General features: G+C 41.1%; 5 protein-coding genes across 6 annotated transcripts; 3 read left to right on the top strand and 2 right to left on the bottom strand.

Moving 5' to 3' along the window:
- Positions 1-60967: 60967 nt before the first annotated feature.
- On the bottom strand, positions 60968-62059 carry LOC139070251 (uncharacterized). Its single transcript, XM_070551978.1, has one exon. The coding sequence runs from the start codon at positions 61820-61822 to the stop codon at positions 60968-60970; it is 855 nt and encodes a 284-aa protein (XP_070408079.1). The 5' UTR covers positions 61823-62059.
- A 127601-nt stretch (positions 62060-189660) lies between these two features.
- Positions 189661-191027, top strand: LOC107374630 (myosin light chain 4). Its single transcript, XM_015942782.3, has one exon. It carries the CDS (start codon positions 189749-189751, stop codon positions 190355-190357), a length of 609 nt encoding a protein of 202 aa, XP_015798268.3. The 5' UTR covers positions 189661-189748; the 3' UTR covers positions 190358-191027.
- Positions 191028-372178: 181151 nt separating this feature from the next.
- On the top strand, positions 372179-920439 carry LOC107374609 (astrotactin-2). 2 transcript variants are annotated; one of them, XM_070552342.1, is made up of 23 exons: positions 372179-372877; positions 458298-458485; positions 511782-512211; positions 581891-582043; positions 626028-626132; positions 631989-632135; positions 645757-645924; positions 666889-666973; positions 671432-671506; positions 675155-675292; positions 700604-700754; positions 734803-734969; positions 737115-737303; positions 796332-796456; positions 797667-797771; positions 798054-798233; positions 816129-816451; positions 831150-831283; positions 832476-832624; positions 881354-881495; positions 913633-913733; positions 913869-914052; positions 917446-920439. In XM_070552342.1, the coding sequence occupies exons 1-23, from the start codon at positions 372463-372465 to the stop codon at positions 917681-917683; spliced, it is 4092 nt and encodes a 1363-aa protein (XP_070408443.1). In that variant the 5' UTR covers positions 372179-372462; the 3' UTR covers positions 917684-920439. The 2 variants fall into 2 exon arrangements, with proteins under 2 accessions (XP_070408443.1, XP_054600888.2); XM_054744913.2 differs by having other exon boundaries at positions 626025-626132.
- Positions 792876-795740, top strand: LOC129163039 (general transcription factor II-I repeat domain-containing protein 2). Its single transcript, XM_070552343.1, has one exon. It carries the CDS (start codon positions 793177-793179, stop codon positions 794983-794985), a length of 1809 nt encoding a protein of 602 aa, XP_070408444.1. The 5' UTR covers positions 792876-793176; the 3' UTR covers positions 794986-795740.
- Positions 800057-807363, bottom strand: trim32 (tripartite motif containing 32). The gene is made up of 2 exons (XM_015942775.3): positions 806414-807363; positions 800057-804437 (listed from the first exon to the last, which is right to left on the bottom strand). The coding sequence occupies exon 2, from the start codon at positions 804423-804425 to the stop codon at positions 802392-802394; it is 2034 nt and encodes a 677-aa protein (XP_015798261.3). The 5' UTR covers positions 804426-804437; positions 806414-807363; the 3' UTR covers positions 800057-802391.
- Positions 920440-932500: the final 12061 nt, after the last annotated feature.

Here is a 932500-nt window from a genome sequence, read left to right as displayed (position 1 = left end):
ATGTTAGTTTAAACGAGTCGACTCCTTCTAATTATTTAAATCATCATTTTGCTCGAAGTAGAAGAAGAAGAAAGAAGAAAATGTCATTTCTATAGCGCCTCTCAAGATATAAATCACAAGGCGCTTCACAAAAACAAAAAATGAAAAAATTGTAAAAATATAAAAAAGCATTTCGAAAATGTTTAAAATATATTTAAAATGAGCAAGAATAAGCTATTGCGATTTAAAAGAAAAAATGTTAAGAAAGAGAGAGAGTGAATAGGAAAGAGGGAAATCAGTGGATCCTGAGGAAGGTGGAATAAGTGGCGAGAGCAGAATAAAGAGAGAGTGGTGAAGAAGGTCATCCAAAAGCCAGCTTGAACAAGTGAGTCTTCAGCTGCTTTTTGAAGGAGACCACTGAGTCCACTGATCTCAGGCTCAGGGGGGGAGAGTTCCAAAGTCTCGGGGCCACAGCAGCAAATGATCTGTCACCTTTGGTCCTTAGCCTGGTGCGCTGCACAACCAGTAGGCTTTGATCACTGGACCTCAGGGACCTGCTGGGGGTGTAGGGATTAAGAAGATCACCAATGTAAGATGGTGCTTGTCCATGTAGGGCCCTATAGACCAGAACCAGGATCTTGAAATGAACCCTGGAGTTGACAGGCAGCCAGTGAAGCTGGAGGAGAAGCGGGGTGATGTGGGTGTATTTGGAGGACTTGGTCAAAAGCCGAGCACAGGCATTCTGAACCACCTGTAGACGGTTCAGGGAGGTTCTGCTCAGACACGTGAAAAGAGAGTTACAGTAGTCCAAGCGTGAGGAGATGACGGTGTGGAGAACTGTCTCAAGTTCAGAGCGGGAGTACAGGGGGAGGAGGAGGAGTAGCAACCATTTTTCATTCGGACTTAATAATCAATCTCTTGCCAATTAAAAGCTACAGTTCGTTTGAGCATCTTTTTCTTAGTTTTCCTAATCTAGATTGCAAAACTGTAAAACCATTCTTGTTTGTAGTTTTATATCGTCCACCAGGCCCTTACTCTGAGTTTTTGGATCAAATCTCTGATTTTTTTATCTGGCTTGGTGCTAAATACTGATAAGGTCATTGTAGTGGGGGATTTTAACATTCATGTGGACATTGAATATGATAGCCTCAATGTAGCCTTTAGTAATATCTTAGACTGTTGCATCTTTTAAATCAACTCTTCCATCCTTACTGTCCTCAGCATCTCAGAGGAACGTAGCAGAGTGCAATATTTTCATTTCTAGCCCCTTACAAATTGATGCCTTAGTTCATAATGTTACTTCCTCTTTACGTGTGACATTAAATGATGTTGCCCCTTTAAAAAAGAAGGTGATTAGGGACAGGAAGTTGGCTCCCTGGTTTAATTCTCATTCACGAGCTATAAAACAAAACTCTAGAAAATTGGAGAGAACATGGCGCTCTACGCACCATGAGGAGTCCTACTTCTACTGGAAAAATAGTCTTGTGCTTTATAAAAATAAGCTTTGACAAACTAGAACTGCCTATTTCTCAGCGTTAATTGAGGAGAATAAGAATAATCATAAATTTCTTTTCAGTACAGTTGCCAAACTTACACAGAATCATAGCTCTGAACCATCTATTGCCTTAGCCCTCAGCAGCAACGACTTTAAATGATTTTTTACAAGTAAAATTAATTATATTAGAAACAAAATCTCCATCATCCTCCCTAAAGTGATTTCTTCTTCCTCAGTAAGTGAGGCAGCATCAGAGGTGACTGTAGAACCCCATCTGTGTTTGAAACGTTTTGATCCAGTTGAGCTTTCAGAGTTATCAAAAATATTAGCTTCATCTAAACCTTCAACTTGCATTTTAGATCCAATCCCAACCCAATTATTTAAAGATGCATTTCATTTGGTTACTGCCCCCATTCTAGATATAATCAATCTATCCTTAGTAAATGGATATGTACCACAGGATTTTAAGGTTGCTGTAATCAAACCTTTACTTAAGAAGCCTTCTCTGGATCCAGATGACCCAATGAATTATAGACCAATATCTAACCTTCCATTTTTATCCAAAGTCCTGGAGAAAATAGTGGCCATCCAAGTATGTGAGCATTTAAACACTAATGATCTGTTTGAGGAATTTCAGTCTGGTTTTAGAGAGTATCACAGCACTGAAACTTCATTAGTGAGAGTTACAAATGACATTCTCATGGCCTCAGATAAGACTCTTGTGTCTGTTCTAGTTTTGTTAGATATCAGTACTAGTACTGCCTTTGACACAGTAGATCACAAAGTTCTTTTAGAAAGACTTGAACATGTTGTAGGGATCAAAGGAACAGCACTAGGCTGGTTTAAATCCTACCTGTCTAATATATTTCATTTTGTAAATGTACATGACAGATCTTCTTCATACTCCAGGGTTACTTGTGGAGTACCACAGGGTTCAGTGCTTGGACCAATTCTTTTTACTATATATGCTCCCAATTGGTAAAATCATTAGACAGCATTGGATAAACTTCCACTGTTATGCTGACTATACTCAGTTATATCTATTCATTAACCCTGATTAACCTGATCGGTTAGTTAGATTGCAGGCTTGTCTTGAAGACATAAAAAATTGGATGACTCTAAACTTTTTGCTTTTAAATCAAGACAAGACGGAAGTTCTCATCTTTGGACCAGAAATCCAGAAAAGGAAATTGCTTAGTCAATCACCTGACCTGAATGGCATCACATTAATCTCCGAGAACAAAGTAAGGAACCTTGGTGTTATCTTCGACCAGACATGTCATCCAAATCCCAAGTTAAACAGGTTTGTAGGATTTCCTTTTTCCACCTTTGGAATATTGCTAAGATTATAAGCATCCTTTCCAGAAGTGATGCTGAAAAACTAGTTCATGCATTTATTACATCAAGACTGGATTACTGTAATTCATTACTCTCAGTTAGTCCACAGAATGTAGTTAAAAGTCTTCAGCCTGTCCAAAATGCTGCAGCTAGAGTTCTGATGAGAATTATAAAGAGAGATCATATCTCTCCTGTCTTAGCTTTTCTACATTGGCTACCTGTTAAATTCAGAATAGATTTTAAGATCCTCCTTCTCACATATAAAGCTCTTAATAATCAAGCTCCATCACACATCAGTGATCTGATTGTTCCATATGTTCCTTACTGAGCACTTCGCTCTCAGACTGCAGGTTTACTGGTTGTTCCCAGAATATCTAAAATTAGGATGGGAGGCCGATCTTTTAGTTATCAGGCTCCTCTCCTTTTAAACCAACTCCCAACTTTAGTCCATGAGGTAGACACCTTGTCTACTTTTAAGACTAGGCTTAAAACATTTTTATTTGATAGGGCCTATGGTTAAAATCAGATGTTAGCCTAGATCTGGACTAGTGGGGGAGTAGAGGGAGGTGGAGTGTACAGTCGGTAAAGACGACTTTCCCTTGCCCTGCCTCCAACATGCTTCCATCTAAAAGGCTACGTTATCCAGAATTATCTCTGTAGTTATGCTGCTATAGGCTTAGACTGCTGGAGGGAACACTGACCACTTTTCACTCTCTACTTTTTTCTTCTACAATCTACTCTTTAACTGTATTATTTTCTGCAATTTCAGCCATTAACTTTATTTTTTCTCTAAGTGTTTTTCTCCCCAGAAGAAGCTACAATTATGTTCTGCTGAGCTGTGGTGGCCTCATGGAGGGAGCCATCGTCTAGCACACTGCTGCTAATCACTCAAACATTCTCCCTCTCCTGATAATAACTTTTTGCTTTCCTTGACGTTTGATATGCTACTACTAGTTTATCCGTTTAACAATAGATTCACTAGGATAAATACAATAAAGTTTATCTCTCACCAAATAGAAAATTTACTAAGAAATCACAATGTAGCCATTGACACATTGTGTGTGTCTTTCTACACTGTCTTCTCGATCCCCAGTGAGTCGTGGTGGATGGCTGCTGATACTGAGCCAGGATCCTTTTCTAAAGGGAGTTTTCCTCTCCACTGTTGCTAAATGCTTGCTTAGTATGAGGATTGCTGTAAAGTCACTGACACTAGTCAGTGACTTTACAGCAATCCTCATACTTGATGCAATTTGCTGGGTTCCTTATATAGGAATTTTTTTTTCCTTATTGGCTTAATGAACTGATTTGGATTGGAATGTTTATTATGTGAAGTGCCTTGAGATGACTCTTGTCGTGATTTGGCGCTATATAAATAAAATTGAATTGAATGTTTCTTGCCCAAGGACACAACAGCAGAATTCTCTGTTAAGAGCTGGCATTGAACCTGCGACCTTCCGAATCCTGGACAACCTGCTCAAGCTGTTGAGTTACTGCTGCTGACCCTTTAGGTTTAGAGTGCACCAAACACCCATTAAAAGTGGTTTCTCACATGTTTCTGGGAGTAAAAGCAGAAGACCAGATGATGATTAGAAACAAACAAAACTACATCAGTGGGTTTATGACACTTTGAGGAAAAATGATGCACATTTAAAATGTAATATTCTGATGCTAAGCTGCTACATATTATGATTTCACAGAAACTAAAAAGATTGCAATGAAGTGTAGGTATGCAGATTTTCAGCCTCATCTATTATGTTGCTTTGATTTTATCCTCGCACTTTGAGTGTAGCGGGACTTTTGACATATCTCACAAAACCCTTTAGGCAGCCCTTGCTTGTAATATTGCCAAACATGTTATTTATGGAAAACAATCTATTGGGTTGATGCAGCGTGTGTGTGTGTGTGTGTGTGTGTGTGCGCGCGCGCGTGCACGTGCGTGCATATGTGTGTGTGTGTGTGTGTGTGTGTGTGTGTGTGTGTGCGTGCACGTGCGTGCATATATGTGTGTGTGTGTGTGTGTGTGTGTGTGTGTGTGTGTGTATGATTGTGAGAGGGAGCATATATTGATGACCTTCTGTCCCAAAGTGCAGGAAATAAATCAATTAATGCAACTTTAAAACCAATACTGTGGTAAAATGAAAAGTGTACAATAGGACATTGAATTCAGAGAAACCTAATTTTCTTGCAGGACTTAAAACTTTTTGTGTTAAATAAAATAGTTTTTAGAACAAATCACATGCAATTGATGCTGTTTTACCAAAAACCAAGCTAGAATTATCATTACTGGTTTTATAACTTCAGAAAGTTTGCTGTTTCTCATCTGAGTATTTCTTTTGCAGTGTCCATATTAATGGTTTTCTGGATTTCATAGCCAATATGAAGTATGATGTAGATGGGCTCCTTAGCTTTGACATACAGCTGAGCTGGTGGCACAGTTGGGGACATTGTTGTTACCTCACAACAAGGTTGCACATCCTCTCCACGCATGCATGGGTCTTCTCCACTCTGGCTTCAGATCAAAAACATGCATGTTAGTTTGATTGGCAAGCCTAACTTGGCTGTTTTTCTCTGTGAGGTCCTGATGATCTGTCTAGGGTGTCCCTCACTTCTCCACCAAGGACTGCTGGAGTTAGGCACCAGCTCCCCCACAACTAACATGACTGAAGGAATGAATGTACTGATGAGGTGACAGCTAGCATCAATGCAGCCAGAACCAAAGGATATTGTTGCAATCAGAAAAAGGTAACTGCAGTTTCAGCCAACATGACTTGTTGAACATGTACAGGTGCTGGCCAGTAAATTAGAATATCATCAAAAGGTTGAAAATATTTCAGTAATTCCATTCAAAACGTGAAACTTGTACATTATATTCATGCAATGCACACAGACCAATGTATTTCCGATGTTTATTACGTTTAATTTTGATATTTATAGGTGACAACCAATGAAAACATCAAATCTGGTATCTCAGAAAATTAGAATATTCTAAAGGCCAATGAAAAAATGTTTGTTTCTCTAATGTTGGCCAACTGAAAAGAATGAACATGAAAAGAATGTGCATGTATAGCACTCAATACTTAGTCGGGGCTCCTTTTGCCTCAATAACTGCAGTAATGCGGCGTGGCATGGACTCGATCAGTCTGTGGCACTGCTCAGGTGTTATGAGAGCCCAGGTTGCTCTGATAGTCGTCTTCAGCTCCTCTGCATTGTTGGGTCTAGCGTATTGCATCCTCCGCTTCACAATACCCCATAGATTTTCTATGGGGTTAAGGTCAGGCGAGTTTGCTGGCCAATCAAGGACAGGGATACCATGGTCCTTGAACCAGGTGCTGGTGGTTTTGGCACTGTGTGCAGGTGCCAAGTCCTGTTGAAAGGTGAAGTCTGCATCCCCATAAAGTTGGTCAGCAGCAGGAAGCATGAAGTGCTCTAAAACTTCCTGGTAGACGGCTGCATTGACCCTGGACCTCAGGAAACAGAGTGGGCCAACACCGGCAGATGACATGGCACCCCACACCATCACTGACGGTGGAAACTTTACACTGGACCTCATGCAACGTGGATTCTGTGCTTCTCCGCTCTTCCTCCAGACTCTGGGTCCTTGATTTCCAAAGGAAATGCAGAACTTGCTTTCATCAGAAAACATAACTTTGGACCACTCAGCATCAGTCCAGTCCTTTTTGTCCTTGGCCCAGGCGAGACGCTTCCTGCGCTGTTTCTTGTTCAAGAGTGGCTTGACACACGGAATGCGACACCTGAATCCCATGTCTTTCATGAGTCTCCTCGTGGTGGTTCTTGAAGCGCTGACTCCAGCTGCAGTCCACTCTTTTTGGATCTCCCCCACATTTTTGAATGGGTTTGTCGTCACAATTCTCTGCAGGGTGCGGTTATCCCTAGAGCTTGTACACTTTTTTCTACCACATTTTTTCCGTCCCTTCGCCTGTCTGTTAATGTGCTTGGACACAGAGCTCTGCGAACAGCCAGCTTCTTTAGCAATCACCTTTTGTGTCTTGCCCTCCTTGTGCAAGGTGTCAATGATTGTCTTTTGGACAGCTGTTAAGTCAGAAGTCTTCCCCATGATTGTGGTGCCTTCAAAACAAGACTGAGGGACCTTTTAAAGGCCTTTGCAGGTGTTTTGAGTAAATCAGCTGATTAGAGTGGCAGCAGGTGTCTTCTATATTCAGCCTTTTCAGAATATTCTAATTTTTTGAGATACCAAATTTGGAGTTTTCATTAGTTGTCACTTATGAATATCAAATTTAAATGTAATGAACATTGGAAATACATTGGTCTGTGTGCATTGCATGAATATAATGTACAAGTTTCACGTTTTGAATGGAATTACTGAAATATTTTCAACCTTTTGATGATATTCTAATTTACTGGCCAGCACCTGTACATACCTGTCAGTTGCTCATGACCCCTGGATGGACCTACCGTATTTTCCGGAGTAAAAGTCGCTCTGGAGTATAAGTCGCTCCGGAGTATAAGTTGCACCAGCCATAAAATGCATAACGAAGAAGAAAAAAACATATATAAGTCGCATTTTGGGGGGACATTTTATTATTTTTCTTACAAAATCTGAGACCAAGCATTTCACATTGCAAGACAAGAACCGGTAACAATAACAGAATAAACAACCAGGGCACAGCAGCGCATCACGGTCTCCAGCAGAGGATGGCGGGGCAGGGGAGCTCATTCCTGGTCCGGAGCCAGCCCGCAGCACCACACCACAGACTGCAGCAGGTGATGTTGGTGTTTGAAACCCTCCCAGCGGGTCAGGGGAGCTCATTCCTGGGCCGGAGCCGGCCCGCAGCAGCGCATCACGGTCTCCAGCAGGTGATGGCGGGGCAGGGGAGCTCATTCCTGGTCCAGAGCCGGCCCGCAGCAGCGCGGTATACATAATTTGGTATATAAGTCACTTTGGTATATAAGTCGCAAGACCAGCCAGACTATGAAAAAAGTGTGACTTATAGTCCAGAAAACACGGTACATTGTTTCGGTGTTTGTGAAATAGACAGCAGTGTAAATATTTTTACAAAAGATTGAATTAATATTGAATTCATGGAAATGAGAGTTGTTTTAAGATGGTGACAATGTACTTAACCTTTTCTTTCCATTGGACATGAAAGTGGCGTGAAACATACTACAAGGCTATTAGGTGTCATTATGGTGGACAGGGTCCTTTCCACCGGCAGTCAAGTGTAATGCTCTGGACGCCATCACTACATTTCAATTCAAGTTTTTACACACTATGCTTCCAAAGCACATCGAACTCTGCAGTTCAGATCAGGCCTAACAGGAAGACAAACAGGAAATAAGTGTAAAACATCTGGAAACTTTCAAAATAAAAGTCACATGGAGCATGTCATTTCCTGTGAAAGTTCTGTAACCAATGTTGCTTATTTTGTGACCTTCCAGAACAGCCACGTGGAACGCTTTGCTTCTGTTTAATCGCTCCCTTTTGGAAACAAACGTAAAACGTCTATTTGGTTACATACTGCTCTCAAGGTCAGCGGAGGGAAGGGGTCAATATTTGCTGTGGAAAGGGGCTGAACATTTAATATCTTACATGCTTTGAGAAATTATCAGACTGAAACACCAACAGTTATCATGCAGAAACACCATGTTACTGTTTACTCTTTTTGATCAATACTAATCTCCATTTCTCTAAACAGAAGCCTTTTGAGTAGCGTTCTACAACCGATTGGTACAAAAAGAAGAAACACACATAAAGTACGTTGGTTTTAAATAGAGATGACAGAAACAGACTACTCTTCTGTGAGTTGAAAAACATACATGTGTTTAATCTAAGTAGAACTTTGCTTGAGGTTATTCATCTATTTTATTTGAGTGATTTTTTTTATTAGAATCATGGAAAATAACTGAAGATACTTGAATAATAGAACATTCTTTTATGAGCCCCAATGTGCTGTGTTCATAGGTTTTCATTTACACAGATATTCATCCAGAAGACTTAACGGCAAACCCAGGGGACTGAACGTCACTCATCTTGTACTCAATAGAGACTGGTGAAGTGCACGCAAAGCTGTCAGGATGGAGTTAAAGTAGGGCATGGATTCATCTGCATTTATATCAGATTTGTCACCATCCAGAGATGAGGACGACTGACTCACAGCTCAAATTGATGAATTAATTGCAAAGTCCACATTGCCCAACCCTTGAACAAAAGGCCCATCAAACATAGTGACCTTTTCGTCTTTCACTGTCACAACAGTCTGCTGTTAAATAGAACATTTTCAGGTCACCCCCTTCCTGACACATGCTCTATTTCTTCCTTTTTTTCTTATTTTTAAACACACCATATCACTATCCTCTCCATCTATCTCTCATTTTTAATCCCAGACTCCACTCTTCTCTCTGAGCATTCAACCTTTACTCAATCTGTTTTGATCCAATTCTTAACAGCCATGTGCGTGTCTGTAAGTAAGAGTGAATCACCCGAGGGGCTCTCATCAAAGTGCTGCCAGGAAGACAAAGAGGCTGGGCGGCTCTGTTCAAACTGCCAGTGTCCTTAAAAGGGGACTCATTGGCAGTGCCACCTTTGATCAGTGTACATTGATTTTATTTTCCACCACAAGGGGATAGTCGATCTAACATATTTTGAGAAGAATCAGACAACTAAATGTGTTTTTCTCCCATTTTCAATCTTCAAGCCTTACTAATGTAGAAAATCTGGATTAAAAGAAGTGTTTATCGGATTTTTAAAGGAGTAATATGTAAGAATTGTGTGAACTAATCAGAACACAATCTAATGTCTAAATCGAGTTGGAAGGAAGTTTATACTGAAACAAATTTTATTCTCAGCAGGCTGGGGGGTTGTCAGTTTTAGTCCTTTCTAAAAAGACTAAAGCGGGACATAGTTACTGTTTGTAATCTGCAAGTTTATGAGGTTGCTGAATCTGCAGTGTCTGCATTTGTAATTCAACACCGGCCGGCAAAAAGCTCCAAAGTTGTTTAAAGAACTGAAGTAAGTGAACAGGAGCGACCCAGGAGTTATTTGTTGTACCCCAAGAAGCCGCAACATCTTTTTTGTTTTGCTTTATTATCAGGTAAAGAAGGCTAGAGAATAACATTGAGCTAACAATGCTAACGGTGAATTAGAAGCAAATAGTCAGTTCTAAAAACATCTCAATCTGCTTTTTCAATTATCAACAACTCAATACTACAGTGAAATGTGTGTGAACTGAGTAATGAGTCAACTGTGGTGTTTTATTTTTTAATGAGTCGTTCAGAACTATAACAGCAAGCTGACAGCAAGACAGCAAACAACACTTTCTGTAATGCAGGAGACAATCTACCGTAATAAATGCTCCCTAGTGCAACACCAAATATTCAAGAAAGAAAGAAAGAAAGAAAGAAAGAAAGAAAGAAAACAATATTTTCTATTGAGCCTCTCAAGATAAAATCACGAGGTGCTTACAATGTATTTACCTACTTATCAACTTACTGTGTATGACACATCTTTGCTTGTCATCCAAATTCTGTAAGTGCTTACTCGTAACTGGCAACAGCCATGAAACTCATGGAACCGGAGTGAGAGAGTAATATTTTTTTGCTTAAAAAGAGACTGCAGTAACCACATTTGAACACAGGTTGTCAGTCTTGCAAATTGCACCTTTAAATACAAAATGTTCTCTTGCAGTGTCACATTAATCTTTAAAATTCACAATGTGACATTGATATTTAAGTCTCTAGTTGTTCCCAATTGATACAGACACTGGAGTGAGAGACTCCCCCCGTCTCATGCAAAAGAGTAGGATAAGGTTTTTGATGTGGCATGGTTAGGCCAAAGTTTGGGCTGCATGCTGTGGACGCACAAGGACGAGGGCAGCCTCGCAGAGCTGAGCCAGTGCACTGTCAGTCAAGCTGTGAACAAACACAAATGCTTTCCTTGCCTTTTCTTTGCCTCCAAAGCTTACTTCCAGATGCTAACCTAGAAAGGTCCAGCAGAGGCTGTGAATGGTGTTGTGCCCCTCCCCTCCATCTGGTGCTGCATGCCTCTGTCAGGATGTCAGACTGTACATAGTAATGAAGGGTGTCATCAAGGTTACTGCAGGCTGGAATGTTGCCTATGCTTCTCTCTGTATAGCCCCCTATCCTTATTTCCTACAGCGGAAATTTGATGTCATTTTCAGAAACCAGTCATTAAATTTGAGCACATCTTTCCTTTTCAGCGGGTTACAACCAGTGGCTGTGTCTGATTTTTCTTTTTGGTGCAACTGACCACAAAGTGTTTTACTGATGAGATGAACAGGTGGAGTGGCCCTGAAATGCAAACTACAAGGACTAGATCATTCAGGTCTCAGGTAGCAGACCACGGTGTCCAACTGATGGATTCAGATGGTGTCTATTGTACACTCGTTCATGGTTTATTTGCTTTAATGGCACCGACTTTTTGCTGGTCCAAAGGAAAGGAAAGCCTTCATCAGCAGTCACAGGAAGACCTTTCATTAACCAATGAATTTGTTGATTGCGATGGGTGCGTGCCAAATCCTTTCAGCTGATTTCACGTTCATTATGAAAAAGAAGTCAAACTAGGAGGACAAAGATGAGCTCATTGTTTATCATCTTGCAGCTTTGTGTTTGAATTCAGAAGGCATGTAGTTCATGTGGGTCAGGAGACTGAAAAGAGTTTTGTTCAAAGTCAGTTTTGTCAATTTCATATTTGAAACACCATTAGTAAAGACTGTGAGCTGTTTCAGTCAAGTAGTGGTGTTTAACAAATACTGATCAGACATTAATAAAACGCTTTCAAAAGCGCAAAACAGCATTTATAAAATAAAAAACTGATTTTAAATCCCTTGACAGTAGGAACAACACAACAAACCCTATGATCTGTTTGGAATAGATCAACTGACCCCATGCACTATGATTATCGAAAATTACTTGCACTTTTTGTAACTTGACTATGTAGGCAGTAAGAGGAGTTAATGTGGTGCAATAATGCAAGCAGCAGATTGAAATTCTGCAATGGTTGAAATCAAACAATAATTACTACAATTAGTATTTGAGACAAAAAAATTAAATCAAATAAAACTCTCAATCAATCAATCAATGCTTTATTTATAAAGCGCCTTCCGTGACCCTGTCGGGAAGCCCAAGGCGCTGAACATGGTACATGAGAAAAGTTAAGTATGATGAATGAATCAAAAATAAAAGCAATTCAAATATTACAACAAAAAAAGGTAAAACATTCTAGTAGAAAACAAATGGGTAAAACAGGGGATAATGAGACCAATGAAAACAGAGAAATAAAATCAACATAAAAGAGGGCCAAATTCAAACACGTTCAGGGACTGCCAAGCGGAGGAGGTGGGTTTTTAGGTGACTCTTATAGACTGGCAGAGATGGGGACAGCCTAACTGAGGGTGGCAACTGGTTCCAGAGTGACGGTGCTAGGACTGAGAAAGCCCGGTCCCCGCGAGTACGGCACGTAGAACGAGGGACAGCGAGCAGGCCCTGGTCAGAGGAGCGCAGAGCACTTGATTGGTGCACAATCACAATCCACATATACAAATGTTTCACACTACAAAAGAATAAATAAAAGAAAATCAAAACATGACTGTTTTCCAAAACTTTGAAAAGAAGACAACCCAATTGTTGCAAATCATAGAAAAAACTAAAAAATATGGCTACACACCATCCCCAAAGACATATTTCAAAACACCAATTTCACAAAACAACATGTTCAAAAAGTAAAAACAATAGTTTTATAAATGCTTTTAAAGTAAGAGAATTACATTGTTTCATCAATCTCAAAATGAGCAGAAAGGCAGGGTGCATTGCCATGACTAACCTTGAATCCACACTGGAGGCACCAGCGATGCGGAATGGCAGCGGGACAGTTGGACAGATATAAATGCACATAAGCATGTCGATAGGAATATTCTCATCCAATATGGACCAGATCGGAATGAAATGTCATTGTGATTGAGAAAGGTGGTTGTGTTCGATTGACGTCCAAGTACACACACATTTGAATTGTAAACTAATGCCCGCTGCGCATGTGTACAACTGCTTCGTGATGTCTTTCCACCTTTGCAGACACCCAGGACAAGTCAAAAACATGGTAAACAAAAGTTGTCCATAATGGGGAAAAAAAACATAAGTCAACAGACAAAGCTAGAGAATACAAAAATAAAATGAGAGGAAAAATATGTGCAGACAAGATGGCGTTTGTTTGCCTGTTTTTTTCTGGGAAAGACAAATCTGCACATGCTTAACCTATTGAACCTGATTGAATGCTTGATGCATGTATACTTGCAGCATTATTGGATCATTTCAGTTAGTGTCCATGTAAAAAGAGATTTTGGATTTCCGATTAATGGATTTGAATCGGATAGGGGAAATTCGGCACATATAAACTTAGCTACTGTTTGATGTCATATGTAATGTTGAGCCTCTCCACAGCCAGGACAAAGCAATGAAAAACCCACTGTTGCATTTCTGGGAGTAAATACGCCTTTAGGTAACATGTATTGACATAATCTACAAGAAATCTCATCCCTGCACTAGTCTTTTATTTTGAAAATTATGTTTCACAGTAAAACTGTGTGTGATTTCCTGTATAACCCTATTCTAACTGTGGAAATTGACACAAAGTGGCTCATTTCAAAAATAGAACCTAATTTTATCTATAGCAGCGTAGCTGGCCACTTCTGGGATGTGGCTGAAATGATGTGCGCCGCAGCCTGTTCGGATCAACCTTGTAGGAAATTCAGTCAACTCTTTTGGTTCATTGTTTAGTGAAATTTGAGTTTTGAAAAATCAACCCTAGAATGGAATTTATTTGAAGCAACAATGTTCCACTGACGCTCCTTGCTGCTGTTGCCTCCAATGTGGATTTGGGGTAAATTTCGGTTTCTATCTTTGTGACTTAAGTAAAATTCAAGTTCCTGCATTGTGAAAGGTCTGTAACAAATGCAGAGAAGGCTGGTTTAGACTGACATACAGAGCATTATGCGCAAAGTGATAAAAGCGTGAATTGAACTTTGGTATGTCTTTGACAAGCAAGATAAGATGTCACCTTAGGAAGACATCTAAAATGGAAAAACTTTGATTTTACGACGCCAATAACCTGTTTCTTTTTTTAAAAGATATGTCAAATATCAGACTGATCTCCAGCAGCAGTGACTACATTGAGCCCAAGGCCCAAATGAGGATTAGGTATTTTGAAACTACATTTCCTCTGCTTTATTTTTCTCAAGATTGATCAAATTTAGCTTCACCTATTTAGTTAGATTCAGTGTATTTGTTCTGAATTGTGGTTCTTTGTAGTTCTATAAGAAAGGTCACATTCTTGAAAGGTACTTGTTTATTTTCTTGACATGGTTTTGCTTCTCATTCATGGAAATGTTTCAATTCAAACTAGAAAAATGTGAAGGATCAAGCTTTTGAATGGGATCTTTGTTAATGCAAACTTGTTTTTAAATGAATTATCCTCAAGCCTCCCTTTTAAGTCTTTGACACAACAACAGGACCACCATGCATTGGGTTTCTAATAACTTTACAAGCAACAGTGTTAATGTTGTTCATGTACATAAACCTATTAGAAAGTAAGAGCCCAATCATTAAAGCTAGAAGCAGTATTGCAAAAGATTCATTTGGGAGCCAGAAAAGCATTATTATTTTTATTTTATTATTATTATTTTTGTTGAATGTTTAATTTTTGGTAAACTGAGCCAAAATGAGTTAAATGCTAAAAAAGAGAAGTAATCCCACCACTAGTGTAAACCAGTATGTGGGATGACATTCAATGTTACAGAACTGGTGTGGTTGTCTTAAAGCTGATATTTATTTTAGTCTCTAAAGATCAAGCTTCATTGCATTCTCAAAGCCTTGCCATAATGTGACAATGGTTATTTTCAGTACATTCCTAAATTATTTCAAGCAAACAGTATTTTTGAGTTCGAGTAAGACCTTACCAATGGATGGCAATTAGGGTCAAAAATCCCTGGGAACGCAACCTCCAGCAAAACAAGCACATCAGACTCCCTTCCATCACCGGCAAATGTATAGAATAACGTTTATGAATGGTGAAAGTTTTGTAATTGTTTGTTACAAATCAGTAAATGCATTTTGTCCTCACAGGCGTCCATAGGAGGAAACATGATGTCACCCAGAGACCTGCTCCCATGTACTTTACACCTTTTTTTATGGTTATATGTTACAAAGTCGACAATATTTCTGAACAACTGGGCATCATTTTCAAAGTACTCATTATCCCTTTTACCCCTCCCCCACCCCCACAAATAAAATAAATGAAAGTACCTTTATAATAAAAGGGAAAGAACAGAAGAGGCAAATAAGCCTACAATTCAAATTGGACACATTCATTTTACTTTTTCTTTTTAAAGTGGCCAGTCAGGTGCAATAAAATACAAGGATTATACCAATATTATAATCGGGGGAAAAAAAATTGAATTGCAAAAGTAGACAACACACCACTTTCATCATTTTAAAGTTTTCTTGGAGAAAAAAAACAGCCATATTGTTTAGAAATAACAAATCTATAATACAAAATTTGGAAGCATTTGAGTCAAAAAGAGTCTTCTGGGGAAGCAGTTTAGTGAGCTAGAAAGATCCATAACTCCCATTACTAAGCTTAACCACATGGAAATACTGCATGCATGGCTTTATTAGTGATTTGCAGATAAACTGGAAAAGAAAAAGACAGAGAAGAGAAGGAGAATAAAAACTCTAGAAAAGCAAACAAAGATTCTCAGGTCCAGTACCAAGATAAGTACAAACAAACATTCAAACATTTCATGAACATGCATGGATGGAACCACAGAACCCTAAGCGCCAAATCACTGTAAGTCTTTAATTATTTTTATTTCAAACAAGACATAAAACCTTTTACTTCTTGTTCTGAACTTAGTAATTGGCCGGAAAGGATAATGGTGATGAGCATACAAATACTGTTACATTCCAAAATGGCGATGATCATTAACAAAACATTAGCTTTTAATCGCTTCATCGTGTTTGTGACCCATCAAGTAAAATGATAAATTGTGTCTCTCCAAGACATATCCATAATGTTTTATTAATGATACCATAATTAAAATGAAGGGTGGCGGGAGGATTTGCTCCTAGAATTGCTTCCGTAATTCTAATCTCGTACAGAATGTTTCTCATATGTAAAACACACATTCAATCCTAAGATATCATTACCGTTCATCTAAGTTGGTTATTAATAGATGATCCGGGGTTTTTTTGCCGTGACCTTGAAAACATATGCAATGTTTGAAAACATTAGCTGAAATGGACTCGGAGGATGGTGGTGGCGGGATGTGTGTGTGTGTGTGTGTGTGTGTGTGTGTGTGTGTGTGTGTGTGTGTGTGTGTGTGTGTGTGTGTGTGTGTGTGTGTGTGTAGGGGGTCTTTGCTTTACCATTATCACCAGCAGTGTGCCGAGAATGAACTCAGCTGATCTCTCTGGTGTCTGACCACCGAGCAAGATGCCATCAGTGACACCAGTGAGCCATGGATCTCAGTGACATTAATTTTCCAGTGTCAGTGCTGATGTATGAGGGCTACCGGATGAACATGGTGGGGAGGCCACGCTAACCTTGTAGGAAACTCTTAGAGGTCAAACTTTATGTCAAAATCTCCACAGAGGAAGCTGTTCAGCTTATATGTTCATTTGAATTGAGATCTAAAAATTGTTCAAAGCACTTTTCTTTATTCTAAAGCCCTAATTTCCCTCTTAGTACCTTATTTGAGTCCAGGGTTTCCAAGTGAGAGAAACCAATATTTTCTGGTTCTATCCTGTAGAATGAAACAATATGAAAATCCTCTATGTGCTATCTGCCTGTTTCCCCTTCGCCCTGACAACCAGGATATGATTTGAAAGAAGAGATGAGAAGATCATACTCTGACTGCAGATCCTTGGGCTGAGGGTACAGCCTTTCACCCATAAGTGGCTTTGTGCAGCACAAGTCAATAACCCACCTGAGATAGAGCTGGGAGAAAATGAAGGATACAGGTGTAGGAAAATGTTGGTTCTGATCACTGCTGTTCAGCTTTGTCAACTATCAAAAGTGTTGCACTCCTGCAACAGGTTTGTTCAGCCATCATAGTTACAAGGGAATGAGGTAACAGGCCCCAAAATGGAATGAACACGGAATATTTGTACTGTATGCCTACATATGCAAGTGTTACTGCATAATGTGTGTTTTTGTGTATTTAGAGGTTAATATTGACCAGATCAACTGGATGAATCGATTAACAATGTTACTAATTTAATCGACTTGAAAGGTGACCTTGAAAAGCTGATTTGGCAGAAGCAAATATAGCTACTTAGACAATCGAATACACACTTCTTTCCAGTTTAATACAAGGATCCAATCAAATAAAGGGTCTGCTAAATGCGTCATAGCACAGGAACAGTGATGTTAGCTGCCAAGGAGAAAGAGAGAAAAAATAAGTAACTTGTCAGCCCTCACGCATCTTTCATAAAATCCATCATAGGACGTTTCTTATCATCTTTGTTCTTTTTGTTTAGTGATTTAGTTTAGTTTAGTTATCTAGTTTAGTTTAGTCATCTACTACATGGGTGAAAACAGGCACTTCCTTGCACTGTAACTCTGATTATGGGCTTTTTATAGAAGTTTCTCAGTAAAAGGCAGAAATTAAACCCAAAAATTTGGTTACTTTACACTTTTGTTTACCAAAACATAATTTCATATAGTTTTTTTTTCTTTATAAAGGACAATAATGTTTAGGCCAATATACACACTCATTGGACCCAAACACAGGTGAGCAGGAACAGGCGGCTGACGAAACAACTGTTTAATAGGAATTAAGGCAGGTAAGTAGATAAAACAAGGATCTGACAAAGACAAGCTCAAACGGGGGTTTAAATTCATGAGAGTAACCAGGTGGGTAGGATAACAAGGGGCAGGTGAGTCCAATAAACACTTAACAAGGGGAGAGGAACAAGACTTCAGAGGGAAAGGGAGCAGATCCTGGCTATATATATATATATATATATATATATATATATATATATATATATATATATATATATATATATATATATATATATATATTTGTTTTTCTTATTCACATTTCTTTTATATTGTTTGTTTATTAATTTGTGCAATTTTTTTTCTTGTTGCATATTTAATCTTACTCATTCTCTATTATTGATGTTTTACTCTCCTTTTCGCTATAATGAATGTAATTACTGACCCGATTGAGGGGAAATAAAGGCATTTTCTTTTCTATTCTATTCTGCTGTGCCAGTAAGTGTCTATGGTAGCAAAAAATTCAATGTACACACTCATGATGTTATTTGAGTATTATGTAACTAAATGTCTTAGAATTGTATTTGAATGAGCAGGGCAGGAGCTCTGTGTAAGCAGTAGCCAACATTTCGAAAAATGTTATCTGATGTGTGTATTTATTGTTTTAAGTAGAGGAAATGTCCAACTTATTTCCATAAAATGGGCAGAGCTCAAAAGACATGTTGCAGCAGCTCATAGAGGATGGTTTGGTTGTTTTAGGTTCAACATCTACGGTACATAGTTTCCTGTGTCAGTGATGGGAAGTGATGCCAGGAGAACCTTATAATTTAATTCATACCTTTGTAGTGACTAAATATGTCCTTTAATTTCATTTGTTACATCTTGTGAAAATTTTGCAAAATACACATCTTAGGTTTTTTTTATATTAGTCCACATTTATATTAGTAAACACTGTAGCATATCAAAAGTATGGACTTTATATTAAAATGAGTATTTATTTCAAATTATTTAATTTTAAAAAGAATCCAAGGAAAGACGGTCCTACTTTTTCTGATTCCTAAAGTATAATTTTTTTTTTTAACAGTTCATTTGTCCCACTGATCAAAGGTCTTGTCATAGTTATCACTACAGGTAATGAATTCAGCCAAAGCCATCAGGGTCATTGATTACAGGTGTGTTATTTTTTTTTCTAGGAAATGACTTTCTCAAAATAGCTCCACATCCTCTAAGAAACTGACTATATTTGAACGGCAGGAGGAAAAGATATTTTTAAAAGTTAGTTTAACATATGGAGGGTTATTTACTGAGGAAATTGAACAGGAAACGACAAATAGACGGTCTTAAAATTGCTCCCAAAAGACTGAGGCTGTTACAAAGAAACCAGTAATCTATGAGACTCACTATAATCACGGTCAGCTGTGAATGCTTTTATTTTGTTGTAGATTTCACTTTCAAAATGAAACAAAGACAAAATGTGAGCAAACATACATTTGTCAGTAAACATATCAGTGTTGTATGTGGAGAAGAGAGCAGCAGTTTTCTATTCCTAAAAAATAAATAACTATGGGTCAAAGGAAAATATTAATGGAGGTGGAAGAGCTCTGTGGCTTTTTAAATCTATGGCCTAATGGACAGTATTGACCACATTAATAAAACAGGATATGTGTTTCTAATGTCCTCTCTGCAGTGCATTAGGCCCCGCTTGGACTACGGTTCCATTTGTTTGTCCGAAAACCAGCTTAAAGCAAACGTAGATCTGAATCCAAAACCCATTTGATCTTTTGCAGAGCCCAGCCAGAAACATCACTGGCAGTCCCGTTACAAAAACAAGAAGATAGAAGGCAAATGGTGTAAACAGCACTGAGAGCTTCACCCAATAATCTTTCTAATTCGTCATAGCGGACAACAGGACTTAATTACGGTTTTACACCACATAATATTCGTTAATAAACTGTTCAAATTGCATTGTAAATTTTCCATCTCTGGGGGTGGTCTCATCCTTCCAATATCGGGTCCTCTACCAGAGGCCTGGGAGCTTGAGGGTTCTGCAGTATCTTAGCTGTTCCTAGAACTGCAGTTTTCTGGACTGAGATGCCTGATGTTTTTCCTGGGATCTGCTTTAGCAACTCCTCCAGCTTGGGGGTTACTGCCCTGAGTGCCCCAATGACCACGGTCACCACCAATGTCTTCACTCTCCAGGCCCTGGTATGTCACTAGTTTCTCATGTTCCTTTTTCCTGATGTTGCCATCACTCGGTATTGATACGTCAACCACAACAGCTGTCCTCTGTTGTTTGTCCACCACCACAATGTCCGGTTGGTTCGCCATCACCATTTTATGTAATTTGTTCCAGAGCTTCTAAAAAACATAAAAAAAAAAACTAAACCAATCTCTAGTTATTCATCAATGATAACTTGATTTTTCTGATGAATATAGACATTAAACACTTCTGTGCCTTCAAAAAAGGACTTTTAAATTGTTAAACCAATTAACCACAAACTTAATGTTGCATTAAGTTCCTTTTCACCCTTGAGCAAGCATTTTAGAGTGGAAATTCATGGCTTTGCTAATTAAATTTTTGCAAACCTGGTTGAGCCCTTGGCAGCTATTATCTGCCAACAGGATTTTGATTAACTGGACATGAATGCACTATTATATAGCATTACTGTTAAGGGCTTATAAACATCAGCCTCCTAATTAAAAAGAATAATGCCATAGATACCATGTGTGCAGTAGTCCGCTGCTTGCATAAGGAAAGTCAAACACTTTACGTCATAAAGAAAACATGGCAAGCATACACTATTTTTTATTTAGCTAGACAAACCATGCTGTAGATGGACTGTTTGCTGATAAATTAAAGTCTCACAGTCCTTACACCTAAAGCTGACAGACAGTATTTTAACAAGCTGTTTGATGCAGAGTGAAAGGAACATCTGTGTGTGTGTGATCTCTAGATGAAGATTATGCCTCCTGCATTTCACACTGCGTACCATTTTTCACTTATGTTTGTAAGTGTACCACAACCTGCAGTCCTTTTAGATTTCCTTCTTACTTTCTGTACCCTACTTTATCCTGTTTAGTGCTGCTGTGAGCTGGTGCTTATCCCAGCAGTCAGTGGGACAGAGGTGGAACGCCCTTGGAGAGAGAGCCAGCCCATTACTTGATCCACATACAGACTTACAAGACAGACAACCATGACAGGTCACTCTGACGGTCCTTTTAAAAAAACAATGCATTTTTTGAGATTGTAGGAGGAGTGCTTTCAGAAAAGTCTCAAATGCTTGTGGAGAAAATGCAAATATGTTCTCAGAATGACCTGGAAGACCTTCTGAGCTTTTTATATAGCGCCAAATCATGACAAGTGTCATCTCAAGGCACTTCACTAACAGTGGTGACTCATCCATAGGGGAGGCTAGGGTGCCACCCCACCAGTTTCTCAAGAAGAAGAAGAAGAAGAAGAAGAAGAAGAAGAATGGCTTGTATTTGATATAGCACCTTCTAGATTCCTGAAACCTCCCAAGGTGCTTTACAACACAGTCAGTCATTCACCCATTCACACGCTGGTAGGGATGGGCTATAATGTAGCCACAGTTGCCCTGGGGTGCACTGACGGAGGCTAGGCTGCCAAGCACTGGCGCCATCGGTCGCTCCGACCACCACTAGCAGGCAAGAAGATAGGAATCACAAAATACATATAAAAAACAAAACATGAAAATGACACTAAACAATTGCTACATCATACAAACTATAAGTGCTGTGTATATTCTGCATTTAAGTGTAGTTTTAAAATGTTATTTACAGTTTTAACACTACTGAATTGTCTTGTGACTTATTTCCTGTTCCTTTTGGGCGCAGCAATCTTTACCATAGACCTACGCTAACTGGCGCATGTGCGCTGGATATCGCATTTGCAACTTCAGAGTGCCGTTCCAGTCTTTACGTACCACTTTGGTGTTAATAATGTGGAGCTGACATGCCCGACGCTGGAGTGTACTTCCAGCACATTTCAGCATGTTTTAGATTGTGCACACAGCTGGTTTGTTTAATTTGGTAACAAATCATTCCTGTAGATACTAATGAAGGCTGGGGAGACATTTAATCAGTTTAAGGTGTTAAACAAATGAAGACGCTTTTGGTTTTACTAACTAAACACTAGGGGGTGCAAAAAGCAAGCCTAACTGCAAAACTTCCCTTTAAATAAACAAATGTGACATGATTAGTGTAATCTCAGAAAGCTGATCTGGGTCACTCCACTTGTCTCTCAGCTTTCTATCAGACCATGAGAACAATCCATCCATTTTGTGATGTCCATTTGCTTGCCACAAATTTTTTAGCATTAATGCCAGTATTCAAGAGCTAGTGGTCATATTACTTTAGTTAAAACAATGTTTTGCTCCTTCACATTAAAATTTGTCTTGTCATTAAACTTAATGTCGATGCTCATGGTGTTTTTGGTGAGCTGAGACAACAGAACCGGCTCTCTAAAAAGAGCCGGAATTCCCATCACTAATCACTTCCTATTATTGCATGATCATTTTTATGCATTAAAGAGAGAAAAGATCACTGGAACTTGCATGAAACACATAACATAAAAAATATATATATATATATATATATATATATATATATATTACAGTGCTATCCATCACTGAACCTCCAAAAGCAGTATAATTCAACATGGAGTGCCCATTTCAAAAGTTAACCTCAATTCATTAAAAATCCAAAATAACAGTCAAATTGCTTCTGCCAGATAAACACCCAGATAAAACAACCTTGAAAATGGTCTTTATCAGTCCCATCCTGACGAAGATAGGCAATAACGTGTAGGCATTGCCCTTTGAAGGTTGCCCTTTGAGGATGATATCTCTTACTCTGACATCAGTCTTGGGAATCTATGGACCTTCCATGGGATGTTAATGCAGTTGGCCGCAGATCTCACCAACGCTGCACCAAAGAGAGTTATCTTTCGAAGATTTGTGTTTAGCTAAGGAACTCTAAAATTATTTGAAAGCATTTTTAACATTTATTTTCTTTAGAGAACGACAATAGGTAGGATGAAAGACAGAAACAAAACAAGCATAAAGCAATATTCTGCTACTGACTTGAATAAACGTGTAGAGGTGGTGTTGTTTGAGCAGATGTAAGGTGTCTGTTGTTTTCCTGAAAGTACACTACCTTCTGCTTCCATTTATCTTGATTTTAAAGCATAAGCACACAACAGCTGAGGCTTTAGCTGAGTCCAATCTTCCATGTAATTTTGTATTGCCCTGCCACAGGCCACAACATAATTTGACATAACAGAGCCTTGCCTCTTCCCCTGGTCTGAGAATATTGTGACCTTCCATTATAAAGACACCCCCCCCCCCCCCCCCCAATGAATCCAGTTCATTGTCATAGCTTAAGGATTTGGAAGAGGGTGAAGTGGATTGGGTTGAGAGAAGGCTAGAGGAAGCACTCTTCTTAATGCTTGCTCTGCAGCAACACTAAAATACCCACTCCCTCCCTGAGATTGATTCAGAAGCACTGCTTTAATCTCTGTCAGAGCACAATTTGTGTCATTTCCTTCTGATTTTTAGAATGTATAAAATGTTTTTCAAAGTGCCCACAGCATCTTGTCTTTGCGTCTTGTTTTTTACACTTTCATCCGGCCTGTGTGCATGTGACTGGAAAGCACAAGGACTGATTGAGTCTTTGTTTCAGACCTTATCTTTGATTTTTTTCTGTGATTTATCCACTTCCCTTGCATGGCTCTGTATGCACAGAACATTATATATTCTACAGTGCTGAAGTTCATATAACTGCACATAAATACTACTCAAAACCATAACCCAAGAAGCTTGGTGATTTCCAGTGCCTTCAGCTAGACACTTAAACCTTTTTAAGAAGCAGGGCATTTGGTCCAAAGTATAAAGACATGGCCGCTTTTAGTGCTTTAAATAAAGGTCACCAGTTCGATCTACAGATCAGCTGGACACAGTAAGTGGTAGGTGGAAATAGTGAAGAGCAGCACTTGCTCCTACCTTATTAGCACCACAGGGATACTGCCGAGCAAAGCCTCCATCTCTTCACTGCTAGGCAACTTGTTGGTGTCAATACTTTTGAGGGTGTGATACTGAACAAGGCACTTATGGCAAAGAGGGCATTGTTTTACTGAGAACTTCAAAAGTAAACCTCAAACAGGGTATATAGGTCATTTGACCTTGAATATGCACAGTGTTTTAAGTACCTTGTGTTACAGAAAGACACAGATAAAAGTACCATTAATTGGCAACTAAAAATAAACCATTTTTACAGTGCAGCAATTTGCATTTGTGCAGGCTGAACACTGTTATTATAATCAGATCAACCTAACATTTAACATGACATGTCATGTCCCTTCCAATAGGTTGACATTATTTTCCAAGATCTTGATGGACACCAAAATTTTAAATATAACAGGATTATCATCACTGCAGTACTTTTTTGTCTTTTAGATTTCTTTTAAATATGTTTTAATTTAGGAAGAGTATCAAACCCTTTACTCCACTCCTTGCCTCCTCACTGTTTGATCCAAGTTTTTGGAGATCTTGTGTTTACACATAGATTACCCTAGCCTTCAAAATGTTTGAATTTCACAAGACACACAGTTAAAAAAATTGCAGTTTTATTTTTAAGTATAGATTAGCTATGAAGAGTTGGTAAGAATTTATATGTTGCTAACTGAAACAGAGGTTCCACTTTCATTGGGTAAAAAATGGATTAGAAGCCTTTTAGTTGTCCCTTTGTGATGTCTTTTTACAGCTGAAACCCACGTCCTGCATACCCCTGAGTATGGTGGTTCTTGAAGCACTGACTCTAGCTGCAGTCCTCTCTTTGTGAATCTCCACCACATTTTTGATTGGGTTTTATCTCACAATGCTCTCCAGGGTGTGGTTATCCCTATTGCTTGTGCACTTTTTCTTTTTACCACACCTTTTCCTTCCCTTCACCTCTCTATTAATGTGCTTGGACACAGAGCTCTGTGAACAGCCAGCCTCTTTAGCAATGACCTTTTATGTCTTGCCCTCCTTGTGTAAGGTGTCAATGGTTGTCTTTTGTGAAGTCAGCCGTCTTGTGTAGTCTACAGAACTAGACTAGTTTTGTCTTAACTCTGTAATGATTTAAATTACATGTTATTTAATAAGCCATAAGGCGTAGGATTCCATAGGAAATATGGTTATTTAAACCAGAAGATTGGAACTTTTTAATGCAGGGATTAGATAACAGCTTCATATTCACTCAGAGACAACAGAAGAGAGAGAGTCAAGGGCACATCATAGCAAATCTTTTTATATTTAAGACACAGAAACAGCTTGACCCCCAGGGGTCCCAAAAATAAGGGACGCGAGAACAGCGCCCAACATAAAAACTAAGCTAGCACTACGAACTTATGGCAACCACCCCTGTACAAATCAGCCGGGCTCACGACGAGTTGAGGGAGGCGAGAGAAAAAAATGCCTGAGACAGCGGGAAGAAACCGGAGGCAAGGCAAATTTTGTTTAGCCCCGAATCGACGTTCAAGGACCCAAACCTAAAAGACTACCTTCTCGACGATGGATCAAGGTTGCAGTTTCGGAAACATTAAAGAAGAATCGTATGTCGCTCGATTGAAAACCTGAGAGGTGAAGTTAGAGCCTTGATCCGTCTGATTGGCCTTAGGTAACCCCAAAACCTGAAAGGAACTCAGGTAATGCTCTCATCACCGTCTGGGGCGTAATAGAAAACAAAAGAAAAGTTTCAAGGAAACGAGTGGAGTCAGGGTCTCGAGGAGAGAACATGATTCCCATAAAAGGCCTGACCCACGGGAGATGTCGGAGCCACCCTAAACAACACAAAATAGGGCTTCAGAGATTCAATGTCCTTTTGTGTATCAGCCAAAGTCTTACACAAGATGGATAAATCGGATAGAGGACCTCTGGAGGTCAGATCAGGCGTTTTTACAGCCGGACCTGGTTGGGTGACGTAATCAGCTAGCAGTGGGGACAGCACAGAGTCACTAATTGAGATTTCTGGGGTTTTCTTAAGCTGGGTGCAAGGCAGCACACAAGCAGGTAGTTTATCTAGACTTTCCCCGATTCCAGGCGAAGAACTGAACTCAGGAGGAGGTAACACTAATCCACCAACAGCGTCATTTCCCAAAATCAGGTCTACTCCTTGGATCGGCAACTCATCTAAAATGGCGGCCCTTTTGTCACCAGTAACCAAAGGGCAGGAGAGGTGAATATAATGAACCTTCGCTAGAACCGAACCCAGGTCAATACCCCGCAACAGCACAGAAGAACCAGCTCGACTGGTTACAGAAAACGGTAACATACTCCGTTTTAGTAGGGTCTGGGAAGCACCGGTATCTCTTAAAATCACCACTTCCTGGTTAACATGACTGCTTAACAAAGACACCACTCCAGCAGACAAAAATGGGTTAAAACTCGAGAGAGGAATTTCACAGTTATCTGACCTGTTTGAGGTAACAGCACACGCAGCGACGGGCTTTGGTGGAGGTGGTTTAACATTCCTCCGGTTTTTCCGCTGGAGACGAAGACAATCCCTAATGAAATGGCCTTTTTCATGACAATAGAAACATTCTGGAAGGTCACTAGGGTCAGAGGAGGTGTTAGAGGGTCTCCTACGTCGACCGGGGTCAGCTCTTGACTCCCAAGACCGATGCGTTAGCGCAAACTCATCTGCTAACAGGGCCGCAGCAGAGAGAGTTGAGACCTTCTGTTCATTCAGATACATAACGAGCTTTCCCGGCACATGTCTTTTAAACTCCTCCACCATAATTAGCTTTTTCAGGTCAGCTAAGGAGTCTACCCCTGAAGCAGAACACCATTTTTAAAAGAGGACTGATTTTTCATGAGCATATTCGACAAACGTTTGGTGCGGCCGAGGTTTCTCAGACCGAAAACGCTGACGATAAGCCTCAGGAACGAGCTCATTTGCATTTAATACAGCAGCTTTTACACACTCATAATTAGAACTGTCTGTTAGAGACAGAGCCGAAATTACCTGAAGGGCCTTACCTGTGAGTCTGCACTGCAAAGGCAACAACCAAACCTCACGAGGCCACTGGAGAGTCACCGCAATCCACTCGAAAGCTTGGAAATAGCCATCCACTTCAGTCTCTCAGAAGGGCGGAAGAAGCTTAACACACTTGGAGACATCGAATGCGGGCGGTAACGAAGTGGCAGCCGGAAGAGACATGGCGTCTTGAGACAGTTCATGTTGAGACGGAGACAAAGGCGAATGCCGGTCGGCAGCCGTCTGGTTCGAGGCAGTGGCGGCTTCCAGAGTCCTCATCTGTAGAGCGATTTCCTGAAGACGAATCTCAGTGTCCATTCTTTTTAGATCCAGTTCATGGCGTCGTTCCTGAGCTCTCTCCTCCGCCTGGATTTTTAGGTGAGCTAAGTGTAGCTTTAGTCGGGCTTCAGTAAGAGGAGTACGGGGAGAACATGCTCCCGACGAGTCATAATCTGAAGGCGAATCTTCAGCTGAGGAAGAAGGCGGAGCCGAAGCGAGGGTCTCCCTCTTCTGAACGAACCGGCCCTTGTACTCATCCGAGGGCGGCGGAGACACACCAGGAGTGGATGGCGAAGGGAGAAGTCCCCGTGTTTCCAAATAATCCACCACCAGAAGTCATAGAAACGCCTTGGTGAGTTGCTTCGGAAGGGGGAGACTGAAATGGGCGGCAACCTGCTGCAGATTGGCTTTGCGCCAACTCTCCAGAAGCCGGCGCGAAGGAGCCGCCATAAACGCATGCAGGTCAAAGGGTGCCATGCTCCGACTCAAAGGGACACAACACACAATTAATATTGTTACACACACTTAAATTTGTCAGGATAAGATGGAAAATAAAGAAAATATCCCGGACAAGCCCCCACGTTATTACGTCCCCGGCTCTCTAGGAGAGATGAGGATGGGAGTAATAAAATTAGTGTGTGGGTGAAATAATAATCAGGGTGCTGTGTCGCTTAAAAACAAAGGATTTTATTACAAAACATGGGATATTTACAAAGAACCTACAAACAATGCTATACACAAAACCGAAGGAGCAATATTCAAAAAGGAGATAACGTAAAGCGCCAACCCAGAAGGGGATGGGGATAAACAACCGACAATATAAAATTTTATCCAAAAGGGGAGATCCTAAATCCCAAATCAAAATGCCGGTCCGAAGTCAAATTAGCCAAACGATCTATTGCCAAATCCAAATACCAAAACGAGTCAAATATCAAAGTCTACCAAGCGAACAAGTTAACAGCGAACGAGGAGAAGAGAATAGCACAAACTCAGCAGAGTCTATACTACCCTTGGACCTTCTCAATGACTGAGGGCAGGAGAGCAGCTTTTAACAGCTACTTCCTGATTGTGAGCAATTGGAGACACCTGGTACACCGGGAGACAGACGAGGCAAAGGCCACTGAGGCCATCTTGTGGCCGAAAAGGGACACGGAACGTAACAGTGGCCCCAAGGGTCTTCAATGTTGAATATTTTCACATTAATCTCATATTCTGAGATACTGAATTTGGGATTTTCATTAGGTGTGAGTTATAATCATCCAAATAACATTTTTTAAATATATCAATCTGTGTGTAATAAATTAATCTAAAGTACAAGTTTCCGTTTTAAATGGAATTACTTAAATACATCAACTTTCTCATGATTTTCTCATTTTACAACCATCACCTGTACACACAAATAAAAACTGTTGTTACTAAAACAAGCATATTTGCATTTTTCCTCTGTTTTGTTAGCAACTTGGATATCCTGCTGCTGCCTTTTTTGAACTGATTTACTCGTTTTCTTTAGTTGACTGTAAATAAATGCTGAAGTGTGAAAAAGGTCTCTACCCCCAAAATATTAGGTAAACACGAGCACTATAAAGACAGAGGTAAATAAACGTATGAGTGCTTAGCTTTAATCTTGTCCAAAAATATTTTTTCTGAGGAATTGATTTATGTGTGTATCTTTCCGAGTCTTCCGTTTGATATATATTTTTTCTTATAAACATTCCCTCGTAACTGACCTCACTAGAGTTGACTTTGATGACGGTGACTCCTTCTATCATCTCAGCCACTGCATTCCTTAACCAGAGAGTGGTTTAAATGGGATTTTCTCCTCGGATGCAGGAACAATAATCCACTTTGTAACATTACTGATTGAACAATTCCCACTAAGTGGTTTGGAGTGAACACTTTGCTTAGGTTTGCTTTTCACATCTGTACTCATGCATGCTGTAGTTGTGCATTAAACTGAAAAAATGCAAAAACAAACAATAACAAGGTCAGGCTTAGGTTGGCTTTAAAAGTCATGCCACAATCTGTTTGGCCTTTTTTTCTACAAATGTCACACATCCCTTTTTGAGCCAGCGGTAATGTTTTCGAGTGGTCCAGAAACACAGCACTACTGTAAATGGTGGGACATAGCACACAAGAACAGATGAGGAGACTTTATCATCAATCAGAAACTCCAAGCCAGCAAAAACATCATACAATTCATCTCCAGCTCTTTCATTTCATCTGGCTTTCTTCCCTCTACTCTGGATTTTGTTCATCCCTCAGTTATTTTTTCTAATGTCACTTTCTTTTCTTGCCCTTTTCTGCCAAGTTATCTTCCTCACATTGCACTATCTACAGTACTATTCTCTTTGACCATCTTTGGGTAGTTTCTCACCTTATCTTTCTGTCCAACTTGTATTCTTCTCCAGTGTTTTGGTGGCAATGTTCTATATATAACCCTAACTGTGTTTAACATATTGTTCTTATGCATCCTACATAAAAAATACACAGACCGCCTTAGACAGAGTTGGTAATTCAAACACACTTACTAATATTTCAGTTTTAACGTCTAAGGGGGTGTAGACAATTACCAAAGAGCTAATCTGGAAATGGTGCACTATGTTCTCCAAATACATTTGTGTCAACCCGATAATACAGAATCTAATTATGTTAAAGTTTTCAAAAGATAAATTGACAATAAAAACTCCACAGAAACCCAATATAATTCGCCACTTCTGTTTAAAAGTATGCAAAACTGATAAATCCCCCTGTCCATTTTATGCGTCCCTGGTTTTGTGCTCTACATGATTAAACCTCAATTATCTTTATTCTCTTCGTTTCTTTTCTTCCTTTTAATTATTTGCATCTACACATTGCCCTGTATTTCTGTAAGAAATATGTGTGTTCATATATTTATTTGTTTATTTATTTGTTGCAAAAGTTTTAAAACTGTGATGGAAAACAAGGATTAAAATAATAAAAAACTGACAAGGAAAAGTAATGAGTAGGCAGCAAGGCAGTTACATCTGCTACTTCAAAAATAATAGCTCTGGGAAACATTGTGTAGTTTTTCTGCTGCAGAACAGTTTAATCACATTTTTTATATGATAGGGTAAGTATTAGAGGGAGAGCAGCAAGAAGAAAATGTCTCAAGGACAAAAGCATGATGCATGCTTTGCAGAGTGATGACTGCAGATAGGCAGTATCTCCTGGATATCTTTTATTGCTTTTATATTTGCTCCTGTCCTTGGGTTCTTTATGAACTGGAATTTGTTTCCTTGAAGTGCATGTCTCGCAGCACATGAAAAAATAAGCACATTCAAATGCCAAGCAAGATACAGTACTTACCTCTGAAAGGTTTTTGGGTAGACAGAGAATGCCACAGACCTGTTATGAAGAATTTTTCACAATAAGGTATAATAGTGTGAGGCGGCTCTAAGAGTTTCCTGTTACACTGTTTGCTATGTAACACAATTTCATACTTTTACATTTAGGCTACCAAGCTAGAATACATTACAGTAATTCATCATCATGCTTTTGAAATATGTGGACAACCAACACGTTCTCACTCCCAGCGTGTCAAAAACAAACGCTTGGTCAGCCACCCTCCACGTCAGACCCCTGACGCCAAAAGTGCCCTTTTTCGTTATGTGTGAAAAGGGGTTTTTCCCTTATTTGACTGCAGATCCCAATGCAGCGTTACACTGACGTGATGGGATGTCCGCAGCCAGGGCACCAAACAAGCTCATTGTACCTCACCTTAACCTTATCCTCTTATTCAACCTTATCCTCTTATCTAACCTTTCCCTCACCCCTATTCTAACCTTAACCATCTTGCTAGCGAACACGTTAGTGATGTGTCGATCGCTGTAAAAGCTGGCTCTATGAAGTGAATGGCGGGAGCCGCCTCGTCATTGGTCGAGTTTGGACCGAGCCAACGCGAGGGGGAGGTTTCAACTACCACGGTGGAGGTTAAAAGTAGAGGGTATGTGCAACCTCCCCCTTGCCAGATGGTATGTTCTAATGTTCCCCTTGGGCGGCAAATACGAAAATTGACAGTCAGACTCTGACTGTCTGAATCAGAATGCATGGGAAGCAAACGCTTGATCACAGTGAGAGTAACGTTTTAGGTAGCAAGAGGGTTAAGATTAGGATGAGGGAGAGGGGAAGGTTATGAATAGTGAAACGTTAAGGTTTAGGTGAGGTTAAATGAGCTGGTTCGGTGCCGCATTTAGGGTTTAGGTGCGGTTAAACGAGCTGATTCGGTGCCACATCAGCGGATATCTAATCACGTCAGTTTTATGCTGCATTGGTATCTGCAGTTACAAAGGGGAAAAACCCCTTTTCGCACATAAGTAACGAAAAAGGGCACTTTTGGCGTCTGGGGTCTGACGTGGAGGATGGCTGACCAAGCGTTTGTTCCCGACGCTTAGGGTGTGAGAATGTGTTGGGACAAGAGAGAGAAAAAAGCTATCATGTTCAACTGGCATCCATCCAAAGAGGCATCCACTGTGATCCATCCACACGGGCTTGAATGCACAACTTTCCCATATATTTGAGAAAGCACATGAAAAATAGAACTCCAATGTTCATGCAGTTTCGAGCAAGTTCAGAACATGTGGAAAGCATCCAAGTTTGGTTTAACAAGAGATGAGGCAGTTTAGGCTTGCTTTTAGCACCCCCTAGTGTCCATTTAGTAGAACCAAAAGCAAAACTTATCTCCTTGCTGTGCGTTTACCTTTTTACCATCTTAACAAATCAGCTGTGTTCTTGATCTAAAGCATGCAGGAAATGTGCTGGAAGCAAACTGCAGCACCAGGTATGTCAGCTCAATTTATTTCTAAGTCCAACAGACTGGACTGGGACTCTGTAGATGCAAATGCCGTATTCTGGCCACAGGGTGCGGTGGAGTCTGAGTGACATTTCTTGAACCCTGTAAAGGGTCATTCAAATGGTGCACACTGGCTCAAGAAAATGATTGAAAAATATGAAAAAGTTGCAAAGTATCCCTTTAATCCTAAACAGTCTGCCTTTGGACCAATGCAAATGGTGCACCACTTTCAACTGTATAACACTGTCCCTCACACAAATCAAGTATTTATTAATGTTCCTTAGAATCTTTTGCCAGACCAGATCCAACAATCCAAGTCCAACTGGCTCAGGCTAGGGTTGCTTTACAGCCGACATTATAACTGTCAAACATTTATATATAACAAATAATGAGGAGGGTTGGCTCATGCAATTTATTTATTTTATTTGAGGGGCTAAGCTAAGGATGTGTTACGCAAGCCTTTTGGAGAATAAACCATTTCTCCGTGGCCATTACAAAAATGCTAATTTGCATAGAATGGCATGTCAGACATGACACAGGCTTTGTGGAATGGATAACACCTTACAACAAGGAAAAAATAATAATAATATCAGGAACATTTAAAGCAGGATCCCTTTATTAATATTTAATATTAAAATAAGTTACATTAATAAAATGATCAATTTAGTAAAATGTTACCTTGGTATGCTACCCAAGCTGCCTATACTCAACACACCAAAGCAAATGTGGTTTTGAATACTAGGAACCTGTTAACATTAAGACAACCCCCCGCCACCCCCACACCCCCATCCTATTGTGTTAACGGAGTGGCCTACCAACCCTATCTGGTTAGGATTTATATTAATACTACCCCTTACACCACACTTTCACAGCAGGATATGAAGAAACCATGTCCTAGGTATTTCCTCTTGACACATTTGAAGATGACTGGTGTAACAGGCCGTGTGCTATTGCAAACAAGCCACAACAAGTTGAGGCAACAAATCAATAAAGGCAAAGAATTTATCCACTCTTTTAGATATCCATTCATCAAGCTGTCTCAGAAGAAGTAAACAATAGGGCTGAACACCTCCTGAGTGGTGCTCTGTGGTTGCAGCCAAACCATTAGGTTCCCACATGCTCCCATCACAGGTAAAGTGACAGCACACAACTTTTCCCTTGCTGTTGGTTTAGCCCAATAAAACCTAAGTAAAGCAGCTGGTGTTGGTCCCTACCTTGATTTTGACCCTGAATGAGTTATCTCTGTGAGCTCCCTGTATGCAACCTAATAGAAGCATTTACTGAATTACTGTGCAGCATCAAACCAACAGTAGGACACACGGTACACATGTATTTCACCTTGGGTCAGGTAGGTTTTTGCACAAAAACAACTTGGTTTAGATAGCGATGGGGGTAAAAAACAGAAAACCCTTCTACCTGTGGTAACAGGTAGTAGGCTATATATCACCAAAGAGTAAGTCAAAAAAATATGCTCGTGCACAAATTACATGACTCTCAATTTTTAAAGTTCTATACAGACTTGGTGACACACCATTTTATTAACACCAAAGGGCTTGTGGTCACTTTAGCTACAGAGCGCTAAAACTCCATTTATTTTTGATAAATTATTAATGCAAAGCAAACCATTCAAAAGCCAACACTGGCTAAAGAGATGCTTTTGAATTTACCATACACAAACCTTTGCCTCCTACATATTTATAATGTAGAAGGATATCCTGGGATCATGATGGTCTGGGTTAATATAGAAGACACCACTGCACGGTTGAGAAATCTAAGGACCATTATGCTCAGAAGGCTTTCTGAGAGGCTAAGAAAATGATATCTGCAGATGTTTGTTGTGGCTATGGCGTCTTTACGCTACAGTCATGTGACTATTTTGTGACCATTTTTGCAGTAAATTAATTATACAATGATAGAATAGCTCATCCACCTCATAGGGGAATGTAGTGAAGCAGTGGAAAACTGCATAAGCAAATGGAATATGTGGTCAAAATAATTGGCTTAAACTGGGAGAGAACATTACGTCTCATGTTATTCACATTACGAGGCTTTAGCCATGACTGAGTAGAAATATAAGTCGCCAGTTGTTAAGAGATTAAATGTTCTTTTTTTTAAACACAGAAGATAAATTGTGTTTTTTTTAAGTGTAAATTCATGAATAGATGACATTTTGACAAGAAATCTGGCTATACAGTTACGCAAACATTTGGAAATTTACTTCTATTTTGTTTTTTATATTAGATTTATTTAACTCTTTCATTTCATTCACAGTTATTCCCACTTTGTAAAAATTTCAAGCACTTTTTATAGTGTGAAAAATAATAAAGCTACCTTAGGTTAATCAGTACCGTATTTTCTGCACTATGAGTTGCACTTTTTTTCATTGTCTGGCCAGTCCTGCGACTAACCCCTGCTTTCCACAGGAGCCGTCAGCAGCACGTTACTGCAGCAGCACGTCATAGCTGCTGATAGGAACCGCTGTGGTCAACAGAACCTTTTCCACTAGAGCCGTCAGCAGCGCGAGTCGGCCGCGTCTCAGGAGCAGCATGTCGCGGCCTTTACGCGCCGGTTCTATTTTCTACGCGCAGCACCTCTGAAACGGGTCAAGTTCGACATTTTTGGGGAAGGAAAGACAGGAAATCGGACGTGGAAATGGAGAGAAGCTCCCGAGATTTTCAGAATAAAGAAACGTACTGCCTTCCGGTTGCTTTAATGTTAAAAAAAGTTACTAAATGTGCAGCCCCGTGAGAAGTTATCACCTAGTTAGCGGTCTCCTTTGTTTTTCATGTCTGTATTGGCGATTTTAAAATGGACAGAACATAAGACACAAACCTTTTGGAGCCATGTTGTAGTTTTCTCCTGCTTGTTGTTGTGTTTACTGACAAAGTCACTTGTGTGACTTCGTGCTCGGTCGGTGACAGCTGCTCCCCTGCTGCTTCGCGTCTCGTGGGAAGGGCCAAGCAGCAGTTTACGCGAGCAAGACTTGCTGCTGCAGTAACGTGCTGCTGACGGCTCCTGTGGAAAGCAGGGGTTATACTCCGGAGCGACTTATATACCAAATTATGTAGGCTATACCGCGCTGCTGCGGGCCGGCTCCGGACCAGGAATGAGCTCCCCTGCCCTGCTGGGAATAGAAACCACACAGCCATCACCTGCTGGAGCCCATGGCGCACCGTTACGCACCTGATCCGGCCCAGGAGTGAGCTCCCCTGACCCGCAGGGAACTTAAAACACACTGCCATCACCTGCCGGAGCCTGTTGCGCGCCGTTGCGCACTGGATCCGGCCCAGGTTTCAGCTCCTCTGCCCCGCCATCACCTGCTGCAGCCTGTGGCGCTCTGCTGTGGGCCGGCTCCGACCCAGGAATGAGCTCCCCTCTCCCGCTGGGAGGGTTTCAAACACTGCCATCCTCTGCTGGAGACCGTGGCGCTGCTGATCCCGTGTTGTTTATTCTGTTGTTGTTACCAGTACTTGTCTTGCAATGTGAAACGCTTGTTCTCACATTTTGTAAGAAAAATAATAAAATTTCCTCCCAAAATGCGACTTATGGTCCAGTTTGACTTATATATGTTTTTTCTTCTTCATTATGCATTTTATGGCTGGTGCGACTTATACTCCGGAGCGACTTATACTCCGGAAAATACGGTACTTCCATGTAATACATTTGCTGCTTTGTTTTCCTCGTACATTTGTCTGTACTAAAACAGGCCGCCCATACTACTGGTTCACCCCTGGCTTCATTGCACTTGCCTCAGCTTTACAGCTCCAGTGTACATGGCTTAATGTCCTGGGGCCTCATTTATCAAGCTTGCTTACGCACAAAACAGGGTCGGAAAACTGCGTAAGCAACTTTCCATGCAAACTTTGCGATTTATCAAAGAAAACTTAGCAGAAAAATGTGCGCAACTTTAAGTTGACTAAGGACCTTGCTTACGCACATTTTGGACACGGAGAGCACCTGCAGTGCTGCTGCTGAGAAGGATAAAATTATGAAATTATGCAGCATTATCACTTGTACTGCTTCGTTTTCACACAGAAAATGACCCCCCACATGCACACACACGTGCGTACACACATGCACGCACACTCACACACACGTGCGTGCGCGCACACACACACACACACACACACACACAGCCTGAAGAGCAGAATACGGAATGCTGAATATTAGCAGGGGGACAGATTGAGACAGAATTTCATGCGTCTGTGACAGTGACTACGTTTACATGCAGCCAATATCCGGGTTATGATCGGGTTAAGGTCGGTATTCGGGTTTCTGAGTTGATCAGAATAACCCGTTTACAAGCATAAATAGAAAGAGTTACCTCTAACTTGCATAACCCGATTTAAATGCGGACGTTGGGGTAGCGTCAGGACGTATGGACTACGTCCAGACGCAATATGCATCATGTCCAGTTCTTCTTGTTCTGGTATCAGTGAAAACAACAACATGTTTCCCAGTTTGGAAGAGATAGCGACCGCGTTTGTTTGCACTTTAGTTTCCTCGTCACTCCAAAAGTGTGGTGCTCTGCCGTGACTCGCCATATTGCTCCCAACTTGTTGTTTACTTCCAGTGTTCTGGTGCATACCAGACGTCTCGCTACTCAAAAGACCAAGATTCCTTGCGAACAGAGCATGCGCAGAACACACGCTTTGATGGGGGTATCCCGATATGCGTTTACACATCCAAACATTCAGGTTAGAAAAGGGTTACCCCAGGTGTAGTAACCGGGTTTTTAAAAACAGCAGTCCTGTCAGGTGAGGAGGTGAGCATGCGCTGACGGCCAATCGCCGGATACACGGCAGCGTTTGAAGCTGATGGCAGCTCGTTAACAAACATCCACAAACAATTAAGACACATTTTCGCCTAATTTATTTACTGACAACGCAAAAAATAATCTGGTAAGTATAACTCACTCAATCTGGAGGTAAGTGAAGAGAATTCAGAAAGTTTACTAAATTATATTGACAAAGTTTTCAAGTTATTCGTCATGGGTCCGAAGAAATCAGCAGCTGAGGCTGAAACACCTGCTGGGACCAAGAGGAGCCGTCCTCAGGACTCGCCTGAGGCCTCATCTCCCCGGAAAGACGTATTAGAATTATTAGATTCTATTGATAAACGGCTTCTGGGATTTGAGGGGCGACTTCATCTGCTCGAGGTTCTTCACCAGGAGTTTCAGAACCTCCGAACATCTCTGGAGTTCAGCCAGGAACAGGTTGAGCGGCTCGCTGCTGAGAACGCGTCTCTGCGGAAATCCGTCTCTTCCCTGGAAGAGGGAATGACGCGGATCACCCTGGACAACAAAACTCTGAAGGAGACGGTTTTGGACCTTCAGGCCCGCAGCATGAGGGATAATTTGGTGTTCGCAGGTCTGCCGGAGCAGACGGGAGGGGCGGAGAACTGCGAGCAAACAATAAATAACTTTCTTCAGACAGAAATGAAGATACCCGAAGAAAAAGTTAAAAACATCACATTTCACCGGGTACATCGCCTTGGAGCTAAAAGAGGAGACAGCAGAAGACCTCGTCCCATCGTGGCTAAATTTGAACATTTTAAGCAGAAGGATCTTGTTAAAAGTCACGGAAGAGAGCTCAAAGGAAAAGATTTCAGCGTGAATGATCAGTTCCCGAAGGAGATTCTGGATCGGCGCAGGGTCCTCTTTCCGCTGCGTAAAAAGTTTATCCAGGATGGGAAGAGAGCTGTCATCTCGGTGGATAAGCTTTATGTGGACAATAAACTTTACAAGGAGCGAGGAGTGACTGACTGGCTGTTTTAGCCCAACATCAGGTCAGACATTTATTATTCTTATCAGGATTCACTGGGTTTGATCACGTCAGGATTAAACAGCTGCTAAATCCGTTTTGTAGATGATAAGATCACCTGTTAATCACCACCCCACACCCCTATTACCTTTTCTTTTTAGTTCTTACTTCTTTTTTAACCTATATCTGTACCTTCCCTTCCTTTTTACCTGCTTCTGTACCTTTACACCTGTATGGCACAACCACACAACTTTCCAACACTGCGTCAGACTCGACACACACACGCACACGCACACACACATATATATATTAAATTCACAGCACAATATCATAATTTATGCGTCAAATAATACAACCACAAACACTGTTGGATCTTTATTATTATTATTATTATTATTATTATTATTATTATTATTATTATTTACTTTTTTGTTATTTATTAACATACTATTTATACATTTATATACTTATTCCATCTTATTCACATGAAGGCGTCATATTTTAGCTACTCACACACACATCTATGGGTGCACTAAGGTTTGTCTCATGGAACGTACATGGGGCTGGCTCCATAGAGAAGAGATTAAAAAATTTTGATCAGCTAAAGAGAGTGCAAGCAGACGTAATATTGTTACAAGAGACTCATAGATCTGCCACATCCGCAGATGAACTTAAAACACCTGAGTTTCCCAGCATGTTCTCTGCCTGCTATAACTCTAGGCAAAGAGGTGTAGCTATTTTAATACACAAAAACATCAATTTCACAGTATTGGACACAGTTTCTGATCCAGAGGGTAGATTTATAATGTTAAAATTATCTGTACAGAACCAACGCTTATGTATCGTCAGCATATACTGTCCAAATATTGATGACCCTCAATTCTTTCATAATTTTTTCTCTGTACTCTCCGAACACTTGGATTGTCCACTTATACTTGGGGGTGATTTTAATTTTTGGATGAATTCCTTAACAGACTTGCTCAGTACAGCTGGGACTCAGCGCAATTGGCAATCCACTAACATAGTTAAACAGTACATGAGTGATTATGGGCTTTGTGATGCATGGCGATCTCTTCATCCTAACCGTAGAGAGTATACTTTTTTTCGCACGTCCATCACTCTCATTCACGTTTGGATTATTTTCTAGTCAGCAGCTCATTGTTGGCTGACATTTCAGACACTGAGATACACCCCATAGTTTTCAGCGACCATGCTCCAGTTTCTTTAACTCTGATAAATAAAAAGACAATCCCACCAAGCAAAAACTGGAGGTTTAATACATCACTGCTTAAAGACGAATGTTTTGTAGAATTTTTTAAAAAGGAGTGGGGTTTATATTTAGAACATAATGACCTGCCTGGAACATCAGCATCTATTCTTTGGGAGGCAGGAAAGACAGTGATGAGAGGTAAAATAATCTCTTTCTCATCACATAAGAAAAAACGGAAAACAAACGTATTCAGGAGTTAGAAGAAATCATCAAGTCTTTAGAGGCATCCACAGAAGAAGAGTTAATGAGCAAATTACGTAAAGCTAAATTAGAACTTCATGGAATTATTGACAAAAAGACACAATTTTTAGCACAAAGACTACGAATAGAAAACTTTGAACATAGTAATAAATCAGGTAAATTCTTAGCTAGCCAATTAAAAATAAATAAAGAGAAAACTACCATATCTGCTGTTAAAGACTCAACCGGGAATATAGTATATGACCCTGAAAGAATAAACAACACCTTCAGAGACTTTTACCAAACGTTGTACTCACCACAGATAAACCCATCAGATAATGAGATCAATTAGTTCATTGACAGGATAACACTTCCTAAATTATCAGACAGCCAAGTTACAGTCCTGGACTCGCCACTAACATCAGCGGAGCTCCAGGAAGCCCTTAAATCCATGACGAATAGGAAAGCTCCAGGTCCAGACGGGTTCCCAGTAGAATTCTACAAAGAATTCCGGATCATTCTGGCTCCAATATTTTTCAGAATGGTGAGGGAAATCGAAGAGAGCAGCAGATTACAGCCAAACATGAATTCAGCCAATATTAGTCTCTTGTTAAAACCATGCAAAGACCCGGCATTTCCTACCAGCTATCGCCCAATTTATCTTATTAATGTTGATCTCAAAATAATTTGTAAAGCCCTGGCCAAAAGATTAGAGAAGGTAACCCCCTTCATAATACACCCTGACCAAACTGGTTTCATTAAGGGTAGACAATCACCCACAAATTCACGTAGATTACTTAATTTGATAGATTTCTCTTACAGTAGAAACATAGAAACTAGTATATTATCTCTAGATGCAGAAAAAGCTTTTGATAGAGTTAACTGGAAGTTCTTATTTGCAACTTTACATAAATTTGGTTTTGGGAACTTCTTCATAAACTGGCTACAAACATTATACAGTTCACCAACAGCACGTGTCAGGACGAACGACCAAATGTCAGCTAGCTTCTGTCTTCAGAGGGGGACCAGGCAGGGATGCCCACTCTCCCCCTCACTATTTGCTATCTTTATTGAACCACTAGCAGCAGCAATTAGGCAAACAACAGATATTAAAGGGATAAAGTGTAAGAAAATAGAACATAAGATCAGTCTTTATGCAGATGATGTTTTACTCTTTCTCCAGAATTCTCAATCCTCTCTCTCCCAAGCAATAGAACTGATAAACTCTTTTTCCAGAGTTTCAGATTACTCTATAAACTGGTTAAAATCCACAGTTCTACCAATTAATTTCTCATTTGTCAATTTGCACAATTGGAGTCAGGGAATATCACATACCTGGGAATTAATATCTCTCCCAAGTTAGCGGATCTAACCAAACTGAATTACATCCCACTTTTAAGGAAAGTGGAAGATGATCTTGCAAGATGGAAATCCTTACCAATATCACTCATGGGGAGAGTTGCTACAATTAAAATGATGGTCTTACCCAGAATAAATTACTTATTCTCGATGATCCCAAACAAACCTCCAGCCGACTGGTTTAAATCTCTGGACTCCTCAATTACTAAATTCCTTTGGCAGGATAAACCTCCACGAATTAGCTTAAAAACGCTTCAGAAGACCAAAGACAGAGGAGGACTGGATTTACCCAACTTTTATTATTATTTCTTAGCCAACAGGCTGCAATATATACCAAGATGGTTGCAAGATAATCCATTAGACGAGTCCTGGTTAGATATAGAACAGACACTTTGCAATACGATAGAGCTTTCAGACTTACCATTTATTAGCCCAAGCATAAGAAAACATGAAAGCTTCAAAAGTATTAGTATCAGCACCTCTCTGACAGCATGGTGGGAGTATCTTAAAATGACAGAGTCTTCACTAGTACCATGCAGACGCACACCTATCTGGAACAATCCTGACATTTTGCAAAACAACAAAATGATGAACCTTCCGGACTGGAAAAATAAAGGAATCCTATACCTGGAACACATATATGAAGGATTGGACTTCATCCCATTTAATCAAATAGTCTCCCAATTTGGAATGGATAAGAATAGCTTTTTAGAATATCACCAAATTAAATCTGTAGTCAAACAAAAATTTAAGCTCAATAAAATAGAATTACAAACACCACCAAGGGTATTAGACTTTTATAATCTCAAACCCCCCAAACTACTGTCTAAAGTATATAAGACACTGTCCAAAATAGACGATAAAATTGCAATCCCTATTGAAAAATGGGAGGTGGATCTATTAGTTAGCTTTGACCAGGACTTCTGGTCCCAAACTTGTTTAAAAACTTTTAAAATGATCAGACACCCCAATTTACAATTAATTCAGTACAAAATTCTACACAGAGTACACTATACAGGTCATCGGATGTTCAAGATGGGGTTTGTGTCGTCTGACACCTGTACACACTGCACAAACAACATTTCTGACAATTACATTCATGCACTGTGGTCCTGCCCACCTGTCCAGGAATTTTGGGGTAAAGTATGTGAGGATCTGTCAAACTGTCTGAAATGTCATATCCCAACTTCCCCCTCTCTTTGTTTACTGGGACAGCTGCACGATGTCCCGATTGCAACATCTTTGGTTCACGTGGTTCTGACTGCCATATGCATCGCTAAGAAAACTATCCTCTTGAATTGGAAAAATAGAGAAAGTCTCTGCATTAACCAGTATAGAAATCTTTTGTTAGATCATATTGCACTTGATATAGCCTCTGGTTCCACTTCAGATGAATCTCTCTGGGCTCATTTGATCGGTTCCATCACATAGCGAGGGTGGGGGGCCATTGATGTTGTCCTGTGGGATGGTGTGGGTGGGGGGGTGGGGGGTCTGAGTTTGGAGTATCCGGATGTTCCCTGGAGGTGGGTTCACTGGGGGTGTCTGGGACTGGGGGGCTGTTGCCCCCCTCTGGAGGTGCTTGGGTTGCCTCGGGGGGTGGACTGCTGGCGGTTGTGAGTGGGGCCCCTTGGGGATCTTGGCGGCGGCCATGGGTCACTGCCTGGCGGCTGCAATACCCCTGGGCGGGTCTGGGTGGGGGCCTGGGGGCTCGGGGTTTGGGGGTGGCCGGCCCCGTGTGGGGATCTGGGCGGGGCCTTGGGGGTCAGGTCCTGACATGTATGCTGCCGGGAAGAAGGCAGGAACACTCAGCAGTGCCTGGCCCGGGTTCGGGGGCATCAGGTAGACCTTGGCTCCTCTGCCGTTCCATCACAGGGGAGGTTCATTGTTCATTGTTTATTTTTGTGGATCCCCCCCCCCCCCCCCCTCTCTCTCTCTCCACCTTTTCTCTTCCTTTCTCTTTCACCTCTGTCTCCATGTCTGGTCGGAATTACAAAGCATTCAACAACAATAACAATACAGGTGTAAGTATCAGGCGTGACATTAAAAGCAAACGCTTTGATGCTCCACCTGAGAATAAATCTGTAAGGCTTGTCACCAGCATTCAGACATCAATTCTGCTTGCTTCACAGCCAGACAGGACACGGTAAAATAAATAAATAAATAAATAAATAAAAACCCGGTTATGAGCATATCTGGGTTTCTGGCGGTGTTTACATGGACCTGCGGAACCGGGTTATTGTGAATATTCGGGTTTTAAAAGGGTTACTGGCTGCATGTAAACGCACTGAATGTGTGTCCTGTCACTGTGACCCGATTGATCATGCGCCCTGGCTACTAGGACAAGGGAGATCTCCGGTTGGCTGACTGGTTAGCATGCATGACTTTCATCCAGGAGTCTGGGGATTGAATCCTGATTGGACCATTTTTTTAATCCCCCACAGATCTCTCTGAAGAATTCGCAACATTGATGGCTTCAGCAACACTGTGCCACTCCGTGGATTTTCTCTTATTTGTTTTGCAAAAGCACTTCCTTTCATTTCTCCACCTCACCCACAAATACCTCAATTTCTGCTTCTGTGAAATTGCGCTTCCTTGATCTGCCTTGATCTACGGCCGCCATGTCATTGGCGGAGCGCTGCAACAGCCGGCTTATGTATATGCATGAGATCCACAAGGCACTTTGCAGTGATTATTTATGGCAGTAAGTGGGCGTGGTGAGGGCGGGATATTACTAAAATGCAGTTGAGAAACTTTCTCGTTAATCTCCGATTTATGAAGCAGAGATTGCGTGCAGCTGTGCGTACTCCATGTTTGATAGGTCACAAACCTACTTGGCGTAAGTACATTTTTTTTGCTGAGATTAAGTACCGTTTTAGTAAGGATTCTACGCAATGTTTGATAAATGAGACCCATGGAGGGGTGTTTGGTGATGTCTGACTTAACACGGAGTCATATACACTTTTACACATGTTAAAAAATATCCTAATGGGTTGTATTTTTCTTTACAAGAGATTCAACAATACAAAGTAAATCAATGCAAATAACAAGATCAACTTAAGTTCCAAAGTTGGCTTTCTTTGTGCACACATGACAAGCTTTTAAATAAATATCAATATAAGTAAATAATGGTAATGGTAGGTGCTTGAGTAAAAACAGTAACTGTTTTTTAGTAGTTATAAAAAAGTACAACAGCTTCACAAGCTGGGGTTTTGTGCAAAAATTGCCTTTTGAATCCTTTAGAGCTGTCATGTACTTTTTGGGCATCAAAATGTATTTAAAATTCACAAATATTATATGTAAAATCCATAGCAATCATCAAGCGGGATCAGAAAATTACTTTTAGCACTCCAGCAGCTCTCATTCATAATTTTTGACAGTAGGGGACCCATGGACTAAAAGTAGATGGGTGTGACTTAGGCTCCCTATTAAATTTTTAAAAAGCCATATAACAAGCTCCAATTCACCCCACAGTTGTTTTTTGTTATTATTGTAATATAGACACTAACAATATTTTGCATGCCTATATCGAATGCAGACTTTAATTAATGAATCAAAATATTCTTTTTCAGTGTTGTCCATCTCGGACTCTGCTTGATGAGATCTTGGGCTGTCGGACAACTTCTAAGAAAGTTCTGAGCAGACTTTATACACCGCTCAGCTCACACCATCGGACCAGTCAGAGGCGGTTTTACCATTAGGCATAGGTAAGCGGCCGCCTGGGGCCCCCTAGCCCTGACCGCCGGCACCCCTCTGTTAATGCCACAATATTCTTATTACCAACTTGTGGCCGCAGACGGGATTGGACATGTGCACTTCTCATTACCATAATTCCTGAACCATTCAAGATATTAAAATTCCAAAAGTGCTGAGAAGATTAAACATGGGGCTTTTCGTGCATATATATATTGTGCATTACGGTAGCCACCAGAATTCCCTGTCTGCGCAACGAATTACAACACAGATTCAGAGACGTGCTGAGTTTGTCATCCAAAATGCTCCATTTTATAACTTGAATGGCTGATCAGATTCAAATAATTCCAACGGTTCCTAAAAGTACATAAAAGCTGCTTTCCAACGATCTATAGCATGAAGCAATCAGAGTTAGGGAAAATATCGCTACGAGGGGAAATCCTGCTGTACAGAAACGGAGCGCAGCGCCGCGGTGAAAGCGGATAACGGAACGGGGAAGCTAATTAGCATAAAAAGCCAGCATTAAATTATGGAAATGCCTCAAAGAAAATCAGCATGATCCATTAGGTGTCCCAGAAGGCTTATATCTGAAGACAGTGACCACGAAGAAGGACGGATCTCCAGTGAACCAGGATATGAACGTTTGTTCAGTCTTTATATTTTATTTTTTTATTTGAACAACCCTCAACTATTTGCTAATAGTAAGATTCAGCTTCATTCCAGCATTATTTATCCATTTTTAAAAAATTTTATTTTTGCTAAAACAAAAGTTTTTGGTATAGCAGTGCACGGTGTGCAAGAGAAGCACCCCATGTCAGTGTGAGGTGTGCAGGACTCTGCCTGCAGCTGGAGAGAAACTGCTTCAAGGTCTACCACATCAAATAAAAACGTCTGAAAGTTTAGAAAAATAGATGGTCTTAAAAACTGCTAAAAAAGATACCAAGGTTCAAACTTTTTTAAGAATAGATGCATTACAGTTCAAAGTTTAAATTGTTTGCCCAGTAATTTTGAAGTTCCTGTTCAGTAATAAATGTAAAAAATTCAAATCCGTTTTTTTGCTTTTTTCACTTTTAAGCTGATTTTTTATAGGTTTTAATAGAAATAAATTCTAAATACAAACCATACACTAAAAGCCGAGGTTGTTCTGAAAAAAGAAGAGTTACACACACTTAGTGCTTTTTATTACAATTTTACAACCATAAGAGTAAAAAAATACCAGGCGGCCCTGTTATAATTATGGTCATAAGAGGGTTATTAAGACAGCGATGCACAAACTGGAAGTGGTTGGTAGTCATTCCACTCCAATCCAGTTGGTGGCGGTAATGCACCAAATTGTTGTTTGCCAAGTGCCATAAGACCACAAATAAGAAGAAGAGAGGCGGGAGCATTTGTAACAAACTCAAAGTGATAATCATAACATTAAGCATGAAATGGAGTTATCCTAGTGGCTCCAATAAGAGAAAGAAGAAGCATGCTTCATAAAAGCTTTTATTTTCACTTCTGAAAGTGATGTCGTTTTTCGATGTAAATATCAAAAGGAAGCAGAAAGGAAAAACAATGGAAAATGTTTCAAGGGAGGAAAACATAGACCAAAATGGAAAATAGAGCACTGACAGGAAGAAGAAAGCAGAGCAAATATTGAAGGCACTCAAAGGGAGAGAAAAACAGGAAAAAAAAGGAGGACTAGAGGACTAATAAAAAGGGAAAATAACTCATGTCAGAAGAGGGGAGAGTTTTGCAAATCCAGTTAAAGGTAAGATTGTTGAAAATTTAGTGTAAGGGGCCCCATGTCTGTGTTTGCCTTGGGCCCCCAAATTGCTAAATCCACCCCTGGGACCAGTCTGGATATTTTAAAACAGATGAGAGGAAAGCAACAAAGAAGAATGTCAGAACACACAAGTATCATTCCAGGATGTTCTGGGAATATCCAGTGTGTCTAATGAATGCTATATAGAACCATAGATTTATCCAGATTCTCTACATGGCTGTATGGAGTTTCTAGCTTCAGGCAGTGTCACGGAGTCATTGGGGAAAAGTGGCCAATCAGCACACAGCTCATTTACCTCATCAACTACCAGCTGTTTTCTGAACAGAAAGCCCCTGACTGCCAGTGATTTTAAGCACTTTTACTGTTTTTTTGAAGAGTCACAGAACATTGTGCTTCCATGACCACGTACTGTAAACACCAAAACTACCAAAAGGAAGAGTAGACTTCTTACATCAGGAAGAATCAGCAAGTTTCTAGATTTTTCCATTCTGTCACAATCCGCTGTCGAAGGGTGAGCTGCAGAAGCTTTTCCGGTTTGCACCTCGCATTTTTCATACCGGCGTCCCCAAATTGTAATTTATTGTCGAATTTATTGACACTCACGGATGGAAATCGACTTTTGAGGTTTGATGTTTACTCTAAAGGTGTGCAAGCTCGTTCCCCAAGCCGGCCTTGTTAAAAACGACATTTGACAACTTTAGAATGACAACTTTTGTCGTTGATGGCAGTGAATGAGTTAATATTCATGTCCTGGCTGAATGAGCGACATAAACCAGTCTTTCCAGACAGAGTTATTTGGCAGTTTTTCAGGGCTCTTGGGCAGATTTGAGCCCTAACAAAGTTCCATCTGCTATTTAGAGGCTCAAAGAACAGTTTACAATAATATATTGTTATTGTTCTAGGACCCCTTTACAGTAAGTCATGATGAGGGTTCTGGTTTAATATATAATCTGACAAATCGCTTGAGAAAGAAATGTTTTTCATGACGGTTCATGGATAAAAAAAAGTTCATGATGCAATTAGTTGGTGCACCATTTGTAAATATATATTATATGATTGATATATGTGACTATACTTAAAAGGGGTTAAATTTAATATTTCCTAGTGGGCTTTGGGGGATTCGGTGAATGGCATCTTATTTATTTTAATGATCTCACTTGGAAGAAATCAAGTTAAGCTCAGAAACATTTGCACTGCTGTATATTTCCTTTTAATGGTTATTTGAATATGATTTTCTGTGGGGTTATATAATAGTGTTTATAATAAGCCAAAAATATTAAATATTTCAATCAAAATCATTATGCAGTGCAAAACTGAGTTAATTTAAAGTTTTATAAATTAATTATGTGAGTTGTTATACATTATTTATTGTTGCTGCTTATACTTAGCTTGTCAGTGCAGCGACAATTAAAGCTATTCCATCCAGCTGGGACAACACTGGCAGAGGAGTTGAGTGCCTGTCTCGGGATAGGAGGGCTGCAGGATTGATTCTCTCTCAGTCTGTCACAATCGTAGTGTCCTTGGGCAACCCACGCTAAATCCTTCTTTTTAAGTGTATAGCTTTAGGATAGTAGGAAAAAAAACATCAAAAATGCCCAAAAGTTTTTATCCTGACGAAGGCCTGTGTGGCTGAAACTAGTAGACATGTTTTTATTTGATTAGCCATGGAATATTAAAGGCTTTTTAACTATTTTCATCCTCCTAAGTGCCTCAGATGATTTTCTTTTTTTTTTTTTGTAAAACTTTAGAATAGTATCTAAACTTGTGCAAAATTACACATTTTTACCCATCATTAGACATTTTTTACCTCATCTATGGTTTTGATGTTGGGGAACTACTCGTACACTGTGTGATCAAGGTCAGTATGGCGCTAGTTTCATCCCTGCAGTGTTCCATCCCTCTCCTCTGCTGCATACAAGGGATGCCCTCTTGACGTATATGTTTCATTAAAATATTACAGCATTTAATATAAAGCTTAGGTTATTTCCCCTTGACACAGAAAAAAGTATTTCCCTCTCAGGCCTAAATGAGGATTGCAGGGTGTTTCAAATTATGATTTCACACAGCTTACCGCGTCGGCCTATCTGGTATTGATGAGAGGCAAGCAACTGCTTTCATGAAATTACGGTCTTAACGTCACCGCAACAGAGGGCAGGGCAGTTAGCATTTCTTGTGTTGATTTAGGGTGTCGATTCACTGGCAAGTAGATGGTTTATAGCTTAATTCATGCTCGTAATTCAACTGCAACATCATTATATAATTTGAAACACAATCCCTACACAAGGTGAAATGGGAGGAAGTAAAAGGAGTGCAGGAGTATTTATAGGACAGCCAGGGGAAGTGAGAAGCGATACACCACCAGGGAAACCATTATATTTTAAGTTTATTACTGCCTAATAAATGCTTATCTGTTTTTTTCCAATCATGGGCCAAGGTGGAAACTCAATATGATGAATTTAAACACAATACAAATTTCTGAGATATATGTAGACACAGTGGTAAGTGAAACCACACACCATTAACTCTTCATTACATAACATAATCTGCTTCTTAATTACCTTTAAAAATCGTAATGTATCACTTGGTTAGGGTAAAGTTGTTGGTGCAGGTATTTAGGATTTTTAAATTGCTATGCTAGTTTTAGTGGTTTAAGTCATATTTGGGTAACTGAGCAATGTTACGCTATTGATGATCAGAAATAGAGGTGTTTCCAAAGCCTCGGTTCTTTGTCCACTCCTCTGTAGTTTGCATATTTATGCATATATGAGTGACCAAATGTACGCCCCGTTGCAAGATTGCAGATGTATGCTGATGACAAATGTTTATATGTACCTTGTACTGATTTTGCAACAGATGATTCTGTTTATTTGTTATGTTCGTACTGTGTTTGCGGGCAGCAGAGGGAGATTTCGTCCTCTGCTGCCTGCGAATAAAAGGAAGTGACACCACCAACATCCAGCGATTACCCTGACGAAGATGGCAGTGACATCGAAACACGTCGGAAAAGGTAAAAACAAACCCTCATCACACTGTGTACAATGAAGAACTAAAAGAAAACGAAAAGATGATTCTGTTTTTGGAATCTGTTGCAGCATAGTTTCAAAATTCACACCTAATAATAGATTTTGAGAAAACAGTCGTGATCTCCTTTTCTTCAAAGGTGTGGGATAATTGTTTAATGACTACATTTGCAGTGGTCTCTAGTAGGAATGGATGCATTGCAGCCTTCCTTGGGGGGTGGGGTGGGGGGGGGGGGGGGGGGGGGGGGCTCAGATGCACTTGATTTAGGAACTAGAGAAGGCCACATCTGTGTCCCTTTGTTCCCCAGCCCTCCAGTTCCCACTCCAGGTTCTCCTTTTGTGTTTCATGGCGCCCTCATGTGTCCTTTGTCTGCGTCTTTCCCCATGTGTCTCCTAATGTTTCTCCATCCCTCTCTGGATTCCCTTTTGTGTTCTCTTAGCGCCCTCATGTGTCCTTTGTCTGCATCTCTGTTGTGTGTCAAGTTATAGCCACAGCCTGTTGTTCCCCAGTTCATAGTTTGTGTGTCTCAGTATGTGTTTGCTGTCGGTGTGAGTACTCTGTCAGTCTCTAGATCCTTGTCTCTAGTTTTACTTGTACTTCTTGTCTCAGTTTTGGATCACTAGTCTTGGATTATGAACGTTTTTGGATTTTGGCTCCCCACCCCTTTGGATTTACATGGTTTTGGTTCACCTTAAAATAAAAGATTTATTTTTTCATCATCTCCTGCCTTGTGTCATCCTGGGTTTCTGCAATTTGGTTTCCAACATCCCTCCCATAACGTGACAGAATGGACCGACCAGAACAATGAGACAAGGATGGCTTATATAGACAGGGAGGAGCAATTAGGGAAACAGGAAGCAGGTGTGTGGAGTGAGGCTGGAGGGAAGGCAGGTGACAACAATTATCTGGTTGGGGAAGAGAACCAGTGGAGGGCAGATAAATCTAACACTATGTAAAACACAAAACTAAACCTAAAGACTAAGGGAAGAACTCACACAAACACATACACATACTGACACACACAAACTATGAACTGGGGAACAAGAGGCTGTGGCTATAACTTAAGACACACAACAGAGATGCAGACAAAGGACACATGAGGGCGCTAAGAGAACACAAAAGGGAATCCAGAGAGGGATGGAGAAACATTAGGAGACACATGGGGAAAGACGCAGACAAAGGACACATGAGGGCTCCCACATGCTCCCTCTTCAGCTCCTACACTCCTGTCCCGTCCTGAGTCGTCTCAGACTATCCGAACTGGTTTCATCTCCTTCTCCCCTGTTCCTGCCAACGTCATCCTCGCACCTCCGAGGAGACGCACTCACCACAGACGTCCCCGCCATCACCAGCAGTCTCCCGAGGCCGCATCGCCTCCTACTCCAAGGGTGGTCCCGAGGGTCGCATCGCCTCCTGCTCCAGCGGTGGTCCCGAGGGTCGCATCGCGTCCTGCTCCAGCGGTGGTCCCGAGAGTCGCATCGCCTCCTGCTCCAGCGGTGGTCCCGAGCGTCGCATCGCGTCCTGCTCCAGCGGTGGTCCCGAGGGTCGCATTGCATCATGTCCCGGCGGTGGTCCCGGAGGACGCATCGCATCCTGTCTCGGCGGTGGTTCCGGAGGACGCATCGCATTCTGTCTCGGCGGTAGTCCCGGAGGACGCATCGCATCTGGTCCAGCCCTTCCAAGAGGCTCCGGTCCAGCCCTTCCAAGAGGCTCAGGTCCAGCCCTTCCAAGAGGCTCCGGTCCAGCCCTTCCAAGAGGCTCCGGTCCAGCCCTTCCAAGAGGCTCCTGTCCAGCCCTTCCAAGAGGCTCCGGTCCAGCCCGTCCAAGAGGCTCCGGTCCAGCCCGTCCAAGAGGCTCCGCCCAGTCCGCCGCCCCCAGGCCAAGGGTCGACACCCCCAGGCCGAGGGTCGACGCCCCCAGGCCGAGGGTCAACGCCCCCAGGCCGAGGGTCGACGCCCCCGTCTCAAGTCTCCACGTCCCCGTCTCAAGTCTTCACGTCCCCGTCTCAAGTCTCCCAAGTCTCAAGTGTTCTAGTTCCCCAAGTCAAAAGTGTCCCCGCAGGTGTTCCAGTTCCCTCGAGTTTCCCAGTTCCCTCAAGTGTCTCCACAAGTGTTCCAGTTCCCCAAGTCACAAGTGTCCCCACAAGTGTTCCAGTTCCCTCGAGTTTCCCAGTTCCCTCAAGTGTCCCCACAAGTGTTCCAGTTCCCTCAAGTGTTCCAGTTCCCTCAAGTGTCCCACTCTCCCAAGTCTCAAGTGTCCCACTCTCCCAAGTCTCAAGTGTCCCACTCTCCCAAGTCTCAAGTGTCCCAGTCTCAAGTCTCCCTGTCACCCAGGTCACAAGTGTTCCAGTCTCAAGTCTCCCTGTCACAAATCTCCCTGTCACAAGTCTCCCTGTCACCCCAGTCACAAGTGTTCCTGTCATAAGTGTTCCTGTCACAAGTCTCCCAGTCACCCGAGTATCAAGTTTCCCCACAAATCTTCCAGTCACCCAAGCCTCAAGTCTCCCCACACGTCTTCCAGTCTCCCAAGCCTCAAGTCTCCCCACACGTCTTCCAGTCTCCCATGTCTCAATTCTCCCCACACGTCTTCCAGTCTCCCAAGTCTCAGGTCTCCTAGTCACGAGAGTTCCAGTCTCCCAGACGCAAGTGTTCCGGTCTCCCAAGTCTCAAGTGTTCCAGTCACAATTCCCGTCTCCAGAGACCCTTCCTCGGCCCCCTAGACTTCTCTGGTCCCGCCTCCTGATCCCCCGTCGCCGTCCCCCTAGACTTCTCAGGTCCCGCCTCCTGGTTCCCCATCGCCGGCCCCCACGACTCCTCTGGTCCCGCCTCCTGGTTCCCCGTCGCCGGCCCCAAAGATTTGCCCGGTCCCGCCTCCTGGTTCCCCATCGCCGCTCCCCGAGACTTCCCTGGTCCCGCTTCCTGGTTCCCCGTCGCCAGCCCTCAGAGTCCCCTGGTCCCTGGTCCCTCCTCGCCCACCCTTGTGGGTTGTTTTTTGTCCGGGCCCTCCTCTCCCGCCCTGTGGTCTCTCGTGTCCTGTTTTGTCTTTGTCTTTTGTTTATGTTTTTGTCTTGTTCTGGTTTTGTGCATCTGGTATCCGCCCTTTTGGGGGGGGGGGGGGGGGGGGGGGGTTACTGTCATGTTCTGTGTCCCTTTGTTTCCCAGCCCTCCAGTTCCCACTCCAGGTTCTCCTTTTGTGTTTCATGGCGCCCTCATGTGTCCTTTGTCTGCGTCTTTCCCCATGTGTCTCCTAATGTTTCTCCATCCCTCTCTGGATTCCCTTTTGTGTTCTCTTAGCGGCCTCATGTGTCCTTTGTCTGCATCTCTGTTGTGTGTCTTAAGTTATAGCCACAGCCTCTTGTTCCCCAGTTCATAGTTTGTGTGTCTCAGTATGTGTTTGCTGTCGGTGTGAGTACTCTGTCAGTCTCTAGTTCCTTGTCTGTAGTTTTACTTGTACTTCTTGTGTCTCAGTTTTGGATCACTAGTTTTGGATTATGAACGTTTTTGGATTTTGGCTCCCCACCCCTTTGGATTTACATGGTTTTGGTTCACCTTAAAATAAAGGATTTATTGTTTCATCATCTTCTGCCTTGTGTCGTCCTGGGTTTCTGCAATTTGGTTTCCAACATCACCTCCCATAACGTGACAAGGAGAGCTTAACAGATTGGATAAAAGCAACGTGGCTCTTCCACTAACATTGTAAGCTCTGCAACATGGATGTTTAATCTCCTCAAATAACACAAGCTTCCACTAGTTGGGACACTCTCTGCTGTTTTCTGGACACTAAACCAAGAACAGGCTTCCTGTCGTGAGTCAAGATGGGTGAGTCGATGAATGTTCAGTGACAGTGTGATGTAGATCTGTCAGGATTTTCAAATCCTCAAGTTCACCATCTATTTTCTATCAGAAGCTAATGCAGGAGCATTTCAGCCTGCATGAAAAATTCAGAGTGACCAATTATAATAAAACAAATTATTATAAATATGTTTATAATAAAACATATTTGTTAAAAAAATTTTTTTCTGTGTTCACACCTTTAAATAGGCAGGGCCTTTGAATGCCAGCAATGTTTATAATATAAAGATCAATGTGCAAAATATCAAAATATGAACTAAGTGTCAAAAATAAAAGCCTTGATGTCATGCTGGTTTCTTGTTTCAAATGTAATGAGCATGTGAAGAGCGTTAGCAGAGTTGTGAAAGCAAATTTATATACTTTTAGATAGATTAGAGCAGGGGTGTCAAACTCATTTTAGCTCAGGGGCCACATTGAGGGAAATCTAGTTCCAAGTGGGCCGGACCGGTTAATTAAAAACAACTTCAGATTGTTTTCTTTGTTTTAATACAATCAATATAAAACAAGGCTGAAGCCTGAGGACAGTGTATCCAAAATAGTACAAGTACAACACCTGAAGTTACTTGAAAATTTGAAAAAATAAATAAATAAATAAATAAACATTCCTTAGTGATTCAAATAGCTTACAGATCACATGGCTAGATCAGTTTCATGCAGCACTTAATGTAAATTTGACTCATTTTACTTTACATCTTTTAGCTTTCACCAGCACATCAATATCAGAAGTCACATCCTGAGTGGCAGCCAACTTCAGGATGGGATTCAAGTTCTTGTGTGAGCCTTGAGTGCAGCTTTGTTTTATTTATACTCATTACAGAAGAAACTTGCTCACAAGTTTATTTTCACTCTACATTGTAAAGTATGAAAATAAAGTTTACACAACCATCTTGCGGGCCGGATTTAACCCGTTGGCGGGCCGGATGCGGCCCGCGGGCCGCATATTTGACACCCCTGGATTAGAGAATGTCTTCTATTTCATGTGGCAAATGTTTTCTATATTCAACTATTTTTTTTCTTCATCAAATTGAAGTTATTGTTTTGCCACTCAATCACAAGCAGTCCCAGAACTATAGAGACATTCAGAATAATTATAATGGAGTGATTAAGATCGTAAAATTGTATTTGATGAATTATGAAAACATTTTTTACACCATAAATTTAATTTTAATGCTTACATGGAAGAGCTATAGGTACCCAAAGACATTTTGGTTCCACTAAAGAATAAAGGTTCAGTAACTCTAGTGGGGCCTGTAAAGTTCAGACATTCTCTGTAGTCATCATGTGAAATTCTTTTCCTTGTCATGGTCTGAGGTGAGCTCATCCTTTAATCTGCATCAGCATTCATTCCAGGTGAGCGGTGTCTGAACGGGACCAGCTGAAGCAGATTCATCATCAGACGCTGGCTTAAAAGGAGGAGGGAGACCACTGCTCAACGCCGGTTGATTACTCCACACGGGTATCTCCAGTTCGATAGTCTCCAGCCACTCAGTCTCTACTCTACTCTACTCTACTCTACTCTACTCTACTCTACTCTACTCTACTCTACTCTACTCTACTCTACTCTTCTCTACTCTACCCAACTCTACTCTACTCTACTCTACTCTATTCTAGGCTAGTCTAGTCTGGTCTATTCTAGACTTATTATTGATTACTCTACTTGATGTTTGCTCCTTGTTTTTCTCAGATCCTGCTCAACTTCACACCTTCAGCCATACACCTGGACCTCTCTTCAGCCTGCATCTTCCTTCCCACAGTCCCGTTCACCACCGCTCATCCACCCCTCTCTGGAACCCTTATCTCAACCCTACTGCACACTTGGATCATGCCACCTCAGACCTAACAAATCTCCCCACGTACCATCTCCCCAGCAGCACAGTAAGACCTCCACTCTTCTTCCACCTTCATACCACCAGACCTCCTACTAATCCAGAATCTACTTGCAGGTCCAGTTCTGCCCCCAATTCAGTACATTCTCATGTCCATGCACCTAGAAGCTTAGAGCAAGGGTCCCTTACTCAGAGTTGAAAGTACAAGAATACCTTCAAACATAGTTTTTATGAAAACACGTCGGACATTACCGATGTGTTTTAAAATTGTCTGACGTATTGACATATTGGCCGATCTACTTCCTCTCTTTAATTGCCAAAATGAAACAAACATCCTGAAAACAACAAACTGCAGACTGTTTGATAGTTTGCATGGAGTCTGACACTGTCTCTATCTCAGCAACTCTCCTCAGGAGCCGATCTGCATACGGGAAGTTTTAAGCAACATGAGGTAACATATGTATTATTGAAACATTTGTGCAAAACTAAAACAAAACATTTTACCTCTAACAGTGATTTATTAGACTAATAAACAGCTGAAATAAACCTGTATCTCACTGAATCTCCAACTTCACTTATATCAACCAACATGTCTCGAACAGTAACAGAGCAACAGCACTCTCACAAAAAAGCATTCATCGATCATTACAATATTTAGAAATAATTTCAGATGTTTTCCGGTGTTCCATAATAATTCCTAATACTTATATGATGAACTTGTAATTTTCAGATAAATTCTGATGGTTTATGTTTCTGAGCAGTGTCTGTCTAAACCTCATGGTTTACATTTAGCTGAAAATTACATTCATGATTCCTCTTAAAAATGATTGCAACAGATTATCGTCACAATAAAAATGTATGTAACAGAAGTCACAAAAACCCACCCTAAAATAGGTTTAAATCTGAAGCCCGAAGGGACATTGTCCCGGAATGGCTCAAAACTGTCCTGCGTGAGACACTCCCACGTCTGCCATTTTGGGAGGCGAGGCTCAAATGTTTTCACAAACAGACACACAGGGACAAGCCGTTCTACCCCTAGGTACTTTTTTCCTGAAAGTGTACTACTGAGTCGACTGTTGCTACACATGTCAGGGATTCAGTGAGAGCTACCTTTTTCTAGATACTTTTATTTTATTTATTTTTTTACAAGCAAATAAAAGTCAGCTTTGGATTCTATACCAGCAACTTGAGATTACTTTTGTGTGAATTGACTTGGGACTCCACTTTGGTACATCACTAATCCAGTGTGAAGTTCCAGATTTAAAATAAAATTAATATCCCAAGGGAATACTCAGAAGGTACTGAGCAAGAATTGAATGTTTTCTCTGCTGTAAACAAGGTGGTTTTGTGTCCTGAGGATATCCAATGTTGAGAGGACTAGACTGCATAAGATGCTGTTTAGCATAAATTATCCAAATCGGTCGCTGACTATAGACAAGCTGCTAATAGATCTCAATGATCACAGTGAATGTAGAATGATTGATAGTTATTATTATTAATATTAGAAATTGCAGATGACCTAAAAACAGTGGTCTTCATACATGTTCATGACGTGAGTTGCATGTGCTTTAGGAAACACATTGTCTGCTCTCTGTATAATTGTTTAAATCAAACTGAGACTAAATTACCTGCTTTGACAGCAAAGTATGTTCTGTTTTCACTTTGTGATTCTTCGGGTGTTTTCATGTGTTCATTATCATTTCAAAACACACTCCTGGTGATATCAGCGGGAATATAACACACTAAGAAGGTTTTTTTTTTTCGAAGATGTTTGTGTAGCCATTTTCACAGATCCACAGTAGTTTTGAAATGTTTTCTAGAGGTGTTCCAGAACTTTGACATGTGTGAACGCAAATGTCTTCAGCATTCATTCCACAGCATTGTGCCTTCTTATAAGCTATAAAAAGAAACTCACTTTGCATTTCCAGCTGCGAGAACACATCTCCCAGCATACTACCTCCAGCTGTGAACATGTTTGAACAGAAACTTAAAAAAGAGTGGACATAATTGTCCACACATTTTATGTCTGTTTTTAGTTGTCTGCACATTTTCTGCTACAAGTCAAACTTTACAATAATGAAAGACACAAACCTTTGCAGATAGATAAGACTTAAACAAATACTTTTAAAATGTCAAAATACTATTTCCAGAATGTTGAGAATACAGAGAAAAAGTCAAGGAAAAAGTCACAGCAATAAGTTATTTTGAAAGTAGCCCGGGGAAGCTATCTCCAGCAGTCAATGGGCAATTGACACTCTGAGCAGAGAGCCAGTCCATTGCAGGGCAACACAGAGACACACAGGACAAACAAACAAACACTCACACCTAAGGCCAATTTAGACAGACCAATTAACCTAACAGTCATGTTTTTGGACTGTGGGACAACATGACAAGTGATAAGAAATATTAGATGAACCAGTCAATTCCTCCAGTCAACGTGAAATGTAAAACACTGAAATAAATTCGTAGTTGAGTGTGCTACTCCTACTTTACCCGTTTAATTATAGATTCACTAGGATAAATACAATAAAGTTTATCTCTCACCACATGGAATATTTAGTAAGAAATCACAAGGTAACCATAGAAACATTACTTGGTATATATGTTATGTGTGTGTGTGGGGGGGAGGGGGGGGAGGGGGGAGGGGGGGGGGGGGTATTGGTGTTTCTGCTCTGTCTTCTCAATCCCCAGTGAGTTGGGGTGGATGGCTGCTTATACTGAGCCAAGATCCTCTGGAGGTTTCTTCCTGTTAAAAGGGAGCATTCCTCTTCACTATCACCAAATGCTTGCTTAGTATGAGGATTGCTGTAAAGACTCTGACACTAGTCAATGACTTGATGCAATTAGCTGGGTTCCTTATATAGGGAACGTTTTACTGATTGGCTTAATGAATTGACCTGCAATGGAATGTTTACTATGTGAAGTAACCTGAGACGATTTTTGTTGTGATTTGGTGCAATATAAATAAACTTGAACTTGAAACTTGAACTACTATAGTTAGTTATCTTCACTTCCTGCTCGTAGGCAGGATTGGTGCTTCTTCTTTCCCTCCTCCCAGCCATCTCTTGCCTTCTGCTTTCTCTCCTGTCACTCTATTAGGAGTGCTTCTCAGCATTTTTCTCTGAATTTTTCTTTAACAATGGATCTGGTCAGCTGGTCTCTGAATGCAATTGATCCAATTTAAGAGCCGTGAAGGGAACACTTTCTTGCCCCGACAAAACGCACCAGGCTGGGTACGTGATGGATTTCTGTAACTAGTGAAAAATTATGTGCCTGTCAGTGACATTCGTGAAGGACATTGAAGATACTTAGACAGTTGGATAATCACTGGGTGTCTGCTGTTTAGAACATATAACCTAGCCTTTTAGATGGAGGCATGTTGGAGGCAGGGCAAGGGAGAGTCGTCTTTACAGACTGTACTCTCCACCTCCCTCTACTCCTCCTCTTCTCCAGATTTAGGCTAACATCCGATTTTAACCATAGGCCCTATCAAATAAAAATGTTTTAAGCCTAGACTTAAAAGTAGACAAGGTGTCTTTCTCACAGACTAAAGCTAGGAATTGGTTCCACAAGAGAGGAGTCTGATAACTAAAAGATCTGCCTCCCATCCTAATTTTAGATATTTTGGGAACCACCAGTAAACCTGCAGTCTTAAAGCGAAGTGCTCAGTTAGGAACATATGGAACAATCAGGTCACTGATGTATGATGGAGATTGATTATTAAGAGCTTTATATGTGAGAAGAAGGATCTTAAAATCTATTCTGAATTTAACAGGTAGCCAATGTAGGGAAGCTAAGACAGGAGAGATATGATCTCTCTTTTTAATTCTCATCAGAACTCTAGCTGCAGCATTTTGGAAAAGCTGAAGACTTTTAACTACATTCTGTGGACTTCCTGAGAGTAATGAATTACGGTAATCCAGTCTTGATGTAATAAACGCATTAACTAGTTTTTCAGCATCACTCCTGGAAAGGATGCATCTAATCTTAGCAATATTCCGTAGGGGGAAAAAGGAAACCCTACAAACCTGTTTAACCTGAGATTTGAATGACATGTCCTGGTCAAAGATAACACCAAGGTTCCATACTTTGTTCTCGGACACTAATTTAATGCCATTCAGGTCAGGTGATTGACTAAGCAATTTCCTTGTCTGAATGTCAGGTCCAAAGATGAGAACTTCAGTCTTGTCTTGATTTAAAAGCAAAAAGTTTTGAGTCATCCAATTTTTTATGTCTTCAAGATGAGCCTGTAATCTAACTAACCATTTAGGTTCATCAGGGTTAATGGATAGATATAACTGGGTATAGTCAGCATAACAGTGGAAGTTTATCCCATGCTATCTAATGATTTTGCCAATTGGGAGCATAAATATAGTAAAAAGAATTGGTCCAAGGACTGAACCCTGTGGTACTCCACAAGTAACCCTGGAGTATGAAGATTTGTCATGTACGTTTACAAAATAATATCTATCAGACAGGTAGGACTTAAACCAGCCTAGCGATGTTCCTTTGATCCTTACAACATGTCCAAGCCTTTCTAAAAGAACATTTTGATCAACTGTGTCAAAAGCAGCACTGAGCTCTAACAAGACTAGAACAGACACAACATTCTTATCTGAGGCCATGAGAATATCATTTGTAACTTTCACTAATGCAGTTTCAGTGCTGTGATACTCTCTAAAACCAGACTGAAATTCCTAAAACAGATCATTAGTGTTTAAATGCTCACATACTTGGATGGCCACTATTTTCTCCAGGACTTTGTATAAAAATGGAAGGTTAGATATTGGCCTATAATTCATTGGGTCATATGAATCCAGAGAAGGCTTCTTAAGTAAAGGTTTGATTACAGCAACCTTAAAATCCTGTGGTATGTGTCCATTTACTAAGGATAGATTGATTATATCTAGAATGGGGCAGTAACCAAAGGAAATGCATCTTTAAATAATTTGGTTGGGATTGGATCTAAAATGCAAGTTGAAGGTTTAGATGAAGCTAATATTTTTGATAACTTTGAAAGCTCAACTGGATCAAAACGATTCAAACACAGATGAGGTTCTACAGTTACCTCAGATGCTGCCTCACTTACTGAGGAAGAAGAAATCGCATTAGGGAGGATGCTAATAATTTTATTTCTAATATAATTAATTTTACTTGTGAAAAATCCCATACAGTTGTTGCTGCTGAGGGCTAAGGGAATATATGGTTCAGAGCTATGATTCTGTGCAAGTTTGGCAATTGTACCGAAAATAAATTTTGGATCATTCTTATTCTCTTCAATTAGCGATGAAAAATAAGCAGTTCTAGCTTGTTGAATCTTATTTTCATAAAGCACAAGACTATTCCAGAATAAGTAGGACTCCTCCTGGTCTGTAAAGCGCCATGTTCTCTCCAATTTTCTAGAGTTTTGTTTTAAAGTTTGTAAATGAAAATTAAACCAGGAAGCCAACTTCCTGTCCCTAATTACCTTCTTTTTTAAAGGGGCAACATCATCTAATGCCACACGTAAAGAGGAAGTAACATTATGAACTAAGGTATCAATTTGTGAGGGGCTAGAAATGAAAATATTGCCCTCTGCTACGTTCCCCTGAGATGCTGATTTAAAAGATGCAACAGCATTGTCAGATAAAGACATACTATAGTGAAATTTACTTTCATGTCTCGAGAACTGTTATAAAAAACTCAAAGGTTATCAGAAAGTGGTCCGAGAGGACTGAATTATGTGGAAATATCGTTATTTCCTCACACTCTATGCCATAAGTCAGCACAAGGTCTAATGTATGATGTCAGGAGTGGGTGGAGCTATGTATTCTTTGGGTAAAACGAATTGAGTCTAAGATATTACTAAAGGCTACATTGAGGCTATCATTTTCAATGTCCACATGAATGTTAAAATCCCCCACTACAATGACCTTATCAGTATTTAGCACCAAATCAGATAAAAAATCAGAAATCTGATCCAAAAACTCAGAGTAAGGGCCTGTTGGACGATATAAAACTACAAACAAGAGTGGTTTTACAGTTTTGCAATCTGGATTAGGAAAACTAAGAATGAGATGTTCGAACGAACTATAGCTATTAATTGGTAAGGGATTGATTAATAAGTCCAAAGGAAAAATGGTTGCTACTCCTCCTCCTCGCCCTGTACTTCGAGCAATATGATGATTTAAATAATTAAAAGGAGTCGACTCGTTTAAACTAACATAGTCCTCTTGCTGCAGCCAGCATTCTGTGCGAGAGAGCAAAGAAATCTCATTATCACAAATCAAGTCATTAACTAACAAAGTCTTAGAAAAAATAGATCTAATGTTCAATAACCCACATTAAATTTTTCTAGTTTTCTGCTCAGTTGATTTTGTTCTAATATTTATGAGATTTCCATGATTTGCTTTATTAATCGTGATATTTAATCTGTGTGGTTTTGGCTGTGGACAGGACACTGTCTCAATGGGATAGTGGGTGGGTAACAGTACAGAAGCTGCAGAGGGGTGTGTTAAACTACGACTCTGCTTCCCGGTCTGGACCCTGGGCTGTCATGGAGGACTAATAAAATTGGCCATGTTCCTAGAAAGAAGAGTTGCTCCATCCAAAGAGGGATGGATGCCATCTCTTCGCTTCTGACCAGGTTTTTCCCAAAAAGTTTTCCAATTATCAATATAGCCCACGTTGTTTTCAGGACACCACCTAGTCAACCAGCGGTTGAAGGAAAGCATGCGACTAAACATGTCACTGGTCAGATCAGGCAGGGGGCCAGAGAAAATTATGGAGTCCGACATTGTTTTGGCAAACTTACACACCGAAGCAACATTAATTTTAGTGACCTCCGATTGATGTAACCGGGTGTCGTTACCACCAGCGTGAATAACAATCTTACTGTATTTACGCTTATTCTCAGCCAGCAGTTTCAGGTAAGATTTAATGTCACCCGCTCTGGCCCCAGGTAAACATTTAATTATGGTTTCTGGCATCTCTAATGCCACGTTTCTGACTATGGAGCTGCCAATGATCAGAGTCGGCTTGTCAGTGGGTGCGTCACTGAGCGGGGAAAATTTGTTAGAAACATGGACGGGTTGGTCGTATCCCACGGGCTGGGTTCTATGCTTCCTGCGTACCGTCACCCACCCGACCTGAGGTCCCTGCTGCTTGGGTTCGGCTGGAGAACTGCTACAGGGTGGTTCTGAGCTAGTTAGCCCCGCGTTAGCTAAGTAGTTACAGCTATCTATGGGCTTTAAAACAGCCTCCAATTCTGACACCCTCGCCTCCAAAGCTACAAAAATGCTACATTTATTACAGGTACCATTATCACTAAAGGAGGCAGAGGAGTAACTAAACATCTGACACAGAGAGCAAGAGATAGGAGACAGAGAAGCAGAGACAGAAGCAGCCATAACCGTGCTGAGGCTAAGCTAACTGGACGAGCAACTCGTTCAACACCAAATAAACTGCTTGCAAACTCAAATAGTTCCCTAAAAGCTAGGTGGAACAACAGAAAATGTGTGTTTTAGCATACTTATGTGCTACAATAACTCAGAGATATCCTAGTATAGAGAAATTTAATGAATGTTAGTGAGCCACAAACACCAAACAGCTACACGTAGGTGCAACACTGAAAACAGGAAACGCCTTACCACAGATATTGCCACCTACAGCTGGATGTTTGTGATGCTCTGAGCAGCAAACTGGCTGCAGTTTCTGTACTTGTTTGCAGAATAAAAAACTATTTAGGGAGAACACCACCCCACATTATCTTATGTTGTGACTTTCTCAGTATGTGCCTTGAAGTTTGAGGTGTTTTTTCTCCCTTTACTGCAGCTAAGCAAAGACAGTAATAAATATGTTTAATCGCCCAACAACAATATGTTTTATATAATTCCCTGCACCTGTGTTAGATTTGACCATGACGTCCAAAAAAGTCACCCAACCCAAAGTCATATTGACATTCAAGTGGAGTCATAGTTAAGACGTCCAAATCATGGACCTAGTTTCCACGTCCCTTAGAAATCCAGAATTGGTCTTGGACCAAACAACCAAATCTAGACAAGATCTGAATGTCCTTGTGGTGCGGGCCCAGATGTAGGCATGGACAAGGAGGTGCAATGCCCCCCCCCCCCCCAAAAAAATTGTGACTGCCCCCCCCCCCCACCCCCCACCCCCCACCCCCAAATGCGATGACATGTAGGAATCCCAAATTTCAAAAGATTTGATGAAAAAGGGTCAGAGTTCTCTCTCTCTCTCTCTCTCTCTCTCTCTCTCTCTCTCTCTCTCTCTCTCTCTCTCTCTCTCTCTCTCTCTCTCTCTCTCTCTCTCTTCCTCATTCAAAGTAACTGCTGATTGGTACATGCATAGGGAGGGTATTGCCAGCCACTGCACTTCGTTCTCTGTCGTGTCACTCGCTTCACACGCTTCCGGACAGTCAGCAGTAGAACACAGAGAGACGAACCGTTGTTATCTTAGCTGAGCCACTGGTTGAAGTTTTCTTCTGCTATTGGTCACTGGAATAATTTGGTTACTCTTTCTCAAGGTTTTAGTTTGCCTCGTTCTCTTCTTTAATTTGTTTTTGAAGTGAACCAAGTCGACGTGTGTAGGTTTCTGGTTTCTAAGCCAAGCAACAGTGCTAAGGCACTAGTGGCAGAAGCCGGCTTGTCGGCTGCTGCTTCTCAACTCGCCACAACCCCGTGTTCAAGGCAGTACTGGAACAACCAGTTGCACAAGCACCGCAGCCCCTCCTGCTGTCCCCGTCACTACCAACCCAGCCGTCGCTGTGGGTGACACAGGCCTGAACAGTAGTGCACAGTCCCAACCCACCGCTTTTGTTTTCCCCAAGCGACATTTTGGGAAGAACATGCACTCATTTTGCCCTGCCTGGTATTGTGGGAGACCATGGCTGGAATATTCAGTAAAGCTGGATGCGTGCTGTTGTTTCCCATGTCGTAAGTTTGGAGGGAAGAACAATGATAGGGATTTGGCTTTCACAAAACAAGGATTTAATAATTGGAAAACAGCACTGGAAAAGGACAAGGGATTCACAAAGCATGCATCAAGTCAAAGCCACATAAAAAATGAAAAAGCTGGTCTGAAATGTCCCAAAGAGTGAACACAGGGGAAACAATAGGTAATTTAATAAGTCCCACACAAATCGAGAAAAACAGATAAAAACTATTGGAGAAGTAGTTCATTTCCTAGCAGTAAATGAACTAGTGTGGAAAGCTCCAGTGGTGACGATTTCTCTGCAGGACTGTTCTTAAAAATGGTTGACTACACACTGGCCAAAGACTCCAAATTTAATGAAATAAACAAACACATCCCAGAAAATGCAAAATACACATCTCACAACATACAAACAAATTATTGAAACATTGTCAAAAATGGTATTAAAATCGATCAAAGATAATTATGGCAAAGCAGATTGCTGGGTTTTGCATTAAAAGTGATGGAACTGGGGACAGATGTGGAGAATCAGCCAGTCATGGTTAGATTTGTCTGTAATGGTATTCCAGAGGAACACCTGATCGGTCTGCTTGACCTCAGTCAGTTAAATGCTGAATGTATTACCACCGAAATTCTTGAGCATCTCTCTGGCTCAGGCTATAGTGCAGCTGAAATGATCAGTCAGTGCTATGATGGAGCTTCTGTCATGAGTGGGGTCAGGGGTGGGGTTCAGGCCTTACTGCAGAAGAAGGTAGGGAAGGATATTCCCTACATCCACTGCTACAACCATCAGCTGCACTTGGCATTGGTCCATGCAATGCAGGCAGAGCCATGTGTAAAAACCTTTTTTGATCTTTCAGGATCTCAACACTCATTTTTTCCACCGTCTTTATGTTTCACAGAACTACGACATTCCCTCCCTGAAACGACTGTTGGAGATCAGGTGGACAAGCCACCATGATGTGACAAAGTGTCTTGTGGAGAATCAGGATGCTATTGTGAGTATCCTGTCAGAGGTTACAGAGGACAGAGCTGCTGCTGCTGTTAATATCTGTACAGAGGCATCAGAGCTGTTGATGATGTTAAGGAGGCACAATTTCTTTGAAATTGGAAAATTCCTCCTAAAAGTGTTGGGTTCCCTGAAGTCTGCAAATTCTATGCTGCAGTCTCACTCTGTTGACCTGTGCTGTGCTTCAGAAGTAGTCATTGCATCTCTGCAGGCTTTGAAGCAGATGAGAGAGGAGGGAAGTGAGACATTAACCAGCACACCTGCACCAGCTGCTAAAAGACAAAGAAAAACAAGCTCACTGCTAACGGGTAGTGTTGTAATGTCCACTGTGGGCCATGCAGAAGACTCCACATCTCCTAGCCAGGCTCTGAAGAGAGCTCTTCTCAACATTTTGGGCATAGTCATTGAAGAGATGGAGACAAGATTCTTCAAAAGCAATCTCAATCTCATGAAAGCAGTTAACTGCCTTCAACCTCAGTCTCCCACTTTTCTGGATCCTGACATAAGTCCTCTGCAGAAAATGACAGGAAGTGCCAGTGACAAACTTTCCAATGAGATTCTTTTTGCAAAAATAATGTTGGAGAAATAGTCCAAAAAGACTGATGATGATAACAGTGTAGAGTTTGTAGACCTCTCCACCATTTGCAAATATCTACATGGGTTTAAGAATGCCTTTCCTCAGCTACATCGTATGCATGTGACCTCCCTTGTGATTGGAATATCAGCAACATCATGCGAGAGCTCTTTCTCATCTTTGTCTCGTGTCCTTACCCAGTTCCACCATACTACGCTATATGAAAGAAAAATAAATTTAGTTATTCTGGCTCATGAGAAGACCATAACAGGCCTAGATATGGATGGATTTGTGAGGAGTTTAGCACAGAAAAGCAGACAGCTGATGCTGTAATGACTGATGAAAGCCATAAAGAAATAAAAACAACAACAATTCTGAAAACGAAATAAAAAGTATGTAAGTAAAATAAAAAATAAAATAAAAATGGAAGGATAGACATATAAGATAGATCAAATATATGAAAGACATAAAAAAGATAAAACAATATTTAAAAAATTAAAGATAGATAGATAGATAGATAGATAGATAGATAGATAGATAGATAGATAGATAGATAGATAGATAGATAGATAGATAGATAGATAGATAGATAGATGATAGATAGATAGATAGATGATTGAGAGAGAGAGAGAGAGAGAGAGAGAAAGAGAGAGAGAGAGAGAGAGAGAGAGAGAGAGAGAGAGAGAGAGAGAGAGAGAGAGAGAGAGAGATATGAATGCAGCCCCAATAGGGAACAAGCCAGTGTCCCATTTGTGCCCGTCCCAAGCCCGGGTAAATGCAGAGAGTAGTGTAAGGAATGGATCAAAGGAATAGATAGATATAAGGATAGAAGAACCGTAATGATGATAGCATAGTTTTCTATGCATTTTACGGATTTGGGGGTATGTGACACCCGAAAAGTTATTTCCCAGACCTGCCTCCCCTGATATTCTACCTGCACCCCTTTGTAAGGCTGGCTAAATCTGGCCCTGTTGTGGTGTTTATTGTTTAGTTGGGATATAATAATGGTACATATAATTAAACTATATTAACATAGCCTTTAGCATGATCTTTCTTATCCGCTCTCAGAGAGTACAGACGCTTTTGCTTCAGCTCCCTTATCTGCTTTTCCCAAGGCTCTCTGTCCTGTCTGCCTACAGAGCACTTCTCTGCATTTCTCCTGAAAATCACAACTTTTTTTTTTGAAAATGGACTTAATTAACTGGTCATTCAATGTGATTGATAAGATTTTTTCTATGATGAGAACGGATAAGGGGGCTCCCAACTGTCCCGAGGGGACATTCGCAGCGGGATATGCACTCGATTCTTGGGAGGTCTGACGAATCGTGTGCCTCTCTCAGTTGTCCATCGAGGACGTGGAAGATTTGTGGATATTCGACCTGATGATCACTGGATTTCTTCTGATTGGAGTGGGTGGATATCTGGTTTTCTGGAAATTTGGGAAGACGGGAGCGATTGGAGTGCGACCCGTACCCACGGAATGTGCCGCCCGTGTGGTGACATCACAGACTGCGATGTTACTCGAGGTGAACCGTAATCTGGACAATGTCCTCGCGGCGTTGCCTGTGTTAGTGCGCAAGATGGATGTAATCTCGGAGAGGGTGCCGGACGGTGTGGGGATGTTTAGAACATATAATTGGCTTCACTGGTGGACACGAATGATCACTTAATAGACTCCAAGGCAGAGAGGAAAATTATCTCTGTCTGCCCTAAACAAAGTCTTCTTATCTTAATCTGACTCCAAGGCAGCCTCCAAAGCTGCCATCAATATCAACCCCCACGAAAGGAGGAATGTAGACAGATGCTGTGACCCGACCTTCCCCCCCGCCTTCAGATTGTGACTTCTGTTTCGAGGTCATCAACCTGCAGGAAACTCAATGTGCTCTCTGGCCCTCCTCTCTCCCTCCCACCTGTTTGACTGCAGCTGGCTGAGCGCTGTACACTGGCAGCTCCCATTGGAGGATTCAGGATCCCCCCCCCCCATCGGAGTCTGATGTTATCTGTGATGTTTTGTAACTGTGATGTTCGTGCTTATATGTCTGAGGTGTTGTTGTTTTTTTTGCATAGTACAGCTACGCCCTGTCGGGTGTAACTATGGTATGCCTTTTTTTTCTCTCCACCAACCTATCCTCATGTAATTCCTTTTCATCTATTAAGGTAGCGCGACTCATGTTGCGAATGACCACAGTCACCAATTCTTGTCATGTGTCTTGCCCATGTGTCTGATCTTTGAATTGTGTGTACTGAAACTCAATTTTGTTTCTCTGTATGTCTTACACATGTGGTAGAAATGAAAATAAAATGACTTTGACTTTGATTAAATTAAATTACAATATTAGACCACAGTGTCTTTGGTTAATCTCACATTGGTGCGAACTAAATGAAGACAAATCTAAAGAAAGGTCAAGATCAGCAATTAGAAACAGAGTTGAAGGATGTAAAGGAACTAGATTTTAAACTTAAGTTTGATGTGACAGTGACCACGATTTAGGCACTGACCATCTGACAGGCATTTTCATACACACAGGCAGACAGATGAAAGATGCAGACGCACAAGACGCTCACGAAGGCCTGACAGGCATGCATGAGCTGACAGAAGGAAGAAGAAGATAACATATGGACAATCAGATGAAGATAGTGGCATTATGCATTCCTGTATGATACAATAAACCTGAACTCAACTTGATTTGTCTGATCCGGGAGATAAACAAAACACAACACCAAAAAGTCACCAACAACAACAATCGGAAAGATGAAAAGCCAAAAATGCAAAATACATTTTAGCTGAAATGTTACAATTCTCTGGTCAAACTAGCAGCTGGTTCAAGTAAAATGAAAGCATATTGCAGTTTTTGTCATATATGCATCAAAATGCTGCAGAGAAACAGACAGACAGGGATTATTTATTTATTTTACCACCTCCAATTTGCAAAGATAGTTGGTGCAATATGAAACTGCTCTTTACTGAAAAGAGGTAATAAAACTTTATTGAACCATTAAAGCACATGTAATTGCATCAAAATTGTAAAGTCAGCAAGATCATCTACATTCGACTATGTCTTGCTATCAGATATAGTGTGAAAACATTTAGAGTAGCAAATGTTTCACATGGAAATGGGAAGTGTTCCTTCAGGACTGCTTAGCTTGCATCACAATGTATGTTGTCTGTGTTTTATAAATGCAGACTGTTAACATTTTTAGAAATATGCAACTTTAATAGTAAAATACAAATGTACTGCATAAAAAAAGCATAAATAATTTAAATATGGCAATCTATATTTTATATATTAAATGATATATTTTTGTATTTAGGATTATGCGATGCATGTATGTTTTGTCAGAATGTATTCCAAAATGTTTCCCTTAACCTACTGAAACAGCAAGACACAAAGCCGGGTAATGATCAACTGAAGTTCAGAAACGTAAGTGTGGACTTTATTGATGCTAATTTACGATCTAATCTGTTATTGACTGATTGAAATCAGAACATTGACAATTATTACTCATGATGACTTTTAAGGTTGCCATCATCTAGCACAGTGATGAAGTCCTCAATGAATATCACTGACCACAGTAAAGTCTCTAAATCACTAAAGTGTTTATCCTGTGGCATGGTCGTGTGACCTCTCTGCAAACTAATTTTGACCATCATACCTTGGCTGCTGGTGGTGGTCGGAGGGACCGGCGGTGCCACTGCTAGGCAGCCTCGCCTCTGTCAGTGCGTCCCAGGGCAGCTGCAGCTACATCATAGCTCATCACCACCAGGGCCGGTTACGTCACAGCGCCGCGACTAGGCCTGTCCCACTTGGAAGACTCCTTCAAATGCGGTTGACGAATCCGGCCTTCTTTTCGCCTGAATGAAGGATGGGTCCGGTGTATCCTTCAATGGTTTACATTTTCCGAGATGCCTTGCGGGCCGGATGACAGAACTTTTAAAAACAATGGCGGACAGTGAAGCGGGAGCTGTCGGAGAGGATTGCGCATATAAATATCAGTATAAACTTGTAAACTGTTAGGTTAAGGGCTTTTTGTGCTACATGAACGTTATTTTAGTTAGAAATGTTACAGTAAAAGTGCTTGTATTGCGGTCTCGGCTCGTATGTTCGGCCGCTCGGTGTCGTACTTCTCCCTCTATGTTTTCCCCATGATTTTAATAGAAGTTTGTATTTTAGGGACATAAGACAAAACCACGGACTTTATTAAGCTTAGGGCGGAGATGGACCACATGATCACTGGAGCAAAGTATTCGGCGGCTGTGGCATGGAGGTACAATAACATCTCATATTTTAAGTTTAGTTTTTTCTGCGAAAACATGAAAGGAATAACCCGTTCTCCTCTTTTCTCTTCCTGTTTCTTTTCTTACGTTTGTTAAGTCTATTCTGGAGAAAATGGGCATCCAGGGGAAGGTGACAGTGATGACCAGCTTCTGGAGCTGATCTGGGAGGACATGAGGCTGCAGAGGGAGGCAGAGCAGCAGAGGGCACAGGAGAGAAGGGAGAACTTTGACAGGCTTTTTACTTTGCTAGAAAAAATGGTTAAGAAAGATTAAACATGTACATATAAAATAAATATCTAAGTAAAATCAGTTCTGTATTAAACACTTGAATTCTATTTTTGTTTACAAATGTGAATTGTTTACAGGGTATCCACTGGGTCTTGAAAAGTCTTAAAAGGTGATAAATCGGTTTTGGTCAAATTAAGACCCTTAGAAAGTATTAAAAACTATTATCACATCTTTGCTCAGCTTGCCGAAAGTATTTTCTCCGAATTAGCTCTCCAACAGTCAAGGAAATGATTAAAAAGCTAAATAAAACTTCGAGCTCCATCTTTTAAAGTTCCTTCTCCCTTCTGCTCAGTGGTTCCACGGTTGCTAGGCGACGGAACGTTCGCCGAGGGATAGGCAGGAATTCATGAAGGCTAGGCCTGTCCAAATTCACAGCCGTTAACATCCGGTCTACTCAGCCAACGGAGGACCCAGCCCACGTCGGCCGAGTAGGCTGGGTCCTTCGAAGGATGCAGACCCTGAATTGAGACACAGCGACTGTCTATTTAATGCACTGGTAATATTCCAACTGCATCACCTGACATCACCAGAGAAGTCTATTCAGTCTAGTCTAGAATACTGGAGTGTCTACATTTTAACAGATGGAAATAGAGTTGACCAACCAGATGTGTCACGCTTTTGAATGTGGCACCTTTTTTTCACATATCTCACTCACAGAGGCTCAGTCTGTGAAACCGTAGTCCTCCAAACGACCTCCCACAACAGAGGTGGAACATCTCTCGGTTTCTATAACGGATCATCCTGTTAGAAAAGGAGAACCAAAGTGCAACTCAGATGTGAAAAACAAACAGACCAGAACCAGTACGGTTAAAATTTCTTTAAACATAAGTTGACCAATAATAAACAAATACTGGTGTGTTTTACTAAGGTAAAGATTTAAAACAGAGGTTTCATGCCCTCCTATTGTTCTGAAAATAAAACGACAAGCTGTCAGTCATGTGAAAGAATAATGACAGTGAGCATATGACGTGATGATGAAAGATGTTCTTTTGATGCCAGCAGTAAAAAGCAAATAAACGTTGTTAACATGGACTGAAAACTTAAAAAAACACAGTCAATAAACAGTTTTTAACAACTGTGCATTTATAGATTTGCTTGTTATGTTGATTTTTCAGGATATTAGACTCTTAAACTGACAGGTCTGTTATGTTTAGTATATTAGATGTCTTACATGTTCAGATGGTTCTCAGATTTCTCTGCTTTAGCAAGCAACCTCACATTTTTAGTCTCACAGATTGCTGTGATTAAAAATAAATTACTAAAACGGGAACTGGTCTCAAAAAAGACTGCATTAGAATCAGTTTGGAAAGCTGCAGGTGAGTACAATAAATCAATAATGGAAGTACACTGTATCAAAAGCTTCAGCTCTGAAAATCTTTTTAGCCTGCTAGAGTCGTAATCGACGATTCCTTTGTGTGACCTTGAGTTTCACCTCATCACACCCCAAGCGGAAGTCATTAAAGAAACTTCAAGGGCCACATCTGGCCCTGTAGAAAAGATGAAAATGTGTTGCGGCCCCAAACATTACTCTCAGAAGTAATAACTTCCCGTGATTAAATGTACCCCCAAACATACAAGGGATGTTGTAAAAGATGTAAAGGGAAATAAATCATATCTCTTTATTAAGGAATTTTTTTTTCCACTGTTACGGCAATGTAGTTGGTGTCTACTTTGGTTAGGATTACAAGCTTTGTGTTTCTTGTCATTGTAATCTTCAGCTTCCTGTTATGAAGCTGTGAAATGGGACAAGTTTGGCCGAGTCTCAATACTCGCACTTCCACTTTTGCGCCATTCAATTGCACATTCCCAGCCAGGGGTGTGAGTGTGTACGGTGTCTCGATTCTCAATTCCGAAGGGTAACCACGCCCCCTTTGCACCCTTGGTCCGCACTTTTCCCAAGTCCACAAATGAAAGATTTTCATTTAAAAGAGGATTAACAATATTTAATCATCCTCTGAATGTTTTAGGGTAAGATTTAATGTGGACAGCAATGAATTTAAAGTTTGTCAAATACTTGTTTGTTTGAGTGTTGTTAGTAAAGATTTTTCTTAAAAAGTAGTACAAATGACGACCAGCTTCCTTACACTTGTCACGGTCAATGACACAATGCTCCCTGTGCCAATTCAGAACATTTGTGCATGTACTACACTTTCAAAGCCTTACTGAGCACCTCCTGTAAGTGCAAGAGTATTGGAATTGGGCCTGTGTCAGTGCCTAAACAGGAGATGGGCAGGCGTGGTCAACTCCAGCTTATGGTCTTCAAGTTAGAGAGACATTGAATGGCTCATTCTGGAAGGTACTAAACATGTCAAGAAAATGGCTAAAATCACTTTTTGTGAGTGGGATTTTATGCAAAGAATTGTGTAAGTATGTTTTACATTGACCATAGGACTATGTTCTCTTTATGAAAAAGTCATAATAGGTCTTCTTTAAAGGAATAGTAGGCAGTTTAGGCTTGCTTTTAGCACCCACTAGTGTTCCGTTAGTTAAATCAAAAGAGAAACTCTCCTCCTTGCTCTGCGTTCGTCTTTTTACAACAGATTCTCACACCCCAAGCGTCGAAAAATGATTCTGGGTGTTCGAACATTTGTTTCCACTGCGTCGGGAGCAGATACACTGTGCCAGAGCATTGTTTTCCAACTGCTACGGTAAAATGGAGAGTTTACTGAATTGTGACCTTTACCCTCTTGGTATTTAACCTTCCCCTCACCCCCATCCTAAGTTTTACCCTCTTGCACATGCAAAACTTTGTTTCTATTTGTAACGTCCCTCTCCAACACGGTTAATAGGAAGTTTAGAATAAGAAACTGGGTAAAGGTTAGGATGGGGGTGAGGGGAAGGTTAAATAGAAAGAGGTTAGCACTTAAATGTCGGGGAAATGTGCATTTTACAGCTGGAGTCGGAAACCAACGCTCTGGCACAGCGCGTCGGGTCAAACACAGTTACCCAGCGTAATTTTTCGACGCTTTGGTGGTGAGAATGTGTTGCCTTTTTAACACATTCTAAGTGCTGAAGTGTCTCCCCTGCCTTCCTTAGTGTCTTCAAGAGTGATTCATCACTAAATAAAACAAATGAGCTGTGTTCACAAACTAAAACATGCAGGAAATGTGCTGGAAGCAGACTGCAGTGTCAGGTATGTCAGCCCCAAGTCCAACAGGGAGCGACCTGCCAATCTCAAGTTGCTAGTGCGATATTCTGGCCACAGAAGGCGGTGGGTGTCTGAGTGACGTTTTGTTAACCCTGTAAAAGGTCAATTTAGCACATACTGGCTCAAGAAAATGATTTTCAAATATGAAAAAGTTGCAAATTATCCCTTTAAAGTGAAAACGAAGACTTGTGTTTTTTATTCTGATATAAATGTGAACATCTACATTAGTTTGAGACAGAATTATATAAATTATTAAGAAAAGATGCATGTTGGGCCTTCTTTGTACAAAAGCATTTAGATTCTTAATTGAAAAGGAGAAAAAAAATCAAATGCGTCTTTAACTCTGGCTTGATTTTATTCCAGCGACACTTTTTCCCAAAATGTATTCCCCAAAAAATTCTATTACAGTTGCTGTAATCAAAATTCTAGGGCAGTAGAGAGATCATGCTAAAGAGGAAGGAGCAGTGCACCAACAGGGATGGAGCAGGAAGCAAAATGTTATCTTACAGATGTGTCAAACTCAGCTGTTTAGTAAAAAGTACAAAAGAAACTTGGCGTGTCCTTTTTAGGCCAGGGATGGAGCATTTGTGTCTGCTCTTTTCATCTGACACCTTTTCTTTGACGTCTTTCAGACTTTTTTATTATGACCGCAGATTTTTGATAACTCAGAATTTTCCCTTAGAAACCAGATTCCCTCTAACCATGTCAGGTTGTGACATATACCATCTGCTTTTGTAAAGCTCAAATGCTCTTTTGGTGCTGTTTTACCATGGTAACATGGATAAATCAGGCAAAACATTCGACTTATTTATTTATTTTTCATTTTTGCTTTGACATTTACTTTTCTCCATGTGGCTGTGTTCCTTTTTCTGTTCCTGTAAGAAATAACCATCCGTGTCCCTGGTCCTGGGTCATCATGATTAAATTATTTTTGATTTAAGGCAACACATTACACGCTGCTGACTGGTTAATGTTAGTAGTGTTGTCATCTTGTCGGGGTCAACCCATCCTCCCTGGGGAGCATGTGAATGGTGTAGAAGCTAATGATTTCCCAGGGGATCACATCAATCCATGTTAGATTCAAATGTTGGTTTAGTTCAGACACTCAAATAATCTTCTGCACTCACACCATGGCTTTGCCCTCTCAGCGTGGATTTGCTACTTTTTATTTTTGCCCTCATTCTCTGTACAATATAAACTACATCAATATGAGACAAGCATTTTTTTGCCTTCTTTTTTCAATATGTTGGTGATTCTTTTTTATTCTGGCAATCACTGACTTCACATCAATGATCATATCTATCTATCTATCTATCTATCTATCTATCTATCTATCTATATATATATATATATATATATATATATATATATATATATATATATATATACGTATATATATATATATATATATATATATATATATATATATATATATATATATATATATATATATATATATACTTGTATGGGTTTATTATAGTGCTTAAGGCACATACTCTATAATCAAGAGGACAACAAGAACATTTACTCAAAGGCCATGATATTTCTAAGCAGAAATACAAATTCTGTGCTGTTTATTTCAATTCCTGCTGTCACATAAGCATGGCATTTACCATGCTCTTTTCTTTGCTATAGATGTTAAACATTACAATTTAAACTTAAGTTTTTGTTTTGACTACTTGCTAAATACTTCATGTAACACTGACTGTAGACTATACGAGAACACAATAATAATAATTTAAAAAAACTGCTAAATACTGTATATTAGCTAATGATATTAAATATTGTGGGAGTGATGTAAGTCATTAACAGAAAAATTAAATCATACTAGTTCTTATATACGTTTTACAACCTTCCCTATACATTTCTGTATTTCATCATCGGTATAAGCATATTAAACAAGGTTCTTTTTGCTTCGAACATGAGGGAGTTTCTAATTACCTTTTTACATGTTTCGACCATCATCTGCGATCTTCTTCAGAAGTGTCACAGGTGTTTGTGTGACGCGTCTTTATCAGCTGTTCTTCATGTCTGAAGCAAAAAGAACCTCGTTTAATATTTAAAAGAGGACATAATGAACATTGTAAAAGACTGGTATTAGCACTGGTTTTAATCCGAATGTTCACAGCTGAAGCTTAATCCTATTTTTATTTTAACCTTCCACACCTGCCTGCTGGGGAAATTAGCCAGCACATGTTTTTCTGACCTCCAATGAAAAACCCAAAAATATCTCTGGGTTTATTTGTTCCCAGCTTTTAAAGGTCCTGAGTACATTTATACAAGGCTATGGTTTCTTATTCTTTTATCACTACTTAAGGGAAAACTGGGTAGGGATTTTTTGATGGATTTAAAATAGGAAACTAAAAACAAAAAGGGTCATTTGATCATTGTGTTTATTACTCCACTGTAAAGATGACCATCTCGTGGGTCTAGTCAGATTACAATTTGGGTGGAAATGTTTAATGTACACTTTTTTTATTTTTCGAACTGCTTTTACATTAATTAATTAAAGCTTGGGTTAGACGGTAAAGCCAGAATACAAGATTAGAAATTTAGTGGAAGTGTGAAAATGTCTTAACACCCATTTCCCGCATTAGCATCTTAAAAGAAATGTATTAGGAAACACGGGTCAGAAATACTCATCGGGTCTAAAATAAGCATTCATAGACTCACTCATCGAGGCTTGCAAAGGGGGAAGGCTGTGTTGATTTAGCCTCCAGGAAAGAGCAGAGCACTACTTGGCTAGTAGAAGTGAACAGTTGGCATTAGCAACTCCACAACGTGGCAGTACCCATTCAGAAAATAGTTTCATTTATGGAGATAAAACATCTATGATGCATTTTTTTGTGCAAGAAAGAGAAGTGAAGGGAGGTAATGGAATAGTTGTGTTGCTTTTAGCCAATCAGAGGCAAGATGTTTGCATATCATGTATATTAATGTGTAATACTATAAATTCTAACATTTTCTGCCTCTCCCTCCTCCTGAAATGGGAGCGCCAGAGCCACACTTATTCATACTAAAGCCCACAGCAGATTCATTGCATGCCCTCTTTAAAGTAAGAAACATCTTGATTTTAATATTATCTTTTCTACCTTCGTAGCATGCCATCCTTGAAATATTGTACTTTCAAGGGGTCTTTAATTGAAATATGAAAGATGACTTTAAATTTAAACACATTTTTAATTTTCTTTTTGGAAAGCTGACTTTTTATCAGTTTCACTAAACTAACAACTGAGCATCAGAAAAGAACTCACATAAAATATAAATGGCCTGCATTTGATATAGCACCTTCTAGAGTCCTGGAACCCCTCAAGGCGCTTTACAACACAATCAGTCATTCACCCATTCACACACATTCACACACTGGTAGGGATGAGCTATGATGTAGCTACAGCTGCCCTGGGGCGCACTGACAGAGGCGAGGCTGCTGAGCACAGGTGCCACCGGTCCCTCCGACCACCACCAGCGGGCAACGTGGGTTGAGTGTCTTGCCCAAGGACACAACAACAGTGACAGACTGAGCGGGAGTCGGGGCGAGCACTTAACTCCTGTGCCACCGCCGCCCCACAAAATATCTCAGCAGCCCATATATTTATGCTCCTCTCCAAGCACAGACTCAAAACAGATTTGTCAGCTGCAAAAGCTTCAACAACTGTGCTCTTCTGACTTTACTGCCAAATATTCAAATCGGAAGCCTGAACATCGCAAGGGACTTTTCAAACTCCGAAGCTTCAGAGTTCACGTTCACTCTCAAACCTGCACGAGTGCAGCCGACAAAAGTGCCGGCGTGAGAGCGAACAACTGGCAGATCAAACCACAGACATGGAGGAACAACACCTTTTCTTGTTTGCTTATTTTTCTTTGTGTTGTTCAAAATTTGTATCCTTTTGAGTAAATCAGACACTTAAAGGTGTGATGAGTGTATGCATCATATTAAAGTATTTTAGGTTTATATGGCTGTGAGATCTCCGGGGAATGAAACACTGATCATTGACTTGCCTTTGTGTTTAACCTATGGCAAATGTTCAGTATTCCATTTCCCATGTTGCGTTTTTCTATTTATTTATTTATTTATTTTGTTTCGTGGAGACATTTGACCTCTTATCCAACAGCTCTGAATATGGATCAGGAATTTAAAGTGGTCACATCATAGAAAATCCCCTTTTTGGAGTTTTTTTATCATGTGATGTTGTTATTTCCTCGTGAAAAAAAAGAAAAACACAAATTAGTTTGTGGCTGCATTCATGTATTTTCCTGTTTCAGCTGCAAATCTTGAGTTTTGAAAATCCTGTAATGGAAACTCATCTCATCATCAGGCCATGCTCCTCTCCTGGAAGCTATTGCATGGTCTGAAACCTTTCTCTCCTGGCCAGCACAGGATATGTGGCTTAGGCAACTGGTGTCATGTGTAGACGTATTAGTCCAGTTTGGCGCATATTTGGATCCCGGTCTGAGCAGTAACTTTTTTCTTCTTCTTTAGCTACACTTGCCAGTATGATGTTTTCAACCCTTATTGGTAAACTGTTATGAAAGTAAGGACTATTTTTTTAAACTTTCTTTTATATTAATCCAGTGTGAGTCCATGTGAGGCGAGCAGAGTATCAAGTAAACTGCTGCTTTGACACGACCAAATTCAAAGATCTTTAAAGATGCAAAAATATTTTGTAGAAAAAAAAATCTATTAAATTAAAATATAAAAACATGAAATCTGCTTTAGCTGGCTTAATAAATTACTGCCAGTACCACCGGGTTTCAAAGCCCCATCAGCTCATGGCAAAACTGAGATGGCAGACTGATGCCTTAACCACTGGACTACCATAGCTGGTACATCAACTGGCTTGCCTATGATGCTGTTAAACTGTAGACAAATTTTGCAGGAGCGAGCGTGGTCAGAGTTACGCTGAAACAAAGCGTTATATTCCTGGGTATAAACTTAGGCCTATGAAAATAACTCATATCTAAGAATGATGAAATCACAATTCATCCATCCATCTTCTGAACCCGCTTAGCCCACGGAGGGTTGCGGGGGGACTGGTGCCTATCTCCAGCAGTCAACGAGCGAGTAGGCGGGGTACACCCTGGACAGAGAGCCAGTCCATCGCAGCGCAACACAGAGACACACAGGACAAACAATCATGCGCGCACACACTCACACCTAAGGACAATTTAGACAGACCGATCAAACTAACAGTCTTGATTTTTGGACCCAGAGAGAACCCACGCATGCACAGGGAGAACACGCAAACTCCATGCAGAAAGATCCCAGGCTGGGAAGCGAACCCAGGACCTTCTTGCTGCAAGGCAACAGCTCTAACCACTGCGCCACTGCACAGCCCAAATCACAATTCAATTCAATTCAAAAATACATTGTTAATCCCAGAGGGAAATTGATTGCTGTAGTAGCTCAGAATAATAATAATAATAATAATAATAATAATAATAATCAGTTGTGCCAAAGGTAATATTTTATCATATATTGTACCCAAATTTGCTCTCAAATGTTTAAAATTGCATGATATTGTAACACGTTAAAGGACCAGGTGTCCTGACTGCAACTTCACAGACAGTGAACTATCAGAAGTAGTTTCGACTGTGGAGCCTGAGTGTGTGAATAAAACACAGGAACCCAAAATAGAGCTCAAAATATATATATTATGCATGGTATGAAAAATATATAGACAGATGTACAAAAACTATAACCACATACAACACAGACAATGAATTTTGGTGACATACAAAACATCTTATTAAATCCCAAAAGGAGGTGGGATGAGGTTTAGTCCAGTATGAGATCAACTTAGGTGCATGGGCCTGGGATAGGTCATGTGTTAACCATCTTTAGTCCAAAGGTTTGCAAATCCTACCGCAATACAGCGGTGGTCGGGTGGCTCGCCATCCCGCGCTGATCAGGGCTGATCACGGGGGAAAAAAAAACCTGACCTAAACAAGGTCAAAAACATAAATGATCATTCACAGAAGAAAATAAAACAGCGTTCTACTACTATGACAAAGAAATCAAATAATAGATTAAATAACAATTAAATAATTGATGCCATATGTTATACAACAATCAATGAACCAATAACCAAACAAATCATATCATCATCTCTTATAATGATTATCATTCAAAATACCATTACGAAATAACATCATCATGGGTCCCATCAAAGTACATCAGCAATAAAGCTAATAAGTTAATCAAACATATTCTTCTCACATAATCACAGGTGTTGCGCAACAAGTTCAGTTATCTAAACGGAGTTTAACTCAATGCAAAGGTCGCATCGGCCGTTTTGGCATTTAATCAGAAACGTAACCAAAACGGACCAAACTACCAAAACTACCAAAATCAAATCACTCGTTCAACTCTTGATACATCGATTTAACGTTCGGCCAAAGTGTAATAAACATAAACAACAAGGTTTGATGAATACAACTAGTAGGTTTAGTTACTGTTAAGAGCCTAGCGTTAGCTTACCAGCATTCTGAATGTGCGACCGCGGCTCCGCACTTCATTATTTATGACCAAACAAAACAAACAAAAAACTCACCGTTGAGTCGATTGTGAGGTGGTGTATAAATGAATGAATCGGCCGGGTTATTGCACGCTGTCAGCTAGTATGCCGTGTAAAATCTGTCAATATCTGACAAGTACGCCAACCACAGGGAAAACAGCAGCCAGGTAAACAGGGAAGAGGCAGCTGATTTACCCGGAACTTATACAGGGTTCATTCCCGCCACAATAAAAGGATTGGCGGAAATGGGGTCAGAAGTTCATGTTGTTACACTCTCCCCCCCTAATCCCATGGACGTCCTCGTACATGGACTAGGCTGGCAGCGAATGACCAGCTGGCTGAGGTGTGAAGGCACCGTCCCCGCGTCTTCATCGTCTTGAAGAGCGAAGGAGAAGACAGAACTTAACCCATGTAAAAGGGTCTGAACGCTTTTCAACAGAGGCTTACCAGGCTTTACGTACTGCAGCCGATCAGGAGGATTCCTGGCGCGGGTCGAGTGCCTCAAGGGTGGTTCCGCCTCAGGACTCAGAGAGTCTGACTTAGTTGGTGAGTCTTGTGACAAGTCAAGGCTGGATGCGTCTTGTGCAACCGGATCAGAAGATAGACATCTGTCATCGTGAGAGGTGTCTGCAAGAGCAACTGGCGCAAAGCCAGCCCCCATAGTTTCATTTTCAATAACTCGTTCCTCTTCAACAGGTACAGGTAGAGGTCCCTCTGAGAGAATAGAGATCTCTTCCTCTGTAGCCAATGCTACAGGGACATCCGTCTGGCTGGTAACTGGAACAGGTGGCGGAGTATTGGATAAGTCAATGGTTGATGTGAAGGTGACAGGTTCAGCAGAGAAAGGAACAAGTAGGTATGAGATGAGTTCTTCCTCATCAGGGTCATCATCATCAGCATGCACAGGAGACACAGGCAAGACAGGCATGTCTCTCTTCCGCTTATTAAGCATTTCCTTTTCAGAAGGAGAAGGTGGCAAATACCCACAGGGCAGTAGGAGATCTCGATGTAAAGTTCTCAGGGGCTTGTCTTGGCCTTCGGGTCGCACTGTATACACAGGAAGAGTGCCGGCTTTCTTCACTACAATGTACACAGATGACTCCCATTTGTCTGCAAGCTTGTGTTTGCCTCTTACCCGCACGTTCCTCACAAGAACTCTGTCTCCAACATTCAGCTGTGATGCAGTGACGTTTTTATCAAATCTGGTTTTATTCCGTTTCATCACCTTTTCTGAGTTTTCGATGGCCAGCTTGTAACTTTCTTCCAGGTGGGATTTTAGTTTTTCCACATATTGTGTGTGGGATGTTGCTCCTTCTCTGACAAGTGGTAGTCCAAAGGCTAAGTCCACCGGTAAGCGAGGTTGGCGGCCAAACATAAGCTCATACGGTGAGAAACCTGTAACGTGATTTTTGGTGCAATTGTAGGCATGCACCAGAGGTTTTACAAAATCTTTCCAATGAGATTTCTGTTGAGCTGTCAGCGTTCCTAGCATATCCAGTAATGTTCGGTTAAACCGTTCAACAGGATTGCTTCTTGGGTGGTATGGAGTAGTCCTTACTTTGTGGATCCCAGCCATCTCACAAAGCTCTCGGATGATTCTGAATTCAAAGTCAGGGCCTTGGTCACTGTGCAAACGTTCTGGGATACCATAATGCACAAAAAAGTTGTCCCATAAACATTTGGCAACAGTCCTGGCTTTCTGGTTTGATGTTGGCACAGCAACGGCATATTTCGTGAAATGGTCACTTATGACGAGTATGTCTTTGACACCACGATCTGCTTCCACTGAAAGAAAATCCATACACACCAGTTCAATGGGATGAGAGGTTTTGATATTTACCAGAGGTGCAGATCGTTCAGACAGAGATTTGCGCCTCACGCATCTTTCACAGTGTCTTATTTTACTGACCACATCACTAGTCATCTTAGGCCAATAAAACCGGGAACGGACCAGGTCCAGCGTTCTGTCAATTCCCATGTGACCCATTTGATCATGAAGGTGGTGTAATACAACCGGTCGATATTCCTCAGGTAGCACTAGCTGGTATGTGGAGTCACTTCCCACTTGTCTCTTTCTGACGAGAAGGGTGTTATGGAGCTCCAGTTTATCTACTTCTCGCAGTAATAGAGGTAGATCAGGAAGTTCGTCCCTCAGCAATGGCGGTGGTGACTCTCCTCGCTCAACCTGAGCTATGACATGCCGAATGACAGGGTCAAGGCGTTGTTTGGCTGCAAGGTCAGCTGTTGAGAGTTGGGGAAGTACCATGGAGGCGAACTGGGTGTCATCCGTAAAACTGTCAGGCAGACTGTTGACATTGACAGACATGGATAACACCATAGCAAGATCAGGATCAGTGCTTGAACTGTACACCAGGTGACGGTCACAAACTGCTTTGATGGTAGGCTGGTCAATAGAAACATGCTCTGGTTCATTTAGATGTTGCCATGCAAATCTCCAGATTCGCTCACATTCTTTCTGTGACAGAGGATCATCAGACAGTTCACCATGAGGTCGGCGAGACAAACCATCAGCATCAGAGTTGTGCTTTCCTGCTCTGTAGATTAATTTGAAGGTGAAAGTGGACAAAGCTGAAAGCCATCTATAACCGGTAGCATCAAGTTTTGCTGATGATAAGAGGTATGTTAATGGGTTGCTATCTGTCACCACTGTGAACTGAGCACCATAAAGATAGTCGTGAAATTTTTCAGTCACCGCCCATTTCAAAGCAAGAAACTCCAATTTGTGGGCGGGATATTTTGACTCACTCCGGGAAAGACCTCTGCTGGCATATGCTACCACTCGGTTCTTCCCATCCTGCTCTTGATACAGCACCACACCAAGACCTGTGGCACTGGCGTCAGTGTGGAGTGTATATGGTTTTCTGGGATCAGCAAATGCCAGAACTGGGGCGGAAGTAAGTTTGGCAATTATGGACTCAAAAGATTGTTGACACATCTGCGTCCACCGTACTCCAAATGGCTCTTTGGGGTTGAGGTAATTCTCTGACTGTACAGTTCGTCTCAGTTTCCTCTGGGAAGGTGGATAGCCAGCAGTGAGATCATGCAACGGCTTGACAATTGCTGAATATCCCTGGACAAAACGTCTGTAGTACCCAGCAAAACCAAGGAACGATCTTAATTCATTCAAGTTTTTCGGCACTGGCCAAGAAGTGAGTGTAGAAATCTTGTCAGGATCAGTCTCAACACCAGCCTGGGACACTACATGGCCCAGATATTTCACAGATGTCTGGAAGAACATGCATTTCTCAAGTGAAAGCTTCAAGCCAAAATCTTTGAGTCTGGTAAGAACTTTCATCAGACGAGTTTCATGTTCCTCAAGAGTTGGTGCAAAAACAATGAGATCGTCAATGAAAACCAGGACTTCTCTTAGATTTAATTCTCCCATGCATTTCTCCATCAGCCGTTGGAATGTGCTTGGTGCATTGGTGATCCCCTGTGGCATCCGATTAAACTCCCAGAATCCTAAAGGGCAGACAAAGGCAGTCTTTGCTTTGTCTTTCTCCTCCATTTCAATTTGGTAGTATCCTGACTTGAGGTCTAGCACCGTGAACCACCTGGATCCTGCAAGTGCCGAGAAGGTGTCTTCCAGCTTGGGCAGAGCATAGGCATCTTTGATTGTTTGCAGATTAAGTTTGCGGTAATCAATACAAAGACGTACACTGCCATTCTTTTTTCGCGCAACCACAATTGGAGAGGCAAATGGAGAGTCTGATTCTCTGATAACTCCGGAATCGAAAAGTTCTTGCAGGTGCTTCCTTACAGCATCGAGATCTTGAGGGTGAATTGGTCGTGGTCTTTGCTTGAAAGGGGTTTGATCGGACAATTTGATTTGGTGTTTGACTTTGTCGGTCCTGCCGAAATCCAGATCATCTTTGGCAAATACTTCAGGAATACTGTTGAACTTTTGAACAATGCGTTCTTTCCAGTCTGGGGGTACAGGGGAATCACCAAAGTTGTATTGTGGTTGAGATGGAGGTAACGACTCTGTGGACTGGTCTGAATAGTCGATGTGTTTCTCTTTGGGAATGACTTCCTGAAAGGTGCTGATTTCTGCAATGATGGCTCGAGCTGGAATGTGGATATCATGGTTTGACTCATTGCTCACTACAACAGGCAGAGAGCATGGCCGAAGTTGAGGTAAGTCCACAAGGCAGGTTTTTACTAGAATACCACCAGGCAGAGAAGTGGAGGTGGGGTGTTCCAGAATAACTGCTTTGTCACCGTGGAATAGCCTTGTGACCAGGCATCCCGTAAGGACTGTGGTTTGCCCGGCAGTAATGGTATGTGGTTGGTCTAACTTCAAGATTACAGGAGCATACTGGTCATTTGACTTCTGGACATGGCGACAACGGAGGATTTTATAAACTGCAATGTAACCAGAACCAGTTGGCAGGAATGACTGGTCAGAGCGGGTATCACAATGTTTTCTGTAAGCAACATCCAGAGTGTTGGTACCAACAAGTATCGTTGGGTGTGATTGCTGGACGTCAGGCACGACAAGAGCAAGTGTATCAACAATAATGGATGAACCAAGAAAATCGGCTGGGAATGCCATGGTAATCTCGATATATCCCAGGTAAGGTACGGCTTGTCCATTAGCTCCTTCTACTTCCAACAAATCATTTAATGGTTTGATTGGATGGTCTGAAAGATAAGTATTATAGAAGGAATAAGGGATGGTAGTAACCTGAGACCCAGAATCCAGGAGGCAGTTGAAATGGTTGCCATTGATTTGAATGTGTCCTGTGCTTTTGGTCCCCACAAGCCCTTTTGGCAGCACTGAAAATGTGTTGTGGTTTCTGGGACTGTTAGTGCACGCAGCTCCTGTGTGTCCCATCGCAGAAGCTCCTTCTAGTTTAAAGATGAAGTCGTTTTGGCATCCCATTCTTGCTGTTTTTTCCGTAATTGTTTCTTTTTCTGTTCAACAAGACTGGGGTTTGCTCTGTTGTTGCAGGTGGAAGAAATGTGGCCATCTTCTCCACAGTTAAAACAATACCATGGCTTGGGTTTGGTATTTGCCTGAGGTGACGAGTGACTGGGCTTGTTTTGTCGTGGCTTAAGCTTTGACTCTAATGAATTTTTTCGGGACAAAAGTTGGGACATTTGCTGTTGGAGGGTTTGGAGTTGTTTTTTCATTTCTTTTAGCTCTTCATTGGCTGTAGAGTGCCCACAAGAACAAGTGCTTTGGGATTGGATGTTGGCTTTTTGTTTTGATAGACCAATGTGTTTTCTCATAAGTGACTCCTTGGCAGTTTGTCTGTCTTCTTCTGTCCGTAACCACAGCAATAAGTCAGAGAAAGGTGGTGGGTTGTTCTTTTGCTGTTCTAATTGTAATTTGGTTAATATAGTGTTATCCCAACACCCACGACAAAACTGCTTTAGCAGATGTTTATCCATGTCAGCAGCTGCAAGTCCTCCTTGCTTTACAACAGTGCTGAGGGTTAGCTGCAGTCTTTGGAGATAAGCGGATGGTCGTTCACCTGGATTTTGAAGAATATTTAAGTATTGAGCATACAATTCCTCACCATCTTGAACTGTTCCAAAAGCAGAGTCAAGTACACTTAGTACGACGGAAGGCAATGTGTTGGAACTTAGGCCTTTAACCAAATCAGCAGCAGGTGACAACAGGCTCTCTATAATACGTCTGGTGACGTATAGAGCTGACAAACTGGGGTCGGCAATCAGTAGATCAATTTGGGAACGCCATGATTCAAAATCTGCTTCACTACATGGCTTAGGAACCCTTCCTGAAAAAGCACGGAGACGTAGTGAAGTTGTGGCACTTATGTCTTGGTTTCGGACCACATGCTCAACCACAACCCTTTGTATTTCCGGTGGGTTGAGACTATGGGCGGTGAGTGATACTCGTGGAGCTGGTCCAGTCTGGCTTTGCCGAGGTCGTGCCCCCTGCTGGTCAGCAGAAACCCGTCTGGCAGAAGGTGAAAACAATTTCTGCTGCTCCAGTTCCCTTTCTTCTTCTTCCTCTACTTCATTTTCCTCGTTTACTCCATCTTCCTCATCATATTCATGTTGACTTTTTCCATCATCATCTGCTCCTGCTTCATGCAAATGTTGTCCAATCTGCCTCATTACTGTCTTCAAGACATCTTCAAACCGGTGCCCACTGCGATCAGCAATATGCTTGAGCTCCTTGAGGTAGTTGGGAGGGGAACTGCTGCTGTCCTCTGTGGCGGCGTACTCACAGGCCAAAGCGGTGACGCAGAACACACGGTCGGCAACAGTTTTAGAACAGTAGGTGTATGGCAGTAACGGCTCTAAAGTTGTAAACGCGGTGGTATCTACAAACTCAGCGATCAGGTTTTTAAAGAATGTACTCGTGGGATCATTTACGTAAAAAATGACGGTTAAGATTACCATATGTACGTAAGTGGTCAAGAATTTCGTTATCAGCTTTTGTGTTGGACACACCGGTGATCATCACAGACTGTGATACATCTATGCCGGAAAGGGCCACTAAATCCATTTTTGATTTTCAGCAAAAACAAAGTAAATAACAACAGAAAAATTGTATGTATGACCACAAAATATTCACACGCAAAGGCTCCTGGCTGGCTCGCCACTTGTAACACGTTAAAGGACCAGGTGTCCTGACTGCAACTTCACAGACAGTGAACTATCAGAAGTAGTTTCGACTGTGGAGCCTGAGTGTGTGAATAAAACACAGGAACCCAAAATAGAGCTCAAAATATATATATTATGCATGGTATGAAAAATATATAGACAGATGTACAAAAACTATAACCACATACAACACAGACAATGAATTTTGGTGACATACAAAACAGCTTATTAAATCCCAAAAGGAGGTGGGATGAGGTTTAGTCCAGTATGAGATCAACTTAGGTGCATGGGCCTGGGATAGGTCATGTGTTAACCATCTTTAGTCCAAAGGTTTGCAAATCCTACCGCAATACAGCGGTGGTCGGGTGGCTCGCCATCCCGCGCTGATCAGGGCTGATCACGGGGGAAAAAAAACCTGACCTAAACAAGGTCAAAAACATAAATGATCATTCACAGAAGAAAATAAAACAGCGTTCTACTACTATGACAAAGAAATCAAATAATAGATTAAATAACAATTAAATAATTGATGCCATATGTTATACAACAATCAATGAACCAATAACCAAACAAATCATATCATCATCTCTTATAATGATTATCATTCAAAATACCATTACGAAATAACATCATCATGGGTCCCATCAAAGTACATCAGCAATAAAGCTAATAAGTTAATCAAACATATTCTTCTCACATAATCACAGGTGTTGCGCAACAAGTTCAGTTATCTAAACGGAGTTTAACTCAATGCAAAGGTCGCATCGGCCGTTTTGGCATTTAATCAGAAACGTAACCAAAACGGACCAAACTACCAAAACTACCAAAATCAAATCACTCGTTCAACTCTTGATACATCGATTTAACGTTCGGCCAAAGTGTAATAAACATAAACAACAAGGTTTGATGAATACAACTAGTAGGTTTAGTTACTGTTACTAGCCTAGCGTTAGCTTACCAGCATTCTGAATGTGCGACCGCGGCTCCGCACTTCATTATTTATGACCAAACAAAACAAACAAAAAACTCACCGTTGAGTCGATTGTGAGGTGGTGTATAAATGAATGAATCGGCCGGGTTATTGCATGCTGTCAGCTAGTATGCCGTGTAAAATCTGTCAATATCTGACAAGTACGCCAACCACAGGGAAAACAGCAGCCAGGTAAACAGGGAAGAGGCAGCTGATTTACCCGGAACTTATACAGGGTTCATTCCCGCCACAATAAAAGGATTGGCGGAAATGGGGTCAGAAGTTCATGTTGTTACAATATGGAACATTTAATGTTCATTGGTTGATTTTGGGAAAACTGTGATTGGATTCACACAAGTTTCAGATCCAACTATCCATTGTGTGAGATATTGTTTTTATTATATTTGAGTGGTTTACTAAGAAGTTCAACATGTAAAATGTTTCAGGTAAATGTGTTCAGGTGTGAATGATTTTTAAACCACCTGGGGACGTGAGACAACACTGCATTAAAGGTGTTGGGTATGATCAGCCTGAGGATACCCCCTTTTTTTTTCTGGCTAACATACATGACATACTTCATTCCTCTCGTCACCCATGTGTTTTTTCTGTCCTGTGAATGTGTTCTACTGTCTTCCTGAATGTCTCCTATCCTTGAGATGTAGGTGGACAGCTGAATCTCTGGCTATCTTGTGTAGTGCCATGCATCTCTGAAGAGGTTGTTTTGTTACTCCTATGTAGCGATTTTAACACCCTTGACTACACCAGACGGCACTTCTCTCTGAGAATGCTGTTTGCTCTGACATGTTGTGTTTGTTGAGAATCCTCAGATACTTCAACACAAAGACTGCTTTTCTTTTCTTTCCTTTTTTTTTGCACCGGTTCTTTTCTCTTCAGTGTTGTGGAGTGTTTTCCAGGTTTTCTAGCTGACTCGACAAATGCCTTTTGTTATTTTTGGCATTTGTCAAGTCAGCTACAAAATCTAAAAAAGAAAAAAAAACATTGCCCATTTATCTTTTGATAGAACAGTTTATAATGAAGGAATTAATCATGCCACCATCTGATGCAGTCACTGGCTGTGTGTTTAAAACATCTACAACATTTAATAATGCCATTTCAGACACTAGGTCTTGGTGATAATGTGGTATGTTCTTGCAGTTTTAAAGACGTTCTCTGTTTCTGCTTTTCTCTGTGCTCAAGGTTTTTTTCTTTTTTTTCTGGGACAGACAGCTATTTAAATGGTCCAACAACTAGAGTCTGATGTTATATTCCCTGCATGTACAGTGCCGTGCTTCAGCTCTGCATGTTTCAGCACCCTGGGCAGCTCTTGAGCCCAAGGAGAGCATTTCTCCTGCTCTGTGTTTCAGCACCAAGGACAGCGCCCTGACAAGCCTCTGCTTCTACTCACCTCCCTCTGACTGCAGCCTGCACAGCTGATCCCAACTAGTAATCACCAAGCCCCCACAATGCAGCTCTAAAATTGAGGCAAACCCGGAAATGAAATAAATTGCAGTCTCACCCTCATCCGCTGGGGGCTGGTGTCAGAAGCGAGCAAATCTTCATTGACTCCCATGTTAAAAATACCAATTTCACAGCAGAAATAAACATGTTTACAGCCTGGTACCAAAACATGTTTTTTTTTTGTTTAAATTATCTAATTTACACTCATGACAACTCTGAGGGGGGGTGAATTTTTTTCTCACGCTTCTGTTTAAGTGTATTAAAAGCCTAAAATTCTGTATAATTAATGAGCATCCAACACACGTGACCGCCGCCTCAGACCCACGTGACCACAGAGCTAGCTCCGTGGAAAGGCCTCAGTAGAGCCTCGGTCTGGCTTGGAAACTGCTCCGGCATTTTGAGTGTCTGTGTTTGTGTATTCTGTTTAGGATATTTTTTGTGCAATTGTTGGACAAAATGACTTGCTGTGGCATTAATTGCACTAATAGAGCATCCAAGGAGTCTCCACTTAATTTTTTTCGGTAAGTACAATTATATTTATGTATTTTAGGTTGCTGCCGAGCTGAGCTTAGATTTTAACATGTACTGTTTAACCATGAAATTTAAATGTAATAGGGTAAAACCCAGTGCATTTAACATAATGCTGCACTTTAGAAAATGGGTTGAAATATAACATGTTCGTGGTTCTGGGTTCCGACTATCAGCCTGTGGAGCTCTCGGGAGACCGATGTTTTCCACTCGGTACTCCCCTTCCCGCAGCCCGGCACATCTCTGTCTGATCGCGGCTTCTGTCTGCTGCACGGGCTGACGGCTTGTGGAGCTCTCGGATGGAAACCTTTCGACCCGGTTTTCCCCAGCGGCAGCTCTGCACATCTCAGATCGCAGCGGCGTTTGTCTGCTGTGTGGCTGCCGGCTTGTGGAGGTCTCGGAGACCTCTGTGTTCCACCCGATTTTACCCAGCGGTCAGCCCGGCATATCTCTGACTCAGAAGCTCTGGTGTTGTGCACAGTTAACTCCAGTTGTAGCTAAGTTGCTACCTCCGTTAGCTTAGCTCCCACCTCCGCATTAGCTTTGGGTTAGCTTCAGGTTAGCTTGTAGCTAGTTCGACCGGGTGTCGTCAGTTGGTCCCAGCCTTACAGCCCCACCCTCAGCTCCACCTCTCTTCCCTTTTGTGGAATTGTCTGGGCTTGACGGAACCTGTGAACGGTCAAAATGGCGGTGGTGGCCACCTCCCATTTGGCCTCAAAAACGTGATATTGGAGCCTATGGAAAGGAGATGTCCAGTATATTTATGTCGATGGTAATCACCAGTTTTGTCTTCAAAAGGCTCAGGCTGCCAAACCCACAAGGGATTCAGCAGTGCTCTGATGTTCCCAGATCATGTTGTTTTAAGCCCGCCTGGAACCACTAATCTTTATTGACCCTTTGCACTTACATCACTTGATCACGTGACTCCACCACATTGGAGATCAAAAGCATGTAAACAGTGAGCAACACAAGTACTAAACTATAAGAAAAGTAAAGCCTGAGATTGTATTATTTATTTATTTAATTTTATTTTTGTTTTTTGTTTTTTGAATCTCTGGCATGTCTTCAACTAGTTCAAACCCAGTAACACACCTCGGTAAGGTAACAGTAAATTATGGGAGTATTGAACAGAGAGGAAAAGTGGTGACTGAAGGTGTTTCTTGCCAGTTTAGCCTGGTTACTACTAGTTGAAGCCCAGTTCACTTGTGGGAAGATTTGGCACACCTAGGTGGGGGTCATGGAGAGTGGTATTTACAAAGTTAAGTGGTAGTTAGCTTATAAAGTTGGCTTTCCTTCTCCCTGCCACTGTTCACTGATGTATTCAAGTTGCCGACTTTTTCAGAATTCACCCTGCTGGATTTTTAACATTATGTGACAAACAGCATTTCACTTAATAATGAAGCTGATTAAAACAACTTAACTAAAGTCTGCACTACAGAAGAGAACATGTTTGTAGAAATTACTGAGGTTGTGTTTGGTACAATCAAAACAACTGGAGCTTCAAATACACAACACAACGAGAAACCCCGTCACAAGAAAGACCTGGAAAAAGAAGTTCACCTTGCTACAGGAGCTAATGGGTCTGTTTTACTTGACTGTCATTCAGTTTGCTACGTGAGATTCTGCTGTCTGGTTTGGTTAAGCCTCCAAATTGGACATGAGAAGAAAGACAACCCAGACCCCTGACAAGATTACTGGTGCTCCCTTACTCACCCAGGATCTGTCTTCCTACAGAAAGAGGAAAAACAGCAGAAAACATAATTTCAGACTCCTGATACCCAGACTGCAGCATCTTTGATCCATTGCCCTTCAGAAGGCACTTTAGAGCACCAAGCAACAATGCACCCACATGTAAGAGCAGCTTTTTTTTCCCCAATAGATCAACTTTCATTGCAAACATCATGCCCTCTAAGAAGAACTTTAAATAAAATACCCTAATTTTTACTTCATACATAAAATAATTCAGCTTAAACAAGTTTAAACTTTCCATGTGACTTTGCATACCACAGAAATACATGTGCACAATTTATGAAATTATGAATGTATAGTTAGACACAAGTAGAAAAGCAGTTCTTCACTTGCCATAAGTTTAAAACAACATGTTTTGATTTCGTCAGGAAAAATGTTGCCACGGTCTGCCCCTGCCTCCCTGACTGTGTCTCTCTCCTGCCCTTGATTAGTCCTTATTGTTTTCACCTGCCCCTTGTTTACCTGCCCATGTGTTCCTCATTTGCCCTGTGTATTTATACCTCCCTCCTTGTATCAGTCTCTGTCAGATCATTGTGTTTGTTGTCAGCATTGTTTTTGTCCTCTCGTTCCCGCTCTGTTATTAAAACCATTTTTACTTTATCCGAGCCTGCATTTTTGCCTCCGGGTTAGCTCCTCCACACACGGTCTGTCGTCATCCACACCCGCAACATGACAGATGTTAGTGCTCATGTTAAATGAAAAGGGGTAAAGAAGTGGAATCATAACTAAGTGAAGCAATTTATATAAAACACAAATTTATAACATATAATCCATGCATTGAATTACACTGAAACAGTGACAAAATCTGACATAGTGTAGAAAACTGGTAAGAACAACACATTTCTAGTAATAACAAGATATTGCTGATGTTAAAACATATAAACGAATAAAAGCTAAAACTCCACACCAGGCAGGTTAGCTAACCAGAGGCAGAGTGACTCTGCGGCGGCAGCTATGGATCATGCCGGAAAAGCATTATTGGAAATATTTGTTTCAGAGCTGTGATTAAATTAGACATTTGGTCAATATCATACAGAAAATACTGAAGCCACAGCATAACCTCTACCCTGGAGTATCCCAAGGTGCCACCATTTGTCACAATTCAGTGTTGTTTATTAGAAACTGTTAGAGCCAGTAAACATTATTTTTGGAGACACAGTGGTCCCTGGTATGTATTATTTCAGTCTTCTATTTGTATTCCAATATGTTGCGTCGTTTGCTGAATTCACTATTTCCTTAACCCATAATGTAATTTTCTTTTGCCCATGAAGAGAAATAGACATTTCATCCAAATTGTCTTTTTTTTTTTTATTTGAATTTATTTATTTAGTTATATAATTTATGCATTTCTTTTGTATTTACCTCATTTCGTTAGTTCATCATCAAAAACATCAGTCATTCAGGAAGTACATTGATAAGAAATGTTCACGGATATATTTAATAGTTGCGTTATTGTTCATATTTCACATATTTTAAAAGGTATACTGCTGTATTGAGTGATACGTCTCCCACGACAATGCATGCATGTCATGGCCGGAAGGATCACTCTTGTCTGCACAACACCTGCAGATTTGTAAAATAGTGACAAAAGGAAACTCATGCCGCGGCTCTAGGAGACAGCAAAACCCAAGGTCTGCAACCACAGACAGCCATCCAGTGCGATACAGACTGCTGCCTTGGCTGTGAACTGATTGTATGTGGACAATTTCTCATTGTTTTTTTAACATCTTACAGTGTCATCTGGCTTTGTCTGAGTTTCTGCAGTAAACTGGAGAATTGAGCAAGGTTTTAGTTTTTAATGTGGCAGACGAGGACTAAATGCAGACAGGTAAACTTATGTTGCTACACCTGGAAGAAAAAGCCGAAAGAGAAGGAAGTTTGTCTTTAGTGGCTTACCAGATTGGTAGTATTGAATGCAGCTCTGTCTCTTCTGCTGGTGGTGGTCAGGAGGGACCAGAGGCCTCGTCTCTGTAAGTGTGTCCCAGGGCAGCTGTGGCTATATTGTAGCTCATCCTCACCAGTGTGTGTGGGTGGGTGAGTGATTGTGTTGTGAAGGGCCTTGGGGGGATGTAGAACCCCGAGAAGGCGCTATACAAATACAGGCCACTTACCTTTTTTCAACCATGTCAAATGCCCAATATGCACACATTACATGTAGCTGTTTCACTGTTTTCACTGTCTAGTTAAAAATACGTCTAAAATGCAGCCATTTTTACTCTCCTGATGTAACGTGTTACGCAGCTCTGCATTAGCCTGCTAGTTAAGAGCTCAATGTTGTGGCATCTTAATGCCCTCCCTGCTGCAAACTGATGTTACGATGTTGTCTTCAATGCAAAAATCTAAATTGATGTAGTGGAACTTGTTAAAAATTAAACCTAAGCCATAATTATCATGACAAATTTAAAAGGCCATGCTTGTTTTACAAGGTTATATCCAATATTTCCCATCTGATTTCCTACATTAACCTAAAATCACACAATCAGATTGGAACCTCCCTAATTTTAGGTTTTCACCAAGGTCTGTATTTTGGGGTTTTTATCTATTTGTTTCCATGTATGGCTGGAATCCATGCTGATCATTTTTCAGGTTCAGGTTCAAATCCCAGTTTGCATGTTCTCTCTGTGCACACATGGGTTCTCTCCTGGGACTCCGGCTTCCTCCCACAGCCAAAAACATGACTGTCAGATTGATTGGTTTCTCAAAATTATCCTTAGGTGTGAGTGTGTGTGTGCTTGGTTGTTTGTTCTGTGTGGGTATGTGTTACCCTACCTGCTGCCTGGAGAGTCCTGGGGACAGGCACCAGCCCCCCACGACCGCTGTGTGGATAAGCAGGTAAAGAGTGGAATGGTTGGTATTCTAGAACTACTATATTTTTTGTAACACATTCTGGAAACTTGTCTTTTTGGTTATGAATGCATGACAGGAGTGTAAGTCAACATTTGAGACTAGCATTTCACTATCACAAACCCAATTCACCCACATACCTAAGGCAGTTGAAGAATGGAGTTCCAATTTTTTTTAAAAAAGGTCGACACAATTACAAGTTTTGTGGAAAGTGATTTGTTTACTCCCTTTTCTAGACTCCATCTGAATGTTAAATGTTTTAGGAGAAACTTTTAAATTTTAGAAAACAGCAGCGGTGTCCCTTTACTAACACTTTACAGCTGTAGCGTTATTAAGATCCAATCGTCTGCCCTTAACAGCTGCCCCTTTACACAGTGACAACGTGCATGAATCGCCAAGGTCGAGTGTTGTTTCTGAATGTTTACATTCCAGGAGAAGAGACAGAAGAAGAGAAGAAGAACGCTTTCCATTAATTAATCAAAGTACTTTATTTGTGATAAAGCTAATCAAAACATATGTTGATCAATAATAATCAGGTGACTGATCTGTGAAATAAAGATGTCATGATTTATGTGTTTAATGAATAAACAGGACTCTGCACCAGACATACTGATCCACAGAACTTAGAAACGCATGACACATTTGTTCTCATCCAATCAGAACTTTCGTCTGTCGTAGGGCAGAATCTGGGCTGTTTACTTAAGTTGTCCAATCCGGTTTACTAAGATTTATAAACAACTAAGTGATATAAAACAAGGCAACGCCATTTTAAGATCTGTTCGATCTGAGTTCCAAAGGAGTTACATCATAGACTCAACGTAGGTTTCAACCAGCTCTCGATTCATCACCGCTAAGAGAAGTGCAGCCTGGCCAGATGCACTTTCTACTTTAAGCTGAGAACTGTCAAGCTGGAAATTTCTGTCGTTCGAACAACAAGACGACGGTTCCTTCACAATAAAAGCTGAACTCGCTGAGACCTGCTGCTACTGCCGGAGCTATTCGTAGACTGGTGTGTCGTGCTGCAACACTGTTTCATCAGCCCAGCACCAAGGGGGTTCGAGGACCTGACACTCCTGATCTGACCGCGGGAGACTCCGTACGGTACCTAGTCACGGCACAAGATGGCGGTTCATGTCATAAGCTTCTGAAGCCTCGTGGTCCGTAGTCATAACATCAGACAACCAGATCCGCCTGCGGCAGCCTAGAGATTCTGAACAAACACACACACACACACACACTAACACTATAACATTCAAATCCATATGCATCCATCACAGAGTTTGTCCTGGTAGATTGTTTGAATTTATAATTATAGAAATTAAAGATTCTTAAACGATCCCAACTCTCTCTTTTCTTGTCTCTCAGTCCATACAAAGTGTTTAAGTAAAACTCCCTGAAGATTAAAACAACCTCTTCTGATTATAATATCTGGACCTAATTACAGTGTAATAATATACAACTATATTCCACTACATTATGGCGGGCCAGCCATGCGCAACAATCCACCATCTTAGGTGACCCAACACGTAGCTCGACCGGCCATCTTGGGTAGGTCTTCTCTTTGCTCAGGTGGTATAAAGTCCCTGAAGAGGTAAGAGACAGGTGTTGACTAAATACTGAAAATAAATTAAATAAAAGGAAGAGCATAAAAGAGCAACTATTCATGGACAAAAGCCACTCATCAGCTACTTATTATTTAGATTCCAACACTGATACATGTAATAGTAGTTTAAAGTTACAGTGCATATATTCTCTGGCAATGGGGGCAGTACATACCTAAATCCTTGCAAGCAAGCAGGATTTTTGTGTTCGACATTGCCTGTGAATAAACTTAATGCCGGAACATTTTGGGTGAATAGTAATTCAGGAAGACGGCGGGAATCAGGAGTTTTTAAACACTTTCCAGCCCAAACAGGAGACTTGACAGATGTCATCATGATCCTGTGGATGAACAGTCAGTGAAGGCTTTCACATCACAACACTGTCTCTCATGGTTCCTGCTCCAGCGTGACTTCTTGTCTTCTGCACATGCCTGTTACTTTGGGGTCATGAAGCATTGACACTGGAGAGAGTATAATGTTGCATTTCAGTCAGAACAGCCACATAAAAAATTCTGATTTACTCAAATAATCAGAATTGAGCATAAAGACCTGCAGAGTGAACATAGCCTAAAACCTGCTCCCATGTATTTTAGACCCAATTTTTATAGTTTTGTTACAAAGCTACCAACATTTTTCAACACCATAATGCCACCAGTGATGCCAGTGTATGGCAACCTTCCCTTTGTCATTGTGGACCATGACAGCAGTGGCTACTATGTAGCTCATCACCATCAGTGTGTGAATGTGTGTGTGCATGGGTAAATGACTGTTTGTCTTGTGAAGCACTTTTGGGGTTATAGAACCATAGAAGGCAGGCCATTTACCATTCACACAATGCTGTCTTTTTCCTGACGAAATCATGTGAGCTTGAAATTTTCTGGTGATCTCATGAAACCAGCTGCATGGAAAGCATTCACTGCAACTTTCTCTTCCTGGCACTCGCAGAGTACAGACGCTTCTCTTTTTGCTCCCTTGTCTTTTTTTCCCAAGGCTCTTTGTCCTGTCTGCCCACAGAGCGCTTCTCTGCATCTCTTCTGAAAAACCCAATTTTTAACTATGGATTTGAGGAACTTGTCATTCAACGCGATTGATAAGATTTTTTCAGCAAGGAGAACGGAGGAGGGGGCTCCCACATGCCCGCAGTGGGCACACCCGGCGGGGTATATGCTGGATTCCTGGAGGGAGTGGAAGATCGTATGCCTCTCCCAGCTGTCCATTGAGGACGTCGAAGACGTGTGGATATTTTGCCTGATGATCACTGGATTTCTTCTGATTGGAGTGGGAGGATATCTGGTTTTCTGGAAATTTGGGAAGAAGGAAGCGATTGGAGGGCGACCCACACCCAAGGAAAGCACCGTCCGTGTGGAGACTTCACAGACTGGGACGTTACTCGAGGTGAATCGTAAGCTGGACAATGTTCTAGCTGCGATACCGGTATTAGTGCGCAAAAGGGATGTCATCTCGGAGAGGGTCACCGGACGGTATGGACAAGTTTGAAAAACCTAAATTGGCTTCACTGAAGGACTGGAATGATCAGTAAAGACTGAAGACAGAGAGGAAAATTATCTCAGCCTGACCCAAACAAAGTCTTGTTATTCGAACCTGATGCCAGAGCAGCCTCGAGATGCTAACAACAAACCCCCACGAAGGAATGCAGACAAATGCTGTGAAACCTTCCCCCGCGCCTTCGGATTGGTGGACTTCAGCCTGGCGAGGTCATCAACCTGCAGGAATCAATGTGCTCTGCGCTTTTCCCGAGAACTCCCTCCCACCTGTGGCTACAGTGGCTGAGCGCGGTACAGGAGCACCCCCCCCCCCCCCCCCCCCCATCTGATTATCTATGTTGTGTCGTCTGAAGTCTGTTGCTTATCTGTCTGAGGTGTTTTTTTTTTGCAGAGCAAAGCTGCCCTCCTGGTGGGAGAGTAGCTATGACATGCCTTTTTTCCCTCCACCCGAATCAATTCCTCATGTTACCCTCTTATCTCTATTAAGGTAGCGCGACTCAGGGTTGCGAATGACCACAGTCACCAATTCTTGTCATGTGTCTTGCCCATGTATGTCTGATCTCTGAATTGTGTTTACTGAAACTCTAATTTCCCTCTGGGATTAATAAAGTATCTTTGAATTGAATTTGAATTGAACTTTGCATCTAAAACACTCTCAGTAGGAAGGACTTCACCACTGAGGCTGCGGTGAAAACTCATCTATTAATGATGACCAAGAGTCTGATTACTTGACATAAAAACAGTCATTTGCCTGGCCATGTTGTTCTGCCTTGAATTCCAATGTTTTAATTCAAACTTGTATTGAATAGGATTTTATTACATTTAGTTCAAAATTTATCAGTTTATTCACTTTTCATACATGCGGACAAGTGCATGAACACACATAATCAAAATGCTTCCAGTGAACTTTGCAGAGTATTTTCAAGTTTAGAACTTAATCAGATGCTCCCTACCTTTTTCCTCCGTTCGTTCCCAGTTATTAGATGGTAATCTCAGCAGTGTAAGCATTTGTTTCAAAAGCAGGCTTGCAGAATGTGCAATTGAGAAGAGATACAACAGCATACTTGAATGAGGATAGCTTGACACTGACTAAACGCCAATCACAGTTTTTGTCAGTAACAATTTCAAGCACTTTGTCAGAAATCCATCTGAATAAAAAGATTCACTACTTTCATCAGTCCTCGTGTAAATATCGATTTTGTGACAGCTTGGTATTGTTTTCATTACAACATAGCTAAATTTGGGTCCAGGCACTCACAAAACATGCATGACCTACATCTCACTTCTGCTTTTCAAATGCCTCTCGTCTTTAGGACATCCTTAGTTGTTTGACTCATTTGGATGACTGTTCTTCAAGTTAAATGGTAAAAACCTGACTGGGATTAGGCCACAGATTGAAATGTCGAGCAAATGCAAAATGTCTTTTGTCAGATTACCTTGTAATATCAATAAGTAAAGTTAGCTTTGGTTCGTTGCTATCCTCTCCTCTGAGGCACACCTTAAAATATGAGCTGCAAATCTAATCTGCCATATGTGTCATTTGGACGGAAAGTAGATGCAGATCAAATGTGTGGCACGAGGTCTCACCTTTAAGTAACACTGCATATATGTGAGGACAGGTTATAGATTCCCATAACGGAGTGAAAGTACCAGATGGTGATGATATGAAGGGCCATTGAGTTACAGGCAGCAGTTCTGCGTGCCCTCCTGCTCACCTTGCTATCGTTTCCCACAAAAAGCAACTGACAAGATGCATTTATCCAACAATGTGTGCAACACAGAGCAATACCGAAGCCTGCAGAAGAGTATAAAAATGTTGTAAGGGCTTTGCAACTGAGGCTAGTGGTGCAGGGAGCTGCTACATCAAACAGATTTGGTAAGAGTGCATCAGGTAATACGTTAGTGGTCAAACTCCATATGTGTCAAGACAAGGAGGGGGTAGAAGGTAGGAAATGAAACAAAAAGTAGAAGTTTTTTTGACATTTATTCATGCAAATTATCTGAAACCTAAAACATGAGCAACTTTGGTGTCTCAAATTAGTGCTACACCTCATTGGCAGTGGATGTAAACAGGCCTGTATACACACTAAACATACACCACAAGATTAATGTCTTACTTTGCCAAGTAATATTCAAGTCAGTTATGTCTAAGTTTAATTAAATCCATGCTTGATCAGTAGGGATATTTACAGAAAAGTAGGATATGCTTAGAACATAGCATAGCCCTTGACATGAGTTAAAAGCTAATTAATTCAGTTCTTGCTATTTTTTCTTCTTCTTCTTCTTTCGGTCTTTATTTTGGTTTATAGCATTAACATTAAATTTTTCTTTTCAAACAAAACAATATTAACAATTTGAATTTAAACCAAAAAAGGAATAGGCAGAAGCAATGCTTATTTTAGCCTACCCTATTTTCCACCTAAGATACATAACCAATTTACATTTCTTTTATTTTCCCCAATATAAATATCCACAATGAAAATTCATTAATGCCTATACATACTTTTCATACCCTGTAAATATGTGACACTTTACACCTGCTTTAAACTTTAGTAAAGAAGTACATTTCTTCAAATCATCATCTAACTCATTCCACAATTTCACACCAACAACAGAAACACATCTTGATTTCACATTAGTTCTGGCTTTTACACATTCAAACATAAATACACCTCTGAGATTATAATGATCATCTCTTGGTTTGAAATAAACTTTTATGCAATTTGGGATATTATTATTAACTACTTTATGAAGAATCTCTAAGATTTTTACTTTAATAATATCTCCTAATTTTAGCATTTTAGTTTGACTAAATAGATTCTGGGTTGGTTCCAGGTATCCCAATTTATTAACTATTCTAATTGCCTTTTTTGTCATTTAAATGCAGTCTCAACACACGTTTTACCTACATTTCCCCAAACCTCTGCACAGTAAAACAAATAAGGCATAACTAAAGAGCTATAAATTAAAAACAAGGCTTTTTTATTTAGTACATCACTAGTTTTATAAAGTATAGCAATAGATTTAGACACTTGCCGTTTGATATATTCGATATGTGCTTTCCAACTGAGTTTACTATCAATAATCGTGATATAAGATATAAGACAGTTAAACTCAAACGCAAGGTGCTGGAAAATAAATCTAGATTGAAATACATATTCTCACTACCCCTGTCTTTTCATTTGACAACAAAGTGGGTTCAAAGGGGTGGTCAAATGGTTTTCAGACATCTAGTCCTGCATCTGAGATCTAGTTGTTTTTTTCTTGCAAAATGACTCAGTTCAGCCATTGTTGAGTGTCTGTCATCCCAGCTGTGACAAAAACATTGTGAGAAACACCCATGCTGGTGATCATTCTCTAAGTTTCACATTTAAAGATTATTGATGAATTGTGTAAGTTTTATGTTATCTGTTATTTACAAATTAAATATGTGTCGCACTGTTTACTGATCACTTTCTGGTTTGTCAAAACCAATAACATTACATCCCCACAGAAGTCATTCTAGATCTGAATCCTTGGTCCTTTGGATGGGGAGTGATGTGCTTTATACTAAAAGTCCCCGATGGGGTAATAAGATGAGGGTATCTAAGACTGAACATGCCCTTTGAGGCAAAACTTATCACCACACCATCTGTAGTCCCTCTACAGGAACATAACCAGCACTATTTATTGCACAAATGATTACTGGTTGGAAGATTTTTTTTCCCCTTCTTTTTTTTCTCTCACTTTTTACAAGCCATCTGTTCAGGAGAGTTGATAAGGGATTTGTGATTAGAATACTGTAGCATATTGATTCCATGCTGTAACACATGGATATCTACTCATGCCTTGACGTGTGTGTGTGTGTGTGTGTGTGTGTGTGTGTGTGTGTGTGTGTGTGTGTGTGTGTGCGCGTGTGTGTGTGTGCGCGTGTGTGTGTGTGCGCGTGTGTGTGCGTGCGTGTGTGTGTGCGCGCGCGTGTGTGTGCGTGCGTGCATGTGCACATACATTGTACTTTATATGGCTGGCTGAAATGAAGTCAGTGTTTGGGCATGCTCTGTGCCACTTTTAGATTAACACTTTCAAGACCATTACTTGATACACCAATCACTGCTACCACAGAAGTTTGCATTTTTACAACATGTTTACTTTGTTTGGTCACAAAAATAAATCCATCTTCAGGTTCTCACCTGGGGTTGTTTGTAAGTCCCCACCTGAGCCAGTTTTATCCAGCAATGATATTGGTCTAAACAAAAGAAGTCAGGTCAGTGGAACCATAGGAGGCGAGGAGTGTATCTCAGCAGCATTTAAAGAGACAATGTGTAGTTTTTATCATTAATCTCTGGAAATATCCATCGAAATTTTGAAAAAAAAAAATGGATTAAATGATCTCCAGTTGTTGAAAAATATTGGCAGCTTCATAACATATAACTGTAAAAATGTGGTGTAAAAATCTGGTCTAAACACATGGGAGCGAGTCTAAATGCATTTACTGATTTATAACAAATGGTTACAAAACTTTCATTGTTCATGAACATTGTTGTTTTACACATTTACCTCTTCGCTCATTGCCAGTAATGAAAGGAAGTCTGATGTGCCATTTTGCTGAAGTTTGCAGTCCCCATGGCTTTTTGACCTTAATGGGCATCCATTAGTAAGGTCTTACTCCAACACAAAAAAAAATACTGCTTGCTTGCAATGATTTAGGTATCTACTGCCCCCATTGCCAGGAAAAATGCACACTGTCCCTTTAAAGCACAGATAAACATATGGCTATCCATCTGGTTTTGCTGACTGTTCATCTACATGATGCACTATTACACTGTTACATATACTGAATGCTCAAAACCTGGACCTTACCCATCTTTGAAAAATTAATAAAAAATGTCCCCTCTGACATCTGATCTGGCTATCTAGAGTCTGAAATAACGCTAACCCCAAATGCGGTCCTTAGTTCCTTTTCGTCTATATAACGTACTGTATCTGTTTGCTTAGATTTAGTTCTCACATATTTAGGAGATAAAAATACAACTTTTGGACAAGCGGCGTGACTCTGATCCATTGGCACCCATACAAAATACACGTGTCTAGAGCTGCATCCCACAATGCACTGCAACGTTATGTTGCGATCTATTTTTAGCTACAGAATACACTATTATGACGACAACACATGTCTCAGGACTGCACTGGGAAGGATACAGCTACTCAAGACTACCAAGCCAGTGTTGCTGAGTGCAGCATGCAAGATGAAGCAGAAGAGAGGCAAGCAGAGCAGCCTGGTGGCTAAGTTAAAGGCTAACACTGCTAAAACATCAGTCCTTTCTCTCTCCCTGTCCCTTCTTCAGTTGCATTTATTTAATTAATGACAGTCTTATTCTTTATCTGTACATAAAGCTAGTTTTTTTATGTCTTATAATTCAACTGCAATAAAAGTAACCACAACCATTTACATCCTACTTGTGCAACAATAAAGATTCTAATCATCCTATCCATAAACATTGTGCCAATTTATCATGGGTTAATATCCATCCCTCATTATCGGAACCATTTTATTCTCACTAGGGTTACAGGGAGTTAGTGCCTGTCTGCAGCAGTAGTTGGGCGAGAGGCGGGGAACACATTGGACAGCTCTCCAGTCCTTCAAGGGGCCACACGGACAACCCTCACTCAAACCTAGGGACAATCTAGAGTGGCCATTTAACATGACATGCAGGTTTTTGGTCTGTTGGAGGAAGCCAGCGTATCTGGAGAAAGCCCCTGCATGTATGCAGAAAGGCAGGGCAGCTTGCATTAGTACGTAACCTTGTTACAGTGAGGCACCTGTACCATCAACTGTGCAACCATGCAGCCCCACATGTAGATATATTGCTAAAAATACATCACAATGAAGAAAACAAATTATTAACTGAAAAGGTTTTCATCAACAAGGTGAGATGACAAATCTATTGGGGTGACAGTGGCTCAGGGGTGAGGAGTTTGCTCAGTAACCAGTGGGTTGCTGGTTCGAATCCAGGCTCCATCCATGTTCGTTATTGTATCCTGTGGCAAGACACTTCACCTGCCTTTCCGTTTAGTGGTGGTCTGATGGACCAGTGACAACGCTCCTGCCAACGCACCCAAGGGCAGCTGCGGCTATAGTGTGGCTTATCGCCATTAGCGTTTGTATAATTTAATGATTGTAATGTAACACACTTTGGAGTCCCTGACTCAACAACACTATCCAAATGCAACATATATTTTTGTTCTTAATTTCACTGGAGTTCAATAAGCACATTTATGCAATTACTTTGCTATTAAATATGCAAGACAAATGATCAAAATATTAAAAAAAAACACATAACGCAGTTTTTAGCTTGTTTAACATCTTTTTAATATGAGTCAAGTTAACGTAGAATCGTCATATCCAATCAGGTAGTATTGTTCTGTTTGCATTGTAGAGCCCTGAAGCTCAGGGAGTCACTGTAATCCAAGTACAAGATGACTCAAATTTAGAGAACAAAAAGCAAGATTAAGTTGTAGCTGCCATGTGAGCAGCTTGTGAGAACAGAACTGTTTATCCTTCCTTAAACTGCCTGTCATGAAAAAAAAAATGTTCTTTGTGCCTGTGATTAGAGGTGGTCTGAGAAAGCACAGATGCATACAAAACAAGCCAGGAAATTCCACTAAGGATCACATTGTGCTACAGATCTGCATAAACAACAAATCAGCAGTTCCCCCTCACCAAACTCTCAATGTGCTCATTAGGCAGATATGGTCCGCTTTGGGCCAAAGATCAATGACTTACTTTGTAGCTGTCCCATCTGACTTGATTTGATATGTGCTGGATGTAAAGAAGGGTTGAGCTGTTGATTGATTCTCATTTGGTACTAACTTGGATCAGATAGTGAAGGATGTACTCAATTGTACTACTGGATATATAACATTTGCTTTTTTAAAATGATTTCTCAAACAATACAGCAACCATTTGACAGAATTTGGGGGCTTCTGGGTAGTGTTTTACATTATGGACTCTTACAGTGAGGTAGTTTCAATGGTAAAGAAGGAAGCTTTCTAAATTTATTAGAATTACCAATTTCATAAGTACCGTATTTTCTGGACTATAAGCCGCTACTTTTTTCCCAGGCTTTGAACCATGCGGCATATAATGAGGTGCGGCTTTACTGAAGATTTTCCTTCACCTGCCAGGGGGCGCTTTAGCAGAAAGTCTAACAGGTGGAAGTCAAAAGTGGAAATCGAAGAAAGTGTTCATTTTAATTAAGCACATGCAAGCAGCCGGCACGACGAAGATTTTTTTTCTTCAAATCCATACCCCCTCATCATGGTAACTACATGTATGAGTTCATATGTTGCCGCATTTAAGTTGAAGGCCATCGATCTGGCAGTAAAGCTGCACGTGGCTGCCGCATGTAAGCTTGGCATGAATGAATCCATGGTTCGGTGCTGGAGACGGCAGCGGGAAGAACTCATTCAAGCCAGCTTCACCCGGGGAGGATGACAGCAACACGGACAGCGACACTGACATCGCCACAGAGAAGGTATGTGACGAAGCTCTTCTGAGGCTGTTCAACTCCGACACTGAAGAAGATGACTTTAATGGCTTTAGTGTGCAAGAGGAAGATGAGAGCGAATGACTTTTTCTGGTAGGCACGTGTATTTTATTTACTAACCAGGCATGTTTTGTGTGCAGTTTTTATTTTCTAACCATCCAGGGCTTATTAATGATGTGTCAGCGCTGTTCTTTTCTTCTAAACATGCATGCAAATTACCGGTAATAATGTGTCAGTTCTGTTTTTATTTTATAACCATCCAGAAATATGAATGCTATCAGTGCTGTTTTCTTTTCTAAACTTGCAGGCACGCTCACCCGTGTTTAAAATTCGTTTTGTTGAATTATAACAACAACGAAAAACCTCTGTGTAGTGGTTTTCTGTCTAATTATCTTATGTTATGGCCTTACATGCGCTGTGCGCCTGGAGAACTGCGCCGCGGCTTGTTTTTGAGTACGGCTTGTGTGTGTAGAAAACTTTTTTTTGTTGGTGCGGCTTATATTGAGGTGCACTCTATAGTCCGGAAATTACGGTAACAGTAGAGGAGATGCGGAGGAGTCTGTGGCTCATTTCCGTACAGTTCTAAGATAAAACATCAATAAAAAAAATCATTATTTATCACTGAGCTCTGCTCAAGGATGGCTGTGCATTAAAATCTGGAGAAGAGGTCTATAAAGAGATCACAAGCAGACATCCAGAATACCAAAATACAAAAACGGTTCCTGTAAAAGGGTTAAAAATCAAATTTTATGTACATGTACAAAATAAGTTATTGCATTTTAGTCTCATGAACTGCTTGCTAGTAGACAACGGACATTGGGTCAGGCTGCAATCTTTCCAGATTTTTAATTGAGATTTGCTCTAAATAACCAAATATTTACCCATGCGAAAAACTAAGTTGTATATTAGACTAGAACCAGCAGAGATCCAAAGCAAAAGGATCTACTGACCCGCAGCACGTTTTTGGTTCAGACAAGGAAGTGTGTGACAGAAGTCTGGATGCAGGGGGAGTCTGAGAGGACCAACAGTGTTGTCAAATGACAGCTTTTCACTGTCTCACTACTGTTGTGGTTCTGACTTCAAAGTCTGTCGGCCCTCTGGGGGTCCTTTGTAGCCTGGGGACAATTGCTTGCCCTGCCTGTCGGCATGCAGCACCTCTAACACACGATTGACATGTAAGAGTCTTCTTCTGTAAGGAGGAAATCATAAAAATAAAGTTTAAACACATGTTTTTATCTCTGTATGACAGCAAAACAGGGAGGGATAGGGCACTCATGCATATACTATATACTGCTTAGAAAATAATATTTTGTCTAAAATCAAGAGTTTGGCATTTGAAAGAACTCCTTTCAAGACCTTCATCATAAGAATAACCCACTGTTCAAGTCCTTACCTGTAGAAATGTGGGTGTGGAACTTCTGACTAGAACCAAACACGTTGAATTACACTTTGATTACAGACCTACATGTGCATTTTCCAGCTGAGCTAAAGCCACATCAATCAAAGGTAGGAAAGCTCCTAAATGCTGCTTTAAAGGTCAGGTTCAGTGCCTGAGGGGTGGACATGTCATTGTGTCAGAGTGGATGCCTGCCGTGAGGTTTGGACTCTATGTAGAGGGGAAAAGAAAGGGCAAAGTATTACTTTAATCTGAATACTGTTTACCACTATACATGAAATAAAAGGTTTAAAACATTGGTTTATTCATTTGTTTTTGGCAGGCACATTTTAAGCACACTCCTCGTAGTGTTTTATTCATGCTTTTCTTTCTAACTTATTTGATGACAATTTAAAGTGTTCCCTTTTGTTTTTACAGGTTACTGGATCCCACTCAGGAGAGCCAAAATGTTGCCAAGAACAGTTTTGCAAAGTTGGTGTGCAAATAATATTAGGTTAGTTTGGATAACCAATTGCAAGAGGCTTTGAAAAAAAGTCAGAAAATGTAGTTGACTGTTGAAAAAAATAAAATAAAACTAAAAAAAATAAACTGAGCCATGGTGGAGAATAAAACCTTTTATTCTCCATTCGCTTTAATAATCCGTCAAAACTGTAATGTTGTTGTTCCTGGTTCTATTGAACTAGCCTTGACTGTTACACATCAAGTTAATGGGGATGGCCGTAATGCCACAATGTTATCACAGTGGGAATAAAATGGAGGCGTAATTAATTGATTCCATTACAATGTTGACAGCCCACCTGTCAGCACACAGCAATAAATGTCAGGTTTTAGGATATGTAGATTACATATTTGATGACAGGAAATAGATTGGGCACGTGAAGTTGTTTGGTGCACCTCTTTCAAGAGCACAGAACATCCTTTTGCCAGACCCTCGTGTAGCTAAATGTGTGTCAGATGCTCTTTCTACATTTTTATAAGGATACACAATGTCCTCAACCAATACATTTATTTTACTATTACCTCTAAAAACCACCATGCCATCAATCACCAGTATTCTGTACTGGCTTTGTCACCCTGAGACTGAAGGTTATACCAAGCATTTAAAGTTCTTCTGCATGCCTGTTTGCTTTTAGGTGTTAAAGTTGAAATTTAAAGCATGCTACCATAGAACATATAGAATTCCATTGGAACTTTTTGTCTTCCAAACGTGGATCTACACAAAATGGAATGTCCATACTGACACCTGTAGTCACACACGTCAAGTATCAAAAGAGCCACAGTTGGATACCTCATAGCAAAAAAAGAACTTGGCTACAATTACAAGCAATTCTATTTAAATGTACATCCAATGGTATTATCATAACATTAATAAATAATAATAATAATGCATTGAACTTATATAGCGCTTTTCTAGATACCAAAAGACACTTTTCACACACTCTCACATTCACACACTGCTAGTGATGGTAAGCTACTTGTAGCCACAGCCGCCCTGGGGAGGTCTGACAGAGGCGAGGTTGCCATTTGGCGCCGTCGGCCCCTCTGAACACCACTAACACAGGCAAGTTGGGTGAAGTGTCTTGCCCAAGGACACAACAGCAGCATACCCCTGGCGGGAGCTGGAATCGTACCCATGACCCTCCGATCATGAGGCTACCCACTCTACCACCTGAGCTACTGCTGCCCCTAATAAAGGCATGCTATGCAACTTTTTCATGTTTTTTAAATCATTTGTTGAGTCAGTATGTGCTCAAATTAGCCTTTACAGCAGGGGGATTCAATTCTGGGCCTGGAGGGCTGGTATTCAGCACGTTTTAGTGGTTTTTCTGCTCCAACTTGATTTGGTGGCTGAATCACTTGTGCAGCAGCTCAGCAGGCTCTGCAGAATCCTGTTAATTATGTGCTGATTGAAATCAGGTGTTTTGCAGCAGAGTTAAAACTAAAACATGCTGGATACTCGCTCTCCAGGCCCGGAACTGAGTACCCCTATTTTACAGGGTTAATCAAATATCACTCAGACCTCACCATCCCCTGTGGCCAGAATGTCGCACTTGCAACTTCAGAGTTCCCGGTCTGGTCCATTGGACTTAGTAAAGTGGAGCTGACATACCTGGCACAGCAGCCTGGTTCCAACACGTTTGCTGCATGTTTAGAACATGAACCCAGCTGAATTAATGATTGATCACTCCTTTAGACACTAATACAGGCTGAGGAGACATTCAAGCAGTTAAGAATAAGGTGGGAAAAACACGAACGCACGGTTTTACTTTAGTTTTTACTGACGGACACTGGGGGTGCTACAAGCAAACCAAAATTGCTTATACCGTAAATCCTCTAATATTGGCCTGTATTCAATTAACGGCTGGGTATCATATTTTGGCCGGTGTCGGAGTCGGCGGAAGTGAATAGTGGCCGGTATTTTATTGTGGCCGGGTGGAATGTGGTAATAAGCAAGTACCACGGGGGGGCGGTTGTGTCATCCGTCTCACTTTTGATTTTCCAGTGAAAGACCGCGATTTGGCAGGTGCGGAGACGAATAGGAGGCGAAAATTTGATATCAGGTTCAAAGAGAACGGCTGATTATGCTGCAGAGCACTGGGGAGCAATAGGGGTTGTATGAACTACTCGACTTCACTATAGTGACTTTTTATGCCTGTCATCGACTAGTCGCTGTCACGTGATAATGACCGGCAAGATGCAGCCCTCGGAAAAAACAGCAGCCTGCTGTCAGCAGGTGACAAGCTCCTGCACGTCGGGGGGGCAACACGCTGTGCCAGAGCGTCGGTACTGACACGCGCCGTAAAACGGACATTTAACCAAATTGTGACCTTTTCCCTCTTGCAATTTAACATTCCCCTCACCCCATCCTAACCTTAACCAGCTTGCGCATGCAAAGCTCTGATTGTTGACGCGCTCCAGACATCTGCGTCCTGAGCACAGCCACAGTAACATTATCAAATCAGGTGTCGCCACCTCAAAAACTAATTTAACATGCGATTGTTCATGTCGGCTCATTTCCTTTTATGTTTTCTGTCTTTTATTCTTTTATTTGCGCCTGATGCATTTCGCTGCTGTGGATCGGGGCGCATCACCTTGTCCTCCGGTGACGCACCGATCACTGATGCGGCCGCCAAGCAGCGAGCAGTCCGTTGTTTTTGCGGTCGGTGGATCTTTTAGAACAGCAGTTCAAAGGTCACTCATAAGATGAATATATATGAACCCAGGTAGCAGTTTTTCTTTAGGATTGAGAGGAGATGCAGGAAGATAATAAACAGATACAGGACAGAAAAATAATCAAATAAAAACAAGTTAGTTTTTGTATCTGGTGGTTGTAACAAACAGACACCATTGAAGGTAATCAGAAGTGAGGAACAGAAAATGAAATAATTATTTTAATGTTTAGAGCAGCAGGAACTCCCAGAGGCTGCAGGCGCATCAGTGAGTTTGCGGCCGCTGCGCAGGGGGAGGGGGGAGAGGGCTGAAGTAGAAACTACCGTTGTTAAAAGAAATGAGTTTAACTTTGAAAATGTGGGCGCAATTTTAATTGTCAAAAACTCCAGCGAACCATTAGTTCATTTTGCTCAAATAGAAATTGAGGCCTCCCTCTAATTCTGGTCCTCCTTCCAATAAAGGTCTGGAGCTTGATGAGCCAAATACAGGCCCGGGCCTGTATTAGAGAATTTACGGTAATCCCTTTAAGCAGCTGTCCTGCTCTTTTGTTTGTATGTGTGTACGCCTCTGTGTAGCCTTTTCTTTATAAATGACAAGCACGTAGCTTTTGTTTTTTTTTCCCAGATGATGCTCATGGGAAGTTGTAACTCAGTGGGGGAAGAGTGTTTGAACTGCAAATCCCTCACACTGCTGTGTCTCTTCATTAAATGGTGAAAATTTAAGATTCTCCCACTTTGAGAGGAAAAAAGCTTCTGATTCTACCTGAATTGTTTATTGAGCAGACTTTGTGTCACAAGACAAAATGCAGCCTTGATCCTCGCAGTGGGGGACAAAATAGCAGAAATAAAATAAAAAACAAATAAGAATAAACATTTAAAGAAATAACAGTCATCGACATGTCACTTTTCGCAGAAAAATATTAGTTGTGACACAAATTAAAATAGGAAACATATTTTAGTAAATAAAACTATTTACGCATTTCCTCCTGATAACTCTGAGGCAGGCATATTCAAAGTGCAGCCTAGGGGCCATTTTCACCTCAGTGATTTTTAGCTGCCTCTAATTGCATTTATTAAATGATGAATTTTATTTCTACGGTAGGCTGACATAGAGTGACACTTTCAAAATAGTTAAGTCCAAATTTTTACTAATATGCATATTTTAAGCTATTTTGGGGAGAAAAAAATCCCCATAAATACTTTTTGCATTTTTTTAAAGGAGAAAAAAAAATACGGACTACTACTTTAGCTGATTTTGGTCTTCATTTTTAATCTTTAACCTTCATCTTTGGACCTCTGCTCTAAGGGGTAGTGCATTTTGTAGTTCCATTACATAAATCCTCCAACCCAGTGGTGGCAAATACATTTGTAGGTTCAGCAAACATTTCCAAACGCGTTCATAGATATGAGTGGAACCCTGTAAGTTCAGACAATGTCAGGCACACCATTAGCTGTTGAATACAATCTTTATTCACTGCTGCCAATTCACATTACATCAGTAAAAAGGATCCTTATAATTTATCAGACATGCTAGCTCACTCTTCTGATCATATACGTTGCCTGCATTTCCATCATTTTGATTAAATTCATCCCGAGTTGGATTTCTGCCCCCTCTCCCCTCTAACAGACCGCTGTTTTGTTCAATAATTTTTATATTTGGGTTTCTTCAAGGTTTACTTCCATTTTTCTGATTACGCTAATTTTTGTGGCTCAAAAGAAGCAAAGGTAGATATGAAACTGTGTTCAGTTCACCCAGGAAGGTGTGACATTTGAAATGATTTTTGATCTGCATCACACACCGACACAGAGAGTCGACCAAACCCTCGATTCCAATGGTGTAAGTATGTTCAAGATGTTCGACCCTGAGCAGAGAAAGTGAGACTCATCAGCATTCATGGCTATTGCCTCCTCTTGCTCTTGCCTGTGTATGATCTTATATGGTACATTTAAGATGTACTTCAACCACTTTGACACAACATTTAAAGAGGTTTTTCTTTTCAGTAAAAATGAATTCACTCCTGGTTTTGAAAAAACAGAGAAAATTACAGTAAAAAGTAACACCACAGAGCTAATATCTGCCGATGTAACCCCATCTTTCAATCTGCCACATCTGCTGCCTGAACTGATGGGTTAATGAGGGGCACACATGTCCTGTCCTATTTTCTGCAATCAGCTCCCTCAGACGTTTTGACAGGAAGCAATTATGGACAAAAAACTGAGCAGGCTGCAAAATTGCTTAGACAGATACACAGAACTATATCTATTCAGAGGGTCAAAACTGTATTCGAGATGAGTCCTGCTGCAACTGATTGGCATACAATTTGGAATTAAGCTTGTGGGAGGACTGAAGACAATATCACCTTAACCCATCAAGTGGCTACCCTACCTCCTGGACCATTTAGAACATTCATTATTTTTTTCTAAGAAAACTTTATCCTCTGATTCACCACGGCATATGTGATATGGAGAAAAAACAGTAGCAAAGATGAAATAATAAAGCGTTATCAAGCGAACCAATGCCGATATGTGATCGTATGTGGACTCAGAGCCCCCCAAAAAAAATCTCTTCTTCTTTTCTATTGAACCTCTTGCATCTGATTTACTGACATAAATGTGTCAGAACTTAAACTTGCTAGTACTCAGTCAGTAAGTATTAGTAGTATCAACTAAATGCTTTTAGTATCTGCATCAGTCAAACTGATATTGGCTGGAGCCCCACTATTGTAACGTTCAACACGGTAATGCTAGTGTGTCACTGTGCTGCAACATCATGACTATTTGAAGACAGAATTGTAAGAAAATTAAAAACAAAATTCTTGGAGTTGACTTTCAAGGACTTTCAGGATTGGCAAAAGTACTTTCCTTTCTGAGGAGATGACAGTTGTTATTCTATTTTTTAGAAAACACCTTAAAGCAACAATCTGTAGTTTTTACATTTAATCTCGAGAAATATTCATTGAAATGTTGTTGAAAATAAAAATGATGTCAAGCTGTTAAAGTATTGGCGGCTTTGTAACATATAAACATAACAATTGCGTCTAAAGTACACAGGGCTTGGGTCTAAAGTCTTTGGGGATGCCATATTAGTTTTCTTCTGGCTGGCTCAGGGTCCTGCGCCTGTCAATGACATCACACTAGATGATTACAGAAGTTATGTTACCGTGTTCAAAAAAATTTAGGTAGTAAGAAACACCAACACAGGTAACAACATTTGTCATATTGTTTGTTTAAACTAGAGACAGTCACGGCAATATGGTGTAAAACTACCCTGAAATATATGTACTGCCCCCTAGTGCCAGGAAGCTACACACTGTCACTTTAACATTATCTACATCAAAGTGACCCTGCTACTTGGATGAGGAAGTTTCAAACCCTCTTGAGAAACGTTTTGTGACTTCTTAGCATTGTCTTTCATACTTTGCCACCACTAGTCCTAGCAGCCATGTGAGACATTACTGGAGACACATTGTGATTTTTTTTATAACATATCTATGGTCTACAAAAACATGATCATGACATTTTTCGCACAACATCTCTCACATAAAGGCAGTTTTATTCTTGACATTTTCAGTACTACCCCTCTCAGACTCCTATAAGCTGAGAAACTCAGCTATCCGGGGTGGGGCTCAGAATAGAGCCACTTCTTCTCTAGCATCAAGCTAATGTTAATTTCCTCTATTGTGACATCACAATAAGGATTTTTTTTACAAACAGCTAATTTTAGATGTATAATTTCTAAAAAATTGACAGAAAATAGATGATTTTTATGCATGTTTGAAGTGTTTATAGAGGCAATAGGAGGATCGTTGTTGACATCTTTTTGCATCTTTGCGTGCGGGTGGCTAGGTGGAAAAAACACAATATGGCCTGCTATCAATATGCGATTTAAACTTTTAAAAGAGTTTGCAGGCAAAATCCCAGATGGATAAACACTTCACCATCTGAAACCAAAAGGAGCTTTAGAGAGAAGTGCATAATCTGTACTGAAGACACAATTAAAGTTGTTAAAGGCACATATGAGCTCTGGGATGACTGAAAACGTCGATCCCATTCACCAGTGTTTATTCCACAAATCTGGTGGGAAGGCATTTATTCTTATTTAACACAAAGCCCTGGACTCTTCACTCATAAAAAAATGAAAGGCTTCAAAAGTCTGGAGGCCTACGATTATTTTGTTTCAAAGAAAGTTGGGTCGACCTCTTCTTGGGTCGACCTCTGCTGAAAACAGAAAGCCGTGGTTGTGCTAATAGCAGCAGCCAGCTTCTGCCAGCAGAGTCACGGCATCATTCACTTCACCTGTGGGTGATTGCCAAAGAAAACGGATAAATTCCCACTGCAACTGCAAAGCCGGTTAAGTTTTAATTAATCAGTGTCCTTATTTATTTGTTTGTTTGTTATAATGATTGCGGTTTGAGATACCTGAATCAGAACGTGAAAAATGTACTTGTGACTCACAAGGACTTACCATGACCAAAATTAGCCTCACAAACTGTCCGTTGTTGCAGGAATCCGGGCTTTCTTCAGAGAATTCAGGTTGCCCACAATCATCTCTTGTATTCTGTGTGTCATTTGTGGAGCATGAATGATCCATCTGCTTTGCTGAATCCTCCTCCAAACGTGCAAAACAGTAAAATTATGTCAAATATTGTTGTTTCTTGCCACACAATCCCATGATGCAATGCAAGAAACATAAACATTGAAGTCTCAAAAGATCCTCTTATAAATGATAATGATAAATGACCCATACTTGTATAGCGCCTCTCAGAGCAAGGACTCCAAAGCGCTTTACACTACAGTGTATCACTCATCCATTCACACACACTGGTGGTGATGAGCTACCATGTAGCCACAGCTGCCCTGGGGTGCACTGACAGAGGCGAGGCTGCCGATCACAGGCGCCACCGGTTCCTCCGATCACCACCAGCTGGCAAGGCAACCTCGCAACCTTTATAGAGACCTTCATGCCAGCACAAAAGGATGCAAATTGTGAGTTTTGCACAATGTCCCTTTTAAATGTTTAACTAGAAACAGATTCCAAACTTTAAGTTGTTGTTTTGTTATTGTCAAGGTAATGTAGATGTAGTTAAATGAACGTAATATTTTCGTCATAACAAATATAAAACTGTCTATAATCAAAACCTATTGAAAGGTCTGCTAATGAAGAAATAAGGACTAAACAGCCACAGAAGCCCATGCGAAAAGCCACATGTAAAATGCAAGACCTGTTTCCCACCAAGACGCTGAATTAAGCCAAGACACTCTCCTAATCTGCCCTTCCACCTCGGGCAATCTGTCATGATTGACAGTGTGTGTTCAGTGGTAACAACACAAACATTGAATCTAACTGCTGAGGATCCACAAGACATTTAATTTCCTTCCACTGAGACAGCTACAGAAAAAAACCTGTGATTACAGGTAGCGCTGGTTAAAGTTCAGCTTGGCAGGATACTGCTCTCCGGTGATTCGAGCGCATTAACATCCCGGACACTCAAGATGATTTGCATGCATTGTCAGCCCTTTTAAAACATCCTGCTAAGCACTTGAACAGCTTGCTTCTTCTGGGGCCAAGGGGCGTCACACCTCCTTGCTGTCAGATTTGCACACTCACAACCCTAAACATGCTGTTAGTGGTGGGGCTACGTTTTATCTGAGCAGAGGGACTTTAGAGGTAATTTGTTTTGTTTTATCTCACTAAGTAGCTTCATTAGGTGTTAGTTAGAAGCTAACCCTTATAAACTCAACATATTTTTTACCTCCAGAGTGAGGTCCGGGTTGAATTTTGTAATGTAAACTATTCTTCAAAGCAAATGCATTAGAAAAAAACACTTTGGCTGTGCTACTCGTCACATTTTATTCCCTCATTTGCAGGATGCTGTAGCTGTTTTGTAGTCCTTTCTGTGTTTGTCATTTTAAAGATCATTTTATCAGTGACTTGAGGGAAGAGTTGATGAAAATGTTGGATGAACGAGAAGCATCCAATCTTGTGTGAAAAAGTCATTTGAATTTAAATTCTCTGCAACCATGCCTGTCTCCCACCTCCGGCAGAAATGATAATTTAGTTATACTTGGACATAAGTGCCTCCCTTGGTGCCTCCTCCTTGTCCCCAGAGACATCTTTATCAGGAGGTACTGTCATCACAAATGTTTGTTTTTATTTATTTATTTTTTCAGGGTTTCTCTTTGCTCTGATGCCTCATCCTACTTGTTTCTCTTCAAACATCTGGCAAAAAGACCCCTGGATCAGTAAATCTCCCCAACTGAACCAGCAATCACCAAAGTGATAGTTTGGCACCTTTTTATTGTCTGACTACTCTCAAATCTTCAAAAATTAAACATTAGTATTTCAGTTTGGCAGCTTCTGATAGAAAATGTTATTACTGAATTCTCACAGGAAATCACATTAACTTTTTGTAAAGACTGACTTAAATGAAGGATGGAAGTGGAACAAAATAACCATCTTGTGATTCTGATGCACCTAGATACCTTTTTTCTTCCACTTTTCAGTCTCCACTCAACCTTTCCCTGAAACTTGGACCCATCTGGCACTTAACACATGTTTGGGAATAATCTGTCTAGCATCTAATTCTCAGCTGGAATTCAACCTTTTATAAGGAGAACATTTTGTTTGAGAACACTTTTTTACCTTTTTTAATTTGATAATTGTTACTGGCATGATATGTAAGAAATATAGTTAAAACCTTTTATTTTTGTAACCAAATTTATTTCTACTTTTGCGTGTTATGAGACACTCCTGGGAACGTTTCGGATGATATTACAGCTGGTAATTGTCAAAAACAATCTGATTTATTGTGTTTAATGTATGTGGTCTAAACCTGTGGTTCTTCAGTAGAGATGCTCAATTTTTTTGCTGCTAATCACTGATACATATAACTGATACATATAACTGATACAGATCACTGATACATATAACTGATACTGATCACTGATACAGATAACTGTGTAATGGAAAACAGTAGAGTAATGTGGGCTAAATAAATTGCTTTAAAAGCTTTTTATTTCTATTCTCATTACTTGTGATCGATAGCTGTAATACTTTATTAATTATAGAATATCACCTTGCTTGGTCTTAGGATGATTAGTTAAAAGGTTCTAGGATTTTTTTAATTATTAAGAGATTGTTCACACTTTGTTTATGATTCAAGAACCAATCAGTCTTTGCAAACAAATAAGAATTTATTTTACAAACAATTAAGACTTGACAAATGGTTTAAACTATTATCCTGTGAGTGGATGGAACTAAAAGATGGGTGTCTGAAAACTATGTGTGAATATGAGATGATGAATAAGAATCTCCGTATCTTCAGAGAGGTGCATTCTGGATATAAAAGAATTTGGTTTGCATCTAAACTATTAAGTTGCTATTATCAGAACCACATGCAGACGCTATCTCGTTGTGTCTACCTCACCCATTTGGAGACCCCGATTGGACCAGAGATGTCCAGGAGCCGGCGACCCCACTGCACCTGGTTCGATGCGCCAAATCAGTCCTCAGATGCCTCCGGGTCACAACGATAGATAAATGGAACCAAGCGTCTTAAAATCAACTCTGAAGGAGTTTGAGTCAGCTTTGTCCTGCGGGAAAACTATCTTGCGGTTCAGCTTCGCAGGTGCAAAATGCTTTAAGGTTTCTACAGCGAATCAAAATCTTTCTGAGCTAGAGATCTGCTAAGAGATGGCCAGTCTCCAGCTTGCTCTCACAACTGCCGAGAAAGCAGAGCGGCTGGTTTATATACCCGCTGTTATCTATGACCAAACTTACCAAGAATCTCAGAAACGCACGCTCTGAGACGCAGAGTCTCTGAAACTAGGGACAAGGTTAGTTATGTGTCATGCGTTCGTAATTTTAGCCTTATGTCTTGTCTGGTGTAATGATGACCTCATCCTGTAAACATACTAAACCTACAGATTCCTGAACATATCATTGCTTCATTATACATGGCAATATGTGATGATTTTTAATCATAAAATCTTTTTTCTTCAATGATTATTTTGAATTATAAAACGATTACTTAAATTATGAAATCTTCTTTTTTCTGGGGAATAAAGATGTATCTAAAACAGTTCTCTTGTGAGGAACCTTGGGGAAAGGAATGCTACTGTTCATCTTTATTCTGATGAAGCTACGCTCAGCTGATGAAGTCATCTGATTAAAATGCTGAGTTGTACATACTCACAGACTCCTGACAAGGGAAGATACAGCAGAACATGTAGCAGCCAGGGTTATTTGCTCTGGCTGCATATGACCTGTGGGATCTTTAAAATCAGACAATTTTGTGACGTTACAACTGATACTGATCACTGATACAGTTAAATCGCTGATACCGATCACTGATACATATAACTCAGGGATTCCCAAAGTGTGGTGCGCGCACCCCCGGGGGTGCGCGAGCTGCCACTAGGGGGTGCGCGAGATGAAAAGTGTAATGGCTGCGGAGCTCAGAGAAGTCTGTCATATGTCACCATTAGCATTGCCAGAAAACTCATTTGTGGGTGGGCCTAAGAAAAAGTAAGTGGGCCCAATAAATGTAATTGAAAACAAGTATATTTTACTTGTGTGTGTGTGTGTGTGTGTGTGTGTGTGTGTGTGTGTGTGTGTGTGTGTCCCCTCCACATGTGCCCTAACTTCATAATAACGATGCGCCGAGTTTCAGCACTCTGGCCTGCGCACGCCGATATGTTCCGTATTTCATCATTTTTAACGGTGTTGGAGAAATCTGAAGGTGGTCATTCTGGCAGATTGTAATTAACACCTGTCTCATGCAGGTGTTCTGACATTGTAAACCTCACACGCGCTGAAGATCTGAAGTTTAGAGTGCGTCTGTCAGAGGTCAGACGCAGTCCAGCGGTGCACATGTGAGCACATCTGGGCTGGGCAGAAGTAATTTTACAGCATTGGTTTAAATAGCGCCATTAACGAGACACAGTGACTTAAACGCTGCAAGTTGTGAAGCGCGTTCCATCCGCGAGCCGCATCACCAAGCGGAAAGTGAATGCGTCAAGCATAAACCAAGCTTCGTGGAGCTGTGCCGCGCGCGCGCGCACACACACACACATTCAATAAGTGCACGCTGCGCAAACTGCGGCGCGCCAGACTGATACCGTCAGACTGAAGGCAGAAATGAGCTCTGCCTCCTCTGTGATAAAAACTTTTAAGAGGTTTTATAATAACATTTTTCATTCCAGGTCAAATTAAGATATTAGCTTCTAATTTGGGATGGCGTATTAAAGTCGGGTCCGCTCCAGCCAGTGACTCCGAACCTGCAGCATTTGTTATTCTTGTCCGTGTGGCAGCTGATCGCAGATTCAGCCACACCATAAAACAGCAATAAGTCTGTCTGAGGCAAAAGTGAACCTCATGGCTAAAGCTTTTTCCTTTTCCCCTATAGACATTTGATTACGCACAAGTAGGTGATCAGCTCAGGTTTACGCAGAGCAGAAGGAAGGAGAGCGCTCTGGCCGCACAGGTTAAACGTTCCTACTTTAAGAAAACCGTTAAATTGCATTGTTTATGTGCTACCAGGGCACTCTAAATATTTATTTAAAATTAAATCAAAGGAAATTGTAATGGTATCGAATGTTTATTAATTACTATTTAAAAAATGAAAGTGATGGGGAAAAAGGTCGATCATATTTTTTAACCCTGTCTGTTTAGCTTGACGTCTATATATATATATATATATATATATATAGCCATGTCGTGATGTGTGTGTGTGTGTGTGTGTGTGTGTGGGGGGGGGGTGCGTCGACATGGTCGGGACATAGAAGGGGGTGCGCGGCTAAATAAGTTTGGGAACCACTGATATAACTGATACCGATCACTGATACATATAACTGATATTGATCACTGATACAGATAAATCGCTGATACCCATCACTGATACCGATCACTGATACCGATCACCAATACAAAAGGAAAACTGAAACCCTTAAATGTAGCTGCTGTCAGTAACAATCTAACAGATTTAAAACATTAAAAAAAACTCTCAACAGTCTAAATAATGCAGAATAGCAAAAAAAAAATGATAGAGTCAGGACTGCAAAGTGAATCATTCATCCCTTCACACAGACACTCACACACTGATTGTGATGAGCTACATTGTAGCCACAGCTGCAGGCAGAGGCGAGACTACCAAGCACAGGTGCCAACAGCCCCTCCGACCACCACCAGCAAGCAAGAGTGTCTTGCTCAAAGACAAAACAGCAGAATTCTCTGTCCGGAGCCAGTATCGAACCTGCAGCCTTCTGATTACTGGACAACCCACTCAACTTCTTGAGCTTCTGCTGCTCATATGCATCTTAGAACTTTGTGTGTTGTGAAATCTTAGTATTAAAAAATTTAAATAAAGCATAAACTAAAATAAATAAATAATACTATTGTAATGATTTGAAGAGGCACTGATACAAGAGTATTTTTATGTCTTTTATTTTAAAGGAAAGTTCAGCGGGAGGGAAAGGTTGTTGTATTCAGGTCTGGTCAGCGGCTGTTATGTTATGCCAAGGAAAACCGTTCTATGACCTGTTCTGTGGATAAATGTAGTGAAAGCTTTAAGACTACTGCCGACAGTAGTGCGAATAAAAGACTCCTAAATGAGTAACTTGAGAGAGTCCGAGTCATTACGTTATTATTATTAGATTTATTTATTGATTACTCATAGCGGCTCCTGGTGGGCAGAACCCAGTGCCATCCACCACAGGAAGCTGCTCATCTAGCATGATGACTTCAATTTTCAGGTTAGTAGCTCAGTTTTCTGATGGTCACGCTCATACAGACGAGTTTTAGTGAGTGTAGCTGTGTCTGACTGTTGCTCTGTGTCTTTTTTATTTCTGCAGGGAGAAATTAAAACTCAACTTCACCTCCGCCCAGAGTCCGTTCTTTCAAAGTACTACTAAATCCGCTGTGTGGATGCATTTTAACGAGCTTCCCCGACACCTTTACATCACTCTCACAGATGAAATAAAAGTTTGTCTTACACTTTTGGTACTACACACATGTGCAGTGTGAAAGAGCAGGGAGAGGGAGAAGTGATGCAGCACATGGTTTCTGCCCGCTACAAAGTGTGAGTGACAGGTGATCAACTGGTTGGGTCTGAAAGGCGTTGATCATGTTTCAGCTCATGTTCACTGATATTAATGAGAATTTAGTGGAGTTTTTGAAACACTTATTTTAGCTTCAGAAGTTTTAGTTTTTCCTATTTTATTTCTATTTGTGGAGATCATCTCAAGATCTACTGTGTAGTTCTTGATGAGCCACAGAGGGGTCTTGACCCCATCTTTGGGAACTACTGGTCTAATCAGTAATTAAATTTGACTAAACGTGTCATATGAAGACAACCAGTCTCTGATGGGGGTTACATATTTTTAGAGATATAAAAGTGCAAAGTGAAAAAAAAACCATTCACATGACATTGAAGTTTGAAGATTGATGCGAAACAAAAACACAATAGTGAGGACAAATGGGACTGACACTTAAATAACCGTAGTAGAAGCAGCACCTACAGTATATCCTCTGCCAGGATATACTTACTCTGCTGGAACCTAAATTCAATGGAATTATGCTGCATTTCTCAAATGCTGATCCATCCAGATAATTTTCTACAAAAGGTAAAAGTTGTTTGGATTTAAAGAGGGACAGCACACCATCAGAAAACGTAACTCCACCCGTAGTCAAGATTTGAAAAATGTTATGAAAGTGGGCATTGCCAGGAGGCACAGAGTGGCATGGCCAAGTGTGGGGAATTTCCATCCTGGGAGGGAGGGGGAGTGGGAGGAGACTGTACCGATGACTTGAAACTGTACCAGCCCCAGTCAATCACAAGTTTAAAATGCAGTAACTGCTGTTCTGCCACAGTGGGCAGCACTAAGACGTTTTTAGACCTAGATTCTAGATTTACCGTAAGTCATCTAATATTAGTCTGTATTTAATTAACTGACGGGTATCATATTTTGGCCGGTGTCGGAATCGGCGGAGGTGAATAATGGCCGTTTTTTTTTATTGTGGCCGGGTGGAATGTGGTAACAAGCAAGTACGGGGGACGGTTGTGTCATCTGTCTCACTTTTGATTTGCCAGTGATAGACCGCGAGGGTAACTTTAACCGTGCGGAGACGAAGAGGAGGCGAAAATGTGATATCAAGTTCAAAGAGAACGTGCTGATTATGCTGCAGAACACTGGGGAGCAGTAGCAGGGGTTGTATGAACTAGTCAATAGTTGACTTCACCGCTCTATAGTGACTTTTTATGCCTGTCGTCGACTAGTCACTGTCACGTGATAATGACCGGCAAGATGCAATCCACGGAAAAGATGGCAGCCTGCTGTCAGCAGTTGACAAGCTCCCAAGCGTCGGGAGGCAACACGCTGTGCCAGAGCGTCGGTATTGACACCCGCCATGAAACAGACATTTAACCAAATTGTGACATTTACCCTCTTGCAATTTAACATTCCCCTCACCCCCATCCTAACCTTAACCAGCTTGCGCATGCAAAGCTCTGATTGTTGACGCGCTCCAGACATCTGCGTCCTGAGCATGGCCACAGTAACATTATCAAATCAGGTGTCACCACCTCAAAAACTAATTTAACACGCGATCGTTCATGTCGGCTCATTTCCTTTTATGTTTTTTGTTTTTTTATGTTTTTTGTTTCTTTTATTTTTGCCTGATGCCTTTCGCTGCTGTGGATCGGGGCGCATCACCTATTTGTCCTCTGGTGATTTTACCTTATTGGTGCGGCTGGCAAGCAGCGAGCACTCCGCTGTTTTTGCGGTCGGTAGATCTTTTAGAACTGCAGTTCAAAGGTAACTCATAAGGTGAATATATATGAACCCAGGTAGCAGTTTTTCTTTAGGATTGAGAGGAGATGCAGGAAGATAATAAACAGGCAGGACAGAAAAATAGTCAAATAAAAACAAGTTAGTTTTTGTACCTGGTGGTTGCAACAAACAGACACCATTGAAGGTAATCAGAAGTGAGGAACAGAAAATGAAATAATTATTTTAATGTTTAGAGCAGCAGGAACTCCGAGAGGCTGCAGGCGCATCATTGAGTTTGCAGCCGCTGCGCGGGGGAGGGGAGAGAGGGCTGAAGCAGGAACTACCGTTGTTAAAAGAAATGTGTTTAACTTTGAAAATGTGGGCGCAATTTTAATTGTCAAAAACTCCAGCGAACCATTAGTTCATTTTGCTCAAATAGAAATTGAGGCCTGCCTCTAATTCTGGTCCTCCTTCCAATAAAGGCCTGGAGCTTGATGAGCTTGAGTCAAATACAGACCCAGGCCTGTATTAGAGGATTTACGGTAATCAAGTTTACACAAACATGTCAAAAAAATACACAGAAACTGAAAGATTGCATCTGTAAAGACCCAATTATACAATTTATAAACAAAAAAAAGTTATTTTGGGGTTTAGTTACTCTTTACAAGCTGAGCCAGAAATAAAAGACATGAAGGAAAAAGCATTTATCTGTAAAACCAATAGAAACCAAGGCACTCACCAACCAAACTACAAAGATTAACGACATGGTTAAACTTGCTTTTGTGCAAAAGTATTGAACGCAAAAGTGATTGAGATTATTTTTTAATGTTCAATTTTTTTAAACGTTTCTGCTATATTTTTATTTTATTCATCCAATAGGTATTTAAAATAAACGCATAATAAAACTAATTTGGTTCAGCGCCAACATGTAATTGTCTTTGGCTGCCTAGTCTTCAAATGGTTAGCACCATTTCCTCATAGGAAAAAGTACAATAGTAAAAATGTCTGCAGCAGTTAATTTTGTTGCTAATATTTTTGTACGGAGCTTACAGATTAGTACTCCTGTTTTCTCTCTCAGTCCCAAAACATGCTTTTTAGGTTAATTAGAGATTGAAAACTGACCTCATGTTTGAGTGTTGATGTTCAAGGTTGACCTGGCAGCCTGCCCAGGGTCTAACAGCCTCCCACCAGACTCCTGGGTTCAGGAAAAGCTCCTCATGACCTTTAACAGAGCTGAGGAAATATGAAAAATTATTTAATTATTTAAACATGTCTAATCATGAAATCATCAGTAATTTGCAGATGTACATCAGCACTTTCCACAGCACCTCTAATTTGGGATTGTCAGGTTTTTCCCATCGTTTTAATAGCTGAAGCAACTTTGAACATCCGTGTCCCAGACATCACCTCCCCATAGGTAATTATCACAAGAAACACCAAGCTTGTGGATAATTGATATACTCCCATATCCACACCTCCTTAACCAACATTTACACAGGTTGTTTATAGCAGCATTAAAAATGTGCTCTAATTAGACGTTAAAATGAACAAGGCAGAAAGGGTTGTGCATCCCGTGGTTTCTTGTACATGCAGCTACAAAGTGCTCCAGCTTTCTCTATTCAGTTTTATTGGGGGAGGGGGGATTGCTGGGCTGATCAAACTTTATCAGCCATATGACTGCCATCCAAAATAGACTAGGACCCAGAATATATAGCAGGGGGCAGAATCACTTTTAGGAAAATTTCTAAGACGTGGAATGATATGTCTGCTGCAATCTCAGGCAACGTCTACAGTGGTCATAATTAACTGTGACAACCACAGTCCACTTGCATAAGAAGCCAAGTCTGGTGGAATCAGAGACAGTATACCTGCAGAAGTCCCTGCAGCTTGATACAGTAATAAAGAAATAATGCTGTTAGTCCAAGGCTGCTTTGTAATATTCCTGCAGCTTATTTTATACACTGTGTAAGTGCAAATCACTTACATTTTTCAGCTTCATTTTGGCTGCAGCTCCCTCCACCACTGACAGATTTTCAGACGAGTCCCACGCTGTAAAGACCATCTTATATAATCTCCTTACCTCGTGTCACTGATGTCTAAAATTTACTTCTCCTATTTAATATTGACTTAAATGCTCCACTTATAACCAAAGTCTCCATAAGATAACACACAAGACTTTGTATAAAACATTGTGTGTGGCAGAATACCATTTTTATTACTCTTTTTGTAGTCTTCTATATTTTACTATGTTTTGAGGGGGCTTGAACGTCCCTTGTTTGTAATAAACTCACTCTGTTCTGCCGCCCAGAACTGAAACCAATCAAAACAAAGCAGACCAGTGAAACTCACCCCAGCATGCTGTCCCTCTTCGACTGGAGCACTTTTCCTCTGCTCAAAACTACTTTTATGTGTTTTTTATTTTCTTTTAACCACACCGTGATGTCAATATCCCAAAAATCCCCCATAACAAACCTTTGTGGAAAAATTAAAGTGTTTAATCACAGCAGCACCTTTCTATTCTTTTATATCCACTTTTGTATAAAAGTAGAAATTCGATTTGATTACCTCATGCCATCAACAACATGTTCACTTTAAGGGTGGATCTGCTCATGCAACCCTTTAAAATAAAATGTTTATGTGTATAGGAGCATTATTTTTTACACCTAGACGTGTTGTTCTCAGCTCTATTTTTTGTTCAAAAGTAATAGAAGCATAAAAAAGCCAATACCTCCAACAATTTGGCAACGGTTTGGGAGAACAACACTGCATACATTTGAATAATTTGTCAAGCCTGTGCAGGTTCCAATTTGGTATGTTTTGTACCAAATGTGAAGAAAAAGGAAAGGATTTGTAAAACCTGCAGTTTCAGTCCACAAGGGTAATCCAGTCTGCCACTCTATTTTGTTTTTGACATTTATGTTGTACCATTTAGGATCCCTATTAAAAAATACTACCTCTTACTCATTGTCCAACATATCCCACATATATAACCAGCAGCTGAAAAGTGTCCTTGAAACGTATCTCATCCTGAACAACACAAATGACACATAGTGACCCTGAAGGTCACCAGTTTTTTAAATGACTGACCCATGACTTGACCTGTGACACCTCTCTACTCAAAGAAACACACGTCTGAAAACCTCTAAGGTCTTCTAAGAGATGGCTAGTAATTGTCTTGCTTTAGGATTGTCGAAACTCACCTACTTTTTTTTTCATTTGCATATGTTGTTCGGTTGGGTTTCAGGCCACAAAATGATGGGAGTAGCTTTAATAAACCGCTTGGCCAGCTCATCATGGTGCAGAGTTGCAACGACCCATAGCTCCACAGTAATTAGCTGAGAAATTACAAGTCGACTTCATTTCAGAGGAAATCACTTTTCCAGCAGGGTGCTCGGAGAGTTTCAGGTGTGTGAATGAAAGCAGAAACGAAGCAAACAGGCAGTTGTCTGGGCTAGGCCAAAAGGAGACTCACATATAACCATCTTACTGGAGAATCCAGGATGAGTAGCAAAACCAACATTATCTCTAAAGATTTTTAAAACAGACTACAGATGAACACAAAGGTATAAAAAAACATTAAAGGTGTGGTTGACTGAAAAAAAAATACATTTTCTATGCTTTTTTTTTTAGACAGGAGGTAGGATCAGTGATTCGTTAGCTTGTTAGAATCACCTTGTGTATGCAGATCATTTGGTTACCTTTAGCCAGGGGGCTGCCAGAGATTTTGGGCCCCATGAAAAAATATCAAGTTGGGCCCCCTGGGGGCTCGTCCATAGCTGGAGCTGGGGTTCCACCCTCCCAGATTCGAAGGGAGAAAAAAATATAATATATATTCTTTATATTAGTGTTTCAGTTTTGCTTAATTATGTAGGTCTACATGCATTCTTACTTATTTACATATCATTTTCACCAGCTGTCTCTCATTAAACAGTGAATTTCCTTCAACAGTATTAGCAATATCACTGCTGGAAAAAGCAGGAAATGCACATGCTGAAAGGTGTTAATCTCCTTTTCCCTATTACTCCCTTAAAATGTGTGTATTTATTCTAAATTTTATTTGATGATAAAATTCAAATGACATATTTTAATAGCTTTTGTTTCATTTTTGTTCTCTGATGAATTATTTGGAAATGACTGATTTTTGGTTTGTGTTCTAAAAGCTACATCAACAAATTACATCTTGTAAAACCTCCCATAATTCAGTCAGATTCAAAACATCCTCCTTGAACCGTCACCTTATCGTGGTGGAGGAGTTTGAGTGCCCTAATGATCCTAGGAGCTATGTTGTCTGGGGCACTTAGTGCCCCTGGTAGGGTCTCCCATGACAAATTGGTCTTAGGTGAAGGGTGAGACAAAGAACGGTTCGAAGGATCTTTCATGGCGGTGAAAACGAAGAGTCGGAGTACCCGGCCCGGAGGGTTACCGGGGTCCCACCCTGGAGCAAGGCCTGGGGTTGGGGCCCGTGAGCGAGCGCCTGGTGGCCGGGCTTTCGCCCATGGGGCCCGGCCGGGCCCAGCCCGAACCGGATACATGGGCTCGTCCAACTGTGGACCCACCACCCGCAGGAGGAACATGAAGGGTCCGGTGCAGTGTGGATCGGGTGGCAGACCAAGGCGGGAGCCTTGGCGGTCCAATCCCCGGACAAGGAAACTAGTTTTTGGGACATGGAACGTCACCTCGCTGGCGGGGAAGGAGCCGGAGCTTGTGGCAGAGGTTGAGCGGTACCGGCTTGATATAGTCGGACTCACCTCGACACATTGCATTGGCTCTGGAACCCGAGACCTGGAGAGGGGTTGGACACTCTACTTTGCTGGAGTTGCTCCGGGTGAGAGGCGGAGGGCTGGGGTTGGCTTTTTGTTAGCCCCGAGACTCTCTGCCTGTGTGTTGGGGTTTACCCCGGGGGACAAGAGGGTAGCTTCCTTGCGCCTTCGGGTCGGGGAACGGGTCCTGACTGTTGTTTGTGCTTATGGGCCAAATATCAGTTCAGAGTACCCACCCTTTTTGGAGTCCCTGGGACGAGTGCTAGATAGTACTCCATCAGGGGACTCCATTGTCCTGCTGGGGGACTTCAATGCTCACGTGGGCAATGACAGCTTGACCTGGAGGGGTGTGATTGGGAGGAACGGCCCACCTGATCAGAACTCGAGCGGTGTTTTGTTATTGGACTTCTGTGCAAGCCGCAGTTTGGCCATAACGAACACCATGTTCGAACATAAGGATGCCCACCGGTACACTTGGTACCAGGGCAGCCTAGGTCACAGGTCGATGATAGATTTTGTAGTCGTATCATCTGACCTGCGACCGTATGTTTTGGACACCCGAGTGAAGAGAGGGGCGGAGCTGTCAACTGATCACCACCTGGTGGTGAGTTGGATCAGATGGCAAGAGAACATGCCGCGTAGACCTGGCAGACCCAAACGCATAGTGAGGGTCTGCTGGGAACGCCTGGCAGAAGAACCTGTCAAAACGGTCTTCAACTCCCACCTCCGGCAGAGCTTTGACCACGTCCCGAGAGCAGTGGGGGACATTGAGTCCGAGTGGGCCTTGTTCCACTCTGCGATTGTCGAGGCGGCTGTTGCTAGCTGTGGCCGTAAGGTGGCCGGTGCCAGTCGTGGTGGCAACCCCCGTACCCGCTGGTGGACACCAGAGGTTCGGGGAGCCGTCAGGCTGAAGAAGGAGGCCTACAGGGCGTGGCTGGTCTGTGGGTCTCCGGAGGCAGCAGACAGGTACCGGATAGCCAAGCGGGGTGCAGCAGTGGCAGTTGCCGAGGCAAAATCTCGGGCGTGGGAGGAGTTTGGTGAGGCCATGGAGAAAGACTATCGATCGGCTCCAAAGAGGTTCTGGCAAACTGTCCGGCGCCTCAGGAGAGGAAGGCAGCAACTCGCTCACACTGTTTACAGTGGGGATGGGGAGCTGCTGACGTCAACTGAGGCTATAGTCGGACGGTGGAAGGAATACTTTGAGGAGCTCCTCAATCCCACCAATGCGCATTCCGAGGAGGAACCAGAGCTGGGAGGCCTGGGGATGGACTGTCCGATCTCGGGGGCAGAAGTTGCTGAGGTAGTCAAACAACTACACAGCGGCGGAGCCCCGGGGGCGGATGAGGTTCGTCCTGGGTATCTCAAGGCTATGGATGTTGTAGGGCTGTCATGGTTGACACGTCTCTACAACATTGCGTGGTCATCGGGGGCAGTTCCTAGGGAGTGGCAGACCGGGGTGGTGGTCCCCATCTTTAAGAAGGGTGACCTGAGGGTGTGTTCCAACTATAGGGGGATCACACTCCTCAGCCTCCCTGGAAAGGTCTACTCCAAGGTACTGGAGAGGAGGGTCCGATCGATAGTTGAATCTCAGATAGAGGAGGAGCAATGTGGTTTTCGTCCTGGCCGTGGAACTGTGGACCAGCTCTATACCCTTGCAAGGGTGATGGAGGGGGCATGGGAGTTTGCCCAACCAATCCACATGTGCTTTGTGGATTTGGAGAAGGCTTATGACCGTGTCCCCAGGGGCACCCTGTGGGGGACGCTCCAGGAGTATGGGGTGGGTGGCTTTCTGTTAAGGGCCATTCAGTCCCTTTACCAGAGGAGCGTGAGTTTGGTCCGCATAGCCGGTAGTAAGTCGGACCTGTTCCCAGTGAGGGTTGGACTCCGCCAGGGCTGCCCTTTGTCACCTGTTCTGTTCATCACTTTTATGGACAGAATTTCTAGACGCAGCCGTGGTGTGGAGTGTGTCGAGTTTGGTGGCAGGAGAATCTCGTTTCTGCTTTTTGCGGATGATGTGGTCCTCCTAGCTTCATCCAGCTCTGACCTTCAGCTCTTGCTGGGTAGGTTCGCGGCCGAATGTGAAGCGGCTGGGATGAGGATCAGCACCTCCAAATCTGAGACCATGGTTCTCGACCGGAAAAGGGTGGCTTGCCACCTCCGGGTCGGGGGAGAGGTCCTACCTCAAGTGGAGGAGTTTAAGTATCTCGGGGTCTTGTTCACGAGTGAGGGTAGGAGGGATCGGGAGATCGACAGGCGGATTGGTTCGGCATCTGCAGTGATGCGGACGCTGAGCCGATCTGTCGTGGGGAAGAGGGAGCTGAGCCAGAAAGCCAGGCTCTCGATTTACCGGTCGATCTACGTCCCAATCCTCACCTATGGTCATGAGCTTTGGGTAATGACCGAAAGAACGAGATCGCGGATACAAGCGGCCGAAATGAGTTTCCTCCGTAGGGTGGCCGGGCTCAGCCTTAGAGATAGGGTGAGGAGCTCGGACATTCGGGAGGGACTCGGAGTAGAACCGCTGCTCCTCCGGATCGAAAGGAGCCAGTTGAGGTGGTTTGGGCATCTGGTCAGGATGCCTCCTGGACGCCTCCCTGGGGAGGTGTTTCGGGCATGTCCTGCCGGCAGAAGGCCCCCGGGTCGACCCAGGACACGTTGGAGAAGTTACATCTCCAATCTGGTCCGGGAACGCCTTGGGGTCCTGCCGGAGGAGCTGGTGGACAAGGCCGGGGAGAGGACGGCCTGGAGCTCCCTAGTTGGGATGCTGCCCCCGCGACCCGGACCCGGATAAGCGGAGGAAGACGAGACGAGAGACGAGATATTTTAATAGCTTTTGTTTCATTTTTGTTCTCTGATGAATTATTTGGAAATGACTGATTTTTGGTTTGTGTTCTAAAAGCTACATCAACAAATTACATCTTGTAAAACCTCCCATAATTCAGTCAGATTCAAAACATTTCATTTCAAGGTATTTAGTAGATGAAGAGGATTTTTTTTTCTTGTACGGTGCCTTCAAAAAGGTGCTTCACAGTAATAATCTCACAGTAATGTATGTTACATTAACAGACTAAATAACAATGCTTCATCCTGCCCAGCATCCAAAACAATCCATACATTTTTACTGATTGATATTTGAAATTATCATTATGTGGGAAAAACAATGTGTTTATCACCAAAAATAGCCTTTTTATATTCCTTTGTAATCGTACTGATAGAGAAGAGAGCCTTAAGTGATTCCCACAGACCCCCTTAAATGAGGCTGCTATCTAACATGCTACATTGCTCACCTTCTTGAGGTTCACTGGGTTGTGAGGGGACACCTGCTGATATGTCTTCAGCTGCTGGTTCTGGTAGGGACAAGGACAACAACCCATTTACCATAATAAGATGAAACATAGTTCCTCTCACTGTGGATATCGGAGCTAGCAAACAGGTTGAATTTAACCACTCACTAACTAAACCCACCTTTCTCTAAGGAAAAACTGTGTGGCATACTGACACCCTCTCTTCTACCTGTCCTCTTTCTCCTTTCTTTCTTTCCTTTTCTGTGACCCAGACTTTGTTTTTGCAGACATATGTTTACGGCAGCCTTGACGCACTCTGCTGTCTGACTGCTAGCCTCACCTGCTACGTGCCCCTCGGCCAGGTGGACTGTACCATTTTATGCCGTTAGGAGGGGGGTGGGTTTAATTACTTAGTCAAAAATAAAGTAGGGACCTCTGAATAAATATACATTTCATAACGACTAAAAGATTGTTTGTTTAATGTCTTAAATGAGAAAAAATACTGCAAAGTAAAGTACTTGTGATTTTTAAACTTAATTTTTTTTAATTCGACTTTGAAACTTTTTCGGGCCCCTGACAGCTGTGGGCCCTTAGAATCTTCCTAATCTTTCATCGCTTTACGGCGCCCCTGCCTTTAGCCCATGTAGTGCTGGTCTTTTTGAGATTATGCTGTGAGTTTAGTTCAAAGTTTGATGTAAAATATATTGCAAAAAAAGCAAGATTATGATACTAGAGAGTAGAGAGGAAAGGAGGATCTCTGGATCTCTGAGGCTTGGAAACCCTTCTGCATGTGTTTGGGTTGGGAGCAGGTCTGTGACCCCTCACAGTCACTATTGGACACTTTTATGGAGGAAGCTTACATACACACACATGTATGCACATAGGTGATCACATGGGGCTCTTACAGCTATGGACTTGGGCATTTTTAACACATGACCTAAGGCTGTGGTTGGCACTTAATGCACTATGAATTTTTATTGTGCACTTTTCAGGAAAAATTGTTACTGTTATATATTCTCCTGTTGTGGACATGGTGATATTTTGGTTTTGTTGTATTTTTGTGTCTCCCCTTCTATCTCTCTCTCTCTCTCTCTCTCTCTCTCTCTCTCTCTCTCTCTCTCTCTCTCTCTCTCTCTCTCTCTCTCTGCAGGTCTGGAAGCACATTCTTGTTCATCTATTAGTTTTTATTGTGAACCCCCACCTTTTCCTTTCTCAGCCCCTTTCTTTTTCACTTCTGTCTCCATGTCTGTTGGGATTTAAAACCACTGAAAATATTTCTAATAAAGTTTTTGTATCAGGCGTGGCACTATAGCAGAAGCTATAACGCTCCACCTGTGAGAGAAACACTGTAAGGCTTGTCTTCAGCATTCAGACATTGATTCTGATAGCTTCACACCCAGACAGGACACAGTAAAAAAGAAGTAGGGAGATCAGGATGCTGAACATTTCCTGAATTTTACTTGTCTTATGCTGCACTTAGTGTGCGCAGTAAGGTTACCTACTTGGGCCATGTGGATGATGAACTGTCTGATGACAAGGATATTTTTTGGCACCAGAGGAAAGTGTATGCACAGGCAAATACACTGGGAAGGAAGTTCAGCATGTGCTCCATACCTGTGAAGATCTCTCTCTCTTTAAAGTGTGTTCCCACTTGGGGTGTAGGTATAAGCAAAGTAGTGTTAAAGATTTGACAGCATGAGGCTGATGCTGAGAGCCTCAAAGAGCTCCAGTGCAAGCCAGATGTGTGTCAGTGTTGGGGTGCCTACCTGCTCTGCTGTCTTACAGAATATGATGTGTAGGGTTACTGTGTCACAGAAAGGCCCAATTGATGGACTGGTCAACCCTGTACACAGTTCTCAGATATTCATCAAAGTTGTGGATTCACTGGCAGAATTGTTTGTATGTTAGTCGTTGAACATGTAGTAGGTGTATGTGTTTGAGTATGAAAACAGGTATGCTTGTTTGTTTTTGTTGTGTTTTTTATTTTCTGTTGATGTTTTTTTAATATGGATCTCCCTGGGTCTGGATAAAGAATCTATATCTATAATCTGTCACTCTGAGAATGTTTGATGCAGGCTGAACTTGAAAATAGTCTCCTACACCTATCTCCACCTTCTGATAGAAAATAAACGATTAAACTCTAGGATTAGACCAAACTCACAGATCTGTGTCACACTGAATTAGTATTCATGGACTCACCGATCTTGACTCTCAACGGGGAAGGCTGTTGCTGGTTAGGACTCCTGAAATCAGCAGAGGACGTCTTGGCCAGTTTAAGCTAACCGTTAGCATTAACAAAACCACCACACAGCTTGTGTTATTTTTGGAGATAAAACACCACTTTGAAAATCAGTGGTTCATATTTCTGTTATCCAATCTGTGGGGAGATGTCCAAATATCAGGTAATAAAAACCAAAACCTGCCGTATAAAGCTCATTTTTGATGTTGACAAATTTCAGAGAAATGGTGCACAGATATCCCGTTAGCTTTCATAATAACGTAAGTGAATGGTAACAGTTAGCAATTCTTCTAGAAAAAGTAATGAAAATTATTTAGTAATGATACAAACATTTTCTTGGTGACCTCAATAATCATATTGACTGCAAATGAAAATAAAATGTAACACAGAGGAAATGTAGAAGCTCATTTAGCCTTGTGGCTATGTTACAACAAAGCACCGCTGTAAGTCGTCGCTGCGACGTGCAAGGACACAAAGTCAAAGTCCCATCAGTTGTCACACACTGATGTGTGTGCGAAATTTGTTCTCTGCATTTGACTCATCCCCTGGGGGAGCGGTGAGTTGCAGACACAGCTGCGCTCAGGAACCATTTGTTGGTTTAACCGCAATCCAATCCAACCTCTTAATGCTGAGTGTCAAGCAGGGAGGCATTGGGTCCCATTTTTTTCAAAGTTGTAGGACTTAGGAATTGAACCCTGATCTCCCAGTGTCAGGGCGGACACTCTACCACAGCAGTGGTCTCAAAAAATACCTACTTTGTCTGTCATGGACCGTTTTAGATCAATTTACTATGTAGTTCCTTTCTAAAAACTGTAACAGGTAATGGCCTAGCAGCTACACATTTGTGTTTAAGTACATAGGTGTATTTTTAAATGGGACTAGTTGAAATAAATTAAATTAATATACTAACTGTTACCATTCACTTACATTGGAAGTTCTAAAGTTGGTTGGATCCAAAAATGGCACTTTGTATCTTTGTTGGAAGTGTAAGATTTCTGACATTCAAAATCCTTGTTGGGGCAATTTTTGTTTTTTCACAAACCAAGCTTGCTTTACGCTTTTTCTAAGAAAGAAAAACATATAAATGGTCTAAGGAATTTAATGCAAGGTAATATTTAGATGCCATTCCTGTGCTGCTCAGCACATTTGGTTTGCTCCACTGAATATGTCTGCAAGACGACCATTTCTAATCCATCACGACATCTGTTTAATCAGACTTCCTGTCACACTGAATGAAATCCTCCTCAAATAAAATGAACATGTCAGAAATAAAGGGACGACTTCACCTTTGTTTGTCGGGTCAGCGAGTAATGGTCATTACTAAGCTGAGGCCTGTGAACAGTCTAGAGCTTTAGATTTGAGTGGAGTCGATAAACTTGAGAAGCTATATATTATAGTATATCAGGTGTTCAGAGCCTTGGGCTTCCTGACAGGGTTGTGGAATGTGCTTTATAAATAAAGCTATGATTGATTGATTGATTGGTTGATTGGTTTAAGCCAGTGGTTCCCAACCCTTTATCTTGACCCCCTTGCCAGGGGCCAATATAAGCCGTTGTCTAATGTCATTTAAGCCCCACCTGGTATAAAAAATGTTATTACAAAAGTGCAGGGGGGGGGGTAAGAGGGTGGTAAGAAGTTCACAAAATTAAACAACAAAGGACATACAAGAATCCGCTTCTAGGCATGCAGCAAAAGAGAGAGATAAAAAGGGGACACAAAAATACAACAGAACCAAAATATCACTGACAGCCACATGAGGATGTATAACATTAATAATATTTGCTGAAAAGCACACAGTAGTCTTTTGTAGTGCTTTTAGTGCCTACCACCGCCTTATATTATATGTCAAAATACCACATGAATCTGTACTTGTGAGAGCACCAAGTGAGCACTTGTGTGTATGTATGGTTTCTCTATAGCAGTGGTTCCCAATTAGTGGGGCACACCCCCAACACACTCCCTCCCCTGCTCTGGACACCTTGACATCAATTCAATCCCCCCACCCAAGCCACCGATCAGCTCCCACTCTTTGATTTTACTATTGGGTCTGTTATTGGTACTTTATAAATGTAATTTTTACAAATACAATCATGGTAACCTCACAAACTCATCAGAGACAAAACCGGGGCGACCCCCGAACCACTGATTAAATCTGTTGGGAATTTATTTTAAAGGCCAAGCTCACTACTTTGTTTCAGTCCATTTGCAGTGATCTTTAGTATAAATGAAAACCTTAGGAGTCGGGATAAAAAGCTCTGGCGCTTCTGCTTCAGTAGCTAGAAATGAACCAGAGCAGAGGGAAACAGACTGCAGGATTTGGAGTCTTATTTCTGGATATTCTCGCCTCTGACTGGCTAACAGCAACACAACTCTACCACTGACTCAGGTTGCTCTGCAACGTGAATGTTTAATCTCCACAAATAACACAAGCCTGACATTGGTGTCACACTGGAAGCATCTGCGGTGCGAAATGGCAGAGCTAATGCATCATCTTGTTTGAGGTGGGGCCTGGTCAACGCTAGGTCGGTGGCTAGCAAGACGTTCATTTTAAATGATTTTTTTGTTACACATGGTCTGGATATTCTTTGTGTAACAGAGTCATGGATTACTGCTGGTGAGTCCTTTGCCCTTAATGAACTAGTTTCGGCTGACTGTGTTTCTATTGATGTTCCGAGGTATAAAAAGCGTGGAGGGGGCATAGTAGTTGTATATAAAGCTAATGTCAAGATTAAAAGACTTATCCCATGGTCCTCTAACAGCAGTTTTGAACTGCGTTTGTTTGAACTGAAACCATGTGTGATGTCCTCTCTAGCCATATGTTAACCTCGGAAACTGATGCATCCCAGAAAGGGCACGTGGCAAAAATAAAACCCGACATATCTTTAGCGGTGTGGAGTGCCGCTTTTGGGATACGTCTGGAATATGCTGCGTCACTGCTGGTTTGAAGCACTCTATAGACTACAATGGATTCTATTTCAAGCAGTGACGTTCTGCTGCCGTTCCACGCCGCCAATGCTTTCAGTGTGAAACTGTGGTGAAAGAGTTCTGCCGTGTGGTGTTGTTGCTAACGCTAACAGAAAGCCTCTAGCAGCTGAGATGTGCTCTGCTCCCTCCTAGACGCTAAACCAACAATGGCCTACCTCTTCATGAACCAAGATGGGTGAGCCCATTAATGTTATTGCTGGAATGCTAAGTGACAGTGTTTATTTTCTTTCAGAAGCTAATGCAGGAAATGGAAGTAGAAGACTATTTTTACATTCAGCCTGTGTGTGAACCTCAGAGCGACTGATAGTAGTTAAAAAATAAGAAGTACAAAATGGTTTCTCGGTGGGTTCGGAATAAGGTTTACTTGCAATGAACCTTTACAGCAATAAACTCCTAAACCTATTGATTTGTGAAAGAAAAAAATAAACTGCTGAAAACACTGAAAATGTCTTGAACTTGAGGTCTCTTGCATGGATGGACATTTTTCACCCTCCTGTTAAGTGATTTTTGGCCAAATCAATCAACAAAATGTCAAATGTGGGCAATCGTAGAAGAGGTAGTGACACACCACTAATCTGTCAGTTTATATCGAGACAGAAAGTAAGTCGACATCGAAATTTATCTGTATTTATTAAAGGTAACAAGTCACAAAAACATATTGATTGACTCATTTTTAAGCCATGTTTCTGGAAATATAACTTTTTTTGATTTAAACAGCCATGTAGGTATTAGACAATATGTCATAAGCTCAGATGGGACACAAAGGTCCAGCAATCAATAAACACCAATATTTCAACATTTTGAAGTAGTGTAATCACAATCCAGGCATGTCTCCCACTCTGTAGCAGAACAAGAAGCCAGTATGTCTGCCAAGATGCTTTTCAACAACAAAATAAAGGAATTAAAGAGTAAAGGTCTTACGGGAAATGCACAAACAACTCTCTAAGTAGCATTGAACCCCATGTGGAGGGTAATTGAAAATTCAGATTCTGTCTCAATAATACTTGTTGGTAAATTGAGAAAATATCTAATTTTAGCCAATTTTACTATAAAAGTTAGCTCAGTGTAGCAAAATGGAGAACTTGCTTTGTAGGAAAACCCCACAAATACATCTGTTTGAGTCAGTGTTCACACGTGGATTTCTTAATTGAAGTGAAATTAGAACAAAGTGAAACATGACTATTTATTTAGACAATGGTACTGGCAACACTTGCCAGGAATACACACTAGAGTACTAACATGCATTTTGATTTGTGCTACGTGCTCATGTTTCATGTGATGTTGGGTGCTGGAGAGCTGAAATAGATGGCGGTTTATGTTGAGCCAAGCCAAATGGTCCAGATTCCAAAAGCGATAATTCCCATCCTTTTTCTGTTCTGTGTCCTTTTGTTGGTCTATGTTAATCACGCTCTCTGCTTTCCCTGCACACCATCAAGTAATTATTATGCAATAAATAGTCTCTTGGTCTCACTTGGCTTTTGCTAATGCTTTTGGTATTCCATGACACCTCTAATAGTGAATTGTTTTACACACACACACACACACACACACACACACACACACACACACACACACACACACACACACACACACACACACGCCAAAGCACCTATGTCATTTTCATCCCAATTAACACATAGTTAATAGATATATGCTCAAATTCTCATGACACATATTTGTATGTTATTCTAATAAAATGTGTATAAGAGCTTAAAACCCCAAAACATCTGAGAAAATAAAAAAATCCTTTTGAACTTCTTTCAGATTTTTTTGGCGCTTCAGTCGCAGTAAAATAATCCTGATAATTTAAATACTGTAAAATCTATGGCAGTAGTAGCTCAAGAAGTACAGCGGGTTGTTCAATCCTGACTCTCACCAGAGAATGCGGCTGTTGTGTCCTTGGGCAAGACACTTAAGCGGCCTTGCCTGATGGTGGTAGTTGGAGGGACCCATGGGGCCAGTGTACGGCAGGCTTTGCCTCTGTCGGCGTGCCCCAGGGCAGCTGTGGCTACACTGTAGCTCATCACCACCAGCGTGTGAATGGGTGGATGACTGATTGTTTGGTGAAGTGCCTTGGGGGGGGGGGGGGGGGGGGGGTGTAGAACCCTAAGAAGGTGCTATACAAATACAGGACATTTACCATTGAATACATGTTTTATATTTCAAGGTGTGTGATAATCTGTTACTATCCCGTCAAACGCAATGTTTCCACCCACCGGATTTTATTGTCGTTTGCCGGCTCAATTTTTGGTTCCTTCATATGAAGTACTTTTCACACTTTAAAATAATTTCTTCCCTTTTCATAAATTATAGGAGAATGTGGCCAATGAAAATGTCTTATATATATATATTCAAGGTTTCAAGGAACAGAGAATCAATTCAGTTGAACTTGTTGCTTGGTAACTAAGGTCACGACTTTTTCATAGACTACATATCTATTCACGTTGATGTCCCTGAGCAATACACTGGCTAAGAAACTTCAGTTTAATCCGTCTATCCTTGTGCACACATCAACAAAAAAACATTTCAGTATTACTGTGTCCCTACGGAGAACCGGGAGCTGCAAGTGGATAAAGTACGTGAGCTGAATGGCAGGCTTATATTTTACCTGCAAGTGTTGGTTGTCAACATCTCAACCAAAGTATTACAAATCACAGAGCAGCTCCTCAGATCATGGACACAATTTTCTGCACATCCAACAGCAGAAGCAAAGGTATTATGGGATTAATATCCTGCCTTTAATCAAGAGTGGAATTTGTTGATTTGATGGCATTTGCTGTTTTTTTATGCTCAGATCTTGTTCTGCTCTCTCTAAACACTTTGTTCACACTCAAAACATCCCTTTCTGAGATTAATTGTGTTTTATACTAAACTCTCTTCTCTTAATTTCCCACAAATTACTCTATGGAGTTTGAGCTCCTCACTGCGCACTGACTTTTTCCTCTGTGCTCTTGGATAGAAACAAGGCGATCCTTGCAAAACTCTCCCAGCCAATAGGAAAGCAGATATGATGCTGACTAGGGCTGCACGTAATTAGGAAAACCTGCGATGTGCAATAACAGTGATTAACATTGCAATGATGATATTACTTGAATAAAAACTGAACTCAGGATGAAAAATAATCAAAAACAAAGAAATAAAAAAAATACAAAAAAAATCATAACAATGAGAAAAGGTAAATATGTGAAGAAAGGGAAAAAGAAAATAGACAAGAAATCAGCAGAATCAGCAGAAAGAGCAGAACAAAGCTAACTCAGGTGTTTGCTAACCATCAAAATTAAGTGCCGTCCACCTCGGGGGCAGGCATCTAACCTATGAGAACCCACCCAAATGGCCAAATGGGTGAAGAGCTCTATTTGATTTGTTAAAAAAAAAACATGCTTTCGTTTTATTGACAGAATGCATTCCGTGTAGCAAACATTTGAGCCGACTCTTCACTGCGATATTTATCTGTTCTTTGTAATATGCATATTGACCATGCTGACATTGCGATAACAATATATTTGCCATATATTGTGCAGCCCTAATGCTGATCAATGAAACCCTTACAGTCTTCTTCTGGGTGATCAATTTCTAAAAGGTGTGGGAAACTTGCAATGGTCTCTGGTAGGAATGAGTGCCTTGCAAGCTGTACTCAGGACAAAAAAGCCCAGAAGTGCTTGGATCAGCACGGACACGTCTTCTGCAGCAGAGTGGCAGCAAACAGCAGGATGTGGAGACTTATTTCCTGATATTTTGACATTTTGCCTCAGACTGGATAACAGCAATGTGGCTATCACTACCTCTGCTCTGCAACATTGATGATTTCTCCTCACAAATAAAAGCCTGGAGAAGCTTCTGTTGTGTGGTTGAGTTGCTAATGTTAGTGGTCAGCTTCTGCAAGCCGAGATGTTCTCTGCTGTTTCTTCATGCTAACACAACAAAGCCTTCCCTGTTGCAAACCATTATGGGTCAGTCCAAGTGACCCCCTGACGTAGATCTGTCAGACTTTTCAAATCCTAGCGTTTCAGCCTCTATTTTCTATCAGAAGCAAATGCAGGAGATATGTGTAGGAGACTATTTTTATGTTCAGCCTGCATTAAAAACTCAGAGTGAATACTTATAATCAGAAATAGTCATTAAAAAATGTTTTTTTTTTTGATAAATCACACCTTTAAGAACCCCACAGGCAAAGGTTTAGTGCTCCACACATCACAAACCCAAATTATTTGTTCCATTATCAATAGTGCCAATTAAATATTAGAAGAAGACTATATTTTATATAGCACCTCTCAAGATAAAAATCACAAGGCGCTTAACAACTAAAGCATTATAGTATAAAAATACCTTTTAGCTGCTATGAGCTATAGCTGTATACAGCTAGTAAAAATAAACAAAAAGTTTCAGAGCTTGAGAGGGCAGTACGAGTTCTGAGCGTGCAAACAACAATTAAAGTTGTGGTTCATAGTGAGATGTCATCAAGGAGAGGAGGGGCAGATTTTGGTTCCCCCCTTCAGTTCTGGAAGAAGATAAAAGCCACAACTCATATCATGCACAAGCCAGGAAAGCAGAATCAACAGCTAAAACAATAATTAGATGTAGTGCAATGTTAAAGATATACTAAGCAATTAGGTCCAATACACACAATATACATCAGAGTAATCCCTTTCCTGGCTAATGTTAGCGTAGCTTTAGCAGGCTGCAGATGACAGGTTACATGGCTGGTAAAAATGGAAATGGTGTGTGTGTGTGTGTGTGTGTGTGTGGGGGGGGGGGGGGGGGGGGGGGGGGGGGTCTTAGCGCACTTTGGGCACCTTAGCACTGATTGATCATCGTTGAAATCAGTTCAGAGAGAAGACTGCAACAGTTGAACTCATACTATGGTGGTGGTCCTCTTAGGCTATTGAGGACCACTGGTGTAGAGTTTCGTTTTATCAATCAAATTTTATTTGTAAAGCTCCTTCCACAGCCTTTACTGTAATTCTATTTTCACGTGTCTGAGCAAAACCTCCCTGAACCGTCTACAGGTGGTTCAGAATGCCTGTGCTCGGCTTCTGACCAAGTCCTCCAATACACACCCACATCACCCCGCTTCTCCTCCAGCTTCATTGGCTGCCAGTCAACTTCAGGGTTCATTTCAAGATCCTGGTTCTGGTCTATAGGGCCTTACATGGACAAGCACCATCTTACATTGGTGATCTCCTTAGTCCCTACACCCCCGGCAGGTCCCTGAGGTCCAATGATCAAAGCCTACTGGTTGTGCAGCACCAGGCTTAAGACCAAAGGTGACAGATTATTTGCTGATGTGGCCCCCAGACTCTGGAACTCTCTCCCCCTGAGCCTGAGATCAGCGGACTCAGTGGTCTCCTTGAAAAAGCAGCTGAAGACTCACTTGTTCAAAGGGGCTTTTGTGTGACCTTCTTCACCACTCTCTATTCTGCTCTCCCCACCTATTCCACCTTCCTCAGGATCCACTGATTTCCCTCTTTCCTTTTTACTCTCTCTCTTTCTTAACATTTTTTAATCACAATTGTCTATTTTTTGCTCATTTTAAATATATTTTTAACCATTTTCTAATTAAAAAAATAATTTTACATTTTTTTTGTTTTTGTGAAGCGCCTCGTGATTTTTATCTTGAGATGCGCTATAGAAATTATATTTTGTTCTTCTTCTTCTTCTTCTTTACAGAAGCACATGGCATAAAAGTTATAAAAGCACAGAGAAGAATAAAACACATAAAAGCAGCATACAAAAGGGATTAAAATGATGAACTAGAGAAGCAATAAATCTAGAAACTATATTACATAAATTCCAAACGATAAAAATGAGTCTTCAAGCGACACTTGAAGACCTGCTGTGGCCTCCAGACTCTGGAACTCTCTCCCCCTGAGCCTGAGATCAATGGACTCAGTGGTCTCCTTTAAAAGTAGCTGAAAAGTCCCCTGTTCAAGCTGACTTTAGTGTGACATTCATCGCCACCCTCTCCTTATTCTGTTCTTATTCCGCCTTCCCCGGGATCCATTGATGTCCCTCTATCCTGTTCATTTTCTCTCTCTCTTTTCCTTACATTGTTTTATCACAACTTATTTATTTTTCTTATTTTAAACATGTTTTTAATAATTTTTTGAAATTTTTTATACACTTTTTTTTTCTTTTTTGTTTTTGTGAAGCGCCTCGTGATTTCTATCTTGAGAGGCGCTATTTAGATGATTGTTTTCTTACTTTCTTTTTCTTTCTTTCTTTCATTTTCTTTACATTTTTAATTACATTTTTCTTATTTTAACCATATTTTTTATCTTTTTTATCTTTTGAATTTTTTGTTCTTGTGAGGCGCCTTGAGACTTTTTTCTTGATAGGCACTATAAAAGAGTGTTTTCTTTCTTTTTCTTTCTGTAGAGAAGGTGACTGGAATGAGCTACCTCTTGCTGTCAAACAAAGTGTAGGAGCCAAGACAGAAAAAAGCATGATCACCTCTGGACCTGTACCTTGATGGTGGGACAATCAGCAGCTCCTGCTCAGCTGAGCGTAGGGAGTACGAAGAGGTATGCCTTTGTAGTAACTCTGTAGTAACTACCACTACTACCACTGCCATGGAGAGACCAGAAGATATACAAAATGATTTTAAACTTTGCCTACAGGGAGCCAGTGTAGTGACTCCAGCACAGGGGTGATTTCTGCCATTTTCTTCATCCCTGTCAGGAATTCAGCTGCCAAATTCTGAATCAGTTGTAACTTTCTCAGTGTTGCCTGACTCAGCAGCACAGAGCATTTTTTTTGTTAAAGATAATAAAATCCATGCTTTTTGTATTCCGTCTGTCACTTGTGTCTTTAAGTTACTCTGTCCTTCACCCCTTCTGCTATAAAACTACCAACCTCTCCAGTAGTTTGTAAAAATCAAATAAATAAAAAATAAATAAATAAAGAAGCAAATTCTTAAATGAGCCATTGCTTTTTGATGAGAACTTGTGACATGCAGCCACTTTAATGGTATTTTTACTTTTCATGATCACATAAAACTGTCCTAAAGGCGAGAAATGTGGGAGGTGTTCCATTTGGTTCTACAAAGTTTTACAATAAAGTGTTTGCTTAGAATTTTTTAACCCATTCTGCTTCTCTATCATTTGATTTCACACCTCACCATTTCCACATTAATTTTACCTGAGTGGCCCTTTTCCAGTAATCACCTGCATCAGACCATGCAATCATTGTTCTGCCTTGGGCAATGGGTTTGCAAAAGCCATTCAGTTGTTTATTCATTCATTCATTCATTCATTCATTCATTAATACAGTTTGTGTTGTGCTTGTGGATTTAAAAATTGGCTGCTGTGTTTTCAATGTCCATGATATTTTAACTCCATCTAATACAGGTCTTAACCCATTTTAAGGCTTTCAGTCTGTTTGCTTATTTGAAAACCCTGTGGGTCAAGTTTGCAAATTCTTTTCAATCATTTCTTGTATTTTTAGTTGTTCCAGTTTCGCATTTGACATTCAGCAATCATCTACTATGATAATTCTTTGGATCCAGAGTATACCATTGTCCCAGTGCCTTAATTTAATTAAATAAGTTGCACTGACTTACATAATTTAGTTTCACTGTTCAAAATTGAACCTAAATGATTTTTTATACTACCAATACCATACTGTAATTTCTGAGCCTTTGCACTTGAGATACAATGTTCCATCTAAAGCCTTGTTCACAATTATTATCTGTGTGTAAAGTAAAACAAAATGTACTATTTACACATTATGTACACCAAGATGCAGGAGTCAGTAGTGAACATGGTTGATAAAAGTGTTTAACCATGAAAAATCTATTTTGTTAACATAGCTGTCATGGATTTTATCAATATGTTTATCAATAACCCATTTCCTGTAGTGAAGAGAGAAGGGGACAATGGACAACAAGTCAAACAGTTATAACTGTGGCAAAATGCCTGAGGCAAATGCCCTAAACATCTGTTCACAGACTTTGTTTAAACAGAAAGATAAGAATGGGAGTGAGGTCATTGTGTGTGTGTGAGAGAGAGAGTCAGTGTGTGTATGAGTGAGACAGTGTGTGGATGTGCCCGAGTAAGTGAGCATGCAGAGAGGCATAGAGCAATACATTTACATTCAATTGATTTAGTCCATGATCAAGAATTAATAAACATATTTTTTTTCCATAACAATAGCCTTTACAACTAGATAACAACAAAACTACTCCCTAAAAAGTATTATTGTTTTAGTTCAGAGGTCCCTACACAGTGCTAAAACACTAAATTAAAAACCTGCCATTTTTTTAGGAAGAAATGTGAGAAGAAACTACTACAAACTAGAAAACCCACATTCCACACTGACCTTGATGGCAGAGTCAATGAACATTTAGTGGATATTCTAGCTTAGGAACCCTAGAGGAGTCTACTTGATTGAAGAAAGTGAGAATACCAGGTGTGGGGCAGGGGCACTTATAAAGGAAGATAATGCCTCCAATTATTAGTCATGCCAGAAGGTGAAACAGAGAAGTGAAGACTGTAACAGAACAAACCCCTTTTTCAATTAATAAAATGTAATTAGAGCCTTTCTTCTTCAGGTATTGGTAATGTTCTACTTAACTCTCTCATGTTGGAACATAACAGGGGCCATAAAAGTAATGACTTCCAAAGTAAAAGACAAGACACTAGGAATATGTCAAATAAAATGTTAATCTAGTTCAAATGTGATCTTAATATAGTTGTTATATATATATATATATATATATATATATATATATGTGTGTGTGTGTGTGTGTGTGTGTGTGTTAACATGGCCGATGGCTATAGTTATTGTAGTTGAAGGAAGTATCACGATGGCGCCAGTGTTACCGGCTTGCCGTCTGTCAGCTTCTGTATTTTTTGTGTTTTTGCTAATTTTAGCTTGTATTTTGCATGGTGCCCAACCCAGAATTGTGTATGATAGCCAGACCTTATTCAAAATCGTTTTTTCTGCTGGATTTTTACCGTCTACGGCTGGAGAGTACAGGAATAATTCTCCCCCGTACCTGGATGGAGTGACGGCGTGTTGGGAAGCTAAGTGGTTACCGCCATGCTGGAGGAGGAAACGTAGGAAACGGGGTTCTCGTGGGGGACGGCTTGTCAGGTGGAAAGCCCTGAAGAATTTTACTGGTGGTTCTCGTATGATCCTGTGGGCAGCTACAAAATTTGTGGTGCCGTGGCGAGTACTGGATCTGGTTGGCTCATGGCTTGTCCCTGTTGCTGACTGTCCAGGTGAATGTGGTGGTCGTCCCCCTCCTTCCCAGCAGTTTGATCAAAGAGGAATCAACTTGCTGAATCTTCGACCAGTGAATAGAGCTCCAACTATCATTGGAGCTAATGCATCATCTTGTTTGAGGTGGGGCCTGGTCAACGCTAGGTCGGTGGCTAGCAAGACGTTCATTTTAAATGATTTTTTTGTTACACATGGTCTGGATATTCTTTGTGTAACAGAGTCATGGATTACTGCTGGTGAGTCCTTTGCCCTTAATGAACTAGTTTCGGCTGACTGTGTTTCTATCGATGTTCCGAGGGATAAAAGGCGTGGAGGGGGCATAGTAGTTGTATGTAAAGCTAATGTCAAGATTAAAAGACTTATCCCATGGTCCTCCAACAGCAGTTTTGAACTGTGTTTGTTTGAACTTGGTCACCAACAACAGCCACTCCTCTGCGCGGTGGTCTATTGACCCCCAAAATATAGTAAGGATTTTTTATCTGAGTTCAGTGAATTCGTGGCTAATTGTGCATCTCGTTATGATCAAATTCTGCTAATGGGAGATTTTAATATTCATGTTTGTTGCCCTGGAAAACCGCTGGTCACAGATTTTATTAATCTCATGAACTCTTTTAACTTTATTCAAAATGTTAATGGAGCCACTCAGGTATGTGGTCACACATTGGACCTTGTTTTGTCATTTGGATGTACTGTGTATAACCTTTGTGTTCATGATGCAGTCTTTTCTGACCATAAGCCTCTATTATTTGATACTAACATGGGTGAGAGTATGCTGAAATCTGTTACTCCTGTTACACTTTCTCGCTCTGTGAATTCAGCTACTTCAGGACAATTTTTATTTTTATTTAGTGAAGCTGTGCTTCATTTATCTGATGAGAGAAGTCTGGATTGCCTGCTAAGCTGTTTTAACAATATTAGTAAGGACATTCTGGACACTATTGCACCTCTCGAATAAAGAAGGGAAATCGTGCTGCTAAGTCATGGTCAACTGAGCTCACGTGGGCTGCAAGACGGGAATGCAAGAGATGTGAGAGAAAATGGAATAAGGACAAACTGCATGGCTCCCTGATTTCCCTAAGGGAAAGCTGGAAAAATTACCAGGAGTCTGTTAAAAAGGCAAAGACTGACTATTATTCAAACCTAGTCGCTTCTAATTGTAACAACTCTAGAATGCTTTATGCCTCAATTAATGCTGTGATAAATGTGGATAATGGTTTCCCTGCACAGCTATCAGGCGAGATGTGTACTAGTTTTCTTGGATTTTTTATTGAAAAGGTGGCATTGTTGCGTTCTGCACTGTCAAAGAGCAAATATGCAAACTCCCTCATTTACTTTGGATAGAGATTTAGAGTCTTTTCAGTCAGTATCCCTTGATGACTTAGTTAAGTTGGTGGACGTAATTAAACTGAGTGGCTCTCCTGAAGACATCACACCACCACGGCTGTTTAAGGAAGTCTTTCATGGAATAGCACCATTAATATTGAAAGTTATTAATAGCAGTTTGGTCTCTGGCTATGTCCCAATTGATTTTAAAAAGATGATTATTAACCCACTGTCAAAGAGATCGGGGTTAGATGGTATGCAGCCTTGCAACTACCGGCCGATTGCAAAGCTCCCTTTTCTGAGTAAAATTCTGGAAAAATGTGTCTATACTCAGTTAATGGATTTCCTAGAAGAGTCTAACATTAAGGAAACTTTTCAGTCTGGCTTTAAAGCTTGTCATAGTACGGAAACGGCACTGATGAAGGTATTAAATGACATTATGTTGGAAACTGATAGGGGAAATCCTGTGCTACTTGTTTTGTTGGACCTTACAGCTGCGTTCGACACTGTTGACCATGAAGTGTTGCTCCATCATTTGGAGTATAATGTTGGAATCTCGGGTCTGGCCTTAGACTGGTTCAGATCTTATTTGAAGGATAGGACTGTAAGTGGAAGGATGGGTGGGTTTAGTTCTGGATTCACACACCTGCAGTGTGTGTGTGTGGGGTGGGGGGGGGGGGGGGGTCCCACAGGGTTCAATATTAGGACCACTGTTGTTTTTGATTTACATATTGCCACTGGGGGACATCATGAGGAAGTATGGAATTCGATTTCATATGTATGCTGACGATTGCCAACTTTACTTAACCTTGGATTATAGAAGCGACTGTCCCATTGTTACCTTAATGCATTGTCTAACTGAAGTTAAGTCATGGTTGACTGACATTTTTTTATGTCTGAATGCAAGCAAAACTGAGGCAGTGCTGTTTGGGTTACATCGTGATTTAGAGCGATCAAAATTAGATTGTAGGGACATGAATGCCTACCTACGTTCTTCGGCGGTCAACTTAGGAGTGACATTAGATAACGCTTTCACCTTTGAAGCACATTTGGGTGCGGTTGTATCGTTCTCCTTTTACTTACCACTTGCGCCGTCTGGCCAAAGTGAAGTCATTTTTAACTAGAAAGGACCTCAAGACTGTTGTGCATGCGTTTATCACCTCTCGTTTAGACTACTGTAACTCCGTCTTAATTGGGGTGAGACAGAGTACAATAGCTCGTCTGCAGCTTGAGCAAAACGCTGCAGCAAGATTTCTAGAAGGCAAAAGGAAATATGATCATGTGACACCCATCCTGGCAGATCTGCACTGGTTACCGGTCGTTTTTAGAGTGCGTTTTAAAATTATTTTATTGGTTTTTAAGGCATTGAATGGGATGGCACCAGAATATTTATCTGACTTGTTACAGCCATATATACCTAGTCGTTCGCTCCGCTCAGAGAGTCACCATATGCTTCTACTCCCCGCAGCTAGGCTCAAAACAAGAGGAAACAGGGCTTTTTCCGTAGCAGGCCCAAAATTATGGAATGATCTTCCATTATCTGTGTGACTCTCCACATCAGTAGAGGTTTTAAGAAGGCGCTGAAGAACTATTATTATAATCTGGCTTTTAAATCTGTGTGTTAAGTGATGTTTTGTATTTTGCTGTTTTTATTTTTTTTGGGGGGGGGGTGTTCCTATATACTGTTTGTTTTTATCTTTTTAGTTTAGTCTTGTGCAGCACCTTGGTGACATGATGTATGTCTGTAAGGTGCTTCTATATATAAAGGTGATGATGATGATAATAGTTCAATAGTAATGGCTTTCAACTTTTTTAGAGCTAAACTAAAAATTCTCGAGGCCAGCTTCCTGACATATTTAGACTGATTGATATTTTTAAATGGACATTAACTACATTTACTACTACTTTTTATGTTGTTTATACCAGTGCTTTTAATTGTGACATTTTATGTAACCAACTGCCCATCTTGACTAGAAAACCTTGAAAGAGATTTTTTTGTTGTTTAACAACAACAACTCATCTGCTGTTTCTTTGATGTAAACGTAGAAACATTTTCTAAATCAGTCCAGTCTTTAGAAGTGGTCTCATTATTTCTGTTTTACATCTACATGAAAAAACTGATTTTACCTTCTTCTTTGCAGCCATCTTCTACCTCAAGTCCCACTTTTCAAGCTAACTTGGTATCTGGCTACATTACTCCAATAATCGTGTTTATTTTGAAAAATGGGCAATACTCTTGATTAAGTTGCCATGTTTGTGTTCATCCAAAAGCTTATATACACCCACATACCAAAATAAAAATAAAAAATAAAAACCTCAATGTATCACACAGGTTTTTCATCTGTCACTGTTCACCTGCAGCCATCCTTTTTCTCAGCTGGAGCTGCTGGTGCCAGATCATGTGACAGAAATAAGCAACTGAATCTTTGAAAACAAGCCCAAAACATGATGCTGAGCCAAAAGCGGCCCGTTTTTAATTTTTTTTTTAATAAGACAGACCTAGCAACTGGGGAGCCAGGGGCATCTGTTGCAAAACATCAGTGTGTGTTGCAACTCAGGTTGGTGTTAAAATCTTCACAAAAGCGAACATGAATGGCTCAGTCCAGATAACTAAATTCAATCATCACTCACTCTGAATGGAACGTTTAGCTGGTTAAGATGATCAAATAAGAATGTTTTAATTGCATTTTATTAAGAATTAAGTTCTAGTTGTGTTAGTGTTGAAGTACTGCACTGCCTGGAAACATGGACAATATCAAATTTAGACTGCTTTGCATTTTACCCAGCAGTCTTCAGCTGCTTTTCTTCTTGCTTCTCACATTTGGCTTTTGCCGGTATGCAGAAGTCAGTGTGTGTGTGTGTGTGTGTGTGTGTGTGTGTGTGTGTGTGTGTGTGTGTGTGTGTGTGTGTGTGTGTGTGTGTGTGTGTGTGTGTAATATATTCTCAGTGCATGGCAAGGGGGTGGGGGTAGTTTCGATTCAGTTTTGCTTTTTTTTGGAAAGTTTTATGATTTTCTAGACTTCATGTAGAATTGACGACACGTTAGATGTAAAGAATCATACTTTTCTGTTCCTCCTCTGGGTCTAGTACCAAACCACTAAAAATCGGTCTGAAGCAGGCTTAAGTACCAACAACACATCTAAAGGAGAAAACCAATTCGCTCTGGTTGTCGCTCTCCACCGGCACAGGATTATAACTCCTTTTTGATAAAATGTCCACTTTTCAGTGCCTCTGTGACATTTTCCAGACAACCCTGCAGCACAAAATAAGTTAATTGTGGCAAGCAAGATGTGTTGTGCTACAAGGGTAATTAGGAACTGGATGTTGCTTGTGTTTTGGAAAGGATTTTACCACAAGATGGCATCATGAAGACAGCTGAGAAACATCATAATGGCTTCACTTACCTGCAGGACCCAAGTATAATACTGCTTTAGTACAATGTATTAAAAGACAGCATGTTTTCCACTGGAAGTATTGAATTATTTATTAGCATACATTAAAGTTTAAATCTGAAAGTCAGTGACAAAAACACGACACTTTATTTATTATTTTTAAATAAGTTTTATAAAATTAACTTTTACTGCAGTAAATGTGTTTTTAATTAAATTAATACATTTTAAATTTAAAAAAGGCAAGTAATTGTCCTCATTTGCAGCCAAAAATTTTCATATGGATAATTTACCTTGAAATGCCAGATTTCTGCCATTCCATTCAATATCATATTCATTCCACATCTTTGCTCATAACACTAGATTTTTGTTGTATTTTCTGCATGCACGTCTGACTTTTCCTCTTATTACACAATGGATTTTTAATGAACTAATGAATATTCACATCAATCCCTTAATGCACATTGAAAAATTAAATTAATTATTCAGATGTTGTTAAAAATATACTAACTGCTGTATGACTGAAAAAAGTAGGGTTCATTCTTAGTCCAGGGGTGGGGAACCCTGGCCCATCGAGGGCCGCTATCCAGCATATTTTAGTTTCAACCCTGCATCATCCCACCTGATTTCAATCAGCAGGTGACTAACAACCATCTGCAGAGCCTGAAAAACTGCAGAACATGTGAATTAACCACTGAATCAGAAGAGCTGGAGCAAAGACATGCAGGATACCGGCCCTCGAGGACCAGGGTTGCCCACTCCTGCTTTAGTCATTCTTCTACATTTTTTAAAGAGAAAATAATTAAATTCTAGCTTCTTTGTTCTCGTTTGCTGAATGCAGAATAAATATTATATGGTCGATGCATCAGAGGCAGGAAGAGTTGACGAGAAGCGATTCTCTAAACCCAAAATTAGGAGCTAATACCCCCCCGCCCCTCCTCCCAACAATTGAATCAACCCCAGATCATCAGCGTTGCAAGATGTGTCCCACGCTCTTTTATTTTTTTCAACTTCAGATTATTTCCCATAATTGTTGTGTTTTCATCAGACAATTGCAAAGACACAATGAACAGTTCCCATTATGACTGTGAGCTCGCTGAAAGCAGCAGATGGGTAGTGAATACGGATGACTTGCGCAGCTGCAGGAACAACATGTTGCACATAATTGTGCCAAGGCAAAACGCTGAAAGCACTTTTTGTTTTCTTCAAGACAGTCACACTTCATTCTATATACAGCAGGGGATAAAATGAGAGAAACACTTTTATGGTGACCTCAAACATACGAGTTAACTTGTAATGTTCTTGTCTTATTTTCTGTCTCTCTTGAGTTTTTGTGATTTTAAATCTCTTCATGTTCTTTTATTTATGCCATAAACCTCCCTGCAGATGACTGAAGCTGCAAGTTTAAAGCAGAAAAAATATTTACAAATTTACAAAATGGTTCCCAGTCAACGGACGGGTGTGGATATAGCAGATCCTTAGCTGTAGAAGTAATTCTAATAATACAGGTCCTTCTAAAAAAATTTGCATATTGTGATAAAGTTCATTATTCACTATAATGTACTGATAAACATTAGACTTTCATATACGTTAGATTCATTACACACAACCGAAGTAGTTCAAGCCTTTTATTGATTCTAATATTGATGATTTTGCATACAGCTCATGAAAACCCCAAATTCCTATCTCAAAACATTAGCATATCATGAAAAGGTTCTCTAAACGAGCTATTAACCTAAACATCTGAAATCAACTAATTAACTCTAAACACCTGCATAAGATTCCTGAGGCTTTTAAAAACTCCCAGCCTGGTTCATTACTCAAAACCGCAGTCACGGGTAAGACTGCCGACCTGACTGCTGTCCAGAAGGCTATCATTGACACCCTCAGGCAAGAGGGTAAGACACAGAAAGAAAAGTCTGAACCTGGCACTGAAAAGCTATCTCTGTTACGATCCCTGGGCTGTTCCCAGAGTGCTGTATCAAAGCACCTCAGTGGGAAGTCTGTGGGAAGGAAAAAGTGTGGCAGAAAACGCTGCACAACGAGAAGAGGTGACCGGACCCTGAGGAAGATTGTGGAGAAGGACCCATTCCAGACCTTGGGGGACCTGCGGAAGCAGTGGACTGAGTCTGGAATAGAAACATCCAGAGCCACCGTGTACCGGCGTGTGCAGGAAATGGGCTACAGGTGCCGCATTCCACAGGTCAAGCCACTTTTGAACCAGAAACAGCGGCAGAAGCGCCTGACCTGGGCTACAGAGAAGCAGCACAGGATTGTTGCTCAGTGGTCCAAAGTACTTTTTTCGGACGAAAGCAAATTTTGCATGTCATTCAGAAATCAAGGTGCCAGAGTCTGGAGGAAGACTGGGCAGAGGGAAATGCCAAAATGCCTGATGTCCAGTGTCAAGTACCCACAGTCAGTGATAGTCTGGGGTGCCATGTCAGCTGCTGGTGTTGGTCCACTGTGTTTTTTCAAGGGCAGGGTCAATGCAGCTAGCTATCAGGAGATTTTGGAGCCCTTCATGCTTCCATCTGATGAAAAGCTTTATGGAGATGAAGATTTCATTTTTCTGCACACCTGGCACCTGCTCACAGTACCAAAACCACTGGTAAATAGTTTACTGACCATGGTATTACTGTGCTCAATTGGCCTGCCAACTCTCCTGACCTGAACCCCATAGAGAATCCGTGGGATATTGTGAAGAGAAAGTTGAGAGATGCTGTACCCAACACTCTGGATGAGCTTAAGGCCGCTTTCGAAGCATCCTGGGCCTCCATAACACCTCAGCAGTGCCACAGGCTGATGGCCTCCATGCCACGCCGCATTGAAGCAGTCATTTCTGCAAAAGGATTCCATACCAAGTATTGAGTGCATAACTGAACATAATTATTTGAAAGTTGACTTTTTTTGTATTAAAAACACTTTTCTTTTATTGGTCAGATGAAATATGCTAATTTTTTCAGAAAGGAATTTAGGGTTTTCATGAGCTGTATGCCAAAATCATCAATATTAGAAACAATAAAAGGCTTGAACTACTTCAGTTGTTTGTAATGAATCTAACATATATGAAATTATAATGTTTATCAGTATATTACAGAAAATAATAAATTTTATCACAAAATGCAATTTTTTTGAGAAGGACCTGTATATGTGAAATTTTAAGATTTGCTCTATGAAGCCAAGACTTCTTATCCACAAAAATGAAACTGCTGATTTTATGTCTTGGAGCTTGTGTAGTTGACCGTCTTTAATGTGCGCTTCACAGTAAGAGCCCTTCAACACCTTTCACAAAACTGGTCAGGTGAGGAAAATGTCTTCAGGAGATAAAATCAAAAAATCAAAGCTGCTTCTCCTCGATCAATAAGCTTCACTTAAAGGGACTTTTTTTCTACCCTGAAGTGGAGGGTTATGTGAAGTGATAAAATGTTGTTAATGGCAGTGACTGAGAGGTGAGGGACACCTGGACAGTTTGTCAGTCCATCACATGGACACAGAGACATCCAGTCACAAACTCACTCACATCTAGAGACAACTTAGTCTCCAGTTAACCTGACGAGAATGTTTTTGAACAAGAAAATGGGAGAAAACCCACACATGCACTGTGAGAACATGTTGCATCAATGCAGACAGGCCATGGTTGGGATTTGAACCTGCACTTTTCTTGCTGTGAGGCGTCAGTGTTAGGCCTGGAATATACTTGCTGTTTAACCTTGCGTTGGCGCAAGCATCGGGCTGCGTCTTTGTTCACATACTTGATGCTGTACGGCACTGTACTGCATGTAGTACTGGAGTGTTCCACTAGGGACAGACAAGAGGACTCAGACTGGATAGAGAGCCGGATTTGTGGGTACAACCAAAACAAACATGGCGTCAAAAAAGAGCTCACTAATTGGATCATATTCAGATCCAGACAGGAAAAAAATAGCTAAGCTAGTGATCTAATGATCGTGTGTAACAGGAGATCCTCTAGAATGCTCTTTATCGACTCGTATTTTGACGGAGAAACTCTGACAGTGCACGCAGGTGGGCTTGAGGGGTGTGCCATTGATCACTGCCTCAGTGCCACTCTCTCTCCCAAGAAAGAGGCAACGCCTCTTTCAGAAATGTTTTCTAACAGGAAGTGTGGATGAAATAAGTCCACCCATGCCTTGACTTCCACTTTAAACGAATGAATGTTTGATTGTTGATTTGTTTCATAGGCATGTCACTTTTACATCAAATGATTGTTTACCCAGAAAAGTAGTTTGCTACAAATGGTCTCTGGTGGCACCATTTAATTCAACTTTATGATTATTAAATAGTAGTTTTCAAAATAAATGTGAAAATGTATGTGATGAACAAAGTATAGCCTATACATGAAAACAAAGATATTAAAATAAAATTAGAAACAATGTTAACTTAAGATACATTTGACAAAGGTGGCCAGTGGACTAAATATATTAAGCAGTTAAGTCTTTTGTGCATGAATACTAATATAAATCTGGATTTTTAGTTTTTTCCCTTTGTTTGTTTTATTGTTAAGGGATGAAGAATGAAATAACAAAGTTTGACTGTCGTGAACATGTTATTTTCAAAGTTTTCAGATTACAGTTGCAAGAAAAAGTATATGAGGACTGGAAATCAATGGATTTCTGTACAAATTGGTCATAAAATGTTATCTGATATTCATGTAAGTCATAACAATAGACAATCATTCTGCTTAAACTAATACAAGACAAATATAATATGTTCCCATATTTAATTGAACACACCATGTAAACATTCACGGTGCAAGTGGAAAAAGTACGTGAACCCTTGGATTTAATAACTGGCTGAACCTCTTTTGGCAGTAATAACTTCGACCAAATAGTTGTAGTTGCTGATGAGACCTGCAAAGCAGTGAGGAGTAATTGTTGACAATTCCTCTTTACGGAACTGTTTCAGTTCAGTTTTATTTCTGGGATGTCTGGTGTGAATCACTTTCTTGAGGTTATGCCACAGCATCTCAGTCAGGTTGAGGTCAGGACTCTGACTGGGACACCTCTGAAGCCATATTCTCGTCTGTAGTTGATTTACTTCTATGCTTTGGATCATTGTCCTGTTGCAGGTCTGAAGAAGCATCGGACTGCAGATGTACTACTGTTGTTTGATGGGGTCATGAAAAGAATGCTCAGGGTCGTCCATTATCCTTTTGATTTTTTGAAGAATCCATCTTTGCAGCATCTCCAACGGTTCCACGGTAGTCCCCTGAACAAAGCCAGCCTTCTTTATCAGGTTTTTGAGTCTTTTAAGTCCCTGGCTCTGATTCTGCTACCTCAACAGAAGGCCCAGGAAGTTACACTCTCCATAACAGACTCATAGAAGATATGCAGCATCATGTATAAAGACAGACAGACAGAAACCACAACCACATGTGTTAAAAACAGATGGTGAATCCACAAAAAGTGCATTAAAACACATGACATTTATATTAGAAAATGATGACGTTGCTGTTCGATTTTTCTGTTCTTTCACAGAAAAAAATGAAACAATCCTGTAATCTGTAAATTACTTTGTTCAATCTGTGAGATAAAAGAGTTTGTTCTGAAAGGAAGAAACAAAAAGAGATTACAGTCAGGAAAGTGTGTATCCTTCTTGTGCAGTCATGGCCAACAAAAAAACAAATCAATTGCACTGATAACAAATTCTCTGTAAACTGTGAAGTGTTTTAAGCTTTCTTGAGATGCATGTATACGTCAAAAGCAATCTGACTTTCTTTGTCAAAAGTGGCACGTTTCCAAAAATGTGAACATACATTTTGGAGTTTTGGTTTGCTTTTAGCAGATTCAGATTAAGTTATTAATGAACACAAAACAAGCCGGTGAAATTTGTTCTCGGTGCAGCACGACATGCTCACAACTCTGTGTCTACACATGATGTAACTAAAAATAAACAGACAGGCACATACAAAAACATTAGGCAGTGAATTGATTTAGTGACCGTATAGTTGTTGGGAAAACAGTTTTGGGATCTAGAGTTTGATTGTAAGAACCTGTAGCGTCTTCCAGAAGGCAAGAGTGTGAACAGATGATGTGCAGAGTGAGAGGGGTCCGAGGTGACTTTTCCTGCCCGTTGTATGATGCATCTATGGTACAGTGTGTCAATAGACGGTGGGGTATGGCCTATAATTTTAGACAATATGTCTGTTATGCATTGTTTTTTTATGTAAGTTGGAGTCCAAATGGCCATACCAGACTATTATGGATGAGGTCACTCTGGATGATAGCGGTATAGAACTTTACAAGGATGCTTTGCCTTACTCAAATTTTTGTTGTTGTCTGAGAAAGAATAATCTTTTATTGGCTTTTTTGCAAGTCTGTTCTGGATGCTGTTTCCATTTGAGAGTTACTAATGTATGTTCCCAGAAATTTAAAGGACTCTGTTATAGTGACCTCCTAGCCCTAACCCTAACCCTAACCCATTTTAATTCACTGTTGTAAAACCAGAACTGAAATTCTCTTCGCTTTTTGCTCGTTTTTAAAACCTTAGGCCTGCATGATAGTCGCATTTTAACTTAACGTTGACGAAGGCAGCAGGCTGCTTCATTGTTTGCATATTTGCTACTGTCTTGTAAACATCAAACTTCAATAAAAGAGATCAGCAACTGGGTAACTTTTAAATCACCACAGAAAGAAAAAGACAGCAGCGGTATCGTAGATAGCATGAAAGACCTCTAAACCAGAGATGGTGACCATGGTGAGAGTGTCTCTCTCGTTTTGTCAACTCCACCTACCAGTTACTGAACTTCAGGAGTTTTCTGAACCTCACACATACATTGCAGCATGCAAACGCATTGCGTTAATCCCAGGTGATGCACACAAATGAAGCTTCAAATCAATGCACGTTACGTGAGGCAGCCATTTTAAACATGCATACGCATCCTTAAAAAGTCTATTTATTCCAGGCCTTAGTCTAACTGCGGAAATGTCTTCCTAGCCTTTATTAGTTTCTACAGTAGTGGTGCATCAGTAAATAAAAAAAAAATCAGCTGTATTTATGATCTAAAACATGCAGGAATCATGTCTCTGAGCTTTTGAGATTCATAAAACTCCTGTTCGACTCCTATTGTGATCAGATGTTTTTTTATTTTTTTTAACTTCATCAGATAAATGTTTTTTTTTTTTGTTTCTTCTGAGGCTACGCCATGATAATCATGTTGCAATAAATGCTGAATATGAACAAAAGTGGCTTAGTATGTCTTTCATTTAGCAAATAATGTTTCAGACTTCTCTGCTTCCAACCAGAAAGTGGATGTTTGGTCACCAATAGTTACCAGTAGTTTAGCTGCATTTAGGACGTAGGTGCAGCATGTGGGCTCTATCTTTTTATGACAGCCCCTTACCTGCACCTTTGTCTTCTATAATACAGAAAACTGAAAAGTTTCTGGATTATACCAATCAGATCATGTATTTCCCAGAACAGTAAGAAGTCGCGTGATGCTTGAATTTCATTTTAAAAAGGCAAACTTAATTTTGTCGATTTGAAATTCTATGAGAGGAATGTAATAATAAGTAAGGATACCACAGCTGTCCTGGTAAATCCTTTTTTTTCTCAGGGCTTTAAAAATGTCATTAAGTTGATGTCCCAAATGTGCCAGGGCTTGGCACTTTTTTGTTGAAATAAATTACAAATTGCTCTAAATGCTGTCAACACCCACAAGTCACACAGGTATTTCAGGACACGATGTGGGCCAGAAAGCCAATAGTTGACAATCAGGGAATGGTGGGTGTCTGTACTGTTATGTATCCATAAAATGTGTGTGTTCTGCAGCAGGGCACAGCTTGGTCATATTGTGTTAATGGCTATGGTTCTTACTGTGGGAGTCCACAGCAGAATCTTAAAACTGCCAGCTCTCTTGTCAGTGCCCAAGGAGCCAAGTTTCCAGTTTTATGGGCAGTTTTCTCTGGGGAAAATACTATCCCCAGGGATTATAAAGGGGGACTCACAGAGCTGTGCCTTCCGGTGCTGCAGACTGTCTTCAGCCAATATTGAATAAGCTGCATTTCAATTTTTTATTTATTTATGTTTTTTTTTTTTTGTTTTTTGCACGGAGGGTGTAATTTCAGACCTTGCCAAAGATTGGGACATCTCTCCTGTAGAGAAACACCTGTTCACATTAAACAGATTTTCTCTCTTTTTTCTGAGAAATTATTAAATTATGTGCTCCCCCCAGTCAACATGATACCAGGCCTGAGCACAGTCTATACTTTCCTGCTCTCTCATAACAGTTATTGCCGCAAACTTGTCACCCCCAGAGGAGATGGACACATTCTACCACACAGGATTTTCTTTTAGCTCGGCAAGGCTGCCAAACAAACCTGATCACGTTCAATTAGGAGCATATAAAATACAGGTCCTTCTTGAAAAATTTGCATATTGTGATAAAGTTCATTATGTATGACCAATAAGCTGTGATACTCTATCTAAATATAGAATATCACCCTGCCTGGCCTTTATTGTGCTTTAATCAGATGATTCTTGGATTCTTTATTTATTAGGGAATTGTATACACTTTGTTTTGATTCAGAAAACAGTCAGGTATATAAAAGTAAGAATTTATTTTACAAACAATTAAAACATGACAAGTTAACTAAGCTGATCTGAATTTGAGTGGTGTTTTTTAATTGGACTTCTGTGCCAGTCATGGATTGTCCATAATGAACACCGTGTTCAGACATAAAGGTGTCCATATGTGCACTTGGCACCAGGATACCTTAGGCTGCAGCTCGATGATCGACTTTGTTGTTGTTTCATCTGACCTGTGGCCACATGTCTTGGACACTCGGGTGAAGAGAGGGCCGTAGCTGTCAACTGACCACTACCTGGTGGTGAGTTGGCTCAGATGATGGGGGAGGATGCCGGTCAGACCAGGCAGGCCCAAATGTATCACGAGGGTGTGCTGGGAACGTCTGGCAGAGTCTCCTGTCAGAAGGAGCTTCAATTCCCACCTCCGACAGAACTTCCAAAATGTTCCAGGGGAGGCGGGGGGCACTGAGTCTGAATGGACCCTGTTCCGTGCTTCCATTGTTGAGGCAGCCGACCGGAGCTGTAGTCGTAGGATCGTCGGTGCCTGTCGTGGTGGAAACCCCCGAACCTGCTGGTGGACACCGGCGGTTAGGGATGCTGTCAAGCTGAAGAAAGACTCCTATCAGGTCTTTTTGGCCTGTGGGACTCCAGAGGCAGCTAACGGGTACCGGCAGTCCAAGCGGAATGCGGCTCGGGTCATCACCAAGGCAAAAACCTGGGCATGGGAGGAGTTCGGTGAGACCATGGAGTAAGACTTCCATACGGCTTCGAGGAGAGTCTGGTCCACCATCCGGCACCTCGGGGGGAAAGCAGTGCGCTACCAGCTCTATCTATAGTGGGGACGGTGTGCTGCTGACCTCTACACAGGACGTTGTGGATCGGTGGGCAGAATACTTCGAAGACCTCCTCAATCCCACCGACACGTCTTCCAGTGAGGAAGCAGAGTCTGGGGACTTTTGGTTGGCCTCTCAAATCTCTGGTGCTGAGGTCACTGAGGTGGTTAAAAAGCTCCTCTCTGGCAAGGCTCCGGGGTGGATGAGATCCGCCTGGAGATCCTTAAGGCTCTGGATGTTGTGGGGGTGTGTTGGTTGACGCGGCTCTGCAATATCGCTTGGACATCGGGGGCAGTCCCACTGGACTGGCAGACCGGGGTGGTGGTCCCCTTATTTAAAAAGGGGGACCTCAGGGTGTGTTCTAACTACAAGGGGATCACACTCCTGAGCCTTCCTGGTAAAGTCTATTCAGGGGTTCTGGAGAGGAGGGTCCGTCGGATTGTTGAACCTCAGATTCAGGAGGAGCGATGTGGTTTTCGTCCTGGCCATGGAACACTGGACCAGCTCTATACCCTTAGGGGGATCCTGGAGGGTGCATGGGAATTTGCCCAACCAGTCTACATGTGTTTTGTGGATTTGGAGAAGGCGTTTGACCGCGTCCCTCTGGGGGGCCTGTGGGGGGTACTCCGGGAGTATGGGGTACCAGGCCCTCTGGTACAGATTGTTAGGTCCCTGTATGACCGGTGTCAGAGCTTGGTCTGCATTGCCGGCATTAAGTCGGGCTCATTCCCAGTGAGAGTTGGACTCCGCCAAGGCTGCCCTTTGTCATCGATTCTGTTCATAACCTTTATAGACAGGATTTCTAGGTGCAGCCAAGGTGTGGAGGGCATCCGTTTTGGTACTTTGGACCACTGAGCAACAGTCCAGTGCTTCTTCTCTGTAGCCCAGGTCAGGCGCTTCTGCCGCTGTTTCTGGTTCAAATGTGGCTTGACCTGTGGAATGTGGCGCCTGTAGCTCATGTTCTGCACACACCTGTACATGGTGGCTCTGGATGTTTCTATTCCAGACTCAGTCCACTGCTTCCGCAGGTCCCCCAAGGTCTGGAACAAGTCCTTCTGCCACACTTTTTCCTTTCCACAGACTTCCCACTAAGGTGCCTTGATACAGCAATCTGGGAACAGCCTATTTGTTCAGAAATGTCTTTCTGTGTCTTACCCTCTTGCTTGAGGGTGTCAATGATGGCAGGAAATGTTTTGTTGTATCAGCTCTATTAGTGCAATTAATACCACAGATTGATCCCCCCAAAAAGTGTTTTAATCAGTGGCGGCTGGTGAAAAAATATTTTTGGTGGGGCTGTGCTATTTTTTTTTAAAACAAACTTGTGCTTTCTGAGCTTTGTGCACAACTTCACTATTTCCTGAATTAAGGACAGCTCTTTTATTTCCTGTCTTACATCATTGGACAAACTGATTAATCCAGGTGTGTCTGACTATTGGCAAACCGCCTTGCGGACCAAGGTTGAAAAATACTGCATTAAATTGCACATAAAATAACATGACCATAAATGGTAAATAGGCAATGCAAGAGGCAAGTAACAAAAACATTTTGTTTAATTTCAACATTTGAGTGAACACGAAAAATTATGAGCAGTCACTGTTACAGTAATGGTAGTAAACACTACTTAGACAAAATGCCAGAAATTTACACTGTTAGGACTTATGGAAAGTGGAAACACTTTCATAGGAAATAATGTCATCAGTATCCTCTTACAAATGTCATATTTCCCACTTTTGGGGACAATAAAACATTTCTGGTTCTCAATGAGATGTTTTTACTTCAAATGTAAAAACATCTCATTGAGAATCAGAAATGTTTTATTGTCCCAAAAGCTGGGAAATTTGTTTGCTGCAGCAGAAGTGTAACAAGTAAAATGGAATCAGATTGATGTATGTACAAATTTACTTTAAATACACATTTACATGATTAAATATGTATAATAGGTATGTGTGTTGAAATTAGTTTTTACAGTTATTGCACATTAAATAATGTACATGTTATTAAACAAATGTCCCGGTTTGTGGGACAACCAAGGATTTCTGATTCTGATTGTCTTGTTTACAGAAATGTAATGTACAGCTTACCTCTGCACCCAGCTGCTGTTCTCCCTGTCCAAACGTTCTCTGTTTCTTTGTTGGCTGCTGCACTGATGCGCTGCATTCCTCAGTCAGAGAATGAATGGAGTCCCCAATGAGACATAAGTTCCACATCCACCTTCTGTGGATCCCAGCCGTTTTGAATAACAAACACAGAAAGCAAAATAACGCATTAGCGTGATTGCATCCAGCTAGCCACTGCTTCCTGGTGTACCAATTTTGGGAGAAGCGTCGTGTGTACAGTTTACCCTTCTTGTCCTGCTGGCTTATCTTTACGTCGGGCTGATCTGGTCCAAGCTCTTTGACATTAAGTTTTTCCACCATAGTTCTCCTCTCGAACGGATACTGGAGAAGAGACCAAACTGAATTCAGTGGCTGCTGAGATCCGGTCTCCATGCTGCTGGTTGTAGGCGCACTGGCGTCCATGTCTACGTCTGCGTCACGACCGTCACGAGTCACGACCAAAAACGTGCTGGAGTAGTCGAGACTCTCCGAGTTCTACCGAACACCAACGAAAGCCTTGGCGGTAGCTCTATCGCCCATCATGCTTCTGAAACAACGTTGACGCTGATTGGATACATTCCCATTCCTACCCTTTGATTTTCTTGTCAGCAATTGGACAACTGGTCCCGTCTTGTTTGGGCGATTGAAAAACAGCACACAGCCTCCACCGCTCGGCAGAGACCGGCAGAGACCAATATATATATATATATATATATATATATATATATATATATATATATATATATATATATGATTTATTTTTGTTACAAAACACACAATTAACTTAGAATATGTGATTATTGTTAATTTTATTTATTTATTTATTTTTTATAAAAATTTAAAACACTGGGGAAACTGGGAGGGTGGTGCCCTATCGCCCTCTACTGGCCAGCCGCCACTGGTTTTAATATTTAATTTCATAATATTTAGCTTGAGCGCTTGTACATGCAGGTGTTAATCAGGTGACAGTTAGTTGATACGGAGGACATATTTAAGATATCTGCTGTCACTGTTACCTTGGTGCAATTTCTTACAGTAGTGCTTTTTAGTGGTAGTTTAATCTACTGTGTCCTGTGATACCAAGATGGAGCCTTTACATTAGGACAAAAATGATCTGTTCCCAAAAGATACAAAGATTTTTAGAATAAGTCTACAACTGATCTAGCTTTAGCACCAAAGCTGAAATAATTTAAATACATCATGTTTTTGATGCTCATAAAGCTAATCATTATTTTTAAATTAATGGAAAGTGAATTCACTTAAAGAAGTCCAAAAGCTTTGAATTAGCCTGTAAGACTTTGATTTGATCTGATATAAATGTAAGAGCCCAATCTTTTCTTTTTCTTTTCTATTTTGATTTTGGAAAGTAACATAAGAACCATCCATTATTTTGCATAAGATTAAGATGAAATAAATTTATAATATCCCTATCCTTTTATTCTGACATATGAACCAAAGATGGTCTACAAATAGCATGGTCTTCTTTTTTCTTCTTTCGTGAAATTTGAAATTGATTATCATGCAAGTTCATGGATTTCAGTAATTCAATTTAAAAGCAAAACTCTTAAACAAGACAGACTCAGTCCATGCAAAGCCAGATGTCCCAAGCCTGTATTTGTTATACCTGTGATGATTATGGCTTACAGCTTATAAAAATCACAAATTCAGTATGTCAGACAATTAGAATATTGTGAAAAAGTTAAATATTCTAGACCCTTAAGTGTCACATTCTAACCAGCTGAATGTTCTAAAACACATGTAAAGGGTTCCTGAGCCTTTAAATGGTTTCTCAGTCTAAGATGAATTACAGAAAAAATAGACTTTGGCAAAAATGTGTGCTTCCTTGTTGGTTTTGACATCATTAGCTCTGGCTTGCAGCACTTTGCCTCTGTGATGGTTGGCATGCTTGATTCTTCCTCTGCATGACAGTGATTGGCAGCTAACATTGTTGCTACTGTAAACGCCAGAGACTATAGCATCCCCACTGCAGTGAGCATCAGGTTAGACTATGAGGAACTGCTAATATAACTGCTCTGTGTCACAGTGAACTGATTAGACTTGTGCGCCGCAGTCCTCAGACATTTAAGATGTATATCACTGCATGCTCTCTCGTTCTACACTGATCCTTTCCATTTTATCACCTCCTTTGTTTGTGTTTATTATCCTCCACAGAGTCATTTCATTCTGAAAAAATTTTAACACCTCTGAGTACTTAACAATAATTCCATCTTTAATGTATTACTTTACAAGTTTTATGCATGTTTCTAGTGTGATGCATACTGAATTTGATTGAATTATTGGTTATTCTGTCATGCTGAGAAATTTCTGAAGTATAGTGTAATATTTATATAAATTCACCAATATTTTATCTTTTAGCATCTTATCCAGTGATACATTTCTTGACATCTGTGAGCACTCTTAAGATGCAGAATCTGTGAAAAAAAAGTGGTCTCAATGGACATTCTCTACTTCAAATCTCTTGTTAAAGTCTGGTAAGACCAAGGTCGAGTATAGTTCAGTCGAAAGGGAATGTAATTTGAACACCACTCTCAGAGGCCTTGGGTACAGTGAACCATGAGCTGCTTTAATAAAAATAAATCTTATCCACCGCATTTTTTTACAAGGGCTTGAGTTGTTCAAACAGGGAATTATTGTGTTAACACTACTGCTATAAGATCAACCTCTCCAAACTGGGAAATGGGTGTACCACAAGGCTTCATTTTTGTACTCCTGCTCTTTTCCTCATTAATGATCAGCTTAATGGTGCTTAAAGTCATTTAACAGCCACTGTTTGATAATTATGTGCTTGTTTTTAAATGATACCACATTTTTCACAATCAGAGCTGAAGCCTTAGAGACTTTTAAGATAATCAGTAAGTGTGAAAGCCAAATATCATATAAGTCAAATATCTGTGTAGTTTCCTGGAGTTTAAATGTCTAGACTAGTTAGAATTATTTACATATTTAATTAAAATTGTGTTTGATTTAAATCCCTTCCAATTCTGCCACACATTTCCTTTTATTTAATTTCAGCCAAGTTAATTGGTCAGAATTTAATAATGTGACCATACACAAAAAACTGCATTTCATTGTTCAAATGCTAATTAAGTGGCATAATTGAATATTGAATTCATTTAGAGGTATTGATTCTATAAAAATGTTAATACAAATAGTTTTTTTTGCGTTAATTACCTTTTATGAGAAAATATTACAAACTAGCAGTACTAGCTAGTACTAAGGAGAGGAATTACGTATCTGTCTCGTAGCCGGAAGGTTGCAGGATCAAGTCCCGCTCAATTTGTCATAGTCATTATGTTCTTGAGCAAGATACAACCCACATTGCCTGAGTAAAATACTTTCTGGCATGCTGTTTGAACACTGGCTGAAAGTGAAGATAAACAGGCAGATATGATCAAATCTATCTCCAATATGGTGATTACAGGGATCATAGCACATAGTTATCATACAAGTCTGTTTAAAAGATAAATAAAAGTTACTTTTTTGCCTTTTGAATTAAATGGGGCAAGTTTCACTTCTACATGAATCTTTTTTTTAGTTTCTTCATAATGAGAATGTGCACTGAGGACAAAATACAATCTTTAATTTTACTTGTGCCAATGAGCCATTGCAAAATGAGTTTGGATAATATAGCATTAATGCAAATCCACCAGAAGTGGTCTATACAAATATAATATTGTGCATTTGAGCATCTCGCACAGAATGATGTCCACTCTTTTTCTGAATGGTCTCTTGTTCAAGTGACCCTAACCCTAAAGAAAACACTCCATTGGCTTGATGTCCTCATTTACCCTGCTTAACGGTTTTCTACATAGCTTCTTTCACCGTACACCACAGTACTCTTTATCTGTTGAATTAAAATCTTTGCTCACCTGTTCTAACATACAATGGTTCATGTTCATTACCACAAGCTTCCCTCAGTTGATGTTGCTTTATTCTCCATTGCAGTAAACCATTTTTGTCACCCTTCTGTGAGTAACTAATTGTATTGCTGGAAGTTTGAAAGTCAAAGTCAAATCTCTTACATGTGACATCATACAAAAAAATAGGTCACCATTAAAGTGACAGTGTGTATTTTTCCTGGCGATAGAAGTCAGTAGATTCCTAAATCGTTGCAAGCAAGCAGTATTTTTGTATTGGAGTCATCAACATATATACTGGACAATTTGTTTCCATAGGCTCCAATAATATGTTATGAAGCCAAAATTGGAGGTGGCCACCACCGCCATTTTGACCGTGTCACAGGTTCCGTCAAGCCCAGACAATTCCACAAAAGGGAAAAGAGGTGGAGCTGAGGGTGGGGCTGCAAGGCTGGGCTCAAATGACGACACCCGTCGAACTGAAGCGATGTAGCTACAAGCTAACCCAAAGCTAACGCGGAGGTGGGAGCTAAGCTAACGGAGGTAGCTACGTAGCTACAACCGGAGTTAACTGTGCACAACACCAGAGCTTCTGAGTCACAAATACGCTGGGCTGACTGCTGTGCAAAACCAGGTAGAACACAGAGGTCTCCCGAGAGCACCACAAGCCGGCAGTCATGCAGCAGACAGGCGCCGTTGCGATCAGAAATGTGCCAAGTCACTGCTGGGGAGAACCTGGTGGAAAACATCGGTTTCCATCCGAAAGCTCCACAAGCCAGTAGCCCGCATACCAGACAGGCACCGCTGCGGTCAGAGATGCGCCAAGCTGCCGCTGAGGGGAGGGAGACTATACCAATAGTCGGAATCCAGCTCCACCAACATGTTATATGTCAACCAATTTTTAAAAATGCAGCGTTATGTTAAATGCACTGGGTTTTACCCTATTACATTTAAATTTCATGGTTAAATAGTACATGTTAAAATCTAAGCTCAGCTAGTACAGTGACCTAAAATACAATAAACATAATTTTACTTACCAAAAACAATTAAGTGGAGATTCCTTGGATACTCTTAGTGCAATCAATACCACAGTAGGTCATTTTGTCCAACAATTGCACAAATAATATCCAAAAAAGAATGCACAAACGCTACAACTACTGGTCTAAGTTGAAAGACTTAAAATCGCGGAACAGTTTTCAGGCGAGGCCGAGGCTCAGGCTGAGGCCTTTCCCCGGAGCTAGCTCTGCGGTCAAGTGGGTCTGATGTTCATGAATTATACAGAATTTTAGGCATTTAATACACTTAAACAGAAGAGTGACAAAAAATCCACCCCCCTCAGAGTTGTCATGAGTGTAAACTAGATCTATTAAACCTAAAACATGTTTTGGAACCAGGCTGTAACCATGTTTATTTCTGCTGTGAAATTGGTATTTTTAACATGGGAGTCAATGAGGATTTGCTCGCTTCTGACACCAGCCCCCAGCGGATGAGGGTGGAACAGCGATTTTTGTCATTTCCAAGTTGGCATCATTTTCAGATCCGCATTATGGGGGCTTGGTTGGAGAAAGACCATACCAATGGATGCCCATTAGGGTCAAAAAGCCCTGTGGAGGGCAAACTTCAGCAAAATAACAAGCACATCAGACCCTTTCATCACTGGCAACAAGTGAAGAGGTAAATGTGTAAAACAACAACATTTAAGAATGGTGAAAGTTTTGTAACCATTTGTTACAAACTGAAAATACATTTTATCCTCATGGGCTCCCATAGAAGGAAACATGGTATCTAATAAGGCGTCACCCAGACCCGCTCCCATGTATTTTAGACCTGATTTTATGGTTATATGTTACAAAGCCACCAATATTGTCTAACAACTCTGCATCATTTAATTCATTTTCAACATTTTGATGGATATTTCCAGAAATTATTGGTAAAAACTATACATCTTCTCTTTAAAGCATTCTTGATTTAATTGTAATAATTTATAATCCACGGGTTTTCCTATATTTGAATTCTTCTTTCCTGATGATAGATGTATCTGTTTTCATAGACAATGCCTGCTCACAAGGTGAAGCTCACAGTTAAGGCTGCTGAGAGAAGCTAGAGCTGCAACTCTTTATGTATTTCAAGCTAACCAAATAAAAGTGCCTCTCTCTCGCTCCTCACTGCACAAACCCATTGCAGATATTAGCCAGTTAATATCCAGCAATGCTGCCACAGAGAAGTGCAATATCCCAACATGCCGCTGTATTTCTCATCATCATCTCTGTCTCTGTTTATGCACTCATTACATTGTGATGCAGGGCCCCCAGCTGTTAATAGCGTATACCATTTAGCTCAATGAAAATCTCACACTTTTAAGCTATTGATTTAGTATGAGCACCTGCCAAAAAGCAAAATGCACTGTCAGCAGCGAGCACAGTTGTTTAAATGATTTGTTTTGTTTTGCTCTATTCACTTCATCCGATTTTTATATCCTCTCACAGCCAAATGTGTTTTGAACATGACTGAGATGATGCTGATTCAAGATAACTGGACATTATTTTTATATTTTATGGGTGATGAAAACATTCTGAATATTTATACAAGAAATTAGCTCATTATTTGAGAAATTTAAAAATCTGAGAAAAAAAAATCGTAGTTTGTTTCAGAGAAGAGTTTTTAATGCACTAAAATTATCTACAATATCTGCACAACAGGGCATACACACATCCCAAATTTAGCAAAAACATGTTTCTGTTGCATTGATGAGGAAAGAAATGTTGTTAGAACCTATTGGTGTGTTCCAAAGCTGTGCATGTCCAGTGTGTGTGTGGTAGGTTAGTGAACAATTCATTGAAAATATTATCTAATCACTCATTCCCAGTTCAATTAAACAGTTTTTTTGACACAAGTCCTAGTTTTCTGTTTCTGCTGGTGCTATTTCCATTTTAACCTAATGATAGCTTACCTTACTTGATGTGTTTCTAGGAACGAAAAAAATCTATGATTCTCAAATACAAGTGAAGCCTTTAAACCTTCACTGCCCCCGCATATGAGCTGGGATGTAAAGTATGCTCAAAAACCAGACATGCCAGGGCTAATTTTCAGATTTTTTTTTTTTCACATATTGAAACTTTAGGTCAAGAGGAGCCATCCTGTTGAGGATTTCTGGGCATGTCCAACCAGGAGAAGACCTAAGGGAACAACCACAACATGCTGGAGAGACTGTGTTTCTCGGCTGGTCGGGGAACACTTAGGGATTCCCCCAGGAGGAGCTGGCCCAGGTGGCTGGGGAGAGGGAAGCCTGAAACTCCCTGCTCCCACGACCCAACCTCAGATGAGTGGATGAAAATGGATGGACGGATAGAGGGATGAGTGTATGGCTGGAAAGTTTGGTTTGCATTTACCAGTGATGGTGATAAAAGCTATTCAGGTCTTCATTTAGGACCAAGCCCCCACAATGTGGGTCTGAAATTGAAGCCAATGTGGAAGTGAAATAAATTGCAGCTCCACCCTCATCCGCTGGGGGCTGCAGTCAGATGCGAGCAAATCCTCATTGACTTCCATGTTAAAAATACCAATTTCACAGCAGAAATAAACATGTTTACAGCCTGGTACCAACACATGTTTTTGGTTGAATAGATCTAGTTTACACTCATGACAACTCTGAGGGGGGTGAATTTCTTTTGTCACTCTTCTGTTTAAGTGCATTAAATGCCTAAAATTCTGTATAATTCATGAGCATCAGACCCACGTGACCTCAGTAGCCTCAGTCTGAGCCTCGATCTCGCCTGAAAACTGTTCCACGATTTTTAGCCTCTGAACTTAGGCCAGTAGTTGTAGCGTAGTTGTAACTTCACTTAGGTCCTCCAGACTCCTGTTTTCCAGACTCCCTCAGCTGGAAATCTCCACTCTTCTCTACTGCAACTTGATTCTGGCCACTCTCACTCATGACGTTCAACCAGAAGCTCTCAACTGTCCACCTTTGGCTAAATGGCAAATTTTTTTCAATCAGGCTAAAAGTCTGTTTAGTTTGTCTCATAATCATGACAGTTATGTCATATTGAACAACAGTTGTACGTTATTCTAATTTAAATTATTCTGTTTCAGGTGGAAATGCTGTGTGATTCCTGTGTCCTGTGGCCTATGACCTGTGTCAGCCCAGTTCTGGATGTGGCCTTGCTGACTTATCTGTAGCAAGGTGCTCGGCTGTCTGGGAGGATGTCTGAGTTGGTTCTGTGCTCTGTGGTGGCTGCTGCTTTCCGGGTGCTTGGGGCGGTTACAGAGTGCACCTGATCCTTGGAGGTCTCACACTTCACGTCCCTGCATACGCACGAACACTGGCTTGTTGATGTTTGTTGTTCATTGTTTACATGTTCATAGTTGTTCATCCCACGTTTTCTTGATGATTCTTAGAAATGTTTCTTTACAGGTGCAGTAGCTGGTTACTGTTTTTTATGTTGGTTTCCTAGTTGTTTTTGTTTTCCTCTCTTATTTACTTGTTTGTCCTCTATCAACCCTCTTTATTCCAGATTGGTTCAGCATTTACATGCTAATGTGGCAATACATAACCCAAAGCAATATGACAATAACATAAATTTTTATTCAAGGGGAACCTCGTACACAAAAGGCTCCTCTTGATAGAGCAAATCTGTTCAGCACATTCTGACAGACAGACGACCATTCTTCTGTCATGTTGCTGTACAGAACACTTTTAAAGTTTTGTAACCATTTGTCACAAATCAGTAAATGCATTCTGTCCTCACGGCTTCCGTAGAAATAAACATGGCATCCAATATGGCGTAGTCCAGAAACTTATACCCGCTCCCATGTATTTTAGACCTGATTTTTATGGTTATATGTTATGATACTGTGGACATTTTTCAACAATTGGATATCTTTTAATTCATTTACAACATTTAAATAAGTATTTCCAGAGAATATTGGTAAAAACTACACACTGTCACTTTAAGTGTTTCTGGATCACAATCCCACCTCCTACACACCTACTGTCTGCCATAAATGGACAATGCTAAGTTCGTCGTGAATATTCTGTATATATAAACCTGCTTGTTTGTGGGATTTCACAGGTAATCATGGCTATACCAAGATAGAAATCCAGGCTCTTGGAAATGATGTAGGCATGGAAAATCGGTTATCCACTAGAACTCTCTTCTGCAGTGCTTTTGAGTGGCACCACACTGCTGCAGCGGTGGGTTGTGAAGCTGCAGAGTGATCACGGCCAACATAAATAATAATAATAATAATAATAATAATAATAATAATAAAAAAATGAAAACACAAAGATGAAGTGGTCAGATGGAGCCTAAGATGGCAATAATCATTGATACTATCAATCCAAGTGGTACTGTGGAGCTCAGTGATCGCTGAGGCTTACCAGATCTAAGGGGAACAGTTAATGAAAGCATTTAATTTAACCCCAAAGGGCTTCAGGCAGGAAATATTGTTCATCACATCAAACAAATATCATCCCGCCCGTCGACTAATTCCTACTGGAACAAGCCGGTTTCAGGAAACCAGTGCTGCAGGATCACCGCTGCCCTGGTTCGCTGCTTTATGAATCACAAAGTTTGTGTGGAAAGTCACTTCTGCAATTTTCAGACCCCGTTTTGTGCGTGAGCAAGCTTTATAAATGAGGCCCCAGTCTCTGAACCAGCTCAGAGCTGCTTCAGTTTTCTTAAAGCCATGTCTGTTGGGAGTCGTACCGCAACAACAGAGAGCTGACTGTCATGGCTCACTTGTATCAAGCTCAAACACAGAATCCAGCCCTTTAATCGGCCGCTATCATATCGGATCGGACACACTATCATTTAGAACTAGATTTTAGACTTCTGTCTTTATTGAGCAATTAATTATTTTAAAATTTTAAAAAGACGCCTTTGAGAAGAAGTTTAGTAGAGCAGATCTAGAACCTGTTTGCATGTGCACATGTGGTATTCATGAGCTTCAGGTTAGCAGAAGTTTAGAAAATCTTACAAATCGATTCACTTAATCTCACCTTTGTAAGCAGGAACATAGAGCACACAAACACACTTTAGCATGTTTATTGGAAAAGAGCACACAGTTTTAATGATTAGTGCTTCCTAACTCAGAGTGAATTGAAAACACTGGAGTCCACTGAGAGTTTTCTAAAATCACAGTGTGTTAGTCTTACAATATTTCTTCAGCAGCACCACACTCCTGCAAAAACAAAACATCACTTCTCCTTGTTCTCCGTGGAGGGAAGTCATTTGCAAATCTGTGCACTTGCTTACTGATTACAAATCCAACAGTATGGATTTGGCAGGCGACCCCAGGTGAGCTCAGTAGCTCACAGTTCTTCTTGCTTACCTCCAAAAACTGTCCAATACTTCTGTAGTCGGAACCAGGTCAGCGCTTCCACAGTGCGATGGCCACTAAGTGTTGACAGTTTCATGCAACACGGTGATGATGACAAGCTAATCCCATCTGCCTCGAGGGCACTACTGTTTGTAGTGGAAAATGAAGAGGGGAAAGAAATACCTGGTGCCAACAGTGAGAAAGGCTGAGTTAAGCCGAAGTGCGCAGAAAGGAAAGAGGCTTTAGATAGAGCAGCTGTTAGCAGGTCTTAATGAAGTCAGCACTTTTTGTAGCTTGTAGCTAGTTTGACTTGCTCTGTACAAATCTGCAGAGCCAATTCTTTGACCACTGTTGACTTTGGTTCCTGTTGGAAGATGTTTACATAACTGAATGTTTGAATGACATTTTCCATAACTTTCTGTCTGATATCTTTTCTCCTTAATAACCTGCTGATCCAGGTCTGCTGTGTTTGATCAACAAATCCACGGGTTGATACGATACATGTTTTATAAGGCTAGGAGAATTTTAATAATTGGTGTCAGAGCAGCACAGCAGTGATAACAATACAATTCTTCGATTTTATAAATGTCCCAAGGCAACTTTTCCTGGGCTGTCTTCTTTTTAAAATATATTTTACACCAAACCAGTAGTTTAACTTTACTTTAGTTTCATTGATTTTCACATAAATAATTTGGGGATTTTTTTTATGAAGTTGTAGGATTACATTTGTAGTTCCGTGATTGACACTGAAAAACAAGACCTTTTAGGTTTGCGGACAATATACACAAATATTAAATTATTTTTACCTGAAAAAAATATATAAATCCTTAATAAACACCCTCTTTGATGCCACATGGAGTCTCATGTCTTCATAATCTGACACCCATTAAATGTTATTTACTTGCCAAATATGCATATTCATTTGTTTTGGTAGCAAAACTGGAATATTAATTTGAGTTATTTTCTTTGACAAAGCTGCTTATGACAAAGTTCAAAGGGCAGGCTTCAGCCTTTACATCTCTTCTTTATCCTATAAGGAGAGACAGCATAGAGATGGGTTTTATGGGATTTTGAAGGAAGCAGGATCTAGAAGAGCAAATCTTTCCAAAAAACTGTTTAAATGTCTGGCTTAAAAAAACTTTTTATTTATTTTTAGGAAGCCAAATAGGGTAAATTATTTTACCTTGTAAATACCTGCAAGGAATTATAAGGTCACGGGCATGGTCAGTGTGATTTATACTGCACGTTTACAGACATGCAGTCTCAAAACGCTGTACTTATCTCTCAATCAGCATCAGACTCAGATTAAAAGATCTCACCAAAAAATGATTATTTGTGAGAAGCTGCTCTGTTTTTTTTTCTTTTAAAAATAATCCCATCTGTTGTGAAGCTAAACTAAAAACTGATGCATTATTATTGATGCTGTTTAAAATCTATTCACCCAGTCTACAGAAAGCCAGCTTTTAACTTTCAAACTATGTCTTCCTCATCAAAAACTATTTATAATTATCTCCAGTAGTAAAGTTGGGTCTTAAATTTTTTAGCCCAGATGAGATGATTGCTTTAAGTTTTAGATATTTGAAGTATTGTATCTTTGTGACATTTAATGGCCATTAATTTCTTTGCATATGTCAAGGGACTGATCTGGCTCATTTAAATGTATTTGAAGGCATTTCTTTTTATAATCAGCAAACTGAAGATGGTCCTAATAAATAAAATAAATAACCAAAAACAATCATTAGATTATTATTTTTTTACATTCCTCATTAACATTTACCCAACAATGCAGAGAAACAGAAACCCAGTTTCTGGCAGCTTTGTGAGACTGGGACAGTTATTGTGAGCATTGGTCTGTTCATGTTTAAACGTTGGAAGCTGCCTTGTTCTCCAGTCTGGCTTCTAAAATCCTACAGTGAGCCGATGAACAGAACACAAATCCATAATCTAACATTTTAATATTAGCTTTGCAGGTGAGACAACACATCCAATTTTGCAACATGCTATTTTTGACTAGAGCTGCAAAACACAGAAAATGCAAAACAGTCTTTTTTCTTCTCTCCAGTTCATATAATTGAGCAGAAGAGGGAATTTGGATCCAGCTTTCTTAGCCACATCCTCTGCTGGGAGTTGATGTCATCTCCATCAAAAGCTGTTCGATCGCCACTGCACCCACCTTCAGTCAGCCATGGGTGTCAGCTGCAGCCACATGAGTGCTGCCCTGATTTGCCATCTCTTGCTTGTTGACATTTGAACAATGGAGAGAGTGTGACTAAGGTCAAGTGACTACTTTCCAGTTACCACATTTTAGATGAAACCTCAAATGTCAGACTCATAATTCCAGTCATACATGTTTGGATTTTAGATCAAGTCTGTGTGGGTTTTCGACCATTTCTGATCAGCAAAAAAAAAAAAAAAAAAAAACTGCTGAATTATGGTTCAGGTTGTAGATATCAGGCTCCTTGGGAAAGTTAGTGACTGTTTATGTTTATTTTTTACTCCAGAAGATATTTACATCAGTTAAGTAAAAAGCAATTGTGCATATGCTTTTTCATCCTTGATGGGCTCGATCAACCTTTGTGGTTGCAGTGTTCTTAGTTTGCATGAAAGAGGACATTACTCCTGCTACTGGAGAGGCTGAGAGACTGGGTAGGCCTATCAGGAACTGCTCTGGAGTGGTTCTCCTCTTATCTTTCTGAGCGCTCCTTTTCTGTGGCCGTCTCCAAGTTTAGGTCCTCCACTCCCTCCATTACCCATGGTGTCCCACAAGGTTCTGTGCTGGGGCCTCTGCTCTTCCTCCTCTATCTGCTTTCTCTTCAGCACATCCTGAGCTCCTTCAACGGAATCTCCTACCATCTTTATACAGATGACATCCAACTGTACATCTCCTTTAAGCCCCATGAGATGTCTAAGCTGCAGCTGTTTACGGCTGTTTTTTTAACTGGAAGCAGAGGAAGTGGACGGAGACTCACAGCCGGAGTCTGAGGCAAATAGCGAGGATGTTGATGACGATGTGGCAGATCCATCCTTCCTCATAGAAGAGTTGAGTCATGATGAGGTAGAGGATGAAGGCAGAGATCAGCTCCTGGGAGATCCAACAAGAGGAGTGGGCGGCGCCGCGCAGCTGACAGTTCTCGGCGTGAGACAGAGCCCCTCCCCACTCCAAAATGCAGTACATTATTGCCAAACTAATAAAGTAAGTATAAATTCAGATAGTCCAGGTTGTCTTGAAAAAAAATGATACCCCATGATGCAAATTTTATTGTTTTTATTAGAAAATACAAAAGAAAAACCAAAATGAGTCAACAATGGTGATTTACACGCTGGACCCCAGAGGGCTATTTTTTTTATTAGTTATTTGCTATAGTTATTGATATTTTTTTATAAATGTACAGAATAGATTACCATTCTAAATTATAAAAAACACTTGTCATAAATGTTTGTTCGTTTCACAGTAAAGTAAACAAATTTTTTCCAATTCGGATTTTATGTTTTTGAGTGATTTAAGGTCTAATATGCAACCCCTTTATGTCCAAATATACAAAATAAGTATAAATTCATAAAGTCCAGGTTGTGCTGAAAAGATTGATACCAAATAAGGCAGTGGTTTTGGTTTTTATTTTGGAAATACAAATGAAAACTCTAAAACATGTCTAACTGATTTTACAAGCTTGTTTATTTACAATGAATGTATAAAAAAAACAGAACATTTTAACCTCTAAAACGGGTATTCCATTATCCAACATGTTTTACTTTTAACACACCTGATTTCAATTAGCTGGTGATTAACAGGCTTCTGCAGAGCCTGATGAGCTGCTGCACAGGTGAGTCAACCACTGAATCAAGTTTTATGGAGCAGAGAAACCACTAAATCATGCTGGAGCCCTTCAGGCCCAGAATTGAAAACCCCTGCTCTAAAAGTAAAGATTGGATTACATCCAATATAACAAAAAGAGAAGTACTTTCATGAAAACATGATTAAATGAATGTATTAAACAAGTTGTTGCAGTACAATTAGGCTCCTGCATTGTTCTTTTCAAACTCAGCATGTATTAGATAATCCATTTTCAACATCACCGCCTGGTTTCTGCAGAAAAAAGACCATTTTGTTATATTAGCTAAATGACCACCATAATGAAGGCTTCAGCTGACTTATCTGTTCAGCGAGATTTGCCACGGTCTGGCAAATATTCTTCCCACCATGAAAGTGTGAATATCCTCCATCCTGCTCTGTGGTCACATCTACAACTGAAAGGAGTTGCTGACCTTGTTGGATGAAGCCCCAGATTTTTCAAAGACCAGCCTGTACAACTGCCTCTGTTGCCCAGCAACTGCCCTTGTCTAATCATGAAGATTTAGTGATTTTCAAAGATCCATTTCCAACATTTTTTTTTGAGGCAAGGATAAATTTTAACTTTAATATCTATTGCTTGTTATATATGATGACAATTTTCCTAATGGAAAAGTTAATGTACCATATTGTCTTAGTCTGTTTTCCCCCACAATCATTCTAAAGTGGTTTTACTGAACTAAAATTCTCGCTGTAAAGACAAAATTTTCTCAACTATTAAGCGTTATTCATGGGTCGTCATCGATATTTGTCAGTCTGTTTTTAGAAAAAACTTGTTTTTAGAGGAGAGGAAGGATGCAGTACCCCTTCTTGCTAAAGTGACCCACTAACCCCTTCTTTCCACCGGAGCCGTCAGCAGTACGTTACTGCAGCAGCGCGTCTTGCTCGCGTAAGCTGCTGCTTGGCCCTTCCCACGAGACGCGAAGCAGCAGGGGAGCAGCTGTCACCGACTGAGCACGAAGTCACACGAGTGACTTCGTCAGTAAACACAACAACAAGCAGGAGAAAATTACAACATGGCTCCAAAAGGTTTGTTTTTTATGTTCTGTCCGTTTTATACTCGCCAATACGGACCTGAAAAACAAAGGAGACCGCTAGCTAGGTCATAACTTCTCACGGGGTCGCACAGTTAGTAACTTTTTTTTTTAAGTAATGCAACCGGAAGGCAGTACGTTTCTTTATTCTGCAAATCTCAGGAGCTTCGCTCTGTTTCCGCGTCCGATTTCCTGTCTTTCCTTCCCCAAAAATGTCGAACTTGACCCGTTTCAGAGGCGTTGCGCGTAGAAAATAGAACCGGCGTGTAAAGGCTGCGACCTGCTGCTCCTGAGACGCGGCCGACTCGCGCTGCTGACGGCTCCAGTGGAAAAGGTTCTGTTGACCACAGCGGTTCCTATCAGCAGCTATGACGTGCTGCTGCAGTAACGTGCTGCTGACGGTTCCGGTGGAAAAAAGGGGTCAGGTCATGACAAACAATATTTTGTGTGTTTGTGTTGACTGCTGAAGAGAATTAGTGGAGAAACGGTGATTAACATCTGAAAATTTACAAATAATTTATGTACAACATTTAAACAAACTCATGTCAAACACCATGTTGGATAGCAGGCCTCACACCAGTGAAGCCCATTTCTAAATGAACAAAACATCCCACACCTGACAGCCTTATAATAAACTATTGCACCTTATTGCCATATAGATTGTTCTTTTTGTACAACTGAATTGCTCTACACATTTTATACATGGACAGAATACAATTATTAAATTAAATCATTAAGTCTGTATATAAGTGTTTTCTATGGGGTGCCATTTGTAAAGTCAAACAGTCATAATCTAACAGCAATATTTTTGGTTATTTAGCATATCATAAGAGAAAGAATTGGGAGTTCACTTTTATGAAGTCATATTTTCACCATGTTATTCATACATTTATAAATGTTAAAGTTTCCAAATAAATATTTAGTTAGCAAGCAAAATATTTCATTTGTAGTTAAATATTTATTTTGCAAACTAAATATTTAGGTCTGATCTAAATATTTAGTTTGTAAAATAAATATTTAATTCACTAACTAAGTATTTAATTTACTAATTAAATTTTTTATTTTGGAACTAAATATTTAATTTGTAAATTAAATATTTATTTTCCGAAATAAATATTTAGATCCCAGCTAAATATTTATTTTGGAGCTAAACATTTAGTTTGCAAAATCAGTATTTGGGAAATGAATATTTAAGTCTGACCCAAAAATATAAAATATAGTGTGGAGCTAAATAACATCGTGGAAAATAAATATTTTGCTGGTACTTAAACATTTAGCTAATATGCAAATTTGCTTGCCAATAAGCTAAAGTTGGTTACCAAAATAAAAGCTGGATCTCGCCAACCTCTTTATAAACTCTTGCTCTGAACCAGAACTTGTTTTATCTCCGGTTCTATTATTCAGCCAACACATTGGACATGTTCAGAAGAATAGAACCGGGGATAAAACTAGTTCTGGTTCGGAGCAAGAGTTTATAAAGAGGTTGGCGAGATCCAGCTTTTATTTTGGTAACCAATTTTAGCTTATTGGCAAGCGAATTTGCATATTAGCTAAATGTTTAAGTACCAGCAAAATATTTATTTTCCACGATGTTATTTAGCTCCACACTATATTTTATATTTTTGGGTCAGACTTAAATATTTATTTCCCAAATACTGATTTTGCAAACTAAATGTTTAACTCCAAAATAAATATTTAGCTGGGATCTAAATATTTATTTCGGAAAATAAATATTTAATTTACAAATTAAATATTTAGTTCCAAAATAAAAATGTAATTAGTAAATTAAATATTTAGTTAGTGAATTAAATATTTATTTTACAAACTAAATACTTAGATCAGACCTAAATATTTAGTTTTCAAAATAAATATTTAACTACAAATTAAATATTTAGCTTGCTAACTAAATATTTATTTGGAAACTTTAACATTTATAAATGTATGAATAACATGGTGAAAATATGACTTCGAAAAAGTGAACTCCCAATTTTTTCTCTTATGAGATGCTAAATAACCAAAAATATTGCTGTTTGATTATGACTGTTTGACTTTACAAATGGCACCCCATAGTTTTCCTCACTTGAAAGGGATGAACATGTCCCAGAGCTGATTTCAGTCATCAAACAAATAATGTCTTTATTTATTTTTTTCTCGCATTTATTTTTCAGCTAATAAATAGTTGGTAGGTAAAAACTGCAGAAAACAATTATCAGATTTTGATTAAATTTGAGAAATATACAGCATTCTTCATGATAAATGTATTAAGGACTTCTACTTTTTTGCTATATAAATATCCAGCAGTTCAGCAGTATGTTTAAGGAGTTTGTCTTCTGTTTCTGCTTTTGCTTATGTTTAACCTCACAACCAAGTGGTTGGAAATTTAATTTTAAAACTCTGTCTGCCATGTACATTTAGCAGGACTGACACCCAATATAGTTTGACATGACTCAGACATCATATGCTATTAAACCATTTGACAGAATCCAATTTTACAATCACCGACTTAAAATTAAAGGAACGCCCTGCAGTTTGGCTTGCTTTTTGCACCCCCTAGTGTCTGTGTTAAATCACTGTCATTAAAACAAAATTGCTATACTGTTTGGCGCACTGTACACTTGTGTTTTTATCACCTTAATCTAACTGCTGAAATGTCTTCTCAGCATCCGTTAGTTTCTACAGAAGCGTTTCATCATTAAATCATCAGATCAGCTTTGTTCATGATCCAGAACATGCTGGAACCAGACTGCAGTGCTAACATGCTGGTTAGCCACTTTACTATCGACTAATAGAGTTCCTGGTAAATATTGGCCAACATCCTGAGAGGAAGACTCGTGTGACCACAGGAAATGGATGTAGCGTGTTGGCAAGCCCAAACACAGATTCAGAGTGCTGGCAAGTTATCGTACAAGCTATGAGCGGCTAGCCGACAGGACTGCTGGCAATGCTGCTCAACAGCATCCGGATCCATGCAACACACTGAGGCTTTAAAGGTATTTGAGGATACAAGAACCAAGGACATAGATGATAAAATGACAATGACTAAGGGTTTGCCAGGTAAGAAGAACACTTAAATAGGTATTAGGGCGAGTGAATGATCCAAACGGGACGCGACCCGATACACATATTTAGAAATAATTTCAAACCCGGGAAAGCTTAATTATGCACAAACAAAACATATTAAAGTTGTGCTTACAAAAGCAACTGCAAGATGGTGAGCTCTGCATCCAATTAGAATTTTTATTTCTCTCTATGGTAAATGGCTTGTACTTGTATAGCACTAGGGGTGGGAATTGATAAGTTTTTATCCACATCAATGACATTGACGATTGTGTCTATCGAGGCCAATTTCTTATCAATTCCCATATCAATTCCAGAGTAGTTAAACAGGTCGCAAAAAACTAACTGTACGGCTCCTGCAAACCTGTCAGTTTCTTTCTGATAAATAATCAGCTGTACCTGTACTGGTTGGAAAGATCTTTCCAAATGTTCTGCTTTATGCTCCCTGTGAAGGCAGGTTCATCTTCTTTTTCAGTGTAGTGTTGCTGTAGCTTTTTTAGAGTGAGAAAAATCTCACCGCAGGTCAAACCTTTGTCACTGGAGTCTGCTAGTGTGGAGGTGTGTATATTTATGATAAATGACGCTGACATGATAAACAGTGTTAGCTGATAGTTACCTGCAGTGTTAACAGGAGAGAACATGAGAACCGCTTCTGCTGCGTTGATATTCACTAGTCCAGAGTGGGTCAAAACACATCAATAACTTTAAATCTTAGCGTATTTTGTGCCCAAAGGCTTTTGTATATTCTGAATGCTTCCTTCCTTGATGAACTATCTACTTTGCAATTATTGCAAGTTACCCAGTTGTCATGCTTCCTTGTAAAATATAATCAAACTTTTGAGCCACTTAGATGCCATGTTTCCTGCTTCCGTAAGCTACGCAACATGGGCGGTGATGTCATTTGCGCCGATCGGAATTGATAAGGGGAATCATTTGCAAAAGTGGCGAACGATTCCAAGGAATTGAACCAATAAGAACCGGTTCTCAACAAAAACCGGTTTTCCATTCCCAACACTATATAGCACCATCTTATGGTTCTACAAACCCCCAAGGCGCTTCACGACAATCAGCCATTCACCCATTCACACACACACACACTGGTGGGGATGAGCTTCTATGTATCCACAGCTTCCCTGGGGCACACTGACAGAGACCAGGCCTGCCAAAAACTAACACCACCAGTCCCTCCAACTACCACCAGCAGGCAAGGCGGGTTAAGTGTCTTGCCCAAGGACACAACAGCAGCATTCTGTGGTGAGAGCCAGGATCGAACCTGTAACTTACCGATTACTGGACAACTGCTCAATCTCCTGAGCTAATGCTGTTTTTCAAGCTCTCGTAATTCAGAGAACTCCCGATGTTTACTCTCGTTTGACCCCTAATCCGGTCTGATGTTCTTTTTATTTTTTAGCATCATCAGATACATTTTTTCTTTGTTTCTTCGGAGGCGCTACCAAGATTGCTATGGAAATTTTATATTTCATTGCTTTAATCCTGTTAACAAATGTCCTGAAGAATTCTCACACTCAGAAACACCCACACACTGTTCTTCCCCTACACTCATACACACACTGACTCTCTCTCCTCTCACAATGACCTCACTCCCATCTTTATCTCCTTAAAGGAACTCTGTGATCAGATGTTCGGGGCATTTTCCCTCATGCATGTGCCACAGTTATAACTGGTTGACTTGTCTAAATGTGTCTCTCCTTTTCTCTTCAACCAGGAAATGGGTTTATTGGTAAACATATTAATGAAATCCATGATAATGATTAACACATCACAAAAAATGCTAACCAGGTAAAGCTTGTATGTTCTGGATGGCCCACGTATGTCACGGTTTGCCTCCATCTACTGGTGAGGTGTGTCAGCTCTGTGTTTGCAGGAGGGCGCGGCAGTCATCTCAGCTGTTTGGAATTCCACTAATTGGAGGTGCAGTGGATTTAAGGAGTGGCGTGACTCAACCCCAGTGCCGGTTGATACTCTCACATGGTATCTTGTTCTGCACCACCTACCTTGCCTGGAGTTGTCACACGTCTCTTCACTCCAGGATCCTCTGGCCTCCTTTCTCCACACCTGCCCACGGTCAGAACCATCTCACCAGTTCCAACCTCTTACAGTTCGTCTCCGCTCTAATCCTGGTTTTGGACCATTCCGGTACCATCCTGTTCCTGTCCACAGAAGCAGCGCCCTTAGTTCTAGTTCTTTTTTTCTGTTCACCTTAAAATAAAACTTATTTTTTACTTTTCTCTCGTTTCATGTTTTGGGTAATGTACTTCACCCAGGACATGAAGAATCACACAAGACGTAAGTAAAAAAAATACAAATGTTTTATTTTAAGGTGAACAGAAAAAAGAACAAGAACTAAGGGCGCTGCTTCTGTGAACAGGAACAGGATGGTACAGAATCTATGAGGATAAAAACAGAAGGTAAGCGAGGCCAGAACCGGAGAACCAGGAGAATATGAGTCCGTAACTAACAGTTCTTACGGTCCAAAACTAGAATTAGAGCAGAGACGAACTGGAAGAGGTTGGAACTGGTGAGATGGTTCTGAGCGTGGGCAGGCGGGCAGGTGTGGAGAAAGGAGGTCAGAGGATCCTTGAGTGACGAGACGTGTGACAACTCCAAGCAAGGTAGGTGGTGCAGAACAAGGTTCTAGAACAGGAGACACAAAACTTCATTAAATCAGGATCACAGGAACAAAGGCGGATTCAAGGCTAGATGCTACCCATGTGAGAGTATCAACCGGCACTGGGGTTGAGTCTCGCCACTCCTAAATCCACTGCACCTCCAATTAGTGGAATTCCCAACAGCTGAGATGACTGAAGCGCCCTCCTGACACACCTCACCAGTAGATGGAGGCAAACCGTGACAATACTCTAAAGTTGCAAGTTAGGTATTCTGGCCACAAGGGGTGGAGGGAGCTAAGTGACTTGTGAGTTGACCTATTAAAGCACAGGTGTCAAATTCAGGCCCTCAGGCTAAATTTAGCCTGTGCTCAATTTTTTTTTCATTTCATTTTTTTTGGCCCACAAAATCAAATATCTATTAAAACTGGCCCTCTGCATGATTTTGCCACAAAGACCACAAATCCCATTGTGCTTTACGGCATTAGCATTGCGGTTGAAGAGCCCCCTCCTTTCTGTTTACAGTCATTAGCATCCATGCTACCAGTATCGGCTCCAGCAGCAATAGCCTCCTCAGTCTCGGACAAATTGAAACCACTCCTCGAAGCCCAACCACTCTGTAATCTGTTAGCACCTGACAGAGAATGCACGCCAACCAACTTCCATATCAAGATGATTTACTTCCAGTTTAGTGTCATGCTCAAGTCAGTCTGACTCTGGCTGTTGCAGTTTTTATCTCTCCTCCCTGAACGTCTGACCCAACTGTGTGGTCAAGCTGCTCAAATGCTCTCCATGTTTAGCAGCACAAACCTATGTGAGTATTTGTTGTCTGTGATGAAGACAAACAGAACAACACAAGGGTCTCACTGATGAACACCTTCCTCAGCTCAGAGCCCAACCCCAGAGATGCAGGTGTGTCTGGTTGGAACAGGTGAGCATCACAGTAAATCTGAGTGGAGCAAACTGAGCTTGAATTATTGTGGTTTTATGCACGTTTTCTGCTCCAAAGCAATAAACTTAATAGGTGAGATATTGCATTTTCATTTACGAGAATTACAATTTTTTGGTTTTTGTTGTTGGCCTGTGAAAAAAAATGTAACCTACTTTAAAACAGCAACTGGAAAGACTACAGATAGATGAAATAGAATAGAAAATCTCTTTACTGTCCCTCTGTGGGGAAGGTTTGGTGTCACATCAGCAATAACATTCATTACAGGAGCAAAAAAGGAGTGTGAACAACTAAGAATAAAGAGTAAACAACAGGAAAACATAACATAGAAATACTTAAAAGGCTCAAAAGGGTAAAAATAAGTAAAAAATGTTGAATATATACACAATTTAAGAAATTAAAAGATACAACAATTGAGACAATAAGTAATGAATACCACTGATGTGTTTTAAGATTGACTTGCTCATGTGTAATTTGGTTATTCAGTGTTACTGCAAAAATATACAAATATTTTTTTTCCCAAATGAAAACTTTCAACAGTACATATCTGTAGAACAAGGAAAATGTGCACATTAGCTTTCACTTTTTCAAAAAATATTGAGTTTGGTCTGCAAAGCCCTTCCTGTTTTTTTATTCCAGCCCAGTGTGAATTTGACTTTGCTGTAAAGAGTCATTTTAGCACATACTGGCTCAAAACACAGTTTACCTTTAAACACTTTTACAAATGTAAAAGTCCTACTGTGTGCTAACCTGTAGCCTAGCCATTAGACCACAGAACTGGTCTCATCTTGAGTTGTGATTGCAATGGTTCTATCATTTGTGGTCATTTGAGCTACTCTGTCCATTCCTTTCAGTGATCAGACACATTTTAAACAGTGTTCTTTGTCATCAGATTTATCTGTTATTGACAACGCTACAATTATAATCAAACTTAATGTGGATCATCTCATCTCTGTCTCAGAACGGTTCTTTAAGGCATACATTTTATTAAGTAAAGGGCACATAACTAACAAACATGTTGAAAAAACCCTGATGTAAGGTGAAACCAATCTCAAGACAGGTTTGGTTTACTTTGGTCGGGATTAAGACTCTAAATTAAGCATACAGGCATTCCAGCTGAGAAAAGCACCTGGTAAGCTCTGAGGCAAACATCTCATAAGCCCGTGTGCTGCTGGGATAAACAGGTATAAGCCATTCAGAGGCACGCGCTAAACATGACATGAGAGCGCGTCAGAAAGAGACCAGTCCAGCTGAAAAGGAGAGGATTCTGCCACTGAGCCAGGCGCTCTGTGGAGAATGGGACGTGGGTGAGGGTTATGAATAGCTTGGAAACTTCCCTAATCTCCCAGACAGATTTCCAAGTTGAGCTTGTAGGAAGGAAGCACAGAGCTTTAGACTAGTAAAATGTGCACTGTTGTTTGGAGGAAATTGGTATTTTGCAGAAAATATGAACGATTGCTGTTTTAAAAAGACCTTGAATTAATTTAAATAGTGCGTAGTTATGAGCATTTGTGACTAATGTACACTAATAGCAATAAAATTTCCTTACAAGTAATAGCGTTGTGAGGTTTTCTTCCCTTTTCACTTGGTCGATATTATTTAACCTTGTTAATATTTGATAAACCTGTAAAACAATATGAGATGCACAGAGTAACCCAGTGACATGGATGCATGGAATGTGCTCTTCTTTGATTCCAAGTTCACAAGTTTAAGTCCGTGCTATTGTTACAGTGAGTGCTGGCATTCAGAGCTTGGCTACACTGATGTGTACCTTTTTTTTTAATAACAAAGGTCACATCTATAAATAGCTGTCTGAATGAAAGATGAATTCTGTTCCCTTGAAACAGTCTCACTGAGACACAAGAGTCCCGATACCGCAGAGCTTATTTTCATATAAGAATTATCTTTTGCACATTTTTTAAAGCTGAAAAATAAGAATTTTGCTTCGGATGCAAATCGATAAAAATGCAAGTTTGTTGGCACCGTTTGTAAATGTTGCATCCTTTAACACACAACTGTGCATCACAAATCAACTGTCGTCACTTTGTACACAGTACCTCTTTATCTTGTTGTAAACTTATTGTGTTTTGATTAATTTCAAATTGCTTGCCTTGCTTCAGTAGAGTGTGAAATGCACTTTCCCTTTTGTAGTTTTTCAATTTCTGTCATTGTAAGTTTGGGGAGAGCAAGTGGGGGAGAGGTATGGGGTTGGGCAAGGAGAATGAACACATGGATGTCTGGTGTAATTAAGGAACTGAAGTATTAGGACAGGCAGTGCCTTCACCAGCTATAATTCATCAAACATGGTCTTAATTAAATTGTTTACACAGATGTCTGCAGACGGGTTCCTCCAACACAGTCGTTCCATTAAAACAATGCAATGTTATTACTGGACTCAGAAAAGTTTTGTGTTGCTGTGCACTTTATTCCATAAGGACCACTGAAAATATAAACGGCGTTTCAGATCAGCTAATTCCAGTAAGTGTCCTTCGGAAATTGTCCATGATAAGTCTCCATTGTTTTGTAGTGCTGCAGCTGAAGGGAAAAGGGGAAGCTGTTATCTCTAGGTGTTTAATACTTCACTGTCAACACAAAGCTGCATCCCCTCGGTTGCATTCCAGGAATTTACAGTTCTTATTATAGGTGGCTGCATTAATTCCAGCCATGTTTTTGTATTTTTACTTGAGTCTGACTGATGGGACTGGACAGTTGGCTCTTTGTAAAACAAATAAAATTGTCTGGATTTGTGTTGGTGATGCTTCAAGGGGGGTAAAGGACCCTGCTTTTGTCTCTTTTTAGCCAGTTAAGTAAACACATGGCCTTAACGTTTGAGTCACACCCCGCCAAGGCCATAGAAAGAATGCAGCTGCTGTCTCTATCACTCTCTTTTATTAGCCCAGACCAGACCAGTGGTCTGCCTGCCCTCATTCCCAGTGTTATCTCAGGGATTAAGGGCTTGCTGTCTTTGACCACCCGCTCTTCTTCCGGCCATACTGATTCAATGGAACACTCCGAGGGCCTCCACAAAACACACGCATGCAAGCACACACTCGGCCACACAAGTGTTTGGGTGGTAGGAGTGGACGCGGATAGGGATGGCTGATTTATGGTCGGGATTTGATGGATACAGGTGGACTTATGGTTTCGGTCTTTGTGAGAGAATGAGGGTGTTTGTGTGGGGTATCCTTCTCACTAGCTTTACATTCAATTGTCATAAACAAAGTAAACAGGATGCCTAATTTGTTCTTTATGCTTTTTTAATCGTATCACTCCAAATCACTACAAGGTTGTGTTATAGTGTGGAGTAGCTGAAAAGTAAGAGTAGTGCATTTAAAAGGTTGACCCGACTATGAGTCATATCCTCATATTAATCATACACTATCCTCATGTTGGTGATTACTGTGTCACCCAGGTTTAGGATTAATGTCGTTTCCCCTCTCAGTTGGAGCATTAACCAAAGGGGACCAACAGAGTCCTAAATATGAGCCATAGGAACACAGTTTGGACCATGTGATCATTTTAATTCTGAACACAGGGACAGTTTTCAGCAGGTGCGTTAATATTTTATCAAAGCTAGTGATAAAAATGTGGGAAATCAATGCATGTATACACTCACTGGGTATATTATTAGGTACATCATGATGGTACCATGCTAGAAAAGCTTTAAAAGTTAATGTTGTCATGATAGCATCACACCATTGCTGAAGGTTTTCCCACTAGAAATTCCTGATGTAAATTTCCCATTTGACCACATCCCAAAAGCTGGTGATGTTGGACACTCTCTTAGTCCAATTGATTCATTTTAATGTTCAAGAAACTAACCTGAGATGATTTGAGCTCGACGTAGTAAATTATACTGTTGTGGTCATAAAGGGCTGCACCTAGTCAGCTACAATGTTTTTTTACGATGCTCATTTGGTCCTAAGGGCTACAGCAGGGGTTCCCAATCTGGTGTCTGCGACTCCCCGAGGGGTTCCCCAGAATATTTCAGTGTGTAAGAGGTATTATCCTTTATGACTGTAAAACGTTTGGAATTATTCAGTTTTAGTTGTGTACATGCAGGTAGGAGTAGGCATTAAGGGGCCCTGAAATGTCTTGGACACAAGAAAGGGGGTTCTTGTGAAAAATGGTTGGGAACCACTGCCCTACCACCACCAGAAAAAGCCCAAACTGCTGGTCCTCACATCTAGAAGCTGAAGTGCGCTGAGTTGCTGCCCTGTGATTGAATTATATTCTATTTGTATTAACAAGTAATTGAATGGGTGCACCTAAGAAAGTGTCCAGTACATGTTTAGACAGTGACATGACTGTGGTTGACGAAATGAACAGACAGCTCTTTGTGTCATTGCTCACAGAAAAAAATGAAAATTGGTTTAATTTTAACATCAGGTAGTGAAAGCAGTGATCAACTGAGCCTACAGAGAGCTGACTGAACCCTCGTTTAATGGAAATTTGATGGATGGAGGAGCAACGATAAGTCTAACATTCTACGGGCCATTTAATGTGAACGGTATTTGTGTAATGCCACATGACAGCTCGACAAAGACCGTTTCACTTAAAAAACAAAAATAATTAGTTTTGCTCTGTTATCAGTGTTTGATGCAATGGTATTTACATTAGTCATTTCAATTTAAAGTTCATGTTTAGGGTTTTGCCATTGGAGACCTGCTATAAATGGAACCCTCAGACTGTTGACATGCTAGTTCCATTTCTTAGTTTTAATAAAAAGAAAATATTTGTTGAAGTCACACCCAGTCGAGGAAATACTCAACACAACACTTTATTTCATGTGTTGGTTCAGTATTAAATTCATGGAAATGTGTCAGACAACAGCAGCTCTAAACATCCAATAGGAAGGTTTTATTGCACATATGAACATTAAGTCCACATGTTATTGATATTTATGGTAGGGTTGTGTAATGTGTTGAAATATATTGGATGGAAAATTAAAACATTTATAATTTCATATTTTACTCTATTGATCCTATGATAGTGTATTAACAATATTTGGTTATTGGCATTTAGTCACTTGGGAAGCTGGAATGTTTGGAGGAAATGCAGTCTCATCAGAATATGACTTTTTTTTTTTAGACATTGAATTTATGGCATTGAATTCCTTCTGTGAATATATGTCCTTTATTTTCATTTACTTAAAATACACCAACAAAAACTTAATTTGTAATAAAATTCAACAACAGAATTTAAATGTAAAAATTTCACCGGCAACAATTCAACAGCAGAAAGTCAACAGCAAAAGGAAGAGGTGACCATTTGTTGTTGAACTTTTGCTGATGAAATGTTAACGTTGAAATTTTGATGTTGAAATTCTGATGATTAAAATTTTGCAGATCTGATGAAATTTTTGTTGATGTATTTCAAGATAAAAAATATTCAGATACATAATTTCACAGAATAAACATTGAATGTCATAAATCCAATTAGTAAAAAAAAGGTCATATTCTAGTGAAACTGTATTTCCTCTGTAGGAACAGTCCTCTACAGGAACAGGAGTGGTGGGAGTGAATCCCCAAAACTCTTGGATGGGGAAACACATTTCAAGGCAACACCAGGGACAAAAACAAACTGAGCAGCTCTCTTGTTCCCAAATGGGGGGGGGGGGGGGTGTCATTGGATTTGTCAAATGAATGCAGTCTGACATGTTTATGCTTTTCTTAATAAATATGTTCTTTTTTTCCTCTTCCTCCTACTATTGGTAAAACAGCAGAAGCCTGGAACAATACACGTGTGGTATTTAACTCAGCCCCTCTTGCACATTTCACTCTTTGTTTCTGCCAGGGAAAAAATACATGTGCACATAAGCACACGCACTCTCACACGCCAAAGACGACAAATTAGCTGTCAGTTCTTTCTGCCCTTGTGACCTCAAAAGCCAAGAGAAAGGAGATAACGATCTTAGGCTAAGGACAGTTATGTTGACATACCATCCCACACACACACACACACACACACACACACACACACACACACACACACACACACACACACTTCAGCTACTCTGTCCAAGGACTTCAGGCTTGAGATTGACGGATCAAGTGGGACTGACATGAAGACAGAGAGGGGTAAATGTGATTATGGTGTGACAGGCTTTCACTTTTTCAAACAGAGTTGATAAACTGTGAGGCACGCACAAAATTAAAGTTGCCATGATTAAAAAGTTTGTGACAGAATTGCACATCCCGTATAAGCTCCCTTTAATAAATGAGATGAACATTTTGCCGGTTAATTTATCATTGGATAAATGGAATTACGGAGCAGTCATCTACATGCAGCCAAGTGACATATTATGTATTTACAAACGAGGTGCATAATGGAATTGCTTTGCCTGCTCTCTCCTAAAGCCTTCAAGATGTACTCCATGGTATGAAAGTCAAAATCTTAACTGCACAGATGTTCCTTTTAAATATTTGATTTATTGTTTATGGTGAAAACAATGTAACTCTAGTGTTGAAAGAAAACTAATAGATTGAAGGACGTTGTTTCCATAGTTACAAAGATGACTATTTGGTTATGTTTAATAATCAGTCATGAACAAAAATCATAAATGGACAGTGGTACTCAGCTACACTGTTCATTCGGATAAAACATCAAGGTACTTTTATGTCCAACGTTTTGAGAACCAACAACATTTCCTAAACTTCATTTCTACCTTTATTATTTCGAGCATCCCTGAACGACGCTGACATACACATACAAAGAATGAAAACATCATGTCCTTGACATCAATCCCCTTTTGAATACTATTCAATGGTTTGGTATCCCGTTTTAACCAATCTATCAGACCAGCAACAAAAGACAAACTCTGACATCCTTACCTGACTCACCACTTTGATTGTTACCACCATAGTTACCAGGGCTTTTGTTTGTGCCAGCTAAATGCCAAAAAAAAAGAAGCTGTTTTTCTGATTTGATTTTTCTTTTTTTTTGCTTCTGTCTGAGTTAACGCTGGTATTTTTCTTTCTTATGTTGTTTTCACACTAAGATAATGTGATGTTACCTGCTGTTCTGTGCATCGTTATTCTATTTCAAATGTTGTTTGTGTCATTTTGGGGGAGTTTACTGAAATCCCTGCTGCTGTCTCGAATGAAGAGGTCACTGTGTTGGAATAAAGACATTTTGGGTCATTTTTGCATGACGGAAGTCTTCTAATGGGCATAAAAGGTGTCAACATAGGTGTCATACTGGTATATGACATATTTTAAACATGCACTGGTTTACCTGGTTATCCAGTACATTCATTAATAAGCCTGTTGTAGCTTGTAGGAGATTTTTGAAAATCATCAATAATAATACTCTTTACTATGCTACTATTTCATTTTTTAAAATAATTTTCTTGAACTAGTATGGGCTAATATGTCCCTTTATTGAAATGTCACTTAGACCTCCACCGCCTCCTTTGGTCAGAATACTGCATTTGCACTTCAGACTGGCGGCCTCCACCTGTACTGGAGCTGCAGTCAGCTTCCAGCACATTTCCTGCATGTTTCAGATCATGAAAACAACTGATTTGTTTAATTTAGTGATCAATCACTCCTGCAGCAACCAAAGAAGGCTTGGGAGATTAAGGTGTTAAAAAGACAACTGCACAGCAAGGAGACAGGTTTCATTTTTGGTTTGACCACAGAAAATGAATAATGGACACTAGGGGGTGCTAAAAGCAAACAAAACTGCGAAGTGTGCCTTTAAAAAAGGTGGGACATAAATTTTCCAACCATGTTATTTTTATAGCTTGCCCCCTGAGAGTGAGACTGGTTGGACCCTAATCCCTTTGTCCATCACAGAGACAGAGCATTTTGGAGCTAATGCAACTGGACCCTCACTAATGACACTAAATAGCCCTGTCGGCTACATCACAACAGCTGAGAACAATACTGAATGTTGACATCACTTGCTATGATGATCTATTTCAGGTTTTAGCCTTTTATAGTGAGCTGCTTCAAGCTGCTCCAGGACAAAGCACATATAAAAACTTAGAAAGAGGAGGCGCCCTTTGCACTTGAAAATCTTTTCCATCTGTTCAGACTCTTGCTGCTCACTTTTGATTCCCTCAACATGCCACCCAAGAAGATTGAACCCAAAAAACCTGAGCCTAAGAAGCCAGAAGCTAAGAAAGATGTGGCTCCAGCTGCTAAGCCAGCTCCTCCACCGGATCCACAGCCCGAGCTGCCCAAAGAGCCTGCGTTTGACCCTAAAAGCATCACCATCGAGTACTCCACTGACCAGATTGAGGAGTTCCGGGAAGCCTTCACCTTGTTTGACCGAACTCCGACTGGAGAAATGAAGATCACCTACGCACAGTGCGGGGATGTGATGAGAGCTCTGGGACAGAATCCCACCAATGCAGATGTGCTGAAAGTGCTCGGGAAACCACGTCCGGAGGAAATGAACTCTAAAATGTTGGATTTTGAGACTTTCTTGCCAATGCTGCAACACATCTCTCGTGCAAAAGATCAGGGCAACTTTGAGGATTTTGTTGAGGGGCTCAGAGTTTTTGACAAAGAAGGCAACGGCACCATCATGGGAGCAGAGCTGCGTCACGTTCTGGCAACGCTTGGAGAGAGGATGACAGAGGACGAAGTGGACCGATTGATGGCTGGACAGGAGGACGCCAACGGATGTATCAATTACGCCTCCTTTGTGAAGCACATCCTTTCTGGTTAACAAAGGCATTTGTCCAACCACAAAGACTTAAAATTTCTCCACTTATTAGACGCTTACTTATTTTCTTAGAGGTGAGATAAGAACCTAATCAGTGACATTCGTTTTATGATGTCAAATGCTGAAATTACCTTAGGGCTAAAGAAAAAGGTCCAACTGCCAGAAAATTGTGCCTTTGAATAAAGTCTGCAGTGAAATTACTGAGCAATCAATTTAAAAAATGGTCACTGATAGTCTCGCAAATGCCTTTTTAGTGTGTGCAACATTTAAAGGGAAGAGTCACCAGGAACATCACCTTTTTATGTTCTATGTTAAGTAAAGCTGTGGGATTTCCTCCGCCTCTTCCAGAATGATTTGACTTATAAAATAAACTGATACGCTCCGGTACTAAACACACAATAAAAATGTATTTTCAGCTGCTTTGAATCAGCATTTCCATCTGACAAAAATAAAAAGGATTGGGGGGGGGGGGGGGGGGCTTTCATTTAAAAATTCCAAGACTGCTGCATCAAGGCCTGACCCCATCGTTGTGTTTACAGTGCTGGAAGATCTATCTGTGAAGGCTTTGTAAAGGAAATAATAAACCCATAAAAAAAGAACATAAATAACCTAAATTTTTTTAAGTGGATGTGCGTGTTTTTGTGTGTGAGAATCCAATAAACTTTTACATCAAGTGGCAGTTTCATTCAGTGATGTATTCTTATAAACTGATAATAACACCCTTTCAGTCGAGTGTTTTAAATAGATTTTAATAAGTTGGGGAAAAAAGGATTGGCAAAAAAAAAAGACTTTATGCAATTATGTAAATTTTCCATGCAATTTTTTTACATAGTCAATGAAAGATCCATCTTCAAGGTTACCCATTCTTCTATTTATGTTTATTTGATTTGTGTTTATCTATTTTGATAAATAACAGTTGCAATTTTACATATTTTAGTTAAAATCTTAAAATTCTATAGCAATTTCTTTAAAAGTTCTGAAGATGGGATTCGATTAAGTAGGGTTTACTAAACACGCATATTTTGGGGTTAATACATACTAAAAATATTTAAAAAACACTATTAAAAAAGTTAAAATACTATTAAAAGTAACCGAGGAAGTAAAACGATTAAAAGCAGTTAAAACTACCAAAAGGGCCACAAATTGTTGCAAGGTGCAACAATGTGAGCTTAATGATTCATAAAAAGCTAATTAAGAGAAGGAAAGACAGCTGTAAGGACAGAAAAGAGTGATGTGGCTTAAATAGAGCCATGCAATGTAGATGTCTTGTGTCCTTGTTAGAAGGCAATAATAAATAAGTGTGTTTTAAGTGCAGACTTGAACCTACTGACAGAAGGAGCCAAATGCACATGTAAGGACAGAAAGAGTTGGGGCTGCATGAGAGGCATGCTCCACCCATGATTTGTAGTGAACCTTTGGAACAACCAGTAGCAGGTGATCAGCTGATATATAGATTTTTGTTAAACCAAATAGATAAATTATACCATTATTTACACCTGCGTGTCCACGCGGGGGGCTGGTTCTTGTCTCCAACAAGCTCTGGGCATGCAGGCGGGGAACACCATGGACAGGTGGCCAGTCTATTGCAAAGCACCACAAGGACACACAGGACAAACAACCATGCACACATACACACACACCTAAGTACAATTCAGAGAGACCAATCAACCAGACAGTCATATTTTTGGACTGTGAGAGGAAGCCGGAGTAACTGGAGAACCCATGCCTGCACAGGGAGAACATGCTAACTCCATGCAGAAAGACCCCAGGCTGGGATTTGGACCCGACACTTTCTTATACCTTATATTGAAGTTTTAACTGGTGTTTACTTGGACCAAGATCCATTTTCTGAGTGTACTTTGAATCAGAGGGAAGATAACCTATGCTGGCCTATACATTTACATTATTCAATTTCTCTAATCATTTAGAGTTATAACAGGTGTCATCAGGTGCTTATGGGTGTATTATTTTTGTTTTGGGGAAAATGTGGTTGGAAAACCAGCAAATTAAAGTTAAATGTTTTACTCTGAAGATTGCCTGTACTGCCCTGTGGATCTTGTTTTACAATCCCAGACCACATAATGATCCTTTGCTGAATAAGACCATCTTCCAGCACTGTAGAATAGTCGTTACACTGTATATTGATAGGTGTCCACCAAATAATTTGGTAAAACACCATCAGAAGTCATGCCTCACATTGTTACAGTACAATTAGTCCTATTTAAATGGACTTTTAGGTACTGTGTACAGTTGTACATTTTATTTGAAACTCATCTGGACCATTTTAGCCAAATTTTGTAACTCATATTTTGTGTGTTTAATAATTTATATCCCTGTTAATTAAAAGAAGCATAATGCTTTGTGTCTGCTTCTGGTAAATTTTACTACAAGTAAGTTAGCAGCAAAATAACCAAAATAACCAAACAAATAAAATGCACAGTACAAGAATTACTTCTGTTAACAGCTCATTTTATGATTATTACAGGCCATTCCAACCTAACGTAGGGCAGTTTGATAGATATGATGGATTTTTAATGATTGTCTAGGCAAGAGCAGAACCATTTTTTCTTCTTTTGACCATTTTGCGTTCATATTTTTATGGCTGATCATCTCCAATTGTGTATAGGATCATAATAGAAAGATAAAACCCATCAATCATTGTGTTTAATGCATAACACACTTTAGATTTAGTTTCTACTTTTACAACAGGAGTATAAAGACACAGCTAAATAAGCAGAAGTGGCACTTACTCTTTGCAGCTGTCAAGTAGATGCAAAAGAGCTTCTAAGTGTGCTGGGCATCCAGCTCCATAACCGGCTAGAGCCAGCTAGAAAATTTAGGCTCATCGAGATTAATCAGCAGCTGTTACCTTTAAGGTCCCTTTGTCAAATATGTAGAGCTCCTGGCTTGGGAGGACAACAGCTTGTGCATTTACATTTTAATGTCAGCCGTGGAGAGCATTCCCCGCACAAAAGGTGGACACAACATGGTAAAAATCCGTGTCAGAAAGGTGATAATACTAGCATAATTCTCATTGCTGTAATTTAGCCACTGTTGGGAGTTTAGGAAGGCAGTAGATTATTGAAATGTCAAATAGACTGGCTCGAGTGGACCAGTAAGCAGCATAAAACACACTGACTCACTTTTTTATCCACTTTTCCTGAGTAGGGTCACAGGGAGCTCGTGCCTATCTCCAGAAGTCATCATGTGAGAGGCAGGAGACAACCTGGACAAGTCGCCAGTTCATCACAAGGCCAAAAAGGAATGGACAACACCTCACACACACTCACTCACTCATCCTTGAGGACAATTTGAGTTGTTGATCAACCTAAAGTGCAAGTTTTTGGACAGTGGTACTGAAAAAAAAAGACATGCATGCTTGGGGAGAACATCTCTGCAAAACAAGCTACAGCCAGGTTTCAAACCTGCAACCTTCTTGCTACAGGTCAACAGTACTACACACTGCACCACTATGCAGCTCAAAATGCATGCAAAAATGGGTGTCCCTTTGTGCATTTCACTAGTTTGGGATTCTTCATTTTTGCCTAAAAGTACTGTGTGATCTTCAGATCCATCTCACCCGGAGTAGTCAAATTATGTAATGACAGCTTTACATTAAAAACACATGTTTATGCAAACTGTATTTCACAACAGGGTAAATAGGCTTTTATGAGCAGTGAATGTTCAATCAATCAATAAATTAGAAAGATTCTGAGGCAAGCACATTTTTGGAAACACATTGGTTTAATTCAAATTCAAAAATACCTTATTAATCCCAGAGGGAAATTCAACTGTTTCAGTACACACAATTCTGAGATCAGACACACATACATAGACACATGACAAGAATTGGTAACTGTGGTCATTTGCAACACGAGTCGCGCTACCTTAATAGCTCAAGAGGGTTTATATGAGGATAGAGTCAGGGGGAGGGGAAAAAAGGCACTTCAGAGTTACCCCGACAGAGAGGATAGCTTTGCTATGCAAAAAGTTGCTCCAAATCACTACAAAATGAACAGCATTGATTAAGACCAGCCTTAAATATTTACAAACTGTCATTCAAAGAAAGAATATCAACATTGTAGAGGGTAAATGTTGATGCTTTTAAGCTCAACATATTACCTTTACTTATGACCAATAAGCTATGATACTCTATATAAATATAGAATATCAACCTGCTTGGTCTTTGGATGTTTAATCAGAAGATTCTAGGATTCTTTGCTTTTTCAGGGATCAAACACACTTTGTCTCAATTCAGACAGTCAGGTTTATAAAAGATAAGAAATGTATTTTCTAAACAAATTAAAAGCAAGACAAGTTAACCAAGGCTACGGTGATGGATGGGACGTGATGTTTGGTGACTATGTGTGAATGTGAGGTTAACAGAACCTTCGTATCTAAAAGAACTGAGTTCTGGGTGTTGAAAGAATTTGGTTAGCATTAAACTATGAAGTTGGTTCTTATCAAAACGGCATCAGACACAATCTGGCTGTGTTCTACGTACCCCTGAAGAGACTCCCTTTTGGATCCAAGATGTTTGGGGAGTCGGGTGACCCCAAGGTACCGAAGTAGTAGAAAAGACCGCAGTACGACCAGGTCGGTCCAGAGTTGTCTTCCGGATCACAACAGATAGATGAAATTGTTTGTGTCTAGAACAGCTGTTTCTGAATAGCTGAAGGAACCGTTTTGCTGTGTCAGCTGTAGGCAGCTTTTAGCTTGACAAAAGCTTTGGGTTGAAGAGGGTTCGCTCCAGATGGCCTGTCCGTAGCTTTCTCTAGAACTGACTCACCGTCCAGTGAGCTCTGTTTTAATAGTCTCATATTATGATGTCTTGGCCAACCGGGACATGCCATGTTAAGGGGTGTTAAGCAAACCTCAGAACATCACGCCTTGCGTCAGATACAGGAGTTCTGATTCGTGGAACAGAAAGCAATGTGTCAGGATATTAGCTTAACCTTGTCGTTGTCACGTGTCTGAGTGTGTGAGCTGTCAGAAAATAGTGATTCACTTGTTGAACCAACATTACTGATCATAAAATCAAAATGTTTCATTTCAACCACAGTAATTTAAGCACAGATTAATCTAAACATTTCATCAGTATTCATATAACATTTGTTCATTCATTTCATGATTGATTGACTCATATTAGCTGAAAATAGTCACTTTATTCAGAGAGTGAGCAATCCTGCGGTGTTGTCAAAAGGAGGCTTTGTTCTTCTTGTTCCTCTTGAAATGTCAACTAGGCTGCAGTGTCTTTCTGGGCTTGTTGGAAGCTAGGATTTCAAATCCACTTTAGAGAATGGAATTTATGTCTGCAGATGGCCGGTGGCATGTAGGTCAATCTGTAGGTGAAAACTGACCATTGGACATTACAACATCAATCCCTGACAGGTCAGTTTTCATGGTAACATTTTTTTTCCATCGAAAGAAGACCATCTCAGTTCACTTTCAAACTTTAAAAGCAAGACCTGACAGCTTAACAGTCTTTTATTACGTAGCATATGTGATGATACCGCTAAATGTCCTCTGTGAGAAGAAATCTTTTTATTTACTTTAGATCTGAGTTTCATTCCATCTGCAGTGTGATTAAAATAAACTCAACATTTGTCGTTTGGATCTCCTTTAACATATCTCATGTCTTCACACTGGCTTTCACCACTCAGAGTTTTGCAGCTCTCTTTTAACCGACATCTGAGGACACACATATGCGTCTTCACTGAGAAATGAATTCAGTAAGGAATCAGTCTAGTTAATTGTCTTTTGATGTGCACCACCAAGCTATTTCTCTTGGGAGGCTTCCTTCAAAGACTCTTCAAGAACATTATTCCTACATGTGTAAAAGTCACGTTGCCAGATGCTAAAAGTCTGTGCAGCATTACCATAAAAACTAAATTCCCCACTGATTACTTAAGCTGTCTTTATGATGCACAAAACATCTGAACTAGTTGCTTATGGCATGTATAAGTCTTTTTGGCTGATGACCATTGAGTTAAAGTATAGTAATGCACCACATCTTATTTTCTTTTAAAGAAGAAAAGGGGATTTCAAGATAGTTGAGTTAAGGCAATAAAAGCACCATGGTTGGGTTTATGGTGCGATCCATTTGTAATTGGAAGTTCCAAAACATAAAATTCCACCTAAAACACAATATAGTTACCCTGAGGATAAAAGATAGCTGCAGTAATAAACACTTGATTTTCACTTCATTAAATTGGTCACACATTGCTGGACTTCCACTTTTAGTTAACATGATGCTTCAGGGTTTGCAGGAAAATGCATTGTTATTGGCTTGGGTTGTTAATGGTAGTTGGCCTGCTCACTACAGAAAACTTACAGGAAAGTGGTGTTTGTTTTCTGACTTGCATACAGAACATGGTTAAGGCAGATCTTGTGTCATTCCCAGATGTGAGTTCCATCAAGGCTCCTGGGTCATTGTGAACCCCAACAAAGTTTCATATGGTGTATTGTGGTTCAAAGAAAAGTTTACAATTGGAAGGAGACAGCTGAACCTTTGGTGGCTCGGCAGATACTACAATCAGCCACTTTCATTTACAGACATTCCTCGCTCAGATGGGAAATCTTTCCAGGTGAAATGTGACTTCAGAGTAGCGTACTGAATGCTTCTTTCATCTTGCTTTGTAATTGGATCACATTCACCAGCTTTCACGTTCATTTGCCCTCAAAAATAAGACAATGAGAATCCCAACACGCTCGTCTGAAAGCAAACCAGAGTGCTCTTAACACACCACAAAAGGTAGGTATTTTTGATAAGATTATCTTTAGAGCCATTATGTTAAACGTGCACAACATTTACGTTGATTGTTCGAATCCTATCGCATTCCCTGGCCAGTCAAGAGACATTCCTCTAATGTGTCCTGGGTCTCCTTTTTGGTCTCCTACCAGTTGGACATGCCTGGAAAACCTCACCAGGGAGGCGTCCAGGAGGTATCCTAATCAGATGCCCAAGCTGTAAGTAGAGGAAATGAAACAAATCAAAACAAAAAAGAATAGGTACAAATGCAGTTTCTGTGTTCAAATGACAACAGTCAGTAAAATATTCACAACAATTGCAATAAGATGTCAAAATATTCATGTTTATTTCCTGTCTATTTCGGTCCTAAACACATAGGAATGATTACATCATTTAAAAGCTGTAATACCAACGATCCACAATGTCAGAACAGTCTGCAGCCATTAGATAAGCCTTTTATACAATCTGCTTTATGGAATGTTGCTGTAAAGACCTCTATAAACAGGCTCTATCCTCAAAGCTGTTTTCATTGCTGTTCATTACACACGTGCTGTCCAGCAATCAATACGCCCTCACCTTGTGTAGCATAACCGCCAGATTAGAAGCAGCTCTAATGCGGAGTGTCTGAACTAACCCTAACCCTCTTTCTACAGACAATTGAGTTTATCCAGCTCTTTGAGAGGAATTAAGATGTGGAGATTGAAATTACAGCACTGATGGAAACATTTACATGGGGGGGGGGGGGGGTGCAGGAACATAAAAAATGCATCATCACAGTATCTTAATATTTTCTGTTTTCTTTTGAGACAGGATCTGTTGCATGGACGTAGTTTTGCTTTCCTTTGCCAATTTTTGCCACCTGCACTTTTTACCATCCAAAAACAATATTCAGAGGTGTGGACTTGAGTCACATGACTTGGACTCGAGTCAGACTCGAGTCATTATTTTAATGACTCTCTGACTTGACTTGATAAAATCTATAAAGACTTACGACTTGACGCAGACTTGAACGCCAATTTGCGACTTGAATCGACTTGCATCTGTTGACTTGATGATGACTTGAGCATTTTTGATATTTTAGCACAAAAGTGGCACAACTTGGACAAAACTCATAAATCATTCTTCGTTCTGTGTTTGATCTTATGCTGCTAAATGCAGCAGCACTTTGTTTATAATTAATTTCCGTTGCACTTCCTGCTTGTTTGAGCAAATAAATTAGGCTTTAAGAAGCTTTATTTCTGGAATGTATTTATTATCATTGTCATTGAATTGAAGTTGGACAGATGACTTGATTATCACTTGAAAATTCAAAGTTAAAGACTTGGACTTGACTTGGACTTCAACATCATTGACTTTGGACTCGAGTTGGACTTGATTGTCTTTAACTTGGACTTGACTGGAAAGACTTGTGATTTACTTGTGACTTGCAAAGCAGTGACTTGGTCACACCTCTGACAATATTATGCAATTTTAAATAAACACTGGTTGAGCACTAGGACCAAGCGGAAAACAACTGCTGCTGTTGAAGCCTGTTTCGCATTACATACTTTTTGTATACACCCATACCAGTTTCTAGGCAGCAACATGTAAGGAGGTGAATCTGGTTCACTGCCTGAAACCAGACTGAATATACTGAGGTAAAAAAGAGCTCCATATACTAATAGAGAAAATTATACATAAGGAACCTGAACATCAAGTGGAAAAATATTGTGAACTTTAAACACATAGATACCGAAACTAGGTCTTCTGAATGAATCTGGAAATGGACCAAAATCACTGAAAATAAAGCAAATTCCAATAAGCTCAATCCAAGTGAAGAGGTCACAAAATCATGTTGCTCTAGTCTAGATCTTAAAGTCATGGCCAACTTTACAACCATGTAGACTCAACTGCATCACTCCATCAAGTCTATCCTCTGGATGCCTTTCAAGGGAGATGTTTGAGACACGTCCAATTGGGAGGAGACTCCAGAGCAGACCCAGGATTCACTGCATCTGGCCTGGGAATGACTCAAACTATCTCCAGATGAGGAGAATGAGGTATCTGGGGGAAGGAAGGTCTGGGAATCTCTGCTTAAGCTGTTGCCCCCTTGACCTGGTTCCAGATAAGCAGCAGAAAATGGATGTTTAGATGGATGAGTTTGAGAGTATTTAATTTCATGAGCTGTTCTGGTTTGCAGTGAAAATGTGTCCTTTTATGAAGTCAGTGCAGGGTTAGCTATTTTCATGTCCAGCCAACAACTGACCTCGGCCTGCTGAAGAGAATTCTCTATAATTCGTTGTGATGAAACAATGAACTGAGCGACGCAGTGAAAGTGTTCTGTCAGTTTAGCTGAGAAGCGTGAATCTTTACATCACCTGGGGAGTGAGTGGAGTTTATGAGTAATGTTTCAGCAAATGGTGGTAAACTGAACTTGTTGCAATGACGTGTCATCAACACATTTTCACCAGTTTGGACTAGCTCACGACCTGCAAGGAAATTGTGCAGAGAGATCAGCTTCAGCTCTCCACAACAGACATCCAGGTGAGGGCAATGTGCATAATTAATATATTTATCACCTGGTGTGGGGTGTGGTGCCTTGGTCTGCCTGGGTCTTCGTGGCTCCCGGGTCAGGGGGTTTAAGATCTTTGGCGCCTGCCTGGTCAGTCCCGGTGGCTGCCTGGAGGGGTCTGGGTCCCTGGGCTCTGCTGGGTCCTCGGCGGGGGTGGTCGCCCCTGGGTCCCGGGTCGCTGGGTCCCGGGCTCAGCCGGCTAGGGGGTGGGAGGCGGCGGGCGGGCCTGTGGACTTGCCGCTGATATCTCCCGGGACTCTGCCGGCTGCTGGTTGTGGCCCCCCGGGGCGATCCTCTGCACCTCTCGAGGGGGGCAGGGGGCCTTTCTGGTTGCAGTCTCCTTGGGGTTCCTGTGTTCTGGGGCAGCGCCTGGATCTCTGGGACTTGGAGCTCCCCCCGTCTCCTACGCATCTTTGGGGGCAGATCTGTGGTCCCTCACACTCTATATTGGACGCTCCTATAGAGAAACCTTACATAAACAAGCGCGTGTACACACACAGGTGCTCACATGGTGCTCTCAAAAGTATGGGCTTGGGCACGTTCAACACTTGTCTCAAGGCTGTCGTTGCCACTAAATGCACTATGATTTATTATCGTGTGATTGTTCAGTTAAACAATGTTGATTTTATATTTCATCATCAGGTTAACACAGTGATAGCTTGCTCCTGATGTATTGTTATGTGTCCCTTTTTTTCTGCTCTTCTCTTTCTGCAGGTCTAGAAGCAGACTCTTGTTCATTATTGTTTATTTTTGTGGAACCCCCACCCCCACCCCTCTTCCCACCATTTGTCTTTTCCTTTCTCTTTCACCTCTGTCTTCCTGTCTGGTCAGAATTACAAAGCATTCAAAAACAATAACAATAAAATTTGAAGTATCAGGCGTGACATTTAAAGCAGACGCTTTGATGCTCCACATGAGAATAAATCTGTAAGGCTTGTTACCAGCATTCAGACATCAATTCTGCTTGCTTCACAGCCAGACAGGACATGGTAAAAAAAAAGTAAAAAAGAAAAAAAATGATATATTTATTTTGTTGGTGGTGCAAATATGTGCAGGAGCTCATAGATCAAAATGGGTCTTCCAAATTCTCATTTGTTTTAAGCTGCTAGAGGCGATCACAAAGCTGTTAGTCACTTAGGGCTCTCTGGTGAACTCCTGCCTTATCCTGTTGCATTTCACAGTCTCTCTGAGACATTTGTTTCTTTGCAGTTCGGATGCTATTCAAGCTGTCCTTAACTTATGGTCAGTTCCAAGTGTTTTTTCATGTGCCTTCTGCAGACTCAACCAGCAAATATGACAAAAATGCTATAAATCCTGCCGCTTTCTGTAAATTAAATGAGTTTTTTTTTCTTGTTGCAAAACATTCAGTGTTTTGAAAGCATCAAGGACAAAGTCCATCACCTGAAGGTGCAAAACATGCCCAGAGGTAATTTATTAGGCAATTACCTTTCATAAAAGGTCATATTTAAACTTGAAATGCGTTAATAAATAACCTACTTGCCTTCAGAATCATGACAGGACAAACTAACCAATTTCTTCCTTAATAACTTTAGAGTTGTTGACAACTTTTCTCCTCCTACCTTGGGGAACTGTTTTGGATATCTCTTAAATTTCCTTAATGGTTTACACAAATGTGTCTTAATTAAAGTGTCAGTTTGTGTTATAAATCATGGTGCAGCAACATCATCGTCAGCCTCATTTTTCTTGTTAAAAGTTCTGATGTATTTTATCACCGAAGCTGAAAACACGAGCTTGTGTTGAATTGGGTTTGAGCCTTTCCACTTTCCCTCCTGCCATTAGTTCTTAAAAACTGATTATGATACCTAATGAACCCATGCACCGACTTGCTGGTAGTCGTGAACCGCCATTTGTTTTAATGCCACCTTACACGTCCAAAAACCAAAGCACATTTCAGAGTCGCATCAGTCATTTGGCTAATGTCTTTCCATTTTTGGGGGGGAGAGTGAAGCACAAAAGACCAGTTCAAGGCTGTGATGTCTCTTATAATTGTCAAAATATCATGCAGCTGTGGTTTATCGATAATGATTGTATGTAATTTCTAAAAAAAAACTAAACAACTTCTAATGACGTCATTCAGTTTTCCTGCCTCCTTCATGCCTGCTTATAAGGAAGGTGAGCCATGACCCTAAACCTCCAGAGATGCCTCCTTAGCCGTTCACAGTTACATGAAGCCCTTATTTTCCGTATTTTGTGCTGCTTCACAAGGAGACAAGCTACCAAGCTGGAATTGAAGATTTCATTAACGGCAGTGAAAGCAAATAAGTTTGCTGGCAGATGATAAAGTCGTCTATTGAAATGTTATTTCCAGGTACAGAACAGAGTGAAACATGATCCAGCTGCAGGTGTTAAAATCCTGGCTGGATTCAAACTCAATAACAACCGGAGATCTGCAGCAGGGTGAAACTACTCCAGAACTCCAACCGGACTGATTTTTACATGAATCACTCCCATAAAAGATAAAAATGTGAATGTATATTTCTTTAAAAGTGTCTAAGAAAGCAATAGTTAAATTTAAATGGGATAAACAAGTCCAGATAACAAAGAGAACGAGAGCACAAAGACAACAGGTGACCACTTGATCTACAGACTGGGAACAAAGGAACCGTGAACAGATGGGCCATCAAAGGAATTAGAATAATGGACTTTATTTACACACAACAGTTGCCAAAACACATTTAAAGTGATCAAATGAGACACAATGAAAGTCAGCCAAATAAAATGCACAAAAACAATTACTTTCAAAAATTTAAAAGAAATAAAGACAAATGGAAACTGCATTCTTCACAAAATCACCTGAAAAGTAAAAGAAAAACTAAAACTCCACAGAAAAAGCATTACCCCATTAAATATCCATTATTTTGGATTAAAATATTAGGAAATACAGTTTTATTATTTTAGTCCTAACCAAATTTGTTCTATTGAGATATTAGGAAAGAAATCCAGCCTGTAAAATGTATTTCACAGTATTTCTACAGATGCTATCACAAATGCTTTTAAATTCAGGTTACACTTTACAATCAGGGCCCCACTTAGTGCATTATTAAGCTTACTTAGTGCATTTTAAAACTTTGCAGTTTTGCTTGCTTTTAGCACTCCCTAGTGTTCATTTTTAATTCTCTGTGGTCAAACCAAAAATGAAACGTATCTTGTCGCTGTGCATTCGTCTTTTTAACACCAAAATCTAACAGCTGAAATGTCTCCCAGCCTTCCTTAGCGTGATTCATCACTAAATCAAGCAAATCAGCTTTGTTTATGATCTAAAACATGCAGGAAATGTGCTGGAAGCAGACTGCAGTGCCAGGTATCTCAGGGACGTTTCATTAATGTTTATAAATGCTTAATAATGCACTAACGCTAATAAAAGAGCCCTTAAGTGTTACCTAAATAAAATGTATTATCCTATGAATGACCCATTATTATGTGTATAGTTATTTATAACACAATAAATAGATGTATCTTCATTATTCCTTCCAATAAACTCTGAATAAAAATGTGGAAAAACCCTGTTACAATTTTTGTTGCAAAACAAAGTTTATGATTTTGCATGTATACGTGCAATTTAATCTGCTAACATGTTTCCAGAAAAAAAATCTCTAAATCTAAAACTTAACACTGTTTGGAACTAAATTTTCATGGAGAATTACATTTTTTAAAAATCACATGCATAAAAAAGCACGCTGAAGTCATGAGCATTTAGCATCTACGTCAATCACAGAGAATTAGGCAGTTTGGCTAAGTCGTATTGATGTCTTAGGCTTCAAGTGGGAAACACTTAATGAAATCTGTGTCCTTGGGTCTAATCCCAGATGAGTTACCAAGACAGAGTTCCCTATATTTATTTATTTTGTCCCTGTAACTGAGAAACCACATTATGAACTACAGACATGCAGCCTCTGGCCAAAACATCTGAGTGGTAATGAGAGGAAACACTTTCCTACATTTCTCATTAAATATGGCAGATTTACTTACCTTCAAGTCTGCCTTCATTTCTTCCTTGAGCTTCGCCACCAACTCTCATTCATTAAGGTGTTTGCACTTTTTGCCTGTCAGGTGCAGATCATCAGTGGAGCATCAGCAGAGTTCATTTTGCCCAGCAATTTCTCCTTTGACCAAAGTGATTTAAAAATGTAGTTAATAATGATTAAGTCATTAATAATAAAACAAAAAAATGTACTTTTGACCCCCAACGAGTTAATACCTAACATTTGCAAGGCATTTTAAGCTTCTTTTTTTTAGGACAAAGTAAGGCAGAACAAAATGATTGTTTCAGGGGGAAACTAATTAATCAGCTAAAGTAGTAAGGCTTCATCACACTAAATAGGATCTCAAAATTGGTTCCCGGTTTCGTCAATGAAATTAATTCTTTGATCTTTAAGATTTGTGACCATACTTTAAATATCGCCATCTGTTAAAAGACAGGACTTCAAAGCACCACTAAGTGCTGTTTTATTCAAAAGAAATCACATAGCAAGGGTTTGGGGCCATTGATGTTGTCCTGCGGGATGGTGTGGGTGGGGGGGTGTGGGGTCTGAGTTTGGACTATCCGGATGTTCCCTGGAGGTGGGTTCACTGGGGGTGTCTGGGACTGGGGGGCTTTTGCCCCCCTCTGGAGGTGCTTGGGTTGTCTCGGGGGGTGGACTGCTGGCGGTTGTGAGTGGGGCCCCTTGGGGATCTTGGCGGCGGCCATGGGTCACTGCCTGGCGGCTGCAACACCCCTGGGCGGGTCTGGGTGGGGGCCTGGGGGCTCGGGGTTTGGGGGTGGCCGGCCCCGTGTGGGGATCTGGGCGGGGCCTTGGGGGTCGGGTCCTGACATGTATGCTGCCGGGAAGAAGGCAGGAACACTCAGCAGTGCCTGGCCCGGGTTCGGGGGCATCAGGTAGACCTTGGCTCCTCTGCCGTTCCATCACAGGGGAGGGGGAGGTCCAGGATGGGGAGGACCAAACCTTACCTGGATGTCCCATGTCTTATATATTCTGGAAGTTGTGCAAATGCAGGGGTGGGCATAGATATTCTGCTGGGATGGGGCTGGGTTGGTGCCCTCGGACTCCGTGAGGCTCTGTAATGCTGCTGCTTTGGGCCCTGGCAGGATGGGCTGGGGTCTCCATGCCCTGGGTGTCAGTTTGACAACAGATGTGCCTATTGGGGCCAGTAGGGGAGCTGGCTCCCTGGAGGGCTAAGCCCAACCAGCCATTCCTCCCCATCCCCGCATATTTCTCTCCTCCTGCTCCCTCACATCATCACACAAACATACACATAGGACCTTGGGGGGTGGGCAAGTCAGGGAGTGTGGGTATGGACCCCATTTCCGCATTCCTGTGGCAACCTGCCCCCCAATTTTATTTGCACCTTATACACTTCCACTGACGACATTCCACACAAACACACACTTAGGGCCTTGGGAGTGAGCACATTCAACGGCATTTGGCAGGGGGATATTTCAGCCTCCTCCCGAGTGCCGGTGCCCACTTCCAATTTTAAACCGCACTTAGACACTGATGGCTGAGGGTGTAAGTGGGGTGGTGCGGTGGCATCAGCTGGCATATGCCGGATGATGCCCGCACTGCCCACTCACCACAGCCATGGAATACACCTCATGATCACACAACACTATATTGGAGCAGGTGGAGGGAGACTAGGGGTCTTAGCCACCTCTGTTGTTGCTAGACTTCCTGGGGCTGGAGGCTAGGAGGGAGATCTGGCCGTCTGGTTGGGGTCTGGGGTGGTGGGTTGCTGTGCTCAGCGTTGGGCGGGGGAGCCTGCTCATCAGCACCCCAGCAGAAAGGGTCAAACCCTGGTTACCGGTGATGGTTGTACCCAATGTGCAGCAGTACCGGGACCAGAGTTAATAGGGTGTGTATGGGGAGCATGAGTGAGTGTCCGGCGTGCATTTTTGTAAGTCTTGGGTTGTATGTGCATGTGTGAGCATGAGGGAGGGAGTGTGTGACTGTGTTTGTGTATGACTGTATATGTCAGGTGGGGCCTTTGGGTCCTCCCCTCTCCTGGAACTTCTCTTGATGATATAGATCTTTGTCCCCCCTCCCCCTGCCACACCTGGTGTGGGGGCTTGTGCCATGGTCTGCCTGAGTGTTCGTGGCAACCGGGTCTGGGGGTTTAAGATTTTGGCATCTGCCTGATAGATCCCGGTGGCTGCCTGGTGGGGTCTGGGTCCCTGGGCTCTGCTGGGTCCCCGGCGGGGGTGGTCACCCCTGGGTCCCGGGTCGCTGGGTCCCGGGCTCGGCCGGCTAGGGTGTGGGAGGCTGCGGGCGGGCCTGTGGGCTTGCCGCTGATATCTCCAGGGACTCTGCCGGCTGCTGGTTGTGGCCCCCCGGGGCGATCCTCTGTGCCTCTCGAGGGGGGCGGGGGCCTTTCTGGTTGCAGTCTCCTTGGGGTTCCTGCATTCTGGGGCAACGCCTGGATCTCTGGGACTTGGAGCTCCCCCCCGTCTCCTGCTCATCTTTGGGGGGCGGATCTGTGGTCCCTCACACTCTCTGTTGGACGCTCCTATAGAGAAACCTTAAATAAACAAGCGCATGTACACACACAGGTGCTCACATGGTGCTCTCAAAAGTATGGGCTTGGGCACGTTCAACACATGTCTTAAGACTATGGGGGGCACTTAATGCATTGTGATTTATTATCGTGATTCTTCAGTTAAGCAATGTTGATTATATATATATAAATATATATATATATATATATATATATATTGTTTTTTTTTCATCAAGTTGACGCAGTGATAGGTAGATCTTGTTGTATTGTTGTTGTGTCCCTTTTTTGTGTCCTTTTGTTTTTTTTTTTGTCTTTTTCTGCAGGTCTAGAAGCAGACTCTTGTTCATTGTTTATTTTTGTGGACCCCCCCCCCCCCCTCTCTCTCTCTCTCCACCTTTTCTCTTCCTTTCTCTTTCACCTCTGTCTCCGTGTCTTGTCGGAATTACAAAGCATTCAACAACAATAACAATAAAGTTTTAAGTATCAGGCGTGACATTAAAAGCAAACGCTTTGATGCTCCACCTGAGAATAAATCTGTAAGGCTTGTCACCAGCATGCAGATATCAATTCTGCTTGCTTCACAGCCAGACAGGACACGGTAAAAAAAAAAAAAAAAAAAAAAAAAAAAGATGTGTGACCATAATTTAAATATCGCCATCTGTTAAAAGACAGGACTTCAAAGCACCTCTAAATGCTGTTTTATTCAAATGAAATCAAGTTATTTAACTGGAAAATGTTGATGATCAGACATGTGCAGTGTGGAAGTCACTCAGGTGCAAGGCGTGCAGACAGTCCAAATTAGATTTGCTCAACAAATCAGTTTGCCCAGTTTTGTGGTCTGCAAAACCTCTCATAAAGCCAGTGCCAAACTTTTTAGGGGTTGTTGTGATAAATTTGCCTCCACTCCTCCCTTTTTTGTGCTGATCATGCATCTTTCAAGATTATTGTGGACACAAATAACACACACACACACACACACACACACACACACACACACACACACACACACAAAGAAAACCTACTGCGTTAGGCTTGAGAGTTCACCCCTGCACACACAGCGAACTTAGCTCAGACTGTTCTCAGCAAGTTGCACGAAAACTAGTGTAGCATCATAAAGGGACTGTTTTCCCCTCTCTCCTCATGAAGAACTTATCTCCGTGAGATATGACTCAAGGCCTTTGCTACATCTGCATCTAAACTGTTTTAACTAGCTATTTGCCACCCCCTACAGCAAGAGAAGAAAGAAGACCAAGAACTCTTTTCTCTATTAAATAATAATCAAATAACTTTGTTAGTCCAAATAATCATGTAAAGCTCAATGTTAAATCAATCTGTGAAATGAGAATATTAATTACTTGATATTATAATCCTATGATAGTATTTTAATAAGTAATATAACTTTAAACTAGACCAGGGGTCGGCAACCTTTCCCCATCAAAGAGCCATTATTACCCATTTCCCACAGTAAAGAAAACACTGGGAGTCGCAGCAGCCGCAGCGTTGTGGGCGGGGCCTACCCTCTGACAGCAGAGAGCTGCTTTAACCTATCACAACAGGTGACAGCAACCAATACCAGTCGCTCTTGTACCTCAAAGTTATCTTTCAACAGAAGATAATTAATAAAACAGTTTGTATAAAACTGATCCAAAAGTTGAAGCCTGTCTGTGCTACAATATTTAGATTTTTTTTCACCCTGCTAGTGGTTTTATTAGTTGAGCAGGTGACGCTTTTTGAGGCATCACACATAACTGTTCAGAATACAAATCCAGACTCTGTCTTGTTGGACTGTTGCAATTCAACTTTGTACTGAACTAAACTTTGCATTAAACATTGTTGAAGAGGTAAGAAAAGGTAATTAGTTTTTTTCCTCGTTTACACTGACGGAGATAACGGCGCAGTGTGCGTGGCTCTGGTGTTCATCAGGTTTAATGTTTCTGTTTGCAACAATCTTCACTAGAAGGTAAAACAGTTAAATGACAGGGTTCCCACTGACCCGATGTTTCCCGTATTTATTTTGACGGAGAAATCTCAAGCCTGCAGATGCAGGCTTTATCGCACATCGTGGAGGTAGCTACATCAATCAGGAAAAGATTCCCATCAGAACATCTGAGATGGACGCTGAGCTCAGCGCAGCTCGCTATCAGTGCGTGCGTAAGGTGGACAGTGAGCTAAAGATAGATCGGGGGCTTGGAGCGCATCACAGAACCAAAACCATGCAGATTCTGTGTTTTCTAAACCCGGTCTCTCAGAGACTTGTCACTTAAAAAAATGTTCCCTGATTATGAATCTTTGGCTGAATAGCGCTTGTTCCTGTCTCCAACACTGCAACGCATCCATGAGCATGTCTGAGGAACAGTCCAGAATCTCATATCCTCTTCAGCTCAGAAAGCTCTTATAGAGACATTTCATTACACACAAGCAGGTGACCTGTTCACGTTTACGCAGAAAATCTTTAAATTTAGAATTGGCTACAGATGAAAATATGAATAAAATACATTGTAATGAAATATTCCTTAATTAGTTTACAAGCAGAGAGCCGCATCAGATGGATGAAAGACCCGCATGCGGCTCCAGAGCCGCGGGTTGCCGACCCCTGAACTAGACACTAGACTGATCACATGTAATGTTAAAATCACATGACATATTCCTTTGTCTCTCCAATGAGAGCTTTCCTTTCTGACGCGTGGCATGGTCTGTGCGGTGTTTATATTTGTTGTCACATTCGACCATAAATCAAAACATCTGAATTATAAAACTAACTCCCACGTCACCCTTAACTCAGTTCAAACGTTCTAGAGTTGCGAGCCCACCACTCGTAACTTTTTAACCACAAAGAACCTTGACCTGCTGGAAAATAAAACCTGCTGCAAGCTCCACCTGAAGCAACGCTCCTTCAGCGTAAAAGCTGAACTCACTGACCCTTCAGGGTCCCGCTGACGCTGTCAAACAACTGTCGCTTACCTGGAGGAAATCCCAAGACTAGTCTGTCGTACAGTATGCTGTTTCACCGGCACCAAAGGGGGGGGTCCGAGGACGTGGCATTCTGGATCTACAACAGAGGTCTCCGCAAGGGTATGTAGCACGGCAAGATAGCATCTGAATGTGGTTTTTGAAACTCCGACTGTAGTTTAGAGCAAAAACATTCACTTCCACACAGAACTAATGCTTCTCTGGAAACGAGAGTTCTGATATCAACATTCCACATTTACAACACCCATCTTGCCTCATTCACAACCTAGATCCATTCATCACATAGAGTGTTTAGAGTTAGCCTTATTTTAAATTGTTTAGAAATAAATCTTCTTAAACTTTAAAACTTGTCTCTCTCTCTCTCTCTCTTTTGACTCTGGGTTATTACGAAGTGTTACCTAATGCCTGCAATAAAAAGTTCTGATCTTCTGTTTAAAGTGATATTCAAAGATACATCAAATTGATTTCATATTTTCTATGTAATCTCACCTTTGATGGTTTCTCACGTAAGATGTAACTATTGAACCACTACACTAGTTTTTACTCATCATTGTTGATAATGATCCGTCTTCCAGGCACATTCCTCTTGTCATGTGTTGATCTGGCTCACATTATGAAGGCGCCACAAAATAAATAATAAATGCTGGCGGAGGTCAGAGGGGCCGGTGGCCCCAGTGCTCTGCAGCCTCGCCTCTGTCAGTGCGCACCAGGGTAGCTGTGGCTGCAATGTAGCTCATCATTAGCAGCATGTGTGTGTGTGTGTGTGTGTGTGTGTGTGTGTGTGTGTGTGTGTGTGTGTGTGTGTGTGTGTGTGTGTGTGTGTGTGTTGTAAAGTGCCTTGAGGGGTTCAAGAGCTCTAGAAAGTGCTATATCAATGACATGCCATTTACCAAATACAAGCATTAAGCAACTTGAAGGTATGATCATTCACACGACCACCCTTTCTGTCTGGCTCCAGCAACATTATGTTTCATTCTGAAGCAAACACTAAGCTGCAGTTCCATTATTACCTACTCAGCGTCGCTCCGGTGGATTTCCATTATAACGAGAAACGGCTTTGGTGGGGGAGGAGCGACCAACGTGCAACAGGGGATCTGCACCTGATCCAAAACCAGCGTGAGGTTATCTGCATGTGACACAAAAAATAAATTAAAAAAACACAACACTACAATGGCGGACATGGTATTGATGTTGAACATTTTGCTTAGTCTCTGGGTTTTTGTAAGACTTGGAACTCAGAGAAATGACTGCAGGCCATTAGGCAGTACTCGGAAAACTCTGGAGCAACCAGTAACTCCACCCCCTAACTTGTCAGTTACCAACAGTCTTCTGAATTAGCATTTCTTCCCAACTCTGTATGCTTGATATCACATTGAACTATTACTGGAAAAGAGGTGGGAACCTGGTTAAAATGGTGTGAAACCACATTGATCTGATTTGAGCCATGCTCAGTAAGTACTGATGAACCTGCAGCTATAATGTCCAGTGTCATACTTATGAAGCAGTGGCTCATGGGAGTTTTAAACTGTTGAGTCTCACCCTCTGTAGCAGCTAACTGTACTAGCATTAGCTTAAATGCAAACTCAACAAGCAGAGATTGTTTTGTTGTTGTTTCTTGTTCGGTTTATTGTTAACTTAACATTTTTCAGTCACAGCGATTAAAGCTGCAGCCCTGGCAGCAGGACTCGGGAAACTGGAAATGAAACTCATGTTCATAATTGAGATTTTGTTTATTCTAACACACAGAATACAGAACACACAGATTGTAGACTTTAAAGTTGTTTGACAATTCTAACGTTCATGCTGAAAGCTGTTTTGTGGATGTTAGATATTACGACTTCATTTCATCATCAGCAGGAATAAAATTTGGTGCTTATTTCAGGTTCACCTTTTGAATTTAGACAATGCTAGTGTGAGCTGACAAAAGGTATTTAAAGTCATCCTAATTGCTAGAGAACCTTTATGATCAAAATGTCTTATTGTGGAAGTGAACCGATTCAACAGATTTATATTCCAGCCTTGCTCTGTGATGGACTAGCAACCTGGCCAGAGTGTACACGTACCTCACCGCTCATTAGGTGACTGCTGGAGACAGGTGCCAGCTTCTTGTGATCCTGTACAGGAAGAAGTGGTAGCAAAATAAGAAAAAATGAACAAATTTGATCTTCACCCAATAATTAGATGCATTACTATAAATTATTTGCAGATTTGTATCATTACATCACTGATGGTGTAGAATGTACACCTTAAATATGTGGAACACTGAAAAACCATTTTTAATAATTTTATTCTGATTTTATTCAGTCACTCTGGGTTTTCATGCAGACTGAACATGAAGATATTTTCCTACATCTTTCTGCCGCTTTAGCTTCTGATGGAAAATACATGGTGAAAATAGGATTTGAAAAGCCTGACAGATCTATGTCACACTGCCACTTAAGCCTTATTTATACTTCTCCATCTGTTGGTGCGGAGACACGCAACGCCATTATGCGTCGGTGCAAGGGCTCTCTGATGGGCTCACAGAGGCTGACAGATGCTCAAAATTTTAAACATCCGTCAAAAGTGACAAGAGACCACAAGCTTATGATTGGTCAGGACACTGCTTCCTACAAATTTGTCCCCAGCACCACCATTGCCCTGATGAAACGTAAAAATATATTTAGCGACAGACATAGAACAGCTTGAGAAATGCATCGCAGAAAAGGTTTGAAGACTTGAAGCCTGTGTGTGCGTGTGTGTGTGTGTGTGTGTGTGTGTGTGTGTGTGTGTGTGTGTGTGTGTGTGTGTGTGTGTGTGTGTGTGTGTGTGTGTGTGTGTGTGTGTGTGTGTCAGTGTGCTCTGTCTTCTTAATCCCCAGTGAGTCGTGGTGGATGTGGATGGCTGCTTATACTGAGCCAGGATCCTCTGGAGGTTTCCTCCTGTTAAAAGTGAGATTTCCTCTCCACTGTAACTAAATGCTTGCTTAGTATGAGGATTGCTGTAAAGTCACTGACACTTGTCAGTGACTACGTTTACATGCAGCCAATATCCGGGTTATGATCGGGTTAAGGTCGGTATTCAGGTTTCTGAGTTGATCAGAATAACCCGTTTACAAGCATAAATAAAAAGAGTTACCCCTAACTTGCATAACCCGATTTAAATGCGGACGTTGGGATAGCGTCAGGACGTATGAACTACGTCCAGACCCAATATGCATCATTTCCAGTTCTTCTCGTTCCGGTATCCGTGAAAACAACAACATGTTTCCCAGTTCGGAAGAGATAGCGACCGCGTTTGTTTGTGCTTTAGTTTCCTCGTCACACCAAAAGTGTGGTGCTGTGCCGCGACTCGCCATGTTGCTCCCAACTCGTTGTTTACTTACGGTGTTCTGGCACATACAAGATGTCTCGCTACTCAAAAGACCAAGATTCTTTGCGAACAGAGCATGCGCAGAACACACGCTTTGATGGGGATATCCCGGTATGCGTTTACACGACCAAACATTCGGGTTAGAAAATGGTTACCCCAGGTGTAGTAACCGGGTTTTTAAAAACCCGGTTATGAGCAAATCCAGGTTTTTGGCGGTGTTTACATGGACCTGCGGAACCGGATTATTGTAAATATTCGGGTTTTAAAAGGGTTACTGGCTGCATGTAAACGCACTCAGTGACTTGATGCAATTTGCTGGGTTCCTTATAGAGGAAACTTTTTACTGACTGGCTTAATGAACTGACCTGTATTGGAATGTTTATTATGTGAAGTGCCTTGAGATGACTCTTGTCATGATTTCCATATAAATAAACTTGAATTAAGAGGTCCAGAGGTCTCCCCTGAAGCGCGGAGACCCCAGGGAGACCAGAGCAGCCCACACCTTTAAATGCAGGCATGTAAATGAGTGTTACAGTGTATTCAGCTTTCTCAGTTGAGGACAAATACAGAAATTACTGAATAAAAAAATGCTGTGAAACAAATCAATACAATTGTCAAGGTAAGAAAAACTGTGAATCAGAACATTTCTAGGTCTGCAACTGACAAGAAATCCAACCATGAACCTATGTCAAGTTCACAGAAACATTTATAATAGTCAGATTTTTCAAAGTACACATCTCCATTTAAAAAAAAAAAGCTTTCACCTTGCTGTAATGTAATTTTTGTAACACTATTATCAAGCATCTGTATTGCATCAACACTGACCAAAACGCTGCCTTATTACCTTCCCGCTGATCACTCTGTGCATTTTGCTGTGCGTCTTCCATTAAATAGATAAATAAATAAATGTGACACCCACTGATGGACCCATTAGGCTTGAACGCCGTTGAACACTGCAACAACAGTAAAGTGAAAAAGCAGCAGCGGGTGACCCTCACAGCGCTTGTCATCTGTGTAGGATTTCAGCATGCCGACGAACCCCAGGAGTTTCTGACCCCCTGCTGTTCCGTACTCTCCATCCAAGTTAGTGACAAACGCTGTGCGTGCTGTTATGCAATATGCTGATTGGGTACAATTTAGGATTAAAGCAACAAATTCCAAATATACCACTCAGCAGGAAGTCATTAAAAGTAAAATGACGAGAAAATAGTTAAATATGTAAAATAACATCTTCAAGTCAAACAGTATTATTCTAAAGTTTGATGAGAAACAGAACAAAAGGAAATGCATAGTATATGCTGCATGTACAGCAGCTATCAATGTTTCAGATAGAGTTTAGTCATTTATGATAACATGAAAGAGTAATTCTTTCAGCAGCAGCACATTCCTCTTGCCTGGAGGTATTCAAGGTTTAACAACTGTCTGTTAAATGCATTCTGCTGGTTTCTTTACAGGCAAAGTGTGTACACATCCACCCCTGCAAAGTGGAAACGGAATGACAGTCAGTTTCAGCTGACCTTGTGGTAAATTATGGCTTCTCCAATTAGCTGTGGATAACCTTCATTTTGGCATTTCTCGCCAATTCCAGACTCCAGATTTGTCCTAATTAGCCGCACCACAGTTGTCACTGTCCCACAAAAAATGATGGAAGAAGGAGAAGAGTGTGGAAGTTATTTATTTATTTCTTGATTTGACTGCCAGTTCACATAGCTGTGTTGATATTTCTGCAACCTTAACTGACAGGTGAGATTGGCCCAAACGCCACGAGTGGTCGGACGATCAATTTGCAGACCAAGCCAAACCTTTTTGTGTGGTAATGCACACAGAAACGGACACACATATGCACTGATTTGACATGTCTGACAACCAGCCCAGCTCCTATTTCATAAATAAAAATGTTGCAATGCAGGCTTGTGAATAAAGGAGAGGCAGGTTTCCCAACAGTTTCACTTTCCACATTTCAGATCAATATATTGTCTATCAAGTGAATGGTTCTGATAAATGAGGCATCGACGTAGTTTCCCTCTCTGGACTATTTTTTTTGCACACATTGCACATTTTGCTCCATGCTAGCTCAAAAAATGAAGGTAAAATAACAGACATTATCGTGTGCGATCTGAAAGTAATCCAATGACGAATACAGCAGCTTCACAAAAATAAATGAATAAAAATAAGCAACATTCAAGATTCCTGTACTGCCGTTCTAAGACCAGTTGTAATATTCATCTCTTCATTTATTTTAAATAGATTACACTTTTCTGTTTGTTTTGAGAAACTATTTTGTTTTCTATGTGTCAATTGCGAGAGTCAGCTCATCTAAATCCGAGGCAACGATTCTTATATAGAAAAAGGTTGAATTATCCCTCCGTGTTGGGGATGGGTTTCTCGCCTTAAGCAGAGGAGTCTCAGTAACGTGCTTTCTTGCTCATGAGTTATGGCAGGATGGAGCAAGAGATGGACCAATGGATAAGGGCTTTGTCTCCAGTAATGCTGGTATTGCTTTGGCCTGTGGTGGTGAAGCAGGTGCCAAGCTAAAAGTGGATGCACTCAATTTACTGGTCTGTCTTTGTTCCAACTCACACCTATGGCCTCAAAATATGGATTGTGAGCAAGATAACAAGATCTCAGTTACTAGTGACTGATTATATATTCTCTACAGCCTGGGAATACCACAGAGCCTCCCAGGAGGACCAGGACAGTGTTGCTAGTGAGAGGGTGGTCTGGGGTTTCTCCATTACCTGACCTTATATAAATGGTGAGAATGGGTGGATGGACATAATTAGGGATGAGCCGGATACTCGTCTGAAACGAGTATCCGGTACGGATAAAGCATTTTTGACGAATAAGAGCAGAGTTACAGCGTTTACATTTTGCACAAGCCTATAGTGCTACAATTGGAAAATATTTTCTGTCCCTCTCCGTTTTCTTGCATATCTCCTGTCCTTAATTAATTTAATTTTACGTCTGAGTGGAATGAGTAGTTTTAAGATCAGGTTCGCCTTTGTCCAGTCAACCTTTATTAAAAGTAATGACTATTGTACTCAGATGTAACATTGTTTTTGGTGCTGCCCTCATTTTTAATAACCCTAACTTGAATAAAATAAGTAAATGTACAAACACAAGTACATGTAGTGCCAACGAACACGAAGCCTTCAAACTCTTGACTTTTATAAGTTTCGAATCACTGCTTCTAATTTCAATACAACAATATTCACACTAAGCAAACATTTGAACTATTAAACATTGTGTTTAAGACAGGAAGTGAAAATGTCAATATTATGGAAAAAAATTTGTACATTTTGAGCAATATAATGACAAATAATGTATTGCTTTAAAGTGTGAGAAGTGTGAAGTAGTTGAGGATCAGCTTCTTAAAATCTGAGACCATGGTCTTTGAGCTAGAAAAGTGTAGAATCCCTTCTGTAGGCCAGGGACGAGGTCCTGCTCCAACTGGAGGAGGTTAAGTATGTCAAAGTCTTGTTCATGATTGATGGAAAGGTGGATCAGGAGATTGATAGACGGATTGGTGCTGGATCTGCAATGTTGCGGGTGTTGTACTTGATGGTCGGCGTGAAGAGAGAGCTGAGCCGTAAGGCCGGTTGATCTACGTTCATACCCTCATCTATGGTCAATAGCTTTAGGTAGTGATGAGAAAGAATGAGATTGCAGATACAAGCAGGCAAAATAAGTGTTCTTCTTAGGGTGGCTGGGCTTAGAGATAGGTTGAGAAGAGTAGATCCAGAGTAGATCCACTGCTCCTCCACATTAAGAGGAGCCATTTGAGGTGGCTAGGGCATCTGGTCAGGATGCCTCCCGAATGCCTGCCTGGTGAGGTTTTCTGGACACGTCCAACTAGTAAACCTGATGGAAGACCAGTTTCACTTGTGGGCCAGTAAGGATCGGACTGGGTGGTGTTGGTCCAGGTGCCACACCGGTAGGATTTGTTCACACACACTTCTCAGGAACGAGGAAATCTATGAGCACGTGGGCAAGGCAAAAGACGCGCGCAAAATCCGTGGTGTCTCCCTTAAACAACGCCTGTGCAGCTCACAGCAGCACTGTCTGTGTGTGTGTGAGTGAGTGAGTGAGTGAGTGAGTGAGTGAGTGAGTGAGTGAGTGTGCTTCTCACAGCAGTGAGGAGAGACAGAGCTGCAGTTTCAGTCTGTTTGTGTGTGTGTGTGTGTGTGTGTGTGTGTGTGTGTGTTTCTCACAGCAGTGAGGAGAGACAGAGAGCTGCCGCAGCTTCAGTCAGAGGCAACATTTACTTCTCAGTATCCAGAATGAAAATGAATCACGCATACAGGAAGCTGCTGCTGGTTGATTCTATCCGCCAATCAGAAGCTCCCCCTAACAGTAGGCATGTATTTAAGCTGGCCAATCAGTTGGACCTGTTTAGCCCGAGCCAGACCACCTTGATATGTTGGCTGAATAACTGACCCGTTGAGCATGGATAAATGCAAGGCTAGATGTGAACACTTTAAAGGCTAACCAGTCCAGTCCGACATGTTTCCCGGCTGGCCAGGGAAAGCTTTGGGATTCCCCCGGAGGAGCTGGCTTAAGTGGCTGGGAAGAGGGAAGCCTCTGCCTCTCTGCTTAGGCTGCTACCCCAGCGACTCAACCCTGCATAAGCATTGGAAAATGGGTGGATGGTTGGATGGGTATGACAGTACAGATTATGCTGTTAAGAAAACGGTAGAAAGGCAGAAGGGTTTTATAGCTTTATAAACTTACCACCAGTATTTAATTGGGTCACAACTATTCTAACCTATTCTAATCACCTTGTGACAGCTGCCCTGCTGTCACACTTCAATTAAATGACTGTTAATGTTTCTTTTATTTTGAATAAAGGTGTTTGTTTCTATGGATTGACTGTTTGGATGACTGTATGAAGTGCACACATTCAGTTACTCATCGGTTTTAGTCTGTAGGGGGTTTGTATGATTAATATGTTTTGTTTGAGTTGCCAGTGGCCTTGGAGTTGGAGCAGCTGTAGCAGATCACTTGGCCTAATCAGCACCATTGGGTCATACCAACTCTCAAGGGAGAAGATTCCTGTGTTTATATATTTAGTTATTCTCTTTTTTAAATAGTAGTTGAGTTTTGATAGTAATGTTTTCATTTGAAGTAACTCAAACCGAATGGACTGATTAGTATGAATTTGTTAGGGGTAGTTTATGTTCTTTGTTTACTGATGTCTCCCCACCCTATTGTGTTGGCAGTGGTCTGATCAGCCACTATTTAAGTTGATCCTGTTGTGTCTGTAGAAGGTTTTGTTTATTGCATGTCTGTAGTCAGGTCCTAAGCTTGGGTTACTTTGTTACTACGTCCATTGTCTTGTAATGTCTAGTGCTGGTTGGAACCCTCTTTGGAGAAAAGAAAAACAAAAGGAATAAATTAAGATGTCAAGAAAATCATCCGTGCTCTCCTGGCTGGTTTATGCAAGTCCCTGACACACTAAAGGATGGTTGTATAAGGCTTTTGTCCTTAAAACCCTTTGTGGAAACTAGCAGCTGTTGACACATTCTTGGATGAACCAACAATGATCATTCCTTTTTAACAAAGGTTTTGGTCTTTGCTGTTAGAGTACTACTTTTAATTACCCTCTGAAAGCTATCTAATCATATTGGACACAATGCCAAGTCATAATTAAACTAAGTTTCTGCTATTGCTCTCTTTGGCTGTGGCACAAAAAAAAGAGGAAGAAAAATCAATCCTGCACTATTTAATTAAAGGCCAAGCTCACATTACATCAAGTCTTCTCACCCAGACTGGGATCTCCCTGTGTGTGCACAAAGCCTGTTTTGCTTGAGTGTTTATATAAGGGGGAATATTTTGGCATTGTTGGCATTTATTTGGATGTGTGACCTTTTTAACATGCTATCAATTGAGAGCCATCATGTTTTCTCAGCGAGGCAAAGGTTTTGTGAAAATGCCACAGAGTGGCAGTGTATAATGGGAAAGTAATAGTGAGGTAGTTAGATATGTCTAGGGAAGACAGATAAAGGTGTGCATCTAAAGAGATCGTGCTCCCAGAGCAGGACCAAATTTTAAGCAAATTTTATCTTATTTGTGTCCATAGTGGCATGCAGACATTCTTCATCTTTCTCTTTAATCACTTTGACAGGGTTTTTTATTTAATTCCTTTTATTTTTGATTTCCAAAACAAAATGGAAAAGTTGGATATGGTTACTGAGCAAAAGAAAGCAGGGCTATAGCTAACTAAAGAAAAGCTGCCATCGACTGGATGGTTGGATTCAATCAACTTTTAATGACATCAACATGCACGGCTCATAAGCTTAAAATATTCAGCTGGGTTATAAAAAATAATCTAACATTCCTAGCATTCGCTGTGTGTATCTTCTAATTTGTTGTAAACCGAATGAATGATTGTTTCAACTCAGGGCCATCGTCAGCATGAAAACAGACTACCAACATCCACATGTAATATTTTATAAAAGAAATAATTAAAAGCCTGTCTCCGCCCTCTGGTATCGTGTCTGTTGGTGATTAGATACATATAATGCAAATAAATTTGTATTTTTTCTCTTGAAATCAAACTAAATCAGTACTTCCAACACACTTAAAGAATATCTACCTATGTGGCAGGGTCGTGTTGGGTATGTAACATAACTGCACACAAATATAAAAACACATGTAAAGTTCTCATGGCAGTTTAGTCCTAAAATGTCGTTATAATGTCTGAATTTGTTCTCAACTTGTCTTTATTTTCCAAGCAAATTGGTCACTAACCTCTCCCAGTGTTGTCTCACAGAAACTATTTGAGTAGGGTTGTCCAGTGTCCACAGTGACTGACTGGAGAAGAAACGTGTAATGAAAATGTTTGTTTGACTTACACAAAAGCAACAGTTCAGGATATTCTGAAAATTCCCTCATAAATGTAATTTGCAATTTGTCAACATTTGTACAGCTGTATTTGTAAAGCTGCTTCTAAGGGTGCTACAACCCCTCCAACGTGCTTCGCAACACAATCAGTCATCCATCCATTCATAAACACAATCACACGCTGGTGATGATGAGCTATGATGTAGCTACAGCTGTACTGGGGTGCCCCGACGAAAGCGAGACTGCTGAGAAAGGCACCACCAGTCCCTTCGACCACCACCAGCAGGCAAGGCGGGTTAAATTTCTTGCCCAAGGACACAACAGCAGCATTCTCTGGTAGGAGCCAGGAGCGAACCTACAATCTTTCGATTGCTGGACAACCTGCTCTACCTCCTGAGCCATTATTCATTTTTGCAAGAAGTCTCCAACATGCACGCAAGAATGGATGGAGTCAAGCCCACTTTTCTAAATGAACAACACAGAGACCGCAAGTTTGTGACTGGCCAGGATGCCGTTTTCTTTAAATTCATCAACAGCACTGCCATTGCCCCTCAAAGAAAAATAAAAAGAGAGCTGAAGATATCTAGTAGCAGACATGTTTGAAGAATACCTAGCAGAAAAACTCTGAAAATATGAACGTTTATTCACCTGTGACTGGAGGAGTATAAAGCAAGCAACCATTTTATTCGTGGACAGAAATGACGATAAACTTGAGTTTAGAGGTGGCAACTGCATGAAGAGGTGGAGAATGAGGGACAAATTTGTTCCTGGTAAAATGTCTCTGAAATATATAAGCACATTAGTAAATGCACAATTTTGGTCCAGATACATGACTGTAACGGTGGGAAAACATCTCCGTCAATGTGTGTGCGCGACTCCTCACTCAAGCTAATGGAGAAAGACTGTATAAGTCAGGCTTAAGAGTTAAAACTCCAAATTAATGAAAAATATTATTATTACTGTGTAATAATAATGTGTGGTTTATTCAGATATCTGCAGACATTTTACAACTCTTTTGGTGTAGTAGTTTTTTATTTGTTCAGTACAGTTGTGTGGATGTTTCAGTCGGATGGACTAAAATGTGCTCTACCAAGAGGTTCAGTTAAAGGACTTCTATCAAATGCACAGGCGCTCACACATCATTGTGTTTTTAGAATAGAAAATATAAAAATGTAAAAAAAAAATACAACGGCAAAGTATGGACTAGATTAATGTTCCTCAACCTTGAGCCTTCAGTTACCCTTTGCCGCATGTTTTAGTTGTTTCTTTACTAAATTCTGTTGCTCACCCAATGATTAAAGTCAGGGGTGTTGAAGCAGAGCTTGATGACCTGCTGAACAGGTCATTTGATTATTAAATCGTGTTTTGGAGCAGAGAAACATCTTTAAAATGCAAGGCAGAGATCTCATCGACCAAGGTTAGAAAGCAAAGCCTAGGAGGAAAATCATCAAGTGAATTTTTATTTGTAATTTAATCCAATTGTATGTCCCATTCTTTTACAGAGAGAACAGAATTATCGCTAACTAAAAACCTTCACTCTGTTCAGTTGAAGGTGTTGTTGACGAAAACATTTGTTTTTTAAATGTCTTTCTCTGAATTTAATTGGCCACTCTGAGTTTGTCTCCTCCACTTATCTGCTGCATTAGCTTCTGATAGACTGCAGGATAGACAGTTAAAGTCTTGGATTAGAAAATCTTTACAGATCTACTTAACCCTGTGACTTAGCATTCATTAACTCACCGGTCTTAACTCACAATGAGGAAGGCTGTTGTAGTTTTTGGTCCGGCAATGAGCAGCGGACAATAAAACATCCTCATTGTAAGTCCATGGTAGAGTAGTGCTACTGTTATCCAAACGGGGTGCAACACATTCTCACACCCTAAGAGTCGAAAAATCACGCGGTGTGACCAAGCTTTTGTTTCCGACGTGTTGGGCGCCCCTGCACGTTGCCTCCTGGCGCGCTGTGCCAGATCGTCTGTATCTAACACCCTTGCTAAAACGGAGAGTTTACTGACATTTTACTCCTAACCTCTAGCATTTTAACCTTTCCCTCATCCCCATCCTAACCTTAACCCTGTATGTCAGTCTAAGTTTTCCATTAAGCGTGTTTGAGGGGAACGGTGAAATGCAAAACAAAACTTTGCATGTGTTAGCTGGTTAAGGTTAGGATCGGGGTGAGGGGAAGATTAAACAGCAAGAGGGTTAAGGTCACAATTTGGTCAAATGTCCATTTTACCGCGGGCATCGGATAGCGATGCTCTGGCACCGCGCGTCGCCTCCCGACGTGCAGGGGCACCTAACGTGTCGCAAATAAACGCTTGGTCACACCGCATCATTTCTCGACACTTAGGGTGTGAGAATGTGTTGCGGGGTGAGATGTCCAAACACGGGGCCACACAAGGCACGGGAGCCTAGGATTCGTAACAGCCCCCTCCTTAAGGAAAAAAAAAGGAGAGAACATTAAGACTCAAACCAAGACTGATATCTAACTTTTTTTTTTTTTGTATTTAACACCAACAATGGTATCCATAATAGCATGAAGGCTCCCGCTAACTAACTACCCAGAAACTACCTAAATAATGCCTGCTTCTTCATGCGGACTAAAGGTGGGCTGATTAAACAGAAAATATCAGGTGATGCTGATCCCCAGCACTGCCGACTGTTCCCGAGATGTCTGGAGAACCAGACAACACTAACCTCTATCGCCACAACACTACTGAAAATAACAAACAGACCCACCCTAAAGAGGGGGAGTCTCTACCACCTACCAGGAAGACCCTCAAGAGATTCCCAGAGCTAAGCAACCACGTGAGAACCCATCTGCTAGGACGTTATTGGCACCACTTTTGTGGCGGATCTCGACGGAAAACTCTTGTAGGAGCAGGACCCACGGCATCAGCCTCTGATTGTGATTGAACATATGCTGCAGAAAAATCAAGGGGTCCATGTAGACGACGGTGGGAGAGGAAGCGGAGCCAACATAGACATGAAAATGTTGTAGTGACAGAATGAGGGCTAAAGTCTCCTTTTCGATTGTGGAGTAGTTCATCTGGTTTTTATTAAACTTTTTGGAGAAATACCCCACAGGGTGGTCAATCCCATCCTGATCTTCCTGCAGAAGCACCCCACCGGCCCCCACAGCACTGGCATCTACTTCTAGCTTAAAGGGTTTCATCAGATCCGGAGCTGCAAGAACAGGAGCACAACACATAAGATCTTTCACAGCCTCAAAAGCTAACTGACTTTTAGGAGTCCATACATACCGAGTCTTTGTGCTTAACAAGTCAGTCAGAGGTTTAGCTACTGTAGAGAAGTTTCTACAGAACCCACGGTAGTAACCAACCATCCCTAGAAATCGTTGCGGCTCTTGCCGTGTCGAAGGAACAGGGAAAGATGCCATAGCACGAATCTTGTCTTGCAATAATCTAACCTGACCTTGACCTACCTCCTTGCCCAAATGTTTTACAGTTGCCTTAACGAACTCACATTTCGCCAGATTTAAAGTGAGTTGTGCTTGATTTAGTCAACCAAATACCTCACGTAGTGTGTTCAGATGTTCGGGCCAGGTGGATGTGTAAACAACGATGTCGTCTAAGTAGGCACTACAATGAGGAAGATAAGACAACACAGAGTTAAGAAGGCGCTGGAAGGTGGCGGGAGCATTTCTTATTCCAAACGGGAGAACAGTCTACTGAAGAAAGTTATCAGGGGTCACAAACGCAGAAATCTCAGAAGCTCGAGGAGTTAAAGGAACCTGCTAATAACCTTTTAAAAGATCTAATCGAGTAACGAAAGTAGCAGCACCCACGCTGTCTACACAGTCATCTACCCTGGGAAGGGGAAAAGAATCAGACACCGTCACTGCATTTACCTTAGGAAGTCAGTCACGAAATGAAAGGTACCATTGGGTTTGTTCTCCAAAAGACAAGGAGAACTCCATGGACTCTTACTGGCCACTGCCAGACCATTCTTAATTAAATATTCTGTTTCCTCCTTCGTCACTTGTCTCTTAAGGGGACTGGCTCTATAGGGATGTTGTTTAATCGGATGTGGATCCACAAGCTCCACATTGTGTGCGGCCAAAGGGGTTTGGGTAGGTACATCATGAAACCAGTCTGGATAATCAGTAACAAGGTTAATTAATTCCTCTCGTATAGCAAACGATACATGCTGAAGTGTAAGTGGAAACTCTTTAAGAGTCTCAGAATTTGACAGTCGCGGACTAATAGGTTGAACAGAAACCTGGCTGGAGTCCTCGGGGAGCTCAGGGGAAAAAACCTCAGAGTTGACCGGCACACACACCATGCAACTGGTCTCCAGCCTTGGCTTATAGAGTTTCAACATATTAACATGACACAGTTGAGATTTTCATCTCCTAGAAGGGGTTTTTATCACATAATTGTGATCATTAACTTTCATTAGGACCTCAAAGGGCCCCTCAAATCTGGGAGAGAGAGAGGACACACACAAGGGCTTCAGGACCACTACTAGGTCTCCCACAGCAAAGCTTCTAGGTTTTGCCTTTTTGTCAAACCGTGCTTTCATATTGTTTTTAGCTTGGTGCAAAAGTTATTGGGCTATGCGGTTTGCATCTCTCAACCGGGCCTGAAACGTAGCAACATATTTGTTAATTGTTTCACCCCCAATAGGGGTAGACCAAAGAAAGTGCTCCTTTAAGGCTTCAAGGGGTCCTCTGGGAGTGTGACCAAAGACAAACTGGGACGGGCTGAACCCCAATGACTCCTGGACCGCATCACGGGCTGCAAAAAGAACAAAGGGAATTCCCTCATCCCAAGAACGACCAGTAGAAAAACAGTACTTTCTGAGCATGAACTTCAAAGTTTGGTGCCAACATTCTACTACACCTTGGCTTTCGGGATGGTAGGCTGAAGAGGTGACGTGTTTAATACCTAGAGTCTCAGCGATCTATTTAAAGAGCCGAGATTTAAAATTGGTGCCTTGGTCGGTCTGTAAAACTTTCGGGAGGCCGAACACCGAGAAATAGCCAGTTAAGGCCTTGATAATGGACCTAGTGGTTATAGAGGACAAAGGAAGGGCTTCTAGGAACCTAGTGGAAGAACACATGACTGTTAATAAAAACCTTTTTCCTGACTTGGTAACAGGAAGTGGTCCCACACAATCAACCACTATATGCTCAAAAGTTGTTGTAACCACAGGCACAGGACACAAAGGAACCGGGTGTATTTTCTGGTTAGGTTTCCCGGCTAGCTGACACACATGGCAACTCCTACAGAACTCAGCTACTTGCTTTTTCATACCAGGCCAGAAGAAATGCTGCAACAGCAAATTATACATCTTATTTATCCCTAAATGACCTGACCAGTTACTTTCATGTGCTAATGAGATGATTTTCTTTCTGGACGGAGTATGTACAACGATTTGTTTAATCATTCCCCAGTCTGCGCCTTGGGCAGAAGGCTGGGACCAACATCGGAACAATATTCCATTTTCTAATTGATATTTACTCTGACCCGACTGAATATCAGTGGTAGGGTCCACTTGGTCAAATAAATCATGCAAACTTTCATCCTCCTGTTGAGTAGATGAAAGGGTGTCGGCAGTCACGGGAAAATCTCTGGAGTCAGATTTCTCCAGATTCAAATCACTCGGTGCGGAGCTCTCCTCCGTTATCTCCATGTCAGACAGGAGAGGCTGTAACACAGAATTCTCTAGGGTGATGTCAGAGTTATTAAGACCTTTCTTTTTCTGTGACCGAGTCACAACACACACGAGGAAAATATCAACAGGTTCGTGTAAAATAGGAACCTCTACCAGTTCAGGAGTAGGGATGACTTTTCCACCAGCTAAATCATTCCCCAACAACACATCTATACCTTGAATGGGCAGCTTCTCACAAAGAGCCACATGCACATCACCACTTAAAACCGGACTGTTCAACTGAATCTTATGTACTGGGCTGGGTATAGTTCCCATTTTGATGCCTTTTAATAGCACAGAAAACCCGGCCGCACTAGCGGCAGAGAATGGCAACACTCTTTTACAGATGAGGGTCTGGGAGGCTCCAGTATCTCTCAATATTTTTACTGCCACTTTCTGATCTGGGACGTCTAGTAATGAAACATGTCCCATGAAGGTAAATGGTTCGAAACATGGATCGGAAATGTCTTTTTCCTCAAGGTGACCGACTGGAGCAGAGGCAGGGGAACTTTTAACAAAAGCCACATTTTTGTTTCTAGGAGGACTCTTCTTATTTTTCTGTCTTAGTTGGAAACAATCTCAAATTAAATGACCCTTTTCATGGCAATAGAAACGCTCCCTGGTTTCTCATTTATCAGAATATTGGGAGGAGGTTCTTATGGGCTCAACGGGAAATTCCCTTTTTATTTCTCTCTCTATTTTGTGCGTGAGTGAGAACTCATCAGCCAGCAAGGCCGCGGCGCACAAAGACGTCACTTTTTGTTCGTTTAAATACTGTACAATCCTGTCTGGTATTTTCCTTTTAAATTCCTCTAACAGGATTAATTCACGTAATGTCTCATAATAATGCACTTTACTGGCAGAACACCATTTCTCAAACTGGGTGCTTTTTTCACAAGCAAACTCTGTGTAAGTTTGACCAATCAAAGGTTTTCCGCATCTGAACCGCAGACAATAAGCTTCCGGCACAAGTTCATATGCTGTTAACATGTTAGCTTTCGCACAATCGTAATTTAAATTATCAATTACAGACAGAGCCGACATTACTTCCAAGGCTTTCCCAGTCAACTTACATTGCAGAAGCAGAGGCCAAACATCCCGAGGCCACTGGAGAGCAGACGCGATCCGTCCAAACACCACAAAGTAGCCGTCCACTTCCGCTTCTATAAAACTGGGCATCAGGGGAATGCATTTTCCAAGATCAAAATCTGATACGAGGAGGGCTTACTGTATGTCTCTGGTGCTGATTGTAGGGGTGAATGATCAGCCGGACTCGAAGGTGGGTCAACACTGGATTCCTGTTTCACCTGGGCGTCTGCTTGAGCTTGAAGCTCTAATTGTCGTATCCGCACAGCTGTGTCAGCGTTTGTCTGAAGCTCCAATCGTCGTATTTCCAACTCCGTCTTTAATTTTCTCTCTTGTGCCCGTTCCTCGGCTTCAATCTGGAGTTGGGCCAACCTGATCTTTAAGCGAAGACTCTCTGGAGAGCGGGGAGAACGAGGGGGCGAAGGATGAGCAGGCTCTCCTCTCGAAGACAGAGGCGAAGGAGGGGGCGAACCCCGAGGAGCTGTACTCTCTTCCTCATTCATCGCCGCTGGAGCACCGGCATCAGAAAGGGGCGGGATCACACCTTGATCCTCCAGAAACTCAAACACAAAAGTCCGTAGCTCCTCTTTTCGGAGTTGTTTTGGAACTTCTAGCTCGAAGTGGACGGCCTGCTCCCTGTACCTGCTTGTGCCGATCTTGTTTTGACTCACGCCTGCCCTCCGACTCTGTCTCCTGCCTCGCCCTCCTCTGGTAACTCCCCAAAAAATAAAAGGTTTTTTTATATACTTTTACTGTGTTTGGCGTCATTACGGGTCTTCTGAGTTCTCTTTGTGACAATAAATGGTAAGTCTGAAAGCTCTATCGTATTGCAAAGTGTCTGTTCTAAATCTAACCAGGACTCATCTAGTGGGTTATCTTGCAACCATCTTGGTATATATTGCAGCCTGTTGGCTAACCTCGGCTTTCCACAGGAGCCATCAGCAGCACGTCATAACTGCTGATAGGAACCGCTGTGGTCAACAGAACCTTTTCCACTGGAGCCGTCAGCAGCGCGAGTCAGCAGCGTCTCAGGAGCAGCATGTCGTGGCCTTTACGCGCTGGTTCTATTTTCTACGCGCGACGCCTCTGAAACGGGTCAAAATTGACATTTTTGGGGAAGGAAAGACAGGAAATTGGACGCGGAAATGGAGAGAAGCTCCCGAGATTTTCAGAATAAAGAATGTACTGCCTTCGGGTTGCTTTACTTTAAAAAAGGTTACTAACTGTGCGGCCCCGTGAGAAGTTATCACCTAGCTAACGGTCTCCTTTGTTTTTCAAGTCCGTATTGGTGATTATAAAACAGACAGAACATAAAACACAAACCATGTTGTAGTTTTCTCCTGCTTGTTGTTGTGTTTACTGACGAAGTCACTCGTGTGGCTTTGTGCTCGGTCGGTGACAGCTGCTCCCCTGCTGCTTGCGTCTCGTGGGAAGGGCCAAGCAGCAGCTTACGCGAGCAAGACGTGCTGCTGCAGTAACGTGCTGCTGATGGCTCCTGTGGAAACCCGGGGTAAGAAATAATAATAAAAGTTGGGTAAATCCAGTCCTCCGCTGTCTTTGGTCTTCTGAAGCGTTTTTAAGCTAATTTGTGGAGGTTTATCCTGCCAAAGGAATTTAGTAATTGAGGAGTCCAGAGATTTAAACCAGTCAGCTGGTGGTTTGTTTGGGATCATCGAGAATAAGTAATTTATTCTGGGTAAGACCATCATTTTAATTGCAGCAACTTTCCCCATGAGTGATATTGGTAAGGATTTCCATCTTGCAAGATCATCTTCCACTTTCTTTAAAAGTGGGATGTAGTTTAGTTTGGTTAGATCTGCCAACTTGGGAGAGACATTAATTCCCAGGTATGTGATATTCCCTGACTCCAATTGTGTATTAAGCAAATTGACAAATGAGAAATTAATTGGTAGAACTGTGGATTTTAACCAGTTTATAGAGTAATCTGAAACTCTTGAAAAAGAGTTTATCAGTTCTATTGAATGGGAGAGAGAGGATTGAGAATTCTGAAGAAAGAGTAAAACATCATCTGCATAAATACTGATCTTATGTTCTATTTTCTTACACTCTATCCATTTAATATCTGTTGTTTGCCTAATTGCTGCCACTAGTGGTTCAATAAAAATAGCAAACAGTGAGGGGGAGAGTGGGCATCCCTGCCTGTTCCCCCTCTGAAGACAGAAGCTAGCTGATATTTGGTCGTTTGTCCTGACACGTGCTGTTGGTGAACTGTATAATGTTTGTAGCCAGTTTATGAAGAAGTTTCCAAAACCAAATTAATGTAAAGTTGCAAATAAGAAGTTCCAGTTAACTCTATCAAAAGCCCTTTCTGCATCTAGAGATAATATACTAGTTTATATGTTTCTACTGTAAGAGAAATCTATCACATTAAGTAATCTACGCGAGTTTGTGGATGACTGTCTCCCCTTAATGAAACCAGTTTGGTCAGGGTGTATTATGAAGGTGGTTACCTTCTCTAATCTTTTTGCCAGGGCTTTACAAATTATTTTGAGATCAACATTAATAAGAGAAATTGGGCGATAGCTGGTAGGAAATGCAGGGTCTTTGCCTGGTTTTAACAAGAGACTAATATTGGCTGAATTCATGTTTGGCTGTAATCTGCCGCTCTCTTCGATTTCCCTCACCATTCTGAAAAATGTTGGAGCCAGAATGATCCAGAATTCTTTGTAGAACTCTGCTGGAAACCCGTCTGGACCTGGAGCTTTCCTATTAGTCATGGATTTAAGGGCTTCCTGGAGCTCAGCTGATGTTAGTGGCGAGTCCTGTAACTTGGCTGTCTGATAATTTAGGAAGTGTTATCCTATCAAGGAACTCATTGATCTCGTTATCTGATGGGTTTATTTGTGGTGAGTACAAAGTTTGGTAAAAGTCTCTGAAGGTGTTGTTTATTCTTTCAGGGTCATAAATTATATTCCCGGTTGAGTCTTTAACAGCAGATATGGTAGTTTTCTCTTTATTTATTTTTAATTGGCTAGCTAAGAATTTACCTGATTTATTACTATGTTCAAAGTTGTCTATTCGTAGTCTTTGTGCAAAAAATTGTTCTAATTTCTAATTTAGCTTTACGTAATTTGCTCAGTAACTTTTCTTCTGTGGATGCCTCTAAAGACTTAATGATTTCTTCTAACTCCTGAATACGTTTGTTTTCTGTTTTTTTTTTTCTTATGTGATGAGAAAGAGATTATTTTACCTCTCATCACTGCCTTTCCTGCCTCCCAGAGAATAGATGCTGATGTTCCAGGCAGGTCATTATGTTCTAAATATAAAGCCCACTCCTTTTTAAAACAAATCTATAAAACCTTTGTCTTTAAGCAGTGATGTATTAAAGCTCTAGTTTTTGCTTGGTAGGATTGTCTTCCTGTTTACCAGAGTTATAAATCTACCCTCTGGATCTGAAATTGTGTCCAATACTGTGAAATTTATATTTTTGTGTATTAAAATAGCTACACCCCTTTGCCTAGAGATAAAGCATGCAGAGGACATGCTGGGAAACTCAGGTGTTTTAAGTTCATCTGCAGATGTGGCAGATCTATGAGTCTCTTGTAATAATATTACGTCTGCTTGCACTCTTTTTAACTGATCAAACATTTTTAATCTCTTCTCTCTAGAGCCAGCTCCATGTACGTTCCATGAGACAAACCTTAGTGCACCCATAGATGTGTGTGTGAGTAGCTATAATATGACACCTTCATGTGCATGAGATAAAATAAGTAATTAAACGCAAACATTAATCTTATAGTAAATAATAGAGAGTAAATAATAGAGAGTAAATAATAAGGGTATTATTATAATCATTATTATAATTTGCAACATTAAATATAATAACAATAATTGTTAAGTTCCTCTGTTAGGTGACACAATCCCCACTTAACAGGGATCATCTACTGGAGAAATACGCAGGATTCCACTCAGGACTTCATGGCTTCACTTTTCACTTTCCTTTATTTCACTTCCGTTTCATATTATCCAAGACGGAAATAGGGGATGACGAAGCACGAAGCAAGGCAAAGCCTACGAGCAGGTGAAAAACCTTAAACAAAAACATTGTGTGGGCTAAGAAACAGTGTAAATTGTGTAACATTTCATTATAAACAGCCATTCATAAAATGTGTGATTTCAATGTGATATTCATTTATAAATGTTAGCACGAATATATATATATATAAATATATATATATATCATTAATTCATTCGGATATATCATTAATTCATTCGGATATATTAATTCATTCGGACCCAAACTCACTTAAATTCATCACTTCAGCTATTTGTTTCACTCTTACATAACAACATCAAATAATGAGCAGGTTTGAAGTAACTTATTAACAATCAAACATCAAACTGACTTCTAAACACCCGACACAAACATTTATGATGCGCACCGGAGACCACAGCTCCGAGCTGCGCTTAACATCACACATCAGCTGATCGGCATGCGCACACGCGTTACAAATCTGCGTCTTACCGGCTGCCTTTCCAGTCTTTAGATGAGTGTCATTTACCGCTTCGGAGGATCACCACGTTAGTGCTTCCTCTAGGAACTTTCACAAACAGTTCTCTCTCCTGACATGTCCTACATAAAACATTTCAGGCAGGAAATGCGCGGTGACGTTCTGAGACGTGGAGCGACGCGCGCACTGACCTTAATTAGTTCCAGCTGTTTCATCTACCACCTACCCCGTGTGTCTTATTTATTTTCTTTATTTTTACAAATTTTTTCCATTCTTTTTTATATTTTTATTTTAGTTTTTATTTCAATCTAAATATGCTGTATGATCATGATTTTGACCGCACACCTCCCACTCGATATTTGTGTGGAATCACAAGAAATATCGCAAGTCAAGAAAAGGTCAAGAACATCTCATTTCTGTTCCTCAATAGGCAATAAGACAACCAAGCGTCTAACATCTCTGTGTAAGATAACAGTTCTGTCTTTGCCTCCACCCAGACATGATCGGTCTCGCCGTCCGTGTCCATCTTTTGTTTTCACACCAGGTGCACAGTAACTTGGTGTAACTTTAATGTCAACATCTCTCACAATGCCTTCACTGTCCGGGTTGACCCCAACTACCTTACCCAACCTGTACTGCCCCCTTAAAGCATTCTGATCACTTAGCCACACAATGTCACCAAGGGCGACATTCCTCTGGGCAGTGTGCCACTTGCTCCGGATAAATAAATTAGGACCTGCAAGTTGGCTCCATGCTCTCCAGAACTTGTCCACCTCCGTCTGGATGGCTCGGAGTCTTTTGTACGGGTAACTGGTAAAGTCAAAGGTCTCTGAGTCTCCTCGATGAGACGCTCGCCCAAGCAGGAGGGTGTTCGGTGTAATGTAGTGAATGCAGTCTTCACGGCTTTGGGTCCTGGCATCAATTGGCCTTTCATTCACAAGATTGGCTGCTGTATAAAGGGCTGTCTGAAACTCACTGTATGTTAGTGAAGATCCCTTTCCAAGATTTTGCAGTGCTCTTTTCATCACGCGTACAGCAGCTTCAGCAGCGCCATTTCTGTGTGGAGAATCCGCTGGATGAAGCTTCCACACCCATTCAGTTCCGTTCTTGGCAGAAAGATCCTCCAAACCTGCTTTGTCCTGATTGTCGAGGAATTTATACATCTCCTCCAAAACCGGCTTAGCTCCAATGAAATTGGTACCAGGATCTGACCAGATCTTTCGTGGATGTCCTCTTATTGCAGTAAATCGCTGGTAGGCTGTTAGAAAACCCTCTGCTGACGGGTCGTTTGCGATATCAGCATAGATGGCTCTGCTGACCATGCAGCAAAACACGATTCCCCAAACTTTCTTCGTCACTCTCTTCTTAACATCATCCCTCACGTGGTAGGGACCGAATAGATCCACTGATGTGAACTTGAAGGGAGGGGCAGGTTCTGTCCTTTCAGGTGGCAAGCAACCCATGATTTGTTGACATCTCCGTGCCCTGGCCTTTCTGCAGATCAAACAGTCATCAACGATCCGCTTGGCGATCCTCCTCCCTTTTATGACCCAAGCCTTGGATCTCATCCTCAGCAAAGTTCCAGCCACCCCTTCATGATTCTGGTTATGGGCTTCACGAGCTAACAAGCAGGATACCCAGGCATCAGAAGGTAAGATGGGAACGCTGGCTTGATCTTCATCATAACTCTGTATCCGTCCACCACAGACCAATAATCCTGTGTCTTGATCCTTATAGACAACCAGCCTATCTCTTGTGGTGGTGGGTAGACTCATATTCTTTTGTGCTGAAAGAAAGACGTCTCTAAGGGCATCTTCCCTTTCGTTGGTCGTTATAGTGCCAACTAATGGAACTGCCTCCCACTGTGGTTTGTCCATAGCTTTATGATGTCCTCCCAGTCTTCTTGCTGCTCTCCAGAGCCATGCCACCGCTTTGATCAGCCGGGATAGGCAGCTGAAGCGCTTAACATCTGTCAGATTCTGGATGGTTGGCTCTGCGGAAGGTCTCCTGCTCTTGGTTGGGGGATTTTTTGGACCCTTCTCTGCTTCAAGCTGTTTTGCCTTGGCCCTCGTCAGTACAGCCACAAATGCCTTTTTCTGTAATTTATTGACATTTTCTTTGGCAGCGGTAGCTAATTCCTTAGCTGACTTAACCGGCCATTCCTCTACCGGCAAGCTCAGGAACTTTGGCCCGTTTTGCCACTTGGAGTCCTGTCCGAGCTCTTTAGCTCCAGTGCCTCTCGTAAGGACATCAGCAATATTTAAAGGACCAGGAATCCAATGCCAGTCTTTGATATTTGTGTTGCTTTGAATCTCTCCAATTCTATTCGCAAAAAATGTCTGGTAGCCATAACTGTCTCTCTGTATTGCTCCGAGGATGGTTTGACTGTCGAGGAGGTGATACCATTTTCCAACTTCAATAAGGCCATGATCTTCAAAGTACTTTTTCAAACGGGATGCGAACACGGCACCACATAATTCCGACTTTACTGTGTCACCTTTGTGCTCTACCGGAGTCAATTTGGCCTTGGATTCCACCAATCTGATCACCAGCCCCTGTTCATCTCCCCATCTCAGGTACATCACTGCGCCGAAAGCCTGCTCACTTCCATCACAAAATGTAATGGCTAAAGGTTTGCTAGCGAAGCCTAAGGGAGTCAGTGACCTGTGGAACTTAATTTTTGCCAGTTCGGTGTACTCTTCGAAAAGTTTTATTGCCTCATGTCGAAGATCATCTGAAAGCGCTGTGTCCCATGTTTCTTGCACCGAATATCCTTTTCCTTTTGTTTCCTGAAATGCCTTTCGCACAAGAATTGCTCCCATCTGTTTGACTGGCGTTCCTAGACCAACCGGATCGTACAATCCTGACACTTGGCTGAGGAGTTCCCTTCTTGTCAGAGGGTTTGGTGTTGAGGCTTTAATCTGATCTTGTTGGAGATCTTGTCCAAGCCGTATCTTCCTCTTCCTCTTCGAAAAGTTAATCACAGTCATGATTTGAAGCATGTCCTCTTCTACCTTGTACCTCAGACCTAGTGCTTTGTTGTCACCTTGTTCGATCCGGTTTGGTACAATCACGGATGTTGCTTCTCTTTCCCCCAGTCTATTTCCATCCTCCTGCCTCCCACTTTGCCCAGAGAAGACCCAAGGTTTTAGTTCAAATCCACCCCCTTTCAGGATCTGGTCTACATTCTCTGTTATGGTCTTTAGCTGGATAAGGCTATTGTGCAAGGTGAGTATGTCATCAACGTAATTAGCATTTTGTATAACATCTCGTTCCTCTTTGAGGTGAGTAAATGCAGGAAGGTTAGCAGTTTCACGCATTGCAAGTTGTGCAATACACCCAGCAGGTTTATCTCCCATATTAACTCTGGTGATTGCATATTCTTCCAGTTCTTCCTCTTCTGTGTCCCTCCAAAGGAATCTATGCAGGTGCATTTCTTCGCGTTCCAACCAAACTGAGTTGTACATCTTCTTCACATCTCCTAACGCAGCATATACTCCACAACGGAATCTGAGGAGGACTCCGCGAACCTGATTTAGAACATCAGGACCCTTCATTAACAAGTCATTCATACTGACTCCCATGAACCTTTGGCTGCTGGTCCATACAAGCCTCACTGGGGTTGTTGTTGAGTGTGGGTTTGGTGCAACAAGGTGACTAACGTACCACACCGGCCCAGTCCATTCATTGATCATTTCCTCTGACAGTTTCAAGGCTGCTTTTCGTTCCACCATGTCATGTACCTGGGCGGTATATGCGATTTTCAACTCTGGTTCTTTCTTTAATTGGTTTTCAGTTCTAAAAAAGGTGGCTTGAACCGCCCTTCGGTTGTTTGGCAGGGAGGCAGGATTTTCCACCCATGGATAGCGGGCATGCCAGTGCGATTTACTGCTGTGGTCATCTTTTTCTACATAGGTAAGTCCGTTTTTGACCACTTGTAGTTCTCTCTCTTCAGCGAGAGTCATGTCCTTCCCACCTGGCTGACAGTTTCCACATCGGCATCCTCCACATTTAGGAGTGCAGGCTGCACCGATGCTGTCCCATTTCCACCATTTGAGGAACTCGCGAGTTGTAGTTGCAGTGCTTGTGCTTTGCAGATTTACCTTCGGGCACATATTTTGGGGGGACCTTTGGGACATTCCACTGATTACTTCCTCATATTTGAAAGCGGCTGTCCTCATAGACCTCGCGAAGTGAGTAACTGACCCATTTGTGGAAATTGTCAAATCTTCAAAAAGCTCTGGGTGGGTTCCTCCAACTGTTTTACCAAGGGGCCCATCCCACAACACGAGATCTCCTACTGCATGGATTTTCTGTGGTACTAGTTGACCTTCTCTGTGACTTATGAGAAGGTGGATCTCCGTAGGCCTCTCAAGATCGCCAAGTTGCACATCTGGGAAAATCTTTTGTAACTGCTTTGCTGTCACATGGTTTTGGATGTCAGCAATGGCTTCCAGCCCATAGCAAATCAACTGATGAGATCTTAAAGTTCCCTTTGGGGTCTTCACTCTGATTTTTAGAAGATACCTTTTAGTTTCTACCTGGATTCTCATCCCTCCAACTCCATGGACAATGAGTTTTATCTTTTCACTTCTGAGGTTTAGTTTATTTGCCGCCTTGTGGGTAATATAATTTGTATCAGAGGCCAAGTCAATCAATGCACCAATTTGTTGCCCATCATTGGCAGTGACTTTCAATAACATCATGATGACTGGTAACTCATGTAAATTGTACTTTTCCAATAGTCCTTGTTTTTGTGTGGAGTTTAGAGTCCTGGTGGTGGCGTTTGAAAATACATTTTTGCATTGTTTAGCCAGCTCCGGTGATAATTTGTTGAAAAACTCCTCTTGCTCTTCAGTACAACTTCTTTGACCTTTAACCTTTTCTGGATCGAGTTTACTCCTCCTTTGGCTCATTTCACTTTTCTTGAACTGAGCATTTGGACAAAGACAAAAGTGGTGTGAAGGCAGGTTGTCGGTCTTGCAATCCTGATCCTTGCACAAGTAGGCGGGGTTGCAGAAGGAATCGCTGTTATGCACTTCCAGGCATTTATCACATGCTCCCAGCTTTCTAACAGCTGCCTTCTTCTCTTCAGTCCTTAGACCTCGGAACTGTTTGCAGAAATAAAGTTTTTTCTTGTGCTTTTGATCTCCACTGACAACACACATAGCTAGTTCTTGTTTAGTAGATCTGGTTCTGGTGTTTTTGAACTCGGATTTGGTTTCCTTTCTGCCCGACTCATCTTCACAGAGCTGATCGAGTTGTTCATAAATTTTTTCCTGGTCCTTGAGGAAATCTAACAGACTATCGAAACGATTGTCTGGTGTTACACCATTCTTCTCTTTAGCGACGTGCATCAACCATTCCTTTTTGAGTGCTGTAGGAAGTTTGCTTTCAATGGACTTTGTTACTAGTGGGTTTTTAATAGCACCAGTATCTCCAAGGTCACTTAAATCCAAAAGAGCCTTTTCCACCGCTTGAATCAATTCAACGATCCTCCTTGGTTGATAATTCCTTACAGGTGGAATTCTTTGAAGTTCCTCTACTATTTCAATAGCGATAACCGTTTGGTTGCCGAAACGGTTCTCCAAAACACGAAGGATTTCTTCTACAGTGTGATAAGTGTTAAGATGAAGGTTTCTTGTTATTTTCTCATCAAGACTGTCCAGTAACTGAAGCTTCTTCACCTCCTGAGAACCAGTTGGTTCACCCTGCTTTTGAAGGGCTTCCCACTCCTTCCTCCATCTGTGAAAGTCTCGTTTATTTCCTCCAAACTTAGGCAGAGCCACTGGCTTTAGTTTAATAGCAGGTGTTGTAAGATGTGTGTGTAAAGTCATCACCCTTTCTTCTGAATCCCTTCTTTTTATGAAGTCAGCCTTTCTGGAGATTAGCCTTGGGATTGTTAGTTCAAGAGCTTTGAACCGACCCTGAAATTCTTCTTGGTCATGCGATGGAATCCACCGCTTCCACTGGGCATATAATTCTTTTCCAGATCGTGCCACATCTTGTAAGTGAGTGAGAATGAGGTTATATGCCTCCTGGCTGCTATCTGGACTCACAGCGGCGGCACGTTCACACTCGGTTTCTGCTATTTGGAATGCTGTAGTCAATTCAGTGTATCCAAAATTATCCCACAAAGCATTTAGAAGAAGGGCTTTACTTTCTGTAAGCTTTGACTCGCATTCCTCTGCAGTTTTTTCTATGTCGGCCTTTTGTTGTTCTGTTAACGCTACATCCCCTTCAGAGTCCAGCTCAGCCTCCAACTTTGCGATGAGTCCCGCCTCCACTTCATCATTTGCAGTCATTACTTTCTCAGCCTGCAAGCTAAGCTTACTGAAGCTGGCTTTGAGCTCTTCCTCAGACATATCCTTGTATGTTCTGGTTATGGTATTAACCAAACGTGAGAAAGATCTTTTTGCTGATGTTCTCTCGGCCTTCAGTTGTTCAACGGATTTCTTTGACTCATCCATTTCGATTCTTCTTTGTTGATGCGTAGAGACCGGTTTTTCACTGTTAAGTTCCTCTGTTAGGTGACACAATCCCCACTTAACAGGGATCATCTACTGGAGAAATACGCAGGATTCCACTCAGGACTTCATGGCTTCACTTTTCACTTTCCTTTATTTCACTTCCGTTTCATATTATCCAAGACGGAAATAGGGGATGACGAAGCACGAAGCAAGGCAAAGCCTACGAGCAGGTGAAAAACCTTAAACAAAAACATTGTGTGTGCTAAGAAACAGTGTAAATTGTGTAACATTTCATTATAAACAGCCATTCATAAAATGTGTGATTTCAATGTGATATTCATTTATAAATGTTAGCACGAATATATATATATATATATATATATATCATTAATTCATTCGGATATATCATTAATTCATTCGGATATATTAATTCATTCGGACCCAAACTCACTTAAATTCATCACTTCAGCTATTTGTTTCACTCTTACATAACAACATCAAATAATGAGCAGGTTTGAAGTAACTTATTAACAATCAAACATCAAACTGACTTCTAAACACCCGACACAAACATTTATGATGCGCACCGGAGACCACAGCTCCGAGCTGCGCTTAACATCACACATCAGCTGATCGGCATGCGCACACGCGTTACAAATCTGCGTCTTACCGGCTGCCTTTCCAGTCTTTAGATGAGTGTCATTTACCGCTTCGGAGGATCACCACGTTAGTGCTTCCTCTAGGAACTTTCACAAACAGTTCTCTCTCCTGACATGTCCTACATAAAACATTTCAGGCAGGAAATGCGCGGTGACGTTCTGAGACGTGGAGCGACGCACGCACTGACCTTAATTAGTTCCAGCTGTTTCATCTACCACCTACCCCATGTGTCTTATTTATTTTCTTTATTTTTACATATTTTTTCCATTCTTTTTTATATTTTTATTTTAGTTTTTATTTCAATCTAAATATGCTGTATGATCATGATTTTGACCGCACAATAATAGTAACAAAAAACATCAATAAAAATTTTATTTTTTTCCTACAACATTAATATGAACATATTAATGCTGATAATAATAAAGTATAAATAAATAATAATAATAAACAAAAACAATAATAATATTAATGATAATAATAATAATAACAATAACAAGACAAGCCCAACAGTGTTTCGATTGTGCAATGAAACGCCTTAGGCTACTTATCCGTGTGACTGCGTATGGAGTCTGTGTGTGTGTGTGTGTGTGTGTGTGTGTGTGTGTGTGTGTGTGTGTGTGTGTGTGTGTGTGTGTGTGTGTGTGTGTGTGTGTGTGTGTGTGTGTGTGTGTGTGTGCGTGCGCGCAAGTTGTGTGCTGCAGTGTGGAAAGGGAAAAAAAATTGTGCCTTGCAGATGTAAAGACCCAGAAGCAGATAAAAAAGGGAAAGAAAGGAATTATAAAGGTAAAAAGAGAAAAAAAGAAGAAAGAAAAGAAAAAGTGTTGTGAGGTGATGAGGGAACAGGTGAACATTTCTAAACAGATCTAGCAGATATAAATCCTGACATGTTCAAACCCAGTGAGTGCTTTTAATAATAATAAAGTTGTACCTGAAGTTTGTCTAATAAAGCCAGTCTGTTACTCATCGTTCTTTGTAGATCTTACCGTCAACAAACAATTTATCCATGGAGATCACAGCTCGTTTCCCATCCTGGATAAACTTCTTGTGCAGCGGGAAGATAACTCGGCGGTGATCCAGAATTTCTTTAGGAAACTGGTCGTTTACGCTGTAGTCTTGACCTTTAAGCTCTCTCCCCCGGCTTTTAACAAGATCTTTCTGCTTAAAGTGCTCAAATGTAGCCACGATGGGACGAGGTCTTCTGCTGTCTGTTCTTCTGGCTCCAAGGCGATGAACCCGATGAAAGGTGATGTTTTTAACATTTTCCTCAGGTATCTTCATGTGGGTGTAGAGAAAGTTCTTGATGGTTTGTTCGCAATCCTCCGCTTCTCCTCCGGTCTGCTCTGGAAGGCCTGCAAACACCAGGTTATCTCTCATGCTGCGTGATTAGAGATCCAGAGTGTCTCCTTTAGAACTTTGTTGTCCTGGGAGATCCGATCTAATCCTGCAGTCAAGGAGGAAACCGATTCTCTCAGAGACGCATTCTCAGCCGCGAGCCGCTCCACCTGCTCCTAGCTAAACTTCAGAGAAGTTCGGAGGTCCTGGAACTCCTTGTGAAGCACCTCTAGCAGGTGGAGTCGTCCCTCAAATCCCTGAAGCCATTTATCTATGGACTGTAGTAAATCTAAGACATCCTTATGGGGAGAAGAGGCCTCGGGCGAGTCCTGGGGACGGCTCCTCTTGGTCACAGGTGTTTCCACCTCAGCTGCTGCTGCTTTCTTTGGTCCCATGACTAAAATCTCAAAAACCTTGTCAATATATATTTGCAAATTTTCTAAATTTTCTCCACTTACCTCCAGGTTGAGTGCGTTATATTTACCAGATTTATCAATTTTTTGTGTTGTCAATGAGTAAATTAGGCGAAAATCTGTCTTAATTGTTTGTGGAAGTTGATTAACAAGCTGCCATCTGCTTCAAAACGCCGCCGTGTGTCCGGTGATCGGGCCATCAGTTGGGATTTTCAAACCAAGGAGTCATTTGACTACCTCTGGTAGAGCTGAGGGAGTCAGAAAATCCTGTTAGTTCTAGTGTTAACAGTATTTCGGTTGTATGAATGTATGTTTGCATTTGTTTTATTGTATGCCCTCTCTCATATTGCTTGTGTTTTATGAGCATTTGTGAATTAGTCTGTTTTTGATCCAGTGTGGAGGGGTTTGCACATTACACTTACACAGAACAGGCTGTAAAGAACATATTGGCTCTAGCCACTAGGGGGCACATATTTATTTTGGCTTTAATGTTATTTTTCACACCCCTGTCTCCCCTGTCTCTCCTGTCTGGATATAAAGCAAGTCTCCTAACCTAATACACACAACAGCATTCCACTGCATTAGGACTGGACTGTGGTCCTTGTGAGAACTAATAGGTCTGACAATGTAGGTAAAACACACACACACACACACACACACACAAAGCAGCATTTAAAGTAAATTTCATAAGAAGCAGATGAGCTCATATTGTTAAATGCTTAGTAAATGCTGAACATGTGATGTATGAAAACTCTACCAACTCAAAGACAGTTACTAGAGGCTTGGACCACCTTAAGGACTGGAATTATGGCCACACGTTTTTGGACCGTCGTGAGAACTGTTGCTGGATTTACTCCCAGAACACAGTGAATTATTCCAGACATTACTTCATGGTGAATAGAGCAACTGAGGTTATTACTAGGAAATTAAGAAAAGTGCCACTCGTGATTTATTATTGGAAGTAAATTGTCTTTTGCCAAACCCTACCCCTGACTCTGTTTGCTTTACAACATTGGTGTTTTATCTTCACAAATAACTCAAGCCTGGAGGAGTTCTGTCACTAGCCGAGACGTTCTCTGCGGTTTCCTGGATGTTGAGCCAACAACAGCCTTCCCCGTCATGAGTCAAGATGGATGAGTCCATGAATTTTAAGTGACAGTGTGACGTAGATCTGTCAGGCTTTCCTAATCGTAGAGTTTCACGTCTATTTTCTAGGCTGGGCTGCATGGTGGTTAGCACTGTTGCCTCGCAGCAAGAAGGTTGCAGGTTCCAAACCCCGCTGCGGTCTTTCTGCGTAGAGTTGCTTGTTTTCCGCATGCATACGTAGGTTTCCTCCAGGTACTCTGTTCTCCCCACAGATCACAACATGCCCTATAGGTTAACAATTGTCCGTTGCTTTGGATAAAAGCGTCTGCCAAATAAATACACATAAATGTCAGGAGCTATCACCACAAAGGGCCTGCAGTGGGGGTGTCTGCTTAGTAATGCATTACATAATATGATTAAGCAGTTGTTAATATTTTATTAAATAATGTATTAATAATGCACTAAGTAACGCTAAAAAAGGGACCCTTTGGATTGTAAAGCGTTACTATTTTCATGTTCAGCCTGCATAAGAAACTCAGAAATATAATCAGAAATAATAATTTCATGTTGCGGTGTGGGTGGCGGTGGACCATGTGTGGTGGAGCTGACCAGGAGGCAGGAATGCAGGCTCGGATAACATAAAATGGATTTAATGGCAGAGAATACAGCAGGAACAAGGCGGGCTACCCGACAGGGTTGCAGAAGGCGCTATATAAATAAAGCTTTGATTGATTGATTGATTGATTGATTGATTGATTGATTGAACAACAACACACAACAAACAACAACAACAATAATGATCCGACAAGGGACACATGCAAGACGGGAGGTATAAATACAAAGGGAACAATCAGAAACACATGGGCAGGTTAACAAGGGGCAGGTGAGACCAATAAAGAACTAATCAGGGGCAGGAGAGAGTAAGAGTCAGATGGGGTAGGAGCAGATCCTCACAGTACCCCTACCCCCTTAAGGGGCAGATACCAGGCGCCCACAAGACCCACATAACTCGGAAGACAAGGGGACCAGGGATCCAGAACATGGAGGCACAGGGGGTTTTGGAACGAGGACACAGGAACACTGGAGACTCGTGACGTAGACTTGAGACCTCGGGGAAACACTGAAGACTCTGGACCTCAGGGGAACTTTGCAAACACAGGGACTCTGGAGACTCGGGATGCAGACTCGGGACCTCGGGGAAACACTGAAGATACAAGGACTCTGGAGACTCGGGACGCAGACTCGGGAACTAGGGAAAACATTGAAGACTTTGGAACTCAGGAACATTGAAGACTCTGGAACTCGGGAGCTCGGGAACGTAGACTCTGGAACTCGGGAACGTAGACTCTGGAACTCTGAAACTCGGGAACATAGACTCTGGAACTCGGGAGCGTAGACTCTGGAACTCTGGAACATAGACTCTGGAACTCAGGAATGTAGACTCTGCAACTCTGGAACATTGAAGACTCTGGAACTTGGGAACGTAAACTCTGGAACTCGGGAACGTAGACTCTGGAACTCGGGAACTCTGGAACATAGACTCTGGAACTCTGGAATGTAGACTCTGGAACTCGGGAACGTAGACTCTGGAACTCGAGAACGTGGAACTCGGGAACATAGACTCTGGAACTCGGGAATGTAGACTCTGGAACTCGGGAACGTAGACTCGGAAACTCGGGAACGTAGACTCAGGAACTCAGGAACGTAGACTCGGGAACTCTGCGGCAGCAGGCGTAGAACCCCGCAGCAGTGGGACACTGAAGAGGCTGCTGCAGTGTGGGACTCTGAAGAGGCTGCTGCACCGTGGGACTCTGAAAAGGCTGCTGCACCGTGGGACTCTGAAGAGGCTGCTGCAGCATGGGACTCCGAAGAGGCTGCAGCGTGGGACTCCGAAGAGGCTGCAGTATTGAAGGCCTGCAGGCGTAGACCCTGCGGGTCAAGACCCTGCAGGTGTAGACCCTGCAGGCGTAGACCGGGAGGTTGGTGAACTGAGGCAGCGACGTGAGGAAACCAGGATCAGTGGCAGGTACTCGACAACAGTCAGAGCAGGTGCACAATACGATCCGCTGGGTCCACAGGCGGAGGCTCGGGTGAAGGGAAGCAGAAGAGGAGCGGGGAGACCAGCCTTACCACCCAGGAGAATGTTGGTGTGTGTAGGGGGTTTTACTCCACCAAAACTCCAGGACCTGCAGCTTCCATGGAAAAAACAGGACGGGGCGGACAGCAGGAGAGGAGAATGGGTTCGCCCACCCTGGGAACAGGTAGGATGCGTCAAAACCACTTCAATGGGTTTGACCACCCCGGAAACAGGTAGGATGCACCAAAACCCTTTGAGTCAGAATCTCCTTCCGCTGGACGGAGACAAAGCAAACAAACAAATAATCTTCCAGGCAGATATTATAGCTCACCACAGGTCCAGGTTGGTTGGATCATTCTGTCATGTTGCAGTGTGGGCGGCAGCGGACCACGTGTGGTGGAGCTAACCAGGAGGAAGGAATGCAGGCCCGGATAACATAAAAAGGATTTAATGGCAGAGGATACAGCAGGAATAACAACACACAACAAACAACAACAACAACAATGATCCGACAAAGGACACATGCAAGACGGTAGGTATAGATACACAGGGAACAATCAGAAACACATGGGGAGGTTAACAAGGGGCAGGTGAGACCAATAAAGAACTAACCAGGGGCAGGAGAGAGTAAGAGTCAGACGGGGTAGGAGCAGATCCTGAGGAATAATTTTAAAAGGTTTTTTCAGGGTTCCACACCATTAAAGAGACAATGTGTGATTTTTACCAATAATGTCTGGAAATATCCATCAAAATGTTGTTGAAAATGAATTAAACGAAGCCCATTTGTTGAAAAATATTGCTGGCTTGGTAATATATATCCATACAAATCAGGTCTAAAATACATGGGAGCGGGTTCAAGTCTCTGGATGATGCCTTATTAGATGCCAGCTTCCCTTTGCAGGAGCCCATGAGGACAAAATGCATTTACTGATTTGTAGAAATGTTTACAAAACTTTCATCATTCTTAAATGTTGTTGTTTTACACATTTACCTTTTCATTTGTTGCCAGTGATGAAAGGGAGTCTGATGTGCTCGTTGTTTTGCTAAAGTTAGCACTCCCAAGGGCATCTTGACCAAAATGGCATCAATTGGTAAAGTTTACTCCAACACAAAAATATTGCTTGCTTGCAACAATTTAGGTATCTACTGCCACCTATCACCCCTAGAAAAATACACCGTCACTTTAAGCCTTTAATACAAATAAGAACATGTACTTTTATATAAAATATTACTACTTTGCAAATATTGATTTCATTTCACCATGTGTTAAATGTTCACATTCCTGCATGGCCCGCACAATAAAATTGTCAAATAACCACAAAAACAATTTGCAAATGATTTGATGGTGAAAATTATACAATAAAAGTCTCTACTGTAAAGAACAGTGAACATTACATGGTCAAAGCACATTGCATTACCTTTCTACGACTGCTGAAGGACAGCTTTTAGTTTAGTGTACCGTAAAAAAAGGCAACAAACTGACATATATTGGATAGATCAAATTTGGCCCATAGGCCACATTCAACCGCTGAAATCTGTTTTATTGTTATCCTTCAGCTCATTGATTAGCAGGTCTGAGATCCTAAAACAATGTATTGCTGGGATTTCTATAGAAATGGTTAAAATTCATGACTATGAATAAACGTATTTGTGTTACAGTTTTATGTTTTGCTGCCTAGGTTGAGGAACATGAGGAAGCCAAGATGGACTTAGAACAACAACATTGACTGAATTTATATATAAGCATGTCTGATTCAACACAGTGATGTCTGTGTACTAATACTAAATAAAATAACCACTGGTTGCCTTTCTTCATCCCTTTATTCTCTCTCCAGCTACTTTTGTTGCAAACCCTGTCGTCCCTCTGCTCTCTAGCCTCTCTGCTCTCTCTAATTCCTCCCTCATGCTCTTCTCGCTCCACTGGTCTGTTCTTCCTCCACTCATCTCCCCCTCTCCACATCCTAAAGCTGAACCAGCTGATCTAGCTCCCTGTGCTCCTAACTGGTGTGTCCTCCTCTTCACATACTGCCCGTCTTTTGCCCTGTGCTTGCTCTTGAGGAAAAAAACGCTGCTGTGTCCTTGGGGGAGTCGCACTGGGCCTCAGGATTAATGTGATGTTTAGGTCTAAGCATATCATCCATCATCCTGCACCACTTACGCGATGCAGCAGCCGTTCCTCTTCTATCTGTTGCCTGAGATGGTGGGCAAGTATTTTAGCTTCAACACAAAATAAAACTTACATATATATTATAAACATTTAGATGTTTTTTTTCTTTTTCCTTGAACTTCCTCCTCTTTTTTTTTTCTCAGTGCCTTCATTCGCATGTATTGCCTTCTGTTGTTATTCCAAATAAAACAATATTCCCATAATTCTTTTTCACTGGGTCACATAAAGGGCATTGCATTTATATAGACTGGTAAAAGTTTACCTGAGTGTAAAATTTATTGCATTTTGGTGGCAGTTATTGTAATTTCTGTCCTCTGCTCTCTTTGTTCAGCAGAGAGGGGCAGCAGAAACCACCCACATCAGAGCTGTTAACCTACACCAAGACTATTTGTTGAGATACATGAATTATCTAGTAAATTCTAATGGATTTACAGAGTGGACATATGGAGGACAAGGAAAAATATAATTAGCTCTTTAGTGTGTGAAAAATAATATGTTAAGGATGCTAAAATTAGCTCATGGAAAATAGAGGTTGCTTTAAAGCACTCGCAGCATTTAACTTAAAATGCTGATATTTTCCCTCTGGTAAGCTTATTCAGAAAACAACCGACAATAGAATAGAATAGAATAGAATAGACATTATTGATCCCACAGAGAGGGAAATTCACTTGTTAATTTCTACAAATAATCTATGATGGTGGTCACCAAATGCTGTCGTGGAGGGCCTTTTATCCTGCATGTTTTAGATGTTATCCTGCTTTAACGGGTCAGTAGAACTTTAAACCACTGAATATAGGGATCTTGGGGGTCTGATGTAGCATACCAAAAGTCTGTGCCATCTCTGACCTCCTTTCCAGTAAAGTCAGCATGTATCAACTAGGCACCTGGGCCTGGAACTCCTCCATCCTCTGGGTCTTTGGGGGCAGGTCTGTGGCTCCTCACACTCATTATTGGACACTTCTCTAGAGAAACCTTCCATATACAAGCATGTGTACACACACAGGTGTGTGGTGCTCTCCCAATTATGGGCTTTAGACACATAACCTAAGGCTGTGGTTGGCACTATTATTTATTACTGTGTGCTTTTCAGCAAACAATTGGTACTGTTATACATCCTCATGTTGTAGTGCATCCTTGTTATTTATTTTTGTGAACTTTTTATTTTACATATTGCTAAATCCTATTACCAACCCACTTCAACTTCGGCAATGTGGTAGATTGCAGGTTCGATCCCAGCTCTGACCAGAGAATGCTGCTGTTGTGTCCTTGGGCAAGACACTTAACTCGATATGCCTGCTGGTGGTAGTCGGAGGGACCGGTGGCACCAGTGTTCAGCAGCCTCGCCTCTATCAGTGCTCCCCGGGGCAGCTGTAGCTACATTGTAGCTCATCCCCACCAGCGTGTGAAGGTGTGTGTGAATGGGTGAATGACTGACTCTGTTGGGACTCACCTTGGGGAGTTGTAGAACCCTAAAAAAGGGCTATATAAACACAGACCATTTACCTCGCACTACCTTTCAAACTACAGAAGCCGCCCAAAACCCTTCCTATTAGTGAAATTTCTCAAATGTTATGAAAACACACTCAAACCATTTCAACACATTTTCAGTGGCATCTGTACAGAATACTCTAATCAAAAGGTATAAGTCCAGTAGTTTGTAACTGGAGCCATAAATCATTCACAGATGCAGGAACATGACTAGCTCTTGGCGAACAAGAAAAAGTGGCACCCAGTACGTTTTGGCCAGCATGGTCCGGTAGACACACAACCAGAAAGGATTAGAAATGAATCCAAGCAATACCCTGAATGTGCTCGGCATCGAAATATATTTTGAAAAGCCCACAAAAATAACTCATATCAGGTAAAGTATGTTTCACAAATCCATCTTCACACAGATCTTTTCAAAAGGAGGAAAGTGCATGGAATATATTACAGATAGACGAATAGTCACTCCACATGAAGAAAAATGTCCTTTTCTTGGTGATTATGCTGCCTAAATAAAACTTGAAGTGATAAATACATAAACTTTACAGTCCTAATTTGATAAAGTCCACAAAAATAATTCAGTAATAAAAGAAAGCCGAAAACAGTCAAGCTGATGTGCTTACAACTTTCATATTTCTGATTCATAATTCGATTCTTAATTCAAAGCTCTGCACAATGACTTTTGAAGCAAAGGTCAAACAACAAGTTTTTTTAGTGGAAAACAGCCAGAAAGGGAGACCTTCACATACGTGAAACAAACAAACATTTTTTTGTTCTAACCGACACCCACACATTACTGTACTCAAACTAAATAAACAAATATACCTGTAAGCATCTTGCTTTTCAATTAACTAACGCTGAAGATGTGGACTAGCCAGTAAATTGTTTTTCTTTTCCATTAGTTTTCTTCACCTAAAAGTAATGTCATAGAAAAGGAGAGATAAAAAATCTTCTGTGTACTAAAAAGTAAGAATATACATTTTTTTATCCAATAAAAAGTAACAACTTAATTATAATCTAACTTTCATTATTTTCCATACTTTATTTTCAAAACATTAAAGTGACTGATATTAAAGTCAGACTATGGAGCAGTTTTTGTCTTTAGTGTTAATTCATCTACACATAAAAGTCAACATTTGAGTATTGTGCAAAAGTGAATTTATTTTAGTCATTTGACTTAAAAGGTGAAACTAATAAAAGCTACACATGAAGCCTTTATTTGTTATAATTGTGACAATTATGGCTTACAATTGATGAAAACCCCTAATTCAAAATCTCAGACAATTAATATTTTTGAAAAGGTTTAATATTCTAGACTCAGTGTGTCACACTCTAATCAGCTAATGAATCCAGAACAGCTGTAAAGGGTTCCCAAGCTTTTAAATGGTTTCTCAGTCTAAGCTGAGATTTACTGAATTAAATGGACTTTGCACCAAATTCAGTTTTTTTTTATTTCACCTGTTCTTAATAAAATTTAATAAAACACAAAATAAGTAAGCTGTAGAGGTGTTTTGGGGTGATTTTTTAATTTATTTTATTTTATGTCAAACTGTCAACAAAGTCTCAATAAACCTTGTAGGTATTTCAGTCGCATAAGAAACAGAAAATAGTCAGGCCAGAACTGCTGCAATGTTTGAACTGCAGATGACAAAAATTAAGTGTTCAAGTAAAAAGTCATATGTCACAGGAGCTTTTTTACACACATTTATTTTTGCATTATCTCCAGACAATATAAGCACATCCATCTTTGAAGCCGTTTATCCTGCTCAAGTTCACAAGGGGCTGGAATGTTACTTAGCCGACACCAGGCGAGAGACGGGGTTACTGTGTTGACAGGCTGCCATCTGTCACGGAGCTAACACACGTAGAGCAACAAACACTTAAACCAAAATTAGTTACCGAAGTGTGCAGAACACCCAGAGAAAATGCACATTCTACCTAAAACCAATACACAGCCACCATGGTGGTCTGATTAAATTATTTCTAACTGACTGCTAACCAGGCTCAAAGACTTCATGGTTGATTGTTATTTTTTATTTTGACAGATTTGTTTATTTGCACTTAAAAGAAAAAGTAAAATAAGAAATTGTGCAGTTAGTTTTTACACCCCCAGCAGGTCCCCGAGGTCCAGTGATCAAAGCGGTTGTGCAGCGCACCAGGCTCAAGACCAAAGGTGACAGATCATTTGCTGCTGTGGCCCCCAGACTCTGGAACTCTCTTCCCCTGAGCCTGAGATCAGTGGACTCAGTGGTCTCCTTTAAAAAGCAGCTGAAAACTCACTTGATCAGGCTGGCTTTCGTATGACATTCTTCACCACTCTCTCTTTATTCGGCTCTCCCCACCTATTCCACCTTCCTCACGATCCACTGATTTCCCTCTTTCCTAGTCACTCTCTCTGATTTTTCCGGTTCCGGTTGAGTGAACGCTGGCGCGTCTCGCTGCCGCTGCTCACTGGCAAACAAACTTTTTGTGTTTTTTTTCTTCTTTTTACCTGAGTCACATCCCTGTGTCGGTGAAAACTCATTTTCACCTACCTGCTCAGCTTGCGTTCTGATTCCACATCACCACCTCCCTGCTCCACTCCATAATGTGGTCCAGCAGGATTTCTCTGTGCCTCGCACTGGCCTGGATCATCCTGTCGCTCATTCTTCTGTCCGTGGATGGCCTTCTCCAGTACTCGGCGGTGGAGCTCTTCAACCTCCGCTTTCACTACTCCGGATCTCCACCACCATCTCTGTGCCTGTTCCCCGGCATCACCTTCCAGCCTCGCCGTCGGTATATCCATCGGGGGTCCCGGCGGAACTTCCATCTCGACGGCTCCAAAGGAATACCCTCCTTCTGGTCCACGACTAGCCGGCGGCTACCGAGGAATACCTGCCGAGCTGCCGACTCCAGCGTGTTAGCCCGGCTGGCTAGTCGGGCTAATGCTCCTGTCGCCAGGGACTTCCGCAATGCTAATTTTGGTCTTCTCAACATTCACTCCCTCTCTGGTAAAGGACATCTCCTCCAAGATACCATCAGTGACCATAAGCTAGACTTTCTTTGTCTGAACGAAACATGGCAACAACCCAGCGATTTCTCACAACTCAATGACTGTACTCCTCCTGGATTTGTTTACCTCTCCAAACCCCGTGGGTCGGGCCGCGGCGGTGGTCTCGCGATACTCTATCGCGAGACTTGGAAGGTCCTTCCCGTAAACCTTCCTCCTCTCACCACTCTGGAATGCCTCGCCTGTCAACTCTCCGGCCCGACCCCCACAATAATTGTCACTGTTTATCGTCCCCCCAAGTTCAGCTCTGAGTTTTTAAATGAACTCTGTGCTCTTTTATCCCATCTGTCCTCCCTTTCCCCAAATGCAATTTTACTTGGTGATTTTAATATTCATATGGACAATATGGCCCTCCCCCTCAGCAAAGACTTCTCCTCATCTTTGGACAGCCTCAGTTTTCATCAATATGCCAATTTTCCCACTCACATTAAAGGTCACACCCTGGATTTAATCTGCTGCTCCGGCCTGACCCCCTCCAACTGTACAGCTGACCCGCTCCCTTTCACGGACCACTTCCTCATCTCCTTTTCTGTTCCCCTCCGTCTCTCCATCATCAAGTCACCACGTATCATTTCTTTTCGTAATATTAAGGACATTGATCTAGCCTCCCTGTCCTCCATTTTTGCCACCCTGACCCCTAATTTGTCCTCTACTCCCGATGATCTTGTCATTCAGTACAATAACGGTCTGGTTTCTATCCTTAATTCATTTGCTCCCATCAAATCCCGCTCTGTATATTTTACTCGGTCTGCTCCATGGTTCACCCCTGCCCTACGCTCCTTGAAAGCTACCAACCAGAGGCTTGAAAGACTCTACAAGAAAACCGGTCTCACCATCCATAAAGACTTATATTCTGCTCAGATTTCTCTCTACAAGGACTCCATCTCCCATGCCAAATCTCAGTATTACTCCGGTCTCATCTCGTCCAACTCCAGCAACACTAAGGCATTATTTTCCATCATGAACAGCATTTTTCAGCCTCCCGACTCCTTACCCATCCATCTTTACTCTTCAGAAACCTGTATCTATCTCCTTCAGTTTTTTAATGATAAGGTCAATAGAATCCATCTCTCTTTACCTCATTCCTCCCCTCCCTCTCCTGATTTATTTGAACCCACCATTCAGTTCTCCTCCTTTGAACTTCCCCATCCCTCAGAAATATTAGATTACATCACCAAATCCAAACCTTCCACCTGTCAACTGGACCCTATTCCAACAGTTTTAGTTAAATCCTGCCTTTCTTCTCTGCTCCCTTTTAAAACGGCCATTATTCATTCCTCACTATCCTCTGGTACGGTCCCATCCCTATTCAAATCCGCTTCAGTCAGCCCTATTCTAAAAACACCTGGTTTAGATCCCAATGATTTCAATAACCTGCGTCCCATTTCCCATCTTCCCTTCATTTCCAAAGTCCTAGAGAAAACTGTTGCATCTCAGCTCCATTCCCATCTCACCCGCAATAACCTTTATGAACAGTTTCAGTCTGGTTTCCGCCCCCACCACAGCACAGAAACAGCTCTCATCAAGATCACTAAAGACCTACTCATTGCTGCTGATTCTGGTTTAATCTCTATTCTTATTCTCCTCGATCTGAGTGCGGCCTTTGACACCATTTCTCATCCCATCCTCCTCAATAGACTCTCTTCCTTAGGCATCACTCACTCCCCCCTCCGCTGGTTTCAATCTTACCTTACTGGCCGCACTCAGTTCATCCAGTTAAAATCCTTTACCTCAGAACCCTCCCCAGTCAAGTCAGGTGTGCCCCAGGGCTCTGTCCTGGGGCCCCTCCTCTTCATAGTATACCTCCTCCCTATCGGCAAAATCTTCCGCAAATTCAATATCCAGTTTCACTGCTTTGCGGATGACACCCAGCTCTACATTTCCAGTAAGCCCAACTCAACTCTCCCACCATCCTCCCTTACACTCTGCCTCTCTGAAATCAAATCATGGTTCACCTCTAATTTCCTCAAACTCAACGGCAATAAAATTGAACTTCTTCTAGTTGGCACTAACTCCACCCTCTCAACATCTGACAGCTTTTCTTTAACTATTGACAGCGCCATAGTTTCCCCCTCCCCTCACGTCAAGAGTCTGGGTCTCATTCTTGACAGCTCACTTTCTTTTCAAGCTCACATTAATAACTTAATTCGGTCAGCATACTTCCATCTACGTTCCATTAACCGTCTCCATCCCTCACTGACCCCTCACACTGCCGCCATTCTCGTCCACAGCCTCGTCACCTCCCGTATCGACTATTGCAATTCACTTTTTTATGGTCTCCCCAACAAACTCCTTCATAAACTGCAAATGGTCCAGAATTCAGCAGCCCGTATCATCACCAGAACCCCTTCCTTTCACCACATCACCCCGGTTCTCCAGCAGCTTCACTGGCTCCCAGTTAAATTCAGGTCCATCTTCAAAATTCTCCTCCATACCTTCGAAGCTATCCACAACCTCTCTCCTCCATATATCTCAGACCTTATAAGTATTCACACCCCATCCCGTTCACTCAGATCTTCTTCTTCCATCCATCTTGCGGTTCCTTCTGCCCGTCTCGCTACCATGGGGAGCAGAGCTTTCAGCCGCTCTGCTCCCCGTCTCTGGAACTCACTTCCCCCAGACATCAGGAACATCGACAGTTTTACCCTTTTCCAATCAAAACTCAAAACACACATGTTTAAATCTGCTTACAACCTCTGATTTTATTGAACTGTTTCTCTCTTTGTTTTTTCTTGTTTGGGCTTTATTATTGTTTTATTGTATTTTATTACGTGTTTTCTGTGAAGTGACCTTGGGTGTCCTGAAAGGTGCTTTGAAATAAAATGTATTATTATTATTATTATTATTATTATTATTATTATTATTCTCTCTTTCTTTACATTTTTAATCACAATTGTCTATTTTTTGCTCATTTAATTTTTTTTTTTTTACATTTTTTATTTTTGTAAAGAGCCTCGTGATTTTTATCTTGAGAGGCGCTATAGAAAAGATATTTTCTTCTTCGTTTTCTTCTTCTTCTATTTTGGTGCAGCAATATAATTTCTGAACTTTGATCAAGAACATTTATTGAATTTAGTTTTCTCTTTTTACCTCAATCTGATTTCCTAATACTAATCTTAGTTTCGAGTCTCTTAGTTATTGATGCTGCACAGTCGTACAGATAACATCTTTACATTTCAAAAACATTCATATGAAAAATAAAATGGTTTATTTCACACATTCTCTGGTTGTGTGTGGATACTTGCCTTGTTTTTGTGCTATGAGAAAAATCCCATAGAGTTTTGTCTGGATAGAAATAACAGTCAAAAACACTAAAACTGACTTTACAAAAGGCAAAACATCATAAAATCCATCCTCAGTTCCAGAAAGCAATAACATTTAGTTTTCCTCACCACTGATATACATCTACGGCTGAGATGTGTGAAAGGAAGCCAAGGGCTGCGGTCACCTGAAACTGTGATATAATATCATTTTTCTTTTAGTTGGTAAAAAATAAATAGATCATAATAGATGTTTTTGTCTAGTTATTTTTATTCTTTTAAAGGTGTGGTTCAATGAAAATACTTCGTTAATGATTATTTATAATCATAATCAATCACTCTGAGTTTGTCATGCAGGCTTAACATGAAAACAGTCTCCTACACCTATCTGCTGCATTAGTGTCTGATAGAAAATAGACAGTGAAACTCTCGGATTAGAAAAGCCTGACAGATCTACGTCACACCGTCACTTAAAAAGCAAGTAAGCCCCAAATCAACTAAATTTGCTGATAAACTACGTAAATGAGTGTCTAATCGTGCTGTAGACACCAGTAGTAAATAATTTGGCACTGCAGTGCATTTTAGTTACATTTTTAATTTTCTACCTAAAACTGTCAATGTTGCGCCGTCTTCAGATGAAAACTCTGCACTGCATTTGATTTTAAATATGCAATCACCATTGGCTAAGAGGTACTATATGATGTCACAACACCGTTGTGAGTCTGTGTGTATATATTTATTAGCGGCTTCGCCCTCTCGGTCTGCCAGGCAACAGCATTGGTTGCATTTTTCAAACAATAAGTGGGAGTGGAGTATTAGACTCTGGTAGGGGGTGACTTGCTCTTTAATGTTCATGGACTCAGCCAACCTGACTCGTGAAGGGGAAAACTGTTGTTGTTTTAGCATCCAGTTAACAGCAAAGAATGTCTCTGCCAGAAGCTAATCGTTAGCATTAGCAACTTCACCACATGGTTGAACTCCTTTAAGCTTGTGTTATTTGTGGAGATAAAACGTCAGCTTTGAAAAGCAAATGGAGATAGTTGTAGAGTAGTGTTCCTGTTGGCCAATCAGATGTGAGATGTCTGAATTTCAGGGAATAAGACTCCAAATCCTGTCATCTGAAACTCTCCTCTGATGTGGCAATTTTCCCAACACTGGTGCACTGTTTTTTCCAAATAAAGACCACTGCAACTGTATTGATTTAATGAGTGTTTCACATGTTTTAGTAATTAAGTAAATTGTAAATTTGTCAACATACTCAAAAAATATTTAATAATCATGAAGACAAATGTTTTACATTTCAGGAAAATAGACATTTTTTAGTTTAGTCAGTTCAGACTCAGATTGCAGAAATCCGCAAGTGGAGTTTTTTTTACGATATTTATATCCATGTGTTTTAAACTTTTTATTTTTAACTATGTGTGCTTGTTTGTGTATTTAAAATACACATTCTGAAAAAAAAATCACAAAAATGTATGTGAATAAAATATGATACAATTTAATAATGAAATCTCTAGAAAAAATGGCCATGTACTGTAAAACCACACATGAGCTCAGCTGTTAAAAATAATACAGAGCAAAATATTGTCACAGTAAGGACAACAGATATTTTTACTTAATGTGCAGTAGTGTTACTTCTTCATATGTGGGTCCATAAAACACTATCACACACACACTTTTTTTTAATCAAATATCCAGTTTGTGTTTCTTGCCATTAGCTCTACCAACAACAGCCTGGATCCAAATTTTAGTGTTTAATGCAACAACAAAAAGGGATTATGCAAAGAAAAATCACTAGAGGAGAAAAATGTGTCAAATGGCAGGTTACAAAAAGGTTAAATAAGAAGGGACCAAGTTGTCAAAGGGGATTAAAGAAGAAATGAGTGGGATAGAGCTTTAGCACGGCCGCTTGATTGATGGTGTGTGGTGTGTGGAGAAATGAATTGCAGCATACTTCATGTTCACAAGGGCAGAGTTACAAAGCTAATTATAGCCATCAGGAAGTTTTCGTGTTTAAAAAAAGGAAAAAGGAAAGACAAAGGCAAGGTAAGAGAAAAAAGACTCAGCAGGTAGAAACAGCTGTGTAAATTCCCCGGAGGACAGGAGCATATTCCTTAGCATGAATGACTACTCATTAGCTGAATTTTTGCATGAACAGTGTAGCGCTGTGTCACTTGTAAGCCTCGGTAGCTTTCATGACTTACTTTTTTCTCAAACTGTCTTGACTCAAATAAACTTTATTATCTTGAAATGCCACCACCCACCTCTTACCCCACATTGGCCTCCAACTCCATTGGGTTTTATATCATTATAGCGTGTACTATATTCGTTTTTCACCATATTGCAGGCGCTCCCTAACCTCAGTCTATGAGTACATAAAAGCAGCTAAAGAGGGGAATGCATGTGCAAGAATACAAAGTGGCATAAGTTTAAATTATTCCATCTATTTTCTCCTGATTCCTTCCTTTTTCATTTCTGTTTCGTGTACTTGGAAAAAAATAGAACAGTGTGTGAACCTGCTTAGGGCTTGGTGGGAATTATTCAGGGAGGCTAAAATAAAGTTTTATCCTCCTTTTTGAGGAGCAACTTTTATGAAATGTAAAATTCTTCTATCATCCATCTTTTTGTTTTCAAACTGTGCTTTAAGGCTGTCTGAAATGTTGGCATAAAAATAATGCTGACATTTATGTCAAATTTACAAAAAAAAATTTAAATAGCTTCTTTTTGTTGTGTAACATTAAAATCTTGTTTTTATTCAAAATGTGTGCATTGCCTCCTCTAAAAACGTTAGTCACTACAAAAGCCACAACTTGCTTACAAATCAGCTCGGCTTCACCTAAAATCTCCAAAGCTGTTTGCTGTCCTCAGAATAACCGTTGCATGAGCAAAAACATCTTGCTCTCCATTCTGCACCCAATTTGTGGTATTTAGAGTTCATCTGTGTGCTCACAGACCTTTTCTCCTCTCAGATTTGCTCTGGTCCCACTTGGACCGCAGTGAACCAAACTCTAGCAAAGCGAGGCCCAGATAAGACACTGATGTTCCAGCATCCTTGTGGGCAGACTGGTGTTACATTACTGCATCTCCCTGAGAGAAAGATCCAAGGTGTGTCAGTGCATCTCCAGTACCCATCGTCTCCATGTCTGATGTTTGTATTCAGATTTAAAAAAGGATACAATTACTGAAAATGTAACCAGTTCCTCCAAAAGATGTTGAAGGACAGGAACAAATGATTAACCAGGATACGTAATGTTTAAAGGTTCATTCGTTTATATAGAGTAGATTGCACAGACAGCGAGTTGGATAAAACATTGATGAGCTTTCTTTAACTCTTCCTTGGCCCTGAAAACACCTGTTCATGCTTATTCACCACAACATCTATTATGATTTAAACGTTTGAGTGATGCATTTGAAATTTAAAGATATAATATATAGTCATAACAGGTACAGCACGGTACAGGTGCTAGAGGGCCCAGACTGTTCTGTGGAAAAAGTGATTTGCGATGAGGCCAAAAGAGGATGAACCCATAGCTAATTTAATACTAGCAATGCATTCATACAAAAGTAGGAGTTGTGTGTTGTTCTTGTGCAATAGCACATATGTTGTGTTTGTGTGTCATGCTTGTTGTTTTTCTTTTCTTCTCTTTAATTTTATTTTTTTTTTTTTGGGTTGGAGGACAATCGAGAATTTTGCTTATTTATCCAATGGGATTCCAAGGTGTCTCAGAGAGGACATACAATCCTACCAGTGGGTTCTGGACCAGCCAATTTCTGCTTTTTGCAGACAATGTAGTCCAGTTGGCTTCACCAGATCGGTGGTTTGCAGCCAACTGTGAAACAGTCAGGATGAGAGTCTGCTCCTCCATATCTGAGACTGTGGTGTTGAGTCGAAAAATGATAGAAATGCCTTTTCTGGGTCAGGGACCAGGTCCTGCCACAAGTTCAGGATTTGAAAGAACAAGTCACCCCCTATCAGAGTATTACTCTGCCCAAACTTCCTGTTTGAAAAGTGTGCCAAAAGGAGGTGTTGCCTGGTGGATCAAGAGTGCAGTGCTTAGGCAGTAACTGACAGCACCCCAGCCCCACTCGCTGAGCTTTTCCATCAGAGAAACAAGCTGCTAGCAAGCACACATACAAACACACAACAGTCGGAGGAGCAGACAAACAGAAAAACAGCAGCACACTGGAGGATTTCCCTCTGTTACGGCTGGAGCCTTTTTGTGTTGTGATTTCATTTTTCTGTGCATTTTTATGCTGCATCTGAGGAGCCTGCCTGCGGACTATGGCCTGTTTGCTCACCCTTGCCCCTCCCTGCACCAGCTGAGCCGGGTTTTCATCAGCCGCAAATTGCTTAAAGGACCTGCTGGAGCTCCTCACCAATGGGGACAATAGTGCAGAGCTGCCTTTCCTCTGGTCTGTTGTCTCCCACTTAGAACTTTGATAATGAAGAAGAAATAAGCTTTAGGGGTAATCTGTTACCTTAGATTTTGTGCTCTCTTTAGAGTTATGTTATATGTTAGTGTTTGAACCTGTTTTGGTTAAAGGGGTTTTAGATCCATGGTGGTTAATAATAATAATAATAGTCATCTTTTTCTGCAGTAAGAGAAAAGTAAACAAAACTTTTGTTAATTTTCCTTTGTGTCATGCGTCCTCCATGTTACCCCAGGCCCCCTAGACACCTGGTTGTAACACCCTCCCAACTTGTTCACTCGAAGAAAGTTTATTTGATGTTTACATATAAAAGTTTTATTTATTGGTTTACATAGTTAATGTAGCGGTCCCGGGATTGATGGAAGGGAAAAGCGATGAGAGAGCCTCGACTGGTGCAGAGATTTTATTTCTGTTCATCTGAAATTACTTCTGATGAGGTCAACCATCAGACCATGAAAACGGTACAAACGGTTAAATGAACAATGGTTACAGCAACCCCAAAAAAATAAAATGAACCAAAAAAAAAAAATTCTTAATCACAGGAGCAGTAAATCATATACAGTACCTCGCTCCACTTTCCCAGGGGCTGCAAATATCAAATCCTATTGGAATGCTGTGTCACACAATACAGAATCTCCAGGCTGGGCACATAAACCAACCAACATACATCAGTGCACGGTCAAAATAAACTCAATATTAATGTCCAAACATTTGTTAAACATGTACCTCCATTCTGATGGTTTGTTTGAGGCAAAGTTCCATCTCCTAGCTCAGCCAGGGCGTGTTTCCATGCAGAAAGTTTTTCTTTGCCAATACAGCTGTTTCGTATGAACAAATGAGCAACTTCTGGTTTCACACAGACAGCTACAGTTAACAAATTTTTTGAGGTTCTTGAAACTCTTGCAAAAGCAATTTACTGTATCTTGCTAACAGTTTGAACTTAGTGGTAATTTAGCTTAAAAATCCACATCTTCTGCTTTTTTTCTATTTATCAACAAAAAGGGACAAAAAAAATGAAGTGTTTGAGTTGTTTAGACACAAACACTGATAAATGTAGGGATGGGTACCTTTGACATTTGAATCGATTCGGTACTAATTCCCGGTACCTAGGAATCGATACCGATACTTAACGGTACCAATTTGATACTTTTGAGTGTTTATTATTTTAATTCTCTTTTATAATTAAATATATATTTTTCTCAATATATAACAATATTTGATAAATATCACCATAAATAACATTCAACTGTTTGTATTTTAACATTGTCCTTGTAGTTTTATAAGCTGATAATTAAACTGAAGCAAACATGTTTACTGTGAACTAAATTTACTGTGTATCTTCATTCCTTTTGCCGTCTTTTTTCATTTGATTTTTCCTACTGGGCAGATAGAATTTCCGAGGAGAAAGCGAACGCACCATTAGCTGATAACAACGGTGGCATTGGAAGCTAACATATCAAGCTAACATTATATTTAACAGTTTATTTAACTGCTGGAGCAGATTAAAACGATGATGCCTCACACTTAGATCGTTGTCACTGGTTTCATCTTCACCCAATCACCCGTCGCATTTAGTAAAGTGAAGCCAAACTTTAGAGCGCGTTCATGTTCTTCTAGTCGGAATTTCTGAGTTCCGAGGAGAAAGTGAATGCACCATTAGCGAAACAAAAGCTAACATATCAAGCTAACGTTATCTTAAACATTTTATTTACCTACCGGAGCAGATTAAGATGAGGATATCTCACTTAGATCATTGTCGCTGGTTTCATCATCACCCAGTTACTCATCACATTTAGTGAAGTGGACCCAAGCTTTAGCGTGCATTCTTTCCACCATGCTGCTCTGTTTACAACTGGCTCTCAAGGACCGACGACATAACGCTCTTGCGCATGCGCAGCTGTCTTGGCAAGTTCTCGTTATGAAGTAAGGGTACCGAAACAAGGCACAGTTTGAAATGACGTGAATCGGTGCTCGGTCGGTACTATGGAATTCGGTCGGTACCTTAAAAAGTACCGAATTCGGTACCCATCCCTAGGGTATTTTTTGCAACTGATTGCTGCTTAATGGTCATCTAAGTGTGAACTGCGTAATTTGATTTTACAAAATGTGTTTCATGCATAAAAATGTTACTTTAATATTCTTTGTGTAATGTTCATGAATGGAGGGCTTGTATATCAATAGATTTCTCTTTCATTTCACTGGAAAGGGCAGAAATGCTCACTCCATCTGAATGGTGTGAAGCAGCAGAATCTACTTACAGGTTCTTCTTAGTTAATTGCAATGCAAATGAGGTCATCCAAAGAGAAATTACCCACCCTGAAAGAGAGGCCATGTCCTGAGGTTGCTCTGTCTTGTGATGAGACCCATAGAGGAAGGAAGAAAGAAAGAAAAAGGCCCCAGTCTGATTAATAAAACATGACTGGGTAATTTTGATGATCTGTAAGAGGGACAGCTATGATCTCGATCTAAACCCTTGAATGATACCATCATTCTCTTCTAGTCAAGTCACCTCCATTTATATAGCAGACTGAAAAGCAACAGATCCTGTATTGAAGTACTCTTAACAAAAGGATTAGCATTTAAACTCTTGGTGCATAACAATTGCTGACAGCTAGCATTCATATATATATATATATATATATATATATATATATATATATATATATATAGTTATATATGTCTACATAGGAATGTGTATATATGTATCATAAACTATAACAACACAAAAAATAAGACAAAAACATAAAAAATAAAAAAATCTGCAAATGTGATGCAATCCAATATGGCTGCCACCTGATGACGTCATAATATGCAAATTATGTGAGTGAATTTGTTCCTATCACAAAAATTGGCTCATACTGAAGATTTTTCTAATTTACAATATTCCTCTATTTCTAACCAGATTTAAGCTACAAGCTCTTTAAATAGTGATACAAAAAAATTCATATTTTACTGAAAAACTATGGCACCTAAAGGGTTAATAAGATAAACAAAGGTGGCCATGAGTTCTGTTGCTTTTGGCCAAACAAGGTCTGCATCAGGTGCTGGGGAACCAAAGCACCATGATGAAAAGTGGGCTACTGGAACAAGACGAAAATGGGCAAGATGGAAGAACCTGGACCTGTTGGAATGCTACTACTCCAGTAACCACAGTCAGAGGTAGCCTGTCCAGCCAGCTCCGTGCTTCCTTATGAGAAGCACTGGGTATGGGAACTCTTCTATTTAAATACCCCACCCCCTGAGAATTCTAACCGAGTCAGTCAGCACTGAAGAGCTTACGTCACACACCGAAATGCTGAGTTTCTCATAAAAAGTTAACATGGCATCTGAAGCGGAGTTTGCTGCTGCGCTTTCCTCTGTTCTAAATTACTTGGACATGTCTTTAAACCACAACAAGAAGAAGCGCTAAAAGCTTTTCTTATCAAAAAAGATATTTGTGCTGTTTCCAGACGCCATTTTTGACTACAGCTGAAAACTACAGCATTGCGTGGTACAGTCTGTATTTCTGCCTTTTTCTGATAGGTTATTTTGAGCTGGCTAGTCCTGCCTCTCATGTGCCTCTCTGCCTGTAATGGGCCCGTCCCATCTGTACCGGGTCAGCCCGGGCCGGATAGCATAGGTTGTTTACATATCTGGGTGGCCTGGTATTTTTCCGGGCCAACCAAGGCTCATTCTCATCCCTCTTCTCGAGGGGGTCTGCTTCAGGCCGACCAGGGCCAACACACCCACTGCTGACAGCAAATTCACACCTTCTATTAGAGCAAGCCTCTGATTGGTGGGTAGAATCAGCCCACATGGGCTTAAGGCAAGGATGTGTGGAATCAACCGGGCCAGGATGGGGCTGACTGGGGCTACCCGGCCCGGGCCGACCCGGTACAGATGGGAATGGCCCATAAGTAAAGCTGGGCGTACACTGTGCGACTTTTTCACTTTTTTGATGAACATGCGCAATCATGCATCAATGCCGCTCACCCGCTATTTCCCTAATAACACACGTTGTTCGTTTTATTTCTTAATGTTTTTTTTACACACAGTGACAAGGATTGTCAAGAAAGCATGTTTGTCGTGTTCATATCAAATTAAACTGATCACAAAACACAGATTTACTTTCTTTATTTCGTTTTCCTCATCCAACCCCCATAAATCCCTGTGTGTCCACCTGCAGCACTCCCAAAGGATAACAGGAAAAACAAGACAAAAAAGTCTGACGTTTTGTGTAAAAACTGCTATTTTTAGCATATATTTTAGGTCTGACGTGTTGCTACCAGACGTACTGTGTGAGCAGTCAGGTCGCATCCGAGAACTGGGTCGTACAGTGAGCACATGACTCGTGAGATCTGCCCTGCGAGGAAGTCGTACAGTTTGAGCTGAAGCTGAGTGCTACGATTGAAAAAGTCGCACAGTGTCCGCCCAGCTTAACCAGACTAGTTCTCTGTGAAGAATTAACATTGAAAAAGTCTGGCAGTGTCACAAACAGAACTCAGAAGACCCGTGAAGACGCCAACACAGTAAATATATATATATATATATATATATATATATATATAAAAAGTCTTTATTGAAAGCAGAGGTACCTGGAGGGCAAGGCTGAGGCAGGTTCAGAGGCAGGCTAAGGTCAAAGTGGCAGGCAGAGAGCAAGGCAGGGGTCAGGCAAAAAACAAGGTCCAGAGGCAAAGATCAGGCAGGGTGGATGGCTGGAGAACTACTGGCAAGGCTGTAATAATCTGGCATCGGTTGACTGGATGGCTGGTTCTTTTATAGCAGGGGAAGCAGGTGAATGGGATGAGGCTTATTACAGGAGCAGGTGGAATGTATGAAGCTGATTGAAGCTGACAGAGGTTGCTGGGGAAAGCAGGGCTTGGCTGGAGCTTGGTGAGAGGAACCAGGTGAGCTGAATGAAGGTATAATGAGGAAGTGGAGGAGGGTGAAGGATGGGAGTCATGACAGAACCCCCCCCTCAAGGGCGGATACCAGACGCCCACAGGAAACCAGAGCAGGGTGGGAGGAGGGGGACCAGGAAGGAGGGCCAGAGCAGGGCGGGAGGAGGGGGACCAGGAAGGAGGGCCGGAAGGGTCTGGGGGGCCGGCGACAGGGAACCAGGAGCCGGGACCGTGGGAGTCTGGGGGGCCGGCGACAGGGAACCAGGAGCCGGGACCGTGGGAGTCTGGGGGGCCGGTGACGGGGAACCAGGAGCCGGGACTGTAGGAGTGTGTTGACAGAGGACACTGGCGGACGAGGACTAAGAGGGGACTCTGGACCAAGACTAAGACTACGAGGGGAAACTGGACCAAGACTAAGACTACGAGGGGACTCTGGACCAAGACTAAGACTACGAGGGGAAACTGGACCAAGACTAAGACTACGAGGGGAAACTGGACCAAGACTAAGACTACGAGGGGACTCTGGACCAAGACTAAGACTACGAGGGGACTCTGGACCAAGACTAAGACTACGAGGGGAAACTGGACCACAACTACGAGGGGAAACTGGACCACGACTACGAGGGGAAACTGGACCACGACTACGAGGGGAAACTGGACCACGACTACGAGGGGAAACTGGACCACGACTACGAGGGGAAACTGGACCACGACTACGAGGGGAAACTGGACCACGACTACGAGGGGAAACTGGACCACGACTACGAGGGGAAACTGGACCACGACTAAGAGGGGAAACTGGACCACGACTAAGAGGGGAAACTGGACCACGACTAAGAGGGGACTCAGACACTTGAGACTGGGGAACTTCAGACTTTGGAACTTCAGACTGGGGAACTTCAGACTGGGGAACTTCAGACTGGGGAACTTGAGAGCAGGAGAGGTCCTCTTCAGAGCAGGGGCAGGAGAGGTCCTCTTCAGAGCAGGGGCAGGAGAGGTCCTCTTCAGAGCAGGGGCAGGAGAGGTCCTCTTCAGAGCCTGGAGGCGTCGACCCTTGGACTGGAGCCCCTTGGACAGGCTGGGCCGGAGCCCCTTGGACAGGCTGGGCCGGGACCGGGGCCTCTTGGACCTCATCCGTCGAAGCCGGATGCGATGCGTCCTCCAAGACCACCGCCAGAGCAGGGTGCGATGTGTCCTCCCGGACCACCGCCAGAGCAGGGTGCGATGCGTCCTCCCGGACCACCGCCAGAGCAGGGTGCGATGCGTCCTCCCGGACCACCGCCGGAGCAGGGTGCGATGCGTCCACCGGGACCACCGCCGGAGCAGGATGCGATGCGTCCACCGGGACCACCGCCGGAGCAGGATGCGATGCGTCCTCCCGGACCACCGCCGGAGCAGGATGCGATGCGTCCACCGGGACCACCGCCGGCACAGGATGCGATGCGTCCACCGGGACCACCGCCGGAGCAGGATGCGATGCGTCCACCGGGACCACCGCCGGAGCAGGATGCGATGCGTCCACCGGGACCACCGCCGGAGCAGGATGCGATGCGTCCACCGGGACCACCGCCGGAGCAGGATGTGATGCGTCTACCGGGACCACCGCTGGAGCAGGATGCGATACGTTGGAGGGTTCTGGGGAAGGTGACCACCTCTCACAGCAGGTCAGACCCTCCATGGCGACATCCTTCAGTGCAGACCCATATACCCTCCGGACATAAAGGTAGTAATTACCAAGTGCTGGGACCGCTATCAACTCTGGATGGGTGGAGAAGATGACATTTAGCCTATCAGCCGCCCGCAGACGTAAGTGGGGGCAGGTTGGCTTGGCAAAGACCTCCCACACAGCCTCCTCGACCATCTGCATCATCCCCTGAACAATCTCCTCCGTCGGGACCGGTCCAGAAGCAGAACATGAGTTGCCGTCCGTGGAACCCGCCGACACCAGCAAGGGAGAAGGATTAACCCTCTTATCAGCTCCAGAAAACCTCCGGGACCGCCGCCGTCGTGACCTGACAGGAGGGGTTTGAGGCTGGTGCGGCGTGGTCATGAACCCGCTGCACAAGACGTTTGCAGCAGGCCTGGACAGAGGAGTGGAGCCTCCGCGTGGCTCTGGCCTGATGGCCAGCCGCGTTCCCCAGAACGGTGACACCTGCTCCTTCTCTAGCTCCATAAACTCCAGGAGCGTGAGATCCTCCATGACAGGTACGATGAAAAAAAAGAAGAAAAAAAATACTCCAAGTGCTGTGTCAGCGTTGGGTCAGATTTTTGGCCAGATTATTCTGTCACAAACAGAACTCAGAAGACCCGTGAAGACGCCAACACAGTAAAAATATATATAAAAGGTCTTTATTGAAAGCAGAGGTACCTGGAGGGAAAGGCTGAGGCAGGTTCAGAGGCAGGCTAAGGTCAAAGTGGCAGGCAGAGAGCAAGGCAGGGGTCAGGCAATAAACAAGGTCCAGAGGCAAAGATCAGGCAGGGTGGATGGCTGGAGAACTACTGGCAAGGCTGTAATAATCTGGCATCGGTTGACTGGATGGCTGGTTCTTTTATAGCAGGGGAAGCAGGTGAATGGGATGAGGCTGATTACAGGAGCAGGTGGAATGAATGGAGCTGATTGAAGCTGACAGAGGTTGCTGGGGAAAGCAGGGCTTGGCTGGAGCTTGGTGAGAGGAACCAGGTGAGCTGAATGCAGGTATAATGAGGAAGTGGAGGAGGGTGAAGGATGGGAGTCATGACAGGCAGGCCGGGCTATGTCAGAGGGGTTACATGCAGAGAATGCAAGACAAATGGTTATTTGAAACCCGCATTCAACACTAACAGAGACAGCAACTGACCTGAGAGATAAGATAATGGCGTAAATAAACACCAGGCAACCCAATGCCAACTACAACGGCTGAGTGAAATTCCATAAGAAATCCTTGGAAGAGAAGGTTAGAGGCCAAAATCAAGGTAGCACAGAGAGGTGAGCCAACTATCAGAGCTCCAGAAAGCCACAATGAGAAAACCAGGACCCAAGAGTGACAGCCAGAAACCCATACCTCAGTGGCAGGGTAAAAACAGCAGAGTAGACCCACCAAGGCTGGAGACTGAACTGGAACGGCTTTTGGGAGAAGAATGCAGCACACGACAGCAATGCAAACTGACTGGCCTCTCTAAGAGAAGACCACAGCAACCTCCCTGAGCAGAACCCAGTATCTATCACTGTGAAAAACTGGACCACACCGAGACCTGACATGATCCATCCCTCCTGGCTTAAGAAGTATCCAAGCCTGGAAGCTAAAAGAACTGGACGGCACTGGGCCCTGACGTGATCCACGCCTACTGGCTTAAGAAGTATCCAAGCCTGGAAGCTAAAAGAACTGGACGGCACTGGGCCCTGACGTGATCCACGCCTACTGGCTTAAGAAGCTCACTGCACTCCATGAGCGCCTGGCAGCACAAATGAACCAGCTGCTGGGACTCACCCTGAATGGCTAACTGAAAGACTCACAATCCTGATCATGAAGGACCCCTCCAAGGGCACAGTTCCATCCAACTATCGGCCAATAACCTGTCTCTCCAAAACACGGAAGCTCCTGTAAGGCATCATAGTGACTAAGATAAGTGGGCACATGGATCAATACATGAGCACAAGTCTCCATCAAATATGGCATGTACCAAGGAGATGCCCTGTCTCCATAGGTCTGAACCCCCTTCAGCCAAATAATCAACAAGATTGTCTATAGATACCAACTCAACAATGGAACCACAATTAGCCACCTCCTTGTAGCGGAGAATTAAGACTATACACTGAAATCACCTCTGTTGCTATTCAGTTGGCGATTCCGAAAATGACCAATCAGATTAACCTATGAAGCTTATATCAGATATATAAATATCCCGGATACTTATATATCGATCTAAGTTCATACATCAACCTGTTTGATCTAATTTTAATATAAAGATGAATGTTTAATTTAGATAATTAAATTTAATAGCAAAAGTTATTTTTAATCAGAAGCTAGGATCTTTGCTTTCAAATAACCAGAAATATTATACCTTTTCTATGTTTCGTTTCAATAATGAGGCAAGTTTAAAAATGAAGAAATTTATGACTAACAATTTTAAACTTAAAGATTTGAAATGACAATTCAAGGATGACAATTTAATGACAATTTTTAACAGCTTTGATGTTGAACTTGTTTTAAAAGCAAACCTGTGGCTGAATAGAAGCTAAGTGAAAAATACGAGTTTGGATGCGTGAATGAGATTATGAGAAGGTTTCTTTCACAGAGAGTTGGAAGCATTCTGGATGAAATGATGTTTTGCAGCTAACTGAGTTATTTAGAGAGAAAACAGCATCAAACACATTCTCGTGTTCTACCTTACCCAAACAGGACCCTCTTGTGGATCCGGAGATCAGGAGGATGTGTTCATCCAAGATGACACTCAGTCTGGTAGGGGAGACACAATTGTCCGATCGTCTGGTCCAGAGTTGTCCCGGGTACAGGGTTGTCAAGCATTTGGCAGATGGACGTTCTCGTCTTAACTTAACTTCAGAAATCAATGACTCTGGGTAGAGTCTTCGTTAGCTGGTTACAGTTCGTTTATTCTTTAGCTATTCTGGTCGGCGTGATTGGAACAGCAGGTGGAGGTTTCAGGTACGGCCGTTCCCCTTTCCTCCGTGGTGTTGGTTCAAGAACTGGCTCTGAAGCTGGTGATGGTTAGTTTTACCAAGCTCGCAGGACACTCCCACTCTCTCCGGAAGAAAGCTTTGATCATGCGTCAAAATATGTGTTGCAGTTATCGTTTATCTGGACTCTGTGTTAGCTGGATAAGGTGAACTGACCTTCTGATATGCTGAACACATCTTTTATTGTCATCATAATCATTACTATACCCAAAGCATAATAATCCATTTCATGTAATTAAAATACCTTTATACTGAACCAAGTGATCATTTATGAGATTATGTTAAACAGTAATAAAATCAATGAGTTTTATTAATTATTATCTAATTATTATCATCGTGACTTGAAGTGTCCTCTTTCTGCGATGGAACAGCAGCAGATAGGTGATATGATCTTGAGCAGACATCGTGGCTCCTTGGGTTAATCTGTGGATTTAAAAGTACTGTTTGACCCAGCTTGACCCAGCTGGGTAGATGTGACCTTTGCCACAAATTAGAGAACCTTCATCATGTTACATCCTCTACATAAAGGACATAAAGCTGTATGCCAAGAGTGAGCGAAACATTGACTCACTGATCCAAACCACCAGGATCTACAGAACTGATATCAGACTTTCATTCAGACTTGAGAAGTGTGGTCGGACGGGGACAAAGAAAGGGAAGGTATTCCACACAGAAGAGGTCTCACTCCCAGACGGAACAAAAGCAGACATTAAGGACAGCTACAAGTACCTTGGTATCCTACAAGCAAATGTCAACCTCGATGAAGTCGCAAGGAAAGGAGCCACAGCTAAATACTTACAATGAGTAAGGCAAGTCCTAAGAAGTCAGTTCAATGGCAAGAACAAGATCTGGGCATGAACAGCTACATGCTGCCAGTAATCTGATGTCCTACAGCACATATGTCAGACTCAAGGCCCGCGGGCCAGATGCGGCCCGCGGAGCATTCTTATGTGGCCCGCGAGATAACTATCAAAAATATATTAAAACTGGCCCGCTGGTCGATTTTACCGCAAAGACTTCAACTCCCATGATGCTTTGCGGCGTCAGCGCGGAGCCGACGCGCCCCCTCCTTTGTGTTTTTTCCAGCGCCTGCTGCCGGTGTGCAGCTCCGCTGTCTCGGACAAACTACACTCCTCTCACTCGGCGCTGAGTTCACTCAGCTATTTTCTGACGTTGAAGCCCAGAAACGGAGATTCTAGCCGCTCAGTAATGTGCTCATGACTGAAAGAGAAAGTTTTCCAACTAACGTCCAGACAGAGCTGATATAACTCCAGCGAACAGCGACACGCTCAAGCTAGCATGACTCTGTGGTTGCTGTCGTTGTGTTTCCTCCCCGACACACAACAACGTGGTCAAGCTGCTCAGACATGTTCATCAGCACAAACCTATGTGAGCACCTGTTGTCATCTGATGTTGTCATTATTATGATGAAGATGAACAAAACAACAGGAGTCTCCTCCTCAGCTCAGATCAACCCCATGATGCAGGTATCTGGCTGGAAAAGGTGAGCATCACAGTAAACCAGTGGAGCAAACTGAGCTTTAAATATGTTGGTTTAATGCTCTTTTTCTGCTCCAAAACATGAAAGTTAACAGGTGAGATGTTGCATTTTCATTTAAGATAAAATGATATTTTTATTTTGTTGTTGGCACGTGAGAAAAGATTTAACCTACAGAAAACAGGACGTGGAAAGGCTGCAGATAGATGAATAGAATAGAAAATCCCTTTATTGTTCCTCAGTGGGGAAAGCTAGACGTCACAGCAGCGATGATACGTATTAAAGGAGAAAAAAAGAAGAATAAAAATAAGAAAAATGAATAAACAAGTAATGAATACCACTGATGTGTTTTATTTCAAACTGAGTTGCTCGTGTGTAATTTGGTTACTCCACATTCAGTGTTAATGCAGAAATATGTTTGTTTCCAAATTTAAAGGTTCAAAATTGCATATGTTGATAAAGAAAATGAGCAAATTTGCCGTCACTTTTTCAAAAAATATTAAGTTTGGCCCTCGACTCCGTCCCAGAGTTTAATTTCGGCCCCGAGTTTGAGTTTGACACCCCTGTCCTACAGGAATAATAGGCTGTCCAAAGTAAGAAATACAGACCACAGGTGCTAAGAATTGTAAGCTCCTAACCATGTATGGAGGGTTCCATCCACTGTCCAGGATGAAACATCCAGGATCCATAAGTACATCAAGGACAAGGCCCCAACAGATGACGTGCTCAGTGAAGGTCTCAGACAATGGCAAACAGAGGAGGGGATGCTGAAAATACTATCATGGGAGTACAAACCCGTACCACCAAGAGATAACTGAAGTGGCTGATATCCAGAAATCCTACCAGTGGCTAGAAAGAGCTGGTCTGAAGGACAGCACTTCTTTTTTTTTTTTTCCAATTTCAATTCTTTACTCAGGACAATGCACATTAATAAACAATCAAATACATTGTATCAATCATAAATGGGCCAGATTATAGCATAGTTGCTAATTTGCATCTGTAGTCCGTCAACAAGATAATTAAGTAAAACAAGTAACACTACACAATTTAAAAACAGTCAGATAGAAACATTCCAACAAAATAGACAAACAAAAAAAGTAAAAATAACTGAAGATGCAAACATGTCTGGGAACTTTTAAGATGTAGTTTGAAGTGCTTTTTAAAGGTGCTATAAGTGGGATACTCTCTGATATTCACTGGGATATTGTTCCAAAATTGACTCCCTCTAACGGACAGTACCCTTTGTCCAAACATTGTTTTCCTGTAGGGGATCTGAAGATCTCCTCTAGTGGAGGCTCTAGTACCATAGCCTTTGTCTGGTCTTAATTTTATGTATGCGGAAAGTGCAGGTGGAGCTAGTCCATTAAGTGCTCTGTAGATTAAACAGCAATTTTTGAACTTGATACAATTTTTTTAAATTAAGCATGTTGTACTTTGCCGGAATATTACAATGGTGAAATGACAAAGGCTTTGGGTCCAAGATTTTTATAGAATTTTTAAATAATATTTCTATTGGTTTTAAAAGTGTCCATAGTGAATGTCCAGGTTGTGATGCGGTAGTCTATATGAGAGAAAATCATGGAGTGCAAAAACATTGTAGCTGAAATTGTAGTAATTGAATATCTAATTTGTTCAAAGTTATTTATACTGAATTTAATTGGCTGCACAGGAGCAGACACTGAACACCAGAGCAACAGAGGCCAAGATCTACCACACTACACAAGACCCAAGGTGTGGGCTATGGATAGAGGCCCCCGAGACAATTGAACAAATAACTGCAGGTTATAAGATGCTGGCAGGGAAAGCATTCATAGAATGCCACAACAAAGTGGCTGGCATCATGTACAGAAACATCTGTGCAGAGTATGGACTGGAAGCCCCAAGGTCAAAGTGGGTAACACCCCCTAAGGTGATTGAGATTTATCCAGATCTATACTGAAAAAATTGTGATGGCGAACCAACCAGACATTGTGGTGGTGGACAAACAACAGAGGACAGCCATTGTGGTATTGTGGCAATACCAAGTGATGGCAACATCAGGAAAAAGCAACAAAAGAAACTAGAGAAGTACTTGAGAAAGCCTGGAGAGTGAAGACATTGGTGGTGTCCGTGGTCATTGGGGCACTCGGAGCAGTGATCCCCGAACAACAATGCCCTGAAACAATGTGTTTTAGCTCTGTTGGCTGGTGTGCATTAATGAATGGGAGGCATTGCTTTCAACCGTAAATGCAGAAGTGATTAGAATGGCTTAAGGTGTGATTCATTTGGCAGCCTCTAGATGGTGCTATCAAAATTTTAAAAACTGCAGGTTGTAGCTTTAAATTAAGTTAAATATTTAGAACCAATGACGCGTAACCATTAATGATGTGTAGTTAAATAAACTGGCATAGAATTAAAATGTGTGCCTGATGAGAGTAAGGCCAGTAATGCATGTGCAGAGCAGCTCTGAGGGATTCGGCAGCACTTCCTCAACCTGAGCCTGGCCCAGGAGAAGGTTCCAGTCCTGTGGACGACATCCTGCCTTGTTTCAATTCTAAAGAAAACTCACCCATCAGTCAAAGACGACTACAGACCAGTTGCTCTGACATCCCACATCATGAAGGTCCTGGAGAGACTCCTGCTGGTCCACCTGAATAAGCAAACTAGAACATATCAGGACCCGCTGCAGTTTGCTTATCACCATGGAGTTGGAGTTGAAGATGCCATCACCCAACTGCTTCAACCAGCCCACTATCATCTGAACAAAGCAGGCAGCACTGTGAGGGTCATGCTCTTTGATTTCTCCAGTGCATTTAACACAATCCAGCCTGATGTACTTTGCTAGAAACTCCAGAAGACACAGGTGGGGGCCTCAACTATCGCCTGGATTAAAGACTACCTGACAAACAGAGCACAGTTTGTGAGGCTGAAGAACTGAACATCAAACCAGGCAATCAGTAACATTGGAGCACCACAGGGGACTGTACTCTCACCATTCCTTTTCACCCTGTACACCTCAGACTTCCAGTACAAGTCAGAGACCTGTCATCTACAGAAATACTCAGATGACTCTGCAGTTGTCGGGTGTATCAGAGATGGACAGGAAGCTGAGAACAGAGAGCTGGTGGAGCGCTTTGTGGCATGGTGTGGAAATAATCATCTGACCTTGAACGTGAACAAAACAAAGGAGACGATTTTAGACTTCAGAAGAAACAGGGTGGAGTCAAACACTGTTTCCATCATGGGAGAAGAAGTGGAGGTGGTTGAGGAATATAAATACCTTGGAGTTCACCTGGACAACAGGCTGGACTGGAGAAAGAACAGTGAAGCCGTTTACAAGAAAGGACACAGCAGACTGCACTTCTTGAAGACGCTTAGGTCCTTCAATGTCTGCAGCAAGATGCTGCAGATCTTCTACAAATCTGTTCTTGAGAGTGTAATCTCTTCAGCCATCAGGTAGTAGCATCAGAAGCAGAGACCTGAAGAGGCTCAACAGCCTAATAACAAAGGCTGGTTCTGTTCTGGGGACGACTGTGGAACCACTGGAGGAGATAATGCAAAGAAGAATTATCCAGAGAATCAAGAAAATGATGGACAACCCTGAGCATTCTCTTCACAAGACTGTCCGACAACGGAAGAGTGTCTTCAGTCAGAGGCTTCTTCAGTTTTGCTGCAACACTGAATGCTAGTGGAGATCCTTCCTGCCAACAGCCAATGTAATATACAATAACTCTTTGACGACTTGATTATTATTATTATTCTGAGCTACTAGAGCAATAAATTTTCCTCTGGGATTAATGAAGTATTTTTGAATTGAATTGATTTGAATGACCCCCCCCCCCCCCCCCCCCCCCGAAAAAAAAAAAAAAGAACCAGAGGACTAGAAGTCCACCTTGGACTGCAGCAAGCGACTGAACCGACATTGCAAGTATAAACTAATTTGTGCGATACTATCTCTGTCATCACGCTACCCCATAATCCCACCTAAACATATATTTTGAAGCATGCATTGAAAAGCTTTTATTCTAAACTTAAAATAGTTGTCTTAATTTGTATTTAATCAGTTTTGTTAGTCTGTATGCATTCATCCAATTCATGAACTTTTCATATTACTAAGAACAGAACACAATTTGTAAGTTTGATATGTTTTGCAGTTATTTTCCCTTGAAGGCTACCGCACTCTAGCTAAGCACTAACCTTTGGTTAGGTGTTGTTCAGAAAACATTTCCCCCCCTCTTTTTTTTTCTCTCTGAGAGCAGAATTAGCTACACTGCACGTCCACTCAGCCCCAGAAACAAGTACTCACATTTATCCTGTTAACAGTACATTCATGTAGAGTCTCCAACTGGGATAACAGAGAGTGAAATTGCTCATGTTAATTTGTGAATACACAAGGTGCAATGGTGTGAACAGCCATGCATTTCAATGAAAATAATGCTTAAGTCTTTGGTGGCCTTATGTTAGGAGTAAGTTAAATACGTTGGGTGGATCTTTGGCAATACAATATGTGATTTGCTCTATTAAAAAGGCCAAAAGTTGTTAAGAGTCCATAGATCATTGACGTGTGTGTCCTCTCATTGCTACTTAATTTATTCCCGGAGTGATTAATGAAACACTAATTTGCTACAACACACATTTATGTTTAAGACTTGTTTTAGCTTAAAAAAACTGGATAGTCTGGGTGATTTTTTTTTTCCAGACGTAGGATAAAATGCTGTAATCCTGTTAATTTACATGCATCAGAGCAACTGTTAATTTCATTTATGCAACCCCTCTGGGGGAAAATATCCAGAATTATGTGAGGGTCTCAAATCAGGTGTTTAATTTTGCTGGAGGCTGCATGGTGGTGAAGATTGCTAATACAATGGCCTCACAATACGAAGGTTGCAAGTTTAAAACTTTGCAGTGGAATTTTTTGTTGCAGAGTATACAGGTAAAAGTGTTTTAGTGTTTGTTTATTTGTAATTTTTGTTATTATTGTGGCATCACACTGTGCAATAAAAATGTTTCAGAAGTTATTTAATTGTTAATTGTTAATTTATTTTCTCACTCAGCAATTTCATTCATCATTCATGCAAAATACAATCATCAATACAAAATACAATCATCAACAGTCTCCTGAGTGAAAAAAAGGGGGAGGAAGAAGAAGTCTTGTATGACCTACCCCTTTCTACATCATACAATATAATTTACAGAATGGCCTTATACACAAACCAAGTATAGAACTTCCTTATCTTTGTAAACAAAATCACAATAAAACTTATCAATGTACTCATTCAATATTTACTTATCAATCATAGGATTCTATGATTTTTTTTCTTTATACAGTCTCTTAAATTGATCGGTAGTTGAACATTTTTTCAAGTCATGATCCAGATTATTCCACATACTGAAATACACATTTGCTTTAATGTTGTTCGTGCAAAAACTCTTTTAAACTCAGGCTTCTTTCTATTTTTTCCATCATTTGAAATCAAAACAAAAAACTTCTGTAACATCACTGGCAGTAACCTTTTTTGCCCTGAACATAATTAGTAAAGTTTTCAAATTAACCAAATCCCTGAATTTCATAATTTTTGATTCAATAAAAAGTCTATTGGTATGTTTTCTAGCATCTACTTTATATATAATTCTCATAGCTTTCTTCTGTAATAAAAACAAAGGAACAGTGTTTGTTTTATATGTGTTGCCCCAAACCTCTATACAATAAGTCAAGTATGGAACAATTAATGAATAATATAATATATGAAGTGTTGATGACTCCAAAATAATTTTTACTTTATTTAAAAGTCCAAGACTTTTACACAGTTTTTGTTTTATACATTTTATATGGGGTTTCCAATTAAGTTTATGATCCAAGATGACCCCTAAAAATCTTACTTCATTTACTCTTTCAACTGACGTACCATCTGTGGACAATGTAACAGAATCATCTGTCTTCCTGTTACCAAAAATCATGAATTTCATTTTATTCCAATTATAAATAGTTTATAGTCCATAAACCACTTCTTAAGTCATCTCACAATCCATATTTTCCAAAATAATTTGTGAGTCATTCCCAGAACAAAATATATTTGTATCATCAACAAACAAAATGAACTGTAATATTTTGGACACATCACAAATATCATTAATATACAAATTAAAGAGCTTAGGTCCCAACACAGAACCCTGTGGGACTCCATATGTAATAATTTGAGAATCTGAAACTTCATCTTCTAACTGTACCAATTGATTTCTTTTAGTCAGATAACTACTTAACCAATCATGAGCTATCCCTCTTATCCCGTAATTATTTAACTTAGACAGTAATAAACTATGGTCTATGGTATCAAATGCTTTTCTTAAATCAATAAACAGACCTGCTGTGTATTGCATTTCTTCATTTAATTCTAGTAATGCCAAGGATGTAGATTTATTTGATCGAAATCCATACTGATTGTCACTCAACAGTTTATTGTTTTCAATAAAGTTGTCTAGTTTCTGAGTGAACCATTTTTCAAGCACTTTAGAAAACTGGGGAAGCACTGAGATTGGTCTGTAATTATCAAAGCTATGTCTATCACCATTTTTAAACATCCGAATTTAGCGATTTTCATTTTTTCTGGAAATATACCATTCTGAACAGACAAATTACAAACATAAGTGGTTTAACAACATACTCAGTTGTTTTCTTTACTATAGTCATGTCAATCCCATGACAATCAATAGATGTTTTATTTTGACTTTTCTTTACTATTGTCAATATTTCATTTTCACTTACATCTCCCAAAAATATAGACTGTAGAATTCTACTCCCTCCTTGCATTTTTACGTCTTCCTTAATTTTTGTTTCCATAGATTTGGCCAGACTTGGCTCTTTGTTTACAAAAAATGAATTAAATTCATTCACCACCTCACTTTTATCCCTCAGAACGTTACCTCCTAAATCTGGACAATTGGCATGAAAAGACATAGGTCTTACAACGCTATTCAAGATTCTCCATGTTCTTTTCATATCAACCTTACTTTCTTTCAACCTTAAATTATAATAATCTTTTTTGCTTGCCTTATTATTGTTGTCATTTTATTTTTATAAGTCTTATACTTCATTTATGTGCTTTTAGATCGAAGTCTGACAAAATCTCTATACAATTTATTTTTTTTCCAACATGATTTTAGTAGTCCCTTAGTTAACCAAGGTTTTACATCAACATTTTTCTTTTTCTTTTTACATGTCAGTATTGGGCAATTCTTATCATAAAGGATTGTATATGTTTTTAAAAATGTATCATATGCTATGTTCACATCCTTAACATAAACCCCACTCCAGTTTTCCTTTAACAGGTCATTACAAAATGTTGTTATTGCTTCCGCTGACCTTATTCTAATATGCTTTGTCTGTTCAACTTCTTTGGCTATTTTTTAATTTGACTATGATAAATTATGAATATTGGTAGGTGATCGCTTATATCACTTATTAAAAGACCACTATTAACTGCCTTATGTATTTCATTTGTATAAATATTGTCAATAAGTGTAGCACAAGTACTGGTAACTGGTTGGCTTAGTAATCACAGGATATAAAATCCTACTGGACATTGCATCTACTAAATCTATAGTGGTTTTGTGGTTTTCTGGGTTAAATAAATCAATATTGAAATCTCCACATATTAACCAGGATTTTTTTGTCATTTAATCCATCTATAAGATTTTCACACCTTTCTCTAAAACATTCAGTTTTAGAACCTGGTTTTCTATAAACACAAACTACTATAATATTTATTGTTTTTTCCATCTCGATTTCAACAGCTACACATTCCTAGCCTGGCAAACCAGACTAAATAAATGTATTATTTAGTCTGGCAACGCTCCATTGACGGCTCTCGGTTGTGGGGCGGGTTCTACCGTTGTCTTTCAAATGATCTCCGCATGCTACTGGACAATGAATGTGACATACTCTTGTTTCACTCTGTTGCATCATCCCAACCACCAGGCATATAGAGTGCCCTGATTGGCCCACAAAGCGGATACAGCTCTGTGATTTGTTCACTAAGCAGATAGAGCACTATGATTGGCCCACCATTATGGACCAATCACAGCTCTTTATGTGTTTGAAACCCCTCTAGACAGCTGTGATTGGCCAGCCAGAATTCTGTTGGGGCTGCAGAGGTTCCAGTGGAGCATTCCTAGACCAAACTTTGCAAAGCAAGAATTTGGTCTAGTTCACTAGGCTAACACATTCCATCACATCTTCTAAGGCTACTGACATACACTCTACTATTTTACAATTCAAGGAACATTTAACATACAATGCAACCCCTCCACCTTTTTACTTAACTCTATTTTTATAATACAAATCATACCTTTCTATAACAAAATCAATATCCTTTTCTTCATTTAACCATGTTTCAGATAGAGCAATCACTTGGAAGCAGTGCAGCCAACTGTTTTTGACTGAAAGCAATTGAAGTTCCCCCCAAAAGTCGCTAGATGTCGCCAGATGACGTCACGTGTTAATTTACATATTGATTATGTCATCACGCCACATTGGCGTTCATTTTCCCCATAGAAACTGTGTTGTGTTAAAGTTATTAATTAGTATGATTAAAATGGCCCAAATTGCTTTATGTACAATAAATTCCAAAACTATCAATAAAGTGACATTAAGACAGATATAGTGTGATGAGCCAAACAATTCTGTTGTAGGATAACTCAGACCTCCTGCTCTCATTCTCACAGACATTTTCCTAAAAAGCTGTTTTTTACACCTCATAGTTTCTCAACTTCTCTATTGTGTATTCTCTCCATCATGATAATAACGGCGCACCGAGCAAAAGGGAGCGGGTGTCTCATGGTAAAACCATCCCTGTGTCTCTGAAGGAAATTCAGATGAGCCACAGAGCTGCGGGTGTAAACGGGACGGTAGTTGAAACTCCCATTGACTTTATTTGCCAAATGCAGGAAAAGCCAAAGTGTCTGATGCCTGCAGAACCAGAGATCGCAGGTTGACGCCTGCGCCATCTCTAGTAGAAGCATGAGCCAGCGGCAGCAGGAGACCTAAATCGGCGGTCTCCAGCTCTGCAACTGTACCTTTGTCTTCGGCGAATCAGCCCGGCCGAAAACGGTTTATGATTGATCAGTCCTCGTGCACATGTGCAGATTATCGTTCTCTTTCCTTACTCCCAGAAGAACGGTTCAGAGTGCAAATGGTTTCTTTGTTGCTAATCTGTAGGGAATATCTACATGAAAGTTCTACAGAAAGTAGCAATGGGTCCTGAGAAATGTTGCTAGGCGCTTTTTGGAAAAAAAAGTCGTTGAGGGGGGCCAAAAGGTCGTAAGGAACAGCGACAAAGTCGCTGAGTTGGCAGCACTGCTTGAAAGTGGCTTTTAAATGTTTTCAAGTAATCATTCATCTTATCAAAGGTTGCATGAAGACTTCTGCAATTAAAATGGATAAGTGAAAAATTATCTAGATCAATAGAATCATTAAATTGATCATTTGTATAATATGTACTAGGGATGAGCCAGTCCGGTACGGATAAAGCATTTTTGATGAGTATGAGCATGAAACGAGTAAAACTCGTAAATATCTGTAATCGTGCTGAAGGAAAATCCTCATTGGGTAACTGACTGTCTTCACACTCTGTGACTGGCCAGTCAAATAGAGTGCCCGCCCCTCCTTACACACAAAACTCACAAAGCTCAGTCCACGTCCGGTCCATCCACGCACACACACAGACAGTAACGGATCTCTCTGTGCTTGCTTCACTGTTCACGTTTCTTCAGTACTCCCCATGTTTTCTTCAGTTTGCTTCTTGTTAAAGTTACTTTAAAGTTCTTTAAAGTTACTTTTTTCATAACGTACGTGGTGCATTTGATAAGACAGAGCTGAAAACGGCTTGTGCTGCGTCAGTCACTCACTGCCTCCGCTCCGGTCGGGGTTTTTTTTTTCCTCTCTCTCTCTTCTTCCTCAGGATCCACTCCCTCTTTCCTATTCACTCTCTCTTTTTCTTTACATTTTTTAATCACAATTGTCTAGTTTTTGCTCATGTTAAATATATTTTAATCATTTTCTAAATTCTTTTTTCTATTTTACATGTTTTGTTTTTGTGAAGCGCCCCGTGATTTTTATCTTGAGAGGCGCTACAGAAAATATCTTTTCTTCTCTCGCTCTTAATTCATGCACTTAAATAGTAATGTTCTGATTTTATTGAAACACTTGTTCTGCCATTGTTCCTTTACTATTGTGATCAAGAAAACATTTAATCTCAACTCTGAGGCTACTCTGTAAATAGTTTTCAAGTAAACAATACACATAGCAACTTCTGATCAGACTTAAAATAACGTATTGATGTAAACCACACCCACTTCCGGTTAAACTACACCCACTTCCAGGTCAGGCCACGCCCACTCCGAGTACAGATACAGATACAGATAATTTAGATGGTTGAACAGATACAGATACAGATAGTGGTGTACTCGCTCATCCCTAACATGTACAATTGTCATTAATTGAATTTAGTAGATTACTATCTGGATCAATATTGGTTTCGTGGTCAAGTGTTTTATATTCTGCAGCTTCAAATCTTTTCAAGGATTTTTCAGCTGATTTTACCATAGCTATTTTTCCAAAAGTACCTCATCTCTTGTGTATCTCAAGAGACCTTGACTTCTTCATCAGTTCATGGCTGGGAGTTCTTCTCCTTCAACTTCCATCCTGTGCTCCTCATTATTGATTCCAGATCTTCCCTTTCTTCTGGAATATTCATCTTTACTCAGAACTCAGAACTCACTTAATCCAATTGCAGCAGCCTGGGGAACATTATATAGTTGCACTTTCCCATCCTCACAGAAGATCTTTAGTCTAGCTGGAAACAGAATCTGTGACTTAATTCTCCTTTCGTCGAGTTTTTTCCGCACTTCCTTGTATTTTGCATGCTGCTTAAACACAGCTCTTGTAAAGTCCTTGTTGAAGTAGATCTTTTGGTCCTTCACTTGTATATTTATTTTTCTCCAAGCAGCTTCTAGTACTTTCCGTTTCATAGTATATGATTGGAACTGAACCAGAATCGCTCTGGGGCGCGCCTTTCGTCCTGTCTTCAGCCCAACTCTGTGTGCCTTCTCAATATGCAGTTCATCAGCCACTTCCAGCTTTTCCCGAGCCAATTTGATTACAAAATCAATTATGTCATTTCCTTCACAATCTTCTGGTACCGAGTAGATTCTTATATTTTTTCTGCGGGTTTGGCTTTCAAGTTCTTCACATTTTATTCCTAATTGTTTTTGCACTTCAAACATTTGTATTAACACTTTGGAGGTTTTCATTGCATGATCTTCGTTCTCAGCAATTCTCTGTTCAGCTTCCTCCATTCTTTTTTTAAATTCTCATTAAATCTACTCGTAGCTGTTCATTTCGGCTTTCAATGCTCCAAAACTGACTGATGTTTCAGTTCGAAATTCCTTCAGTTCTTTAAGTATGTCAGCCAAACCTGATGATTTGATCGGTGACATGTCCACAGTTGTTTCCTCTCGATTATTCTCCATTTGTTTTGGCGCATCTGCCTCCATTTGTTTGAAACACTGCTTTTGTTTTCCCTTTGACATCTTTCACAACTCCAGTTGTAAATTTATCAACTTGCAGTTGTCTTCCTTGTTTAAAATAGTTTTCCAATGTTGTTGATCAGTTTAGTCCGAATTTAGTCCACGTTTTAGATTTAATTGTTTGCAGACACGCACACCAGCACAGCTTGTCCAGCGGCCATCTAGATGGATTGGGGGATTTATGTATTGTGTTTATGTATTTAGCAGACGCTTTTGTCCAAAGCACCTTACAAGTGATAATCGGCTGAGGCTAACAACAACAATAATAACAACTTGACATCAATCATGGAGAGGAGGGAACAAGGAGTGGACGGTAGAGAGGAGGGACGGGTGCAGGGAAGGTGCTAGTTAAGAAGATGCTCTCTGAAGAGCAGGGACTTCAGGAGTTTCTTGAAAATTGAAAAGGAAGCCACTGTTCTGGTAGTGCTTGGTAGGTCATTCCACATTTGTGGAACGATGCATGAGAAGACTGGATCGTCCTGAGCGTGGTGTAGACACCGAGGATCCTGTGATGACCGGAGCGGCTGGGCCGAGACCTAAGCCTTTGCAAGAGGATTCAGGTAGATGGGAGCCGTACCATCTCAGATGGGAGCTGTACCATCGCATTGTGACTTTATTGCAATGGAAAAGTGATGATGGTAGTTAAGAAGATATTTTTAACATGAAAAAAATACCATTTAGCATATCATCGAAACATTCCCATTTATTTTGGATCTGTTATGTTTTATTTATTTTTGTCTAACTTTAAAATGTCCAATCTTACAACACCAAGTAAAAGCAGGATTTTTAAAACAATTTTATGCAGTAAAAAAGTCTCTCTCTCTCTCTCTCTCTCTCTCTCTCTCTCTCTCTCTCTCTCTCTCTCTCTCTCTCTCTCTCTCTCTCTCTCTCTCTCTCTCTCTCTCTCTATATATATATATATATATATATATATATATATATATATATATATATACATATATATATATATATATATATATATATATATATATATATATATATATATTATAGGGCCGGGACTTTAACGTGTTGATTATGATTAATTGATTAGAAAAAAGTGACGCATAAAAATTCTTTACGCATTTAATCACAGCCTGCATTTCGAGAAAGGCGGAACCTTTGTTATTGCACGATTTCCTTGTAGACCGAATATCACTGAAGCACAAAACAATGCACAGTGCTAATGGCTACTAAAACTGAATAAAAACAGAAAGAAGTTGCCTTGCTTTGACTGATGCAGGATTTACGAAACCCGTTTGCCTCTTTTCTTAACTTGGAAAAAAAAAACTTTCAGACAACAACGTGTCCGTGTCGCAGACTTTTTTCAGAGATCGTCTCTGCTGCAGCTGCCCGGTGGCACCGGAAACTTTACAAAAGTAAGCTATATTTTTAACATTTACGTAACATCTGTGCAGCGCTGAAAGCTCCAGACAATAATTCTTTGCCCTAACAGTAGTTTATGAAAGTAGTCAGACAAACGACAGGCTGTCCAGCTTGTTAGCCTCAGCCGATTATCACTTGTACCTGGCTGTCGCTGGGAGAACGCTCCGTGTTCTCACGACTCTGTAAACAATCACAAGCAACATGTCTTAAAGTTGAAAACAGAAGTTTAAGTTAAAACAGAAACACTAATTACAAAGCCTCTAATTAATTAGATTTAAAAAATTATCAAGTCACGGCCCTAATACACACACACACACACACACACATATATATATATATATATATATATATATATATATATATATATATATATATATCATCTCTCCTCTCACACTATGAATTTGCGAAGGAGGGTAACTAAATTTCTGTGTTTTCTGGCACTGAAGCCACTAAAAGTATTACTCAATCTGTAATGTCGAGGCACCATTAAGTGTTTGCCTTTTAGACCCAAATTGGTGATTTTTTTACTGCAGCACCAGTGGATTATGCAAAACAAACAATTTAAAAAAACTTTCTAGTTCAGCATCCACTTTTGTTGTTTTGAATTGAGTGGATTCAAACAAATTACCACAAAATGCCTAATTATTTCAGCTTCTAATAAAAGCATGGTTTAGTTTTTAGTTGTTGTTCATTCTGAGGTATTACTTTACACAGCAAATCAATCTAAAGCATTTCTATTCCTGTCACTTTAAAACAGCAACATTCTGCAGCTTTTTTTCTCATTTCCTTCATTTATTTTGTAGAATAGCTTGCTGCATGCTACTGTGCCAAGGTGCTTTCAACTAAAAACATTTTCAATTTGCAAGACTTTTCCATTTCAGTAAAAAAAAAAAAATAAAGTTCTATGTCTGCAAACAGAGAATTAGTCATCCAGTTCACAAGGTTCATTGTGGAGTACTTGCAGATGGCCGTAGAAAATAAATGAGATTTTCAAAGTATGTGTAGGTGGAATATTCCTGTGTAGATGTGTTCTGCCACAAACACAATTATATGTCTAACCCCTGACAGCAGGTTGAGAGACAGAAAAAGCAATAGCGTTTGCATAATTTATCTCCAACGCTGACATCCAGTGCAAATACGTGTGTGTGAATATGAGTAGTACTAAATAAGCGTATGGTGTGTAGTTTCCGTAACACTTGAGACAATACATGTGCGTTAAAAGTTCAAGATGACTCAATAACTTGTTTTTGGGAGTCAGTTGTTGGAGATTGCAAAGGAACACACACTGTTTGTGTTGGCATTCATTGTTCCCCATTAAGCCCCAGGACGCACCAGCTCTGTTGAGGAACTAATTATGGTGGATATCATCCAAGGCAGCAAAGTACATCCCTGGACTGAGACAGCACTGTTTGTGCAGTGATGTCTCTAGACAGAGAAAACCCCACAATGAAGGCAGAGATAGTCACTACAAACAAAGAGTTTTACACTGTTGAGTGTCAAGGATTAACTGGTTACTGGTTTTAATGGTAAAATTTACCTTCTTTTTTAATATTCATTTATATAGAAAAAAGGATAAAGTCATATTTGGTGACTATTTAAAACTAAGGGATGCTTTTTTTATTGCTCAACAGATTAACTGTCCCTGACACAAGGAGTTAACACTGGGACACAAGCTGCAGTGTGACTGACTTTTACATTTTATTAAAGTGTTGAGGGAGCGTTTTTGTTCCTCTCTCCATCTGCACATAATTGAGGAATAAAAGTGGACTTGATGAAGGAAACAGATCTAATGAGTCATTTGCATCTGCTCGCTAGGCTACTGCTGATGCAAAGGCAGCAAACTTTTTTGGCCTGCTTCTGAGCTAGAAATGGCATATTTAGTCAATTTTTGCTTGTGGAATTCCTGTTTTGAGCATATGTTGGATAGGACTGTTAAAATATGATGCTAATTGGTGTAATGAGTCAAACTAGTGTCCATATTATTGGACTTGCGTCAAATTGACCAAACTAAAGCCTAACGTTTTTGAATCAGTTCACAGTATTAGTAAATAATTTCAATGTGTGCTTAACTCAAAGGGAGACTTTGCTGTTTTGGCTTGCTTTTAGCACCCCCTAGTGTCCGTTTAGTAGAACCAAAAGGGAAACGTACCTCCTTGCTGTGTGTTTGTCTTTTAATCTAACTGCTGAAATGTCTCCTCAGCCTTCATTTGCCTCTACAGGAGAGGTTCATCACTAAATCAAACAAATCAGTTGTGCTCATGATCCAAAACATGCAGAAAACATGCTGGAGGCAGACTACAGTGCTGGTCGAACAGGACGCGGCCCAAAACTCTGAAGTTGCAAGTGTGATATTCTGGCCACAGAGGACAGTAGGGACAGAGTGGTATTTCCATCACCCTGTAAAGGGTCATTTTAGCACATACAGGCTCAAGAAAATAATTTCAAAAATGAAAAAGTTGCGTAGTGTGGCTCTAAAGAAAAAGAAAAACTCCGGAAATTTGAAATAATGAACACTGCACTCCTTCCACAGCCCACCTCCAATAGAAAGCATAACGGTATTATGAAGTCACCCCGGGTTTCCACGGGAGCCGTCAGCAGCACGTTACTGCAGCAGCACGTCTTGCTCGCGTAAGCTGCTGCTTGGCCCTTCCCACGAGACGCGAATCAGCAGGGGAGCAGCTGTCACCGACAGAGCACGAAGTCACACGAGTGACTTCGTCAGTAAACACAACAACAAGCAGGAGAAAACTACAACATGGCTCCAAAATGTTTGTGTTTTTATGTTCTGTCCGTTTTATAATCGCCAATACGGACCTGAAAAACAAAGGAGACCACTAGCTAGGTGATAACTTCTCACGGGGCCGCACAGTTAGTAACATTTTTTAAAGTAAAGCAACCGGAAGGCAGTACGTTCTTTATTCTGAAAATCTCGGGAGCTTCTCTCCATTTCCGTGTCCGATTTCCTGTCTTTCCTTCCCCAAAAATGTCGAACTTGACCCGTTTCAGAGGCGTCGCGCGTAGGAAATAGAACCGACGCGTAAAGGCCGCGACATGCTGCTCCTGAGACGCGGCCGACTCGCGCTGCTGACAGCTGCTGACGGCTCCAGTGGAAAAGGTTCTGTTGACCACAGCGGTTCCTATCAGCAGCTATGACGTGCTGCTGCAGTAACGTGCTGCTGACGGCTGCTGTGGAAAGCCGGGGTTAGAATGACATTGTAGCAATTACATATTAATTATGACCAATAAGATGTGATGATTCCATATAAATATGAAATATCAACCTGATTGATCTTTGAATGTTTAATCAGAAGATTCTTTAGGGATCACAAACACACTTTGTATAAATTCAGTCAGAGTCAGTATATAGTTTATTAAATGATTTTAATTATTTTTCCTAAACTAACAATTGATACATGACAAGATATGAGTAAGGAGATGTGATGTGGTGGATGTGAGGTGTTGTGATGGAAGCTAGATGGTGTAGCAACCGTTCTTTGTATCTGAGAGAAATTGTGAAATCTGGGGGTAAAATAATTTGTTATAAAGTTGTTTGTTAAAAACAGCATCAGACGGAATCTATCTGTCATGATTTGGAATGAGTGGCTCTTAAGCAGACACAGCACACTCGAACTCAGAAACAACTTTTTCTTAAAACTGTTTATTTTCTTCTGGATCAGAGGAATCGAGACCAAGAGGAAGCGATGATTCGAGGAGGATCGTTACTGGAAAAGGTAGGTATGGTCGGTGAGTATGTGTAGAAACAAACCGAGAGTTCTTTAGCAGGATTAATTGGAACTGATAACTCACTGGAGTTGCGGAGGGACCGGTCCTGATAGAGAGGTGAGTATTCAGGATGGTTGAAGGTTGTGAGAGCTGCGCGGTGGTTTTGTGGTGTGTTCTTTCCACAGGAAGGCTGAGCGGCTTGGCCGAATCCAGTGCTGGAGCTTTTGCAGTGGCGGAGAAAGGAGCGGCCACACCCGGGGAGACGGACATTCAAGCAGTGAAGACCTGGAGAGGAGAACTTGGATGTATGAATCGACGAGGAACTTCCTGGGTCTTTCCAACATGCGGAAGAGATCGCTGCGAGGAACAGAGAGAATCACAGGTGAGTACTTGGCACGAAGGGAAGCACAACTAGAGAGCATGTGGTCAGTTTACCTCTTCATTAACAGAATCAGCTGACGTCCATCTGGTGGCTCCACTCCTAAATACTGCTGCCTTGATGAGGTAGTTGACTCAAGCTGGGATCACTCAGCACCTGGGAAAGGAGAGAAACAGCTCCACCTGCTGGATCCTGACACTGTCGTGCCAAGTCTACGCACCCTTGGTGTGGACGTTGTCGTTTGATCCGGGGGGTTGTGCTGGTCACTGCCGGTGGAGTGAACCTCTGATGTCAGGAACCTGTAGATAGTTCCGATAGGACCCGTCCATTCTGAGATCCCTTGAGGTGAAGGCCGAAAGCTGGAATGCTTATTTGCATCTAAGGTTGATGTTTGCTTGGCTGTTAGAGAGATGGCTGTCTGGTATCAGCCGCAGCGTTGCAGAGAGGCTTTGACAAGAGGTCAAAGGAGAAGATGGTTTCAAAAGGCTTCTTTCCCGAATTGGCCGGTTCGAGGGTCAGCGAGAAATGGAATTAATCGGGAAGTAATTCTTGTTTTATTGAACTACTTCTTTATGATTTCAGGCCAAGTTTGGCAAATCAGAATTTGACAAGTTTCTGAGTAGATTTACCAACTTCCCTCAGAAAGCCACGCCTTCCTTCAGATACAAAAATGTTTTTTACCTTAATATGTATCTTACTTTAATGTGTATGAGAGTAAACAATGATTAACTTGTTAAATCAAACAGATAGGGATTTGTGATATAAATGGATCATTGTAAGAACAATATTAATTTCAAATTTCTTGATTTAAGCACAGGTTATTCAAACATTTGATTGAAACATCTTGTTCATTCACATATGATTATTTAACTTATAACTATAACATCATGGGGATTTCACTTATTCAGAGAATGTTGACGTCTGGCCTTCACAGAGAGTGTAGGACCTTGGGAGAGAATGTTTGTTTGTTTGTATGTTTTGTTTTCTGTATGTAAACACGCACTGAGCAGAACCTTCTGGATTTAGAAGGCCAGCGGGTTTATTTCTGTAGATGAAAGGTTATTATGTTGGTTAATATATAGGTGAAAATTGACCCTTTTGGTACATTACAACATTCTGTGGTCAAATTTGTGTGCTGCAGTCCATCTATCGAACCACACGAGTCTGCTCTGAGCAACAGTTACAAATCAGCACCAGAAGGTTTTACATGACAATCAAGACGAGTGATACACAGTAGGGATGTGAATCTTCACCACTGAGGCCGATTCGATTCATATCTTGATGTACTACCAGCAATACATAAAAGATTCAGTGAAACCCTCTGCAGATACAGTTCATCCTTGCTCACGATTCATTAATGATTTGAAAATTATTTTCAATTCGATACAATTCATGATGCAATTTGATACGATTCAACACATTAAAAATAAATCTACAAGCCCACATCTGGTTTTTAAACATCACCACTAATCCTGTCTGTGAAGGATGTATTTGATCCTCAATATTTTTTCAATTAATCGATAAATTCAACATGAAAACAAATGCACTTCAACAGTGATGTTTAATAATGTTCTGATTCTGTTGGTTTATTGTTCTGAGCAGAGTGACTGCCTGAACCTCATTTCATCCCCCTTATTTCAACAGAGTATTGTAGCAATAAAAATGTATATGTAGAGTCCATCACATGATTATGGGGAGTTATTATGAAACACCATAAACACCTGAACATAATTTTTACATATTGTAATGATCCATAAGGGGCGACTGTGAGAGCTGTTGTAGCCTAATGTTACTGTTCCTTTAATAGAAATGCGAATGCTGGAGATGCAGGGAGATGGGAGTTTATCTCAGCTGTTTTTTTGGACTTCTCTGAATCACTGCTAACCCTCTCAGGCTCAAAATCCTAGATAACCCATTTACACAATAAAAAATAGTTATTTACCTTGAAGCTGACATGTTTCGGTTCACTTTCTAACTCAACAATCACCGAGATCAATGTTAAAGTTCTAGCCTAAAGTTATAAAAATATCTAAAGTTACTTTAAAATGTCACCAGGTAAAATGAGGAGTAAGTACTATTACTCCAAATGAAAAATAAATAATAACACAACAAGCTGGTGTGATCATTAGTAATATCAATATGTGTTTTATTATTATCGTTGTTGCTGTTGTCAAAGTTACTATAGCAGTAGCAATCAAAATAACACATTTAGACACCTAAGAAATTCAACAGCGTTGTAGGCATTTTTTTGTTGTTGTTGTTGTTGTTGTTGTAATTCTAAAGTGTACAACACATTTTTGGTTAACATTCTAAACATCCTATGATAAAATTAAACTACGAGAAACTCCCTATATCTCCCTATCCAGGGCAGGTGTGGCTACATCGTAGCACATTCCCACCAGTGTGTGCATGTGTGTTTGAATGTGTGGATGACTGATTGTGTTGTGAAGCGCCTTAGGGGGTTGTAGAACCCTAAGAAGGTGTTATACAAATACAGGCCATTTACCATCTATTTCTTTGTTCCATTTAACATCCTTGAGACAGGAAACTGCTAAATAAATCGGCAAAAATGTTCTGGGTAAATAATTTCAAAGATTCTTAAGCTTTTCAAAATGTTCCTTGTGAGATTTTTTTTTCTATTTTAAGACGTAGCCAAAGTCAAACCGTTTATTAAAGTATTTTCATCCAAATGTAAGTAATTGTGCATTTTCCCATTAGGCAGCATGCAAAATTAATAAGAGGGTTAAATTAATTCTGCAATTATGCACCTCCCACAGGCAGTGTTTCACATCATCACAGTCAGAAATGCTGGGAGAAAATATGACCAGTGCATGTGACCATAAGAGCTGATTAACCACCTGTCAGTTTGTGGCTTTACAAGAAGGAGGAGAAAGCCAGTCGTGGACAGGTGGCTCTTGCTGTCGGCACTTTATCTAGCCAAAAATAAATGATTTCATTGGGAAGGCACATTTTGTGTTGGATACATCTCACAACTTTTTTGTGTGCAGCTTTCCTGATTGTACAGGAGCACAACATCATCTGTTACAGATCTTTATCCGTTCCCTGAAAGTTAATTGGTATCTTATGTAAATTAAAAGCACCCATAGGAGCATCCATCATATGCAAATGTGGTTAAGTATCAATTTAGCATTTCACATTCTGTGTTGCAAGAACTGGATAAATAAGAGAATGGAGCTGGATGAATATACTCGCTTTAATAATTGGACAGTCAAGTTTATTTAGTTTTGGTTTTCAGGAACTGTCGTGTCACATCCGCCACTGTTAGCAGCTCCCCGCCCCCCAACCCCACCCCCCGCATGCAGCAATTAACATTATACCATTCAAGTACAAATCTTTAAAATGCATGTTTTTATTTGTTTGCTAGCTTTCACGTATGCTTGTGTGTGTGTGCTTCTATGTGTGTCTGTGGTTTAGGTTAATGAGAAAACTAACCTTCAAAGATGGCTGTTCCTGACACTAATTTAAATGTACCTAATTGCCTCTCTGCTTATTTAAAAGTGTGTGTTCGGACTGTATGATTTATAGTCAGATGGCGGGGCAGGAAATGGTAAATTCATTGCCGCGTGTTGCACCAGCTAAGGCACCACCTGCTCAACAGCATGTCCAAGGGGAATCACTGTAATCTATTACAAGCTCTCTCCAGAGCACAGCTTGTTTTGTCACTCCATGCCCAGTGGGTAATTTGGAACCAAGCCCACTGTTTTTAACATCCTGGATACATACAGCAAAATATTCACACTAGAGGTAGGAAGGCATTTTAATCTTTAAGTAAAATACAGGTGCGTATTTGTAACTTGGGGATTACTTTGGAGAAAGCTAGCTAAAGAATACATTCAAATTTGGCTCAAAAACTCAAACACATTAAATGGTAATGTAATATATAATAAAATATAGTTACATGAACAACACATTGGCAGCAAAATGTCCCCAAAACATTTAGCCATTTCCTTTATATGGCGTGTGATAAAGTACTGAAGGTCCACAATCTAAGAGGCTATTAAATACCCCACTTTATGTACACCCCTTCCCCTCTGTGAGGTAAATGCAATGCTAATCACTGAACTGAAGGCCTAATCTCATTTTAATCAGCACTATCAGATGCGTAATTAAATTTGAACTTAAAGTCAAAGGCAAAGACCTCATCCTCAGAAAACTCATGAGCTTGATCAAAAACCTTTATGTGGAAAAAAAGCAAACTGCTCAGTGTGGCTGTTTAAGCAAAAATAAGTAAAGAAACAAGAACAATAAAATAATTTAATTTTAATAAACTGATGGCATTAATTAAATTTGAGGTTTTCTCATGTCAGTTTAATCCTCTATATGGAAATTTGACATTTACATCTTAGGTGTCATCAATGCCCACTCATCTTGCATTATTGTTTTTATTTAATTACTTCAAACTCAGACAATAAAGATGAGCCTAATGCTATTGAATAGATGCTATGTTAATTCTCTAGTGATGTTATACGGGTAAATGTGCAAAAGAGCATTATCCTCGCCTATTTTGCTGTCCTCCGTGGATAATAAATATATGTTTGTGCAGAAATATCAAACTTCTCCAGTTTTCATGTCTCTATACTGGCTTCCTTTGAAATCCATAAATAAAAATGACATTCTAAAGATGGGAATGATGCAACTTAGTTTTATGATTGATCTTATTGTTCCAGAGCTTTGCGTTCAATCTACAGGTCGACTTGAAGGTAGACTGAGTTTCCTTCCTCACATCTCCCTCTTGTTAAACCAATTCCTTGCTTAACCTGAACTTTCCGTTTAGACTCAAAATCATCGTGTAACATTCACAAAGCATTGTTTGCAGTAACTAGCTGCCGTCATGCTTGGTGGGTGCTTGAACTGGTATCCCTGTCTTTAATAATAAAACAAAAGCGGGGAATAAAATGCAATATGGGTTTTATTTTAGAAAAATATGCACCTCGCTGAAACGCGTCTCATTTAGTGTCTGGTTCATGTAATTTTTAAAACTTTATGACTATCTGCAAGCGACATCCAGAAAAAACAGAAACCGTGCGAAAAGCAGCCATAGATCTGCTTCCTGATCTGCACCGCAGCCGGCGTGAATGATCTGATTAGGCCTAAAGATTTTTGAACTATGTGGAAGCAACTGGAACACACCTGGCTTCAGACTGCTAACATACTGACCACATTACCTCACTTTGTTGCCTTTACTACAGACTACATTAACTTTGTATTTTCTGCTCCAGCTCGTCTGTCAGATGTCTCTTTCCTGTTTTCTTGGACCCAAGTCTATCGAGATAGGAAGCCACACGTCCTTTTTTCGAGATTGCTTTTATTGTGAACAAACAGTTGCTCTGCATGCCTGAAAATGCCCTTTTGAGATTTAACAAATCAAACCAACGATCTTGACAACTTACATAGTGTGGCACCTACCGTGTTCATTGAGCTCCTGAGACCCTGTGTCCACATTGGCGTCTTTCACTGAAAGACTTTATTCTCTTCAAATTAGACATTGCTTTTTATTATTTAGAAACATTTAATATCGAATTTAGGTAAAAACATATATTTTCAGCTTTATCTAGAAAACCTGTTAAGATTTTTATTTAATTTTATTTTCCATCACGCCAAATACAAATTTGGGTCTCAGGAGGTTAGAATATGTTTTCAAGCCTTCACTCTCTTAAATTCCTTTTACACTAAACATGTGCTGACCTAACTTTAGTCTAACTCTACAGTGAAGATCTGGTAATAGGAATAGTTAATTCAGATAAAATAAAAAATGATGGGATTAATAATTGCTAAGGCGAAAACCTCTAATATGCATGTGGTAAATGGATGCATCTGTCTCACGCTTGAATACAAGGCCATGCTAGTATAAGAGGAAAAGCAGCAGCAAGAAAAAAGGAGGTTGTGAGTAAACAAAAATTGCAGGTCAAGAGAGCGGTGCAAGAATCTCAGACAGAAGACGCTTTGTTTCCACAGTGACCAGCTTCAGATCTGCTTTCGGCTCAGTGGGGAGCAGCTCAATACACAGTCTTGTGTGTAAACGTCTTGTGAGGAACAAACTACTGAGCTGAATGGTCTGGAGTGGTTTTTATATAAGAACATAATTAAAAGTAAACAGTGTTCTGTGACTTATGACACTGGGCAGATTTCAGATTTATTGGCCAAGTAAAATTACATTTACAAGGAATTTGGCTTTGGTAGATGTTCGCTCTCTAAAACATACAACAACCACAATAAATTAGAATAAAAATACCTAAAAACACATAAGAACATGTATACCCACACACATGTTCATTTACACACACAAATATATACATATATACATACACACACACACACGCATGCACACACAGATAATTACTTGACACAGACGTGGCCGAAATGTGGGAGCATTTCCATATTTAACAAGGAAAACACACTTGTCTCCCTGTTGCCCTTTCTCTAATAATCAAGTTTTGCTCACTATCAGACTTTTTTTTCTCTTCAGCCTTACGCCTGGGACACACCGGCTGCCGAAGCGCCACGAAACAGGGACCGCCTTCATTCGGCGCCCTTGTTATCCTATTCTATAGGCCACATGGGCCGCCAAAGCGCCGCGCGCCAGCTCTCCAGCCCGCACCATGCAGCAATCGTTTTGGCGTCTGCTCTATTTTTTTCACGAGCCGCGGGGGAACCCCGTCAAATCTGGCAGGAAGTCAAACCTAGACATAAGAGGCAGGCCGGTAAATTTAACAAAATAAAACATTTCAAAATAAAATTCTGCGATAGTCAAATGTGTTCGTAAACAGACACTGCATAAAAAACCCCCACACACAGCGAACTTGTGTGTGTGTGTGTGTGTGAGACCACGTGAAGGGGGTGTGGTTTTGGGTGTCTTTCAACTGGAGCAAACAGGACAAAGAGGCAGAAGGTCGTAGGCCAGCTATTAACAAGTGGTTCACACCATAGGTTCACACACACACGGACAAACACACACAAACAGCAAGGGGGATGGGGGTGTAGAGGAAAAGAGCAGAGAAAAGGCAGAGAGGAAATGGAGGACACCAAGTGGTTAAAAGAAAAACCACAGCTGAGCCAAGGCGTGCCTCGACCGGAGCGGAGAAACACGTGTCTGGTCTGAACTGAAGAGCAGCGGCCAAATTTCGTGAGCGCTTTGCGGCGCTTCGTTGTGTCCCAGGTGTTATTGTCACATTTGCTGGCTCCACTAAACCTAACAACTATATGTTAAGTAGAGCTGCAATGAGCAATACCTACTCTGTACATCAACCAAGGTCTAGTATATATATATATATATATATATATATATATATATATATATAAGCTTCAGCTACATTGCCACACCTGTTACCAAAACTTTATTGGACATATTTTGGGTTGTTTTAAATCCCAACGGACACAGAGACAGAGATGAAAGAGAAAAGGAGGGGAGAAGAAAGGAAGAGAAAAAAATGTTCACAACAATTAAAGTTGTAGAATAATCTGCTTCTAGACCTGCAGAAAAAGAAGAAATAAAAAAGGGCACACACAAATTTACAACACATCCAAAATATCACTGCGCCGACCGCATGAGGATAAATGACAGAATTTTTTTTTTTTGCTGAAAAGCACACGGTAAGAATTCGTAGTGCATTTAGAGCCCAGGGACCCAGACCTCACCAGGCATCCACCGGAAGCGAGCCGGCAAATGCCAAAAACTTCCAGCCCCAGACACGTGAGCTGCAAATATGCAGGCAGACTGAAGTACCAGCCATCGGCAGGGGGAGGGTAGGTGAAGATGTAGCACCACACGATGTCCCAGGAGAGGGGAGGAGTCCAGACCCCACCTGACAAATACAGTCACACACAAACAAAATCACACACTCCCACCCTCATGCTCACACATAAAGACAAACAAGAATGTGCGTCATACATCCACTTACGCTCCCCATACACACCCTGGTCCTGGTACTACTGCACACCAGAGCTGGTCCTGTTTTTACTGGAGTAATGGTGAGTAGGCCTCCCCACCCAATGCAGAGCAAAGCAACTCACCACAGACCCCAACCAGACGGCCAGCTCCCACTCCTAGCCTCCAGCCCCAGGCAGCAAACCGAGAACAGATGTGTGAGAAGACCTATAGTCTCTCTCCACCTGCTCCAATGTGATGTTGATGCGTGTTGTTAAAGTGCATTTTGCGGTTGGGAGGGGGGTACAGCAACGGCATCATCTGGCCTACACCAGCTGGTGCCAGCACACAATCTCAATTCCCCCCCAGAACCCTCAGTGCCTAGGCGCAGCTTCAAACTGGAACTGGGGCCAGTCACCCAAGGTGAGGCTGAGTGAATAGATGCTGTTGACTGTGCTCACCCCCAAGGCCCTAAGTTGCCATTTGAGTGGAATGTCACTGGTGGAAGTGTTTAAAGTGCAAATTAAAACTGGAGTGCAGGCCGTCGCAAGACTGCAGAGATGAGAACCACACCTACACCCTCTGTACCTACCCTCACCCCAAGGTCTATGTGCATGTTTGTGTGGTGATGTGAAGGAGCATGGGGAGGAAAATGTCTGAGGATGGGGAGGAAAGGCTGAGGGGTTGTAAGCCTTCTACGGAGCCAGCTTCCCCGCTGGCCCCGATAGGCACCCCCATTCCCAAAACCTGCACTTATTAAGTTTTTTCAACAAGCTGCTCTAAAAGGTGCACCACAGACCCCACACAGTCTCTGGTGATCCTAAGTCCAGCTCTAACGGAGGGAAGCTCCCGAAGCTCCACATCACTCTAGTTTATCGTCTCATCTGATTCCGTTTACAAAAATGAAACTTACTGCCTGTGTTTACTTTCATTTTTAATATAGTTTCTGGCCGGAGTTCAGCAGCAACTCCCCATGTGATCATGACACCTCTTTTTGTTGCGCCCAGGTGTAAAATGCATTCACATGTCCGGCGTTGCATGAATAGAACTATGAATACTACAAACTTTCAAAAGCCATGCCGCCACTGCGCATGTATAAGACACACCATGGCAGAAGTATTATGCTGATTTGCCGACATGGTGTGTCTTCTGAAAAGGACATAACAGGCATTGAGTTGTATTAATTTAAGTCATTCCCATCCTGCTGTTGTACGTTCAGATACTCTTTGACTTTTCAACACATTCTCACTCCCAACGACCCTCACCGATAGTGCTGTTCCTTTAAATTTTGGTGTTTGTTTCCTCAGATTAATTAAATCAAATTAAAAATGTTGAGACTTATTGTTGAATTTTATTTCTGTTTAACAACGACTCTGAAACTGCCTTTAGTTTCTTTCTTTCTTCCTTTGTTTGTTTCCATCAGTGGTTCCCTGTAGGCTGACTGCTATCTTTGCTGTGTAATCTCTAACTCTTGTTAAAAAACTTTTAACACTGCTCAACTTTTTGGGGCCGATCATTAGACAACCTGGTGGGGAAAGTTTAAAGTAGCCTAAAGTTCAAAAAAAGTTTCAAGTTGAGTTGTGAAATCTTCACATTTTCCACCCTCTTGGAATCATATCCTGGTTTTAAGCCTTTGTGTGCTCGGTTGTTCTCGTTGTCACACCTGCTTCCCCCCATCAATAAACAGCCATGCCACTGTTTTCATCATTACCATGCTGCTGTCCAGTGTAGCGTTATGGTTTATGCTCTTTTATGAAAGAGGAACCATTCTACATTGTAATTTGTGATATTAATTTTATTAAATTAATAACCAAATTGTATAGTTTTAAGAAGACTCAAAGGTTGTTTTCATCGATAAACTTGATAATATCCGTGTGTCTGTGTTTCAGTTCAATGAAGAATCAAGTTTGACAATCAAAAGTTTTAATTCTTCAAATTAAACTAATGATTTTGAAATTGACAAACAGGAAATAACAATCAACATTGGCAACTTTGTGGGACAATCTTTAACAGTTGATATGCTGTTCTTGCTCAAATAGACCTTGTGATGAGTGTGTGAAGATTGAACATGAGGTGAGCTGAGTGCGGGTGTGCATCTGATTTTGCTTCAGGAAGAAACAGGTGTCTGAGTGAAAAGTGATGGTTTGAATAAACTTAGGTTTAGTTGGAAAAGATGCATCAAAACGCTATCTGTCGTGTTCTGCCTCCCTGTTGGACCCGGGACGTCACCTTAGGATGATGTTTCATCCAGGGCACCTTGGCTGGCAAAGAAGACAAAGATGCGCCACGAACCGGTCCAGAGTTGCCCTCGGTACACGTTGATGGTAAAGCGTTTTGTCGATGCGTTTGTTAAGTTTAGTTCACTCAGAAATCAAAAGACTCGGTATGAGTCTGCGTTAGAAGTTGCGATTCAGCTATTCTGTCTGGCTGACAGGAACAGCGTGGGGGGGGGGAGAAACGAGCCGACCGGCTCTGTCCCCCCTTCGGTTTCTTCAGGTCCTCTCTTTTTCGTTGTCAAGCACGAACTGAATCATAAGACTGAAACTTACCAAAAGCCTTTCTCTTCTCAAAGCAAAACGTGTACGTCAGCAAATGTGTTTTGGAGTTTACTGTGAGAATCTGTGTGTGGGTGTGTTTGAGTGTGTGTGTGCTTGAGTGTGTGTGAAGGTCGATAACAAACATCCTCAAACATTATCTAATTAAGTATGGATTCATTAATCCATTATAATTACCCAAAGCATAAGAATCATTCATTTGATTAAAACACATTTATAATGAGCAAAATGATAATGATTATTCTTTAACATTAAAATAGAGAAAAGGAATTTTAAGACTTGTTATGACTACATTTCCTGGGAACACATCTTCTGGTAGACTGCAGGTGTTCAGATGTTTTGGTTTCCTCCCAGACTCGCTGGCGTTCAGGTCTTAATCTGTGGGTGAAAGTTCTCAGCGACCCAGCTTTGACCCAGCTGAGTCCAACACCACCTTTGTGAGAGAAACCCCATATTTCCTCACGTTACACCAGCAACTCCACGCATTCATGCATGTCGAAGATATTCTGCTTTAATCAGAGTTTTCTCAAGAACTCATTCTAGGAGTCTGATGGAGAATCGTTTTCATCCATCTGGAGCACAAAACTCCCAGTGGGTAATTTGTTTGTGCCACAGTGGATCTCTTGAGATGTTTGGTCTTGAAACGCTACATAATAATCATCAGTCAGCAAAATGGTACTTAAACAACCCTCAGGCTGAAATTAGTGTTCCGAACTCTCCTTTGGTTCAATTACCTCATGGTGGTTGAAACAAAAATGGTTTTCATTTTTTACTGCAGGAAAAGAAGCAAGCACTTGAAACTACGCATCTAATCCAAAGAAATAGGCTTCAGCATGTTGTAGCAGAATGGCTAAAACAAATAAAGTTTTTAAAGGTCTTTTGTTCAGATGCTGTTTAAATTATGAATCTTCTCTGAGTTTTATGGATGGACTCAACTTCAAAAACTGGTGTCACTTTTGTGATAAACACTGAAAAAATACTTTTTTAGAAAATAGAAGAAGAAAAAGAAAAAAAAATATTTTATATAGTGCCTCTAAAAATAAGATAATGAGAAAAATCACAATTAGTAAACAATGGCTTCTGCAGAATTTACTTATCATACTCAATCAAAACATGACTGCAAAGTTGTTAGTTCCAACAAAGGGTGATCTGCCTTTGACAATAAAGTTTATTCTGGTTTCACTGTGAGAGTTTTATTATTATTTTCTCTCTGTCTCTCGCTCGCTTGTACTTCTGCTTGTTTGTTCATCTTTTGAAAGAGCTACATGTTCATGTGGAAGAGATTAACCCAGTTTCTGTCAGGCAGCGTTTTTAAATCTTCCAGCAGAACAAACACAAAGACAACCATCTGATATGATGCTTCTGTTTGTATTTTCGCTATTGACAGAACAGATTCTGTGGAATCCGTGACACATTGCAGGTAAATTTTCAAAGTAAGCCTCTCAGAATCTTGCATTACAATTTGAAGAGAAAATAATGCTATTACCTGAAATGATTTTGTGCTCAGTTTGAGTTAAATGCAATTTCCGTTCATTTAATCTGTAGTCGCTTCTGTTAAATGGAAAAACGAGGGCGGATGTGATGTCTGCAAAATGAATGCAGATACAATTGTCATACACTGTAAGAAAGATCAGTTTAATGAGTCTAAAAATAATGAATTTAAGCCGTCATGACCTTTTCGTGCAGTCTTCAGCTTCTACTCCACTTGGCGAAGGTTTTAGATAACTTTGTGCAACAGGGTTGTCATCCAAATGAGAACAAGGCTGCTGCTGGAGAATGAGGTTTAGAATCCCTACAGTAGGAGAGTGAAGATGCCTAAACTCACAATGCTTGTTTTATTTTTAAGTCAAAACCAGCTTTGACACAAAGTTGTTAACAGTCTCTGTGAGCAAGTTAGCATGCAGCTGTAATAATCAGCTAAACTTACTAATGAGTCATTAAGCCTCACAGTTTTATTGTGACCCTTCAACACTGTCCTAATTTGTAATTGGCGACAAAGAATTGCTGTAAAAATGTATTTTCCTTTCTTTAAAAATAAACAAAAGATTGGTTCTAATTTTATTTCTGTTGGTTCAAGTCCAAAATTGAACTCCTGTAGCAGGGGCGGATTTAGGACTGAAGAAGATCCGGGGCTTTTAGCACACGCACACACACGCACGTGACACACACTAGTCAACATCATATATATTTGTCTTGTACCACATAATTTTTAATCTGAAGCTACATATTAAGCACTTTCAGGGCAGAGTATTGTTCCTGTTAGTGTTTAGTGTGAGATGATAGTAAATATTCCCTTTCTTTCTCCAACAACTTTACCTGATAGTAAGCTAACTTTAGGCAAACCAGCAGCACAACAAATATTTTCAAATAAGACTCACAAACCTGAGTCAACACCAGTCTCATCAAAGCTGGGGTTCTGTCGTTGTACTTTTTTTGTCTAAAAACGTCCTTATGTCCATCTTCACTCATGCGTTTCAGGCAGAGACTGTAGAAGAAGCCGGCTGCTGAAGGGCTTCTTCTTCAGTGGTGGAGGCTCAGGCAGGCTGTATACAAACTACTGCCAGCTGCTCCCTCTCTGTTGGACTTTGGTACTGCATGTTACTTCCGCGATTTAGATCCGGGGCTTTTCATAAAACATCCGGGGCTTCAGCCCAAGTAGCCGGGCCTAACGCCGCCCCTGTCCTGTACTCCTTATTAGTGATGGTGAAGCTCATGCAGTGTGACCTAGTTTATGCTTCTGCGTCGGTACGGAGACACGCAACGCCATTATCCGTCCTTGTGAAGGCTGTCCAGCAGGCTCGCAAGGACGAATGAAGTTGAGCACACTGTTCTAAACATCCATCGAATGAGACGGAGAATGCAAGCTTATGATTGGTTATGACGTCGATTTCATCAACAGTGCCGCCATTGTGGCCTCAAAAATACAGAGAGCCAAAGATATCTGTCAACAGACATGGAACAGATTGAAGGATACCTTGTGGACAAACTATAAAACCACCTGTGACTGGAGGAGTGAAAGTTAAGAGGGGATCTAAACGTTCTTGCATATATATATATATATATATATATATATATATATATTTTTTTTAATAGTCTTTTTTCCTCATAATTAGATACTCTAATAATATTGTAACTCAGTTACTTTTTTGAAGGAGTAATTAGCAGAGGTGTGGACTCTAGTCACATGACTTGGACTCGAGTCATTATTTTAATGACTTCGTACTTGACTTGATAAAATCTATAAAGACTTACGACTCGACTCCGACTTGAACACCAATGGTTTGAGACTTGAATCGACTTGCATCTGTTGACTTGATGATGACTTGAGCATATTTGATATTTTTGCACAAAAGTGGCACAACATGGACCAAACTCACAAAGCATTCTTTGTTCTGGGTTTGATCTTGTACTGCTAAATGCAGCAGCACTTTGTTTATAATCAGTTTCAGTTGCACTTCCTGCTTGTTTGAGCAAATAAATTAGGCTTTAAGAAGCTTTATTTCTGGAATGTAGTTATTATCATATTCATTGAATTAAAGTTGGACAGACGACTTGATTATGACTTGAAAATTCAAAGTTAAGGACTTGGACTTACTTGGACTTCCACATCATTGACTTTGGACTCGATTTGCACTTGGTTGTCTTTGACTTGGACTTGACTCGAGACTGGATTGGAAAGACTTGTGACTTACTTGTGACTTGCAAAGCAGTGACTTGGTCACACCTCTGATAATTAGTAACTGTAACTAATTAATTTTTCAAAGTAGCCCAACACCGGTCTTTGTGAACATGTGACAACACGATTTTCCATAAAGGTCAGAGGTCAACAGGAAACCTGTTCACCCTTTCTTTCCACAAAAAATGAAAACATATTAAAAATGTAAGTGTTCCTGATTTTTCTCTTGGCAAATATTTGTTACAGTTGTTTTTATCACAACTTGTGTTGAAAATATTCAAGAGTCATAAGAGAACAGCTGTACGGTGGTCTGAACCAGAGTGGTTATCAGATTTCATGGGATTTTTTTCTTTCACCAGTCTTTGCCAAGTTTTACGGTGGCCAAAGATTCCAAGAAAATGTTGTTGTTTTTCTCAAACACAAGAAGAAGTTGTTGTTTTGTTTTCTTCCAGTGATGTTGGACCCCTGTTGTTTCCAGTCCACTGCTGGATGTAGAAGATGTGTTAGATGAGTTCACTGCATTAGTGGCTGCAAATGTTTGTAGAACATTTTTTGTCTTCTTGTGTGTGTGTGTGTGTGTGTGTGTGTGTGTGTGTGTGTATAATTGCAAGTTTAGCAATGTCTTTTTTAATCATACCTGGTAATATACCTTGTCTTGTAGGAAAATGCTAAAGGAACAGGAAGAACATGCTGAGTTATTTATCCATTTTCCTTTTTCATCCGCTTATCCGGAGTCACGTCGCGGGGGCAGTAGCCTAAGGCGAGAGGTCCAGACTTCCCTCTCCCCAGCCACTTTGGCCAGCTCTTCCGGGGGAATCCCAAGGCGTTCCCTGGCCAGGTGAGAGACGCTCAGCGCTTTGGGCTTCCTGATAGGGTTGCGGAAGGCGCTTTATAAATAAAGCTTTGATTGATTGTTTGATTGACTGAGATATAGTCCCTCCACCGTGTCCTGGGTCTACCTTTAGGTCTCCTCTCGGTTGGACATGTCCGGAAAACCTCACCAGGGAGGCATCCAGGAGGCATCCTGACAAGATGGCCGAGCCACCTCTACTGGCTCCTCTCGATGTGGAGGAGCAGCGGGTCTACTCCGAGCCCCTCCCGAATGAACGAGCTTCTTACCCTATCTCTAACGGAGAGCCCAGCCACTCTTAGAAGAAAACTCATTTCGGCTGCTTGCATCCGCGTTCTCGTTCTTTCGGTCACTACCCAAAGCTCATGACCATAGGTGAGGGTAGGAACGTAAATCGACCGGTAAATTGAGAGCTTCGCCTTCTGACTCAGCTCTCTCTTCACCACAACAGTCCGGTACAATGCCCGCATCACTGCAGAAGCAGCACCAATCCGCCTATTGATCTCACGCTCCAGTTTTCCCTCACTCGTGAACAAGACCCAGAGATACTTAAACTCCTCCACTTGGGGCAGGACCTCATCCCTGACCTGGAGAAGGCATTCTACCCTTTTCCGAATCAAGACCATGGTCTCAGATTAATAGAAGCTGATTCTCATCCCAGCTGCTTCACACTCGACTGTGAACCGCTCCAGCGAAAGCTGAAGATTATGTTCTGATGAAGCCAACAGGACCACATCATCTGCAAAAATCAGAGACCTGATCCTCAGGCCACCAAAACGGATGCCCTCCACACCTTGGCTGCACCTAGAAATCCTGTCCATAAAGGTTATGAACAGAATCGGTGACAAAGGGCAGCCTTAGCGGGGTCCAACTCACTGGGAACAAGTCCGACTCACTGCTGGCAATGCAGACCAAGCTCTGACACTGGTCATACAGGGACCTAACAGCCCGTATCAGAGGGCCAGGTACCCCATACTCCCGGAGTACCCCCCACAGGGCCCCCCAAGGGACGCGGTCAAACGCCTTCTCCATATCCACAAAACACATGTAGACTGGTTGGGCAAATTCCCACACACCCTCCAGGATCCCCCTAAGGGTATAGAGCTGGTCCAGTGTTCCACGGCCAGGACGAAATCCACATTGCTCCTCCTGAATCTGAGGTTCAACAATCCGACAGACCCTCCTCTCCAGAGCCCCTGAATAGACCTTACCAGGAAGGCTCAGGAGTTATTTATTTGTTTATTTATTTATTCATTTATCTCAATGGGACCTTTTTGTTTAAATAAATAAAAAAAAAGTATCTTAATATTTATGGTTTGGCTTTGTCTCTTGTTTTGTTCTTTCTTTGGTTAATCTGTTGAATCATTATTTTGTTTTTAAATTCTTTAAAAATGTCTTTTTTGTGATATACGTGTGTCATTATATCCTTTTTATCCTTTCCTAATATATGCCATTATACACAAGTATATCACAGGGCGACACACACACATACACACACTTTGGTATCACGTCAGTTGTCTACAAGCATTAACCATCCTCAAAGTGACGGAGCTGGCAGAGCAAGTAGTTTTTGGCTGTATATGTTGTTATGGCACAAATACTTGTTAATGGTGTTTGGGAACTTATAGAAAATCTATTTTTGTTGATTAGGGTTGGGACGATGGACAAAGCATCTCCTCCTTCTTCCACTTTTTAAAAGTGAAGCCATATTATTCCATTTACAGGCACTTACAAGTTATATTTCTGATGCCAGAGTCTGTGCACATAGGATATGGGAGTGAAAGTCCCACCTACACAACCGTACACAATTACAGTTATTATTAAGCATCAAAAAACTAATTAAAACTGAGCATTCTAGAAAATAACTTTGGAATACAATAGAAACAAAGTACTCCACAAATCAGCAAAGCTAACATCTGTAAAGTATGATCTGAGGTAAGGAAAGGGCTGGCTATCATGATACTTCATGTTATGATACTGAATTAATATTTAAAAGCAGTTTGTTAAATTTTCTTTGAGCAAATGTGCTGGAAAACATTGACTTTACTTCTTTTGTGTGGTGCAATTCAAACTCCAGCAACTAGGTGGCAGCATTTTTATTGCCATCTTTCTGATGGAACAACAAGATCTCGTGATAACCCTGGATGTGTCATGGAAGTGTCTTTTCTGATTGCTCCCAATATATTCACTCTAAAAAATTCTAATATTATCTGGCTTTTAATGGATCTTTCTAATATTCACAAACTCTCACATTTACACACGAGGTGATAGTAAGCTACTATGTAGCCACAACCGCTCTAGAGCGATCTGACAGAGGCAAGGCTGCCATTTTGCACCATCAGCTCCTTTGACCACCACCATCCCAGGCAAGTTAGGTGAAGCGTCTTGTCCACGGACACAGCAGAATACTCCTGGCGGGAGCTAGAATTAAGCCCACAATCCTCTGATCATGAAGCAACTCGCTCTACCTCCTGAGCAACTGCTGCCCTATCTCAGTTTATCGTCTCTCCTGTATTTCATATTGGCAGATTCGAGCTAATACACATCCCTAATATTCAGATGTATATTTTTAATTTAGATTTTCCCTCTGTTTGCGTTTTGGGCCCTAAAAAAAAACAAAACAAAAAAAAAAACATGATAGAACATTGACAAGGACACAGCAAGAGCTTTGGGAATGCTGCATTTTGTGTGTTCCCTGAGGTAGTTGTAGGAACATGTCCCAGACTCAAACATCTCCACCTAGTTTCAGACTGCACCAGCATACAGACACTATAGAGAACCTGTACGTCACTTCTTTAGCTTTTCAACATCTCTGCTGCAGTAAGAATCCCTATAGGATTTCACTGCTGCCCCATCGCATTAGCCCCACATAATGACTCTCTGTAGTCACTATTTTACTTATGTACATTCTCACCTTTTTATAGCCTTTTTTCCCCCAAGAGTATATGTATGCTGCTTAAATATAATTCCCCTTTAGGGATTAAAACAGTTCAGTTCAAAAGTTCAAAGGAAGTCGTCTCTCTTTGGATTTCCATGGAATTCAGCTGAGTTGTGGAAATTTTTTCTGGAAGCATCCGGTTCTGCTCTGCATCGCTAGTTACGTATGCACATGAATGATATAATTATTCTGTTTGAATAGATTTAAATTAGCTACCAGCGTTGTCTCACACCAGTAACTCGATACAATTCCCTCACTACCATGTTGTAAGACCACAACACTAAAATTTCTACACGGGTTTTTCTAATGCCGTTTCCCACTGCTGTATGTGATGCTTAATTAACTTGCTTCCAATTTCTATTACCTCATGACTAGTGTTCCAGCATATCTGCATTCAGAAAGATTAGTTTTAGAACAAAGTTAACAAAAGGATGGAATAAATATAATTCAACGTCCTGCAGCTTATCTTTAAAGAATGTAACTTGTCATCTGACACATGACTTCCTTTTTTTTATCACAGTAACTTACATCCCTCATTCTTTTGAGGTGTGTCATACCTGTTGTAATTGATTCCACTCACTTCTGTCATGCTCTTGCCTGCAATTTGCTCACCCTGAACTTTTTGAACCCGGAGCATTATGGAAAAGCTGTGGCACTCGTGAAGCGTGAATTATCACCTGGTCTTGCACATAATGCGGCTGGCACAAGAACATGTTGCAGGCGTTCGGCATGTCTTCCTCGGCAAGGGGACGATTGTCCTGATGAAGTTGTTGCTTTAAGTGGTGGCTCATCAGTGTAGTTACTTACAGCTGGTTTAGTGCAGCTGTGAGCTGAAATGCATGCATGCATGCTAAAGTTGTCATCATAACTTTTTTAAACAATGTACTTATTAAAATCTCACAAACAAACATGCAAATAAAAATAATCATTGCAGTAAAAAGTGTATTTCAGTTTTATATTATTTTATGGTCTTCTCAGGCTGCCCTTTGTCACCGATTCTGTTCATAACCTGTATGGACATAATTTCTAGGTGCAGCCAAGGTGTGGAGGGCATCCATTTTGGTGGCCTGAGGATCAGGTCTCTGCTATTTGCAGATGATGTGGTCCTGTTGGCTTCATCAGAACGTGATCTTCAGCTTTTGCTGGAGTTGTTCGCAGCTAAGTGTGAAGCAGCTGGGATGAGAATCAGCTCCTCTAAATCTGAGACCATGGTCTTGATTCGGAAAATGGTAGAAAGCCTTCTCCGGGTCAGGGATTAGGTCCCGCCCCAAGTGGAGGAGTTTAAACATCTCGGGGTCTTGTTCACGAGTGAGGGAAAGCTGGAGCGCGAGATCGATAGGCGGATTGCTGCAGCATCTGCAGTGATGCGGGCGTTGTACCAGTCTGTCATGGTGAAGAGAGAGCTGAGTCAGAAGGCAAAGCTCTCGATTTACCAGTCGATTTACGTTCCTACCCTCACCTATGGTCATGAGCTTTGGGTAGTGACCGAAAGAACGGGATTGCGGATACATGTGGCCGAAATGAGTTTTCTCCGAAGAGTGGCTGGGCTCTCCCTTAGAGATAAGGTGAGATGCTCGTTCATTCGGAGTAGACCCGCTGCTCCTCCACATCGAGAGGAGCCAGTAGAGGTGGCTCGGCCATCTTGTCAGGATGCCTCCTGGACGCCTCCCTGGTGAGGTTTTCTGGGCAAGTCCAACCAGGAGGAGACCTAAAGGTAGACCCAGGACACGGTGGAGGGACTATTGGGCCATTCCCATCTGTACCGGGTCGGCCCGGGCCGGGTAGCGTAGGTTGTTTACATATCTGGGTGGCCTGGTATTTTTCCAGGCCAACCAAGGCTCATTCTCAGCCCTCTTTTCGAGGGGGTCTGCTTCAGGCCGACCAGGGCCAACACACCCACTGCTGACAGCAAATTCACACCTTCCATTAGAGCAAGCCTCTGATTGGTGGGTAGAATCAGCCCACATGGGCATAAGACAAGGATGTGTGGAATCAACCGGGCCAGGCTGGGGCCGACTGGGACTACCCGGCCCGGGCCGACCCGGTACAGATGGGAATGGCCCATATGTCTCTCATCTGGCCAGGGAATGCTTTGGGATTCCCTCGGAGCTGGCCCAAGTGGCTGGGGAGAGGGAAGTCTGGACCTCTCGCCTTAGGCTACTGCCCCTGCGACCCGACTCTGGATAAGCAGATGAAAATGGATGGATGGGTCTTCTCAAGACTAACATTTTAGTTTCATCAGCATTCGCTCTGGTTTGAAGGAATACACACACACACACACACACACACACACACACACACATATATATATATATATATATATATATATATGTACCGTAAATCCTCTAATACAGGCCCGGGCCTGTATTTGACTCAAGCTCATCAAGCTCCAGGCCTTTATTGGAAGGAGGGCCAGTATTAGAGGCAGGCCTCTATTTCTATTTGAGCAAAATGAACTAATGGTTCGCTGGAATTTTTGACAATTAATATTGCGCCCACATTTTCAAAGTTAAACACATTTCTTTTAACAACTGTAGTTTCTGCTTCAGCCATCTCCCCCCTCCCCCTGCGCAGCGGCGCAAACTCACTGGTGTGCCTGCAGCCTCTCGAAGTTCCTGCTGCTCTAAACATTAAAATAATTATTTCATTTTCTGTTCCTCACTTCTGATTACCTTCAATGGTGTCTGTTTGTTGCAACCACCAGATACAAAAACTAACTTGTTTTTATTTGACTATTTTTCTGTCCTGTCTGTTTATTATCTTCCTGCATCTCCTCTCAATCCTAAAGATAAACTGCTACCTGGGTTCATATATATTCACCTTATGAGCTACCTTTGAACTGCAGTTCTAAAAGATCTACCGACCGCAAAAACAGCGGAGTGCTCGCTGCTTGCCGGCCGCATCAGTGATCGGCGCGTCACCGGATGACAAGTTGATGCGCCCCGCTCTACAGCGAAAGGCATCAGGCGCAAATAAAAGACAGAAAACATCAAAGGAAATGAACCGACATGAACGACCACGTGTTAAATAATTTGGCAACACCTGATTGTTACTGTGGCCGTGCAGGAGGCAGATTACCGACCGCAAAAACAGCGGAGTGCTCGCTGCTTGCTGGCCGCATCAGTGATCGATGCGTCACCGGATGACAAGGTGATGTGCCCCGCTCCACAGCAGCGAAACACATCAGGCGCAAATAAAAGACAGAAAACATTAAAGGAAATGAACCGACATGAACGATTGCATGTTAAATAATTTGGCAACACCTGATTGTTACTGTGGCCGTGCAGGAGGCAGATTACCGACCGCAAAAACAGCGGAGGGCTCGCTGCTTGCCGGCCGCATCAGTGATCGGTGCGTCACCGGTTGACAGGTTGATGCGCCCCGCTCCACAGCAAAGCGCATCAGGCGCAAATAAAAGACAGAAAACATCAAAGGAAATGAACCGACATGAACGATTGCATGTTAAATAATTTGGCAACACCTGATTGTTACTGTGGCCGTGCTCAGGAGGCAGATCTACCGACACAAAAACAGCGGAGCGCTCCCTGCTTGGCAGCCGCATCAGTGATCAGTGCGTCGGAGGACAAGGTGATGTGCCCCGCTCCACAGCAGCGAAACACATCAGGCGCAATTAAAAGACGGACAACATTAAAGGAAATGAACTGAGATGAACGATCGCGTGTTAAATTAGTTTTTGAGGTGGCGACACCTGATTGTTACTGTGGCCGTGCTCAGGAGGCAGATCTACCGACCGCAAAAACAGCGGAGCGCTCCCTGCTTGGAGGCCGCATCAGTGATCAGTGTGTCGGAGGACAAGGTGATGTGCCCCGCTCCACAGCAGCGAAACACATCAGGTGCAAATAAAAGACAGAAAACATTAAAGGAAATGAACCGACATGAACGATCGCGTGTCAGTACGACGCTCTGGCAGAGACCCGGCCTTTAATTGAATACCGGGCTGCATTAGAGGATTTACGGTGTGTGTATATATATATATATATATATATATATATATATATATATATATATATATATATATATATATTATGATAGGATTCCAAAATCACAATTAAATAGATGTCACTCCTGCTCCTCGGGGGAGTTTCATTCAAAAACCACCTTGTCCACCCTAGTTTCTTGTGCCATGGTCATCACCACCTCGTCCCTTGCTGTTAGTGCTGCACTCCAGTCGGTATGCAATCTCTTTGAATCTCAGTGTTCTCGAGGGTTTTCTGAGCTTTCTTGGCATCTCCTATGCTGCCAAATTCAATGAAGGCGTATTGTTATATCATGTCCTGTATCTTATGTCTCCCCAGTCCCTCTCCTATGGTGATTCCGGATCCTTTAAAATCCAAATGATACATTTATCATCACTTCTCTAAGTCCTCTCCCTGTTATCAGTCCAGCCATGCCCAGTCCCCAGCCTCTTAGTTTAGTTTTAGTTCTAATGAGTTTTTCCTTTCTCTTGTTTGTGTAGCTTTTGAATTGTCAGCTCTGTTTGTTTTGTGTCTACTATCTTTGACCCTGTCTTTTATATGAGCTGTTGTTTTTCCTCTCACATCAGTTATTTCAGTCTTCGTCTGTCCTCAATTTAGCCTAATGTTCAGTTATCAGTTTATCTCCTGTTTCCTCCATGGTTCCCTGCATTAGTTTGATTTGGTTCTCCAGTTCTTTGGCGTCTCACTTTATTTCTCTTGTTGTCTAGGTGTCTGTTTTATCTTCCTAGCATTCATGAACTCCAGCACACTCATTTCAAGAGCTACAACTGAGTCTGTTCCTCAGCTCCTTGGATATCCTCTCGTTTCTCTTCATCATCTCTACCTCTCGTGCGTCTCCTGTCCACCCTCCAACGAATCATCGTAAGCCTTCTCCATTATTCTTTCATCACTCTCCTACTGCCAGCTACTCATCTCCAAGTGGCTGCAGTTCCTGCTCCTCTCCGGATCTCCTCACCTCTCCGGTGCTCTCCTCCCATCATCTCAGTAAGAAATCCCTCTTTTTTCTGATTCATTTGTTCACCTTGTCTCTACCGCCACTTACCTTATTCTTCCGTCCAGTGGCCCAGTCCTCATACCCTGAACTTAAATCTGCATTTAAATCAATTCCTGTCAATAAATCATTGCTTATAATCTTTTGGTGTCTTGAGTTTTGCACTGAGTGTGGTTCATACCCCTCCAAAACCATGACAGAAAAAGGGTTTAATCTCAAATTACTTTTTTAGAGTTTTGCAGTTAAAGTAATTTAAAATCTCATAAAGGGCCACTTTTTGTCACTTTTTTTAATGTATGGTTTGCCTGTTTATTTAATACATTTGCAGTGTTCTATAGTGTAAATAAATGCCATATGGGTTTCTTTTTTAAAAAGCTATGAAGCTCATGTTCCTAGATGCAGAAGTTTGCTGGTGCAGAGGTGGGCTGAAAACACCAGGATTGCTCATTATTATTATTGATATTATGCACACACCTCGCTTCTCATTGGCTAATAGAATGCGTTTAGCCATGTTGCAAAGTCACTATCACCAAGACACTTTCTGCTGTCTCTCCTCGCTGCAACAAAATAAAAAAATTAAAAAAAGCCTTCATGTGGGTGGGCGCGAGCCAAGTCGGGCGAAGCCATGAATGCAAATTTACAGTGTGACATAGATATGTGAGGATTTTCAAATTCTAGCATTTCACCATCTGTTTTCTATCAGAAGGTAATGCAGGAGATAGGTGTAGAAAACCTGTTTTCATGTTTAGCTTGCATGGAAAACATAAGAGTGACCGATCAGAAATGAAATGTAAAAAATGTTTATTTCAGTCAAATACATCTTTAATTATTTTTTTAAATTTCCCCAAATTCTTTTAAAACATGGCCGCTCCGTTTATGGAGGATTTCTAACCATTGGTGAGAAATAATGTAAAATACAGATAATACAGAATGGACAGTTACTGAGCCACAACATGCAGTAAACATGGATATTTGCACCGTTGAAGTAGGAGCAGAACAATTATATCAGGCCAATATTTACCCTTTTTTTACACCCGTCAAGGCAGGCACACCGCTGGGATGTCACGTTGAGAGCAAGGAGGAGGTTGTTAGGACCCAAGATGCAGATATCCCAGATGACACAAGGCAGGAGTGTTTAAAAATAAAAATCCTTTTATTTAGGAGAGCAAAAAATAATCCAAAAAGGCAGGAAGCCAAAAACCAGAGTCCTGGGTATCAGGAGAACAAAAGCTCACACAGTGCACAAACCTAGAAGCGAGAACGAAAGCTCACACAGAGCACAAGCAACGCTGACACAAACAACAATGGATCGACACCAAACAGAGACAAGACAGGGCTTAAATACACAGGGAGAACATTTAAGGAAATAGGTGTGTGGAGTGAGGGCTGGAGGGAAGGCAGGTCACACCAATTATCTAAATGGGGGAAACAGAACCAATGGAGGGCAGATAACCTCAACCCCAAAACTAAACCTAAAACCGAGGGAAGGACTCACACAAACACATACACACAAACACTGAGCAGGGGAATGGCACAGGACCTGGGAGGAATTGACTTTACAACATAAGACACCTAACTGAAATGCAGACAAAGGACACATGAGGGCGCTAAGAGACACAAAAGGGAATCTAGAGAGGGATGGAGGACACCAGGAGGCACATGAAGAAAGGGGCAGACACAGACCATGACATGGGAAGCCCAGTGCTGCTGCAGAATTTAATTTTAAATTATTTTTACATTTCTGAATAACACCTGCAAAATATATGTTCTAAATTGTTTTCAACTAAAAAATGTTATATACCACCTCTGATTTTTTAATTACTTGGTTACATAATTGATTTGTTTAACTTTATTAACTTTAATGTCTGATTTTAACACTGAGCAGTGCACAAAATAAAGACTTAACAGTTGGTTAAATGCAGTGTTAAACTAATTCAGCTTCCGACATTATGTGCATCGGCTGATAGTATTAGTGACATATTGGAATGCAAATGAGGTGTAAAATGTTTCAATATTAGTCCAAAAACTCAGCAGCACATATTGGCCATCAGCTGACCAATATCTGTCGACCTCTAGCATGAAGTTGCTGATCGTACCATGTACTTGGAAGATGTACACCAGTGCTTCTTCAGTCCAGTGGCTACATAGCACACAAACTCTAAGGTGAATACCTTCACCTTTGGAGTATGGTAGGAGCTTGTTGGCTGATTTTACATCATTCAGCTTTCTGGGATTGATTTTTCCTGACTTGCTTGCCAATTCCCCAATAAGATATCAGGGACTGTGGACTATATATATATATATATATATATATATATATATATATATATATATATATATATATATATATATATATATATATATATATATATATATATATATATACATACATACATATATACATACATACATATATATATATATATATATATATATATATATATATATATATATATATATATATATATATATATATATATATGTACATACATATAAGCACTAGACTTTGTGTGCATGCCATTTCTACTCAGAGGTGATGTAAGCCTGTCTGCCATACTCTGATTGTAGAGGTCACCCAACAAATAGTAGTGTAGACAGGGACTTTTCAGAATAAGGTAGTATTGGTGTCAATTTTAAACAAATGTTCATTGCCTTTTTGTCCCAAAATGAAACTAAACAGTACAAATAAATCTACAAAAGACTTTAAATCTACTACATGAGAAAAAAATATATATATACTACTTATCTTTATGTATAAAAACCTGAAAATCTACCAAAAAAAAAAAAGAACGATTATTTTATACTGTTTGTAAATACACTAATCTCAAGTCATTCTGATAACAAATTAATGGAAAAACAATGTTTTGGACAGAAACAAAAGTAAAGCAGCCAAATGAAAACACATCTGAACCAAAATGGGAATCTATTATGAGGCTGCAGGTTGAACCAGGGAAAGGAATCTCCCCAGTCCAGATTTTCCAATACAAGTCTGGGCCCAGCTAGTCCTTTATTGTGGTCTCTGGTCACCAGGTGTTCTACAGCAGAAAAACAAAAATGTAATCCTGGTACAAGGTGAGTGGCAGAGGGTGGATGGGTGGATTTTAGAGGATTGCCTAAACTTTTGACAATAGTTTTTATACATTAAAGCATCAGAACACCATAACTGTAGCATCTTTTTAAGGAGTTTTAATCAAGCTCAGATTTCTGGTGCTTTACATATTAATAACAATCACATTATGGCGGCAATATCCTTGTGCCCTTCACTCAAGTGGTTGTTAATGCTTTTGCAGCAGACAACCCCAACTGACAGGATGAATTATTTTGTGATGCACCAGAGCAAAGCAGTCATTGAATAATTGAATAAACACTAAAATAGTTATATGTTTCTACTGAGACTATGTACATTTTAATAACATATTTTTACATTTACTTGATGTAATTCATATTTAATACATCTCTACTTTAATTAGGTTGAATAAATAATTGATACATGAAGCTCATTTTCATATACATTTATTATTTTATGGAATACATATTTATTTCACTTTTTTTATTATTGTATTTTGGCACTACTAATCCTCCAACATCCAACCATCTCATAGGAAGAACTATAAGAATTTATTTGTGCTTCATCTGAGCTCCAATCAGTGAACATTTAAATAATGTTCCTTAACTATAGTTTACACAGCACCTGAAATTTGAACAAACTACATATCAGACTGATTAAACAGGATTGTTTTGTTTTTTACTTTGTGTGAAAAAAAGATGGAAAACTCATCCCTTTTCCCACCATATGTTAATAACCAATTCCATTTGGTGTCATTTGTCACCCATTAAACCTGCAGGAACATGTTTGTGCTGATGCTGATTTACACTAATACCAAACCTCTTGATGAAAAAGAATTTGCTGCCTTGGAGGAAAATAAAATGAAAATTATGGAAACACGCAGCACTTATTTCAGTAAATTAGGTTTTTTTTCACTGCCAGTTTCATGATTACTTGGATTCAGTGATATTTTCAAGATGAAACAAGTCACAAATTTAGCTTGACAAGCAGAGAGGCATTATGTATGAGAAGAAAATGTCTTCATATTCTGCTTTCTCTTCTGTTTTACATATAGGGCTCCCTCCACACACACACACACACACACACACACACACACACACACACACACACACACACACACACACACACACACACACACACACACACACACACACACACACACACACACATCTAGGTGGGAGTTGTGTTATTTAGCATATTAGACACACTTTTATTGGTGAAAACCTTCTTTCTTTAATGTGTCAAACATTACAATGAACTGTCACTTTTCGGATTTTAATGGAGCGAGTTCTTGATCCTGTAATTTTTTTTTTTGTAAAGAAATGAGAATTCTCCAACATGGATCTTATTTCACCTGCTGATTCAAAAAGGAACAATTAAAAAAGGAAAAACCATGTTGGCATTTAAATATCAGACATTATGATGAAAGGAATGTACACGACTTCTGAAAAAATTTACTGTGAAAAATGGCCAACCAAACACACAAACACACACACACACACACACACACACATGCACACACACACTCCTACAAGCAGCTTAAGCAACCTATGCAAATAATAACCCAGAAACAAGCAGAGCTCAGAGGAGAGAAGCGACAAAAGATGAAGCAAAGTGACTGTGTTCTTTGCACTAATGGTGTATATACTATAACCCAAAATGTTTTTCAAAGTCAGCTTGGGGCTAAAAAGTAATTTGTTAAATGGTTTCCACCCAGCAGGAAGCCAACGCTATTTTTAAAAGGAGATACAGATGAAATGGTCATATCTTCAGAACACCCAGTACATCAAACCACGGAGTATTCCCACGAGGCCTCATGGGAAAAGTGCAGCGTCTCTGTTTCAGAGCAGGCCTCTTCGATAAGGGCGTTACAACGTGGTGACTTTCTAAAAAAAACACTGGATGGTCACAAGGTGGGAACAATGAAGGGGGTACGCTGGAGAATAAAACACAGGAGGTAAAGAGTAGAAGGAAGAAGCTGGATCAGGATCTGCTAGAATCAAACGCTGCTGCACCCTTTTCCTGTTTGCATCCCTTTTGTCTGTTCATCTCTGTGGTTCTGGCGCCTCTTTTCAGGGACAAATCCTCAGTGGAAGAGAAGCTGCTGCATCATAAATGCAACCTGGACAGAGGAAATCTCAGTGGACCTCTGCTACCACCTAGAGGTCTCATTCATAGTGACATCAAATAATATTTCAGCTTTCAGTGTGACTAATCCCAGTCAGGTAAACCATGCAAGCTTTAAACCATCACACTGGTTACGCAAATATCACTATTAATCATTTTAACTTGTCTTATGTTGTACTGTGACTTCATTTGTTTTGAAAAATGCACACAGTATGCACAAGATGCAGCATAATTACTTTTCTTTCAGAGATGGAGCAAGTTTTCCCTTAAACCCACCTAACAGTCCCAGATAGGCACATATCTGATGCAAGTCCTTCATGTCTGAGCCCCACCTGGGGAGACCACAGGAATATGGTGAGAATTGGATTCTTTGATTCTGTCTGCGCTTTAAAACTGAAAGGATTCTCCATCTTGGAGGGGGAACGGCTCTTTAACAGACCAACTTAAAAAGATTTCAGTCTGTCTGATAGTGAAGGGGATGTTTTCTGCAACGAAACACAAAGATAAGCCAACAAAGCCGCTCTGTCAATGAACACAGCTTGAACTCTGGGTTGGTACATTCCCGCGTGTCTTGTAAGGACTCCTTCATCGTACATTAGGGCTAGCAGAGGTGTGGGGGAGAGCGCTGAGGATTAGAAAGTGCTAAAAAACAAGACGCTGTGGATGTTATGAGGCTGAAGGCAGTGTCAGAGGGCAGAGAAGAAACAAACTCAATTCCATCTCGGATGTCGCCTCTCCGGCTCTCACTGTAATGAGCAGATGCTGCTTTGAACAACTCGGGCCTGGCGCCACCTCCTCCAAAGGTGCAAAAGTGATTGCCTCACTGATTCTTGTGGTGACAGCCATCAGAATGTGCAGTGCTTCTTACTCTAAAACACTTCCCACTAAATGTGTCCCGGCCTCAGCAGTTAGGGATGCTGGCAAAGCAGGACACGTCAGTTTTTGTGGGTATTTCTGTCTCTAAAAGCACTACATATAAACATGAGAATATACAATTTCATTGGAACCATGACAAAAACTGGTCCTTAAACCTGACCATTCCCAGGGAACGACCAAGTTATATTTGTATATTGATAATCTTTTTTTTTTTGAAAATCATTTGCACAAACAAAAACAAACATATTACTCTGTCAAATTATTCTCTCTATAGAGCTGGAGAAGCAAGATAATTACTCAGAGACAGTGCTGATATTCGTAAATGAATTTTAGAAAACTCATAAATAACTAATATTTTACCTCTTGTAGATAGCTCTTTGAACAACCTCAGTTTGGAAAAACACAGAATGCTTCTCATCAGATAGACAAGCTAACCACTAGTCCAATGCCAAAACAACTTACACTTCAAAACCACTGTAGCTCATGAAGATGCTTTCTTCATAAATATTCACACAGGACTACATATAAAAAAATAATACACAAATCACGGTTTCACACAGCAACGCTGATTAGTTAATGATTTAAATTCATCCAAAATTATTAGAATTAAGAGAAAACTGTTTTGTTTTTTTGTTTTTGTTTTTTGCTATTTCCCCAGTTTCACACTGAAAGCATCAGCGGCACGGAACGTCGCTGCTTCTATGGAGTCGCAAAGCGGCAATTTTCAAGTGCATCCCAGAAGCGGCATGCTGTGTCACGTCGCGCCGCTAGAGATTGGACTGGGTTTTATTTTTTGCCATAAGCCGCTTCAGGGACACATCAATTTCTGCAGTTAACAGGATATTACACACGGTTTCAGTACAAAATCTCTGGTAATTTTCAAAATAAAAGTTATGCAGCAATGCAATTTCATAAGTGAAGCTTACATGTGACCCAACGGCTTATCTACCCCAGTATCGTTCCAGAAGATCATCTCTGTGTTTTCATGGCTGTAATCCTGGCAGTGGACAGGAAAAAATGTATGTATGACATCAAACTGTGATATCAAACGTGATTTCCTTCTTTTTGTTTTAATGGTGGCTTGCATAAACAAACTGTGACCTTTGAAGTCTCGAGGGATCTTGAGCACAGTGAGGAAGCTGTGCCGCAGCCAAGACTCCAAAAGGACCACTTTGAAGTTTGCGAGTAAACCGTTTTGCTGCCGTTTCACACCGCTAATGCTTCCAGTGTGAAACCAGGGTTATGGTGTATAAGGCTTTCCCTGGTAAAATTTTTTTTTTAATTTGTCGTTGACTGTTTTTTCTGGGTTTATTCAGTCAATCTGAGATTTTCATGCAGGCTGAACATGAAATAAGACTGTTATGGTTGACCATTGTGTCAGGAAGTGACATGAGTAGGCAATAATTCCTTTTCCAATTCATTTTCAAACCTGCGTCACATGTAACAGTATTAGGCATCCATCTTAACTCTTCACACACTACTTCTTCACTCCATCACATGCTTACTGCCTATCTTAGGCTGCCCCCTAGTGGTGGACACAGCATAGTCTACCAAACGTATCTCCTGTATTAGCTTCTGATAGAAAATAGATGACGAGACGCTTGGATTTGAAAATCCTTACAAATGTATGTCCCACTGTAAATTACCATTCATGGACTCACCAATCTGGACTCACGACAGGGAAGGCTGTAGCTGTTTTAACGTCCGGTAATCAGCAGAGAACATTTTGGCTAACAACAGTTAATCGTTAGCATTAGCAACACCACCACACAGCAGAAGCTTGTGTTATTTGTGGAGATAGAACATCCACAGTCAGTGGTGGAGTTGCATTTGGTGTTTTCCAATCTGGGGTGAGATGTCCAAACATCAGGAAATAGGACAACAACCTACTGTCTGAAGTTCAGCTGTTATGTGGGCAACTTTTAAGTCTGCTAAACGGTGCACCATTATATTTTTACCCCTGTTACAATATACAATGCATTAATTCCTACTAGAGACCTCTGCAAATGTAGTAATTAAATGTGTGATTCACTTCTTTAATGTGGACAATCATGATGTTGAATATTGGCCGATTCCAATCACTGTTGCATCTCTAATCAATTATGGATTTATAGATGACAACACTGTAAATGTTTATGACACAACTTTTCAATGAATCATAAATTTTTAAGACCAGTTGTTTTAAGATGCAGCAAATCCTGTTTGCTATTGGCTGCACGTTCGCTAGCTGTTAGCTTGTCAATCAAGTCAGATGAAAAAAGGTAAATACTTGACCTATTGACATTCTTCAAGTAATTTCCAGAAGTTTGTGTTTTTTGTTGTTAGTTTTTGGTGTCTACATCATATCTTTGGCAGCCTTTATTGAGAAAGCCCAAGGCTACACATGCTAGAGGAACTTTCCTGCACAAACATGCTTTGTGTTCCCCCCTTGGAACACAACAGGGTTTAAATTTAATTGAAGATGTCAACACAAATAAGGCTAGATAAACCTTAAAAATAATTACACAGAGCTTTGGTGCGTTTAAGCCTTTTAGATTCAGAGACAGGAAATCCAGAGTGACCACTGGGATGAGGGATTTAGAGACCCTCTATTTGCAAAGCTGCCAACAAACAGCCTAAGAACAGAGCAGCAGATAGAGAACTCTGTTTATTGAGCTAAATTTAATGCAGGATTGTTGCTACTTTATCTAAATGCCTGGTCACCTGTACTTAAACTTGCATGGTAAAGGAGTGTGTCCTGACGTAATCGGCAAACTCACAATGAACACACCTTTTCTCTTTCTTTTTTTTCACTGGCAGCTGGCAGACGTAGCTCCAGTGGCCCAAATAATGTCACAGAGTAGCGTATAATCTTTGGAACAGCTGTGGCTGGAGATAAAACCTTAATCAGGTGAAAGGAGCTCCATAATATAATAAACCTGAAGCGACAGGCTCACTGTAGGTACAAATAAAACCCACTACAAGATAATCTTTGACTTGGAGCTTACTACCTGTGTCTGCATCAGTGCCCACTCAGAGCGACAGAGTCCTAAAAAATAACATTTCTCCTTTAGGTGGTCTTTAATAGTTTGGTATAGAAATAATGCAGTTCAATAAACGTGGAGGTGATGTGAATAGCAGCCTGTGGTATGTAGGATAAACCACAAAACATGTCTGCACATGTTTAGTTCACATGTATAAACACGAAGATGCATGCCTGCTTATATATGAAACATTATCCAACAATTTCACACAGATTAGCAGGTGACAGGCAGGGAGGATTGTTTTAATCCACCACAAATGTAGCAAAGAAAAAGTGTACACGTTCAAATATATACAAATATTCATCTGAGTCTTTTAGAAAAGAGTATTAAAGGTTCTGAAATATTTGTTTGGTTTTTTTCATCTTCACAAAACCAAGGTTTAGTGATGCAATGATTAAATGCAGCTGGTAGCTTCTCTGTGCCAAAGAATTTGTTTGACAGCACTTAGTGGCTTTATCTATATTCATCTGGTACCCTCAGAAGGAAATGGGAAGGAATGCTCGAGAACAACCCAGGAACCACTCAGGCCTACCATGATCCAGTAGCTGTTCAGACAGCAGTATGTTCACAGTCACATTGAACTGTGAGGATAATGACCAGAGAAAGAAGGCTGGACTCCGTTAAGGAAATCTTTAAGGTTGACTGAATGTTGCAGGTGCCTACATGCCTTCTGGAGAATGGTTTAATGGGGAGCCTTAAAATTTAACAAAATTGGTTTCGGACAAAATAGGAAGGTTAACATTACAGTTTTATAATAGCCTTGATCCGTTTTTTGTTTGTTTATTTTTCTTTTGTTTTGTTTTTTTTTGTCAGTGATTGGCTTTAGTAACCCATTTATTCTCCCCTCTCCATGCTCGAGGAGCAGGGGCTCCACTCCAAGTCCCTCCCTGACATTGGAGTTTTTAGGCTTATTATATCTTGCGTTGGGGGGTGGGAGAACGTGGTCAGCGTGACTTCTATTGTTAAATGTGCAATGTGTTTATGTTTATGTATTTAGCAGACGATTTTGCCTAAAGTGACTTACAAGTTATGAAGAAGCCAGCAGGTTGTCTTTGAGGCTTGAGAAAATATGTAAGAACGTAGCAAAAATGACACCCTGTGGTCAAATTTGGGTACTGCAGTTCATTTTTATAAACAAAAAGTTACTATCTCACTGCTGTTCGGTGAGTTTCATGGATGTTGCCAGTTATGGATCAGCACCAGACAATTCTGTATGACAAGTGAAGACAAGTCATACACAGTAGTTTGATAAGTAGCTAGTACTGGTGTTAGAACTGTTGTGTTTTATGGTAGGAATCACTTACTAACCTCATTACGGTAATGTGCCTCAGGCATTAGATAATGTGTGGTTGTTTGCTGTCTTACTGTTAGCTTGCTGTTATAGTTCTGAAAGACTCATTAAAAGAAGTAAAATGCCATGGGTGTCTCATAATTCACTTCACACATGCATTTCACTGTATTTCATGGCTATTTGCTTAATAACGGGTTGTAGGTGATTGGAAAATGTAGCTTGAGATATTTTTTGAGCCGACTATTTGCTTATAATTTAACATTTGCATTGTTAGCTCAATGTTAGCCTCTAGCCTTCTTTATCAGATATTAGAGTAAAACAAAAAGATAACATGGCTTCATAGGGGTACAAGAAGTAACCTCTGGATCACTCCTGTTTATTTGCTTTGGTTCTTTACACATCTCTGGAGTTTTTGTTGGCCGTTGTTGAATTAAAAATGCCGTTGCTGCAGCATTAGCTTGATGCAGACTTGGCCACCCTGCCGGCTCACAGATTATAAACAGTGACTATGTCCCTCTTTAGTTTTTTTCTTTTTAAAGGAGAAAAATTTGACAACTCCTCAGATGGCTTGGAAGGAAATCTGCCTCACCGTAATGGAGACAATAATCTGCGATGTGATTATTTCACTATAGAATTCTTACTGTGGCAAGGTGGAGAAACAAGGGTCCAAGCAGGATTTGATCCCCAGACTACCAGGTGTAAACCACACACACAAACCAGTCAGCCAAAGGGACATCCTTGTGGCCAAGTAGCCAGGACACATGATCAATCGGAATACAGTGACAGGACGCACACCCTGTCACATCTTCCCCCCTCTTTCCACAAGCACGTAACCACGCTCCAGCTCAGAATGCCACAAACTTCAAATCCATGGACCTACTTGACAGTACTACATGGATCCTGCCAACAACACCAAATGTGGCAAGGTGGAGAAACGAGGACCCAGGCGGGATTCGATCCCCAGACTCTCGGGTGAGAGTCATGCACGCTAGGGTAGCCAGGGTGCATGATCAACCAGGATACAGTGACAGGACGCACATGCTGTCACATTACATTTTGCTCCTTTAAAGTGATAAAGGCCCTCATTCTGAAAAGTCCTGAAAATGTTGAGTGAAACTGCTGAGATCACTTTATGTGAAAGGGATTTTATCTGATAACTTAAGCATGTTTTGTATAGACCACAGAACTAATATATCTTTTTAAAATAAAATAAACTAATATATTATTATACTAATATACTATATTATTAGTAATATACTGGGGCAGCAGTAGCTCAGGTGGTGGAGCGGGTTGCCTCATGATCGGAGGGTCATGGGTGCGATTCCAGCTCCCGCCAGGGGTATCCTGCTGTTGTGGCCTTGGGCAAGACACTTCACCCAACTTGCCTGTGTTAGTGGTGGTCAGAGGGGCCGACGGCGCCAAATGGCAGCCTCGCCTCTGTCAGACCTCCCCAGGGCAGCTGTGGCTACAAGAAGCTTACCATCACTAGCAGTGTGTGAATGTGAGAGTGTGTGAAAGCGTCTTTGGGTGTCTTGAAAAGCGCTATATAAGTTCAATGCATTATTATTATTAATATACTATTCTAATATACTACTTGTATATTATTAGTAATATGCTATACTAATATACTATAAACAATATAATACTAATAAGTTATTATAAATACCATATCTCCTTTTAGTTTATTTATTTATTTAGGTTGAATCCTTTGTATTCCCCAAACCATGCTATTCATCATCAAGTCAATTATTAAAAGCCCCAGATTAATATGACTATCATGCCCATTATGTGAGCTTCTGAAGAATTAACAACTGCTGTACTATATTAAAGTTTAAGATCACCCACATATCTTAGTCATAATTAATATAAACAGTGTTGCTTGTTCATAAATGAACACCACACAGTGTAACATTAAACCCTACTTTGTTTCCCCTCTTGGTTTGCTCAAAGTGATTTTCTGCGTAACACCTCCTCAAAATGGTAGAAGAGGTTGTTTGCATTTATGGATTTCCATCACAAAGGCCTTGGGGAATGAGGAGAGGTGAAAAGCAGGAAAATCTTTACATAGAAATTTTTGTTCCATGCCTTTAGCCAAAGGTACAACATAGAAAAGTACATTGTGATACAGAGAACGACTTTGTGTAATTAGCCTGGACCTTTGTTTAATTATAAAGGTACAACAATTATAGCAGCCATAGAGGTGCACCCTTTTGTCTTCATTAAACTGCATGCTACTAAATTGATTGGTTAACCTAGCAATTGCTGGGCAATTTGTATGAGGTGGAGATTCAATCTCAGAGGAAGAACGTTCCTGTCTTAAAATATGTGTCTAAATGTTCTACTCTCCACAGTGTTTGCATATTCTTTCAGTCTTTCAGTTCCTTCACATAAAACCAAAAGGGGTTCGCTGGAATAAAGGCTACATTTAGATAATCTGTAAGCATGACTGTGCATTTCTAATAGGTACAATTTCTGCAGAACACAAAGGTACACATTGTCATCATGGATGCATAATTGTTCTGATGAAGATACAAAAACTGACTAATTTTCCAAAAGCAGTTCTTGTCTTTAACTGGAGCACAGCAAGAGCTACGGAGGACATTGTTTTTGTGTCTGTTCTTATTCCATGATTTTTTTATTCAAGGGGGTCATAATGGTTCCAGGATAATACTCCCAATGTGCAGTTAAGAGTTAAGGGTAAATCACAGAGAAAATATTTAGGGAATAATTGAGAGAATGTTTGCATATATTTATTTTTGAAAAAAATGAGTTGCCTTCATACAGTTGGGCGTACTTCCAAAAATGTGATTATTGATACTTTCACCATCTCAAATATCTAAAGTCTTACCAAAATCTGGAACATCTTTGACATTAAAAACTAATATTTATGCATTTTCTGTTCTAAACTGTCCAAAAACTCTGAGTGAGAAGCCTGGTGGGTAAAGTGTTTTCTCCTGTCATGCTTTGTGCTGAACAAAGCTGGGAAAGCAGTTTTACAATTAACTGGTTATTTAATTCCTCAATTCCTCATTCAGCAATGTGCTTAAAAGTCATATTCTGATGATTAATTGAGCATATTGAATGACCAGCATTTTCCATTATTGATTGTTTCCTTCTGTGAAGGCAAAGGTTTATTCCAAGATGACAACGCAACGATTTATTGGGCTCCGATGTTGAAGAGAGGTTCAGAGAGCATTGGATTGGTCCACAGAGATCAAATCTTCATTCTGCTGACGATCGTCACCCTAGATCGTAGATGTGTGCTGAACGGGACTCACTCTGTGGTCATACTCTCTCATCGTTACAAGATTCTGGCCAAAAATGTGATGGAACTCTTGAAATACATTTTTAATATTAAGTGTTGCATACTATTAATGAATATTTTTCAGCCAGATAGTCGAGTTTCAGATTAAGTCCTGGGGCCTCATTTATCAAGTTTGCTTACGTACAAAACGGGGTCGGAAAACTGAGTAAGCAACTTTCCACGCAAACTGTGGAATTCATGAAAGAAAACTTAGCGGAAAAATGTGCGCAACTTTAAGTTGACCAAAGACCTTTCTTACGCACATTTTGGACATGGAGAGCATCTGCAGTGCTGCTGCTGAGAAGGATAAAATGATGAATTCCAGCAGCATTATCACTTGTACTGCTTTGTGCACAAACAGAACAAGACCCCCCACACGCACACACATGCGGACACGCACACGCACACACACACACACACACACACGCACGCATGCACGCACGCACACACACAAACACAGCCTGAAGCCCAGAATACGGAATGCAGAATATCAGCAGGGGGGCAGATTGAGACAGAATGTCATGCGTCTGTGGCAGTGTGTGTCCTGTCACTGTGACCCGATTGATCATGCGCCCTGGCTACTTGGCCAAGGAAGATTCTCTGGAGGTTTCTTCCTGTTAAAAGGGAGTTTTCCTCTCCACTGTCGCTTTATGCTTGCTTAGTATGAGGATTGCTGTATAGTCACTGACACTAGTCAGTGACTTGATGCAATTTGCTGGGTTCCTTATATAGGAAAAATTATTTCTGATTGGCTTAATGAACTGTCCTGAATTGGAATGTTTATTATGTGAAGTGCCTTGAGACGACTCTTGTCGTGATTTGGCGCTATATAAATAAACTTGAATTGAATTGAATTGAATCTCCCTTTGGCTGACTGGTTAGCGTGCCTGACTCTCACCTGGGAGTCTGGGGATTGAATCCTGATTGGACCTTTTTTTTTTATTTTATCCACCACAGATCTCTCTGAAAAACTCACGTTAGAACATACCATCTGGCGAGGGTGAGGTTACAAATACCCTCTACTTTTAACCTCCACCTTGGTAGTTGAAACCTCCCCCTCGCATTGCCTCGGTCCAAACCCGACCAATGACGAGGCAGCTCCATCCGTTCACTTCATAGAGCTGGCTTTTAGAGTGATCGACACATCACTAACGTATTAGCTAGCAAGATGGTTAAGGTTAGGATAGGGGTGAGGGGTGAGGTTGAATAACAAGAGGATAAGGTTAGGGTGAAGTACAATGAGCTTGTTTGGTGCCCTGGCTGCGGACATCCCATCGCGTCAGTTTCACACTGCATTGGGATCTGCAGTCAGAAAAGGGAAAAAAAAACTTTTTGCACATAAGTGACGAAAAAGGGCACTTTTGGCGTCAGGGGTCTGAAGTGGAGGGTGGCTGACCAAGCGTTTGTTTTTGACACACTGGGAGTGAGAATGTGTTGGGATCTGCCTTGATCTACGGTCGCCATCGTCATTGGCAGAGTGCTGCAACAAGCCAGCTTATGTATATGCATGAGATCCACAAGGGTCTTTGCATTGACCATTTATGGCAGTAAGTGGGCGTTGTGAGGGCGGGATGTGACTAGAAAGCAGCTGAGAACCTTTCTCATTAGTTTCTGATTCATGAAGCGGAGATTGCGTGCAGCTGTGCGTATTCCATGTTTGATAGGTCACAAACCTGCTTGGCGTGAGTACATTTTTTTGCTGAGCTTAAGTACAGTTTTAGTAAGGATGCTACACAATGTTTGATAAATGAGACCCCTGATCTTTTTCCAGCCACAGATTTATTTTGAAATAGTTTTTTTGCAAAAAGCAGCAAAATAAATTTGAATAAGTAAATGCTCATTTTTTTGGAATTCAAACCAGCAAACTTCTAAACTGCATTGTTCATGAGGCAGAATGAGCAACCTCGCTACATTTTGTTCACAAAAGTAAAACCCATTTATTTTGTAATGATTAATATTTTAAAGTGTATTCATTTGTATGAAGGGCTCGTATCTCAGCGGAGCATCTTTAAATCCTTGAGTCGCATTGGGAATTTGTCAGTACTTGCCCATGTTTTGTGAGCTCCTTGGTACAAACTGTTCAGACAAAATAAATAAGTAAAACAAATGTTGCCTTTTTCTGTTGGAGAGGCGCATCAAAATCAGATGTTTTCATGCAAGTGAGCTGCATGGTACTTTTAAACAAACAAAATTCAATCATGCCCCGTGTCGTGTTAAAATGTTGAGCTGGCTCAATTTAATTTGATTAAGCATCAAGCTGAGAAGAGGATCCAAGTGTGTGTGGAATTGACTTTATTGTTGGAACCCAGGCAGCAGAACGTAAAGAATGCCTCACTGCCTCGTGCTTCTGTTGAAAGAGCGACTCAAGTCACATCAGTGATCAGATCAATGAGAAACCAGTACATTTGGTTGGAGACCATTGTTGACTGCAGTGGATGGAGCTCTGCCTGTTAGTTAGTTTGGCGTGTTAAAAAGAAAAATATAATAACTTGCTTTTAAAATAAAAAATTGTGATGTAGGATGAGACCTCACTGCATACAGAGGCCCATTAAAGCAATGTTTTAGTCCTAAATGTTGAAATAAATCCACATTTTAAGGGTCGGGTAGTGCAAAAACCAAAGACAGAGGTCCCCAATGGTTGAAAGAAGTAGTATGCTCAAATGATTCATCCTGCATCATATTCACAACAAGTTGGCGAGCACATGCAGGATGAGCATAAGAAGAACATTATGAATACTTGACCTCTATGGCAAGGAGGATTTGCAGGTTCTGATATTATGTGTGGAGCACTCTGCTGGTGTGCTCAGAGTCCACCTGTTTGCCCAGAGGGTCACTGTAAATCAGTGGAAAAATAGATATGAGTACACAGAATGTTTGGCTGATGGTAAAATGATAAGAATGACATGCTGTTTTTTCTACAGCCTCAAGATGTAGACATAAATGAACACATTGTTAAAGATTTTCATCCTCAAAATTCAAACAGCAAATTAATATGCTCCAGAATAAATAATTTCAGAATTATATACAAGGTCAACTTCCTCAATTGAAAATATTTTTGTTATTTCATTTTTAAGTTTTAAATTTTGCTGCTGGTTTTAGATTTCATTTATCCAATGAACGCATCTTGTAAAATGCTTTGGTAGGCAAATTAAATGCAAATGTAATAAAACATAATTTGGTAGGGATGCACATTTATAAAGATTTTTGATAGGAAAATCAAGCCTTGGGTGAAAATTCAGTCTTTTGTTAGCTAGCTAGCTACGTGTAGCTACGTGCTGTGAGGACAGAATGCGTTCATTACACTGCACATATTTCTACTTCACAAGTTGTGCCAAATACACTAAAATATCTCAAAACATTAACCCAGATCCGTCAGCCTCTATTGGGCATTCTGGTTGACTGATAGAAGATGCACCACCTCTAAGAATCAGTAAATCTTAGAAACAAACACTCTAGGCATTCAAAGTGATATGAGCTGTGAGTTGAGAACATAATCCAACTCTCTGCAGTAGTTGCTATTCCACAGCCTCCTGAAATGAGATATAAGAAAAGATTTCTGAGTTTAAGGGAAAATGAACAACTTTTAAAATCCTCAGAAGTGCATTTAAATTCTTACCATGAAAATGATCTTCTGAGGTAATAAAGAAATCTGATTTTAAAGGGAAAAGTATATTATTTATTATAATAAAGTGATATTAAGGCAGATTGGTGTGGCGATCTAGTAATTTGCAAAAATAATTCAAATTACAGGCATGGTGTCCAACTTTAACTCATGTTGATGGAGATCCTTTCAGATAAAATGAGCTAAAGTCAGTGTAACTGCTGACAGGCAGCCCAGCAAATATCTCGGCAGGTCCACTTCTTTTTGTCAGTGACAAAAAAGAAAAGAAAATCTCTTGCTTAAGCACAATTTGTGTGTACAGGGACACATGCTTTTACCTGTAAGCCCAGGCAGGAAGACCAACCTATGGGAGGCAGTAAGCATGTCCCGGGGTCACTGCTGGACTGACCATAGGGCATAGCGGGCAACTGCCCGCTGGGCCGACCCTTTCACCTTTTATGGGCCGGTGTCTGTTTTTTTTTTTTTTTTTTTTTTCCCTGGCCTCTAGTTGTTGCAGACAACTTGTCCGCGCCGCCCCACGCGACGCCTCGTAAAAGTTGGTGGATTGGCCAATTGGTCATAATACACTCTGGGCTGGACCAATAGCCAGAGGTCTGATGCACCCGCTAGTTGTTTGTGAATCTCAGTAAACAGACAGACGAGCTTAACAAAATGGAGAACAAGAAACGGAAAGCAGGAGCGGAGAAATTTCGACTAAAAAAGAAACTGGCCCTTCAGGCTGATGCTGGCACATGTGTTAAAATCTCACAGTTGTTTGGTAGTGAAGGTTCAAGTAAAATCAATTTAGGAAGTGATGGAGCCTCAGCCCAGCGACAGGTTAGAGAAGAAAAGAGGGAGGAGGAGGAGAAACCTGAGCCGGTGTTGTGCCATTAATCGTTTCGCTGCCAAAAAATGATTAGCCACCGCGGGATCGCGCACGGTTAGGTAATTGCATTTCTAGACAAAATTCCCCAGGATTTCGCCCTAAAACTCAGCATATCTAGCAATATGGACATTCAGAAAGCAAAGATAACCTCTTCCGGTACTTAAACAGATGTTTATCGCAGATATTAGTGTGGCAGTGTTTGTGGCACCCTGCGCGGGAGTATGAGGACGTGCTTGTGGAAAGAGGGAGGAAGATGTGGCAGTGTGAGCATCCTGTCACAATGTCTTGATTGATCTTGCGCCCTGGATAGTTGGTCAAGGGAATGTTCCTTTGGCTGACTGGTTAGAGCGTATGACTCTCACCCCAGAGGTCTGGGGATCGAATACAACCCGGGCTGTCGTTTATCCACCTTGCCACGTTAGTTTTTCCAGTTCGGAAATTGTTTTAAGTGTTGCTAATTGTCTTAAACGTTCACAATGAGGATATATTAATCCTTTTTGCAATATTTGCGATTGAAAGATGGTTTGTGGTAAGAACTGGCTTTCTTTATGTTACAGCCTTGATACTAAAAAAATAAATAATGTAAAATGGCACCCTGTATTGAATGTAAACGTTGTATAAATGTAAATAAACAATTCTCCAGCGATTTAATTTTTTCCCCTTCCTTTCTTTAGTCCACTTGACATGGAGCCACAGTTAACTAGTTTGGGGCACATTTTTACTTGGAAAAATAGTATTTAAACTGATCAAGCTTTGGCTTTAATGACACTGTGTAGGTTGCTATCTATACATTACATTGCTCTATTTAAAAGTAACAAGATAAAAGCTCTTCAGCACATACAATTAAGATTGGTCACTTGCCAAATAGACGACACCCTCCCGTTTACCTATAAGAAACGCCTCAAAATATCTTTAAATTCTTTATTGATGATTTAATTGTAGACAACTAAAATGGCATTTTACTTGCCAAAAAGTGATTGAATCGCTCAGATTTTCATGGAGGCTAAAATTGACCAAATAAGGGTTTTATGTATTATCTGTTGATGTTACTGTACTCATACTGTCTACTGTATCATCAAAAACACCCCAAAAATGGCAAAAAAAAAAAAAAAAAAAAAAAAAAAAAAGATAATTTCCCTTGCCAAAAATTGATTACAGTGTCCTGGTCACCTGTAAAGGGTTACATTTACCTAAATATTACCTTATTTATTATCTCTTGATGTTATTAGTGCCATCACAGGTTGCTGGGTCTCTTCATAAACACCTCAAAAATGTCAACAAATGATCATTTCCCTTGCCAAAAATTCATTACAGTGTCCTGGTCACCTGTAAAGGGTTAAATTCACCTAAATATTACTTTATTATCTCTTGATGTTATTAGTGCCATCACAGGATGCTGGGTGTCTTCCACATTCATAAACACCTCAAAAATGGCAACAAATGATAATTTCCCTTGCCAAAAATTGATCACAGAGTCCTGGTCACCTGTAAAGGGTTAAATTTACCTAAATATTACCTTATTTATTATCTCTTGATGTTATTAGTGCCATCACAGGATGCTGGGTGTCTTCCACATTCATAAACACCTCAAAAATGGCAACAAATGATCATTTCCCTTGCCAAAAATTGATCACAGTGTCCTGGTCACCCATAAAGGCTTAAATTGGCATCAATATTACTTCATTTATTATGATGCTGGGTGTGTTCCACAATCATATTCGAATAAACATGAAAATATTCCGTCCGAATATCTGTTTCTTGTTATAAATATAACAGCTAGAAGGATTTACAGTTAAAATAGGAGAAACATTTCAGGGAACTATTGTCAATTAACCACAGAAATAGGGACTAATAACATCAAGAGATAATAAATAAGGCAATATTTAGGTAAATTTAACCCTTTACACTTGACTCCCCAGGAAGGGTCGTAACACCACTTGCCTCATGCACATAAGTGACCAAAACAAAGCAGCATGGAGACACTCCGTCTCCAACCACCTCTCAGGCAGCAGCCTGCACTCCCAAGTTCTACACGTCACCAGAACATAAACAACCGCAACACAATAAAAGCAGTATTATACAAAATGGAAGGCCTGTAGTGTTTATTCTCTTACAGTAACAACTTATCAATTTTTTGGAGGAATTTATTTAAGATTTTTTGGTTTTTATTAATTGTGCAATAGAAAAATAATCGCTAGATTAATCATCTAAATAGTCATTAGAATAGTTGACTATTCAATAAAATAATCGTCAGAATAATCATTTTAAAAATAATCATTTACCCCCAACCCTACTTTTTTAGAATACCAGGATAGGAAGGATGGTGTAGGTTTACGTTTATTAGATTGATACATAAATATTACCAATAAGAAAGTGTACGTTGGTGTGTGTCAGAAACAGCGTAAGGCTTAATGTCTTTTCCAAAAAAACCAGGTGATGGGCCGGTCTCCAATCAAAATGCCCAGGCTGAATTTTTGTCCCAGTCCAGCCCTGCCCGGGGTGAAAGAGTTGACTTTCTGCAGAAGGTTGCAGCTTCAATATTAGATGCTGGCATTTACTTTTATAAATAGCACGGGTACAAGCAAAACAGCACAAAAGCTATTTTAAAATAGACAAATTAATAAAGGGTGCCATGAGGGGAAAAAGTGAGATAAAAATAATGGGAAATTAATACTTTTTTTTAAGCTAGGCTACATTGTCTAAAAATTTTAAAGTTGCTCAAAGTGACAGAGTGTATTTTTCCTGGCAATAAGGGGCAGTACATGCTTAAATCATGCAAGAGGTAGTTTTGTTTTCAAGTAAGACCTTACCAACAGATGGGCATTAGAGTGAAAAATCCCAAGGAGCGCTACCTCCAGCAAAACAACAAGCTCATCAGGCTCCCTTTCATCACTGGCATCAAGTGAAGTGGCAAATGTGTAAAACAACAATGTTTATGAAAGGTGAAAGTTTTGTAACCATTTGTTGCAAATCAGTAAATGCATTTTGTCCTCACAGGCTCCCATAGAAGGAAACACAGCATTTAAAATGGCATCGCCCAGAGACTAAGGCCCAATCCCAACTCTCGCACTGTGCCCTACTGTCTTCAGCAAGGTGCACGTGAAGGAAGTACACAGTAAGGCTGCAGGTGCGTAGTACACAAGTGTGCAAATAATTGCCAAATTGGGACAGGGAGCATTGAATCAATATCCGCAACCATGCATTAAAAAATCTTTGTTATAAACTTTCAAACAAACAGACAAACAATTTCTTGACAAAATGTACATTCATTGCTGTTCACAATAAATCTAAGTCTAAAACATTCAGAGCATGAATAAAAACCAGTAATCATCTTAACTTGAACTTCTTTCATTTGAAAATACATATTTTCAGAAAAGGCACTTGAGCCATTTGGGGTTTCTCAATGTCAAGGTGCCTGGCCTTGCAAGGTTATGTCTTGCTAGGCCAGGAGCCTTGCCTACAAGAACACTGTCCTTCATTGGCCAAAGAAAACGGTTAAATGGAACAGACTAACATAACGTGCAGTGCTTAATTTGAGCCTGATCTTGCCGGAACAAGATCCGGGAACTGTATTATTTTGAAAGGACCGTTCCGGCAACTGTTTGCTAGAATCCGGCAACTCACGCGACCAACTTATGCTATACGCAGGGTTGGAATTACGGGTGAGCTAAAGGGAGCCCGGCTCACCCCAAAGGATGATGCTCCCCTGTAAGCCCTCAGCTTACACATCCAGCGGGAGCCAGAAACTATCCTGGTTCTACTTATGTTACATTATCTATGTGGACTCTCCGGGGATTATTTAGAGCTGAGAGGCGCAGAGCTCTGATCGTTGTCGCGCTCCAGACAGATGCATCCTGAGCACGGCCACAGTAACATTCTCAAAGTGTCGCCACCTCAAAAACAAATTTAACATGCGATTGTTCATGTCGGCTCATATCCTTGAATGATTTCTGTCTTTTATTTGTGTCTGATGGGTTCTGCTGCTGCAGAGCGCATTACCTGTTTTGTCCTCTGGTGATTTCACCGCACCGGCGTGCGGTGCGCACTCCGCTATTTTTGCGGTCGGTAGATCTTTTAGAACTGCAGTCCAAAGGTAACTCATGAGGTGAAAAATATGAAGCCATGTAACAATTTTAACACGTATTTGGAACTTACACGTTGCGTTGTGTAGCCAATGTTGGACACACAGGCTGCCATGGTGACCTTTTAACAGATCTAAGAAAAAATGTGATAAAATAATGAAACTTAAAAACTCCCAGACCTCATTTCATGATTGCTAATCAGCTATAGCTGATTTATTGTTTCGATCACAGAGAGTTACACTAATTCTAATATTTTTTTTTATTTCTATTATACATACATACTTACATGACTGTTATCAGGCTGTCTTGTTCTGGTTGTCATGATAATAATTCTGTTTCTTCCAGTAAGTTATCTTGTGCTTACTTCATCTGTATTATGTCTCTTTACTTTTGGTGAATTGTACTGAGTCCAGAATAAAGGCTACTTGGGCATGATTGTCACAGCCCCCCCCCCCCCCCTTGTGCAGTAGAACCCCCCACCCACCCCCACACCCCCACCCACACCCCCACCCCCACGATCCCACAGCCTGCCTGATCCTGTTTATGTTCATGAGTATTGTTTGAATGCTTTTGGGGGGTTATGCTGAAATGTAATTTGGTACTGGGACACTGGTCCAATGCCCATAAAGTTGAATGAATAAACCCGTTACTCTACAATTTATCACGCTCAATTTTATGTTGAACAATTTTTTCCTTTATTTTGGACAAGGACCTCTCCTCTGTCCCAACCACATTTACAACTTCTGCAACTGGTTTAGTTCTCTTCTACATCGCTGTCTATAAAGTTTTGTTTTGTTTTCGAGAAGAACGCATGGATTCCCTCATGAGCTGAGGACCTGGTGTGACTAACTGTGGTGAACTGAGGGCGCTTCGGCATATAACGGATACGAGCATCTGAGTACGCACAGGTGGGATTTAGCAACAGTTGATTGGAAGTTGTGTGTGAGTACCCACCACATCTTTCATAAATCCAGATTTTGGCCATTTGTTTGAACATTCAAAATTGTATTAGTAGGATGAAATAAAAGACCATTTCTATGAATTTTTGATAAATGAGCGCCCTGAAATGTTAATGTGTACTTTAAGTCATATTCTTTTGCATTTTTCTGAGCTATATTTCCACATGAATGAGAAGATAGATTACAGCCAAAGGACAGAAACATTAGGCTGAAGTGCTTTGATGCTGACATGATGTTAAAGGTTTGGGCTTTTACATGCCGTTCCTCACAGTGAATCATTAAACCACTGGGGAACTACTAATTGATTCAGGCTAAGGTGCAGGACAAGAGAGCAAGGACAAAATCCAAAGACTTACCCCTAATTCACACCGGAAGAGGCCGCAGATTGGTATGGCAGCAGCACGTCTCCATGGCAAATAGAAGCCATTGTAGTTTATGGTTTGATTCACACCGACTGCGGCACAGAATTTGCATCCCAGAGGCGTCTTGCTGCACCGGACTACATTGCTGAAGATAGGACTGGGTTCTATTTTTGCTGTGACATGCTTCTCAACATGTCAAGATCTATAATTAACATTGGACTAAACAGGGAATCACACATTTACATTTCAAAATAAAATACTATTTGTAGAGTTACGATTCTTTAACAATGTACGTCTTTACCAGAGGCCAAAAGGTCCGCCATGACTCAGCAGGGATTGAGAAGACAGATCAGACACACCCACACCTTCACACATACAGACCCCCCAAACCCACACACATCCCCATACCCATACACAAACAACATACCAAGTAGTGTTTCTAAGGCTACATTGTGATTTCCTAGTAGATATTCTATTTAGTAAGAGATACATTTTATTGTCTTCATCTAATTTGCCTCCTGCATCATTTGAAGAAAGCAACAATGTATTTTTCAGCATAGTTGAGGTTTTAATACTGGCAGTGGAGAATCACAGCTTTATTTATGACGTCACACTTCTTTTTTTACACAAAGACAACACTGAAAAGGAGAAGGCATGGACCCGAATATCAACATTCATCAGAGTGGAGGGTGAGTTCAGAAGAATGGCAACAGATGATTTAGTAGTGAACTTCTTCTGAGGTGTATTGATGGCTTGCACAAAATCAATGAGACATATTATCACCTCCTATTGTACTTGAGCATTGACAGGAAATAGACTGGAGAAAAACACTACATTCCTCATATCAACTTTATGTGCTTTAAAAATGCCACACATTTGTAGTCTTTTTTTCCTGCTACCTGCCTTTAAATGCATGTCTGAGTCACAGATGATATAATGTGGGTATTCAGGCATGATTTAGAGATGACAGACTCAGACCCTGACAGTTCTGCTTGATTGAGGCCAGTTCCTCACAAAACATATAGTTATGATAATAAATGCCAGCAGCATGTTACCATGACAATCATACCCATACCCATACCATGCCCAGAATTGCAATGCCTTAGCATGACTCTCTTTGATGATGTTCAAATGCAGTTAAAATCAAGAATATCACACAGGTGATAGGGTGATGAGGTTCCTGCCTGGCATGGGGCTAAGGCTGCATATCTTGTGGTCCTCGTTATTTTGTTTAACCAATCATGGTCCTGATCAACTATTTATAATCTTTAGATGTTTTGAGGAATATGTGTGAGGTATGTTTGAGACACTTATTGAGGATTTAAGAATGATTTCCACAACGGATATTGCTACAGAATAGCTGAAAGACTGCCCATAGAATTTAAAGCTTCTTTCCAGAGTATTTCTCTTATCCGATGGCACCATCTATCAATCAATCAATCAATCAATCAAATTTTATTTCTAAAGCGCTTTTCAAACAAAGTGTGATTCAAAGTGCTTTACAAAATGACCCCAGATTCCCATAACAGGTTAAAAACATTTACAAACATATGCAAGCACACGCACACGCACACGCACACACAGACTCACACACACACACAAGTAAAAATTATATTAGGCTGAGTCCAGATGAGCCAAGTATGGTAACGCAAGGAAACGCCATCAGAGGAGCCGTCTGCCCCGGCAGCATCAGGTCTTCCACACTAAGTCAGGGCGCTCAGTGGAGGGCGAGCATAGACCCCCATCTAGTGGCTGACAAGCATATCACACAAAAAATCTGTTGCTCTGTTTGTTTAAGATGGCGACTTCACATTTCTGTTTATAAATGCGCTTTTGTAGCTGACAAACAGAGCTAAAACACATTTTTTACGAGTATTATTCTCCTCCTGTTGTGTTCTCATATGTTTATATTTTAGAGACTTACTTGTCCGTGAAAAGTTCATCAACTCTGCATCAGCCGAGGTATTCCTTAAATTTGATGCAAGTGGTAGTCTAACGCTATTGGTTTGTTCTGGTCAGCGCTCTGTTTCCTATTGGATGGAGCTCTGCGGGGCAGAGGGCGTGGTTAGCAAAAAAAAAAAAGACACATTGCTTACATTTTATCACAGTGCGTGATAAGATAATCCTTTTTATGGATTTCTGAAAAATCATACATAATGTCTGAAACAGGAAAACTCCGGAAAGCAGCTTTAAGGCAATGCCTGTTTTTAAAATGAAAACACACCCAGAACCTTTGGTTTAAGTTATAATAAAACAGAACAGGTAACTCCAAAAGCACAATGGGGTTCACTTCCTCAAGCCTTTCATGAAACAACCTGTTTTCTACCTTTTCTCAGAATAAGATTTTTCCATTTTGCTTGACAGTCTGACTTCAAACCCAACACTTCCTCCTTGGTCTTCTCACTACTCCTAACACTCTTTGGTACATGGGATGACAGCCTGCTAAGACATTGCCAGTAAGTTCCCCAATGCTCTTTCTGAGGCCTGAAATGATGATGCTGCTACTAAAGTAAACCAACATTACCTTGCTACAGATATTTTATACATACTCCAACCGATCACCAGCTTATGTTGTTCCATCAGACATGAAGAGCATGTCCACCTCATTTTGAAGACCATGTAAAACCATGCAAAGACCATCTACGTTCTTATGGAGTTTTTCCTTCTCCAAATCTGCTGCAGACAGGAAAGTATCCCCGTCGTTTTCCTCATGACCTCATCATAAAAACATTTTTCCCCATATATCCTTTCTGACAACTGGAATGAAAAATGTGACATCTGAACTGTTCTATAACTATGGTAAAAAAAAATAACCATATGAACATCTGGTTTCTTCATACTTAGGTTTACTTCAATGCATGACAGTGTTCTTTTTAACTGCTGAGTCCTTTTGTGGCTAAAATGTAATTTGTTTCTTTTGCATTATTTGTTTATCAGCTTAAATTCAGTTTAAAGTATTTTATTTCACAAAAGCCCCAAAAAATATTTGTACGGTCGGCCGAGCATGTATTAGCAGTGCATGACGTCTGGCCAAACATTAGCATGACGCCAGGTGTAGAAGAGAACGTCATGTTCTCCACTACATTGCAGGAAAGGTGAAGACATGGGTACTGAAGTCACTGTCACCAATTGTAATGATCAGTCATTGTATCAGGAAGTGGCACAAGTAGGAAATATTCTCTTTACCAATCTTTTATTCAAGCATGTATCACATGTAGCAGAATCAGGCATCCATCTTTACGCTCACTCCTTCTCCTGCTTCTCATATCTAATGATATGCTGCCCCCTAGTGGTAGACACCACAGCCATGTTTCTTTTTCATTCCATCCCCTTCTTTCCACTCTCCTGAAGAGACTGCACGGACTAATTCTGTGAAACTGAAACTCCTTCAAAGCCAGTGACTACCGATTGGCCAGAGCTCAAGCTTTTGTTTGTTTGCCAGTAACAACCAAAATGAGCTCCTACAAGACGAGACAAAGGTGAATCCTTCAGGGCTCTGCCTACATGTTCGGCTGATATTAAACCCAGCCTTTGCCAAGATGCAAACAGTGGCCCACAAGTTCATCAAATACTCTGAGCTGGACATTCATAAAACATGCTTTCTCCAGCTAGCTCTTGGCATAAACTCAGATGTAATAAATCACACACTGTATATTTTATAACTGGTTCAGGGGGTTGCATGTGGGGTTGTATTAAGACAGTTACCAAAGATACTGCAGATGAGATTGGAGAGTGTTAAATTATAGATGTTAGGCAGTATGACTGACCAGCAGCACACCACCATTACAATTCACATTTGACATGTGATGCATCTTTAATTCTTCCTGTAATAAAAGTCAGCCTTTTAAAATTGTAACATCTAAAAATGTATTTTTAGTTGCTGGGCATATCAAGATCAACAGTGTCCAATAACCCAATAACTACCAATAAAGAGAAGAGCTTGACACAAATCATATTTGATTCTTGCATACAATTAAAAATGTTGGACTCATTTAGAGACATTGTTGTGTTATATAAAAATACCACAAAGCACAAGGATTGTAGTCTTCCAGTGATTTATTTAGATAAAACCTTCAACATGGGAAGCAAACTCAGTTTGGTTTGGCTATAACATAACTGCAACATCGGACTCTGTTTAAAATATTTATCTAGTTAACATCTCAAGTACAAAAACATCCCTGCCGTTTCACTGTGAAGCAAAATCAGAGGAAATAGAGAAGGCTAGTGTCATCTGCTGTCAGAAAAGAAAGTTGGCAGGGATAGATGAGCATATTTATAGATCTCCATTCACTGGATAAGGAAATACAGCCATAAACCAAGCTATTTTAGAGACTGAAGTGTTTTTCTTTTCTTCCAAAAAAGGAAGTTTTGTGGAAGAGAAATGAAATAAATGGGTATAAGAAATGTAAATCAAAATAAATACTGCATAACTCTAAGCAAAACTTGATCAAAAGTATGTTGTGTTATATTATTTTCTTGCACATTCTACCAAGTATCTCACACACCTCGGAGATCTTGTTTCAAAGCATACACGTGTTAATAATGATTGCCAGTAAAGTGCCAAAGCATTGTTTCCTTCTATGTATTTCCAATAATTTTATGTGTAAGAGGGCAAAGGGACACACAGAGTGGAGACAAGAGAAAGGAAGAGTATTGCAAGCCAAGACACTTTGTAATGCCAGAGACAGGTTATAAGGAAGATAAATAGTGTGACACCTTAATGGAGCCATATAGTTATCCTTTAAGAATAAAGTGAGATTGCTTCATAAAAGCTACGGAACATGATTAATGACAGAGCTGAACTGCTTCCATCGATCCTGGACATAAAAAGACTCTTGAGTATTTACAGCTGTTAATGTTATAACAAATGGCAATATAAAGCGTAGACATATTCTAACTAAGTCCGATAAAATCCTACTGACTCTAGAATTCGAGTCAGACGCCAAAATTTTCATCTCGTAAAAAGTTACGTCTGAAAATAACAATGGCATACATTGAAATATGAAATAATTTTGAAAAATACTTCATTTTATGAGGTACTCAATGATTCAACAGTTTCCTGTAAGAACACACTTGGTAGCAAGAGACAGTATTTGAAACACGAAGCACCAAAGCTGTGGAAACCAGCTCATAAATCCTATTTCTGCTACAATAAAGTACTAAGACTCAGGTAAGTCTCTTTAAATGTCACTACAGTTATTTTCAAAACATAGTTTTCTGCTGTGTAGTTGATGCCAATTGCTTTTTTTGACTTTATGAAACTCAATCAGTTTAGCATCTTTGAACTCTCGATAAAGAGCATTTAAAGTGACAGTGTGTATTTTCCCTGTTGATAGGGGGCATTACATACCTAAATCACTGCAAGCAAGCAGCATTTTTGTGTTTTTGTGTGTTTGTGTAATCCCTTTCATCAATGGCAATGAGTGAAGAGGTAAATGTGTAAAAAAAAACGTTAAAGTTTTTTTTTTTACTGCTGGTTACAAATCAGTAAATACATTTTGTCCTCACAGTCTCACATGTCTAATAAAGCATCACCCAGAGACTTAGACTTGGTTTTAATGGTTTTATGTTACAAAGGGAATCATTTAATTAATTTTCACCAAAATTCCAATGGATATTTCCAGAGAATAATGGTCAATTCTACACATTGTCACTTTAAGGAGGCATGACAGCATCCTTTTTTGCTTATGCCCACTATTTATTTTGAATTGTATCATAATTACTGGCTTCTTGTTTTATCTTGAGTCAGTCATCAATAAAATAAAATAAATATTGACTAAAAGGAAGAAAACACCCAAAAGCCACAATTGTTCCAAGATCATCTTTAGCAGTGATGGCAAAATCAAAACAGCTTTTTCTTCTATATCAAATTTTATGTGGAACTTTTGATTCAAAACATCGGTCTGCATCCAAGGCAGTGGTGTAGCAAGGTTGCTGGACCCCAGTGCAAGTGTTGCTTTTTATTAGATGAAAGGTGTTCATGAGCGAGGGAAAGATGGAGCGTGAGCTCGATAGGCGGATTGGTGCTGCGTCTGCAGTGATGCAGTCGTTGTACCGATCTGTTGTAGTGAAGAGCGAGCTGAACCAGAAGGCCAAACTCTTGATTAATCGGTTGATCTACGTTCCTACCCTCACCTATGGTCACAAGCTTTGGTTAGTGACCGAAAGAATGAGATCGTGGGTACAAGCGGCCAAAATGAGTTTTCTCCACAGGGTAGCTAAAAAAAAAAAAAATCATGGCCTCACTTTGAAAAGCGTTGTAGGGAAAATGGTCAAAATGGTCCTCAGTATGTAGTATGTGCAAGAACACACACACACACACACACACACACACACACACACAGTCTTGTCAGACACAGTAAAGCAGGATGCAATATCAGAGTTACAGAGTCTCCAAGACTGCTCCGGCCACTTTTGCTCAATAATGGAGACACAGCGGACTTCTCTGCACTCTTTTTCCCCACACATATGATGGAGATGCGCTCATGACATCACTGATATCTGTTTTTTGCACCAATTTTGGAGACCACCCATGTACTCAGTTACATCAGCATTCCCAAGGCTGTGTGGAACGAACACAGACAGGCTGGGAGGGCAATGCAGAATGGAGTGGAGCTGTTGCTAGTGTGTAGAAGCTCAACTGTGATGTGACTCACTTCTAGTTCCTGGAAATGGTGCACCAGTATAATTTCCCCTCTGAGTACAATTTACAAGGCATTTATTCCTACTACAGACCATGGTAGTGATTAAATCCACTTTAAATGAGTGATTAAATGAGTGAACCACCCTTTTAAACATTTGCATTCAGCACATTTATTCGATCATCAGATGGTGACATTTCAAATTTTTTAGAACATCAGTTCCAAAGGATTTTTTTCAAAAGATTTTATCTCATTAAAGTTCCATCTCTGCAGTTACTAATCTCAGGCCCTGTCCACACGTAGCCGGGGATCTGCCAAAACGTAGATATTTTTCTACGTTTTGGCCTGTCATCCACACGAAAAAGAGTTTTTTCACACGAAAACGGATCTTTTTAAAAACTCCGGCCAAAGTGAAGATCTGCGTTTTCTCCTTTTTGGGTGTCTGCGTGTGGACAGACAAAACCAGAGTTTTAAGGTCCGCAACGTCACTTTCCGCGACAAAAAATGCTGACATCACGTGTGCGACCTGTGTTTACACTAGCCGACAGCATGGATGCCCTCAGAGCTGTGCTCGCTTTATCAATTGTCCAAGCACTTTTTGCTTGTTTGTTTTTGCAAGCGGAATTACTGCTCCTTGCGGAAGACCACAGACGAAGGACGAGGTTAAGAACGGGGGAAGTACTGCCGCCTACAGGTCTGGCATGTCCTTAACAACGTATTTATCCAGGTATGTGTGGACAGAGTTTTGTTTTAAAACGCGGTGGTGCGGATGCAAGTTTTTGGAGGGGTGGATATTCGTTTTCAAAAAACCCCGGCTACGTGTGGACTAGGCCTCAAGCCAAACTAACAAAGTTCTTCCTCTGTGTGCTATGTCATCAATGTGTGGCTTCTCACCACCTACTGGCTTGTCATGGGTACTTCAGCATTTATGTTCTTGTAGTTTTTAGAATTTTTGTTTATATACAGACAAAATCAGTTCCGTTTAATAAAATGTCTGTAATGTAGACAGGGCCTAAATGAGGCCAGTTTGCGGCATTAGGGTCAAGGCCCAAACTGGGTTGGTGCCATTAGTAGATTTAATGTAATTTAATAATGAAAAAATATGAAATAGATACTTTTACAAGTACGCAGTGTCCAAGTTCCACTTGTAGAATAATATGGCTATTTTCTATGATTTTATTATTTTCTGCTAAAATACGGCACTTCTCGTACTTGTCCCAGCCATGTTGCCTTCTATGAAACGTTTTTAAACTACCGTAACCTTTTAAATATAAAAACTCCCAACACAATGACTAAGGTTTGACAAATTCAATTAAACTACCAGACATGGACAAAATAGTTTCTAGAAATAATTTACATCTACTAGAAGAAATCTTTCAACCCAAGTTCAAAAGCACACCTGGTAGGAGTACCAGAATAATCGGAATCAACAGAGCCATGACATTTTAGAAGAATGAAAGCAGAGTAAATAAAGACTCTGTAAACACTTTACTTCCCCGTGATTTGTTTTGGATTTAGTGAGGCTGTCATGAGAATCAGCTAATACTGATTAGCTGACACTTTGCACAGCTCCGTCAGAACTAATCCAACTGTTGATGTTGATGAGGCCCGTCTTTAAGGGAACCCTGCGGCAATGAGCCTCAGTGAAAAATAGAGTACTCAACTGCACCAACCTGCATTTAATGTGTTTCTCTGCATGCTCCCTTGCATTAGAGCATATCAGCCACAGCAGAGGCAGATTCAACGTCAGTTTCATTTTTATCTGTCTTTTGATGTTTTTACATAATTTGATCCTTCTGGTGTTGTTAGTATTTTTTGAATTGATCTATTAACTTATTCATCACATACTGCAGGGGAGGAAAAAATCTCAACAGATTTAAATATTCAAACCATTATGTTGATGTCCTTTTAGAGCTGTTTGCTAATCAGAAGGTTGTTGGTTGGATCCCGGCTTCCTTATCACATGTTGAATTGTCCTTCGGCAAGAAATTTAAAACCCTCGTTGCCCTCAATTAGCTAATTGGTGTACATCAGTATGTGACGAGCAGCTGTTGTGTCGAGCTCTTTGAATGTCAAGACTATGGCTATGTGCTTTATGCAGTCTGGTTCACCATTTAATATATAATATTTAAAAGTAAATATAAAAAAGCAAATTTGACAAGTTGTGGTGGCCTTGGTATGAGCAAAGAACTTGAAAAAGCTTCAAAAACCACAATTTGTCTCATAAATAACATATTTTCTTCAGATTGCTGCTTTGCTGGTCACGATATCGCTCATTTCTGAGACCAGCTCTAGAAAACATGATGAGGATGACTATGTAACTTCACCGTTCAATACGTTCCCTTTCACAGACTGAAGATGGCTGTGAACTAAATAAATGTGAAGAAGATGAAAAAGTTTCAATTATTCACACACTCCCACACTTGTAAACCTTCCTCATACAGCTTCACCTGGGACAGTCTGACAGAAGCAAGGCTGTCATTTAACATCATCAGCCCCTCTGAGACTAGAAATCTAGACAACGCCTAACATTAGCCCAAAGATTTAGCTCTGCAGGTCGATCTAGCCATGCTCCATTGTAGCCTCAGCAGATCTTCCATTGGCCCAAACAGTTCTGTGTCTTGCCAGTCACAGCGTTCTATGTTTGTTTGGCGACTACGCACCAGAGCGATAAAAAAAATTACCAAGGTGTGGCTGGCTCAGGAACAACTGTCATGGTCTGTGGTGAGCCTCACTGTGTATCTGCCTGTTTTCCCTGTGCTCCTGACTGCAGGTGGGCCTGTCTGGGAGCTCCCAGCTGCTGCTGGTTTGTCATCAGCCTGGCCAGGATATTTAAGCTGCAGTGAGACACGCATTTGATGCTGGATGATTACTCTCACTAGTACTGCTTTTGTTGGGTGAACTCGTGCCACTAACCCCCAAATTCCACTACCTCCGCTCCGCTCCGGTCCGCCCCCGCCTTCCGCAGCCGCTCACTTCCGAACTCAATTTTTACTGGTACCCGCTCTACAACGGCTCCGCTCCGGTGCGGAGTCCTGAGGTGGGCAAACAAGCATGCGCGGGATTTTCGAGATCTTGCGATACAGTCCGAGCAATAAATGCGGAAGTTAGATCCAAACACCCGTTGTGTGGGAGAAGCATCGAAATGAACTGTTTAATCTGCCCATCATTTGTGTTGAGAGATCAGCAGTGTTTGGATCAACAAAGTGTGTCTACTTTGATAGTGGAAACTGTATTTATGGCTTACTTTTGTGCATTTAAACTTCAGCCGCCATTGATAGTGGTTAAAAGTTGTTAAATCTGTGCATATGAAACAAAAAACGCCTTTTGTTTATCGATTTGTTGTGAAATACGGAAATTGTGCTTGCTCCTTTTCCTGTTGGGCCGTTGTGATTTCTGTCCATTGACTGCGGAGGTGCTCCTCTGTTCCGGCGTCCGGCAAAAATAGAATCGATCCTATTTTCGCCGGACGCCGGAACAGAGGGCGGCGCACGGCACCGCACTGCCGGAGCACGGCCGCAGTAGTGGAATAGCTCTGATTGACTACAGCGGGACCGATTATGCTCCGGCGTTCGTGTCGGAGCGGAGCGCAGCGGAGCGGAGGTAGTGGAATTTGGGGGTAAGTCTTGCATCCTAATGGGCTCGATACAGGGGAGGCAACATCGCCTCTCCTCCATTCATTTTCAATGCGACGTGTGCGACAAAGCGATAATCGCGGGTCTCCCTTCCACTAAGGGAAACGAGAAAAACGTGCGTGTGAATTTTTTTCACGTGTCATGCACAGGCGACCCAGGGACGCGATCCCATAAAGTTGAAATATTTTCAACCTTTTATCGCTGTCGCTCAGACAAGGACTAGTGATGGGAAAAATGAAGCCCCATGAAACAACAGGGCTTTCCTACATATTGTGTTACCAAATGGCTCACTACTCGAGGCCTCACCTAAGTGCTTCAAGACACTGCCATCTGCTGGATGATTTAATGTATTACGATAGCCTCCTCTAGACAGTATCATTTCACAGTACTACAAAGTAAGTAGATACAACAAAAGTGGGGGTATTGTTCTCCTTTTGAGCAAAAGTGAAATATTAAATATAATTATTGTTAATTAAAATTGTAGCTGAATTTGAACCTTACATTTTAAAGCAGAACAATGATAATAAAAGGGATGAAATAAACAATAATAAAACCACACTACTCGCCCAGATATTATACTTTTATGTCAAAAGCTTTTGTGAGTCAAGGCAATAAAGTCAATTCCAATAAAAGTTTCCAAAAAGCTACTGGTTTTAATCATTTTTATTCAAAAATAAAAGTTTTTTCAAGGTTTTTGGGTTGAGCTTGTTCCTTTTTTTGCACAGTATTTCCCCAGCCTTTGAAAAAACTGTTTCACATGGCACAGATGATGCTGGGGAGCACAGGGACGTTGTTGCCAACTCATAAAGGTGTGGATATAAACGCTTTGTCTTGCTCCAGTGGAGCAACGGGTCCTCGTTTCGTGGAATGTTGTGCTCTCCAAGATAGCGGTCAACTTCAATAGTGGCATCTGCCACCACTCTTGAGCTGCTTCAGCTGCTGCTGATGGGTTGGTCCAGCAGATGCCATAGCTCACCTATTAACAGAAGAGCTGGTTAATTTACTGTGATCACTTTGTGTGTGTGTGTGTGTGTGTGTGTGTGTGTGTGAGGGGGGGGGGGGGGGCGCTGTGGCAGTCTGTCTCATCAGGACAACACATTCATTTTTTAAATGCGTCACTATTTCTTGTGCTTTTGTAGGACTCACAAAGACAAGTTTTATTAAACCTGGGATCTAGCAGTGTTGGCAGTGTCAAAACACCAACAGACTCCCAGTGATGTATATGGTCATGCAGTCTTCTCACCATGTTTTTGCCCAGCTGCTTTGCCATGTTGGTACTCAAAGTCAGAGTTTTGGTTCCAATAGCATGATGAACCATTGCCATCAGAGGTATTACTTTTGATGCCGACACCCTGTTCTCAGCTGAGAGCTCCACTGTTGCTTGGTGGAATGGAGCAAGAATGCATAAGGTGTCCCCACTCCGGTGCTGTCAGTGGGGGTGTTTCTGTTGGTAAGCAGGCCAGGGCAGCCCCCACTGGCTCTCTCAAGTCGTTCACGCGTTGAAACATTTGGAATGTACTGTTCCAACGAGTTTCAACTTCCACAATCATTTTTAAGAGGCTGCCTTCCCATTTGTTCCTGCACCTGCAATCGCTCCTTTGCTGTGGTGCTTGTCCTGAAATATGTTATAAGCCATCTACATTTAGCTCTCAAGTCATTTAGCCCATCAACGTCATCACATGATTTTCAGACAATGAGATTAATGGCTTGGGCAATGCAAATTGTGTGCCTTATGTTCAGTTTTCTTGCACAGGCAAGCAGGTTTGATGCCCCATCTGTAATAAGGCATTTTACTTTGTTAACAATGCCCCACTCCTCCATCATCTTAACATGCCCATCAGCCAAGTTTTCAGCTGTGTGAACCACTAGGAAATGGTGAACACCAAGTAAGGTTGTGTGCAGTGTGTCTTCTTCTATGAAGTGGCAGGTCACTGCAAGGTAGGCATCCATATTAATGGAGGTCCACATGTCAGAAGTGAGGCTAACAGCCACCGCCTTCTGCAGCTGGACTTTTGCCTTTTCTCTTGCCTCCTTGTATCTTTCCTCCACCATTTCCTTCAGAGTCTAAGAATGAAATAAAAATACCATTAATATGAGACTATGCATTAGAAATGAACAGCTTCACTCTGTTGACGCAGCTTTCTACTTGTTAGAATGTAGCTTGGATCCACGATGTGCATCAGCTCTCTGAAGCCAACATCCTCCACAATAGAGAATGGATGGGAATCCTTGATTACCATGTTGACCACAGCGTTATCCAGCATTGATTTTCTGGAATCTAATTAAATAATAGGTGAGGGGTCAACCTATGAAACCAATAAGACTAAAACTACTTTCAATACCTTGGCTGGTAGCTGGTTGGTTGGCAGGACCTGCTGCAGGGCCAGGATGGTCATGTAATGCTCTATAATGGCGAAGCATGCTAGATGTGTTGTTGCTGTGTCAGCTCCTTATCACACACCATGCACTTCACCTTTGATATGAAATAACATTAATATAAAAATATGTGACGTATGGGCATCCCATCACTGACACCTCCAATTTATAACATGCCCTGGCTACCTGTCCACAGAGATAATCCTTTGGCTGACTGGTTAGCGCGCCTGACTCTCATGCTAGAGAAAGTGGGTTCAAACCCTGCCCAGGCCCTCAACATTCACCATGTCACAATAGGCTTTTACCAGTGCTATATTATTGAAAGGCAAATTTGCTAGCAGGCTAACGATTATAGTTTGCTTGATTCTTGCTGCCTTTGTGGATATTTTAAATAAGAACACAACAGCTTTCCGAAGCATTGTAAAATTGAGCCACAAGTTACTGTTAATGAACACATTTTATTTCCAGTTGCTACTGTATGGGAAAGTATCATTGCTACAAAGTCAATAGAGAGCTTTTCTGTTTAAAGAAATCTACTTCTGCTAAAGGACAGACTTTCAAACAATCACATATGTAACAACCAATCATCTGCTTAAACTATGACCTCAGATAGGCAATTCATAGTATATATATATATATATATATATATATATAAAGATAATATTTTTGCTGTTTTGCGGAGCTATAAGGCAGTGCAAGAGTATAGCCCTCAGTTAATTCACACATTCTTCACCTTATTATGAGCGACCAACTCAAAATATTGCCACACTGGTGAAGACTTCCTTTTTCTTGCAGGCTCCATCTGTAAAAGTTGGATTGCTGGTGTTTAAACCTAGATTCTGTGACTGCAGAATAAAGTGCCCACACCAAGAGTGCATCATTGACAACTCATTCAAACAAACACCCAAATTTTAACCTACTCCCAAGTGTGTCCTAAAAGTAAATGTAACCTTTGGCTCACCTCAGAAGGTAAGATGTTCTACAGACTGACTTATTGACTGACTGACTGCTTCGCTCGCTCGCTCACTCACTAACTCTGCCCTAACGCCAACAACACCACAAAGCTTCACAGCTTTTCATGCAGCTTATAAGGAAGCGACACGCTGGCCGAGCCAATGACGTCACCGGCACAAACCGAGGCGTTGGTCACGTGGTTTCCCCCTTCCTGATACAAGCCTCGATGCAGGGTTTCATTTGGCACGCCCACTTTTGCTCGACACACGCTCCGGTGCCTCGCTTCATTTTTCCCATCACTAACGAGGACCAATCAACTGAAGTTTCATTCACTGACCAATGAGTGAACAGGATGCTCCGTACACCTCCGAGCAAACATGGAGGAGAAGTTGATACTTGCTGTGACGCATTTCCCAGAGCTGTACAATATTTCTACCAAAAAATATAACATATTGTGTGTATGTTTCTTTCTCTGGTTTGTAATATGGGATGAACCCATTCTTGTTTTTTTTTTATATATATAGTAAAATCAGAAGTAAGATTTCACATACGTAACTCTAGGAGCACCTTGTGAATCATCATATCTACTGCTTTTTTAACTCTAAACCGCTTAAACAACCTTAAGTCCCTCCAACCTGACACAGCTAATCAAAACAACGGAAGATTCGATTTCGCCATGGAACAGAACGCGCTGACGGCTTTGCCGCTGGCCGCTGCCGCGGGTTGCCCCCCGTGTGTCAGGTAATAAAAGCGACAGCGACGAATTTCGCTGATCGTGATTGTTTGTCGCCTCCCATGTATCGAGCCCATAAGTCATAGTCTCAGTCAAGTCCTCATTTAGTTCATGTCATTATCAAGCTCCTAGACCCACATCCCGAAGAGCCCTCCTGCACGTTCTCCTGCAGCGCCTTAGTTCTAAACTTGTCTAAATATTTTCGTATTTTACCTTGGTCTCCTGGTTTGATCCTGCATGTTGTGGGTCAGATACTTTCCTTGCATCATGGCAACAGCGCTGGTTTGTGTTATGTTGAGGGAAGGAGGCTTGGGCCCAAAACGCAGGAACCCAGAACTACACAGGCAGGAGCAGTTGCAAAAATAAGAATCCTTTATTTTTGGAGGAGTGAATAAAAAACAAAAGCACAGGAGGCAACTAGAACAACGCTGCCAGTGGACCAACAAACACTGAGAGACAAGACAGGGTTATGTACACAGGGACTGGGTGATTAAGGGAATTGGGCACAGGTAAGACTAATAAACTGAGAGGAGGAGCAGAAACAGACAGGGGAGGAAACCAGATCTAAATCCTGTAAAATAAAGCTACGAAACTAAAATAAATCTAAACACGGTAGAACAAAGACACAGGAGATCAAAAGATAAGTAAACTAATGACCTACATGGGGAAGGAAACACAACACACTAAAGGATATACGAACTAGATAATCTGAACCTATAGAAAACTAAAAACAAGTGAAGTGACTAGGGGGAACATGAGGGAAACCTGGAGGGAGCTGGGGCCCAAAGGGACACAGAACATGACAGTTTAAAATGGCTTTGGCATCAACGTTGAACGATTTAGACTTGGGTTTGTCTTTTAAACATGAGCAAATACAGGTACTTAAATCATTAATTTAAAAAAGAATGTACTTGCTGCTTAAATGGTGGTTGGAAGACTGCCCCATAATCTGTAGCGGTGAGTTTGTCATGTTTGCTCCAATAAGTCTAAGTCCTTTCCAATTTCTTGCGGAGACAGTTTGAAAGATATTCAAAGATTGCACCCCACGACTGATTGGTTTCAGTGTCTTATTTACATGTAAGGGATGGCTTGCCAGGTTTTCTCTGACCACCACCAACATAGGCATGTTGGATGAAGTGTCCTACCCACGAACGTTACGAGCAGATTCTCCTTGAAGGAGCTGGGATCAATGTGACAACCTTCTGATTGCTAGCCAACTCTCAAGCTCCTGAACCACTGCTGCCCTAAAGCTTGGTTTATGCTTGACGCATTCACTTTCCGCGCGGTGATGCGGCTCGCGGATGGAACGCGCTTCACAACTCGCAGCGTTTATGGTTCGTGCGGCTCGTCTCTGCGGGGAGCCAATATTCTCCCAAACTGAACGGGGCAGCATGGAGCTCTACAGCATGCACCCAACACTACACCATAGTAGAAGTAGAAATTACTGTTTACAACATGGCATTTCAGCATTTTTACTGCGTCCTCGTCTTTTCCGACAATTTCTCTCCAAGAATTATTAACTACATGTTGATCACGGTGATCTCTGAGAGCTGAATCATACAAATGTCTGTATTTACGAACCTCTGCCATACTAGTTCTTGCCAGTCCGCCATGTTTTTCCGCGTCCGTCCGCGTGGTTAGAAAATTTCCGAGGTGCGCGTTGCGGAAATCTTGAGCCGTGAGCAGACGCGGTGGAGAGGTGTGGTTGTTAAAATGATGCAAAATGACGCAACTTTTCCGCGCGAAGCCATGCGGACCTCGCGGACGCGTCAAGCATAAACCAACCTTTATAGGGCATGGTCTAAGGTGCAAATGAATAAAGAGGTGGGATTCCCAACACTCATGATGGTATGGGATGGCTCACCAATGGTTTAGAGTAGGAACCGAACATCCATAGAGATCTTGCCATGTAGTAAAAGCAGCATCTGAGGTTTCACTTGAAAATTCAGTCTAATGAGCCCAGTGAATATAATCATCTTGTTCTTTTACATTTTCACCATCTGTTGGATATTTATTCCCTGAATCAATTAGCGGGCTGTTTATTTTAAAGTGTAACAATAAACTCCTCCTACCACACCTTTGTCTTTAGCATCACACCGGTCATGACATTTTAATAGGTGACTTCACCCCCACTTATCGTTAACCACGGTTTTTACCACCAACAAATGTACTAAATTATTTTCAAAATTCCTAAATTATGTGTTGAGTTTTCACTCTGAAAACATAGCTGGCAATCATTTGGGAAAATTACTGTGACAAGGTCATAATCATGGGGTGGCCTGCTGTCAGATCCAACCTAAAAGCTTTCACCTTTGATTCTTTTGACTAGCTAATTGCCTATAATGTCAATGGGAAGCCTACATGCAAACTTGCACTTTGGATCGCCTTGGTTATCTGCCATGCTGTAACCTGGCAACATGCATCTGCTGCTGAGAACATTCACACCAGTGCACCTTTTATGCTCGACTCCACTTTATTTCATTTAGTCCCATGTAGACGTCTCACCACCAAATTTCTTCTGAAGGAACCTATTCTTGAATGATAACTCCAAAAGGACTGCAGCTATACCTAGATTTTCAGGGTTGCTTTTGTTGTATTACAATATTTTGAAAACTAAAATAAAATTCTTGCACCTCACACACAGGGCTGCCTCTTGTGCTGATGACTAATGAGAGGAGATGCGGTTCAGATCAATGGCTCTTCGGATGGCCTGTTGAACCTGGATCAATAACTGCTGGCAGAGTGAGGACTTGTTCTCTGATTCTGTGTTTTTCACTGTCAGACACTTGCTCATAAGATATAGTCACTCTTGCAGCTATACACCCCCGCACCAAACGTGCACACACACACACACACACACACACACACGCACACACACACACACACACACACACACACACACACACTCACACACACACTTTTCTCTCTGCCTTTTGCTCTCCATCATTGCTAAATAGACTGATGGTTCCTGGTGCAGTGAGGTTAATTCATCAAGCTTTTTTTGACAGAGACCCAAGATGTTATTGTCTGACACTGCTCTGGATCCATGCCATGTGATTCAAATGTGTGTTTAAATGAATAAACATCTGTGTCTTGCATGAAATGCTGTTCTTGCAATGATATTACTCTGACAGAACATCACAGACAATTCCTGTTTGTGCATAAAAAATGAGAATGTAAAAAAGAAATATCTAATACTAAATTTACAACATAATTAACAGTTTCCTGTAGCGAATAGAGAAAATGCAATAATTGTGTTGGAGTTGCAGAGTCTTACAGCTAAATCCTAAGCTTCTAAGGCGCAGGAAGGAACAAACATCAGCGTTTCACCCTCTAAACAGCAAGGACAGCAGGATGGTTGACTGCTGACAATAAACAGCTGACACTACACCGCCATGGGCTGAATTATCCCCACTGTTTTGTCTTGTGAGGTAAATCTTTCAAAGAAATACCTGCTCTGCTGCATAATCATAGTCTCTGCAAAAGCGAGGGAGGTCAGGCCTAATAATAGAAGGCCACGCTGTCTTCGAACTTCTCAAGAGGAGCTTTAGAATTTACCTTTGAGCTATTAGGATGATGCAGAGCCTGTGGACACCTGGTGAGAACAGCGCCATCAGCATTCTGTTGTTTCACTGTCTCTTCACTTTTACACAGAACAGCCTCACTAAAGTCAATGGCAGTCCTCGATTAATGGATCGTGGCTTAGAAATCTAACATGGCTTAGTTTGCAAGTCAAAGAAAAGGATTGTGCCATCAGCTTTTCTTTTGTTTATCTTGTGTAGGTTTAGCATTTACCTAGTGTCACACTTGAATTATATGATAATGGACTACAGTGAAACATTCACACACTGATGGTGATGAGCTACATTGTAGCCACAGCTGCCCTAGGGTAGAGGTGTTGCCAGGCCACAGGTGTAAATTAAAAAATTGTTCTCAATCAGTTTTTTTTTGTTCTGATTAGATAAAGGTTAAAAAAAGGAGATTTAGCATAATACCACACAACGCTGGCAGAGCAGTGCTCAATGCAACTCTTGCTTATACTTAATGGGTGTTTAAACCCTCTCCGGCTCAAAATAAGTTTTGATAAAAGGACGAACAACTAAGTCCTTCAGGGGTACTTCAGAGTTAAAAAATGCTCCTGAAATACGTATGTGGAGTAACCAGGTAGGTAGGTTTTAACTGTTGCAAATCTGCAACGCCTGTCTCCAGAGGGTTAAATAGTGAGATGGCACAAAAATTACCATCATTTTTTCAGGTAATTTTAATCGGTGGTTTCTGGCAATCCATCCACAAAATCCAAAAGTTGTAAATTATAATCGTGTAAAAGCAAAATTTCTTGAAAATAATTTGATTAAGGCAGATATCTGGTTTGTAATATAATAATGATGGACCAAAATGCAATGACACATGCAGTCTTAAGTCATTTAAAGAGGCACAGTTTTTTGAAGTAGCAGTAGCATAAGACCTGCTTGGTCCATGTCTGAAAGTTATTGAAACTTTAAAGTCAACTTTACTATAAAACCAAATTTCAAAATCTTTTTTTTTTCTGATTATAATCACTCTGAGTTTTTCATGCAGGCTGAACATGAAAATAGTCTCCTACTTCTATCTCCAGCATTAGCTTCTGATAGAAAATTGGTGAAACTGTGATATTAAAATCCTGACATCTACATCACACTGTCTAACATTCATGGATTCACCCATCTTGACTTAAGACGGGGAAGGCTGTTGTTTGTTTAGCATCCAGGAAACATCAGAGAATATCTCGACTAGTAGAAGCTAACTGTTAGCATTAGCGACTTCACCACAGAATCTTCTTCAGGCTTGTGTTATTTGAGTAGATAAAATATGAATGTTGCAGAGCAAACAGAGTCAGTGGTATAGTCGCGTTGCTGTTAACCAATCAGAGTTGACCTTCAATTTAACCCTCTTCATACAAGCAGCAACAAAAAGCATCATATTTCTACATAAGTAAAGATGCTAGGAAACTTACTGTTAGAGGAGGACAGAAATAGATGAAAATAACTTATAAGTTGGTGTTAACACTGCCCCACAACAAGCTGCTGCAGGAAGTTAGAAAAATAGCAGTAAACTGTGTGTATATGCATGTACCTTTGTTATTATTTTACTTCAAATGATTCTTGTAAGTGTTGGTGCTGCTGTAACAAGTGAATCACCTCAATAGTCTGACTTGTTCCTGACTGTGCTGCAACTGTTAGTAACAGGTGGAGGACACAAAAGTATGAAACAGTGAACAGATTTTAGGCTGGACTTGCATTGATTTGATCATTTTAACTCAAATCAATCAAATCAAATCAAAGCTTTATTTATAAAGCGCCTTCCGCAACCCTGTCAGGAAGCCCAAGGCGCTGAACATGGTACAGTACAAAGTTAAATATAGTGAATAAATCAGAAAATAAAAGCAAATTATTTTCAGCCCGGGCGGGGACTCAAATTACAGATTACAAATTACAAAAAAGGTGAAACATTCTAGTAGAAGACAAATGTGTAAAACAGGGAAAAAAGTGAACCAGTGAAAACTGTGAGATAAAATCAACATAAAGGAGGGCCAAAATCAAACATGTTCAGGAAACGCCAAGCGGAGGAGGTGGGTTTTTAGGCGACTCTTGAAGACTGGCAGAGATGGGGACAGATGGGGACTGTTGCTTTAATCCAGGGGCATGGCTATTGTTGCTCCTGTGTGGGTCAGAACATACCGAATCAAATGGCTTCCTTAAAAAAATAACCAGCACAACCAGTAGGCTTTGCTCACTGGACCTCAGGGACTTGCTGGGGGTGTAGGGACAGAGAAAATCACCAGTGACGGTGCTTGTCCATGTAAAGACCTAAAGACCAGAACCAGGATCTTGAAATAAACTCTAAATTTGCCGTCCTACAGATATCTCAGTTTTATTTTTTTTTTCATTTTATACATACATACATACACACACACACACATATATATATATATATATATATATATGTGTGTGTGTGTGTGTGTGTGTGTGTGTGTGTGTGTGTGTGTAGGTGTGTGTGTGTGTGTGTGTACATTTTGGGCCAAATTTCTTTCACTTCTCTTCTGTGATGAACAAAATCTTGACCTACACTGATGCAAAAGGTACATTCACTGTCCTTGTCTGAAACTCTGTTGCACTTCACAAATTCCATCCACAAAATCCTCGTTACCATGACCCGTGGCGAATGTCTCTGAGGTGTTAGCCCATGTTGTTTCTTCTACCTGCCCTCTCTGAAAGCACTCTCTGCAACCTGAACCACAGACTCACCCATTTTTGTATTCCTGAAGACTACACTCTGACACAATCTCCAACCAAGAGTGTTATTGATTCAAACCATGCCATATTGATCTTTCACTTCTTTTCGGTCAGAAAAAGTATTTTCTGTCCTGTGATCTTTAGATCCATTCATAGGATTGTATTCCCAATTGAGACCCTGTCTTTCATCTGGTCTCAGCCAAGTGTCAATTCATCAGTTCATGCTCATATGAGATTTCTGCTACCTGTTGAGCTCCCCCTATCAGATGACTTCAAGCTCCCCCGCACTGGTGGTAGATCACATTTAAAAACCAGTAAACTGCCTCCTACAGATCACAGACCTTTATTTGACTTTTAGTACCCCTCCCAAAAGGACGGAACATGATTTGTGACCTTTAATAGCAGAAGTCTCGTCTTGTAGCATTAGCTGTGAAACGGAAAATACACATTTCAGTTAGAGAGAAAAACCCTAATCAGGTCCTAAAACTTGAAATTGTCTTTTATATTTCAGAAGAAGAAAAATGACAAAAATTTCACAAAGCCTATTTTGATGTTCCACAGTCCAAATCTACCCCAGAGGAGACTCAGATATCAATCAGACACGTATGAGTGAAGCTTAATCGCAATCATGCAGGAGCGGGCTTTAAATGAGTACAACCATATTGTTCTGTATGTTCAGTAAGCTTTTATTGATGTGCAAATCACCCCTTACAAAATACAGAACACAAAAGAAAGTGGGGGACAAACATGAAATGGTCTAATATTCTCCCATTCCCTCATAGAGAAGCGCAGAATACAGAGAGACAAAACTTCAAAAGACGGTCGCTCCCTACTGAGCCCATCTCTTGACTCTTTGATTGTTAGCTATTCTCTCCATGTACTGTACAAGGTGTTGTGGAGGCTATAAAAAAAATTATGGCCTCATGTTTAATTCATGGTGTCTCCACTTTCATAAGATAAGGAGGTGTCATTGTTGCACAATCACAAAATTAGCTGTTTTTGTGTGCATCCTTCACCTTCAGCTTCAGTAGGCTTTCTTATGCAGCTGTGCGTCTCTTAGGAGAACATTTGGTTAAAGAGGGAAGAAATGCAGGACAAAATTCATTCAGTCTGAGCATGATTCGTCTAATGCAACTCCTCCCGTTATCTAAATCTGGTTTTGCACGTCCACATCAGCAAAACATACATGCACGATTAAGAGGAGCGCGCTGTTCCCCTCCAGTAAACAGATTTTTGGTGTATGGGATTTCAACACTGAGTTCAAGGTAACTTGCTCCCTGGAATGACGTGCACAGCATTTGGCGGTGCTGTACCAGGGTCTGATAGCTTGTGCTGATATATCTGCTCTGACATTTACGACGGCCTCACTGTATTCCCTAATTATTGAACAATTTCAGCATAAAATCTGATTTAGCGCTTAAAATGGAGCTGCCTGAAGTCATTTGGCTTTGCTGGAGACTTATCACCTCTGGTGGGTTTATTCATTTGTTTTGTCTGTATTTTCTTCTTTTGTCAACCTGCCTCACCATTCTCCAGATATATTTTCTGCACTGGAGTCTCTCAGCGAGAAGGTCAGTTTAATGACAGGCCAACATTGCCCCCTGTTGGTTGCATGAGGGAACAGCTTTTCATTCACACTGATTCAGCCATGACATTACTAATGTTTCAGTGAATTATACCCATTTCACCTTGGATAGACTTCACAGAAGATTGCAATTTGAAGCCCACAGATGTAACGCGTGTGACTGCAGGTAACCGGCTCCTTATCGATTGCTCTCATTGTGATGAAAAGCTGCTGTGTGATGGTCGAGTCTGCAACGTAAAACACCTCAGCTGTACGTTAATTACATGCAGCTGGAACACAGATTTAATTTTTTTACAACTTATTGTGTATTTATTGTATTTTTAATCATTTTCTAAATTCTTTTTTTATATTTTGCATTTTTTGTTTTTGTGAAGCGCCTCATGATTTTTATCTTGAGAGGCACTATAGAAAAGATCTTCTTCTTCTTCTTCTTCTTCTTCTTCTTGGGGGAGGAAATCTTGCCCTCTCTGCTTAAGCTGCTGCCCCCACAACCCGACCCTGGATGAGGCAACAATGATGGATATACAGAACTTTTATTGTTTCATTATAATTGCATCATTTTTCTATTTTCCATCAAAGAGAAGCAGGCAGGACTGTATGAGATAATTAACAGTGTTAATTATCAAACCAGATCACTGACGTTCAAGCCAGAACAGATGAAAGCCTGTCTGCAAAGGGGCTGATTCCAGTACGGGTGTAAGCCCCGCCCCTAAACAATTTAGATATTTTGCTAACCTAAAATTAAAAGTAAACCTCAAATGTTGACTTTGGAACTCATGCGAATCAACCACTTTGCTGTAGCCTGTTCAAACACTCATTTGTGGCAAATGTTGACCTGTCATCAATGACTCCGGGGTCAGGAGTTGGCCCTGTGACCAGCGGGTTGTCAGCTTGAATACAAGCTCCACCTGAGTCAGTCGTTGTGTCCTTGGGCAAGACACTTAACCTCCTTCCCTGCTGGTGTTGGTCGGGGGACCAGTGGAGCCTATGTTCCCAAGGGAGACGCGGGCATAATGATCACCATCAGTATGTGAATGGGTGAATGACTGTAATGTAAAGCACTTTGAGTCCTGTGACTCAGAGAGGTGCTGTCCAAGTGCAGGCTGTTTACCAAAGTAAATAAATCAAACCACTACCATTGTGTGTGGTGGACTTTGTTCCACCGTTCTATTACACAGACTCAAAACAGGATGCACAAATGGGATCCTGGTTCATTTTTCAGTAACAGAAGACAGGAGACACTTTGCCAAAGACTGAAACTCTAAAAAAATTTCCCTTTTTTTGTGCAGTAGTAGAAGAAGAAGATACTTCCGATCCTGTTAAAGGGGTATTTATTTTAAATGGGTGCATGGCATAAAAGAGTTAAAGCATATGTTTTTTTTAATATTATTCCATTTATTTAAAGTTTGCCTTGACTGATTTCCTGTTCTTTACATATTTCAATGGTACCCACCTAATCCCATAGGATTATTTATTCTGATGAAGGACAAATGGTTCCTCATTTCCTTCCATTCAGCCTTGGTTAATTAATTAGTTCCAGATTTCCAGTTAACATTCCATTTTATGATTGATGCTTCTGTCCACGCCACTAACCTTAACCCAAAGCCACATATCTTATGGATCGGCCAGCAATGATGGTGTTGCTGTTATGTTTACATATGTCTACCTTTTTCTTTTTCTTGTTATTGGCACACTCTGTCTGGCACTTTTACAAAAAAAATAAAAATAAAAAATAAAAGCTGCAATAGTCAAGATAATGCTTTTGCAACATTATTTTTTCCCTCTTCACTCACATTGATGACATTTCCAGAGGATGTGAAATGGAAAATAAAATTTAATTTTCAGTGCTGAGAATAAATGCTGACTGACTGCACTAAAGCTCTTTCTCACAGACCCTTTCCATTTATCCATATTAAACTAAACAGCCGAATGCATACGTCAGCAAGGTAGTGTGTCTTTAGAATAACAATATCAAATCTGTTCTTTTTGAATGCAAAAGTCATGTTGACATATTTAGCCAACACAGGTATGTAACATTTTATGTCCAGAACAAAATGGGTCCTGTCTGCAAGCAGCTTTGTGTATCCTTCGGACCACATGACCGTTTCTTCCAGCCATGGTGGTGTGTTTATCCCTACAATTCATTTATAGTCTTTGTAAATCCTCATGATGTATTCATACAGAGGTGATATAAGTGTGTGGCCAAAGTGCAAGCCACAAGCAAGTCAGGTGTTTGATTTGACCCATAATTTAAGTGACTCTACTGGTCTTCAATCCAGGAAGATAAATATGTTCAAAAGCATACAAATCAAAAATGGAAAAACACAGTTTATTTTCTCAGGTTCTAATTGTGTTTTGTGTCCATCCAATTAGTTGGAGGGCATGATTTTACAGCAGCTGCAGAGTGAGAGGGTCATGTCCACTCCTGGAGATTTAGGTCGTGGGTAACTTCGATAAGCCGAGAGCCTTGAACAGGGTATTTGTTAATGAGTCTAATCCAGTTGTTTTCTGATGATATCTGCACCTTTACTAATTTTGTTTTCACCCATCTGAAACCATTTTCAAAGCATGGACTCTAGACCAGATGAAGAGGTCTACTTATGTGAGCCAATCTGGACACAATAGGGTAACTTAAAATCTGTTTTTCATGTGATGTCTAAGAAAAATTATACAATTTTTCTATGAAAAACGAGGGACATAAAACCATCTCACTACTGTGTTAGTCCCCCATTGGTAAAAATACAAGAAATTTTACAATTTGTATGAAAGCGTATGCATGTTGCATTAGATTAGCAGCTGGAATCACTTTAAACTTAAGAAACCAACTTCAGCTTTTAACTGAAAAGGCAGATCATGAAACAAAGACAGCATGAGGTTGTAAATCCAAAATAAGATTTAACTTCTCTTCCCTGAGCAACTTTCTGCAGTGGAGTGTAATAAAGCTTAAATGCTGTAATAAAGCACGCGTGATAGGTGACAAATATAGTGCGCTGCTCCTAATGCTGGTGACAGATTGAGCGAACAGGAGAGAAAGCTGAAAGTAATAGCAGGGAGCGAGGCCAGAGTAATGAGCGCAGGGCCATTCTTCTGACCTTGCTGGGAATCCCACCTACCCGGTCCATCACAGACAAGACTAATGGACGGATCAGCCGGTGGGCCAAGATGTAGATGGTAAACAGGGGTGACAGCTGACCTGCCAGCACACTGTGTGCATAATGGAGGAGGGTTTGACCATGGTGCCGGGTCATCCAGACATAATATTTTAAAACTTTTGGACCCTGTCAAAAAGCCACAGCCATGCCAATTAGGTAGAACATGGTCTTGAATGACAACAGGAAGCAGTTGCAACATACAGCTTATCTATAATAAGCAAGAAGGACCAGAGAATGTAAACCTGGAGTGGTCTTTAGCTATCTTCATTGGAATTGGTAGATGGAATACCAATTACAAGATCATGCCTAGATCCAAAAACACTTTAACCCTCCCTCTGTCCTAATGGCTGTAACCCCATGAGGAAAGCTGACCATTGAGCAGGGTTGATGGTTTATCCCTTGGGTCCATGTGGCAGGGGTGAGGAGTGAGCACCACCTCATCCCTGCCACATGGAACTTAAGGGATAAACCATCAATCCTGCGCAATGGTCAACTTTCCTCGTGGGGTCACCCACAAAGACAGTGGGAGGGTTAACAATAACTGTTGAATGAAATCATTACCAAGAAATAAACGGCTTGAATTTGCATTGTCGAACCGGTGCGACACGATCCATCTCCTTCCCTTTTTGTATTGTTTTATTTCTGTAAACATGCTGTTAACTTGCTTTGCACATCTTCTAATTGAAATCTGTCTTTATCATATATATATTGTTTTTTCATAAGGTTGCGTTTGGTGCCCCCCCCCCCCCCCCCCCCCCCCGGCGTGGTGCCCTACACGCTGTGCATGGTGTGCGGAGCGCCGGCACTGTCGATCCTACAACCCTCCAAGTACTGGACAACCCGCTATACATCCTGAGCTACTGCAGCCCAAATAGTAAAACAAGATAAGACTAAGTTGTTATTATTTAAAAGAATATTAGACATTTATTAAACCAAGATTTGGGACCACAGTGTTGGAACGATGTGTTTCTGTGTATGGAGTCGGGTTATGGAACAATCCGGAGTCAGATATGAAAGAACCTAAATCATTCCCAGTGTTTAAAAATACTGTTAAACACTATAAGAAAATATAAGCAATAATGTTGATTATTCCTGTTAGAATTGTAATAAACTGCAGATGTTAGAAAAACCTTAAAAGAAGTATGTTTTTAAATCATTGACATGTTGGTTAGCAGCTGTCTTTTAGGAAATCTTATTGGTTAAACACATTTGATTTGTTATTATTTAACTAATGGTGTGAGTGGGGCAGATTATAGTTAAAAAAAATTCCATCTGCTCCTTTTCATTCAATGAATGGGTGGTTTCTCTTTTGATTTCTCCCATCTCCCCTGGGGTGTTCCACAGGGTTCAATACTGGGACCCGTGCTGTTTTGTGTGTACATTATGCCTTTAGGTGATACCCAACGGAAGCATGGAATCACTTTTCACCTGTATGCTGATGACTGTATTGGCCTTTGGATAAGTCTGGCGGTCGAGCAATCTCAAAAGGTTTAGATTGCCTGGGTGAAGTCAAAGCATGGATGCGAATAAATTCCTGTGCATTAATGAATGGAAGGCAGAAGCAGTGCTTTTTGGTCTCAGTCGTCATACTGATACCTCCTTGGTGGACTGTGGTACATAAAGGATTCCATTGTTATGCTTGTGAAGATTGACAATGCCTTTTGTCTTGGGGGCCACATAATTGGGGTTGTGGCATCTTCTTTCTATCATCTAAAACACTTGGCTAAGGATATCTGTCCTTTTTGGGGTGAGTCTGAGTGACTTAGCTCATCTGCAGCTTGACCAGAATGCTGCCAGGAGTTTTTTGGAAGGCAGACGAAAGTTTGAACATGCTACACCAATATTGTCAGCTCTACAGTGGGTACCTGTCTCTTTTAGGATTCGTTTTAAAGTTCTGAATGGTCTGACTCCAGCATATCTGGCAGACATGCTGCAGTTGTTTGTTACCTTTTGTGCACTCTGTTTGGAGGATCTGTCCTTGCTCATGGTCACCAGGTCACGGCTGAAGATGCGGGGGGACAAAACTTTTTCAGTGGCAGCTTCAAAATTCTGGAATGAGCTTCCACTTTGTATTCAGCAGTCTTCTTCTGAAGCCGTTTTTAAATCTAAGCTGAAGACCCATTTTTATGAATTGGCTTTCAACTCTATGTGGTGACTGATAGTGCTGCTATTTTTTGTTCTCATTTTTTATGGTTTTCTGTGTAGTGCTTGTATTGTTTTATTGATTTACAGTAGATGTGTTGTGTTATTACCTGTGTCTGTGAAGCACTTTGGAGGCATGTTTGTGTCTATAAAGTGCCAAATAAATAAAGTTTGAGTCGAGTTGAGTCAATTTAAGTATGTCTATGTATGTCTAACCCTAACCCTATTCATGCTGTCTAGGTGGCAAATTTACAATAAAATAAGTTCTAAAAATGAATTTGAACCATCTCTGGGATGAACGTTTCAGCCTTTCTTCCTCCTGGAAAAAGTCAAACCTCACTAAGTGCTGCAGCAAATGAGACATCTTGTGCGTTATTGCAGGGTAAATAGCAAATTTGCATGTCCTCTATGGAGGACAAAAACAATAAAGCTTTTTGGGGGGTGGGGGGGTGAACAAATTGCTGACGCTGCTGCTAGGAAACCCCAGCTAACTGTTCCAGAGTGGTTCAAACAGGAAGAGGGGGAAATCTGCAGATTAAACTGAAACACTGATGATTAAATCCCAGCACATGTACTCATGCTGAATGGAAGCCGTGAGATTGGATGTGCTCTAACCCCCACGTGTGTTACATCACATGACAAATTAGTTTAGCAGATTAGAAGTTTTTGCGCCTTGAACTAAGAGGACTTATCAGTACCTCGCTGTACGCGTTTACTGGAATGTACACCCAGCATCCGCTAAACCAATTTGCTAGATAATATTTGCCGTGTGATTATGTGCGCTTTGCTGGTGTGTGGTTGCGTGTTTGTCCTCCAGGGGTAACCCAGTTACTAATTGAGGGGCTTGCTGTTTACACCTGCATAACTGGGGCAGTCTTCAGTAAACTTAAGCTAATCAATTAGCAAAAGATAGCAAAGAAAGGCAGTGTCAGTAGAGCTCCCAGCATTTAACACTCAAATCACCTGATGCAGAGGATGTCAAGACTGAATGATTTAAACAAATCTTTACATCTCACAATAAAACTTGAAAACGATAGCTGGTTTAGAATGTTTTAACAATTATCAGCTGATTATACATGACATTAAGTAGATTCATTTACTCTAGGAAGATAAAATCATCTTATTTATGATTTTCTGTCTTTTCCTGCACTGCCACCCTGTGGATTTTCCTAAATTTTCAAATTTTTTGGTTTCTTTAGGAGCTCAAAGGGTCTTGCAGATCACCACGGTGCACGAAAGATGATTCCTAATGACTTTGGTGAACCTGCCTTGACATTTCATCTTACCAGCATGAACTTGACATTTGTGCATTTGTGTCAAACATCTACCGGGGTGCTGCGATTAATATGCATTAACAAATGGCAGACTTTTTTAAGGCTGCACCACTAATGAGAAGTTGAAGGTTGAGTTCAGTCATGATTACTTATATTATATTTATGTACATAATCACAGAGTGCATGCTGATTGCCAAGTCCCACCCACATTAGAGGAAATGTTATCCCACACTCACAGCATCCGTACTATTCCTGTGGCAGCTCTGGGATTTGAACCTTATTCAAGCAGCTTGCAACAAATGCCCAGCTCATTAAACCGTTAGCATTATGCACTTTTACAGACCTGATGTTTATATCCAGAGCTGGCTTTTTCACTGATCTGCTAAAATATTTAGATTGTTTCAAATTATGTACTGTTGATATTTTGGTAGGCAGCAGTATCTCAGGAGGTAACGCAGGTTTTCCAGTAATCAGAAGGTTGTAGGTACAATGCTGGCTCTCACCAGATAATGCTGCTGCTGTGTCCTTTGGCAAGACACTTAACATGCCTTGCCTGGTGGTGGTGGTCCAAGGGACTGGTGGTGCCAGTGTTCAACAGTCTTGCTTCCATCAGTGCGCCCCAGGGCAGCTGTGGCTACACTGTAGCTCATCACCACCAGCGTGTGATTGTGTGTGTGTGTGAATGGGAAAATGACTGATTGTGCTGTGAAGTACCTTGGGGGGAGGGGGGGTTTTAGAACCATAAAAGGAGCCATATATTTATAATTTTGCCATATTTCCTAAAAATGGATAAGAAAGCAGAAAGTCACATTTTCCTTTTTGCTAAATCGAATTATCTCATCAATTATGTTACTCTTGGGCCGTCTGGAGCTTGGTTTGGGCTCTGGCTTTTAACACGGGGTGTATTATTAACACTTCACCCCAGGAAACACTGTGGAGCACATTTACTGTCATCAGACAACAGCCTACCAGACGTGCTGATGGGATCGAGGACAGAAAAGGTCAGGTTCTTTGCTCATTATTCCACCAAAATCTGTTTAACCATCTCCGTCTACGTGCAGTGGACAGTAGGTTGTTGTCTGTCAAATTCAATTTTGAGAGAGTAAGACGCTGCCGCGGCATTCAGGTCGAAGCAATTTCCTAAGCAATAAATCTCAAATAACCAACCGCAGACCGTTTAAAAGCTTTCCATCAGCTAATAACAATGCAGTTTGCCTTTCCAGACCCTTGTTTAAGGTGCTACTTGCAGCTATCCGCCACCTCACTTGCACATCAACATCAATCATTTCTGGCTGATGCCCTGTTACTGTTTGCCCATTAAAAACAGACAGCAGTCGATGGAATCTATCAACAGAAGAGGTCATGTCTGCGAAACTATGGCGTATGCCTCTGTGGGCCCACACAAGACCTCTCCACAGTGTCAGCACTTTTACAAGCAGGGCTGCAAAGCTTGTCAGTGCTGCCCTTTAGGCTAATCTTCGTAGTCAAGTTTTCTATCAGGAAATCATTATGACAGACTAACTGAAATGTCACATGAACACAAAAACGAAAGGAGGAAATTGCATGATGCTATTTTTTGTCAGGCTGGCAGGGACTTAGACAGAACTTAGCTCTTTAAAATAAAGATTTATCACCAGCATGCAGAATTTAGACTTTGTATGCCTACACTCACAGAAGTAAGCAGTTTAATCATGGGGTGTACCCAGGTTGCACACTTCCTTGTTTTGGGTCAATTTGCATTAAGGGGTTTTCAACTGGATAATTACTTATTAGTATTTGACGGTTTAGTTTAAATTTACTTAACTTTTTACCTTAAAAAAAGTCATCCTCCCTCTCTTCTGTTGAACTGGGTAGAGAGAAAACCCTCCAGTCTGCTGCAGTTTCTCTGTTCGCATGAGCGGTGAGTCTGCAGTGTTTGTGTTTGTTTGTGTGCACACACTTGTTAACGACAAATTTTTCTGACTGAGAAACTTTGAGAGAGTGTGTGGAGGAGGTGGGTGGTGGGGTGGGGTTGGCGGGGGGGGGGTTGACAATCACTGCCACAGTGCCACTCTCTTGGCTACGCCTCCTTAAGGTGCATTTTTTTAACAGGAGGTGTGGGTTAAGTGAGACTCCACCGATCTCTGTAGATAAATTATGGACACTTCTTATCTGTTATGGTTGGGCCTTTTGAACAGCTTCAGTTTAGAGAAACAGAAACTAGGTCTGACCAGATTGATGTGGCCAAAGTAAGTCACAGAGATGATTACTGGCAATTAAGCAAAAAATAAAATAAATAAAATAAAATAATCTTAAATGTCCCAGTGAGTCACAGCAGAAGGCTGCTCATACTGACTCAGGTTCTGTTGGAGGTTTCTTCCTGTTAAAGGGGAGTTTATCTCCACTCTCATGCTTGCTAAGAATATGAAATTGCTGTAAGAATTGGCATAATAAACTCATAATGAACTTCAACTACACTTTCTATAGTTCCTTGGAATGACTGTTGCTGTGATTAGGCACTATATAATGTAGTGTATAAACAAACAGGACTGAACTGAATTAAATTGCTGTAAAATTTTGACAGGTTTTTTACGTATAATTATTAAGTTGCAACAGCAATTAGTGAATGATCTGCATCACTTTTGATCAGAATTCTATTTTTTTTATTTTGTTTATTTATTTTATTTATCCAGGTAAAAGTTCTATTTGTCATTTGCAAGGGAGACATGGCCAAGAGGGCAGCAACACACATCAAAACAGAAAAACATACATTTAAACGTCAAATGCAAAAGTTGGTTGCAAATGGTTGTAAACAGTATAACTTTTGTGAGAGCACAATGGTAAAATAATACATCTGAAAGCTGTGAAAATTTTGAAATTCAGCATGATTAAGAGCCAAATTGTAATTGGCCCCAATGTGAATAGTTGTCAGTTCATCTCTCTGATTAAAATGAAACTCTTTCTCTAAAACTGCTCATCATAACCAGAGAAAAGGGCCAGGCACTACAGTACAGATGTTAATTGTTCATAAATGTTCACTTTTATTCAAAATGAACATCTCATTAAAACATTTAAGATAGGTCTGTTTGAACATATGTGGTCATTGCAGGGTCTTTTTGTTGTCAGGTGCATCCTAAGAACTGCAGTGGGCTCCATATTACATGGTATAACTTAAAATTGGTTTTGAGCATGCAGAAACCATTCGTAGCCAAGTCATGATGTTTTTTTTAACACCAAATACTAAGTGACATGTGGGGGAGCACACGCATGACATGGAACATGTAGCGACAGCGGCCTGGAGCAGGCCCTACAGCTCAATGGCCATTCTGGGATTTTACAGAACTCACAGAGGGTCAGTCCACCTCTGATGCAGGAGATCATCAGTGAGACAGGAAATAGCCGGGGGAAACTTATTTGGGGTGTAAAAGAAGCATAGCATCATCCAAATTACCTTCACAGTGAAATATGGTTTCTGACTTTTACCATGTTATACAGCCAGGTTGTAATGGGTTGAGGAGAGCATAAAGAGCTTAATACGTTAAAGATGTTTAATGACTGTACACACCTTTAATTATATCTAACCTTTAGATGTCAATGCAAAATGAGTTTTGTTATTTTTAAAGGCGTTATGGTTAGTGTTGGGGCTTAGGCTTACGGTCAAGATGTGAGGAGGGGAAACAAGGTTTGATGATTTTAAAGGTGCTGTAGATCAGTGGTTCTAAAAGACAGGGCCGAGACCCCACTTAAAGCTACAATAGCAAATCCACAAAACAAACTAGCTGAAAACAATTATTTTTCAAGCCTGTTACAACCCTGGTTGGTCTAGGGGTGAAGGAGTGAGTGACATAAAGAGGCGTGTGAGAGCTGGCATTAAAAGACAAATGGATATTATTATCTTCAGAGATCTTTCCTTAAAGAGGCACTGCTGTCAATCTAAAGATGAATTAAAAGAGTGGAGCAACGCACCACCAAATCCAGTTAACCAAACAATCAGGGGAACTTTAAAACTGAAGTGATCTTCTTACACTAAAGGATTTTCCCAAAACAAAGAACCATTAACCAAACAAAACTTCTAAGCTCTAAGACTGTATTACCAAAAAAAAATAAAAGCACTAAGCTATTTTCTTTAACTACCTAAAGGCTGTCAGACAATCTAAACTCTTGAAAGCTCAATGAAAACTTCATAAAAGCAACAGCTTATTCTAACTAGTTCTTTTTTTTATTCTAACTAAATCAATCAAATCAAATCAAAGCTTTATTTATAAAGCTCCTTCCGCAACCCTGTCAGGAAGCCCAAGGTGCTGACAAAACATCTAAGCTCTAAGACTGTATCACCAAAAAAAAATCCACAAAACAAATCCACAAAACTAGTCCCTAAGGACACACAAGGTCATTGTGATCGAGGGATACCAGCACAGATCTGGCAATCTTGGCTTTTAAGGAGTGCCACTGCTTAGCTGCCATCAAGAGAATTCATTTAAGCTGTACTGCTGAGCTATCCTAGTGAACTGGACCAAACTCTTGCCTTGCAAAGCTTGGTCTAGGAATGCTCCTTTGGAACCTCAGCAGCACCTAGCAGCATTTTGGCTGGTCAATCACAACCCTCTATGGAGGTTTCAAACCCATAGAATGCTGTGATTGGTCCACAATGGTGGGCCAATCACAATGCTCTATATGCTTTGTGGTCCAGTCACATTACTTTATCCGCTTTGTGGGCTAATCAGGCCTCTATTCATCTGGTGGGTGGGATGATGCAACAGAGTGGAGCAAGATTTGAACAGCTCATTTGAAAAGACTTTTACATCAGTTTTGGATTATTTGGACTTGGGCTTCATTACAATCAGAAACAGTAGATAGATGTATTTAAGTCCTTAATTTAGAAAAAAAGAGAAAAGGATGTATTTCCGCCTTTTTGAACAGCAGACCGCATCATTTACCGACGTCTGTTGCACTGAGTACTTCACGCTGTTCGTTGTCCAGTAGCATGCGGAGATCATTTGAAATACATCGGTAGAACCTGCCGCAAGACCGAGAGCTGTCAATGGAGCATTGACAGACTAAATAATATATTTAGTTAGTCTGGCTTGCCAGGCTACCACTGAGCCACTTTCTTGGTGTGCCACTGTCCAGGGTCCTGAATCTGAAGGCAGCAGGAGCGGGAGCTGTCCATAGATGCACTGAAGAGGGCAAAGTACAGCAGAAACTAACTAGCTATGTTGTGGAACACCAGCCCCCAGGCAATAGTAACAATGACTTTTAACAATGTCCTAACATAGTTTAGATATAAAATTTTGTGGACATTAAAAAAAAATTTATCCAAAAAAATGGTTGGAGTGATTCTCTCACATTAACACAGGTGTGAGAGGTTCTCCTCTCGATAATACCAGAGAAGGAGAAATAGCTGGCTGCAATCACTTCAACTTTATGACAAACTACCAGAGTCCCAAAAATAAAAACATAGTTGCAGGAAAACAAAAATGGTTGGATGTAGAAAATGGACTAGTGTTTAGTTTTTTTATGTGTTCTGACAGGTGTTTATTCTTCTTTAATATATTCCCAAATAAGGGGGGCGTGGCATAGAGGCAATAGCTGACGGGAGGGGTGAGTTATGTGACTATGTTAATGTTTAAAGCAAGCTTGTTTTGCTGATTTGTTATAGAAACTTAAAGGTAATGAAACACCAAAGGTTTTCTAAAGCATGCAGGTGATGTTAATTCACTGCATTGCTATATCTAGAATTTGTTGCTTTAAATAAAAGTTGTTGCGCTGCGATGGACTGGCTCTCTGTCCAGGGTGTACCCCGCCTGATTGCCCATTGACCGCTGGAGATAGGCACCAGCACACCCCCCCCCCCACCCCCCCACACCCCCACCCGCGACCCTACATGGACAAAGCGGGTTCAGGAAATGGATGGATGGATGGATAAATAAATGTGTCTGTTAAATAAATAAAAAAACTTAAACATTCAATTTTAAAATGATGGCATACAAATGTTGCCATAAATTTAACTATACTACATGATAGTGAATGATAATGATACAGGGTCAAATAAGTAAACTAGCATTCCGGGCTTTTTGTGTTTTTGTAACACAGGATTAATCAGTTTAATAAAAAAAAAAAATTATTCTTTGTCAAGTGGCAATTGGGGTCGCAACTTTCTTTGTATGTATTTTGTGAGTCAGTGGCTAAACAAACAAGACTAAAAAAACATCTGCCACAAATCCTGGGATAAGATTTTTTTTCATTACTGTAACAACAAAAACAAACAAAAAATATGAATAACTGTAATAGTGTTTCAAAATCAAGATCATTTCATTTCAACATGTGTGTGTGTGTGTGTGTTTTGTGGGAACCACAATATAAAAATTTAAATTGAGTGTTTGTGCTGTGCACAAGGGCGCACGAGTGACATTTTATAAGAAGACATTTTTTAAAAGATGGAGGTTATATTTTGCATTGACTTTGATGTGTCTGTTGGCTTCACGCTGACTTAAACAGAAACAAATGGCCTCAGTTTTCAGAATTAAATACACATGATCCTTCTCTCATTTGTCAATGGGTCTTTGCTTATCCCACTGTAGAAACTTTATCTATTCTTGAGCATTTGGAAGAATAAAATAAAATATAAAGGGATTGACAAGATGTCAGGAGAAAAAATAAGATACAGAAAAAATGCATGTTCTTGTCTCTCGGGCAGCGATTTAAGTTGTGACAACTGCAATGCTGATACAGGTTTTCACATGTCAAAAGCAGATTACTGGAGAATGATAACAAATAGAGTACAATGTAGCTGTGGTGGTTATTTTTGCACAGCTAAAACACTTGAGTTAATGAGGTCTCCACATTGCTTAGGGGAGGAAAACAGGCTTAGTTGTGAGAATTTCTTGCCACTCTTTACATTATTCTGCTTTCACCCAAAACAGCACATTTTAGGCATAAATTAATCAAACCAGCAATTCAACAACAAAACACTCAAATAAAATACATTTATTATGTTTAACAATGAAAAACAAAATCAGTGAACCAAAATTAAAATGCTACAGAGAGAATAATTGACAACTTCCAGAAACATTGATGCTTTAATAACACCACAAGCAAACCAAGCTGCATAGTCATGATGAGGATGGTGACAGCAAGACGGTATGGCAAGATGTTTCAAAATGTTACTGAGGCATGTCATAGGAATGCTTTAATACTTCACAACAGCACAGGAGACGTGCCGTTACTGTTAACAGACACGCTGACAGAGAATACTTTACATAAGAGACAGAAGCACAGCTGAGTGACAAGTGAAGGAAATGTACAGGAAAAAGATCACAAGTGATGGAAAACAAACTGCTGAATTATGCGGGACTTCTCAATATTAGCCTGCAGCCTAAATAGAGGATATTGGCTGATTTATGAGCTACATTAACCCTCTGGAGGCAGGTGTTGTAGATTAGCAACGTTAAAACCTACCTACCTGGTTACTCCACGTACGTATTTCATGAGCATGTTTTAACTCAGAAGTACCCCTGAAGAACTTAGTTGTTCGTCCTTTTATCAAAACTTATTTTGAGCCTGAGAGGGTTAAAAGTAGATAACTCACATTTGAAAGCAGGATAGCTGAAGGTTGGAAAAAACAAGATCAGAGTAAAAAGCACTGTAACCATAAGGGGAGGTATACTTATCATGCAAATGAAAAATACTTAGCTTGTGGTTTTGCTGTTATTTGCTTTTCCACTAAAGAAACCAGGCTTAATTAAAATTGTAAATGTTAGACTGGCCAGGGAGATTATACAGAACATCTGGGGTGTCTGGTCCCCTGGCAGTAACAACAGATCCTCTGGGTCTCGTGGGTAGTTGATGGTCTCTGTAGAATGGATTTAGATCCATGTGGTTTTTACCAGTTTAGGGTCTGGGTAAATAAACAGCTCATTAAGCTCTAAGTAGAAGGCAAGTGTCAACGTTGCATTCATGTGAGTGACACGATGCATGTTTCTACAACACAAGATTGGGTTGAAATAAGATGTACTCGATTAATATGTCAGTTATGGCTGATCAGTGTAGGCTTGTTACCAACGAGACTGGGATTTATGGGATGCAAGTCAACAGCCTTGAATATCACTTTGCATAAAGAGAAAGTCGGCACCAAATAGTTATTCCTGTGAATGGGTGGCTGAAGCCTTTATTAATCATCCAATCCATCCATCCACCAATTTGTCCTTCCATCCATTTTTCACAACTTATCAAAGTTCAGGACAAAGTAGAACAGATGCAACCAGAGAAGCCCAGACCTTTCTCTCCCAAATGACACTCTCCACTTGCTTCTGGATGATTACAAGGTGTACCTAGGGAAATCCCTTCCAGAGGACGATGACCAGAAGCTATCCTAGTCAGATGCCTGAATCACCTCAATGTTCTTCTTTCAGTGAAAATGAGAAGATGCCTCATGCTAATGTCTCTCTAGGCCAGTGGTTCCTAACCTTTATTCCCTAAGGACCCCCTTGCCTGTTCCCAAGACAAGTCCAGGACCCCAACCCCACTCCCCACCTGAATACACATATTAAAATTGGTTAAGCAGAAATAATACACACTCATGTGGAGTTATAACCCATACAGATTATACTATTGGGTGTGTTGTTGTGATTTTATAAATGTAATATTTGGGTATAATCCTGGTAACCTCACAACCTTGGCACAGATGGGGATGCATTGTGGGGACCACCTGCAGTCTTGTGGTGACCCTTTGGGGGTCATGGACTCCAGGTTGCCACCGTGAGGCAGACCCCATCTCTAGCTCGTTTGAAGTCCCTTTTTATGACTTTATTCTTGCTTTTGAATGCTGATTTTATCATTGTATCTCACTGTTTAATTTTTTTGTGCAGTTTTTTTTAATGTTTTTATAATTGTTGTATCTTCCAGTTTTGTTCAGCACTTTGGTCAGCTGTCATGCTGCTATTAAATGTGCTATAGAAATAAACTTGCTATGGTATGGACTCCAGGTTAGGAACCACTGATCTAGGTAACAGAGCTCCTCGCCTTATGTCTAAGGCTGAGCCTGGCCACACCATGGAGAAAAGCTCATGTTAGCCTCTAATATTGGGATATTATTTTTTGGGGTCATAATTTAAATCTCATGGCAATCGGGACATAGACAAACCAGTAAATCAAATACTTCTCCATTCCGCAAAACTTCTTTTTTACCATAAAAAACTTGAGTAAGACCATCACTATTGTGGACAAAACTCAGATTTGTTGGTTCATCTCACACACCATCAAACCAGCACGTGTAAACAAAACACCTTGATTCTTGAACTTCTCTTTTGGACAGCCCCCTCCCAACCATGAAGAACAATTCTACCACTTTTCCAGTTGAAACCCATCTCCTCAGATTTGGAAGAGCTGACCATCGTACCCACCTCCAACAGAAGCATTACATCTGCAAAAAGCAGACATGAACTAAGGAGTGTGCAGTTGAATAACTGACATTTTGAAAAGTCTACAGCTTTGCAAAAACTTGCATGATTGAGTTTTAGAGTAATCCAATAAATTTAGCTAGAATTTTTCTCACAGCCTTTTTTGTTTGGGCCTTTTTCTCTTGATTGCCACTTGTCTATTTGTGATGACAGTAGAGCTGTGTTAGCAGAGGAAAAGCAGGATAAAGCACAGATTTACACATTGTTTGCCTGTTTCTATGAAAATTGTGGTCTAGGACGCCTGGATGTACACTGAAAAAAGAGAATAGTTTAATCAACCTAATTGAATTGCTTCAATTGGTAACAAGCTATTTAATTAAGTTTATCCAACCTAAATTATTAAAATTGTACTAATAATTTAAGTTGGATAAACTTAATTAAATAGCTTGTTACCGACTGAAGCAATTTTTAAAGTTGGACCTACTTTTTTTTACAGTGTAATTTGGGGGAGGGGAACCATGCCCCCCCCCCCTTTTTTTTTTCCAAAGTCAAGTTTTAACCCCTGCACTTTTTACCATCCAAAAACAATATTACGCTATATTAAACTGACACTGGTTGAGCTCTAGGACCAAGCAGAAAACAACCGTTTGTGTTGAAGCCTGTTTCCCATTAGAACATACTGTAAAGCTACACCCCCCCCCCCCCCTGTCCTCTCCACTTCTAAAGTGAAAATTACGTCCATGCATGGACAGCACAGATTCCAGGAACTGAGGGCTTGCTCTGCCTTTTGTAGTGATAAAATATATTCCCGCTCACCCAGTAACATGTGAACATTCACCTCATTACTCATGACTGGCATTGTGGATTTCTGATAGACCTTGAGATTGAATGTTTGCATGACAGGGGGGTGGTGTGCTCAAATCACAAAGAAAAGTGCACACAAAGAAAATGTGTTTGAATATGTTAGCCCCAACAGAGACAAAAAAAAGTGAGAATATGCCTCGTCTTCATATCAATTCGAAGCAGGTGTAAGCAGTAACCTAAGAAGAGAAAAGTGATAAATGATACATTTCCATAAATAATCATTTACAGCATGTAAGGAGATTTTGCATGATTTATTTGGTGTGCTGATGAATAAAGCTGCTGTGCAAGTTTGAGAAATAAATAGAGGACATCAAAAGTGGAGAAAAAATGAAAGGAAATCACAGAGCTGGGATTAAATTTGAAAATGGAAGTTTTAGTAAATAAGGACGTTTAATGTATGAACTTGCAAACGTGTGGTTACAGCTTTGTGGTATAGTGGACGTAAAAACCAGCCACAGCTTGAAGCATGTTTATTCTGTTGTGTCGTGGAGTGGCATCCAGGAACGATTTACCTAACGCACCCCGTGAAGCAGAACACCTCTCTCTTACCTGCCGTGTGTGTGTGTGTGTGTGTGTGTGTGTGTGTGTGGGGGGGGGGGGGCATTCTGTAATACCAGGAAAGCATGGTCGTGTGTTCTAAAGACAGGGCAATCCAGAAAATTACACACAGCATTAAGCAAATCAGACCAAAAGGAAACACTAAAAATATCAAGGGTAGGTTGAGGCTGTGTTGTTGCCGAGGCTGAACAATACCAGAAAATAATAATCTGAGGTAATAAGAGTTAACCATTTTAGGTTTGATCAAACCCACATTTGTTTAGATCGTTTTATAGTGTACAAACCACCTTACCTCCCCTGCAGAGAAAATCACTTTTTTTGGCTTTAAAATTAAAAAAGAAAATAAAGATTTAAAACTGCTGCTATATTTTAATTTTCTGTCATCAGAGGGGGAAATGTTTATTGGAACTTAAAGCGTATTCAAATAAAAACAAACAAAAACGTTTTTGTAGGTGTCTTTGATGTTTTATGTACATTTTTATTTCAATTGATGCTTTTTAATTTTATTTTGAAATACTTATAAATAATCTAAAATTTATACTACAAGTTATGGAAGAGCCTCTGAAAAGAAACATTATTACATTAATCTCACAATTCTGATTTCAATCAGAGAGTTATGACTTCTGTACTTAAAGTCAGAATTTTGGGATTAAGGTCAGAATTCGGACTTTAATCCCATAATTATGATTTTACTAAAAATTTTGACTTTAATCTTACAATTCTGATCTTATTGCCGGAATTCTGACTTCTGGGATTAAAATCAGAATGTTGGGATTAAGGTCAGAATTCTGATTTTAATCCCATAATTCTGACTTTAATCTCAGAATCCTGACTGTATCACATGATTCTGAGAATAAAAAGTCAGAAATTTTTTTAGTGTCCCTAATCCTCTCCCTTAACACGTTTAATTGGATTTGTAGACTTAATTTGACATTTGGAAGGGCAGAAGAAATAATGAGTGGAGTTAAAAAGATTTATTTAATCATTTACAAATATTTTAAAATGAAAATTCAATGAAATGCAAATATATTTTAGACCTCGAATAAAAATATTAACCCCGAATGTTCTTTGAAAGCGGATTACTCCGCTGATTTATATCTGAAAGAGAAAAGTTCCAGTTGATATCCTCTGAAGCGGCACGTGCTAACCTGAGATAAGTGGTGCGTGTGCATTTCTGTGTGCACGCAGACATGGATGAAAGATGACATTCTCTCTACACCTGTGCTGCCGCCTCCTGGACGGACGCGACTCCTTTGCAGCGACTGTACTATAAGTGAACGGACAGCTTATGAGCCCCACTCAAAGCGAGAGAACCACACACCAGGAGCGGGATGGCGGGGATAGCAGCGCGGCACGTCCGCGTCCTTCTCGTGGCTCTCTCCCTGACAGGGTCCATGACACTCCGGCCGAGCAAAGGAGCTACGTCGCCTGATGAGGACCGGGACAGAGAGAGCGACGCGGAGACCCCGTGCGAGTTGAAAACCGTCACCGTCTCTACCCTGCCGGTGCTCCGGGAGAACGAGTTCAGCTTCACCGGCGGAGCCTCGGGGAACGTAGCCGGAGGAGGGAGCGCTGCCGCCGCCGCCGCTGCCGCTGGAGGAGGAGGAGGAGAAGGTGGTGCTGGTGGAGGAGGAGCAGCAGGAGGGGGTGAATCCCGACTCTTGTTATTCGTTAGAACAGACCTACCTGGGCGAATTTCTGTAATGGATGATCTTGACAACACAGCTCTTCCCTACTTCACACTCGGTAAGAACTGTTGTGGTTCTATCCTGTGTTTGCCCTCCATGATGATGCTTGCTGCACATAAAAAAAGAAAGAAAAAAAAGCACCACAGTGCCTAAAATCTGGTACTCAAGTAGTTCTTGCTCTAGATTTCATAATTTCTTTATTTAAATCATAATCCAGACTGAAATGCACCCAGCATTCCAGGTGTAAGGATGTCAGCTCTTCTTTCCCCCACTTAAACAGTAAAGTGCTGCTTCTGGAAGCACAACAAATCGTCACTCATGATGAAGTGACTCTCCACTGTCCCTGTTTCTGTCTGACTTTCCTCCTTTGTGGTTCAATGCGATTATGAATTTAAAATCCAAGCGTACCCTCTGCCTCGTGCCCCAATCAAGCAGTGCAATTTAGTCCTGCAAACATGCATGAAATTAGGGATTTGTTCTGACTTGAGCTTGTAATTTCTCGCACACACGCATGCATCACTGATGGTGCGACTGCATAAAGTTTACATAGCTGTCAAGGGAAACCCCCTCATGAGAATTCTATTTTATTTTTGTGTGTGTAACTTTAGTGCACATCCCTAAATAATAACCGAGTGAATCAGCACAGTCCAAACGTCGGTCTTTGACAGGTCATCTGGAGTTCTCTGTGAAAGCCAGTGGCTCTGAAATGGTCCGGGGAGTAGCGTCACTGACTGGATAATCACAAAGGACATGATAGCAGGGAAGTAGGCTATGTCTGCCTTTTTCTCTCTGACAAAACACGTTTGCTTTGCAAGAGGAGCAGATTTCATATAAAAGGAACTTGCTTACCTTGCTTTTGATATTTTTTGTGGATGGCAAACCCCCCCCCCCCTCCCCCCTGCTTTTCCCTTTACCGGTGAAAAGAGGTTGCTTTTTATGGCCGTGCACTGGTACATTTACAGAGTCTGCAGAGCCTGTTAAATGCTTTTAGCTACTCAAGATGAATTGAAACCCAACAGTTGCACAATGTTATACAATTAACAGTCATTCCAGATGGACCCCATTGGCACAGGCTGATAGAAACCTGGACAAAACAAAGGAAATTCAAACAGCACTCTGACGGGGTCAGGGATACGGGTTCTGAGAATTCATGACGTCTCATTACCGCAGTTTTCGGACAGTGGGCTTGCCATGATGCCTTTTTTCCTAGCTCAGTGCTCTCACTTTCATTCCCTGTATGAAGATTGTGGTCTGAACTGGCTTCGCGAAGCAAAAGGCTGCCAGGCAGGCAGGCTGAGGGCTGGAGCATTAAGCTAGTAAATCACTTTCTATTCTCATTAAGGACAGCCGTTGACTGGTGAGAAAGGCCTCTCTGTCCTCCCAGTCAGCCAGCTAGCAAATTTGCTGCTTCACTCTTTCGGTGGATGATTGCCTGCCATGGAAGAAGAAAAAGAGCTTTAATGGTCTTTAATAGTTGGATTTGAGTTATGTCTTTTTAGACGCACTGTAAGATAAAAACTGTGGGAATATTTGGGACAGATTTTTTTTTATATAACAAGAAATTAATCTTACACAAACAGCTCTCAATTTTGTATTTGTTCTTGAAAAGATGATGATATGTATGCATTGTCAGGTAGATCTTTAGCTGTGTGTGTGGATACGACACCACACACAGCTAACAGTTGGGGATGCTTTGAACTATAATCGGAAATCAGGCCAGATCACGTGATTTTAAAATGATCAGAAACGGGGGGGGGGGGGGGGGGGAGATAGCAGATTTAACCTGTTAAAACAACAAACACGACTCTTACATTAGTCTTGAGATATTTTTTCAATTGCAATAACAATGGCATAGTTTCATTTTAACATGTGCCTCTATTTTCTTTGTTTCTTGGACAAAAACAACATCGTTTTAGGCACCGTATCTCTTTTGGCTGACAGATCGGCTTGGGGTTCTACGCCTGCCAATGACGTCACACTTAGGGCTGCAGCTATTTTGCGATTCAGATATTTTATGGAATCCTCCATCGATTAATTGGATATTCTATTTGATGACACGTGAAACGAGATTATGGTGTGCTGCTAAAAATGTAAAAATTAAACAACAAAATTATAAAAGAATCAACAACGTATCAAATTGGTGCCATCTACTTTCTGCCTTCCAAGCTGATATTTAAATATAATAAATACATTTATGGAACATTTGATTAAAATATTTGGTTTATTATCACTTATCCGTGTCTACACATATCTAAATAAATTCACAGATTTCTTTAACATGTTCAGTAGTAAGCTACTGGAAATGCTACTAATATTTAATTTAGTAACTATGAAATGGTGGCATATATATTTTAAATGTATGAGTTGGCAACATAATCCAGTCTAAATTGAATTAAAATGTAGAAGTGTTTGTGAATTACATGCAACAACGGCTTGCTTGAGTTCGAGGACTTTAATAAATCAAACCATTCGAATCATTCGATGATTGATTTCAGCCCTAGTCACAACAGATGATTGGCTGAACGCAGGACTTAACAGATGTTACGGTACCACATTTGTAAAAGTTACGCTGACGATTTTGATTGGTCCGGACAAATTTGTGGTCCTTGCAGTTGTAGTCCTGTAGTCCCAAAAACATTTTGGAGGGAAAATATGTTCATATTGGCAAAGGAAATGTTAAATCAAAGCAAAAATATAAATTGATAATAAGTGGACCGATAAATATATTGTTTTAGATTTTACAGGTATAAAGGGTCATCTCATTTGCACAGTTATTTTTACATGTATGACTGAATTTCTGTCTTCAGTATTCTGCTTTATTTTCTCTCTAAAGTAGCTGGCATGGGCATGGTCATCTTTATTTATAAAAAAAAAGTATACCAGCAATATTTAGAATTCTAGATTGGTTTTTATTTAATTGGATTACTCAACACTTTAAACTCGGATTCCCCCATTTCAATAGGATCTGGTCTGATACTCTGTCTATTTACTTGTGCTTGAACTCATAAAAGGGCTCTTGCACCATGGAACTGATACCACTTTACAGAGCATGATGCTCAGCTTGCAAGTGAATCGCCACAGGAGACAACAACAGCATTTTGCTTGAGTGAAGTACACGCAATATAAATCTGTTGGACACAACCAAAGTGTTAACGCATTTTATTTGACAGCATTTTTGCCAACAGCCATGACAGAACCCAATCAGGAGAGCTGCTGATGTTTTCAACAAGAGACAGCATCAATGGCTGCTTCAGACTAGCATGCAGAAGATTAAAGGTCTAAATGTTTTGTTCTAATCAGCTGAAGAAACGTTTGAGCCACAGAAGCAGGAAACTACATGATGGAGGTATAGGAAGCTGTTATTGTGTGACGTAAATGATCATACATTGAAATGGTCTAAGATATTTTGTGTATAACTTAATCAAAGTTATTTCCCATTCTATGGCTGATCTAGCTGCAAATGTGCTTTTACCATTGTTTTGAAGTTTCCAAAAAGCCAGTAAAGTACTTTTGACAAAATGGAACAACTAAGATTTTAAAAGGGAAAATTCACAGATATGCAGATTCAAGCAGGTGAAGTTAAACACCGGGCGACAGTCGCAGAGGAATTAAGTGCTCGCCCCATAATTGGGAGGTTGCAGGTTTGAGCCCCTCTCAGTCTGCCGCTCTTGTTATGTCCTTGGGTGAGACACTTAACCCACCTATCCTGCTGGTGGTGTTCGGAGGGACTGGTGGCACCTGTGCTCGTCAGCCTCGCCTCCGTCAGCTTGCCCCAGGACAGCTGTGGCTACAATGCAGCTCATCACCACCAGGGCGTGAATATGTGTGATTCACTGATTATGTTGTAAAGCACCTTGGGGGGTTCCAGGTAGGGCTGTCGCGGTAACCGCAAAAATGAAATATCGCGATATGAAGAAGCCCACCGCGCTGCATCATGCGCCACCGCGATTACTGAACTTGGTTCAACTCAATGATGCATGTTGAGAAGCATGGCTGCACTGGTATCAAAACGAAACGTTACTTCGCTCCTGTGGGAGCGCTTTGGTTTTCAGTACGTCAGCTGCTGCGCAGCCAGAGTCCTTGGCCGAGACAGAGCTGCCACCAGCGGCAAATAAATAAATAAATAAACGCTCGGAGACCTGCTGAAGTCCCGGACAAGCACTGCTTCTGCAGCCGTCCCGAAGAGAGTTTGAGCCGAGCTGGAGCTCACTCGCTACCTGCAGGAGGAATGCATCCACCCTAAAGAAAACCCCCGTGACACCGTGGAGCAACAAACGGGAGATTCCCTTTGCTCGCCAGAGTCGCACGCAAGTACGTGTGTGTTAGTGCAACGAGCGCACCATCCGAGAGGCTTTTCAGTGTTGCTGCAAATGTTGCCGCCCCTCTCAGATCCTCTCTCAAACCGTAGTTAACATGCTGGTTTTCCTTGTAGGTAACAAGGACGTGACCGAGCTATAAATCACCGTCATTCGTGTGTGTGAAAGTGAAATGATAGTGCCCCGCCCCCCGGCGCGCGCGCGCGCGCCCGGTACATGTAATTTTTTATGCTTGATTTTAAACAACTAAACAAAATGGGGACTTGTTTCTTATTTGTTAGATGCTGCAGCCAAATTTGCATTTAAAAGTTTAACCTCCTGAATTTTGTTGTTTTTAAGTTCAGTCGGACTCTGACTGTCGGAGAAACAAGCGTTACTGCGATCTGCGTTGTTACTGCCCTTTGATCTGCATTCAGTAAAGTGTTATTGAAGAAGGCACGGCAATTTTTAACCTTTTTTAAATGTGTAAACATTATGTTTAGATAGTACTGCAATAAAAAAGTGCTGCAATAATATCGCACACCGCAATATTAAGCCACCCTGAATCACCGCAGGGGGAATTCCTCAACCGCGACAGCCCTAGTTCCAGGACTCTAGAAAGCGCTAGATCAAATACAGGTCATTTACCATCAACTGGATTAATCCACAGTAAGAAGATGTCAATTTAAAATAGTTGACTCATTGAAAAAAAAAAAAAAGACTGATTAGTAATCTACCTAACAAAAACCAGTTCTTATTGAGAACCGGTTCCCATTTTTTCTATTCCTAGGAATTGTTCACCACTTTTGCAAACGATTCCCCTTATCAATTCCAGTTAGTGCAAATGACATCACTGCGCACTTTGAAAGCTTATGGAAGCAGGTAACATGGTGTCTAAGTGGTCACAAACGCTCGAAAGTTTGGTTATATTTGACAAGAAAGCAGGACAACTGGATAACTTGCAATAATTGTAAAATAGATATTTGATCAGGGGAGGAAGCATTATGAATATACAACACCCTTTGGATACAAAATACGCAGTAACTTGGGTTTTGACTCGCTCCGGACTAGTGGATTTCAATGCAGCAGCAGCAATGACTTTGCACATCCTCTCCTGTTAATACTGCAGGCAAGTAATCAACTAACACTCCCTATCATGTTAGCATCACTTACCTTACATACATACCTCCATACTAGCAGACTCCAGCGACAAAGGTCTGACCTGTGGTGAGACTTTTCCCACTCTACAAAAGCTACAGCAACACTGCACCAAACAAGAAGTTGACTCTGCGTCCACAGGGAGCATAAATGAGAACATTAGGAAAGATGTTTTCAACCCATACAGGTACAACTGATTGTTTATCAGAAAGAAACTGACAGTTATATTTGTTCATTCATTCCTTTGGTTTGAACTTTGAACTAGATTTCCTTTCCAAACAGCTATTACCTTATATGGGTTTATAGTGTCACAAGTGAATATTGTCAGTTCGTTTGTCATTAAAACCTATGACTCTTTGAAGGGAGCAGTTCATAAACTAGCCATTCACATCAAAGAACTGTTCAAAAGAGCCAGTCTTTTAAACAGAGTGGAGACATCCTCGTAGGAGCGGTGGGTTGGGTCATGTGTCCCGCTGATATCCGCAAGTTTGGCGATGCGTTCTTTTTATACATCATACATTGAGTCCACCATGCATTCCGCCGATGTCCGGGGGTGTTGGCGCTACGCCGATGTCGGGGTGGGATGATTACTGGAAGACATGATGAACAGTTTTCTACAAGGACCCGGCTCCCATCATTTACTTTGAACAAGTTTAAAAAAAGGTTTGATTCGTTCGTGAACGTGACGTCACTGATAAAATACAAAACTGTCTAAAATAAAACCAGAATATATCTGTTTAGATGCAAACTGTGTTTTTTTTACATTCAATTAAAAAAAATAGAAAAACCTTTGCCTACTTCATGGAAATTTTGGATAAAATTCCAAGAAACAGAATATTTGTCAGACAGCTCAAGTTCATCCTTACGACTTCCCTGATCACTCCGTTAACTCCCAAAATGTCAATCAAACTAATCTAATCTCCATCCACAGATCTTTAAGGACTGATATCTTCTTGATTATGGAATTATGATGATTAGGACTGAAATTAGCTAATGCCACCAATAATGACCCATTGGAAAAAGAATGATTGAATTTGTATTTCACGAGACAAAGTCGACACATTTTGAATGGATGTCTATTTTAGCGAGGCATATTTCTCATCATATTGTAATGTGTATTGTAATCTACACAGTAATGGCCAAGTGCCCATTAGGAAGTCTGCGCTCATTAGTGTTGGCTTCACTTTAGACATTGGATGACAGCATCCATCTTTATGATTACAGTCTCACTGTCAAAGAGCCCTTTAGTGGATTACTCAACGAAACATTTGACTTTAACCCCAGGGGCTACTCTTTTCTATATTCCAATTAAATCAGCTACTTTAGAAGTAAAACCCATAAAAGATTGACAAAGTCTGAATTATTATAATCATAATAGTGATGGACTACTACATTTTTAATTTATGCTTTCAGGCCATAAATCATTCACCATATTCTAAATCAACTCATTGTTTGAGCATTTCAATCAATAGTGAAAGCCTGTCTTTCAAAAGTGTTACTGTATTCGGGAGGTTCTATATGCAGGATTTCTGTGGATGTGTTATCATTAACCAAATATTCTTCGGTGGGGTCATGAGGATCTGGTGCCAATCTGCAGTAGTAGTGGTGAGAAGGAGGGGACACCTTGGGCAAGTTGTCAGGCCATCACATTGACACAGGGAGACAAACAACCATTCACACACTCACTTGCACCTAGGGACAATTTAGATTCTCCATTCAACCTAACATGTTTGTTTTTGGTGTGTGGGAGGAAACTGGAGTACCTGGAGAAACCTTACACAAACATGGGGAGAATATGCAAACCACACACAGAAAGGCCACTGCGAGGTTTTGAACCTACAACTTTCTCACTGATAAGCAATAGTGCTACTACCAACCGCATGACCAAGAAGCCTTTAAAGGGGATATGTTTAGACTTTTTTCTTTTGTCACTTTAAAGGAAATTGAATTGGAAAAGGCTGAGGGATTTCATCAGTTCACTGCTTTGAGGTATTATATTATTATTGTAACCAAAGTCGGGCTGGGCAATACATAGAAAATAAATCAATATCGAAATTTCTGACTCTTATTGAGATCATTTTTCCCATGTCAATAAATTTGATAGTAAAAAATGAAAAGATGTGTGTAGGTTGGCAAGATTCATGTCCCTTTAAGAAGCTGTACCACCTTGAGTCACATAAAAATGTGACTCAGTGTAATACATATGGCAGCCCCATCAAGTGGACAGCTTTTGTTTCTGCACATACCTGTGATTATCATCCATTTATCGTTATCGACGTGAAATCCTCAATAGATTGTGATATGGATTTTAGGCCATATCGCTAAGCCCTAAACCAAAGTAACAGCCATTTTAAAGTGGCAGTGTGTCGTTTCCTGCTGCTAGGAGGCAGTACAGACATAACATTTCAGGGTAGTTTCACACCAAATTGCCGTAACTGTCGCATGTTTAAAAAACATTATGGTGAATAAGGGCTGCACGATATTAGGAGAACCTGTGATGTGCGATAGCAGTGATTAATATTGTGTAACGGAATCAAAGTGATGTAACTAACCAAAGTTGTATTTTAATACACTGTTAGTAGTTCACTTTTATAAACAGAAGAATAGGCTGTTTTTATCATCAGGGAGTTTAATTAAACACTCTGTATTGACTTTGAGACAAGAAAAGAGAGATATATGGGATCGTTTGAGAATCTTTAATTTCTGAATTATAAATTCTAAACAATCTACCAGGACTACTCTGTGATGGATGAGAATGGATTCGGATGTTGTGTTGGTGCGTGTGTGTGTGTGTGTGTGGGTCTGGTTCAGATTCTCTAGGATGACGTAATCGAATCTGGTCGTCTTTGTTATGACTAGATATCACGAGGCTTATAAAGTGATGACATGAGCCGCTATTTTGCCGTGTACGTACCCAGTGGGGTCTCCCAAGTAGATCAGGAATTGCCAGGTCTGGAAACCTCGGATGTACGATGGAGCTGTCGGTGCAGCGGTCACAACGTTTCAAAACCCGTCTGGAGGGTCGGCCCGGTACGATTCAGCAGCGTCAGCAGTTGCTCTTATTTTGAAAGGACGTCGTCGGGTTGTTAAACGACGAAAATCTCCCGTTTCACAGTTCTTAGTTTAAAGAAAACGCATCCGGCCAGGCTGCGCTTGTCTTTAGGATGATGGTGAATAGAACTGAAGTCAAAATGGAACTGACTTAAAATGGCGTTGCCTTGTTTTATATCTCTGAATTGTTGATAAGTTTCAGTAAAGTAGATTGGACACTTGAAGTCAACACCAGATTCTCCTGCGGCAGCCGAAAGCTCTGATTGGTTGGAACAATGTGTCATGCATTTCTATGGAGATGAGGATCAGTATGTCTGCACCGTAGTCCTGGTTTCATTAAACATAATTCATGACATATTTATTTCACAGATCATTCACTTGATTATTGTTGATCAACATCTGTTTTGCTTAATAATTTTAATCACAAATAAAGTACTTTGATTAGGTAAAGCTTCTTCTTCTCCTTCGGACTCTTCTCCTGGAATGTAAACAGTCTGAGGAACAACCCGACCTTGGTTTTTCTACACGGTGTTATTGTGCCCAGGGGCCAGCTGTATGGAGTTGAAAACCATGAACTTCATAACCTTACATATCCCCCCTTTTCAAGGTCAATGTGGTCCTTCAAGAGACCACTTGGTCGTTGAACAAACCCAAGTTATGAAGAATCTCGACAACAGAACCGGATGCGATCCCAAGGGAACAGCCGTCTGTGGTGAGGCACGAACCCCACGCCGGAGAACAGTCTCGCACACTCCTCAGGAAGAACACAAGTCAGTAGGTTATTAATTATTCCCCATGGAAGTCATAAACGAAGCAACAGCAACGTCATATCCTCACGGGCAATAAAGCAAAGCAGGAGCAAATCTTGAACGTATCCACGAACAGGGTAGTATTCCAATTAAAAATCGATTGTTGTATCCGCAGGCAGGGCAATATTCCAAATAAAAATTGAATTATGTAAGAGTACTTATCGTAATCCACAAAAAGGGAAGAGCGGGTGACAGTAATCCCAACGAATGAGGTGGCCCAGCAGTCACGCCGGAACCACAGTCGTCCAAGGCCAACGAGCCGGAGCACCCTCAGGAGTAGTCGATGCAGATGACGAGTCACGGATCCACCCCCAGGAAGCAGGATCCTCACAAGCTCAGCAGAGGAGAGAGAGCACAGTGTAGGCACTTCAATGTAGACACGACAAAAGTGCATTTCATGTCATCAAAGAAATAAAAATAATAAAAAACCTAACTCTATGAGTGCCTTTTGTACTATGTGTTAGTTTTAAGTGTAATTACCCATTAAGTGAAGAAATGGATGCAGCCCTGACTGTGTAAGATGCAAAAAGGGATGATGCGAGAAGCAGAAAAATGAAAGAAACCCTAACTGGTATCAGTGAATCCTCACTGCAAATACTTGTGTCAGGACAGGGGCAAAATTGGTTATAGCCCCGTAGGATAAATCAAAGAATTGATAATCACAAACATAATATTCACTGTAAAAATCAACTGATCAAAGGTACTATAAAAAAAACAGAAATGTAAATCAGTACTAAAATGTAAATCAGTGGTTAGTAATCATGTTCATGTTAATGTACCCCTAAGGAATGGTGATTAGTTAAGATAAAAAAAAAACAAAATTTTGGACAACAGTACTATGTGACCTAACCCACTCACTGTTACCTGGCCTTTTACCTGACTCCAGGAGCCCACAGCACGTCCGTCTCAACACACCTTAAGTCTGCACGTGACGTATAACAGGAAAGACAACCATGTACACTCACAACAAACAAATTTGTGTAATCAGAGATAGAAATCTGTGGAACCAACGGGACGTATTTATCACCCCCCTTTTGAAGTCGGTGGATTGTTGTTGTTGGTATCGGCCAAATCTGTGGGACCCTTGTGCAGTTTGATATGGTCCCTGTGTACCCATTTGTAGACGGGCGCCTTGTTTTTGTTGGCGATCTTGATCTGATACACGACCGGAGAGATCTTATCTGTAATCAGGTATGGACCCGACCATCTGGGCAAAAGTTTCTTAGCCAGCTTCCCCGAGGTCGCATTATTGTTACCCGATTCGGGAGCGAAAATGTAGTACCAGGCCTGGTCACCTACATCGAGTTCGGAATGTGAGGCTTTCTTATCGTAATAAGTTTTTCTGCCTTCAGCTGACTTTCCCAGAGATGCCTGTGCGAACGAGAATGCTGCAAGCAGGTGAGTTCGCAGGTTCTGGTCGTAGAAGTGGTCTATGACCTTCTCAATCTGTAACAGAAGTTCCGGGGGTCTACCCGGTGGCTTCGAGAGTGGTGGTGAGGTCGAAATCGCGTCCCCCCGCGAAAGACATGCCACCGAAGGGCGTCCGCCTGTGTCAGGCCACGGTTTGTACGGCTTTGGCTCCCGCACACGTGCAAACAGTTGTCCGGACGCACCGCTGATTCTAGCGTCAAGGCGTTGGAGACAGTCCAACCCTAAGAGCATGGGCATCGGCATCTCCTCGGCGATGTACATGAGGTGTTTAAAGGACATGCCTCCTATCGAGATGTTGACCTCAGTCGTCGCAGCCGCGGGTGAGGGAGCGCCATAGAACTCGTCAAAATCTTTTGGGCCCGAAATGAGTGTGGGGGGTGAGCTGTCCTCCCCCCTTTGTTCGCACATGCTGCTGTAAAGAGCTCCGCTGATGAGCGCGATGTCTGCTCCTGTGTCTAATAATGCGACACAGCGATGTCTCTGATTTACAGTGACCTCCACTGCGGGCCTACTAGATCCCTTTCTCACGACCAGAGGTGCAAGCAAAATTTTCTCAGTTACGGCGGTGGTAGTAGTGGTACTGCGGTCGTCATCTGCGGGTTCATCGCCTAACATCGCCACGGATGGAACGACCGGAGAGGTGATGTCGCTTTCCTTTGAGGTGTTGTTGTTTTCCTGTGAATCAGAACCTGTGAAAACATCAACCTGCAGCATTTCAGTCTCATTTTGTGGCTTCTCAGGCAAACCCGGACCTGCAGCCCGTGTCGCCTGAGAATCACGCATGAATTGTTTGACGTCCTCGCCGTCTTTCTGAAGAGCGCAAATCATGTTCATCATGTTAGTCATCATGGGAAGGAAAGTGTTTTGAATCGCCGCCTGAAGTTGGGCTTGTAATTGCATCGCTACCTCTGAGTCCATTTTCCAAAATAGTAAATAGTCTTTTCCTGTTTTAATTTATTAAGTTATTCTTCGAATTTGCCTTCTAATTAGATGTTTATTTAGAAACAACCTTACCTGTAGATTTCTTAAAAGAATTAGTTACAGGGAAGCTTGGCTGGTGAATGAATATTTTGGGCAAAATTGTTCAATAATGCCAAAAATATCACTGTCATTTGACCTGCCCAAGATGGCGGGTCGAGCTACGTGTCGGGCACCTAAGATGGCGGACCGCCGCGCATGCGTCGTCCGACACCCGGCTTCGATCCCCGTAGCCGAAACAACACCGCAACGTGTTTTAGAACCGCCGCTAACGTTACCTTAAAGTACTCCGTACCGGAAGGTTTAGCGGATTAAAGGACGCAGTTCCGCTGCGTCGGAACGGCTAGAAAGCTCCGCGGGACGCGTTCCCGAGCCTTCTCACCGAGAAGAGTGGCTAGTTAGCTCTTCGGCTAATGCTAGCGAACGCCCTGTAGCGATCAGGGTCTCAAAATTGCCTCGATCAACCAACGGGCCTCTCGCTCCGTGATTGAAAGGGTCTCATAAGTGTACGCAATCTGGATTCAGTACCGCTCTGCGGGTGTTCTCGGCTGACAGCGTTCACCGAGCAGTCAAGCAACGGCAGGTGCTAACGAGAATTCCGACTAAGAACAGCGCGAATCCTGCGCTCATCGAACGGAAATAAATTTCCGACGGAGTCTTCTGTCTCCGATTACACAAATGGACGCACACAGTGTCACAAACACCACGACAAACAATAAACAGACGGTTCCAATGCAATAAAACAGGAGAAATGTTTACCCTTAGATGTAGGCCTCAAAATGGCCACCAGCACACGTCAGCACTTAAGGTGTTTTGATGAAACAGCGCCTCCCGTTGGAGGGTGATGAATGTGCACCCCCCTTTCTAAGAGCTGACTGAGGAAGCGCTCGCCTTTTTCTTATTCTCTAACACACAGACACAGATAATCCCAAAATGTCTCAAAGTCGGCACAAAATGTAACAAACTGCAGATATCAAGCTAGGCTCGCCATATGTAACGGAATCAAAGTGATGTAACTAACCAAAGTTGTATTTTAATACACTGTTAGTAGTTCACTTTTATAAACAGAAGAATAGGCTGTTTTTATCATCAGGGAGTTTAATTAAACACTCTGTATTGACTTTGAGACAAGAAAAGAGAGATATATGGGATCGTTTGAGAATCTTTAATTTCTGAATTATAAATTCTAAACAATCTACCAGGACTACTCTGTGATGGATGAGAATGGATTCGGATGTTGTGTTGGTGCGTGTGTGTGTGTGTGTGTGGGTCTGGTTCAGATTCTCTAGGATGACGTAATCGAATCTGGTCGTCTTTGTTATGACTAGATATCACGAGGCTTATAAAGTGATGACATGAGCCGCTATTTTGCCGTGTACGTACCCAGTGGGGTCTCCCAAGTAGATCAGGAATTGCCAGGTCTGGAAACCTCGGATGTACGATGGAGCTGTCGGTGCAGCGGTCACAACGTTTCAAAACCCGTCTGGAGGGTCGGCCCGGTACGATTCAGCAGCGTCAGCAGTTGCTCTTATTTTGAAAGGACGTCGTCGGGTTGTTAAACGACGAAAATCTCCCGTTTCACAGTTCTTAGTTTAAAGAAAACACATCCGGCCAGGCTGCGCTTGTCTTTAGGATGATGGTGAATAGAACTGAAGTCAAAATGGAACTGACTTAAAATGGCGTTGCCTTGTTTTATATCTCTGAATTGTTGATAAGTTTCAGTAAAGTAGATTGGACACTTGAAGTCAACACCAGATTCTCCTGCGGCAGCCGAAAGCTCTGATTGGTTGGAACAATGTGTCATGCATTTCTATGGAGATGAGGATCAGTATGTCTGCACCGTAGTCCTGGTTTCATTAAACATAATTCATGACATATTTATTTCACAGATCATTCACTTGATTATTGTTGATCAACATCTGTTTTGCTTAATAATTTTAATCACAAATAAAGTACTTTGATTAGGTAAAGCTTCTTCTTCTCCTTCGGACTCTTCTCCTGGAATGTAAACAGTCTGAGGAACAACCCGACCTTGGTTTTTCTACACGGTGTTATTGTGCCCAGGGGCCAGCTGTATGGAGTTGAAAACCATGAACTTCATAACCTTACAATTGTGATGACAATATGACTTGCAATAAACAAACAATGACTTAACTCAAGAACAAAAGAAATCAAAACAAAGAAAGAACAGAATAAAGAGCAGAATGAAGCTAACTAACGTGTTTGCTAGCCATCCAAAATAAGTGCCTTCTGCCTAGGTCCGGTGTCATCAGACTACGTCAATAACGCTCGGCCAAAATATATTGCATTTATTTTTCAATTCTGTTCTTTCACATATGTTTTAGAAATTAGCAGTTTTGTTATTAACTTTGTGTTTCTTACTGCCTAAATATTTTTGAATGTGGTCACGTAACTTCTGTATGTCGTACGTCCAGCCAAACTGCTAAGCGTTTTCCCAAACCTATGTGTGAAAGAATATCAAAATAGAGATGCAGTGTATTTCGGCTGAGTGGAAATACATTGTAGTGCTGTAGTGTGGCGTCATCGAAAGGCGGAAACATGGCATTTGACATGGCATCCACCAAAGACGCTAGACCCGTGTTTTACTGTAGACCCAATTTTTATGGTTATGTGGTCCGAAGCTGCTATTTTTCAACAGCTGGACAGGATTTCACACATTTTCGACATCATTTCAATGGATATTTCCAGAGATTACCGGTTCAAAACTACACATTGTCTCTTTAAATGAGAATCCACACCTTTTATTGTATTACACTAGGTTGTATTTGTGTTATTCATGTCTTACTATAGCCAAACAATAGCTACTCTATTATCAGGTCTCTTGAAGCAGCTTCATATTTCTCCTTAGGAAGAAACCTGATTTATTTATTTACCTACCTGTTGCTAGATGCTTTAATGACCATAATTTTGTCTTGTTTCTATTATGCTGTCAGATGTTCGATAGTTTTGTCAAACCAGCATCAGAGGTTATTGGGAAAGGGGGGAGAGGACCACGAGCTCCCTTTCCCTCTCTTGCTTGCTTGCTCTGCTTTGATTTATTACCAAGGTGCCACAGAGAATGGATGACTACAAAGGGCAATGTGAAGGAAGTGCACAGGCCCGATTCCCCTCCCCCTTTCTGCTTTTGTTTTCTTTGTCCTTTTCTTAAACATTTACAAGCATTGGTAGATATGTATTTATCCAATAATCAAATAGCTTGAATGCTGTGAAATGTTGTGCAATAGATTTATTGAAAGGTGTACTTCCCTGATGCTTTTGTTTTTTGCTATCTATTCTCTCCTTTGTTCTGACTTTAAAAAACAGGTTGAATGCATTTTTAATGTAGTTTTATAAAAGATGCATTCAAAAAAGTGTTTGTAATTCATGTTTGCAGCCTAATCCAATTACAAATTCAACTGAGCTTATTCCATCTCGCTATACTTTGTCACTCTGGATAATTTTCTTTTCTCATTTTAAGTGATGTTATGGGACTGGGTGAAAATCAATACCTTTTGGCAACATGTTTGACTCTATGAACACCTCATTAAAAGTTCACCTTTCAGAAAACCTTCTGGCACTTAATGCAAGATCGAAAATATTCAGATATCTTGCTGTTCTTTATCGCCTCTGGCCATTGTATTGACAAAATCTTTACATTCTATTTTCTTGTCTTTTTTTTTAAACCTTTGCCAGGCATCTTATCAAACTCTGGTGTGTTAAGCAGTGCTTTCCTTCTCTCTGCCTCCCTGCTGTATTCTCAGTGAACAAAAGTTACAGCGAAGCCAGCTTGCTTAGGGAGATTAAAAGCTACCGTGGCAAAGCTAAAAGCTAATACAGGGATCTAAGAAATCTGTTTCCTGCGGTGTGGAACATTTACACACTGTGCTAGATCTCAGTCTCTACGGTATGCCAGGTTCACTTTTGCGCTGCATGATGAACACTAGAGATGGGACAAAGGTCAGCTGGTGAAAAGGAACTATTCTTTTATGTGGTTTAGCTGAGATTGGGAATGCAAGAAATTTAAGAGTCATAAAAGATGTTATTGAAGCTTTAAGAGTATTAACATAGTAACACGCAACTTCTGTTGTGCTATAATTTCACCAATGTAAACCAAAAAGGGGCTTCCATTTAAAAAAGCAGTAATTCATTATTTACTCTTGTATTTTGGTTAGAATTTTCAATTTTAATTAAATAAAATCATAACTGACTTAACTCGTGAACGTTTTCTGATTGTTTGTTTTTTATTACTGATAATGGACGGCGGTGGCAGAGGGGTTAAGTGCCCGCCCAGTAATTGACTTGAAGGTTAGCAACCCATCTGTTGCAGTCGTCCTTGGGCAAGACAATTCACCCGCCTTTTCTGCTGGGGGTGATTGGAGAGGCTGTTGGCGCCAGTGTTCTGCAGCCTTGCTTCTGTCCTTGCACCCATCAGCAGCTGTGGCTACAACACAACACTGTTGTTGTTTTATTTGCTTGTATTATTTTTATTTGTATTTTTTATTGCACTATTTATGGTTTTATTTGTGTAAAGCACTCTGGTTGGTCTTGTGCTGATTTTAAAGTGCTGTATAAATAAAGGTTGGTATGGTATGTAGCTTATCACCACCAACATGCCAATGTTTGTGTGCGTGGGTGAATGACTGGTTAGTTGTAAAGCACCTTGGGGGTTTGTAGAACCTTAGATACAATTACCATTTACCATGTGTATGTAAGGTATGAAAAAGATCACATTAATCTTTTTTAACATTTGCAAGTTTGATCTGCTTCCAGTTTGATGTTTTTATTGGTAATGTAAATTACTAATGGTAGTCAACACATCACTTACAATTAGACTTTTATTGACAAAATACTTCAGCAACCTTTTGGACTGAAAGCGACAGCCATCGTGTTTTTTGTGGATTTTATTTTCAGTGAGAAACAGTGTTATGATACATTTTGGAAACAACAAGGTGTCTTGAAGAGGTGCAGAGACTCCTGACACTGTGACTGAAGTCCTTTGCTGGATCTGTACTCTTAATTACTTCACCAGAGTCTCCAGTCTTGTTTTCCGCCACTGGTGGCCAGCTTTGATCTCAAGATAATCATTTGATCATTACCGTCGCTGAGAGGCACACTGCGGTTGTCTTTGACAGAGTAAACAAAGAACGTTATGTAAATGATTTTAATGAATGCATCAGCCTTTTCTTTTTATTTGTCTTATTTATGCTAAAGAACAACAAGCACATTCATCTGTCTTTTCCCAGAAAAATATACTGACAATGGCTGTAAGGTGACCTCAGTCTTCTCTACCTTCTTGGTTCAGTCCAGTCCATCCATTCATCCGTCCATCCACTATCACTTTAACATAAGACTTTAATTCTATCTATGCTATCTGACATCCATCCTAATGTGTATTTCTGTAAGTCTACAACAACTTATCTTCATAAAACTTGTCTAGTTGGAAAAAGTGCAGCTCACAAGAGACCATGCCACAACCTGATCCCCAAAGATTCATAGACTTTCTATTTGTATACGGTAAAGAGGCTTTTTAGTCTGCACAATGAATGCATAATGTGACACTGATTTATAAAAGCAATTCCATTTAGTTGGTCTTTTTGCTCCATGAGCTTCTCTGGTGTGTCTGAGCCACATAATAGAAGGCCCCATGTGACAACAACTGTGTAATGTATTTGCCCTCTTTGTAAAATATAGTTTATAATGTGAGCCAGACATCGGAGACACAGGGACTTTGGGAAAAATCCATCAACGTACTCAGAATATCTGTAAAACCAAGCATGAAAAGCAGACCGGTTTAATATTTGACTGTTTTAAAGTGCAAAGTTTCAATTTGCTGACTCTAGCAAACATTTATATAAAGAGCCTTTGTGTGTTATAAATGGGCCCTAAATGTAGGCAATCCAGTCAGTTTCATATTAGGCAATTGCAGATTTGCCCAAAGAGGACACACACACACACACACACACACACACACACACACACACACACACACACACACACACACACACACACACACACACACACACACACATATATGTTACTTTATTTAGCCCATTGCATTTCCCATAAAAGCCCAGTTCATCACACCTGAATGAGTCTCATTTGTTTTGCCTCTGAGGCAATGTGCAACTTCTATTTTTTTTTACTGGGGATCCAGATAGAGAGGTTTGCTTTACACCTAATGGGCTCCAAATAAAGATCCCAATTCTAGTTTTGGCCCTTGTACTTGATTACAACAGATGTCTATATGTTAGCCACATAAGGCCCAAGTTGGCAGGAAATTTTCACTGACAGTCAATTTCTGTCTCAGCTGTTGAACATAATTTCTTCATTCTGTTCTTGTTTAACATGCAGTGTCTGGAAGAAGACGATTTGCATAGAAGAAAAATGTATGCCCTTAATTTTGGAATGCTAAAGTCACAAAAGTGACAGCAGTGTTAGAGTTGTAAAATAAAATAAAATGCAAATAGCCTAGTAATCTAGACATGCCATAGCAGTAGCAAAAGATTTAGCTCTGCAGGTCGGTTTAGCCACGCTCCATTTAAGAGTCAGCAGGTCAACCATTGGCTTGAACAATTTTTGGGCAGGCCAATCACAATGCTCTATGTTTGAAAAGGGACTTTGGGAGGGCTTAGCACCAGAGTTGCAATGGAGGACAACTACAAAGATAGCGTTAGGAATGGTGCTCGTTTAATACGGCATTGTCATTGTGGAACTCTAAGAAGGCACTATACAAATACAATACAATTCCAAAAAACAGAGCAACAACGTTTTTGTGTGATATGCTTGTCTGCCGCTAGATGGTGCCATCGGATAAGAAAAATACTCCAGAAAGAAGCTTTAACTGTCCAATTGCATGCGTAGATTGTTTTATAGACAGCTGTGGATTCCACCCTAAGACAAGAGTGTTTGGGTCATGCCCAAACTATATTTTTACATTTATTTGATGGCTTACCACCAGTGATGGGAATAACGCCGTTTAAAATGACAGTGGTACTTACGGCGTTCTTTTTGAGGTAACGGAATAATCTAATTAATTTATTTTCCCACTGTTGCAACGCCGTCACCGTTGGGGATGGAAGGTTGTGCATTACTATGTGCTTGTCGAACGTTGAGCAGCAGTGTGAGGCTTTCTGACTGCTACACTTCAGCTGCAGCCAGGGAGAGAGAGATGTCGGTAACACACTTGCAAACACGATGATGATTGGCCGGGTGGGCAGAGACCCTCAGTGTTTTCACTGTCTCAGTCACTGCATGCTGTAGACACAACAGAGCAGTGATGGGAATAACGCTGTTTAAAATAACCGCGTTACTAAAAATATATTTTTTTCTGTAACGAGCAATCTAATTAATTACCGTCTTCTTTTATCAAAACGTCATTTCTGTTACTGATAAGAAAAAGCGTGCATTAAGCAGCACGGGGTGTTGAAGCTGTCGTCAGCTGATCAGGAGCCAAAGAGGCAGATCTTTTCATACAAGCGCATCACGGCCCGTGAAGAACGAGGAAGACGTGAAGAATAGTCTACGGCTGCAGGTGTGGATCTGCAGCCATGCCCATCTTAGTGTGACAGCGGGACATCCCGAAGGTCACCTGTTCACCGCTCAGACGTCACGATCTTCTACCATCCTAAATCATCCAACTGCAACCTGTTTCTGATCATATCTTTAGTCCCGCTGTGACACTGGCTCCATCAGTCTCAGACGTCATGGGCGCTCAGGTGTTATTAGAACTACCTGTGTGTGTTTACCACCCAGCTTCAGCTCTTCTGTGGTTGTGTCTGACCCAAGTTAGTACATTTAAGTCCTCCATCAGGTTTGTGCCTCTTCTATTGTCTTTTTAAAGGATTTTATTTAACCGTTACTAGATCACCAGCACCAGAAATGATACTAAAAACACACAATTATGTGAAGCTGGAAAAATTAAAATGCTGTGCAAAATTACATTTATTTCTGTAATTTAATTAGACTGAGAGACCATTTAAAGGCTCAGGAACCTTTACAGGTGTTTCTATTTGCAATTTAAAATTTTAGCTGATTGGGGTCTTGTTAAGTATGTGTTAAGAATGTTTATTATGTGAAGTGCCTTGAGACGACTCTTGTCGTGATTTTGGTGTCATATAAATAAACTTGAATTGAATTGAATTGAAGTATCACACAGTGACCTTTTAATAGTCTAGATTAGTGTATTGTTCCTGTTAGTATTTCCTCCTGTTAAGTGCTTATTTATTTAAATTATTCAGGTTTATAAAAAACATTTGGACATACATTTTATTATGTTCCAGTCATTAATTTATAAATAAAAATAATGTACTGTTGTCAGTTACTTTATATTTCACTATTGTAGTAATTTATAGTAAATTAAGTTTAATTAAGAGGGGAACCCATTTTTCTTGCATTCTTTAATGAAAAAAGTAACTAAGTAGTCATTTTTCTTGGTAATTAGTTACTTTTATAATCTCATAACTCGGTAAGTAACGGAGTTACTTTTTTGACAAAGTAATCAGTAACTATAACAAATTACTTTTTAAAAGTAACGTTCCCAACACTGCTTACCACCAGGCTATTATTCAGATGAACCTCTGAAATTTTAGGGATTGGAGCAGTTTTAAAATGGCAGAAAGACTTAGACTTAAAGGGGCATTATGGAAGTTTGACAGCCAAAACATGTATAGAAATAATACATTTCTTCTTCATACATTCTCTTGCAATGCCCTGGTCCTGTAGAATGAGCCCTGGCATTTTTACTGTGATTGCCTGTTTTTCTGTAAAATCACAGAAAAAGAGAGATGCTCGGGTCGAGCAGGCTGCTTCATGCGCGTTCACGCTCAGGCATAGCCCGTAGCATTTGCTATCCGTAGCTTTAGCAGCAGAGAGAGAGAGACGGTGCCACTTTGTCGCTGTTCCTAATGCCTAGTGACAAAGCTAGCTACATTTCTGAGGACCCTTAGCTACTTTCTGTAGAACTTTCTTCTAGATATTTCCTGCAAATTAGCAACAAAATAGCCATTTTTGCTCCAAACGGTTCTTTGAACTTTGTTTCAGCTGTCATCAAGGATATAAATGTTACAGATACAAAGGACATCACTGGCGCTTTAGCTCACCTAGTAAGACGCTGGACTCCCGTGCAGAAGTTCTGGGTTTGATTCTGGATGTGAACATAGTTTATTTTAGAGTTTATTTTTTACATTAGTGGTGTATTTTTTTACAGTAAGATGCCCAAATTTTTATTTGAGAGTCGCCGAACGGCATTGAATTCACAGATAATAAAGATGTGGGTTCAACTTTCATTTTGGAACAATTTTTCAAGCAAGGGAAGGGAATGATCTGAGCATGCAGGGGGACTGACCCATCTTAAACCTTTGTTGGCTGTGCTGAAGAGAAAGGTACAGAACCAAATTATTTAATTAATTAGCTGCACGTTCTCCTGTCCTCTGTCCCCCCCCCCCCCCCCCCCCCCACACACACACACACACAAGGGACTGTCTCAGCTGTTGTTTTCGTTAAGGAGTGTGCACGTACAGCATGCGCGCCTCGTGCACGAGCCTACTATTGAAGCTGCCGTTACGCTTTTGGCCTGAGGGGACAATCGCAAGCAGAAAAATTAAAAACTCCGTAAAGTCCCTTTAAGGATTAGTCATTTGCTGACCATACAGGTTTAGCATATAAACTTTCTGTTTATTTTTTCCTGTTAATTCAATTCAATTCAAGTTTATTTATATAGCGCCAAATCACGACAAGAGTCGTCTCAAGGCACTTCACATAATAAACATTCCAATTCAGGTCAGTTCATTAAGCCAATCAGAAATAATGTTTCCTAAATAAGGAACCCAGCAAATTGCATCAACTCACTGACTGGTGTCAGTGACTTTCCAGCAATCCTCATACTAAGCAAGCATTTAGCGACAGTGGAGAGGAAAACTCCCTTTTAACAGGAGGAAACCTCCAGAGGATCCTGGCTCAGTATAAGCAGCCATCCGCCACGACTCACTGGGGATCGAGAATACAGAGCACACACACACACACACACACACACACACACACACACACGCACACACACACACACACACACACACACACACACACACACACACACACACACACACACACACACACACACCATGTAATGTTTCTATGGTTACATTCTATTTGGTGAGAGATAAACTTTATTGTATTTATCGTAGTGAATCTATAATTAAAGGGTATAGACTAGTTGTAGCACATTCAATGTCAAGGAAAGTAAAATGTTATTATCAGGAGAGGGAGAACGTTTAAATGGTTAGCAACAATGTTCAAGGCGATGGCCCCCTCCATGAGGGCACCACAGCTCAGCAGAACATCATTATCATCATTGTTATGGCCATTCAAGAGATTACTCACTCACAATGAGTAAGAATGGAAGTTTTTCTTGGTAGACATTTTGACATTGTATTAATGAGGGTTGAATTCCATTGATGGGAAATTATTCTTGTAGGTGTAACCCAGAAGCTAGAACCTTAATGAGGTATTAACTAATTGGCTTACTAATATGATCCATCCTCAATTTAGATAAAATATAAAATATAAATTAAGGAAATTAACAATACTAATTAATAGATATCTAATTAACTAATAGATAATTTCATAATGAATTATTGGAAGGGTGAATAACTAAAATAACGAGTTTAATATTAAACATCGGTTAAAACAAGAATCTTGAACATCCCTAACAGAAACAGAAGAGGAAAGCTGTATACTATTGGTCCAGGTGGGAATCTGAAATTTCATTGGCTGAGAGAAATAAGTCCCGCCTCCGCGAAATAAAACCGTGCGACGCAGCTGAGCGAGAGGAGAGACAAACGGCTGTGCAGCACGCAGATACAGAAATCAAAGACTGAGCGGTTAGAGAGAGAGAGAGAGAGAAAAAAAACAACGGTCGAGGCCGTGAAGAACCCTGATTTGGGTGCCGCATAGATAGAGGGAGAGGCGGACTTGACTCCTTCTAATAAGAGCTAGGAACTTGGAACCAACGCGGTGAGTAAAGAAAAAAGAAGAGAAAAAGCTAACGATGCAACTTAAAAAAAAAAAGGAAACTTAAATAGCTTATCAAATTAATTCCATTCTTATAGATTTGTGTGGAGACGACAGAGTGAACCAATCCTCTGTAGGAGGGAACCGTTGGAGCGCGTTGGTGAGTGAATGAGATTAAATTCAGTAAATTATTAAATTCAAAAAGCTAATTACAGCAACCGAGGTGACAGCAGTGGGCTGCTAGACGTTAGATCCCAGGAGTTAACATCTCAAACTACCAGTTAACGGTGGTAGGGCATATAGGAGTTAACGGCTCAAACCGCCAGTTAACGGCGGTAGGGCATATGGGATTCCCAGGAGTTAACGGCTCAAACCGCCAGTTAATGGTGGTACGGCCTAGATGTACAAGGTCCTCAGGGGCGTTATAGCTAACGCCATAGAATTAGCAATGCGTCCCTTAACCAAACATTTAATAATAAAAAAATAGATAAATAAAAATAAATAAAAGCTAACTGATTAGGGAGGAATTATTTTACAAAGGTGGACCAAAGGACCAGAATTTATATTTTGTTGAATTTTGTTATAGAACATTTTATTTATTTATTTATTTATTTATTTATTTATTTATTTATTTATTTATTTATTTATTTATTTATTTATTTATTTATTGTGTTACAGATATACAAGGTGTCACAATGCTGTATAGAAACACAACTAAATGTATCCTTGTTGTCATGAATGTATTTCTTGTTGAATAGTGTAGAGTAATAGAATCTAACTGAGCCTATTGAGCTGAACAATTGTTGTCATATGTAATTATATTTCCAGAGCTACTGAGAATTATTTTAATAGACAATCAAATTGATGTTATGTTAGTTGAACTGTGAACCCAAACATGATTGGCTATGCCAATAGAGTGAAGCATTTGTTTAAGTCTGTAAGACTTTATGCTGTGATGTGACGAGAAGGGTCGATGCCAACTCGCTAACAGTCCTGTTGTTTACAGGCTGGGTTTTTTTTTTTCCTTGGGTTTGATCCCGACTCCTATGATCACTCACTTGGAACGAGAACTGGATTTCTTCCTGACGAGGGAGATGGCGAGCCTTAACCACTGAACGAACCAGGACATCTCAAGTAACTGAAGAGCAGACTGCTCTCTTCTGTGAACAATCTCAACGGTGCGGTAGGAAAAAATCGCACCACCGGACTCTGACTTTCACCCCAAGCGTGGGGATTTGACTTGACGCCGGCTGACTTGTGACTCATATGATCAAATCTCATACCGACCATTTTACTATTGTCGATTGTTTTCATCTGTTTTTATGTGTTATCTTTATGTGTTATATCTCCCATTATTATTAAAATTTAGTATATAAACCGTTTCATGCTATACCCGTGACTCCAGTCATTCTTAAACAACCTCCAATTCTCCCCGAACCTAATTATTGGCCCATTTGTTTATTTTTTCTTTTAATTATCTTATTGTATCCTGTAATCCGGTTACATAAAACTTGGCGAGCCAGCCAGGAGAATTGTAGAGTTGTTACCTTAGCTAACCATTGACTGACATCATAAGAGTGCCTGGAGGTCACAGTGGTTTGCCATTTTGGCATTATTGGTACTTTTGAGTGTTTTAAAATGGAAGTTGTGAAAACAGAAAAGGTCAAAGTTTCAAATGCTGTTTTAATCAGTGGGTTAACTGATACAGACCTTGATAACGAAGTCTTTGGGTTTATGGAAGGATTCGGACCAGTTAACAGGCGCATTAAGTTACCAAACTGTGATCAGATTATTGTGGAGTTTCAACATGAAGCCACTGTTAAGGAATTAAAGAAACAATGTTTACCCTATGACAAACCTTGTACTAGGAACCCAGATGTTTTCTTCCATATTCAAGACCTAGCCAGCGCGTACAGTCTAGAAACTAGCACATCTGCCACTGATGCCTATCTGTCAGAGCTCAGGGACATAGCTGCGCGTAGCAATCAATCATTTAAAGACCTTCTAATGGAGGAACTGGCAAAAATTGGGGAATCTTTAGGAAGGGATACCCATGCATCTGAACCAGTCACTGAACCAGAGCCAATGCTCCATAGTGACCAAGTTACATATTCCCTGCCTTTAACACCAGAAGTTAACTATATGAACAACTCAAAGGACAATTGTCCACCTACAGAGACTGGAAAACAAAACCCTTGCATTCCACCAAATCTTTTAAACACACCTGAGGTTCAGCGTGTTATTGTGGAACACATTGTTAAAAGCAGTGAGGTTATCCCTCCGCCTACTTCACAATACAGACTAAAACCATTCTCAGGGCGAGTTCCACACCCTTCTTTTGAAACTGACTATGATACTTGGCGTAGTAGTGTAGTGTTATGCATAAATGATCCTTCACTCACCAAGTCCCAAATTGTACGAAGAATCGTGGAGAGTCTGTCAGCCCCAGCAGCGAGCATCGTTAAAGCTCTTAGTCCAAAATCCGACCCGGAAACGTACCTTGAACATCTCGATTCAGCTTACGCAGCTGTCGAAGACGGCGACGAGCTCTTTGCTCGCTTCTTAAACACAAACCAGGACAGTGGTGAAAAACCTTCCGATTACTTTCAGAGGTTATACACCTTGTTAAACCTAGTTATTCAGAGGAATGGAATTTCCTCCAGTGACGCCGACCAGCAGCTGCTCAAGCAGTTTTGCAGAGGCTGTTGGGACAGCTCGCTGATTTCAAACCTGCAACTCGAACAAAAGAAAGACAACCCGCCTCATTTTACAGCACTTCTCCTCAAACTGCGCACTGAAGAAGACAAACAGGCTACTAAAGCAGCACGCATGAAACAACACTTAGGGGCACAACGAACTAGAGTGTATTCAAATGTGCAAACAACATGCTCTCAGAGTAAAAACACTTGTGAACTGGAAATAGATGATAACTGTGATGACTTACGCAAACAAATCGCTGAGCTCAGGAGCCAAATTGCACAGCTTAAGGTTAACAACACAGATAAAAAGGCAAAGAAAACTCAAAAAGAGTCAAAACCCCGTGTGGGGACTAAAATTCCAGATGAGCCCAAACAGATTCAGCAGATAACAGCAGTGGTGCCCAGACCAAAGCCTGGATACTGTTTTAAGTGCGGAGAAGATGGGCACATAGCTTCTAGCTGTAGCAACGAGCCAAATCCAGCACTAGTTGCAACTAAAAGACTTGCTCTTAGACAGAAGCAGCGCGAGTGGGAGATGTCAAAGCCAATTGCTCAGTCTCCTCCTTTAAACCGGTAGAAGCTCCTATCGTGGGACAGATAGGTGCTAAAGTAGAACCAAGTCCCTCTAAGGAAAGGACAGAGAGACTTTTTTGCAAGCCAGTTCATGCTCATTCAGTGCCAAAACTTCCCAAAAGATTAGTGGGTGGGCGATGCACAGCTACAGTCTCAGTTAACAGTGTTGAATGTAATTGTTTACTGGATTCAGGGTCCCAGGTAACCACCATTGCCAATTCTTTTTACCAAGAACACTTACCTGACCTCTCAATTAAACCCATCAGTAATCTGTTAGAAGTCGAGGGCGCAAACGGTCAAGCAGTTCCTTATTTAGGATACATAGAGATAAGTGTCACATTTCCAAAAGAGCTCGATCAGTCTGGACTTGAGTTACCTACCCTTGCGTTAGTGGTTCCGGATATAAGCTCAAACTCTGATACACCACTACTCATTGGCACAAACACACTCGATCCTTTGTATGAGCAATTGTCTGCCAATAACTTACCTGATTCCAAGGCACTCTCTTATGGGTACCAACACGTGCTAAAAGCCTTAGCAGTCAGAAAAAAACAAAGCAAAGATGGACGAGTTGGTGTGGTGAAGCTTCGAGGGAGAACCCAAGAAGTTCTCCCTGCAAATAAAAAACTGTTACTAGAAGGGTTTATGCAACCCAGCCAAAACAAGCATGAGCCTTATGCACTCATTGAACAACCCACCAATGGTTCTCTACCAGGGGGTATAATTGTAGACTGTTGCCTCATTTCCTTACCTTCACATGGTCCATACAAAGTACCTGTTGTACTAAGAAACGAAACTAACCATGACATCACATTACCCACTAACTGTGTGATCGCTGAGTTAGTTAAAGCCGATCGTGTTATGCCATATCCAGAACCTGACAAAAGTGATCAGAAAGTACTTGCGGCGTGTAGTTCGCAGCAACAGACTTCACCTTCAAACCCTCCTCTCAGTTTTGACTTCGGTACTTCGCCCTTGTCCGAAGAATGGAAAGGGAGGATCACCAACAAACTTAACACTTACTCCGATGTGTTTTCGCACCACGATCTTGATTTTGGTCATACACAACAGATAAGACATCACATCAACTTAAAAGACGAGACCCCATTCAAACAGAAATCTCGGCCGATCCATCCACATGATTATGAAGCCGTGAGAAAACATTTGGAAGCCCTCTTGGAAACCGGTATAATAAGAGAGTCGGAGTCTCCATTTGCCTCACCAATAGTGGTAGTTCGGAAAAAGAATGGTGAGGTACGTCTATGTATAGACTATAGAAAGCTTAATCTGCAAACCATTCGCGACGCATATGCCCTGCCTAACTTGGAGGAGTCCTTTTCTGCTCTCGCTGGATCACAGTGGTTTTCTGTGATGGACCTCAAGTCAGGTTACTATCAAATAGAGATGTGTGAAAAGGATAAACCTAAAACTGCTTTTGTTTGCCCGTTTGGGTTTTATGAATTTAACCGTATGCCACAAGGAATAACAAATGCTCCAAGCACTTTCCAACGGGTTATGGAAAAGTGTATGAAGGACATTAATCTGAAGGAAGTGTTAGTTTTCCTAGACGACTTGATCGTCTTTTCCAACTCCTTGGAAGAACACGAAACCAGACTTTCTCACGTTCTTGAACGGCTTAGAGAATACGGACTCAAGCTATCACCAGATAAGTGTCGTTTTTTCCAGACATCTGTGCGTTATCTTGGACATATAGTATCTCGAGATGGCATAAAAACCGATCCAGATAAGGTGGAAGCACTCAAAACATGGCCGAAGCCTCAGACTTTGAAGGAACTCCAATCTTTCTTAGGATTTACCGGTTATTACCGACGCTTCGTTAAAGATTACTCAAATATTGTCAAGCCACTAACATCTCTCACGGCTGGTTATCCACCCAAACGGAAAAACTTTAAAACACCACCATGTAGATCAAAGTACTTGAACCCCAAAGAACCCTTTGGGAATCGTTGGAGCCAAGACTGTGAGAAGTCCTTTCAAACTATTATTGAAAAACTTACCACTTCGCCAGTTCTTGGCTACGCTGACGCAAAACTCCCATATCTAGTACACACAGATGCTAGTACGACCGGACTCGGTGCAGCGCTATACCAAGTGCAAAACGGTGTCACACAGGTAATCGCTTATGCAAGTCGCGGTTTAAGCTCTAGTGAAACTAGGTACCCTGCGCACAAGTTGGAGTTTCTAGCCTTAAAGTGGGCCATAACAGATAAGTTTCATGACTATTTGTATGGGAACACATTCACTGTCATTACTGATAATAATCCGTTAACTTACCTCTTAACAACGGCAAAACTCGATGCAACGAGCTATCGTTGGCTAGCTGCGTTGTCCACCTATAATTTTGACATCAGATACCGTGCAGGTACACAGAACGTTGACGCGGATGGCCTGTCTAGGAGGCTGCATGATAAACCTGAAGACAACTCAAAATTCACTGAGGAATGCCAACGACTAGATGAGTTCCGATCTCATCTTTTATCCTCTGTCAAAGAAGTCGAGCTTCAACTTCAAGCCGAAGCAGTGAAGGCAACATGCCAAAAGCACATGGTCTTGGATGAGACTGATTCTCCTTGTGGTTTAGTTCAGTCACTTGCCATGTCTGCAGCGGCCATTCCAGACCTATTCCAGTTGGAAGACAATAGTGACAGTTTCTTTGCTGTGCCCAAGTATAACCATGCTGACCTTGTCTCCTTGCAGAGGAAAGATCCAACCATTGGCCGAGTCATTCAGCTGCTTATGACTGACAATAAACCGCCAACTGATACTATTGCAGAACCCCCGGTGGTTCTTAACCTTTTGAGAGAGTGGAAACGGTTTGAGTTTCAAAATGATTTACTGTACCGGAGACGCCAATTAGGACCAGAGACATCATTGCAGTTAGTCTTGCCTGATTCATTACGTTCAACAGTCATGCAAAGCCTACATGATGATATGGGGCATCTTGGGGTTGAACGTACGACAGATCTCATTCGGTCCCGTTTTTACTGGCCAAGAATGGCTAGTGATATCGAAATCAAAGTTAAAACTTGCGAAAGATGTATCCGTCGGAAGGCCCTCCCTGACAAAGCTGCTCCAATGGTGAGTATTACCACCACCAGACCTATGGAGTTAGTTTGCATGGATTTTCTCTCCATAGAACCAGACAGTAAGAACACTAAAGATGTCTTAGTGATTACAGACCATTTTACAAAGTATGCAGTGTCCATCCCAACCAAAGATCAGAAAGCCACCACCGTCGCGAAGAACCTGTGGGAACATTTTTTAGTCCACTACGGGTTTCCTGAGCGTCTTCATAGTGATCAGGGACGGGATTTCGAATCACGTACAATCAAGGAACTTTGTTCTTTACTTGGTATCCGTAAAGTCAGAACGAGCCCTTATCACCCTCGTGGCAACCCCGTTGAACGGTACAATCGTACATTACTCAGCATGTTGGGAACTTTACAAGCCACTGAGAAACATCACTGGCGCGATTTTGTAAAACCACTTACTCACTCGTACAATTGTACAAAAAATGACGTGACGGGATACTCTCCCTACGAGCTAATGTTCGGTAGGCAGCCTCGGTTGCCTTTAGATATTGCCTTTGGGTTACCGCATTTGAACAAGCCCTCTATAACTCATTCTCAGTATGTTAAAGAACTGAAGAGTCATCTGGAACAGAGTTATGACATTGTCATAAAAAACTCTCAAAAAACAGCGAGGAAGAACAAAGAACGGTTCGACAGAAACATTCGTGAGTCCACACTAGGTGTGGGAGATCGTGTTTTAGTCTGAAATCTTCGCTTAAGAGAAAAGCATAAATTAGCAGACAAATGGGAGCAAACAGTGTATATAGTTCTCAAACAGATGGAAAACTTGCCAGTATACACTGTAAAACCAGAGAACGGAGAAGGACCCAACAGAACACTCCACAGAGATCTTTTACTGCCTTGTGGTTTTCTCTCTTCATTAGAAAATGAAACAGAACGCGTTACGAAACCTAGCAGACCTCATACAAGACAGAGTTCAGCCTTAGAACCTGACCCAGATGAGCCACTTGACGAAGAGGTAGATGAGTTTTATTACTCTGATCTTCCACAAGTGCTAATTCGACCATCCTATCAAATAGCGGTCACCTTGCCAAATAGGGAACTCATAGCAGATTCAGGACCGGTAAATAATATTCAACAACAAAACACACTATCCTTACACACAGGGGATCGCAAGGAACCAACCTTAGCTGGTAATGAAAATGCTGAATTGTCCTTACTTGACAAAGGCATCAACACCGAAACATTCTTACCTGACAGAATGAGTGAAACTGCGACATTCTTACCTGAAAGAGTGAAAGAAGCAGCAACATACTTACCTGAAAAAACGAAAAAAAAACGAAGTATACTTACCTGACGTAGAAACGGGGGATGAAACTAACACAAACCTACCTCAATTGGATGGTGTCCTAAAGTCGCAGCAACGTGATGTAAGTTTTGAACCCATCATACACGATCAGACACATACATCTGAAAAGACCAAAGTCTTAGAGAATAGCTCATCAGCTCTGTCGGAAACAGAGAGCTCACTTCGTCCTGTCTCAGTTGAGAATCAAACCGAAACGGATGAGCATGATACTGTGCAACCAGAGATGTATGTCAGGAGATCTGAACGAAGTAGTCAGCCTCCTCAAAGACTAACTTACTCTCAATTGGGCAATCCACTAGTGACCGTAGTTAGGTCCCTTTTCCAAGGACTTAATAAAGCTTTTATTGACTCTCTTACTCAAGAAGTTGTGTACCCCGTAGAAACAATGCACAGGGACGTGCATGATATTTAATGGGGGAGGATGTAACCCAGAAGCTAGAACCTTAATGAGGTATTAACTAATTGGCTTACTAATATGATCCATCCTCAATTTAGATAAAATATAAAATATAAATTAAGGAAATTAACAATACTAATTAATAGATATCTAATTAACTAATAGATAATTTCATAATGAATTATTGGAAGGGTGAATAACTAAAATAACGAGTTTAATATTAAACATCGGTTAAAACAAGAATCTTGAACATCCCTAACAGAAACAGAAGAGGAAAGCTGTATACTATTGGTCCAGGTGGGAATCTGAAATTTCATTGGCTGAGAGAAATAAGTCCCGCCTCCGCGAAATAAAACCGTGCGACGCAGCTGAGCGAGAGGAGAGACAAACGGCTGTGCAGCACGCAGATACAGAAAGCAAAGACTGAGCGGTTAGAGAGAGAGAGAGAGAGAAAAAAAACAACGGTCGAGGCCGTGAAGAACCCTGATTTGGGTGCCGCATAGATAGAGGGAGAGGCGGACTTGACTCCTTCTAATAAGAGCTAGGAACTTGGAACCAACGCGGTGAGTAAAGAAAAAAGAAGAGAAAAAGCTAACGATGCAACTTAAAAAAAAAAAGGAAACTTAAATAGCTTATCAAATTAATTCCATTCTTATAGATTTGTGTGGAGACGACAGAGTGAACCAATCCTCTGTAGGAGGGAACCGTTGGAGCGCGTTGGTGAGTGAATGAGATTAAATTCAGTAAATTATTAAATTCAAAAAGCTAATTACAGCAACCGAGGTGACAGCAGTGGGCTGCTAGACGTTAGATCCCAGGAGTTAACATCTCAAACTACCAGTTAACGGTGGTAGGGCATATAGGAGTTAACGGCTCAAACCGCCAGTTAACGGCGGTAGGGCATATGGGATTCCCAGGAGTTAACGGCTCAAACCGCCAGTTAATGGTGGTACGGCCTAGATGTACAAGGTCCTCAGGGGCGTTATAGCTAACGCCATAGAATTAGCAATGCGTCCCTTAACCAAACATTTAATAATAAAAAAATAGATAAATAAAAATAAATAAAAGCCAACTGATTAGGGAGGAATTATTTTACAAAGGTGGACCAAAGGACCAGAATTTATATTTTGTTGAATTTTGTTATAGAACATTTTATTTATTTATTTATTTATTTATTTATTTATTTATTTATTTATTTATTTATTTATTGTGTTACAGATATACAAGGTGTCACAATGCTGTATAGAAACACAACTAAATGTATCCTTGTTGTCATGAATGTATTTCTTGTTGAATAGTGTAGAGTAATAGAATCTAACTGAGCCTATTGAGCTGAACAATTGTTGTCATATGTAATTATATTTCCAGAGCTACTGAGAATTATTTTAATAGACAATCAAATTGATGTTATGTTAGTTGAACTGTGAACCCAAACATGATTGGCTATGCCAATAGAGTGAAGCATTTGTTTAAGTCTGTAAGACTTTATGCTGTGATGTGACGAGAAGGGTCGATGCCAACTCGCTAACAGTCCTGTTGTTTACAGGCTGGGTTTTTTTTTTTCCTTGGGTTTGATCCCGACTCCTATGATCACTCACTTGGAACGAGAACTGGATTTCTTCCTGACGAGGGAGATGGCGAGCCTTAACCACTGAACGAACCAGGACATCTCAAGTAACTGAAGAGCAGACTGCTCTCTTCTGTGAACAATCTCAACGGTGCGGTAGGAAAAAATCGCACCACCGGACTCTGACTTTCACCCCAAGCGTGGGGATTTGACTTGACGCCGGCTGACTTGTGACTCATATGATCAAATCTCATACCGACCATTTTACTATTGTCGATTGTTTTCATCTGTTTTTATGTGTTATCTTTATGTGTTATATCTCCCATTATTATTAAAATTTAGTATATAAACCGTTTCATGCTATACCCGTGACTCCAGTCATTCTTAAACAACCTCCAATTCTCCCCGAACCTAATTATTGGCCCATTTGTTTATTTTTTCTTTTAATTATCTTATTGTATCCTGTAATCCGGTTACATAGGCAAACAGTACAAAGCAACCGATGTAGTCAGCGGGTATGCAGCTCTTGTTAAAACATCATATTCTGTTTCTTCTGGTCCATCTAATAGGCTTGTTGAATCAGTTTTGGAGCTGGGAAATAACCAAAACCTGCTGGTGAAGGTTCTCAGTCATCCAGGTCATGGTTATCCAGAGAGGTTTGAATTTAGGCAACTAGACTTCTTTGGTTTCTTGAAGACATTTCATTTCTCATCCAAGGAGCTATGTTTCCTTCAAAGACCAGGGTTGGACACCACTGCTTTACCACATTTCACTCTTAGGCACCAAAAAAGAGTTCACATTTATTAGTTATAACAGTAAGTAGCTCAGGAGGTAGACCGGGTTGTCCAGTAATTGGAAGGTTGCAGGTTTGATCCCGGTTGATGGGATTGGTGGTGGCTGTGTTTGGCTGTGGCTACTTCATAGCTCATCCCCACCAGCGCGTGTGTGAATGGGGGGATGACTGATTGTGTTGTGAAGTGCCTTGGGGGGTTGTAGAACCCTAAGAAGGCTCTATACTCTGTTATACCATTTACCATTATAAATTGTTAGGTTTGAAATGTCTGCTTACCATAAATGCATTCAGTCTAAGGCAATAAAAGAAAAGGGCGTGAGGACAAGACTGTGGTTTGGTGCCATTGAGTGAGTCAACATATCAGTCATTTCAGCTTTGTAAACATGGAGCTGATGCTGTCTGCTCCAACTTGGATTTCTGCACCGCAATTGCAGCATTGCTCAGAAGTGTGAAGTTCATCCACATGAGAACGCTATCAGGGTACACAAAAGCAGGTAGAATTTCTCCTGTCTGGGCAGCGCTTCTCCTCGTGTGTCACTTCTGACTTATCTTACAAGAGCCGAAATGGAAATGCAGCGTACCTGCCGGCTGATACTCAGCCAGACGTTTGCAGACTGCTCTGTGACAACACTCTGTGACATACAGCCAAAGCTACTTCTGGCAAGTTCTAGTGCTTTTCACAAATGATATAGTCCTCTGTAAAGTGTCAGTGTATTTCTGCAGACAGGTGATAAATAATTCATTTCAAGCAATCAATAGATTAGTTGGTCATATAGTCTCTCTTAATGCAAATTAGAATTAGGCTCGGAAGCTTTAAATTCTTAATAGTATTCAGGTTTAAGCACAACATCTGCAGAGTTCAACATTTTACTCATTCCTTAAACAATAGACACATGGCAGTGGAACCAAATACATAAATTGGTTGTAGCAAAGCAGGAGATTCAGGGATAAACTCATGGATTACAAGAAATACTGTCCAATAAAACGCATGTTAGGTAACGGGCAATTCTGAATTGACCAAGGTGTGTGTGAGTGGTTGTGTGTTTATGCGTTGGCCGTTTGATGAACTTGTGCTGTGCCCAGAGTGCACCTATAGGCTCCAACCCCAGCGGCAGCCCTGAACAGACTACTGCAGTGAGTAAGTATTAAATTGTCCCAGCTAACCTAGTTAATGGGGTTTGTGAAATCTCATAAAAGCCTTACTTTAAAAACATGGTGAGCAGGGTGTGTGCTTCAGAAACGAGCGTGATTCATTGTTCATATAAGCTGGTCTCAATGATATTTAAGACCCTTAGAATTAAATTCCCACCAGAATTTGCTCTGCACCTTGGGAACATCCAATCAGCTTTACACACCACACAACATCCCCATGGGTCCTACAAAAGATTTTAAACCTTTTATCTAAGCTGGTGTGTTTGTACCTATTTGCATTCCCTCCGAGCTATACAGTCAGTGAGATTTCCTCTCAGATAAAGTGTGCCCATTAATCTCTCCTCAACTGATGCGTTAGCTCCTGCAGGTTTTTTTTTTTTTTTTTTTTGTGCTTCGCCATCCACATCAGTCTGAGTCCCAGTTGGAAGTGACTTTATCTGCTCTGAGATGCTTGATTTAGAATATGTACTCTGTCCGGTTTATTGAATGAACACAAAACTAAAACATTCACCAAGGCGGGACAATCTAAGTATGTCCTCAGCTTTGTTGTGTAATATTAGACATTCTGTTATTTTTGTTAGATTTTATATTAAAATGGGGAACAATGCATTTGTGTGATAAGGTGCATTGTGCTCAGATGCCATACTTTTTTATTTACCCTTGCAGAATATCCCTCCTGTTGTCGTTAATCTTTTCTTCTTTAACAGCAGCAGTCATATTGAACTGAGGTGCTTTCAGTGTACTTGTGATAAGCCTAGAGGGAGAAAACAAGGGATTGCCCTCACACAATGTAGGTTTATGCCAACTCATTGGTATGCTCGGCTTGATATTATTTTGCCTCACTTCTGTTGCAAAGGACACTGTGTGAATTTTTCCTGTCACTTTGTTTGGCTGTGGATTAGCTATGATCTAACAGTATTTGCCCTTAGATATGTGACAGAGCTCATCTGAGGTCACTGTTGGTGAAGCGTCGTGACTGGTGAAAAGTACCAGTATGCACATATTAAATTACAGCACTTATTTTGTGTTGTTTAGTAGTCGGTGGTCGGGGAATTCGCTCAATATTTACCGGAGTGTTTAGTTTAAAAATTTAGAGACATGTTTGAAGATCGAAGCCTTGGATAAAAGCTAACGACTGTTAATTTTTTAGAGTTTTTCTTCGTCCATCTGTTTCACACTTGCATGTCTGGTATGTTGCTAATGTTAACACTTTAAATTATTTAATTACATATCTAGGAAACACACATATCATTCCTCATCATCTAACTTTCATTGAAAACTAACTTTCATTTCATTTTTGCAATTCTGACTTTGTTGGAGATGTGTGAACAGATTTAGAATAATATTCTTTTTTTTTCTTCCACGAAATCAATATTTATAATTCAATCTGATTTGATGTTAAAATTTTCGGAATGCTTGATAATGAAACAAGTTTTAAAAATGCAAACTTACTGTCCCAATTCCTGATAGATTTTATTGTGGAGGTGCTGCATCAGCTCTGATTCATTTTATTTTTAAATCTGGGAGGCAATTAGAGCTAATCAATATTTTAGGACAACTTTAAAGGCCCAGTGTGTGATATTTTTACCTGTTTACTATCAAATCATGTGTTTCCAGTTCACAAACTTGTCATTTTTCACAAATATTTCTCACCAACATTAATTCTAAATATTCCTCTCAACTTGAAATTATACATTTTTATATACATAAACTGTGGTCAAGGCTCCATGGTCATCCGCCATCTTAAAATACAGTAGCTGTTTATGGACATTAGAGGTGGGAAAAATGATCGATTCTAAGATGCATCGCGATTCAGCCGTGCATGATTCCGCATCGATGCAGCAACGTGACATAATGAGATTCTCTCCCTATGTCTATGTCGGGGGTCGGCAACCGCGGCTCTGGAGCCGCATGCGGCTCTTCCATCCATCTGATGCGGCTCTCTGTGCTTGTAAAATAATGAATGGATATTTAAATAAAATGCTTTATATTTTACTGCATTAATTTTACATCTGTATGCCAATTCTAAATGTAAAGATTGTCTGCGTAAACCTGAACAGGTCCAACCCGGTCTTACTGTGAGACCGGGTTGACGGGTCACGCTTGTACGTAATCATATCGGCGCATTCTGAGCTGACGAGGATGTGAGATTCTGGGATTCTCCTCAGACGGCTCCTGGATGTGTCGCCACATTGGAGACAGGAACAAGCGCTATTCAGCCAAAGTTTCATAATCAGGGAACATTTTCTAAGTGACAAGTCTCGCTTCAGTCGGAGGAATCTTCCTGCATGCGCTCTGGTTCTGCGACGCGCTCCAAGCCCGTCTCCACATCTTCAGCTCACTGTGCGCCGTACGTACGCACTGACAGTGAGCTGCGCTGAGCAGTGTCCAGCTCAGATGTTCAGATGGGAATCTTTTCTTGAGTGATTTAGCTACATCTGCGCGAAACGAATAAAGTGTCAGTTTGTCTGCTTGCGTCGGGGTAATTCTTTCTATTCTTTCTCCGTCAAAATAAACGGTCAAATACGGGAACTATCCGGTCAACACAACACAAGCCCTGCTTTTAACTGTTCTGTTTTCTTGTGAAAATTGTTGCAAAGAGATACAATTTAACTTAACACCAGAGCCAGGCGCACTGTGCCGTTGTCTCCGTCACTGTAAATGAGGGAAAAACAAAATGATCGGATCCTTTTCTGACCTTCCCCACCTACAAAGTTTAATTACAACAATCAAACGTGACAGAGCCTGGATTTGTATTCTGAACAGTCTAAACATGTTTTAAAAAGAAACGTATGACAAAAGTGGCACCTGCTCCGTAAAACCACCAACAGGGTGAAAAATATCAAAATATTGTAGGCAGAGACGGGCTACAACTTCTGGATCCACTTTATATAAATCGTTTTATTGATTATTGTCTTATGAAAGATAACTTTGACGTACACGAGCGACCAGTATTGGCTGCTGTTGCTGTCTGAGGGTAGGCCCCGCCCACAATGCCGCAGCTGCTGTGGCTCCCAGTGTTTTCTTTACTGTGGGAAACGGGTAATAATGGCTCTTTGATGGGAACAGGTTGCCGACCCCTGGTCTATGTCTATGCAGGACAATAAAGTTTTGAGGTTTTACAATTACTTCTGGGGGCAGAGTTGCAATGACATGCGCACTGCGTTGCCCTAGCGCCAATTTAAAACAGAAAAGGCGGACAGGGATACAGGGCCAACATTACCAGTAATCAAAGATGTACCCGTTACATTTAAATCGGATGTCTGGGCTAATTTTGGTTTAGGGATCCTGGATGTGAAAGAATCACTTAACACAGTATTTGTTTACTATTTTTAAGTTCAGTAATATTCTATCTTAAAGCTATACCGAAAACATTATTTCTTATATTATTTAAGTAATTATTGGCAGCACACTTTAAAAATTATTGCTCACCATAGTGAATAGATGAATGTTCTGTTTTTCAGGGATTTCGAAATCAAAAAGAAATTGAAAACTATTCTACTGCTTTTATTAAGTAATGAAAATTTTTGTGTGAAGAATCGTGATGTATTTCAGACTCAAATCGATCGTTAAGCAGATAATCGGAATCGGATCGAATCGTAAGGCAGATAGAGATGCACACCACTAGCTCCACGTTACCCGTTTGGACCATGACTTTAACCTGAAAGAACCAGCAGAGGGCAGCAGTGCGCCCTGGAAGCATGGAGTCTGCTAATTCAACTAAGAAATAGAAAAGAATAGCTACACCGTTGCTGTACTTGTTAGTTTGAACAAAAAACAATTAAATCAAAAGACACATAAAATTTGTCAGTTCCTCCAACACAAGGAAGCCGCATATGTTCAGAACCCCGCCCACTATTAGCTGGAAGCCAGCCTCCGATTAGTGTCTCTTGACTCCCAAACTCACCTTAAGTTGTTCATCCATCTTTTCCTAGTACCAGAACTCCCAATCCGGTCCCAACATGTCCGTTCCAAAGTCCTTCTACTCAAGTCTCTTCTCTTCCTTCAGCCTGCCGTCTCTCCCAACACGCTCCAGCGTTCATGCGCTAGCCGGTGGCTAAAGCAGCGTTGTTTACTTTACCTCCACAACACTTTACTAACAGCGATGTAGTTCTCCACGTGTTGCAGAGACGCTCCAACACAGAGGGCTTCTTCTCAAACGCTACCTTTAGACTATGGTCCCCATTTGCTGGTAATATGTGGGAGTTTACGAACAGCATACACAACGTCTCCCCGACTCTAGCCATGGCTAACTAGTAGCTCGGTAGCTCGTGACTCCCATCTCCACCATGCCAGCCATGAGCCACGATTAGCTGGTGGATAAGTCAGCATTGTTTACTTGATCTCCAGCATGTCCCCGGCTCACCCACACTCCTTCACCAGCCGTGGTTAACACCAGTGATCGCTCCATATCCATATAAGCTGGTAGCAGCAGCCAGTTTATTTACATCAAGTGCACTATGAGCCACGTGAAATGGGTGGTGTGGGAAATTATGTTCCCCTGAAATATTCAGTTTCCCTTAGGCAGTCAAGAGCAAATACTTCCAAATCCACAGAACTTATTGTCCATTAAGAGGACTAAACTACCTCAAATAAAAGATGGTTAAACTGAGTGAGATTACATCTTTTGACATAACTTTTCTAAAATGATAAATAAGCTTGCTGCAAAAGAGTGAACAAGAATGATTTTACCATATCTTTTTTATTGTTTTTAGGAGTAAATACAGATAAAAAATCACAAGCATACCATTACATTACGTTACATCATTTTCCCATAAAAGTTGATCACAAATGTTGTGAAAATAGTGACCTCCCGGCTGACGTCACCCCTCCTCTGCGTGTGAATCGTGACTGCTTCAAGAACAGAACTAGCTTGCTTCCATCAGAATTGGTAGGCTGATAAAACAGTCATAATTATAAATGTTTTTTTAAAGAGGTCGAGTAGCTTGTTTTAAGCTTTGTGTGGGCTAGGCTACACAGGTTGGAAATTGATTATACAGCCAAACTCATGAGTGAGCCACCGTAGCCGCTAGGGATGTCTCGATCAGGTTTTTTTGCCCCCGAGTCCGAGTCATTTGATTTTGAGAATCTGCCGATACCGAGTCCCGATCCGATACTTTCGATACATAAAAAGAAAAAGAAAAGGAAGAAACAGTTCCAGAATGTTCCTTATTTTTTATTTAATTACCTTTTTATGTAAATTTTTAACAACAGATCACTTTCTGTGAGGTAGCTTGAACAATCAAGTAATAAATAACATAAATTCTTCACTTTTGGACTTTATTAAAGATATAAAAAGTCTAATATAAATACAGATAGCACTTCAACTTAAAATACCTGGCAGGGGTCCATTTTGCCTCGGCCCCCAAAATGCTTAGATACGTCCCTGGGCATGGGACGGAGTTTTGAAGATGATCTGAATTGTGTCAGCTATATAAATACTACATGCTGATAAATTATTGCTATACAGGTACAAACGTGTAGTGAGATAAATCTACCTACATTTTATTTTTTTAAGAACTTTGTTTTGTTTTCTTGGTTTTTATTTTCTTATCTTCCTGTCCTGTCTGTCTCTGATCTTCCTGCTTCTCCCAGTCCTCCAGAAAAACTCCTGCCTGCTTTCTTCTTTTTCACCTCACAAGTAACTTTTTAACTTGCAGATCAAATTGATCTATTGACCACAAAAAAAGTGGCGTGTGCGCTGCGCCAGTGACGAGCGCTGCAGTGCGAGCGCGTCCACACGTCATGCTCAAATACAGACAGAACTTACTAGAGAGAAAATGAACGGACACGAACGACTGTGTGTTAATTATATATTTTTTGGTGACACCACATAGAAACGTAGAAAATGTTACTGTGGCCGTGTGCAGAATGCAGCTGGAGTTCATGAATAATCAGCGGTCTGCCTGCCGCTCTCTGCATCTCTGTTCAAAAGAATCCCCGCTACACTGAGTCCATGTAAATAATATAATATAGGGAGAAACTGGATCTTTTTTGTGCTCCTTCTGGGTGTGTAAGTTAAGGGCATCAGGGAAGCCTGACAACCTTTAAGGAGAACCAAGTTGCTCTCCTGTAATTTGAACCCAGTATCCAACTCCGGATCAGGGCTTGGATCGGGAAGTAAAGCCCAAGTCCCGATCAATCTGAAACCACGTGATCGGGGGCGATTTCCGATCATGTGGTCGGATCGGGACATCCCTAGTAGCCGCAATGCTTTCTCTGAACTGCATGGCGCTAAAGAGTCACATTTTTTCATCATGATTTCAATGGATTTCGCACATGGGGCCTTTAAACTTTCAGTTCCTTAATTTTCTGTAATTTAAGTCTCTCATGCCACAAATGTAGCAATCTTTAAACCTTTTGGTGCAACAGTTTAAGTATTTAGATACTTGAAACATTTACACTTTTTCAGGACGTTTTTAGCAAATTTGTCCATCCCTCAATTTTCATAATGTATTTTAGAAATACAACATTCTAATTATGTCTTTAAATAGTCTGAACTTATTGTTCCATCTGATCCCAACTCTGCCCATACAACGCCTCCAAAGGAAGCAGCAAACACTGTTCCTGCATCATTTTGAAGAGTATTCAAAAGTTTGTAATTTGTACTGGATAAAGTTGAAGTCCCAGTAGATGTGACACACACACACACACACACACACACACATCCCTTGGGAGAGCTGTGAGCTGCAGACACACCTCTGGAAACATTGGTTTGCCCCCCCCAACCCAACCCAACAGCTAATGTCGAGTGTCAAGCAGGGAGGCAGTGGATCCCATTTGTTTTCCAAAGACTGTTATGACCTGACCAGGATTTGAACCCTGATTTCCCAGTCCTAGGGTGGACACTCTGCCACCATGCCACAGAACTGAGTTTTTAAGAAAATACTGAAAAACCTTCCACAGGCATGAAAAAAAAAAATCTAAAATTTCTCATTATAACTGTCAAGTTTAAACTTAAAAAGGGTGGAATTTGTTTTTACTTAACTATTGGGTTAGAAGTAAGAGAATGAATGCAGGAGCTAAGCATATTATATTCAAGTAATAATAGACCCATAAAAACAAGTGTCCCACAGCATAAAAATGAACGATTTAATTTATCCAAATCAACAAATGTAGTGTTTCGTTTTGAATTGTGGTGGTAGTTGTACTTCCTGCCATTTTGGTGTTTGATAAAAGGTTCATTTGGCTTATGCAACAGACATGTATCATATTTGATGAAAACCTCTTCCATTTCCTCAAAAACAACCTATATCTAATTCCATACATGTTCTCTGCCCCAAAACAGAGAATACTCCAGATGGTAAGTGCCAATTTTATCTGTTTGAATTCCTTTTCCTGTTTCCTGTTTTATATTTACAAATTAAATATATAGAGAAATATTTGGAGTTCAGCATATTGAATATATTTTTCAGATTTTTCAAATCTTACAGGAAATATTTGCACCTAGGCATCAAAACATGCCCTACCCTTTTTTAATCTGAAATTCTTAGTCTGGAAAAGTACTTTTTTTTTTTACAATTAAAATGACCATAGAAAGCTGTTGTTGTACTGAAACATCCACCCATTAGGTTGTTTCTCCGCACCTCTGCATAAATGAAATCACAAATCTAAAATACACATTTAAATTTTTTATTTATCTTTATCTTTCTGCTCTCCAACACGCTGAAAATGCTCTTTTCTGTGCTTCTCTTTCACACATGTCAAAAATGAGAATATAAGTAATACCATTCTAACAACAAATGAATAGAAATGTGTGTCAGTGTGTAGCTAAACCCTTTAAAACTAGAATTGTGGTGGTCTAACAGCCATTGCAATGACATTAGAAGCAACAAAATCCCATTAAGCAATCATTCTTAATTGTATATTATGTGTTAATGTCACTGAAACCTAAATAAATTAATGTTACCAGCTAGACTGTATTGAGTCCCATTTACAAAAATAATTATGTATTACTGCCAGAAAAAACCAGATAAAATAAAGACCTTTTAGAAACAGAAGCAGCCATCCCATTTTGGTCTAAATATGGTGTGCTTTTCATCCATTAGTCCAATCGTGTGATCACTGTTCTGTAATATGACCACAATCAGGACAAATGCACTCTTAACTCGGTAATGAGACAGCTTAACAAACAACATGAATGGGATCTCTCTGGTTATCAGCACTTAGGCTTGGAGCTGTGTAGCATCAGTGCCAGAATACTCTTTCTCAGCTGAATTGAACACACGCATATATGCAAGTTGATTTCTGTTGCCCTCTCGCTCCAGGCAACATTGCATCAGACAAGCTTAGAAACTCTAATTTCAGTGTTTGTTAATATTTTTAATACTTGAATCAAATCTGTGGATGTGCCTTCATGGAAGAGAAAATGTGAATAGACACAGCAGAAAAATGACCTGGTGCTTTTAGTACATTGATAAGTATGTTTTTCATTTCTTGTGCATTTACACTGAGGGGTAACTTTTGTTGTACTGCCCCAAACATTGCTAGTTTATGTGCTTGTAAGTGCATAAGGTAGATCATTTCTCCAATTTACTCAATTAGAAATGCCAGCAGAATGAATGAGTTAAGGTCAAAGAGAGGTCACCTGATGTGTTTATTCTGTTGAATGTTTATCCTCTTCTTTGTTGTGCATAATGAGGAGTGCATGATGGTTTGCTTTATGATTGATTCCTTTTTGTTGCAGCTGATTTGGTTGTAATAACTTTTGCTTCACCTCCTCACATTGATGCACTCCTTTCTTTACTGAATGCTACTTGTTCCACCCTCAGATCATTTTGTTTACGACCCCAAATCAACCTATATGCATCACTATGATGGCTACAATTATTTAGAGTTCTGACACGTAACTGTAATCTAGACAGCCATTTTTTATCTAAAGCTCCTCTCATGAATGCAGATGGAACAAGTTGATTCCTATATGAATATTTAATTCTGGTGCTTTCTAGTGAGATTTTGGGAAAGTGGACTTGCCAGGTCAAATCCATTCACATCTATGAATCACTTTCAAGTTGGCACAAGATCAATAATGTATGGACATACTCAGTGGCTTTCTTGGACTTATAATTAGCTCGACGGTGGCACATGAGTTAAGTGCTCGCCCTGCAATCGGAAGGTTGCAGGTTCGAGCCTCGCTCAGTCTGTCGCTGTCGTTGTGTCCTTGGGCAAGACACTTAACCCACATTGCCTGCTGGTGGTGGTCGGAGGGACCGGTGGCGCCAGTGCTCGGCAGCCTCGCCCCTGTCAGTGCGCCCCAGGGCAGCTGTGGCTACATCGTAGCTCATCCCCACCAGTGTGTGAATGTGTGTGTGAATGGGTGAATGACTGATTGTGTTGTAAAGCGCCTTGAGGGGTTCCAGGACTCTAGAAGGCGCTATATCAAATACAGGCCATTTACCATTTACCATTTATTGTAAGGATACAGACATGACACGTTTTCTTACCCTGTGGTTTTCCCGTTGAGAGTGTGTCATAAAAAGTGATCATGCCATTTAGCCATCTTTAAAACAAACAAAAAAACAGACAAACAAACAAAAAGACCAGCAACAGGTAGGAAGATTAGGTCCGATTTGATAATTACTGCATGGGCAATGATCTTTCAACTGGCAACAAGTTATTTAACCTCGACTAGTGCAATGAGTTGCTTCTCATTTCTTAAACAACCATGTTGAAAGACATCTGGTGGTTTTGGAAAAGATGTTAGCCTTTTTAAGAAGGGTCAAATCAATGGAATACATCAATCATCCACATCATCAGAGAAAACATCTAAGGAGATTGTAGAAACTACACAAATGCTTTTGTACATTCATCTGTGTGTTTCATCCAACTGCATTACAGTTCTTTTTTCTAACACAGCAAAAGTGTTATTTTTACCTGGTTTTTGCTGATGTTTCGACTATCACTGTAGCCTTCCTAAGAGCTTTGCCGCTGTTGGTGGCGTCACTTCCTTCTCCATTTATCAAATGATAAGGTATCAGCAGGACATAAGTGTGGAGCCATACCAAATTCCATGCAAACTATGCAATAAAACATACATAGGAGAAACCGGAAGCCAACTCGGCACACGAACAGTAGAACATAGAAAAGAATATGAGAAAGAAACAAGTCGAAGATGCACAAGAGCAATGAAACAAGAAGCAGAAAGTACTATAAAGCCATCAGCTGTAAAAGACCACAGCACAAGTCAGAATCATATAATGGACTGGGACTAGGGCTGCTCAATTAATCGAATTTTAATCATGATTATGATCTGAGTTTTGAACGATTATAAAAACAAAACAAGCCGATTATTTGCTCCTCCCACTTGCGCTGCCCTGAGTTGCAAATGAAGCGCTCCTCCCACAGTGTTGCCAACTTAGCGACTTTGACGCTATTTCTAACAGCTTTTCAGACCCCCTTCTTGACTTTTTAAATCTTAAAAGTACCTGGCAAACACCTCAGAAACATCTCTGGTAACCCTTAGCTACTTTCTGGATAACTGTCGTCGAAATTTCCTGCAGGTTAGCTAAACACTCCGCCTGCGCTCCGGACCATTCTTCAGGACATTAGGAAAGGGAATGATGTAGTGATGTGTCAGTCGCTAAAGAAACGGCTCTCAGAGCCGGCTCCTTGTTGGATTAACCAGGGTGAGTGACACACACCGCACCTGCGGACTCCTGAGCCGCTAAAAACAACTAAATGTGCGCGTGCGGCGTGCTAAACACACGTGCAGCTTGCCCCGATTGCTGTGAGACCGGGTAGGGGGATGGGGGGTGCAGCTGTGGTTGGGACAATTATTACATTAACTGATGGACCTGTAAATAAATAGTTTATAAATAAGGTAGAAATAGATAGAAATAAGTTCCTCACGCTGATAATTAATAACTAATCTCTCTGAGGACACGGTGCTAGTGCACTCTCGTACAGCACCTTGACACGACTCAATAAATGTTATGCAACATTTTGTGATCAATTTATTTGCATGTATTTGTTATAAATGCCACTGTATAATTCTTGCTGTCGGTATTTGCAAGATATTGGTATTTGGGTCTGTACTGGTTAGACTTAAATGAGTTAAACCAAGGTCTATAGCCCTTGGATCATAAACTATGAGCTATAAGTATATTGGTCTTTTTATACTGGGAATCAGGAGTTATTTTAGTGATCATCTTGTTTCTTATTTTTGTCCTGATTGTGCCCTGAGCAATTTTATGACTGAATAAAAACAAATAAAATCAACATAAATTGAAAAATCGTCCTAAATAATCGTGATCTCAATTTCAGTCACCATAATCGTTATTGTTATTTTTGCCATAATCGAGCAGCCCTAACTGGGACAGAACAAGGATCATAAACAACAAAAATACAAAAGATGGATCAAGGAAGCCATAGAAATAAGGAGATGTGGACACAAAACCATGAACAGAGATGATTGAGTCTACACATTGGATCACGCGTGGGGCTGTGTCATCGGCAACGAGGGCCCAGGCAGCAGAGGTCGACATCGTCCTGCAGATTAACGGAGAAGAAAGTGACGCCATTAATGGCTATCTCTGAAGAAGACCGCAGGAGTGGTCGAAACTGTCTGCTAAAAGGTAAAACAGCCTTTCCTGTGTAGAAAAGCAAACCTAATAATGCAGTGTTTTCTCTTTTCCTGTTGCTTTCTGAGCCCAACAACTCCTACAGACTGCTTCTAGATCAGCTGAGACTGCCACAGTATTATAAAAAGCCTGTAACGGTGTCCTGCACGGCCTAAAACTGTTAACTTTGCTCAGTAAGTAGAAATGACTTTGGCTCTTCTAATGCAGCACACTAGTGTTTTTCAACTTGTCCAGATTAATGCGTGTGTGAACACCAGGTGTTTACAGTCCTCTACAGCCTCAATGTCCAAACTCTGAATGCTCACCGGTGATAACAGAATCTATTTTTGTCCAAAGGCAGTCACCATCTCCTTTGCTTCATCTGGAGATGTTTTTTTTCTACACCAGTCAAGAAAGTTGGCAATGACCTCCATGTCCTCCAGGTCATGCCTCTTTGTTAAAGCCTAGCGCAGCATACAGATTTAAAATGCTCCAGATATGAGTTTGACCTCCAGCTGAAGCTTTTTCTCTCTGAGGATTATTTTTTACAATTATCATCGATCATTTTAACTCCTCTTACTCACAGTTGTTTAGTTTAACACAACTGAATGCACTGGGCATGATTTTAAGTCTCATTGGTGACAGCGGTGGTGTCTTGGTTAAATTCAACAAAATAACTCCAGATCAATGTAAAGTTGTACCACTTAACTGATTATTTCATCCTTTTAAAGCTGTAGGAAAATTAAATTTGTACCTTCGCTTCATTCACCACAGCTATGTTTGTATGGATTTATCATATTACCCATATTTTTAATACCTTTGCAGTTGTCCCTAGTAGGAATGAATGCCTTGTAAGTTGTTCTCTGGGGATACAAAGCTCAGATGCTGCTGTTTGAGGTCGTAGAAGTCAGCTGGAGGAAAAAGTAGTTTCAGACAACTGGATTTAGAGTTTTATTTCCTGATATTTGGACATCTCACCTCAGGTTGGTTAACAGCAATGCCACTCCACCACAGACTTGCAACGTTTATGTTTTATCTCCACAAATAAGACAAGCCTGGAGAAGTTCTGTGGTGTTGCTAATGCTAACGATTAGCTTCTACTAGTCGAGGCATTCTCTGTTGTTTCCTGGATGCTAAACCAACAACAATCTACCCCAGTGCGAGTCCATGAATGTTAAGTGGCAGAGTGTCGTGATCTGTCAGGCCTTTGTGAATTGATTGTTTTTTCTGTCTTTTCTATCTGAAGCTAATGCAGGAGATAGGTGTAGGAGACTATTTTCTGGTTCAACCTGCATGTTAAATTCAGAGTGACTGATCATTTTCAAAAACAACTAGTAAGAAATGAGTTCTCAGTGAATCTGCTCTTTAAAATCCATAATCAACATTGAAACTGAACTGAAGAGCAAAACGATTATTATTATTATTATTATTATTATTATTATTATTATTATTATTATTACATCAGTCATGCTAGGATGTGCTTCATAAACTAAATAAAAACAACTTTTTGGAGCAGTTTTCACCAGTAAAATAGAAACCCAAGGCAACTCAATGTGTTCATTTCACTTTGGCATCTGCATCCACACTTTTAACTTGTTGAATGCTGTCAGATGATTTATTATTATTAAGCTTGTTAGACAACCTGATGATGAATTTATTCCTTAGTGGTTTCACTATTTCAAGCACTGATCTATTAAAATCCGCCAAACTCACAAAGATGATGAAGTAGTCCAATGACTGCCAGGACGTTGCCTCTCATCAGTCATATTAATTGCATTTATATGTCATTATTACGGCTTTCTAATAGATGAAAGCTCCTAGCATCCGTGCTCTCTTGTCCTTAACTCAGTCGCATCTGAGACTTTTTTTCTCTCCTCCGAGGCAAATTGCAGCCTGAGTGCTATGTTGTTTGGAGTCTCCATGAAGAAATGTCGACTCAATTTGCTTCGTCATGAATTTGAACAAGCTTTGTATTTTTTAACCTATTGATCCAATGACTGTTGAAGGCTGCATAGCTTAAGAAGTCAACATCTAATGTACAGAGATCAAACAAGCATATTTCTAAGGGTATTAATTTCATTTTAGTCACCCCACTGATGCCTCACAGACATAACAGAGAATTCTCCTCCTTGTTAGTCCTTTTTGTCTTTATTGTGCCAAAAACAAAAAATGTCCAGAACAACATATGTTGTCCTGGTTTTGAAGTTTTTATTAAAAAACCTTACATCTTCCAGGCTAAACAAAAAAAGAGTATAGAAACATTTTGCATTTAATTAGTTTCAATGTGTGTATAAGAAGAAAAGGCAAATTCATGCCTATGTTGTAGTCTTTTGGACAGGTGTGCACTTTGCATTTCCAGTCATGTGTTTTAGGGACTCTTTTATAATAGGATGAACATTTGCAAATCTTCAAAAATGGTAAATATTTATGTTTTTATTTTCCTCAGACAGAGTTCAAAGTTAGTTAATCTTATCACAGTCGTGCTATTTTTACAACATGTTTGGCCTAAAAATAATATTTTTCCAAACCAACTTGTTCAAACTGGCTGAAAATCTTTGATGCATTCTCAAGAGTAACTTATAAACTACAAATAAAATCATGTTTATTTGTGAATATATATATATATATATATGCAAATCAAGGATTTTTACAAAGTTCTGTTGGACGACTTTGCATTTTGAAATCCCCTTTATGTGACAGGACTTACATCATGCCAGAGGAGCTTGTGTTTATTGTCTTATACTCTCAATGTTGAACTTTAAAGGTTGTCAGGCTGATAGTACATCACCTTTCTTAGATTTAATTTAAAACACAAGTCTGATCATTTTTATGCTTTAATTTCCAATGTGTCACCTTAACCATGTGTTAGTCAAATATCTATTTAGTAGCAGTGCCGTGTGCAGCTCTTTCAAACATTTGTATACAACACGTTCTCACACCATAAGCGTCGAAAAATGACGCGGTGTTACCAAGCATCAAAATATGATGCGCAGGGTGCCCCAGGGCATCGGGAGAGGACGCGCAGGGACAGGGAAAGAGAAAACATTGTAGTTTTCTCAAGCCTATTGGCCGACTGTCTCTGATTTCAGCTTTTCAGTAAAATACATGAAAGCATTGATCCAACCTGCTTCCTTGTATTAATAGTTGAGGATGCTGCTGCTGGTGAAACAGTGGTAGACCCTTTAGTTCCACCTGGTTTAAGCACAATCTACCTGAATATCATTGCTGTCAACCCTTTCTGGTCACAGTGGACCCACCTTCTGATGGCTCCTTCCTAACGGATAATGCACAAGGTCACAAAGCTACAATAATTTCAAACTGGTTTCTTGAAATGAGGATGACTTCTTTGGACTCCAACAGACCCCAACACCCACCAGATCTCGATCTAGTCCAGAACCTTATGGGATGTAATGGAATGGGAGAATCACATCTGACTATCTGTGTGATGATACAGTGTCACTATGGACCAGAATCTCTGAGAAATGTTTTCAACTGCTTTTTGAACTGGTGGCATGAAGAATTCACTCAAGCACATCTGTTCTAGCTGTTTTTTTTTTGCAGCTTGTCAACGTTTTTCTTTTTAAAGTATCTCACTTCATCAAATAGATGAGCTGTGTCTATTGTTTTTCTTTATAAAGTATAATAAATATAGAAATACGTTGTTTAGGTATTTATGAGACTGTAAACATGCCATCATGTCTTCTGTGCCTTCAATCACCTTCATGAAATCTACATTCACTTTGTTTGCAATTCATTTAACACTATTCACTTAAATTGTAGTTTAAACAAAATGGGGGAAACAAAACAAAACGAAAAGGAAAACGTGTTATGTCACTTCTCTACGTTTCAGTCTGCGTTTACTGTGTCATTGTGCTTTTGAATTAGAATTTAAACACATAAATGTGAACTGCGCATGTTTTATGTTTTACCTTAACATGAGCATACTTCACTGAGAGAATAATTTTGTACCTTTTTATCTTGTTTTTGTGTCTTGAATAAGAAAACAGACAGAGGGTCCACCCTCACCATAAGGTAGATCCCAGATGCTTAAGCTGAAGTGCGTTCTGTGTGAACATCCATTTTGTAGCCAAACTCAACATTTTGAGCTTTAGCAAGTCTCATCTGGTTAAATTTGAAGACTTATTGTGGTCATGGGTAATTTAGAATTTTCAGTGCCAGCTTTTGTGTATGCAACTCCTTTTTTCCCCTTTCCAGTTTACCGCTCAAGGGCTGCTGCATAATTTAGCGGTCTGAGGTAGTGACCTCATCCAAGTTATGACAAGGGGCATTTATTATACTCCTTTTTTCATATCTGCGTGGTCTGTGGGAGCTTAAGGTTTGCTTTTGAGAATCATCTTTTAAAAAAAGATGATTGATTACATGGGACCGAAATCCGTTTCTCCGAATATCATTTCTTTGTTTACTCTTTTGAGATGGAAATTATTTCCAGAGAAGCAGTACTTGTGTATATTGTGTCAGTTTAGGGTTAGTTTTTTTAATTTTATTTTTATTTTTTTCACATTTAAACACAAAAGAATAAATGGGAAATTTCATGAAATAGAAAGACGATGGTTACATAATGTTTAAACCAGGGACGTGCCGTCAGAGGAGGCAGGGAGGCAGTGCCTCCCTTGTCATTATGACAAGAAAAATACTAATAATGATTAAAAATAAAGTTAGCGTGTCCACTCACTGCTCAGTACATTCGTTTTTTGGTGTGATTTAATCATTTTTAAACTATCGCGTCAATAGTGCAGCGTAGCCTGCTGGAGGTTTTAAGGGTTCCGATGAAAACACCCGACCTCTCAGGCTGCTCACACATCGATCTTAAGTTGTCGTTGTTGCACTCACGCTGTAATACAGTATTAGATGCGGTTAAAGTCAGACATGAGAAAATACATTTTACATGAATAAGTGATGCTTAGCCTGGTGGGGGGAGGAAAACCTGGCCTAATACTGTAAGCACTGGAGGAAACACTCGTTTATCTTAATGCTATTGAAACATGTAAACCAAAAAGCATTATATCCACTGCTACCTTTCTAATTTTAAACTCAGTAACTTATGCTGTAACTTCATCCTGCCCTGCCTGCTCCTTGCTTTCTGCCGGGTGTGATCACAAGCGACAACATAGTAGTTCCCGCTGCTTCTTCGGGAAACATCGCAAAATAAATAAATAAATAAAATAAAACTTGGGATCTTGTAGGCGTGGCGGTGGGATTTCAGCCGTGGCGGCCCGCCACGGCTACGCCTATGTAAGGGAAACCCTAGGGAAACAACAAAAAGATGCAGGAAACCGGCCCTTGAGGACTGGAGTTTGACACCCCTTATTTAGACCTTATTGATTTTGTACATTCAAATAGGGCAGCAGCTATTGAATATTTTTGTAATTGAGTACTCTATTGAATCTTTTATCGATTAATCAAGTACTCTAATAAATTACCCTTTTTATGTTTGTAAACCATTATACCAAATAGCATGTTATAAAATATGAAAGACCTCTTAAAAAGTGAAAGCTATTGCCAGTTATTCTTCAAGTTTTATTCAAAATTACTTTTCAAAATTTAAGACAAAAACTAGGAGGGTAACTGTTGAAGTAGCGCTGCGAGCGGCTGCAGCCCAGACGGCACCAGAACCGCTCACGGCGCATGCACAAACATGGCTCGCCAGCTGTTTCCCTATTAACACATGTCCGTTTTAATTTCTACACTTTTTTTCTCACACTAACAAGGATTGTCGAGAAAGCATATTTTCTGTGGTTGTGCCAAATTATACTTATCACACAACATTTATTTACTTTCTTTCATTTTCCTCATAAATACCTGTCCTCCTGCAGCAATCCCGAGGGACAACAGACATCAATAACAACACAATAAAAAGTCTGACGTGTTGTGTAAAAACTGCTATTTTTAGCACATTTTTAGGTCCGGCGTGTTGCTACCAGACGCACAGTGTGAGCTGAAACTGAGTGCTAAAAATAAAAAAGTCGCACAGTGTCCGCAGAATATATAGCGGACCTCCAAGTCCGCTTGCAGAAGTGACATTTACATGTGGATGTTTCCTGGTCAGGTGCTGCAGCATGGAGGATCTGGTGTTGTGGTAGGCTAAATCCGTTTTACAGTATTTACACTGGACTACGTTTTCCGCCTTACGACGTGAAAAATGGTCCCACACCTTTGACATTTTCTGTCTTTATCGCACTCCACCGAGGTCCACGTTGTCCGCCATGGCTTAAGAGAAAGTTAAGTTGCATTCGCTACTCGTCTCGTGTGCTTTCAGTGCAGTGTGTATGTGCGCCACTTATTTCGGTCCAGGTGAAACATGACCCCGGGCGATTGCTATGCCATGAATTAATTAAACATGAATTAAACAAAGCCTCGAGGCAGAGAATTTCACTCGAGGCTTTTTTGTACTGGAATTATTCGAGGTACTTGAAGAATCGTTTCAGCCCTACATTCAAAAGACAAATACTGCAAAGTTGGAAAAATAAGAAACATATTTTAAATATTTAGGAGACCTTAAAGAATGCAGACCTCATTCAAATGACAGAGGGGTGTCAGGAGGAACAGATTCTTTCCATGAATGACCGCATTCACACATAATCAAAATAAAAAATTGCGATGTCCTCTCTCGGGTTTAATCATCCTGGGAAAACGACTAAAGTCAAAATATGCAATGAAAATAACATTTTTTTTCCACCTGCATTTTAATCCTTACATTTATACAAAACAAGATGAAAATGATGAAAACTATTTTGTTATTGCTTCTCTCTTATCTTGTTTCTGACAAAACAATCCATTGAACAAATTGTGTGGACCATTAACCATAACCAAAGGCAGTATTCGTGCGTATTTTGATATAATTCAATATTAAATCCACCTTTTTGATGATGACGGTGGTCACAATCCTTTCCATGATCTGGTGGTGGGGAGTTAGGATAATGGGGGGACCATGTGATTGCTAAATCTTTATATTTGACATGCAGATTGTGATTTTAAATAAATATACATAAAGTAAAATAATATATTATAATAAAATATGACACAAAACTGCTATTGCAAACAATATTGCAGTATGTGCTCATCTTATTGTGCGACCATGGTCTTTTGTTGTTTCTGATGAATCTGTTGGAAAATTGATGAATGACTGAGAATACTTTGAATTACACTACAAACCTTTTGGGCTGATGGACCCACCTTCAGAAAATAAAAATAAATGAAAATAATGTAGATAGCTGATACACCTCTAGCTTCATATTATAACTTCAAAGTCTTTCAGCGGAATCTGATTTTAAGCATGAGTGCTCAAAGAGCAGATGTTTTCATCATAGACCAGTCTCTCTCTTTCTTTGTTTTCTTAAACAACAATGTTATGACGTTTAGAGGGAGCGTAATCTACCAAAATGCCAAAGAGTCATGTCCATTCAGGATAAGAGTTGATGTGTAGGAACAGATTTTTACAACATTTGTATTTGAAAATTTTGTTAATTTTCTGTTTTGATTAATTTTGAGGCAACAGGAAGAAAATCATCCAGCTTTAAATGCAGAAAAATCTTGGAGATGGTAATACGAGTGCAGAACAGAAGGAGAGGAACACAGCCAATACCCGATTGCAGCCAAAGGGATGATAATCTAACTGGTCGACATCCGCTTAAGTAGATTTGCTGGCACCTGGAGAAATGAGCATGACGTATTTTGAAACCAGTATTACACACATTGGTGAATCAAGTATAAAGGTGACTTCCAAATGAACAATGCTTATGTTGAGCTGCAGTACTGTTGTGTGTAATTTAACGTTTACCTTAGATCTTTGGACGAAAGTAGAAAGAACATTTCCAGGTTTTCCTGCTGATCCTGCTGAATGAGACAGGCTTCCTGTTGTTGGCATGAAAACAGATACATGTGTATTTGTGTGCTTGTGGCTTCTCTTGTCTTTAATACTTTCCGTGCATTGCACGGATCTTCGTGCTGTCTGCTGTCTCAAGGAAACAGAGTTGCTGGCTAATGACATCTGACAGTGGCCGTCTGTTATGGTGATGTGATACAGTCTCTTAGCAGCCGAAGTCTGCCTAATAGATGTGGCCCAAGCAAGAATTCATACAAGGAAATAGAAAGCAGCAGATTAGCTACAAATTTGAATTAATTATATGTTGTTATTGAGATGGTTGGTATGGAACAGAAGCTGGTTTAAATTAGCAGATAGAGATGCCATCTGTATGTTCAACGTTTATATTTACATCACATGGCACAGTGGAGCGGATCAATAAGAAGGATCTACTTCCAGCTGAGAATTTCCACTGTGTCACTCTTGTTTATTCTAAATCAAGATCTATTAGTAGGGCCTCATCATTTTTTCAATACAGCAAACGTGAACAGAATTGGGGACTTGTTAAAAGTGTTGTAGCGAGTTTAGAACCGGAAATGTTTCTGTATTGGGAGAAGAACCTTTTTGTAAGTTTTGTTGCAGCACAACAAATGTGAAATGTGTGAAATGTGATGCCCCAATCAATAGGAGGTAGAGCGGTCCGGGCAGTAATCGCAAGGTCGGCAGTTTGAACCCTTTTCATTCTTATGCATTCTGCCTGTTTTGTCTTTGGGCAACACACTTGACCTGCTGTGTATGTGTGAAGGTCGGGGGTGGGGGGGTGGGGGGTGGGGCAGAGAGGCTGTGCAAAATAGTGACCATGCCTCTGAAAAAACGCTCACTCACGCTGCAGCATTTCTGCATGGAGTTTGCATGTTCTGTCTAAACATGCATTGGTTTTGCCCAGGTACTCTGGTTTCCAGACTAAGAGGCCTCGTTCCAATATCATGGACCCTGTTTGTGGAATAGTCTGCCAGAGCAGCTGAGGGCCATGGAGGGTGTTGATGTTGTTAGGAGCAGGATTAATACCCATCCTTTTAGCAGTATCTCCTAACCTGGCTCCTCTGTGCCTAGCCTATAGAGGTCATAGGCACATTACGTTATTTTAATGATGTTATAATTTTGTGTGTGTGTGTGGGGGGGGGGGGGGGTACCTACCCCTGTGGGGTTATTGTGTTCTTTTTATGGAACAGCACCTTGAGCTGCTGTTAGTATGAAAGATGCTTTAAAGGTCAAATGTGAATGATTGATTTCCTCCTACAGACCAAAAACATGCATGTTAAACAGCAACCCTACAATGTTCCTAAATGTTTGACTGGTTGTTTGTCTCTGTGTCCCTTTGATGGACTGGTGACCTGTCCAGGGTGTCCTCCGCCTCTTGCCCTTCGACCGCAGGAGATGGGCACCAGCTCCCCGTGTCCATGTTCAGTAAAAGTGGTTCAGAAAATTAGCTAGTGAGAGTGAGAGGAAGCAAGCTGGCATTGGCATTGCTTTCAGCTAACATCCACATGAAGACACATCAGTGGTAGAGAGATATGGCTTTGTAGGGGAAAAAATGAAAAAAATGGTAAAGCAACATCCATTTAGGCCAAGTTTCAATGTTACAGAAGTAGGAGAGACAGGAAGACCAAGCTTGTCATGTTCAGAAAGTTTAATAAAAAAAAGTCCATCAAATCATTTCTGGAGGAAATGCAACATTTCAGCAGGAAAACGTTCTGACCTCAAATAATTAGAGAGAGTATTTATAAATGAAATGGACATTTTCAATACACATACAAAAATGTCAATCTTGTCAAAACTGGGACACTTATGTGAGTGAAGTACATCTTGATGACCTTCCCTCTACATTTTTTACATGCAATCTGTTTTACTTGGTGACAAAGTGCTCCTAAATATTTTCAATCAGTCACCACAAAGCAATATTAGCGTCAGACAAATTAGCATTGAGCTAGATTAACAGGATTTTTTCTGAGTGTTTAATTAAATATTTATAAGCATCTTATCAAAGATTTTTATTAAAATTTCTCAATATTCATGACTTTTATAGTGTGAGAATGGATTGTTTGATTTAGGTTTGATTTGTTGATGTAGTAAATACAATAATGTTGGAAACCAAAAATATACATGCATTTTTGTGTCTAAGAAGTTCTCTGTGCATTTTGTATTCCCAGTTATCCATTTAATTCTGTCAGTATGCCAGAAAATCAAAAAATGCATTGACTAAATTTGTCATTAGTGAGCCTTCACAGGTGAATAAACACAGCAGAAACCCACTCCCATGTGCTTATTCATCACGTGTGTCCACATCTTCACATCTAAAACGGAGTTGGCTCAGAGATGAATCAATGTACCAGTCAAGTGAAATCAGGTGAGATAGAAATCCACTTACACACCTTTGATCACAATCGGCAGCGGAGACACCGCATGGAGGCAGGTTTACCTTGGCTTCAAACGCATCAAGCTGATGCACAATGGGGTACTGGTAAGCAAGGGAAAGGAGAAAAGATTTCATCTTGGGCCGTGTGCACTGCTCTGTGGGAGGTGTTTGCGGTGTGCAGGGGTAAACACATGAGGTTGAATTCAGAGGACTAACGCAGGCTGACAGAGGCTAGCATGTGGTTGAGGTTAGATGAGTAGTGCTTGTGATCTACTACAAGTGCATAGTGAGGTGATTTGATGCATGTGGTGATTCAAATTTGTTTGTGCAAGTGAAACAATACAGATTTGTGTTTTGATGTGCTATTGTTCCCTTGGTAAATGATAGCTTGCTGAAAAGCGGTACTCCTTGGTTGGCTCTACTTACAAAAGGTCATTTTAAAACTAATTTTGCACAAATTTGCTCTCAAAAAGAAACACAATAAAAAGGACATTTCTGCCATTTTTAAACTATACTTCACAATATAAAGAATTTTCTAGATGGAAGTTCTCATAAATATGTGACAAATGCCTTATATCCTGCTAAATAACATTTTCTTTCCTGGCCTGGTGCTGACCTGTTTAACAAGCAATGATACCATTTTTCTATCTACAAAGACCGCCTGCAATGTCTGAGATTTCTGTGCCAGACCACTTAGCTACCTTGGCTGGTGAGGTCTGCTGTCTGCTATAATCACAGCAGCATCTCCAAGAGACTGTTGGCCTCAGAAAGTAAGTGATAGCCTGCTGCAACAGCAAGTCCCAAGTACAGTGATGCACTGGAGGAGGAGGTGGTAAGCTGATTGTTTAGTTTTTCCTTTGTTCTGTTGTTTAGCATTGTTCATTCTTTTCTATTCTATACATTTTCAGTTACCGTCATTCCTTTTCAGTATGAAAGAATAACATATCTAAATATATCCATATATGATCAGTAGAATTTAAATATTTGATTAACATGTTTAGTAGTAAGCTACTGGGAATATTAATAACATTTCATTTCTACTGTTAACAGTGTAGTGGTGGTATATCTAATCCAGTCTAAATTGGATTCAAAGATATAAGCGTTTGTGAATTACATGCTACAATGGCTTGCCATAAACCTGCTGTGTTGTGTGGTGCAGACTTGCAGCAATAACCAGATTCCAGGTAGCTGCTGCGGTTCTGCTCCATAGCGTTGCAGCTGCAGACATCCACACATAAGCGGGATGGTGGGGATTTTTCTTCCGTTTGTAAAGTTTAGTCATTCACAACCATCGTGTTTTTTATTTACCCTACTTGATGTGGTAGCATTAGCATTAACATTAGCCAATCTGCCCATATAAATAGTAAATGGTAAATGCCCTTTATTTGTATAACACCTTCTTAACTCATTCCCTGGCAGGCATTTCCTGATCTGTAAAGCCCTTTGCTGCCAGCGCTTCTCACAGTTTTTACTGTTTTTTTAAGAGTCACAAAACGTTGCACGCTAGGATGATGTCGACACCAAAACTACGAAAACAAAGCAGAGACTCACCTCTTACATCAGGATGAATCTGCACGTTTTGAGCGTTATCCGTTCTTTGATAATACGTTGTCGAAATGTGATCAGCAGAAGCTTGTCCGGTTCGCGCCTCACTTTTTTCACAGCAACGGCCCAAAACGATTTCCTAACACATGGATTTTCTGCTTCCTGATCACGTGACGTGTGGCATAAGCAGATGAAGATCGGCTTTAGAGCTGAGATGTTTGTTCTCACAGTACGAGGGCTCGTTCCGATGCCCACACAGTAAAAAAATGCAAATGACATCTTTAGTTGTTAATGGCAGTGAACAGTTGGATTTAAAATAACAACTTTAGTCGTCAATGGCAGGGAAAGAGTTAAGGCTCTACAAGCCCCCAAGACGCTTCACAACACGATCATGCACACACAAATTCACATGCTGGGGAGCTATGATGTAGCCACAGCTGCCCTGGGGCGCACTGACAGAGGAGAGTTAAGTGTCTTGCCTAAGGACACAACAACAGCTTTCTATTATAATGCATATATAATTCTTGATCCCAAATTTCGGACCTTTTACTGCTGTTTACAATGGTTTGTGTCGTTGCTGGTGTTTCTATTTTTCACCACAGCACCTAGATTACCACATTGTGCACCAGTAAAATGTGCTCAGACTGTGCTGCGCAAATTTTACGAAGCTTCAAATGAGTACAAAAATTAATCGAATGATTCGACCATTTGTTTCAACCCTAATGAACTGTAACTCAACAACTGACAGTAAATTCATCTTAGTAGAACCAAGTCTAATAAAATATCCTTAACTTAACTTTCTTTTATGAACCCACAGCAGTGATCAAGTTCAGAGTGTGTCATATCTTTAGTGGTCCAAGCAGAAACACTTGTCTAGAGCTGGACAATAATCAACAAATTACTGGTGCAGCCCTACAATGGCTATACTCCTACTTATCTGACAGGAGTTTTTGTGTCAGTGTAGGTGAAACCTCCTCGACCTGGATGGGACTCAAGTGGGGTGTGCCACAGGGGTCTGTACTGGGTCCGCTTCTTTTTGCCATCTACTTACTACCGTTGGGGATTCTCCTTCGGCGATTCGGCATGCGTTTTCATTTTTATGCTGACGACTGTCAGATCTACCTCCCCCTTCAGCGGGGGGTTAAGGGGTCAATGTCAAAGCTTGTAGATGCCTTAGAGGATGTGCACTCCTGGATGGCTACAAACTTGTTACATTTGAATGACGCTAAGACTGAAGTAATTGTACTTAGCCCTGGCATGTCTACACGCCCATGCGATGCTGTGAATCTGGGCCCTTTAGCATTCAACATGAAGACCACCATCAGAAATTTGGGAGTGCAACTGGACTCAGCCCTAAAATTCGACGTGCAAATCAACCAGGTTGTGTGATCGTGCTTTTTTAACTCACGCCGACTAGCCAGAATTAAGCCCCTGCTTTCCAGAGTACATCCAGAGACTGTCACACACGCTTTTGTTCAAGGTCTTGGTGCTGGCATACAGGGCCTTACATGGAACTGCTCCAGCATATCTTGGAAAACCTTGGAAACCTTTTGCATAGAAATTCGCTCAGCCGGCAGGGAGCTGTTGATTGTTCCACGCACTAAGTGCAGGTCACGGGTGTGGGGTGTGGGGGGTGGGGGGGGTGGCATTCTCTGTGTTGGCACCTGCACCAGTTGCCTTTGGTGGTGCGTCAGTCACCCTCATTAGGGATTTTTAAGACTCGCCTTAAGACCCATTTTTTTATCAAGGCTTTTCAGGTTTAGCAAATTTTACCCAGTTTTGATGCCCCAGCCTCTTAATCTTTTTCTGGATTTTATTTTTTGCTTTTACTCTCCTCTTTTAATTGATTTTATGCTGGTTTTACGATTGATATATTTTATTCTGATGGTTTTATGTTTTTATTGTGTTGTGTTCAGCACCTTGGGCGTCTGCATTGGTCGCAGAAGGGGCTTTATTAATAAATCAAATGCAATGAAACAAATCAATTCATCGTAAGATAGATGAAAATGAACTCAATAATTTTTTGGTCCATCAAAATTTGCTTTCATCCCAGGCCTACACTTGTCAAAGTTTAAGCAGTTTGTAATCATGCTCAAACCTTTCATGATCTGATGCATCACTCACTCTTAATTCACACCGTCATCACATTGCTTGATTGTTCAGTTTAAAGCACAAAATACAGTGTAAGTAAGCAAAACTGACATCACTGGGAATATTTATGAAGGAAAGTTTGCTTGATCTAATATAAAATATTTGCGATTATAGTTGTTTGTTTTAGTTGCTATAACTTTTTTATTAGCTTGCCAATCCTGGGTGGAGTTATTCAAACTCATTTTCAGATTCGGGGCTGTTCAAATACGTATCCACAACTGATGAGATAATTGTTCATGATGTTTTTGCAGAAGCACACTTCAAAAGATCTCAACTATTACTTTAATGTGTAATAGCTATTCCTTCAGCTCATTTTTTATGCATTTAACAAGCTGTTCTTTTAAAGCGGTGGCCGCACAGGACAGCCTGGCTGTGAAAATACTTTGCATCATAAGTGTCCAATGCAAATCAAGTAGTTTTCTTTAAATGTTGGTTTTTAGTTGTAGTATATTTTCTTGCATTTTTTGTATAGCTCATGTTCTGCAACTTTAGATACAGATTAAAGGATAAAAAATGGTTAAAATCAAATAGAAAAAACAAAACAGGTTAATATAACTTTGGCCATATTTATTGGCAATATCAGCATTTACTTATTAGCTGTAATGACGAATAGTTTGTACACACTAAGCCATGCCTTGCTAAAATTAAATCGCTTCATAATCATATTCTGAATAGCCTGTCGGATGTTTTTTTTGGTCACTTTCCCCTACCACTTCTTTTGTTGCATAAACATTTCCTGATGATTTTGTCTTTTTCTGTGACTTATACCACTCACGTCTCAGTTGTCCTTGGTGGCTTTTTCCTAATCGTCTTTCGCTTTTCATTGTCATCGTCAGATTTGTCAGCATCCAGAGCTAGATAGCCACACAGGACTGAGTGACATGTTGGAACTGGGTTCATGTGCTAAAGATAAGCCTCTTATGCCAATAAAGTGTTGGATGCCAAGTCAATTCAGATTTTCCAATTTTTATTTTTATTTTTTGTCATCATGAAAGAAAAGTAAAACCAAAGAGAAGAATTAGTGGTGAATGATGTTTTTGGAAATTCTTATGAGTTTTAAAAGAATGGACTTAATGTTGTGGGCATTATGAATAAACGGAAGCAATCTTTTGGATAAATGATCAGTCTATTCAAAAAGAGATTAAGATTTATTAATTAACAACATTTAATTACCAAATAGTTGTAAAGTCGTTATTTGTTTTAGTGAGAAATAACCTCCAGAGAAATTTCAGCCATTGTTCTGCTTCTTTAATGTCTTAGTTTCTGCTGAAATACACGCAGGCAAGTTTTGTTATTTTCTTTATTTTTTTATCACAAGGTGTGATTATTTTCACAAGATTGAATATTAATTCATTTAATTTAGTGAAACTCCCAGCCACAGCTGTTCTGGTAAAATCTGTATTGTCATTGAGACATGAGTCGGCCATCTGAGTACGAGGTGACTGAATCAATCACAAGTGGTTTTAATTTCCTGTGAAACTGTTATAACATGTTATATAACAACCAGATAAGCTAATGCCTTCAGAATCACACGACGTATTATATGAAAGATTCATATGATAAGTGTTTAGAAAGTCAAAGCTGCCCCTGCAAATTCAAATTCAACGAGCCGACCGTTTGGAAACTATTTGATAGAATGAGTTGGAAAGGACTGAATAAATTGTCCTTTATTCATACACTCTTGTAGCACTGTGCATTGTGAATGACAGTGAGTCTGTATGGCATATAAAGTGTGCATGGCCTTGCACAGCACTTTGAAATTTTGCCAAAGTACTCCTTGTTTGGATTCAGTTCATAAAGCTGATGTTTTTATTGTTGTTCTTTGTTGATTTTGGAAAATGGAAGATGTTTTCCTTTAGCGTTAGATGATGTGAAAATATGTTGTCTTTGCTTGGCCGTTGCCCTAACTATTTTATTATTATGCATGACTCATCACCCGACACTCATCACGCATACAGGTGAGGCTTGGAGTTTTAAAATGTGTTCACAAAAGTTTCTGAGTTATTGTTTTTTATTTATATTTAAACTTGGTGCAGACTCTGTGCCAGTCTTCCAAGGAAATAAGGCTTAGCTTGTAAAATGGAAATAAACTATTTTTCTTTGTGATGATTCTGCTTGGGCTCATATTGACTTAAGCCACAATCTAACTGGGCCGTGGTCGTCGGAGACAAATAGTGGATGGCATTTTGTGACACTGCGTGGGTGTTTTCACTTTGTCAGCAACCACCTCATCTTTGGGTTTCAATTATTTGGAAAAATGAAATACACATCTTTCTAAATGTAAGTGTAGTGCACCACTGGACTGCTTACATCACAGCCTCCGATGGGCTTTTTGAGGCATAAGACACTTGAAGACCACGCTGTCAAAGAGCTGGTCTCATGGCCGTTTTGTTTTCACATCAAAGTGGGTCTTGAAAGAGTCGCCATTAATTGTTGTCGGAAATAGCTTCAACACAGACAACATGGATAAATACTGACATCAACCTTCACACCGAGAACATCTCTAATGCATAGCAAAGTTATTTTCAGCCATGGTACCTAAATATTGATCTTTGACCTAAATGTTTTTATTAGTGTCACATAATGTCCCCAATGCGTAATAAAGACATTAAATAATGAAGAAATTAACAGAAATTAATGTTTGAATAGATCCCAACCCAGTTTTTAAAAATGTATTGATTTAATCTATTAAGCATTTATGTCTTGCTTTTTATGTTCAACATATAAACAACCAATTTTTGACCCCCCAAAAATATAGCCACCCCTTAGCTGTGTCATGGGTCAACAAGCCAGCTATGGTGAACATGTTGGACACAGCTGGGGCACGAAGCTTTTTAGTCCACCACTGATTCATCTCTAGTGACACAGGACCCAAGCGAGCTTGCCAATGGCATTACCTTCATTAATCAGAAGAGACACAGCTGTGTCCACAGGAAATTAATTAGCTTTTTAAAATAAGCGTACAGTTGCCTCATAATTTATGATGGCGTGTTTGTAGCATAATTCACAGATGTTTGACTATGTGAGGATTTCATGTTTGCTGAAATATTGGTATTTTTGGTTTAAACGGAGTTAAGAACAGTTTAAAATCAGAATCAAAAGGGTTTTATTGCCATATGTGTGAGAAATCACAACATTAGGAAGTTGCTGCGGTACTTGGTGCAAAAAAAGATAAACATAAGAGATAAGTAAATATAGGAAGTAAGAATATAATTGTGATAAAATAATATAAAGTGGCAATAATTATAGAGCGGCTACTATATACAAGACTGTGTAGGTACTAGTCAGAGTGGTTTAGAGGCATAAACACAACACAGGGTCATGTGACTGAAACCAAGCGACTGGAGTGGGCAGTTTTAGGATTGTCATTCATGAGTCCAACAGCAGAGTGGAAGAAACTGTTCTTGTGGCGAGAGGTTCTGGTCCGAATGGATCTGAGCCTCCTGCCAGGTGGGAGAGAGTCAAAAAGACTGTCCAGGGTGACATGGGTCAGCTGTTATCCGACTTGCATGCCTCATGTCCGGGAGGTGTACGTGTTTAACAAAAGAGATGAGATACAGACGTAAATATATTTATGAGCTAAACATGCATCAATGTGTATCTATCAGATTCAGAGCTTGCTATTCAGCCTCATCAAGAGTAAAGTTTCAGTAATCGTCTCTGGCAAGAAAATGAAAATTTCCAGAAAAGGGAGTGTTTACGGGAATATCTACAGCCAGTGCCAGTCTAAAATACATCATGTGCCCAGTGGTTAAGTGTATTTGGAGTCATACATCAAACTGCTGGCTAAAAACTGAATCCTGGCAGATTATTTCAGTTGTTTCTTCCTTTTTTTTCTCCTTTTGAATGCTCTGTATTGTTATTTTAGTACGGTATGATGTTTGGGCAATAGAGTATAATGTAGTTTAGCTTTAAAAAAAATCTATTTTAACTTTTTGTAATTGACCCAGCTTTCAAAATAAGTTGTAGAGAAAGTAGCTCATGGTCCTCAAAAATGTTGCTAGACTCTTTTGGAGTATAAGTCATTAAAAGGGTCTAAAAAGGGTGTTAAAATGGCAACAGTGTGTGGGAGGTGGGTTTGATTTGCAGTGTGAGAGTAAATAGCAAAAGAGCAGCTAATAGAATAGAATAGAACAGGGGTACTCAAACACAAGTGGTCAAGGGCCACATATAACACATTTTTGTTGAGTTGAAGGGCCGGTCTGGGAGGTGGGGGGATGCTATTAGTAAAACTTCAGATAGCAGACTGAACCAGTGGTGCTGAGTCCTGTTAACATTGTAAGTGAGTGAAAGGACCGGTCCGGGGGTGTGTGCAGTTAGAATAAGTGGAGCTGGAACTATGACAGTTTGGTAGTAGTCCACCTGTTGAAAGGTCTGGACTGGGGTGGGGCGTGGGGTCCGAAGGCTGCCTATTGTGTCCACTGGAATAGACTTTATTGATCTCAAAGTGGGAAAATTAACTCGTTAAGGCAGCACATAGAGAATAGGAAAAAATAACAATACAGGTAATTACAGAAGGCTATTATTGGAACCTTCAGTAATGAATAAAAATAGAAAATTGAGTTTCCAAGAAGAAATTGCATAAAAGACAGACATACAAATGTGCATGTGGGTATTGCACATGTAGTGAATATAGCGCTGATGTTAGCGTGAAAAGGCATAATGCGCTACTGGTGGGTTAAGTGTCCTGCCCAAGGACACAATGGCAGCAACAGACTGAACGGGGGCTCGAACCTGTAACCTTCAGAACACGGGCGAGCACTTAGCTCCTCTACCACCATCACCCCAGTGGGTCACAGTGGGTCAGTTTATTTTGTTTTTAGGATCAGTGAATTCCCAGATTGCAATTATTATTACTTATTATACAGCAAATGGAGGTATGAGGGTCTTGATCAAGAAATAAGAAATTTCAAGCAGAGTATCAAATGCCCAACAGCAAAAAATGCATTAAACCTCCCAATGTCCTAATGGGTGTGACCCCATGAGGAAAGTTGACCAATGAGCAGGATTGATGGTTTATACCTTGGGTCCATGTGGCTGGGGTGAGGAGTAAGCACCACCTCACCCCAGCCACATGGACCCAAGGTATAAACCATCAATCCTGCTCATTGGTCAACTTTCCTCATGGGGTCACCCATAAAGGCAGTGGGAGGGTTAAAAGGGTCTTAACAAGATAATGGCAAAATACCCAGTTAGAAACCCTTACTTAAAAAAATTATATAAATAAATCACACAAGTAATTAATCAAAGGATAGTGAGACTGGCTGCGGAGGTGCTGCTCCAGAATCAGCAGCCAAGGGATCTCATGCATATACATAAGCCGGCTCGTTGCAGCAGTACACCATTAACGATCGCGACCGCAGATCAAGGAAGTGCTATTTCACAAGCAGAAGTTGAGGTACTTGTGGGTGAGGTGGAGAAATGAAAGGAAGTACTTTAGCAAAACAAATAAGAAAAATTCCACGGATTGGCACAGCGTTGCTGAAGCCGTCAATGTTATGAATTCTTCAGAGAGATCTGTGGCGTATACAAAAAAAAAAAGGTCCAATCGGGATTCGATCCCCAGACTCCTGGGTGAGAGTAAAGCACGCTAACCAGTCACCCAAACAGAGATCTCTCTTGACCAAGTAGCCAGGGCGCATGATCAATCGGGTCACGGTGACAGGACACTCACACTGTCACAAAAGTATGACAGTCTGTCTCAATCTGCCCCCCTGCTGATATTCGTCATTCCATATTCTGCTCTTCAGGCTGTATGTGTGTGTGTGTGTTTGTGTGTGCATGTGGGGGATCTTGTTCTGTGTGTGCACGAAGCAGTACAAGTGATAATGCTGCTGGAATCCATAATTGTATCCTTCTCAGCAGCAGCACTGCAGGTGCTCTCCATGTCCAAAATGTACGTAAGCCAGGTCCTTAGTCAACTTAAAGTTGTGCACATTTTTCCACTACGTTTTCTTTTTCTAATCCCAAAGTTTGCGTGGAAAGTTGCTTACGCAGTTTTCCGATCCCGTTTTGTGCGTAAGCAAGCTTTATAAATGAGGCCCCAGGGCCTTTGCACATCTAATGAATTTTGGCCAGCCTCATTAGCTTGTTAGTAAATACTGTCATAAACTAATAGAAACACACAGCAAAGAGAAATCTAATTAATTTGATTTAAAGAAACAAAAGGAATTAGGTTGCATAAACCTGCGGTGGGAGTATCTGTTATTTTAGCTACTTGGCAGCGTGCTGACTTAAGGGTTGTAAATTTACTTCTGAGGTCTCACTCAGAGAGGCCAAAACAAAGCATTAATAAGTCTTGATGTGTGTATTATCTCACCCGAACCTCCCACACTGGCACTGCCATGCAAAATCCCATCACTAGACAAAGAACACATTATTAGACTGAATGACAGAGGTGGGGAAAAATACAAAAAGAATAAGTGTCAGTAGAACGGCAGTGCTTTAGAAGTAGCCTATGCACTCAGCAGATAAGGGCACTGTTTATCCTGTCAATGTCTCACTTTAAATATATTAGAAAGAGGAGGGTCCCTGATTTACTTTGGCTCTCTGCCTCACTAATCCAGAAGAGCATAAGGGACAAAGTGTTTATAGATCCACACACTAGACTTTAAGTGCTAATTACTGGCTAAATGATACTTATCTCCTGTACAATAAATAAATAAGTAAGTAAAACTCAATTCTAATCTAATTGTACAGATTAGTCCTTTTGTGTAAATATTTCTGTCACTCTCAGTTGTTTGGAACAAAAGTCACCTTTGGGTGCTATTTGAGCACAAACACACATATTAAGTAGATATGCACACACACACACACACAGAGAGAGAGAGAGAGAGAGGGAGGGAGGGAGAGAGAGAGAGAGAGAGAGAGAGAGAGAGAGAGAGAGAGAGAGAGAGAGAGAGAGAGAGAGAGAGAGAGAGAGAGAGAGAGAGAGAGAGAGAGAGAGAGAGAGAGAGAGAGAGAGAGAGAGAGAGAGAGAGAGAGAGAGAGAGAGAGAGAGAGAGAACACCTGAGCAAACACATTATAAAGTAATGAATGCTAATGAGAGGTTATCCAGTTCCCACTGTGGTGCACCAGGGCCAAAAGCAAGCAGCAGTTTGTTTAGTATATTTGCTCTGTCACAACAGGTTCCCAGAGGTCTGGTAGTCACTGTATAAAACAAGAGCTGATCCATAATTAATTTCTTATTTTGCACTTGTTTTATTGTTGGACAATGTTAGGCAGATAGACTGTGAGGAACTGCTGTTATAATTGCACAGTGAACGTTCAGCAGCATTTTACTGTAGTTCATAATAATTATGTAATAAAGTTACACCCTAATGCATCAGTACTGTAATTTAGCATAAAACAACACTTCATTTCAGAATCCACCCACTCTGAATGCAATGAGTGGTTGGATTGACAATAATCCCCACTAGCACACACACACACACACACACACACACACACACACACACACACACACACACACACACACACACACACACACACACTGGTGTGTATAACTCATAAGTTGGTTTAATGGTGATTTTCCAGGGAAAGATGACTGAGAATCACCAAACAACATAAAGATGCTTTAAATGAGGTTCTATGACATATTTTAGTCCCATTATGTAGCAGATTTTAGATTGTAAATGGGAACACTACCAACAGTAAGAGTTTACACAGCCCATTCAATGGAGAATGCATTGTGGATCTTTGATTTTAATTTTAAATCAAAGTTTAGACAACAGATCACCCCATTTATTATGTCACTGCAGACAATTTCAGTTTCATAACGTCTACTGAAGCAGTGGAATTACACTTTTAATTGTGTCAGTACTGCAAAAACTCTCAAAATACTCTTACACCTTTCAATGAATACCTTCCATCGTTCTATGAATCCCTACCATGCCCAAGAAAGCAAACTTTGAATATAGAATAAAAAAATGAAAAAAAAAAAAAACCAAATACTAAAACTTTAATTGGTTACTATCATCAACACCAATGCTGCAAGTCAGGGTAAACTTTATTTATATAGCACCTCACTGTTGCTTATGCAACCCAAAATGCTGAACAGAACAAAGCCAGGAATAAAACATGCCCAAGTAAGACATTAAGAATTATGGCATCAAAAATATTGCTAGACGATCACAACCCCACACAGGACACACACACACACACACACACACACACACACGCACGCACGCACGCACGCACGCACGCGCGCACGCGCGCGCACGCACGCACGCACACACACACACACACACACGCACACGCGCACACACACACACACACACACACACACACACACACACACACACACACACGGGCAGTATTTCTCAATTAGTGGGGAGCGCCCCCTTATGGGGGCGCAGGTGGTTATCTAGGGGGGCACCAGGGGCGGATTTAGGACTGAAGAAGATCCGGGGCTTAACACACACATGCACGCACTAGTCAACATCATATATATATATTTGTCTTGTACCACATAATTTTTAATCTGAAGCTACATATTAAGCATATTCAGGGCAGAGTATTGTTCCTGTTAGTGTTTAGTGTGAGATGATAGTAAATATTCCCTTTTTTTCTCCAACAACTTTACCTGATAAGCTAACTTTAGGCAAACCAGCAGCACAACAAATATTTTCAAATAAGACTCACAAACCTGAGTCAACACCAGTCTCATCAAAGCTGGGGTTCTGTCGTTGTACTTTTGGTCTAAAAAACGTCCTCATGTCCATCTTCACTCATGCGTTTCAGGCAGAGAGTGTAGAAGAAGCCGGCTGCTGAAGGGCTTCTTCTTCAGTAGCGGAGGCTCAGGCAGGCTGTATACAAACTACTGCCAGCTGCTCCCTCTCTGTTGGACTTTGGTACTGCATGTTACTTCCGCGATTTAGATCCGGGGCTTATCATGAAATATCCGGGGCTTCAGCCCAAGTAGCCGGGCCTAACACCGCCCCTGGGGGGCACGAGGCAGGATAATTCTTTTTTTTTTTAGCATAATTAGTTCTAAATGGAATGCTAAACCACCCCCAGTCGCTAGGTGGCAGCAGCGATGTAACAAATCAATAAGCTGCCCTTATCACCCAGCAGAAGAAGACCAACCACACACACACACACACACACACACACGGGTGCCCCACTGTGCAGAGTGAGAGCGCTGATGGAGGAATAGAGATGGAGAAGTTTATGACGGTGAAAAGAAAATCTGCAGAGACGCAGGAGGCAAGTAGTGAAAGTAGCCTGCAAAAAAAGACCAGAAAATATGACGAAGCCTGCGTAGCGCTTGGGTTTACCGTGAACACGGTCGGAAATGAAGAAAGACCCATTTGTGTTTTCTGCCGAAAAACTTTGGCAACCGACAACATGAAACCTAACAAGTTAAAGCGGCACCTGGAGACTTTACACCCCAGTTATATTAACAAGCCCCTGGACTTTTCTACCAGCTAAACTAAATGTTTTCATACAAAACAGAAAAACATGCAATGAACTACGTTTTTGAAGGATAGTGGTCAAACTGATGTAACCGACAGTTAGAAAAGTTTCAGAGTTCAAGGCTTTTTGAACTCAAAATCTTAAGCAAAAGTCTGTGTGAATGTTATGCACTTTTCAGCTCTAGTTATAAGTTAAAATATCATTACTATTGTTTAATGTTGGCAGAGAAAATGTTAAGAGTAAAAAAATTATATGAGGTTTTGAAAAAGAATTAGATGTTTTAGTGGACAGCTGTGTTTACAGTTAACAAAAAGGTTTTGAATGACTTAGTAAATTGAACTCTGAAATAGCTTGATGTTTTTGTAGCTCATTTCTTAAATTTGATTAGATAATCGGATTTTTGGTGCCAGAAACCACTTACACTGGTTTGTAAAGATTAAAAATAAAATTTTCTCTGGTTCTATATCAGATTTCAATTCGGGGGGGGGGGGGGGGGGGGCAATTTTTTTCTTTCCATAAACGGGGGGCACAACAGAAAATAACTGAGAACCACTGCACTAGGGAAAGCTTAAACTATTGAATTAACCTCAAAATGAATGGTTTAGGTATGTGGGAGGACGCCCACTCATGTATGGAGAAATCAAGCAAACTGCAAAGACAGCAGCTTCATCAGAGGAGCCCACCAAAACTTGTGACCTTGCTGTGAGTAGAGGTAGAGTACGACCAACTGCAGCACTGTGAATGCCTAATCTTGTTTAAGGGTCAAAAATCAACAAGTAACCTTAAATTATTGTTTCGGAGAAACCCATATAACCATGAGAGGACATGCAAATGAAATAAAGTGTCTATTAGCTGAGATTTGAGCTTGTGACCTCTTTGCTGTGAGGTGGCAATGTTGATGGTCTCCAAAAATCAAAAAACTTTCCATTTTATTTTACCAGCGTTCTTTGGTTGGAAGGCAACAGTTGCACAGTGAAGTGCAGATAGGCAGCACTTCCCTGCAATTCTGCACAGGAACAAACAGCTATAGAAGGTGGATGGATGGAGAGTTTAAATAGATTTTTGATTTATTTTTTTCTGAATGTAAAAAAGGCTTTTACCTGACCTCTGTAGGGTGAAAAAAACAAAGACTGATCTGAGGGGAATAAAGCATTGACATATGTGCCTTCCTCAAGGCAGTCACCACAGTTATACTGTGCTTATATATTCACAAGTCATAAGTCACCTCCCTCTCTATTCTGGGTCACAGTGGCAGTGTCTGAAATTATGATTGGTTTTCTGTAGTAGGCGGTTTGTGCGGAGTCCAACAGTTGCTGCTGTGATAGAGCATAGTGGGAACTACGGACAAAGCCGTGTATGACACCAGAACCTTTTCTTGGCAGGAGATTTATCAACAAAATCTCATTTGTGGAGACAAAACTGGTGATTCGTCGAACCCTGTATCTTGTATTTGGCTTGTGTATTCTTACCATTGTTTTGCATTGCTTTTAATTGCTCTTATGATAGCTTTATTCTCTTTTATCGGTTATGATGCCTATCCACGTTTTTATATACCGTTCAGTACCTTGGGCATCTGTTAAGGCGGTAGAAGGTGCTATACAAATACATTTGATTGATTGATCTTTGGTATTTTGCCTTTGTTAACAAAAGTAAAAAATGTTCACAAAATGATAACGTTTGAAAATGCATTCATTTTGATATGCCTGCACAAAAAGACAGATTTTCATTTTAAGGATAAATCTATTTTCTACCAAAGATCAAAGATAATGCTTGAAGCATAGGTTTAAATGTAATGTCTGGTGGAGAGGACCTGGAGAAATGCCGGTCCCAGGAAGAGTAAATGCAACTGCAACGTGTCTTCCATATTCAACAGCTTTGACCACCAAGGTTACAAATGTGTGCACCACTGTGGAAAATGACCAGTCAAATGATTTTATGTAAAATATTTATTCTACTATGACTATTCTGTGATTAAAAGTTGTAAACACGTGAACAGTAATGGGGTGACCACATAACTAAAAACATGATGCCAGCAAAGTGTTATTTATTACCTTGAAAAATGCCTCTGTTTTGCAGACAACTATTACTTTTCTGTTCGTGTCTACTTTGTGAAGCTGTCTCTAGAGTGTCATTTATTAAGATTATGGTCTAAATTAGCCACATTATCAGCATGAGCAGCATGCACGTATAGAATCCCGTGTCTGGTGATGGACATCATGATTGGCTTAGCTGGTTGCCAATTTTCATTTCAAAAGCCTTAACTTGAATGTGGTAAAACAAGGAGAGCAGTTCAGGTGTTACCTCTTTGATCAGCAGCTCTTTGTTGGCAAGTTCTGCTCATTAGAGAATCAATTCTGATGCACAACACATTTTTTTGTACACTGTGACCTTGAAAACGATGGTATTCCATGAAATTGGTAACCTGCCTATGACTGAAGCGAGCAACATTTGCAACAGTTAAGCTACAGAAACATACATTCATGTATCATTGTTGTTTAAGCATAAAAGCTTTTTTTCAAAAAAGCATCTATTTTTTAAGTTTATTTTCTTGTCTTTGCGTGAATGTCAACTATTTAATTAGAGCTCATAATAAGACCAAGGGTTGACATTTAATTCCATGGATGTTAAATTGGACGAACAGCCTTTCAGGGCTTTTGTTTAAAATTTCCCCCAGATCTAAATGAGTCATTATGACTAACAGTATGATTAATATTATGGAAGAATGTGGCTTCAGCTATGTTTTATTTATTTATTTTTGTTATGCTGCTACAATACGCTTTCTTCTAACAGCTGACAGCAGTGTGACGTTAATGTTTGACAACTTGCTATTGTCACAGCAGACAGGGATGTTTTCAGGCAGAATGTGATCGTCTAGGAGAAATGCTAATACTCTTGAATACTTTTGATGAGCATCAGATTATTCTTCCTTGTCTATCTTTTCTGCAATTTCCCCACACACTGACTTTCGCCTCCCTTTTTTTGTCTTTTTTGATTTTTTGACTTTTGGTTGACATTTGAAATAAATGATTCCATTCCTATATATATATATATATGTATATATATATATATATATATATATATATATGAATAATTGAATGTTATCAGTTGTCATTCACACTGTAGGCAGCTTGAGCAATGAGTTGTGGGCTGCAGTCCACAGGAGACTGGCACATTCCACCACAAATGTAATGACAGGCAGTGAAGTGCCTTTAGGGTGCCAGCTTTCATCATTGTAAATGTTGATGACACCAACTTGTTGTAAAGCTGACAAACTGTCAGAGAGCTGCCAGGCCTGCACATTCACTGACTCTGTACTGCTGTGATCACCTTTTTACAGATGAATGCCAACCTTTTCAGAGCATTTGTTATTATATAGATAGAAGGATGTAACCTACAGTATATATACTTATCCACACGGACATGTGTCATATCTCACCAGCCAAGGTATTCTAGCTCTCAGTCCAGTGCAGTATCACTGAATATGTCCAATCTGTTGGTGCTGGTGCACTATTTTATCAACAGTATTGGGCGCCCAACTAAATCGATGCATTCAGGTGTTCCAGTGAAGACATAAATGAGCAGGTTTGGTGTAGAGGAAACCTGGCTGGTCTGCATCAAGTTTGACCTCAAACCAATGGAAGACATTTGGGATGAATTAGAGTACAGGCATTTTATGTGTGTGAACTCACAATAGAACATTCTGGAAGAATGGGTCAAGTATTCCTAAAAACACAGTGGGCCTTTCCTCCATTCCTTCAACACTCGACTACCAGGCCAGCATCATCGACATATATACGGTCAGCATGCTTGGCCTTCTTTTGTTCCTGTGCTTCCTTCCAGGGTAGCTCAACTCGTATTGCCTGCTTGCTTCTTCCAGACATCAAGACCAAGTCTGGCTGGTGTTTTTTGCGATGATGTGTCGCATCCAATTTTAATGAGAATTTACATGCAAACATTTACTGTATTTCTTTTGTGTGCCATCCTCATCCGACCCTTAAATTTCAAAAAAAGAAATAGATTGATGCACGTGGCTGAAATGAGCTTCCTATGTAGGGTTTCTGAACTTAGCCTTAAGAACAAGGTGAGCAGTGGCTTCATCTGACAAAGCCCAGAGAAGACCCGCTGATCCTTTGCATTGAAAAGAATTAGGTGTAGGATAGCTGTTGGTCACCTCCCATTTCAGGTTTTAAAAGGCACATCCCACTGTGAGGAGATCCCGAGGCCAAAGCCAGACCTTCTTGGAAGGGATTATAAGTCTTAACTAGCCTAGGAATTTTGAGAGAGAGAGAGAGAGAGAGAGAGAGAGAGAGAGAGAGAGAGAGAGAGAGAGAGAGAGAGAGAGAGAGAGAGAGAGAGAGAGAGAGAGAGAGAGAGAGAGAGAGAGAGAGAGAGAGAGAGAGAGAGAGAGAGAGAGAGAGAGAGAGAGAGAGAGAGAGAGAGAGAGAGAGAGAGAGAGAGAGAGAGAGACTAACCTTGGGAGAGCAGCAAAAAAATTCATTATTTTGAAGATAGCTCCTAAAATTGTAGTCATAGAGAGTATGGCATAGATGGTTTGGTTGATTTTAAATGATTCCTGGCAACTACTTTTCAGACAGAAGATAGAATCACACACACACACACACACACACACACACACACACACACGCACACACACACACACACACGAGATAGTCTCACTGGTTAGAAAAAAGGAGCCTTGAAGACTGAGTGGAAGATATATTCATGTAATATATTTCAGAGATGGTCCATTGACAGTGAATTAGATTTTGACTGTGCTGGCTTGTACAGTTTCAGAAATATTCTATTCAGATGAGTTCCAACTGTGAGTCAGAAAACAATGCTAAAACCATTTCATGGCTAAAGATGTTTTATTTTTTTATTTTTTTTAGCACAAAGAGCTAATAGTGCTTGTCATTTCCAGTACTGAAACCATTACTGTACAAATATACATTCATTTTCTGTGTGGACTTGGCTTCTGAATCCAATTGAAGCCTTGTGTAGCTGGTTATGTGCCTTAATGAATCAGATGAAGTAACCTGACTTGACCTTGAGGTGTATTTCTTTCAAACCCTCATTTTATTTCAAATCAAATCAAAGATACTTTATTAATCCCAGATTGAAATTAGAGTTTCAGTACACACAGTTCAGAGATCAGACATACATGGGCAAGACACATGACAAGAATTGGTGACTGTGGTCATTCGCAACAATTTATTATTATTATTATTATTTTTTAACAATTTTTTCATATTGACATTTAACCCTCTTACTGTCCTAATGAGTGTGACCCCGTGAGGAAAGCTTACCATTGAGCAGGATTGATGGTTTATACCTTGGGTCCATGTGGCAGGGGTGAGGAGTGAGCACCACCTCACCCCTGCCACATGGACCTCAAGGGATAAACCATCAATCCTGCTCAATGGTCAACTTTCCTCACGGGGTCACCCGTAAAGACAGTGGAAGGGTTAAAGGTATCCACAGGCTTTTTGTAATGTTACTTTAATATGTTTGACAAGCCCAGCAGTAAAGGCTTGAATAACCTAATCATAATACAGGTGTGTGTGTGTGTGTGTGTGTGTGTGTGTGTGTGTGTGTGTGTGTGTGTGTGTGTGTGTGTGTGTGTGTGTTGCAGCAACAGCGGTGGAGTGAAGTGTGATTCAGGTTTAACTGAAGGGGAAGAGTGAGTTGGATTTCCATACTAAGTATGAGGAACTATCAGTAAATATATGACGTACTTTTCTGATGAAAAAGACAGTATTCCAACAAATCCTGAATAGAGGTAAACAAAAGCTTCAGAGCAAGACTTTGTTTCATCATTTTTTTTGTACATGTCATGTTCTTTCGATGTGAAGCAGCGTGAGTGCAGGATTACAGTTTTACCTGCTGCACAGCATTTGTGTTCCAACCCCTTTAATGTTGGAGGATCTCATCTCATTGAATATACATCCCTGAGAGATGGGACTAAGCAGAAATGACGTGAAAGCTGCAGTGAAGGTAGAATTGCAAGCAACACATGTAGGGCAGTCTTGCACGTGGTGGGGAGGAGATTAACATCAAAGAAAAAGTTGGGAAGTAGGGGTGGGTCATATCAAAACGTCGTTCACGAAAATACCGATACATTTTCTTAGCAAATTTTTTGCTAATTAGATGATCAAGTCCAGTCCAGCTGTCTGCTTTCTGTGAACTTTATTGATCTCCAGACATAAACAAACTTCTTCCACATTTTCTCTCCAGCTCGTCTCTCCGATGTTACCTCTCCTCGCCTTTTGTAGTTCTTGAACATCAACTATAAAGCCTAGTAACGCCTCATTTGGCTCATTAAAAAATCATGTACTTTGTTCTTCAAAGCAAGATGAGTACACATCTTACACAGATCTTGCAAAAGCACAGATAACAATCATTGCATTGTGATTTTTGTGGCTACTGATTTGTTGAAATATTATTCTTTCATTTTACAATCATACACTTTTCTGATTAATTAATATGGTTGGAGTGGAGCAGCAGAATTCAAAGAATAAAAACAGAAAAACTGTAATTTGGGAAAAAGTAAAACAGATTTCATAGGGCCTTAGTGTTACTGCCAAGGAAGTAAATGAAGAAACACTTGCAATTGATTTCTACTTTGTCAGATTTATCAGAATCATCAGAATACTCTAACATATTGTAGTAGTTTTGGCCCATCCTAATAAGAAGTCATAAAGATGACCAAGTCTTTAAACAAAAACCTATGGTTGCCTGGTGTTAATCAACAAATACTGAAGTTGGTTTTAAACCATCTTACCTGTCATTTGTAGTCCTTTGAACAGCTTCAGGTTGGAGAAATGAAGATTAGCTCAGAATAGATTGACAAGCAAGGCCAATAACAAAGTGGATTAATGCGACTCCTAAACAACTCCAACCTCTAATACTTCATAGTGGTAAACTCATGCAGCTTTCTAAACCCAAACTGCAGAAGAAGAAGAAGAAAACATCTTTTCTATAGCGCCTCTCAAGATAAAAATCACGAGGCGCTTCACAAAAACAAAAAATGTAAAATATAAAAAACAAATTTAGAAAATGATTAAAATATATTTAAAATGAGCAAAAAATAGACAATGGTGATTAAAAATGTAAAGAAAGAGAGAGAGTGAATAGGAAAGAGGGAAATCAGTGCATCCTGAGGAAGGTGGAATAGGTGGAGAGAGCAGAACAAGGAGAGGGTGATGAAGGTCACACCAAAGCCAGCCTGAACAAGTGAGTCTTCAGCTGCTTTTTAAAGGAGACCACTGAGTCCACTGATCTCAGGCTCAGGGGAAGAGAGGTCCAGAGTCTGGGGGCCACAGCAGCAAATGATCTGTCACCTTTGGTCTTTAGCCTGGTGCGCTGCACAACCAGTTGGCTTTGGTCACTGGACCTCAGGGACCTGCTGGGGGTGTAGGGACTAAGAAGATCACCCATGTAAGATGGTGCTTGTCCATGTAAGGCCCTATAGACCAGAACCAGGATCTTGAAGTGAACCCTGAGGAAGTTGTGTTCTGTTGAGACATCAAGTCAGCTGGTGCACGATCTCCCAGTCTCTCTCGGCTCATCTCCTCTGTGCCGGCACACGACGACATCACGTTCATAAACTTTATGGAACGTCTCCAAATTTTGGCACAAAAACAATTTCAAATAATTTAAGTAAAACTGAAACATTAAATGGCTTTCATTTATCTTATGTTAAGTCCTTGTCTCTTACGCGCACACCTTTTTTTTTTTTAATGACGGTATTCTGACATATACCTTTGCTATTTTTTAACACCAAATATACGGTATTACCGCCCAAGCCTAGATTACATCAAGTGGCTTTACAGCAGTCCTTCATACCGGGCAAGCATCAACAGTTGAGTGTGTATCACACAGACTCAACAAAGTCAAGTTTTCAAGGAAGTCAAGTACACCTGAAAAATCATTTACAAGATAGTGAAAGGGATACTGAAGGTAAACCCAAACTAAAGTCACACCGACTGTGACGTTTTTAGGTTGGTAAACATTTGTATCAGCTGAAAGGCAGAAAATCACTTAACTAACACAAATTGTTTAATTTCAAACCAGTCAGGTTGCAAAAGTCATCAGTTGAAGAAATAAAAACAACTGAATGCCTGGGATGGGAACTGGCTTGCTCAGAGTTATCTGAGCTGAACCAGCACACTGGGACCATTATTGGAGAGACAGCACTCTCAGGTGTCCCATCAGCTAAACATTTGGACACAAACCCAGGCTTAATGTCAGCGTTTTTATCCCCCCAGCCATCTCCTTCCTACAATTTGTGGGCTCGCTGGTTCCTCTCAGCTGATACATTTTTATGCTACAATTTTGACCAAAAAAAAAGTGTCAGTAAAAAATAAATAAAAACTCAAAGCAGCCTATTGTATTAACAATTCTTTTATGTGTGTGTTTGTGATTTCTTATGGATATAACACTGTAAGGGCTATTCCAGTTTGCATTTGCAAAAGTCTAATTATTGTTCTGGAATGGAAAGTTTGCTATCTGGTCCTCTGAGTGGGGCTAGATTAGCTTCGTTTTGGCTGGTGGGGATGTGTTAAACGAATACATTTACTCTTATGATTAAATAAATAAATAAACCAGAGTGCATTATACAACACCTTCCTCTGGTTTGCATAGCAGCTCACCACCTGCTGTGTCAAAAATCACTCAGTGATGCCAGCGGTGTTCTTGATGTTGAAACAAGTGCGTACGTGTCTCAGATTACAGGACACCTCCTGTGAGCTCGAAGTTTGTCGAGTGGCATCTTTACCCCGGGGCTGGTTTTTGTCTTCCTGGGAAAATAAGCGAATATGGCAACATAATGCCTAATTAATGAATATATGAAAACTGCAAATGTATCATTATTCAGTGATACTTATTATTTAGCCATGTGTCTATAGTAGCTTGTGTTTGAAGTGCATACCCACAGAACTGTTGCAGAAAATGTAGGCGCTCTGCACTTGCAGCACACTTTGCTTCTGGGAATTACAGATAATTTTCAGTTCTATGAAGAGATTTTCTTTGTATTGCTTGCAGCTGAGGTGTCTAAATAAACAATCCTGGAGTGGATACTTTAAAGTGCGCTTGGATGCACTTTATAATGCTGTGTGCTTTGGGAAGCCAAGCAATCAAGTGGAATACATTTTGACCTGTACAGGGAAATCTGTGACAAGTTTTGTTTACAGGGTTGGTTTTTTGTGTTTGGTAGTGCGAGCATCTTTTGGGTTTATTGATACTTGTAGGTCTGGAGTTCAGACGCATCTTCAAGATGAAGAAGTTGGAAGTTGGAAAACAGCCCCTAAATCCACAGTTTTATATATATATATATATAGGTGTATATATATATATATATATATATATATATATATGTGTGTATATATATATATATATATGTGTATATATATATATATATATATGTGTATATATATATATATATATATATATATATATATATATATATATATATATGTGTATATATATGTATATATATATATATATATATATATATATATATATATATATATATATATATATATATATATATATATGTATATGTATGTAGAGAGAGAGAGAGAGAGAGGCTATTTGAAATGAAATATAATTGAAGTTGAACATTAATTGAATATTAAAAATGAATTCCACAATAGTACACAGCTGCAGAGCTGGAGACCACAAACTCATTCTTCTTGCAGATTCATGACAGAGCTGAAGGAAAGGGGGAGCTTAGACAGGAAAATGCATGTGCCAAAGTCAAAAACTGCTTTGGGAGTATTTTTCATCAATAACGATAAAACATGGTCAAAAGCTCCAACAAATGGAATTTGCATGATATAGGACCTCTAAATATATTGACATTTTAGAAGACATTCTTAAAGGTACAATAAGTAAGAGTTTGACAGTGAAATAAAAATAAATAAATAATAAAAAATGTGTCATTAATGTTTCAAGGAAGCTTACATTGAAATAGATTTAAGTCTCAGCACACTGGGTGGTAATCAGGTTTTTCTCTATTTAAAAAGGCCAAATAGAAACGTAGACATTGTTTATAATCCGTTCTGCATCCACACTTCCTGGTTCCAAAGCCAATCGTATGTGAGCCCGGAAGGTTGCCAAGTCTGTGCCGCAACCACAGCCGACATTTGTAAGCCGACAAAGAGCAACGGCGTTGAGGACAGAGTGGAAGCTAGTAAAAGGAGCAGTACAGAAACATAAAAAAAGAAGTGAAACATATAGTCAAAATGAAGTAAAAGAGTTTTTCGCTTTACTGTAGTATCATGAAAAAATAAAAGGCTGGACGCTAATGCTGAGCAAGCAATGCTCATTGTGAATTAATTTAGCTGAACGTGTGATTTAAAAAAAAATCCATCCATCCTCTTCCGCTAATCCGGAGTCAGGTCGAGAGGTCTAGACTTCCGTCTCCCCAGCCACTTGGGCCAGCTCCTTTAGGGGAATCCTAAGGTGTTCCCTGGCCAGCCAAGAAATATAGTCCCTCCATCTTGTCCTGGGTCTTCCTTTAGGTCTCCTCCCAGTTGGACATGCCCAGAAATCCTCACCAGGGAGGTGTCCAGGTGCCATCCCAATCAGATGCCTGAGCCACTTCAACTGATTCCTCTCTTTTTTTAAATAAATCTAAATTAAACTACGTTTATTGTTCAAATCAACATGTTTTAGGAAATAAATGGAGCAGTGATAGTTCATGGAATAATTTATACATGTTAGAATACATCTGTCTAGTTCATCGACATCACATTGTGTGTTCTAAGTTTTAAAGGAAAACTAGACAGTTTGGGCTTGCTTTTAGCACCTCCTAGTGTTCATTTAGTAGAACCAAAAGCAAAACTTATCTCCTAGCTGTGTGTCTTTTTAACACCTTAATCTCAGAGCAGAAATGTCTAAAAGGAGCGGTGCATCACTAAATTTAACACATCAGCTGTGTTCATGCATGAAACGTGCTGGAACCAGACTGCAGCACCAGGTATGTCAGCTCTTTTCTACATCCAACAGACTGGACCGTCACTCTAAAGTTGCAAATGTGTATTCTAGCATCGGGGGTGATGGGGTTCTGAGGGACATTTCATTAACCCTGTAAAGTGTCATTTTAGCACAAACTGGCTCAAGAAATCAATTTAAAAATATGAAAAATTGGCACAGTATCCCTTTAAAAAAGCGGGGAAACTGGATGTTTTCAGTTCTTGAAGACTCTACTGAAGATAAGTGAGTGAGTATAGAATTTTTTCTTCAAACCTTTAAGACAAGCTGTCAGTGTTTTACTAATATGTGTATTGATGTATTCACAGTGCCTCTTATTCTAAAAACCCAGATTAACAGCTGAGTCCTTAACAGAGGAGTTGGCTTGTTTATTTTGTACAGTGTAGTGGTTGTACAGTTCTCACAACACCATTCCACTCCACTTTCTTTTCAGTGAAGAAGTTAGGGCAAACCATTTCTGGCTTGTCTTTGAATAAAATGATAAAAGGTTATTCTGTCAACTTCAACCGGAGGCATCGCCGTCTCTTGGCATCAGAAAGTGGGTACGTTTGAGGCTCATCCACTGCTTCAAGCCCATGACATGTGTTCACTTTATAATACAAAGTCAATACTACAGATGGGAGGATGAACAGCTTGGCTAACTGAGTATGGATCCTAAGTCTTTTCTGACCTGAACAGAAGGGAGAGTAACATAAACTAAAGTGACAAGACGAAATAGTTGGCAGCATTTCACAATATTGGTGCAAATCGACTCTGGAATAAACCTGTCTGCATAAACCTTTTGCCACAAACGTGTCACTGCTAAGAACTTAGAAAATAAAATAAAAAACGTTTATTTGTATTTCTGAATCATGTGGCTCTCAGCTTTTTCAAACACTTCCAAAAGAAAGACATTTGCATTTCAAAGGAGCTGCTTTAGGGAACCAAGAATTAAATTCTGCCACACTTCTCTGTGATGTACACCATTTAACTGCATTTATTTGCATTGTCCTTGAATGTGTTTAGGGAGGTTTGCTGACACCCTTGCTGGGAGCATACCAGCTTCAGTCAGGCTTACCAACTATGAGCACACGGTCATGCGCTCATAAATATCGCTCCTCCTAATAAATTAATAATAACCCCTGAGGCCAAACGTCTACTGTATATCTCACAAATGTCTGGCTTAGTGCCCAATGACATTTCTCAGAGCATAATTGAGAAGGACACACAAACATACCATTCTTTTGTCTTAAAATAGCATATTTACTGAGTTTCCTCATCTACATAACAATCGTATAAAAGAACACAAAAACATAAGAAATTCTTTTATTCTCCATCCAGCTTGCATGCAATTTGCTTTAATTAAATTAAATGTGTTGTTTTTTAGTTTGAAGGAGAAACACTTTGAATATGGATCAAGTTGCCATAAGAAAAATAATACATATTTAAAGCTTTCTCAAATCCACAAAGAAATTGACAGTAGTCTAAAATAACTTCATAACAGCCAAGCATTTATGCAATTAAAGATTCCAATACAGTAATGTATCACATCCTGTATAGTCAGCCAATGTATGGAGTATTTTAGGTCATTGATAGGGGGTATTTAGACAGATGAAAGGTTTGTGTGATTTAAAAATGCTTAATAATAAAAGTATTGGAAATACAAACTTTATTATTTCTAAATATTTTAAAGGCTATTTTAGGTTTTGTGTGAAATTAAGTCCTGGACTACAAATGCACTTCACGATCTTCCAGGATCCCCCTAAGGGTATAGAGCTGGCCCAGTGTTCCATGGCCAGGATGAAAACCACATTGCTCCTCCTGAATCTGAGCTTCAACAATCCAATGGACCCTCCTCCAGAACCCCTGAATAGACCTTACCAGGAAGGCTCAGGAGGGTGATCCCCTTGTAGTTGGAACACACCCTGCAGCCCCCTTTTTAAATAAGGGGACCACCACCCCGGTCTGCCAGTCCACTGGGACTGCCTCGATGTCCATGCAATATTGCAGAGCCCCACAACATCTAGAGCCTTAAGGAACTTCGGGTGGATCTCATCCACCCCTGGATCCTTGCCACAGAGGAGCTTTTTAACCACCTCAGTGACCTCGGCACTCGGATTTGAGAGGCCAACCCAAAGTCCCCAGACTCTGCCCTCCTCACTGGAAGACGTGCCGGTGAGATTGAGGAGGTCTTCGAAGTATTTTGCCCACCGATCCACAATGTCCTGAGTAGAGGTCAGCAGCACACCGTCCCCACTATAGATAGTGTTGGTAGTGCACTGCTTTCCCCCCCTGAGGCGACAGATGGTGGACCAGAATCTCCTCGAAGCTGTACGGAAGTCTTGCTCCATGGTCTCACCGAACTCCTCCCATGCCCGGGTTTTTGCCTTGGCGACGACCCGCTTGGACTGCCGGTACCTGTCAGCTGCCTCTGGAGTCCCACAGGCCAAAAAGACCTGATAGGAGTCTTTCTTCAGCTTGACAGCATCCCTAACCGCCGGTGTCCACCAGCAGGTTCGGGGGTTTCCACCACGACAGGCACCGACGATCCTGCGACCACAGCTCCAGTCGGCCACCTCAACAATGGAGGCACGGAACAGGGTCCATTCAGACTCAATGTCCTCCGCCTCCTCCGGAACATTTTGGAAGTTCTGTCCGAGGTAGGAATTTAAGCTCCTTCTGACAGGAGACTCTGCCAGACGTTCCCAGCAGACCCTCGCGATACGTTTGGGCCTGCCTGGTCTGACTGGCACCTCTCCCACCATCTGAGCCAAATCATCAGCAGGTAGTGGTCAGTTGACAGCTCCGCCCCTCTCTTCACCCGAGTGTCCAAGACATGCGGCCGCAAGTCAGATGAAACAACAACAAACTCGGATCATCGAGCTGCGGCCTAAGGTGTCTTGGTGCCAAGAGCACATATGGACACCTTTATGTCTGAACATGGTGTTCATAATGGACAATCCATGACTGGCACAGAAGTCCAATAACAAAACACCACTCGAATTCAGATCGGGGGGGCATTCCTCCCAACTACTAAAATAGAAGTACAACATATGTGCGACCCAGGGCCTATAAGGCAAAGCAAATTAGAAAATAGCTCTTTTAGCTCCATTGACTTGCATTCATATTTTTGTTTTTCCAGGCACCCATGACCTGACCGGAAGGGGAGGAGACTTGGGCTCCCTATTGCAAATGTTGGCCGATTATTGGCTACGGGGTGGAGTTAGTGGTTGCTCCAGAGCTTTCTGGCTGCTGCCTTGTGTTCTGAAGCCATTTCTTGGCTCAGAGTCTGACAAAAAGGCAGAAAACTGAACAAAATGTTCATCACCACCATGTTTGTTCTCAGTGGTGTTTCTGTGAAGCTCTTCTCATGCTGATTACCGATCACCACGTGTTATTAATATTAAGAAAAGAAGAAAATGCATTACAGTTTTCAAAGATTTTACTTTATTGTGATACATATCATCAAGATAGAAACAGCTTTCACTAGGACACCACGAGTCCCTGTCTCTAATAATACAATACTACAGCAGAACATCTCCTCAACAAATCTGAATTCCTTTAATTTATTTTAGATTATCAGCCAGTACATACTGGGATGTAAAACCACACATGTATTGTGGTTTTTTTTTTTTTTTACTTTTAAAACACACTCACAGCATCTGAATGACTTGAGTGCAGTACCTTGATATTTTGTAATTTATGAGTTGGTGACTTGTACATTTTCTCTCTCTCTCTGAACCTTGAACACGGCTCATGTTATCTGTCCCTTCTGCCCATGTCCTCTGACCCAAAGTCAGGTTAATAACCAGCTGCACCAAAAACCATTTATCTATTGCTACCTGCCATTGATAGGAGACCACACACACACACACACACACACACACGCATGTGCGCGCACGCACACACACACACACACACACACACACACACACACACACACACACACACACACACACACACACACACTCTCTCTCTCTCTCTCTCTCTCTCTCTCTCTCTCTCTCTCTCTCTCTCTCTCTCTCTCTCTCCACATGGCAAATGCTGTATCGTACTTGGCAGTCTGAGATTTCCTGAGGCTTCTTTGTACTCCTCTAGTCTGCATCCACTCCCGCTTGGATGACATTAGATTTTTGTGCTGCAGGATAATCTGATAATTCTCTGATCTTGTCAACTTTGTTTTCTGATGCTCCTAAAATATGCCTTTCTTCCATTTTTATATATGTTCTTCTTTTCTCACTTTTCTCTTTCTCTCTCTTGGGTTTTAACTTAATGTTACCAACATGTTGACACTGCTAGAATTTTTAAAGATAATGGTGTTTTACTACATATCCAGAGAAGAAACAACATGAACTTTTGAGTTTGTTTTGTATTTTGCTTTATTTTTGCAAGGTCTTACCAGTCAGAACATTCCCCATTTTAAAAAGAACTCAGTCACAGCTGACCAGATCAGGATCTTCAGTACACATCATTCATCTAATAACAGAGGTGCACTGATTCAGGTTTTGATGGCCAATACCGAATTTTATTATTTTACAGCTCTGACCAACTGATACAGATATTTACTGAGTCCACTTATTTAATTGAAAGAACCAGAATCACTAGAACGGTGTTAAAAAAGAAATTCTGATTACCTTGAAAATCATAATTATGGAAGCCAAAAATTCCAAATGAATACCCATTATTATTATTGATGTTGACGGGCTCACAGAGCAGGAAAATACAATAATGAAATCTGCCGATGTTTAGACTGCACTTTTCTTTTAAATGTTCTAAATTCTTAGAATCAATTCAATTCAGGTTTATTTATATAGCGCCAACTCACAACAAGAGTGATCTCAAGGCACTTCACATAGTAATCATTCCAATACAGGTAAGTTCATTAAGCCAATCAGTAAAAAGTTTCCTATATAAGGAACCCAGAAAACTGCATCGAGTCACATTTTCAAATAAAACTGCATCATCATAAATTATTTAACCAGCAATTTAGTATTTCAAGTTTTGTTTTGGCAATTTGTGTGCATGCAAAATGGTCTTGAATACTAAAAATCTCTCATAAAAATAAGAGAGAGGCAATGCAATTTATTACCTTTCTTATTTTTATTAAAATATTTACTTTAAACGTTTTTTTTTGTTTTATTTTACATTTGAATTTATCTCAAAGATAATTGGAAGCCATTTGCTTCACTCGACAAATAACTACTTGCCCAAAAGTGCTTTTTGATGTCTTTAATGGATTTTTTCCCCCACTCCTCTGTCCTCCAGAGATGTCTGGTACGGGAGAGGATATTTCTCAGGTCCATTGGAAGCAGCAGTGGTTGGAAAACGGGACGCTGTACTTTCATGTCTCCGTGACGGAATTGGAGCTTATGACACAAACAACACAACCCACAGCTCGGGAGCCTGCTCATGTGTTACACGAACACATGCATCTGCTACACATCTCAGTCATGGTGAGTGTCAAACCGAGTGTGTGGTTGTAGGTCTTGTTGCACACCGACGGGTAGATGGGTATGTGAGACATGCTTCTGTCTTTGCTGTCTTTCTCATGTTTTGTAGAATATATATTTAAGTACAACAAAGTGGTTAAACTCAAGTCTGTGTTAAAGAAGGGAATCACTAGGTGACTTTACCCTTCATTCATTTCATAAATAGACTGAATTGTTACCCATGAGCCTTTGTTTCATAGAGACTACACAGTTTACTAGGATGTTGTCGCAATGGTGCTAAGAGCATGGCAACAGTTTTTATTTTGAAGACTGAGAATTCACAGTTGGTGAAACATTAATTTGTGTCTATGACAAAAAGAATAACATCACACACTACCCCGCTTTCGATGTTTAATTTCTACAGCTGAAATTCATGAAACGTTAATCAGTAGCTTTTGTTTCGGATTGTTTTATTTATTCATTTTTTGTCTGTACATTAACGCCTAGCGGACTGTTGGCATAGTTTTGCATTAACAAGCTTCTAGCCCTAAAACATCCAGATAAAGGCCTAGTCCACACGTAGCCGGGTTTTTAAAAACGAATATCCGCCCCTCCAAAAACTTGCATCCACACCACCTCGTTTTAAAAAAAAAACTCTGTCCACACATACCCGGATAAATACGTTGTTAAGGACATGCCAGACCTGTAGGTGGCAGTACTTCCCCCGTTCTTAACCTCGTCCTTCGTCTGTGGTCTTCCGCAAGGAGCAGTAATTCCGCTTGCAAAAACAAACAAGCAAAAAGCGCTTGGACAATTGATAAAGTGAGCGCATCTCTGAGGGCATCCATGCTGTCGGCTAGTGTAAACACAGGTCGCACACGTGATATCAGCATTTTTTTGTCGCGGAAAGTGACGTTGCGGACCTTAAAACTCCGGTTTTGTCTGTCCACACGCAGACACCCAAAACGGAGAAACGCAGATCTTCACTTTGTCCGGAGTTTTTAAAAAGATCCATTTTTGTGTGAAAAAACTCAGTTTTCGTGTGGATGACAGGCCAAAACGTAGAAAAATATCTACCTTTTGGCAGATCCCTGGCTACGTGTGGACAGGGCCAAAGTGTTAGGATTAGTACCTTCATCAAAATCCTGCTGGAACCACTTCTATGCATGTCTACTGCCCTCTGGTGGAGGATCTGCAGGTAGCAGGGGCCAGTTGTGTTTATTACTGTTATACTCTCGTCTCTCGTCTTCCTCCGCTTATCCGGGTCCGGGTCGCGGGGGCAGCATCCCAACTAGGGAGCTCCAGGCCGTCCTCTCCCCGGCCTTGTCCACCAGCTCCTCCGGCAGGACCCCAAGGCGTTCCCGGACCAGATTGGAGATGTAACTTCTCCAACGTGTCCTGGGTCGACCCGGGGGCCTTCTGCCGGCAGGACATGCCCGAAACACCTCCCCAGGGAGGCGTCCAGGAGGCATCCTGACCAGATGCCCAAACCACCTCAACTGGCTCCTTTCGATCCGGAGGAGCAGCGGTTCTACTCCGAGTCCCTCCCGAATGTCCGAGCTCCTCACCCTATCTCTAAGGCTGAGCCCGGCCACCCTACGGAGGAAACTCATTTCGGCCGCTTGTATCCGCGATCTCGTTCTTTCGGTCATTACCCAAAGCTCATGACCATAGGTGAGGATTGGGACGTAGATCGACCGGTAAATCGAGAGCCTGGCTTTCTGGCTCAGCTCCCTCTTCCCCACGACAGATCGGCTCAGCGTCCGCATCACTGCAGACGCCGAACCAATCCGCCTGTCGATCTCCCGATCCCTCCTACCCTCACTCGTGAACAAGACCCCGAGATACTTAAACTCCTCCACTTGAGGTAGGACCTCTCCCCCGACCCGGAGGTGGCAAGCCACCCTTTTCCGGTCGAGAACCATGGTCTCAGATTTGGAGGTGCTGATCCTCATCCCAGCCGCTTCACATTCGGCCACGAACCTACCCAGCAAGAGCTGAAGGTCAGAGCTGGATGAAGCTAGGAGGACCACATCATCCGCAAAAAGCAGAGACGAGATTCTCCTGCCACCAAACTCGACACACTCCACACCACGGCTGCGTCTAGAAATTCTGTCCATAAATATGATGAACAGAACCGGTGACAAAGGGCAGCCCTGGCGGAGTCCAACCCTCACTGGGAACAGGTCCGACTTACTACCGGCTATGCGGACCAAACTCACGCTCCTCTGGTAAAGGGACTGAATGGCCCTTAACAGAAAGCCACCCACCCCATACTCCTGGAGCGTCCCCCACAGGGTGCCCCTGGGGACACGGTCATAAGCCTTCTCCAAATCCACAAAGCACATGTGGATTGGTTGGGCAAACTCCCATGCCCCCTCCATCACCCTTGCAAGGGTATAGAGCTGGTCCACAGTTCCACGGCCAGGACGAAAACCACATTGCTCCTCCTCTATCTGAGATTCAACTATCGATCGGACCCTCCTCTCCAGTACCTTGGAGTAGACCTTTCCAGGGAGGCTGAGGAGTGTGATCCCCCTATAGTTGGAACACACCCTCAGGTCACCCTTCTTAAAGATGGGGACCACCACCCCGGTCTGCCACTCCCTAGGAACTGCCCCCGATGACCACGCAATGTTGTTATACTGTTATAATTAATTATAAACACATCAGATTAGATAGTCATTAACATTAGGTACTCTGGCATTAAGAAGTTAACAATATTTACTTGGGTTTTTAGACGTTGATCTGTAATTTTACTTGTCATTTAAAGTGAGACCAACAAGATGTGTGTGTGTGTGAGTGTGTAGTCTGGCCACAGCCAATAGATCGGTCGTGGTGAAGAATCTGTGGTTGTCTTTCAAACTGCTGTTGGGCCACTCTAAGTCGTATCAGAACAACAAACAACAAGATATATTCATCTCTATGGACACCATTCAGCAGGTCAGTCTGCCATAAACTGATGAAAAACAATAAGAAAACATCGTTTTTGAAAATAAATTACGGCTAAAGTACGTCTAACTGTGTGACAGGAGCGACGGTGGAACAGGAGTTAGGTGCTCACCCTGCAATCAGAAGGTTTAAGGTTCGAGTCCCATTCAGTCTGTTGCTGTCATTGTGTTCTTGGGCAAGACACCTAACCCACCTTGCCTGCTGGTGGTGGTCGGAGGGACTGGTGGCGCCAGTGTACGGCAGACTCGCCTCTGTCAGTGTGCCTCAGGGCAGCTGTGGCTACATCGTAGCTCATCCCCACCAGGGTGTGAATGTGTGTGTGAATGGGTGAATGACTGATTGTGTTTTAAAGTGCTTTGGGGGGGGGGGGGGGGTTACAGGACTCTAGAATGAAATACAGATTTACCATTTACCTTAACTAAGGTGCTTTTATGGGCTTTTAAATCTGTGCATGGCCTTGCTCCAGATTACATCTCTGAGCTACTGGTTTTTTACTCCCCTGCACAGTCTCTGGTGTCAGCTGATAGGACGCTCCTGGAAGTCCCAAAAACCAGACACAAGCTCAGAGCTGACAGGGCTTTCTCCGTAGCGGCCCCTAGACTCTGGAATGCGCTGCCGTTGAGCATTAGGTCAGCCTCTTCAATGTCTGGTTTTAAATCTCTTTTGAAAACCTATTTTTATCATTTGGCTTTTAACTCTGCATGAGTCTTTATAGTGTGTTTTAGTGTTAGTTCTTCAGCTTTAGTTTTTATACATTTTTTGTTGCGTATTGTTTTAGTGTTTTTAATTTCTGTGAAGCGCTTTGGTCGGTTTTATATTGTTGTAAGGTGCTACTGTATACAAATAAAGCTGCCTTGCCCTTGCCATAACTCTTCATGTCTCAAAGAAAAGCCCAAATCTAAATTGTCCAGTGTTGATGCCAAAGTCGTTTCAAATGAGCGCTGTCCCTCAGTCGACACCATATTTGTAGTTTTTGTCCGCGGCAGCTCTGGTGCTAAGCTTACCCAATGTCTCTCTACAAACACAGAGCACTGTGATTGGGCAAATCTTAAACTGATTAGTCCAATGGTAGATCTGCCGAGGAGACAATAGAGTGTGGCCAGACCGATGCTGTCGTGGTTTGGCTAGTTTTCTAGGCTAATTTATAGCAGCATACAAGGAACACTTTTAAACACATGTACCAGGAAATATATTGATTCATGTCCAGTTACACTTCCAACACATGGTGGCGCTTGTGAGTCGATCCTCAATTTCTGCCACAGATGTTCTAAAGTGAGGTCATGGCTCTTTTTCATTTAATTTCCTCCCAGACTCTGGTGGGACTTGTAGATTTCATCAACAAGTCGTGAAAATTTCCATTTGGAAAATGAACTTCAGATCTATTACTTGGAGCACTTCTTGCAACCCAATGCATGCTGACTGATCCACTGATTTCTTTAAAACGGATAAACATCTCACATTTGATGAGATCTTGCACCATTGGTTATTCATGGGAAATCATTTTTGTGACTTCTTCCCTGTCAGAAATGTGTATTTGTGGTCATGGGGCTCCATTAATATTAATTAATCTTTAATATTCAAGCTGCTATTTTTGTCCTCTCTTGATGTTCCTGATATTTTGGGCCTTTTGTTATAATAATTAATTTCAAAAACAATTTTTCAACCTAGTTTTTCCATTCTACAATCGTTGACACATCCACCCAAGGTTCCTTTTTAACAGCTGTTAATTGATTGTTTTCGGCACACAATTTCTGAAACCAAACACTAATGGTAAACTGGTGTACAGTGGTTTTTTATTTTTATTTTTTTGGCTTTTGGAGTATTCATAGAGGCAGTAGAGACCTACATGGCAGCACAAAAAGATGCAAAGGGTGAGTTTTGCCTCTAAAAACATACCTAAAGCTGCACACCTTGGTTCCAGAAAGTCAAGTCTTTGGTATATAAATGTTGATTCTCACTCAAGACTTTATATATATATATATATATATATATATATATATATAATTTTTTTTCACAAGGCACTTTACATGAGGAGCACTCAAGTTTTCATTTCCTACATGAGTGAACGCTAACTCAGTTATGCTTCAGATCATTTTATTTTGATCTCAGCTTCAAACCTGCAAAGTGTCGTGACAGCGTCGCTTACATTTATGTTGACAGAAAAATGTTCACAGAGGGATTTATAAACATTCTCTAAAGCATTTACAACTCCCTTTGTGGTGGATCCCTCTGGAGCAGATCCCCCCCCCCCCCCCCCCCCCCCCCCCCCAACACACACACACACACACACACACACACACACACACACACACACACACACACAGTAAAATTTAGACCACCCTCACTGTTTCAGCTGGTCTGGATGTAAATGAAGGGGACGAGGAGAGTGGAGACGTATTGAGGCAGTCAGAATTGGACAGAAGGTGTGCTGCTTTGGCCTCATGGCCCTGAGGTGTCTCCTGGCTCTTTCACTGAAACATCGTTATGTGTGATGCTGTCAGTTCTGGACCAGACTGAAGTGTTAGTGCTCTATTCTCCCACCATTGAGTTGTCACTTTCTCACTCACTCAAATAACTATTTCTTTGACTCGCCACTATCGGCTGTCCTTTCCCCCAAACTGCTCCTGCACATCATGTGTCAGCAGCAGATAAAGGCCATGGTTTCAAATATGACTGACATAATAGTGGAATTATCAACACACTGTTTTGACTGTCACTCATATGCTAGGATGTTCTTTATTTTGCCTCACTAAGCTGAGGATTTTCTGTGTTTTCATGAAAATGTTTCTTTATAAAAGCTTTAATTTTGAAAAGTGGTTCATAGAAAAGGCCCATTTGGTTTTGTAAGAATGTCAGCCTTCACAACGCATGTTAGGAAGCACCACACGGCCCATGTTCTTGCATTTCCCTTTTTGTAGCACAAAAGTAAAACCTTTGATGTAAAGTTTTCTTTGCACTCACTCTTAAAAACTACAGTGGCTCATATGGTTCTATGGAATACGTAAGCTGCAATTGCAAAAGCCACAACAAAACAAAATAAGCTGCAACGCAACAGCTTTACCTACAATGGAGTAATACATACTGTGGCTTTTGCATTTCATCTTTTGTTGTTGTGTTGTGGTTTAGTTTGATGTGTTGTGGCTTTTCTGTTTAGTTGAACCGTACGGGTCACTGGGGAAAACAGAATATTTATTTTGCATATCCATTCAAGTACCTTTTAGTAATGTAAGTCTGCACCATTTTTGCTGGTGAAAATATATGCTGCACAATGTTCTCCAGTTTCAAAATTAAGCCAATACACCTAACATTAGGTGGTTGTCAAGCCAAAGTGGTACTTTCCATTTTCCATTTTCTTCTTCTACACATTATTCTGCACTTTAATGTAATCCAGGCTTTCCAGCAGATGTACATTCTTCAAGTAATGTGTGCAAAGCGTAATGTGCAGCTTGCCGCTGTTTTGGTCAATAGGTGCATTTCCACTGGGCACGGAGCGGCACGTTTTGGATGCATCCCAGAAGCGTAGGGTTGCATTGCCTCGCAAAATTTCCATGTTGAGTCTATTTTTTTACACCTAACACTTCCAGAATGTGTCAAGTTCAGCAGTTTGAATAAAATTGGACAGGAAATCCAAAACGGGAGCGGTGTAAAGCTTCTGTGGAACTTTTAGAGCCACGTTCATGCGAAAGGACTACTCTGCTGTGAGTTTTAATCAGTGCTACTAAGTTGTAAAGACTTGCTCCACACGGCCTTTGCAGTTCACTAATAAAAACATAGCCTGATTTTTCAGAGTTGTTTTCCTTATGATATGAAAAAAAGAGTAATTCAAGCCCTATGAAAAAGTGTTTTTATATTGATAAACTATCTTTAGAGATTATTATACTTTTGAGCCAATTGAACCATATTTTCTTTCTGCTGTTTGATTAATTTCTTTTTCTGTATCACAAGACTGAAAAAAGTACAGATTTGTTCTTTATTTCTAGATGTGATTATTATTGTTTTTCTTATATATATATTTTTTTGTTTCTTGGATGTTGAATAAATAATACAATTAATAAGCGCAATTTCAAAGTTATTAAAGGAATTTGGAATAAACTGATCTTCTAGTCTAACAATATTAAGATTAGAAGATTATTATATTTATGTAATATTTCATAAGAAGTATTGATATTTTTCACTGTTATTTGTTAGAAAATACTAAAGGTCATGATGAAAAAAGACAAGGTTATTTTTTTGCTATTTGAGAAAACCCATTTAACCTAAATAAAATGAATTAATCTGTGTAGAAACGAATCTCATAGTTAAACCAGAAATCTAGAGGTAATTTCAGGTGGATGACTGTCAGCAGCAGGCAAAAAGTTAGCGTTTATTTCAATCAAATTATTTCAATTACTCTCTAGACAAAAGAAAATACACGACTCAGGCATTCAACAAGGTTGAAACTACTGGAGTTGATTTCAAAATCTGATGCAGAAAAAAAGAGTTATTTATCATTGAAAACAATTTATTGCAATATTCTTGGCTTTTGTCAGCGAAAGTTATTTTTTTTTTCTAATAATGTGGCTTATTTTTCCTTTTCATATCCTCCGAATAAAAACAGGAGACAGTTGTGATATTTTTTTACAGTACAGCTGAAGTGTATTCAGCAGTTTCCCAATGTGTGCGTGTGTGTTCTTGAATCATGAGGTTTTAACCAACTGAGTGAGGACATTTTTCAAAGTGAGGACATTTTAGTGGTCCTCAGTCCTCACTTTTCATTAAAGCTTAGCTAGTCTTATGGGTATGGTGTGAATTAAGCTTTTTTTGAGGTTAGGGTTAGGAATAGATCAGCATTGGTTAATGTTAGGGTGGTTTATGCATAGTGGAGTCACAAAAATGATGGAGGGTCATCACTATGATAGGAAGACAGACATGTGTGTGTGTGTGTGTGTGTGTGTGTGTGTGTGTGTGTGTGTGTGTGTGTGTGTGTGTGTGTGTGTGTGTGTGTGATGAAAGAAAATATAGAGCCTTTGACTTGTTTCATTTTTTTCTAAAAAGGGGAGAACATCGGAAGTGTGCGTTTGAAATATCAGACCATTACTTCCTCCTTCACTCCTATGAACTCACTGTAATGGATCTGTTCATAGCATTTGAAGCAAATAAATAACTGATAGGGTTTCAATAATTTGAGAAAGCCCTGAGGAAAAATAAAAAGTTATTTGTGGGAATGTTACCATCTACCACCAGGCAGGTCGCTATGAGCAACAAGCCATATCTTTGGTTTGATCAAACTTCATGGAGTCTAACCTCTAAACAAGCTTACCCTACATCTCAAAAACCATCACACACATTGTCTCATAACATCTGTTCAGTGCAACCTCTACAACATAAAACAAACATGGTGCTCAAAGCCTTATGCTTTCAGAATGTTTCATTCCCATGAAGGAAATTAAATAGGGTCCCTCGTTTATCGTGGGAGTTGCAATCTAAAAATAACCTGCAGTAGGCAAAGTCCATTAAGTAGTAAATAAGTAAGTACATTTTATTAATATAGCACTCATCACAGACAGAAAATCACAAAGTGCTTCGCACTGATAAAAACTAAACAAATAATAATGTCAGAAAATCATAAAGATAAAACAAAGTCATAAAATTGTAAAATGTCATCATACTAAGAAGCATTACAAATGTCAGTTAAAAAAAATTTCACAACTAAATGTTTTGGTAAAAGGATCTCCAGCTGTTTTTAAAAAGTGTCCAGACTGTCAGTGCTACGTAAGAATAGAGGAAGGTCATTCCAAAGTCTGGAATGGGTGCTACTTTCTTCTTCCAACTCTTGGAGAGTACAGACACTTTTTTCCTCCTCTCCTCCCTATCTTATCCCAAGGCTCTTTGTCTGTCTTTTGGTGTACGGCGCTTCTGCATTTTTTCTGGAAACTGGAAATTATTAAAAATGGACCTGGTCAGTTGGTCTCTCAACGCGATTGACAAAATTTCTTCAAGGATGAGAATGGGAGAAGGGGCTCCCAGATGCCCCTCTGGGACAGAGCCAGCTGGGCATATCATGGACTCCTGGAAACAGTGGAACCTGATCTGCCTCTCTCAACTGTCTGTAGAGGATTCTGAAGACGTCTGGATATTCGTGGTGTTGGTGTCAGGTTTCTTGCTTTTTGGCCTGAGTGGTTACCTGACTTACCAGAAAATTAATGAGCTGTCGAGGAATAGTGGCTCAATCCCGGAGCTCAGGGATGGATTACACCACGTTGTGAAAGCACAAACTCATATAATTGTCGAGATGAGTCGTAAGCTTGGAACTTTGGCTGAGATTCAGAATCTGGCACAGAAGGTGGATTCGATCAAGGATAGAGTGGATGGATCAGCATGGGTTGGGATTGATTAACGACGCCATTATTGGATTTAGAGGGGTTGAGGACCAACAGAACTTTAAGACAGAGAGGAAATTATTTCTGTCTGGCCCCAAAACAAGTTCTTATCTGAATCTGGTGCCCTTGAGCCTGTGAGGCTGAAGTGGATACTCCCCCTCAGAAGAAATGTGGAATGCCGCCATCGCCATGGCAACTCTGTCTCCCTATCCCATCCTGGGTGGGACTGCGACCGGTGAAGGCCGTCGAATCGTTTCCAGGAGTGCTTTCTTTTTTTTTTTTTTTCTACCGTGTCCTGTCTGGCTGTGAAGCAAGCAGAATTGATGTCTGAATGCTGGTGACAAGCCTTACAGATTTACTCTCAGGTGAAGCATCAAAGCGTCTGCTTTTAATGTCACGCCTGATACTTAAAACTTTATTGTTATTGTTGTTGAATGCTTTGTAATTCCGACCAGACACGGAGACAGAGGTGAAAGAGAAAGGAAAATAAAAGGTGGGGAGAGAGAGAGGGGGGGGGGGGGGGGTCCACAAAAATAAACAATGAACAAGAGTCTGCTTCTAGACCTGCAGAAAAAGACAAAAAAAGCAAAAGGACAAAAAAATGGGACACAACAAAAATACAACAAGATCTAGCTATCACTGCGTCAACTTGATGAAAAAATATATAATCAACATTGCTTAACTGAAGAACCACGATAATAAATCACAGTGCATTAAGTGCCCACCATAGTCTTAAGACCTGTGTTTAACGTGCCCAAGCCCATACTTTTGAGAGCACCATGTGAGCACATGTGTGTGTACACGCGCTTGTTTATTTAAGGTTTCTCTATAGGAGCGTCCAACAGAGTGTGAGGGACCACAGATCCGCCCTCCAAAGATGCGCAGGAGACGGGGGGAGCTCCAACTCCCAGAGATCCAGGCGCTGCACCAGAACACAGGAACCCCAAGGAGACTGCAACCAGAAAGGCCCCCGCCCCGCTCGAGAGGCACAGAGGATCGCCCCGGGGGGCCACAACCGGCAGAGTCCCGGGAGACATCAGCGGCAAGCCCACAGGCCCGCCCGCAGCCTCCCACCCCCTAGCCGGCCGAGCCCGGGACCCAGCGACCCGGGACCCAGGGGCGAGCACCCCCGCCGGGGACCCAGCAGAGCCCAGGGACCCAGACCCCACCAGGCAGCCACCGGGATCTATCAGGCAGATGCCAAAATCTTAAACCCCCAGACCCGGTTGCCACGAACACTCAGGCAGACCAAGGCACAACCCCTCACACCAGGTGTGGCAAGGGGAGGGGGGACGGAGATCTATATAATCAAGAGAAGTTCCAGGAGAGGGGAGGAGTAAAAGGCCCCACCTGACATATACAGTCATACACAATCACAGTCACACACTCCCTCCCTCATGCTCACACATGCACATACAACCCAAGACTTACAAAAATGCACGCTGGACACCCACTCATGCTCCCCATACACACCCTATTCACTCTGGTCCCGGTACTGCTGCACATGGGGTACAACCATCACTGGTAACCAAAGTTTGACCCTTTCTGCTGGGGTGCTGATGAGCAGGCTCCCCCGCCCAACGCTGAGCACAGCAACCTACCACCCCAGACCCCAACCAGACGGCCAGATCTCCCTCCTAGCCTCCAGCCACAGGAAGCCAAGCAACAACAGAGGTGGCTAAGACCCCTAGTCTCCCTCCGCCTGCTCCAATATAGTGTTGTGTGATCATGAGGTGTATTCCATGGCTGTGGTGAGTGGGCAGTGCGGGCATCATCTGGCCTATGCCAGCTGATGCCACCGCACCACCCCACTTACACCCTCAGCCATCAGTGTCTAAGTGCGGTTTAAAATTGGAAGTGGGCACCGGCACCCGGGAGGAGGCTGAGATATCCCCCTGCCAAATGCCATTGAATGTGCTCACTCCCAAGGCCCTAAGTGTGTGTTTGTGTGGAATGTCATCAGTGGAAGTGTATAAGGTGCAAATAAAATTGGGGGGCAGGTTGCCACAGGAATGCGGAATAGGGGTCCATACCTGCACTCCCTGACTTGCCCACCCCCCAAGGTCCTATGTGTATGTTTGTGTGATGATGCGAGGGAGCAGGAGGAGAGAAATATGCGGGGATGGGGAGGAATGGCTGGTTGGGCTTAGCCCTCCAGGGAGCCAGCTCCCCTTCTGGCCCCAATAGGCACCTCTGTTGTCAAACTGCCACCCAGGGCATGGAGACCCCAGCCCATCCTGCCAGGGCCCAAAGCAGCAGCATTACAGAGCCTCACAGAGTCCGAGGGCACCAACCCAGCCCCATCCCAGCAGAATATCTATTCCCATCCCTGCATTTGCACAACTTCCAGAATATATAAGACATGGGACATCCAGGTAAGGTTGGGTCCTCCCCCTCCTGGACCTCCCCCTCCCCTGTGATGGAACGGCAGAGGAGCCAAGGTCTACCTGAGACCCCCGAACCCGGGCCAGTCACTGTGCTTTTTAAACCCAACTTCCTCCCTCCCCTGTCCAGACGGAGGTGACGAACACTGCTTATCGCGGCTGCATGCACTGATGTGTGGAGAGTTCCAACCCTACCTCCCTACCTAGTGGACACTTATGTTGTGTGATGTCTGAAGTCTGTTTCATTTCTGTCTGAGGTGGTTTTTTTGCATAGCAAAGCTGCCCTCCCTGTGGAGGTTAACTCTGAAGTGCCTTTTTTTTCCTACACCTGACTCAATCCTCATATATAAACCCTCTGATCTCTATTGAGGTAGCGCGACTCGGGTTGCGAATGATCACAGTCACCAATTCTTGTCACGTGTCTATGCCTATGTATGCCTGATCTCAGAATTGTGTGCGCTGAAACTCTAATTTCCCTCTGGGATTTAATAAAGTATCTTTGAATTGAATTTGAACAGTCTGGAAGGAGCGATCACCTCCACTTATGTATCTGGTTTTTGGAACTAGTCAGCTTCATTCTTTGCCATTATTGTATGTTTGTTGTGAGTAAGTAAGTAGTAAGTACATTTTATTTTATTTTGTAGTGTACACAGTTTATGGATGTTTTGCACTGTTTTTGTGTTGGGCTTCCTGTCTGGCTCGATCTGGACTGCAGACTTTGACATGTTTTGGAAGCATAGTGTGTAAAAAATAAACTTGAGACATAATGATAGTGTCTCTTTGCTTCAGGGACACGTCCTAACCATCACACTTCACGCCTCTTTCACAGCCAGGGGAAAGAAGGGGTAAGGCTGTAAAACCCCTCACTACACACTTTATACACTTTTCACAGATAGGCATTGAGATTTTCACACTTTTATCTCTTATTTAAATACTCTCAAAGTCCAAATCTTTGTACCTTTGGATGCAGAACACAATGCACTGTAAAAAAAAAAAAAAAAAGAAAAAGCATGCAGAATTGCGCAAAAAAATAATTCTGTGAAGGTGAACTGCGTTATAGCGAGGGACCACTGTAATTGTATTTCTGTCTCATCAGCCCTGATATTAATAAAGCATGGTGGAAATATAAAGAATCTTGTGCTGTGAAGAAAGAGCAATCCTTTGTATTGTGTTTGCTGCTGTGCAGGATTTTTCAAGGAAATGGCATGTTTGAGTTCACGGGGAGGACAGGTAGTATTTTACTTAAATGAGATGCAATAAAAGCCGGCAGTTCAGAGCCTTTTCATCTGCCAAGTTGCGGAAAATAATCATCTCTTTCATGAGGCCTGGGTGCATGCAAAGGGGCATATAATGGAAGTTAGACAAGTTTCTTGTGTTTTTTGACAGCTGAGACATTATGGTAAATACACCAGTTAATCAGCAACCAAAACAGAAAAAAGTAAAATAAAAAGGAGTTTTGGATTTTTCTCACTCCCTATAGCTGAGCCAGAGGTCATTTAATATGCTTGAACACACAGAAAATGAAGGAAGGCCTACTATTCTTATCTCTGGTGTGATAGATGAGCATGGAGATACAGCACACTCTACATGACTCAAATGGCTTCCTTATAATTAAGCAGTCACTGGTAATAGATGGCCACCACCGTGATGGGTCATAGAGGCATTTCAGGCAAATGTGGTCGCTTCAGAATCAGGAGCTGTAGATATTAGTTGCCCATCACACCTCGGTTCTAGCAGACTTAACCCTCCTGTAAGTGAGGACACTTTCAATGATCACATTTACAGTGTAGGGAAGTTGCATTTTAATAGCCCTGAGGTTTAATTGTTTCAGTCACCTTTCGATTTCTGTAATTTTACTCATGCACACTAATGCTCTATGAATACCAAATATCTGGTTATTAAAATTTGCATTAGCTGCTGGCTAGAGAAACTGAGACAAACCCTCCAGAGCTGGATTACGAGAACATAAAAAAATGAAGGTGAAATATTCACTGGAGGAGTTAATTGTTCCTCCATTTAATTAATACATCTACTTTATTGTACATCACCACAGCTCATAAAGTTGGAAGTCAAGCCCTTCATTTTTTCTTTCATCTTGTTTAATAATGAATAGTTTATTTTATTTATTTATTTATTTATTTTGTAGTTAGATTTTAGATGAGTAATTTCTGAATAAGTGAAAACACTATTTATTGTTTAGTAGTAGATTCAGACAAATTAAAACAAAAAGAAAACAAACCTCTGTTGTCTTTAGAAATCATGATTGTTTGATGAACTCTGGTTTTGGAAGAATTTTAAGATTCACGTGAATAAACACAAACCTGTTTGGCTGTTTCAGGATCACAGCAGGAGATCTGGGTTTCTGGTACACAGACATCATCAGGTTTAGCAAAAATATATCATTTTTACCATTATTACTACAAAGCAGTTTTCCACAGATTGCATTCAGTTGCTTAGTAAATTACAAGAAATTCAGGATAAAAAAAAATGGAAAAAACTTTCTGAATCTTTTTTATTCTTGTTCATGGACAAACTGTGTAATAATTGTTCTTTTGTTTCATATAAATGCTGAAGGTTCCAGTATTCTTCAACCCCCATCACCTGCATTTTCTACGGAAAGGAAATAGATGGGAAAACGATCACGTTTGAAAAAGCCAGTCTCTTGTACACCCTGTGAAAATTGGCATTCATGGACTCGCCCATTGGCTTGTGACCGCAGAAGGCTGTGTTGGTTTTGCAACCAGGAGAGAGCAGAGCACATTTTGGTCAGTACAAGCTAACCATTAGCAGTATCAACAACATGTACAAATTTATTTGTGGAGACAACACAACGGTGTTGTGTTTTTAACCCAAGAAAATACGTTTTCTAATATTCAGAGGTTTGCAAACGTGACAATGTGTAGTTTTTACCGTTAATCTCTGGAAATATTCATTGAAATGTTGAAAATTAATTAAATGATGCCCAGTTGTTGAAAAATAATTGAGGCTTCTTAACATATAACCATAAAAATTGGGTCTAAAATACATTTGAGCGGTTCTAACCCCGGCTTTCCACGGGAGCCGTCAGCAGCACGTTACTGCAGCAGCACGTCATAGCTGCTGATAGGAACCGCTGTGGTCAACAGAACCTTTTCCACTGGAGCCTTCAGCAGCTGTCAGCAGCGCGAGTCGGCCGCGTCTCAGGAGCAGCATGTCGTGGCCTTTACGCGCCGGTTCTATTTTCTACGCGCGACGCCTCTGAAACGGGTCAAGTTCGACATTTTTGGGGAAGGAAAGACAGGAAATTGGACGCGGAAATGGAGAGAAGCTACCGAGATTTTCAGAATAAAGAACGTACTGCCTTCCAGCTGCTTTACTTTTAAAACAGTTACTAACTGTGCGTCCCCATGAGAAGTTATCACCTAGCTAGCGGTCTCCTTTGTTTTTCAGGTCCGTATTGGCGATTATAAAACGGACAGAACATAAAACACAAACCATGTTGCAATTTTCTCCTGCTTGTTGTTGTGTTTACTGACGAGGTCACTCATGTGACTTCGTGCTCGGTCGGTGACAGCTGCTCTCCTGCTGCTTCGCGTCTCGTGGGAAGGGCCAAGCAGCAGCTTACGCGAGCAAGACGTGCTGCTGCAGTAACGTGCTGCTGACGGCTCCCGTGGAAACCCGGGGTAAGTCTCTGGGTGATGCCATATTAGATGCAGCGTGTACTGATTTGTAACAAGTGGTTACAAATTTTTTGCTATTCATGAATGTTGTTTTACACATTTAACTCTTTGCTCATTGCTAGTGATGAAAGGGAGCCTGATGTGCTTGTCATTTTGCTGGAGGTTGAACAATCTCATGAAGTACTCATTCGAAAAATACACTCCAAGGGATTTTTGAACCTAATGGCCATCTGCTGGTAAGGTCTTACTCAAACACAAAAATACCCTCTGCTTGGAGGGATTTAGATATGTACTGCCCCCCATTGCCAGGGAAAATATATCCTGTCACTTTAACAAAGGAAGTAGAAGAGTCAGGTTGCTGTTAGCCAATCAGAGGAGTGACGTTTGCTTCCTGATACAGGAGCGCAAGAGCTTTGTTCCACACTAGAATACTTGCAAGGTATTCACTTATACTAGAGGTCACAGCTATATTATTGAAGGGAAAAACACATGAATGAGACGTTTAATGTTGTTATCATTTATTTTCCATTGTCATATGATGCCCCTGCAAAACCAGCTCTAGGCATATTTATGAACATTCTGTTTTGTCGCAATTGGGTTTGTCTCATTTTGGCATTCAGGTCAGGGTAAGAGTTATAACCTTTTTGAGCCCCCCTCAGTCAATTCAACTTTATTTGCATAGGGCAAAATTGAAACATCATATGTACTGATGTACACACACACACACACACACACACACACACACACACACACACACACACACACACACACACACACACACACACACACACACTATAGCAACAACTTGGCAACAGTGAAGAGGAAGAACTCCCCTTGAACAAGCAGACATTTAAGACAGAAGCAGACAGTGGGTGTTTTGCCATCTGCCTGGACCAGTTGGAGACAGAGTACAGCAGACTGAGATGGGATGAGCTGTTTGAGAAACAGCACACAATAAACATCACAGAATTACTTGCCTTATAGTAATTTGCTCTCCCCTATTCTTCTTCTGCTTATTGGGGTCATCTGCAAATCTATCTAAAACTGAATTTATATTTGAGCTTTTCTCTGCAGAGCTTCAGAGACGCTGGGAGTGTGTCTTTAGTTTGAAATTTAAAGTCAACTTCATGGTGATAAATGTCATTGCTGTGCATGGATTGTTTGTTTGCAAAAGAAAATCCATGACTGGTGCAAGTATTCAGCATATGCTGCTGCTGCTGCTATAATTAGCTCTAATAAAAATGATAGTGCTCTCACTTTTTCTGCAACATGCAGTCTCACTGGAGTGACCTTCATACTGGGAAGCTAAAAGTGGACACAGGTTCTTTGGTGCTTGGTGGAAGCCACAGAGTTCTCTTTTTGAGCATTTGTCCTCTTGCTTGAACATGGTTTGCACTGAATGGATTGTGTTTGTGCAAGGATTAAAATCAAGATGACTAAGCCCAAGTTGCTGTAATAACGTAGTAGTAACTGTATCATGAAAATGCTAAGTTCAGTATTTTTTCTTTCCATACATGCAAGTGGTTTTATTACATTCTAATCTACAGCCCTCTTTATCATCTATCAAAGCTGTGAATAACCTTATTCATATGTGATCCTAATCCGGTCTTTATTGGGAGAAGTGTTGTTCATGAAACAAGGATTTAAGAGACATGATCATTTATCCATTTGAGTTCTGCGTACTTATTCTGGCCAGTCTGAAGTGTTTGTCTTAAAAGAATTATTTAGAAACTATTACTGGCTTTCACATTGTAGATTGATTCCTTAACAGTCTATTTAGAGCAGGAGTGCTCAAATACAAGTGGCTGAGGGCCACACGAATTAGTTCCTATGAGGTGGGGGCTTGTGCAGGATTTCTGTGCCTTAACAGATCTTTCCATTGGATGGGTTGGGCATGCCCGGACAACCTCACTGAGGAGGCATCCTAACTAGATGCCCGAGCCACCTCAACTGGCTCCTCTCTGTGTGGAGGAGCAGCGGATCTACTCCGAGCCCCTCCCGGATGACTGAGCTTCTCACCCTATCTGTAAGGGAAAGCCCAGACACCCTAAGGAGAAAGCTCATTCCAGCCGCTTGTATCTGCGATCTCATTCTTTTGGTAACTATCCAAAGTTCGTGACCATAGGTGAGGGTGGGAACGTAGATCGACCGGTAAATCAAGGCCTTCTAGTTCAGCTCTCTCTTCACCACAACAGACTGGTACAACGCCTGCATACATCCAGGAACTTTCAAAATAAAGTCATGTGCAGATGTCTAGTTGTTGCACTAGTAAAAAAAAAATAAAAATAAATTTAAAAAAAGTACGTCCAAAGTAAAGTACACTGTGAAACCTCCTGAGCTGAGGTCAACTGAACACAGGCCTAAATAAATTGAAAATGTATCGTTATCAAAATTTCTGACTTTTATAAAGATAATTTTTCCCATGTCCATAAATTTGATGATAAAAAATGAAAAGATGTGTAGGCTGGCAACATTCATGTTCCTTTAAGAAGCTGTACCACCTTGAGTCACGTAAAAATGTGACTCGGCATGTGACAGCCCCATCTAGTGGACAATTTGTTTCTGCGCTTACCTGTAGTTATCGTCCGTTTATCGTTATCGAGGTGAAGTCCTCATTATATCGTGACATTGATTTTAGGCCATATCGCCCAGCCCTAACAGAACAGAAAATGAACCACAGATCTTTTTGGATACATGCATGTTATTGTGTGAACTGCTGAAATCTCGCGTAGTCTCAGAATTGTCTGGTGATTTTTTTAATCTCTTGGAATCAGCTGGGACTGAAACACTTACTGCTGTTTCACATGTGAAACACTCCTAGCAGGTAGCTCACAGGTAAAATGCATCTATTACATTACACACTGCTTTCACATCCAGTTTAAAGCGGGGGTTACTCCGTTGAAGTGGATTTATGCTACATTATGGAGTGTTTACAGTATTCCTCCTGTGTGATTGACCTTTTATTGAATTTCTAATAATGAAAGAAAATGTCTTGCCCAGATAACTTGAAGGATAACCTGAGAGTCAAGAAGCAGCTCACAAATGAGGTTTAAAGAGATAAAGTGAGACAAAAACATGCTGTTCATAAACAGTTTTTCTAAAGATTCGTATGCATTTGATTCAAGCTACATCACCTCATTATGGCCGACTGCCCCTTTATTGGGTTGACATTCTACACCAGGCTGACTGAAACTGCAGTCTTTAATATGAAAACACTCCCGTGCTTCCCAACTCATTTTTTGCACAGATATGAGACCAGTGGCTAACTTGTGGCAGGTGCAAAAAGTCCATTTTCTTTTAATTAGCCTGGAAGGACACAAGGTGCGTTGCTGTTAACTGTACAAGAGATAACATACGTGTAAAGGTCGAGGAGTTCTCTTTTGAGTTTAACACAGCGTGGAGCTAGTTCCTTCTGCACTTGTATCCTTAGGGGAGGGAATCATGTGAGCAGCTAATCGTGGAAGTCTCTTGGCATGATTCCAGCATGTTCTTCACCGATGCCCTGTTCCTAGATTTTAGAAAACACACAGTTAGGAGCACCGGTGCCATTTCAAGGACTGTGCTGCTTTCATGATGGCCCAGGGCCAGGTATGGGCTATGACATCATTGTAGAGAGATTTAGTATCTATATAATGCTGTATACGCATTCTGTTTTTGTCTTGTCATGAGATCTAAATACATTTAAAGTGTCTCTGCAAACACCTGCCTACAGTGCCTTTATTTTCTTTGTTGCAACAATCATCTACTGACATGCATTAAATTTACCTGCATTAAGAATAAAGAGCTAAAAAGATTTTAAGATCTGATGAAATCAGAAAGCAGGCAAATTGGGCTGAACTCTGTTTTGCAGAGCAGGAAATCAACGTTTTACTGACATTTTCTTTTATGGTTTCTAGTTGATGATCCTACTTGTGTTCTGTAGAAACTGGAGCTAAATTCAGCTCTGCAGCTTCTTTGAGTGTACATATAACACCTTTAACATCTTCAGCACTGATAAAAAATACTGGTATAGTTATAAACATCTTGTAGATGTTAAAAACAAAAAGTTCAAAGATCATGAGTCTTACTGCCTTGAGGAAGAAGCTGTTCCACATCTTGCAAGCTCTGAAGGATGGAGGGTGTATAGTTCATAGCCTGGATGGTTAGGGTCAGTCATTATTATCATTTCTCTGTTTCTGTATCTACAGATGTAAATGCACTCTAGGTGTAAACTCTTTCTGAATCCCAACGCCATCTGTTTACTGTGATTAACATTGATTGTGATATTTGGAGTACACCTAATACAGTCTGTCTTGCTTATTGATGGTTGCAATTCTTGCAAGAGCAATTTGTTAACTGTGTCTATTGAATGATTAGACTAGAAATCTAGACCAACTGTGGCAGTAGAAAAATATTTTGCTCTGCAGGTCATTTTAGCCACACACTATTGTAGCCTCAGCAGGTCTACCGTTGGCCTGAACAGGTTTGGATCTAGCACATCACAGCGCTTTATATTTATTGGGCAGGCTTAAAGGGGCATTATGGAAGTTTGACAGCCAAAACATGTATAGAAATAATACATTTCTTCTTCATACATTCTCCTGCAATGCCCTGGTCCTGTAGAATCAGCCCTGGCATTTTTACTGTGATTCCCTGTTTTTCTGTAAAATCACAGAAAAAGAAAGCTGCTCGGGTCGAGTAGGCTGCTTCATGCGCGTTCACGCTCCAGCATAGCCCTCCGAACCATTCTTTGAACGTTGTTTCAGCTGTCATCAAGGATATAAATGTTACAGATACAGGAGAGGCCATTGGCGCTTTAGCTCGCCTGGGAAGACTTCGGGCGTTCGTGCAGAAGACCTGGGTTCGATTCTCGATGTGAACATAGTTGTTTTAGTTTCTTTTTTACATTAATGATATATTTTTTTATAGTAAGATGCCCAAATTTTTATTTGACACTCGCCGGCCGGCATTGAATTCACAGATTAAAAAAGATGTGGGTTCAACTTTCATTTTGGAACAATTTTTCAAGCAAGGGAAGGGAATTATCTGAGCATGCAGGAGAACTGACCCATCTTGAACCTTTGTTGGCTCTGCTGAAGAGAAAGGTACAGAACCAAATTATTTAATTAATTGGCTGCGTGTTCTCCTGTCCTCTGTCCTTCGGGCCACACACACACACACACACACACACACACACACACACACACACACACACACACACACACACACACACACACACACACACACACACACACACACACACACACACACACACGGGACTGTCTCAGCTGTTATTTTCGTTAGAGTGATGCACGTACAGCATGTGTGCCTCCTGCACGAGCCTCCTATTGAAGCTGCCATTATGCTTTTGGCCTGAGGGGGCAATGGCGAGCATGACAATTCAAAACTCCGTAAAGTCCCTTTAATGGTACCAGAGCTGCAACAGAGAAAAACTGCAAAGATGTCATCTCATCAGGAACAGCACTTGAAATGATTTTGGCATTAATTTATAACAATTTAGACTTTTATTTGAGACATGAGCAGATAGAAGTACTTAAAGTGGGAGTCAAGGCTAGGGTGGAAGCTTATTTCAGCCACACTTCCTGTTAGGAAAACACTTCTGAAAGAGGCGTCGCCTGGTGGACCGAAAGAGCAGCATTGAGGCAGTGGTAGACTGCCCCCCCCCCCCCCCCCCTTCATTCGCTGTTGGAGTTTCTGAGTCTAAAAACAAGTTGTTAGCGAGCGCACTCGCATGTGCACGCAAGCACACACTCACAGTAGACTTGCTTCTCAGGAGAAAAGCAGACAGATTCTGTGGCATTCTGGAGGATTTCCTGTTACCCACGATCATTAGATGAAGAAGGGGAAGAGGGCTTTTTTTTTCAAGGAGGCGAGCGGCTCCAAGCGCCAGTGTGTCATTAATGGTACCAGAGCTGCAACAGAGAAAAACTGCAAAGATGTCATCTCATCAGGAACAGCACTTGAAATGATTTTGGCATTAATTTATAACAATTTAGACTTTTATTTGAGACATGAGCAGATAGAAGTACTTAAAGTGGGAGTCAAGGCTAGGGTGGAAGCTTATTTCAGCCACACTTCCTGTTAGGAAAACACTTCTGAAAGAGGCGTCGCCTGGTGGACCGAAAGAGCAGCATTGAGGCAGTGGTAGACTGCCCCCCCCCCCCCCCCCCTTCATTCGCTGTTGGAGTTTCTGAGTCTAAAAACAAGTTGTTAGCGAGCGCACTCGCATGTGCACGCAAGCACACACTCACAGTAGACTTGCTTCTCAGGAGAAAAGCAGACAGATTCTGTGGCATTCTGGAGGATGTCCTGTTACCCACGATCATTAGATGAAGAAGGGGAAGAGGGCTTTTTTTTTCAAGGAGGCGAGCGGCTCCAAGCGCCAGTGTGTCATATCAGCGGGTGAGTGGTTGGGCCAGGTAAAGGTGCGGCTGCCTCACCTGGAGACCAGTGCAGTGCAGCTACGTAGTAATTTGCTGACACATTTTTCAGCTTAGCCATCAACCACTGCTGGTTCTAAATAAATGTGGAGCAGAGTTTTTAACCTGAAGATGGAGATATTGTAACAATCAACCTCCCAAACTTCTGTTGAAAAGGCTGTGTCACTGATGAACATATAAAAAGTTTCAACCCCCCCCCCCCCCCCCCCCCCCCCAAAAAAAAAAAAACAAACAAACGCTACTTGAGTCAGTAAGACCCCTGTGATTCAAGAACAAAGACACTCCATACCAATCAGTTCAGTTGTGCCACTTGCCCATATATATTCAGGTTTTTTTTTCTTCTCACACACATAATCAAGTCAATATTGCAAAGAAAATAACCCCTAAATGTCCATCTAAAAAAAATTAATTAAATAGGAGCAGGAGTCTGATATTATTTGTCCTCAATCCTCCAAATTATTTACTTATCTTGCACAAAAAATATACAAAAAGGCGATCACTCCTAATAAGGGAAACAAAGGGTGGTATCCCAGTAAAAAATACCCCTCCTCAAAAAAGGCAGATCTCACCCGCTCCACTTGGGGCCGCAGCGAGCTTTGTTCCTCTCTTGCTCTCATCTGCTTCTCGCTCCGAGTCGGGTCCAGCAGCTTTCCAGGTCCTGGAGGTGAGCAAGCCGACCAGTGAAGGAGCCCAGTTGTCACGGCTCTGCAGCACGATCCGTCCCTCTCTCTGGCTTTACCAGGCAGGTGACTCTGCTGTGTTCTCCGCGCTCCTCACTGGCACCTCAGCCAAACCCGGCAGTTTGCTCGGCTTCAATCCTCAGGATCAATCCTCTTCAGCGCCCATGCTGATCACCTCCACGCTCGGATGGCTGGCATTGTCTCTTTTCCTTTCCTTTTTTTTTTCTCTTTCAGCGCGGCACGCACCAGTTCCAATAAAGCCTCACTGGCGCGGACACACCTTTCCCCTAATTGTCCCATTAATTCAGCAGAAACAATAAATACAAAAACATCATCTTAGAATTTACTTAACTCAACATACTCAGGTAAATTACTATGGGATGTTTGTAAATAAAATGTATTAAAGAGACACTAATTAATGTGGCAGCGTCACAATATAATTATGGTTTTGGGCCGAAATATTAAATGTAAAGTAAGTTGCAGTAAACTGCTGCACTATTACACATGTTGACACTTATCTATGCAGGCTATCAGAAAAAAAGAAAAGGTTAATTTAGGTGTTATTTGCTCTTTAAAGAGACAATGTGTAGTTGTTAACATTAATCTTTAGAAATATCCATTGAAACATTGTAGAAATATAATACAATTATGTCTGAATTTTGAAAAATATTGGAACATATACAGTGGGGCAAAAAAGTATTTAGTCAGCCACCGATTGTGCAAGTTCTCCCACTGTAACCATAAAAGTTGGGTCTAAAATACAGAGGGAGCAGGACTAGCATCTTTGAGGGATGCCGTTCTAGATGCCATGTTTCCTTCTGGCCGGCTCGGGGTCCTGCGCCTGTCAATGATGCAACACTAGTTACAGGTTACTAGTTATAGGTTATGTTACCACGTTCTAAAACATTTAGGCAGTAAGAAACATGAATTTAATAACAAATCTGCTAAACCCTTTCCAAAACATATGTAAAAGAAAAAGAGATGCAATATATTTTGGCTGAGCGGTATGAACTATCGACCTAACCAATGTATCTCCCAGCTCTTGCCACGAGACAGTCATTCCATTCCACTGTATTCTTTTCCAACTACGTGAAATAGACACCAGCTCCAAGTTCAGAAGATGAGCGTGTGAGTGACTTGTTCTGTGCACAACTCTGTGTAAAGCAGTCAAAGTTTATTCATCTGTCTTGTGTTTAAGTTCAAAATGTGTCAAAACAAACCTTATAGGTTTGTTTCTTTACAAATATTTACTCAGGATTTCTCACCAGTTGTTAGAATTTGAGTGTTGCATCTGCTCATCCATCTGTATTTAATCCATTTAATGTTTACAAGGTCATGTGGGGCGACTGCACTCAACAGCCTGCTCTCTAGCAGAGATTACACATGAATTATTCACACATAGGAGTGCCATTCACACCTATGGGCAATCTGCATTCAAATTAATGAATCAAGGGATACCCAGACTTAAGCTGATGAATGAATGAATGAATGAATGAATGAATGAATGAATGAATGAATGAATGAATGAATGAATGAATGAATGAATGACATAGTGGATTACCTCCTCCAAAAGATTATTATTTATCATGATTTCATTGGTTAAAATCAAGTAATCTCTTGTCTCTTTTAAAAGCCTTGTAAGAGTGGTTCCCTTACAATTGTCCTTAGAGTTTTCCTTTGTAATACAGTGTTCACTATCTCAGCCTGCTCCGAGATTATTCCCAGACGGAAGTGTGTGCAGGCATACTGATGGCAACTACGCCCACGCATACACACTGACCTCAGTCTTTCAGACACACCAGCTGGAAATTCAAAAAGACAAAGTATGTATTTGAACACTTGTTTGGCTGGGCAGGGCCTTAAACAAAGCATTTTAGTTCTCTAATTTTTTTGTTGGGATGTAAGTTCAAAAAAATCTCAAGTTGTATCCCCTCCATATTTGTTTCTTCTTATGCCCATTCTCTCAGCTTCTTTATCTTGTCTGTTCTGTTGCCTGGGTAACAGTAACCGACGGAGACCAGAAGGTTTGGGGGGTAAAGGATGTGCCAAAGGGAGAGGATAATTGGATAACCTTCTACATTTGTGTCTTTGAATCTGTGTGTGTGCCTGTATGGATGCTTTATGGATGTGTGTCAATGGCGTTGTTGTAGAGACATTCTTAAATGATTATGTTGGGAGGGTCTAGAGGGAGAGGATGATAATGTGTTGAAACGTCTAAGTTTATGTTACAGCGATGTTCATGATTCCCATTTTGCCCACAGTGTTGAGTCAGTCACAGTGGTTTATTGTACGGGTGAAAAAAAAAAAAAAAAACAGAAGCACCTGTTACTCTCATTTTTGTTTTTGTTTGGACTTGTGGTGCAACATTTGTTGAAGTAATATTCACTTTGACGCAAACTCTTTTTTTGGTGTGCATCTTTACAGTATGCTCTAATGGGAAACAGGCTTCAACACAAGTGGTTGTTTTCTGCTTGGTCCTAGAGCTCAACCAGTGTCAATTTAATATAGCGTAATATTGTTTTTGGATGGTAAAAAGTGCAGGGGTCAAAACTTGTATTTGGAAAAAGTGGATGGGGGGACATGTCCCCTCCCCCCCAAATTATGTCCATGTCCTCAGCAGACTGGAAGAGAGAAGGAGGAGGTGGAGCGGTGTTGGGCTGATCACCGAGGCTGGGTGATCCGGGCTCCTGCATCTTAAGTGACCAGGCTGGTTCCCATAACAACGAGCAATACCTGGTTAGTATTTATTGTAATGTATTCATTACAGCAGAGCCTCAGAAGAAAACCTTTATCTCATGGAGGTCAAAATAGAAAAAGAACATCAGCCAAAAAGGGAGTCAAACAACAGTCAACATCGGAAATTCTATGAATCACGAGAAGTCAGAGGCTAATAAGGACTCAGATTGCATGTATAACCAAGGTTTAGGAGAAATCTATTTTTATATAAAATATCATTCCATTAAAATGTGCTTAAATAATTATATCTGACATAAATTCATTGAGGAAAAAACCATCAAATAAGTAATTTTTGATAAACTGTCAAATAAATAAGATTTCATCAATTAAAAACTGCTATTTAATGGAATTTCTGTCGAAATATGATGTTACTACGGTTCCCATGATCCCTCGGGAGAACCCGACCAATTGGAAGGCTAAAACAGACCAAGGTCATGACACTTCCAGTTCCTTACTTCCTGTGAGTTAAACAGAGCCTCGTGTCATCGCTAGGAACTGTAAACTAAAATCTTCCGCCATCCGCATGGTAAGCAGTAGTGATGGGAATTCCGGCTCTTTTTAGAGAGCCGGTTCTTTTGGCTCAGCTCACCAAAAAGAGCCGGCTCTTTCGGCTCCCAAGTGGCTCCTCAGATTTTCTGTTGCGTAGAGTACATTTATAACCAAAATAATGCAAAACTATATGTCAAATAATTTATTAATGTAAAAAAAAGCAATATATCAAATATTTATCATTTCTATGGATTTAATAACTGAACACTTTAAGGGGGTTAACAACAAACTGTCCCAGGTGAACATACATGACCCCATCTGCAGGTGGATCACTGACTTCTTGACAGACAGGAAGCAGCGAGTCTAGAGAAGAATGGCTCAGATCTGCAGACCATCAGCACCGGTTCCCCTCAGGGCTGTATTCTCTCCCTGTACACCAACAGCTGCACCTCCAAGCAGGAGTCTGTCAAGCGTATCAAGTTTGCAGATGACACCACCATCAGACTCATCTCTGACGGGGATGAGTCTGCCTACAGAATGGAGATTAAACGGCTGGTGTCCTGGTGCAGCCACAACTTAAACACCCAGAAGACAGCAAAGGTTGTTGTGGACTTTAGGAACTACACAGCTCCACTCCCCCATAACCCTGTCTGACACCCCCATCACGATGGTGGACTCATTTCAATTCCTGGGCACCACATCACCCAGGACCTCAAGTTACCAACACCCTCGTCATAAAAAAGGCCCAGCAGAGGATGTACTTCCTGCGGCAGCTGAAGAAATTCAACCTGCCAGCACAGTCGATGAGGTACCACAGTCATCAAGTCCATCTTCACCTTTTCAATCACCATGTGGTATGCTGGAGCTACCTTCAGGGACAAGAAGAGACTACAGTGTGTTGTGCACTCTGCTGTGAAGGTCATGAGCTGTAAACTTCCATCTACACAGGACATGTACACCTCCAGGACATTAGAGCGTGCAGGTCGAATCACAACTGACCCGTCTCACCCTGGACACAGCCTTTTTGACTCCTTTTTGGACCAGAACCTCTCGCCACAAGAACAGTTTCTTCCCCTTTGCAGTTGGACTCATGAATGATAATCTTAGAACTGCCCACCTGACCCTGTGTTGTGATTGCACCTGACTGTTCCACTCTGATCAGTACCTACCCTGTCTTGTATATATTAGCCGTTTCTCAAATTATTGCTCCTCTATATTATTATTATTATTATTTTATTGTTTTTATTTCTTATTTTTTGCACCAAGTACCACAGCAATTTCCTAATGTTGTGAACCTGCTCACACGTATGGCAATAAAACCCTTCTGAATCTGATAAAGCATGTCAACGCATACTTGATGTGCGTTTAGATCTTTATCTAATTTCATTCAACTTTGTCTCAAACTTTTAAACAAATCCACATTTGAACTGCTTATTTTTTCCCCTTCTTTGAATTATGTCAGTGTATTCGTATTTCCATCAGCCTGCTAATGACTTAAGATCCATACTAGGAACATATGCGGTGTTTCTTTTGGATTCCTTAGAAGAATTATTCAGAATTTTTCTATTTTATTTCAACAATTCATCAAAATCATTGATTATTTGTTGTCATTACTAATTTTATTATTTGACCTTATCTGTAGCAAACCTAGCTACAGTGAACATGTGCCCGGTCTGAACTGAGATATGTGAAGTGGAGGGAAGGAAGGACAGAAGGGGAAACAAAAATGTTTGATTGCATCTGGCTTCAACGGTCTACATTTCCCTACAGCTGCTGGCAGTCACTCAAAGGTCTATTCTCAAGCTGTTGTGGTAGAAGTTGGACAACAGATGCAAGCCTAACTTCAAGCTAAATGAAAAGTAACATAACAAGAGCATGGAGCTATGGTGAAACATGAGCACTAGCATATGCACACACACATGCAAACCCCACCTATTATCACGCAGCACTGTTTTGCTCTGAAGCTATCAAGGCATAAAATACCAAAAATAGTAAAGTTATTCATTTCACAGATTTATGTTGTTTATTCTTTTAAATATCACAAAATAGAGCCTCTCTGCTCCACAGAGGAAACAAAATGGTTTTTGTAGGCCTTGAAAAACATTTTTGAAAATATGAGCCCTGAGCAAAAACAAATGAGTGCATGTCCATCCTTCCAAGTATGCACCATAACAACTTCACACATGCAAAAATTAGTTCTTTGGCCCTTGCTCTCCTCTTTTCCTGTCTCAATCAAAGTCACTTGGAGGGCCTCATTGCCCAGACCCTCTTACCTTGTTAGTGCAGATGCCCGCATTGCTTTTCTAATCACATTTCTTTTCCAGAAATGTCAAAGATGGGGTCACATTTGATTTACAGCTTCTAAGTGTGAATACATTGTTTATCACTCCTAAAAGCAAATGACAGTCATAATGTGGTTTGGGTAGGTGAGTTGGGGACTGGGTGTCATTTCTTTTCAGCAGTTCTAATTTGCCACAATAATGAGCAAGCAGTGATGCATGGACATCAAGCAATTATGTTTGGATACCATGCTAATGTTAAGGAACATGGGAAAGTGACGACTCCCAGAAACACACACATTTATTCTCAAGAGTTTATGGAAAATGTTTTTTATCATTATTATTATTTCTCACTCGGGTGTTGGCTTTTTCTCTTTTCTCTTAGGCTTATTGTTGCACGAAGAGCAAAAATTCATCAATGATTGCTCGTTATCTGCTCTTCTACTTTTTACTTTGCGTTGTGGGAAAAACTACAACTTACCATATCATAACACTTTATTTCTAGAGCACTTTTAACACGGCGTTACAGCTACCAAAGTGCTGCACATAATAAAACAACGCAGGCAGAAATTGTCTTAAAAACAAATAAAAAGAACAACAAAGTAAGGACAAACAAACAAGGTAAAACCACAATATACAATCCACAGATTATAAATTGAACAACCAAGGTGAAAAGAAGGATGAGTATGAATGCCAAGGCAACACATCCAAGTAAAACTCTTAAAGTATCTTTCCAGAGTTTTCCCCTTTCAGAAATTATGTATGAATTGTCAGAAATCCGTAAAAGTGATTACCTTATCATGTACTTTAATTCAAGCAATATGTTTTTTTTTTTGCTAAGCCCGCCCCCTGCCCCGCAGAGCTCCGTGCAATCAGAAACTGAGCGCCGACCAGAGCTAACCAATAGCGTTAGACTACTGCTTACTTGCTTCAAATTTAAGGAATACCTCGGCTGATGCAGAGTTGATGAACTTTTCATGGACAAGTAAGTCTCTAAAATATAAATCTATGAGAATACAACATGACATGAGAATAATAACGTGTTTTAGCTGTTTGTCAGCAACAGAAGCACATGTATAAACAGAAACGTGAAGTCGCCATCTTGAAAAAACAGAAGGAGTGTGATATGCTTGTCAGCCTCTAGATGGTGTCATCGGATAAGAGAAATACTCCGGAAAGAAGCTTTAATTCACCTTGACCCATGCAATTTTTCAATGAAAGTCAAGCAAAATGGTAACATCACGCACATTCACTAATTTTCTAATCTGCGTATTCCTCAGTTCCCAGTGATCAAGCAATAGGTGACCCTGGGCAGGTTGCCAGTTTACCTCTATCTTAAATAACCGTACAAGACCAGATTACTTTATGATAATGAATACCTCAAATCCAAAATCTCAGACAATAAGAAAAGTGTGAAACGGTTCAATATTCTAGGCCCAAAGTGTCACTCTAATCAGACAATTAATCCAAAACACCAACAAAGGGTTACTGAGCCTTTAGATGGTCTCTCCGTCTAAGTTGGATTACTCAAATAAATGGACTTTTGTACCATATTCCCATTTTTCATACATTTTAAGATATACAGGGTATCCGCGGGTCCTTAAAAAGTCTTAAATAGTCTTAAGTTAGCTTTTCCAAATTTAAGGCCTTAAAAATCCTTAAAAATGACAAATAATCCTTAAATGCAGTTTCCAAAGGTCTTAAATTACCAAAGACCCAATAAACAAGATTCTTTTATTTCTATAAAAATTTTGTGAACTTCTAGTTAGTGTTCAGCATTTTTTGTGTACGATGTTAGGCGTAAGCGGAACCGTGCACATTCAGTTGGTTGTGAAAGTGGGATACTTTTAGATGAGCACATTTGCTGGTTAAGCTAGTGGGAGCTTCTGCCATGGAGAAATGCAAGTTTAATGGCAACTGGATGGCTAATCCCACGTTCGCGACGTGGTTAGCACCGGTTTCAGGCAATAGCTGGAAATTATAGCTTAAATGTAATTTTAAAAATTTGCTTAAATTTAGTCAAAGTGGCCTTAAAAAGTCTTAAATTTGGCTCCCTTAAACCTGCAGATACCCTGATATATAAAAGACAGGAAAACATGGAATTCAGTACAATATAAACATAGGTAAAAGTAATGAGTGGAAAAAGTAAAAAATAAAAATCAATAACACCACTGTGTTAAAAGCCAGTGAAGTGATGGGTTTTCGGTGGAGGAGAAGGAGGACTGTCTGACTTACAGAGGCAGGTTGTTCCACATTTTAGGAGCTGCTACTGCCAGCATCAAAAAGAGACACACAGGGACTAAACTATTACACACTTGCAACTAGGGACAATTTTAGTCTGCAGTTAACCTAACAGTCGTGTTTTTGGTCTATGAGAGGAAACCTAAGTATAGTCAGAAAACACACATGCATGCAGGTGAAAAAACATGCTAATTCCACACAAAAAGGCTGCTGCTGAACCTGCAACCGTCTCAGCATGATGCAACATTCCTTTCAACTGTGCTACCATGCAGCCCCAAATTGAAAAGTATTACTTTTATATTTAATTTATATTTCCTGGTGATGGCTGTGAAGCCGCGGTCCAGATTTAATGTTGTGTAAATTAAATATAGTTTTGTTGATGTGCAAAACATAAGTAAGTCTAATTTTAATGTATTTATTTTAAAGAATGTATAATTGCCTTGTATTGCCAAAAAGATTGAAATTTAATGTGAAAAAAACTCTTGGAATGTTGTCTTCTTCAAAAAATGGCGTTGCTCTGCAGCTGTTGCATATTTATTTTCATCTTCCCCTGCAGATTTGTAAAGTAATTTATCTCCGTTTTCAATGACAGAGAGGCAAAGTTCATCCTTCACTGTAGACCCTGAGTTTCAAGAAGCTAAAACAGACTCAATTGTTTGTCTGACTGAGACAGGAAAGTAGTGGGTGTAGAGGGCATGGACCAAAGCTAGAAAAACCCTGCGAGAGATCTATCAGGTGGGCGGGTGAAGTGCACTAGCATATCAGCCCTAACTGTTATAATTCAGAAAAGGAGATCTGAAAGTAGCTTTCTTTGCCCTTAAATCTTTTCCCTCTGCATGATGGAACACTTTGATATGTAAAAGGGGAGGACAAAAGGGAAGAGTAATGAAGGGATAGGGCATGAGACAATATAAAAACGAATAAAATAGGAATGGAAACATGCATTAGTTCTCCCAGTGAGGAGAAAAAATAGGAAAAGGTCAACCTGGTGCTTTCCAGCTAGGCTGTTAAATTTAATTCACTTTTCAATCACACAGCAATCAAGGTTTATGATTAGGTGGGGCTTCTGGTCATTTTAATTCCTCTAGTTTTTTTTTTTTTCCTGACTGTAGTAGACATTTTTATGTGTGCTGAAATTTAAACGTATGCAGAAAATGTTCAACATAGATGAAAGTACTTGGGTTGTAGTAGCCAAATTATGAGATCAGTGTGGAAGCAGCATGACACTGTTGTTGCTGAGAGAGCTGGAGCTAATTTGAAAAACTTTGCAAGGAGAATTGTTTATTTAATTATTAAAGAGACACGAGAATGTAATGAGGAGCAATTAGAGCAGCAAAATAAATATTACTGAATGCAAATGCATAGCTAGACTGGAAAGGATACAACAAAAATGACTATTTTTTTAAAATCAAGTGTAATATTTTGAAATGAGTAGCTTAGGGCTTATAAAGCTTTTGCAGACATCAGCAAACAGCAAAATGTGTTTTTACTTAATTCAGTGGACAAAGTTTTTACAAGAAAAAAGCCACAAAAACGGGGTTCTCCACACTGCTAAATGTGAAGGAAACAGACAGGTCTTTAAACTGCCGAGTATCATTCATGGTGCACCGTGGTTTGGTGCAGAATGCTGTAAATAATATACTTCTTTAATACTTTATTTTGTGATGGGAGACATTCTTTCTGTACCTGATTTTAGATAAGAGCAGTGATCCGCTTTAATGAATGCTACAGCTGGTTTTCGGCACCATCCATTACGTCTGTATGATGAAGGTTTGCTACAAATAAACCAGTTTTCTACAAAATTCCCTTGGGTTTATCTCCAAGTAAATTCAAAAGTTTTTAGTTCAATCGTGTTTTATGCTACAATTCATATAAACTGTCATTACAGCACCATAGATACGTAACAAGCACAAATACCAGAAAGTATGTATAAAAATATCTATCATCTATCTATCTATCTATCTATCTATCTATCTATCTATCTATCTATCTATCTATCTATCTATCTATCTATCTATCTATCTATCTATCTATCTATCTATCTATCTATCTATCTATCTATCTATCTCTTCAGTATCATAACATCAAATCTTGCAACAATTGAGCTTATCGATAATTTTTCAAATCCTTAGTAATCAAGTATTTTTTTGAATTGGTTTGAGGGTGCTTGAGCACTCGTCCCTTTTCTCCCTAAAGCCCTAAAGGGCCTGTGTTTCTGTTTGCTGCCGGTTTTTATTGTCCAAAAACTGTGTTACACTTTAGGGAATGGGTACTGGTCAGCCTAACTAAGACTTGCATTATTTACAACCAGAATGGTATTAGTTAATGTTAGGTTTCCCACTATAACACACTTTGCAAAATGGGAACTATCCCTTTAAGTCAGCTGTTTGGGTTTAAGTACTTTTCACAAACCTGTGAAGATAAAAGGTTTTAGAGCAAAGGTGATTCTCTGACCAAAATACCAGCTTTGTTTGACTGAATCTACAGTTCAACAATAACATGACTGATTAGATTTTAGGCCAATTAAAGATTACAGTCTACCTTTAATGCTTGTGTGTGGCTAATACTGATGCTCTACTGTAGCTCTGATTTGAGACTCCTACTTGGTGCCTGGTGTTGGGGTTATTAGGAGCAAACAATTAGTAAGCTTTAACTTACTTTTGGATTCTTCAATAAATTCTGTAAATATGGGAATATTTACTGATTTATTAATTAATTAAGATATTCTTAGATATACGGGGCACCATTCCCCTTCAACCGGGGAAAAATTGAATTTTTAAACTCTTATCAGTCTTTCTTGAAGTTCGTAGAATCCTTGGAGCAGAGACTTCTCTTCGACACAACAAAGCTACTGGAGACGAAAATCTGAATTTTATAACGTTTAATTAACAATTTGTCAAATGAATAAACAGTGGCATAAATGAATAATAACCATGTGATATAATAAAAGGATGTATATTCAAAATAATGTTCAAGGTGTTTTGTGTGTATGTAGGATGTATGAATGGGGTCCTTTGTTCTCACAAAGGAGTAGTGTGTGTGCGTGTGTATGGATTCAAAATGGAGTCTTGAATACAAGATGGCTGACTCCTTTGTCTGGCTAAAGTGTGGGTGGCAACTTGCACTTTAACTTCCAAAGCACTTAGAATCAGTAGTAACTTAACCTTAAATCACTCAAAACATTTCAAAGGATCATGCAACAACACAAAAGATTAATCACGAGTTAATATCCCTAGTTTATCAGCCTGGCCATGGCCGAACATTTAAAGATACCAAACAATGATTAATAAGCAGTTTATTCTTTCAAAATGACCCGAAGGACGAATTTGGAACGAAAGAGGAAAACACGAAGCTACTTTTTTTTAAGCAATAGCGCGGTTTTATTGCTTATTCTGGACTATAGAGGAAACGGGAGAAGAAAAGAATGAGAGAAAAATGAGTTTTCTGATCACCAAAAGAGCGAGGCGTCCCTCCCCCTTTTGATTTGACGGTTCTCCGTGTTTCTCCGCAGTTTTCAGCGTCATCCGCCGGTTTGATGCTTTCTCCGTTGTTTGGCTCCACGAGTGTTTCTCCACGGCTGGACACAAAGAAAACGAAGTTCCTTTTGGGCTGAGTTTGACAACTTACAGCGTTTCTGAGAGCTGGATGGAGTTGTTGTTTCCCTCCGCTGGTTCTGTGTCCTCAAACATCAGCTGGAGGGGAGCAGAAACGAGCAGATCAGCGGTCCCGTGGGCTCAACTTGGCTCTTAGAGCTTCCGCGTGCTCAAAGAAGTCGGAGCGTTCGACAAGCGTGTCCTCACCGCCAGGTATCCTGGGCAAAAGAACGAGGATTCTTTGTCTCTGCTGAAGATTTATGGTCTTAGTTCGCGGGAAAAGCTCCACGGCTTCCCGCACATGCGCAGAACGTGTTTCTGGTACTAGGCGGTGACGTCATCACAATGCTTCCGTGTGCAAAGCATCATGGGAAATGAAGTTTCTTGGCGCTGATGTGATTATTTGCTTTTCAGAGCAATTTAAGCACAGTCATTTTGGAGAAAATCACTGCATAGTAATTTCCTCATGAGGTCAGACCCTCAACATTCCCCCTTTTGGTTTCGGGGATCGCGCCCAAAGCTCGATCGTCGGAAGCACAGATGGGTTTGTTCCTCATGAACTTAGGTCGACTTGATTGTCGGAAGCACAGGTGGGTTTGTCCCTTAGGACGTTGGTCTCCTTGGACGCCTTTGTCTTTGGTCTTTGTCTTGGATCCTGGCGCCTTTGGTCTTTGTCTTTGTCAGGCACAAAGAGGATAGGAAACGGGATAGTCCCCAACGCGCATAACGAGAAGAAGCCACTCACGCAGGTGGTACGCAATGATGATGTCGTCCATGCGAGAGGTAGTAGTGTAGAAGGAGGAAGGTCGGTGGGCGGTTAACTCCACGAGTGGACACAAAGGCATCTCACCGCCGGCCATACAGTTCAGTTTATGGAGCACGCGGTGATGTACGAGGTCCATAGTTCGCAAACGCGCATTGACCTATGTGGTCCCAAGATTCCCCCCTTTTTTCGTCCAAAGGGTGGATCAGGACAGTCTTTGGGCTAAAACAAGGACCATAAAACTAAGAGGTACTACAATGTGCTGGTGCGTCAGACAGAGTCATTGACAGACTGAGCTGGGCCGGCACATAACCACTAGTCAATATGTGACCAAGTAAGAAACAAAAATACAGAAAACCCCAAAAAAAAAAACATGTAACATATAACATCCAAGAAAATTCATAGCAACCTTGAGGTCTCATAAAATACATTCTTAGGTCATACATTCAGTGTGTAGCTTATAAAGAATGTGACATACTGCAACACTCAGATAAATATGTGAGGTAGACTAAAATGAGAACTACTCTTAGGGTTACAAAATAATAAAAAAAAAACGTTGCTCACCCCCTTTAGACAGGTGTGGTACATTCACGCTTGGAGTCTCCCAGAACGCGGTCACGAGGCACACCGTAGGTGAGCAAGTGCATCTTATCTTGGAGTTTCTTAACACGCCTGTAGGCGGAATAAGCTATCACGGCCGTGATGAGCCATTCCATCCCCAGGGCGACCAATGTGCAGATTAAAGTCGTATAATTTGTCAATGTAGCGTCTTGGGCGTCAAAGTAAGTTCACGCGGGTTTTGTGTGAACTTAACAAATTTGGTTCCTTCAATCAGTAATTGTTGGTCAATTTCTAAATCGAAGGCAAAGTTATAACCCAGGAAAGCGTCCATGATCTCAAACTCTGAGTCATGCTGTTCGAGGTTGAGGTGATGGAGTGTCAGGTTTCTAGTTCAAAGTGGAAATGCCTACCGTCCTTTCAAATACCAATGTTCAGCATCGACCTAAACCTATAGATGTGAGGTGTCACAATTATGGGAACGTTTAACAGGAAACCGAGTTCTAATTTTTTTTTTCCAACGTGAATGGGCATTGCACTACTTAGGCTGTACGCTAGGTGGATTTGTGAAAGGTGCACAGTAGAGGGGTAGCAGCTGTCAAGCTAACTTTGAGCAGGTCCAGTGGTACCAAGTACGGGGAAATACGACTTTCAACCAAGCTGTCCAGCGTGGAACTTACTTCCCTGAGCAGGTCCTACATCAAATCTCTCACCACTCGTGTGTACACAATATCCTGAGGTATGGTTTCAGACAAAGTCTTGATTGCACGTAGAGATTCATTAATCAGAGCCTAGAATAGGTACCAGAGCACCCTGTAAGGTTTTAGTAGGTACATCCTGTTAGCGGTCTAGGAAGGAGTTTCTCTTGGTTAGTGAAAGTGACGGCGGGGGGGGGGGCCTGGTTCTTTGTCGGTTAGTACATGTTAGTGGGTTAAACGTGCACTTCCCCCCCTTTTTCATTTCCATGCATAGAACTATGTAGCGACTACGTCTACCTCCTGCGGGGAGTCTGGTCTCTGTACCCGCGGGGATGGTTTGACGTAGGGTTTGATTTGGTTTGCATGCACCCATTTGTAGACAGGCTCCTGTCTCGCTTTGGTGATGCGTAACCTGTATGCAACTGGAGAGAGTTTTGCCACGATCTCAAATGGTCCTGACCAGCAGGGCAGGAACTTCTTAGCTTTGCGTGCCGGTTGGGCGAACCGAAAGTAGAATACTTTGTCACCCACCTCGTATTCGCGGCTGGTTGTCTTTTGGTCGTAGTAGGCTTTAGCGCCTTCTACGTTGGTCTCCAGTTTCTTCTGAGCGTGCGCGAACGTAGCTCTGAGGTGTGTTTTCAAGTCTGCCACATACTGATGAGCGGTATAGGCAGTGGCAACACTGACATCCTCTGGGTGATACAGGAGGTGCAGTGGTAGAGTCATCAGTCTGCCGGTCATCATCTCAAAGGGCGTAACCCCCGTGGATCGCTGTGGAGTGGACCGTATGGCCATCAGGACCAGAGGGAGCTTGACGTCCCAGTCCTTCCCAGTGGAGCAGACGTACTTTTTGAGCATAGAGACGACCGTGCGGTTCATCCGTTCGACCTGTCCGGATGACTGTGGGTGATAGGGGAGGTGGAATCTCACTTCCACTCCCAAAAGTTCAAACAGGGACGTCATTACACTGGATGTGAAATGAGTTCCTCGGTCAGAGTCAATGCAGAGTGGAAGTCCCCATCGACTGAAAACGTGGTTAATCAGCAGTACAGCGGTTGTGACGGCTGTATCGTTTGGCGCTGGAAGGCACTCAACCCACTTTGTGAAACTGCAAGTTACAGTTAGCATATATTTGTTTCCTCTTGCCGATTTGGGAACCGGTCCAACCCAGTCGATCTGCAGGTGGGACCAAGGGAAGGTTATTCCCCTGCGTTGCAGTGGTGCTCTAGCAAGCGGCTGGGAGGGTTGAAACTGGGCACAGATGAGGCAGCCTTGGACATAGCTGTGTACGTCCTTGGACATCGACGGCCAATATGCTACTTCTGTCAGTGACGCGAGGGTAGCTTTTGCTCCGCGGTGACCTCCAACCGGAGTGTCGTGGGCGTAGGCAAGCATCACTCCTCTGTGGTCGAGTGGAACAACCCAGCGCGGCGGGCTGTGATCGTCACGCATGTAAACTAACAAATCGTTTTGTAGTTTCAGGTGCGTGAGTTGACGATGCAGGTTTACCAAATCTTGGCTTGCACCAATAGGTGGTGATGGTTGTTTAGACATCGGGCCCTTTTGGAGAAGCTCGCGGATGAGCTTCAGGTCAGGATCTTGTTCCTGCATGGTGACTAGGTCCGCGTCATGTGGTTGTCTGCCTAGAAACACGGGTACCCCAATGTTCTGAGGTTCGTCTGCCTGTTTAGCATGGCGACGAGTAATCGCACAGACCTCGTGAACGGCCTTGGGAGGAAGCCACTCGTCTTTGAATTCCCAGCAGGTTCCCTGGTCAGCACCGAGCTTAGCAAGGCGGTCAGCTTCGTCATTACCATCTTTCTCCGGACCTATGGTCCTGGAGTGACCTTTGACCTTTTTCCAGTAGACCATTATGCCTTTCTCAGTGGTGAGCAGATCACACGCTAGGAATAACTCCGAGTGTTTCACATCTCTGTTCCTGGCGTTTTTCATGTGGTTCTCCTTCCACATGGGGAAGTGAGAAATGAAGCTGTGTCTAGCGTAGTTTGAATCTGAGCAAAGGACGATTTGAGTGATGTCCAAGGCTGCCGCCTGCTGGAGGGTTATCAACACTGCAGCAATTTCGGCGTACTGACTAGACTTTTGGCCCAACCGGTAGTGATTTGGTTGCTTAGTGTCACAGTCCACCCAAACGACTCCAACCCCGGCACGGAGCTGGCCTTCGTGAAGGTAGGTGCATCCATCAGTGTAAACTTTCGGAAGCCCTTGGCAAACATTCTCATCAAAGTAGCGATGATTGGATGCGGTTGGGTAGACTGCGGCAGGTGTGTCCAGGGGGCCCATGACGGAGTCAGAGTCACAGTGCTGGCAGCCTGCTAGCCCTTGTCCTAGCGCTAGCTTGGTGTTCTGACCATACTTGACCTCAATGTTGTATCCTTGGAGCACCATCATCCACGTCGCAATGCGGCTGTTTGACACTCTTCCTTCGCGAAGTCGCTGGCTGTTTAGGAAGGTGACAGGCTGATGACACGTTTCAATGATCACTTTCTGTCCACCGATGTAACTACGAAAGTGTTCGACAGCCCAGACTGTAGAGAGGAGGGCTCTCTCACAGTCTGAGAACTGGAGTTCCACCTTGCTCAGAGGCTTGCTGGCGTATGCCACAACTCTCATGTCCTGGTCGTGTTTCTGCTTCAAAGCAGCGCTCAGGCAGTGAGAGGAGAAAGTCGCCTCTATGTAGAACTCTTTATCCTTGTCTGGGTAAGCCAGACAGGGTGCGGACGCCAACTTCTGTTTTAGGAACTGGAAGGAGAGTTCTTGGGGTCTGTCCCACACGAAAGGTGTGTCGTTCCGAAGCAGCTCAGTGAGGGGCCTCAATGTTTCAGCGTACTCCTCAATGAACTGCCTGGAGTAGTTGCAGACTCCGAGGAAGCTCCTGAGTTCAGTCAGATTAGCTGGGGCTTTGATGTCCTGAATGGCTCTAATGCGTCCCGCTTGGGGCTCGACTCCATTAGGGCCAACCAGCAGTCCAACATACTCCACTTTGGTTCGACACCATTGTCCCTTGAGAATCGCCAATTTAGCTCCGGCGTCAGCGAGCTGTTGCAGCACGTGACGGAGTTCGGCCAGGTGCTCCTCGAAGGTTCGACTCCTAGTCAAGATGTCATCGACATATATGAGGTTCCCTCTGGAAGCAGCATCTGACATGGCTTTGTGGAGGAAGATGTTGAACTCGGCAGGTGAGTTAGAGTAGCCAAAGGGGCAGCGGTTCCAAGTATATTGGCGATTTCCAAAGGAGAAAGCCAGTTTATACTGGTCCGCCGGCTCAACCTTCATGGTCCAGAAGCCGTTGGCTACGTCAACCGTAGAGAAGAAACGAGCATCTCTGACTCTGGCTAGCTCCTGATCTAAATGGATCATAGGCCACCTGGAGAGAGGTACTTGTTTGTTCAGTGCACGATAGTCTATGGTGAGACGCCATTTCCCAGTCGGTTTCAGAACCGGCCAGATGGGAGAGTTGTAAGTGGAGTTACACTCTCTGATGATGTTTTTCTCCTTCAGCTGATCGAGGATCTCCTGGATCGACTCATAAGCAGCGAGGGGAATTTTGTACTGACGTACAAAAGTAGGAGGGGCATTCGGGTTCGTTGGAATGCGAACCGTGTGCAGGTTTGTGAGTCCACAGTCCAGGGAGTCCCTGGATAAGATGGACTGAAACTCATAGAACAGGCTTCTAAGCGCTGCTCTCTGCTCCTCTGACTCCAGCGCATCCGCTTTGTCAAGCTGCTGGCTGACTTCGGCCTCGAAGCCGTCATAAGGTTCAGAGGAGGAGGGTCTCTGGTGTTCCGGGCTTTCAACCGGTGACTCAGAGGGTTGAGTATTTATTGCAAAAACCGTTAGACACTGACCGCCGTCAGTATCTAAGGTTGCACTGCAAATGGGTTCCTCAGGAAGGGCTTCATGCCGCTTGATGGTAATCATTTGTGAAGGGAAAGTACTGAATGTGTCTACACCAACCTGTCTGTCGTTCAAGAACAACGGAAGTTGTCCGATCACGGGGACTGAAAGTTCGAAGTCATGGAATGAGCTATCTATCAGCATGCCCAAGGGCTCTCCTGCCGGCATGTGGATAGGACTCCGGGTCGGATTTTCGACCAACAAGTAGGCAGAACGATTGTTCAGCTCCAAGAGTGGCGTGCCACAGACGGCTAAGTTGAGCTCCAAGAAGTGCGGTGATGGCTGGAAGAAGGCATGTGTGCCTGGCAGCTTCTGATGCTTCATCAGAGTCAGACGAACAGGCACCCCTTTGACCAATGGGGGCAGAACCGTGCTGGCTTCAACCACTGCACGGCAGGCCTGTGGAATGGTCTGACCGGACAGCAAGTGTTCAGGGCCTTCTGAGCGGGGCTCAGAGGATGGTGTGGCTCGGGCCCAAAGGACTTGATTGCAAGTGTCCAGCTGGGCACCGAGTCGAACCAGCAGATCTGCTCCGATGAGTGCAGGTGGATCAAGCTGTGGTATGATGCTGAATGTATGTGTGAGCTGTCTTGCTCCAAGTTGGATAGTCAGAGAGCAGACCTCTGGCGCTTTCAGGAGCCTCTGCGGCCAAGTAGGTGACAAGAGCCGATGGCTACGTGTCACGCTGACCAGAAGGGGGTCCTTCTGACGCAGGTGTTCAAACGTCTGCTGGCTGATGGCTGACTTTTCAGACCAAAGAGCAAGGCGAGCATCTGAGATGTGGGTGCAGTTGATGGTAAGACCACCAACTATGTGTGGTGCATATGGCTGCAGGCTGACGTTCTTCAGCGAGCAGAGAAAAGATGAATGTGCGCGGAGCGGAGTTCCAGGAGCGGTTTCGTGCCTTTGCAGGCGGACATCGTCTGTGGGAGCTGTAGGGAGGGGCATGACCTTGGAACAAGGGTTTTGCGGCTCACTTAGGCTGACTTCAAGAATGGAGGATGGTCGGCTGCTATCCGGGTTCCAGGGCTTAGGTGTTTCCACCTGGGCCCACAGTTGACCCTTCTGGCAGTCGATGAGGGGAGCTAGACGTTCAAGCAGGTCCTGACCAATGAGAAGTGGTTCAGTGTCTAGCTGGCAGACATAAAACGGGTGAACCAGAGTCATGTCTTGGAAGGTGATATCCAGCCACGCCCGGTGAGTGATACACTCCCGGGTCTGGGTGTAGCTGGTGATTTTCAGGTCACAGGGCTCTACCTGGACTGGTTTCCCGAGTGACCGCATGGTGTCAGACACGCGATGGAACAGCGTGGAGCACATCAGGGTGATTTCTGAGCCGGTATCCAGCAGAGCATCAACCTGTATGCATCCACCTACGTTGGTGCTACAGTACAAACGGCGAGCATGATCATGGTTTGTTAAGTCACCAAGGAACTTCAGAAATTTAGTATCAGGTTTCTCTGGGGGGTAGATTTCAGGAGACTCCTGTGATCTACCAGTAGTGTTCCCCCAGCTGATCAGGTAGGTCCTGGCCACGCTGGGAGGTTGAGCCACGCCTAGTCATGCGGACGTTGGCTCTGGGTCTGGCTTCTTAGAAGCGGACTTTGGTGCAGGGGTCTCATCTGCAGATCTCAGCTGTTCCTTCTGTTTAGCTAGGAACTGCTGAAGCATCTCCTGGAGGTCGGCTTTGGTCAAGTACTCACCTGCGGACTTGTGTTCGGGACCTACCTGTGGGCGGCGCTCCTTAAACCTTCCACTGTTCCGACCAGCTTGCCGTTGGTTTTGGTTGGGCCACTTCCTGTCTGATTGTCCAGACCTAGGCAGCCAATCAGCACCCCCCTTCCCCTGTTGAGGAGATTGGGACTGCTCTCGCGGTTTAGCAGGTCTAGGTTTAGCAGATTTTGGCTTAGTGGGTGGAGCTTCTGTGCCTTCAAGCTCCAAACGCGGCTCGGCGTCGGGAGCTAGGTGCATGACGCGGTGATGTGCGTCAGGCTTTTGGGGCTTTCCGCCGGCTTCCCAAGCCTGTTGAGCGTATCTCCTAATCTCCTGAGTTGTCAGTTTTTTCATCCGACAATACATTGAGACTTCGGATCGAACACACTCGTGCAGGTTGTGAATGAACAGGGATCTGAAGGCAGGGTCTTCCTCGAGCCCAGGGCCGTTTCGACCTTGGAAATAAGCACTTTTGAGTCTGCGATAATACTCTCTGGGGGGTTCGTTCCTCCCGTGTTTGATGGAGAAGGCCCCCATTGTAGCTGACGCAGAGTCTGCATAAGTGGCGTATTCATCCCTCAACGCTCGGCAGAGCGAGGAGTACCGATCTCGAATGTCAGGTGGTAGAGTTTCCATGAAACCGTGCACCGTTCTAGATGTGGTTTTCCAAATTAGCTTGAGCTTTTCCCTTGAAGAGGGTGCTGGAAGATCAAGCAGACAACGTTCTATCTCCCTGAGATAATCGTCGACGTTGGATTCATTGGTGTTAGGATCAAAGCGTTCTATGTCTTTAGCTAGCGATTCAATTTGACGTACACGGAGCCCTGACTCACGGTACGGCGCGTCATCCTCTGACTCTGACCCACGGTCTGTCTCAGAGGGCGCTGGATATCGCTGGTGTGCTCTGGGCTCCCAATGTTGACTCCTGGGGCCCAAATCGGGGTCTGGCATGCTGTGGCGGGCTGCTGGCACGTCACGTGGGTGTCTTGGGAGGTCCTCCTCCCGGGGCACGTCTGCGAGGTGCAGCCTGCGTCTTTCAACTGGGGCTTCTGCGTAATACGCTCTGTCCGGGTACGGACTGGCGTATGATGCTTTGTCCTGCAGCTGGTTGCTGGCATGCCGAATACCGGAGTAGCTAGGATGGGTGGATGGTTGAGGTGCAGCTTGGGGTGCATAACCCCAATCGGCACCTTGCACCCTTTGTGGACTGGGGGAGCGGTCTAAATAGAGGTGCCGCTCAGCTGGTCGACTTCTCACTGATTGAGAAGTCCGTGAAGATGAGGGTGGTGGTCCAACCTGGGGTTCGAGGGCGAATTGCCCTCGGCCCCTAGATGGTCCTGAATGCCCTATAGTGTGTGTAGGGAACGGGGCCGAAGGTTGGGACAGATGAGCTTCATCTCTCCCCTGCGGCGTGCGTCCGTCCAGAGAGTCATGGTGTTTCCCCCCTTCCCACTGTCTGTTGTCATCAGCAGAGGGGGGCGGGGTCTCCTCCCCATCTTCCCCAGAATCGGTGCGGGTGTCGTCTTCCTCGATCAGCCTTCCATTTCGCTGTTTTTCAGCTAGCATACTCTGGAGGTTCATGATCTCTCTATCATGTTGGAGTCCTCTCTGATAGAGGATCAGGGCTAACTTAGCTAAGTGAACCTGGATTGGTTTTGTACCATCCGGGTTTTCTATTTGATCGATTACAGCTTCTAGCTCGACGCTACGCTGTTCTTCAGTGAAATCCCTAGAAGGGTAGTCGGGTTCTCGAGCAACCGCGACCAGTTTGGACAATATTTGTCCAGAAAGTAGGCCAGGTTCATAGTCGTGGGCCGCAGCGCCACCTGGTTGCTGGGAGTTGGTCAGTTCACTACTCTGTCCCTCCATTTTAACAACCGAACCAAAAATAGCCTAGTAGAGCTTCTGCAGATAGCTCAAGCTGCACCTTTTGGGCAGCAACTGCTAGCTTTGTAGCAGAAAAACACTAAATTAACCTTTGTGCGCACAGGTTTTAGCGTTTTAAGATTGCACGGAATGCCGTGACTAACGCCTAAAATACTATTCCTTTCAGTATTTTAGCAAAAGCTGGTGCGTTGCCGTAGCAACGTCTTACAACACTTGCAGTGTTAAATATGCTAGTTATTCCTTCAGAATATTAGCAAACAAGGTGTTATCAGTCTTTGAGTGAAGGTTTCAGTTAGTTATAATAGCCACTGTGAGTTAAAGTCACTAAATTAGCAGTTAATTTTAGCCTAAAAGGGTTAGTCAGAATTACTTACACGCTGCACCTTTAATGAGGAACTGAATTTTAACCTAAAAGGTTAGCCAGAATTAATTACACGTTGCACCTTTAAGGAAAAACTGAATTTTAACCTAAAAGGTTAGCCAGAATTAATTACACGTTGCACCTTTAAGGAAAAGCTGAATTTTAACCTAAAAGGTTAGCCAGAATTAATTACACGTTGCACCTTTAAGGAAAAACTGAATTTTTAACCTAAAAGGTCAACCAGAATTAATTTACACGTTGCACCTTTAAAGAAGCACTGAGTTACTGGTGAGAGTTCGATGCAGCTTCCTGCTCAGCGAAATCAGCGCCACTCTGTTGCTGGTTCAAGGCTGAACAACGGATTATTTTTAATTCAAGCTCTTTGGATTTATTTGTTTGTTTGTGCCGGATAGAAATCTCTGTGTATCCAAGCCTCACACGGCCGCACCAATAAAATGTTGGGGTTATTAGGAGCAAACAATTAGTAAGCTTCAACTTACTTTTGGATTCTTCAATAAATTCTGTAAATATGGGAATATTTACTGATTTATTAATTAATTAAGATATTCTTAGATATACGGGGCACCATTCCCCTTCAACCGGGGAAAAATTGAATTTTTAAACTCTTATCAGTCTTTCTTGAAGTTCGTAGAATCCTTGGAGCAGAGACTTCTCTTCGACACAACAAAGCTACTGGAGACGAAAATCTGAATTTTATAACGTTTAATTAACAATTTGTCAAATGAATAAACAGTGGCATAAATGAATAATAACCATGTGATATAATAAAAGGATGTATATTCAAAATAATGTTCAAGGTGTTTTGTGTGTATGTAGGATGTATGAATGGGGTCCTTTGTTCTCACAAAGGAGTAGTGTGTGTGCGTGTGTATGGATTCAAAATGGAGTCTTGAATACAAGATGGCTGACTCCTTTGTCTGGCTAAAGTGTGGGTGGCAACTTGCACTTTAACTTCCAAAGCACTTAGAATCAGTAGTAACTTAACCTTAAATCACTCAAAACATTTCAAAGGATCATGCAACAACACAAAAGATTAATCACGAGTTAATATCCCTAGTTTATCAGCCTGGCCATGGCCGAACATTTAAAGATACCAAACAATGATTAATAAGCAGTTTATTCTTTCAAAATGACCCGAAGGACGAATTTGGAACGAAAGAGGAAAACACGAAGCTACTTTTTTTTAAGCAATAGCGCGGTTTTATTGCTTATTCTGGACTATAGAGGAAACGGGAGAAGAAAAGAATGAGAGAAAAATGAGTTTTCTGATCACCAAAAGAGCGAGGCGTCCCTCCCCCTTTTGATTTGACGGTTCTCCGTGTTTCTCCGCAGTTTTCAGCGTCATCCGCCGGTTTGATGCTTTCTCCGTTGTTTGGCTCCACGAGTGTTTCTCCACGGCTGGACACAAAGAAAACGAAGTTCCTTTTGGGCTGAGTTTGACAACTTACAGCGTTTCTGAGAGCTGGATGGAGTTGTTGTTTCCCTCCGCTGGTTCTGTGTCCTCAAACATCAGCTGGAGGGGAGCAGAAACGAGCAGATCAGCGGTCCCGTGGGCTCAACTTGGCTCTTAGAGCTTCCGCGTGCTCAAAGAAGTCGGAGCGTTCGACAAGCGTGTCCTCACCGCCAGGTATCCTGGGCAAAAGAACGAGGATTCTTTGTCTCTGCTGAAGATTTATGGTCTTAGTTCGCGGGAAAAGCTCCACGGCTTCCCGCACATGCGCAGAACGTGTTTCTGGTACTAGGCGGTGACGTCATCACAATGCTTCCGTGTGCAAAGCATCATGGGAAATGAAGTTTCTTGGCGCTGATGTGATTATTTGCTTTTCAGAGCAATTTAAGCACAGTCATTTTGGAGAAAATCACTGCATAGTAATTTCCTCATGAGGTCAGACCCTCAACACTGGTATCAGGCACACACGGTTTCGTTTGAGATGAGTTACTAGAGTGGAAACATTTACTAGAGGCGAATGCTGTTATTTGTGCTGCGGCTTGTACTTGGACAGAAAGGATGGATAGCAGATGCTAGGCCACATGCCACTTTAGCTTCCTGCTGGGAGAGATAGAGGGACAAAGAAGCAAATATAGCACCGATAGGAGGGAAGGTAAGAAAGTATGATCGCTTGACATAAAAGATAGTGACAGAAAACGTTAACGTAAGAGAATAAGGATGTTTTCTTTACGCTTTGAAGGTCTGATACACAGTGGCATGAACACAGAAACAGCCCATTAAAAGCCTCCCTAGTGCAGCACCTGACCTCTGATTTGGTTGTGCATGCATGCATGAGAACGCAATGCTTCCTGGTTCATCTTCTATGTCTTATTTGCGATAATGAAAACTGTTATTTCCATTTGTGTTTGATGATTTCACAGATGAATACCAGCTAAGCATGAACACATTTCCTCTGAGTTTTTACTCGAGTATTCTCCAGAGACTGCTGTAGTACTTTCTGTCTTTGCAGCACTTTTTGGGTGCAGAGACGGTGTCCAAACCAAGGAAGAGTGTTGTTTCAAACTGGTGTTGCTGCATAAATAAGCTTATTTACTACAGTGATATGTAGGAAACATGCATCATCCGTGAGGTTTGATGTTTGTGTATTAATACATGCAAGACAGTCTCTGGTTGCTTCTTCTATTTTAAAATAATTTAGAAAAAAAAAACATTTAGCAAGCTAGCGAAAATCACCGTTCTAGACAGACCAATTTTCAGTCCAAATGTGTGGTTCACTGAAACATTTTTTTTAAGATTATTTCTGATTATAATTGGTCTGTTTTTCATGCAGGCTGAACATGAACATAGCCTCCTACATCTATCTCCTGCATTAGTTTCTGATTGAAACTAGATGGTGAAACTTTAGGATTTGAAAATCCTGACAGGTCTACATCACACTGCAAATTTGCATTTATGGACTCACCCATCTTGGCTCACAACGGTGATATCCAAATATCAGGAAATAAGACTCCAAATCCTGTTGTCTGAAGCTACTTTCTCCTCCAACTGACTCATATCCTGAAACAGGACCATCTAAGCAGGTGCACAATGCTTCTAGCCCAGTACACACTGGGATATGCTCCAGCTCCCACGCAACTCTCATCGAGATGAGGCAGGAAATCAGTGGGTTTCTAAACATCAAAGTCGTGAAGTTACCTGAGTGTCGTTTTTTAAAGTCAAAGATGCAGCACAAGTTGACATTATTGCGTAAAAATAATTTGTCTCAAAACTGTCATTCATCATTTATTCCCGTTTTTTATTATTCTCATCGGTGCTCACATTTATTTTATAAAGAATGTGTTGAGGCATCCTCTGTTGTAAATTTAATTTTTGTAGGAAACGGCCAAGGAAATCTGACTCATCTGAGAAATCCGTCATTATTGATCTATTTCTGTCCTCAACAAAAACAAGTAAATAAATACATACATAATAAAAACAGCAGCATCTTAACCTGAATCCCACAAATCCTTAAAGATCAACCAATAAAATGCAATTGCATTTGTGAAAATTTGACTATAAAGTTATTCAAATGAGATAAATGGGGTTTAAATATTATGCAAATGAGGACAATTGATCAAACTTAGAAGTAAAGTAATACCAACAAATAAAAGGCTATAATTCTGTGTATTTTCCAAGCACAAAAGCCAACACGTGCCATTACAAATGCAAGTGCTTTGGATGCAACATAAAACTTAATATGTTGCAGTTATCATTTTAAAAAATAAGGTTTTCCAGGAAATTACCCTGGAAATGGCTTATGCTAATTATCTTTTATCTCTGCAGTATGGATCAGAGCAAGTCACAATTTCTGTCATTACTTTTTAAAGACTCACAACTGAATTCAAACTCATTTTTCCTCAGCATGTCATGGCCAATTTAAAGTGAAAATCCCAACAGTACTGCATCCAACAGATATGTGCCGTTTTCGTGAGGTCTCTCTGGGGGACAGGCTACAGTAGATCATTGATTTAGTGAATTTATTCTAAATTAACTTCACTCAAGCTTATTGATCAAGTCTAATGAATATTAGCTCCAGTGGTCTCAAGCCTTCTGGCGTCCTTGCACTCCTGGGGAATATATATATATATATATATATATATATATATATATATATATATATATATATATATATATAATTTATTTAACTAGAGTTGCAATTTTATGCACATATGCTAAGAGTCATTGCAATTATTATATTTCAACTTGTTTGGAATGTTAAATTTAGGAAGATTTGAGAAACAGACAGGTTAACTGTAGAAATGACACAATAGCACTTTTTGGGAAACAATTTGCTGAAGCTGCAGTGAAACACAAGGGAATAGAAAATTTAAGATTTATGAAAAGGGAATGCAAACAAATATCAAGAAGTGCACAAAACAAAAGAAGAGGGTTTTGGTGCACTCTCCTCACATCAAGTCACTTTGGACTGAAGGAGCGGGAATTTGTCGGGTCTGCAGATGAACAGAAATCTCCCCTTTCCCTCGTGGCTACATCTGCCACTGTGAAATGATGTGGCTGTTGTACCGAAGAGACAAGGAAATATGTGATCATACATGAAGGAGAATGAAGATTGAGAGATGAGCAGTAAGTGGAAGAGAAGGAAGCACGAGAACAACAAAAAGTGCAGGAAAATCCACTAAAATAATACAGGAAATGAGATTTCAGTAGAACAAATAAAAAAAGGTTAAACAAATGCTGCACTAATTATGGGGGGCACTAATGCTACAGAGAAAATATCTGATATGAGAAGACAAAAGTTCAAGTGAGTATAATTGGATTTTATAGTAGAGTAGCTGCACCACAATCTGTTTTTTTTGTCCTGCAATTTACTAAGTCTTTATATTTTAATTTTAATTTATCTCAGGTCATGGTGGACACAGTCTTCACAAGTTGTAATGGGGACGAATATTCTGCTGCTGAAATGAAGAAACAATGAAAGAAAAACAAGTTAATTAGATAGTGTCCAAAAATAAATGTTAAATGGCCTGGTAGGGTTCAACAACCCCCCAAGGTGCTTTACAACTCAATCAGTCATTCACCCATTCACACACACATTCACATGCTGTTGGGGATAAGCTACGATGTAGCCACAGCTGGCCTGGGGCGCACTGATTGAGGTAAGGCCTCCCGAACACTGGTGACACCGGTCCCTTTAAAGTGTCTGGCCCAAGGACACAACAGCATCATTCTCTGGTCGGAGCCGGGATCAAACCTGCAACCTTCCGATAACGGTGAAACCCATTCTACCTCCTGAGCTACTGCTGTCCTTTTAACAAGAGTACAAGAGTTTAAGAGTTCTAGTGGCATACATAAAGGGTTAAAAAGTCACCTTCTGGTTCCAAAGCATCATGTCATTCCTTGAGTTAGAGAAGATAAGCTTTGTAGTGAAGGGTGCTTATGGGAAGTTTAGTCGCACATGGGGTCTCTACCTGAACGATTGTGAGTCCCTGAATGTTGTGAAGACCGCCCAAACCCCCACCCGTCCTTTTTTATTTGCTTGTTTTCATTTCTTCTTGACCAGTACAACACCCACGTACATCCAGGATTTTTCAAAATAAAGTCATGTGGAGATATCTAGTTGTGTAACTAATAAAAAAGAAGTACCTCCTGAGCTGAGGTAAACTGGATGTAATGTTCTGTTATTAACAACAAAACAAACACCAAAAAAAAACAAAAAAAAAAACGAGATTTTAGATGAACAGATTGTCTGGTTGGTTGTATTTTTAAAATTCTCACAATAAAAAAAGAAGTAAAAGAAAAGTCTCTTTCATTTGGACTGTTAGAGGTACAGTGGTCCCTCGTTTATTGCGAAGGTTATGTTCTACACAAGGCGAAATCCGCAAAGTAGCCAGCTTTATTTTTTACAATTGTTATAGATGTTTTAATGCTGTAAAATCCCTAACTACACACTTATACACTTTTCTCAGACAGGCATTAACATTTACACACTTTTCTGTCTTGTTTAAACACTCTCGGTTTGCTGTATTACCAGCTACAGACACAGCACCAATCCACCTATTGATCTCCGGCTCCATCTTTCCCTCACACAAGACAGCAAGACACATAACCCTCTCAGGCTCAAAATTAATTTTGATAAAAGGATGATCAACTAATTCCTTCAGGGGTACTTCTGAGTTAAAAAATGCTCATGAAATACATATGTGGAGTAACCAGGTAGGTGGGTTTTAACGTTGTAAATCTGCAACGCCTGCCACCAGAGGGTTAAACATTTCCTCCCTTGTCCCTGACCTGGAGGGCATTCTACTCTTTTCCATTGGTTGGACAAACTCCCACATACCCTCCAGGAGCCTGGTAAGGGGATAGAGCTGGTCTGATGTTCCACAGTCATGATTAAAACCACATTGTCCCTCCAGAGTGATGATTCCGTTCAATGATTTAGATCATGAACACAGCTGATTAGTTTGATTTAGTGATGAATAACTCCTGTAACAACTAATTAAGGCTGAGGAGACATTTCAACCGTTAGATTAAGGTGTTAAAAACATGAACGAGGAATGGAGTTTTGCTTTCGGTTTTACGTTAGTGAATTAATAATGGACTCTAGGGGGTGCTAAAAGAAAGCTAAAACTACCAAGTGTGCCTTTAAGTAGAACTCTCTGACAACACAAAGTTGCCTAAAATATCTCAAGACTACACCTTCACCTTCATATTCAAGAATAAAAGACAACTGGTTAAAGTAGAGGCATGAGGTAATGATCCGATAAAAAGAAGAGACTCAGCAAAAATGGCATCAGTGGGTGAGTTTTAAGACCTAAATGTTTTTGACCACATAGCGAAAAAAGATTTTGGTGAAATAAACATTAAGCAGACACCAAGTAAAATTGAGTTTTGTTTAAAAGGTTTTTGTCTCGTTACATCTGATGTAAAACAAACAATGCATTTCAGATAAAATAACATGGTGGTGGTAATGTGATGGTCAGGGGCTGCTTTGCTGCTTCAGGATCTGGACAACTTGCTTTAGTTAATGGAACCATGAAATTTGCTCTGTAACAGGACATCCTGAGGGAGAACGTCTGACCCTTGACCTTAACTTGCAGTTTCTGCTTGTAACTCCTTCAACATGGCTGGGTTTAACAGGTAGACAAAGAACAGTGAGCACCTCAGCAATGTGAGAGACACTGCTTGTTATTGCAATTGTTTGATGGCAGTTTTTAATAAATGGGTTGAATTGAGGTTTTTTTTCGTGTTAAATGAAATCATCATTTGAAAGCTACATTTGATGTTGACTGAGGTTATCATGGTCAGTATATAAATGTGTTTTCTGTTCTTAAACATTTAAATCTGTAATAAAAAGAAGCAAAAACAGAAGAGATCTAGAACAGGCCAAGTATTTTTCACAGCAGTATACAGTTTTGGCAGTCTGACGGTGTTTGGAATTTGGAAAACCCTTTTGAGTTTGGCTTTCCAGAAGCAATTTCACAGAAGTGGTGGTGTCTTCATTGCCCTGGGGAGAGTCGTCACTCTGGCAACCAAGCAGGCTGGTCTGGGTCTGACAGACAGACGTGGCAGGAACATGACTGCTTCTTTACATGCTTCAGTCAGTGGAGGAGAAGCATGTTGCTTTCTGTTACACCACCGTGTAATTCTGACACGGTAGCAATGCCACGACATGATTTTATTTTCCAAAAGTCAAAATCTTTTTTTTTTTTTTTTTTTTTTGGTGAGACTCTGCACATGATAGCTAAGATGTTTTATCCTTTACTCCTTCCTTCCTTCACTTTTCTGTAAGTGTTCTGCAGAGCCACACAATGCAAATCCATACTTGCAAAAAGAACAAAAAGCCAATATGCGCTTTTGGTGCTCTTCATGCACAACTAATACAGATATACAGAACACTGGGGGAGTTTAGGAAGTGGCGTTTCTGCAGGACCGCCAACCTACTGGAGATTAATGGACAAGTTTGTCCATCGCATGAGTCCTCTCTGAGCTGCCTCACCTTTCAGCATGTTTGATTTATGGATACCCAGCAGTGCATGAGCTATAATTTGAAAGAGGTTTGTTTTTCCTCATGAAGATGGAATTTTAAATGTTGTGATAAATGAACCCTTGCAATTTTTATTTATTATTCTGCCTTCATGGTGTGCGCACCAGTTAGTGTGTGCATGCACATATAGTCTCCCTGTGTTCATGTATCATTTTGCAAATATAGCTCCATTGTTAAATATGTACCTCCAGAAGTGCTGACGGTAGCTGTTTTCCCTCTAGTTTGACATTAAAATATATCACCGTTTGGTTGCCATGTCTTGCTAAATCCAATACTATGTCACACACACTGGATTGCATTGTGAAAAATCAAAGACTAAGCCATGCCCTTCCTCACGTTCCACCACTCCGTCTCTGCGTATGGATTTGCTTTAACCTCTAACCACAGTATGTGTGGCATGGTGTTTGATGTTTCTGTGATGGTCAGATATTGAATGAACCACGGAGAAATATGATGCTCCTTGGTGAATTACGGGACCAAGATTAGGGCTTAGGGAAGAAAAAAAGAAGGAGAAAGCAGACAAACGATGGTTGTTCACTGATGTGTGACACTCAAAAGCAAGAGCTCCAGATGCAGCAGTTACAGAGACAATTATTTCTGCCTGACTGTACTGTACTAGAAATAAAAACAATTTTGTGCAGCAAGGTGCAATCCCTTTTATAATTTAAAGCATTATATATAAAAACATTTCACACACAAGCATTGCTGACATATGGATTTATTTATTTTTATTTGATGCAGTAAGCCAGATCTTGCTGGTTTATATACATGTGCAAAAATGCTAAAGTATTTTTAAATTAAAAGTTTGAAATTAAATTTCATTATAATGCATTGCATAATGTATATCTATTTAAAAACAGAAACCAGAATACTTCATTGCTTGTAAAAATTACACATTGCTGTTACAAAAATTATGGCGAATTGATGATTTCACTGACTGTTTCAGTCAGCTGATTGAAAGTGTTTGTTTTATCTTTTTTGTCTCATTCTTTGTTGTGATGGCATGTTAGTTTTGTATGATTGCTATATAAACTGTGAGGTGCTTTGGTCAGCTCACATGCTGTTTTTAAATGCGCTTGACAAATAAACTGCAGATGATAATCTCATCTTGTTATATTATTCACGATGCACAGATACACAAAGATAAAGAGAAAACCTAATGAATGCATCGAGAGTTACGTAGAAATCAGTTACATGTACTTATGACACTGATTTTGGGAATTGTCATCAGTTAATGATAATTTTAAACAAAGTTTAGAATCTTAGTTGGATCACAAATATTTAGACTACCTTCAGAATATTGTCCATTTTAATGCAAGTGTAGAAGTCAAATTATGTAAATATAACTTTAAAAACAACAAAGTTAAAAAACAATTAAAAGTAATGAAACAATTGTCAAAACATTTCATATAACTTTTTTTTTGTATATATATATAAAGAGCATTCTGATATTCACTGCTGGCAAACAGCTCCCAGCATTTGGCAGCTCTGTGTTGCAGTAATTGAGTCAATAAAAGTAATTTAAATCACTGTAATGGTGTTTTCAAGTTCGGAATTTTGTCTTCCTTTCCTCACATACCTTTCCTTTTTTTCAGGGAGGACTTATTGCTCTCCTCCTCCTCATTCTCCTCTTCACCCTCGTCCTGTACACACGCCATAGATGGTGCAAGCGTCGTCGTATTCCACAAAAGAGCGCCAGTACTGAGGCCACCCATGAGATCCACTACATTCCCTCCGTCCTGCTTGGTCCGCAGGGTCGTGACAGCTACCGGGTCTCCCGAGGAACTCACCAACATGGCAGCTCTGTGATCGGAATGCCCATTCGCGAGACCCCAATTCTGGATGACTATGACTGCGATGAGGACGACGGAGGTGGACACTCACTTAACTCCACACCCAATCAACTCCATAACATGATCTGTGATGGGAAGGTCCTGGATGACTACGGTGTTAACGTTAGCATTGGCGGACACTCTGACATCATGTTCAAGGAAGATGACATTAAGCATAATTTTGAAAAACAAGGTAAGTCAGCTGAATATACATCAAACTTCCATCTTATAAGTACATTTCTAACTTGACCACTTTTATGGACAAAAAATGATTTCAATCATGTAATCATTGTCAGATGTTTTATTTCCCAGTTAATGGAAATTTAAGTTGCGTAGTAAAAGTTACCAATATACATATATATATATATATATATATATATATATATATATATATATATATATATATATATATATATATATATAATGCACTGAACTTATATAGCGCTTTTCTAGACAACCAAAGACACTTTCACACACTCTCACATTCACACACTGCTAGTGATGGTGAGCTACTTGTAGCCACAGCCACCCTGGGGCGGTCTGACAGAGGGGAGGCTGCCATTTGGCGCTGTCGGCCCCTCTGACCACCTCCAACACAGGCAAGTTGGGTGAAGTGTTTTGTCCAAGGACACAACAGCAGGATACCCCTGGCGGGAGCTGGAATCAGGCCCATGACCCTCCGATCATGAGGCAACTCGCAATACCTCCTGAGCTACTGCTGCCCCATATACTTTATATATATATATATATATATATATATATATATATATATATATATATATATATATATATATATATATATATAAGTTATGTGAAACACATTTGGATTGAGTGGATGGATTGAGTGTACCAATGAAAACTGTGGAATGGATTCAGCATAAAAGAGGGCCAAAATCAAACATGTTCTGGAAACGCCAAGCGGAGGAGGTGTGTTTTTAGGTAATTCTTAAAGACTGGCAGAGAAGGGGACAGCCTAACTGAGGGTGGCAACTGGTTCCAGAGTAACTGTGCTAGGACTGAGAAAGCCCGGTCCCCCCTTGTAAGTCAGATTTCAAGACCATTTTTATAATCCACAATTGGGATCTGAGTTGCGACGCGTTTGTGTGCATATATTAAGCCTCGATTGACTTTTCTTACTACCTGATCCTCTGATGGGACAGTTCATTTACTAAAGTTCCCCCACCTGTTATCACATGTGCTGTTTTTATTATCTAAAACACACCAATTGTTCCTATTTTATGTTGTTATAGTAGAATTTTTACTTTATGCCACCATTATCTCTTTTCCTCTGAGAGGCTGGGTGAACGATACGTTAAGATCCCTCTGCAACCTCTCGACTCCCATTGCCATTGACTTTGCAGCTCAAGTCATTTAGTTTGATGAAATATGTAAAGGTCAAGTGACAAGAGCAAAGTAATAGGCTGCTGTCAGATACTGAGATGCATGAATAGGTGAGATGTTAACCCTTTCTTTTAAAAAAATGCACAAAGTCACATCTAGTAGGTAAAGTGGCTTGAATGTTCTCAGCTAGTATTTTAAACTAATGTATACAATGAAATGCAAACATTTTGAGATATTCATAAATATTTGTTAACATCATATCGAACCCGTGGTGCTTCTCTGTCAAGTTGGGCTTAAATTATTGAAGGGTGCTGACTGAGTCGGAGGATGCCCTCGTTATTCATCCCTTGCTGAATAATGCATAAGGCTTGTTGAAATGCCCCCTTGATCCAGTAGTATTTATCACTGTACACAGCTAGATTTATTCTAACTGTTTAAGGCTGACTGTATTTTTATTTATGTATCTATTTTTGCTGAAAACAGGAAAATAGAATTTGTTTTGCAGTTGAATTTCAGACTAAGCTTGACATGAAGCAACGGCTTAATGTTTGGATCAGACCCAAAGCCAGAGAAGGTGATGATCTTGTTGCTAAGGAGAGGACCCAGACCCAGTAAGAGATGTTAAAGTGGAACAAAAAGTGAATAAGTAAAAGTCATTTTTTAAATATTGTAAAACATTTTAACTAACTGCTGTGTATATATATATATATATATATATATATATATATATATATATATATATATATATATATATAATTATTATGAAATTTTATTTCATTTTATTTTTTTATTTTTGTTTTACATTTGCAGCTTAGTTGAAGAGCTGTGGGAATTCCACAAAATAAACAAAATCACTCATAAAGATTCTAGTCTACCTGGGTGTAGAAAAATGCAGGTCAATTACTGTTTGATCCTAACAAATTATGTCTCCACATCAGGGATGATTAAGAATTTTGAATGAGTAATGGAGTTAATGTGAACAGCAGCTCTCTCAATTAAGGATGCTTATATCCGTCCTGCTGCTGTGTGGTGGAACAGAACATTAACTGCACATTTAGACCAGAAAACCTCACTAACAATGTTAGAGGCCCTAAATGTAACAGGTTAGACATCCATTGGCAAGGTAAGATGTTATGGATAATCACAAATGAAATAAATGCCTCAGATTCTCAATAACATGAAATACTATGCTATTCAGGATACTTTCAATAAAATGTGAAGACTTTTATGCAAGCTATGCTGAATTTTCTTAGGCATAAAAATCATAAAGAATACTTTAAGGTGTTTTTGTTGTTGATTCTCAAAAACATTATAATTTCAGTCTACACAAATATGGCTAAGAACTGTTTTTAAAGTTTCCTTTTGGAACATCAATTTCAATATATTCTTTAGAGTTTGCACCTCATGTCAAAATGCACAGTGGGTTTAAAAAATGGGGTTTTAAAAACACATTTAAGGGATGTTTTTCTTTTTCTTTCTGCTTAGCTCATAAAACAATCTGGTATTTCCCTCTAAACCTAATATTTAGATATTATTGAAATAAATTCTGTCCACATGCTTGTCCCATTGCCATGCCTCAAAAGCTTGCCTCTTTTGAAAAAGCCTTTTGATAAATGTAGTTATTTCTGCTTAGGACCCCAAAGTTTCCCAAAATCCAGTTGTTTTATTAATTTTTCTTGCTGAGAGGAACCCCGTTCATCTGTAATCTAGTATTTCCTTAGGGGAGTTTTGGGCAAATTCCTTCCAGAATTGTTCAGGGCATGAGCTATTTTTACTTTTCATGACAACCAAACCACTGAGAGCTGTCAATTTCATTTTTCAGCTAGATTCCGAGAAGCTTAGGGGAAGCAGCGTGAACAGTGTAAATCATCTACAAAAATCTGCTTGTGTGATGAGCAGTTATAGAACTGTTATCACACCATCCAGCCAGAACCCATCAGGAATGCCTAACCTTTTCAGGGTAGAGTACAGCAGAAACACAAATCTAAAGGGTAACTGTTGTTAGAAGGTCAAATAGTACACACCTTGTATTGAAGTTGTGTCGAACCAATGTACAGTACAGCTCTGTACAGCAGCTAAGCTTCTAGCCTTTTGTAGCACCATCCACAGTAATGATGACTGACTAGAGCTGGCAGTAAAATTGTTAGACCAGTTGAAAATCTTTAGATAAACCCTAAGTTTGCTCATGGTCTGTGAAAGTTGCTCACCGAGACTAATGGGAAAAGGCTGCTGTGCACAGGTGCCACTGGTCCTCCGACCACCACCTGCAGGCAAGGAGAGTGAAGTTTCTTGCCCAAGAACACAACAGCAGAATTCCCCATAGGAATCCGGGATTGATCCTACAACCCTCCGATTGCTGGACAACCTACTCTACCTTCTGAGCTACTGCTGCCCCCAAACAAAGTTGGCACAGTGGATGTAGAGGCCATACTATTGACTGTTTGATTGCAACAGTAGTTGATAACAAGTCCATTGTTTATCCTTTCTGAGTCAATAAGTCATCACTGGTAATTTCAGTGCATAGACCAGTATTTGTCTGTGATATTTCCACATCAAAAGACAAGCAGTATGCCTGGAATAACAAAGTAGCTCATTAGTTCTGCCTTTGATCCACAGGTACATTTTTTACACCCAATTCTTTTATCAAATTATTCCAACGTTTACTTCAAAGACAATCTTGAGAGCACTGCAGTAGAGCTGACAGATTGGCTGTAGCTGCATTTCCACCAGAGGAGTTCCAGGACGTTTCTTGGAGGGGGGAATGTTATAGAGAAAATATACTTGGTTGGTTCTCTCCGCCATTGTGGCCCCTCACAGAACTAGTGGATTATGTCATATATGTGATGTGCCAATGTCTGATTTGTTGTCATAGTATTTACAAATTTTTACAAGCTGAAAAGTCTAAAAGAATGTCACTGGCGTAGTCGAAACACACATCATTATTTTTCTTTTAAATTGAAGTACAATATACGTACAATTCACGGCTGAAGGCAAAGTGGATTAGAAAATAGCTATTTTAGTCCCATTCATTTTATTTTCATTCTTCCAGGGACCCATGAGTGGACTGGAAGGGGAGGAAACTTAGGATTCCTATACTAATAGATCAACAATGGAAGGCACAGGAATGTTTCTGTTTGCTGTGTTACACACAGCAATGGCAGCAATGATTAAAACTTTCATTAGCATTTCCCTTCTATGCTGCTACAACTTCACCAATTTTCCAGATTTCGGTTGTTTGGCAATGTCTGCCAATATAATTTCCCATTGAGTCTCAATTAGCATGAGTTAACCATAAACCCTAACCCAAGGCAGGTACTTGTTTGGTTTCTAAACTAGCTTTCTATGTAGTCTATTTACCTTCTCAGTGGCCTGGTGGTATGAATCTCCTCCCTGGGCTTTAAGGGGTTGGATTGGGAGGTAAACTACCCAATAGCACCTGAGCGCAGCCACTGCTGCAGCTCACCACTCCCTAAGGAGATGGGTCAAACGTGGAGATGCAATGTCACCAGTGTGTGATGACTAATGGGACTTTGGCTTTAAGGTCTGACCTAGTGAAATGGAGACACTCACATACAATGATCGTCTGTTGAAATGACCCGGAAGTGCAGACAGTGAATAGCATCCCTGCCAATTGACTTGCAGCATCTGCAAAAGTCTCTGCGCATTTGGGTACATCCAGTTAACCTTTTGGTCATAGAGGCCGTTTTCTGATTGGTTGCCACACAGCTGGTCAAACTTGCTGTCAGGAATGTAATGTAAATGTAACTTTTGTTGTCTTTACTGTTATTTGTGTGAAATGTCTCATTCACTTATGTAATGAAGTGTTAATTACATTGTTGCTGGAAAGTAAACAGTTTAGAAGCGAATGCACGACCATGAGGCTGTTTCATGCACTCTGGCGCTGTGTCAAAGGGAACTGTGGAAAAGGTTAAATAACCTTGGAGGAAATAGCTCCTTCATCACGTTACACTTATTATATTTGTTGTATGCTGTGCATTTTTCAGAGTGCTCCTCAATCACAGAGCTGATCGTTTTAAGTTTTCTGTCATTTAACTGATTTGAAAAAATCTAATTGGATAACAGAAAAGGCTGATGACGCCTTAAACAGAAATAAATGTTGTTTTTTTTATTTTATCACAAACATTTACATTTACCAATAATACTTATTTAAAATAATGTTTGACAATATATTTTGTATTAGGCCTTTGTAAAGTCCTGGAGGACCATGATAAAGGTGTTCCATCTTAACCAACACATCTAATGCATTCAGCTCATCTTTCATTTGCTGCACAGCAGCAGGTGCAGGGTCTAATGATGGAAGGTGACAGACTCTTAATGCAGCTGATGCATTATTCTTTATGGTCAACAACCTCGCCCTCTCTGAGAAGAAATGGCCCTGTGCAGCAGACTATATAAGTCTGTCTGGAGGACAAGAGGGAATGAGACTGTTCTGTGTTTTATTACTGTCAACTTTTAGAGCAAACTTAATGTCTTTTTGGTGGGCATTTTTTCATTGTAACCTGGCTGAACTTTATGTCTCGTTTATGGAGCCCATATAATAGAATTTACACCATTTATTTATTGCTATTTTAGTCAGACTATTTAAACTGTTTCCCCTTCAGCACCCCTCTGAGTCAGTTGATTTACAAGTAGAGTTGAATAGCTGTGATTAATACATATATACTACCTTTGAAGGTTAAAGAACAAACTAGATTTGTTAAACACTGGCAGGTTGGTAAATCCTGAAAATTATTGTGTAGTTACTAAGCCCCAAAGACATCTTCCAGCAAGCCTAAGAAAAGTAGTGCGTAAATTACCACTCCCTTTGAAGGCTTGTCTAGTGTTGCCAAAAAAACTTTCATCTATGTTCTCAGACCTACTTTGTGCCTGGGACATTTACCTAAATGTGCTTGTTATCTTCTCTCCCTTGAGTCTAGCTCTCAGCTTTCTGCATGTGCTTTATTTTTAGCACCTTCTTACATAATCAGCTAATGAACTCGTGGAAAACCAGGCCCATTTTTGCCTCAAAATTAATCAAGAATAAAGAAACATTACTTAGGTCTGTGTCTGTATTTGCACTGAAGCTAGTAAGGGTGCCTGTATCTTAAGTCATAATTAGCAGAGGAGTAATGAAAAAATATAGCCTGAAATTGAGTTAGCTTTCACACTTGAAACACTTGAGCATGGCTCCACCAATGCAGCACTGAAATCATTGGGAGGGCTTTGAACTGGTTCTGAATATACATAAATGCTATCAATTAAATATCTATGTAGTATTTTTTTCCAAACTTAAATTTCAAAGTATTAGAGAAAAGCTGCACAACTTTGATATCAAATAATATTTTTATATATGTTCAGTTAATGAGGAAAAATCTTTATGGAGTTCCTTAAAGGTGATGTTTAATGGTCAGGATGAATGGTGACCAGAAAATGGTCATAGATTAGGCATAATCTCTAGCCTAGTGAACTAGACCAAATTCTTGCTTTGCAAAGTTTGGTCTAGGCATGCTCCATTGGAACCACCATAGCTCCTACCAGCATTCTGGCTAGCCAATCACAACTCTCTAGAGGGGTTTCAAACACATAAAGAGCTGTGATTGGTCCATAATGGTGGGCCAATCATAGTGCTCTATCTGCTTAGTGAACAAATCACAGAGCTTTATCCGCTTTGTGGGCCAATCAGGGCACTCCATATGCCTGGTGGGTGGGATGATGCAACAGAGTGAAACAAGAGGATGTCACATTCATTGTCCAGTAGCATGCAGAGATCATTTGAAAGACAATGGTAGAACCCGCCCCACAACCGAGAGCCGTCAATGGAGCGTGGCCAGACTAAATAATACATTTATTAAGTCTGGCTTGCCAGGCTAAATAATCTCTGCTTTTGCTTAAAAAGTAAACAATAACGTGACAATTACTCACTGTAAAATTTTGAGCCATTTTACTTGACTTCCCGCTTATGTAAATTAGCAACCTTTACTCATCGTTTTGACAAAAAAAAATAATCCTAATAAAGTCCAAAATGGATTTGCTGTCATGGGGCAGCTTATTATCATGTGGTTAGAACATATGCTGCACCACTAATGACCTCAGCAATAAGATATTAGGTTATTATTGGTTTGTCAGACCCTCAGTGTCTGTCTCATCCTGGTTCTTCATCTGTATGTCTTGTTTGTCTTAGAGGGCATGCCACTTGCTTTTTTAAACTCACAGTACAATGTATAACAAAATTAGGGATGCATAATATATTGGCATCAATATCTGTATCGGCCAATGTTAGTTATTTTTTAAAATATTGGTAGCAGTTCGATAAATAAAACTGGGCTGATATTAACAACTAATATTTTTTCCATCTTGTCTCCATTAGTTTACTTGTTTCAGAAGGGTGAGGGGGGTGATGTGTATTTGTTTAGCCATGTGACAGTGATTGTAATGATTTCACGAGTGCAAATGTGTGTACTTATTCACGTAAATTCAGCTTTAATACCTTTTATTCTATACGAAATTTGCTGATTTTAGAAGCATTAATATCAGTATATCGGTATCGGCAAATATCGGTTATCGGCCATACCATATCGGTATTGGCCCAAATAGTTCATATCAGTGCATCACTAAAAAAAAATACATTACAATGAAATGGAGTATTGATTGAGAAGACTTTAACTCTATCAAAATCAAACAGGTTAAAGAACACTAAACAAAGGATTTAAAAGTATTTTGCCTGTTAACTCATACATTTTTGTTCACTTTGGTGTTTCTGGTACAGAAAATGTCGTGGCAGTGATGATAAATTCAGTATCCCAAATTGCATATAATTTTTTAAGTAATATGTGGGTCACACACTTTTTATTTTTTTCTATCTATGGTTGTCTTTCAAGTTGTCACTGCACACAATTGGACAATGCTAGGATCAACCAGAGCAATGAACTATGTGACATATTATATAGACTATAATGGATTCTATTTGAAGTGACAATCTGCTTCCAATCTGCACCACTGATGCCCTCAGTGTGGACCTGGGGTCAATTTCCAAAATTAATGCTGAAGCCATCTCAAATGAGCGCTGTTCCTGAGCCAACGCCAACTTAATTGTTTTTCTCCATTGCTCTTGTAAATAGCCTGCCCAAGAAACATAGAGCACTGTGATTGGCAGATCACAACTCTGTTCAGGCCAATGGTAGACCTGCTGAGACTACAACGGAGCATGGTTAGAACAACCTGCAGTGCAAAACCCTTTTGCAACTGCTACGTTTGGTCTATCTTTCTATGCCAGAGGATTTTGACTTGTCAGGAGAAATTCAGACTAGAGTAACTGTTCCTACACATTGAAAAGAGCCAGTTGAGGTGGTGTGTACATCTAGGCAAGGTGCCATTTGGATACATTCTGTGAGGTGTTTAAACATGACCCACTGTGAAAACATCTAGGAACAGACCCAAGGCTTGCTGGAGGGATTATATCTCACAGATGGCCTGGAAACTACTCAGAGGTTCTGGATGAGCAAGAGACAGCTTAAGATGTTGTCCACAAGAACTGGTTGGAAATAAAAGGCAGAAGATGGATGGATGGGAAATTGCATGCTAATATTTCTTACTATACCTTGTTTATGTTAGACATTCAAACATAAACCCATTGATTAACCAGAACAAAAATATTTACATCATCGCATGTTTTTAGATAAACATTGATTTGACACATCAACTGAAAGCTACATCACACATCTCTCTTGTACACAATACATCTCTAATCCTTCTTGTACACTCCCATGTTGTGAAAGCCCAGATGGAAGTTGCTTGCCTCTGATAAAATATTTCTGCACAACACCTTTCACAAAAAAATTGCTTCTGTTACTCAGACTCAGACAAATCTAGCTTATTTTAGTAAAGACAAAATCAAAGACCTTTTCAAATCAGTGTGGAATCAAAACCAAGCAGATATTGTCATAATCAGAAGCAGACAGTTTTATAAACACTTCACACAAGCTATTGTGGCAAGTTGATACTTGTCTACATTTGTGTTTTTTTTTTTTTTTATAATTGACCAAGGCTGTTTAGCTCAGTTGTTTCTTACAAAACTGCCATTTAAAAAAAAAAAAAAGAATAAAAACACAAACTTTAGCATGACTGTTTGAAGACTAAATGTGTTAAATATTTCCCCTGTTTTGATTCTTGATGATGGTCTGGACAAGGTTTCAAAGGCACTGAGCAGAATTGTAATCCGAGTCTAATCAGCTGTACCAATTCAAGGTACACGTTGGTCAGTTTAAATATAAATATAAAACGTCCATGCCCTGATTGCTCAGTAAGCATTCTACTCACATGTGAAACATATTCACATCACTGTTCTTTGGAAATTTAGAGGCAGAAGATTTGGTTCAATGAGCTAAATTAAAAAAGGAAAAATTGCCAGAAGCTTTTTTTGATTTTCTTTTTGCAGTAAATGACTCAGGGTTGTCTTAGAAGCTAAACCAAAAGTGAAGTGTTTTGCCAATCAGTGAATTCGGTTCAAGTTTTTTGCTGGATTTCCTACTTTTGCAAACTCAAATATATCATACCATACCATACCGTTGTTGGGGTTATTAGGAGCGCACAATTCGTAAGCGTTAACTTACTTTTGGATTCTTCAATAAATTCTGTAAATATGGGAATATTTACTGATTTATTAATTAATTAAGATATTCTTAGATATACGGGGCACCATTCCCCTTTTTCCGGGGAAAAATTGAATCCAAAACTCTTATCAGTCTTTCTTGAAGTTCGTAGAATCCTTGGAGCAGAGACTTCTCTTCGACACAACAAAGCTACTGGACACAAAAATCTGAATTTTATAACATTTAATTAACAATTTGTCAAATGAATAAACAGTGGAATAGATGAATAATAACCGTGTGATATGATTGAAGATGGATGTGTTTGCATGTGATGGAGGATGTATGAATGGGGTCCTTTGTTCTCACAAAGGAGTAGTGTGTATGTGTGTGTGTGTGTGTGTGTGTGTGTGTGCGTGTGTATGGATTCAAAATGGAGTCTTGAATACAAGATGGCTGACCCCTTTGTCTGGCTAAAGTGTGGGTGGCAACTTGCACTTTAACTTCCAAAGCACTTAGAATCAGTAGTAACTTAACCTTAAATCACTCAAAACATTTCAAAAGATCATGAAACAACACAAAAGATTAATCACAAATTAATATCTTTTAGTTTCAGCCTGGCCATGACAGAAACCATTTTAAGATACCAAACAATGATCAATAAGCAGTTTATTCTTTCAAAATGACCCGACGGACGTGTTTGGGACGAAAGAGGAAAACACGAAGCTACTTTTTAAGCAATAGACGCGGTTTATTGCTTATTTGAGACTATAGAGGAAACGGGAGAAGAAAAGGAGAGAAAAAAAATGAGTTTCCTGATCACCAAAGCAGCAAGGCGTCCCCCGCTGTTATGACTTGACGGTTCTCCGTTTTTCTCCGCAGTTTCCGGCGTCATCCGTCGGTTTGATGCTTTCTCCGTTGTTTGGCGTTCACGAGTGTTTCTCCACGGGCTGGACAGAGACAGCAAAGTTTCTTTCTGTGCTGAGTTATAACTTACAGCGTTTCTGAGAGCTGGATGGAGTTGTTGTTTCCCTCAGCTGGTTCTGTGTCCTCAAACATCAGCTGGAGGGGAGCAGAAACGAGCAGATCAGCGGTCCCGTGGGCTCAACTTGGCTCTTAGAGCTTCCGCGTGCTCAAAGAAGTCGGAGCGTTCGACAAGCGTGTCCTCACCGCCAGGTATCCTGGGCAAAAGAACGAGGTTTCTTTGTCTCTGCTGAAGATTTATGGTCTTAGTTCGCGGGAAAACTCCACGGCTTCCCGCACATGCGCAGAACGTGTTTCTGGTACTAGGCGGTGACGTCATCACAATGCTTCCGTGTGCAAAGCATCATGGGAAATGAAGTTTCTTGGCGCTGATGTGATTATTTGCTTTTCAGAGCAATTTAAGCACAGTCATTTTGGAGAAAATCACTGCATAGTAATTTCCTCATGAGGTCAGACCCTCAACATTCCCCCTTTTGGTTTCGGGGATCGCGCCCAAAGCTCGATCGTCGGAAGCACAGATGGGTTTGTTCCTCATGAACGTAGGTCGACTTGATTGTCGGAAGCACAGGTGGGTTTGTCCCTTAGGACGTTGGTCTCCTTGGACGCCTTTGTCTTTGGTCTTTGTCTTGGATCCTGGCGCCTTTGGTCTTTGATCCTGGTCAGGCACAAAGAGGATAGGAAACGGGATAGTCCCCAACGCGCATAACGAGAAGAAGCCACTCACGCAGGTGGTACGCAGTGATGATGTCGTCCATGCGAGAGGTAGTAGTGTAGAAGGAGGAAGGTCGGTGGGCGGTTAACTCCACGAGTGGACACAAAGGCATCTCACCGCCGGCCATACAGTTCAGTTTATGGATCACGCGGTGATGTACGAGGTCCATAGTTCGCAAACGCGCATTGACCTATGTGGTCCCAAGATTCCCCCCTTTTTGGTCCAAAGGGTGGATCAGGACAGTCTTTGGGCTAAAACAAGGACCATAAAACTAAGAGGTACTACAATGTGCTGGTGCGTCAGACAGAGTCATTGACAGACTGAGCTGGGCCGGCACATAACCACTAGTTAATATGTGACCAAGTAAGAAACAAAAATACAGAAAACCCAAAAAAAAAAAACATATAACATCCAAGAAAATTCATAGCAACCTTGAGGTCTCATAAAATACATTCTTAGGTCATACATTCAGTGTGTAGCTTATAAAGAATGTGACATAATGCAACACTCAGATAAAAATGTGAGGTAGACTAAAGTGAGAACTACTCTTAGGGTTACAAAATAATAAAGAAAATGTTGCTCACCCCCTTTAGACAGGTGTGGTACATTCACGCTTGGAGTCTCCCCGAACGCGGTTACGAGGCACACCGTAGGTGAGCAAGTGCATCTTATCTTGGACTTTCTTAACACGCCTGTAGGCGGAATAAGCAATCACGGCCGTGATGAGCCATCCCATCCCCAGGGCGACCAATGTGCAGATTAAGGTTGTATAATCTGTGTCAATGTAGCGTCTTGGGCGTCAAAGTAAGTTCACGCGGGTTTTGTGTGAACTTAGCAAATTTGGTTCCTTCAATCAGTAATTGTTGGTCAATTTCTAAATCGAAGGCAAAGTTACAACCCTGGAAAGCGTCCATGATCTCAAACTCTGAGTCATGCTGTTCGAGGTTGAGGTGATGGAGTGTCAGGTTTCTAGTTCAAAGTGGAAATGCCTACCGTCCTTTCAAATACCAATGTTCAGCATCGACCTAAACCTATAGATGTGAGGTGTCACAATTATGGGAACGTTTAACAGGAAACCGAGTTCTAATTTTTTTTTTTTTCCAACGTGAATGGGCATTGCACTACTTAGGCTGTACGCTAGGTGGATTTGTGAAAGGTGCACAGTAGAGGGGTAGCAGCTGTCAAGCTAACTTTGAGCAGGTCCAGTGGTACCAAGTACGGGGAAATACGACTTTCAACCAAGCTGTCCAGCGTGGAACTTACTTCCCTGAGCAGGTCCTACATCAAATCTCTCACCACTCGTGTGTACACAATATCCTGAGGTATGGTTTCAGACAAAGTCTTGATTGCACGTAGAGATTCATTAATCAGAGCCTAGAATAGGTACCAGAGCACCCTGTAAGGTTTTAGTAGGTACATCCTGTTAGCGGTCTAGGAAGGAGTTTCTCTTGGTTAGTGAAAGTGACGGCGGGGGGGGGCCTGGTTCTTTGTCGGTTAGTACATGTTAGTGGGTTAAACGTGCACTTCCCCCCCTTTTTCATTTCCATGCATAGAACTATGTAGCGACTACGTCTACCTCCTGCGGGGAGTCTGGTCTCTGTACCCGCGGGGATGGTTTGACGTAGGGTTTGATTTGGTTTGCATGCACCCATTTGTAGACAGGCTCCTGTCTCGCTTTGGTGATGCGTAACCTGTATGCAACTGGAGAGAGTTTTGCCACGATCTCAAATGGTCCTGACCAGCAGGGCAGGAACTTCTTAGCTTTGCGTGCCGGTTGGGCGAACCGAAAGTAGAATACTTTGTCACCCACCTCGTATTCGCGGCTGGTTGTCTTTTGGTCGTAGTAGGCTTTAGCGCCTTCTACGTTGGTCTCCAGTTTCTTCTGAGCGTGCGCGAACGTAGCTCTGAGGTGTGTTTTCAAGTCTGCCACATACTGATGAGCGGTATAGGCAGTGGCAACACTGACATCCTCTGGGTGATACAGGAGGTGCAGTGGTAGAGTCATCAGTCTGCCGGTCATCATCTCAAAGGGCGTAACCCCCGTGGATCGCTGTGGAGTGGACCGTATGGCCATCAGGACCAGAGGGAGCTTGACGTCCCAGTCCTTCCCAGTGGAGCAGACGTACTTTTTGAGCATAGAGACGACCGTGCGGTTCATCCGTTCGACCTGTCCGGATGACTGTGGGTGATAGGGGAGGTGGAATCTCACTTCCACTCCCAAAAGTTCAAACAGGGACGTCATTACACTGGATGTGAAATGAGTTCCTCGGTCAGAGTCAATGCAGAGTGGAAGTCCCCATCGACTGAAAACGTGGTTAATCAGCAGTACAGCGGTTGTGACGGCTGTATCGTTTGGCGCTGGAAGGCACTCAACCCACTTTGTGAAACTGCAAGTTACAGTTAGCATATATTTGTTTCCTCTTGCCGATTTGGGAACCGGTCCAACCCAGTCGATCTGCAGGTGGGACCAAGGGAAGGTTATTCCCCTGCGTTGCAGTGGTGCTCTAGCAAGCGGCTGGGAGGGTTGAAACTGGGCACAGATGAGGCAGCCTTGGACATAGCTGTGTACGTCCTTGGACATCGATGGCCAATATGCTACTTCTGTCAGTGACGCGAGGGTAGCTTTTGCTCCACGGTGACCTCCAACCGGAGTGTCGTGGGCGTAGGCAATCATCACTCCTCTGTGGTCGAGTGGAACAACCCAGCGCGGCGGGCTGTGATCGTCACGCATGTAAACTAACAAATCGTTTTGTAGTTTCAGGTGCGTGAGTTGACGATGCAGGTTTACCAAATCTTGGCTTGCACCAATAGGTGGTGATGGTTGTTTAGACATCGGGCCCTTTTGGAGAAGCTCGCGGATGAGCTTCAGGTCAGGATCTTGTTCCTGCATGGTGACTAAGTCCGCGTCCTGTGGTTGTCTGCCTAGAAACACGGGTACCTCAACGGTCCGAGGTTCGTCTGCCTGTTTAGCATGGCGACGAGTAATCGCGCAGACCTTGTGAACGGCCTTGGGTGGAAGCCACTCGTCTTTGAATTCCCAGCAGGTTCCCTGGTCAGCACCGAGCTTAGCAAGGCGGTCAGCTTCGTCATTACCATCTTTCTCTGGACCTAGGGTCCTGGAGTGACCTTTGACCTTTTTCCAGTAGACCATTATGCCTTTCTCAGTGGTGAGCAGATCACACGCTAGGAATAACTCCGAGTGTTTCACGTCTCTGTTCCTGGCGTTTTTCATGTGGTTCTCCTTCCACATGGGGAAGTGAGAGATGAAGCTGTGTCTAGCGTAGTTTGAATCAGAGCAAAGGACGATTTGAGTGATGTCCAAGGCTGCCGCCTGCTGGAGGGTTATCAACACTGCAGCAATTTCGGCGTACTGACTAGACTTTTGGCCCAACCGGTAGTGATTTGGTTGCTTAGTGTCACAGTCCACCCAAACGACTCCAACCCCGGCACGGAGCTGGCCTTCGTGAAGGTAGGCGCATCCATCAGTGTAAACTTTCGGAAGCCCTTGGCAAACATTCTCATCAAAGTAGCGATGATTGGATGCGGTTGGGTAGACTGCGGCAGGTGTGTCCAGGGGGCCCATGACGGAGTCAGAGTCACAGTGCTGGCAGCCTGCTAGCCCTTGTCCTAGCGCTAGCTTGGTGTTCTGACCATACTTGACCTCAATGTTGTATCCTTGGAGCACCATCATCCACGTCGCAATGCGGCTGTTTGACACTCTTCCTTCGCGCAGACGCTGGCTGTTTAGGAAGGTGACAGGCTGATGACACGTTTCAATGATCACTTTCTGTCCACCGATGTAACTACGAAAGTGTTCGACGGCCCAGACTGTAGAGAGGAGAGCTCTCTCGCAGTCTGAGAATTGGAGTTCCACCTTGCTCAGAGGCTTGCTGGCGTATGCCACAACTCTCATGTCCTGATCGTGTTTCTGCTTCAAAGCAGCGCTCAGGCAGTGAGAGGAGAAAGTAGCCTCTATGTAGAACTCTTTATCCTTGTCTGGGTAAGCCAGACAGGGTGCGGGCGCCAACTTCTGTTTTAGGAACTGGAAGGAGTGTTCTTGGGGTCTGTCCCACACGAAAGGTGTGTCGTTCCGAAGTAGCTCGGTGAGGGGCCTCGCTATTTCAGCGTACTCCTCAATGAACTGCCTGGAGTAGTTGCAGACTCCGAGGAAGCTCCTGAGTTCAGTCAGATTAGCTGGGGCTTTGATGTCCTGAATGGCTCTAATGCGTCCCGCTTGGGGCTCGACTCCATTAGGGCCAACCAGCAGTCCAACATACTCCACTTTGGTTCGACACCACTGTCCCTTGAGAATCGCCAATTTAGCTCCGGCATCAGCGAGCTGTTGCAGCACGTGACGGAGTTCGGCCAGGTGCTCCTCGAAGGTTCGACTCCTCATCAAGATGTCATCGACATATATGAGGTTCCCTCTGGAAGCAGCATCTGACATGGCTTTGTGGAGGAAGATGTTGAACTCTGCAGGTGAGTTAGAGTAGCCAAAGGGGCAGCGGTTCCAAGTATATTGGCGATTTCCAAAGGAGAAAGCTAGTTTATACTGGTCCGCCGGCTCAACCTTCATGGTCCAGAAGCCGTTGGCTACGTCAACCGTAGAGAAGAAACGAGCATCTCTGACTCTGGCTAGCTCTTGATCTAAATGGATCATAGGCCATCTGGAGAGAGGTACTTGTTTGTTCAGTGCACGATAGTCTATGGTGAGACGCCATTTCCCAGTCGGTTTCAGAACCGGCCAGATGGGAGAGTTGTAAGTGGAGTTACACTCTCTGATGATGTTTTTCTCCTTCAGCTGATCGAGGATCTCCTGGATCGACTCATAAGCAGCGAGGGGAATCTTGTACTGACGTACAAAAGTAGGAGGGGCACTCGGGTTCGTTGGAATGCGAACCGTATGCAGGTTTGTGAGTCCACAGTCCAGGGAGTCCCTGGATAAGATGGACTGAAACTCATAGAACAGGCTTCTAAGCTCTGCTCTCTGCTCCTCTGACTCCAGCGCATCCGCTTTGTCAAGCTGCTGGCTGACTTCGGCCTCGAAGCCGTCATAAGGTTCAGAGGAGGAGGGTCTCTGGTGTTCCGGGCTTTCAACCGGTGACTCAGAGGGTTGAGTATTTATTGCAAAAACCGTTAGACACTGACCGCCGTCAGTATCTAAGGTTGCACTGCAAATGGGTTCCTCAGGAAGGGCTTCATGCCGCTTGATGGTAATCATTTGTGAAGGGAAAGTACTGAATGTGTCTACACCAACCTGTCTGTCGTTCAAGAACAACGGAAGTTGTCCGATCACGGGGACTGAAAGTTCGAAGTCATGGAATGAGCTATCTATCAGCATGCCCAAGGGCTTTCCTGCCGGCATGTGGATAGGACTCCGGGTCGGATTTTCGACCAACAAGTAGGCAGAACGATTGTTCAGCTCCAAGAGTGGCGTGCCACAAACGGCTAAGTTGAGCTCCAAGAAGTGTGGTGATGGCTGGAAGAAGGCCTGTGTGCCTGGCAGCTTCTGATGCTTCATCAGAGTCAGACGAACAGGCACTCCTTTGACCAGTGGGGGCAGAACCGTGCTGGCCTCAACCACTGCACGGCAGGCCTGTGGAATGGTCTGACCGGACAGCAAGTGTTCAGGGCCTTCTGAGCAAGGCTCAGAGGATGGTGTGGCCCGGGCCCAAAGGACTTGATTGCAAGTGTCCAGCTGGGCACCGAGTCGAACCAGCAGATCTGCTCCGATGAGTGCAGGTGGATCAAGCTGTGGTATGATGCTGAATGTATGTGTGAGCTGTCTTGCTCCAAGTTGGATAGTCAGAGAGCAGACCTCTGGCGCTTTCAGGAGCCTCTGCGGCCAAGTAGGTGACAAGAGCCGATGGCTACGTGTCACACTGACCAGAAGGGGGTCCTTCTGACGCAGGTGTTCAAACGTCTGCTGGCTGATGGCTGACTTTTCAGACCAAAGAGCAAGGCGAGCATCTGAGATGTGGGTGCAGTTGATGGTAAGACCACCAACTATGTGTGGTGCATATGGCTGCAGGCTGACGTTCTTCAGCGAGCAGAGAAAAGATGAATGTGTGCGGAACGGAGTTCCAGGAGCGGTTTCATGCCTTTGCAGGCGGTCATCGTCTGTGGGAGCCGTAGGGAGGGGCATGACCTTGGAACAAGGGTTTTGCGGCTCACTTATGCTGACTTCAAGAATGGAGGATGGTCGGCTGCTATCTGGGTTCCAGGGCTTAGGTGTGTCCACCTGGGCCCACAGTTGACCCTTCTGGCAGTCGATGAGGGGAGCTAGACGTTCAAGCAGGTCCTGACCAACGAGAAATGGTTCAGTGTCTAGCTGGCAGACATAAAACGGGTGAGCCAGAGTCATGTCTTGGAAGGTGATATCCAGCCACGCCCGGTGAGTGATACACTCCCGGGTCTGGGTGTAGCTGGTGATTTTCAGGTCACAAGGTTCAACCTGGACTGGTTTCCCGAGCGACCGCATGGTGTCAGACACGCGATGGAACAATGTGGAGCACATCAGGGTGATTTCTGAGCCGGTATCCAGCAGAGCATCAACTTGTATGCATCCACCTAGATTGGTGCTACAGTACAAACGGCGAGCATGCTCATGGTTTGTTAAGTCACCAAGGAACTTCAGAAATTTAGTATCTGGTTTCTCTGGGGGGTAGATTTCAGGAGACTCCTGTGGTCTACCAGTAGTGTTTCCCCAACTGATCAGGTAAGTCCTGGCCACGCTGGGGGGTTGAGCCACGCCTAGTCATGCGGACGTTGGCTCTGAGTCTGGCTTCTTAGAAGCAGACTTTGGTTCAGGGGTCTCATCTGCAGATCTCAGCTGTTCCTTCTGTTTAGCTAGGAACTGCTGAAACATCTCCTGGAGGTCGGCTTTGGTCAAGTACTCACCTGCGGACTTGTGTTCGGGACCTACCTGTGGGCGGCGCTCCTTAAACCTTCCACTGTTCCGACCTGCCTGCCGTTGGTTTTGGTTGGGCCACTTCCTGTCTGATTGTCCAGACCTAGGTGGCCAATCAGCACCCCCCTTCCCCTGTTGAGGAGATTGGGACTGCTCTCGCGGTTTAGCAGGTCTAGGTTTAGCAGATTTTGGCTTAGTGGGTGGAGCTTCTGTGCCTTCAAGCTCCAAACGCGGCTCGGTGTCGGGAGTTAGGTGCATGACGCGGTGATGTGCGTCAGGCTTTTGGGGCTTTCCGCCGGCTTCCCAAGCCTGTTGGGCGTATCTCCTAACCTCCTGAGTTGTCAGTTTTTTTATCCGACAATACATTGAGACTTCGGAGCGAACACACTCGTGCAGGTTGTGAATGAACAGGGATCTGAAGGCAGGGTCTTCCTCGAGCCCAGGGCCGTTTCGACCTTGGAAATAAGCACTTTTGAGTCGGCGATAATACTCTCTGGGGGGTTCGTTCCTCCCGTGTTTGATGGAGAAGGCCCCCATTGTAGCTGACGCAGAGTCTGCATAAGTGGCGTATTCATCCCTCAACGCTCGGCAGAGCGAGGAGTACCGATCTCGAATGTCAGGTGGTAGAGTTTCCATGAAACCGTGCACCGTTCTAGATGTGGTTTTCCAAATTAGCTTGAGCTTTTCCCTTGAAGAGGGTGCTGGAAGATCAAGCAGACAACGTTCTATCTCCCTGAGATAATCGTCGACGTTGGATTCATTGGTGTTAGGATCAAAGCGTTCTATGTCTTTAGCTAGCGATTCAATTTGACGTACACGGAGCCCTGACTCACGGTACGGCGCGTCATCCTCTGACTCTGACCCACGGTCTTTCTCAGAGTGCGCTGGATATCGCTGCTGTGCTCTGGGCTCCCAATGTTGACTCCTGGGGCCCAAATCAGGGTTCGGCATGCTGTGGCGGGCTGCTGGCACGTCACGTGGGTGTCTTGGGAGGTCCTCCTCCCGGGGCACGTCTGCGTAGTGCAGCCTGCGTCTTTCAACTGGGGCTTCTGCGTAATACGCACTGTCCGGGTACGGACTGGCGTATGATGCTTTGTCCTGCAGCTGGTTATCGGCATGCCGAATACCGGAGTAGCTAGGATGGGTGGATGGTTGAGGTGCAGGTTGGGCTTGTGGATAACCCCAGCCGGCACCTTGCACCCTTCGTGGACTGGGGGAGCGGTCTAAATAGAGGTGCCGCTCAGCTGGTCGACTTCTCACTGATTGAGAAGGCCGTGAAGATGAGGGTGGTGGTCCAACCTGGGGTTCGAGGGCGAACTGCCCTCGGCCCCTAGGTGGTCCTGAATGCCCTAGAGTGTGTGTAGGGAACGGGGCCGAAGGTTGGGACAGATAAGCTTCGTCTCTCCCCTGCGGCATGCGTCCGTCCAGAGAGTCCCACACCACATACTGTTGATTATCGTATGGAGCCGTATCAGGAGGTAGCCTACCTTTACGGCGGGACGGCGGTCCCTCGCTACCTTGGGTGGAGGGAACCAATTGGTCTTTGGCGATCGTCCTGGGCGGACCCTGGTTGGCTTTGCCGGCTTGCTTTCGTACCGGTGTGGGAGAGCACTCTGGCTCAGCCTCAGAGTCACGGTGTTCCCCCCCTTCCCACTGTCTGTTGTCATCAGCAGAAGGGGGCGGGGTCTTCTCCCCATCTTCCCCAGAATCGGTGCTGGCTTCCTCCTCGTCATCCTTCTGCCTTCCATTTTGCTGCCTTTCAGCTAGCATGCTCTGGAGCTTCATGATCTCTCGATCATGTTGGAGTTCTCTCTGATAGAGGATCAAGGCTAACTTAGCTAAGTGAACCTGGATTGGTTTTGTACCATCCGGGTTTTCTATTTGATCAATTACAGCTTCTAGCTCGTCGCTACGCTGTTCTTCAGTGAAATCCCTAGAAGGGTAGTCGGGTTCTCGAGCAACCGCGACCAGTTTGGACAATATTTGTCCAGAAAGTAGGCCAGGTTCATAGTCGTGGGCCGCAGCGCCACCTGGTTGCTGGGAGTTGGTCAGTTCACTACTCTGTCCCTCCATTTTTAACAACCGAACCAAAATAGCCTAGTAGAGCTTCTGCAGATAGCTCAAGGCTGCACCTTTGGCAGCAACTGCTAGCTTTGTAGCAGAAAAACACTAAATTAACCTTTGTGCGCACAGGTTTTAGCGTTTTAAGATTGCACGGAATGCCGTGACTGATGCTTAAAATACTATTCCTTTCAGTATTTTAGCAAAAGCTGGTGCGTTGCCGTAGCAACGTCTTACACCACTTGCAGTGTTAAATATGCTAGTTATTCCTTCAGAATATTAGCAAACAAGGTGTTATCAGTCTTTGAGTGAAGGTTTCAGTTAGTTACAATAGCCACTGTGAGTTAAAGTTGCTAAATTAGCAGTTAATTTTAGCCTAAAAGGGTTAGTCAGAATTACTTACACGCTGCACCTTTAATGAGGAACTGAATTTTAACCTAAAAGGTTAGCCAGAATTAATTACACGTTGCACCTTTAAGGAAAAACTGAATTTTAACCTAAAAGGTTAGCCAGAATTAATTACACGTTGCACCTTTAAGGAAAAGCTGAATTTTAACCTAAAAGGTTAGCCAGAATTAATTACACGTTGCACCTTTAAGGAAAAACTGAATTTTAACCTAAAAGGTCAACCAGAATTAATTTACACGTTGCACCTTTAAAGAAGCACTGAGTTACTGGTGAGAGTTCGATGCAGCTTCCTGCTCAGCGAAATCAGCACCACTCTGTTGCTGGTTCAAGGCTGAACAACTGATTATTTTTAATTCAAGCTCTTTGGATTTATTTGTTTGTTTGTGTCGGATAGAAAGTCTCTGTGTATCCAAGCCTCACGCGGGCCGCACCAATAAAATGTTGGGGTTATTAGGAGCGAACAATTCGTAAGCGTTAACTTACTTTTGGATTCTTCAATAAATTCTGTAAATATGGGAATATTTACTGATTTATTAATTAATTAAGATATTCTTAGATATACGGGGCACCATTCCCCTTTTTCCGGGGAAAAATTGAATCCAAAACTCTTATCAGTCTTTCTTGAAGTTCGTAGAATCCTTGGAGCAGAGACTTCTCTTCGACACAACAAAGCTACTGGACACAAAAATCTGAATTTTATAACATTTAATTAACAATTTGTCAAATGAATAAACAGTGGAATAGATGAATAATAACCGTGTGATATGATTGAAGATGGATGTGTTTGCATGTGATGGAGGATGTATGAATGGGGTCCTTTGTTCTCACAAAGGAGTAGTGTGTATGTGTGTGTGTGTGTGTGTGTGTGTGTGTGCGTGTGTATGGATTCAAAATGGAGTCTTGAATACAAGATGGCTGACCCCTTTGTCTGGCTAAAGTGTGGGTGGCAACTTGCACTTTAACTTCCAAAGCACTTAGAATCAGTAGTAACTTAACCTTAAATCACTCAAAACATTTCAAAAGATCATGAAACAACACAAAAGATTAATCACAAATTAATATCTTTTAGTTTCAGCCTGGCCATGACAGAAACCATTTTAAGATACCAAACAATGATCAATAAGCAGTTTATTCTTTCAAAATGACCCGACGGACGTGTTTGGGACGAAAGAGGAAAACACGAAGCTACTTTTTAAGCAATAGACGCGGTTTATTGCTTATTTGAGACTATAGAGGAAACGGGAGAAGAAAAGGAGAGAAAAAAAATGAGTTTCCTGATCACCAAAGCAGCAAGGCGTCCCCCGCTGTTATGACTTGACGGTTCTCCGTTTTTCTCCGCAGTTTCCGGCGTCATCCGTCGGTTTGATGCTTTCTCCGTTGTTTGGCGTTCACGAGTGTTTCTCCACGGGCTGGACAGAGACAGCAAAGTTTCTTTCTGTGCTGAGTTATAACTTACAGCGTTTCTGAGAGCTGGATGGAGTTGTTGTTTCCCTCAGCTGGTTCTGTGTCCTCAAACATCAGCTGGAGGGGAGCAGAAACGAGCAGATCAGCGGTCCCGTGGGCTCAACTTGGCTCTTAGAGCTTCCGCGTGCTCAAAGAAGTCGGAGCGTTCGACAAGCGTGTCCTCACCGCCAGGTATCCTGGGCAAAAGAACGAGGTTTCTTTGTCTCTGCTGAAGATTTATGGTCTTAGTTCGCGGGAAAACTCCACGGCTTCCCGCACATGCGCAGAACGTGTTTCTGGTACTAGGCGGTGACGTCATCACAATGCTTCCGTGTGCAAAGCATCATGGGAAATGAAGTTTCTTGGCGCTGATGTGATTATTTGCTTTTCAGAGCAATTTAAGCACAGTCATTTTGGAGAAAATCACTGCATAGTAATTTCCTCATGAGGTCAGACCCTCAACACCGTACCGTACTGTACCAACACATCCCATACATTAGCGTCCCGTACATCGACATATATACTGGACAATTCATTTCCATAGGCTCCAAAAACACGTTTTTGTGCCAAAACGAGAGGTGGCCACCACCGCCATTTTGACCGTTCACAGGTTCCGTCAAGCCCAGACAATTCCACAAAAGGGAAGAGAGGTGGAGCTGAGGGTGTGGCTGTAAGGCTGGGATCAACTGACGACACCTGGTCGAACTAGCTACAAGCTAACCTGAAGCTAACCCAACGCTAACGCGGAGGTGGGAGCTAAGCTAACGGAGGTAGCAACCTAGCTACAACCGGAGTTAACTCTGCACAACACCAGAGCTTCTGAGTCAGAGATACGCTGGGCTGACCGCTGTGTAAAACCGGGTGGAACACAGAGGTCTCCCGAAAGCTGCTGAAAGCCGGCAGCCGCACAGCAGACAGAAGCCGCGATCAGACAGAGATGTGCCGAGCTGCGGGGAGGGGAGATCCACAAGCCGGCCGGCAGCTCGCGCAGCAGACAGAAGCCGCGATCAGACAGAGATGCGCCGAGCTGCGGGGAGGGGAGAAACGGGTGGAAAACATCCGTCTCCCAAGAGCTCCACAAGCTGATAGTCGGAACCCAGCTCCACCAACATGTTATATTTCAACACATTTTCTAAAGTGCAGCATTATGTTAAATGCACTGGGTTTCACCCTATTACATTTAAATTTCATGGTTAAACAGTACATGTTAAAATCTAAGCTCAGCTTGGCAGTGACCTAAAATACATAAATATAATTTTACTTACAGAAAAAAATGAAGTGGAGACTCCTTGGACGCTCTATTAGTGCAATTAATGCCACAGTAAGTCATTTTGTCCAACAATTGCACAAAAAATATCCAAAAAGAATACACAAACACAGAGACTCTAAATCCCGGAACAGTTTCCAGGCCAGACCGAGGCTCTACTGAGGCCTTTCCACGGAGCTAGCTCTGTGGTCACGTGGGTCTGATGCTCATTAATTATACAGAATTTTAGGCTTTTAATACACTTAGAAGAGTGAGAAAAAAAATTCACCCCCCTCAGAGTTGTCATGAGTGTAAACTAATAATAATTTAAACAAAAAACATGTTTTGGTACCAGGCTGTAAACATGTTTATTTCTGCTGTGAAATTGGTATTTTTAACATGGGAGTCAATGAGGATTTGCTCGCTTCTGACACCAGCCCCCAGCGGATGAGGGTGGAACTGCAATTTTTGGTACTTTTGGGTTGGGCTCAATTTTTGAGCCACATTGTGGGGGCTTGGTCCCGTACCGTACCATACCATACCATGCTATACCATACCATACCATACCATAACATACCATCCCATACCATCCCATACAGTACCATAACATACCATATTGTACCATATCATACAATACCACACCATACCATACCATAACATACCATACCATACCATCCCATACAGTACCATACCATACCATGCTATACCATACCATACCATACCATACCATACCATACCATACCATACCATACCATACCATCCCATACAGTACCATAACATACCATACTGTACCATATCATACAATACCACACCATACCATAACATACCATACCATTCCATACCATACCATACCATACCATACCATACCATACCATACTATATCATACAGTACCATCCCATCCCACACAGTGCCATACTGTACCATACAATACCATATCATACTGTACCATCCCATCCCATACAGCATTTCTGTATTGAGATCATTATGATTTTATGACTTTGTTTTATTTGGTTTTGATGTATGTGAAGCAATTTTGATTCTATGTCTGAGATAAGTGCCGTATAAATAAAATTTACTTACTATTTACTTACCTACTGTACCGTACCATACTAGGGCTGCTCAAGTAATCGAATTTTAATCACAATTTCGATCTGAGTTCTGAACGGTTATAAAAACAAAACAAGCCGATTATTTACCCCTCCCCCGTGGTTTACTCCCAGTAGCAAATCGAGTGCACCTCCCAGCAGTGTTGCCAACTTTTAGGAAATTGTCGCTATTTCTAACAACTTTTCAGACCCCCTTTTTTTCTAAAAGTCCCTAGCAAACAGCCTACAAACATTTCTGGTAACCCTGCAGGTTACACTCTGCCTACTCTTCGTGAACATCCTTCCAGACATTAGGAAAGGGAGCAATATATTGATGTGTTGGTAGCGAACAACAGACGACTCTCAGAGTGGGCTTTTTCTTGGAGGAGCTGAAGTGAGTGACACGCACAGTACCCGCAGGCTCCTGAGCTGCTAAGAAATGGCAAAATGTTAGTGCGTGGTGCGCTGCACACGCCCGCAGTGTTCCCTGATTGTGTGTGTGTGTGTGTGTGTGTGTGTGTGTGTGCGTGCGTGCGTGCGTGCGTGCGTGCGTGCGTGTGTGTGTGTGTGTGTGTGTGTGTGTGTGTGTGTGTTGCAGCCCACCTCCAATCTCTGTGAAAGAGGTGGCACAAAAGGCCTGGGACAGTTATTACATTAACTGATGGGACATGTAAATAAATAGTTTAGAAATAAATTTCTCGTGCTGATATACAATAATTCATCTCTGAGCAACATGTTTCTACTGTGCACTTCCCTACATTGCCGCTGGAGAGAACAAAACAATTAATATGTAACATTTTGTGGGAGTTCACTACAACATAGATGTTTATATGTTGCTATTTATTTTATATTATAAATGCACTGTATAACTTTTGCTGTCAGTATTTGCAAGATGTGTTTATCAAGATGGGTCTTTACTGGGTAGGCTTAATAAGTTAAACCTCAGCCTAAACCCTTTGGGTCATAAACTAAGAAGAAACTTATTGTCTTTTATACTAATGAGAAGTTGTTTTTATGATTATTGTGTTTCTTTCTTTTTCTAATTAATTTTTTTCCTCTGTGCCCGGTGCAATTTTATGATCGAATAAATCAGGGGTGGGGAACCCTGGTCCATCGAGGGCGGCTATCCAGCATATTTTAGTTTTAATCTTGCTTCCACACACCTGATTTCAATCAGCAGGTGATTACCGGCTTCTGCAGAGCTTGATGAGCTGCTGAACAGGTGAATCAACCACTGAATCAGAAGTGTTGGAGCAAAGACATGCAGGATACTAGTCCCTGGAGGACCAAGGTCACCCACGCTTGGAATAAATAAATTAATTAATAAAATCAAGATTAATTAAACATTTGTTTTAAATAATCAAGATCTCAATCTCAGTCTAAATAATTGTGATTATCATTTTTGCCATAATCGAGCAGCCCTACTATACCATACCATACTTTACTGCACTGTACCATCCCATACTATTCCATACCATACCATACCATACCATACCATGCCAATTTTATTTTTATGGGGGGTGTATGGGTGGAACATGTCACACAGGTAGGGCAGGGCAAGACAAGACCATTAAGATTTTTAAAAGCAAATGAAATAATCTTAAAGTGAATCCTAAAATGTACAGACAGCCAGTGCAAAGCGACTAGAACAGGGACACTGGGTGTGTCCGAATCCACAGGAAGGATGCTTATGAGTACGGGTCCTCGCCGGTCTTGCGAGGCCGGGTCCTTGAAGACCACTACAACCGGAAGTCAGCGGCTCTGAATTCGGACAGTCTAGCCTTCACCTCTACGGTGGCCCGTAGGTCCCGTCACAGCCATGGCGGCAGCTAAACGCAAAGGAAAAATGCTAAAGCTAGCGAAAATGGAGCAGGAATATTAAGGAGCTACAGGAGCTTCACGTCCATCAGCAGCGTTTGTTCACAACCGTTTTCAGGTAAAGTAACTTTGTTTATTCTAGAAGCTTTCAGGACTTACATGTTAACTTTAGATGATTTCATGTAGGTTTTAAGCTACAGAATGAACTTGTTAAACGTACACAACACATTACTACATAGTATTATCATGTAGGTAATTAATATAAACCAAATGCATTATAAATGTTAAATGCAGTAGCATGTTTTCTAATGTAAATTGGACCTTAGAACTTATTTTGCATCAAATGGGGGTAAAACGTTTTAAAAAAACAGGCTTTTTAATAAAATAGCATTGAAGTGTTTTACGTGTGCATTCGTTTATTCAACTTAAGCCTAATAATGATTAGATCTGTCTTAAAAATATAAATTCTCTGTAGTTTTCCCTGCTGCCTTTCTTTAAACTGAACAGAAACAGTGTACTGCAGGTTATATGTTTTGTTTTACATTTTTCTATAAAAAACAAACAAACTCTTATTTAATCTATATTACAGGTCAGCATGCACTGTGCTGCACATCTGCATCGGTGCTGGTGAAGTTGTGGATCGGGAGGATGAGCCTGAGGAAGATGTGTGTGGAGGAGGTCAGTGGTGCTCTGTCCTGGAGGAGGTACCAGCAGACCACCACTACTGTTAACAGGCAAGTCATTCACAGAGATGTAACAGCCGTCGTCTGAGCCAGCCCAGCAGTCTCTGTAGATGGACGATGGAGTGGACAGTGAGAGGAAGCGTCCCAAAGCCCTCTGCAGACCGTCCTGTATGATGTTCCTCTGACCAGAAACGTCCAGCCACGGGTCTGCTCCAGCCCTCCATCCACGTCTGGATCCTCCTGCAGCAGATCCAGCTGCACTGTTAAAGACTTCGTGCTCACTCAGTTTAAATAAATGATCCAGGAAGAGTCACTCAGGTTAATCCTGCGCTAACCGTACATAACTGGTCCATACTGGTTTTGATCTGTAAATAAGTTTAACCTACTATATATAATCTTGTCTCCTTACCATCTTTTCATTTTCTGTTCATGTAACATGTTCAAAAACATCTGTAATTATAAAACTAGTGATACAGTCAATGACCAGAAAGTTATAAGTATTTGTTTGAATAAATGTGTTCAAATATCAAACAGCTAAATAAGATTAACATGATGACAGTAGAAGGCCTCTCTCCCAGGATGACCAACAGGTAAAGCCTCTCCTGACCCTGGACACCTGCAGTCCTACAGAGAAATCAGAGACCGCAGGTGACAAAAAGGCAATAAACACTTTTTTACATTTATCCACATGAGAAGATAAAAGTTATATTCTTCACACAAACTTTTTACTTCATTATAACGGGTCAGCTGTGTAAATCCCTGAATGTAAAACTACTTTTCACAGAAGAACTTCTGTGGTTGTGTGTAAACAGCTTCACTCTTCACCTCTAAGCTTAATAAAAACACTTCTTTGCTCCGTTGTCTTAAAACAAATGACAAGTTTAATTCGCCACACACACACACACACACACACAAACACACACACACACACACACACACACACACACACACACACACACACACACACACACACACACACACACACACACACACACACACACACACACACAAACACACGGGAATAACGGACCCGCGATACAAACTCGTTCTGGCTGATTTCTGCCTAAAATGTAATTTAAAGAACAAATAGACAAACGAAAAATGTCTATAAACTGAACCACTTTAAGCTTTTTAGATTTCAACGGCTAGTTTTTAACAAACTTACGTTTAAAACTTTGTAGCTCTCCCCATTTTCTCTTCCTGTTGAAAATCCACAGCATGCTTGGATAGCCTTGTTCTGTGAGGATACAACAGACCCGTCCTCAAAATGTGGGCGGAGCGAGGACACATTTGAGGACGCGAGAATGAGTATTCTTGGAATTCGGACAGTACTCGTCGCTGCGCTGTGACGTCATCGCACCCTTACAAGCATCCTTCCCGTGGATTCGGACACACCCAATGTGTTCAAACTTTTGTGTGCCTGAAGCTGAGAGATACAGGAGTCGCTTGTTCCTGTGTAAGGACCCTTGCAGTAATCCAGCACGTAACAAGGGCATGAATTACTGTTTTGCAATGCCACTGGGAAAGGATAGGCTCTACCTCAGTCAGCTTCCTTAAATGAAAAGGATAGATTTAAAAGCAGATCGTATATTTTTTTCTTGTTTTTTTTTTTTTACTTTAATCCAGCATCCACTTTGACCACAGGGTTAGTAACATCTGGTAACATTTAATGTACTGAACTAAACCAACTTCTTTCTTGGGGTCTCAGTGACGTCTTACCTATTGTCTGTTTTTTCAATAAACTATAAAAAGGTTCTTGGCTAACCACGCTTTTATGTCATCCAGACAGGGAAGCAGGGTGATCAGAGAGCTCGACTGTTTTCAGGAGTGGGAAATAGATTTGAATCTTGTCCACATAAGAGTGAATAGATTTCCTGTACCAGATTTCCTGGAGGGGGCACTTCGACAGACGCGCTAATGCCGCAAAGCACTATGGGATTTGTAGTCTTTGTGGAAAAATTGGCCAGTTTTAATATGTTTTTGATATTTGATCTCGCGGGCCAAATAAAAATAGGCTGCGGGCCAAATTTGGCCCAAGGGCCTGAGTTTGACACATGTGCCTTATACACACTAATGCAAATGTACCTAACATAAAATTGTGGTTCACTTACTTTTTCCCATTTTCTGTAATATCTGGTAAGGAGTATATTAACATATTTTAGTAGGAGGTATCAGTGGCACAAATGCAGGTTTTACAATGAGCTAAAAATTAAGGCCCAAGGATCAAAGAGAAGGAGGGGGGGGGGGGGGGGGGTGATCACAACAGGGAATTTTTCAGTGTTGCGTGAAGTAATGTCCTGCCATATTGCTACTTTTGGAAGAACTCTTATTACAGATGAATGATCAAGTCTCTTTTTATGTAGTTTTTCCTTCAACACACGTATTTAATGACAGGTATATATTCAACAGTGTCCTAGTATTTTTCAAAAACCATTTTTGTGAAACCTGTTATTAAGTTTGTCCACATAGAAAGGACCTTTGAAGGTTGATTGTTGCAGCTGCAGGGAGGAAAGCTGAAACCTTCTAATAAATGATGAGAGAAAATGCTGAATTGTGTCTAGTAAAGCACAGATCAATGGGCACTACACGTTCATGATTAAACTCTTAATAATGTAGTGCCTTTGTGAATTTTATCTCTGTAATTATAACTGAAACTGAACCAATGAACAATAATCACCTTTTTTTTTCTAAAAGTCAGAGTTAATATTGACTGTGGAAGCAGAATTCAGATTGGAAATAAACTACGCCAGACCTCGAATGTTTCCATGAGAGGCCAGATTTTACCACTGTGAAATAAAAGGAATTTGACATGTTGCAGATATGAAGTAATTAAGCCTTTTTATGCTCTTTATACCAGCATATACATGACTAATCCTAAATTGTTAGCTTATTCAGGGAGAAAAGACTAGAACTGTTTCTCACCCAGACTGTGGTCAATGTGCAATTGCAGGAAAAATTCTATATTGCTTGCAGCATATTAAAATAACTGGATTGTTTCCTGTTGTGATGGATGATATTCTGGTGTGATAAATTGGTACCCTATCACAATTATATTTGCATAATGTTTTTTTTTCTGCTTAATCTCTGCTCTAACATATGTTGGATGTTTGGAACAGTCTAGTAATGGTTTGGATTAATGTTTATATTTGTTGTTGGTTGTCACAAACTTGATTTATAGGAGACATCAAGATACACCCCTGCTATCTCAGCGGTTGCAATCACAGTGGAAAACATGGAAGAGTTAAAAAAAAGTCTCAATAACGATCTGAGAAATGACACACATCTAAAGTCCATGTAATTTTGATTTCCTCTCATTTTTAACTAAATGTTCTTTAAATGTGTAACTGACAGTATAAAGTGGTGGTGTCCAGTCCTGGTCTTCGAGAGCCACTGTCCAGCTTGTTTCAATTGTTTCCCTGCACTCAAAATAGGATTAGTTACTTGGTCAAGATTGTGTTTGATTTATATTTACACATTGTGATCCATCTCTAGAAAAATTATTTAAAATTTCAATAGAATTTTGCTGAAAAAAACTAACACAAACATTAAGTATAGTTTCTACAGTCAGTTGATGTCATATTACATAGTGTCTTGATGTAAATGTAAACTGCATGTTAATAGATTATTAGGAACCAACTTGATCCATGTATATTTTGGCACACAAGGAATGGGTACAGATGAAAAATCACAATTGACTGGTTGATTTCATATGTTAGATTTAAACCATGTTCACCTGGCAGGTCATTTTTTCTCATTTCAATTACCTATCACCACTTTCTCTGTATCTTCTCCCAGGCTGCTGTGTGCTTCCTAAACACTGGTATGAATTGTAAATAGCCTATATTGTATTGAGAGTCATTAAACCCCCCAAGGCACTTTACAAAACAACAGTCTGTCACACACTTGTGACAATCAACTACATTGTAGTCACAGCTGCTACACTGACGTAGGCTGTGTGGGGTGTCTATTCCACAACCCTCTGGTTATGAGGCAGGCACTTAACTCTTCTGCCACCATCATTCAAGGTAGTGACACACCTTGTGCCTTTGACTCCTCCCCTCTCCTGGGACTTATTTTGATGCTATACATCTTCATCTCCCCTCCCCCTGCCACACCTGGTGTGGAGTGCGGTGCCTTGGTCTGCCTGAGTGTTCGTGGCTCCCGGGTCAGGGGGTTTAAGATTTTTGACATCTGCCTGATCAATCTCGGTGGCTGTCTGGTGGGATCTGGGTCCCTGGGCTCTGCTGGGTACCCGGCGGGGGTGGTCGTCCCTGGGTCCCGGGCTTGGCCTGCTAGGGGGTGGGAGGCTGCAGGCGGGCCTGTGGGCTTGCCACTGATATCTTCCGGGACTCTGCCGGCTGCTGGTTGTGGCCCCAGTGGCAATCCTCTGTGCCTCTCGAGGGGGGCAGGGGCTTTTATGGTCGCATTCTCCCTGGGGTCCCTGCACTCTGGGGATATTTCTGGATCTCTCAGACTTGGAGCTCCCTTCATCTCCTACACATCTTTGGGGGGCAGATCTATGGCCCCTCACACTCTCTATTGGACGCTACTATAGAGAAACCTTACATATACAAGGGCATGTACACACCCAGGTGCTCACATGGTGCTCTCGTAAGTATGGACTTGGGCACATTCAACACGTCTTAAGGCTGTGGGTGGCACTAAATGCTCTGGGATTAATTATCTTGTGATTGTTCAGTAAAACAATGTCGATTTTATATTTCCTCATCAGGTTGACACAGTGATAGCTTGCTCTAGTTGGATTGTTGTGTGTCCCTTTTTTCCTTTTTTTTTTTTTTTTTTTTTTTGTCTTTCTGCAGGTCTAGAAGCAGACTCTTGTTCATCATTGATTGTTTATTTTTGTGGAACCCCCCCTCCCCACCTTTTGTCTTTTCCTTTCTCTTTCACCTCTGTCTCCGTGTCTGGTCAGAATTACAAAGCATTCAAAAAACAATAACAATAAAGTTTTAAGTATAAGGCGTGACAATAAAAGCAGACACTTTGATGCTCCACCTGAGAGTAAATCTGTAAGGCTTGTCACCAGCATTCAGACATTAATTCTGTTTGCTTCACAGCCAGACAGGACATGGAAAAAATAAAAAATAAAAGGTAGTGAGGCACTGATACGAACTGTTTGGGCCGATACAGATATTAAGATCACTATTATGGCTGATAACCGATATTTGCTGATACTGTTGCGAGTCCCACATGCCAAAGACAGTGGCAAGTACGGGGTCAGAAGGTGAGCCACACTGGACTGGCTTGTGCGAGCAAAATCAGCCAGTCGACAGGAGTTGGGCTGCAGGTCAAAAAAACTGTGGTCAGAAACAAGGGTCACACAAGGGTCACAGGGACAAGAGGACAGAACTGGGCGAAGGGTCAGGAGACTGACCCCACCTCTTTGCCCCACCCCTGGCTTGGAAAGATGGGATTGGAGGAGAACAGAATGAAGACAAGCCCATCAGATCCAGAAGCCCTCTCGGGAACATTGGAGAGAAACTGAAGAATGCTGCAAAAGATGATGCAATGACCTGTGTTAAGAAGGAAAATGACACCAAATGTTTTGTGTTGAGCTACAAAGTGTGTATCTGGTAAATGACCCCATGACCTTAAGCTGGTCCAGGAAGGGTATATAAGAACAGCTCTGAACAGCAGAGAGGGATTGAGAGATTCGACAGCAGCTGGGGCAGAGGACAAGAAGAGACAGAGCAGATTTGGAGGGGTCATCCCCCGTCCTGCTGGATGGGGGATGACAGGCAGTTTTTTGGAGAGAAGCAGAGCTAGACAAGCTTCGTTCTTGGGGAGATTCTGAGAAGACAAGAGCTGGTGTAAACTGACTCTTATTTAATCATTTTGAACTAATTCCTCCATGGGGGATAGTAGTTGTTTTTTCATCTACCCATTTTTGTATTTTGATTTTGTAATAAACCTTTTTTGAAAAAGAAACATAATCCTGATTCTTTCAGGTTTTCTCTAAAGCTTCACGAGTGGGGGCTCTGATCATTAATTGCGCAGAGGTAAGCACATTAATTATGGGTTCTGGAATTATCAGGACTTACTTTACGGTTTGTGACAGATTAATATAAAGAAACCTTAAGATAACGGGATTGCTTAAAAAGAAGTGAGCTACTACAGAAGGAAAGGTCTTACATATTATTTCACCTTTAAAATAAAAGATATGATTCTAACTTAGGACGCCCAAACCAGGATCTAATACTATAATACTCACCGACATCCCCATCGAACCCTGATGGATGCACCGTCTCATAAGTTCTAACGGAACTGGGTTTTAAAGGAACCGGTAAATGGGACGGGCACGCGACATGGCGCCCAACGTGGGGCACGACAAATGCCACGTTTGCGACATGGCGCGCCAAACGTGGGGCTACGGAGTGAAGGTCTAAATATTAGATACCGGGCTATCCGATGTAGAACTGTCTTTTAGGCTGATAAAAGCTTGCGCGCTAAGGACCTATTAAGCTTATAACCTTGGAGTGAAAACCGCACCAGTTTCTCGAAAAAGAAAGAAATCTGGGAGAACGGACGATCAACTTAAAAAGGTATAAAGAAAATACGGCATTCCGACGCAAGAAAAGCCAAGGATAAAAGCTAGGCAAAAAATAAAAATAAATAAAGAATAAGAAAAACTTTTAACCAGCCATGGCAGATAGATCTTTCAATATCCTGTAACCGGAGCTTTCAGAATGAGGCTGGAAAAGCTAGTATGGAGCTGCGGCGGGGCGCTGTCCGGGTGCTGAGGCACAAGTGAGATGCGATTAAACGTCATGGCTGGATCAAAATCTAGTGAAGGACTGATATGTAAGAATCTGTGTGACTTGGGCCTCGTTTCTGGTAACACGGGGAGGTATTTGTCACGAACTGTAAAGTAATCATGTTTCCTAGCTTCATAGAATCTCATGTCGGGCATCGTCACGCGCAATGGAGGCTAGAAGCCGGGAACATGTTTAATGTGTGAACCTCTGTGCTTAAGGGCTCCGTGAGGGGAGAAACCGTGCCGCCTGTAAAGGACGGACTTATAACTGGGAGCATTGGAACTCTGCTCCAATTAAACTTTGTTTTTAGAGGATCTGCTTGAAACAAGCACCTAGCTTCCGCTCTCGGCAGCCTGCAGATATGAGAAGCCACAGCTGAACAGAGAAAAAGCACTCAAGTCAGCTGAGCAACAACAGACAAGCAGGATGTGGTGACATCACCCCTCCCCCTACTAGTTCTGTTGAGAAGGGAGAGTCCTGAACTAACAGCTCCGTATGATTCTGACCTGACAGACAGCTACACTAATAAGGCGTAAGCATTTTTAACCTTGCCACATTTGGTGTTGTTGGCAGGATCCATGTAGTACTGTCAAGTAGGTCCATGGATGTGAAGTTTGTGGCACCTTGCGCGGGAGTACGAGGACGCGCTGGTGGAAAGAGGGGGGAAGGTGTGACAGTGTGAGCGTTCTGTCACAATGTCTTGATTGATAATGCATACTGGCCATTTGGCTAAGGGGATGTCCCTTTGGCTGAGTGGTTAGAGCGTATGACTCCCACCCCGGGAGTCTCGGGATCGAATCCCGCCCGGGCCCTCATTAATCCACCTTGCCACACTTTATAGTTTTTAGCGTAAGCTTCCCACCTGCAGCTACAAGCAGAGTTAGCTTGTTGCTGTTCAGGTGTGTGAGGAGAATATTTGAAGCTCTGCAGTAAAAGATGTCTTCAGTCTGGAGGGAGAGAGTCTCTGCTTGAAGGTGGAGACTGAGATGTTCCAACCAGCAGCTCAGCTGACCAGATGGCAGTAGAAACTGGTGGAGAAGCAGGAACCCAGTTCTGAACCCTCATGAACAAACATCTGGTTCTTCAGAGACTGAAGTGAGTGATGATGATGATGATGATGGTGTGTATCTGGACTCTGAGCTAGTCAGACTCTGGGTCTGAGACTGGAGATGAAGATGATCCAGAGGAGGAGGCAGCCCCACCCCAAAGAAGGCTGTTGCAGTCCCCTGGCTAGATTTTTCTCGCATGGGGGATGTTGCGAGTCCCACATGCCAAAGACAGTGGCAAGTACGGGGTCAGAAGGTGAGCCACACTCGACTGGCTTGTGCGAGCAAAATCAGCCAGTCGACAGGAGTTGGGCTGCAGGTCAAAAAAACTGTGGTCAGAAACAAGGGTCACACAAGGGTCACAGGGACAAGAGGACAGAACTGGGCGAAGGGTCAGGAGACTGACCCCACCTCTTTGCCCCACCCCTGGCTTGGAAAGATGGGATTGGAGGAGAACAGAATGAAGACAAGCCCATCAGATCCAGAAGCCCTCTCGGGAACATTGGAGAGAAACTGAAGAATGCTGCAAAAGATGATGCAATGACCTGTGTTAAGAAGGAAAATGACACCAAATGTTTTGTGTTGAGCTACAAAGTGTGTATCTGGTAAATGACCCCATGACCTTAAGCTGGTCCAGGAAGGGTATATAAGAACAGCTCTGAACAGCAGAGAGGGATTGAGAGATTCGACAGCAGCTGGGGCAGAGGACAAGAAGAGACAGAGCAGATTTGGAGGGGTCATCCCCCGTCCTGCTGGATGGGGGATGACAGGCAGTTTTTTGGAGAGAAGCAGAGCTAGACAAGCTTCGTTCTTGGGGAGATTCTGAGAAGACAAGAGCTGGTGTAAACTGACTCTTATTTAATCATTTTGAACTAATTCCTCCATGGGGGATAGTAGTTGTTTTTTCATCTACCCATTTTTGTATTTTGATTTTGTAATAAACCTTTTTTGAAAAAGAAACATAATCCTGATTCTTTCAGGTTTTCTCTAAAGCTTCACGAGTGGGGGCTCTGATCATTAATTGCGCAGAGGTAAGCACATTAATTATGGGTTCTGGAATTATCAGGACTTACTTTACGGTTTGTGACAGATTAATATAAAGAAACCTTAAGATAACGGGATTGCTTAAAAAGAAGTGAGCTACTACAGAAGGAAAGGTCTTACATATTATTTCACCTTTAAAATAAAAGATATGATTCTAACTTAGCACGCCCAAACCAGGATCTAATACTATAATACTCACCGACATCCCCATCGAACCCTGATGGATGCACCGTCTCATAAGTTCTAACGGAACTGGGTTTTAAAGGAACCGGTAAATGGGACGGGCACGCGACAATACCAATATACTGACATTAATGCTTCTAAAATCAGCAGATTTTGTATAGAATGAAAATTATTAAAGCTAAATTTACGTTATTATGTACACACACCACACATTTTTACAGTTCTGAGATGATTTCATTCACTGTTCACATGACTAAACAATTGCACATCACCCCCCTCACCCTCTGAAACAGGCAAACAAATGGAGACGAGATGGAAAAAATATTGGTTGTTAAAATTGGCCCTTTTTTTTAATCGAAACGATACGATATGCTAAAAAATGACTAACGTCGTCCGATACCGATATTGATGCCGATGTCTGATGTCCATCCCAAGCTCAAGGACACAATGGCTGTGAAGTACTACTGAGTGGGGCACAACCCTCCGATTAAGAGGTGGGCACTTTTCTCAACCTGGAGGTTACTCAAATTTGACAAACCTGTTTAGTCTATAGTTAATTCCCATTACTTTTGATAGAAAAGCTCACCTAAAACACACTATCTGCTGCATTTTTACAAATCATAATCTCCAATGCATTCATTTGTTTGTCACCTAGATCCAAAACTCATTTGCAAGACTTTTCACCATTTTGCTCTGTTCTCGCTTCCCCACACTCTCCAAGCTTCAATTGAAAGTCCTCCTTTCTGTCCATGAATCTTTGAATAATCTAGCTTCCATTTACAGTGAGGAACTTTAAACATCTTACACTCTGTCTAGGTCCTTAAGACCTGCTGATCAAGGCATCAGTTGTTCCTCATTCTCATCAGAGAACAAGAGGGGTCTTTGAGTTCTTTTTTGACTTGTTTTCAAGATATGTTTACAACTTCATTAGTAGGAATTTTGTTTAATTTTAATGTTATGCATGTATTTATTGCATTTTGGATTTATTGTTTTTACTGTCATTTTATAAATATTTGCTTCTGTCTATTATGTTATTTGGTGTGAAGTTACTCTGGTTTTAAACGGATATTTAGCAACTTTTTCATATTTTTGAATACTTTTCTAAAGTCAGTATGTGCTATAACGACCCTTTACAGGTTTTATGAAAGGCCACTTTGCCTCTATTTCCCCTTGTGGCCAGAATACTCCACTTGCAACTTCAGAGTGGAGGCCCTTCTGTTGGGACTTTTGAGCTTTTGCTGCAGTCTGCTTCAAGCATGTTTCCTGCATTAGATCTTGAACACAGCTGATTTGTTTATTTTAGTGACGAATCACTCCTGTATACACTAAGAAAGGCTGGGGAGACATTTCAGCTATTAGATTAACTCAGTCACCGCCATTGACGACTAAAGTCGTCATTTTAAATCCAATCGTTCACTCGTCATTATCATTTTTTTACTGTGTGGGCGTCGGAACGAACCCCCGCACCATCTTCTGCACAAACATCTCAGCTCTAAAGCCGATCTTCATCCGCATACGTCACACGTCACGTGATCAGGAAGCAGAAAATCCTTATGTTAGGAGATCGTTTTGGGCCGCTGCTCTAAAAAAAAGTGAGGTGCGAACCTGAAAAGCTTCTGCCGATCACAATTCGACAACGGACTATGAAAGAAAAGATAACGCTCGAAATGCGCGGATTCTTCCTGATGTAAGAGGTGAGTCTCTGCTTTGTTTTGGTAGTTTTGGCATCGACATCATCCTAGCGCGCAATGTTCTGTGACTCTGATAAAAACAGTAAAAACACTGAGAAACGCTGGCAGTGAAGGGCTTTACCAATCAGGAAACGGCTGGCAGTGAATGAGTTAAGGTGTTAAAAAGACAAATGCACAGCGAGGAGAAATGCTTTGCTTTCAGTTCTTGTTACACCCAGGTGTCTAGGGGGCCTGGGGTAACATGGAGGACACATGACACAAAGGAAAATTAACAAAGGTTTTATTTACTTTTCTCCTTTGTTTTTTTTTTTGTCTTACTCTAGAAAATAAACCATGGAACAATCCATTTAACCAAAACAGGCTCAAACACTAAAATGTAACATAACAAGTCTCAAAAAGGTAACAGATTATTCCTGAAGCTTATTTCTTTTCGCTAATCGATATCAAAGCCCTAAGTGGGAGACAACAGACCAGAGGAAAGGCAGCTCTGCACTATTGTCCCCATTGGTGAGGAGCTCCAGCAGGTCCTTTAAGCAATCAGCGGCTGATGAAAACCCGGCTCAGCTGGTGCAGGGAGGAGCAAGGGTGAGCAAACATGCTACAGACTGCAGGCATGCTCCTCAGATGCAGCATTAATGAAAACACAAAAATGCACAGAAAATGAAAACACAACACAAAAAGGCTCCAGCCGTAACAGTTCTACAAACGAACACGAGAGGGTGCTAAAAGCAAGCCAAAACTGCATAGCCTTCCTTTAAAGGTGCTAAATAAAAAAACACAGTGTTTACTTATTTGATTTGCATAAAAAATAATAACTTAATTGAGTGAAATAATTCTCTGGTGCAAGATGAGCCACTGTTTGTTAGAATGACTGTCACAATGCAATGTGGGTGGAGACACGACAATGATCTGACAAAGGACAGGTGTAAAACAGAGGGTATAAATACACAAGGAATAATCAGGAACACATGGGCAGGATAACAAGGGGCAGGTGAGTCCAATAAGCAACTAATTAGGGGTAGACGGGACCAAGAGTCAGAGGGGTCGGAGAAGATCCTGACAGCACCCCCAAGGGGTGGATACCAGATGCCCACAAGACACACAAATCGAAAAACAAGGGGACCAGGGATCTGGGACATGGAGGCTCTGGGGTGCCGGTGACGGTGAACCAGGAGCTGGGGCGTAGGAGACTCAGGAGGCCGAGGGGACGAAGACTCGGGGAACTCCGAAGACATGGGGCGAAGACTCGGGAGCTCCGAAGACATGGGGCGAAGACTCAGGAACTCCGAAGACATGGGGCGAAGACTTGGGAACTCTGAAGACTCTGGAACTTTGAAGACTAAGGAACTCTGAAGACGGGAACTCTGAAGACGGCTGGACAAGACTACAGTGAAGACTCTGGATGAGGCTGCAGTGAAGACACTGGACGAGGCTGCAGCGAAGACTCTGGAGACGAGGCCACCGGAGACTCTGAAGACGAGGACACCAGAGGCTCTGAAGACGAAGACACTGAAGACTCGAAGACGAAGACCCTGCAGATGTTGACCCTGCAGGCTTAGACACTGCAGGAGTAGACCAGGACACTGCAGGCGTAGACCCCAGAAGTGGAGCCTCTAGGACAGGCTGAACCAGAAGATGTAGATCCAGACGAGATTTGGAGATAGCCGGAGAGTTGATGTACTGTAGAGGAGCAGAGCGAGGAAACCAGGATCGGCGGCAGGTACTTGATAATTCGGTCAGAGCAGGTGTGTCACAAAGTGGAAAAGTTTGAATTTAGTTTAAGTTCCAGGATTTGTGTTTTGGCCACCTGCTGTTGCTGATACGGACCAGATGACTGAGGTGACAGGGACTGCCACATTCAAAGTAGGGAGGGATGCCACAAAGTGGAAAAGTTTGGATTTAGTTTAAGTTGCATGATTTGTGTTTTATTGTTGACATGCTTATTTTGTGTTTTGAATGGTTTTCCCCTTTGTGGTACCTCCCAGAGACACTAATTAGAACAAATGGGAACAGGTGTGGAATGCCCACAGGTGCAATTGACTCAAAATAAGGTATAAAAGGAACTGAGGAAAGAGTCCAGGAGAGCTCCCTGCTTGTATCCTGCCAACAACGCCAAATTATGTCACCCCGCAGCAGCCCGTCCATACAAGGGGGAAAACAAGTGACTCGTGATCCAAAGAACAGGCATGGGAACCACTTAACACTAAAACAGATCATTTATTTGGAGGAGCAAAAACAACGCTAAAATGTCAAGTCTTTAGAGGCTGAAGGAGTAAAAACATAAAAGTAGTCCTAAAAACAGTTTAAAACATCCTGTGCAGCACCAGGGGCGGGCCGGTGTCCAGTACAAGGAGCCACCTCTTGGCTCCAGCTGACCCGTGTTGACCCACGTAGCTGGGACCCAGTCTGCTCCACCTTGTCCTTTGGCTGTCAGGCACAAAGTCGACCTCCTGCAGCAACCTGTCTGTGTGCTGCTGCCATGGCTCCAGCATCGCCCCCTCGCCCGCTGGCTGCTGCACACACCGCCAGTCTCTCTGCAGCCCCCTGGCACAGCTCTGCTTCTTGGACACGTCACGCCCTCCTCGGTCCAAGGCCCTAACAAGACGCAGAGGCACCAGCACCAAAATTGCACCACTCACATGGGGGAGGAGAGGGCAACCCACAATCCTCCACACTTGGTCACTTGTCCACATCCTGGGATGGTGCTCCAGGTGCCGTTCTGCATTCCAGGGTGGTTGGGCGTTTGTGTCCTTGCCAGAGACGTCGCTGTTGAGGGTGCGTCTCTTACTCTCAGACCTCATGCATGTCTCTGGTGTCTGCTGCTCTCGTGGACTCTTTCCTCAGTTCCTTTTATACCTCGTTTTGAGTCAATTGCACCTGTGGGCATTCCCACACCTGTTCCCATTTGTTCTAATTAGTGTCTCTGAGAGGTACCACAAAGGGGAAAACCATTCAAAACACAAAATAACCCCAAAATTCCACTATCTCCACTCCAGCACGAACTCCGCAGCAAAAACGGTTCCGTTGTAGTCAATCAAAGCTGTTCCAGTTCTGCGGCCGTGCGGCGCAGTGCGCCACTCTCCGTTCTGCCATCCGGCAAAAATAGGATTGGCTCTATTTTTGCCGGACGCCGGAGCACCTCCGCAGTCATTGGACAGAAATCACAACTGCCCAACAGGAAGGGGAGCAAGCACAACTTCCGTTATTTCACAATAAATCGATAAACAAAAAGCGTTTTTTTTGTTTCAAATGCACAGGTTTAACAACTTTTAATAACTATCAATGGCGGTTGAACTTTAAATGCACAAAAATATGCCATAAATACAGTTTCTACTATCAAAGTAGTCACCCTTTGTTGATCCAAACACTGCTGATCCCTCAACACAAATGATAGGCAGATTAAACAGTTAATTTCGATGCTTCTCCCACACAACGAGTGTTTGGATCTAACTTCCGCATTTATTGCTCGGACTGTATCGCAAGATCTCAAAAATCCCGTGCATGTCTGTTTGCGCACCTCAGGTCTCCGCACCAGAGCTGAGCCATTGTAGAGCGGGTATAGTATAATTTGAGTTCGGAAGCGAGCAGCAGCGGAAAGCGGGGGCGGAGCGGAGCGGATATAGTGGAATTTTGGGGTAAGCATTCCAACAGTAAAACACAAATCATGCAACTTAAACTAAATCCAAACTTTTCCACTTTGTGACATCCCTCCCTACTTTGAAGGTGGCAGTCCCTGTCACCTCAGTCATCTGGTCTGTATCAGCAACAGCAGGCGGCCACCCCACAGGTGAAGTCTCATATACAGCTCCAAGGTTTCAGTGCCTCCCAAAAGGAATGAGCTGAGGAAGTAACTAACAGTTAAATCATCATTTCCTGTGAACTATGGGTCAGAGTGCTGCTCCCTGCTTGTATCCTGCCAACAACGCCAAATTACGTCACCCCGCAGCAGCCCGTCCACGGCTGCAGGTTCCGGATATAAGGGGGGAAAACAAGCGACTCATGGTCCAAAGAACAGGCAGGGGAACCACTTAACACTAAAACAGATCATTTATTTGGAGGAGCAAAAACAACGCTAAAAGTTCAAATCTTTAGAGGCTGAAGGAGTAAAAACATAAAAGCAGTCCTAAAAACAGTCTAAAACATCCTGTGCAGCACCAGGGGCAGGCCGGTGTCCAGTACAAGGAGCCATCTCTTGGCTCCAGCTGACCCGCGTTGACCCACGTAGCTGGGACCCAGTCTGCTCCACCTTGTCCTTTGGCTGTCAGGCACAAAGTCGACCTCCTGCAGCAACCTGTCTGTGTGCTGCCGCCATTGCTCCAGCATCGTCCCCTCGCCCGCTGGCTACTGCACACACCGCCAGTCTCTCTGCAGCCCCCTGGCACAGCTCCGCTCCTTGGACACGTCACGCCCTCCTCGGCCCAAGGCCCTAACAAGACGCAGAGGCACCAGCACCAAAATTGCACCACTCACAGGTGCACATCAGGATACACTGGGTCCACAGGCAGAGGCTCAGGTGAAGGGAAGCAGAAGAGGAGCGGGGAGACGAGCCCCACCACCCGGAGAACGCTGGCGTGCGTAGGGGTTTTACTCCACTAACACGCCAGGACTTCTGCAGCTTCCATGGAAAAGCTGGATAGGGCGGACAGCAGGAGAGGAGAATGGGTTCGACCACCCGGGAACAGCTAGGATGCGCCGAAACCCCCAGAAACAGAACTCCATCCGCTGGACTCGAGACAAAGCAAAAATAAATAAATCCTCCAGGCTCACCACAGGTTAAAGCTCACCACAGGTAAGTAGGTTGGATCATTCTGTCATGATGCAGTGTGGGTGGAGACATGACAATGATCCGACGAAGGACAAGTGTAAAACAGAGGGTATAAATACACAAGGAATAATCAGGAACACATGGGCAGGATAACAAGGGGCAGGTGAGTCCAATAAGCAACTAATTAGGGGTATACAGGACCAAGAGTCAGAGGGGCCGGAGAAGATCCTGACAATGACACTATTTGCTAAACGACTGGAGTGGCAATTCTTTTTCTTCCTTTTTTTTTAAATTTATTTAATTTTTGTCTCTTTGTTTATTTAGAAATCTGATATTGAAACTGGTTTGACTGGCATTTTTACTATTCTAGTGGTACACTGGTGAACTTTTTAGAAAAAGAGTGAAAATTCCTACAACAATAAACATGAAATGTGTCTTTAATTGATAAGGAGTTGTTTGCATATTTCTGTTGCTTGGTCATTGAGGGGAATAAAATATTTTGGCCATACAGCAGATTTAGGAATTTATTGACTCATCAGATATGATGGCTTATTAAGAGTCACGTTTATTTCACAGCGCTGTAAGCATAGTTTGCAGCATCATCAGTTTTATTTAACAAACTGAAGAGTTTCTAGGGACATTTATGGTTTTTTGTTGAGTATAAAACATATGCTTGAGAGTATGGTGATTTATGCTTCTTTTATTAAATAACATAAAAGCAAATCAGTTTGATTAAAGCTTTTCAACTGACAGAATATTTTTTTCCTCAATACCAGCAACTTCTTTGCCCTCTGGCCTTTGCAAGCTGACATTGCATTCAGACTTGTTTTTTTAGCAGATATTCTTGCAGTGTTGTAGGATATGTGCTCATCCATTAGATAATGTTTTTAAATGATTAATGATAAATGACCCGCACTTGTACATCGCCTCTCAGAGTAAGGACTCCAAAGCGCTTTACACTACAGTGTATCATTCATCCATTCACACACACATTCACACACTGATGTGATGAGCTACAATGTAGCCACAGCTGCCCTGGGGCGCACTGACAGAGGCGAGGCTGCCGAGCACAGGCGCTAATGGTCCCTCCGACCACCACCAGCAGGCAAGGGGGGTTAAGTGTCTTGCCCAAGGACACAACAGCAGAATTCTCTGTCCGGAGCCGGGATCGAGCCTGCAACCTTCTGATTACTGGACAACCCGCTCAACCTGTTGAGCTACTGCTGCCCCCTACTGCAGCTTTATGACTAAAGCTCCTGATTATGATGTAGAAGCTTCAGTTGGCGTGGTGCGATCGGAGGTCAGAGCAAGTGTTTAGCTGCCGCAGCTTCGGTAGACACATCCATTTTTTATTGTGGTCCTTGGCAAGAGCTGAGCTATAGATAGAACTTTTATTTTGTGCTCCTCTGCAAATGGCAAAAACCTTAAAATATGCAAGCAGAGGCCAGAGAGGAAAAGTGTCTGACTAAGATGGGGCAGTTTGTGTTTTCCAGTGGGTAGTAATCACGAGGCATGACACGGGCGATGTTCAAATCTTGCAGACAAAACAAAGCGAGGGACAGAACGGGCAAGTTTTTTTGTGCTTATCTTGTTTTCTACAATTCTTGAGATTGTAGCTGTCATTTTGTTTTTACCTGGCTGTCTCGGCAGCGGAAAGCTAATGTCACATTGTCTTTGCTTCATCACGTAAAATCAAATTCAAACACTTCCCCTTATTAGACAAACATCTTCTACATTTTTACAAGTAAACGTTAATGTTTTCAAAAAGATTGAATCCTATGATTTTTGCAACTCTTCAGAAAGCTTCTTTGCTTCATCTATTAATTTTATAATAACAAAATTATGCACTGATGGTTTGATGTACACATTATATACTGTTAATTAGGCCCGAGCAGTGAAGCTGCGAAGGCCTATTGTATCTGCTCCGTTTCTTCTTTTTTTTTCTTTTTCTTCCGCGTCTTTGGATGGCCTTTAGGGGGTCTTAGCATATCCAAAAAGTCACCAAATTCTGGCCCAATATAGAAAGTGCGTGAAATTTACATATTTCGCTTTCAACGTGAAAGTTGGTAAAAAAAAATGTTTCAACAGCGCCCCCTGGAAAATTAAAAATACCCCTCCGCTTTGACCTTTTTTCATAGTAGAGTGATGAAATTTGGTACACTTGTAGAACTCAACAATACGCACAGAAAAGCCTCTTGCACCCATGGTCAATATCAAACAGTAAGTCGGCCATTTTGGGTTGAAATGGCGATTTTTAGCCGTTTTGGCCACTTCTAGGGTCTATATTTGGTAGAACAGTTTGGTCATTTTTCGCACCATCATCTCAAAAATAGTGCGAGATCGAACAGAAGCGATGGACGATTCAAATGAGACAATAAAATTGACTTTTCGTAAATACTGAAGGGGCGGGGCCAGGCCTCAAAGTTCGAGCACTCGCCAAAAAAATTCAAATGGCTTTAATTTCATAAATGAAAGAATTACAGTTAAAGTAATTATCTATGGACAATCGTCATCGCCCCCCGAAGACAAATGAATGGTTGATTGATGATGTCACATAAGTCCCGCCCCCTCAGGCCTTAAAAGGTCAAGTTTTACTGGGAAATATTCCAAAATTCGCCCTTTCAAATAATCACCCCAAATTTAAAGCAGGTAACTCAAGACAAGTTGGGGTTGCTTGGCGTTACTTTATGGGAGTTTTCTACAGAAGGCGGGGCTGTGGCGGCGCGGCGAAGTCAGGCGAACCGATGTGGCCTTACGTTTGCCTCCCATTTCGTCATTTCTAGAGATATCGCCACAAAACCTCTTGCGAGTGATCCTAGTTCAGCCCCCCACAAAATGTGATGTGAACATCTGGTGGGCGTGGCCTATTTTCTGAAATAGCGGCCCCTAGGACCATTAAAACTGTCAGCCCCAAGTCATGCTTTGACTGAGGATTACGAAATTTGGTATACTAATGTGGGGTCTCAGGACCTACAAAAAAGTCTCTTGGAGCCAAGTGCAAAGTCACACAGGAAGTCGGCCATTTTGGTCCAAGTACTCGATTTAGTGGTTTTCGCACACGTTGTTTGGAGAGTGATGCTCCATCGCCCTTTTCACCAATCGCCTTTAAACTTCTGCTATATACTCTTAAGACATAAAGGAAAAAATTCAACCGTCGGATTTTATATAAGTATAAAGGTGTGGGCGTGGCTAAGCCTCAAACTTTGACCTGTCACCACACCACTCTTTTTTTCACAGCTACCTATTGGACTCCTTTTACTCAATCACCAGCAATCTCTGTCAAATAGCAGCTGAAAAGTTGAGGTCACTTAGTCTCCAGTACTGGCAGGTTTTGAAAAAAGGCGGGGCTTTGGGAGCATGGCGAAGTTCGCCATCACACCATGGCTATACGTTTGCCTCTTATTTCTTCAATTATCGTGACATCGCCACAAAATGTCTGGTGAGTGATCCTAGTCTGACCCCCAATAGAACTGGACAGCTGAAGTTTGTGGGCGTGGTTTATTTTCTGAAATAGCGCCCCCTAGGACCATTAAAACTGTCAGCCCCAAGCCACGCTTTGACTGAGGATCACGAAATTTGGTACACTAATGTGGTGTCTCAGGACCTACAAAAAAGTCTCTTGGAGCCAAGCGCAAAGTTGCACAGAAAGTCGGCCATTTTGGTCCAAGTACTCGATTTAGTGGTTTTCGCACACGTTGTTTGGAGAGTGTTGCACCATCACCCTTTTCACCAATCACCTTCAAACTTCTGCTATATACTCGTAAGACAACGGGGGAAAAATTCAACCGTCGGATTTTAAATAAGTATAAAGGTGTGGGCGTGGCTAAGCCTCAAACTTTGACCTTTCACCATTACATTACTTGACAACAACTCCCATGTGCATGATCAGATCTATATCAAACTGTGTCTGTGTGATCATTGACCACATCTCAAGACAATGACAATGTGGACAGCTGACATCACCTAAGCCCCGCCCCCTGACTACAGGAAGTCTATTTTTATGGTAAAATGCCCATATTTGTCCCCTCTAATTTAGTCAACATGAAACTAAGGTCATGCACTGTCTTCATGATGTTGTAATGACCATTCAGATCTGATAGCTTTTCAGAAAGGGATGGGCTTTGATGCCATGGCGAATTCTGTTCTGGTGGACGTTTCTGTTCCGCTGACGTGCCCTGGTGTCCCGGGCTGCCGGACAGGAAGGAGCGGCGGGGAGCTGGGTTTGGACAGCATCGGGGATGGAGCGGAGGGGGTGCGGACGGAGGACGAGCAGCTTCGCTGCGAGGGCCGAACGACGCTGCTTGCAGCTTTAATTGTTTTTGTTCCTTTTTTCTTTTCCAGCATCCTTTCCCATATTATTTTATTCCCTGCTGATTATGTTTTCATTTCAATCCTGACTTTCTTTCTCTCTTTTTAAATGCCAATGTCTTTCATTGTCTGACCCCTATACTCTTCACAAATCTTGTTTTTCTATCTTTAAATGTTTAAATTCTCTCTTGCCCACTCTGGCACTGGATACGTTGCCATTTCTGATACTTTTGTCTTTTTTTTCGGTATTTTTTTAAACTTTCATGTAGCTGTCACACTCTCAGAAGTAGTGCGTTGAAGGCTTTTTCAGAGATTAACACTACAACGGTCTCATTGAAACAGTGGCAAAGTTAATAAATCACATAGTGAATAAGAACTGGAGTGGACACTTTTCTAACAATGGATCTTCTCTGCAGTCAGTTGCTTTTTAATGCAAAAAGCTGTGAGAAAGAAAAGCAAGGTAATATAAATATGCATAATATAACAACGTGTGTGTGTGTGTGTGTGTGTGTGTGTGTGTGTGTGTGTGTGTGTGTGTGTGTGTGTGTGTGTGTGTGTGTGTGTGTGTGTGTGTGTGTTCGCAGGACATCAAAGGCAGATTTTAGAATATCTGAAAAACCTGCAGGCATTAATGTTTTAGGCTTTGAGTTTCCTTTCTCAGATTACCTTCAAATTAAAACAGCAGGCGATTGTGGGGTTCACAACAAATGTTCACACCGTTTTCCTTATGGCAGCAACTTGATGCAGGCTGGAAGCCAGCAGAGCAGGGAGGGCTTTGATTTGCATTTAAATGTATAAGCGTACACACGCCCAACCAGCCCTGGATTAGTAAATAATAATGGAGATTTTTATTCCATGTGGAACAAACATTTGTCATTTCATTCAGGCTACTGTTTAAAGAGACAATCCGTAGTTTTTACCTTTAATCTCTGGAAATATTCATTCAATGGTTGTGGAAAATGAATAAAAAAGGTGTTCATCAGTTGAAAAATATTGGTGGCTTCATAACATATAACCATAGAATGATAAATGGTAAATGGCCTGTATTTGTAAATGGCCTGTATGTGGCACCTAACAACACAATCAGTCATTCACCCATTCACACTCACATTCACACACTGGTGGGCTGGGACGTAATTTTGGGGGGGGACGGGTGGGACATGTCCCCCCCACTTTTTCAAAAGGCAGTTTTGGTCCCCTGCACTTTTTTCCGTCCAAAAACAATGTTACGCTCCATTAAATGGATTTGGTTGAGCACTAGGACCGAAACGGAAACCGGTTTCCTATTAGACCCGCCCAAAAGCTAATCTATTGGCTCTGCTGATACTTGCTAACGTATTATTGGCTGTTGCTGCTGTCACTCAAGTTGTAAACAGTCAGAACGTGCTCACGTTGTTTTGCTAGTTTGGAGCCGCTAGGGAACACCGGTACTGAGTCACATCGTCAACTAGACGCTGTGTAATATCAGCTCAGCTCAGCTTCCATTACATAACATTTGAATAAGTGTTCATTTGTGAGTTTTTGGTAGTTAGGCACAGCCAGGAGGCAGCATGTCAAGAAAACGAAAAGTGGATATAAGAGACTTCTTTCAAAGTCAAAACGTAAGTTGGAACATGTGACACCCCTGCATTAAGCTCAGACTCACCTCCTCCTTCACAAACATACTCAAAACTAACTTTTACAAACTCATCTCCTCCACATAACTGACTCCTCAGACACAATTTATTCGTATTATTATAATTATTTTTTTATTATTATTACTAGTAGTAGTAGAAGTGTAACTTCAAAACTTTTATCATTTAACTTTATTGTAAACGTATCTATTGCAATGTATATGTTCACATTAAAAAGCTCTGAAAAATGAACAGTATCATCATCGTCAACAGATTTTTTTAAGCTTAATGTCAAAGATGTACACTTTTCATTAGATTTATCTTATTTTTTCCATTTATTTTTTGTGTGTTGAAATGCAACAACTGTTTAAACACTTTTAAGGGAAAAAACATATTTAATATGTTTTCATACACTCAAATGTTAGGGTGATGATCATGTGTAAAACATTAGTTCAGCATGTCCTCTAACACAGCAAATGAACAAACGGCCAGATCTCAGGAGGGACCGTTTATGTATAAATAATTTTTATACTTTTGACTAGGCCTGGGAAAGTAACAAATTTTGCTGGACGATATTTTGTCCAACAAATTGTTGATGATAAACGATATCATTGTCAACATTATCTAGACCAAAATAACCACTAATATAATGTTAATATATCATAATAATGCAAGTACACCCTTTAAAATGCAACAAATAAACCTTCATTTAACATTGAAATGTCCAGAACCAGAACTTCTAAATGAATAAAAATAACAAACAAAAATTCAATAAAAAAGGAATCTCACTCCCTGTTAGAAAATGTTGCACCAAAAACAATAAAAAAAAGACCCAAAACAATAAATACAATGGCTTATCCATTGTCAACAGCCAAAACTGCACTTCAATAATGATAATAAATAAAAATAATAATAGAGTTGTACATTTTTTAACTTTGATATATATATATATATATATATATATATATATATATATATATATATATATATATATATATTGAGGATGGAAAAATTATTGAGATGGGCACGTGACGTGTCAAGGGGTCTTTACATAACACCCCCCACCCCAAATCCGCACAAGCCTGCTGTGTCCCCCCCACTTCTGAAATCAAAATTTCGTCCCTGCTGGTGGGGATGAGCTGCGGTGTAGCCACAGCTGCCCTGGAGCGCACTGATAGAGGCAAGGCTGATGAGCACTGGCGCCACCGGTCCCTCTGACCACCACCAGCAGGCAAAGGTAGGTTAAGTGTCTTGCCCAAGGACACAACGACAGCAACAGACTGCGCGGGGCTCAGACCTGCAACCTTCTGATTACGGGGCGAGCACTTAACTCCTGTGCCACCGTCGCCCACAGAAATTGGGTCTAAAGTAGATGGGGCCGGGGTCTTGAGTCTTTGGAAGATGCCGTGTTTCCTTTTGGCCTGCTCGGGGTCCTGCACTTGTCGATGACATCACACTAGATGATTGGCTGAACGTGCGACTTATGGATGGGTGAGTCCATGAACATTACCATGTTCAAAAAACATTTAGGCTGTAAGAAACAGTAATAATAACAAAACTGCTAAACTCTTTCAACAATCTATGTGAAAGAACAGAATTGAAAAAGAGATGCAATGATGACGTATGATGACATCATCGGCGGGTGCAGGTCCCCGAGCAGATGCAGGAACTACAACATCAGAAAACTACAGTTGGCGTTGCATTCTCACATAAAATTAACTGAAGGACCATCAAAGTCTGAGGAGTCACACCAAGGTTGCATGCTTTCTGCTGCACAGGCAACATTTACTGTAATGTTTTTGAAACTAGCAACAGTCAGGAAGATATGGTGCAAAATCACCCTGAAATGTATGTATGTACTACCCCCTAGCGCCAGGAAACTACACACTGCCACTTTAAAGATTCACAATTTTTATTTGTCGTGTGTTGTTATGTAAGTACAACACACAGTACGCTCAGCCCAGCTCCTCCAAAAGGGTGATGGGCTCTCCCAGAAGCCTTAACCTGATACACCAAGGGGGAGCCCCAAAAATTAACACCACCACCACCACTCTTAATGTTATAGCAAAGGTGAGGGGACAGACCAATCAGTTCCCCACCCCCTCGCTCTCAGTGATCAGATGGAGCCTCCCACCACGCTTGTACGACATTCTCACGGGGCTCCCCCTGAAGCTTGTCTGTAATTCATGCCTTGCACCTATCTAATATGTTGACAAAACAAGAATAGTTTTAGAATAAATGTAATTCAAAATTTTGCATGCACTTTGTGCAGGAAAATTACATGAATAAAACAAGTCATCTCCCCTCATTTCACTAGCAAAAAAGTGCTTGAATTCCTACAAAATCTGTGTAAAATACAGTGATCTGTTTTACTGCTAAGTTAAAAGTGTGGGACACGTGTTTAATCAATAAATTTGTAGTGGTCTCTCGTAGGAATGAATGTCTTGTAAGTTGTACTTGGGTGGGGTACACCGTTTAAAGGAATTAGAAGTTACTCACATCACAGCCGAGCTTCAGATGGCGGGTTTTGGAGTCATCTTCCATTGTGAATGTTTTATCTCCACAAACACAAGGCTGGAGGAGCTTCTGCTGTGAGGTGAAGTTGCTAATGGTAACAGTTAGCTGCTAGTATCCGAGACATTCTCTGCTGTTTGCTGGATGCTAAAACAAATAAAGCCTTCCTCATTGCGAGTCAAGATGGGTGAGTCCATGAAGTGACAGCATGATGATCTGTCAAGTTTTTCAATTCCTGGAGTTTCATCATCTATTTTCAGTCAGAAGCTAATGTGGGAGATAGGTGTAGGAGACTATTTCATGTTCAACTTGCATTAAACCACAGAGTGATCGAACAAATGGGTTTTCTGTGACACCTTTAATTGTGTGTCATGTCCCTCGCTATTTTGTCTGTGGAACGTTCCGATTTACAGAGCAGCTTCACTCCACATTCACCAGAAAATTTATATGTAATTGCTTGATTTAATTTGCTGTAAAAGTAACATGTAATTTTGCACATTAGCTGGAATTCACAGAAGGTTCAAGACGTTAAAATTACACAGTAGTAACAAACAGGATCAGGAATAAAATTGCAACTATAGCATTAGCAAACTTGTGACAGGATATTTTGGCCACACCATCCACTAAATCATTCAGTCTTGACCATTGCACTTAGTTGCAATAATCCTATTTTGTGTTGTTGTTGGCATCATACGTTCATGTCTTTATGATGTGCATGGTATCATTTTGACCAAGGCCTTTGGAAAGGCCATACATTTTCCTAGGATTTGATCATAAATCAAAATAATGTTCAAATAAAGTTTCTGGTCCTATGACGTATGTCCAATGTGAATACTTGACAGGGGTATTTGGAAATCTGTATGACATTTTCTGCCAATCCATCATGTGGTTGAAACATTTAATGGAATTATTAAAAACTCTGGTGGTTTTTGGACATGCGGGCAGTGAATCAACCCAAAGAGTTTAACCTCCTGCTTTATGATTATTAGAAAAAAGTCACAGAGCTTCAAATCAATACCCAGATCTCCCACACAGGCTGTGTAGCTTGAAATGCACTTTGGTATGAAATGGATTTTTCAGACTGCTACTCCACTATCATTCATGTATTTGAATTCAGAGGACTGTAATTCATCTTCCAAGCTGCCTCGAACGCTGCATCACCACCCGCCTCGGGGTACGGGGCATAGATGAAGAGGCTGAAAATGTTGCCTTGTGTTTCACTGACGTTGGGCAGAGAGGAGATATCCTCTTGAGCCTAAGAAAAATAAGGGTCAAACACTATTTGTGGATGGGTAATCATGGTCAAAGGTTTCCGTTTCTGGCAGACAGAGATTCCCAAAGGCTGTATCAGCGATTTAGTGGAATCCAGCCTTGTTTTGTTCATCTGGCTCTTGCTAGTCCTTCACTGTAAGTCTATTTTTGCTGACAGAATAACCGCTGCCCTTCCTGGTGCTGAGTATCACTTTCAGTAAAGGTGCAGGCATCATTGTATCAGATTTTATCATGATACTTAAAAATGCACTTTTAGAACCCTCTGCTTCTGCAAATCAGTCATTTAGTCCTTCTGTGAATGAAAAAGAAAATTTTCCACGCATGTTATTTTCTGTTCAAAGTCGTGAGCAGCTGGAGCCTTTCACAGCAATCATTGATCGAGAGGGGAGGTACACCCTGGTCAGGTCACCAGTGCATCACTATGCAGAACCCATGGAACAGACGACCAATCACACACACTCACGTATAGCCATTGTCAATATGTAGAGTCACTAAATAACCTGACATTTATGTTGTTCTGTTGCAGGAAGGTGAGTTACTGGGGAAAATCCAAATAGAAACAAAGACAGAACATGAACCCTCCACATAGGGAGCATAAGTCTCCTCCCTTTCCGGTGGGTTCACGGGTACCCAGTAGTGGTGTGTCGGTCGCAAACAAACCGGCTCTATGAAGTGAACGACGGGAGCCAGCTCGTCGATGGGAGCTGTCCCCCCTCCCCTCTTGTTTTGGTGAAAGCCACAGGTGATTGATTGGTCAACCTGTGTAACTGCATGTCCAGACTGTCCACACACAGAGCTGTAGGGGCGGGGAAGATGGAGGATCAGACTCAGACAGACACACAGCAGAGCACATGCAGATGGAGGGAGATGAGAGGGAATGAGGAGGAGGAAAAAGGCTAGCGAGAGAGAGTGCATCGAAGATGGTGAGAAAATGAGCGACAGCAGTCGAAAAGTTGAGATTTCTTAAAGTGTTCAGTTAATAAATCCATATAAATGATAAATATTTGATATATTGCATTTTTTTTACATTAGTAAATCATTTTACATATAGTTTTGCATTATTTTTGGTGATAAATATACTCTACGCAACAGAAAATCTGAGGAGCCACTTGGGAGTCGAAAGAGCTGGCTCTCTAAAAAAGCCAGAATTCCCATCACACCCAGAAGAATGAAAAAATGAAAGCAAGTCAATGGGGCTACTTAAATTTAAATCAAAAGTAACGATGTGTGTTTCAACCATGCCTGTCACGTACTTAGAGATTTATCAGCTTGTAAAAAAATCATAATTTTTATGACTACAAATTAGACCCATCACCACAGAACCTCCTCTCCGCTAGCGAAGCTGCTGTTTCCCACATCACCAGACTTATGGTGCTTCTTTCCTCCTGAAGGAAGGATTCAAAGTTCGCTGAACTTAAAGCCATTTTTCCTCAGCTCTTCTCTGTGTCTGGTTCAATAGCCTCAATTTGGTGATGGCCATTTGTAGTTCTGGACATATTTTCACACCAAACCTAAAATGAAATATCCCTCTGTTTGAAATTACTCAAATTCTTGGCATTTATTTATTTCATTTAGTTTAACCTTTATAACCAGATGAGTCGATTGAGAATTAATTCTTATTTAGAATGAAGATCTGGCTAACAGCAGCAGCAACAGAAACAGAGTTAGCTTTACATCAAAGAAAAACAGATAAGATCAAAACATACAACATGGCATCAGAGTGTGTCTTTAAAATTCACAGACATCGTGTGTGAAATCCATGATACATAAGACATGGGATTAGAAAATAGTGATTCTAGCCTCGTTGACTTGCATTCTTTTTTTGTTCTTCTGGGGACCCATGGTCATTGATAGGCATGGCTTAGGCTGCCTATAGGACAGTCTCAGCCAGTCAATATTTCAAATAAAAATGTTTTTTTTTTTGTGGTGAGCTGAAATACACTTGTCTAAAAAAAGTTTCTTTTTTTTTCTTTTGCATAAATGAATGTCATATTCAATTTTGAAAATAGAATCTATCTTTTGTGAAAACAATCACCTCAGAACATAGCCAGGCATTTTGGCCTCCCATTCAAATTTTCTCTTTTGTAAAATGTTCTCAAACTAATGGGGAATAACGTCCAGTAAAAGTTGAGACTTATTTTTGGGAGATGAAGATATTTTGAAAAGAGAATGCTCATTATGGGCCACATAGTGGTGGAGAAACTTGCCACACAGTAAAAAGGTTATAAGGTCAAATGTGTCTGAGATAAATAGAATCAACATCAAAACCAACCAGGCAACTGACCAACTGACCAACCAAATAACTGTTCAACTGTTTAGACCAGGGGTGGGCAGCTCCGGTCCTCGAGGGCCGCTATCCAACATGTTTTGTTTTGTTTTCATCTGCTACAACACAACTGATTTTAATCAGCAGCTGATTAACATGCATCTTCAGATCTTTGTGAGCTGTAATCAAGTTTGTTAGAACAGGGAAACAACTAAACCATGCTGGATTGCGGCCCTTGAGGACCGGAGTTGCCCACAAAGGGTCGAAACAGACAATTAACTGGCTGTTTAACCAACCCTCCAACCAGCTAAGTAATTTACTGCTCGACTAACCAAACAAATAGCCAGTTGGCTAACAATTGGCATCAGTCCAGATGATCCTTAGACCTAGATACAAGGACTTCCCTAGTAAACACATGTATTTAGTATTAGCATTCAGTAACATATAGTATTTGCCATGTAGCTGACGGTTCCCATAATTTGTATGCAGTGGCCTCGTGTCAGCTCTGAATCTTTGCAGCTCTTTTTTCAAGGAATAACACGCAAACATCTCACCCTAACCCTTAATAGGAAAACTGGGTGCATGTCCATCAAAAGCAAATGACAGCATATTTTACCTCCCCAGATTCATGTGAGTGCATTTTTCACCAATGAGATCCCGGGGGATGCTGGTGAGAGAGTTGCAGAAGACAAAGTAGAATAAAAGCAAATTGAAGACGAAAGAAGGAAAGGCAAGTAGTTGACACATTGCTGAAAGTGGACACTTCAGCAGAATCTTTTTGCAATTTTTACAGTTCCAGTTACTTTTCTCCTCAACTTTTATGATGAATACAGTGTTTAGACTAGGGCTGCAACTAACGATTATTTTCATAATTGATTAATCTGTCTATTATTTTTTCGATTAATCGGTTTGTTATTGTTTAGCTATTTAACCTATACAAGTGATGAATACATTTCAGTTAAGAAAAAGAAAAACATAAGAGAATTGTGCAGTTGACTGCAATCTATTTTATTGCACATGAACACAGTCAGCGGTGTAAAATGAGCTAAACAATGCAAAATATCAGTCCAGAATAATTTTTTGGCATCAAAATATAGGACGTAAATTCCATAAAAAATAATGTAGAAACTAGAATAGAGTTTGTAAGTGGTATGCATTGCTGGGGGGTGAGTGTCTTGTTCCCCATGTAGTTGTCCATCGTTGCTTGTTTTTTTCTGCATAAGAAACACAAATAGACTGAAATAAGTACACATATAAAATAAAGCAGCACACACACTACAACACTAAATCAATATTACATTATTTGAATTAATTAACAATATACAGTGATCATTTATTTTGACAAAAATGTGTTGTGAGGCGTTTTACAGCGTTAGACAGTAAAACAGCCTTTTAATCGTAAAAAGAATGACTTTCTGAATTTCTGCTGTATTTAAAAATTGAAAGCGTACAACTATGCCGCGTTATATTCACCTGGACACAGCTCATCTGTATACTTTTCTCCGCGGAGTTGTCCTTTTTTGAATGAGGAACATAGTTATGGGTTTGTGCCATTTTTCTCTTAACGAGAACATTCTTATAAACAGACGTGCTAAATTTGGCAAGCGCATGATTCACAACACGGAGATTCACGATTGCATCTAGTCAATCAGAAGTAGAACACCGTAGACTGACGCGGCAAAAAAACATGTTTAACATCCACTATAACGAACTCAGCTCCCAAATTTGATCTGCGTTAGCTTGTTTATTTTCTGTTACTTACCAGATTTACCGGACTTTCCTCTGCTGCATCAGCCCCCACATGTTTTCGTCTCAAATGTTCACTTAGGGACGTCGTGCTCCCGTGCCATGCTAGATGGTTTTTGCATATTTTGCAGGTCTCCCGTCTTTTCATGGCATCTAGAGTGAAGTGCTCCCATACTCGTGAGGTTTTTGTCTGGGGTTTCTCTTCGGTTTTGTCGCTTCTATTTTTCTTCCGTATTTCTTCTTGTTCTGCCATTTCTCACAGCAAGATGCGCGTCAGTAACGTGTTACGTCGTGAAAACCGAGGGCACTTATTGGCTCGATTCTTCTTCTACGGCTCCACTGGTAGATCAGTGGCTCATTACTGCCACACACTGGCGGCAAATTTAACAGATTGTAACCAATGTCAGATTGTGGTAAAAAATTGACTTTATGCGGTAAACTATGATTATTAAACAACTAATCGATGACTAAAAAGTTGTTAACTATTTTAATAATCGATTATAATCGATTAAATCGATTAGTTTTTTCAGCTCTAGTTTAGACATATTAAATATGCAAGTTTCTTTTTAGCCATTCTTATCATTTAACCATCTCAAGTTTGAGATTGGTTAGATTTGATAGCCAACATGCCTGCACACTGAAAAAAAACACAAGTCCATACATTTAACAAAGTTTATATACAGGGTAAACAAGCACAACGGGCAGCTGAACTAAAAATGCATGTGCTATCTTCTCTTAGTGGGCACTGCGGGGCCACCTGTTGTGAGTTGACTGAGACAGCAAGCTGTTGACATCCACCGGTTATGACACACTGTTTACACCCACAGACAAACTGATAAGAGAGTGAAGAAAGATAAGGGAGATGAAAAGAACAAAATAAAGGTACCACAGCTTTGGTTGACATTGAACTCAAAATGAGAAGATTTGGGGGTCTTTGGGGGGGAACAAATGTCAGAAAGAAAATATGGTGTGGTAGCTCCTTTAGACAGAAGTGACAGATAGGATGGAATTCAGTAGCATTGTAGTGTCTTTGTAGCCTGGCAAGCCATCCTATATGTGAGTGTATAGTCTGGCCATGACCCATAGGGAAAGCTCAGTTGTGGGGTGGAATCTATGGTTGTCTTTCAAACTGTCTCTGCATGCTATTGGACAATGTGCAATGTGACATATTCAGCAGGACATATGTCAGTCAAAGGAGCAGTACAATAAACTGTAGACGTAGATGACCATAAATCTTTTTTTTCTACATAAAGAAATTAGGTATATACAGTGGGGCAAAAAAGTATTTAGTCAGCCACCGATTGTGCAAGTTCTCCCACTTAAAATGATGACAGAGGTCAGTAATTTACATCATAGGTGCACTTCAACTGTGAGAGACAGAATGTGAAAAAAAATCCATAAATTCACATGGCAGGATTTTTAAAGAATTTATTTGTAAATCAGGGTGGAAAATAAGTATTTGGTGACTTCAAACAAGGAAAATCTCTGGCTCTCACAGACCTGTAACATCTTCTTTAAGAAGCTTTTCTGTCCTCCACTCGTTACCTGTATTAATGGTACCTGTTTGAACACATTATCTGTATAAATGACACCTGTCCACAGCCTCAAACAGTCAGACTCCAAACTCCACTATGGCCAAGACCAACGAGTTTTCGAAGGACACCAGAAAAATAATTGTAGACCTGCACCAGACTGGGAAGAGTGAATCTACAATAAGCAAGCAGCTTGGTGTGAAAAAAATCAACTGTGTGAGCAATTATCAGAAAATGGAAGACATACAAGACCACTGATAATCTCCCTCGATCTGGGGCTCCACGCAAGATCTCATCCCGTGGGGTCAAAATGATCATGAGAACGGTGAGCAAGAATCCCAGAACCACACGGGGGACCTGGTGAATGACCCGCAGAGAGCTGGGACCACAGTAACAAAGGTCACCATCAGTAACACACTACAACGGCAGGGAATCAAATCCTGCAGTGCCAGACGTGTTCCGCTGCTGAAGCCAGTGCATGTCCAGGCTCGTCTGAAGTTTGCAAGAGAGCACATGGATGATATAGCAGAGGATTGGGAGAATGTCATGTGGTCAGATGAAACCAAAGTAGAACTTTTTGGTATAAACTCAACTCGTCGTGTTTGGAGGAAGAAGAATACTGAGTTGCATGCCAAGAACACCATACCTACTGTGAAGCATGGGGGTGGGAACATCATGCTTTGGGGCTATTTTTCTGCTAAGGGGACAGGATGACTGATCCGTGTTAAGGACAGAATGAATGGGGCCATGTATCGTGAGATTCTGAGCCAAAACCTCCTTCCATCAGTGAGAGCTTTGAAGATGAAACGTGGCTGGGTCTTCCAACACGACAATGATCCCAAACACCCCGCCCGGGCAACAAAGGAGTGGCTCCGTAAGAAGCATTTGAAAGTCCTGGAGTGGCCTAGCCAGTCTCCAGACCTCAACCCCGTAGAAAATCTGTGGAGGGAGTTGAAAGTCCGTGTTGCTCGGCGACAGCCCCAAAACATCACTGCTCTCGAGAAGATCTGCATGGAGGAATGGGCCAAAATACCAGCTACTGTGTGTGCAAACCTGGTAAAGACCTATAGTAATCGTTTGACCTCTGGTATTGCCAACAAAGGTTATGTTACAAAGTGTTGGGTTGAATTTTTTTATTGACCAAATACTTATTTTCCACCCTGATTTACAAATAAATTCTTTAAAAATCCTGCCATGTGAATTCATGGATTTTTTTTTCACATTCTGTCTCTCACAGTTGAAGTGTACCTATGATGAAAATCACTGACCTCTGTCATCATTTTAAGTGGGAGAACTTGCACAATCGGTGGCTGACTAAATACTTTTTTGCCCCACTGTATATCCGCTCTTCACTCAAAGAAAAGCCCAACAGTCCAAAGCTGATGCCAAAGCTGCTTCAAACGAATCAATGCCATCTAACTTGTTCCACTACATAGTAGGGCCTGACCGATATGCTTTTTTTGAGACCAATACCAATACCAATATAAAACTTTTAACAAAGGCCGATAGAATGGCCGATAAATCTCCCTCACAAAAATAATAATAATAATAATTCTTAAGCTTAAATCCTTCATCCTCTTCCTATTTGATGGAAATTTATCTCTCTATTACACACCAAAGAACTGTCTCAATAACTCACTAGGGTTTCCAAGTTATGCAAATAAGATTTATTTAGCAGATCTCAAAAACATCCGGTCCCTCCGGCCACCACCAGTAGGCAAGGTGGGTTAAGTGTCTTGCCCAAGGACACAATAGCAGAATTCTCTGTACAGAGCTGGGATTGAATCTGCAACCTTCCGATTACGGGACAACCCGCTCAACCTGTTGAGCTACTGCTGCTAAATTAGGTTAGCTTGCATTTAAACAAAGGGTTAAGGTCTGTGTGTGACTCTGGCATTGCAATTATTGGTTGTGTATTAGTGATTAAATGTGTTAGTGTTCTAAATGCAACTTTCCATTCTGGGATTAATTATATTCACTCCACATATCAATCTTTAGGATTAAATCTCACCCAATTAAATAATCAAGTAGCTATTCTATGCTGATGATACACACATATTCTCTCCAGGTAGATGTTGTGCATTTTCTATTAGTAAACTTAGTTTTTGTTATTCAGATAGTTTGTACAGGCATTACCGGCCTGACTGCTGGTGAATTCTACCAAAGTAAACATCCATCCACTGTTTACCATAAAACACAGTCGACTTTTTAAATCCTTGTAAAGCTTTGTGTGGATTGGCCTTACATCTAAACTTTTCTGTCCTTCCCCAGTCACAATTAAATTCAATTCAATTCGAGTTTATTTATATAGCACCAAACCATGACAAGCGTTGTCTCAAGGCACTTCACATAATAAACATTCCAATACAGGTCAGTTCATTAAGCCAATCAGAAAAAAAAAGTTTTCTATATAAGGAACCCAGCAAATTGCATCGAGTCACTGACTAGTGTCAGTGACTTTACAGCAATCCTCATAGTAAGCAAGCATGCAGCGACAGTGGAGAGGAAAACTCCCTTTTAACAGGAAGAAACCTCCAGAGGATCCTGGCTCAGTATAAGCAGCCATCTGCCACGACTCACTGGGGATCAAGAAGACAGAGCAGACACACACACACACACACACACACACACACACACACACACACACACACACACACACACACACACACACACACACCAAGTAGTAGTTCTATGGTTACATTGTGATTTCTTAGTAAATATTATATTTGGTGAGAGATAGACGTTATTGTATTTATCCTAGTGAATCTATAATTAAATGGGTAAACTAGTAGTAGCACATTCAATGTTAAGGAAAGTAAAGTATTACTATCAGGAGAGGAGAATGATTCAATGTTAGTAACAGTGTTCAAGACGATGCCCCCCTCCATGAGACTACCACAGCTCAGCAGAACATCATTGTAGCTTCTGGGAAGAAAAACACTTAGAGAAAAAATAAAGTTAACAGCTGAAATTGCAGGAAATAATACAATTAAAGAGCAGATTGTAGAACACGTGTCAGACACAAGGCCCGCGGGCCAGATGTGGCCCGTGGAGCATTTTTATGTGGCCCGCGAGATAAATATCAAAAATATATTAAAACTGACCCGCTGGTCGATTTTACCGCAAATACTACAACTCCCACGATGCTTTGCGACATTAGCACGGAGCCGAAGCACCCCCTCTGTGTTTTTTCCAGGGTCTGCTGCCGGTGTCTGCAGTTCTGCTGTCTCGGACAAACGAAACACTCCTCTCACTCAGCGCCGAGTTTACTCAGCTATTCTCCGACGTTGAAGCCCAGAAACGACGATTTTAACCGCTCAGTAAAGTGTTCACAACTGAAAGAGAAAGTTTTCCAACTAACTTCCAGACAGAGCTGATATAACTCCAGCGAGCAGCGACACGCTCAAATCTGCATGACTCTGTGGCTGCTGTAGTTTTTATTTTTCCTCCCCGACACACAACAATGAGGTCAAGCTGCTCAGATGTTCTCCATGTTCAGCAGCACAAACCTATGTGAGCACCTGCTGTTATCTAATGTTGTCATTATTATGATGAAGATGAACAAAACAACAAGAGGCTCCTCCTCAGCTCATCAACCCCATGATGCAGGTATCTGGCTGGAACAGGTGAGCATCACAATAAATCAGTGGAGCAAACCGAGCTTTCAATATTTTGGTTTTATGCTCTTTTTCTCTCCAAAACATGAAAGTTAACAGGTGAGATATTGCATTTTCATTTAAGATTAACTTATATTTTAATTTTGTTGTGAGAAAAGATTTAACCTACAGTAAAACAGGAACTGGAAAGGCTGCAGATAGATGAATAGAATAGAAAATCCCTTTATTGTTCCTCAGTGGGGAAAGCTAGAAGTCACAGCAGCGATGACACTTATTACCGGAGAAAAAAAGGAGAATAAAAAATAAGAAAAATTAACACACAACTAGAAAACATAAATCCTGAATAGATTTTTAAAATGCTGAATATACCACAAGTAGTGAATACCTTTGATGTGTTTTATTTAAAATTGACTTTCTCGTGTGTAATTTGGTTATTCCACATTCAGTGTTAATGCAAAAATAAGTTTGCTTCCAAATTAAAAGGTTCAAAATTGCATATATAAATTATAAATCTGAGACCATGGTCTTGATTTGGAAAAGGGTAGAATGCCTTCTCCGGGTCAGGGATGAGGTCCTGCCCCAAGTGGAGGAGTTTAAGTATCTCGGGGTCTTGTTCATGAGTGAGGGAAAACTGGAGAGTGAGATCGATAGGTGGATTGGTGCTGCATCTGCAGTGATGTGGGCGTTGTACCGGTCTGTCGTGATGAAGAGAGAGCTGAGTCAGAAGGCGAAGCTCTCAATTTACCGGTCAATCTACGTTCCTAACCTCACCTATGGTCATGAGCTTTGGGTAGTGACCGAAAGAACGAGATCTCGGATACAAGCGGCCGAAATGAGTTTTCTCCGAAGAGTGGCTGGGCTCTCCCTTAGAGATAGGGTGAGAAGCTTGGTCATTCGGGAAGGGCTCGGAGTAGACCTGCTGCTCCTCCAAATTGAGAGGAGCCGGTTGAGGTGGCTCCGGCATCTGGTCAGGATGCCTCCTGGATGCCTCCCTGGTGAGGTTTTCCAGGCACGTCCAATCGGGCAGAGACCTAAAGTTAGACCCAGGACACGGTGAAGGGACTATGTCTCTCACCTGGCCAGGGAACGCCTTGGGATTCCCCAGGAGGAGCCACTTAGGAGCTGGCCCAAGTGGCTGGGGAGAGGGAAGTCTGGACCTCTCGCCTCAGGCTACTGCCCTGCGACCCGACTCCGGATATTCGGATGAAAATGACGGATGGATGGATGGATGGAAAATTGCATATATAATGATAAAGAATGTGCAAATTTGCCGTCACTTTTTCAAAAAATATTAAGTTTGGCCCGCGACTCCGTCTCAGATTTTCATTTCGCCCCAGTGTGAATTTGAGTTTGACGCCCCTGATCTAAAGGAACTGGTTTTAGGGAGTATCACAGCACTGAAACTTCATTAGTGAAAGTTACAAATGGCCTCAGATAAGATTCCTGTGTCTGTTCCAGTCTTGTTAGATCTCCAGCGCAATATCTGTTTTAATATCAAAGGGACAGTTGAAACGTAAAAAATGAAATGCCACTTCCAGACATAAACATTTTTGCTATATTTTATTGTACTAGAAATAAATAAATAAATAAATAAATAAATAAATAAATAAATAAATAAAAATAAATAAATAAATAAAATAAAAACACTTAGATGTGTAGCAATTACTCTTTTGGAAACAGTTTTTCTCTCCAACATGAAAGCTTCCACTTGTTAGGCAAATCATAAAGAAGATAAGTGGGAAACAATGTACGAATCCAGGCATGGATAATGAAAGAACAAATTGATTACATAGTAACTTCAGCTATGGTCTTTTCAACAGCAGTGAAGCAGCAGGCACTGAAGGCAAAAGTATCTTCAAATTTACTGCAGAAAATGATGGAGGCTTTACAGCTGAGTAAATTTGACACCATTTGCCTTGAAACATTTGTGGGGAATTTCAACAATTCCAGCAGCATCTCATTCAAATGACACAATGACATAATATAAGAAAAAAGTCTATGTTAAGCACTACCCATATAGTTTTAGCTATTTACTAAATCTTGAAATGCTTAATTAGAAGTCAACATAATTAAACAATGCATACATTTTCATTTTGCCTAAACCTGTGAAATCTGAGTCATTTAGACTCATATTCGCACATCTCTCAAAATCAAATAGATACAGGTTGTAGAAAACACTGCCTTAAGCTTCTTTTTCTTCAATATTAAAGTAAAAATCCATTTTGAATATTCTATTCAACAGAGTGGATACCAGAGTTGCTTGCTCAATAGACCATGTGTCAAATGCTCTGTGCATGCTTGACTTGCAGTTAGAATTTTGCTTGCTTATATTGGCTGGAGTCCCAGTCAACTATGCATAAAATATGTCTAAATGGAAAACTATGTCCTGTAAACTGGCAAAATGCATGTGTATCATGTATTATTTGGTTGAAAAATATCTTTATGTGGTTGCATTACTAACGCTTTATGGTTTCTGAAACGTTAAAGGATAAGCTAATTATGTTTGTACCTAGCACCATAGCAGTTGAGCAAAAACATACCCAATATAGCAAGTAACCTTTAAAATGTCACGTTTGTTTGCCACTGTGGAGTCAAAATACTTTGAAAAGCACTAGACTGCAGCAAAAACAACATGAGTTGGAAGCTGAATTGTTTTGTACTTAATGTGAGACACCTGAAAACACATTTCTCAATCCAATCTCTGTTGGTTGCAATATATATATATATATATATATATATATATATATATATATATATATATATATATATATATATTGCTACTGTTATGTGTGTTATTGTGGCAGTCTGCAGTCAGCATCTGAGCTCAAACATACACATTGCTGAGGTATTGTTGTGTCTAGAAAACCAAAACCTATTCGAGATTTATTCATTTGTTTTATTTTTTTCATGAGCAAACAACGTTCCTAGAATCCTATGAAAAATATAGCAATCACAAATACATTGGGACAGTATAGAATATTTTAAAATGTTTGCTTATTTAAATGAATAAGACTAGACTCAGAGTTCACATTTTAAAGACATTACATGATGAACAATGGGATGAGTTTTTTTTTTTTAGGGATTTTCTACCAGATCTGTATCTCACTTGTATAAATATAGAGTGCCACACTAATGCACTGTCTTTTTTAGAATAGGAAATACTTTTGTTTGTAAGTAGATTGGTGGATAAAAATATCACTGAATGCTGAGCCACAAAATCAGTGGGGGCAAGATTCAAAATAATGGAAATATATTTTATGTTTATTGTATGCTGTGTGTTTTGCCTTCATTCTGTGATATACACCTGCACTAACCTTTCAAAACACCACTGCATGATGCATGTATAAAAAAATATATATTCTCATCTCACCCCCCGCGGGTTGTCTACCAGAGGCCTGGAAGCTTGAGGGTTCTGTGCAGTATCTCAGCTGTTCCTAGAGCTGTACTTTTCTGGACTGAGATGTCTGATGTTTTTCGTGGGATCTGCTTTAGCCACTCCTCCAGTTTGGGGGTTATTGCCCCGAGTGCCCCAGTGACCACGGGCACCACTGATATTTTCACTCTCCAGGTTTTCTCCAGTTCTTCTTTGAGGCCCTGGTACTTCTCTAGTTTCACATTTTCCTTTTTTTCCTGATGTAGCCATTACTTGGTATTGCCACATCAAACACAACGACTGTCCTCTGTTGTTTGTTCACCACCACAATGTCTGGTTGGTTCACCATCACCATTTCGTCGATCTGGATCTGGAAGTCCCACAGGAGGATGGCTCTCTTGTTCTCAACCACCTTAGGGGGTGGTACCCACTTTGACCTTCCAGTCCATACTCGGCACACAGATGCTTCTGTATACAGTGTCAGCCACCTTAGGTCAGCTATAGATCGATCAGGGGAGAGACCACTGCCTCCTGCTAGTCTGGCCATCCATGATCATTTTGGGCCGATTACTGTAGATCAACTTCACAAAACTGTCTGTAAACTGAAAACGCCATACTGCCACACTGATGTACTCCCTTTCAGTTTTTTAAAGAGGGTATTTACATCTGTTGCCTCAAGCGTTTTGCTTATAGTGAACAGTAGCTCAGAATCGAGTGTTGTCCCAACACAGCTGAAACATGCTACTGTTCACCCTCTGCTGAAAAAAAAACATCCCTGGACTCCTCAGATCTGGCAAACTACAGGCCTAAAGCTAAACTCCCATTTATATCTAAGATCCTGGAGAGGATAGTATTTGACCAGTTAAATGCATTTTGGACAGTCATGGTGTACATGAAGTATTTCAATCTGGTTTTAAAACCCATCATAGTACAGAGTCAGCACTTCTAAAGGTTGAAAACAACATTTTAATGGCCACCCACTTTGGCAAATGTGTCATTTTTGTGCTCCTAGATCTATCTGCTGCATTTGACACCTTCAATCATAGCATCCTAATTTCCAGGTTGGAGCAGTGGGTTGGAGTCAGAGGTACTGCTCTGGAGTGGTTCAAATTGTATCTGTCAGGTCGAAGCATCTCAGTTAATTTATGTCAGTTTTCCTCCTCTGTCACTTCAGTAAAATGTGGAGTCCCTCAAGGCTCCATCTTGGGCCCCCTGCTATTTTCCTTTTAAATGATGCTGCTCGGAGACATATTTCGGAAACACAACATCCCATTTCACTGCTATGCCGATGACACACAAATCTATTTTCAAGTGAAGAATCAGGATTCCTCTTCTGTCTTGCCATTACTGGACTGCCTGAATAATGTAAAATCATGGCTGTCATATAACTTCCTGCGACTAAATGAGAACAAGAAAAAGGTCATAGTATTTGACCCCAGTATCTCCAGTAGTGGTGCCAGTATCGAACTTGGCACACTGGAACTCTTCAGCAACTGTGATGAAAGACCTGGGTGTGTATTTAGACTCTCATCTTAACTTAGACAAAATGATAAGCATTGTTGTTAAAAGCAGTTTTTATAAACTCCGTCTGTTGTCTAAAGTGAGTCAGTTGGACTACTGTAACTCTCTGTATGCTGTGTTAGCCATTCAGCTATATCACGCTTGCAGATGGTGCATATATATATATATATATATATATATATATATATATATATATATATATATATATATATATATGTATACATATTTATATATATATATATATATATATATATATATATATATATATATATATATATACCGTAAATCCTCCAATACAGGCCTGTATTTAATTATATATACCGTAAATCCTCCAATACAGGCCTGTATTTAATTAACGACCGGGTCTCATATTTTGGCCGGTGTCGGAGTCGGCGGAGGTGAATAATGGCCGGTCTCTTATTGTGGCCGGGTGGAATGTGGTAACAAGCAAGTACGGGGGGCAGTTGTGTCATCGTCTCACTTTTGATTTGCCAGTAATAGACCTCGAGGGTAACTTTAACCGTGCGGAGACGAAGAGGAGGCGAACATTTGATATCAAGTTCAAAGAGAACGTGCTGATTATGCTGCAGAACACTCTGGGGAGCAGTAGCAGGGGTTGTATGAACTAGTCGACTTCACTATAGTGACTTTTTATGCCTGTCATCGACTAGTCGCTGTCACGTGATAATGACCGGCAAGATGCAGCCCTCGGAAAAGACAGCAGCCTGCTGTCAGCAGGTGACAAGCTCCTGCGCTCGGGGGGGGGGGGTCAACGCGCTGTGCCAGAGCGTCGGTACTGACACGCGATCGTTCATGTCGGCTCATTTCCTTTAATGTTTTCTGTCTTTTATTTGCGCCTGATGTGTTTTGCTGCTGTGGAGCGGGGCGCATCACCTTGTCCTCCGGTGACGCACCGATCACTGATGCGGCCGCCAAGCAGGGAGCACTCCGCTGTTTTTGTGGTCGGTAGATCTGCGTCCTGAGCACAGCCACAGTAACATTATCAAATCAGGTGTCGCCACCTCAAAAACAAATTTAACACGCACTCGTTCATGACGGTTCATTTCCTTTAATGTTTTCTGTCTTTTATTTGCGCCTGATGCGTTTCGCTGTGGAGCAGGGCGCATCACCTTGTCATCCGGTGACGCACCGATCACTGATGCGGCCACCAAGCAGAGAGCACTCCGCTGTTTTTGCGGTCGGTAGATCTTTTAGAACTGCAGCTCAAAGGTAACTCATAAGGTGAATATATATGAAGCCAGGTAGCAGTTTCTCTTTAGGATTGAGAGGAGATGCAGGAAGATAATAAACAGGCAGGACAGAAAAATAATCAAATAAAAACAAGTTAGTTTTTGTACCTGGTGGTTGCAACAAACAGACACCATTGAAGGTAATCAGAAGTGAGGAACAGAAAATGAAATAATTATTTTAATGTTTAGAAAAGCAGGAACTCCGAGAGGCTGCAGGCGCATCAGTGAGTTTGCGGCCGCTGCGCAGGGGGAGGGGGGAGATGGCTGAAGCAGAAACTACCGTTGTTAAAAGAAATGTGTTTAACTTTGAAAATGCCGGCGCAATTTTAATTGTCAAAAACTCCAGCGAACCATTAGTTCATTTTGTTCAAATAGAAATAGAGGCCTGCCTCTAATTCTGGCCCTCCTTCCAATAAAGGTCTTCCAATAAAGGCCTGGAGCTTGATGAGCTTGAGTCAAATACAGGCCCGGGCCTGTATATATATACATATATATATATATATATATATATATATATATATATATATATATATATATATATATATATATATATATATATATATATATATATATACATATGTATATATATATGTATATAATAGTTGTGTATGTATTGGCTGCATTTCTTTGTTCCAGTCATTATAACAAAATAAGCCGAGTTCAAGTTTTGCATTTAAAATCTATGCAGGGAAGCAAACAGCAATGACTCAACTATCAAGACTAATGTGGGTAAATCTGTCTCTTTCTGATGTGTCTTCCTCCTCACTTCTTCTGCTCCTGCAAGCTCATTGGCATGCATGATAAGTGTTGACCGGGAGCAACATATCACCATTATTCGGTGACAGAGTACACCTCGGAGCTAAAGTGACAGATCAAGAGATGATGATGATAGGCTGAGGTTACTGGTGTAAGGGATGATGAATGGCCCTATTGTTTGGAGATGGCTACAATGCAGGGTGTTTGAGGATGAAGCTTTTTCTTTTCAATGTTTTTATCAATGTGATCCTTGCATATACTAAGGCCTTATCCAAAAGAACATATATTTAGCTGAATCATTTTTTTTCTTCTGCATTTGCATTCATTCACACACTTTTTACTTTCCAGTGAGAAGGTTTTTGGTTTACCTGTGTGCACTAGACAAGTTTCAAAGGAACATAGCACACCACTGCATGCATCAACAGAGTTGTTTTCAGTGAGTTTTCTACATTTGGCTGAATCTGCCCTGACTCAGTTGTCATCAAACTGTGCCTATTGAGTGAGAGGAGATGAAGGGTAAACAATGAACATTGTATTATTGAAACAACAGGCTACAGTTATTTTGGTGGGACTTTTAGTGATGCTTTATTTATATTTTTACCAAAAATGATGCACTTGTGTCTATTTTGAATTATTCAAAAATGAAACCACATTTATCTATATTTTGTAGTTATTGTTGTTGTCACAATATCTCTTTCAATGGTATTTTAGCTGTATCCATTTGTTAATCAAAATTTCTTAAATGTTTGTCTTAATGAATATGTTGTTTTAAAATAAAGGGCTAACCATTTATCTAATAAATGTCAAGAGCATTATATTAAATGTATAGAAATCTTACCACAGCAAACCAGGACAGTATATTTTCTCATTTGTATTGACTGTGTTTGAGAATGGTGTGTTTTTGTGTGTAAGGGTGTGCAAACCAAAATGGGAAGAATTGTATCAACTCATAATTATCAACTTTTTGCTGGCATATATAAGCTGGAACATGTATTTTTAGAATTTCCCTGCTCTTTTATTACAAACAAACCAAGCTGTCATCCCACTCCATCCTTTTTCCTCACAGCCAGTTGTTTCAGAATCATTCAACCAGAAGAGTGAGACTTAGCAATCAGTGGAAGCATTGGTTGGATCCCTATATATATATATATATATATATATATATATATATAGCATATACACAATGTTTATCCTTTAAATTTTTCCACCAGTTAAGCTCCCTAAAGGTTTTCAAATAGTACAAAAATGTGTTTACATGTTTGCAAAAAGGACTTATTCTTACCTTTATAGACCTTTGACATGACTTTCATCTCTTTTTCTTATAGCTATAGATTCAAACACAGACTCGGTAGAAGATTTGATGCAGCAGTTCCAGGACAGCTTCCGTGTTCCCAACACACCAACAAACATGTCTCACTACCAGCATGTCATGCACAGCTCATCAACAGGACGCCGGAGGGTCTCCAGCCACACCAGAGGTGAGGCATGGACATTACACTTTTAACACATTCATTCATTTATTAGTAGCAGTATTTCTGTTCTTTTTATGTTTCCACATTATAAAACATCTTGATGAGTCTCTATGCTTCTTGAGTGATGAGAGAAAAGCAGAACTTTTTGGAAGGTGTGGGTCTCTTTACAAATGTTGTTAAAGGAATACTTGGCAACTTTCAGTTCAATCAGACATGGACAAAAAACTATCTGTGCTAATGGTCACATCTATAGTAATGGTGAGAAATAAATATTGAAATGAGACATTAACCTTGATGCTTCTTGTTAGCTGCTATTGTATTTGTGAATAAGCTAAACAATAAGCAAATAAATCAGGAGGAAATTTGCTACATTGATGCTGTAAAATGTTTTTACAAAGAACATTTTCCTCTGCAATCAATTACCTATTTTAGGCCATTGCTATCATCCTGTAACCTGTGTACTGCAAAAGCAGAAACAATGCTCAGGTAAGTCTAATAAAAAAGTTGCATATTTTATTTTTCATGAAAATCCTCAACAAAGGTTTAAAATGGCTGCTTCACAAAAGTATGACACTCGATGTAAGTTATACTTGAACTTGTCAGAGATCAGCACATTTTACCACCACCACCACCTAATTAAGATGACCTCATATTGTTGAATAAAGAATTAAAAATCAGCTATTAAAAACAACCCCATGAAAAACCTTGATCCGATAAAGTGAATCAGTAATTTACTCAAGTAGCTCAGTCATCAAATTATGCCAGATGATTAAAACTTTAAAGAAACGTTACCAACAGTCTTTTTTAATCCACTTTTGATGGTAGTCCTTTTTCCTGCACAATTTATAGAACTGTGAGTTTCATTGGAGTGTCTGTTATCTTGTAGCCAAACCACTTTCATATATTTGAAGTAGCTTCCGGAGGCTAATGCCCTGGGTACCTTCCATAATGGAGTGCTGGTGCAGGGGGTGGCTGCATTAAGTTTAAGAGATAGTTTCTTTATCAGTGGAAGGAAGGATAAAGCCAGTCTGAAATATACAAACCGAAACCAAAGCCGATCTCGGCGCAGCTACACCAGCCCGGCCCAAAGCCGATCCCGGTGCGGCTACCCCGGCCCCGCCCAACGCCGAACCCGGCGCGGCGACACCAGCCCGGCCCAAAGCTGAACCCGGCGCGGTTCCACCGGCCCGGCCCGACCCAACGCCGAACCCGGCGCGGTTTCATCTACCCGGCCCAACGCCGAACCCGGCGCGGTTCCACCAGAGCCGGTCCCGGTAGAGCTACTAAACCAGGCTCTACCGGGCCTGGAAACAGCGGTGGCGTCGGGTGGATTCTACGTTCGGTGACGAGTAGATACAACGATCGGAGAGTGGCCTGGAAACAGCGGCGGCGGAGTGTGGTTCGGAGAAGGGCCTGGAAACAGCATTGGAGGTGTGTGGATCCTACGGTCGGCTCGTGAACAAGAAGCAGCACAGTAGCAACTATAAGTAGCAATGCCTCCTAAAATCAAAGAAGAAATAGAGGAGATAAAGAAAGCATTAGACTTCATGTCAGAAGAGCTATCTACAGTTGCTAAGCAGCAAAAGATGATCATGGATCTCGTACGAGAAATTAAAGAGCTAAAACATCTAAATGAGGAGAAAGACAGGAGGATTATAAGTCTGGAAGGCCGTATAACAGAACTCGAGCAGTACACCCGCATGAATGATGTCATCATCAGATGTCTAAAACTAAAAATACTTAAATTTACAGACCTGGTCAAACTACAAACAGCACAAGTACTCTATAAAGTACAAAATAAAAATATTTCCAGATTGTATTCAGAAGCTATTCCAGGTCAAAGAAACTCAGTTTGAACTAAGGGGAGAAGGACAATTTGTCAGAGATAAAGTAAGAACAAATGTTAGAAGTCAGAGTTGCACAACAGTAGGAGTCAAATTATGGAATAAGTTGAACACTGGAATCAGGGCATGTAAAACTGTTAAATCATTTTAAAAATGTACGTCAAGAAGGTGATATCATACTACCATAATGACTGTATGTGAGCTAGTGTATCTGATAGATGTGAATGAAAATGTAATGTTCTTTCACAAGTTATAGTATTTAAATCTCTGTTTTGATCATTATCATACATTGACTTATTAAGATTACTGGTAGTTTTGTATAGTTTTGTCTTTAGTTCTGGGTATTTTTCCTCTTGCTGAATATGGTTGTTGTTGCTCAATATATTTCAATTATTATTATCATAATTATTTTTATCTCACTCTCATTTTTATTATTACATCACTTTTATCTTATTGTCTTTTTTTTTGAGAAGTAATGTGATTGAGTAAATAGGGTAGGCATAAAAAGCTATAGCTTCAGCCTACACCTTTTTGGTTACTATAATTGAGATTTTGTATTACTGTGTTCTTTCTTTTCCTTTTAAATTACCAAAATAAAAAAAAATAAAAGCAATAATAAAAAAAATAAATGCTTCAGAGAGTCTAACCTTGTAGCTCCTGGTGTGAGGTACTCGGCTACCTCAGCTTCAGCAGTGGCATAGGTGTCATCACTCTCTGCAAAGGAGAACTCATCCTCTTTGCTAGAACCTGGGCGCTGTGCTGTGTCGGTGGCACAGGTACCTGGTTGTAGCTGATCGTGTTTGGGGAGAAGTTTTCGACACTCTGCCAGCAGACGTGCCTTTGCGAGGTCCTTCCGTGCCTGCTCATGTAACCAGCGAAGCTTGAATTTTGGTAGTGTCACAACAGCCAGGAGAGCAACTTCACTTCCAAGAACATGTGCAAACCTTGTCTTGACTGCCTGTAATGATGACACAGCAAGAGTGCAAAAAACATTATTGCATGAGAAAGTATGCATTGTTTCAACAAAAAATGAATTAAATATTAACACCATGCTGTAGTTTTATATCAAATGTATTTTATTTTGTAAATAACATGTATTTTACTACATGTTGTACAGTATATATTTTATTTATTTATCATCATTTATTTATTGATCAATCATGCATAGCCTTTATACACCCACAACACTAACGACACAATATAAAAGGCAATTGAGTTAATTTCATTAAAGGGATATTCCACCCCTAAGTAAAATGTATCTATTCCCCAGAGCTAGATGGGGGGGGGGGGGGGGGGCTGGGGGGGAGGAGCATTTTGTAAACAGCCCAGTCATTCTTCTGATCTGGCAGCAGTCAGTTTGCTTTAGTTTTGCATAAAACAATGCAAGTGAAAGGAAGCTAGCATTTTGTTTTTCCCATTCACTTGTTTTATGCTAAATTAGAGCAAACTGACTGCTGCCAGATCAGGAGAATGACTGGACTGTTTACAAAATGCTTTTTTTCTCTCTCATTTAACTCTGAGGAATATAACAACAGGCACAATTTTACTTAGGGGCAGAATATCGTTTTAAAGGTAAAGACAAAAGAAAATACCATATCTTACCTTGACAACTGCATCTGGTAGCCCAACAAGGATTTGTAGGCCATTTTTTTTCTAAGAGTCTTGGTCATCAGTGGTTCCAGTGTGGGTAGGAGTTTGCCATTAAAACAATGGTCTTCTCCCTGAAGAATGTCCAGTGCCACAGTAAGTGGTTGCATGACAGCACAGTACTCTCTGATACACTGATGCTCCCTTTCATTGAAACATTTCAACTGTAGTGTGGATGAGATTGTGTTCAGCTCCACCAAAGCTGTCTTTGAAATTCTCTCCAGGGCGTCATAGAACGAGTTCCACCTGGTTGTACAAGGAACTAGTGGCTTAATTGCAATAATGTTGTCCACAATCTCAGCAGCCATTGTGGAACAACTGGTCTTGTTCCACAGCCCAGCACATTTTGTGGTGGAACTCCTGTAGATGGTTTTCGTTGCAGCTTCAGACAATAGCCTCTTCTCCACATCAGTGCAAGAGATGAGATTCATTGTGTGCGACGCACATCTCTGATGTGGAGGTAAAGAAACTGTGTCATCAGCATAATCAGCAGCACCATTCTGCAGCAGATCCCCAATGGAAACAAAAGTCACCTCATCCTCCTCATCTTCGTCATCAGACTCACGTGGTGGCTGGTACACTTGAAATGCCTTGACAAAATTGGAGCCTTTATATATTACAGTTGATGTGATTTTAAACGACAGGCCATGAGAAGAGTTAATGTTGTCCAGCTCACTTGCAATTGTGTCAGATGAATGTCGACCCAAAAATCTCCTGCATGCCAGCGCTGCTTTCTCACGTTTCATGTTTTGTGGATTTATCCAATGAGCAGTTACACCAAGAAAACTTTTAATATGCCGAGTCCAAATGTCTGCTGTTGTAGAGACATAACTCGTCAAATGTATTTTTGAGCTCTGACTCCATTTTGACATATTCTTGGTCTAGGTAACTGGAAAATGTCTTTCTGCATGGTGTCTGCCCGGCTCTTCCTCGCACAGGTATATGGCTAATCAGTCCTCTGAAAGCATGGGACTCAGCTGTTGAAATAGGTTTCATGTCTTCCACAACATACCTGGCAATCAGCCTGTGTACCTGTGGCTGGGTGATAGACTATGCAGCAGGCTTTGTGAAATCAGGCTTTCGTTGTTTTGCTGGAGAAGCGTCAGCAGAGCTAGTGTCACCAACAACAACGTTACGTTTGGGGTCTTTTTCAACTAGCTTGGTGTTGTTTCTGGAGATGTTTCATCAGATTAGAATTGCTGGTCTTTGATGTAGATAGAGTTTTCGAACTGCCACAGAGAGTACAGTTCACCGCAATATTCTTGTCTTTTACCGACAGAAAGGAAAAATAATGAGCATACTTCCACGAGAGAAATGCTCCCCGATTGTCTTCATCTGCCGCCATGGTTCCAGCCTACGTGCGTGACGTCACAGCGTTCCCTGCGCTCTTACGTCCACCACGGAAATGTAACCTTTTTTTTTTTTTTTTCCTTTTTTGGAAACATAACTTTGTTTACTGGCATGTTGGTGGTCGGTGTGCAACCCTTTTCAATAAACTTTGTTTAAAAAAAGTCCAACATGGAAACTGCGGTCCGTAGTTTGGCACGCAAAGTACCGAATAACGACCCTGCAACGATAAACACGTTCCTGATTTCAGCAAACTAACTAGTTACCGTGGCCGTTACCACAATAATAACGTAGTTACTGTAACGCGTTACTTAATAACGCGTTACTCCCAACACTGGTGAACTCTGTGTTTCTGTCATGTTCTGTGTCCCTTTGGTCCCCATCCCCCTCCAGGTTTCCCTCATATCCCTCCTAGTCACTTAATTCACTTGTTTTTAGTTTTGTTAATGTTCAGATTATCTAGTTTGTATCTCCTTTAATGTGTTGTGTTTCCTTCCTCATTTAGGTCATTAATTTACTTATCTTTAGGTCTGCTGTGTCTTTGTTCTACAGTGTTTAGGTTTATTTTAGTTTAGTAGCTTTTGTTTTACAGGATTTAGGCCTGGTGTTCTCCCCTGCCTGTTTCTGCTCCTCCTCTCAGTTTATTAGTCTCACCTGTGCCCAATTCCCTTGTAGTGTAATGGTTTATGGCTCTTTTATGAAAGAGGAACCATTCTACATATTAATTTGAGATATTAATTTTTAATAAATTAATAACCAAATTTTATAGAATTAAGAAGACTCAAAGGTTGTTTTCATCGATAAACTGACGATCATATCCGTGTGTCTGTGTTTCAGTTCAATGAAGAGACAAGTTTGAAAGTTAAAAGTTTTAATTCTTTATTTAAACTAATGATTTGAAATGACAAGCATAGGAAATAACAATCAACATTGGCAACCGTGTTGGACAATTTTTAACAGTTGATATTTTAAGCTTGCTCAAATAGACCTTGTGTTGAATGTGTGAAGATTGAGAATGATGTGATATGAATGCGTGTGTGCGTCTGATTTTGCTTCAGGAAGAAACAGGCGTCTGAGTGGAAAGTGATGGTTTGAATAAAACTTAGTTCTTATTAGAAAAGATGCATCAAACACTATCTAGTCGTGGACTGCCTCACCGACTTTCGGACCCTCTTTTAGATCCGGGACGTCACAGGAGGATGTTTCATCCAGGACACCTTGGCTGGCAGAGAAGACGAAGGTGTCCGACGCTCCGGTCCAGAGTTGACCTCGGTACACGTTGATGAAGCGTTTGACAGATGCGCTTTCTTAAGTTTAAATTACTCAGAAATCAAAAGACTCTGGACGAGTCTGTGTTAGCTGGTTGCATTTCAGCTATTCTGTCTGGCTTGACAGGAATAACGTGGGGGGGGGGGAGGGGGGGGCAGCCGGCGGCTCCGTTCCCCGTTGGCGTTGTTCAGCACGTACTCTCTCTCTCGTTGTCAAACCCGAACTGAATAACATGAACACTAACTTACCAAAACCCTTCTCTTCCCAAAGCAACGTATGCGTCAGCAAATGTGTTTTGAGTTACTGTGAATGCAGACCTGTGTGAGCGAGTGTGAAGGTCATCACCAAACATCTCCAAACATTATTTAATTAAGTATTGATTCATTATAATTATTATGATTACACAAAGCAAAATAATCATTCATTTGATTAAACACATTTATAATGAGCAAAATGATAATAATGATTATTCAACATTTAATTTAAAGAAAAGGAAGTTTAAGACTTTGTTTTGTTATGACTAGATTTCATGAGAACTCCTTCTGCTGGAAGCTGCAGGTGTTGGATGTTTTGGTTTCTGTTGAATCTTGCAGACTTCATGTCGGCAAAGGTCTTAATCTGTGGGTGGAAGTTCTGAGCGACCCAGCTCTGACCCAGCCGGGCCAAATACAACCTTTGGCACAGAAAACCCATATTTCCTCACGTTACAAACCCCCCTTTCGCGACGACATGGTGGTAAAGCAAAAACCACCTGACGTCGTGACCTCAATAACGTGATGTACTCATGAAGGAAGACATTTCCATGTTCCAGATGAAAGCAGGAGTGATGAAGCGTCTCCCCACGTCTCATGAAGAAAGGATTATATCCTGATCAGATGATTAAGGCCAAAACTGGTGCAAATCATTGTAAAGTAATCCACTTAGGAAATTGAAAGCAAAGCTATGTCAATTGCAATAATGTAAAGGTATTCAAAAGGATAAGGTCAGCTCGTGTATCCACACGGAGCTGGGCAGGTGATGTAATCCTCGGACGTAGTCCAGCGAAGTCCAGCGCAGACCTCGATACCTCTCGAACCACGACCGAAGCCCCATGAGACAGGAACCAGGTGGAGGAAGGTGAAGACGACCCTCTGAAGGCGGAGACCCCCATGGAATGGAAGCAGACATCGAAGGCCAGACGAGCTCGGAGGAGACAGAGTGAGACAGCCCATACGATAGATTGCGTTTGATGCAAATCAAAGAAACCAATCAAAACCTATCTATGGGTACCTCTGGGAAAATGTGAAGGCATTTTGTGAATTATCTAAAGAAGAAATGTTCTGCACCCTGATCTACATGTCATGTGAAAAGGTGATGCAAAGAAAACACAAATAAAAGAAATTAAATCCTAACTGATATGTGAAAATCATCAGGCTGCACTGATTAAAGGCATATATAAAAAAGAATGAAAATGAAGGGCAAATTGGCTTGTAGCCCTTTAAGGGAAATTTTATCAAGTTAAAATCCGTAATGAAATATAATCACTCTACACAAGAGTGTAGAAAAGTGGAAAAAGGATGGCCTACAGGTCTCGCTTGAGTTGTTCAGAGCATCTCTGGTTGCTTATCAGGATGCAGTGAAGGCCGCCAGAATGGCCTATTTTGCAGACATCATTGAGACAAACTCCAATAATCCTAAGATTCTCTTCAAAACGCTAAACTCAGTTCTGGTGTATCAGGAGCCTAGCTCCATGTCTCCTACAGCTGCTGGAAACTCTGAAGCTTTTCACAAATTCTTTGTTGATAAAGTGTCGGGCATTAGAGCAGTCATTTCTGGTAACTCTGTTGACCCTGTTCCAGTTCATCCATTACCACCCACCCTGAGCTCCCTCCATACAGTTTCATACTCTGAGCTGAGTAAGCTAGTTGCAAGGCAGAAGCCATCTGGCTCTCCACTTGATGTTCTACCGCCTCGTCTCTGGAAGGCTGCCTTTCCGTGCCTTGGCCCATCACTTGGTCAGATTATCAATGGGAGCCTCAGCACAGGTGTGGTCCCAGCTGCTCTGAAAGCAGCAGTTATTTGGCCGACCCTGAAGAAACCTGGTGCTGATGTCTCTGTGATAGAAAATTACAGGCCTATCTCTACCCTGCCCTTTACATCTAAACTGCTTGAGAAAGTCATTTATCAGCAGCTGGTCTCACATTTAGCTGACTCTGATCTGTTTGAGGTTTTCCAATCAGGGTTCAGGTCTGGCCATAGCACAGAGTCTGCTCTACTGAGGGTCCTAAATGACATCTATCTATCACTAGATCACGGAACATCTGTGCTGCTTCTGTTATTAGACCTGACAGCAGCCTTCGACACAGTTGACCACGCGATTCTACTCGATCGCTTGGAACGATGGGTTGGGATCAAAGGGTCAGCTCTGGACTGGTTTAGATCGTATCTCCAAAACAGGACATTCTGTGTTAAACTGGGTGATGTTTTTTCTTATTGGGAGGGGCTCTGGTGGGGGGTCCCGCAGGGGTCGATCCTTGGTCCACTTTTGTTTGCCATTTATCTGCTACCTCTGGGGTCAATCTTTCGTAAACATGGCCTATCATTCCATCTGTATGCTGACGATTGCCAGATTTACTCTCCATTGTGTCAGGAGAAAGGTCACTATTCAGTCATTTGTCTCCTGTGTTAATGAGGTGAAGTCTTGGCTAATGTCCAACTATCTACATCTGAATGAGGGAAAGACAGAGCTCATTGTTTTTCACCCCAACAGCAGGAATGTGGATCATTATGCTGATCTTGGCCCTCTTTCTCCATACTCAAAACCAGTTGTTACCAGTTTGGGGGTGAAACTTGATGTAGGACTTAAATTTGATGCACACATCAATTCTGTGATCCGGTCCAGTTTCTTTCACCTGAGACGCCTTGCTAAAATCAAGCATATGCTGTCGAGAGCCCACCTGGAGCGGGTACTGCATGCCTTTGTAATTTCTCGGCTTGACTACTGCAACTCTCTATATGCAGGGTTGTGTCAGTCAACACTGCGTCGCCTACAGGTTGTGCAGAACAGCGCTGCCAGGTTCCTGACTGGGACCAGGAAATGGGACCACATCAGTCCAGTTCTGGCCTCCCTGCACTGGCTTCCGATTTCCTATCGCTCACAATTCAAAATACTCGTCTTTGTTTATCATTTCTTCCAGGGTGGTGCTCCCCCCTATCTGGCCACATTCCTGAACAGACATTCCCCATCACACGCTCTGCGCTCCTCTGACCAAGGCCTGCTCGCTGTCCCTCGGTCTAGGTGTTGTACCCGTGGGGACCGGGCTTTCTTAGTCCTAGCACCGTTACTCTGGAACCAGTTGCCACCCTCAGTTAGGCTGTCCCCTTCTCTGCCAGTCTTTAAGAATCACCTAAAAACACACCTCTTCCGCTTGGCGTTTCCAGAACATGCTTGATTATGGCCCTCTATTATGTTGAATCCATTCCACAGTTTTCATTGGTACTCTCAATCCATCCACTCAATCCAATTGTGTTTCACACATTTGTATTTTACCGGAATGTTTCATCTATCTTGTAATTTCCATTTTGTATTTTGTAATTTGTATTTTGTAATTTGAATTTCTTTTATTGTTGATTTATTCAGTATAATTACTTACAACTGTACCATGTTCAGCGCTTTGGGCTTCCTGACAGGGTTGCGGAAGGCGCTTTATAAATAAAGCTTTGATTGATTGATTTGATTGTTTGATACACAAAGCACTATGAAAAGATAGAGGTGTAAATCAATTCTAAAAATGTAAATCAGTAGGTTAGTAATCCCTAAAAATGTGAGTTAGTAACAGGTGTCCTGGCTGAAGGCAGGTAACCTGAAAAAAACCTCAAACGATATCACATTTGTTAAAAATTCATCCAACAAAAAATCGAGTGAATTTGAAACGATCCACCAGGTAGTGGAAAAGTGTCCAGTCAGAATCGACTTGTTCATTAAGCGGTTTGAATCTGGTGTTGCGAACCCACAGAGAAACGAGTTTGAACTTATCTGTGGGAGTAGTGTCATAATCGATTTGGTCATTTATCCGTTTGCATCTGGTGTTACGAACCCACAGAGAAACTTGTTTGAATTTACCTGTGGGTCCCGTTTGGAACTGGAGTGAAGCAGATGGTTTAGTTGTTAGATCAGAACCTGATTTTACCTGTTCGTGGTTGTTTATCAGCTTATCAGAGGCGACGTTGATGCGATCAGAAATAGGAGTGAACTGGAGATGCGGAGGCGATGCTCGCAGATCAGTAGGAGGCTGACCACCCCCCTTTTGTTTCTCAAACTTATGCCGTGTTTGTGAGACAGGAGAAGCATAACGAACAACAGTTCTTAGGCCCTTAAGAGCCTGCTCATTAAGAAGATGCACAGTGTTGCCCGGATCATGCTGGAAGAGCAGGTGTTCAGATGTCCAAAGATCTGGAGGTTTTGGACTTGGAGGTTCTGAAAAGGAGTAATCCAAGGATGGTTGTGTCACGGGTGTCGAAGCAAACCCAGCCATGTGTAGCATCAGACACAGACATGTTGCTATCGAAAGGAACATTTTCTGTCCTGAAAAGTGAAGCCAAGAATACTTTTATCTGAAGAATGATGGAGGATCCCACACAGGAACAGAAAAACCCGGTTTAACCAGAGTAGTTACAGACTGACTAGAGTTCCTCCTCTTAGAAGGTGTATCACCTATCTCCGGGTCGGAGGTCAACGTCGTCAGCTGAAGTGGTGGAAGGTCAGTGTCGATTTCTGCAATGACCCGACTGCTCGGAGGAGGGGTTCCCCCAAACAGGTCGAAGTCCGCAACGGAAAACTCAGTGCCACTCAGCACCCCCCCTTTGTCAGGCGGGGCCCCGAGCCGAGCATCGCTGCACGCACCTACTGCTCCCGGGCCGGGTGGCCACCCCGTGCCCTTGAGAGAGGTGATCGCAGCAACCACCGAGGCTCCCTCAATATCGCCACTGACCACAGGCTTACTGGAAACTGAAGGTTTTTCTGCGCCGTCGTGGTCACGTGAAAGAGAAATCACAGGAAAGAGAGCACAGAGGCCAGAGACAGAGTCACACCCCTGTGAAAGAAGAGCAGAACTGGCCACCGTGTCAGCAGATGTCACAAACCGAGAAATGACAAGGTCATTCACAGAAAGGTCAAGATGTCCGGGCACAAAGCACAAACCCTTTAAATGGTAAGACGGGCACGTCTGGAGGCCAGAAGTGCTTCACGGCGGCTGATGTTTCCATCTCGCCCCGAGAAACAAGCAGGGTTGTGCATGATGTGGACAGATGATGGAGTCAGACTTCTGGATGAAGCGGTCGGTCGCAGATGGAAGAATTCACATCCATGCCGGAGAGTTGGTTATCACCTGACATGGTGGAAAGTGAAAAAGCATCAGGAACCACAGGCTTAAATACAAGCTGTTTGTCAGAATGGTTAACCATAGGTTGACCCAGCCGGGCCAAATACAACCTTTGGCACAGAAAACCCATATTTCCTCACGTTACACCCTTAATCACCCAGCCTTGGTCTATATAACGCTGTCTTGTCTCTCAGTGTTTGTTGGTCCATTGTCTTTGTCAGCGTTGTTCTAGTTGCCTCCTGTGCTTTTGAGTTTTTTTTAATTCACTCCTCCAAAAATTAAGGATTCTTATTTTTGCAACTGCTCCTGCCTGTGTAGTTCTGGGTTCCTGCGTTTTGGGTCCAAGCCTCCTTCCTTCAACGTGACAGTTTCTCAGAATTCTGTTATTTTTCTGCCTTTTTCAGAATCCATTGATTTCCCTCTTTCCTATTCATTTTCTCTTTCCCTTTCCTTACATTGTTTTTATTCTTTTGTCCTTTAAAAATATTTTTTATAATTTTTGAAATCTTTGTATACATTAATTTAATTTAATTTAATTTTCTTTATCTTGAGAGGTGCCATATACAAGATCATATTCTTCTTCTTCATTATCATCAGTGTGTAAATGAAGTGGACTCATTCTACATGTGTTATTCTCAATGCGACGTTGTGTACAATCATTAGGTCTGTATTTATTTTCTCTTTTTTTTGGGGGGGGGGGGAATGATATATGGGTATCATTGTGAAGGTTTTTTTTCCTTCTGTTGTGTCATTTTACCTAAGACATACTGTACTTGTGTGGGCCTTTCTACATTTTCCCAACACAACAGTTGTGAGAGGTAACCTACTTTGCAATGGAAACATCTGCTTACGTCTGTTTCATGTGCTGTTGAGGTTTTAAATTAGCTCTCTTGAAATGTACCATACAAGCAAAGAAACCCTCTGATGCTACTCCGTGTAACCTAAAAACGGTCTGTCATAAAATTATTCCTTTCAAGGTCTGTAATCAAAAGTTGAAAATGCGTGAGTGTTGGCAATGCAAACATTAAAATGGAAAGAAACTTGTGAAGGTAAAGAGGAAAAGTTAATTGGTCAGTCCTCAAAGAGGTCAGCTCTGCATAAGTGGAATGAATGCTTTGCAAATTCCTTGAAAAGTGCTCCAGGCTGAGGTCGAGCAGAAAGCAAGTCATTGTCAGACAAACATGTCGTTTAACTAATCACTAAACCTGGTTGAACCTGTTTGTCCTGTAGCTATAATTACACTGCTTTGTTCCTTGTCTCTTGTTTGTGATTTGCATCTTGGCATGCATCGGAGTTGTATGGAAATAAAGTTGGGGATCTTGTGCAAAATTGGCAGCCCGTTTTTGTGTGTGCTCATGATTTTTACTCATGACAAATTAACAGGATGGGATCAGTAAACAGTGTAAGGTAACTTGTTTGCTCCATAGAAACACAACTCAGCTGAAAAGCGGTGGTGTTGCTGGACATTTTGCTCAGTTTTATGGCTTTTTGTCAGATTCTGAACCAGGAAATGGCTGCAGGCAGTGAAACAGAAAGCAAAAAACTCCGGAACAACCAGTGACTAGCCGATCAGTGGCCAAAATCACGATGCAGGCCCGACTCAGCCTTGCCAGGTACCTCAAAGGAGCAGGAACCAAAAAATAGGGGAGAAAGTAAAGGAAAATATACCGAACCATGCCCTTTGAAACAGTGGTCGGGCTGAGCTGCATCGCCCAAGTTGCTCTCAGCAGTGTTCCTGGAAAACCACCTTATGCCACTTTACAAGGTACACACAGATTTAACAAGGTGTTTGAAACATTTACAAAAGATTCAGGCCCACACTGACATGGTATCATCACAAAGTGTCTGCAAATGTGTCAGCTGCACCTCCATGGCATGACTCTCCTGATCCACCACAGCTCAAACATTCTGGACTGCATTGAGAGCCGGGGACTGTAGACTCCATTAGAGTCCACTGAACTCATTCCCATGTTCAAGAAACCACTCAAGACGAGAAGAAGTAGGAGCATGAAAAGGCATGTCCATTGCTGTTATAAAGGGATGACCATGGTCAGAAACAATAATTAGGTTGGCTGAGGAGTTCATGTGCAGATGTTACTGAAGGCTGATTTACACTTCTCTGTCAGTTTGAGTGTGGAGACATGCACACACATTGACAGTTACATTTTGTCTTCTCTGTAAGCTGGGGAGTCATGGTAGGGACAATTTCAAGATAGTGTACTTACTATTGTGTTAGAGCTGTTGCCTTGCAGCGAGAAGGTCCTGGGTTCGCTTCCTGGCCTGGGATCTTTCTACAAGGAGTTTGCATGTTCTCCCTGTGCATGCGTGGGTTCTCTCCGGGTACTCCGGCTTCCTCCCACAGTCCAAAAACATGACTGCTAGGTTGATTGGTCCGTCCAAAATTGTCCTTAGGTGTGTGTGTGTGTGTGCATCATTGTTTGTCCTGTGTGTCTGTTCCATGTCTGCCACTAAAGATCCTTTTATTGTTTTAGGGGGCAATAGCGGTGCTGTTGACAAATTTGAAGGAACCAATCACAAGCTTGCGGTCTCCGTCACTTTCAGTGGATAGTGAAAAAGTTGGGCATTTTTCCGTCAGCCTCTGCGAGCCAAGGAGAGTCCTTGCACTGGCGAATAATGCTGTTGCTTGACTCTGTACCGGCGCAGATGAAGAAGTATAAATCAGGCCTATGCCCTCACCCCCACCAGCCAAACACACACACACGCACGCACGCACGCACGCACGCACGCACGCACGCACGCACGCACGCACGCACGCACACACACACACACACACACACACACACACACATAATGCCACCAGAAGCAGCCTAAAAAGTTATATCCAGGCAGGATGGCTACGTGGTTTCATGTTCTTTACAGTGAATTTGAACTATTTGAATGTTGCAGCTAAAATTACGACTCATTAGACTGAGTTCTTCTTGCTGTCCAGGCTTTATGTGCCTGTGTAAATTACAACCTCAGGTTTATGTTCGAAGCTGAAAAGAGCAGCATCGGGTGGGGTCTTCTGCTGCTGTAGCCCAATGTGTTGTTCACCGCATCAGAATGAGTGGTTCTCCTGTTTTCCTCTGACCTCTGACATCAACAAGGCATTTTCATCTGCTCTAATGCTACTCACTGTTTGTTTTTTGTTATTCTCGCTTTTTGAGATCATTGTCTGTAAACCCTAGGTATGGTTGTAGGAGACTGATACCAACAACAAGGCACTTTCATAATCACTGAAATCTTTTTCTCCAATCTGATCCTCTGTTAGAGGTAAGGCCTTTTCACCATATATATATATATATATACAGATGTATGTATGTATGTATATATGCATATATATATATATATATATATATATATATATATATATATATATATATATATATATATATATATATATATATATATATATATATATATGCATGTATGTATATATATATATATATATATATATATATATATATATATATATATATATATGCATGTATGTATGTATGTATGTATGTATATATATATATATATATATATATATATATATATATATATATATATATATATACATACAGTATATATGACACGGAATGTCAACACGCGCTGAGCAGAGCCGTCTGGATTTAGAAGGCCATATAGAAAGTGGATTTATGCTGTAGAGGAAAGGTCAGGGGTTGGTCAGTATATTAGTGAAAATTTACTCTTTTGGACGTTACATATGTACACACACACACACACACACACACTCTATGAGAAATTCAAAGTAATATTTCAGGAATCGTAGAAGAAAGTAAGGCATTAGATAATTACTTCACATCGGTGAAATAAGCAGTAGAAGATATCTGAGTCAGGAGAGAGTAAGCCTGTGCCCTGCTATTCAAAAACATCTTCAATCTTAAATGATTTTATATTTAATTTATAGAGCATCTCCAGGACCGTCTTATCCTGGAGCTATAAACATGCATCTGGAAAAGAGTGTGACCTGCTTTGGAGAATATGGTTGCACACACTTTCACAAACCTGCCTGCACGATGCCATTATAGCATAGTTGTTTTGTGTTGTGTAAAAGATGTTTGACAGCGTAATCTAAGAGTTCACACCGATATTGACGACACTGGCAGCTGGATTGTCTGCACAATAGGGAAGCTGTTGTCCTCAGTGTCTGCATGGGAGGAAAAACAGTAGGTGCTGTGAGAATATGATGCGTGGGGCGTCGACATCCAGCGGCACACACAGCATTTTTCTGAAAATGCTCTTTGCACCCTTCCACACCCCCCAAAAATAAATAAAATAGAGGAGATGAAGGAAAAAAAAACATACATGGTAAATGGCCTGTATTTGATATAGTGCCTTCTACAGTCCTGGAACCCCCCAAGGTGCTTTACAACACAACCAGTCATTCACCCATTCACACACGCATTCACACACTGGTGGGGATGAGCTACGGTGTAGCCACAGCTGCCCTGGGGCGCACTGACAGAGGCGAGGCTGCCGAGCACTGGTGCCACCGGTCCCTCCGACCACCACCAGCAGGCAACATGGGTTAAGTGTCTTGCCCAAGGACACAACTACAGCGACAGACTGAGTGGGGCTCGAATCTGCAACCTTCCGATTACGGAGCGAGCACTTAACTCCTGTGCCACCGTCGCCCTCAATGACCACTGAAGGCAGGTCATTGGGCAAAAGTCTGTCTGGGTTAAATCTTTACATAAAATAAATGAGAAAAAAAAATCTAGTGTATGGATATCAGTTAAAAGATGAAGACGGTTACTGTTAAACAGTGATATGTCACAAAAGAGCTACAAGAGAAACTTAGTCACACACAAACTGGATCAGTAGTTTTGTTCATTCAGCAAAACCTTGCAGCTGCTCATAAAACACACACACACACACACACACACACACACACACACACACACACACACACACACACACACACACACGCACGCACACACACACACACACACACACACACACACACACATATATATATATATATATATATATATATGTATATATATATATATATATACATATATAAGCTCATCAAGAGGATGCCAAGAGTGTGCAAATTAGTAATCAGAGCAAAAGGTGGCTGTTTTGAAGACAATAGAATATAAAACATGTTTTCAGTCATTTCATGTTTTTTGGTGAAGTACATACGCCATACATGCTCATTCATAGTTTTGATCTCCCAACATAAATGGTCATGAAAATAAAGGCAACACATTGATTGAGACAAGTGTGTCCAAACTTTTGTCCTGTACTGTATATATAATTAACCAGCTCAGTGTCCTAGTGGTAGAGTGGCTGCCCTGAAACTGGGGGATCAGGGTTCAATTCCTGGTTGGGTCATGCCAAAGACTTTAAAAAAATGGGAACCTATACCTCCCTGCTTGACACTCTGCATTATGGGGTTGAATTGGGGGTTTAAACCACTAAATGGTTCCCGAGTGCAGCTGTGTCTGCAGCTCACCCCTCCCCCAGGGGATGGGTCAATGCAGACAACAAATTTTGCACACATATCAGTGTGTGACAACTGATGGGGCTTTAATTATCATTATTATTATTATTATTATTATTATTATTATTATTATTATTATTATTATTATTATTATTAATGCCCGTTTGCCTACATATTGAACTGTTGCTTCTGTGGCAGCATTTCTTACTTCCCACTCAGCATAAATTTAAGCTGCATCTTCTACCTAAACTCTCAGAATCATTGGCTAATGCATAAATGTCAGTTCCTCCATTTGCAGTCCATTTGACACCTTTTATTTGTTTAAATGATGACTCAGTTTACCAATAATAACAATAAAAGCAAATGTCTCTCATTCGCTACTGTGTCGACTGTTAAAGCGTAGATGTGAATGAACAGGGCAGTGGACTGGTCAGTGAGCAATCTCTGCTTCTGCAGAGATAAATATTTGCACTCGGCTGTCAGTAGAGAGGTTGGTTATGTTCCACATGCATTACAGTGATGCAATTAGATGCCTACGTAAGCTCTTTTGTTTGTTCTGCTGCAGCTGTCCCGGATATGCTGTATGAGCACTAAATCTAATAATTCGAAATGGAAGTGTTCCGAGTTGCTGTAAGCTACCCTCTCTTTTCTGACACAGCTCTGGATGAAACAGTGATGCTCTTTGCTCATGTCTGCTCCCCAAACCACGGTCTAGTGGAGGAGTTTAAGTGTCTTGGTGTTGCTATAAAGCAATAGTAGAGTGATGTTTATCCTTCAGTATTTAGTTGTATTTGTACCAATGGTCTTCGTGTGTATTTGTTTATTTTATTTGTGGTGGATTTGTATTTGTTTGCTGTGCATTTGATTTTTTTGCTCATTGGTTTCTACTGAGGATCAGAGCTTTGGAATGATTTAGAAAAAGATTGGTTCAGTTAAAAAAAATCAATCCTACCAGATATTCAACAAAAATCAAGAGTCAAGAATATAGTTTTTGAATAGGAATTTAATTCTATATTTCTAAACTAATAATGATACAGAACAAATGATGACAAATGATAGTTGGACAAGATAACTGAGACAATGAATCAAATGATGGAATGTACGCTTAGATATTTTGTAGCAAAACCTTATTAAGTATCTGAGTAATTTTTGATGTTTGGGTTGTAAAATCAGTCTGACTGTATGGTTCAACAAGCTATCAATTATTCATAAAGCCATCCAACGCCAGTGTGCAGGTCTACGATACATATCGCGGGTGCACAGGTGAGTGAGGCAGAGGTGAGGATCCAAATGTGGGGAAGAAGGCAGGCAGGCAGGAACGTTTAGAGGTCTTTTAATGAGGGACACACTGGACAAGAAAACCCTGGACAGACAAGGGACACAGAACTGGGAGGGTTTAAATACACGCAGAGCTTGGATCTACAGTGATTGGGAAACGAGAGGCAGGTGGGAGCAATCAGGAGAAACACAGGACTGAACAGAATGGGGAGACAGGACAGGTTGTGACAATACCCTTGTGTGATGGCAGCTCTCGGAGGTCTAGATGAGAGGCATTCAGATAGATGATGTCACCTGATGGATTGGCTCCTGGAATCTCAAAGAGTTGTAGTTCTCTTTGAATTCAGTTATCACCGGCCATAAGATGCTACCAGGGTCTGGTAGTTAGACGTTCCACATCTGATGAGTTGTTGCGTCTGATGCCACTTGCAAGCGTTGCAAAGAGGCTTTGACCTTGAGTCAAAAGAGAGAATGGTTCCAAATGCTTTGCTCACGCAGTCGGCTGAACCAGGAAGTGGCTGAGAACAGGCTAGTTCAAGAAGTGAACTAGCTTTTATTAACTAGTATTTACAAACTGAGATGAATCAGAATTTGACAAGTTTAAATTTGTTCACATTTGTTCACATTTGTTATGTCCCCTCCTGAAGGTCTAGGAGGATGAGGGGACTAACACAGGAAAATAGATGTAGGAGTGTGTGTGTGGATAAAGGACGAGGTGGTGAGAGTTAAAACAAAATGATTTATTAACTAAGGGTGTCCGTGTCTGAACGGCAAAATAAGGCTTAGTGATAATGGTGACGAATAAGGTAGAAACTGCAAACATAAGCAGACTAACTGCTTATGAAAAAGGCTTTCTGCCGAACTTAAATCACAACCACCTAAGCGAAAATATCCCTGGCTTATAAGTCCAATGGGGATAAAAGCCACCAAAATAAGAAAACTGACGCCTTGTCGGATAAATCCTACAAAAGAGGATAACCAAGCCAAAACCCTTTTATAAAACCCTTAGCAACTACCCTTAATATGTTTACCCTTAGCATGGGTTGTAAACAGAGCTCAGGAGAATCGCAGACTAGCTCTGGATCCCTATAAACAACCTTAAACCCAAACGGTAACAGTTTTAACTCTAGCAGAGAGGGTCTATGAGCTTGGGAGAATCTCAGACTAATTCTGGATCTCCCTCCCTGTCTGCTGCGTTCCTCTTTTAAGCCTGTCGGCCGCTTGATAGCTGATGAAGATCAGCTGCTGTCTTCTCCGGCATGCCTCTCTCCGAGGTCCTGAATTGGCGCTGGGGTGCTGGAGAATGTAAACAAACAGGTTCAGGCGCTGTTCCTGGTGCTGAATCCTCGGCAGTGGGGACAAAAGACTCAGGTTGAAATGAGAGGATGGACCGAGGGGACGAGGGTCGTCACAACATTGTTTGCTGAAAGGAAAGCTCTGTTGACAGTGATAGTGTGTCTAGATGTAAAAAATATCCTCTCACAATGGATAGAGAGAAGTAGCTTATATGGCGATTCCCGTATTGTTGCTAAGTTCAATTTTAACTTTTGTTTAGCAAAGCCATTGTTGCTTGGTGACAGGACATTTGTTGAGGTAAGAGCAAGAATAAATCTGAAGGCTAGACAGTTAACAATGACTCAATGGTTAGGAGTTTTCCCTGTAACCTGTAGGTTGATGGTTCAAAGCCAGGCTCCGGCTGTGTCAGTCATGTCGTTGAGCAAGACACTTTACCTTCCTCCACCAGCCTACGTTGACCAGGTAGGCCAGGTCTTTGAAGGATGCAGCCCCTGGATAGCTCAGTGGGCGTGTGTGTGTGTGTGTGTGTGTGTGTGTGTGTGTGTGTGTGTGTGTGTGTGTGTGTGTGTGTGTGGGTACATGGACTCATTGTGACATATAGCTTTTCTCCTTTTTAATTAATGCTTCAATGTAGCACTCTTGACTGTCTGGTGTTAGTCTGTGTGTGTGTTTGAGTGGAAGGGAAGCTGAGAAAATTGGAGTTTTCTTTCCATAATTAATTCTGTGCTCATCTTGACTTTCAGTTGTCTTCAGTTTTAGGTGAGGTCCAAACACGGTGATTATGGCTGTTGTCTGCAGCCCTCGGGCGTCTCTACAGGACAAGAGATCATACAGCTGATGTGCTGCCGAGAGCCAAAGTGGATGTTGTGTTACGTGTGGGAGAGATCTGAGGAGACAGAGATAAAATAAACAGTGTGATCACACAGTTATGTTAACCCATCTAAGCAGTTTTTATTAATGATCTTCATCTACATTATGCATAGTATATATTTTTATTCATCCATTACTTTAAATAACGAACGGAACTCATTAAAACACATTTTTTTCTGTTTAGTTAAAATAACGTAAATGAACTTTATATATTTCCTTCATATTTAATGTTTCTTGTATCTTAATGTAGCAGAAGATCATCACTACCACAGTGAAACTATTAAAAAAACACTGTCTGTACTTTATTATTCCAGCAAAGTACTGTAAATACTTCATGATGCAGAAATTAAACCTTCATTTACAGAAAATTCTGGTTAAAACATAAGTCACACACAGCATGATATCTTCTAAACAATAGTCACGATCACCGTTTTTGTAATCAAATCATAAAAGAAAATAAAAGCCACAACATGATTTAGAATGCATAAAACACGTTACATATAAAGTTTTTATCATGCGTTTGTAATCTAGTTGCAGAATTTTCTCCTTCTAGTCTCATGCTCATGGGCATGTCGGGAGGCAGTGTGGTGGTTCAGATAACGCTGAGCTTCAGAGCACCGACGAGTCTCAACCATCCTCACAGGGTATGCTTGTAATTTACCAAAAGAAATGTAACGCATTGGCTGTTCAGACATGTTTGAGCAATCTCAATCTCGCCGTATTGATGAATCTTGCCACTTGCCTGTTGTTGACCAGGTGCGACCTGGCAGATAACAGAGAGAGAGGAGGAAAAGAACAAACCCCGGAGGAGCACTTCACATCTAATCCATGATTATCTGATCGTTTAAGTGATCTGTTCCTATCAGTCCAAACCTCACGTCTCTTAAAAGCACCATGTGCCCTCTGTCTATAGCTTTTTTTTCCCTCAGATGCACTAATGCTTGTAACACCTACCTGCAGCACAACGTGAGATGATTTGCTGCCATTATAACTGGATTGTGTTTACATAAGTGTTCATTTTTAACAGACCAGCTCATAAAGACAAACACAAATCAATGGGTAACTGTATGTAAAAAATGCCTATTGATTATTAGCTTTCTGTTATTATTACTATGCATTTGAGCAAGCTTTGCTTTCTTCTTAACAACAACCAAAAATCAACAGTGTTTTTGTGCATCTCTAATTGGAGAGAAATCATCTTGATACAGAAAAAAAAAACACCAGCGCCTTTCCTAAAAACAAACACTGGACGCCTGAGTGTAGGGCAGTCAGTTTTCCCAAGCTACAAGCTTGAAGTTCAGAGGAGAGTGGTGCAATTTTCTCACAGTTAATGAACAGCTGCAGAACAATATTTATGGGTTTAGTCTGAGGAGTGTGGTAAAGACTGAGAATGGTGCTCTGGTCATGCCTCTCCTTCTGAGCTGTGAGGAGCTCAGCTGGTGAAGTGATGCTTTGCTTATCAAAGGTCATTGTGATGACAGTGGGGTGAACATTTTTAGTATGGTTATTGGACTGGTGTTAGCAGTGTGTCTGTTTTCCTTTTTTAAATGTTTTTGCATCAATCCTCCTCAAACAGTTGATCAGATTGAACACACCCAAGAATAAAACAAATGGCTTTAAATTTTTAGATTTTTAGATTTAAGATGTGTGTGTATCTGCTCTGTGGCTGATACATTACTTATTGTGTTAGATACTGCCAGTGATTTGATTGAATCATTCAATGCAAAGTAAAGTGTCCTTTACTTGTGTACTACTAATAGGTGTGTGTGTATTAGGGATGGGTACCTTTGACATTTTAATCGATCCTGTACTAATTCCCTGTACCTATGAATCGATACCGGTACTTATAGGTACCAATTTTCGATACTTTTGAGTGTTTAATATTTTTAATTCTCTTTTATAATTAAATATATTTTTTCACAACATATAACCATATTTCACTTCATTTCAATTCAATACTTAATTTCACTCAAAGTTTAAATATACAAACTTCAAATCAAATATTTGATAAATATCACGATAAATAACATACAACTGTTTGTATATTAACATCGTCCTTGTAGTTTTATAAGCTTATAATTAAACTGAAGCAAACATCTTTACTGTGAACTAAATTTACTGTGTATCTTCATTCCTTTTACCGTCCTTTTTCATTTGATTTTTCCTACTGGGAAGTTAGAATTTCCGAGGAGAAAGCAAACACACCATTAGATGATAACAATGGTGGCATAGGAAGCTAACATATCAAGCTAACGTTATCTTAAACAGTTTATTTAACTGCTGGAGCAGATTTAAACTATGATGCCTCACATTTAAATTGTTGTCACTGGTCTCATCTTCACCCAATCACCCGTCGCATTTAGTAAAGTGAAGCCAAACTTTAGTGCGAGTTCATGTTCTTCTAGTCGGAATTTCGGAGTTCCGAGGAGAAAGCGAACGCACCATTAGTGAAACTGAAGCTAACAAATCAAGTTAGCGTTATCTTAAACGTTTTATTTACCTACCGGAGCAGATTAAGATGAGGATGTCTCACTTAGATCGTTGTCGCTGGTTTCATCATCACCCAGTTACCCATCACATTTAGTGGTGGACCCAAGCTTTAGCGTTTGTTCTTTCTACCATGCTGCTCTGTTTACAACTCGCTCGCAGCGACTGATGACATAACGCTCTTGCGCATGCGCAGCTCTCTAGGCAAGTTCTCGTTGTGAAGGATGGGTACCGAAACGAGGCACCGTTTCAAATGAAGTGAATCGGTGCTCGGTCGGTACCTTAAAAAGTACCGAATTCGGTACCCATCCCTAGTGTGTGTATATATCTATATCTATATCTATCTATCATCCATCTATCCATCTATCTATCTATCTATCTATCTATCTATCTATCTATCTATCTATCTATCTATCTATCTATCTATCTCTCTCTCTCTCTCTCTCTCTCTCTCTCTCTGTCTGTCTCTGTCTCTGTCTCTTTCTCTTTCTCTCTCTCTCTCTCTCTCTCTCTCTCTCTCTCTCTCTCTCTCTCTCTATTTATATATATATATATATATATATATGTGTGTGTGTGTGTGTGTGTGTGTGTGTGTGTGTGTGTGTGTGTGTGTGTGTGTGTGTGTGATATAGTGTAAGAGAACTATTTGAAAAAACAACCAAGCCAGAAAATGAGTTTCACACTTTCAGTATCTTTCAGTGGTGAGCTTCAACAAGATTTTATGTTTCACAGTAACTAAAACATTAGGCAGACTTTTTTCCCATGAAATATCTGTCGATTCACATTATGAAGCTCACTTTCATGATGCTTTTTTGCTATTTGTACTGACACAGCTGCAGGTCTCCTTTGTACCACCAAAAAGCAAAAAGGCAGTAAAAGAAGAGTTGTAGGGCTGTGAGAAACGTCCAACGGGAGCTACACATCTCAAACAAGAACATAACTACACTTTTTAAGTTTACTGATGTTTTGCAGAGGAAATCTGAATGAACTACCTGTAGATGTTTTTTGAATTGTGTTTTAATTTTACACAAACAAAGTTAGGCTAAATTCTAGATTTAATGCCAAAACTGCATTGGTACTATCTCTATCAATCCACTCACATTAGGTGTGCGGATATCTGTTTATTGATACAAATGGGTTGTTCTTTAAAGGTGCATTATGTAGAAATGAAGTAAAAAATGGCATCCTGTGGTAAAATTTGGTTACTGCAACCACTCTTAACAACTCTAGAGATTTTGGTGACCGTCGTCAAATTGCAATTGTCAGAGGTGCAGTATTAGCTCGCAGGAGACACGGCAACCCCACACTCACTGATGTTAAACAGTAGTTACATCCCCCCTGCCTTTGTTTTGAAAGCAGCTGGATATGAAATATGTTTCAGTTTAACCTTCCTTCCAAAATGACGGAAACATTAGACTTTTGGGGGATTTTCTCACTGTAAAATGATCACCATATTCTTAAATACTGCACCTTTAACATCCCAAAGACTCTTTACTAAAATTTCTCCAAAAATTATATTGAAATATTGTCAATCATCGTTTCCTTTTCACTTTACCAAATAATGTTATATTTTGTACTATGTGAAATGTCAATTACACTGTAAATACTGTTTCTTTCAAATTACTTCCAAACATTAAGGCAACAATTTACAAATAATGTTTATAAGTTTGGTTAGCTAAATAGTATTTAAAGTAGGGAAAAGTCAGTCATTTAAATATTTTTCTCCACTTAAAAGTGCACTAGCTGCGAATGTTGTCACAGGAGTCTCACGTGAGGAAAACTACTCCTGTTGTTAGCAACGCAAGGTTAAAATGACAACGTTTCAGTCTTGAGCAAGACGTCTGTGTTTGAAGAGGAAGAAGAAGAAGAAAATATCATTTTTTATGTATATAAGTTCGCAATGCGATGTGAGTGACACATGGGGCCAAAATCGAGTGAGTGTAACCCAGGGTCCTGAGAAGATAACACTAAACCTATAAAAGCTGCACACGGAGAGAGGACCACGGCCGTGAACTCAAGAGGTTATTTTATTAACACCGCTGTCACTTCACTTCCCCAACAACCAACCCACACAATTCAGGTCGTCACAATAAAAGCGCTGTACTCCACATCCTGTCCGACAGCATTAATCAAAATAAGAGTCTCACAAAATAGTTTACATGACGATGGAGGCTAAAAAGAAATGTGAAGACATGAGGAGCTATTTTCCAAAGAAACGTGTAAGTCACAGTTAGCTAATGAAATAATAACGGTATTGGCAGTGCTAGGTTTTAGCTCCCAGCAGGTTAATTATCTGTATCTCATCATGATTTACCTGCTGATTTACCTTTCTCTGAAAGAGAACTAACCATGTCAATCATGTTTCTCTTTCTCTATGAGTCTAACTTCCATTCAGACTCAGAGAGAAATCTGCAGCCTTGTGCAAAGATATCATCCTAGAGAGACAGTTCATCCTTTAAAGCCTGACACATGAGATAATAATCAGAAAACTGCGTTTTTTTGTTGTTTTTTGTTTTTTTATTCTGAAGCATTGTTGACTAAAACAATAATTTACTGTAGATTTAGAAGTCTCCACCAATGTCAAGAGCAAGTCTATGCCAATGCGTCCGTTGACTTACTTTTCTAGCGGTTTTTGATCTGGTCGATACTTTTTGGTGAATTCCCATTTCCTGCATCTTTAGATGCACTTGATTGTAAAACTCTGCATCCCTAGCCTTTCGGCCACCAATAATATTCAGCTCCCAATAATATTGAGCTCCCGTGTTTCCAGTAAAAAAAAAAATAGTGTCTGCAACAGACCACTTCTGTTTACCTCCTTCCATGTCTTCGACCTGTCCTGAGTGTCTGCAACGGCGGAAACACATCACGCTGAAGTTGCACACATGAGCAGTGGGCATTATTTTACTCCAACAATCCGAATGGGTGTGTACATGGACGTCAATCAGAATGATGATCGGACAAAACCACCTCTCTCAATCGGAATGAAATTTCATCACGACCGGGCTCTGTTGGATCAGAATATTCCGACTGACATGTTTACATGAAGAATTTTTTGTCTGATAGGTCATTCATTCTGATTACTTGTGCCCACGTAAACGTAGCTAGTGACACACAACTGGCAGCACATAAATTCTCTAAACAAAAGTGAAAGTCTACAAGGATGAGTGGAAACTCTTTTGAGGTGCTGCCCACAGTTTTAACTGTGTTGCTTATCATTTGACGGATGTACAATCCTTACAAGTTATACCTTGTAAAGCATTACCTCGCCTTTCTAACAATAACAAGTACGACACCTGTATAATTTACCAGGGGAAGAAATGATTGATTGAAATAATGTTACAGATTTTTAGATGAGTCGAGTTTCAGAGGCAAAAGAATGTTTTAATGACAGCTTGACCGAAGCTTTCTTCTTGTACTGCACATGCCGGATGATAAGAGGTGAGAAATCAGATTATGTCAGGGTGACAAGAGCTTTCATCTGAAATAACAACCTGCCACACCTTTTCAGCTATCTAAAAATCCCAGAGTGGTCTCCAGACACATCACTGTTTGCTTATTAGCACCAAATTGGCAACTAGGCACTTGGTTCAAGTGAGACGTAATAAAAAAAGGATATTGAAACGAGTGCAGCCATCAAATTCTCAGCCCACTGAAGTACAAGAGCCAAGTGGTGCCTAGTTAAGCCTCCCACCTTTTCAGATCCTTTCTCTCCGTTTAAACAGGTAGCTGCTCATAACTTTAGGCTGTAAAAAGTGTCAACAGCACTTACATTGAGATGCTTTCAGTAATAACAATTCAACGTGCCAAGGTTGTTTATATGAAATGGAACTTTATGCGTGTGTGTGTGTGTGTGTGTGTGTGTGTGTGTGTGTGTGTTTGTGTGTGTGTGTGTGTGTGCGTGTGTGTGTGTGTGTGTGTGTGTGTGTGTGTGTGTGCAGAGCACTTTGGCTTCAGCAGCAGAGTAAAACTATTGATTAGGAGCAATGAATGAGCAGAAATGGAGGCAACAATAGAAAGAGCGCTGCTGCACACCTCTGTGGACATTGTGTAATATATTTTAAGACCCACACAAAGCACATCACATCAAAAAGTGAATCACATACTCTACATTCTCCTCCACTTTTTTCAGATTTTTTTTATTCAGAGTTCTGAATCTTTTCGCCTGGTGCAGCATGGGATGCCTGAGGCTTTCCTACCTGATCCTGACCCCTGCAGTCTGTGTTGATGTGTTCAAAGTTGTATTATTCACATTACTCTCACTGACTTACATCAAACCTTCAAGGAGTTTACACAACCTTTTACATTAACCCGATCCAAGTCAGAGTTTGATGCACTAGCACTGCAAACTTTTTTTTTAATGCCTGTACTTTTTATGGCTGATTTCTCTTGCAGCTTTTTTTTTTTTCAGTTAAAGTTAAACGTGCTTGGCCTGCTTGTGTCAGAAATCTTAACTGCAGGATACAGTTTTGCCTAAAAGTGATCAACTAAGTCGAGACCCGTGAAGACGAGCGTTGCTGTCAGCTTAATTACCACACAAATGCTCAGATTTTCTGTCACAAACATGAACATCCATCACAGAGGGTAAAAATAGCAGCAGGTGTTATCAAAACACGACATTTAGGTGTTGCTGCTTTAAGTCAAGCCAATTTGTCTTGGTAAAGGAGGCACAGAAATCAAACTAAAGCTACATGCAGACACATTAAAAAAAATAAACGATTGCACAGACAAATAAAAGCATACACACCACCTGGTATATGTGGTTTCAGTGGCTACAAATGGGCTATTATTTCTTTTTCGTCCCACCACTCAAACACACGTATCACAGTTTTATTGATTCAGACCTGATGCAGGGTAAAATGTATGGTGGGATGGGAAATTATGGCAGTTTTGGTAATTGTCATGATGTTCCTGTATAAATTGTTGGTTGTTACAATTTTAAATGATCTGTTAAATATATCATGTAGGAGATACATACAATGATATTTGAAAAGTGAAAAAAAAGTTTACAGGACTTACAGAAAGTGTGTAGTAATTAACAAAAGTAGGCAGGTGCATGCATTTGGACACCACAAAAAAGAAATGAACTCAGTATTTAGTAGATCCTCCTTTTGCAGAAATAACAGCTTCTAAATGCTTCCTATAGCTACTGGGGACAGCTGTAGCTCAGGGGGTACAGTGGGTCCAGTAGTCTGAAGGCTACTGGTTCAATCCTGGTTCTGAACAGAGAATCCTGCAGTTGTGTCCTTGGGCAAGACATTTAACCCGCCTTGCCTGCAGGTGGTTGTCGGAGGGACGGGCTGGCAGGCCTCGCCTCGATCAGTGCGCCCCAGATTGTGTTGTAAAGTGCCTTGGGGAGTTATAGAATCTTATGAAGGTGCTATACAAATACAGGCCATTTACCATTTATAGCTTCCATTGAGAGTCTGGATCCTGGTTGAAGGTGTTTTGGACCATTCTTTACAAAACATCTCTGGTTCATTCAGGTTTGATGCATCTGAGCATGGACATCTCTCTTTAACTCACACCACAGATTTTCAATAATATTCAGGTCAGGGGACTGAGATGGCCATTCCAGAACGTTCTACTGGTTCCTCTGCATGAATGCCGTAGTAGATTCTAAGCAGTGTTTAGGGTTGTTGTCTTGTTACAGATCCAGCCCCCGTGCAGCTCCAGCTTTGTCACTGATTCCTGGACATTGATCTCCAGAATCTGCTGATATTGAGTGGAATCCATGCGTCCCTCAACTCTGACTGATCTCACTATTCTTCGTTTCTGTTTATCCGAGATTTTTCTCGGTCTGCCACTTGGAGCCTTAACTAGAACTCTGCCTGTGGTCTTCTATTTCCTCAATGTGTTCCTAACAATGGAAACAGAAGCTGAAATCTCTGAGACAGCTTTCTGTGTCCTGCCCCTAAATCAGAGAGTCGTTTTGAGACCCAATGTTGTTATTCTTCAGAGAATATTCAAAGAGGAGGGAAACTTACCCCCCCCCCCCCCCACACACACACACACACACTCTTTCTCATAACTGGATTCACCTGTGTATGGAGGTCAAAGGTCACTGAGCTTCCCAAACTGATTTTGAGTTCCATTAATTAGTTGTAAAGCTAACTGTGGCCACATTTATGCACCAGCCTAATTTTATTTAAACAGTTATTGCACACTTCCTGTAAATCTAGTAAACTCAGTTTCAACTTTGTGTGTTCATCTCATTTATGATATATCTAACTGATATTTTTTTATCATAACAACCAACGATTTCAATAGGAAAATCATGAAGATTAACAAGGATGCCCAAACTTCTGCATCCCACTGTATGTGTGATCTGCCTGACTTCTGGTTAGTGTGTGAATGTTAGAGATCCTCCCTCCTACAGAGAACATATTAACTTTAATCATTCAGACTGAAATCATCACCTCACCTCCCTTCTTTCCCATAACTCCTAATCTAACTCTCATTGTTTTCACCACAGAGAAGATTACCGAACAGTGCATTCTCCTCTCCCCTGGGGACTCTGTTCTTTGCTGAACACACTGTCTGCTCTATTTTCTAATTCTCCTGTAAACCTTTCTAACACCAAATCACATTGCTCTGTGTGCAAGTGTGATATGTCATGCTCTTTTGCACAGCAAGTTTTACAGCTGCTTTTTTTACATTTTCTTTTTTTTTTTATATTAAGTCATATTATTTCTGCTTTTTTGGCTCTTTTTCAACATCTCTCCTCCTCTGTAGGATATTTTTACTTGTGGATGGATGGATTAATCAGTTTTCTACACCTACTTGTTCTATTCAGGGTTGCGGGGAGCTGGTGACTTTTTTCCGGTGGTCTGTCCTAGACAGGTTGTGTCACAGGATCACACATGCAGGCATTTTCCCATCAGTGCTAAACTGAAGCCAGGATTTTTTATCACCATTTCGGTTGCAAGCACCAAATTATCCGTTTCTAACTTCATTTTTCTGTCCAACTCTTTGATGGGCTAAAAGAAGGAAACAGTTTGTCAAGACCAAGAAGGGGAAGCAATCAATGAAAATGTCTTGAGCACCATCTTTAAAATTTTTAACTCATTCACTGCCAGCCGTTTCCTGATTGGTAAAGCCCTTCGTTGCCAGCATTTCTCGCCGTTTTTACTGTTTTTTTAAGAGTCACAGAACGTTGCGCGCTAGGATGATGTCGACGCCAAAACTACCAAAACAAAGTGGAGACTCACCTCTTACATCAGGAAGAATCCGCTTGTTTCGAGCTTTATCCGTTCTTCCATAATCCGTTGTTAAATTGTGATCGGCAGAAGCTTTTCAGGTTCACGACTCACTTTTTTGAAAGCGGCGGCCCAAAACAATCTCCTAGCATATGGGTTTTCTGCTTCCTGATCATGTGACATGTGACGTATGGGGATGAAGATCGGCTTTAGAGCTGAGATGTTTGTTCTCACGGTGCAGGGGCTCGTTCCGACGCCCACACAGTAAAAAATGCAAATGATGACTTTAGTTGTTATCGGCAGTGAATGGTTGGATTTAAAATTATGACTTTAGTCATCAATGGCAGTGAATGAGTTAACATTGTTTCACTTTTACTGCTTAATATAAGACAAATGAAACATGAGTATTGACACTGCTTTGCTTTGTCGGTCTTTAGCTTGGCCTGTTCCCTTTCCTGCAGTCTTATATTGTTGAAGGTCTCACCCAGCTTTGGGAAAGGGATAAAACATGTCGTCTCTGACACCCAATCTGGATATCTAGAGTCAAATTTTCTCAACCCCCCACAGCTGTGCTCACTTCCCTCTTGTTTGAGCATCTTTAGGAGACGAAACTTAAACTGTGTGATGCATGGAGCAACTCAGACTCATAAGCGCCCTTGCAAAATGTACGCTTGCTTGTCTAAGGCAACTTCCCAGAATGCATGAATGATATTTTAGGATTAATAGTGGGGGGTTTATGTTGATGTTTATATATATTATCAGAGGGTGTTGTTCAATGAAAATGAACCTTGCCTTGATGTCTTGGCTCCTCCCCGGTTGCCTAGGAGATACGTCATCAGGAACCACCAAGGCGTGTTCCAATGTTCATGTACTAACGAGGCGTGTGTGCTCCGTTTGTTAGCCGTTTAGCTAGCTGAACAAGGATACACGGAAGGTGCCTTTTAACCTGGCCTTGGTCAAATTTTTCCCAGAATACAGCACAGAATTTTCAAAAGGATGGTGGATCATAAGCCGGCAGCCACTTCGGGGGCACATTTCAAGTTTAAATGTAATTCACCTAATTGTAGCTATCAAGCTGATATCTGTAATGTTTTTTTTATATCCAAAGCAGTTATCTATGGTTGGTTAGTCTCTTAGTAGTTGCAGCTTTGGTGGCTAGCGGGTAATAACTCGCTTATATATTTAAGTTAACAAGTATATACACAATTTAAAAAGTAAAAGGCTCGTTATATATTTATATGGAAACTTATATGTGTAAAACACGTCAGACACAAGGCTTGCGTGGCCAGATGTGGCCCGTGGAGCATTTTTATGTGGCCCGCGAGATAAATATCAAAAATATATTAAAACTGACCCGATGGCCGATTTTACCGCTAAGACTACAACTCCAGTGATGCTTTGCGGTGTTAACACGGAGCTGAAGCGCCCCCTCCTTTGTGTCTTTTCCAGCGTCTGCTGCCGTTGTCTGCAGCTCGCTGTCTCAGACAAACTGAACACTCCTCTCACTCAGCGCAGAGTTTACTCAGCTATTTGCCGATGTTGAACCCCAGACACGGACATTTTAACTGCTCAGTAATGTGTTCACGACAGAAAGACAACGTTTTCCAACTAACTTCCAGACAGAGCTGATATAACTCCAGCGAGCAGTGACACGCTCAAATCAGCATGATTCTGTGGCTGCTGTAGTTTTTATTTTTCCTCCCCGACACACAACAATGTGGTCAAGCTGCTCAGACATGTTCACCAGCACAAACCTATGAGAGCACCTGTTGTTATCTAATGTTGTCATTATTATGATGAAGATGAACAAACAACAGGAGTCTCCTCCTCAGCTCAGATCAACCCCATGATGCAGGTATCTGGCTGGAACAGGTGAGCATCACAGTAAATCAGTGGAGCAAACTGAGCTTTCAATATTTTGGTTTTATGCTCTTTTTCTGCTCCAAAACATGAAAGTTAACAGGTGAGATGTTGCATTTTCATTTAAGATAAAATTATATTTTTATTTTGTTGTTGGCCCGTGAGAAAAGATTTAACCTACAGTAAACAGGAAGTGGAAAGGCTGCAGATAGATGAATAGAATAGAAAATCCCTTAATTGTTCCTCATTGGGGAAAGCTAGAAGTCACAGCAGTGATGACACTTATTCCTGGAGAATAAAAAAATAAGAAAAATTCACAAATAATTAGAAAACATAAATCTTGAATAGATTTTTTAAAGTAGTAGTGAATACCTTTGATGTGTTTCATTCAAAATTGACTTGCTCATGTGTAATTTGGTTATTCCACATTCAGTGTTAATGCAAAAATAAGTTTGCTTCCAATTTAAAAGGTTCAAAATTGCATATATGTTGATAAAGAAAATGTGCTAATTTGCTGTCAATTTTTCAAAAAATATTAAGTTTGGCCCACAACTTCGTCCCAGATTTTCATTTCGGCCCCGTGTGAATTTGAGTTTGACACCCCTGGTATAAAATATAACGTTACCTCACGTGATGTGACGGCCACAAAGCCAAGGTCACCTGATGTAGGTCTGTTCCATTTAACCATTTTCTTTGACAAAGGAAGGACAGTATCCTCGTAAAGGTTGGTTTATGCTTGACGTGTCCGCGAGGTTCGCGCAGCGAAATTGCGTCATATTAACAACCACGCCCTTCCACCGCACCTCCGCATGGCCCAAAATTTCCGCACAGCGCACCTAGGAAATTTTCTAACCACGCGGACAGTTGGACGCGGAAAAACATGGTGGACTGGCAAGAACTAGTATGGCAGAGGTTTGTAAATACAGACATTTGTATGATTCAGCTCTCAAAGATCACTGTGATCAACATGTTGTTAATAATTCTTGGAGAGAAATAACTCGCACTGTCGGAAAAGACGAGGATGCTGTTAAAAATGCTGGAATGCCATGTTGTAAACAACAGTAATTTTTACTTCTACTATGGTGTAGTGTTGGATGCATGCCGTAGAGCTCCATGCTGCCTCGTTCAGTTTGGGAGAATATTGGCTCACCGCAGAGACGAGCCGCATGAACAATAAACGCTGCGAGTTGTGAAGCATGTTCCAGCCGCGAGCCGCATCACCAAGCAGAAAGTGAATGTGTCAAGCATAAACCAAGCTTAAGCAAGGTGCCTGGCCTCGCAAGAGATCGCCCCGCAAGGCCAGGCACCTGGACATTGAGAAACAACCGAAGTATTGGATGGAAATCAACAGGGTACACATGGAAACTTGGTTCAACATGACCACAACAACCCAATATTAAAACTTGTAAGGAAGCAGTTCTCACCACTACACCACTTTTCAGGCAGCCCTTCATTTATTTAATCTTTATGTTTTTTAAAAATTTTGAAGCTGAATAAAATATATTTTAAATCAAATATTTGAGTTTTGTGCTTTTTGACCTTGTTGCTGCAAGGCAACTGAGTCTGCATTTCGGTGCAAAAATCCTCTTTCTATCCATCTACTGAATTCACTTTTTCGTCTTTTCAAAAATCTCTTAATAAAAAATGAATAGAGAATTTCTAAGTAGTTTAGTACGATCCTTAGTTTGTATCAACAGATATGATTTTTAAAACTTTATTTTTGCAAAGTGATCTGTAATCTGAAGTAAAAGTACACAAAGTTGACATGAAGTAAAGCATGTACCTCAGGATGTAAAGATCTTTCAGCTTTGTTTGATGATGAAAATGTCAGAAATATACCAGTACTTCTCACCTCTATGTTCTCATCCTTTAGTAGTTCTCTGTAGCTATGAAGACCTCCCATCTTTTGGGACTTGAGTTCTTGTTTTATACTTTATTCAGTGTGCTTCATCGCTTCATGCACCAAACAGCTTCAGTTCTTCTAAAAGGGTGAAGAATCCTCCACCAATGTGAATCCTCTGAGTTTTCTCCCTTCATTTGTAGTTATGTTATACACCGAATCAGCCAACCTGCCTTCGTTTTCCAAGACGTTCTTGTTTGTTGACCCATTTTCACTTGTTTTCATTAAGAATCTTAGAATTTAGCCTGACCAGCCAGCCCCATGCTTCCTTATGGGTCTGGGAACCCTTCTATTCAATTAACCCCATTCTAACTGAGCCAATCAGTGCTGAGCAGCGTACATCACATGCCACAATGCTCTCATAAACATGGCGACTGAAGCGGAGTTTGCTGCAGCTCTTTCCATTGTTCTAAATGACTTGAACATGTCTTTAAAACCACAACAAGAAGGAGCGCTAAAAGCCTTTCTTCAAAAGAAGAGAGTACAGTCAGCATTTCCGCCTTTTTTCTGATTGTTTATTTCTGAGCTGGCCAGTCCCGCCCCTCATGTGCCTCTCTGCCTGTGAGTAAACAGACTAGTTCTCTGTGTAGAATTAAACAGAGGATGAGTCTGGCAGGCCAGGCTGCTTATCATTAGCATTGCCTTCAAACTTTCATAAGTAATACATCCAAGCGTATCTTTGGCTGACATTACTCAAGTTAATCCACAGTTAAGTCAAACCAAACTGCCATTGAATTGGAACATACACACTCCACACACACTCTCTTATATCTTCAACCCATCTGTCACAGCAACCTGGCAACTAACGAACTGATTTAGAGCCGTGTGCACATCTGCTGTCTGAGCTGGCTGGCAGATCTGCTGATTGCTCCACAAATCAAACTCTACTTATCAATGGTTGCTTTGTACCAAAACATTAATGGCATGTAGAGCCCTAATGATCAGATAACCAGTTTACCTCATTTACTATATTACTGTGGTAGGTTAAGGCTCAGCAAACTACTTATTCCCTTAGAGGTCATTGAAGCACGTGTCTTCACTCTATCATTATACAAGTTGTCACTTAGTCTATAACTGTACCATCATACCTCATGTTTATTAGTGTCACATATGAAAACATACATGAGAAAAATAATTTGTAATCTAATGACCGTTAGAGGTCAAATTTAACTGAAATGAATACACTTTTGCTGTTAAAGTGTGAAGTAGGAAAACACAGATGTCTGACATCACAAAATGGACTCTGTGACTTTGAGATGTTTTTGATTGTTTTTATTGTGTGTTTTTGTTCAGCACTATGGTCTTGTCATGTTTAAATGTGCTATATAAATAAAATTGGTATGGTATGGTAAGGCAAGTGTGTTTCTATGAATGTAGTTCCTCATTAAATAAGTCTGTGTTTAGTTTCAGTGTTCTTGGTCTTGCTGTTTTGGAGGGGAATGGCTCAAATTGCTGAGGGAGAACCAAAACAGATCAGAATGCGGAAAACGGACTAAAAAGGAAGAGAGTTTGTGAAAAACTGAGTAAAACTATGTAGACTCAGAGTAGAATTCCAAAGAGCTTTGCACCTTGTTTTAGATTTGTTCTTCTGTGTATTATTTATCAAACTTGCACCCGAGCCGGGAACTACAGTCCATCTGTCGTTGGATTAAAACACACACACACACACACACGTACACACACACACACACACACACACACACACACACACACACACACACACACACACACACACACACACACACACACACACGCACACACACACACACACACACACACACACACACACACACACACACAGTGTTCCTTCTTCTGTGCATGTACACACACACATATTCTTTTTTTAATCTCTTAATAAAAAATGCTTAGAAAAATTCTAAGTACTCTAGTATGATTCTTAATTTTTATCAACAGATACATGATTTTTAAAACTTTATTTTTGCTAAATGATCTGTAATCTGAAGTAAAAGTACACAGTTAGACATGAAGTAAAGCATGTACCTCAGGATGTGAGAGTCTTTCAGTTTGGTTTGAAGAACTTGAGAAAGCCTGGAGAGTGAAGACATTGGTGGTGCCCGGGGTCATCGGGGCACTCGCGGCAGTAACCCCCAATCTGTGGATGTGAATCTCCACCACTGAGACAGAGTTGATTCATATCTTGATACACTACCAGCGATCGATACAATAATGATACGGTGAAACTCTGAGCCGATACGATACGATTCGTCCCTGCTCACAGTTTAATTTTTGATTTGAAAACAATTTTCAATTCAATAAAATTAATGATGTGATGTGAAATGATTCAAAACATTAAAAAAAATGTACAAGCCCACATCTTGTTTTTAACCATTATCACAATGTTTTTCCCTTTTGGTTTTGGTCCCCTGTTGTTTAATTTATCAATAAATTTAACATGAAAGCGCTTCATCAGTGATATTTACATATTATACTTATTTGTATTGCTACAACAGTTGAAATAGTAGGGTTGACATGAGGTTTAGACAAACTAAGCCTAACCAACAGAATCAGAAAATTATTAGCATTCATCTAATAATTATTATAAATTATAATGAAACTTGTAAGCATCTGAACATTGTATGATCCGTAAGGGGCGATTGTGTGAGCTGTTGTAGCCTAATGTTACTGTTCCTTTAATAGAAACGTGAATGCTGGAGATGCAGGGAGATGTGAGTGGGCAAAATGTCATTCTGTCTGGAATTGTTTAGTTCTGCACAAATGTTCGAATAATAAGGACTTATCTTAAATTATCTCACACAAAACTTCAGGTGTGCAGATCAAAAAGAGTGCTCTTAAAATACGCTGTTGCAGAAACCAGAGACTGTGTCTGGGAGAATTAAATTAAATTAAATTAAGTTTAAGTTTATTTATATAGCGCCAACTCACTACAAGAGTCGTCTTAAGGCACTTCACACAGTAAACACTCCAATACAGGTCAGTTCATTAAGCCAATCAAACCACTGGTTAAAGATTGGTGAATCTCTCCATCCCTACCCCAGAATGGAGGAGGGGCTAAACCAGATCCCAGAAAATACATCAGACATCACAGTACAGAAATGTGCGGTTCTAGGAACAGCTAAGCTACTGTGCAGAACCCTCAAGCTCCAGAGGACCCGAGCTTGGAAGAATGAGAGCTCCCACAGAGGGTGAGAGGATGTGTGTGTGTGTATATATATATATATATATATATATATATATATATATATATATATATATATATATATATATATATATCCACATACATATTTGGTTTCATCCTTCCAAGTTCGGGATGTCTCACCCGAACCCTTTCAAGCGGGTTTGTTAATGTTGTAGGAAAGGAACGTCTGCAAGACATAATAACAGACATAATTATTGTTAAAGAGCAATTTTTCCATGAATCAGTTCATATCAGAATCAGCTCTTCAAGAAGGTTTCCCTCAATCTTCTGTTATCTATTAAATCTGGAAACTTGCAGACTTTCTTCAGTGCCTTTACTGACTTTCTGAAATTCTATCATGCCCTCAAATAATACTTTAATTTTCTAGCGTTTCTACTCCTTGTGCAGAAAAAATGCTGAAATAAAACTTCCTATATTATATAATATTTCATAAGTCCCGTACTTTTACATGATTTTCATATTTTACTACAGTCCTCGCAAAATATGATATAATAATATAGGTGTCTATCTCCAGCAGTCTTTGGACATGCAGGCGGGATACACCCTGGACAGAGTGCCAGTCCATCACAGGGCAACACAGACGCACAGGACAAACCATCAAGCACACACCCACACCTAAGGATAATTTAGAAAGACCAAATAACATAACAGTCATGTTTTTGGACTGTGGGAGGAAGCTGGAGTACCCGGAGAAAATCCACGCATTCACAGGGAGAACATGTAAACTCCTTGGCCGGGATGAACCCAGGACCTCCTTGCTGTGGGGCAACAAAGCTAACCACTGCACTACTGCGCAGCCCTACTAAGGATTTAACCCTCTGGAGGCAGTCGTTGCAGATTTGCAAAGTTAAAACCTACCTACCTGGTTACTCCACTTCATGAGCATTTTTTAACTCAGAAGTCCCACTGAAGGACTTAGTCGTTCGTCCTTTTATCAAAACTTATTTTGAGCCTGAGAGTGTTAAGGATAGCCAACAGTATTCTCAACAACACACCTCTGCACAAAAATTTCACTAGGATCATATAAGGGTTAAGAACTACATGGACCATCTAACAGATGTGGCACGACCTCGTCTAAAATTAGGTTTACCCCTTCTTTCCACCGGAGCTGTCAGCAGCACGTCTTGCTCGCGTAAGCTGCTGCTTGGCCCTTCCCATGAGACGCGAAGCAGCAGGGGAGCAGCTGTCACCGACAGAGCACGAAGTCACGCGAGTGACTTCGTCAGTAAACACAACAACAAGCAGGAGAAAATTACAACATGGCTCCAAAAGGTTTGTGTTTTATGTTCTGTCCATTTTATAATCGCCAATACGGACCTGAAAAACAAAGGAGACCGCTAGCTAGGTGATAACTTCTCACGGGGCCGCACAGTTTTAACTTTTTTTAAAGTAAAGCAACCGGAAGGCAGTACCTTTCTTTATTGTGAAAATCTCAGGAGCTTCGCTCCGTTTCCGCGTCCGATTTCCTGTCTTTCCTTCCAAATGTCGAACTTAACCCGTTTCAGAGGCGTCACGCGTGGAAAATAGAACCGGCGCGTAAAGGCCGCGACATGCTGCTCCTGAGACGCGGCCGACTCGCGCTGCTGACGGCTGCTGACGGCTCCGGTGGAAAGAAGGGGTTAGGGTTAACATTTAATCAATTAACATGATGTAACCAGTTTCTGCAAGGAGTCGGGCGTTGATCTTGTGAAAGCCACTGTGGTGAATTATTCAGAAGTATGATCCAAGTTTCTAACGAAATTTGCATCAAAGTCTTTGATGGTTTGAGGTGTTTTGAGCTTCTTAGTTAAAATAAACACAGCTGGGGATTAACACAGCTCAGAAGAAGCTTTACTCTTCCCAAACGAAGGATGCTGAGGCTCTTCTGAATAACTAATTTAACACGATCCTAATGACTAAATCTACAGATAAATAAATACCACACAGTTATTCCCAAACAAGAGTACTGCAGAAGTAATACTCTTTTGAGTATTGGTGATCCGTTTCTTACTAGATGATGTCTTTTCTTCATTAGATGTAAAATGTAACATGTTGTGCAGCAGCTTCACAGGCTGACCTGTGAAGCTGCCCTTGTGCTTCTATCTCCTCTCCTGCATCCTCCAACTCTTTGGGCATGTGCTAGCACATTGCATAAATTCAGAACCAATTTTACACCACGTTGCCTTCGCTTCACTTCTCCAAACACAGCCAGACCACAGTATTCAAATCCAACTCTACTCTCATCCAGTTTAAGAGCAGTAGACCCAAAAAATACAAAAAAAAAAAAAAAAAATAACACTCTGGCTGTCAGTATGCGTCCTTTTTATTCAGACTTAATAGAACTTTTAATCATGCCCAAAATCTTTATGATGCAATCAATTTTTTATGAGCCACAGCGTTTTATTTTTAGTAAGGAAAGGAGAGTATATCTCCTGGCTCTGCTCAGCATTTATCAAGGAGTTATGACTGTCTGGAGAACGTGAAATAAAGAATATGCTGTATTTTTATTTGGCAGTAAACTTTGTGTAACAGGGACATGACTGGATTGTATTTATAGGCCAAGAAATTATTTTTAACAGTTTACGTCCCATTTCCTACTTGTGTTTAGGACATTTGTGAATGTAAAATGCATTTCTACTATGAATTTATGTTGTTTGTCATTTTTCCTTTTTTTCCCAGTGGTTTTGGCAACTCTTACTTTTGGTGTTAGTTTTTATATTGTAATTTAATGTGAGAAAATAAGATGTCTCAAATTCAGTTTATAGGTTGAAAGGCTGTTTACTTCATGGGAGAGTCTCCTGACTCTGCTAGCACCCACACAAGGCTAGTAACAGTTCTGGCCTTCAGAATAAAAGCATTGCAAAAGTCTGTTACAGGAAGAAAAGGTGAGTTTGTGGAGATTTTTTTTTATTTGAGATTTCTCAATGATAGGTAAAGCCAAAAATTCGCGAAGAGTCAATGTCTGACTGACTAATGCCTTCTCCTAACTGGGAATCTAATAGACTAGCAAAGTCAAAAAATATATTTCCCTCATGATAAAATATAATACCTATCATGTATGGGTAGATACGCATAGGAGTATGTTCTTCTTTTCGTAACAGATATTTGTGTCGACACATTTCAAAGAGGTGCTCCTTTGAGACGGCTATGGGCCTCAACATATTTTTATGTGCATGAATGGTTTGAAAGATACCAACTTTTTCATGAATTCATGACCATTTTTTGTAATAATACACTTTTGTATTTTTAACACATGCACCGTCCAAAACGGTCAAATTTCACCTATATATTGATCAACATAATAACCTCTCATCTACACAAATAAATCCACTTTCTGTTTGGCCTTCCAAACCCAGAAGGTTCTGCTCGGTGCTTGTTGACATACCATGAAGATGAAACATTCAAACAGCCACTCTGTCCCAAGGTCCTAAACTCTCTGCGTAAAAGCCAGACTGCTGAATTCCTCACTATCTACTTGAAGACTCCATGACTTTTACAACTTATAAGTTAATTAATCTAGTGCAATGAATGAACAAGATGTTTAAATCAAATGTTTGAATAATCTGTTCTTAAACCATTGATGGCTTTGAAATTAATATTGTTCTTACAACGATCCATTTCAGATCTTATGATCAGTATGTGTTTGATTTAACAAGTTAATCATTGTTTACACTCATACACATAACAATAAGATACTTATTAAGGTTAATATTCACCTCACATAAGAGTTTTAAAGATTCTTATAGTGTTAAGAAGTCTTTGTATCTGAGGAGGCGTGGCTTTCTGAGGGATGTTGGTAAATACTCAGAAATGTGTCAAATTCTGATTTGCCAAAACTTGAGCAAAAGTCATAACATTGTGGTTTAATAAAACAATAATTACTTCCCGAATAGTTCAGTTTCCAGCTGACTCCCGATTCGGCCAAATCAGGAAAGAAGCATCTCTTTTGAAACCATTTCCTTTGACCTCAAGTCAAACCCTTTCTGCGATGCTGCAAGTGAATAGAGACACAACAGATCTGTTCAGAGCTACTTCAACTCGCAGACATCCACCTTGGACACCTAATCTGCAGACTTTGGGTTGCATCTCATGGCCGGGGAAGCTGAACTCAGAGGAAGGTACTAATCTCTGAGTATTGTTGTTTCGACGTCTGGTGACCTCACCACTCTGACCGCACCCCTCCGGACTGCCGGGAGCAACTCATACCAGAGTATCGTAGCCTGCATACTGGTGTCTGATGAGGTTTTTAATCAAAACAACACTCTAGTTGTAAACAACAACAAATTCAGCCCAGACTTCACATGTTCTCTTAGATACAAAGCTTCCATTACGTTTCACACATCACATTAACTCACTCCATATTTATTACACCACATCTCATTATTCATATCTTGTCATGCATAAATTGTTAGTTTAGGAAAAATAATTAAATTAATTTTATAAACTATATACTGACTTTGAATTATTACAGTGTGTTTATGGTCCCTGAAGAAGCAAAGAACCCTAGATTCTTCTGATTAAATATTCAAATATCAATCAGATTGATATTTCATATTTATATGGAATCATCACATCTTATTGGTCATAATTAACAAATGCATTCCACTACACACAACAAACATATTGCAAAATTTCTGCTATGGAATTAAACACCAGTTTTAGAATCATTGCATTGGCTCCCCGTATGTTTCAGGATCAATTTTAAGGTTCTTCTAATGGTTTTTAAGTGTCTTAACGGTCTTGGGCCTTCTTATCTATCAGAACTGCTTTTACAATATGAACCCTCGTGGCCTCTGCGCTCCTCTGGCAGCCGTCTCCTGGTCATCCCTAAAGTCAGGACACACACTCACGGCGAGGCGTCCTTCCAGTGTTATGGCCCTCGCCTCTGGAACGAGCTGCCAGAGGACCTCAGGGCCGCAGAGAACGTTCATGTTTTTAAGTCAAGACTCAAGAATCACCTTTTTAGGTTAGCTTTTATCTAAATATTTACCACAGTTTTATTTCTCGTTTTACATGATTATATTTTATTACTTGCTTTGCATGTTCTATATGATTATATTTTAGCACAGTTTTATTATTTAAATTATTATTTTACTGTTTATATCATTTTATTTATTACTTATTTTCTAATTTTTGTCATTTATATTAGCTCTTTTATTACATTTTTACTCATTTTAATCCAGTGTTTCCGCTGTAGGGGCCCTCTGCCCTGGGAGCGGTGGTCGACTGTAGCTTCCTGGGCGCTCTATAGGTGGGGGGTCTATGCTCCCCCTCCACTGAGCGCCCTGACTTAGTGTGGAAGACCTGATGCTGCCGGGACAGACGGCTCCTCTGATGGCGTTTCCTTGCCTTACCTTACTGGGCTCATCTGGACTCAGCCTAATATAATTTTTACTTGTGTGTGTGTGTGAGTCTGTGTGTGTGTGCGTGTGATTGCATATGTTTGTTAATGTTTTTAACCTGTTATGGGAATCTGGGGTCATTTTGTAAAGCACTTTGAATAACACTTTGTTTGAAAAGCGCTTTAGAAATAAAATTTGATTGATTGATTGATTGAATGATTGAAAAAGATCAAGAATGAGGAATAAAATGGCACCTGGGCAAGGACAATAACTTTTCAATAAAGCATAACATTTTTTTACCTTTTTCATCAGATTTTTGTCTTATTTCATTTGATTTTTAAACTTTTTTTTCATCTGATTTTTGAACGATTTTATAATCTAATTATTGGATTTTTTTCATCAGATGTTTGAACAGACTTATATAATATAATATAACATATATACACACACACACACACATATATATGTATATATATATATATATATATATATATATGTATATATATATATATATATATATATATATATATATATATATATATACATATATATGTGTGTGTGTGTGTGTGTGTGTGTGTGTGTGTGTGTGTGTGTGTATATATATATATATATATATATATATATATATATATATATATATATGTGTGTGTGTGTGTGTGTGTGTGTGTATGACAAAACTGGAGCTTTATAACAATTTGTAACAGACAAAAAATTGTGTCTGTTACTATTTTCCCCACAGTTTGATAAGTAGGAAAAAACTGTTGGTATCCAACTGAGTCACTCCCCTAATTTGGTAGTACTCCTTTAGCTTTAGCTTAGCATAAAACAATGCAAATAAATGGTTGGAACTAGCCTTGAGTGTGGATACAGTCATTAAAATGACTCAATAGTGATTCTAATTCTGCTTGGTGACCACAATAATCATACTGATGGCAAGTGGAAATAATGAGTAACATAAAGGATTCACCATTTTAGATTGGGACTACTTTACGACAAAGCTAAGCATGGTGCTCACACACACAAGCACACAAGAAGCAGCGTAGCTCCACTTTTTTCTATGCCTTAGATGCCATAATAATGCAGGAGTGGCATTAAAGTCCCTCTGCAGACCTGTTTGTTTTTTTTAAACTAGCAATACGTAAAACTACCTTCAAACACATGTACTGCCCCCTAGTGCCAGGAAACTACACACTGCCACTTTATCAACTTAGGCAATCAGCTGTGCCATGTCTGGTAAAGCCAACTCCTATAATTTCCATTGTTAATTTAACTTCCCAAGACTTAACTGTATGCAAATCCCATCATTACCACTCAGAGTTTGTGTTTTGATACAGCACTGGCGTGACAGTACAAACAACGCTTCTCACATCTTTTTTGCCATCTCTCTATCACATCTTTACTCACAAACACAACAAAGAATGTGACAATTTGATTGCAAAATTGAGCTTCACAGACAAAATGCCCACAGATCAAAGCAGACGGGTGAGATGAATTTAAAAGAAAGTCTGTGAAGAATTAATCTGCAAATTTTGGCCAAGCTGAATAAAGCTGGCTTTGTGTCTCACACACATCCTTTCTAAGGGAGATGATTACCCTGGAAAACACAGTGAATAATTATCACTAAATAGCATGCTTTAATTAAATATCTTCTTTTTGTCCTAATGCCTCACTGCCAGCAGCTGGAGGCATGTATGGTCCCCAGGGGGAGTCGGGTTCAGAACCTGAAGACGACACTCAGATGAAGTTTTACACAGAGCAGAATAGAGGACAAAGGCGCAGTAAAGGTAAGAACAAATAACAGGTGTGTGATTTTTCAGTGTTGTGATGAATGTGTCACACACCTTTACTTGCACAGGAGGGGATCCTCATACCACCAAGAATGTAGTAAATAAAAAAGAACCATAAAAAACACAACACAACACGTTTGAGAACAAATGAATTCCAAACTTTGCTTGATTGAACTTGAAAGAGAATAATGATGTATATAACTTATGGCAGAGTGAAATGAGGCAATACATTTGTGGAATTGTATGTGTAGCTGGGAGCAGGAAGAAGTCATGCATGCTCCCTGTGGTGTTTAAAGTACTATTCCAGAGCACAGCTCAGTGGCACTCAACGGAGACAGATGAGCTGATGCAAATGGAGCTTCTGTGATAATGAAACTCCGATAGGAAGCATGGTTTAGACTAGCAACATGTGAGAGTCAAAGCTGTAATAAATACTGGCCAGCCCAAAAATAAAGTCGCCAACTGGATTTAACTAAGCAAACAGGTACGAGCCTCCAACTGGATAATTACTGCATGGACACTTATCTTTCAGCTGGCAACAAGTTATTTAAACCAAACTGGTGCAGTTAGTTGCTTCTCATTTCTTAAACAATCATGTGGAAAGACACACATCTGGTGGTCGTGGAGAATACGTTAGTCTGTGTGAGAAGGGTCAGATCGTTGGCATGCATCAAGAAGACAAAATATCTAAGGAGATTGCAGAAATGACTAAAACTGGGTTAAGAACTGACCAAGGAATTATTAAAAACTGCTCTGATGAGCCCAGATGGACCCCGTTCCAGCGTGATGGGAACATCAGGGTAAGAAGAGAGGCAGATGAAGTGATGCACCCATCATGTCTAGTGCCTAATGTACAAGCCTGTGGGGGCAGTGCTATGGTCTGGGGTTGCTGTAGTTGGTTAGGTTCAGGTTCAGGCAGTGTTAGTCTAATGTCTACTATAGTTAAAGTCCCATTAGTTGTCACACACACAGGTGTGTGTGCGAAATTTGTTCTCCGCATTTGACCCATCCCCTGGGGGAGCGGTGAGCTGCAGACACAGCCACGCTCGGGAACTATTTGATGGTTTAACCCCCCCAATCCAACCCCTTAATGCTGAGTGTCAAGCAGGGAGGCATTGGGTCCCATTTTTTCAAAGTCTTTGGTATGACCCGACCAGGAATCGAACCCCTGATCTCCCAGTCTCAGGGCGGACACTCTACCACTAGGCCACTGAGAAAGGTCTACTATAGTCCTATAGATATATTTTTACTTTTATTTAATTCGTTCACCAGACAAATCGGTTTTAGCATGAATATTAAATGCTCAGGTCTTCAGTGTGAGAAAAGCTTAAATCTTTAGTTTGCACCACTCTATCAGAATATGAAGTCTAATATCTACTCTTAAGCTAGTCATTTTCACAGATATGTCATTGAGACCTCCCTCCCATTTATAGGCACCACAGCCTGAGACTTGATACTTAACATAGTGAAAAAGTGTTTCATGCTTTGATTTAATCTGAGACTGTAACCCTTTAAAATTGGTGTTCATCAATATTTCTTCTCTGATAAATAGTGTGTTTGATATACCGTAAATCCTCTAATACAGGGGCCTGTATTAGAGGATTAACGGTAGATCCTTCTAGGGATCTACAACCCCCCAAGGTGCTTTACAGCCCAATCAGTTATTCACCCACACCCACACACATTCACACACTGGTGGGGATGTAACAACAGCTGCCCGGGGACGCACTGACAGAGGCAAGGCTGCTGAACGCTGCTGCACCTGGCGGGTTAACTGTCTGGCCCTAGGACACAACAGCTGTGAGAGATGGGGCTCAAACCTGAACCCCCCTACAGGGCAGGCACTATGGACTTGGGGCTGCTTTTTCCACTCTCTCTGTCCAGAGAGGTTGTATATTATGCAGTGTGTGCTTAAAAATGAATGAAGTGGACAAGTCGAGGACAAAAAAGTGTTAGGCTTGAGAAAGAGCAGTTGTCTGAAAGACATGTCTTGAAGGAATAAGAAGTCAACTGCAAAGTCTGAACAAATGGTAAATGGCCTGTGTTTAGAGTGCCTTTGTAAGGTACTACAACCCCCCACGGCGCTTCACAATACAATCAGTCATTCATCTATTCACACACACACACACACACACACACACACACACACACACACACACACACACACACACACACACACACACACACACACACACACACACACACACACACTGGTGGGGATGAGCTACGATGTAGCCACTGACAGAAGGGAGACTGCTGAACACCAGCACCACCGGTCCCTCCGACCACCACCAGCAGGCAAGGCGGGTTAAGTGTCTTGCTCAAGGACACAACATGCTTGCCAATCTGTGTTCTATTTTCTATATATGTACTTCTTTGTCAAATTGATCAAATTATTAGATTTTTTTATTCCTGTTATTCACTAAATTAACATTTGCAAATTTTAGGGTTCTTTTGATGCCTAAGTGAGTCACAGGCCAGAGTTACTGCTAACAAACAAAAAAAGAAGAAAGAATAAACACATCAATTGGTCAGGAATTTTAAATTGAGAAACAAAAGTGAGTAAAATAAAAAATAGTCAACAGAAAAACCCAAACCCTAAAAACTTTAAGTTCATGATTTCAAGACCAAGTGTAAACAGTAGCTTAGCTTTTATGCTTCATTCATATATGTGTAGCAGTAGCAGTAAGAAGTCTGTTAGCCTGGCTAACAGAACTCCCAATCCCTTATCTTGGTTAAATGTTTCTTCTGTTAGAAATATCTGCCTTTTATTCGCCCATTAGCCATTAAAACACTTGCTGTAAAGAGCTTTATTTTGAAGTGAAAACCATCTCTGATCCTCATTGCTATTCTCAGCACATTAAAGGATCCAAATACCATGACTGCATAGATTTGTAGCCAGGGGACAGAAGGCTTGTAGCTGAGAATTTATTTAAACATGTTTAAAATTCATCCTTGTCTTGTAATTTCAGTGTAGCCTTAACTAAAATGAAGGACAAGTGTATCAAGTCAGGGTGTTTTGGTCACTTCATTTGTACGAACAGGAAAAAAAGCTATTTTTAAAAACTGAATACTTAAAATATTGATATGCTGTTAATTACAAATAACCTGAAAATATCTGAATATGAATAAACTAACATTGGATTATAAATAAACTCTATTTGCAGATTTTAATGGAAAGGTGTTATAAGACATTCACTAAGCTTTTAGCGGCACCCGCACCCCATGCATAAAAACTGAATAGAAGAAAGTGAGTAAACGTTAAAATAAGGACCCTTAGCTAATTTTATGTATTTGGGCTGTTTATGTTCTCTTGTGGGGTTTACGTAAGTGTTTGAGTGCTCTGAGTTGTTTGGTTTGTGCCCATCACATAAGTGTTTGCCACCGTGAGCAGACATCCTTTAGTTCAGTCAGTAAGCTTTTACCATAATTGAGGGACCCCTTCAAAAAGCCCGCAGACACCACCCCGACCCCACAGGGATTAGCCACAGTGCCTTTTGCTGCTGTAGGCAGATGTGGTCTCTGTGATTCACTTTAGATGGATTCTTTGTCTTTACATTTTTTACTTGATATTAACCTTGAGTTTCATTTCACTACCTCCAAACTTCTGTCAGTGACAGCTGTATTGATTTCTCTCTAATGAGCATGATTCGTTTAGCCATTTTATCTGTGGCATTTTAGATCGTGATGTTGCTGCTGAAAGTAAAGTTTTTACTTAAGTCTTTCAAAAGTCTCAGATTAACTATTTCAATTTTAGGGCTTAAAAAAATCTCAAGTCCATCCAGATTTTCTACAATTGGTTTATTTAGTTATGATTGTTTCAATAATTTCTTCTTTCATTCAGAGGAATAATTAGGGTTCCAAGCCCAACGGGCTTTGTAGGGATTTTTCATTATTCCACATGGACGCAGGAGCCAGAAAATGCCAGAAAAAATCTGACATGGCAGCAGTGTTGGGAAAGTTACTTTAAAAAAGTAATTAGTTATAGTTACTAATTACTTTGTCAAAAAGTCACTTAGTTACTGGGTTACGAGACTATAAAAGTAACTAATTACCAAGAAAAAGAACTACTTAGTTACATTTTTCATTAAAGAATGCAAGAAAAATGGGTTCATTGAACTTACTTAATTTGCTATAAATTACTACAATAGTGAAATATAAATGACTAATGACTGGAACATAGTAAAATATATGTCCAAATGTTTTTATAAACCTGAATAATTTAAATAACTAAGCACTTAACAGGAGGAACTACTAACAGGAACATTACACTTATCTAGACTATTAAAAGGTCACTGTGTAATATTTAACAAGACCCCAATCAGCTAAAAATTTAAATTTGCAAATAGAAACACCTGTAAAGGTTCCCGAGCCTTTAAATGTTCTCTCAGTCTAGTTAAATTACAGAAATAAATGTAATTTTGCACTGTATTTTTTATTTTTCCAGCTTCACACAATTGTGTGTTTTTAGTAGCATTTCTGTTGCTGGTAATCTAGTAATGGTTAGATAAATAAATAAAATCCTTTAAAATGACACTAGAAGAGGCACAAACCTGATGGAGGACTTAAATGTACTAACTTGGGTCAGATCCAAACACAGAAGAGCTGAAGCTGGGTGGTAAACACACACAGGTAGTTTTAATAACACCTGAGCTCCATGACGTCTGAGACTGTTGCATCAGTGTTACAGAGGGACTAAAGACATGATCAGAAACAGGTTACAGCTGGATGATCTAGGAAGGTAGAAGATCAGGACGTCTGAGCGGTGAACAGGTGAGCGGACCTTCAGGACGTCCCGCTGTCATGCTAAGAAGGGCACGGCTGCAGATCCACACCAGCTTTGAACAAACAAACCAAAAAATAAAAAAATCAAGCACAAAAATATTATACATGGGTTATTTACCCAATGTTGAATACGACTCAAAAATCTTTAAGTAAAAAAAAATATATATATATTAATAATAAATGAAGTCATTATGGTATTTATTTTCCAAAATGTTAAAAAGCATAACATATGTCATTAAGAAAAATAATCTATCTCATTTTGGTGTAGTCTAAGCCCTAAATCTGTATCAGGAGTCTTAAAAATTAACTCTATAAAACTCACGGACATTCCTAGAAAAGACAAGAAAATATTTGAGTGCTCCGAGTAAACCTATGTTGTACTTCTCACATTCCTTTGAGCTTTCCTGAAGCCTGCCAAGTTCTGTCCCATGATAAATATTGGAGGACAAAGGTCAAACGACTAATTTCATTCCTCTTATTTTGGTCTAAAAATACGAGCGCTGCTCGAGCTAAAGTGCAACCATAGCTACCAATCTACAACCCTGTCAGCGGCGATAAGACCGATCATCAAACATGCAGATTATTCTAGGCTGTTTTAAAACAGACGTTTTTTTTAACGTGTGTCAGCCAAATCTGAGTCAAGGTTAGAATCATAAAGCAAGAGTATGATTACTGACATGCTAAAGCAGATGAGGGAATTGCACTGCTAGTTGTTGAACATGTTTCACAGGGGTATTCAGTTCTTGGCCTGGAGGGCCGGTATCCAGCACATTTTAGTTTTACCCTGCTTCAGCACACCTGATTTCAATCAGCAGGTAATTAACAGGCTTCTGCTGAGCTTGATGAGCAGCTGCACAGGTGATTCGACCACTGAATTAAGTTTGTTGGAGCTGAAAAACCACTAAAACGTCCTCCAGGACCGGAATTGTATACATGGATGTATTGTGTTTGTAATTTGATTAAAAAAAAAAAAAGGTAGAAAAACAAAGAAACTTTTTAAACTCATCTTTGTTACACCTATCTCTCTAACAGTTTTTTTTCTCTCTCTCTCGCTCTTTCTGTCTTCAGGCCACTCACAAAGTCCTCTGAATAAGGTCACCCTGACACTGATTACCATCAGCACATGTGTCATTGCCATTGTCTATGCTACGCAGGACTCCTGCCCCCTTACCGTCAAGGTTACCCTCCATGTGCCAGAGCATTTTGTTGCAGATGGTAAGTGCTGCACACACATTAGCACTTGGCTGTCCAACACATCCCATATGCAGAACAGTTTTTTTTTTTTTTTTTTGCAAATGTCTCCCAATGTTTATGCAGTGGAGTAAAATGCAACATGGTGCACATTGTCAGGATGGACTGGTTGTTTTGTTTGTATTTTTAGGCACAGCAAAGAAATCTAAATAAAGTCGGCTTTTTGGCTATGTTCTACTGCTTGCTATAAACAATATATATTTACAGGATTTATAACTAAAACAAGCACAAACAAAAATTGCACAGCAGATTTGTCTGTTGGGTCTTTGGAGAAAATATATGTATTTAGTTTTTAGCGAAGCATTTAATAGACCAAGGGCAACTCAGAATGCTTTCATTAAGGAGTGCAGATTGCCTGTTGTGTTATCTAATGGGCCATTCCCATCTGTACCGGGTCGGCCCGGGCCGGGTAGCGTAGGTTGTTAACATATCTGGGTAGCCTGGTATTTTTCCGGGCCAACCAAGGCTCATTCTCAGCCCTCTTCTGGAAGGGGTCTGCTTCAGGCCGACCAGGGCCAACACACCCACTGCTGACACCAAATTCACACCTTCCATTAGAGCAGGCCTCTGATTGGTGGATAGAATCAGCCCACATGGGCTGTAGGCAAGGATGTGTGGAATCAACCAGGCCGACTGGGGCTACCCGGCCCGGGCTGACCCGGTACAGATGGGAATGGCCCATAATAATCTAATCTTGAAAAGTGATAGATTGTGGACGATTTAGTTGAATCTGTTAATGCTCAGCAAGTGACAGAGATGACTGCCATCTACTACAAAACCAAATTGTAAGGCAAGACAAGGCAGCTTTTTTTGCATAGCACATTTCATGCACAGAGGCAATTCTTAGTGTTTTCCAGGAACAAGAACAGCAAAATCAATGTGACCTCATACACAAATACATTTAAATCAAAATAAATACACAAATTACATTCAGATTCAATCATCGAATAAAAGGTAAAGCTAATTGGTGAGCAGATACAGTGCAGAAGGTGCAGCATAAGAAACATCCATAGCCTTTTTATTGTAAAACTAAATGTATACACATTTTTGGATTGCTAAGAACGATTAGCTGCAGACCATCTTGAATTGAGTGAGCTTCAGTAGTAAGTTTTGTAACAATCAATCAAGAGAGTTTGCTAGTAGTTAAAGTTGGCTTGAATATTTGATGCCAAAGTTTTAATATCTTGCACAAGATTAAGCTAATTCTACTTAGTGGCACTGCAAGGTTGTCACAGGGCTCCCAGCAAAAAGTCCTGCTTTCTGTCAAAGACTAGGAAGTGCATTGCTGTTTCTCTGTATGGTGGGGTGGGTGGTGTTATTGTTGCAGCATGAACAAGATTCTTCATAGGGTGCAGATGGGGAAGAATATGGGCGGTCTCTTGCTGAGCAGTGAGGGGATGGAACGGAAGGGAGTGCGAGATGGTCAACAGCACTGTCAAATAACAGCTTTTCACTTTCTCATGTGACATGTTGCACCTGTCTGTTGGCACATGGCACCTCTGGAAATGTGTGTACCACAACCACAAATTTTTAGCTCACTGCTACAACCAAGATGTAAAATGCTGAAGGAGGGTGCAACATAAAGAAGACGTGTGCGAGCATGGGAAAGGAACAAGGAATTAATTTTACCATGGGGTGGTAATCCTGGGAACTGGCAACACTAACTGCAAACACAAATATAACATATATAAAGGTATTAAACACATAATACCTTTCGTCTAAATGGACTGCAAATAAATAAAAATAACCTGAAGGGAGAAAATACTGGGACTTAGTTAACTGTTAAACTAAAGAGGAGAAATGCTCCACCAAAGACAATTAACTTAAAACAGACAGCAATTCTGAGGTTGCACTCTTCAATAGTAACTAAGAAAACTTACAACTAAACAAATGGAACACAACTATAGAAGCTCCAGTGCTTAGCAAACAAATAACCAAAGCTCTACAGCAATTTAAGTAAACACAGTTTTAAGGCGATTTACAGTTTTTTTCGATTGCTAAAACACATTTTTCAAAACCGTACGTTTCTTTTAAAACTGCACACACAAAACCCCAAACATAACACACAAATTCCTAAACCGTGGCTTCCCTTTGTAACAAAACCCTGCCACCACACATCGTAACATGTTCCCAAAATGGAACACGTGTTTTCATTTGGTAAACACAGCCACATTTTCACATGACACACACATACCATTCATTGCTTAAACACAAGTAGCCTTTGGGTGAACACTACCAAGCATGGAAAGAACACTGAAGAGCAAAACTGAAAACACAATTGTCTAAATGGAACACAATGAATTACACACTGAATGTATGACAGGGCCCACTTTTCTCTGAGACAAACATTAGACATCACACAAATTTTGAGACAAAACATTTTATTTTTACAGTTAACCCCCCCCCCCCCCAGCATAATCATGAGGCATAATCATGGACATCATGCCTCCTGTCTCTGTCTGGCCAGATGGCCTCATCAACATCACAGGCGATGTAGAAACAGCTCTGGAAGTACCGCCTCGAGTGCCTCATGAAGCCCTGACGGGCCTCAAAGGCCACATCTCTACAAGCCTCCTCCATGGCTTGAAGCAGTGGGACCTGGCTCTGTGGATCCCTTTCGTACACCTTCCACCTCCAGGCTGACAAAAACTCCTCAATGGGATTGAGGAAGGGGGAATAAGGTGGAAGGTATAAAATGGAAAACCGTGGGTGGTCTTGAAACCACTCATACACCTAGGTAGCCTTGTGGAAACTTACTTTTGTGCTGCAGTCCCTGATTGCAAATTGCTCGCCAGACCCGAACGTTTAGAGATTTGTATATTTGTGTGTTGCTGATTGAAGCTTTGAGAATTTATGTGGAAAGTGTTTGTTAACCTGAAAATTGTGTGTTGTGTTTTGACAGCAATGTGATGTGAAATTGACATCAGAGTGTAAAGGAGGAAAATCAGAGTTCTAATATGATAAGGAAATCTTAAGTAGTGATAAACTGAGTCAAGCGATTGGGAACAGAAGTAGAGGTTGTGAACATTGTGCCTCATTTTTGCTTTTTGAGTTTTAGCAATCGAAAAAAACTGTAATCAGAAACTACACACAAGCAGACACAGGCGCTGTCCGCAGTGCTGATCTCCAGCTCCCGCGAACAAGCAGGGAGCAGCCATAACACTCACCTTCTCGTGACAGCCAACTTGAAGTAAACGTTCTTGAAGTAAACGTTCTATTTTTTTATACTTTATTTTAAAGAAAAAAAAACATCAGTGGTTCAGGAGATATTTTGTCTTATAGCAGTCATATAAGTGATTGATTTTATAGCAATATGTGTGATCAAGGTAGAGAATAGTAGTTGAATCAGTAGAGAACAATGTTGCTAAAGACACACCAGAGCAACTAACCTACAAGCAGATAACACTAAAAATAAATCGGCCATAGGAGAAAACCACATTATGGACTGGGACAGCACACAGATCGGAACAGAACAACAGACATACAGAAAATGTATAAAAGAGGTGATCAAGATAAGGAGACGTAGACCGTGGACCATGAATAGGGATGAAGGAGCTTATACACTGGATCATTCATTGAACGTGGTGATTCACAAGGAAGGTGCGGCAGTAGAGGGCGGCGGCATCCTCTACTGCCCGAAGATAAATGGAAAAGGATTCAACACCACCAAAGCTCTGATGGAGGCGACTGGAAGTAGCTGAAACTGTCAGCAAAATAAGGCTAAAACTTTACTACTTTTAGACAAGAAAGGAAAACCAGCAAAAATATAAAAGAAACAGAACATACCAAGGAGGACTTGTGTTCTTTCTGGTGTTATATAAATAAACTGTTACATTGAATTAAACTGGGTTATTTTAGCCCTTTTTGTGATATTTAGCTGCAGCAGTCAGTGATCACCTTCTGAAAGATTCAATTAAAATCCATTCTGTTGTTCATAGGATGTTTTCTAACAAACGGGCTGAAAAAGATGAATGCAGGTTCCACAAAAATGCTTCTCTTCCATTGACCTTGATTTTTTAATTAATTTATTTATTTTATGTTTATGTTTATTCATTTAGCAGATGCTTTTATCCAAAGCGACATACAATTTATAACCTATAGGGCATGTTGTGATCTGTGGGGGAAACGGGAGCACCCGGAGGAAACCCACGCATGCATAGGGAGAACACGCAACTCCACGCAGAAAGGCCGCAGCCGAGTTTCGAACCTGCAACCTTCGTGCTGCGAGGCAACAGTGCTAACCACTGCGCCACCATGCAGCGGTTATTTTAATTCCTTGAATTTAAGTGAGAAAGTCCAACAGATGCTAAACCATCAAACAAAACCTAATTAAAAGATGGGTGAATAAAACAGTGAATTACAAGCATCAGGACTACATAGCCCAGGCACAAAATGTTCCTAAAGTGGGCAAAACAGAAAAAGATTCACCACCAACACAAATAAATGAGTGACATTCGCAACCACTCAGCCTACGAAGAGTGCTGTGGCCGACATATAATAATTTCTCATTTTTCAATATTTTTGTTAAGCTCTGACCTTCAGGTTTCATTACTGCCTGACAGCCTGTATTCTGTTTTATTATGCTCATGCCAAATGTCACATCAGATTTCTGCTTCAAAGTAAAAACGATGTCATTCTGTTACATGATGCAATGTTGGAAAAACAGACATTCACAAAATAATGTCCAAAGTTAAACGTACACAATGGAAACATCTATAAGGATCTGTGTGAGGGTGGAAAACTGTAATCTAAAGAATACATCTGTTTTAAATTACTCTTTGGCTTTTAGATAAATCTAAATTGTGTTTTTAGTGGCACGCTAAAACTCTAAATGGGAGTAGAGGCCAAAACAGAACATGTGCAAGGAGTTAATTGGAAAAAAAGAGAAAAAGGAGAGCTGAGGGTCTTTTTTCCAATGATTGCCATGTTTCTGGGAGCCATGCATTCACTTATCAGCACATCAGGTGATCTTGCCTTATCTGTAAAACCACTCGCAATCACAAGTATGGACGTGAACTTCTGCAATCAACCTATTTAAGGTTCGTATATTGTTTATACTTCTCTCAAATGATCTGATACTTCTCAAGTTCTACATTTGACCCAATTCAAATTCAGTCACCTTCAAGGATTTTGATAGTAGCGTTTATTTATTTTTTCTCCAGGCCATCTTTTGTGTGTTGCATTCAGTTTCTAGAAGAGCACACAGCAGATGTGATTAAAGGCAGCGTAGCCCAGTGGTCTGTGAGCACACAGCGTGCATGCAGTCAAAGCAAACACACAAGTATAACAGGTAAACAAAACAAATCCAAGCTGGCACGCCCCGTAACAATGTGAGATAGGTGACGAGAGGTGCAAGAGGAGGAGGAAGGCTGCTCCAGCAAAGGAATAACACGTGGAATCTGACATGAGGCATGAGCTGCCTTGTATGATCTATATTTTAAATGTTGGAGGAACAAAGATAGGAGGTAGATGGGCAGACAGGTCATAAGGTCATGCTTCAGTATGAGTTGGACACTTCATAGGAGTTACTGGAAAACTGGTCAGAGAAAACAAAATCTTAACAATCCACCATTTTTATTATAAAAACACTTTATCATAGTAAATACACTTTTAAATAAATAAAATGCAATAGAAACATTGGCCTTTCTATGTTTGTTAAACCATTTTTATGTATTGGATTTGCATGCACAGCACAGATCTTCAACTGTTTCCCAGAAAATTTAAAGGTACTTATTGCAAAAAAATGCATTTTCTGTTTTTGTTCACTGAACTGAAAAGCTACAAACTGAAAAGAATGGTGCACATCGTGCTAATGTAGGTTTTCTTTGAAGGGCCCAGGAAGAAAGTGGACCATAACCTAACAATTGCCACTTCACTGTCAGAGCCGAAAGGCAATAAAATTTCCCTTTTCTCACAACAGATCTGTTCTCTGCAATGCATGTCTGCAGGATCAGGTAGCATTGTGCTCGACTTTTGCCGTCTTGACCCTGAAAATGTTTTAAAAGTCTTTTCAGGAAGTGTTTTTTTCTTTCCTGTCACGTCTATCACAACTGGTGTTGCTGTCTTTCTTATGAGACCATCAGCACATTCCCTTGTTTCCAGCAAAGTCTAGGGAAAGTTTTCATTAATGTTGCAAATGCAAATGAACTTTTCACTATGCGGAAGCAAGATTTTATTTGTTTAGTTATTAAATAATTTCCAGCTGTTATTTCATGCATTTGGCTTTAAATGTGTAAAAAGCATTGCTGCATTGAAGAAAGATTAAAAGTCTGTTCTCTAAGTGTAGAGCTATTATTAACAGTTGTTTTTAGTTTCATTTTCTCCTATTTTTTGGTCCAACTGTCGAGGTGCGATGAAGACCAATTTTTTGTCAGCTGGTGACTTACTGTGTGTGGGAGAGTACAAATGGTGATGTGTTCTTTCTGAACAGAAAAATAAAATGCAGAAAGATATGGATGAGGCTTGAGGTATAATAAACTAATTCTATTTTATGGGTTGTGTAGTTAACTGCTGAAAATTTAGACCTAAAATACACTTCTGGTGTGTGTATGTGAATATGTTTAATTCCCACAATTTGTCATGTTGCATCTCATTATATAAATTTTTTAAATTCAGTATTCAACACATTCAATTTGCCATTACAGGGTTTTTAATGGTGAATAATTTTGGGTTACCCCGTAATCATTTGCACTTTGACTCTGGCACGTAATTCTCTCAGTTGTTTGGTGTGCAAACAACTGAGGTTTTTGGCCCAATGTAACCTACAGATGCATCATCAAATCAAGATCTGGAGAATCTGTAGATTGAGTCATTGTTTTTTGGCTCTTTGTCCTGGTCGACAAGCTGTTCCTCAACAGTTTCTGCAGCATGATGAGGCAAATTCTCCTGAAAGCTGCTATTACTAAAGTAGCCTTTAGTTCCTGTGGAGAGGAAGTTACGGAAGCCCAGGGAAGCATTGGAAACAATATTTTTGTTGTGGCATTTTTATAAATGTTTTTCATAAATTGTTCCCACTTCAATCAATTCAATTCAATTCAGTTCAAGATTATTTATATAGCGCCAAATCACGACAAGAGTCGTCTCAAGGCACTTCACATAATAAACATTCCAATACAGGTCAATTAATTAAGCCAATCAGAAAAAAGTTTCCTATATAAGCTGTAAAGAATGGGTCGTTTACATCTTACTTATGAACCATAAAATGTGAGATTCCATAGAAATATGAAATATCAATCTGATGGATCTTTGAATATTTTAACCAGAAGATCTGAAATTTTTATTGCTGGGATTACTTGACACTTCGTATTAACTCCGAGGAAAGAGAGAGAGTCAGGTTTATAATAGTTAAGAAATGTATTTCTACTCAATTTAAACAAGACTAACTTTAACACTCTGTGTATTGATGGAACTAAGGTGGAGTGAGGCGTGCGATGATGGTGTGTGTGTGTGTGTGTGTGTAATGCTATTATCAGAACCTCGTATCCGGAGAAGCAGTTAGTTCTGAGTGTGGGTGAATGTCTCGCTCTAAACTTTAGTAGGAGATTTATAACACACATGAAACGCCATCTGTTGGTCTACGTACCCCAGGGAAGCCTCCGATCAGATCCAGAATGCCGAGGTCCTCTCGGACCCTCCTTGGAACCAAAGCCGGTAGAAAAGCAGCGGTGCTGACCAAACTAGTCTTGGAATGCTTCCAGGTCACGACAGGTTATCATGGGCGTCAGTGAGACCCTGAAGGGGTCGTGAGGTTCTGCTTTTATTCTGAAGGAACCATTGCGGTCAGGTGTAACTTGCAACAAGTTTAATCCAGCTTGTCGAAGTTCTTTTGGCTGAAGAGGAAGTCCGGATGGCCTGTTCGAGACTTCTCTAGAACGCTTTGAACTAAAGAAAAGGTGGCGTGAGATAGTTTTTGTAATTGCCATATTTTGGTTTACTGGCGAATCAGAATTTGACATGCAAAAGAGGGTTTATACAAACACCACAGAAAACCACGCCTCACGTCAGAAACGAAGGTTCTGATTGGATCAGACAAAAGGAAATGTGTCGTGTGACTTTAGCATTACTCTTTGTCATCAGTGTCTAGTGCAAATGGCCAGGATTATAATTACTTGTAAAATACTACTGATCACAGGATTATAATGTCAAGTAATAACATTGTCGTTTCACAGATTGATTGAAAATTTGGCTCACATTATTATTGGTAATAACAAAGTTGGTTGATTATGTGTTTATCAAGAGAGTTCTTCGTAACAGAGGTGTAACAGAGGTGAAGCAGTTCAGATAAGCAGAGTGCATGAAAGACATTGGCCACTATCTCATGTAGATTAGGCTGTCAGAGACTTTATGTCTCTGCTCGAGCAGACACAGTAGATCATGACCTTTAAGTCAAACACAGGACATTCATGACGCTACAAAGGAACCCAGCAAATTGCATCAAGTCATTGACTAGTGTCAGTGACTTTACAGCAATCCTCATATTAAGCAAGCATGCAGCGACAGTGGAGAGGAAGGCTCCCTTTTAACCGGAAGAAACCTCCAGAGGATCCTGGCTCAGTATAAGCAGCCATCCTCCACAACTCACTGGGGATCGAGAAGACAGAACACACACACACACACACACACACACACACACACACACACACACACACACACACACACACACACACACACACACACACACACACACACACACACACACACACACACACACACCCCAAGTAATATTCCTATGGTTACATTGTGATTTCTTAGTAAATATTCTATTTGGTGATTGATAAACTTTATTGTATTTATCCTAGTGAATCTATAATTAAATGGGTAAACACGTTCAATGTCAAGGAAAGTAAAGTGTAATTTTCAGGAGAGGGAGAATGAATAAATGGTTAGCAGCAGTGTGCTAGTCGATGGCCTCCTCCATGAGGCTACCACAGCTCAGCAGAACATCATTGTAGCTTCTTCTGGGGAGAAAAACACTTGGAGAAAAAATAAAATTAACATCTGAAATTGCAGGAAATAATACAGTTAAAGAGCAGATTGTAGAAGAAAGTAGTAGACTGTGGATAGTGGTCAGTGTGTCCTCCAGCAGTCTAAGCCTATAGCAGCATAACTTCAGAGATAACTCTGGATAACCTAGCCTTTTAGATGGAGGCATGTTGGAGGCAGGGCAAGGGAGAGCCGTCTTTAACGACTGTACACTCCACCTCCCTCTACTCCCCCACTAGTCCAGATCTAGGCTAACATCAGATTTTAACCATAGGCCCTATCAAATAAAAATGTTTTAAGCCTATTCTTAAAAGTAGACAAAGTGTCTGCCTCACAGACTAAAGCTGGGAGCTGGTTCCACAGGAGAGGAGCCTGATAACTAAAATATCTGCTTCCCATCCTATTTTTAGATATTCTGGGAACCACCAGTAAACCTGCAGTCTGAGAGCAAAGTGCTCGGTTAGAAAGATATGGAACATTCAGGTCACTGATTTATGATGGAGCTTGATTATTAAGAGCTTTATATGTTAGAAAGAGGATCTTAAAATCTATTCTGAATTTAACAGGTAGCCAGTGTAGGGAAGCTAAGACAGGAGAGATATGATTTCTCTTTTTAATTCTCATCAGAACTCTAGCTGCAGCATTTTGGACAAGCTGAAGACTTTTAACTACATTCTGTGGACTTGCTGAGAGTAATGAGTTACAGTAAACCAGTCTTGATGTTATGAATACATGAACTAGTTTTTCAGCATCACTCCTCGAAAGGATGCTTCAAATCTTAGCAATATTCCGAAGGTGGACAAAGGCAATCCTTTAAAACCTGTTTAACGTGGGATTTGATTGACATGTCCTGGTCGAAGATAACACCAAGGTTCCTTTGTTCTCGGAGACTAATTTAATGTCATTCAGGTCAAGTGATTGACTAAGCTATTTCCTTTTCTGAATTTCAGGTCCAAAGATGAGAACTTCAGTCTTGATTTAATAGCAAAAAGTTTTGAGTCATCCAATTTTTTATGTCTTCAAGACAAGCCTGTAATTCTCACGCTGTGAGTTGGGGGAGGTTAGGACCCAAGATGCAGACCCAGGATGACACAAGGCAGGAGTAGTGAAAACGTAAAAATCCTTTATTTTAGGGGTAATCCAAAGGGCTGGTATCCAAAAACCAAAAATCCAAGAATCAAAACCCTGGGAATATCCAAAAACACAAGAGACCTGGAGAAATTCCAAATACGTAGAGAGAGGGTGAGACAACGCTGACACACACAATGGACCAACAACCACACTGACTGAGATGCAGACAGGGTTATATACACAAGGGCTGGGTGATTAGGGAATTGTGCACAGGTGAGACCAATAAACAGAGGAGGAGCACAACGGAGCAGGGGAGGAAACCAGACCTAAAAATGGGGAAGGGAGCAAACTGAACTAGAGGGAGAAAACAGACTAGATAAAACACTTAACAGAAGACTAATGATAAAAAGGTGTCTAAGGAAAAACGTAAGGGCAACCTAGAGAGCCTGGAGGGGGTTGGGGACACAGAGACGCTGAAACCTGGGGGAAACACCTAAGGGGAAAAAAACCTGGAGTGGCCTGGGGAACACAAGGGGGCACATGAGGAGGGATGCAGACCAGGAGACACATGAGGAATAGAGCCCTGCACTGGCCTAAAATCTGAGCCTGTGTCTGGCCCAGCCCGAGGAGGTGGAGCCCCAGCCCGACCCGGTCCGAAAAGGTTTTCAGGATTCTCTGGCCCGACCCGAGCCTGACTTTTTTTTAACCAACTAAATGAAAACAAAGTGCGTCAATCCTGACCAATGTGTTAAAAGACGTGCAGGATCTGATCAATTTGTTTTTCCTCATTTACCGTCACGGAGATAATGGTGCAGGCTCTGGTGGTAATCAAGTTAAATTTTATCTCTTTCCAACAATTTTCACAAGAAAACAGAATAGTTAAAAGCAGGGCTTGTGTTGTGTTGACCGGATAGTTCCCGTATTTGACCGTTTATTTTGACGGAGAAAGAATAAAAAGAATTACCCCGACGCATGCAGACGAACTGACATTTTATTCGTTATGCACATCGCAGACGTAACAAAATCACCCAAGAAAAGATTCCCATCTGAACATCTGAGCTGGACACTGCTCAGCGCAGCTCACTGTCAGCGCATATGTGCACAGCAAGCTGAAGTTGTGGAGATTGGCTTGGAGCGCGTCGCAGAACCAGAGCGTATGCGGGAAGGTTCCTCCCACTGAAGCGAGTGTTTTCCAAACCCTGTCTCTCAGAGAGACTTGTCACTTAAAAAATGTTCCCTGATTATGAAACTTTGGCTGAATAGTGCTTGTTCCTGTCTCCAATGTGGCAACGCATCCAGGAGCCTGTCTGAGGAGAAGCCCAGAATCTCACATCCTGTTCAGCTCAGAAAGCGCATATGATTACGCACAAGCGTGACCCAACCCGGTCTCACAGTAAGACTGGGTTGGGCCTGTTCAGGTTTACGCAGACAATCTTTACATAGAATTGACTTACAGATATAAAATTAATTCAGTAAAATATAAAGCATTTTATTTAAATATCCATTCATTATTTTACAAGCACAGAGAGCCACATCAGATGGATGGAAGAGCCGCTGGTTGCCGGCCCCTGGTATAGCCTATAAAATGACATGTTGAGGACGCAAACTCAATACATCTCTTTTATTGTGAAGTAATAATTTCTCTGAGTTTTGCGGTTGTGGGCGGGAGTAGACATGCACGCTGTGGGTGTAAGCGGTAATGGTCAGAAATTCAGCAGGAGCAGGATGAAGAAAACAGTCCCGCGCAGGGCTCTACTGCTGCGTTTAAGTATTTCAACTTTTTTTATGAATTCGATTAAAAATAAAGACGCCCGGCCCTGTCCGAGGTAATTACACAGTCGTTGGCCCGAAGCCCGGCCCTCGGGCCGGACCGACCCGAGGGCCTAGGGCTTCAGTGCAGGGCTCTAATGAGGAACAGAAGGAGACACATAAGGGAAACCAAGAGAGGGATGGAGAACACAAGGAGACACATGAGGGAGATGCAGGACACAGACCATGACAGTAATCTAACTAACCGATTAGGTTCATCAGGGTTAATGGATAGATATAACTGAGTATCATCAGCATAACAGTGGAAGTTTATCCCATGCCATCTAATGAGTTTACCAATTGGGAGCATATATAAAGTAAAAGGAATTAGTCCAAGCACTGAACCCTGTGGTACTCCACAAGTAACCCTAGAGTATGAAGAAGATTTGTCATGTACGTTTACAAAATTAAATCTATCAGACATGTAGGATTTAAACCAGCCTAGCACTGTTCCTTTGATCCCTACAACATGTTCAAGCCTCTCTAAGAGAACACTGTGATCAACTGTGTCAAAAGCAGCACTGAGATCTAACAAGACTAGAACAGACACAATATTCTTATCTGAGGCCATGAGAATATCATTTGTAACTTTCAGCAAGGATGTGTTCTTTCTCTTGTAAAAGTTTTTTTTTTGGCTCAAACTAGAAAAGCAAATGAATTTTTTTTTTTTTTTTTTAATTTTCAAAAAAAATTGTTTGCCTTTATAGGCTGAGCATAAAAACATACAAACAAAAAATGCAATGTTTTACCTTTCTGGGTTAAGCAAAAAAAAAAAAAAAACACTTGGGATTTTTGGATGAGAAGTGGGAATTATCTACGAAGAAATTTAGAAAAATGCCACAACAAAGCATATTTTTCCCCCCGGTGCCTTTCAGGGCTTCCATAGGAGTGACAACGTGACATGCGCTCACCCTCAGTACCAGGAGCAAAAGTATCCTTTGTAGCAATGTGCCTTGTATTATCAGTTATCCAATGTTTTCAGTGCGTTTAACGTTTATTGGTGTGGCTAATTGGAGTACACTATTTGGGAATGTTTTATCCTTTTTGGCCCAGTCATGTACTCTGACTATCGCGTATAAAGCACAGTCTCCTCACAGCTCCCTCTGGAACTGGAACTCATTGGCATCAATTAGGGCTAGTCTTGCTCAGTGATCAGAGTTTAACGATTGGTCTGAAGGCAGTAAGAAAGAAAGGTAAGTCAGCTTCTCTGAGAATAGCATTTACTGATTGACTTGTGAGACCCTTTTATCCCATCTAGTGCAATTACCAAGGAATTCCCATCAATACACACATTATGGGTCTTAATTTTCTCATTTAAATTCAGTCGGGTCAGGACAGGGAAATAAAATTACAGTGAAAACAAAAGAATTAGCCACTTCCCAATTGATTTTTTCCAGTAGAGCTGGAAAAAGGTGCTTTAAAAGATGCCAAAGAATCAACCTCTGTGCTAATTTTTCATGCATATGTGATGGTAGTTTATCTTGTGCATCATGTCCATGTTTTCTTTGATTCTGAAATATACACAGAGCAGTAAAAGCTTTGTCTTTTACCTTTGTAGCTGTTTTAGCTCCTGCTTGTCGCCTTCGTCAGAGGTGCTGTTGATGACTCTTCCACCTGTGACGCTCTGACGAAGGCAACAAACAAAGCAAACTGGAAATGCAACACAGAATAAACTTGATAAAGATATTGTGCTTCATTTGTTTTTCTTCACCCTTTTTTTTAGGAAGCAGTTTTGTGGTCAGTATGGACAGCTTCCTGGATGTCTCTAATTGGCTGAATCCAGCCAAGCTCACTCTCTACTATCAGACCAATTCATCAACACAGTGGGTTCGAGACTACTGTGGACAGAGGACTACAGAGCCCTGCGAACAGATTTGCGATCAGGACACAGGTTTGTTCATACCAAAACACAAACTAATACACTCTAAACTACTAATTGGTTGTTTCACTTTGTATGAAAATAAAAAGCTGGAATGTTAAAACATTGGCTGATGGCTTAACCTTGCACCAGTGGTGCCTATCCTTTTCTTTTCTTTTGTATCACAGACCACTTTAATTCAAGGTATTATTTCCCAAAGACCAATGGAAAACTCATAATGAAACCAAAAGACAATGTAGTAACATATTTATCAGAACAAGTCTCACTCCTGATACAAATACAATTAGGATGCACTAATATTGTCAGGCTGTCGATGTTGTTGTCAATGTTATTTATATTGCACTAAGTCATGAAGAAGGAAGAAGACATTTATTTTTTCTTTGTAAAGCAGCTTTGAAGTTAAAAATCACAAAGCACTTCACAAGCACAGCATGAAAAATAAAATTAAAAATAAAAAAAAGATACAAGCTAGCAAGAAGAGTCAAGCTATCATTCTTAACTAGGGTCAGATGCTACAGAGTACAAGAAGGTCTGCAGTCAAACGGTTTTTAAGGATCTATCAGACCAGTGCACCTAAAAATGTTTATGGGGATTTATTTATTTATTGTAAGTTTTTTTTTCCTCTATGTGGCTTAGTTCCAAAGGATAGCAGTAGGTCTTTGGCCTGATGGTTTTGACCATGTTACTGTTATGCTTGTTTGAAAAATTAGCAAACAATACATTATATTGCTGTGAAAAAATTATATATTTATTAATAAAAACAAATAAATCAAAATGTATTTATGTATTTATTTATTTATTTATTTATTTATTTATTTATTTATTGTTTTCCTTTGTTTCTCACACCTAAATGATTCAGGTGGGCAAACAGATAGACGGCAATATTAGACAGAGGTAACCTAAGTAGAAAATGCAGTATTCAAATGACAATTTCATCTTTTAAGGGAGAAATGCTCGTACAAATGGAACTAGTTCTGTGTGAAAATGTAATTTCCTCCTTTGATAAAGGACGTATTAACTATGATTAATCACATTGTTTGAAAAGCTGAGTTTCATTTCACTAGCTACACCCGGGCCTGATTACTGCCAGAATTACAGAATCACTTCAACCTGTGCTCTAATTGGTTTGTTTGGGAACAACATTCTACATTAACAACAGTTAGCCAAATCACTAGTTTTCCATCTGTTGTCCCTAGACCAAAAAACTAAGCAGGATAAAATATTGACTGTATAAAAACAACAATGAATTTTACAGAAAGACTAGTAATACATACAGTGAGACTAAATAAAGTTATCAACATTTAAAACATCTAACCACACATTGGCACATCAAGACAGTGAAGTCAGGACAACTTACAGTAGATAGCATTCTTAGGGAAGTGGTGGTAGTGGGATGGCAAAACCCTGCCTTCTGAACTCATCTGTATGTGAAATGCTATACAGGTGAAACAGGAAAAATAAGAATATGGTGCAAAAGTTCATTTAGTTCAGTAATAAACTCAACTTAAAGGGAGACTAGGCAGTTTGGGCTTGCTTTTAGCACCTCCTAGTGTCTGTTTAGTGAAAGCAAAAGTGAAACTTATCTCCTCACTGTGCATTCATTATTTTAACTCTCTATCTGCTGAAATGTCTCCTCAGCATTCATGGATTTCTCCAGGAGTGATTCATCGCTTAAACAAATCAGCTGTGTTCACAAACTAAGGCAAGCAGGAAACACGCTGGAAGCAGACTGCACTCCACTTTATTAAGTCCAACATGGCCCGGATCGCCACTCTGAAGTTGCAAGTGCAATATTCTGGCCACAAAGGGCCTTGGGGTTCATCACCCTGTAAAGCTGTGCTATTCAGCTCAAGGCCTTCAAGGCCGGTACCCAGCGTGTTTTACTTTTAGCTCCGCTTCAACACACCTGATTTTAATCAGCAGGTTATTAAGACCCGGAATTGAATAGCCCTGCTGTTTTAGCACATACTAGCTCAGGAAAACGATTTAAAATATGAAAAAGTTGCATGGTGTACCTTTTAAAAGGTCAAACTATTATATGACATAGACTCATTACATACAAAGCCAGATATTTCAAGGCTTTATTAGTTATAATTGTGATGCTTTTGGCTTACAGCTTAGGAAAGCCCCACTAAAATCTCACACTCTAATCAGCTTATGAATCCAAAACACCTGCAAAGGATACCTTAGCTTTTAGATGGTCTCTCAGTCTGAGTTTGAATTACTGAAATAAACAGACTTAAGCACCATATTGTCAATTTTGGAGTTTCACCTGTAATGTATCCTAATGGAAATGGTTTGACTCCGTTTCAGAACAAACATTAGTGTGAATAATTTCCACATCTTGAGTACTATAAACTAATACAATAGTCTTAATCAGCTTCCATCAGGCATCTCCGTCCTCCTTTCTTGCACCACAGATGGTTTACGTTTTATGATAAGCATGTAATGAATGTAGAGTGATGATGATTGACACTACATATTAATAATGACCAGTAACATGTGATGATTCCATATAAATATGAAATATCAACCTGATTGATCTTTGAATGTTTATTTATTTATGTATTTATTTCCCCATGTCCTGTCTGGCTTGAAGCAAACACAATTGATGTCTGAATGCTGGTGACAAGCCTTACAGATTTACTCTCAGGTGGAGCATCAAAGCTTCTGCTATTAATGTCACGCCTGATACTTAAAACTTTATTGTTTTTTTGAATGCTTGTAATTCCGACCAGACATGGAGACAGAGGTGAAAGAGAAAGGAAGAGATGAAGAAATATAAAATCAATATTGTTTTACTGAACAATCACACGATAATAAATTACAGTGCATTAGGTGCCAACCACAGCCTTAAGACATGTGTTGAACGTGCCCAAGTCCATACTTATGAGAGCACCATGTGAGCACCTGTGCGTGTACACGCGCTTGTATATGTAAAGTTTCTCAATAGGAGCGTCCAATAGAGAGTGTGAGGGGCCACAGATCTGCGGTGGGGTGGGCGCAGCCAGCAGGGCCCCAGGAAATATCAGCGGCAAGCCCACAGGCCCGCCCACAGCCTCCCACCCCTAGCCGGCCGAGCCCGGAACCCAGCGATCTGGGACCCAGGGGTGATCAGCCCCGCCGGGGACCTAACAGAGCCCAGGGACTCAGATCCCGCCAGGCATTCACCGGGATTGATCAGGCAGACGCCAAAAATTTTAAACCCCCTGACCCAGGAGCCACGAACACTCAGGCAGACCAAGGCACTGCACTCCGCACCAGGTGTGATCTTTGAATGTTTAATTAGAAGATTGTAGGGTTCTTTGCTTCTTCAGAGACCATAAACACACTTTGTAACAATTCACTCTTCAGAGACCATAAACACACTTCGTAATAATTCAGACAGTCAGGTATATAGTTTATAAACATTAATTTAATTATTTTTCCTAAACTAATGATTATACATGACTAGATATAAATAATGAGATGTGGTGTAATGGATATGGAGTGATTTTATGTGATGTGTGAAATTTTGTAATGGAAGCTAGATGTTTTAGCAAAACCATTCTTTGTGTCTGAGAGAATTTGTAAAGTCTGGGCTGTAAAATAATTTGGATGTTTGTTTGATGAGTTAAATCATCTGATGCAATCTGTTGAGTCTACAATACCCTTTGTATAGAGACCTCAGCAGATCCAGACTGTTAGAAGTCAGAGTGGACATCAACCTCAAGGTATCCGGAGCCCGTAGATTAGCTGCAATACGACCCGTCTAGTCTTGAGCTATCTCCAGGTCACAACAGTAAGCTGGAATGCTTGTTTGCATTCAAGGCTGCTTATTTGGCTCTTAGAAGAGCCGTTTGTCTAATAGCAGTCGCAACGTTGCAGAGAGGCTTTAACTGGAGGTCAAAGGAGATGGTTTCAAAAATGCTTGTTCCCAAATTGGCCAGTTCGAGAGTCAGCCAGAAACAGAATTAATCGGGAAGTAATTTCTGTTTCATTAAACCACAATGTGTAAAAGTTTTGGCAAGTTTGGCAAATCAGAGGCCTAGTCCACACGTAGCCGGTTTTTTTTAAAAACGAATATCCGCCCCTCCAAAAACTTGCATCCACACCACCTCGTTTTAAAAACAAACTCTGTCCACACGTACCCGGATAAATACGTTGTTAAGGACATGCCAGACCTGTAGGCGGCAGTACTTCCCCCGTTCTTAACCTCGTCCTTCGTCTGTGGTCTTCCGCAAGGAGCAGTAATTCCGCTTGCAAAAACAAACAAGCAGAAAGCGCTTGGACTATTGATGGATCGGGTAGTGACAGAGTGCAGCTGAGGGCTTCCATGATGCCGGCTAGTGTAAACACAGGTCGCACACGTGATGTCAGCATTTTTTGTCGCGGAAAGTAACGTTGCGGACCTTAAAACTCTGGTTTTGTCCGCCCACACGCAGACACCCAAAACGGAGAAAACGCAGATCTTCACGTTGGCCGGAGTTTTTAAAAAGATCCGTTTTCGTGTGAAAAAACTCAGTTTTCGTGTGGATGACAGGCCAAAACGTAGAAAAATATCTACGTTTTGGCAGATCCCCGGCTACGTGTGGACAGGGCCAGAATTTGAGGGTTTTACCAAACATTCCTCGGACGACACGCCTTCTTCAGATACAAAGGTGTTGAACACTTTGTTTTGAAACACCTATGTGAAGTAAATATTAACATTAATATGCATCTCATTGTAATGTGTATGAGTGTAGATATTGATTAACTTGTTAAATCAAACACATACTGATCTGGTGTAGATAAGATCTGAAATGGATCATTGTAAGAGCAATATTCATTTTAAAGCCATCTTTGGTTTAAGCACAGATTATTCAAACATTTCATTTAAACCTCTTGTTCATTCAACACATATGATTATTGATGATTATTGTAACTTATAACTTTAAAGTCACATAGGAACTTTGAGTAGGTTCACTTTTTTCAGAGTGAGGAATGCTGCAGTCTGCAAGAGGCCTTGAGTGATTTTTTTTTTTATGTCTTCTTGTATGTAAACAAGAACTGAGCAGAACTTTCTGGATTTGGATGCCAGATAGATAGTGGGTTTATGTCTGTGGATGAAAGGTTATCTTGTGGTCAATTAGATGGGGAAAATTGACCCTTTGGTTCAATACAAGCAGATTGTTTCCACGACAGTGACATTTAAAAAGTGAAAATGATCAACCTAATCTTTTGAACACAGAATATTTTTGTTAGTAAAAGAAACTGAATAAATAGACTTTAAACATTCATGGTTCTACTTTTTTAGCTTTAATGAGATCAAGTTAAACTAGTTTAAGTAAAATAAATGATCGTAATATGATTCTTAAACCTGACACGTGATTTATCACATTATAAAGATCGCCCATTGTGCACATATTCTGCTATCAACATGTTTCTCTTTATAGAATTACTTTATGGTTTTGCACTAACAAGTGAATGGCCTAATTAGATCAAATATTTACCAGCCGGTCAGCTGGTCCACACAGACGAAGGAAAGCAGAATCAATACATAAGTAGGAACCAATAGACAACATAAAACACACAGGGTGAATAAAAGTATCTAATTTAGGTTTATAGATCATCATGCCTAGAACATCTGAAAAATCCTAAAAAAATTAAACACTTTTTGCTGATTTAAATTCCCCACCTGCCTTGCATGTTCCCACATGTTGAGATATAATTGCTTTAAAACAGCTGTGAGGATTTGTAGCATTCTGGAGAGAGTTTTCTAAACTTTTGTGCAAAAGACAGAGTGGAAAATTTCCCATTCTGGTCGCGTAGCACGTCTTCAGTACAGAGAAACCAGGCGGGGTGGTGTCAGTTAATCCAACCATTATGAGGTATAGAAGTGCTGTGCTAGATGCAAAACAAATTGTTGTGCCTATAGTACAAATGCTTTCAATGCCTATTATGGGATCTAAAAGGATGTACAGAGGAGTGTGTTTGTTTTCCCTGAAAAATAATGTCAGTACATCGGGTCACTGGCTTGGTGTGAGAAGTATCTTTTCACACCAGTGGGATTTAGGTAAATATCTATAGAAACTGCATATTAGGATGTTTATTTAAATGGACAGTAATGTGTAATGTAAAGTCAAGGTGAGCTTGCATATAAGTTTACTTTTCTGCAGCATGCTTATATAACACTCCTCTGTAGGATTAAAGGTCAGAGTGCAGACTCCAAAATTTACAAGGTGTAAGCACAAGCTCTCAGGCTCTTTTGTCTCGTCTGTGTAAATAATCACCAGCTGCCGTATGTACACGATCAGCACATACTTTTTTTATGTTTTTCCCGGTGACATTAAAACTGTCGCACTAAAAGCTGAGCATGCAGCTTAATGATATTTATCTTACCTTGAGTGGTGTAATTCCCCTGTGTTTCCTCTGCCCAACTGGATAAAGTCTAAGCTTATTAGGCTGGATTACATCTGTAATGTATGTGAAATTTATGTAACCCAAGTCAAGGGCATATTGAGGGCTGATGGATAATGTATTAGAGGCAAGGACATAATGTAGATGCCAAAGATGGAATTAGCACCCGTGTGTTCGTCCGTTCTGCTGACATCAGATCCTGCGATGTCAAACCATTATGGACTGTTATTCACCTCACTGCATTCAACAATCCTGTCTGTTTTTTATTTTTCCATTTTACCTTGTTGACTGTCCATTTCTTTCTCTTTTCATCTCTCCTTTTCATCAGGAAGATTATTTCATCAGTAATTGGCCTCAAGTATTTTGGTTCACCTTAGTCAATTGAAGCCCATCGAGGTGCCAAATTAAGGCCACTCTTCAAAAGAGATTTTTGTTGCTGTAATTGTCCTCCTGCATGAATGACAGCGCACTCAGTGGCAAAAACAATTGCCCATTTGCTACTCTTTTAGCATCTGGGTTAAGTTTGGAAATTGTTACAGAGTACATCATCGTGCATAGTGAAGTGCAAAACATGTGGAGTTCTTGTAGACTGGGAATAGAAGACATTTTGAATTTTCAGTTCTGTTCTCAGTTCACCTTTTGTAGATTGTACACTGCTTAGCGTTTTGTTATTAGGAAATGAGATGTTCACAGTTTGAGGGGGTTTTAATTACATAAATCTGACATAATCAGTCTACTCACGTGCAGGACTCATGCCTGTGTTTTTAGGAAATTAAGAACATTATAGAGATGAGTGAATTCATAGCATATCTCATCCACCTCCAGTATTGGTTCTACTATTTACAGCTTCTTCAGAAGTCTTGTGTGCTTAAGACTTAGGGTAAAATATATTATTTTTAGGTTATACTGGTATGTATAAACAATAACATCTGCTTTCTAAGAGGACAATCAAATTATTTACTAGTTTTAAAAAGTTAACAGAAATAAACAAAACAAATTCAGTTCTGTAATTATAAAATATGATGACTGTCACACTGGTCACTTCCACCAACTATGAATAAAGCTGTTATTTCCATGCTTTTGACTAACAAAAAAAAATTACCTTATGCTCACTTATAATGCCCACCGTTGCTTCCCGTTTCCAGATGCTATTGAGCCTTTGGCTATTTCCATAAGGCGAAACTCAGATATCAGTGGCATCTCACGTCTGAGATCTACTCATAAAGTTTCTCTTTATGCCGATGATGTGTTTTTATATATTTCAGACCGTCTTTCTGGTGCAGTGGTCCCTCGTTTATTGTGGAGTTTACATAAAAAAAAACTCTAATTGGCAAAATCCATAAAGTAGCTAGCTTTATTTGTATAATTAATGTATTTGTTGGCTGTAAAATCCCTCACCACACACCAAACACATTTCTGAGACAGCATTAACATTTTCGCACCTTCTCTCTTGTTTAAACACTCTCAATGCCCTGTAATAAAGAGCATGCAAAAGTCTGCTAAAGGTAAGAATTGTTTACAGGTGTATTTACTTGTTTTCCCTTAACTAATTTAAAAAATGGGCTACTTGAACACTTTTATGAGTTGCCTGAATCATTTTCCACACAAAAACACCACTCGAACACTGAACACTGACAATATTATGGCCATAGCAGCACCACGGAAACAATAAAACAACTCTTAACCATAACTCTTTTGGAAGCAACAGCTCACTGGCTCCATTCCATTTGAAATGAGCCCAAACAAATTAAAGGATTTAGGTATTTGGATCAGTTGTAATTTAAAGACCTTTTTGAGACAAATTATAATCCTTTATTGGCTAATCTTAGACTAAATATTTGCAAAATGCTCTCATTAGTAGCTGCATATATATATATATATATATATATATATATATATATATATATATATAAAGTTAAAGTTATATATATATATATATATATGTATGTATATATGTATATATATATATATATGTATGTATATATGTATATATATATATATATATATATGCAGCTACTAATGAGAGCATTTGGCAAATATTTAGTCTAAGATTAGCCAATAAAGGATCATAATTAGTCTCAAAAAGGTCTTTAAATTACAACTATATATGTATATATATATATATATATATTTTTTTTTTTAATATGTATATATGTATATATATATATATATATATATATATATATATATATATGTATATATATATATATGTATGTATGTATGCATGCATGTATGTATGTACAAATATTTTGTCTTATGTTCAGATAAATGTTTCAGTCAATCAGTCAATCAATCAATCAATCAGTCAATCAATCAATCAATATTTCCCGGTTGGAATCTTTGCCCCGGTCCTTGGGAGGGAGGATAAACACATTTAACATGAATGTACTACCAAAGTTTCTGTATCTATTCCAATGTCTCGACTTTTGTTTCTAAATCTTTTTTTTTCCGAACATGGATAGTTTGCTACTGAGGTATACTTGGGCTCAAGAGCCAGTTAAATGGTGTTACAACAATATGATTTAGGGTGCATTGCATTTCTTAAGTTTATGTATTATTACTGGGCCTAGACTGTGCAGCAGTTAGCGCTGTTGCCTTGAAGCAAGAACGTCCTGGGTTCATATCTAGGCCTGAAGACTTTCTGCAAGGAGTTTGCATGTTCTCCCTGCACATGTGTGTGTTCTCAACATGACTGTCAGGTTGATTGGTCTCTCTGATTTGTCCTTAGGTGTGAGTGTGTGCATGGTTGTCTGTCCTGTGTCTCTGTGTTGCCCTGTGATGGACTGGCAATCTGTCCAGGGTGTACCCTGTCTCTTGGCTTGATGACTGCTGGAGATAGGCACAAGTCCCCCATGAGCCTATGTGGACTAGCGGGTACAGAAAATGGAAGGGTGGATGGATTGATAGGCCTCTAATATTAATACATTGCTGTTTTGACTGAGGGGTGTTGATGTGCTGAGTTGGGTGGTTGCAGAGAGAGATTTGTTTGTTGCCAGTTTTCTTCTGGCTATACTCTGCTGTCGGCTACCGTTGCTATGCTTGATACCTTTACACTCTCCCAGTCCCATTTTCGTTCACACAGTTGAGATTTAGAATCCGTGTAGAAGGTTTTTGGTCCTACTGAATTATCATGTGCTGCCTCTGTGGTAATCCCAAGCAGCAGGCTGTTTTCAGTTCGTTATCTCCATCAGGCACCCCACCATCATGCCTCAGTGTCATGCTGATAGACAGTCACTGTTGACTACCTGCCACTGTATCTCTGTGACTGGATAATCAATCATTTCTGCCCTCACCGTCATTCTATAATACAGTTGCCATCATGGAGGTCAATAGATTGGTCTGAGGCAACTGTTTCTGTTGTCTGCTTGGTCCCTTGCTGACCATAATAGTGAAGCTCATAATGTTATAAATATTGTTGGGTGAAAAAATACTCTTGTTATAAATTTGGAATTTAATTGTACTTTGTTTATTTATTTATTTATTTTTGTTTGTTTGTTATAAAAATATGTATGTTTGTATGTATAAGTTTGTAACCAAAGTTCATTCCTAATTCTAATTCATCATATCTTTTTAAGTAGACAAGCGCTGAACAAGCTGTACTTTTGCCAAATTGTGCCTACTCTTTTTAGGACTTGCAGCCTTGCACACATAAATTGTGTTTATGTAACAAAAAACAGCATAAAACAGTCATCAGATTTTACCATCTGCACATATTCAAGGCACTGCTAACTAGGGGTTGTACGAAATAGTCGACTAGTCGACTAGTCGATTTCACGGCTCTTTTATGCCTGTCATCAACTAGTCGCTGTCACGTGATAATGACTGACAAGATGCAGTCCTCGGAAAAGACAGCAGGTGACGAGCCCCTGCGCGTCTGGATCAAGGCGGAGGCGACACGCTGTGCGGTACTGACACCGGCGGTAAAACGGACATTTGACCAAACTGTGACCTTTTCGCTATTGCAATTTAACCTTCCCCTCACCCCCATCCTAATCTTAACCAGTTTGTGCATGCAAAGCTCTGATCACTGACGTGCGCTCCAGACATTGCGTCCTGAACACCGCCAAATCAGGTGTCACCACCTCAAAAACAAATTAAACACGCGATCGTTCATGTCAGCTCATTTCCTTTCATGTTTTCTGTCTGTTATTTGTGCCTGATGCATTTCGCTGCTGCGGAGCGATGCGCATCACCTGTTGTCCTCCGGTGACGCGCCCCCAAGATTCCACTATCTCCGCTCCGCTCCGCTCCGGCACGAACTCCGCAGCAAAAACGGTCCCGTTGTAGTCGGCCGGCGAGCAGCGGCACTCCGCTGTTTTTGCGGTCGGTAGATCTTTTAGAACTGCAGTTCAAAGGTAACTCATAAGGTGAATATATATGAACCCAGGTAGCAGTTTCTCTTTAGGATTGAGAGGAGATGCAGGAAGATAATAAACAGGCAGGACAGAAAAATAGTCAAATATAAACAAGTTAGTTTTTGTACCTGCTGGTTGCAACAAACAGACACCATTGAAGGTAATCAGAAGTGAGGAACAGAAAATGAAATAATTATTTTAATGTTTAGAGCAGCAGGAACTCCGAGAGGCTGCAGGCGCATCAGTGAGTTTGCGGCTGCTGCGCAGGGGGAGGGGGGAGAGGGCTGAAGTAGGATGCAGAAACTACCGTTGTTAAAAGAGATGTGTTTAACTTAGAAAATGTGGGCGCAATTTTAATTGTCAAAAAATTCCAGCGAACCTACCGACCGACCCCCCCGCCGCTTCCGGCGTATGACGTCATCAACGACTAGTCGAAGTCGACTCGACTTTCATTACTTGACTGTCGACTTTAAAAAAAATAAAGTCGTGCAGGCCCTACTGCTAACTGTGACCCTGCACAGGATCAAGCTGTACTATTATTTTAAATCCATTATTGCTGCATCCTTTGAGGGCTGTATCAAGTCCTCCATCCATACATACATCTATACATCCATTGTCTTCCACTTATCTGAGGTCAGGCTGAAGGTGCAGAAGCCTAAGCAAAGAGGCCCAGACTTTCCATTCCCATTTAAGTGACTTTGAAAGCAGCATGGTTGTTGGTGTCAGACGAGCTGGTCTGACTGTTTCAGAAAATGCTGATCTTCTGGGATTTTCACACACAGCCATCTCGAGAGTTTGCAGAGAATGGAAAACACATCGAGAAAGAGAAAACTTCCAGTGGGCGGCAGTTCTGTGGGCGAAAATGCCTTGTTGATGCCAGAGATCAGAGGAGAATGGCTGGACTGGTTCGAGCTAATAGAAAGGCAACAGTAACTCAAATAACCATTTGTTACAACCAAGGTATGCAGAAGAGCATCTGTGAATGCACAACACGTTGAACCTAGAGGCAGTTGGGCTTCAGCAGCAGAAGGGCACACTGGGTGCCACTCGTGCCAGCCAAGAACAGGAACTGAGGCTACAATTCACACAGCCTCACCGAAATTGGACAATAGAAGATTGGAAAAATGTTTCCTGGTCTGATGAGTCTCAGATTCTTCTGCAACATTCAGACGGTGGGAGTCAGCATTTGGCGACAGTGGCACAGGAGTCAAGTGCTCGGCCCAGAATCGGAAGGTTGCAATTCGAGCCCCGGTTTAAAAATAAAAGATGTTTGCGCCGTTGCCAGACGCCTTTTTTTAACTACAGCTAAAAAACCACAGTGTTTCATGATACAGTCGGCATTTCCGTCTTTTTTCTGATTGGTTACTTTTGAGCTGCCTAGTCCCGTCCCTCATGTGCCCCTGCCTGTGAATTACCAGACTCTCTCTGTCCAGAATTAAACAGAGGACGAGTCTGGCAGGCCAGGCTACTATCCTCCCTCTTCAGCTACTTGAGGCAGACAGTGGTCCTTATCGAGTCTGCCTCTTCTTGAGGATTCTTCCTGGTCATAAAGGATTTCTCCTCTCTGCTGCCACCCATTCCCCATTACATGTTCAGAATGGAGAATTCAACTCAAGTGAAGATGTGATTCAGTTTGATTCTTTACTTGAACATTCTTTGAACAAACCCGTGTGTACTGATATGATTTGGATTATAATTTAATTGGAAAGCACTTAATTAGATTGAGTTGGCTTGGTTTTGGCTGGAGTTATTTGGGATGAAGTAGCTAAAGTGTGATAATTGGCTTTAACTGGGTGGGTGATGCTTATTTTTAGTTGGACCAAAGTTAAGTGGACAGCATGGGTCAAGATGATGATGACTGGTTCTGAATTGGTGCAATGCAAATAAAACTCAACTGAACAGATCTTCTGCTTTGGCTTTCCATTCTGACTGTACAGGGAGTCTTATTTAATGCCCACATATACACACATTCTTGGGAGAAATCACATATTGAATCAGCTCAAGGTCTTAAGGTTAGAATGGTTTCTCTTCAGGCTGCGCAGTGGCGCGGTGGTTAGAGCTGTTGCCTTGCAGCAAGAAGGTCCTGGGTCCGCTTCCCGGCCTGGGATCTTTCTGCATGGAGCTTGCATGTTCTCCCTGTGTATGCGTGGGTTCTCTCCGGGTACTCCTTCTTCCTCCCACAGTCCAAAAACATTACTGTTAGGTAAATTGGTCTGTCTAAATTGTCCTTAGGTCTGTGTGTGTGTGTGTGTGTGTGTGTGTGTGTGTGTGTGTGCGTGCGTGTGCGCGCGCGTGAGTGTGTGCGCGTGCGTGTGTGTGTGTGTGTGTGCGCGTGCGCGCGTGTGTGTGTGTGTGTGTGTGTGTGTGTGTGTGTGTGTGTTTATCCTGTGTGTCTGTGTTGCCCTACGATGGACTGACTCTGTCCAGGGTATACCCTGCCTGATTGCCCATTGACTGCTGGAGATAGCCCCCCCCCCCCCCCACCCACCCCCACCCCCCATGCGGACAAAGCGGGTTCAGACTATGGATGGATGGTTTCTCTTTTTCTCTTCCTGAAGATATTATTACAAGCACACAAAAAAACAGGCATCAGTCCAAAAATAACTCTGCCAACACCGTGAACCTTGAAATGTGAAAATCACCCAATGCAGCTCTCCTCAATGAATTGCTCACCGCTTAACTCCTTTTTTCTTCTTGAATTAAAATTCAGTACCGGTTGAGCTAAGAGAGAGGCGTAAATGGGTTCATAATGGGCAGTACATTTATTGGTAATGCTTCAGTGTTTGTGAAGTATATCAGAGTGTGCTGTCTGGCTTTATGCTTGTTTTGCCACCATGTTGGACTGGATAAGGGCCTTTAGATAATTAACCTCAAGTCATTGTTTCTGGATTAGACTTCCTGGTATCTTTCAGCAGCTCAGCTATATGTTTTATAATGTTTATTTTGTCCCTTCATCCTCATTTGTTTTGGTTTCCCCTCAGTTCCCTTGGTTACTGTGCACTACTGCTCCTTATTAGTAATCAGCACACCTGTTCCTCATCTCCCGTCACCTCCCTCCATGTATTTACGCTCTCACACTCATTGTCATTGATGCATGTTTGTTGCCTTACCTTCCCTGTGGTTCGGTCTTCCCAGTGTTCTGTGTTCTCTAGTTTGTTGTGTGTCAGTTACCTTAATTAAATCCGTTTACAGTTTACTCATGCTTCTGGCGTTTTTCTGCCTGCATTCAAGTCCTTAACCATCTAAACTCATGACACGTATGGCCTTTGTAATCTCCTAAAACGTGCGTTTAGTTCATTTCATTTGTCAAAAGAAGTGATGGTGTGTGTTTTTGTCAAGGGCAGAAAAGAAAACAAAACATTTCAATACCAAAATATTAAATTTCATTATAACAATTGTGCAGCTCTGAATGAACTAACTGTTAATGTGTCAAAAAATAGAGGAAGGAAATTGGACAGCATTTTCTCATTATTTAAATAAAATCTGATGCCAGGAAAAAAGTTTCTGTTGAACACATTGTGGGCTTGGATTTCGTTCATTTGGCTGGTATCTCCTCAGAATGTGTGGATAATGATAGCAAACAGGAAGTGTAAAGGAAGTGGAGTTGTCACAGTGGATGGGTGACATTCAGATGTAATTCAGTGTGTTGCCAGATTAATCTTTATAGTGGACCTTTTATTACCTAACTCTGCACAGCTTCTCCCTGTTAAGCTTATTTGTTGCATATTCACTTTTAGAACTGGATAAATAATAGTAACAGCTTTGCTTTTTAAGCACAGTGTTCTTTAAATGTTCCAGAACAATATCTGGGTTTTTTTCTCCAGACACACAAAACACAATCAAAAGGTTAACTCAGTAGACTTTGCAATCAGCCAGACATAAATCTTCTTATTAATTGTCTGATCTTGACCTAAATGTACTCCCATAAAGGAAGGAGCTACACTTCACTGATTACTTGCAAGGTGTGTTTTTTTAACTGCCAGGAGAATGTGCTTCCAGGCAACTCTGCACCTTTTCTGAAACAAGGTGGAAAAGATGGAAGAAACAGGGTAGCCCGTGCTTGTAGCTGTTCTTAATAAACCTTAGAGATACTGTGTGTTTAAACCAAAATCAGTCATGTATTTATCTTTTAAATTCAAAAATATATATACCAAGGTGTCTTTTTAATTTTGTAAAAGTAAATATGAGCTTTGTCAGATGGCATAATTGAACTTACTAGATTAATGAGAGATTGGATTATTAAAATAAAATATATACATATATAAATAAGATGAACAAAATTAACAGAAAGAGATTAATGATGAGATTATCTAATACAATTTTTAAAATGAAAATTAATGAGATGAATTAAATTGATTAATTTAAAAAATGAGCACGTATGACTCTGCTACAAGGTCAATAAATGTTATTAAAAATTAGTAATTAGATGAGATAAGAATAATGAAATGCAAAAAAATACTCGTATTAAACGAGATAGGTGATTGAAAATTATCAGATGAAGACAACAACGACATAGTGATGAAATTAGTGCTGAGAAAATCAGTCTTAATATTGATGCATCGAGATCTGTACATAAATGACTAAGCATTGTTGCAGAAGCCCACCATAATCAATAATAGCACAATGCCTTCTGTTTTCTAACCAGTGTAGCTTCTTCTTGGGAAAAAGAATACGTGTCCTACGTTTCTTAGTGAACTTCCTCTATAAAGTTTCACATTGATGACCACTGAGAAAAAATAATGTGAGGACTATAATTTTTGAAAACAAACCTTTGAAAACATCTAGACTCCATGGATAGATGAATATGTTCCTACACACTCTTAAAAGACAGTTGAATATAAAGTAACAATTTGTTAAAAATAAATAAATTGTGAAGCAGCTCTGTTCACGTGTGAACACAAGAAGAAAGGCAGGTGGATACACATGAAAAATGCAGCACTTTTCCCTCCAAATGTCTGGGGCCTGCTGAGAAAGACGCATAAAGGCTGCGTGTTCCCTTTAAACTGATAAATATTGTTGTGAAATCTTAAGTCACTGAGAACTAAATGAACCAATATATAAGCACTGTACCCAGAATAAATAAAACCAGCTGCTTTGTGTTGACTTGTTTGAAGGCAAAACACCATAAAAATTCACACTTTATTACTTGAGTAAGAGAAAGGCACCCAAATATATATTTTATTTCTTTGAGGATATTTTATGTGTTTGAGCTAAACGAGAAGGGATTTTTAATGACTGCAATAAAAACTATGGTGTTAAAGGTTACCTCGTTTAAAAAAGTAATCAAGGAAAGATAGAAAAAATAACAATTAGGGGGATGGAGAGTTTGAGGCCCGTCATCCTTTAGGCAAAGTTATTTAGCATTTTAAAGAAGTCTGTACACCACTGCTCGTTTTACAGTTTCACCTTATAGTGAATTATTCACATGGAGTTGTAGGGTAGTATGAAAAAGGTAATATTGGTGTTTAAAATTCTTGTAATAAACAAAATGGCTGGAGAATGTGTGCTTCTACATGGCATTTTTGCCACATTTTGATTTCCATTGTGAGTGACAAACCAATAAGAACTAGTAAATGGCCTGTATCTTCTAAAGTCTTATCACCCCCCAGGGTGCTTTACAGCACACCAGTCATTCACCCATACATTCTGACACTAGTGATGATAAGCCACAATGTAGCCACAGCAGTCCGTGGGCTAACTGCCAGAGCCGGAGCTCACCGCCGGTTCCCCCCAAAATAAAAAAATTTGCCAAGTCAAAATGTTTTATTTTGCCTTTGCTATAAAATTTTATCAATCTCATGTTCTCACGAAGTTAAATCATCAATAAAACTCAACTTGTCAAAAGCTGTTCTTCAAGCTTTTATGTATTACTGTCTAGTAGTCCTAACTAAAACCCCCTTTCTCATGATTATCTTATTTTACCAAACATAATCCCAGAAATCTCAGTGCATCATCCATTACTGATTACACCATGTTTTTCTCCCCCCCCCCCCCCCCAACCCCCCTTTTTTCACCTTTACCTAATCATCCCCATCTCAGCTCATTTTATCCCAAAGTTTATTCATAATCCTAATCTAATTCATCTGTTTATACGAGGTCGGGTCGTGGGGGAGGTCCAGACTTCCCTCTGCCCAGCCACCTCAATAAGCTCCTCTCGATATGGAGGAGCAGCAGACCTATTCTGAGCCCCTCCTCGATGGTCGAGTTTCTGAGTGAGAACCCAGAAACCCTGCAGAGAAAAAACTCAGTTCAGCTGCAATCTCACTATGCAAAGCTTGTGATTACAGGTGAGGGTAGGAATGTAGATCGACTGGTAAAACAATAGCGTTGCTCATGGCTCAGCTCTTTCTTCACCACAGCAGACCAGTACAACTCCCTCATCTCTTCAGACACAGCACCAGTCAGCCAGTCAATCTCATCACCCTCATCTAATCGCATTATTCTCAGGTCATCTACAGGTGTGATTCTTCACTAGTCTCACAATTCGATTCAATTACAATTATCATGTCAACAGTCCAATTTCCAACATATCAAATTGTCCTGGTTATTGCAAATGGCTTTGTGTTTATCAATAACGAGAAGGTGTCAGATATTTGCTTTTTTTAATTTATGACGGCAGAACACGGTTGCATGTCTTTTGCAGTGAAGGCACGGCCTGGGTTATTTTTTCCCCTTTCTCTGAGTTGGGACTTATTAATGGGAGAGCCACATCAATCCTTAACTGCACAGAGTCTGCTGGTTCACCTGCGGATGTTGTTAGCAACTCAAGGTGGAAATGCTAATGTGGTTTCTTCAATTGTTGGATTTCCCAGTGTATTTAATCTTGGTATGGCAGGTTTTGCACACAGCACGGGACATGTCCATTTATTGCCTTCCTGATAGGTGATAAAATCTCTAATAGCTCCTTAAATAAACGTTTAGTATCTTTGGAGCCACTTCAGTCACTATTGCTACCTTGCTTCTTTGCGCCATGACTGCCAAGGCGCTGACGAACAGCTGCAGTCCTCGCTCCACTGTGATGGATGAAGCCTGTAGAAATAAAATCAGCCAATGCTGATTTAGGCTCAGATCTTCTGATATAACCGTAGGCTGCACAGAAAGAGGCATAGTTGCTCACTCTGTATCGACTTTGGGGAGTGAGGAGACCCATCCAACATGGCGGTGACGCTGTTGCACTCCAGCACCAATGGGGTGTCTACATATTCATGTCTATGATTTGCTCACTCTCTAACAGACGAGTGTTGTCTTTGACGTGTTTGTATTTCTTAAAAACTCTCCTCACACCGCCCAGAGTTTCTTCTTAAAAACTCCTATTAAATAACGAGAGTCATCCGCGCCGTAATTGTCATTGTAGGATGAAAACTTTACATCAGTTTTCACAGTGTAAAAGTTCAGCAGACATGTTTGTTTACATGTTTTCCGCTGCGTGCCTGCACGCTGTGAGAGAAGAGAGGGAGAGGCGACACGATGCTCCGTTCAGCCAGCGACAGTCAACTAGTGTGATCTGCTCTGAAAGACGTTGCTCAACATGTGCAGATCACATTGTTGAAACGGAGATCAGGCATGCGCAGTGTTGGGGTTATGAGGTGAACGAATAGTTTGTAAGCTTTTACTTACTTTTGGATTCTTCAATAAATTCTGTAAATATGGGAATATTTACTGATTTATTAATTAATTAAGATATTCTTAGATATCTCCAGGGCACAACCCATTCTAATTAGAAAGGGAAATGAATCCAAAATTATTATCAGTCTGTAAAGTTCGTAAATCCTTTAGGATGCATTATCATTACATTCAATGGTTTCTTAAAATCTGCATGATCTACTCATATGACTTATGATGGTAAAGATTTCATGCATTTTACTTCAGTGTTAATTTATCCGGTCCAAAGGAAGGTGATGTTCTCCAAGTCAAGTTTCCATGTTCTACGACTTCATAGCCCAATAAACAGGCCTGAATACACATTTTCCATCCAATCCCAATGCACAACTGAACAATAGAACCTATTTGTAACGAAAATTGTTTTAAAAATAATAAAACGGGAAGGTTTTTGTTTTAAATGTGATGTTTAAGTATTACAATTGTGGGACTCTGGGGGTTAAATGATGTTCAGTAAAATTAGGAACATAATCTCTGATTTTAGGTCTACTGACCAGTGTTGGGAGTAACGCCGTTTAAGTATAACGGCGTTTCTAACGGCGTTCTTTTATAGGTAACGGAATAATCTAATTAATTACTTTTCCCGCCGTTGCAACGCCGTTACCGTTACTGGGGACGGAACGCTGTGCGTTACTATGTGCTTGTCGAACGTTGAGCAACAGTGTGAGGCTTTCCGACCGCCACACTTCAGCTGCAGCCGGGGAGAGAGAGGTGTCGGTAACGCACTTACAAACACGATGATGATTGGCCGGGTGGGCGGAGACCCTCACGGTCTCAGTCACTGCATTCTGTAGACACAACGGTAATAAATCCGTTTAAAATAACCGCGTTAATAAAAAATATGTCTTTCTGTAACAAGCAAACTAATTAATTACCCGCTTCTTTTATCAAAACGTTGTTCCTGTTACTGGTAAGGAAATGTGTGCGTTAAGCAGTGCGGTGTGTTGAAGCTGTCATCATCAGCTGATCAGGAGCTAAAGAGGCAGATGTTTAAGAGCATCATGGCCTGTGAAGAACGAGGAAGACGTGATGAATAGTCTACGGCTGCAGACTCGCAGATTTGTTGCTGCAGCAGCGAATCTGTGGGTCTGCAGCCGTGCCCTTAGCGTGACAGCGGGACGTCCCGAAGGTCCGCTCACCTGTTCACCGCTCAGACGTCCTGATCTTCCACCTTCCTAGATCATCCAGCTGTAACCTGTTTCTGATCATGTCTTTAGTCCCTCTGTAACACTGATGTATCTGTCTCAGACGTCATGGAGCTCAGGTGTTATTAGAACTACCTGTGTGTGTTCACCACCCAGCTTCAGCTCTTCTGTGTTTGGGTCTGACCCATGTTAGTACATTTAAGTCCTAGGCTTGTGCCTCTTCTAGTGTCATTTTAAAGGATATTTATTTATTTATTTAACCATTACTAGATTAGCAGCAACAGAAATGCTACTAAAAAGACACAATTATGTGAAGCTGTAAAAATTAGAATGCTGTGCAAAATTACATTTATTTCTGTAATTTAACTAGACTGAGAGACCATTTAAAGGCTCGGGAACCTTTACAGGTGCTTCTATTTGCAATTTTAAATTTGAGCTGATTGGGTTTTTGTTAAATATCACACAGTGACCTTTTAATAGTCTAGATTAGTGTAATGTTCCTATTAGTAGTTCCTCCTGTTAAGTGCCTATTTGTTTTAATTATTCAGGTTTATATAAAACATTTGGACATACATTTTATTATGTTCAGTCATTAGTCATTTATATTTTACTATTGTAGTAATTCTTGCATGCTTTAATGAAAAAGTAACTAAGTAGTTACTTTTGTTGGTAATTAGTTACTTTTATGATCTTGTAACTCAGTTAGTAACTGAGTTACTTTTTTGACAAAGTAATCAGTAACTATAACTAATTACTTTTTTAAAGTAACGTTCCCAACACTGCTACTGACACAGTGGAGGTAGCATGGCCAGAGAGCAAGTGACCTGACCCGCACTGAATATCGTAGATGAATATCTGTTTGTACTGCAGTACAAGCTGTCCAACCATCTGTACAGTGCCTAGCTCAGAAACAAGATACGAAACTTTGAAAACACCTTAGTGATGAAAGACTCAGAAGTAAGAAGCACACATTTCGACAGGACCTCTGTTAGAATCCATGCCATTGATTTAAAAGTGTAGTGGACACAGTCTTTGCTTCTGCAGCTGATAATCTGACTTTAGGAAGACTTTAGAATTATAAACACAATATAAACATCCTAATTCCAACTGAATACTAAATGTTAAAAATGATGAACTTGTGTATTGTTTAGAAGAATCTGATGGGAAATCTAAGAGCTGTATTGTGATGGGTTTGTTGCTGCACGTTTGAGTGACTTTCTCCGAATGTTCCAGAAGTGATTAGTGCCACTCTAAATGTTCTTCATTTTTACCTTGAAGAAAGTTAGCTGTCAAGTAATGCAGCTTAGCAACTGCTCATCACACCAATAATGAACAAAGTGGCACAGCCAACTTAAAACTGAAACGACATCACACAGTAAGATCGAATAAACGCACGTCTCTGTGTGCTTTCTGTTGTGTTTGTGGTTTCTGTAATACAGGAGAATGCAGCTGTCATGAGGGTTATTCCCCTGATCCAGTCCATAAGCACCTCTGTGTTCGCAGTGACTGGGGTCGCAATGAAGGGTAAGTCCTGTCTGCTCATCCCACTCGTACCTGAAAATGCACTTCTGCTTTAACAGCCTCAGCTAGGATCTCAATTGCCTAACCTCATCTCCACTGGGGCTCTTTTTTTATGTGGAAATAAAAAAAGAATGTAACTTTTTTTCTTTTTTCTGGGGGGGGGGGGGGGGGGCACTCCTGTGGTTTATCAATTGAAAATGAAATGAAAATCAATGTAAAGTTATCAAACACCTTACAGTTTCCCTTCAGGAGTGTAAGATGTAATCAAGCTGCCGCTAATGGACTAAAGCTTGCACATGTAAAATATATTAATGAATTGTCAAAAACAGGCACGTCTACAGTATTAAGAATGTAGAAGGGAGGATTCAAAATGTGTAATTAAACACATCAGCAGGGGAGTACATAACAGAACTGAAGGAGCGTCACAGAAAAAGTAAACAAAAGCTCTACCACTGACAGACCTTGCTCAGTAAATCCTCACAACTTCTAATTCAGCTTCACTTGTCATCCGCTGGCCTCAGTCCGGTCAACAACTTCATTCTCACTGTTCAAGCAAGCTGCAGAGGTGGATCTAATTCAGCAGACCATTTATGTTAAACATACATTGTGTCTACCTAAAACTAAGCTTTGTGCAGTTTTTCCTCATTTTAAAATGGGATTGTTTTGCTGCCAGAGTTGGGACCCTTGTGATATTAAAACTATCTGTGAACTCCTGAGTACTAAAGTTGCGCAGAGCCAAATATGAATCCATATATGTGGCAGTTTGGACAAATTGGCTCTAGCTTCAGGATAAAAGCCTCGAGCAAAATAACAAATATGTTAGGGTGGTGAAAAGACAAAATAATCAGGATGTTTAAATGTCCCTGTCAGATCCTAAACCCGGTTTAGATATTGCAGTGGAAACTTGTGAGAACAGTAGGCCTGCATAAATACATGGTTAAAAGCTTCAGTGAACTGAGGCAGCATAATAAAGAAGGATGGACCAAAATTCTACAGTGACGTTAGATACTAATAAGATCTTAAAAATTGCACAATTTCAATTTCAGGCTGATAAAGTTGGTTTAAAGCCGAACTATGCAACACTTTTGTATTTTAAAATCATTTTCTAGAGCTAGAATGTGCTAGTATGACCCTTTACAGGGTTAATTATATTCCACTCAGACCTCCACCACCCCCTTTGGCCAGAATATTGGATTTGCTGCTTCAGACTGGTGGGCCGCTCTGTTGGGATTTAGAAAAAATGAAGCTGCAATCTGGTTCCAGCATCTTTCTTACATGTTTTAGATGATGGACACAACTGATTTGTTTCATTTAGTGACAAATCACTCCTGTAGAAACTAATGAAGACTGGGAGACATTTCAGCTGTTAGACTTAGATGTTGAAAAGGTGAACACACAGCAAGGAGAGAATTTTTGCTTTAGTTTTGACCACAGAGAATTAATAACGGACACTAGGGGGTGCTAAAAGCAAGCAAAACTGCCAACTCTGCCTTTAACCCTTTATAGGGCACTCATTTAAGTATTAAATTTTTAAAAAATTCAACCCCAGGGTGTTCTTGTTGTCCGTAACCAAAGTGTATTATTGTTGTTACAATTTTCTAAAATATTAAAATATATAAAAATATAAAATATGTATTTTCATGTAGAAAACAAAGTGGTCAAATATGGATGTTGGCTCTGTTCTGGTAAAAATTAAATCCCAAAATAAAACACATGAACAAATTAAATAAACAGCATTTTTGAATCATATAAATAATTATAAAATACTTTAGAATAATCTAGCAAATTTTAGAACATTATTTAACTATTTAAAAATACAGAATATATCACAATTATTAAAACATATAGTACATTTTTATGAAAACAGATTACTGCTGAATATTGTTGAAAAGTTATTGAACAAATATACTATTTCTCATCAAATATTGATTATTACAATATTTTAGAATATTTTATATTTGAGGACCTACCCCATTATCATCTTCCTTCTTTTCAACATCATCACTGATGGTGAGATTGGTTGGCACAATTACTGTCCTCCATTTCCCAGAGAAATCTTAATTTAAAACTGAAAAATATATTCAGTATCATAATTTTTAATATTACTGTTGCCATGATTATTAGGATTATGTCTAAAAAAACAGCATATTTTACCTAAAATATTCATAATTGATTTCACTTGTTAAATTATGGCAGATTTGATTTTCATGCTAAGATTTCACCACATTCATTTGAGTTTACCGTTTACAACACGTATATCCTTGTTTAGCACAACTAGTCAACCTTGTGATGTGAGCGTTTCATCAACCTAGCATAGTTAGTTTTAGAGATCTGACCATAAACATGAGAGGAGACTGAACAGTTTTCTGGCTCTGCAGACACACCCATATTTGGCGCCTTATAGCCCCACACCAATTGGTGGATTGGTGCCGTAGCGCAAACCGTGACGAGCTTGATGTCTTATGATTGTTTGGGTGAAATACTTCTAAGAGTTTGTGAAAAGACACACCAACATCATTTATGATGTGAGTGGATGTGTCTACCATAAATTTGGACATTGGATCTATAAAGGGTTAACAAGCTAAGGAGCAATTGATGGATCTGGATTGTTGCATTTTATAGTTAATTAGTTAGTGCTTATTTTATGGTTGGTTTTGGTAAAGAAAGTGATAACATGCATTACTAGTCCTGCTAGGATGATGGGACGTTCAGATTCAAATACATTTTTCTATGAGAGATCTGTCCAAGCAGATGACACAGAATATTATAATAAAACAAATGAGCTGTTACTGGCCATGCCCATCCCCGATAGGCTCAGAGGGGCTCAGAGTAGAGTTGCTGCTCCTCCAAGTCCAGCGCGGAAGCCCCCTAGGCATCTTTAGGTGAAAGGGTAGTTCTATGATCATTTTCCTTACACATATGGGAATGTTTCAAATGGCTCATAGAAACATATGATAGAAACATAATGAAATGAAACCAAATCAGAAAATGAGTGGATGGTTTCTACCTGTGTTTGGAGGGTTTATCGAGGCAGATACCCTGAAGGCAACATAAAGATGCAAATTGTGCGAGTTGCACCATGTGTCCTCTTTGACGTTTTTTTTTTTCCTTAATTCCTTTCTAACTTAAAAAGTACTTGTGTGGATGCATTATTAGGAAGGTTCCAGCATAAGCAGAGATTTGTAGAAAACAGCGAGACCGCCTGCAGACATACGATGACTATTAAGTTGATGCATACATAAAACAATCATGTAGACTCTTTCCAAAACAGCATCTGACCTTTTAAATTACTGGCCAAGAGCATTCATGAAAGTAAAATCGCCACAATCCAACACAAATCACAAGCCTTTTGTAGTAGAATGTTCAGTTCAAGTTGCATTTAGATCATTCTGGGACTTTAGACCTGTACATAGTTTTAAAAGCAAACATTCCATCTATCACAAAGAGTTTTGTGCCAGAAATACTGAGATTTATTAAACATTCTTCAAGGTAAAAAAATAAAAAATAAAAACAGTAAATAAATATTTTTCAATTACTGTGAAAATAGGAAGGTTTTCAGAAACAATGTTATAGCAGTCTTGTTTTGTGCATGTCCTCTTACTCTTAGCCTTGAAACAAAAACACAAGTTTTTGTTTTACTTTCCGACAAAAATTAAATAAAAACAATTTTCACATTCATTTTCTTCTTTTTTTTAACACAATTTAGTAAAAATGTGTTCTTTCACCTGACATGTTTCAGCGAGGATCTCTAGCCATCATCAGAGATCGCCGATGTTGGTGACATCACTACCCATTTTTCACATCTTAATCCTCTCCCCAATAAATGATGTGTGCTGAAATGGACAATAAAATAAAGCCAACAGTGAACTTCAGTGTGTAACAAACACTTGGGGAGCTATAGAGAACATTTGTTCCTTTGTTTATATTTTAAAAAGTGAAAGTGTTCAGTGCTCTTAGTGCATGTGTCTGCTCTCCAGTGAGTTGTGGTGGATGGTAGCTTATACTGAGCCGGGATCCCCTGGAGGTTTCTTCCTGCTAAAAGGAAGTTTTCCTCTCCACTGTCGCTGCATGCTTGCTTAGTATGAGGATTGCTGTAAAGACTCTGACACTAGTCAGTGACTCGATGCAGAACTGAACGTTTGTTTTTTTAATATAATTATGTTGAATCGTGGTTGAAAAGCAATGTCCAGCTTTCATTGGTTAGATTTAATATAACTCTTATTTATTATTCCTTTGGTCAGATTCAAGTTTTTTCTGTGACCATTGTGAGTTTTTAGGGGTTTTCTTTCATTGAATGAATTGCACCAACAACTTTGTCCACGTGTGGTAAGTCTGTTTTTAGATCAAGATGGACTTTTGTTGCAGAAGTCAAAGTTCTCGGAGCATCCCGATCACCTGAACTATTTATTTAGATGACACCGGCATGCTTGAATGACCCTTTTTTTTCTGTCTTCTCCTTAGTCCTTGGCCATATGCGAACTTGGAGAAAGGCTATGACCTAGTTACAGGAGAGCAGGCCCCAGAGAGAATCTTCAGGTGAGTCCTACGCCTCAGTGCATATGAGTGCCTGACTTGTGCTGGCCATCTGTGACTGTAGACACAGCGGTTGTATTTTTGGCATGAAATCATATACGAGTTGCCTGTGTGAGACAGAGCATACAGATTAGGAGCTGACAGATGCATATACATTCAGCTGGATGGATAAGGTAAGACACCTCATGCTGGAGGGAAGTCTCACCCCTGTCTGGGTGCAAAATCGCCCTGGGACCAGTTCTGGATGGTACTCTTTCAAATGCTTTTACTGTAATTTTCATTGCACTCCTCTGTCTTGATGGGGTCATCATGTTTGACATTTTTCAAGAAATAAAAGAAGCTCAAAGGAGCACAATGACAAAAACAGTCACCCAGGTGCTCTTTCCTAGCCAGGTTCTGAAGCGACACAAGCTGGTATGATATATCCTCAGCACATTTGCGCTCACCATCCCTCCACCATGCAGGTAGGAGGAATGTTTGTTACTATAATCTCATTCTTCTTCACATTGACCTTGCAGAGGTAGCACTACATGTAGAGTTCTCTATAAGAATCTCAATAGTTTACAGCACAACACGCTTCTGTGCACTGCCTCTTAAAAAGCACTACAGTACACAGGAGATCCAGAAGCATACACACACGCAGGCAGCAGTGACACAAACACATTCAATTTTCAGAGCAAAACCATTTTTGCCTCAAACCAGCACAAAACAGTGAGTAAAGTGCCAGCAGTGAAGGGGAAGCTTGTGTTGGCCTTAAAAGTTGGAAAGTTTCTAAATCACTGCTGTAGAGGAGGAGGAGGAGGATGGAAGACTGCATGACTCTTCATCTTGACTGAGTCAGTCCTCGTGATGGGGAAAAGAGGAGGTTTGCAGTAGCAGGGGTTAGCTTCATAGTTGCAAAGCTGAAATAGTTTTTAATAGATTTAAGCAAAAGTGAGAAAATGAGCATCTTATTCAAGACAGATAGATTTTGAGAGTATTTTGTTTGGATTCTTTGATCCTTGTCAGGGTATTGCCAGCAGGGCTTTGTTCAAGCATAATGGTTTTCATTGCGGTTTGGAACTGCCGTGAAAAATTAAAGCCAAGTGTTCTAGTGATCAGTTCCTGTGCCTCCAAGATGACACATTCTTGTTACAGATGTACTCGTGTTTGGTGAGATCACATTTCCTTTAACCCTCCCACTGTCCTAATGGGTGTGACCCCGCGAGTAAAGTTGACCATTGAGCAGGATTGATGGTTTATCCCTTGGGTCCATGTGGCAGGAGTGAGCACCACCTCACCCCTGCCACGTGGACCTCAAGGGATAAACCATCAACCCTGCTCAATGGTCAACTTTCCTCGTGGGGTCACCCATAAAGACAGTGGGAGGGTTAAAGGCTGGTAGGGTGCTTGAACCAATCTTTGGGGCCTCATATTCAAGCAGCGTATCCTATCCACAACATGCTCAAAAATCTCTTTCACTGCTTGTAAATTGTTTTGTCATTATTGCAAAGTGACAAGTCACAGCCCCCTGCATGGTCCCAACAGGCAAGTGTTCATATCAGACTCTAGCGCCCCCCCCCCCCCCCCCCACCCCCCCACCCCCACCCCCTCTCTAATGTAGTTCTAAACATTGTATTTGCTACCACAAATTCTCTACATAGAAACTCACTGACATTAGCTGAATTACAACATCTGCATTATGGTATGGATTTTTAAACCTTCTTGCTTAAAAAACTGTATTTATTATTCTATTAGTGGAGATGCATGGCACTATATTTGTTGTATTCTGTTAAATGTGAATCAGCTTTTGTAACATGATTTTTGTAAATATTCAGAAAGTTGTGAATTATGTACCAAAGGATGGAGGTATGAAACTGTTTTATATCTTCTTTTAGTATTTTATTGTTCAGAATGTCTAATATAATCAGGACTTTACAGGTGAAACTCAACAAAAGAAGAATTGGATGCAAAGGTCCATTTATTTCAGTCATTCGTCTTAAAATGAGACAGTTTAAAGCCTCAGGAACCCTTTGCAGGTGTTTTGGATCCATTAGCTGATTAGAGTGTGACACTTTGAGTCCAGAATATTGAACCTTTTCACAATATTCTAATTGTCTGAGATTTTGAATTTGGGGTTTTCATCAGCTGTAAGACATAATCATCACAGAGGCTTGAAACATACCTTTATGGCTTTATGTAATGAGTCCATCTCATATATTAAATGTTTCTGAGTTTCTTTCGTGGTGTAGAGTAAAACTACTCTGGTATTTTATGGCACCCAGATAAAACAATGTGTGTGTGCTTGAACTGCCAGGACAGGATGGGATAAAATAAATAAAAATAAAATAATATGTACACCAAGAAAAAAGCTACATCCTGAAAATGACTTTAGTTGTTGTGATAGGTCTGGTTAATTAGCAGTTAAGTTATATATTAATTTATATATTATGATAGCTTTTTTAGATGCTTTATGTATTAAATGTGATCCTAATATTTTATTAATTATATATATTATTATTATTTTTCAGAATATATTATAAATATTTTTTACAATGTTATTTTGCATTTAATTGCAGAGCTTTTATGTTTCTGACCAAAAAAATAAAAAAAGAGGTTGCAAAACAAAAAAGAAAAATCCAAGTAGTACAAATCCTGATGTGATCATCCATCCATCCTCTTCTGCTTATGTGGAGTCGAGCCGTGGAGGCAGCAGTCTAAGCAGGAGACTTCCCTCTTCCCAGCCACTTGGGCCAGTTCTTGTGGGGTAATCCATAAGTGTTCCTTGCCTAGCTGAGAAACATAGCCCTTCCAGAGTGTCCTAGAGCTTCCCATGGGTCCCCTCCCTGTGGGACGTGCCTGGAAAACCTCATCAAGGAGGCATCTAGGACGGCTCCATGAGAATGCCTTGGGGTTCCCCTGGACGAGCTGGCCCAAGTGACTGGGGAGAGGGAAGTCTGGGCCTCCCTGCTTAGGCTGCTGCCTCCACGGCCCGACTTCACATAAGCAGAAGAGGATGGATGGATGGATGGATGGATGGATGATCACATCAGGATTTGTACTACTTGGATTTTTCTTTTTTTTGTTTTGCAATCTACAGGACGGTCTGCAAGTCATATTTGGGAATTACTGCAGTCACTATGTCATATTCTTTTTATATTTCAATTTTTTGGACCACCATCATGATTCATCTATCATCTATCATCTATTATCTATCTATCTATCTATCTATCTATCTATCTATCTATCTATCTATCTATCTATCTATCTATCTATCTATCTATCTATCTATCTATCTATCTATCTATCTATCTATCTATCTATCTATCTATCTATCTATCTCTCTATCTCTCTATCTCTCTATCTATCTATCTATCTATCTATCTATCTATCTATCTATCTATCTATCATTTGAGATGTCTGTGTCTATTTTTTCTCACTCGCTCATTGTTCATTAGCTCCCATGTCAATGGAAAAACCACAGTCTGTTAAAAAACAGTGCACTTGGTTGTAATGTTTCCCCAACAGCCTTCTCACACACCCTCATCACTATGTGCAGACACGCAGCAGTGTGTCTGCATCATATGTATGTGTAGTGTGTGCTAGTCAACATATGATGATTTCATTAGAGTCCAGTTGACATATATGCTTTGTTGTTATGCCAACAAACAGGTCATTCTACAGTCTGGGCCAAGGGTTGTGGCTTCCAGTCAGCAAGAGCTTTGTGGTGCCACCGGTAGAGCTGTCAATCAACCCCATTGCCAGCTGCAAGACAGACGTGCTGGTCATCGAAGATCCAGGAGAGGTCAGGTGAGTCTGACGAATCTGTCAATTTAAGTCTTTTGATTTCTCTATTATCGGTTTAAAAAATGTTCACGGAAATCTTACTGTTACCGAAAGCTGAAGTGACACTCTTATTCTCATTAAAGCACTAACTATGTTTATCTTCAGATGACGTGTATGCTGTTTCCATGGTTACAGCATCAATGTATGTCTCATAACTGACATTAGAGCAGAATTGCATTGGCCGCAGGAGCCAGTAACAACTATAACTAACATGTTGGACGTCAGCACACACATTACAGGTACTCTGAAGGTTCTGAAGAGTAATACAAATAAATCTTGAACACCAATAAAATGTTTATAATTCTTGCTCACTTTTTGGTGAGGAAACAAAGAATCAGGCTTTATCCAATCAGACAGACAAAATAATAAAAACTATTTAGCCGATGGATTTTAATGTTACAGGGAGCCAAGACCTCATTAGCACCATGACTTTAGTTGGAAATCCTGTCAGCATCGGCCCCACATGTGTGTAAGTGAGCTTCAATCTGTCAAAAAGCCCAAATGAGCCTGAAAAAAGAGGTTTCATTTATGAACCACATGTTCTTCATAAAAGCATCACCCTTTCACACACACTGAAAACCAGACGTGGTAATACTGTGTAATATTCTCCTGTGAGCCACTGCAGTGCTTAGTTTCATAGCCAGTGACTTTCAGTAGCCTTAACAAACATAATCAGACCAAGGAGTTTGATTATTTTGTAAATTCTACAGAATATTGGATTTAGACTTTGAATTTTTTCTATTCTACTTTTACTTAGAATGCAAATGCTACTTTTCCCATGCTAAATCATAAAAAGTCTTTGGAAAAAGCAAAAAATTAACTGGAATTAACTTGGAAATAAAGGTATATTGGTAATGTTGTGTCGAGTGACAAATATCTAATTCAAAACATCTTTACAAAAACGTAATACTAAATGTAAGTGTGGTGTAATAACATAAGAGGATTATTCGTTCCCCACCATGCTGGATAAACTAACTCTTATCTCCCCCCTTTTATCTTTCCCTCCACTTTATATTTCTCTCACTCAAATTTTTCCTCTTTACACCAACACACACACACACACACACACACACACACACACACACACACACACACACACACACACACACACTATATATATATATATATATATATATATATATATATATATGTATGTATATATAGTTTATATATCTATTTATTTCTCACATTTGCCCTTGAAGGGTGGACATTTTTAAATAAAAAGCAATTATGATTTTAATGCAGTTTTAGGGATTGAAAAGGTGCATATTTACACTGGAAAACAGATGAGAAACATAAAAAACATCATCCACTGTCAGGTTATTTTAAAGGTCAACTTTACTCATGTTTTAATACATTTGCAGTCGTCTCTAGTGGGAATGACTGTCTTGAGTCATTCTGATATGCCTGTTTGAGGATTGAGAATTTAGGAGAAAGTAACTTCAGACGACAGAATTTGGATGTATTCCTGAATTTTGGACATCTGGCCTCTGATTGGCTAACAGCAAAGCAACTCTACCACTGACTCTGTTTGCTTTGCAACATCCATCCATCCATTTTCAGCCACTTATCTGGGACCGGGCAGTAACCTAAACAGCCACTTGGGCCAGCACCTCTGGGGGAATCTTTCTTTTTCCTCCGGGGGAATCCTAAGGTGTTCCCTGGCCAGGAGAGAGACATATGGGCCATTCCCATCTGTACCGGGTCGGCCCGGGCCGGGTAGCGTAGGCTGTTTACATATCTGGGTGACCTGGTATTTTTCCGGGCCAACCAAGGCTCATTCTCAGACCTCTTTTCGAGGGGGTCTGCTTCAGGCCGACCAGGGCCAACACACCCACTGCTGACAGCAAATTCACACCTTCCATTAGAGCAAGCCTCTGATTGGTGGGTAGAATCAGCCCACATGTGCTTAAGGCAAGGATGTGTGGAATCAACCGGGCCAGGCTGGGGCCAACTGGGGCTACCAGGCCTGGGCCGACACGGTACAGATGGGAATGGCCCAATAGTCCCTCCAAAGTGTCCTGGGTCTTCCTTTAGGTCTTCTCCCAGTTGGACGTGCCTGGAAAACCTCACCAGGGAGGCGTCCAGGAGGCATCCTAACTAGATGCACGAGCCACCTCAAGTGGCTGCTCTCCATGTCTAGGAGCAGCGGGTGTTCTCCGAGCTCCTCCCAGATGACCGAGCGTCTCACCCTATGCCTAAAGGAGAGCCCAGCCACCCTGTGAAGAAAACTCATTTTGGCTGCTTGCATCCATGATATTGTTCTTTCAGTCACTACCCAAAGCTCGTGGCCATAGGTGAGGGTAGGAACATAGAGTGACTGGTAAATCGAGAGCTTTGCCTTCCAGCTCAGCTCTCTCTTCACCATAAATCATCAGTACAGCGCCCGCATCGCTGCAGATGCAGCACCGATCCGCTTATTGATCTCACACTCCATCTTTCCCACTCTTGTGAACAAGACCCCGAGATACTTAAACTCCTCCCCTTGGGGCAGGGCCTTGTCCCTGACCCAGAGAAGGCATTCTATCCTTTTCGGAATCAAGAACATGGTCTCGGATTTAGAGAAGCTGATTCTCATTCGACTGCGAACTGCACCAATGAGAGCTGGAGATCATGTTCTGATGAAGCCAACAGGATCACGTCATCTGCATAAAGCAGACTCAATCCTCAGGCCATTAAAATGTATCCCCTCAACACCTTGGCTGCACCTAGAAATCCTGTGCTGTGTGGTGGAGTAAGCAGAGGATTAGGGTCACAGATTCATTAATCAGACACCCACCAGAATCTCAAGTTTTCCACTTGTCTGTACTTGGTTAAAAAGATCACACATGGTGCAACCCATAATCTATCATGGGTCCCAGATGTAAGCCAAGCTACCATCTTTCCTTTAGTTAGGATTATCTGATGTAAATCCCTAGCAAAACTATCCAATAACTAATGAAACAACATAGCTTAAAACACTATCTCAATATGTTAACCAGAAAACGATAAACCTAAACAAAACCCAGAAAACTAAACAAAGTGAAGTAATGTACTGTGGGCCATCATTTAAACAGCAAACATTTGACAAACATTAAAATTTCCCCATCAAAGAGCAGCTTTTCAGACATGTTTGGCCACACCCTGCCAGGTCAGCTCAGGGACTACACACCAACGCTCCACATCAGCAGCAGATATGTCCACAACATATATCACTGTAAGAGTTTGTCTCACAACTGCCTCTCTGGGATGTGGAGTTATTTTTGACTAACTGAAAACAAACACTTCAGTGCAATTACTTCCTTTAGACTGCTGATAGACCCACACACTGCTGTGCTTCATGTAACGTTCTGTTCAATATAAAGTTTAATTACAATAACCCAGTGAGACAAAGCCTGGATTTTATATTGTGAACAGTTTAAACGTGTTTTAAAAGGAGACACGGTACACATAAAAAATGGCACCTGCTCAGGCCTGGTAGGCTCACCCACAACGCTGCGGCTGCTGTGGCTCCCCATGTTTCTTTTATTGTGGGAAATGGGTAATAAAGCTCTTTGATTGGAAAAGGTTGCCAACCCCTGATCTACTCCAAAGACAAAGAATCCTTGCAAACAGAACATGTGCAGAGAGCACCTTTTGAAAGGTTCATCCCGATACGCGTTCACATGACCTGATATTCGGTTTAGAAAAGGGTTACCCCAGGAGTAATAACCTGGTCTTTACAAATCAGGTAATGTGCATAACCAGGTTTTTGCCAGTGTTTACATGGCCTTGTGGAACCGGTTTATTTCAAATAACTGGCTTTTGAACAGCTTATTGGCTGCATGTAAAGTGGTGTGAAAAACTGTTTGCCCCCTTCCTGATTTATTATTCTTTTGCATGTTTTTCACACAAAATGTTTCTGATCATCAAACACATTTAAACATTAGTCAAAGAAAACACAAGTAAACACAAAATGCAGTTTTGAAATGATGTTTTTTATTATTTAGGGAGAGAACAAAATCCAAACATACATGGCCCTGTGTGAAAAAGTAATTGCCCCCCTTGTTAAATAATAACCCAACTGTGGTGTTTCACACCTGAGTTCAATTTCTGTAGCCACCCCCAAGCCTGATTACTGCCACACCTGTTTCAATCAAGAAATCACTTAAATATGAGCTGCCTGACACAGAGAAGTAGACCAAAAGCACCTCAAAAGCTACACATCATGCCAAGATCCAAAGAAATTCAAGAACAAATGAGAACAAAAGTAACTGAGATCTATCAGTCTGGTAAAGGTTATAAAGCCATTTCTAAAGCTTTGGGACTCCAGCAAACCACAGTGAGAGCCATTATCCACAATGGCAACAACATGGAACAGTGGTGAACCTTCCCAGGAGTGGGCGGCTGACCAAAATCACCCCAAGAGCGCAGAGACAACAAATCCGAGAGGTCACAAAAGACCCCAGGGCAACTTCTAAAGAACTGCAGGCCTCACTTGCCTCAATTAAGGTCAGTGTTCACAACTCCACCATAAGAACGAGACTGGGCAAAAATGGCCTGCATGGCAGATTTCCAAGACACAATCCACTTTTAAGCAAAAAGAACATTAGGGCTCATCTCAGTTTTGCTAAGAAACATCTCAATGATTGCCAAGACTTTTAGCGAAATACCTTGTGGACTGATGAGACAAAAGTTGAACTGTTTGGAAGGCAAATGTCCCGTTACATCAGATGTAGAAGTAACACAGCATTTCAGACAAAGAACATCATACCAACAGTAAAACATGGTGGTGGTAGTGTGATGGTCTGGGGTTGTTTTGCTGCTTCAGGAACTGGAAGGCTTGCTGTGATAAATGGAACCATGAATTCTACTGTCTGCCAAAACATCCTGAAGGAGAATGTCCGGCCATCTGTTTGTCAACTAAATCTGAAGCGATCGTGGGTTCTGCAGCAGGACAATGACCCAAAACACACCAGCAAATCCACCTCTGAATGGCTGAAGAACAACAAAATGAAGACTTTGGAGTGGCCTAGTCAAAGTCCTGACCTGAATCCTATTGAGATGCTATGGCATGACCTTAAAAAGGTGGTTCATGCTAGAAAACCCTCAAATAATGCTGAATTACAACAATTCTGCAAAGATGAGTGGGCCAAAATTCCTCCAGAGCGCTGTAAAAGACTCGTAGCAAGTTATCGCAAACGCTTGATTGCAGTTATTGCTGCTAAGGGAGGCCCAACCAGTTATTAGGTTCAGGAGGCAATTACTTTTTCACACAGGGCCATGTAGGTTTGGATTTTGTTCTCTCCCTAAATGATAAAAAACATCATTTCAAAACTGCATTTTGTGTTTACTTGTGTTATCGTTGATTAATGGTTAAATGTGTTTGATGATCAGAAAAATGTTGTGTGACAAACATGCAAAAGAATAAGATATAAGGAAGGGAGCAAATAGTTTTTCACACCACTGTAAATGCAGTCACTGTTTTAGTCAGTCTAACTGGTTGATTGCATGTATTTTTTTTAATTATTTTCTCTGCCTGGTGATTCCTTTTCTCTCTGCCCCTCACAAGCTTCACTTGACATCCACAGTAGCTGAACTTAGTAACATGTGAAGGAAAAATGCTACGTGACTAAAATAATGCTTCAATGGTGATTACAGTTGACCTTTACTAATTGGGTGTGTGTTTAGCTCAGGTGGGTTTTTTTTTTTTACTGGGAAGAGGCAAACAGAGACTTTCTCTGCTGCAAAGAAGAAAAATCTGTGTAAATAATAGAGTGACTTACTTAACCATAGATGAGCTGCATTTTTGGGTGATGAATCAAAACTTGGTAGCAATACAGCCTGATACTTACAGACTGTGTACGAGGTACATTCAGAGTACTTACAGGGTAGTAATAGTTCTGTACTCTCAGGGCCGTCCCTCTTGACTAACAATAGTGTTCAGCTGCCATGTGGGTCTCTACTGTCTCTACAAATAATCCAAAAGTGAAAAAACCTATCCATCCATTTTGTGTTTGTGTTTTGTTATAGGCCTAAAACAAGCCATCTCAAAAAGTACATGTTTGTGATGTCACAAATGGGAAAATTAACATAGAAGCACCTCTCAGGTGCAAAATAAATCTGCTGCTGGTGACGCAGTGGCTTTACTCCAAGCTTCTTTAGATATCAGAGCTCCTCAGCTTATAGCAGCCTGTGTGAGAGGTATTTTGTGTAAAGAACTTTAAAAATATGTTTTGTATCGGAAACAAGTCATAATCTTCCCCCTTTAAAGCAGGATCTATGTTTTTCTCAAAATGTATTTCTCAACTGAAAATACATGAATTTAAATAAGCTGAACTAACCTGACTCAACATGCAATAAACTAAGCATGTAGCACAGCAACCTTAACTTTCTGTAATCAAATGGGACTATGTCCTTCTAATAGGTATCATATTTTCTAGTTGCAAACTTTCTCCATTGCAACATTAATCTAAACTTCTTGCAGGCTTTATAAAAATTGCCTCAGGAGCTCAGAACTCCCTGTATGCATCTGAAGTACTGTAAATAGGATTACAGCAAGCCTCTTGATTAATTAGCCCCTCTTTTTCATTTACTCCAAAGAATTGTCGCAGTCGGTGATGGTGAGCCACAAGTGAGAACACCTTGCAAAGCCGCAAATAAAATAACTGTTTTCTGTGTTTTGACATGTGTTGATGAAGCTTCATTCTGCATATTTATGATGGAAATCATGACAGATTACACTTTCTCTATTTATCTAAGTGCAGAACTTGTGTTAAAGCTCTTCATTCTCTTTATTTTTCTGTTATCAATCAAATGTGTCTCTTTTGCTTGGCAAATGAATAAAATTAAATCTTTACTGGTTTACATCACAATTCCAGTTGCTAATGAAACACCCCAGCCGATAACAACAGGTAAGCTTTTGTTTACTTTGCAGCATAGAATCGATCAGCAGTTCTATCTGACTTGACTTAATGCATATTAATCAGAAATATATGGAACGGATCCAACGGAAACAACACAAACTGTCATAAAATGTACCGATTTCATCACTAATATCAAAATGTAAATATTACGGTAATGATTAGTCCCTGTAAGTGTGTTATGTCTGCCTGGTTGTCATGAATAATGCAGTCAACTCATTACCCAGAGTTTTTTATTTTTTTATTTTTTGTGAAACAGTCCCATGGGAGATCATAGAGATTCAGGCTGATGCACTCTCAAAGTGTTTATCTGCACATTAATGTATTTAGTTATGCCAGACCTGTTGCTGAGGGACGGGCAGGAATGCACTGCAGCTGTGGCTTTTTAAAGAGACACAGCACCATTTTACTTAATGTTCAGCATGTATTCACCAGATGTGCTTAATTCATTTCAATTCAGTTTATTTATATAGCACCAAATAGCGACAAGAGTCATCTCAAGGTACTCAAAAAAGTAAAATTTCCAATATGCAGTTCAGTTAATTGAGCCAATCAGTAAAGAGTTCCCTATATAAGGAACCCAGCAACAATCATGGGTACTCATTATATTGAGCTTGAAGATTGTAGAAAAGGCTACTGTACATCTATTAAGAGTCATCATTGGTCAGTCAGTCCATCAGTAGTAATTAGGGATGTCCAGATCCAATAATCGGAAATCTTTCCCGATCACGTGGTTTCAGACTCGATCACGCTTTACTTACCGATCTGGAGTTGGATAATAAAATTACAGGAGAACTAAGGATAACCCATGCTCCTAACAGGGTAGCAGGCTCCCCTAGAAGCCCTCAACTTGCACACCCAGAGGGACATTATTTTTATGAACTCTCAGCATACCGGGATTATTTTGAGCTGAGAGGCAGAGAGCGGCAGAGCGCTGATGTTTCATGTGCTCCAAGCAGCTATGTCCTGCGCACGGCCACAGTAACATTCTCAAAGTGGCGACACCCAGAAAATATATAATTAACACACGGTCATTCATGTACGCTCATGTTCTCGCAGGTAATTTCTGTGTTGTATTCCTGACGCGCTCCGCTGCTGTGAAGCCCATCCCCTGTGCTCCGGTGGCATCATGTCGCTGGCGCGGTTGCACAGTGCACAGTCCGCTGTTTTCACAGTCAGTAGATGCCTTTGATCTGCTTAGGTAAAACATTTATCAGGAGGTGAAAAAGTAGGAACTCGGGTAGCTATTTTTTGGAGGACTGAGAGGAGATGCAAGAAGGTCTGAGACAGACGGAACAGGAAAATAAAATCCAAGAAAACAAAACAAGGTTCTAAAAATGAAAGTCGATTTATCCCACTAAACATTTTACCTTTTATAAAGCAATACATTATAAGCATGTAATATTTATATAGTTGATAGAATCTAGATCAGCTTCAAAACTCAGTCCCACACCCAGGGCTGAGGCAAAATAGGGACCTGTCAGGTATTTTAAGTTAAGGTGCTATTTGTTTTTATATTTGACTTTTTTATATTCGCAGCAAAGTCCAGAAGTGAAGTATTTATTTGTATTACTTGATTGAGCTACCTCACAGAAGTGCTCTGTTTGATAAAAGTATTGTCAAATGTTAAAATAAAGTTAATTAAATAAAAAATAAGGAACATTCTGGATCTGTTTCTTTACTTTCTTTGTACCCAACGTATCGGATCAGGACTCTGTATCAGTAGATTCTCAGAATCAAATGACTTAGACTCGAGGGCAAAAAAATAAAAATAAAAACTGATTGGGACATCATTAGTAGTCAATATTAGTGGATAATTGAGTAAAAAAAAGGGCTTTAAGCTAATGAGTTATACACATCAGACATTTTAGAGTATTTGTGAGTGTTTTTAGAGTACTGAATGTTTTGACTGCCCACATGTGTTATATGAGAGCAACGCTCTGTTTAACATCCTCTATGTTTTCCTACTTATTTTCATTTCATGCAGATTAGCTATTTTCACACATCTCCTTCACTGAGTGATTGTATGCGGAAAGTTTAATGAATTGTTTATTTCTAGGTATTATTAATGGCTACCAAATGATGTTAAATTAGCAAAAATGTTCTTCTTTTATGTGTGTGAGTGCATTAGCAAAATAAATTGTAAAATCAGTGGACAGATTTTTCTGAAACTCAGAATTTAGCAAAGTACAAATTTAATCAGTAGCTCACAAAACAATTTTCAGAATTTTACACAAAGCTGGGTTTTATTGAACACTTACTTAACTCCATAACATAAAATTAACGTTAATAATAATAAGACAATTGTTTATATAGTGCTTCTGAAGATAAAAATCACGAGGTGCTTAAATGTAACTTAAATCACAAAATCTTCAGTTTTACTAAAATTGGTTGAAGCTAAAATGAATGCACCCCACAGCAAAAACTACATAAGGTATTTTGTATGACCACCGTGATTTTCAAGGACAGCACCAAGTCTTCTAATGAACACGTTGGTGACACATTGCAACATCTATCTTTATCCATTCTTCAAGAATAATCTCTTTTGGAGAGTGGATGCTGGATGGAGAGTGATGCTCAACTTGCTGCTTCAGAATTCCCCACAGGGGCACATACTTGGTCATTCAATCTCCTTCACCCTGTTGTTCTTCAGAAATGCAACAGTAGCTTCAGATGTGTGTTTTGGATCATTGTTGTGTTGGGAAAGTGCTCAATGACCAAGTGCACGGTTGGTAGCATCTTCTCCTTCAGTATAGAGCAGTACATTGTTGAGTTCATGATACCATAAATGAACTGCAGCTTTCCAACACTAGCAGCACTCATGTAGCCCCACATTAGGACACTGCCACCACCGTGTTTCACTGTAGGCACCATGCATTTTTCTTTGAAATCCTCACCTTTACAGTGCCATACAGTTTTGAGACCATTAGTTCCAAAAACTGATATTTTGTCTCATCACTCCAGAGTATAGAGTCCCAGTAGTTTTTATCTCTTTCAGCATGTGCCCTAGCAAATCCTAGGTTTGCTTTTTTTGTGCATGGTCTTCCTTCATGGACGATACCCATGCACGCCATTCCCCTGCAATGTGCACCGTATGGTGATGATGGTACTGTTGCACCTGTTGTCCTTTTCTTGGCTAGTTGCTGCTGTGGATGCTTTTCCTGGCTTCTATGTTGATTTCACAAGTGCCCAGGGAAGGCAACGGTCCAGGAGGGTACGATCTGGTTTGAAGTCAGTCTTGTCCTCCCGTTAAAGGAATAATCTTGTTCCAGCCGTTTCCATACCACTTCCACTGCTTCAACTGTGGGTATACTTGTGAAAAGTGAAGTGACATAAGAAAGACTATTGTTTCACCTGGAGCCAGTATCTCTAATTTTCTTTGGATTTTGTTAGGAAAAGTTAGGTTATTTTTCGCCAGTTATTTGTCATTTCACATATTTTCTATTTTTATTGAAGTTGGATTAAAAGTGGTTACAATGTTTCAATTTGATGTTTTTTAGACTAGACTATAATACACATTAAGGTGTTTAACGTCAAATCAAACGTAAAAAAGTTGCAAATACAAACAAAATGTTTCAGTTCCTGAGCATTTTAGAAGGTCAACTTCATTAGATATGTTAAGTTCTAGCTTAAAAACTGACAACTTAGCTGCATTTAGAGCACTAGAAGCGTTTTTTTTTACTTAGCAAAATGCCATGCTGACAGGAAGTTTCTAAAGCCGCTAAACCGCAAATCATCTCATGTTTGTTTAAGCAGATTTAGGACAGCTTGGATAAAAAAAGCCAATGCCACATTTGACCACAGGTAACTTTTTTTTTCTTATTTTGGCTTTTTCTTGCTGCAACTTATTCTTTCTTAATTTTCCAAGCAAATAGTTAACCCTATGATGCATAATGGTCACTACAGTGGACAGGTACTCAAAATTGTTATTTATTTTTGCTACTAAGCACAGCTGTTGAAGACATTATTACATTTGAGCCCCTCAATTTGGACTTCAGTAAGTCAAGCCAACATATTTCATGTTCAGAACGCACACTGTCCACTGAGGTGGACATGTAATAAAGTATTTGTAAAGAATTAAATGTTACAAAATGTATTTGTTGAAATTTGTTTCATTCACAACTAAAGATGAATGAAAAAAGTGTTAAAAAATCATGGTTGATGATTTCATAATTCATGCATCAACGGGTTAAGACAGAACAAAAAATACAAAAAATTTGTATTGATGTACTTGGTCACTGGAATAAAAAATAACAAGTGAAAATACCATTTGTAATGGAATGAAACCTATTTTGAATAGAATAAAGCACCTGTCTGATTTCACACTGACTGCATTTCCTTGAAACATCAATGTCACATAGAATACAAAATGAGCCTACAAATGCTTTTCACATTTATTCAGCAAAATGGTAGTTACCAGCAGGTTCTAAAGTATAATTATAAAACCATCCAGCTATAAGTTAGAGTTTAGTCCCATCCATATCGTTTATGCTACCTTTGGGTGTTTACTTTTGTAGTCCCTGTGTCATGACTGAGGGAAGTTTCCTGACCCAAGACATGCAGAATTCACACTAGGAGACGTAGGTAGGAAAAAATAAATGTTTTATTTTAAGGAGAACTAAAGGTGCACTGCCAGACGTGGCGGTGATGTTGAGCACAGCTCCGGGGCTGGGTCTGTTGAAACAAACACTGTCAGTGTTGGGCAGCGGGGAATAGAATTGCAGGACTAAGTTTGTAGTGGATCTTACTGTGGGGACTGAAATCCAGAGCATGGGAGGGTAGCCAGGACTGAGGTGAGCAACGTCAGCCTGAATCCAGAATCCAAGGGAGGTGAGCGGTGGGAGAGCGGGTCGGTCCGGGTAAGGAGGGAGATCAGGCTTGGAGATGAAAAACCAGGTTATTGCAGGAAAGGTTCGTGGTGAGAATTCCTGATGAAGGGAAGGCAGAGGTCATCAAAAAAAACAACAATGACGGACAAATATAAGGCAAGACTAAAGCTGTAGTTTTCTATAGTGGCAAGAGCTACCCAAGTTGAGTAATCTTCCGGCAAGGTGAATTGATCTCCAGCTCCTTATAACCACATGAAGTAGATGAGGGAAATCATCGCAGCTGGCCGCTCTCCGGAGCCGCCCACCTGCAATGACTTAAGGTGATTAGAGGAATGTGCAGACTCACCCCAGATCCTGACAGTACCCCCCCCCCCCCCCCTCAACGGACGCCCCCTGGCGGCCTAGCAGAGGAGGAGGAGGCGGAGGAAGAAGACGAGGCCCTGGAGGCCTCAAAGTCTGCGATGAGAGAAGGGTCCGTAATGAAAGACCCAGGGACCCATGACCTGTCCTCCGGGCCAAAACCCTCCCAGTCAACGAGGTATTGTCGTCCCCGTCCCCGTTGTTAAACGTACATTGGAGGGGCTAGGGACTGCAGCAATGGTGTAGGGACCAATGAAACGCGGAGAGAGCTTCTGGTTGGAGGCTCTCAGGCGTATGTCCCTGGCGGACAGCCACACCCATCGTCCAGGAACGTACTGAGGAGCAGGACGTCTGTGCCGGTCAGCAACTCTCTTGTTGCGCTCGGCCGTACGTCCCAGGGCCGCAACGGTCTGTGTCCACATACGACGGGCCCCACGGAGAAACTGTGGAACCGAAGAGGCGGCACCTACTTGGTCCGAGGGAAACAGGGGAGGTTGGAAGCCCAGTGACGTCTCAAAGGGGGATCTGCCGGTGGATGAGGAGACATGACTGTTGTGTGCATATTCCACCCAGGGAAGCTGAGCGCTCCAGCTAGAGGGGTTAGTGGCACAAACACAACGCAGGGTGGCTTCCAACTCCTGCTTCAGCCGCTCACATTGCCCATTAGACTGGGGGTGGAACCCCGACGTGAGCGAGACCTTGGCCCCCAGGGAGGCGGCGAACTCCTTCCACAAATGTGAGATGAACTGGGGACCCCGGTCCGATAGGATGTCCTGAGGGATGCCGTGAAGGCGGAACACATGTTTAATCAACAGTTGGGCAGTAACTGAGGAGGAAGGGAGTGACTTCAGGGGAACAAGGTGGCAGGCCTTGGAAAAACGATCTACAATAGACAGAATTACAGAAAAACCATGAGAAGGGGGAAGACCAGTAACAAAATCCAGGGCAATATGGGACCAAGGTCGTGAGGGGATGGGAAGAGGTTGGAGAAGACCGGCAGGTGGCTGGTTGGTACCCTTACCCCTGGCACAGACATGGCAGCCAGCTATATAGTCCTTGACGTCCCTGTAAAGGGACGGCCACCAGAACGTGTGCCGGATGAGGGCCACAGTACTTCCTACCCCGGGGTGCATAGAAAACCGCCCAGTGTGAGCCCAGTGGATGACGGGGCCTCGGACTCGGCTGGGAACAAAAAGTAGGTCACGAGGTGTGTTACCTGGGCCTGGGTCGGTCTTAAGGGCTTGGAGAACCTTGGTTCGGATGTCCCAGGTTAGGGATCCCACGACGCGGGGGGGGGGGGGGGGGGGGGGATGATGGTGGCTGGCTCCAGTTCATTGTCAGGGGAAAACTGCCGGGAGAGGGTGTCAGGTTTAACGTTCTTAGAACCTGGTCTGTAGGAAATAATAAAGTTAAAACGGGAAAAGAATAGGGACCAACGATACTGTCGGGGGTTGAGTCTCTTGGCGTCCTTGATATAAGCCAAATTCTTATGGTCCGTCCAGATAACCACTGGCAATTCCGCCCCCTCCAGCCAATGCCTCCACTCCTCCAAGGCGAGCTTAACAGCAAGGAGTTCCCGGTCTCCGACATCATAGTTCCTCTCTGCAGGGGACAAACGCCGGGAAAAGAAAGCACAGGGGTGGAGAGCATTATCATCTGGATTTACCTGGGACAGCACAGCTCTGACTCCGGCATCTGAGGCGTTGACCTCCAAGGTGAACTGTCGGGTGTCGTCCGGTCGGGTCAGGACAGGGGCCTGGGTGAACCGGTGTTTGAGCTGTCAAAGGCAGCCTGGGCCTGGTGAGTCCAAACAAAGGGTCTGGAAATGGAAGTCAAGCTGGTGAGAGGGGCCGCTACCTGACTGTAGCCTCAGATAAAACGTCGATAAAAGTTTGCGAAGCCCAGGAAACGTTGCAACTGTTTTCTGGAGGTGGGAGTGGGCCAGTCCAGAATGGCCTGGGTCTTCTCAGGATCCACCTTTAACCGCCCGCTCTCCAGGATGAAACCCAAAAACTTGACTGAAGGCACATGAAACTCGCACTTCTCTGCTTTGACAAACAACCTGTTCTGGAGAAGGCGCTGAAGTACTGCCCTCACATGCTCCTCGTGTTCCACAGAGTCCTTAGAAAAAATCAGGATGTCATCTAAGTAGACAGAAACAAAGCGGTTAATGAAATCCCCAAGCACTGAATTGATTAGAGTCTGGAACACAGCAGGAGCGTTAGTTAGACCAAACGGCATTACTAAATACTCGTAATGACCAAGGGGGGTCTTAAAGGCGGTCTTCCACTCTTCACCCTCCTTTATCCTGACCAGGTGGTAAGCGTTTCTTAGATCCAGCTTAGTGAAGATTGTAGCTCCCTGTACGGGTTCAAACGTGGATGAGAGGAGAGGCAGAGCATACTTATTTTTGACTGAGATGTTATTGAGTCCGCGGTAGTCAATACAGGGTCGCAAGGTACCATCCTTCTTGGGGACAAAGAAGAACCCCACCCCCAAAGGAGAGGTTGAGGGTCGAATCAATCCAGCAGCCAAACTCTCAGTAATATATTTCTGCATGCTCTCCCTCTCAGGTTTGGAGAGGCTGTAAAGGCGACTAGAAGGGAGAGGTGCTCCAGGGAGTAAATCTATGCTGCAGTCAAACGGTCGGTGAGGTGGAAGGGAGGCTGCATGATCCTTACTGAAAACATTTTTAAGGTCATGATAACACTCATGGACTCCAGAAAGGTCTGGGGGCTCAGAAGGAGGGGAGCGGTCACCACTGGGGAAAGGAAGTGCGGAACTGAGGCACAATGTGGAACAATGGGGGCTCCAGGTCTCTATGCAGTTAGTCTGCCAGTTGATGTGGGGGTTGTGAACAGAGAGCCAGGAATGCCCAAGGACTATAGGGGCGTTTCGGGATGGAAAAACAAAAAACGAGAGTTCCTCAGTGTGATTACCGGATACTCTGAGAGTGAGGGGGGTGATGCGATGTGTTATGGTAGTGAGTGAATTTCCATCTAGCGAAGAGACAGCTAGAGGAGAAGACAAGGGGACGGTGGAAAGCCCCAGCTGTTTAACCAGCTCTGTTTCCATAAGGGACTGCTCACAGCCTGAATCTAACAACGCATGGCAGTCGAGTGTGTGAAACCTGGAAACTAAGGTGCAGGGAATGATGCTACGAGAGGTTCCACTGGTTACACTGCCCATCATAACTCTCGTTTTTAATGACGGGCCTTGTCTTTTAACGAAGGGCACTTGGAGACATAATGACCTGCGAGACCACAATATAAACAAAGACCTGACCTGCGGCGTAGTTGCTTCTCCTCTGGGTCCAGATGTGTCCGACCTAGTTCCATAGGTTCCTCCATTAGGCCTTGGCTTTTAGGTAGCGACGGGTGCTGAGGGGACAGGTTAGTGTGTGTGGAATGAGTACCTGTTTGTCTCTCCCGGAGCCTCTTGTCGATGCAAATCGCCAAATTGATCAACTCATTAAGAGTGGCAGGCTCAGTACAAAGCGCTAGTTGGTCCTTAATCTTCTCCGATAAGGCTTTGGTGAAGACCCCCTTTAGCGCCTCTTCATTCCATTTCGTGGAAGCAGCAATGGTCTGAAAATCAATGGCGAAATCCGCTACCGATCTCCGTCCTTGGGCCAAGTGCAGCAACTTGCGTGCCACGTCACCCGGTGATTCCTCACATCCGAACGTCAATTTAAAATCCTTCACAAACTCAGAAAAGGGACCGGTTAAGAAAGCTTCCTCATGACTCCTAGCCTCAGCCCACCTGAGAGCTCGTCCGCGGAGCAAAACAATCACATATGAAATTCGAGCAGTATCTGAACTAAAAGAGTCCGGTGAGCGTCCAAACGCTAAATTACACTGAAGCAAAAAACTCTGGCAATCAGAGGACTCACCCTCAAAAGTGACAACAGGCGGTGAGGAGGCAAGCCGGAAATGCTGGAGAGCCGGGAGTTCCTGAGAAACGGCTCCGGGTGGAACTACAGGATCCGTGACTGCTGGTTCCGGGGCTAGTGGGAGGCGACTGTGTAGATTCTGGAGGAGGGCATCCATTCGCAGGAGGTGCTGGTTGGAGGCCGATGTCTGCTCCACAAGCGCCTGTATGGTCCGGTCATGGAGAGCCAGCATGTCGGAGAAGGTTGGGGAAGGAGATTCTGCAGAGTCAGGAGTTTGGCCGGAAGATTCTGTCATGACTGAGGGAAGTTTCCTGACCCAAGACATGCAGAATTCACACTAGGAGACGTAGGTAGGAAAAAATAAATGTTTTATTTTAAGGAGAACTAAAGGTGCACCGCCAGACGTGGCGGTGATGTTGAGCACAGCTCCGGGGCAGGGTCTGTTGAGACAAACACTGTCAGTGTTGGGCAGCGGGGAATAGAATTGCAGGACTAAGTTTGTAGTGGATCTTACTGTGGGGACTGAAATCCAGAGCATGGGAGGGTAGCCAGGATTGGGGTGAGCAACGTCAGCGTGAATCCAGAATCCAAGGGAGGTGAGCGGTGGGAGAGCGGGTCGGTCCGGGTGAGGAGGGAGATCAGGCTTGGAGATGAAAAACCAGGTTATTGCAGGAAAGGTTCGTGGTGAGAATTCCTGATGAAGGGAAGGCAGAGGTCATCAAAAAAAAACAACAATGACGGACAAATATAAGGCAAGACTAAAGCTGTAGTTTTCTATAGTGGCAAGAGCTACCCAAGTTGAGTAATCTTCCGGCAAGGTGAATTGATCTCCAGCTCCTTATAACCACATGAAGTAGATGAGGGAAATCATCGCAGCTGGCCGCTCTCCGGAGCCGCCCACCTGCAATGACTTAAGGTGATTAGAGGAATGTGCAGACTCACCCCAGATCCTGACACCCTGACATTTAAAAACAGACAAATCTACAGATCAGAATAAAAAAAAAATGGGGTTAGTATTCAAGATGAAGGGATGCTTCAAAACAGTGACGAGATGCTTTTTGTAATTATATAAGCAATATATTTGCTTTTGTGTTGTTCAGCTATCACTGCAGTTTAATGATCATATGAAATGGAATTGTCAAGAACTGAATTATTAGGGGACATAGTCAAAGATAATTGTGGGCAATATGTAGTTTTAAAAGGGTTTAGGCAGAACAGTATTACCCAGCTCTGATGATTGGGTCCTCACACGATGATTTCAGGAATCATTTTAAAGTAGATTTAACAAAAGTGCATCAGGGATCCCTCATGGGCTTGATAGACACTATAACCAGTAACAAATCATAGCCACGTACAAACTGTAGCTGTCTATTATTGTTTAACAAGTCGAAACTACCCATGCATACCTCTCCTCCCTACCTCCTGAGGAGTCATCGGCATCGTTGTCCTCTATTGTGAGGGAGTCGTCGTATTGAGTGTGTGACCTAGACTGAAACTGTTTGGGAATAAGATTCAGAGCTGCATTATAGGTGCTTGAAAGGTGAAACCTGAAGCCCCCTTCCCTGTTTAATATAGGTTTTTCCTGTTTCACATAAGGTGGTTTTCCAGGAACACTACTCAGAGCAACTCGGACCAATGCATCTTGGCCCGACCACTGTTCCCAAGGACACGGTTCGGTATTTTCTCTCTACTCGCTCCCCTATCTTTATTCCCGGCTCCGTTGAGGTACCTGGCAAGGCTGAGTTGAGCTGACATTGTGATTCTGGCCACTGGTTGGCTAGGGGGCAGAGTCACTGCTTGCTTTGGAATTTTTTGCACGCTATTTCACTGCATGCAGCCATTTCCTGGTTCAGAGTCTGACAAAAAGCCAAAAAAAACTGAGCAAAAAGTGCAGCAACACCACCGTTTTTCAGCTGAGTTGTTTCTGTGGAGCATAAAAGTTACCTTACACTGTTTACTGATCCCCTCGTGTTATATTGTCAGGAGTAAAACTCATGCGCAGCACTCCCTCACCCTGCGACTGCCGCTGACCCCACCCCCCCACGAGGGGTGCACCCATTTTCTGTCATGGAGCTGGCATGGGAGCAAAACTACACTCAGATGGGCTGACTCAAACCACGCTGTACAGAGCAGTTTTAGGCTGAGTAGTGTTGTTGGAAAAACACCTATAGATAGCTTCATTTACTCCTCTCTCAATCCACCTATCTTCTCTGTCCAGAATGTGTCACTTGTCCTTCAGGTGTAAGTGGACTGCGGAGTGTTGACCTGAAGAGTTGGCTCTCCTGAGTTGCCCCATGCACTTGTGTAGTTGTTTAGTTTCCCCTAGGTAAAGTTGTGAACAGTCCTCACTACATTGGACTGCTTATACTACACCAGTGTTTCCCATCCCTGGTCCACAGGGCACTGTGGCCTGCATGGTAGGGATGAGGGGTATTCATAGGTAGTTTCTGTAGCTGTCTAACAACAATAGACAGCTACAGCTTATAAGCCTGACTCTCCCATATTACACTCAGAATCGATAAAACTCCTTGGATGAGAACAAAACATCTAGAAGAAACCAGTTGTCTTCATTTGAACCCTTTTGGATTACCATGACCTGGGTGTGTGAGAACCTTCACCAGCAGATGGTTGATCTCCTTTAAGACATGCCAGTTGAAGGGGTTCTGTAATTACACACCCACCATTTTTTGTTTGTTTTTTCTGAATGAAGTGTGCACCCTGGCCATCCCAGTCCATTACAGGACAAACACAGATACACAGGTCAAACAAACACATAAATGCCTCATGACTAAACTGAATTTTGATTGAGCCTTTTACATTTTTGGCCATGGTGATATACATGCAGGTGTTGTATTCAGTGCTTATTATAATGCATGAAGTTTCATGCAAAGAATTTCCAAAGAAATCATTTTTATTTTATTCAGTATCTTGACTGATTTCATTATGTTTTAATCATGTTACAATCATAAGCTAAAGAATAGTATAGAGACATCCTGATCTATTGATATATCATAGTGTATGCTTAGTTAAAAAATATTATTTTTGTTGTTTATGTTTGAACCAAAGCCAGAATCTCATTAGCCCCACAGGTCTGGCACTTTTCAGTTGTGTTCAGACTTGTTTGTAAGAAACATTTGAAACCTTTAGCAGCTGCTACTATTTTACACTTGTGATTAATGAGCTTGCTTGCTCTGATCAAGTGAACCTCCACAATAATGTGGCATTGCCAATAACTTGATCCAACCAGAGGAACTTCACACAATTGAAAAAGCCAATTCAACTCACTCTAACTCCCAGAAAAGTCTTACAGTTGATGTGTTAAAATAAAATAAAATAAAAAATGTCTTAATATGTAACCTACATTTACCTGCTTTCCCCCTCACAATCTACACTTTTATTTAGTAATTACATAAATTGGAAAGAAAATGCACCCTATTCACTGACAACAGTGTTTGAGGAGAGTCAGCATATTTGTGGGGAGCAGGAACAAGAGCATTAATCAAGTGCAGGGGCAGACCAATAACAGGCTCTGTAATCATGCTGGAGCAGCGCGCTAACTTTGGGCGGTGTCGCGTGGCCATTGATCATCTGGAAAAGCAAGAGGCAGAAAGGGAGATTAATAACAAGTACATTAGTCAGTGTTTAGTTGCAACCACTATGGGTCTGGGACATCCAACAGAGTCACAGAGCCACATGAACTGATCCTGATTAGCTGGTGATTTGGAGAAACATTATTATAATTGGCATATGCAGTTAAAGGTGTATGCCTGTTGTAGTTAAAGGTCTTTTTCCATACTTCTTTATTCAGTAAAAGTGTGAATAACAAAAGAGGCACCTGAAGAGAATGAATAGAAATAACTATACATCAGCAGTGCATTATTCAGTAATATCTCTGCAAAACAAAATTGGAACTCTGAGGACAATTTAAAACGATAAAACTAAGCTTAAAGCAAGTGGACAATTAGTCATAATTGTATCTAGGTTTGCTCCAACCCCTTGGTTACTGTTGCCTTTCTTTTAGCTCGAACCAGTCTGGCCATTCTCCTCTGACCTCTGGCATCAACGAGGCATTTTCTTCCACAGAACTGCAGCTCACTGGAAGTTTTCCCCTAGCTATGGCCAGGGTACGTTTGTAAATGAGATGCAGTTGTCAATAAATCCTACCAATGGGTAGAAAGAGCTGGTCTGAAGGACAGCACAGAGGCTGCTGGTGTGTTTTGGGTCATTGTCCTGCTGCAGCACCCAAGATCGCTTCAGCTTTAGTTGACGAACAGATGGCCGGACATTCTCCTTCAGGATGTTTTAGACAGTAGAATTCATGGTTCCATTTATCACAGCAAGCCTTCCAGTTCCTGAAGCAGCAAAACAACCCCAGACCATCACACTACCACCACAATATTTTACTGTTGGTATGATGTTCTTTGTCTGAAATGCTGTGTTACTTCTACGCCAGATGTAACGGGACAATTGTCTTCCAAAAAGTTCTACTTTTATCTCATCAGTCCAAAAGGTATTTTCTCAAAAGTCTTGGCAATCATTGAGATGTTTCTTAGCAAAATTGAGACGAGCCCTAATGTTCTGTTTGCTTAACAGTGGTTTGTGTCTTGGAAATCTGCCATGCAGGCCATTTTTGCCCAGTCTCTTTCTTATGGTGGAGTCGTGAACACTGACCTTAATTGAGGCAAGTGAGGCCTGCAGTTCTTTAGAAGTTGTCCTGGGGTCTTTTGTGACCTCTCGGATTTGTTGTCTCTGCGCTCTTGGGGTGATTTTGGTCAGCCGCCCACTCCTGGGAAGGTTCACCACTGTTCCATGTTGTTGCCATTGTGGATAATGGCTCTCACTGTGGTTCGTTGGAGTCCCAAAGCTTTAGAAATGGCTTTATAACCTTTACCAGACTGATAGATCTCAGTTACTTTTGTTCTCATTTGTTCTTGAGTTTCTTTGGATCTTGGCATGATGTCTAGCTTTTGAGGTGCTTTTGGTCTACTTCTCTGTGTCAGGCAACTCATATTTAAGTGATTTCTTGACTGAAACAGGTGTGGCAGTAATCAGGCTTGGGGGTGGCTACAGAAATTGAACTCAGGTGTGGAACACCACAGTTGGGTTAATTTTTAACAAGGGGGGCAATTACTTTTTCACACAGGGCAATGTAGGTTTGGATTTTGTTCTCTCCTTAAATAATAAAAACCATCATTTCAAAAACTGCATTTTGTGTTTACTTGTGTTATCTTTGACTAATGGTTAAATGTGTTTGATGATCAGAAGCTTTTTGTGAGACAAACATGCAAAAGAATAAGAAATCAGGAAGGGGGGAATAGTTTTTCACACCACTGTATTTTAGTTACGCTTTGATAATATTAGCAAGTGTTCATGAAAACTTTTGTGCAACACCTAAAACTTCAGATTGGTATCAAACTTGACATTTTGCTGCAATGGATGCTTGAGTAGAATATAAATGGTCAATTCAACCTTAATCATTAATGGATGCAGTGAGAAAGTTGCACATTTGATTATTTCTACTATTGATTAATTCACACATTTTAAGTTGTTTTGTTGCTGTGAAAAATTTATTTTAGAAAAACTATTGTGAGCTACCGTGTAAATGCTTTTGCATTTATGCTCTCACTCAGCATTAAGTTACCTTTCATGGTGACCTACCACTTTCCTGGAGAAGATCCATCTGGGTCGCGGCCAGCCAGTGTTTTGTCAGCAATAACCTCCCGGCACTTCTCACCGTAGAGAATAAATAGGTGTGAGTTCAACATCTGTCAACAAGCTTGTTGTATATAATAGTGAAGCTTCCTGCGTTTTGTTGGTAGATTTTGTTTCTTCAGGACTTTATTTTAGAGTTAATATCCCTACCCCTCCCTAACGAGTCTAATACAAATCCCTCAAAATTCCTCTTATTTCTGTGTTCTAAATTATTTCTTTTTTTTCCCCCCTTTAGTTTAATGTGACCTTCTTTTGGGTATCCGTTTGACGTACTTTAAACTACATCATGACAGAACTCCTGCTGTGACCTGTTCAGTGCATACACTGAAGGACATGACTTAGGTTTCTGAATACTGAACGTGGCTGACAAACTCCCAACAAGAGTACACGATGTTCCTTTGACTTTTTACTACATGGATGTAGTTCCATTAGGCTGATTGTCTCCGGTGCGAATCTTTTCAACACATTTGCAATGGTCTCCAGTATAAATGAAAGACTTTGGAGTGGATCTCTGTGTGACAAAAGCTCTGGTGCTTCTGTTTAGAACTAGAAGTTAACCAGAGGAGAGGAAGGGGGAGCAGAACATAGTATTTGCAGTCTTGCATAATATTTCCTGATGCGTTCATCTGGCCTCTGATTGGCTAACAGCAACACAACTCTACCACTGACTCAGTTTGCTCTGCAACGTTGATGTTTAATCTCCACTAATAACAATTTAATTCAGTTAAATTCTAATTTATATAGCGCCAAATCACGACTAGAGTTGTCTCAAGGCACTTCACATAATAAACATTCCAATTCAGGTCAGTTCATTAAGCCAATCAGAAAAAAAATGTTTCCTATATAAGGAACCCAGCAAATTACATCAAGTCACTGACTAGTGTCAGTGACTTGATGTAATCCTCATACTAAGCAAGCATAAAGTGACAGTGGAGAGGAAAACTCCCTTTTAACAGGAAGAAACCTCCAGAGGATCATGGCTCAGTATAAGCAGCCATCCTCCACGACTCACTGGGGATCGAGAATACAGAGCACACACACACACACACACACACACACATGCACGCACGCACGCACGCACGCATGCACGCACACACACACACACACACAGTTTGATGGAGGGATTTCTATCAGTGAGAACAGGCTGTGCACATTGATTGGACAAGGTTTTTCTAGGATTGTAGGTTTCAATTGTGATAAAATTATTCTTTATTTTGAAAAAAAAAGTTAATTTTTAGATGCCATCAGTGTGTGAGGTGTGTCATTGTTCTCATGACAAAACTCTATCATGAGACTGTGCTCTAACCTGTCACATAACAAGCTAAATGAAATTCAAACATTTCAGATGGACCGTATGACAGCTGCTAACGTTGGCCCTGCCCTACTTTACCTCTACAACAGTTCCTTTATTCACGTCCATCCCAGAGCTCCTCTCTGACCTTCATGCTTATTTAGAGCAGCTGATTTTTAAAGTTAGCAGAGTTCATACTTGGTGGTGGGTTCACACACTCATTTAACCCTTCACCACTGAAATCAGTTTGTTCATTCAATCCTCCTAAATAATCCTCCAACCGTCCAACTGGAATCCTTAAGGGTCCCGTAATGTCCATCCTATCAGAACAGGCCTTGGGAGCCCAGATGTTACTAGAACTAATGGTGTCTCCTCATCAGCGTGAGCCTCCAACTGTGAAGGTTGGTCTCCAAACATGAACTTTAAATTCATGCAATTATCTCCTCTTGTAACACTTTAACATGTTTTAAAAGGCTACTATCATGACAAGTTACACTTTCCAGGCCAAAGATAGGTCCAATATAAGATAAAACATTATCATAAACACTGTTGAGACATCATTGTTTATTTTCCTGAGCCATTACTTCAACCAAGAAATAAGATGCATGGATTTGATGAAACCACGCTGTCTCATGCCGTCCTATATGCGTAACACACACACACACACACACACACACACACACACACACACACACACACACACGTCATGATTAATGTAACTACACTGAATTGCTTTTGTAATAATTTAATCTCTTATTCTGGAATAAAATAAAGAAACAAGCTAAATCATCACATATCTGTGGCATCAAGGAGCAACTTCTGAGTTCAAACACAGGGATGGAGCACAAAGTTTACACCTGAACAGTATCAGGATGTTTTAACTCACAGAGGCCTGCAGGTCTTCTGTTTTATGAGCAAAGCGCTGAGAATCCACGAGCGCTAAACACTATTTTGTCGTTTCTGTGCGGAGCGGAAGGGAAACACATTTAAAGCACGGTACCAAGTCCGACTACCGAACCAAGCAGAATTCTGATGACTTAACACCGGTGCGCGAAGGTGCAGGTTTCATCCCTGGAGAGGAGGTAGAGAGGAGGTAAACAGCGAGTGGACCACAGGGACTGAACTGATGTTTTTCAGCAAAAAGTGTACCCCCCCACCCCCCACAGTTTAGGCACGGCACTCATGCAGGTGTCTCTTTCTGTTCTGACGCTGCCACACTTTTTAATTATTAGTAAGCCTACAATTTATTTTCACTCAGTAACGGATATGATTTAAAATGTAGCGAATTACAATTCTTTTTTAAAAACGTACTCAAGTAAAAGTACAGATTTTAAAAATGACTTCAAAAGTATAAATATACAAAAAAGCTACTCTATTACAGTAGCGTGAGTAAATGTAATTCGTTACTTTCCACCTGTGATAAAATGTCACTACGGTCACTGTCATGCTCCGCCAGCATACGCAGTCATTCAATGCTCTTGTCCTGATGAATTAAACAATTTTAATTACAACAATTTGCTGATTTTATGTACATCCTTATCCAGCCTCTCCACTCGAAGCATAACACTTGACATAAGAGACTCATTTTGCCCGCAATCTCCCTTCCCACCAGGAGCATTTGAGATGCAAAAAGGAAAGCATTCCACGCAGCTGGTCCTGTAAGGTCGCAAAATTTCCAGAGATTTGCAACACCACATGGGATTTCAGTGGTTCACACAATGACCAGCTGGGGAAAAGACAGCAGAATGCACCCAAAAATATGTTTTTTTGTTGTTCGTTTTGTTTTGTTTACTTCAGCTATGGAGGTTTCACGGGTAATTACATACAACCTGCACGTGACGTTTATTTTGACAGTTCTCGAAAGTTTGCTGCTTTCATATTTGATTTCCTGTCCAGCCTGAACTGTACTGCCGAGGTTGACGTGTTCTGGGGGTGGGGGGAGGGTGGGGATGTTAAAAACTATTTAATTTTTAGAAATTGTTTTAAATAAACTTCAACACCCTTCTATTGGAAAAAGAATGTGCATATTTGTCGTAAACTACAGATAGAAGAATTAAAACCTCCAAAGAATACTTCAGTAATGTCAGAATGTAGACCGGCATGAATAGCTTCCTGATTGTGCTAAACAAAAAGAAACCGAAAGGTTATGAGAGACTTCTTCCCAGGTGGCGAAAAACTTTGTTTAGCTGGTTAAGCAGCTGATTTTAATTTGGCATTTCTTCCTCTGGTGTATTCTTAACTGCACTGTGAATACATACACAAAGGCATCTGCCTCTTCTTGTTTTGACCTTTTTCATTATTTATTTCCAGGGAAGAGGCCTTGATGTCAACATATTTTGAGACCGTGCAGGACCTGCTGGCATCATTTGGGCCAGTTCGTGATTGCTCCAAAGATAACGGAGGTTGCAGAAAAAACTTCAAGTGTGTGCCTGATCGCCAGATGGACTCAACCGGCTGCATGGTAAGCAGAAGTTGGAGATTACATCCTGTAATAAATACTCATTCCCAAATAAATCAAGTGTGTGTATATACATATATATATATATATATATATATATATATATATATATATATATATATAATTTCTTTTCCCAGTAATTCAGTACATCATGCCTATTTCATCTATCTGCAATAATTTTATCAATTTTTATTCTGGCACAAATAATGCAGAATACTGAGAGGTGCCTTCACATAAATCCTGATATTTTTAGTTAACATGGCCTTCCCGACTTCTTGCTTTAAAGGAAATGCATAAATATTTAGTGGCGCTCCAATGGGAACTCCAAGGTTGTTTATCCCAAACCAGAAAAAGATTTAGCAGTTATTTTATAACTACCCATTTTTCCCCCTAAAACCGCTTAGTCCATTCTAATGTCCAGGTTAAACACTGGTAGCAGAAATGCCAAGGTCTTTTTGTCTTCATCCTTCATCCAACTCCTTCTGGGGGGTCTCTAGCTGCTCTCTCACCAGCTTGGAGGTGAAATCCCTCCAGCAAAATTTGGCATGCCAATTTAGACCTCTGAAGAGAGCTGCCCAAGGGTCGTCCTTCTCAAACTCCCTGTTCACCTCACCTGCTTCTTCTCACTGTGGAGAGTTTCCTTTACAATTCCTATGAATTTTATTTAATCTTTGAAAAGAAACTTGGCACCATTTGTTTTAGCCACTTTTATAAGCTTGTTCTTCTGTAATCACTCAGGGCTTCTTGCCACTAGCAAAGATGGTAAGAAAACAAAAGGTATTCAATCTTGCCTTATGGCTCAATGCTGCTTTTACCTAAAGGCGCAGAAGCAGAAACCATCTTACAGCCTCTCCTTCTGGGGGGTTCCGCCCTCCCTCCCTGGGTGCACTGGGTTGGTGCCTTGGCTTCTGCCGTCAATCAACTACTGCCGAGGCAGACGGCTCACCTGATGGTTTGTCATTCATTACCTAACCCATCTGAACTCAGCATAGCGTTTACTTATGCTCTTTTTTTAGGTTGTGTGTGTGTGTGTGTGTGTGTGTGTGCCTGGCAAATGGGTTGTGGGATGGGGGTGTAACTGTCACAATTGTTTTATATTTGTGGGGAAGGGATGGGAATATGGGTTATATTGGGTCATTAAAATCTGTTAAGCACTTTGAGCTGTATTTTCTTTTGTATGAAAAGTGCTTTACAAATACAGTTTCATGGATTGACTGAAAAAAAAAGCCTGAGATACTCCAAAAAAAAAAAATACAAATTACAGTTTAATTTATTATCAAGTGAAATTTGACTGAATTATTTTCCAATATAACCCCCAGAGACCCACGGTTGTAATATTACAACATCAGATTTAAGCCTACAAAAATAAACCTTCCCCATTTTTTTTTCTTTTTAAAACCACATTTACATTGCCAATAGGCCCTATTGTTCAGTTCTGCAACACTATTGGCTGTTAAAATGTGTAAATAGGCCCATTTATCTGGCCTCCTAGAACAACATGTGAAAGGTTAAAAAAAGATTTTGCAGTTGTTTTCTAAATTTGGGTCTCTGGGGGATAAATACATAGCTACATGCATATATAGTAGCTTGTTGTGGTCATAATATGTGTGTTTGTGTGTTCACTGTTAGACACTGTTTAAAAGTCTAAGAACTTATCATTCATGCTGTCGGCTATACTGACTTGGAGCTTTAGTTAACTATCAAGCAGCGGGTGTTGACAACAAATTATTATGATACAGCAGAAATGTGTTCCACCATTAACACCCAAAACAAGCCTTCAGGGGCAACAGACGTGCTGTGCATGCAAGCCTCCAAGCTTGTTTCAGTTCATGTACTTCCCCCGCTAACAGCACAAAGTGTTTTAGAGTCATTGTGCATTGTAAACATAACTAGTGAAGAATATTTAACACGCCTCAAACCCATCAAGGAAACGCAGAAGATAACAATTAAATATAATTCTCGTGTACTGCAAAGTTTAACAAGGTTTTTATTACAATGTTTTCAGTTAAAGTCATGGACTACAATAGCAAATGTTTAATAACTGCAGTTTTTTTTTAATTTATTTTATTTTATTTTTTTGCAAATTATGTATTTCATTGACTCATGCTCAGATGACCCTGTATTAGTAGTTCTTGCACTTCCACCATTCTTGACTGCATGTTTGAGTTTGCTGGCTACAAACTCTAAAAATAGGAAAACCATAGATTTGTAACATATTTTTGTCTCTGTGTCATAATCTGTTTCCCTTTTAAAATACGCCAGAGTTCCAACAATCTAAGTGTGTTCCCAAATTAAAACGGGAACATTCTGAACGGGAAAACTTAAAATTGTAGGATATGTACATCACAAGTGACTCATCCATGTGTGTGACCACTTTGTGAGCCTAATTTCCTAATAAACACTGGAAAAGCAATCAGTATTTCAGTTTGGAGCATGTGGTCCCCCTGGTGCAAGGGATTCAAATGAACCAAACAAAAGAGCGAGATGACACAACACAGTGGTCGATTAATCACCCAATTAATCACAGGGCCAGGTCATGAACACCAGAGCAGCAGAGACAAAGATCTACCACACCAGACAAGACCCAAGGTGTAGGCATGGAAAGAGGCCCCTGAGGCAATCCACCACATAACTGCAGGGTGTAAGAGGCTGGCAGGGAAAGCTTCCATGGAACATCACAACCAATTGGCTGGCATCGGTTACAGAAACATCTGTGCAGAGTATGGACTGGAAGGTCAAAGTGGGTATGACCCCATAAGGAGAACGAGAGCCATCCTCCTGTGGGACTTCCAGATCTAGATCAATGAAATGGTGATGAAGAACCAACCGAACATTGTGGTGGTGGACAAACAACAGAGGACAGCCGTTGTGGTTGATGTGGCAATACCAAGTGATGGCAACATCAGGAAAAAAGGAACATGAGAAACTAGTGAAGTACGAGAGCCTCAAAGAAGAACTGGAGAAAGCCTGGAAGTGAAGACATCGGTAGTGCCCGTGGTCATCGTGCACTCAGGGCAGTAACCCCCAGACTGGAGGAGTGGCTAAAGCAGATCCAGAAAAAAACATCAGACATCTCAGTCCAGAAAAGTGCAGTTCTTGGAACAGCTAAGATACTACACAGAACCCTCAAGCTCCCAGGTCTCTTGTAGAGGACCCGAGCTTGGAAGGATGAGACCACCTGCAGAGGGTGAAATGAGATTTATTTTTTAAAACATATATATGATTTTTATACATACATTTTAAGAGATTTATTTTATAATTTTATGAAAATATTCTATCCCTTTTTCCACTCATAGTTTTGCCTTATTTGTTTATGTATAGAAATCGATTTGTGCTGCTTTCCATTCTAAAACTTTGTTTGACTTTTGACATAGTGTAACCCACTGTGCACCAGAGCTTTAACTCTGGCATTTTCTCTAGCAAAGGGTGACTGTACACTTCAGCTTTTTGACAGCGCGGGCCAGGACTGCATTGTAAAGTAATTAAATTGATGAGCCATCTTAATTACTGGAGGACGGCTGTGTGAGTCATTAAGAGCTTGGATGGAGCTATAAATCGATGGCACCTTTTGTTGTTTGTGTCGATCTTAGACAAACACGCGGCTGTTTCTTTGCATTTCCCCTTTTGCTTTACTTGCAACTGATAGAAGAAATGGATGCATATTCCTGTTGAAATACACATGAAGCATTTTTTAGGAAAAACTGATCACTCATCCTTGTGCAGTTTGTGACTACTGATGGATAAAAACATTTATTTTTCAGAATGGTCTACAAGATATCCAAGGCTTCATGAATACGTTTATTTTCTTTTTACATCTCAGTTCCCACAATCAATACATATACAAACAATGGTTCATACTCATCGTTAAAGTATCTTTCCATGCTTTACAAATATAGTAGATTCTACACCATATTTATTTTCATGCAGTGGTAATTAACTTATTTTCTTATTTTCATTTAGATAACCAAAATGATGTCACTGTTTATTTCTGTGCTACCAAAGCCCCTACTCAGTAGACAATTCATTACATTTATGCATGAACGATGGTGAGCTGGGGTTTATCACCCCAAAATTAGACTCAAATTCAGCCTCGCTGTTTTTCCTGACCATCCACAGTTTCCCACTACTTTCACACATTATGTGCAGCAATTTAAGACATACACGCAGTGTAACACCAGAGCTGTATTATGAATGAGATGGTCCCTGGTGTTTCAGAGACCCATGTAATTGTGTTTACAGTGAGATGGTGTAAGCAACATACAGATTCGGTTTTCCATCTGCTAAATAGGAGCTGTTAATGTTGTTTTTTCCAAACTTTAGGAATGTGAGGAATTGTGTGTAGCTGATAGCTACGTGAACATGGTGTCTCTTGAACATCTCTTTTTAATTGTTGACTTTAATTCTCCACACAGAAAATAAAAAATAAAAAACACAAGAAATCTGCAATTCAATTAAATAATCAAGAGTGGAACTTTTTCAAAAGGAAGGAAAGTGTTGGATGAATGTGGAATTTGAATAATTTTCAAAAACTTAGAAAAAGAAAGTCTCAGCTTGCCCGTGATCTTTGTGCAGACAAAAAGAATCACAAAGCCTTCAAGTCTTCAAAGACTAACACACACACACACACACACACACACACACACACACACTAGTATTATTACATTTTTTTCTGATTCTATTGAGTTGGTGTTATTTCATGCACTCTTGTCAGAGTGGGGTGCTAACACAGAGCAGCGACATGCTGCACAGAGGGCTTAAAATCCATTATCAGAGTCAGTCCCTAAAGGCTGGCTGCTGTTCTTAAGACAGTTGAAATGCATTTGGAATGATTTAAATTCAAGTCAGAGCCAGTGTGGAAGTTCACAAGATGTTGTGTATTATGTGTTGTCTGTTTTTCCTTTACTTCTGCTGAGCCAGGGAGGATGTCACTCTGATCTTCTGGCCACCAAACTCAGCAGGCAGGAAATAGTGATTTTAGACTGTTCCTGGGCTAGTTGCCTTTCTTTTGCACCCTTAAGTTCACAAGTTGTCTAGCAGAGTTGTGATTCGTAAAAAGAAGTAAAACATTTGCCATACAAAGGTGAAACAGTTTGACACTATATTAGGACTAGCATGGATTTGTCAGTCTTGTCATTTATCATAGTTTATCATGAGTTTTTTATTGTGTGCTGAACATGAAAATAGTCTTCAATCACCTGCATTAGCTGCCACCACCACCTCACTCCCCTCGTCTGACCAACGTTTACCTTCTGAAACGAGTGCAATGGCTTTTCTTTTCCTCACGGAAAAATTGTCACAAGAGTTCAATGAAAAAACTAGTGAAAAACTAGATTAATCTGGTCGTGATCCATGGACAAACATCAGCCGTCAGGCAGAACCTATGTTTATTTTTAATTTTTTTCAAACGGTCTCTGCACGCTATTGGACAATGAACAATGTGACATACTCACCGCTATGATGTCGGACAGTGATGCAGTCTGCCATACATTGTCGAAGAAAACGCAAATGCATCCTTCTTCTAAATAAAGGACTTAAGTACCTCTGCTCTTGACTCAAAGAAAAGCAAAGTCTAAATAGTCCAAAGTTGATGCCTGAGCTCTTTCAAACAAGCAGTTGGTCCACTCCATTGCATCGTTCTGCCCTCCGAACCAACAGAGTGCAGAGATTGGCAGGACAAAAGGCTGGTTGGGTCTGCTGAGGTTCAATGGAACATGGCTAGACCAACATGCAGAGCAAAATCATATAGTTCTGGTGACTGTCTTCTTAGGCCACATTTTTGGATTATTTGTAGCTTATTTGAAAGTAAATAGAGTGCAAAATCTCAAATTCAATTCTTTTGAAGAATGCAAAAAGTATGTTCAATTATTTAAAATGTGGTATTACCAGAATGGCAAATGTATATCCATTAGCAACAACAAAACATTAGAATCACCTGACTGAGCTGACTGTTTAGGAGCCCCTTCCGTGCTGCCATGAATTCTGCTACCAGGTCATTGGTTTCCATGGATTGTTCTCCTTGGACACATCATTTGGATGGTCAGTTCAACAGGGATCTGGGATCACCTTAGGCCTTTTTTTCTAAGCCAGTTGCTCAGTGCATTGGGACTAGCTATTTTGCTTAAGGAGGACACCGCTCTGGCAGAGTGCTTGATCTTCAACTCTTTTATTTGGACTATACATTATGGGGACATCCAGATCCATACCAGGATCAAAACAACCCAAGCTAAGCACTACCTTTTTAACGTATTCCTATCTAGGTTAAGCAACTTGGGGAAACACAATTCAGGCTTTTTATCTTTTAGCACGCAAACAGGACTGCACTGGCCACCTGGCAGTTTCCCAGTGGACCAACATGCCTTTTGGGCAGAACAACTGTTTTATTGTGTAGTGGGAAAAGAAAGTTGGCAGATTGCTGTAGTACATTTTCTGACAGTGAACTGAACCCCTTCAAACCTCTAACCTCCCTGGCCTTCATTCTGCTATTAAACCGTATATCTGCAAAAATGAATGGGACTAAATGACATAAGAACACAAATGACCATATTCAGAGCTGCACTATTGGCATATCTTCTGTGCTGATTTCACCAAATAATATAAAAGTCAACCTTCATCAACATTTTTATTTTGTGCCAGCAGAGTGAATCAGGTTGACATCTGAGATTAAGAGGAAGTGTAGAATTGGCCTTAAGTAAAAGCTCCAGACTTCGTGGTATTGATCTATTTTTTATTGTCATTTTTTATCAAAGCAAAGACAATCACAATTTTTGTTAAATGGATTTCAGAATAATTTTTAATGGTTCTTGAAAGTTTTACTTTTCCCATTAGAATCACTATTAATTTCTAATACTCACTGAACATATTTTAATAGCTTGAAGAAAATAATTTCTCTCCCCACATAGATGTTGTTGTGGGCGTTACGGCTGCCGCCTGTGTGCTCTGGTTGCTGCTTTTTCCTCTGGCCTACAGGACCTTGATCAACTCTGCTTTGTTTGTGCTCTAAGGGAAATCAGCACCATGGACAGCTCCATGCTGAAGGAGCCTTGCACAGCTGTGCTTAAGGGGCTCGACCCACGGGAGGCGACAAACGACCGCGATCAGCGAAATTCGTCGCTGTCGCTTTCATTACCTGACACACGGGAGGCGACCCGCGGCAGCGGGAAAGCCGTCTATGCGTTCTGTTCCATGCGAAATCAAAACTTCCATTGTTTTGTTTGGCTGTGTCAGGTTGGAGGGAATTAAGGTTATTTAAGCGGTTCAGAGTTTAAAAAGTGGTAGATGTGATGTTTCACAGGGTGCTGCTAGAGTTATGTGAAATCTTACTTCTAATTTTACTATAAAAAACATAATAATAATCAACTTCTCCTTCATGTTTGCTTGGAAATGAACGGCGCATTCTGTCTGCCCATTGGTCAGTGAATGAAACCTCCGTTGATTGGTCCTCGTCCGAGCAACAGTGATGAAAAGTTGAAAATATTTCAATTTTCTGGGATTGCGTCGCTTGGTCACCTGTGCATGATACATGCACGAGCGCAAAATTTCACACGCACATTTTTCACGTTTCGCTTAGTAGGAGGGAGACCCGCGATTATTGCTTTGTCGCGCATGTCTCATTGAAAATAAGCGGAGGAGAGGCGATGTTGCCTCCCTTGTGTCAAGCCCATGCTTAACACCCGGAGAGCTGCTGAATGAGCAGCACCTTATAAAAGGGATCAGACCCCCTATGCTCGGGGCAGAGTAAAGCCCCATTCCCACCTGTACCGGGTCGGCCCGGGCCGGGTAGCATAGGTTGTTTACATATCTGGGTGGCCTGGAATTTTCCCGGGCCAACCAAGGCTCATTCTCGGCCCTCTTCCCGAGGGGTACTGCTTCAGGCCGACCAGGGCCAACACACCCACTGCTGACAGCAAATTCACACCTTCCATTAGAGAAAGCCTCTGATTGGTGGGTAGAATCAGCCCATTCACACCTTCCATTAGAGCAAGCCTCTGATTGGTGGGTAGAATCAGCCCACATGGGCTTAAGGCAAGGATGTGTGGAATCAACCGGGCCAGGCTGGGGCCGACTGGGGCTACCCGGCCCGGGCCGACCCGGTACAGGTGGGAATGGGGCTTAAGGATGCAGATTGGTGCTGTTGTCCCAGTTCCCCTGGTCTTTGACTTGTTTGAAAATTCACATGAACTTGTGTAGTTTTGATGAGCCATAGGCTTCAGATAACCACTTGTGGTGTAGATATAGGAACCAGCTTAGACATGACTCGTTCTTTAATAGTTTTAAGCTTTAGTCACTCTGGGAGAGTAACCTAGTTTTATTTGATGTTTAAAGTTAAACCAGGAGCCTTGAATTTTGTTTACTTTGCAGAGATAAAGCTAAGGCTAAACGAGTTGCCTCATTGGAAGTTTAACTAATTATTCAATCACTTTGGTGGCAGAACTTCAGTTGGGTGGTAAATCCCAGTTTTCTCCTGTAGGGTTAATTTTAGCTATTTGATATCCTCAGGAAGAGTTTTAATGTATTTATTGTGTTTCTTTTGTGAATCCATTATTTTATTTTGTGGCTCTAGAAATCAACACCCCTAGACAACAGAATAAAACAAATTTTCTTTTAATACTAACTTTCACTCATCTCCTTTTTTCACACCCTCTCTACCAGGGGTCATAACGTTTGTCTGGGTTAAAAGTCAACACCTGGAGAGTAAGTATGCTCAACCACACTTAGTCAGTGTGCTTAAGTGCATCAAAAAAACAAACTATTGCCCTAAATTGTATTCATTTAAATGTGTTAGTCTCACTGACAGTGAACTGGGTCTAATTGAGCTGAAGTATCCAGATAATGCAGTAGAATCCCAAGCTCATCTGCATGTAAACAGCTTAGTTGAACTGATCCCAGTTACTTCGGGAAGTGACGAGACTGCGGAAGCACAAAGTAACATGTGCAGCACTATATTACAGAACGTACCATAAAAGCTGTGCTTCAGCATTGCTGTCCATTCCTTTTGTCATTTTGCATATCCTGCTTTTACTCCGTTACCTCCACTTCCGCCAGTGTTTGTTTACTACTTGTGTTGCTATAGGCTAACGACCAATGCTGACATGAAATGGTGCATGTTGGTAATTACAGTAGCAGAGTGAAACGCATTTAATGTTACAACCCCGACAGGAGGTGTTAAAATGTGACGGAGGGTTAACATAAGGAACATGATAGTGGGTTTAAAATGGGTTTCGTTGTTATTAAAGGTTCTTAAAAACAAGTACAAACAGATGGAAAGCATTATTAAAATAATTCCAAACATTTAAAGGACCACTTATCAACATTAAAACACCTGGTTAAAACTTTGTTAAAAGTTTTACCGAAACAGAAGGTGCTTTAAAAAAACAAGTTGATAATAAAAACTGGTGCACTACGAAACTACAACTACGATGTTAACCTTAAAACTGAGTCAACCAAGTTGACTAGAACAACAGATCCATTTGGATCACACAGAGTTAAAACTATGAAAGTTAAAACTCATCTAATCGAAGGGGTTTGAACCAAAATGAGGCCTGTAGGACAGCAGAACCCTTGCACTGCTGCCTCCCAGACTTCTTCTTCTTCAGCTGTAAGGCAGACTAGACGTTTATCCGGCGTATTGCTGCCACAGCAACCTATTATTTACACAATGGCGATCACACCCTCGCGTACACTGACCTGACGCAAGAAAGCCATCAGCGTGCCCACAAACTGCCCATCCTCTGCCCACAACAAGGTTCACAAGCTAAAAAACCTCCACCCCAACAGAACTCAAAAACCCTAACAGGGCCCTCCTCTTGACAGAGTAATTGGGTCTTTCCAGCAAAACATGTTTCACTGCTTCCAGCACCCCACACCGGCACAAACCATCAGGGTGCTTCCCCACTTTATAGGAGATTTTAAATACGATCAAAGTCTCCATCAAAGAAAAACAATCAAGAGTTTCAGTAGTATTATTTTTGCTTTTTTCATTCTTGATTTTTATATTTTTCTACTATATTTTTAAACATGTTTTTAAACAAGGAAAATGAACTACACCTTTTTAAGTCACTGTCATAACTATTCCACAAGTTACAGAAACAGAAACACATCTCTGCTTTACATTTGTCCTTATTCTGTTTTTGTTAAAGAATTCAGTTCCCCTTAAGTCATATTGACTCTCTTTCCAAGTTTAAAAAGCTGAGTACTGTGGCAAACCAGGTTATTTTGTGCTTTATACATTATCTGTGCTATTTTAAATTGAATTATATCATAACATTTCAGGGTATTCAGATTAAGAAACATATTAGTTGGCTCTATATAGTTAGATTCATTTATAATTCGTATAGCTCTTTTTTGCAACTTGAAAATAGGAATAGTATTTGTTTTATATGCATTACCCCGTATCTCAAGACAATAAGTCATATATGGAAGCAACAGAGTACAATAAAGTGTGTGTAATGATTTCTTGTTCAGGACATACTTTGCTTTGTAGAGTATAGCAATGGTTTTTGACATTTTTGTTTTCACATGATTTATATGAGACATCCAACTCAACTTGTCATCAATTTTCACTCCAAGAAATTTATTTTTGTACACTCTTTCAATTTCAATTCCATTAACCCTGATTTTAGATATATTTTTCATTTGTCTAGTGCCAAAAACAATCAATTTTGTTTTCTTCATATTTAACAATAACATATCAAACCAGTTTTTTTAATATACCGTAAATCCTCTAATACAGGCCCGGGCCTGTATTTGACTCAAGCTCATCAAGCTCCAGGCCTTTATTGGAAGGAGGGCCAGTATTAGAGGCAGGCCTCTATTTCTATTTGAGCAAAATGAACTAATGGTTCGCTGGAGTTTTTGACAATTAATATTGCGCCCACGTTTTCAAAGTTAAACACATTTCTTTTAACAATGGTAGTTTCTGCTTCAGCCCTCTCCCCCCTCCCCCTGCGCAGCGGCCGCAAACTCACTGATGGCCTGCAGCCTCTCAGAGTTCCTGCTGCTCTAAACATTAAAATAATTATTTCATTTTCTGTTCCTCACTTCTGATTACCTTCAATGGTGTCTGTTTGTTGCAACCACCAGGTACAAAAACTAACTTGTTTTTATTTGACTATTTTTCTGTCCTGCCTGTTTATTATCTTCCTGCATCTCCTCTCAATCCTAAAGAGAAACTGCTACCTGGGTTCATATATATTCACCTTATGAGTTACCTTTGAACTGCAGTTCTAAAAGATCTACCGACCGCAAAAACAGCGGAGCGCTTGCTGTTTGGCGGCCGTATCAGTGATCAGTGCGTCGGAGGACAAGGTGATGCCCGCAGCGCCCCGCTCCACAGCATGCAGCCAAACGCATCAGGCGCGAATAAAAGACAGAAAACATTAAAGGAAATGAACTGACATGAACAATCGCGTGTTAAGTTTTTGAGGTGGTGACACCTGATTGTTACTGTGGCCGTGCTCAGGAGGCAGATCTACCGACCGCGAAAACAGCTGAGCGCTCCCTGCTTGCCGGCCGCATCAGTGATCTGTGCGTCAGAGGACAAGTTGATGCGCCCCGCTCCATAGCAGCGATACACTTCAGGCGCAAATAAAAGACAGAAAACATTAAAGGAAATAAACCGACATGAACGATCGCGTGTCAGTACCTACGGTCCGGCACAGCGCGTTGCTGATCACAGAGAATGTGATCATACGATAATTCAATAGGGAGTGTGGTTTCACAGACGCGGAAGTGATAGCGTCGGTGAAACGCCGGCTGCTCTAGGAAACCCCCGAGCGTTCGAGCGTCAACGAAGTGACACGGAAATGCCGGGCTTTCCAGAAGTAAGTAAGATAACTTACAATGAGCTGATAGTTCGTTGGATTGATTGGTAGGTTGGAAACTCTGATCATGAATCTGAAGAAACGATGACTGAGCTGGAAAGGCGACTTCCGTTTATAGCCGCGGTTTGTGACGTAGATGCGATGTTGAGGGAATCCCCGCGAGGGGCATGCTGGGAGTCCCTACTTTGCAGATTTTCACCTATCGCGGCCAGGTCTGGAACGCATCTACCGCGATAAACGAGGGATTACTGTAGTTCATACACCCCCTACTGCTGCTCTCCAGAGTGTTCTGCAGCATAATCAGCACGTTCTCTTTGAACTTGATAGTGTAATGACCTGGCTGGGGTTGTAAGCCAGGTGCATTCTGGGTATTGTGTTATATGTGTTTCCTATCGTTCTGCTAGTTCCTATGTGCTGATTTGCTTGTTGTGTGAGTGTTATGTAAGCCACAGGGTAGGTGATGTGTGTTCTGTGGAGCGGGTTGAATTAGCATGGTTAACTGACACCGTGACTCTGTGTGGTAGGAGCATGATAGAGGATCGTGCCTGTAGCGTTACAAAGCGTTGAAGAAAAAGCCTAATAAAGGTCTGCGTGGACCCCTACTGCCTCCTGCTGGTTGAGTCGGGAGTATAACCCTGCCGCTGGGACGCTCTACTTGATTGTTACCACATTCCATCCGGCCACAATAAGAGACCGGCCATTATTTACCTCCGATAACTCCGACGCCGGCCAAAATTGGAGACCCGGCCTTTAATTGAATACCGGCCTGTATTAGAGGATTTACGGTATTTAACTCCTTTTCCACTGTAGTCAGAAGCTGTTCTAGATTTTTACCTGAGCAATACAAAGTGTTATCATCAGCAAACAATACATATTTTAACAGCTTGGAAACACTACATATATCATTTATATATATAGTATCAATAATATAGGGCCCAACACAGAGCCCTGAGGAACACCTCAAGTAACTTTCAGCTGCTTAGATTTTACATGATTAATTTCAACATATTGACATCTGTCATCCAGGTAACTTTTCATCCATTTGTATGCTTTCCCTCTTATGCCATATCTCTCAAGTTTTTTTCATTAAAATAGAATGATCAATTGTGTCAAATGCCTTTTTTAAATCTATAAAAACACCATCGGTATCGTCCTTATTATCTAATGCATTAGATGTCCCTTCTACAAGTTCCATCACTGCCATCGAAGTCGACCTTTTCGCTCTAAAGCCATATTGGTTGTCACTTAGGATATTGTGCTTCTCAATATATTTATCAAGTCTATTAAAAAATAACTTTTCTAAAATGTTTGAGAATTGTGGGAGTAGTGACATTGGCCTGTAATTGGTAAACTGACATTTTTCTCCATTTTCATAGACTGGTATAACTTTTGCTATTTTCATTTGTGAGGAAAACACACCAGTTCGAAAGGATAGATTACAGATATATACAAAAGGTTTCACTATATATTCTACAATACTTTTCACTAATATCATATCAATACCAATGGTCATCAGAGGGATTCAGCTCAGCTGTGCTCCTCAGCAGCCTGGAAGAAAGGAGGAGGGTTGGTGTCTGGCTGATCACCGGGGCTTGCTGATCCTGGTTCCTGCACCTAAAGAGGCCAGGCTGGTGGCCATAACACTTAATTTTAGAGTTTGGTTTTCTACAAAACATGTCAACTAGGATAAAGGCTTTTTTTACCTTAGATTGACTTAGATGCACATGTAAGCACAGAGTTGGAGAATTTAGATATTTAAAAGGGCACCTTCATGTTCTTCAATCCATTACTAAAGTCTCTGTGGTTTAGTGGGATCAAGTTGATTAGTCAGCTTGCTGGTGGGTACATTTCGAGTGCATCAAAGTTTAGGTGAGTCAGAATAACATCAGAAGTCAGGACCTGAGGCCTTCTAAACACAATGTTGCTTGGAGTCTCATTCTGCCTCCGCTGACCTAATTTCTCTCTTGATGCACCCTGCAGACACAGAAACAATGGCCTCTACCAGACATCTAGACAATAAATTATAAAACATGCTGCAACAAAATGCTATTCATCAACGCAGGCATTCATTGACATTTCCACCAGCTTTGTCCCAATTCTGACTTGCATTTTTCTTTTGAAGGTGCATTCTAATGTGAGTCAGCAGGGCTGCTGTTTCTTAACCACGGCCATTACGAGTGGGTTTGAGCCTACCAGCGAACCTCTGTGGTGCTTGTTCATGCGTATAATTGATTGGGGTTTTGATGGATTTGAATGTCAGCATACTGGGAGCACAATGGAAGACCTTTCATTTAGCAGATCCCGTTTCAACCTTGTCAAGCTTGTCCAGGTTCTTAACCTGATTCTCATATTGTTCATGCATCCATCAGCTCAAAGCACTTAATATCCACATGCAAGTTATTAATTTCCTCACCCCCTTTGTGGAGCCATTGTGATTAAATAATGAGTGTCATTTTCCTAACTTGCCAGTGGGTTTAATTTTGAGGCTGATTGGTAGATTGATGCTGGACAGCTTCAATGCAAGCGCCTTTCCAAAGATGAGATCCAAACGTTGGTGCAACCTTGTTTAGACTTAAACTAATCCCAGAGGTGCATGTTTTTTTTAACTTTCCAGCTTTGCTACTTCTACTTTGTGTTACACAGAGATGTATTTTTAATTGAACAACAAAGATCTTGTTAAATTGTAGTAGAACTTTCAGATCTGTGGCCAAAACAACTTTAATTTCTTGCTATATAGAACATTTTTCCTCTCTCTCTAGTCGTTTTTAGTCTTTGTGTTGATACAGGGCATTCTGTGTGACTTTTTATGGTTCCTTGGTGTATTTAGCTACTATATTACTCCCACTAATAAAAAGAGGCTCAGCAGATGTTAGGATATTGATAGCGTATCTTTCATGGCTTTATGGTCCTTTTGGGATTCTCTGTAGCTGTTTGGATGCAAATATGTATATATGTTTTAAACTGGAAACATTGAGCCAGACTTTACTTGTCAGATTCCAGTCGGTAATAACAATATAAAGAAGACATATCTTGTTTTTTATCGTATTTAAAATCTCTTGTAAACCATCCTGGACTGCAAGAGTTTAATAAAAATGTATGGCACACTCCAGTCGTCAAGAATGAAATAATGAGTTGTGGGTGTGGAGCCAGATTCTTGCCTTGCTTTCCCTGCCTTGCATAAAGAACCATTCCCACACAAACAGAGTGTGTTTTATGCAAGCTCATATCCCCTAATCCCTTTCCCACCCTTCCCTTGTATACCCCTACACTTTTGTGTTCCTGACAACTGAGCATTATGACTCCCCATGCTCTGTTGCACAGCCTGCTCAGTTTATCTCATTACCATTAAATTTCAGGGTTTATGGTTTAACGCGAATGTGCGGTGAACATTTTTTAGCCAATCTCAGTAGATGCTGTTAGTTAAATGCTGCATCAAGTGTGTCACTTAGTGGACCACAAAGATGCATATTGTATTGCTGAAGCCAATGAGGGGATTTGAGATTACTGCCCAGCAGAATTCCTTTGGGAAGGAATCTATTGGCAAACAAAGCCTTATACCTCAATGTGTACTATTTCAATGTGGCAAAAGTGAATGGAATCAGTGGCTAGATTGACCAAATAAAACAGCCGCTCCTGAGTGTCAATGGTGATGGGTCTGACCTGAGAGCAGGACAGAGCGATTATTCTCTCCCATAGTCATTTGCTTTTTAGCCACCCCTTAAGGTAGGTCTGTGATAAACAGAGACGGGTAAGGTTAAAAATCGCCAGCTATCAGAATGCAAAGTACATTTATTCATGTATGGAGAAGATAGCAGCTGAAGATCGATTGTAAAACAGTGATTTGTGTTGGCATTTGCTTTTTCCTTTGAAGCCCAATTTGATGTTAACTAAATATTACAAATCAGTTTAGGGCCAAGTTCTCTGAGGGAAAAAAATGTATGTACTTTTTTAGAATAATATTGGTCACTGTGAGTTTAACATTCAGGCTGAACATGAAAATTGTCTTTTACCTTTATTTCCTGCATTAGCTTCTGATAGAAAATAGACAGGGAAAAGTTAGGATGAGAAAAAGCCACAAAGATCTACATCACGCTGAAAATTTACATTCATGGACTCCCTCATATTGACTCGTGACAGGGAAGGCTGTTGATTTAGCACCCAGGGAGAGCTCAGCTTGTCTTGGCTAGTTGAAGTAGTAGCAATTCCACAACATGGCAGAATGTTTTCTGACTTGTGTCGTTTGTTGAACAAATGCTTCAAAGCAAACAGAATTAGTTGTAGAGTCACATTGCTGTTAGCCAATCAGAGGTGTGATGTCCAAATATCAGGAAATTATAATGAGTGAGGCTCCAAATCCTGTTTTCTTCTCCCCACTTCTCTGACTAAGTTCTACTTCCTGAAATAGGAGTAAGAGAGATTTGGTTCCACACAGAAATCAACTCATGAGACCACACAGAATGTATTTATATAAAAAAATGAGTGAACTTGGTCTTTAAAGGTGTGGTTCACTAAAAGCAATTTTTTTAACTAATTTTTCTGATTATAATCTACACTCTGAGTTTAACATGCAGGCCGAACATGAAAATAGTCTCCTACACCCATCTCCTGCATTAGCGTCTGATAGAAAATAGATGGTGAAACTCTAGGTTTTAAAAATCCTGACAGATCTACGGCACGCTGTTACCATTCATGGACTCACCCATCTTGGCTCGCGATGGGGAAGGCTGCTGTTGGTTTAGCGTTCAGAAAACAACAGAGAATGCCTCGACTAGTTGACGCTAAACATTAGCATTAGCAATTCTGCCACACAGCAGAACTCCTCTAGCTTGTGTTATTTGTGGACATAAAACATCAACATTGCACAGCAAACAGTCAGTTGTAGTCGTATTCCTGTGGTCTAATCGGAGTCAAGTCATCGAAATATCAGGAAATAAGATTCAAAATCCTGCCGTCTGATGTTCAATTCTGATGTGGCTCCTGAAACAGACGCACCAGAGCAGACGCGTTTGTTTACATTTTTGTTGCTGCGTGCCGGCATAGTGTGAGGGAAGGGAGGGAGGGGTGAAGTAATGTTCCATTCAGCGTCTCTATAGGCTCCACAGTAGCAGCGACAGCCAGCTGGTTTGATCCACTCTGAAAGGAGTTAATCAGAATTTGCAGATCACATTTTTTAAACAGAGATTGGGAGCGTGCAGCCGTCATGCGTCAATCAATACAGCGTCCGTGCGGAAACTCGCCTAGGAACTTTTATCTGCTGCACTGAAATCACACAAATAAAAATTCATTATTTCATGGAAAAAATAAACTGAAACTGTACTCAAGTGGACCGAATCGAACAGAACCAAACGGTTCAGCACTCCCCCATGAACCGTCACACCCCTACTAAATACTGATGATCAATGTTTGTAGACATCATGAGCAACTGTACACTTAATATAATGTAGACTGTTGCAAATATGTCAGGTAGACTGAGATGTGCACAAACCTGATCCGTGTTCTCTGTTCAAATTGCAGATTTGTTAAAGCCTAAGACAAACCTCCAAAGCGGGACCCTATGTATAAATACACTTAGAGAGGAATGATTTTTCTGCCAGAGCAATAAAACCGGTTTGCCTAATTTAACACATCTGAGCATTCCCAGGCTACTGAGCATGCATCACAGCCACCTCTAAACCAAATTAGACTGCCATAGATGATTTTACAGTATTTTTCCTCGTACTCTGCCTGTCACTGTGATTTAGAGCTCTGCTGTTTGGAGAACTTTCATTGTTTTGTGGAAGTATCTGCCCCTTTCTTTAGAAGAGTTTCGTCAGTATTATCTCAAAGCCTTTAAGATTTAAGACATGTCCCCAGCACTGTTGTTTTGCAGTTTCAAATCTAACCATCTGTTCAGCTTTTTTCCTGCAGTGGCCTCTAAGTACAAACATCCAGCATCTTCATTTCAGCGAGATCATTAGAAAATGGAGTTTTTGGGAGACTGTTCCCTTGACTGAAGCTAGAAGCACAAATGGGTGATTAGAAAAATTGAGAGCATTACTCCAGGATGTGTGACTGTTTGGTTCGCCGGGATGATGTAGGTACGTTTCCATTTCTTTGTGTTTTGTGTTAATTTCGTTAGACATGTTTCTATTTTAAATCTCTAAGTATTCTCAAGAGCAAAATGTCAAGTTTTAAATAAAGGCAGCATATAGTGTTTGATGCTGTCAGTTCTATGTAAAGTCTACATGCCATATTCCATTTTCAACATTTTAGTTTATTTATTACCAGTAGGGATTAGCTGTCATTAAGGCTAGTATGAAAACAAGATTAAATCCAGAAATTTAAATGCAGCTCTCCTGGCCCGTTCCCATTGTGCTTGCATCAGACAGTAGGTAGAGGAGTGGAGCTGAAGAATGAGCATGGTCTGCGTCGCTAACCTTAGGAACTTCCATTCAGCCACTGAGAGCTGCATGGCAGCTCTGGATTACTGACAGCTATTCCCGCAGCTCTGCCTCATTGTGATAAATGGCTCCAATCTTGAAGAGGTTAGTGTTACATTCTTGAGATCCTGTTAATGGATCTAAGACAGGAACAGCTTTTCCCTCCAGTGGTGAATATTTTTGTCTGCATCTGCAATGAGCATGCTGAAAATGGTGCCATTTTTAGTTGAGACAGCTGTTTTCTTGGAATATTGGCTTGCTTTGTAGACCCTAAAACTGTCTCCATCAGTGAGAATGTTTTTTCCAGCAATAAATATTATGTTTTGCGTGAGAACTGTGAGATCCAAATTGATACCAGTCTTCCCACGAAGATAAAAGTGCCCATAATTTCATTCAACACATCCTCTGATTGATTTTGAGACTGATAAGATTGATTTGGTAGGATTGTCAGCTGTGGAACTCATCAAGTAGTTTACCAACAGAACACTGATAGGTCATTCACTTAATACCTCTTTGTGGAATACAGTTAACAGGGTCTGTTTCCCAACATGCATATAAAGTTAATTTCTGCATGTTTTAGTTGTTTCACTACTTCAGCACAACAAAGTGTAATGTTTGAAGTACCTTTTAAAGTGACAGTGTGTATTTTCCCTGGTGATAGTGGGCTGTACATACCTAAATCATTGCAAGAAAGCGGTATTTTTGTGTTTGAGTAAGATCTCACCAACGGATGGCCACTAGCAGGGCTTAATTTGAGCCAGATCTTGCTGGAACAAGATCTGGGAACTATTTTATGTTGAAAAGACCCTTCCAGCAACTGTCTGCTAGGATCTGGCAACTCACGTGACCAACTTGTGCTATACGCAGGATTTGAATTACGGGTGAGCTAAAGGGAGCTCCTGGAAGCCCTCAACTTCCACACCCAGGGGGAGCCCGAAAATATCCTGATTCAACTTATATTACATTATTTATGTGGACTCTCCAGGGATTCTTTAGAGCTGAGAGGCACAGAGCTGTGATTGTTAACGCACTCCAGACAGATGCATCCTGAGCACGGCCACAGTAACATTATCAAAGTGTCGCCACCTCAAAAACAAATTTAACACGCGATCGTTTATGTCGGCTCATATCCTTTTATGCTTTCTGTCTTTTATTTGTGTCTGATGTGTTTCGCTGCTGTGGAGCGGAGAGCATCACCTGTTTCGTGCTCCGGTGACTTCACCGCACCAGTGCGGTCAGCGTGCGGCACGCACTCCGCTATATTTGCGGTCGGTAGATCTTTTTGAACTGCAGTTGAAAGGTAACTCATGAAGTGAAAATATATGAAGCCAGATAGCAGTTTTTCTTTAGTATTGAGAGGAGATGCAGGAAAATAATAAATAGAGACAGGACAGAAAAATGGTCAAATAAAAACGAGGCTGCAGGAGCACCAGTGAGTTTGAGGTAGCTGCACAGGGGGAGGGGGCTGAAGCAGGGGAACTGATGCGGGAACAGTAAAGACGCAAAAACTTCCATTGTTAAAAGAGATTTGTGTTATCTTAAGCCGGGCGTACACTGTGCGACTTTTTCACTTTTTTGAGCCGATTTTCCAGCCGTGCGAGAGTCCACGAGATCGGGGCGAGTTTTGTGCTGAGCGTCGTGTAGTGTACAGGGGGTTACGAGAGGCAATTTACACCACGTGACCAGCTACCGATCAGCAATCGTGAGCTCGCACGGACTTCTGGCGTGTTTAATATTTTGCTCGTCCCTCGTGAGGGTATCGCACTGTTGAAGCGGCGCTGTGAGCAGCTGCGACCCAAAATGTATCTGAACTGCTCACGGCGCATGCGCAATCCTGCATCAACACCGCTCGCCCGCTATTTCCGTAATAACACACGTTGTTCGTTTTAATTCCTACACATTTTTTTACTCACAAAGAGTGTCAAGAAAGCGTGTTTGTCATGTTCATGTCAAATTAAACTGATCACAAAACACAGATTTACTTCCTTTATTTCGTTTTCCTCATCCAACCCCCATAAATCCCTGTGTGTCCTCCTGCAGCACTCCTAAACGACAACAGGCAAAACTAGACAGTCTGACGTGTTGAGTAAAAACGGCTATTTTTAGCCTATTTTTAGGTCCGACATGTTGCTACCAGACGTACAGTGTGAGCAGTCAGATCGCATCCGAGAACTGGGTCGTACAGTGTGAGCGCATGACTCGTGAGATCTGCCCTGCGAGGAAGTCGTACATTTGAGCTGAAGCTGAGTGCTACGAGTGAAAAAGTTGCACAGTGTCCGCCCAGCTTTAGAAAATGTGGGCGCAATTTGAATTACTTGTCAACCCCAGCCCCCCCCCCCCCCCCCCCCCCCCCCACCCCCCCCACACACACACACACACACACCCTTCCCCCTGGCGTGTTCCGACATCTGTCTTGTGTTTAGTGAATTTTGGTTTGACATCAGTATTTGCGTTCCAGTAACGTTTGATTTACAATTTAAGCTCTGGCCATTAGGGTCAAAAATCTCTGGAAGTGCTATTTTCAAATGAGTCAAATCTACTTCGTCAGATTGTCCAACCTTCAGCTAGATGACAAACACATCAGACTACCTTTCATCACTGGCAACGAGTGAAGAGTGTAAAACAATGTTTATGAATAGCAAAAGTTTGTAACAGCTTGTTAAATATTAGTGAGTTTTGTCCTCATGGGCCCCCGTATAAGGAAATATGGCATCGCCCAAAGACTTAAACCTGCTTCCATGTATTTTTGACCCAAAACTTATGGTTACATATGTTACAAAGCCGGCTTGTTACAAATATTTACCAACAACTGGGCATCATTTCATTCATTTTCATCAACATTCTGATGGACATTTCCAGAGAGTAATGATGAAAACTACACATTGTCACTTTAAGTTTGCTTTCAAATTCTGCAAAAGCCTTTTTTATTGTCCGATGATTCTAAACAGGAATTTTGGAGTGAAGAATCATCTAAAACATGCAGAATAGCGATTCAGACATCACTGCTCATTAGCTTTGACTATGCATCCAAACATAGCTCAAACAAGATTGTTAGATAGGACACTGCAGTATTTTTTTTCCAGTGACAATGAGCCAGTCTACAACAGGAAGGAAGTGGAGCTTCATTCAGGTGCAAGGAAAATGGCTTACTCCTAAAATATCAGCCAAACAAATGAGCTTGATTGAGCATTTCAGAAAACGGCTGCACTCGCACAAGCCCATCTACATCAATAACACACGTGGAGAGAGAAAGCACCCTCTGTTTACACAGTCAGGAACTTCTCACCCGGTTCACACATGCAGACTTTCTTGTCTCTAAGGTGAAACTCTGACTACAGCTGAGCAGACTTTGACTTGCTAGCATAATTCTTTAAATGTTCTACACAGCTGCAGTTGAGTCTCGCTTCATGGTTTGTGAGCTGCGAGGTTCAGGATCAGAAAGTCTGCCCTCACCGCTGGACTATTGTGTCAAATGCTGCAAGACCACCGCAACTAAATTCATGAAGGACTCGACACCCCAGTAAGTCTGCTGATCTCAGGTGAAAGGTTTTAGAGCCTGATGACTGGACACAGAGAACTAAGAGGAGCTTGTTTCCCTAAGGTATAAATCTCTTTAATCAGGACATCCAACAACCCCCGATAGCTATTCCTCATTATTTAATACTTTGCAAGATCTCCAGCCCTTTTTCTCTTACCTTTTTTCTTTTTTATTTTTTTATTTAGCATTGACAGTTTATGGACAACGTCTCATAAATATGACAACATATGTTGCCTCCCCCGCAGTCCTAGTAAACAATCATTTCCAAAGATTGATCTCAATATTTAGAGCCAGATAACCAGTCCTTCTGTTCTAGCATTGATGGGTGTCTGAAGCTTCTACCAATTAAAATAAAAGCTTGTCTCTTTGGTTTAGGGAAGCTAGATTTGATTTTTCTTTCATTCAGTGAGTTGTTCAGCATTGCAGGAAGAGAGTGAGTCACTTTCCCGGGTCAAGGTTAAATAAAAGCAACCACAGTCATTTCCTCTTGACTTTTACTTTCTGATAACACTGCCTTCCTGAACCTTGTAACATGTTTTTTTTTTCTTTTTAATCATTATTACCATTTTTACTAGCAAGCTAACACTTTACAAATCTTTTAGTTTTTATTTTAGTTTTTTTAAGAAAATAAATAGTAATCTATTGATTTTTCAACACTTAGTTTTTTGTATTGTGTTTAACTAAAAAGGCTGATTTTTGTTCATTTTTATAGGGTGAAAATTTGACAATAAGCATACTCTTAGTTTTCAGTTTTCTATCATAGGTAATGCTCAAATAGAGCAATAATAGGGCAGTTTCCACTTTAGGGTCATTTTAGCGAACGTTTGCAGCATGTGTATGTCACCACTTCACCGGGTCGGCCTAAAAAGACCCTTTTTCAAGAACCCACAGACTACCTGAGCAGGTGTAGGTAGTCAGTAGAGCCCCCGAGTGGGGAATGTGGTTAACTCACGCTGCTAGCTGTAAATGGAAATTACATGGTCAGTAGGAAATTACATCAGCAGGCGTCGCCAAAACAACCAGCATTTGTAAAAGTGGAAGAGTTGCAAGTGAAGCGGAATAGATGAAAAATAGCAAGCAGTGTTCACGCTGACTAAAATGGACATTTCTAAACTCCCAACGCTGAAAAATGTTGTGGAAATCCGCCTACAACGCCGTAATTCATGGCACTTAATGGACTCACAGAGCACGGCAACTTCTTGTCATTGAACACCAAATTTTACATCACACTCCTTATGCCTTGAATGGATTAAGTTACGGTGTACTTTCACAGAATAAAACATTTTTAATGTTATTAATGCCCTTGGAGACTTTTGGTGCTGATCAGTGACGTCACTCACTGCCGAAGCAGTCGTAATCATCAGACCTTTGCGGCGTGTGAAGAGGTGTTTCACCCACGAGGTCTATTCCAACCGATTCTGACTCAAAACAGGAGCCAAAGTGTTCTTCACTGTTGGTCCTGTAAAGTCTCAAAATCACGAGAGAATTGAAACACCACGTGTGATTTCAGAAACCCACGCATTAACAAGCAAGGAGAAAGATGGCTACATGTATCCAAAAAGATCTGTGGTCTCGGGGGGTTAACAGGAAAAAATGTATGCTTATCTGCATGTGACTTTTATTTTGAAAGTTTATAGATGTTTTACCTTTATTTCGTGTTCGAAGTCCTGTCTGGCGAGAGCTAAACTGCAAAGTTTGACGTTTTTTGGAAAGGTAGTGTGTAGAAATAGACTCAAAACGTATTGATAGCATCCCTTTGTGTCAGGTTCGGTGGGCTGAGCTGGAGTGGTTATGAGACCCAGGCGCGGAGAGAGTGGTGGATGGAGACTGATATGTGGCAGCGTGGGAAGTTCTCTTCCCGTATGGTTTGTAGAGTTAGTGTCTTAGGTCTTAGAATGGCTTGGCGTCTATCGTTAGATGATGACTGAGTGCCGGCTCCGCTGTGACAGGTCCTTAAATAGGCTCAGCGGGATGACGTCACCGGGAAGCGTCGGTGACAGGCATGCTGGGAACTGGAGTGCAGCGCCAGCCCGGCCCGCAGAGGAGGTTAAGAGGAGGAGTTCATGACAGGACCCCCCCCCGCGAGGGACGGCTCCAGAAGGCCCAGGGCGACGAGACCAGAAATCAGCCAACAGGGAAGGATCCAGAAACGAGCGGGCAGGCTCCCAGCTACGTTCCTCCGGACCGTAACCCTGCCAGTCCACCAAATACTGCCATCCACGGCCCCGGCAGCGGGCGTCCAGAATCTTGCGGACGGTGTAGACGGGGTCCCCATCGACATCTCGGGGCGTCGGCACCCGGGCCGGAGGCGGATGGAGAGGAGAAGACACCACCGGCTTGAGCTGTGAGACGTGGAATACCGGGTGCACCTTAAGAGTGGAAGGGAGGCGCAGCCGGTAAGCGACCGGACCGAGGACATCTCGGACTGGGAAGGGCCCCAAAAAGCGAGGCGACAGCTTCCTGGAACCAGCCGGAAACCGGAGGTTTGCGGTAGAGAGCCAAACCCGGTCACCAGGCTGGAACACAGGGCCGGGCCGGTGGCGGCGGCAGTGTTGTCGGGAGTACTCCGTATTAGCCCGGGTGATGGCGGCGCGAGCCCTGATCCAAGCGAGATGGCAGCGGCGGACCATATCCTGAGCCGCCGGAACCTCCACCTCCGGCACCTGATGGTCAAAAAGAGGGGGCTGGTATCCGTAGCAGGTCTCGAAGGGCGATAGACCCGTGGCGGAGGACGTCTGGAGGTTGTGAGAGAGCTCCGCCCATAGGAGGTAACGAGGCCAGGTGGACGGTTGAGACGAGGCGAAGCAGCGTAAGTAACGCCCAAGCTGCTGGTTTGCTCTCTCCGTCTGACCATTAGTCTGGGGATGATATCCTGACGACAGACTGGCAGAAGCGCCCACCAACCGACAGAAAGCCTTCCAGAAACGTGAGATGAACTGAGGCCCTCTGTCAGACACCACGTCCTGGGGGAATCCGTGGAGCCTCACCACATGATCGAGGAGGAGCTCCGCCGTCTTCTTAGCCGTGGGGAGCCCTGCCATAGCCACTAAATGCACAGCCTTCGAAAAGCGGTCGGTGATGGTGAGGATGGTGTCCAGGTGGTCGGCAACGGGAAGCCCCGTGACAAAGTCCACACCTATGTGCGACCACGGCCTTTTAGGCACAGGGAGCGGTTGCAATTCCCCGGCTCCAGGTTGGGTGGTGGACTTAGACCGGGCGCAAGTGTCACATGCAGCGGTGTATTCACGCACGTCCTTTCTCATAGAGGGCCACCACAGGGCCCGGCGGAGGAACTGGAAGGTACGAGCCTGGCCTTGGTGTCCCGCGAGCCGTGAACTATGCCCCCACCTCAAGGCCTCCTGTCGACACACGGCCGGAACGTAAAGGCGGTTAGGAGGCGTCTCTGGGGGCGCCGGGTCCGCCGGGAGAGCCGCCCGGATGGAGGCTTCCAGGGGCCATTGCAGGGCGGCCAAGAACCGTTCGGTCGGGAGGATGGACCTCGGTTCAGGAGGCCTTGGATCCTGGGTGTGTTGACGGGACAGGGCGTCCGCCTTGAGGTTCTTTGAGCCGGGGCGGTAGGCGATGTGAAAGTTATAAGGTTCGAAAAAGAGGGCCCACCGGGCCTGACGAGGGTTGAGTTGGCGAGCGGTCTGAATATGGATGAGGTTCTGATGATCAGTCCAGATTAGAAAAGGAGTGGGGGTACCCAGGAGCCACTGTCGCCACTCCTCCAGGGCCCACTTTATCGCCAACAATTCCCGGTCCCCGACCCCATAGTTCTGCTGGGTAGGAGAGAACTTCCGGGAAAAGAATGCGCAGGGATGGAGTTTGGAGTCCTGGCCACGTTGTGACAGTACGGCTCCCGCGCCCGTCTCAGAGGCGTCCACCTCCACAACGAAAGGCCGGGTTAGGTCCGGGTGGAGGAGGATGGGCTCGCTTACAAAGCGGCGGACCAGCTCATGGAAGGCAGCAACAGCCTCCGGGGAGAGGCGGAAAGGGCGAGGCTGATTGGTTGTTTTCGTCAGGGAAGTTAATGGTGACGCCAGGGCGCTGAAGTTGCGGATAAACCGGCGGTAGAAGTTGCAGAACCCCAGGAAACTCTGCAACTGCTTCAGGGTCTTGGGTAGTGGCCACTGCGCGACCGCCTGAACCTTCTGTGGGTCCATGCGCAGGCCCTGGGAGGAGATGATGAATCCCAGAAACGAGGTGGACTCCTGGTGAAAAGCACACTTCTCCAGTTTACAGAATAAGTCGTGCTCCAGGAGGCGTGACAGAACGGCTCGAACATGCTGGGTGTGTTCCTCGGCCGTGATCCTGGAGACGGATGATGAAGGCGACAGTTAACACCCCATGCCATGACTTTACTGGTGGACCAGGAGATGTGAGGGTCGTGGAGGCGGAACCAGGAATGACCCAGAATGAGAGGAGTCGTAGGGGCGTGAATGACCAAGAAATGAAGGGTCTCTACGTGTTCTCCGATGGTCATCCGGAGGTTCTGGGTTCGGTGCGTGATCGGATATGGCATGAGAGGGCGCCCGTCCACTGAGGTGACGGGAACGGGATGATCGAGGAGGGTGAGTGGAATCTTGAGCCGGTTGACCAACCCCTGATCGATAAAGCTTTCTGCAGCTCCGGTGTCGAGGAGGGCCACCAGGGGGACCGGTCCTTGGCTCAGCTGGAAGGAGACCGAGAGGGTGGTGTGATGAGGAGCTGCATGAGTGGAAACTCCGAGTGAGGCAGCTCCTACACCGACCCGGAGGGACCGTTTCCCGGGCGTATGGGGCATGTTGCACGGGGATGACCCAGAGCCCCACAATAGGCGCATCGTCCCTCCTGAAAACGGCGCGCCCGTTCCTCGGGGGGCAAATGACCCAGTTGCATGGGTTCCTCCATGGGTTGGTTCTCCTGACGGCGGGGGAAAGTTCGGGATTGTACGGGAACCGCCCTCACTCCTGGTCTGGTGAGGAGGCAGCGGTCCAGCTGGAGAGCCAGGTCCACCGCCTGGTCCAGGGTGGTTGGAGCCTCGTGACCAATCATGCCCTCACGGATGCGGGGTGACAATCCCTCCAAGTACACAGCCTTCACCGCGGCATCACCCCAGGTTAGACGGGCAGCGGTGGTCCGGAAGCGTGAGGTGAATTCGGCCACGGTCTGAGAGCCTTGTCGAAGCTGGAGCAGGCGTGTCTCATCTGCGACCTCGCTGCTGGGATGAACGAATGCCTTCTTCAGTTCTTTCACGAAGGCTTCATAGTCGTTGCAGACTGGGGACTTCTGATGGTACAGAGCAGCCGCCCATTCACCGGCTCGCCCAGTCAGCAGGGAGGTTAACAGAGCCACGCGAGAGCAGGAAGTCGGGTAGCGTGCCGGCTGACACTCAAAAGTCATTGACAGAACGGCCAACATGCTCTCCGGGGATCCTTTAATCCCATCCCATTTCTCTGGGAGACTTAGATACGGCTCCACCACGTTAGGAGTGGCAGATGACTGTCGTTGGAGGGCTGAGGAGAGTTGGACTACCAGTTCGGTGACGGAATCGAGTTTGGATGCGAGGCGATCAGTAACAGCACGCAGCTGATTGTTCTCCACACGGAGTTGGGCGTTGTCCGCCTCCTGGCGTTCTACTCGGCTGAGCAGCTGCGCTACCTCAGCTCGCAGCTGTGCGATCTCCGCTGGGTCTACTCGGGACTCAGTCATCCTGTCAGGTTCGGTGGGCTGAGCTGGAGTGGTTATGAGACCCAGGCGCGGAGAGAGTGGTGGATGGAGACTGATATGTGGCAGCGTGGGAAGTTCTCTTCCCGTATGGTTTGTAGAGTTAGTGTCTTAGGTCTTAGCATGGCTTGGCGTCTATTGTTAGATGATGACTGAGTGCCGGCTCCGCTGTGACAGGTCCTTAAATAGGCTCAGCGGGATGACGTCACCGGGAAGCGTCGGTGACAGGCATGCTGGGAACTGGAGTGCAGCGCCAGCCCGGCCCGCAGAGGAGGTTAAGAGGAGGAGTTCATGACACTTTGCTTCTGAGACACTTTGCTGCCGGTGGAAAAGAACCACTGTTCGCACTGAGACTGGGAGACTGTGGGTTCAAATCCGTGGTCGAGTCATACCAAAGACTTTAAAATGGGACTCAATGCCTTCCTGCTTGACACGCAGCATTAAGGGGCTGGATTGGGGGTTAAACCACCAAATAGTTCCTGACTGCGACCATGTCTGCAGATCACTGCTCCCCCAGGAGATGGGTCAAATGCAGAGAACAAATTTCACACACCAGTGTGATAACTAATGGGCCTATAACTTCAACTGTAATGGTGGTTAATTGTTTTGCAATGCTTTCATGTCTGGAGAAAAGAAGGCTTTAGCCTAACTTAAGATCTTCAAATATTTTGCAAACAGCGCATTGTGTGCAACCATGTTACTGTCTGTCTCAAGTTGATGAACAACTTTGGGATAAAGAAGTGCCAAAAGCTACCACACCTCCCACTCTCCCATGTCCAGAAGGGAAAAATGTTCACATCAAGTTTAAATCCTGAGTGACAACAGCTTTTTACCTGTTGGCCCAGTTCCAGTGAAGAGGGCTGCCTCTGGGTTCAAACAGGTTTCAGAAACGACACACACACACACATTCTGTCTCTACTCTGCACATTTCTGTCTACAGGCACAAACCTAATGATTATTAACACCCGGCACTTTCCTGTTGTTTATTCTCAATAAAGTGCTTCTGACACTGTCTTTAATATCCACACAAAGCAAAAGAATGCTTTGGCGAACAAATCAACAATAGAAAAAGCTGCAGTGATAAATAAGAATAGATGACAGTCCTGCACTGTAGGAGTCATTTGTTCAGTTTCCAAAGTAAAATGTTATCAAAGAATAATGCTGGGAGCTGGTTTGACTGTCAGAAGTTTGATAAATGGTCAGAATACTTCATTTTGTTTTTGCAGAGATAAAACCAACACTCAACATTAGCTGTATATATTATTACACGCCTACAACCAATCCCACGCAGGACTTGAAGCATCTCAGATGAGTCAGAGTGCCCGTCAGCAGAGTGTTGAACAGAGCTCTGCAAACTGTGAAATAATTCCATCAGTGTCCCTTAGAGTCTTCATTTAAAACCAACACATGTGTTTGATTAATATTTGCAAAGAAAGAAGCACAGCTTGCTGCTCTGAGGGGTGTTTGATTGTCTCAAGTGAACACATATTTCCTTTCTCTTTTTTTTTACCCTTTTTTATTATTTGATAAGTTTTAGTTCTCTGGGATTCATATTCTACAGCTGAAGCTGCCATATATTCAAGAATGATTCATCATTTAGTGATATTTATGGTATTTTTCATTACTATGTATCTTCACAAGTTTATTGTTTTGTGTCTAATATCACACTCAGCAGGATACGGTCCAAATGAAAGCTGACACTTTAGCAACTTCTCAACAAGCTGTTGGAATAAATCCCACTAAAAACTCAATCATGCTTTTGTTTAAGGGGTTCAGAGGAGTTGAAAACAATTTAGCAGTGCAGTTCAGGAATTTTCTTGCAGTGTTTCAGGTTAACCATATTATAAAAAGAAGTCAGAGGTGATTTAACAAAGTCATGTTACTCTATGTGTATGTTAAACAGTTCAAGTACCACCAATTGAAAATAATGCCAATAACCAGGGCTGGACTGGGACAAAAATTCAGCCTGGGCATTTTGACTGGAGACCGGCCCATCACCTGTTTTTTTTTTTGGAAAAGACATTAAGCCTTACGCTGTTTCTGACACACACCAACGTACACTTTCTTATTGGTAGTATTTATGTATCAATCTAATAAACGTAAACCTACACCATCCTTCCTATCCTGGTATTCTAAAAAGTAGGGTTGGGGGTCAATGATTATTTTTAAAATGATTATTCTGACGATTATTTTATCGAATAGTCGACTATTCTAATGACTATTTAGATGATTAATCTAGCGATTACTTTTCTATTGCACAATTAATAAAAACCAAAAAATTCTCAAATAAATTCCTCCAAAAAATTGATAAGTTGTTACTGTAAGAGAATAAACACTACAGGCCTTCCATTTTGTATAACACTGCTTTTATTGTGTTGCGGTTGGTTATGTTCTGGTGACGTGTAGAACTTGGGAGTGCAGGCTGCTGCCTGAGAGGTGGTTGGAGACGGAGTGTCTCCATGCTGCTTTGTTTTGTTCACTTATGTGCATGAGGCAAGTGGTGTTACGACCCTTCCTGGGGAGTCACGTGTTTCTCCTATTTTAACTGTAAATCCTTCTAGCTGTTATATTTATAACAAGAAACAGATATTCGGACAGAATATTTTCACGTTTATTCGAATATGATTGTGGAACACACCCAGCATCATAATAAATGAAGTAATATTTATGCCAATTTAAGCCTTTTTGGGTGACCAGGACTCTGCGATCAATTTTTGGCAAGGGAAATTATAATTTGTTGCCATTTTTTAGGTGTTTATGAATGTGGAAGACACCCAGCATCCTGTGATGGCACTAATAACATCAAGAGATAATAAATAAGGTAATATTTAGGTCAATTTAACCTTTTACACGTGACCAGGACACTGTAATCAATTTTTGGCAATTAAGGGAAATTATCTTCTTCTTTTTTTTTTTTTTTTTTTTTTTTGCCATTTTTGGGGTGTTTTTGATGACACAGTTGGCAGTATGAGTAAAGTAACATCAACAGATAATACATAAAACCCTTATTTGGTCAATTTTAGCCTCCATGAAAATCTTAGCGATTCAATCACTTTTTGGCAAGTAAAATGCCATTTTATTTGTCTACAATTAAATCATCAATAAAGAATTTAAAGATATTTTGAGGCATTTCTTATAGGTAAACGGGAGGGTGTAGTCTATTTGGCACGTGACAATCTTAATTTTTTGTGCTGAAGTGCTTTTATCTCGTTACTTTTAAATAGAGCAACGTAATGAATAGCAACCTACACAGTGTCATTAAAGTCAAAGCTTGATCATTTTAAATACTTTTTTTCAAGTAAAAATGTGCCCCAAACTAGTTAACTGTGGCTCCATGTCAAGTGGACTAAAGAAAGGAAGGGGAAAAAATTAAATCGCTGAAGAATTGTTTATTTCCATTTATACAACGTTTACATTCAATACAGGGTGCCATTTTACATTGTTTATTTATTTTTTTAGTATCAAGGCTGTAACATAAAGAAAGCCAGTTCTTACCACAAAGTTTGTGGCACAAACCATCTTTCAATCGCAAATATTGCAAAAAGGATTAATATATCCTCATTGTGAACGTTTAAGACAAATAGCAACACTTAAAACAACTTCCGAACTGGAAAAACTAATGTGGCAAGGTGCAGAAACGGTGCCCGGGCGGTATTCGATCCCCAGACCCCCGGGTTAGAGTCATACGCTCTAACCAGTCAGCCAAAGGGACATCTCCTTAGCCAAGTAGCCAGGGCGCATGATCAATCGGGACATTGTGACAGGACGCTCACACTGCCACATCTTCCTCCCTCTTTCCACAAGCACGTCCTCGTGCTCCCGCGCAGGGTGCCACAAACACTGCCACACTAATATCCGCGATAAACATCTGTTTAAGTACCGGAAGAGGTTATCTTTGCTTTCTGAATGTCCATATTGCTAGATATGCTGAGTTTTAGGGCGAAATCCTGGGGAATTTTGTCTAGAAATGCAATTACCTAACCGTGCGCGATCCCGCGGTGGCTAATCATTTTTTGGCAGCGAGTCAATTTATGGCACAACACCGGCTCGGGTTTCTCCTCCTCCCTCTTTTCTTCTCCAACCTGTCGCTGGGCTGAGGCTCCATCACTTCCTAAATTGATTTTACTTGAACCTTCACTACCAAACAACTGTGAGATTTTAACACAAGTGCCAGCATCAGCCTGAAGGGCCAGTTTCTTTTTTAGTCGAATTTTCTCCGCTCCTCCTTTCCGTTTTTTGTTCTCCATTTTGTTAAGCTCGTCTGTCTGTTTACTGAGATTCACAAACAACTGGCGGGTGCATCAGACCTCTGGCTATTGGTCCAGCCCAGAGCGTTTTATTACCAATTGGCCAATCCACCAACTTTTACGAGGCATCGCGTGGGGCGGCGCGGACAAGTTGTCCGCAACAACTAGAGGCCAGGAAAAAAAAAAATCAGACACCGGCCCATAAAAGAGTCGGCCCAGCGGGCAGTTGCCCGCTATGCCCTATGGTCAGTCCAGCACTGCCAATAACGTGTCCAATGGAGCAAAGCAAACTTCCTCTGGCAGTGTTGATAAAAGATACTGTAATTTCCGGACTATAGAGCGCACCTCAATATAAGCCCTACCGGGCTAAAAGCCGCAGATATCTACCGGATATCTGCTGAATTGAAAACGTAGTTTAACTGAATGTAACTGAACTGATCTGTATCAAACAAAACTGAAAAGTTATTGATTAGTTTATGCATCGTCCTCCTGTGCACTGAAACCACTGACGTCATCATCTTCTTCAGTGTCGGAGTTGAACAGCCTCAGAAGAGCTTCGTCACAAACCTTTTCTGTGGCGATGATGGTGTCGCTGTCCGTGTTGCTGTCATCATCCCGGGGTGAAGCTGGGAAAACAAGCAGCGCTGTTTTACTGTGAAAAAATCCTCCTGTGCGTGTTCCGTAGCACTCCTTTAACCATTCCTTCATTAGACTTTCCAGCATCCATCCTTTCTGGCTGACTAAAGCCGCACCTCATTATAAGCTGCATGGTTCAAAGCGTGGGTAAAAGTAACGGCTTATCGTCCGGAAAATACAGTAATTGATCTTGTTTCACCATCAATTTGTGCTTCTTGATTATTAATTTCATCAAGATTTATGTAGATTTGCTTTTCAATAATGCTTCTCGTCCTCTTTTTTTAAAGTGCATAAGCTGAGTCAGCATAAAAGTGTGTTGCGTTGTGTGTGGGTTGTACTCTTGTTTACTCCTGAGATGGATAAGGCAATTCAAGTCATTATAGTAGCCTATTAAGTCGACATGATATTAATTTTATGCAGAATTGCATTTTTAATGGAGTCCTTGTTTGTTATGGGACACATCTGCTGTTGTTGCATTCATGCTAAATTAGTGTTGCTTAAGCTAGAGGAGTCGTGATTTGTTTAAAAATGCACTCCAAAAATGAGCGGCTGGACTGTTAAATTAGCCATTTTGAAAGTTAGGCTGCTGGACCCGTTCTTCCTGTTCTCTGTGTTGTTCTGGGTTTTTACAGTCAGGTTAATGTGTGATTTAAACTGGAGGCTTGATCAAAGAAATGTGATTTTTCAGTAAGTCATCCCTGATTTTGTTATAATTAATATGTGTTCAGAAGTCTTCGGGGAATCTGTGTAATTTGAACAATCTAAGTAATAAACTGAGGCAGAACTTCTCAACAACACCTCAGCATGTTCAGAATACACAACACTGATTCTTAAACACTCTAAACAGAAATTAATTATTTTCCTTTTTTTTCTCTTCCAGCTTAAAGTCATTTACCACACTCAAAAGAAAACAACCAAAACTTATTTCTTACTATTTTGAGGCTCCCCTCATACTGGAAAACAGCTTTGCCAGTGTTTACTCTCATTTAAACAACAGCCATGACTATTGTGGTGTTTGAGTGGTCCTGGTGAGGCAGTGGGGTTTCCATCAGGTGATTGGCCATCTGACATACGGGGCAAACCTGGTGGGACATTACCCAAAAGGGCCGGTCCAGAAAACCTCATCTTTACAGTGCTAAGTATACATAACAGCATCATGAGGGCCTTCACCTATTGGAGGTTTGTCAAATGTGTCTCAGTCGAGCCATACTCTACTTCATCATGATAGAGAATGTGGTAGGGTTTTCTTCCAGTGTTAACAAAGTCTCAGTGTGAGAAAGGACTCCATCTCCTCTCTAATAAATATTAAACCACACTCTTCATCTCCATCTGTCCTAGTGCATCTTATTAAATAAAGAAGTTAATTTTGTTCTTGGCTTGTCCGGGTTCTAGTGATCTTAGCTGTGTCAGAGATTTGGGTTTCCCGTTATAAGTTGAATTATCATTCATCTTTCTTTGAATCTCATGCTTCTGTTTCAGAAACCCTTGTCTTCTTGTCTTTCCAGCACATCATCTTTGCCTTCTTGTTACCTTCTCCTGATTAAAATGCACAATCTGACCTGTGTGCCTCGCTCTCCTCTTCCTTCTCTCTTCCCAATCTATTATTTCCCTCTCCTTCTTCTCCTTCTTACCATCTCCCTCCTGTCCCTTCCCCTTCTATCCTTGAAATCCTTTTTCCCATAGTGTCCTCAGGGGCTGAGGCCAATGAAGGATGGCTCAGGTTGCTATGACTACTCCAGAGGCATCGACTGCACGGATGGCTTCAATGGAGGCTGCGAACAGCTGTGTCTCCAGCAGCTCGTACCTCTTGAAGATGATCCCAGTTCCAGTAATGTGCTCATGTTTTGCGGGTGAGAATAACCGTCAGTAGAGGAGGGAAAAAAGAATTGATTGGTGCCTGCAAGATGGGAACAAAGCATCTCTGTCAAACAGATTTTATGAATTATGCCTCAACCAAAAAAGCTCTAATTCATCAGGCAAATTAGCAAAGTGAAAAAAATCTGATGTGTTTGTGATTTAATAAAAGAAATTCTGCCCTCAGTCAAATCTTCCTTTAAACGACAATTTCAAGTCCTACAGTGGTGTGAAAAACTATTTGCTCCTTCTTGATTTCTTGTTCTTTTGCATGTTTGTCACACAAAATGTGTCTGATCATCAAACACATTTAACCATTAGTCAAAAATAACACAAGTAAACACAAAATGCAGTTTTGAAATGATGGTTTTTATCATTTAGGGAGAAAAACATCCAAACCTACATGGCCCTGTGTGAAAAAGTGGAAGCAGCCAGGAGAGCATATCAGAGCATATCTCTGCTAGTGGGGCAGCATCCATTTTTATTTTGCACAGAACAACTGAAGGCATTCAATTATACCAGAGACCACAGAAAATATATTGAAATGAGGATTGTACACCTCTTTTTAAATTCTTATATTTAAAACATCAATTGTATAAATAAAGAAATAATAGTTTATATTAATGTCTGCATTATTTTGCAATTCGGAAATTATTACTGGTTTGCATTTTTAGGGCTTAATTATCCGGTTGGGGACTTTTTAGATGACATTTTTTGTCAATTATGTAATTTTCCACAAGTAAATATGCAGATCATAGAACTTTATTTTTCTAATAAGAGCTAAACTTTCTTGGATTATTTAATGTTTGTTGTTTGGTTAAGACAAGTCTTGTGACAGGCAGAAGTATGTGTGGCAGCATTAATGTTTAACATTTTGCATGCTTCCTGGAATGTGTTTTATTTCCTCTGCCAGGCCTTAATTCCTCGGCCCAGTGCTGCAGTTACTGATACAACAACACCATGAATAACTGTTGACACGAAGCTACAACTTTTTTTTTCTAGGATCAGTGAGAACACATAAAATAAATGTCCCCCTATTGGCACATGAAGATAATGAAGCTCAGCTTGATAAGGGTGCTGCTAACATCAAAACTGCCCACTTGTAACAAGAAGTATGGAAGCCCATTCCTGCCACTCTGAGTAAAAAAAAAAAATTATTGACCTCATAAATATGACTCAGCTATCTTATTGTGACTTAGCTATCTCATAATTACTCACTATCTCACATTTCTTAAGTAGCTAAGTCACAATTATGAGATACAATTTCATATTTTTATTATGACATGGCTATCTTATAATTATAACTTAGCTATCTCGTAATAATTTAGAAGAAGAAAAAAAATTTATGTAGCACCCCTCAAGATAAAAATCACGAGGCGCTTCACAAGAACAAAAAAACAAATAGAAAATATCATTTAAAAAGTGTTTACAAATATCATGAAACAAATAATCAAATGTGAGAGTTATATTTATGAGCTATTATCTCATAGTAATGATACTGTATCTCCTTATTAAGACGTACCTGTCTCATCACTATGGGATAGTATCATAATTATGATGTGGCTCTCTCCTTATTTTGACTTAGTTATATCGTAATTTTGACATAGTTTCTTAGTATTAAGCCTTAGCAATGAGATACTCATTTTTGAGATAGTATCTTAGTTACTCATTACATCCCATTATAATGTGATAGCACTCACACTTATGAGATAGCTAAGGCATAAATGTGAGACACTATATCAAAAATTATGAGATAATAGCTCATCATTATGACTTAGTTTACTCATAATAATAAGTCATAATTATGAGGTTACATCTAAAAAAATTACACTCTATCTCAATATTATGAGAAAGCTAAGTCATAATTATGGGATTTTTTTTTTAAATAGTTCCAGAGTGGCAGGAATGGGCCTCCACACTGCATGAGCTGAAAGTTCATAAAACAGCAGGGTGTTTTTAATATATCTCGTCTCTAATTATTATATTTGCAAATGTATGTATCACTCAGAGATATAGGTTTAAATTCTTTTTATTTATTTATTCATTTATTTAATTTTTACTTCCCCCTAACCGGAGCTTTCCTTTTGCGTGCAGATAACTTCAGATCTGGTCATTGTATTGACAGCTTGTCTCGTCCTCAGGTGTGTGCAGGAGTACAAGCTGGCTGGAGATGGGCGCTCCTGCCTCCTGCTGTCAGAGAATTGTGAGGGACCAAAATGCTCCAGGCAGGATGTCCGCTTCAATGACACTCTGTTTGGTGAGATGCTGCACGGATACAACAACAAAACACAGCAAGCCAACTTGGGGCAGATATTCCAGATGACCTTCAGGTAATCACTTTGCACACTTGACACCAACACAAAACCCTGTTTGTTTGTTTTTTCTTTTGTTATCAGCTTTGGTGAAATAAATACTGCATTTTAATTATTTCCAATTACACATTTAGACAGTTAAAAGTTTCCCTTGAGACCTGTGGCTTTCCCAGCTCAGCTGTTTGTGTTCTGCATCTCATAAAACAATATCAGGAATAAAGGTTGTTATCTTTCTGATAACCTCAGAGGAGTAGCTCTCGGGGATGTGTTTTCGGGGTGAACCGTTGGGTTGCCGCAGCTCTGTTTGCACAAATACGTACTGGTGCAGCAAGCTTGTCTGTGTGTATTTGTGGGAGATAGATGCGAGAAGAACGCGAGAGAGCGATGGATGAGTGAGGATTGAGATTCATCCCGTGGCAATGCTCTTGAAACTGGCAGCCTCCTGAAAATCTGGCTCGGTCTGATAAGTCACATGCTGTCTGTGATGAGAAGCATTCTGCAAGAAGATAATGAGGGTCTATCTATGCACGGATACGGCACACAGACAAACATGCTCAAACTGTCTTTCGTTGGATGTCTTTTTTTATTTTATTCATTCCACCCTTTGTGTTTTGTTTTTCTGGGGTTAAAGAGATCAGCACGGTTTTATCTGTTCTGCCGTATGGGTCACAGCGCCTGATCTCGGCTTTAAAAAATAATAATTACAATAAATAAAAACATAATCTGCCTGCTGCAGGTCCTCGGATTGACTTGTAGTGATATGATTCAGAATTTCTGCAGAACAGTTGTAAAAATATTTAACTGTTAATAATTGATAACTGGATTTGTTTTAGGATTTGGAAATATTTGGAAATGAAGTGATATGTGAGAGAACTGTTGAATAATTATTGTGCCATCTAGTGTTCTACAACCCCCCAGGGCACTTTACAACACAACCAGTCCTTTACTCATGCACACACATTCATGCACTAGTGGTGCAGAGCTACGATGTAGCCATAGCTGCCCTGCGGGGTGCTGGCGGAGGAAGGCTATTGTACACTGGTGCCGCCCGTCCCTCCGACCACCACCAGCATGGTAAAGAGGGTTAAGCTTCGTGCCAAAGGACACATCAACTCAGACAGACTGAGCTGGTTTCGAACCTGCAACCCCCTGGTTACAGGGCAAATACTTAACTCCTCTGCCAACCCCACCCCATGATTTGAGTATTAGGACGTTATGGTAAGCTCTTGATTGTCCAGCAGTTAACATCCCAGACACAAGAAGGCAGCTCCTGTTAAGAGACTACCATAGGCGTCATTTTAACCGGGGACGCCGGGGACATGTCCCCGGCAAAATTCGTGATCGGCAGCTGTGTCCCCCCCACTTTCAAAAAAGCCTGCTGATGAGGATTTTTGTTTTACCTGCTCAGATCTTATACCAGGGGTCGGTAACCTGTTCCCATCAAAGAGCCATTATTACCCATTTCCCACGGTAAAGAAAACACCTCAGCAGCCGCAGCGTTGCGGGCGGGGCCTACCCTCAGACAGCAGAGCGCTGCTCACAACAGGTGACAGCAGCCGGGGGCATCGCACCCGTGGGGGATTCAACACCCACACTTTTCCAGCTGTTTTGCTCACCTCCACACCAGTCTGGTTTCTTTACGTCGCACTCACTCTGTTTGCCTCATCTCCTTCTTCACCTCCCAGCCGATGTCGGGTTTCCAGGAGAGCAGGAGAGGGAGGGACGGAAGAGCTCGACTGAATTCATAATTTTACATCTTGACATTAGCTGTACAAAGTCTGAGTTTGATAAAGTGAATAACAACAATTTGCAGAGGTTTATAACTGGCGGTGGGCCACGGTAATTTTGGACTGACCTTAATAAGCAGAGACTTAAGTGAAGCAGGCAGGTCGCGCTAGAAAATTTAGTTTAAAAAGACGTCATAAATGGTTTCCCCAGTCATTTTTATTTCTAAAATATGAAGTAAAAACTCACAATTTAATTTTCATTCATTTGTCATTAATATTTAGTCTACAACCGTGCGTTAAGTGGACCAACTTCCAGTAAATGCAAAGCATCCAGTCCACCTCTCCAAATGCGTAAAATGTGCATCAGCCGCTAGGCGTGCCGCGCGCACCATCAGCTGATCAGCCCAGACAAGAGCAGAGCAAATAGAGAAAGAATAGAGGATGATTGTGTCTGGATGTGGATGGAGATTACATTTTACATCAGCCTGATCATCATTTAAATACGTAAACCATCACCTGTCTTCTATCCACGCTATCAGCATTATTTTAATTGGTGTGTGTGTGTGTGTGTGTGTGTGTGTGTGTGTGTGTGTGTGTTTTCCACTTCAAACACTGGTCTAACCAACCAGACCAGCGTGTCCAGTAACACATTAATGTTACAATTAAACTTGATTGACCCCAGAGCCACGCGCACTGCGCTGTACTGACTGTAAATGAGGGGGAAACTATTTAATCGGATCCTTTACTTTTCAACATGGTTTAATGTAAAGTTTCATTCAGTACAAACTTTAGTTACAGCAATCTAACGAGACAGAGCCTAGATTTGTATTCTGAACAGTTTAAACATGTTTGAAACGGAGACGTGCGTGACGCGTCTAAAATTCGCATCTGCTCCGCTATTACGGAAATTAAACTAACAAGATGAATAACATGAAATTATTTTAGGCACAGACAACATCCCCCACACTTTTGAAAAGCTTGCAACGCGCCTGATCGCTCATGTACGTCTTAATTATCTTTCATTAGACGATAATCAATAAAACAATTTATATAAAATGGATCCAGAAGTTGTAGCCCGTCTCTGCCTTCAATTTTTGGTATTTTTCACCCTGTTGATGGTTTTACTGAGCAGGTGCCACTTTTGTCCTATGTTTCTTTTTAAAACATGTTTAGACTGTTCAGAATACAAATCCAGGCTCTGCCACGTTTGATTGTTGTAATTAAACTTTGTAGGTGGGGAAGGCCAGACAGCAGCTCAGAAGCGCCGATATGATTACGCACAAGCGTGACGCATCAACCCGGTCTCACAGTAAGACCGGGTTGGAACTGTTCAGGTTTACGCAGACAATCTTTACATTTAGAATTAGCTTACAGATGTAAAATTAATGCAGTAAAATATAAAGCTTTTTATTTAAATATCCAGTCATTATTTCACAAGCACAGAGAGCCGCATCAGAAGGATGGAAGAGCCGCATGCGGTTCCAGAGCCACCGACCCCTGTGCTAGCCTACTTTATTGTCCCCAGCAATTTTTAAACCCCACTCAAGTGTATGGTTATTGTCCCCAGCAATTCTGAAAACAAACTGACGCCCTTGGAGACTACACCTGTAGTCTAACTGGATTTTGAATCATGTAGGTTATGAAGGAGAGTTTTTTATTATGTATTTATTTTTATAATAACCTCTTGGTCTCTACGTTAAGAAAGAAGCTCGATGTGGTGAAGGCTACATAGCTCTAACAGGTCACCTGCGTCTGCTCATTACACAACAGCTGATGTTTTTGTCTGCCGTGGTCCCAGATGAGTTTCACTCATCGCCTACTAATCAGTTTCTTTTTACCCAGTTGTAACCAAAGGTTAAGAGAGCACACGCACTCTGAAGTGTTTTTGTTTAACAAGTCTGACTTGTATGTCTGCTGTCCTAACATCAGCTGCACCAAAACTTTTACAATAGGAAACATGGCCCCAGATTAAGGTGCTTGACTTCCTCTGAAACCCCAGTTATAATTATAATTATTGATATTATTATTAGTAGTAGTAGTATAATTTTTATTAATTAAATGTTTGAACTGCTGACTCTGTTATTTTGTATGAACGCAATAATAAAAATATTAACAGTAATGTTTTTTGCACACCGTGTTTTATACATTTTTATTCCATTATAGAAATACTTAAATAATACTTAAAGTGGCAGTGTGTAGTTTCCTGGCACTACAGGGCAGTACATGCATTTCATGGTAGTTTTACACCATATCACCGTGACTGTTGCTAGTTCAGAAAAACATTACAGGAAATGTTGTTACCTGTGGAGCAGAAAGCATGAGACGTGGGCGTGACTCCTCTGGCTTTGATGGTTCTTCAGTTAATTCCATCAGATGCTGTAGTTTCCAGATCTGCTCAGTTCCTGCGCCTGTCAATACCACTCGGCCAAAATATATTGCATCTCTTTTTCATTTCTGTTCTTTTACATGTGTTATGGAAAGAATTCAGCAGTTTTGTTAAATTCTTGTTTCTTACTGCATGAATGTTTTTTAACATGCAGCCAATCATCAAGCGTAATCTCATCGGCAGGCCTAAAAGAAACATGGTGTCTGATATGGCGTCCACCAAAGATGCCAGAGCCGCGCTCTATGGTTATATGTTATGAAGCCACCAATATTTTTCATTGATTAGACATCATTTTATTCATTTTCAACGACATTTTGATGGATATTTCCAGAGGTTAAAGGTAAAAATAGACATTGTCACTTTAATGTATTTTTTTTTTTTTTGCTTTTTGTTTTTGGGTTATTTTTTGTTGTTGTTTTTTTTTTTTTTTTGGGGGGGGGGAGGTGTTATTTTGCTGTTGATTTAAAGCTGCTATAGCATATTTGGAAAACATTTTTTTTCAGGACTTGTAATAATATTCAAACAATGTATAGCTATAAATATATTATGGAGATTTAATATATATATATATATATATATATATATATATATATATATATATATATATATATATAATATACATCATATACATATATATATATATATATATATATATATATATATATATATAATATACATTGTATACATATACATAATAATAATAATAATAATAATAATAATAATAATAATAATGCATTGAACATATATAGCGCTTTTCTAGACACCCAAAGACGCGTTCACACACACTCACATTCACACACTGCTAGTGATGGTGAGCTACTTGTAGCCACAGCTGCCCTGGGGAGGTCTCACAGAGGGGAGGCTGCCATTTGGCGCCGTCGGCCCCTCTGACCACCACTAACACAGGCAAGTTGGGCGAAGTGTCTTGCCCAAGGACACAACAGCAGGATACCCCTGGCGGGAGCTGGAATCGGACCCATGACCCTCCGATAATGAGGCAACCCGTTCTACCACCTGACCTACTGCTGCCCCATATATACATATATATATATATATATATATATATATATATATATATATATATATATATATATATATATATATAAGTGGTTGTCTTGCATTTGTCAATAATTTGTTTCAGACCAAAAGCAACACTTGGACAATGCGGTTGTCTGTGTCGCTGAGCCGTTGCACTTCCCTGCGCCCACCACTCATTACACAATTTAGCAACAGAACACCACTGGTGTGAGAGGTTCTCCGCTCAGTAATACCAGAGAATGAGAAACAGCTGGCTGCTAACACTTCAACTTTAGGACAAAATACCAGTCCCCAAAAGAAAAACACCATTTGAAGTCACGGACAACAAAAGGCATTTGGACCTAGAAAATGGCGATCGGTGTGTTTAGCGCTTTGTCATTTCCTCTGGCATTGAGGGTCTCTGGTTCCAGCAGAAGCGTCTCAGGGAAGATACCCAAGAGGAGGGGTGAGTAATCTGTAATCGTGTTTGCATTGAAATCTCTTTAGATTCGCTATAGCAGTTTCAAAGGGGGGCATCTCTGGCATTCTGTAAATCCACAGTTTTAGCATTTCAACAGTCTGTTTTTTAAGAGCAAAACACCTCCTGCCTCCATGTTCCAACCATCTCAATTCAGACACCTCTCAGATGAAATATGTACAAACGACTATAAGTTGCATTAATTTAAAATTTACCGCACTACATGATTAAGTTTGAATTTTCCCTTGAAGGTGTGTTTTTTTCATTTTTATTTTGGGAGGATGGAAGTTATTAACTACCTGCTGGTGAGCTTCAAGCTGCTGCTTTCACTTGGCAGAAAAATTATTCGTGAAAAAGTACTGATAAACATGCAGAACAGGGCTGCTAGAACTACTTCCACCCCTGAATTCTAAGTGCTGAGTTTGGAACATCTTCCAAAAATGACTGCAAATTAATCTGTTTTGTGTGTTCCGAAGATGTTCTATCAAACACTGAAAGTTTTTGTTTTAAATTAATTTCTTAGTTAGTCAGAAAAAAAAAATCTGTGCTTAATTTTCAAGGTTTATACGATATTTGGCTTTGCTGCTATAAAAACTGCTTTTTGTTTTACTGGTTAATATGTAAAAAAGGAGAAAAATAAGATGTATAAATAAGAATTGGCCACCCGGATTTATGATCTGGGGTTGGTTCAGTTGGTCAAGTCAGCTGACTGTAGTAATGTAGTGACCATTTTATTATATCAATGGATTTTTCTTCCCTGGAAACATGGAGATTCCAAGGTGGAGACCTTTCTCACAATTTGCATGTCAGTATACCAGATAAAGTGTTCTATAATTATATTGTTCATCTGCAAATGGTTTACTCAAAAATGTAATAAAATATCACAAAAGGATACAGCACGGGCTCAAACAGACCTCCTTAAAGAGATTTCAAACATTTGGCAGAGCAAAGAAAGGATGATAAAGCTTGCATTGTTTTAGTTATCTGACGTGACTTTGTATCCGTGTGCACCAAAGGACCACATGTCAAGAAGTTTGATGCTTTGAAGCATTGATCGGAATAAAGAGCTGTTGAGGGAATTGTTATCTTTGATCACTTGGAGAGCTGTAAGCTAAATGGGCTCCTGTCTCCATCTTCAGATTTTTTTTAAACAATGACTGACATGCCTACTGCCTTATATGGGAAAAGAACTGAAGACCTAATGTTTTCTAATGGTTCACAAGGCGTAACCAGTTGGGAACTGCTTCTGATACACTGACAGGGCACAGTTTGGCAGATTAGAAAAAGGCACGGTTTAGAGATTTTAACCATGGGAGAGAGACAGACTTGATCTTTTTGCCCTTAAGCGGTGGGGAGCACCGTGGGTCCTCTGTCCAGACTGCAGGTCTGAATGCCGGGTCAAATCAAACTCAAGGAAGCAGCGAGATTTGCACTCAAGCCAGGACTTTAGTGGGCTTAAACAAACGCCAGGTTCTAATTCACTAAACACTCCAGCAGCAATCAGAAAAAGCCTGAGATATTTATATTTTAATTAGCTTAAATGCTGATTATATATTCCAGTTTTAAAGCTAAAGTCACAATAGTCATCACAAACACTGATGTGTGTGACATTTGTTCTCCGCATTGACCCATCCCCTGACACAGACACAGCTGCGCTCGGGAACCGTTTGGTGGTTTAACCCCTCAATCCAACCCTTTTTAATGCCGAGTGTCAGCCAGGGCGGTATTGGGCCCTTTGTCTTTGGTATGACCTGACCAGGAGTCAAACCCTGATCTCCCAGTCTCAGGGCAGGCACTCTAGTAGACCACTGAGCTGAATTAGTTTTACTCTTGGCTTGTGTTTTCAACTTGTGACAGGTCTTTGAAAAGGGTAATCATTCACGTGTCACAAGTCAAAGAACACGTCATAATACATGTAAATGGTATAAAATGCATTTAGACTGTTTCCCAGGCAAAATGTATAAACAGTACAAAACCTTTCAAGTAATTGTTATGTTGTGTTAGGATTATCTTTCCAAACAATCCAACAAAATATTTCTTAAAAAATAAACAAATTTGACGATATTTTAAACAATATAAAAGCTCGGACCCCCAAAATGCCTTGATACCCTGGGTGGGATGAAGTTCTAAAGGTAATTTGAATTGTGTTTCGAATGCATATAATAAATATTACATCCTTATAAATCATTGTTTTATAAGTAAAAATTTGTTAAGGGATAAATCTACCTTCATTTTCCTTTTCAAGCACTTTGTTTTATTTTCTTGTTTTTTATTTGACTATTTTCTTGTCCTGTCCGTCTCAGATTGTGTTGCAGCTCCTCTCATTTCTCCAGAAAAACTGCTGCCTGGCTTCTACTTTTTCCACCTTATGATTCACTTTTGAAATAAGCAGATCAAAGGGATCTACTGACAGCAAGATGAGTGGAGTGCTCACTGCGGCCGCGCCAGTAACTAGACTCGAGCACGGGTGATAAACGCAGCAGCGAAGCGCGTCAGACACAAATACAAGACAAAAAGTACACATGAGCGGTCATGAATGATCGGGGTGATTATGTTTTTTGATAGCAGAACTTTGAGAGTGTTACTTGAGCGAAGGGCATTACCCACAATCCATTGCTGCGTGAGAACTTTGAGAAGAAGGCGGAGCAAAGGCTCAAGTGCCTTTCCTGAAATCTGTATTTTCAAACCAAAGAAGTTTATTTTAGGATGATTAATGATATTTTTTCTTGCTCTGAATGTTTTAGACTAAGATTTAATGTGGACAGAATTTAATGTAAATTTTGTAAAATAAATATCTTTTGGTTAATAAAGTTTTTTTTTAAAGTAGCACAAACAGCAACCAGCATCCTGGCATGCATCGCGGTCAATGACGTAATCATCCCTGTCCCAATTACGCCCTCATACTCTTGCTGCACACTTCCTCTAAGTGCATTTCATAGATGAACACAGGGTGCAGGGCGAGTTTTAGGATTGGGCCTAACTCGTACAAGCGTGCAATAACCACAAAACGCTGCGCCCAAAGCAAGTGCAGAAAACCAGAATCTCAGCTCAGATCAGGATGTTCAGTCAGAAGCTCTCCACAGTAGAAGGTCGGGTTAGCTTCCTCTGGTAACTCTGGTGCTTTGTTGCTTTCTCCTGCCTCCTCTTTAAGCCGCCTGGCACAGATCAAGCCTGGATAGGTATTACAGATTTAAATTGTATGTGAAAACACAATGTATTTTTGCTTTCATTTCATATTTTAAAGTAGCATGATGAATGAGAATAGTACTTTGGCGTACCCCAGTGGTGATATGTGGTCAAAGCGCATCTGAAACTGACTTGCACCCCCACCAAAAACTAATTTCATCAGCTGCCACTGCATACAACATTCAATGTCTCAAAGTCACTGCTTCGCTGGAATATAATCACTGAATCTTTTCAGGGATTACTGCCACTAAAAGCCACCGTTTCCAACCAGCCTTTAATAAATTTGTCATTTATCGTGCTTACTCATCCCTTCCAATAATGTTTGGGTTTCCATTGTGTGCCAACATCTGTAATTTACAGAGAACCTTATGTTCTCTTCCTCATCTCCACCTTCACTGTATTACACCTCTACAAGTTTGCACCTGTGCCGCGAAGCCTGAAACATTTCCATGCTAATTGTAAGATGCATCCACAGCCATTCTTATTCCCTGCAGATAAAAGCACATGTGGCTGATTGGATGCAGACGACAGGCAAAAAAATCAACAAGCATGAAAAGCTCTTCCTAATGGCACATGGAAAAATAAAGCATACATCTCTGGGTAAAAAGAATATTTTGAGACTAAATGCAAAAATTTTAGAGCACTATGACTCGTTTAGGTATTTGTGGAGAGGATTTAAAAAGAAGAAAAATAGATATTATTTTAGGAGTCATGATTTGTTTTTCTACACCAATTTTTTTTCATCAGGAGATACATTTGTGAAATACCTTTTTATTAACTTGTAACAGATTTATTCCAGTCTCATTTTTCATTCATCATTCTAAGTCTAACCAGACACGTTAAGTACTCATGAGCATAATGCTTGACTCCCAGCGCCGCTAATTAAACACGTGTATTACGGCATGTCTTCTCACTTAAGTCCCTATTCCACTTTTGAAATCCACTGTGTCATTTGTCAGAAGAACAAAAGCTTTGTCTTCTGAAACTCTTGTTCCCATAAGATTCCACTTCACACTCCATGTATTTATAGCCGCATTTACCATTTTATTCTCATTTTCTGCACTTTTCCCTCCAACATCTTTGATATGCAGATGTGACTCTTATGCTGCGGCCCTCCACCCTCCAATCCCACCCTCCCTTCCCTTTCGCTTCAACACAACACTCCATTCCCCTGCATCAGCAGCTCAAAGGGAAATTTTAGAAGATTGAGATGAATTATATTATTTGAGCCACAGCCTCTCGGGTGCTGCTTTAATAGGAAATACCACCCGTGATTTATGACCGTTTTGCATGTGTTTTGTTTTAAATTGATCTCACCTCGTGCCGCCCGTTGAACTGCCAGAGGAAAGTTGCAAATTACTGTTATGAAATTACAGAGCAATACAATGTCTTGCATGCATTTTTGCTATAAATTTTTGTTAACGTGGGTGCTACAGCTCAGGAAAAAGCTCACTACAGTGTGATAGCGTGTATGAAAGAGCTTCTGTTAAATGCATCTCCGGGCAACAGTCAAATAAGAACGGCTGATTTTTCACTTCTTGTGTTCAGCCTTGGCCAAAGAAATTTAGAGGTTGATACTCACTGCTAGCAAAAGCTATACCTTTTTATGAAAACCTCTGCAAGTGATCCTGGCATGCTCTCAATAAGCTTTCCTTTTGTCCACCCGCTTCTTGAGGACTGACCACAAGTTTCTCAGACATGTACCAAACATTTCGTCCCCCAAGCCTCTTAGTTATAAATTTAGCTACATGGCTTGGTGCTTTGGGTCGGTAACAAGATGGCGCCTGTGCTTGGCTTAGCCGCGGTCACAGGCCACTTTTTAAAACTTTTCTCCACTAACCTCCTCTTTTCCACCTTGCTCCTGTCTGCGATCCGTTTCAGTAGTGTCCCTGCTACCATCTCCTATGACCGCCAGACTCTTTTGCCCTTCCGTTCCTTTACGATCGCCCAAGGTGCACAGAGGACGTACCTCCCTGTTTGTTTATCTGAGTGGCACACTGGCCCGAAGCCAAACGACGATCCCAACCAGTGCGCCTCCAGCGATGTTTATCTGGTCCCGGGAAAACGTCAGAGGAAAAGAGGTGAACGAGCAGGAATCCAGGTGAGAATAAGACTTCTCTTAAAGTGCGGTTTACCTAGTAAACATCAGCGTGATCTTCTAGATTCTTGTCCTTTGGCGACTTGAGTGCCACTCCCGCATTCCTGCCAGGCCGCATTACGGCGCATTTTCTCCATTCAAGTTTTTTAAGGTCGGTTTATCCTCATTCCTCAGTGGTTTCTCCTCCTGTTCCCTCCATAAGTGGTTTTTATAAACACCCTGGATCTAACCCTGTTAATTTACGTCCACTAACTCCAGCTGTTTCTGTAGTTTCTGATTCCTCCACCTCACTCAGCATGGCTCTATTAAATACCCGCTCTGTTAACAATAAGTCCTTCTTCCTCAATGATTTAATTCTCTCTAAAAACCTGGATTTTCTGTTTCTGACTGAAATTTGGCAGCAAACATCTGATTATTCTTGTCTTATTTATCTGCCCGAGTGGTTATTCTTTTCTTAGCCAGCCCCGGGGTTCTGGTCATGGTGGAGGCCTGGCTGTTGTTTTCAGAGACCATCTTCCATGTAGCTCTACAACCTCTGGTCACTTTGCTTCCTTTGAACTGCAGCTGATTAAAGTTGGGCGTAAGGACCCGTTCTACTGTGCTGTGGTCTATCGTCCACCTGGTCCAAACAGTGCTTTCTTTCAGGAGTTTAGTGACTTTCAATCCTCCACTGTGAAGCTGTCGAGACTGGTGATTGTGGGTGACTTTACCATCCACATTGATGATCCCTCTTATCACTTTGCCATGAAATTCTCCAGCCTTATGGACTCCTTCAGCTTTACCCAGCATGTTTCTGGTCCAATACACACCAGGGGACACATTCTGGATCTTGTTTTTACCCTGGGACTAAATGCTGACAGTGTTTGTCCTGAGGACATTTATATTTCAGACCACCATTGCATTTTCTTTCACTTGTCAGTTTCTGCATCCCCACCTCCTGCTCGCCGTATGGTTAGTTCTCATTTTCTTAATGAGAGCACAGCTATAAATTTTTCTGCTGCTTTTGATCCACCCTGTTCTTCTGATAACGACCCAGATTCCTTAACTTCTCAGTTTAACGAGCACTGCCTCTCCGTTGTGGACAACATCTGTCCTGTCAGAACCAGATCAGCGGCTGCAGTGAACCCTACTGATCTTTGTTTAAAAGTGCTTTTCAGTCTATCGGTCCCAGTGTGCTCCCTATAATTAATGCTTCTCTGGTTTCTGGTCAGGTCCCTGCTTACTTTAAGAATGCTGTAATCCACCCACTTCTTAAAAAAACGAGTCTCAACCCCTCTCTCCATAGCAGCTTCAGAGGTTTTTGTAAAGCTCATTCTACTAAAACAGCTCTTCTTAGGGTCTCTAATGACCTTCTGACTCACAGTGATGCAGGGGACTGTTCTTTTCTGGTCCTGCTGGACCTAACTGCAGCCTTTGACACTGTTGACCATCACTTGCTACTGGAGAGGCTGAGAGACTGGGTAGGCCTATCAGGAACTGCTCTGGAGTGGTTCTCCTTTTATCTTTCTGAGTGTTCCTTTTCAGTGGCCGTCTCCAAGTTTAGGTCCTCCACCACCCCGCTTACAAATGGTGTCCCACAAGGTTCTGTGCTGGGGCCTCTGCTCTTCCTCCTCTATCTTCTTCCTCTTCAGCACGCCTTCAAAGGAATCTCCTGCCATCTTTATGCAGATGACATCCAACTGTACATCTCCTTTAAGCCCCATGAGATGTCTGAGTTGCAGCTGTTACACACCTGCTTAGACTCTATCAAAATCTGGTTGGCTGGGAGCTTTCTTCAGCTGAATGAAGATAAGACTGAGATCCTCATCTGTGCCCCAGACAAGCTGGTTCCCAAAGTCAGAGACTCTCTTGTTCAGCTTGCTTCCCACACCAAACCTTCTGTCAGGAATCTTGGCGTGACCTTTGACCCAGCTCTCACCCTGGATTCCCATCTCAGTTCTCTTGTTCGCTTTTCCTTCTTCCATCTCAGGAACATTGCTAAGCTGAGTCCCATTCTGTCTCGCTCTGAACTTGAGACAGTTCTCCACACCTTCATCTCCTCACGCTTAGACTACTGTAACTCTCTTTTCACGTGTCTGAGCAGAACCTCCCTGAACCGTCTACAGGTGGTTCAGAATGCATGTGCTCGGATTCTGACCAAGTCCTCCAAATACACCCAAATCACCCTGCTTCTCCTCCAGCTTCACTGGCTGCCAGTCAACTTCAGGGTTCATTTCAAGATCCTGGTTCTCGTCAATAAGGCCTTACATGGACAAGCACCATCTTATATTGGTGATCTTCTTAGTCCCTACACCCCCAGCAGGTCCCTGAGGTCCATTGATCAAAGCCTACTGGTTGTGCTGCACCAGGCTAAAGACCAAAGGTGACCGATCATTTGCTGCTGTGGACCCCCGACTCTGGAACTCTCTTCCCCTGAGCCTGAGATCAGTGGACTCAGTGGTCTCCTTCAAAAAGCAGCTGAAGACACTTGTTCAAGCTGGCTTTTGTATGACCTTCTTCACCACTCTCTCTTTATTCTGCTCTCCCCACCTATTCCACCTTCCTCAGGATCCACTGATTCCCCTCTTTCCTATTCACTCGCTCTCTTTCTTAACATTTTTTCTTTTAAATCCCAATTGCCTTTTTTTGCTCATTTTAAAAATATTTTTAAACATTTTCTAAATGCTTTTTTATATTTTTACATTTTTTTTGTTTTTGTGAAGCGCCTTGTGATTTTTATCTTGAGAGGCGCTATAGAAATTATATTTTCTTCTTCCTCCTCCTCTACTCCCTGGTTTAATGACAGCCTTTGCGGCATAAAGCACCAATGCAGAAAACCAAGCTCTTGTGGAAGAAAACCCATCTTCACGTCCATCTGCTGCACCTACAGGATCTTCTGACATCCTGTAATTCTGCAGTTAGAGAGGCTAGGGTTTCCTATTTTTCCAACCTGATGTCCCAGAGCAAAGGGAACCCCAAGGTGCAGTTTAACACCATCAGCAGCATTGTCTCTCCTGCCTCTCTTACAACCTCCATCCACTCTGTTGCAGACTGTGAGAACTTTCTGTCTTTCTTTGTGAACAAAGTCAATAAGGTTAGATCTAGCATCTCTCCTTCAGCCTCATCACTGCCTCTCCCGACTCCAACCAGGCCCATCATCCTAGATAGCTTTGCTCCTGTTTCTTTGCCTGAGTTAACCAAACTAGTTAACTCTATGAAGACCTTTGCATGCCCCCTCGACATCTTACCCTCATCTTTGTTTAAAAGTGCCTTTCAGTCCATCGGTCCCAGCGTGCTCTCCATTATTAATGCTTCTCTGGTTTCTGGTCAGGTCCTTGCTTACTTTAAGAATGCTGCAATCCACCCGCTTCTTAAAAAGCCGAGTCTCGACCCCTCTCTCCATAGCAGCTTCAGACCCATCTCTAAATGTCCGTTCATCTCCAAGATCTTGGAAAAGGTTGTGGCTAAACAACTCACAGCTGCTCTTCATGAACATAACATCTATGATTGCTTACAGTCAGGTTTTCGTAGAGCTCATTCTACTGAAACAGCTCTTCTTAGGGTCTCTAATGACCTTCTGACTCACAGCGATGCAGGGGACTGTTCTGTTCTGGTCCTGCTGGACCTAACTGCAGCCTTTGACACTGTTGACCATCACTTGCTACTGGAGAGACTGAGAGACTGGGTAGGCCTATCAGGAACTGCTCTGGAGTGGTTCTCCTTTTATCTTTCTGAGTGTTCCTTTTCAGTGGCCGTCTCCAAGTTTAGGTCCTCCACCACCTCGCTTACACATGGTGTCCCACAAGGTTCTGTGCTGGGGCCTCTGCTCTTCCTCCTCTATCTTCTTCCTCTTCAGCATATCCTGAGCTCCTTCAAAGGAATATCCTACCATCTTTATGCAGATGACATCCAACTGTACATCTCCTTTAAGCCCCATGAGATGTCTAAAGCTTGGTTTATGCTTGACGCATTCACTTTCCGCGCGGTGATGCGGCTCGCGGATGAAACGCGCTTCACAACTCGCAGCTTTTATGGTTCTTGCGGCTCGTCTATGCGGTGAGCCAATATTCTCCCAAACTGAACGGGGCAGCATGGAGCTCTACGGCATGCATCCAACACTACACCATAGTAGAAGTAGAAATTACTGTTTACAACATGGCATTTCAGCATTGTTAACAGCGTTCTCGTCTTTTCCGACAGTGCGAGCTATTTCTCTCCAAGACTTATTAACAACATGCTGATAACGGTGATCTCTGAGAGCATAAAAATCATAAAAATGTCTGTATTTATGAACCTCTGCCATACTAGTTCTTGCCGGTCCGCCATGTTTTTCGGCTTCCGTCCGACTGCGTGATTAGAAATTTTCCGAGGTGCGCGTTGCGGAAATTCTGGGCCGTGCGGAAGCGCGGTGGAGGGGCGTGGTTGTTAAAATGACGCAAAATGACGCAACTTTTCCGCACGGAGCCGTGCGGACCTCGCGGACGCGTCAAGCATAAACCAACCTTTAGCTGCAGCTGTTACACACCTGCTTAGACTCTATCAAAACCTGGATGGCTGGGAGCTTTCTACATCTGAATGAAGATAAGACTGAGATTATCATCTGTGCCCCAGACAAGCTGGTTCCCAAAGTCAGAGACTCTCTTGGTCAGCTTGCTTCTCACACCAAACCTTCCGTCAGGAATCTTGGCGTGACCTTTGACCCAGCTCTCACCCTGGTTTCTCATGTCAGTTCTCTTGTTCGCTCTTCCTTCTTCCATCTCAGGAACATTGCTAAGCTGAGTCACATTCTGTCCCGCTGTGAACTTGAGACAGTTATCCACACCTTCATCTCCTTATGCTTAGACTACTGTAACTCTCTTTTCACGTGTCTGAGCAGAACCTCCCTGAAACGTCTACAGGTGGTTCAGAATGCCTGTGCTCAGCTTCTGACCAAGTCCTCAAAACACACCCACGTCACCCCTCTTATCCTCCAGCTTCATTGGCTGACAGTCGACTTCATGGTTCATTTCAAGATACTTGGTTCTGGTCTATAGGGCCTTACATGGACAAGCACCTTCTTACATTGGTGATCTTCTTAGTTCCTACACCCCCAGCAGGTCGCTGAGGTCCAGTGATCAAAGCCTATTGGTAGTTCAGCACACCAGGCTAAAGACCAAAGGTGACAGATCATTTGCTGCTGTGGCCCCCAGACTCTGGAACTCTCTCCCCCTGAGCCTGAGATCAGTGGACTCAGTGGTCTTCTTTAAAAAACAGCTGAAGACTCACTTGTTCAAGCTGACTTTTGTATGACCATCTTCACCACTCTCTTTATTCTGCTCTCCCCACCTATTCCACCTTCCTCAGGATCCACTGATTTCCCTCTTTCCTATTCGGTCTCTCTCATTCTTAACATTTTTTAAATCACAATTGTCTATTTATTGCTCATTTTAAATATATATTTTAACCATTTTCTAAATTCTTTTTAATATTTTTACATTTTTTGTTTTTGTGAAGCGCCTCATGATTTTTTTCTTGAGAGGCGCTATAGAAATGATATCTTCTTCTTCTTCTTCTTCTTTGTAATGCTAGAAATACATAGATCATCAGCAAATTGTTCTTAGACAGTTGGAGGAGTTCCTCTTGGAGGATGTTTAGGTGCCATTGTTAATACATGGCTGATCTGATCCCAGCTTTCCACAAGACACGTAAGCATCACATAACATTTGTGAGGTGTAATTTGCTGCATTGCCACTGTCACAGCTCATGATTGTGTTTCCACAGCGGCACATCATGGCTGTGTCCCAGAAGCACAACGTTGCATCCCGTTGCTAAATTTACACTCCTAGTCTATCATTTATGCAATACTCTTCTAGAAGTTCAGATCAGATTAGACTGGAAGTCAATCACAAGAGCAGTGTAAAACATCTGGCAACAATTAGCAAAAACGTGCAGATTTCCAGTTGTTTATCTGGTAAAAAATATATACAGAATTACCTCTGATGCATACGTAGCCATGGGTACACAGAGCAAAAAATAAGCCTATAACACCTTTTTGGACACATGCTGCCATCTTTCTCCTTGCTTGCTATCTTAAAGTTATCCAGTGATTTTGTGACCTGCCAGCTGCATGGAACACTTTCACTGCAAATTCATGTCTGAAACGCTCCCGGTGTGAAGGGACACCCCACTGAGAACATGGGGAAAACTTGTCTATTACATTACGTGCCACTTACTCAGCCCTGGTTAGGCTAAACTAGGTGAGTGCATGACACAAGACTGATGACAGCACTCCACTTATCTTGTCTTCTGCAGACAATGACAACGTTTCTTTGTTTTTTTCTTCTGGATGACCTAGCAATCCAATGCCCTGGATTTTTAGCAGAATATAAAAAAAAGAAAAGAAAGAAAACAATCTTTTATATAGCTCCTCTCAAGATGAAAAGCACGGGGTGCAAACAACAAAAAGTATAAGAAAGATTTCTAAAACATTATTAAGAATATGTTTAAAATGAGAAAGAATAAAAATTTTGATTAAAACATGTAACGAGAGAGAAAATGAACAGGAAAGAGGGAAATCGGTGGATCCCAGGAAAGGCGGTGTAAGAGTAGAATAAGGAGAGAGTGGTGACGAAGGTCACGCAAAAAGCCAGCTTGAATAGGCGAGTCTTCAGCTGCTTTTTGAAGGAGACCACTGAGTCCACTGATCTCAGGCTCTGGGGGAGAGAGTTCCAGAGTCTGGGAGCCACGGCAGCAAATTATGTCTCACCTTTGGGCTTTAGCCTGGTGCGCTGCACAACCAGTAGGCTTTGGTCACTGGACCTCAGGGACCTGCTGGAGGTGTAGGGACTGAGAAGAATAAGTTTGTCCTTGATGTTTTATTTCTGTTTTGTTTTCTTATGGGAGAGAAACAGCTTTTTTCTCAACTACCCAACACGAGGCCATTCTCCTAAAGTCATCTTCTCACTAGGTGTGCAGATGGGCTCACAACTTTCTGCTGCCATTCATGAGCAAGCTCTGCATCAGTGGAGCCCTTCTCCCACAGTATACTTTAAGAGTCGGTGCTGGATTGAGTTAATTTCCATGGCAAAGAGGCCATTTTAACCCTCTGGGGTCCAGGGTGTAATTTGCCGTTTTTGACTCATTTAGAGTTATCCTTTGTATTTCCAAAATAAAAACCATAACCACTGCCTTATGTGGTATCAGTCTTTTCAGCACAACCTGGACTTTATGAATTTATACTTATTTTTTTATATTTGGACATAAAGGGGTTGCATATTAGAAGTTAAATCACTCAGAAACATAAAATCCAAATTGGAAAAAAGTTGTTTATTTTACTGTGAAACCAACAAACATGTATGACAAAAGTTGTTTTTTAAATAATTTAGAATGGTAATCTAGACTGTACATTTATAAAAAAAATATGAATATAGCAACAATATATATATATATGTATTTGTTAGCCCTCTGGGGTCCAGGGTGTAAATCACAGTTTTTGACTCATTTTGGTTTTTCTTTTGTATTTTCTAATAAAAACAATACATATTGCCTTATTGTGTATCATTTTTTTCAGGACAACCTGGACTATCTGAATTTATACTTATTTTATTCATTTGGCAATAATGAACATGCATTTTGGAGTGGGGAGTGGCTCTGTCTCACGCCGAGATCTGTCAGCTGTGCGGCGCCACCCACTCCTCTTGTTGGATCTCTGAGGAGCTGGATCTCTGCCTTCATCCTCTACCTCATCATGACCCAACTCTTCTATGAGGAAGGATGGATCTGCCACATCGTCATCAACATCCTTGCTATTTGCCTCAGACTCCGGCTGTGAGTCTCCGTCCACTTCCTCTGCTTCCAGTTAAAAAAAAACAGCCGTACCATCTGAACCGCCTGATGGACATTTATCCTTCTCATCATCCTTTATATAAGCCCAATAAAAGCCTACTAAACTGCAGAGACAATATATCTGTCCGGATCGCTCCAAAATATGAAGTTTACCGTCAATATCTGTCTAATTGTTTGTTGTTACTCCGTTCACGCCACTCCTTTCCCCGCGAGGCGGCTCCTTTTTGCGCACATCTCGTTACTCGTGTGGCCTTCCTCTCTCTCTCAGCTACATAATGATACTTTTTACCAATTGAATATGTGAGACTTCCACCAACAGCAAAAGGATCCCATGTTTTTGTGGGGGGGTCTTTTATGTTCACAGGCACATTCCCTGTCACGGATTACTAAACTGCTGTTTTGACAAGTTATCAGATTGTCTAAAAAAAAGGTCGTTTTTTAGTTTAGTATAACCCGGGGCGTGTCCAGGAAGTGGCCTGGGGTAGCACATGCCACCCCGATTTTTGATTTGCCACCCCACTGAGTTCCATTTAAATTGACTTTACATCGTCAACTGAAGGTTTAGGGTTGAATAATTTGTCCTTCATCCAAAATATAAATAAAAAACACTCACTTGGGCCACCCCATTTTAAAAGGCTTGGACACGCCACTGAGTATAACTCCGCTTTTACGTTGCATATTAACAAAATTTAAAAACTGGGGTGTAGTTTATAAGATCCTTTTTAAAGCTGAATTAAAACCGAAAATCAGGGAGGCGGAGTCTTGCTGAGACCTGATCAAAAGATGCGGATACGCGTCCATCTTATTTGAACACACTTCAGTCTTCTTTTTTTTATGAAAACATAAAATGACAATGCAACCACTCGTGGAAAACAGTAGGAATAGACCAGCAAGTGGTTGGAGATGATAGGTGTGTGTAAATGTGTGAAGGATGTGGGGACAAAGTGACAGGTTGTCCATCAGTCCTCAGCTGTACATTTTTGTTGCTGTCACGTGAATCACCGTACCTTTCTAATATATGTGCACACACACACACACACACACACACACACACACACACACACACACACACACACAAACATTCATTATGGCCAGGACTGCATGAGAGTGTAATATTAGAACGAGGGGGAAAAACTAGCTGACGTGCAACATTCAGTTATAGTCCACCATCAGCTACAGTCCAGAGAGAAAGTTATTGATACACGTGGAGGAGCGTTGATGTGTGTTTGCACCAAGTAGCACTGAAGGACCCAAGGAAAACATTGGATTTGGACAATTTGACTCTAACTCTTACGACAGGCACATTTATCAAAAACTTTGCCTAGAACAGTTTTGAAATGATAATCAGAATAAGCCTAAATCTGAATCTGAATGAGAGAGAGAGAGAGAGAGAGAGAGAGAGAGAGAATAAATACTAGCAGTAAGATGCACAACAAGCTAACAAATAGCTTCAGTACTTACCTTCTTTATTACAGTGCTCACACACTCCCTGTCTCACCTCCACACTTTATTTTTTCATTTTAGCAATCACCACATGATCAGAGCTGATAGTGATTCTGCTGAATACAGCCAGGCAATCAACTGAGTGCAGAGCTCCATGACACAGTGGCATGCGAAGGTCTGAGCACGTTTTCTAAAAGGTCTGTTATGTTGTGTAGAAGCACAAATAACAAATGCTTCCTAACACTGACAGGGTAAGATTAAACCTTGATTTGTGTCTTTTTTAGGTGGTTTGTTAGGTGGAGTGACAATATATTAGATGCCATGTTTTATTTTGACCGGCTCGTGGGTCCTGTGCCGGTGGATGACATCACACTAAATGATTGGCTGGATGTACGTTACCATGTTCAAAAACATTTAGGCTGTAAGAAACAAAATTCTATAACAAAACTGCTAAATGTGTTCCAAAACAAATGTGAAAAAACAGAATCCAAAAAGTGATGCAATGTATTTTGGCTGAGTGGAATTGCCGAAGTGTGATGACATCATCAGCAGGCACAGGACCCACAGCAGATCCAGAATCTACAGCCCCAGAAAAATACAATCGTCACTGCATTATCTCGATGGAATTAACTGAAGGGCCACCACAGTCTGAGGAGTCACTTCCGAGGTTGTGCGCTTTCTGCTCCACAGTTAACAACATTTATCATAATGTTTTTTTTAAACTAGCAACTATGGATGCACGTTTACCAAAATTTCTTTAACCGGCTATTGACGCCCCTTAACTGCTCCGCTTGTTATGTGCCATGGATTTCACATATGATGTCCGTGAATTTTAAAGACACATTTTGATACCAATAATGTGCTTATTTTAGAACTGGGGGAAACACTATTATAGTTTTTGTGTGAAAATAAGTCCAGGACTACAAATATGCATCACAAAAGTGAAGTCATGGAACCAGACATGGAGAAAACAGAGGGAAAATGGCTTTAAGTTCAGCAAATAAAACCACCATAAATCTGGTTATGTGGTAAGTAGCAGCTACACTAGAGGAGAGGAGATTATGTGGTAATGTGTATATGCGACCTGCCAATGTCTAATTTGTAGTCATGCTATGATAAACTTTTACTAGCTGATACGGTAACACTTTAGTTTAGGGAACACAAATTAACCATTAATTAGCTGTCAATTAATGTGCATATTAGTGGACTACTAAGTCTCAATTAGTCATTATTAAGCTATTATTAGGTGCATATTACCAATGCTGTAATTCTAATATTAACAGGCCATAAATTGAGAATTTTATCAAAAATAAGCCATTCATAATGGTTTCTTAACTGAAAGTAAATTGTTTGTTGCTGATTAACGCACATACTAATTACCCCAAATCATTATGTGGCTTTTAAAGAAGTAATTCATGGGGAATAGTTATTCTGCATTACTAACCAAAAATATTATTTTCTAGTATATGAAAATAAACACCAAACTCCACATGTTAATAGAGCCTAAACAACAATCAATTAACCACTTGTAAGCAAGAATATGTTCCCCATTCTGAAGTCAGATGTTGTTCATACCTATGTAGCGTAATGGTTTATGGCTCTTTTATGAAAGATGAACCATTCTACATAATAATCTGGAATATTAATTTTAACAAAATTAATAACCAAATTTATAGAGACAAGAAGACTCAAAGATTGTTTTCATCGATAAACCGGCGATCATATCAGTTTGTCTGTGTTTCAGTTCAATGAAAAGGCGAGTTTAAATTTTAAGAGTTTTAATTCTTCAATTTAAACTAATGATTTGAAATGACAATCATAGGAAAAATAATCAACATTGGCAACCTTGTTGGACAATCTTTAACAGTTGATATTTTAAGCTTGCACAAATAGACCTTGTGTTGGATGTGCTAAGATTGAGGATGATATAACTGCAGGTGTCTGAGATTGCTTCAGGTAGAGAAAAGGTGAACCTGAGTGAAAAATGATGTTTTGAATTAAACTTTAGTTCTTATTAGAAAACCAGCATCAGAACGCTATCTATTGTGTTCTGCCTCACCGTACATAGGACCCTCTTTCAGACCTGGACCTCGGAGGATGTTTATCCAGGTCACACATTGGCTGGCAGAGGAGACAAAGGTGTGGGACGGTCCATTCCAGAGTTGACCTCGGTACACGTTGCTGAAGCGTTCGGCTGATGCGCTTTCTCAAGTTTAAATTAAATCAGAAATCAAAGACTCTGGACGAGTCTGCGAAAGCTGGTTGCATTTCAGCTATTCTGTCTGGCTTGACAGAAATAGCGTGGTGGGAGAACAGGAGCCTGCAGGGCTCCTTTCCCCGTGGCGTTCGTTCCGCACTTCCGCTCTCTTCCGTTCTCTCTCTCGAACTGACTTGAACTTACCAAAACCACTTCTCTTCTCAAAGCAAACTTGTTGTGCGTCAGAGCAAATGTGTTTTGAGTTACTGTGAAGTGGGACCTGTGTGAGCGAGTGTGAAGGTCATTGCTAAACATCTTTAAAAACATTATTTAATTAATTATACTGATTCATTATAGTTCATTATGATTACCCAAAGCATAATAATCATTCATTTGATTAAAATACATTTATAATGAGCAAAGTGATCAAATGATTATTTAATTTTAATAATGGAGAAAGTTTAAGACTTTGTTTTATTATGACTAGACTGTGAAGTTGAAGTCCTTCCTCTGGAGACCAGGTGTGCGATTGTTGTGGAATTCTTCAGACTTGCTGTCGGCTCAGGTCTTAATCTGTGGGTGAAAGTTGCTGCGTGACCCAGCTTTGACCCAGCCGGGCAAATACGACCTTTGGCACAGAAAACCCATATTTCCTCACGTTACACCTAATTACTAGTAGTTTAGTATTAATTAACCATATGAAGGCAATAATATGTTCCCCTTGAATTACTTCTTTAAAAGTCACATATTGAGTTGAGCTAATTAGTATGTGCGTTAATCAGCAACAAACCATTTACTTTCAGTTAACAAACTATTATGAATGGCTTATTTTGATAACTCTTTATTTATGGCCTGTTAATGTTAGAAAAACAGCATTGTAATAAGCATGTAATAATAGCTTAATAATGACTAATTCAGACTTATTAGTCCACTAATATGCATATTAATTGGCAGCTAATTAATGGTTAATTTGTGTTCCCTAAACTAAAGTGTTACCACTGATACATATCAAAGTACATGACTGGCATGGTCGAAACACCCATCATTAGTTTTCATTTAAATTGAAGTACAACATATCCAGGGTCTAAAGCAAAACTGATTTGAAAATAGCTCTTTAAGCCTCATTGACTTGCATTCATTTTTTCATTCTTCCGGGGCCCCATGAGCCGACCAGAAAGGGAGGAGACTAAGGCTCCCTATATGGTGCAAAACTATCCTGAAATGTATGTACTGCCCCCTAGTGCTAGGAAACTTTCACTTTGACATCCATTATTTTAGCTTGAAACTAAAAGGGCGTTTTCCCCTCCTGTTGTTTCAACAAATTAGAACAAAATATTGAATTTTTTTTTCAACTATTTTTGTAATAACAAATAGATCCCTATCATAAAACTGTGATTAAAACTTTGCAAATGTCAGCATGGAGTGGGTTTTATCCAACAATAATACAGGATACTGAATGTTATGAGAATGTTGAGTTATTTTCTCTTTGTTTGAAATCGATCAAGCATGGAGCCCATAGGATGATTTGGTTGGTTGGTTGTTTGATTATTTTTTGAGGGGTTACAGGTTGATAATTCTAACCAATAAAAAAAGTTACAATAAAAAAAAAGTTTCATGAATTTAAATAAAATATTCTAACAATTTAATAACCACTTTGAATATTTATGTTAAATATATATATCATATATTTTGTATTTACATTTATTTCTAAATATATCGTAATGTAACAAGAAGAAGGAATGTTTATTTGTAAAGCACTATTAAAATATAAAAATCAAAAGGTGCTTCATGAGCACAATAAAAACTAATTTAAAAAATGTGTTTGTGTGAATAACCCAAAACATTCACAATCATCCTAATGTAAGAGGAGTCATATATATATATATATATATATATATATATATATATATATATATATATATATATATATATTAGAAGCATCGATGTGATTGCCAAACACTGATCAAGCTGAAGCTGAACAAAAGTGAACAGGTTTCTTTCTGACTATAATCAAACCTTTCTCTCCACCTGAAGACAAGGTAAGCACACCTTGTTCTGCCCCTCCATATGCAAACAATCTAACAACCAATTAAAGTCAATGACACTTTAAACATACTATTCTTTCTTCCTGTGCAACATAACAGAAAGAAATAACTAAACCATAAAAATCTAGCAAAGTGCTGAGTTAAAAGGAGCAGAAGAAAAGCATTGAAAAAAAGTACTAAATAACTTTTGATAGGCATTCTGTATAAACTCCTCTCCATTCTTCAAACACCACAACATGAATAATGTGTGACTCTTGCAACCCACATGGTTCATCCAGTAAACACACTTCATGTCCCTGTTCTTTAGACATCTTCAGTAATTACCATCTCCTTGGTCCTCACAGGAGAGCTTCAGTTGGGGAGTTGAGTCAACAATTATATTACGTCCCCGGCTCTCTAGGAGAGATGAGGAGGGGAGTAATAAAAGTGGTGTGTGGGTTCAACAATAACAAAGTGCAGTGTTGCTTAAAAAACAAGGATTTATTACAAGAAACAAGTGAAAGATTTACAAAGAACCCAAAAGCCAATACTATATGCAAAAAATGAGAAACAAAAAGCGCCACCCCAGAAGGGGGTGGGAAGAAAACAGAGAATAATAAATTTCATAAATGCAAAAGGGGAGATCCAAGGTCAAAGTCTAAAGCCGGTCTGACGTCAAATTACCAAATTTTCTAATCCTAAATCCAAATCCAATTTCCAAAAACAGAGAGCACCGAAGACTAACTATAACAAATTTACCAAGAGGTCAAGCGAGGAGAAGAGAATAGCTTAAAGAGCAAGTCACCCCAAATAAACTTTTTTTTGCTGATAAACTAAATAAACGAGTGTCTAATCGTGCTGCAGACACGTGTAGTCAATAATTTGGCACTTCAGTGCATCTTAGTTCAAATTTGAATATTCTGCCTAAAACTGGCAGTGTTGTGCCGTTGTCAGGTAAAAACTCTGCACTGTATTTTAATTTAAATCTGCCACTGCTATTGGCTAAGAGGTATGCTATGATGTCATCTGGTACATTATGATGTCCCAATGCTGTTGTGAGCCTGTGTGTGTGTATTTGTTAGCAGCTCCGCCCTCTCGGTCTGCCAGGCAACAGCATTTGTTGCATTTTTCAAACATGAAGTGAGAGCGGAGTTAGAAACTGGTAGGGGTTGACTTGCTCTTTAAACTCCAGAAGAGTCTAAACTATCCTGTACCTTCTCAGAGAACTGCTGTGGGGCAGCCTTTAACAGCTGTCTAGTAATTATCTCTGATCAAAGACAGCTGGGCACCGGGAGACAGGCGAGGCAAAGGCCACTAAGGCCATCTTCTGGCCGAAAAGGGGCGAGGCACGTAACAAATTATCAAAGGATAACTTATTTTTCTGTCATAATAAGTCTAGCTTCAAATAAATAGCTGGGATGAAAGGTCAAGCAGCTTGGAAGTGGTAGGCAGCCTGTAGTAGTGATGTGTCGGTCGCGAATGAACCGGCTCTAAGAGCTGGCTCTATGAAATGAACGACGGGAGCCGGCTCGTCATTGGAGCCGTCCCCCCCGTCCCCCCCCCCCAACCCCTCCGCCCTTGATTTGGTGAAAGCCACAGGTCAACATGTGTAACTTCGTGTCCAGACTGTCCACAAACAGAGTAGTAGGGGCGGGGAAGAGGGAGGATCAGACTCAGAGAGACACACAGCAGAGCACATGCAGGCGGAGGGAGACGAGAGGGAATGAGGAGGAGGAAAAAGGCAAGCGAGAGAGAGGAGAGTGTGATGAAGACGGTGAGAAAATGAACGACAGCAGTCGGAAAGTAGAGATTTCTTAAAGTGTTCAGTTAAGAAATCCATATGAATGATAAATATTTGATATATTGCATTTTTTGTCATTAAAAAAGCATTTTACATATAGTTTTGCATTATTTTTGGTGATAAATATACTTTACGCATCAGAAAATCTGAGGAGCCACTTGGGAGCCGAAAGAGCCGGCTCTTTTTGGTGAGTTGAGCCAAAAGAATCGGCTCTCTAAAAAGAGCCAGAATTCCCATCACTCGCCTGTAGGTCTCAAAAAGTAGTCAGCATGCTGCTTTTTAATTTTTTTTTATTATATAGGGCTGTGCAGTGGCGCAGGGGTCAGAGCTGTTGCCTTGCAGCAAGAAGGTCCTGGGTTTGCTTCCCAGCCTGGGATGTTTCTGTATGGAGTGTGCATGTTCTCCCTGAGAAATTTCCAAACTCAGAACAGTGGTGTCCAAAAATTATCTTGAATTGATTATTCACGTCTTTGTATCGTCCCGTTTAGACTACTGTAACAGTTTATTTTCTTGTCTAAACAAAAAGAGTTGTCCCGCTAACAAGTTCAAAATTGTGCAGCTAGAATACTGACCCGTGCTGACAGAAGAGCTCACATTACCCCATTCTAAAAGCCCTTCATTGGCTCCCAATTTCTTCTTGCATCAGTTTTAAAATTCTTTATTTTTTTATCAACTTTTTTTCTTAATTTTCTTTTAAATCAGAACAACATAACAAAGATAACAATAACTCGTACATATATTTATCTGTCCCCATCACTTACATAACATATTACATCCCACTTACATGAAGACACATTGATAGCTGCACCCACTTATTCAAGTAAACAGAGATTTGGGACAAAAATTACACCCCACCCCCACCCCCCCAAAAATATCAGTCCAGAGCCTTGGTTGCTGCACACCTATTCTTACAATTTGTCTGGAGGTGATCAATAACAGTTCTCCAGGCCTCCACTGTAGTGCTCCCAGCCCTGTGCACTCTTGCTACAGAAAGTTCTGAATAGGCTATGTCCAAAAACAATGACATCCAGGCATACACAGAAAGGCAATTTGGTGGTTTCCAGCGTGTAGCCACCATTTTCTTTGCTGCTGTAAGCCCAGCCAACAGCACCCTCTGTACCACCACTTTCAGCTTGATTTGTGAAAAATCATTTAGGATGAGTACCCCCACCAGGCATGGCACTGAGCAACCCAACACGGCAGACAGCCTACCCGCGACCTGTCTCCAGAAATCCATGACTGGGGGGGCACTCCCAAAACATATGTTTAAACATGCCTACTTTATCTAAATTACAGAGTTTGCGAATGGGATCTCTAATAATTTTCATCGCATGCAATTTTTTAGGAGTAAGATTAAGCCGGTGTATAAAATTGTAGTGGATTTGTTGATGGTCAGGATTTCTGGAGGACAGGCCGACACGAGGAGATCGCTCATTCCAGGCTGTCGCGCCAAGGCTCTGGAATGAGTTACCTCTGTTCTTACGTTCACTCAACTCAGTTGATGTTTTTAAGAGCAATCTGAAAACCCATTTGTTTCTCCGGGCATTCAAAACATATTTTGTATGCGGATTGGCTGTATGCGACTTTTTATGTATATTGTGACTGTAATTTATAGTAGCCTTTTTTGTGTCGTTTTAACTTGTGAATCTCTTTGTGACCTTTTTGTCTGTGAGAGGTGCTATATAAATAAAGCTTCCTTACAGCGCTGTCCATGGTGCTGGAACAAGGTGAGCAGGAAGAGTTCTGTCTGTGGTGCTGGATACGAAGAGCAGAGGCATGTGGTATTGGAAGAGGGCTGTCCAGGGTGGTCGGACTGGAACCACAACAAATACAATCAAGCCTTTATATCCTGAAGGACGGATGAAAAAAAGGAAGGAAGAAAGGAATTACCTGCTTTGTGTATTTATTTAAGTGTTTGCATTGAGACATTTCTTGCACCATTGCTCACACTGAACAGAACAGTAGTCCCCGTGTGATTCTGGAGAAACTTTGGAAAAGGTACAAAAATAAGATTACAATTAAAGAAAAACTTGAGGTAGTCAGCAGAAACAAACAAAGAGAACAAACTTGGCCTGGGGGAGCGTTGAATCATCCAACAACAACATGATTTTAAACAAACAGCCAAAGGAGTCCACAAATGCTAACAGGAAGAAGTTTCCACATGTAGCAATGCCAGACCAGAAATCCCATCAACTACCTGTGAGTGGAACTAACTGAAGCCTCTTCAGACACCACAAGGTTCCTGAAAAGGGGAAAAACAATCACACTCCACTGGACCAAAAAGCAAGTAATTACGTCAATAAGTAAGGACAGTTTTAGGTAATTCAGTAAGTAAGTAAGCAAAAGCATAATTACGAAAGTAAACAACAAACAGGCACTCAGGAGTCCTTACTCAGAAAAAAATGTAACTCTCAAACCTATTTAGATTTAATTTAATTTAATTTAATATCATATAATTTTATTTAATTAAAAAGAGTCATCCTACCAATTTCATTACAGAACTTTACTCATTAATCTCATTAAAATATTTCTATTTAGAGTAGAATTTTATTTTCCTTCATGATAAACATTATTAATATTTAGTGCTGTTCATTTCTTTGCATTTCCCTTCCAAGGAGCCAGAAGTTCCATGAATTTGTAAAGTGGTCTCGACCAGAGGTTTTCCTGTTTTGAGGAAGGTCACATCATTTTTCTTCTGACCCTTACAGCTCTCTCTTTCGTTATGAATTTTCATTTTAAAATTGAAAAAAAAAAAAAAAAGCAGAGAGTAGCTGAAGACTTTTGTACCTTGATGTGCACTTGAGTTTAAAGTTTTCATTTTTTCTGGGGAAAACCTTTATTAAATCTGGATTTGTAGCAGAAATCGTGGGCAGATATAATGTTATGAAATGTGATGTTGCCACAAGTCATGGAGAAGTGCAGACAAATGTTTTTTAACTGTGAGACTAATTAAGATCCTGTTTACACCCACATACGCTGTGAATTTGGGCAGGAAAAATCAACATGCAGCTGGTAATGCACACAATTCGTGTTACAACGGAAACTCAATTGGGTGGGATGTGTGGAGGTGGTTGGAGTTTGGCCAGTTGCTAATACTATCTGTAATGCAGATGTACCCTCACTTGTATTTAAACTTTAGAGAGGTGCTTTTCTAACCCAGTCTAACCTGCAAAAGGGGATTTTGAGCAAATTAGCATTAAAACATGCACATATTCCAGCAAATTCTTGAACTTTGTGTGATTCTTCCTTCCTTCTCTAAGAGGAAGGGAGGCAAATATGTTTGGGAGCTTGCAGCAGCTTTACCGTAGAGTTCAAACATTTGAGTAGGTATGTTTGCATTTGTGAGGAAGTGTGTTTGTGCATGCTTGCACACACACGTATGTGTAATCGCCCACTCTTTGCTCAATAACACATGGCAAGGCATGACCCAGCAGACCATGTGGCCTGATAATCAGCTAATGTCACAGAGGCTTATAGCTGACTACCTGCCGTTTGACTGGAGGAACGGCTGCGGGGGGGGGGGGGGTGTGTCAATGGTAGAGGCACTGATAAGCCCACAGAAAGAGAATTAATAGGAAAATAAATGAAAGGAGTAAACGCTAAATCAAAAGAGCCAAGCTAAGCAAAAGTTGGATGGTGAGGCACTTGGAGGGATTTGTGAGAGAAATCGAAAGGAGTAAAGCAGATAGCAGCAGTGCAGCAAATGAGTTTTTAAAGCATGCAGAAGTTCGAAAAAAGACTGTTGGTGAGCTGGAGGGAATAAAGAGGGTTGTTTATCCCACCTCTCAACCTAACAATTTATATTTGTTGACCCTTGTTTGTAGTATTGTGTGTTTGGTCAACATATATTACTGGTTAATGTGTGTTTAGAAATGTGCACAGAAGTTATTCTGTTACCACCTCTGAGGCATACCAGCAAAGTCTCTGTGTACTTCAGTTTGTTTTCTTTCTAGTCTTTATGTGAAGCCCAGCCCACATCCACACTCTTCAGTCTGCAGTCCAAGGCCCAGTCCCAATAACTCGCATTTCCACCCTTGCACCCTTCAATGCACGTTACCAACCAGGGCTGCGAGTGCGTAGGCTGTCTTGATTCTCAAGTGCGGAAGAGGATCACACCCCTTTTGCACACTTGATCCGCATTTCACTCAAGTCTGCATTGATACAGAATTCAGCAAATGGTATTACCCACAATTCATTGCTGCAAGGGAATTTTGAGAAGGAGGAGCAATGGCTCGAGTGCCTTTTCTGAAAATATGAAATTTCAAATGAAGGAATTTCATTTTAAGATGAATGATGATGTTTATTAATGCTCTAAATCTGTGTGTACTGGCAGTTCTTCACATAAGCAAGGCGGTTCATTACACAAGCCTACAAAACAGAACAATGCATGCACACCAGTGCCGTTCCTACCTCTCCCGCAGGCCGGACCTGGCCACCTATTGAGGACTGCTGCTCTAAATGTTCTAGACCAAGATTTAATGTGGACCTCAATTAATGTAAATTAGTCAAATAATTTTCTTTTTGTTGTTGTTGTTTAAAGTTGTTAATGAAGATTTTTTTTGAAGTCACATACCAGCATGCATTGCAGTCAATCAATCAATCACTACTTTATTAATCCCAGAGGGAAATTAGAGTTTCAGTACACACAATTCAGAGATCAGACATAAATGGGCAAGACACATGGCAAGAATTGGTGGCTGTGGTAATTTGCAACCCGAGTCGCGCTACCTTAATAGAGATAAGAGGGTAACATGAGAATTGGTTCAGGTGGAGGTAAAAAAAAGCACTTCAGAGTTACTCTCCACTGGGAGAGCAGCTTTGCTCTGCAAAAAACACCTCAACAGATATGCAACAGACTTCAGACAACACAATATAACATGAGACTCCAATGGGGGGGGGGGGGGGGGGGCTGTTTCCTCCCAGTGAGAGCAGCCATCTACGGTGCTCATCTACTGAACAGTCACAGGTGGGAGGGAGATCTTGGGAGAAGCAATGGGTACATTGACTTCTACAGTTGATGACCTTGCCCGGCTGAAGTCCACCAATCCGAAGGCGGGGGTAGGTCAGGTTTTCACAGCATCTGTCTGCATTCCTTCGTGGGGGTTTTAGTTGCTTGCAGCTCAAGGCTACCAGGGCATTAGATTCAGATAACAAGACTTTGTTTGGGTCAGGCTGAGAAAATTTTCCTCTCTGCCTTCAGTCTTTAAACTGATCATTTCCAGTCCTTCAGTGAAGCCAATTTTGGGTTTTTAAACCTGTCCATACCGTCCAGTGACTCTCTACGAGATGACATCCATTTTGCGCACTAATACCAGTATCGCAGCTAGAACATTGTCCAGCTTATGATTCACCTCGAGTACCGTCCCAGTCTGTGAAGTCTCCACATGGACGGTGCTTTCCGTGGGTGCGGGTCGCCCTCCAATCACTCCCATCTTCCCAAACTTCCAGAAAACCAGATATCCTCCCACTCCAATCAGGAGAAATCCAGTGATCATCAGGCCGAACATCCACACGTCTTCGATGTCCTCATGGACAGCTGGCTGAGGCATATGATCTTCCATTTCCTCCAGGAATCCAGCATATATCCCACCGGGTGTGTCCCCTGTGGACATGTGGGAGCCCCCTGCTCCGTTCTCATTGTTGAAAAAATCTTACCGATCGCATTGAATGACCAATTTTATCAAATCCATGGTTAGTAAAAATAGAGCTTTTCAGAAGAACTGCAGAGAAGCGCTCTGTGGGGAGACAGGACAAAGAGCCTTGGGAAAAAAAGATAAGGGAGCGAAAGAGGGAAACGTCTGTACTCCTCGAAAGCCTGAAAATGTGTCGATGACACAATGTGCTACGCACTCGAAGCACTACTGTGCACTCTTTCTAAGTTCTAAGCCACAACTACTACAGGACTGTAGCTTTAACACCTCTCATTATGAAGTGCATGGAGAGACCAGTGCTGCAACATATCAAGGCATATTCTGACAGGATGGATGTTACAGGGCCCTTAAGGGATCTAGCTGGATTATTGGAGGATTATTTAGGAGGATTGGAATGAACAAACTGATTTCAGTGGTGAAGGGTTAAATGAGTGAATGAACCCACTACCAAGGATGAACTCTGCTAACTTTAAAAATCAGCTGCTCTAACCAGCTCAGTGGCCTAGTGGTAGAGTGTCCGCCCTGAAACTGAGAGATCAGGGTTCGATTCCTGGTCGGATCATACCAAAGACTTTGAAAAAATGGGACCCAATGCCTCCCTGCTTGACACTCAGCATTAAGGGGTTGGATTGGGGGGTTAAACCACCAAATGGTTCCCGAGCGCGGCTTGTCTGCAGCTCACCGCTCCCCCAGAGGATGGGTCAAATGCGGAGAACAAATTTCGCACACACATCAGTGTGTGTGACAACTAATGGGACTTTAACTTTAACTTTAAATAAGCATGAAGGTCAGAGAGGAGCTCTAGGATGGACACGAATAAAGGAACTGTAATGTAGAGGTAAAGTAGGGCAGGGCCAACGTTAGCAGCTGTCATATGGTCCATCTGAAATGTTTGAATTTCATTTGGCTTGTTATGTGACAGGTTAGAGCACAGTCTCATGATAGAGTTTTGTCATGAGAACATTGAGAAACCTCACATACTGATGGCGTGTGTGTGTGTGTGTGTGTGTGTGTGTGTGTGTGTGTGTGTGTGTGTGTGTGTGTGTGTGTGTGTGTGTGTGTGTGTGTGTGTGTGCGCGCACGAGCGAAATGTGAACTGGCGTTGTGATTTTGCACTACTTAGATGTAGCCATCCTTACGCTGACAAAAATGTAACTAAGCAACTTTTACTTTGAGTACATTTTATTTGCGTTACTTTTTACTTTTACTTGAGTAAAAATTCAGGCAAGTACTTTTACTTGTAATTAAGTAAAAAAAATATCTAAGTATTGGTACTCGTACTTGAGTAGGAAATTTTAGAACTCTTTCCACCTCTGCTGAGTCCCTTCCTGTTCTCCCTATACACACACATGACTGTAAGGCCCACCCACAACACCAAAGCTATCATTAAATTAGCTGAAAATACAGCTGTGGTGGGCCTAATCAGCCAGGGAAATGAGTACAGTACAGCTAACAACCTGACCCTGAACACCAATGTAATGATTCAAAAGGGTCAATATTCACCATCAAATTGGCACAGCATAAACTTTCATACACGCCAGAACTGCAAAGTCAAGGTTACACCAGCTGGCGCACAGATCAACTTTTTGCCCACTTATTGTTCTTCAACACAGACATAAATCAACTGTCAAGGTCCCCTATAAAAGCCATTCTCTCTGCCCCAGACGGTGGGATTCCTCACTCTGAATAAAAATGAATTACACGAATCCTACAAGGCTTTACAACTTGAAAGTTAATTAATCATATGGTTGACTGAACAAGATGTTTAAATGCAAGGGCATAGGAAACGGGGGGACGGGTGGGACGTGTCCCCTCCAATAATGAACAAACGCGCTCCCAATAACATGGAGAAGAAAAAAAATAGATTTTCAAATATTTGACTCGAGAGCTTTTATTTTGAAAGATACCGCAGACTTCTCACCGACACAGCCCCTCCCCTCAGGGAGTCAGACAGGCTGGCTGAGTGAAACAGGAGTCGGGGCACAGACACAGGTGTCAGGGATGAGATGACAGCAGCAGCTCAGCGAGTTCTTTCTCATGAGCAATAAAATAAAGAAAGAAAGGAAATGTGAGTTGGTAATAATTTAGTCCAAGAGGATAATTGTGTTTTTAGTCAAACGTTAGAATGGCTGACTAATGTAAACATCTTGCTAGGTAGCATTAAACATTAATCAACACTACTAGTCAACAAAAAATGGCTAATTTGACAGTAACGGACAAAAACCATTTGACACGAAAGAAATAAGAAAGTAGAATCTCCACATAAAAATGGAGTTTGTAAGTGTGATTGTTGCTTGTTTGTGACATTCTCATCACATTTTATTTTTGAACCTTATTTGTGTCACTTTTTTCATATAAGAGACCAGAGGAAGTTCAGCAGGAAAATGATGATGAAGGTGAGACAGAGAGCCAGACCTGCTGAGGGTGAGACAGAGAGCATCAGACCTGCTGAGGTGCAGGGAGGTGCTACAGTTGAGTGACATTTTAGATGGTTGATGATGAGAGGAAGATTTGAGCATGATAACAAGTGAACACGGCTAGATAATACTATAACGAGCATGGATTTAATATTGCACCGGTCCTCCAACAGTATTTATTCATGCCCACTGTATTTATATTAGAGATCAGATGAAGTTCAACAGGAACCAGCTGAGGGTGAGACAGGGAGAGCCAGACCTGCTGAGGTAGACGCTACAGTGAAGAGTGAGATGATTTTAGGTGGCTGATGAGAGGAAGATTTGAATGTGATAAGTGAACACAGTTACATTTATGTAATCCCATAACAAGTAGGGCTGGGCAGTACAGCTTAAGAATAAAATACATTTTGTACATGCTTCCTTACACATATTTGAAAAAATAAGTGTTAAACTCTGCGTTCTGGTGCTGTTTTTTATGTTGGCCATCTGAAAAATACCAGTTGTTGTTGTGAGTTAATTATTTCTTTTTTCATTCTGTCAGAAACAAACTGATTTTTCAGACTGTTGGTTAGTATTGTTGGTTGATGTAGTTTAAAATATTCTGATAAGAGTCAGATCAATTCAGACTGAATATTCACAGCTTTAGTCTTGTATTAAATCTGTTTACACATCCCTACCCATATGTATAAGATAATGTATCCTACATTCATATTATTAAATAAAAATAAAACAGTGCTGACTTAAAAACGGCTTCTTTATAATGAAAACGTCCACTTTGGCTGGTAATCAAACCTGGATCTGGCTGATGGGCAGCCTAAGTCTCCACCCCTTCTGATTGGCTCATGGGTCCCCGATCAAAAGAAAAAAAGAGCGTTAGTGAACTGGTCTATACAACTTATTTTCTTGTCTTCCTGGGCTTTGCCTTACGCCCTGAGTCACATCTGTCAGGCTTTTCTAATCCTGGAGTTTCACCGTCTGTTTTCTATCAGAAGCTAATGCAGGAGATAGCTGTAGGACACAATTTTCATGTTCTGCCTGCATGAAAAACTCAGAGTGACCAATTATAATCTGAAATAATCATTAAATATTTTTTTTCCAGTGAGGTTGACCTATATATTTACCTATTGATCTACGACAGATTTGTTAGATTTCCAAAATGTGTCCCCCAATTAAACTCATTCCTACGCCCTTGTTTAACTGAAATGTTCGAATGATCTGTGCTTAAATCAATGAAGTTGAAATGAATATTGCTCTTATAATGATCCATTACAGATCTTATGATCAGCATGTGTTTGATTTAACAAGTTAATCATTATCTACACTCATAAACATCTTCATAAGATACAAAGTAAGGTTAAGTTTCACCTCACATAAGTGTTTTAAGCCATTCTCATTCACAGTGATAAAAACATTTTTGTATCTGAGGAGGGCGTGGCTTTCTGAGGGATTTTGGGGAATACACAGAAACTTGTCAAATTCAATCATAACAAAGTAGTTTAATGAAACAAGAATTACTTCCCGAGTAATTCAGTTTCTAGCGGAGTTCCGAACCGGCCAATTCGGAACAAGCATCCTTGAGACATCTCTTTTGATATACAGTCAAAAACCTGTTTACACGCTGCAAGCGGACACAGCCAGACGGCTCCCTAAGAGCCACATCCACCTTGGACACAAACAAGCATTCCAGCTACTGTTGTGACCTGGAGACATCTCAAGACTGGATGGGTCGTATTGGAGTTAATCTACGAGCTCCTGGTGCCATGAGGTCCACCCTGACTTCCGCCAGGGTTTGTAGACACAACAGATCACGTCTGATGCTGTTTTATTAATAATCAACTCTCTAGTTTATAGCAGACAGCAAATTCTTTTACACCCAGATTTCACAATTTCTTTCAGATACAAAGATTCTGATAAACATCTAGCTTACATCACACACATATTCCATCACTGCATATCCACTCCATCGCATATCATTATTCATATCTTGTCATGTATAATTATTTGTTTAGAAAAGAATAAAATTCCCTTTTAACTAACTATATACTTGACTCTGTCTGAATTAATACGAAGTGTGTTTATGGTCTCTGAACAACTAAAAGTAACTAGAATTTTCTGATTAAACTTCAAAGATCAATCAGGTTGATGTGTCATATTTATATGGAATTATCAAACCTTTTTTTTAAAAAAAAAGAACCAATAATGGAATTATCAAACCTTACTGGTCATAATTAATTTGCAGTCGTCACTCTATAAAGTGTGACCCAAGAAACAAAAGGTGGAGCACCAGTCACTCACAATAAATGGAGAGCAGGTGGGGAGAGTGTCACAGTTCAAGTTCCTGGGCACAACCATATCAGAGGACCTCACATGGACACACCACCAAATGTCTGATAAAGAAGGCTGTACTTACTGAGGGCTCTCAGGAAGATCAACCTGCCACAAAAATTGCTGGTGTGGTTTTATCACTGCTCCATAGAGCGTCCTGACCAAAAGCATCCTGGTGTGGTACAGCAGCAGCTCTGCAGCTGACAGGAAGGCCCTGTAGAGAGTAATCAAAAATGTAGAGAAAAAAAACAAGCACACACCTGCCTGCCCTTGATGACATCTTCACCACTCGCTGCCTTCGAAAATCAAAAAAAAAAAAATCCTGAAAGGCTCAACCCACCCTGCAAACCATCTCTTCAAACTTCTTCCGTCTGGTAAACGATACAGGGCAATAAAAACACGCGCCACCAGGCTGTTAGCAGCTTTTATGCAAGAGCCATCACTAAACGGAATGTTGCTGCTAGGAAGTCACACTAAAAGTTGATTCTGCTGGACAATTAGTGCACTACAGCACCTTTACATTAGTTAGTTAACCCTGATGCCTCAACGTATGACTGTTTGCATTTATATTATTTATACTTTTTGCACCATTAACTGCCTGTATGTGCAAAAGGTGTGTGTGTGTGTGTGTGTGTGTGTGTGTGTGAGAGAGAGAGAGAGAGAGAGAGAGAGAGAGAGAGAGAGAGAGAGAGAGAGAGAGAGAGAGAGAGAGAGAGAGAGAGAGAGAGAGAGAGAGAGAGAGAGAGAGAGAGAGAGAGAGAGAGAGAGAGAGAGAGAGAGAGAGAGAGAGAGAGAGAGAGACACAGAGGTCTATTTTATCCTTATTATATTTACTGCCTCCTTACATGAGCTGTCTTTAGTGCTACGTCAACTTTGTTGTACACCTGTGCAATGACAATATAATGATCTTGAATCTTGAATATAACTTTTGAGGTATGCTGGCTGAACCAATCAGGTCAACAGTCCCTGCTAAGATCAGGGACAACATTCTCTAGTAGAGTCGGTTGTGCCCTGCACCATGTCCTGCTGTCTTTGTGCTGCAAAGAATAACCCTGGTTTCAAAACCAATTCATTAAAATGAAATGAATTAAAATCATCTTCTAAATAATTAAATGATCTAATTCAGCAATGGCATCTCAAAGTCTGCTAAAACTAATAAATTCCACCATGCTGTATCAATTCAGGTTTTTCTATGAGACAGAATATTTTAGAAGACAGAAATTATGCTCAAGGTAGTCTTAATTACTTTTACTAATCTAGGGTTAGGGTTAGGGTTATTTTTTTAATTGCTCTCCTTGAAAAACATTCCACCATGGATTTAAATGAAACATGGACCATGTCCTTGGTTTTATTGAAGCTGAATGTTGCATGTTGGAACGAATCATTACAGTGGTGTGAAAAACTATTTACCCCCTTCCTGATTTCTTATTCTTTTGCATGTTTGTCACACAAAATGTTTCTGATCATCAAACACATTTAAACATTAGTCAAAGATAACACAAGTAAACACAAAATGCAGTTTTGAAATGATGGTTTTTATTATTTAGGGTGAGAACAAAATCCAAACCTACATTGCCCTGTGTGAAAAAGTAATTGCCCCCCTTTTAAAAAAAAACACAACTGTGGTGTTTCACACCCGAGTTCAATTTCTGTAGCCACTTCCAAGCCTGATTACTGCCACACCTGTTTCAATCAAGAAATCACTTAAATATGAGTTGCCTGACACAGAGAAGCAGACCAAAAGCACCTCAAAAGCTAGACATCATGCCAAGATCCAAAGAAATTCAAGAACAAATGAGAACAAAAGTAATTGAGATCTATCAGTCTGGTAAAGGTTATAAAGCCATTTCTAAAGCTTTGGGACTCCAGCAAACCACAGTGAGAGCCATTATCCACAATGGCAACAACATGGAACCGTGGTGAACCTTCCCAGGAGTGGGCGGCTGACCAAAATCACCCCAAGAGCGCAGAGACAACTCATCCGAGAGGTCACAAAATACCCCAGGACAACATCTAAAGAACTGCAGGCCTCACTTGCCTCAATTAAGGTCAGTGTTCACGACTCCACCATAAGAAAGAGACTGGGCAAAAATGGCCTGCATGGCAGATTTCCAAGACGCAAACCACTGTTAAGCAAACAGAACATTAGGGCTCGTCTCAATTTTGCTAAGAAACATCTCAATGATTGCCAAGACTTTTGGGAAAATACCTTTTGGACTGATGAGACAAAAGTTGAACTTTTTGGAAGACAATTGTCCCGTTACATCTGGCGTAGAAGTAACACAGCATTTCAGACAAAGAACATCATACCAACAGTAAAATATGGTGGTGGTAGTGTGATGGTCTGGGGTTGTTTTGCTGCTTCAGGAACTGGAAGGTTTGCTGTGATAGATGGAACCATGAGTTCTACTGTCTGCCAAAACATCCTGAAGGAGAATGTCCGGCCATCTGTTCGTCAACTAAAGCTGAAGCGACCTTGGGTGCTGCAGCAGGACAATGACCCAAAACACACCAGCAAATCCACCTCTGAATGGCTGAAGAACAACAAAATGAAGACTTTGGAGTGGCCTAGTCAAAGTCCTGACCTGAATCCTATTGAGATGCTATGGCATGACCTTAAAAAGGTGGTTCATGCTAGAAAACCGTCAAATAAAGCTGAATTACAGCAATGCTGCAAAGATGAGATTCCTCCAGAGTGCTGTAAAAGACTCGTAGCAAGTTATCACAAACGCTTGATTGCAGTTATTGCTGCTAAGGGAGGCCCAAACAGTTATTAGGTTCAGGAGGCAATTACTTTTTCACACAGGGCAATGTAGGTTTGGATTTTGTTCTCTCCCTAAATGATAAAAAACATCATTTCAAAACTGCATTTTGTGTTTACTTGTGTTATCGTTGACTAATGTTTGATGATCAGAAACATTTTGTGTGACAAACATGCAAAAGAATAAGAAATCAGGGAGGGGCAAATAGTTGTTCACACCACTGTATTATTCACTTGCTAATTTTAATAGTCACACATTAAATGTTACGACCCCGCCTGTCTAGGGGGTCTAGTGTAACAATGAGGAAACACTCTCTGGTGGTGTTAAAATTAATAACTTAATTAATTTATATAAAAGGATAAATAAATAAATGCAAAACCCAAGTTAACAATTAACGAATCAGTGGCAACTCATAATAACTGGTAACAACAATCAGACAGATATCTCTATTTGACCAAATTATTACAAACTTTTCCAAAGACCATCACATGCTTTATCAGACCGGGTGATGTCTTGTTAAAACAAAACAAATTGCATTAGCATTAAATTGCATTTATACAGAAAATGCTAAGTGGTTCATCTAGAGACTTTTACAAAAATAAGCCAAAAATCACACAAAGTTGTTACATGAACACAGTTTTTAAGCAAACTGAGTGTCGTCCAGAACAGAGAACCTCTATGGTCTGCTGCTTTCTGAAGCTGAGGGCTGGCTGATGTTATGGGGCAGCTGGCAGAGCCCAAAAGGAGCAGAGCAGGTGTGGGAGGAGCCACAGTGCTGCATCTCTTTCCTCACACAGAAAGAGAGAAACAGAGGATGGAATTAAACACATTTAAAAGGAGGGCCGTAACAAAATGGGTTAGGGTAATTGCACAATTTAACCTGGATTCAGAACAAAATTTAGTTCTGTGAACAATGCAGCTTTAAATTAAAGCCAAATTAGATTTTCTTTTATGTGCTGTGGAAAAGGGCGGCAGGACCTGTTGTAGCACACGTTTGGTCATGTGCTGACCAATGGATATCTGCCAGCAGTGTTGTGCCTGAACGCATTTATTGAACGATCGTTTGTGAATTTGTTCGTTTTATTCGTGAACGTGAACTGAACACGTTCGTATTTTGCCTGATGAACGTAAAAGCGAGTGTGTTCGTCCTGGCATGCGTGAGCGGGTTTATGAACGTGTTCTTTCATTGTTCTAGCTCCAGACCTCCACGGAGCTTTTCCAGATCTAAGGCCTAGCTAAAACATCCGGTTAACCACAGAGTTCATAAAAAGTAGAACCCGCAAAAGCGGCCAAACATAAGCAGTAGCGGTTGGTGCGGCGTCTACTCTTCTATGTCTATGCTGTGTGCAGGAGTCAAAGTTCATTCAGAAAAATAGAAAAGGGACTAAACTGAAAGATTAAACATTTTTTAATGTTTTGCACTTTTAATATTACACTTTGAGTTTGCTCCCTCAGCCTGCTTCCTAAGATTGTTTAATAATTTCCCGTTAAAAACTGTTCAAATAATGTCTTTCTCATGTTATTGAGAATATACTGTAGGGTAAAAACTGCAGCTGGGTATGAGTGTGGACTGAACGGGTGCCAACTATTGGAAAATTATTTCATAAGTCTTTACACATTTAAGTCTTTACACACACACACACACACACACACACACACACACACACACACACACACACATATATATATATATATATATATATATATATATATATATATATAAACTAGTTTGTTTATTATTTCATAATTAAAACAATTTTAAAATAGGTTCACTTTTCCAAAAACGAACTAGTTCATAGTATTTAAATATATATATATATATATATATTATACTATGAACTAGTTCGTTTTAACATGTATGAACTGAACTTTGAACTAGTTAGGTTTTTAAATGAACTTTCCCAACACTGCCTGCCAGGATACAACACACATATTGGTAGATTTCCTGTGCTGACTTGGTTTTCTGTCATCGTCATTGGAAAAACGTTTACACAGGAAAGAACGAGGAGAGAGAAGTTTGCTCCAGCCAAACAATTCAACCACATCAAACATGCTTTATCAAACCCTCAGAGCAAACATATTAAGCACAACCCTGCTGCAAATACAGGCATGATTTAATTTTAAATAGATGAAATTTTATTTCATTTTGTTCCATTGTTGCTGCCTAGCTGGTTTAGTGGAGCGCCTGTTTGTATTTTGCAACTATAAATCAATTTTGAAACTCAGAACGAAGAAAATGGGATCAATTTGAGTACAAGTCACCCATGAATTTTAATGCATTAGCATAAAGGCTCCCTGCTATCTAGAAAATAAACAAGTGAATTTAATGCACTCTACATAGTGAATGTTCAACGTGTTGATATCACTTTGAAAATTAAAGGCCTGACATTCCTTATAGGAACGCATATCACCCTCCACCTTTTATGGGAGGGTTTTAAACTGTGATCAAATCAAATATAGGAAATATGTAATATCAAGCATAAGGCTGGACAGTAATTCAATAATGATATATGTCTATTGATAGACATGTGGAGCAAAACAATATGGGTCGATTAACACTTAGATGAAAAGTTTCTTTTAATTTTTTTGTTAAAGCTTATCAGATAGCTTAATACTAGATTACTTACTCCTAACCATAATACTAGATTACTTACTCCTAACCAATCAACAACACAGATCCAGGCACGCTCTGTCACCAAGCCCTCCCCTCTCAAACCTAAACAGAAAACATGTGATTTAAACAAGACATTGCAGAGGAGGAGAAAATTCTCCCAAAATAACATTTTGGTTTTTACAAGTTCAACAAAAAAAAAATGTTGTTTGGTTAAATTGTTATGGGCGCTGCACTTTTTTAATCCAAAGGGTTCAAATGAATGCAACTGTACTTTGGTTTCTTGAAGACGTTTTGCTTCTCATCTGAGGAGCTTTGTCAATTATAACTGGAATATGGGAGAGTCAAGCTTGTAAGCGCTTGTGTAGTTAGCAACAGAACACCACTGGTTTGAGAGATTCTCAGCTTAATATGAACTTTAGGACAAACTACCTGAGTCCCAAAAAGAAAATCACCATTTGAAGTTATGGACAACAAGACATTTGAATCTAGAAAATAGTTACTGGTGTTTAGCGCTCTGTTGTTTCTCTGGTAGTGAGGGTTCTGGCAGAAGCATCTCAGGAAAGATGCTCGAGGGGAGGGGTGAGTGTTGCGTGACTGTGTTCGCATAAAAAAAATAGCTTGTTCTGTAGATTCATCATAGACGCTTTAAGAGAAGCACATAGAAACAAAATATCCTAAAAGTATATAAATTCATGAATAAATTATCATCTGTTCATTAGAGGTTAAAAAGTAGCACAACTGACCCCGATTTCAAGGTTTTCATGTTTTCTTTCCAGCTCTGTCCTCAAGTTTCTGCAGAACAGATAAGAATTTTACATTTTCAAATGATTTTGGGTATTGGATTAGATTATCAGGCGATGCAGTTGTTGCAGGTGTGTGAGGGTGATAACAGCACTTGCATTTACTGTGGCCAAGAAATCAATAAGAAAAGGGGGAAAATCTGAAATGTAAAGCTTACCCTCAAAGTAGGTTGGAATCACCTCAAAGGGTGTCTGACTTTCACTAGTATCTTAGTTTTAATTAGTGAACGTTTGCTTCACCAGTGATCTGCAATACCACAGACATTTTACATTCCCTTGATATTCACAATTCACTAGCTGTAGATTCAATAGTAAAATATTATTCAGCAGTACCATTTCTAAGGCGGTACTCTGTTTTATCAATGTGAAGTTTTCCATTGAACATTCACCCACACTCATCTTATGCAAGGCTGTACTATACAGTAAAGCAGCTAATTACCCTCCTCTGAGTTGACTTTGAGAGCCTCTATTTTGAGAAGTATTACCACAACAAGAGAGGAAAATACAGATATGGAAAAAAGTCCCCTCCTCAGTTTGTTACATTCAAATACCTGATAACATAATACAGTTGAATCATGCCCCCGTGTAAGTTATATTGCCTTGAAATAACAAAAATGAAATCAAGGAATAACATGGTACACTCACTATTGGCCCGTTACTGCTGATCAGTGCAAGCTGATGGGACTGAGGTAAAAGAAAAAGTGATGAGACTTCCAAAAACTAAAGTATCAAGAAAACACAAAGTGATCAGGCCTTGAAAAGAAAAAAGTGCTTGCATGCAGGTTGCTTACAGAGATTAGAAACATGCTTAAGTAAGCCATGAGAATAAAGGTGCAAACGCATCAGAGGACTTTAGTTAGTTTAATAGAAAGACTGGTTCACTGTGGATGTTTCAGTGCTTAGGTACTCAGGTAGCATGGAACTGGACGTGCTGATTGTTTTAAGGAGGAACAAAAATATGAATTTGGGGTTGCCACACATGTCACATTGTTCATGACCTAAAATGCAGTTTTATTTGGAAATCCTAAACAGGAATAGATGCAGATGTCATCAATTGGTTAGGTGTCGAAAGTTAGAAAATAGCAGTTTTGTTAAAGTCAAAATCTGCAACTTGTTCTATTTTAAAATAATTTCCTTGAGCGAGTATGTGCTAAAATTTCTCTTTTTAGCATTAATGAAATTTCATTCAGACCTCTACCACCGTCTGCAGCCAGAATATAGCAAATTCAAAGTATCTGGTGTGGCCCCTGCTAGTCCTAAGTAAAGAGGAGCTGACATACCTGGTGTTGCAGGCTGCTTCCAGCATGTTTCCTGCGTGTTTTAGATCGTGAACACAGCTGATTTGTTTGATTTAGCGATGAACCACACCTGTAGACACTAATGAAGGTATAGGAGATATTTCAGTAGTTAGAAAAGACGAACGCACAGAGAGAAGAGTTTCACTTGTTTCACTAACAGACACTAGGGGGTGCTAAAACCAAGCAAAAAGTGTCTAGTCTCCCTTTAAATCGTTTCATGGACAATTATTTCAATGGTTTTGAGAATGAAATGCATATTAGTTTTAACAAAGTTTGCAGCTTCAGAGTTTTTAGATACATTTTGTCGTCCATTTCTGTTGTGTACTGACATTATTATCAGATTTTAAGTTTCAGTGGCTTTTATTAAGTTTATAAAGTTTATGCAAAAGTACATTTTTGCAGGGAAGGTTTTTCTATTTCAAGCCCTCCTCAGTTTGCCCTGGCACTTTGTCAATCACCTTTTGAGCCAAATCCAGACTGATGGCTGGCAGTCCATTGTAGGACTGTGTTTGCCAATCTGCTTTGTGGTTTTCCACAGGATCGTGATCTCTGGAGTTTTCTGGACATGGGCTCAACATTTTGATTGTTTTTTCCTCCAGCAGTTTTATTCATCACATTTGCCCCCTGGCATGGTGCTGCATCATACTGGAAAATACCTTTTTTACCCATTCAAGTTTCTTGAAGGGCTTGAGTTGTCAAGATTTGGTTGATTTGTGGACCCAAGTGCAGTTGACTACTTGGGAGGCAGGCAGGTGAACTCAAATAACTTTAGTAAACAAACCAAGAGCAATGGTACAAGCCAAAACCAGACGTAATACTCAAGACACAAAAAAATCCCAAAACAACAGGAAGAAACAGGATCTGACCATCGGTGCATAAACTGGGGAAAATCCTACACTGAGGGATGTTTCAAAACAGAGACAGGTGAGCTGGGAAATAGGTGTGCATGGTAAATGCCTGCAGTAGAAGGGAAGACAATCCAACTGGACCGAAGGAAAAATGATCAGGACAGAAGTTCTTCTTGGGTAATGATTAGGTACAGGGTCAAGCCCCTTTGCTGCTAGGCAACATGGATGGTCTTAAGATGTTTTACTGCTGGTATGAGACAGGATTCAGGAGAGTAGTGCTCATCTATTTTTTTTTACAAGAAATCAAAAGCAACTTCTTTGCTGCCCTTCCTGACACAAGGCCTTTCTCCATGAATATCCATGCAGATGCACTCACACCTGCATTGGTGAGACACCAAACCTGCAACTGAATTAATTTTAAGAAACAGTCCCAGTTGTAGCTTGGTTTTCTGAAGCACCTTTCCTCACAAATGCACTGGAACAGTTTTTAGGGGATAAAGTGTATATGAACAGAAGTGGTTATTACAGGTTAAGGTTCGCTTCAAGTGAGAAAGTGGTGGTTAAAATTCTAAAGAACTGTATAGGCCTGTTTCCATTGTGGAAACCTCAGGGTAATTTCTGGGATGGAGAAGTTGACGGAGATAGCCCGGCCTTCTCAGCTGTCGTGTCTCCATACTAATTCAGCTCTTTGTCAGCATATCGTGACTGCTTCAGCAGTGAGTGATGTCACTGATCAGCGCCAAAAAGCATCCACAGTAACATTAAAAGTTTTATTCTGTGAAAGTATGGCAGTTTAATCCATTAAGAGGACCAAGGAAGCAGCTGTGTGATGTAAAATGTGGCGTTAAACGACCAGAAGAAGTGTTGTTTTTTATAGCGCTCTGTGAGACAAAGCCCTGATAATTACATTCTGCTTTGTGTTTCGGTGCTGGGAGTTTAACAATGGTGATTTTAAAGCAGCTTGAACTGTAATTTTTTGCTTGTGCTTCTTTTAAAGCAACTCACCTAATTTAACTGATGCCGGTTCTTTTGGATGATGTTTGCTGATGTCATTTTTTTACTGAGTTACAACCAATCAGTGTGAGTTAACCAAAATGTCTGCTCTTCTACTGCACTGGACTTTTCTGAGTACGTACCACTGTTCAGGTACTCCGAAAGTACCTGCACAGTGGATATCGGGAAGTTCTGATAAAATTACTCTGAAGGTCTGATAGTGGGAAAACACCTTATGGCTTTAATCTCCTATTTGTAAACGAGACGCATAAGGAAGAGTGCTCATATGTGTTAAGGGGAGAGAGACAAACGAAAACATTGAATAATGTAATACTTCGCTACAGAAACACTGGTAAAGCTTTTTCCTGTCAACCCACTCAACATGTCCCTGGATATATGTAATTACCTAGTAATTCATGCACGCAGTCGCTCAAGACAAACTACACCTCCATTTGAGGCTGTTTCATTCATGGCCTCAACTCCCGGGCCTAATCAATACTGGTCATGGCAAGTTACCAGATCCTCTCGCTGGAATCATTTGTCAACTGAGCGATGGCTTCAGCTGTAATAAGAGATTGGAGCACAATCTCAAGGTAAACATATCTGACTGTTTTTTATTACGCCACCAATGAACCCCTTTTCATGAATGCTGCCCTTTAATAACTTTTTAATTTCCTCCTCCAAACCTGTGCCCCCAGGTGACACACCAGGTGCTCTTCCTCTGTTATGAAGCCTCCGACTGGCCCTGCTTGCACCCACCATTTATTCAAATGAGAGATATTACAGCTGTTGAGCATTTTACATGCAAGTGAATTGGCTGCACAGCCAGCTCTCATGAATCTTTGATTGTGCAGTTCAGTTCAACAAATTGGTAGATGGCTCTCAGGGGTGAGCGTGGCAAAACATTTCAAAGTGACTGTAGGATGATGGGAGAAGAGCCCTTTGGATGTATTTATACTGCATTATGACACATTAAATGTTTGCTGCAGATGTTATATGATGCATTATCGTGTTTGAGCTTTGTGCTTTTGATGTGCTTGTTCCACATGAGAAGGGTTCCATTTCATCCTTGCATCTGGCTAAAATGTAAACAATAAGTCACTAGTTTCCAAAGTTGGGTCGCCATGCCTCTGTGGATCGGGACAAATTAGGAGTCTTGAAATTATTTTTTTGGAAATTGCTAAGTGGTGTTGCAATTGTTGGGTGTTGCTTAAGGTCTAGCTTGGCAATTAGTGAATCACTGCTGTATACAATAACCCCTACTGCACACTGGAAGCATCAGCGGTACAATATGGCAGCCAAATGGCAGTGCTTCTAATAGAATCCATTATAGTCTATGGCATGTAACAAACCCGCCGCAACGCAGCAATATTCAGATGCATCCTAGAAGCAGCACACCGCTAAAGATTGGGTCAGGTTCTATTTTTTCCGCGAGCCGCTCCTGGGGTGCGTCAGTTACCACAGTTAACATTGGGCTAGACAGGAAATCACACACGGTTTCAGTGTAAAATTCCCAGTAATGTTCAAAATCAAAGTATTTGTCGGGTTAAATATTGCTGATTTTAAGCTTAATATATTACCTTTACTTATGACCAATAAGCTGGAATATTCTATATAAATATGGAGTATCACTCTGATTGGTCTTTGAGTGTTTAATCAGAAGATTCTAGGATTTTTTTTATTTTCAGGAATCAAACACACTTCGTATCAATTCAGACAGAGTCGAGTTTATAAAAAGTAAGAATTTATTTTCTAAACAATTAAAAACATGACAAGTTAACTAAGTCTACTGTGATGGATGAATCTAAGTGGATGGGATGTGATGTATGGTGATTGAATGGTGTGTGTTTATCAGAACCTTGTATCTAGAAGAACTGAGTTCTGGGTGTGAAAAGAATTTGGTTTGCATTAAACTATGAAGTTGGTTCTTATCAAAACGGCATGTGACGCAATCATGCGTGTCTACCTCACCCTTTTCCAGAGGTCAGGGAGGTCGGATGACCTCTGGGCACCGAGGTTCAGTAGATTAACCGCAGCACTGACGCTCCAGTCCAGAGATGTTGCCAGGCGCACGGGTTGGAACTAGTTTGTGTCTAGAGCAACTGTTTCTGAGTAGCTGAAGGAACCGTTTTGCTGTGTCAGCTGTAGGCAGCTTTTAGCTTGTCGAAAGCTTGTCAAGAGACGTGGTGGTTATAGTTTCCCTCCAATGGCCAGTCAGAGTTAGCTCAACTAACAGAATGTTGAATCTCACAGAATGCTATCTTGTTTTAATATTCTCATATTATGGTTTACTTGGCCAATCAGGACGTGCCATGTTAAGAGGTGTTCACAACAACCCTTAGAACATCACGCCTTCTTTCAGATACAGGATGCTCTGATTTGTGGGTAAGAAAATATCTATGTGCAGAAATTACTTTAACTTTATCTTATGAACATTGTGTGTTGATCATAACACCAAAATGATTCATTGTAATAATAAAATTCATTTCAACCACAGTAATTTAAGCACAGATTAATCAAAACATTTCATTAGTATTCATATAACATTTTTAAAATTATTGAACTTGTGAGTTGTAAAAGTTCCTTTTTCATGAGAATGAGCAATCCTGTCGTGTTATTTATTTATTTATTTATTTATTTGTATTTTTTTCCGGCATAACAAATACATATAAAACACATGAAAAGGAAAATAATTATCTAATAAAGAACATAATAATAATTATCACAGGTACAAATTCCTCTTTTAAATTAAACAGTTTCTTTAGATATAATTTATGAGCGAAAAGGTATAGGCTGAAGTTAAAAGTTATCAAAAGAAGGCTTTGTTTGGGAACACAGGCGGACATCTTGTTCCTCCTGAAATGTCAACAAGGTTTGCAGAACCTTGTGGCTTGTCGGGAGATAGAATGTAAAATCCACCTTAAAGGGTGGAATTAGGTCTGTAGATGACCGGTGGCATGTAGGTCAATCTGTAGGTGAAAACTGACCGTTCCTGGACGTTACATATTGTAGCGATGCTATTTCATGAAGCCTACATGTGACTTAACGGCTTATTTACTCACATAATCATTCCAGAAGTGCAACGGTGTGTTTTCATGGCTGATTTCCTTCTTATAATAGCGGATTGCATAAACAAACTTTAACCTCGAAGTCTCGAGGAATTTTGCGATCTCACGAGTCGAGCGAGGAGCACGGCAGAGAAGCCGCTTCACTGCTGAGACTCTTCCGGTGTGCACTCGAGTGCAGTGATTGTTGCGAGTAAACCTTTCTGCTGCTGTTCCGCGCCGCTGATGCTTTCAGTGTGCAGCCGGGGTAAGGAAGGCTGGGGAGACGTTTCAGCAGTTAGATAGAGGTGTTGCAAACGCACAGCGAGGACATAAGTTTCACTTTTGGTTCCACTAAAGGAACACTTGCTAAAGCAAACCAAAACTGCCTGATCTCCTTTTACCAGCAACCCAAAGATCATTATTGTCCTCTTAGCATTGCAAAGCCCCTTCAAAATGATTGAATCCTTATTTTAAAACAATAGACTGAGTTAGATAATTAATTACCAGACCGGACATAATTAATTTATCTGATCAAAACCTCCTGTTGTCATCCAGTTAAAACACTCAGATATACTGTAGACAAATAATTGTACTTCTTTTGTATCTTTTATGTCCATGCTGTGATTTTATTGCACCCTTGTCTTGGCATCATCCTTTTGTGTGCTGGCTTACAGTACATTGGTCAAAGCGTGCCAATTTCTTCTCCTTTTTTCTATTTTGTTTCCTTCAGTAATATTTGTTTACTGTCATTTTATGAAATGTCACAGCAGTCATAACATATGGCTGGGTGCAGACTGTTCCTGTAAAGTGCCTTTTGTTAGTATGAAATTGACATCGTTGAAGAAAAATGTTCCCTTTGTCAAACAGGAAAGATTTTTTCTGGCCTTATGCACCAGTCAAAGGTATTTCCTTCTTCCTTCCCGGTCTTCTTTCATCCACTGCCTCCCTTTTCAGCTTACCCAGTATGCTGCTACAATTTTTGCCTTGAGCCTCAGTAAACCCTCTGTGTCTGCACGCTGCACTGGCGCCCAGTGGCTGCTCACGTTGCCTTCAAAGCACTGCTGTTAGTTGTTATCCAACTCTACCATGGGTATAGCATCCAGTGATTGCTTTGTGTCAGAGACTGCTGACAGACTCACGCCGTGTCCTTTCCTTCTCTGTGGTAAATGGACCACTGATCAGTGTGATCTTGACTCGTCAACACCTTCTCAGTTCTTCCTTTTCTTCTCTTATAGAAAGTGCAATTGTTTTTCTCTCTCAGTCGGGATTGCAATCACTTCCTGTTGGGAAAATCTCAAAACCATCCCTCTTTTCACACAACCTCTGCACTCGCCTGACCTTCAAGGTCCAGCAATCGTTGTCCGACAAATACACAGAAACATTAGGTTGCCCACGCTTTTGTTGGTTTTGTAGCAATGTAATTCAATTAGAATGTGTGCAGCTGTTTATTGACTTACATATAATTGCTGAAGGGGCTTGCATTCCACCTGCTTACTTTAGCTCCCACGTGTCAAAGTAAAGTCTCTTTGAGATCAGTCATTAGGTGCAGCAACACAAACACATATAAACACTCAGGTTAAGGGTCTGTCCTGTGACATGGGGACAGAGCACCCTCTAGTGGTTTGGTTTATGATTGCACTGCCTCTTTTGAAAGTTGGAATGCCATCATGATGAGACTGGGGTAATTGTTTGCATCTTAACGCTTTAATTTGGTTGTTATTTAAAGTGTCAAATGAATATTTAGAATTTCATTCGAGAAAGAGCCTTCTTCTGAACTTAAAATCCAATAAATAGAACAAAAGTTGGTTTAATACAATAATCTGTTTCAAAGTTAACCAGGTGTTAAAGTTAGCAAAGTCTGCTTTAAGTTTGCTATAAACAACTCTGACGAGTTAAAAAGGTCACACATGTCCTATTAGTGGCTCAGCCTGAGTAGAGAGTTTGATAGCCTTTGTAACCATGGCAACAAGGTTTTGCATACATCCAGTTCCACTTTCCTAAGGATGTATATGTTTGTGTTTTTGCCGGCATATAAGAGCAGCGTCTTAATAATCAATTAACAAAAGATAATGGTAAAAGTAATAATTTATCTCTTTCAGATTGTAAAATTGGATTTTCACAATTTAGGCTTTTCTATTAAGTTTTGCATCATGATCTCAAAGGTAACCCTAAACCCAGCAAACAAATTTCAACATCAGACAGAAATAACCAGAGTAGAAACAAAAGGCAGTATTTAAATGATGATTTTATTTATCTAAAAAAAAGATCATTGTACTCTTAATAACCCCAATGTGAAAAATAGTTATTTCCCTTTCTTGGTAAACCACAAATCAGTTGTGATTAACCACATCATTTAGAAAGCTGTGTTCTGATTTGATAGCCCCACCCAGACCCTTATTATTAATGAATTGTTATTTAAGAGGCCACTTCAATAGAATGAAGCAGGCTTTCAAAGTGTGAAACCAAAGTTCTCACCGATCACAGATTATGTAGATGTGCGGTTGTCGCATGAGCACTAGCGTGATATTAAAAGATCTCAACAAGCAACAGGTACCTGTTGCAATGGAATAGAAGCATAAAAAGAACCCAGGACATCTAAATTGTCACTGGTGTCACTTGGTAATGTAAAGGTCAGGGGTCAATAAAGGGGTGAAAACTGAAGTCTTGTCTGAATCGGTGGATCTCTACTTTATAATTACTCAAACACCTTTAAGAGGTAAAAACTTTAATAATTAATATTTTTTATGTTTAGGGCTGGATCTTAACTTTAAATCAAACGTAAAGTAACAAAGTCAGTCAGGAGATAAATGAGGTTTTCTTGTCAAACTTACAGTTACAGAATTTTTCTTGGATGTTGTTCATATTAAAGATATAACTGCTTTCTGCAAGGCTGCTGTTTAAAAAGCTGTTTTTTAGTCAGGTTGATAAGAGTGACACTAATAGCTAAACCTAAAGATGAAAACAACAGATTTGATTATAAAACAGCTGCCCAACAAAGAATTAAACGTCCTCGTATGCATTCATTTTCCTCTTCTTTTCCGGGGTCAGGTCACGGGGGCAGGAACCTTAGCAGGGAGGCCCAGACTTCCCTCTCCACAGCCACGTCCTTGCTGCAGGGGAATCCTAAGATATTTTCAGGCTAGCTGAGAAACATAGTCCCTCCAGCATGTCCTGGGTCCATCTTTAGTGTCTCCTCCCGGTTGGACATGCCCAGGAAACCTCACCAGCGAGGAGTCCAGGAAGCATCCTAACTGGATGCCTGAGCCACCTCAACTGGCTCCTCTTGATGTGGAGGAGCAGCGGGTCTACGCTGAGCCCCTCCCAGATGACCGAGCTTCTCACCCTGTCTCTAAGGGAGAACCCAGCCACCCTGTGGAGAAAACTCATTTCAGCCGCTTGCATCTGTGATCTCATTCATTAGGTCACTACCCAACGCGTGTGACTATAGATGAGGGTTGGACGTAGAATGGCCGGTAAATCGAGAGCTTTGCCTTCTGCCCCAGCTCACCAACACCTGCATCACCGTAGACCCAGCACCGATCCAACTATTGATCTCCTGCTAAATATTTCCCTCACTCCTGAACAAGATCAAACTTCTCTACTTGGGTCATCTCTGACTCAGAAAAAGCATTTTTCAGCTCAAATAAAACTTGAAAATGTTGAGTTTTTTTTCATCCTCCGTGGTTTTAATGTTGTTATGTTCTAAAGAAACTAATAAAGTTATTCCACATGTTTTAAACTCAGGAGGATTTACAACTATGTACATAAACTCTAAAATGTCTAGCCACAAAAAATGTATTTTTTTTATAAAGATTCTTGTCCACCAAACAGGAGAAGCTGAAATAGAAGGACTGTGTGCTGCAGGGAGTGAACTGAAAGGTTTACTGCTGAGTGCAAGGCTGAGAACACATAACAGATTATATATATATATATATATATATATATATATATATATATATATATATATATATATATATATATATATAAACAAATCCTAACCCTAACCCTAGCTGAGCAAAAAATACATAAAGAGTGAAAGGGGGTTGTGTTGGCAGCATACTCATAAGACAAGAACCATAAAAAATAATAGAAGTGTCTAAGGGTCTAATATATTTATTTTCTTATAATAAAAGTACTATTTGTGTTTCATTTGGAAAAAAGTGTTTTTTTAAGAGGAGAGTAAAGAGGTCAGTGCTGCTGGGAGGAAGCTCTATCTTAGCTGGCATGAGAACAGATTGAAATAAAAAAATATGAGATTTGAAAAACCCATGGTCATGTTAGTGGTCATGTGACAACTGCGCATCTGTCAGAACCAGAACCTGGAGTGAATCGGACCCAAGAATGCAGCCAACACCAGAATGAAGCAGTAATAGTTTTTTTTATTAGTGAGGATTTATTGCTCTGTCCCAGATGCTGAGCACACGAACTGTTTGCTGGACTGCTGAGAGTTTCCTGATGAGCAGCACTGGAACATAAACAGAGCAGATGAAGATCTGTCAGCCTTTCCAAATCCCAAAGTTTCAACAGTACCATACTGTACCATTTATTTGTTTAGCACTTAAAACATCAGTGCTGTAAACGGAACAAATAAAAAGAACAGAATCAATTATAAAACCATTGAACTTAAAATAAATAAAACTGCCAGAAATTTAAAACATTATTCTAAACAGACTAAAATAGGGTTTAAAAAATGAACTAAGAAAAAATGAAATTTAAAGAGCAAGTCACCCCCAAATCAGCCTTTTTTGCTGATAAACTATATAAATGAGTGTCTGCACTACATTTGAATTTAAATTTGTCATTGCTATTGGCTAAGCGGTACCCTATGATGTTAGGTGGTATCACATGATGTCACAATGCTGCTCTCTGTGTGTGTGTGTGTGTGTGTGTGTGTGTGTGTGTGTGTGTGTGTGTGTGTGTGTGTGTGTGTGTGTATTTGCTAGTGGCTTCGCCCTAGGTCTGCCAGGCCCCGCCTCCTTGTGAGGCATTTTTAAACAGGAAATGTGAGTGGAGTAAGACTCAGGTGGGGGGTTATTGCTCTTTAAATAGTAATAAAAATGATCCAAAAAATAGGTTAATGTTAGCATCTCAGATGGTGTCTCAGCCCAGAGAGGAGAGGTGGGTTTTAAGCAGTGATTTAAACCAGACAGTGATGAGGCCTGTTTGATACTTAAGGGAAGCTCATTTCACTCTGGAAGATCTATCAAAAACTAATGCAGGAAATAGGTGTTGGACACAAATTTCACATTCAGTCTGCATGTTAAACTCAGACTGACTGGTCATTTTCTAAAGTAATAAGTAAAAAAAAAAAAAGTAAAGGTTTCTCAGTGAAGGACCTCTTCAATGTCATGTTGAAGAAAAAGAGGGGGAAATCTGACATTTATTTCAGAACTACTTTCTAGAGCTGGTGCAGATTATAGAGATTATTGCAGAAGTCAAATGAGACGAATGACAGATATTAAAATCTAACTATTGGTTTGCTTGTACCTGGAATTGTGCATGGTGATTTATTTTGCATCTTGTTGCAAACCTTAGATACTGTTGATGTTGTTTATTGTTTGTATTTTTCGATAAATGTTGTGACTGATGCATTATTATACAGTTATATATAGTATATGTTATTAGATTACAGGGAGTGTTGAGTATTTGATGAAGAAAGATGCTGTTAAACACATTAACTACACGTTGTGCTTTATTAGACACAACGTAGCTTTTATTACATTCCAAATTGATCAGAAACTTTTTTGTGTAAAATGTATTCACAGTGTGAGGAAACTTTAGCAGCATACATCATAATAATAAAGAAGAACAATAAATAAGATATAGAAACTATTTATAATAAAACTTCCTTTCAAAAAGACTAATAAGTAGTAATGCAGTCATTAGATTGGCAGTAAACATGTGTTTAAACATGGAAATTCATTAAATAGAATGAACAATAGTTTGTGCCAAATAGTGAGCCGGCCTCGGGGTCATATGATTGCTCTATAAGCCACCCAATAATGCTTTATAATGAGTTTGTAAAGAATAAACTATGTAATAAAAGTCTTATTGTGCAGTGTCACCCAAGGTTTAAGAAAAATAACGAAAATAAATCCTAAACACAAAACAGAACCAGCCTGGATCAGAAATATTCTTGGGGTTTTATGTTTCCTTGTTTCAATAAAAAAAATCATCTTATTTTCTCTAAGAACAATGGCATTACAATTAATTTATCCTTTTTCATTTGTTTGTCTTTAATCAAAAGTCCAGCTGGAAAATAACTTTTTTAAAACATCAAATATTCCTGTTTTCTTTCCAATGTGCATTTTTTTCCAAAGAGCAGCATCATTCATATATTTTCCATACAGAATACGATCTTTAACTCCAGTAGGATGTTAGCCAATGAAACAATAGTTTAAAAAATGCACATAACCCACAAGAAGTGGAAGACAATAATTTAAAGCTCTACTTGGTCCTCAGACTGAATCAACTGAGAAAAGTTATGAAGCCACAACATCAAAGCCACTAAATGTTTTTACTTTACAAATATTACTTTAGTAGCTGCTCAGTCTTTTTTTATTTTTATTTATTTTTTGCTTTGCCTGTTTCTTATAAACTGAGTAAAAGTGTGGAAACGGGCCACGCACACAGAGTAACCAGCCCAGCTGTTCTGAAAACACTAGAGCGGGGGTGTCAATCATACGGCCCGCGGGCCGGATTCGGCCCGCAAACGGGTTCGATTCAGCCCGCGAGATGGTTGTGTAAACTTTGATAAACATTGTAGAATGAAAATAAATTCGAATTTTTAAATTAAAAGAACTGCTATTCCCAATACGTCCACAAGATGGTAAAATAGGCATTGTGTTAAGCAAGCAAGCCGTTTATCCTCAGCCAGAGCAAATTCGTCAGTCAAGTGCAACTGGTGTTCTGACGAGCTATTTTGTTTTGCCTCCGAAATCTCATACAGCATCTACATTTTGTGCTTCAGCCCAAGATGTCTCTGTCAAAAAGGAGAAAAGTGGACACAGAGTGCAGGTTGTTCCAAGAAAAATGGACATCCTCTTATTTTTTCACGGAAGTGAACGGAAAAGCTGTGTGTTTGGTGTGTTCACAGCACGTTGCAGTGCTGAAAGAATTTAATCTCTGTCGCCATTATGTGAGTCTTCATGCCGAAAAATATGACAAATTTGAAGCACAGCGGAGAAGAGAGAAGGTGAATGAACTGTTGGCCAGACTGAAGAAACAGCAGTCTGCGTTTACTCACAGCCAAGATATCAGTGATGCTGCAGTGAAAGCTAGCTACCTGATTGCTAATGAAATTGCAGTCGCTTCAAAACCATTTAGTGAGGGGGAATTTGTAAAAACGTGCATGATGAAGGCAGCGGAGATTGTGTGCCCTGAAAAGCGCCAAGCTTTCGCAAATATCAGCCTGACCAGAAACACAATAGCAGACAGGATTTCCGATATTTCAGCGGATTTGGACTGCCATGTAAGGGAAAAAGTAAAGTCCTTTATTGCTTTTTCAGTTGCTATTGATGAAAGCACGGACATTACAGATGTTGCTCAACTGGCGATTTTCATTCGCGGAGTTGATGACACGTTGACCGTCACCGAGGAGTTTGTTGAGCTGGTGCCCATGACGGATACAACAACAGCAGCTGATATTTTCACCGCACTCGTTGGAGCGCTGGACAGGGTCGGAGTGCAATGGTCCCGCGCTGTAAGCCTCGCTACAGATGGCGCGCCCTCAGTGACTGGGAGAAAATCAGGTGTTGTGACAAAGTTCAGAGAGAAAGTGCAATCTGCAAATGGAGGAGGTGATTTTTGGACTTTTCACTGTATTTTGCACCAGGAGAGTTTGTGTTGCAAGTCATTAAAGATGGATAACGTCATGAAAGTGGTCACCCAAACTGTTAATTTCATCCGATCCAGAAGCCTGAATCACCGTCAGTTTGACAGCCTTCTCAGAGAGAACGACCACATCTATAGCCTGCCATACCACACTGAGGTAAGGTGGTTAAGCCGAGGTGCCGTGCTGAGGCGTTTCTTTGATTTACGAGAAGAAATTGAACAGTTCATGGAAGAAAAAGGCAAACCAGTGTTAGAATTTCGTTCTGCAGAATGGGTGCAGGACCTTGCATTTATGGTGGATGTTACAGAGCACCTTAATAACTTGAACAAACAGCTGCAAGGCCGCAACAAAGTTGTCACGCAGTATTACGACAGCATACGTTCTTTCAAGTTAAAGCTGTCTTTGTGGGAGACGCAACTCGCTGTTAATGACGCAGCTCACTTCCCCTGTCTGAAAAAAGTGTGTGCGTCCCAACATGAAGCCGACATGAAGTGGTTCAAAGATAAAATAACGGGACTGTTGAGGGAGTTTGAGCTACGCTTTCAGATTTTTGATGAACTTGAGAAGGACTTCAGAATTTTTTGCTCCCCATTCACTGTGAATCCCTCTGATCTCCCCACCAGCATCCAACTTGAAATAATTGACTTGCAGTGTGACTCGGATTTGAAGGGCACATTTGTTACAGCTGGCTTGGACACATTTTATCAAAACCTTTTACCTGGTTACCCCAACTTGACAGCTCTTGCTGCAAAACTATTGAGCATGTTTGGAACCACTTATCTTTGTGAGCAAGTTTTTTCTGTAACGAGTTTAAATAAAACAAAGCTGCGCTCGAGGCTCACACACAAGAACTTGAATCACATCCTGAAGTTAGCTGCCACTCAGGATGTGACTCCTGATATTGATGCTCTGGTGAAAGCTAAAAGATGTCAGGTATCAGGAGTCAAATAAACTTAAAGTGCTGCATGAAACTCTCTGATATAGCCATGTGATCTAGTTCTTTGAATCACTGAGGAATTTAATTTTTTTGTATTTCAAATTTTCTAATATACTTCAGGTGTTTTATTAATAGTGATGTTGTGCTTGTAATATTTTGGATACACTGTCCTCAGGCTCCCGCTTTGTTTTATAGTGATTGAATTAAAACAAAGAAAACAATCTGAAGTTGTTTTTAATTTACCGGTCCGGCCCACTTGGGACTAGATTTTCCTCAATTTGGCCCCTGAGCTAAAATGAGTTTGACACCCCTGCACTAGAGTCAGGCTTTTTGTGGCTCCTGCTTCTTTTGTTTAGCCAAATGGAATGAGTTTTAGATGAAACTGTTTAGAAACTTAACGCTCTTAGACTTTTGATATGAGAGGTTGTTGCAAACGGGCCGAGGAATAGGAGCTCCTCTTGGAGTGTCAAGGACAGGTCAGATAGAGGCTTAAAAATCCATAAAGCTACAAACCATCTTGGTTCTAAAGGTTCTTTGAGCCTCAACCTGAAGCTGATTTGGTTTAATAATCAATATGTTTTCTGTGAGCATAAGCCACTGTAATCTTTTTACAGCACCTCCTCCAGCTCTCTCCTCTCATCCTCTGCCCTTGCAGCCTTGAGTTCTAACTAAAGGGTCATGATTGCTTCTAGCAGGCTTTGTGGAAACAGGATAAAAAATTGATGTCATGAAAAGTGAAATACCCCTTCTCCTCCTCCCATGCCTGTGAGTTTCTGCAGCACAAGGACTAAGCTGTGAGACCCGCTCCTATAAAAGTGGATTAAGGGAGATGGGTTGCTTCTGCTTGCTATGCTCTCCAAACCCAGCAGGACGTTTCTGATGGGATATGAACTGCAGCTCCTTCCGTTCAACATGAATGGGCTGTCTACCAAACAGAATTGGCTGTTGGGGGTCATGAGGACTGGAGCCAATTTTTTTCTGTCACCGGAACAGAATTAACACACACACACACACACACACACACACACACACACACACACACAGAGAAGTGCACACTTACACCCATTTATAGAGCTAAAATCACAGATTACATCATGCTTGTTTTTGAATGAAGCAAACCTGGACCATCAGGATTCAGGAAGATAGCCACTATTTTGTAATCATGATTTAATTGTAATTACATAACATGTATCTCTAAATCCCGGTCTGTAACTGATGCAGAGCTTGGGTCATACACTTGAACAGACCAAGACTGCAGAATTAACCGGTTCCTCTGATTTCAGCTGCTTGACTGACAAGTTTACACTTATGAATTCATTTAGAAGTAACAGTAGTTTCTTTCTATATTCTTCTATTTTAGGGACAACAACTACATTAAGGACTTCCCCCAGCTAGCTGATGGTCTCATGGTCATCCCGCTTCCAGTGGAGGAGCAGTGTCGAGGGATCTTGTCAGAGCCGCTCCCCAACCTGAAACTCCTATCAGGTGAGAAGACTGGGGGTATATATATATATATATATATATGTATAATGTCATACACAAATGACATTAGCGGGGAACCATGAGCCAACCGGAAAGGGAGCATTAAACATTGAAACACCTGCAGCTTGTATTCAGGTGTGCCTTATAGTCAGGAGATTATGGTATTCACAATATTAACACATTTTTTATCAATGTACTTCCCAAGCAAGGTATTTTTTGGCAGATAAACTAAAGAAAGTACATAAACACAAAAAGCAACAAATACTCAAATAATAATAAAGGTATTAAAGGAAACTTATTATTATTATTACTTATTTTAATGGTTTGCTGAAGTATCAGATCGGGCCTTGGTATCGGCAGATACTCAAAATCAAATGACTCGGACTTGGATCAGGAGCAAAAAGCACGGTAGTGCTGCGTGGAGAAAAACTCTTTTACCAAGTTTGGTTCTTACAAAAAGAACATAAACATCAAACACTTAATAATGTTTGAGAATCTAGACGCTAGCTCCAGGATTTGTCTAGACTTCTTCAGGCTATCTTTAAGGTCTCTGACACTTGACCTGTCATTTTATCCTGTTATTTTTTTCCGCTGAACTTCGTCCCATTAAGAACAAATCCAATCAGGCCTGTCTCACCCACTTCTACTCCCTAATCCCTCATTAGCTAAACTGACATTTTGTCCACATCATGTCCCAAGATATTTTACCAGGGATCTGTCTTCAACCACAATCGGACGAACACAAGTGCACAGAGAATAAATGGCTTTGTTTTTCCATTCCATTTGCTTTGCATGAATGTCTCTGGTGTAAAAGATCAAGGCTCCTTTAAAGAGTTTATTTATTTATTCCCGCCCTTGCTCTTCACTTTTGCAGTTTTAGTTCTAAGCGATGTCAAAGTTTGGTAATTGAATTGCACGGACAGCAGAGATTGCTGGCGCCTCTAATGTCAGCAATCCAATAGGGGTTCAAGCTGCTCCATATAACACCATTGATCCAGCGGCAGCTGGGATACGGGCCGTGATGATAAACGATGTTAAGGCAATAAAAGTTAATGATGGCCATGCGATATGGACGAAAATGAAATAACTTTTATTCGTATTCCTATTTATGATGTGTTTCTGTGTCTCTTTATGACTCACACCTTGTAATCTGTTGGATTTGCTGTGATTTAATCTTTAGTAGATCGCTTTCTGGTGTTTTTGTCTTTCTTAGGTGATGCCCAGTTCAGTGAGGCGGTAGGCTATCCCATGGTCCAACAGTGGAGAGTGCGCAGCAATCTATATAAAGTCAAACTCAGCTCTATTACCTTATCCACAGGTCTGGAAAATACGGTTTGGATTTGGTTATACATCACAAGATGAATTTTAGTCAATAACTGAGAGAAAAGTGATGCTTCTGCTGCTTAAACTGCTGTTTCAATGGATATTCTTCAAAATATTTAATCTGTTCAAATGCACATCAGCCTCTCTGGGTGTGCATTTATATAAATAATTCTACTCTTCATACTTCTTTAAACAATTTCTACAATTTGTCTGGTGTTTTCCCTCCTCCTCCAGGAAATAAATGTAGTTGTCTTCCATCTCATTCTTGACTCGGTAGACGTTTCTAAGGTGCTGAAAACGCTGTCAGGGGAGAGCACGCGTGACGAGCTCCTGGCTTTTCTCCAGCAGTACGGCAGCCATTATGTGTCTGAGGCTCTCTTCGGCTCCGAGCTCAGCTGCAACATCTTCTTCCCCAGCAAGAAGGCCCAGCAGCAGCTCTGGCTCCAGTACCAGAAAGGTGAGAGGGCGAGCACTCCAAATTTCGGGGGAAATCACGGATGCTGACTTTCAAAAGAATAGGTGCAATTATTTATTTAATAAATAGCAAATGGTTCATACATTAGTTAAGAGGTGGAGTAATGTGATCGTTTCTGGGATTTTACACTCATGCTTACACTGTTTGGCTGTTGTTGTTTGTTGGTTAGCAAGTTAATACAAATAAAAAGATTTTAAAAATCTTGCCAAGTTTCATGGAGCTAGTGGAGACGTGGGTAAAAGAGTGTTTGGGAAGGTTTTGTTTCACATTTTTAACACTTTAACCCTTTATAGGGCCAGCGTCTATATTTAATCACTTCCACAAACATTTTAGATGATGTCAGTGCACCTTTTCAAAACTCTTAGAATTCTGGTATTTTACCCAACCAATCATCAGAGTTCAAGCTAGTCACAGTTCATGCCATGGCACCATTTGACCAATCAGTGCAGGGCTAAATATCGGTGTGCATGCAGAACCAGAAAACTGCTCGGTCTCCTCTCGTGTTTACGGACAGATCTCTGCTAGGTTTATGAAAGTCTCACATCACAAGGTTAATTAGTTGTGCTAAATATGGATGTTGTAAATATTAAACTCATTAAGGTTGATGAAATCATAGCATAAAAATCAAAGCTGCCTTATCTGAACATACGCCCGAACAAGTAATAGAAATTATTTGTATGTTGAATTAAAATCTATTGGTTTTCAGACAAATTTTCATAATCATGGTAGTAACAGTAATGATAACAGTTATAACATTGAATATATTTTCTGATTTAAACTAAGATTTCTATAGAAAATGGTGGAAAACAGTTATTGTGCCAGCCAATATTGCCATCAGTGATAATGAAGACATTGAGGCAGATCCTCAAATATATAATATTTAAAAATGATCTAATAATATATATTCAATCAGAACTGGTATCTATTGTTCAATATATTTTCTAAAATATTCCACAGTAGTCTGTTTTCATAAAAAATATACTAAATTGTTTAATAATTGTGATATATTCTGTATTATTCTACAGTGATATAATGTTCTAAAATTAATAGACTATTCTAAAGTGTCTTATAATTATCTATATTATACAAAGGACATGTTTATTTAACTTCATGGTTTATTGGGGGGGGGGGGGGGGGGGGGGGGGGGGGGGGGGGGTCCTTTACCACACCAGGCCCAGCATCCAAATTTGCTCTGATTTTCTCCATGAAAACCTGTTTTGAAGATTGGATAATTTTATTCTATACCACAATAACACCCCGGGGTTGAAATTCTGCACTTTAAACTACTTCAGTGAGTGGCCTATAAAGGGTAAATGGTGCAGCTATTTTCAACAATTTAAATGAATAAAATGAAAGTCTGCTAGTGTGAATTTGATTTAGAAAAGGTGAATAAATATTGAGAATAAGAGTCTGTCACAACAGAATGAACACATTTAGTCATATTTTATTAAAGAAAAGGGGCATTTAAAAGTATAAAATGGCTTTTTAAAATATACATTTCCTTTAAACTCTATTGTGACATCGAAACACATTTTATTTCACTCTGTTAATAATGTTACCAATAACATTTTTCATGCTCGGAGTGTCAAACTCTTCCAGAATTTCAATCAGTACTCTTTTTTTTCAAGTAATCTAAATATTGGAATGTGTTTTATATTGAATTTTTGTCATTATGATCAGGAGCTTGTACTTTTTTTTATTGCCATATTTCTGCTTTTAAGTAGCGAAAGCCCCAAATTGAGCTTGTTTTAAATGTTATCACCTGCAGCGTAGATGCATGTAAATGGAGCTCAACAGTCAGCAAACTCAGTGTAACAAAATAACTTTATTTAATATAATAGTTGTACAAAGTTGTACTCATACATGTGTATTCTTGGTATGAAGAAACACAGCTGTGCATATTCCAATGTTTTGGTTCATAAATATTTATTGCACTCAACTTTATCAACACAAACATGACTTTAAGTACACCGAGACATCCTAATGTACCCAACAGGCAAAAGTCATAGCTTCCGAAGAATTTAGCATGAAGGAAAGCGCACCATAATATTTCAGTAGTTTTTAATTAATGACTAACCAGGAAGTCTCTTATGAAACACAGTAAAACGTATTCAGCTGATTCACTCCAAGGCTCATCACACTGACACAAGGACACTTGACTTTAGGGGAGATTTAGGCTTTTTTTACAGTTGGATTTTTTTTTTCATGACTACAGCTAATGACCACTAAGCAGACATGGTGACGATGGCATGCAGTTGGGGCAGGATTGAATCAAACATGGATTTACTTTTGGTCTCAACATAAAAATATCAAAAATAAATATAAAGCACAAAGGAAATGTCTGTATTCCTATTATCCTTTGTTTTTACTTTGATTCTCACATGTAAATTGTTGCTTTTAGGTAGGAAATGTATGTTTTAAAAGCCAAGTGTGTGTGTGTTAAGCTCTAACGAGACTGGAAGACAGATTTTTTTGTGTGATTGAATGTTACAAACCCTACTAACATCCTGCTACCAATCTATCTTCCTTTAAATCAGTGAGCATTAGGATACATGTATCCAGTAACATCTAATGAGCCTCGTTTCACTGCAAAAATAGGCTAAATTGAATGAAATTCAGTAGAAAAATATCTCAGATAAATCCAAAGTGCGATACACCTGGTTGCTCTGTGTGCAAATGAAAAATAGTGTTGCAATGCTAAAGTTTCCACTCATTATTCCCAACACTCCTGTCAGCTGGGATCTCCTAGAGATCACGTCGACAGGAACAGGGATACAGTTTGGTTTAATGATCCCAAAAAAAACAGACTACACCGTGTCACTATAGTTATGAGTGCCATGCATTCCTGGATGTTTTTCTGTAAAAAGGGGCAGTGTTGACATCACATCACTCATCACAAGTCTGAAGGAAAAGCAAGGATCCTGCACAATTTCCCAGGTTTTAGATGCATTTGTCTACTAAAAGGATAACAGAGAAGCTAAAACCCGGAAATGTGTAAAAAAAATAAATATTGCTTTAATATCACTGGCCACACATGACACAATTGCACTGATGTGTACTCTACTAAATAAACATTTTTGGAGCAGAAACATTTTTTTATTCATCCCATGTTCTTTCCATACTTAATAACAGTAAGTAGCCTTAACCAACACTGTTCATGTTGAGCAAAATCTTGTCTTCTAAATTCAGAAGCTTTTCACTTGTAAAGGCGAGTGCTTGTAAGTTCACTGAAGCAGAGCTAAACCAGAAATGAACCAGCCTTTGTAACTTGTAATTACCTTCAGTGTCCATATATATCCTCCTGCTTTAAGCTCCAGAATAGCAACAAAGAAACAGAAATGCAATCGTGATACAGTTGGACCTAAGTTGCCAGGAAACCGTGAGAATTGTTTTAAGAAATGAAAGCTTCCGTTTTTGTAATGAATGCAGTTTTTTTTTCTGAAAAGCTGAACTAAAACTAAAATGGAATTTTTAAAGAAACGCATTGCTTTTAGTGACCAAAAAACCCTTAAAAATGTTAAAGAAAATAAATAAAATATAACTGTACCAACGAGGAAACAACATGACCCAAATGTAAAATCAAACCCCCAAACAGCTATCACCATGGCTCCATATTTATCACACAGCCCTTCAGGTTATGATTTTACAGTTCAGCACTCGTCTAGAAGGTACTTCCTATTCTGCACGTTCTCTGAATGTTGCCAAATGCAAATGATTGATAATTCATTAGACTTCTGTCATTAAAGACTAACAAAGTAAATGTTTAAAGCTGCCAGCTTCATTATCATTAGTGTGCTACTGAAACCCGTTGATAGGACACAGTGGTGTCGAGAATAAAGTGCTTCACAGGCCAAAAGCCTTAGTGTGCTTTATTTCATATGTAAGTATATTATCAGCCACTGTTTCTTCAGGTTTACTTACTTCACACACATTCAGGCGAAAAGATGAATAAAACAGCCAATAAAAAGGACCTGGTGTCATATTGGTGTTTTCTCCCGTTTTTAAGTTGGAATACGAGTTTACAAATGTGGTGTAACAATGAAAGCCAGGGAGGCAATTGTTTGGATTTAATCTACACTAAAGCTTCCTTTCTCAAAGGTCAATTCTGACCAAACCTACTGAACTTGTTCAGTTCATCTTTTAAGTGGAAGAATGCCTCTTTTGAATGTATGTATAGACTTTAACACAGTGGTCCCAGCAATCTAGTACTAACAGCTGCCCTTTCTGGGTAGTGGCAACCCCCACAGGGCAGTTCAGCCCTTCTCGGATCAGAATATTAAATCCACCTTCTTTGGGAAACTGCAGGATTTCTTTTCTACCACTGTCTGTAACCAGCAAGTCCCCGTTGGCATCCACACACATGCCAGTGATACAGCGGAAGTCCTCGGTCTCTGAGAAGAAATGGCTGAGTTGTTTGCCAAGCTGGCCATTGGTGCCCACTGAACTGATGGAGAAGCCACCCTCCAGGTGGGGTTCATTCTGCCGCTTCTCAAAGTTCAGGGCCAAGCCCTGGGTGAAATATACCGTTCCTGCTGTGTCACACGTCACAAACTTTGGCCGCACAGCAGAGCACAATCGGTTGTAGCTGACTACGCCTACGTTGCGGTCCACAGCGAGGCACCACAGCTTGCCCCCTTCCACATCTGACACCACAAACTGACCTGACGGCATGGCAGTAATCCCCCATGGTTTGATCAGTTGGTTTTTGTGGCTAGCTACATAGTGGCCATCCATTGTGTAGACTTTTACAGAGTTATCATAGTTGTCAGTGACACCAATCAGGCCTTGTGGTGTCACAGCAATTGATAAGGGGTTTAGATTTGGCAGGTCAGCCCCAAAGAAGCTCAGGACAAAGTTGTCAATGCTGGCATTACGTCGGATTTCACGTGGGATACCTTTGCGATTAAAAATCTGGACACGGCAATTTCCACGATCAGCCACTAGTACATCACCTTGTGGCGTCACACAGATGCTCACTGGTAAATTAAACATCCCAGGTAGAGCTCCCTTACAGCCCATCTTCTTTACAAATTGGCACACTGGTGGTCCTGAACTTGCTCCAGCAGTTGATCCTCCTCCTTCATCCATGGACTTGGACTTAAAGCTGCCTGGTGAACCACATACCGTCTCCTCTACTGCAGAGACCATGTCGACATCCCTGTAAAGATCCACCGGAACCTTTACAGCACCTCCTGTGGCACCTCCTGGCCCAGATACACTCTCAAATACAGTCTCTGCACCTCCATTGTCTTCCTCTGTATTAATGACGCAAGTGTTTGTGGTTAAATGCCCCACTTCTAGAGGTTTTGATTGCTCTATTCTCACCAGCGCCGGCTCTTGAAGCTGAAACTGTGTGGATAAACTGCCCCTCAGGTCTAGCTCTTCATCGTCACTTCCTGCACCATCATCTTTGAGCAGGGCGACATCACTCTGCCTTACTTGCACAGTCAGATAATCACAGCGTGACACCACTTTTACTTCTGCGAGGTTGAGAAGATACGTTTGTTCCTCCAGGACCTGCGCATTGAGTTTTTCCACTTCTCCCAACGAGGCTGTGAACAGCCTCCGAGATCTGCTGAGCTCCCCTTGAAGATGTTGCTCAGCCGCGTTGTACTCCAGCTGAACTGCCCGATATTTTTGTCTCAAGGTCTTAGAAATATTTTCAATCGCCGTCTTCTTCTTTTGAATTTCACCCATGACATCCCGGAGAGCAGCCAGCTTCCCGCCCAGTTCTTTACGACGCTGCTCAGCAGCCACCTTAATTGGCTGAACTGAATGACCTTCATGCAGGTGGCCCTCACCTTTACACACTTCACAGAGAACGGTAGAACAGTCGTGGCAGTACTGTCTTGGTAGACGGTTGCAGCAGGACTTGCACATTAGTGCAGCAGCAGCAGCACTGCAGGACAAAGTGCAATCTATAATTTTTAGCACAGTTAGATTATCTGCCAGCTGAGAGATGCTGCTCATCCGTGAGACTTTGCTGCAGAAGGGGCAGCGAACGCCATTAATAGTATTAGCCAAGAGTTTCTCGAGACATAGTCGACACACTGTGTGGCCGCACTGCAAAAGTTTAGGTCTCAGGTGGTCCTGATTGTAGGTCTCCAGGCAGATGGGGCATTCAAGAACCTCCCTCATTAGATCTGGGTCCAGTTGGGAGCACGACGCTGCCATTATGGCCTTTTCCTTGAGTGGAGAGAATGGAAAGAAAACAGGAGGGGAGATGTAAATGCAAATGTAAAATAGTTCACAACTAACAAATGCAGGAAACAATGCAAGAATAATCATTGTGTTTCATTTATAGAGCCCTGTAAAATAGAAACAAGTCTGTCTTAGACTTAGATGAAAATGTAGACCTTTTACATTTTCATTGTGGAATTATTAAAAATTTAAAGCACTGAGAAAAACTGAATCTGGAAGGAAAAGAACTATATGACACAAATTATAATGCATTTCTATGCAATGTATTGAATGTGTAATTTGGGATCTGAATAATCGCAAAATGATTTAGTTGACATAAACAACTAGTACAATTATTTGACACAATGTTTTGCAAGCATGCTCATGTTGAGATCCTTCATGTGAAAAATGCAGACAAAATTGTAGAAGGAATGCTGAAACTTGCATATTTTGTCAATATCTATGAAACCTATAAACAATGTTTATGAATTTAGAAAACAACTTTGAAGTAAGTTTTATTGGAACTTAATTGATTGAAAACGCAAGAAAACGTAAGCGTTGGAAAGTTGAGCCTCATCAACGCAGAAAGCACTTATGCTAGCTCACTTTCGTATGACAACTTTTCAGCAGAAGACAGCCAGGGGTTCAAAAAGACTATTTTGAACAAAAAATTTAAAAACAACATTATAAGCAAATTAACTGTGTTGCACCCTCGGGGACTTCCAACGACTAAATATGTAAACTACGAAACAGCAGATAAAACGAATTCCTGAACATCATCAATCAGCCAAACCTAGTAAATACAACTAAAGTTTACTTACGTAAAAGTTCATATGCAAAAAGTTTCTACTTAACCAAAGAAAAGACTTTCTTTACTCCCATGTGAGACACTTCAGAAAAGGGAAATAATTTATTTTTAATTATTTACAGGCAGATTTTTAAGTTCCTTAATAAATTAAACATTTTTTAAACATCGATTTTTATTAAAAATGAGTCAACATTCATGATATTTTGAGTGTTTTTCCATTAAACTGGTAGATAACTAACGTGATGGAATATTTACCTGAATAAACTTGATGCAATTATTATTATTATTTTTCCATAAACAAGCAGCCCTAGTCCCACATTTGCCATGCCTCACAGCTGAGTGTTGTATAAAACTAACAAATTATTACCGCATAGCACAACATCTATAATGAAAAGCTTACTTTGATGATGTTACTTGAGTAAAAACTAATTAAAATGATACATATTTCACATCAGAAGTAGTACATACAAAAACTTAGCAAATATTGGCTGTTGTTTCTGTAAAAGGAAGATTCCAATGAGTTTATGTACATAAAGCTAAAAGCCACAAGTCCTATCAATGGTAGTTTAATAACTGAACGCCAGCCGACTAATCAAGATTAATGATTCAGTATTTATAGTTAAACCTTTTGGTTTTGTATGAGCTGAGGCTGATGGATATATTAAATAAATTTCATCATTTTACCACAGCCAAGATCTAACGTTGCTATGCTAGCACTTTCATGATTGATATTAGCACAGGTAGCTAATAAGTCACGGTGTAAATAAAGGATAAACTCAGCGATAAAAAGGAAATAAACTGAAAACAAGTCGCATCTGGAGTCTGGTTTGAGATGAAATATTGCTGTGAAGTGAAGCTAAATAACGAATAATGTAAGGCTCTCTGAAATCTAACCGATAAACGACGTGATTTAGTCACGCACCAACTGGGCAGGCTTAAATAACGTTCCCACTATTTTGTTGTTAAACACTAATACATTTTGCAGTTTATGCAAAGAGCGAATAAAAACGAGGCCTCTTCACATCACAGCAGTTGTTGTCATGGTGGTACTTAAACGCAACGCGACAAATGAATGTATTTTCATTCAATCACGGGGCTAATTATGCATCCATGACTTAAACAAAATGTTCATTTTTAACGTTTCCTTGTAGGCATTTCTGCTACGTATCCTTACCTTTTCTCCGGTGCTTGCTTAGATTACTTTGGGTGTGCAGCCAGCCAGCTACAGTAGCTGCTAGTGAAGAACTGCAGTGTTGACGTTGACGACTCCTCCTACGCAGACGGCGTAAATTACGATGCAAAGCTCCGTTTGTTCTGTCTGATTGGCTGGTGCTGGACACGTGTTTAACGCATGATGCGTCAATTATGCATATTATTACCAACAGATGGCAAAAATAGTATACAACTCACTGCATATTAAAGTGAATGCCGTTTAACTTGGTTGAACTGGTAAACTAAGCTGAGGAAGAGACCCTCAGAGGTGAAAAATGCTTCCTGAACATTTTTTGTGAACGTGTTTATGAGGGTGGTTTGTAACTACAGGTAATGGCCACTAGATGTCAGTATATATCTACTAGATTATGTTCATTCAGTTATTCTTTGGATCATGTTTTTAAAACCTAGAAGATGTGTCTAGTTTTCATCAGAAAAAGAAAAATATTTCAAATTGCTATCAACACACCAGTTTGAAACACTTGTCGTTTTGTCTCGCATTTTTATTTGTATGAATCATTTAAACTATTCTGTCTCAAAAATAGTTACCGTAAATCCTCTAATACAGGCCCGGGCCTATATTTGACTCAAGCTCATCAAGCTCCAGGCCTTTATTGGAAGGAGGGCCAGAATTAGAGGCAGGGCTCAATTTCTATTTGAGCAAAATGAACTAATGGTTCGCTGGAGTTTTTGACAATTAAAATTGTGCCCACATTTTCAAAGTTAAACACATTTCTTTTAACAACGGTAGTTTCTGCTTCAGCCCTCTCCCCCCTCCCCCTGCGCAGCGGCCGCAAACTCACTGATGCGCCTGCAGCCTCTCGGAGTTCCTGCTGCTCTAAACATTAAAATAATTATTTCATTTTCTGTTCCTCACTTCTGATTACCTTCAATGGTGTCTGTTTGTTGCAACCACCAGGTACAAATCTAACTTGTTTTTATTTGACTATTTTTCTGTCCTGTATCTGTTTATTATCTTCCTGCATCTCCTCTCAATCCTAAAGAAAAACTGCTACCTGGGTTCATATTTATTCACCTTATGAGTTACCTTTGAACTGCAGTTCTAAAAGATCTACGGACCGCAAAAACAGCGGAGTGCGCGCTGCTCGCCAGCCACATCAGTTAGGTGCATCACCGAGGACAAAACAGGTGATGCGCCCCGATCCACAGCAGCGAAACGCATCAGGCACAAATAAAAGAATAAAAGACAGAAAACATAAAAGGAAATGAGCCGACATGAACAATCGCATGTTAAATTAGTTTTTGAGGTGGCGACACCTGATTTGATAATGTTACTGTGGCCGTGCTCAGGACACAGATGTCTGGAGCGCGTCAACAATCAGAGCTTTGCATGCGCAAGCTGGTTAAGGTTAGGATGGGGGTGAGGGGAAGATTAAATCGCAAGAGGGTAAACGTCACAATTTGGTTAAATGTCCGTTTTACGGTGGGTGTCAGTACTGACGCTCTGTCACAGCGCGTTGCCTCCCGACGCGCAGGAGCTTGTCACCTGCTGACAGCAGGCTGCTGTCTTTTCCATGGACTGCATCTTGCCGGTCATTATCACGTGACAGCGACTAGTCGATGACAGGCATAAAAAGTCACTATAGAGCGGTGAAGTCGACTAGTTCATACAACCCCTGCTACTGCTCCCCAGAGTGTTCTGCAGCATAATCAGCACGTTCTCTTTGAACTTGAAATCAAATTTTTGCCTCCTCTTTGTCTCCGCACGGTTAAAGTTACCCTCGCGGTCTATCACTGGCAAATCAAAAGTGAGACGGATGACACAACCGCCCCCTGTACTTGCTTGTTACCACATTCCACCCAGCCACAATAAAAAAACAGCCATTATTCACGTCCGCCGACTCCGACACCGGCCAAAATATGATACTGGCAGTTAATTAAATACAGGCTAATATTAGAGGATTTACGGTAAATTGGTTTAATGAATCTGATCCAGCACAATTGTTTATTATAGCAATAACATCACCACAAAGTGCTGCAGAGATCATGTGTACAGATACATCACATGACACTTCCTTATACCTACTCCACATGAACACATGAATAGGAAAATAAAAACAATATGTAAAATAATAATAATACTAATAATAATAAACATATGTTTTATATAGCGCTTAATATAACTACTTAAAAACAGTGTGTGTATATATATATATATATATATATATATATATATATATATATATATATGAGAGAAGAGAGAGAGAGAGAGAGAGAGAGAGAGAGAGAGAGAGAGAGAGAGAGAGAGAGAGAGAGAGAGAGAGAGAGATCTATGGTGCCCGTAGTCATCGGGGCAGTAACCCCCAAACTGGAGGAGTGGCTATAGCAGATCACAGGAACAGCATGAGACATCTCAGTCCAGAAAAGTGCAGCTCTAAGAACAGCTAAGATACTACACAGAACCCTCAAGCTCCGAGGCCTCTGGTAGAGGACCTGAGCTTGGAAGGATGAGACCACCCGTGGAGAGTGAAATGGGAATTTAAAAAATGTATACACATACACACACACACACACACATATATATATATATATATATATATATATATATATATATATATATATATATATATATGTGTGTGTGTGTGTGTATATGTATATGTATATATATATATATATATATATATATATATATATATACACTCAAAAAAAATATAAACGCAACACCTTTGTTTCTGCTCCGATTTTTCACGAGATGGACTTAAAGATCTAACATTCATTCCAGATATACAATATTACCATTTCTCTCAAACATTGTTCACAAATCAGTCTAAATGTGTGATAGTGAGCAGCTGTGTTTTGCTGAGATAATCCATCCCACCTCACAGGTGTGCCACATCAAGATGCTTATCTGACATCATGAGTAGTGCACAGGTGTACCTTATACAGGGAGTGCAGAATTATTAGGCAAGTTGTATTTTTGAGGAATAATTTTATTATTGAACAACCGTGTTCTCAATGAACCCAAACAACTCATTAATATCAAAGCTGAATGTTTTTGGAAGTAGTTTTTAGTTTGTTTTTAGTTTTAGCTATTTTAGGGGGATATCTGTGTGTGCAGGTGACTATTACTGTGCATAATTATTTGGCAACTTAACAAAAACAAATATATACCCATTTCATTTATTTATTTTTACCAGTGAAACCAATATAACATCTCCACATTCACAAATATACATTTCTGACATTCAAAAACAAATCAGCGACCAATGTAGCCACCTTTCTTTGCAAGGACACTCGAAAGCCTGCCATCCATGGATTCTGTCAGTGTTTTGATCTGTTCACCATCAACATTGCGTGCAGCAGCAACCACAGCCTCCCAGACACTGTTCAGAGAGGTGTACTGTTTTCCCTCCTTGTAAATCTCACATTTGATGATGGACCACAGGTTCGCATTGGGGTTCAAATCAGGTGAACAAGAAGGCCATGTCATTAGTTTTTCTTCTTTTATACCCTTTCTTGCCAGCTACGCTGTGGAGTACTTGGACGCGTGTGATGGAGCATTGTCCTGCATGAAAATCATGTTTTTCTTGAAGGATGCAGACTTCTTCCTGTACCACTGCTTGAAGAAGGTGTCTTCCAGAAACTGGCAGTAGGACTGGGAGTTGAGCTTGACTCCATCCTCAACCCGAAAAGGCCCCACAAGCTCAACTTTGATGATACCAGCCCAAACCAGTACTCCACCTCCACCTTGCTGGCGTCTGAGTCGGACTGGAACTCTCTGCCCTTCACCAATCCAGCCACGGGCCCATCCATCTGGCCCATCAAGATTCACTCTCATTTCATCAGTCCATAAAACCTTAGAAAAATCAGTCTTGGGGTATTTCTTGGCCCAGTCTTGACGTTTCAGCTTGTGTGTCTTGCTCAGTGGTGGTCGTCTTTCAGCCTTTCTTACCTTGGCCATGTCTCTGAGTATTGCACACCTTGTGCTTTTGGGCACTCCAGTGATGTTGCAGCTCTGAAATACGGCCAAACTGGTGGCAAGTGGCACCTTGGCAGCTGCACGCTTGACTTTTCTCAGTTCATGGGCAGTTATTTTGCGCCTTGGTTTGTCCACACGCTTCTTGCGACCCTGTTGACTATTTTGAATGAAACGCTTGATTGTTTGATGATCACACTTCAGAAGCTTAGCAATTTTAAGACTGCTGCATCCCTCTGCAAGATATCTCTCTATTTTTGACTTTTCTGATCCTGTCAAGACCTTCTTTTGACCCATTTTTCCAAAGGAAAGGAAGTTGCCTAATAATTATGCACACCTGATATAGGGTGTTGATGTCATTAGACCACACCCCTTCTCATTACAGAGATGCACATCACCTAATACGCTTAATTGGTAGTAGGCTTTCGAGCCTATACAGCTTGGATTAAGACAGCATGCATGAAGAGGATGATGTGGACAAAATACTCATTTGCCTAATAATTCTACACTCCCTGTACTGCCCACAATAAAAGGTCACCCTGGAATATGCAGTTTTTTGCTTTATTTGGGGTCTGGGGACTCAGAACCGGTCAGTATCTGGTGTGCTCACCATTTGCCTCATGCAGTGCAACACATCTTCTTCACATAAAGTTTATCAGATTGTCAATTGTGGCCTGTGGAATGTTGGTCCACTCCTCTTCAAAGGCTGTGATCATTTTTAGAACTTTTTTTTCTTTGTTGTTCTTTTGTTTGTTTTGGGCAAACATGTCATGACTTGTGGTACAATTCTAATAAATAGTTTAGCATTACAAATTACAGTGTTGTCTGAATTGAATCTACTGAAATGTTTTGCAGTGAAGTAAAATTAATAAGCTGTTGCTAGACTTTGACCATTTTCAGCAAATATTTTACTTAAATGAGTAACTATTTTTATCATCTAGTATAACGTGACACAATGTATCACATTTGAAATTACAAAGTAAAACAGAACAAAAGTATTTTCTGTTTTAATTCAATTCAATTCAATTTTTTAATCCCAGAGGAATAGAGTTTCAGTACACACAATTCTGAGATCAGACATACATACAGGGATAGAAAACACGACAAGAATTGGTGACTGTGGTCATTCGCAACCCGAGTTGTGCTACCTTAATAGAGATCAGAGGGGTTTATATATGAGGATTGAGTCAGTGGAGGGAAAAAAAGGCACTTCAGAAAAATGTTTCAAATTGCTATCAACACACCAGTTTAAAACACTTGTCGTTTTGTCTCGCATTTTTATTTGTATTAATCATTTAAACTATTCTGTCTCAAAAACAGTTAAATTGGTTTAATGAATCTGATCCAGCACAATTGTTTATTATAGCAGCAGCATCACCACAAAGTGCTGCAGTGGTCCTGTGTGCAGGCTTTACTTTGATTTACTATACTCTTGAGTCATTAGAGGACAAAACTGTCCCTAATGAAGCCTGAGAGTTAAAGTGTATGGTAGCTTGTATTTTGTTCCAATAAAACTCACCTATGCTTTTGGCATTTGCTTAGTTTGAAGTAAAACTTAAATACACAGAAAACTTTGTGTAGTTGTGGCTAGAATTGTTGTCTCTCATCAACAAGGTGTCTGAGTCAGCTCTTGGCTCTGACCTGTTCATGCTAGATTACTTGCCACTGCTAAATTTAATTTGTGAGTGAGTCAGAGGTTGTTTGTTGTTGTTTGTCTCTTTATTGACCCTGTGATCCGTTCAGGATGTGACACAACTCTGACGGCTGAGTGAGCTTCCAGCCACGTCACAACCCAGTGTAAGACAAAGCCAGTACAGAAAACGAGTGAAAGAAAAAAAGCAATAAATCTATCCATCTTTTTTATTACTTGCCCAAGACCAGGTCGCAGGGCAAAGGCTGTGCAGAGACCCCAGACCACCGTCGCTTCAGCTTCCTTGACACTAGACTTCCCAAACTAGTCGTAAAACAAAATCTCTTCAAAGACTCCTTAATCTGCCTGACAGCCATCCCAAAGTGAGGCAACCAATAAAGACCTATCTTAAAAAGTTATCAAATTAACTGAACTGATAATTTTGTAGTAAAATCATCACTATTATTCGTTTTGACACAAAATGAGCAATAACCAGAGGTGTGGACTTGAGTCACATGACTTGGACTCGAGTAAGACTCGAGTCATTATTTTAATGACTTCTGACTTGACTTGATAAAATCTATAAAGACTTACGACTTGACTAGGACTTGAACGCCAATGACTTACAACTTGAATCAACTTGCACCTGTTAACTTGATGATGACTTGAGCATATTTGATATTTTAGCACAAAAGTGGCACAACATGGACAAAACTCATGAATCATTCTTCGTTCTGGGTTTTATCTTGTGCTGCTAAATGCAGTAGCACTTTGTTTATAATCAAGCTCAGTTGCACTTTCTGCTTGTTTGAACAAACAAATTAAGCTTTAAGAAGCTTTATCACTGGAATGTATTTATCATCATTGAAATTGGACAGATGACTTGATTATGACTTGAAAATTCAAAGTTCAGGACTTGGACTTGACTTGGACTTCCAAATCATTGACTTTGGATTTGACTTGGACTTGGTTTTCTTTGACTTGGACTTGACTCGAGACTTGACTGGAAAGACTTGTGACTTACTTGTGACTTGCAAAGCAGTGACTTGGTCACACCTCTGGAACTAATCCAAGTCTTTATTCCATAACAGAGCTCCTGAATTTTCCCTCGACTTTAACAACTCCTTCAATCAGGAAGCTCATGTTGACCATTTGCACTTGCTGTCCCATTCTTTTAGTCACTAAACACAAGTGGTGACCAATAATGAGGGTTTGTAGCCTGGCAAGCCATCCTATATATGTGAATACACAGTTTGGCTACAACCCATATAAAGAGCTTGGTCATGGGATGGAATCTAAGGTTGTCTTTTAAACTGTCACTGCATGCTAGTACACAACAAACAACGAGACGTACTCACCGCTATGAATGGGGCAATGGGAGAGTCTTCCATACACTGGTGGAGAAGATGCAAATACATCCTTTTTCTAAATAAAGGGCCTAAGGTAGACATCTGGATTATTTCTTTTATGTGATGAAACCATCTAGTGGCTGTCAGGCGTTTCACATCTAGACATTGTTTTGTATTCGTATTTATGGCCTAAAGCAATGCCTCTCGTTCACGAACGTGCTCCTCTAGCCGACAGAACAGAGCTAAATCCCATTGTTTTATAATCATCATGTTCACATTATGTTATGTTTTCATCTGTTTATATTTTAAAGACGTACTCGTCCATGAGAAAGTCCGTCAACATGGCATCAACCAAGGTATGTCCTTAAACGCTCGAGCACGCTTTGTGATTGAAGTCTGTATTTAAGTGGTAGTCTAACGCTATTGGTTAGTGCCGACTGGTGCTCAGTTCATATTGCATTGTGCTCTACGGGATAGGGGGCGGGCTTGGCAAAAAAGAGACATATTTCCTAGATTGTATCACAATACATGATAAGACTGGCTGCATGGTGGCGCAGTGGTTAGCACTGTTGCCTCGCAGCACGAAGGTTGCAGGTTCGAAACTTGGCTGCGGCCTTTCTGCGTGGAGTTGCGTGTTCTCCCCATGCATGCGTGGGTTTCCTCCGGGTACTCCGGTTTCTCCCACAGATCACAACATGCCCTATAGGTTATAAATTGTAAGTTGCTTTGGATAAAAGCATCTGCTAAATGAATGAACATAAACATAAACATAAGACAATCACGTTTATGGATTTTTGAAAAATCATACAATAGTCCTGAAAGGGGAAAACTCCATATAGCAACTTTAAGGACCTCTTACTGCTCGTCTCAAAGAAAAGCCCAAACCTAAGTAGTCCAAGGTTGATGTAAAAGCTGTTTCAAACGAGCAGTCACCATCTTAGTTGTTCCCTTCCGTCGCATCATTCCGCCCACAAAACCACTGGAGTGCTATGATTGGCCCACCAAACCGATAGAGCGCTGTGATTAGCATAACCCAATACTGCTCAGGCTAGTGGTAGACCTACTGAAGCTCCAGTGGAGAGTGGCTAGACTGACTTGCAGAGCTAAATCATTTTGCTTTGCCTACTGTCTGTCTAGATTTCTAGGCTAGAGGGTTTCATCATTGATTGGAAAACTTTCAGCTTTACCTTTTGGCTTAAATTCCAGTATGTAAGAATATAGGGAGAATTTTACAGTGAGAAAATCCCAAAAGAGTCTAATTTTTCAGTGATTTTGGAAGAATGGTTAAAATGAAACATATATCATATCCAGCTGGCTGCTGGGATTGTCGGTTTTTCTCCTTTCAAAACAAATGAAGGAGGGACATAACTACAGTTTATCGTCAGTGAGTGTGGGGGTTGCCATGTCTGCTGTGAGCTAATGCTGCACCTCTGACAATCGTAATTTGATGACGGCTGGCAAAAAAAATGTGTGGTTTTTAGTGGTCAAAGGTTACAATAATAGCTTACTGCCTATGTGTATATACGTGTACCTTGTTATTATTTTCCTTCAAATTATTCTCTTAATTGTTGATGCTGCTGCAACAAGTGAATTTCTCCATTGTGGGAGCAATCACGTGTATTCTAAAAAAGCTCCAGAGTTGTTTAAAGTGGTTGCAGTAACCACATCTTACCACATGATGTCATTTTTACCTCATTTCTACATAATGCACCTTTAACATGTTGGTCACCACAACAGTTTAGTACATGGTCTGCCTCACTTCAGATGCTGCCCCAATTCACCTCTGAAACTTTTGATTCAGTCTATTTCAAGACCTTGTCATACTACAAACTGGGCCCTTGTCTTGGTTTTGTTGGTTCCTTTGGTAGAACATTGGCCGTAAATCTGGCCATGGTTAAAGCTGAGACACGGATACTGGTGTGGAACCCTTCAATCTCGTGGAGCCTCCATCTTGGAGACTGAATAGTTAGAAGTTTACTAGCCAAGGCTGAGCAGGCTTTAAGAGCTGAATTGTAATGAATGACTTCCCATATACCATCATACTCTTGCTCCACCTCATCCAGAAACTCCACCATCCCAGGTGACTCAATAATCCTTGTGAACAAACTCTGTATTTAGGTCTTAAGCAGGCTGCAAATGTTCCCGAAGTCCAGAGGGTACAGCCAAACAGTATTATTGAAAGTCTTTACTGCCACATGTACCTCCATAAACTCCTTGGGAGCTAATAAATCTGTTGGCTTTGTGCTGGTCAGATCCTTTTCTCTAAGGGTGGTGAGAATAAAGACCCAAATGCAAGCTGACAGTCAGGAGGCAGGAAGGTGAGGTATCACATAAACTTTTATTTAACTTAAACAAACTGGAGGCGCTCCGAGGCAGGAAGTCAGAAAACAGGGTACGGTGCTGACAGTGTTTGACAGGGCGACGAACTGTACTAGGAGAAACACCAGTCAGGATCTCACAGACAACAAAGGAAAATAAAGGGTGTTTAGAGTCAGCACGAAAATCAACTGACACAAAGCAGGTGAAGTTATTTACAAACTAGTACCAGGTGTGGGGGGAGCAGAGAGTGAAACAAAGGAACAGACTTTGAAAAAAGATGTGAAAACATCCAAATCAAAGCAAACTCGGAACTCTAAATCAGGAACTTTGAAATAAATTTAGATGAAAGAGAGGCTTGTTTTAAAAGTGAGGCATACTGATGTGTGTTTTTGAGCATTTGTCTTTCATTACCATCCTTCTTTTCCTGTCTCTGCTCTTTCAGAGGCAACGGACCAGGGTGTGGGTGGTGGAGGTCGGCGTGAACTTAAGTCTGTTCCCTTCATCAACTACCTGTTGGTGCTGCAGAAGAGCCAGCTGTTAGCTGATGACATGGTGAATGGGGTGGAGATCCGCTGTGAGGAGAAAGGAAGCTGTCCTTCTGGTTGCCACCTGTGCCACCACCAGGCCATGGTGGGAGGAGCGCCAGGAAAAGGCCGCAATGGGAATGGCAGGAATGGGGAGCAGCCTTCTCCCATCCCCGTCCTGCTGGAAGTCAGCCGAATTGTGCCCCTTTACAGCCTGATCCAAGACAACATCACCAAAGAGGTGTGTGTGTGTGTGTGTGTATCTGCAGGTGTGTCACCATTGACCCGGAGATTTTTTTTTCATTCCTGAATTCTTCAATTGAACATATTGTAGTTTTTAGGTCAACTACAACAAAATATGGGACGTGCTGAAACCCAAAACTTGTTTTTCCTATTATATTGTATGTTTTCCAGTGATTGCTTAACACATTTCACCTAATATGCAGTCTAAGGCCATAAGATGATGTCATAATCCTTTCAAACTGTACACATTTCTGTCCTTTGAAGCGTTCACTCACTGTAGCTGCTTCAGTTCACCTCTAGATGGCATAAGTTGGTTGAATTTGACTAAAGGGAATGCTACTGTAAGACACAGAGCATGAAAAGGATGACATCATCGTTTTCTCTTGCAAGGACATCTCTGGGTATATACGTGTTTGTTTAAAAAAATAATTTAAAAATTGTGTGTGTGCGTCTTTGTTTAAACAACCCTGCACAGCTAAATGTGATGTCAGCCTAATGATCACATACTGTGTTTATGATTCTGTGTGAGTCTTCTGGTCTTTTTACAGTGAAAGTTAATCATATCAAATTTGTTTTCCAGAGGCTAATTTAGGAAGACTTTCTGACTTCACTTGACATTTAGTTGACCACATTTAGCTCTGCTTGCACCTTATTTTGCGTTGATTTTTCATCTCGTCTGGTGTGTCTGTAATCGCTTTTTGCGTAAGCTACAGCAGAGGCAGTAGCAGGTGACGTACATCCAACTGAGTTGTTCAACATCCTTTTAACCAAGCATCTAATTATTGTGTTTTGGTGAATGCATATGTGATGGAGATAAATGCACATGCACATTATTCTCGTTACATGTTTCACATAATAAGCAACAGAGCCTCACAGAAAAGGAGGTGCGATCGATAGCAGACAGCCCATGGTGGACTTTGTCAATACCCAAACATGTCGAGGTGCAAAATGTCTTTTTTTTCCACACCCTTGTAAGTGCACAACCAGACGTTCTTCTCTCTTCCTTAAACTATGTTTTGGTCTTCTGGTGACTTGGAAAGCAAAATGCTTGAGGACAAGGAGAAGGGTTAGACTGCAGTGGACCGCTCTGGCAAGCCCTTGTGTGGTAGCTTTAGGCAGGATTATTAGCTTCTTATTGATGTCATCAACCTCTGGGGAGGGTGGGGAGTCTGTCACACTGCTCCTCGTTTGCTTGTTTTCTCTTCTTTTCTTGGCCACAGCTGCTGTTAGTCAAAATTGCACATACATATATTGCATTAGAGGCAAGCGGCAACCTGTACATCTACAATCACTCTCTCTGTCTATGTGTGCATCTATTACTCTCTCTCTCTCTCTCTCTCTCTCTCTCTCTCTCTCTCTCTCTCTCTCTCTCTCTCTCTCTCTCTCTCTCTCTCTCTCTCTCTCTCTCTCTCTCTCACTCACACACACACACACACACACACACACACACACACACACACACACACACACACACACACACACACACACACAATTTTGCTTGAGACTATCTTTTCTACTTGGCTGGGTCTATGGGGAAAGACAGCTGCCATGTTGCAAAAGCTCTCTCAGAAATGAAGTCCCTTTTTCTTTTACCCTAAGTCTATTGAAGCAATCAGATAGAAGCATAGTAGTCCAGTTTACCATTAGGCTGACTCAATTGATATCTATATGTGCACAGCTATTTGGATGCATGTCTCTATATAAACACATTTCCTGGCTTCAAGAGGTCTGTCACTTTTTCTTTGGCTCCTTTCCTTCCTCCTTTCTCAGCAACTGGCATCGTTCAGTGACCCCGCCTTGGCTGCCTGACTGTTTGACAGAACATGTCATGTTCTCTTCATATACATCCCATGTTAAGCCAAAGGGGATTTGGTCACAATGGGATGTTGCCATTTCTGAGTATAGCCTTCAGCCAGAAAGGAAAATAAGCTGAATTAGATATCAGAAGTAGCCTACCTGTCTTTGTACCTTTTTTGGCTGACTGCAAACATCAGAAGTATCATATACAGTGCTTAGCATAAATGAGTACACCCCCTTTAAAAAGTACAAATTTAATCAGCAGCTCAATGAACAATTTCCAGAAGTTTCACAAGGCTGGGTTTTACTGAACACTTGTTTAACTCAATTAGATTAATAATCTAATTTAGATCACAAAATCTTCAGTTTTACTAAAATTAACAGAAGCAAAATGAATAGACCCCACAACAAAAACTACATCTAGTATTGTGTATGATCACCGTGATTTTCAAGGACAGCACCAAGTCTTGTATTGAACAAGTTGGCAACATATTGCAACATCTATATTTATCCATTCTTCAAGAATAACCTCTTTTGGAGCCTGGATGCTGGATGGAGAGTGATCCTCAACTTGCTGCTTCAGGATTCCCCACAGGTGTTGGATTGGGTTCAGATCAGGAAACATTCATGTCCATTCAGTATTGAGCAGTTCATTGTTGAGTTCATGATGCCATCAATGAACTGCAGCTCTCCAACACTAGCAGCACTCATGCAGCCCACATAAGGACACCACCACCACCATGCTTCACAGTAGACACCATGCATTTCTCTTAGAAATCCTCACCTTTACAGCACCATACAGTTCAGAAACCATTAGTTCCAAAAATAGTGACCCTTGTCTCATCATTGCAGAGTATAGAGTCCCAGTAGTCTTCATCTCTTCCAGCATGGGCCCTAGCAAATCCTAGGCATGCTTTTTTGTGCATGGGCTTTAGGAGAGGCTTCCGTAATGGACAATACCCATGCATGCCATTCTTCTGCTGTGTGCGCCGTATGGTGTCACGGGAAACGGTCACTCCAGTTTGGCTTTCCAGTGCTTTAGCTAACTGCAGTGAACTTGCGTGGTGCTTGCCTATGGTGACTGATATGTAAACCTTTGCTGATCTTCTTGTAGCCCTCACGTTTTTTTGTGTAAATAAATGATTTCCTTTCTCAGATTTTGTGACATTTCTCTTCCATGTGGAGCCACTGCTGACAGCATGAAATGGGAAGGGCTTTTCTTTAAGTAATGCCCTTTTATAGTCACCTGTCTGCTGGACACCTCTTGCTTGTAGTCAATGACCCACATTGTGGAAGTGTTTTGTAGTATGGTAGCTCAAAGAAAATGTTGATTCTGAAAGGAAACTAAAGGTTTTCTGACAAATGTAGTTGGCTGTACTTGTTTATGCCATTACTTTTAATACCAAGGATTTAAAAATGAGAAAAAGTAATCTCTGAAGGTCATTCAATGGTGTGCATCAACTTGAATGAAACCTGCTAAATTCTTTATTACCGTAATTTAAAAGCATTTTTTTCCTGCCTTACCAATTTTTCATAATTTTGCCTTAAAGGAGTATGGGGCAGGATGAACAAACCAAACTCATGAGCTTGTACAAACTCACAGGCGGCGATGTTACACAAACCAAAAAAATACCATTACCTGCTAGTATTAGTAAGTATTAGCCCAGCTTACAGGTTGGGCTGTAGGTCAAATCTGAAAGTATACTAAGGACTCTGGTGTTCAGTTTGGAAAATGCCAGTCTCAAAACATACAGTGGTACACAGCAGCTGTAGTATGATCACAGCTAATGCTATTGCTGTAGTCACACATGCTACTGCATGCTAGCTTTCTCAGAGTCATCTGTGAGGTCATATCTATGTCATGTCAAGCTCTAAACACAACCTACAATGTCTCTTACCTGGTCACTAGGAAATGAGCCATGTCAGTCTCCTTTTTCAGTCCCAGATCTAGTTGAAGCAGCCTCCGTTCGTCAATCGCATATCCAATATATACCCGGGTCTTTTATCTTATTTGGGTTCTGATAAAACTTTCTTCTTTATGCCACTCTTTAGTGGGCGATGAGTTGCACTTGATTGTTTGCGGTTTTTTGGCGATTGAACACAGCCTGTTCAAGAAAATGGAACACTTCATCACCCATTAGCTTTAAAAAAAATGAACATGCATGCTTTTTTTTAACCCCCCCCCCCCCCCCCCCCCCCCCCCCCATGCTCTTTTAACTGTTTTATCACTTGTGTATGGCTCAAGAAGGAAGAGCAGTTGCCCACCAATTGGAATGTGACCGGTTAGATGTTATGCCCTGGCAGGCCACACGTGTCCTTGCAACAAGACACTGAACCCTAAAAATTGACCCCCGAAAGTCATAGCAGCTCATCCATCATTGATAGATCGAATGCAAAGATATTTTATGGAGTGTTAGGCTTTCTTTAACCATAAAAACTTGTTCTGTTTTTTTGACCTTGCCTCCATCTCAAGTTTGACTGGAACCGGTTGTAGAATTAGATTGAACTTGACAAAGGCAGACCTGATTCATCTATGCAAATAAACACATGCACACATTGACTCCCACAAACAGTTTGATGCCAGGGAAAAATAACTCAATCCATAAATAAATAAGCTTATGCCTGTGGTGCTTGCCAGTATTTCTAAGGCCTGTGTTGCTGTGACTGAATTACGACAAACCTTTTGAACAAATTGGTTCTGAGTCTAATGGGTCAGAAGGCTCTATGCAAGCCGTGCTTCCACCAATGCTGCAGCTGTTAACAACGACTCTGTCTCCAGCAGTGAGGTAGATGAAAGATGGCATGTTCAAAATGGAAGAGGTTGCAAGATTAAGCACAAGGAGTATGCATAAGAAGGAAGTTATACTTAGTTCAGACAGTCCATGTTTGAGATTAAAATCTTTAAAGGTGTGGTCACTAAAATATTTTTTATGTTTTTTTTTCCTTATAATCAGTCACTCTGAGTTTTTCATGCAGGCTGAACATGAAAATAGTCTCCTTCACCTACCACCTGCATTAGCTTCTGATAGAAAATAGAAAAAGCAGAGAACGTCTCGGCTAATTTAAGCTAACCATTAGCATTAGCAACCACATTAGCAACCACACGGCAGAAGCTCCTCCAGGCTTGTGTTACTTGTAGAGATAAAACATCCATGTTGCAAGTCAGTGGTAGAATCGCATTGCTGTTATCCAATTTGGGACAAGATGTCAAAATATTAGGAACTAAGACTCCAAAACCTGCCGTCTGTCTGTGCAAGACGTTGAACTCCATGTAGCCCTCCAGATCTGTGAATTAGTGTTATGAGTTCATGAGGGATTGGATGAATTTTACTTCATGCGTAAAGCCCTTTAAGTGGACAATTGCTGGTTTTCCATGAGCACTACTCAGAGCAACTCGGACAGGTGCAGCTTGGCCCAACCACAGTTTTCACGAACATGGTTCGGTATTTTCCCTCTACTTGCTCCCCAGTTTTTAGTCCCTGCTCCGTTGAGGTACCTGGCAAGGTTGAGTCGGGCCAGCATTGTGATTCTGGCCGCTGACTGGCTAGGGGGTGGAGTCACTGCTTATTCCTGAAATTTCTGCCTTCTGGTTCACTGCCTGCCACCATTTCCTGGTTCAGAGTCTGAGAATAAGCCATAAAACTGAGAAAAATGTTCAACAACACCACCATTTTGTGCAGAGTTGTGTTTCTGTGGAGTATACAGGTTACCTTACACTGTTTTTTGATTGTCTTATATTTTGTCATGAGTAAAAATCGTGCACCCCCCTCTCACACACACATATACACCCACCCCTCTCTCCCCATGAGTGCCGTGGGTCCTCCCCTTCCTCCTCCTGTGCCTATAAGGGGCGCACCCTGTCATTGAGCTAGCATGGAAGAAAAAACAAAACTACACTCAAAAGGGCTGTCTCGAACCCTGCTGTACAGAGCTGTTGCAGGCTGAGTAGTGCTCTTCGAAAACCAACTAATGAGACCTTCAAAGGCCCTCTATGAATCTAATTGACCATTGTGGAAAATATTAACAAAAATGGTAGAAATGATTCTAAAAACGTCAAACAGGAAGTACACAAGTTTTGGCTTATTTTCACTGTCTTTCCTGAAGTGAAGAATGGTGTTCGTAAACAACTGAGTAGAACTTTTGCTGAAATACACAAAGCAACCTACATGTTTCTTTAAGAGCGTACATAAGCCACCTTAATAGAAGTAGAAGTAAAAGTCTGCCCATGCCGAGCACCCTACGCACTGCACTCTATGCCACAGAAGGAGAATCGCAAACTAGCTTGGCTTTAAGCGGACTGAAATTGCCCCAAAAGAGAGTTTATGTTTGTTGGTTTCATTTTAATGATTAAAAAGCCCACAGAGCTACACACTGATCCAGAACTGTCTCTGGGCTATGACCAGCCCCCACCACAGAAAAGAATAGGGCTCAACCAGAATGCCGTGAGTCAGACAGCTTCCAGCAACATAAACGAAAATACAGATTCTGTATCTGGCATGTGAAACTGTAGATGTAGTTTGTCCCCGTTTCACATTTCATTCATGACCTTCTTCGATAAATACTAAATTATGCTAAATAATAGCTCATGGTGGATGACGTTAGCACCATGGCTGTCGTAAGAAGTGTGTTGGGCAGTAGCCTGGATGTTGGAACGTCTGTGAGAAGTGACAGGTGACTGTTAATGAACTGTTCTTTCTGCTTTTTAAGGCATCCTTAAACCGCCGATGTGCTGACATTTAAAACAGGCGAAACAGCGAACATGTAAACAAGCAACCACAAACAACACAGGAAGCATAATTAAAAAATCATCTTCCGCTATGAATCATGGGTAATGGCGCGAAGCCATTAGATACCAAAAAGTGCATTACTGTTCAACCCTATTGCATAATTTCAGAAATGTAATTCAAGTTATAGAAAATGTACAAGAGTTGATCCAACCTTTAGTTGTGAGTCATTATCAAACTGACTATTGAAATTCTCATTTATAATGTGCATGATGGTTTGAGTTGTATTCGATTATCAGAAAAATCATATTGAAAATGGGTAATCAGTTCATTTTACATTGCAGTTCAGATGAGTTAAGACTTTTGCCAGACCAAAATCTAACCTTACATGGTGTTTGATGGTGTTCATGTGGCCTGTCAACCCCCTATCAACCTCTGGATGAACCAACATTCAACCTGCCCTTTGTGTCCCATTTCCTGGAATGCTACCTCTGATAAGGTTCCTAGAAGCAGCCCATAGTTAACACCATTACCCTTGAATGATTGGAAAAAGTCCCATAAATGCATTGATGTGAGCGCACACACACACACACACACACACACACACACACACACACACACACACACACACACACACACACACACACACACAGATGATTTGCTATGCGTTCTGACTTAGACTCTATTCCACTACTGGTGATTATCTTATAAATCAATACTGTGGGCCAGCTGGCCAGTGTTTTTGTGTATTAGCCTCTGAATATAGACAGTAATTTGGTCAGCATAGACTAGACAAACAGATTAATACATTAAGGAGGTCACAATGGCCTCACTTGCCTTCTTGTAAGTCACGACAGGGTTCTACGAAAGTGAAAGGTTCTAATAGTGTTTTGGTGCCATTGAGTCTGTTGGTCTAAATGGCATCAAGACTTGATTGGCCTAACTCTTTATTAATGGCGTTTTTCTTGAACAAAGCTGAATGTGGTTACCTCGGGGTTAATTCTATTCACTACTGGAGATAAATTGTGACATATTTGTGAAGTGACAAATGTTTGAATTGATTATGACAACAGTGGCATCTCCAGTTCCTGAAAGTAAATCAGTTTTTGCAGCACATAAACTGTTTTACACTGTTACAATTAAGCCTCTGGAATATTTCTGCTCATCAAAGCATTTGCTATTCCAATAAAAAGCACGTCAATTAAATCTGTTTACTACTCCTATGTGGTCAGTGCATATTGGGTTTGGTGTAATCTGCAATGTTCTGGATAATGCTTGATCCATGACCACAGGGAAGTGCCCTCCTCCCTCTTTTCAATTGATTTATAGGTAGATTTCAGACATCCTACATAACATATTCTCAGGATTTGTCTACTTTAAGTCAGCCCTGGTCTGTTGTATTTAAGATTTAAGGTACATGGTATATTAGACAAATGAAGACTGCTGGCAGCGTCTGCTGGTTATACCTTCATCTTAAAATGAAGTGCCCCTATAAGCCTAGTTTAACTTGCAAATCCATGAGCTCACAGCTGTGCAGCAGAAATACTTGTTTTTCTTTAAATAACAGCATTCAAACTCAGTCATCCATGCAGCAGTGTTGTAGCTCTGATCCAAGAGATCCCTCCTGTTACACTTACAGAGCAGAAATTCAGACAATTGACATTTTCATTTCTAATCGCAGCATTTTTCTTTTAAATATATTCAAATCAAAATCATAGAAACATGTAACATTAGTCAATTTTTAATTAATCAAGTCAGCATAATGGCTCTTGTAGTGCCGGTTCTATGAGAATACACATACAGCAATTATATCATGTGTGTGTTTGATTGAAAAATCATTAGGTTTTTTTCTGATTAAAGTCCCATTAGTCATCATCATACACTGGTGAAATTACATCTCTGGATTTGATCCATCCCCATTTGCAGCGGTGAGCTGCAGCTGTGGCTACGCTCAGGAACTATTTGTTGGTTTAACCCCCCAATCCAACTTCTTAAAGCTGAGTGTCAAGCAGGGAGGCGTTGGGTCCCATTTTTAAAGTCATTGACCGGACTGGTTTTGAACCCCATTCTTCCAGTCCTGAGGCGGACACCTACCACTAGGTCACTGAACTAATTATAATCGGTCACTCTGAGTTTTTCATACAGGAAGATAAAAATAGTCTCCTACACCAACCTCCTGCATTAGCTTCTGATAGAAAATAGATGGTGAAAATCTGGGATTTTAAAAATTCTCACAGATCTATGTCACACTGTTAATTATCATTCATGCACTCACTGATCTTGACTCACAACAGGGAAGGCTTTTGCTAATTTAAAGTGATACAATACAACTTTTCAATACTTACATTTTTTTTTAGCCAATATGTGCTAAAATGAACCTTATTCAATTCTGGGCCTGGAGGGCCGGTATCCAGCATGTTTAATTTTAATTCTGATTTGTTAAATTTAGTGATGAATTCCTTCTGTAGATGCTAATGAAGGCTGCCTAGTTCCCCTTTATCGCCCGGAAATCAGCACAGCATGTCTTGGATAGTAGAAGCTAACCGTTAGCACTAGCAACTTCACCTCACAGCAGAACTCCTCCAGGATTGTGTTATTTGTGCAGATTAAGCATCCATGTTGCAAATCAGTGGCCTTGTCATGTTGCTGCTATCCATTCGATGTCCAAAATGTCTGAATATCAAGAAATGTGACTCCAAAATCTGCCGTCTGAAGCTCAGCTGTGACGTGAGCAACTTTTATGTCAGAGAAATGGTGCACCAGTACATTTTTCCCCTCAAGAATGACTTACAAAGCATTTATTCCTACTAGAGACCACTGCAAATGTATTGATTAAACAAGTGAACCACACTTTTAAAATCTGCAAATCATGCTCATTTCTAAAGGATTGCAGTTGGTTGTTTTTGTGCCCTGGGAAGAAACTGTTGAAATGTATCAGGAAGACTTTATTGGTGAAAATCACTGCTTAGATTTGTCTGACCAAAATATTCACTTTCTCTCCCTTCAGCAGTTAAACTTTAGCCCTGAATGTAGACCGCCATTTGCCGAAGCAAATTCATTGTGCTTTGCATTTATTCACATTTATATGATTGTTTGCCAGGCTAGTTAAATGTGGACATGTAAGTCAACTTGATTAGTTTAACATCTGTTACAGTTTAACAAACTATTCTCTTAGATTAGAAAAACTATGCACCTATATATAAGCAGAGAATGTGTTGGCTCAGTCATTTCAAATCTCTTACAGTAGCATATTCCAACTATCGGTTGTCATTTAACTACTGTGTATTTTGTAAAAATTTGAAGTTAAAGACTTAGTGAGCAGTGTGATAAAACTATGCATGTGAGAAAACAAAATACCCAACTGTTCAGCCTTTCCACACAATCACCACCAGCCTCAAAAAGCACTACGTCCCTTTCTGGACCACTTTCTCCGGAGCATAATTCACCAGAATTTAGATTTACCTCTGGTTTCTGTAATCACAAAGACAGGAAAGGATATCCTTTTTGTTACATCCTTAAACCAGTTTTGCTGTTTTCTCCACGAGATATTCAATTCAATTCAATTTTTTTATATAGCGCCAAATAACGACAAGAGTCGTCTCAAGGCACTTCATATAATAAACATTCCAATTCAGGTCAGTTCATTAAGCCAATCAGAAAAAATGTTTCCTATATAAGGAACCCAGCAAATTGCATCACTAGTCAGTGACTTTACAGCAATCCTCATACTAAGCAAGCATTTAGCGGCAGTGGAGAGGAAAACTCCCTTTTAACAGGAAGAAACCTCCAGAGGATCCTGGCTCAGTATAAGCAGCCATCCTCCACGACTCACTGGGGATTGAGAAGATAGAGCAGACACACACACGCACACACACACACACACACGCACTCACACACACACACACACACATACACACACACACACACACACACACACACACACACACACACACACTAAGCAATGTGTCCATGGTTACACCGTGATATGTGACACATCATCACTTTACAAGTACAAGTTATATATTTCTTGGTTTTTTTTCTTCTCTGTAAACCTTCCTCTCTTTTTTTTTTACCTCATTCACCCCCCACACAACTCCCCACCTCAGTCCCTAAACCACAATTAGATTCCCTGTTTACCCAGTGGAGACTGGCTTACGTTACTCTTTAAACATAAACACGGCGGTAATCGCTTTGTCTGTTTTTCACATGTGCAGCCAAGCAATCAAGCGCACATACCCATGTGGGGTTTTTCTAAGAAACCGATGGTGGTAAACACATGGAAGTCCTGTGGCCTGTCTTTATTTTGCTTTTTGTATTGGAGGTCATTTCTCATTTTTGTCTAGTCTTTGTGCGTGCATGGACCCAAAGTCCAGGATTTTTGTGATGCCTTTGTCTGGGGCCTGCTTCCCATTGACATGAGGTGGCAAGATTCCTGCTGTTGTTTTCCGGCACCGGTTAGCCACATGGTTTCAGGCAAGAGGGGAGAATTAGATGACCTTTTTTTTTTTTTTTTACCGTGGGGTTATAATAAATCTGTGCATCACACTATTTTCATACTCCTTTCAATAGCTGCCGTTCAGCAGGTTCACTTCGGGGAGCTCGCATTGGATGGTATATTTTTCAATGGAAAGATTGGGTTAGAGAGCCCTTTTTACACCTTTGTTTTTGTTGCTGTGTTGAATTTTTTCTGTCTTATTTTCCATGGTCTCTCCAGCCTCACCCTCTGTTTTACTCCTCAGTCTTTCCTCTGCTGCTCATTTAGGTCACTTGCACTCTTGAGGTTCTTTTCCTTGAGGGAAAGCAATGGTGAAGTCAATTCCCATGAAACTGTTAAACTTTCTTCACCACTAACAATGCTATGTTGTGGAAATGTTAATATCAGCTTCGGAGTTCTTACCCTGACCCTTTTCAGTCTTTTGAGTCACTCACAGTATTTAACAAAAAAACAATGATTTTTTTTGGCATTTCTTCATTAAAAATTTTAACAACTAGCTTAGGAATTTTGTCTTTGATCCTAGGTGTGTGTGTGTGTGTGTGTGTGTGTGTGTGTGTGTGTGTGTGTGTGTGTGTGTGTGTGTGTGTTTAAGTGGACACATTTTGAATTTAACCTCTAGTGCAAGGCTATTCAATTCTGGGCCTGGAGGACCGGTATCGAGCACGTTTTGGTTTTAACTCTTGCTTCAGCACACCTGATTTCAATCAGCAGGTGATTAATAGGCTTCTGTAGAGCCTGATGAGCTGCTGCACAGGTGACTCAACCACTGAATCTAGTGTGTTGGACTAGAGAAACCAGTAAAATGTGCTGAATACTGGCCCTCAAGGCCTGGTATTTAATAGGCCTGCTGTAGTGTGTGCGCATTTTCACATTGTGGGGACATTTTGCTGATCCACACAATGTTAAGCACCAGAGATGGGAAATTGTGGTGTCAACAAGTCATCTCCATGTTGTGTTTTTGTTCTGCTCAGCAACAAAACCAGGAGATTTTAATCAGCTCAGTGAATGAACCTGGTTCAGTTGCCGAGCAGAAAAACACGACATGGAGGTGACTTGTTGAAGCCACAATCCCCATCTCTGCTAAGCATCCTTAAACTTGGTTTTAAATATATAGTGTGAACTCACTTTTAGTTTAGGTTAGGGTTAGGATTAGAACCCCATTGGTTAAGATTGGGGTTGGGGTAAGGGTTAGGCATAGTGGAGTCACTAAAATGAATGGAAGATAAGAGAAGACAGCTTTATTTATATAGCAAATTACCTACACAAAGGCAACTCAATGCACTCCATGGAAGTCAATGGAGGTCAACACAAGTATATAAATACGTGTGTGTGTGTGTGTGTGTGTGTGTGTGTGTGTGTGTGTGTGTGTGTGTGTGTGTGTGTGTGTGTGTGTGTGTGTGTGTGTGTGTGTGTGTGTGTGTGTTTTCATTAACTTTTGAGCAGTTCTCATTACACAAGATTAAGATCATGCTATGATGCAAAATAAAAGCCAAAATGTGGATATCTGCAGATTTATAGTGAGGTCTTAAATACCAAGTTTGCTTATGTTTTCAACACATTTGCATTTGTCTCTAGTATAAATAAATACCTTGAGAATTGGGGGGAAAGCTCTGGCACTCTTGTTTCAGGAACTAGAAGTGAGTCAGAGGAGAGGTGAGCTAAGATGGCAGGATTTAGAGTATTATTTCCTGATATTTGCTTCTGATTGACTAACAGCTAACCCTAACCTGAAGGAGTTCTGCCATGTTGTGGCATTGCTAATGCTGACGGTTAGCCTCTACTAGTTGAGACATGCTCTGCTCTGTCCTGGACACTAAATCAAGTACAGCCCTCCCAGTTTTTAGACAAGATGGGAGAGCCCATGAATGCTAATTTGAAAAATTGACATGCAATTGTAACTGGCTTTTCTATCTGAGTGTTTCCCTATCTATTTCCTATTGGCGGCTTTTGCAAGAAGTAGGGGAAGAAGACTATTTTCATGTTCAGCCTGCATGTGAAACTCAGAGTGAATGTATGGTTTTGACCTCCCATCTGATGAAGACAATGGAGATACTCATCCTCACTCATCTACGCTCCATGGTGAGCCTGGAAATAGACCCACTGCAATTTGCATATAAAACAAACTGGGGTAGAGGACGCGCTCATCTACCTGCAGCGTCGGGCTCTGACTCACATCGAGATGCAAAAAAACACTGAGAACCATGTTCTTTGACTTCTCAAGTGCCTTCAACACCATCCAGCTGTGTCTTCTGCAGCAGAAGATGAGGGGTGCAGGAGTGGACGAACATCTGACTGCATGGACCATAAACTACCTCACCAATTGGCCACAGTACATGAGGCTGCACAACTTTATGTCTGACGTGGTTGTGTAAAATACTGGAGCTCCACAGGGTACGGTGCTCTCTCCCTTTCTCGTCACCTTCTACATCTTTGACCTCACCTACAACACCAGCAGCTGTCACCTCCGGAAGTTATCTGATGACGCAGCCATTGTACAGGTCAGTCATCATCAACTTTGACTGGTGTGAGCATAACCGTCTTCGCTTGAACACCAGTAAGACAAAGGAAATGGTGACTGACTTCCAAAGAACCAACACCAACCCCACCCCCCACCACCACCACACGCACAAACACACACACACAAAAACACACACACACACTCACCGGTAAACATCCAGGGAGCAAACATTGAGGTGGTGAATACCTTTAAGTACCTGGGTGTTCAACAGTAAACTAAACTGGTCCAACAACACAGATGCTCTGTATAAGAAGGGCCAGAGCCAACAATGATGTTGCTGTGTGGTTCAGTGCTGTGTCCTGTTCTTGTGGCCATGATCAAGCACATCTCCAGAGCAGTATGCATGAGGCAGCACTGCCAACCAGTTTGAGCATATAAATAACCGAGAGCGCTATTGATCCATAGTGTGACAGGAGGAGCAGTAGTGAAGGCAAACTCTCTTGAAGTCTATATCGTGCTTGTGGCTTTAGGGAAAGCCCTGACTATACTTTATTGCTTTGACGGTTATATTGGCATTTTGCTGCCTTTTAGAGGATGACTGAGTTTCTGCCTTTGATTTTCTTTTCTTCTTTCTTCCGCCTTTTAATGAAGTAACACAAGGAGATGTTAGGAGATGATGTCACCTCTTAATATCTCACTACCCTTCCCCCCTCCATTTCCTTCACAGTCAGACCGACAGCAACGCTAGCAGATCTCACACACAAGCGCATAGAATGAGGGAGGTGTGGAGTGACACTGCTCTCACATCTCCATCATAAAAGTCACAGTGCACCAATGATATCACCGTGTAAGCTTGTTGGTGCTACCAAGATCTTCCTGCCTTTCATTAATTGGGAAAGGTGGGAATTAAAAGGTCATTCTGCATGTAGAGGAAGGTGTCTTGTGTAGCATTATATCCACCTTTGTAAGACTGGTTTTGATGTTTGGAATGTTTGACTACTTCAAATTTGATACCAGTAATGTTGCGGTGCTCAAACTTAATTATGGGGAATCGTCACAAGAAAATATAAATGTTTAGTGGAAAGTCTGGGAGTATGAATGACACTGGTGGAAAGGGTAAAAGGTGAGCCGGATGGTAGGTGGGGACGGGGTAGGAGTAGATGGACAGTGAGCACATGTTCCAAGAGATAATTGCATTTCTCTCACCTGTTACCCTTTACAGGCCTTCAAGAGTGCCACAATGAGCTCATACTGGTGTGCTGGAAAGGGCGATGTCATTGATAACTGGTGTCGCTGTGACCTGAGTGCCTTCAGCAAAGATGGCCTGCCTAGCTGCAGTCCCCTCAAGCAGCCAACGTAAGTGTGAGGTGCCACCTTGACGCCTACAGGGATACTAGGGAGGTTTTCTCCAAGCATGCCCGTGGATATAAACACATTTACACTCATATCTGTCTCTGCTTATTCCTGGGGCACTAAAGAAAGTTGTCGACACAAGCACGGTCCCAGAAATTCTAATAACTGTGAGTTGGCCCCTACACTCTTCTGAAAAGAACATATTCTCAATCAGGGTGTCTTAGTAATACTCCAGAGGCCCCCTCTGTGACTCATCCTCTTCAGTATCTGTTGCTGTAAGATGTCCTGAAATGAAACAGTAGGTTAAAAAGGCAAGATTTTAGTGTCAAAGGGTTAGGGTTACAATTCTGACAGAACTTCTTTTGGATGGGGTACTGTCTCATGCAAAATGTTTGCCCAATTTTAGATAAATAACTGAATTAATAAGGGACCACTTTAGTACATTTGTTCTGTGTGAGACTTCATAATCCAAAACTTTGTTCTTTTTTTACCCAGCTTAATAAAATAATTGTTTTTTTTACTGTACGTGTTTTTGCTAATGACTCTAGCCATCATCAGTTTGCCCTCTGATGATTGCTAGAGTCATTAGCAGAAACATGTAAAATAAAAAAACATATTTTTTTTACTCATCTGTGTAAAAAAAAGAGCAAAGTTACAGATAATAAGGGGCAAATTTTATTGTAATGCTTCCTTTTTCAGTTCTAAAAGTTGTCATGTCAACTCATTTCCCAATGATTAAAACAATAGAATTTGGGTTAATAGTTATTTTGACTTTATTGTGTGTTTTTTTAATTTATATATTATATATATATTATAAATGTAATATGTTCAACAAGTCTTTAGTATGGCTGTCTGCATAATGTGAATTTGCTATATTTAAATACTAAAGTTAATAGTGTAACAGTTCATTTACTTTCAAGTCGAGAACCAAGAACAGCATCTGAATCTAAATTTTAGATGACGTTTTGAAGCACTGGGTTCAGAAAAAATAAATAAAATAAAATACTTAGATGGGCTTAACAAAAACAGGCAAATTTTATTAAAGTATGCAACTACAAGGATCACGTTATTAGAGTGTTTTAGCTTTTGGCCAATCGTAATTCAAAACTAGTAATTGCAACCTGTTGATGAAATTAGCCTAGATATTGTCTTATTGTATTTTCACATATCTTGTTTTTTTGTGTTGTTCCATTAGTTTACGACTTGCCCCTTACCTTGAGCCCTCAAGCACAACAGTGGCTCTGGAGTGGTTGGATGTAGAGCCTCTAATTGGATGCAAAGTTTCTGACTACGTCATCCAACATAAACGAGTAGAAGATCCTTCAGAGGCAGAAGTCTACACAGGTAACAAGGTTTCATTTCTAAGCTCTGGTTGATTAGGAAGAAAAACATTTTTATTTAAATTGCATAGGTAATTTTGAGAAGAATTTTTTACGTCATACACAGAATGCTTGATGATGCAGATTCTAACTTTGTATAAGCCAGTGCTTCCAGGACTGTCAGAAACACGATACCAATTTGTACAAATGATGTCAAAGCATGATAAAAAGGAAAGCAGAGGAAAAATGTACCTAAAATGAAATGAAAATGTACTGATGTTTTAACCTTCAGACTTAGTCAGGTTGATGCCATTTGGAGCTAATAACTTGTAAGTTCTGTCTATTCCGGACACATTTTTGCAGTAAAATCGGTTTTATATAAGGTTGAGTCAGAAACAAGTTAGGTAATTTCTCTGCCTCTATAAGTGTCTATACGTGTTACGGCCATTGTGTTTTCAGGAGAAGGAAGTGGTCATTGTTAAAATGATGGGCCCGGGTGAGTCAGAGGAATGAGCAAGATCTAATAACACTGAAGATATTATGTGGTGTGTTTAAAAAAAATGGTTCCAGACATTGGAAATTATGGTCAAGTTATCCATCACCCTAGGGAGGGATGCTGATGAAGCGTGGGCACCAGTGAGCAAAGAGAGGGCACAGACAGCTAGACAAGGCATGCTGGAGAGGTGAGGCTTGAATGGGGCAGATGGTAAGGGTGACTCACTTTGCAATGTGCCAGTCACCACTCTAAATCATGGTGTTACAGGGAGAAAGTAGAGAAACAGTCTTTGTTTTCAACTTTCTTTCTTTTGGTTTGATGTTCAACTCTGAAAGTTTATTTTAACGGTCTTTGCTTTTCTAGTTTCTATGTTTAGTGTGAAAAAAGTAGTTATTCTCTTTTACATCATAGCTTTGGAGTTTAGCAAACCAATTTCAGTATGAGATTTGGTGATAATTGTATTCAAGTTTTCAATTCAATTCAAGTTTATTTATAAAGCGCCAAATCATGACAAGTGTCGTCTCAAGATGAGAACAGACACAATATTCTTAACTGAGGCTGTTACAACCCTTGAGAAATTAGCGGTCCAGGAGGTTAGGGTGTAACACAAAAAAATAACAAAAAACTGAAAGAAGGCATTTAATATACAAATAAAAGAAAAACAACCAGGAACTTCTTAACACTATAACAAGAAGAAGGAAGTAGTTCAACGTCAGGGTCTCCAGGCCAAAAAAACAAACAAAACCATCCCTTTAGCTAAAACAAAAAACATGCAACCCTTCTCTAATGAAAAGAAACAAATACAATACCTGGGCTACACTGGCTGTCCACAAAACAGGAGAAAATGGTGCATCAAAGAAAAAGGCAGAGAACCCCTACCAAATACTTCCCAACTAATGAAAGAATGAACTTCTAATACAACCAGTATCCACTAAATACTACTGGTATCACAGTAGCTTATGCTACGCAGGTTTTAACACCTTCAAAATCACCAAAACAGTCTGTGCCCAGGAGTTAGGGGCTGGGGCGCTGGCTGGCTGGAGCTTTTATGCAGGTCCATTGATGAGGAGCAAATGATCCCAGCTGGGCACCCGGGTGTGGCAGCAGACCTGCAAACAAACACCAAACAGGAAGCTCTCTACTCCAAGAGAGCCCCTACAGGTCAATGGATGTAACACCACCCCCCATAAAAGATTTTTACACAGTAAAAATACAACACTATTAAGTTCTACCATGCTAAGGGTATAAACATGGTACTCTTGAAAGGGCATCGGCGATCACATTGTCTGCTCCTTTTTTATGTTTGATGTCCAGGTTGTATTCCTTGGCCAGTAATGCCCAGCGCATTAACCTTTGATTTCGATTGTACATCTGCTTGAGGAACACCAAAGGGTTATGGTCAGTGTACACTGTGACAGGATATGTCGTTGAACCGACATAAACATCGTACTGTTGTAGAGCCAGGAGCATGGCTAAAGTCTCCTTCTCAATGGTTGAGTAGTTAAGCTGATAAGACTTAAACTTAGCTGAGAAGTAGGAAACTGGGTGGTTGAGGCCATCTGCCCCTTCTTGCAACAACACTGCTCCAGCCCCAGTAGCTCTTGCGTCCACCTCCAGTTTGAAGACTTTGTCAAAGTTTGGAGCTGCCAATACAGGTGCACTACAGAGAAGAGACTTGGCAGAAACAAAAGCCTGTTGACAGTCAGCATCCCACACAAAAGGTTGCTTTGTGCTGCACATCTTTGTTAGGGGAGCCACCACTGTGGAAAAGTTCTGGCAAAAACACCTGTAATAGCCAACCAAACCCAGAAAACGGCGGAGTTCATGTTTGGTGGTTGGCATAGGGTAGTGTATGATGACTTCCACTTTTGCGTTTACGGGGCGTACCTGGCCATGACCCACTTGTTTTCCCAGGTATGTTACCACAGCTTTAGCAAACTCACATTTTACCAGATTCAGTGTTAAGGAAGCTTGGTCAAGCCAGCGGAAAACATCCCTTAGGGTGTTCATGTGATCATTCCAAGTAGAAGAATAAATTACAATGTAATCCAAGTAAATATTACAATGTTCCACATCACCCAATACCGAAGTCATGAGTCGCTGAAAGGTAGCTGGAGCATTGCACATGCCATTACTTTATATTGCAAAAAATGGTCGGGGGTTACGAAAGCAGAAATGTCTGATGCCCTAGGGGTCAAAGGTACTTGCCAATACCCTTTTAACATGTCCAGTTTTGTTATGTAGGTAGCTGCACCAATGCTATCTACACAGTCTTCCATGTGAGGTAATGGAAATGAATCTGGGGTTGTGACAGCATTCACTTTCCGATAATCTGTACAAAAGCGAACAGAACCATCTGGCTTAGGTATCAGAAGACATGGAGAACTCCACGAGCTGTGGCTTTGTACAGCCAAATCATTTTCAAGGAGATATTGTACCTCTTGCTTCATTATTTCCCTTTTAAGGGGAGGGCAACGATACGCATGCTGTTTAATCGGTGTCACACTGCCTACATCAATGTCATGCTGTATCACAGATGTCCGAGACGGTACGTCTCCAAATATGGTAGGGTAGGCCTCAATGAGGCCTTTCACATCCTCCTTCTCATCACTGGAAAGATAAGAAAGGTAGTCATTTAGGGTGGCAAGTATCATTGAATTTGAAAGTCGACCACCATGTTGACCTTCTCTACTTATTTTTAAACCATCATCATGGTTGAGGGGTACAGACACCAGAGCGACAGAAGCTGCCTTTGTAGTTTCACCACCAGTTTGGTCTTTGCATTCTCCTTCCCTGGACAGAAAAGGCTTCAACATATCACATGACACAGCCGGGTTTGGCGCCTCCTGTCAGGAGTGTGAACAATATAGTCTGTGTCATTTACTTTGGTTTTCACATAGTATGGGCCAGTGAACTGGGCTGATAGAGAGGGGCCCGATGTGGGCACTAGCATAATTACTTGGTCACCAGGCTGAAAAACATGCATTTCGGTCTTTTTGTCAAACAGATGCTTTATGTTGTGTTGGGAAGTGGACAAAGATGTCTTGGCTATGGAGCAAGCACGATATAGCCTTTCATGACACTGGGTGACAAAGTCAAGCACATTTGTTTGGGGTTGGAGACCAGAAGACAAGAAGTTTTCCTTTAGTACCTTCAATGGCCCTCGTATTTTATGCCCAAAGATCAGTTCATTTGGGCTGAAACCAAGAGACTCTTGTTTCGCCTCAGGAGCTGCAAACAATAAGAAAGGTATTCCTTCATCCCACTGTTTCTCAGTTTCAAAACAGTACTTTCGAATCATCGATTTTAAAGTCTGACGCCATCTTTCCAGTGCTCCCTGTGACTGGGGATGGTAAGGGCTAGATGTGAGATGTTTGATGCCAAAAGACTTTAATGTCTGTTTGAACAGTTTGGATAGAAAATTGCTGCCTTGATCGGTTTGTATGGTTCGTGGCAGTCCAAATATTGTGAAAAACTTAAGGAGTGCTTTACTTATTGCTGGAGCGGTGATTCTCCGAAGAGGAACAGCTTCAGGGAATCGGGTTGCAGCACACATTATCGTCAAGAGAAATTGTTTACCGGTTTTTGTTTTTGGTAGAGGGCCCACACAGTCCACTAAAACATGCTCAAAAGGCTCACCAACAGCAGGAATGGGACTAAGGGGAAAAGGTGGTACCACCTGGTTGGGTTTTCCCACACTTTGGCAAACCTTGCACATTTTACAGTACCTGGCAACATCTTTCTTCAAGCCCGGCCAGAAGAAATGCTGAAGGATGCGGTCGTAAGTTTTTGTTATCCCTTGATGTCCTGACCAAGAGTGGTCATGTGCCAGATGCATTATTTCTTCTCGGTAGCCCTTTGGAATGACCACTTGGTGTACAACACCCCAATCACCATCACCTTCCTGTTGCAGGTCTGGTCGCGAAACCCACTTCCTTAAGAGCAGCCCATCCTCAAAGAAAAACTGGTGTGACAGTCTTTTATCTTTGTTGAGTGCCCCTTCAAAACATTTAAAAAGTGTTACATCACTTTTTTGAGCTTTGCTCAAACACTCACGTGAAACGGGTAGAGAAAGATCCTCTGGGTTAATGGTTGGGCTCAGATCAACAGGCTCGAGTTCAGAAGGGTCGGCAGCTGATAGCCGGTCCTCTATCAAAGCCGATCCTAAAAGGGAATCACTCAAGTTTAGGTCCTCCAGCTTATTGGCCTGGGACCTAGTAAGGACACTAGCAGAAAACACATCAGGATGGGATCGCAACAGGTCATCTTCTTATAACAGGGACTTCGGTTTATCCACCACCACAGGCATAGGAATCACCTTGTCCCCTGCAATATCATTTCCCATTATGAAATCAACTCCAGCAACAGGAAATGACAGTCTTACAGCCACATCAAAGACACCTGAAGCCAACTTTGACTTTATAAAGACCTGTTGTAATGGTACTGGTACATAGTCCATCCCAATCCCTTGTACTATTGTACTGGCTTTACAGGATGAATTACTACTGAAGGGCAGACAATCAGACAGAATAAATGACTGGGAACCACCAGTGTCCCTCAGAATCTTTACTGGTTTCTGATCTTCCTGCTGACCTGTCAAAGAGACAAAACCATCAAAGATGAAAGGTTTAAAACATACATCAGGTTCTTCCAGAGCAGTTGGCAGTGGTGAGGGCCCAAGCGTTTTGATCAGGTTAACACCTTTAGTTGGCTTTGGTCCTTGAGGCTTCTGTTTACGTTTAAGGGCCCAGCACTCAGAAACTATATGTCCCACTTTGTGACAAAAAAAAAAACATTGTCTTTCTGAGTTAGAACTCTGGGAACCTTTGGCTGGGTGGTATGGCGGTTTAAACTCTTTCCGAATCTGATCACGAGGAGAAGAATCAGACTTGCTCACAAAAATGTTCTTGTGTGTTAAAGCGAACTCGTCCGCTAGGACAGCTGCCTCTTGGAGGACGTTCACTTTTTGTTCATTTAACCGTTCATTTGCCGTTCGCTCGGGAACACAGTTCTTGAACTCCTCCAGCAACATCAACTCGCGTAGTGAGTTAAAGTCTGTAGCTTTGCTTGCCTGGCACCATCTGTCAAAAAGCATTTCTTTTTCTCGGGCAAACTCCACAAAGGTTTGGGTGGCTGTCCTCCTCTGGGTTCTAAAACGCTGCCGATAGGCCTCAGGCACCAACTCATATGCCCTTAGGATGGCATTTTTCACTTTGTCATACACAAGACTGTCCTCCATGGACAGCGCTGCACATACCTCCTGGGCTTTACCCGCCAATTTACACTGCAGCAAAAGAGATCAAACTTCCTTGGGCCAATGCAGAGCTACAGCAATGCACTCTAAGGCATAGAAGTATGCCTCCACTTCAGTCTCTCGAAAAGGAGGAACCAAAACAATGTTCTTTCCTACATCAAACGAGGAAGGGGCTGGAGTAGTGGATGGGTTAACAGACACCCTACCCTCGTCCTCTTCATCCTTGTCAGGAGAAGAAGAAGGCAGTTCAGGGGACAGTTTCTTAGACTGCAACTCCATCTCACTTATTTTAATTGTGGTTTCAGCCTCTATTTGCCGACACTTCAACTGGAAATTTAGTTCATCTCTGCGTTCCTTCTCTCTTGCTTCAAGCTCTAGCCCTACAAGACGTACCTTTAAGTGTGCACTAGCATTAGAAGGTGCTGTCTCTGGGGAGAACGGCACAAACGTGGAAGAGAGGCTGGGGGCTTTTCGTCCACTGGCCCAGCCGTAGGGGTCCTGGCTCCTTCCTCAGCCAGCTCGTCCAGAGGTTCGGCAGGTTCAGGTACAGACGAGGCATCCGCTTCCAAACAGGAAGCTCTCTACTCCAAGAGAGCCCCTACAGGTCAATGGACGTAACAGAGACCATGAGAATATCATTTGAAACGCTCACTGTTGCAGTTTCAGTGCTGTGATACTCTCTAAAACCAGACTGAAATTCCGCAAACAGATCAAATCAAATCAAATCAAATCAACTTTATTTATAGAGCGCTTTCACATGGCCAAAATGGACAAACAAAGCGCTGTTTAAATGTTAACATACTTGGATGGCCACTATTTTCTCAAGGACTTTGGATAAAAATGGTAGGTTAGATATTGGTCTGATTCATTGGGTCATCTGGATCCAGAGAAGGCTTCTTAAGTGAAGGTTTGATTACAGCAACCTTAAAAACCTGTGGTATGTATCCATTTACTAAGGATAGATTTATTATATCTAGAATGGGGGCAGTAACCAAAGCAAATGCATCTTTAAATAATTTGGTTGGGATTGGATCTAAAATGCAAGTTGAAGGTTTAGATTAAGTTAATATTTTTGATAACTCTAAACGCCCAACAACTGGATCAAAATGGTTCAAACACAGATGAGGTTCTACAGTTACCTCTAATGCTGCCTCACTTACTGAGGAATAATAAATCACATTAGGGACGATGCTAATGATTTTGTTTCTAATAGAATTAGTTTTACTTGTGAAAAATCCCATAAAGTCATTGCTGCTGAGGGCTAAGGGAATAGATGTTTCAGACTATGATTCTGTGTAAGTTTGGCAACTGTACTGAAAATAAATTTAGGATTATTCTTATTCTCCTCAATTAGCGCTGAAAAATAAGCAATTCTAGCTTGTCAAAGCTTATTTTTATAAAGCACAAGACTATTTTCCCAGGATAAGTAGGACTCCTCCTGGTGTGTAGAGCGCCATGTTCTCTCCAATTTTCTAGAGTTTTGTTTTAAAGTTTGTAAATAAAAATTAAACCAGGGAGCCAACTTCCTGTCCGTAATTACCTTCTTTTTTAAAGGGTGTAGGAGTTGGTAAATGTAGTGCTTTAAGAGCTTAATATATTACCTCTACTTATGACCAATAAGCGGTGATAATCTATATAAATATAGAATATCAACCTGCTTGGTCTTTGGATGTTTAATCAGAAGATTCTTGGATTCTTTGTTTATTCAAGGATTGTAGAACACTTCGTCTTGATTCAAGGAAAGAGTCAGGTTTATAAAAAGTAAGAATTTATTTTTCAAACAATTAAAACATGACAAGTTAGCTAACATTTACTCTGATGGATGGATCTAGGTGGATGGAATGTGATGTATGGTGCCTATATGTGAATATGATGTTATCAGAGCTTTTGTATCTAGAAGAACTGAGTTCTGGGTGTATAAGGGAAAGAATTTGGTTTGCGTTAAGCTATGAGGTTGATTCTTCTCAAAAAGGCATCAAACGCTATCTGTGTGTCTACTTCACCCTTTCTTGGAGACCCTCTTCGTGGATCCGAAGGTCAAAGAGGTCAGATGACCTCTGGCACTGAGGGCTGTAGAGTACCCATAGCACCGACTCTCCAGTCCAGAGATGTCCCGGGTCACAACAGATGGATAGAACCATTGCATCTCGGAGGACTCTTAAGGAGTCGCAACAAAATCAGCTTTGTTTTGCAGGAAGCGTTTGCTGTGTCAGCAGTAGGCAGTTTTTAGCAGGGTTTTGGCAGCTTGCCAGAAATGCTCAGGGTTAAAGAGGTGTCGCTCCGGACAGCCGTTCCGTAGCGCTCTCTAGAACTAAATGCTGAATGATGGGAAGCTGGAATGCGACTCTGACTGCTGAATCACTGTAAGTGATTCTGTTTTAATATTCTCATATTATGATTTACTTGGCCAATCGGAGTGTGCCATGTTAAGGGATATTACCAAGAAAACCTCAGACATCACGCCTTCTTGAGATACCGGATGCTTTGATCTGGGGTAAAGAAATATCCATGTGTCATGAGTTTAACTTAACTTTAATTTGTCCTTGTGTCTGAGTGTGGGTGATGATTGCCTTGTCATATCAAACATTACTGATGACCATATATATGAATCATTCAATGTAATACGCCATTTCATTTTTTTCAGTAATTCAAGCACAGATTATTGAAACATTATTATTATCAATATAACATTTGTTAATTTAATTTCATGAATGATCAACTCATATAGGCTGAAGCAGTCCTCCTATTATAGAGAGTGGGCACTCCTGCTGTGTTATCAAAGAAGGCTTTGTTTGGGAACACAGGCTGACAACGTTCCTCCTGAAATGTCAACAAGGTTGCAGTATCCTTCTGGGCATTTAGGAAGATAGAGTGTAAAAACCACCTTGGAGAATAGAATCAGGTCTGCAGATGACCAGTGGCATGTAGGTCAATATGTAGGTGAAAATTGACCATTTCTGGACTTTACAAGGTGCAACATCATCTAATGCCACGCGTAGAGGAAGTAACATTATGAACAAAAGCATCAATTTGTGAAGGGCTAGAAATAAGAATATTGCCCTCTGCTACATTTCTATAAGATGCTGAGGACAGTAAAGATCGAACAGTTGATTTAAAAGATGCAACAGCTTTGTCAGATAGAGACAGACTATAGTGAAATTTCCTTTCATATCTCGAGAACTCAGTTATAAAAATTTCAAAGGTTAGCAAAAAGTGGTCTGAGAGGACTGGATTATGTGGAAATATTGTTATTTCCTCACACTCTATGCCGTAAGTCAGCACAAGGTCTAATGTATGATGGCAGGAGTGGGTGGAGCTATGTATTCTTTGGGTAAAATCAATTGAGTCTAAGATATTACTAAAGGCTACATTAAGGCTATCATTTTCAATGTCCACATGAATATTAAAATCCCCCACTACAATGACCTTATCAGTATTTAGCACCAAATCAGATTTAAAAAAAATCAGAGATCTGATCCAAAAACTCAGAGTAAGGGCCTGGTGGACGATACAAAACTACAAACAAGAGTGGTTTTACAGTTTTGCAATCTAGATTAGGAAAACTAAGAATAAGATGTTCAAAAGAACTGTAACTATTAATTGGTAAGGGATTGATTAGTAGGTCTGAATGAAAAAAATGGTTGCTACTCCTCCTCCTTGCCCTGTACTTCGAGCAATATGATGATTTAAATAATTAGAAGGAGTCGACTCATTTAAACTAACATAGCCTAACATTATGTAAGAGAGATAAAAAGCATCCCGGACCTATACGTGAAACTGAATTTCTAATTAAACAAGTAAAACTTTTTATAAAGATTTTTTTTAAATGTTTTTCTGATAATTACCAGTCACTCAGCAGACTGAACGTGAAAATATTCTCCTACACCTATCCCCTGTATTCGATTCTGATGACAGACAGTGATGATCTAGGATTTGAAAATCCTCACAGGTCTACGTCACACTGTGAATTAGCATTCATGGACTCACCCATCTTGACTGAAGACGGAAAGACTGTTGTTGTTTTAATGTCCAGGAATCAGCAGCGGATGTTTCGGCAAGCTTAAGCTAACCATTAGCATTAGCGACTCCTCCACATGGCAGAAGCCTCTCCAGGCTTGTGTTATTTGTGGAGATAAAGCATCAACGTTGCAAGTCAGTGGTAGAGTCATGTTGCTGTTATCCAATCTGGGGTGAGATGTTCAAATATCAGGAAATAATATTCCAAAACATAGCGTCTGAAGCTCAGCTGTGATGTGCCCAGCTGTTACGTAGACTCCCCGTGGACTGGTGCTGCCTAGTGGAGCTGCTGTAATGGCTGGCCACCATCTTGGATGCTCTCCATTTGCTACCAATGCCTTCATTTCAACTGGGGAAGGTGTTTACCCAACTAAAAAACACATTTTAACATGCTTTATCATAAAATCAGACATATGGTATGACATGATAGTTGAAATATAAATGTTTTTACATAAAATAAGATAAATTTAATTTTTTTTTTAAATATGTAATCCCAACAGGTGGGCTAGAAAAGTCCCAGAAAAAATCCCACGTGATCTGTTTTCAATAGTACTCTGGCTGTTGCAACCGTAGACTGTACAAAAAAAGTGCGTACTTACTCACTCAGCTTTGACTCCAGTTGGGTTTGGAGAGTGAGGAGACCCACCCAATATGGTGGCGTTGCTGTTACGCTCTTCAGTGCCTGATGGGGCATCTATGTATTCATGTCTATGGTGATGTGGGCAACATTTAAGTCAGAGAAATGGTGCACCTGTATCTTTCCTCCCCCCAAGAAGGTTATACAAGGCATTCATTCCTCCTAGAGACTGCTGCAAATGTATTTATTAAATGAGTAATCAACTTCTTCATGAAATGTGATTATCTTCATTGTTAAGGAAAGCTCACCTCAATTTTACTTGCAACGCCCAGACTTGATCACAAACAGACTTTGGTCATCTTGGCCTGGTCTGGGTGGGTACAGCTTGCCCCCTGTGTGGCAATGTTATTTTTACGTAGCCTAGCCCATGAATGTGGGCAGGACATAGGAAAGCTCTACTAAAGTGGTGCAGACAAGTGCACTCAAAGCAGACTCTCAGCCCTCGCTTTGCAGCTGAAATGCCAACCGGTCCGAGTTACAATCAAAGATGTTTACTCCACTGCATTCAGATCGTCATTGAATTGCGCATGTGGGAAGCTGCTGAAGGATGATTTTACCCACGCCAAACAAAGGCTCCCACATAACAAACCGTGCCCCAAACCCGCAACAACATCTTATGCACTGCAGACCTCATTTGGCTGTAAAATTATAACCTGTGGACCAATGAGACAACAGCAGAACTTTTTGGAAAGGGTGTCTTCTGTTACATCTGGTACATAATACTGCAGTTCAAAAAGGTGATCGGAGCAAAAGTCAAAATGACTTTTTCCAAATGCTTGTTTTTAGGTGGGGGGTGGGATCAAAACCAAAACCATAGGCTGATATTAATAGAAGGTCCAGTTAATCCATATACCATGGCCAACTTTTTGGGACAAGACAAAATAATGCCAAAGTAACATTTTTTCAAGATTAGTCATTCCTTTATACTTTTTCTTCTCACAACTCTTCTCTTCAGACATAGACTTGTAATCAGTTTTTCATTTAGGAGCTGCAAGTGAAACCAGTTTTTTAATGGTGGCCCTGGAGAAGCTCCAGTAGAACAATTTTAGGGATAAATACTTTGCTTGAAGGCATTTTAGTGGTTTTCTGGAAAGCAAGTGTTTCTCTTCCATTTTCCTTGTTCATAGTTTCCAAGACTGCATGGTTGATTTAAACCAGTGAGATTGCAGTCAAGCCTTCTTTGCTAAACATCTAAAAGTGGGTGTGCACTAAAGTATTATTCACTAGATTGCAGTAAAACCATAATAATCTGAGAGAGGAAAAAAATCGTCATCCAAAGTGTGAAACTGTTATGATGGTTGGCCGTCCAGAACAAGTGAGATTCAAGTATTAAAGATGAGAGTATTATGAAAAAAATGGCAGACATGTCAACACTTTACTCGAAAAGCAGTTTTAGTATGAATGACAAATTTCAAATCTGGTTGAAAATATTCTGATGGATCAAAGATCATTCACAGAGGAAAACTAATATCTTTATTATAGCCCACCTAGGGTCGGCGTATGCAAAACATTAACAAAGGCAACTCCAAAGTTATCATGGTTTAAAGGATAGACCTAGCCTTTAACCAGTCTCATCAGTGATAATGGAAAATGCTGCTTGAAAGAGTGGGGATTCAGCCCATGTTTACTGAATCTGGGGCGCATCCTTCCTCACTGAAAGTTGACACACTACATGAGGCTGGTGTATGAAAGAGAAATAAGATAGACAGCCTTGCTGAGTATGAGTCACTCTGAGAGCACACACTCAGCCATTTGCACACTTATACAGATGGCATAGACTGACTATATCCTTACAGTTGGATGTGTCCCTTAGTGAAAACAATATTTCTATAGATCAGCTGGAGACTCAGTATACTTATACCGGTTGGTTGTTTGATGGTGAGAATCAGTTATTTTTTTCTGATAATTCTTCTAACCTGTAGAGAATGTGGGATTATGATATCTCAGTCAGAAAATGCTGAAAAACACATATATTAGTTTATTGAATTGATGCATATTGTCTGGCAGATTAGCTGCAAGAGTATGTCACAAACAAACCAATAAACATTCCTTTGGGATATTTGCATTCATCCATCGATTAGGAGGTAGAGTAATTTCTGTTCCTGAGTTGATCCTTCCCTAATCTAGGAGACTGTCAGTAAGATGATTCAAATGATGTAATGTGCCACGCTTTCACCAAAGACTTTTCATTCCAAGCAGCTTCCTGCATGAATGGATGCAATTAGTCTTTGAAACCCTTTACAGTCAATGTTTTTTTTTTTGGGGGGGGGGGGGGGGGGGGGGGGGGAACTAGTATCCAAAAAATGTTCCTCTTGTAAATCTCCTGAGAATATTAGCTCAAAAGTTTTGAGCTGATTTACCTCTATTTAAAGCCAAGAATCTGGTTATAGTGGAAATGCCATGTGAAAATTAAAAGTATGTCTAGTTCAGTTCAAAAATCAATATTTTTTGCCCAGCTGAGGTTTAATTCCTAAACATCCACGGTGTATGATACTAGACATAATGCTGGTGGTCACTGCATTTTTTTTTTTTTTTTTACTTTAAGAGTGCATTATGTAAGAATAAAGTGACAAAGATTTCTGGTGGCCAAATTTGGGTACTGCAGTCCATTTTTATTTTTTTTAAAGCCACTTTCTCACTGCCATTCAGTGAGTTTCATGGCTGTTGCCAGTTATGGATCAGCACCAAAATATTCTAGATGACAACAGAAGGCGAGTTAAATACACAGTAAGTAGAGAAGTAGATACGTACATTGTCGTATCTGGTGTTAGCACTTTTGGGTGGTTTTCATTAGGGAGCATTTACTACACAATTTTTTCTAGCCGTGGCGGGGGGTGGCAGAAGGGTGCACACCCAGGCCGTTTTGCTGCTCTGCGTCATCCGTGAGAGCGGGGGGTTGGGGCGCGGAACGTTTTGCTTCAGTGCATCTTCCGGTTGAGGTGGGGGATGGACACCATCGTAGTATAACTCCACCATTAGAGGAGCTGGCCGTCTTACTGTTATAGTTCTGAATGACTTTTGAAAGGAAGTAAAACACAACTACTCATTATTTACTTCACACATACATTTCACTGTAATATTGAGTTTTTAGCAATTGAAAAAGTTTATTTGTTTTAGGGTCAGCACTGGTACCTCAACATTAGCTTTTAGCCATCTTTACCCAATATAGTAAAACAAAACAATACCTTGGCTTCTTAGAGGTACAAGAAATACCTCTAATTATTTAATCTTTTCTAAAACATTTTGCCGGCTGGTGTCAAATCACAAATCCTAGCTCTGCAGCATTAGCTAGCACAGACTATGTAATCGTACAGGTTCACAAATCACAAACAAAGACTGCGTCCTTCCTTATTATTCTTTTTAAAGGAGAAACACTGACATCCCTCCAGCCAGCTGAGAAGGAAATCTGTTGCAATGGAACTTTCTTTCCAGCGTGACTCAAGACAGTAGACTGTTTTGTCATTATTTCATTGGGCAATTTAAAGGAAGAATACAGTTTATAGTAGGACGACCGTGGCACAGGAGTTAAGTGCCCACACCATAATCAGAAGGTTGCAGGTTTGAGGCCCGCTCAGTCTGTCACTGTCGTCGTGTCCTTGAGCAAAACACTTAACCCACCTTGCCTGCTGGTGGTGTTCGGAGGGACCGGTGGCGCCAGTGCTTGGCAGACTCGTCTCTGTCAGTGTGCCCCAGGGCAGCTGTGGCTACAATGTAGCTCATCACCACCAGGGTGTGAAAATGTGTGTGAATGGATGAATGACTGTGTTGTAAAGCACCTTGAGGGGATCCTGGACTCTAGAAGGTGCTATATTAAATACAGGCCATAATGAAATAGAGCTGGGACAGCCCCATCTAGTGACTAACTTGTTTTGCGCATACTTGTAGTATTGAACTCCTCAATATACCATGGTATTGTTTTTAGGCCATATCGCCCAGCCCTATAGCAAAAGTATTTTCGTAATTTCAATATGTTTAAAACAATATCTCTATAGAAGTGCTTGATGTGCACTAATATGTCGCCATACAAACTATCTTCACAGTGGTTTACTTAACAAAGTCGTCCAAAAATCTACTTAATTAGAATGATAGTCCCCTAAATGAGAAATGCTCGGCCCCCGAATCCCCAGGCATCCTCTTGGAGTTTCTCTGTCAGAGTAATGAGCCATTAACAAGCATATGCGCGTGCGAGTGCGTGCGCACACACACACACACACGCACACACACACACACACACCGCTCAGTTGGAAGGGTAAAGAAGCGGCAGCACGCGGGAAGATTTTCTCTCCAACTTGTACACTTGACGAAAGGGAGGACTTTTTTAAAGTGGCAAGCAGCTCTGAGCTGTGTTGTTTCGTATCGGCTTGTGAATGGACAAGCCAGCTGGAAGGGTGGCTGAAACTCAGCAGTCAACAACATAACTGGGTACCATTGCTTATGGCGAATTCAATTCCGATGTAGTTCAGTGTTTCAACCTGAGTTTTTAAATTTTAAATGAGATGCATTAAAATGCCGAAATAATGACTACACATGTCTGCTAGCGATGTTGATACGCTACCAGCCACACAATACATCATGTCATGCTGCCTCCTTCACAACCCACGACATCCTCCCCCAGAGGATCCCACACACACACAGCCCAACCGAACTCCACTACCCAGCATTCCCAGCGCCAGCCTTCCGGCCCACGTCATCCGCCACGTCTACATAAGGAAGTACGGCTCAACACCAAACCAGGCCTGTAAGGCTTGACTCGAGCTGAGCTGAACCGGAGCGAGAGTTCGGATTATAGTGTGTGTTTTGACCCAAGTGCGGAGTGACTGACGCCGGGCAGATTGTGACGCGTTTGCTCTAGGAGTCAAACCATACAAAGCTGGTCAGCACAGCGGCTCCAAAAGGAAACAAGCTGACTTACTGTGAGTCGGCAGAGTGAGTGGCTCGGGCTGATCTGGTCAGAACAGGCTGAATGATCGGGTTAGGTTTGGTCAGAACTCGGAGCATAGTTCGGTTAGAAACGATGACTGAGTGGTTTGGTGTTGAGCCGTACTTCCTTATGTAGACGTGGCGGGTGACGTGGGCCAGAAGGCTGGCGCTGGGAATGCTGGGTAGTGGAGTTCGGTTGGGCTGCGTGTGTGTGGGATCCTCCGGGGGAGGATGTCGTGGGTTGTGAAGGAGGCAGCATGACACATCAACGATATGATAAAACCCTCCGCCGATACGTTTCAATACTATTCATCCCTGCTCTCACTTTTTTTATCATTTGGCAACGATTTTCAATTTGATTTCAATTCATGATGCAATTTGAAATGATTCAACACATAAAAAAATTACAAGCCCAAATTAGTTTTTTAAACATCATCACAATTGATTTGCCCTCACTTTCTCTGTAAAGAATATATGTGATCCTCCATTGTTTTTGATTAATCAACACAAAAAGAAAATGCACTTAATCTGTGATATTTACGTTTTTATTGCTACTATTCTCTATTGAAATAATTAGAAAAAATAATCATTAATGTGAATTTCTGCTAATCAAAACATTTTCAACCATGAGGTGTAGAGAGTCACTCTGCTCTGAATTGTTACCAAAATAATGCATTATTTTAAATTACCAATGCTTAAGTTTCTGGTGCTGCAGAGACCAGAGACTGTGTTGCGAATTGTGAGTGCAAATTGTCAACGGTCAACAAACGGTTAAGATAGAAAGCACAAACGCTGGTTAATTTGTCCGTCAGCAGTTGGTTTTTCTAACTTCGGCTGCGCACTACCTGGCTTCTGCTAAAATATTTGTTGATGCCTTCAATGCGCCTTGAAAAAACAAGAACATAGCTAGTAAACTATGGAGTAATCAATGTACCCATGAGTTTTACCGACAAGAGACGTGCCATGAAAGATACATTGCAATATAGCCGTCAGTTGTGTCCAATGCATGCTAAACTAACAGCACAGTCGCATCGCTGACGTCATGAACAAACCACCAGTTCAGATGGGTGAATCTCTCCATCCCTAATGTCTACAGCATTTTTAGACACTCATTTATCAGCAAAAAAAAAAACAACATTGCTCATTAAAGACCTTATAGTATCGCTGTCTATGATGGCTAGATCATCAGATTTAAAAAAAAATTAACAACATAAGTGTTTTTCTGTTTATGATGTTAATGCTGAAGGTGAACAACTTAGTCTAGACTCTTTTCTATCAGTTATTCTTTTTGTTTGTTTGTTTTTTGGTAGAATCAACTTAATCAGCTCAATAGATCATCAAACTTTCTTAGTTACAATAGTGGTAGTCATTAGACATCAGATATGAACAAAATTGGCATTTAATCAAAAGGTAAATAACTATAAACAGTGATTCAAAGTCAAGTTTTCAGAACAAAGCTTACTGGATCTCTGAGGTCTCACCTGTGATCTGTCGATTGAGCCCATTAGTAACGTATGTGTTCTAAATAAATAATTCCACTGGACTTCACACAGACCTCTAGATGGCACACCAAGGCAGAGGCTGCTTTTACTGGGATGTCAGTTAAATTAGGCAATGCTTGTATATTATAGTGGGTCTCAGCATTTTTCAACAGAAAAATACAGCTGTGAAATGTACTAATGCATTCACAAATGACACACAAGCAATAACTAGATTGGTATGTGAAGACAAAGCTCACGAGTTACTGTTCTAGTTAAGATGAAACAGTAAACTGAAATAAAGCAGTTATTTATTTTCTACAGAGAAGCTAGACCTAAATAGGAGAATCGATATTGATCTTTAGAAAAACTTTGGTTTTGTTTTCATTTGAGTTCCAAACTTCCACAAATGCAGCAACACTTCATCATGTCATTGCTGTCTTTTCTCAGTCTCGCCATTGTATTGGCTTGCCCTTCAGCCACGGTAACTGTAAAATGGGTTGTTTTATGGACGTGTGATGGATCATTTTTCTAAATGCCATCCCTTGAATTTGAGACATTAAGACATTTAGATAAAAATAGGAAATATGCATTGTGTGGTGAGAAGAAAGAAGATAAATTGGTTAAAAGATGAGACAAATTGGAAAGAAAAGAGAGAGCACAGTGTGGAGAAGAGACAGAGGGAACCAGACAGCAGCAGCATGGGAATCTACGCAGCAATGATGTCACCTCATGCTGGTACTGTTGGACTCAAATGGATTAGCCATTTGATCCTTGCCCTTAATTTAGTTCTAGTTTTCTTTTTTCCAGATCACTAGCTTATTGAGACACGTGACATGTGAATCTCCATCTGCTCTACCTCTCCCGTCACATACTTCAGAGCTCCCCTCTTTCCATGTGCCTTCTGCGATCAGAATCAGCGGTATCCCCCTCCCTTATTTATGTAACATCTCCATCATTGCTCGCGATCAAGAATGCACCCCAATGCGTCGATAAGCCCTTATTCAAAGAGATTGAATTATATGGAGATAAACGGTGTCCTTGAGCATGGGTGCAGATAACAGATTGGAGTGACACAGCTGACTCTCTTTGTTTTGTTAATTAAAGATGACCTCATCGCTAAAAATGGACGCTGTGCACCTCCTCGTCACAAGCTTCGCCATCAGCAGATTGCAGATTGCAGGCAGGGGGCCAAGGGCTTTCTGCAGTCCCTTTCGCGTTTCACTTCCTTTCCCATTTTGCATCTTCACACACATTGTTAGTCTCTGCCTCCACCACAGGTCTAGACTTCCCTGATTATTATTTTTTCTTATTTAAATTTCTCAGTAACTATGATTATCACCCAAAGCTCACAAAGAGATGAAATGATGGAATTAGTACTAAGAATAAGCATGTTGTTTCTCATTGCCTCCTTTTTTCATTTGTCTAAATATTTGGGGCATTTCATGAGTTAGGTATAGTGATCTGTGTTTGGCACAACTTGTGGCAGATTAAGCCTGGTAATTGTTAAATTTAGATTCTGTGTAAAATAAATTGAAAATCAATTTAAACATTCAAATGGGATTGATCCATTTCCTTTTGTAAATTGGAACATTTCAGACTCTTAAAGTGTGGAAATAAAGAATACTGTAATGGAATTTATTGCTTTAATATGTGCTAAAACAAGTGAATCCCAAGTAATTTTACTCAAGTCTATAAAAGCTGAGTGGACACGATCTGCTTTTTATAAAAAATCTGAGCTCTAAATGGCCACAATTATATTTGTTTAAAGATAATGCAAAACACTTTCTCATCATGTCTCAATCTGCTTTTCATTCATTAACTTAAAGGTCAACTTTACTCGTATTTCTTTACATTTGCAGGCTCTAGTAGAAATAAAAGCCCTGTGAGTTGTTCTCTGGGAAAAAATGCTCCGGTGCGCCTGTTTGAGGACGTAAAAGTCAGTTTGACAGGAAAGTTGCTTCAGATGACTTGGCTCCTCTACAGCAACACAACTTTGCAACTGACTCAGTTTGCTCTGCAACGTTGATGCTTTATCTCCACAAATAGCACAAGCTTGAAGGAGTTTTGTTGAGTCGTTCAAAACTAACGATTGGACCATCCAGACGTCTGTCTCACAGGATCAACGCACTTCTGCATTTACCTGGGTTCTTCACTTATTAATCATTAGAAAACTTTGACTGGTGTTTTGCGCTATCTCGTTTGCTGTGGCAAAGCACATTGCCATATCAGGCAGATGCGGCCTAGGGATAACAGCCAACGGGAGGGCCTGTGAGTTCTGTGACCCTTTATGTACTTAACAGCTAGCTTGTTTTGTAGATTTGTCATAAGAAAAATCTCCGTCAGTCATGCAGTCTGTTAGCATTCAGAGTATTTGTTGTAAATGACACCCAGCTACTAGAGGTTTGGACTCGAGTCACATGACTTGGACTCGAGCCAGACTTGAGTCATTATTTTATTGACTTCTGACTTGACTTGATAAAGTCTATAAAGACTTACGACTTGACTCGGACTTCAAGGCCAATGACTTGCAACTTGAATTGACTTGCATCTGTTAACTTGATGATGACTTGAGCATATTTGATATTTTAGCACAAAAGTGGCATGACATGGACAAAACTCATAAATCATTCTTGGTTCTGGGTCTGACTTTGTGCCGCTAAATGCAGCAGCACTTTGTTTATAATCAGTTTCAGTTGCACTTTCTGCTTGTTTGAGGAAACAAATGAAGCTTTAAGAAGCTTTATTTCTGGGATTTATTTATCATCATTGTCATTAAATTGAAGTTGGACAGATGACTTGAATATGACTTGAAAATTCAAAGTTAAGGACTTGGACTTGACATGGACTTACACATCTCATTGACTTTGGACTCAACTTGGACTTCGTTGTTTTTGACTTGGACTTGACTGGAAAGACTTGTGACTTATTTGTGGCTTGCAAGCAGTCAAAATGGTAAAAGACTGTACCAAACAGCATATGCAAAGTACAAGTTACAGGTTCTATTTTGCCTTAAAGGAACTGTGTGATGCTATTTTTAAACTGTTCAGAGCAAGTATATGCCCACATATGATTCAATTATTAATTATAGTTGGCACAATGAGGACGTGATTTTCTTGAGACATTATATCAAAACTAAAATAAGACACTTTGATTGGTTAAAATCCTGCCTCCGTCCATGTGAATTCCATCCGTTTCAAAGCATCACGGAGCATGAAGAAAAAGACTGACACACACACACCAGTGGTGAACTGTCCATCGGGAGACCGGGACCAAACTGCCCATTTTGCAATTGGCAACTGTAGCTGAGACAGGAAAACCCACTTTGGGGTGTTGTATTCAGGAAATAACAATGTAACATGGTCAAAAGCTCTAAAAAGTGGACTTTGCATTAAAGAACCAAAACTCATTAAAGTTGTTGGATCTTACATTCCTGTGGGGAAATCAATGAGATGTCAAATACAAGAACATTATATATTAAAGCTGGAGTAAAATGCCCCTTATTTGTTGGGCCATAACATTATACCTATCAATAATAAAATACATATTTTTCCGTTTGGAAGGATTATATATTTTTTCAAAGCAACAAAAAGTAAAAAAAAAGCCCTGATATTTATTCTGTTTATAACTCTTGCCAAGTCAATGTGTTGTCAAGATGTAGAACTCCCAATTAGATTTTTCTTGTTTGTACGTACAGTAACATTCTTTTCACAAAAACATCAAATCTCATCACCATTTTTTCCCACATCATTCATCATTTTTTTCTTTATTAAATAAAGAGTTTGTTCAGCAAATACACTTCTAAAACCCACAACTAATACATTGTGGGCATTCATTTCTGGAACATTTTACTGTGTTTGTAGAAAACATCTATTAGTTATGCAATGGACACTGGTTCCAATAAAGTGACACATGGTTTCCAGTTTGTTGGGAAAATTCTAGGTTTGAAGGGAATGTTGCTGCTCCCAGAATTTTTATTGTATTCCCTTTTGGGCCACTCCAAAAATGCATGATTTAGATCAGTTTTATTATCTGCTAAAAAAGTTGATACTGTAGAACCTGCAGCTGGCCCCAATAGGAACCCCTTTCCTGAAATCCACTTCGGGCATGGAGACCCCAGCCTATCTAGTCAGGGCCCAAAGCAGTAGAATTGAAGAGCCCCACAGAGTCCGAGGCCACCAACCCAGCTCCACCCCAGCAGAGTATCTACTCCCATCCCCGCATTTGATCAACTTCCAGTCTACGTAAGACATAGATAGCCAGGTAAAGTTGGGTCCTCCCCCTTCCAGACATCTCCCTCCCCCCAAGATGAAACAGAATTTTATGTTCGAAACCTGTGGTATTCAATTCCGGTCCTGGTGGGCTGCATCCAGCATGTTTTAGTGGTTTTCCGGCTCCAACAAACGATTCAGTGGCTGAATCACCTGTGCTGCAGCTCATCAAGCTCTGCAGAACCCTGTTAATTACCTGCTGATTGAAATCAGGTGTGTTGAAGCAGGGTAAAACTAAAATGTGCTGGATACCATTGTGGAATGTCATATTGTTTAATGACAGAATCAGGTAAATAGCCCTCCAGGTCAGGAATTGAACACCCCTCTTCTAAATGCTTCTGAACGGAAGGGTGTCACGATGGCCGACTGGGTACGGGAGTTGAGCTTGGTAAGGATGTATGATGTCTGGATTATTTGGTAGAGAACTCTGATCATGGGTTTCAATGAAACGATGACTGAGTGAAGAGCCGGTGCGGCGTCTTCCATATATAGGCTTGGGTGTGACTGGGAGAATGCAGGGTGTTCCCACGAGGAGCATGCTGGGAAATGTGGTCCAAGATGGAGGCCGGTTAGCTGGGAGAGGCCGGTCCGGGGGCTTGGGTTCTGACAAAGGGAGCTCACGCGTGAAGCACCGCTGCACGCTGCTCATGCATCTGGTGGAAACGAGGGGTAAATAAACTGAAATGAACTGAACAGAACCACTGCTTATCCATTCTTGACATACAAGAGGGACTTTGTCCCTTATAGTGACATAACAATAATGGACATTTTGAAACTGAACATACAAAACCAAAACACTGATAAAAAAAGGAAAGTTTTTATTTTCATTCGGAGCATGTATAGAGGTGTAAAAAATTAGTTATTTTTCATCCAGCACAAAAGGATGCAAATGTGAGTTTTGCTTAATAGGGCTCCTTTAAAGCGTTTCAACATAACATTGGTGTTAGATTTGACTCTTTCTGAACTTCAGAATGATGTCAGAAGCCTGATTAAACAAAAAATAACACTTTTTGAGAAGATAAATCTGATTAATAAGAAAGTCCTTTTCATAATGACCTCTTTTAGCCTGATGAGAATGACTGGATTTAACTGTTGGACAATAATTTATAAGTAATGTTGCTTTTTGAGATAAAGTTGGTTGGTGTCTGCTGTGTTTTTGAGCTGGCAACTCCCATTTTAATTTGCAACATTAAGAGATGTTTTATGACAATGAAATTCACTGGATAAAGTAATACATAAGCAAACACACTGGGCAATGTTTTACAGCCACAAGCATAAATATCAAACTGCTGCCCTTTTAGTATCAATTTGAAAACCAGTAAGCCAAAACACTGGCACAAAAGCTTTAAAATAGATTCCTACCCTCCTTCAGTCCCTCATGTTTTGGTTGACAGTTTATCGTTCACAATCGCCCACATGCAGCTATCAGCTGGACTCTCTCAGGGAATATGTCAAAGGTTGCTGAACCCCGGAAGATAGCTACCTTGCAAAGGTTAATTTATACAAGTATTTTTTAACATTAATAAGTTTTATCTTTTTTTATATTTTTATATATAACAGTGAGGGTGGCGGTGGGGGGTGGGGGGGTGGGGGGGGGGGGGGTCTCAGATGCACTTGTTTCAGGAACTAGCAGAATGCCACATCAGAGGAGAGCTTAACACAGCATAATTTGGAGTGTTATTTTCTGATAGTTGAACATCTCGGATTAGATAACTTCAACTCTACCACTGACTCCGTTTGCACTGTGACATGGATGTTTTATCTCCACAAATAGCACAAGCCTGAAGGAGTTCTGCTGAGTGGTGGAGTTGCCAATACTAACGGTTAGCTTCTACCAACCGAGACGTTCTCTGCTGTTTCCAGGATGCTAAACCAACAACAGCCTTGCCCATCAGGAGTCAAGATGGGTGGGTTCATGGATGTTCAGTGACCGAGTGACGTAGATCTGTCATCCATCCATCCATTTATCCATTCTCTTCGGAGTTGGTTCACAGTGGCAGCAGCCTGAACAGGGATGCCCAGACTTCCCTCTCCCCATCCACTTGGGACAGCTCCTCTGGGGGATTCCCGAGGTGTTCCCTGGCCAGCCGAGAGACATAGTCCCTTCAGTGTGTCCTGGGCAGTGATGGGAATAACGCCGTTTAAAATAACGGCGTTATTAATGGCATTATTTTTTTGGGTAACGGAATAATCTAATTAATTACTTTTCCCACTTTTTCAACGCCGTTACCGTTACTGGGGAAGGAAGATTGTGCGTTACTATGTGATTGTCGAACGTTGAGCAGCAGTGTGAGGCTTTCTGACCGCTACACTTCAGCTGCAGCCAGGGAGAGAGAGGTGTCGATAACATACTTACAAACACGATGATGATTGGCCGGGTGGGCGGAGACCCTCACTGTCTCAGTCACTGCATGCTGTAGACACTACAGAGCAGTGATGGGAATAACGCTGTTTAAAATAACCGCTTAACTGAAAAAAAATGTTTTCAGTAACGAGCAATCTAATTAACTACCTTCTTCTTTAATCAAAATGTCGTTTCTGTTACTGATAAGGAAATGTGTGCATTAAGCAGCACGGTGTCTTGAAGCTGTCATCAGCTGATCAGGAGCTAGAAAGGCAGATCTTTTCATCCAAGCGCATCACGGACCGTGATGAACGAGGAAGACGTGCTGAATAGTCTGTGCCCTTCTTAGCGTGACAGCAGGACGTCCCGAAGGTCCGCTCACCTGTTCACCGCTCAAACATCATGATCTTCTACCTTCCTATATCATCCAGTTGTAACCTGTTTCTGATCATATCTTTAGTCCCGCTGTAACACTGATGCATCAGTCTCAAACGTCATGGAGCTCAGGTGTTATTAGAACTACCTGTGTGTGTGTTTACCATCCAGCTTCAGCTCTTCTGTGTTTGGATCTGACCCAAGTTAGTACATTTAAGTCCTCCATCAGGTTTGTGCCTCTTCTAGTGTCATTTTAAAAGATGTTTATTTATTTATTTAACCATTACTAGATTACCAGCAACAGAAATGCTACTAAAACACACAATTATGTGAAGCTGGAAAATTTAAAATACTGTACAAATTTACATTTATTTCTGTAATTTAACTAGACCGAGAGACCATTTAAAGGCTCGGGAAACTTTACAGGTGTTTCTATTTGCAATTTAAATTTTTAGCTGATTGGGGTCTTGTTAAAATCACACAGTGACCTTTTAGTAGTCTAGATAAGTGTAATGTTCCTGTTAGTAGTTCCTCCTGTTAAGTGCTTATTTATTTAAATTATTCAGGTTTGTAAAAACATTTGGACATACATTTTATTATGTTCCAGTCATTAGTCATTTATATTTCACTATTGTAGTAATTTATAGTAAATTAAGTAAGTTTAATTAAGAGGGGAACCCATTTTTCTTCCATTCTTTAATGAAAAAAGTAACTAAGTAGTTATTTTCTTGGTAATTAGTTACTTTTATAATCTCATAACTCTGTAAGTAACTGAGTTACTTTTTTGACAAAGTAACTAGAAACTAAAACTAATTACTTTTTAAAGGTAACTTTCCCAGCACTTGTCCTGGGTCTTCCTTTGGTTCTCTTCCTGATTGTAAATGGAGCTAGGATTGGGACAATTTTACATCTAACTTGTACCAACTTTTGTAAATATAAATTTTGTTTTGTAGCATGTAATTCACATTTTGTAACATGTAACTTTCATTTTGTAACACGTAATTCTTGTTTTGTAGTAAACTTTCGATACATAACATGAAAGTGTCATTTTGTAACTTCCAGAAAAAAAAAATCAATGTTTCAAGTTTCAAATCACAATTCTCAAAACACACATTTCAGTCTACAGTTACAAAGTTGGACATACCCAGAAAACCTCACCAAGGCATCCAGGAGGTATCCTAACCAGATGTCCGAGCCACCTCAACTGGCTCCTCCTGATGTGGAGGAGTAGCAGATCCATTCTGAGCCCATCCTGGATGACCAAGCTTCTCACCCTTTCTCTAAGGGAGAGTACAGCCACCCTGCGGAGAAAACTAATTTCAGCCGTTGTATCTGCAATCTCGTTCTTTCGGTCACTACCCAAAGCTTGTGACCATAGGTGACGATAGGAACGTAAATCGACCAGTAAATTGAAAGCTTTGCCTTTGGGCTCAGCTCTCTCTATAGTACAACAGTCTGGTACAACGCCCACATTACTACAGAAGCAGCACCATTTCACCTATTGTTCTCCCGATCCATCTTTCCCTCACCTGTGAACAAGACCCCGAGATACTCTACTTGGGGCAGGACCTTGTCCCTAACCTAGAGAAGGCATTCCACCCTTTTCCAACTCAAGACCATGGTCTTGGATTTAGAGGAGCTGTGGAAGTCAAGTTTGAGTTCATATATGTTTAAGTCTATGAATAAGTTAAACTAAAAACAATTTCATTTGTGTATTTAAAAATGTCAATTTGTTAAAAGAAGTCTTGTTTTGGTCAATTCATGTAGGGTAGAAAATAGGTTACTGTCACTTTAAGAGAAAGGCAGACACACGTGGTGGGGCTTTAAAACCAGTTACATCCAGCTGAGCGTGGTGAGGTTTAGAGCAATTATGGTTTCTTACCGTAGCATTGTCTTATTTAAACTGAAGAAAACTTAATTTTGGACACTCTTGTAAGATTACAATCTGTGGAATAAATTTTTTGTTATCTTTTCATCGGAGTACTGTGGAAGCTAACCAGCTCAGTGAACTAGTGGTAGAGTGTCCGCCCTGAGAGTGGGAGATCAGAGTTCGATTCCTGGTCGGGTCATACCAAAGACTTTGAAAAAATGGGACCCAATGTCTCCCTGCTTGACACTCAGCATTAAGGGTTGGATTGGGGGGTTAAACCACCAAATGGTTCCCGAGTGTGGCTGTGCCTGCAGCTCACCGCTCCCCCAGGGGATGGGCCAAATGCGGAGAACAAATTTCGCACACACATCAGTGTGTGTGACAACTGATGGGACTTTAAGCTTGTCTCCTCATCATTAAACATGCACGAGTAAACCAAGGCCAAGGAAGCCTCACCTAGAACAAAGTAAGAAATCTTCGTTCCCTGTGGACAAATGGATAAATGGACATTCTTGGATGGATATATAACACAAGGAAAGGAGCACTGTGAGTAAATGCAGAAATTGAATGGACAGAAAATGTGGAGTTTTTCTATTTCAACCTAAGCTGAGCTACATTCTTAGATTGGATGCTAATCAGGCCTTGAAAGTCTTTACCTACTGCTAGTTTGTTGGAAAATTCCTAAAATCATGAAAGATAAAGAGGATGAAACAGTTACTGTTCCCGAGTGTGGCTGTGCCTGCAGCTCACCGCCCCCCCCAGGGGATGGGCCTACGACGGTGAAAGTCACTCCTAAAGCTATGGATGAAAAGATTCAGCATGCAGTTAGCCTATGGAAGGCCAATCTAGCTAAGCTAACTGGCAAAATTAATCAGATACAGCATCTTATGGACAATAAGGATGATACTGGCTTAACAGCAATACAGAGCGTACTAATGATGGACTTCAACAAACTATTTGGAGAGTTCTGTGAGCTAAATACTAATGTTAAAGGGCTCCTACAACAAATTTCGGATGAAGAAATGAACAAAGACCAAGTAAACTGGTTTGAACCCAAAGCTGATTCTTTCAAAGACTTTGTTAATCCTACATCCCTCATCCAAACCTGGATGGATCAAGCTAATATGCGCATTGCAGAAGCAGCGTAATGTAATGATGAGACAGTGATCAGAGATCAGACAGTGTATCTAATGCATCTGTACCAACTTCAAAGAATAGTTCCAAAGCATCTGGTTTCATTGAGTAACCCAAACATATGCCTTTCTCGACCCAGGCTCAACCGCCTGCTTCTGTACCGTAGAGTTAAGGAGAGAATTATGTCTCCCTGGCAGGAAAACATGCATCTTACTGAAAACTATGGGAGATCAAAAGGTCGTCAACAGTCACATTGTTTCTGGCTTGGAAATAAGTAGCGTGGATAACAATGACTTTCTAGAGCTCCCAGACATGTTCAGCCAGAGTACCATTCCTGCATCTGCAGTTAACATTCCTACACAAGAGTGTGTAAAGAAGTGGACCCATTTTCAGCAGGTGTCTGTCCCAAAAATGTATTCAAAAATTGGATTCCTTATTGGGACTAATGCATCCAAGGCTATTGAACCCTGGAAGGTCATTGCAAGCCAAAATGATGGTCCTTATGCTGTTAAAACAAGGCTTGGCTGGACTGTCAGTGAACCCATAAGAAAAGACGCTTCTAATAATGCCACTAGTGAACTGATACAAGTTTCAGCAAACCGCAAATCAGTCAGCAGACTAGACGAACTCTGGACTCAGCAGTTCAGAAGTGACTTTTCTGAATGTGAAAGGGAAGACAAGTTGGAAATGTCAAGGGAAGATCTGTAGTTTCTTGACATGGTGACACTCTCAGCTACCTTGGCGAATGGACACTACAGTATTGCTGTGCAACAAGCTTTAAGCTTAAAGCGGAAGTTTATCAAGAACCCTACATATCACACAGAATATTCAGCCTTCATGAGAGGCATTAATAACAAGGGCTATACTGTAAAGGTACCCAACAAAGACCTCAGCAGACATGATGGTAAAGTCTGGTACTTACCAAACCATGGGGTGTATAGCATAGCATAGCATAGTTTATTTATATAGCACATTAAAATGCAGCATGGGAGCTGCCCAAAGTGCTGCACAGGCTAAAACAAAACACAACCATTACAAGGAGCTAAAACAAAGGATAAAAATCTCAATCAAAGGCAGATAAACCATGATGAATACTAAGAACACATTAAAACAATGATACAATAAAACACTAAAATGAGTCACAGTCTAAAAGCCAAAGTGTAAAAGTGGGTCTTTAAACGAGATTTAAAAACCGCCAGAGATGGAGCCTGCCGAACTCCAATGGGCAATGAGTTCCATAGCTTTGGGGAAGCATGCACAAATGCTCGATCCCCCCGCGATTTGAGTCTCATCCGCGGCGTGTACAGCAGCAAAAGGTCAGCCGACCTCAACGTGCGGGTGGGCACATATGGAGTGAGAAGGGCAGAGAGGTAGGGAGGTACCAGGTCATTTAGTGCTTTAAAAACAAAAGTCAGTAACTTAAACTGCACTCTGAAAATGACAGGGAGCCAATGAAGATGTTACAGGACAGGGGTAATGTGGCTACGTCGGTGTGTACCCGTCAAGAACCTGGCAGCAGTGTTCTGAACAACCTGCAGCCGATTCAGGGCAGAGTCCGGAACACCAACGAGGAGGGCGTTTGCATAGTCCAGGCGAGAGGTAATGAAGGCATGAATGACTGACTCCAAATGCCTCCGTTTCAGGATTCGTCTGAGGTGGTTAAGGCGGCAAAGCTGATAAAAACAAGACCTCACTACGGAGTTTATCTGTGGGGCCATTGTGAGTCCAGCATCCAGCTTGACCCCGAGACTCATCACACACTGTTTGGGGTTAAGGGTTAAAAGGTCACAAACAGGGTGAGAGCCATGGTGGTTGCGAGGGTCAAAAACAATAAACTCAGACTTCTTTTCATTCAGTTTTAACAAGTTGGATGGCAGCCAGCCCTTCACGTCATCCATACATGCAGCCAATTTCGAGCCCGCATTCTTCTCGCCCATTTCCATGTATAGCTGACAGTCATCTGCGTAGATGTGATAACTCAGGCCATGCTGATTCAGGATGTTGCCCAGAGGTAGAAGGTAGATTGAAAACAGCAATGGCCCAAGAACGGAACCTTGTGGCACCCCCCAAGGCAGTGGAAGACTGTAGGATGCACAGTCACCAATCTGTACAGAGATGGTACGGTTTGATAGGTAGGAGCGGAACCATTTATGACCCCAAGAAGCACAAACTCAGAGTAATCTTCAACTGGGGAGCGTCGTACCAAGGCACCATTCTGAATAATGAACTGTTACAAGGGCCAAACCTTGCTAGTACACTGCTTGGTGTCATTACAAGGTTCAGGCAAGAAGAAGTGGCAATCATGGCAGATGTGGAAGCGATGTTCTACCAGGTTAAGATCCCTGATGAAGACGCTGACCTTGTGCGATTTCTCTGGTGGACGTCAGGTGACATCAGCCAGGAGATGGATGAGTACAAGATGGCTGTACACCTATTCGGTGAAACGTCATCACCGAGCTGTGCCAGTTTTGCCCTGCGCAAGTGTGCTGAAGACAACAAAGATCAGTCAAATTGCCAGGCAGTCGAAACAGTGCTGCACAATTTCTATGTGGATGACTGCCTAAAGTCAGTTTGCTCAGAAGAAGAGGCTGTGCATCTATACCACTCACTTAGAGCTGTATGTCAGAAAGGTGGATTCAAACTCACGGAGTGGATAAGCAATAGCAGAGCAGTGCTGTCAACTATCCCAGAGGAGGAGAGGGCGACAGAATTCAAAGACCTTGACCTAGATTGGGACGTACTTCCCATGGAAAGAGCTTTGGGAGTTCACTGGTGTATCAAGTTTGACAACTTCAAGTTTAAGATCATGATGTCAGAAAAGGTTCCGACTAGGATGAACATTTTATCGCTCGTAAGCTCTGTTTACGACCCGCTGGGTAATTAGCACCAGTTATCCTACTGGCAAAGCAAATCTTGCAAGAGCTGTTCAGACAGAAAATAGGCTGGGATGTTGTCATTCCAGGTGACCTTTTTCGCAAGTGGCACAAGTGGAAAACTCAGCTTCTCCAGCATGAGAGTGTCAGCCTCCCAAGATGTTTAAGCCAGCTGGCTTTGGAGAGACAGTGTTCAATCAACTGCATCAATTTGCTGATGCCAGTGAAGAGGCATACGGTACTGTTAGCTACAGTACGTGTTACAGAAGAACAGCAGCAACAACTTTCACTGTGCGTTCGTTTTGGGAAAGGCGAGAGTGGCCCCACTTAAACCCATGACAATCCCACGAAAGGAGCTAACAGCCATTATAGAAGCTTGTATGGACAAGTCACTCACATCAAAGCTACAGCCGCAACTTCAACAATCAGTGTTTTGGTCAGACAGTACAACAGTGCTGAAGTTCATCTGCAACAAAACAAGTAGATGCTGTTGCAAACCATGTGGACACTATTCCGAAGGGCTCCAAGCCACAGCAGTGTAGATATGTCAGTAGTTCTCAAAACCCTGCAGACTTTGTGTCAAGGGGACTCAAAGCAGAGAACTTCCTCCAAACCCACACTTGGTTACAGGGGCCGGGTTTCGTCACCAAGTCCATGGAGAACTGGCCTAAGACACACAACCCTGAGGATCTAACCACGGAGGACCCAGAGGTAAAGAACACAGTGGTCTGCACTAATGTAGTTCAAGATCAAAGAAATGCAGTACAAGGTTCTGCAATATGTTTCATCTTGGATACGACTAAAGAAAGCAGTTGCATGGATGCTTAAAGTCAAGAACATTCTGCTAATGCTGTGTCGCAAGAGAAAACAGTTGAGTACTACTAAAGCTTCAGCTTATATTGACAATGAGATGAGGAGCTTCAAAGCAAAATTGCTGATCACTGATTCTAATAGACTCACTGTGGAAAACCTAACTGCAGCAGAGCAAGCTATTATTTGCCACTGCCAAGAAGGGATGTTTGCCACAGAGATCACAGCACTTCAGCGGTGTGAAGGTGTGAAGAGGAACAGCAGCCTTTTCAAGCTCAACCCAGTCCATGAGCAAGGCATTCTTAAAGTTGGAGGTAGGCTAAGCACAGCTACATTGCCTGAAGAGTCAAGGCAACCAGTAATTCTGAACAAAGATCTCTGTATGTAGCAACTCTGATCCTCAAAGACATCCATGAGAACGTAGATCACAGTGGTCGCAATCATGTTCTTGCCAAGTTGAGGACCAAATTTTGGATTTCTGGAGCTAACACCGCTATAAGGAGAATTCTGTCTAAGTGCATTATCTGTCGATGCATACTTGGAGCTGCAAGACAGCAACAGATTGCCGACCTACCACGAGATAGAGTCCTGTCGGATAGCCCTTCCTTTACAAACACTGAAGTGGGTTACTTCAGGCCATTCGAAGTGAAACGAGGTAGAAGCTGTAATGACGGATTTGATTACATTTAATTAAGGACCATAAGACATTAAAAATCCATATCTAGAGTGAATCCCATCTTATGGACACTGGGTTATTTAAATCAGAAGTGTAACGTGAGGGAATATGGATTTTCTGTCACAAAGGTGGTGTTGGACTCAGCTGGGTCAAAGCTGGGTCGCTGAGAACTTTCACCCACAGATTAAGACCTGAACGCCAGCGAGTCTGGGAGGAAACCATAACATCTGCCACCTGCAGTAACAGAAGAAGGAGTTCTCATGGACAAGTAGTCATAACATAACAAGTCTTAAAACTTTGTTTCTTGATTTTAATGTTAAAGTAACCATTATCATTTTACTCATTATAAATGTGTTTAATCAAATGAATGGTTCTTATGCTTTGGGTAATTATAAGAGATTTAATGAATCCATACTTAATTAGTTAATGTTTGAGAGTGGTTGTTACTAGGGTTTTCACGGTAACCGGTGTAGCGTTATGGATTTATGCTCTTTTATGAAAGAGAAACCATGCTACGTATTAATTCGGAATATTAATTTTAATAAATCAATAACCAAATTTTATATTGTTCAGAAGACTCAAAGGTTGTTTTCATCCATAAACTGCCGATAATATCTGAGTGTCTGTGTTTCAGTTCAATGAGGAAACAAGTTTGAAGGATTAAAAGTTTTAATTCTTCAAGTTAAACTAATGATTTTGAAAACTGACAAACAGGAAATAACAATCACATTGGCAACTTTGTGGGACAATCTTTTAACAGTTTATATGCTGTTCTTGCTCAAATAGACCTTCTGTTGAATTTATGAAGATTGAGAATGTTGTGACATGAATGCGTGTGTGAGTCTGATTTTGCTTCAGGAAGAAACAGGTGTCTGAGTGAAGTGATGGTTTGGATAAACTTAGGTCTTATCAGAGAACTGCATCAAATGCTAAAACCGTGCTCTGTCTCACCAAACTCTTGTGGACCCTCTTTCGGATCCGGGCCGTGGAGGATGTTGTGGTTCATCCAGATGACACCGGCGGCTGACAGGAGACGTAGGCGTCGAACGGAACCGGTCCAGAGTTGCCCTCGGTACACGTGGATGGTAGAGCGTTTTATCGATGCGCTTTCTTAAGTTAATTCACTCAGAAATCAAAAGACTCGGTAATGAGTCTTCGTTAGAAGTCGCGATTCAGCTATTCTGCCTGGCTTGGCAGAAACAGCGTGAAAGGGGGGAAGAACGAGCCAACAGGCTCTGCCCCCCCTTTCGGTTTTCAGGTCTGTTCTCTCCCGTTGTCCAACACGAACTGAATCATAAGACTGAAAACTTACCAAAAACCTTTCTCTTCTCAAAGCAAACGTGCGTCATCAAATGTGTCTGGAGTTTACTGTGAGCAGGTGTGTGTGGATGTGTGTGAATGTTTGTGCTTGAGTGTGTGTGAAGGTCAGTAACAAACATTCTCAACATTATTTAAGAATGGATTCATTAAACCATTATAATTACCCCAAAGCATAAGAACCATTCATTTGATTAAATACATTTATAATGAGCAAAATGATAATGGTTATTTTTAACATTAAAATCAAGAAAAAGAAGTTTAAACTTTATGTTTTGACTTGGTCTAGGTACAACTCATGTAAACACATCTTCTGGTAGACTGCAGGTGGTTGATGTTATGGTTTCCTCCCAGACTCGCTGGCGTTCAGGTCTTAATCTGTGGGTGAAAGTTCTCAGCGACCCAGCTTTGACACAGCTGAGTCCAACACCACCATTGTGACAGAAAACCCATATTTCCTCACGTTACATTCCCCCCTTTTGTGACGACATGGAGGTCAAGCAGAGGCCACCTGACGTCACAACCACAATAACGTGATGTACTCGTAAAGGTAGACATCCCAGATGAAGGCAGGAACGATGAAGCGTCACCACAGGTCTCGTGTAGAAGGGAGTGTATCCTGATCAGATGATTAAGGCCAAAACTGATGCAATCATTGTAAAGTAATCCACTTAGGAATCTTGAAAGCAGAGCTATTTCAATAGCAGTTAATTTTCATCAGCAATAATGCAAAGGTATGCAAAGGATAAGCAGCTCGTGTGCCACACGGAGCTGGGCAGGTGATGTATTCCCCAGGCGTAGTCCAGGCGAAGTCCAGCGCTGACCTCGACCCATCTCGAACCACGACCGAAGCCCCATGCGACAGGAAACCAGTTGAAGGATGGTGAAGACGACCCCTCTGATGGGATGTAGTCCATACGAGCTCGGAGAAGGAGACAAAGTGAGACAGCCCACACGATAGATAGCATTTGATGCAAAACAAAGAAATCAATCAAAACCTATCTATGGGTGCCTCTGGGAAAATGTGGGTGCCTTTTGTGAATTATCTAAAGAAGAAATGTACTGCACCCTGTTCTACGTGTCATGTCAAAACGTGATGCAGAGAAAACACAAATAAAAGAAAGTAAATCCTAACTGATATGTGAAACTCAGCAGGCTGCACTAATTAAAGGCATATATATAAAAGAAATAATCATGAAAATGAAGGGCAAATTGGCTTGTGGCCCTTTAAGGGAAATAGTAACAAAATAAAATCAAATTTGTAATCAAATATAACCATGCTACACAAAGCACTAATAAAAAGATAGAGATGTAAATCAGTTCTAAAAATGTAAATCAGTAGGTTAGTAATCCCTAAAGATGTGAGTTAGTAACAGGACCCTGGCTGGAGGCAGGTAACCTGAAAAAAAAAACCCAAAGGATATCACATTTGTTAAAAATTCATCCCACAAACGAGAGAATTTGTAACGGTCCACCAGTCAGTGGAAAAGAATCCGGTCAGAATAGAGTCTTGAATCTGGTATTGCGGACCCACAGAGACACGAGTTTGGACGTATCTGTGGGAGCAGGCTCATAAGCGATTTGGTTAACAAACCGTTTGTATCTTGTGTTACGGACCCACAGGGAAACATGTTTGAATTTACCTGAGGGTTCCGTTTGGAACTGGAGCGAAGCTGATGGTTTAGCTGTTAGATCAGAACCTGATTTTACCTGCTCAAAGTTGTGTTGCAGCTTTACGGAGGCGACTTCGTTGTGATCAGAAATAGTAGTGAACTGGAAATGCGAAAATGATGCTCGCAAAGCAGGAGGAGGCTCCCCACCCCCCTTTTGTTTCTCAAACTTATGCCGTGTCTGTGAGACAGGAGAAGCATAACAAAGAACAGTTCTTAAGCTCTTAAAAGCCCTAATACCAAGAAGATGCACATTGTCACCTGAATCGTGCTGAAAGAGTAGGTGTTCAGATGTCCAAAGACCTGGAGGTGTTGGACTTGGAGGTTCTGAAAAGGAGTGATCCAAGGATGGTTGTGTCACGGGTGTCAAAGCAAACCTAGCTATGTTTAGAATCAGATACAGACATGATGCTAGCTTTAGGAACATGGTCTGTCCTGAAAACTGAAGCCAAGAATACTTTATTCCCAAGAATGATGGAGGTTCCCACACTGAATCAGAAAAACCCGGTTTAACCAGAGTATTTACAGACTGACTAGAACTCCGCCCCGTAGAAGGTGCAGCACCTAACTCCGGGTCGGAGGTCAATGTTGTCAGCTGAATTGGTGGAAGGTCAGTGTCGATTTCTGCAATGACCCGCCCGCTCGGAGGAGGCGTTCCCCCGAACCGGTTGAAGTCCGCAACGGAAAACTCAGAGCCACTCAGCACCCCCCCTTTGTCAGGAGGGGCCCCGAGCATAGCATCACTGCACGCACCTACACCTCCCGGGCCGGGTTGCCTTCCCGAGCCCGTGAGAGAGGTGTGCACAGCAACCACCGAGCCACCTTTAATATCGCCACTGACCACAGGACTGCTGGAAACCGCAGGGTTTTCTGTGTCGTCGCGGTCACCTGTAAGAGAAATCACAGGAAAGAGAGCACAGAGGCCCGAGACTAAGTCACACCCCTGTGAAAGGAGAAAAGAATTGGCCACCGTATTAGCAGAGGTCACAAACTGAAAAGTGACAAGGTCATTCACATAAAGGTCAAGATGTCCGGGCACAAACCCCTTAAATGGCATGGTAGCTCCGTCCGGAGACCACAAGTGTTTCACGGTGGCTGACGTTTCCATCACGCCCCGATAAAGAAGCTGGTTTGTGCATGAGGCGGACTGACGAGTAAAACAGACCTCTGACTGAAACGGTGGGTCACAGCCTGAAGATTTCACACCCATGCTGGAGAGATGTTCAGCCTTTAACATGGACGACAGAGGAGAAGCATTAGGAACCAAAGGGTTAATCACAACCTGTTTGTCAGAGAGGTTAACCATAGGCTCAAGAGATTTATCCAGCTTAAAAGTAGCAGAGAAAGTGTTGTTTATTTCAAACCTTGATGTTGATGGTGGGTTTTTGACCCCCTGGAAGAAATAAAAGTAAAGAAAAAGCGTTATGACTGTAAACAGCATGTTGCATGAATTCACGTCATGAATTGCAGACCAGAACCACCTCCGACCCAGTGCAGCTGGCACCGAACCGCAGCCACTAGTCCCCACTGCTCCCGACCGGCGGCACCCGCCTAAAACGGGCCCGTTCGGGCGGGCGGAGGGACCAGCGATGCTCGGCCGGTGAGCAGTTTCCTGCGTCTTGGCATGTTCTGGAAGCAGAACGTCAGAGAACCTTACACCAGGTGTAACAGTGCAAGAAAGATTTTGTCGTGTCTCGTCCATCTCCCATTAAGTTCAGAGCAACTCGCGTTTTTACCTTCTGAGCCGACGTAAAACTCCGGGCAGATTCCTTAATATGTCTCACACAAACAAGGACTGTCCGTAGCCTACTTAACTTTATGACACAGGGTAAAACAAGGAATTGTTGATAGAGAAATGAATACACACAACTTCACAAGATGGAAGAAAAAGGCATGGATCCGAGCGATGGAGGCTGTGAAAGCCGACCCGATCACCGGTGCAAAATAAAAATAATAAAAAAAATAATAAACCCTACGCTGCCGAGATGCTATCAGACGGACAAACGTAGCAAAATGTAGATTCTACACACCGTAGCGATTTACAAGAATCACCGCCAATGCGGGTTTTGTGAGGACACAGACTGACTGTGTCAGAAATGGTATGACAATCTAACGGGACGCGTTCCCTTTTTGTCTAACTGTGGTGCTAGCTTAGCTCTCCGGCCAGGTCTAGCGTTCTTTGTCTGTAGCGACCAGACTTAAACTTTCCCGATTAACAAGTAGGCATCTCGCCCCGCTTGTAATACGGACTTTAAAAAGCGTACGCAATCTGAATGCAGTAACGCGTGACGGCCATAACCCGGCTTACGACGTTTACCGTGCAATCAAGCAACAGTAGGTGCCTACGGGCATTCCGTTCAGATTCCGTTTCTATAAGTCGCCCATGCAATGGAGATATTTTCCACAATAACTCGCCCACAGTGTCAACACACTGAGACGAAAGGTGTCCGAGAATTTAGTCTCGGTTCTGAGGTTCGGAGAATTTAGTGAGCGGAACAATTTCCGGTTAAGTTCAAAATAAGACATCAAAGTGAAACACAGAGAAAAGCGTTGTTTGTAGCTTTTAGATGTAAGAAATCAGACATATCGCAGATATAGAAGACTGGATACGCTCGCCATTAAATGTAGCGTTATGGATTTATGCTCTTTTATGAAAGAGAAACCATACTACGTATTAATTCGGAATATTAATTTTAATAAATCAATAACCAAATTTTATATTGTTCAGAAGACTCAAAGGTTGTTACACGTTACACCGGTATAGCGGTAAACCCTGGTAAAAAAGTTGACAATAAAAATAACCGTCCAGTTTTTAAAAAAACTCAATTATCTCGGTGGGTTTACCGTGGCCGCGGTTTCGGCGCGATGACCCTTACCAGCCACCGTCGCTTCAGCTGAAGTTCCTGCGGCGCGCACACACACTTTTTAGTTTGCAACGGCACCGAAACTTTGAAGCTGAAATAATGGCCGAAGGAGGAGACGGCAGCGCCCAGGACACCCATCAGCCCTCAAAGAAGACTAAATCGGAAGTATGGGCATATTTTGGATTTCTGAAAAATGCTGAGAGACAGTTAATAGAAGACTGCTATCCCGTTTGCAGAACGTGCAGGAAACAAGTGTCTGCAAAAGGCAGCAACACTTCAAATCTAATGGCACATCTGCGTGACCATCACCCACGTCTCTACAGCCAGTGCAAGGTAAGTTAACATTAGCATTTTAGCTTAAATGCATGACGTGAGGACTTTTGGTTGAGGGAGAATGCAACGAGTCACTATATACTGCAGCCGCAGCGTCCTCTGCCAGCATTTAAATCGTGTCACGGACACCCTGTTGCTGGATGAAGCATCTCATTCGTTTATGATGAAGAGAAATATACAATTAGTTCCTTGTCATTGATTTGTTTACTTATTCAATGCCATTTATACTTGAACATTTGGATTTGATTACATAGTGTAGTAGTTATTTTAGTAATTTGTTTAAAGTGGCTATTTATTTTAAATACATATTTTTTAAGGTTGACTTGTACAGCGCTCAAGTCAAGTGTGGACTGGAGTTTTAGATTTTCATTTTGATAATGAAGAAAACAAGTATATGAGAAAACAAGTGGTGTTTCTTTGATTTGTTTACATATTGTTTATGTTTTGAATGTTTGGATTTGTATAATTTAAACCTGCACTGACTGCTGTAACATGTTCCAGAAAAATAAGCTATTTGTTCCTTTACTTGTAAAAAGTTGCACTTTTGCTAAGGCTTTGTGTTATTTTAGGTTTAATAAACACTGTTAAACCTTTTCAAAACTATTTCAGTTTGTGTAGAACAGGACTATCAATGCCTTCTGAACATATGCAACACCGTTTAAAAAATACCGCGATAATACCGAAAACCGTGATAATTTTGGTCACAATAACCGTGAGGTTACATTTTCATACCGTGACAACCCTAGTTGTTACTGACCTTCACACACACTCAAGCACACAAACACTCACACACACCTACACACAGATTCTCACAGTAAACTCCAAAACACATTTGCTGACGGACACGTTTGCTTTGAGAAGAGAAAGGCTTTTGGTAAGTTTCAGTCTTATGATTTCAGTTCGTGCTTGACAACGAAAGAGAGAGGACCTGAAGGGGGGGCAGAGCCGGTTGGCTCGTTTCTTCCCCCCCTCACGCTGTTCCTGTCAGCCAGACAGAATAGCTGAATCGCAACTTCTAACGCAGACTCATTACCGAGTCTTTTGATTTCTGAGTGAATTAACTTAAGAAAGCGCATCGACAAAACGCTTTACCATCAACGTGTACCGAGGGCAACTCTAGACCGGTTCGCGGCACATCTTTGTCTTCTTTGCCAGCCAAGGTGCCCTGGATGAAACATCATCCTAAGGTGACGTCCCGGGTCCAACAGAGGGTCCGATTTTCGGTGAGGCAAAACACGACAGATAGCGTTTTGATGCATCTTTTCCAACTAAACCTAAGTTTATTCAAACCATCACTTTTCACTCAGACACCTGTTTCTTCCTGAAGCAAAATCAGATGCACACACGCATTCATCTCACCTCATGTTCGATTCTCACGACACTTTGCACACCCACGCATCCATAACCACATCCTATTACTCTCAATCTTCATTCACCAACAGAAGGTCTATTTGAGCAAGAACAGCATATCAACTGTTAAAGATTGTCCCACAAGTTGCCAATGTTGATTGTTATTTCCTGTTTGTCAATTTCAAAATCATTAGTTTAATTTGAAGAATTAAAACTTTTAATTGTCAAACTGGTTTCCTCATTGAACTGAAACACAGACACACAGATATTATCGTCAGTTTATCGATGAAAACAACCTTTGAGTCTTCTTAACAATATAACTGAGTAAAGACAGTTTCTCCTTACAATATGGCTGAGCCAGCCAATTTTCTTTACAGAAGATTGGATCTTTTTATTACAGGGACTTTAAATAACACTGCATTAACTGAGACAAGAGAAGAGAGAGAGAGACTTTCAAACGTTTAAGGAAATTTATTACTAAATAATTTTAAACAATTTAACAAGACTAACTCTCTAATGATGGATGTTCTGTTGGAATGAAGTGTGAGGTGAATGGTGTGTGTGAATGATGTTAAATTCAGAACCTTCGCATCCGGAGAAGCAAAGTTTGAGTGGGAGATGATGTTTTGCTCCTAACTGATCAAAGTTTGAGACCCGTGGTCATTAACACATGAGACACCATTCTGTCGCATCCACATACCCTCAATGAGACCTCCACGATGGATCCAGAATGCCCAGGTCCTCAGACCTTCCTTCCGGTACTGGAGCCAATAGTACAGCGTCACAGCACGACAGACTAGTCCTTGGATTGTCTCCAGGTAAAAAGCGACAGGTGTTTCACAGCATCAAAATGGGGACCCTCCTTGGGTCAGCGAGTTCAGCTTTTATTCTGAAGGACCCGTTGCTTGGTTGGTAACAACGGAATTTTCCCAGCTTGAATGGTTCTCAGCTTAGAAAGAAAAGTATAGATGGCCTGTCCATACTTCACTTAACATGCGGTGAACTTCATGGGATCTTGAATGCTGAACTTAAGATGGCGTTGGAACTGTTTTATTAATCTGGATGTTTTTGATTCTGGACAAATCAAAGCTGACAGATTTAATAAACACCACAGAGACTCTGCCACACTTCAGAATAGGAAGGTTCTGATTGGATCAGCAATGTGTCATGTGATTATTTACCTTAGTGTATCAGTGTGTCTAGTGAACTAGAATAAGTCATATTACTTATTAAAAACATATTAATCATAATATTGTGATTTCACAGATCAGTCACATTGTATTATTGACTAACAGTTGTTTTGATTAGCTTTATTGAAAATAGAGTTATTTGATCTGATAAAAGAAAAGAAAAGAGTCTTCATCTTCTGTCTTCCTTGCTGGAAAGTAAACAGTTTAGAAGCGAATGCATGACCTTGAGGCTGTATCATGCATTCTGGCGCTGTGTCAAAAGGAACTGTGGAAAAGGTCAGATACCTTTAGAGGAATAGCTCCTTCATCACGTTACAAAACACAGTGAAAAGATATGGCATTATCTTTACATGTCTCACAATCCATGCAATACACTTGGAGGTGGTGGCAACGTTGGATACGGATTCATTCACGCATGCTACTCGTCACTTCATAGCTAGAAGACTCCAGGTAAAGATCCTTCACTCAGATAACGGAACCGATTTTGTTGGAGCTGAGCGCGAGCTCAGGAGAGCCATTGAAGAGTGGAACGTCTCTCACATTGAAAGCATGCTACAACAGTGTGGCATTCAATGGATATTCAACCCTCCCACCACCAACACGGTGCACTTACTAATAATTTCTGGCGCTCCTCGTGGTAATCCTTTTCTCCGTCAGGGATTTAAGGGGGTTAGAGGAGGAAAACGAAAGAAAGGAAGTAAAATACAAAACTACTGAACCACACTTCACAAACCGAAATGTATCATACAATACTATCACCAAAAACGTCACCACACTATGGGACATTTAAATTGCAACCAAGTCACTATTCCAAAACTTCAAAAAACAAATATTGTTCACAAACACCATAACCAGGAAAAGTTGCTTAAACTGGGAAAAACAGATCTCGGACGAGCATGTCTCCACAGAATCTCCATGCTAAGTTAATGCAGGAGATAGATAGGTGGAGGACTATTTTCATGTTCAGCCTGCATGAAAAACTCAGAGTGACCGGTTCTAAACAGAAATAATAATTAAAAATAGTTTTTCAGTGTTCCATACCTTTAAAACAATGTATTTCTGATGATTTCGTCTAATATTCCTATGTCTCAGTAAAATCTCCTGTGCACGTAAATGAGAGAGGAAGGAAGAAGGTGGTTTTGTGCAGTCTCCGTGTGGAAGGGGAGTGGAAGGCTGAGTGCTGACAGTTTAACAGAGGAGGCCCTTGCAGGTTTGGCTGCCAACAGGAAATATAAAGCTTGTGATTTGTTTGTTAACATAAAGCTTATGTTTTGTTTGTTAAAAAGAGTCACCTTTCTTACTTTGATATAACAACATTAATATTTGATGTACACACACATATACACACACACACACACAAACACGCACGCGTGTGTGTGTGTGTGTGTGTGTGTGTGTAAACTGCTTGAGGTGTTGGTCTAAAAAGCTGGATTCTGCACATATTAAACACAGTCACTAAATTACTATATAAATTAATTAAATGAATGCGGCTGAACTTGCGTCATCTGCAATGAGCTGAGCTAATAGCTTAAGTGAGTAAAAAGTGCCTACTGACTTTTTTTGTTTGCCCTTTTCCCTCAAATGTCCTCTTTAAGGGAAAAAAACCTTCCTCAAATGAACTCACTGACCTATAGGACTTACACATACACACACCCACACACAGCTAATGGCAGGGGCAAAAACAGCGCCTGAATTTAGTGGTTGAAAGGAAATGATATGCCAGTGATAACGGTATTGCAGGGCTTGGCTGTTACATGAAATGCCACATGCACGAGTGCACACACACACACACACACACACACACACACACACACACACACACACACTCCTCTGCATCCAGCTGCAGAAAAACATGTCATGTTTAGACGTTTTCAGTGCCCAATCTTAAGCCAACCGTGTATGTCTCTTTATCTAAACATGGTTTGAATTTTTTGTGTTCAGCTCATAGGTTTTATTTTACTATAATATCACTGCACATTTCCCAGTTACTGCACCACACACTTTTCAGAAGACTGAAGAAAAACAAAAACAAAGAAAGATTACTTTGAATTTCACCCTGCAGGCCCTCCCCAACAACCCAACTTTCGTTGTGTGCTAAACTTCTTTAGAAGGGTATTCCTTGTTTTTATTGCAAATGTCTGAGCCAGTCAAGGTCAGGAACTGTTACTTTTGTGGGTCTGTGCAGCTACTTTGAGGAACTGTATATGACATTGGCTTGTACAAATAAACACGACTTGACTTGTTTGCGAGTGTGCCGTAGTTACAAGGCCTGAGTGTGTTTGAATCAGAGTGGTTACCTCTGCCTACCATAAGTCACCCCAACTCGTCACATTCCCATGATTTGCTTTCATTTGTTCATTTACCCGCTTGCTAAAAGTTCACCTGGAATGTACCATGAGGTTTTAATTGCCCTGTAAGTTGCAGAATACAAAATGGCTTTTACCGTAATAGAATTTCAAGGGCCTAATTTTTGCCAGGTGTGAGCAGTGTTGGCTTTGCTATCGAAAGAAATTTTGACGGACCACAGGCCTACCCCTGAGGAACCCCTCTGATGGACAAAGCTATAAATGCCACTCCAGGGTGGCTTTGTATACCTTATTCTAGGGTTAATGAATTAGATTTTGATTATCATTACTCAGTTCCTAAATGGAAGAGCTTACAAACTACCGGTATGTGGGCAACCAAAGAATCAAAAGTCCTCAGTGGAAGTGAGGGAACAACCACAAACACAGCCTTACGTGTGGGCCAGTGGGTGTGCCAGCGGCTTGTAAAAAACACTTCCAGTTTTGCAATGGAGTTGTTTTTCTATGTGTGAGCACATTTAATTAATCACCCCCAGTCTGCTCTGGTCTTGAACTACTTTTCATCATTCTATGTGAAATGAAAAATATATATATACAAGTGCATATGTGCATCTATTCTTTCTGGAGCAAATGTTTTCTTTACAAATATTAATAAATACATCTAATTATGTACCATACATGTGCAGGATGACTAAAATCTTTTGTGTAATGGACAGAGGCACATGTAAAGTATTGTGCAAAAGTCTTAAAGTTAAGTCCCATTAGTCATCATCACACACTAATGAAATGACATCTCTGCATTTGACCCCATCCTCTTGGGGAAGGGTGAGCTGCAGCAGTGGCTGTGCTCGGGAACTATTTGGTGGTTTTAACCCCCTAATCCAACCCTTAAAGCTGAGTAGCAAGCAGGGAGGCGTTGGGTCCCATTTTCAAAGTTTTTGGTATGACCCGACTGTGGATCTTCCACTCTCAGGGCAGACCCTCATACCACAAGGCCACTAAAGCTTGGTTTATGCTTGACACATTTACTTTCCGCTTGGTGATGCGGCTCGCGGATGGAACGCGTTTCACAACTTGCAGCGTTTATGGTTCAAGCTTGTCTCTGTGGTGAGCCAATATTCTCCCAAACTGAACGGGGCAGCATGGAGCTCTACGGCATGCATCCAACACTACACCATAGTAGAAGTAAAAATTACTGTTGTTTACAACATGGAATTCCAGCATTTTTTAACAGCGTCCTCGTCTTTTCTGACAGTGTGAGCTATTTCCCTCCGAGAATTATTAATCACGGTGATCTTTGAGAGCTGAATCATACAAATGTCTGTATTTACGAACCTCTGCCATACTAGTTCTTGCCAGTCCGCTATGTTTTTCTGCGTCCGACCATCCGCATGGTTAGAAAATTTCCTAGGGGCATGGTGCGGAAAGTTTGGGCCGTGGGGAGGCGCGGTGGAGGGGCGTGGTTGTTAAAATGATGCAATTTTGCCGTGCGGAGCCGTGCAAACCTCGCGGAAGCGTGAAGCTTAAACCAAGCTTAAGAAGGTAACTTGAGCCAGCTTTTGTTTAATAGTTTGCTTCTTCAGAGCCATTTGATCTTTAACATTAATTGTTTTAAATGTCATGTTATTCCTTTAAACTTTAGATGTTTTATTATTTGTATCCATTTCATATTGCTTGTTTGTGTCATTTGTGCCTGTTATAAAAGCTATATGGCATTTTTAAATACTTCAAACTTAAAATAAATGATTACCATATCTAAGCTTCATTCCCACATTCAACAGACCACTTAAGCAAATAGTAACCTTTAACATTAAAGTAGATGTTCGGAACATTTATTTTTATCTGATGGCACCATCTAGTGGCTGACAAGCGAGTCACACCAAAGCGCTGTTTAATTTTCGTAGTTAGTCAAAAGCAACGCCTCTCGTTCATGAATGTGCACCTTTGGCCGACAAAACAGAGGTAAAACACATTTTTACAATCTTTATGCTCATGTTTTGTTGTGTTTTCATATATTTATATTTTAAAGACTACTTGTCAATGAGAAAGTTCGCCAAATCTGCATCAACCGAGGTGCATCCTTTGACGCTCAAGCACACTGTGATTGACATCTGTATGTAAGCGGTAGTCTTAACGCTATTGGTTAGTGCCGACTGGTGCTCAGTTCATTTAGCGTGGAAATCTATTGGACAGGGGTGGGCTTAGCAAAAACTAAACAAATATTTCCTACAATATATCACAGTACATGATAAAACAATCACTTTTATGGCTTTCTGAAAAATCATAATTCCTGAAAAGGGAAAACTCTGGATAGCATCGTTAATTTAAAGTCGAACCCTAACCCAATCTCAATAAAAAATAAAAAAAATCAAACAATAGTCAATGTGCACTAATGAGGTAAATGAATAAAGTATAGTTTAAAAAATAAACGGTCTAATGCAAAGTCCAAATTAAAGGCACATTCACTGAAAAAAATTTCATCAGAAGATTTCTATACTTATAGAATGAATGTTTTTTGTTTTATTGTTTGTTTTTTCTACCTATAAATGGGCTATTCTAAATAGATATCTCATTGAAATATAAATAAAATTAAGATAATGCCTCTTTGATGTTTAGCTGGTTCTTCAGTTATAATTACATTAGATGAGATAAAATAACACAAGTTGTTACTAAAGGTTTTTATCCGCATTCCCATAAATGTTGGTGGAGAATAAATCTAATAATCAAGATTAAACATGGAGACGACCTTTAGCCATCAGCTGAAATGTGTATGTTTATGAATAAACAAGCAGTGATGACAAGCAATGAGGAAAATTAAACTTAAGGGTCAAAAAAACGTTTGCAAACGAGAGGTGTCACCCTAAAATAGGGACATTCTGTCAGAGCAATCAAGGTAAATTATGTCATCAATCTTTGACAATTGTAAATATGCAACAGAGAAAATAAACCACCAGCAATCCCCTGCTGATGGATGTACATCCTGGAGTTTACCGTTTTCAGCAGTGTCACTGACCATATTCATTCAAGATTACACAGTTGCTTGGCAGCAAACATACCTTGTCTTTGATCAGCCACATTAAGGTAGGGGTAAATGCCCTGCTGGATTTGAGAGGGGTATCTGGAAAATGCAACTGCCACACTGTTTACCCAGTAGGTATGTAGACTCGGCCTAATCTGAACACTGATTTCTTTTTGTCAGTGGTAAAGAAGCAGATACCTTTGAATCAGTAAGCTGCCTGGTCTAAAGAGATACAAATAAAGGCCCGATCTTATGTTTCAAAAGATTACATTTTGAATGATTTAGTACTTAGTCTTAAACAGGTAAAAAAGTCTGGCGTTATACGTACTTCTTCTAGGACAAAAAGATTAAAAACATTTTTAATGATTGTGAATTTAGACTCCTATGTAGGAAAACTGTGACTATTGGACTTTTGTTTCGGGCTTTTTTGTTTGTTTGTTTGTTTGTTTGTTTGTTTGTTTGTTTGTTTGTTTTCCAAATGAATCAGTAGAGAACTGGAGTGAACTGGGACAAAAATTCAGCCCTGGCATTTCTCGTTCCCACCGGCTGTCAGGGGGGTGGCGCTCAAAGTTTTACATCCCTCCTGCCGTCAGTGCAGTGGGTGGGAGGCTGCATTTGGCAGACGGCCTGCCGGGACATTCCCGGTATGCCAGATGGCCAATCCACCCTTGGTAGAGAATGAGGGACAGTGCCACTGATTGGATTATTGTATGTGTTACTATGAACTTTTGCATAAAATAATCTCTTTTTTGTTTTGTTTTGTTTTTCCAAGGATATATGGATAGGAAAGAGGATGTGGTTATTTGTGATATTGCTGTCATTTTTTGCGAAATTATTCCAATAACGACAAATTATATCAATAATGAAGTTTTTAGTGAAGTTATTAGAAGTTATTGAAATCATTTTTTTTCTAGTCATTTTGATGTATTTCAATAAACAAAACATAAATGTATCAATTATATAATTTGTAACTTTTCAGGTGTAAATGTGTGACTTGTGCATGTTTGTAAAAAATGATTATTGCGTAAAATAAAAAAATTTAACCTGGATGGATTCACTGTACTTATGGTTGCTCATGGAGTAAACTTTAGTCACATTCCAGGTTCTTGATTTATTCTGATGGTCAAAACATTCACTGACATCATCTATCTCCGGAATGCTACATCCAAAATAAGAAAATACCAGAGAGCTTTCTATCTTTTCTTTCCCTCTTGTCATCTCTTTATTGCTTTTACTCTTTTTTTTTCCCATGTTGTGAAATCGGGGGGTGGGGGGTGGGGGTGGGGGGGGGGGTGTTAAATCCCTTTAATTGTAAGTTCTCAAAGTGGATTGAAACAAAAGGGTACACTAGTTGAACAGAGTCAGCCATTCCATCTTACATTTATCACTGGTGTTAATTTTGGGATGTGACTCAACTTGTTTCATTAAATACATAAACACAGAGAAAAAAGACATTTCATTCAGTACGACTAGTATAACCCTATAGGTTTACAACTTTTTTATTTGCTCCTAATGGAGCTAATTAAGAATGCAGGAGGAGTTTGGACATCCATAACCTTGGCTTTAGTAAGTAAGTAAAGTTTATTTATACAGCACTTTTCATAGAAAGAAAAGGCACAAAGTGCTTCACAAAGAAAAAAAAACCAAAAGATCATGAAGTCAAGAAACAACAAAATATTATTAAAAAAAGAAAAATAATTAAAAATAGAATGGTCTGTAAGGATGAAGAAAACACAAAGGAATGAACTAAAAGCAGTTTTAAATGAAAGAAAAAATAAAATATCTTCAGTTGCTTTTTAAAGATGCCCAGACTGTCAATACTACATAAAAACTAAAGGAATTTCATTTCAAAGTTGGGGTGCAACAGCCTGGAAAGAGCAGTTCTGGTTTGTGGACCTGATTACTTAATGGGCCATTCCCATGTGTACCGGGTCGGCCTGGGCTGGGTAGCCCCAGTCGGCCCCAGCCTGGCCCGGTTGATTCCACACATCCTTGCCTTAAGCCCATGTGGGCTGATTCTACCCACCAATCAGAGGCTTGCTCTAATGGAAGGCCTGAAGCAGACCCCCTCGAGAAGAGGGCTGAGAATGAGCCTTGGTTGGCCCGGAAAAATACCAGGCCACCCAGATATGTAAACAACCTACGCTACCCGGCCCGGGCCGACCCGGTACAGATGGGAATGGCCCATAAGTTGGAGCACAGGGCCTTAACAGGTAAGGGAATATAAGGAGGAGCTTGACCATGTAGAGCCCTGAAGGTTATAGTCAGAATTCTAAACTGAATACCAAAATTAAAGGGTAACCAGTGCATGGACATCAGAATAGGAGTGATGTGAGTTTTTCTGTTTTCCCCAGTTAGGAGCTTCACCTACAACTGAAGGCAGTCAAGGGCTTTTTTGTTACAACATGTGAAAAGTGTGCTACAGTAATCTAGACAGGGGAGATTAAGGCATAGATAACGATTTTAAGTTCATGTTATGACGCCACAATTCTGATGTGGCAGAAAATCATCAAAATATAATATGTTACTATCAAGACACTTTATTACCAGCAAAAAAAAATCCCCCACAAAAAATACAGTATATACTGTTCTTGAATTATAAATATCAAAGCAAATCTTAACGAATCCTAATTTTGGTCCGACATTTTGTTATACTCCAATGTAATAGTCACATGTATATATTGTAAGGTTTATACTAATAATAGTGAAATGAATCTAGTCTGCGAATAATGTTTGAAAACGTAAGCTCTTTGAAACCCTGCCACAGTGTTGGAATGTGTTTCAGGGCAACCTCCTATACACAAAGCACTTTCTGTGAAAAGGTCAAATCATTCATTCGTGCAGTTCTCTTTCCTTCCTTCTTCAACCTTTTCTTACCATCCCCTTGTGCCTCACCATCCAAACTTGCTTCTTATGTTTATAAGTTGGCCCATGTATCATAAGCTAAAACTTAAGCTTCCCTTTACCTCATGTAGAAATAGCTGGAAATCTTAACATTTGGAGCACTTTTAAACTATTTTGACAGGTTCCTTTTTTTCCACCACCCCCATGAGCACTGGAAACTGGTGTTGTGTGCGTCTGTGTCTGAATGCGTCGCTCGCTCTTCCTGTAAGCTGACAAGAAGAATATTTCACAGCTTATGAAGCACTGTTTTGTGAGACACCAGTGTGCTTAGTGAGATGTCATTGTAACTGTATCATGCATGTGTCCATAAAGGAAAGAAATCCCATTTGCCTTACAATCCTATAATGTAAATGTGTAGGGGCTGCTGCCAGTAAAAAGTCATGTTTAATTTAGCCTCGGGCTTGCCGCTGGCAATATGGCTCCCAAAGGACCAGGTTGAGTTAAAAAGCACAAACCCAGAGTCAAATGGCACAATTTGTGACCAGGAAAAATCTACCAAATGAAGAAATACTCCAGTGACAGGTTTGTGCTGTGTACTACTGTTCCTCCTGCTTCTCTTGTGATCATACATTGTTCAGTCAGTAGAGTCAATAGCTTAACATACTATCAGACTTTTTTGTACTTAATTCTGTTTTTGTTTCTCTACCAGGTGAGGTTCTGAGCTTGATGGATGACTTGTTTTCTGGTTTGAGTTCATCTTGCGTTGTTGCTGGGAAACGAAGTGGAGACCATCCCCAAACTGTGGTGTATTCAGTTGTCTTCAAGTGCTTGGAACCTGACAGCCTCTACAAGTAAGCCTATGGACACCCTTATGCTTTTGTTGTGTTACTTAGATATGCTGAACTGAAATGATGTTCATTATTTCCCCTATACATAAAAAAAAAGTGTTTAAGCAAAATATCAATGCTTATTTGTGTGTTCTTTTCCAGTTTACAGCAGGAGAATAATTGTTGGAAACTAGAAGGGTTTGAGACACATTCCAGATGTTTATGATAACCGTGTGGCACATTTTAGAATACTTTAGAGAAGAAAAGAATGGAATAGAATAGACTTTATTAATTCCACAGTGGGGAAATGCACTCGTTAAGGCAGCACATACACTTAAAGAAAAGGAAAAAATTATATACGTAAATGCAATAGGCTATTAGTGTAACCTTCAGCAATTAAAATAATTAACAAAAATAGGAAATTCAGTTTCCATGAAGAAACAGCATAACAGACACAAACATACAAATATACATCCAGGTAGGTAAGTATTAAAAGCACTGTTAGCATGAAAGGGATAATGCCAGTACCAGTTAAACTGGAGTTTTACAATCTTCCTTCAGTGGGAATGATTAACCGACAGTAGCATTCTGTTTTACATCTTGAAAATCTGCATCTGCCATGAAAAAGCTTTTCCAACATGTTCTAAATTACAATGGTGTAAAATTATTAGACATTTCAGAAGCTCTCCCAAAATTGACCATTTGCAACCTGGTGAGATATTGGCTGTAATTTTTGTACCTTCAAATCCTCAGCTTTCCAAGCATGCTTGTAACTTTTCTATGGATGTTTATTGAGGGAAGGCTAACAGAAAACACAGTTTTAAGCTTATACATTTGAGCTATTTTCTCTTTTCAGACTCAAGCTCCTAGTCAGTTGCATACCAAGGATAAATACTTTTTTCAGTGACCATAAGTGGCAATACGATACTTTAACATTTTTGGAAACAATTTTTTTTTCAGGATTTCTATAGGATTTAGTGTAAGTCATAGGAAATAATATTTAAGTCTCAGACATAGCAATGGTTCTATTCAACAACAGATCATAGACCTAAGTGGGGTCAAGTTTGTTGATTCAGATGGAAAATCATGCATTCCATTGATGGTAGCTCCCCAGAAAATGTCTAACTCTTTAGAAGTGTTTTAACATAGCGAATGAACCTTGAAGGTGTCATGAGAGGGGCATGCCTGTGAGAGGGATGAAGAAGGTGGTAACTTTATTTTGCTAAATAAAATAAAAAAAAAAAGGTTTTCTCTATTCATCAGAAGATGAAGCAATCAGCCATACAAGAAGAGATTTGAGTTTGAAACTTCTGATTAGAGTGTAATTTAATGTAGAATTTGATGTGGTTTTCAGAATGATTTAAACTCAACTGAATTAAACCATTTAAGAATCTCTATTAAACATCATGACCATGTTTGAATGTACCCAAACTACATTAAGAACATATCAACAGTATTATGTCCTTTCCCTGGCTGCCTAAACTTTGTTACTATAGGAAGATATTTTATTTCAGAAGAGTGCATTTTGTTACCTTCTACTGACCAACAGCTGGGTTGAGTTAAGCAGGAAAGCATACTTAGTCAGAACGTGGTAGATGCTTCCGTTCTCTTAAGTTATCTTTGGTCTGGGGTCTTAGTGAATACAGAAGGGTCCTTGTTAAGGGACAGGGTTTCCTAAAGTAAAAAAAAATGTTTTAATCACAGCAGGTAATGTTGCACTAAATTGTCACAGTGCTTTTACAACATTCCTAAGTTTTATCTCATCCATTTACAACATTTAGTCAAATATGTAGTGTTTAGCTTTTGTTCCTCATGCCTATCATGGATTTCTTTTGTGAAAAAGGAAAAAGCAGACATAGAATAGAATAGAATAGAATAGAATAGAATAGAATAGAATAGAAATAAAAATAAATGTTTCCAAGAGGAAATAGCGTGAAGGACACAGACATACAAACGTGCAACAGGGTATTGCACATGTACTAAATATAGCTTTGATGCTATTGTGTAACAGGATAATGCCAGCACCAGTTAAACTGTGGCATTATACGCTCTTACCTCAGAGGGGATGAGTGATCTATGGTAGCATTCTGATTTAAATGATAAATGACCTGCACTTGTATAGCGCCTCTCAGAGTAAGGACTCCAAAGCACTTTACACTACAGTGTATCACTCATCCATTCACACACACATTCACACGCTGATGGTGATGAGCTACGATGTAACCACAGCTGCCCTGGGGCGCACTGACAGAGGCGAGGCTGCCGCGCACAGGTGCCACCGGTCCCTCCGACCACCACCAGCTGGCAAGGTGGGTTAAGTGTCTTGCCCAAGGACACAACAGCAGAATTCTCTGTGACAGCTGTGAGGTGTAAAAAATAAATAGAAAGGGTGAGAGCATTGTACCCTGTGGAGCTCCAGTACTGCACACAACCACCTCAGACATGCAGTTACGCAGCATCACGTATTGTAGCCTGTTGTTGAGGTTGTTGATGGTCTATGCAGTCAGACGACAATCTACTTCTGCACCCCTCTTCTGCTGCAGTAAAGACAGCTGGATGGTGTTGTAATAAATAAAACAATGCTCTCTAAATAAACACCATTAACCTCCAGAAGTCTCAATGACTCAGAATGCCACAGCCGAGATATGTTATCTACTTTGCTGTTTAAACTGACGGAGCTGAACTGATATTTAATGATATTTCTATCAGAATGGTATAAACTCATTAACAAAGGTGAAGTTTGATCTTCAGTTGGGCCGTGATCCGTCTTTCCAATATGGATACTATTTGTCCTTTGTACATCTTGAAAGTAGTCACAATGACAACACCAAGGCAGACAGAACCCAGATGTTGTTGTGGCTATTACTGGACACACAAAACACGCTTACATGCCTGTCTTCTCAAGTTTAGTTCCACAGTGTCCTGCTTTTTGGGTGACCTTGGTTTGTTTTGGAACTTCTTCAATGCCTCTCCAGAGGATACAACCAGGAGAGCTTCGGAAACCATTGTCACATTTTCTCTCTTGTGCATGTGGGTTCTGGTCATCCCTAAATATGATGAAAAACATAAATAAAAGCTTCATACATTATCACTTATGAAGGTTTCTGGTGACTTCTGCAGAGGAAATTACAATATCGGTACTGTGAGGGAACTAATGACTGACTAGCTCTGTAATTATTTGTTGTTTAGTCTGGGTTTTGGGGTTTTTGCAATCTTCGTTTTTGAGGGCTTTTTATCTGATGTTTTCTTTTTTCTTTTTTTTGGTTTGTTTATTCGGGGTTGCCTTGTTGCATTCAATCTTGCTTACTGCTCTCCCCTCACATCTGGCTCTGGGTTTTAATATCTACACACACATTCCCTTAATCAGGATCTCCTGCCATAAATACATGACCTTGTTTCCCTTTGCAGAGTTTCAGATCCTTGTCTTTATTTTCATAGTAGATTTTTTTAAGTTAACATTAGCTTTGTGTGATCTACCTCCCTAGAGCATCAAATCACTTTTACATATTCTCTAAGACACATCATATGCTGTACTTTAAATGGTTTAACTAGCCAAATTAAATAAAAACTGTGTTGCATTGTCATCAATCTTCTTTTGTTGTATTAAGTACATCTGGTCCTATAGCATCACATTTAATCTTAAGTATAAATATTATTTGATTTCATTGCTAATTATTTTGAGGTATGTCCAATTATTCATGTTTAAAATTTATGAATGAGTAGGCATAACAAATTCTCACTACAAGTTAATAGAAGTAAACAAGTTATCACTACTCTCCCATAACTGTGCAAGTAGGAGTTTTATTGGAGTTTTTATTTAAAGTAAGACATTATTATTAGAAAATTATGCCAGCTCATATAGTAGCATCTTCTTTTGTGAGTACTTATGAATCATAACGTGGTTAATTTAGAGTCTGTTTTGTTAAAAATCCTGGAAGTTGAGTTCCCTATAAAGTTTGACACTGGTTTTACAAATGTGGGGGGACAGCAGAAATGGTAATCTCCAAATCCCAGACTTTCACTTGTGAAAACCTGCAACAAGGATCTAATTACTAACATTGTAGCACCACTATCTGTGTTTAGGCATTCTCCACAGTGTTCTTTTTCTCCGATAAGAGCAGAACCTACGTCGGAATTACGTCTAAGGAGCCATCTGTTTGCAGCCGAATCCCCTTGTTTGTATCAAAAGTCTGATAAGACCTCAGCTGGTATCCCCTTTGCATTTGATCACCACTAGCAGGCTGCCATGGCTTTAATGTGCCCCAGTAAACTAAAAGGCTCTGTGGAGTTTCAGCTTTCTTTTCAAGATAAATATATTGAAAAATAACCTGAAGAAAATTGCAGTGGTTGCAAATTATTGAACCCAAAATATTAAATGTTAAAGTAATGAAATGTTGCTAATGGTTCAATGGAGAATTCTATGAACTCTGCTCAAAACTATAGAAGAGTACTCATGCAATTTTGTAATCCCTTATCTGTTACTCATGCTTTTTTTGTCTCATAAGGAGATTTCTACATGTAGTGGGTTCAGAAAGTATGCAGACCCCTGTCAAATTTTCACTCTGTTATTTTGCAGCCATTTGCTAAAAATCAATTCAATTAATTTTTTTCCTCAATGATGTACACACAGCACCCCACGTTGACAGAAAAACACAGAGTTTTTCGATAGTTCTGCAGAGTTATTTTAAAAAGACTAACTGAAATATCACATTATCATAAAGTATTCTGACCCATTTGCTGTGACACTCATACATTTTATTCAGGTGCTTTCGTTTCTTCTGATCATCTTTGAGATGGTCCTACACCTTAATTGGAGTCCAGCTGTGTTTGATTATACTGATTGGACTTGATTAGGAAAGCCACACACCTGTCTATATAAGACCTTACAGCTCACAATGCATGTCAGAGCAAATGAGAATCATGAGGTCGAAGAAACTGCCTGAAGAGCTCAGAGACAGATCACAAGGCACAGATGTGGCCATGGTTCCAAAGAAAATCTCTGCTGTACTTAAGGTTCCTAAGAGCACAGTGGCCTCCATAATCCTTAAATGGAAGACGTTTAGGATGACCAGATCCCTTTCTAGAGCAGGCCGTCTGACCGAACTGAGCTACCAGAGGAGAAGCGCCTAGGTGAGAGAGGGTAAGAAGAACCCAAAGGTCACTTTGGCTGAGCTCTATAGATGCAGTCAGGAGATGGAAGAAAGTTGTAGAAAGTCATCCATCACTGCAGCCCTCCACCAGTCAGGGCTTTATGGCAGGATTATGATATAGATCTTCGTCTCCCCTCCCCCTGCCACACCTGGTGTGGGGGTGTGGTGCCTTGGTCTGCCTGAGTGTTCGTGGCTCCCGGGCCAGGGGGTTTAAGATCTTTGGCGCCTGCCTGGTCGATCCTGGTGGCTGCCTGGTGGGGTCTGGGTCCCTGGGCTCTGCTGGGTCCCCGGCGGGGGTGGTCGCCCCTGGGTCCCGGGTCGCTGGGTCCCGGGCTCGGCCGTCTAGAGGGTGGGAGGCTGCGGGCGGGCCTGTGGGCTTGCCGCTGATATCTCCAGGGACTTTGCTGGCTGCTGGTTGTGGCCCCCCGGGGCGATCCTCTGCGCCTCTCAACGGGGACGGGGGCCTTTCTGGTTGCAGTCTCCTTGGGGTTCCTGTGTTCTGGGGCAGTGCATGGATCTCTGGGACTTGGAGCTCCCCCCGTCTCCTACGCATCTTTTGGGGGGGGGGTGGGGGGTGGGGGGGAGGGATCTGTGGTCCCTCACACTCTCTATTGGACGCTTCTATAGATAAACCTTACATAAACAAGCGTGTGTACACACACAGGTACTCACATGGTGCTCTTAAAAGTATGGGCTTGGGCACGTTCAACATATGTCTTAAGGCTGTCGTTGCCGCTACATGCACTATGATTTATTATCGTATTGCTCAGTTAAGCAATGTTGATTTTTTCATTTCATCATCAGGTTAACACAGCGATAGCTTGCTCCTGATGTATTGTTGTGTGTCCCATTTTTTTATCTTTCTGCAGGTCTAGAAGCAGACTCTTGTTAATTATTGTTTATTTTTGTGGACCCCCCCCCCCCCATCTCCCCAACATTTGTCTTTTCCTTTCTCTTTCACCTCTGACGCCGTGTCTTGTTGGAATTGCAAAGCATTCAAAAACAACAACAATAAAGTTTTAAGTATCAGGCATGACATTAAAAGCAGACGCTTTGATGCTCCACCTGAGAGTAAATCTGTAAGGCTTGTTACCAGCATTCAGACATCAATTCTGCTTGCTTCACAGCCAGACAGGACATGGCAAAAAAAAAAAAAGGATGGCCTGTCAGAAGACTCTCCTCAGTGCAACACACATGAAAGCCTGCATGGAGTTTGCTAAGACACCTGAAGGACCCCGTGATGTTGAGAAATAAGATTCTCTGGTCTAATGAGCGCAAGATAGAACTTTTTGGCCTTAATTCTAAGCGGTATGTGTGGAGAAAACCAGGCACTGCTCATCACACCAGGAGTAGGTCATTATTAGGTATTGAATTTATTTCATGCTTCCTCCCATTTTTACAGTCTTTGAGGTAATTCTTTCTTGGTGACTGGACGGATCTTGAATCCTCACAGACGATCCAGAACCAGATGCCCCACATCTCTCTTCTTCCTCTTCAGCTGCTTCTAATTGCTCTAGACCATTAACGGCACGGTCGCAGACACCTAGTCCATCAGACATGACGGTTTGTGTGAATTCCTTTGCCATTGTCTTCATGTTTTTGCCAGCCTGAATTATTTTTTCAACTTCATTTGGCTAGTTTTCTTCCCCCTTCTGTTTATGGTTATTTCTTTGTTGGTTTGCCAGCAGCTCTTGCCTGAAATCACCCATCTTCAGCTACTAAATCAAAACTGCCACAGCTGTTGTCTGTAGTTTGAGTCAGGCGGGTCAGACAGTGAGAAAACTATGGTCTCTATAGTCTTGATAGAGAAGTGTGTTTATTTTTCACATATAAAGTCATATAAAAGTAACTGGTGAAAACTTAATGAAGAATTAAGCTAATTATTTTTCTCTCATAATTTATCTGCCCAGTAATGTCTTGTTGAAAGTAAATATATCAGTTATAAAAATGTTTTAAAGAGAAACTAGGCAGTTTTGGCTTGCTTTTAGCACACCCTTTGTTTGTAGAATGAAAGGTAAAGCTTTATAAAATCTCAATCTAACAGCTGAAATGTCTCCCCAGCCTTCTTTAGTGTCTTCAGGAGTGATTCATCACTAAATTAAACAAATCGACTATTAATAATCCACAAATTACAGTAAATGTGCAGGAAGCAGACTGCAGTGCCAGGTATGTCAGCTCTATATTTTTCTAAGTCCCAACAGACCGAACAGGCAACTCTGAAGTTGCAAGTGGAACATTCTGGTTACAGGGGTGATGGGGGCTGGGTGGCATTTCTTACTGGCACAAGAAAATTATTTTAAAATACTAAAGCTGCTTAGTGTCTCTTTAAAGAAACAGTGTGTAATTTCCTGGTGAGAGGGAGCAGTGCATACATTTCAGGGTAGTGACATATCATCTTGATTGTTTCCACTTTGAAAACATTATGGCAAATGTTACCTGTGGAGCAGAATGTATGTGACCTCGGTGTGACACCTCACACTTTGACGGTCCTTTAGTTAATTCCATTGAGAGAATGCAATGCCGATCGTAGTTTTCTGGTTTGCTGCTTGGGGCCCTGCGCCTGTCGATGATGTCAAACTACGGCAATACCACTCAGCCAAAATATATTCCATCTATTTTTCAATTCTGTTCTTTCACATACTGTATGTTTTGTAAAGAGTTTAGTAGTTTTCTTATTAAATTCATGTTTCTTAGTGCCTAAATGTTTTCAAAAGCGGTAATGTAACTTTCGTTGGTCGTACATCCAGCCAATGAACTAGTGTGACATCATCAACAGGGGCAGGACCCCAAGCTGGCCAGAAGGAAACGTGGCATCTAATGTAGCGTGCCCCAGGGACTTAGATCCAACCTATGTACTTTAGACCTGAATTTTATGGTTGTATTTTACAAAGCCAACACTATTTTTCAGTGACAGCACATCATTTTAGTCATTTTCAACAACATTTTGATGAATATTTTCAGAGATTAATGGTTAAAAAATATAAATCGTCTCTTTAAAACTGATGTGCTATGCAATTAAAGTCTCTTTTTTTTTATTACTGATACTGTGGAGGAAGGAAAGTACACAAAGTAGTTCTGCTAACATATTTTTATCACACCAAGTTAATCCACACAACAGATTACAACACACAAAAAGGAATACAAAGCACATCTCCTCCCACACAAATCACATGTCTCTGGATGTGAGTGGAACCCCCTGGTCATCTGTAATACACACACCGCAGAACACCTAGAACAATCCATTACAAGCCCAGGATCTACTTGAATAATCCAGGATTTTTGATCTGATTAATCGGCCGGAGCGGCTGACTCTGGGCTCTACCGGCTTGGGAGGGGGGGGGGGGGGGTGTTCAAAGAAGTCTGTATGTTTGGCGGCCTTGAAGGATCTCTAGAGAGTGACGTTGAAACACTTGTAGTGGCAGAGGGAGGTTGCCCACTGCGGAAAGGCTGGGCTGTCAACACTGGTTCCTCAGCTAAAACTTGCAGGTTTAAGAACATCCACGGATACCATCTCATGACACCCCCCTAGATCTAGTAGGAAATGTTCTAGGTCTGGCTCAAGGAACCTGAACATTCCATCATAAATTGGTTGCAAGGGTAATCGATGGGTATAGCGGCAAATTAATCCCGAGAGACAAACAAGTGAGGCAGCCCATGGTGAAGCAGCCCTGGGACCTGCACGGAATGGCCATTGGGCATGGCAAACTCACCTCTAGGGGCCAGCTGTGGAACCGAGGATTCAGGAAAAAACTTGGCTGGCACGTGTACTGGTTGGCCATAAACTTGTTCAGCCGGGGATGCACCGAGGTATTCCCTAACCCCGGAACAAAGGCCCAGGAGGATTCACAGCAGGCGGTCAGCCCAGTTGGCATCCGACAGGGCTGCCTGGAGTGCAGCCTTCAGGGACAGATGGAATCGCTTGCACAACCCTTTAGCCTGTGGGTAACAAGCAGTGGTGTGGTGGACCTTGACCCCCAAACCCGCTGCCATCGTGGACCACAACTTGGAGGTAAATTGTAGGTCTCAGTCTCAGGTGATGTTTGAAGGCCATGGTCACCTTCATGGTAGATGCCAAGGAGACCACTTGGTGTCGTCTGGGTGACCATGGTCAAGAGGTGGGTGAAACCACCTTGAGAAGGGGGCCTTCTATGTCATGGTCAAAATGGTGGCCACGAATGGGTCTTAGTGTATTTGTGGACCTTTGCGCATTGGCATAGTTTGCCAACTAGCTTCACAGAGGCTTTCACCTCTGTGTGGGACAGTGAATGCAGTGAGTCAAAAACGTGGCACTGCTACGAATTTGGGATCGGGGTAGGCCTGTGGAGAAAGTGCAAATCAAGGTGGGCTGTTCCTTTTGCATCTGACTCTCATTTAGCTTTAAACCTGTAGGTGGAGTTAGGAGTGCCTGGATGTCAGGGTCTGTGCACTGGTCAACCGCTATAGCTGAAAAGTCGATGCCTGCACAAATGGGAGTAATTGACGTGCACTAAAGACATTCAGCTACGATGTTGGCTTTGCTGGCCGCGTGCTGGAAGTTTGTTGTGAACTCTGAAATGGCATTGAGATATCGCTGCTGATGTGCGCACCATGGTTCTAATGTTGTATGTTGTAAACTGGTGGTCTTTGAGAAAAAAGACGCAAATGGCATGTGGCGAGATAGACGGCAAGCAGCTCCCTGTCGAATGAGCTGTATTTACATTCAGCATTGTGTAGCGAGCGGCTGAAAAAGACTCGTTGCTCCAACACGGCCACCTCCGAGGTGTTGGTAGTCAGCACTAGTGGGGTGGATGTGGAAGGGTGGACCAACATGGCAACAGTTGTTAATGCAGCCTTGGCTTTTCTGAAAGCCTGCAGGCAGACTGCGTGCCACTCCATGGTGTCGTTGGCTTTCTTCTGCTTGAGCATGCTGTAAAGTGGCTGCAGAAGCTCTGCAGCCCTGGGGAGGAAACTGTTAAAGAAGTTCACCATCCCTAAGAACTATTGCAATTCTCTGTCTGTGGTTTTGGGAAATCCACCACTGCTGGCACCTTTGCGGGCAATAGGCCAGCACCTCTGGCAGAAATGGCGCAGGAAATCTATTTCTGCTAAGACAAATTAGCACTTCACTGGATTGACAATCAGGCCATGTTCTGTCAAACGGAGGAAAACTTGATGCAGGTGGTTCAAATGCTGCTTGACGGAGCAGCTGATGACGAGTATGTCATCTGTCATCTCCGGGCTAGGTTAGCAGAAAAGTCTTGGATTGGGGGGATGGGGCACCAATCATTTATAGTTATGTTGTTAAGGCAGCAGAAGTCCCCACAGGGACGCCACTGTCCTTCAGCTTTGGGCACCATGTGCAATGGGGAGGCCCATGGGCTTTTAGACCTGCGCACAGTGCCTAAGCGTTCCATGTTAGCAAACTGCATGAGCAAAGGCTAGTTTAGCTGAGTCCAAACAGCGAGCACATGCTAAATTTGGGGGGCCTGATGTGGAGACAAAATGCTTACCGTGCTTCGTGACAAAGCTAGAGAAGGTGGGCACAGTCAGAGTAGGAAATTGCTAAAAAAAAAAAAAAAAAAAAAAAAAACCCATCACCAGCAGAAAGGAAATGTGCATGTATTACTGGCCCCACCCCCTGTGAAACACAAGGCATGGAAGCAAAAGACATGGTTTGACCAAATGTTTGTTACCAACTTCAACCAGAAGATTATGAGTTCAGAGGAAATCAGTCCTCTGACTGATACAAGTTTAAAACTGGAACTGAAACCACTGCTACAATAAAATTCCACTGAAACTTATCAAGGCACACAGTCTCCAATCTTTCACCAAATGTCTTGATGGGGGTAGTTAACTGCAGCTAACAGAGGCCCACTGCCATCTGCTAACCCATCGGCCGCAATCGGAGGGACGAGGCTTCATTGTGAGCCGGAATCCACCAAGAACTGTCTTCTTCATCTCAACTCTTCGATAAACAGCAGCTTATTTTCGTTGCCAACAGCTGCCACTGCTATCTCGTGTTGGCAGGTCAGTTTCCCTGCTCCTTAAAACTGCAAGGGGGAGGCAACGCCGTGCTTTTCCACTAAAATGCTGGTGATGGAAACAAAGACCAGCTTCCTGGTGTCCATGGTTGATTATTCCAGCCACCATTGAAGCTTGGCAACTCAACTCTGTCTCCTTTCCCAGCCTGGGCAGGACTGCGGGAAGGCCGCTGAAACGTTCCAGGGTCACAGCAACCCTCCAATCTATGCTCCTCCCCCTATCCACACTGAAGTGACATGCGCTGCTTCTATCGTGGCTGCAGGAACTGAAGTGGGGATAGTCCCAACCCACCACCCCACCTAGTGGACACTTGTGTTGTCTGAAGTCTGTTGCATATGTGTTTGAGGTGTTTTTTTGTTTTGTTTTTTTTTTGTTTTTTTGCAGAGCAAAGCTGTCCTCCTGGGGGAGGGTAACTCTGAAGTGCCTTTTTTCCCTCCACCTGAACCAATCCTCATGTAACCCCTCTTATCTCTATTAATGTAGCGCGACTCAGGGTTGCGAATGACCACAGTCACCAGTTCTTGTCATGTGTCTTGCCCATGTATGACTGATCTCTGAATTGTGTGTACTGAAACTCTAATTTCCCTCTGGGATTAATAAAGAATCTTTGATTTTGATTTGGCTGGACTTGACGGAGCAGCCTGTAGGTTGAGTTCCGTCTCGGGGGAAACTGGTACCACTGCCTGAGTCGTGAAGGCCCTGGTGCCTGTGTGCTGCCTCGGTCAACGAGCAAGAATCCCTCTTCTTCAGCAGCAGGGAGTTTGCAAGTCAGCCTGCACCGGAGCCAGGAGTCATTGCAGGAAGAGGTGTGTAAAGAGGAACTCGTGACCTTCGGAACCAAGCAGGGACAGCATGCTCTCCATCATCCTTGGAGCGATGCCATCACCCAAGCTTGTGGCAGAAATGAGTCGTTCAGCCCGTTATGCCTCAGAGAGGGAGAAATATCTTTCCAGTAGCTCCACCAGAGATGTGTATTTTCCCTGAGCTGGAGGATCTCAAATCAAGCTCATGGAGCCGGCGGGTGGACAAAGGATCCAGTGAAGCAACCACTTGGTGGTATTTCGTGTCGTCGACAGAGATCCCACACAGGGCAAACTGCTCTGTGTTGTGAGCAATCCAAGACTGAGGATCATGCTGCCAAAAGCTCAGGAGCTTAACGGCAATGGCAAAAGAAAACTGAGGGTTGGCACGGGTTCAGTTGCGACCAGCGGTACCAGGACAGCTGGCTCTTCGTTCTCAGACATGTCCGTTCACAGGGTCACCAACGTGGAGGAAGGATGACACGAGGTAGTTCTGCTCACATTTTTTTTTACCACTCCAAGTGAATCCGCACAACAAATCACAACACACAAAAAGGCATACAAAGCACGTCCCCACTCACACACATCACATCCTGTCTCTGTGTGTAAGTAGAGACCCCTACGGACAAAGTCTTCAGCTGGTGCATGGGTTAGGGTTAGGTCTCACTCAAATGGTCTCACTGCTTGGCAGCATGCCCTTTCTGCACTTTTTCCATCCTCTTTTTTCTGGCATCAATCTTGTAAACTTTCTGGAGTCCATCAGAATGAAAGTCACTAATATCTGACTAAAACTATCTGAACATGCCTTAATGCAGACACCAGGAATAAATGTTTTTTTAATTTAGAGAATTTCAAAAAAGTTTTCTACTCCTATTTCCTGCAATAGCTTCTGATAAAACAGGGGTGCCCATTCATGGTCCTGCTGGGCCATAATCCAGCATGTTTTTGTGGTTTCACTGCTCCTACACACTTGATTCAGTGGTTGAATCACCTGTTCCGCAGTTCATCAGGCTCTGCAGAAGCCAGTTAATCACCTGCTGATTGAATGCAGGTGTGTTGAAACATGGTTAACTAAAACATGCTGGATACTGGCTCTCCAGGACCAGGATTGGGCACACCCTGGAATAGAAAATACACAAATCTACATCACGCTGTCACTTAACATTCGTGGACTCACCCATCCTGACTAGTAACGGGGAAGGCTGTTGTTGTTTTAGAGTCCAGGAAACAGCAGAGATCTTCTGGACTAGTAGAAGCTAATGGTTAGCATTTAGCAACGTCACCACATAGCATATCTCCTTACGGCTTCTGTTATTGTGGAAATAAAACATTAATTTTGCAGAGTCTGTGAACCATGTTGCTGTTAGCCAATCAGAGGTAAGATGTTCAAAAAACAGGAAATAAGACTCTGTAAGTCCTGCCATCTTCTGCTATTTTCTCCCCCAGCTGACTTATACGTCCCAAACAGGAGCATCAGAGCTTTTTTCCCCAGCGAACGACTAACAAGGCATTCATTCCTACTAGAGACCATTGCAAATGCATAAAAAGTATGAGTAAAGCTGATCTCTAATTGAGTGTGGTCATTATTACTTTTTCCTGCTGAGTATTGCTGATGTAAACATGAGCTCATTTGATGCTGTTGGCCATTTTTTTTACCTAGTTTTATCTCATTTGCACCGAAAGGCCAGTTATTTAGAGCTGTTACGGCAGTGCAGCACCACTTAGATTGGAGGATTTCCAGATTCATGAGATACTGTAAGCTGACACAAATCTTCAATGCAAAGAGAAACGGCTTCGTAGCTTTGATTGATTTGTGGACAGGCAAAACTTATGCGTGTCCAAATGCTTAAGTAATGGAAAAGCCATCCTCTACTCTCTTGGCTTCTTCCGGCACACCAAAATTACAGCCCTAATTGATCTTCTCTGACGATCGCTTTTGGTCATTCCTTCTGTCTCGCACTGTTTCTGCTCTTCCTGGCTTTTTTTCATTTCATAATCAACTATCTCCCCTTCAATTAAATGACAACATTTTTAATTTAAACAAACTTTACTTCGTCATTTGTCTTCTTCTTTGTTTGCAGAGCTTTCAAAACTGTGGCACACTTGGATGAAGGCCACAAAGGAGGCATCTGCAGTCCGTCGGGCTACATGTCAGAAATTCTGAACTAAACCAAACTCAGAAAAATAATGTTGATTAAGAAAAAATAAAGAGACAAAGGGAAAGTGTATCCTTCTCTGTGAGTGGGTGGTCATAGTGGTCGTGTGTCTTTGCCAGCTCTTTTACGTGATGATTTGACATTCCTGCAGCAGGCCAAACCATTTCTTCGTCTTTTGTTCTCCCAACCGAACTTCCAATTTTTATAATCACTGAGTGCCTGTTCTGAACTCAGATTCTGTTCATTCATACCATTTTACTGCTACTTTTACAGGGCATAAATTGGATATATGATAATAAGCACCTCTGGCGACGGTTTCAAAACCCTAATGAAAAGTTTGTAGTGTATTTTCTATAAAATGTATGCACATTTTATAGCTCTCCCTTTTTCAGAGAGGTTTAATCTCCTCCATCAAAATATTTTTTAACCATTTAAGTAATCAGAAATTATTTCCCGACTCCTAACAAAACCTGAGCAATTGCCTTGATCAAACCTCCAAATCATATTGCTGCTTGACTTCTCTCGCCAACATCGCTGTATCTATCGGCACGTTATGTGGCCGTATAATTTAAACAGTGTGACTGTAACTTGCTGGCATTGTTTTGCCGGGCAGAGGAGCCAGCAAGGCCTGTGAGTCTTTCTTGAGGTTCTTGGGGAACACCACATCCACCCTGCTGAATAACAAGACCAGACAAAGTATGTGAACAATGCCCAAACAGGTCATGTTACAAGCAAAACAATCATTCACCAGCACTGAAACAGATTGCAAAAGACGTTAAATGTGGATGAGCATAGGGGGGGCAAAGTGACTTTTGCATAAACAAATAATTTCCTAATTTCTTTATTTTTCTGCATTTCTAAAACTTTGCAGGGCTGGAATGCCATACCAGTTGTTCATTTTGTCTCACTTTGTTTTGTGGTTTCCCTTTTTGTCATCCTCATGTTTTTACAGCGGTCACTCTGTGGAAATACTGCTGAAAGCTTACAGTTTTTCTAAACCAGTTATAAATATTTCTCAATACTTAATTCACTTTTACAAAACTTCCCCTGCAGCAGGAAAAACAGTTAATGTGGACCAAAACATGATTCTTTTACCCCCACCTCCCACTAACTCCACCGCTACCACCAACCAGCCACCCGCTTTCCAGTAAATCTTCACTAACATAACAATCGTACCCACAAATTGTGCAATATTTATGGCATCAAGTCCTGGAAAGGGGGTGACAATATTAGATGATTAGGGCAAAACCATTATTCGTTGTAGTTGTGGGTCCATCTCAAGCCCCACAATGCGGGTCTGAAAGTGAGGCCAATGCGGAAGTGAAATAAATTGCAGTTCCACCCTCATTTGCTGGGGGCTGGTGTCAGAAGCGAGCAAATCCTCATTGACTTCCATGTTAAAAATACCAATTTCACAGCAGAAATAAACATGTTTACAGCCTGGTTCTAAAACATGTTTTAGGTTTAATTGATCTAGTTTATACTCATGACAACTGAGGGGGGTACATTTTTTGTCTCTCTTCTGTTTAAGTGTATTAAAAACCTAAAATTCTGACTAATTAATGAGCATCAGACCCACGTGACTACAGAGCTAGCTACGTGGAAAGGCCTCAGTAGCCTCAGTCTGACCCTCGGTCTCGCCTGAAAACTTTTCTGTGATTTTTAGTCTCTGAACTCAGTAGTTGTAGAGTTTGTGTATTCTTTTTTGGATATTATTTGTGCAATTGTTGGACAAAATGACTTGCTGTGGTATTAATTGCACTAATTGAGCATCCAAGGAGTCTCCACTTCATTTTTTTCGGTAAGTAAAATTATATTTATGTATTTTAGGTCACTGCCGCTTTTGCACTAGCTGAGCTTATCAAAGTAGCTAGCTAACTACAATTTTAACATGTACTGTGCAACAATGAAATTTAGATGTAATATGGTAAAATAATTAATAGGATATATGTCTACGGGTGTAAAACCCAGTGCATTTAACATAAAAATTGGTTGAAATATGACATGTTGGTGGAGCTCTCAGAGGGAGACTTCTGTGTTCCATTCTTCCACCCGGGTCTCCCCAGCGGTCAGCCTGGCACATCTCATCGCTTTGGCTCCTGTCTGCTGTGCCGGCTGACCACTTGTGGAGCTTTCGGACTCGGAGAGAGACCTGACCACAGAAATACTGCAGCTCGGTGAGTTGGTTGATAGTGCTTGATGTTAGTCTCCAGAAGTCTGAATGCCATAAGATAAACTCGCTCGTTTTTTATTTTTTGCATATTTGTAAAATAGTGTTGTAGGGAGCGACTAAATAACTAATTTGTCCACAAAGAGCAGTGACTGGGTGCCCTGTTCTCATGGGAACTAGTGTGGTTTAATAAAATAGAAATTAGTTAATAAAACTGATTATTAAAAGGTTCGTAACACTTACTACGTAACATTCAACGGAGAAAAATGCACTTCCATTTTCACTATTGAATGTTGGATGCATTTAGCTGAGAGCCTGCATGAACGGGGCCTAAGTATACACTGACGAAGCTATCCTATAAGCAGCCAACTTTTGAACATTTCAAAGAGTGAGACGGGGTTGGGAGCGGACAATTCGCCGACCGTTTAGAGCGGGGGGGGGGGGGGGGGGCTATTAATATTGACTTTATTTATTTCTACTCTGTACGGAAGAGGATTAGAGCCACTGACAAGGAAAAAAAGAAAAAAAAAGAGAATTCTTACTTTTTTCTCAGAATTCTGACTTTTAACCTCGGAATTGTGACAGGAAATTCTGGGAAAAAAGTCTGAATTCTCTTTCCTTTCTTCTTTTTTTTTCTTTTCAGTGGTCCTAATCCTCTTCCATACCTCTGACTTTACAGAGGGAACTGACCTTTGTTTAATATAAATTTTCTTTTCGTGAGAAAATTTTACATTCAACTCTCCTGAACTTCTTCACATTATCTATCATCTATCTATCTATCTATCTATCTATCTATCTATCTATCTATCTATCTATCTATCTATCTATCTATCTATCTATCTATCTATCTATCTATCTATCTATCTATCTATCATCTATCTATCTATCATCTATCTATCTATCTATCTATCTATCTATCTATCTATCATCTATCATCTATCATCTATCATCTATCATCTATCTATCATCTATCATCTATCTATCATCTATCATCTATCTATCATCTATCATCTATCTATCTATCTATCTATCTATCTATCTATCTATCTATCTATCTATCTGCAGTAAAGAGTTACAGGAACTTTTAATTATAATTAATGTAAATGTTTAAAATTCCATCTAGGGGTGGGCAATATCATGTCATTCATAATATTACCAGTTATTATTTCCTGCCAAGACAAAAAATCTATCATGTTAAGCTAACTTCATGATGTAATTGCATCCACTAAACTGAAGATTATGTTCATGTGGGTCATCAGCATGAAGTTATTGAAGTTATCAAAGCAAACATGGCTGGAATCAGTTTTACTGTCATCTGTGTCTCTAAGTGTGTGTGCTGCTGTAATGAGTGGATGCCCCCACTGTGGGACTAATAACATTTGCTCAATTCTAATCTATTAACTCATATCAGCCAGTAGGAAAGAAAACGTTAGAGTAATTTTGGCCTTAAGGCTTCCATACCAGTAACCTGGTTATGGAGGAGGGGTTCGTCTCACAAACAGGAAAAACACTGGTGAAGTGGTGAATTAAAACATCAGGATTCCAAATGTTTCAATTCCCCGCGTCACCAACTAATGTAGGAGAGAGAACGTGTGAGTGAGTCACCACGGTAGAAAGCCCAGCTTGCTGTGAGCGAGAGTAGCGAGCGATCTGTGCCTGATGAGTGAAAACAAAAGAAAAACATTCAGGACTTAAACTCCGTCAACACCGGCTGGCGAGGTGGCTGCATTTCTAAATAAAGCATGTCGTTATGGTGGTGCGCGCAGCCGCAGCTCACGGTTCTGGGAGAAAGAACCAGGCATGCCCATCCCATCAACAGCAGGTGGAGCTCACCACTCCACCCATCTCACAACCAGAGCGGAGAAAAAGCACATCGGCTTGGATTATACAGATGGGATTTTGTGTGTGAAATAACGCCAGTTAAATTATTACTGAAGTGTTGTTTGTGTGCATGTTGTTCAGTAGCTAATGCTATAATTAATATCATGTTTTTTCATAAACCCTACACACTGTGCGTGATGTGCGTTTGGGGAGCGCAGGCACTGGTTTAGTGTGAGATATTGGAGGTGTGGCGTGAGAGCGTGTGAAGAGGGTCAAATGCGTGTGTCTCACGCTCAGTAAGTGAGAGTTGGCAGCTCTGCTATAAGTTTGACCCCAACATACAGGATGCTACACTAAGTAGTAAATGGACTTAAAACAGTCAGGCACGGTTTCATTTACTGTTACATATAAGGTGATATTCTAACATTTATGTGTTTACTGTAGAACTAAGAGAACAAAGTGACCACTTGATAAAGTTCAGAGCAAAAGTTACAACATGCAAAATGCATATGCAGCCTTCTCAGTTTTCTGGTATATATTTGATGACATATTTCTTGATAAGTTGATGTTACATTGAAGAAAAACAAAAACTATCTTAAAACTAAAATCATTTTGATATGTTATTGCACAGATACGCTGTACTGTTGAATCCCAGCAGTATGGGGTTTTTGGTTTGTTTGTTTGTTTGCTCTATTTTTTTCCTAGCAGGTATTCATTTCTCCCTGCGGTTGAGTTCCTGCCACCACCCCCAGTTTTGGCAGCTGAACGTCATCAGCTTATGCAAAAGTAAGATTTAAAGATCCTAGTATCTTTGGTGATCTCACGCCAAACAAACATCCTTTGTGCTAATGGTGAAATTCATTCAAGCTGATCGTTAACCTGCTGACCTCTATAACTTTATTCCTATTCCTACTTCCAAAGAAACCCCTGTGCAGAGTCCTTTAGACACGTAAGTGAAGTTGCTCCCCCCCCCCCCCTCCAAATCTAACAAAATTGGTGTCAAACATTTGTGCCACGTTTGTGCTGGTTTGTGCTGCAATATAATAATGATATATCAAGAATATGAAAATAAATGTAATAACTATAAGTGTCATGCTGGAACGAAGACGAAAAACTATATACATATTTACAAGAAAGTAACACGACCACTCCTTTCTGCATCTAATCAACACAATGACCCACACAGTAGAGGCTAATGATGCAAATGAACCGTGAGGAGGTACGGAGGAGGTGTTTTGCAGGTGACAGTTTCTGCTTGTCAAGCAACAATAGACAGCAACAATAAGATCGACCCTCCTATATTCATGAAACCAAAGAAGTCCAGTGGCCTTCATTCAAACCCAATTTGAATTATCATGCAGATGCCTCACTCATTCATGCCAGGTGTGTGACTGCAGGTAAACACTGGTGTTTGAAAAGGGGTTTGACCTGGGATAACCTTTGGAAACTTTTATTTATATCTTTTCAATAACAGCAGGACACTTTTTTGCTGCACAAACCTGCACAAACATTTGACACCAATTTTGTTTGGTTTGCTTAATGTGGGGGGGCTGGTTGACCTTTTGACCTTGAACCTTTCACTAATATTTGTAAAGTAAAATCAGCACAAACACAAACTTTAGCAGCACAAACCAGCACAAACATAGCACAAATGTTTGACTCCAATTTTGTTAGATTTGAAGAAGGAGGGGGCAACTTCACTTAGGTCCTTCAGACTCCTGTTTTCCAAACTCTCTCAGCTAGAAATCTCCCCTCTTCTCTACTGCTACTTGATTCTGGCCACTCTCACTCAGGACGTTCAACCGGAAGCTCTCAACTGTCCACATTTGACTAAACGGCAACATTTTTTCAGTCTGACTAAAAGTCTGTTTAGTCTGTCTCATAATCATGACAGTGATGTCATATTGAACAACAGTTGTATGTGATTCTAATTTAAATTATTCTGTTTCAGGTGGAAATGCTGTGTGATTCCTGTGTCCTGTGGTCCATGACCTGTGTTAGCCCGGTTCTGGATGTGGCCTTGCTGAGTTGTCTGTAGCAAGGTGCTCGGCTGTCTGGGAGGTGGTCTGAGTTGGTTCCGTGCTCTGTGGTGGCTGCTGGTTTCCTGGTGCTTGGGGCGGTTCCAGTCTGGAACTTCCAGAGTGCACCTGATCCTTGGAGTCTCACACTTCACATCCCAGCACACGCACGAACACGTTTGTTGATGTTTGTTGTTCATTGTTTACATGTTTATAGTTGTTCATCCCACGTTTTCTTGATGATTCTTAGAAATGTTTCTTCACAGGTGCATTAGCTGGTTGCTGTTTTTTATGTTGGTTTCCTAGTTGTTTTTGTTTTCCTCTCTTATTTACTTGTTTGTCCTCTATCAACCCTCTTTATTCCAGATTGGTTCAGCATTTACATGCTAATGTGGCAATACATGACCCAAAGCAATATTACAATAACATAAATTTTTATTCAAGGGGAACCTCGTACACAAAAGGCTCCTCTTGATAGAGCAAATCTGTTCAGCACATTCTGACAGACAGATGACCATTCTTCTGTCATGTTGCTGTACAGGATATGTGTAGAGATTTTCTTTTTAAAGATAAATAGTATTACATTTAAAGAGCAATACTTTCACATAATCAATTTCCCACACTTTCTGTATACCTGTATTTAGTTGTTTTTCAATAAAGAATGACAAATTATTTAAGTTTGTTTTTTTTGCACACAAATATCTATTTGTAAAAAATATGTACAAATATCTACAAAGCTAATATTTACATAACAAGTGTGATTGGGTTTTGCAATACGGCAGCCTCTAAGGTTTAGTTTAGTATGATTTTTAAACCAAGTAAAGTTAGTAAAGAACACATTTCTATTGGCTGCTAGGAAACTGTTGGACTTAACATGGGCCTGTTGTAGAAATAACTTGGCATAAATGATTCTTCCTTCCTTTTTTGTCTTAACCAAAGAAATTCCAGTAATTGAGCAAAAACATTTATTTTTTTTACATTAGATTTTTTAAAATAACAGTACACAAAGTGTCAGTACATTTAAAAAATGTAAAATAATAAAAGGGGCCCAGAAAACTACAGGGTGAGTGGAACATTGGGTTGTGAAGGAAGTGCAGAGTTGTCAACAGTATTATGGCTATAGCTAAATTATATCAACAACACATTAGCTATAACAGTCAGGGATACGGTTATCCAGTTTGCCTGAAAATAAATCTGTCCTAAAGGCCAAATTCAAAAGCAGCGAGACTCCCACCTGGAAGTCTTTCACTGCTTTTGGAGCTGGCCATCAAGAATATCGGCAAAATTACCTTAAAAAATATAATTTCCCCCATTTGTGAAATGAACTTTGTCTGACAAAAATATCCCTGGCCTGTCATGTCTGATGTGAGGATGCACAACAACTGCACCATTTAAGCTAGAAATAAATGTAGCCATAACACTGTTGACAAACCTCCTGACCTTCTCAATTTTAGCAGGGTTTACACCTGCCCTCCAGCTACACCTGTGGGTGATGGATGACATGATGATCATCATAAGAGGGTGTAGAAGGTGAAGCAGGTGCAGGTCATCCTTCATCATGTTGACCAGCTTCACACTGCTGACCACCCCATTTCATTGACGCCACAGTGGATGAGAAGGACATCAGGAGCTGCTCTTCCATGCAGGGAGTGGAAAAAGAAGGGGAGAGGGTCTTTCCACCTCAGTCCGCCCCAACCAAACCAGGACACTCTGACGTCAGGAAGGCCAAGGTTGTCTCCGAGGGTCTCTGCAGCTCTCTCGGCACCACGCCTCATGTAATTGTCTCCAATGATCCAAATGGCTATGTAGAAAAAAAATAACAGGTTTGGCCTAGCTGTTTAAAAGTACTAAAACATACATGAAGCTGTCAAGACAGGTATTTGGTACCTTCACTTGCTGCTTTGTGTAGCCGACATTGAAGACACACAGGCTGCCATGGTGACCTTTTAACAGATCTAAGAAAAAAATGTAATAAAAGAATGAAACAAAATCTCCCAGACCTCATTTCATGCTTGCTAATCAGCTAAGGCCCATTTATTGTTTGGATCACAGTGAGTTACACTAATTCTAATATATTTTTATTTCTATTATACATACATACTTTTTAATTATTATTTTCACATGACTGTTATCAGGCTCTCTTGTTCTGGTTCTCATGATAATTCCATTTCTTCCAGTAAGTTATCTTGTGCTTACGTCATCTGTATAATGTCTCGTTACTTTTTATGAATTGTACTGAGTCCAGAATAAAGGCTACTTGGCTTTACAAGATACAAACAAGTGTTACATTTTAGAAATATATGAAATTTATTTAGCCTGCTAATTTATCTCAAATAGTAATAACTACCATATTTTCCAGACTATAAGTCTCACTTTTTTATAGTCTGGCCAGTCCTGCGACTTGTACTCCGGAGCGATTTATATACCAAACTATGTAGGCTATACCGCGCTGCTGCTGCTGCTGGTTCCGGACCAGGAATGAGCTCTCCTGCCCCGCTGGGAATAAAAAACATACAGCCATCACCTGCTGGAGCCTGTTGCGCACTGGATCCGGCCCAGGTTACAGCTCCTCTGCCCCGCCATCACCTGCTGCAGCTTGTGGTGCACTGCTGCGGGCTGGCTCCGACCCAGGAATGAGCTCCCCTGTCTCGCTGGGAGGGTCTCAAACACTGCCATCCTCTGCTGGAGACCGTGGCACGCTGCTGCGCCCGCATTGTTTATTCTGTTATTGTTACCGGTACTTGTCTTGCAATGTGAAACGCTTGGTCTCAGATTTTGTAAGAAAAATAATACAATTTTCCCCCCAAAATGCGACTTATAGTCCAGTGGAACGTACATATGTTTTTTTCTTCTTCATTATACATTTTATGGCTGGTGCGACTTATACTCCGGAGCGACTTATAGTCCAGAAAATACGGTATGTTAAAAATATTGAAAACTTGCTCAAAGCAAAATATATTTTCATTAAGGAAATAACTTAGAAACTTACCGATTCAATATTTTTGAATCCACAGAAAGATAGTTTTCATGAAAAAGCGCCGCAAACCTCCACACAAACTCCATGTGAGCTTCAGATCGTTGGTGTTCCACAGAGTTAGCTCCGGTTGTAGCTAGGTAGCTACCTCCATTAGCTTAGCTCCCACCCCCGCGTTGGCTTTAGGTTAGCTTGTAGCTACATTAGCTTCAGTTCGACCGGGTGTCGTCATTTGATCCCAGCCTTACAGCCTCACCGTAAGCTCCACCTCTCTTCCCTTTTGTGGAATTGTCTGGGCTTGACGGAACCTGCGACACAGTCAAAATGGCGGTGGTGGCCACCTCCCATTTTAACTCAAAAATGTTTTATGTCCATATATATGTTTGTCGATGGTCCATCATAACCTGGCAAGCCATCTTCTATAATTTAGCCACGACCCACTCAGGACTATGGACAGCACTAAGACCAATCAGAGCAACAAAACATGACATCTTTCCCACTACGGAAATTGGTCAACGGGACAATCTGACACACACACACACACACACACACACACATATATATATATATATATATATATATATATATATATATATATATATATATATATATATATATATATATATATATATATATCCTCATTCAGAAGTTGAGCCCATCCTGACAACTTCAAGTCATTTATTCTCAAGTTTCAGTGTCCCCTCTGCAACTGAGATATCAAATTTCATCAGGGAATCTAAATCATCCACCTGTCAGCTTGGCCCTCACCCCACAGTGCTACTTAAAGCTTGTCTTCCATCATTGGTTCCTCTCATTTCTACTATCATATAATCTTCCCTCAATACTGGAGTTGTTCCTACAGCATTAAAAACTGGCTGTATCACTCAGATTCTCAAAAACCCGGTGCGGATCCCACCAACTCTGATAGTCTACGTTCAATATCTAAATTACCATTTATCTCCAAAATCCTTGAAAAAGTTATTGCTTCTCAGCTTCACTCTTACCTTAATTCGCATAGTCTATATGAACAATCCCTATCTGGTTTCAGACCCCAACATAGCATGGAGACTGCACTGGTAAAAATCACTAATGATCTACTAAAGACTAAAGACAGTGGAGAGGAAAACTCCTTTTTAACAGGAAGAAACCTCCAGGGGATCCTGGCTCAGTATAAGCAGCCATCCGCCACGACTCACTGGGAATGGAGAAGACAGAGCAGACACACACATACACCAAGCAATGTGTCTATGGTTACATTGTGATTTCTTAGTAAATATTCTATTTGGCGAGAGATAAACTTTATTGTATTTATCCTAGTGAATCTATAATTAAATGGGTAAACTAGTATTAGCACATCCAACGTCAAGGAAAGCAAAAAGTTATTATCAGGAGAGGGAGAATGTTTAAGTGGTTAGCAGCAGTGTGCTAGACGATGGCCCCCTCCATGAGGCCACCACAGCTCAGCAGAACATCATTGTAGCTTCTTCTGGGGAGAAAAACACTTCTAACTATAAAGTTAACAGCTGAAATTGCCGAAAATAATACAGTGAAAGAGCAGATTGTAGAAGAAAGTAGTAGAGTGTGAAAAGTGGTCAGTGTATCCTCCAGCAGTCTAAGGCCTAGTCCACACGCCCCTCCAAAAACTTGCATCCACACCACCTCGTTTAAAAAAAAAACTCTGTCCACACGTAGCCATTTATGTAACCCTGGTCCCACATAGCTATGGTAAAGCTAGAGTATATAGTACAATGAGACTGGGCCTAGGTTCGTAGTGCTATAAATAATGGTATCCGATACTCTCTAAAATTAGTTAATAAGGACCACCACACTGTATTTTACCCAAATTCAAATCTCTCACTGGGTATTTATTTAAACAACACAAAAACAAATAAATTAAACACTTACTTTTATAAAATGAAATGAATTGAATTTAAATAAACAAACAAAACCACGGTGAAGGTGACGGCATGGGTTATAATAAAAGATTTTCAAAACAAAATATAGCTTTCTTAGGTGCCTAATGTTATTTCGGTTACAACCGTTCACACCTTTAAAAGAAAATAAATTTCAACCCTTTTAAATACCTTTGATGACAAATACACACTTACAGTTTAATCAAACTTGTAACAGTGGGCCCACACTCTCACACACACCTTTACCCTATCCAAACTACTAAAGATTATTTATGAGATTTCAATGATTTGCTTTATTAAGTCTGATATTTAATCTGTGTGATATTGGCCGTGGGCAGGACACTGTCTCTATGGGGTAGTGGGTGGGTAACAGTACAGAAGCTGCAGAGGGGTGTGTTAAACTACGACTCTGCTTCCTGGTCTGGACCCTCGGTTGTCATGGAGGACTAATAAAACTGGCCATGTTCCTAGAAAGAAGAGCTGCTCCATCCAAAGTGGGATGGATGCCGTGTCTTCGCATCAGACCAGGTATCCCCCAAAAAGTTTTCCAATTATCAATGTAGCCCACGTTGTTTTCAGGACTCCACCTAGACAACCAGCGGTTGACAGCATGCGGCTAAACATGTCGTCACTGGTCCGATCAGGCAGGGGGCCAGAGAAAATTACGGAGTCCGACATTGTTTTGGCAAACTTACACACCGAAGCAACATTAATTTTAGTGACCTCTGATTGGCGTAACCGGGTGTCGTTACCGCCAGCGTGAATAACAATCTTACTGTATTTACGCTTATTCTTAGCCAGCAGTTTCAGATAAGATTTAATGTCGCCCACTCTGGCCCCAGGTAAACATTTAACTATGGTTGCTGCAGTCTCTAATGCCACGTTTCTGACTATGGAGCTGCCAATGATCAGAGGCCGCTTGTCAGTGGGTGCGTCACTGAGCAGGGAAAATCTGGTGGCCCACGGGCTGGGTTCTATGCTTCCTGCTCACCCAGCCGGCCTGAGGTTCCGGCTGCTTGGGTTCTGCTGGAGGATCACTACGGGGTGGTTCTGAGCTAGTTAGCCCTGCACTAGCTAAGTAGCTACGGCTGTTTACGGGCTTTTCAACAGCGTGGAGCCGGGCCTCCAATTCCGACACCCTCGCCTCCAAATCTACAAAAATGCTACATTTATTACACGCACCATTATCACTAAAGGAGGCAGAGGAGTAACTAAACATCTGACACAGAGAGCAAGAGATAGAAGACGGAGAAGCAGAGACAGAAGTAGCCATAGCCGTGCTGAGGCTAAGCTAACTGGATGAGCAAACTGTTCAACACCAAATAAACTGCGTGCGAACTCAAACGGTTCTCTAAAAGCTAGGTGGAACAACAAAAAATGTGTTTTTTAGCGTGCTTATGTGCTACAATAACTCAGAGATGTCCTCCTAGTACAGATAAATTAAATCAGTTTTAGCAAGCCACAAACACCAAACAGCTACACGTGGTGCAAAACTGAAAACAGGAAACAGGAAACACCTTACCGCCAGGGAGCGTCTCAGGAGCGAACAATGGACCAACCCAAAGTTCAAACAAGCTGACCAAGTGGGGGAAACAGCACACAATCAGCTTCTCCCCACTTGGTCAGCTTTGTTTGAACTTTGTGCTGTTAGAATACCATACTCTGGTGGTTTACTAGTGTGAAATTGTTGCTTAGTAGCTTTGTTAGCTTTTAGACCTATAGGTTATATAGATTGTATAGAGAGTACATTAGAACTCCCAGAGAGCTGCCAATTGGCACCATTGTTTTTTGACCTAGCATTCTTAAGCCCTTTTCAGATTGACATTCTGGAATATGTGTGGAGAATTCAGTCCGGGTTTTAACCAGAACTGTGTTTTCAGACACATCACTTTTGTCCCTGAACTTGTCCTTTCGGTTGCCTTCCCACTGCAGGGAAATGTTCCAGATGTCTGAGGGGGAGGGGGTGGGAAGGTTTTACTCAGACATTGCGTAAACATAGTGCAGTGGGCGTACATGTGTCATTTACCCAAAACAAAGCTATTCAGTCAAACATGGCCGACGAAGAGATAGAATTCCTCTCACTGATCGGACTTATGTTAAGCATAATTCTGCGCACATGAAGACGCATAAGAGGCCTGGATGATGAAGCTCAATGGTTAATAAAGGAATCACGGAAGCGGTGTGATGCGCTCCGTTGCGTGTCTAGGAGACGGTACCATAGGAGGCGAGCTGCCGTGGTTCGCCTCATGCTACAGAAGCGAGTTATCTAGGTGCGCACAGCGTCCCCCGGTCCCCTTCTCCTCCCCCTCCTCCCTGTCCGGAACTCGACCTCACCAGTCTGAAGCAGCCACCTTGTCCGTGACAAGTCCGGTCCTGTTACTAGGGGCTTCATCTGGTTTAATTACGGAAAAGGTTATCCGGATGTTTGTATTCAGACACAAAGGTCTTAAGGACAGTGTCCTGAACATTTCCGTTTTTCATGGCCTGTCTGAAGGGGACTTCTATCACTTGTGAACGTTCGCCTTTGTTCTGTAAATCACTTCAGAAGATGCTGGTGCTCCCCTCACCTCCCCCTCTTGCCTGTTTTTTTTTTTCTAGCAGTCAGGTAAAGAGGCAGCTAGAGGAAAACCAGAGACACAAGACTACTCAACAAGAGCGTATTCAGTCAGAGACTACATGCAGGATTTAATGACAGAGCATACAGGCATCTGTAAAATGTCATTTTTTTATTACAATGTTTGTAGCCTTTATAGCCTATGTTGCATTCACAACTTGTGTGCTTATCTGAAGTCTTCACAAAGTCAGTCATACATTATTTTGGGTGGGCAAGTTCAGTTGACCCAATTCAACAGAAGCCCTTTTTTCAAAAGGGCCACAAAATGCTCAGGCAATCCAAGAAAGAATGATGGTTTTATTAGAACAATAAACCTTCAAATGCACAAGCCTTTTGAGAATGTTTTGTGTTGCAACTCAAAACAATTTTGGGGGAATAATGCAGGTTAACTGCAATGCAAGCTTCAATTGTCCAGGTTCCAAAAGAAGGTTCATAACAGCTGTCATGAAGCTGCTTTTCAGGTGTTGAAAACAAGCCAGACTCTTGAAAAGACTTCAGGTGATCAGCTAAGTCTGAATAGAATTTATTTTTCAGATTATCTGACTGCAATTGCATGTAAAAATAAACTATGAAAAGTGAAACTTCTTCAATCCTTTGAGTTTTGACGTGATCTGTACTCTGTCTCTGCTGAAGCCACGCTCCTTGAGTTTTTTAGACAAACTCTCAAAGAGGTGGCTGTCCGTCACAGTTCCTGAGATTTGTCTGGCTACATCTACCTCTGCTCGTGGACAGAAGTTCACAGATCTCGTTGTCACTTCAATTAGCCATGTCCGCTGGTTGTTTACTAATTTTACCATGTTTATGCGGTTTATATACTCTTTCCGGTCAGGGGTCACCGCACATTTGCTACGTTATTTGACATCTTCCTCTGTTGTGCCAAGGCGCAATCGCTGTTTATAGGACAGACAATTACTGCAATATTACCACCAAGCGAGGCGCAACAAATGCAGCAAAATTCACACAACGCCATGCCAGCATGGCGTGTTTATAAAACACAATGTTGCGGTAATGTTACGCTGATTTGCCGGCACAGTGTGTCTTGTAAAAAGGGCTTGTGAGTCATTTTCTACCAGGGCTAAAAGGGTTAAAGAGGCAAACAAAATGAGGGTAACCTAAATGACTGAGAATTTTCAAGGTCCCCAATATTCCTCCACATTCCTGCACAGATAATGGCTACATTTACAAATGAAAGGCAGCTAATTGTCAGTGATTGAGTTGTGATTTTCAAACCAAGGAGCCATTTGGCTACCTCTGTGTGGCAAGGTGGAGAAACGAGGGCCCGGGCAGGATTCGATCCACAGGCTCCCGGGTAAGAGTCACAAGCACTTACCAGTCAGCCAAAGGGACATCCACTTGGCCAAGTAGCCAGGGTGCATGATCAATCAGGACACTGTGACAGGACGCTCACACTGTCACATCTTCCCCCCTCTTTCCACAAGCACATCCTCGTGCTCCCATGCAGGGTGCCACAAACTTCACATCCATGGACCTACTTGACAGTAGTACATGGATCCTGCCAACAATGCCAAATGTGGCAAGGTGGAGAAACGAGGGCCCAGGCGGGATTCGATTCCCAGACTCCCGGGTGAGAGTCATACGTACTAACCAGTCAGCCAAAGGGACATCCCCTTAGCCAAGTAGCCAGGGCGCATGATCAATCAGGACACTGTGACAGGACGCTCACACTGCCACATCTGGTAGAGCTGAGGGGGTCGGAAAATCCTGGTAGTTCTAGTGTTAAATCTCCTCTGCCTCAAATTGGATAACAGCAATGCGACTGTACAGCTGACTCTGTTTGCTCTGCAACGTGGGTATTTTATCTCCACAAATAACACAAGTCTGAAGAAGTGCTGCTGTGTTGTTGATTTGCAAATGCTAATGGTTAGCTTCTACTAACCGAGACGTTCTCAGCTGTTTTCTAGATGCCAAACCATCAACAGCCTTGTTAATTTCATAAAGCAAGATCCGGAATTTTACCCAGATGTTTACTAGGCATGTTTAGTTGTCTGCAGAATTATGCTTTCGTGTCCTAAAGGGGCCTTTTAGTTTTGTGTCTGGAAAAAAAAAGGAACTATGCTGTTAAGTTTAACCATCATGCGGATGACAGCAGACAACAATCTCAATGCATTGGTGAGATTAACACCAGCATACCCTCCCTCTTTCTCCTCTTCTCTTTTTTCTTTTTTAGATTAAGGATGGCCAGCTTCTCCTTGTACTTTTTCATAATCAGAAGTAGACAGACTGACATTTTCAAAAGGACATGTAAAGGTCATATATTTTCTGTTCCTTGCTATGTGGTCTTACATTACTCAGGATGTGTTGTGTTTTTTCTGTGTGCCTCATCTCCTCTTGGAATGTCTTGAACTGTTTGCTGTGGTATCTTATCAGGTACTTAGCGGTTCTGAAGTCTATCATGGAACCCAAAACATTCTTAGGTTTGACATTTGCAGAGAGACGGACTTTGTCCTTATGAAGTTCTTGGAGTCAAGCCAGATGTCACTTTACTGACTTTTTTTGGCCATTGTGGTGCTGGCTGTCTTCATTTGAATATAATCAAATTCCAATCTCATTCTTTATGAGACGTTATTGAAGAGTCACGTATAATTAAATACTCCTAAAGTAGAATTCTCTGTACATTTTTGAAACCCTCTAAAATCTACCTTTTCTTCAACAAAGAATTCCACTGATATTGTCATTTGAATATGATAAATAATGATACATAAACAAAATAAATACAAAAATATGCACAAAAATGAAAAGTTATGCAATATTCTTGAAAATTAAGAATAGCGCTTCCAGCTTAGAATGTATAGAATTTTCTGTAGTTTCTGTACAAAAAAGAAAACCACATCATTACTATGAATTGAAAGGTGAGCACATGTGCTTTATTTCAACAGTGACATTTTTTTTTCTTTTATTACGACTAAAATGTTTACATTTATTTTGAGAATAGGGTATTTCTCCTACCATACCTTACCATACCAGTTTAGTATAGCACGTTTACACACAGCATGAGAGCTGACCAAAGTGCTTCTCCAGTAGTCAAACTAGTGTTCACTATGCTCAAAAGTACTGGGCCCAGAGTGGGTAGAAGGTCACACACCCGTTTAGGTGGGAGAGTGTCTCCAGGTGAACCAGTTGACTTTGTGGAGCTAATCAACTTCTCAAAGTCCAATAAGCACACTGGAGTGAAATCAAGGAAGCAGTGTGGATGGGGGGCTTCCACCGTAAAAGTTGATCTCAAGGGCATGAAAGCGAGCCTAATGTTTTATATCTTATTGTGAAAAAAGTTCTGGGTATCAGTGCATGACCAAACAGAAGGAGTTAGACTATTAGACTTGTTTAGTGACAATGTGGAATGTATGGTACTAAATAACTTAGCCTGGTCCCCCTTATGATGGGAAATAATATGAGAGAAATATTTTCCAATATTCCACCTACATTCAAGCACTCTACAGTGCAGCCTAAGACTGCGAGTTTCATCAGTCAACCAAGGGTCCATAACGGTCCTCTTCTGCTTAGGCTTAAGAGGAGCCACTGAGTCCAAAGCAGCCGAGCAAGTCATAGTAAAAGAATGCAGAACCTCATCCACATCCATCGAAGAGATAGAGGCAAGTGTAGGTGAGGGAATCCACATCTAGGGCTGATAAAAAAAAAAGGGAACTCGTAGGAGAAATATATCTTTAGAAGCAAGGTGCCTGTCTCCTAGCGGATGACAGTAGTCCAGAAATGTTGAATACAAATAAGGAGTGCAACCTTCTGTTCAGCCAAAGCTAGAGACAAGGTCAATTGTTTTTTTAGTGCAAACAGCCCTTCAGGAGAGCTTAAAGGTTGGTTTGTGCTTGACGCGTCCGCGAGGTCCGCACGGCTCTGCGCAGAAAAGTTGCATCATTTTGCGTCATCTTAACACCACGCCCCTCCACCGCGCCTCCGCATGGCCCAAAAATTCCGCAACGCGCACCTAGGAAATTTTCTAACCACGCGGACGGTCGGACGCGGAAAAACATGGCGGACCGGCAAGAACTAGTTTGGCAGAGATTCGTAAATACAGACATTTGTATAATTCAGCTCTCAAAGATCACTGTGATCAACATGTTGTTAATAATTCTTGGAGAGAAATAGCTCGCACTGTCGGAAAAGACGAGGACGCTGTTAAATGCTGAAATGCCATGTTGTAAACAGTAATTTCTACTTCTACTATGGTGTAGTGTTGGATGCATGCCGTAGAGCTCCATGCTGCCCCGTTCAGTTTGGGAGAATATTGGCTCACCGCAGAGACGAGCCACATGAACCATAAACGCTGCGATTTGTGAAGCGCGTTCCAGCCGCGAGCCGCATCACCAAGCGAAAAGTGAATGCGTCAAGCGTAAACCAAGCTTAAGCCTCATTCACACCGAGTGCGGCATGGATGCGGTCCGGTTTCCGTATGGCTTCCACATAATAAATCATATCAATTTAAAGCACACTTATTTCACTTTCTGTCCTGTATTTGTAATTGTAACGCCATTTTTGGGTGATTTTTAGGTTTATCCTCTATGCGGTGGATAATCGAGGCAGTCACACCGATTCCAGTTTTGTTTCCGTTCGCACATCCTGTCCTGTAGTGGATGACAGCCGTGCTGAAGGTACGTTTGCCTCCAACCATTTCCGTATTCCTAATCTGAACATAGTAATTCTACGAAAATGGTCCCAAACCTTTCCACGGAAGCTGAACTCACACTGCATCTGCCTTTTTTCTGTTTGCCTTTTTCTCACATCAGAAATAGCAGACCGAGTGTACAACTTGTACAATGGCTACACCAGTGGAAAGGAGCAGCAGATGGCCTACAATATGCTGATGGAGATCCCTCCTCCACTGCTTTATAGAGTCCAACATCACTATAACTCCCACTATGAGAAGTTTGGAGACTTTGTCTGGCGTAGTGAAGATGAGCTGGGCCCCAGGTGAGACACCAGTTTAACTCTGGTTTTTAAACGTGAAGAAAGCAGCTTCATTTTGTCCCAGTCTGCTGGGATTTAGCTAAACCTGCTTGTCATCTTAGATGAATTTGGAGTTGTTTGTGATCAATAACCCTCATCTCGAGGTTTCTTACATAAGAGTCAAAACCGGCGGAACTCACTGCCAGATTTGGATCATTCACCCATTTCTCTTGGCATCGTCCTCCACCCCACTCCTCTTGCAGTCGTGCAGGAGCGCTTATTGCACAACACTCGCACAGTCCCAGAACTGCGTCTTCTGGAAATGGGGCGGGCAAGGTCACTATTAAGACTGTGGGGTTACAGTCACTCCACACATCACCATGGCAATGCCAAAACAGGATCTGACAGCCAAGCCAAACAGTAAACGTGATACTCGGTGAACACTAACTCAACTTCCAACTCCATTTCCTTCTCCTCCTCATAAAAAAAGTCAATCTGTAACCATAATATACCACCCTGACATCCCCTCACCCCTGACCTTTCCAACAGGGACACCCTCGCTGATAGTTTGAACAGACAGCGAGACATTACAACATCACGGGAACAAAGGAAAGAAAGAGGCCGACTGGCGAACAAAAAGAAGGAAGTGAAAACAATGATTCGAAACAAATGTTTAGAACAAAAACATCTATGCGTGTGAGTCTGTGGAGGCAGTTGCTCCAGCACTGATGATAGCAACACACAATCTTAAGTTACAGCCCAATGTTTTGGTTTGTCCACCCCCACTGCCTGGAAGCCCTCCTTTCAAGCTATAAATAATATAATAATTGAGGAATAATTTTGGTCTGTAGGAAGTTTACGCTTCCCTCTGATTGGTGAATCAGAGTGGGAGACACAAGTTGGCCATTGGGACTTACTTAGGATGTGGATTGGACGTGTTGGATGGTGTGTAGTTGTATGTGTGTGGGCAACTCCAAGAGGGTGGAATTGGAGAGGTGGGGGTGCTTTTGGATGAGCGAGTGTGGATTATTTACTGCCTGCAGTTGGCAGGGTTTAGCCTCGTTGTGGTAATTTACAAGAAGGCTCCTTTGGTGGTGCTTTTTAAAAGGTAAAAAAGAATGGCCGAGAGAAACGCAAGCACAGTCAGCACTCCTGCAGGAGCCGAGAATCCCAGCAGCCCCCCCACATGTCCACGATTGTTACAGCTGAACGCCTACGTTGTGATTTGCACATGCTGTGATCCATGGTCAGTGTTCTGTTTGTTTTATTTCTCTTTGTGGCAAGAACACCTTTCCTGTTTTCACACTTCAGCCGTTGTGCTGTAATCACCCACCGAGATCAGGAAAAAAATGTTTGCAATTTATGCTTTTGATTGAACTTAACTGTAGTTTTTGTTGACATCAGTGGATTTTAATCTACTCTTAAATTTAGTTTTGCTTCCCAAACTCTCGTTGATAATGACTTTGGTATTCTGTTGTTTCAGATGCAAGAATTAAAGGAAATGAAAAAATGCCCCCGATCCCCAATTCACCCCCCAAATAAGTGAAAAGGATGTCTGTGCTGCTTGCTTTAACTAAAGACAGATGTTGATGCTCGGCAGACACCGCTACTCAAAACAAATAGAATTTTGCCTCTCCCCCTGTGTGTTTTAGATGTTTCAAACATCCATATGGGCTTAAAATCCTAGAATAATGTTTTTTCTAGATAGGTACAGTGTGTGTTTGTGTGTGTTTCCAGATGTGTCCTCTATAAATTCTGCTGACCTGACATATGGCTTCTACATGTAGTAAAGTTCAGCTCTAGACTTCGGAGCCAGAAAGAAAAAGTCTTTGTTTCATTTACTCTAGACAGCTGCCGCTGATGTTTAGAAAGAAAGAAAGAAAGAAAGAAAGAAAGAAAGAAAGAAACCACCACCCGAATATGAGCATGTTCTGTTTTTGATCCACACTGGCAGTCCTGTCAGAATGACAAAAACATGAGGTAGGCTACTTTGAATTCTTTACCATTTGAATTCTGCAAAGAGTCATAATTTATAAAAAAAAAAATAATAAAATAAAATAAAAATAATAAATTCTCTACTTAGTTTTTGGGGGGGTTTCTTCTGCGTTATGTGAACACAACCATCCATCCATTCTCGTCTGCTTATCTGGGGTCGGGTCATGGGGGCAGCAGCCTAAGCAGGGAAGCCCAGACTTTCCTCTCCTCCGGGGGAATCCCAAGGCATTTTGATGGTAAATGATAAGTGACCTGCACTTGTTTAGTGCCACTCAGGACTCCAAAGCGCTTTACACTGCAGAGTATCATTCATCCATTCACACACACACACACACACACACACACACACACACACACACACACACACACACACACACACACACAATCACACATTGATGGTGATGAGCTACGATGTAGCCACAGTTGACCTGGGGGCGCTCAGACAGAGGCAAACTTGCCAAACTGGCACTGCCGGTCCATCCAAAGATCAGGTTTAACGACTACTTATTGTATATTGCTTTTGAAAATAAACAGTCACTCTGAGTTTAACATACAGGCTCAACATGAAAATTGTCTTCAACACCGATTTCCTTCATTTGCTTCTGATAGAACTAAAAGTGCTTGGTTCAGAAAAGTCTGACAGATCACTTAACATTCATGGAGTCACCCGTATTGACTCATTAAGGCAAATGCTGCTGTTGATTTAGCATCCAGGAATCAGGAGAGAACATCTCTGCTAATAGAAGCTAACCGTTAGCATTAGCAACTCCACCATGCAGCAGAACTCTTCCATGCTTGGCTTTTTGGTGGACAGCAAACAGTCAGTGGCAGAGTTATGTTGCTGTTAGCCAATCAGAGGCGAGATGTCTAAATATCAGGAAATAAGACACCAAATCCTGTCGTCTAAAACTACTTTCTCCTCTGGCTGATTTCTATGTCCTCAAACAGGCGCACCAGAGCCCCCCCCCCCCCCCCCCCCCCCCCCCCCCCCCCAGAGAATGACTTAAGTCATTTATTCCTACCAGACACCATTGCAAATGTATTAAAATATGAGTAAAGTTGATCTTTAGTCATCCTTTTATGCTGGTGAAGGTTCTCAGTCATCCAGGTCTTGGTAATCCAAAGGGTTTCGAATGAAGGCAATCGGACTTCTTTGGTTTCTTGAAGATGTTTCGCTACTCATCCGAGGAGCTTGTCAATTCTTTGCCAGTTCTTTACACTTTACTAGAAACACGTCGCAATTTATAAATTTAACCCACAATTTTTGGGGGGACTTTATTGTGTGAAAATTTGTGTAACAAAATTGCACATTTTTATTTTTACTTATTTGCCTTCAGTTTTAAGAAAGTAGAACCACACCTTCAAATTATTAATCTTCTCAAAAGTTCAATTTGAATGATCTTTCTTTTCTCTCTTCATCAGAAAAGCCAGTCTAATACTAAGACGGGTGGAGACGATCAGCCTCTACTGCCGCTCCCTCCTGCGCAGCACCCACATCCAGAGCCGCACAGACACTATGGCGTACATCTACTGTCGGAGTGAAGAGGGCCGACCCTCCAGCAACACGTGGCATAGCTCTTTACACGACAGTCGCCCAGCATGCATGGAAAGGCTCATTTCTGTGCAGCGCAACACATACAGCAACACCAAACTCCGATGAGGAAAGAGTTCAGATTTGAGCAGCGCTTTTTTTTTCTCCTGCAAAATGACATCAATGATTGATGAACCTCTTTATCTGCAGCAAGTGTCTCACGTGACTGGTGTCTTTAAAAAAACCAGGAGAGGATAAAAAAAATAAACAGCTCACTGGGCATGGTGTTGAAGCTACCAAAAACATGTTTGGTGTGTGGCCTACTTTTATTAGAAAACAAGGATTGTGGAAGAGTCTTTGGAGCAGACAGAATTCTCCATCACCAGTGATTGTGCATATCAGTGAGAAACTGCAGTGTAAACATGTACAAAAAAATGCCATTGAGTCAAAAAAATAAGGTTGGCTTAAATACATTGAATGTAAGTATATAGTTCATTTTTGGTGCTTATCTTGAAAAAAAAGGAGGAAATATTGTTACTGTAGATTATTTGCCTTTGCTACTTTTATTAGAACTGGGGAACTGAGGTCTGTGTAAGTCATTTCAAATGATCATTTCTTGTTTTTTTCAAGTTCACATTTTGCTTCAGGATTCTTAAATCTAGACATAGAAACTGTAGTTAGTTTTATTTAACACAAAGTTATTTCATGCTTCTGTATAGAAGTAGGGTTGAGAAATGTGATGGTTGGGATAATATCACAAAGCAATTTTCATAATTTATTAAAGCTTATATTTGAATTCTGAATTATAGGAATTATAGGAGGATGGGCCAAACCATGAAAAAACATAACTTTCAAAATTATTTTCTTTGAAAATAAATTGTGGTCAGAGATTGTATTTTGTCTGTGGACACATCAGCTTGCTTAAACATTAAAGTGAAGGTTATTTATATTTTTAGATATGCATACTGAGAAGCTGTTTCTTAAAACAGATGCCTTTCAAGGCATCTTGCATTTCATTGGATGTGAGTGTTAGGGATACCTATAGAGATGATTTATGCAAAAAGTAGGAAAAATGCTAAAACAATTAAGACATGAAGTCTTCACCTAATACTGATGCTATGCTATTAAAACGATGGTTTCAAGCATTAAGTAACCTTGTAATATAATGAAAGCAGCACAAGTCACAAAAAGAGACATTAAAATGATCTGCCACCGAATGAAGAAGGGCAATGTTTTATTTGTATTAAAGATTTATTTATTGGCGCTTTAGTCACAATTTGGATCTAAATAGCTGACTATGCTGATTGGCTTTGTGATGTTTACACTTATTATCATATTTTAACGCACTAACAGCAATTTATTAAAAACTAAAGCAGCAAGTTGCCAGTGCAACCGGCTGCTAGTTAAGTCATACATTTGCCAAATCATAGTCCGCCCTTTCTATTTAGCTGTTGCCATTTGATAGTAATAAGGTGGAGAATGGTTACCATTTTGCACCTATACAGTTTCCCTGCAACCCTGCTTCAAGCTGTGCTTTGTTGCACATATCTCACTGGGCAGCGTCTGCTGGTGAAAGTTGGAGACACAAATTAGCAAAAACAAAAAGTTACAATTTTCTGTTGGAATCAAACGGAATTGGCTGCCCACAACATTTTTTGCATTTTTCAAAACAGAAAAAAAAAGTGAAATTATTGTGTCACGTTGGAGCAGAGGTTGTTTAAATGTTCTGGATGCAATTTAGTCATTAAGTGCACTAATTCATTTGCTAATCCCAAAGTTATGTACAACTGAGTCGAGACTGGTTTCAGTAGCCCATGTGGTTTCGCTGACTCAAATTGTGTCTCAAAAATTATTTTAACTAATTTAAAAAAAAATCTCAAGAGACACCATGGAAACTGAGGATCTGCACATATTATCCTAAATGAATCCTACTCACCAACTGGCACCAACATTGCCTATTGAAACACAGAATAAAGACAATTTTATTGCATTGTAGCAATACATTATTGCTTTATTAAGACTTAATGTTAGAAAAACTATTTGAATATAATTTCTTATCATAGTGATAAATCAGACGTGTGGCAGCTACAAAGATAGGGTTAAGTAGGCAAAGGTTAGTTTGAACAGACTAGAATATAAAAAAATATATAAAAGATATTAACTGGCAGAAGTAAGAAACTACCTGGAGTTTCAACTCATGAAATAAGAATCTGTGATTGTATGGAGGGAATGGGGTCCTTCTCCTTTTTGTATGTCAGTCAGTTGACTTTCCTTCAAAGCCATTAATATTGTTATAATGTAAACAAACAATGCCTTTTTCCAATATGTTTATTTCATGTTATAACTTGTGATAATAAATTATTATAATGTAAATTATTAAATGTAAATATACCTGTGTTATTATGTGGGGTTTGTCTTTTTCTGAAGAATGTGACATATTTAAAAAAATGTATAGACAGAAAGATTGAATATTTTTGGTTTTGAAAGTTGATCTTTATTTGATTCGCTGTTGACCAAACAAACGATCACCAGAATATGTCATAGCATTTGCAAACATTTTTATTCATTTTATTTTTAATTTCACCTTTACTCTTTTCTTAATTTTTTTCATTGTCACCCATTTTTGCTTATTCTCTGTCTGATTATTTTACCAGCGTCCAATTTCACTGACTTCATTCACTAAAACACTTTCACTTGTAATTTAGACCAGTTTCAATTATTTTATGCAATACGATAGCGCTGAAAAACTGAGTCAAAACACTAAAAACCCTTGCACACATTGAATTAGATGACAAAATAATTATTATTGTGTATGAAATATTTGCCACTGTGTATGAATAAACAGAACGTTGGATACTTTGCTACTCCCAACCACCACGGTGATACCCTGACTGCTGTTTTCTTCTTGTGTTTACGTCATATCAGAAGGAACCAAGGGGGATGTTATTTCCCAAACCTTAAAGTGTTAACACATGTTGCAACAACCACATCCAAAACAGTACTATTTATGACATTTTAGTGCACATATTGTTCACTTTTCAATGAGCAAAGATTCTGTGATGAGCTTTTTAACAACTCTATAGGTAATGATGCATGTTGGGTAATGTTTCCAAAACTTTCAAGACTTTTCATGCAGCTCATGTGCAATATGTCGCCTCATAATTAAGGTTATATATTTCTATTTGGTATTCATGGAGGAAAGAGAGATATTTCATCAGCATTAAAGAGAACATTTTATGCAAAAATCACCCAGTGCATTCTTTTGTGCTGCTTTGTAGGTATTTACTGTCCCTATAAACACTCCAAAGTAAAAAAAAAAATAAAATAAAAAGCTCTGCATCCGTTTTCTGTCAGTGATTGGTTTTGGGAATTATGTCCCTAAAACAAGACCTTTTAAAAAGTCCCCGTTTGTGATGTAACACACAGGGAAAGTAGAATGAAACCACATCTCCTGTATAAAGCTGGGCGGACACTGTGCGACTTTTTCACTCGTAGCACTCAGCTTCAGCTCAAACTGTACGACTTCCTCGCAGGGCAGATCCCACGAGTCATGTGCTCACACTGTACGACCCAGTTCTCGGACGCGACCTGACTGCTCACACTGTACGTCTGGTAGCAACACGTCGGACCTAAAAATATGCTAAAAATAGCAGTTTTTGCACAACACGTCAGACTTTTTTGTCTTGTTTTACCTGTTGTCCTTTGGGAGTGTTGCAGGAGGACACACAGGGATTTATGGGGGTTGGATGAGGAAGACGAAATAAAGAAATTAAATCTGTGTTTTGTGATCAGTTTAATTTGACATGAACACGACAAATACGCTTTCTTGACAATCCTTGTCAATGTGTGTAAAAAAATCGTTTAGAAATAAAAACGAACAACGTGTGTTATTAGGGAAATAGCGGGTGAGCGGTGTGGATGCATGATTGCGCATGCGCCGTGAGCGGTTCTGGTATTTTTTGGGTTGCAGCCGCTCGCTGCGCCGCTTCAACCCTCACAAGGAATGAGCAAAATATCAAATACTCCAGAAGTCCGTGCGAGCTCACTATTGCTGATTAGTAACTGGTCACGTGGTGTTAATGGCCTCTCGTAACCCCCTGTACACTACACGATGCTCAGCGCAAAACTCGCCCAGATCTTGTGGATTCTCGCACGAGTGGAAAATCGGCTCAAAAAGGTGAAAAAGTTGCACAGTGTATGCCCGGCTTAAGAGAGAGCTGCTGCTGGAGGAGCAGTGGCTCTACCACCAGCCCCTCCCAAATATTGAAGCTTCTCAGCATAAAGCAGTCTGAGTGGAAGAGTGGTGAGTGCAGACAGCTCCAATTTGCTTTTTGTGACAGGAGGCCTAAAGCAGCTCATTCTGGAAGGTACAGAAACTTTAGTGCAAAGAACTTGTAGCCTAGAAATCTAGACATGATTTTTCTCTGCATGTCGATCTTGCCACACTCCACTGTAGCCTCAACAGGCCTGCCTTACCAATCATAGTGCTCTGTCGGAATTGTGGGCCAATCACTTTGCTCTATCTGTTTGGTGGGCAGGATGATCCGATGGAAAGTATATCACGTTCGTTGTCCAGTAGCATGCAAAGATAGTTTGAAAGACAATCATACATTTCGCCTCATGACTGAGCTTTCTCTAAGGGTCGTGGCTAGACTATATGTTCACATATAAAGGATGGTTTGCCAAGGTAAAGAACTTCAACACAGTCGTGTAGATTCTCAGCCTTCCAGGGCATGGTAATCTGGAAGGTTTAATTAGACACAACATGAATTTTCCTTTTTTCCTTGAAGATGTTTCATCTCTCCTCCAAGAAGCTTCTTCAGTTCTGAAATTTGGGTTGGGAGAAGGGAGGACTATGAGGTCTGGTCTGAATCAAATATGCTGATAAGGCAATATAAGTCACTGGTGAGACCATCGTTATTACTAATGAGGTCATCAAGGTCATACGAGTCCATGGCTCCTCCGAGTATTCAGCTCTCTCTTTGTCGTGGCTGATGTTCACAACAGGTTCTCAACGAAGCCCATTTGTGCACGATTTTGGTCATGTCTCAAGGGGTGAGTTTTGGTAACTGCCTGTGGAGACACGTCAAGGTGTCCCTGTAGGTGCTGGAAAGATGTAGTCATTAAAAAAAAACTTCAAGAACTTCATCAACATATTTGGTATTGACAATAGAACTATAATAACATCAGAAAAAATGTCATAATACTTAAAAGCTCAGGCACATCGAATGTATTGATAATGGAGGATTTTACAGGTTTGAAATCCCACTGTACTGCGTCTGTGTATCAATTATTTTCTCTGGCATTTGTCAATGCTCTGATTTGGAAAAGCTGATGCATTAAAATCAATTCACAGGTGAATGAAGTCATGTCGTAACGAGTTAAATCCCGTTTGTAGGACATTGTACGACTGTATATACTCATTTCATATGCCTGACACCAGCTTTATCTTCGAGTTTCACCTGCATATTGCTTATTGCTCTTTTTCTTATTATGACTGATGATTATTACAATATCGGCTTCTCGTGTGAAAAACATTCAAGGCAAATGGATTTTTCCTGATTTAAAAATGATTAAATTTATAAGTTGTGTTGCAACCAATGACATACAGTGGTGTGAAAAACTATTTGCCCCTTCCTGATTTCTTATTCTTTTGCATGTTTGTCACACAAAATGTTTCTGATCATCAAATACATTTAACCAGTAGTCAAAAATAACACAAGTAAACACAAAATGCAGTTTTGAAATGATGGTTTTTATTATTTAGGGTGAGAACAAAATCCAAACCTACATTGCCCTGTGTGAAAAAGTAATTGCCCCCCTTGTTAAAAAATAACCCAACTGTGGTGTTTCACACCTAGGGATGGGTACCGAATTCTGTACTTTTTAAGGTACCAACCAAATTCCTTAGTACAGACTGAGCACCGATTCACGTCATTTCAAACGGTGCCTCGTTTCAGTACCCGTCCTTCATAACGAGAACTTGCCAAGACAGTTGCGCATGCGCAAGAGCGTTATGTCGTCGCTCGCTGGGAGCCAGTTGTAAACAGAGCAGCATGGTAGAAAGAATGCTCGCTAAAGCTTGGGTCCACTTCACTAAATGTGATAGGAAACTGGGTGATGATGAAACCAGCGACAACAATCTAAGTGAGGCATCCTCATCTTAATCTGCTCCAGTAGGTAAATAAAATGTTTAAGATAAGGTTAGCTTGATATGTTAGCTTCTGTTTTGCTAATGGTGCGTTCGCTTTCTCCTCGGAACTCCGAAATTCCAACTAGAAGAACATGAACGCGCTCTAAAGTTTGACTTCACTTTACAAAATGCGACGGGTGAAGATGAAACCAGTGACAACGATCTAAGTGTGAGGCATCATCGTTTTAATCTGCTCCAGCAGCTAAATAAACTGTTTAAGATAACGTTAGCTTGATATGTTAGCTTTGATTGCCATCATTGTTATCAGCTAATGCTGCGTTTGCTTTCTCCTCGAAAATTCTAACTTCCCAGTAGAAAAAATCAAATGAAAAAAGACTGCAAAAGGAATGAAGATACATAGTAAATTTAATTCACAGTAAAGAGGCTTGCTTCAGTTTAATTATCAGCTTATAAAACTACAAGGACAATGTTAAAATACAAACAGTTGAATGTTATTCATCGTGATGTTTATCAAATATTGTTATATATTGAGAAAAATATGTATTTAATTATAAAAGAGAATTAACATAATAAACACTCAAAAGTATCAGAAATTGGTACCGTTAAGTACCGGTATCGATTCCTAGGTACCGGGAATTGGTACCGAATCGATTCAAATGTCAAAGGTACCCATCCCTATTCACACCTGAGTTCAGTTTCTGTAGCCACCCCCAAGCCTGATTACTGCCACACCTGTTTCAATCAAGAAATCACTTAAATATGAGCTGCCTGGCACAAAGAAGTAGACCAAAAGCACCTCAAAAGCTAGACATCATGTCAAGATCCAAAGAAATTCAAGAATAAATGAGAACAAAAGTAATTGAGATCTATCAGTCTGGTAAAGGTTATAAAAGCCATTTCTAAAGCTTTGGGACTCCAGCGAACCACAGTGAGAGCCATTATCCACAATGACAACAACATGGAACAGTGGTGAACCTTCCCAGGAGTGGGCGGCCGACCAAAATTACCCCAAGAGTGCAGAGACAACTCATCCGAGAGGTCACAAAAGACCCCAGGACAACATCTAAAGAACTGCAGGCCTCACTTGCCTCAATTAAGGTCAGTGTTCACGACTCCACCATAAGAAAGAGACTGGGTAAAAATGGCCAGCATGGCAGATTTCCAAGATGCAAACCACTGTTAAGCAAAAAGAACATTAGGGCTCGTCTCAGTTTTGCTAAGAAACATCTCAATGATTGCCAAGACTTTTGGGAAAATACCTTGTGGACTGATGAGACAAAAGTTGAACTTTTTGGAAGGCAAATGTCCCGTTACATCTGGTGTAGAAGTAACACAGCATTTCAGACAAAGAACATCATACCAACAGTAAAATATGGTGGTGGTAGTGTGATGGTCTGGGGTTGTTTTGCTGCTTTAGGAACTGGAAGGTTTGCTGTGATAGATGGAACCATGAATTCTACTGTCTACCAAAACATCCTGAAGGAGAATGTCCGGCCATCTGTTCGTCAACTAAAGCTGAAGCGACCTTGGGTTCTGCAGCAGGACAATGACCCAAAACACACCAGCAAATCCACCTCTGAATGGCTGAAGAACAACAAAATGAAGACTTTGGAGTGACCTAGTCAAAGTCCTGACCTGATTCCTATTGAGATGCTATGGCATGACCTTAAAAAGGTGGTTCATGCTAGAAAACCCTCAAATAAAGCTGCATTACAACAATTCTGCAAAGATGAGTGGGCCAAAATTCCTCCAGAGCGCTGTGAGACTCATAGCAAGTTATCGCAAACGCTTGATTGCAGTTATTGCTGCTAAGGGAGGCCCAACCAGTTATTAGGTTCAGGGGGCAATTACTTTTTCACACAGGGCAATGTACACTGACATGAACACTGACCTTACTTGAGGCAAGTGAGGCCTGCAGTTCTTTAGATGTTGTCCTGGGGTCTTTTGTGACCTCTCGGATGAGTTGTCTCTGCGCTCTTGGGGTAATTTTGGTCGGCCACCCACTCCTGGGAAGGTTCACCACTGTTCCATGTTGTTGCCATTTGTGGATAATGGCTCTCACTGTGGTTCGCTGGAGTCCCAAAGCTTTAGAAATGGCTTTATAACCTTTACCAGACTGATAGATCTCATTTTCGTTTGTTCTCATTTGTTCTTAAATTTCTTTGGATCTTGGCATGATGTCTAGCTTTTAAGGTGCTTTTGGTCTACTTCTCTGTGTCAGGCAACTCATATTTAAGTGATTTCTTGATTGAAACAGGTGTGGCAGTAATCAGGCTTGGGGTGGCTACAGAAATTGAACTCAGGTGTGAAACACCACAGTTGTTGTTTTTTTTTTAAACAAGGGGGCAATTACTTTTTCACACAGGGCAATGTAGGTTTGGATTTTATTCTCACCCTAAATAATAAAAACCATCATTCCAAAACTGCCTTTTGTGTTTACTTGTGTTTTCTTGGACTAATGGTTAAATGTGTTTGATGATCAGAAATATTTTGTGTGACAAACATGCAAAAGAATAAGAAATCAGAAAGGGGGCAAAGAGTTTTTCACACCACTGTACATACTGGACAAATAAGGTCCATAGGCTCAAATTATAATGTTTTGATTACACCGCCATTTTGACCATGTCACATGTCTTGTCATGTCATCCAAAACTGGGAAAAGAGGTGGAGCTGAGGGTGGGGTTGTTACAGTTGTAACTAATGAACCAATGTAGCTACTAGCTAACTTGGCTAACCCAATAAGCTAAGATGGTGCTCAGGGGACCAGGGTAGCTCACCCACTTGGTCACCTGGCTTCCGTGCGAGGCTGTAGTCATGCTGGTCGCCTGTGGAGATCTAATATAGACTGGGACTGTTAAATTACAATCTGCTATCATAGCTGGGTGCCGTAGCCTTTTACATCAGCTCATACTCCACGGTCGGAGGTCAGTGGGACATTAGCTACATGCCAACCCGAAGCTAACTGAGTTTTACTGAGATGTTTTTAGCAAGAAAAATGTGGCAGAGCAACTCCAAAGTGAAGGCACCACCAGCCTCCTTAGTAACGAAATCATAACTAGGTAAGCTGACTGAGGATGTCGGGTTTTGCTGGTGGACCGCGGTCAAAAATCCATGAGTCCACCACTGTCAACGGTCCCGACTCTGGGAGCATCGACTCGGCCAATTGACCAAGTGGTATTATGGTAAACGCGTAGAATTTTCCCCCATTCAGCCACCAAACTATTAGCGAAAAAAATGCAGTTGAGCGACTCAAAAGTGAAGCAATGTCAACTAAAAGAGCTGCGGTGTTTCTGTGGTCTCCCTCAGAAGTCCACAAGTGACCAGCATGACTACAGCCTCGCATCGGAGCCGGTCAATTTTCCCCCATTCAGCCACCAAACTATCAGCGAAAAAAATGCAGTTGAGCGACTCAAAAGTGAAGCAATGTCAACTAAAAGAGCTGCGGTGTTTCTGTGGTCTCCCTCAGAAGTCCACAAGTGACCAGCATGACTACAGCCTCGCATCGGAGCCGGTCTGTGCGTCCCACCTGCCCCAGGAAACAAAAACAGCCACCCGCCTGCTGTTCCCAGGCAGGAAACAGGAGAAGCTGCGCACATGCTCAAGTTTCTTATGCAGCCCCTTGGTTGCAACAGACTATAAGCGTCACTTAGCATTATATGAAGATACCATGTTTTGTGTACTGATGACTTTTTGCATAATGTGCATAGCAATGTCAGATTTTACTCTGCTTTAATGGTTTACTTTTTTTTGTGTGTGTGTGGGGGGGGGGATTTATGTACATGCTATTAAATCTTACATAGTTAATTTGACTCGGATCACAAAATGCTTTCAAACCCCTGTTTTGTTATTTTTTTAAACTCAAACATCCGTATTCTCGTGGTTTGCTATTTTGAGGCTGCAAGACAAGTACTTATCATCTATTAAGCATTGTCATAGCCTGTTACCATCAGAAGTCAGCAGTTACCTCTAGTGGACGTGGATAAAGTTAGCTCGTGGATGCTTGTATTTATATGGACTTCATAGAAGAGAAGGGCCTTTTGAGCAAATTGTTCCAGATTTGCACAACAGAGTGTAATTATTGGATCACAATCAATTAGCACGATGGCAAAATAGAGCACAGATGAAAATGGCTGTAAGTTATGGCAGGATGAAGCAAAACACTTTTCCCAGGTTTTTGCCAGTCTGTCATGTGATCCTGCTGGAAAATATTTACATTTACTTGGAACGGGAGGGGAGATGGGGGGGTGGGGGGGTGGGGGGGTCAGTTGCTGAACTAACAGACATCCATCCCATACAAATTGCATCTAATTTATATCATTAACTGAAGGTGGCTATGCCCTTACACATGTGAGCTGCTGGGAAGTGGTTACTTTTTCCACCTCTCTTAACAAACTGTTCCTTTAAGCTCGGATCCAGTTTCTTTTTCAGTCATGCAACATTAACTGCACTTTAAAAATCAGTAGCTAGATGTTCATTCACACAAATTAGGCCATTAGGGTCACTGATGTGCCAGGAACAGCCTTTACATTTCTATGCTAGTGTATCAATCAAGGGCTTTTGAACAACTTCCTGGTTTTTCTACCACCTGTGTACTTGTTGGTGTTTGAATTTTGAGCGGCTTCACAATGCTATTATATTTGTGAGCTACTTATATTCGAAAGCTCTGCAGGGTACAAAGTTCTCAACCTTTCTATTTACCTTCTACACCTTGGACTTCACCTACAACACCAGCAGCTGTCACCTCCAGAAGTTGTCTGATGACTCGGCCATTGTCGGCTGTGTGTCTGAGGGGAATGACCTGGAGTACAGGTCAGCCATCATGGACTTTGTGGACTGGTGTGAGCATAACCACCTTCGCTTGAATGCCAGTAGGACAAAGGAAATGGTGATTGACTGCCTGAGAAACACCACTCCTCACTCACTGGTAAGCATCTAAGGAGCAGACATTGAGCTGGTGGATACCTCCAAGTACCTGGGTGTTCACCTCAACACTAAACTGAAATAGTCCCACAAGACTGATGGTAAATGGTATTTGATATAGCACCTTCTAGAGTCCTGGACCCCCCAACGTGTTTTCCAACACAATCAGTCATTCACACATTCACACCCTGTTGGCGATGAGCTACACTGTAGCCACAGCTACCCTGGGGCACACTGACAGAGGTGAGTCTGCTGTACATATGCGCCACTGGTCCCTCCGGCCACCACCAGTCGGCAACGTGGGTTAAGTGTCTTGCCCAAGGACACAACGACAGTGACAGACTGAGCGGGGCTTGAACCTCTAACATTTCAATTACAGCAGGGGTGGCGAACCCTGGTCCATCAAGGGCCGCTATTCAGCATATTTTAGTTTCAACCCTGCATCATCACACCTGATTTCAATCAGCAGGTGATTAACAAGCTTTTGTAGAGCTTGATGAGCTGCAGAACAGGTGAACCAACCACTGAATCAGAAGTGTTGGAGCAAAGACATGCAGGATGCCAGCCCTCGGGTGCCAGGGTTCCCCACTCCTGAATTACAGGGTGAGCACTTAACTCCTGTGCCACCGTCACTCTGTATAAAGAGGGCCAAAGCCACCTCCACCTCCTAAGGAGGCTGAGGTCCTTCAGAGTTAATTCCCATCTACTAAAGTCCTTTTATCACTCTGTTGTGGTCTGTTGGAGTGCTGGCAGCTCTGACCGAGACAGAAAGAGACTGAACAAGCTAGTTCACAAAGTTAGCTTGGTTCTGAGCTGCCCACTGGATTCTGTGGAGGATGTGTGTGAGAGAAGGATGCTGATGAAGATGACCACCATCTTGGAAAGCCACTCCCACCCACTGTATTCCACTATGGAGACCATGGACAGCTCCTTCAGTAGCAGACTGAAACATCCAAGATGTATAACAGAAAGCTACCATAAGTCATTCATTACCACTGCTGTAAGAGTGTTTAACTCCACAGTACTGGTACTGGAATTGTCCTGTTACACGCTGACATCAGTGCTATTTTCAATACATGTGAAATACCTGCAATACACAGATGCACATTTATATGTCTGTGTTTTATGCAGTTTCTTTGTGGAAAGTCAATATTTTATTTTTACTATATTTTTACTAATTTTTTGAGTGCTGAAGGTTACGGTAATAGCCTAATACCAATTCGTATTTACCTGTATTATACTTTTCCTATTTTTCTAAGTTTATGTGCTGTCTGAAAAATTGAAGTTCCCCACTGTGGGATCAATAAAGTCTATCCTATTTTATTTTAAAGCTGCCAGAGTTTATATCAGTGATTCCCAACTAGGGGTATGTGTACCCATAGTGGTCCATGAGAGCATTACATGTGGTATGCAGAAACATTATCCATTAATTTCCCACATGATGAGGTACCAGTCATTCACTATAATGTGACTTTTTTTTCAGATGTTTTTATTCATTTGATGAGAATTGTTGTGTTGCATTGTTTAGGAAAAAGATTAGTAATACAACATAAAATTATTTAAAAGGTTTTTATATATTTTTATTAGTTTTGCACAATAAATGTTCTTTAAATTAAATTCTAAACTTTTTACAAGGATTTTTCTGCTGTTGTTAATCTGAAAATGTTCATTTTGACATGTATAAACTGAAGAAAAGAATATATCGGGATACAGATTTTAGGCTATATGGCCCATTCCTACCCAAATGAATAATAAATTAAACTCTTATCAGCAAAAATATCAAAAAATAAAAAAGACAAAAACAACAAGTACATGAAGGAAAGACAAAGTGTGCAGCGGCATGATGCTCTGGTACTGAGGGGGTCTGAAGCCTCGTTCACATCAAATGCAGAACCGATGTGGTCCAGTTTCACATAGATCAGAAGTCATTGAGACCAATCAGAGCATTTACACAAGCTGTGGTGTGGATCTGGATGTGGAGCTCTGATAATTTTCTACATGGACTCTATTTTTTCTGGACACCACATGAGCATTGTCATAAAGGCAAAGAATTCACATGAGCCAGACTGGAAGTGAGATGTGGGTCAGCGTTAGGGAGCTTTAATTAAATGACTTTCATTTAATAATCAGTTGTACATTCCACTTTTGAGGAATCATCAACACGTTTGACTAAGAGGGTCCTCGTGGTGTGAGAAAAGGACTAAGGGGGTTCACAAGTCAAAAAAAGGTTAGGAAACTGGTTTATTGTAATTTTAACCTGTGTTTTCTTTATTTGCAATAAATTACTATGAATATACTACGGACCTCTATGACTTTGTTATGAAAATATAGTAAGAATTCATGCCAGGTTTTGCCAGAGCACCAAAGATCTAAATCTTAAATTACTTGTACCTGCAACATTTAACAATGAAAAACACCAAAGGAAACATGATTGCAGACTATTGAATGAGAGCCTTTGGAGATGTCCAACATTATTAACCAACCATTATTATTGTCCAATATTGATATAAAAAAGTATTACTGCAAATTATTGGTGTCTGATTTTACTCTTTTAAAGCTGCATTAGCAAATCTGCAAACAAGCTTTTGAACACAAACACGACCAAAGAAGACCAAGAGTTTACCTTTCTGATTATTTTTATTATTTTTCCATTTTGCAACAACAAATAAATAATTAATGACTCAACAGATAAGTTCATGGTTTAGACTTCCGACAACAGTGCTTACACTAGGCCATTATGAACAAATAAATGTCAACAGCAAGTGGTGTGGTAAAGCATCACGATTTTTTTTCTTTTCTTTTTCTTCTTCTTGCAGGTGACACTAGAACGTTTTACGGTTTCTTTCTTTTGTGGTATAGTTTTGATAAAAATCAATCCAAGAGCTACTCCCAGACAGTTAGTACATCTTTTGAGAATACAATAATCATAATATAACATTAATATTTACATCTTCAAATGTATTTGTTGAGCAGTTGGGTACGAAACATTGCAGTAATACAACTAGATATTCACATAATATGCAAATACATATTTTTCCGTATTTCTCACTTAGAAAAAAAAAATACACTTCACCATTTTATTTTTTCGTAGTAAGAAGGGACGAACATGACTATTGTAGAATAAAAATGCCGTTAGAGGTACAACACAAAGAAAATCTCTTACGACAGGGAGGAATATCTGGTTTTTTTTAGATTGTTTTCTGAGCACAAACATAAGGGCTTCATTCAGTCTTTATTATTTCCATTGCTTAATAAACTCAAAAATCTCTTTTGACATGTTAAAACAAAGAGGTGAAATGGGGAAAAATAAACGGTGGTGGTATATGATGTGATAAGCATAAACCCTAGGTGAGAAGAACTGTGTTCTTTCAGTCCAACTTCAAAAGGCTCTGTAAGCTGGGCAAACATCCTCCCTCGTCTTCACAGGGCCAGCTTGACCCTGGCTGCCCCACAAAGGCATACCTGACAGTGACAGATGAGGCAGTGTGTCGAGAAGAGGGGAGGTGGAGGTGGGAAGGTTAGGTGGAAGGGAGAATGGGAGGTAGGAGTCCCATCGAGGAGGATGGCTGCCATTTCTGGGAGAAACTCTGACTCACTGGCCTCAGCGTGTTGCCAGTCAGGCTGCTCATCGCCCAGGGCCAGCGCCTATGTGTACACAGTTTCACACCTGGACAAACAACGAGATGGGCCAGGAAAAGCAGCCCACCCTTAAACACCTCTCTTTCTGCCCACCTTCTACTTTTGCCCCATCCAAAAACACTCACTATGGGCGACCAGCTAGCATTTACTCCTTTGTTTTGACTCCATTATTGGTCCGTTTCTGTCGTCTCCATGTCTCTCTATCACTGAGCCTTACACTTGCAATCAAAATG

The sequence above is a fragment of the Nothobranchius furzeri genome, chromosome 6, assembly GCF_043380555.1.
Source record: "Nothobranchius furzeri strain GRZ-AD chromosome 6, NfurGRZ-RIMD1, whole genome shotgun sequence".
Lineage (NCBI taxonomy): Eukaryota > Metazoa > Chordata > Actinopteri > Cyprinodontiformes > Nothobranchiidae > Nothobranchius > Nothobranchius furzeri.
The sequence above is the reverse complement of the archived record's forward strand: the minus strand, read 5'-3'. Positions and strand labels throughout refer to the sequence as shown.

Coding starts and splice junctions, on each gene's coding strand:
- trim32 (XM_015942775.3), bottom strand. CDS start 804,425: ATGGCAGCGTCGTGCTCCCAACTGGACCCAGATCTAATGAGGGAGGTT.
- LOC107374630 (XM_015942782.3), top strand. CDS start 189,749: ATGCCACCCAAGAAGATTGAACCCAAAAAACCTGAGCCTAAGAAGCCA.
- LOC129163039 (XM_070552343.1), top strand. CDS start 793,177: ATGTCTCTGTCAAAAAGGAGAAAAGTGGACACAGAGTGCAGGTTGTTC.
- LOC107374609 (XM_054744913.2), top strand. CDS start 372,463: ATGGCGGGGATAGCAGCGCGGCACGTCCGCGTCCTTCTCGTGGCTCTC. Junction 372,878..458,297: donor TCTTCCCTACTTCACACTCG/GTAAGAACTGTT, acceptor TCTGTCCTCCAG/AGATGTCTGGTACGGGAGAG. Junction 626,133..631,988: donor AGGACAAAGGCGCAGTAAAG/GTAAGAACAAAT, acceptor TTCTGTCTTCAG/GCCACTCACAAAGTCCTCTG.
- LOC139070251 (XM_070551978.1), bottom strand. CDS start 61,822: ATGGCTGCTTCTGTCTCTGCTTCTCTGTCTCCTATCTCTTGCTCTCTG.